At 43.0% G+C, this 1153433-nt stretch overlaps 5 protein-coding genes and 1 pseudogene across 10 annotated transcripts; 3 read left to right on the plus strand and 3 right to left on the minus strand.

Annotated features, from left to right (window-relative positions):
• Window positions 1-52700: 52700 nt before the first annotated feature.
• DAB1 (DAB adaptor protein 1) lies at window positions 52701-766125 on the plus strand. 5 transcript variants are annotated; one of them, XM_081088462.1, is made up of 17 exons: window positions 374676-374820; window positions 510977-511179; window positions 634730-634869; window positions 642780-642878; window positions 701894-702025; window positions 702643-702762; window positions 703211-703249; window positions 704838-704903; window positions 711668-711727; window positions 734446-734496; window positions 734582-734629; window positions 740239-740301; window positions 742802-742910; window positions 747660-748208; window positions 753112-753239; window positions 753592-753702; window positions 764086-766125. In XM_081088462.1, exons 2-16 carry the CDS (start codon window positions 511113-511115, stop codon window positions 753685-753687), a joined length of 1767 nt encoding a protein of 588 aa, XP_080944588.1. In that variant the 5' UTR covers window positions 374676-374820; window positions 510977-511112; the 3' UTR covers window positions 753688-753702; window positions 764086-766125. The 5 variants fall into 5 exon arrangements, with proteins under 5 accessions (XP_080944587.1, XP_080944584.1, XP_080944586.1 ...); XM_081088461.1 differs by lacking the exons at window positions 374676-374820; window positions 734446-734496; window positions 734582-734629 and adding exons at window positions 52701-52785; window positions 186006-186082; XM_081088458.1 differs by lacking the exons at window positions 374676-374820; window positions 734446-734496; window positions 734582-734629 and adding an exon at window positions 345144-346275.
• LOC308517334 (large ribosomal subunit protein uL15-like) lies at window positions 646018-646467 on the minus strand (annotated as a pseudogene). Its single transcript has one exon. The product of its transcript is annotated as a large ribosomal subunit protein uL15-like (transcript).
• A 31877-nt stretch (window positions 766126-798002) lies between the features above and the next one.
• On the plus strand, window positions 798003-836214 carry C8B (complement C8 beta chain; the record flags this gene model as incomplete). Its single annotated transcript, XM_081088403.1, has 12 exons — window positions 798003-798094; window positions 806434-806590; window positions 809788-809929; window positions 811969-812110; window positions 813910-814042; window positions 816548-816745; window positions 817965-818205; window positions 820184-820312; window positions 823046-823209; window positions 830394-830547; window positions 833197-833265; window positions 835670-836214. 12 exons carry the CDS (start codon window positions 798003-798005, stop codon window positions 835819-835821), a joined length of 1773 nt encoding a protein of 590 aa, XP_080944529.1. The 3' UTR covers window positions 835822-836214.
• Window positions 836215-846935: 10721 nt separating this feature from the next.
• Window positions 846936-906704, minus strand: C8A (complement C8 alpha chain; the record flags this gene model as incomplete). Its single annotated transcript, XM_081087325.1, has 11 exons — window positions 846936-847087; window positions 849558-849780; window positions 854772-854929; window positions 856056-856187; window positions 876112-876352; window positions 880150-880350; window positions 883282-883471; window positions 888958-889105; window positions 890062-890206; window positions 894688-894790; window positions 906628-906704. 11 exons carry the CDS (start codon window positions 906702-906704, stop codon window positions 846936-846938), a joined length of 1770 nt encoding a protein of 589 aa, XP_080943451.1.
• Window positions 906705-932343: 25639 nt separating this feature from the next.
• Window positions 932344-1033248, plus strand: FYB2 (FYN binding protein 2; the record flags this gene model as incomplete). The annotated part of the gene is given in 19 exon segments (XM_081085755.1): window positions 932344-932571; window positions 973007-973751; window positions 977311-977523; window positions 980294-980327; window positions 994563-994663; window positions 997416-997450; window positions 1000130-1000161; window positions 1002883-1002985; window positions 1006855-1007014; window positions 1013868-1013982; window positions 1014076-1014116; window positions 1015515-1015578; window positions 1016494-1016589; window positions 1018602-1018630; window positions 1020312-1020372; window positions 1027855-1027941; window positions 1030791-1030878; window positions 1032983-1033169; window positions 1033172-1033248. Coding segments are annotated over 19 exon segments (2496 nt in total).
• An 11418-nt stretch (window positions 1033249-1044666) lies between these two features.
• PRKAA2 (protein kinase AMP-activated catalytic subunit alpha 2) lies at window positions 1044667-1101133 on the minus strand. The gene is made up of 9 exons (XM_081085591.1): window positions 1100961-1101133; window positions 1076588-1076729; window positions 1068613-1068706; window positions 1067889-1068033; window positions 1065304-1065391; window positions 1063409-1063633; window positions 1052844-1053348; window positions 1051055-1051181; window positions 1044667-1046704 (listed from the first exon to the last, which is right to left on the minus strand). The coding sequence occupies exons 1-9, from the start codon at window positions 1101052-1101054 to the stop codon at window positions 1046466-1046468; spliced, it is 1659 nt and encodes a 552-aa protein (XP_080941717.1). The 5' UTR covers window positions 1101055-1101133; the 3' UTR covers window positions 1044667-1046465.
• Window positions 1101134-1153433: the final 52300 nt, after the last annotated feature.

Raw genomic sequence — 1153433 nt, forward strand, 5'->3', positions numbered from 1 at the left:
GCAGGGAGCAGCCCAGCACGTGATTTTCAGGCCTGGACAGGCTATTTGCACCTTCTGGCCTTCGGTGTTTCCTTTGTAAAATGAGGGGCTCAGACCAGGTTCTTTCTTCTGTTACACAGCAAGAGCCCATGAGTCGACTGTCTGGAGAATGTCCCAGCCTAAAGCTTCAACTTCATCTGTGCATACAGGGGAGTTATTCAGTATCCGTTCTACCAGCTCTGACCTCGAAGCTGGGGCTACAATGATGAGTAAGGAATGGTCTTTGTCTTTTTTTTAATTGATTTTAGAGAGAGGAAGGGAGAGAGAGAGAGAGAGAGAGAGAGAGAGAGAGAGAGAGAGAGAGAGAGAGAGAGAAACATCAGTGATGAGAGAGAATCATTGATCAGCTGCCTTCTGCATACCCCCTAATGGGGTTCGAGCCTGCAACCCAAACATGTGCCTAACTGGGAATCAAACTATGACTTTCTGGTTCATAGATCAACGTTCAACCACTGAGCCACACCGACCAGGCAAATGTTCACTTTCTTGAAGGAACTCTCATTCTGGTAGAGAGAATAATATAACTGCTGCTTATCCCTATGTGCTAAGGACTTGGGCATACCCATCAAATATGTTCTCTCATTCAATTCCTACAAGGGACCTTTGGGGTAGTATTATTGTTATCTACATTTTAGTGATGGGGAAATAATCCCAGAGGCTAAGTCATTTTCCCTGGTTTTACTGCTAGAACAATGGCACTATTATTTCAATTCAGCGCCTGATCTCTTATCTTAACCTCTAAGTTTGTTATTTCTCTCAGAAAGTGTTGGGTGTCACAAAAGAAACAGAGATAGCGGGTCATAGGGAGGCCATGGGATAGTGAGATATGTTCCATGTGGGTGATCAGGGATGGCTTTAGTTAGAATGGTCCTTGAATAGGATTTTTAAGGAAAGACAGGCTTTTAATACATCTAGATGGAGGAGAAAAAGCATTTGAGGTGGAAGAGTCAAGATCTACAGGAGGAAAAAAACCCCACTGGGCATGGTGAGGAAGAGGACGTTGTGTGAATGAAGCCTAGTGGAACATGAGACTAGGTTCCATGCCACGCTCTTTCAAAGACAGATTGTCATTGAGTGCCTACTATGTGTCAAGCACAGTTGTGGCTTCTGGAAATAACACAACGAACAATATAAATTATAATACTCTAGTGCAGTGGCTCTTGATCAGGAGCAATTTTGTCCCCCTGGTGACCTTCGGCAGGGGCTGGAGGTAGTTTGGTTGGGTACTGCTCCTCGCTAGTGAGTAGAAGCCAGGGTGCTGCAAAACATCCTACAATGCACAGGGCAGTCCCCCACAGCAGATAATGACTTAGGTCTCGTGAAAGTCTGTCAACCCTGGGCTAGCTCCTGGAGAACCTTGTGGGCCATGCCGCTGCCTTTTCTAGGTCAGGTGGCCTCACGCAACCAAAACGTAACAGGAATGACAACTGCAAACCATTTTGGTTGCAAATGATCTCCCAGCACAAAAGAAATCAGCCCACTTGCCTCAGCTATTTTATTACAGGCCCAGGATGGCCTGAAAATGCAATTCTACTCCCTCTGGTTCAGACCTGCTCAGGGCTGATGAGAATATACAGCCCACCACAAGGGAATGTCAGATGGCTTCTTCCTTCTTAATCAAATTAAGTGAATAGTGCCTCTACAGAAACTCTGCACAACTGAGGAATTTATTACAAACACTGTAATCACATGGTTCTCCCATGGAAAGGAAATAGACAAAACCATGTCTAACCCTCTTTACCCTGAACATCTCAAAGTACTGGAGCTGGGCAGAACCCATTTATTAAGTTAAGTAATATTTACTGGGTCTAGCTTGTGAGTATCAATGTGGCGGAACTTAACTGCCTTTTAAAATGAAAGTCTACTTTTCATGGTTAGCTCAAGCACACCAGTGCTATTTAATCCTGGTTGAGAGGAAAAATAGGAATTCAGTTGTGGCTTCGAGGAACCTTCAGATGCCAGTTGAAGAAAGACAAGAAAGCCCAGCCAGTGTAGCTCAGTGGTTGAGTGTGAATCTATGAACCAGGTGGTCAGGGTTTGATTCCTGGTCAAGGTGCATGCCTGGGTTGTGAGCTTGATCCCCAGTGTGGGGCATGCAGGAGCCAGCTGATCAATGATTCTCTCTTATCATTCTTATTTATATCTCTATCTCCCTCACCCTTCCTCTCTCTGAAATCAATAAAAATATATTAAAAATATTAAATTAAAAAATAAAATGATTAGGGCACCAATGCAGGCACTTGAGAAAGAGCACTGGCTGCAAGCAGGCGTGCCTATTTGGACACCAGCTTTGCCTTTAGCTGTGTAGCCTCGAGCCAGTCATTTACTTAACCTCTCTGAGCCCCAGTCGCTTTACCTAGAAGAATGGAGAGCCAAATGCCTCCTGGAATTATTTTTAGAATAATTGTGAGGAAATAGCATGAAGCACCATGCCTGGCCCAGAGCAAGCCTCCGTAAATTACAGTTGATGGTGTCAGGTCATTTTCCCGCACAGACCTGGCTGCAGAGTGTGGGGTATGCAAAAAACGAAGGTCTGCAGTGGAGGCTTCCTTATTTCTCTTGTCAAGGGCAGAAGAGAGGGGAGATTTCTTATGATCTAGAGGCTTCTTAGCAATTTATAGAGTTCAGGCCAAGACTCTGGGTCCAGGCAGAGGCTGGCAGGTAAGCTGCCTGCCAGATTGGAGGGAATAAGAGAGAAAATCAATTTACAAGGGCCTTTAGGGGAATGAGGGGTGGCAAACACCCAGGGTTAATCCCAATGGGAGACCTGCATTTCCATAACAGGGGAGGCCTTTTCTTTAACCCACTGGCGCTGTGAGTTGGAGTTTTCTGGGGTGAAGTCCATTACTGGCATTGGGTGTGCGCCTATGATTAATGACCCTGGTTACAGCCAGTTAGCAACAGGAAGCTCCATCCATCTCACTCCATGGAAGCATCACACACCATTTATTGTCCACAGCCAGGATGTGTTCCTTTGCAATTAGGTAAACACCATCTTTCAGAGTAGATGTGGTAATCCCTCCATTAGTGCCCCCATGCCTCTACCTCATGCCAGAGGAAAAGGGAAGGGAAGGGAAGGGAAGGGAAGGGAAGGGAAGGGAAGGGAAGGGAAGGGAAGGGAAGGGAAGGGAAGGAAAGGGAAGGGAGATACCAAAGGGAAACAGATGGTGACTATGTCAGGTGCTATTTCGTGATCTCAAATAAATGAGGCCCAGGAGCTTTCATCTGTTCTCAGATACCTCCTTTCAATTGGGGCATTCAATCCAGGGAGTCTGTAAACATCATGGCTCTAAAATCCTTCCAAAGGAAGGGAGGAAAGGCACTGTGTGCTGAATGAATCCTGCACTCCCTTCTGTTATAAAAAGAACTAGTGTTCTGAATAACAGCCATCATTTATGGGTGCTTCTCCCATCAGGCACTGTGTTCCCTCATGAAAGCTCTATCAGTCATGGCCTGTTCTTATGTCCAACTTGCAGTCAGGGACACTGGGGTGTAGAGAGGAGAAGTAACTTCCTTTGGGCTTAGTAGCAAGGAGACAACCAGGCGGGGACCCACAGTCTCACTGGTGCTGTGCGCTCTACCACTCGGTGATGGTCTCCTTCACAGAAGGACCAGCACATAAAGTAATGAACCACAGATATGTGTTTCTTTGAGAACCTTCCACAGGCAAGGAGAAGGAGAGCATTAGCTGAATCCACAGTGATTTATAAGATACCCACTCAGGCCAGGCATGGTACAAGTATGGAGGATACAATAGCAAATAAGATAAATGGTCAGGGGGCTCACCCTCTACCTGTGAGGAGGAATGGCAACAGTAATACCTTGTGCTGCACTAGGTATTTTACATACACAATCTCCTTTAATCTTCACAGCAGTCGGAGAAGGTATTATCATTATCCATATTTTGCAAATGAGGAAATGGTGGCAAATAAAGTTGAAATAACTGGCTAGGTCTTGAGGCCACCAGTCAGTAGAGAACCTATGCCTTGAAAGCTCATGGTCTGAGAGCATAGGGGGAGCACATGCGGGTATGGAGGTGACGAGCCCTTAGAGCAGGAGGAACTAGCCCAGTCTGGGCTAAAAGGAGAGAGTCCAAGTGAAAAGGAGCCACTTGAAGATGCTGACAGAGGAGAAGAGGAGGAGGGAGTTTATCACACCCAGTGAACCTAGGAGACCAAGTACATTTTTAGGCATTTAGAGGCCAGTGTATCTGGGTCATTGAGGCCAAGGGGATTGGCATGTGATGAAGCTGAGTAAGAGCCACCTTACATAGCGCCTAGTAGGCCGTGTTAAAGATATTTGAACTTATCATATGGACCTTAAGCAAAAAATGGGGGGACTGTGTTAGAGATACCTACTTATCCATCAGAAATGTGTGGTACTCATTCCATAATGTGGGCTTGTTTCTGGGGGCAATTGTTTAAACAGGGACTGCGGCCCAGCCGGTGTAGCTCAGTGGTGGAGCATCAACCAATGAACCAGAAGATCACGGTTTGATTCCCAGTCAGGGCACATACCTGGATTGTGGGCTTGATCCCCAGTATGGGGGCGTGCAGGAGGCAGCTGATTAATGATTCACTCTCATCATTGATGTTTCTATCTCTCTCTTCCTTTCCCTTCCTCTCTGAAATCATTAAAAATATATATTTTTAAAGAACTATTTAACAAACAAAACAAAACAAAACAAAACAAAAACACACACAAAAAAACAGAACTACCTTTTCTACCCTACCCGCTTACTTTCAAGATGTAGGTACTTGATTATTTCTTGGTAAGGAATATGCATGGAAGTGATGTGTATCACTGCCAGGCTGGGGGTTTGCGGAGGCACGTGTTCCTTCTCTGGGAGGTTTTTGTGTTTCCACTTCCTAGAAGGAGGCCACTCTGAGACCCACAGTGATGGCAGGTGGAAGGAAGGCAGGTGGGATATCTTTGTGAATGAGAAATAAAACATCTACAGGCTTAATGAAATGTTGAACTTTATTTGTGTCAGTAACTCACGTTAGGATAACTAAAGGCACATGGTTTGTATTTTAAAGGGATCACTCTGACATGGTCTAAAGAAGGGAGAAGAGCAAGGGAAGATTCAGGAAGAGCAGTGGCCTAAGTAGTTCAGGCAGCTTGGACCATTCCCAGGGCTCAGATGGTCATGTGCTCCGCTGCAATAATTCCTTCAATCCTCACTCCTGATGGTCCAGTAAACAGAGGGAGTGACTTGAAAAAAAAAAAGTCAAGTTCTTTATTTTCGGAGCACTTCTAGGTATTTTCTCTCTATGTAGCATTTTCATGGTCTACACAAAAGCGATGTTATAAGAAGCAATGGCAAAACATTGTTTTGTTAGAAATAAGCAAGGAAGGACTTAGAGACAGTGCAGATAACTGGAGTAGAATAATTTATCCCAAATTGTACTGCTGGACCCTCACAATCCTGTGGTCCCTGACTTGCTTGCTGGATGCTTCTGAGCTCAGGATAGGAAGTCAGACAGACCTAGTGGGTCTGAGTCCCTTCCTCAGCTGATTATCACCTGTTTGGTGGTTTTTGGGGAGGCAACATACATAGCCACAAGTCGCAATTTCCTCATTTGTGAGATGAGAATAACACTAGCATGTGCCTCATGGGGTTGCTATAAGAATGAATGCTATTGGTCAAGATCGTGGTGCATAGGAAAGACTCATAAACAGAAGTAGTTATTATGTTATTGTCATTATGTTCCATTAGGTACAGATTTATTTTAGACCCTGCCCTTGCACTTTGTCTCTTTTGAATAGCTCTTATATCTTCTTCTCCCAAAAGAAGTCTTCTTCTTTTTTTAAAAATGTATTTTTTGTTGATTTCAGAGAGGAAGGGAGCAGGAGAGAGAGATAGAGACATCAATGATGAGAGAGAATCATTGATCAGCTGCCTCCTGCACACCCCCTACTGGGGATCAAGACTGCAACCCAGGCATGTGCCCTTGACCCGAATCGAATCTGTGACTCATCAGTCCACAGGGGGATGCTCTATCCACTGAGCCAAACAAGCTAGCGCCAAAGGTAGTCTTCTTGATCACTCTCCACATGGCTCATTCATTTCTACTCCAATGGCTCCTCCAGGCCCTGCACTGCGACCGCCTTCCTGCCCTGCTTTTCACTTCCCCCTCACATACACTGCCTCCTGACATTGCACAGCCTTCCTTTACGTATTGATGCTCCATCTCATTCCACTAGAATGTGAGTTCAATGAGAGCAGGGATCTTATCTCTCCTCCACAGCTGTATCTTCAACATCTAGAATGGTGTCTCCCATGGAGTAGGAGCCCGGAGCACATAGGATGAATAAATAGAAGAGTAAATGATGATTTTATCACAGGCACACTATGTTCCAAGTCCTAGCTTTACTTCAGATCTTACTTTCTTTTTTCCTCTGTGGTGTAGTGGATCATTTATCACCCCAAAGTCTGTGTACAGATTTTATTCTTTTTTTCTTCCCTAAAAGCTACTTCCACATTTCTAGTTCCTAATCTGCTTCCATGGAAACTGTGCCTAAGACAAAGGGTCTGTTGCCTTCCCAGAAAGGGTGACAGACCCTGTCTTCAGTGCCCCACAGTCCGCTGGTATTCATTGCAGGTGTTGTAAAATGTATGCCCTTCCACACTGTCCAAGTTATCAGAGCCTACAGATCGTAGTTATGGCTCAGAAAACTGGTCAGGACCACATCGCCATCTTTTTATAAGGTCACAGGCTTCCACCAGGATATTTAACAGTTTCATTGACATATAATTGATGTATAATGTATTTATATATTTATATTATGTAATTTAATGCGTTTTGACATAAGCATACACCTGTGAAACCATCACTACAATTAAGATAATAAACATCTCCATCATGCCCCAAAGTTTCTTTATGCTCCTTTGTAATCTAGCCTCCTTTTCTCTATCCTTCCCCCCAGCAAGTACACACAACCCCCAGACCCAGGCAGCTACGGCTGTGTTTTCTGTCACTTCACTTCACTTTGCATCTTCTAGAATTTTGTATAAATGGAATCTTATACTCTAAAATCTGGATTCTTTCATTGTAGTTACTTTATTTTTTTAATCTTTATTGTTGGAAGTATTACATATGTCCTCCTTTTCCCTCCATTGAACCCTTCTAACCTGCCCCTATCCCCCTCTCCAGGCCTTCACCACCCTATTGTCTGTGTCCATAGGTTATGCATATATACATATAAGTTGGTGGAAATACATAAGTAGGTTTTGGACCACAGCTGCAGGATTCCTTTTCTGTTGGCTCAACAGGTCACCCATGAAGTGGCCAAAGACCAGGGCAGCAGTGCCCAGTGTCAGCCATGGGCCTCGCGCTCCCCACGGCACTCTCAGCTGGATCTCGGCTTCCTGGGGAAGGGCATTCACCATCTCCAGTTGGAACAGGGCTGTGTCATGCTTTCCTTCTGGCATATGGCGAGTTTATTTGTTTTGCAAGTCCTCAGTGGTGCCAGCTTTCTCCTCGCATGGCAGTAGGGAATGTCCCCATTTGGTGCCTGTCCATCCAGCACATACTATTTATGTTGTTGTTGCAAAGCTGTTGGACCCTTGGATCCTAATCATCCAAAGATACTTCTGTGGCTTTTAAACACTAGGCCCAGTATCCTGACAAGTGCCTGCCTCACCGCCATCCTGATTGCTGGTTCCTGTTGGCAAGATAACTACGACAATGTTCACCAGATTGTGCCAAACAGACGTAACCTAGCAACCAGCGGGAGTGTTTGGGATGCGTCTTCATGTTGTAATACTGTGTGCGATTCTTTAAGCACCTTGGATTTAATGGAGAATAAAAGATGCCATGAGGAAGCCTTGAGAGAACAGACACCCTTTGGAGACACCCTTGCACAACCCTGACTCTGTGACTCCTATGAACTGGGGCAACATTGCTAAACTCTCTGAGCCTCACTTTCCTAACCTAGAAAATTGGAAAACAACAATAGTGACCACTTTATGCTAATGTTGTGAACATAATGTATGAGTGTAATGTATGAACCTAAGATACAGGGGATAATAAAAATCCTGTATTAAGTAAGTATTCAAAATATGTTGGTTCCTTTTAAAATATTTTTATCTGTGCTACATTTGATAAAAATACAAATCTAAGCATCTGAAGGACCAGGACCCAGTCCTCTCTATGCTATATTCGTAAATCACTGTGTCCTTAAGTACATCTCTTAACTTTTCTTTATTTTTCTTATCTGAATTATGGGAACAATAGTAAATGTTCTGGAGCCCACTTGAAATTAGGGATATGACAAAATTCTGAAAATCAGAATATAAACTCAAGAGATGAATTAAATATTTTGTTGATCTTATTTTTAGTTAAGGGAGCTTATTGGCATTGGGAAGCCTAACTAGAGACTTTTGACTAAGAGTAGTTTTTATTTTTACCCAGTCCTGGCCCTGATACTCGTATTGGTGAAAAAGATATTTGAAACTATGTTGAAGCCTGTTACCTGTCCTTCTCTTCACCATCCTGTTGTCCTCTCATGGAAAACATCAACATCAAAGTGAACAGGTGTTGCTAATAGTTTTAGAGAATAGGAAAATCAGGAAAGAACAACTTCAAGGCGGAAATAATAACATTTTAATTGGAAATCTACTGTGAAGAGACTAACCTATGTAGATATATGCAAATCCTATGCAAATACACATGTGGTCTTCTAACTATTGTCAGAACCTTGATTTGACCCATGGGAATGCTTAATGGTAGATGCTAGCTTTCAGCTGAGGCTAAGGGCTGTTGATGAACAATTCTAGGTTGTACCTATGTTTAAACCATAATTAAGAAATATATTGATGGCAACCTGAACTTAATTATCTTAATTGAATGTTGGAATTGATTGGGTCTTGAGAGAGCCTCATCTGTGAAGCTAAGCCTTGGGGTGTTTGCAGGGGGTGGAAGGAAAACCGAACTTAAAAGCACCTAGAAACAATGTAAAGGAATAAGAGAGGGGCCACTGGGAGCATTATTAAAAGGAAAATATTTTTATCAGAGAGTTGAAAGAGGAATGCTTAAATTTCACGCGTAGCATAGCCATTCTAGGTCAGTGCCTGTGAAGACCACTCAGTCAAATAGGAAACAAACTGATGTTGGGAAGCAAGATTGTGTGAGATACAGAAGGGGAAGTAAGCATCTGTGTGGGAGTGTGGGGGTGTCACAGGAGTAAACAGGTGCATCAGACTGTTGGGGATCAGCCCAGTACACCCAGGCTGGGTCAATGGGCTCCATCCGTAAAAAACCTCAAGGTCACACTCTAGCTCCTAGGGATGGGCCTGGGTGCCTAATGTTTAAAAACCAAGGATTTCAGCTAGCATGATGTCTTCTTTTGTCTTTATTAGGAACTAATTATGTAAGCTTTCAAGTTACATTTTATAGTAAATGGCCTACTTTTTCACTTAAAATCAACCATATTATATCTGGAGTTAGATTAAATCCCAGCTCTGCCCCTTCTGCAGCGTCTTTGGCACCCCTGAGTTCAGTTTCTTTACCAGATTTGATACAATGTACCCAATCCAATGTGGAGGTAGAGAGGAGCTAAACCCCTATGGTGATGATGAATTGGTACTTCATGTTCCTGTGAGGTCCTGGGGTTTATAAGTGGTTGAGCTGGTATGTAAGCCACTGTACCTGGTTCCAAGCTCGAGTTTTTCCCATTAGACCTTCCGGCCTTCATCCCTCTGCCCTCTACCCTGGTTTTCTTCTTCTCAGAGAAGCTCCTTGAGTTACTTGTGCCGCAATGCTGTCTCTCCTTCCCCCATCCCATTCTGTCCTTGCTGAGGTCTGCCCACCCATGTGGCCTCCCCTAATGAACAGGGACCTTCTAGCTCAGCCCTATGCCGGCTTTGCTGCCTGGATCTCATTTCCATAAAAGCTCCCCCTTCCACATGCATGATGATAAAATAAACAAGCTAGGATTAAAAACATGAATTATTTTTCATTTTGTTTTTATAACTATGTACCTATGCATCCATACACATCTAAGTACTCAAAAAGAAGAAATTACTAGAAGGAAAAAAATCTATAATGTTACTTACTAGTTGTTAATTCTGGACATTGTTGAGGTTTTTCAAAATTGTCTGCAAAGGATATATTATTTTTAATTGGGAAAAATAAACATGATTTAAAAACAAACAGAGTACACTCACTGAGGGAGTCAGTTAACCTGGGTCTCAAGCCTGTTCCTTACAGCCTGTGCCTGTCCCTGTGAGGACACTCCTGGTGACATGATCCTCCAGGACTGATGTTTGAGACAAACCTAAATTCCTCTGGCTATCTCAAGCATCCTGTCCCAAGTTTTCACTGCATGAGAAGGAAGCCCATTTTCAAGAGAATAGCAGCTCAAACTTACAATATTGCAGGAACAGGATCCCTATTTCTGAGGATGCAAAGATTCCCTAGAGACAACCTCAAACTTTCCAGGACCATCTTCAGACATGAACTCCCATCTCAAGTGGAGTTCCCATGTCATTTCCTTCCTTCAGGTGTGAGAATTACATCTGGGGGTATACCCTCTGGGGACTTCCAGGCTCCATTAAGTATTTACCTCATGGGCACCTCTTCTGCAAAACTGGGATCATGTAGTTACCCTATCCCGCCCCCTCCCCCCACACACACCCCTCCATACACACCTCCATCACTGCACCTCCACCCTGACCCTGACACCACACACCACATGCAGCTTCAGATCCAGTGTGAGGTCTTGGATAACCTTGATTTGGGCCATTGCAGACCAGCTTAGAAGGTTCCTTCAATCTTAGGTTGTTTTGGTATTAGTTTGGCTTAGCTACCCTGATCACTTCTGCATTGCCCTGTGTCTGAGTCATTGTTTCTGGTAACTTCTGTGGAATAACAGTCCTTTCTGACTGGCCTGGACTTTTAGCACCACTCATCCCTGCCCCCAACTTCATAATGTTACAAGTCAAGAAGAACATGTGATCTGTCAAGGTGACCATGGGGTTTTCTCCTTTGAATTACTGAGGAGAGGCGTTATATTAATGAATTATCTCTGTAGTTCAAAATAAATCACATTTGGTCCTGATAATTCTTCTGAATCAGTGGATGAAATGGGTTTGCAAATGTTTGATATAGAATTTTGGTATCACATCTCTATGATTAATCCATGCAGTGGGTGTATATGTGTGTCTATGTGCACATGTGTACACATACACACAAGTTATACCTTGCTCAGGTGTTGGTGGCCTTATGTCTAGATTTACTACATTGCATTTAGGTCATTGGACTATGCTTTCTGTCTATTCCATTTCTTGAGGTTTTCTTTATAGCCTGAAATCTGATCACTTAGAATGGTCCGTGTCCTTGTTTGCTTTTAAAATGGCATGCATTCTTTCCTTGAGGTTACTTAACATGGTATTTGAAAGGACAGGCTCCAGAGATACCTGCCTTAGTTTAGAATCAGGCTTATCTCTATGGAAATGCATCTGTGTTATAACCTTGTGCTTCAGTTTTGTTATCTTTAATACAGCAATAATAGTTTCCTGACTCCTAGGGTCATGGTGAGATTAAATGAGATGATAGTACATGTAAGTATTTAGAACAGTGCCTGGAACATTGTAAGTCCTGGAGTTAGTTTTAACAATTGTTTTGAGATGCATGTAGAACTTAATGATAGTATTCTATTTTTATCTTTTTGGTTTTTGTTAAAACCAAGGAAGTTACTTATCACTATCTCCTTATATTTCTAAGAGTTTTTGCTTCACATGGTGTTCCATTATGTAGTAGTATATCTCATTGCTTTATTGTAAAACGAGGCTTTTATTGATATAAAATAACCTTTTTTGTCTCATGCAACCTTTTTTACCATGAATTCTACTTTGAAATGTTGCCAGTTGCTGCTTTCTGTTTGTTTGCTTTGTAGGTTTGAAAAATATTTGCCCAACTTCTCCTCGCACCTTTTCTTTCTGTTTTTGTTTGCTTGTTTGTGTATGTGTTTTGTCTTTTTACTGTTCATCTCTTGTAAGCAGCATAGAGCTGAATTTTGCTTTTAACGCAAACTGAAAGACTTTATCTTTTACTAGGGAACTTAAACCATTTATATTTACTGTCATAACTAATATGTTTGGCCTTTTCCCTGTCTTTTTGTTCTATGTGTTCTCTTCTTTATACCTTCTTGGGGCTTCTTTGTTTCCTCCTTTTTCTATATGGGCTCTCTTATCTTTGTGCTTTTTGTCTCCTAGTGATTTAAAAGCTGAATATCTGCTTTTAGCCAGTCCTGGGTGAATCTAAAAAGAAATGATCCCTGAGCCATAATAGTGACAGAAGAGTAACGGTGGGTGAGCAGCCAGGCCACTGAGCGTGGAAGTCAATAAAATCAGTGTTAGACCCCGGGGAATAGTGACGGCTGCTCCTGCACCACCTTATTTCAGCTGCATAAAGCCCACTCCTCAGCTCTGGGTCACATTGCTGCACTTCATACCTGGTCCAAGCCTACCTATCAGCCCCACCTCCTACCAGCCTTAGCTAAGTACCGTCTGCTTCAGGCACGTCAAGCTACAAAGCACTCCCCAAAACAGACAGATATTTAAATATCTCCACACCTTGGCTCAGGCTGGTTCCTCTGCCTACAAAAAACCCTTCAAGGCCGAATGCAGTGTGTGTGGAAGGGGGTGGGGGTGGGGGGTTGGGTAGGAGGCCCTCTTCTCCTGCCCATTCTTCTGTAGATAAGAGTATGCAGTAGGACTCATCGGGCAAACCTACCTGACGTTGAGTGCCGGTTCTGCTCCTTGCAGCTCTTTGTGCCCTGGATAAAAATTTTGGCTTAGAGTTAATGTTTCCTCATTTGTACAGTGGGGATGCTGACATTATGTCTCAGAGTAAGGACTGAATGAGGTCATGAGATAACCATGGCGCATGCTTCACAGAGTACATGGTACTGACTAGGTATTCGATATCTTTTTTTAATTACACTTTTTATAAAAAATGTTTGTAATTGATTTTCAGAGAGAGAGGAAGGGGGAGGGAGAAGAGAGAGAGAGAGAAAGAAAAGGGAGAAACGTCTATTGGTTGTCTCCCCCGTGAACCCCTAAGTGGGATGAACTTGCATGCACCCTGACTGGAATCGAACCAACGACCTTTCTGTGCATGGGAATAACTGAGCCACACTGGCCAGGGTTCAATATCTTTTAAATAAATGAACAAAGAAGGAAAAATACAGAAGGGAGGAAATGAATGATTGATTTTTAAATATGTACAATATACTTTTTAAAAATCAAAGTAAGTGATATCTTGGTTTGCTTAAAAAAGACTAAAACTTATATGTCTGACCACCACTGCTGGCTAATTTTTACATGAGCCCCCCACTCCCACTCCACACCCCCTGTATCTCTGGGCAGAATGGCAGTCATGTGGTCCACAAAGCATTTTGCGTGCACACATCATCTTTATTTATATTGCCTGCCTTGCAAAGGCCCCCGGGCCTAGGGCAAATTTATTAAAGTGGAGTCTATTTATTCAATTTATTAAACAGGAATATTTGAAGGGTTTTCATTCAGAAGATTTATTCTGCTTGGCTCTAGAAGGCAGACCTAAGTTCATGGAGTGAAAGTTATAAGAGGGAAGATTTTAGCTCACCCTAAGATTTAACAAAAGGTGTGTTGAAAGGGGATGCGTGCCTTCATTCATTCATTTGACATGTATTCATCAATCTGTTCATCAGTCAGGAGCCAGAGAAGAGGAAACTGTGTTTTCTATAGTTCTTGCTCAGCCTAGGACACTGGTAGGCTCTCCCATTGACTCTTCACTGTGTAAAGAAACACAGTGACATGAGCAAGCTGAACCCCAGCCAGCATGTGATTGAGTCTGGCTTAAACTCAAATCTCTCTGTTCTCTGCACAACTCACTCTCTTTCCACTTGACTGTGCTGTCTGCCAAAACAGATAGAGGATCAGATCTGCATGACCACCAGAAATTGGATGCAAGCTCACAAAATCCATCAGCCCACCCCCTCAAACCCCTGTCATTCTGTCTCCTTTACCTTCCTCCTGCCTATCTATCCATCTCTGCCAGCCCGCAGATCAGCCCCAACATGCTGCACAAAATTAGACACTTCACAGTTCTAACCATCACATTCTGAATGTTGTCAGACCACATCTCAAAAGTATTGCACATCTCAGGGACACTTCCTTCATCACAAGGCCTCACATGTAAGTGGTTTCCTCATTCAGATGTAAGTGGGAGGTCCTCATGAATGAGACCTGTTCTCTTCCCCGATGATATCCAAGGGAGGGTGCCGCTGCCAGGGCGCTGGTGGGAAGCAGAATTCATCTCAGGTGGTTCAATGGAGATACTTGAATGCAGGCATCACTGCAGAGCTGTGGACAGGGTTCAAGTTCACATGGATCAAGTAGAGGTGGTAATGCAGCCAAGGAGTCAACAGTGGACAAACATTTCCACTTCACAGCTAGAGGACCAAAGAGAGGGAGTCGTGTTCCCTGAGAAGGGGAGAGTCTGGGCTGTGGAGAAGCAGCTGGCCAGGACCTACATTTGTGGATGGGCACAGCTTCTGCGGAAGAGGCTCTATAGCAGAGAGGGGGAGGGAGGAAGTACCCTCTCTCTTTCTCACTGCCCCTTGACCTCCTGTCAGAGCTTCCCATGGGCAGAACCCAGCCAAGAGCCAAAGGCCAAGGAGCCCAAGTGAAGCTGGTCACAGGCCACAAAACAACGCAGGGACCACACACAACACAGCCTGTTCAGGGGGGGTTGAGACTGAATGGAGGGCAAGCCCACATTGAATCACCAGGGCGGAGGCTCTGTGTGTGGCTGGGGCCAGCTTTCGGAAAGGAAGGGGTTATAGAATTCCGTCATGGTTTCTTCTGGAGGCATTTATCATCTATTCACACTGCAGCCGGTGCCAAATGCCAGGCTGGCTTCCGCGAGTCTGCGCCTCTTGAAGGATTTCTCCTGCATGTTAAAGATCCATCATTCATTCACCAGAGATTTACTGTGTGCCATCCTTTATTTTAAATACTGGGAATACAAAGATGAAAAAGATATGACTCCTGTCCTCTCGCATGTCATGTGTACTATGGGAAACAGATACGGGAATCAATTATTTCAACGTGTTAGACGTACAATGAAAGTGTGAATGCTGGTCTGAGGGACTGCAGGTAGCAGGAGTAACCCTCCCTGAGAGAATTTATGAAGATGGTGCCTGGATCTTAAAGGATGGATTGAAGTTTCATTGTGGCAGGACTGTTCCTGGAAGACAGTATGACAAATGCTATGCTATATGAGGTTGAAAAGAGATGGTGTTTGCAGGGAACAGCTAGGAAGTCATTGTGGCTGGAGCAATGAGCTCAGACTGTGTAATGGGTTTGGTATAGAGAGCTTCCTGGGAGCGCTGAACTTGGTCAGATGAGCTTCTTCCAATACACCAAGTCAGGAGGAGATGCTTCCAAAAAGGTCAGACATTGCCATTCCTACCTGTTCTCTACCACAGCCTCTACAAAAGAGCCACAGGGAAGGGTGTTCCAGGGTGTTCAACCGTGCAGGGAGAAGAGCTTAAGGGCACACTGGGGAAACTCTCAGGTGAGCAGAGCATGAAGCTATTTTTGTTGAGCTGATCTTTCTCCAATGCTTTCTGTGTGCAAAGTTTTTCTGGAAAATGCCAACATAGGATGATGATGCCCCATGCCCTTAGGTAATTTCTCAATAGGTGAATCTTGGAAGGCTTCCTGAGAAAGAAAATTTTTAACTGATGCCTAAGTATAGAAGGAAGGAAATTAACAATTTTGAGGCTCTGCTATTGGAGAGTAGCAGATTTGAGTTTTGAGTAGCAGATTTGAGTTGCTAATAACTGCCATATCTGGTAATCATGTGAAGTCGCCACTAGTAGCCCCATTTTTCAGACAGGAAACTGAGGCTCATAGAAGTGACTTATCCAAGAGCACCTAAGTAGATAATAACCGAAGCTGAACTCATGCTTGCCTGGCCATTCTTAGCATTGGCTGTGTTTGCCTCTAAAAGACAATGCAGACCACACACAGTCAGGGGTGAAGGTTTAGGGCAGAAAGAGGCTTTGCTTCTGTAAAGGATACCATCCACTTCTCAAGGTTGTTGGGATGACTTAATGAAATAAAATACCCCTTGTTTCATACTTCTGTGGCCTCCCATATGCTGATCCCCCAGCCTGGAATATCCTTCCTCCTATCCCCACCACACCCCATCGCTCTTATTGCCTGTGTTTTGCCTTCATCTTTATTAATTTAGCTTAGATCATCCTCCACTAGGAAGCTTTGCACTGTCACATAGTACTGGGTGTGCCTCAGCTGTTTGCCTGCCTCCCCCACCCCATGCGGAACTCCCTTCTCACTCTTCCATGTGGCTGCAGCACTGTCCACAAAATGTGTCCCCTTGAATGAACACATGGCTATCTGAGAGACCCCTTAACCTAGGAGGTTCTTCTTAGATGGTATTTTCCCTTTTCTTTCTCCTTTTTCTGTAAACAGCAGACGTTTTGAATGAAGACTTAAAGTCAAACAGGAAGACAATTATTTTATTTGAAATGAGCCTCTTCCAGGAAGCCTGGTAACAAGGATGTCCTTTGTCCATGAAGGAAGTGAGCACTGAGATGCTGTGCTTTCTTTGGGCTGACTCTACCCTACAGCTCTCAGGTCCCTCCCCTTAACCTTACATGGAGAGGGTGGAGTCCTGCTGCTCCCAACTACCTCTTTACTGGTAACACATGGAGGCTCTTCCACTTATGTGGCAGGGGCAGGGCTAACTGATGGATTGACAAGAGCACAGTGGCACACAAAGTAACAGTAAGACAGAATGATAATGCATTTCCTAATGGCCTCCTTCACAGCTGTGTACACTGATTTAATCTTTGCAAAGCACTCTATTGTTTATGAGGCCTCTGGGTACAATTTTATGCCTGACTGAAGAGGTTGCTAATAGCTGCCATATTTGTGTTTAAGGACCTGCAAAGGATTAAATGAAGTATTTTAGACCAATGAGCCATAATAAACTAATAATATATTACAAATAATAAATGTTTTCTAGCCAATAATTGACCACAAATCTAGTTAACTTTAAATGACAAAAATACTAATTATAAATGAGTTGTTGTCTGTATCCTTCCATCAGGATGGAAAATCCGAGGATAGGCAATCTGAGACAATTCAGATCATTGGAGAAGGTGGCATGGACCTCTTCCCTTGGTGTCATGGCTGAGAACTGTCAAAGTCACATTAGTTAAATGTTGGGTTTCATTGCCATCCAGTGGGGATGGAGCAAGGGTCTGAGGACTAAGTTATCCATTTAACTCTGTGGTGGTTGGTTTTTTGTTTTTTGTTTTTTTTGTGTGTGTGTGTGTGTATGTGTGTTTTTTCCACTTCACTCATTTCCAGGCCTAAGATTTCTAATGCTTGGTTTGCATGTAGGGGAATTGCTAGAGAAACCCATCAGAGGATCTTGGAAATAGGAGCTATGTCTAAGAAAAGGAGTTCATATTTTCGTGAGCCTATACACTAAACCAGTTTCTCTCTCTCCCTCTCTCTTTGTCTGAGAAACCTAAGACACCGACAGAGAGATGACATCTTTGGCTTGAGGTGTCATAGTTGGTAAGTGTCAGAGCCACAGTCAACCACGGGTCTCAAGCCTATGCTGTTTTCACCAAATCTTATTACCTCTCTTTTCTGAGCTCTTTGTGGGAGATAGAAGGCAGATCCTTTCCTTGCAATGTTTTTGGAGAACTGTATTTCTGTACCTTCTCCATCTCTCAGTCATACCAGTTGTTATTCTCCCCTGGTGGGCAATATACTCATTATCTAAATTGTAGATCATATTTTTAAAAACTCAAGATGAAGATTAAAATCACCCATTGAAATCATCTAAATGAAATACTGTCAACTTTCTGTTTGTATTTTCTTCAGGGATGCTAGTCCATATAAATATAACAAAAATAATGGGATTATATTTATGACTCTCTGGTATCCTAATTAAAAAAAACACAGCATTATTTTATATCATTGATGTTCCCCGAAAAATATTATTTTATAATTACATAATTTTCATGATATATAGTCCCTACTGATGGATATTTAGACTGTTCCCAATTTTTGCCTTATTAAAAATTTAATAAATATTGAGTCCAACACAAGGCCTGGCAGCTGATAGACACCCAAGTCATGTATAGATGAGCAGATCAACCTTTGCATGTATTTCTGATCATTTCTTTTGAACAATTGTCCCAAAGAAAGAGTTGCTGGATTAAGTTACCTAAATATTGCCAGACTCTTGATATATATTCTCACATTGCTTCCAAAGGTACGATACCAATTCCCAGTGTGCAATAGGCATTCATAAATTCTGGAACCTGTTTTTTTAAAAAGATAACATAATTATTAATATTTTATACTTATCTTTCTTATTGTCATAGATTAAATAACATATAGTTTCTGAGCCTCATTCCTAAGAAACTCACTATCAAATATATATATATATTTATATATATATATATATATATACTTGATTATATACAAGTATATAATATATATATATATATATATATATATATATATATATATATATATATATATATATTAGGGGCCCAGTGCACAAAAATTTGTGCACTCGGGTGGGGGGGGTCCCTCAGCCCAGCCTGTGCCCTCTCTCAGCCTGAGACCCCTCGGGGGATGACCACGTGCTGGCTGAGGCCTGCTCCCCGAGGGATTCGGCCTAAGATGGCAATCAGACATCCCTCTGGCAGCCTGGCAGCCCTCGGAGGATGTCCACTTGCCAGCGGGGAGCAGACCTAAGCTGCAATCGGACATCCTTAGCGCTGCTGAGGAGGCAGAAAAGGTTCCTACCACCACTGCTGTACTGGCAGCCATCAATCAGCCTGGCTCGTGGCTGAGCAGAGCTCCCCCATGTGGGAGCACACTGACCACCAGAGGGTAGCTCCTGCATTGAGTGTCTGCCCCCTGGTTGTCAGTGTGTGTCATAGTGACCAGTCATTCCCAGTCTTTCTGCTGTTAGGGTCAGTTTGCATATTACCCTTTTACTATATACGATAGAGGCCTGGTGCACGGGTGGGGGCCGGCTGGTTTGCTCTGAATGGTATCCCGAATCAGGGTGGGTGTCCCCACTGGGGTGCCTGGCCAGTCTGGATGAGGGGCTGAGGGCTGTTTTCAGGCGGGCCAAGCCTGCAACTGAAGCTCCCAGTCTCTCCTTTTTTTCTTTTCTTTTTTTTTTTTTATGCTGGGATTTATTTACCTTCTGTAATTGAAACTTTGTTGTGGCTCCAGCTATGAGGCCGGCTGGCTGAAAGCAGGTATCTGGGTTTGTTTAGCTCCTATAATTGCAACATTGTTGCTTAGACTGGAGCTCAGAGCAAAGCTGCAGCAGGCGGGGAACCTTGGCTTCCTCCATCCCTGGAGCAAGCAAGCCTCCTGTTCGCTTCAGCTGTCTGGCTGCCGGCCACCATCTTGGTTAGCAGTTAATTTGCATATCGCCCTGATTAGCCAATGGGAAGCATAGTGGAGGTATGGTTAATTACCAAGTTTGTCTTTTATTAGATAGGATACACACATATGTATATGTGTATAAATATACATACATATGTATATATAATTTATTGAGGATTTACCATATATTATGTAGTTTTCTAAGCACTTTACTTATTTTCATACTTTCAATCTCTCAGTAATCCCATGAGATAGATATTGAAACTCCCAGATGTTTGTAAAGTTTCCTAGGGGTATTATAATGGAGCACACCCCCTATTTCACACCTAATGGTTATGAGTATGAATTAAACAGTCAGATAAAAAGTTAGTTATGCTAAAGTAAGGTGAGTGTTCTGGTAGAAGAATGTGAGCAAATCAAAAGGACAAAGAGGAATGTGAGGAGTTCAAGGAATGATTCATGGAGAGTTTGCCAGAAAGACAAAATGCAAACACATAGTAGGCAAAGAGAACAGCAGATATCAAACATGCAATACAAAAAGCAGCTGAGAGAGAGAGGATGGGGAGGCAGGGAGGAAGCAGCCTAGGATATCCAAGGAGCTACCAGCAGTAATAAAGGAAGGAAATGTCAGTTAAGGTTCTAGGCTCTAGAGTTTCAGTACTATGATTCATATCCAGCTTTTGCAAACATTGATGTTTGACTGTGTGATGCTTAATGTGACAAAATATGTGAAGGCTTAGTTGAGTGCCTGACACAGAGTAAGTATTTATTGGTGGTAATTTGGAATGAGGGAGATATTTTAGGGCAGGAATCCCTGAGATCCTACCATCTAGGCATCTACCCACTCTATATACACTTAAGGTCTGATCTGATTTCGTGCAAAGACTATCCATGTTTCAGGCCAAAGGATAACAACTTGGAAGTTACCTTGGACAGGTTAAGCAGAATGGAGGTAGGGGATGGCCAAAATGAAGGCAGGGGAGAGAGAGACCTGTTTTGACCCTCTCTGTTCAGGAGAGAAACACTGCTTATTTGGACTAGGGCGGTGGCAGTGAAGATGGGTTTGGAAAACGTTCAGGAAGTCGATTTTAATTCTGAGAAGAACTTAACAGAAGTAGTGAAGGAGAGGGAGGAACCAGGGATCATCCCTAGGTTTCTGACTTGAGGAACTCATAAGTGGAGATGCTTTTTCTGAGATGAGGACACTCGAGGGAGATAATGTTTTGGGGGCTAGAATGAAGTGCTCATTTTTTTGGATGAATGATGAAACTTTCATAAATAAGGACATATGTCTGGCTTTTCTCTTTAGCAGGGAGATGGGAAGGTGGTAGGAGGAAGGTGTGGAAAGCTTTGAAATAGGGAAAAAGACAAGATCTCTGTTAGCTATTATGTGCAGCAATAACCCTCGCTGTGTTTATTGCCCATTTAATAGAGTATACATTACAACCCACAGTGATAATCAAGAGATGGGGGATACTGAATGAGATGCCGAGATACCATAGGTGGGAAATTTATTTCACTGCAGAAAGGTTCTCATTTATGAAAATGGATTCTGGTTAAATCTCAGTCCCTCCATTTCTTCTTTCCTCATCCTCAAAAGAGTGAGCATAGATGCTTTTTGAGGCAGAGTGGTTAGAGCTAGCAGGCCTTTGGAAAGATGGGTACCATAGGAGAGATAGGGAGAGGATAAGAAGTGACTTAATCAAGGGATTGTAGAGTCAGTTATTTTATGTGAAAGGTACTGGCATGCTAAGTATTGAAAGTCATATTTGTTGCCAATTTCCTTGAAATAGTATAGGCATTGTAGCCTTCAGATCAATGGTCAAAACCCTTATTTACCCCAAAATGAGTTATATTACATTTTGATGAGTTTCTTCACTTTTCTAGCCTCACTTTGCTCATCTGTGAAATAAGGATCATAACTTCTTTACAGGGTTGTTATAAATATAAAATTTGTTAGACATCAAATGCAACTGTAGAAATGCAGTAAATGTTCATTCCTTTCTCTTTCTGCCCATTGCTTACTTTCCCTACCTTATAGATTCAAAATTGGCCATGAGGTACGACTGGCCTTGAGTTGGGTTCTGAATGAGTGACACGAAAATGGGGAATCCTACTATTGGGGATCACTAATCATCCATTTATCTTGAGGCCTTGACCCCAATGGGTAGAGGGCCTACATCAGTCAAGGATCAGCGTGGCTGCTAATAGATGTCATAGGACATGGGTTGTCTAGGCAGTCCTCCCAGCAGTCCTCAGATGCTTGGCTGCTTTCAGGTGTCTTTTGGAAATAGCAGCATCTGGTGGCTGCCTGAGCAGTAACCCGGCTGCAGGCTTCAGGGGGAGCAAATCACAGCATCTGTGTTTCTCCAGCAAAACAGCAGGGCTATTAAAATAGCTCTTGGGCACGATCTATCACTGCACTGCCTCCCTTGTTTGCAGAGGCTCAAACTGGAGAAGTGAGAGTCTGGGCACAGCCTGATGTATATGGGAGCCCCAGCAGGGAACAGGGAGGCTTAGGGTCCCTCCAGGCTTTGCCCACCATTTACTGGGTCACTCTGGGCAGGTCACTTGGACTTCACAGGCCTCCCTTTCATGATCTTAAGTCCCCAGAGGCATTCTGTGGTTTATAATGACAATTGCTGCTTGGGGAATAAGTAGGGTTAATAACAGAAGACTGCTTTTTTAGAAGACATCGGGCATATTGTTCAATTTCTCTATGACGTAGTTTCCTAATCTAAAATCAGGAATGATGATAGCTACCATAAAGGTCGATTACAGAAATGGACTGAGATGCTGACTAGAGAGTTCTAGACATGGTTCCTCACTTATAATAGACACTTAGCAAAAAACAGATTTCTTTCTGCCCCAAGGTCAGTGTTGCCTAATATCAGTGCTGAATTATGGGGCCACTGCTGTTTATCTGAGCATAGAATCATGTTAACAGTCATTATTACCAAACACAATGTGTCTATTATCCCCATCCTACACTCTAGCACATTAATTTTTTATAGGTGCTTCTGCACATATTGATCCATTCGCCAAAGAATGCCCCTCCTTCGGTCATCCTTCATGGTTGGACACAAATGGTTCTCCTTTATGAAACTTTGAACTCTCTCTAAGGAGACCTGATGGCTCTTTTAGTGCAATTCAAGTCAGACCCTTCAAGTTTAACAAATGATGGAGTGCCTGTGTTAGCCTGTTGTCTGAATGTACGTACTTTTGTCAACCACACGGGAGGAGGGGCGTTGGCCTCAGCCCTGGGAGACAGTCATGGCCACCTTTCTGTTTCTTTTGCTCCCTTGTATATATTCCCTTTGGATCCTGGTATACATAGCCTAGTGCCTGACACATAGGAGGTACTAATGAATGTTTGGCAAATGAATGAAATATGTATCAATTCCACACAAAAAAATATTCATTGAGCATCTACTGTGTTCAAGGAGATGGTGAACAGAAACATTCTTCTTCGTATCATTTAGCTATGTTTATTTTCAAAATGAGGTTATTTGATTTCATTTAGTGGGACAATGGGCATATGGGCAGCACAATTTGTATTTTCTTAAAGGTCCATTTTATATTTCAAACCAGCATTCCTTACCTCATGGTGATAGTGTAGATAAAACTATGTGAATTTCCTACAATCTGAAAATCAGGCTCCACTATTACAGGGCTTATTATTATATTTGCAGTTGTTTAATGCCACTTTCTATTGCCACAATTTGTGGTCTAATGCATTAGACTACAAAATATTCCAATTCATCTTCTTCTGTTTGGGATTTTAAATAGGTTAATAGGATGCAAATAAAAGGCACAATTTTGCATTCTGTTACAAATATTGTACAGAAATATTGCTATGCTCTTTGGGCAAAATGTAATGAAATGTAATTTAATATGATATTTTCAAGCACATTAGGTTGTTCCTGAGGGCTTTATGCCATGGTCCTAAACTGTGTTAAACCATAGCTACAGCAAGTCTGAACAAAATGAGTTTCTTTCCTCGTTTTACTGGCTCTCCTAGTTTGATGACTTTTTGTCGCCCATGCCAAATGATGTTTTTGATGTCATGTACTGAGGCCAGGCTAGAAGTGATTTTGAAAATATTCATCTCTCCTCTGGACAATGGATTGCTGTTTCTACTTTCAGCTTGAACCTCAATTCACCAACCATTCTGTTTATTTATTAATTCCCAAAATGTATTCATATATTTATTCTCTGAGTCCTGCTCTATGCTCCTGGCATCAATTTTTCTGTTTGCCCACATGCTTCCCCCAGATGTAAGCTTATGTGGTCCAGGGCAACTTGCTTAACTGGAGCCCAGGACAGTGCCTGACTCTTAGAATGTGCTGACTACGTGACAGCAAGGCTTGATGTGAGTTCTCTTGTTGATATAGTGAAGTTTCCTTCATTATAAGAATTAAGTGAAATGCAATTGATAAAGTATGTGATACAATGAAAGATGTGCAGCACTCAATGTTCACAGGGAAAAAAAATGCCTAAATGAACCCATTTCCAAATCTGTAAAATAGGAACTAAACACCTATTGCTAGATTTTTTCCAGAAATAAATAATTGGCCAATAATACCTACAAGAGTAGCTGGCATAAAACAGGTGTTATGCCCCCATGATCTCTTTTCTGAGGAAAGGTAGTATGATTCACTACCCATAATACACAACAGCAATAACCAAGCAAACTCCCTGGTGGTAGATTTATAAATTCCTTTAGAATATCCTGGAAAAGGACTATGAGCACAGAGATTTTCTTGAGTCCCAGCCAGTCCTGCTTAGGAATCCTTCCCAGGCTCGCTCAGTTTCCTTTTCACCTGCCACTACAGCGCTTCCCTCCTTCCAGCCTGAGCTCACAGGCCTGTAGGGTCAGGTATGTAATGCCAGGATTCATGGGGCAGGGAAAGGAGAGGGGATTTTTACAGCTCTTTATCCCTCTCTCTCAACCCCACAATGAAACCCTAAGGATGGTTTTGGATGAACCCCGGCCCATCATTAGCCCTTGTCCTATTACACTCCTTCCCCTTAAAAGAATGCCCAGGTGTGTGAGCCCAGTTCCCTCTGAAATATAGACAGGTCTCCCTCAGCCCTTGAGGAAGGAAAGACTCAGGAGAGAACAAGCAGAAAGACTAAGATCCTTTGACTCCTCTCTCTTTTCCCCTCTCTGCCCCTCCACAAATTGAATCCTCTCCATTGACTGCACATCTGCATCTCAGCAGGCAGCTGCAATTTATTCAATGACAGCATGCCCTGATTTCCACCCTGGATGGTCCAAGGCTGGCTGAGTTGACCCAGGCGTGACCAGCCCCTGTCAGCAGTGCTAGGAAGAAGCGTCTGACTTAAACTAACTAGCAATGAGGAACACCGTTGTTTACGATCCTCATCAGTCATTCAAACCCTGGGCCAAGATCTGCCCTGCAAAGGGCCTACAGAACTTTCCTGAGGATTCCTCTTTCCTGACAGGGTCCCATTCATGGCTCCTACAACAACCTTGTGACAAGAATGGCTCTCCAGTAGTGTGGCTGGCACTTATTCTCTTTTCATTCATTGGCCCAGGTTTTCAAGCTTGGAAGAGGGATAAGAGGTAGGCCCCCAAAGGTCCTGCTTTTCTGTCCCCCACTCTCCCTTCATCTTGACTTGTCCTTCAGACCTCAGCTCTAATGTCACTTCCTCAGGGAAGTCTTCTCTGATGCCTCTATTTAAGTCAGACTGGACTGTTGTTACTGGATGGGGCTTACAGTACTTTCTCTTTTTATCTCAGGTCACAGTCTATTTTATATACACATGTGTGTACATGGCATATATAGCTATATACATGCATGTGTGTGACATATCTACATATATATATCTATATTAATAAAATATAATATGCTAATTAGACCAGACATCATTCTCGGTGTCCTTTCAGACAAAGCCTTGGTGGTGGAGGCTGAGGCAGAGGCAGTTAGGGGCAATCAGGCAGGCAGTGGAGCAGTTAGGGGGCGATTAGGCTGGCAGGGGAGTGGTTAGGAGGTGATCAGGCCAGCAGGGGAGTGGTTAGGGGTGATCAGGCTGGCAGGGGAGCCATTAGGGGTGATCAAGCAGGCAGGCAGGTGAACGCTTAGGAGCCAGCGGTCCCAGATTGCGAGAGTGGTCCCAGATAGGAGAGGGTGCAAGCCAGGCTGAGGGTCCTCCCCCCCCATGCACGAATTTCATGCACTAGGCCTCTAGTATACTAGTATATATAATTTGTTATTGTATCTTTGTCTATTATGTGATTAATGTGTGTCTTCTCCACTGGAATAAAAATCTTATTCTCCAGCACATATAACCATTACGACCGACACAGCTAATCTATTGAAAGTCAGCCCTCCACACAAGAGTTTGTCTCACTCCCATTTGCTCCCTTCCACAGGGGCCGCCTGCTCGCCATGGTGGCAGCAAGGCAGCAAGGGAAGGAGGAGGGGGAAGGCGGGGAACCTTGCAGTGGGGGGGCGGTGTCAGCATCTGGCATCCATTTCTTCCACGCCCGGCCCAGCAACTGTCGCCTCCTCTCCCGACCCTGCTTGGGCCTTTGGGCCCCAGGCAGGGACGGGTTCCCAGGGGTGAGTGGTGGCAGACGCAGCCCCTTTCCCAGGGGGGCTGAGGGCCAGCTCCCTCCTTGGAATCAGCAGCCAACATCCCATGATCCCTTCCCCCCTCCTCCCGCCAGCCAACTCCTGCAGTACCTTCCACCTCCTTCCTCCCCCCCACTTGTGCACAAATTTGTGCACCAGGCCTCAAGTTGAATGAATAAATAAAAGAAACTGTATAGTCAAAATAAAAATAAAAAGAAACTGTCAAAAGGTACAAACTCCCTAGTATAAGATAAATAAGTTATCTATAATAATCCTATCAAATAATAGACAAACATGGTAATTGACTGTACCTTTGCTATGCCTCCCATGGGCTAATCAGCATGATATGCAAATTAACTGCCAACAAAGATGGTGGCTAATTTGCATACTGCAGGTAGGGCAGGACAGAGTGAACCACCAGTGAGCCACCATCCAGGGCAGGCTAGCCACCTGGGACCCCATCAGCAGGTCCCGGGTGGCAAGGCATGCCCGCCCCGGAAGCCCCAGAAGCCGCCTCATATGGTAGTAACTCTATCAGTAAGCACTCTGAAAGTCAGTGGCATAAATGCACCAATTAAAAGACAGATTATGAAGGTGAATCAAAAACAAAACCCACTTTAAATATAAAGACACATATAGATTAAAAGTAAATGAATTAAGCTACAGCCTGTTTTGCTCAGTGGATAGAGCATTAGCCCGTGGACTGAAGGGTCCCAGGTTCGATTCCAGTCAAGGTCACATACCTCAGTTGCTGGCTTGATCCCCAGTCCCTATCAAAGCATGTGCAGGAGGCAACCAATCAATGTGTCTCTCCCTTTCCCTTCACTCTCTCTAAAATTCAATGGAAAAATATCCTTGGGTGTAGATTAACAAAAACAAAGTAAATGGATTAAGTAACATTAAAGAGATTATAAAAAAATATATTCCAAATTTTGTTAGTTGTATAATGGTTATGTTTAAATTATTAACACCTAAGAAATTGGGTAAAGGGTACATATAATATGCTGTAGTATTTTATAGTTTTTTTTTTTTACATGTATGAGATTATTTCAAATTAAAAAATTAAAAATTAATAAAATATTAATTGAAATGTGTATGCATTACATGAAAAATCTCCTAATTGCTTCTAGCATAATTTTTTAAATTGTGCTAAAATTTACAAAGTTTCAATTAAAAAATATCTTAATTCTAAATGATATAATGGAAAGTATATAATAGTGCAGTTATAAGAACTTATCTGAAAATACAAATTTAAAGAAGTGAATTTAAAGAAGGGATTAGCCAAATAAAATATATGTATAACCCATGGACACAAACAACAGTATGATGATGGCCAGAGAGAAGTGGGAGGCAAAAGCTGGGTAGAGGGGGCAAAAGGGGGGAAATAGGGACATCCTATATCCTATTTAATAAAAGAGAAACATGGTAATTGGCATACGACCGCTACCCTTTCCATTGGCTAATCAGGGCAATAAGCACATTAACTGTCAGCCAAGATGGAGGCTGGCAGCCAGGCAGCTTGAAACTAACATGAGGCTTGCTTGCTTCAGTGATGGAGGACTCCAATGTTCCCCGCCTGCCGCTGCAGGCCTCTGAGCTGCAAGCAACTATGTAACAAACATAGATGCTAAACAAACCCCCAGAAACCTGCTGGGCTTCATCCAGCAGGATCGCAACATTGTAAGCAAAGGCCAGAAACCTACTTTCAGAAGTGGAGGCCTAAGAGCTGGAGCCAAGCCTCAAAGCTAAAGCTGGCCCAGAATAAAAAAGAAAAAAAGGAGCGGTTGGGAGCTTCAGTCACCCCCAACCTGAACACAGCCCTCAGCTCCTCACCCAGACTGGCCAGACAACCCAGTGGGGACCCCCACCCTGAATGGTGTGTGACCAGCTGCAAACAGCCATCATCCCCTCACCCAGGCTGGCCAGGCACCCCAGTGGGGACCCCCACCCTGATCCAGGACGCCCTTCAGGGCAAACCAGCTGGCACCCACCCATGCACCAGGCCTCTACCTGATATAGTAAAAGGGTAATATGCCTCCCAGCACCAGGATCAGTGGAGCCGCGAGGCCTCCTGGCACCGGGATCAGCATGACAGGGTACGGCTCCCCAACCGCCCCCCCCCCCCCATGGGCCCTGCTCTGTGTGTGATGGGGTAGAGCCATAACCTCCCCATCGGCCCTGCCCTGAGTGTGAGAGTGGCAGCACCCCAACCCCCTGATCGGCCCTGCTCTGTGCGTGACGGGGGAAAATGCCCCAACCCTCCCCATCGACCCTGCCTTGAGTGTGACAGGGGATGGTGCCCCAAACCCCCAATCGGCCCTACCCTAAGCATGACTGAGGGTGGAATCACAACCTCCCGATTGCCCTGCTCTGTGTATGACAGGGGGCGGCGCCCCAACTCCCCAATCGGCCCTGCTCTGAGCCCGACCAGGGGCTGCACCTAGGGATTGGGCCTGCCCTCTGCCACCCGGGAGCAGGCCTAAGCCAGCAGGTCGTTATCTCCCGAGGGGACCCAGACTGCGAGAGGGCACAGGCCGGGCTGAGGGACCCCCCTCCCCCCCAAGTGCACAAATTTTTGTGCACCGGGCCTCTAGTAATAATAATAAAAGGCTAATATGCACATTGACTGAACAGCAGAATGACCAGTTGCTATGATGTGCACTGGCCACCAGGGGAAGACACTCAATGCAGCAGCTGCCCCCTAGTGGTCAGTGCACTTCCATATGGGGAGTGCTACTCAGCCAGAAGCTGGCTCATGGCTGATCAGCGCAGTGGTGGTGGCAGGTGCCTCTCCCACCTCTGTGGCGGCACTAAGAATGTCCAACTAATGGTTTAGACCCGATCCCTTGGGGGCCTAAACCTTTAGTCAGACATCCCCCAAGGGCTCCCTGGCTGCCAGAAGGATGTCTGACTGCAAGCTTAGGCCTTATCCCCCAGGGAGTGGGCGTAACTCAACAGGTGGACATCCCCCAAGGTGTCTCAGACTGTGAATGGGCACAGGTCTGGCTGAGGGACACCCCCGAATGCACAAATTTTTGTGCACCAGGCCTCTAGTAAAAGCATAATATGCTAATTAAACCAGACATCCTTCTGGATGACCTTCCGGATGAAGCCGGGGTTTCAAGGGAAGCCTGGGTCCTGGGTGCCTGCCAGCAGCTGGAGGGAAACCCAGATCCCAAGTGCCAGAGGGAAGCTGGTGCCAGCAGCCAGGGGAAGGAAGGCCTACTCTTACATGAACTTCATGCATTGAGCCTCTAGTGGTGATGTAATGTATAGCATGGTGACTATAGTTAACAGTACTGTGTCATATATTTGAAAGTTGCTGAGACAGTAGATCTTAGGAGTGCTTATCACAAAAACAGAATTGTAATTATGTGTGGTAATGGATGTCAGGCAAACTTACTGTGGTAACCATTTCACAACATTTACGTATATTGAATCATTTTGTACAACTACAAATGATACAATGTTATATGTTAATTCTATCTCATCAAACTGAGGGAAATATAAATGAAAGTTTAAAAATAGAGAAACAGTTACTATTTGGTTAACCTGAGGCTTTTTTTCATAGCCTACTAATGACAGTGTTTCAGGGGTACCCAAGACCATCCACACATCCAGTGATTCAGGAGAAGGGCCCACAGCACTCCACAGCTGGTCCGTCATGCTCACAGCTGAGGTGCGTTGCAGAGCTGCAGCAAGAACAGACAGCTAGATCACTAAGTGAAAGGCCTAAGTGGAGTGTGGAGGATGCATGTTCAGACTTCTCAATCTCTCCCTTCCATGAGGGGCCTCCCAGAATGCACTGTACCCCCAGAAGTGAATAATACAGCAACATTTGTAAGAAGTTTCTGGCCCAAGGAAACCCATTTGACAGTAAGCAACCAAGGAAGTGCATCTGAGGCTTAGTGCCTACAGTTTTTATTGGGGGCTAATCATACATACACTCTCTCTAGCAAATACCAACATTCTGTCGTCAAAAAAGAAAGCAAGTGTTCAGCATAAACTGTATTGTTTATGTGCAGGTACTTTGAACCAGTCTTAACAGAAGGGGCCATTTGAAGAGCCACATTTTCTGTCATCAGCCAAGGACCAAGCTTATTAAAAGGTCTCTCTAAAGACAGCAGCCTCAGGCCTGTAGGTTAATTCTTTCCTGCACAGAGGTTTACATCTTACTTTTTCATGTGTGTGTGGGAAACACATATACTCACATACATGTGTACATACTAGGCAATAACTGGGTGAGAGAGGCTGTTTAGTGGGTAACAGGACCAACTTTGGCATCGGACTACTTGGATTTAAATCCTGGCTATAACTGATATGTTGCTTTGGGCAAGTTTCTTAATCTATGCTCTTCACTCATGTGTAAAAACAGGAAAAGTACTAGACTTTTCTCATGGTATTGTTGCAGAGATTGTAGGAAATCAAGCCCTCATTCAACAGTGCTTGATTGGGAGGATGGTGTCACCATTATTATCATTATTCAGGGATTTAACAATATGTAATGGTCTTTCTATAAACTGAGTGACTGAATGAATCTACAGGTGACAAAGCACCTGGGTTCTAATTCTGTCTCCACTAGTAACTTACAACACAATAATGGGCACATTATTCAGTTTCCTCATCTTTACAATTAAGACCGCAATTGTCTGGCCAATTCTCTCAGCAGAATGGGAGATAGTGTGGAGTGTCATGTGGAAGCCTTGGACTTGTGGAGTGAGATATAATCGGTTCTCTCTCTCTCTGTACCCAACCTGGAAAGTGAGGCTATAGGCATACTATCATACTTCATAAGCATTGGCTGTTATTATTGCTAGTGTTGCAGTTACATCCAAATGAAGTCATGGAGGTGGTATGTTCTGCATTTACCCAGGTAAAGGATTATATGATTACCACACAAAGAAATTTAGGGTTGTAGTTGTACTTTAAATAAATCCTACCAAGTATTTATAAACCTTCAGTTGCGGTGGGAATTGGTAGGTGGAAGAAGTTAGCCTGAGCAAAGAGATGCCAGAGATGGTTAGAAAGAGAGAGAGAGAAGGGTTGTGGGGGAGGGTGAACATTGTGCCCTTCCCAACTGTCTGTTTCTCAGTCCTAGAAATTTGCTTTTCATAGTGGGTCCCTGGCATCTAGCACAGTGTCTATTACCTGGCAAGAAGCTCCAGTAAATGTTGATGAATAAATGAATCCTAGCTGCTGAAAGTATTATTACTCATGGCAGACCATTGGTTGAAGTATCTACTATCTACCAAGCACTTCCCATGTGTATTATCTTTTTAAAAAAATATATATATTTTTATTGATTTCAGAAAGGAAGGGAGAGGGAGAGAGATAGAAACATCAGTGATAACAGAGAGTCATTGATTGGCTGCCTCCTGCATACCCACTACTGGGGATCAAGCCAGCAACCCAGGCATGTGCCCTTGACCAGAATTGAACCCAGAATCCTTCAGTCTGTAGGCCAACACTCTATCCACTGAGTCAAACCAACTAGGGCTGTATTATCTTTTTGCAGCATGATAGGGCTGTATTATCTTTTTGCAGCATGATAGCAGGTTTACCAGGTAGACATTATTCTACTCCTTTAATGCAGATGAGAAAACTGAGATCTCTTGAGCTGAAAGTCAGACAGCAAGTAAGAGATAAAGCCAGGATCCAAGCGCAGTTCTGTGAGGCTCCAAAGTCACAACATACTCTCAACCACCTCATGCTCAATTGTCTTATTATTTTTATACTTTGTTTTTCTTGAGTGGACTTATTTACGTCTTAACAAAATGGCTAGACAGTAATCAAACACAACCTCGTAATTCACATTTAAGGTTTCATGTGCATCTTGGCAGGAGAAGAACAAGCCTCAGTGCAGACAATGCAGTGGACCCCTTGCCTGTCAGTTAAGGTTGTCACCCAAGCACAGTTATTCCTTGAAGGCAGGGAGGTTGGGGAAAAGATGAAAGATTTATTAAATTATCCAAAAGAGCGCTCTACTAGGCTTCCTTAGCATGTGCTTTCAAGGTGATAGATTAACCGAAATAAAATTATTGAGTTGAGAAGCCATTCATTAACGTGGGGATTTCAGGAAACCAGAATGCTTTGGATAATATTACCGCCAGGGCTGCCTATTAAATGGGAGGTATGTGTTCTGCAATATTGAAACCTCTGGTTTGTCATCCTCTTCTCTCAGTCTCCTTTCCAGTGGTGCAAAAACTTATACTGTATGACTTCTGCCATAATTGGAAAGTTAATTAGCTTTCCTGAGATTTCCCCTGCTTTATTTTATAACCACTGGTTTCATAGCGGTTTTTTTCCCCCTGACTGTCACTTATGTCAAAAGTATCATCCTTGTTTCTCTTTGTCTTTCCTTGCTGTCAATTGAAACCCAAGGTGCAGTACATTAGCCAAGTCAGTCTCTGCCGGCACACCCTGCCGCAACCATCTTTCTTGTCTCACTTTTTTTTTCTTCTTTGACTGTTGTCAATACTTCAATCAACAGGCTTTTGTTGAGCATGTAATGTAGGGTGTCCCCAAAAATGTGTACACACACTTTGAATATTTATAAAGGCAGTATGTATTAAAATACATTTCATTTTCAAAATTGAGCTACTAGCTGTTAAAGTGTATATACATTTTTGGGGACACCTTTATGTGCTGTTATTAGAATAAGGGAGGGGGGACAGAACACAAGGAAGAAGAAATGAAGGCCCACCTTTGACCTCCCAAATTGCTGGCTGGTGGGAGATAAGAAAGCAATGCAACAGAAGAGTAACTATAAAGATGTACCCCCAGAATGTTTCTGTGATGCTGTGAAAAAGCTCAGGTTTTGAAATGAGATGGCCGCTGATCTGCCATTTCTGAACAGTGGAAACGTTTGCCAATATTTAGCCTCTCTGAGTCTCAGTTTCCTTCTCTGTACAGTGGGGATAATCACATCCACATCATTGGAATGTTGTAACAAATAATAAGGGAATCAAATGGGGCCTGGCTTAGCAACTAGGCCAATGCAAGGTCCTGGGACTTGTCAATGACTCTCCCTTCTTTGCTCCAAAACTAGTGCCACCTGTAATTCCTCCAGGCAGGTTAAAGGGAGTGAAGAGGAGAAGCAAGTTTTGTGTCTTGCAGGGCAGTCAGGAAAGGTGGGAGTCTGGGGATTGAGCCAGATTTGAATAAGAGACACTCGCCTCTCTTATTGTCTTTTCTTCCTGACCACTAGGCCCTGGTTGATTTTAATAGTAGTGGGATCCCTCAACAATAACTGGAGCCATCCTTCATTCTGATGTGTGTTTGAAGTCCTGTAGGAGAAGGGCGGGTTGTGAAGGGGAAACAGGCATAAATGTTACAAAAAATAAAAAACTGGAGCTGGCCTTTGGCAGCATTAATTTTTCTCCCAGTAACTTATCTAAGATTTAGCTCGTCTTATATTAAACAATAAGGAGTTACCATAGCAACCTCATTGCCATGTAATAACACTCACATCCTTCCCAACTGTAAAATCAAAGCCAGAGCGGCAAATAGAAACCATTAAATTACCAAATAGCATCTTCTTTGCTTCTCTTTTTCCTTCTTAGGACGATTATTGATTGCTTTCTTTATTGTAAGTCAGTGACACCATTCCTAATTTCTTCTCCCTGCCCATTTCTCCTACCCTCTCCGTGAATGAGGAGGGACCAGTGAGGAGCACTGGGCAAGTGCCTCCAGTCCTCTGAGTGGCATAGTGCCTCTAATTCCAGGAGGACAAAGCTTGAGTCGGTGCCATATCCTGCCAGCTGCTGCCAATATTGCTCTGGGGCACTTATTTCTCTTGCTGGCTGCACACTGCTTGATTAACCCTGTGCACTTGCCACATCTGCTCTGACGCCTGCTCACTGTATCTCTTCACCCTCTGGCAGAAATTTGCCGTCCATGTTGAAGCCCTGAGCAGCAGTGTCTACAACAGATGTTCTATCCTTGGGACATAAAGTAGGGGAACTTGCTGCCCCACTCCACCACCTCTGCCTACCTGCTCCTGCTTCTTCCCTGTCTTTTTCTTGGCTTATTCCTAGTTTCCCATCAAGATGCGGGTCAGGCATTAATTACCTCCATCAAAAACCTTCCCTTATTCTCTCAGCTTGGATGAGATGCCCTTTCTCTGCTGTTCTGCAAGTTCTGTTTATTCCTCTACATATTGCACTACCTAGCATGCCAAGCACATAGTAGGAACTTCATAAATATCAAACACCCCACTTCCTTAGCTGTGGATTGCATGAAATGGTTTTTTGGCAAGCAATGTATGGGTAGTTAATCAGACTGACTGGTTCTTCATTTTCTTCTTCTGAGATTTTTACATGTGAATAAAAATAGATGGACTGAGAAGCAAGTTTGGTTTATCTGCTGTATCTCTAGCAAACCACATCTTTTTAATTTCATGCATCGTTGGAATGATACGTCATGCCTGCTACAGTGCGACAGCTTGCTACCTTGTATAACCCACATGCTGATGATGCAGCTGGGCACGTGAAATTATTCCGAGAGGGAGTCGACCCAGGAAATTAGAAATGGTCCCAAGTTTCCCAAGACAGTGTTTCTTTACCTTTTCTTCATGACCTCATCCACATGTGGAACCCAACAGACCTAAACAACATTCACACATTAGCCCAGTGAAGGGCAATTATGCCCTTTAACTAGACACCAGATCCTAGAATCAAAATGCCTAAAGAGGAAATTATTTCTTATTTGGGACCAAATGGTCACTAACTCAGTCATCAACTATTCATTGAGGACCTCAATAAGTATTTGTATAATAAATGAGTGAATGAAAGAGGATTCACGGGAGCTTAAGCTTTGTTTGGGAGTGGGCATGAACTTGAACAGCTCAGCATGGAATTGGAAGGATCTTGAGTGAAACAGAACCAGCCTTTTCATGGTACTTCTGAGAAAGCTGAGACCTGGACCAGTTAAGTGCCTTGTCTGAGATCATGGGGTCCAATGACCATGTGGACACTGGAACCCAGTCCAGGCCTTTCCCCAGTTCATCTTGGTTGACATTCAGCCCCTTATGGAAGACATCCCGTGAGGCCTCTCACCAGCACAGCTTGGGGTCATTCATGCTCTTCTCCAGGCAGGTCACTTGTCAGCTCCTTCCCCCAGGGGGATGTGAATTTCTCCCGGAAACTTCAGTGCTCTTCTGCCTAGTTGCTCCTGGAATCCCTGAAGCTTGACGAAGCATTCTCTCTGCAGGCTAGTGCTAGGGATGAATGCCATAAATATCATAAATATTAGCTGTGGGCAACGAATGACTGACACAGGGAATAAATATTTGTTTTCTCTGAGAGTTTACACTGTGGTATTGGTTAAGAGGCATATTCTACTGTTGGCTTCCGGCAAAATTGCTACTGAATATCTGACATATATCAGTCTCCTTACGTGTTATTGTTGAGCTTCGATATAAATCTTGTGCTGAGAATGTCTGCATTGTTGTACCCCAGTCAATAATGAAGCTCTCAAGCTCTCCTCTAAACTTATTTTGAGGCAACATGTTTTGGATGCCCTATTTCTCTGAGTCACACCCTGTAAGAACAGTCAGTCAAATTTGAAAAGTAGTCAGCCACAGTCACCAGTTCCAGGAGAACATTGTGCTTCCATCTCCAAGGCAAATTCCTGTCCTACACCTTGACCTTGTTCATAGCACATAATGCAGAGCCTTCCCTGAAAGTTACTGGGAGTATAACACTGTGGACTCTGGAACCAAACTACCAAGCCTTAAATCCAAGCTCAGCCACTCACAGGCAGTATGATCCTTGACAAGTGGCTTAAATTCTCTGTGCCTTAGCTTATTCTATAACATGGAGATCATAACAAAACATACCTCATAGGGTGATTATGTGGACTAAATGAATTAACATAGAAGTGCGTGGTTGGAACTGTGTTGGCAACTTAGTGAGTGAGTGTATAGGGTATCCCCCCAAAATGTATACACACACTTTGAATAATTATAAAGGCAGTGTTCATTCACATCCATTTCATTTTCAAAAGTGAGCTATTGGTGTTAAAGTGCATATACATTTTTTTTTGGATATCCTCATATATCAGTTATGAACATCATCGTCGTCATCACCATTACTGTTACTACTATTATGTTCCTCTCAAAAGACAATCACCAACTGGCTAGACAGTAATGGTATGAAGTAAGGAGCATGGGCTTTATACCCAAACAGGCCCAAGTTCAAATTCCAGTTTTGATGGTTTAGGCAAGTTACTTGACCACGTTGGGTCTCTGCTTCTTCATCCTTTTAGTAGGACCAGCTTTCCCTACTTCCGTGTTATTGTATTAGATAACAATAGTGCACGTGGTGCTAGAACCTGAAGGCATCCCACAAATGGTAGTTACTTTCCTATCACCCAGGACCAATTTCCTTGTACACATCATCCCCTGGAGATTCATCCACCCAAAAGTTATGCTTTCATTATTTCTTTTGGATACCACTGATCTGAAATAATATCAGGAACCATCTTAAATCACAAGTTTAATTGAATGACTAAAAGCAGGAATATCTCCAAGATATTATGGGTTTGGTTCCATAGCAACACTGTAAAGTAAATATTGCAACAAAGCAAGTACTGCAATGTAGTGAGTCATAATCTTTTTGGTGGTAGATAGTCTTATCATCAATTTGTAAATACAAAACAAAAACACACAAAATAAAACCAAAACACCCCAACATTTGTGAAGCACAATAAACCAAGGTGTGCCTCTAACCTTTTGAGAGTGAACTTTTTGCCTGTTCCCAGGACAATATTTTTTTTTAAATATATTTTATTGATTTTTTTACAGAGAGGAAGGGAGAGGGATAGAGAGTTAGAAACATCGATGAGAGAGAAACACCAATCAGCTGCCTCCTGCACACTCCCTACTGGATATGTGCCCGCAACCAAGGTACATGCCCTTGACCAGAATCGAACCTGGGACCCTTGAGTCCACAGGCCGACACTCTATCCATTGAGCCAAACCGGTTAGGGCTCAGGACAATATTTAATTAATTATCTGTACTTACATGAAGCTACCTTATAGATGGGGTGACTATATTTCTGGAGTTTCCCACCAATGACCCAGTTTATGCGTAGTGTCTGGGTGTAACTTAGTAATGCCCCATTCATTATCAAGGGTCCTGGTTCAAATGATAAATTACATTGTGACCCTAGTTAGGAAAGATACACCTGGAGCTCTTAGGTCACTCTGCAGATCCTCCTCCCAGAAGAACCGTTATCCAACGTGGCCTTGATTAGAGTCTCCATCCTGTCCAGACAGACCCTCTTTTCTCTGGTCCTCAGTGCTGACTCCCTGCCCCATCAGCACTGCCTTTGGTGAGAAGAGAAGCCTCCTACTTGGGGTCTTAACTGAAAGCAGTCCTCCAGGGCTGATTACCATGGGCAGCATGATACTCTCTGTCCAGCACTGTGAAATCTTTCCCTGTGGCGGGGGGTGAGGGTGGGGTGTGGGAAATATAGAAAAGCTTGCTCAAGTCCACAGACATTAACCTTTAGCTGCCGGGGTCCAACCCCAGCAGGTCCAGGGGTCCTCAAAGGTGTGGACGGAGTCGGCGAAGAAGGAATGACAAGGAGACAGCGTTCAGTTGATCAGCAGCCTAGCCAGGATCTCCAGCCAAGTTCTGGTCTCGATCTCCAGAGAGGTTCTGCTTAGGATCTCCAGCCAGGTTCTGTGTCCATGGTCTCTTGCTAGGTTCTCCAGCCAGGTTCTCCAGGTTCTCCAGCCAGGTTCTGTAGCCATGTTCCCTCGCTAGGTTCTCCAGCCAGGTTCTGTCCAGGTTCTCCAGCCAGGTTCAGTCACCAGGTTCTAGTCAGGTTCTCTTGCCAATTTCTGTAGTTAGGTTCAGTCCAGGATCTTTTGCCATGTTCTCTCCAGCGAAGTTCTTCTGTCTCTAGTGAACGTTCTGTGTAGGTTCTGTGCCTAGGTTCTCTCTCTCTCTCTCTCTCTCTCTCTCTCTCTGTCTCCTAAGTTCTGTCTGCTGTTGTCTTGTTTCAACTGTATTTATACCAGTTGATTCCAATCCTATCAATCTCTATTCCAAAGGTTAGGGCGTTTCTTATCTCCATTCCAGGGAGTAAAGATTATGTAGCTTAAGCATGATTGTTTGTAGTTGAAGTGATTAACTACCCGCCTGGCACTTAGTTAAGGAAGCTGAGGTTCAGCAGGGGTAAATCTTATCCCTAACACCACCAGTCCACTGGGTGGTCCCAGGCTTCCTTTAAGTGGTTGAATTGAAAAGTAGATTGGTCAACTGTAAGTAGAGTGTATATCAGGCCATTTTAGTAGTTTGCATATATAATCTATGCAAAACAGCTAGCTAAATGCCGGGAGCCGGTCCATCCTTGCTGTTTCAAAGGTATGGGTCAGGGGTTGAGCATTGACCCATGAACCAAGAGGTCACTGGTTTGATTCCCAGTCAGAGCACATGCCTAGATTTCAGTCTCAATCCCCAGTAGGAGATGCACATGAGAGAGCCAATTAATGATGTTTCTCTCTCATTAGTGTTTCTATCTCTTTATCCCCCTCCCTTCCTATCTGTCTAAATAATCAATAAAATATATTATATATATTAAAAAGCTAAAATACTGGTACAGGAAATGGGTAACATATGATCTTTTGTTGTTGTTTTAACTTATGATAGAAAGGCTGCTGGCACCTCTGCTTCTTCCATTGTTCTTGGTATAAAGACATCTCAAGCTCTTAGAGTCTCCTGTATCTAACCAGTAGGGTGAGTTCCATATTGCATCAAGTGAGAAAGTCTTGCTTAAATATTCTCTTAGTCAATGTACCATGGATACAATGAAGATACAACCTTGTGGATGTACGACAGGTAAGCTTGAAAACCCAGAGAGCTGCCTAAGGAAGCTGTCCCTTTTGGGCATCTGTGCCTCCTAAATGATGGTGAAAGTTTTATTTAAACCCGTAACAGGAAAGGAAGAAATTCCACTCCCATACATAACCCACTCCCACCGTCACAGTTGTGACAAATGGACATCTGACAGTTCAGACTGTGCCAATTAGAGAGCTGCTCATTGCCTCTGCTTTTGATAAACATCAGTCATTACAGGGGTTGGAGGAGCTGTTCCCTAGTCATTTCCCAGGGCACTTCTTTTTTTAATTCCTCTATCTCTCCCTTCTTGAGTGTACCTTCTGGCACCAGCCATACGTGCTGGCTGCATCATTAAGTGCCGAGACTTTACATCTTAATTCTGTGTGAGAGGTTTTCTCTGGGGGCGATGGTGCATCTGTGGAAAACGGATTTCAGCGTACAATGGAGGTGATGTGTTGGAGGATGTTGATGGCATATTTAAGAAAACAGCTGTCCAGAAATTATTATGGGGCAGGGGAGGGAGAAGAGAAGGAGTTGCCTTGGTTTGGTCTTCTGAGGGCTAAGGTGGAATGTGTCAGCTTAGCTTAGCGGTTTGCTAGGGAAAAGCCACGAAGTACTTAGCTCAAGCAGGAAAGAACAGGATTAAGGATGTGGGATAATTTGCTCAACTTGTATTCTCTTTATATCTGGGAGGCTCATAAGCTATTGAGCAGCATTATCACCCATTCCCACTTTCTGTGGATGCCTCTTAATGTTATTTAATACTCTTTTCGACAGAATGGGGACTAACCCAGGATAAAATTATGGCTTAATTTTTTAAATGTAATTCTTTGTGAAACAAAAAGATGTCTGTGTTCCATAGCAGGATAGATGTATGGCAAATAGGGGAAAGGCAAGCTGTGTAACATCAGCCCCAGTTTCTATAGCAACAAAAATGTCAGCCATCCTTTTGGCTGATCCTATTAATCTGGAATAGAAGCAATGATACTGACACATTCGAAATGTATTTAAACCAGAAGGTGAAAATATAACCAGCTGTAGATTTAAAATCGAGGTAGAGTGAGGCACCAATCTGACTTAACTGAAACAGATATGATGTGAGGGAACGTGAGGAGTTCCCAAATTCCGCCTTTGCATTTTATTTTCTTTAAAGGGATTAAGCTTTTCACCAGAAGTTATTCCAAACCTTCTTGGACCCAAGTATAACATATAAGGGAAGGGAAAGATCTGCCTGGCTTCTGTCGGAACAGAGCTGTCTTTTTAACAGTGCTGGCTCAAGAAAACACTTGAAATTAATTGTTTTGAAGATGGTGAGATTTGTAACTTTGTGAGCATCTTCCCAGAAAGGAGAGACTGGATTTCTGAGAAAAGAAATCTGATCTTTGGACCAGAGCATGCGGTTGTGGTTTCTGCTTTTCTAAGCACATCTAGGACTTGTGGGGGGCTTATGCGCATCACCGATGTCTGTTCATGAGAGGGATTGCCCTGGCCTGTGCACTTCCCAAGGCCACTGGGAGGGCCATGTGAAACAATGGATGTGGAAGTTCTGTGAAAGAAGTCTTAAGTGCTACAGAGATGTAAATGTGATGGTTATTATTAAGGGGCAGCCAAAAGAAGTAGTCTTTCCTAAAGAGTTCCAGTTGCAGGCAGGGTTCAGAAGGCAAATTATAAATTCTGACTATCTGGCTCAGCAGTTTAATTTTCTTTTTCCCTAGGGAAACTCTAAAGCGATTATTCTGTGTGATTCCCCTTTGGTACCTCTTTTTACTTTACAACTATTTAAATGGCTAACTACTTTTCTACTTTGTAAAGCAGAATGACAGTCCCCAGTATGTTTTCCATGTCATTATGAAAAAACACCATCTTTTTATCTCTATCTGAGAACTACAAGCCTGGTGCACAAAATGCGTGCATGGGTGCAGTCCCTAGGCCTGGCCCGCAATCAAAGCGTGAGAGTCTGGTGTGGAAGGGTAGGTTCAAGCTGACCTCTGGGCCCTAGACAGTACCTGGGCCCCTGGGCCCCCACACGCCCCCCTCCACCTGAGTCATTGGGTCCCCACCCAGCTCCCTCAGTGCCTGGGAGCTCTGTGGCAGCCCTGCCTTCTGCCACCACCGCTGGTCGCCATCTGCAGGGTGATCAGTGGGGCAGTCAGGCCCCTGTTTGCACCTGCCTTGGCCTGGCACCACCTGCTCACATGCTCCACCATCCTGCCACGGTCCCACTCTCATTGGGGCCTTCTGGGGCCGACAGTGCCTCCACTGCTGCCTGCAGCCAGCACCGTGTCGCTGATGCCCACCATGTTGTGTGCCACCCCCCGGTGGTCAGCACATGTCATAGCGAGTGGTCAAACTCCTGGTTGAACTCTAGTTGAGGGGACAATTTGCATATTAGGCTTTTATTATATAAGACTAGGGGCCTGGTGCACAAAAATTTGTGTACTCGGGAGGGGGGGGGGTCCCTCAGCCTGACCTGTGCCCTCTCACAGTCTGGGATCCCTCGGGGGATGACCATCTGCTGGCTGAGGACTGCTCCCCAGTGGATTGGGCCTGAGCTGGCAATAAGACATTCCTCTGGCAGCCTGGCAGCCCTCGGGGGATGTCCACTTGCCAGCAGGGAGCAGGCCTAAGCTGCAGTCGGACATCCTTAGTGCTGCTGAGGAGGCAGGAGAGGCTCCCACCACAACCGCTGTACTGGCAGCCATCAGCCTGGCTTGTGGCTGAGCAGAGCTCCCCATGTGAGAGTGCCCTGACCACCAGAGGGTAGCTCCTGCATTGAGGGTCTGCCCCCTGGTGGTCAGTGTGTGTCATAGTGACCAGTCATTCCCAGTCTTTCTGCTGTTAGGGTCAGTTTGCATATTACCCTTTTACTATATAGGATAGAGGCCTGGTATACAGGTGGGGGCCGGCTGGTTTGCCCTGAATGGTGTCCCAGATCAGGGTGGGTGTCCCCACTGGGGTGCCTGGCCAGCCTGGATGAGGGGCTGATGGCTGTTTTCAGGCTGGCCACACCCCCTTCAAGGTGGGGGTCCCCACTGGGGTGCCTGGACAGCCTGGATGAGAGGCTGAGGGCTTTTTTCAGGCTGGCCACACCCCCTTTAGGGTGGGCATCCCCACTGGGGTGCCTGGCCAGTCTTGATGAGGGGCTGAGGGCTGTTTTCAGGCAGGCTTGAAAACAGTCTCTCCTTTTTTCCTTTTTTTTAATTCTGGGATTTATTTACCTTCTGTAATTGAAAATTTTTGCAGCTCCAGCTCCGAGGCCAGCTGGCTGAAAGCAGGTATCTGGGGTTAGTTTAGCTTCTGTAATTACAACATTGTTGCATGCTGGGCCGCGGCAGGCGGGAAACCTTGGCTTCTTCCATCGCCGGGGCAACCAAGCCTCATATTTGCTTCAGCTGCGTGGCTGCCAGCCACCATCTTGGTTGGCAATTAATTTTCATATCACCCTGATTAGCCAATGGGAAGCGTAGTGGAGGTATGGTTAATTACCATGCTTGTCTATTATTAGATAGGATTCCAGACTCCTCAGAAAGATGGCCACCTCTCATTATGGAAAATGAATTTTCCAGGAAAGAAAGATGTCCCTTAACTTGTTCTTCCTGTTTCCAAAGGCATGAAGATAAACCAGCTGTTTACTCTACTTGGTTTGTTAAAACTGTTTCCCTTCCCTAGCTATTCCCCAAATCTCTCGATATGATTATGGAATAACAGGAGAGAATGAAATTGAAACCAGTAAGAAAAACTTAGAGTACATCATGTTTGATAAGCAAGATAGCTTCTGTAAAAGAATTGAATCTATTTTTAGAAAGAGTAGCTAAAGGTCTAGATGTTTCTACCTCTGTCTGGATGCACTTTCTTACACTTCAGAAATAATTAATACTCTCAAGGCAAAGGAGATGTGCCTTGAAAGAAAATGTTGTTTTTGCACAAACCATGGCTGAGGATGTGTAGCTGTCACCTTCAAACCATGCATCATGACTGATGACCTCGGAGGTTCCCTAAGTCTCAGATTTTGTCTACATCCATCAGTCACCAGTCAAGTGTGTGTCTAACTCTATGCTAGCCTCGTGGGGGTAAAAGGCAGGGAAGAGAAGAAAAGAATCTAGAATAATTGATTCCTTTTACATTTACCAAATTTGAGGCACTGGGTTGCTATCTCTGTATTTGTTCATTAAATTAAAATGCAATTGTAAAACCAGAAAAGCTGGTTGATTAGTTTTGATGAACAGATTTTTAAATTTCTGTTCATCTTTTAGCACTCACCTCTTTGGTGAAGCTTTTCTAATTGCCCCTATATGCGCCCCAAGTCCCCTCTGAAAAACAATATAATGCTTGATGAGGAGGACTGATTTCCTAGTCAGATATGGGTTCAAGTTCAAGCTCCATCAAAGACTAGCTCAGTGACTTTGGGTAACTTACATGAACTTCTATGTCATTTTTTGTATAGTCAAGAGCAATAGATCCTAACATTCAGGGTTTCACAAGGACTAAATAAGAAATGTATGTAAAGTGGTTAGCCAGATAGGTAGCATATAGTAAGAATCCAACAAGTGTTAGCAATTATGATTATCATGACTGTGAATAATATACTATAGTATTTTGAACCCACCTTTTTAGCCTATGAATCAAAGAAACATGTTATACTACCAAACAACAGGTACAATAAACATCCTCAGGTGTTGAGGAAAGCACAGGTAGGGGAATGGTTAGGGACCTGGGGATGTCAGAAATGTGATGAGAATCAGGGTTGGTATGGGGCTCAGCAGTGGAGGAAGGATTATGTATATCAATTGCACACATTCAATTTTTTAAAACAACATTTTTTTTTATATTTGACTCTATCCTATAGATATTCCTGTTTCCAAGGGCCTTGCCCATGCTTTACTATGTGCTAGTCATTATTGTAACACTCATTACACTACATTATAGTTTTAGCTCTGTTTCTTTCATGATTAGCCTATGATTGCTAGAGAATAGACTGTATATTATACTTTTTTAAACTTACTTATCTAAATAATGAAATACTATTCCAGGGATTTAGGAAGTATTTGTTGGATGGATGAATGAACCAATTAATAAAACACACACACAAATGAATAAAAGTCCTCATTAAATTTTTTTTCTAAGGAAGTATTTAAGCAGCCCCCTCCCCCATCTCACCCCCTGTGACCATGTTCTAATAACTAAATATTATTGCATCTGTTTTGAATATTTGAATTGGCCAGTTTGCAGCTAGGTGGACAGAGGGAGCATTGAGACCTGTTGGAATGTGGGCCTCGCCCAACACCTTCATTGAGCTGTTATATCTTTCTTCAAAGCCTGCTGAGGTATTGGTGAATGAGGAAGTGGCTAATACTTTCCTGGCCTTGAAGAAAGCACAGACTGAGATCCTCCGAGAGAGGGTGAACAGAGTTCCTTCAAATCATGCCGTTTCTATTAGGGATGAGTTAGCAGGTCCCTTTGCAGCTCTAGCCCTCATTTCTGATCCACACACTCAAATCAATAATTGTGAGTGGGCTGCCAGAAAAGCAGCCAGCAGATCAAGTGTTGCCTGAGGATCCCTTCACCCTTGGCTGCCAGGGTGACCCTCTCCCTTGACTTTGGTGGCCTGAGCTGAAAGCCTGAGGCAGCTCCTCTTGAGAAGCCAACAAGGAAAATTCCTTCCAGCTGCAGGGAGACAAGACTGGAGAGGCGAGGACACTCAGTGATGACTGGCCCTCCATGGCAGCTGGTCATAGCTTGGAACAAACATCTAAAGCAATCAGGCCTAAACCGGTTTGGCTCAGTGGATAGAGTGTCGGCTTGCGGACTGAAGGGTCCCAGGTTCGATTCCGGTCAAGGGCATGTACCTGGGTTGCTGGCACATCCCCAGTAGGAGATGTGCAGGAGGCAGCTGATTGATGTTTCTCTCTCATCGATGTTTCTAACTCTCTATCTCTCTCCCTTCCTCTCTGTAAAAAATAAATAAAATATATTTAAAAAAATTAAAGCAATCAGAAGAATGCTTCTAGTATTATCTATTTTTAGTCTAAAGCCACCTCCTTCCCTTTTCACACGTGGTCCAGGAATCATCTCCAACCCTCTGGATCCTCTCCTCCTCCCCGTGAATGACCCACCCAATGCCCAGCTCCTTCCTCCCTGTGCATTCTGCTCAGATGAAATAGAGGTAGAAACCAAGTTATAATATAGCAATAATGATAGCTAATGTTTACTTAATATGTATTACATAACTGGCACAATTTAAGTGGTTTCCCTCTCTTTACTCATTTTATCTTCCCCACAAGGTAAGGAAACAGAGGTACAAGGTAAAAGATGTGATAAAAAGAAAGAAATCAAGGTATATAAGTACAGCATATGATGAATAATGAATTAGCCTATGAGAGGTGGGTTTGAAAAGGCATACTAGAATTTGTGAGTGAATTTAATCTTGAGATATTAGGAAGAAAATGGGGAGCAAACATGCCAGTGGTCAAAAGCATGGATGTGTTAAAACATACCTCGGTTTACTGCTCATAATTAGTACAGTATTTGGTACATAACACGCACTCAATGAACCTAAGTTGAAATGAATCATTGGGTGAACATTGCGAACATTGCAAAACAGAGCAGGAGGCCAGAGGTAGGAGGATTAGCCAGGTATCAGTCATTTTCAGGAGGAGTGGGTGAGTTATGAAGCTTTCTACAAAAGCGTGAGCAAATTTTATGACTGCAACTCAGAGATTTCTCATCATAATGAATTCTCCATTAAATGTCCTCCTAATCCACACTGGTTGATGGATGAACCCCTGAAACAGAAAGCTCCCAGCGAGATCTATGGGAGTAGCCACATATCAGAGGAGATGAATGCAGTTAGTCATCAGAAATTACAGGATCAAAAAGAAGATGGGACCATTCGCCTGGACTCTGTTTGAAAGCCAGATAACAAATGAAGATCCCAGCTGAGTGTTGTCAAATGTTCTATTCATATTAGCCACTGCTTCACTCACCAATGTCTTAGCAGGCTATGGAGAAAGAGCGTAACAACTTAATGAAGGTGTTGGTGTGTGTCTGAGAGAGCACCACACTGGGAGTCCTGGAGTTCTTGAATGGCAGAGCAAAATGGGATCATAGTCAAATGAAATCATAAAGCAGAATCTGAATAAATAAAACAGGTGAAAGCAATGAGAAGATTCCTCTGGCAGTTTAAGTCTTTATTATTTGGCAGACAAGCACTTTTCCTGGTTTGTGGATCTCCCGGAGTGCACACATGCATGGAAAACACTGGTTTGAGTTCAATACTCTAATTTTACCATTGAGGGAAACATAGGCACAGGGCAGGCATATGACTCCCTCAATATCACCTAGGTGGTCAGTGGCAAATTCTGAGCCCAGACAAGGTTCCAGAAATCTTGCTCTGCTTGTTGATCCAACAGTAATATTCTTTTTTTCAAGACATATTTATTAAGCAGCATATTTATTAAGCAGCTACTATGCCTGGAAGATACATTGAAAGATGAAGTTTCTGTTCTTAAGAATTTGGGGGACAATTACAAAGACAATTCTAATTTAGTGTGAAAAATGCAAAACTAGAGGTATGTACACATTATACTTTATTTCCCCAGATATCCCAAACTCAGAGGCCTTCAGGGTCAGTCGGGTAACATGAGTGAAACATGCTGAGAAAAAGCCATGATGGCCACTGAGGGAGCTGGAACATGAATGTTCACTGAGTACATTATTTTTTTTTAATTTGAAAACTCACATGATAAATAATATTTACTGAAACCCTACAACTAACATTATACTTAATGGTAACAATGTTAAAGCTTTCTCTCTAAGATCAGGAAAAAGAGAAGGATGTCTCCTCTCACCACTATGTTTCAAAATTATACTGAAAGTCCTAATGCAGTGAGACAAGAAAGGAAATACAAAGTATACAGAACTGGAAAGAAGAAGTAAAACATCCTTTTATTATAGAACTAGAGGCCCGGTGCACAAAAATTTGTGCACTCGGGGGGGAGGGGGCCCCCTAGGCCTGGCCTGTGCCCTCTCGCTGGTCTGGGACCCCTCAGGAGATAATGACCTGCTGGCTTAGGCCTGCTCCCGGGTGGCATAGGGCAGGCCCAATCCCTAGGTGCAGCCCCTGGTCGGGCTCAGAGCAGGGCCAATTGGGGAGTTGGGGCGCCGCCCCTGTCACACTCAAGGCAGGATTGATGGGGAGGTTGCGACGCCACCCCCTGTCATGCACAGAGCAGGGCCAATCAGGGGGTTGGGGCGCCACCCTCTATCACCCACAGAGCAGGGCCGATCAGGGGGTTAGGGTGCCGCCACTCTCACACTCAGGGCAGGGCCGATGGGGAGATTATGGCTCTACCCCGTCACACACAGAGCAGGGCCCGTGGGGGGCTGAGGGGGGGTTGGGGCGCCGCACCCTGTCACACACAGAGCCACAGGGCGATCAGGGGATTTGGGTGCTGCCCCGTCACGCTGATCCCGGTGCTGGGAGGCATATTACCTTTTTACCATATAGGGTAGAGGCCTGGTGCATGGGTAGGTGCCGGCTGGTTTGCCCTGAAGGGTGTCCTGGATCAGGGTGGGGGTCCCCACTGGGGTGCCTGGCCAGCCTGGGTGAGGGGATGATGGCTGTTTGCAGCTTGTCACACATCCTTCAGGGTGGGGGTCCCCACTGGGGTGCCTGGTCAGCCTGGGTGAGGAGATGAAGGCTGTTTGCAGCTGGTCACACACCCTTCAGGTTGGGGGTCCCCACTGGGGTTCCTGGCCAGTCTGGGTGAGGAGCTGAGGGCTGTTTTCAGGTTGGGGGTGACTGAAGCTCCCAACCGCTCCTTTTTTTCTTTTTTTCTTTTTTATTCTGGGACAGCTTTAGCTTTGAGGCTTGCCTCCAGCTCTTAGGCCTCCGCTGCTGAAAGTAGGTTTCTGGCCTTTCCTTACAATGTTGCGATCCTGCTGGCTGAAGCCCGGCAGGTTTCTGGAGTTTTGTTTAGCTTCTATGTTTGTTACATAGTTGCTTGCAGCTCAGAGGCCTGCAGCGGCAGGCGGGGAACGTTGGAGTCCTCTGTCACTGAAGCAAGCAAGCCTCATGTTAGTTTCAAGCTGCCTGGCTGCCAGCCGCCATCTTGATGGACTGTTAATTTGCATATTGCCCTGATTAGCCAATGGGAAGGGTAGCGGTTGTACGCCAATTACCATGTTTCTCTTTTATTAGATAGGATTGAGGCCCGGTGCATGAAATCCGTGCATGCGTCAGGGAGGGAGCCTCAGCCAAGCCTGAGCCCTTTCACAGTCTGGGAGCCCTCAGGGGATATCTGAGTACATTTAAAAAAAAAATCACCCTGTACTTAATTTTCTTACTAACTCCTCCTTTTAAACTCACCTCACTCTCACATTCTGTTTCTTCTTTTTATTTAACTATTTTCCTGGCCTCACCCAATTTTAGCATCCTTCTCTTTCCTGCTTTCTTTCCCTCCCTCCCTTTGAACCTCCTGCAGCCCTTCTCCCTCCCTCTCTCCTCCCTTCTCTCACTTCATTCCCCATGTCTGTCTCCTTCTTATTCCTTTCACCACCCCCCATTCGCCTTTCCCTTGTGAGCTTGAATTCTGCCTCCCTCCCACCTTCCCTATTATTACCGCCTGCCATGTTCACTGGTTTCTCTTTAAACCTTCCCCTTTCCTCTCTGGGACCTGCTTCCAGCCCACCTGAGTGCACTTTGATATTAAAGCTTCTGTTTGGGGGGTGTTAACCCCCAGCCTAGGGCCCAGCCCTAGCCAGGCCTTTGCCACACCCCCCTTCTCTGGCCTCTCTGCTGCCATCCTCCTCCATTCCCTGCCAGGGATGCCCCAACTTCTAGTCAACAAAGTACACTTAACACTGTGGTCGGCAAACTGTGGCTCGTGAGCCACATGCGGCTCTTTGGCCCCTTGAGTGTGGCTCTTCCACAAAATACCACATGTGGGCGCGCATGTACAGTGTGATTTAAACTTCGTGGCCCATGCACAGAAGTCAGTATTTTGTGGAAGAGCCAGTATTTTGTGGAAGAGCCACACTCAAGGGGCCAAAGAGCCGCATGTGGCTCGCAAGCTGCGGTTTGCTGAGCCACAGTTTGCCGACCACTGACTTAATGTGCCACCAACCTAACCCTGGCCAGTGTCTTTGGGGTCCAGCCCTCAGGGATGAAAGCAGTACCCTCCTTAGTGTCCAACTCCACCCCAGCTAAGCTGTACCTCCCCTCCCAGCGTGGGGTGCCCAGCCCAGCGAAGGTGGCTGAGGCCCATGTGGCCCGGGTGCTGCCTCGGACCGTCCACCCTTCTGTCCCAACGGCCTGCACTGGGGGCCACCACCCTCTTACCATGTCGGGGCAGGGCTCCCAGCTCTGCGCCGCCTGCACCCCACCCCTTGCCAGGTGCAGCTGCTCCATCCCCCTCCCCCGTGGTCGCCTCCCTGTCCTGCATGCAGCCCCACATTTCCTTCCCTTTTCCATTCCTGCATTTTTTTCTCGTTCCCTTTCCGTATTTCTGTTTCTCCTCTTGGCCTGTCTGCATGCAGGCACGCCTTCCTCTCCCTCTCCTTTCTTATCCCCTCCTATTGTATCTCATCCTACCTACCCCAGACCTTGCAGCTGCCTGAGCAGGGTTCGAGGATGCAGCCTGCTGAACAATTGTTACATAATGGTGTCCTGGACAATTTGCATATTCCTCTATTTTTAGTATAGATAGCATGATAATCTATGTAGAAATCTGAACAAATCAACCAAAAAACTCTTGGAACTAATAAGCAATTATAGCAAATTTACAAGACATAACTTATACAAAAGTCAATCACTTTCCTATATTTGAGCAATAGACAATGGAATTTGAAATTAAGAACAAAACACTATTTGCATTAGCATCACCATGAGTGAAATTTCTACTTATAATTCTAACAAAATATTTATAAGATCCATATAAGGTAAAGTATAAAACTTTGGTGAAAGATATCAAAGAACTAAAGAAATGGCAAGATGTCCTCTGCTGCTGGGCAGGGAGACTTGATATTGTCAAGCTGTGAGTTCTTCCCAAGTTGATCTATAGAATCAATGAAATCTCACCAAGTTATTTTGTGAATATTGATAAACTTACTACAGTTTATATGGAGAGACAAAAATCCAGAAGAATCAACACAATATTGAAGAAGAGCAAAGTTGAAGGACTGACACTACTGGACTTGATGACTTACATAATGCTACAATAATGAAGACAGTGTGGTATTAGTAGAAGAATAGGCAAATTGATCAGTGGAACAGAATAGAGAGCCTAGAAGTAGACTTACATACAGACAACTAATCTTTATCAAAGGAGCAAAGGCAATACAATGGACAAAATATAATTTTTTCTACCAAATGGTGCTGGAACCACGAGGCATCCATATGCATGAAAATGAATCTGGAGACAGACCTCACACTTCTCTAGAAAATTAACTCAAAATGGATCACAAACCTAATTGTAAAATACAGAACTTCTGGAAAATAACATAGGAGAAATTCTTGGGTTTGACAATAACCTTTTAGATACAACATCAAAGACATGATCCATGAGAAAAATAATTGATAAGCTGGATGTCTTTAAATTGAATAGTGCTGTTCTATGAAGATACTGTTAAGAGAATAACAAGACAGGTCACAGACAGGAAGAAAATATTTTCAAATTGATATGTCTGATAAATCTGACATATCTGATAAAGGGCTGTTATTTAAAATATACAAAGAACTCTTAAAACTCAACAATAAGAAAACAATCAACCCCATTAAAACATGGGTGAATATCATACACCTCATCAAAGGATATATATATATTGCAAATAATCATATTCATGATGATCCATATGATATGTCACCAGGTAAATGAAAATTAAAACAGTAATGAGATCCACTACACACCTATCAGCATGGCCAAAATCTAGAACACTGACAAACACCACATGCCGAAAAGGATATAGAGCAACAGAAACTCTCATTCATTGCTGGTGGGAATGCAAAACGGTACAGCCACTTTGGAAGACAGTTTGGAAGTTTCTTACAAAACTTGCTCTTACCATATAATCCAGCAATCATGCTTCTTGGTATTTCCCCAAAGCAATTGAAAAATTATATCTACACAAAAACCTGTGCGTGGCTGTTTAGAGCAGATTTATTCATAATTGTTCAAACTTGGAAGTAACCAAGATGTTCTTCAGTGGGTGAATAGGTAAATAAATTGTGGTACATCCAGAAAATGGAGTTTTTCAGTACTAAAAAGAAATGAGCTCTTAAGCCATGAAAATACATATATATGACTAAGTGAATGAAGATAGTTTGAAAGGTTTACATACTGTATGATTTTTGGAAAAGGCAAAACTATGGTGACATAAAAAGATCAGTGGTCACCAGGGTTTGGGGGATGGAGGGAAGAGTAGGTAGAGCACTGAAGATTTTTCAGGCATTGAAACTACTCCGTATAATATTGTAATGATGGATCTAGGTCATTATACATTTGTCCAAACCCATAGAAGGTACTATACCAAGAGTGAACTATAATATAAACTATGGATTTTGGGTGATAACTTTGGGCCAATATAGATTTACAAATTGTAACAAATATACCATTCTGGTGGGGGATGCTAATACTGGGAGAGTCTATTCAATCATGGGTGCAGGAAGTATATGGAAAATCTCTGTATTTTCTCCATTTTGCTGTGAATATAAAACTCTCTAAAAAAATCAAGTTTATTTATTTATTTTCTATTGAAATCATTGTTCAGGCAAAACCAAATACATTTATAATCACTGGGCCACTAGTTTGCTTCCCCCCTTACATTTTATAAAGCTCTTTTATGTACTATAGCCTTAATTTACAGAAACAAATGCTTTTAACATAGCAGCTTATACATATTTACATACATAAAATAAGACAAACAAATAATAAAACTATATTTGTGAGCAACTCCCCATTTCATTCTATTGTACTCTATTCTAATTCTATTTTGTTTCAAAATAGTTGTTGTAATTCACTAATCTAATTTCCAGACCTACTAATGGCTCTTAAACCACAATTTAGAAACCATTGCAATAGCATCAGAGTCTCCAGCAAATTGGGAGGCAGATAGTGATTGTTCTTCCCAGTTTACACATGAGAAAATGACACTTGAGGAGACTGAGTGCTCCTCCGCCTGCCCTCACACAATGAGTGGCAGGCCCAGACCAGAACCAGAACCTCCCGGTCATGGGCCATGTGGTTCTTTAAGGACATCAGTTTGTCTTCTCCGACTAAAAGGCACTAACAAGCTTGGGTTTCAACTCAGTCTCAAATCTTGATTTTTGCATTGCCCCTGAAAATACGGATTTTTTTCTTAATTTTCCAGTATGGAATACTAGTTCCCATTTATCTGCTGGAGTTGCCTCCTCTTGAGCAATCAGCATGGAGTAGCCTTTCAGGATGCCCATAGGTTTAAATATGGACTTGATATCTCACACATGCTGTTGGTTGTGTCCTCTGTGCAGTTTCCAAATACCCCAATGAGCCATTTTCCTGCTGTTTTCAGGCCATTTCCTGACCTGGCGAATGAGTCTATATTTTTCTAGAAATTTCCGGCAGTTGCTGTCATGGTGCTGGGCTAAGGGAGCCTTCTCAGCCTCATATGTAAATCCTGCTGCGGCTGTTTGCCTGCAAATTTAATAAGGCCAGGGCCATAATTGTAAATATTTTAAAACTTGATGTGTCGCCACATGGCTTCATTATAGACTATATCTGTGTTTAGACTCATCTTTTCCAGTTCGGCGCTGGAAATGTCTTCTAGGAAGTCACACAGGATTCGGGATCAGAGCCGCATCTAAATGCCAAAGGTAAAACACTCATTTGTGTTCTCAACTCCAATTTTCCTAACAGTTCTTCTTGCATATACTGGCCCAGGCTGAGATAGGAGCCTGATGAGAAAATAATAGGTATAAATTGTGCTCAGGACATTGGCTGTTTATCTTAAGAACAGAAAATTTTTTGGGAGCTTCCTGGTAATTGGACATCCAAAAAGTTCACTAAGAAGAGAAGAGGCTGGGACAATGCTGAGGGAAGAGAGACCAGAATAGTTATTTCCATTCATTATAGAGTGGGAAGAGGCTGCCGATCAATCCTTTCATTTGCCCCAAGTTGTGGGTTTCTTTGTTTATTGAGTATGACACCTGCTACCTAAGCAGTATATGAATTATCTATGAATTCTTAAGGCTTTAGTGCATTAAATATCTCATATTTGACTCTACAGAGAAGGCGGAGAGCTGCCGTGGTAGCGGGGGAGAAGGGATGGGAACGTGAGGAGAAACTATAGATCTCCCTTTATTCAATCATCCATTGGTTGGCTCAATAAACATTTCCTGAGCGCTTTGCATCTAGCCAGTGAGCACAAATCATTCTCCCTTGAGTCCAAGCATCAGCTCTACCAGGGTCCCCTTATGAACTAAGCCTGAGATAGCTGCTCCCTCCCACCCCATGTTCCCAAGAGTTAGTGTAATGAAAGCACTTATGGCATCATAGGATGACTGCTGGATTTACTAGTCTGCCTGTCACATTGCTGTGAGCTCCTCGAAGACAGAGATCATTTGCCTTTGTGTCCCCCACACTGTGAGTGGTGCTTACTACATTGAAGGGTCTTGATGTTTGAGACATCTGAGAGCATGATGATGAGTGAGTCCTTGCTCTGGAGGAGTAAGACACAGATCCTAATTAGCAGCTAGTCTTTCCATCCAAAAAATACCTGGGGGCTCTATTTTGACCCGTATGAATTTGTCATCATGTTTCTATTCCTTTCGTTATTAAGAGTAAAGGGAGGCTTCCCTGCCATTCATATGAACGTCATATTTTTTGTGCTACTTCAATTCAATCTCAAGTGCTTTCCTATTAAACCTGTACATTATCAATGCATATAAACATGTCCATGTGTAGAGTATATAATCTGTATTACATACATATTTATATGTATATAATGGGTGTATATATATGTATACATATATATGCATATACAAAAAATATCTCATATATATGTACAATGCATATACATATACAGAGTGGCAAAAGTAGGTCTATAGTTGTTCCTATGGAAAATAATACAATAATTAATAAATAATACAAGAATAAACTGTTTTGTGTACTAACAACTATAAAACTACTTTTGCTCCACCCTGCATATGCATATATATAAGATAGGATATGATCCTTTAAAACAGCTGTTCTCAACCTGTGTGTCGCCAACCTGTGGGTCGCGACCCCTTTGGGGGTCGAACGACCCTTTCACAGGGATTGCCTAAGACCATCAGAAAACATATATATAATTACATATTTTTTGTGATTAATCACTATGCTTTAATTATGTTGAATTTGTAACAATGAAAATACATCCTGCATATCAGATATTTACATTACGATTTATAACAGCAGCAAAATTACAGTTATGAAGTACCAACGAAAATAATTTTATGGTTGGGGGTCACCACAACATGAGGAACTGTATTGAAGGGTCATGGGATTAAGAAGGTTGAGAACCACTGCTTTAAAAGAATAAATTGAGGACTCTCTTATATGTGTGTGGTAGAATAGATAGCACAGCAGAGCAGGAGTTGGAACAGGCCAACTAGACTAACTCAGTATGTGCCCACAAGCAGAAGTTCATGCTTCTCTGAGCCTCTGTTTTTTCATCTGTGAAGCAGAGGTGATGAGAGCTGCCATGCATCCTTCTAAGGAGCTGTTGTGCATCTCAGGTGAGATAGTGGATAGAAAACCCTTTGCTGGTTGAATCAATGAAAAAGATTAGTAGATGCCAAATAAGTCATGTTTGTGACAAGACTGGGTTTGACAATGCTATTGTCAAACTATTGGGAACATGAATGATGGGGGAAAAAAGGTTCTTGGCACCAGGCAGTGGTTTTGAGAACAAGATGGCACTACCTTTTTGCTTTTTCCTTCAAGTGCTGAACATATTCCCATTTGCTTGGCAGCTGCCAAGCCCACTGGTAAAACCCCGTGTTGCTGTTCCCTTTCTTTCCCTGCCCTCTACCTCTGGCCTCCCCGCCTCCTCTCCCACTGTAGCATCCATGCACACGTCTTCACTCTGGAGAAGCATATGCCTCTGCTCTTTTGTGGTCATTTCTGAGCCCCTTCTGTATCTCTGAGAGCCTCCACTCTTGCATGCTGCACTCCTGGATCCTTCCAAGGAAGCCCAGGGTGTGTGGATTTCCAGGGACTACAGCAGCTGTTGCCAGGAAAAGGACTCTTCCCTTTGGAATACATGAGTCTTTGGTTTATGCAGTGACTTTGTCATTCTAAACTGGCATCCTCACCATGAGGGTGCCTCACATAAGAATCAGAGCAGGATATCTTTACCATTCAGAAGGAGGAATTCCACTTTCTAACTCTAACCAGGAGAGATGTAGACCTCAGAGGAGAGGTGGGGACCAATGTTATTTTTATTATGGAAACACAATACTCTTTAATAATGTTTGGCTTGATGCTCTTCAATAACTCCCTTGAGTGGGGAGTAAGGCTGAGCTCCCTACCAGGGCTACACAACCCTGCAGGACCTATCCCTCCTCTGTGTCCAGTCTTGTGAATGATCACACCCACATGGCTTGGGTTACCTAGAGGACCCCTGTTTCTATCCATCCACTAATTTAATTCATTTTTTCAGCAGATATCCACTGAGTACCTATTATAGACTGGGTCTTGTACAGGGATAAGGGACAGAATGGGAAACAGAAGGTGCCCATGACAATAAGGACTTTGTGGTAGGCTGAATAAGGTTGTGGGAATATATCTAGGTACTAATTCCTAGAATTTGTGAACATCATCTTATATGTGAACATCATCTTATCTCAGATGTGATTAAGGATCTTGAGCTAGGAAGAGTATCCTGGATTATCAGTGGGCCCTAAAGGTAATCACAAGTATCTTTATAAGTAGGAGACTAAGGGAGATCTATAATAATAAAAGGGTAATATGCTAATTAGACCAACTGTCCTTCCGGGCATCATTCCAGACATCCTTCTGGACGAAGCTGGGGCCAGAGTGAAGCCTGAATCCTGGGTGTCTGCCACAGTGGCTGGAGTGAAGCAGCCTGGGTCCTGGGTGCTGGAGGGAAGCTGGTGCCAGCAGGCAGGGGAAGGAAGGCCTACTCTTGCATGAATTTTTGTGCATTGCGCCTCTAGTTTGATGATAAAAGAGGATAAGGCAATTGATCGTGGAAGCAGATATTGGAATGATGCAGCCACAAGTCAAGGAGTACCAGCAGATACTAGAAGATGGAAGAGGTTAGAAATGGATTCTCCCCCTAGAACTTCCAGAAGGAACTAAGTCCTTTTATTTTAGTCCCATAAGGTTCAGCTCAGTCATCTGACCTGCAGATTGGTTAAGAGAATAAATTTAGGTTGCTTTAAATCAGTAAACTTGTGGTAGTTTGTTATAGTTTTTTTTTTTGCTTGTTTGTTTTTGTCATATAGTTTCCTAGCAAAGGAATCTAATTCACACTTTAAAGTCAAGTCATAAGTTGTAAAGTACTGTTCAGTGCTACTTTTAGGGAAGTATGTGCTGGTTTTGAGGACACAAAGCTGAGGAAATTTTCCTGGAATTGGGGTATCAAGAAAAACTTCTCTTTTTTAAAAATATATTTTATTGATTGTTTTACAGAGAGGAAGGGAGAAGGATAGAGAGTCAGAACATCGATGAGAGAGAAACATCGATCAGCTGCCTCCTGCACACTTCCCACTGGGTATGTGCCCGCAACCAAGGCACATGCCCTTGACCGGAATCAAACCTGGGACCCTTGAGTCTGCAGGCCAACGCTCTATCCATTGAGCCAAACCGGTCAGGGCAAGAAAAACTTCTTGGAGGAAGTGACATCTCAGCTGCAATCTGATAGCTGAACATGTGTTGTGAATCAGAGGAGGGAGGCAAGGACAGGTCAGGTGATTGTAAGCAGAGCAAATGACATGTACGAAATGTACTTTATGCCTTGCACATGCCGGTTCCTTTAACTTTCCTCCCCACCCTCCCAACCTACCCACCAACAAATACACGCACACATTCACACACACACACACACACACACACACACACACACACACACACACACACATTTTGCATATATACACTTCCTAATTTTTCCACTCGGCAAATTTCTATTAATTATTTAAGATTGCTCCCATCCCCCCTCTGCAGGAAAGCCCTCTTCCATGCCATTCTCTCTTGCCTCCTCAGCAGAGTTCAGCTATAGGCCCTCCTAAGGAAACCCATTCTTGGATTTTGAAATCATAGAAAGAACGTGTTAGGAAAATGCTTGAGCAGAATTCAGCAGGCCTTTCCTACTACCTTTTTTTTCCCCCTGCTCATTGGTTATGGAAAACACCCAACGGGGTAAGGGGAGCCTTTAGCAGAACCCTTTGGCAGTGGCTACTGAGTTGGAAACCCATCAAGAAAGGTTTCCGAATCTCCCAGCTAATCCCCCCCCCCCCCCCATAGGCTGGTGAGTTCAAGTCCCTGATATAGGTGTCCTCCTACAAGAAATCCCCAAAGCCCCAAGAGACTCTTGTGGATGAACTGGTTCTTTCAGGTCAGGTGTCATTTTTGTCTTGGGTGCTGCTAGAGTGCTCTGAGATCCTGTAAGGAGGAGAGGCACAGTGGGAAGTACAGATGTTCCCTTGTATGTCACACCTAAATAAGCGATTGGGCTAATTATCTCCCCTTCCTTCCTTCCTTCCACCTGGAATGGAAGCAAACAACTGTGTGATCAAGGAAGGCATTTTTCTTTTTTAAAATTTTCAACTGGTTGCTAGGGTGTCATGGATGGAGGGCCCATCTGCAACTCTGAGTGTTTTATATCAGGAGGCGACTGTCAGTCCTTAATTAATAATTCATGTTTTCATTAGGAACAATAATGAAAAAGAGTTGACATGACAGGTCCCTAGTCTAACCAGGAACCCTAAAATATTAATTTATTCTTTGATTAGCAAACCTTTTAAGGTAGAGAGTCAGAAAGATCTCAATTCCATCCTATCAGCTACTTACTAGGTTGTAATGTAATATTTACTTGAACTCTTTTAGCATTGGCTTTCTCACCTGTAAGATGAGGGTGATACCTGCTCCTTGGAAATGCCTAGCGATTACTGATAATAAAGATACTGCAGTGCCTGACACAGTCCTTGGCTCAAGACAGCTGTTTAATAAACAACACCAGCTGTGCTAAGAAAGCTGGAATGGACCAAGTGCTCTTGGGGTCAGCTTTCACTCACCTCACAGTTAATCCTCCTGTTGGTTTTGAACGTTGAGTTTTCTGCTCTTGGCTACAGAACCTTTTGAGTATTTGCATATAGAATTACCAGTCTGCAAATGGACAGATATCTGTATGTAGAAAGTATTAATTATAGTTTTGAAATCTGAGGGCATTAAATTCCATTTACTAAACACCTCTCTATTCATAGGTTCCTATTTTCAGGGTTGTTGTTGTTGTTTTTGTTTTGTGTGTGTGTGTGTGTGTGTGACTTTATTGTTTTGTTTTTCTTCAGAAGTCTGTGCAGTGGCTTCACTTCTTGGGGACACGTACCCTATGCTTCCTTACATGTGTTGGAAATAGACAAGTCCCGCCTCTCCTGAAGCTCACTCCCATATTGGAGCAGTGGCCTGCTTCAGGAGCAACTGAGTTCAGCAAAGAATACACAACATAAAACCTGCTCATTGTGCATGACTCACAGAAGCGATTCTGTGACTTCTTTGTCCCTAAATAATTGGAGTAGAGTCAAATGAGATGATGCAGGTAAAAGCATTTTGAAAACTAAGGTTTTCATTGTAATGGTTCTTCTATTCCAATTACTACTAATATGAAAAACCTAGTGTAACATAGACCAATTATCAAGAGAAGAGTATTTCTGATGTTGTGAACATTTGGTACCCTTTTGCTGTTTAGTTTTCTACTGTTTTGCTGTTCTCAATTTATTTCATACATTTTAATTTTTCCCTTTTACCCCAAATAAATTGTTAGCATCTATGAGCATTTGATTATTCAATACAGTTCACTATTTCAAAATCTTTTATTGATATTACCATGTGTCAGGCATAGAACTAAGTACTGCAGCCAAAGAGGTGACTAAGGTGCTTTTTCTACCCCCAGTGAGCTTTCTCTCTGGTGTGAGAGACAATCAAGAGATGCCTAAATACAGGGAGCTGAGCTTGCTGGTGAGGGTTAGCTCAGGGGACTCTCATAGCAGAAAGTATGGGCCAGGACTGGGAGGATGAGATCACAGCTAACCAGGCAAAACTAAGAGAGGAGTAGGAAATGAAGAAACTAGCATATGAAAAGAATCAGATGTGTGTGTGTGTGTGTGTGTGATGGGGGGAGGAAAGGAGAGAGAGAGAGAATCCATTTGTAGACCTGTAAAAATTCAGTGTGGCAGACAAAATTAGCGAAGGTGGTGAGAGTACTACTTTGGGTGAAGCTGAAAATGTTTCAATTAATTATTTCTGCATAAGAACACACCCTAAAGCGCGTGCTCGCACGCGCGCACACACACACACACACACACACACACGCCCTTGTGCGCACAAAAGAAAACAACAATATTTAGTTGCTCATGATTAAGTCCCTGGGGGAAAATTTGAAAATTTGTCTCTATTCCCCTTGGTATTGGCCTAAGCTCCATGTCCCATGGCGTCACTCCTGCCATGTTCTATTGGTCAAACAATTTGCAGGGCCCTTCCAGATTCAGGGTAGAGGGACATAACCCCATCAGGCGCAGAATGGGTGTTCAGGGACAGGAGGACTTATTAGCAGCACTGACTGCAGACAGTGTACTACAGAATCGTGGGTATGCCATGCCATGGAGAGCCTGGCTTTATCCCAAAGCCTGCAGTGTGACCACCAAAGGAATTCTTGCCTGAGGGAAAGAAGTAGGCATGTATTTTTAGAAAGCTGAATCCTGGAAGAAGCTGGAGCATGGGTTTCAGAAGATAGGGCCAGCAATGAGGAGGGCAGTTAAGAGCTAGTATGATGGTATGGAGAGAAGTAATGTTTGCCTAGACTAGGATAGTGGCAGTTGGAATAGTAGAGTAGCAATAGTCAGTCATTCATTTATTCACTCAACATTTATTGAGTGACTATTTTATGCAGGTGTGCTGAGAATTCAACAATGAGCAACTACCCACCACCCTCAAAAATATTTTTTCCCCTCCTGGACCTGTCATTATACTGGTTAAAATAGAAAGTGAACAAGTCAGATATGCAAAACATGTTTAAAAGAATAAATATTAAAGAATGAAGGGAGAGAGGACATATTAGGGAGTGTGTGTTAATTTTTGGTGAAGTGTCCAGAGAAGGGTTTACTGAAAAAGGAGCTAAGGGAGGTAAGAACCACGCCATGTGGTTCTTGGGGAAAGAATATTCCAGGAGAGTGGAAGAGCAAGGACAGAGGCCCTTGGATGAGTGCCCTTGAGCTGCCATAATAAAGGGCCACAAATTGGATGGCTTAAATAATTGAAATGTGTTGACTCTTGGTTCTGGAGGAGACAAGTCTGAGATGGGCTGTTTGCAGGGTTGGTTCCTTCTGAGAACAACGTGGGAGGATCTGCTCTGGCCTATCTCCTAGCTCCCACTGGTTTGCTGGTAATGTTTGGCAGTCCATCGCTTGTAGACAAATCACCTCAATATTTACCTTCAGTTTCACATGGCATTCTCCTGGTGTGCATGACTCTCTTTTTATAAGGACACCAGTCTTGTTGGATTAGAACCCACCCTAATGACCTTACTTTAATGTGATTATCTTTGGAAAGACCCTATCTCTAAATAAGGTCACATTCTGAGGTCCTGGGGGTTAGGACTCAACCATCTTTTTGCGGGGAGGGGAACACAATTCAACTTATGCCAGGCCCAAAAGCATGAGGACTATGTGACTGAGGTAGAGTGAATAGTCAGCAAAGGAAAGAATAACTAGTTGGAGATGATTCCAGAGAGATAATGGGGCCCAGCTCAGGTAGGGCTGTCAGGGTTTAGGAAGTATGTGAAATGGAAACCAATTGGAATATTAAGGCAAATAAACCACATATTTTCTCTTATACTTTTCTAGGCTTTCAATAGCTAATGTGTTAGGAACAGACAAAAAGGGACAAAGGAAAATGAAGGAACAGAGTTGGAAAGTAACTCAATGATTTGAGGGAGAGATAATGGCAGTAGGATCAGATTAATAACAGCAGAACTAGTGAGAACTAGTCATTTGGGATATATTAATGTTAGCTGATGAATCAGATGAAGGACAAGGCATGGAGGTTAACCACAAAATTTTGAACCTGAGCAATGGATAGACAGAGTTGTCATAAACTTCAGGTCCAGGGGAATATATCAGGAGGTCATCTGTAGACATGTAAAGTTTGAGATGCCTCTTTCATATCCCAATGTAGATGTCAAGTTAACAGTTGGATCTGCAAATCCAGAAACAATTTAGACTGGAGCGAGAGATTTGGAAGTCATCAGTACATGAATGATATTTAAAGATAAGCAACACAGGAGTGCCTTTAGCAGTAAGTTATCTTCTCTGAGTTTTTTAATGCAAAATAAGAATCATAACTCTTCCCTCCCACCATTCCTATGAGGGTCAACTGAGATCGAAATATGAGAGATTAATATAAAGGATTTTCAATAAATGCCCATGATAGGAGTTGAATTTCTAAACAGCAAAAGCTTGGGGACTCTACTCTGAATTGGTGTCTCTTGCTGCTCCCTCCTAATGGCGGGGTTCCGTTCCCAAGCACCTGAAGTATTTACATATTTCCTAAGGAAAGCGCATGCCTCCTACAGATGGATTTAACACTCTCACAATCCTTGTCCATCTGGGGTTCAGAAGTGATTCAGAGTGAATCCGTGGTGGTGTGTGGAGGGTTAACCCACACCAATGGGGATGTGCAGACCAGGAGCTATTCTAAATCTCAATACCACATGCTGCCTTAGGGATCATCATGCGCTAAAGCCCAAGATAAAAAGGCCTGACAAAGATTATTGACGGTTTACCTTTTAATGAGCAGCTGGGATTGATTCTGTTCCCCTCTGGGATGGCTTTCTCTGTCCTTCTTTCACCCGAGAGGCCATAGAGAACAACAACAACAACAAAAATACAAATCTCCAATTAGAATAATTGCAAGGATCCAGTTTCTAGTAAATAAAGTTTACATGGGTGAGAAATGGCTCACAGTTTTAAAAATATATATTTAAAATTATTATGATTTCCATGATCATTATCAAGCACTCCTAGTATAATGGACATTTTCATAGAATGATGGTTGCCTCTAATTGGATATTCCTTGCAGTTTCCCTCTGGGTAGGTCATTGTGTTAACTCTTAATCAGCCAAGGCAATCAAATGAGCACAGTTCTAACCTATGCACAAAGGCTGCTGAATTGTTAATATAGTGATCATGGCAGAGCCAGACATCAGGGTGCTATTTCGGAAGAGGAAGCTGGCAACCAGTTGTGTGAGCCCTTACACATCTGTTTTGAGAAAGGAAAATCAGACATCTGCAAATGACAATGGGAATAGTTCTGAGGATACTGACCTGCAGGCGCATCTTAGTGTGCTTCTCTCTGGATCTGATTCCTTCCTTTGTGTGGGGCCAGTGCTGCAGCTGAGCCTCTGAGTACTTGGCTGAGGTTAGAATGAGGCCTTCAGGTCACTTTTGGGGTGGGTATGATGGTTACTGGAAATAGTCTAGAGTAGGAAGAACCAAAGAGGAAAAGAAGGAATTTTAAAATAATATTTTCAACCATTTGAATATGTTATGACTCTAAGAAAACCAACAATTAAGTTCTATACTGGCTTTACTACCCACCCAACCTTGAATCTCACACCATCCTTGATCTTCATTCCTGTATCCCCATTCCTGATCCATTGTAGAAGTGGGATTTGGATAATTGTAATACATGTTTCTTTTTTAAAAAAATATATTTTTTGTTGATTTCAGAGAGAAAGGGAGAGGGAGACAGATAGAAACATCAATGATGAGAGAGAATCATTGATCGGCTGCCTCTTGCATGCACCCTACTGGGGATCAAGCCTGCAACCCAGGCATGTGCCCTGACTGGTAATCAAACTGTGACCTTCTTGGTCATAGGTCAAATGCTGAGCCACTGAGCAACACTGTCTGGGCTGTAATACATTTTTTATTAATAATTATTTCCTACTAGAGGCCCACTGCATGAAATTCATGCATGGGTAGGGTCCCTAGCAGCTAGCTGCTGCAGGCCAGGGCCTCCCTTCCCCAGCTTTTGGCTGCCAGCTGGGGCCTTCCTTTGTTCTGTGCCACCCGCTGGTGGTCAGCGTACATCATAGCGAGCAATCAAATTCCTGGTCAGTTGAACTCCCAAGGGACACTTTGCATATTAGGCTTTTATATATAGATAGATAGATAACTTCAAATGGACTACAATAGTGGTTTCAGACTTTTTATTTGGACTTACATAGGAAATACATTTTAAATTTTTTACGAAATACATATACACACGACCAAGTCAAAGTTTCAAGGTTGTTCTGAACAATAATTATCTTATTTTTCATGCAGTGCACTCTGACAGAATCTGCCTTATACCTTTTTTTAAAAGTTTCCCATGACAGCTTGCTTTCATAGCCTACTAATAAATTGTAAGGCCTAATTTGACAAACACTGAATTAGAGGAAAAAGCAAGGAGGTTTCTTATCTTTAGTTCTCAAAAATCAATGAAGATGTGGATAGAGCAGCCTGTCCCAAGAGAAAATAGAGCCAACCAAGGGAGAGACTCATAAAGCCTTTACTTCTGTAACCTTTTCCAGGATCTAGTTCTACTCTGGGGACCAAGTTCAATGCACTAAAACTGACAATGAAGAGGTCACAGTATTGCACTGTGGGCTCTTAATTTTACTCAGACTCTATCTCTGTGATCTTGATCTTTGTCAGTCATGTGACAACACTTTAAATCCTAGATCTCATAGCAGAGAGTGCTGGATGTCTCCTTGTTTGCCCCTCCAGATCTGCAGTCTCCCCTTCCACCATGCTCTGCACCAGGGAGACTGCATCAACTGGCATTGCTGGTCCCCTGACTTCTGTTTGCATTCCTGCACTGCAAGGCACACACAGGGAGAAGAGGGAAGGAGATCAAGGTCAGAACCTTTCATTCCCTAGCTCCCTTCTTCCAGGCTACTGGCTGACAGTTTCTGTGTCCTCTGCTTAATGCCACAGCCCACACAGAGTGACTTCCCTCTATAGTTACAGCCACTGCTGCAGTTCATACTAGGCTATGGCAAGTGCCACTTTGTCCTTGAGGTTTATGGGTACAGTCTTCTGCAATTTACAAGGTATAGGGTAGCACCCTTGTAAATTGTACCTGTTCTAAACTCTCCTCAATCACCCTCCTGTGCCATCAATTTTAGTGTTGGATCTTGTGGACAGCTTAGGCATCCCTTCAAAGGAGGATATGGAGTGAGGTCAGCAGGCAGCCTCCAGCTGTCAGCATCTTTAGGGCCTGCCTCACCTGCAGAGACCACCTTGTCCAGGTCATGCTCTAATCAGCAGCTCCCCTCTGGTGAGTGAGAGAAGCAGGAAAGCAGGAGGCATATAAAGGTCAGCCCATTTAGGTCCGATCCAGGACAACCTTGACAGATAATATTCACGTTACAGCTCTCTGCCAGGGTGGACAGTCTCTGTTGGACCCGCCTCACAGTTCAACATCCCCCTCTATCTAATCCTGTTCTTCCTGCTTCTTTTTTAGCTGTTGGTCTCTATTTAAAATTTTGTGTCCTATGTCTCTGTATCTTCCTCCGAAAAACTCCTCTGAGACAGGAAACTGACGCCAGGGTTATAGAAGAGCCTGTTGTAGCAGTAGAGATATCTCCCTCTTCGTCTTTCTACCTAAGGGACAGTATAGGTTAGGTAACTGCCTCCCCACCTGCCTAATCTCCCATTGTGAGTCTCAAGGTAGAGAACACTGTGCTCTGAGTTTGAGACTCCTTAGCAATGTTGTGGCTCCCAGGGAGCATTCATGTCACATGTTAGGATTTGAACCCTTTTTGTACTATGGCTTGATTTCTATTAGAAAATGATTTCCCCAGCTTGTTCAAGAGTGAATTCAAGGAAATGACTCACAGTGTTATTTGAACCAGAAAGATGTGCACCACGATAGCTCAACGTGTGGCAAGTGAGAAATGCTCTTGGAATATTCCGCAGACCCCATTGTGGAGGGAGAGGACCTCACCTGGGCACGTCAGACACACAGGCTCAGCTCTGAGGGATGCAGTTGCTTTGTCCTGCTTCACAGATGGACTTAGTACAGTTAAAGAGAAGGATGAAGCTGTGAATGACTTTATCCAGTTTACTTCTCTAAAAGTCCATTCCAAATATAAGTATTTTCCATTTTTTTCAAGACATTAGACTGTATTTCATGGCATTCCTTTGTGAAATGGAAAGGATGAGAGAAAAGGGAGACTCTGGTACTCTAGGCCCTCTTTTGGCCCCTCCTAATTCAACTAAACATCTCTACCTTTACCAGTATTTTTTATGACTAACCCAGTCCATCATCTTAAAGATGGGAAATCTAAGGTCCAGATAAGACAAGTAACAATTCATATCAGAGTCAGAAATAAATGCAGGTCTTTTTGTTCTCTCCATTACCTAGAGTTCAGTGTGATATTTTCTTATAGATTTACCCATCAAAAATGTCAGTGTATTCAGACACAAATGAGTAGAAGGTACAGAGGAATGCCACATTTCCTGTTGAGGGATTGGGGGTGAGGGGTTGTGTTTTGTTATGTGTGGGAACTCCTGATCCTATTGAAAATCATATGCTAGAATCACCACTGTATCTGTAGGAATGTGATTTATTTTCCTTTGGATTGCTAGCATCAGTTTTGGACCTGACATGAAATAGGGTCTTAGTAAATGGTTGTCTATGAAAGAATAAATGAATCTGTGAAAATCCCTAAAACCAGAGCTAGGGCATCGTCCTTCTTTAAGGGTAGTTCTGGTCTCAGCTGAGGCCTGATATTTCAGGTGGGCAGCAGGAAAAGAGCCAAATTATACTGCTATCAGGTCCCTGGAACTGATGTAAAGGAGTTGGGGTGGGGATGAAAATTAGACATAAGTTGCCATTAAGGCAAGTAATCATGCGATGTGATATATTTCTTCCTGAGACTGTAGCTTAAACCCCAATTACCTTCTTGTGACAAATGAACTCGCTGAGTAATTCGTTTTGACTGTTGGAGCTCAAACCTTCTGTGTTACCATCGCATGGGGAAGGTGTATGACAAATTTCCAGATTTAATTTTAGTGCTTGGGAGCCCAAGTGGCACAATTACCAGATCAAGAGCGATGACAGAACATTAACACGAGGAGTTCATGCGAAGCTCAAACTTGGAGCCTTGAAAGCAATGTGTTTGACTGGTCCCAGGCACCTAGACTTTAGGATTTTTTCTTCTCTGACTTTATCCTGGTACCTGCCATTCAAAAGCCCTCTGAGTCATGCTGATTTTATCTCCAACATACCTCTTGAATGTCTCCCTTTCTTCCATTCCCCACCATCTTTCACGTGACTGTCAAAGGCAGTAAACCTAATGATTAAGCATCAGGAAGGGTTCAGATCATGCCTGTGCCTTGTCCTTCCTACGTAACCCTGGCCAAGTTACTTAGTTGCTAGTATAAGTTTGTCCTGAGTATTAAACAGGATTATACAAAAGGAAAGCATGGCAGATAGTAAGTGTACAGTGGATGGTAGTTTTTATATTAGCATTGGCATCCCAATCTGGCTCCTATCTACTGTTCAATCCTTCTCCTATCTGGGGAACAGCAAACATTTTCTGCAAAAGGCCAGATAGTACAGAGGTCCTCAAATAATGTTGTTTCTTTCAATATTGTTTCCTTATAATAGTGATGAAAGGTTGTAAGAACTTAACTATTGTGGTAAAATTGGTTTCATTATACATTGTTTTGATGATATTAAGTGAGGACTTAATGTAAATATTTTTGGCTTTACAGGTCATACAGTCTCTGATGTAACTACACAAATTCTGCCACAATAGAAAAAGTGGCTATAAATAATAAGTAAACAGATGAACACAGCCATGTTCAGAATAAAGGTTTATATCTACCAGTAAACCCTAAAATTTGAATTTAATATAATTTTCACATTGTCATGAAATACTGTTCTTTTGATTTTTCTTTCTAACCATCTAAAAAAATGTAAAAACCAGGTAGGCAAAACGGGTGAAATTGGTCAAAAAGTAACCAAATGACTTGTATGCATGCATATGAGCATAACCAATAGACACAGACAGTAGGGGGTGAGGGCATACGCTGGGGGTTGGGGGCAGCCGGGGAGAAGTCAATGGGGGGGGGGCAGCGGAGAGGAGACTTATGTAATACTTTAAACAATAAAGAATTTTTTTAAAAGTACAAAATCCAAGTTATAAAGTAAGTTCTGGGGATGTAATGTACAGCAAGATGACAATAGTTAACAAACTATATTGCACATTTGAAAGTTGCAAAGAGGGTAAATCTTCAAAATTCTCATTGCAAGAAAACAAATTCAGTAACTATATGCACTGACAGATGATAACTAGACTTTTCAAGGTGGTTATTTGGTTATAGATATAAATGTCAAATCATGTTATACCTCAATTAAAAACAATAACATTGATTAATTCATTATTTAATTAATTAAAATGTAAAAAAACATTCTTAGCTTGCAGACTAAACAGATGGTGAGCCAGATTTGGTCTATGGGCCGTAGCTTGCCGACCCTAATTCTGATCTATAAACTTGATGACCAGTTTAATCTCCTGGAAAAAACCCAGGGATATGCCCTCAACATTAAAGTGTTGTCAGGGCCAGACTGAAATGCTGCTATGACAGCAGCCCAGCTTCTCTAGAGCAAAGGAGCCCATTCACAGCTGGGGTCTGAGGATATGAGGAAATCCCTCCCCACCTGCTCTAATAACTGCTCCACCTGACCTACTCCACTGTACCAAGGATTTCCCATTCCTTAAACCTCCTCACACCCTCACAAAAACCTTATGATGAAATTTTATCCTTATTTTTTCCATCAAGGAAATTCATTCAGAGAGGTTATGTAGCTGGCCCAAGGTTACGGAGCTAGTACATGGTCGATCCAGGACTTGAAGTTGAGCACCAAGAATGGGGAGTTCATCCTCTTATCCATTACATTACATTGAATATTTTTAATATGACAGCTGGTGACCTTCTGAGAAGAGCTTCTTCAGCTGACAAAAATAAACGTTTCATTATGTGCATGGAGGCATATGTAATACCTTCCCTGAAGTCACATTTCCCCTTTCTGTCACACCCAGTGACAACAGGAGGAACATAAGATACCTTATTTACAGTTGCAAAACCATACTGTTCCCTAATCCACACAGACAGTTCTTGAAAGTGAGCCCAGATGGGTGAAATGCTGCTTTGGATGTATGCTAACCCCAGTGAAGATTTCCCATCTCTCTGCATTATGTCATCAGAGGACTCGTTTTCGGCAGGAAAGGAAAAGCTGCTAAAATGAATAAGTTGCCTTGTTTTTCCAGCAGAGAGAGGTGAGACTGCATGAATGTAATGTGCCTTGACATGAAATGGCCAACTTCCTTTAACAAGACTAATTTGAGCTGAATCGGCATGTTGGCAGGGGGAGTGTGAGGTGCTTGCATTCTCTCTGGACCTTGAGACTTCTGAGAAGACTTGTTTGGCAGAACATGCATAGAAGACAAAATGCCTGAGGCCATCTGTCTTTGACTCCCTAACCCTAAAACGCAGGCAGTCAGGTGCAGTGGAAAGCTGCCCACTGACCAGAAATCACGTTCCCTCATTCTCCACTTGGATTTGCCCTTAACTTGCTGTGTGATTTTGAGCAAGTTACCACAGCTCTCTATTTTGTTTTCCTTGGCAATGAGATGGGTACCACCATCATTATATCTCTGGCCTTCCACTTTGCAGAGAAGGAGACCCTACTGCGCAGGGGATAAGAGCTCAAACTGCAAAGGCAGGTATTGGGGTTTGAATATTGGATCTATCACTCATTGCTAGGTGACCTGCAACCAACTATTTAGTTTCCTTGTGCCTTGGTTTCCTCATCTGCAAGATGGAAGAAGAGTATTTATTTCACATAGTGTTGCAAAGATTTAATGACCTAATCTGCATGAAACTCTTACCATACTCCTTGGCATGTGCTAAGCACACAATAAATGATGATTGCAATCATCATAGTCTTTTGTGAGGCTCTAACTAGCAAACAATAGCTAATGTGTGTATGGCCATTTGTAATTTTCTGTATAAACTAATGGCATTTAATCTTCACAAAAACTCTATGCAACCTTTTAGATATGTTTATTCCCAGTTCAGATTAGAAATCTAAGCATCAGAAGGGTTACATAACTTGTCCCAGGCCATACAAATTGTTCTTGTATGCTGTTGACATGAATAAAGAACTCTTTCCTGTGTTCTTTCTAGTTTGTAAATTGTAACCTTTTTTTAATACACATAAAGAATGATTACTATCACTGAAGTAAGAATCAGGGGTTTTTGGATTTCAATATTTTTTGGTGTCTGTACGTTTTCTTATAGTTGCTTTTATGTTAAGTTAGAAGTGTTTTGAGCCCTGGCTGGTGTGGCTCAGCTGGTTGGAGCATCATCCATACACTGAAAGGTGATGGGTTCGATTCTGAGTCAGGGTACATATCCAGGTTGTAGGTTCAATCCCTGGTCGGGGCACATACAGGAGGCAACCAATCGATGTTTCTCTCTCACACTGATGTCTCTCTCTCTCTCTCTCTCTCTCTCTCTCTCTCTCTCTCTCTCACCAATTAAAAAGCATATCCTTGGGTGAGGATTTAAAAAGTGTTTTGAGGTTTCTAACCAAATAAAAGTAAGGGTAGTGCTGTCCTAAGTGAACAAGACATACCCCTGTTTGAGCTATGATTGAATCAAATGTGTTGCAGAGAAATATAAAAAGGAAGGACATATTCTGGATCTGCTGACTTGCAAAATAGGATTATACAACAAGACAGTAGGCTTACAGACCAGACTGTTGTCTTCAGAGAGAAATTTCCAAATCTCTTCATTCTCCCTCTTTACCCTATCTAGGCCTGAATCTGGAGGACTCAGCTCTGAGAATAGGAGAGAACAGACAGAGGGATAGCTGCTCATTGGTAGGAGGATTTAACTCAAGGAAAATACAATAAAAGCCGTTCTATAACATGGAGGGTTGTTTGGAAGGAAGAGAGAAACAAGGTGGGCAGTTGTGTTCTGATATTCTCTCCAAGCCAGAGCCAGAAGCTGCATTGGGCAAATATGGATGATATTGAGGGTAGAAGGCTGTTATTCCCATTCATTCCTTAGGGCTCCACAAAGAAAACCTTTTGGGCTGCCTACTTGAATCTACAATGGAGCACAATGTGATCAGGTAGAGAGATGTCTAAGGGGAAGCCACATTGCTGATCATGGAACTCAGCAGGCAGGGAACCCTGCATCAGGTTGGAGGAAGAATAATTCATGGGCTGGATGCAGTAAATGACATAGAATCAGGGGTCTGAAATCAGTGGGATCTGAAGAGAGAGCAACCAGGCTTAGACTAGGCCAAGGGAGAGACCAGACTATGACTCACACCAACCACAGTGATAGGAGGGCAAGCAGAATCAAGGAATCAAAGGTCATGGCCCCAGAAACCAAAATGTGCAGTGATGACATATCTGATGATCCCAACTCCCCTCTGCCTTCCCCAGGGCTTCTCAGCCATGGCATCCCCATGTACATCTGGACACCATAGTAAGGCAGAAGGGAGGCAGAGACCATTTGCAAAATGGAACATTATCATTTTTTAAAAACCAGAGACACTAGGCAACACCAAAAATGGCTTACATCATTGAATTTGAATGAACTTGAACTTAATTGGACATTTAGTTTGACTCTGATTGTATTTTATCTGCCAACCATCATGTAAGAGTTTGAGGGGGAGCCCTGAATAGACTTAGAAAAAATTACATTTTATCTGAACACATGAATTCTGGAGTGAGTTAAGCATGTGTACATGTAAAGATACCTTATTTATTTAGCTCTTTACTATATTAAAGCACTTTAAGTATTGGTGATATTAAATTCTTACAATATTTCTGTGACTTTGCCAGAGCATGGATCATTTTTTCCCACTGTACTGACTAAGAAACTGATGATTCAAGAAGGCAAATTATTTTTCCAGGATTATAGCTATAAGTGATAAGGAAGGATTAGACTCACATTTATATTATGAATATGAAATCAGCATTTCCCTTAGTATGTCATTTATTGAAATGCATATGTATATTACATATATCCAGGCATTATATTTCATGGATGATTCTATTTTGTAGAGTATAAAGAAAATAAAAAAGTCACTTTGACTGGGTAAGTGGAAAAGCCTTTCAGGGTGTTTGCTCAGGATTCTGCCATATCAGAGTTCTAAGAGGAAAATGTAGGATACATTTGTAGTAATTATACTTCTTTGGCATTTATATCTTGCTATGATCTACCCTCTACCTGTGTATCCATTTCTATGCTTCTTTATCTAGAAATCCCCTCCTTAAGGTTGCTTCCTCTGCACCCAAAGGAACTCCTTAATCTAGCACTTCCCAAAGCATGTTTGGCAGAACACTAGCTTGCTTGGATGTACATAGGTGTAACAAGGAAAATGAGATCCAATGGTCATTTAAGTTTGGAAAACACTGGATTAAGTAAATTAAATAGATGTCTTTACTTGTCAATTTTTCAGAACCTTTGATGTGGTAAATGACGTTTATTTCTCCTAGAGGGAAATAAAATGTATTATATTTCCCACCTTATTTGGCCATGGGACCATTTTTGTCAGTGGTTTCCTGTATTACTTGTGTTCTATAAAGCCCATGTTAACACTGCCACCTTAATCAATAACTCTGATGGATGGGAGAGAGTCGAGCGATGACATGGGTCATTCCATTGACCATTAGGATTGATTAAGCTGACTGGATGGATGGATAGTTACATCCTGGCGCTACATGACCCAGAAAACATGTGATCTTCCCATAAGGACCATTATTAGGTCAAGTGACTGTGATCCCTTAAGGTCTTGATTTTTGCTTGAGCACTGCTTGCCATAATTCAGATATCTATACCCATGAGTCATGATGGGAGGAAACCAGGTTATAGTGAGAACTCTGCCATGGAAACTAATTTCCTTCATCAAAGCAGCAAACATTTTTGAACACCTACTAGGAGCCAGACATTGTGCTGTGTGCTAGGGATACAGATTATAAAGAAAGCACAGTCACGCTCTCCAAGGGCTTGCAATCTGGGAGGGGAGTGAAGGCTGGGAAATAACACATACAGAGAATAAAATAATAACCTAATGTGGTATTATGTAAGATTTATATGCATACTAGAGGCCCAGTGCATGAAATTTGTGCACATGGGGGGGGGGTGTCCCTCAGCCCAGCCTGCACCCTCTCCAATCAGGGACCCCTTGGGGGATGTCCGACTGCTGGTTTAGGGATGTCCTAAACAGGCAGTTGGACATCCCTCTCACAATCCAGGACTACTGGCTCCTAAACACTCGTCTGCCTGCCTGCCTGATTGCCCCTAACCACTCTGCCTGCCAGCCTGATGGCCCCCTAACTGCTCCCCTGCCAGCCTGATTAATGCCTACCTTATTGCCCCCCTGCTGGCATGATTGTCCCCAACTGCCCTCCCCTGCCAGCCTGATCACCCCCAACTGCCTTCCCCTGTGGGGCTGAGGGGACTGGGGGACTATGGCTGGATGAGGCGGGGCTGAGGGGACTGAGGCTGGATGAGGAGAGGCTGAGGGGACTGGGGGACACCAGTTGGATGAGGTGGGCCTGAGGGGACTGGGGGACTCCAGCTGGATGAGGCAGGGCTGAGGGGGCTTGGGGACTCTGGTTGGATGAGGTGAGGCTGAGGGAACTGGGTGCCGCCATCTTGTGGCTAGGGGTGCTGCCATCTCGTGAGGGTATGGCAGTCAATTAGCATATTCCCTCTTTATTCGATAGGATATACAATGGGGACACAAGGCAAGGACTGCCCTACTCTGACCAAAAGGGTCAGGGGAGACATTGAAGAGGAAGTAGTGCCAAAGCTGGGGCTTGTGATATGAATAGTGTTTTTGTCTGACAAAAATGTAGAGCATCCCAAGAAGAGAGAAGAGCATGTACTCAAGCAGAGAGGTCTGAAAGGACATGGCACTGTCACAATCGTGAAAGGTTACAACATGGATGAAATAGAAAAATCGAAGGGTGTGTTGAAGTAGCCGATATCAGAGAGGCAGCCAGGAGCCAGATCACGATGGACCTTGTGCCCCTACTAAGAGTTTGGCCCTGCTGGCAATGTGGATCTGTCTGCTACCACCCAAGGCTGTTTTGATTTTCTTCTGCTCCACTGATTTTTACAGAAAGTTGGATTGTAATGGGAGCAACCAACCAGTAGCTAAAATTGCAGGTTCCTGGGGATGAGAAGAACTAGGATGCAGCCAGTCCTAGGTGGACCATCTTGCATTTGAAATACAGGCCAGATGTTGGGTTTATGGTTCAAGCAGGATCCAGTATCATGGAGAAAACTCTGTGAGGGATATCAGGACTCCAGCCTAGCTCCAAAATGTAGGCAGTGCTGCAGTCTCATCAGGGCATCCAAAATTAATCAGGACACCAGGATGGATGCTGAGCCCTATCAAGTAGGCAAACACTTTGTGGATTCAGAAATGGGCTGCTGGTTATGGGGCACTCTGAAGACCAAATGATTCATTTCAGAGGCCACCTCCTTTGGGTGCTGAGTGCTCTCGTCAATTGCCTAGTGATTTTCAATCATTTTCTCATTTAATTCTCACAGCAACTTTAGGAGGGGGTTTCACTATTATTGTTTTTATGGGAAAAGGAGCTGAGGTTTTGTAAAGGAAGCATGGTGATACTCACACAAGTATTCACAGGAAGTTAGAAGTCAAACCCTGGTCTCTCTATCTCTGAGTTCTGGTACAGCTCAGCCACCATGTTAACCTCCTGCTTTTCTGCAGCTTCAGTCAATGTTGGCCAAAGCATTGGTGGCCTGAGACTCTCTAGAAGTTTCGTGCTGTCAACAGCAGCAATGGACTAGAGCAAATCATGGCTTGTGACATTCATTGGTATTGTCACTCAAGAGCCACTGTCTCTTCTTCATGGCCTTCTCCTCACTTCCATGCTAACTCCTTGGTTCAACATTCCTATGACACCTTCTTTTGAGGACTTCACTACATTATGAAAAAATTACCTCATTAATTGTCAGCCATTCCTGTGAGGCAATAGTCCCTTATTTCCAGGTATCTGAGGGAAAGTATGCGAAGGTCATAGAGAAAATTTGTAACAAATCTGAAGACTCCAAGATCTGCATCTAGGAAGAATATCCTGTTCATTTAATGTTTCTGCCTACTTAAGGCTGTGCACCCTATTTTATACATTAAGGCTCCTGCATAGACATTATAATTGAATCACTAAAATTGTATAATGAATTCAGCAGCAAGTTCATGCCAAATACCAACCACTCAGTTCAGATTGTGGGCCCAAAAGCCAACTGTAGGTAAGATGATTCCCCATTTGGAACTTTAGGTTCCTCATGTAAAAATTGAGGAGTTTAGCTTTGTAATCTTAAAAATCTTATTCAACAAAGCAATTCATATTCATTTCACAGACAATAAAATTGAAGATCATGAGGTTAATAGTCCAGCTAAGAAATTTCAAAACTGGAATTCTAGCCATTTGGAAACATATTATTTTTAAAAATCAATTGTTAAAATATATTTACTTAGACTATAAAAATAGTTACATATCTGATAAACCCAACATAATTTTGTAATGTTATTAATTTTTTACTGCATATTAAACATTACTGGCACATAAAGAATATTTATTGAACAGCTATTAAGTGCAAGGCACTGTGCTGGAAGCTAGGAGTACATAAGTTAAAAAACAATCCCTGCTTGCCATTGTCTCTCTCAACTGGCCTGCTCCTCTTCTGAAGTGTATCTTCAATAAATCTCACTTTGGTTTACTTAAAAAAAAATCCCTGCTGTCTAGATGAGTATCAATTTATTGGAAAAGACAGATGCATAAAATAATCCAACCGGATGTGAATGTGAAAGGAACTATAAAGGAAAGCACAAATGAGATTTCACAAGAGCAGAGAGAAAAGAGTTGTTGTTACCTGGACCCAGTGTTTAAGAAAACTTGCAGCAAAGGATATCTCAGTTGGGGAGGAAGAGTTGAGTCAAGTTGATGAAATTCACTGATGACCATTTGTTCTTTGGCAGTTTGTAGCAAAATGACAGCCTAACTGTATTGTCACTGCTTTGGAGTCTAAAAAATACTTCAGCAAATAGAGTCTTAGGATTTTCCCAGTGGAAGAGAGCTGTAAAGAGATAATATAAAAGGACAAATAGAAAGAAAGGTCCTCAAAGATATAGGGATGTGTACCTGGAAGGCCTGCTTCCATCTAGCAGTAAGTCTGACAGGCATAAATATAGGGTGGGGCAAAAGTAGGTCTACAGTTGTGCGTACATGAATCACAGTTTATTCTTGTATTATTATATATTAATTATTGCATTATTTTCTATATGAATAACTATAAACTACTTTTGCCTTACCCTGTAAATGTGTCGGACAAGAACAAGGGGAAATAAAAGGAAAAGTCATTGAAAACAACAGGAACCTGCACATTGTCCAAGCTATTCACATAGCCTGGTGAGAAATTAGAAAAAGAGACAAAACTAAGTTGATAAGGGAATGCCAAGATGAGAATAGAGGGGAAGAGAAGGGACAGAGATAAATAATGTATTTTGAAAGAACATGTCTAACAAATCATCCAAGGAGGGGTTGGTGGGGCCTCAGGAGCTCGACCAATGTAATTTATTGACAAGGAGAAGTAGACACTCCTTTAAAAAATTAATTATTTGCCTCGGTGATTGCTAACAGGAATGGTTGGGAGATGAATGCTAGGCGAGAGCATAAATTCCATTCTAGAGGAGAGAGAGGAGCACTTGGAAGAAATAAAGGTGAATCCTGACAAGAGGAAGTTGATTAAGCATGCTCAAAGATTGAGAGAGTGGTCAAGCCTGGAGTGATTAATTGGAGAGTCATGAAAGGCACATTCTAAGTTGGATGTCTGGGTATCCCTGGACTTTCAGTGGCAAGGGGAAGATGAAGGTCAGGAGCCCAGGTCTCATGCACTCAATGAGCTGCTCCCCTTTGGATGTGCAGGAGGTGAGGATCAAGTGTTTGCTGAAAACAAATTCCTTGCTGGGCACTGTGGTAGATGCTTTACATACGTTGCTGCATTGATTTCTCATCATACCCTGCAAGGTAGGTGTTATGATAAGAAAACTGAGGGTCAGAGAGGTTTAATCGCTGTCCAAGTTCATATGGTAAGTAGCAGACCCAGGATTTGAACTCCAGTCTATCTGATTATAAAACCTATATGTTATTTTCACTTAATACCAATGAAATAGTCATGTCCTTATACAGTTACATAAAGAATTAATCAAACCTAGTAGCTGATAGGAATTCAAATAATGGTAGCTCACAAAAAAAATGAACAGCAAGAGAAAGAGGAAGAGAGGTTATATGTAAACAGATCATAATACCTGTCTGAAAGGGCTGTTGTGAGAAACAAGATAATCAGTGTCAAGTTCTACATAGGGCCTGTGGCATAGTGAGAATTAAAAAATTCCCAGAAACTTTTAGTACAAAAAGGCAGGTCCTTCTTTTGTACTAGATGCTTCATATGATATTTTTCTGTGTGTTTTTTTTATAAGTATGACCATCCCTAATAGGTTATAAGCTACTTGAGGGTAGATATTTACCTAATTAATCTCTATTTTTCACAAGACTTTGAAAGATGACTGCAGATCAGTACTATGTAGAATAAAAATGGTGTATTTCTCTTTACATTACTATAATCATTAATATTGTTATCTCTATTGTTCCTAATAGCACATATAACATGCTATAAGTACACACACAAGTGTATATATGGAAGCATCTGTGAGTGTTTGTAACATAGTGTACCAGGTCTTTATAAAGATATATAACCAATTCATTAAGGAATCCAAACTCAGTGATGTATAAAGTTGATATTTCCCTTTACTAACTGCTTGCAACATACTTGTAAAATCTCCTTTTCTCATTCCTTAATGATATATTAGGCAGAATTCATAAACTTCACAGCATTTTCTGGTATTGAATGCTCATCCAATGTACAACTCTATTCTCATACGGGTTTCCAATGAGGCCCACCTCAGTGCTATAAGAATTGTGGTTTAGGAACATGCTGGAGAAAGGCATTCGGGACTGTCTCTCAGATACGTCTCCCCCCCGTTTTCAGTGCTCATCTCTGATGTTGGGGGCTGAAGGAGCAAACATTGATTTCTTACTGGCCCTTAGTAGTAGCCATTCCCTACTGGTTGGTTGTTGCTGAGTCTCTGGGAGCCATCACTGTCTGTCAGCACCTCCTGTATATGTGGACCCTGAGAGGGCCCAATGCAGTAGACTGAGCACTGTTTGACCTGCATTGCATGCCATGGCAGGCTGCACCAAAACCTCTTGCTATTGGGACCCCTTGCCTGGTGAGAAATCCTCTTAGTCAGCAATCAAGACAATGTCCATGACCTTTGACCCACAGTAAATCATTCATATTTACCACATCTAATCATAAGAGTAAGGGATTATTTAGGGGCCCTCTCTTCTCTCTACCATTGATCCCAATTTTTCCCCCTTCTTCTCACATGGTCAAAAGAAGCAGCCCAGTGGGTCTGCTGTACAATTAGCCATCTAAACAGAAAAGTTCCAGTCTTCTCCCTTGTAGTCACCCATCTCTTTGAAGGATGTTCTTGGCACATTCTCTACCTTGTTTGGGGACAGGCAGGTGGTGGCTCAGGGAGGTGAAGGAAAAGCTTCAGAGCCAAGTGCTACCCTCTCCCAATACCTCTAGTGACTACTTTCTGAGCTCTCTCTGGATTTTTGTTTTGCTTTGTCATAGTGAAGGCGGGAGAAGATGGTAATGGTTGGGGGAGGAGAGAAGGTGGCAAAGTCAGTTTTGCTGCTTTATCCTAAGTCTGAAGGGAAATAACTGGTCTCACTTGTTCATGGCAGTCTTTGGACACAGATTCTTTTGTCTCAGGTTTGGGTTTCACCTGCCGATTCTGAGGCAAAATGAAGAGTCTCAATCAACATCTGGTTATACATACTTAAGACATACATGTGTGAGCCCTATGGAGTAAAATTTATCATCCTCCTCTCAGTGAAGAAATCTGACTCAGAGAAGATAAAGTAGGCTCTCTCTAGTTACACACAGTTTTAAATGGCAGAGTTGGCATTCAAATTAGATTTGTGTGACCCCAAAGTCCACCCACAGGACCAAAGAAATGCTCTTTTAATCAGGGGTGGGAAATAGAGGTGGGGAGAATGGGTGGTGGGGAGACACAGGGAGCCTTTCCTGCAGAGAGAGAAGAACAGGAAGAACCATGAGGCAGCCAGAGAGACTAGCTTTCAGCTGGGCTGCTCCTGTGACTAGACTGCACTAGACAGTGGCAATGAGGGGATGGCACTCTCCAAAACACAGCCTTAGAGGGCTGCAGGGGACAAGGCAAAGCCCCCAGGTGACTACATCTGGTGGCATTATTGGCTGAATGGAGGAGGCCCAAGGGACCAGCTAGGAGACCAATGTGTTTGTAAGGGACAAATAGCCTACAGCAAGAGAGCCTATTCTGATTCCATGTACTGAGCATCCCCATATTATTTAGAACAGTGGTTCTCAAAGTAGGGTCCCCCAACTAGCAATCTCCACATCACCTGGAGATCTGTTAGAAATTCAAAGTCTCACCTGCTCTCACTCCTCAAACCTCAGACAAAATCAGAAACTCTGGGGGTGAAGCAACCTGTTTCAACAAGCTCTCTAGGTGCTTCTGTTTTGTTTCTTAGATTTTGTCAGGTTTCCTGGGGTATAATTTACATGTAGAAAACAATGTGCCCTTATTGGATGTAAAGTTTGAATAGTTATGACACATGGGTACAGTTATGTGACTAGCACCAAAATCAATATGTAGCCCTGGTTGTTGGATCTCAGTGGTTAGAGCTTTGGCCCATGAAACAAAGGTTCTTGGGTTTGATTTCTGGTCAAGGGCATGTATCTGGTTTTCAGGTTCAATCCCCAGCCTTGTGCAGAGGGTGGCTGACCAGTTGATAAGTCTCTCTCACATCAGTGTTTCTCTCTCTCTCTCTCTCTCTCTCTCTCTCTCTCTCTCTCTCTCTCTCTCTCTCTCTCTCTCTCTCTGCCTCCTTTCCATTCCCTCTAAAAATCAATGTAAAAAATATCCTTGGGTGAGGATTTTAAAAAGAAAATCAATATGTAGACTATTTCTATCACCCACAGAGATCCTTCATTACTCCTGTGTCCTCAATACTCTCTCCACCTAATCTCTGTAAACCACTCATCTGATTTCTGTCTCTACAGTTTTGCCCTTTGTAACGTGTCCTATAAATGGAATCATACAGGGTGTAGCTTTGTGTGTCTGGCTTCTTTTACTTGGAATACATAAAGTTTTTTAAAGTATCCATGTTATACGCACAAGCAATTGGCTCATTCTTATTGCTGAGTGGTATTCCATCATATAAAAGTCCCCATTGCTTTTTAAATTCATCTCCAAGGTGATGGACGTGTGTTATTTCTACTTAAAGTTACTATAAATATTCATGTCCAAGTCTTTGTGTGGACATATGTTTTCATTTCCCTCTGGTAAATACCTATGGCAGGATTGCTGGATCATCAGTTAAGTATATATTTAGCTTTATAAAAAACTTCTTAACATATTTTCCAAAGTGACTGTAACATTTGCTTTCCACAAAATATATATGAGAATTTCACTTGCTCCATAGTCTGTCCATCACTTGATATTATTATTATTAGTTGTTTTGTTGTTAACTTAGCCATTCTAATAGATGACAGGTGGTACCTAAGGGTGGTTTAATTATTATTTCCCTAATGACAAGTGATGCTGAGCATTTTTTCATGTGTTTATTTGCCATTGACATATATTCTCTAATCAAGTGTCTATTTCAATCTTTTCCCATTTGGAAAATTATGTTGCCTTCTTATTTCTGAATGGTAAGAAGTCTGTGTATTCTGGATACAGATCCTTTAACAGATATGTGTTTTTTAAAATATTTTCTCCCACCCTGTGGTCTGTCTTTTATAGTCTTCACAGTTTTATGGTTTTTTTAAGAACTGAAGTTTTTAATTTTGATGAAGTTCAATTTATCATGTTTAATTAAAAAATTTATGGTTCGTGTTGTGTCCTATATGAGTATTTTTTCCTAATCCCAAATTACAAAGATTCTGTCCTCCATTTTCTTCTAGAAGTTTTATAATTTTATATTTTTTATGTATGTCTATAATTCATTTTGACTTCATTTTCTTATGTGGTGTGAGGGTTTTGTGTTTGTTCTTGCTGTTTTGTTTTTGCATAAGTGAATCTAAATGTTCTGGCACTGTTTATTGAAAAGATTATACTTTCTCCATTAAATTACCATTGTGCCCTGTCAAAAATGAATTGGCTATATATGTGCAGGCCTATATTTGGCCTCTCCATTCTATGCCATTGATGTATTTGTCTATCCTAATAATAATACCACCCTGTCTCGATTACTGTAGATCTATACTAAGTCCTGAAATCAGATTGGCTAAGTCTTCCAACTCTGTTCTTCTTTTTCAAAATTGCTTTAGCCAGTCTAGTTCTTTATGTTTTTACATAAATTTTATAATTAGCCTGCCAATTCCTTTTAAAAAGTTCCCACTGGAAATTTTATCAGAATTGCATTGAATCTATAGATTAATTTGGGAATAATTGACTTGTTAATAATATTACATTATCTAATTCATTTTTCCCATTTTTTATTTATTTTTAATTCCCTCATCAATTATTTTTATGGTGGCAGCACACAAAATTGAATTAGTTAGATTTATCCCAAAGTGTTTCATCTTTGTTTTTTTTAATGCTATTGTGGAGGATTCACTATTAAGAAAAACAGTAATGGTATTTTATCCATATATTTCCCCCAGACTCCAGCCATGCCCGACAATAGTTGAGGTGAGGGTTGTGCTATCAGGCTGAGCTACATCTGATAACTGGGATTGCCAATTAGGAGAAGCATCATAGTGTAATTTCAAGAGCCCAGATGCCTGGGTGTGAAACCTCACTCTATCACTTACTAGCATTCTCTAGGGTTCAGTTTCTTCATCTATAAAATGGTCCCACATTGTACACCTCATGTAAAAATAGCTAAGTCTCTTTGGGCGAGCTAGTTTCCAAAAGCCTTGACCTCCAGATTTATTATTTAGGAATAATGATACCATCAATAGAATTGTGTTAAAAATTAAATTAAAATAAATGTTTGGCAGCACAGAGACAGTGCCTGGCACATAATATGCCTTTATTAATATTAGCTCTTAATAGTATCTATATTAATACAGTATTTGACATATATTGACATTAACCAAATGACTATTTAAAAAATAGAGTACCTTCTGAACAATGAATACTAGTGTTGCAGAAAACTTTAGGGGACATTAAAAAATTGTAGAAGTGGCTGTTAGAATATTTACATGACGGCCAGACTGACTTATTGAATACTGATTGTTTCTGACCATTCTTGCCAAGTGGTTTTCTTTGATTGTCCACAGAACTATCCCTCCCCCTACACTGTCTCTACTCAATGCAGATGGTAACTAGAATCAATCTACTTATTGTAATGACTTCTAGTTACATACGCCCAATTACCACTATCATTAAGCAAGCAGTAGCTGCCAATATTGAGTAGCGATGTGACTTCACGTGTTCAATACATTCGCTCCAAAGCATGACCTTCTTACCTGAAAAAATTAAAAAGCACCCAAGATAATATTTTTTTGTCTTTAATCCTTCTCCTATTTTATTTTTTTTAAAAACTTGGCCAACTTATTAATGTTGGGAGAGAGAGATAGGTAGGTTCTAGAAGATATAACTACTAATGGGCATTTTAGGTTATGGCAAGCTTTTGGTATAAATGGTAGTATAATCTCTAGGGAAATTAGCCAGTTTGATCCTGTAAGCATCCTGGATAATATGGGAAATCATACATCACCAATATATAACAGGAAACAGTATATCAATATTTAAACCACAGGTTTTTTTTTGTTTTTTTTTAATCTTTATTGTTGAGAGTCCCCTTCCACCCACCTCCCCCCGCCCCAGGCCTTCACCACCCTATTGTCTGTGTCCATGGGCAATGCATATGCCTAGCTCTGCAATGAAATTTATAAAGCTGTGTCTCCTTGGCCTCGTCATCTGCCCTCTCCTTTCATGTTCTTTGTCTATAAAATATGGTCCCAGTGTAATGAGGGTGATTGAAGCTTAATGATTCTGATTTTATCCTCTGGTTTTAAGAGGATTCTTTGCCTTCAAGCTTGTTGCCTTCTAGATGGAAGAAAAGGGGTCTACATGAAAAGCAAATATTTATCCTAGACACTATTTGACTAACAGTGAGATCAGTAACCTCCAAGGTAGTCAAACTCTACATTATAGGGCTTATGAATTAAATTAACACTGCAGAATGTTTTCTCATCTGTAAAATAGGTTTAATTAGAATTGCTTTGCAGTGTGTAGAATTAGTAAGTTAATGTTTTTCAAACTCCTAGAATATTGAAAGTATACAAAAGCGAATTGCTTTTCCCTATGGACCTATTGTCTATTTAAATTTCCTAAGATTTTGTATCTTGACATAATCAAGAAAACTGTGCCCTGAAGACACATCATAAATCAGCCCAGAAATATAAAAGATCAAAATTAGTTTTACTATCATCAAGAGACCAAATTGCCTATTATGTATAACATAATCAATTTGCCCAATTTAACCAGCACCAAATCGTCTACTGCACTTTTTCTTTATCAATTCTTTTAACCAAAATCCTGTTAACCCAGCTTGATAATGATTCCATATCGGGACCTGGTAAAATGTTTAAGAATCCTATTGGCCTGTGCTTAAATCTCATGTCTGCTGTTTACACAATGTATGATTTAGGTAACAGTCTTATTTTCTGGGATCCTGTTTCTCCATCTGCAAAATGGGAATGCACTCACGTTATATGTATTTTTGAGTTTTAAAACAGATTTTAGCCAAATGCAAGGCATAAAATAGCTCTCACCAAATATTGCCTGCTGTTAGGTTTCACACCCCAGTGAAGTGGCAGTGGAGCTTCTGAAAGTTGCTCCCTCATCACAGCTCATTCCTTTGGCTATAATATTGGGTTCTTCAAATTGCTTAAATTGAAGTAATACAATTGAATGCCTTGTTTTAATCCCAACTATAGAGAATGGTTCTATCCAGGTGATAGGAAATTATTCAATTATAACAATAATTTAAAAGTATGAGATATATAATGAGGAAATTTGAAAAAAGTAATTAGGCAGCAAAAATGTATATATAATATGATCCCAAATATATAAAATATGCATAGAAAGAGATATGCAGAAGATTTACTAGTAAAGTAGGTAGTAGTGGGAGTATGGTAATTTTTTTTTCTTTTTCTACATTTCAAAATGTGCCAATTCTTATACCTTTTAAAATATGAGTAATTTTTTCCCTTTCTATACTTTCCACTTTTCAAAATTTTCTATTTTTTAAATAATTAACACATATTAAATATAGAATAAGATAGAAAAACATATCTATTTGACTACACAGTAAAGAATAAATCTGTATACATTAATTGTTAAAGGAGATTCAAGCTTAGTGAAGAATTCCTAAGACAATGCCCCTCTGACAGGACTGTGCTACTTAGTAAACAGTCTTAGTTTGATGAATATTTATCAAATTTTCTCATAATCTATTTCAATTATTTTTCTTGCTTTCCACTTTTGCCTCCTCCTTGGCATAACTGTATATTTAATTTAAGTGCCTATGCTGTGTACAGTTAAGAATGGCACAGGAGAGCAACCTGTTAAAAATGCATGAGAAATATAATTGGCCTGCTATTGACGCAGCGTGTGTCTATGTGTATGCGTGTGCGTGTGTGTGCGTGTGTGTGTCTGTGTGTGTGTGTGTATTTTTTTAATGGAAATTCTACATGTCCAGAGTCCTGATGGTTCAAGTTCTAGTTCTTGTAACAGAATGCTCAATTTGGAGCCTTTAGAGGGTCATCTGTCTGTGCCCATTCCTCAAGCCTAAAATCCATTTAATTAGATAGGACTTTTCTCTTTTATAATTTCAAACCTCATTCTCCTATTTCAGGATGAATCATTGTTCAGGTGAAGAGATCAGAACTGTCAGATAAAAAGAATAGAAAAAAGCTTCTGTGGTCTCAGACCTCTCTGTTGTTGTTTTGTAATCCTCACCCAAGAATACTTTTTTCCATTGATTTCTAGAGAGAGTGGAAGGGAAGGAGGGAAAGGGAAAGAGAGAGCAATATTGACATGAGAGAGATTCATCAATTGGTTGCCTCCTGCACGTGCCCGTACCGGTGCTGAGGAACCTGAAACCTAGGTGCATGCCCTTGAACCGGGAGTGGAACCCAAGACCCGTGGGTCCAAAGGCTGACGCTCTAATCAGCCTGAGCAAACTGGCCAGGGCAGACATCTCTCTTCTTGATGGGGAATGGTACACATCATAGGTAAACTAGAGAAGGGAGGTGTGCTGGGGAAACTGTCTCTGGATAGAAAGTTTTCAGACTTAGCATCAATTTTTAACTTATGGAAGATTTTCCTTCGTTCTGCTCAGTAATGGTGAAGAAACAGCCACAGTTACTGGGCCCATGTCTGTCTTCTCAACAAGGTTTTGAGATTCAGGCAGTCAGGGGAAATCTTATCTGTTTTCCCCCACAATAGATGGAATATAGTATCTACTAAATCAATACGAGTAAAATTAATTTAAATTTTATCAAACAGACCTTTAAAATTATAACACTTAAGAATTTTCATAAAGGAGATGGAATGATTTTGAAAAACCAGAAAATCAGATTTTATCGTCACCCCTATGCTTACACATCAAAACAATCAAATGTCTTTGCTAGCTATTCATGGCACTTAACCCATAACTTTAACCTCTAAGGCACATATAATATGGTTCCTCCCGATGTGTCTCTCTGGGTTTACCTTGAACCACTGATCTCCTCTTTTATTTGTGCCAGTCAGGCTGGCCCGTCATTTCATGATAAATATGCTCATTCTCACCACAGAGCTTTTGTCATGGCTGATCCCTCTGCCTGGAATGCTTAGCTCTCTCATTGCTTTCCTTATTCCTTCTTGCTCAGGTCTTAACTCCAGGGTGAGCTTCTCAGAGAAGACTTCCCTAGTGGCCAACTGTAGCATTGTTTTCCTCAGTCATTCTCTGATTACATCACTCTTTTCTTTTCTACATAGACTTTTTTACTATCTGAAATATCTTCTTTATTTGTTTGTTTCCATATATATCCTTACTAGACGGTAAACTCAATGCAGATGGGGGGGTGTTTTGTGGGCTTTACTAGGGATTCCCCACCCCTTGGAGAATACTGTGGGAAGAGAGAAATGGAGAGTGGAAGGGAGGAACTTAGATCAGGCAGTCCTTACTACTGTCCTGTGTAGTAGGATCCCTAATCTCAAATTTACAGATGAGTAAACTGAGGTCCGGAGAAATAATGTATCTATGTAGTGATCACAGCTGGTGAATGGAAAAACTGGGATTCTAAAGACAATCTTTTTTAATTCAAGCAAGGCTCTTTTAGTTTTCTTAAAAGACAGTCTGGAGCTTCTGTTTTAACCATGTTAGAATAACTGTTAGCAGACTTATCTTTATACTGTGAATAACTAGAAAACCGGCAGCTCAGGAATGTGGTTCCTGAGAAAAAAGAAAACAACTGAGGTAAAAACTACACTGGCTCTTACTTTCCTGGAGGCACTAGCTGGATTATAGCAGAGGGAGGGAGAAATCAAGCATTCTATGGCACACTCAGGAGTTGAGAAAATGATCAGAGTTCAGAGAGACTGAGGCATCTGAAAGTAGCAAGACAAGGTTTTAGAAAAGAGGTTGGGGAGGGGTAGAGAGAACTCTCCAAACATGTATATGGGTCCTCATAAGACTGATTCAGAATAATAACCTGAGGATGCATAAGGTAAAACTATACTTAGTTAGACAAGGATTATTCGGGAATATTAAGTCTAACAATTCCCAGAGCTCACAAAAAAGTTTGAGTTCTGAACAGCAAGAGTAAAGAGATTTCAACAAAAATCCAAGCATGGTCACACCTTAGTGATTGGGCAAACCTAGCTGTATAGTAAAGGTGAATCTAGACTTGCCATAAAAAAGTAAAAGAACAAGCCTTGAAATGATCAGGCTGATCTACAAATAACAGCTGAAACAAATGTCAACATTCTTTAAAGAAAGACAGAAAATCTGGAAAGTAAATAACAAAATATATATAATGGCCAGTATCCAAAAAGAAGAAATAATTACAAACCATGTGAAGAAGTAGGAAGGCGTATTCTACAATTAAGAAGAATAAAGGCAGTAAATAGGGATAGACCCAAACATGGCAGACATGATGGAATCAGTAAACAAGGTTATAAAATCTTATATAATAAAACCCTAATATGCAAATCAACTGAAGAGCTGAATGACAGGCACTATGATGTGCACTGACCACCAATCCAGGAGCTTCCTCCTGGTGGTCAGTGCACTCCCACAGGGGGAGTGCTGCTCAGCCAGAAGCCGGGCTCACAGCTGGCAAGCACAGTGGCAGGGAGCAGGCCTAATGTGGCAGATGGACATTCCCCGAGGGGTCCCGGACTGCAAACGGGTGCAGGCTGGGCTTAGAAACCCTCCCGAGTGCACAAATTTTGTGCACCAGGCCTCTAGTAGCTATTATAAATATGCTATATGCAATATTGAGAAAAAATGAACTATATGTAAAAAGGACTCAAAGAGAACTTCTAGAGTTGAAAAAAACATAATATCTGAGATTTAATACACTAAAAGAGTTTAACAGCAGATTAAATACTGAAAAAGAAACAAGAAGAGAATTTGAAGACATATCAATAAAAATAATACAAAAGGAAGCACAAGAGAAAAAAAGTTAAGAATTTTCTTAGTAGAAGTGGCAGTGGAGCAATATTCAGTAATTTAACATATATGCAGTTGGAACCTCAGAAGAAGAGAAAGAGCAGAAAAAAATTATTTAAAGAAATAATGAATGAAAAAAAAATAAATTTAACTATAAACTCACAGATTAAAGAAACTAAATAAAAACCAATCAGGATAAACGAAAGTGGAACTCTGCTAGGGCACATCACAATCACATTTCAAAGAACTGATGATAAAATAGAAATGACAAAAGAAACACCAGCAAAAGGGCTCATTAAATATAGAGGAACAAAAGTATGAAATTCCACTGATTTCTCCTCAAGAAGAATGAAATCCAGAACATAATTGAACATCTTTAACACACTTACAAACAAAACAAAACATGTCAACCTAGAATTCTATAGCCATGGAAATACACTTCAAAAATTAAGGCATATTGAGAGTTTTCAGAAAGACAGAAGTTCAGAAAATATGTTGCCAGAAGATCTGAACATAAGTAGTATGAAAGGAAATGTTTTAGGCAAAAGGAAAATTTTATCAGATGGAAACTTGGACACAAAATAATGAAGATAACCAGAAATGGTAAATAATAGTGACAGTTTTCCATTTTAAATTTTCCATTAAAAGATAATAAACTTTTAAAGCTATAATAACAATAATATATTTTTGAATTTGCAACATTTCTAGAAGTAAAACATATGACAACAATATTAAAACAGATGAAAGGGGAAATGTAAATGTACTGTTGTAATATTCTCACATTATATGTGAAATGGTAATCTGAAGTTACACTATGATAGGTTAAAGGCATTTATTTCAAACCCTATAACGTCAACTAAAATAAGGAACCATATAACTAATATGGCAATTGCAGAGATAAAATGGAATATAGAAAGATGCTGAATCCAAAAGAGGTTGAAAAGGAGAAAATACAGAACAAAGAACAGATGAAAATAAATACCATGGCAGTAGACTTTATTCAAACATATTGATAACTGCATTAAATATAACTAGTATAAACATGCAAATGAAAAGACAGACTATCATATTGGATTAAAAGCAAGACCTAGCTATATGTTGTATACAAGAGCAAAAATTAGAGAATTAGAAAATAAACAATAAAGAAAATCAATTAAACCAAAAGCTGATTTGGGGAAAAGACCAATACAATTTCAATAAACATTGAACTAAACTATTCAAGAAAAAATTGGAAAGACATAAATTTTTATATTAATAAGGAAAGAGGAGAAATTGCTATAGATATTACAGATTTAAAAAGTCAATAGAAAAATCTTATGGACAGTTTAATACCAATAAATTCAAAAACTTAGATACATGGGCAAGTTTCTTATAATTTAAAAATTTGACTGACTATTCTTGGGGGGGAAAGGGGTGAGGGGGATGTGGGAAGAGGCTGGACAAAAATCGTGCACCTATGGATGAGGACAGTGGGTGGGGAGTGAGGGTGGAGGGTCAGGTGGGAACTGGGTGGAGGGGAGCTATGGGGGGAAAAAGAGGAACAAATGTAATAATCTGAACAATAAAGATTTAATTTAAAAAAATAAATTCATAGAAGAAAATATATAACTTGAATGGAATTGAAATTTAAATATTACATACATTTAGTTTATAATAATGGACTTTCTTCCAGGTAAAACTGTAGACCCAGAGGGCCTCACTAGCAAATTCTATCAAATATTTAAGGAAGATAATACTACTCTTACATGAAATTGTTCCAAATTTAGAGGAGACTGGCATTATTTTGAATCCAAACAATAAATGAAAAGAACAATGTATCATAGCCAAGTGAAGTTTATCTCCAGAACACAAAGCTGCTTTATACTTTGAAAATTAATCAATGTAGTTCATGATACAAAAGAATTAAAACAAAGGAGAAAAGCCATATGATCATTTCCATAGAGGCAAGAGAAGCATTTGACAAAATTCAATACTCATCCTATATAATAAAAGCCTAATATGCTAAGTGTTCAGTCATCTGGTTGTCTGTTCAACCAATGAAAGCGTAATATGCTCTAATGATATGTTAAGGCCACTCAACTGCTCACTAGACATTCACTGACCACCAGGGGACAGATGCTTTGACCCGCAGGTTAGCTTGCTGCTGGGGTCCGACTGATCAGGACTGAATGAGATGGGCCGGACATGCCTGAGAGCCCTCCTGTGGTCCCTCCCCTGCCCTGATTGTGTACCGATGGGGTCCCTGGGCCAGGCCTGTGCCCTCTTAGAATCCGGAACCCCTCAGGGGATATCAGAGAGCCAGTTTCAGCCCGATCCTGCAGGCCAGGCTGAGGGACACCACTGGTGCACAAATTCGTGCACCGGGCCTCTAGTTTGTAATAAAACTCTCAGAAAACTAAGAAGAGAGCAGAACACACTCAAGCTGATAGAGGGCATCTATGAAAAGCCAGAGCTAATGTCTTACTTAATGGGGAAAGGCTGACATATTCCCTAAAATCAAGATCACTTTCATCACTTCTATTCAACACTGTACTGTAAGTACTATAAGTGCTAGTCCGTTAAAGTAAGAAAACAAAATAAAAGAGATAGGAAAGAAAGAAGTATTTTTAATGTCCACAGGTGTAGAAAAATCTTAAGCACTATATGAAAAAGCTACTAGAATTAAGATGTGAATTTAAAAGGTTGCAGCAAACAAATACCATATACAAAAACTAATTGTATTTCCACCTATCAGTGATAAATAATGAAATGTATTTTTTGATACCATAGAAATAAATTTAACTACAGAAGTGAAGTTCCAGGCTTAGGCTATGGAAACTACAAAGCATTCCTGAAAGAAATATTAAGACTTAAATAAAAGGGATTTCACATGTTGCTGGATTAGAAAACTCCAGCAACATATTTTTAATATTTCTGTTCTTCCAAAATTGACTCATTGGTCCAATGCAATCCCAGTGAAAATCACAAAAGGCTTTTTATTCCCCTCAAATTGACAAACTGGGTTCTAAAATGTATATGCAAATGCAAAAGACCTAGAATAGCCAAAACAACTTTGGAAATTATGAATAAAGTTGGAGGATTTATAATACTTTATTTCAAGACTAATAATAAAACTATAGTAATTAACACAGAATAGAGTTGATATAAGCATATCATTCAAAGGAACAGTACAGAGTTTCCAGAAATAGACCCCACACATACATGTTAATTGATTTTCAACAGTTTCAAAAAAATTCAATGGAGGAAAAGACTGTCTTTTTACCAAAGAGTGGCAGAATAACTGACTACTCATACGGAGAAAAAAGTACTAGATTTTAATCTCATACCACACAATAAATTCACTTGATATGGATAACAGACCCAAGTGGAATGGCTGAAACTATCTACACTAATAAAAGAGAAAAATGGTAATTGGTGTACGGCGATACCCTTTTCATTGGCTAATCAGGGCTATATGCAAATTAACTGCCAACTAAGATTGGCAGTTAACTGCCAACTAAGATTGGCAGTTAACTGCCAACAAGATGGCAGCTAATTTGCATATGTAGGCACAATGCAGGGAGGTGAAAGGGAAAGCAGAAAGAAGCCCCCTGCCACTGACAGTGATCGGAAACCCAGCGGGGAGCTACGAGCGGGGGGCAGGGCAACGGCAGCCCTGGGGCCGCCGTTGCCCTGCCCCCCAGCCATGATCAGAGAATCAGGCGCCTTTGCCGCCCTGGCCAGTGATAGCAGGAAGTAGGGGTGGAGCCAGCAATGGGAGCTGGGCACGGTCGAAGCTGGCAGTCCCAGGAGCTAGGGGTCCCTTGCCTGGGCCTAAAGCGGAGCCCATGATCGCGGCGCCCCCCGCTGCCACTGCAGGTCCCCGCTGCCTGGGCCGGACGCCTAGGCCAGAGGCGTTAGGCCTGGGCAGGGGCGGAGCCTGCAACTGCGGGGAGCTGGGGGTCCCCTGCCCAGGCCTGACACCTCTGCCGGAGGCCTCAGGCCTGGTCAAGGGGCCGATCCGGTGACTGGTGATCGGAGGGTGATGAGGGTCAACTCCTCTGCCCGAGGCATCAGACCTGGGTGGGAGGGGAGCCAGGGATTAGGGGGATATGATGGTCCCCTTGCCCAGGCCTGAAGCCTGGGTCAGAGGGGTCAGGCTTGGGCGGGGGGTGGAGCAAGCGATCAGAGGGAGATGGGGGTCCCCTGCCCAGGCATGATTCCTGGGCCAGAGGCCTCAGGCCTGGGTGGGGGCCAGAGCTAGTGATCGGGGGGAGATGGGGGCCCCCTGTCCAAGCCTGACACCTCTGGCGGAGGCGTCAGGCGTGGGCAAGGGGCCGATCAGGCGATCGGAGGGTGATGGGGGTCAACGCCTGAGGGCTCCCAGTATGTGAGAGGGGGCAGCCTGGGCTGAGGGACACTCTCCCCCCACACACACACCCAGTGCACGAATTTCGTGCACCGGGCCCCTAGTAAAACTTATAAAAGACAACATTTATGCAAATATTCATAAAATTGGAATGGATGAGCATTTTTAGGACACAAAACATGAGACATAAAAGAAAAAAAATAGATCAAGTTTATTTCACCAAAATTAAAAATGTTCCTCTTGACAGGCACTGTTGAAATAAAAAACAAACAATTTTTAGAGTGTGAAGAGCTATTTATAAAGTATGTATCAGACTAATGTGTGCATGTATGTATACAACTCAATAACAAGAACATAAACAATGCAATGTAAAAGGAGGCAGAAGATTTGAACATTGGCTTCACAAAAGAAGATATGTGATTGGCCAATCAGTACATGAAAATGTGCCATATTGGTTCTCTAAGACTACTCTAACTACCGTAAACTGGCTGACTGAAAACAACAGAAACTTACTCTCCAATAGGTCTATAGGCTAGAAGTCTGAAATCCAGGTGTCAGCAGGACTGTGCTCCTTCTGAAAGCTCTAGGGAAGGATCTGTCCCATGCCTCTGTCCTAGCTTCTGGTGTTGCTGGCAATCATAAATTCGTAGATGCAATTTCTGCCTCTGTCTTCACATAGCATTCTCCTCTGTGTATGCCATCCTGTTTCTATCTACACCACCTTCTTCTTCTAAGGACATCGGCCATTGAATTTAGGACCCCCCATAACCAGTTTGACCTAATCTTGATTATATCTGCAAAGACCCTCTTACTAAATATGGTCACATTCACAAGTACTGGGGTTAAGACTTCAACATATATTTTGTGGGGACACAATTCAACCCACAGGAGATGCCCAACATCATCAGGGAATTGTAAATTAACACAATAATGAGAATGCCTGCTAGATTGACTAAAAAGCATTTTAAATCTGACAATACTAAGTGTTGACAACAAAGTAAATAGAATTCTCATACATTATTGGTGGTTGGTAAAATGATACAACCATTTTGAAAAACAGCCAATTTTTATAAAGTTAAACACATGATCACCCTCAGCCCAGCAATTCCATCCCCAGATATTCATCTAAAAGAAATGAAAACATATATCCATACAGAGGCCTACCCTTGAATGTTCATAACAGTTTTATTTACAATAATCAAAACTTGAAAACATCCCCATTGTCCATTGACAACTGCATAAATAAATTGTGGTAAGTCCATACAATCAAATAACCAACAATAGCCCCACAGATGTGTCTCAGTGGTTGAGCATCAACCTATGCGCCAGGTGGTCATGGTTCAATTCCTGGTTAGGGCATATGTTCAAGTTGTGGGCTTGATCCCCAGTAGGGGGTGTGCAGGAGGCAGCTAACCAATAATTCTCTATCATCATTGATGTTTCTATCTCTCCCTCCTTTCCTCTCTGAAATCAATAAAAATAAAAAATAAATACCAACAATAAAAAAGGAATGAACCATTGATCTATACAGTCACTTGGATGCATCTCAAAATTAGTATGATGAGTTCAAGAAGTCAGAGACCAAACCTTGCATACAGAATGATTACATTTATCTGAATTTCTAGAATAGAGAAAAGATCCTGTAATGACAGGAATTAGATCAGTGCTTTCCTTGGGTGTGGAGTGGAGAGGGGAGATTCACTGAAGCCCATTGTGATGGAAATGTTCTGAATCTTGATTGGGTGTGGTTGCAAGTATATAGGTTTGCATATAAGGAGTATATGCATACATAATTATACATAAAATAGGTTCATTTTATTTCATGAAAATTATGCGTCATTAAAGCTGATTTTTAAAATATAACCACCTATTACTGGAGTAAAACCGCTCTGGGATAACTACTCTTCCCTAACTCTCACCTAAGCCAGGCAGAATGGAACTAAATGTAACAACCACTGACATCCCATGCTCAGTCCTGCCATAAATGGTCAATCAGAGCACTTCCCTGTTGGGAGATGTTAGGATCTATGACATTGTGTTAATGCTTCTATTTATATTTATTCAGTGGTTGTCAATTATTCTATTTAACAGATGTGGAAAATTACACCATTTTCTGAATTTTGCTGGTCTTATAGCTTTTATAAATTACAAACTCCTAATATAAACGTGATTGTGGTATAATGGAAAGAGCTGGTTAGGCTTCAGTACTATTCAGCCTGTGGCTTAAATATATTGTTTTACTGATTTCAGAGAGGAAAGAGATGGAGAGAGAGATAGAAATATCAATGATGAGAGAGAGTCATTGATTGGCTGCCTCCTGCACATCCCCTACTGGGGAATCAAGCCTACAACAGGGCATGTGCCCTGACTGGAATTGCACCATGACCCTCTGGTTCATATGTCAATGCTCAACAACTGAGGCACGTGGGCTAGGCTAGCCTGTAGTTTAAATGCTGGCTTTGCCACTTACTAGCTGTGCACATTCAATCCTTTATTATATATATGATGGTAATGTGCCAGGTATTCCCCCAGCCTTAGGCAATATGTATTAAAGGGATGTGCTCCTAACCTCATGGGGCTCACAGTCCCAGGCTTCAACTTACTCCCCCTCTCCAAACTTCTGGATTTTATCATCGTTGCAGATGGGTTGTGATGCCATTTTCACAGGGTGGTTGTGAGGACTGAGATCACCGGGTAATCTACTTAGTGTTTATCAGACAGTAAGGGCTTCCTGCTACTGTGCCTGTCGGTGTGTCTGTCCAACTACCTTACTGCCTCTCCTCTTCTCCCATCCTCTCATAGCTTACCTTTTCTTAACCTATTGTGTCTTATCCATCCTGTATATCCTATTCTTTTCCATCATGACTTTTATTTCTGTCCCTTTCTATGCTATAGTAATACACTACAAAGGTTTCTTTTCTCAGCTAAAAAAAAAAGTTGTTTGCATTTTTGAATGAATCATTTAGCTCTTTTCCTCTTTATTTTATAATTAAACTTAACACTAGATGGTGTTTAAAAACACTTCCATCAACTGATTTTTGAGTCATCTAAAATTAAAGGGATTTTGACAATACCCACCAATGACTCTTTTTTAATTTAATTTAATTTTTATTGATTAAGGTATTACATATGTGTCCTTATCCCCCCATTGCCCCTCCACCCCCCCCATTCATGCGCTCACCCCCTGTTATCTGTGTCCATTGGTTAGGCTTATATGCATGCATACGAGTCCTTTGGTTGATTTCTCCCCTTAACCCCACCCTCCCCTGAGGTTTGACGGTCTGATCAGTGCTTCTCTGTCTCTGGATCTGTTTTTGTTTATCAGTTTATGTTGTTCATTATATTCCATAAATGAGTGAGATCATGTGATATTTATATTTCTCTGACTGGCTTATTTCACTGAGCATAATGCTCTCCAGTTCCATCCATGCTGTTGCAGAGTGTAAGAATTCCTTCTTTTTTATGGAAGCATAGTATTCCATTGTGTAAATATACCACAGTTTTTAATGCACTCATCTCCTGATGGGCACTTAGGCTGTTTCCAAATCTCAGCTATGGTGAGTTGTGCCTCTATGAACATAGGGGTGCATATATCCTTTCTGATTGGTGTTTCTAGTTTCTTGGAATATATTCCTAGAAGTGGGATAACTGGGTCAAATGGGAATTCCATTTTTACTTTTTTGAAGAAACTCCATATGGTTCTCCACAGTGGCTGCACCAGTCTGCATTCCCACCAGCAGTGCACAAGGGTTCCTTTTTCTCCTCATCCTTACCAACACTTGTAGTTTGTTGATTTGTTGATGATATCCATTCTGACAGGTATGAGATGGTACCACATTGTCATTTTCATTTGCATCTCCCAGATGATTAGTGACTTGGAGCATGTTTTCATATGTCTCTTGGCCTTCCTTCTGTCTTCTTTCAAAAAGTATCTATTTAGGCCCATTGCCCATTTTTTGATTGGGCTGTTTATTGTCCTTTTGTTAAGTTGTATGAGTTCCCTGTAAATGTTGGAGATTAAACCCTTATGGGTGATAACATTGGCAAATATGTTCTCCCATGCAATGGGATTTCTTGTTGTTTTGTTGATGGTTTCTTTTGTTGTGCAGAAGCTTTTTCTTTTGATGAAGTCCCATTTGTTTATTTTCTCTTTAGTTTCTATTGCCCTAGGAGCGGTATCGGTCAAGAAATTGCTTTGGCATATGTCTGAGATTTTGCTGCCTGTAGATTCCTCTAGTATTTTTGTGGTTTCCCATCTTCTGTTTAAGTCCTTTATCCATTTTGAGTTTATTTTGTGTATGGTGTAAGTTGGTGGTTTAGTTTCATTTTTTGCATGTATCTGTCCAGTTTTCCCAACACCATTTATTGAAGAGACTGTCTTGACTCTATTGTATATTCTTGTCTCCTTTGTCAAATATTAATTGATCATAGTGGCTTAGGTTGATTTCTGGGTTCTCTATTCTATTCCATTTTTCTATATGTCTGTTCTTGTGCTAGTACCAGGCTGCTTTGAGAACAGTGGCTTTGTAATACAGCTTGATATCTGGTATTGAGATCCCACCTACTTTGTTCTTCTTTCTCAGGATTGCTGCAGCTATCCAGGATCTTTTTTTATTCCAGATGAATTTTTGGAGAGTTCATTCTAGGTCTGTGAAATATGCCAGTGGTATTTTAATGGGGAGTGCATTGAATCTATAGATTCCTTTGGGTAGTATGGACATTTTAATGATGTCAATTCTACCAATCCATGAGCACGATATGCTCTTCCATCTGTTTATGTCTTCCTCTATCTCTTTTTTCAGTGTCCTATAGTTTTCCATGTACAGGTTCTTTGAAAGGATAAACAAGATTGATGAACCTCTAGCCAGGCTCATCAAGAAGCAAAGAGAAAGGACCCAAGTAAACAAAATCAGAAATTAAAGGGGCAAATTAACAGCAGACCCCACAGATATACAAAGGATTGTTAAAAAAAAATACTATGAACAACTCTATTCCAACAAACTAGACAAGCTGGAGGAAATGGACATATTCCTAGAAAAATACAACCTTCCAAAACTCAATCAGGAAGAATCTAAAAATCTTAATAGACTGATAACTATGGAAGAAATTGAAGTAGTCACAAAAAAGATTCCAGCAAACAAAAGCCGGGGCCAGATGGCTTCACAGGAGAGTTTTACCAAACATTCAAGGAAGAACTAAAACCTATCCTCCTCAGACTATTCCAAAAAATTTAAGAGGAAGAAACACTTCCAAGCTCATTCTATGAAGCCAGCATTACCCTAATACCAAAACCAGATAAAGACAACACAATGAAAGAGAACTACAGGCCAATATCCCTCATGAACATAGATGCCAAAATCCTCAACAAAATTCTAGCAAATCAGATCCAGCAGTACATCAGAAAGTAGGATTTATCCCTGGGATGCAAGGATGGTACAATATCTGCAAATCAATAAATGTGATATATCACATAAACAAATTGAGAAATAAAAATCCCAGCAATGACTCTTTATATTTTTGTGGCATTTTCCCTTTTCAGAGCCTTTTTCTGTTTATTATCTCACAATTCTGTGAGGTCAGTGAGGGGATTATTATGCCTGCTGTACAGATTAGTATATCAAGGTTTATCTACATTAAAAGTATATTTGGATCAGAGCTGGAATTTCAACCTGCTTGTACTTGTCATCTGTTTATGTATTTAACCTAATTTGTTGAGTACTGATTGTATACTGGGCATGAAGTGATATTGCCCTAAGAAGCCTATTGTCTGTCGGGGAGGGCATCTTGCATCAGGAGAGCAGTGACTTTAATACATGTGGTAGATACAGTGAAGGGCCGTGGACAGTGTGTGGGATGAAGAGTTGTCATTGAGGAGCAAAGGGTCAGCCTTGCAGGGACTTAGGGAAAGAGAACTTTGATGTGTCACTTAATCAGAGTATCAAGGCTAGTTATGACTTCGTCATGCAAATGAGGAAGGGGAAAGGCCTTCCTAAAACACTCCAAAGCAAGAACCCTTAGGAGCTTATATTTCATCTCTGTTCTCATCAGCGCTGAGTTATTCTTCACTTTGACACCTCCTCTCCCCCCAGAAAAATGAAAACATCACAGAGAAGAAAGAGTGACAATCCAGGCACTTGTCAATTGGGTCTCCTTGTCTGGATTAAAGGATGAAACAAGGGCTTGTTTTCCTGCAGCTATTTCTTGGGCCACTCTCTCTCAGACCTGAGCCCTGGTCTGGATGGACCAAGCCAAAGCCAGTACAGGGAGGCAGTGGGGGATGGACATGCATTTCTTGATGAACAATCAAACCTCCTTGGAATATTCTTAAGCTTCCTGCATGTTTGATTAGTTCTTCCCAGTGACGAATGAAAGAAAGGAAGCAGCTATTGAGAGGGCTTGTCTGTGCATGGCCCAAGACTGGTCTGGTGTACCATTGATCTTCCAAATAGGCAGGGCGGTCAGAATCATTCTAGGGTTTAAGGGAAAGCCCGGAACTGGATGTGTTTGGTCTTTGTGGTGGATGGGGACACAGGAAAACAGGAGAATCTGAGATCTCTTTGTGACTGCTCCACAGGCCCTTTGACAACCTTTTGTTTCAATTTTCCTCTCCATAGAAGGAGATGGAGACGTGTATAAGATTCTTTCATTGATTCATTCTCATAATAGCCCACAGATCACACACTGTGTATCAGGTCCTCTGGTAGGTTACAAGGGTATAGGATACAAGAGGGCGTAAGATACAAGTGCCATACAGCTCCCACAGTAGCCCCCGCTGAGAGGGGGTGGACAGACATAAAGGCTGTGGGTGTTTGAAGGATAATGTGAGCCCAGAGGAAGGGGCCCAAGGATTCTGGAAGACATGGCAAGGAACTGCATGGGGAAGTGGGAAAGGGAGAAACCTGGTTGGTGGTGTAGATAAAGGGCTATTTGGATGGATAAGAGAACTATTTCTTGAAGATCTTTAAATATTTTGGTGTGATATGTTATGTAAGCCTTCGCTTCAAAGGCCTTTATGAAATATTAAGTAAAATCTATATTGTTTATTAATATTTAGAATAATGGATTATTTTTGCGAAGAAAGATAAGTGCTGAATCATGCTTCAAAGGCTGGACACAAGAAAATGAAAGCCAATATTGAATTTAAATAAATATATACGCACTTACACACATACATATTTATATATCTATATATGCACACACATATGATACATATGTAATTTATATACACATATATATGCATATGTGAATATATGCTATAAATGTAGATCCCTATGAAAAAGCTTCTTGGGGAACAAAAAAAGTGTTATTTGTACAATATGTTCTTAATGTAATAACATGAGCTAACACTTATAGTGTACCAGGTTCTTTTAAAGCACCTTCATGAGATAGGTACAAACATTATCAACCATTTTGCAGAGGAGGAATCTAGACTTAGAGAAGTTAGGTTATTTGCCCAAAGACACACAGCATGTAAGAAATAGAGTAGTACTTTGAATCCAGGCAGCTGGGATCTAGCGCCTCAACTGTTAACCACTATACCTTATTATATAAGATATGATTTATTTTTAATATCTTTGTAAGGAATTGAGTCCCTAATGGAGCCTAGGGTCTTGCTGGAGAAACATTCAAGCGTGGGGAATGGGGGAGGCTTCCTCTCTTCATGGTGGCTTTAAATGCACTACTCTCTGATTTTGATTGTAAATCTTAGATAACATTTACTGAATTGTGTTTTTTTTCATTCAATACAATTTATTGAGTAGCTACCATGTGTCAGTAACCATCTGAGGGTAGACAGAGAGCAGTGAACACAACAGCAAGATTTCAGTTATTCGGAAGTGCCATAGTTTGCATCCTGGTGGGGAAGACAGCAGAAAAGTAAATTGATGGTTTGTACAATTGTAATCATCGCTGTAGAGATAAGGGCCAGAGTGAGAGTTCAGAGGAGGGAGGGGAGCCACCCTATAACAGACTGGTCAAGGCCTTATCACAAGGTGACTTTTGACCAGAGATCTAAAGGAAGGGAAGGAGCAAGTATGTATACATTTGGGAGAAAGACCCCAAATATCTGTGGGGTCTGCTGTTAATTTGCACTAGTCCGACTAACTGAGGACATGGTTAGTGTGAAAGCCTGGAGGTCCTTGCGCATGGCCTGTGTTAGGAATATGTGGCAGACTAGAGTCTGGAGAGCAAGCTAAGCTAGAACCAGAGCACTGAGTAGGAGAGGAGAGATTTCATGGAGACTGGTTTTCACTCTGAGATCTGAAAGCACCGTGGTGTTCAGGCAGAGGAATAAAGGAATGATCTCTTTCTGCCTATGTTTTACAAAGGTTGCTCTGGCTGCTGGGTGGGAAAACGAAGATAGGGAAGGAAGGGTGAGTGCAGGGAGGGAGACCAGGTTACAATGCAGTAATCCAGAGATGATGGTGATGGTGACAGTGGTGGTGAAGAGGGGTTAGACACTATTTTGAAGGTAGAGTTGCTCAAACCTGGAAGTTGTCACCCGATAGGTGATAGGTAATATATAAGACATAAAAGGGGCTGAGATCACCTAAGGAGTGAGTCTCAGAAGAAAGGAAGAGTGTTCAAGAATGAAGACCTGCACAACTCAATGTTTAGAGTTTGAGGAGATGAGGGAAATTCAAACATTCCATCTCACTTGAGGTTCCCCACATTGAGTGGAGGTATGGATTATTGTAATATAACCTCAGTAACATCATTCCTCATTTCTTTTCTCATTTGGCAATGGGAAGAGGGAAGTAGAATGGGTGATGGTACCCACTTAGACTATTCTTATTGTCTCTTTCACTACAATGTGAGCCCCTTAAGGGAAGGGATAGTGCATTTCAATTCTCATATCTGATGCCAAACTCAGGGCTTGGCCCAGTGAGATGCATAGTCAATAGCCCTTGGAATGAATGGCTATGTTGAGTTTACCACCCTGGCCGTGGGGCATACTACCAGATATTACAGCATGGTGGGATCAGAGATAAAGGACTTCTCTTAGGGTGGTCTAGGAGCAGAGACTAGAGCCATGGTTTCTGCTCTAAGAATCATAGAGAAGGTCACAGCCTCCTAAAGACCAGCAGGCTGAGTATGAATTTCCCACTCAGACAACAGTGGTTCTCAAACCCTTGTCCACAGATTGGTGCTGACCACTAGTGAAATGAAAATGAAAAGGGACAATGTAGTGATGTTTTAAAATGAAGCTAAATTTATGTTTTTATTCTGAATGTATGGCCTTCCTGAATATGTTGTCATGTCCTTCTGCACAGAAATAACCTTTTTGAAATTATGGTGGTGGCAAATGGCAAATGTTTTTCTTAATGTTACTAGCAGGGGAAACATTGCCTCCCCGGTCAGTTTTCAGTTCAGTTCAGTTTTGACATTTTCCGCTGACCGTGATTTCTCTAAGGGGCCTCATTGCAGCTGTGGCTTCTAATGAGACATGGACAATTTTGAGAATCTGAACTACAGTTTTAGACCCTTTCAGCAGAGAGATGTGTGTATGTCCCCACACACAAATTCTGCAGAAAATGTTGGAAGGTTCACAGGCCTCTTTCAGACCAGCCGTGGGCCCTTTAAGAATCTACAAAATCCAGATTAGGAAATCCAGGACCAGAGGGGGTAGCAGTCTACTACTGTGTGTGTGTGTTTGGAGGGGGCGGGGGGCGGGGGGCGGGGGGGGGGGAAGGAAGGCCTTTTCTTATTTGCTTTTTAATGAAACATTCAATGTAAATAAAAAGTTTCATATAACCACCTTTTGTACCATTAAAAGTCCAGGGAACCAAGGATCATGATCAGGAATTTAATAGATATTTTGTAAAAGCCAATGGCACTCTGTGAAAGGCAGCTGGCAGACAGCCTTGTGTGGGCTCGGTGGGTACAGGAACCACTCTTCCCTTTGGCATTTTTTGCTGAGCATATGTTATGACCCATCACCACTGGCAGGGCTCTATGCATCTCCCAGGCTGTCTCAGGGAGTCTTTTTGAAGGCATTTCAGCCATCTGCTAGGGTTTCCTGCTCCCCAGGGTGCTTTGATGCCATGAAGAGATGTAACATGACATTTGGAATCTGGGCCCACGTGTCACAATGCCAAGGGCAGGGACAGCCCCAGGGTGACTGACTCTGGCCTGTTGTGTAGGGATGTGCATGTGAATCAAATACATTTGTCTGGGTAGTCATATTGGCAGCTGAATCGCTGGAATTTAGAAGGGAGGGGGGAATGAACGCTCTTAGAAACCTTCAGAAGAGAAGGACAACCCCTCAATGCTCGTCTTCCTTGAGAAAAGCCCTGGGCAGAAGTAAAGACCACAGCTGGAGCAATGAAGTTGGAAGCAATTAGCATCTCAGGAGCGTAAAGATCATCATATCCAGAATTTCTCAAACTTGAGTGATTCAAGCCCCATCGGCCTGATTTTTGCTATCTGAATGTCCTCAGTAATTGACTTTATAAGTTGGGTCAGTTTTTATTTAAATACACATATTTTTAAAGAAACTGTATGTAACTAAATAAAAGCTAGCATCACTTGCTATAAATACAATATAGTCAAAAGTAGAACAAAGCAGTCTTTTGAAATTATAGCTTGACATTGTGGCCTGCTAGCTTAACGTGAGAGTGAGAAATCAATAAGTCTTGGGATAGTTACATACATTAACTTAGACTTACTCCTTGATGTACCTGTTTATATTGAAAGCAAATCAAAAGTAAACCATCATCACTTCATATGCTTAATATTAGTTAATACCACATTCAAGAATTCACTAATTTTGTGTGCCACTTAAAATCATTTTGTGTGCTATTGACGGCTAAATTTCACACTGTGGGGCACATGGATCTGATCCAAGCTTTTAAAGATTAAGGCTACCTGGAGAGTGGAAAAGACTTGTCTAAGGCATCTATGGTTCTATATCTATCATTTTACCTATACCGTTCCCCCAGTAATTTTGTAACTTCTGCTGGAGGCAGATTGCACATATCTGAACCTTGGCTTTGGGCTCTGCTTTGTGACTTGTTTTGGCCAGTGGTTGTTAGTAGATGTGATGCAGACTTGGTCTGTGGAGCTGTGCTTGCCTTCTTGCACTTTACCATCCATCACCATGAGAAGGCCATGCCATGGTTCCTGTCGGTATAAGGAGGAGGAGAGACATGTTGGTCAGAATAAGGTTCTATCTGCAGAAAGATTTGGTATTGAACTCCTCAATGCTAAATCCCCTTTATGGTGATGCATGGGGAGCATGAGCCTGTGTATGCGTACATGCATACGTGTGTGTGCATGTTTTTGGGTGTGCATAAGTGTGTATGAGAGACGGGCAGGCAGACAGAAAGAAGTAGGGGAAAGAAAAGAGAAGAGAGGAGGGAATGAAAGGGAAGGGGAAAAGAAAGGTGGGTAGGGAAGATCCATGTCTTTAGGGCAGGAACCATATCTCATTCATCTTCTTTATTCCCCAAACCTAGCAATGGCTCTTAAAAATGCTGATGACTAATAAATGTTTTATATTTTATTCAATAACTGTCTTAATTTAAGTTCTTACCAAAAACTCTTTTATGCATGGGGCTGGGATACATGGAAGTCATTGTGGCACTGTCGGACACTCCCATGTGTTTCAGTGGGAAGGCCACTCCTGCATAATGTGACTAAGCGCCATTGAAAGTTGTCCTGTTCCTGTGCATCAATGACAAGCACAGTGTCCCTCAAATATGAGTGTCTTCTTCTGCCATGCCTTGATTGTGCTGCTCTTTCAGCCTACAATACATTTCTTTAAAAAAAAAAAAAAATATATATATATATATATATATATATATATATATATATATATTGATTTTAAAGAGGAAAGGAGAGGGAGAGGGAGAGATAGAAACATCAATGATGAGAGAATCATTGATAGACTGCCTCCTGCAAGCCCCCCACTGGGGACTAAGCCCGCAACCTAGGCAGTTGCCCTTGACCGGAATCAAACCCAGGACTCTTCAGTCAGCAAGCTGACACTCTGTCCACTGAGCCAAACCAGTTGGGGCTGCAATACATTTCTTTAACACCCCATGGATGGTGCAGGTTCTCCACAAACTGAGTTATCTGTCTTCTTTTCCATGCAGACATTTCCATTTCTTTCCTTTTTTGTTCTCTCTGATTACACTCCAGAGTATACATGATACCTGCATACATCTTAATGTGTTGCTCTTCTGTCCAGTTGGTCTGAAGCCCAGGAATTGTCCTTCATGTTCCTCCCTCTATGACTGAATCCAGTGGAATTGCCTACAATTTGCGTGATAAGTCCATTTTGCTCCATCTCCATTGACCAGGGTGGGGAGGTCAATGCCCCTGTCAGGTCTCACCTTTCTTAGTTTCACCTTTGCGCAGTTTATTCCCTGAAGAATAATTGTAGTAACTTTGTAAAATGCTAATCTGATAATTTAACTCTCCTGTAAAAAAAAAAAAAAAAAAAGAAAGAAAGAAAGAAATAAAAACTAATTAAAATGAGAAAAAAGATACACTCACATTACTCTGCTTTATATGACTGTGTGATGTGGACATTGAATAATTCCATTGGCAGATGAAGTCAAGGAGATTCCACAGTAAGTGACAGCGCCTCTGACTCCAAGACTATAGCCACAATTATAATCACCATTTGCTGAACACATACTGTAATATACACATGATTATGTTCTTTATATATATTAACTTCTTTAATCCTCACAACGATTCTATGCACTAGGTATTATTTTTATCCCAGTTTTTCCACCAGGAATCTGAGGCACAGAATGTTTAAGCAGTTTCCCCAAGGCCACACAGCTTAAAAATGACAGAAGCAGGATCAGAACCCAGGCAGTGTAGCTCCCTTACCACAAGTGGGGCCAGGCCATGACCACAGAATTGATAAAAAGGAGGGAATCTGATCAAACTACCACCTGCTTCTCAATCACTATATTTTTCTGACTAATCTGTATCTTACTGTAGCTCAAACTGTCATCGTCTCCCTCCGCCCCTCAAAAGATAGCTGAATATATAACAGCAGCAGCAACAAAAACTAGGAATAAACTGTTTAAAATTGATAATGTCTCTGAAGGGCTGAGATGGTCTTCTTCCGAGGAGGTAATTACAGGAACTCAGTAAGGATGGAAGACATTTTTCAGAAAATAGAGTCTGAGCAATCCTAACGGAAATGTCAAAAGGATAATGTGTTTTGCAAATGTTTATTGCAAACAGACAAAAGTAGATTCAATTACTCATTACATCCTACACATTTCTCTTTTTCTTGTCTAGAAAGCACTCAGGTGTTTTGTGTTGTTTTTTTTTAAATTATTTTCCAGGATGGTATGGAAGTATTTTTAGCTTTAAAATTTTGATTGTGAATTGCTATGGCCTATTAAAAAAAAATTTTTGAGGCAGCCTTGAAACATGTAAAAGGATGACAGAACCTGGCGGACATGAGGAATCCACTGGAATTCATATATCAGCTGTCTCTGGCCCTCCCTCCTCCAATCCCTGAGCTCTAAACACCTCATCCGTGATTGTGGGTACTTTAATCCAGAATCTGTGTTGGGCCCAGGTCCCTACATGATTAAATAAAAATAATCATGCTGCTCTGCTGTTGCCTCTGAAGGAGAGAGTTTGCAACTCCGCCTCATCTGCCAGTGTCCCCGGCTGGGCCCCTTGGAGTGGAGTAAACATTGCTGGCTTTGGATAATAGTTAACTTTAAATCTTAATAGTGAGACTTTGGGCAAGTCTCTTGTCCTTATTGAGTCTCCATCTCTTCTAACACCAGTAGAGATGATGGTGCCTGCCTCCCAGGACAGGTGTTTGTGATGGTTGAGATGTATATTAAGTGACTACTGCCTGGTATTCTTTAATGAGAATGGTTTGAGACTTTATTGTGTGCTGGCACTTAACCTTTATTATTCCAATTAATTTAACTTTGTAGAGTAGGTGTCATTATCCCTCTATACAGATAAAGAAACCAAGGGTCAGAAAGATAAAATTTTGACTGTTCCCTCCAAAAAAAGGCATGTTGATGTCCTAACCCCCGATACCTCAGAATAAGAGGTGGGCCCTAATCCAATATGACTGGAGTTTAAACAAGGGGGTGGGGGGTAGGTGAAGAGATACAGACATAGACATGCACAGAAGGAAGACAGTGTGAAGGCCCAGAGGGAGAAGATGGCCATGTGACTGGAATGATGCATCTACAAACCAAGGAATGCCAGGAATCATCAGCAAATACCAGAAGTTAGAAGAATCAAGGAAGTATTCTCCCCTAGAGCCATCAGAGAGGCCAGGGCCCTGCTGATGCCTTGATTTCAGACATCTAACCTCCAGGTCTGACAGACAATAGCTGTCAGTTGTTTTCGTCCACGCAGTTTTTGGTATTTTGTTACAGCAACCATAGGAAACTAATACTTTCCTTAAGCTCACACCATTAATTAGTACAAACACCAAGGTTCAGTTCCTGGTCTGTCTGGGCTGATAACCACTCCTATACCATTACTACTCAAAGAATGGCCCCCAGTAGCATTGGCCTCACCTGGGAACTGTAGAATCTCAGGCCATACCCCAGAATCAGGATCTGCATTTTAACACAATCTTGACGGAATTCTGACGCACTTCAAAGTTTGAGAAACACTGCTGTGGACTCCCTTCTACAGTTACCAACAAATATTAATTCCCTAGTCTTCCTTTTTCTAGTCCCTCTTCTGTGTGCTATTGGAAGTGGTCCTTTCCATTTCTAGTATATTCTCTATCTAGTTCTTTTTCCACTCTATTCAGCATCCTTCCTTAATCCCCTAAGGTTTACTTCATCCTTGATACATGGTAGGGACACTGGGTACAGTGAAAAGATGACAGGCTTTGGACTCTGTTGAAATTGTTTTAATATCCTGCTTTACCACTCAGTAGGCACAGGAAAGGATAAGTCACTTGTCTTTTTGGAGCTTCAAATTGTTCATCTATTCCTGTGACCATCTATTCCTGTGACATTACCCTAGTTGAAGCCATAATCACCATCTTTTGCCTGGACTACTGAAATGGACACATAGGTGGATTTCCCATCTCCCCACACTGATCTGTCTGTTCTCCTTATTGTAACTTCAGTGACCTCTTCAAAACAAGCAAGTCTTATCATGTCATTTCCCTGATTAAAAACCCACCGTCACTTCCCTGACCTTAGGATAAAGCCTGAGTTCCAGAACGTGGCTTACAGTTCCTCGCATGATCTGCCCATGTCTATTTCTCCCATCCCATAGATCTTGCCACTCACCACCCTCACCTTCTTATTTATTCTCTAGGCATACTATCCTTCCTAGACTCTCTCAATTAGCAATCACCTCTTTCAGGAGCCTTCCCTGCACCACACCTCCCACCCTAAACTCCTATGTCTTGTGTGCCTTCTCTATGCTTTTTAAAAAATCATAAAAATGAATGAAGCTTTTTATTAATTGCATGCTGATTTGCCTGTATTCCTCACTAGTCTACTTGAGCATGCAGGCAAAGACCCTGACTATCTTTGTGATGTTTGTGTCCCAACACCTCACCCCATGTTGACATATAGTCAGCCCTCAATACCTATTTGCTGAAAAGATAAAAGGAACTGGGAGATGACCCAGGTTCCAGGCAAGCATTGTGCATTCCCTTTAAGAAGCATTTATTTTCAAATCCCCACTGCTGTTTCACAGATTAGGGGCCAGTTGTAGAGTGAGTACAGAAACCACCAGTTTATTTTTTTTCCTGAAGTTTCTTTGTTCTTTCCCACATGATGAAGCCTCTTAGATCCCATCTCATTGAATAAAGCTAAAGTATTTACTCCTAATTGCTTTAAGTAAGGCCTGTCTGATCTAACCGCTAATCAGAGGCTTGCATTTAAGAAAGGAAGATGACTAATTAACAGGCTCCAGGACCCACAAGAGTCAGGATCCGCACTCTGTACTGTGGCAGCCTCGTGGTGGAAGACCCACCATGACTTCTGGAGCATCTTTGGGGCTTAAATGGCTTTTCATTCCCAGAGAAGTTGAAACAACACACCCAAACCTCACAGGGAGGAGTCATTCATTCCAGAGGATGAACCCATGAGTCCCTGGAACCTGTCCCTCCTGTACATTGTCAGTAGCAAGAAATGCTGAGCATCTAAAGTAAAAATGTCAACAGTAGCCTGACTGGCGTGGCACAGTGGTTGAGCGTCAACCTATGTACCAGGAGGTCAAGGTTCAATTCCCGGTCAGGGCATATGCCCGGGTTGCAGGAGGCAGCCAATCAATGATTCTCTCATCATTGATGTTTCTATCTCTCCTTCTTCCTTCCTCTCTGAAATCAATAAAAATATATATTTTTAAAATGTTAGCAATACAGCAGGAAGGCTCACACACCACTTGTGAAATTTGTATAAGAACAACAAAACGGGAAAAATAGAAAAGTTTTGTTTTCCCATGGGATAGGCCCATTTGGGCCTTGCATATACCACATGCTCAATCGCTTTTTGTTGAATGAAATTCTGGTGTGAGGCATTTACAGAAGAAAAAGATATATACACATTTATTGGAAAGCATCAAAGATGCCCTAAATAAATGGAGATTGTACTCCCCTATTCACAAGTAGGAAAACTCAGTGCCATGAAGATGCCCCTTTCCCCAAGTTAATCTATAGATTCAAGGCTATTTCAGTCAAAACCCCAACAGGGATTTTAAGGAAATTGACAAGCCAAACCTAAAATTCATGTGGAAAAATAAAGGGCTAAGAATAGCCAAATGGTTTTGAAGTAAGGGGAGATGGGAAAGAAAGAGAACTGACTTGCTTTAGTAGATATCAAGATTTATGCTAAAGCTCTATGTAATTTTGAGGAATAGTTTTGCTTTAATGTTTGTTTGCTTATTTTGAAAGCTGGTCATTCAGGGAACTGATTCTTAGCAAACTTTCCTAGAATCACTCTGCACTGAGGGGTTTTAGTGAAAAGTGAAGGCAGGCAGCATGGATCTGCTCTCTTGGAGCCAGCTGTTAGCTACAGCTCAGAGTGGGGGAGAGCATGGGCCACATGCACCAGGCTGAGCTCCTGCTCTGGCCCCTGACTTCATGTGCTCTGAGACCGTGGGTAGTTACTGAACTTCTGTGCATCTCAATTTCTTCATCTGTAATTTTTTAAAATTTTTATTTATTGGAGAGAGAGAGAGAGAGAGAGAGAGAGAGAGAGAGAGAGAGAGAGAGAGAGAGTTGTTGTTCTACTTATTTTTGCATTCATTGGTTGCTTCTTATATGTGCCCTGACCAGGGATTGAACCCACAACCTTGGTGTATCAGGATAACGCTCTAACCAACTGAGCTATCCAGCCAGGGCTTGCAAAATTTAATTGATAAAAAGCTAACTAGACAAAAGTTTAGTTGAACTATATTCTGGTGCTTTTAAAGTCTATTTTTTCTATATTATAAATAGCTTTCCGTAAAGTAAGGATTGCAGCCTCAAATGTCTGCAGGGCCAGGCAGATATTGCCCACATGTGTAGCAGTGTAGAGAAGACAGTGGGGAGGGGGACTTTTGACAACTGTGAGTGAGCATAAGATAGGGCCACAGCCAATGAGCACACACATCCCCAGTGAGCAGTTTCAGTTCCAGAGTGAAGAACCTGGCATGGGAGTTAGAAGAGAGACAAGAATTCTTGTATCTTGGCCTTGGACAGTGGTGTGACCCACGGCAAGTTTTTCACTCTGTGAGCCTCATTTTCCCACATTTAAGATGGAAACCTAGCCCTCTCTAAGCATAATTGTAGCTCTAAAATGATACAATGCCTGTCCATGACTCTGATTTGTAGCTAGTCCCACTTCTCCAATTGGAAGTGAAAGAACCTCACTTCTAGAACCTGATGACCAGGGTTCAAATCTGAGCTCTGCTACTTACTAAATAAATGTCACTGGAGAATGGCCCAGAACCTCCCTGCTCTTCAGTTTCTATCACTAAAAATACAAAGGAAGAGTAGGAATTCTATTCTGCACAGTCAGAGACTATGAGTGTGATAATTAGCTATTCAATGTTTTATAAACTGGGCAACAATGGGGAGGGATGTGGATAAACATAATGGAAAGGGATACAGATAACTGGTTTACCAAGTCCCAGACAGTAATACCTACACTGTTTGAAAAACTCAACTTTTTTGGGATATGAGCCCTGTTATAGTCATTTTTTCCAGATGAGAAAACTGAGATTACAAACAGTGGACTTGGAGATTGGAATCTTTTCTTTCTGGTTCCAAGGCCCATGATGTACTTCTCTACCTGTGCTTCCTTGGATGGGACAGCCATGTCCAGTGCCAGGAGCCTAGCACTTGTCTTCAGGTTGGGGGCCAGGCCCAGAGTGGTCAGCTGAAGATAAGAGCAACAGACACATTTCCAATCGCTCTAGGCAGGGCTTAGGTTCCTAGAAATGAGGTAATCGGCCATGTTTGTACAGAGTAAGACCAAGGACTTTCCAGACACCTGCTGTTCTAAATGTCAGGTTGGGGTGGGCGGTCTGAGACCTACAGGACTCAGTTATGGGCAGGAGAAGGCCACAGATCCCAAGTGAACTCACACCTGACTCAGGCAGAGCACAGCTGCTGAGGGGGATCACCTCTCATTCTCCTCATGAAACCAACATGCTGTTCTGGCCCCGGGGAACACAGGTCAGCAACTTCATGAATTACCCTTTTGATTGTAACCCAGTTGCAGTGGTGAAATATTATGTTGCCTAGGGCAGGGCTATTCCTGGCTCTTTAGTTATTTAAATTATGAAGTTTCCTTTAAGGAGGGAAGATTTATTGAATGCCTACCAAGTGTAAGGTATGGTGCCACTCACTTTGCATTGGTGATTTTATCTAATTGTTACAATAACTGTATACATTAGATTCCCTACTTCAGTTTATCAGGTGTTAAAAGGGAAGCTCAGGATAAATAAACTTATCAGAGACCACAGGTTTAATAAGTGCTGGAGCCAAAGATCAGAATTTGTGGCTCTCTGACTCCAAACCTAACTCTTTCTACAGCACAGGTTTGCCCATAGGTGTGACTCTGAGGACAAGTATGCCTGTAAAATCCAAATAGAGTTCCATTTGTCAGTGGTTGCAATGGAAGAAGATCACCAACCAAGCAGTGGAAAACTCATTTGTTTGTTAAACAAAGAATAATTCATTCATTTCCTAATGCTCTCTCCCAGCTAAAACCTGAGCCAGTTCTGTTTTTAATCTGTTATTATAGCTTGAAAACAAGGATTTCCTCACACCCCATGGCTTAGAAGAGCCCATTTGGGACACAGAGAAATGGTGCTTCCTTTGTCTCAACATCAAAGCATAGTTTATGTCTTGACAGGTGTATATATGTGTTGAAAAATATAAGTCAGTGCAGAAAATCAAACCCCTCTGCTTGCCCAATTGTCCCATTTCCCAAGAAAATGAAAGAGAGGATAACTTAAAGTGAATAAATATAGACTCCCCATTTGGAGGTCTGGAATTGATAGTGTTTACCATAAATTACATGAGAACTCATGCTTCTATTTGATTGTGGGTTTGAATCCGCGCCTGGCTCTGAGATTCTTCCTCTGTGAGTGATTGCTGTCACTGGGGGATGTGGCAGTGTGACCAGGCCGAGGGAAGGCATAAAATGATTAGGTCTAAGACTTCATTGCAAAACTTCTTCCTCTGAGATTTAGAAGCCATCTCTCTTTCAGCCTCTTAATGTTTCCTGAACACCGTGAATTTCTCCAGGGGCTTTATGGCTAGAATTGATCACATTAAATTCTCCAGGGAGGAAATAGGCAGGTTTGCGCTCTCTCTCTCTCTCTCTCTCTCTCTCTCTCTCTCTCTCTCTCTCATAAAGACCAAGAAATGGAGAGAGAAGAGTCCTCTTATCTTGACTGTAGTGGTTGAGGAAACCTGAGAATGACTAGCCCTCAGCCTGAATCTCTTCTCTATAGGATCTGACTGCCCCCTACCTCACCCTTCTCATTCCTCTTTATCCTTTTTATTCTATGCTATGTTCTTTCCCCTCCTTCTCCTTTCTCTTTCCTCTTCCTTCCTCACTTTAATCTTTTGCAACAGACTGTAAGACTCTGGTGTGGTCAGCCTCTTCTAGTCTCACTCAAAGTGTCACAAGCAAAAATAGTTGTACGGAAGGACTGGAACCAGAAAGCAATCAGGGCTGAGGTGGATGGCTGAGATGGAGCCTTCATCATCCATCTGCCTCCCAGGAGCCCTCTGGTGTTCCCTTCCAGATTCATCAATGGTTCAGCACCTTCTCTTTTCAGGAACTTGGACTTTCTGCAGCCTCTCAAGGTTGTGACTCTTCTTCATGGCCCTGGCTCCTCCTTACCTTTTCTCTGGTTCCTTTCACTCTCATCTCCTGCTTCTAATTATATCATTCCCTTCACAGTTTCTAGTTCAGATCCCAAGCAAGGAATCTGATTGTATTAGTCAGGGTTCTCCAGAGAAACGGAACCAAGAGGATGTGTGGATGCATGGATGGATGGAGAGACAGATGGAAAAATATATTATGTTTCTATATATGTATCTATAAAGAGACTTATTATAAGAAATTTAGTCACATGGCTATGGATGCTAAGTCTCAAGTTCTGTAGTTGGCACACTGCAAACCTGGAAAGAGCTGATGTTTCAGTTCAAATCCCAAGGCAGAAATAAACTGATATCCCAGCTCGAGGCAATCAGACAGGAAGAATTTCCTCTTTCTTAACCTTTGTGTTCTATTCAGTTTTTAATTAATTGGGTGAGGCCCACCAACATTAGGGAGAGTGCTTTACCTATTTATTGATTTAAAATCTAAACTCATTCCCAAACCCAAGAATAGAGTTTGACCAACTATCTGGGTATCTCACAGCCCAATCAAGTTGGCACATAAAACTACCCATTGTCCCAGGTGACTCTCTGGTGCTCTCTTTCCTCCCTCTCTCTTACTACTTCCCACTTGGCTTCCCCCCAAGCAGTTGGTCTGTTTAGACTTTGGACTGGATGTCTCAGGTCCACCTCTATCCAATTACCTGAGGCTAAAGTGGTAAGCTCAGGGGATACATTCATCAGCCACCTAGGCTGCCGCTTAAACATCAGGGAAGAGGCAATTTTCTTTAGAAGAGCCTGGCCTAGGACTCCTGGAATGATCAAATTGTTACCAGTAGCCTACAGTCCTAAGGCCTCTGACAATGAGCATACGTGGGGAGTTTGAATGGCTGGAGCTGCCAAGTTGGTGATGAAAGCAAATATTTTATTGAGCCACAGAGGGTCATGACAGGCACTGTGGATACAAAGATAAAAGGGCATGCCATCAACATCCAAGGCTCTCACAAGGAGTAGGAGAGGCAAGTCAAAGATCCCAGCTCAGTAAACTTAGAACATTTGACTACAAGACATCTTGGAGATCTAGTTCAACCTACTCTGTTTCCCAAGTCAAGAAATGGAAGACCAGAAAGGTTAATTAACTTACCTAGGGTCACACAGCTAGTTATAGATAGATATTTCATTACAATGGCTATATATTGATATATAACATGTGATAGAAATTGGGCTAGACCTCTTCATATTTATTTAACTCCTGTAACGACAATGTGAGGTAGACTTTACCCAGAAGAAAGACCTGAATTCTGAGAGGTTTATTGATTCACTCAATATCATACAAGTGGGCGGAAAAGAAATGAAAGAATGATGCCAGTGTTACCAAAAAGGTAATATGTTTGAAAGTATAACTACAACCTCAAAGTATCTTTAAGAAAAGCATCCAGTGCTCACTAGTGTGACACTCTGTTGCTTTCTAGGAGAACAGATATTAAATGGATAATAAAAGAGCAGCAGGAAGGACATTGTTGAGAGAATGGATAAGAAAGGAATGTGATAGAAACACAAAAAGCAAGGTGGGTGGACATCAATCCTAGAAGTGTCTTATTCAGGATTTTTTAATATTCCAGGAACAGATCCATTTTACAGGTGACTAGGATAATTTACCAACAAAGAAGAAAGGGAAAGAATCAGGCAAAGCAGTGAGGTAAGGTCTGCTCAGTGCACACATTCTGAGACATTACCATTACTAAGTAGACATACTGGTTCTATAGTAATTCAGAGACATTCCTGAAAGACTAAAAGCCTGGCCAAAGAGCCATTTAAAATATCACACATATGACTTTTTCCCCTAGGCTGGGTTTGCAATCTTTCCTGAAATAAGGACATTCAGACCAAAATGAGTACTGAGCTCCTAGCTTCTGCAAATTCGGAATGTTCTCCTGGTCAACTGAGCAGAATACAGAGGCAGGATAACATTTCAGGGCATGGCACATCAAGTCCTCTTCTGGGCTCGGACATCTTCAACTTCCTTCTCTCCCGCCCCCTTTTAATGCTGTTTCTCCCATCATTCTCTATTTCTTGCTCTATATTTTTATGACACAGTATAGAGAGCAGGGATCATGACTCAAATTTTTACATAGGTCCGTAGGCCACTAAAATTAAGATGTAATAATGTATGGGATGGAGAAGACTGAAAGTGGAGGCCTAACCTATAAGGGGTAATGTTACTCAGCAACACCTGATTGTTGCCATGCTTGACTGTGGACTCAGTACTGCCAAGTCTTCCAACTTTTCCAAAGAACATGAAAATCTAGATTTATCTTTTATGAAAATCTCTGATTTTTAAAATTTTAACAGTGGCCGAAACCAGTTTGGCTCAGTGGATAGAGCGTCGGCCTGCGGACTGAAGGGTCCCAGGTTCGATTCTGGTCAAGGCCATGTACCTGGGTTGCGGGCACATCCCCAGTGGGGAGTGTACAGGAGGCAGCTGGTCGATGTTTCTCTCTCATCGATGTTTCTAACTCTCTATCTCTCTCCTTTCCTCTCTGTAAAAACTCAATAAAATATATTAAAAAAATACTTTAAAAAAAATTTTAACAGTGAATTTTGTTCTTTTTTAACATCTTGTGGGCTGGTAATGATCTATAAACCACCAGCTATATTTACTGGTTCTATAGTAAACATAGTCGAACTCCTTGCTTCTAGCTATGTGACACTGAGCACATCTCTTAACCTCTCTGAGCCTTAGTTACATGACTATTAATTAGTATAGAAGATGGCATAGTAAGTGCTAAGCTTACTGTCTCACACAGAGTAGATACACCATAGATAATAATTCCCTCCCTTCCCCTCTACTCCCATGACCATGGTGTTTTAATCACTTGTACATCTGATTCCAGAGAGGAGTATACAATCTACACTAATAAAAGAGAAACATGGTAATTGGTGTACGACCGCTACCCTTCCCATTGGCTAATCAGCGAGACATGCAAATTAACTGTCAGCCAAGATGGCGGCTGGAAGCCAGGCAGCTTGAAACTAACATGAGGCTTGCTTGCTTCAGTGACAGAGGACTCCAACATTCCCCGCCTGACTTGCCAGCCTCTCAGCTCCAACTCTAAGCAACTATGTTGCAAATGTAGAAGCTAAACAAAACCCCAGAAACCTGTTTTACTCAGTGGGGCTTCAGCCAGCCAGACCGCAACATTGTATCAAATACAGATGGTAAACAAAGGCCAGAAACCTGTTCTCAGCAGCCGAGTCCTCAGAGCTAAAGCTGGCCCAGAATAAAAAAGAAAAAAAAGAAAAAAAGGCGCGGTTGGGAGCTTTAGTCACCCATCAGCCTGAAAACGGCCCTCAGCCCCTCAGCCAGACTGGCCAGGCACCCCAGTGGGGACTCCCACCCTGATCCAGGACACCCTTCAGGGCAAACCAGCCAGCCCCCACCCATGCACCAGGTCTCTATTCTATATAGTAAAAGGGTAATATGCCTCCCGGCACTGGGATCAGCGGAGCTGCGAGGCCTTCCGGCACCGGGATCAGCGTGACAGGGGGCAGCACCCAAACCCCCGGATTGCCCTGCGGCTCTGTGTGTGACAGGGTGCAGCGCCCTAACCCCCTGATTGGCCCTGCTCTGTGGGTGATAGAGGGCAGCGTCCCCCCCCCCCCACGGGCCCTGCTCTGTGTGTGACGGGGTAGAGCCGTAACCTCCCCATCGGCCCTGCCCTGAGTGTGACAGTGGCGGCGCCCCAACCCCTGATCGGCCCTGCTCTGTGGGTGATAGAGGGTGGCGCCCCAACCCCCTGATCCGCCCTGCTCAGTGTGTGACGGGGGGCAGTGCCTCAACCCCCCTGATGGGCCCTGCTCTGTGCATGACAGGGGGGAGCTCCTCAACCCCCTGATCAACCCTGCTCTGTGTATGACAGGGTATGGAGCCCCAACCCCCCTGATGGGCCCTGCTCTGTGCATGACAGGGGGCAGCACCCCAACCCCCTGATCCGCCCTGCTCTGTGCGTGACAGGGGGTGGTGCCGCAACTTCCCTATCGACCCTGCCTTGAGTGTGACAGGGGGCAGACCCCAACCCCCCAATCGGCCCTACCCTGAGCGTGACTGAGGGTGGCATCACAACCTCCCGATCGCCCTGCTCTATGCATGACAGGGCGGCGCCCCAACTCCCCAATCGCCCTTCTCTGAGCCTGACCAGGGGCTGCAACTAGGGATTGGGCCTTCCCTCTGCCACCCGGGAGCAGGCCTAAGCCAGCAGGTCATTATCTCCTGAGGGGTCCCAGACTGCGAGAGGGCACAGGCCGGGCTGAGGGACCCCCTCTCCCCTCCTAGTGCACAAATTTTTGTGCACCAGACCTCTAGTCAATGATAAGACCTGTGGCTTCTGCAATATCAGCCTGAGTTCCTCCTGTGAGTGATTAAATCAGAAGAGCTCACAGTATATTCTTACCCTGCTTTGTTGCAAGCCGTTTTCCCAAAATGCATCTTATATGAGCAATGAGTCTCTATTCATACACAATTTCACATGAAAAGATTTGCTGTTTTCATTGTACGCATGGCTTGAATCAGTCAGCCGGCCTGAAAATATTTCCATTCATTAGTAGGCTGAATGATGTCACTGGCCTGGAACTCACTTGGATGGATGTTGCCATGGACTCACAGAATGTTAGCATTCTAAGGACTTCAAAGAAGGCCATCTAGTCCAGCCTTCCACCCATGGCCCTTTAGATGCAGCTTAAAGTATCTTCATAAAGTGCTACAGGCTCATTATTCTGAGAAGCTGCCCTGATTACTCTAGTTACTTGAGATGTCTTCCTTGTATCAAATTTAAATCTGAATTTCAGTAACTTCACCCATGGGTTCAGATCTACCCTCCAGCAATACTGAAAGTAAGTTTAGTTACCATACCACGTGATAGCCCATTCAATAATCATAATAATGAGAACTCACATAACATACATGCCAGGACTGTACTCAGTGTTTTACATATATTTACTTGTTTAACACTCATAAAAACTCTGTAAGGCAGATAACAAAGCTTTCTCATTTTAAGGATAAGAACAGTTAAGGCACAGAGCAATTACATGACATCCCCAAAGTCTCATAGCTTGGAAGTGGGAGAGGCAGGAAGGAAGCCATGGCAGTATGGTCTTAGAGACCACATTCTCATCCACCAAGGTCTAGTGTGCAGGACCAAGGGCATGGGTGTCATCCAGAGCCAGGTTTCCACCCTGACTCTGCCCTTTCCTTTCAGAGTAAATTGGGAACATACTCCATATCCCAGACTTTTAATGAGGTTTATGCCACCTCTCAGGGTTCAAGTCTCTGTAAATTATCTAGAACAGTGCCTGACAAGTAGTAAACACAAAATAACTTTTTGTTGAGTAAGTCACATTTATCAAGATCCCAGGCAATGCATCACCAGGTCTTTCATCTTTCCTTTCATGGCGGACTTTCTAAAAGCCTTGTTCATACTTACTGTTCCCCCTTCTATGGACACTCTCCAATTTCCTCTCTCTTTTTAGCATCATCTAAGCTAAGATTGTGCCAATTCACTTTTCTTTCAAGTATCTATTCTGTTCCAAGTGCTACATGAAGGGCTTAGACTAAATCTATGAATTAAGACAAAAGCTTTGCCCTAAGGGCCCCTCATATAGAGTAGGATTCATGATACAAAGACTCATGGAAAGGATGAAAGGGGACTTGAAAGGGGGAGGACAAGTCTGCCAAGGGTGGGGTGAGGCAAAACCATTTTTTAGTAAAAGAGGGAAGGGAAAGAAGGAAAGAATATGTATGGTTTAGGATATAGGGAGAATCTAAATGTCAAAAAACAAACTTTAAATTATTATGCAAACTCATAGAAGAATATCTAAATGCTCTTAAAATGGGTTACATGGAAATTCATAAATCTGACAAAAAGTATAATATACAAAGGATATGGTTATTAAATTGTACTATTTAAGAATGTAAAACGAATGTATGACCAAAAAGAGAAACAAACAAAACTGATGTGTAAAAAAGATGTAGGTTCATAAGTTCACTCACAGATTCAAAGATATCTACAAAGAACAAGTATCCAGGGAAACACTATATCAGTGAATAAAAGCCAAAGCTACACAGTGAAAAATGAGTAAAGGAAATGTACAGGCAATTCACATAAAAGAAATGCTAAATTCCTAATAAATAACCAACCTTAGTAATCTTGAGAATTCAAATTGAAATAATAACCAGAAAGACAATTTTTCATCCATCAGACTAGCAAACATTTAAAGGTGTGACAAGCTCAAGTGTTGGTGAAGGAATAAAGAAAGGAAAATTATCATGAATTGTCGGAGAAATATACATTGGTAATACACCTGCAAAGAGCAATTTGGCTGTCTGAGTGTATGCATTCCCTATGACCCAATAATTTGCATATCTAAATATATTCATATATATATATATATACATATATATATATATATGCATATACATTTATATAGGTACTCTGGAGACTATTATAGACATGTGAACAAAGAGACATATATTAGAAAATATATTGCAATTCTATTCATAATAGAAAAAAATGCAAACCATCTGCATGACCATTATTTGAGGAACAGATGACTAAAGTATTGATATAATGGATACTTAAAAAGAATAAACTAATAATGAGATCTGAAATATGTAATTTAAGTGAAAATGTGCAAGATGATATTTAGCATATGCACAGTATGATATCATTCATGGAATTTCTTTTAAATCTACACAAACATAAAGCATCACTGTATATACTTCATACATAAAATCTATTACAAATAGACTGGAAAAGATAGATATATACTTGATTCATAAAAGTAACGGCTTCTAGGAAGGGAAGAAGAAATGATATTGGCAGTGAGAGCCAGAGGGGACTTCAATTTTCTCTGAAATGTCTAATCTGTTTATTAGGAAAAGATTTAAAGCAACTATGGACAGACATTAACAACTATTCATTAATGGTGGGTCCATGGATATTTGTTTTATTTCATTGTCATTTTTGTTACTTTTATATGTCTCAAACATTCAAATACAATCCCAGGAGAGGAAGAGCTACTTGAAACGTCATATCTGATTGGTGGGTGAGGGTGGGGATGCAAGTCACTTTCGTGGTTTTCTTGCCTTCAAATGGTCCTAGGACAAGCCATGCTCTAGCTCATGGGAAAGGAAAGTCGTACAAAATCCACATGATTCTTACCATGGCTTACATCCCTCACAGGAAACATAGTGTGTGTTGTTTGTTGATTGTTGTTGTTTTCTAAAAATCAAATATAAAAGATTAAGTAAAAGAAAATTTCACATTTCTGTATTCAAAATCATTTTATTAAATCATCAGCAAACTCTGGCGAGTTTGCTGATGATTTAATAAATAACCAACCTTAGTAATCTTGAGAATTCAAATTGAAATAATAACCAGAAAGACAATTTTTCATCCATCAGACTAGCAAACATTTAAAGGTGTGACAAGATCAAGTGTTGGTGAAGAAATAAAGAAAGGAAAATTATCATGAATTGTCGGAGAAATATACAGTGGTAATACACCTGCAAAGAGCAATTTGGCTGTCTGAGTGTATGCATTCCCTATGACCTGTGGCAGGTGCTGTGCTAGGTGGAAAGGACCCACAGATAAACCACTGCCTTGGAAGTAGAGAGCCAAAGCTGCATTTGACTGCTGCATATCCTTGCTTCACAGTTCTCCCCCAATTCCACTTTTGTGAGTGTTCACTTCAAAAATCCTGAGAAGTAGGTACTACCATCCCAATCTGCAAATTCACTATATTGAGATTGAGCCAGCCTAAGGTCATTGCTAATTACTAAATGGCAGAGTGCATTCTCAGACTTAGATTGGCAACACGAAATTCTCCGTGGCTTGAGCAGACGTTGGGTATTTTCAGAGAAGTGAGATTAGTCCTCTTTAGAAACATGTGCAATGTTCTATAAAACACAAAACTTTCCAACCTTTGCTTTAGTCCTTGAAACTGAGAAACAAAATTTTACGTGGGACTAATAGCCTTTGGCGACAGGCCTGCCTACCACTTAGCTTTGGTTTCCAGTAGGCAGGAAGCATCATCGGCAGTGGCTGGGGTGTGGACACTCAGATGGCCTGCACCTTCCAATGATGAGGTGTCATCAGGGAGGCCTGCAAGCACCTAACTGACCCTTCTTCGTTCAGAGGACACACCCCTACCCCAGTGTCACAGTTTCTTTTCAGCTTCCTCTGTGACGTTAGCCAGAATTAACTTTCTGATCCTTAAATCTCATGCACTTATAATAGTTCAAGTTCTTAAAGCACCAATATAGGCAGAGGACTAAATGAACAGTATATGCTGGATAACAGAAGAATTATTGAGTCTTTGTTTTTACAGAGAGAGGAAGGGGGAGGGAGAGATAGAAACATCAATGATGAGAAACATTGATAGCTGCCTTCTGCATATCCCACACTGGAGATAGAGCCTGTAACCCGCAACCTGGGCATGTGCCCTGACTGGGAATCAAACCTGGATCATAGGTTGATGCTCAACCACTGAGCCACACAGGCTGGGCTGTTGAGCATTTTCAAATGGTCCCTCTGTGATATACAAAGGGAAATACCTAAAGCCTATATTTTGCAGAGGATACTCAGAGAGGTTTCGGAACACTCTAGCAAGTGGCTCTCTGGTCATCGGAGCTGGGTTTGGACTCTAAAATACACATGAGCCTTGACAGGCTAGGCAACAGTTATTCTAATGGTCTGATAACTGACTTCCCAGGTTACCTAGTGGTTTTACCTTTTCTCTGAGGGAGGCGTGGCTCACCCTACCAACCACAGGCCCTGCTCAAGCACTGTCTTCGGGGGTGATACCTGCACAGTACACAGGAGTAGTCACTAAACAGTGGTTCTCAACCTTCCTAATGCCGCGACCCCTTAATACAGTTCCTCATGTTGTGGTGACCCCCAACCATAAAATTATTTTCATTGCTACTTCATAACTGTAATTTTGCTACTGTTATGAATTGTAATGTAAATATCTGATATGCAATATGTATGACTAGAAGATCTTACTCAACGTACCTTTTCTTAATGGCACTTGTGTGCCAATACCTCTTTTAACTCAGGGCAACATAGGAACAACTCGGAACAGATATGAATATGGAATGCATTATTATAAGTCAGCAGTAATTGACATATGTACCAAGGGCCACTCATCCTCACGTATGGAGTGGCACACACTACACACTATGAGGGCATAGCTGTTGCATGCTTTGGGCATTACCTCTCTGTTGGGCAGAGTGGTCAGACATTGATGTTCCCCTTGCTTCCACATTTTTATGCTTGTGGTTCTCTCTGGCCCAAGTACCATCATGGGTCACCTTGGCTTCCCATCTCACCATCCTTGTTAAATCCTACCACTCCTCACACATCGGCCTTCCTGGATCCCCACCGCCCACCTCTGGATTTGGTCATCCCCACACATACTCTCAGAAAGCCCCGCTCTTCTTTTGTGACCTGTCACTCCTCATGTGGCTAGTGATTGTCTGTGCTGGAGAAGGGGCCACCAGTCTAGGAGAGCCCAAGAATTTCTAAAGTGCATAGGTATACATCTATGTTTTTACACATAATAAGGTTCCTGCTTCAGGGCAGCCCCACAAGCCTCCTGCCTCACCACCATATCAGGCATGGACTTTCCTTGTTATCATAAGGAGAATGGTGTGAAGCTCAAAGCTAGCTGCCTGATCCTCTCCTGTTATTCCTGCTGACACCAGCCAGGTTAGGGTAACGTGTCCAGGTTTTTACTCTCCCCTATTCTGTCCAACCTATGTTTTGATAGAAAACTATTTCCCTAGATTCACTGTCCACATTGTTTCTCAAATAATATGCTATCTATTTTTATTATTTTTATCTTATAGTCCACTATCTGCTACTCCCTGGGCCTTGATTTCCCCATCCTATCTAATAAAAGAGAAACATGGTAATTAGCGTACGCTACCCTTCCCATTGGCTAATCAGGGTGATATGCAAATTAACTGCCAGCCAAGATGGCGGCCAGCAGCCAGGCAGCTTGAAACTAACATGAGGCTTGCTTGTTTCAGTGATGGAGGAAACCAACGTTCCCCGCCTGCCTTGCCGGCCTCTCAGCTTGCAGTTTGAAACATAGTTACAAATATAGAAGCTAAACAAAACCCCAGAAACCTGCTTTCAGCGAGCCAGGATCTCAGAGCTGGAGTTGATAAAGTGTTTCGACTATAGAACCCAAACAAACCAGATACCTGCTTTCAGCAGCAGAGGCCTCAGAGCTGGAGCCAGAGCTAAAGCTGGCCCAGAATAAAAAAGAAAAAAGAAAAAAAGGAGCAGTTGGGAGCTTCAGTTACCCGCCAGCCTGAAAACAGCCATCATCCCCTCACCCAGGCTGGCAGGCACCCCAGTGGGGACCCCCACCCTGATCCAGGACACCCTTCAGGGCAAACCAGTCAGCCCCCACCCATGCACCAGGCCTCTATTCTATATAGTAAAAGGGTAATATGCCTCCCAGCACCAGGATCAGTGGAGCTGTGAGGCCTTCTGGCACCGGGATCAGCGTGACAGGGGGCAGCGCCCAAAGCCCTTGATCACCCTGCGTCTCTGTGTGTGATGGGGGAGGGGTGACACAACCTCCCTATCCGCCCTGCTCTGTTCATGACAGGGGAAGGCGCCCCAACCCCCTGATCAGCCCTGCTCTGTGCCTGATAGGGGGGAGCTCCCCAACCCCCTGATCGCCCTGCGGCTCTGTGTGTGACAGGGTGCGGTGCCCCAACCCCCCACACCCCCACAGGCCCTGCTCCGTGTGTGATGGGGTAGAGCCATAACCTCCCCATTGGCCCTGCCCTGAGTGTGAGATTGGCGGTGCCCCAACCCCCTGATCAGCCCTGCTCTGTGGGTGATAGAGGGCAGCGCCCCAACCTCCTGATCTTCCCAGCTCTGTGTGTGACAGGGGGGAGCTCCCCAAACCCCTGATGTGCCCTGCTCTGTGCGTGACAAGGTATGGAGCCCCAACCCCCCTGATGGGCCGTGCTATGTGCGTGACAGGGGGCAGCGCCCCAACCCCCTGATTGGCCCTATTCTGTGCATGACAGGGTGTGGCGCCGCAACCTCCCCATCGACCCTGCCTTGAGTGTGACAGGGGGCGATGCCCCAACCCCCCAATCGGCCCTACCCTGAGCATGACTGAGGGTGGCATCGCAACCTCCCAATCCACCCTGCTCTGTGCATGACAGGGGGCGGCACCCCAACTCCCCAATCGCCCTGCTCTGAGCCTGACCAGGGGCTGCACCTAGGGATTGGGCCTGCCCTCTGCTACCCGGGTGCAGGCCTAAGCCAGCAGGTTGTTATCTCCTGAGGTGTCCCATACTGCGAGAGGGCACAGGCCAGGCTGAGGGACCCCCCTCCCCCCCCGAGTGCACAAATTTTTGTGCACCGGGCCTCTAGTATGTACAATAAGAGATGTGGAGAAGATAAATCTCCTAGGTCCTTCCCAGGCCAATATTCTGAATCTGTGAAACACCACCTTTGTGGTGTGTGGAGCCCAAAGAAATATCCTCTTATTTTAAATGACTTTCATCTAAGGGCCATGGAAGGTAGTTTAAATGAACACTATTTACCGAATTTCAATTGTCCTGCTTATTTTTCTCCCTTTCCAACCTGCTCCAGGTGGTCGAGCCTCCACCCCCATGGGCCTCATAGAGGATTAGTGCTCCTGCAGAGATCTGATATGTATTACTTAATGAAAGCATAACACAGGAAAGTTAACAGTGATTAGAATCTATTTGCCTTCACTTCATCTTATTACAAATTATACTTGTATATTAATTTCATAATTCTCTGATTACCAAGGAGTTCAGCTGAGGTCCTGGGTCTCCTCAGTTCTAATTAGCCTTGGCCAGCTGAGCATGTGCTGGGCTGAACCCTCACACAGCATTTCTCACTGGGCAGTGGAAGGGAAAACGATTCATTCTGGGAACCAGGTCTCTGTTGCTGTAAACTATTTTCATACTGTGCAGACTTGCATTGACCTAGCCTATGCCAGGTCCCAGAGTGGTCTGCTTCAGTCCCCACCCCCACTGTCATATATCTGAGAATGACTGTATATTATTCAGTAAATGGTTCCATCCAGGTAATTGACATCATTTTCCATGAAACAGAATTTAAATTTAGACATTTGAGAGACAATGTGCCATAGGGGTTGTATACACATTCTTGAGGCAAGTGGGAGGCATCTTAGGCTAGTGGTTGATTTTGGAAGAGTTATTTAAGCTTTATAAGCCTCAGCTTACATATCTATAAAACTAGAAGCCTGGTGCATGAAATCCATGCACATGTGGGGTCCCTAGGCCTGGCCAGCGATCAGGGCTGATTGGGGCCAGGCCAATCAGGACCAAGGTAGAGAAGAGGCGACAGTCACCAGGCCATGCACAGAAGGAACAGATGTTGGATGCTGACACTGCCATCTTTGGTGCCCTGCCACCACATGAATCCCCGCCTCTCCTCCTCCTCCTCCCCTCACCGCTGAGCTGCCACCACAGCAGGTGGGGGGCAGGCCGATCAGGGCCTGATGGCCAGGGGGAGAAATAGGGCATGGGAGGTTGGCCGCTGGCCCTGAGGAGGGAGCCAGCCCTTGGCCCCCCTGGGAAAGAAGCTGCATCCACCGCTACTCACCCCCAATTCTCCTTCCTAGCACGGGGACCAGCCAGGGGGAGGGACTGCAGGAAGTTGGCTGGCAGGGGGAGGTTGGCTGTGGGAGCGCACTGACTACCATGGGCCAGTTCCTGCATTGAGCACTTCCCCCTGGTGTCATAGCGACTGGTCATCCCAGGTGTTCCGGTCGTTCCAGTCACTTGGCTTTTATATATATAGGTGGGCATAATAATAGTGCCAACTTCCTAGGATAAAGTGAATAATAGCATATAGGAAACATTAAATATATGTTACTTTATATTACTGTTAATATTAATTAGTATTTTTCTGTGAAGTGATGGAATGGCATAGTAGCAACAGAAAGAATATTTATTTTACATATAAAAAATTCAAACTAGGTGATGAGAAGTGGCTTCATACTTTTTATCAACTTTCATAAAGCACTTATGGTGGGACAGTCCCTCACCATTTAAAAATCAATGTTCAATACCAGTCTCTGCCCCTCAAAAAATAAGTAGCCATCAACTGTGCCTGTAGGATCAGAGAAGGCTTCCTAGAGGAAGTGTCGACTAAATTGGTCTTGATGAATCAATTTCATCCTCAAGTATCCCACCTCAATCTTTAAAACCATACCTAATGTCACCTCCTTTGTTAAGCCTTCCTTGATTTCCTCCTTCCTGCCTAATAATAGTTAATGATGTCATCCTTTAGCTGATTCTGTATTTCATCTGTACTGACATGTTTGTATATGAAATGCACACAAAAAGTCGAGATTTCTTTTTTTAAATATATTTTTATTGATTTCAGAGAGGAAAGGAGAGGGAGAGATAGAAACATCAATGATGAGAGAGAATGATCAATTGCCTGCCTCCTGAACACACTCCCCACTAGTGATCATGCCTGCAACCCAGGCATGTGCCCTGACTGGTAATCAAACCATGACCTCCTGGTTCATACATCAGTGCTAACCACTGAGCAACTCCAGCTGGAAAAAGTGGAGATTTCTAATGTATTCGTCAGTTTTCTGCATCACGAGAACATAGCCTGCTGTCTAGAACATAGCAAAGGTAATCCTAATTGCTGACATCTATGTTGTGCTTACTATTTATAGGCACTCCTCTCAGTACTATATTTATATCAACTTAACTTCTTGGCAACTCTGTGAGGATGCTGGAACACTAAGCAGTTTAGTGATTTTCACCTGATTATTCAGTAGCCTTGGTTTTGAACCCAAGTAGTCTGGCCCCAGACCTCTTGTTTCCAACCTTTATGTAATAACTCTCCATGAGCATTTGGCGAACTGGATATGATAATGGTCATCGTGTGCTGGGTGCTTTACCTGTATGATCTTATTTCATTTTCATAACAATACTCTGATGCAAGTACTATTCTGATGTTCAAGTTATAAATGTGTAAAGTGAGGCCTAGCATTTTTATTTACTTTGCCTAGAGACCCATGGCAAGTAAGTGGCTCGAGTTTAAATCCAAGCCTATAGCTGAGCCTGAAATATTATCTACTATGCCAATATTCCCTAAAATAGTATATGGAAATCCCCAGTAGTATGTGAAAGTACTGTTATGTGGTTCATGGTTCATTTTAATCATGATGTATCTGTTTTAATGTGTGCCACCAATGGTATGACTAGAATTCTACCCATGATGTTATTGGTGTAAATGAGTAGATATTTACAACTTAGAGTGTGTTCTTTGAAAAACTGCTAAGTGAATGATAACACAGTTGGATCATAGATATAAGAAATGGGTCCATAGGTGTCTTTGGGAAGCTCTGTATTATACCCCCTTGCCTCCCTTATGTGTGAATAGGACAGTGAGAGAAGGAGACAGGAGAGCATTCCAGGTGGTAAAGCACCTGCAAAGGTATGAAGTCAAGAACATGCTTGTCCGTTCCACACAGGGAACTGTCTGGGCTTGTATGTCTGTAATTTGAACTTTATTCTATAGAAAGCAGAGCATCTTGAGAGATTCAGGACCATGGCACTGTCTATTCATATTTATCATTTAAAGTCATTGAGTCTTTATTATCCATCTGGATTTATAATAACTCGACCATATCAATGAGTAAACACTCTCAGGCTCATGTTAGCAGCCCCTTGAACACAGTGCTCAGGAGGATGTGCTGGAAACCCAAACATGCTGTTGCAGCCTCGCCGTGTATGTGTGATGCAAGGCCCACCTCCGCCATTCACCTGCACATCTTACCAATTAAGGCATTAGCTTTCTTTTAGAAAGCTGTTTACAACCACCAACATTGGTAATCTTGCATCTTTTTCTATTTGAAATCGTAAAACTAATTGAACAATTCATTGAACCTAATGGCTTTAGAAAAATCAATAATTGCCTCCCATTGTTGATATAGGGGGAGCACACGGAAGGAATTACCCAATACAGAAATAAGCCAGTGAAAATAAATAATTCAACAAGCTGCCTGGAAATCTATTCAGATTTTGAACTTGAATGATTACGTGGAATTTCTTAAGTATAAATAATGAAAGAAATGCACTCTGTGCTGCCAGGGTGTGGAGTGAAGCTATGGACAGCAATGATGCCAGGTCCTGGCATTTCTCCCACTGGCTGTGTGTGGTCAGTAAGTAGTCTGTTGGCTGAGAGGTGTGTGTGGGGGGGGATGAACACTGGCTTCCAATTAGTGTGATTAGAATTTGAGGTCAGAGCATGGCAGTAATAATATGTTGTTAAATACATCTAATAATTTACAAAGCACGTTCACATCTAGCTATGCCTAGCTGTAAGTCAGGCAGATATTTTGCAAATGGGAAACCTAAGGGACAGCATGGATTACCTCATCCATTGTCATGTTGCCAGTCAGTATAGGAACTGAAACCATAGCACAGGTTTTTAAACTTCTTGTCCATTGCTCATTTTACTAAAAGCTTTGGCTTTCCCCACCTCTTACATTTGAAATAATATGCAGAACTCACGTCCTTGTTTCCATTGAAGGCACCACTACTTAAGAAATAACTGTCATTTGGTCAAGTTCACATAGCTTAAACAGGATAGTGCTCCTTTCTTATACTCCTCAGCCATTAGTGGGTTTCTCCCCAAGGCAAGGGGGTGAACACAGTCCCTGCTGAGAACCTGTGATGTTCCAAAGTAGAACACGGGACTAAGGGGGACTATCCGCCAGGTCCTTAGGGTGACCCATTCCTCTGCTCTGGTTCCAAATCATCAGGGAGCAAGACACATGGTCGTCGGTGACAAAACCTGGGTTGTGAAGACAAGAACTGTAGCAGGACAGTGTGAGGGGAGAGTGAAGTGGAATGAAATATTTCTCTTCCTGCTATTCTTTCTCCCTTACGCCACCTTCTCAAAACAGTCAGGGCGATGTCTGAGAACAAGAGAAAAAAAGAAATCATTAGGGGGTGGCCCCATGCAAGTTGCAGTGCAGGACACTCAGACATCCTTTCCCTCACTCACTTTTCTTGTTCACCATGTGTCCCACGTGTCCAAGCTAATGCTCAGTACAGCACACGGGACATCCTAGTCACTGCTCTAAGTGGCTATGAATTAAGTCATTTGATCCTCCCCATAAGCTATGGCTACATACTTTACTATAATCATTTCACAGGTGAAGAAATTGAGATATAGAAAGAGTAAGTGCCCATTCAAGTTATCATAGTGTCGGGGGTGGGGGGAGGGACAAGGATTTAATCCAATTCAGGCCAAGAGGCTGGAGAACCCACGTTCTAAACTGCTACACCATACTCTGATCCCAAATAGTCTGTGTGTGCTTCTTCAGATCCAGTCTCCATCCTTGTCCACATGGCTTTGTGCCCAGCTCAGTGGGCTGTGTCACCGGGCCCCTTGCCTCTGGCTTCTGGTTGGGTTTGGCCAATGGAAAGAGCCAGCAGGAAATTGGAAGGAAGAAGATGCATCAAGGCAGTAAGTCTTCTGGCTCCCTCTGTGCCAAGGCCACGGGTTCCTCAATCTGAGGCCTCAGGTCCTATTGAAAAGCCTCCTCCTGTAGCACCAGCCAAACCTACCATGATCCCCTAGCTCTTCCCCATTATTGTTAGTCTGCAGTGCTTCACCATTCCACAGGCTTCCCTTACCCTGCCCACACCTATACATACAGTCTCCTCATTAAACTCCCTTCCATTACATTATTTCATTTGAATGAACCACTTGTTTCATGCCAGAACCCTGACTGATACAACTATCCTAGCAAATACATAAGTAATAGCCATAATAAATGTAAATTGGAGAGAGAAAAAGAAGAAGAAAGGGAGAAGGAGGGAGTCAAGGAGAAAGGGAGGGAGGGAGGGAAGGATGGATGGAAAGACAGTAAGGGGAGAATGAAAGGCCCCTGTTAAGGAAATGTAGAAGGCCAGTCCACCTCACCACACCTGGATTAGTTATTTTCTTGCAAATAAGAATCACTTTGGTGATAAAGCTCTAAGAAATGCTATTTCATTTTTAGCATGTATATTGTCACCCCCCACTTCACAGGTCACAAAACTGATCTTCAAAGAGATCATTTGTTTAAGTTCACATTGAAATTCTGATTCCAGCCTGGCCAGTGTGGCTCAGAGATTGAACATCAATCTATGAACCAGGAGGTCACAGATCAATTCCAGGTCAGGGCATATGCTTGGGTTGTGGGCTTCATCCCCAGTGTGGGGCATGCAGGAGGCAGCTGATAAATGATTCTCTTTCATCATTGATGTTCCTCTCTCTCTCTCTCCCTCTTCCTTCCTCTCTGAAATCAATAAAAATACATTTTTAAAGAAATTCTGATTCCAAATCCAGTTCACATCCTCTCATTTCCCAGCTGCAGTTTCTGAGCATGAGGTGTCTCCTCCCTGACAGTGATCCAGGTGTGCAGGGAGTCACAGCCACCTTGGAGGAAGAAGGGCTTTGGTCACAACGGGAATTTGATTTAGGGTCTGTCACATCATCACTCAGTCTGCCTGTTTGTGTTTGCACCTTGTTCTCTGTTTCCTGAGCACCAATCTCAACTGTATCTTGGGAAGGGGGAGCAATGCCAGTGCTGAAAAGTATATTTGTTCTATGAGGTTCCTTTCATCTCAGTCTTCCAAGGCAGGCCAAGAACCATTTTTATAAGCAAGCACATGGCAGTCGATGCAGAGAGGCACTAATGCATGTTTCTGATTGCCCCCTTTGAAAAATGTAGGTATTTTGTTAAAACTTAGATATTGATATTTGTACAGATGGGTGGCGTTTGAATGTATCATCCTGATATCCCCGAGGACATGGAAGGTCCCTCTGAGAAATGTTTATTTGAGAATCAAAAAGGCCATCACTTCTCCACATGCCGTTGATTTCATTCTCCTGGAAGTACATTAATCCTGGGCCCAGACAGCGCCCTTAAAGTAGACTGGAAATACCACTTATTAAGAAGCCACATTTTTTTTTTCTGATGGGAAGATAATTTATGATTATGTCTGGGGATGTTTAACATTCCAAACAAGTGGGCAAATAACGAACCATGTAAGCAGCTATTTGCGTGAACAAAGGTTCAAGACATGAGACTGGATGGATTGGTTGGAGCTACACCCAGCAGTTGGTTCATTCTCTATAGAGACTCTAAAATGGAACTTTCTAACTAAAAGGAAAACTACTGGACATTCTGGGGGAAAGAGCATGTATAGTTGCTTCTGTCTTTTGTCTTCTCAATTCTAGAGCAAGTTTCTTACTAGAGAGGCGATGTATCTGTGCCTGTTTTCTCTCTAGCTGCTAGTGTGTTGCCTAGCATGTAGTCAGTGCTATTAAATAATGACTGAGTGATTGGCTGACTGGCTAAATGAATGAATGGTTTTATAAAGCTCATTCTTATTTTCATTTAACCTTCAAAAAATCCAGTGAGATAATCAGGGGCAGGAATTTTCCTTCCTCCCATTTTATAGATGCGGAAACTGAGGCCCAAATAGGTAATATATCTTGCCCAAAGTCACAGAGCAAATTAGGGGCAGAATCAAGAGTAAAAACTTTGTCTTTTCATGACAAGGCCAGTGGTCTTTCCATTCCCTTGACCTGGTCTCACTTTTTCCCCTTCCTTTTAGCCTTAATTTGGTCTAACAACTAATACTGTGGAGCAGAAATGGCATTTGGGAACTGAAGGAATGAAAACAAAGCTCTTCCTGAACCAAGACCATGAAATCCCCAAATGAAATGGGAGGCATTGCATTCTCTGATATAGGGATCAATGTACTAGAAGTTAAGTGAATGACAGATATGAAATTAATGACATTTAAATTTATGCAGTTACAGTAGAAAACAGTTTTTCTGGAATGCTTTCCTGAGGCTTTGAAATGTAGTGGTAATTAAAAGAGCTCCTTTAAATCATTTATTATAATTATATTTAAAATGATATAGTCCTGAATGTAATTCACTTTTTGGTGTTTACCGGTAGCTGGTGACATTTGGAATTGACTAGAAATTTGCAACAATTTCACTACTTTTTGTATACAGAGAACCTAACTGCCTCTTGCAATTGAATTGGGAAAGCACACCAGGTCCCCTTCCTGCCTGCATTCATGATCTGAGATTCTCCGCAGACAAAAAGGAGTCAGAAAAAGTTAAAGGTGGAGCTTAAAATCAGGCACATTCTGTGAGATCCCAGAGATTAGAGGTTCTGGAATGCAGTCAGTTCCTTGCTGAGGCCCATAATATTATAAAGAAGCAACAATAATTCTAAAGCATATGCACACTCCTAAGTAAACAAAAGAGACAGAAATAGAAAAAAAGCTGTAAGAAGTGCACTTATGATATTCATCCATCCAGTCATTGATTTTTTTTTTCATTTTTCTATTATGGTAATATATATGACATAAAATGTATCATTTAAACCAGTGGTTCTCAACCTTCCTAATGCCGCAACCCTTTAATACAGTTCCTCATGTTGTGGTGACCCCCAACCATAACATTATTTTCGTTGCTACTTCAAAGCTGTAATTTTGCTACTGTTATGAATCTTGATGTAAATATCTGATATGCAGGATGTATTTTCATTGTTACAAATTGGACATAATTAAAGCATAGTGATTAATCACAAAAACAATATATAATTATATATGTGTTTTCCGATGGTCTTAGGTGACCCCTGTGAAAGGGTCGTTCGACCCCCAAAGGGGTCGCGACCCACAGGTTGAGGACCGCTGATTTAAACCATTTTAAAATGTAGGTTCTATGTTATAACATATGTCTACACTGCAATCATCAACATCATCTGCCTCCAGGACATTTTCATCTCCCCCAGCTGAAACTGTACTGTTAAACAACAGTTCCCTCATCACCTGCCTCCACTCAGACATTTGGGCTGCTTTCCCCTTTTGTTTATTGTAAATGCTGCTGCTATGAACATGATATACAAATATCTGTCCAAGGTCCTGCTTTCCGTTTCCATTCTTCGGGGTATATATTGGAGTTGCTGGATCATTTTGTAATTCCACGTATATATTTTTGAGGAACTGTCATACCATTTTTCACAAGGGCTGAAAACACTATTTTACATTTCTACCTGAAATGCATAGGAGTTCCAATTTCTCAACATCCTTGTCAATAATGCATGTTATTTTCTTTTTCATTTTTTATAATAGCCATCCTAACTGATGAAAAGTGACTGTTGACTCTCTTATTCATCCATCCATCCATCCATCCATGCATCCATCCATCTGCCAAACTCTATTTTGGAGCTTAGTTCGATCCTGCAAGTCAAAAGAAAGAAAGCCCAGTTCTTGTTCTCAAGCAGTTCAGCACATCCTGTGAGAGGCAAAGACATCAGTACTCAAACTTCTCCACCCCAGCCTGGAACCTGTGGGCCCTGCAATTGACCTTGGTTTAAAATAACATCACATCTCTTTTCAAAACTCCTCCAATCACCCCCCTTCTGCTTGGATTCATCTGGTTTGGTCTTGGATTAGAGGGAAGGGAAGAGTTCTAGTTGCCTACTGCCTGGACTAGTCAGTCTTCATGTATGTTGGACCCATCCCCTGATTTTCTTCTTCTAGGCCTGCCCCATGGGAGGAAATTTGAGGACTGTTGCTCAGGAGCCAGGAGCCCAGGTCTTTGGAGCTGGATCTCTGGTTGCAGGTTTCTGTTTCACTATCGAATAGATGTGACAGTATCCTAATAGGACAAGTCACTTATCCTCTCTGAATCTCTTGTTTTCTCTTTCTGGGTTAAATGAAAGATTGAGTTAAGAGAAGCCACTGTCTGTGGGACATCTGCCCTGACCGCTTCAGCCACAGACACATATTTATGTAAACTTCAGGATGCTGACTCGCACCCAGTAGGTGCTCAGTTTGAGAGAGAATCGGAATTCAATGGCTGGTGCCCAGATACAGTAGCATTGCACAGAAGGTAAGACCAAGGGCAGTGAAACCGTCAGAGCCAGGCCCACAGTGTGGCTTCCCCACTGCCAGCTGGGTTACTTTATGTAAGTTATTTAACCTGGTTATGCCTCTGTTTTCAAAAGTGGGAAAAATATTAGTGCCCTTTTCCTAAGGTTCTTACATAAAACACTTAGAAAATAACAAATGTGTTGCCCTCAGTGATGCCACCCTCCTGGTAATGTTTGCAGAGGCAGCAACAATGCAGGCATCTTATTAATTATCTGCCTGTCCCCTGGCTGCCAACATCCCTTTCTCTGTCTCCCCCAAGGCCATCAAAACATGGGCACCTGGAGATCAGGAGTTTTTGTGAGGTTGGAGAATAGGCAAGGCTTTGATATCGTCTTCTCTGTCACTCATGTGGCTTTCTTGTTCTCCCTCTCCTTGTCCCCACCCACCCTGATTCATACCCCCAACTCCTCATCCCTGACTAGATAGCTTTGGCCTAAGTGCTGCCCATCCCTCTGCCATGTCAGTGCAGGGAGAGCGGGGCAAGAAGCAGGGGCAGGCTGCTTGAGATCCATCACCTGAAGCAGGGCCCAGGTGATGGGGAGTTAAGAGAGGCCACTGTCTGTGGGACATCTGCCCTGACCACTTCTGACACATATTTACCTAAATTCGAACCCTGTCTCTGTCACTTTGGAGCTGAGTACTCTTGAGCATGCTACTCAACTTTTCTGCGGCTCAGTTTTCCTCATCAGTAAAATGAGGATGATGAGAATAGAAGCTAGGATTGTCATGAGGGCTAAATGAGGTCAAAGTGTATAACATGTTCAGTATATAAAGTGTTTACAACAGTGTCTAGCTCAGAGTAAGCACGCAGTGCTCATTAGCTGCTGTGATAGTAATGATTTCTTTCCTCAAAATAAGGGCCAAGATGCTCCACTTTCATACAAAGTTCTCCTTCACATGCACATGCTGCCTCTGCAGCCTTAATCCCGATTTCCATCATGTAAATGAGGTAGAGTTCCCAGTGTACCCAAGTTGTGTCCCATGCCCCTGGCACTGCCCATTCTGTTTCCTCTCCATAAAAGGCTCTTCCTGTCCCATATTCCTGACTGTCTGGCACGTATCTATTCAGCCTCCAGAATTCAGGCCACTGGATTCTAGGGAGAGGGGTGGTGGGAGAACTGGGGAAAGCAGGCCAGTTCTGCTCCCCCTTCTTGACCAGGGTGAGGCTGGACCACACTCTCCAGGGGGCTGCTCCAAGCAGAGAGGTCTTGTGATGGTGGGTCAGGTAAAGAGAGGGAATATATTTCTCAGGCAGAGAGCGGAGCCAGTAAGATGACAGAAGACTGGAGTTTGCCACATTACTTTCTCATTAAGCCTCTGATCTTTAATAAAATTACCAAGCACACTAATTTTTTAAATATGTTTTTATTGATTTCAGAGAGAAGAGGAGGAAGAGAGAGAGAGAAACATAAATGAAGAGAGAGGCTCATTGATTGGTTGGCTTCTGTATGCCCCCCATTGTGGTTCAAGCCCACAACCCAGGCATGTGCTCTGACTGGAAATTGAACTCTGATCTCCTGGTGCATAGGTCAATGCTCAAGCACTGAGCCATATCAGCCAGGCAAACACACTAATTTTAGAGCACCCCTCTTGATTTGATGCAGGGAGTTGGCAAAGGTTAAGAGGTGTTCTGCAAGAAGCAGAAGACAAGAATCAGTAAGACCAGGCATTCTGCTATGGGCACAGTGGTCTAGTGACCAAAGGCTTGAACTCCCAGGACATCTTCTATCTCTTCAACTCTCCCTTCTCTCCCTCCTTTACCCTCCCTCCTTTCTCCCATCCTTTGTTTTTTTCTGCAGCATCTTGATCTGCAATAGCTCTTGTTCAGGGAATATGGAAGTGGCAGTGAAAAGGAGATCGGTTATTAGGATGATTCTACCTTTTAAACCAAGATTAAAAACCACACTGCCACCACCACCCTGCACGCCATCCACCCACAGGATTCGCACTTGCCCTTGTCTTTGATGGTTAGCTACAGATGTTTTCCTGGACTTCCTGCCCCAGCTCATCTTCAGCTTTCATTTTGAAAGGGTTGGAGCAAAAAATAGGCAGAGGGGGGTCTAAACGAAAGTTGGAATGGAAAATCATTCCCATTTTGTTGTTGTTGAATATGAAATGCTTCAGGCTAATACAGAATGTGGCCCACAATGGTGTTCGATTCAGTCATCTGTCGATTTAACAAACTCTCACAGGCTGGGTATGAGAATGGGCCAATCAGCAACCTTCCCAGCTGAGCCCTGAGAGCAGTAGAAACAGAGAGGCCAAAAAGTTTAGCCACAATCAGCTAATTGAGGTCATCACATACCTGCATGTAGGGACACAGGTTAAGATGAGAGAAGCCAGAGACCCTGCTTTTATGAGCATGGGCTTTCCACTCCTGTCATTCCTCTGTAGATGCAGGAAATGCCATGTGTGAGAGCAGCTTTGCCTTAACTGAGCCTGCCTGGGAGAGGGCCCTCCCCTGCATACCCAGAATCTTCTTCATGGAGGACAAGATATTTTTTCCTGGACATGGGGCATGGAGCATGAGAATAGGAGAGAGACCCAGGGACATAAGCAGACAAGCACAGATCAACAGCATAATGCTGGGAAACAGATGTGCATTCAGAGACATATGACAGACACATCTGAAAAAAATAAAACCCACAACTAAAAACCACACAACTTCTGACATCTATGAGTGGCAGGTGCTGTTCAAAGTGAAATGAGAAAAGCTCAGAGAACTTAAGGAACCTTCTCATGGTCACACAGCACATTGGGGGAGCTGCGAGGAATCCACTCTCACTGCAGAACTTAAATGTGTTGAATTTAATTTGGAAAGCCTGCGCGTTGAGAACAGGATAACAATATCCATGGCAGGTCAAGGCGCTCGGTTTTCATCCTATAGGCCCCCGGGAGCTGTTGGAGTCTTTTGAAGAGGGGAGTGACATAGTCACAAAAATGCATTAAAATAATCCCTCTGACAATTCTGCCTTCAATGCTTTGGAGTGGGAGGGGTTCTCTCCGGTGGAGAAATGTGTGGGTTGGGAAGGATAACTCAGGTGGGCTGAGTCCCACAGGAATAAGGCTAATCCTATTCAAAATGGCCTCAAACCCATCATTTTGCTTTCATTTATCCATGTCAGCTCTGAGGAGCCCACTTTGGGGCCTGTTGCTCTGCCCTATCACCTTCTAGAGGAATCTTTCTTGCCCAGGGGTCACAGGTGAGCTCCCAAGCTCCCTCAGTTGGAAAGGCACATATGAAATGACAGTACAGATGGTACTGATTGCATCACATGGGTCCTGAGATGGTATAAACCTACTAGAAACGCTTCTCAGGTTACTCAGGGATGGAAAATGGGTTTTGCTCCCACATGCCCAGTCTAATCAACAGGTAGTGGCTGCCAGGTGTACCATGTGGAGACGTTTGAGGGGACGCTCTGCTCAAGTTGCACAGACAGCATTTTTCTGGTTCCTTGGGCCTTTCAAGGGATTGGGGAGGAAGGGGGAGCACATATGCCAAGTGTTTGTTATTCTTGGGCTACTAGGATAAGCCAAGGATGCCCTCGGCCTCTTTGGAGTTCTTCCCCACGGTTGAGCTGCAGCTTCTCAGACTCTATGAAGGCGCTGGGTGACACTCAGTTCAGGAGAGCTCAGCATGTGTGTGGGAAGCACCAGTTCTGCATGCTGCACACCCGTTGCTCTGGGCTCTGTGTCAAGTGTGAACCACTTGACATCCTTCTGGATGTTACACCTATTCTTTTGAGACAATGTCCATGAGAAATGGTGACAGTGCTTGTGTCTTTGAAAGGCAAAGATGGTTCTAGAAATTTTGCATGTTAAGACTGATGTAGTTTTGGAAGACTTCATGCCACTACGAACCTTCAGAGGACAGTGGGTTAAGGAATTGCCAGTTTGGCTTAAAATCCCTCCTTGGGCAAGTTATGTATCTGCTCAGTGTTTGGTTTATTCTTCTATGTAATGAGAATAATAATTATAATAATGTAGTAATACAGAAGAATATACATTAAAATTTTATTTCCTTAACTACTGGCCAGACTAACCAACACTCTCTTTTCCTTCTATATGTCACACTGACGGATGCCCACCGCATGCTGAGTGCTCATGACTGGGGGCTACTCTTTAGTATGTCCACTTGCTTCTGCTGCAAGTGGCCAGCTACTGATCCTAACCATATTTCCTCAGAAGTTCCTGCTCTCTCTATGCAAGAGGGAACATAGTGTAAGGCTATGAGCTTGGATTCAGAACCCAGACTTCCTGGGCTCAAATCCTGCCTCTGTCACTTAACAGTTGTATGGCCTTGAGCAGATTACTTAACATCTCTGTGCTCAGTTTTTCTCATTTGTAAAATGAAGAAGTTAGTCATCTCTATCTCATAGGGTTGTTGTGAGGATTAAACAAGTTAGTATTTTAGAGCACTAGAATAGGACTTGGTACATACTAAGTGTTTAGTACTTTTTATGAGATGAATCTGGCACATAGTGGATTCTTGTACATTAGATCTATCTTTCCTTCTGAATCCAAGTTCAATGTTTTTTATAATTTCCTTCTTTGTTGTGAAGGAAAGCATATGTTCAAAGATGTTCTTTGTTTCAATTCCAGGCAATGGCATGGACTGTAGTTGTGGTCTGTCATGGGCAGGATTCGGATTAATGACTCAACTATTTTCCTGCCTTCAGTAAACACTTAGTTTGCTTATGGCATCACAGGACACCACTGATCACATTTGACAAGGTGGAGTTCCTGGAGGAAGTCGAATGGGAAGAGAGGGTGGCTGCAGGTCAGGTGTGAGGAGCTGAGGTGAGGTTGGGTGGGTGAAGAGTTGACTAGAACATTGTAATATCAGTATTAGCAGACAGGCTAATGATCTGCAACTTGCAGTTACCTATCTCACACTTTTCCTCCACTTAAGGATGATAGCATATGCTAATTGGGATCCTCTAAGTCTGACCCAGGATCCATGCAAGTGCTGCCTATGAGAGAGTACTTTGAGTGTAGGAGGTTGACCTCCCTACTTTGAACACATAGTGACCTTTATATGTTTGAAATATCTGTAGATGTTGTGCTCAGATTTCAAGATTCCCAAGAGCCCACCAGGGAGCTAGCGGGTCCGATGCAAAAGCAAAGAGTCATTTATTTCAAACCTAGGTCTGGCTCCCCTGCACTCCTTACTGGCACAGCAGCAGGTGGCAGAGAGACCGAAGCCTGATGGGACGGGGTTTTTATAGGAGGGTGGAGTAAGGGCAGGAGAGGGGACTGTGGGCCCTGCCGATTGGCCAGGCCCGAGTTGGTGTCTCATTACACAGGATGTAGTCATATTGATGGCATGCACTTCCCTTGATTATCATTGGTTAGTCCAGAGAAATCCTGGGCGTGGCCAGTAGAGGCCTGGGCCTCCGGGAAGAAGCCCCCGCCAAGCACATGGCTCTGCCCAAAAATGGAGGACCCAGGGCAAGATGGAGGGCGCAGTCCTCGCCCCTCCCAGGGCGAGCTGAGCCCCGGCTCCAGGGGCCAGTCCAGTTGCCAGGGGTCCAGCAGATCGACCAGTTCCAGCCCAGACAGGAAGTCCTTGTCCTCCATCTCGTCCCCGGGGGCGCCGGCGATCGCCTCCTCCTCTATCTCCTCGGGCGAAGGTACTCGCCCTGCCCCGCCGCCTCTGCTGCCACGTGGGTCTGGTTTGGGTGCTGCGGGCGGGTGGCGGCCTGCGCCGGGCTCCCGCCATGGGCTGGGGAATCGGTGCCCGAGGCCGCCAGCAGCGTGGTCAGGCTGTGCCTCATGGGGCCCGGCGGCCGGCCCACGTAGGCCCCGCGACGACTCGCCCTTTCATAGACAAACCAAATGCACTAATAGAAGAAACAGAAAACTAGGAAGAAATAAGAATACAGGAAAGGAGAAGGGTGAGAATAAGGGAAATAGCTCATATTTATGTGCTATGCGACAGGCATTCTGCTAAGCATTTACTATTGCTACTAGCTTATTTTGCCTCAATACTACCCTGTTAGGTAAGTGTTTAAATCACCATTTTACAGATGGGCAAACAGGTCCAGAGATCCCAACACCATACTAGTACCATGCCCTGTGACCTTTCTCTTATACTGCACTCCCTTCCTGGGATTAAAAATAAAATAAAATAATAAAACCCAAGGACATTTCCCTATTGTTGTTATTGGTAGGATGGGACAGTGGTTAAAAATTGGGGAGCCAAAGTGGAACTAGGTTCCCAGTTCCACTTTGACTGCTTACCACTTCTTAACTGTCTCTAGTTCTCTGAGCGCTGATTCCTAAGTCTGTGTGTCACAACCTAAAGCACAGGATGGCTTTGAAGTTTGGATAAAATGATGGGTAGAGAGTATGATAATCAATAAGTAATGGAGGACCATGCACAGTGCTTCATAAATGCTCAGTAAACAGACTACTCTTCTTTTTGGTATGTTTAGTTTTCTTATTTCTATTATTAATTTAATCAGCCTCAGTGTGCCAGTTTCATTAATTTTGTGTAACTCTGAGCTCCTTGAGGAATGTGAGCCAAAGTAGAGAATCACCAAGATTTTATAGCCAGAGAAAATCTCAGAAAAGCCATTCAATTCCAACCCCACATTATACAGATTGGAAAAAACTAATATCCAACAAAAGGAAGTAATTTGTCCAAAGTCACCTAGAATAAGTCACATCTCAGATATCATCACACCTATCATGCCTCTAGGTGTAGGGGAAACAGTCTTTATGAAATACTTATTCAATGAATTCTGATTCCTTGGTATCCTTCAATCTCAGATCAGCCCATGAGGTGCTTCTCATTCATGAACTGGTTGCAGATCTTTCTAGGAAGCAACGTCTGAATCTGGGAAATGTGATCATGGTGGTTTTGGCCCATCAGCCTCTGACTTACGGTTTTTTAAAAATAGTTTTAAAATTGATTTTTACAAAGAGAGAGGACATGAGAGGGAAATATCTATCAGCTGCCTCCAGCACACCCCCTACTGGGGATTGAGCCCTTAACCTGGCTATCTGCCCTGCACAGTAATCAAACCAATGACCTCTAGGTTAATGGGGACTCATATACTCAACCAACTGAGCCACACCAATCAGGGCATGGCTAATCTTTTAATTCACAAACCTGCCTTCAGTTTTCTCCAGAGGAACACAGGAAGTTAGCCTTCATGTGGCCCCTGTGAACAGCAGGGCAGTTTTAATGGAAAACAGAGAAGAGTTTTCAATGCTGTGGTAATTTGTGTAATTTCATCCGCCAACAATGCAAATTAAATTAATTTGAAAGTATTGTAAATTTTTAATTCCAACACTGGATTTTCTCAGTAGCCATGGAAATTTTAGAATAATGGATAATAGTCATCTCTAATTTCTTAACATATTTTTTTTTCACTTACACAGCTGTGAAAAAATTGTATTTATATTTTTGTTGATGCATAATTTCCAGCCTGAAAACAGAATTCATATTAGCATTAAACAGCCAACAGGTGTCTATTTTTTTCTCCTCTCTCTCTTCTAGTGAGCTGGAATAATCTCTTCTTTGGCAGGAAGTCAGTATTTTTTCACAGTCATTTTTGCATCTTTAAGAATGCCTTTAAAATTATTTTCTACTTCATGAAACACATCCTTGCCAGGCTTCATTATTTTCACCCTGGTGTTATCTGATTGAATACTTCAATCACACAAAACTTGGGAGATTTGAGTCATTCCTACTCATGACTGCATAGAACTATGGCTGGGTGTGTTGATAACATTTTGAAGTTGTTGGTTTTTTGCTAAGAAATAATCATGACTTTAATGATCCAATCGCATTTTAAGGTTGAATACTATTTATTTGAACTGTTGATTACAGAGTATCTTTATTTTATTGAAATATTTTTTTAATTTTGTTTTATTGCTTAAAATATTACAAGGAGTAGTACATATGTCTCCTTTTTCCCCCCTTGACCTTCCCCCAGCCTCCCCTACCCCCCAGTGTCTTGTGTCCATTGGTTATGCTTATATGCATGCATACAAGTCCTTTGGTTGATCTCTTATGCCCCTCCTTAACCCTCCCCGGTCTTCCCACTGTAGTTTGACAGTCTGTTTGATGCTGCTCTGCCTCTGTATCTATTTTTGTTCATCAGTTTATAATGGTCATTATTATCCATAAATGAGTGAGAACATGTGGTATTTTTCTTTCATTGACTGGCTTATTTCACTTAGCATAATGCTCTCCAGTTTCATCCAGGCTGTTGCAAATGGTAAGAATTCCTTCTTTTTTACAGCAGCATAGTATTCCATTGTGTAGATGTACCACAGTTTTCTAATCCATTCATCTGTTGATGGGCACTTAGGCTGTTTCCAAATCTTAACTATGGTAAATTGTACAGAGTATCTTTTAAATACAAGGTAATCAAGCCAAACACCATTGATTACAGCATTCCATTCAAGATGGCCTATGAAGAAGGATAAAATCCACGGATCTATGAGACCTGTCAGTCAGTCTCTTCAAAACTGCTTCCCCCTTCTCCCTCTTCTCCCTAGCAGCCCCCTTACACACACACACACACACACACACACACACACACACACACACACACACACAACTTTCCTGGACTCCAACAGAGTTTAAGAATTCAAAGCAATAGATCCTTCCTTTTTACAGCCACATAGTATTCCATTGGGTAAATTACCACAGCATTTTTCTTTCTTTTTTTTTTTTTTTTTTTTTTTTTTTGTATTCACTCATCTACTGATGGGCACTTGGGCTGTTTTTAGATCTTAGCTATTGTAAATAATGCTGCTATGAGCATAGGGAGGCATATATTCTTTCTTATTGGTGTTTCAGGATTCTTAGGATAAATTCCCAGAAGTGAGAACCCTGGGTCAAATGGCAGTTCCATTTTTAATTTTTTGAGGAAACTCCATACTGCTTTTCACAGTGGCTGCACCAGTCTGCATTCCCACCAGAAGTGCATGAGGGTTTCCTTTTCTCCACATTCTCACCAGCACTTGTTAGTTTGTTGATTTATTGATGGTAACCATTCTGGAAGGTGTGAGGTGATTATAGTTTTAATTTGCATCTCTCTGATGATTGTGACATTGAGCATTTTTTCGTATGTCTATTGGCCATCTGTATGTCCTCTTTGGAGAAATGAATCCTAGACTATTTTTAAAGATCTTCTAATTGTTATTTTTGTGGCTCCCCCACCTCCCCAGTCACAGATCCACTGTTATGGTTGAGTACTTCTGCATAAAGGCACATTTAATCTAGATTGTCTTGGTCAGTACCCTATCGTGGCTCTCCCTCATCCTGGGGATGAACTTGGAATTTTCTGAGATATACATACAAACTCCTTCAAGCAAGACCTGATCCCCTTTGCCCCTAACTCCTTTTCCAGTGTCATCTTCAGTTACTAACCTCTTGAAATCCATATTGCAGCCATATGGAGCTTCCTGGAACAAGTCTGTGATTCCATTTCAAGCTTCAATGACTTTGCTTAAGCCACCTCCTCTTCCTGGTTGCCCCATGCCATACTTGTCACTGTCTTCTTCAAGACCCAGCTCATTGAGGTTTCTCCCTGGCAAAGCCTTCCCTGTTTTATCACCAATACTATCCTCACCCTTACACCATTACACCCACACTGTAGATGGAGTGGCTTTCCCCTCTGATGTTTCACACTACCTTTTAAATTCAAAAGGGAGTACATCATAATAGTTAACAGCTTGAGTTCTATAGCCACGTTTCCAGGGTTCACATCCCAGCTCTGCCATTTACTAGCTGTGTGACATTAGGTAAGTTAGTTAACCTACCTGTGCTGTGCTTGATTTGTCCATTGAAAAATGAGATAAATAATTATATATGTAAAGTACTTAAAATAGTAGCTGGCAGATAGTAAGTCCATAACTACTGATCAGTATAGTTTGGTTCTTATCTCTATAACCTTCTGTAATTGTTTAGAGCAGCGGTTCTCAACCTGTGGGTTGCAACCCCTTTGGGGGTCGAATGACCCTTTCACAGGGGTCGCCTAAGACCATCGGAAAACACAGATATAATTACATGTTGTTTTTGTGATTAGTCACTATGCTTTAATTATGTTCAATTTGTAACAATGAAATTGATGGTCACCACAACATGAGGAACTGTATTAAAGGGTCGCGGCATTAGGAAGGTTGAGAACCACTGGTTTAGAGTCTACTCCCCCCCACTAGATGGAGAGTTCCTTGAGGGCTGGAATGAATGCAGTTCCCTTTTCCTTGTATCTTGAGTGCCTGGTAATATGCCTGGAACATAACAGGTGCTCAGGAACAGATGTAGGTGGAAAGAATGAATAAATCAATGCAGACAGACAATCTGGAAATTCAGCAAGAAAAGTTATACTTTTCCCTCCTCAGTTATAGAACATAGTCATGGTATCCCCAACATATCATCTTCTTCGTACTATAAAATTATTCTTCCATTATTCCTAGCTAAAAACATGGGATGAGTGTTGTGAACTTTTGCAATAGTGTTGGAGTCCCACATCCGCATCCTGGTGTCCTGCCTTGTCCTATTTTGCTTGGCCATTGCCAAAAAGCATATCCATTGATGGGAGTTCTAGTATTCATCACATGCAGCCACCAGATGGATCTGAATAGTTTCTCTATCAACCAATTTGCATTTGGACTCTGCTTCCAAAAATGCCTTCCCATTATAGCTCCCATTCACCCTCCATGCACTCGGACATCATCCACTCTGTTCCAAAGGCCACGCCTCTCATTTTGGAAATCTTGGATCTAGTTGGTACAACGAAGCTGTTCCAAGTTAAAACAAGAATTGTATCTGATTGCCAAATCATGACTTTTTCATATAGTTCAAGGTCTACCATGTAATCAAACAAAACTTTTCACGATAATCATTTTTTGTAAAGAGCCCCTGAGGTATTATCATGAGACTGATCCCCACTCCCCCTCATAGCTCCAAAAGCTTCGTCTTTGGGTTATGTTGCCTAGTGGGTATGGTTCTTGAGCCAACATCTTCTTGTTAAGGTTGTTATGCTTATTTGGGGCTCTGTTAGGTTTCATGAACTTAAATAAGTAATACATGCACAGAGGAAATTGGGTTAACAGAGTGATTAACATCCCGGCTGATGCAGGCGGGTGTACCAATGATGGAAACATGTGCTTGTATCGTGATGAAATGCAGATTAGAGGCCCTGGAGCCAACCCAAGGATATCTGCCCAAAACTGTTTCATCTCTGTCAGCTTTAATCTGATTGAATCAGAGCATGCTTCAATGCAACGGGGAAAATGTGAACTCCTAAAATAACCAAGAGGCACTTTCTTCTCCACTTAGATGCTATTAAAATTCTCACTTTTCATTGTTGTATAGTAGAAAATATACTGACCTGTAATTTAGAGAACCTGAATTCAAATCTTATCTCAGCCACTAAATTATGCTGGGAAACATCAGAGAGCCTTAGTTTCTGCATCTGTAAAAATGAATGTGGTAGGCTAGACTGATGGTTTTCAATAGGTTTTCTTTCCTTCATAAAACAAATGACAAATGATATTCGCGCACTCCCATGGGCCGCCCCAGGGTTACGCACAATTACCATGCACTAGTTATAGCTCAGCACCTTTCCTTTTGCTCAAGTAAGCATATCAGAAAGCACATGAGATTGACATTTTAAGATAACCTTGAATCCTGGTCTAATTTATTTTAAAAATTAAAAATCAAGTAATTTGGAAGCTTGGGTACATCATTATTAATTTTTAAAAGGTGATTTGCTACATAATTCCCAAAAGGTATGTCACAAAGCTTGATTTTAACATTCCCTTGTGATGCTATCATTCTCTATCTGTGTGAGCTAATCAAGGTGCCGATAGAGAAAAGCCCAAGGCCTTGAGCTTTTAACTATTTGGAATAAAATAACAAGGAACACATTTCTGTAGGCAGTCCTTGCTTTGGTGGGTATTCTCATTTCCCCTTGCAGAATTGCTATTGGCAATAGTAACTTCCTGATTCTTACATTAGCATGTTAAGCAGAGCTATGTTTCTAAAATGAGGTAATAATATCATCACTTGAAAACAAGATGAGATTTTTTTTTAGATTTGAAAATATATAATACTTGACTAAAGCAGTAGTGAGTCATTTTGGGGGATGTTGCATTGTGGGATATTTATCTGCAGGGCGAAAACACCAAAGTTTGTTGTATAGTAGCTATTAAAATTCTGAGAAACATCAATCAGTTGCCTCCCATACATGCTCTGACCACCGGTCAGATCTGCAACCTAGGTATGTGCCCTGACCAAGAATTGAACCTGCAGGCTTTTGGTATATGGGACAATGCTCCAACCAGCTGAGCTACCTGACCAGGGCTGGATAAAGTCAACTTGTAAATGCAATACTGAGGTTATAAGAAATAAAGGGAAACTATGGGAGTCCTAAAATGAGTAATGGATCAAAAATAAAACCCAGCAAGTTGGAATAGTGACAATAAATATGTGGGGTAGAGAGGAAAAAAATGCCAATATCAATAACTCAGGGACTTAGGTCTTGAATCCACAATGGAAAAAGAGAATAGTCCTTAGGCTCTCTCATGTTTAAACTAAGAAAATCCTCATAAAGCCTGACTTTATTTAAAATAGTGGACTAAGAAAAGTCTACCTATCAGCACAGAAAGATAATAGTAGGTTATGTGCATTTTGTTTGGACATATGGATGATGAAAAATAATTCAAGAATTAAGAGCCATGGAATTAAATTGGTGAGTTAAATACATACTATCCCTTAGTAGAAAACTAAAAAACAAAATTGACTCTGGGGTACCTTGAAGAAATAAATAGAAAACCACTGAGGGATATATTTTCCACAAAGCCTTCACAAGAGTTCCACTGAGAAATATAATGATAAAAATCAAAATCCAGCCTGACCAGTGTGGCTCAGGGGTTGAGCATTGACCCAGGAACCAAGAGGTCACCAATTCAATTCCAGGTCAGGGCACAGGCCTGGGTTGTGGGCTTGATCCCCAGTAGGGGCATGCAGGAGGCAGCTGATCAATGATGTTTCTCTCTCATTGATGTTTCTAGCTCTCTAGCCCTCTCCCTCCCTCCCTCTCTAAAAATCAATAAAACATATTTTTAAAAATCTAAATCCAGAATTACAAAAAATATAAGGAAATACACTACCATGAGTGAAAGTCAGCAGGCACCAAACAAAAAGATTGACGATCCAAGAACTTGAGGTGATAGTAACGATGAGTAGAGATTATAAAAGAGAGATGGTTAAGTTAGTAAAATCATATAAGCCAATTAGAAATATAAAACCTAATGAGGACACATGAAAAAAGAAAAGGAAAACCTTTGAAATTATTTAATGGAATTTCTACAAATGAAAGATTTAGTCATTAAAATAAACTTTAAAAATAGCTTAAACAGCAGTACATCATAGTTGAAAATATAACTATTCTATTAGAGTATAGAAATACCTGCAAATCATAGCGAAATGAAGAGGTAAAAAACACAAAAGACAGCCCTAGCTAGTTTGGCTCAATGGATAGAGGGTCAGCCTGTGGACTGAAGGTTCACAGATTCTATTTGGGTCAAGGGCACATGCCTGGGTTGCAGGCTTGATCCCCAGTAGAGTATGTGCAGGAGGTAGCCAATCAATTATCTTATCATTGATGTTTTTATCTCTCTTTTCCTCTTCTTTCCTCTCTGAAATCAATAAAGATATATTTTTAAAAAAACACAAAAGAGAAAGAAATAGATATGGAGACTAGAACAAAAATGTTCCAACATACAATTTAATGGGATTTCCATGAGATAGAAATAGAATTAGGTATAAAAATATTGCAAGACTTAATAGTTAAAATATTTTCAGAATTAATGAAACTACTTGAATCCTCAGGATTAGAACACATATAAATATATAAAACATGCAAATCTATACTTAGATACATGGTCGTGTGAATTGCGCATGAAATTCAAAAAAAAAAAATAACCAATTCTAGGGTTGTTTCATACTTTTATGGTTGAGATAAAGTCTTCATAAGAGCATGAATACTGTGGCAATAAGTAAAAAAAGAAGACTATAACAACTTTGTGGTTTACTTATTTCCTGGTTTTATAAATTAGGACCATTTCTTCTCCCAGATAATATTTGTACTCTTGCCTTTTCATTGTCTCAGAACTTACACACACACACACACACACACACACACACACACACACGTCAACTTACTTAATCAAATACATTTTTTTACTGGCCAGGAGTTCATAACCTATTTGGACAGACAGATGTGTACAAATAGTTCCAGTGCCTAGCAAAGAGTGAGGCGTTCTAAAAGAAGTAAAACCACAACCTACAGGGGCATAGGAAAAGGGAGACTCCAATTGTGAGGATATTGGAAGGCAACTAGGAAACCTACTCCTTTCTGTCCATTGTAGATTACACATACTTCCCTAGCATTGTTTAATTTGACTTTGAAGTGTTTAGGCAATTATTATTCCTATTTTACCATCAAATATGCTGAGATATGACCAGAAGGCAAGCCACTTAATGATTTGGAATGGAAGACCAGTTGAGAGTAGTAGTCATTTACTAGTATCCAATGGATTCATTGAATACTACTCAGAGCAAAATACTATGCAAAGGACTGTTGGGTAACAAAGATGATGGGCCTCTACTTGTGGCCACTCTCCTCTTATAATGCTGTACTATTTCTATAACACTACACTAAAGAGCCCAGATTTTCCTTTCCCTACATCTTTAGCTATTGAGGGGGAAAGTCACCCTTTTGTGCTGAATATACATGCCTCTTCAGAAAGTGTATACATGGAGTTGTGAGGGAGGAAGAAGGTGGTCCAATTAATCAGATCAGTCAATTCTGCTCTGGAACTCAGTGGAAAAACAGGTGTTATAGCAGGTTATAGCCAGATCTCCAAGTCAATCCCTCATTGTTCAAATCAGGGCTTTGAACAAATCAGGACTAGTGTCCATGCCCTTAATCTGGACTCTAGACATTTTAGTTAATGTTTACATTTACAAAAAGAAAATAATATTTTCAAAAGAATCAGGGCATTTCAGAGCCACACCAATATATAAAGTTTAATAGATTAATAGACTATTGGAATCATTTGCATAATGCAATTAGAAGCCTTTAGAATTGTCCTACCTTTCAAATTTTCTTCCTGTCAAATAAATACAAAATTACATATCGATCAACACAGAGAGTCTGCATTACTTCCTTGAATTGACTCCTTCACTACAATGAGTTCTCATAAATTTGTATTTTAAGCGACTTTTTTCAAAAGACCAAATAAGTAATGATATCTTGACTTATTATGATTTATTTATTTATTATTTTTTTTATTGCTTAAAGTAATACAAAGGGTATTACATATGTGTCCGTTCCCCCTCATCCCCCCGCCCTAGACAGTCCCCTAGCCTCCCCTATCCCCCAGTGTCTTATGTCCATTGGTTATGCTTATATGCATGCATACAAGTCCTTTGGTTGATCTCTTACCCCCCTACCTCCTGTCCCCCAACCCTCCCCAGCCTTCCCGCTGCAGTTTGACAATCTGTCTGAGGCAGCTCTGCCTCTGTATCTATTATTGTTCAAAAGTTTATAATAGTCTCTATTATCCATGAATGAGTGAGATCATGTGGTATTTTTCCTTCATTGACTGGCTTATTTCACTTAGCATAATGCTCTCCAGTTCCATCCATGCCGTTGCAAATGGTAACAGTACCTTCCTTTTTACAGCAGCATAGTATTCCAGCGTGTAGATGTACCACAGTTTTCTAATCCATTCATCTACTGATGGGCACTTAGGCTGTTTCCAGATCTTAGCTATGGTGAATTGTGCTGCTATGAACATATGGGTGCGTATATCCTTTCTGATTGGTGTTTCTGGTTTCTTGGGATATATTCCTAGAAGAGGGATCACAGGGTCAAATGGGAGTTCCATTTTCAGTTTTTTGAGGAAACTCCATACTGTCTTCCATAGTGGCTGCACCAGTCTGCATTCCCACCAGCAGTGCACAAGTGTTCCTTTTTCTCCACATCCTCTCCAGCACCTGTCGTTTGTTGATTTGTTGATGATAGCCAGTCTGACAGGTGTGAGATGGTAACTCATTGTTGTTTTGATTTGCATCTCTCGGATGATTAGTGACTTTGAGCATGTTTTCATATGTCTCTTGGCTTTTTGAATGTCCTCTTTTGAAAGGTGTCTGTTTAGGTCCTTTGCCCATTTTTTGATTGGATTGTTTATCTTCCTTTTGTTAAATTGTATGAGTTCCCTATAAATTTTGGAGATTAGGCCCTTATCAGATATGACATTGGCAAATATGTTTTCCCACACAGTGGGTTTTCTCGTTGTTTTGTTGATGGTTTCTTTTGCTGTGCAGAAGCTTTTTATTTTGATGTAGTCCCATTTGTTCATTTTCTCTTTAGTTTCAAGTGCCCTAGGAGCTGTGATATCTTGACTTATTATGATTTAGAAGAAATACAAAATTGGAGTTCTCCAGGTTCCTATGTTGTTCAGGGTTGACTTGGTTTAAGAATGGTATTCAGTATTATAGTACCTCGAAGTTGGAATAAGCCATAACTAAAATTGAGTTCAACTCTCATCTCCAATTGATGCTACAATTGGTGTCACAAAACAAAAGGCCATCAGAGCCAAGCAGGTAACTAATGGGAGTGAACCTAACTGGGACTGCAGCTAGCTGGAGAGTGCTTAACCCTTAGGGAGTATTTTCTGTAGTGGAGCAGGTTAGGTCCTATCTTGAGATATCTTCCAAATTTTCAGAAGAATCTAGAAATCTGAATTTTATAAAGAATTACCTGACTTGTTAAAACTAATTCAAAAAAATTAGTGTCTTCCATTTGCCAAGAATTATCTTAATTCTGATGATAGAAAGATGACTAAAACACAGTCCATATCCTCAAGGAGCTCGGACTGTTGTAAAATAAAATACATAATAAAGAAAGTGAAGTCATCCTATAAGTGCTAACATAGAGATAGGTGGAAAGTATTAGAGGAAAACATGAGAATTTGAGCAATTTTTCCAAGTTGGGGGAAGGGTAGGATTTCTTGGAGGAAATAGCTTCCTGGAGGAGCTATACCTTTTAAATTATGCCTAAAATGAACAAAAAGAAATAAAAGGATACTTACTTTGTAGGAGCAAAGGAATAGAGTTATACATATCCATGGCATGTACAGCAAAAGATGAGAGGGATGGAGTAGCTGGAAATAATGAAAGTAAAATAGGTAGTAGCTAGTCTGGGGATGGATTTTTATTTTAAGGGAAGTAGTTTGTTCTCTGACCTGGGAGAATAAGGTACATACAATGATTGTAGCCAGGGTTGTTATTTTTTTGTTATAATTAGTGATATCAGTATTTTATTTGAGAAAATACCATGATGGTAGCTAAGAATACAAATTAGGGATATTAAACTAGAGTCAGGAAACAAATTGTGAGATAAAATTTGAACTCAGGTAATGACTGTGGGACAGAGTGAAGAAGACAGGTTCAAATGACCAATTGTACCTAAGAGGCAAGGAGAAGCAGAAATCAAATTAAGTGGAAAATGAGTGCCAACAAAGAATAGGAAGCAGGAGAAATTCAGGAGGGGAGGAGAGCAGAAAACTTGTAGAAAGGAAGGGTGATATTCTATTATAATGCCATCTTTTCTATTATACACCAGAATGTTTCCTTATAACTTCTATTCATGGTCCTCCTCTTTGTTATTTTGAAATTAGGATTACTTTTCTATGAAACACAATCTGTTCATTTTGTTTTGTACCTTCATCATTCCAACACTCCATCTGAAGACTTCTTGATAAAGTGTGGCAGCCTAGTTGGGGGTCATCAAGGTAGTTCACGAAACCGGTATTCACCAGCTCAGGGTAATGAGTCTTTTCTGTCCTGGGGCCTGTTAAAGTAATCCTGGAGAAGGAGCCACTCTCTAGTCAGGTGACCTAGGGCAAGTTTCTAAACTTCTTTTTGTCTCAGTTGCTGATCTGTAATAATAATGGCCCTTATTTCAAAAAGATGTTGTGAAGTCTTAATGAGCTATTGCAAGTACTCACTACTGAGAATATAGGAAGTAATTGATGACTGTCAATTTGTTGGTGATGTTATATTTAGTGAATCTAATTTGGATCATAATCTAATGTGGACACTAAATTAGAATTGTGAAGGTATCACATGGCTTTCTGAATTTAGAAAGGAGAAAGAGAAGCTCCAAGTGCCAAAGACATATGGCTCATGGTCAGACTGTCTGAACACGTGTGCTGCGGGAGCCATGTGCTGATAAACATGCTCATTCATTACCTTGTTCACTTTTCAATCACTTATCTCTGTCTACTCATTGATTTGCTCATTCAACAGATAGTTGTTGCAGGTCTACCATTTGCCAGGCAGTCAGCTACACATTAAGAACCCCGAGAAGACATAGGCTTATTGGAAATACTATAATGGAATAAGTGAATATAATATAGCATGGCAAGTGATATATGGAGCTCCCCTTCTCCTACGCCCCCCCCCCCCAAATCCATAGGGAGAACAAAGGATTGATTTGTTTCAGCTGAGGACAAAAGTGATTTGAGTTGGGTCTTAAAAAGAGAAGAAGTTTGTCAGGCAAAAAAGGGTAAAGCCTTTAAGACAAGGAGACCTGTCTTTGCAAAGTCAGAGGCACAGAAGAGCAAAGTGGTTAAGAGGAATAGCCTGCATGTAAATTACTTGGGAGAGGTGCTCAAGGAAAATGGAGGAGCATTTAAGAGATAAAACTAGAAATCAAGAACTTTGAATTTAATGCTAAGGATATCGGGCTCTTTACTGTAGGCATTGGGGGAACCCTGGAGGTATTGAGTGACACACGGAAACATGCAGTTTTAGAAGAATTTCCCTGATAACATTGTGCATAGTAAGGAAGGACAGGCTAGAGACAGTCCTTAGGTATCACCCTTCAGCTCGCCAAGAACACTGGAAAGTGATCATTCACAGGGCAGGTTTGTTGAGCCTGTAAAAACTGAAAGAATTTACTAACAACTCCTCCCTACCTTTCCTCCAAATCTTTAAAATTCAGTAAGTCTGGATTAGAGAGCACTTCTTGAGATGTTAATGACTAACTAATTGTCAACACTGGCAATTACAGTGACTGATACCTTGTCATTTCTTACAATGAGCAATGCTAATTAAAATTGATTGTGCTAGAGCTTTAGCAGCAATTGTAACCCCCCCCCCTTTTTTTGTTTAAAACATGAGTTTATTGTGCTGATTTGGTGAACCACACAAAGTAGGCTTATTACCCCAGTATTTATTTCCCAGTTCTGCTTGTGAACCTTATTAGCAACAATTATGAAATGTCAGGGAAACAGTAGGAAGAACTGTATTTGTGGCATAAGAAAGATCCCATATTTTGATTGATTGATTGATTCATTCATTCATTCATCAGACAGAGCCTTTATTGGACATCTATTATATGCCAGGAAGTGTGTTAGGCTCATGGGAAGAAAATAAATAAGCTATGACTTGAGGAATTTGCAGCCTACTGAGAAGCACAGGCTCATTACAAGATAATTGCCTATGGTATGCAAATGCCATAGTTGGCAGACTTTAACTCTGCCTGTGAGAGTACAGTTAGATTTCTCAGAGAAGGTAACATTGGGATGGGGACTTCAAAACATGAGCAGAGACTTCTTCATTTGACTTGTATTATTGCTGTTTGTCTAGACTCAATGAATTTGCAAGAGCTTATAAAGTATCCCAAAAGAAGAGCACATGTAGTATCATAAGGATAAATTAGCCAGAGAATTCATGAATGATGACCTGGAAAGGAAAAGTGACATGAAATACATAAACACCTAAAGAAGTTAAAGGAGTTAATCACCTGTTCCAAGGAGGATGAGATGACCATGCTGAAGTGCAGGGTGCCTGGGGACAGTGTGCAGTTCAGTTAGATCAGCAGTTCTCAACCTGTGGGTCGCGACCCCTTTGGAGGTCGAACGACCCTTTCACAGGGGTCCCCTAAGACCATCAGAAAACACATATATAGTTACATATTGTTTTTGTGATTAATCACTATGCTTTAATTATGTTCAATTTATAACAATGAAAATACATCCTGCATATCAGATATTTACATTACGATTCATAACAGTAGCAAAATTACAGTTATGAAGTAGCAACGAAATAATTTTTTGGTTGGGGGTCACCACAACATGAGGAACTGTATTAAAGGGTCGCGGCATTAGGAAGGTTGAGAACCACTGAATTAGATGAACACTGATTGGGTATTGTAGGGGTACTCTACCCATAGCCTCCCTTTAGGGCTGAGGTATTCATATTCCCCCAGGTACTGGGAGCGTTGGCCAACGATGCGCAATGCTAAGTCCCTGTGGAAACACTGCCTTTGGTACAAGGGACTTGTTTTGCCCCAAGTTAAGCCTCTGCCTTAGCAAGTAGCTTTTATTCAAGGACTGCTTGTTGCGGGTGGGGCACAATAACATACCCCTTGCCTAGATTTGGGACAACTATGCAAAGTCATCCCTACCCCTGCAGTTTTCTGTAGGATCAGCTGAGGCCATCACAGTTCAATGCCTTTCTCTGTCCAGTCCTACTTCCCACATCTGTTAGAGAGATCTTTTCAGAGAGACTTCTTTGGCAAGACTTCTTCCTCTAGCTCTCTGGGACTCAGGTCTGTTTCCTCAGGTACCAGGGGTAAAACTGGCATCCACTATGTGCTCTATTTTGGGGATTCCCCAGTGAAAGAGGGAAGGTCTCTGAGCTCAAATGGTTTACAGTTTTTTGGGAAGCAAGACTTCTGAAGGCATTGCAGAGGCTTGGAAAAATTGTCAAACCTCTGAAATACATAAACAGAAGAAAAGGGAGCGAGAGAAAAGAAAAAAGGACTTCTGAGTACACCACCCAAAAAGGTGCTCATCAGACATAGTTGGCGAGTATAAGGGTTCTCTCTGCATTCATTACGTCTTAATGAATGTGGGTTATTAAAGGCCATAGTGTGTGGGGGGGGGATCTCCCTCCTAAGACAACTTGTCATCCAGGCTTCACTTGCGTATTTAGAAGGACATGGATTTGTGACCTCCCAAAGCAGCACATTCCAACAGATTTTTTTGATTGAACAGTCCTTTCTTATATTTTGCTGAAACCTTTTCTCTACCTCTGTTCTCTGCAGTCATGCAATTGACTCCATTTTTTATTTTATTTTATTTTTTTTAATTTTGTTTTATTGCTTAAAGTATTACAAAGTGTATTACATATGTCTCCTTAAGGTCCTTTTCTTTATTTTAAGACAAAAAATGATTTAAAATTTTAGGAAATAATGGAAATGTGAGCATTTACTGGATATTTGTTGGTATTAAGGGATTTTTAAGGTATAATAATAGTTTATACTTAAGTTTAAATTTTATATTTTAGACATATGTACTGAGATACTTAGGAATGAAATAATATGATCTATAGGTTTTGCTTCAAAATAATATGGAGGATAAATAGGTGGGGATTAGGCGAAACAAGATTGGCCATTGTTGAAGCTGAATAACAGGGGTTCATTACACTTTCTAATACTTATTATAAATGCTTGAAATACTTCAAAATAATAACATTTTACTATATGTTATTAAAATTACATGTGCACATCATTGAAAAAATCTTAGGAACAGGAAGGCCTAGAATGAAAAGCAGCATTCCCCTGTCGACCTCCTTTCACAGTCCCATCCTCCAGAGACAACTAATTTTAATCTTATTGTGGAGGGGGTAGGTATCTTTCTGCTTATCACATTTTTAATCATTTTCTCTATATTGTTTGTGAATGGAACTCTGCAGTGACCAGTGAAGAATGTATCCATTTTATAAGCCCACTCCTCCCAATACATATTCTCAGATCCTTCTCAGATCTCCTTTCCTTCTCACAACAGGCTTGACACTCACTTCTTGTCCCAACCCTCATAGCCAGTCTCTCTTGACTCCCAGTTGTGTAAGTCAGTGCCATTAATGAGCTTATCCTTCCATCCATATTTCTCTTCTACATTCCCAATTGATAGCATCTGTTTTCTGCCCCCAAACCATGACTAAGTCTTCAGTTTATTATTGGCAGTTTTATTCTAGAACTTAAAAATAGATCACAGAACTTGAATTATTATCAGTATATAATAGAGTGCACAGCAGAGCCAAATATCATGCCCAGATAAGGCTTCCTCCTCTTCAGATCCTATGTCTCAATTCTTATATCACCCAGAGAAGAGAGTCTCAGCATCAAGTTTAAATGGAATTGCCTTTTTCACACTCAACCAGTTGCCTTTCTTAAATACCAGCATTTTCTAAGTTCTAGATGATACTATTCAATCCTTTGAATCCCATCACCATCTCCACTTCTACTGCCACTTGATTTTACCTGATGACTTCTTTCCTTGAGCCTGGGTCCTGAGTTGATCTGGACCCTACCCTTTGACTTTCTTGGATAGGATATTCTGTAGATGGTCCCTGGGTACAGTTTTCAGAATGAGTAGGTAGCTGCTAGCTAAAGGCATCTATGAATGGGCTGCAGAGTTTAGAACAGGGATTTTGCAAGGGGGAGTGTAAATTAACATAGATTTAAGGTTGCTCCTTAACTAACCTTAAAATAGGGAGATAATCTTCAGCCCAATGTAATCACAAGAGTCCTCAAAAGTGGAAGAGGGAGGTATCAGATGAGTCAGAGAAAGAGAGATGATGTCAGAAGCAGGTCATTAGATGATGGAGTGATGTGCTGGCTTCGTAGATGGAGGAAGGAGGGCCCAAGCCGAGAAGTATGGTGGCCTCTAGATGCTGCAAAAGGCAAGGAAACGGATGCTTCCCTGGAGCCTTCAGAAAGGAAGGAAGCCCTCCAGGCACTTGATGTTAGCCCAGTGCCACCTGTGTCAGACTTCTCACCTGCAGAACTGAGATGATAAATTTAGAACTGAGATGATAATTTTGCATTGTTTTAAGCCCCTAAATTTGTGGTCATTTGTTACAACAGCTGTAGAAACTAATACACCATCCCTCTTGAAATGCAGGCTCTGAGCAAAGCTAGTACCCCAGCTGAGTACTAGCCATTGCTGAGCACCCTGGAGTTCTTCTCTTGGGTGTCCTGGATCTTAATCTAATTTTATAGCCAACATTTGCTTTTGTAGCTGCCAACAGGTGTCATTTTCACACACTGAATTTGCAGAAAAATGAAAGCCCAGAAAGCTGTTAATGTACATAGAGCAATATCATAGCATACTTGGCTAAGGACATAGACTATGGAGTCAAGGAGAGCTGGGTTCTAATCCTCATTCCACTAGTTAATAGTTGTGTAACCTGGAATGAGCCAATTTGACTCTTGAAACTTCAGTTTCTTCATCAGTAAAATAAAGCTAGTAACAGTACCAACATCTTTGCATTATTGTGTTGCCTCAATGAGATGTATTTAAAGCACCTAGCACAGCACCTGGTCCATGGTTAGTGCACAATAAATAGAACCTTACACTTGAAAAGTGAAGGAGTGAGCTAATGTTGGGTTTACCCCAGAAACTGTATCCTGTTCCCATTCCCAAAGTCTTAGACTGAAAATTATCTGACTGTTCCACTTTGTTCTGTATATAAGGTAATATATATATAGCATCCTCACATACAAAACAGGTGTATATTTCTGTGTGTGTGTGTGTGTGCACTGAACCCAAAACAATTCACAAGTATTGTTAGCATAACAAGATAATGAGATTTAAATGATCAAAATACATACTTTAACATTAATTTTGTGGCTAGTGTATGCTAACTACTCTCTTCTCCCTCATCCCACCTACATGCCCCTGTCCTGAAGTCTGTCCACAGTGCTCTTGGAATGGCTGACATGATACAGTACCTGCCCTGAGCTTCCACCCAAAACCCCTTCCAAAGCCCTGTTCTAATGTCTACAGCCCACTCAGTGTCAATAGATGCTGTTAGCGATCAGTTACCTACTAATTCTGAAAGCAAAACCCATCAACCACTTACAGAATCTGTTCTGATTTCAAGACTTGGAGAGGAATCTTACTATCTTACCAACTTATCTCCCCACCTCATCCTCCCTTAAAAGAATGCCTAAAGTTATGATAACTGGCTATAGCATCTCATTCAGATCAGACCTACATTTTAAACCTGATTTGGCCACTTGGAAGCTGTTTGCCTTTGAGCAAGTTGCTTAACTTCTCTGTGTAACTGTTCTTCCTCTATAAAATAGGAATGAAACTTGCCTCACAGGATGACTACTAGAAATGACACAGGGAAAACACCAAGCAAGATGCCTTGCATTGTAAGGGTGAATAATAGTAATAGTAATAATAACATTATTACTCTTTTATTGTTTCTGTTTCTCTCCAAAAACACCCTCCTGCCTCCCTCCAGGCCTCTTTTCCCAGCCTGTCCCCTCAGGCCACAGGGGCATCCCTCTGCTATGATGGGTTATAATCCTTCTGATAACTGTCTAGGTCAGTGGTTCTCAACCTTGGCTGCACATTAGAATCACCTGGGAATCTTGTTAAAATCCTGATTTCTGGGCCTCATTCTCTGGAAATTCTGTTTCTTTGTTACTAATGATGAGACCCAGAAATCAGGATTTTAACAAGATTCTCAGGTGATTCTAATGTGCAGCCAAGGTTGAGAACCACTGGTCTAGGTGGACCCAGAGTTTCTGTTAGATTGGTTTCTGATTCAAGCAAAGAGTATACTTTAATATGGCATCCTATCTAATAAGGAGGGAATATGCTAATTGACCCTCACCCCTTTGCAAAGATGGCAGCAAGATGGCAGCTCCCACAGCCAATAAGGAGGGAATATGCTAATTGACTGCCATGCCCTTAAAGATGACGGTGCCCAGTCCCCTCAGCCCCACTGGGACTCCTGTCTCCAGAGTCCCCCAGTCCCCTAAGCCACCCAGAGCTGGCCCGAGGCACAGACAAGCCTCAGATGGCGGCTGCCCAGCCACCCAGGGCCGCCAGAGGCTCAGGTAACCAGGGCCAGCCGAGGCTTGCGCTGCCGGCAGTGGCAGCAGCAGAGGTGTGATGGGGCATTGCCTTCCCCTGATCTCCAGGTCTCCTGCCGCCCGCGAGGGGGCAGGCCGGGCTGAGGGACCCCACCTCCAGTGCATGAATTTTCATGCACCAGGCCTCTAGTCATTTAATAAAAATCTAACCTGCCCCCTACCTGTCAGAGATGAAGGGAGCTTATTAAGATAATGTCTTTCTAGTACTTACAGCCCCTTGAAAGACATTCGCTAAATAAACAGTGGTATTTGATTTTTGCGTTGTTTGTTTTAATTCTTAATACACACTCTCTGAATCATATTAATGGGTCCTCTGCAGTGCTTCTCACAATATGAGCACTTACTAAATACCGCTAAGTGCACAATGGTAGTGAGTGTTGCTTGTATGTGCCTGTGCTTTACTCTTGCCGCCTCCCTCCCTCTTTTTCTGTCCACTAAACCTGGAATTCCTCTCCTCCTTTCAGGATCCCAGTCCACTGGTTTCAGCCTTGACTGCACATTAGAATCACTTGGGGAGCTTTTAAAGGCTCTTGCTAGACGGACCATACCCCAGACCAATTAGCTGAAAGTCTCTAGAAGTGAGAACGAGGCATTAGTGTTTTCTAAAGTGTCCTGGATGACTCCAATGTGTAGCCAAGTCCAACTCCTACACATCCAACCAGACCCCAATCATGAGAACAGAAAAGTAACAGTGTTTTATTTCCACTCAACTGTGAGTTCCTGGAGGTCCAGTATGACCTCTTATTGTTTTTTTCTCCCAGTGAATAACAGTATCTGCCAAATAGTTAACACCGGTGCTTTTTTTTTTTTTTTTTTTTTTTTTTTTTTGCTGAAAGTGTACCCTACCCAGTCTCTGGTAGCATTTCCCCATGCCTCTGGTCTCTCTCTCTCTCTCTCTCTCTCTCTCTCTCTCTCTCTCTCTCTCTCTCAACTTGTATCTCTCAGTTTACTTTGAGAGAATCAGAAAAGCATCAGGGAAGCAAAATCACGATTTGATCTTGTAGGTTGAATAGGAATGTCTTAGGCAACAAAGGCTTTCAGAGGAAAACAGGGGAAAGAGCAATGTCAAATCTGTTCAAAGATATGGCATGTTTTGAAATCAGTGAAAACTTCACCAGTTTTCCACCAGCACTTGGAGTTGAGAAGAGAAAGGTTCATGGTAGCAAATAACAAGAAATGTAGTTTGGGGCAAATTACTAATAGTCAAGGCCACCAAGCTGAGGACTTGGGATTTTCCCTTTGGGATCAAGGATGACTGTGCCAGTCGTTCTATTTCTCTGATACCTCTGCTTTCCCAGATAGCTGGATGAATCCTTGAGGGCAAGACTCTTACCAAATGTTCCTTTGAGGTCTACCCCTGAGCCTAGGACAATGCCTTAAAATTATAACAATCATTAATTGCTCCATGACCTTGGCATATAAGAGCTGTTATTTCTTTTTTTTTTCCAGTTGTTCAATTTGAGTCAATGCCAGCTGTATCCTCCTTCCTCCATGCTGGCATAAAATCGGGCATTACTCTTTTAGGCTTCATCACTCCCATCTGCTCCCAGACTGTCCCTGGGTCTTCCATGTTGCAAATATGAGGTCTTCTCTCCTCAAATGGGAGGATCCTGCTGTCTGCTCACTGCAGCAGGTTTTCCGTGTTGCCTTTTGGGTGGTCGTCAGCACGGGGACAGCTCTGCTTCTCCTTCCTCATCTGTCTGCACTATTTATGCTATCGTGATATCTCCCTGGCCGATGCTGCTACTGGCTTCTTTCCCACTACAATAAGCTCTACACCCCTCAAATGCTCTGCTACATCCAGGAAGCCCAGGCTCCAGTCCTTAGACTTTGGCCTTTAGCCCTTGGTCCGTACATTTTCTAAAGCCATGTTCTCCACCTCTGGGTGCTGCTGTGTTACTGCCTTGGCCATTGGGCCCTTCCAGTTTAATTTCTCCCTCTCTCCTTTTGAGACTTGGAATATTTTTGTAAATAATCTTCAAAACACAAAGCTTTTCTTTCTCTCCTACACTTGGGCAATCTGAATTAATTGCCTTGATGGGCCTGACCTCTGAAACACAAATGCCTATTTAAAATAAAAGGCTGATTATTACATAATGAATTATATTCAGTTTACTAAATAGTTAACTTAAATGTAAATATATGTATATATTTATGCTGAATAGATCTATAATTTATGCTAATGATAATTATAACTAATACAAAGGCATAATAACTCCACTGAAGCTCTGGTATTCATTACCAATACTTCATTTTGCTTCCTCTTGACAGCCATATACTGACAATCTGACATGCCCAAGAACTGTGCTGGGCACCAAGGACATTGAGATGGCTATGATATTATCCTTGTCCTCAAAGAGATTAGACTTTTGTAGGGGCGTAAGGCAAATATATGGTAATAACTAATGTATTAGAAACACTCTTAATGTGTGTTTTTTAAATCGATTTCAGAGAGAGTAAGAGAGTGGGAGATAGGGATAGAAACATCAATGATGAAAGAGAATCATTGGTAGGCTTACACCTGCATACCCCCCACTGGGGATGGCGTCTGCCACCCAGGCTTGTGCCCTGCCTGGGAATTGAAGCATGACCTCCTTGTTCATGGATCAACACTCAACCACTGAACCACACTGGCTGGGCAAAGGATACTCTTATTAAGGAATGACTAAGCTGACATTTTTTTTTTATCATGACTCTACAGAACTTCCTTATTTATTATGCTGTTTCTATGTCAGCATTCTGTTCATCTTCTCCACACTTTATTTCCTTTGTCATTTCCTGGTGAGGTATGACTATTCTATGCTATAGAAACACAATAACTCCCAAATCTCTGGAGGGGGGATTGACATACCAAAGGTATGTTTTCTCACTCATAATGAAGCCCACTGTGATTAGGGAACATAGGCTGTGGTCACTTGGAGATCCAAAATAAACAGCATCCCTTTTTCCTGCTAAGTTCTGAGTCTATTCAGCAAAATAATAATAATAATAATAATAATAATAATAGTCAAAATATCATATATATTAATAATCTAGGACAGGTTGTAGGATGTGGCTTAATTATCCAAGTGGTATCATTGATGGGATTCCAGAATTAGGCTGATTCCTGGACCATATAAGGCTGATGGCGTGGAGAACTCAGTCTTCTCCAAGACTACTGGCTCCCCAGAGAGAATGAACAGTGAAGATGAGCATCTTTGGTTACTCTTTACCTACTTACAAATTAGGGAGGTCATGTCACATCTCTAGGAGGTAGTATAAGTAAAGGAGATAGAAGAAACACTAGCTCCTAAAGAAGCACAGAGAGAGGGAAGAGTTTGTCATTAACTCTTACTAGATGTATCATTTGGGCCAATCGCCCAGCCTTTCTGACCATCAAGCTGCTCATCAATAAAATGGCCATCGAATACCTCATGATATCTCTCTTGAGTCTTTTATAAGTGCTAGAAATGATAATATGTGCTGGACTTGTAAAAGGAAAGAGTTCTTCAAATGTCTTCTATGAAATGCTCATGAATACTTGAGATAGAATAATTTACATGTTTATGAGACCAGATGGCTTTAAACACAGCCCCTGCCCCCAACATGCACATAATTTTTAAAATCTTCTGAGCTGGTTTACTCTAAAAATCTGCCTGTTTATTACTCAACAAGCATTTCCTCAATAATCCTCTGGGGCTATTCCAGTATCTAACAGTAAATGTCTGAAACCACCCTTTTCCAGCAAAACCAGAACTATTCACTTAGTGTCTCTTCATGGAGTATTGCAGTTTAACTCTTTCCTGCCTGTTTCCATATGGGTTCGATTGTCACTACAGAATGGAAAATACCCAAATCAAAATAGCCATATTTAGAAAAGAGAGCCTTTTATTTTTTTCAGTGAAAGATTAATTAGTTTATGGCCCAGACTAAGGTTGAGTCTTCTCAGATAAGAAATTACTTTTCCAAATCTAAATGATTTTTTAAAGTTGAAATGGTTTAAATGAGAGTATTAAATTATACAATTACATGTGTAGACTCTGCCATTGAGGGAGTTATTTTCATGGTTTAGGCCGAATCTAGCATAAAAATATTTACTGCTCTGAAATGTCAATATGAAATAATCAGAATCTAAAATTAAATATTTACTGTTTAATCAGCCTGCATTCATCCATTCACAATATTCCCTGAGAAATACTGATTACACTGAATTTGACCACCTGGATTTTCCTAGTATTTTCAGGCTTGGGGGAAAAAAACCAAAAAACAAAAACCTGCCAAAGTCTCACTCACAGGCATTTTCTAACTGCTTGTCAAGAAAAAAGACTTTATAGAACAGGAAGGTATGTGATGACTATGACTTGAGTTCCAAATAACACAACACACACACACACACACACACACACACACACACACACACTCTAACACTCACTCATACGCACCCCAGAAGATGAGACACCCTTTGATCTCCTTTGGCCATATCTCCTAGGTCCAACTTCAATTCAGTAAGTCACCTCCACTGATCTTCACTAACTTTGTGGCAAAAACAGAGCTAAGTAATAGGGATATAAATGTGGCCTATGTTCTTGGGGGGTTTCAGAGTCTAGTGAGAGAGACAGATAAATAACCAAAGACAATGCATTGTGATAAGTCCTATGTTAAGAGTTAGCCTGGTGTCAGAGGGTTACAAGGGTCTTGAAGAGGTCCATCAAACCCACTCTAAGATACTTTTCCAAACTGAATCCAAAGGCCATTTTTGTTTATTTTATTAATTTTATGCAAGTGAAAGAACAAAACCCAGTATTAACTATTATAAAGAACCTATTTTCAACATTGGTTCCAATTCAGTCTACCAATTCAGTGATATGGAATGAGGTTGACTATACCTGACAACTTTGTGAATCTAAAGATGGAAAGAGAGGACCCAGGATGTCCTAGACTGGACAGCAGGAGGTCAGGGTTTCAGTTGTGTTATTTTAGGTAAAAAATAAGTGCTTTCTGCCCTAACCGGTTTGGCTCAGTGGATAGAGCATCAGCCTGCAGACTCAAGGATCCCAGGTTCAATTCCGGTCAAGGGCATGTACCTTGGTTGCGGGCACATCCCCGGTGGGGAGTGTGCAGGAGGCAGCTGATCGATGTTTCTCCCTTATCGATGTTTCTAACTCTCTGTCCCTCTCCCTTCCTCTCTGCAAAAAATCAATAAAATATATTTAAAAAAATGAGTGCTTTCTAATCCCTACTGTATTGTTATCTGAAAAACCAGGGAGTTGGGCTAGCTGATCTCTTAGGTTTCCTCCACCTCTCAATACTTAGGATTTTAATTGCAAACCATTCTCATTAAAAAAAAAAAAAAAGAGCAACACCACCAACAAAAAACGATCCTAAAAATGCTCCAGCAGGGAATGGTATTAGCCTAATTCAAGTTACAGATTTCATTTGCTTCTTCAACAATCAGTGAGTCAGCATAACAGGTCAAGAGCATGGACTTCGGGGTCCATCAAAACTGGGTTTGAGATCAATCTCTGTCATTTTACCAACTACAAAACCATTAGCAATTCCTTTAACTTTTCTGGGCTTTTCATCTGTAAAATGAGGAGATTAAAGCTTACTTTAACTGGGAGTTGTTAGAATGAAACAACATAATGAATATAAGAGCACAGGACCAGACACAGAACAGATTCTCAATAAACAGTATTGTTTTTAATGAATACTTCTTTGGGATGCACATTGTCCAAAGTGCTGAAGGAAAACCCAGCCCTTGTTTATAATTGGAAGAGAGAAAGGCATGCGTCATCATATCTTGTGCACATGAAAAGTATGTATGTAGTCGAGGCAGGAACCAAGTAAAATCAGCACAGAAGGAGTGGTATTGATTAGAGCGGGAGGTAGAGGCAGGGTGTAGAAAAGGCTATGCATAGGAGGTAATATGTCAACTGAATTTCATGTGCAAGCACATTATCAGGCAAGCAAGGCAAGAAAGGGCAAAGAAAGGAGCGTGAGCAAATGTGCATAGGCCTATAGTATATGTGATTAGAAAATAATAAGCAGCCTGATTGATCTCTAGGTGAGATCAACAGGGCAGCAGCCTGGGGTCACCTGTGAAAGGTCACGTAAGACACTTAGGCTTCCAATAAATAGGGACCCATCAAAAGTTGATTTAATTTCAATTTTTTAGATTCAGATTTTTTTTCTGGAGTCAGACTCCTTAGTATTCTGTTGCCTCGTTGGTCTACATCAGGGATAGACAAACCGCCTGCACACCAAATCTGGTCTGAGGCTTAAGCTAAGAATGGTTTTTACATGTTCAAGTAGTAACATTTTATTTATTTATTTTAAATTTTTTTATTAAGTTATTACATATGTGTCCTTATCCCCACATTACCCCCCATCCCCCACTCATGCCCTCACCCCCCTGGTGTCTGTGTCCATTGGTTAGGCCTATATGCTAGCATATAAGTCCTTTGGTTGATCTCTCCTCCTTACTCCTACCCTCCTCTACCTTCCCTCTGAGGTTTGACGGTCTGATTGATGCTTTTCTGTCTCTGGATCTGTTTTTGTTCATCAGTTTATGTTGTTCATTATATTCCACAAATGAGTGAGATCATGTGATATTTATCTTTCTCTGACTGGCTTATTTCACTTAGCAGTAGTCACATTTTTAAATGGTTATACAAGTAACTACATAATATACTTGACTTTGTCTGTTGGCCACAAAGTGTTAAATATATTTATTATTATTATGTTATTACTATTATTATTATTATTATTATTATTATTATTATTATTTGACCCTTAAAGAAAACTTTTGCTAACCACTGGTCTAAATGATTAATATTAAGCTCAATATATTTATTACAAAGCTGAAACGTCCATTAAATTTTACAAGTATTTGTTTTGTGCCTACTATGTATCTGGAATTGCCTTTCCTCATGAAAACATTGTCATGTTCAGCCCACCCTTTTGCATTAGTTAACAGGTTCAGGACTGAGTGACTAGCTCTCTTCTTCCCAGAATTCTTTGACTTCTTAGATATAAATCTCGTGAGTGATGATTAATGAAACTGGGAGTTTTATTTTGTTCACCTTTTCTTTTTCTTCCAAAGTTACCCCAACAATTCTACTGAAGTCTTTTTTTTTTTTTTTTTTTGCTTGAAAAAAGAATTTCCCTCTTTTCTAAGTGACCTAGATTGCAATTTTGTACAGGATCTACATTAGCTGGGCTTATTGATGATTAACACACTTATAAAAGAGACGCCAAACAACATTGGCTTAAACAAAGTACAGCTATTTCTCTTCCTCACATAAGAGTCCCTGGGTAATTGGTCAAGGCTGGCCGGATGGCTCTGCTCCATAAGGAGTGGCAGAGATCCCAGCCTTTGCTGTCTTATTGCTCCTCCCTTATTACAGGTTACCCTTTTCTGAATGGTGTAAGATGACTCACCGCCACACTGTTCTAAACACTTGGATAAAGATGGTGAGAGCAAAGTATTGGCCTGACAATATTGTTGCAAAGTTATAAATATGTGCTGAACCCAAGCAAGTGCTACAGCTACCTATTATTACTAAGAAATAGCTAATTGTAAATAGCTAATTGCCAGTTATTTAGTATGTGCTGAATAAAAATAATTTTAGTGGAGCTGAAATGTGAAATAAATATAAAGATGCATTTTTTAATCCTCTCCATGTTTCTGGGAATGTGATGGCTATTGTCATAATGAGTGTACCAGTATAGTGACACATGGGGGAATTTTTGTTTTGTTTTGTTATGAGCCAAGGAGGGTCTTAAGGATTTCAATTCTAGTAAATTCTGAATTCTATGCACAACTCAACAGCAAATTCTTTGAATCCCTATACTTTCTTTTCAGACTTTTTGCCGGTAGCAAAATCCCATTAAATATATTTCCATGTCATGTTGTGCTTAAATAATGTGGCAGGACAGGGCCTTGACTTAGAAAAGACACCCTTCCTTCGAGGAGGTTTCTATCATAATCTCCTCATACAGAAATCAAATCTTGTATTTTGCCTCTGTGGAAAGGAACTGCATTGTTAAAAATTTATTTTTGCTGCAAGAAAATCTGATTCTTGGTTTATTGTGTCAAACAGCTGCTAGTATATAATGTTGGGCAGCTGTCCAGCTGTGCAGTTCACATAAATTAATTTAACCCTGGGGGATATTTTGAGGCCAATTAGAATGGTCCCTCCAGGTGTAGCAGGGAGTTAAGAACACTTTTCAAAGGGAGGGTGCGGGTCCAGATGATTTGATGATGCTAAAATAACATTCTCCAAATATTATGGCAAGTTATCATGTAAAGTATGTTTATGACAGCTAGAATATATATATATATTCACATATATAAAGAAAATCATAATACCTATGTGTATATCACTTCACAGAATGTGATGTGTGTTTTCTGGAGCAATCCAAAGCATTTGACTAAAACTGAATTGGGTTGTGCCAATCAAATGCACTTCTCTTTCTCTCTCCTCAGCTCCCTGTCTTAGCACTGAGATAGGGTTAGGTTGGCTAAGTCTTGTGTGTTAACTCCCTTAAAAGTAAAACATATAAAATAACCTCTTGTGGACCTCTGTCTTGCCTTCTGTGAACCTTGATCCCAGGTTTGAGGAGCATTGAATTACAGGTTCAGCACTGCCACCGCTCAGGTTAGTTACTGGAGCCAGTGTGATCATAAATACAATCAAATATGTCATGGGAATCTCATAGTTTATCTATTTATAGAGTGTCTAGATGTATGATTTATAATATGCATATATCTTTGTTTAGAATTATAGTAAAATATTTTAGAGATTATCATATGGAGTTCTCACATACCAAATAATAAGTCCAAAGAATGCTCCAGGGATCATCAGACATCACATCTAAAGTGGCTTATCTTGCAATTAAATGGGCCCATTTTAGGATCTGGAGAATCTCTTTTTAAGTCTTACAGTTCATTTCAGTTGATACAGATTTATTAAGAGGTAATATCATATGCTGGTTCAGAGCACAGACTTTGGGGTTAGAAAGGCTCACCAGTGTGAACTGCGGCATTGTTCTTTGCTTTTACCACCATCTTCTGCCAACTTCCCCTCCTAAGATTTACTTACTCTATTCATAATTCTCCTTTGGAATTTAGCTCAAAACACATTTTAAAAGGAAGCCTTTTCTTCACTCAAAGATAAGAATTGGTCCCTGTTATATATACCTGTATGCTCTATATTCATTAATTATGATAATAACTATCACAACAACAGTAATGATGCAGTAATGGCTAGCGTTACTGAGCAATTATTATGTACCAGACACTATGCCAGGTGCTATACCTCTGTTAACTTATTTAAACTTTCCAATGCCCCAATGAGAGAGGTGCCATTACTGTCCTTTTACAGATGAAGAATCTAGAACAGTGCTGTTCAATAGGACTCTATTGCAAGCCATACATGTGATTTTAAATTTTCTAGTATCCACATTACAAAAGTAAAAAGAATCAAACTTAAATGATACCTTACACAATGCAATGGTTAAAATGAAATATGGTACTATAAAAGAAATAAAGTTGATTTTAATGGAAAAATATTTCACACCCCTTCCATTTTAAAATTTAAATTAACATAAAAATTAAAATTTAATATCTTGGTCACACTGTCTATATTTTAACTGCTCAGTAATATCATTTTGCTAGTGGCTACCATGTTGGTCAGGGAAAGCCTAGATGCTAAGTAACCCACCATAAGTCATTCCTACATTTATTAAGTATCCTATCTATTAATAGAGAAACATGGTAATTAACCGTAACTTCGCTACCCTTCCCATTGGCTAATCAGCAATATATGCAAATTAACTGTCAACCAAGATGGCGGCCGGCAGCCAGGCAGCTGAAGCAAATAGGAGGATTGCTGGCTCCAGTGATGGAGGAAGCCAAGGTCTCCTGCCTGCTGCTGCCGGCCTCTGAGCTTGCATTCTGAAACAATGTTGCAATTATAGAACCTAAACAAACCCCAGAAACCTGCTTTCAGCTGTCAGAGCTGGAGCGAGCAGGACCGCAACAGTGTTACAATTATAGAACCCAAACAAACCCCAGATACCTGCTTTCAGCAGCTGAGGTCTCAGAGCTAGAGCCGAGCCTCAGAGCTAAAGCTGGCTCTCAGTTCCAGTGACAGCCATAGAAGGTAAATAAATCCCAGAATAAAAACAAAGAAAAAAAGGAGAGGTTGGGAGCTTCAGTCACCCGCCAGCCTGAAAAAGGCCCTCAGCCCCTCACCCAGACTGGCCAGGCACCCCAGTGGAGACCCCCACCCTGAAAGGGGTGTGACCAGCTACAAACAGCCACCATCCCCTCACCCAGGCTGGCCAGGCACCCAAGCAGGACCCCCACCCTGATCCGGGACACCCTTCAGGGCAAACCAGCCGGCCCGCACCTATGCACCAGGCCTCTATCCTATATAGTAAAAGGGTAATATGCAAACTGACCCTAACAACAGAAGGACTGGGAATGACTGGTCACTATGACACACACTGACCACCAGGGGGAAGACGCTCAATGCAGGAGCTACCCTCTGGTGGTCAGATTGCTCTCCCATGGGAGGAGCTCTGCTCAACCACAAGCCAGGCTGATGGCTGCCAGTACAGCGGTGGTGGTGGGAGCCTCTCCTGCCTCCTCATCAGTGCTAAGGATGTCCAACTGCAGCTTAGGCCTGCTCCCTGTTGGCAAGTGGACATCCCCCGAGGGCTGCCGGGCTGCCAGAGGGATGTCTGATTGCCATCTTAGGTCCAATTCCCCAGGAAGTTGGCCTAAGCCAGCAGGTGGTCATCCCGTGAGGGGTCCCAGGCTGTGAGAGGGCACAGGCCGGGCTGAGGGGACCCCCCCCCCCCCGAGTGCACAAATTTTTGTGCACCGGGCCTCTAGTCTATTATAAGACAGGTGCTGTTCTAATCTCTGGAGACACAGTAAACAAAACAGGCCAGACCACTGCTCTGGGGAAGCTTTCTTTACACAGTGGGCCCTTGGACAACTTGGGTTTGAACTGCATGGGTCCACTGATTCGTGGACTTTTTTTCAATAAATACTACAAGTGTATTTTCTCTTTGCTATGTTTTTTAGAAATAACTTTTTTCCCCGTTAGCTTACTTTATTGTAAGAATACAGTATATAGTAGTGATACGTGTAGCATACAAAACGTGTTACTCAGCTGCTGATAACTTCAGTCAACAGTAGGCTATTAGTAGTTAAGTTGTGGGGGAGTTGAAAGTTATAAGTACATTTTCGATTGTGAGGGGATTTGGTGCCCCAACCCCCACATTGTTTAAGGGTCAACTGCACTAGGATGAGAGAGATAATAAACCAATAATTAGCTAAAAATCTATTTCTGGTAGCACTAAGTACTACGAAGAACAGAGCAGGGTGAGACGTAGGGATAGATAGGGCTATTGCATATAGCTCCTTAGGCTGTGTACTGCCCAACTCCAAGGAACACAATTTGCATTCACTGTGATGAATGCTACTCCCTGGACTTTTGCAAAGCAGTGGCCATGAGGATGTGGGCTGAAATATTATGTAGAGTAATCAGAGAAAGCTCCCCAAAAATGGAAGGTCATTTTAGCAGAGATATGAAGACAGTGAGGGAGCAAGCTGTGTGGAACTTTTTTAAAAAAAACATGCTTTTTGATCAAGGAGAAGAGTCAGTTCAAAAGCCCTAACACAGGAAGAGTGCCCGGCATGTTGGAGGAACAACAAATGGAGCTGGTGTAGGAAGAGCGTTAGAACATTTTGGACCAGGAGACTACAGTAGGAGATGAAGTCAGGGCGGGAGCCCACAGCTGGATCAACGTAGGGGCTTGCTGGCCACACCAAGTTCTTTGGCTTTTATACTTAGTTGGATTAGAAACAAAGGCAGGAAAACTCTCCCATTTTTTAAAGAGTCAGCCTTGCTACTTTATTGAGATGAGACAGCTAGGGGATAATAATTTGCTGGAAATCAGTGAGAATACTATTGGGATAATCAACGTGAAAGGCTATGGTTGTTCAGAATAGGGTCACAGCAGGAGAAAGGGTGGACATTGGAATCTGAATCTATTTTGAAGGTAGAGCCAATAGGATATGCTGATGAATTAGATGTGAGGTTTTGAAAGAGAAAAAGAGAGAGTCAAAGTTAGCCTCAGTAACGTGTAGAATGGAGTCGCCATTTTCTGATAGGGGAAGATTTCAGGAAAACAGGTGTTTGATTAGGGGTGCGCCCAAATCAAGACTTATTTCTTGGACATTTAAACTTGAAGATAACTATTAAATGAATGGAGTGTCGAGTCTGAAGTTTAAGTGATATATCAGGCTGAAGATCTAAACCCAGAAATTATCATGATATAAAATGGTATTTATGGTCACAAGACTGGTGTTAAGAACCTAAAGGGCAAGTGTAGTTAGAGATGAAAAGAGGCCGGGGAAGGAGCCTCTGGAACACTAACATTGACTAACATTGGGAATACAGATCACAGGAAAGGCCAGAAAAGCAGCATGAAGAGGGAGTAACAGGAGAAAGTACAAATCCAGAAGCCAAGTGATGGAAGTGTTTGAAGTGGGAGCTTTAAGGCTAGAATTGGCATTATAACCGCGGGGTCTTATTGCAGCACCCACTTTATACTCCTCTGCAGTGGGGTCTCCCCCACTAACATCCAAAACAGAGAAGGCCCCATAGTCTATCTTGTTTAAGTTGAATCCTGCTGCCCAGCACAGTATGGAGCACTTAGTACATGTTTAATGAATGAATGAACACATTGCATAGATCAGAAAACTGAGTCCCAAGGAGGTTGGCAATGACATAGTGACAAGTGGGGTTAGGGTGCAGATCAGCCCGCAACTCTCTCCCAGTTTCTGTTCTCCAGCCAACAAGCATCCAAGCCAAAGCTTTTTCTTAGGCAGCTCAGTGGTCAGTTCCAACTTTGTTGACCTCACACATGGCCCCAGCTTATTTTACAAATCTAGACTAGCTGGGGGAAGAACAGTGATGCATTATATTGTACCTTCCTGCTTTGATATTCTATTTTAATGCCTTTTCTGTACATTATGGTCACCCTCCTCCTTTTGTTCCCTAAGCACACATTTAAAAGATAAAGAAATATCGTTTATCTTCCTACTGCCTTGCATGGTTCTCTTAAGCTGAATATGCTTCCCATAAAATTGATTTAATATACCTACCAGACTTTAAATTGATTGCAAACTACCTTAAACTTCTATTGCTTTGCTTTTCCTCTAGAAACTTTCTTAACTTAGAGAGTTCAGCAGGCAAATATTTCTCTAACTCTCTCTACATTGAAGGCTATCCCCTCTAGACTTTCTTAGGAGCTCAAGAAGACAAAAAATGATTCTATTTTAATGTCATAGAGGGATTTTTCCAAATTATAAAATTAACCCAAACTCAATCAAGGAAATCTCTCTCTCTCTCTCTCTCTCTCTCTCTCTCTCTCTCTCTCTCTCGAAAACAGACGGAAGGAAAAACTGAATTCTACAACCCAAATATAACACCTTCAAAAATTCTTGATGTATGTCCTTACACGTAGTATTTCTGTACATGAGTGAGTGAACATGTATGTGTGTGTGTGTTGAAGTGTACACGTACATTTGTTGTGAGAAATGCTTTTTTACTTAAAATATCATACACATTTCATTTTACTATGTAGCATTCTTAGCTATTGCTTTAATAGCCATATCCTGTTCTGTAAAGAAAATGTCACTATCTCTCCCACAGACAGGCACTTATTTCCAATTATCCTGTCATAAATAATGCAGGCTGAACATTTTTGTTCATAATGTAGATTCTGTATTTAGAGTGATTTCTAAATCACTCCAAGAAGTAAAATAATTCCCAAATTCCCAAAGTAGATTCACTCATTTAGTCAAAATTTACAAATATTTAAGAAAGCTGATAAACATCGCTCATGTATTTTATAAAAGTATTGCATCGTTTTAAACTCCTACCTATGATTATGTAAAAATCTATTTCTTTCCCTACTAACACTTCTTATTAAGTGGTTGTTTCTTTTTATTTAAATTATGCTAACTTCATACATTTTTTAAAATCACCGCATTTTATTAATTTACATGTATTTGCTTCTAAGCTTGAATATTTTCACATATCTGTTCATTCATTATATTAGTAATTTTATCCATGTCCTTTCCTCATTTATCTATTAGGGTATCAAAATATTCTTCCTGTCAATTTGCTTAACCTTTATAACATAAACATATTGCATTTGTTAAATATCTCTATACAAGTATTTTTTTCCAGAGTGTTGTTTTCAAGTTGTTTATGGCATGGATTTTAATGTAAATTTGAGAGGGTCAGTAGCTTCAAAAGTAAAAAGTAAGTTATGCTAGAAATTTTAGGAAATATAAATAAGCAAGAAAAAGAAAATAAAATTCTCCCCCATACACGATAATGATTTATAACATTTGGGGCATTTTCTTTCATATTTTTCTTTTATACTGAAGTAATTTTACAAAAATAGTCATAGCATACATTTTACTGTACCCCTTTTATTAACTTAGAATGTTAAGAATTCATTTTAATGACATGAAATATTTTTTATTATCCCTTTCATGGCTTCATAATATGAATAGATAAAATTTATTTATCCAGACCATTATTATTGAATCTGTTTCTAATATTTCACTGTTATAAAGATATATAGACATCTTAATGGCTGAAACATTGAACATATTGATAATTATTTACAGTGAATTTCTAAAGGTGGGTCATGGGTTTAATCAAATTTTAAGGCTTTTATGATATTGCCCAAATTGTCCCTCAAACCTGTGTATTAATTGATGGCATGGGAATTATTTTGGCTTAACTTTATAAATGTTTACATTACTGCTTGAAATAATTTAAAAGGAGCAATTTACCCAGTGGCGCATGTGTTGGAAAAGAAGGAAAAGTATTTCTACAATGTGGCAGGATCACAAATTTCCAGGGCAAATAGCTCACAATGTTAAGTCTTAGAGTTACTTTAATACATACGTATGGCTTCTTTCCTAATATACGACTAAAAATTTAGTTTAAAAAAATCAGCTCTTTGCTTTTCCTTCATCAACTTGTATTGCTCCCACAAAGCTATATTTTTTAGATCAACTACAGGTGTGGAGGCTGTGGCTCAGGGGACTAATAACAGATGTAAAGATTACATGGATCAAGCCCTTGCTGACATACATTCTTTCATTTAATCCCAGAGCAGCCTCATTTTATGAAAGAAGAAACTGAAATTCAGATGGTTGAAGGCTTGTTCTAATTCTAAGTTGTTTTACTCCAAAGGTGTGCACTCCTCACTATCCCATGTTGCCTTCTATGGGCACTAAGACTTCAGCATGGATTTCTCTTCTACCCCCACTTTATCTTATCAGCTAACATTTGCATTTACATTTATATTAAAAACTGACCTTTGAGAATTGAACTCAAGTTCTGGTTGCCGCCTTTGATCTCATGCTGCTCTTATTTATTTTAATTAGCCATTTGAAAATTGTACATAGCACCCCAACAAAGAAGTTTATATTAATGAAGATTAATCACATGAATACTACAAAATAGTATAAATTAACCCAGCAGTGGTTGTTGATATAGCCTGAGATATGTCTTAATATGCCTTTTACTCAACATTGAATGAGGCATTGTGGAGTTTTTCTTAAAATCATATGATAGAAAATTATGGGAGAGAAAGCTATTCAACTCTCATTACTATAAATAATTTAAAATATGTAATTAACAAAGTAGGGTATTATATAATATAGGAAGTCTAAAACATATGAGCCATAAATGTTCAGGATATTGATGTTTAGTAGAAAAAGTTGATGATCTGAGGTCTGAAGTTCTTTGAATACCATCTTTCCCTCTTACTAATGTGTGACTTTGGACAAGTCCCTTTTTATCTCTGAGCATCTATGTATACACCATTAGATATAATGTTGTTGTTTTTTCAAATTCTTAGGACAGTTGAATTCAGTATAAATATGATTGGTTCCCTTCAGTATCAATATTGTGATTCCAATTGCAAAGTAATGTTAAACCATTGGCAGGGGGAAAACAGAAAGAATTTGGAATTTCACTATGTTGGTCAGGAATAAATAGCAAAGGATTTTCCCCCAGCCTTGCATTTCCCATGGGTTATTTGTCCACATACCAAACCCTTTGACCCCTGAGTGCGATCTCCCTGAGTTGGTCTCTCCATCTTGACTGCACCGTTCCCTCTGCCATCTGGCCTGCACTGGTCTCTTTGACCTCTAACAGCCTGTATAAACTACCAGTACAGCTCGAGAGGTGCTCCCTCCCTTGTGAAGCCATCTCTATCCCAGATCTACCACTTAACTTTACATGTTCCTTCCACTGTGCTTCCAGAACCCTTCAAACATGATTCTAAAGAGCTGTTGTCTCATTGCCTTACATGTCTGTGTACCAACTGAATGAGTGATGCAACAATTTCTAAACAGAGCTTTTTGGGCTAATAGATCTGTTTTACTTTGACTCAAAAAACTGGGGGAGGGGACATCTCTTTAATAAAAAAACAAACAAACAACAACAAAACTCTGAGAAGCCAGAAATCTCTCTGACTCCCTAGTCAAGATACTAAATCTTCTCCCAATTTTTGGGTATTTCATTATTACAGTCACCCTTATGTCCCATTCTTCCTTCCATTCTTAAGACTGAAACTCACCAGGACCTTTGTTTTTGTTATTTTCCTCCACCAGAAGCCCACTGCACTGTCCTAGTGAGTTAGAGACAAAGCAGGGGCTGCGCAAAACAGGTTTTAAGACTCTTTGGGTGAAATCATCATTACTGTAATGTTGCAGCATTTTCTCTCTGGGGATAATTCTAGAGAAGGGTTCACTATAAGTGGTGTGAAGGCAGGTGGTAGATGGTCAGAAAAGTCAATGCAAGATCAAGATTATCCTCATTTTGTAGTTAAGGAAACCAGGACTCTGTGGGGTCCAATACCATTGCCAGGGTTATACAGGAAGAATCAACATCTGACTGCAGCTTTATCTGGCTCCAAAGCTCCTTTCCTTTCTCTTTAGCACAGTGCCTCCCACCTGCCCTGGCTGGACTCCCCATCTCTACTGCACTATTCCTTTCACCATTGGCACTTGTGCGAATGATGTACACCAGGGCCAGCACAGGGAGCCACCACTGATGATATCTCTCAGGAGACCTGTGAGCTGCTTGGCAGTGAGTAACCCGGCCTGAAATCCCAATAGGATGCTGGGCAATCAGACACATTTTGTGGAAAAGCCTTGTCTAGGAAGCAGGATACCCAGTTTTGCTGTTCTCTGTGGAGATTTGGCCACGTTTCATTTGTTCTCTGAGCTTACGTTTCTTGAAGTTGATATGTGAATGTTAGCATGGCTCTTGGTGTATAATAGGCCCTCGATGAACACAAGGTCTGTTCTCTTTTCTTCCCTTCATGTATAAGTGGATGATAGGTTAGATCAGTGGTCAGCAAACCGCAGCTCGTGAGCCACATGCGGCTCTTTGGCCCCTTGAGTGTGGCTCTTCCACAAAATACCATGTGCGGGCATGCACGTACAGTGCGAAGTTGACTTAAAACTTTAAGTAAAGTTTATTAAGTTAATTTTAGGGAACATTATGGAGTGAAAGAAGATGTAGTGTCGAGAATTGAGAAAGGCATGTTGAGATGGTTTGGACATATAGAGAGGATGAACAAAAGGAGATAGATGAAACAAGTATACAAGACGAGTGTGCGTGGGAGAGTTGGAGGGGTTGACCTCAGCGAATGTACCTCAATCGGATTGAGGACATTTTTAGCAAAGGCCAGCTTAGGAGTACCCTAATTAAGTTAATAACAATGTACCTACCCATATAGTTTAAGTTTAAAAAATTTGGCTCTCTGCCGTAACCGGTTTGGCTCAGTGGATAGAGCGTCGGCCTGCGGACTGAAAGGTCCCAGGTTCGATTCCGGTCAAGGGCATGTACCTGGGTTGCGGGCACATCCCCAGTAGGAGATGTGCAGGAGGTGGCTGATCGATGTTTCTCTCTCATCGATGTTTCTAACTCTCTATCTCTCTCTCCCTTCCTCTCTGTAAAAAATCAATAAAATATATTTAAAAAAAAAATTTGGCTCTCAAAAGAAATTTCAGTCGTTGTACTGTTGATATTTGGCTCTGTTGACTACTGAGTTTGCCGACCACTGGGTTAGATGTTTTCTAAAATCTCTCCAACTTTTTAATTCTGTACTGGAATATTACAATGGATTCTCAGATCTCACTGATTTTCATTATACATTATTTGTTGACTAAGCTCATCATAACCCAGATTGTGGTTTTTATTTGATTCCCATAATCATGAAATGTCCTAGTTGGAATAAACCTCAGAAATCACCCAACCCCCTTATTTTACAAGTAAATGATCTCATTGGTGGTGGCGGGGAAGAAAATTGACTTATTCAAGGTCACACTGGAAGTAATGACAGAGGAGAGAACACCATCCATGTTTTCTGACCCATCTCAAGACTCTGCACCCCCTTCCCCTTCCTCAGCCCCCAGCTGTTGCTGGTTTGTTCAGCCTGCAAGACAGCACCATTTGCCTTTCTCGTGTTAATATTATTCTAGCATGGAATGTCTGTGTTTAAGGCAATGACCTGAAAAATACTTTTATTTCCAGTGATGCACTTATTTTGCAGGGTTTATTAATTTTATTTATGTATTTGATCTCTCAAATGAAATAATAAACTAATTAGTGGGACAGTTAACTGGTGTGCTCCACAAGGATGTTTTACAGCCTCAGTGCAAGCTTGTTGAACTGTGGTGTCAGCAGATCTGCCTTCTGCCCCACTGCCCTTAATTTCATCCATCAGACACCCATGGCAGGCAGCCCTGGGCTGAGTAGCTATGCCTCCAGGGGGCATTTGGAAGTGTTGGGTTGTAGGACAAAGGAACTTTTACCTAGAAGCCTCCCAAAATTCATTCAAGAGATAGGCTGCTTCATTTGGCTTAAAGGGTTGGACAAGGGGCTCCCAGAAAAAGAACTGGGCCAGTGCATTACCTGAAGTGCCCAAAATGACACTTCCCAGAGAATGGAGAGAAGTCATGTGTATAGAAGTGCTGAAAGCCACAGCTGAGGAGGCCCATAGTCCATCAAGACCAAGAGCAAAGTGCCGGGGTCCAACCCCAGCGGGTCCAGGGGTCCCCAAAGGTGTGGACGGAGTCGGCGAAGAAGGAATGGCACGGAGGCTGCGTTCAGTTGATCAGCAGCCTAGCCAGGATTTCCAGCCAGGATCTCCAGCCAATTTCTGGTCTGGATCTCCAGTGAAGTTCTGGTTAGGATCTCCAGCCAGGTTCTGTGTCCATGTTCTCTGCTAGGTTCTCCAGCCAGGTTCTGTAGCCATGTTCCCTCGCTAGGTTCTCCAGCCAGGTTCTGTCCAGGTTCTCAAGCCAGGTTCAATCACCAGGTTCTAGTCAGGTTCTCTTGCCAATTTCTGTAGTCAGGTTCAGTCCAGGATCTTTTGCCATGTTCTCTCGCTAGGTTCTGTCTCTAGGTTCTGAGGCCAGTTTCTGTCCAGGATCTTTTGCCATGTTCTCTCCAGCGAAGTTCTTCTGTCTCTAGAGAACGTTCTGTGTAGGTTCTGTGCCAATTTCTGTCTCTCTCTCTGTCTCCTAAGTTCTGTCTGCTGTTGTCTTGTTTCAACTGTATTTATACCAGTTGATTCCAATCCTATCAATCTCTATTCCAAAGGTTAGGGCGTTTCTTATCTCCATTCCAGGGAGTAAAGATTATGTAGCTTAAGCATGATTGTTCATAGTTAAAGTGATTAATTACCCGCCTGGCACTTAGTTAAGAGGTTTTATTCCCTCCCTAACTTCAGGGGAAAATCCCTACCTGGGGAAACCACCTTTCTCAGAGACCTTGGTTAAAACACATAGTGCCAAGAAGGTGAGCAAACATATTAAGAACAGTAAGCCATATATGCCAGGTCCCTTGAAACAGCAAGCATGGACCGGCTCCCGGCAGCAAAGCAGGGAACAAGACAGGGAGATTGATGTAAAGACAGTAGAAACAGGAACATTGCCCGACTCAAGAGCAAAGGTGGGAGAGATGCTAGAAGACCCAGAGTAATTGGAATAGACAGGGCAATTGTGCCAAAGTGGATTTTTTGCTTTTAGCTGGCTTTGAAGAGGAGTACATGGACTTTTCTCCAGGGCAGCCCCTGTGTTTTCTTAATAGCCAGTACTTAGAATCAATTACAATCTGTTGTCATTGTTTACTTGTCTGTCCCTGTTTGTGAGCACCATTGTGTAATAGGGATCAAAAATTTATTGAATGGAAGAATGGATTGTTGGATGGATGGATGGGAAAATGGATAGGTGAATCAGTCTGTCAAAGGTACTGCAGGGGGTCTAAGACATATGAATTGTATTATCTTTATCTGCCGTCTCTGATGTAATAATTAAAATAATCCTTTCCAATTATTTGTATCTTCCTATCTAATAAAAGAGAAACATGGTAATTAGCGTATGACCGCTACCCTTCCCATTGGCTAATCAGCGAGATATGCAAATTAACTGCCAGCCAAGATGGCGGCTGGCAGCCAGGCAGCTTGAAGCTAACATGAGGCTTGCTTGCTTCAGTGATGGAGGAAACCAACGTTCCCCGCCTGCCTTGCCAGCCTCTGAGCTTGCAGTTTGAAACATTGTTACAAATATAGAAGCTAAACAAAACCCCAGAAACCTGCTTTCAGCCAGCTGGGATCTCAGAGCTGGAGTTGATACAGTGTTTCGATTATAGAACCCAAACAAACCAGATACCTGCTTTCAGCAGCAGAGGCCTCAGAGCTGGAGCCAGAGCTAAAGCTGGCCCAGAATTAAAAAAAAAAAAAGAAAAGAAAAAAAGGAGCAGTTGGGAGCTTCAGTCACCCGCCAGCCTGAAAACAGCCCTCAGCCCCTCACCCAGACTGGCCAGGCACCCCAGTGGGGACCGCCACCCTGAAGGGTGTGTGACAGGCTGCAAACAGCCATCATCCCCTCACCCAGGCTGGCCAGGCACCCCAGTGGGGACCCCCACCCTGAAGGGTTTGTGACTAGCTGCAAACAGCCATCATCCCCCTCACCCAGGCTGGCAGGCACCCCAGTGGGGACCCCCACCCTGATCCAGGACACCCTTCAGGGCAAACCAGCCGGCCCCCACCCGTGCACCAGGCCTCTATCCTATATAGTAAAAGGGTAATATGCGTCCTAGCACTGGGATCAGTGTGACAGGGGCAACACCCAAATCCCCTGACCACCCAGTGGCTCTTTGTGTGACAGGGGGCGGGGCCACAACCTCCCTATCCGCCCTGCTCTGTTCGTGACAGGGGAAGGCGCCCCAACCCCCTGATCGGCCCTGCTCTGTGCGTGACAGTGTACGGAGCCCCAACCCCCCTGATGGGCCCTGCTCTGTGCGTGACAGGGGGCAGCGCCCCAACCCCCTGATTGGCCCTTCTCTGTGCATGACAAGGGGTGGTGCCGCAACCTCCCCATCGACCCTGCCTTGAGTGTGACAGGGGGCGGTGCCCCAACCCCCCAATCGGCCCTTCCCTGAATGTGACTAGGGGTGGCATCGCAACCTCCCGATCCGCCCTGCTCTGTGCATGACAGGGGGCGGCACCCCAACTCCCCAATTGGCCCTTCTCTGAGCCCAACCAGGGGCTGCACGTAGGGATTGGGACTGCCCTCTTCCACCTGGGAGCAGGCCTAAGCCAGCAGGGCGTTATCTCCCGAGGGGTTCCAGACTGTGAGAGGGCACAGGCCGGGATGAGGGACTCCCCCCTCCCCTCCGAGTGCACAAATTTTTGTGCACCGGGCCTCTAGTAATATATAAAGAGGTAATATGCAAATTAGGCCAGGATACCATAACGGGATGACCAGACAGGAGGTGGTTGCATGCGCAGGTGAGGCCCGGAGTGGAGACAGAGACAGAGACAGGGGAGCCTGCCCCAGCCTGTGCGGCAGCCTAGAGTGGACACAGGCAGGGGGGCAGGGCGGCCTGGGGCAGAAGTCAGGCATGGTCCCGGCCATGTGCGGCACCAGTCAGGCACAGGTCCCAGCCGCCCGCAGTGGCGGTCCAGTCTGACTCCCACAGTGGCCTGGCGCTGCGTGAGTCAGGCACAGGTCCCGGCTGCCCACAGTGGCAGTCTGGCCTGACTTCCACGGCAGCCCACAGGGTGCCTCCTCGCACAATTTTAATCACACGCTGGGCCTCTAGTATATTGTAAAATTACTCAATATAGCAAAGAAGTATCCAACATAAAAGTACTTAACCTCTCTTGCCTAAATCGTTATTCTTATTAGCACACACACCACACACACACAAACATATTCATTTGGGGTAGAGGTAAAAGGTCACAGTACCCAAACCTCTAGGTGGCACCTCTGCTGGCCTCCTTGTTGCCTTGTGGGTATGGATTTTGCCACTGCTTTGGTTGCTGCTAAACTGACTCTGTGGATTGGATCTAGCAGGAGGATTCTTGCTAGAACAAGCTCCAAACCCTTAGCCAGACATTGCCGGGAGCATTAGGAGAGGGGAGGATCAGCAGGCCCCGTAGCGGGAGCTGGGCAAGCTCAGGGTCCTCATACTCCATACGAAAAACTTCTTCCCTGTGATTGGCTCCCGTAAGGGAGTTTCTACTCACACCTTTTGCTTTGATTGGATGTATGCAAATTAGCAAACCCTTACGTGTTGATCCTAGATATAAAGAATACTAGGGGCCCGGTGCACAAAATTCGTGCACTGGGTGTGCGTGTGTGTATGTGTGTGTGTGTGTGTGTGTGCGTGTGTGTGTGTGTGTGGAGAGTGTCCCTCAGCCCAGCCTGCCCCCTCTCACATACTGGGAGCCCTCAGGTGTTGACCCCCATCACCCTCCGATCGCCTGATCGGCCCCTTGCCCAGGCCTGACGCCTCCGCCAGAGGTGTCAGGCTTGGACAGGGGACCCCCACCTCCCCCCGATCACTGGCTCTGGCCCCCGCCCAGGTCTGAGGCCTCTGGCCCAGGAATCATGCCTGGGCAGGGGACTCCCATCTCCCTCTGATTGCTTGCTCCACCCCCCGCCCAAGCCTGACGCCTCTGACCCAGGCTTCAGGCCTGGGCAAGGGGACCATCATATCCCCCCAATCCCCGGCTCCGCCCCCCACCCAGGCCTGATGCCTCAGCCAGAGGAGTTGACCCTCATCACCCTCCGATCACCAATCACCGGATTGGCCCCTTGACCAGGCCTGAGGCCTCCGGCAGAGGTGTCAGGCCTGGGCAGGGGACCCCCAGCTCCCCGCGGTTGCAGGCTCCGCCCCTGCCCAGGCCTAATGCCTCTGGCCTAGGCATCTGGCCCGGGCAGCGGGGAACTGCAGTGGCAGCGAGGGGCGCCGCGATCGTGGGATTCGCTTTAGGCCCAGGCAAGGGACCCCTAGCTCCTGGGACTGCCAGCTTCGACCATGCCCAGCTCCCATCGCTGGCTCCACCCCTACTTCCTGCTATCACTGGCCAGGGCGGCAAAGGCACCTGATTCTCCGATCATGGCTGGGGGGCAGGGCAAAGGCGGCCCCAGGGCCGCCTTTGCCCTGCCCCCCAGCTCTTACCTCCCCCCTGGGTTTCAGGTCACTGTCAGTGGCAGGGGGCTTCTTCCTGCTTTCCCTTTCGCCTCCCTGCATTGTGCCTACATATGCAAATTAGCCGCCATCTTGTTGGCAGTTAACTGCCAATCTTAGTTGGCAGTTAATTTGCATATAGCCCTGATTAGTCAATGAAAACGGTATCGCCGTATGCCAGTTACCATTTTTCTCTTTTATTAGTGTAGATATATACCGACTCTGTAACCCCCTTCCAAATCGCCATAGAGTTTGGGGGGATATGTGAATGTGGTAACCCTAACATGTAGCTGCTGTGTGCATGTGGCAGACCTCATGGGGACACAGGCAGCTCTCATGTGTTGGTGATGATATGGTGCTGGTGCCAGAATTGGAACTCCTGGTCCCAATTCCTATCCTTAACTTCTATATGGTCCTCATTTCCTACCTCACATTTGTTCATGCTACTTATCTCCATCTGACATACTCTAGATTTAATCACTCATTTGTGTGTGTCTTCATCCCCTGGAATGGAAGCTTCATGAGGGCAGGACTCTGTTTAGTTTGCTATTAAATCCCAGCGACCAAACCTGTGTCTTGAGCATTAGGGTCTCAACAAATATTTATGAATAATAATGATGAATGGATCAATATATGGTTAAATGGGTCAGTCATCAATCAATTGATCAACAGGTGGATCTACAGATAAATTGACAGATGGATAGGTCCTAGCAGCTGTGAAAATTTAGGATAAAATTTAGTAATTAAGGTAGTATGAGTATTTTCTCAAGGAAATAAATTGTCCTAGAAAACTAGACCAATGGAATAAAATCTAGAACCCCAAGACAGACTATACTGACTGGACACTTTGTATATGATAGGTATGTTATTACAAATTAATGCAGAAATCATGATCTAAGATAAATGGTACTAGGACAGTATCTATACAGAAAATCTATTGGATCCTGACCTCACATAATATAAAGAATATCAATTCCAAGTGGATTAAATGCAAACAGCATAACATTCAAAACTTTAGAAGTAACTATTGAATAATTTTTTATGATCTAGGGGTAAAAAAAGATTGATTTAATAAAGCAAAACAAAAAAACCCAGTTACTTTAAAGTTAAATGCTAATTATTTTATCACATTAAAATTTAAAGAGTTGTATATGTCACTATAAGCAAAGTGAAAAGACAAGCTTTGGACTTGGAAAATAATCGCAACATATATAATTACAAAAGGGCTGTATCTGAAGTGAGAAAATTAGCATAGAAAATAATTATAACAAATCCCTGTGTGCTACCACATATATTGATCAAATACTATCCTTGTACCATTTTGCCGTTTCTTCCCGTGGTTTGTGCCCACACAGATTTTAGGACTTTGCTAAATGTCACCTTCCTAGTAAGGTTTTTCCTAACTAACTTTTAAAATTGAACTACTACCACAACACCCTTCGTGACCTATCCCTTCCTCTGGCTTTTCTATGGCACAGATGACCATCTGACATACTAAGTATTTTACTTTATTTGTTTAGTACGTACACTCTCTCTCCTATAAGACTTAAGTAGAAAAATGGGTATATTAAAAAGCAAGTTTCAGAAGAAGAAACCTAAAATAAAAATATTAAAATCATCTTTAATCTTACTAATAATTAGAGAAGAGAATGGTGTGACCCAGCAAGTTCACAAAGAAACCTCACATACATGTGCCCAAGAAGTCTAACAATCTCCATTGCAGCATTGTTTGTATTAGCACAATTTGGAAATACTGTAGCTCAAATGTCCATCAATATGGATGATTAAGTCAGAATATAAACGTATGATAAAATACTATCTAAATGCTAAAATGAAAGAATTAAAGCTAATCTATCAAAGTGGTAAAAACTTTAAAGTGGCAAAAACTGTATTTAACAAAATGAGCAGGCTTGAGATGGTTGCAAAACAGTGATATATATTGTTTATAGATGCCAACATGTATTAGAAGCAAATGCATGCATGAAAATTTAGGAGAAGAGTTGTCTTTGTAAAATTAGGAAAGAATGCATGGGAGATTTTGCTTTTATCCATAATAATTTTTAAGGAAAAGTCAGCAGCAAATATGGCAGATGGTCATATGTGACCAGGCTAGGCTGGCGATGTATAGGTTTTTGTTATAATTATGTCTATGCTCAACTTCATGCTTGAAATATTTAATAAGAAAAGAAATAGGAGGCTACTTAAGTGTGACTATGAGGGAATAAGTTCAAGCCATAGCATATCAAATAATAGTAGGTGTGAAATAACAAAATTGTAAGCTGAATTTTGTTGTGAGCCAAAGACTGGATGTAGAATTGTAGACTCAGTGCCTTCTTCTCATAACTATTGATAAGACTGGGATTTGAAGACAGACATTCTAGGTTTGAATTTTGACTCAGATTTTAGGACTTTGTAATAAATGTTTTTAAATTGGGCATCCATTGCCTTATTTTTAAAGTGTCAAAAGAAGACAGAATAGAGAATAGAGAATAGAAAAACAACAGAGAAAAATAAAAAAAAAACAAGAGTTGGTTCTTCAAAACGACCAACAAAATTTACAAACTTTTAGCTAGATTGGCTGAAGAAAAAAGAGAAGAGACTCAAATAACTAAAATCAGAAATGAAATCGGGTACATTACTATTCATATCACAGAAAAAAATATTCTATAAAGTAGAAAAATAGTACTTCCTCATAACAGATAATATGAGGATGAAATGAGACATTTGTGCAGTGCTTAGCATACCTCATGACACTACACAAAAAGGAAGACCTGTGCATGTTTCAGAGTTCCCGGTGTGGATGTAAACAGACATAAGCTTGAAGTCTGGTTCCACAACCATGCTTTCTCTGATTTTATTTGTTTTGTACAATAACCATATCAGGTTGGTATATTTTTATCTCATTTTATACATAGGAAAACTGAGCCTTGGAGAGGTGAAATAACTTGCCCATGATTACCCCAGATCTTAAAAGACAGAGGTAGGATTCGAATCATGTCTGCCTCCAGAGGAACATAACAGCAAATTATCCGGGTGATATTTCCCTCATTTTATGAATAAACTAAATTGAATTTTTATAAAACATTACAGTAATCTATCCGGTAGCTTTTTTTTTTTCCGAGCAGGAAATCAACCAGCCATAGCTGATTAAAAGTAATAACAAGTATCTACCACTTAGTTTATGTATATGTAACTTCAAACATGTAAAATAACGGAGTTGCTGTAATGGAATATTGTACTAGATAAATATTTCTGCCTTAAACAGATTCTTGGTTTTGGAATACATTGGAAGATCAGTAGGCTGTGAGATTCCATTATGTTAAGTTTTTTTTTTTCTAAAAACATAGGCTTTTTCTAAGTTCCACTGACTTTCCTGAAAAATTGCTTTCTCTCTGCTTGCCATCTATCTTCTGTGAATCCAAATGGAACTTAACTTTTATTGTCACTGATTATTTTGAATGAACAGCTTTCTTAATGTAATTTTTGTCATGACAGTTTCATTTAAGTCTTTTATTCATTTATTCACTCACTCATTCCTCCTTTTACGCAGCAAACATTCATTGAGTGACTGCTGTGAGCTCATCTCTGGGATAGGTTCACAGAACCAAGGGTTAAAAAGGTGTGATAACTTCCTCAGTGGAGCTCAAAGACAGAGGAAGGCAGAGATGGAAATGGATCATTTCAATGCAATGTTACCTTCAGAGTGGAGTTATTGCTTGGGAGGATGACCATGGGGTTCCCAATTAAATAGAGGGGTTCAGGGAAAGTAGAACAGAAATGATCATGATGCAGCTGAAACTGCTCTTTGTATGTTTGCTTTCTGTCTAGAAAAATAAGACATGGTCTTTATAGAAAATATGGAAATCATAAAGAAACGAGAAAAATGACCTACAATAATGCTCCAAACAGATAACCACTATTTTGGCATATTTTTAAGACCAACTTTTAAAAGAATGAGCTCAAATCTTATAAACAATTTTATCATACATATTTCCCATATTCTGAATAATATTTAAATTACTTTGCATAAGATGACTCTGAAGACATGCCAACATTCCCTTCCTCATTCCTCTAGTGATTGTTTCGCTCTGACACGTCACATTATGATGAGCATCTCTGCGCATCAGTATTTGCCTGCCATCGTGGCTGCTTCCTTGGGAAGGAATCCCAAAGGTGACTTAGAGGTCAAAGGAGATGATCACTTTTCAGGCTCTTGACCTTTTCTATGGTGTCCTCTTCTTTATGGCAAGAGCTCAAATTACAAATATGGGAAAGTTCTTTCCAAATTTTCCCCTGCTTCTGTGTATATGAGTGCGTGAGCACACACACACCTCAGGAAAAAAGCACTCATAGACATACGCACGCATATCCTGATCACTCCTACTAAGAGGCATGTTGCCCCACTTCTTGCCCAGGAATTACAATAGGCTGCATTTGTTGATTGTTTTGTTGTTGTTGGTGGTGGTAGTGGTGTTTTGTTTTATCCATTTCTGTATTTCCATTAACTGGTGTATGGTAGAAACTAAGTAAATGTTTCTTGAATGAAAGATAAGAAAAATAAACCTATTACATCGTGAATGCTTACTTTTTGTTTAATGCTGTATTTTGTTTGATTTTAGCATTCTGCAAGACATGGTGGTGGTGAACCCTGACTCCAACTCTTCCTGACTGAGGGGCTCTGTTGCACAACTCAAAGGTAAAGCGGGGCTTACTGGCATGAGCAGAAGCTTCCTCCCTGGAGAATTTGCTCTCTGATGTCTCAGGTCCTCTCCAAGTGATGGAATTCATGCTTTGTGTTCCTCCCTAAAACACCCTGAGGTGGGGTCATGGAGCCTTTGGGAGCAGGAGCTTGTGGTGGCTTTTCTCTGGCCTACACCATGTTTGTGGCTAGAGGAAGAGAATATTGATTCTCTTTCTTCTTTTCTTTAAGTACTTAGTAAGTGTCATTCGGAGCCTTATGTTTCCCTGCCTGGATTTGAGCCTCACCTATTAGGCTGTCTCCAATTGGTTTGATTTTAAACACAACTGTGCTAGCATTCTTTCTTCAGACGCCCCTGTTTCAATATATTTGCCAGAAGGAACCACCCTCCATAGTGGAAACTGAAGCCAAATCATATGTAAGATGAATGCTGACATGGGAAACAGACTGGGAGATTTATGAGCTTAAGGAGCAGGTGCTATTATTTTGAGGTCCGAAACTTTTAAATAATGGCAACACTGAATTATGTACTTCATCCGGGGAGCCTGGAAGACACAATTGAAAACGCCTCTTCTTTTGACAAATTAGAAGCATTCATTCCAGTATCTATTCCTAGTTTGCCAGGGATAATGCTGAATGAATCACAGGCTGGGGGATGGATGTCCCTTCCAACACTTTTAATTAGCAGCACTGCCTATTAGGAGGGACAGAGTGCCACTTCCCAGCCATATTTTACCCCCAACCCCCTTAAAGGGAATAGAAATCTTATTCTCCACAAGGTAATATTTATCTCTTCCCCAGCCAGACAAGCATAGAAAATTAAACAATGGTCCGTTAAAAAGCCCAGCTAATGTATTTATCATTTCCAGTTTATGTGAGTTTGCAAGGCAAATATGAGTGGGAGCTATTTGTTATGGGACCTTAGGGAACAACGGGGTTGGAGAGGGAGCTGGGAGGCTGCAGGATCTGAGACTTATAAAATTCATTAAAAATATGAGGCGCTATTGGAGACAGAGGAAATTAATTACTCTTCGGGACTCAAATGCCACTACTTATTTCAGTGACCTGAAGAGGAGGCTGAGAACTTGTTTTCTGAGGGTTTCTGTACAGGAGAAGGTTGGGAGCTGGGATTCCTTGGCTGTCAATTTTTGCCTGTGCTTGGTGACTTATTGACATGTTAACCTGGCTTGTGCCCCAGCCTCCTCTAATGAGTAGAGTTAAATGAGAAATGGGCCTGGGGAGAAACACGCTCCCCTGTAAGAGCTCACCAGGCATGTAAGTAACTGCGGGACATAGGGAAAGCTGGTCATTTACCACAATGGAGACAAGAGGTGGATTGTGTGCTGCCGGACTGAGTTTGGTCTTTTATTATTGCTTTTACATCCACAAAGCTATTCTCTGTGGTGGAGTGAATTTGGAAAGACAAATTAAGGTTTTCTACCTAAGGAGGACTGGGGAGCAGTAGCTTCTGAAAACAGTCATCTTTTCGAGATTGCTTGTCTAATAAATCTCTCTAATGCATTCTGCCTATAGACAGAGGTGGAAAATATATAGATATGTGATGACTTAAAAGTTTAAAATCGGTGAGCACCTAGAGTAATGTAGTAAAAAGCTCTCTCACGTGTGTGCCTTATCAAGACTGAGGAACTAAAGGTTTTATTCTGAGCTCAGCCACTAACCAGCTGTGAGACCCTCCACAAGACACCACTGTGCTCTGAGCAACTGGTGTATATTTACAAAGTGGGATGATCGTATGTATCTTCTGTGATTCTTAAGATCCATGCTGCAGAAGAGCTTTGAAGGGTGGAGGTATGATACAGGTATACAGTGGTCATGTCACGATTTGGTATATTCTGTTTTGAAAATCTTGGTTTTTAAACATTGAGGCTGTTCAGTGATCTGTATTCCTACCTGGGTCAAATGAAAGGGGCTGTGCACTCTTCTCTTGGCTTGGTTCACTTAGGAAGAGTAGATCAACAGGCCAACAAAGGATCAACAAATATTGCCTTGAGGATTGCTTTGGGAATATATTTCTCATGGTTTGTAAAATAATCCTATATAATAAAAGGGGAATATGCAAATTGACCCTAATGGCAGAAAGACTGGGATGACCAGTTGCTATGACACGCAGTGACCACCAGGGGGAAAACACTCAATGCAGGAGCTGCCCCCTGGTGGTCAGTGCACTTCCACAGTGGGAGCACCACTCAGAAACTGGCTCATGGCTGGCCAGCGCAGCAGTTGTGGTGGTGAGAGCCTCTCCCACCTCCACAGTAGTGCTAAGGATGTCTGGCTAATGGCTTAGGCCCAATCCCACAGAAAGCAGGCCTAAGCCATCAGTCAGACATCCCCTGAGGGGTCCCAGACTGCGAGAGGGCACACGCCAGGCTGAGGGATCTGCCCTTAGTGCATGAATTTTTGTGCACCAGGCCTCTAGTTAAAGAATATGAAGCATAGCTGTGGAGGAAGTTGGAGTCCTAGGTCTTCACCCCTGGGAGCAAACGTAAGGAGTTACCACTTCTCCAATTCGAAAACAATCCTGTCCCTTTAAAGTGGAGACAAATCATGCATCGAAGGTGGTGATGTTTGAAGATTATTCATCTTTTCCTAGAAAGAGATGATGATGAAATAAACTAGGGCAAGATCAGTGGGGATAGAGAATGTTATGCAAAGAGCTGAGGTTCAAGAAGGCCTTGTGTATTGCTTGCCAATTCCAAAGAAATAACCTGGAGGATTGGCTACAAAAGACATGAGCTAATTAGGACTTATTGGCACACTTGGAGTGGCCTACTGGTGAAGTCTCTATAATGCAGGCTTTCTAGTACAGGGTTATATAGAGTACAGAAAACAAGCAAACCTGGGGATAAATCATGCATGCAGGGTGGATGTGCCTATGCGCAAGCTGTGTGAGATCAAAACACAAGCTGTTTACAATCCGGGCTCAAGAACATTTCCTTTTTGGCCATTTCTTGACCAAGGAGCTGGACAGGCCCCCAAGGTCCCACATGTACTTAGAGATGGCCTTCATTATATTCCCACAGGACAGGAAGAGGAGTTGGAACTTAGGAAGGGACCATGTTCTCACATAACACACAGAAGAGAGAACTTTTAAAAAATATACATATATATGTATATATTATTGTTGATAGTATTATAGATGTCTCCTATTCCACCCCCTTTGACCCCCTCTTCCCAGCCCCTGCCCACCCACCCCCAGGTCTTCATCACCCTATTGCCAGTGCCCATGGGATATGCATATAAGTATATAAGTTCTTTGGTTTATCTTTTTTTTTCTCCCCACAACCCCACATCAAGGCCTGTCAGTCTGTTCCATGCCCCCATGCTTTGGGTCTCATTTTGTTGGTCAAATCAAAAGAGAGAACTTTGCGAGGCCTTGGAAAGGAAGGAGTCCCAGGCTTCTCAGGACTTAGGGTGGCGCGCACTTAGAAGCAGGAGCCGTGCAGTGACTTCAAGCTGGAGAGTGTTCCCAAAGCACTTGTAATGTCATTAATAGAAACCATGTAAAATTGCAGGGTACAATCCCTTTGCTCAAGGAGCTCAGATTGGTACACAATTAATAATCATAGAGTAGATAGAAGTAAGCCCCGAAGAGCAGTGTTGGGACCGATCTGAGAGGGAAGGGACTCCTGAGCTGGCCCTCAGAGGAGGAGCGGCTCTGTGATGGGTGAGAAGGGTTAGGGCTGGATATTCCACAGAGTAGTTGCTCACGCAGCTCTGAGCCACAGCTGCCCAAGCGCACAGTGAAGATGCGGGTCTGAGAGTCACACACTTGGCTTGTTCCATTTCTCCAGCAGCCAGGGTTTTACACACCAGTGGTTTCAAAGGCTTCTGTGCTATTGTCTCCTGGAAGTAGCCTTGAAGACTCACCTGTCTGTTCTCATTAACCAACCCTGAAGTGCCCTAGGTCTGACCTGTCCTGAGAATGCTCAGGGGACATCCTTCGTGGTTCTTTGAGGTGTGTTTTTCCTCACTTACCTTTCAAAATTGCTTGAAAGTCATCAGTTGGCATTATGAGCCATTGGCTATTTGTTGTGTTGATCAGATGCGTCTGCCTTTATATTCACTTGTATGCATTTACAGCCATCCTAGGTGAGGCATCATCATGTCTTCCCTTCTGGGAAATGAGATAGAAATAAGACAGCAGCATTTTCCTGCTGCTCTTCCCCCCTCTTACCCCTTCTTGAATTCATCCCTTTAGTGCCTTGTATGTGTTTTCTCATTTGCTTTTATCTTCTTGGATTCTCTCTACCCACCCTTCTACTTCTCTTTCTTCTGATAGAATCACATATGCTCCAAGTTGGAAGGAAGTAGGAGATTCTAGATACCAGGGAGCTCAACTGTAAGAACTTTGTGAAGGTTCTTAACCACATGGTAATTCCCCTTATCTGTTATTTGGGGTGGTGGTGGTGTTGCTTTTCAAAGCTGAATGTCTTAGATTTGACCAGCTTTCTGACATTGATCAAATCATTCCTTTAAGCTTCCGTTTTTACATCAGTAAAAATAAAATAGCAATAATACTTTCCATGCAGGATTGCTGTACGAATTTAATGAGAATGTATACGAAAGGGTCTGACACATCATCTATTCTCAGTGATGAATGTTAGCTATAATTGTTGCTTATAAGAATACTACAAGCTATTATAAAGCCTTAAAACACAAAAGGCGAATATGTTGATCTTTGGCAACAAGGGAGGGAGAAGCTGGGAAGCCGTTGGCATTCTTTGGCTGTTGTCAGAAAATGAAAACTCCTGAAGACACAGGGCTTGGATGCAGCTGAATCTATGGGTGCACAGGCAGCCCTCCCTGGCTGGAGCATGACCCGGGGGCTGAACAATGAAAAGGCCTGCCGGATTCCTGGCGATTTCCTTCTACAGGGCCTCTGGCGAGCCTCTAAATCAACCCTCCCTTACGTATGCTGTTCCTGCCCAGGTAGTATGGTGGCTTGGTAATATCCCCACTTGGCTAGATTGACTTATGTTACTCAGGATTCAGTCTCTTGTGTGTTTCTAGTTAGGATGGGCACAGGGAGATTCCTGGGGTATTCGGGAGATGGAAGGGAAGCAGCAGCCACTTCGTAGCTCACATGTGGTTGCTGCTCTGTGGACTCACCTCCTTGGCTTGAAGCTGCTCTGGGCTCACAGCTGCTCTCCCTCCCCCAACATCCTGCCCCAGCTCCTCCAGCTCCTCATCCAGATGTGTGTGTTTAGCTCCACAGTCATCCACATCAGCAAGCTGGGAGGCAGTGAAAACCATGGCTCCTATCAGTTCTCATGGGGTTTCAACTCATGCTTGTGGGTTCCAGGCTGCTCCTGATTTCTCCCACTATTTATACCCATTTTTTCCGTACTAACTGCCTGCCAGTGGACTTCACACTCCAGCCTCAGACGTGAGACAATACACTACTAGACTGCTTAACCAGCGACCCCAATTGCATGAGATCCCTCTATTAAATAAATAACACATGTGTATTAATTAAATATATATATATATATATATATATATATATATATATATACCTAAGTTTATATCATATATAATGTATTCATTTATGTTTAGAGGAACAAAAGCAACCACTAGGGGATTATATGTGTGTATGTGTGTCTATGCATTTATGTGTACACATGTGCACACATGCACACACACACATACACACAATTCACTAATGCTTGTTTCTGTTTCTCTGCTGGAATCCTGATTGAAACTGACATTCCTAAGCTTCTTATTATGGGGAACTCTCTACTTCTTAAGGCAGCCTGTTCCTTTTCTACCTCCCTTTTACCATCCCCCTTTTTGTTAAAAAAATTAAAACCCCAAAACGTTGTTTTTCAACCCAGGATGTATCGAACTTTCTCCTTAGGACTTCTGTCCCTCTCAACCCTAAATCCTCTCACAACCCTCACTGCTGTGACCCTAACCCACTGAAGTTTTTCCCTGTCCAGTTTCTCACCTTTATGAGCTTCAGAATTAACCTCATAAACATGACTATCCTAGAGAGGCCTTCTAGCCATCCCACTTCCCCAGACCGATCTCCTTATCCTTCCTGTGCCATATGAAGACAATACCTAGCTCAGGGGTCCTCAAACTACGGCCTGTGGGTCACATGCAAATACAAATATTGTATTTGTTCCCATTTTGTTTTTTTACTTCAAAATAAGATATGTGCAGTGTGCATAGGAATTTGCTCATAGTTTTTTTTGTTTTTTTTTAAACTATAGTCCGGCCCTCCAACAGTCTGAGGGACAGTGAACTGGCACCCTGTTTAAAAAGTTTGAGGACCCCTGACCTAGATTCTCAATGTTTACAAAGTACAACGTGACGCAGAGAGAGAGGGGTGGAAAGCATAGAAGTTAGAATCAGAAGACCTGTGTTTGTGTCTTGCTCCCATAGTGTTATTTAGCTTCTGAAGGCCTCAGTTTCCTCAGCTGTAAAATGGGTATAGTAGTACTAATAGCAGGCCTGCCTCCTCTCAGGCTTTGTGAGTCCAATGACACCTGAGCAGCTCTAGATGTTTGGGGTCCTTTGTACTTGAATCTGTCTCCCAAGTCTCAGATCAGCTCCTACCTGGTAGGCAAATGCCAATTATGATCAGATATTGACCTATAGAATTCATAATAGATAAGCAAATTATCACAATCTTATTTTTTAATAAAAATAAATATCTTGAAATGGTTACAACCTAAATTCTTATACTATTCAAGATCTACCATAGTAATTTTTTGCCTAAATTGTTTCCTGAAATAGATTTAAAGAAATTGAGTGTATATTTGTTCCTTCAAAAATGGGTGTGAATGTCTTATAAACCAAATACTTCCTAAAATATTACAGAGCTGACCAAAACAGGGCAAAACGCTGAAATATGAAAGGATGACTCAAAATTGTCTTACTTGAACCAGAATTTAAAACTAACAAAAAAGCATATTTAAAAAGTAGAACATGACAGAACATCCTATTATAGAGCTGACTACAAAAAGGACTAAAGCCACAATGGAAGGAGCTGTAAGAACTGACTCAACCCAGTGGTGAAATTAAGTCTATACAAATGAAACTGCTATGAATGGATAATGTAGGTGTCCATTCAAAGAAAACCCCTCTGCCCTCTCCAGCAAAGGAAGGTGAGGAGAAAAGGTGACTCTGGAAACATGCTATTCTTCAGTGCAACATAAGCAACCAATTAGGAGCTCACAAACCTGGTTAGAGGAAAATCTCTGTAATTGGCAGGTGTATGGCTCCTAGACGAAGCTATGCAGGATATAGGTGACAGCTGAAAGCCACATTTGTGGCCAAGCCTCACCCTGCTCTCCTACATACATTTATCATTAAATAACAGCCAAGATTGAAGAAGTAGCTGGCATACCCTCTCCTTGCCGTACATGAGTACACACACACACACACACACACACACACACACACACACTGCCTATATCACAAGGATCAAATGAGTGCTGTGGCACAATGCCTGGCACATGGTAGGTCCTCAAAACAACAACAACAACAACAACAAAAAACTCACCACATTTATTGGATGGGTGTATGTATTAATGAATTGGCCAAGGACTCCAGGGGAAAGTCTAGAGACATCAGTAGACATTATGACAGCATCCTGGATGAAATGAAATGGAGAAAAAAAATGCCCAGGAGAATGACTTTACTGAAGATTTAACACGTTGATGTTCATAACACCTCACCTGCCAAAGGCATCCTATTCCAAATGAATGCAGCGACAGGACAGGATTAAATTGGCACTGCTGAGGAGGTCTGCCTGTGTGTGAAGCACTGAATATCATCTCCAGGCAACGGATGAAGATGTAACACAAGGGTTCTCATTTTTAGTGTTGGGGAAAAATGAATTTGAACCAACGGACACCCAGGGTCGATAAGGGAAGATCCGGGCTTGAGGGAGGGAGTGGATATATAATGAGTTCAGACCAGGAAGGCTGAGCAAAAGGCTGGAATAGAAGGGAGATCGGTGGAAGGGAGTCTTGTTATTTCTGAGTGGCACCAGAAAGCATAGTGAGGTCCACTAGAGCATCTGGTCAACTCAGGCCCTCACCGCTTGGGACAAGCACCATCAGTGTAGGCGCATAAGGGTCAGGAGTGAGCTTCTCATGGGTGAAGACCAGAAACCTGCCTGTGTGGACATATTTGCATCCTTGGGGGCATAGGGGGGTTCTTTATTAAATCATTTAGCATTATGTATTATAATTGCCTGCATCTTTCTCTTACTCTTTATGTTCCCCTTTGGTGCCAGGGTCCTCTTTTCATGTTTTGTATTATTTTGGGTTTTGTTGTTGTTTTGGTTTTCTGCATCTTTATTTATAGTGTTTAGCTGAGAATTAAAAAGAAACCACTGAGCACCCCTGTATGTTAATAATGATAAATCTCACCCATGTAAGAAAGCCATTGTTATCCACGTTCATCAGTAATGAAAAAGAGGATCAGAGGGGGGAAGGAGTTGGTTCTTTCAGCTCCTAAATGCTGACCTGATAATTGAACCCAGACCTGTCCAGATGAAATCTGTGATCTGTCCACTATGCCCCTAAGCCTCAGAGCCTACAATCAAGTAGGTGCACCCTAAAGATTTCTTGGAAAGAAGGAAGGGCAGAAAGAGGGATGATAAATAAGGAAAGTATAGAAGAGAAGATTTAAATACAAATAGCCAGACTTTTAGCATATCTGCTCTGAACAGATCAGAGACAAATGTGCCCCACACAGAGATTATGCTGGCTGGACTAAACCACAAAGGAGGAAACTGGGAGACAGTTACACCAATAAACCTTGTAACCAAAGTCAAGTGCGAGATGTGAGGTCAAGTTTGGGAAAGGGAATAAGAATCTTGGGTAAAGCCAGTTGGCTCTTCTGCAAATAACTATCCTTACCCCACCCCACCCCACCCCACCCAGCCCATTTTCACCCTCAGGCCTCAGTTTGCTAATTTTGTCCATTAGCAACGTTGGAGGAAAGCCTTATGATTGTGTTTTAGGGATGAGGAAAATAAGATTCAAATTAAGAGTTTGTAGATCTCGCTTATGCCTGGAGTTAGTGTGAATGCAAGTTACCAGCATCCAGCTACCCAGGCACCAGATTCTATGGGAGCATCTACACTCACTGCAAGATGACTTTTCCAAAGGAAATTTCTTTAGGAATTTTGTCTGACAGCCAACTTCCTTTAAGCACAGCCTGTCTCTTCTTGTGAGCATCACCAGGGGAAGTAAAAAGACCATCCAGAGCTGGCCTGCCCCTAGATATTTCACCTTCCTGTGTTTAGTGCATGGCTCTAATGTTCCTCTAATGCTGTTGTCTTTATGTATCAGTGTCTCTTTGCTGGGGATACTGGTTCTGCTTGTCCCATTGAAGGTAATGCTCCCAGATGGCTCACAAATTAGGTTCAATAAAATGTAGTCATTCTTCCCTTTTAGCGAGTCTTTGGTGCTGAACCCATTTAACTTACCTAATACTCTATTTCAGCCATTAAATCCTAACCATGGATTGATTAGGACAGGGGACTATGCTCTCTGGTTAGTGCCGAGAGCACTTTGAGGTGGATAGAGAGCTGCTCTGGAACTAAACACCTGCTGTGAGGTTCACTTTGCCACTCATCCATGTGGACTTGGTTTCTGGTGTCTCCCTTCTTTCTCCCTCATGTAGCCTCCCCATTTCCTTGTGTGTAAAAGTGGGAATCAGGGGTGTTTGTGAGAAGCAAGTGGTCACATATATGTGAAAATGCTCAGTAAAGTATAAACAGTTATGGAAATGGAAGTCAGTATAATACATTTAAATTAAAAAAACTAGAAACTGAAAGCATACCATTCAGTTAGAAATGTTAAGGAAAAACAAATAGAATCAGGACATTCTTGGATAAATTGCAGAGATTAACTACTTCAATGTTGTTGTTTTTGTTTTTTGTTAATCCTCACCCAAGGATATTTTTCCACTGATTTTTAGAGAGAGTGGAATGGAGGCGGGGAGGGGTGGGGAGGCAAGAGAAAGAGAGAGAAACATCAATGTGAGAGAGACACATTGATTGATTAATTGGTTGCCTTCCGCATGTGCCCTGACTAGGGCCTGGGATCCAACCTGCATCCCAGGTATGTGCCCTTGACAGAGAATTGAACCCGCAGCCCTCTTGTGCACAAGCTGACACTAACCACTTAGCTACACTGACCAGGGCTTCAATGTCCTTTTTAAAATATATATATTTTTATTGATTTCAGAGAGGAAGGAAGAGGGAGAAAGAGATTGAAACATCCATGATGAGAGAGAATCATGGATTGGCTGTCTCCTGCAAGCCCCCCACTGGGGATCGACCCCACAACCTGGGCATGTGCCCTTGACCGGAATCAAACCTGGGACCTCTCAGTTCGCAGGCCGACACTCTATTCACTGAGCCAAAACTGGCTAGGGCTTCAATGTCTTTTTTGACAGATGAGGAACCTGAGTCTCCAAGTGAGGTAGTAATTGCATTCAATCACACAGGAAATGATCCACAGAGCTGAACCCACAACCCATGGGACTTGCTTCTCCATTTACCTTCGGCCCAAGGCCTCAATCTCTCCCTTTTGTGCTTCTGCATACTGTCTGCTGTGGCCCTTGATGAAACTGCTCAAACGAGGAGCCTTAAATTCCACGTGCCAGAGGGGAAGCCCTGGCCTGTAATGCTGGCCTTTTCCAGTGCATTTATGAGGACACTTTTTAGCAACAAGTAGGAGAACAAATGTTGCAGATTTGGTGAAGATGACTCATCCATTGTGTTTTCTTCTGGAATTTGTAGAGTCCACCCTTCCAGCACTGCAGGGAAAGTCTACAGTATCTGTTGACTCTGCCTCTGAAATAGACACAAGCATATCCTTCCCTTTCCACCACATTGTCCTGAAGCTCCCCAAGGCAGGAGCCTTGTCTGTCTTTACTTTTTTTATATACCCTCAGTGCTCAGCACTAGGGTGGCTCACAGCAGATGCCTGGAAGGTGTTTGTTTAATGGAAGAGTGAATCCCCAGTGCCTTTGTATTTGTTCTGGATCCCATTGTCTTTCACAAGAGCCTTGTAAGTCCCCTACCTCTAGTCTTACTCCTTCCAAGCCCTCCTACACACAGCCCTTGGAGTGTCCTGAGAAATTACAAATATGAAAAAGGCCACTCCTGTGCTGAACATTTGTTGATGGCTCCCTTTTGCCTAATGGAACTGGAAAAGTACCTGAATGGAGACTAAAGGTCTTTATTATCTAGCCCTATACTAACTTCCCAGTCTCATCTGTAGACTGCTCTCCCCCCACCATTCAACGCACACACATACACACACACATGCACACACCTGTATTTATTATCTTGTACCTGGAAGGCCCTTTCCTGCCTGTGCCACTTAGTGGACTCCTATTGGTTCTCCAAGCCCCTTTAAGCTACCACCTCCCTACCTGCTTTGGTCTCCTCAGTATTAGGCAGATTCCTGGAGAGAGAACATGAGCTGTAGCTTTAATCCCTATGCACTAGAAAATGGGAGGTAATCCTGAAGTGTTGTCCCTTCCCTTCAGTGATGCAGATGATTGAGATGAGGCCAAACCTAAACTGAGTTGTCAGGATTGGAGCATTTGCATAGATCCCAACCTAAGGCACCAAGAGAAGAAAGCTGCAGGGCCAGTTTTCTCACCAAGTCCCAGCTCTGTAATCTGACAATCCTCACCCAGTGCTACTGAAAACAAAACAATGTAAATACTGATTTTTATCTCCTCATCTAACCTAATAAAGTTATCACATGTGATTTATTGTTTTTATTAATGAAAGCAAAACACTGTCATGCTTTTGTGAGCAACTTTTTGATTGTTTATGTGTTCATGAGTTTTAATTTTAAAACTAATCTAAACTTATTAAGTGGAGTTTAGAAATTAGAGAAAAGACAAAAAAAAAAACACACAACACAACAATCCATCATTTGGGTGTATTTTTTCAGTCTTCATGTAGCTATATTGTATGTTACTATTATTCTATATAGTAAAAGCCTATGTGGTCATAACGCCCTCATGTCATGATGCCCTCATGACATAAGGAGCGATCACCAGGAGGCTGCATATGCAGCAGGAGTGCGTGGGTGGGCAGGGACTTAATGCTGCGAGTGTGGCACAGAGACGGGTCCTGCAACTCTGGCCTACCGCTTTGGGACAATCCATCGAGGAGCCCCCAATGGGTGGGCGGGGCCTACCTCTTTGGGGTGATGGATCGTAGGGCTCCTGCACTGTGAGAGGGCACAGGCCAGGCTGTACCACCCCCCCTCCCCCCCCCCCCCGAGTGCATGAATTTTGTGCACCATGCCTGTAGTATTTTACATAAGAGCCTGGTTTGTTTGTCTCACTCATACCTTAAGCATTTCCCCATGGTGCTAGGTACTGTTAATATTAATCACTTTAAATGATTGAGCAATATTCCATTGAGTAAATGAACTGTTTTTGGATAGATCCACCATAAATTTATTTAGTCATTTCCCTATTGTTGAAGACTGCTTCCTTGTAATATTTTACTTTTGTCAGTAATATTTGAAGATGGCTTTATACACAAACATATTCCACTCTTTGGAGTTATTTCCTTAAAATGACTCTGACATCACATTGATTGCTAATTTGTAAACACTTCCCCTATTAAAAACATTCAATGCCCCATCACACCCTTCTTCCCTCCAAGGTAAAAGTTAACCTCTTACTCCTTAATAAGAATTTGAAAATCTGTGTACCCTGGCCTTTTCCTAAGTCCCAGCATCATCATATCTTTATCACTCCCTGAATCTCATGCTCCCCCAACCCCCTGATCTACCTGTGATTCTAACGCATACCAAGCTGTCCCTTCCACCCTGTGATCTCACCACCCCTGCACACGCCTTTATACACTATCTTTTGGCTCAGACTCATACCAGATGGGACCTCCTCTGCTGGCTAAAGCAAGATGATTTGGGCTCTGTTTCCCTGGGCTTCCCTGATTCCCTGAGTATATCTCTGTCATCACACTTATCACACTCTGCTGAAAATGCATGACTCCCTGAAGCTGGGAAATGTATCTGTTTCATTGTTTCCTGGTGCTAGCACAATACTCAACACATAGTTAAGTGTAGACTAGCTAATAAGCAAACACAACAATAGATTTGCCAACAGGGATGTCCCTGTATTGTGTCCTGGAAAGAGTAAATTCCTCTATTTGCAAAGTATTGACAGCTAGAAGGGGTCTCCTGCTATTCCATTTTTAGATGGCATGAATGGTTATTAGTAAAGTGCAAAGAGAAGAAAATATATATGTGGGATTGCGATAAAGAAACTGAGTACCAAAGGATACCAAAGACCCGACTTGATTTTTTCACATTTTAATATTTAGAAATTTCATTGCTCTGTCCCATGGCTTTAAATGCCATTTATATGCCAATGTTTTCCACATTTTCATCCCAAACCCTACCGTTCTCCTGAACTCAGAGCTCAGGACTCGATCTGTACCCCCAAACATCTTGGATATTTGGGGGCAACTTGTACTTCAAAAATCCAGACCCAGACCTTGTTATCCACCCAAGCTACTTCTTCCACAACCTTCCCAGATTAGTGGCAACTCCAGTCTTCCAGGTGCTCAGCCAAAAACCCTGGATGCACCTTTGACTCCACCCCTCTGTCTTTCATACTCCATCTCAAACATTCAGAATTCAGCTGCTTCTTACCACATTCTCTGCTGCTATCGCCCTGGTATGAGCAGCTATCATTGGTTTCCCGAATTATTGTAGAATAACTGAACCTTTTTAAGGTGTAAGTAATCGTGTTAAAATAGGGATTATAATATATAATCTTTCAGGATTACTCTAAGGATTAAGTGCTAAGGATCCCTTAGCTTTCAACCTTGCCCCTGTATTTTCCACACAAACATAAACGTGTCCTTTCAAATGCCCTGTCCTTGCCTAATGCCTTTTAATGGCTGCCCACCTCAAATTCCTATGTGGCACATTTGTTTTCTCAGACTACCATAAGAAAATACCTCAGACTGGGTGGCTTATGCAACCAATATTTATTCTAACCATTCTGGAGGTTAGATGATCCAAGATCAAGATACCAGCAAATTTGTTTTTTGATGAGAATTCTCTTCCTGACTGGAAGACAGCTAGCTCTCTTCTCCCTGTGTCCTCACATGGCCTTTCCTCTCTGTGTGCAGAGGTGGGGAGGGGAGGAGGGGCTCTTTCTATAAGACCACCAGTTCTATTGGATTAGGGCCTCATTCTATGACCTAATTTAACCCTAATTACCTCCCAGAAAGGCCCTATGTCCTAATACCATGACATTGGGGTCTGGGATTTAACATATGAATTTTGGGGGACACAATTGAATCCATAACACATTGTCTATAAATTTTCATGTGATCCATGGCACACTCACCCCACCTTCCACAGCTGCTCCAGCCAAACTGGGCTCCCTAAAGCTCCTCAAACACATCCAACATGCCCCATCCCATGCCACTGATTGTCCCTTCACCTGGCCCGTCTCCCTCCTGTCCTTCAGGTTTCTGCTGAAATGATATTTATTGGCTATTTCTTTCTTGACCACCTTCTGTAAAATAGCACAACTGCTCTACCTCACCTTACTTTTCTCTAATGTGTTTCCATTACCTGCTTTATATATTTATTTATTTCTTCTTCTACTCCTGTGGTAAAACTATAAGCTCTAAGAGGGCAGGAATTTCAGCCCATTTTTGTTTTCCAGTATATTACTGGCTGTTAAGACAGTCTGGACACACAAGAGATGCATGATGAATATTTATTAAATGAGTGAATGACTGAGTAGATATTTCTTTCATACACATTATCTTATTTCAGCCTCAAACCAAACCTGAAAGAGGGTGGGGTAGATATTTGTTCTATATTTACAGATGAGGAAAACTAATATTCATAAGAGTTAGATTTCATATATGTAGTGATAATTACATTTATTGAGTGCTTAACATTGCCGAGGGACATGCAGACTGTCATAGTTGCCTTCATTTAATCCTTAGAGTAATCCTAAAAAGATTATATATTATTATCCCTATTTTAACACAATTACTTATGCCTTAAAAAGGTTCAATAACTTGCCCAAGGGAATCACTACTAAGTGACAGCCTAGATATGAACAGTAATTTGACTTCAAAGAGCCTGTTTTTATCTGTTACTAGAGTTCACATACTTTTAGCACAACACCATTTGCTAGATACCATGCTAGATCATACAATAACACTATAAAGTATGTACTACTATTATCTTCATTTTGCAGATGTTAACTTGTTCAAGGTCATACCCTGCTGACCTAAGAGTCTGACTGTCAAGTGCTAGCTATTTTCCTCAAAGAGCTAGATCTTGAGCTGAGCCTTCTCCACTATCCATTGTCCTATCTTTATGCACTAACTGCCTAAATTAACCCCCACATCAAGGGTTCCCCAGCCACGACATGCCGTTCAGTTTGTATTTGCAATTCTGATCTCAATAGATGCTTGTGAAACAGAAAGATGTGGCTAATAAAGCAAATTCATGTGTTAATAAAAGATCTTGACCAATGTGATAGGACCTAATCATTTTTAAAAGAGGGCGTCATCTCCTCGCTCAGTTTCTTTCAGGTTAGGTCTGCTTTTTTAAACCTGTTCTCTTTCTTCTTCTCTACCTGGTGAAGTGTGTGTGTGTGTGTGTGTGTGTGTGTGTGTGTGTGTGTGTGTGTGTGTTTCGCTCAGCCTCTCTCCCTGACTCTAATGTCGTAGCTTAGGTTCAATAGTGGAGAAGGATAATTGAATCTATTTTTCAGACGTTCATTGGTGGGCTCTATTCTGGGCTCATATTATTAGAATTGTGAGAACCAGGTGTTTCTTTAAAGTAGAGAGGGTTGGGCTGGGCCAGGAAAATTATTAAAAGACATCACAATGCTAGCCTTCTAAAATATATAGGGCACCTAGATTCCTCGCTCTGCCCCTCCCCTTACAGTACAAAGCCTATTCAAACACCTTCCCAGGCATGGGTTTCTTTCCATAGCCATCCTCAGGAGCCTGCCCTGGGTGCTCACTTGCCCACCACATCACTGGCTCAGTGATTCTCACATTGGGGCACCACCTGAGAACTGGTCAGAAATGCCAATTCTGGACCTCCTCCCAGACCTCCTGAACCAGAGGCTGGAGGTGGAGTCCAGCACCCCACCTGTTTTCACATGCCCTTCAGGCAATTGTGATGCAGGCTCATGTCTGTCAGCCACTGTATTAGAAGGGTCACTTCTCCAACCCACCCCCACATTCCCAAGGCTGGTCCTCTCCTCACAAGCCAGTCAATACTTGTGGGCAAGGACACAGCAGTTCTGATCCTTAGCCCTTTGTTAAAGCCACAACTACAGTGACAGAGTTCTTGTCATGCTCATATAGATATCTGAGCCTGGTTTATGCCACAATATTTTTAACTGGAAAACATATAGGCAACAGGCCCCTTTACTGAAGAACTGTTGTCTGCTTTAGGAAAATCTCCTTACTAACCTTCCCCATTTTGATCAAATCTTTGTTCTTATTTAATAGAGAATAATAACTGCATTTAATCAAGTATATTCTATTTTCTTTAAATTTTAAAAATTTGCATCCATGTAGTGCATTTACATCAACTAGTACTACAACTCCTATTGAAAAACAGCAACCCTCTACTTTCCATATACCCACCGTTTTGAGACTCTCATCATCTTAGCTTTTTCTTCTGCTATTTAATTCCAGATTTCTAAATAGCACACTTCCATTGCTATTTCTTGATTTGTCAGTTTCGGTCATTAGCTCTTGACTCCCTCTTATTATAATTGAGAATTTCATGTCGCTCCCCTTCATAGCCCTCACACAGTTCTTCTCCCCACTGTTTCTCCACCTCCACCGTCCTCTGTCTCTCTTCCAAGTTCTGAATTCCTGGGACAAACTGGTGAGTTTATCCATTGACACCTAATCTCCCTACCTATCCCAAATCAGGTACATGAGTCTTAACTACCTCCATTCTGCTAAGTACCTACCATTTTTCCCTCTGCTCCCAGAGGCTCACTGAGCACCTTGCAGACTCCCATCTGTTGTGGTTCATCCCATGTTAAACAGGAAGCCCTCTCACGCTAAACTCACACCAATGTTCACACAAGCACCATTAAAGAAAGATTTCCTTTTTCTGTTTTTTAAAATAACACTTTATTTTTAGTAACTTATCTGCTAAAATGTATTCTATATGATACAGAGGTAATATGCAAATTGACCATCATACCCTCACACAAGATGGCTGCTCCCATGTGGTCACAAGTTGGCCACCCCCACGTTGTCACAAGATGGCCGGCAGGGGAGGGCAATTGTGGTCGATCAGGCCAGCAGGGGAGGGCAGTTGGGGGTGACCGGGTCGGCAGGGGAGCAGTTAGGCATCTGTCAGGCTGGCAGGAGAGTGGTTAGGGGTTGATCAGGCTGGCAGGCAGGCAAGCAGTTGGGAGCCAGCAGTCCCAGATTGTGATAGGGATGTCTGAAGGCAATCAGACATCCCCCGATGGGTCCCAGATTGGAGAGGGTGCAGGCTGGGCTGAGGGACACACACCCCTAGTGCACAGATTTCATGCACCAGGCCTCTAGTACTGGAATAATATTCCACTTTCATTATATTTGTGTAAGTTAGCATTTGTAATTGATGTTTTATATACTGGTTAGAGATTTTTGTATTTGAAATGCAAGTGAGAGCCTGAGATTTTTGAAACGTTCATTTAACACTCTCTCACTTGGGATGGGCTGAGGTCTCAGGTTTAAAATGATAATACTAATAATCACTTTGCTTTAGAGGCATAAAGCATCCTGAATTATTGCCATGAACTAGGGATTATGCTAACCTCTTTACATGTATTAATCATGTAATTCTCTACTGTTGTATTAATCAAATGTGCACTCTTGTTAACACCATTTTACAGATGAGGAAACTGATTCACAATTCGGTTAAATCATTTGCCCCAAGTTCCACAGCTATTCAGCACTACATTGAAAGCACCCCTTATAGTAATCCCTCATGTATAATGTGGAATCCTTCAGAGATGACCTACTATTATCCTTACAATGGTCTGCGATTTAAGCATAATAGGTGCAGGGCCTCCATAAATCCCATATGCTCCCTGCAAGCTGCTCCCTCAGAAGCCCACAGTGGAATATTTGTTGTGCCTGGCATCACTCTGTCCCACTTCCGTATCAATCTATATGACATCTCTCCTGATGCTAATACCTGCTTATAGGTGACCAGAGGACCTGTACCTGCTAACATCAAGCAGGGAATATACCAGCCCTGAGTGAGAGAAAAGCTAGACACCTTTGCTTTTGCTTAGTTGGGCTTCTGACTCTTGCTTTGGGTCCTGGTACATTTCCCTGACCAATGTCATACCAATTTCAACTTGGCTAACTCAAGATAGCAATTCTTTTACTTCAGTATTCATTTTACATACTCTCAATATTTTATTTTGAAAGTGCACAGAATATATAAAATAAAAAGTGCAAAGAAGCTAAATTATTTAATGTACTTTAAATACAAATACATATAAATATGTAATCAACAGTGGGAAAATGTAAATTTACAAAAAAGCATTAAAACTGTAATATACATTATGGCAAATAAAAAGTCATTAAGATAAATATTCAAAATATAAGCAAAGAAGCACATAAAAGGAAAATTTAATCAATTAAGGAAATTGAAAATAAACACATTCTTTGCTCTTTTTAAAAATATGCTAGATAACAAATAAAGTGTGTTCATGACATCATTGAAGTGCAACTATATTATTGTGCAAGCTTTTCTTGCTGCTAAAAAGTCTCTTTCTGGTGATTTTCTGATAAGAGAAATGGTGAGGAGAACCTTAGGAGCCAACCCTAAATATTTTCCTCTGAATTTCCTCTTCAAATAATTGTCTCTCTTATTTGAGGGTTATGAGGAGTTCTTGTTTGACAACTCTTCCTCCTATGCCCATCCTAACAAAGACTGCAGGTCTTATGTGGAGAAAAAGCCCTCTTTCCCACCCCACCCCAGCCCTGCCCCTAAAAACATTTGATTTGTCTTGATCTTCTGCCTTTTCGTCATAGACATTTGGTCAATCTGAGTTCATTTCCATACTGTCACATTCATATTCTGCTTTTTCAGAAAGTCTTTGAAGTGCAGTCGTAATTTTTCCTTCAATAGGAGCTTTGCAAGACCACCGTGTCGTTGCTCATTGCAGCTCACACAGGCCCAGAACTGTCTAGACTTGCAGACTGCGTTGGGTTGCTGTTTTCCATGATTTGAATAATTGGATCATTGGTCTTTCTCTCCAGATATTAATAATTTGAATTTCAGAATTTTTAAAAATTAAAATAGCACAATGCCAAATATATGGATATTTCAGTACTTAAAAATAGCACAGTCTCCTGCGGCATCACAATTTGGCCATTAGGACTCCTTCCTCCTTCCATGGCGTAGCCAGCATGCTTTGAGGCCAGGGCTTCATTTTACAAATGAGGAAAGTGGTGCTCAGGTAAGCTAATTAAGGGGTTAGCCTGAGGTCACACAGCTAGCAACCACCCTTGCTGAGATTCGAACCCAGTTCTTCTGGACTCCAAAGCCAGAGTAGCTTTTACTGTCTCTTAGTACGGTATCAGGTCCCTTTTATCCAAGAGACTCCATGTTATCTGCCTTTTGGATGGAATAAGTGACCAACATTTTTCTCAACAGGAACAATCACGTGGCTGGGCTCTTGGGGGCATTTTCCTGCAGTGGGGGTTGCTGAACACCAGAAAGGGCTCTTGTGGTGGGGTATGAAATTTATTTCCTCTTCTATCAGTCTCAAAAATAATCAAGATGAGGAGTCTTAAAATTTACAGGGGTTCCAGGTGACCTGTCAAGGTCCTTCCCCACTCTGATTCTGCAGGTCTGTGAAAGCTCGGGCCATTTAAATTCGAAGACAATTTCCCTGATATTTGGCCCTTTGGCTGTCACCTTAATAATGAAACATCTGAATGACAGAACCGAGTGACTTTCTCCCTCTTGTTTTGGTTCCTCCTGTAACCCCCGACTTTGTTCTCTGCTGCACCATTATCAAAGCATCCAGGTGGAAGGGATAGCTCAAGAAATTGGAAATAATCGCGGTTGTCTTTCCTCTATTTGCTCCTTTCATCTCTTTTTCTGTTTAATAAGCACAAAGTAAACACAGAAATGACTTTTTTATTCTGAAATGTTATGAACATTAAGCTCTGAGTATTATCACGGGAATGCATTTCATTTGAACTCCAAGGAGGCTTCATGTAATGTTTTAAAGGGAAACCCCCACATTAGTAAAGCTATCGCAGCTCCTTGTTGCCACGGTGGACCTAGAAGGCCTCCCTCTGGCAAGTCAGATGTTTCCCAAGCAGGCACAGGCATCCTTGTGAAAAATCTGGGACTCTTTGTGGAAATTTCTATCATTTGTCAATCACCTACTATATTCAACATCCTGTAGTGGGCTCTTTAGATGGGTTTCTTCCTTTAACTCAGACACTCTTACCAATTTCACACTGTTAAGCCAACTGTTATTCGGAGCCATTAAATGACTTGCACACAGCCATCCAGCCAGTTAGTGGCAAAACTGGGATTTGAATCTAGACTGTCTGGTTTCTCATTCAGGCTCTTCCCACAACTGCCTGTTTTCTCAGCATCTCTGCTCCTGGCCGTGAACCCTTAGTTCCCTCACCGCATATCTGTATGCCTGGATTCTCCACCTGGACTTAAACTTGGTCAAATCTTTCCTTTAACTTGGATACTGCCAGTATTCTGCTCACTTGGCTTGAAGATACTGTTGGTTTCTTTTGAGAAACCCCAACACATTCCACCCTGCTCCATTGATTAATCATTTTATAGTGCTGTACCCAATGCACCTGCCCACTGCCAGGGGATGGGGATCTAAAGAAGAGAGTCTCCCAGTTGAAAGTTCCCAGTCTATGGGTCAGCACAGAGGAATAGAGCCCAGAGGAAAGATAATTATAACAGTGCAGCATGTGGCATAAAGAAGAATGGACAGTGTCGTATAGGAATCTCTACAATTAACTTTGACTGAGAAAGTCTGGGGTTGATATTGGAGCCAAGTTTTGAAAATGTTTATGATAGGATGAATTGTGTATCCCCCGCTACCCAATGCATAGGTTGAAGCCCTAACTCCCAATGTGACTATATTTGGAAATAGGACTTTTAAAGATATAATCAAGGTTAAAAGAGGTCATATGAGTGGGTCATAATCCAATCTGACCGGTGTCCTTATAAAAAGAGGACATTTAGACTCAGAGACATCGGGGATGTGTGTGCACAAAGAAAAGACCATGTGAGGACAGAGAGAAGGTGGCCATCTGCAAGCCAAGAAGAGAGGCCTCAGGAGAAAACAAACCTGCTGACACCTTGATCTTGAACTTCCAGCCTCCAGAACTGTGGAGAATGCATTTCTGTTGTTGAAGCCAGCCTGTCTATGATATTTTGTTATGACAGCCAAGGCAAACTTATACAGTGTCCCCAAGCTCTCCCTCCTTCTCCTTCTTACTTAGGTTGTGTTAGCTCCTTGACAGTAGTTCACCTGTCACAACTCCTGCTCACCCCTCCCTCCTTGGGAGCACCTACAGGACCCAGGCATGTTTCTCTAATTAATGATTGGTAGGTGGGTTTTTCATGTGAACACTCCAGTCAGTGGTCATAGGAATAGGAATCCACAACAGTAGATACACACACATACACACACACACACACACACACACACATACACACTAGGGGCCCAGTGCACAAAGATTCATGCACTGGGGGGAGTTGGGAGGAGGTGGAAGGGGTGTCCCTCAGCCCGACCTGCACCCTCTCCAATCTGGGAGCCCTCAGGGGAGCCCTCTCAAATCCGGGAGTTTCTGTTTGCAATCATATGAGTGAATTGTCTGAGACCCCCAACCCAGTTTGGTTTGTTCCTCACAGAATAATAGAGGCATTTTTTTTTCTTTGCTCCATTGGTGGAGATTTCCTGGGAATTTTAAGATATCTTCCCTTTAATTTTTCCTATATACTCTGATTTTACTTATATCTCTCACCTTTGCTTTCCCTCCATCCCCAACCCCAATAGTAACTTGCTCCAGGATCACTTTGCTAGTGTCTAGGAGATCCATCTGCCATCAGAACTACGATTCCCAGCATTCCTGGTGCTCCCCGCACTTTAGGCTTCACTTCCAGTCCTGGGGCTGCCATCAGAACTAATATTCCCAGCATTCCTGGTGCTCCCCATGCTCTGGGTTTTCTCCAACTGAGGGAGCCACATCCCCCCAAGTCTCTGGTTCTCCTGCTCTGCTGTCTGTCCCAGTGACCGAGGGAGCCACATCCCCCCCAAAGGGAGCGACTGAGGGAGCCACATCCCCCCAAGCTGTGGGCTCTCCCACTCTGCTCTGTTTATGCAAATTACCTGCCATCTTTGTTGGGTTAATTTGCATACTCACTCCTCATTGGTTTGTGGGTGTGGCTTGTGGGCATGGCTTGAGCATAGTGGAGGGACAGCTAATTTGCATGTTTCTCTTTTATTACATAGGATATATATATATATATATATATATATATATTGCTATTTGGTAGGGCACTGATAGCTCCCAGCCATTTATAAGAAATGGGTGTGTTTCTGGTGTATTTTCTGTAATCTTTTCTAAAATGATATCAGAATTTCTACAGCATGTAACCGTGAATGGTCACTTTTGTGTAATCCAATATATGTTCATAAGAATTATACATGTTCCTGGAGATTTAATTACTTATATAATTTTATGCATTTCTGTGCATTTGTGTTTTTAATCAAAGGTTTGAAATTGGTAAGAACTATAAGAACCCTGAAACTAGAAAAATGCAAAGGATACGTGTGAGACGAGATCAAACAGACTGCTAATTAAGTAAGTGTGCATTTAGTCTGGGAATTGCACTGAGCATAGAGTAAGCATAATATGGGTGTTAGACATGATTACTGCTTTGAGACAAAACTGAAACTCTCCAAACACAACGTATTGGAAAATACTGAAGGAATGGAATGAAAACTGGAAATGAGGAGAATAAAACTTCGTAAAACTAATTTGATAAAAGTGCCAGATAAAAATAATCAATACACTGTAACATGTTAAAACAAACTGGAAAGATAGGTTGCAAATCTGAGCACTGCGAAGATATTTGGTAATGAGTAAGACAGATATTTTTAGTGACTAGTAGAAAGCTCATCTATGGCCAGATGACATAGGTGTTTCATAACAATTTCCAATGTATTTGTCTGCCTCTGAAATAGGTAATGAGGTTCCTAGAGAAAGAGATTGGATTGTATCTTACTCATTTTAGTATTTTCGGGGTCTTGTTCCTGATATTGCCTGACCTGAAATTCACTGAATGGGTGGTGAGTGAAGAAATTCATGAATGCAGGAAGGAATGATTGACTGAGCTTCAGGTATTGGACAGGAAAGGAGCAGGGAGGCGCTCACTTAAGAGAGCTGCCTTACCAGCCACCTTCTGTCCACATCTGAACTGCCCATTTCTCTGTGACTTCCAACTCTGACTTCAACCTGACCTCTTAAATTAAGAGTGAAAATGTCACACTTTATAAATGCGTCTTGCATGCCAACTCCTTGACTTTGATCTTAAAACATCCCTGGAGTGTTAGGCAACGTGAGAGTTATTATCCCCTGCACAGATGAGGAACCAGAGACTGACTTGGTCAAGGTCTCACAGCTCATGTTAGGCAGAGTGAGGGCTTGGTTCCAAATCATCTCAACCAAAAGCTGATGTTCCTTTCACTTTTTCCTCAGCTATGGTGTCCACAGTGGGCCTCAACTTTGAGAGGTCTTACAGTGCCTTGCTGGGGAGGTAGCAATTGAACTGGACCCTGAAGCTAAGTATGTAGCATCTTTATCTACCAGGGCAGCCAGACACAGTGCAAGGAGTTGGGGATCAATGAAAACTATTTATTGAATACTTACTATGTTCCATTCAAAGATTAGGTTGTGGCTGTCCAGTAGTCAAAAAAGGCATTGCTTTTCCCATCACTTGTTGCCCAATGCTAAACAAGTATGGAATTTTATATGAGCACTCAAAATGTGTTGCAAGGAATATAGTTAAATGGATAATGAAGCAAAGTCCCTAGTAGACACCTGGCACATGCTAATGGCTCTAGTAGTGCCTAAATTAATCTCTCCACTGTCCCCTAAACTCTGTGGTTATGTATGTCTTTGGGTTAGTCCCTGCTGATCCCTCTGCCTGGACAACTTTTTTTCATCCTATAATATACACCTGAAAGCTGCCCCTTCTATCTAGCTTCCCTCCATTCTCCCAGGGCTTTCACTGACTCCAGTGTGACATTTCCCCTCTCGTAGCAGGGTGGCTGTTTCTCTATTTGCCTCTCTGAGGAGACTCCGAGCCCCTTAAGTGAGGAGAAAGAGCCATGGTCTACCTTTGTCCTCTCCTGGTACCTGGCCTGGTGGCTGGCCTGTCACTGCAGACCAAGTGGATGAGATAGAGGAAAGGAGATGGGAAAAGGGAGAGGAGGAAAACAGACAAAGAGAAAAGAAAATACAGGGACACAGAATGGACACAGAGAAATATAACAGAGAGAAAAGACAGAGAGCACCAAGGATAGAGAGGCAATGAGAAAGAAAATAAATGAGGTAGAGATAGAGAGAGAAAGTGGGGGAGGGGAAAGAGAAGGGGAAGAGAAGGAAAGAGGTATGTAATGGAAAAGAGGGATGGAAGAAAAAACAAAGGACGCAGGTAAAGAGGGAGAAAGGGGTGCTAGGAGAAAGCATGCTGCTTGCCAGTGAGCCGTTTCTGTATACTGCTCAGCCCTGCATGTGCTTGAACACAGCAAACCTGCAGTCTCAAGGCAAAACAGCCTACTTTCCCATCGTTCCTTTTAAACACACCCAGGGGGGGCTTTGGCTTGTCCATTTTTCATTCTATAATGATTCAAATACATTTATATTTAGTTATATTTAGATTTTCATCATCTCTGTAGTTTCCCAAGATAAATAGAAAGATCTCCTTAAAAAATGAAAATGCTATCGACAACATATTTAACCTTAGGAAACTGGCAATTCATTAAAGAAAGCATTTTCTGCTTTAGCAAAAATATTTTATTACAGAGAATAGTTTCTGCCAGTAAGTATACACATGAAAACTCCCAAGGAGGTTTTAAAATGATTGATCTTCACTAACTTAGCTCTAATTTAAAAGGGTTTTTTTAGTTGTTGTTGGAAATGTATGTTTTTGTTAATGCAGCTTTCTAGAGAGTACCTTGATTTCATAAAATTACAACATTATTAAAGTACATATTAGGACTGTCATTTTTCTCTAAGTTTTGGTTTGAAAAAGTGAGTAAAAATTACCATTTCAAAATCAATTCACCCAAGTAATGCAGTGATAAATACACCGTCAAGTATGCTCTTAAATGAAAGAGGAACTCTCATTTCAAGTTGGGTGTAACCATTGTAACAACTCCCATGTATGGATAATTTCCTTTTAAAAAATATTGTTCAATTACAGCTGACATACAATATTATATTAGTTTCAGATGTACAACATTGTGATTAGACATTTATATACAGGATGTCTCAAAAATATATGCACACTTTGAATAATTATTAATTCCAATGGGTTACATATAACAAGAAAAAAAACATCCATTGAGCTATCATCTGTTAAGTGTATATAGCTTTTTGGGGGACATCCTATATTTTGTAAAGCGATCACCCTGATAAGTATAGCACCCATCAGACACTGTATGGGGCATTTAAGAGCTTTGCACACCTTGTCTCATTGCATACATGCAACCACAACGTGTTCCTTTTGTTATTTGCATTCCTCCTCTATGGCCTCAAGGCTCCCATAGTTTAAGTCACTAGAAAAAGTCAAATAACTGATAAATGGCTGAGTTGATTTTCACCCTAATATTATTTGACATCAAAGGTTGTGAACAAGCCTGTCTAGTGTTGCTTAGTGGTTGAGCATCGACCTATGAACCAGGAGGTCACTGGTTTGATTCCTGGTCAGGGCAGATGCCTGAGTTATGGGCTTGATCCCCAGTAGGGGGCATGCAGGAGGCAGCAGATAGGCAGATGGAGGGTGATTCTCTATCATCATCGATGTTTTTATCTCCCTTTCCCTACCTCTCTGAAATCAATTATATATATATATATATATATATATATATATATATATATATATACATACATAAACTATAGAGGCCCGGTGCACAAAAATTTGTGCACTCGGGGGGGAAGGAGGGGTCCCTCAGGCTGGCCTGTGCCCTCTCGCAGTCTGGGACCCCTTGGGAGATAACACCCTGCTGGCTTAGGCCTGCTCCCGGGTGGCAGAGGGCAGGCCCAATCCCTAGGTGCAGCCCCTGGTCGGGCTCAGAGCAGGGCCGATTGGGGAGTTGGGGCGCCACCCCCTGTCATGCAAAGAGCAGGGTCGATCAGGGGGTTAGGGAGCTCCCCCCTGTCACGCACAGAGCAGGGCTCATCAGGGGGGTTGGGGAGCTCCCCCCTGTCACGCACAGAGCAGGGCCCATCAGGGGGTTGAGGAGCTCCCCCGTCACTCATAGAGTAGGGCCAATAGGGGAGTTGGGCACCACCCCCTGTCACACACAGAGCAGGGCCGATCAGGGGGTTGGGGCGCCGCCACTCTCACACTCAGGGCAGGGCTGATGGGGAGGTTATGGCTCTACCCTGTCACACACAGAGCAGGGCCAATCAGGGGGTTGGGGCGCCACACCCTGTCACACACAGAGCCGCAGGGCAATCAGGGGGTTGGGGAGCTCCCCCCTATCAGGCACAGAGCAGGACTGATCAGGAGGTTGGGGCGCCTTCCCCTGTCACGAACAGAGCAGGGCGGATAGGGAGGTTGTGGCCCCGGGCCCTGTCACACACAGAGCCGCTAGGGCGATCAGGGGGTTTGGGCGCTGCCCCCTGTCACGCTGATCCCGGTGCTGGGCGGCCTCACGGCTCCACTGATCCTGGTGCTGGGAGGCATATTACCCTTTTACTATATAGGATAGAGGCCTGGTGCATGGGTGGGCCTGGCTGGTTTGACCTGAAGGGTGTCCTGGATCAGGGTGGGGGTCCCCACTGAGGTGCCTGGCCAGCCTGGGTGAGGGGCTGAGAGCTGTTTTCAGGCTGGCGGGTGACTGAATCTCCCAACTGCTCCTTTTTTTCTTTTTTCTTTGTTTTATTCTGGGCCAGCTTTAGCTCTCGCTCCAGCTCTGAGGCCTCTGCTGCTGAAAGCTGGTATCTGGTTTGTTTGGGTTCTATAATCGAAACAATGTATAACTCCAGCTCTGAGATCCCGGCCGGCTGAAAGCAGGTTTCTGGGGTTTTGTTTAGCTTCTATATTTGTTACAATGTTTCAAACTGCAAGCTCAGAGGCCGGCAGCGGCAGGCAGGGAACATTGGAGTCCTCCATCACTGAAGCAAGCAAGCCTCATGTTCGCTTCCAGCTGCCTGTCTGCCGGCCGCCATCTTGGCTGGCAGTTAATTTGCATATCGCCCTGATTAGCCAATGGGAAGGGTAGCGGTCGTACGCTAATTACCATGTTTCTCTTTTATTAGATAGGATATATATATATATATATATATATATATATATATATATATATATATATATATCTGTGGTACACTAGAGGCCCAGTGCATGAAATTTTTGCACAGGGAGTGGTCCCTCAGCCCAGGCTGCACCCGCTCCAATCTGGGACCCCTCGGGGGATGTCTGACTGATGGTTTAGGCCCAAGTGGGATCTCATAATCTGGGACCGCTGGCTCCTAACTGCTCACCTGCCTGCCTTCCTGATCGCCCCTAACCGCTCTACCTGCCTGGTCATCCCTAGCTGCTCTCCCCTGCCAGCCTAATCCCCCTAACCATCTCTGCCTCAGCCCCTACCACTGTGGCATTGTCCGGAAGGACATCCGGAAGATGTCCAGTCCAATTAGCATATTACCCTTTTATTAGTCCATATATTTAAAGAATAGCATTGCAAAAAAAAAAAAAGCTTCTGAACCAAAATGTTCCTGCTATGACCAAGACTTACACCCTGTGTCACTATTAACTGAGGCTGGTTGATCCACCATCTAACCTTTGACACTGAAAAGATAAAAAGAGGAGGTCACTATGCTTTATTAAATTCATCCTTTCATGTAATTCTGTGAACAAACCTGTGCACCACAGGTATTTGGATAAGTATTCTTGGGACCTCTGAGGAAACTGAACCCACAAGGGGTTAAGCAGCTTGCCTGATCCCCCCAAATTGTCTCTCCGAATCCATAATAAGGTAGGAGAACCCAAAGTCATCCCAGCCTGCCTCACTGGAGAAAAGAGAACCTTTATTTTTTGTAAATTGTTTAAAAACTTGAACTTTGTGGAATGCTTGCCCTCTGCCAGTGTTTTGTGAGTGAATGGCAGGAACTGTCCCATTTACTCCTCACAACAGAACAATGAAGGCAGCTGATGTCAGGCACTGGGGACTTCATTCTTAATGAAGTAGAGCAGAAGGACTTGACTTTGGGCACAGATAGGTGGAGATGACTTCAGGACACAGACAGATAGAATAAGACAACAGTCTCAGGAACCTGCTGGAACTGGTCCAGCCTAAGGGCATTCAAATTCTGACTAAATAAAAACACCTCCCTGGCCAGGACTACAGGCTTTCTTTATTCCACTGTGTTGGTTCTTTACCTCTGTCTAGAGCAGTGGTTCTCAACCTTCCTAATGCCGCGACCCTTTAATACAGTTCCTCATGTTGTGGTGACCCCCAACCATAAAATGATTTTCATTGCTACTTCATAACTCTAATTTTGCTACTGTTATGAATCGTAATGTAAATATCTGATATGCAGGATATATTTTCATTGTTACAAATTAAACATAATTAAAGCATAGTGATTAATCACAAAAACAATATGTAATTATATATGTGTTTTCCGATGGTCTTATGTGACCTCTCTGAAAGGGTCGTTCGACCCCCAAAGGGGTTGCGACCCACAGGTTGAAAACTGCTGGTCTAGAGACAGTGAGGGATGGGACCTGTAGCAGGTGCTACTCAGATTACAGAGCCAGGCAATGTCTTTCATTCTCTCATTTTAAGGTAATACCATTGATTCTCCCAACTTGGGTATTCCAGAATCATCCATTCCACTTTCCTGCAGCTTCTAAAGTAGCTACACACAGCGCTTGTGTTATTACAAGACCCTTAATTGTTATTAATTGGCATTGGAGGTGATGATAATGAATGCACTGTAATGAAGTGCTCGCCACCATCCCAGTGTGTGCATTTAACCTGTGCTTGTCTAAAAAGATCAGCACATTCGATAGAGACCTTCAAGCCTGGGTGCTGAAGGAGAGACAGGTGGATATGAATTCATCTGGAGACCCCAGAGCAGTGGTTCTCAACCTGTGGGTCACGACTATCGGAAAACACATATAGCATATCAGATATTTACATTATGATTCATAACAGTAGCAAAATTAGAGTTATGAAGTAGCAATGAAAATCATTTTATGGTTGGGGGTCACCACAACATGAGGAACTGTATTAAAGGGTCGCGGCATTAGGAAGGTTGAGAACTACTGCCGCAGAGCTTGGGCTGCTTCCTCCCTGGGAAGACCTCGCTGCCTGTGGCCTGTGCCTTCCTGCCTCCCGGCGGCTCTCAGCGCCCAGCTGCCAAGCCCGCTCCACTTGATCAGAGCAGCAGGCTTGTTTGATAATGTGCCGGCACCGGCTTCAAACCCCAATTACCACACCGCAATGACAAATATGGAAGGAAAGAAGCAGCAATGATAGTTTAATATGTTCCTTATGAAGACAAACAGCCCTTACATAAATCACCCTGCCTTATTATTGAAAAACCTCACTGATTAGGACATGAGACAACAAGGGTTAATTTCAAAATCCTGGCAGCACAACCCCAGGACGGCCTTAGGAAAATTTTGAGCAATCCCTATGGCCTGAGACCACTGGGTTCCAGAGTGAGAGTCCCCAGAATGAAGACAGACATTTGTTCAGCCCCTGTGCGTGTTTTCTGGACTGCAAGGTACTGCAGGCGACAGTCGTTCCACATGGTCACACCAAGTGGAAACAGCTAATACACAGCCCAAAGAGCGGTGGTGAAGTACACTGTCTGAGTGCTTGGTGGGCATTGCGATATACGCCACAGAGAAATTTCGTCTAGTCCTCAAAGCTGCACAAGGACAGCAGTGAGCAGCAAAATGGTTAAGAACATCGGCTTTGGAATTAGGTAGCCCTCATTCAAGTCCAGAACCTAGCAGACCTTAGCTGGGTGATCTTGGCCAAGTTACCTAATCTCTTTAAGTCTCATTCTTTGGTTCATTAAACAGAAGCATAGAGGCTGCTGCACAGAGCTGTTACTGTAAGGTTCAAATTAAATATGTGATAAATACCTAGCACAGAAAACATTCCTCATGTGTTCATATAATTAGTTATTATTTCCCCAATTGACACCTGAGAAAATACAAGCTCATCGAAGTTTATTATCTCATCCAGACACACAGCTCATAGTGCAGCCTGGACCTTAACCCACCTCTGTGCCCAACTCCCCTGCCTTTGTTTAGGCCCTAAGGTTGTCAGTGTGTGGGGGCATTGCCAAGGTCTGCAGGGGCAGAATTTATGGGGGAAATATATCTTGCACAGTTACCATCATTTCATTTCAAACCAAAGGTGAAGAGTCTCCCCTTCAACGCCAGCTGCTGTCTTTTAATTAGTAGAAATATTTGACAATGTATTTATTTGACAATGTGTGTATTTATAAATTGCAAATATTTGACAATTTAAAATATAGTATTAAAGATACAAGAGCATTATTTTTGAAATTGATTATAAACATACACACCTTTGTTCCACTTGTGGGTTTGGGGGGCATTTTTAAAAAATGCTTGAATATGAATGCCTGCCCTCCCAGTCTCCTAGCTCTTACCCCATGTTGTCGCCTCCTTTATGGAGGTCACTTGGAGGGCTGCTGAGGGCATTTCAGTTTGGGCCCATCGCCAAGGCCTGCTGGTAGACTTCAGCTAATGTCTCGTTCCATGGCTGTGTCTCTACACACAGGTAATTCAAAAAAAGTATGCAGAGGACCAAATCTGGTCAAGTAACTGGGTAGTTCCACAAGACTTGATTAGAAATATTTAAGGACCTGCTGCGTGCCAAGCGGTGGACTTGGCATTGAAACCATACAGATGAGGGAGTGTTTTGACTTGGAAAAGTGGTTTGTGTTTGCCTTCTGAGCAAATTAGGCACCGTCAGCAGGGAGACTCTCAAGTAATGCCAAAAAGTAGCAACTGCTCTCTGTTAAATATGCATTTACTGAGTGCCTACCAGTGCAGCCCCAGAGACGGGTCACACACGAATCTTCCATGAAGGGGATGTGGAGTCCGAGTCAACCTGCGTCTGGGAGTTCTTGTGGGGAGAATGTCACTTTCCCCCAAACTCTCAGGAGAAACTGGAACACCTGAATAAGCCCTCCCCTTGTTGCTCAGGAAAAAAAGTAATGATAGGAAAGGGAGTGCTCTTCAAGCAAGAGACTACCAGATTGTCAGTCCTTCAGAAGAGAAACAAACTTTTAAGTCAATGAAATGCCTTTTTTTACCCAAGACCAATCCTCCCCCTCTCAACACACACACACACACACACACACACACACACACACATATGTGCACACACATGTTCAGGGTCAAGTATGTTCTCTTTCACACATATACACAAGGGTTCTCTCTCTCCCTCTCTCTCTCTCCCTCTCTCTCTCTCTCTCACACACACAGACACACAGGCCTTTGAACCGAGGACAGAAGGCGGCTGTGAGAAACTAGGACAGTCTGCACGCCGTCTCGTCAGTGAGGAGCAGCAATGTGGAGCAGAAGGCAATGTGAACAGGAGCTCTGCCTTCTGTTCTTGCTCGTGATTCAGAGCAGTAGGTGTGTCAGCTGCGCTGCCCCCATTTCTCGACTAGAGCCCGTGGCATTGCAGCTGTTGCCTTGCCCTCCTGCCTAGCTCTCTGTCTCTGCCTCTGTACCCTTTACCCTGCTCCTGCGGCTGCAGGTCTGAGAGGGAAGACATGAGGACAGGAGACACACCTGCTGGGTGCCCGTGTGCCTGGCCCTGAGTTATGTGCTGGGCCTGAGGTTCAGCATTTCATCCCCACATCAAACTTAGGAAGACTGTTTTATGGTCTCCAGTTTACGGATGAGGAAACCACGACTCAGAGTAAGAGAACTCACAAGACTGCCCTTCTAAGTAAGAGCATGGGTCTATCCCTGGCCTGATGGACAGAGCCTTCTCCAGTCCTCTCCAGGGGAAGTTCCAGGAGGAGAGAAGGGGGACTCTAAACTTAAGATGTGAGGAGCTTAGTGGGGATAGGGCTGAGGAGGAAGGGGTAGCTGCAATAAACTTCTCCCACTTCCTAGCTCCTTTCAAAGCTCATCAGACTCAAAGGCCTCTTAATCCATCCCCTTCCCCTCTCTCTCACTCCAGATTCTGCTAACAAATGTATTTGGGTGTCTATCCCCTTATGCCATTCTTTTTCTGTGCATATTTGAAAAGCCTGGTTCGCTAAATTACTAGTTACTTGTTGGATAAGTATTTTGGAAGCATTAACCTCATTGAAAACTAGCATTTTCCTGGGATTTCTGGAAACAAGTCTGGAGGACCCTGTGAATATCTGGTTGAGTGAAGGACTCCTCCCTCCCCACCCTGTATTTCTATAGAAGAGAATGGATGGGGACATGTACACTCATTGCCTGTTGCAGAACTGAGAGGCCTCATGTGAAAAGTCCAGATCCCTTTTCAGACCTGGCAGCCCTTCTGTGAGGCCCCCACTGGCTCCCACTGGGGCTCTCATCTGACACAGGCAGAGGACAAATTCCCCTGCCTCCCCTTTGTTGCTCACCTTGAAGACCAGTCCACAAACCTGCTTTTAAGGGAAATATCACTGGTGCCCTGTTGGCAGCAGACAGAACATAGTAACTAATGAAGTGAACAGAAGGATTCTAGAACCTGCTGACTTTCCAGCCATTGTCCTCTTCACCAACTCAGGCCTCCTTGCTATGAGGATGTCTGGCAGGCTTGCTCTCCTGTGTGCCAGGGTGGACTTTACCAAATCTTATACCCTTGGTCAGAATCCCACCCTTCTCTGGACCCAGCACTGGATCCCTCCCTCCCCCGCCCTGGAAACCCTCCCCAACCTCCTGGCAGTCTGGCAAAGCCAGGGTCGTTCTTCGTGGCCTGAAATGCATTGTGAGAGATTTAGACCAGTTACTCCATCTCTCTGAAGCTCTGATTCTTTATCTATAAAATGGGTGCTCAATGGGCTCATTAGTCCGTGGTTAGGTGAAAGAATATCAGGTAAATGATGCTCCTAGCACAGCACTGGCACATGCCAAATAGTGAGTAAAAGTGGAATTACTGTCTTCGTTCCTCGCCTCCTAGGACCACCCCTTTAACCAGTGCTTTGCTAACTGTTTCAGAGATGCCTGTCCTGCAGGATGCTCCATGAGGAAGAGACTCTGGAACTGCTACCTGTATATTCCTTTCTAAGGGACAGTAACACTAGTTTAGTTTAACCTGCATTAAATTAATCAGTTTAACCCATTTTCTTATATTACTCTTGACAAGGTGAGCATGTTAATTTAGCAAAACACCATCAGTGCTTTACAAAGACTAACTCACTGAGCTCTTATAACTCTGTAAGATGAGATATTGTTGTTACCCTCATTTTAGAAGATGCTGGAACCATGGCACCGAGCAGGGAAGTCATTTGCCTAAAGTCACGCAGTTATTGTGGAGCCAGGATTAAAACCCAGTCTGCCTCCACTCTGCATAGCTACCTCTTCAGTTTAAAAATGCATGCACAGCCTTAGCCAGTTTGCTTAGTGGATAGAGCATCGGCCTGCAGACTGAAGGGCCCCATTTTGATTCCAGCCAATCAAAGGTACATGCCTGGGTTGCAGGCTCGATCCCCAGTAGGGGACATGCAGGAGGCAGGCAATCAGTGATTCTCTCTCATCATTGATGTATCTCTCTCTCTCTCTCTCTCTCTCTCTCTCTCTCTCTCTCTCTCTCCCCCTCCCTCCCCCTTTCTCTCTCTCTCTCTCTCTCTCTCTCTCTCTCTCTCTCTCTCTCCCTTCCTCTCTGAAATAAACAAAAAAGTACACACACACACACACACACACACACACGTGTATTATCAATCCTGCAGTTAAAAATAATAATGCTAGTACGCATGTAATAGCTGTTAATATTCTACTAACCATTAATCCCGGAAGGCATTCTGCTGTCATTTCTTTGCTATCCCTACAACTTGGTCCCAACCCAGTACCACCCAAGTCCTCCCTCCCCCAAGCGACAGCTGCATTGCTTTACATACCACCTCCTCTCACCAACACCCACAAGAGCTCCTTCCTACCTCTCTTTTACTGAAGTATTTCCCAACCCACACGGGGAACCTTCCCATCCAGTCTGCTGCTCTTTTGAGTGGGATTTCCCCATGTCAGCGGCTTCTTCAGGCTGGGTGGACTCTTGTTTCCTTTTCCTGAGGAAGAAGATCTCTTCCCTAGAGTCCTTTGTTCAAATGGAGAAGTCCTTCTGTTGGTCCTCTCTGCATCTTGACCCATCAGTATCACACTCATATCCTTTGTGCCTAATCAGCAGGAAGTGTTTTTCTAAGTAAAATGAGAAGTTGGGTTTATATGGAAATCACCATGTGTTTAGAGAGCATGAGCCATGTACCCAGGTTTGTGCTGGGAGGATGGAATCAGGTTCCTGGTTTCTTATGGTGGGAGATCATTCATGAATGGATTAAATAAGAATAGAAGTAGAGTCTTGGGGAGACCAGACTTTGAAATTTCTCCAATATTAGTACCTATGACTCTCTGCTTTCCCACCTTAAATCACAGCACAAGTTCAAGTCACCTAAAAAGTGTCATTTTTTAAAAAAATGTCATCAGAGGAGGGGACCTTATAGATATTCCAGCTCAGGGTTGTCAAATAGGTTTTCTCTCCAATGCCAATAGCAATGTATTGGAAAGTATTGCTTGAACTGATGTGGGGACACTTGTAAGATTGAATCTGAGTTGACAGGCCAAGAGTAGTGTGATCAATGCATGTCAAAGGAAGGGTCTTAGTTTGGGTTCCATAGAAGTGTGAGACACGGGTTCTTTTGGAAGTGATTTACTTGGGGAAGGCTCTTAGGAGAAGGGAAGATAGGCTGGAGCAGGGGAAGAAAGCAAAGCAAGGATGTGGGCTCATTTGATGGCTAGTCTGTCGCCTGAGGCATGAATTGAGGCCAGGGGACTGACATTTTGTATGCTGGTGATCAGTCATTTTGTATGCTGTGGCCATCCGAGTGGTGATGTTGTACAACCTCCCAGGCCCATGGCTCTGCCCTCAGTGGAAACTATTCTTGGGGAAAGGGAGCAGCTGTGAGTCATTAGCAGCCAACACTGGCAGCAGCTGGGAGGTGGGTCTACCAGTCCAGTGAAGGGAGTCTGGGCAGGGCACCAAGAATGTTCACTACTGACACAGAATGAGAGAATGATGATCCACTGGCTGGTTAAGATCATTAACATAGCCCAGCCAGTTCATTTTACAGGTGAGGAATCTGATGTACAGAGAGAAGAGCTGAAGTCAATCTCCTTACATCCCCTCAGAGCCCTCCCACCGCAGTTTGACCAAATACTAACCTCTAGTCATCTGCCAGCCTCAGAGCATGGCTGACATGTCCAGCCTGCCTTTGCCTTGTTCCCCAATGATTCGGGCATTTCTCCTGCTACCACGCTTTTACTCATGCTTCTGCTGTGGCAGTTGGTGGAATACCTTTCCTTTTTCTCTACAAGCAATTATAGCCCCATTTCATAACATCTGGAATGGTAGGTCCATCACAGAGTGTCTATATGCCATTGTAGCCCATTTAAAAACTATCTGAAAAGGTTTGTGGTCTTAGAGCAGGTGACTTGTAGGTGCTAATGGATTATCTATAGCATCTGCCCTGTGATTATGGGTTTCCTTTAAGTACTTATAGAACATTATAGATTTCTTATAGAATCCCATAGATTGCTTGCGGTAATTACGCCATGTTCAAGGGTCATCCATTTGACTATCTATTGAATGCTTACTATATGCTAGACCACGTTGTGGAAAAACCAGGCGAACAAAACTGACAAGGTCCCTACCTTTATTCTAAGTATAATAAAGACAGTCCATATACTGGAAACTAACAAGTAATTTCAGATGATGCCAAGTGCCATAAGAGTGATTGGGGAAAACTCGTAGGTCAAGGAAAAGGTTCCTCTGAGGAGGTAACATTTCAGCTGAGATTTGAACTGTGAGAAAGAACCATCTAGGACCGTGGTCAGCAAACTCATTAGTCAACAGAGCCAAATATCAACAGTACAACGATTGCAATTTCTTTTGAGAGCCAATTTTTTTAAACTTAAACTGTATAGGTAGGTACATTGTTATTTACTTAACTAGGATACTCCTAAGGCTTAGGAAGAGCCACATTCAAGGGGTCAGAGAGCCGCATGTGGCTCGTGAGCCGTAGTTTGCAGACCAAGAGAAAGTCTGAGAGAAGAGCCATCCAGGCCAAAAAAAAAAAAAAGCAAATGTAATGGCTCCAAGGCAGGAATGAGATTGACATAATTGAGGAAGAAAAATATGTCAGAGTGTCCAGGAAAAGGTAAGTGAGCAGAGAGAATGGTACAAAGTAAGAACACTGAGCAAGTAGTAGGGATAAGGAAGTAAAAGCCACGGTGCCTTACCTCAAGAAACTCACACTCACATTATTTCCATCATCACCCCTAGGTAGTAATAATAAGTACCATTACAGGTCACCTGTGGGTGTTCATGGACCCCGTTCAGTATTTCAGCCCACAAAGATGAGCGGTGATAATAATATTTCACTGTGACTTGCCTGTAGGAACATGATGTGTCACCTCAAATCGTTTAGTTGTTAGGGATGATGACCTGCGCATTCTTACAATCTCAGTATATGTCCATTGGTGTGTACTTTTAGGCAAACCCTTAGTGATGCTAACACATGGCAATAGCAATGTAGCCGATGACCTGAAGTCATGGAAGTTCCATTGTAGACCCCTTAGAGCAGTGGTTCTCAGCCTTGGCTGCACATTAGAATCATCTGGGAATCTTTCTAAAATCCTGATTTCTGGGCCTCATCCTCCAGAAATTCTGTTTCTTTGTTACTAATGTTGTGGCCCCACCCCATAACAAAGAAACAGAATTTCCAGAGGATGAGGCCCAGAAATCAGGATTTTAGAAAGATTCCCAGGTGATTCTAATGTGCAGCCCAGGTTGAGAACCACTGCCTTAGAGGCTTTCTGATTGCTATAACTTGAGTATGTTTGCAACATCACTCAAGATTGCTTGGAGATTATTTTTAAATCCAATAATGTCCCAATGAACATTTTTTTTGACTCGGTTTTCACTTCCTCTTATTGATTAGCATGAGAAATGAATCCAAAACAAGTATTTGGTACAAATGATAGCACCCCCTTAGAAATATTTCCCAAGTGTATCAGCAAGGATTAGGTACAGCGGCAATGGAGACCCACAATGATAAGTGGTTTCAACAAGACAGAAGATAGAAGGCTGTTTTCTCTTAGAGAAGAGTCTGAAGTCAACACTCCACGGAACCAAGTTGGTAGTCCTGTTCCATGCAGTCCTCAGGGATGCAGGCTCCTTTTGGCTTCCTGCTCTGCCATCCAAGTAGCAGGGAAAGAAGGGAAGAAAAGCAAAAGGTGTAGCTAGTTATTTTTTAGGTTAGTTTCAAGAAGCTGTCTTAATATACTTCCCCTTACCATTGACCAGAGTAAGCCACATGACTGCATTGCTACAAGAAGGCTGTAAAATGCAGCCTTTATTCTTGGTGAGCATATGCCTGGTGGAATATTCTCTTACTTAGAAGGGGAAATGGATAAGGAGAAACAATCAACAGCCTTCACTATATCCAGTATGAATATGTCCCAAACCAGATATTGCTAGCCCTAGGAAATTAAAAATAACAACAACAACAACAACAAAACAGTAAAACTGAGTTTTAAAGGAAGGGAATCTAATAGTGTTACTGACTTTTAATTTGTCCTACAGAGGACTTGAAAAACAACTTAAACTTATTATCCACCATCAAAATCATCTCATAAAGAAAGGCTTTATTACAAAAAGAAATAAGAACCTTAAAAATGTTTTCAATGTAATAAATTTAGCTTTAGGTGAGAAGGTGAGATAAACAATATTTTTTCATTTACAAGGTAGCGAAAACTTCCTCACAGACCAATGTTAGTAATTGATACTTCAACTTCGAAGCACTTCTTTAAGTCAGCATGACATTTTCTGTTTCTAAAATATTCCCCCATGTTACAATAATAATGACCACTTATTTAAAGCACAAACCATTTAACTGATGGACTGCAAACTGGACTCTATTCATAGATGTTTGATCTAATCAGTAATTTAAAAAAAAATAACTTTATTGTCAACACCAACTTTTTTTAAAAAAAAGTTCTTGCTTCTGTTGAAAAGTTGGCAGCTCTTGTATGTCTGGCCCTCATTTCCACATGGTCACCCCCAGCTGGAGGACACTTGCAGCAGCTGCCCCTCTAGATGGCCAAAAAGAAAAGGTGTTTATCTCACCTTCTCACCTAAAGCTAAGTTTATTACATTGAAAACATTTTTAAGGTTCTTATTTCTTTTTGTATTAAAGCCTTTCTTTAGGAAATGATTTTGATGGTGGATAATAAGTTTAAGTTGTTTGTCAAACCAATTCATTACAGGTCCCACCTGGCCAGTGTCTCTCCTTTATGCTATCTGCCAGGCCCCTGTGGAAATCTGAGTTTGTGACTCCGAATTAGAGCTACTAATGTGCAGCTATTTGTATACGTATTTCTAAACTTCACATCAACCTGAAAGTTCAACATTATATCCCCATTTTCCAAGATCGAATAAGAGAGAGGACAGGTGACTTGTCAGGACCGCAGAGCTAACAGCTGCTCATCTGGAACTTGAACTCAGGCCTCGCTGGCTCCAGCACTCATGTGCTTTCCACTGTTCCGCCTGCCCTCCAGTGGTCCCGTGACCCACATCTCTGTCAGCCCTTTCATAGGTAGAATTAGTCATGCAATCCGGGTTGTATGATTCCGTTAGAATTAGCTGGGAAAACATTGAATTTCCTGTTTCCTTTGCAGTAATATTTTAGACTACTGTTTATATTTATTTTTGAGAGAAGAAAAGAAATCCTGGGGAAGGAAGGATGGTTCACAGGAGGCTGGAGCCATCTCTCACGCAGACACAGCGTGCATTCAAACAGTTCTGAGAACATAAATTGCTTACTTAATCAGCTCTAGCTAAACCATGGAGTGTGGAAGCCACACTGCATTGTAGGAAACAGCTTCTGCACGTGGGGTGGGTACAGCCAACAGAGCCCAGGGTTCTTGCAACAGCTGCCGAGTGAGGCTCAAGGCCTTCCTGACCTTCCTGCCCTCTTTAGGCTCTCAGTGTCCCATGCACAGGAGTTTCAGATCATGAGCAGCTGCTGGATCCCTTTATTAGAGACACGGCTCTGAAATAGAATGAGAATAAAAATGTGCATGTCTTTTCATTCAGAACTGGACTCCTTTACTCTTAGTTGCATGCTGAGAGCTTCCAGTCAGGTACAGAAAGACAGAACCTCCCCAACCCCCATACCTACTCTACTCATGCTCCATATGGTCCGGTTTTCCTTTAAAAGACTGTGTACATATGAAACATATTTAACCACGACTTTATCAACTCCCTCTTTTATCACAGATCATGTGGTTTGACAAATGCAATGCTAATTCCTTCAGTTCATTGAGTTGAGTTGACTGCTGTGTGAAAGACAAGAATGGCAGTAGATATGTGGGTAACAACAAGGTCTGACCCTTGCCCACATGGCTCTCTTTGTCTGGTGTGAAAGGCACATATAGACACATCATTCATGCATCACTCACTGACTCAACAAGCCTTGTGTGAATGCCTCTTATGAGCTACATACCATGCTAGATACTCATCCCGGTCTTCATGATGTTTCCATTCTGGTGGAGGATGGCAGAAAGTTAAATTAGTTTCCTATGGCCACTGCAAACAAAATACTGCAAACTCAGTGACTTGAAACAACATGAATCCAACAGGAGTATGTTTCCAGCCTACTGTGTGCTCAGAATGGAAAGATATCTGGCAAGCCTCTAACCTCACAGTGCTCAGTGCAGAAAGGAGAGCAGATCAGCAGCAACAAAGTGCTGGGAGGGAATAGAGAGGTCTAGGCACAAGGGCTGAGGACAGGGAGCCCCTTCTAGGTGAGCATGTCATGGGAGGGTTCTGGGCCCAGTGCCCAGGACTTAGTGGGTACTCAGTAAGTACTCATTTCTGCAGCCATTTGCAAATATCACAAATTTTACACCTGCCCAGAAGAATTCTATTTGTCCAGAGTGTTATTTTTTTAAATGTAACAGGACTTAGGTTTCAAACAAATTGATTATAGGTTTGAGATGTAGGCTGAAGTGACTAAAGATGTTTTAACATCTGGAATGTAAAAATACAGTGGGACCTGTGTTTCTAAGTTTATTTCTTTGACATAATGCTTAAACTCTTGCAAAATATGTTGTTTGTTACAGTAGTACTTTATGTTTCTTCTACTTTTGGGAGTTTGCAAGGTGCTGTCATGTGACTTTATTAAATATTCACCAAAATCCAGAGACTATCTTAAATTTCTGGAGGAGGAAACCAGGATCCATTTCTGTCGGCCAATGGCCAAAAAAGGAAATGAATGGAGGAACATTTTCTAATGACCTTTTACATTTTCTCATTAAAGTGTATTCATTGCTTCATAAGCTTCCAGCCTCTAGTCCAGGGATTGCACATACAAATGCCTACAGGTGCTAAGCAGAGAACAAGAGGTACAAGTAGGCTTGGTGTAAGGTCATAGGGAGTTGGACTGCACGAACTGTACACCCAAAGACATTTAAATTGAATTTATATTTATAACTTGCATTTTTATGACAGGTTTTATCAAGGCATGATTAAGTTCAGTATCTTGTACATTCATAATGTAAGGGCAGTAGATGTCAGAGATATCCTCCATTTGATAGATAAGGAAAATGAGAGAAATTGACTTGGAGCTAATGGAAGAGATGACCATTAGGTAGAAGAATGCAGAGGTTAAGAGCACATGTTTTGGAATTCGGTAGATTTGACATGGAAACTGGCTTTTGCAACTTGCTTAGCTCTGAGATGTTGTGAAGTTGCTTCCCTTCTCTGAACCTTAGATTCCCCATCTGTGAAATGGGAAGGATAATGCTCACTTAGATAAGTTGGTTGCATACCAAGTGTGACCATATATGTAAATATTTAGCCAAATACCTTGCTATCACAAGCATTTAATAAGTAATAGTTAAATAGTATCTATGATAATAAAAGCATAATATGCAAATCTACCAAACGGCCGAACAGCACAATGACCATCCAGAGGACCTTCTGGATGAAGCTGGGCTGCAAGGACCGAGGCAGCAGCTGGGGTGGCCGTGAGGGCCTAACCTTGCACGAATTTTGTGCACCAGGCCTCTAGTTAGTGATAAAAGGGTTATAATGCAAGTGTCTTCTTAGTGTGTGTTTTCTCCCATGGCTTACCAAGCCCTCAGATTTGCAGATTTGGATGATTTAGTGGAAATTCCTTCAGGATTCCACCATTGATGAAGCTCAAGCCCAAGGGGGCAATGCATTCTTCTTTTCATTTTTTAATATCTGTTCTAGCAGGTTGGTTTAATGATCAGAGGACAGATATAAATTTGCACATGGAAGATAAAATCATAAATTTTTCAGAGCTGGAGGTGACCTTACTTTTCAGATGAAGAAACTTAACTGAGAGTTAAATCATAAATATAAAAAAAATAAATTTTAAACATAATTATATATGTGTAATATAAATTATATATTCAATTGTTATATTTATATTCTTTTATATATCACATATATTTTGTATATTATACATATAAACTATATATATACATACACACACACACACATACATATACATATTTTTTCCATTTATTTCTCAGTGGAGAGGGTCTAGATGTAGAGATTTTTCCTCCCTGGAAAGGTGTATGCTTGGGTTTCACATGTTATATGCTGCCTTTGGGAGGGAAAGGAGGAGAAAGGGTGTTGGCTATCAATTCCTTTTTTCCCCTCATGTTCCACACTCTTTTTTACCTGACAAATCTGAATTTGCCCTCTGGGATTTGCCCTTGTCAGCTGAACCCTCACTCATAACCAGGCTGCTTCATGAGGGTCCTATCATCCAGCTGCTTTTAGATTTTCTTAAAATTGCTTACAGGCCTCATATCTCATTTATTGTGTATATCACCCTCCCCTTTTTGTTACTCCTTTAACCTTAATTTTAATGATCACATGGAGGAAGAGGAAACAGATGTTTGTGGTCCAACTGAGTTCTTCACATACTCAAGGTTTATACTAGGAGTTAAATGAAGTTTGAACTAAGCTCAAACTAGGAAGGCCTAACGCAAGGGTAATGTGATGGTTAGCCAAGAGATTATAAGAATCTGGTCTCAGGCATGGGCTTTTGGAAAGGACAGAAAGGGATATATTTTTTAAAATATATTTTATTGAGTTTTTACAGAGAGGAAGGGAGAGGGATACAGAGCTAGAAACATCGATGAGAGAGAAACACCAATCAGCTGCCTCCTGCACACCCTCTACTGGTACATGCCCTTGACTGGAATCAAACCTAGGACCCCTCAGTCCACAGGCTGATACTCTATCCACTGAGCCAAACCAGTCAGGGCAAGGGATACATTTTGATTATGTTTTCAGGTTGAATTAAAAAGATTGTATGACTTTAGTTTAGACTTTAAGAGATGATAGCTTTTAAAAATAAGAAAGGCAAAAGGAAGAACAGATTCAAAAAGAAGATAATGGGTTCAGCATGGCCATGTTAAATCATATTGGGCATTATAGAAAATTAACATTTGGACATGAAAACTGAAGAACTCATAAAGAACTCATTAGTCACAGCCTGACTAATAGGGGAAGTAATTGGAGAAATGTTCCCAATTTTGACTGGGACCCAGTATGAATATATGTACATACATACACACAAACTCACACACACAAAAACACAAGACTCAAAAAATCATGCCTTTAAATCTGACATACTATGATATTTCCTGTTATTCAATTTAATTTAAATACAATTCTAGTAATAACTCACTAAATTGATTTATTGACTCACCAATACATCATGAAAAATACTGGCCTACAAGGTATAGCTGACTGAAGATCTTTAGATAAGAATGCAAATCATGAATATGGTATCCATAGCCATCCATCAAGATTTGGCTTTAGGAGTTAAACTGTGTTTAGAAGAAAGCATCAGTGTTCAGTGATCCTAACAGAAGAAAGAAGTTATCTGTAAAGAGGCTGAGATTTAACACTATAAATAAGAAAACAAATATTTGCAAGTGAATGAGTAGCCACTTTTGTTTTTAAGGATCATAAAAATCCTGTTGGATTTGAGCAACACTGAAAGGAATCCTCATGCAAACGCACACCATGGCAAGAAGTACCACTTGCACTAGAGGCAGGAAAATGTGTCTATATAGTCCCTATAGTCTATAAAGGCGTTTCCACTTGAGGAAGGGCTGCAATACAGCATCTTCTCACTGAAGACACTGCTGTAAAGGATGGATAGTGCATGTGGTCCTTCCCCATGCAGTCAACTGTGTGTCCACGAAGGGCCTTGACACAGCTTCTGGGTAAGCAGCTATATGAAATAAGTCCTCTAATTCACTCTCAACTTTATTTGCATTTCATTTAGCACTCACTTACTGAACAACTGTTCTATGCAAGACCATAGAAGAATATGGAGATAAATAAGATAATCCCTGCCCTCCAGGCTCCCACAATCCTGCTGGGAAGACAGAAACAGAATTGAATAGCTCTGGGAGGAGGCTGGCTGTGATAGATGTTCCACTAGGTCTACAAAGGACAGTAGGAGACAGAGGAACAAAAAATTATTTCAGCCGAAACCGGTTTGGCTCAGTGGATAGAGCGTCGGCCTGCGGACTCAAAGGTCCCAGGTTCGATTCCGGTCAAGGGCATGTACCTGGGTTGCGGGCATATCCCCAGTAGGAGATGTGCAGGAGGCAGCTGATCGATGTTTCTCTCTCATCGATGTTTCTAACTCTCTATCTCTCTCCCTTCCTCTCTGTAAAAAATCAATAAAATATATTTAAAAAAAATCATTTCAACTCAGGGAGCATGGGCTTTTTCTCCTCCTTTAGCTCTTTGCTCAAACATCACCTCACCTCCTCAGAGAAACCTTCCCTGACCATTCTAGCAATAGTACTGTGCACCCCCCTGCCTAGTGACTTTGTCCCATTGGCCTGTTTTGTATTTTTTATGGCAATTCTTATTAATAATTATCTTTATTATTTATTTTTGTAACTACATGTTATTTGGAAAGACTTGTCCAAGGCACAAAAGTACAGTAAATAGGATGTTTTGAGTGAGACTCCAAATCTGTGAAAAATAACAAAGGGAATAGGTAAATATCAGCTACAATGCTCCTAAGCCTCTCACTAACATTAATGACATGAAATTGCCAAGTTATCACCAGGTTGGGACAGGATTTGTGCAGAGGGACTTTCTTAATTGAGAACCGAGTCCCCCTCCATCCATGGGAGGAGTGGAGATGCCTCCCTGATACCCAGACCCTAGTAAATGTTGCTTCAAGTGAACACCTAGAGGAGTTGATGCTGCAATTACCTACTGAGGCATCACAAGCTACCCCAAAACTTAGTGGCAAAGAACAACTTATTGCCCTTTATTATGATTCTATGGATCAATAATTCAGACAGGATACACTGGGGAAGGCTCATATCTACCAGGCAATGTTGTCTGAGTTCTCAGCTGGATAATTTGTACAGCTGGGGGCAAAGTGGGAAACAAAGTCTCTCTCTTCCTCCCCCTGACCCCCTCAATCCCTCCATGGCATGGACAAGCATGGACTTCCTCTCATTTTCTTTTACAACAAGAAATAAATATAAAAATATGCTACTTTTCTATATAATTTCATAGCTAACAAAGTGCCTTCACCCACATAATCCCCTACAGGCAACAAGACAGCAAGGGAAACTTTATCCCTTCACAAGTGGGGATGCCAAGGCTCACTGGGTGGAAGCCACTAGCATCGGGTGGCTGCTGGAGCTTAGGCCTGAACCCACTATTTTGTGTCCACCGGTAGTGTTCACCCCATATCTGCTTATCTCACAGACATGCATTCTGTGTACACCACCTCCTGTCATACCCACTGAAGTCACATGGAGTCACCCACTGAGTGGGCAAAAAGCAGCAGCCTGTGGCTTGTTCAGACGAAGGGAGGCTTTCCGTTCCCTGGGGAGATGCCAGCATGTGCTGACCTTGGGAAAAGTATGACTGGAGGAAGAGGTATCAGCATTCACGGAGGGGAACAGGAATGAGAAGTGCAGTAACCGCCAGGTTTAATACTGTGCACACAATTCTTATGAATATGCAAATGTGGCTGGAACCAGAAGCAGGAGGCGAAAAACATTACTAAACAGCAGTGTTAAACCACTTTGAAAGGGGTGTGTCAGGAGAATGGTAATGAAATTAATCCTCTTCACCGGTGAATTAGCAGGGGCTTTGGTTTCCATCCAGAAATGCCCGACTGGAGTTTGTTCTGCTTAGAGCCTCTTGTATAAACTTGATCTTAATGAGGAATGAAGCTTCAGAAACCAATACAAAATAGGAAGTGGCAAAAGACACAACTGTACATGTGCACTATTAAGGGACAACAGAATAAGGGCACTTCAGTTGTGCCAAACAGTCCAGGATGACTATTGTGGGGCATCCTAACGGCTGGTGTGGACCCCTCTCGGTTGATTTATCAAACAAAAGAAGACGGGTAATTGTGAAGATGGTCCGAGTGATTGGATCAGTACTCACACTGGCTGGCAGAAAACTCTACATAGACAGGATTGGCTGTAAGTGTTCAGTTCCTGCAGGGCAGATGAGCATAAAGGCTGCCTCTCTAAAAATAATTCCACACCGGAGTGTAAAATAAATATGAATGCAGATCATTTATTGATAGGCATTGTGCCAGGTGCTGGGACTCAGAAACAAATAAGTCACAAAACTCTAGGCACCCATGTATTTACTCAATAGTCCCTGGTAGAAATTTGTTATTTGGGGCCACCCCGTATGCATACCTCCTTCTCTTGGAACTAGATTCTAAATTCCTTTTGGGGGTTAAACTTTTTTCCCCTTAGAAGCCAACAGAAGGATTGATATTCAAGATGCTCTGCCCTCCCTATCCAATCACACTCTCTCACAGCATTCAGGTCTAGGAGAGTATGTGCAATGATGGAGAATTGGGGTGGATTTCCCTGGCTGTGGTCTGTCAGTTCTTGCTTCTTAAATCCCAACCACTGTCCTATTTTCCATCTATCCATGAGCCTAGTCCTCCAGCCTCATTGCCAATTTTGATTTTGTAATTACCTGTTATCCCTTCCAGTAAATGTTTGTTTCCATTTAGGTTAGCCAAAATCATTCCTGTTGCTTGCTATCAAACAATCCTGACAGACACACCATTGTCCATTTATTACTCAGCACTTGTTACAAGCATGGAGTAAAGAAATAACTATGACTGTCCTCAAGGAGCTCACCATCTGAGGGTAAACAACCAAAATCAGGGATTCACTATATATTCCAGGATCTGGGCTGAAATTGGGACAAGAACAAAGAAGTGCTATGGAAACAGTATCAGAAATTGAATTCTCCTGATGGGTGTGAGAGGGTTTCCCAGGGGTCATGATATCTATCCTAATTTTCAAAAGGTGAATATAGGTATGCCAGATGTACAAATGAGGAAAGAGCCTCGGTAGGGGAAATCACAGACATGAGGTCTAGGAGGTGTGGCTGGAGCACAGGAGATCTATGTAAGAGATGGGAAATAATATGTACATAGCACTCAAAGGCTGGTGGAAACAATACTGTTGACTCTGATTTCTATGCAATGAATATTGAGTCCCAGATTGTGAAAGGACTCTCCCAAGGTCACAGAGCCACAAAGCTACAGAACTCCTAACCTCATCTCCTGTTCACCTCAGAGCATTTCTGTGCAGCAAAACTGTTTGTTCTCATATCTGTCTCCCTGTCTCAACTGGGTCAGAGCTCCTGGTGACAGATGGCATATGGTTCTTTTTCTTTTCTCTTCTTAAACTCTAGAAAGAACCACAGTGCCTGATACACAAGAAGGATTCAGTATGTTTGTTGAGTGAATATATGAACAGATATGTATCAATCAAAAAACAATAGCCAACATTTAGAGAACATTTTATTGGTTACTTGATCTCATAGTGAGCATCAGTCCTACAAAGTACATGTACTTGCCCAGCGTACTTCCCTAGGGTAGCAAAATAAATCTCATTATTATTATCATCCCCATTTTTCAGATAAAGAAACTTATGATTCAGAAATTTAAGAAACTGTGCTGGCCAAATTCTAAGGATCTGGAAAGGCAGCCTGTGCTATTAGGATGCGCTCCCTCAGGAAGGACAGAGACCCTGAAGGTGGAGGGATGGATAGATACCCTATCGAAATAAAAGCATTAATCTATGTGCAGTATTTTCTATCTAGTTACAATGGGGGATGGAAAAATTTAGTCTCTCTGCAGGGAAAAAATACCACAGGAAAATAGGCATCATTAAAGAAAAACAACATAAAAGCCTCTCTTTTTAATTAAAATTAAATGTCCACTGTTAAAGGAGGGGGGGGAGAGTGGTGAGCAACAAAAACCCACAGCCTTGTTTAATCACCTGTGATGAATTATAATTAGGATTTGAAAATTATTGAACCTTTTTCCCCCTGTTCACCTTGGAGCTCTGAAGGTGAATTTCAAAGAGTGTGAGAGGAATGAATATTAAAAAGTTTGTTTTATACTTGAACGCCAGAGCTCCCATCTCATTTTTCCATTAAAGCTCAACTTTTGAAATTTTTCTCCGCTTTGCAATAATTACATCTTCAGCCTGACAACTCATTACATGACAATGCTTATGCTAATGCGATTCTATAGGCACTGGGAAAGGAAAGCTCTGGCAGTTCAGTGATGGGGAGTTAGAGGGCGGCTTTCTCTCTGAGGTTCAAAGAGGCCCTGTCTAAACCCAGTCTCACCCTGGCTGGAGCGCTTGGCTTTGACAAGTCTGGATCCAATTCACTGACCAGCAAGCATATTGGCTGTGGAACCCTTATACCCAGACGCCTGGTAACTGGTTTATTTTATTTTATTTTGCTTTACTTTATTTTATTTTAAATCCTGCTTTGTTCTGGAAAGGCTGGGAATGAGATTATTTGTGTAAAGGTTTGTCTCAACAATGGCACAGCCCATTTGTCTTGCTCAGCCTGCAGTGGTGACATTCTTTTTCTCAATACTCCTACTATTACTCTGATCCTTGCCATTTACAGCTATGATGCAAGCCCCTGAATGTACCAGCCCCTGAATGGGGTGAGAGGGAGGCAGGGTGGTGAACAAGGCTTCTCAGACATAGCTCCTGCCTGCACTGAGCCGACATCCGTGCCGGGGGATGCAGAAGCAATGGAAGAGTAGCCAGTCCCAGGACCCAGTGGCTAGGACATGAGAGTAAGATTGCTTCCGGCCCACAGAGACTCCAACTGGACTGGGTGGTGCGAGGGGGAGGCTTCCCTGAGCAGATGTCAACATCGAGACCTGCTTAGAGATGGAAGTGAGCGTTAGGGGGTCAGAAGATGTGCCTTTGGGAGTAGGGAGAGGTTAGTGAACACTCCTGGCAAAGCACTGGTTCAGAGCAAGGGCAGCAGAGCCAGAGAATGTACTGGAACTACAGGTTGGTAGAAGGGAATAGAGGGTCAGGAGGGGCTGTGAGGGGCACTGAGACTGCGGAGGAACATGGGGTGCAGATTCCAAAGGGCTATGCCACCAGACTGAGGACCTCAACCTGTGTGCAGCTTCAGGGCCATGGACAGCCAGCCAGCCATAGGTTTTTCTTTTACTGGCGGATGAGTAATGTTGCTTTAAAATCTGTGAAATGCCCCACCACCAGCTGAACACCTGCTAACCAGATGTACATGCATTATCATACCAAGTCATCACAGCAAGCCCGTCAGCAGGTATTGGTATCTCCTTTCACTTGTGAGGACACAGAGGGTCCGCAGCACTTTGTAATGTGCGCTAGCTTTTTACTCAATCTTGTCTATGACTGAGCCATCTCAGGCCCAGGTTGGGAGAGCTGTACAGGTCAGGGTGCAGGTGCTGCCCTGCACTAGCAATACCCAGCACTTACGGAAGGGATGCCAAATGCATTACCAGCTTCCAAGATTCCCTGGGGGAGGGAGGGCAAAGTGTGCATCCCTGCCTTGTGCTTGTTTAAGTTACTGCTCTAGTAGAGTTTTGTAGGGGGAGAGAGCTCTGCTGGGCACCAGGAAACCTACTTTTAGTCTAGGCTCAGCCACTGGCTCATAGGTCATTTCCTTCCAGCTTCTTTCCTCCATTATAAAAAGCACTGCTTCGAAAAAGAATGTCAAATTAAAGGGGAGAGTTTCAGTGGAATATTCAGCTCTAATGCCAAAGGATTTCAGTGCAACCAACTCTCACTCACTTTTAGCAGGTATGAATCGTATGGGGGGGGTCTTAGGGGCTGGATAGACTTTGGAAAGAGGTGAAGGGGAAAACGTGTGTGTAAAGATGCAAGGGAAAGATTTAGAGTTGTAGTGCCATATAAGGGAGTTACAGCTCAATGAATGAATGAGTGAATGAAGGAACAAATGGATCAGTTGAGAGTCTTGACCTTCATCCTGGGCCCTGGAAAAGGAAACCCTGAGCTGGAAGGAAGTCCTTCGACGGGAACCCTGGAGGCTCATCTCAGACCCTATAGGCTCCTAAAGGCTTCTCAGCCCCTGCCTGAGAAACTTCCCTTACACAGTGCCCTGCAGTGACCATATACTGATTGGACATCCACCTGATGTCTTCCACTCAGATGCACTGGGAATGGCAGGAGAAAATCCTTTGTCTCTCATGAGCCTTCCATGATTCCATCCCTAGGCTAGGAAGCTGTCTTCTGAGCCCCCACCGCCCCTCCCAAGCCCATGGCTGCCTGTCTCTCCTTCCCACTAGACTGCAACTCCTGAGGCCAGAGACCATGTTCTTTCATTTCTGGTTCTCCAGGACAGTGGCGGATACAGAGCTTATGGATATGGTGATATCCAAGGCATCCTGAGTGTTTCTCTCTTGCCAAGTAGGCCAGGGATGATGCTAAGACTTTATATAGAGTATTTCATTTAATCATGGAAACACATCTATGAGATAGGTCCCATTATTTCTATCTTATAGATGAAGAAACAGAGGCTGAGTCAGAGAAGTTAAGGGATTTGCTGAAGGCCACACAGCAACAATGAGTCAGTATTACCTGTGGTCTATGCACTGGCAGCATCACCTGGGAGCTTGTTGGGAAAGTGGGTCCCCAGAATCAGAATCTGCATCTTAACAAAATCTTCAGGTGACCTGTGTGAATTTTAAATGTAAAATGTGCTGATTTGGTAAAATGAAAGACAAAAAAAATGTTTCTCGAATGAACAAATGACCTAAATTTGAATCCTGGCTTCACCACTTACTTGCTCAGTGGATGAGCAAGAGGACCATGCTAAGCCTCATTTTCCTTATCTGCAGTAAGGGAAGAAGGGAAGAATATACAAAGGAGGAGTCGTGAGTGTATGATGAAAGACGCCTGCAAAGTCTGCCCATTCCAGAGCGCAATAGAAGTTAATATTATCCTTCGTGTTAGCTATTCCCCTCTCTGAAGCTGACTTGCTCTTAAAACATCGAAACTGTTGGACGAAAGGATCTCAGAGTCTAACTTTATAGCCTTGTAGATCCTGAGAACACGGGAGTGTAAATGCGATTAGGCTCCATAGGTTAGAAATATGTTACCCTGTGGTCATTAGTTTTCCCTCCCACACCCCCTGTTGTATCAAACTGCAGACAAAGCACTTTGCCTAGTCCCTTTCTTCCCGGCTACAGGGCCCTGCGGGAATTTCCCCTGGTTAACTCCTACAGTGCACAACTCTGACTCCCGCTCTCCCATTTTTCTGCCAAAGAGTTCAGAAAGAAGTGCATGTTGATGTGCTGCCTGGTTCCTTGATTAGATGGCAGATTTGTAACCGGGGTGGATGAGACAATCAGGCAGGCTTTGATGAGACTTTTCTGATATGTAATTCCAGGTGGGTAAGATAAGTGGCTTTAGGCAGACTGGCAACAAAGGTAGGGAGAAATCTCAGGTGACTGGAATTGAAGAACCGCCTGAGCTGAGTGTTGGTGCGAATGATGTGAATTTCAAAGAGCCCAGGATAAACATTCACTTTCACATGAGCTAATTTATGCAGGAAGTCATTTGAGAAGCCAATTCTCTCATCCCAGAGAGTCTATAGAAGCAGCAAAAAACGGTTAAGTACTGGGATGAAAACATTGGTAATTGGTAATTAAAGGGCACACCTATGAGGAAGGCCTATGCCAAATTACATTGATTGCTTGAGCCATTCATTGATTCATTAAATAGTGTATATGGTTTTTGAGCTCCCATTCCATCCAGGCACTATGCTGGGTGCTGGGGACCCAGAAACAATAGGGTTACAGTCAGCCCACAAATGAAGGGGGTGAAGTGAGTAAATAATTAACATTGTTCTCTCCTTTCTCCCTGTATTCATTATTTTGATTCCTGCTCTGGGTGGGACATGGGGCTGGCATGGGGGATACAGAGGAAAAAAGACAGACCAAATCCCAGCCCTCCCAGAGCTCCTGTTCTCACACTACTCCAGCTTCATGCCTCAGACAGTAGGCACCTGTAGGCATGCAGAAGGCTCTCAAAAACGATCTATGAATGAGTGCATGAATAGAGACAGCCATTAAACAGAGCATTGCATGGCTGAAAAATTACCAGTTGTCCCCAGTGCTAAAGAGAAGCATGGTGCAGGGTGCCCTGAGGAAACCAAATGGGGTGAGCTGACTTAGCCCTATCTGGGGACCCAGAGAAGTCTTCCCCCAAGTGACATTTAAAATGGCATCCGAAGGTGAGCAACAGGTAGAAGCATTTGGGGGATGCTGTCCCTGGAAGGTGAGGACAGCACCTGGGAAGACAACTAAGGTAAGTAGCTGGGCACCATGGCGGTGCTAAGACACCTGCAGGGTGGCAGGTCCTGATGTAATGAGGGAAGTAAAATGAGATGAAGTCAGAGGGTAGACAGGAGCCAGATGATATCCACGTAGATCACGTTTAGGATTTTGGAATCAATGCGGAGCTTCCTAACTAACTATATTCAGCCGGCACACAGTGGCCTTCAGAAGGTGTGGAGCTATCAAGTAGGGCCTCTGCCTCCCAACAATAGCTGTAGCATCAGCCAGGCAGAGCAGGACTAAGAGCCAGTTAAAGGACAATACAATGTCTTGCTCAGGAAATATAACAGAACAGAATAAAACAAAACAAAAAACAAAAGTAAGGCATGACATTTGGAGTCAGAGGAACCTGTATTTGAATCTCAGAACTGCCACTCTTTGACTTTGTGTGTGACCCTGGACAAATCATTGAATGTCTCAGTCTCCCAGAGAAGGAGAGTTTAAATGATTCTGCATAGGAAAGGCTTTGTCTGGTGCTTACCACAGAGTGGGTGCTTTGCTTTCTGTAGCTTTGCTCCAAATGAACCTAGAGATAGACCCATGACCAGGGTTAGATTGAGATCTCGGGATTTTTGATGTCCTCCAAAAATTACATTTCTAAAATATTTGTTCAGTATTTACTTAATGTCAAGGGAGAGAGACTGATTCTTTTAATCAACAAAGAAAGTATTGGACCTACTTGGTTTTGTGTTTAAAATGGGATTTTTCTGAACCCCCAAACTTCCTGGGTTTAACATTTTGATAATGGAATAAAAAATCATTTTGTCCTGGGTAAATAGCATTGTTCTATAGGTTATTCAGCATCAGAATTTCAGGTGACTTTTTGGCTGCTGACTTCAGGTGACTCATAGCTGGCTGTTCAGGGGCTGGTAGACGCTGGTGGGAGGTTTATAGCTGCAGGGACAGGCTTTTGCTTGCAGATCACAACAACACCCTATGGTACAGGTGGTCATCAGCCAAATCTGTATTTGTATCTTCTTACAAGGAGAGGATCCTTCAGGGAAGTAGGACAGCGATACTTATCTGTAGTGGCTGTCTGCTTTTCATCTTCTGGTAACAGAACCCCTTCTTCTGGATGGAAACCTATCCATGTGGCTCATGATATAAACCCTTTTAAACCATTGCTTGGCTATGCTCACTATCCAGGCTTGCCAGTCAGAGCACTGCTTTCTCCCCAACCAAAATGATTGGCTCAGATGTAAACCAATCAGAGCATTAGCTCAGACTTTCTACGGACCTTTGGAACAGCAATATTGTCTTCCCTCTAAGATTCCTAGTTATAAAAACAGTATTAGCTGAGATGTACCAGAGCCCATCTTTGCCACCACTTAGAACAAGCCACACTGAGAGAGAAGCCAGGCAGAGCACATGGACAACCACTATTGAAATCTTGATATAATTGAGCCATCCGGACCTTAGCTGCTCTCCTGAATTCCCAGTTAAATGTGCCATAAATAAACCTTTTTAAATATATGTACATATAGCTATATTGAAAAATAATTGTCATACTATAATCTGAGCATATTTAAAGTGTGCAATTTGATAAATGTTGACATTTGTGTGTACCCAGAAAACCATCACCACAATTACAGTAATAAACATTTGGGTGTCCTTTTTATACCCATGTTCATAGCAGCATTATGAATGGACAAACAAAATGTGGTACACACACACAAGGGAATATTACCCAGGCTAAAAAAAGAAAGGAAATTATGACACATGCTACAACATAGATGAAGCTTGAAGACATTATGCTAAATGAAATAAGCTAGGTATGGCAGAACAACTACTATATGATTCCATTCATATGAGATACTCAATACAATGGTGGTTTCCTGGGACAGAGGGGATGGACGAATAGAAATTATATTTTTAACAGGTACAGAGCTTTAGTGTTGCAAGATGAAAAGGGTTCTGGAGATGGATGGTGGTGATGGTAGCACAACAATGTGAATGTATTTAATGCCACTGAACTGTACACTTAACAATGTTTGACAGTATTATAGGCTGACCTGTATTCTTCCAACATTTATATGTTGAAGCCCTAACCCACAAGATGACCCTATTTAGAGAAAAAGAATGTAATTCAGGTTAAATGAGGTCATGACAGTGGGACCTTAATCTGATACAACCTGTGTACTGATATGAGGATGCGACATCGGAGCTACTGATATGGGGATGCGACATCGGAGCTCTCTGTGCTTGCACGGAGGAAGGCTGTATGAGGACACAGCCAGAAAGTAACGAGGTAAGAGCAAGAACAGAGCTCTCGCCAGAAACTCCCTGATGCTGACTCCTTGATCGTGAACGCCACCAGCCTCCAGAACATGTTTGTTGTTTAAGCCCCCCTAGTCTGTGGTGTTTTGTTATGGAAGCCTGAGCAGACTAATACAGGTGGTATATTTTATGTTTTGTGTAGTTGATTGCAATTGAAAAGCCACAAACTAGTTTGACTTGGTTTTCTGTTGTGTAAAACCCAAAGATTCCTCACTAAAATGCCAACTGATTTCAATGTCATTCGCCAAGTTCAACAATCCTATGCGGTGTCTTGTGTTCATTGGTGCAGTATTTCCAAATATTTCCAGGGAGGTTTCACTACTTCCTGTATCCCAGGCTGCCACCACACTGGCTGGCTTCTCAATCTAGCTCTCCATTTCTTGAGGGGAAAAGTGACCCCAGACCCAGACCCAGACCCAGTGGCTCTGTGAAAATCAGGGTGTTATACCCTGAATGCATGATCCCTGTTCCCAGAGAAGCCTTCCCAGGAAGACAGAACCTGAGGCAGCCTTGGCAAAGGAGGGATCCTTCTCCCTGGAGCCTTCCTTTTCCATTTCCAGATGTTCGTGTTCGGAAATCTTCCCTTATCTGCCACTCTATGTGCCAACACTCAGGAAGGGACAACATCAGAGGTTTTCTGCTAAAGGGATTTCACAGTCTCAGGACTAACACCCCCGCCTATTAGCGTGCAGGCATCCTTTCAAGACAAGTTGGGGCTTATTTGTAACTTATTTGAGAAAAGCATCACAGAGTGTATTTGTAGCCAGGGATCCTTGAGCGAGAATGTAGCAGACAAAATAACTTATTCGTTCTCTTCCTTCCCATGATTCTCAAAGACTTCACTGCACCTACACATCAGAGCTTTTGTTCTAGAAGGGTTGCCCCGGAGCCTCTGATGCTGCTGACATTTGCACACCTGTCTGAGGCACTGGCAGTGACAAAAAATAAGATTCCACTTACTGAGCATGTACTACTCTGGGCCAGACAGTTTCTAAGGTGTTGCACTTGGAGCCCTGGCCTGTGTGGCTCAGTTGCTTGGGTGTTGTCCCATGCACTCAAAGGTTGCCAGTTCAATTCCTGGTCAGGGCATATGCCCAGTGATCCCTGGTAGGGGGCATGCAGGAAGCAGCAGATAAATGTTTGCTTTCACATCAAACTTTCTCTTTCTATCCCTTCCCCTTTTCTCTCTCTTCCTCTCTCTCTCTCTAAAAATCAATTTTTTAAAAAAAGTATTATGCTTCAATTATACTATTTATGTCATATAGGAATACTGTCAAGTCAATCAGAACAACCCCATTTTAGAGATGAAGAAACAAAGGCTCCAAAAGTACAAACACTCACCTTGTCAGTTGGCAGGCAGAATTTGAACCCAGATTTCCAAAATATAGACTGCTTCCTCTACAGTGGTTCTCAACCTGTGGGTCGCGACCCCTTTGGCGGTTGAATGAGCCTTTGACAGGGGTCGCCTAAGACCATCCTGCATATCAGATATTTACATTACGATTCATAACAGTAGCAACATTACAGTTATGAAGTAACAATGAAAATAATTTTATGGTTGGGTCACAACATGAGTAACTGTATTTAAAGGGCCAGAAGGTTGAGAACCACTGGTCTAGGTAAAACTATCCCAATTCAGAATTCTAACCTCTATAACCTCTATGCAATAACTTTGATCTGGATATGCCTACACCTCGGTATTGCCTTTGTGAGTTTGGCTGGTCCATTCACTCCCTGCACATTGATGGTGGTGATGATGTTCATGATGGGATATCAGCCATTTTCTGAGCTATTGGGTCAAAGATTAAGAATATTTGTACGGTGTGTATGTGTGTGTGTGTGTGTGTGTGTTATGGACTGACCTATATTCCCCAAAATTTAAATGTTGGAGCCTGAACCCTCAATGTGCCTATATTTGAAGATAGGGCCTTTAGAGAGGTAGTTAATGCTAAATCAGGGTGGGGCCCTAATCCAATAAGACTGGTGTCCTTATAAGAAGGGAAGGGGCATCAGAGATTTGAGCATGCACACAGAGGAGGGATGATGTGAAGAGGCAGCATGAGGGTGGCCATTTGAAAGCCAAGGAGAAATGTCTCAGGATAAACACACCCTCCAGGGACTTTGATCTTGAATTTCCAGCCTCCAGAACTGTGAGAAAATAAACTTTTTTTTTTTTTTAGTACATTGCTATGACCGTCCTGACAAACTAATGCAATATATAGTTTTGTTTTTTCCCCTCCAAATTGCTTCCCATAAATTTTGGGCCAATTCGCACTCTTCCAGCAGAGTCTTAGAGGTTCCATCTATCTTCCTGTAACTCCACAACTTTCTTACTATACAGCTTTTAAAATCATTGCCAAATGAAAAATGTTATTTTTAATTTGCATTATTTCCCTTCTACTGAAGGGGTAATGTTTTCATAGTTATAGTTGTATTGATCGCTTATATTTCTTTAAAGTTTTTGCTCTCTTTTCATATCAGAGACTTGGCTTTTTTTATTTATTTGTAGATTTTAATCTGTCAAGGTTATCTTGTATATCTTAAAAATAATATCGAAGATCTCATTTTTTTATCTTTCAAATATATTGTAAATATTTCCCAGGTCATTACTTACCTTTTGATTTAGTTTAAATTATATCTTATCAAATCTATTTCTTATTTTCTGGTTTCTCTTTTTTGGATGAGGCTTTCTAATGTCTTACCTGTCTCAACACTATAAAAATAGAGAAATATTCATATATATTTTTATCTAGTTATTTTGTTCTGAAATCTTTGTTTTTAATATGTTGTTATTGATTTCAGACAGAGGAAGAGAGAGGGATAGAGAGATAGAAGCATCAATGATGAGCCTGAAATCTGGGCATATGCACTGACCTGGAATCAAACCAGTGACCTCCTGGTTAATGGGTCAATCCTCACCCACTGAGCCCTACCTGCTGGGTATGTTCTGGAATCTTTTTAAGTATAACCTGTAAGGTAGTTATCAATCATTGATGAACTAGTTGCCCATACACCTTTATTTAATAATCCAGCCTTTATCCCAATTTTAAAATGCCCTCTTGACTATATGCTAAAATGTTTTGATATACCTTCATCTACGTTTGGCCTTTCAATTCTGTTCTATCGGTTCTATTTGATTTAAGTTACATATGAGCTCTTCTTTTTTTTCTCCTGTACTGTATGTGTTGGTTCCAAATGCTACATAAATAAGAAAAGGGGCCCTGGATTCCCTTACTTGTGAAAACTCCAGTGATTTTTTTTTATTCGTTCTGTGTGTCTTTCCTAATGTGAGCCGATAAGGAGGGCACTCAGGGATCCCGTGATGTAGTCTAATGATGATAAGACTTTAACCTTCTTTGCACTCAGCATTTTAATTCCCTGGTATTTACTGAAATGCCATTAATCATTTTAATCACAATAAACTAGTTTGATAGTAACATGAATATCCTAAGAATTTAGATAGCACTTCCATTTTAGTTCTCCAATAATTAACTTTACCATTATTTTATAGTGTTATCAGTGCTGGGAATAGAACCTTGCAGATGAACTTTTCCTTTGGGGGCAGGGATATGGGAAGAGCAGAGTAACAGAATACAGATGTTTCTTATTGGTCCTAGCACAGCTGTGGAAAGCACTTTCCATGTTACGCTGATGCTGCTTACAGATGGAGAAATAAAAAAACCTGGATGCTTGCTTCCCGGGTGTGTCGCCAGTCTTCCCTCTTCCCTCATAAATCACTGGGCAACAAAAGCTTCTGATAGAACTTTGTAAATTGCTTAATGCAAATAAACAGGGAGGCGGCTGGGGGGAGACTTTAGAATGTGGGAGGGGAGAGTGGCCCCACAAGTCACAGAGAAATTGAATAAGGGAATGGCTGTTGACCTTGCTCCCAGTTGGGGGATGGAACAATACTTAGTGGTGACTGCCTGGCACAGGATCAGGCATTTTGCACAAGCACAATCTAACAGCTGGTATGGCTTTAATATTTATTCTATTTTTTAAATCCTCACCCGAGGATATTTTTCCATTGATTTTTAGGGAGAGTGAGAGAGGGAAAGCCTGGGGTGAGCCTACAACCAAGAAATGTGTCCTTGACCGGAATTGAACCTGGGACCCTTTGGTCCGCAGGCCAACACTCTATCCACTGAGCCAAATTGGCGAGGGTGGTATGGCTTTAATATTTATTGCATAGTGAACTCGGGCTAGTCTCTTCTTTGCTCTGAGCCTCAGTTTCCTCAGTGATATATAGAAATGACCATACATCTCTTAGATGATGGAAGAAATAGAGCAAATATTTTAAACTGATCAGTAGAGTGGCTAAAACAGAGTAAATCTTTTAAAAATCATATTTTCACCACTGAGATGATTATTATAATCTTATGGCCAGGGACCCATGGTAGAAGAGAAAAACTGGGAGGATTAAGCCATAAAGATTAGGCATTGAGTCTCAACTCTGCCCTTTATTAGCTGTGTGACCTGGAAAAAAAAAATTATACAATTTTTCTGGGATAGAGTCTCCTGATATATCAGATGGAGACAAGTAATCCCACACCAATCTTTGTCTCAGAGTTTCTGTGAGAATAAATTGCTAATGGATGGGAAAGAGCTTTGAAAACACCTCTAGGTATTATTTGCCTTTCAAATGTGAGATAATATTATCCCTTAGAAACCTCTTAGCAGATCCTGAAACTGTGGATGTGGCTAGCCCTGACTCTTAAACTGTCAGACAGAAGAATCCTCGTGGTCCCAGCAAAGAACAAGGAATAGCCAGGGGGAAAAAAGTAACGTGAGTAAGATTTTAACTCATTTGGGAAGAACTTTCTAACAATTTAGGATGTGTGATGGAATTCATTTTGGAAAAATTTCCAAGTAGCCTGAGCTGCCTAGTGAGATTTTGAGCTCTCCATCATTGGCCATGCTCTAGTAGACAGAGGAGAGATGGCCATCTGTCAGGGGTGCCAGAGAATGGACGCTGGTATTGGTGGGCAATTTATTTACTGAGCCAGCATTCCATATTTTTCCCCCAGAGCTCACTGCATGCCATATTCTAGGATTGACACCAAAGTTCAAAAAGATTTGATCCCAGAATTAGTCAGGATCCTTGGTTTTAAGTAACACACAGCAGTAGCTCTAAGTTAAATAAATAAATAAACAAACAAACAAACAAACAAACAAGGACAGTAGAATGTAGATTGTGGAGCTGAGGAAAGGTTAAACAACCAAGGGAGGAGACAAGGACTAAGGACAGGTCCCTGGATCTCAGAAGCAGGAACAATGGACACTGCTGAAAGAATGATTTGGTTCACATGCTTTCAATATTCTGTCACAGCGTGCCACTTCCCTAAAGATTCAAATTCCCTGGAGAAAGAATCTGACCTAATTTTGCTTGCCCATTAGAGGGAGAATGTGTGTGTGTGTGTGTGTGTGTGTGTGTGTGTGTGTGTGTGTGTGTGTGTGATGGAAATCTCTATCAGCCATTTCATCAGAACAACATGGAATGGGTTGATGGCACAGTTCTCTCTGGGAGAAGTGAGTGTTGTACCAAAATCATGGGGAGAAGATCCTGGGAAAGCAAAAAAAAAAAATATATATATATATATATTGATTACATTCCAAGCCCTCAGACGTCATAGCACAATGGGGGACAAATAAACATTGGCTGTGTTGAGCTGCAGGAACACTTTAGAGGTCATTAACTCACCCAGACTTGGGGCTTCAGGAGAGGGAAGGAGTAAGCTGAGTTGTATTTTCAGAGAAGAGGAGGTAGTTAGGTGAAGGTGTGGGTCAGGAGACAAGAGGTCCTAAGGCTCCTTCTGACTCTAAGATCCTATGATTCTGAGCATTGGGCCCTATGCTTTGTGATGCCTTCCATGTTGTCTGCTTTTGCCATGTTTTCCCAGCTAGATCAGACACTCCCTAAAGGAGATTGTCCAGTATGTTTGATTGGTTTTATGCATAGGGAAACCCAAACGCCACTGCCAGGCTGAAGCGGGCCCAGGGGCTACTTGTTTGTCAACATGAATCTAATCCAACCTTTTCATTTAGTACAAGAAGAAACTAAGGCCCAGAAAGGGTTCCAGAGTGAGTTTGTATCCTTTAGGATGCCCTTACCTATTAGTAACAGATGACCTGGTAAAAGTAGCTGAAAACATTGGGACTTTTAATGTCACATAACTAGATTTACAGAGTGGGCAGTTCTGAGGTCTCTTAGCTCAGCAGTGTAATAATTTCATCAGGCTGAGTTCACTTTTCCAATCCTCTTGCTTTCCCCCTCAAGATCACAAGAAGGCTGCCTTGCTTCAGACATCGTACCATTCCAGCATACAGAGGCAGGGAGGCAAAGGGATTTTCATCAGAATGGGAAGTCTTTCCTTGAAGCCCTTCTTTTGTCTTAGTGGTCAGAACTAGTTCAAGGGCCAGCTGCTAAACCAGTCACCTGCAAAAATTAATAAGACTGCCATGCTTGGCTTTGACCACTCATGATTTACCCTCTAGAGCTGAGCTCATTCCTTCAGCAAAGTGCCACCTGTCATCTACATAAGGTCAAATCCCATTAATAAGGAAGGAAGTCATTAACATGGCTCTTGGGGTGGCACCTGCCCCTGTGATGAAGCCAGAAGCAGGGTCCAGCTCTCCTGACACCATGATGCCCCAGCCAGGCTTCTCTCCAGAGCACCCAGAAAGAGGAGGTACCTATGAACTCATAACATTCACAGTTGATTGTGGAATTAATATTCATTGGGTTCTCAGAAACCTAGCAAAAATGGCAGAAGATATCCTAATAGTCTTCCTAAATGACTTCCATTTGTCCAATTTTTCATTTTTATTCATTTATTTTTAAATTTTTATTTGCTGATCAATTTAGAGAGAGAGGAAGTGAGAGAGAGAGAAACATTGGTTTTTTGTTCTACTTATTTATGCATTCATTGGTTGCTGCTTGTATGTTTCCTGACCCTGGATCAAACCCACAACCTTGGTATATAGGGGCAATGCTCTAACCAACTGAGCTACCTGGCCAGTGTTGCCCAATTTTTAAATAAAAGCCCTGCCAATCAATTAAAAGAAAACATTTATTTTCCTTGGTAACATGCCCATCAGGTGTTGTGCTTTCCAAATATAATTGATTTAATATAAACATCTATAATAATAAAAGGGTAATATGCTAATTAGACCAGATGTCCTTCCGGACATCATTCCAGATGTCTTTCCTGATGAAGCCGGGGCCAGAGGGAAGCCAGTGCCGGCAGCCGGGGGAAGGAAGGCCTGCTCTTGCATGAATTTTCATGCATTGGGCCTCTAGTTAAATATAACATATTATATTTATTATATTACATATGATATATGTTATATTAAATATAATAAATACGTATCAGTTTCATAAAAAATCTCATCACAATTCTGTGAGGTTAGTGCCACCATCCTTACTTTACAGATTATGAAGCTGAGAACCAGAAAGAGTTAGTATTTTGCTCACAGTCACTCAGCTCACAATTAGTCTGCCCAGCATTCAGGCAGGTGCAGTTTACCAGAGAGCTCCCATTGTATTCAAATCCTTTCCAGATTTGGGGCACTCAGATATCCAGCACAGCCCACTCCTTTGAAGTTCATAGTGTAAAAAAGAATATATTTAGGTCGTTCATTTTATTTTTTGTTCCCCTAGAGTTTTCTCTGAAGTGTTATACTAAAAATATGTCATTCTATTAATGTCTTTTTTTATTCCCTTTCCCAATCCTCCAAAGCTTTAAAAGATTTTACCTCTGTCAGGTGCAGAAATTGCCTTGATTTCTTAAAGTGACAAAAAATATGCGCGGTTGTTTGACAAGGCGTGCCACCAACCTCGGATAAAACCAGCAGGTATTCCGTCTCTGAGGCATCTCCGCAGAGGCGACCCAGAGCAGGCTCCACAGGCTGGTACAGATCTCTTGCTTTGGCTCAAAGACTGACTTTCTCGGTCATGACCCAGAGCCCTTAGGTCAGGAAATAGAAAGCACGCTGACCTGAACTCAGGGAGCCCTGGACACTGGCTGAGTGACCCCAGGCCAGTATCTTCACTCCTCTGATCCTTAATTAGCCCATTTGTAAATTAGGCACAATAATACCCACATCATAGGATTGTTATGCAGATGAGATAAGTTGGCTTCAAAGCACCAGTGCAATGCTTGGCAGATAACTAATGCACAGTGGTTAGTAGCTGTGGTTATTATCATTGGCCCAGGCTCCATGGCTACTCCCTATATGGTCTGAGTACCTTCGAAAGCTTCTGCTCAGACCAGGGATATTGGACGGAGGCAAAAGAGGAGAGGGGACCGGAATCCCTTACAAAGACCAATCAGAAAACCCAAGAAGGAAGAGAATTTGGCTTCAAGTGTTGGAAACATTTGAAGGGTAAGGCTTAGTTTATGTGGCCCCCAAGGAAAACCAGGACTAAGAGTAAAAGCTGCCGGAAGACAGGTATTAGGTGGGTATCAGGGAGAAGGTTCTTACAGTCAGATGGCTGGGGATGCATAGGGTTGCCTGAGGATGCAGTGAGCTCTGTCTCCCTGGAGATGTGCAAGCAAATATGGAAAAACCACTTGTAATATTGTGTGTGTGTGTGTGTGTGTGTGTGTGTGTGTACTGTCTTAACCCAGTTATTTTTAATATTGTGGTAAAATATACATGACATAGATTTACCATCATGACCATTCTTAAATGTATAGTTTAGTAATATGCAACCCATCTCCAAATCTCTTTCCATCTTGCAAAACTCTATACCCATTAAACATCAACTCCACATTCCCCATTTCCCCACCCCTGGCAACCACCTTTCAACTTTCTGTTTATGTTAATTTGACTCCTCTTTAAGTACCTCACTCATATAAGTGGAATCATACTGCATTTATACTTTAGTGACTGGTTCATTTCACCTAATAATATCCTCAAGATTCATGCATATTGTAGCATGTGTCATAATTTCCTTCCTTTTAAGGCTGAATAATATTCCATTTTGTATATATACCACATTTTGCTTATCCATCCATCAATGGACACATGGACTGCTACCATCTTTTGACTGTTATGAATAATGCTGCTATCAACATGGGGGCAAACAGAAATATCTTTATTCTCTGCTTTTCATTCTCTTGGGTATATACCTAGAAATGGAATTGCTGGATTATATAGTAATTCTGTTTTTAATTTTTTGAGGAACCATCATTTTATAGTCCCACCAACAGTATTTTCACTACATCCTGATCAATAGTTATTATTTTCTATTTGCTTTGTTGTTGATAGTAGCTATCCTGAAGGGTGTACAGTGGTTGTCTTGATCCAGTTTTGAGGCATTGACTAGCTAGAGCCTGCTCAGTTCCCCTTGAACAGCAAATTAAGTCCAAGCCTCAATTGCTTCCTTTACTGGACTCTCTCTGTTCACCTGACTTAGTCACTCCAGAGCCAAGTATCAGACAACTAGGGACTTATGCCCAGAGACTGCTGAAATGATCCTAAACCTGCTTGCCCTGCCTTGCCCTTTCCTTTCTGAGGAAACCACAATGAAGGCCCTTGCCCACAGTCCCCCACCCCTACTCTCTCTACCTTGTGACTGACCCCAGTGCTTTCCTTAAGTGGCCCTATGATCTTCTCAGATTATAACAAAAACCTTCACATTTTCAGTTCTCTCTCGTTCCATCCACTTGTTCATGTGTTGGGAACACCACCTCATCAGAGGCTGCAAGTGTTAAGGGGCTAGATCAGTGTTTCTCAAACCTGGCTGTGTTGTAAACCAGCCCGACCCCAGGGCTGATTCAGTGGCCCAGAGAGAGGGAGTCTGTGTGGAGTCTGTGTTTTAACCAGCTCTCTGATTGCTTCTGACGAGGAGGCCCATGGCTGTACTTTCCTCTAAACCCAAGATTCTGTAATTATTAGAAGAAAATAGAACTAAAGGAACAAAAATAGCCATGTTCATTAGATCTATATAGTTTACAAATCGCTTTCCTAGTTTCCCCTTCAGGTCCCCCTCAGAGCAGCCTTAGGGAGTGCATAGTGCTATGTCACCTAATGGACAGGGCCATATGGAAGTGTCCTCCTAGGGTTGGAAGGCCAGTAAGTGACAAGGTAAGTCTGAACTCTGGTGAGTCTGTTTGTAAAGCCCTTTCTACCACAGAATAAGGAAACCAGCATTTAGGGAGCTGTCAACATTCCAATCAGGAAAAGAGAACAAAGCTGCTAAAAACAAAACAAATATTCTGCATTTTAGCTCTTAGTCACTGGCTTGCTTGAATTTATTAACCACCTAGCTATTCCTTTTTGACATGGGGGAGAACGGCTACAATGGCTCGTGGATTTCAGGTGGGTCCAACCTCGAGGTTATTCCTAAGACATTGTGAGATCTTTGAACATGACAGCAACCATCTACCACCTGCCGGTGGGAGTGCTGACTTCTTCTTCATTCTGGTAAATCCAATCCATCAAAGGGAGCTGGAGCTTTGAATGAAGACCAACTGCTTCCATGGCAAATTATTCATTTATTCAGGCAGTGATTCAGCAGCAGGTAGCAAATGCTGACTGTCTCGCTTCAGGGAAGTAGGAATGGAGTCAGAAATGTAGTCCCAGCCTCAAGGAAAGGGACAGATGCAAATCCACACAAACTCTCCTACCAGAAGCAAATGCATGTGCGATGAATGCATGTGTAACTACTGTAAATCAGAAAATTAAGAATAATGTCCACCTTTCACTATTCATCTATAGGGTGTCCCCAAAAGTGTATGCACATACCTTGAAGAATTATAAAGGTAGTGTTTATTAAGATACACTTCATTTTAATAACTGGCTAATAACTAGGTGGTCAATACATTCAAGGGACTATATCCTCCAACTTATGAGTGCTAGAGCCCGGGCATAAGCCCCTGGAAGGTAAGTTCTGTGAAGCTAAGTGGCCAGCCTGGAATGGTGCCCGCAAAATGTTAGTGAGATGGAATCCAGGCAATCCTCTAATGCCAAGGCCATGCAGTTTTTCATTGAACTCACGGGGCAAGACCTTAGGGGTCTCCTGTCTGGATTCAGCAAGCCCAACGCCGAGGTCTCGCCGCGAGTCATTGCTGCAATTCCAAGAGACCCGGCCATGGACATTCTTCCTGCCAAGGAAGTCTGGCACCAGGAACATCTTGGTTTGATGGAAAAGTCAGAGATGGAAGCATCTGAAGAACGTTTAGCACAGCCCCTGCTCTGGTGGTGGAAGGACCTTCTGCGCAGTTTTGATTTGCAAGTCCTGACAGGACCTAATTTCACTCCTTTCATTTGCATGATAAATGAAAACATTAGAATGGGGTCCCTGGATGCCTGGGGGTGGGTGAGAGGCCACACCTCTGAGGAGCTCCCCTGAGACACCCTCACGTGGTTCTTGCATGATGAAGCATTGGCACAGAGCCAGCCGGTGTGTATTTGGTCTGCTACCTGGGAGACATTTGCCACTCACCTAAGGACCCTAAGGAAGGGCGTCAAGGAGCCCTTATCTGGACTAAAGAAGAGGCAGCTGGTGTTCCCCAGGCAACAGCATTATCAGAACACCACGGAGCTTATAGGATCCGGAGTCCACCTTCAGAAATGCCAGCTCAGCAGGTCATGGTGGAGCCCAGGGCTCTGGGCTTCTACCAGCCATCCCTCCTGCTGCAGCAAATTAGGATGTGGGGGGATCAGGGCTGGGCGCTGGCTCCTGGATCAGTTTGAATCTGGGTCCAACCCCCTACCATGTGTTTTTGGAAAAGTCAGACAATGTCTGTGAGCCTCTGTTTCTTCATGGGAGCTTCATAGACTATTGTGAGAACTAAATGATATAATGTTTCCTTAGTGTTCAGTAATCAATTGGGGGTTAGATCTTATTAAAAGGCTTATAAACAACTGAATTTTACTTTATTTTTCTAAGTGTATTGATTGTATTGATTTTTTTAGAGAGAGGGAGAGAGAGAAAAATATTGATGTGAGAGAGAAACATCAACTTATCAGTTGCCGCCTACATACACCTCAACCAGGGACTGAACCAACAACCTGGGTTCAACCTGGGTGCCCTGACCAGGAATCAAATTGGAGACCTTTCAATGTATGGGACGATGCCCAACCAACTGAGCCACACTGACCAAGGCTAAACAGCTGAATTTTAGAAAGATGATTGATTTTTTGGGAAGCTTCCAGTCAAACACTAGATCAGGAAGCAGAAGCTTCTGAGCTTGAGGTCCTCTGCTGGCATTCTCAGATCCTAGGACACATTTCTCAGCCTCTCACGTCCTCAGCTTTCTTATGTGTACAATGGAAATCTTCCTAACAATCACCATCTGGTTGTGAGGAGGAAATGAAAAGCCTAGTGTGAAACACACAGTTTAAGTTATAAAGAACTTTGCATATTTGCTATTATTCTTGTAATAGCAAGAAGGATCAGAATGGGTATCGAGTGTCCTCCGTCAGCGCCCTGATGGCCTGCATTCCCGAGCATTACAGACTCATTTTCAGCTGCAGCATCCATTTGGATTCAAACAATTATTGTGCAGCAGGCCCTCACTGCAGCTCCACGCAGAAGGCATTAGCTGCAACCTCGTTTACATTATTAATTTGCTTAGTAAACCTTTTCCAGTCAAGAGGTGAGCTAGGAAGCAGCCACAGCAGATTGGTCTGCCTCCAGGAAGGGAAGCTAGGCAAACAGGCTGCAGGGGGCCCAGGAGGAAGGTGGCCCAGAGAAAGCAGAAAGTGACCAAGTTTGTGTCTTTTGCTTTCACCCCAGCTCAAAACAAACAAACAAACAAAAACAAACAAAAGACAGGCTTTTTTCATTTAAATTTTTTTGTTGTAGCTTGTTTCATTGCTCTGGGTATATGTAAACTACCACCTACATTAGTTTCCTAGGGCTGCCATAACCATGTGTCACTAAGTGAGTGGCCTAAAACAACAGAAATGTATTGTCTCAGTTCTGGAGGCCTGAAGTCTGAAATCCAGGGGTAGGCAGGGTCGTGACCCTCAGGAACCTATACCGGAGAGTCCTCCCTGGCCTCTCCCCAGCCTCTGGCCTTTGCCAGCAAGCCTGGCGTTCCTCAGCTTGCGAACGCATCACTCCAGTCTCTGCCTCTGTCCTCAGACGGCCATCTCCCCCCTGTGTGTGTCTGTCCTCGTATAAGGGCAGCCACCATTGGATGAAGGCCCACACTCCTCCCGTGTGACTTCCTTGGAACTTAATTACATGGGTAACAACGCCGTGTCCAACTAAGTTTGCATTCTGAGGTACTGGGGGGTGAAGACTTCAATGTATTTTTTGTCAGGGGTGAGGGGGTACAATTCAACCCAGGATACCACCCAACATGCAGTTTTACTTCTTTATGGTCAGAACATAAGTTTCATGAGAGCAGGGATTCTGTCCACTGTTTCCCAGTGTCTAGATCAGAGTTTGGCATATAAGAGAACTCTGAAATGACTTCTTAGATGAAACAGTGACTCACAGTCTGGGGCCAGGAGTAAACATAAGGCTTTGGGGGTTGGAAGATCTTAGCTTCCTATCTCGGCCCCAGTACTCTCCTCCTGTGCTCCTTTCTGAACCTCTGCAGCTCTGCTCGGTTATTTGTACAGCAGGCACAGCAGCATCCGCAGCCTTCTCACTCTGATTGACCTGCTCTTAGGCCACAGCTGTATCTGGCTCCACATGCATAGTTTATACCGTGTGACCCCAATTCTCTAGCATCCAGTTTCACCTCTTTTTATCTCTTTGACCTTGAACAAAAGGTTTCTTCTCCTCTCTGGAGAGTTTTTGGCTTACGGTCTGTAGAATGGGGTTGAATAGCAAGGCCATTCTTGGATTGTTAGGAGATTGATCTAGGACAATGTATGTGAAAGCATTTTGGTAAATTCACTAGAAGATGTAGGTTTCTTATTATCAATTTAAAGGTCCTATTATCAATTTAAAGGTCCTATTACTATTATTCAACATTTAGGTCACCTCTTTATCAGATTCAAAGAACTTCATTTTCATTGATGTTAGTGATTCCTTTTCACAGCTTATTTGACTAAAGCCCAGAGAAGTTAAGAAATTTGCATAAGATCACAGAGCCATTTGCAAGGCCAGTGCCTAAAACCTCCCAGCTCCTCTGCCTCCTTCACCCAGCCCCCAGTTCTCTGCCAGCCCTGTGATCATATGCGGGAAACCCTGTAATGAGGCCTGAAGTTGCATCCATTTTTGTAATCTCTAATTAGTGCATTTCACCATCTCCTCCTCTTCTTCCCTGTAAGGTGTCTTTTTATGGATGGGGAAGCTGAGATTGGATCAAGCAGCCAGAAAACTAGAACAGCAGGCCCTGCCTACCAGACATGAAGACTAGGGCAGTGTGATTGGGTTTCCAAGTACCATATGTGCATCCCTAATCTCTGTCAGCTGTGGGTTCATTCGAGCCCAGTCCCTGAGCCAAGAGGACTCAGGGGACAGTACTCTCCAGGGAGAACCTCAACAGTAGCAGGGGCTGGGGCTGCAGTCTAGATACCTGTCTAGACTATCTGTCTACCCCACTGTAGCCTCTTCTAATCCCTTCCTACCTTGATTACCCAGGAAACAGACCTGGAAAGGTACCAAAAGTCCTGAAAATCTCATGGTTTCTGAAGTCAAATGAACCTGAATTTGAATTATGGTCAGTTTGTAGCTGTGTGATCTAAGAAAAATGCTTAATCTCTTTGTAGTTATTTTCCTCATGTATAAGATGGAGATTAAAAGGGGATACATATTAAATGAGATAATGTATGTACTTAGTTGGTACCAAGTAGGAATTCAACCAATGCTTGCGACTTAGCTTTCAGGAGTCTGCTTGAACCAGGGTCTGCCCTAATCCACATTGGGAGGAACTGAGTCTCATACCCCCATGTGCCACCTACACATCCTCTAAACATGCCCTCTCTGTCTGGGGCCCCAGATACTGGCTGGGGACCTGGGGAAAGGCTACTACCTGATAATGAGTGTGACTCTCTCCCTGAGGACCTCTGCATCTGGGTCCTCCTCATTCTGAGTATCAGAATCCGATGAGTCAAACCCAAGTTTGGAGAGATCCCTAGGACCTTGCAATATGGGCTTCTGAGATCTCTAGTTACCATCCTCCAGAATCACTCTTCTCTTTCTTTCTGGCCATCATTAAACATCCGGGCTGCCTCACAGTACAAGCCAGGTTCTGTGGGATCATCTCCTCCCCACACCAATAGTCAAGGAGAATGTCTATTCCTCATTTGATCATCCCACTAATGCTTCACTTATTAATTCAACAAACTTTTGTAGAACATACTACATGTCAAGACCTGTGTTAGGTACGAGGGGAAGCAAAATGAACAAAGCTGTAGCTAGATAACTGTGGGAGGAGAGAAATTATTGTCAGCGGTGGGGGTGGGACAGGCAGAATGACTGGGTTGAGCCCATCTACTCCGTGAGGCCTTGGCTCCTCCCTGCAGCATCTCCAGCCCCCTGGCTGCTCTGACACAGGGAGGTTCAGCAGCCCAAGAAATGGCTGTTGGGCTCCTTCATTGTGACAGGGGTTTAAACCACAATGAATATTTATAGGACATGGCTAAGAGATTATCCTAATGTGTGTTTCAAGTCCATTGATGTTCAAACTCAGAGACAGACTCTGTTTGTTCAAGAGCAATAACATGCATTCACAGTGTTACAGAGCCAGCTGCTGGGGGAGGTGGGGTTCTGGGGATAGCTGCCTCTTTAGGTTTTATTCAGGTCTGAAAATATTTGAGGATTCTGACTCAGGCTCAATGTACATTCACTAATAATAATTAAAATAAACATGTTGGTGTAAACATTCCCATTGAGTGTTTACTATATTCCAGGCACTAAGTATTTATGCAGATTGACTCCTATGAGAGAGGTAGGTTAGGCCCTTATCCCCATGTTAAAGATGGGGAAGTGAGGCACAGATGATCATCTCTTTTTCAATGGACAACTATGTCCACCACCTGCATTTCCAAGCTGGACTCGGAAATTATTCCAGACTCCTCCCTCTCCCTTTCTTCACTGGCCGCAGACAATCAGACCTGCTAATATAGCCCAACTGTGTCACCTCCTCTCCATCCCTACAGTAATGACTTCATTGTCTGTTTCCTAGATTATTATCGCAAAACAATCTTCTTACCTCCTGTTTCAGCACCTCCCATCCTTCTTCCATTGTGCCTCTAGAAATGAAACATAAATCCGAATGCTTAAGTTCCCTACATAGAAAACTTTAGAGCTCTCCATTAATTGCTCATTAGCCATGAAGGCCCACCTGTGACTTGTCTCTTCCCTCACTCTCCAGCCTCATCACTCACCAGGGTGCTTCTTAAGAGTGACTTTCTCATAATGACCTGTTTGAAGTGTCCTGCACACAAAACTCTGGCTCACAAGGCCATGCCCTTACTCACACTGTTCCCTCTACCTGGAATGTTATCCCCTCCCATCTGAAATTCCCTCATTGTCCAGTACTTTTTTCAGCAAATCTTATCTTCCAGGAACTACAACCAGACTTCTCCAAAGGGGGCTAGAAGCCCACCCCTTATACTCTAAGGGCATCAGCATTCCCCTCTACCACCACACATGGTGTGCTGGATTGTAATTATTTCTCTCTCTTTTTTCCCTCATCCTAGGATATGTTTTTGTGAGAGAGAGAGAGAGAGAGAGAGAGAGAGAGAGAGAGAGAGAGAGAAAGGAAGGAAGGAAGGAAGGAAGGAAGGAAGGAAGGAAGGAAGGAAGGAAGAAAGAAAGAAAGAGAAAAATTGAGAGAGAAACATCAATCAGTTGACTCCCATGTGTGCCCCAATCTGGGATGGAACCCTCAATTTAGGTATGTGCCCTGACCAAGAATCGAACCTGCAACCTTTTGATGTATGGGATGATGCTCCAACCAACCGAGCCACCCAGCCAGGACTGATTATTTCTCTTTTAGCTTGTACTGCTGGACACCCAGCACACTGAAAGCAGGCATCCTTTCTTGTTCATTTCTGTATATCCTGTTATTAGCAAGGTGCATACTACTGAGTGGGTGCTGAGTGCATTTTCATTGACCTCAATTAGATTTGTTAAGTTAACCTTACTCTGGGGTTTTTAGAGTGAAAACTGATCTGTGGCAGGCACTTCAGCAGGGTCAGAAGAAGCTAAGCTAATTTTGGAATGTCCCAATTGTGACACTGACCTCATCTGAGTTCCCCGACTGTGGCAGTGTCCATTGTGAAGCTGAAATATAACAGTGCTGTCTTGCCTACTCAGAACTGCTGGAGGAATGCGGTGGGAGTAGGGGGCGGGAGGGCAAGGAGAAGCTTTCCTCACTGGGAGGGGAGCAAGTGCTCACAACTATGCTGTGTCTCTCCTGTGTGACCTTTGCTTGAAGGTGTAACATACAGGTTGGGGCAAAAGGAGGTTGTTCGTATGGAAAATAATACAATAAATAATAATACAAGGATAAACTAGGTTTCCCGTACTCACAACTGTAAACCTCCTTTTGCCCCACCCTGTATTTTCTCTGTTCGCGGAAGTCATTTATTGCTATTCCAAATCCTACCTTTGTATAAGACCTGGACATTTGGCCCCCTGGTTAGTAATTAGGAGTGCCTGTTTCAAGTCTCAGGGAAAGAAGTTCCTTGCAATCACTTATCTGCCACCTTCTGACTATAAATTAATCCATCAAGGAAGATAGTGTTTCCTCCCAAGTCTTAAGGGATTCACACCACTTATGCAAACTCCTGGAGACTGCAGTCTGAGTTCAGATGACCTAATGAGTTCAGGAGCAGAGCTCTTTAAGTGGCAGGCCTGCATTTGCATATAGAATGATGTTGGCTCAGCCAGCCCTAGGATCTCAGGTCCATTGTTCCCTCAAGTGGCCTCTGTGTCCTCACACTAAGAGGGGGAAGCTCCAGTGGTATACTAAGTTGCCTGAACTCTGTTTGCTAATTCTCCATTTTCATTTTGTGGAAGATTCCAGTGAATCTGGGTAGGTTAGACCCAACTCAGCCTCCTTGTAATACGTTTAACCATTCATTCATTTATTCATCCATCATCATTACTATCATGCACCTGCTCTGTGCCACCGAACCAGCAGTCACAGGAGGGCAGAACTCTACCAAAGGAGGGGCTGGCATCCTGGCTTTACCCAGGCAATGCTTATAGGCATCTAGTGCATGAAGTGAGGATGAGATGCTAGGAAAAACCATCCATATTTACTGAGAGGTGGAGATCAGGAATGGCAAATAGATTGCACACCTGCTAGACTTATTTCCACAGTGCTCCTGGGAGGTAATGTTAGTGGCATGCTGGTTAAGACACAGTTGCTCTTCCTAGTACAGATGGAGGGAGTGTGATACGGTGGAAACTCATGGTCTTAGAGTAATCACATCTAACCCTACCACTTTATGTGACTTTGAGCAAGACATTTAACCCCTTGGAACTGCAAAGGGATAAAAATGGCACCTCACAGGGTTGTTCCTAAAGGCTTCTATGAACTAATATTTGCAAAGTACCTAGCACAGTGCTTGGTAGCGAGTACATGCTTCATAAATGTTACTCACTTTCTCCATAACGTTACTCTTCATAAACATTACTCACTCATCACTCCGGGATGCCAACATTACTCTATACCACGATTTTAGCTCCTTTGAGACATATGAAGAAGACTAAGACAGGATACCAAATCATGAGCTTTCAAATGATATTTGAGTTAACAACAAAGGGAAGTCTGTATTAAACACCATGAAAGAAATGCCTTCAGGAGTTCCAAAGAAAATATGGGAGCAGGAGAAGTAAAGATAAAGCTGTGGAGAGGAGCTAGAACAAATACAATACAGATGAGACACAAGGACAGATGCGTAGATGGATGATGGGCAAATGGATGGTTGGACACATAAAATGTTCGATGATAGACAAATAGATAGTTCAATGCAGGCAGATAGACAGACTTGCATTTGAAGGATCTTTGTTATTATTAGGTGAATGAGAGAGATAGGTGGATTAATGGTTTGTCAAAGGCCTAAAGGCATAGATACTCAATGGAGAGAAGTAGTAAGTTTCTATAGAAGGTATACAGATGTAGTAAGACAGATCTAGTTGAAACAGTACCTTAGCAGCACAGGGTATAGAATCAAAAGACTCTGTGCCTGAGCTGTCAACCAGCCCAATTCCTGGTCCGTGTAAGAGTCCTATTTATAATATTCCAGCAAGTAATGTTTAAGCCTCTGTGAGGACTAGGAGCTTACTCTTCCCATCTATCACTGTTGATGGCATATAGTACCATTTATGAACAATCTGTGCAGTACTACGCTTTTTCTATACATTATCTCAAATCCCCTCAAGTGCGCTTGAGGAAAATATCATTCTCATTTTATAGAACAAACCTGCCATGCACACATCTTACAGCTAATTAAGGGGCCTAGAATCTGCACCAGGTCTTTAGGGCTCCAAAGCCTACTGTCTCTTTTCATAGACGAGACAACTCTTTAGGTGTCAGTCTTGTGCAGTCTGAGAACTTGCCCCTCAGAAGCCTTTCCTAGCACTAGCCTTAAAGAATAGCCCTGCCCTCTTCCTCATTCCTGCAGAACTCTCATTGACACCACCCCCCCCCCCCCACACACACACACACCGCCGCCCTGTGTATGGTACTTACAACCATCCATTTTAAATCTCGTTTCTGCTTAAATTCTGTTTCATAAATTCTTCCTTTGTTCTTTCTTTAAATTAGAAAGAATTACCAAAACCTAATAGAAATTTTAAAGACTTGCTCTTGCTTTCATTCATGCTGACCTGAAAAAAGGTCTATTATCTGTCTCGTTGCACAATCTAATGTCTTCCCTCCAAAAGATGTATTAGTGCCTTTAACTATTCAAGGGATTCAACTGACTGGGCATGGTTGGATCATTGTAACTTGATTTATCAGACTCTTAAAGGTAGGCCTACCTGGGGAACGACCAGGGAACCTCTCTGAGAGCCATGCCTCTTGACCTTCAGGACTGAGAAGGCAGCAGATGATGTCATCACGTTTGCGAGCAAGGCTCCAAGAGCAAAATGCCCTTGACATGGAGGGATTCGAGAGGATGGCCAGCCCATTCTTCATAAAGTTCTTCATAGACCTCTGTTGTCAAGCCTCGAGTTAACCAACAGATTTAGAAATTTTTATCACAAGCTGTCTACATTTTAGACATTGTGGAAGACATAAAATGCCAAGCTAAGGCCTATTTCTTGCTCTAAAGAAACAGTTGCAGGAAAAGCACACAAAACAGGCTATTTAACACCTTTATCTTCTTGGCGGTGACCATTGCTATGATAATGATCTGAGCAAAGTGATGTAGGAGCACAGCCAAAGCAGGAATGTTCTCCACAGTATCCACACTATTAAGAATTGTAACCTCTATTTAAAAACCTTCAGTCACAGGGCCCTCAGTACTCTACTTGGTGTTTTTTAAGGGACAATATAAAATACTGGTTTAATCTAATGAACACAATAAATTAAAGAATAAAATAGAACCAGAGGCATGGAAACATGGAATAGACTGAGGAATCTCAGCGGGAAAGGGGGTTGGAGGGCAGGAAGAGATTAACCAAAGAGCTTATATACATACATGGATAACCCATGGACACAGACAGTAGGGTGGTAAAGGCCTAGGTCAGGGCAGGAACTGGGTAGGGAGTGGCAAAGGAGAAAGAATAGGGAGACATCTGTAATATTCCCAACAATAAAGATTTATAAAAATTAAGTGCTAGTACTATAAAAAAAGAAAGAAAAAGATATAGGTTCTGGAGCCACAGCATTTTGGTACGTTATTTAAGCTCCCAGTAATGAACTGGGGAAATAATAGTACACATCTGAATGGGCTATTATAAGAATTAAATAAATTCATGCACATAAGGTACTTAAAATAGAAGCTAGCAGGTCATAAACATACATGTTAATGTGAGCCACTGCTGCTTTGAAGAAGAAATGCTAGAAAACCTCCATATACTGAGTCTCAGACTGCCGTGGTCTAATATCCACCCAATATACCGAGTGCCATCCCCTCTGGGGCAAAGCCTGAATAGGCTCAACCACTGCAGGGGAACATTCAGAGCTGGTTGGCTAAGCTGCAAAGGAAGGAAGGTTCTGTGCTATTCTTTTCAGAAGAAAAAGTTGCTATTGACCCCTCATCTAATGTAGTGATTGTGTGGACTACCCTAGTGAAAAACTGGGAGACTCAAAGATGGGGTTTGCTTGTAATTTACTTGGAAGTGATTAGATTTCACAACTAAAAGATTAGATTCTTATTGAGCAAATTCCATAAGCAGAAACCTCTGTTGTTGGTACAGCAGGAATTGGAAAGATGCGTAAAAAATGGTTCCTTGGTTTGAGGCTTAGAACTTGAACTCTGATACGTGATTTAAATTTAAATCTCAGCTCTGCCACTTTCTAGATGTGTGTGACCTTGAGAAAATAACTTAAATTCACTGAGCTTAAAATGCCTCATCTATAAAATGAGGTGATCATAATAATAGCTGTCACAGTGTATGGCTGTGGGAAACAAATGACAAGATATTTTTAAGTTACTTCCCCAGAACCTAGAATATCATAAATACCAAGTTAACAGAGGGTAATTATTAATGTCTTACAAACTCACAGTCTGATGGGGAGGAAGAGATAAGACAGATGGATGCATAAATAACCATGATTATAACTAGGTTGTACACATATAAACACAGGTAGAAGACAATGGGAGAGAAAGGAAAACAGGAAGAAATTATTCTTGAGGAAAGAATGTTGCATTACATGGTTGCAGACAGATGGATAAAAAGCTTTTTCTAGAATTCATTTCTTCATTCATTCAATAGGCTCATATAGTGATAACAACATCCTTATACGTCAACCACTGTGCTGGAAGATAGGGATTGATCTGCTTGTTGGGGAGGCAGAATTCCCAAAAGCAAAAATAGCAGTGGGGCAAGAGAGCAAACAAAATCTCCAAGAAAGAGTGAGAATGCCATCATGGGAGAGAAGTAGGGTGGGTGGAGATAGCAGAAGACTGACATAGCAAAAAGACTGTGAGGCCAGACTAAAGAATTGGGACTTCATTCTTATGCCAATAGTTCTCAACTAGGTGATTTCCCCCCATGAACATTTGGCAATGTGAGGAGATATTTTTGGTTGTCACGACTGGAGGGGTGCTACTGGCCTCTAGTGAGTAGAGGCCAAGGATGCTGCTAAACACCCCGAAATGCACAGACAGCCCCCCCAACACACACACAAAGTATTATCTATTCTAAAATGTTAATGATGCTGAGTTCTAGTTCTATGCAGTGGGGACATGGAGCAGGTTTAGGAATGGTAGTGAGATCAGTGATTAATCTAATTCTCCTGAGGATGTAGGATTGTGGGAGGTGTTGGAGTCAGGGAGACCAGGTGTGGGAGATATGAGATACTTTGGAAAGAGGAACTGATGAGACACTGAGGGGAGATGGCTAATGTGAGAGTCATTGCCAGGGACAGCTAGCTAACGCCGTCACAGGATCAACTAAAACGATATAAGGAAACACTAAGCAAGTGATAGGAACTCACTAAATATCACTATAGTTATATTTCCTTCCAGATATTTTAAGATAAGCTTTCAATTTTGGGTAATGTTTGATTTACGGAAATGTACAGATAGTACAGAGGATTCCCATACACCCTTCACTCGGTTTCCCCTAATGTGAACATCTAACATAACTACAGTGCATTTGTCATAACAAAGCTATAGACTTCATTTAGATTTCACCAGGTTTCCCACTCATAGCCTTTTCCTGTTTCAGGATCCAACCCAGGATACCACATTGCACTTAGCTTCCATGTGTTTTCTATGTGCCTATTTGTTTGTTGAAAAATAAATGCATTCACAATTGTTGAAGTCAGCTTCTCTCCAGAGCTCTTCCTAGCAGACCCAGATGAAGCGAGATCTCCTGCTTTGGTAACATCAGCTGTGGGCTCTGCTCAAAGTTCTCAGTAGCTACTGTCTTGGCAAGAAATAAAATCTGCAACTGACACTTTCTTCTGTAAATGGAATGACTAAATTAAGCCAAGATGTAGCTTTAAAAGATCTCCTTTTAGAAGAATTAAATATCTCAATTTAGTAGTATGAGATTTGAATGAAAAGCTCCAAATTTCAGATTTTCTTTAAAAAAGAAATTAAAAACAATTAACGGGGTTATAGAAACAGATTGTTGAGACAGTTCAAACAATACTCAGGACCCAATATGTGTGTCTAATGTGTGTGAGATGATTCTCCAATTCGACTACTTTTGTCCCTTCTGTCCTTGCCTTTCATTGTGGTCAGCACTCCTAGAGTAAGTAGCACAGAGAAGCCAGGTGTAGATAACTGGTGGCCTCCGGTCTTGGCCTTGACTGATTTCCCTTCTCCTTGCCTCTCTTGTCAGTAATCCCTCAGTCTCAATTCTGGTTCTTCAATTTCCTTAGCTTCATACTCCAAATCCTGATGCCCACCTCAGTTCCCTTTACTTGTCTTGATTACTTTTCTTTTTATATAAGAATATTATATTAATACTCATTTGCTGGAGAAAATTAGAACCTATAGATAAGCATAAAGGAGAAAATTGAAATTACTTGTACTTCTATAACTATTAACATTTTTACATTCTGTTTTCTAAAATACACATAAATAAACATATATATTCTCCCTAAATAGACTCTCTTATGTAGCATTTGTGCATGTATCAAGTTAGTTAGTCCTCACCATGTGCCATGAAGGGGCACTATTATTATGTTCATTTTATAGATGATGACACAGAGGCTGGGAGAGTGAATGCCTTGCCTAACATCGCACAGTTGGGAAATGGAGGATCTAGGATGGGAAGAGTAAGGCTCCAGAGCCTGTGATATTAACCATGATGCTATATCCCACAAAGCACTCTCTCATTGCCTACTTCTATTTAAAATATCTGATTGACATCTCTCTCTGTCAAAACATACATTCTCCTTTTATATATTCTTCATATGTCCAATCTTGTGCAAGATGGTTCAATAAATACCCTTCAACATAGTCACAGAACTCATCTTGAATTATTCACTCAGTATTTTCTTGTTTTCATGACTCCTTTTGTCATCTTTGCTTCTGCTTCTCAGTCTTCTTCTTTTCTCCCTATACCTGCTCCCAACTTTTACACACACACACACACACCCTAGTCCATTCCTTTGTTGGAAAATCCATAGTACTCCTAGTTATATACCTCCTCTGATAGTGCACTCATTCCATTAGTGGAGAATGATAACTTGATTATGAAGGTTTCACTGCGGTGTCTTCATCTAGGTTCATATAAATATTCATGCAACAAATATTTATTGGACATTTATTCATTTTTTAAAATATATTTTATTGATTTTTTTTTTTTAAGGAGAGGAAGGGAGAGAGATAGAGTTAGAAACATCAATGAGAGAGAAACATGGATCAGCTGTCTCCTGCACATCTCCCACTGGGGATGTGCCCGCAACCCAGGTACATGCCCTTGTCCAGAATCGAACTTGGGACCTTTCAGTCCGCAGGCTGACGCTCTATCCACTGAGCCAAACCGGTTTTGGCCATTAATTCTTTTTTTAATATTTTTAATTGGTTTTTAAAGAGAGAGGGAAAGGGAGAGAGGTAGACAGAAACATTGATTGGCTGCCTCCTGCATGCCTCCCACTGTGAATCAAGCCCACAACCCAGGCGTGTGACCTGATTAGGAATCAGACCCATGACCTCTTGTTTCATGGATGGACGCTCAACCACTGGGCTGGACATTCATTCTTTACAAAGTGTTCTAGGGACACCAAAGTATAGCTCTCCTCTAGAAGTTTGAGCAAATGACAGACAAGGAGAATCAACTGGAATGTAAACTACTAGTAAAACGAAGGTAATGATAACATAAGGTGGGAGCCAAGAGGAGGCAGCTGTGAATTGTGATCAGAAGGCTTGGCGCAGGTTTCCACAGGCAGTGACCAAATGACTAATTATCATGTACTTGTCCTGTCTTCATTGGGTGTCACATATGATGGTCTGACAGGCTGGATCACCCAGGAGTCAGGAGCCCAACATTTGAAGGGGAACAACAGCAAGGTAACCAATCTTACTGATTTGCCCAGGATTGAGGGGAGTACCCAGGACATGGGGCTTTCAATACTCAAACCAGGAAAGCCTCAGGAAAACAGAGACAAGTTGGTCACCCTAAATAGCACTGAACAATACAGACACAGCGTATTGCCCTTGGGAGATCACATCCTAGAGAAGAGAGACACATTGTAAACTAGTTAAGGATGTGATGTCAGGTGGATGAGTGAATGCAGAAAAGGCAGAGTAAAAGGAGAGGGACTGGAATGCAAGGATTCGGGGGCGGGGGGGGGGGAGTGATTTACAATTTGAGCAGTTGGGGAAGGCCTTCAAACAGTTGTCATTTAAGCAGAGACACAAACATAGGGAGAGAGAAAGTCATGAGGAAGCCCAGGAGAAAAACGCTCCAGGTGAGTGCAGTTCAGTGTGGGAGGGGGAAGGACTAGGGATGGGATCAGAGAGGAGGCCAGGAGCCAGATCCCACAGACGTTGTGGGTTGTTGGTAGTCCCTTGGGTTTCATTCTAGGAGAGAGAGAATGTTGGAAGTTTTGAGGAAAGAAATGGTGTCATCTGATATATGCTTTCCAAGGACCACTCTGGCTGCTACATGGGAACAGGGAGTAGGTAGGACAGGGTGGAAGTTGGAAGACTAATTAGGAGGCTATGCAGTAATCCGGAGGACAACATATGCATCAGAAAGTACAGAGGCCTCAGACAGACCCAGGCTTACCATCCACCCTGTCATCACTAGTGCAAATGACTTCATTTCTCTTAGCCTTTAATCTTCTTATCTAGGAAGTGGGGATAACATATTGTGAGAGTTAAATGAAACAAAATGTAGAAGTGACTAGTGAAGTGCCTACAGTTCTGTTATGAAAATACTAGGATGCCATAGGAATTAAAATGTTGAATGCCTAATCTGATTCTTCAGGCCAGTGACTGGCCCCACAAAAGCCCGGGTGGGTATTCAGACAAAAATGCATATTCCCCTGGGTTGTTTCAGTCTTCTAGTTCTGTTGGTGCATGCATATGCTTTTCTTATTGCAATCAAAATTAACAGTTTCACAAATACACTTAGTTTTGTGCTACTATCGCTTTGCTCCTGTGGTTTCCTCTATTCAGGAATGCCAACTCCTTCCACTCTCAAGCCTTTTCCACTTGGCCCAGATCCAAACTCACCCACTCCCAGGAGCCTTCCAGCAGAGGCCATTGCTGCTCTCTCATTATTTTCATAGGACTCTGTGTTTAGTCTTACCCTATTTCACATTACAGCCTTTTATCATAGTTTTCATATGCCTGTTTTTCTAATAAAAAATACAGAAAAGTAGAGGACAGGGAGCGTGTTCACTTCAAGTCTCACAAGGTATGACACACATTCACTACATAACACAGTCCCTGGCACATAGCAGGAGCTTGAGAAATTATAATGAACTAGAGGCCCAGTGCATGGATTCATGCACCAGTGGAGTCCCTTGCCCTGGCCTGTGGGGATTGGGCTGGAACCAGCTCTCTGACATTCCCTGAGGGGTCCCAGATTGCAAGAGGGTGCAGGCCGAGGGACCCCACCAGTGCATGATCAGGGCTGAGGAGGGATAGTGGGAGGGCTCCAGCGCATGTCCAGCTCATCTTGCCCAGTCCCAATCTGCTGGACCCCAGCAGCAAGCTAACCTTCTGGTCAGAGCATCTGCCCCCTGGTGGTCAGTGCATGTCATAGCGACTGGTCGAATGGTTGGAGGGACAATTAGCATATTAGGCTTTTATATATATAGATTAGCCTAGGAAGAGCTGTATTTACTAGTATATAATTTGGTCTCTGATATATCTAATGAAAATCAGGAGAGCATGATGTAGGGGGAAAAGTGGGTTTGAAGTCACAGACACCTGAGAACAAAATTAGGGTCTCACCTTAACTAAGCCATGTGGTCTTACCTAACTCAGTTCATTTTTCTGAATCTGTGTTCTCATCTTTTTTTTTTTTTGTATATTTCATTAGTTTCAGAGAGGAAGGGAGAGGGAGAGAGAGATAGAAACATTAATGATGAGAGAGAATCATTGACCAGCTGCCTCCTGCAAAACCACTACTGGGGATCGAGCCTACAACCCAGGCATGTGCCCTTGACTGGAATCAAACCAGGGACCCTTCAGTCAGCAGGCCTACATTCTATCCACTGAGCCAAACCAGCTAGGGCTGTGTTCTCATCTTTGAACAGCATTTCAGTCATCCACTGCTGCACAGCACATCACCCTGAAACTTAGTGTTAAACAACAATCATTTATTGTTTCACGTAGTTCCTGAGGGTCAGGAGTCCGAGGCAGCTGAGCTGAGTGGCTCTGATTCAGGTCTGTCAGGTTGCAGCAAAGGTGTCAGCTGGGCCTGCTGTCACCTGAAAGGTTGACTAGCTGCAGGAGCTTCTTCCAGCCTCACTCCCAAGGTTCTTGGGAGGAGGTTTCAGTTCCTCTCCACGTGGGCATCTCCATGGTGCTGCTCGGAGATGGCAACTGGCTTCCCCCATAGCAGGTCATCTGAGAGAGAAACCACGAGGGAAGCTGCAGGGTTTTTACAGCCTAATCTCAGGGGTGACATACCATCTCTTCCGCCATATCCGCTTGCCACACAGACCCACCCTGATATGCTGTGGGGGAGAATAAGATGGGAACTGTGAGTACCAGAAGTCAGGCATCATTGAGGTCATCTTGAAGGGTATCTGTCGCAAACAGGGATAAGATTTATCCCACTACTGTTTAGATTGAAAATCTGGGTGTCCTTAGCTTGTCCTGCTGTGGGACTGTGGTGGTCTCCCATTGCCCCTAGATAAGTCCAGGGTCTCTGGCCAGGGGCACCAAGTTCTCCAGTACCCTTGTCTAGTTTCCAAGATGCATCCTCCTCCTCCTCCTTTCATCATTCTTTAATCTTCAACTCTCTCAAACTCTGGCCTCCTGGCTTTTGTCCAGGATGTTCCCTCTGCTTGGAATGCCCTTCATTCACTGTGCTTGTCCACTTAGTAGGATCCCTATGTTTCAACCATGGCTACATCTCACACCGCCAGGTAGCGTTCTGCAGGCGAGTCCCATCGCATGGCCTGGGAACAGGCTGCTCTGAACACTGTCTCAGAATGAACACCCCCACCCATACTATGCAGCACAAGAAGGATTTAAGACCTGGCTCTGGTCTGTGCTGAGTGACTTCAGGAGAAAGGAAAAGAACTAATATTTATTTAACTCCCAGAGAGCCAGCTGCTGCCTAGGGCACTTTCTCGGACATTGTCTTAGGTAGTCACATACATTTTTTTTTTTTTCCATTTGGGTAAGCCCTGGTGTCTCTGTGGATCTCAGTTAACTCATTAGTAATATGAGAATATTTCCCAAATGTGCCCTGGGTACTTCCACTCATGTATGCCTTGCACACAGCCTCCTGCCCTGGGTGTTGTCTGTCCATCTCCACGTGTTCACTCCTACACAGGACCCTGGGATCTCATCCCATCTCTACCCTTTAGGAGTCAGGTGACCTTAGGAAAGTTATTTAACTTCTCTGAGGCCACAAAATAGCAACACTTAACAACCTTCACTTGTGCCCTCAAAAGTGCTTCATGAGATTGTGGTTGTCAGGGGTCCCTAGAAGGATGTCTGATACTCACAGGGGTCATAAATGTTGCTTCTCTTTCTTTTCTTCTTTCAGGGACAAAGCAAACATAGACCCAATACCACCCTACCCCATCCACCCAAAACCCATTCTATCACAACCGACTTCCTCCATCAAGGTGTCTATTTTTAAAAATGTAACCGTGTGCCTCATGAATAAAAGTACCACTGGAGGTGGGTCTCACAAAAGACACCTTGTTACAATGGCATTATGAAGGAGGATTTGTCTAAACTTCTCTGAGTCTCAGTTTCTCTATCCACAACATGGGAACAATAAAATCGACCTGAGTGGATTATACTATGATGAAAAGAGCAAAAAAAAAAAAAAAAAAAAAAAAAAAAAAAGCCCCCAGGCCAGGACTTGGCACATAGTAGATGTTCAAGAAATGTTTTAAGCCCTTTCTAGAGCACACACATTCTACTTATTCTGGCCAACAGTGTGGGCCACCGAGTTTTGCACAGGCACCGCCATGGCCACCTAAGTGTATCATCTGTTTATTAGGGTACCACCTCCCTAGTTAGGCTCCGTGCTGGAAAACTGATCAGGCCTGTGTAGCATCTGTTCTGGTTTGTGTCAGCTGCACTCTTTCCTGTCCCTGGAGGCTCTGGGCTCCCCTGTCAGTGTGCCCGGGTTTGCTGTGAAAATAGGCTTTCTTCTCATTACTCACCTCACGTAGCTTCATTATTTATGTACAAGACAGAGATGATCTTTGGCCTTTTTAAATTACATTTATTTTTATTGTCTACTGTAATCCTATCATATTTTCAATTACCCACTCATTCATTTAGAAGTAGATTTCCCCTCCTTTGGCAGAAAAAAAAAAAAAAAACAAGTAATTTTACAAAGTAGCTCAAAGGTTCCTGTTCCAACCAGAATCATTCGGTTCAGCATTCTGTCCTCTGGTTTCTAAGAGAATTTACAGAAGAAAGGTAATTTCTTAGTTAACAAAAGATACCCACTCTTCCCCCTTCCTTGTCAGTTAGACACACAGTGACTCAAAATAATTTGAAATCATATATTATTATTTTTTGCCACAGCTTTGAATGGTAGCAGGAAATAGTCTTTATAAAATAAGTGCTTGAATCAGCTACTTTATTCTCTCAGTATTACAATTGAATCCCCTACTTCCAATCTAGAAAACCAGCCCCCTCCTGTTTTAGATGTTGTTATTTTTAGAGCTCTGCAGTGCTTTTTATTCATTTGTTTGTTTTTCCAGTTCATCTAATCATCCAAGACAACAATGGGGTGGTGAAATGTTCATTCTAAAATAGTTTCTGGAGAGAATCAGCATCTGGTCATTAATGAGACATAGTCAGTCTTTACAGACGGAACTCATGTCGAGTTCCCACTGACTATACCCTAGAAAGGGGCTGCTTCCCTTGGACCTTTGAGAACAGCTTAGCTGAGGTCTGAGGACCAACCTGGGGAGGGGCTTTGGGAGGGTTCAGGGGAAGGAAGGTATTACAATTGAAATGCTTAGGCTGCAGTTTTGAAATAAGACCTTAGCAAAGGCATTTCCTCCTTGCTCCCTGCTTTACCCTGAGCGTGCACCTGCTCAGGACAGATGCTCCTTAGGGTGTTGTGATGGAGGGTTGGAGGGAGGGTGGACCAAAGGAAGGATGTGCCTAAAAGGAGGGTGACCAAAGCAGTCCCACAGTCATAGGGAAGGTGGAACTTTTCTTGTTTTGCTGGTTTGTCCCACTCATAGTATAGATGAGAAGGAAAGTGACACTCAGGCAGTCAATGGCGGGACTGGGCCGAGGGTGCAGACTTCTGCCCCTTGCCCAATGTTCTGGGCACTGAAGAGGCTGCTCTCTGGCCTGGGGTGCAGAGTCATGGGACTTGGGCTTATGTAGGAGGAGGTGGCTGAGGGTTAATGCAGCTTAAGTTTTCATCTTCATCAACTCTTATCTTCAATTTGCATTTCTTTAGAATAAAAGAGGGTGGTAAGGATAATGAAGATATGGGGGACTGAGAGAGCCTGGTCCTCACTGATGGATAAAACTTCAGGGAGGCAGGAGCTGGGAATGCCAGCTGCTCAGAAAAGGTTGTGTGGGGCCAAAAATTAAACCACTAAAAGCTGGAGGTAGGAACAGGAGCCAAATCAGGACAGAAAATCTAGTGCCAAATGTCTACCCACAAAGGATGAAATGAGATTCCTTCATTCAACACATGCTCTGAGCCATTCCTACAGGCCTCAGGGTATGAGACATGGAGGCAAAGAAGTAGCCTCACAGTCTAATGAAGGAGACAGGGAAATAATGGAAACTATAGGTATGTAATGAGGGCTGGGATAGAGCAATGGTTTTCGTCATTGACTGTACTTGAGAATCAGCTGAAATTTTTTGGGGGGGCGGGGGGAAACAAACAAAATGCCTGGGTTCTACCCAGATTCATTGAATCCAACTCTTAAAGATGGGAAGTTCTATATTTTACCCAGTCTCCCCAGGTGATTCTGACACGCCGTGAGGGTTGGCATCACTGCTATAGAAGGAAGCACAGGGTAACCCAGGGCCAGCATCTCAAAGTGGGATGACCTGAGACACTGACTAACCTGAAGAGCATCATAAACTAGATTCTAGGACCCCATGACTACTAAGTGAGAATTGCCAGAGAATGGAGACCTGGTATCTCTCTAAGGTGGTTCAGATGTCCAGGTAGGTTTGGGAATTCCTCTGCTAGAACAGCTCTGTCCAAAAGAAACATAATGTGAGTCATGTGTGTCATAGAAATGTAATGTGAGCCATGCACTTAATTCTACATTATCCAGTAGCCACACTTTAAAAAGCAAAAAGAAATAGGAAATTATTTTAATAATTAATTAATTAATTTAGTTAATACAATATATTCTAAATGTGATCATTTAAAAAATATTATTGCTTGGCTATTTTGCAGTTGCTGTTTCTTTCATACTCAGCCTTTGAAATCTGATGTGTATTTGACACCTAAGGTCCAGATCACACTGTCCACTTGCCAAAGGCAGGACTATATGTGGTTCATCGCTGCCTCTCCGACATTTGGGCCAGGCCTGGTCTGGGTCTCTGCATTCTAAACAATGGGAACTGGTGAGCAAAGGCATGGAGATATGGAATTATGAACAATGTGATGGTGGGGCCCAGGATGGTTGGGGGTATGAGTAGACAGGAAGAGGCAAGTGGTGCAGGAAATGAGGCTAGAGAGGGAGGCAGAGCCCCAACCCAGAAGGGGAGGCTTTGAGGCACACTGTTGGATCTCCTCAACTCTGGCCAATGGATCTTTTCATGTCCACTGGCTGGATAATTTGTCTGTCTCATGAACCAAACATCTTGGCTTTAAGAGTAAGTGTGAAGGACCCTGGGTGGGTAGCTCAGTTGGTTAGAGTGTTGTCTCCATAAGCCAAGGTTGCAGGTTCAATCCCTAGTCAGGACATACACAAGAGTCAGCCATTTAATGAATAAATAAATGGAACAACAAACTGATGTTTCTCTCTCCCTTCTTTCCTTTTTCTCTCAAATCACTATATAAAAATTAAAAAAAAAGGGTAAGTGTGAAGGGCTTCAAATTTACTCCATTATTTCTTTTCCTGGGAGATCAGGGCTCCAGGGCCTCCAGGACATGGTGTTAGGTTGATTGAGTGATTGAGATGTGCCTCAGGGCAGAGTGACTCTGTGAGCTTCTTTTTGCTGGGAACCAGAACTGTTCTAAGGGAAGACTTTGCTGACACTGAGAATCTGGTAAGTATATGCTTTTTCAGTTTAATTTCAGCCTCAGATTTATTTTGTCAGGTCCTTAGAAGCTCACTGTGGGCACATTAGATATATTTTAAGACAATAATAAAACTGATTCAAGTGATCCCATCTGGTAGAACTCTTTTACAGAAATCGGTCCTACTTTCTTGGCCCTCACAGGCTGATAAAGTTTGTTATGGATTGGTGGATGGATTTGTCACTGGCTCCTGGCAAGTTCAGAGACCAATGTTTCAATCCAGGGTCTTGATGATGTATTCAGTGATGTAGTGAGACAGAGAACAAGTAATTACAGTGCTTGAGTGTAGCAGGAGAGAATGAAGTAAGACCAAAGTCTAAAGTGGAGCTGGAGATTGGGGATCAAAGTTGGATGGGTCCCATTGTTTACAAAGGCAAGTCTGGTCTAAAAGGAAAATCTCAGAGCTGAGAAAGCAACTACTCAACCTGAGGGTGCCAAGCCCTGCTCAGAGGGCTCTGGATTTTTCACAAGTATCTAAGGGGAGCCAGGTGAAGCTTGAGTTTTCTCACTCCTAAGTCAAGTAGAGCAGACCCATTTCCACTAGTTTTATCTTTTTAATTTTATCACAGGATTGCATTTAAATTAATAAAAGGGCTCTACTGTACCCCCCAAAAGCTTGAAAAAACACTATGTAGACAATGGGTAGCATTATGGCTAAGCATTATCATCAAGAATGCCCAACAATATCTAAAAGTAGACACATATTAAGACAATAGGTACTGCAATGGTAACTTCAGGCAACCAGGTAGGTAGCATTAGGGATTGAGGTCATTCTTTAGTTTATGACTCAATCATTCATTCCACAGATATTTATTTTTCACTTGTTTATAACCTAGATATAATACTAGACACTGGGAATATAGCTGTGAGTAAAACAGGTATGTTCCCTACCCTTCAGGTTATTTATATTATTTTAGAGGAGACAGATAATAAACATGAACACAAATACATAAATAGAGCTATAGCCTGAGGTTGTGAATTAATGCGGTGACAGGAGAGCTACTTTGGACAAGGTGGTTACAAAAGGCTTTGCTCAGGAAGTGCCCTTCAGTGGAATCCTGCAGGACTGAGAGGAACCGGCTTTGCTGAGAGCTGGGGACTAGCATTCCAGGCAGTCACAGCTGGTGCCATGACCTACAATGGGGTCTTAGATTGTGGGAGAGATTGAGAAAGTGTAAGGCTTGAACAGACAATGTGTGTGTGTGAGATGAGTTTAGAACACAGACAGGAGGCAGATCACATATGTATTCTCTGAATGCAATGAGAAACTATTGAGAAGTTTCAGGAAGGGTTTTGAGTTCTTATTCACACTCCCCAAAGGCTACTTCCTTTAGCAGATGGCATTAGGAAGAGAGCAAGGACAGGCAGAGCCTTTTCCTAGAGACCGGTTGGCAGGTCACCAAGGAAATGAGGAATACATAGGCATTCCATTCTTAGAACCAGGGCCCCAGGTGAGGCACAAGGGGAAATCCCCACTTCCATGACTGGCACACAGTGAGCTCTCTATGAAGAGCCGGGGGCCTGATGACCATGGTCAAATATGGCTGAGCCATGTCAGGCTCCCCTATCCCCCCTCTCAGGGCAGAACTGGTCCGGTAGCCTAGAATGGGGTGAGCTGCTGGTCAAGTTGTTGGGAGGAGACAGGGTCTTCAGGGTGAAGAGGAGGCCAGCCCAGCATTTGGAAAGGGTGCTCCAACATGCTTTCATCTACCTTGAGAGTGACTCCATGCTGGCATCAACACAGGCTCACAGCAAATCCACTTTCCCCACAAATTGCATCCACAATTTTGCAATTTGGTGTGTATTGATTTTCTCCAAAGGACCTCTCGTTGAGTTATTTAACTGCCACCGTTGCAAAGGGCAGCCAGTAATTTTCAGTGCAGACCACTTCTTCTGAGAAACTCCAGTCCAGGCCAGCCAGTCCTATAATTTCATTTCAGAGCACTCCTGGATGATTATGTTATCCAAATCTGAGCATTATTTAAGGATGAATGGTTCAACCATGAGGACAGAGAGAGCATTAGATCTTCTTCTCCACCTCAAAATAATAGACCAGACAGGAGGGAGGTAACAATGGAGCAGTTCCCAGGAGAAAAGGAAACAGACTTTGTCTCTACTTTGAAGCAGGGGTGTATGGCTGGTATCCTCAGTATTTACTAGCCACTACACCCCTGCTTCAGTTGAAGAGGCACCTATGATTTTTGTGGGTATTCCTTAAATCCTGAGACAGCTCTCAAGGAGGTCACGTGAAGCATCAGAATCATATCCGAAGCTGCCTTTGTTTTAGTGCTATTGTTTAGGACAATGACCATTCCTTCTCTCCTTACTCCCTGCGATATATAAGATCCCACCCACCAGAGGACCTACAGGGATGCCTCTACTTCCCCCATTTAAAACTGCTAATGAGTTGTTGTTTTTTTTGTACATGAATTCTTTTTCACTTTGGCTGCCAGGAAGTAGATAGATAGATGGATGACAGAGATAGATAGGTACGTAGATAGTTAGATAGATAGATGACACATATTTATTGAAGCTCAATCTTAACAATCATATGACCCTTATGACTTGTATATATAACTATATATGATTTTTAACCTATTCCAAATTTTGTATTTCTGTTGTTATTTATACTCACATATTCCTGGTCCCAATTATTTACCCTCATTTTGCTATATTATTATCCTATCTAATAAAAGAGAAACATGGTAATTAGCCAAACCTCCGCTACCCTTCCCATTGGCTAATCAGGGCTATATGCAAATTAACTGCCAGCCAAGATGGCGGCCGGCAGCCAGGCAGCTTGAAGCGAACATGAGGCTTGCTTGCTTCAGTGACGGAGGACTCCAACGTTCCCCGCCTGCCTTGCCGGCCTCTGAACTTTAGTTTGAAACATAGTTACAAATATAGAAGCTAAACAAAACCCCAGAAACCTGCTTTCAGCCAGCTGGGATCTCAGAGCTGGAGTTGATACAGTGTTACAATTATAGAACCCAAACAAACCAGATACCTGCTTTCAGCAGCAGAGGCCTCAGAGCTGGAGCCAGAGCTAAAGCTGGCCCAGAATAAAAAAAAAAGAAAAAAAGGAGCAGTTGGGAGCTTCAGTCACCCGCCAGCCTGAAAACAGCCTTCAGCCCCTCACCTAGACTGGCCAGGCACCCCAGTGGGGATCCCCACCCTGAAGGGTGTGTGACCAGCTGCAAACAGCCATCATCCCCTCATCCAGGCTGGCCAGGCACTCCAGTGGAGACCCCCACCCTGATCCAGGACACCCTTCAGGGCAAGCTAGTGGGCCCCCACCCATGCACCAGGCCTCTACCCTATATAGTAAAAGGGTAATATGCCTCCCAGCACCTGGATCAGCAGAGCTGTGAGGCCTCCTGGCACTGGGATCAGCATGACAGGGGGCAGCACCCAAAGCCCCTGATCGCCCTGCGGCTCTGTGTGTGACAGGGGGCGGGGCCACAACCTCCCTATCCACCCTGCTCTGTTCATGACAGGGGAAGGCACCCCAACCCCCTGATCAGCCCTGCTCTGTGTATGACAGGGTGTGGCGCCCCAACCCTGCCCCCCCCCCCCCCACGGGCCCTGCTCTGTGTGTGACAAGGTAGAGCCATTACCTCCCCATCGGCCCTGCCCTGAGTGTGACAGGGTGTGGCGCCCCAACCCCCTGATCAGCCCTGCTCTGTGTGTGACAGGGTCTGGCGCCCCAACCCCCCCCCCCCATGGGCCCTGCTCTGTGTGTGACGGGGTAGAGCCATTACCTCCCCATCGGCCCTGCTCTGTGTGTGACAGGGGGCGGTGCCCCAACCCCCCAATTGGCCCTACCCTGAGCGTTACTGAGGGTGGCATCGCAACCTCCCGATCTGCCCTGCTCTGTGCATGGCAGGGGGCAGCGCCCCAACTCCCCAATCAGCCCTGCTCTGCGCCCGGCCAGAGGCTGCACCTAGGGATTGGGCCTGCCTTCTGCCACCTGGGAGCGGGCCTAAGCCAGCAGGTCGTTATCTCCTGAGGGGTCCCAGACTGCAAGAGGGCACAGGCCGGGCTGAGGGACCCCCCCTTCCCCCCGAGTGCACAAATTTTTGTACACCGGGCCTCTAGTTTTACTATAAATGTTTAATTCATCCAAAAAATTTTTGGAAAGTAATAGGATGTAAATAAGTAATAGTTATGCCTTCCTACCTTCATTCAGAAAACATTAGGACAGGTGTCATAGGGCCATAGGTTCTATGTAGGAATCAAATGATCCTGAATGAGAAGAACAGTGAATGCTGAGTTTTCAACACAAGTCAGGAAAATCTGACCCTGAAATATGATTGGGGGCAATGGGACTGCAGTATAGATTGAACAGAGAATGGGGGTACCACATTGACAAGCTATAAACATGTTAGGAGGGGAGACAGTGTGGTGATATGTGTCATCCTATATAATAAAGAGGTAAAATGCAAATTAATCCTCATGCCCTGAGAAGATGGCAGCCTATGGCCAGGCCAGGAGAGGGGTTAGTGAGGGACTACCAAACGACTGAACAAGCAGGATGTGTGGGGCAGCCAGGCCGGTGAGGGGGCAGTTGGGGGCAACCAGGCCAGCGGGGGTTGGGGGGGGGGGCAGTAAGAGGCAACTAGGCTGGCGGCGGGGAGGAAGTTAGGGGTGACCAGGCTGGCGGGGGGTGGGGGGGAAGTTTGGGGCAATTATGCTGGCAGGGGAGGCAGTGAGGGAAGACTAGGCTAGCAGGGGGGGCAGTTGGGGGCAACCAGGCCAGCAGGGATGGGGAAGTTGGGAGTGATCAGTCAGGCAGGCAGGTGAGCGATTAGGAACCAGTGGTCCAGGATTGTGAGAGGCATGTCCAACTGCCGGTTTAGGCCCGATCCTGACCCCAGGTTCGGGCCTAAACCGGCAGTTGGACATCCCTGGAGAGGTCCCAGATTGGAGAGGGTTCAGGCTGGGCTGAGGGCCCTCCGCCATGCATGAATTTCATGCACTGGGTCTCTAGTTATATTATAAATCTTGGGAAAATTCACTGTGCTCTGGGGTGAAAGAATTTTGATATCAGAAAAGATAACTTGATCTCTGGAGCCAGACAGGCTGGGTTAGAACCTCAACTCTGTGTCTTATAAAATGTGCATACATTTTTTGGCAAGTTATTGGACATCTTAGGGTTTCAGTTTTCTTACCTGTCAAATGGGAACAATGGTAAAAAAAAAAAAAAAATGCCTGATGGTGTTCTTTTGAGAATTAAAAGTTATTATGAGAATTAAAGTGGTAACAGCCAAGTGTTGCATAGTAAATATTCAACAAACGCTTTTACTGTCATTGTTATTACTAGTATTCTCTTGCTAGGCAGTATATACATGTTACTTTATTTTTCCCTCACAGATATATGAAAAGGACATTTTTATTCCCTGATTAAAATGAGTCTCAGAGAGGTTAAAAGTGTTGCCCAAGTGCCAGAGTTGGGCACTGAGCTGTTTCCTCCCCCTCTGCTATACCTAACACATCCCCAAAAGATGGAGTGAATAGAATACTTCTTGCTGTTATAGGCCACAGACTAGACAGAAGAAAGTTATGGAGTAATTCATTCATTCAAAAATGATTTGTGAGTGTTTTATTTTGGTTCCCTCATATGGCAAATAAAGATTAGGCTCCTTGCAGGCTCTGCCCTCAGGTGACTTCTAGCCTAATGGGAAAGATAGATAAATCAAAATAGAGTGTGGAAAATGCCAGATCAGGGTATATACAGTAACATACGGGAAAGGGGAGGCTTCCATGATGGCAGGAAATGGCATCTAATCCAACCTACTAGAGTTGGAATTGGGAAGGAAGACCTATTAGTTCAAAACATTTTCCACTATCCGGTCCTTCTTTAGAGAAGTTGTGTTTTGCAATTAGACTGTGGAATAATACTTCTGCTCCTTTAATAACCCCATCCCTGTATCTCTATCACTCCTCTCCCCTACCTAACTGCTTAAGGGAAATGTTACCCTTAAGGTTAAACCTGGATGGCTCACAAGAACCCAACCCTTCAATCATTAGGAATTTTACAAGCCTGTTGCTAAAGTCCTTAAAAACGAAATTACGTGAAACCACATTTAAATAAATTATATTAAAAACAAAGATAATTAATTCAATGCATCACCTCGTTATTCTACTACATTTTACTACTATCTATGCACTTGATGTTGTTTATGGCTATTGAATGCCTCCTGTTGGAAGTCTCCTATAATGCAGTGCAACTGCCCACCCTTCCCAACTCCACCTTCAGTGACAGCGTGTTGATAGCCTGGGATCAACTATGCTGTGATGATTTACACCACAGAAATAAGCAAATGCTATAAATCAGGGCATTATGGGTAGTTAAGCATCTACCCATACGTCACTGGCCATCATCCTATCTCTTCCTCCCCAACGTTGCCCTCCAAGGCCCTCCACTTCACTGAATACCCATTTCATTTCTTCCTTCTTCATTCTGTATGCCATGCTCCTTCAGCTCCCTGGTTGTTCTTGTTTTTTTTTGTATTTCAGTCCTCTGTTTATTTATCATATCCTTCTTCCTTTCTCACATAGAACTTCTTTGGCCTAGAACATTTCTGCCTAGTCCTGGTACTTGGTTTATAAACTTCCTTTGATTTAAAGAGGTCTCTCATCACAGAACTTACAGGATTGATATGACAATATTGGCCAACTGTTTTGATGGTATTGGTATAAAGTGATACAGATCAGTAAAAGGTCCCCTGGTCATCAAGAAACAATAGGAATCTAGCCTGGAACCTGCACCTCAGTTCCCTGTCTTTACTGTCTCTTGTTACCAAGGTATTCTCCATGGAAATATTTGGTGCTTTTTAATGCCTTCCTTGAATTATTTAATTGGATTGCAGCACACCAAACATTTGAAAAGAATTTGAGCACAAGCTGCCAGGCTCTCTCTTAATGAACATTCTGTATGTCATTGTTTGCCAAGAAAGTCATTCATTGGATAGAAATCAGGAGGTTGAATGAAGAAATAAAAATACATATTTTTCTTGTGTTCTTTGCGATACAACTGCTTGTTTCCACAAGCAATATTTCTGTCTCTATCTTGTCATGTGTGGACTGTTTTCCCAGGCAGAGAAGAGGTTAACTGAATGGCTCTCCACAAATACCATATGTAGTTTCTTGCAATTACATTCTATCATCCGTTAAAGAATGGAAGATCCTATTGGGTTCCATCATATGACAAATTTTTACAAATCCTTTTCCTTAAATGTGCAGATGGCATACGTTCTGTCTATAAAATCCATATTGGTTCACGTGCCCAAAGTGATGATACACAGAATGGAGCGAAGAGGGAAATGGTCCCTTATATGTCACAATTTGCATATTGGAACATAGGGAGGGTAGAAAAAAAGGAACACAGACTCCCAATCTCTTCCTTTTGCACATAGGAAAGCTGAGACCCAGAGAAGCTGGCAAACCAAATGTTGCAAGATGAGTTTCTTTGAAAGTAAATTTAAATAGTAATACCTTTAGTTTTGTAGGATTCAATGTAATGTTGTTTCCCTAGATTTTTGCACCAAATAATAATTTTTTGTACACATCTCAGGGTATAATATCATAGATTTCTTCTGGATCTACTACTTGTTTATGAATGCTTTAATGATAAGGGGCTGTGTTAATTACTCACTGCTTCCCTAGCACCTGACATATGGCATGGCATAAAATAGATGTTGTAGCCCTAGCTTGTTTGGCTCAGTAGATAGAGCACCGGCCTGTGGAACAAAGGGGTCCAGGTTCAATTCTGTCAAGGGCACATGCCTCAGTTGCAGATTTTGGCATAAGCAGGAGGCAACCAATCAATGTGCTTCTATCACATTGATATTTCTCTCTCCCTTCCCCTCTCTCTTCCACTCTCTCTAAAAATCAATGCAAAAATATCCTTGGGTGAAGATAAATAAATAAATAAATTTTTAAATGTTATATACACTCATATGTCTAATAAGTACTTAATAAGTGTGTATTGAATGAGAAGATAGTTGTATATCTGTTTACCAAAAAGATTCATGGGAAAATACAGCTAGAAATACACAAACATTAATCTATAGAAATATTTTTATCTCTCAGTGAATGAAAAATAAGGAAGAGTGAGAGTTACAATCACAAATGCAGCTCAGAATTCTTTATTTGGTGGTTGGGTTTTACAGGGTTGTAGAATAGACTCCAGAGTCAGTCTGTGTGGGTTCACTATTAAGCACATGCATATTTAAAATTGTTATATCTTATTGAGAGAAGTTAGAGTGTAATATTATTATTATGAGATGTCTGTATCTGGTAATACTATTTGTCTTGAAGTCTACTCTATGAGATATTAATATAGTCATGCCAAATTGCTTATGTCTAGTGTTTTGCTTTGTATATCTTTATTCATTCTTTCTCTTTCCAGTTGTCTTTTCATTACATATAAAGTGCATTTTTGGTAAATGCCTAATAGTTAAGTCTTGCCTCATTATGCAATTAGACAGTTTTTGCTTTTTACATGGTGCTTAGTCTAATTATGCTTATAATTGTAGTTTAAATCTGTTATCTTGGTATTTGTTTTATGTTGTTCTATCTGTTCTTTGTTCCTGTTTCTTCTAGACTAACTTTTCTTTCTGGTTAGCCAAGTACTCTTAGTAAAAAGGTCCCCTGTCATCAAGAAGCAATAGGAGCCTATCCTAGAGCCTAGGACCCCAGGTTCCTGTCTTTGCTGTTTCCTGTTACCAAGGCATTCTTCAAGGCACTCTTATATTGATTTTGGCTATACATTTTTGTTCACTTTTAAAGCTTGTTGTGGAAATTAGTTATGCAGTTTGATTTATCACATTCTCCTTTCAAATAATGTTATGCTACTTATATGATAAATGAATAATATAAGAACTTACAAGTTTGTAATTCTATTCATTCCCCTTACCCTTTCTGCTCTGGTATTATATATTATATTTCTACAATATACTTTCATTATTTTTCATATATGATGTCAGTAGCCCTCTATGTAAGCACTAGAGGCCTAGTGCATGAAATTCATGAACTCGGGAGGGTCCCTCAGCCCTGCCTGTGCCCTCTCCTAGTCCGGGAGCCCTCGGGGGAATGCCCAACTGCAGGGTTAGGCCCACTCTCTAGCAGTCAGACGTCCTTAGCGCTGTGGAGGAGGCGGGAGAGGCTCCCGCCACTGCCGCTGCTAGCCAGCCGTGAGCCCGGCTTCTGGCTGAGCAGCGCTCCCCCTGTGGGAGCACACTGACCACCAGGAGGCAGCTCCTGTGTTGAGCATTTGCCCCCTGGTGGTCAGTGCACATCATAGTGAACAGTTGTTCTTCCTTTCAGTCGATTTGCATATTAACCTTTTATTATATAGATGGGTGTCCATCTTTTCAATATGTCATCTATCTGGTAGCAGTTCCTTTTAGCCTGAAAAACTTCCTTTAGCATTTCTTATAGTATGGTTCTGCTGGCAATAATGTCTCCGCTTACTAGTATATTTTTGTTAAAATGTATTTGTTTTGCTTTCATTTTTTAAAAATATTTTTAATGACTATAGAATTTTAGGTTGACAGTGGTATTTTTTTAATTTATTTATTTAAGCACTTCAAAGTATTGTATTGTTTTCTGATCTCCTATGGTTTCTTTGTGAAGTCTGCTATAATCTATACTAATTAAAGGATATATGCTAATTAGGGCAGAAGTCTTCCGGATGTCCATCTGGACAAAGCCACAGCAGCTGCGAAGCCTAGAGCTCACAGCAGCCTTGAGCCCCAGAAGCTGCGAGGCCCGGAGCTTAGGCCTCACAGCCGCCGTGGCCAGCAGTGGCAGCAGTGGGGTGATGGGGTCAGTGCCTTCCCCTGATCAGCCCGGTCGCCTCCCACAGAGGGATCCCAGACTATGAGAGGGGGCAGTCTGGGCTGAGGGACCCCGACCCCCAAGTGCACTAATTTTCATGCACCGGGCCTCTAGTCTTATATACTTTCCTTGTACATAAAATGGTTTTTGTTTGTTTTCCCACCGGCTGCTTTTACGATTTTCTCTTTGTCTGGTTTTCAAGAATTTAGCTAAGATGTACCTAGGTGTAGTTGTCTTTTTGTTTTTCTACTTGGGACTTACTGAGCTTCTTGGGTCAATGATTTGCCTTTTAAAAAATCAAATTTGAAAAATGCTTGATAAGAATTCTTTTTTGGGTGGTCCCATTCTATCTCATAGAAACTAAAAGTTAAGATTTGTGAGGGCAAGAAATTTATCTTTCTTATTCACCACTATTTCTATAATAGTAGGTGGCCAGCAAATATTTCTAAACAAGTTATAGAGTTCCTGATTACTTGGGTTTCTCTCAGAGTTATAGTGTTTTGGAAGTTTCCCCAGGACTTTCTGGTATAAATTTGATGCTTAATTTGGTGCAAACATTAAATAAAAGTAAAATTTGAGAACCATAGACTTTACTGGATAGATTCTGGAGAGCTCAAAACCTAATTTTCTGCTGGAAAGTCCAACCTGACAACATTCTTTAGCTCAGCCCTCTAAAATACACCAATTTTTGGTTTTGTATATTTTCTACAATATTACAAAAATAATTTATAGTGAACTTGTCAAGTTTTGTTTGTTTGTTTTTTAGATATAAGAAGTCTCTACCATACTAGGTAAGGCCAGAGTGATTGTCTTTCTCTTTTCAAAAAAAAAAAAAAGTTATTTGAAATTTAATCAATATATTTTCATGTTCCTTATTTTAAATAATCAGCTATACAAAATAGCTTTCAATGAAATATAGTAGTCCCTTACATTACCTGCTTTATTTCTCCAATGCAACAGATTTTTACTTTTAGCCTTTTTTCTGGTTTTCAAGTTCCCAAATATTATGCTTATACTATTTTTCCTTGGTTTGACATTTTTGAAATGATCTTTTTACACCTTATTTTGGTTGTTAAATATTTCATTTTCCCCTATTATCATTCCCACTTTCTCTCTCCCATCCTTTCAATAAGTTTACTTCACAATGTTGAGTTATAGCAAGAGTTAGTTTTACATTATTATGACTGTAATTTGTTTACCTTAGAGCCAATTTGTGTATTATGATTATATTTCCTTTCTCTTAAAAGTTTTTATTTTTCCTACTGTTAATATTCATCTCCTTTTTTTTTTCATTTGCTTACCTTTCTGTCTCTCTCTCTTTCTCTCTCTTAATGTTTTAACAGATCTCTCAAGTACTTAATAACTTTTCCAAATGATTACTACACTTTTAAACTTTCTGCCCAGCCAGCATGACTTCATTCAGCTTCTTTGATCTCCTGTTAATCTCACTCCTACAACTCTTGGTTCTCTTGCTCCAGTGTGGACCAGATGATTTCTAGGCCTCATCCATGGCTTGTTCTTCTGGAATTTTCCTTTACCACTTTTCTATGCTGGATTTTGGTTTTCTTGAATCTATATAATTCTATTTCTTGGTTTATTGTTCTTATTTTACAGAAGCACATACTCTAATATCGCTAAGACTGTGTGTACAGTAGGGGAAGTTTTTGAATCCTTGAATGTTTGGAAATTTCTCTATTTTATGATTTGGCTTGGTATAAACTTTGGGTTGTTGAAAATGATTTTCTTTAAATATATCTTCATTGACTTCTAGCATTTAATGCTGCTTTCAAGTCTAAGTCCATTTTCTTTTTATATCCTTTGGATGTGAGTAGTTTTTATCTGATTGGTTATTTAGTTTTTATTTCTTTTGTTATTTATCTCTGTTAAGTTTTTAAGTACTACTCTTCCTCATTTCTTTTATTTTGAAACTAGAGGCCCAGTGCGCAGATTCCTGGTGGGGTCCCTCAGCCTGGCCTGCACCCTCCAGCAATCCGGGACCCCTCAGATGCAATTTCGGCCTGATCCCTGCAGGCCAGGCCAAAACCAGCAGCCCGACATCCCCCGAGGGATGTAGTAGTGCATGAAGCGGCAGGCAGCTGAGGAGGAGCCAGAGCCCAGGCTGGGCATTGTGCTGCTCCCATTCATTCCAGCCCCATTGTGCCTGCTGCTGACACTGGTAGTGCTGCCACGGAGGTAGGAGATCTCAGCGTCTGGTGCCCCTCAGTCAGCTGAGTGGCACTCCCGCTGTGGGAACACACTGACCACCAGGGGGCAGTTCCTACTTCAGTGTCTGCCCCCTGGTAGTCAGTGCACATCATAGCTACTGGCTGGTCATCCTGTCGCTTAGGGTTTTATATATATAGGTTTAACAATAATATGCTTTGATGTAACTCTCCCCCCCCCTTTAAATCATTATACTAGGTACTTTTAATTTAAAAATTCCTGTCATTAATTCTGGGAAATCTACATAATTGTATGGATCACTCTTTCCCCTCCATTTTCTGTCTTTCTGACTCTTCCTCCATCTCCCCCTTCCACCAAGAACTCCTTTCAGTCCGATATTTTTTTAAATTTTACCTCCAGAATTCATCCTCTAATTTTTAATTTTCTCTCTCCTATTGCCATTCCTTTGTGTTTTGGTTTTTCTTCCTGTAATGATTCCTAAATTTTACCTTCAAACCTTTTTAATAATATTTTAAAAATTTTCAGTCATCATACTTTTTCATAGAACTCCTTCTTGTTTTTTAGTTGTGCTTTTTCTATAGATGTAGTGTCCTTTCGTTCAAGCATATGATACAAGTCATTTTAAAATTGTGTTTTTCTTATGTTCCCTGTGATATCTTTGCTTTTTCTGAGTATGTTTTCTGCTTACTGAGGACAAGAATTTTCTGTTTTGAGGCTTTCTGCAATGTCTGGAGCTCATTGCTGTTTGTTCATATATAATTGCAAGGTGAGAAAAAGGTAATTGGAAACCATGTGTGTGGGGTTGGGGAGGGAGAGAAGGGAAGTTTCTGTATATGTACCATGGTTGTCATTTTGGTTGGGTGTTTGGGGAAGTCAATAAATAGACTTTACTCTTACAATCCAGCTTTTACACTGAAAGTAATACACTTATCTCCCCTACCTCAAATATTTATATCTATTGCTATTTCCTCTGGAACCAACTTCTTTTTTCATAGAAGATTCTCAAATTTTGCCTGGAATGAAGCAGGTGTCCAGTTAGTGATATTCTCAGGACACACAGGGAATGGGGTTTAGGGGTAGAGTCTAACACTTTTGGATCCAAATGTTACTGAACCCCGTTATTTCCAGTGGAGCTTCTCCCCTGCTCTTCACTATGCCTGGTGTCCTCGAGTTTAGAGCTTCTGGGGTACAGCTGATTTGCCACATAGACCTTTATGTCCTACGCAGATGAGAGAGTAATAGTCACCTGACTACACAGGATTCTAAAGAGGCTCTTGTTTTTAAACTGTTCTGTATGGAGTGTTAGCCAGATGCCTTTTAGCTGGGAGCCTCATGCTTGCCTTTCTTGGGGCCCATGGCCTCTAAATTCCAGTTCTTTCCAGGATGATGTCTCTCACTCTGGGCTTAATAATCAGTCTTCACTCTGACATCTCTCTGTAGGCACTCTGTAGGCTTCTGCCCTGTTATCTCATTTCTGGTCCATCTTCCCAAAACTTGAAGCTATTCTCTGTATCAGCTATTTCTTCCTCTCCTGTTCTCATTCCCTGTGTGTGTTTGTTTCTTTATATGTACCATGGTTGTCATTTTAGGTGAGTGTTTTGGGAGGGAATGGAGATAACTGCACCCATATTTGGTCCACTAGTTTTACCTAGAAACCTCTACCAGAGTGATTTTTTAAAATGAAGTTTGACCCTTGTTTTATTCCTGTCTTCCAAGTCCTTCAAAGCCTGCTTGTAACTTTCAGCATGAGATGAATATGGTTGAGCTTAGCAGACAAAAAACGTTATGATCAGAGGTTGCTTGCCTCTCAAGATTTATCACCAGTTGCCTCCATAGATGAGCCCACTGGGATTGTCTATTTGCCACCCTCTTTTGTGGAATTGCTCCTCTTGCAATACTCCCAGCAGCATGGTTGCAGGCAAATCTGTATTTTCCCCAAATTGACCTTGCTCCCTGGTCACCGATAACTGACTTGAGCTGAGCCAGTTAATTTATTCCCTAGACATTTTGAGAACCTTCAAAACTTAGGGGCTCTTTTAGCTATGCTGTATATTATATGTATCTGCAAAGCAGAGAAAGCTTATCTGGAGAGATGGAGGGAAAGGCATTTCGAATAGGAGTCTCGATTTTTGGGTTCTAGTTCATTTCTGAGTCCGGTCTCTGCCCCTGTCCTTTGCTCCCTGGTTCTCTGAGTATCCCTAAAAGAAATTCCCTGCTTAGAAGAGAGTGCAGCCCATAGTTAGTGCTCAGTATGTGTTGGCTGCTATTATTCATTCTCACCTCACTGAATGAAAACAGCATTACATTTCATTCCCATGTGTCTTCTCAATGTCTTTTCAAACTAATGCTCCTCCTCAACTCCATGGCTATTATGCTAAAAGTCAGATCAAGGGCCATTCTAGGAGGCTTTCCATACGTTTCCAGCCTGCTCAGACATCTTTTCCTGAGTTTCTTATCATAGCATCATTACCCAAAATTCACCAAAGTCATTATTTTTACTCTTCTCTCTTGATTGTGAGCTCCTTAAGAAGAGGAGCTATAGTTACTTTGCCAATATATGAAAAGAAAGAAAGAAAGAAAGAAAGAAAGAAAGAAAGAAAGAAAGAAAGAAAGAAAAGAAAAGAAAAGAAAAGAAAAGAAAAGAAAGGAAAAGAAAGAAAAAAAAGAAAAGAAAAGAAGAAAAAAACTAAGTTCATTAAGGGAACATACTGCCTGCTTTCAAATGATAGCAGTATAACAATATCTAACACACTTTCAAAATAATAGTGTTATTCTGATTATTCTTTCCTATGTCAGAATTTACTATAAAAGCTGATTTGGTACAATTTTCACTTATTCTCCCAGGGGTTCCCCCCTCCCCCCCTAGCTTTCTCCCACCTCTCTAGTCTATCACCAGTGGATTTCATGTAACCCACATATGTCCCTTCCTTTGATTGCAATGTATAAATACAAATGTAACCTGCCAATCTCTGGAGCATTATCTCAATTTGTTGAGATTCTGCTTCCTGGCATATGCCAACTGTTTGGCTCAAATAAACTCACAAAAGTTCTTTACAGGTTTCAATGGTTTTTACATTAACAAAACTGACAATGCCACACTTCCATCAACAAGGTATATGAAAGGATTTATTATTACTCACATGATAAGGCTTTCTGGGGAGATTAGGGCAGGCCTCCCAAACTGGTCTGAAATGGCTTGGAAAAGTCAGCAAATGAGCTTGGTTTGGAGTTGTTATGTGGTTAGGGAGGTAGGGATGGAATGAGGGTTCCCACACACAGGTGGGGGCTTATGTGGTCTGAACCTCTCACCAACAACAAAGCCTTTCTTATCAGCTTGCCCAGATGTGGAGCAGAAGAGGGCAGGGGAGGCTTAAAAGCTGTCAGCAACCAAACATGAAAGAGTGGAATCAGACACTATTACCCTAGACAATTTCAGGTAGCCGTGAGTTCTGTTTTGTAAAATGCAGGTTAATGTGGAGAAGAGTGTCTGGACTTGGTAGTGGGAGATGCATGAGGGTAGTTCTGTGTCAGTTAGAATGGGAGCTGAGGCATCTCTGAAGAGGAGGCGTTTGAGTTGAGACCTGAGGGAGGAGGTGGAAAGGAGGAAGTGGTGTGTAGAAGTCATGGAGGGAAAAGTGAAAAGAGATGAGAGTGTAAGACAGCGGTTCTCAACCTGTGGGTCGCGACCCCTTTGGGGGTTGAATGACCCTTTCACAGGGGTCACCTAAGACCATTGGAAAACACATAGATAATTACATATTGTTTTTGTGATTAATCACTATGCTTTAATTATGTTCAATTTGTAACAATGAAAATACATCCTGCATATCAGATATTTACATTACGATTCATAACAGTAGTAAAATTACAGTTATGAAGTAGCAACGAAAATAATTTTATGGTTGGGGGTCACCACAACATGAGGAACTGTATTAAAAAGTCGCGGCATTAGGAAGGTTGAGAACCACTGGTGTAAGAGAATGGTGTGCGGCAGCTGAGAATCAGTGTAGGGTAAAGATGATGATGATGATGATGATGATGATGACAGCTACTATTCAGTTTAGCAAGAAGGAGATTCAGGTGGCTCCGTTTAGATCTCTGAACTGCTGTTTCACAGAAAACACCAATTTGGTCCTGTTCGGTTCCAGCTGCACTGAAGTTACATGGAGTCCAGTTTCTTATGCTCAATATAAGAGAAAATAGAACACCTTTGGCAAGTGATGAGCTCACTGTCCCTGAGAGGCTGGGTGCCACTACCAGAGAGGATTTCAGCTGAGAGTGAAAGAGCTGGATGGATCAAGCAGCCTGTGAGGTCTTTAAGTTGCTTGCGGCTCTCAGGGTCTAATCTTCAGGGAAAGAGGCTCTGGGAGAGGTGGAGAGGAGCCTTCAGAGGAGAATGTGGACACTGCATGCCCTTTGCTGCCTTGACAGTCGTCACCTACACTGGCAATGCTGGCTTCTTTCTAAGCACGGGTCTCTGAAAGGCTATGGGGGTTTCTGTTTAAACACTGCTGATTAAAGCCCAGCTCTAGTTAGTGGCTTATTTGCATGTCAAATTAGGGTTCAAAGAAATGCAAATATGGAAGCTTATTTGCTCTGGTAAATTTGCTTTAGTAACCTGGAGGAAGCAGTAAATTCTAAAACACTCAAGCTGAAATTAATGGACAACTTTGGCCTCTCAGATCTTCTTTCCCTCACCTTTTGTCTTTTCTCTGTTGCAATTCACTTACTAGTATATGCAAAAAATATTTAGGATACCTCCTTGTGTGGAAGGCACTGGGAATAGAACCATAGAGAAGCAGTTACATTGAGATCTCTGCCCTCTGGTAGAGGAAACAGGCATAAAGGAAACCCTGGCTCAAGAATGCAAAAACTCTTACATGTGATAGTAGAGATACAAAGAAACAACAACATAATTAAGCAAGTAAGTAAATGGTACCTACTGTATGTCTGCCCCAAGCTAGGGACTTTGAACACAAAGGAGATTTATTTTGACTACCGGGAGGAATCAGAGACACAATCTAGCAAACTTGCATTTTACTTCCCTCCTGCCTCCACCTTTGACTAAGTCTGTGAACTCCTTGAACAAGAAATCATTTCTCATTCATCTTGCTATTACCAAGGACTGACACTTAGTAGGGTTCACAGTACATAATTTCTTCAGTAGATGGATGGATAAGTGAGTATAGCATGTGAGATGGACTCCAGTTGGAGGCAGCATTCCCATAGGGAAGGGTGATGACAGAAACTGCTCAGTGAGCAAGGACCGGATGTGGGGAAATCAAAGGTGGCCTGTACAGTAGCCCGAATGGTCCAAGGTGGTGCTTCCTATGCTGTATCAGAGGAGCAGCAGGAGGGAAAGAGGAAAGAGGGCTGGAGCCTTCCTGACAGACTTGGAGGACTCTGGTGAGGAGTTTGAACTTCATTCTGCAGGAGGTCAGCGGCCATTAGAAGTTTTTCCCAATCAGATGAAAAAACCAGAATAATATGACTTTACTGTTCTCTACCTGTCGTTTTATAAGCAGTAGCTGTAATTCGTGATTAAAGGACCATCTAATGAGAGATCAAGTTTTAGAGAAAGTTGAAACAGCAGTTAACTTGCAAGGGTATGAATATGCCATTTCTTTTTTTGTGAATTTAGAAATTCAAGAAAGTCTCTGTCTTATGTCTCATAATATTGCTGATCTAATCATCTTTGGAGGAAGTCTCACCTCATGCCACATCTGATGAGAAGGCTTACTCAGTGGTCTCTAGGTTTTCCTGATGTCTCCCCTTCACTTAAAACACAGTTCTTGTATCTGCCCCACCCTAAAGCCCCACACCTGTGTAAGCTGTAAGATGTTAATGTATTTATTTGTGTGTATACTCCAATCTTACATCTTTTGTAGAACAAGACAGACTCCTTTTCAGTGAGATAACTTAGATATTCCATGCTAATTCCTAACAGCCAACAGCAGTATCTGGCTTTTTGTGCTCAGTAAATCTTCAATGGATGGATGGGTATTTATTCATTCATATATATATATATATATATATATATATATATATATATATATATATATATATTTCAGAGAGGAAGGGAGAGATAGAAACATCAGTGAGGAAAGAGAATCATTGTTGGGCTGCCTCCTACATACTCCACACTAGGGATGGAGCCTACAACCCAGGTATGTGCCGTTGACTGGAATCAAACCCAGAACCTTTCAGTCTGCAGGCCAACACTCTATCCACTGAGCAAAACCAGCTAGGGCCAATAGATAAATGGGTATTTAGATGAGGGATGGAAGGAAAGAGAGTTACACTTCCTGGTAGAAAACCTAGTACAAAAACAAAAACAAAAAAACCAGAAACACTCAGGGCATCATTTCAGTCAGCATGAGGACCTCTTAGACTGTAAATACCCATGACAGCAGGAACCCATGGATCCCCAGTACTTAGCTCAGGGCCTGACACAATAAAGGGGATTCATGAATGTTTGTTGAAGGAAAGAGTGAATGAATGAATGAATGAATGGTAACAAGATAACCCTATTCAGGTATATGTATAGGGTACAGTAGCCCACAGGCCAGACACTTTCCAGTAACAATCTGGTTAATTGCCCAGTTCTCCCTGCCTTCAAGAAGATAACTATTGACCTTCAGGATTCAGCTGTACCAACAGTTCCCTTCAAATATTATATGTTGCTCTGAGCTATGAACTCCAGCTATATCCTTGGTTTTGAGGACATGAAGGGAATAGCCATGATTGTAATAAGCTAATAAAGCTCACTTATCTCCCTAAATAAGTAAAGTTATTCCAGCATTATTGCCCTATAATTTCTTACTTTTTTAACATTTCAGGGAAAGTCTAAATTGCCTCTTACAATCAGTGTCTAAGTATCTGAACATATAGCTACAGGGCTTAATTTGTAACCCAGGACTGATAAGAAAGCTGAGCTTTTGGTTTCAGTTTGGTTTCAGTTGTTTCTTTGCTGTATTTTATTTTGTGCTTTTCTTTTCCATCTCAGAATAATTTCAGCATGGTTGAATGGTTTTCTAGGTGCCTGAAGAGAGATATATACCTTGTTTCATGTCTTTCCATGGGAAAAATTTACAGAATTATACTTTAAGTAAGATACTTAACTAGATGATAATGAAAGTAATTATATATCATGATGTGCCAGGCACCGTTTTAAATACCCTATACATAATAACTTGTTAATTCATAAAAAGCCCTATGCGAAAGATACTTTTATCTAACCTATTTTATAAATGAGAAAACTGAGGCACAGAGTGGCCTGGTTCCTCATCCAAGGTGACAGAACTGACATTTCAGCTCAGACAGTCTGCATACCATTCTCATTCTCTATACTATTCAGTCTTGCCAGCTCTTTGTTCTGAGTTTTGTTGTCTTCTTAACTGCCCCCCACCCCACAGCATTAACTCCATACTGATGTACTTGGTCTGCATATGTCCAAAGTGTTTGCAAGTAAAAAAGATCCTTTATTCCATGCATACTTATTGGACACTAGTATTGTGCCAGAGGCTGGTGTAGGCTCTAGGTGTAAACCAATGAACAAAAGACAAATCCACTGATTCCATTAAGTTTACATTCTAGTTTGAGGTAAAAGATGATAAGAAGATATAAAGCAAATGTAGATCTATCCTAGGTTAGATAGGAGTAAGTGTGATGGAGGAAAACCAAGGAAGGAAGAAGATAGTAACAGTGGAAGACCCTCACTGAGAAAGTGACATTGACTTCAGGACTTGGAAGTAGACATGGAGTGGGACTTGCAGAGTCTGAGGGAACAGCTAGGCAGGCATAAGTAAAAGCAAGTTTGAGAGTCTAGGGCAAGAGCTGTGGGAGGATTGAGGAGTAGTAAGGACACCAATATGGCAAGAGTGAAGTCAGAGCTTAATCAATAATATGGTGGGAAAATTGGCATAGGCTTTATAGTCAGACTAGTGGCCTGGTGCAAAAAATTCATGCATGGGGGGCGTGTTCCCTCAGCCCAGCCTGCACCCTCTCCAATCGGGGACCCCTTGGGGGATGTCTGACTGCCACTTTAGTGGCAGTCAGACATCCCTCTTGCAATCTGGGACCACTGGATCCTAACCGCTCACCTGCCTGCCTCTGCCTCAGCCCCCACCACCATGGCTTTGTCCGGAAGGAAGTCGGACATCCAGAAGATGGCCAGTCGACCTGGTCTAATTAGCATATTACCCTTTTATTAGTATAGATAGATTATATTGGATATGATTGCTTAAATTGGGGGGGGGGGGAGCATTTTTCAGCAGGAGGAGATGCTCTTGGCAGACAAAACTACATAATCCCTATATCTGGACAGATAGCCAGCCATATGCACTATACTGCCAAACTGGTCATTAAAAAATTGAATTGCTTTCTTACACCTTACACCAAACAGCTGTTGCCCTTAAAACCCCTCCTCAGCCACCACCTTAGGTTCTGCCTTCTCAGTTCACCCAGATTAGCTTCTGATTGGTCGGTTTCTATGCCAGTCAGTGTCTCCAGGCCTATCTCTGGGCCTGATCAGAGAGGCAGGGCTGATCAGCAGCTCCCTCGCTGCTAGCGAGGCCCGGAGAGAAAGAGAGGCATGGCTGCTGGTGAGGCCCGGAGAGAAAGAGAGAGGCAAGGGCTGATCAACAGCTGCCATGGAGGCTGCAGATCAGACCCTGCTTCTCTCTCTGGGCCTCTCTTTGGGCCTGATCCGCAGCCCCCGTGGCAGTTAGTGCTGGCTAGCAGCAGTGACCCAGCACTGACTGCAGGACTGACTTCTGGTGTTTGGTCGTCTGTTCGGTTGTATTTGGATGTTACAGACCCTGGCTCTTTGTGCTTACATGTGAGCTAATCTGTTGGTGGGGTCATCTTAACAAGTTATATATGCCTTTGAGATTTTGTTTTCTCATCTGCAAAATGGGAAAACCAATTTTCTGTTAGGAATAATGAGAAAGTATAATAAGCCTGACACAAAAATGGGAGACACAGCCCTGGTGTGTCCTGACTTTGCAGGTCCTCCCAGACCGTCCTCTAAGAAACACTCCATTTTCACCATCTATGGAAATGGGTCACGCCTCTGGAGGCAGGAGCCCTCAGTCTTTGTTGTCTCATGATGTTATCTAAACACCATGCCCCAGATGTAATCTACTTGCAACAGTTTACCTTCTCATTTACCTTCTTGCAATAGTCTAGCTGAAACTGGGGTCCAGGCAGTGCATCCAGCAAGATTGTGACACTGGCTGCCAAGTAAAGAATGACTTGAGCTGCTACAAACAAACAAAGCAAAACAGTTTCCAAGATGTAGGCCTTTTGTTTGTGTGAACAGGGACATGAGCAAACACTGACCTGTTTCAATTTGAAATAGCTTCTGGACTCACTGTTGGCACTGTGTTCCCTAGTTACATAATGTCTGCCTTCTTTGGCAGTGACCTTGGTATTGTCTTTGTTGTGAAAAACAAAGTCTGAGACTCCACACACATAACCTAATTAGTTATTTTGTGTACCTATTTCTTAGAGCCATCCAACTGAATTTCTTTATCTTGCTCTTTTTCTTTCTGGCTGATAATTATTTATTAATAGGTTCAGAAAATGTTCAGACATACTTGTGGATGGCAAACTTAATATTTCTTATGCACCAATTCTGTGCTAACCAGGGTGCTAGATCCTTGGGATGTTAGAGCAGTTGTACAAAACACCCTGCCGTGAGGAAAGGTGGGGGAGACATATGTAAGAAATTACAATGCAATTAATTATGAGATATAACTCAGTGCTGAAGAGGATGACCTTTGGAATTAGGCAGACTTGGCTCTGAATCCCTGGTTTCACCTCATTTTATTATGTTGGGCAAGCTGCTTAAATTCTCTGAGACTTGACCATGAAAGATATAATTCCTATGTCCTAGTGTGATTGTATGAGTTGAGTAAGACAATATTTTTGAAACACCAGGCACTACAACTGGCATAGACTAGGTGCTCAATAAACAACCATGGTTGAAAATATTATTAGTGCTATGATAGACAAAGAGCATGAAGACAGAGAGGAAGGACTGACCCACTCCCAGGGGAACAGTTGGATTTGAACAATGAAGAGCACTTTACCAAATGGAGAAAGAGAGGGAAGGCATTTCAAACATTTGAGTAGAGGTGTCAAGATGAGATGATGTTTTTAGTTCATTTAACAAATATTTATTGATCTGCTACCTTGTGCTAAGCATTGAGCTAAGTTTTAGGAATATACAACAAATATGGCCACGTCTTGCTCTCATGGAACTTACATTCCTCTGTAGTGGAAGACAGACCATAACCTGTTAAAAAACAACAACAAGCTAATTGATAAACAAGGAATAGCTTGTTGTCATAATGTCTATAAAGGAAATAGAGTGATATCAAGTGGGATAATTTAGCACTTACATATGCTCTTATTTTAGATAAGGTCATGGGAGGTCTCTCTGAAGAAGGGATGGTTAAGCTGAGCCCTACAGGATGGAATGAGGCAGCCATGGAAAGAGCTGAGGAAGAGCATTTCAGGCAGGGGAAGGAGCAAACATAAAGGCCCAGAGGTAGGCTTGCTGGTTTTAGTCATCTGCAAGAACCTGTAGATGCAATTTCATGAACCAGAAGAGTGACATTTGTTAGGGTCAGGGAGGTAAGCAGAAGCTTATTTTTCATTGTTTTTTGCTTCCGTGTTTGTTTTCACCAATGGGAAGGCTTTCCAACATGAGAGGACACAATCAGATTCATGTTTGTTGGGGGCTAAGCAGAAAATAGGAATTATTGTAACCATCCAGGCAAGAGATGGTTTTTGTTTTGCTTTGAGAGGGCACCTTCCTGCTTCAACAAACATATGAGAGGGTGTTGTTGGGCAATAGTTATTATCCAGGGGAGTGGAGATTAATGATGCAGGAAAGAGAGGTATCGCCTGAAGATTGTTACAACTAACCAGGCTGGTTTGTGAAGTGGAAGTAGAGATAGATTTGGGAAGTTCAACTAACAGAGGCTGATAATAGATTAGATTTGGAAAAGGGAAAAATCAAGGATGACTCCAAAAGGTTTTGTTTAAGTAGGATGGTGTCATTTACTGATATGAGGAAGAGTGGGAGAGGCACTGGCCTGCTTGTCTATAAAGAGCTTCACCGAAGATATATTACCTTTGAGACCCTTAGTAGAAAACCTAATGCTATCTAGAGCTCAACCTGTTGGTCTGTGCTATAAATATAAACTAGGGAACTGTTAGCATTTAGATGGTACTTAAAGCCGTGGTGAGCTCACTTGGGGAGAATGTGTAGATAGAGAAGATAGAAGAGCCCCAGGGTTCAGGGGAGGAAGAAGAGGAGCCAGCCAAGGAGATGGAGAAGGAGAGGCCAGCGAAGTAAGAGCGAAACCAGGAGAAATGAAACTGTGTGAGCCAAGAGAAGAGAGCAATTCAGGGAGGACACAGTGGTCATGTCTTGAATCCCAGTGGCAGGTAAAATGGGATAGAGAGATGTCCATTGGGTCTGGCAGTATAGAGGGCTCTGGTGACATTGGAAGTGGTGAAGATGGAAGCCAACTTGGAATGGGCTAAACACTTGAATGGAAAAGGGAACTCATTTGTCTTCATGGGGCTTTGTGTCAAGTTAAAAAGAAATCTAAAGTTAAAAAAACAAAAGGTCATCATTTGTGAATTATGAGACAGTTATTTAAGTATGTCTTTGACTATTTACATTTCTGTTCTTTTGGCTTTTGTTTTCTCTATTAAAAAAGAGTAATGGGAGTAAGACTATGAAAACAATAGCACTGGGTAATTCTCTGAAGAAATTTGGCTGCACAAGTTGCAGAGACCTGAAGCAATAAATGGGAGTCAGATGTGAGGGTCAGGAGAGGTTTGGTTTGTTGTTTTGGCTTTTAAATGGGAGATGTTAGACATGTTTGGTGGGTGATGGATGGTGTGAAAGACTGAAGCCTTTGTAAGAGAGGATGGAGAGGATCCAGAGGTGAGAGGTGGGGCCTGCCTTTGGTATGTATAGGGACACTGTGCCCAAAGGAGCAGGAGGAAAGGCAAGGAGCACAGGTACAGAGAGTTTATGTGGGAAAGGGGCAGAATGCTATGGTGGTTTCTATTTTCATTGAAGTATAAGATGAGGTCATCAGCTATGAGGGTAAGGATGTGAGCAGGGAATATGGCATGTGTGAGGACAATGAGAAAATTATGAAATGACTGTCTCCAAGGATGGGAAAGCTAATGTACTAGGGAGAGAGTGAGTGGATTAGATCACGGACTTCTGATCTAGAATGGTTTCTTTGCAAACACATTCTTCTCATTCACCTCACAATGTCATGGAGTTCCAAGCATGGTCCTTTAACATTGTAGCCCACAATAAAGGTTTGCTGATGCATTGTATAGGGGGTGGCAGTACTGTATATATATATATATATATATATATATATATATATATATATATATATATAATCTCCTATAATGTTTTAACAATGAGAAAATTTAGGATCAAAGAAGATAAATACATGTCCACTATCATTCAGTGTGGTGTGCACATGTATATGTTTTCTATATCTATATCTATATCTATATCTATATCTATATCTATATCTGTATCTGTATCTATATCTATCTATCTATCTATCTATCTATCTATCTATCTATCTATATGTAGCCCTGTGCACAAATCTGTGTGCCAGTAGCTCACTGCCGCCCTCCAGTAGCTCTCTGCCCACTGCCCCACCCTCCTGTAGCTCCCCCCGCACCCCTCCCTCATAACTTGCTGCCCTATCCCTTCCTGTAGCTCTCCACCTCACACTTGTAGCTCACTGCTCCACCCTCCTGCTGACCCATGATCCAGTCATTATGTGGTCGGTCGTTATGCTTCACAGTGTAATGACCATTTGCATATTACATCTTTATTATATAATATATATATATATATATATATATATACACATACATATACATACATATATATACATACATTCAGGAACACAATACATTATTTTTTTATAAGATTCTGTCCTTGACTCAAGGAATTTATAATCTAGGAATCAAGCTAAAGGGGAAAATGTCACAAACTATTAGAACAGGGGTCAGCACAGTATAATTTACGGGCTAAAACTAGCCCCCACATGCCTGGTTTCTATGAATAAACTTTTTTTGAACACAAACATTCCCATTTGTTTCATGTTGCTTTTGGCTGCTTTTGCACCACAGTAGCAGAGTCCAGACGTTTCAGCAGTGTCTGTGTGTCCTGTAAAGCCTAAACTATGTATCTATCCCTTTAATAAAAAAAACATTTGCGCCAAAACCGGTTTGGCTCAGTGGATAGAGCGTTGGCCTGCGGACTGGGAGGTCCCAGGTTCAATTCTGGCCAAGGGCATATACCTGGGTTGTGGGCACATCCCCAGTAGGGGGTGTGCAGGAGGCAGCTGATCGATGTTTCTCTCTCATCGATGTTTCTAACTCTCTATCTCCCTTCCTCTCTGTAAAAAATCAATAAAATATATTTTTTTAAAAATTTGCAACTCCTGCAATAAAATACAAGGAAAATGGTGCTATAAGGTTGAGAAGATGTGGCTCTTTCTTTTGGGGGTGCTCAAAGTCTGCTTCTAGGAAGCAGTGACATTTTAATTCCCTCCTGACAGGCTCATTTCTTCATTCAGTGAAGCCTTTTTAGCATCGCTTATGTGTCAAGCACTGTTCTAGATGCTGAAGACACAACAGTGAACAAAATAAATTGAAAATCTGTGTCCTCCCTCATGAGTCATTCATTCATGTAGATGGGTAGGATTGAGAGATGGGGATAGAAGCAAAGTTTCATAAGTAGGAAGTAGTTCAGATGACCCAAAGGATATAAAGGGGATTGGAATGAAGAACTAGAGTATAAAGTAGTGATTTTCAAAGTGTGGTCCTGGACCATTATTAGACTCCCCAGGGAGTTGGTTAAAAATATGTGCTCTTGGGCCTTGGTGGTCCAGACCTGCTGACTCTGAATCTCTGGGAGTTAGGACACAGGCATCTACTCATTTAATAAGTTCTTCACATGATCCTTAGGCTCGCTATATTTGTTAGTGATTGTGGTAGCAGTTCATTGGAATCAGATTTGGAAATGTGTGTATGTGTGTGAATGTGTGTGTGTTTGTTTGTGTGTGTGTGTGTGTGTGTGTGTGTGTGTGTGTGTGTGTTTGGTGGGCTGTCAGCAGAATGAAGAAGGTAGGAGAGGAAGTGAAGGCCCCCATTGAATTCAGACTTCTCTGGGCACAGTTGGGAAACCAGTGGATGAGGTCACTTGTAAATGGGGGAGGCCATTTACAAAAGAGACTGGGGAGCCTCTTGGAGGAGGGCAGGACCTTAAGGATGGAAGTAAAGAGCAGGACTTGGTTGATGCAGACCCCATTTGTCAGAGGGAAAGCATGATGCTGAGGGCATTGTGAGGACAGCTGCCAGGCTGGTCTCAGAGCACACACAGGTAACCAGATGGGCTAGGAATAACCTTGTGGGTTATGTGAGACATAACTTTTTAACAGCAAACAGAGAGGAATGAATAAGTGTACCCAAATAACAGAAATCACTGGAGCAGAGAGGCCCACAATCAGAGACATGCGTGCAGTAATGAGTGGACCCATTTGGCTGGAATAGGAAATTCATGTAGGGCAGTTATAGGAGATAAGTCTGGAAAGGTTGTTTAGGACCAGATGGGGAAGGGCCTTGAATGCCAAGCGAAGGATTTTGGCGTGCATCCTGGAGGCAGTGGGGAGCCATTTAACTTTTTAGCATTGGGGGTTACAGGATTAGAGCTGCACTTTAGGGAAATTAAACCAATGGAAGGTTGGGAGACTGGAGGTGAGGAGACCAATTAGGGGGTCACTGAAAAGGCTCAGGTGAGAAATAATGAAAATCTGAATATGGTAGAAGCAGTGGGAATGGAGAGGAAAGGAAAGAGGAGTTTGAAAAAAAGCACAAATAGAACTGACAGGAACTGGCAATGGAACAGAGGAATGGAGTATGCCAAGGGAACTGTCCAAGATCTCCTAAATGTTCCCACCTGGATAACCATGGAGACATTGGTGCAATTACAGAAACCGGGAGGATAAGTGGAGAAGGTGTGGAGCCTGTTGGTTTGAAATACAAGAGTGCCCACAGAGCAGGTAGTCAAAATGGCAGGGACTCCAGGGGAAGGTCAACAGTGGCCAGATGGGCATGCGCAGGAGTTCCCTTCCCTTGTGGTAGAACATAAGGCTGTTAATTGAACTCAACATGGTAAATCAGATATTGATATTCTCTCTCTCTCTCTCTCTCTCTCTCTCTCTCTCTCTCTCTCTCTCTCTCTCTCTCTCTCTCCCACACACACACACACACATCATACCTGATACAACACATATACACTGGGAAGAAAATCTTGGGTTCCATGTATGCATAGCAACTAATTTTGTTCACTTCACTCCATGTGGTAAAACTCATGCCAGGAGACATAAGAGGGAAAAAACACACAAAAGTACCTGACGATAAAACAGTGTAAATCCACCAGAAAATAATCAAAACTGATTACTTTTCCAAAGTTTCTTTTTTAAATACTTTAAGAAAAACCTGACCAATTCTTCCATGGAAAGAGTGTGAACAACGTTGGATATTGTTGTAAAATTTCCCCTCATTCTGCCATTTTTCCTCCTTTTATTTCTTAACAATGCAGTGCAAAATCGGACCATTTCAACAGCCCTGCTGGACTCAGGACGCTGGCACTCTAGAAGTACTCCCCTCAGCAGGAGTTACCAAGACAAACATGCAGTGGAGGTTTCCCTCAAGTAAAGCATTGTGGAAAATAAGATATTGTCCCAAAAATTACTTCTTAGAGTGGACTAGGAAATTAAGTAGTCATTTCTAAAGCAAAAGCATTGAAATGAGAACATAAGTGAATCAAGAACCCTAGCAGTGCAGGAACTGTGGAAAGAAATGAAAAGTATTGGAATACCTCTGGTACATGCAAACATGCACACCCACCATCCATGTCTTACGTAATGACACCCACCCACTGCCTTCTCTGCCCCCTTGCTCTCCTTGGGGAGAATCTGTCCGTCCTTGTGTGTGTTTTGCTTTGTTTCAGCACTTCCTTACTTTCTGGCACTATAAGGTGCCTCCAGCTCATCTTGTGTACTGCCTGTCCCACAGCTAGAGTCAGCTGTTCCTCCAAGGAGTCCTGATTCCTTTTGGTGAGATGGATAATTCTCTCTTTTTTTTAAAATATAATCCTCACCTGAGGATATTTTTTCCTTTGATTTTTTAGAGAGAGTGGAAGGGAGAGGGAGAGAGAGAGAGAGAGACAGTGGTGTGAGAGAGACACATTGACTGATGCCTTCCACACGTGCCACAGCCAGGGGCTGGGGATCAAGCCTGCAACCAAGGTACGTACCCTTGACCAGAATCGAGCCCACAACCATTCAGTCTGAAGGCCAATGCTCTACCCACTGAGAAAACCAGCTAGAAAAAATGGATAATTCTTTAAGGTCATTTTTTTTTCTTCATTGAAGGACACACAGTGAAGATGCTAAGACTTTATTATGGAATTGTTAAACAATGTTGACCATACAGGCAATTTGGTGTTTCAAAGTAAGCAAATATTTACTTTAGTGCCTCTTATGTACGAGTTGTGGTACACATTTCTGCAGATATTAAGGTATTACCTAATATTCATTTCCTATGAGCACTGTCCATGTGTTAAGTAATTTAAACCTTATAACAATCCTCTGAGGTGGGGATCCTATTATCATTCTCATTTTATGGACAGCAATGACAGGATGCTTGGCTGCCCGGGGATCACCGTCTAATAGACAAAGTAGACAAGCAGAGGGTACTAGGAGCAGGAAAGAGAGACACTCAATTCAGCCATGGGATTAGGGAGAACTTCCTGGTTGAGGTGACACCTGAGCTGAGTCCTGGTGGATTAAAGGAATTGTGAGTAAAATTTATGGGGTACCATTCCAGGAAAAAGAATGATCCTGAGTAAATACACCAGTAAGTGAAATAGCCCCAGGCGAGGGGAATGGTAACCAGGCAGCTATTGCCAGGCAAGGATGAAGTAGTGTTGAGATGACAAGGAAGTCAAGGAACTCAGTCTTAGAGGTCATGTATATTCTGCTAGGTAGCTTGGACTTCCTTGTAAATGACAGGGAAAGAGAGAGTGACATGGTAAGATAGTTATAGACAGATCATTTTGACAGTGCAGATGACAGGTGGGGGGGGGGTACGAGACAAAAGGCAAAATAACTAGTTAGGAGGTAACAACAAAGGTCTCAGGGAGAGATTTTTAGAGGTCCCAAACCCTAAACTGTCAGTAATAGAACAAATTAGAGATATAGATATATTAAGTTGGCAGGACCTGAAGATTGAGAAACTATGCTCTTGCCCTTATTTTTCTTTCCAGAATGTGCATGCTGAGTCCCCGGGTAATAAAAGAGAAGTGATTCAAAGAGAATGCTCTAAGCAGCTCATGAATTTGACTAAAGCATCCTATCTTGTTAATTGTCAGAACCTGAGTTGCCAGAAAAGAGGCAAAGATGGCAGAATCTTCACATACCTGTAGCAATTATTATTATTATGTTAGCATTATATGTTAGAATTCTACCAAGGTTGAATTCTACATCCTCTACTTAGCTTTATGATCCTACGTAAGTCTCTATGAGTCTTAGTTTTCTCATCTGTAAAGTGGGAAACATGGTAATAAGGACAGAGTTGATGCACGTAATGCTCTTGACACAGATTAGTGCCCCGCTCCCCCCCGTTATTATTACTTTTAAATTGTCCAAGATTTATTGTTTGCTTTCTCATGAACTTTACTTAATCTTCCAGGTACTTTCTGAGGGTGAATTTCAGCATTCCCTCTTCATAGAAAGGAACTTGAGTACAGAGAAGCAAAGGCATTTGCCTAAAATTAAAGAGCTTCTAGAACAGGATTTTAGATTTCAAGACCAGGATTCTCTCCACTACACTTTTATCTGACAGAGACTTGTTAAATATGAAGTCAGTTTTTGCTCAATTACCTTATTTATTCATTTAACAAATATTTAAAGTACTATTATATTGCAAACATCATTATATGGTCAGGATATAGCAGGAACAAGATAGATAAAGCTCTCACCACATGGACTTAACATTCTAGTTGGAGAGATATACAAATGAACAAACAGACAAATAGATATAAAATAGGATATCAAAGAAGGCTGAGTGCTATGAAAAAATTAAACTGGAATAGGCCTAACCTTCAAGCAATCTTTATTAATCCTGTTCAACTATTTTACACAGATTAAATTTTCCACAAGTGACTACCATACTCTATTGGGCTTCTTTCATTATAAGACCTGCGTTCTGCCCAACTTGAGTGACTCAAATGGTTGAGCACCCTCCTGTGCACTGAAAGGGTTGCTGTTTGATTCCCAGTCAGGGCACATCAGGGCACATGCCTGTGTTGTGGGTTTGATCCCCAGTCAGAGTACTTATGTACAGAAGCCATCTGATTGATGTTTCTCTCTCACATCAGTCTCTCTCTCTCTCTCTTCCCCACCTTCTCTCTCTAAACATGTCCTTGTATGAGGATTTAAAAACAAATACTTGTGTTCTCCACTGGTACTGCAATGAGGTAAGAGCTTTGAGAGGAAGAAGTTAGGCAAAACTGTACCAATATAAGCAATACCTTCCTAAAAACACTAGCGATAGTTCTCCCTCAATTTGGAACCCAATAAAATGTATTTATGGTTGTTGACTTGGATAAGGGGAGGAGGCTGTCCTGGCTGGAGTGGCTAAGTGGGCTGAGTGTCGTCCAGTGCACTAAAAAGCTGCTGGTTAGATTCCAAGTTAGAGCATGTGATGAGGTTGTGGGCTCAATCCCCAGTAGGTGGTGTGTAGGAGGCAGCCAATAGATGTTTCCTTCTCACATGGATGTTTCTCTTTCTCTAAAAATCAACAAAAAATCTTTTTTTTTAAATGAAATACAATCCTATGTAATAAAAGCCTAACATGCTAAGTGTCCAGTCATCTGGTCAGCTGTTCAACCAATCAAAGCTTAATATGCTGGTGATATGCTAAGGCTGCTCAACCACTTGCTATGACGTGCACTGACCACCATGGACAGACACTCTGACCGGTAGGTTAGCTTGCTGCTGGGGTCGGGTCTATCAGGACGGAATGAGACTGGCTGAACACACCCTGGAGCCCACCCGTGGTCCCTCCCCAGCTGGCTAACCTCCCATGTCCTTCCCTGGCCCTGATCATGGACTGGTGGGGTCCCTCAGCCTGGCCTGCACCCTCTGGCAATCTGGGACCCCTCAGGAGATGTTGGAGAGCTGGTTTCAGCTCAATCCCGCAGGACAGGCCGAGGGACCCCACTGGTGCACAAATTCGTGCACTGGGCCTCTAGTTATAAATAACAAACTAGGGGAAAACACAATTTAAAAGATATAACTGATTTTACCATTAATAGTCTGTGAAATGTTTTGGTGTCTTTTATCCAGTCATTTTCTGGATAAAAACCACCCTGGCCAGGTGGTTCAGTTGTTTGGAGCATTATCATCAACATTATCACACACACACACACTTGCAGGTTTGATTCCAGGTTAGAGCACATACCTAAATTTCAGGTTCAATCCCAGGTCTGGGTGTGTACAGTAGGCAACCGATTGATGTTTCTCTCTCACATCAATTTCTCTCTCTCTCTCCCTCTCTCCAGCTTGTTCTCTCCCTCTCCCTCTCTCCTTTCTTCTCTAAAAAAAAATAATAATACTAAAATATATCCTCAGGTGAGAATTAAAAAAATAATAAGATCCCTTTCTATATAAAAATTTTCATATTGCTTTTCACTAAGTGTAACACAAGCACATTCCCATGCCACCAAAAACTCTCAGCAAACATCTACAATAATAAAAGACAAACATGCAAATTGACCGTACCTTCGCTACACCTTAAGCCACCAGCCAATCAGACCAACTATATGCAAATTAACCCAACCAAGATGGCGGCCAGCAGCCACAGAGCTAAAGCGAGCAGAAGGCTTGGTTGCTCCAGTGATGGAGGAAGCCAAACTTCCCAGCTGGCTCTGAGCTCCACTCAAAGCAACAAAGTTTCAATTATAGAAGATAAATAAACCCCAGATACCTGCTTTCAGCCGGCCGTGGCCACGGAGCTGGAGTAAGCAGGAGCCAGCTCTGAGCTCCACTGAAGGCAACAAAGTTTCAATTATAGAAGGTAAATAAATCACAGAATAAAAAAGAAAAAGAAAAAAAGGAGAGGCTGGGAGCTTCTATCGCTGGGGGTCTTGGCCAGCCTGAAAATGGCCCTCAGCCCCTCACCCAGGCTGGCCAGGCACCCCAGTGGGGACCCCCCACCCTAAAGGGGGTGTGGCCAGCCTGAAAACAGCCATCAGCCCCTCACCCAGGCTGGCCAAACCTCCATGGGGTGAGGGTCCCCAGTGGGTGGGGCTTGACCAGCCTGCAAACAGCCATCAGCCCCTCACCCAGGCTGGCCAGGCACCCCAGCGGGACCCCGACCCTGATCCAGGACACCCTTCAGGGCAAACCAGCCAGCCCCCACCCATGCACCAGGTCTCTATCCTATATAATAAAAGGGTAATATGCAAACTGACCCTAACAGCAGAAAGACTGGGAATGACTGGTCATTATGACACACACTGACCACCAAGAGGCAGATGCTCAATGCAGGAGCTGCCCCCTGGTGGTCAGTGCGCTCCCACAGGGGGACCTCTGCTCAACCACAAGCCAGGCTGATGGCTGCCAGTACAGCGGTGGTGGTAGGAGCTTCTCCCGCCTCCTCGGCAACACTAAGGATGTCCGACTGAAGCTTAGGTCTGTTCCCCACTGGCAAGTGGACATCCCCCAAGGACTCCCGGGCTGCCAAAGTGATTTCTGACAGCCAGCTTAGGCCTAATTCCCCAGGGAGTGGGCCTAAACCAGCAGGTGGTCATCCCCCAAGGGGTCCCAGACTGCAAGAGGGCACAGGCCAGGCTGTGGGACCCCCCGAGTGCACAAATTTTTGTGCACTGGGACTCTAGTAATTTTAATATCTGCAATATATTTCCTTATGTGACTATAGCATAATTTACTACTATTGTTTAACATTGGAAACATAAGAATCATTTTCAGTTTTTTGGTGTATCCATTATCTATTGCTGTGTAACTATCTAATCTTTAGTGTGTATCATCCTAAAACTTAAATGTCTGCAAACAACATTTCTCTATTATCCATCGTGCTCCTGCTGGGTGGCCCGCTGGATTGCACTGGTGTACTCTGGGCTCACTCCACCTGTTGCTTTCAGCTGGAGGTTAAGCTGTGTTTGAAGGTTCAAGAGGGCCACAGGCTCATGTCTGGCAGTTGGTGCTGGCTGAGCACTGGGTGTCTCTATCCTCCTTCATGCCTTTAATCCTACTGTAAGCTAGATTGGCGTCCTCACACAGAGGTCTCAGGGCAGCATGCCAAGAGGGCCAGCAAAGACCTCATGAGGTCCAGGCTCTGAAACGGGTAAGACTTCACTTCTGCCACATTCTTTTGGTCAAGACAAGTCACGTGACCAGTCCATAAGGGATAGAAAAAACAGATGCTATCTCTGAATAGCGGGAGCAGGGAAGTGACATTCCCAGGGGACATGCATGCCCAGAGGTTAGGGATGTATGGCTCTTAATCTACTGAAAGAGATTCTATACAATATCATGAAAGAATGTTGCTCAATTATTAATATAGTGTAAATTAAGCTTTATGTCTTTGAGTCTAAAACATTATTACCTTGGAATCAACCCCTAGAATTTGATTGATCAGGAAAAAGTATAAGATATGTTTTTAAGGCTCTTGCTTTTCAGAATGTACTTAGATGACCCCTCTCCATCTCTGCTTTCCAAGACAGAGGACATTCAATTGGTCAAACCCAAATAAACAAGTTAATTATAATGTGGCATCAGAATAAAAAGCAGGGTTTTTTCTAAAGGAATAAAGCAGCTTAGTGGCAACGAGTTGGGTTTTTCTCTATCTGATGACATTCTCCTTGGCATAAATGAAATCTTGGGTGAGGAGTTGGAGGCAGACCAGATTTCAGATCCATCTACCAAACAAATCCCTTGTGATTTGAATGTATGAATTTGTTGAGATTTCCTGATGGCTAACAATATGCCTTCATGTTAGCAATGACAAAAAAACTAATAGCTGGGCATGGTATTAAAAAAAAAAAGGCCTCTTTTTCATGTAATTGAATTCTTCAATCTTGCACCGCATTCATTGAGAAGAACTCTTGGGATGAATTTCTTTGAAATCTCTGCTACTGATTTTATTTTCTGATATGTTGACCTTCTTCATCTTGAGGCATGTTGCAAGATTGGCAGGCTTCGTTTTCTGTGCATCAGATACAGTGCAAGCTGCGTTAAGGCTCCTGCTGGTGAAATTTATTCAGTGTGGATGCTAATGAAGAATTTTAAAGCTATCTAGTCTGGTTCATTCCTCTTTTTCTCATTTTTCTAGGAGGGGGAGAAATAACATCCTCTTGGCAAAGAGAACTAAAAAAATAATGACCACATCTCTCATTTGGGACTTAGGCTGATTTTCAGCTCCTTCTGTTTTGAGAAGTAAACCATAAATCTGTATCAAGGGTGGTGGTGATTATTATTTTTATTATTAGGGAATGGATAAATATCTTACTGGTAATTGCCCTGTCTAAATGTCCTCCACATGCATCAATTTATACAATGTACTTATTTACCACTTATCAGGCATCTGCAATGTGAAAAATGCCGACGTAAGCATTGGCAATACAGATATGAATTAGTTATGGCCCCTTCCTTCAAAGCAGCTCACGGTTAAATATAAAGTGTGGGCATGAACCAAATTGACCCAGGCAAGCATAAAATCTCACCCAAAAAAGTACTCCAAATAAGAATGAATGAGAGAAAATGTCTTCCATCTAACCAGTAAACGTAATGAGAAATACGTTCTTTATTTAATATAATGTCTGCAACACATTTGCCACAATCTCTTAACTCTCTTGCCTCTCTGTTGTTGTTTTTTTTTTTTTATCACATGTATGTGGGGAAAAAAAGCAACAACCTGGAATCAACTGAACTGATCTTTCACTTGGTGTTTATGTCAGCACAGGTGACTAGAGGGTCACTTTAGTGGGCAGACTGGCATGGCCACCAACCTCAGAACAACCTGTATCCCACTCAGTTTCTGTTCAACTTACTGTAACACTCTCTATAATAAATATTTCCATGTTTCCCTACTATCCTCATACCCCCAACTCCTGCCTAACCTTTCTTTACCACCTATGACTGGCTCCTACTTGGCAGGCAAAATAAGTCTGTGAAATGAGAACTCCATTTCTTCCCACATACAAAGCTACCTACGTCTGCCCCTGCCTTCCACATTTCCTCTCATTACAATAAAGGAGAGTGGTCTTGGTTCCTTGGTCAAGGCTAATTCCTTTACATAGGCTTTGAATTGTGTCCTTTGAAGTGACATTCCTTCCCATCATCATTGAAACTTGCTCTAGTCCAGTGATGGCGAACCTATGACACACGTGTCAGAGGTAACATGCGAACTCATTTTTTTGGTTGATTTTTCTTTGTTAAATGGCATTTAAATATATAAAATAAATATCAAAAATATAAGTCTTTGTTTTACTATGGTTGCAAATATTAAAAAAAATTTCTATATGTGACATGGCACCAGTTAAGTTAGGGTTTTTCAAAATGCTGACACGCCGAGCTCAAAAGGTTCGCCATCACTGCTCTAGTCTCTTCAGTCTTAAATCATTTCAATAAATAACCTTCCAGAGATCCCCCCCCCCCATCTCTCACTTACTATAACCTTTCCTCTTTCTCTCCCCTAACTTTACATCAATTTTTCTTAAAAGATCTGCCTTTTATTGCTATCTCCATTATCTTATTTTCTATCTATCTGGCCTCTTATAATCTGTTTCTTTTTGCATCATTCCACTGGAACAGCCTTCACCCAAGTCAGCACATGACCTCGAAGTCAGTGACCAGATGCCCACCTCAGTGCTCATCTTCCATCACTGGCTTCTGGATTTGGCACTGCTGATAACTCCTTTCTCCATGGAACAACCCTCCTCCTTGCCTCAGTGGGACACCTTTCTCCTAATTTTATCACTTATTTCTGGATATTCCTCTGTGCCCTTTTAGGTCCATGCTTTTGTACCTAGCGATTAAATAGTGGGGTTTGTTTTTTTGTGTGTGTGAGTAATATTTGTATTGGTTTCAGAGAGGAAGGGAGAGGGAGAGAGAGCTAGAAACATCAATGATGAGAGAGCATCATGGATCAGCTGCCTTCTGCATGCCCCACACTGGGGATCAAGCCCGCAATCTGGGCATGTGCCCTGACTGGGAATCAAACCGTGACCTCCATGTTCATAGGTCAATGCTCAACCATTGAGCCATGCCAGCCAGGCAAGTGGTGGAGTTTCTTAAAGTGACACTGTAAGCCTCTTCTCAGACAGTCCTCTACACTTTCCACCCCTGTAGCCTCAATGACCATCTAAAACTGTTCTAATATATCTGTGCAGAGCCTCCCTGAGCTCCAAACTTATATTTCTTGCTATTTCATATCTGCACTCAGATGTCTCAAAATCATCTCAAATTTAGCATGTCCAAAAAATAGCACTCATGGGCTTGTCCTCTTCTAGGATTTCCCATCTTCTGTCACTACCTTTCATCCAATTGTACAAGAAAAAAAAAATATGAGATGTCCTTGACATGCTGTCTGCCTCACTCTTCACATCTGACTCCTGAACAAATCCTGTAAATTCTAAGATCTTGGTCCATCCATTTGTTTTCATTTTCACTATCTCCATCTTAGTATAAGCCACTGTCACTTTCCCTCTGGGTCAATTATAGTGACTTCCTGACTAATTATTGTGATTCCTCACTTACCCTCTTCTACTTCCCTCTCCAAACAACTACAAAGTTGACCATTTAAAAATACAGAACTGAAGCCCTACCTGGTTTGGCTCAGTGGAGAGAACGTCGCCCTATGGACTGAAAATTCCCAGGTTCTATTCCAGTCAAGGGCACATGCTCAGGTTGTGGGCCTGACCCCTAGTAGGGGGAGTGCAGGAGGCAGCTGATCAATGGTTCTTTCTCATCATTGATGTTTCTATCTCTCTTTCTCTCTCTCTTCCTCTCTGAAATCAATAAAATATATTTAAAAAATATAGAACTGAACATATTGCCACTCTGATTAAAATCCTTCAGTGGCTTCCCATAGGGCAAAGGCTAAAATTCCTAAAACATGTACTAAAGAGTATCTCATAGTTGAACCTCTATCCATCCCCCCACTTCTCTGACACCTGCCCTCCACCATTACCCCTTCTTATTACATAAAGGTATTATAGGTGTTTTCTGTAATGGAACAGAAAGCACTGATAATATTGGAAACTTTCTTCACCTAGTTTACACCCTCTTATCTCTCTCAAGTGTACACAGAAAATAACCTCCTCAGGGAAATCTCCCCATAATCTCAAGTCTAGTTCAGCTCTCCTGATTACACACTCTTACCATATATTCTGTGGTTATTTAATCAATGTCAATGCCCATCACTAGACTAAAACTACATGAGAACAGAGGCAAATGCCTTGGTGACTCACACCTGCTTTCCCAGTGATTGAAACATAGTAGATAACCAAAAAAATGTTTTCATTGAGCACATATGGGTGCCAGGCATTCTTCTGGTGGTGATATGATGATGAACAAAACAAACACACACAGTCACTGCTCCCGTGAAGTCTACATCATAGTAGATGAGATGCAACACTGAATACGTATATAAATACATAATATCAGTGCTATAAAATACAAGTGCTATAAAGAAAATAGCAGAGCAAGGGAATTGAGAATATTAGACAATGGTGTATTGGGGTGCTTTTGGGATCTAAATGACAAATTTGGAGAGAGAAATCCTCCTTGAGGATTTGAGGAAGTGACATTTGAGCAGAGACTTGAATTAAGTGAGAAAATGGTCATGAAAAGAAATCAGGCAAAGAGCTTTCTGGACAGAGGGAAAGCAAGTCCATCAGGGAATGAGTATGTTTCAAGGATAGCTAAAAGGATCGTGTGAAATGAGAGAGGAGAGTCATGTCTGTAAAAATTGAGTTTGGAGAGGAGGGCAGGGCAGGTGCCAGAGCATCAGTCAGTGTTTGCATTGAAAGAAGCATTCCCCAGACTTGGACACCATGTTGGGTGAAAATACTGAATCAAGCGTTTTATCAGCGTCTAGGGCTCCCGGCTCAGTTCTGCCACCAGTAGCCAAATGGTGCTGAGTGCAAAGCACTTTCTCTCTCTGTTCCTCAGTTTCCTTATGTGATAAATGGGAGTTTAGGGCTGGATTATCTCTTATACTCTATCCAGATCATAAAATTCTTTTCTAAAAAAAAAAAAAAATGAGTGTCATTTATAAGGAAAACTAGGGTTAAAGGTCTCAGTCTGCCACTGCGATTTTGTGTGAGTTACTCCCCCCCCCCCGCTCCAAGTCTATTTTAGTGTTTGAAAAATAGGAATAGAAGAGCTTCTCATCAGTATTGCATGCCAATCAAAAGGAATGGTGGGTGTGAAAGCTCCTTATAAATGGTAACATGCTTTACAAACCTGTAGCTAAAACTTTCTGAGAATTTATAATATAGCAGGCACTGTTGTAGGTTCTGTGTATGTTATTCCAACCTCACAGCCATCTGAGGAGGTAGGTCTATTTAACTGAGATCTACAGAGAGTAAAATCACAAGTTCCATCAGGCAGTTAAGTGGCAGAGTTAGTTTTGCACCAGATCCAGTTGGCATCACAGCATAAAGGCCCCTCATTAGGGTCTCTATGTGTAAGTACAAGGATGGGGAGGGGAGAGGAGGAACTGTTTGAAATCCAGTCCCTGGGGCATTGTTGACATAAAGCATTTTTAAAATGATACTCTATGTGTATTTCAATAAAGAAGACTGCTTGACCATCATCTATATTATAACAACATTTTAAAATATTCTTATTAGAGAAAACTGTTCTGTGAACTAGAGTTCATCATGGTATAATAGTCATTCCTTCTTTCATTTATTCATTTATCTATTGAGCACCTACTATGTGTTAGGAACCACCCTAAGTGTCAATGAGGCAGAAATGAAGAAGGCTCCCTTGACTTGAAGGATGATACATTTTCTAAAGTAAATGTGGGAATAAAAATGACATTGCACTATGACAGCTGGTGTCGACAGAGCCATATGCAGTATTTGGAGAAAGCTGAGGGAAGGCTGTGCATAAATCAGGAAGAGCCTTGCACCCAGTATGTGGCTCAGAGCTCAGAGTTCAGATTCCTACTGATGTAGAACTCACGGCACTAAGGAGAGCAGGGTTATCAGCCTCCCTTGCTTTGGACCCTGAACCATATTGCATAAACCCTGACATGCATATTTAGTCCACATTTTAATATCTGAAAAATGAGGCTACATCGTAGAATTGCTGACACTATATAACTGCTGTTGGCCAGCAGGCAGTCATTACTACGTCTCCTCACGCACTTGGTCAGAACTCACAGCTCCCACATGGCTGGGACTCCATGTGCTGAGTTGGATTGACAGTTACAGGAGCTTAACAAAGATTATACTATGATTCAGCTTTGAAATGAAAAGTAGTCAGGAAAGCAGGCAACTAGAGCAGCATGATCTAGGATACAAAGGCATCCAAAAGATTGCTCACTAAGTGTAAAATACAAATTCTAAACAACAAGAAAGCATTGTCATAACTTCTAATCGGTAGCATCTCTTTTCCCCCTAGGGGTACATAAAATAATAGTACTCCTTATAAACTAATACCTCTTAGGTTAGGTGAGGTGTTGAATTTCTATTAATCCAGGCAACTCTTGTATTTTTCGAGGCCATATTGACTCGAGTTGAGCTGTGGGCCCACTTTATGTAATCCAATCTGTTTCATGAACTCCTGCCATCCGATCTCTAGGCAATTAATTCTTTGAACCTACATTCAGGACTTTACTTTTTTTCTTTCCCTGTGAAATGGCACTGGGTTAAAATCAACTCAGTGTTCCTGGCTGTTGGGAATGACTCAAATTGTAATTCAGTTTGCCCCACATTAGCCACAGCTTGTGTCATCTATGTTGATGGTTCCTGGTCACCCAAGGATGATCTTATTATCTAAGCATGTTATTTATAAGGAATTTCACAGCTGAGGCAAGGTACAGAATGACCTACTCTAAAACAAGAGCGATTAACAAGTTTGGAGCAGAGCCAAACTCGAGAACAAGGTTGTTATTGGCATGATTTTAATCATGATAGACAATTAGCCAAGCTTAATTATATTGAGACAGAAAACCAGAATGAGTGGCAGTAATGAATTTCTCCGGGAACTCTCCTGTGTCTCCAGCTCAAACTGGCTGACCTATAAAGGGTGTAAAATGATAAAAGATGTTTGCCCACATGTACAAGCTGTGTTTACCTCGAGGAGCAGTCTGTGCGGAAAAGGGGTCGGAAGGACTCCCTTTTTTGTGGGGGACTCGTAACGGAACGCAAATGGAATTCTCCAGTTCCACTGATATTTTGTTGCTTCAGGAAAGAGATGCAGAAGAGAAGAAACATATTTTAGCTAAACTTGGGCACATTAAATGTTAATGTGATTATGTAGCTGGGGATTCTTTAAATGTCGCCTGTGGCTGAAGTATTACAGTAGTGGTGTTAGCACTTTTTGGTGTTATAAAGGCTTAATATTTTTACTGACTGTGTCAAGCCCAACTAGAACATCAGAAACTTCAATAGAAAGAGTGATTAGAATGTAAAAATTTTGAACAATTTGACACTCCTTGCCTCTAGGTTTAGAAACAGAATTTAAAAAGAAAGTCTCTTTCCATTATGGATTTTAATTGACTTATTAGAATTAAAACACAGGAGAAAGAAAAATTTCTGGAGAAGAATTAAAATCTCTGTAGTTACCACAGTCTTGTTTTTTAGAGTTCACAGAGGTTACTGATATTCAAGTCTCACCCAAACACACGCATATTCACAAGCTTGGGAAGAAGAGGCTTGTCCCATTGTAAAGATGAGGATGTGGAGGTTCGGAGCTGTTGACTTATTCAAGTCCAATGGCAGAGGTATGCACACGGCTTGTGATTATAAGACTAGGTTTTAAACAATAATAAAGAAAGAAGGAAAGAAAAAGAGGAAGAGAGGGAGGAAGGAAAAGAATGGAAATAAAGAATAAAGGAAAGAAGGAAGGAAGGAAGGAAGGAAGGAAGGAAGGAAGGAAGGAAGGAAGGAAGGAAGGAAGGAAAGGAAGGAAGGAAGGGAGATCTCTAACTGGTTGGGCTCAGTGGATAAAGCGTCGGCCTGCGGACTGAAGGGTCCCAGGTTCGATTCCGGTCAAGGGCATGTACCTTGGTTGCGGGCACATCCCTAGTGGTGGGTGTGCAGGAGGCAGCTGATCAATGTTTCTCTCTCATTGATGTTTCTAACTCTCTATCCCTCTCCCTTCTTCTCTGTAAAAAATCAATAAAAAATATATTAAAAAAAGAAAGAAGGAAGAAAGGAAGGAGGAAGGGGAAGGAACCCTTTCAGGTGAAGCTGACATGGGCTCTCCAGTGTGATGGCATCCTCAGTGGGAAAGCAAAGTCTGTCCTGTATGTGCCTCCACTTCTAATGAAGCTGCCTCTTTACCTCCCTCTCTTCTTTCTTTCCCTAATCGTTTCCTCTCTCCTGTTTATTTAGCATTTTTACTGGATATCTTCTGTCTTTCCAGGAATAGTACTCGGTGCTGGAATTCCATTTGCTTCCTATGATGGATTAAATACCTTTCATCATTTTGCACTCTTTATAGGTCAGACAGTTTGAATTTGAGACAGAAAAATCTACAAAATCAGATTCCCATGTACATCCCCAGTCATAGCGGCATTATGCACAACAGCCAAAAGGTGGAAGCAACCCAGGTGTTTACCAATGAATGAATGTATAAACAAAGTATAGTATATACATACAATGGAAAGTTACAGAGCCTTAAAAATGAAAGAAACTCTGATACATGCCTCAACATAGATGAACCTTGAGGACAGTCACAAAAGGACACACTCTATATGATTCCACGTACTGTATATGATATAACTAGAGTAGTCAAAAGCATAATGTAGAACAGTGCTTACCAGAGGCTGGGGGAGGGGGATGTGAAGTTACTGGTCATGGGTACAGAGTTTCCGTTGGGGGAAGATGAACATGTTTTGGAGATGAATGGTGGTGATGGTTGCACTACAATGTGAATGTACTACACTGTACACTTAAAATTGGTTAAAATACTAATTTTTATGTTACGTTTTATTTTGTTTTTACCATAAAACAAAATTGGAACCCTGCCCTTCAGTCCGTGCCCGCTGTATGCTAACAGCCTACTTGGGAGACAGGCTGCGATGTGACATGTGCTGTGTTAGTGAGAACCACAGGGCAACTAGAGGACACAAAGAGCTCAGAACCAGCTTAAGAATCACACGGAAGCTGGGAATGACTGAGTATGTGTGGCAGAAGCCTGAACTAAGTCTGAAAAAAATTCCAATTTCTCCAAGCAAAGTCAAGGGGCAAAGGTAGATGGTCAGCCTGGCTGGTGTGGCTCAGTGATTGAACATCAACCCATGCATCCCGTGGTTATGGTTTGAATCCTGGTCAGGGCACATGTGCGGGTTGTGGGCTTGATCCCAAGCAGGGGGCATGCAGGAGGCATCTGATCCATGATGTTTCTCTCTTTTGTTTTCTCTCAAATCAACAAAAACATTTTTTAAAAAGGTAGGTGGCCATTTCATGCAGAGAGGGCTGAAAATGCAGACATATAGAGACTTGAGAAATCACAGTGTGGTCCAGGAGATGCAAGAAGTCCTTGATGGCTAGAGCACAAAGTTCATGGGTGTCTAGCTACTATGACAATGTACCCACTCTTCTTCCTCCCAGAGAGTTAAAGTGACTGGTCCATTGGGTCAAAAACATGTTTGAAAACTGGACTTTTCTGTAGGTTCTAGAGTTCTGCTGCTAAATATGGGGACTTTTTACATTTAAATCTAATTCTTTGAAATTAACAATTCAGTCCCTCAATCATACTGGCCACACTTCAGGTGTGGCTAGTGGCATTTCACATTGTTGGCTAGTGAAAACCATTCTACACAGCATAAATACAAAGCATTTCCATCATCACAGAAAGTTATTTTGAACAGCCAACCATAGTGTTTACAAAGTAATTCTCTAGTAATTTATGTGTGTATTTGACTATCACAAAAAATCTTAGCATTGTTGGGCCCACTTTGTAGAAGAGGGCACTGCAGCTCAGCAAAGCTGGATAAATCACTGCTGGGTTCATAGCTGTTAAGCAGCATAAACCCCAAGCCCGCTCAGCCCAGCCTCAATGCACTCTGCATTAATCCATAGCCTCCCATTGCCTTCAGCATCTACTTTGCTCCTGCTCAACCTTGTGATCATTATTCCTAAAAAAACACGTTCTAGTAAATAGTGCACCTGGCTTTTCTTTGTCAAGTGGAGAATACACAGATCCCTTAGTTTGACAACCAAGGCCTTCTATAAATCAGAATAAGTGCACTTCTTTGCCCTAGCTTGTTTGGCTCAGTGGATAGAGTGTCGGCCTGTGAACTGAAGGGTCCCAGGTTTGATTCCAGTCAAGGGCACATGTCTGGGTTGCAGGCTCAATCCTCAGTAGGGAGTGTGCAGGAGGCAGCCAATCAATGATTCTCTTTCATCATTGATGTTTCTCTCTCTCTCTCTCTCTCTCTCCCTTCCTCTCTAAAATCAATAAAAATATATCTTTAAAAAAGAGTTTCTTTTTCCCTTTCCTCTTTTCCAATACTCTCTCTCTGCTCCAGATGCCGAATAGATTGATCACACTCCATCCTCTGAGCCTTTGCTGTCCCTGATGCTCCTTTCTGGACTACTAGTCCCTCCCTTTCTACCTATTAGAATCTCACTTAACTTATTGTAGATAACTTTCCTTGACCCTTCTCAGCCTGAGTTGCAAAGAGCTCCTTTTCCTCTCTTGCCAGGAAGAATCACAAGTGTCACTTCATGGGAACCAACTCTGCTTTCACAAGAGGCCACTCTTTCTCCTCGTCCTGGTAGATAAAGCTTGGCATTGCCCATGTAGGATCTCGTATAGACCATAGTCCTCCTTGGTGAATCATTGGTTGAGGTATGGACCCTCCTTGGTAGCTATTCTCAACTTGGCTGTTGATACTTGTTGAATTCATTTTATCCACATTTTGCCTTGGCTTCGGCTCCACTGATACCTGCCAACCATTGTACCAGGCACTTTTATATTGTTTCATGTTGTCTTCCAACAACCCTATGAGGAAGCTATTCTTATCCCTGTTTTACCCCCTGTGGCTCAGTGGAGATAGATGAGTTTCTAATACACACAGATGTGAAGTGGCAGAGTCAGAATTTGAATCCAGGTCCATTTGGCTCCAAAGTTCATACTTTTTTGTTGTTGCAGTACAAGCCTTCCTTGCAGGTGATTGAACATGTCAAGTTCATATTCTCAGTATGTGAAGCTACAGACTTCTCAGCTCTGAAAAATGTCTACCTGTATATTATATTTAACATACACTATATAAGAATCTATTCCAGTTATTACTCCAAAACTCTGCAAGTTCCAATTATATCAATGCTCCACCTTGGATATGGGTCAGATTTCAGATAATATTAGGGTGGAGGGTGGGAGGAGCATACAATTCAAAGCCCTCACCTTGGTTTGAAACTCCAAGACTTATTGTTTAGACACCATTTTTGTTGAATGAATGACATTTTCTATCAGAAACCCAGTGGTTTCTCCAGTCATTATTAATTGACTCTTTAGTTTGTAAGCTGAAAATGAAACAAATATTCTGCTAGGTAACATGACAACTTAAGAGAAAACAATCACAGGGGAAATGTGTGGGTTGTACTGCAACAGCAAACTAAGTAAGCACTAAATCAGGAGTCAGAAAGCTCAAAGGCTGGTCTCAGCTCCTCCACCAGCTAACTGTGCAGCCTTGACATTGTAATAGAACTTACTTGGATCTCGGTTTCCTTTTCTAAGACACAGTAACATTAGTTGAGTAAATTAATAAATGACAGTCTTGGGGTAGATATTCTCAAAAATATCTCCCATGCTAATGATCTATGAGTCATACTTTCAATTTAGCTGCATTTACAAAAAAAAAAAAAAGTATTCTGAGTAAGGGAGGAGGCTTGTATCTTAAATTAGAGTATTTAATCAGTTTCACTCTATTAAAAAGGAATTGCACAATTCCGTTCCACTCAGCAAATGTTTCTTGGGCTTCTGTCAGGCAAAAGAGAGACCTGGGCACCACACTCTGGGACTACAACCATCAGTTAGACAGAAGGTTGAATGTCATGTGTAGACACAGGTAATTGGACCACAGAAGAGATTGTGGGGTCATGGTTCCTTGGGGCTTTGGGAGTGTGTTGGGGGTCATGAAGCCTGCCTGGAGGGTTGGGAATGGGGGCTGGCTATTTTGAAAAGTGCTTAGAGAACAACCTATTTCCTAATCCCCACTCCCCACAGAGACACTTACTGTTCCTTTTTGTAATGAGAAATTTATAGAACCTAGTAGATATGGTGCAACCTGATAGTTGCCTACAGCTGAGACCCCAGAGAAGGTGGTGCCTTCTTTCAGGACCAACTGTGTTTCTCCACCATGTATTCAAGGACTTGGTGGGGGATGCTTTTGGTGTTGTTGTTCTTGTTGTTGTTGTTATTGTTGTTGTTTTTTTTCTTTTTCTCATCTTGCCTCTGTCTCAGAGCAAACAACCTGTATAGATCTGAAAGGTTAATCATTTCTTCCTACTAATGCTCTGGAAATAAAATAACCAATTACAGAAATCGTGGAACTGCAAAAGGACCTAGTGGAAACTTATTATGACCCCCACTGTCAATAATTGTGGGTTTGCAGGTTCAGAAGACTCAAATGATTTGCACAGGCTAATACCAAATAATGGAAGAGCTGGGATTAGCCTGTGGGTTTTCCAGCCATGTGACCTTGGGTTTTATTTTTCTGCTAATTGTAAGTTTAGGATTTGCCTTTTAATAACAGAAAAATAATGAAGAAGATGTAACTGAAATGTTAAGCTTCTAGTTTGTGCCAGGTGGCATATATTTATACCTCTGTCCTTCAAAATATATGTTATTAGTTCCATTTTGTAGATGAGGAAATTGAAGTTCAGAAACCTAAATCATTTGCCCCAACTCAGCAGCTAGTGAGCAATAAGTGAGTCTAGTTATACATTTTCCTCTATTACATCAGGCAGTGAAGCACCTATAGCAGTTTTACACTGAATGCTTACCACCCAGCAAGTCCATCCTAAGACAGTCAGTCACACCCATGCACCCAGGGACCACTGCGAGAACTGAATGTCTTCAATAGAAATAAAGGATGTAGCATGCCTGTGTATAAGGATGCTTATTATAATATTATTTATAATGGTAAAAGAAAGAATCAAGCTTCAATGTTCAGTACAGTAATGGTTAAATACATTATGGTAATTTATATTATGGAATATTATTCAGCTGTTAAAAGGATGTGTTGAAAAAAAAAATATATATCCTATATAATATAAGGCTAATATGCAAATTGACCAAACAGTGGAATGACCAGTCACTATGATGTGCACTGACCACCAGGGGGCATACACTCAACACAGGAGCTGCCCCCTGGTGGTCAGTGTGCTCCCACAGGGGAAGCACCACTCAGCCAGAATCTGGGTTCATGCCTGGCGAGTGCAGCAGTGGTGGCCAGTGCCTCTCCTGCCTCCAGGGCAACATTAAGGATGTCTGACTGACGGCTTAGGCCTGGTCCCTAATATTTATATACACATACATGTCCTATCTAATAAAGAGGGAATATTCAAATTGACTGTCACGCTGTCACAAAGATGGTGGCACCTATAGCCACAAGATGGAGGCACCCAGTCCCCTTAGCCCCGCCTGAGTCCCCCAGTCCTTTCAGCCCCATCGTGGGGGCAGCAGGCGAATGATGCGGCCGGACCCACCCTCATCCCCCCAGCTGCCCAGGGCCAGCCCGAGGTGCAGGTAAGCCTTGGATGGCAACTGCCCAGCCGCCCAGGGCTGCCCGAGACTCAGGTAACCAGGGCTGGCCAAGGTTGTGCTGCCGGCAGTGGCAGAAGCAGAGGTGTGATGGGAGCAACACCTTCCCATGATGGCCTGGTCACTTCCCGCCCCTGAGGGCTCCTGGACTGTGAGAGGGAGCAGACTGGGCTGAGGGACCCTCCCTCCAGTGCATAAATTTTCATGCACCAGGCCGCTAGTAAATATCTACACTAATAAAAGAGAAAAATGGTAATTGGCATACCGCGATACCTTTTTCATTGGCTAATCAGGGCTATATGCAAATTAAATGCCAACTAAGATTGGCAGTTAACTGCCAACAAGATGGCGGCTAATTTGCTTATGTAGGCACAATGCAGGGAGGCGAAAGGGAAAGCAGGAAGAAGCCCCCTGCCACTGACAGTGATCGGAAACCCAGTGGGGAGCTAAGAGCTGGGGGGCAGCCATGATCAGAGAATCAGGCGCCTTTGCTGCCCTGGCCAGTGACAGCAGGAAGTAGGGGTGGAGCCAGCGATGGGAGCTGGGCAAGGTCGAAGCTGGCAGTCCCAGGAGCTAGGGGTCCCTTGCCTGGGCCTAAAGCGAAGCCCACAATTGCGGCACCCCCCGCTGCCACTGCAGGTCCCCGCTGCCTGGGCCGGACGCCTAGGCCAGAGGCGTTAGGCCTGGGCAGGGGCAGAGCCTGCAACCGTGGGGAGCTGGGGGTCCCCTGTCCAGGCCTGACACCTCTGCCGGAGGCCTCAGGCCTGGTCAAGGGGCCGATCCGGTGATTGGTGATCGGAGGGTGATGAGGGTCAACTCCTCTGGCCGAGGCATCAGGCCTGGGTGGGGGGCGGAGCCGGGGATTGGGGGGATATGATGGTCCCCTTGCCCAGGCCTGAAGCCTGGGTCAGAGGCATCAGGCTTGGGCGGGGGGTGGAGCAAGCGATCAGAGGGAGATGGGAGTCCCCTGCCCAGGCATGATTCCTGGGCCAGAGGCCTCAGACCTGGGCGGGGGCCAGAGCCAGTGATCAGGGGGAGATGGGGGTCCCCTGTCCAAGCCTGACACCTCTGGCGGAGGCGTCAGGCCTGGGCAAGGGGCCGATCAGGCGATCGGAGGGTGATGGGGGTCAACGCCTGAGGGCTCCCAGTATGTGAGAGGGGGCAGGCTGGGCTGAGGGACACTCTCCCCCCCACACACACACCCAGTGCACGAATTTCGTGCACCGGGCCCCTAATATATATATATATATATATATATATATATATATATATATATATATATATAGAGAGAGAGAGAGAGAGAGAGAGAGAGAGAGAGAGAGAAATGTTCATGACATACTGCCAAAGTGGGGAAAAACAAGATGCAGAGCAGCGACTATTTTGCCATCTCATTTGGTAAAAAATATACATATATATGTGTGTATATGTGAGTGTGTATGTGTAGATGTTCAAAGAAGGATAGATGACAAATGGAAGGAGACTGTTAATAGCAGACTGTAACCATTGTTTACAAGGGATAGATGGGGGAGAACTTGGCCAAGCTGAAGTCCTTGAGCAGATAACCAAGAGTGGAGAACCAGAGAAACCAAATAAAAACCTCGGTGCCAGAACTAGGAGGATATTAATCCCAAGGCAGAGTCAAGGTCCGGAGTGAGTTGTGGGTCCACACAAAGCAAGATCAGGGCCAGAAGCAGTGAGGAATTCTGGCGTGGTTGCCATGACCCAGGTGGCAGTCTATGGCTGAAGCTGGAGACTGTTTATGAGGGTTCACCATGAGCCTCCATTGGGTTCCCATTCCTTCTTCCCCATAAGTGGCTGGGGCTCAGCCTGTTTTACATTTTCCTTCAATACTATTGCATGAAGATTTCTCATATCTGTCCTCTTAGCTCTTCCTCTCTCAAGCCTACTGAGAAGTGGGACCCTCTCCACTGCATCCTCCTTCATTGTGGTACCTGAAGTGAGCCCTCTGGTTCATCCCATTAGAGAGTTTTTACCGTAATTGATCAAGAGAGCAACAAAGGAACAAATTAAGAAAAAGAATTCTAAAACTATTATCTCGGCCTTTAGTTCCACAGTTCCTTGTTATGTGAGTAAAAGTCCCACAGGCCCCCTCTTCTGGTTTGCAGTTTACTACCCTTTCAGGAGGCTTGCACTTTCTATCACAGAGAGCCACCAAAGACAGTGCAACAGGTATCAACCACTTTGCTTGTCAAAATCAGCTTGGCAGCCTACCTGCCTCTGAGCCCTGCCTACAGCAACAGCTGTTTGGTGTATTTCCTCCTTGAAGGCAAAGAAAACGCAAGTCAGAGTCCCCTCCATAGGGAATTTAATAGGAGACTGAGAGGGGCAAAGCAAACTCTGAAGACTAGCAAAGCAACATTTAACATACATGCACTAGGAGCCCAAATCAAATCTGAACCTTAATTTGGTCAATAGACATGTCCCAGAACCCCCAGTGTTAATCAGATGTTTGTAAATTGCATGTGGCTAAACTACACTTTGGGAGAGCAGGATTTAAAGCAATCCTGAGAAATCTGCTACAACTGGTTAACCCTAACTCATCTGTTTTGTGAATGTGAATGTGCTCCTAAGGATTGTGTGTTTGGAGCATAAAAGAGTAGACAAAGTACAATTAATTAGGGAAGGCTTCCTGGAGGGGGTGTGCCAGGGCCCAATCTTAGAGCACACAGAGATCACCAATCCTGTGAAGGGAGGAAAGAAGAAAGGCTGCAAGTTTCAGAGAACGACAGCCTCCTCATATTCCCGCAGTAGCCAAACTTCCTGTGACTAACCCTTGATACCTCTCTTCCAGGCGTGTGATCCTTTACGGTTAATGAAGGACTCTCTCTCACATCACAGGGATGATGACAACAGTGAGGGTTTTACTAAGTGCATATACAGTACACCAATGGGAAGGGCTTAAATAGGTTTCACAATTATCCTACCAACAAAAGCCCATTAGGTAGGGCGTCACTATCCCCCCTTTCCGGAAGGGGAAACTAAGGCTCAGGGTGCTAAAAGTAAACATTGCTGGTAAACAGAGGAGTGAAGATCTGCATTCAGGTCTGCCTGATCCTGTGGTTCTACTCATATCACCCTTCCGGAGCTCAGAGCAGGATGGAGAAGGGTGGACCGTGGGTCATGGAAGAGATCCAACACAAATACTGGTAACATATATTCCCTATTAGCCAATGCCAAGCACTATGATAAGCAATTTACACTTGCTATCTCATTCTGATATATATGCCAGTTCTCCTGTCACCATCAGGAAGCTGAGGATCCCAGAGGATAAGTCACATGTCCAGAGTTATACTGGCTAGTAAAAATGTTAGAGCTTCCATCCCAGATCTGACCCCACAGAGCAAGACCTGAACTCCTCCTCACGCTACACACTCAGGACCCACCCTACATGCCACAGTGTCCCTGCCCCGTAGGGAGCTCACTCCCTAAAGTGCAGGCAGACCTGAAGCAGCATAGTTCAATCCCCTGTGGGAAGAAGAATCACAGGGTGATGGTGGCTCAGAGAAGGGTGCTTTGCTAAGCCTGTAGGTTTTGCTGGTGGCTGCCGTCCCCCTTTTGTACCTATGAGAAGGCTGAGTTAGCTACAGTGTCTGATGTGCTCTAGTTGACAGAGGTTGTAAGAGGTAGTGTCAGGACTTTTTACAAAGTTCAGTCTCAGCCTCAGCAATCAATGCCACCTTTCTTACACACTTCTCATGATTTTCCAGGAAATGGTAAAAACCTGTAAATCAGATCACTCGTGACTCCCTTATCCCACACTCATATTCGAAAAACTCCAATACTACTCATCACATTTAAATAAAGTTCAGACAATGTACTGGGTCCCTGAGGCCCAGCATGATCTGGCCCCGGATGACCTACTTCCACTGCCCCCTTTTCTTCTGACCTATAGGCTGTTCTTCCAGCACTTGAGGCTTGCTCCCACCACAGTGTTTCCGGTCCAGAAGTGCTTCTTCCAGCAGTCTTATAGAGGATGCACTCTCACAGTAGTCAGCTTCATGCTCAGATTTTCTCACTTTACCTCCACTCTCACCTGAGCATTTCTAGCGTCTTATTCATGCAGTCCCCAGAGCATGTATCACTACATGAAATATGTTTTGACTGACTGATTGAATGTATGCTCCCTAAGGGCAGGGGTTTCATCTGTCTTCCCCACTGCCAAAGCCCAGTGTCTCCAATAAAGCCTGGTATATAGGAGATACTCAATGGGAAAGGTGAAGTAACAAATCATCCTTTTCTACTGTAAAAATAATAGATGTTTATAACAGAAAATTGGGAGATAATGGTATAAAAAATAAGCATTTTGGTATATTGTCTTCTCTTTTTCCTACACATATTTTTAAGTTGACATTATTAGGTACAACCAATTTATATTCTACTTTTTTGACTTAACATACCATCAGCAATTCTCCACACTGTGTTCCATATTTCACATAATACGTGCTCCATAGTCATTAATTGCCTTCTTCCAATCTTGCTTTCCTTCCTGAAAAACACTGACACAGGTGCCATCTTTGTGCAGTGGTTTGTGTTTCACTATGACTGTGCAGTACAATTGAAAGGCTGCAAATGTGAGCAATTATTAACCTTTCTAGACCTCAATGTCTTTATCTACAAAATGGGGACAATAAAACCTGCTTTGCCTAATTTATAGCATTATACAAAGTTGAATGAGGTATGGGGGCAACATCTCATTAGATATTAGGGTGAGTCTCTTTTTTAAAAAATAACAACAACCATACCACAGTGCAAGTGTAAAATTTACAGGAGGGAATATGACATCAAGTAATTTGTAAAGCAATTTGAAATTCGTGACTAAAAAAAGCATTGGCAATTGTTCTGTGCTGAGTGAGACAAGTCCTAATGTTTGTGTTTAATATGCTAAACAGTTGCCAATGTCTAATTCTAGGTTCGTACCCTACAATAGCTTTTTGGGGACTTTTTTTTTTTTTACAACTTTCAGCTGTAAAACTGGGGTCAATTATTTTTAGCCATTTCTTTTGCCTGTCTCATTAGCAAAGTACTTTGAGGTAATGACTTGGGCATATTTGATGATTGTTCATTTTAAAAGATGTCATTTAAACACTTCTCTGGACATTTCAAATCTGCCTGTGGGAGATCTGTTTTATGCCAAAATGTCATTGCAAATTCAAGCCGACATACTTTTACACTCGGCCCTTATAAATGTTTCACAGCACCTGCATTTTTTATCATGGCCCTTTCATGCAAGCTTGGGTTTCTTGTGGCTCACCTCCACTCTCTGTCTGAAGGGAAGAAAGGAATACTTTAAATGGCCTTATTTTTTCCTTGTCAGAGGAGATAAAATTCACCAATTATTTTCCCCTTGTGCATAGATATTTATATTAATATTTTAAAGAATGGTTTCTTTATAGTGTTATTCATGAACCCATGTGTTAAATTTAAAACAAATGTGTCCTAAAAATGAATATTTAATCCGTGTTTAATACCTGAAACCAGATTCATGTTGATTTAATTTCTTTGGTCATAAAAGAAATTAATGGAATGATTCAGATTCTTTCATTCATTCAACAAATATTTTAACAAGCTTATTGAGTACCTTCTACATTATCTTTTTTAATCCTTATAATAATGTGGCAATTGAGGCATCATCATCATCATCATCATCATCCATACCCCCTCCATCCTATTATGGGAAAAAAAAATACTTAGACAGCAAAGACACTGGTTAGATAGCTCTCAGCTACAGTTTACGGCCTGTGGTTTGGCAGAAGATAACTGTCTGAGTAAAATCCTTGGGGCAAGTAAGAAGGAAAGAAAGAGGGGGGTGGGGCAAGACCTCATAGAAATCTGAAAGGGGGGAGAGTAGATTGGGAAGAATCTAGGTCATAGCTCCCTAACTTTGCTTCATATTGGGATCATCTGGGAATCTTTAAAAATTACTGGTGCCTGGCTCCCACACCCCGACATTGTGATTTAATTGCTATGGGATGCAACCTGGGCACCAGGAATTTTTTTTTTTTTTAAGTTTTCCTTGATGATTGTCATGTGCAGCATAGTTTGGGAGCCATTCACCTAGGTGGTGTCTGGACTATTTTGGGTAACAAAACAGAAATAACCCAAACTCTGTTTTGTTCATCACCGGCTCTTGAAGTTCCAATGGGTTCTGCTGGTTTATAGGCCTTGGGATGGATGTGATGCTTACAGACAGAAAACACAATCCCAGCTCCCTGTCCAAAGGAGAAAGGCAGTGAGTTTAATGGGAAAGGGTGGGCTGTAGTCACTCAGCTTCTCTGAGCCTCAGCTCCCAGGTCCCCAGAATGGCTACCCTGATACCTATCTACTAGGTTTGTTGTGAGAATTCAACTCATGCCAATGAAATTCCTCTTTCGCAATGATATCAGGAATCTCTAGTCAGTTATTTGAAAAAGCCATAAGTTAAACAGCTGTAGCAAGTAGTATTTCCTAAAGATGCCAAAGTACCTCCAGCCACATGCTCTCTTATAATGGGACACTGACCCTCCCATCTGAGCCAGGGTCCACGTCCCTTCCTCTTGAACCCGTAAATGCCCCCATGGGGTGCGTTACAGTGGAAAGGACAGTATGGGACTTAGGAGGTTAGATCACAAGACACTACAGCCTCCACAGGCCTCATGCTCTCTTACTGCATGCACCTCAGGAGCCCAGAGGGACTTGTGAAAAGCCCGGCTGCCCCGAAGCCACCATGCTGGAGACAATGGGGAGGAGCCACATAGAAATAGGAAGGGATGCCCAAAGGGTCTCGGTTGTGCCTGTCTGTGGCTGTTTGAATCTTCTCATGGTCACCTGCCAGATGTGTGAATTTGCCAGCCTTCAAATCCATCCAGCTGCCCCAGCCGCCAGGGAGTCCAGCCCAGTTGAGCTGCCCTGCCCAGCACTGCTCCTCCCAGCACTGCCCCAAATACAGGTCAATAAGCACAATAACTACTATTGCTACTTTAAGCCATTAATTTTTGAGTGTTTCACTCCACTGAGTTAGGTATTTTGAATATCAGGGAGTAATAACAAGTAATATGTATACTAGTAGTTGTTAATTAGCTTATTTAAAATTAAATGTAAGTGTGGGTGTTTTTGTTTGTTTGTTTTTGTTTTAATTTAGCAACCTTCTTGGGGAATATGACCCACTGGCCAGAACCCTGGCATAAACCATACCCATGAAGCAAGCCATTTTGATTTTCAGTGTCAGTTACTTATAGGTAGAATGTGTGCTTACAAACACTTAAAAATTACTACTTTCCTCTGTCCTTGGGAGTTGTCCAAATTATTTAATTCAACATGTTTTAGGTAGTTCATTAATTTGATCATGTCTTCCAAAGCATTCAACTTAGATTTCATAAAAAGAAAACTTCCTTTTTGCAGACATATTGCATCAATGTACATGTTGCTTAGTAGACAGCAGGATGAAAATAACAAGTGTAACCTAAATAAACAAATATATGCTGAGCATATATTAGGCTGATATGAACAGAAGTGCAGGGACACTAGTGTAGACCTTTAACATTAGATCCTAGTCAATAGATTTTTCAAGAGAATGGGGAGCCTGTTAATCTAGTAAGTGGGTCATGTGCAGGTTGTTTATTACAGCTTCTATCATAGCATGAACAAAACACTTGCATTCAGTAGGCACTTGTTAAATGTACTTTTTCTAACCATTAAACCCTAATTTGCAAAAAAAAAAAAAAAAAAAAAAAAACCCCAAAAACGCACCCTACTTAAAAATAGTCTCCGCCACCAAATGCTAGGAGAGTTTTATTACCAGAGTAGCCTTTGATAGCCACCTAAATGACATACTATGTATTTCAGAAAATGCATTACATTTCTATTTATGAGAAATCATTTCCCATGGGTTAGAGTTCAGACCAGGTGCATAATATTTTCGAATCGCTTGCTAAAAATAAAATACATCCTGACAAGCCTCTCTAATACTGTAGCTACTGGATGCGCTTACGGTTAGGAAGCAAATCTACTAATGCAGCCCCGAGCCTCTGAGCTTTCTCTAGCTCTCAACCAAATCTTTGTACAACCACAAATGGGATGGAGAGTCCGACGTCCTGAGAAAGGAACTGAATTTTAGGATGAGGTGTGAAATTTGCTGTAACGTTTATCATAATAGAATCTAACAATTATTTGGAGCTTTTACCAAAGTATAACTCCATGGTGCCCCTCCAGGCCTGGCCTCTGCTGAGCCATCTGGCACACAGCACCAGAGTGACCACCCAGGCCCTTTAAGCCATCATGCCACAATCCCGCAGTTTGCACAGCACCTGCAGATTAAGTTGATGGTTTATGAGGGTCTGTGGGATTAGGACCCTGACTGTCTTTTCAGCCTCACCTCTCATCATCCTCAATTTATATTAGGGCACAGGACCAGGCACAATGTGTAGTGTGATCAGGTTTGCCCCTTTTATGGCCAGCACTTCAGCCCTTACAGTGTTCTAACCTCAGTGTTTACAAAACTGGGAGTCTTGACCCAATAATAAGGGGTCATGAGATCAATTTAATGGATTTTAACCATTATTTTTAAGAAATTAGAATAGAATGAAATGGTGTCAGTCAGAGTTCATTACACAACACACAGTAACATTAAATGTTTTCGGAAAAACGCCGGGTTCAGTTGTGTGTGTGCGTGTGGACTGAATGTTGATGTAAAGTGTAATTTTTAGAGTGGGCTTTAAGTTCCCAACACCCAAACCTCACACCCCTCAACCATTTCGCAGGCCGTATGTTCCACCTGGATGGCCTTCTGCGTGGAATACCTCTCTGTCTCTGAAAAATTCCTACCTCACTGTCCAAGAATATAGTTTCTTCCGGGAAGTCCATTTCAGGCTTTTACTGACTCTTACTATGTGTTGGCCGATGAGCTTTAGAATACTTTAGATGTTGTAATGGCATTTTCATCCTCAGGATAAACTTATGAAGTTGGTTCAATTATTACCCCCATTTTATTGGCAGGGAAATGGGAGGTGAGAGATGCATTCAATAAATTGCCTGAAGTCACACAGGTGATGTGTGGACAGGCTGGAATTTGGACAGAAGCCTTCAAATCCAGAGCCTGTGCCCTTAGCCATTATTACACTGTACAGCTAGCTTCTCCCTAACCCCTCTGGCTGAGCCCAGCAGTTTCCTTCTGTGCCCTCTGGCATAGTCTTCAGAAGGCACTTGCTACACTGTGTTGCAATTATCTGTTTACGTCTGTCTCACACACTAAGTTATAAAACCCCTGAGAACATGAACATGTCTTCCTTCTCTCTGTTGCTTTAGGACCATGCACACATATGTGTGCCATACAGAAGGCACTGGATAAATATTAAATCAGTAAGTGTCAGTGTGAGGAATCATTGCCATGTCACAGAGGAAGAACTAATATTTAGCTAAGAGGAAGTTAGGCCCATTGTTCTTTGTGGCCTCCTTCTGTTATAATAAACTTGTTAACATTAGTAGGAGTGATCACATTGGACGAAAGTCAGTGCAATCCTCACAAAGGTTTAAAAAAAGTTTATATAGATAAAGGCACTATGGGAAATGTTACATATAATATTCCATTCATGGCCACACATTTTTGTTGTTGTTTTATTAACCCTCACCCAAGGATATATTTTCCATTGATTTTCAGAGAGACTGGAAGGGAGGGACAGGGGGAAAGAGGGAGGGAAACATCGATGTGAGAGAGACACATCAATTGGTTGCCTCCTGCACACACCCCAACTGGAGCCGGAGATCGAACCTGCAACCCAGGTACATGCCCTTGACCAGAAATTGAACCTGCCACCCTTTGATCCTCAAGCTGATACTCTATCCACTGAGCAATACCAGCCAGGGCTCATGGCCACACTTTTATCAGCATGCTTAAGAAAAAGTTTATCGTAGATACCATTCTATCCATTCCATTCACTCATTCATTCAGCAAATATTTTTGACCAAGTCCTGTAGTTTGTCCTGGAATATAAGATAACAAAACAGCTCCTCCCCTCAAGAAGCTCACAGTCTATGAAGGAACTGAGCTAATAAATAGGTGATTATAAAATGGTGTTGGCCATTTAGCAGTTTAAGGCCAAGACTTAGGACCTGGCCAGCCCTGGGCTCAAAGCTGGGGTCCATTAGTGAGGACCTGTAACATCTTGAAGCTATTTCAATTAGCTTTTCATAGCCTCAGTTTTCTCATCTCCTAGGGTTGCTATCAGACAATATGCATAAAGCACAGGACATTCTATAAATAGATATATGGCAGGTTGATGACCAACAATAATATTTTTATATGTGGGTCCTCTGGCAAGTTACTTGACACTCCTCTCTCTACCTTGGTTTCTTTACCCAAAGTATAAGTGTCTGCATCAAAATGCTAATTACTATTCATTGGCCACCCTCCAAGTATCAGACATAGGCAGGCCTTGTGCTAAGCCTTTTCCATATGTTATCTCACTAAATCCTGATAATGCTCTGGAAAGAGGGGTAGGCTCTGCCATCTTGTGCTTTGGCAATGCCCATTGTTTTCTTGGATTGGGGCCCAGGCCAATGTCCTCCTTACTTATCTTTCAAATTCCCTACTGAGCACAGGCCACACTTCTCATATCTTCAACCCAATACCTCCAGTCTTTGTACCCCAACACTCCCAGGTTTCTATTTCATATTTTTTCAGAGCATCTAGCATTATTGTATTACATATTAATTGACATTTTCATTTTTTCACACCTTTCTGTTGACCCTTCCCAATATACCCAAAAGTGCTTTTGTGTTTTTCTACCTTAAACACTAAAGTTTCTGAAGGAAAACAATTATGTTGGAATGTGCCCTTCTTTTTATGAGGAGTGTTCTTCTTTTGCCCAATGGTTGAATGACTTTAAAAATACAAACACCTTTATCTCTCATAATAGAAAATTTCTTTCTGGTTAAATACTGTACTCAGAGCCAGGATGGTGAGCCACTTCTCCCTAATACCACAGCCTGGGCTTTAGTACCATCTGGAACAAACAATAGGAAGTGTAAGACATACTTCCTAATGGAAGCAAAAAGTGAACCCATATTCATCAAGTTAGCTCATTGTGTGTTTCCTCTTTGGGGATTAAATAAGATTTGAACTACTTAGTAGACACAGGTGGGGGGGTGAGGAGTAGTAGTGAAAATAGAAACAACCCAACAGTACCACTAATTTTTATAATGAAAATGTCCCATGAGTCATGACACTGAATCATCAAGTGTCAGGATCTTGTTTAATGTCATTATGTATTTATGATAGCCTGCCATCGCCTTCATGGGGAAATTACACATTTTAAAAGTACAAGTTCAGTTATTTGAATTCATCCAATCATACTTTTAGTATTATCATTACTCTAGCATTTTAAAGAGAAGAAGCTAGGAGCTACTTTAAACAAATCAATAACCCATTAATGTGGTTACTTATAAAATTATAGTTCAAATTATAAACCTCTAAATAGTTTAATGGTTTTCCCCCACATACTTCCTAAAATCTATAATGATATTCATTGTTCTTTTCTTTTATGTTGATAGTAAGTCTGAGAATAATTGATATTTCTTAAGAATAAAAACTCTTTTTCTTCTCCCCACTATGGGTATCTTGTCTTTAGGGATACCACAGACATTTTTATGGCTATTATGGTTAAAGGAGAGGTATAGAAATAAATGGAGGTGGAAGTGTTATTTGGAGATGCTATAGATAGAGATCAGTGCAGACACCTCCATGGATGTTCAAGGGGCTCCGATCAGATGCATAGATGGCAAGACATGAGCTCATGTGGCCTCATTTGTGTACTTTATTAAATATCTCAAAGTGTCAGCAATTGGGATAAAGGTTCCAGATATGTGGCTAATAATAGCTATTACTTGGAAATGTGTCACCTATGTCAGGTAGTACCCAAACTGATGTATCATTTAATCTTCACAACTCTGCCTTATGTTAGTTTCCTAGAATTAGAGCCTTAAGGGGATTTTTGTACAAGTGAATGATTGGCGCATATTATCAGAAAAGGGGGATTGAAGGGAGCAGGGTAGGGCAGTAGAAGAGGACTAAGCAAGGATGTGGTCTCTGGAGTTTGTACAGTTTGCCTTGCCTTGAGTTAGTGGCTGTAGGGGAAACCTCCTGGGTTAGGGGCTTCCCAGGGGAGGAGGGTATTTGGGAATGGGTGCACAGCCCAGGCACCAACAGCATCTACTGCACACTCTTTGAGATGGCTATTATTGTTCTCGTTTTTTAAATGAGAAAGCAAAAGCACAAGGAGTTTAACTTGTCCAAAGTCACCTTTAGTAGATTGAAATTTGAACCCAGATCTGTCTGACTGAAAGCTCTTGACCACTTTAAATACAAATCAGGGCATGACTTCTAAGCTAAATCATTCACAGAGGCTAGAACTGACACAGAGGAGAGGTCGATGGGGCTTCCAGAGAGATTCAGTGCTACGTGGAGAAATAAAGCAAGCCTTTCCTACTCTATACATTATATAGTAGATGACTGTGTTCTTAAAACCCAAAGTCATAAAGGCAAGGAAGAAAGATTTTAGTGTATTTTTTTGCTGCAGAATTCAATTCCCTTGTGTACTATAAATATAAGGTATGAACATGCTTAGCAAAATGAGAGTAGAGTATTGTTTCTAAGTAAAAATATGTCCCTAATTACATCAAGCTGGTAACAGCTTTGCTTTTCTTCCCCTGGAATGACCCTCCATAGGTCTTAGAAGTTGAGATAGTAAATGCCACTTTCCCTTTAGCTGAATTGTTCTAACTCTGCACAGAACCTGGCTGGAAGCCAACAAGGTGCACAGACAAGAGCACCGTTCTTAGCTATCATCCTGGCTTTGCCACTTACTCATGAGGTGACTTAGACAACATGTGTCTATGGGCTTCATTGTCTCATTTGTAGAAAGGAAACAATATGTGTCCCAGTATCCTGCTTCCTCTGGTGTTAACTGCTATCATCCTTTCATCCTCTCTGCAATCCCAGATTTTCTCTTCTGCGTGACTCGATTTACCCAGCCTACGCTATAGGCCCTTTCCAACCATAGCTACACTTCTCATATATTAACATTGACAAACACCCACATCTATATTGAACTAATCTAAAATGACTTTTGGCAATGTCCAAAATGATATATAGTACAGATATATGAGTTTTATCCAAAAATGATGAAGTGCACTACACATTTTGATATGTGCGCTGAGGAAATTTTAACTTCATCTTTAGGTAGGAGAATTTTTTTTTTAATTACACAGAATAGTCATTTTACAGAGTGCCTCCCTTGTCTCCATTTGGAAGGAGTTGGTTTGTTTTACAAGTAATTTTAGTCATCACCATCTCAGATAGCTTTGAAGTTGGGTGATAGATCATAAGACTGGGTAATGTAGACTATCTTGCTGATCTTTCTTTGGAATTGGATTCACTACCTTCTCCTCAAGTATCTGGTTAAAAAAATAAAGTAAAGGATGAGAAAGTAGGAACCAGATGCCAACTATCTGCTCCCTTGATTCAACTCCAGTATGGCGATTAAAGGAGTGTTTGCTTTGCTGCAGATCAATTATTTTGAGGACTCAGAATTTCTTGCTGTGTCTTGAATTGTGCTGATGGTTTTTAAGTAGGTCATAAAAATTCCTGCGAATGATTTGTTTAATTATTGTCTTGCTCCTCATTTACATTTTTATCTAAAACTCTGAGAACTGAAATCTGTATTCAATTCCATTTTCTGTGAGCTACAATTTGCCTTGTTGGGGGAAGTATCTGGCCTGTGCTTTATGTATGGAATAATATCTGCCAGGCATAGTCTGTGATGATGCTTGGATGGTGATAGACACAGTTCTTTATGCTGATGTTTCTAGGGTTTAGGACAATATTTGATGGCTACTTAATAGCTTTGACTCTTTCACATCGGTTGAGTAATCAGCAGTTTAAACGTGTTCAGATTTTGCTTTTCTGGACTAGGCCTTCTGACAGTGAGGGATATGATAATACAGGACTGGTTTTTACTGACTCTTTTAGGGGCTGTCCCCTCCATGATGCATAAATAGCCAAATGAAAAGTAACACATTCAACCCATCATAAAACCTTATATCTGAAGGTACCTTCCATGCCATCGCGTTACTACCGCTGACTGTAGGACTGTAGAGTGGCATAGTGGAAAGAACATTAAAAATAGTGTCATTTTGTTTCATGAACATTTCTGTGCAGCTCAATACAAGTGCCTTTGAAATTCTGGAGTCTTGACTGAAATAAAAACTGTGAAGAAGTTAAGTTCTGGGGTGAAAGCTGCAGTTACAAAAGTAACAAATCACAACATTCCTGAGATATTTCTACCCAAACTGCCAAGATTGCTCATGTTGATGAAAGTAGTTTATGAGTGTGCATCAGAGTCAGATTTGTCTGAGGATAAGAGGATCACTTCTCCAATGGACACCGAGTTCCGGTGGGGTGAAGTGTCTGCCCAAGGTCTTCCATGAGTTAGTGGCAGATTCAGGACTAGAAGTAGCAAATCTTGATTCCACGTCCAATGTTCCTTCACCCTCAAAGTGCTATAAATGTGACAAATTATCTGATTAGTTTAGCCTAGTTCAGCACTTCTTCAAGTGTGGAATGTTAATAGGCGTTACATGAAATAGTGGTTTCATGGTCAAATGAGTATAGAAAACGCTGTTAAATAAAATTAAACACATTTCATTTTAGGCTTCTCTGAATTTTTAATATGTTAATATATATTGTGACTCTCAAAGAGGGAAATCAAATAGCACTTCCCAAACTTATTTGACCATAGAAACTTCTTTTTCTCACTCATGGAAGATACTTTTAGAAGTAAAGGTAGAAATGAATGTCTTTCTACAAGCATTGATAGATAGAAATTATAACTCAACCTAGATGGTTCAAAAGATGAGGCTAATGTGATATTGTTTGTCAACTGTAATTGAAAAATTAAAAATGATTTACATAATGAAAAACAACAACAACAAAAAGAGATGAGGCTAACAAAGGGACTACATACCGAGATCTGAGCAGAGTTAAGGAAACCAATAAAGGAGAGTGAGGCACCCAGGCAGGATAAGCAATGCAGGGAGCATGGTCACCGCTTTGAGGGAGCAAGGAGAGGAGTCCAGTGCCAGCTCCAGAATGGACTTGTGGCGGGCGGGGGGGGGGGGGGGGACAGTATCTCAGGGGTATGGCTTTTGAAAGGAGGGAATGGGGAAGAAATATCCTGATTTCTTTGTCTTTTTCCCCTCTGATCCTGTTGGTGCCTCCTGTTGGTCAAGTGTGACTGAAAGCCAGCCAGCAACTAGCCTAGGCTTTGCTGTTTCTAGGTTCAGCCTCTCAGACCCAGAGGTGTGCCATTCCTTTAGCTAAGTTCTGTTGTTCAGCCCCTTCAATTTCATAGCAACCCTATAATGTAGAAATCGTGCCCATTTACAAATGAGAAAATAGACATACACTCACATAGCTAGCAAGAGATGGATTCAGACCCAGGTTTATCTGTCTGCCTTCCATTTTACCACATTGCTGAGCCAGAAGATATCAAACTTTTAATGAAAGCTTAAGGAACTTGCAGAAGGAGTTTTTCATCTGCAGTTTTGAGCAATTTCATCTTATCACTAACGGGATTGATTTTCAACAGAGTGAATATGTTCAACTTGGAGGGTTCTTTTCCCCCAGCAGGCTAGAGGACCTTCTTTTATTTATTACCATAATCCCAAAGCTTAGCACGGTGCCCAGCACTGAGTGCATATTTGTTGAATGAATGCATAAGTGAGTAAACCGTAAATCAGCATTCCAAGGACATGTTCTCACAGCTCTTTTGGGACAGATTTGGCCTATCAATCTACTTTTAAACATTCTGGGTTATTTGAAATGGGAAATTTTCCATGTTGAGCATCTGCTCGTGACATTTTTTCTTGGATATCTATGATACCTCTCTCCTTACAACCCCCAAACACACGTGTGTGTGCGTGCACACCAATACAGTGCTTTTCTGTCTGCATCTCTGCTGTACTAATCTTTTCTGTTCAGATCCATGAGATCTATAAGATTTACCTCAGAAGTACCAATGATTACCAAGCATATGCCCAACCTCTTCCATTTCCCTCAAAATCTTTTAGTAGCTCCCTATTGCTCATTGGCCTTATACATATCTGTTAAAAAGGACAATTTGAAATTCCAACTTTCTATAGTCTAGCTAGCTCCAATGAACCTTACTCCATCAACTTCTCCAGAATGAACCCTCTTATCATATCCAGCTAGAATTCTCTATCAGAGATGCTGTGGTCCTTTTTCCCTCCATACCTTTATCCATGCCTGTTCCCCATGCAATACCCCATTCTGTTCTTGCATTAATTTATATATTCATTTCTTCACTCATCGATCTCTTACTATATGCCAAGTACTGTTATGCTGAAGCAAATACAAAGAAAAATGTAGCTCAGTCTCCAAAAAGTACAAAATCTTTCATGGGAACCTGAGATACTGAGCAAGAACATATATTGCAGTGTGTTGAATGCTGGAATAAAGGCATAAGGCCAAGGGAGAGAGCCAAGGAGTGACAACCCATTAGTTTAGGAGCCAGGTCTATTCCAAGTGCTCAGCACACTGTGGGAGCTGAACAAATATTTGCTTAATGAGTGAATGAAATAACATTTGTCTATCTGTATCCTTCAAGAAATAGCTCAAAGTCTTCTCCATGCCTACTAAGAAATAAAATGCTCTTATAGTTCTCAGTGTTTTTATCAAATTTTCTGCCTTGAATTGTTCTGTATTTTATGCATCCAATAACAGTGTAAGCTTCTATTAAACGCAAATTATAGTGATGTTTCATCTATCTTCTAGCCCTGTGCTGGGTGTACAATATATGGGGGGAAATGGTCTGGAATTCAGCTGAATTGATTCTAATAAAATTGAAATATTTGCATATAGACACCCCATTGATAGTGGTAAGTTCGCATAGCATTTTAGGTTTGATAATATAGGAGAGCTTCTTACAGAAGTGTTACAAATAACCTGGAGATCTTGTTACAATGCAGATTCTGAGTCTATAGGGTGGTACCAGAAATTCTGGCCCATGGACCACACATTGAGTTATAAAATGTTTGAGGAAAGAAAGACAGAAAATGACACTTACTGAGTTCATGTTATATATCAGGCACTGTACAAGGCTCTCTGAATACATTAACTTAATGGTTTCCACATACATTCTTGGAGGGTTCTTTTCCCACAGCAGGCTAGGGGACCTTATTTTATTCATCACCATAATCCCAAAGCTTAGCACGGTGCCCAGCACTGAGTGCATATTTGTTAAATGAATGCATAAGTGAGTAAACCGTAAATCAGCATTCCAAGGACATGTTCTCACAGCTCTGTTGGGAAAGATTTGGCCTATCAATCTATTTTTAAACGTTCTGGCTTATTTGAAATGAGAAATTTTCTGTGTTGAGCATCTGCTCGTGACTTTTTTCTTGGATGGCTATACCTCTCTCCTTACAACCCCCAAATACACACATTAAACACACGTGTGTGTGCCTGCACACCAACATATTGCCTTTCTGTCTGCATCTCTGCCATACTAATCTTTTTTTTCAGATCCATCAGATCTATAAGATTTACTTTCAGAAGTATCAATGATTACCAAGCATATGCCCAACCTCTTCCATTCTCCTCAAAATCTTACAGTAGCTCCCTATTGCTCATTGGCCTTATACATATCTGTTGAAAAGGTCATTCCAAAATTCCAATTTTCTATAGTCTAGTTCCAATGAACCTTACTCCATCAACTTCTCCAGAATGAACCCTCTTATCATATCCAGCTGGAATTCTCTATCAGAGATGCTGTGGTTCTTCTTCCTTCCATACCTTACAGCCAGATGATCTGAGGATGTCTTTAATTACACAAATTCTCTGGACCCACTTCTAGAGATTCTGACTCAGAGATCATGGGGTAGAGAGAGAAAAATCAATATATTTTTAAAAAGCTCTAAAGTGATTCCAATACAGTGTAGTAGTTAGAATTCTCAGGATGACCTTCAATGGCCTTTACTTTTGTGTAATTCCCTCTCCTTGAGTGTGGGTGGAACCTGTGAATATGAGGAGGTCACTGTCATGATTATGTCACATGATATGACATAGGGAGATTATATGGTGAGTCTAGTCTAACCACACAAGCTCTTTAAAAGAAGAGTTTGCTTTGTCTTGTGACAGAAGAAGTTCGAGGGATTTCAAATGTGAGAAGTCAATGAACCGTGTTGCTGACTAAAAGGTGGGGAGGGTCATGGAAGAAGGAATGCAGGTGGTCTTAGGGCCTGAGAGCAGTGTCCAGAAGCCAGCCGGCAAGGAAACTGGAACCTTGGTCCTACACCCACATGGAATTGAACTCTGCCAACACCCTAAATTAGCCTAAAAGCTGATTCTTCCCCGGATAAGAACATAGCCTGGCCAACACCTTGACTTTGCCTGTGAAATCCTAAGCAGAGAACCAGCTTAGACTTCTCATCTTCAGAACTGGGTGTTATTTTAAGCTGGTAAATGTATGGTTATTTGTTATGCAGCAATCAAAAGTTAATGCATAAACATTTAGGTTTGAGAATGATTAATTAATATGATCTGATACATAAACATTATTGTTCCCACATTATGGATGACCAGATGGACTCAAAGGGCATATGTCCTTTCTCCACAGTCTGACACTTAATGGCAGAAACATAATTTGAATTTGTATATATTGCTTTACTTCCAAGTGCCCTAACTCTCAAAAAAATAAAAAGAGGGCCGGGGAAATTAGGCATATAGGAAATAGGGAGACTGGATAATGTTGAATAAAAGAGATTCCAGTCAGTAGACATTGGAAAATGAGTTCTCTATCTTTGATGTGCCCACAGAAATTACAAATTCTAATTAGTTCCTAGTAAGGAAACTGGATGGTTTGAACAGATCAGGGAGGGTTGGGATAGTCTTTCAGGCTTAATGTACGATTCAAGGACTGGATATACTGTACCAGTCAGATTCTCCTGACAGTGGCTCTTAAGGTTGGCAATGCAATCATTAAGCCAGGGAGCCAGGTACAAATGGCTGGGCTTGGTCTTTACTCAGGGTCTTACATTCTTCTTGGTCACCAGGGATAAAGAGAACACTTAAGGTCAGGCCCCCAACATTGTCTCTTCAGCTTCCAAGGAGGGAACTTAGCACATAGTGATGTCCTCTGCCATGTAAAACATTTAGATTCAGTGAAGCTCTGCCCACTGGCTGTTGAATCAGGAGTGGTCAGTTCTAGTGAAGGTACAAAGTGTGATGTGTGTTTGCTTCAAAAACTGGTCTTTTCATTCATTTTTTTCTTTCTGCTCTCTCAGACATTAAGAAAAGTTGAGATGACAGGAAGACTCATTCATTCATTCATTCATTCATTCATTCATTCATCCATTCATTTGTGCTGCCTACACACATGTATTAAGCTTCTGTGGGTATGCTCAGTGGGATGCAGAGACAACTGGGCTTTATCAGATCACAGTTTTAACACAAAATTAAAAGCATCTTCTCTTCAGAAAGAGTAAAAATAAAATCTACCTCCAATTTTGACTCCATCTTTTAAAAAGAGTTTTAAACTATATAAATATGCTTGTGTAGGCCAGTTCCAAAAGTCTGTAATATAAATTCTACAGAAATCCATCCAAGAATAATTGAGTTACTGTTTCCAAGGAGGGGCTGTGCTGGTTTCACCTCTCGAATGTTCATCATGTCATTCATTAATTTGCTCAGGGAATATACACTGGGCACCTTCCATGTGCTACCCCAGGGAGGAAAAAGCACACGGGTGAATGAAACAAAGTTTTGCCCTCGAAATCTAGCACAGGTGACTCAAACATGTTAATAATAATAACACATTTCGTGTGCCAGCTCCTCTGATAAAAGGAAACCTGTGTCTTCAGCCATAAACTCCCATTTGTGGGAGTAGAACCTGGAAACCAAAGGACTGTGCAAGGAGATTTTTCTGCTGGGCTGGGTTTTTCTCTTTTAATCTACTTGTAAAACCTTCACTTTCCATTTCTACAGCCACTCCATCAGGAATTTTGATGAACCGGAGGACAGAAAGCCTATCTGTATGTAAAAAAGCAGAGGTATTGCTTGGTGCCTTTTGGATTTTTCCTCTGACAAGTGGTTGGCATCTGCTAACAACACTTTTTTTTTCTGAGCTTTGTAACGTTGCCAGACTGAGAACTGAGCTTTGAAAAGGGAGATGGAGCTGTTAACAAATGCCTTTGTTATCTCTGGAATTGCTTATTGTACAGTGGTTCACAGAAAAAACTTGATGTGAATCTTGTCTCAATATTTACCTGCTCCTCCCAGGAAATATTGTGCTAAGAGAAATTCCCTGCGGTACAACAAATGTCAGCGTGCCCAAGATAACTGGTGCCATTCACCCACCAAAGGCCCTTTTCCTGTCTGTGGAAACCCTATGATAAGACCCCAGGAAGAATTTCTTATTAAGTGCTTGGAGATCTTTTGAATTTGATGGCTGCTTGAAGTGTTTAATATACATCTTCCACTTCTTTCATTTGAGAAACATTTATTGAAACCTTCAATGTGCCAAGCCCTTTGCTGGCATCTTGGAATGTACTAATGAATGAAACAAAACCAAGACAGAATGGCCATCAGAGAAATGATGTTGGCTGGAGGAGAGGAATATTTTACAAGCACATGATGATAAGCAATGATTGCAGAGTACATGTGCGAAGAGACATAGTGTAGTAGGAGATCAAAGACAGCTATTTTGAGAAAGTGATTTTTAAACTAAAACTGGAAGGTTAGCTGGGAGTTAGGAGTAATCTTAGGCATTGGGGTAGGTGGGTGAGGGGGGGACAGTGAAGAATAGGGAGGTGGCATTTTTCTAAGCAGAGAGGGCAGCTCATAAGAAAAGGGTAAGAGGTGAAAGAGAGCATGGCAAATGACCTTGGGCAAGTTGCTGAATGTCTCTATGCCTCAGTTTCCACATCTCTAAAATTGGGGTAATGATAAGACCAAATGGTAGTGTATTGAGGATTAATCAGATAATACATGTAAAACATTTAGTTTAGTGTTTATTAGTTTGTTCTCATGGCATGTTAGCTTTTTTTTTTTTTTCATTTACTGGGGAGCTAAGAAAAATTCAGGACCAGGATGGATGAGCTTCCTGGGGTTCTCTCCTGAGTGTGTATGCCAGGCTCCCTTTACAACCAGAATGTAGCCTATGTTGTACACAAGAAGTGCCCCAATGTACATATGTAGCAAACATTTGCTGTTTACATGTCTGTATCTGATTCAAAATTATCAGTTCCTTGCAGATAAGTGCTAGGTCTTATTCATTTCTGTATCCATGAACATAATATAGTGCCTGGCACAAAATAGTTTTTCAGTAAATATTTCATGAACAAATGAATAAATAGAAGACAATAGAAACAATAGAATAAAGTACAATAAAGTCAAATGAAATAGAAACCAATGAAATCCTCTTGAATCTTGGAGCTTATCTAAGTGCTGCAGCTCAAAGAAGAAGAGCTCTTGAATTCAGTCACTGAGATATTTACTGTGTAAGGACTGTTAGAAAATTGCTGCCCAGGCCACCAAAAGCTTTGGGGCAGCAGGAGAGTAAAAAGCACACCCATCCTGCATTCTTACCTCTTGCCTCTGAGAATTAACTGTGGGCATTGCATTTCTTCTGTGACTATCACTGATCCTGCTCCAAAGATGGGGAGACTGAGGTTCATCCCAGATGAGGGAGCTTTCCAGAGTCACACAGTTGATAGGCTGTACAGCTGGGATTCAGACACTAATGAGATTCTGCCTATGCCATGACAAGAAGGTATGGATGCCTTTTAAAGATAGAATATAAAGTCCTTTCTGTCTTTGAGTTTGGTAAACATTTGCTTTATATATCACATCATATCATATCTATATCATATTATATTCTATTCAGCTATTCTATCACCTTTCTCCTAAATCTAACGGCTCTCCTTTACTCATCCACTTACCTGAATCCCACTCTAGTTTGGGGATTTTGATCACATTTTAGCTCCTCTAAGCAGCCTTCTTGAACATGCCTAACCAGACTCTGAAGTCTGCTGTTAGCCCATCTGTTTTGCACCACTGGCTTAGTGCTTTGAAAACACTACATTACATACTTAGCTACCTTTTTAAATTTTTTTATTGAATTTTTTCAGAGAGAGGAAGGAAGAGGGAGACAGAGATAGAAACACTGATGAGCGAAACATCAATTGGCTGCCTCCTGCACACTCCCTGCTGGGAATCGAGTCTGCATCCTGAGCATGTGCCCTGACCAGGAATCAAACAGGCCACTTCTTGATGCATGGATCAGCACTCTACCACTGAGCCACATTGGCCGGGCTGTACTTAGCTATCTTTTTATTTACATGCTAGATTCTCAGCTCAATAATAAAACCAGCAGATATTAGACCTGGGAGGCCCCTTACTCAGAGCTCAAATCTTAGTTCTATCACTCTGAAGCTGTGTGTCCATATCCATATTATTTAACTTCTCTGTGTTTCAGTTCCTCATTTAAAAAATAAGACCAATACTACCTTGTCATATGATAGTTATAAGAGGAAAATGAGTTCATGTATTTAGAGCATCTGGAAGTTTTTTTAGTAGTTGTTAACTATTTTCTGAAGCCAATAGTTAAAGACATAGACCTTGTTCTTCAAATAAAAATGAGTCTGAGGAAGGAAGGTACTGGAGTTCTGTTTTACCTGCCTTCCTTATGGGCAACCCTCATGCACCAGAATCCCTGGAGCTCCAAAGATTATAGTTTTAAAAATACCAACTCTCCCAACGTTCTGTATAGACTGAAAAACAAAGGCTTAAAAAGGTGAAGTGACTTGTCTAAGCTCACACAGCCAACAATCAGCGGGGCAGTCTGACCGTGGGCCATCGTTCTCTACACTTGCACCACACAAGACCATGTCTTAGCATCAATTTTCCTTTATGTATTTCTTTCTCCTCCACCATGTCATCCCCCAGCAAAAAGCCATGCACGGTTTTATTTATCCGCTGAGGATACATATATGACTAAGTTTAGTCCCTGCATTTATGGACTTCACACAGTAGGGAGGGCAGGGGATAGAAACATAACTGAGAGTTCTGATGGAAGAGAATAGATGTGATGATAGAGGTGTGCACAGATGGAGGTTAACCAATCAGCCCTGAACAAAATGTGAAAGCATAAGGAGGAGGTAACAAAGCAAACTGAGCAGTGGGAGGCATTCCTGGCAGAGGACACAGCTTGGGCAAACACACAGGGCAGGGCACAGCATAACATCTGAGAGGAACTGCAGGCAGTTTCCTTTTCCTACTAGAGTATGAAGCTGCAAGACAGAAAGTGGGGAGAGACAGGCCTGGAATAGAAAGTTGGGGGTCACTTACCGAGGGTGGAGGGTCATGCGTTGGAACATCTGTGGCTTGATTTTGGTTTTCAGAACTACATATTTCAGTTTGAAGTTGAGCGGGTTATATTTGTGGGGAAAAGAAGAAAACAACCCATGTTTTTGAAGGAGCATTAAAACAGAGTATTACAAAACATATGTTTGTATCTTCTAAAGTGATGGAAAGGGAGCATTCTCTCCAACCTTTGGCTTGTGCAGAAGTGCTGAGAGTCAACAAATAAAGACATTGACCAATCGCTCTGGTTGTTGCTTTGGTCCAGGTCCACTTTGATAAATGGAGATTCAGCCGTAAGGAGAGTTACCAAATACTGTTCAAAGCACGCTTGTGCTCCATTTCTCAGAAAGAACACATTTTTCAAGTCAGATAAGGCGGAAATTCGAGAGAGCTTGAGAAGAGACAATTAATTGATGTGCTTAACTTTGACCAGATGTGGGAGCTGACAGTGAGCTACACTCTCCCTGTGTTTGCAGTCCCTCCCCAGTGATACCGAGGGCTGGGGGGTGGGGGTGGGGGGGGCTAAAGGAAGAGAAGGAAAGTGCCTCTGTGGCTACAACAAGGAGTCCTGGCAGCTAAAGTCTATTTATTAGTGTCTGTGCTCCTCCCCTGCTGTTATATTAATATAATGAATTGTTCACAGGTGCATCAAATGAGGTTTAGATGATCGCTGGGAGCTTTGTTACCCAAACAGGCCAAATTAGGAAGAACAGATGCATCAGGCAAACTACAATCCCTCAGCAGAAGTACAAAGCTTGAATTAATGAAGGTCGGTGCTCACATTTGGCCTTGAAGGCCTTCACAGCAGTGGGATTCGGCCCCTGTTTAACTCTCGCTTGCCAAGAAGTCCTCTCTGCCTTCACTTCTGTGGGGATAGGACAGATGGGGTGAGCATCCCAAGGAAATTATTACCCCCCCCCCAAAATAATAATGAGAATACGAATAAGAATGATGGCTGTCATGGGTTGGGTCTTACTGTATGGTTGTGCAGATTTTCCCCTGAACAGGAAGGCTCCAGAACAAAAGGACAAATAAGGGCCTATGGCATCCTATGTTCTGCAGCCTACAATGTGAGCCCTGCATGGACTGTGCCCCCAGAGGAAGGATTACCTTTTTCTAACCATTTAACCATTGGCAGGGAGTTACTGTCTTCTCCATAAAGGGTGTACTTTACCCTTTGGGCCTTGTCAGAGAGAGAGATTTTTTTAACCTTCATAAAAGTGCCATATGAGCTACGGGTAACCCCACAAATATTATCTCCAATCCTTACAAAAACCTAGTGAGGTAGGTATATGTATTAGCATCTTAAATTTACAAGTTAGAAGACTGAGGGCCAGAAAGATTGAGCAACATGATGATAGTTACATGCAGCAGAGCAAGGATTTGATCTGAAGCAGATTCCACTTCCCCTGATGCTTTAAACTAAAATAAAGTTTCCTTCTCCCCATCTGTAGTTCCAAGAAGAGGAATGAGAAACGGGATGGAGAACACATTGGTGTGATGGCATGAGAGGAGCCCTGTAGCCAAGAGATATAAGTTGGCTCTTTGTTTTGTATGGAACTGGATTTGAATCCTAAAGTCAGTGACTCTGAATTTCTGTGTCTTCCTTTAAAATTAGGATTGCACTAGACAGCTCATCTCCAAGGTCTCTGCTAAAGTCTCATGTCCAATAACTCCAGTGGGCTTTTTCTTTGGTTCACATTTTTTCTGTAATATTAATAAAACATAGATTCCATTTATTTTAGAGGGTGATCTGGCAACATGTACCCAAAACCATAAACATGTTTATGCATTCCCTCATGTACAATAATTACCTTTTTGCATATATTGAGGATGCCAATAAATTTCCAAAATTATTTCTTCTAGAGTTCTTGGAGTAGATGATTTTCAGAAGTCTTCTGAATACATAATTCCTTTCCCTTATTCTATAGCACTTTTTTTTACAATCTCCATGCTGATATTGTTGTTTTCCATGTATTCTTCCTTTAAAAGAGAAATCTATTTAGGTCTAGTGTTTGCCAACAAATGTGATATGTGGATTGCCCTTGACCCCAATTTCTGTCCACGGACAAGCTTGTCTAATTCCTTTAACATGGCAGATTGATGCACAGGGTTCTTAGTACAATTCTTGTGTCTACTGTACATTTGTTTAGTACTGAACTGAGACAGGCTCTTCCCCTTCACCTGCCTTTCAAGGACCCTTGACACTCTAATTAGATGAAGTGTATATGAACAACAGTCTTCAGAATTCACTGCTATGGGATTCCTTGTTTCCTCATCTGTCATCTGTAGTAGTTTTAAAATTTCACTTGTGGAAACCATACCTCTTTCATTTTTCATTGCGCCAACAATAACATTTTGTTTTTCTTTCTAATTCCAGTTTTGTTTGTTTGTTTGTTTTTTAGTTCTGGGAATTATGGCTTACAGTGTAATAAAAAATAGAATTTTAATATTGAAGGAACTCATTTAGAAAGAGGATGTCTGCCCAGTGTTCAAGTTGAAACATCTTCCCTTTTTGGAATCTGAGCGAAGATAGCTGGGAAAGGCTGAAGAAATATCCTTTTAGGATCAAATGGATATGATATGGTGAGAACATTGATCATATTGTCAAACAGTTCAATGCTTAGAGTTAATGAGCAATTCTTGAATAGTTTGTCACTATCTTGACACTAGTTATCGGTGTGATTTTATGAGTTTTTGGATTTTCTGTCTTTATTGGAAGATTGAGAGAAGCTTCCTCCAACTACTTTCTAATATTCTCAACCAAAGGCCTATGATTATATAAATTCATATAATAGCTTTGTTTTAATATTGAGCATAAATGCCCACATTAAGGCATTTTTATTTTAAATTTACTCTATGAATTGAATTCTAATACAGAGTCTGTTCTTGACGATCAGATACCTCAAAGCAGCAATATCTGCAATCTTTCTGATTACAGCTGATTTAATTTCTGTGTTGATCTTGGACTCTGCTAAAAGTAAGAGATGATGTAATTTTTCAATAATTTTTTCACAATTCCTCCATTACATACTGAGTAGCCATTGGCAGATTTGACTGCCTTAAATGAAAAACTGTTGAAGAAACCATTTAGCTTAGAAAAGAGGAAAACAAAGAAACACTTGAGAGCTGATCTTTGGTATTTGAAATGCTGCCATGCATCAGAGAATAAACTTATTCTGTATCATTCTAGGGAGAAAAAACAAGGGATAATAGGTGGATGTTATAGGGAAATAAGTTTTAATATTAGACTGCAAGTTTCCAAAGGATCCTATTGGCTTTGTTCATTGTATCTACAGCATCAAACACAATGCCTTAACCACAAAGATGCATAATAAATGTTTACCAAGTAAATATTGTTAATCACTTGAAAGCAATTTTGTGATAATGAATTCAAGCAAGGAATGTAACATCATTCTTTGGTCTATAAGGAATTCCTGACTGGAGAAGACAGATGTACTGAATCAACCTAAGGTTTCTTCCAACTCTAAGTTCTATGACTCTGGGCCCCAAATGCAGATTAGAATAGAGGGTCTTTACTTTTAATTCCATATTTAATAAAATCATGAATGATGCAGCATGGTAGAGCAGAGTCCAGGGCCCTTCTTTCTGGTCTCACCTTAGCTGGCTATGTCACCTTGGGTAAGTCACTTGATTGGGTTGGGGAAACCATACTTCCTACCATAGTTTAGGTCTTTATTATATTGCCCTGATGACCAATGCTTGTCTTCTAAGTAGTTTTCTGCCTCTAGACACCCTTCTCTAATCCATTCTATACACTGTGGTTGGAGGGATCTTTGTTAAACTTACTCTGACCATAACATTTCTCTTTGGATCTCTTCCCCATAGACTAAGGATAAAATGCAAACTCTATGTAATGATAAAGAGGCAAAGCTCTAGAATCAAATTAGATTTCATTCTATTAATTCCAAACTATGAGGCTTTGGTGTATTTCAGTTTCTTTTTCTGTAAATTTAGGATAATAAATATTGCCACCTCAGGTTTATGAGAATTAAATTATTTTCTCACCTCCCCCCTCGTGTGTGTGTGTGTGTGTGTGTGTGTGTGTAGGGAGATATATACAGTATATAAAAGTTGGTTGTTCCATAAACTGATTCATCCCTTCCTATGCAATCTTAGCACTGCTACCCCCTAGGAACTACTTATAGTTCCTTTTACATACCAAGAAATGGTCCTTATCTTTGAACATGCTTTTCCATCTACCTAAAATCTCTTTGAATCTTCCCTTGGATCATGATCCCCTTTCATCTTTCAGGAACCAGCTCTGCAGCTTCTCTTCTTTCCCTAATTGTCCTCTCCCTGCTCAATGAGCTGTTCTCTCCCTCCTTTATATTCATTACTATTCTTTTCACATATCTTTATTAAGGGACTTGCAACACAATATTGACATAATTTGATTATATTCTGCTTCCTCTGTCAAACTGATCTCTCTTTGAAGATAGAGATTTTTGTGTGTATTCATCTTAGAATTCCCAGTGCTCAACCTAATTCTTGGTGCATAATAGACATATTCTAAAGGCCTGTTCAATGAGTAAAAGGATGAACAGAATATCATATTCTGGCATCTCTAACCACAAAAGTGACTTTTCCTCTCATTTGGACACCTAACTATCATCTTCAAAAAATTATCATACTAGTTTATAGATAACTACCTCATACTGCTTATAACTCCAACTCCAAGATAGGCAGGACTTAACTCTATTGCTATAAAATGGGGAAATAGGAGCCCCATTCGCTATTATTCATCTGAGGGGGGCATAGTAACTCTGACCCACAAGCATCTTACCAGAGGTTTGCATCATGTAACGTAACTGGCTCATATGCATTCTCTCTTCTAGGCTGTTAGGGGAACTAGATATCGGGGAAGTCTTGTAAAAGAGTCAGGAAGGAGCTGCTTCAGTAACTATTCAAGAACTAGTAGAGTTGAAAAGATTATCTTCTTTCAATGACACCATTTCCTAAACTAATCAGTCAGATTTTGTTTTTCTTCTTCTATGTGTTTGGAGAAATACTGTCATGTCAGCATAAGCAGCTAAAACTTTTTTTAAATGTGATAAACTAAAAATACATGCAATACTACATAATGCATTTACATCTCAGGTTGTAATGAATGCAAATTATGGAAGATTCATATACAATGTGATTAGACTCCTCTAGCACATAATTTGTGGTTGAATTAACAAAGAAGGTGGTTAAATGAAAAAAATTGATTTCTCATGTTACACCTTTTTTTGGTTATTTTTTCAGTAAGAAATATCTGAGTACACAAAGAAATTAGATTACAAAGTTGGAGTTGTGGTTCAAAGTATGAATTCCAGTCTTTGGCTTTCCTCTTACAGACCAACAAGCCTACAGAGCTACATTATACTGTGCTCTGTACTTTCTGATAAGATACTGTGAGACAAGTTTCAATAAAACAACATTGGGCTTTTGTAGTTCTGAAGTAGGAATACATGGATGATTCACCAGCTAACCAGAACACATTTTTTTCATAGCTTACTGAGCAGGGGCATTTTCTCTAGTCTTGTTCAAACTCATTGCAACCGATTTCTCAGATACAAATACAGAAGACATTGGGGGATAGGGGAGGCTAGGGGACTGTCTAGGGCGGGGGGATAAAATGGACACATATGTAATACCCTTTGTAATACTTTAAGCAATAAATTAAAAAAAAAAAAGAAATGTGTATGGTTAAATCAGGGGTGGGCAAACTTTTTGATTCGAGGGCCACAATGGGTTCTTAAACTGGACCGGAGGGCCGGAACAAAAGCATGGATGGAGTGTTTGTGTGAACTAATATAAATTCAAAGTAAACATCATTACATAAAAGGGTACGGTCTTTTTTTTTTTTTTAGTTTTATTCATTTCAAACGGGCCAGATCCGGCCCGCAGGCCGTAGTTTGCCCACGGCTGGGTTAAATTAAATCTTTTCCTTACTTGTAATTTGAGTAGTAGAACTGAATATAAACTTTGTAATAAAAATAATGCAAATTCTTTCTCATTATTAAAAGAACATACTCTGTAAACTTATAATAAATATTCACAGATATAACTTTCATCTCCTAGACAATAAGATTATTTTTTAAAATATGTTTTTATTGATTTTTAAAGAGAATAAGGGAGAGGGAGAAAGAAAAACATTGATGCCCACTGGGGATTGAGACTCCAACCTTGGCACATGCCCTGACCAGGAATTGAACCAGCAACCTTTTGGTACATGGGATGACAGACACCCAACCAACTGAGCCACAGTGGCCAGGGTTAGAATAAGATTCTTGATGGCCTATGTCTATCTCTTCTTAGTTTCTCTTTCTTTTCTCTAACTTTCTTCTATAGTAATTTCTTTTTTCCTCCCTCTCCTCCTTTTTTTCTCTCTCCCTCTCATCTTTTTTAAGTACCTACTCTGGACAAGGTATTGAAAGTACAATGATGCCAATTACAGATGAGGTGTGGTCTCTCTTCAAAAGATGCCTATTTCAGTGTCCTTTACCTTTTGTCTTTTCTTTAGAAGTGCATTAAGATGTTCACATTGTACTAGGTAGAGCCTGGGACCTAGAATATGTAAGGATCTATAGAGCAGAAAGAGTACTTGCTAGAAATGGTGGTTACATAAATGTAACCTTTCTAACCTTTATAGGCAGTTGTAGCTGCTGAAATGGACATGAACAAACTAAGCCACAGGACTGTTGAAGTCACGAGAAAGGACAGTGTTGCCCTGAAAGCTGAGCTCCGATGATTACAAGCTCTGTGACTCTATGCTGGTGGCTTACGGTAACTTCACTTCAGTTTCTCCATCTGTAGTTCTCACTGTGTGGGGTTATTGAGAGGATTCTGGGGAATTATAAAGGTGTTTGCCCATCATAGAGGCCCAGGAAATGTTCAGTCCTGACCCTCTGATTTTCCCTCCTCTCCCTGGCAGTCGACCCCACATCTTTCCAAACCAGAGAAACATTTATTCGGGTTTCTTCTATTAACTGTAACTGCCTGTCCCAGCTCCTGAGCCGTCAGCTGGCTATTGTGGCCGAGAGTGATGAGTTAAGGACTTCACGGGAATGGCATTTTGCAAACAAACACTCAGAACTCTTTCTTGAAATGTTCCCCATGTTTTGTTTGCTAATCATGAATTCTTCTGACATTTGATAGTCCAATTCAATTAGATTACAGTCTGTCCCTCTGGGAAAGCCTTCAGGAGGAGGGAGTTGAGAGTGAGGATGTGATTGTGACCTCAGTGACATGTTTATGTCCTTAGAGCAATCACGCTATGTTAGAAAGAGCATTGGTTTGGAACCAGACAGGCCAGTGTTTGAATTCTTATTTCTCTACTACAAACTGTGTAGTGTTGCAAGTTACTTTGCTCACTGAATTAGGAATAATTACTGCACTGGATGGACGTGAGGATCCCTGAGAGTAGATGGAAGTTTTCTCCTTGTTTAGGACTCTCAGATTCAGAGGCTGAACTCCCCATCTCCTTATAGGATCCTGGTGTGGTATAATCTCCATTCACAAAACCTTCATCTCCACAGGTGTACTCTACACGTTATGTGAGTAACTGATGAGTGACTCTGCATTTTTAGAAGCCTGACAAACCTTCTATAAACCAGAATGAGGCCTCAGTGTTAGAATTTTAGCCTTGGTCAAAGGGTAAGAAAAGGACATTTGGCCAAGTCAAGGACCACTGTCACTCCCTGAAACTCCTTTCAGGAAAGACAGTCTCCTTTCTGCTCCTTGCGAGGATGTGTTTAAGAGCACACATCCTGGGGCCAAACTGTCTGAGTTTAAGTCCTGGCTCTGCCTCTTACTGTGTGACCTTGAACCAGTCAGTTGGTTTCTCTGTGTCACAGTTGCATCATGCATAAAATGAATAATAATAATAATAATAATAATAATAATAATAATAATATTGAGAACTGCTTTATAGAGCTGCTGTGATGAACAAATGAATTAGTACATTAAAATATTTAGGACAGTATTCATTCAATATTATGATTATTGTTATCCATAGGCATTGTGATATAGTAGAAGGAGCATGAGACCTGAAGCCCAAAGTGTGGATTCTAGTCTAGGACCTCTACTCATGGCTGCATGACCTTTACTGGGTCATACAAATTCTCTGAGTCTCCAATCCCTCACATGAAAAATGGGTATAATAATTGGGACTTCAACCTAGTACCAGAAAAGTTGTGTCCTAATAAACAGAATAGGCTGTAAGGTGCTACCTTAGCCTAGGAAGTAAGGTTACTGTCTGAGGCTCCAACTCTAAACCAACACATACCATTTCAAAGCAGAAATATACAAAATTACCTTACAGTAACAAATTTCACCTCTCAAACCAGAACAAAGCTGAAGTTACACCTTATTAACCCATGGTAGGGGTGGGAAACAGTCAAAGAAAGACAGTAAAGAGAGGCTTGAAGTACGTGTCCATGGTGCCCATCCAAGCACTAATTGGGACAGGGACAGGGACCTTGCTCAAGGACCACCAGCCCCTCCACCCCTGTTCAAAGTTGTTTTCTCCAATTACAAGCTGAGTGACTTACAGCAAGTTATTTCATTTCATCTTGAATCAAACCATTTCCTGATAACTCAGCTGTTCTGGAACAAAACATCCTGGCTAAGCTGATTTAACATCACCCACTGGCAGTTCTATTTCTCATCCTAAAACCTTAAGTTGGAATTCACATGTCTTCAGCAGTCTCCTGTAAGGTTTGTGGTTGGGAGTCAGTATTCCCAAGCCTATTCATTTCTGAGACAGACAAGCTGTATTTCATGACAAAGTATTAGGGTCAAACATTAGCTTTCAGATGATTTGCCCAAGGTAAATGCCACCTTGTGAGTCCTGTGAGCAGCCAGGCAGTCTGTCTTTGGAAGATGGCTTGGAAGAATATGCCATCTTTCAACCTTCTACAGGTGGCTCTGAGGGTCACATGCAGTAAGGAATGTAAAGTGGACTTTGTCAACTATAAAGCACTTTGTACATATAAAGTGGGGTGTGGCTGTGAAGAAAGGTACAGTGCTGCTATGAGCTTTGGCTTTAGGTTGCAAAGTGGCCTGGATGGATCTTCTGCTAGATGATAGATGCTAAAGTAGAGCGAAAGCTTAGGAAGAGTTCCAGGTGACAATTCTACCCCCCTTCAGAATATGGAAAACGAGAGAGAGAGAGACCCTCATTTTAAATATCAAACCCTCCCTACTGATTCCTTGAAGGCCTGGAAACAGCAGGTAACAGTGTATAAGTGACTTTGAATTAAAACTGAACTCCCTGTGTCCTTCGCTTCTCCCTCAAATGCGGAATGATTTTCTAAGAATTTAATTACCTAAGAACACAGCATCAAAGCTGTTAGGCCCTTGTTAGTGTTAATTCAAGCTTAATGTGCATGAGATTTAGAGATCTTGGATACCAGGAAAATGATTTCAATTTAAATAGCCCTCTTTGTCCTACACATCACAAAACATCTTTTAACATAGTTTTTTTTTTTTTTTTTTTTTTTTTTTTTTTTTTTTTTTTTTTAATACAATACTGTAACCCAGGTTTCTCCCACTAAAAAGGGGATTCTTACTATGGAGAAATCAGATGCTCTCTACATAAGCAGGGTGTAGTTGAAAGAAAAATATGGGCTTTAGTGCTGTAGAAACCCAAGTTCAAATCTTAGAGTTCCACCTTTCTCCATGTGTCTGTGGGCAGAAGCTTACCTTCTCTGAACTTGAGTAAATTAACCTCTCAGCAAGGGCTCAGAGCTGATGGAGGGCGAGTGGGAGAGTAACCAAAGTGGGACAAATGCAGAGATGTGTCTGGAAGCTGGTGGTCCTCAAGGAACCTGGAGTCTATAATTAGCTGATCCACCCAAGTCAAGGAAGACCCATGGAATGAATGCCAGAGTGGAGGACTTAAAAAACCCATTGGGTGTTGTGACCTGCAATTAAACCATCGTATCTAATAAAAGAGAAACATGGTAATTAGCATACGACCACTACCCTTCCCATTGGCTAATCAGGGCAATATGCAAATTAACTGCCAGCCAAGATGGCGGCCGGCAGCCAGGCAGCTTGAAACTAACATGAGGCTTGCTTGCTTCCATGATGGAGGACTCCAAAGTTCCCCACCTGCCGCTGCCGGTCTCTGAGCTGCAACTCTAAGCAACTATGTTACAAGTATAGAAGCTAAACAAAACCCCAGAAACCTTCTTTAGTCCCGCCGGGCTTCAGCCAGCAGGATTGCAACATTGTTTCAAATACAGAAGGTAAACAAAGGCCAGAAACCTGCTTTCAGCAGCGGAGGCCTAAGAGCTGTAGCCTCAGAGCTAAAGCTGGCCCAGAATAAAAAAAAAAGAAAAAAAAGAGTGGTTGGGAGCTTCAGTCACCCGCCAGCCTGAAAAGAGCCCTCAGCCCCTCACCCATCTGGCCAGGCACCCCAGTGGGGACCCCCACCCTGAAGGGTGTGTGACCAACTGCAAACAGCCATCATCCCCTCACCCAGGCTAGCCAGGTACCCCAGTGGGGACCCCCACCCTGATCTGGGACACCCTTCAGGGAAAACCAGCTGGCCCCCACCCGTGCACCAGGCCTCTGTTCTATATAGTAAAAGGGTAATATGCCTCCCAGCACCAGGATCAGCGGAGCCACGAGGCCTCCCGGCACTGGACAGGGTGCAGAGCCCAAACCCCCTGATCGCCCTGCAGCTCTGTGTGTGACAGGGAGCGGGGCCACAACCTCCCTATCTTCCCTGCTCTGTTCTTGACAGGGGAAGGCGCCCCAACCCCCTGATCAGCCCTGCTCTGTGCCTGATAGGGGAGAGCTCCCCAACCCCCTGATCTCCCTGCAGCTCTGTGTGTGAAAGGGTGCGGTGCCCCAACCCCCTGATCGGCCCTGCTCTGTGTGTGACAGGGTGTGGTGCCTCAACCCCCACCCCCCCCCCACCCCCGCTCACGGGCTCTGCTCTGTGTGTGACAGGGGGCGGTGCCCCAACTCCCCTATCAGCCCTACTCTGTGAGTGACAGGGGGGAGCTCCCCAACCCCTTGATCGGCCCTGCTCTGTGCATGACAGGGGGCAGTGCCCCAACCCCCTGATTGGCCCTGCTCTGTGCGGGACAGGGTGGCGCTGCAACCTCCCCATCGACCCTGTCTTGAGTGTGACAGGGGGCGGTGCCCCAACCCCCCAATCAGCCCTACCCTGAGTATGACTAGGGTGGCATCGCAACTTCCAGATAAGCCCTGCTCTGTGCATGACAGGGGGCGGCGCCCCAACTCCCCAATCAGCCCTGCTCTGAGCCCGACCAGGGGCTGCACCTAGGGATTGGGCCTGCCCTCTGTCACCCCGGGAGCAGGCCTAAGCCAGCAGGTCGTTATCTCCCGAGGGGTCCCAGACTGCGAGAGGGCAGAGCCCGGGCTGAGGGACCCCCCTTCCCCCCGAGTGCACAAATTTTTGTGCCCCGGGCCTCTAGTGGCTAATATAAAACAAAACCATAAAAGACCATAAGGCTTTCCAGGAAAGCATAACTGCTTTAAAGGAGTTATGGTCTTTTATATTAAATATCTATTCCATATGTTAACGGTGGGGTGATTGGATAAGAAAAGCCAATCCTACTGGAACACATTTATTTCCAGAGTGTGAGATAAGCTCTGTGATGTAAGGATTCCTTTAAAAGGCATAAAGAAACCTTCTGTTCCTATAATCTGAAAGCATGGCTTTGGGTAATTTGAAGGTCACTGTTTTAAAGTTTGAGATTAGAACTTTGTAATTGGACTAACAAAGGTTCCTGTTTGTATAATTAATTTTAAATCAGTGCCCTAGCATACACTTGTTTCATGCATGTGTTGGGTTATAAATAATTTGAGCATCCACTGTGGTAGAATAGTGCTCCTACCTTGTCTGCACCTCACATCAGGAAAGCCTACGATCAATAATAACTTCCTAACCAATGTGTGAGATAGTAGGGCAGAATATGTTCTCCCTTTTCTTAGATAACTTAAGTCCCAGAGAGAGTAAGGACCTTCTTCAGAGCCACACAGTGGAGTGGTAGAGCCCAAACAAAAACCCAGAACTTCTGATTCCAAACCTAATATTCTTTTCAGCAAAAAGAAAATATTGCAAAGGAGCCACCACAAGCTTGATTATTCAGTAGGCAATTTCTCCGTAATAACATTGTTTCTCTCTGCTGTGGTTACCCAAATTTATAACCTAGTGTACCCTCCTCTTTGCTTCTCCTCCTTCACAAGCTTTACTTATAAAATAACTAGAGGCCCAGTGCAAGAAATCCATGCACTGGTAGGGTCCCTAGCAGTTACCAGCTGCAGGGCCAGGTACTCCCTCCCTCCCTCCAGCAGCCAGGGCCTCCCTCCCTTCCCCTGGCTTGCCTGCCCCCTGTTCCAACTCCTGGACAATTCTTGGTCAAGGGGACAATTTGCAAACTACGCTTTTATTATATAGGATATGAAAGCTCTGGCCAAATAGGTCAGTTGGTAAGAGAGTTTTCCCATATGCCAAGGTTGTGGGTTCAATCCCTGGTCAGAGCACATACTAAGTAGCAACCAATGAATGTATAAATAAGTGGAACAACAAATTGACATTTCTCTCTCAAATCAATAAATACAGTAATGCCCAGTGTCAGTTGTTTACACTTAGTGTGAACTTCAGCCACTATGGCCTTTCTCCCTTGGTCTTTTATATTTGTCATTTTCTTCCAGTTGAACAATAGCAAGGCTTGGTCTCCTATTATACAAATTTCAGAAGCATAAGGAGCTTTAAGAGTAAAAGAAACTAAAACTGTTGCCTCTACTAGAAGCCCCTAATAATAATAATAAAAAAAAAGACAAACAAAACTGCCCCCCCAAAACAAACCTGGGATATAGCCATAATCTAATCTATAAAATACCTTTAATAAATTTTATAAAATACCACAAGATTGGAGGCTACCTCCAGACAAAGATCATAGCTGTCTTGTTGGCTCGTGTATATTCAGTGGTAGGATATGCAGGTCTGTCACATATTTAACACTCTAAATAATTCCAGAATCAACAAAATCAACCTAACCAATACAGCAAGTCATGTCAAATATGTCACATTTTCATAAGCTGAGTTTTTTAAAAAGTCACTAAATGGCAGACATATTTGAAAAGAGCTTCATAGCCATTGGAAAAGTTGCGAAAGTATTTCTTAAGGCAGCTAAATAGTCCACCCTCTGCCTGGGAACAACCTATGGAATCAGGTCCAAAAGGCATTGAAGTAATAAAGTAGGAGGTAGGCATCCAGATGATGTGGTGGCAATAGGCATCTTCCCGAGACGGCATGCCTAGACTTTTCTGGATTTGGTCACTATTTTAATGTAGCATTTGCGTGTTTTTTAAATGCCACAGAAGTAAGAATCCTGACTTAGGTTTTATGTTCTAGCATATTTCTTACATTTACACTTTTCTCTTTTGAAGTGTGGGTTTACATGTTGCTGTTTGATGGGGGCTTGTTAAAACATGGTGAACAGGATGGGGAGTTGTTCCTCAAAATAGGCATTATCCTGTTATGGACCCTAGCTCAGATGAGGCCAGAATGCTTATCAAAGACAAGTTCAACTGAAATGTCTTGGGAGGAGTCACAATCCTAGTTAGAAATTGAGCCTTAAATATAAACATATGTGTGAATAAAAGTTTCCATGGAAAAAATATGAGCCTTAAGTCAGAAGTAGAAAGATAAGGACGAAACCAATATTTGGAGTGTACAGTATATGAGGTTTCATTTAGAACTGGGGACAATAATCGTGTAATGCCTATTTTTAATCAGTGTTTCTAGTGTAGTGTGTGTGTGTGGAGGGGGTGGCTTGATAGCATAATAGAAAAAGACAGGCTGAATGTGTCCTGTATTGGCTTTTATTTTACATGAGTGAGAACTCAAAATGAATGGAAACACTCTGCCCCTTGAAGGCAAGGATAATATCTTAGACAATGCATTGTTTTTGTTGTCTCTAATAGATGCTCAATAGCTATTGATTATATTAATTAATTTATTAAAAGAGACAAATGCAGTGATTATTTGTTCAATATAATATTACTAGTGGCCAAATGCACGAAATTTGTACAAGAATAGGCCTTCCTTCCCCCGGCTGCTGGCACCAGCTTCCCTCCAGCACCCAGGACCCAGGCTTCCCTCGCAGCCCCAGCTTCATCGGGAAGGTTGTAGGAAGGATTTCTGGTCAAATTAGTATATTATGCTTTTATTATTATAGACTAGAGGCCCATTACATCTAGAGATTCATGCAATAGGCCTTCCTTCCCCTGGCTGCCGGCACCAGTTTTCCTCCAGCACCCAGGACCCAGGCCTTCACTCTGGCCGCAGCAGAGAAGGCAAGCCTCTTCAGTCTACAGTCGTCTTCAGTCTTCAGTTGTCTTCAGTCTTCACTTGGGTGGAGCCTTCAGTCTTCGCTCCACGCCTACATATGCAAATTAACTGCCATCTTTGTTGGGTTAATTTGCATACCCATCCTGATTGGCTGGTAGGCGTAGCAGAGTGACACCAATTTGCATGTTTCTCTTTTATTAGTGTAGATGACACTCAAATGTCAGTTACATAGATTGGGTTATTTGGGATCTCACTCTCCAAATTGTAGGAGAGTGTTAGAGAAGTAAGTAGGGAAGTACTGGTAAGTTGTGTCATTTCTTAATGGTTTCAGATTTTTGTGTTTCGTATTTTATTTTGCACAAAAGAAAAAAATAACATCATCCTCTGAATTCAAGGCAGACTACCTACATGAATGAAAAAAGTATGACAATAGCTATTCATTTACAATAACTTACATATATAGCCACAGGCATGTGAGTGCATGATGGCTGGGCATAGAGAGTGATATTTTTATAAACAATAGGACAATTCAGGATTTGTCAAGATTCCCAGTTATCTGATAATACTAAATGGATTGTCCCTAGGATAGCTCAGGGAGGCTCTCTGCAAACCTTCCAATTGACAAATTTATAGAAGTAATAATAAATATAGCCAGGATCTGTAGTTTTATATTTAAGGCAAGATTATGTGAACATTTTTGTTACTCATTTTCTCTTTACTTTTTGTTTCCTGATTTATGGCCTGCCTCATTAGAATGAAGGTTTTTGAAGGAGTAAATTGAGTTATTATGGATTTTCCTGAGATCATTGCTCTGTTCAGGGAATGTAGAATAAGCTTCTGAAAGTGTAGATCAGCTCTTATCCATTCTTCACTAAAGCCCCTCAATGATTCATCTGCTCACAGCCTAAAGGAAATCTGCCTGGTGGTCTCCGATGTGAGAGGGAATTTCCTAAGAGCTGCTGCTGCTGCTGGGAGGGCAGGTTCTCACCTTGGAGGGCCCATACCTGAGATCATAGACATGAGATTTCATTCTGTGGGCACTGGGGAGCCATATAATGCTTTGAAATAAGTGCATGGCATAACCAGATTTTGGATTTCAGGTTATGTATCCATCACACAATATTTTTTTCTCTTAGAATCCAGTTCTTTGTTGACTTCTTTGGAAAAAAAAAAACAACAACAAAAAAAAACAACTCACAGAAGGAGTCTTTTCCTAAAAACGAATGGAATGCATTGCAGCATTAACCAATGGAGTACAAGTTTGAGCACAAATAAAGGGACACTAGTGATATCTCATCTGGGCAGGAGCCACATGGTTGTGCAGAGAGATATAAATCTTCACAAGGATTTCTCTCTTTGGAACGTCTTTGAGAATTTTAACAGAGTGACAGTATCACTGGAAAGGGATTAGTTGGAGAAGCCCTTTGAGTAGTAAAGAATCCCGAGGGTGAGTGGCTAAGGGATGAGATGACCTTTGTCCTTATAGACTCACACGTCCCCTTCTTTTGAAGCCTGGTGATCACTCTCTTACCCTAAATTGCCTCCTCTCTTTGGGGAAGTAGTAGGAGGAGACATTCAAAATGCTTAATAGCTACCTCTATTATAGTATTTAGGGCACTATTTTGCAACACTACATGTTTACTTATCATTCTCTCCAATTTTTCTGTAAATTACTTTGAAACAGACCTAATCTCTCATTTCTTAGTTCCTAGCACTGTATCATTCACATGGAAGGCACTCAAAAATTTCTTTTCTGGTAAATGAACATATGAATGATAAAAATAGGCACTTTATAAAAGAAGCAGAATAGTTGTTCAGAGAAATAGATATCCAGGGAGAATTTTGAAGGCTCCAGTCTCAAGGATACTTAAGAATTATAATAGATGCTCTTACATAGGTATGGGTAATTAAGAATTGATCTGCAGCTGTGAACTTCACTAAATGGGTTTCTGGATTCTCCAACTGCAACTGGATCCTCCAAATGTAGTCACATATATCTCCCAAGGAAATAGTATACCACATCTTAGCAATCATCATCTCATTCATTTAACAGACTGGTTAATAGTACATCTATAACAATGATGGAAGTATTGGGGCACAATGACAAAATGAATGAGTTTTGGAGCCAAAAGATGTAGGTTGGCATTAATACCTGACTGGCTGAATGGGTGGATGGGTGACTGATGCACAAATAGGTCAAGCTGCCTACTTTGTAAAATAACACTGGTGAAATAAAAACAAATTCTGATTCCCAGAGCTGTACTGCTCATTCCCATACAGAGGCAGAAGAAGGAAAGAGGGTTGGTTGAAGATATTCCTTTGTATTGATAGGAGCAGATTCAGTCTTTTCTGCCATGAAGCAGGTAATATGTGGTTAAATATTAAATTTAAACCACAGTCATTAGAGACTCCTCAAGTGGAATTATCCCTGTCAGAAATTAAGTGGAAACGACCTTAGTTCTGAAGTGAGTTGGCTTATTTGATGCATTTTCATATATTTGGGAGTAAATTCTTAAATGAAGAGATAGTACCTGCTAAGCTGCTTAAATATTTGAATGCCATTTATGAAATCATAACTAAATCAAGTAAAATGTAATGTCAAGTGTCTATCTAATGTTGATACTCCCTATTGAATTCTTGGAATTTGAAGGGGTAAATTTTTTATCTTATAATTTTTGGGGTTTAGTTCAATATTTATTTTATTATCAGATCTACACATACTAAGTAGTTTAATGACAGTGGATGCTGGTGTCTTTGACTAAAAACAGTAACATAACAAATGATTTTAATTAGAATGATGTAATTGTACTTAGGGAAGATACACTGGCAGATGTTGGTATAGGAATTATATAAATAAACTAGAGGCCCAGTGCACAAATTCGTGCATGGATGGGGTCTGGGCCACTCAGATCAGGGCCAATCGAGCTGGGCCAGCCAGGGGGAGGGGATGCGGGAGGTTGGCAGGCCAGTCCTACCCCCAATCACCCCCCCCAACTCTGATCGGGGACGGGGCTGGCCGGTAGGAGGTGCCATGGGTGGTTGGCTAGTCAGTTCCACCCCCTGGTTGAACTCCCTGTTGGTTGAACTCCCTGCCCTAGGGGACAATTTGCATATTAGTCTTTTATTGTATAGGACTAGTGGCCCAGTGCATGATATTCGTTCATGGGTGGGAGGTTGTTGCTCAGCCCAGCCTGCACCCTCTCCAATCTGGGAACCCTTGGGGGATGTCTGACTGCTGATTTAGGCCCATGGGGACTGGGCCTAAACCAGCAGTCAGAAATCTCTTTCACAATCTGGGAGCACTGGCTCCTAACAGCTCGCCTGCCTGCCTGCCTGCCTGATTGCCCTTAACCACTTCTGCCTGCCAGCCTGATCACCCCCTAACCACTCCCCTACTGGCCTGATTGACACCTAACTGTTCCCCTGCCAGCCCGATTGCCCCCATCTACACTCCCCTGCTGGCCCGATCACCCCCAACTGCCCTCACCTGCCAGCCTGATTGCCCCCAACTGCCCTCCCCTGCCAGCCTGGTCACCCCCAATTGCCCTCCCCTGCCGGCCTGATCTCCCACAACTGCCCTCCCCTGCTGTGACCTGCCTCCTCCGCTGGGACTCACTTCCTCCACACGAGGTGGCAGAGACACTGGGACCAGCCTCTGCGCCTCATGGAGCCGTGGGACCCCCCCAAGCCTCACTGCATGGAGCAGCCACAGGTCCCCACCTCTGCTGTGCACATGGCCATCTTTGTGGCAGCCATCTTTGTGGCGGCCATCTTGTGGCAACGTTTCCTGCGAGGGTCACCTAGGCTTTTATTATAGATGCAATTTTCCCCAGTCTGAACTTGTTGTGTGGCCTTAGATAAGTCAGATAACCTTTCTCAATTCTACTGTTCTCAATTATAAAACAAGGAATTTGCCTAGTTTATTTTTTTGCATATTGAAATTTTAAAAATATGATATGCCTATATTTTTATAAAATGAGATTTAATTTGATAAAATTTAATAAGTAATTTGAGCCCTAACCAGTTTGGCTCAGGGGATAGAGCATCGGCCTGCAGACTGAAAGGTCCCAGGTTCGATTCCGGCCAAGGGCATGTACCTTGGTTGCGGGCACATCCTCAGTAGGAGGTGTGCAAAAGGCAGCTGATCAATGTTTCTCTGTCATCAATGTTTCTAACTCTCTATCCCTTTCTCTTCCTCTCTGTAAAAAAATCAATAAGATATATTTTTTAAAAATAATAAATAATTTGAACACCTACAGTGTCTTTTTTCTGTGATAAGTTCTAGCATATAATGATGAATGTATATGACTTTTGTTCAGTGAATGCTCACTTATTCATTCCTTCAACACAGTCACTGATCAGCACTAGGAATATGTAGGTGACTATATTCATAGCAAGGGTCAAGATTATAGATAAGCATAACACTAAAAAGAAGCAAAAGAGAGAATGAAGGGTGTTGGGGGCTTCATTTAAACTAGGTCCTGCAGATTAGAAAGGATTTCAATAAATAAGAATGGGGCAGGGTAGTCCTGGAGGAGGAGTTATTAAGACCAAAAGAATGGAGGCAAACATGTGGAAGTGTGGTCAGAAAAAGATCCATCGTCTGTTGTGATCTGACCAGGAGCACATACAAATACGCTGCTAGAAGAAGACTGTAAGATAAATTGAGGAAACAAAAAGAAATGAACTATTTGTTTCAATCACTGAAGGAAACTTCTGACCTACATGAAATTCCAGCACTGTATCTGTTAAACAGCAATCACTTCTTCCTTCACTTCCCTCATCATTGTCATGATTCCCATTATTAAACTTTGATTGTGTAACATTTTTACAATTTATCATTCATTACTTCATTACATATTTAAAACTTCTCTGAGTTGATGGCATAGTTTTGATGGAAGGTAACAAATAATGCTGGTTTGTAGGATAAAAATTATGTATTGGCTCCTGTTATTGGTAAGGTAATGCCGGCAGGCTTTAGGCAGTGACTCAGTCATATGACAGGATGTGATTTTTATGTGTGTCTATGCTTTGATTTCCTTGGGTCCATCTTTATCATAAGGTCTGTTACCTTTAGGAGCCTGGCTATTGCTTTCTGAGTTACAGGCTATTTTTGTCTCAGTATTTCCAGCCTAAGTCTAATTGGACAAGGTTAGGTTCTCTGCCAACCCCAGAGTCATCTACTCTGGGCAAGGGAATGGAGTGTGTTGACTGGCTTAGCTTGCTTGGGTCATGTGCTCCAACCCAGAGCTGAGGATGGAGTCAGCTTCTGAAAAATCACATACTTTCCCAAATGGGAATTGGGGTTTTTAAGAAGGGAAAAATGGCATGGGTTTAGGTAGGATAAGTGCTAAACTGGAAACTAAAGAGTTTATTTTAAAGATATGTAAGTACTTTTGTTGCAATTTTATAGCTGTGGAATGGAGGTTCATAGTACTCTTAGTTGGACAAACATGAAACTTTCTCTAAGAATATCATATATGTCGAGAGAAAAAAATTACCTATATTTGTGTTATCATGAAAACCCAGAAGTGGAGAGATGTTACTATCCTCTCTGCATATACAGGACAGTGTCATTTTTGTGACCCTGAGCAAGATGTTTAATTTCTCCTAGCTTCTTCTTTTCTTCTTATTCCTCCTCAAACTTCTCCTTCTCTCCTTCTTCTTTCTTCTTCTTCCTCTTCTTCTGAAAAACTAGAGATAATAGCACCTACTTCACAGGGTTGTTGAGAAAATTAAATGAGACATTTATCAATACAGGTGACCAAATGCTTTTTCATTCATTATGTGTTAAATGCTGAAAACATCCAGGGAAGTAGCTGAGGCCATCCAGTCTAAGAGATGAACTATGGAGGCCTAGTGTGGTTATTAGCCACAGGAAATACCAAAGCAAAGCTTGTGATTCCAAGCCTTACCCATTCTCCTCACTGCCTGATGCTGATTTTTAATGAGATCCCAGCTCTGTGTCTTCACTTTGCAGCTAACAGGATCCACATGCAGGGAGCTACACATGCAAATTATTATTAGCCTGAAAACGGGTAATTACTATTTTTTATATGTGCATCATCACAGATGATCTTTGTGTTAGACATTCTTAAGCAATGAATGGCTGAACCAACGGGCTGGTTTCATTCAGACCATCATTAATTCTAGATAAATTTATGTACTGTCATTCATGTTGCTTAAACAATGCAAAGCAAAGAGTGACTGAGCAATCTTAGCTTGCAAGGGCTAGGAAGGAAGCTAGAAATCACCTACCCCAACCTTTTAATTTACATATTAGGGGAATGAGGGCTGAATGGGGAAGGTCACACAATTAATTAGTGGCAGAGCTGGGGCCAGAACCCATTTTCTTTACTTCTGAGCTTAAGTTTTGTCATTAAAGCATAAATGTTGATCATCTGACTTCTTTTGGTTAGGAATCACCTGATAATTTAAACTGCATTGATGGCATAAAATAGAGAGACATTTAATATGCTAAATAAAAATATATTATGAATCCTTTACAAATTCCCTTGTACTGTGTTAACTTTATCTTGCAATTTCTATAGTACACTTGGTGTGTGTGTGGGGGGGGGGGGGCAGGGGGCGGGGAGCGGGAGGGAGTGAATGGGTATCTAAGTCCTGCCAATGCAAAGGTATGAACTAAAAACATTTTACATTAAAACAGAGCAAATTGCTTATGGAAACCATTGCATAATGAAGGAACACAATGAAGAATTACAGTTCAAATTACTTATCAGGTCTCTTCCATTTTCTAAGTTTTTAAAGTAGAAAATTGCACAGTATAATTACAGAAAGTTAATTTGCATTCATATTACTATTCAATGAGCAATTATACTCTTTTTTTATTTAAAAAAAATACAACGTGTGATTTGCATCAGTATGTTTCCAGGAAAGAGTGGCAACTTTTTCCTTATGTGGTTTTCAGACAAATTCAACCATGCAGGACTGTCTGATAGAGTTGTAGCCTCTTATTTGCTTTGGGGGAACCATTTGGAGTGTGACTACAGTTTCACTGGTTTTGGACAAGAGCTCTTCAAGGAATCAGAAATTATGGTTTGCAAGGAAACTTAGAGGTCTTATTGTTTGACTTCTTGCTGTCATTCACTTCCAAGTTCTGAAGCTTTAGTTTCTTTCGAGAATTCCTGTCAGGCCATCGTCCAACCTATACTTGATTAACTCCTATGCCAGGAATTTCTTGACCTTCTGATAACACTAATATCATCACTGGATGGTGCTTTGATTTTCTGGAGGGTGCTCCATTTTGGTCTAACCATTCTTTCCCCCAATATTATTTTATATTAGTTTTTCAGATGTACAGCAGAGTGGCTAGGCATTTATATAATTTATGAAGTGAGTCCCCCAATAAGTCTTGTACCCACCTGGCACCATACATAGTTATTAACTATACTAGGGGCCTGGTGCACGAAGATTCATGCACTGGGAGTGGGTACCTCAGCCCGACCTGCATCCTCTCCAATCTGGGAGCCCTCAGGGGAGCCCTCTCCAATCCAGGAGTTTCTGTATGTTTTTGCAATCAAATGAGTGAATTGTCTGAGACCCCCAACCCAGTTTGGTTTGTTGTTCACAGAATAATAGAGGCATTTTTTTTTTCTTTACTTCATTGGTGATTTCCTGGAAGTTTTAGGATATCTTCCCTTTAATTTTTCCTAGACACTCTGATTTTACTTATGTCTCTCACCTTTGCTTTCCCTCCATCCCCCCACAACAACAGTAACTTGCTCCAGACTCACTTTGCTCTAGTGTCTAGGAGATCTGTCTGCCACCAGAACTATGATTCCCTTCATTCCTGGTGCTCCCTGCGCACTGGGCTCTCGCTTCAGGTCCTGAGGCTGCCACCAGAACTACTAATACCAGAATTCCTGGTGCTCCCCATGCTCTTGATTTTCCCTTCCTGCTCTGTCTCCATCCCATGGCCTCCCACTCTGCCAAGTCCTCCAAGCCACCAGCTCTGCCTTGCTGCTCTCTCTGGTGGCTTGGGAAGCCAAGTTCCCCCAGCCGCTCCACTCTCTGCCGGCTCTCACACTCTGCTCTCTGCCCAGTGGCTTGGGGGGACGTGGCTCACTGGGATGACCAAGGGAGCCACGTACCCCCAAGCCTCCAGCTCTCCTGCTCTGCTCTCCGCTCAGTGGCTTGGGGGAGTGACCAAAGGAGCCACGTCCCCCCAAGCTGCCGGCTCTCCTGCTTTCCTCTCTGCCCCATGCCTGTGTATGCAAATTAACCCACCATCTTTGTTGGGTTAATTTGCATACTCACTCCTGATTGGCTGGCAAGCATAGCAGAGGGATGGTCAATTTACATGTTTCTCTTTTATTATATAGGATACCCTATGCTTTTCTTTACATTCCCTTGACTATTTTGTAACGATTTGTACTTCCTAATCCTTTCCCCCTTTTCACCCATCCCCTCAAACACCCCTCCCATCTGACAATCATCAGTTGGTTCTCTGTATCTATGAGTCTGTTTCTATGTTGTTTATTTTGTTCTTTAGATTCCACATCTAAGTGAAGTCATATGGTATTTGCCTTCCTCTGTCCAACTTATTTTACTGAGCATAGTACCCTCTAGGTCCATCCATATTATCTCAGATGGTAAACTTTCATTCATTTCATGGTGGAGTAATATTTCATTATATATATGTACCAAAATGTCTTATCCAATCATCTTTTTATGGATACTTGAGTTGCTTCCATAACTTAACTACTGTAAATGATGCTGCAATGAACATAGGGCTGCATATATCTTTTTAAATTAGTATTTTAGATTTCTTCAGATAAATACCCAGAAGCAGAATTGCTGGATCATAAGGTAGCTCTAATTTTAATTTTTTAAGGAACCTCCATATTGTATATCACCTCACATCTATCAGAGTGGCTATCATCAATAAATTAAAAACCAACAAGTGTTGGCAAGGATGTGGAGAAAAGAGAATCCTCATACACTGTTGATCTAACCATTCTTGCATTAATGTACTTTAAAGGATACTTTTTCACACATCCATTGCTTTGGCAGTGCCATTCATGACATAGAGTACTCTTTTTATATTAAGAGTATAACATGCTCCTCTTTCTATGCCTGCTTTTTAATTTTTTAAATTAAGATAAAATAGACATATTAAAATGCATAAATCTTGAGAGTAGTTTGATCTGTCTGGCTTTTTTCACAATATGTTTTCAAGATTTATCCATTTTGCTGCATGTGGATCAGTAGTAGTGTATTTACTTGCTGAGTAGTATTCCACTGCATGATATTCTGCAATCTGTTTATCCATTCTACTGTGGAAAGACATTTGTTTCTAGTTTGACCTATTGGGAATAAAGCTGCTATACTTTCTAGTACACATGCTTTATTTCTTTTGGGTAAATACCTAGGAGAGGTATACCTATAATTGTCCATAGGGTAGATGTGTGCTTAACTTGTTAGGAAAGTGACAGGCAATTTTCCAAAATGGTAATCTCATTTTACACTTTCATAGGCAATTTATGAGAGCTCTACATCCTCACCAATATTTAATGTTGTCATTCTTTCTAATTTCAGCCATTTTAGTGGGTGTGAAATCATATCTCCTTACAGTTTTATTGGCATATTTTTAACGATGTTGAATACCTTTTTATGTGCCTATTGGCCATTCATATATCTTCTTTTGGAAAGTGCCTATTTAAGTGTTCTGTCCATTTTAATTACTAATGTGTAGGAGTCCTTTACATTTTCTGGATTCAGGTCATTTGTCTAATATATGTATTGTTAATATTTTCTCCAGGTTTGCAATTTTCCATTATTTTTTTAATGTTGTCTTTTGATCAACACACATTTGAATTTTGATAAAGTCCAATTTATCATTTTTTCAATGATTTTGTATCATCTCTAAGAAATCTGTGCATACCTCCAAATTGTGAAGATACTTTCTAAGGTTCTCCTCTAGAACATTAGCATTTTAGCAATTACATTTTATTCCATATATGGTGTGGGGAAGGGGTTGAGGTTAATGTTTTTCCATATATTTATACAGTTACCCCAGTACCATGATTTAAATACTTTTCTTTCCTTTATAAATTGCATTGGCCTTTTGTAGAAAAAATAAATAAGTCAATTGACTGTATATGGTCTATTTCTGGATTCTCTACTTGGTTCCATTGATCAATTTATCTATCCTTAAAGCTAATACCATACTGTCTTAATTATTGTAGCTTTATAGTAAATGTTGAAATCAGGCAGGATAAGCTCTCAATTTTGCTCTTCTCTCAGGATTGTTTTGGCTATTCCAAGCCCCATTGTGTTCCTATATACATTTTAGAATTAGCTTATCAATTTCTTGAGAAAGTGAGCTGAAATTTTTATTAGGACTGTGTTAAATGTATAGTTCAATTTGGGAGAACTGACACCCTATAAGTATTGAGTTTTCCAAACCATGAACATGGTATGTCTACCCATTTATTTGGGTCTTCTTTGTTTTCATCAATATTTTACAAGTTTTGGTACATAAACCTTGTACAACATTTGCTCAATTTATTCCTAAGTATTTTATGTTATACTATTATAAATTGCATTTCAATTTTTCTGTCTGTCTGACCAGCTGTGTAACTTTGAGTAAAATATTTAACCTCCTGAGTTTATTTCTAACCTGTAAAATGTGAGTTCATGTTCTTAGAACAAGGCCAAGTATAAATATATACAAAGCAGTGTTTTTTAAAAAAGTATTAAGTTGGATAACATATAGAAAGTTTCTTATGCAATACTTGGAATATTAGACAAAATTATTTTGATCAAAAATGGGGGGGAAACTCAAATTGGCTTAAGTAAAAGAGTGAATATTTGGGCTGATGTAACTGAAAAATCTGTGTAGAGGGAATACTAGTTGGCTTCAGGCATGGCTAAATTAAAGCCCTTCAACAATGTCCTCATAAACCTCTATTTAAAAAAAAAAAAATCCTAGTCTTTTTTTACTGTTAGTTTCATACTCTAAAGGATTTTTCTTATGGAATGGGCTCCTGCAGATACAGGCTTAATATCTTTCCAGTTTCCAGTCCAGTGGTAAAGAGACAGTATTGTCCCAATTGCTGTCTCAAAAGTATACAGGTTAACCATTTGACCATCCCTGAATTGTGGCAAAAAAAAAAAAAAATGTGTTGTACTATCCATCTCTGGAGCTGATGGGGTAGGTAGAATCAGCTGTACCAGAACTAAATAGAAAAACATATTATTTGGTGGTGGACTGGTTCCCCAAAGAAAGATGAACATTGTTTACTGAAGAAGGAGGAATGGCACCATAGAGGCAAACAATAAATACCTGCCATAGTTTAACATATTAGCCACAAAATTCATGACAGCTATGCTGCATGGTGTGCTGATTCTTCTCTGCCCCGATACACCCTAAGCATCAGAAACTCAGTCATTTTCTGATAGCTTTTAGCCTACTCCTATTTTCAAGTACTAACATCACCTTAAAGTCCACTTTATGAGTGGAAAAAAAAATGGGGGGGGTGTATTGGGACTTAAGAGCCCCTTAACAATCACTTTAGCTCTCCACTTTGTTTCTACTGTGCATTTAGCTAATATGAGCAGATTGGTGGCATAAATTCAATTTCAGTGTTGCTACTCTCCTCCACCCCCTCTTTGGAAAAATAAAAGGAGTGCTATTTATAGAGACTGCAAACCAGAGTCAAGTTCAGCAGTACTGCCCCTCAACCTTTCCCTGGAAGCAAGCAAGGCCAGTATCATGAAAGAAGGGGTCTTCTATTTTGATGAAGCCACATAGAAATTCTATTCATTGCTTTTTTTACCTCAGAAGAAAAATATCGGTTGGGTATTTTACTTATGTCTAGGGCATATAAGAAAAGCATCTGAAATGTGGATAATGTAAGGTTTTCTAAATATTTTTCCTGCTTTTTTAAAGTGGACCCCTAAATTCCAGAGTCCGAAACATGGCAAACCAGACCCTTTCCTTTTTTTTTTTTCATTTTTATTCCCCTAGTCAAATACAGGCACCCCCAGAGAAGAATCTCTTTTATGCCTTCATAGGGTCTCTTTTCTTTGCCTGAAATATCCTTCCCTATTTTATCTGGATACTTGTTATCTTTCAAGATGACATCCCTTCCTCATTCTTGAGATAACATCCAATATATTATCTCATTATCTCATTCTTAACATCCTACCCTGGTTTAAATACTCCTAGTTGATGCGCCTATAACATTCTGTACTTAGTATTATCATAGCATTTATCACAATGCAATGTGATGGTGTGTTTCCTTCACATGGCGATGAGTTGTTTAAATTCTTTTGATATCTTTTTCTTCTCTGCCAATGCCTAACATTGTGTCTGATATAGAGTAAGCAATCAGTAAACATTTTTGAATAAGTGAATATAATGTGAGTTTGAACATGAACTTGAATGATAAGGACAGTGAAAGGTTTATGTACCTTTATGATTAACATTTGGTATTTGTGCATTCTATATGTTAGTATACTTTGAACATATGATGTCTCTCATAAGCTTGGTAGAAATGTTCCTACTGAACATTATTAACAATTTTATTAATTTGAGAGCCTTATGTGTACAGAAATATTAGCATATTCCTGGCATATGCATGCATTGTAAACTATTTAATAAATAGTGGCTATGTAGTAATTTGTGTTTGAAACACTCAAATCTTACAGCACAAACTCATTCTATTATGCTCCTTCCAATGAGAGGAGGTATATTTCAAACAATCATAGAAAGAAACAGAATTTTAAATATAGAATACACAAAATGTGCAACTTTGCATCCCTTTCCTTGGATGAGGAGTTACTACTAGTTGGATTTATGATTTCTGACATATGGTTTTGCTTTCAATTATGGGTCAGTCTCAAACAGCACTTAAACAGGTTGCCCCTCTGAGTATCTTGAGAACCATGTGCACAGGAATGAATTATGTGAAGTTCAATAAAACTTTTGGTCCATATGCATGCTGCTCATGTCCATGTTTTTTATCCACCTGACTTTCTCAAGGGCAGGATCTGTTTCTGATTGGTCATCATTATTCTCAATGCCTAGCCCAGTGCCTGATATATAGAATGGACTCCATTAATGTTGTTGTTGATTACAATGAACTGGTTTGGAATTATGCTGGAAAGAGATGTGACTTACTCTGATTCTGCCCTATCCAATGCATTATCTCATTGAAGGCTCACAGCAGTCTCATGAAGCAGGTGTCTCACCAAGCAGTTATCACCACTGGAGAATTGAGAATTTGAAGTTCAGAGAGGTAAGCAACTTGTCAAAGATGACTCAAGCCCATCAGAGTCCAGTCTATATTTTATAAGTACACACTAGTTAGTGTACCTTTCTTACTGGGCTACAGCGAAGGTTAAATGAGTTAAGTTACGGAAAGCACCCTGGAAGGTGCCTGGCACATCTTAAGCAATAATACCTACATCTTTGCTATTCTTATCACTGTTGTTTCTCAAAGTAGATGAGAAAGGGATGCATACTGATGTTTTCCTTATGCCATACTTCATACAAATGACATTGTTATTTTAATGAGGAAAAAAGAAAAGACACCCTCAATTTTAGATGAGTTGTTTCTTGACATATTTAGCATAAAATGTTAAAATAGTACTTTAAAATTTGGTGTGACTGAACCAGTAGACTATTGGGTCCTTGGGCAGCTGTATGCAATTAGAATCTACATATTATGCTTTCTTTTAGCCAGGAGTTGGGAACAGCTGTAGCTCATTGCCCCTGTTGGATTTAGGGGGATTTGCTCAGTTTCATGGTGGACCATGTCCAACACTGAATAGAGAGAGAGAGTTTTACACAAGCCTCTTCCATTTCTATTACTGGGCCAACTCAATGTCTCACTTCAATTCTGGAATCATATTGTCAATGGAAAACATAACAAGGTGGAAGAGGGGGGCAGAGAAGGCAACAACTCTCATATTCAGGGTCTTAAAATGCTTATAAATGATTTTGATGTTCCCTGACTGTCCCCTAGAGCAGTGAGAAGCTTCAGGATGTTTTTTGGTAGGATCAATGGAGAGTTAGACCCATGTTTTATTTCCTAAGGTAAAGTTAGAGAGACTTGAGCCACCATTAGATTAGCTGGTCACACCCAGAAATATAAATAGAAACATCTATCAAGGGTGGGGTTGGTCTACACCTCCCTCCCACCTTGTTGGGAGTTTCCTCTGATCAACTATTCTCCCAAGATTGCATCCTGCCCATGACCTCACACATTTTTCTTGTCTCTGTGTAAATTGCTATCTTTTCAGGAGGTGCATGACAGCCTCCGTTAGCTGGTGCCTCCATTTGTACAGAAGCTGTTATTATGGAATAAGTTTAATGGGTCGTGAATTTTGTGGAGAAAGGGAGGGTCTCTCCATGACTTTGTATGTACCAGGCAGGGACCTATTGGCTCCACAAGGAGTGCATTAGGCTAAATATTTTTAGCCCATTGACTCTGGAGGTAATAACCCTAAATGCTTCATTAAATTTCGTGGGTGAGTGACAGAAGCTATGAGGGGAGAAAAAAACAAAACTCAAATTCACCACATTAGCTTTATTATTACACAGCTGGAGGGCAGGAATGTGGCTCCTAAAAAGGATCAAAATAAACTTTTTAAGGAACTGTTGCATCCCTCTCTCTCTCTCTTTCTCTCTCTCTCTCTCTCTCTCTCTCTCTCTCTCTCTCTCTCTCCCTCTCTCTCTCCCCCTCTCCCTCTCCCCCTCCTGCTCCTTGATTTGATTTTCCTCCCACACCTGGCATTTGGGTCTCTGGAGGCCAGTATATCACAACAGGCATTTACTGGAGTTGAATCCAGTCTCAGGGTAGAAAAATGTCCAGACCAACGCAATATTTTCTGTCATTTATTGGATCTTTGTGAACTAAGACCAGAAATAGGGAGCTCGGCCCTCTGCTCCTGTTCTAATCTGAGGCTTTTGCTCTCCCAGGATTCTAAGAAAGGGAGTGGGGAGGGTAGAGAGAAAGGAGAAGAGTTGGGGTTTAACCTAGGCCTGCACACTTGCCGGGGTCCAACCCCAGTGGGTCCAGGGGTCCCCAAAGGTGTGGACAGAGTTGGCGAAGAAGGAATGACACGGAGGCAGCGTTTAGTTAATCAGCATAGTTTGGTTCTCCAGCCAGGATCTCCAGCCAAGTTCTGGTCTGGATCTCCAGAGAGGTTCTGCTTAGGATCTCCAGCCAGGTTCTGTGTCCATGTTGTCTTGCTAGGTTCTCCAGCCAGGTTCTCCAGCCAGGTTCTGTAGCCAAGTTCCCTCGCTAGGTTCTCCAGCCAGTTTCTGTCCAGGTTCTCCAGCCAGGTTCAGTCACCAGGTTCTAGTCAGGTTCTCTTGCCAATTTCTGTAGTCAGGTTCAGTCCAGGATCTTTTGCCATGTTCTCTCGCTAGGTTCTGTCTTTAGGTTCTGAGGCCAGTTTCTGTCCAGGATCTTTTGCCATGTTCTCTCCAGCGAAGTTCTTCTGTCTCTAGAGAAAGTTCTGTGTAGGTTCTGTGCCTAGGTTCTGTCTCTCTGTCTCGTTACATCTGTATTTATACCAGTTGATTCAATCCTATCAATCTCTATTCCAAAGGTTAGGGCATTTCTTATCTCCATTCCAGGGAGTAAAGATTATGTAGCTTAAGCATGATTGTTCGTAGTTAAAGTGATTAATTACCCGCCTGGCACTTAGTTGAGGGGTTTTATTCCCTCCCTAACTTCAGGGGAAAATCCCTACCTGGGGAAACAACCTTTCTCAGAGAGGAGAGCTTGGTTAAAACACATAGTGCCAAGAAGGTGAGCAAACATTTTAAGAACAGTATGCCATATATGCCAGGTCCTTTGAAACAGCAAGGATGGACCGGCTCCCGGCACACACTCTCAGGGGGAGGAATCCCTTGCTAGAAAAACCAAACTGATTACAACCCTCACCCAGTTTAACCTGGGAAACCTCAGTGAGGACCAAAGCCACCAAACCAGGTTTGACCACTGGGAGCTAGCGCCCCCTCCTGCCTAGGGATGTGGGGGCAACACGCCCTCACAGGACCTCCGTTTTAGTTTTCGGCCTCTGGCACTCACGATATTCGGGTGTGCGTGTGTCGGGAGGCTTGGATTAAAGAGTAGGCCCTAGGGAAAAATGAGGGAGGCCAGGCAGGGGCTGCTGGTGGTGATGGTGATGAAAACACTGGCCACTTGGTAAAACCAAAGTGGACTAGCTTTTCCCCCTTCTCTCCCTCACCCCTCCACCCGCCCGCACAGCGGGGGCGGGGACCGGCACTCCGGCCAGGCTCCCTCTCTCCGCGCCAGGATGCGGAGTGAGCGCAAAGGGTCCACAAGCGCGCCTGCAAACCGCGGCGCCCCCGCTCGCTCGCTGGCTCGCTCTTCCTCCTCCTCTTCCTCCTCGTCGCCACCGCGACTCAGCTAAGCTCCGGTGGCGCGGAAGGCGCCCGGGCGGGGGCGGGGGCGGGAGCCGCGAGGTACGGGCCAGGGGCGCGCGGCGGGCGGACCTGAGGCTGCAGCCACGAGCCAGCAGGTGAGCGGCGCCACAGGGCGCCCCGTGGGTGTGCGGTGGGTGGGGCGGGGGCTGCGGGAGGAGGCGGGGCTGCACGCGGGGAGGTCTCCTCCCCCTGCTCTGACGCGAGGCCCGTGGCTCTCGGGGAGGATGGACTCCGCTCCACGCTCGCCCGGGCTTCCCCGGGCTGGAGAGCGCGCCTGAGTGCGGCCGCCCGCCGGGCGTGGGAGCCGCTTCCCGGGCGGCTGCGGCAGCGGAGGAGGATGCTCGCGGCAACCCAGGTGAGGCGCGGGCGGGAACGCGGCGCCGGGACACCCGGGGCCCCCAGGGGCGGAGGAAGGCTCCTGGGGCTCCCCTCTCAGGAGTTTGGCGAGGGGTGCCGCGAGGAAGGCTGCTGCAGTTTCCTCCGCTTGCTGGGGGGAAGGGGTGACCTCTGCGCCTACCTTGGGGGTCCTCCCATAACCCCTCTTCTCCCTACTTCCCACCAGGCGCGATCCCCTCTCCACCCCTGCTCCCCCGAAACACTCCTCCCTCTCCGAGACTTCCTGCGCCCTTCTTCCTCCTGCGCTTTCGGCTCTACTCCTTTCTCCCACTCCCGAAGCTCCCGATGCTCCCGAACCCTCCTCCCCGCCTCTTTCTTACTCGCCGCTTTTCACTTCCCTACACATGGACAGGGCTCCGTCTGCCCCGACCTGTGGAAGAACGGACCCATCTCAGGGACGCCTATCCCTTCCCAGGCACAGAGCTACACTCCGCGTGTCCTCGGACCCCAACCCTTCCCCGAGTCCTCCATGGGCTCAGTTCTCGGTCGCGCCCCCACCTCCATTCCACTCCGCAGTCCCACGCCGCCCCGACAGACTCCGCGCTCTGCTGCTTATCAGACCTCGGGGTCTAGGGGGGTGGGGGAGGGTTGTTTTTGTTTTGTTTTTTCTTCTCCTACTGGGGAAACTTTAAAATCCCGGCCGTTTGGCTCCTAAAGAAGCCCTGAGAGGAGGGCTGAGGCGTGGGGAAAACCTGGAGGCAGGGAGTCCGCGATGGGGGGAGGTTGTGTCGCGGCGTCGTAAAGGGGCCATTGGATGTACATTTTGAAACATACAAAGTACCTTTCAAAACGGCGGCCGTTGCTGCAGCCCAGACTCTTCCTCCCCCTGCTGTCTCCGTCCCGGGAAGTCTTATTGTGACCCCTGGTGGGAGGGCGCATCTTTTCTGTGCACTTTTTAAAGCTCCCGCCCCCCTCCCCCTTTTGGGGGGGCGGGTGTTGCTTGTGGACCGGGCCGGGGAATTGGGGGAAGTGTGTGTGTGTGTGTGTGTGTGTGTGTGTGTGCACCAGGGGAGGCTGACTCTCGCGCCACTTAGCTTCTGTGTCGCTCCCGGACCCGCCAGACTGTGTACGTCTCACTCCCTGTGAACTCGCCTCCACCCCCAACTGCCTCACACAAGTCTTCATTGTTGGGGGTCTGCCCGGGCACTTCCGCCTGGGCTGCGAGAGTCTGAAGGAATGGGGTCGGGATGGGAAGGCCGAGGCGCTGGGCAGCCGCGGTGGGGTCTGGCTGGGTGCTCGCTTCGGAGGGCGAGGCGGAGAGCGCCCCGGCGCGGGCATCCGTGCGCTGCCGCCAGTGCGGGCGCGGGCGTCGAGGGCGGGGTGAGTGCCCGCGTGGGTGCGCGCCTGCGGGTGTGTGGATGCCGCTGCACTCCGGGCTTAGCTCCTTTAGAAGGAGAGACGAGAGGAAAGCTGGCAGAAAGCGCACTTCTTGCTGCTCCGGAGTGCGGTGGACGGGCGGGTCCGCTGACATGGAAGCTACAACGCAGTTCTGGGTGAGCGGCTGGGACGCCAGAGCCAGGATCCGCTGACCCTTGCCGCTCCCTCCTCTCCTCCCCTCCTGGTCCCTTCGATACACTTTCACAATGTTTATGGTTTTGAATAACGGCCTTGTGGGGGTTCGGCTGACACTTTATAACAGTTAACATATTTTTAAGTAATTATACAAATTAAAGGTAGCTTACGTCCACAACCTCCTAATTATCTTGTTCACGTCTGTACATTTATGCACCAATTATAGGTCTTTGGTAAATCCATAACATTACAAACCATCCCTACCCCCTGAATTAGCACCCACTGTTTTTGTTATCTCAATGATGAGTGATACTAAATGGAACCCTGTATCACACTGGCTTGGAGAGAGATATGGGGGGCTTGGGGGAGGGAGAGGTTGGCTGAAGTAGGAGCACTACACCCACCCCCTCCACCCCATCTCTCTCACTTCCTATCCTGACAAGGCTTGGTGACAATTCGGGAATCTAAAAGGGATCAAGGATTTTCTTGATTTCCTATTGAGCAGGGCGACCTAATCAAAAGCTGTATAAAAGTCAACTTCTAAGCAATCAGGAATCATCCGCTGATGTCTCTGATTGAAACCCCGGCATTCAAATGGAGTATCTGAGAACTCGCAGACATGGCTTTTGAAGCACTATTGTTCTTTTCCATACATAGAGGCTCTCTTAAAGGTTTAGGAAGTTCAAAATGCGGTGATTTGAAAGAGTGACACTGGAGCTATTTGGCCAGGCTGAGAGGATCCAAGGGGATGAGAGAAGAGGCCGAGGTGGAAAGTGCAGACGTGTTGTTACTACCTTCTTGGGAACTGTGCCCCTCTCCAGTGGGAATTCAGTTCTACACATCAAGTTGGCAATTAGAGCTCTTCCTACAGCAGCAGATTTAGAAGATGGTTTTTAGTAAGTTTTTTTTTGTGGGTTTTTTTTTGGTGGTTTGCTTATGGTTTGAATAGGCTTATCTGAAACATTTAATCATGTGCATTGTATTCAACAATAAAATCTGAATAAAAATTACTTATTGTTGATGAAGCTCATCTCTCAAGCTGTTTCACAGTATGTTTCCTTTGCAAGGCATACCATTGTGTGATGCTGCCAGGAAGAGATGGTATCACTCATTGTTCATTTTCTCCTCCCAAAGCCAGACAGGAATCTGCTGCTTCACTCCCCCTTTGCCCTCCAGAGTAATTTTTCTGAAATGGGTGGGCGTTTGGCATGGTACCCGATAGTACCCATCTTACAAATTGCAATTGGTGGATTTCGGATGCCTAGAGCTATCCTGCAGGCAAATGAAGAATCTAATTTAGGCAGCATTTCATTTTGCTAATTCAATCAAGTCAAACATTTTGTTTTTGCTGAAATTTAATCCTTCTCTGAAACCAATAAAGCTAACAAAGCAAGAAAATCACAACTTCTGTCTTTCAGATGGCACTTTTAAAAAATTGAAGGCTGCTGTCAGGAACTTTCAGTGCTACTGAGGGCTTACTGTGACAATGGCCACTGGGGATGGAGGATAAGTCACTCTCAAAACCTCAGTTTCATCATTTGCAAAACAGGGCAATATTATCTACTCTGTGGATCTTTGAGCAATTTTATGGGGGGGGGGAGTCTCTTTGGGTGCTTTGGCAGGATTTCAGGAGAAGGGTAACCGTTAGCAATAGAGAGCATGTGTTTCTACTATGGAGAGAAGATAGCATTGGGGATTGGAAGGCCAGGGCTGAATTCAGGTACTGTCTGACTTTGTCATATTTGCAAATCAATTATCTTATTAATAAAAACAAGACTATTTCACCTTTATGGAGTACTTACCAAGAATCAGGTATCCTTTTAAGCACTTTGAATTATTAATTTATTCTTTTTAAGTTTTTATTATTTTTTTAAAAATACTTTTTTCTTGATTTCAGAGAGGAAGGGGGAGGGATAGAGAGATAGAAACATTAATGATCAGAGAAAATCATTGATTGGCTGCCTCCTGCATGCCTCACACTGGGGATTGAGCCCACAACCCGGGCATGTGTCCTGACTGACCAGGAATCAAACTGTGACCTCCTGATTCATAGGTTGATGCTCAACCACTGAGCCATGTCAGATGGAAAATTCTTTTACAAAAAAATATTTATTGTTGAAGTATTACATATGACATATGTCCCCTTTCTCCCACTGACCTCTTATAGCCCCACCTCTAGTAATTTATTCTTTAAATAACCCTAGGAAGTAAATACTTGTATTCTCATTTCCATTTGATTGATAAGGAAACAGAGAGTTGGTAACTGGCCCAAGGTTACCAACACAGCTGTGAAGGTATAGAACTAGGATTTGAATCCAAGCATTCTGGTTTAAAGCTCCCCTAATCACTGTATTATGCTGCCTCTGAGTGGGGAGGTGACCTCAGCCATCTCCCAGGGAAGTTGTAAAATTTAATTGGAAGTAGTGGTATGACAGGTGTTTAGATGTCTGGACATGGGTGCTCGACTGCTGGGTTCAGACCTCAGCTCCCCAACCCTGCCAGCTGTGTGGTCCTGAGGGAGCAGGACAGTGGCGCCCCCCCGCCCCCCCCCCCCAGTTGCGGTTTCCCTGAGATCAGATGGGCGTGGCATTGGGTCCCCGCCCACTGACCAGTTGTTTGCACCTGCCTTGGCCTGGCATTGCCCACTTACCTGCTCCACCATCCCACCCCAGTCCCACTGTCATTGGGGCCAGCGCCGCATCACCAACACCCGCGATGTTTCGCGTCGCTCCCTGGTGGTCAGCACACGTCATAGCAAGCGGTCACACTCCCAGCAGAACTCTCAGTTGGAGGGGACAATTTGCATATTAGGCTTTTATTATATAGGATAACAGCACCTTCCATATAAGATTGTTGTATGGACTATAGGACTTAACACAAAGTGCTTGGAATAGTACCTAGCATGTAATTTTATTTAGCTATTAATATTATCCTTCAAATGAGGTAAATCCTTCTCGGATAAAATGTTTTCTATTTGTAATTGATATCCTGGGCCTTAAATATTCCAATAGTATCTTTTTTCTTTTTATTCTTCTTCTTCTTCTTTTTTTTTTTTTTTGCTACCCACTGGGTGCAGTGTAAGAGATATATTTCAGCATTTCAGGCAGAAGTTTTGTTTAGCATGCTGGAAATATTTCCTGAACATCTTCCCTCTTAGTGAAGAGAATTTTGATGTACACATAATGCTAAAATCTCCATACCATTGCACTTTTCAGCAATTACATTCAGGGAAATAAAATGACTATTTGGTTGAATTTTAGAAGCAGAATAGTCATCTCTCCCAATTTATGGATTGGAAAACAAACCAGGCTTGGGGAGATACATAACTTCACACCTGAGAGGCACTATCAGAACCCAGAATTATTGGACTCTTTGTCCAGTGCTCCTTCCTCAGGACCGGATTGCCTCTTATACTAGGACAGAGAAGTGGCTTGAAAATATAAGTAGAACGTGGAAGTGTGGAGGTAGTGCCAGGCTAAGAGCAGGAGCCAGCCGGATGTTCTGTTCTGAAAAATAATAAATAAATAAATAAATAAATAGAAAGAGTATCCAGTAGGAAAAGGAAACCGCTCCTCTGGCAATACATTTATATACAGTCTATGCAAGATAGGAACCTGTGTTAAAAAAATAAACATTAAGTCAATGAATCACTTGAACACTTCCCTTAGGTTGGAGCACAAATTATCAGGTTTCCTTTCCTGTGAGATGCTCTTTGTATATTCCATTTAGTCCCCAGATGTGGAAAGGTTTTGGTTCAGGAATCACAAAACTCCTCTGGCTTCTAGTTCATGAAATATGCAGCATATTCTTTTGGAAAGAAATTGCCAGCTTGCTTTTATTATCATTATTATTATTATTTTATTTTATTTGAACCTGACACACAACCAATCTACAGTGCCAGTGGGGGATTCTCATAAAGAAAAAGGAAAACAAATAAAATTCTGCTGAACAGAAAAACACAAAGTTAAAATGATAAAAGTTCTGTGGTGGTGAAGATGTTTGTAAGCGATAAAAATGAGAGGAGGGCCCTCTCAGATGGAGGTGACACATTCAGAGTGAACCCAAGTCAGCTGTGTAGCCTGCTTGCCGTGAGTCTTGTAAAGTTACCAACCCTATGTATTGGTTGCAAGCTTCATGCCAATTTCTGACTCTCTCTGTTGGTCATCCTCTCTGTTTCTTGCTGGATGCATGATTTATCGGTTCACTAACCATCATTTAGGCCAGTCCTTTCTCTTCCTTGGCTCTCCTGTTTCTGCCTCACAGATTGTTTCTCTTTCAGTTTTTGTGTGTGTTTGTTTCTTCTTAGTGCCACAATTAACAATAAAGACTAAAAAGTTATGAATATGTATTGAGAGGACCTGGGAATTTGAGGAAGCCAGTCATCCTCACAGACATCACTTCTATGTCCATTCGACACATATTTACTGTGCACCTACTGTGTGCCTGCTGTGACTCTGTGCTAGGCATTGTGAGCAGTGCCAAAATGCAAAGGTGCAGTCTCTGCCATCCAGGCACCCGGCCTCCGGCATAAATAACTGCTCCAGGGTGAGATGTGGTACAGAAAAATATCTGTTCAGCACTGGAAGCTTCCAGAGGAGTAATTTGTTCCACCTGGAGAAAGGAAAGGGTGGGGAAGTTATCACTGAAGAGATTGTATTTCAGCTGGAGGCTAAAGGGGAACCAGAAGTTTCTCAGGAATCAAAGGCATTCCAGACTGAAAGAATTACATGGGTAAAGACACGTGGGCATGAAAGTTCATTGTTTGTTTGGAGGTGGGCATAGTTGTGTGTGGTTGTCATATAGAATATGTGGTTAAAATGGGTGATTTTATAGAGCATTTCCCAAAACTATGTTTCTGGGAGCACGAGTGTCCCCCAAGAGACTCGTGTTTAGGGATTGAGCATCAACCCAGGAACCAAGAGGTCACTGATTCCATTCCTGGTCAGGGCACATGCTTGGGTTTTGGGCTCAATCCCCAGTAGGGGGTGTGGAGAAGGCACCGGATGATTCTGATCATTGATGTTTCTATCTCTCTATCCATGACCCTTCCTCTCTTTATCTAAAAAAAATCAATAAAAACATTAAAAAAAGAAGTTTCCAAACTTATTTGCCATAGAGCCTTTGATTTCAAGTAGCCACTTCATTGTCTTATGAGATAGATTAGAGAAAATGTTTGTAGGTAATCACTTATGTTTCTTAGAAACAGCAATTAATTAATTTTATCATGAAAGTAATGTGTGATTTGAAATATCGTATAGTATATTAACACATACAAAGAATATAAACAACAATACTGTAAAAAAAAAACAAACAAAAATAAAAAAACAACTCTGTACCTACAACTCAGCTTAAGAAATAAAGCCATACAATTCAAGCCATTTAGTACCCTCTCCCTGATCATATCTTTCCCTCCTGCCAGAGGTAACCCTTATCCTAAATGTGATGTTTGTCATTCCATATACTTCTTTTGAATATGCTTTTCAGAAGGACACACAAAGAATTCCATTGACTTCTCATCCAGTTTAAAGCTCACCACAACAGAGATAATAAGAAACAGTTTTTTATCCAATAAATGTCCAATAAAGGACATTTATAAGTTCTTTAGGGGAAAGAAATGTGGCTTCTCCTTTGGACAACAGTTCCCAAAATGTAGTTGATACTTAACAAGTTTCTGTTGGATTGCAATGAATTAAATGTGTGTAGTTTGATGTGGTTCATTAAGTTCACGTAGATAAAGAGATTGGGGTAAATTGTTTTCCATTGACACTATTGAAATGCATTGCGATCAACGATCTAGAAAACATATTGTTTTGTTGCAGTTCTTTATTTTGTAATCTGGATTTGGAAATGAATAGTAACAGTCATCTATTGAAAGTTACGGCAGTGTTTTCTTGACATCTTTAGAATCATTGACAATAACTGCTTACCCAAATCTGTCCTGTTAAATGGCTGATTCAGTGGAGGTATCTACTTCCATTATAGAAAAACATGATAAATATAAATGCTTTCCATCAAAAAGGAAACTTGTAAATTGCAATGCTAATTAATTACTCAGCATCTGGACACTAAATACTTTGGGGGTCCTATCCTTAGGGTCCCTGAGAAATAACTTACTATTAGTGACAGAATGTTACAATTAGGTACTCTCATTCCAACACAGTATTTCTCTTGACATATGTGAGGTACATCCTCTTGAAAAGGGTCACATAATATGAAACATATGTCTTATTTGGTTGACATTTTCCTTTTCTATTTTCTTACCCTATCATATATCACTGTATACATGTCAATATGTAGAATGGACGTTAGAATGTTGCTGAGGGCTGCAGGGTCGAAAGAATGAGAGGGGAAAGAAAGTGGAAGACTTCTAGGCTCACTGGGAGAGGCTTTTTGGACTAAATCATGGTCATTATGGGACAGAGCAAATTAGCTTTTCCCACAGGATTGAAGTTGATCATGGCAGTGAATCTACCCTTAGGGTTTCTGCCTTTGGTTGCACTGGTACCGATTTCTCCTAGTAGTTTTAGAAGGAGTAGTGGTAAAATCCAGCAGGTAGCAGAATGAGAGTTAATGTGGGGTGTGAGTGATCATAAAGGATGCAAACACGGCACAGAGGGCAAGGAAGGGAAACCATGCAATGCCGTACCCTTGTGATTGCCCAGTGATGCCCACATACTGACAATGACATGTGCTGGTGCTTGTCTTGAATCGTGGGACCCATTCTGAGCACTGTTGCATGCATGCTCACAGAATTTCTAAATATAAAACACAGCCGTTCAAATATACTCAAGTGAAACCATAAATGCCAATAACCCAATTGTGGATGAAGTCAGAGATGGGCCAACCATATGCAGAATCGGAGCTATGGCACGTATTGTTAGAACGTAATTCAAATGAATGCAAAAAAGGTTACTGTAATTTATTCCTTTGGGAAACTGAATAGATTTATAGACACCATAGAAGTTGGATTCCTGCCAACCTTCTGCTATCTAACTTCCTAATTTTAATGTAGTTGAATTTATCAATCTTTCTTTTATGGTTAGTAATTTTTATGTCTTATTTAAGAAAGCCTTTTCTTTAACCTCGATGTCATAAAGATATTCTTTTTTATTATCTTCTAAACGCTTTATTGTTTTGCCTTTCACAGTTAGGATCTATAATCCATGTGGAGTGTGTGTGAGAGAGTGTGCTTGTGTGTGAGTGTGCATGAGTGCATTGTGTGTGTGGTGTGAGGTAGGAATGTGTTCTAATTTTCTTCCATATGGGAAAAAAATCATCCTGACATTTAGGAAAGTTTCTAGGCATATATTTTGTCCACTCTTTTGCCCAAATCATGCTTCTTTATTATTACAGCTGTATAGTAAACCTTGTATTTGGCAGGACAATCCCCCATAATGCCCATTTGTCTTCCATATACATTTTATAATCATCTTTTAAAATTACACAACAATACTCTTGAGATTTGATTGAAGTTAACATTGATTTTAGGGATTAATTTAGGAAGAATGACATCATTATTATATTGAGTATGCTTACTCATAAATACCTCTATTTATTGAGCTCTTATTTATAACTGTCTTTCAGTACACATTATAGTTTTCTTCATAAAGGTCTGCACTTTTGTTAGATTTATTTCTAGGTACTTTATATATTTTCAGATGCTATCGTACATGCTATCTTTTAAAATTATATTTTCTATTTATCTTATTTTTTCTTCACATTCCCCCTGCATTTCTTAATCTGGATGGTGGGTGTTAGGGAGGACTGAAACTGGGGCTTGAGTGCTTACTAAGCATGGGTGCCTTACAAGTTCTCATTTGATACCCAGAACAGCCTCAAGGGGAAGGCTGTGGGTAGCTTAGCACTGCTGATCACTTCCATCCTTTAGAGACTGACAGTGCAGGGGATGATATCCTTTGTCCCAGTGGCCCGTGGGAGTGTGGAAGTGACAAAGGAGGCTAGTGAGGGGGCGAGAAGCCAGTTACCTTGTTCAATGGGCAGAAGTCTTTGAAAGACATCTCTGATTTTCCCCTGGAGAGCAAGGGGATATGTGCAGGATGGCACAGGCCTTCCCTGGTTAGATACCTGTCTCGGGTGAGTAACATGAGCTGGGGCCTGGGGGCCAGAGTATGGCTCCCAGACAGGCTGATCTGGCATTGCGGGCAGGCCATAGTCATCTGGCAGCCTGAGAGATACAATTTGGCTGGTAGCTACAGTCTAATTTGACTTTGCAGGGCTATCTCAGGTCAGTGAACATTATTCCCACTTTCAGATGGGGAGCCACAGATCTGGAGAGATGGAAGATGTGGCCAAGTCATCAGACTGAGCTGGACCAGAGGCCCAGGTCTTTTTGCACCCATATCAATGCTCTTTCCATCCCATGTTGACTTAAAATCCTCAAATATGTTATGATGATATTATACTGAAATACTGGAACCACTTTTCATTGGAGGAAATACCATTATGCATAAAAATTATAAAAAAGGGATAATGGGAGAGATGTTGGATTATGGCCCATGTGTTGTTGTTGACTATTACTTGTCACTTTGCCTCTCTTCTCTTCTTTCCCCTCCCCTTTCCTCCCTTCCTTTCTCTCACATTCCTTATGCTCTTTTCATAAGCCCACTCCCACTCATTTCTTCTCATTTAAATAATTTTTTTAAATATATTTTATTGATTTTTTACAGAGAGGAAGGGAGAGAGATAGAGAGTTAGAAACATCGATGAGAAACATCGATCAGCTGCCTCCTGCACATCTCCTACTGGGGATGTGCCCACAACCCAGGTACATGCCCTTGACCGGAATCGAACCTGGGACCTTTCAGTCCGCAGGCCGACGCTCTCTCCACTGAGCCAAACCGGTTTTGGCTTAAATAATTTTTATATTTTAGGATATCCATTTCTCTACAAAAGTTGTCCCTACAACATGAATATTGATAAAATTTCAAATTATCAAGTGCTGTATCTCTGCCCTCTTCTCTCATATCCCACAATTAGTGCATTTCATTGTCTTTTCTGGAATGAAGCTAACACCTACCATACTAGTTTAGGTTGATACAAAAGTGGGTCTCTTATAGAAAGCATGATTAAGGGATAGAACATTGGTTAATTTGATGACACTATATATTTTTTTTCTCTTTGTTGTATATGTGGGTTCATAGCTATGGGGTCAGATACCATTCTGTACACATTTGCTCCAAGTGTAGCAGCAGAAAGCAAAGTCCGGATTCAGTAGCCATAAATCAACAAGGCTGGGAGAAGGGGGTTGAATACTAGACTAACATTGCCCTCTTTAAAAAAATAAATGAAGACCATTCAACATAGGCTCAGTCTAAGTTGGCTGCTTCCCTCTGCCTGCCTCTCCCAGGCATGGGTATTTTTCTCAGGTGTCTTGAGCCCCGTCTCTATTAAAACACTACACTTCATTACACCCTCAATTGTTCTGTTACTGTGGGCTCCTCTACAGATTGCGGGTTCCTCAAGGGTACTGTAGACTTGTCCTTCATGCCCCATATGCTTGCTTTTTGAGGCAGTTCACCTTAAATACTTACCGCCTTTAGTTTTTTAAAGCCCACCAGAGTTTCTTTGCAGTGGAGGTAAAAGTGTCCTTATAGAGAACTATTTTGAGCCTATGAAAACGAAATCAGTGCTGTCTGTTGTAATTTTAAACATTTCCTTTTGGGACATGTTTTTAGGTCCATTTATTCCAAAATGGTGCCTTTTATGTCCTGTCTTCCTTCCCTCTTCTCCTTTCCTTTCTTCCTATTTCCCTTCCAGTTTTATCAAAACAAATCAACAACAAAAGTGTTCTCAGCCTCAAGGGTTATGCATGATCTTACAGTCACTAGGATGTGCTGCATCCCCCTCTTTCTCACACACACCTTTCAGTGCAGGAGGAAATATGTGGGGAACGGGCAGGAGGTAGACTTTGTAGTTCTTGTCAGATGCCCTACTAGCATAAGTATTTTACGTGGGTGATTCTTAGTGGAGTGTCGGCAGCTGATTTACAAATGGCATCCTAAAGAGGAGACTCTGCCAAGCAGCATGTGTCAGGGGTGTTATCCCTTTCTGTATCATCCCTGAACACACCCAAGCCCACATCAGCCCACCATGACTCCCAAGCAGAACTGAATACTTTTGATGATATACATCAGTGAGAGTCTAGTCAGGAGACACATACCAGGTCGCTCAATGGGAGGAATTTAATGCAGATAACTAGTTATGAGGTGTTGGAAGAGCTGAAGTACTAGTAAGTGTGACAACGAAACAAAGAACCAAGACTAGCCCACCTGCTCCCAGACCTGCAGGCACTAGGTTGGGGAGCTGGGTCGGGGGAGTAAAAGGGAAGGTGTTAACAGAGCCCAGGAGCTGGGCTGTTGGGAGCTTAGCAGAGGCTGCATGGTAGGAGCAGGTACACACAGGGGTGGGCTGGCACCTTGGCAGAGACTTGGCCAGTTCTGGGAATGCTGCCTTGAAGCAGAAAGAGAGGGAAGGGGGAGAGAGACCTTAGCTTCTCCTTCCCTCTCCTTCAGGTCTCCTGCCAGTCTTTCCCATTCAGTGAATCTAACTGGAAGTCATTGGCCAGGGAGCCTGGAAAATGTAGTTGGGATTAGCTTCTTGCTACACTCAACAGAGCAGGAGTTGGGATGGGAGGCAAAGAGGCAAAGGACTAGTTCGTGTGCCAGGAAAGGAATTGCTGACAGAAGTGGTTAATATTGCAGAGCTAAAGGGAAGCAAGGAGGTGAAACACTTACTCCTCCTCTGCCTTCTGCCCCCACCCATCCCATCCCACTCTGCAGAAAGCTGAGAGTGGCTCTTCTGGCAGTTGCATCTCTATCACCAGGGTGAGCCATCTCAGCGTTGGGTGCCTGGTGAGTGGTACATTAGGAGGAGGACCATAGAGTCCCTTTTCTGCAATTCCAACATCTAAAAGCCTCTGAAAACTTGGTGTGTGTGTTTGTTGTTGTTTTCTTAAATAACCCATTTAGTGGCCAAACCTGACCTCTCCTGAACTGCCATGAGGCTACTTATAATCTCTACTGATCTCTCTGAGTGTGAATAGTCAGATGTATAGCTCAGGAAGCATTAATGAATTTGATTGCAGGGTGCCACCCCAAACCCAGGAGGGGATATTATAAAAGGTAAGTGTATGGCATAGGATATGCTGCCTTTCTAAAATGCAAAATAAAATATGTGTTCTTAACACATCTCACCCAGAGGATTTGAATAGGGGATTGTGAACCTGTGTTTTAACCTGGCTGAGGGAGAATGAATGGAAACATGGCCCTATAAACATGCAGTTATAAAGCCAGGACCTCAGCTCCTTGACAAGAAGCTGCCTGTGCATGGGTTTCTGCTCTAATGGAGATGGTGATGCTGGCAGCAGTGATGATAGTGATGCTGAGGATGATGGTGCCTCTCTGGAATCATGGAGGGCTGAGCCGGGTTGGCCCCTGGAGCCTGGCAGAACAGGACAGCCCACTCATTCTGTGGAAGAGGAGACCTTGCTTAGGTAGGAGGCCTGGCACACATGCCATAGGGACACTAAGGGGTTAATAGTGGAGCTGGAACCACTTATTTCCCATTTGCAGTGAATGATGTTTCTGATTCTTTGGTTACACTCAAACATTTAAATATTTGACATTTAGATGGAATAAAGGAAGCCAGAAGGTGTACACATAGGTGGATCTGCACCCCAGTCATATATTTCCATAGTATTTTGTGTGTGTGTGCACGTGGGTACACACTATTCAGATATTTTCTCCTTTGGTCTTCAGGATAATCCTGTCAGATAGACAGGATGGCCATTATTATCCCCACTTTACAGATAGTCAAACCAAGGCTTAGTTTGGCTGATAAGTAGCTCTTGTGGCCATGGGCGAGGCCCTTGACTACTCTGAGCCTCAGTTGGAAAAGTGAGTTCTTATAGGGTTGTTTCATAAATCAAAAGAAGTAACACCTGAAACGCTATTAGAACTGTGCCTGGTGCACACTGACATGGCACAAGTAGCAGTTCTTTCTGCCTCACCCTCCACCTGCAAGCAAGGGAAACAAACTGCAGGAAGTCACACAGCTCCTTCTTCCCTGTGAAAAGGACATGCTTCATATAATGAAGACAATTCAGACTTGAATGACCTTCACTCTCTGTGCGTTTGTTGTTTTTTTGTGCCTGTGAGTGTGTGTTGTGTGTGTGTGTGTGTGTGTGTGTGTGTGTGTTTCAGCTTTAAGAGGAAGATCTTTAACTAATGCCACCTTGTGCTAATTTTCCTTTTCTTCAGAAACTGGGTCATGGTTTGCTGTGACCTTGGTGGCCTCTCTTGTCTTCCCAGGTCAGCATACAGTTTGATATTTTGTTTACTCCACATCTGATAGGAGGGGAAAGAGCCACCAACACCACACACAATTTGCTGCAGAAAGCAAGTTTATTTCTTGTCAGCACACAGGGGACTTGATTGATCATAATTCACTTCAGATGGGCATAATAAAATGTTTTCTTTTTCTGAATATTTTGAAAGATTAATAGAGCTGCATTCTTAGGGAAAGTTTATTAATCCATAACTTACAGAAAACTCCAGAGAAAGAAGAGGTGAGATATGTTCTGTAGGTACAGACGTCAGGCACACCATCACTGGAATTGAATTGCGCATACATTATTCAGCTAGCTACCTTCCAGGTGCATTACAGGTTGCTGATGTGATGGGGACTGTGTCTTGGGTATGATTTAAACAAGCTGTTTATTTTATTTTTAAACTAGAGGCCCAGTGCACAAAATTCGTGCACTGGGGGTGCATCCCTCAGCCCGACCTGTGTCCTCTCGCAGTCCGGGACCCCTCAGGGGATGGGATGTCCACCTGCCAGCTTAGGCCCGGTGGGGAGCAGGCCTAAGCCAGCAGGGGGACATCCTCTCGCAGTCTGGGAGCCCTCACTCCTTACTGTACACCTGCTTCTGCTCCTTACCGCTCGGCTCACTGCTCCTTAGAGCTGCTGGAGGCGGGAGAGGCTTCTGCCACCACCACTGCACTTGCCAGCGTGAGCCCGGCTTCTGGCTGAGCAGTGCTCTCCCTGTAGGAGCGCACTGACCACCAAGGGGGCAACTCCTGCATTGAGCATCTGCCCCCTGGTGGTCAGTGCGCATCATAGCTACCAGTCATTCTGGTTATTCCACCATAACGTTTACTTAGGCTTTTATTATATAGATTGGGGGTGTGTGAAAGAGTAGGCAGCAGCATGTAGACTAATCACAGTCATCAGAATGCAAATCCTTCCCACCCCCCTGGCTGCACTGCAGCTACGTTAGACACAGAGGCCTGCATGTGGACCTGGCTCCTTGGCGTGAAGCCACCTGCATGCACTGGGTTTCTGCTCTAATGGAGATGGTGGTGCTGGCAGCAATGATGATTGTGATGATGAAGATGACAGCAATAAAGAGGATCATGGTGCCTCCCTGTCTGTTACAAGGAGTAAAGATTTATGGGAAAGGACTTTGTGCTCTATCATCTCATCCATTTACTCAGCATGTATTGATACCAGCACAGGGGTGGGCTCCATGGTGATAGCCATTAAATAGACACAGGCTACCCCCTGGCAGTGGGCATGGAGACACCTGATTGGTGGTATTGCTCTTATATCAATCAGTGGCAAAGCAGATGTACAATCCTTAGTTCATCCTAGCTTGATGCCTGTGTTGGTGGCCAGAGCTGTTTCATGCCTGAGGCACACACACACAAAAAAAAAGACACAGGCTCTCACCTTACAACTCAGAATTAGTCTGAGAAGCACAAATGAATAGGTAATATGGTGGCTAAGTATAACCAAAAAAGTATTAGCTGAGATAAAAAATAAGACGGATGAATTTTGCCAGGGTAAGGAAGGGTCAGCATCTAAGTTAAATATTTTGAAGAGACTTGAAATTTGCTTGTGAGTCTTTTATGCAATAAATGTGTTCTAAGTACTGTGATGGGCTTACAGGGTGAGGGTGACAGCAACTATAGTTGCTCATCTAGTGTGTACAGCAAGCATGTCAACTCATGGCCCGCAAGCCGCATGCCTCATTTATTTGGCCTGTGTTAGCCTTTGAGTTTGACATGCTTGGTGTACAGTATACTGGGAAAGACACAAAATGGGTGAAGGAGGCATGCTCTAGGTCAGGGGACTACGGCAAAGGTGGGCACTTCTGTGTAGGGGGAGCCCTAAGTCAGTGATAATGAGTGGATCACAAAGGGGCGGGATGGCAGGAGCCAAGGAAAGTGAGGGTGGAAAGGTAAACAGGGCCAGTTCATTGAGCACCTTGTCACCAGTTGTTCACCTGAGACTGTGATTGGGTGAAGTAGCCTTTCCCTAGTGTCACCTTCTCTGTACTTCCTTGATTCTTCCATTGACTTGGGTCAAAAGGCAGTCTAAAGACAACTATGGTTATATTTAATTAGGTGAAGTCTGGATGTGTGTGTGTCAGGTGTGGTGCAGTAATGGTGTCTCCAGGCATAAGAACTACAAACTCAGGTGCCTACAAGGGCCATGTGTGAGTCAAACAGTCAGGAGGACAAGCTGGGGAGCACTGGGTAAGCAGAGAGTTGCAATGAGAGAATGCCGAACCAAAGTAGCCAGTTCTTCAGCCTTTTCAAGAAAAGCTAGACATCTTGTTTTTTAAAGGCGAAATCCCTCTATTTAAAAAGTTAGCACTGACGTAAAATAATATTGAATGTCAGCTGTAATTGAAAAATAAAAAAAAACAAAAAAGCAAAAATTTGGCACTAAATCATTTAAAACAACAAACAAAATACATTTGTAGACTAAAGATAATTGGACTGTAGGGTTTTTTTTTAAAGCTCAGGAAACATCCATTGGTGAATTCTGACCTCTTCAGAATTAGTACATGATGATTACATAAACTCCCTCAGGTGGAAGTCGAGTCAATATACCAAGCGGTAAATTGGGCCAATTTTGGTAAAGGAAAATTTCCATATGACAGTTAAATAGTGGAAATCGGTCCTCATTTATGTTTGTGTTTCGACAACCATCTTGTTTGTTGTTCTTGATCAAATGCTTCCGATACAGGGTAGAACTACAGTAAAATCAGTGTCCATGGCAATTCTGGTGTGTTTTTAGCTGTTTGCTGGACAGCACTGAGGTTTGTTTCTGTCTGAATCTACAGCCGCCTTAATTAAGCTGGTTATGTACGGCTACTGGGGCAGACCCTGCAGTGAGCCAAACGAGTCTTCTCAGGGTCTGTCAGTGACAGGGTTCTGTGCCTTTCTCATTTAGGGTTGAGACTCCCAGCCACTAAAATATGCACATTTCAAATCAGAGTGAGCACATGAGCAACTTAGTAGTTATTGTGGAATTGAGTGGATGTCATAAATATTTATTTATCTTTTTCATAGCTGGCGTAAAAATGTTAGGATATAAAAAAGTTGTTCACTATAAAAACAACAGAAAATTCATTGGCTATACATCTCCGGAGTGCGTGTGTCTCCTTGGGTTTTCATTAGTGTCTAGCAATATACTTTGAGAAATTATATTTGAACAGAGGCTCCAGCAGAATCTGAAAGCTCCCAGTGTTCATAATTAACCCGTTATCAGCAAGGATCCATTGCCTACTGCAGTCATCTTTTAACCAAACAGTGGTTGTAGTCAAATGCAATGAATTTTTCTTTCAGATTTTTTTTCCTTAAGAAATAATCTTTTGTTTAGTGAATTTGGAAAGTACAAAAAAAGTATAAGAGAGAAAAAGTCATTTCTAATATTTCTACCTAGAGGCATCACTGTCAGTGTTTTGCAGAGATAAAGAGGCTAGGATTTGAAGTCAGACCAACATCGGTTTTAGTCCAGGCTCTTCCATTGATTTAATCTTGGCAAGTCTTATTTTTCTCATCTGTAAAAGAGAAATCAAAATATTATCTATTGTATTTGATATTTTGATTATTAACCCAGATAATGCATATTAAGCATTGAACACATTACTTGGCACATAGAACACATTTTAACAATGAGCTATTATAATTACTTTTTCTATTTTATATTATGACTAGTGGCTCGAAATGCGTGTACATTAAAAGGGGATTAATTAGAGGGAATATTTTAATATTGATATTTGCCCTTTCTCTATAATAGAAGTGTCAGAAATGAAAGAAAATTTGTAAAATGTATATGAAAATCTTCCTCCTGTCAGCCTGGGGTGCCCCACGGGACCCAGAGTCAAGTCCCCGCTCACCCACATGGGCCTCAAAATCGCTCGAGACCCAGACCTGCATTGGGCTAGATCCTGACCCAGCCAGTCCTACCCTTATCAAGTCCCACCTGGTGGGAGGGTGCAGCCTCAGGTCCCCTGGCCCATTGCTGGGTGGGGGGCACACCTTGAGGTGCCCCGCCAAGCCCTGCTGAGTGGGGAGCATGGCCTGAGGTCCCCCGTTAAGCCCTGCCAGGCGGGGGACATGCCTTGAGGTCCCCCATCAAGCCTCGCCAGGCAGGGGGCGCAGCCTCAGATCCCCCATCAAGCCCCACCAGGAGGGGGTGCAGCCTCAGGTCCCCGGCCCGGGGCGATGGGAGCAGCTGAGGTCTCACAGCCCAGCACTGAGGCAGGGGGAACGCATCTTGAGGTCCCCCGTCAAGCCCTGCCAGGTGGGGGAGTGCGACCTGAGGTCCCCTGGCCTGGCGCCGGGGTGGGGGGAGCAGTTTGAGGTCCCCCGGCCTAGCACCAGGGTGGGGGGCACACCTTGAGGTCCCCCATCAAGCCCCACCGGGTGGGGGCATGGCCTCAGGTTCCCCGGCCTGTTGCTGGGGTGGGGGGCATGGCCTGAGGTCCCCCGTCAAGCCCTGCCGGGTGGGGGGCATGGCCTGAGGTCCCCCAACCTGGCGCCAGGGTGGGGGGCACGGCCTAAGAACCCCTGTCAAGCCCCATGGGGGTGGGGGAGGGGTGCAGCCTCAGGTTCCTGCTGATTGCTCATTAAGGCTCGTTATGGGAACTCGGCCTCCGCTGTGGGCACAGCCATCTTTGTGATGAAGTGATGGTCAATTTTCATATTCCCTCTTATGTAGGATTACATATAAACATCTCTATCGAGTTCATGTAGTCAATATACTATTTCTTTTTTTGTAAAAATAAAACCCAACTCGCATTGTTCTCATAGCTCTTTTAAAACATTCTCTAAATGTTCTTTTTAACAATTATATAGTATTTCATCACATGCCTGTGTCATCATTTAACTCTTTCCCTGTATATTTAAGTCATTGCTAATTTTTTTATTATAAATAATTTTTGATGAATATTTCCATTCATCAGTCTTTTGCGGCAACTTGATTTTGGTGAGGAGAGTGACTACATCCCACATCTGGAATGGGAAGAATATTGCAGGCATTTTCCATTGGAACTTTTGGGAATGTTCTATGTCACTATCCAATTAGCCACATATGGCTATTGAGCATTTTAAATGTCGTCCATGTGCTAACAAACTGAATAAAAAAATTTAACACTATTTAATTTTAGTTTAAATAGCCCCATGTGGCTAGTTGCTAACATATTGGACAGCATGGGCTTATAGTGCTCTGGTTTGAAGTGTGGAGCAGACTTAGGCTACAATTTTGTTTTTTATATAGACACTAGTGCCCTGGTGCACGGATTCATGCAAATTGAAAAAAAAAATAATTAGAAGGTGGCCAGTGGGACAGGGCGGAACTAGGTGGGACTGGGCAAGATGGGCTGGACACGCCCTGGAGCTAACCTCCCGTGGTCCCTCCCCAGCTGGCTGCACCTGGGATGGCGCCCATGGCTCGATGGACGTCTGTGAAGTGACCGAGGTCCCTCCAGCAGATGGGGTCCCTTGGCTTGGCCTGCAGGGATTGGGCTGAAACTGACTCTCTTACATCCCCCAAGGGGTCCCGGATTCTGAGAGGGTAGTTCCCAGGTGACGCACCCCTGAATTGGGCTTCCTCCTCTCTGGTTCTGGGATGCGACACCCGAGAACCGCTGCTCAGCAGCTCCTGTGTTGAGTGTCTGCCCCCTGGTGGTCAGTGTGCATCATAGCTACTGGTTGGAGCACCTGTCCCCTGGTGGTTATTGCGTGTCATAGCTACCAGTTGGACGGTTGCTTAGTCATCTATATATACAGATACCCATAGAACATTTAGCTTTTACTTCAGGCCTTTTAACCTCTGGTGTACAGTCTCAAGATATTGTATTTTCCCTTTCTATATAGACATCCTGTTTCTTTTGATGGAGGGTTAATAGAGGGTGTCTCCCATGCCTGCTACCATGTTAAGTTAGAAGTCTGCATTTAAACTGTTGACTCTATGTGTACTTTTCAGGTTGATAGTGACAAGAATCTAGCTCAGTATGACTTCAGTCTAAAAAGGAATTTCTTGGCTCATGTAACCAAGCCTAGGTGTGGTCTGGTTAGAGTGGAGGGCTCAGCTAGCTCTACTTTCTCTATGTTGACTTTGTTAGAAAGCTCTCCCAAAGCAGGGACAAACCTGGCCACCAACAGTACAGGAGTACATCCTGCTAGCTTAGCAACCCTGGCAGGAGGAGAGAGCTTTCAGACCAGTAGATTCACAGGATGGTGCAGGGCTGACTCTCAGTAGACTTGTTCTCATTCCTGAAACAGCCACTGTGGTCAGGGTTGGGGAGGTATAATTCATGCCCATTGGCTACCTATGGAGCCAGACGTAGAGGTAAGCCCCACCCAAGGACATGAACTAAAATTGGGATAAGAGGGTGATACCCCAAAGGAAAATCAAAGTGGGAAATGCATGCTTGACAGGTGGCAGATGCTATACAATTGATGCTCATGGTACTGTCTTGGAAGTGTTCTTGGTTCCCCCAATTTTCCTCTTAGGAAAGTCACTTTGTTGGAAGATGGGGGTAATTTTTGTTCCATGAATTGCTATCAATTTACATAGCAGGATTCTGTCGTTTAATGGGATGTATTTCCTTCCCCGGGGGACGATCCTGAGATGCGTCTTCCAATTATGAAAGCATTAGGACACGGGTTCAGACTGGTCTTGCTCTGTCTGTCTTGTGACAATATGCTCACAAGCTCATTCCTCCTCTCTAGGAAGTAGGTAACTATGCCCCAGAGAGCTAACAAGGTAAGCAAATCCATGTATCTACTACAATTATTTTTCTTTATGAAGAAGGCAAAAGATATATGGCCCAAACCTCTTTCTAGAAGTATTCAGTCAAAGCTGATGGGATTTGCATGTCAGTGTCCAGATAATTTAGGATTCTGTTAGAGTGGGCGCTTCAAGTCCCCAGCTGCTATATTGCAGAAGCATCTTGGGACTTCTGGGTGTAATTAAACCATCCCTAGTAGTAATTACAAAACGGGACTCACTGCCCTTAAAGGTGACTGTAACAAATCAGATCTTCATAAAAGCATGAAGCTATTTATTTCATCAGCAAAATTCATGTAAAAATATTTTATTAATATTCCAATTTTCTGATTCAGCTCTTTGTGCAATAAAATAGGGTGACTAACACAGTTTCCTTTTTGCTGTTCTTGCTCAACCTCATAAGAGAGGTTGAGGTTTTTTTAGTACCTCTCATGTCAATTTTCCTTTAAAGTCTCCAGTGTAAAGCGTGTCAGCAAATTAATATTCCCTGACTTGGAGATGAGATTGACCTCATAGATATAAGTTCGTCTCTTGTCCTAACATCTACTGTACCGTGAAATTAGGAGTCTTCTCCTTTATCTGCTATATATTTTTACTTCATTTTCGCTGTGGCGGGAGAGGTGGTTAGGAGCCTCTATTTAGATAATGTGTCACCTAACATATGATGCGCATAACTAGTCCGTAGTTACTGTAGGATGATGCAGGCAGTGCCGTGACGCAGCTCCCCCTCAGTGTGTCTTCCATTCCAGCTGGAATCATCGGGAAGCTCTCCAGAAATAAAAGGGACTGAAAACATGGAGCTCAGTCTTAGGGAAACCCTGGGGTCACCTCTGCTGAGTCCCCTGTGCTGCATTGAGTTACCTGTGTACAGGTAAAAGATATGAAGCACTGATGGGCCATACAGCAGGGGGTCCTGGGATACCATAGAACATATGGATTCTGTTTTCAGGTCAGTCAGAAAATCAGCTACTTCCCTGACTTCTGTGGACCTACACATTCTCAACTGAGAAAGAAGGATTTGGATGGGCAATGTCTAATATCCCTGCCTACTGTAACCCTCTGATTTTGCGCACACTTTGTTCATGTGCAACAAAGCCTAATGACTAGTGTAGAGTTCAGAGTTACATGCACACCCTCTCCCTTCTCTTTCAGATTTCCTTGACCTGGGCTCTGTCTGCCTCTGTTTTTAATGTACTTTTAAAAAAATTCTCACCCAAGGACATGCTCAGAGATTGGAAGGCAGGGGTAGAGAGTGAGAGACAGAGACAGACAGATATCGATATGAGAGAGAAATATCAGTCAGTTGCCTTCCATATGCATCCCAACTGGGGATTGAACTTACAACCTGGGTATGTGTCCTGATCAGGAATTGAACCAGCAACTATTCGATGCACAAGTCGATGCTCAACCAACTGAGCCACTAATGATTTTGTGTATCAGAGTGGGTGTTTCTATGTGTCTTATCCTCCCCACAAGCTGTGAGTTCCTTGAGGATAGGTACCTTTTTATATATATATTCTTATATATGAAAAGTATTTTGCAGTGAGACTCTCAATGCATACTGGCAACCATCATTTAGAGATCATACAGGGAAAGACAAAAACAAATACAGATACAAATATGTGTGAAAACTCCTGTGTAGTTGTTGAAATTGCTTAGGTACTGACACCATATAAAGTTAACTCAGTAGTTTCTCAGGGAGGGTGCATGTTCATGTAGATGGCATGCCTGATTTTTGCAGTTGCATGGAGCAGTAAATCACTTCATGCACATAATGGAATCCTTTTATACGTTTCCAATTGCTCAGTGCCTAATGGTAGGGCTGTGCTTTGTTACTTCCCTGCCTGACCAAATGTGGCCTTTTGGGGGTCAGGTCATTTCAGTGCTTTTAAGACAGAAAAGAGCTCCCACCCTTCTCCCTGGTGTTTTGAGATTGTTTTTGCATGGGCTCTGGGAGAGCCAGTCTGCAAAGCTAGACCATGAGAACACATCTCCCCAAATCAATGTGAACTGTGCTGTCCTCCAGAAAATTAGGTTGGAGCCACATCCACGTCAGTGCCTGAGACGGAATAAATCCCATTTCGTGATTGCGCTGTGTAAGAATGGTGTATTGTGTCTAGATGGACACTGCTATGATTGCCTCTTTCCTCGGCATTGCTAAATGGTAATGTGGTGGACTCATGTGAGAAGAGTCTCAAACAAACAGCCCAGGCTGCATGAGATAATTCAGGGCCCACACTTGGGGAATCTCCATGGACCAGTGTAAGATGTTACCATTAACCAGAGACAATGGGAAAACATCCTTTGTGGCTTTGTTCTTTTTTTTTTAAGACTGTTTTGGCAGGAAGCAGACAGTGTCCTATGTAGGTTCACCATGTTGTTGTGGTAAGAACCTCCAGTTGGGGAGTTAGTTCAGGGGAAGGTCAGGTGACCCTTCATGATCTTTGTCATTCAGCCCCATGAGTAAGTGCCTACAATGGGCTGAGCACCATTTTAGGTACAGAGGGTGGTGGTTAGAGTGTTTACGTAGAACACCTTCGCAGACTGAAAGCCCACTGCATTTTCATCCTCTCCACCCAACGTGTTAAAATTAACTGGAAAATAAATGCTCTGGTACCGATGACTGTTCGTGTCTCACACAGACTTGCAGACTCTCAGGGGCGATGTTTCAGATCTCCAGCATTTTATACTGGGAGTGAGCTTTCCTGGGGATGAATCCTCACAGCTGTCGAACACCAGCACTATTTTAAGTTTGAAAGAAATTTTAATGGTAATTTTAAAGGCCCTCTTATCTCCTAAACCATTGGAAACTGCCCATAATTTGAATTAAGGGCCGGCATGTTGGGCCTAGGCAGCCACGCAATCAGCCAGTGAGTACACGGAGCTTTGGAAAGGTAGGACAGCACTGTCTATTTTAGAGTGATTACCTTTTTCATGTCAGCTCTGGCTCCTGATATCCTAGAGTTGCTGGGTCTTCCTTGCAAAAAAAGAACATCAGAGTTCATTGAGTCCATTAGGTCTGCTATGGCTGGAGTTGATGCATATTATTGTTCTGCATTGAATGTGAGTGACCAGCTGTCATGGAGAAGCAACAGTAAATTCAGTCTAAGCTAGGCAGCTTATAGTTGTGTGACCTTGGGCAAATCATTTTACTTCTCTCAGCCTCACATTTCCTATCTGTAAAGTGAGGGCTTTTTACCTTTAACGTTCTAGGATATATAGGTAGGATTCTGATTCTCAGCGCTGTGCTTGTTAGACCAGTACACTGATGAGAAGCACATCTGGGTCCTATGTACTCTACAGGCTACCGTGTGCATTTAGGCATATTATCCAAGTAAATATGCCTGCCGATATCCTAAGTTATTTCACAAAATCATATAAGCCTAGAATTCCAAGCTTGAATTAATATTACAATTTCATTTAATTAGGACAGTCCCATTTTGAGACCAGGAAACTATGCCATCCTTCCATTCATCATGTTATTCTCTTACTCAGTATTTATTAATATTAAACATCTGCTATATGCTTGGTGCTAAGAAAACAAAGAAGAATAAGTCTTCCCTGAGGAAAGACTTCAATATTGGAAGAACACATATTCAAGACTGTACCCCAGCCCTCAAGTAAGTGTTCCTAGGAAGTAAAAGGCAACACAGAAAATGAAATGGAATAGGTGTCCCGTGAGGAAGGGGCCAAGGCTCAGGAGGCCTTGGAAAGCCTCAGTGTGGCCAGTCCCCAAGCTCAGAGCCAGCACCTGTGGGCTCTCTCAATGGAGGAGCAAGCACCACATTGCTAAGACATTCAGGGTTGTGAAACGAAGGCTGGAAGGATTTGTCCCTGACTTGAGAATATGAGGTGTTTTTACTTTGCAGTTTAAGATAGAAAAGGAATAAATGTTCCTTTTATTAACTCTCAAACCACAAGCTGGAAGTGGAATGCACTGTTTGTAGTTGGGGAGAGGTCTGTGAGATGACAGTTAACATACTGACTGCTTTTCAGGAAAGTTTCCCAAAGGGAGAAAGCTATTCCAGAACAAACAGACAAAAAATAGTTGTGTCGCTTGCATCATTTACAAACCCATTTTCTGTAAGATTCTGTTATCTCCCTTTCCCCACCACTTCATGCTGAACTCCTGCCTATCCGTCAAGGCCTGGTCCATTGCCCTCTCCTCCCTCAGGCCTTCTTAGACCCTGTCCTTTCAGACAGAATGAATGACTCCCTGATCCTGCTCCACAGCACCAACATTAGCCCCGCATTCTAGTTATTCATCTACATGTGGTCACTTTCTTAAGACCCTAGTGTCTCCAGTGCAGTGACTGTGTCTCAATCACTTTATAATCCTCTCCCTTGCCTGTGGCCCTTGCTCACAGAGGCACTCAGTAATGTTGACTGAATGAATGGAAAACCTTAACTATCCAGTATCTCTGCTAAACTTGAGCTGCCCTGTGGAAGTCATTTTGATGTGAACAATTTCTGAGGGATTAGAAGAAAGTGGACAAGTACCCCTGCCTGATTGGCAGGAAACACAGAGGCCAGAGAGCAAAAATTATAGTCATAAGACAGATCTTCACACACAAGAAGGGTTGATTGAATCAAATGAGGTGAAATTTAAAAGCACTAAATGCAAAGTCTTGTGCTAGGTGTAAACCATTAATATTAACGGCAAAATAGAATGTGGCAACTATCTGACCATTCTTATGAAGGAGATGGGGGAGAAAGGGAGTTGATTTAAGTTAATACAAGTCACCAACAGGCTATTCAAGATGCCTGCTCAGTCTTGGGGTAGATTCACAGAAGAATTTAGTACCTAAAGAAGAAGTTAATAGTGAATTCCTGTCTCTGCCCTCTGGATGGCCAATCAGAAGGTCCAAGTATGTGTAGGAACATCTGTCTCCCATACCAAGTGGTGACTCCCTGAATGTGGCATGGTGTTCTATAACTCAGCTCCTTTCCCCGAGCCTAGCACTGCACCTGGAATGTAGTAGATCAGTTAAATGTTGGTGGAATGGCGGCTGGCCAAACTAGAGTGTGTCTGGAGGAATATAGTTGAATGGTTAAAAAAATAATAATAAAAAGAAAGAAAAGACTGTTCCTCAAAGAATTAGAAAGGTAATAGTAGCAACCAGAGACATTTATCCTTTGACATACGTGTTTGTCAGCATGGATGGGTGTATGGGGGGAGAGTGTGGAATATAATCACCATCTTCAGATATTTTAAAAACTGCCATGTGGAATGGGAATTAGAATTCTTCTGTTTACCATCAAAGGAATGAAGGTTAAAACAAGCAAATTTTGGTTTAAAGAATGTCTAAATGTGAAATGGTGTATATGAGATAATGGGCTCCCTTTCCCAAATTTTGTAGTCTGAAAAATTGAGGGAAAAGTGTATTGGAGGAGACTGCCACATTGGATAAGAGGGGATTGGATAAAATGATTTCTAGGGATCCTTCTAATCATAACATTTTATGATTTCTTTTGAATAAATAGTTTTTTAACCCTCAAAACATTTAGTTTATTAACATTAGAGAAACTCTTGTTGTGGTGCTTTACCTTCTTATCTCAAGTGAACATCATAAGAGATACGCACATGGGGAGGAAACGTTGTTCTTACATTCTGTAGATTAAAAACCCACTGACTTGGTGTGGATAGACGACTTGTTCAGGGTTGTTACAAGATTTGGGTCCTTCACTTAATAACAAGAGCTCACAGTCTGGCTATGTTAGCAGTTCAGAGATCCCTAAGAGGTAGATTCCATTCTTGTCCCAATTTTAAGATGAGAAAACTGAGGCATAGAGAAGTTAAATGCTACAACATTGTCAAGGTCAAGGAGCTGTTAAGTGACATTGAACCAGACAATGTGATTTCAAAGCTCATATTTTTAACCTCTGTGGTGGCTTTTCTATAATCAGTATGATATCTCTGATTATCAAAAAAAACAAAAACAAAAAAAAACAACCCAGTATGAATTCTCTGGAATTCTGAGGATGAATTGCTAACATCGTCAAGTCAAAGGGAAACCAATAACTTACTTTGCCATTAACCATTCAAATGATCAAGATACAAAAGTAACAACTAAAAAGTGTTTTTACCCCCAAATATGGAGTCCTGGGATCTGTGTCAAAGTTTAGCAAGAACAGTCTAAGAAAGACACAACTTCCCAGAGGGCCCCAGAAAATCTGGCTCCTGAAAGTGCTTCATGACAGTTGTACATCACTTACCTGGCCTGTTCAGCATGGAGATGTTTAGGTTAATGGATTTTTCTAAAACCTGCATGCCGGAGACCAATTCCAGCATGACAGCAGGGCTGCATCTGGGAATGGCTAAAGCAGCGGTTTTCAACCCGTGGGTTGTGACCCCTTTGGGGATCGAACGACCCTTTCACAGGGGTTGCCTAAATACATCCTGCATATATTTACATTACGATTCATAACAGTAGCAAAATTACAGCTATGAAGTAGTAATTAAAATAATTTTATGGTTGGGGGTCACCACAACATGAGGAACTGTATTAAAGGGTCGCGGCATTAGGAAGGTTGAGAACCACTGCATTAGCTCCTTGATTAGTAATATAAGATAGAACTTGTGGTTGATAGTGGAAAACTGACATCCTGTTGGTTTCTATATAATTGAGTCACATAGCTTCTGTCTTCAAGAAAGGAATCAATCTATACTTTCCAGTATGGTAGCTCGGGCACCTGTGGCTATTTAAATTTAAGCTAATTACAATATAATAAAACATCCAGTTTCTCAGTCACACTAGTCACATTTCAAGTGCTCAGTAGGCTCACATAATAGAGCTAGCTGACAGCACAGATAGACCATTTCCACCATGGCAGGAGGTTCTCTTAGCACTGTCCAAGTTTGTGGACTAACTTTGTGTTACTGAAACCTGAGTATAGATTGAACAGGATAGGCATGAGTTCAGTGCTCGTTATTTTGTAGTTGGGAAAGTTACTTTCACACCCCCAATTTCCTCATCTGAAAAATGAGAATAAAAAGGTAATCCCATCTTTTTTAGAGCTGCATAGTATTTCATTGTGTACAGCTGTAAAAAAGAAGGCTTTCTTACCCTTTGAGATAGCATGGATGGACCCTAGAGAGTATTATGCTAAGTGAAATAAGCCAGTCAGAGAAAGACAGTATCACATGATTTCACTCATATGTGGAATCTAATGAACAAAATAAACTGATGAACAAAATAGATCCAGATACATAGAAGTATGCACCAGACTGGCATATTTAAGAGGGGAGGGGGAAGAGATTAACCAAAGAACTTATATGCATAACCCATGGACACAGACAGTAGTTTGGTGCAAGCCTGGGGAAGGGGCAGGAGCAGGGTGAAGGGAATCAATCAATGGGTGGGTAAGGGGACATCTGTAATACTTTCAGCAATAAAGATAAATTTTTTAAAAAGTAATTCCATTGTAGGGTTGTTCTGAAGATTGAATTCAATGTTACATGAAAACCAGTTCTTGGTTTGCAGCAGTGGCTTAGGACATTCATTCCTTTAGTTTGATATGTGACATCCAGTTTGGTAGTTTAGAGCCTGTTTGTAAGGCTGTGGTTTGCAAACCACCTCCTAGAAGTTGTTTCCCTTGGTGTTGAGTAATGATATAGGATTCAATATGTACATTAGTAATTATAGTGATTGTTCAGGCCCCTTTAATAGGTAGTATGGCAACAAAAAATCACCCTAATTTTTAATGAGTAGATGCTTTCTAAGAGAGTATCTAAAGTAGGTCACGTCTGTTAGGAAACATTTTTATAACCTAAAGAATACGTTTTCCAAGCTGTATTTTTAGGAAAATCAGTCCCATGATGACTTTATTTCATCAGATAAATTTGGGAAACGCTGGATTTTTATTTGTTCTTGGAGACTCATAATGCACAACTTAAAGGCTCTGAGAAGTCCTGCTGGAAAGAAATATGTTTCACTTTTTTACTCCAGTGTTTTGAGCTTTCATGGACATGGACCCCCTTCCTGCTCTTATAGAACAACTATTAAAATACTGGTAGTGTTCACAGAAACCATTCAGAACAGACTGCTCTGAGGACCTGGGCAACTACTGTTTTCCAGAGGCATCTGCAGGGGAGGCTCGTTGAAAAGCAGTTATTTCTGCACTAACCCCTAGTGCTAACATAATAAAAGTGGGGGTGGTGCATGCGGCTCAGTCTCTTTTGTAGCTCCTTAAGGAACGGATAAGTCTGAAGCTAGTTCAGGACTTGAGAGTGACCTATTTTATCAAGGGTTAAGGTTCAGTAAACAGCGATTGAGATCTCTTGTATTTCAGACAAACACAAAGACTGTTTTTGTTCTTCAGGACTAGAGGCTAATGTAACAGTGTGTTTCCAGTGGAAAGCCAGCATTTCGAATCTCTCTGCCTTCAGCAGTTTGTCTTTGTAACACAATGCCCATTGGGTCTGACGTCCATCTGATGGAAAAGGGGGAATGTAATTCAACCTGTGCTAGTGAAATGATTGCTTTGAATAAAGCTCTCCCCGTGTTGGCTCTAATAATCTGCTAAGATCTAAGGTAATAGTTTTAACTCTGTTCTCTACAGCAGCACGTATGATAAAGGCTGACAGATAAATCCACGCATGTAAGCAAATCACAAGATGGTAGAACATGGAGAACTGCTAGTCAAAGCCAATGGCCAAAGCAGGAAAGGATAATGAGCACATTCTTGAGTCAAGCTTTTGGATTATAGATACACGTGCATATCTATGTGACGTCACCTTTCTTTAAGCCATTTAATCATCTATCTTGGGGTCAGCAAACTTTTTCTGAAAGGAGCGAGATAGTAAAGATTTTCGACCTGGTAGGCCATATGTTTTCTGTTGTAATTACTTGATGCTGCTGTTGTAGCTAAAAAGTAGTCACAGACAATAAACAAATGTGTTCCAATAAAACTTACAAAAACAATCAGTGAACGGGATTTGGCCCACAGTCAGGAGTTTGCTGCCCCATCATCTGGGTGTTTGATGATCACTATGAGCACCAGTTATGGGCAGTTCCTGAAGTACTTGCCCACATCAGCTCCTTACGCTGAACCGGGACTTTGGGAAAACCAAAAATCCTTTTAATGAACCACTGGCAGCAATGGCTTTGCTAGAGGTGGATCATTATTGCAAATATTCAGTGACTGGACATTATTCTAAATGCTTATTTAGCTGTCACCACAACCCTGTGAGGTAGTTACTATTTTTTATTATTTGCATTTTGCATAAGAAACTGAGTGAGGAGTTAGACTTCTCAGAGTCACACAGGAGGAAGTGGTGAGTCCTGGAAGTACAGTGCAGGCAGTTGGAGCCACTGTGCATGGGTGGGGGACCTGGGATCAGATCCCAGCTCTGTCACTGACTGGTTATGGCAAGGACCAGATGAGCTTCTCCCACATAGCTGGAGAAAAAGCATGGTTGCTGGGAACAGGGTTGAAAGAATTAAACTCCATATTTCCAAGAAACGATCATATGGACCCTTTGAGGATGGAAGGCTGCCATGGAGATAGTTGTGTGAGTCATGGGGCATGCAGACATGGGAGGAAAAATAGCCACAGCTGTGGGTTAGGAATTTGGAAGCCCAGAAAGCAGATTTCATCTCTGGCACCAGCTCAGACTGTGGTAATCAGGTGTAAAGTTTGTGAATGGGAGGTTGGGAGAAGACAGAAAAAGCAAAAAAAATAAATAAATAAATAAATAAAAATTATGAAGATCACAATAGGTTGAAACAATGAAAAGGAGCCAAAGCCGGGCTTTTCCTTTTCTCCTTGATTTCTCCTTGCCTCATGCTTGGAGGAAGCCAGAATATGTCTGCAAGACGATTTCAAGGGAAGATCTGAAAAGAGGAGTAAGTTTGTACAGGATAAGTCTGATATAGTCCAGAAAGAGGTTATATGCTGGGGTTCTGATTAGTCATGCCACCCGGATAAATTTAGGGCACATGCTGTCAGTGTCCATGAATTAAGGAGCTTCCGGTGATTTTCATATCAGGAGCATAATTATGGTTATTTGGGTGTCTGACTAGAACTACTAGAATTGGAATGAGTACCTTTTGCAGATATTTTTATCGATATTATCTAATTTATACTTTAGAGCATCCCTATGGGAGTAGGTGTTATTATCTCCATTACAGGTGGAAATTGAGGTTCAAACTAAATGATTTGCCTAAAGCCACACAGCTAATGAGTAGCATAGATATAACTTGAATCCCATTAGGTCTTTTGACTCACACTCCTTTTTTTTTTCTCTCACCATGATGGGCTTCTGGAAGAATGTTATGGTTAAGAGGGCCATGCAGGCCCAGGACTTTCATCTATAATAAGACAGTGACCATGCAAGATACCGAGGAGTTCCTAAAGAAAGCTTAGTATGGGTTAGACTGCTTATGATGATGTCACTGCCAAGATCCCCATGACTTAGCTCCATGTGCCTCCTCATCACAACTGCAGGCCCATGGTAGACTGTACTAGTATATGGCCTCCTGGAACAGCAGAGTTGGTGTGACCAGAATTTCCAGTTTCCCCTCTTCATTTGAAAACTTTGATGTGGAGATCATGTTCTTCCATGAGAGAGGGAGAGGGAGAGAGAGGGAGAGAGAGAGAAATACATATTTAAAAAGAGAAGGTAAAGAGGAGCAAGAATGAGACTGCACTGTGAGGGGGAAAGAATTTTATCTCAGGAGCAAGCTCTCAAATAATGGAGTTCCCTTAGGTGACTCGGGGCTTTTCAGCCTCGTGTGTTCATCTGCAAAGTGCAGGAGCTGATCCATTTGGTCTAGGTTTTTCCTAGACCTTCCAGGCTCTATTCTAGAATATAGAACCATCACAGATTCTATTCAGTCTTGGGTTTTTTTGTCACCAGTTTTACAGGACTACTCTTAAGTCCCTATAGATGCTATGAAAACTGACAAGAACTCTGCCCCATCCTTCTTATGGAGATAAACTAGCCAGCACCCTATTTTCAAGGGGCCTGAGTGGTAGAGAGAAAACAAATGGGCATTCTATTGTCCTGTTGTATCATTATGTCTGTTTGACCCACTAGCCTGAGGGCATTTGAGGAGAGAGGACTATGCCTTATTTGTCTCAATCCTCAGTGTCTGGAACAGAGCCTACTAAACATCTGATGAGAGAATGAATAAGTGGATAAATACCATCCATACCATTTAGGAAGTGCTGACCATGTGCTAAGCACTTGATCTCTGTTACTTCGCTCAACCCGCACAACAGCCTAGTGAAATAGGAGCATTCTTTCCCCCGTGTTATATTGTAGACACTGGCACTGGGCAACGGGGTCACTCACCCCAGACCTCACACCTAGGGAGCAACGGACACAGATGGGATCAAAGCCTTGGCGTTGTTAACTCTACAGCCCCTGCTTTTGTAAGCAAAATGAAATCAGCAGTGAAGTGAAGCACCATTTGGTCGTCTCCGTGGCACCTTGCCATTTTGGGGACTTTTTTTAAAAAAATGGGGACACACAATCATTTGGCTGGAGTTAAATTGCATTTCGTTCTAACCCAGTAACTTCTTAGCCTCTTCTCTTTCTCATCTCCTGTCTTGAAGCCACTCTTCCTGAGCTATTTACTCTTTCTCTGAGTGCCTCATGCTGTCTCTTGCCTCTGGAATCTGCACGCCCTGAAATGTAATTACAGGGTCTTGTCTCTGACTCCTCAATTGGACTTAGTCTCCTCAAAGGCAGGGGCTATGTCTTATTTACCTGCATGTCCCCAAGGCCTGGCCACGGGCTAGTAGAGGGTAGTTTCTAACTAAATGTTTGCTGAGTGAATGCATTACAGATGATCTGAAAGGTGATTTTCTGATGCCCTGAACCTGTACGGAGAAATGAGCGTGTGAAGCTCTTTTTGCCACTCATCATGTTTTATGTAGGCGAGGCCATGCCTCTGCCTAGGAATTTCTCTGGAATTCTGAAGAACAAAAAGGGTTTAACGCAAATCCAAGGGAGAATTTTATGTGGAACACTTAAAAAGGTGTTCAAGGTTGTTCAATTCTACCTTTTCAAAATATGGTAACATACTTGTGATGATTTGCAATGTTTGCCCAATAGGGTATCCATTAGTTCTTCATCTGGGCAGTGGGAGTGTGGGGTCTGCCACGGAAACCTTGAGAAATTGTATCCTGTCGCTGCTGTGACCCTGGGCAGACACCAATTCATTTTCATATCTGGGAGGGGTTTGTGTTTCTGTATTAACCATCCATCTCCACAAAGAGCACCTCATTGGGGGGGGGGGCAGTGCTTACATTTCTAACATGCTGTACAAACATCATACACAAACCTCCTTACCCATCTTACATTATTATTTTTAAGTTTAAAATGTAATTGTGGTAAAATACATATAATATACAATTTACCATTTTAATTGCCTTTTAAAAATATGTTTTTATTGATTTTTAGAAAGAGAGGAAGGGAGAAGCTGGGAAGGAGAGAGGGAGAAGAAGGGGGAGAGAGAGAGAAAGAGAGAGAGAAACATTGATTGATCGGCTGCCTCCTGCACTCCCTTATTGAGCCTGCAACCAGGGCATGTGACCTGACTAAGAATGGAACTGGGTATTTCTTGGTACACAGGACAATGCCCAACCAACTGAGCCATACTGGCCAGGGCCCATCTTAACTCCTTTTAAGCATTAAATGTATTCACATTTTTGTTCAACCAATCTTCAGATTTTTTTTCTCTTGCAAAACTGAAACTGATCCATCAAACAACTCTCCATTTCTCTCACTCCCTAGCCCCTGGCAATCGCCATTCTGCTGCCTGCTTTTATGCATATGACTACTCTAGATACCTCATGCAATATTTGTTGTTTTGTGACTGGCTTATTTTACTTAGTGTAATGTCCTCAGGGTTCGCCCATGTTGTAGCCAACTTCAAAATGTCCTCCCTTTTAAAGGATAAATGATACTCCATTGTATGTATATAGCACGTTTTTTTAGTTATGCATCCATCAGTGGATACTGTGTTGCTTCCACCTCTTGACTATTTGGAATATTGCTGCTAAAATCATGGGTGTACAAATATCTATTTAAGACTTTTGTTTCAGTTCTTCTGGATGTATACTCAGAAGTGAAATTGCTGGATAATACAGTAATTTTATTCTTAATATTTTGAGTAATGCAGTGTTGTTGTATTCCATAGTAACTGAGCCATTTTACATTCCCACCAACTGTGCACAAGGGTTCCAGTTGCTCCACATCCACTCTAACACTAATTTGTTTTTTTGGTAGCAGCCATCCTAATGGATGTGAGGTGGTGTTTTCATTGTGGTTTTGAGTTATGTTTCTTTAATGATTAGTGGTGTTGGCCATTTGTGTATCTTCTTTGGAAAAATGTCTATTCAGTTATTTGTTCATTTTTTAATTGGGTTGTCTTTTTGTTGTTACTGAGTTACAGGAGTTCTTTATATATTCTGTATATTATACCCTTATTGGATTTATGATTTACTAATATTTTCTCCCATGCCTTTTTACTAGTATTCTGTTGATTGTGCCCTTTCAATGTAGTCTAATTGTTTATTTTTTTCTTTTGTTGCCTGTGACTTTGGTGCCATATCCAAAAAATCATTTCCAAATTCAATGTCATGGAGCTTTTCCCCTATGTTTTATTCTAAGAGTTTTATAGTGTAATGTTTTTCATTTAGGTCTTTGATCTATGTTGAAATAATTTTTGTATATAGTGTAAAGTAAGGGTCCAGCTTTATTCTTTTCTATGAGGCTATCCATTTTTCCCAACACCATTTGTTTCAGAGACTATCTTTTATCCATTGAATGGTCTTGGCCCTCCTGTCAAAAATCATTTGACCTTATATATGCAAGGATTTACTTCTGGACTCTCTATTCCTTTATTTTTGGTCCGTAGGCCTTCCTTTATCCCACTAAATAGTACCACACTATTTTAATTATACTTACTGATCATTCTTCTCCAAATAGCACAAGATCCCAGAGTCAAGTGTCAGTGGACCCATGAAGACTTTGGGATCTGGGGAGGGAAGATGTCCCAAGTCTTTCACTTGTTGGTTGCAGAGCTGGGCCTCTGAACTCTTCACCCTGGGCCAAGATACCCCAGCCTAAGGACCCGAGGGACACATTTTTTTTTTTTCCGTGTCAAGCCATCAACCATCCAGGCGCCCATGGCCAGGATGCTGGGCGTAGGCAAGCCTCTCTGCTCTCTGCCACCTAATGGCGCAGGCGGGGCACGGCAGCCACACCTGCAACACCTCTAGGGGCAGTCCGAGGGACACATTTTAACAGGCTTTTGTTTTTCATTGAAAAATAATTGCTGTTGGGAAGAAAAAAAGAAAAAGCATATGCTTGGCTCTCTAAATACATTTGTAAAAATTAATGACCTTGTCATTTCCCATAATCTCAGTTTCATGCATTTGCCCTCCGACCAGCAGCTCACTCTCTCTACTACATATTACTCGCACCTTTAATAGGAGAGTCCGATCCCTTGCATTGTCATTCCCCTCCCCCTCCCCCTTCCTCTATTTACACTTTTCCTATAGCACTCATACCCCCTAACATCCTGAATTCTTTGCTTATTTTTTATGTCTGCTGTTGATTGTCTGACCCTGGAATCTTCACTCCCTGAAGCAAGATATTCTTCTTTTCCACTGATGTCTACAGTGTGTGCTTGCTGTAAGCAGAACACCCCCAAAGATCCCCATGCCCTAATCCTTGGAGCCTGTGACTGTGTTCCTTTACATGGCAAGGAGGCTCTGTGGATAGGACTAAGGTTAAGGACCTTGAGATGAGGCACTGTCCTGGACAATCCAGGTGGACCCAGGATAATCACACAAGCCCTCAGAAGCTGAGACCCTCCGGGCTACAGAGAACCTCGAGTGCAGCATGAAAAGGACTCAGCCTCCCATTGCTGGCTTTGCAGATGTAGAAAGGGGCCGCCAGCCATGGAATCAGTGGCCTCTGGCAGCTGGCATGGGCAAGGTGGTGGATTCTCCTCTAGAGGCTCCAAGAGGAGTGCATTTGATTTAGCCCAGTGAGATCTTTGTTGGACTTCTGTATCACTGAAAACCATAAAATTGTGCTGTGTAAAGCCCAAAGCTTGTTAGGGCAGCAATAGAAAACTAATAGAGCACTCAATAAATATTTGTTGAAAGAATGAGTAAATGAGCCTCCCATCAACACTGGCAGGTAAAGACGCACCCTCAGAAAGGGGGACAGACTCTGCAAGGTGCGGCAGCTTGGCGGGTGGCCGCAGTCAGTGATCAGCCGATCAGGGTCTCTCAGCTGTCTGCCTCTCAGCCTTCGCCCTGCATTTCCTTCCTCGCTGTTGCATGAGAGAATGTTGGTTTGGTGTTGCTCTCCCCAACCACACACAGCACCTTGCCATGTCGGTTCACCTTCAGGTAAGGTGGGCAGCAGTGTGGATGTGTTTCCCACCGGAGGCGGGAGGGGAATGAAAGCATTCGTCTGTCCTGTATACTGGAGACCTATTGCAAAACTCAGCCCAGAGCTCTGTTCTTATGACAGACAGGCAGACAGACCATTCAGGAGCTTCTTTGTTGTGACCTTCAAGCAGCAGCCACAGCTTCCTTCAGCACCTTGACTTGGGAGCCCGTTCGGGGAAGTTCTCAGGGTCAGCTCACCTAGGCCCAGAGGCTGTCATTAGATCTGGAAAGCAGTGAGCTAAACATTTAATTTCACACCATCCGTTCTGAGAGGCATCTCAGAACCAATGCACAGTTTTTAACATTGAGGGTTGGGATAGACAGAGGAGTTATAAAGCCACATTCTTAGAGAATGGATTGTACGTACACAGACTTATTTCAGTGGATTTTGGGGCCACTGTGCACGGCAGGGTAGCCAAGGCAGATGGGAGAAAATAGTGGGGAGACTGGTTTCCTCATAGAAATGTTCCACTGAAAGCTTGGATGCCACTTGGAGGGGATGCCTTCTGGACCTGCGCAGCATGGAGGCCTCCATATGAAAGGGCAGTGAGAAGACTGCATGAGTGACATGGCCAATGCTGAGGTGCAGGCAGTGTTTAATCTACAGATCAGTATTTTAAGAGTAACATCTTCTATATAAAAATACTCAAGAGCCTTATGCTTTATGCTCTGGACTCCACAGTGATTACACTCCCTCCTTTACAGATGTGAGACGCCTGGATTGATTACCAAGGCTTGCTTCCTCACTTCTGTTTCCCTCTCATTTGACAGGTACCACTATTCATTTCTTACATTAGCTTCTGCGTGCGAATTGGAAAAATAAGCTAAATCAGAGCAGTCTTTCTTGAGTTATAAAACCAGCCATGTGAGGATGCTCCGAGTGCCGTTCTGCTTGTATATAACTAAGAGCCAGCTCCTCGCAGTAATTTTGCAAGTGATTAGCCTGTCGTGTAGAAGCCTCCCTTTGGGAATGACAAAGGAACAGTCCCTTGTGCGGCTTTACAATACGCAGATTAATCAAGAGACTTTTTCTCTCCTCGCCACTCCCTGGAAGTTTCTGGAATGGAGTTATTTTAGAGAGGGGTGAAGCATAATCTTGGAGGTAGTATAGGGGACTCATAGTCATCAACTCTTACATTTACAGTGTGATCAGCTTGCTGCTGTGTGTGTGTGCCAGGGCTGGGGATTTGAGGAGGACTTAGCCACAGCCTCTCTGTTAGGGATGCCCTTTAATTTGTATTCAATAAACTCCTCTTTATCCTACATTTCTACATGTCATAAATCAAAGGCTGCCTCCTTTGTGAAGCCTTCCTTGATTTTTCCTGACAGAAATGCGTCTTTTCTTTTGCTGTAATGTGTTCATTAGTGTGCTTGGCACTGGTTTATTTGCCCCACTCCCTCTCCCCACGTCTCTGCATGAGCAGAGAGCCTTTGCTATATCACCTTGGTATCCTTAGTATTGGCACACAGTAATTATAGTAAAGGCATTATCATCATCATTCTCATTCTTATCATCACTGTGCCCCAGGCTTTGTACTAAGGAGTTTATCTGAATTCAGTGCCAATCACTTTCAATAAAAGTATTCAGTAAGTAAAGACACAGATGTTAAATATGGTAAAAATATATAAATATGGTATATGATTGAAATTTGGGAAACAATGTACTAAGCAGTATGGTAACATAAATGATTATGATAATGACGGTAGGTACTGTTTATTAGTACCTTCTCTGAGCTAGACGCTTTGTTTACATAATATCCTGTCAGCTTCACAGTAGCCTCCAGGGAAGATAGAGCCTACTCTCTTTGTGTCCGCCAGTTTTGATCTTTAGATTGTTATTAATTTCTTTAAGCCTCAATTTTTAATGAAAATTATACCTACTTCAAAGGGTTGTTGTGGGGTTCAATGAACTGATGAACCACATCTAGCACCTCATAGGTGCTCAATAAATATTTGATGATTGGAATGTTAATACTATGCAAAGTGCTTGGTATATTAACTTATTGACAATTGAACTGATAAAAGCAATCCCTAGTATTGAGTGTTTATTATGTGCCAAGTACTTTTCTAAGAGCATCACCTGTGTTTACATGTGCAGTAATGTCACCTGTTCCATTTGGCAAGTAGAGGAACTGGGATCAGAATGGTGAAATAATTGACCCAAAGCCATGACATCCATGAGTAGTGGACAACTTTTGGAAGCAAGTCCTCAACTTTGATTTCTTTCTGTTGGGTCAATTTCTCTGTCTGCAAAACGCTGAGAGTAGTAAATTATATTCTACAGGTGACTTGGAGATCAGCCTTTATCCAATGAATTGATGCTGAGTCTGTTCTCATTTGCATAATACAGGAAGCAGTTGTTCCAGCTGGTCAGCGAGCAGACAGCCTTATTTGTGTTACCCAGGGCACCCTCTTGGTTGAATGATGGAGGCTGGCTTGCCTGTTTCCAACCATAGGCTGTTGCTAACATGTCGTGATCAAATCATTGCTGAAGGAGCTCACCCATGCCTGGCGGGAGAAGACCCAGACTACCTTTATTCTAACAAATATTCATAACAAACTTGCCTGAGAGCCATGGTATTAATTTCACTCCAAATAAATGATTCTTACTCTGTAGCTTCATTAAATACATTAGTTTATGCTTGATAACGAGAAGGTAGATTTGGGCAATTACTCCGTATCGTCACAGCTTTTAATACAATGGGATGTGACTGAGTTCATAAAATTACCTTATGGCACATTTTGAGGAATCTTAAAGACCAGCTACTTCAAAGTGGTTTTTGTTTGTTGTGTTTGAAGCAGTGGAAACCTGTTTAAACATGAGATTTAACGTGTAATTCCACTGAATGAAATTGGTAAAGACTTGGGGATGGTTCTCAGCCAGCAGTCCCTCCTGACCACCGCTTTCCCCCTCACCTTCAGGAGCCCTCCTGTTAGCCCCTTAGACAAGTGTGAAACAATCACCCCAGGGCCACCCACCTCACCTTTTGGCAACTCCAGATTAGTAGCTTCAATCCCCTATGTTTATAGCTTAGCTGGTAACAGAGGCAGCGTGTCAGAGCCAGGTCATTGGACATTTCTTCCATGCTCCCCCCTCCCCAACACACACACACACACACACACACTACAATTAACTTACTTTAAAGGGAAGTTAATCAAAGGTAGGAAATGCTTAAAGTAGCAACAATTTTAGGAGCAGTGACAGTCCTCACTATTTTCCTTTTGGGTTCATGAAAACAGCTGTTAAACACATGCTCTCAACCCACCTCCAAGTCGCTGAGGCATGCTGTGCTGCTTTGCCAAATTCAGTACATCCCAGTGACTCCTTCGTCTCCCTGATGCATTGCTAAAAATAAGGACACTCGCACCAAAGCATATGGTGTGATTCGCCTTTGATTTGGACACAGATCATCCAAGTGTGAAAACAAAATTGGTTGCTCTCTCCTCCTAATGCACAGATTTGCACATCTGTACTCTACTAAGTGGGGGCGATTGTCAGTTACATTTTATAGGGCTTGGCAATTTCACGAAGACACCTAATACCCACTGTCTCGTGTGATGATTATGGGAGACATACCAAGGTAGGCAGAGAAGGTGATGGTTTTATTTATACTCATTTGGTCATTGAGAAAGCAAATCACATTTGGGGCTCCATTTCACAGGATTGGAAACTGGGACCTCAGCTCCAAATCTTCTCTCATTTTTTGGCTGCTGGCCTGTCTCTCATTTTTAGACAGCGGTGGGATTTTAGCAGTTCTGGTTGGTACTGCCAAACCAACACTGGGACTGTGGGTGAGAATGTGACTGCTTTGGTTGGTGATTGTTTGGAGGCACTTTCCTCTCGGCAGAGGGGTCACAGGTTTGCAGTGTTAGTATTGAGTGATTCCGGGGCTTGTCCTGGACATTTCCTGTTTACCCCTCCAGGTTCTGCCTCCATTCTGCTCTGCATGCTGGGAGGCTGGCAAGTATGACTCCTTTAGCATCTTTGTCCTCTGACTTCTGGTTCATTTTGCCAGTGGGGACATTGGCAGAGGCCAATGGAAGGGCATGAGTGAAGGTGGGGATTTTATTCTCTATCTCCCTCATTTCAGGTTCACTACATGCTCATTGCTTTCTTCCATTGGAGGTCACCGTCCACTAGGATGGCCCTCTCCATGCAGCCTCTTGTTCTTTTTTTTTAATTTTTAATATGTTTATTTTATTTTATTATTGATTTCAGATTGAGGAAGGGAGAGGGAGAGAGGGATAGAAACATCAATGATAAGAATCATTGATTGGCTGCCTCCTGCACACCCCCTCCTGGGGATCAAGCCCAAAACCTAGGCATGTGCCCTGACTGGGAGTCGACCATGACCTCCTGGATTATGGGCCGATGCTCAACCACTGAGCCACACCAGTGGCTGGGCCAATCTCTCCTTCTTTAGGTTCCAGTGTCTGCTCCTTCCTGCGCCTCTTCAGGACTTCGGGTGGTTACAGCTCTCCACTAAACAGCTCCCATGGTTCCTAGCCCTGCCGTCTGCATTGTGCCCGTGGCTTCCCTGAAGCCCTACCCAGGCCTTTGCAAATAGTCCCTGTATCAAGCTCTCCTAAGGTTACCCAGTTTGAGGATCTCATTTAGGTTTTGCTGGGCCCTGACTGATAAAAGTTTCTTAGGTCACATAGAATAAACCATGATGGCCTACATTTTGAGTCCTCCCTGTAGACAGACTGGAACTTTTGGGGAAAAGTCCTGTGCATCACTGTATTGTAGTTCTTTATCTAACTTTCAGATATGCCCTTGGCAGTAACTGGAATTTAGGACTACATACATGTGTCTATGATTCTCAAGATTTATATGCATATGAATCACCTGCCAGCTTCTGAGTGCCTCTCTGCAAAGATTCTGATTCTGTAGACAAGATTTGCTTTATATATTTAGATGCTCCTATGTTGGGTGCGTAAAAGTTTACAAAGGTTATATCCTCTTGTTGGATTGATCCCTTTATCATTATGTAGTGCCCTTCTTTATCTCTTGATATAGCCTTTATTTTAAAGTCTATTTTGTCTGATATAAGTACTGCTATCCCTGGCTTTTTTGTTTGTTTGTTTCCATTTACATGATGTATTCCTTTTTATCCTTTTACTTTCATTCTGTGTGCCTCTTTTGTTCTGAGGTGGGTCACTTGTAGACAGCATGCATATGGGTTCTTTTCTTATCCTTGTCTGACCAACCTCATAGGGGTCTGGTAGGAGTCATGTGCTTATTTATGTAAAGAGCCTGGGGCAGTGCCTGGGTCAGAGCCAGCACTATGCAACTGTTGGCTGTTATGGTGGTTAATAAACAATGGGTGGTTAGAAGCATGGCTGCTATAGACTGAGTGTTTATGTTCTCCCCAAATTCATATGTTGAAACCTAGCCCCCAATGTGATGGTATTTGGAGGTGGGATTTTGGGAGGTGCTAAGGTCATGAGAGTGGAGCCCTGATGTATGAGATTAGTACCCTATAAAAGGGACTCCAGAGAGATTCATTTCCCCTCCCACCATGTAGGAGGCGTCTGTCTATGAACTAGCAAGTGGGGTCCACCAGACACCAAATCTTCTGGCACCTTGATCTGGGACATCCCAGCCTCTAGAACTGTGAGAAATATATTTCTGTTGTTCATAAGCTGCCTAGTCTGTGGTATTTTGTTATAGAGGTCTGACTCAATGGCCTTTGTCATCAAAATTGGATCCAACCTCCACCTCTGTTAATTCATGGCTCTGTGACCTGAGGCAAGGATGTCACCTCAGTTTCTTCCACTACTTAAGTGGTGCTGCTAATGTCGCTAACTTGGAGAGCAGTTCTGAGGAGTCATTGAGATCCCACTGACCAAGCACTGAGCACAGCACTAAGAAATTACCACCGGGCATGCTCAGCTGTGGTGGAGGTAATGAGCGGAGCTGAGACAGCCACCTGCTTGTGTGGAGGGCTTCTTTGGGAGAAAGTTCAAGACTAGGGCCAGGAGAATCTTTGTCCCCATCAGATGCTCCATGTGCCATTCTGTGACATAGCCAGGTGTACAGAAGTATGTGGACCTGTCAATCAGGCAGGGCAGAACAAGCCCTAAATGAAGGTACTAGCATTAGGATTAGTTTCTCTCAAACCTGGCAGCAGGTTGTTGCCTAGGACAGAGTGGCAGGTCCTAGCAGGACCAGCTACTACAAAATGGGATGCTAAGCCCTGTGGGAATTTCAGGAGGGACATTCAGCCTTCCAGTTCTAAAGGGTGGGCTTCAGCCACTCTCCAGGGATGAGGCAGAGCCACCAAGCACTGATTGCACATTAGATCTTCTTTAATAAATACCTATGTACAGGTCCATTCCAAAGTAATTACATCGTTGTCTTGGGGAAGATATGACTCAGATAGTTTATAAAATATGCATAAGTGATTGTAGTGTGCAACCAGGGTGTGAGAGATCTCCAGGCAGACCCTGCGGGCAGGGCCAAGCTGTTCTGTTAGGAGAGGAGAGGTCAGAGTGTCCAGGGAGAGTAAGGGAATGAGGAAGAACTTGGCAGGTCTCTTAGAGAGGTTAAAGCTCTTTGTAACTTAAACACTCTATTTTTTTTAAAATCTCCAAATAATGCAACTTTGAATTTATTCAACATAATTAGAAGGGTGATTTACTCTGGGATAAGTTTTTTTGTTATGTCAAATATTAGTAGAATGGTAATTTGTAAGATTATTCACTTCCATCAAAAGATTGCTTTCCAGGCAAGAAATAATGCTTTGCTTCATATAGAAGTTTTAAAGAAATTAATAAAGGTCTACATGTTTTTGATTTATTAGTGAACAAGGCATTGAAATTACAAAATGTTTCCCATTAGGTGGTCTGTATTATACAAAGTTTTGACAAAAATGCTTATTTATTCTTAGGACTTTTTTGTTTATTCTTTTCTTATTTACTTTCCTGCCAAAATATTTAGCTTTATCATCAATCATAAACTATTCATTTGTTCACCTATTCAACAAATCTTTACTGCTAAAGCAAAGGTTTTTGTTTGTTGCTTGGTTGGTATGTTCTAATTTGTCACGAGTTCACTTAGCATATCTGTATCAGCAAATTCAAATCCCAGCCAAGGGACCTGTTTCCCTGGGTGTGCCATAGAAAGGCTTTGCAATCAAGAATTGTCCTGGCTGAAAAAAACAAACACATGCTTCTTTTTTCCCTTTAGGATATGTTTCCTGGCGGGGTTGGAAATAAGGATAGAAAAATTATATCCAGTTCTTCTTTAATAATCTTTTATGTATCTTCTGACATGCATTTCAGAATGGTGCCGCAGATATGTCATTTTCAATGGGAAAAAATGAACTTGAATTTTACAAAAAGCTAGTGATTATGTTCATGAAATCTGTCCATGCCTATGCCAGTGGCGAGGGGAGCCACCCTCTCTGATTCATTCTGCTGGACCAGAATTTGCAATGGCTGATTTCTTGCATCCACTTTTGCTGATAGAGTCAGGAGGTAGTTTTCAAATGTAGAAACAATAGGTAATCTATACTAATAAAAGTGTAATATGTTAATTACATTGGATAGACCAGATATCTTCTGGACATCCTTCTGGACAAAGCCATGGTGGCAGGGGCCAAGGCAGAGGCAGTTAGGGGCGATCAGGCTGGCAGGGTAGCAGTTAGGGGCATTAGGTAGGCAGGCAGAGGTGATTAGGGGCAAACAGGCAGGCAGGCAGAGGCAGTTAGGGGCAATCAGGCAGGCAGGGGAGCAGTTAGGGGCATCAGGCAGGCAGGCAGAGGGGTTAGGGGTGATCAGGCAAGTGAGCGGTTAGGAGCCAGTGGTCCTGGATTGCGAGAGGGATGTCTGATCAAGCCTAAACCGGCAATCAGACATCCCCCGAGGGTTCCCAGATTGAAGAGGGTGCAGGCCGGGCTGAGGGACCCCCCTGCCCGTGCACGAATTTCGTGCACTGGGTCTCTAGTAGATAATAAAAGTAGAGCATAGGCAATTTGAGAGGTAGGTAAACTTATATAGTTGAAATCTCTTCACTGTTTTGTACTTGTAGCTGATGTGCATTGTCTTTTTTTTTTTAGTTTTTCTTTAAAAAAAATATTTTTTTTCTATCATCATTTATCCCTCCTACCCCCTTCCGCACCTTCCCCCTCTTACTCCACCCCCCCACAGTCACCACACTACTACTGTCTGTGTACATGACTTCCCTTTTTTTCTTTCCTTTTTTGCTTAACCCCTCCACCCTCCCTCCCAACAGCTGTCAGCCTGTTCTCTATGAGTCTGTCTCTATTTCGCTTGTTAGTTCATTCTGTTCATTAGATTCCACATATGAGTGAAATCATATGGTACTTGTCTTTCTCTGACTGGCTTATTTCACTTAGCATAATATTCTCCAGGTCCATCCATGCTCTCGCAAAGAGTAACATTTCCTTTTTTATGTCTGGGTAGTATTCCACTGTGTAGATGTACCACAGTTGTTTTATCTACTGATGGACACTTGGGCTGCTTCCACCTCTTGGCTATTATAAATAATTAGGGGCCCGGTGCACGAAATTCGTGCACTGGGTGTGTGTGGCGGGGAGTGTCCCTCAGCCCAGCCTGCCCCCTCTCACATACTGGGAGCCCTCAGGCGTTGACCCCCATCAACCTCCAATCGCAGGATCGGCCCCTTGCCCAGGCCTGACGCCTCTGACAGAGGCGTCAGGCCTGGGCAGGGAACCCTCATTTCCCCCCATCACTGGTTCTGCCCCCAGCCCAGGCCTGATGCCTCTGGCCCAGGTGTCAGGCCTGGGCAGGGGACCCCCAGACCCCTCCGATTGCTGACTCTGCCCCTTGCCCAGGCCTGATGCCTCGGCCAGAGGCGTAGACCCCCATCACCCTCCGATCGCCTGATCGGCCCCTTGCCCAGGCCTGACGCCTCCGCCAGAGGTGTCAGGCTTGGACAGGGGACCCACATCTCCCCCCGATCACTGGCTCTGACACCCGCCCAGTCCTGAGGCCTCTGGTCCAGGAATCATGCCTGGGCAGGGGACCCCCATCTCCCTCTGATCGCTTGCTCCACCCCCCACCCAAGCCTGACGCCTCTGACCCAGGCTTCAGGCCTGGGCAAGGGGACTATCATATCCCCCCAATCCCCGGCTCTGCCCCCCACCCAGGCCTGAAGCCTCTGGCCCAGGCATCAGGCCTGGGCAGGGGCCCCCCCAGCCCCCCGCCCAGGCCTGATGCCTCAGCCAGAGGAGTTGACCCTCATCACCCTCCGATCACCAATCACTGGATCGGCCCCTTGACCAGGCCTGAGGCCTCCGGCAGAGGTGTCAAGCCTGGGCAGGGGATCCCCACCTCCCCGTGGTTACAGGCTCTGCCCCTGCCCAGGCCTAACACCTCTGGCCAAGGCGTTAGGCCTGGGCAGGGGACTCCCAGTTCCCCGCAATCTCCCGCTCTGCCCCTGCCCAGGCCTAACACCTCTGGCCTAGGGGTCTGGCCCAGGCAGCGGGGACCCGCAGTGGCAGTGGCCCCGCGATCGTGGGCTCCGCTTTAGGCCCAGGCAAGGGACCCCTAGCTCCTGGGACTGCCAGCTTCGACCATGCCCAGCTCCCATCACTGTCTCCACCCCTACTTCCTGCTATCACTGGCCAGGGTGGCAAAGGCGCCTGATTCTCTGATCATGGCTGGGGGGCAGGGCAAAGGCGGCCCCAGGGCCGCCTTTGCCCTGCCCCCCACCTCTTAGCTCCCCCCTGGGTTTCCAATCACTGTCAGTGGCAGGGGGCTTCTTCCTGCTTTCCCTTTCGTCTCCCTGCATTGTGCCTGCAATATGCAGATTAGCCGCCATCTTTGTTGGCAGTTAACTGCCATCTTAGTTGGCATTTAATTTGCATATAGCCCTGATTAGCCAATGAAAAGGGTAGCGCCGTACGCCAATTACCATTTTTCTCTTTTATTAGTGTAGTTGCTGCAGTGAGCATAGGGGGGCATATGTTTTTCTGAATTAGTGTTTTGGGTTTCTTCAGATAAATTCCCAGAAGTGGAATTGCTGGGTCATAAGGCAGTTCCATTTTTTAATTTTTTGCGGTAACTTCATACTGTTTTCCGCAGTGGCTGCACCAACCTGTATTCCCACCAGCAGAGCATGAAGGTTCCCTTTTCTCCACATCCTTGCCAACTGCCAACACTTGTTGATTTATTGATAATAGTCATTGTGGTGGGTGTGATGTGGTATCTCATTGTAGTTTTAATTTGCATTTTTGGGTGATTAGTGATGGTGAGCATCTTTTCATATATCTATTGGCCATTGGTATGTCCTCTAGTGCCTATTTAGGTCCTTTGCCCATTTTTAAATTGGATTGTTTGTTTGGTGCTGAGTTTTATAAGTTCTGGATATTAACCCCTTTCAGATGTATTGGTGACTATGTTCTCCCATTTAATGGGTTATCTCTTCATTTTATTGATGACTTCCTTATCTTCCATTAAATACAAATGCTTTCCACTGGGCTTGGAGAGGCAGAGAGTTGTACCAGGATTGCTTCTACTGCTTCTGCTACACACACACAACCCCCCCCCCCACACACACACACACACACTTTTTTTTTCTGTCTTCAGGGAACTTTACATGCCCTTAACTACTCACTTGGCTTATCAGTCCAGTTACCTGCTGTTAACCTTTCATCACCATTGATCGTCATTAAGGGGTCATGGAAGCTGACGAGGCAAAGGGATGGAGCAAACCTACCAGCAGCTAAGTGTATCCATCAGGGGGTACTTTGATTTGTTTTTTTAAGGTAGCCATGGAAGGGGAGAGAGACTGATTTTTTGCTTGCAAAGGGGATGAACAAGAAGGTATATTATATATTTGTTTTAAAGGTTACATGTATAAGCGGAAAGATTTCTTGAGGATAGTATCATATTATTACAAGATAATCTACTGTACATATAGCATGTGTTGGTACTCTGAAAGCAAAATGATATTTTTTGGGGGGTCTGGGCTCTTTAGTCTTGATAGGAAAAACAGGAACTTAGATATATTTTCTTGAAGGCAAGTTCTGTGAAAACCTTTTTATGGAGCTTGTGTGCAACAGCATGCTGTGCAAAGTCAGCCGGAGGTCATTACCGATTTTATTAGGTGATTATATTATAAATATGAGTTGGGCCTCAATCATAAGCGGAGCCTTTATGTGTGTTTCTGAATGTTCTGGCTCCAAAGTGCTAACGTCCAAATTGGAACATTGATTGTCTGCTGTCTGAGTTACAGCCTTCTCCATACCTTGAATTGGGCCTCAGGGCCCATGTGTCTTTCTGGAGATAAGTTCTTCTTGTAACTGGGAGATGGAAGGTCTGAAACAGTGGGCCCCACACAGTGGAAAACCCAAAGGCAGACTGGGGCGCTGTCCTCCCCCGGTGAGGGGAGAGGTGTGACACACACCATTTCATGTCATGTATAAAGAAATTGCCATCAGTTGTAAATGTCCCCCAATTTCCTCTCGGGTAAGGCAAACATTAATGCAGTCCTGCAAATGTTTTTTGTTTCCATGCAAATTCAATTCAATCGTTTTCTTTGATTCTTTAGATTTTTCTTTCTCATGTAACCTCAGGCTTCTTTCCTAAATTTTCCACTTCTATAAATCTCCCCGCCTTTTAAAGTTTAACCCTAGTATCTGAGAATGGTCAAACACTCTTGAATCAGGAATTCTCAGTCTCAGCACCCTTAAGGTTTTATGCCCAGTGGGTGTTTGCCATACATTGTAGGATGGTTAGCTGCCTTCCTGGCCTCTGCCCAGTAGGAATCAGTGGCACCTCCTCCCACTTGTAATGACAACCCCCAGACATCTCCAGACCTTGTCCCCTGGTGGGTAAAAGAGCCCCTGGTTGAGAATCACTGCCTCAAAGGGGTGTCCAGTCGAGACTTGTCGATATTCTAAATGCAGAATGAAATGAATCTCAGAGTTTAAAACAAGAGGCAGCTGTGAACCTCAGTGTTACAAATATCGTTCACATACTGATTTCCCTCTAGGGTGAGAGGGGAAGGCAGGGCTGTGTTTTCTGTATTGCTTATAGCCTGGGACTGCCGGCCAAGTGATGGGCTCCGGTAACAATTTGCTGGATGAATAAGAGAAACCAATTAGTTGTCACTAAATGTATGTTTAGCTTCCATAAGCATATGTTTTTATGTATATGTATGTACACAGGTACTGTGGATGTATTTACATATTTCTATATAAAACTCAACTAAGTGTCTTTATTATTATTTTCTACCCCCGTGTCCAAATAATGGGCACAAAGCAGATATTTGGTAGATGTTGGTGGAAAAGCTTCCTGGAATAAAGAAAAGTTCATTAAAATGACTAATTAACAGAACATTCATGATCCCGTGCCATCAGAGATGTGTTTTAGGGGTGATTATAAAGACCTGTTGTTGGAGTTGGTTACCCACAAATGGGTACTGTGAGAGGCCTGTGTGCTTGGCTCCCTTTGGCCTTCCCATCAGATACCCTGGGTGTCCAGGCCTAAGGAGGCCTGTTGGGCACTTCTGGGTCCACACTGGCAAGAGGGAGAATGCTCTGGCTCGGTGGGGGATGAAATCTTTTACTTTACAGTCCCAGGTCATCACAGCTGTGCCGATAGGTGCTTCTTATGCCCAGGCCTCTCCTCGCTGCCCTGCTGGAGCTATGCCCAGTCTTCCCAGGACGGCTCTGTTCTGAAGGCCTGCATTTAAAGTCATAAAAAAGTCAGAGGATAGCAACCTTCCCCAAGATTTATGCTGAAATGGCAGAAAAATTTAGTGTTATTGTAAGGTATTTGAAATCACTTTTTAAAGTTTAGATTTAAATTCATTCTCTAGGCTTTGACCATTTACAATGGTGTGAATTTTAAAAATATTTACAAGGTACAGTGGATTTCTAGGTCAGGACTCAGGCGTGCGCAGGAAAGTGGAATTAAAAGGCCCTTCAGTTAACATCAGAAAAGATGGTAGAAATGACCTGATTCAGCCCTCTCAGTTTACAGATGGGGAGACTGGAAGTCACTGGGAGCTTAAATGACTTGTCCAAGGTCACAGATTTTTTTTTTTTTACTTATTGTTTGGATTTCTCTGTCCCCTCTCCCTCCCTCCCTCTCTCCTTCCTTCCCTCTGTCCTTTCTTCTCTCTGTCTCTTTCTCCACGCCTATAACCAAAAAATTAGAACCAAATTCACATGTACAGATAAACAGTGGTTTTCCTAGATTGCCAAAAGATATAGTAACTTAAGAAATAATGAACTGTGCCCTGGCTGGTGTGGCTCAGTTGGTCGAGCATTGTACCATGCACCAAAAGGTTGCCGGTTCAATTCTTGGTTAGGGCACATGCTCCGGTTGCAGGATCAATTCCTGGTCAGGGCGTGCAGGAGGCAGCCATTCGATGTTTCTTTCACATCAATGTTATTCTCTCTCACCCTCTCCCTTCCTCGCTCTTTAAAATCAATAAAAATATATTAAAAAATATAAATCATCAAATGCAATTATTCGATTTAATTTATGAGAAACCAGAAATCCAGAGATGTGGGATTATGCTGTTGGCAGGAGGGGGTAGCAAATGACAGCAGCTTGAACCCAGGTGTCCTCTCATTTCAGTTAGCCTTTCACTAAAGCATGCAACTTTCTTATTCTATTTTGCATCCTTATTTTGGGAATCATTCATTTATTCATAAGCTAATATTTCCAGCTGCTTTATGTTGAGTAACAAGACAGAGAAGTCATCAGGGCATGGTCTCTGCCCTCAGGAGCTAAGATTTTGGTGAAGAAACAGAGAAACCAGCAGACGATGCCCACTGAGCATAGTATTAGGGGTGAGAAGACTGTGTTATGTGGCTGTGAGTGGGGACTGCCAGTGAAGGTTCCTGTTGGAGGTGACACTGGGAATATGATGGTCATTGCAGGCAGAGTGTTGCTCATCACAGTGGCTGAGAGGAAATGCTGAGCCAGGCACGAAGCCTGGAAGGAGAGTGAGCAGAGTGCCGGAGACGATCATAGCCCCGGATTCAAGACCAGGCCCTGTGACTTCCCAGCTGCATGGTCTAGGCTCAGTCACTCAGTGTTCTTATCCGCATTGGAGATAATGAGATAATTGTTATAGTAACACTAGAGGCCTGGTGCACACATGCGTGCACCAGTGGGGTCCCTTGGCCTGGCCTGCACTCTCTGCAATTCAGGATCCCTCGGGGAATGTTAGAGAGCCTGTTTTGGCCTGATCCCCGCAGGCCAGGCTGAGGGAACCCACTAGTGCATGAATCCGTGTACCGGGCCTCTAGTATGGATATAAAATCTTTAGTTAATCTCTTTCTGCCCTCCCCCCTCCCCTCTTCCCTCTGAGATTCATCAATCTGTTCCATGTCTTCATGCCTGTGCTTTAAGTGTCTTCCCACTGGTGGTCAGTGCGTGTCATAGTTACCGGTCAAACGGTTGAACCAATAGAACGGTTGGCCGGTTGCTTAGGCTTTTACATATATATATTACATAAATCTAATATATATATTAGATTTACTTTCGTTATATTCACACACATTCTTTTCTGAGCACTAGTTCTCCAGTCCTGTGTTAAGTGCTTGGAAAGGCATCATGATCACATGAGGTTCCTCCCTGTTCCAGAGAGGGTGGTTTTCTACAGGTTCAGAGCAGAGCAGTGATTTCATCCCAATTCTGACTCCAGAGCCCAAGCCTTTGCTGCCTCTGGGAGTGCAGGACACTTCTGAGTATTCACTGAGCTGATATCATTACAGAGAAGCATACACTACATGAATGGTAATTGTTCTATACAAGATAATTTCCTCTGTGTCCACTTTGTAGGCTCATGTCTGGGGATATATATTTGCATCACTCATATTTCTCATCAACTAATTTTCTCTTCATGGTAGATGGGTAAAATATGAAAAGGAAAATGTTTATTAAGAATATTAAGTGCTTGGGCTTATAAGAGGAAAAAATATATTTTATTCTTTAATACTTTATTTTAATCCTCACTAGAGGACATGCTTAGAGAGAGGAAGGAGGAGAGAGAGAGAGAGAGAGAGAGAGAGAGAGAGAGAGAGAGAGAGAGGAAAATAGTGATGTGAGAGAGCAACATTAATCAGTTGCCTACCAGATGCCCTGACTGGGGATTGAACCCACAACCCAGATATGTGCCCCGACTGGGAATCAAACCAGCAATCTTTCTGTGCACAGGACAATGCTCAAGCAACTGAGCCACTCTGACTGGGCTAATTCTTTTTTCTTAAATAATCCCTGGGATTTGTATCACCTTAAGACTACATGAGTACCAACCCCAGAGATAAAGGGTTGGATCTTCTTCCTGTCCCTCCCTTATCCCATGGTTCGTTAGGATTTTACTCACATTGAATAAGCTCTTGCTCTGTGCTAGCCATTGTGATAAATCATCACAGCCTTTATTTTTTTACTAGTGGTCTGGTGCATGAAATTTGTGCACATTAAAAGGGAATTAGAGGAAATATTTTAATGTTGCTATTTGCCCTTTCTCTATAATAGAAGTGTCAGAGATGAAAGGAAATTAATAAAATGTATATGAAAATCTTCCTCCTGTCAGAGTCTGGGGCATGCCACGGGACCAAGAGTCAAGTCCCTGCCCACCCGCATATGCCTAGAAATCATGCACGACCCAGACCTGCCCCCAGGCTGGCCCCACCCCCATTGGACGAGATCCAGACCTCGCTGGCCCCACCTCCATCAAGCCCTGCCGGGCAGGGTGCGCAGCCTCAGGTCCCCTGGCCTGGTGGCTGGGTGGGAGGTGCAGCCTCAGGTCCCCCATCAAGCCCGACTGGGCTGGGGGTGCAGCCTCTGGTCCCCTGTCACATGCTGGGTGGGAGGCACACTCTCAGGTCCCCTGGTCTGGCACTGGGGTGTGGGGGGCGCGCAGCCTCAGGTCCCTCAGCCTAGGGCAAAGGGCATGGCCTGAGGTCCCCTGTCCAATGCTGGGGCGGGGAGCGTGGCCTGAGGTCCCCTGTCAAGCCCCGCCTGGTGGGGGGGGTGCAGCTTGAGGTTTTCCGGCCAGGCGCCGGAGCAGGGGACATGGCCTCAGGTCTCCCAGCCTGGGGTGAAGGGCATGGCCTGAGGTCCCCTGCCCCGGCCTGATACCACACAGCCTCAGGTCCTTGCTGATCGCTCATTATGGGAACCCCACCTCCACTGTGGGTGCAGCCATCATGTGACAGTGTGAGGGTTAATTTGCATATTACCTCTTTATTATATAGGATTTTTTAAATTAAATATATTTTTATTGATTTCAGAGAGGAAGGAAGAGGGAGAGAGAAATAGAAACATCCATGATGAGAGAAAATCATGGATTGGCTGCCTCCTGCAAGTCCCCCACTGGGGATCGAGCCCACAACCCGGGCATGTGTCCTTGACTGGAATTGAACCCAGGACCTTTCAGTTTGCAGGCCGACGCTGTATCTACTGAGCAAAACCGGCCAGGGCTCATCACAACCTTTATAACAGGAATGTGGACATCAAGGCCTGGAGAGGTTGCCTGCCCTGCTGCCAGCAAGTGGAGGAGGCAGGATGCAATCCTGGTTCTGTCTAGCTTCAACATCCAAGTTCTAATCATTAAGCAGTATTACCCATCTCCTTGATTTGAGTTCACTCTTGGGCATTTTCTGGCACCCATTATGGAACAAATGAAGTGTTTATTCTCCTAGAGTCCTAAGCTACATCCTTTCAATCCCCACTCACCTATTCCCCACCTTTCTGTGTGACCTTTCCTTAAGTTTGTGTCTAGTGTAAGACTTTTACTAGTTCTGGGAGGTGAGTGTAGAAATACCTCTTGGGTAGGTTTACCTGTAGTTACTGAGAGGGCAAGTTCATGGCCTGATACTTAGACTTGAACTTACACAGTGCCTTTAAGTAGCTGCCATTCGGGGAGCATTGGCTGTTTTGCTGATTTTGGTTCTCACTGCAGTAGGCCAGGGTAGATGTTACTGTATCATTTTACAGTGGAGGAAATGGAAACAAGTTCTTGGAGTCACTGGTGCCGGATCCCAGTAAGCCTGTGGAAATACAGGTTCTCAGGTTCCCAAATATGTAGGCCAATTGGATTAGAACTGACTTTCAGACTCCAAGCCTCTTGCTTTTTTCCAGAGTGTCACCTTGTGTGACCTTTATAATCATGTTGTATTCCTGAGCTCCATTCTCTCCATCTCTTCTAAGAGGTGTTCAGGATAACGTGAGGGTTGAAGACATGGGTGGCCAACAGCCTGGATCCCAGCTCTTTGCTCCCCAGGTATGTGATGTTGGGCAAGTGCCATCATCATTTTGAGCCTCACTTTCCTGTCTTTGAAGTGAGGATAAAAACAATACCAGCCTTTTGATATTATTATAAGATTAAGTGAGTTAATGTATGTAGGTAGAGTGCTTATGACATATGATAAGCTTTTTCTATATGTATTAGCTACTGTCATTATGAGCTATTATTATTTACTCTTTAAACATTTAATAAGCCATTACCATGTGCCAAACACCGTGCTAGGTAATGGGCTGGATCCCGGTGCCCTTTCAGCTCTGACTTTGAGTGATGGGTGTAAACAACCAGACCCTCCTTCCCCAGGGGAAGAAGCATTGTAGGGTTAGCTTCAGGGGACTCTCTGACTCTGCTTACAGATCGTTATGTGTGAAATGAAAAATGTATTTAGCTTTCACTTTCTTTTACCCATCTTGTTCACGTAGGTGGATTGTATTTTACTACCTAATTAAGAGTAATGGAAATAAAATGGAAGGAAGCACATTTGTAGCTTATGTGTGGGTTGAAATTTCCCGAGATGGGAAACAAACTCATAAACAGGAAAGACAATAGCACTGTTGAAATGAGAAAATCCATGGATAGCAGAAATGCAGGCATGCTATTTGGGGTTGGGGGAAGGAAGGCGTGAACACATTTGCACATATTTGCACATAGTGTCCTTGGAGAAAATTGTTCTTTCAAAGAGCAAGACATATTTGGAGATGAAAATTATATTCAGACTGCCATATTAACAGACCCCTATCTTTCTGTACATCTTTCCAGGGCCGCGAGTATCAGAGTTAAAGTCCCTGACCTCATGCAAACCTGATCCAGGGGGATAAACTAGAGGGGCTTAGTCCGTTTCCTCTCTTTTGGAACTAGCATGGCAGCACTAGTTTCTCTTTGCCTACAGTTTACAGGATTTAGCCAGGCATGCTGGAAGGGTCCTGGACTTTAGGGTCAGATTATTGACTCCCCTTTAATGATAAATTCCTGGGCAACCTTGAGCAAAACACTGCATCTTTCCTTCCTGGTAGCCTGGGAAAGTAATTGTAATTGTCCTGCCTACCCAGAGCCTGATGCGGTGGGGTGGAAAGTACATGGGCTTTGCAGAAAAAGAGACCCAATGGGACTCACGGTCCTTTTCCTTTATTTATTTTTTTTAAATATATTTTATTGATTTTTCACAGAGAGGAAGGGAGAGAGATAGAGTTAGAAACATCGATGAGAGAGAAACATAGATCAGCTGCCTCTTGCACATCCTGTGCCCGCAACCCAGGTACATGCCCTTGACCGGAATCAAACCCGGGACCTCTCAGTCCGCAGGCTGATGCTCTATCCACTGAGCCAAACCAGTTTCGGCCTTTTCCTTTATTGAACTGCCCAGAACCAGTTTCCTTGTCTATAAAATAAAGCCGAGCTGTTGTGTGGGGCTTAATGGTATAGCATGTATTTGGTTCCAATACAGTAGCCCTCTTTAATTAAAATATTGGTTCCCTGTAGACCTGTTTTGTGTGTGAAATACAGAACATGTACAAGAGTCTATGACCACATATGTAGATAATTAATGAACAATAATAAAATTAAAATAGAAACCCAACTACCCACTCCTCAGGCCATTAAGTAGGATGTGATGAGTCTCTGGAAGCTTCCTAAGGGTTCCTCCTTGATAGCATCCCCTCCCTCTTCCCCAGGTACCTTCTAGCCTGAATTTCATGCTGCTTATTTCCTTGACGTCTTTCCATATCTATCCCTAAACCATTTATTATTTCATTCTATCCTGCCTTCTTTTGAACTTTATAATTATATTGTAAAATAGTCACATGTCTTTGCTTTGCATTATATTTCCTAGATTTCTTGACATTGATGCCTGTAGGTATAGTTCATCAGTTTTCGCTGTTGTGTAGTATTCTGTTCTAAGACTGTCCGTTTATTGATCTCATCGAGTAAGGGAGACATTTGGCTAGTTTCTACTGTTTTGCTGTTATGAAATGTGTTGCTATAAATATACTTCTATCCCTTTAATTCTTAAGCTGGAACAGTTTTTAGAGACTGTTTGGTCTGATACCTGGCCTCTGCCTAGTTGGTTTCCTTATCTAAGGTAGCTGAGTCCTAAGAGATCAAGGTCGTTCCCAAGGCTTCTCAGCTAATAAATGGCAGGTGCGGCCAGTAAGGCACGTCTCCTGTCCCCATTGGACCCAGCGCTGTGACTAGACCATGTCCGATAGTTGGCCTTTTTATTTTGAACAGAACAGTTCCCCATGCTATGGATATTACAAGTTGGGAATTTTTATTTGGACTAGCTCTTCACTACTCTCCTAGGAATGTGCTTGACATTTGCTGTGGAATTGACTTGCTCCCCATCCGAAGTTGGGGCAGTGCTGGCTTCTCTTGGGTCCTGTCTATTAATGCTGGCCCTGGGCACACTCCATGGCTATGGGCCTGTGGACAAGCTTCTACCGCTTCAGCACTGAGAGCCTCTGAGACATGTTTCAGAGTGAAGGAGTCAACAAAGTGGCCTGGGTTGGGGGGGACTGCTGAGGAAAGAGGATCCGAATCCTTACCAGGCACTTTCTTAGGAAATGTCCCTTTACTATAAATAGGAATGGATATTCAATTTTAAACCTACTTAAAACAAAACTCTCTGAGACTGAAATTAGATTTGAGGCTGATGGAATGAATGTCGAAGGGGGCGTTCTGCACCATGCTGAGGAGCGTCTGAAAGTCTTGAGCAGCTGGTGCGATGGAACAGCTGAGCCACAAATATCAGCTGATTTGAGCACTTCTTATTTCTAGATGCCCTGGTTTGTGAGCTCCAGCACTTGGCCCACTTGTACATTCTCTTCCTGAGGCCCCTCAGCATTTCATCTCGCTCTGCCAATGGTGAGCCACGCAACCTTAGGCAAGTTATTCCTCTTTCTGGGCCCTGCATGTTGACACTGGAATAGTAGCTGCTGTTTATTCAGAGCTTCTAAAGTGTGGGCACTGTTTAAAGCACTTTCCATGGATTACCTCTTTTAGTTTTCACGGCACCATGAGATAAGAACTATGATTACCTCCATTTTACAACAAGGAACCTGAACACAGAAAATTGAGGTGCTGTTGGTCCACAGATCCCCATTAAATAGGGGATTTGGAGACTTGTTCTGAGAAAGATCTCTTGGGGCCTCTGTCGTTCATACTTTGAATTGGAAACTATTGTATTTGAGAGTTACCCCCCCCCCCAACCCTCTCTCACCACTGGCCATCATGTCATCTATCAGCTGTGGAACCACAGAAGGGAATGTGGCCAAGACACTGAATTCTTGATGTGCATTTTTTTGGAGAGCATATCTGAGGTTTCTGTCACTCTCAAAAGGATCTGTCACCCCCAAAAGTTTAAGAACCCCTTAATGACTTCAGTGTTAAAGTGGAGGAAGACAACAAAACAGCCAACCTTTTCAAGACAGGGAAGTATATCTATTTTGCTTAAAAATGGATAAACTTTTAAAGGCTTATATTAATTGCTTTTTTAATGATCATATATTTTGGAGTTGTAAAATTACAATGAAATTCTTTGTAAGGAATTTACCTATGAAACAAAAAAAATGGTAACCTATCTAGTGAGTTATACTGTCCTTAGTCCAAATATTTCACCACTGTGTCTTTTCAAAAGAATTGAAAACAATTTTTCTTATTAATTATTCAAATATGGTGACAGAAGCTCTAACAATATAAAGGATTGTGTATGTGTGCATATTTTGGGCAGGTCATCAGTTTGTAGTTAAACATAAAAATGTGGTGTTTTATACTTGGTGGCACTGAGAAGCTATGGGAGTAATCTCAGTAAATTGTAGCAGGTATTATTATTGAATAGTAATAATAATCCTAACAATGGTTTACATTTATTGAGCACATATTATGTTAGACTCTCTTTGAAGGACTCTACATGGATTAACTAATATGATCATCACAACTGCTGTTTGAAGTAGATACAGACCTCAATCTACCTATCCCTTTTACAGATAAGAAAATTTAGGTACAAAGAGCTTAAGGACTTGCCCAAGGTAAATTTGAGAGTCAAGCTAGAATATGTCCAATTAATTCTAATGGCAGGTATCTCATTTGGAACAAATGAATATATTCATGTTTTGATATGACCTTCATTATAATTATTTAGCTCTGAGACTTTTATTTCTTCCTGGAAGGTCCAAGGTGAAGGAATCAGACATTAATTTAATGCCTAATATGGAACAAGTGTCTTTACATATGTTATTGGTTCTTCAATACTATCCCATGCATGCATTTATCACGGTACTTTTCTGATTGTTGTATCATTAGCTGTTTGACTTTCTGTTAGCCTATGATCTATTCATTCATCTATGTGTTGGTGAACCTTCGCTGTAGTAAGAAGCCACCCTCATGTTTCAGTAGTTATCCAGGTCCTGTAGTTCTGCTCCGCTCTGTTCCAAGATCTTCTCATTGCAGGAACCCAGTCTCTGAGAATAGTCCCATCTGGACCATGTGGTCTTCATGACAAAGGGCAGAAATACAGATGTCTGAACTGAACAACCTAAGTGCATTTCAAGTTCTGCTCGGTGGTGGTGCACATTATGTCCACTCATATCCCACTTGCCAAAGCTAGCCACTTGGCCAAACCTGACCATAGGGTAGGGGATATTCTCCATCTACCTTGAAAAGCTGGCAATCACATGGCAAAAAATATGGATGGTAAACCTCTCAGTGGGAAGTTCAGAGATAGTTGGGAGCCAGAATATAGTATACTACCATCTGAGCGTTCCTAAAACTCCATTTTCATGCAAGAGAAAACTGAAATGTGGAGATGTTGCATACATACAGATTACATATTTATATAATGTGAGCTCATTTTTCTGATTCCATGTCCTTGCTCTTTTTCCATCTGGTTTCCCACTTCATTTTTTTCTTCCCAGAAACATAAACTGTGTTCTTGGGACACACTGAATTTTATGTAATTTACCAAAGCTATTCATGTATTTGTGACTTAGCATATGATCTTGTATCTGTGATTGCATTTTCCTCTTTCTATGCTGCTACACACTCGTTCCCCCCGCCATCCCCCCCCGAAAACTCAGGCCTTCTGAAAGCATATTTTTACCTCCTAGACAGGCAGGGAGCCCTCCCTCACTGCTCCCTAGGGTCCTCTGTTGCCTCATAGTGCTTTATCCCTCTGCATTTTAGTTGTGTATGGACTTTGCTCTTCCCCTAACTAGGCTCAGGGTTTCTGGAAGGCAGAGGGAGAGGGGCTGCTTTTTACCCCAGGTTCCCTACAGTGGTGCAGAGAAAGGACCCTTAATGTGCATTGAAATAAGGATTAAATGAAGTTTTCCTACAGAAGAATGACAGTTGTCATTGTAGGCCAGTAATCTTGCCTTCCATGTACATGTCAGGTCCGCTGGATTGAAATCATTCCAGGACAAAGGGCCTGGGACATCCGTTCACTATCATGACTTACACGTATGCTGTCTGCAGATTGTTCTTCCTTTGAAAACTCAGCAAATTTCACACAATGTGTTTCCAAAGTGATTGTTATCCCTCCATTTTCTAGTGTAAAATAGGCTTCAATTATTCTCTTTAATTAAGTGGTTTTATTTTATTAATTGTTTCTAACTTACAGAATTCCCCAGAGACCCTTTACATGTTTCCAAATGAAGCCAGGAAGAAAAGTGTATTAATTATACACACAAATTCCTTTTGGTGAATTAAGCATGATGCACAGTGAACACGAAATGACTCGCCCTCTGAGCTATCAATCTTGTCATTAGTGATGGTTTGTATTAGTAGTATTGACATGGGCTTATCCAAATTGTATTCTTCAAAGAGTCACTTTAATTTTGCAAAAATGTAAGACGGCAAAGTAGTTTGACATGCTTTTCTTTAAACATTCAATTTGTTGGGGTGACATTGGTTTACAAAACCATACAGGTTCCAAGTGTACAACTTAAAACATCATCTAAGCACTGCATTGTGTGCCTGTCCCCCAAAGCAAAGTGTCTTTCTGTCCCCATTTATCCCCCCTTTGCCCACCTCCACTTAGCCCCACCCCCGTTCCTTCTGGCTACAACCACACTGTTGTCTGTGTCTATGTGTTATATGTATATTTTGTTTTTTTGCTTAATCCCTTCACCCTCTTTCATCCAGCCCCACAACCCCCCTTTCCTCTGACAGCTGTCTGTCTGTTCCATGTATCCATGCCTCTGTTTCTATTTTGTTTGTCATTTTATTTTGCTCGTTAGATTCCACATATAAGTGAGATCATATAGTATCTATTTTCTCTGACTGGATCATTTAACTTAGCATAACAATAACTAAGTCTATCCATACTGTCGCAAATGTTAAGATTTCCTTCTTTTTTATGGCCATGTAATATTCCAATGTGTAAATGTATCATGGCTTTTTTATCTACTCATTTACTAAAGAGTACTTGGGCTATTTCCAGATCTTGGCTATTGCAAATCATGATGTAGTGATCATAGGGGTACATATATTCTTTCCAAACAGTGTTTCAGGTTTCTTTGGATATAGGACATATTCCCAATATTGTGATTGCGGGGGCAAAAGGCAGTTTCATTTTTAATTTTTTGAGGAAACTCCACACTGTTTTTAACAGTGGTTGCACCAGTCCTCATTCCCACCAACAGTGCACAAGGGTTCCCTTTTCTCCACATTTTTACCAGCACTTGTTGTTTGTTGATTTACTGATGAAAATCATTCTGGTGAGTGTGAGGTGATATCTCACTGTGGTTTTAGTTTATATGTTGTTGTTTTTTAAACCCTCTTTTTTGGTGAGTGTCTTGAGCTTTTCAATTTGTAATTCCAACTTAATATTTTATAGTGCTTTAGGATTTATAAAACACCAGTTGTTGCCATAAGCCACAGGGCAACCCTAGATCACACACACACACACACACACACACACACACTCACATATACACACACACTAGAGACCCGGTGCACAAAATTCATAAATGGGGCTGGTTGGGGGGGGTGGTCCCCTCAGCCCAGCATGCACCTGCTCCAATCCGGGACCCCTCAGGGGATGTCCGACTGCCGGTTTGGGCCCGATCCCTCTTAACAATCCGGGACCACTGGCTCCTAACTGCTCACCTGCCTGCCTGCCTGCCTGATCACCCCTAACTGCCCCTTCCTGCTGGCCTGGTCACCCCCAACTGCCCTCTGCCATCCTAGTTGCCCCCAACTGCCCCCCCCCCCACTGGCCTGGTTGCCCCAAGCAGCCTGCTGTTCGGTCGTTTGGTCGCCCCTCACTAACCCCCCTGCCGGCCTTGTTACCCCATGCAGCCTGTTTGGGCATCCGTTTGGTTACAATGGTTGCTTAGGCTTTTATATATATATAGATATCCTATATAATAAAAGCATTTTATGCAAATCGACTGAATGGCCGAACAGCGGAACGACCATCTGGACTAGCATCCGGGACCACACTATGACACCCACTGGTGCAAGGCCTGCCAAGGCAGGTGCGATGCGATTGGTCAGGGGCCAGCCATTGCCCCATGATTGCTCTGCAGAGGGAAGCCCAGGCCATACAATGGTGGGTTGCAATGGGTCCCGAGTTCCAGCAGCAGAGGGAGCCCAGGGCCCCAGGTGTTGGCAGTCAGAGGGAAGCCCAGGTCCCAGGTGCCAGCAGCCAGAGGGAAGCCTGGGTCCCGGATGCCGGAGGGAAGCTGGTGCCAGCAGCCAGGGGAAGGAAGGCCTACTCTTGCACGAATTTCATACATCGGGCCTCTAGTGTGTGTATATATATATATATATATATATATATATATATATATATATATAAAAGCCTAAGTGACCAAATGACCAAAAGACTGAGCAACCAATTGACCGTTCACTATTACGCACACTGACCACCAGGGCACAGATGCTTAATGCATAGGATCAGGTTCTCTCCTGTCTGGATCGGGCCTGAAGGGATTAGGCTGAAACCAGTTATCGAACATCCTCAGAGGGGTCTGGATTGCGAGAGGGGACAAGCCAGGCCGAGGGACCCCACTGGTGCATGAATTCATGCACTGGGCCTCTAGTATCCTATCTAATAATAGACAAACATGGTAATTGACCATACCTTCGCTATGCCTCCCATTGGCTAATCAGCACAATATGCAAATTAACCCAACCAAGATGGCGGCCGGAAGCCATGCAACTGAAGAGAGCAGGGGGCTTGCTTGCTCCAGTGATGGAGGAAGCCAAGGTTCCCCGCCTGCTGCAGCCCGGCTCTGAGCTCCAAAAGCAACAAAGTTTCAATTATAGAAGCTAAACAAACCCCAGCTACCTGCTTTCAGCCAGCCATGGCCACAGAGCTGGAGCGAGCAGGAGCCCGGCTCTTAGCTCCAGTGGTGGCAACAAAGTTTCAATTATAGAAGCTAAACAAACCCCTGATACCTGCTTTCAGCAGGCCGTGGCCTCAGAGCTGGAACAAGCAGGAGCCCGGCTCTCAGCTCCAGTGACGGCAACAAAGTTTCAATTATAGAAGGCAAATAAATCCCAGAATAAAAAAAAGAAAAGAAGAAAAGGAGAGGCTGGGAGCTTCAGTCGCCGGCCAGACTGAAAATAGCCCTCAGCCCCTCACCCAGACTGGCCAGGCACCCCAGTGGGGGCCCTCACCCTGAAGGGGGTGTGACCAGCTGCAAAAAGCCATCAGCCCCTCACCCAAGCTGGCCAGGCACCCCAGCGGGACCTCCACCCTGATCCAGGGCAAACCAGTCGGCCCCCACCCATGCACCAGGCCTCTATCCTATATAGTAAAAGGGTAATAATGCAAACTGACCCTAACAGCAGGAAGACTGGGAATGACTGGTCCCTATGACACACACTGACCACCAGGGGGCAGACGCTCAATGCAGGAGCTGCCCTCTGGTAGTCAGTGCGCTCCCACATGGGGGAGCTCTGCTCAGCCACAAGCCAGGCTGATGGCTGCCAGTACAGCGGTGGTGGTGGGAGCCTCTCCTGCCTCCTCAGCAGCGCTAAGGATGTCCAACTGCAGCTTAGGTCTGCTCCCCACTGGCAAGTGGACATCCCCCGAGGGCTGCTGGGCTGCCAGAGGGATTTCTGATTGCCAGCTTAGGCCCAATCCCCCAGGGAACAGGCCTAAGCCAGCAGATGGTCATCCCCCGAGTTGTCCTATACTGCGAGAGGGAATAGGCTGGGCTGAGGGGACCCCCCCTTCCCTGCCGAGTGCACAAATCTTGTGCATGGGGCCTCTAGTATATATATATTTCTCTTAGGAGGGATAGGGATTGAGTTGTACCTAAGCCTCTTTCCTATCATTTTTAGTGAGCAAATAAGAGGAAATTTGGATGTGTTTATTACACTGTCAATTCACTTGTGGGCACCTGTTGTTATATTCTAAAATGTATTGATGAGAAAATGTAACATTTTTGGACATGTACTATGTGCCAGGCATTGTTCTAAGTGCTTCACAGGATTGACTCATTGAATCCATGCAGTGACCCTGTGAGATAGGGTCCTTATTGTTCACAATGTGCAGTTGAGGCACTTCCTTAAAGAGATTAAGTCACTCCCTAAATGTCATACAGCTAGAAAGTGGCAGTTGGGATGCAAACCCAGAAGTTGGGCCCTAGCTCACAGCATCTCTCCCAGTAGTGGTGCCCTTCTGTTAGGATGCATGTGGTCCCCTGCAGGAGGCATTCAGAATTTCAAAGTAATATTGTCACTCGCCATGGTAGCTGTATGATGATGTCATGGACAATGATCCTCAGTGGCTCAAGGGCCCTCATTGGTCACAGCTGAGCATCAGTCCTATAAAGCATATTTCATTTCCAAGACTTCTTTCTCTCTGAAGAGTGTACAGAGTGGGGCAAAAGTAGGTGCATAGTTGTGAGTATGCAAAACACCATTTATTTTTATATTATTATTTAATTTATTAATTAATGTATTTTATTTTTTAAAGATTTTTGTTGACTTTTAGAGAGAGAGAGAGAGAGAGAGAGAGAGTAAGGGAGAGGGATAGAGATAGAAACATTGGTCGGCTGCCTCCTGTACACCCCCTAGTGGGGATCAAGCCCACAATCCTGGCATGTGCCCTGAACAGAGTCGAACCAACAACCTCTTGGTGCATTGGATGTTGCCTAACCAGCTGAGCCACACTGGCCAGGGCTATTGTATTATTTTCCACACGAACAGTTACAATCCTACTTTTGTTCCACCCCTGTAGAGTGATGCCTAGAATACTCTAGGGAAATTACTAATCTTCAGACCTAAAGAGAGAATCCTTTGTGTTAATCGTTCATATTTCTGATGAATCAGAGCCATTCATTGAGCCCCTGACTAAGAGCAGGTCCAGGTCTTCATGCACTTCCCAGGCAGTGGGGATTTATATGATATCTACAAAAACAGAAAACCATAATTGACATTTATTGAGGACTTACTAAAAGTTAGTTACTGCTGGAAGTTTTGTTACTTGACTTTTTATTGTAACTACTTTTAAAGTAGGCATTTCACCTTCATTCTACAGGGAAGTGAGACTGAGCCAGTTTAAGTGATGTAGCCTTTAAAGCAGTGGTTCTCAAACTTCTGGCCCTTTAAATACAGTTCCTCATGTTGTGACCCAACCATAAAATTATTTTCGTTGCTACTTCATAACTGTAATGTTGCTACTGTTATGAATCATAATGTAAATATCTGATATGCAGGATGGTTTTAGGTGACCCCTGTGAAAGGGTCATTCGACCGCCAAAGGGGTCACAACCCACAGGTTGAGAATCACTGCTTAAAGGCAATGTCTTTTGTTTAAATAAAATGCTGAGATGATTGGGCTTTACTGTCTTTGATAAGACTGTTTTATTCAACAATATTCGTAGAAAATCTATTATGTGCTTAACACTGTTCTAGCTCCAAAGGCTGTAGCAGTGAACAAAACTCAAATTCTGGCTCTCAAAATGGAACTTATATTTCAGTGGAGGCAGAGGTATGATAAATACAATTAATAAGTAAGTCTTGTTAACCTAAAAAAAATAAAAGCTCTTTCAAAGGGAGAGGCGACAAGCATTTATTTAAGATCAAAACAAAGGATAGCTATTCAGGAAGCGCTGATTTATGCAGAAGCCCAAATAGTGTTCCGATTAGTAGGTGACGACAAGGTGTGTTTCTGAGAAAGAAGGAAGGCATTTCTATTGCTGCAGATGAGCTAATGGAGTGATGTTAATTCTAAACAGTGTTCTTAATTTTCAGTCCCATAGCCATCAGTCCGGTAGTCACAATATCTGCTTTCTTGTTCACCTTGCAAACAGTTCTTTGGACACAATGTTGCTTTAGGCCCTGCCCAAAGGCTATTTTGCCCAGTTTTAAACAGGATACAGCAGAGGACAAAATTCAAATCCCTGCTCTCAGAATGGAACATGCATTTCAGTGGTGGCAGATAGATGATATACAAAATGAGTGAGATTTGGGGTGTAAGACATGCAAGGCCGTTCTTCTGGCATGGCAGCTCTGGCTCCATTTGGAAGTGGCTCTGTTTGTATTTTTACAGTCTGGCACTGCATGGTGATAAGTGCGATGGAGGAAAACAAAGTAGGGAAGGGGATAACTAGTGAGTTAAGTTGCACTTTTAAAATAGTGTGCTCAGAGAGGACCTCTGTGTGTGTGTGTGTGTGTGTGTGTGTATTCATTGAGGTTTAATTAAAAGTCTAATCACCTCCACCACCCCTTCTGCTTATGGCCTGTTATTTCTCTCCATTGCAGTGGTTCTCAACCTTCTGGCCCTTTAAATACAGTTCCTCATGTTGTGACCCAACCATAAAATTATTTTCGTTGCTACTTCATAACTGTAATGTTGCTACTGTTATGAATCGTAATGTAAATATCTGATATGCAGGATGGTCTTAGGTGACCCCTGTGAAAGGGTCATTCGACCGCCAAAGGGGTTGCGACCCACAGGTTGAGAACCGCTGCTCCATTGCCTTCGTAAAATCCTATGTACAACACTTTTCATAACAGGGCCTTATCTACCACTCCAGACTCATTTCATATCACTTTCTCCACCCCCCATGAATCATGCTCCCACTTTACTGATCTGCCCACCTTTCCTTGAAAAGTCCATTTCCTTTTGTCTTGATGCCATTGCACACGTTATTTCCTCTGCTGCCAACACATTCCCACTTCATCTGGGAATCTCTTCTGAACATCACTCTAATCCCCCTCCCGCTCCCTGCCCCCACCCCCCTCCCCCCCCCCCCCCCCCGCCATTCTACAGCAATGCTGTTTTATTTCTCACTATATTAGGATTGTCTAGATGTGGAGGTCTGCCTTCCAGTAGACTCAGTTCTCCCATTAGGAAATGTTTTTTCTCTGTAAGTGCTTAATCAGTGTGGAAGGAAGGAAAGCATAGTGGTGAGTAGGTAGGTAGGAAAGAAGGAGGGGAAAGCAAGAAGATAAACCAGAAAGGAAAGGCAGTTAAAGCAGGAAGGAAGAAAGAAAAGGAGGAAGGGAGAAAGGAAGGAACAGAAGAGGGGAAAACAGGAGGAAATGGAGGAGGGGAAGGAGGAAAGGAAGAACAGTGTTTTGGCCAGGCATGACAAGATCAGAATTGTACTTAAGAGACAGTAATCTGGACATCGTGAGGAGGAAGTTGCTAAATTCGGACACACATCTGCCTCAGCTAACAGATCTCTTCAAGTTGCGTTCTTTGGGTGGGGAAGACACTGAGTTTTCCCTGGCCCCTAGGACTTAACTGGCAAATAGAAGGAGGGAAGGCGGGGCTAATGGAGGAATATGCCTCTGCAAACTTCTCGCCCCCTCCCCCACCTACCATAGCATGATGAATCCTGGAAGTCCTGATTGAAAATTCTAATCACAGCTCTGCAGTCCCTCAGACCCCCAACCGCTGACAGTTGATCTACTCCTTTTTCATGCCTGCTGCCTCTCTCCAGTGATGGTGGCTCTTATGCATGAGTCTATCATTAGCAGACAAAGCATGATGGATTGGTCAGGGTTCCCTTCATCCCCAGAATCTGGGGAGTGCTTCCTTGCAGACTCTCAGGGCCTGTGTGGGGCGTTGTCACAAGTGAAAGAAGGAAGCAATACAGTATTGGATGTGCCTGTGTGCTGCCAGTGTTTAGAAGGAGAATGATGCATTATGGGGAAGGTAAGTATAGAGTGTGCATCTCAGCCCCCCCACCCCCGCCCCCCAGTCCAGTGGCAGCTGATGTGGAAAATCATCGATCACAATCGATGCCCCAACTGAGCCTGGCGATTTCCTTGAAAATGTCTAGCCCTTTCAAAATCAAGTCGGAAACACTTTCTAAAATTGAACCTCGAAAAGAAAAATCAACCCACGTAAAATCTTCGGACTTTAGACATGATCGAAGACCCAGAAGGATTAGGGTGGATTGATTTGTATCTGGGAAGTGGTTTCACCATAGTTCTCAAACCCACCCGTGATCTCTTTGGGTAAGATGCTACGAATGTCAGCCTGGTACTAGTATATTTTATTTTTAATTTGATTCCCGGGCCCTGAGTCTGTATTTAATGTTTCAGTGAGCAAAACAGTTATGCTTGGCTCCAGTGAAAGATTGATAGAAGCTATTTTTCAGATGTGGAATCAAAACAGAGTGAAAAAAAATGTCACGTTTAAATAAAATGCAGTACTTGCAGGCATCATGTGGCCTCATAATAAATGAATTCATGGCACAAAGTTGACATATTTTGAAGGAGAATTTCTTTTAAAAATTTGAGGTGATTCATTTTTATGATTAACTGCAGTAAAAACAATTACTAGAGAATTTTTAAGTGGAAGGAAAAGAAGCTTTGAGGTATTTATAGATAACATTCGATTGCCTTCATTTTTTTTATTACTTCACCTCATATAAGCGCTGAGGTTGTATGTTTGTGGAGTTTGGCCGAAGGCCCTAGAGCTCTGGGGGTGCTCATTCATCCCAGGCCCCCTCTGTTGTTTGTAGTTTGGGAGGGGTAAGAGCAGGGAGCTGTAGCAGAAGCAGTGGGAGAAGTCCACTGGCTTTGGACTCCAGCAGACCTAGGTGTGAATTACTCTTTGTGACTGTGGGAAGGTGATACAACCTCCCAGTGTTTCCCTTTCTGCTCCTTGAAACTGAGACAAAAGGAGATAGCAATGAATGCCCAGCACATGCTCAGGAAAGGGTAAAATAAGCAACGGCAAGTACAGATAGTAGTCACTTTGTCAACATGGATGGGCATTTACTCTGTGTCTATTTGAAGCTCTGCACTTGATGTTCTACAAAGACTGGTCACAGATCTCAAGGATCTTGTAATCCAGAAAGATGATGGGTGGATTAACAAGGGATGGACACCATGGGGAGAATAGGACTGAGTGGAGAGTATCATCTTGACCTTGCAATCAAGTCTTGTGCAGTGCCCTGTTCAGGTGGAGCACTCAGAAAATATCTGCTGAATAAATTGAGTTGAAAGATAAGACATGGGAGGGAGGGGGGGGGAGTGGAAAGTAAATTAAAAGAAACGTATATATTAGTCAAGGATTTCCAGAGAAACAGAACCAATAGGATGTGTATTTATAGAAAGAGAATTATTATAAGGAATTGACTTGTACAGTTATGGAGTCTGGCAAGTCTGAAGACCAGGTGGTGCAGATGAAGTATGAAGGCTGTCTGCTGGAAAACTCCTTCTTGATGGGAGAGGCTGATCCCTTTTGTTCTAACAAGGCCTTCAACTGATTGGATGGGACCCACCCACAGTCAGGAAGGGTAGCCTGCTTAGTCAGGACTCACCAATTTAAATGTTATTCTGTACCCTATTCCCCATATCCATGGGCTATGCATATAAGTATATAAGTTCTTCGGTTTACCTCTTCTTGTCCCCCCAACCCCACACTGAGGTATGTTAGTCTGTTCCATGCCCCCATGCTTCGGGTCTTATCTTGTTGGTCAATTCATTTTGTTCATTAGTGAAGACCTGGAGGGAGGAGAGGGACTGGAAGGAGAGGGGGAAAGGGAGAGAACATGGGTGATATCTGTAATAATATCAACAATACGAAATACATTTAAAATAAATAAATAAAATAAATATTATTTTCATCCAAAAACACCTTCCAAACTGACACATAAAATTAACTATCCCACCCTGGGAGTAATGAATTCTAAACGATGCCTTAGGGAAGGCTCCAAGTGACCAGAATATCTGAGTTTAAATCTTACTCCTTCCATTTCTATCTGTGTTATCACTGGGAAAATCATTGAATTTCTGTGCCTTGGGTTCTTTGCCTATAAAGTGGAGGTAATAATAGTGCCTGCTCCACAGAGTGCTTGTGAAGTTCAAGTGAGGCAGTGCAAGGCATTTTGGTGAATGAGCACTTCGTAAACCAGAGTGCTATGATTGGAAGTATTAGAAATACTCAAGCATTTAAGCAGAGACATACCTAGTTCAAGTCTAAACTCTTCTTATATTTTAAGAACATGTTTTAGACAAAAGTGATTTTAGATTATATTAAATCCTAAGATTTTTACGTTGCCATGTAAGTATGGTTTGTCATCTACTGTGCTTAAGTACTTTATAGGCGTTTTAGGATTTAATCTTTATCAAAAACATGACATGAGGTATATATGTGCCTATTTCTGATGAATTGAGGCTTGAAGGGGTTGAATGATGTCCTCCACACCATACAGTGACTCAGTGGCAGAATGTGGGCTCCAGCAGAATTCTCTTAAAAAGCACATACATATTTTTATTGATTTTAGAGAGTGAGAGAGGAAGAGAGAGGGATAAAGAGACAGAAACATTGGTGAGAGAGACATCGCTGCCTCCTGCATGCCCCCTACTGGGGATTGAGCCCACAACCCCGGCATGTGCCCTAACTGGTAGGGATCAAACTAGGGACCTCTTGGTTCATGGGTTGACATTTAACCACTGAGCAACACTGTCCAGGCTCCAGCAGAATTCTCTTGACTTTTCTTCATCGGTTCCTTTTCCATCTTATCATGCCTGTGTGTTGTTGGATGGGACAAAGTCAACCACGTCTAAGTTTACTGCCTCCTTGCGTTTGAAAATAGAGTCACTTTGGGGGCTCACTCTAATAGTTTCCTTTTCATGTAAAGAGATTGTAGGTGCTCCCGTTTTTCATTTAGTTTTGATTTGTTTTCCTTTACTTTGCTTTATTTCTTCTTTTATTATAACCAGGTCCCCTAGAAAATGACAGGTGCGAAACATGCCACATTATATGTGCTGGGTACTTACTTCTGAGCAGGAAGACATGATAAGTAAACACGTGTAGGTGTTTGATATAAGCTAAGTGTCAGTAGACTTGGCTCTTTGCAGCTGAATGGCCCCATGAAAGTCAATCACGGCCTTAGCTGAATTCTGCTTGTTTTCACTCACACCAGGGATCCAATAAAACTCAAACTAGTCGCTGTTCTGGGAAAATCACATAAAAAGATAGTGTGTGTAATGTTCGTGCACACATGTATATGTATGACCCTTTAGCCTGTTCCCTGCCTACATTTCAGCCAACTTGTTATCCTGATGCTAGTACCACTTTATATAATTTACTAGAGGCTCAGTGCACAAAATTTGTGCATGGGTAGGGTCCCTAGCGGCCTGCCGGCTGGCAGCCAGAGCCTCCCTTCCCCAGCTGCCAGCCTTTGGCTGGGTCTTCCTTCATTCCGCGCTGCCCCCTGGTGGTCAGTGCACATCATAGCGAGTGGTCAAACTCCCAGTTGGTCGAACTCCCAAGGGGACACTTTGCATATTAGGCTTTTATATATATAAAAATGTATAGAATTCCTTGCAGCTTCTTAGTGGACTATGATCTCCTATGCCTCTGGGTTACTGAATTCTTCCTGCCTTGAATGTTCAACTCCTGCCTTTAATAGTTTTTGTTTTTTTCAAACCCACAACCTGGGTATGTGCCTGAATTGGAATCAAACCTGCAGCCTTTGGGTGTTCAGGATGAAGCTCTAACCAGTTGAGCCACACCAGCCAGGGCTCGACTCCCTCCTTTATTTGCCTAATGAACTCCTAGGTTTGCTTCAAAACCTAGTTCAGATATCAACCCTATGAGGGATCGCCTGCCTTTCCTTTGCACCCACTAAATGGATTCCTTTCTCTTTGGTGGCTCCTCTTGGATGTGTGTATATCTCTCTGTTGTTGCTCTTATGATGCTTCAATAGAATTTCTGAACATGGAGCCAGCACAACTTAATGCTTAAGATATAAGTCTTTGGAATCTGAAAAACCTAGGTTTCAATCCCAGCTCTACTATTTACTCAATTTTCAAACTTGAGCAAGTGACTCATAGATGCAGAGAACAGACTAATGGTTATCAGAGGGCAGGGTGGAAAAGGTGAAGGGATTAAGAAGTACAAATTGGTAGTTGCAAAATAGTCATGGGGATGTAAAGTGACACATAGGGATTGTAGTCAATGATATAATTACTATGTGTGGTGCCAGCTGGATACTTGAAATATCGGGGGAAATCACTTTGTAAAGTATATGATTGTCTAACCCAGCCGTGGGCAAACTATGGCCCGTGGGCCGGATCCGGCCCGTTTGAAATGAATAAAACTAAAAAAAAAAAAAAAAAAAAAAAAGACCGTACCCTTTTATGTAATGATGTTTACTTTGAATTTATATTAGTTCACACAAACACTCCATCCATGCTTTTGTTCCGGCCCTCTGGTCCAGTTTAAGAACCCATTGTGGCCCTCGAGTCAAAAAGTTTGCCCACCCCTGGTCTAACCACTATGCTGTATTCCTAAAGCTAAAACAGAGTAATATTAAGTGTAACTTATAATTGAAAAATAAAATATTAAACAAAGTAGGTAATAAGCATGAAGCAACTAGCACAGTATCTGGCCTGTGATGAGTATACAGGAAGTGGGATGCTAGTGTGGCTACCTCAATATGTTTGCACTCTGTTTCATTCTAGCTTTGTGAGGTCAGAGGCTTTGTCCTATTTATAGCTGTATTTCTAGCCCTGGCTGGTGTGGCTCATTTGGTTGAGCATCATCCCATGCACCAAAAGGTCTCTAGTTCAATTCCCCATCCAGACACATGCCCCATGTTGTGGGCTCGATCCCCAGTAGGGGGAATACCAGAGGCAGCTAATCTATATTTCTTTGTCTCCTCCACCCTCTTCTCTCTCAAATCAATTAGAAAACCCCCACATATTTTGTGTCTCTAACTCTAGCACAGCATGCTTGGGAAATCTCTAGAAAATTCTATGTGAGCTGAGTCCATAGAATCATTTTCCAAACCCACTGCCTCTGGTTTACCAAGTTCACATGATCTTTCATTTTATGTTAATGTTTGGACACGTGACTGGCGCAGCTGTTTTTCTTTGAAGACACCTGATGCCAGATGTTTGTACTTTGCATGGAGTCACCTGGAACTTGAGATTTATATTTTTTTGTTTTTTTCTCAAGGTCCCTTTTTCATGTCAGCAGAGGTATAGGCATGCCTTTGATTGGCTCAGTCAGGCACGAACTTAGAGTTACTGCTTCTCTCCCTGAGAGTCATCCTACAGAGTTGATCTCAGTACAGTGAAAGCTCATTCCATTCAGGTCTGGTGGGAGCTGCACTGTGCTTTTCCCGGGCACCTTTCACTAAACATTTAACACAATCAAACAAGTGTGAGCATATGACTTGTTATTACACAGCCTTGAATCTATAGGAGTAGTCAGCTCTATTAGTGGATGATAATGGCAAGTACAGAATAGTAGACAGTGATGAAATCAGACCAATCTGTGTTCAAATCCTGGCTGCACCGCTTGGAAGTCCTTAATCTCTCTGTGCCTCTGTGTCTGTATCCTGCCTATCTAATAAAAGACAAAAAGGGTAATTGACGGTACCTTTGCTATGCTTCCCATTGGCTAATTAGCACCATATGCAAATTAACCGCCATCCAAGATGGCGGTTAATTTGCATACTGCAGGCAGGGCTGGCCAGCACCAGACGCCATCCAGGCCTGGGTGCAGCCCTGGGCAGCTGGGCTTAGGTGGCGCGATCGCATCACCTAAGCCCCACCCCAGCCGGGACCCCTGTGTGCTGCCTAAGCCCCACGCCACGTAAGACCTGCCCCCAGCTGGGACCTCCGTGTGCCACCTAAGCCCCGGTGCCAGCTGGGACCCCATGGAGATCCCAGAACAGGCAAGTGCGGAGGGCAGGCGGGCCCCCAGGTGGGCCTGCTCCTGGGATCACCATGGTGATCCCAGAGCAGGCAAGTGCAGAGGGCAGCGGGCCCCCAGGTGGGCCTGCTCCTGGGATGCCATGGCTATCCCAGAGCCCAAAAGTTCCCCACAGGCAGCATCCAGCAGGACCTCCCCAGGTCTCTGCAGTGATCCAGTGATCCATGAGCAGGAAAGCACAGCCTGCAGGCAGCACCCCACCCTGGCCACAGCTCAAGGGAGAGAAAAACATACAGTGGAGGCCAGGAGCCTGAGAGATCAACACAGAGAGGCACCTGCTCCAAGCCTCCAAGGTGTGCCTGGGGGCAGGCCCCCAGCAGACACACATACTCACACACACACACACACACACACACACACACACACAGAGGACGCCTGCTCCGAGCCTCTGCTTCCAGACTGTGGCCGTCAGTAGGACATCCACTGAGGGCTCCCGGACTGTGAGAAGGGCAGGCTGGGCTGAGGGAACCCCACCAACCAGTGCGCAAATTTCGTGCACCGGGCCTATCATATATATATGATAAAAATAATGTCTGCCTCATAAATATGGAGGTTAAATGACTTGAGAGATATTTAGGTTATCACAGGGCCTGGCATATGGTAAATTCTCGATAAAGAATTGCTGATCAGACTAGCCCTTCAGGATGATGTGCCAGTAGGGTATGAGGAAGAGCACTGGGCTCTTGGCCATGTGGCCCTTTAAGGAATTAGTTCCATTTAGGAATACTTGTGCCGATTGCAATTGTTTACTACTGTAGAGATGTAGTTTGCTATGCCTGTCATTTCTTACCCATGAATAAATGTATCTGTCTCAGAATAGCCACCTTATGGGAAGATTCCACAGACATAATTGTAAGAAAAAAAGACCACAGTCGGCATCTTAGTCAAATTAGTTATGTGCTTTTGGAGTGACCCTTGGACAACATACAGATGAACATAATTCATTTTGGGCCACACCTTTATTTTGTTTTTTCCCTTAGGAGGGAGGACCTTCCTCACTCTGTGAGAATCCCTCTACAGACACTGAAGCAATGCACGTCGCTTTCCCCTTGAGGGTGCCTAAGTGGTGCAGCTCTGTGTTAATCATCAGTCCTGAAAGGTGTCATTTAGCAGCAGGGAAAATGTGTTCCTCTTGCATTAATGCAAAGGAGATTATTTTCAAACATTTTAAAACCCTGAGGACCCTCTTCAGGGAAATTCCTTTCTTTTTCTTTTTTTTTTTTCTTTTCGTTTTTTTTTTGTTACCCACTTAGAGGAAAGGTACCACAGTTTTCCATGATTTAGAAATGCGACTCTAAGTCTGGTAGAGGGAGCTTAATGTCAGAAAATTCAAGGCTAAATGTGGGATGCTCAGTCAGTGTGGGGTCTGTATAGCCCAGATCACAGAGCCCTGCCACACACATACAAAAACAAAACAAGCCCTAACTGGTTTGGCTCAGTGGATAGAGCATCGGCCTGTGGACTCAAGGGTCCCAGGTTCGATTCCGGTCAAGGGCATGCACCTTGGTTGTGAGCACATCCCCAGTAGGGAGTGTGCAGGAGGCAGCTGGTCGATGTTTCTCTCTCATCGTTGTTTCTAACTCTCTATCCCTCTCCCTTCCTCTCTGTAAAAAATCAATAAAATATATTTAAAAAACAAAACAAAAACAAAAACAAAACAAACAGAAACAAAAACATACACACACACACACACACACAACAGCCCTCTACCCAAAATGTGGTGATTATCTTATAAAAGCAAGGCAAGGGTTAGAGAAGTGCTTGGAAATCCCCCCAATGCCTGATGGTTTGGGTTGGAAGCTCTCTCTATTTGACTATGAAGGAGAGATGAAATCAAAGGAAAATGAAAGAAAGAATGGCTGTGTGGAAGGACCCACTGTCACGCGACTGGTTAATATAACAGGACAAAGAATGTCTCACTCTCTTTGGAATGGTGGATCACTTGTCCAGAACTTGCTTTTAGTGGGTGAAATAAATTTCTAGTTCCCTTTAGAATGGGAGGCTGAAGGTTCTCTCTTCCCTGGTGGGAAGGAAATGGGTCTGAATGACAGGGATGAACACAAATAGGTATATAGGTGTGAGCATATGAAACACAGACTTTACTCCTTTATTATTATTTATTATTGCACTATTTTCCATAGGAATAACTTAACCCTACACCTACTTTTGCCCACTCCTGTGTATGTTGGCTCTCATGTCCCACGCTGCTGATGGCTGGATGCTCCTCCTACCTCTGTGGCCAAACACTGTTTGGGAAGATGAAGGGATGAGGCCAAGTGTTCTTTGGAATCTTCTGAGAGAAAGAAGGGAACTCACACCACAGGGAGAGGGCTAAACATGAGAGGTGCTTCTGTAGGGGAGAAACCAAGCGATGTGGCTCCAGCTTTGCATACTTATTCTGGTCAGACAGGCAGAGGGGACTGGTGCCGCTGAGATACTGCGAAGGTATCATGGAGGTACTTGGGGTAGAGAGAGGCATTACAGCCGGCGTCCTTAAGGGTAGATAGGGTTTCATTTCTGGCTCTGGCAAGCGTGTTTCTGTGTCTGTTACTTCACCTGGATGATGGGAGCCTAAATGGGGCAAGGATTATAAGACACATAATACTGGGCCTCACACATAAATATTCTCAGCCACCCTTCAAGTATTCTGCAGCCATTTATTTACATTGTAAGCTATAGATTAAGGGTCACCTCCTACACGAAGAGCTCTCTTTCACCATTTTTTTAAAATTTTATTTCTTACTGAATTTATTGGGGTGACATTGGTTAATAAAATTATGTAGGTTTCAGGTGTACAATTCTATAACACATCATCTGTATATTGTATTGTGTGTTCACCACCCAGAATCCTCTCCTTCCATCACCGTTTATCCTCCCTTTATCTTCTTCTACCTCCCCCACCCCCCTTTTCCTTGGGTAATCACTATTGTTATCTGTGCCTATGAGGTGTTTGTTTTCTTCTTAATCCCTTTACCTTTTTCCCCAGCCCTGTGACCTCCCTCCCCTTCTTCCACCTTCTACACCGGATTGAGCCACCCTTCTCTCTGGCTCTCTCTTTCCCTCTTCCCCACTTGGCTGTACCCCTGTGACAGTTCAGAAGATATCCTAAGTCACTGATGGTCTGTTTCCTACAGTAGAAAGTGAACTTTCAGAAAGCAGGGAAAAGCCTCTACATTATTCCCTCCTTATCTTTGGGGTTGCTTTCCACAGTTTTAGTTCCCTGCGGTCAAATGTGGGTAGACAGTGTGTGTGGCATTCCTCTCACTCCATCTCATCACACAGGCATTTTAGTATCTCATCTCATCACAAGAAGAAGGGTGATTACAGAACAGTAAGGTATTTAAGAAGCGAGAGAACACATTCGCATACCTTTTATTATAGTCTATTTTATAATTATTTTATTATTAGTGTGCCTAATGTATTATTTAAACTTCATCATAGGTATGTATGTAAGTATAGGAAAGCGCACAGTATGTATAGGATTGAGAGCTCTCTGAGGTCTCAGGCATCCACTGGGGGTCTTAGAACCTATCCCCATGGATAAGGGGGGTGATTGTACTCCATTCTGAATTCCTGTCTCTCAGAAACTTGTCTGGTGCAGAGGAACGCTGGTAAATTTTGAATGCATCAGTTTGGCCCTTCAGTCTTGTGTTGATGATGTGTCATTGGAGGGGAATTTTTTTTTCCTCTTCTCCCCTGGATACCTTCCCTGATGGCCCCAGGTATCCATGATCAAAGGGCCAAGTGCTCCATCAAGAAGTTTAAAAAAGGTATTCTATTTTGAGAACTGGTCACATGGAAAGTTTTCAACTATATTTCCTCGAGGTTAGAATAAAAACAAAGGAGTTCTGCTGTAGTGTCAAAGGAGTGATGGAACCCCGAGACCCATCCAGGGACTACAGTGTGGTAACCCCTCATTTTATCCTGAATCATTGCTTACCTAGAATTTGCTTTTTTTTTAGTAGTAACATAACGAAATAGGACTTGGAAGGCAGCTCTGATACTTAAAAAAAAAATCCTAAAATACTGCCTAAAGCCAAATTAGAATAGGCCTTTTGGATAAGCTATTTTTGTCTTTCATTAGTGCTGATAATTAGCAGAATTAAGGATGGGCATTTAAATTAGGTTTAGACAGCAAAACATCTCTAAGAATGAAATTACCATTCAACTTACATTTCCAGTAAGATCTTGAAATCATTTAAATGAGTCTGAAGAATGCTTTGATACTGAGGGCTCTGAACTCCAGAACCAAAGTGAATCATTGGCATAATGATAAAACTGGATGCGATGACCATTATCTCACATTTGTGCAGCAAATTAGAGTTTATAAGGCTCTTTCATATCAATAGAATCTTAGCAAATTAGAGCAGGAAGAGGTCACAGAAGTCATGTAACGCAAACCCTTCATCTTATGGGTGAGGAACTGTTTTATTTTATTTTATTTTATTTTATTTTATTTTATTTTATTTCTGTTGCTTTAAAACCACTTCAAAAATGCCTAGAAAATTACAACTGCTATTACCCCAAAACAGCTTTACTTGGATATTCCTGTATTTTATTATAGATGTTTCTTATGAATAATTTTGAACCTGGCCATTTATATTTTAAAATCTAAGTACTAACAATTGAAGTATAAAAAAAAAACCAGAAATCTTTTCCAAATTGAGGTACAATTGACATATAACATTGTATTACAACATAATGATTTAGTATTTGGATGTATTACAAAATGATCACCACAATCAATTTAGTTAATGGCCATCACCATACCTAGTTACTTTTTTTTTTCCTTTTAATGAAAACTTTAAGATAAACTCTCTCAGCAACTTTCAGATATACAATACAATATTGTTACCTCTGATAGAAGTTTGTACCTTTTGACTACTTTCACTCATTTCCTCCTTCTGCCCTGGGAAGTAGGATGCTTTATTGGATGGTCACAGCAGACCTATTTTACAAGGTAGGCAGGACAAGTGTTACTATTATTACTGTGCCAGATAAGGAAGGCAAGGATTGAAAATGAGAAATGTTTGGGCCATTTTGCCACAGTGGAGTGGGACTTCGCCATGGTCCTGCTGACCCCAACTCCTCTCCTGGTGTGAATAGCCCATCTTTGTTAATAGCTTCACCTGCTAGAGGGGCCTTCCCTGTCCTTGACTGAACTAGTTCCTTGTCTTCCTGCGTTTACCCTACACTCTCTCTCCTTACCCTCTTTGATGTCATCGCTCTTATTACCTCTTCATGTTATAGAAGGTGTATTTCCTTTGATTTGTTGATTTCCTCCACCAGAATAACTTTATGGACTTAATCTATTTTGTTTACAACTACAGTCCATGCACCTGAAACAGTGCCTGGCACACAATAAGCACTTATTAAATACTTGGTAAATGATTGAATAAATAATTGAAGGAGGTAGATGGCAATTTATATAGTTTTAAGGAAAGAGAGTTAAAAAAAACTGTATTTTGAGAACTGGTCACATGGTCCAATAAAATGGCCTATCCATTTACTCTATTGCAACCTCTGTTTTTAATTAAGTTATTCATCTATTGAACAAATGTTTCAGAGGGCTTCCTATGTTCTCCACACTGTTCCAGCCATTGGGGAACTGCAGTAACAAGACATTAGGAATTCTTGTCAGAGGAGAGCTTCCATTTTTGGTAATCAAGATGTCACTAAATAAATTAAATGTATGAATGAATTTATAAATTTGCATCTCTATGCCTACTATAATAATTAAAACATAAGTAGGAAAGCGAAGCAGAGCTGAGAAGTATGGGAATATTCTTTTGCATAAGAAGGTCTCTCAACATTTGATGAATGGATGAATATTTTATTATTCACTATTTGTTGAAAGGGTGAATGTCTCAAAATACTAATCGTTTTTGCATCAAATATCTGAGGTAACATTCCTCAAGTAAAGTGCTTAGAAGGCCTTTAAGTTCTCATTTATGAAATGAAGTCAAATGGAACCTTTTGCAGCAAGGATTCAGAATCTGGAGAAGGGGCCACACAAAAATGGATATACTAGATAAGAAATATAAATTTGGAAGGCATAGGGGGAACCAGGTGGAAGCCCTTCTCTAGTGGAATGGCTCTCTGAATCTCCGGACCCATAGCTTATTATTTATTAGAATATACATTTGCCCTTTAGCAAAGCAAACAGACATCAATGATAAAGTTTGGTAAACAATAAAGGATTATCAGGTTAGGGCCATGGTCGGCAAACTGTGGCTCATGAGCCACATGCGGCTCTTTGGCCCCTTGAGTGTGGCTCTTCCACAAAATACCACAAAATACCATGTGCGGGCGCGCACGTACAGTGCGATTGAAACTTTGTGGCCCATGCGCAGAAGTCAGTATTTTGTGGAAGAGCCATACTCAAGGGGCCAAAGAGCCGCATGTGGCTCGCGACCTGCAGTTTGCCGACCACTGGGTTAGGGGATTGCCTTCAGCTATTCAGCCAGCAGCAGGGTAAAACAATGCTGATTTTTCAGCCCTTGCTGAATATCAAAGTCCACCAGCCTTCTGATGGACTTCTCACATTTATATGTTAACTACTTGTTGGTCTTAGCCTCCAGCAGTCAGAGGTGAAATATTACTTGGCATGTTGTGGATTCCTACTCCACCTTCTCCCTTCTTCCTCCTTTCTCCTAGGAGATTGGTAAGAACTGCCACTCAGGAACTGACTATGTGAAGCCTTAATTTACTGGTAGACATTACTCAGCCTCCTTAGCCCTTTTGTGGGTGAAACAGCATAGCCTGAGCAACCAAATAGCATGAGTTTCCAGCTTCTCTCACCTCTGTGACCTTGGGCTAGTTACCTTCTGCGATCTCCTGGTTTTCATTTTTCTAAATGATGATAATATCTCCATTAGCTGTGTTTCTAACAGGCTTACTCATTCTTGACCTCTACAACAGTAGCTCAACAGATGTTCATTGCTTTCCCCTTTTTTATCTGTTGGGCATTAACATTGCCCTTGTTATCAAGGGATTAGAATACAATGCAAGTGGGAAGAAGAAGCAATCCAGATTCTTTCCGGCATAGGCACCAGCAATAACTGCAGTGCCGAGATACATGATAACCATCTCAGCTCATCCACCATGGCACGTTTAATCAGATTTTAGATATTAAGAAGGCTCCAAGTAATTGCAGTTATTTTTGCCTTAAAATTGAACTGCTGTTATTGAAATTCTTTTATTAAGCCCTTTTCCCCCTTTGGTAGTTATGAAAGATTGTACAATTTCTGAGTCAGATGACTGGGCACTAGATGTCACTTAGATATAAACTCTGATTACTTAGATGCAGGAATAGCTCTGAAAGGTGACATTGCCCACCAAGGATTTGCTGGTCAGGTGGAACCTGGAGGGAGGCGGTGGCTCTCCTGCCATCCCTGCTGGCTCCCCCTTTATCGCCTATCCTGCACCGTACTCTTTCCCTTTACAGAGTACCCTCATGTCTGTTTGCTCTGAAGCAGTTATTGTTATTTTAATTTTTCAGAGGTTCAAATATGTTGTTGTTTGTTCATCAAAGCTATTTATTGCCCAGCTGGGTGGCTCGGTTGGTTGAGTGTTGTCCCGTATGTACACCATAAAGGTTGCAGGTTTGATTCCCAGTCAGGGCACATACCTGGGTTGCTAGTTCAATCCCCAGTTGGGGCACATACATGAGGCAGCCAATTGATGTTTCTATCACACATTGATGTTTCTCTCTCCCTTTCTCCCTCTCTAATAATCAATAGAAATACCCTTGGTTGAGGATTTTTAAAAATTCATTTACCAATGGTGTGCTATGTTTTAGGCGCTGTGTCAGGCTATCAAATGCTCTGTACTGATGCCCCTGCCCAGGAGGAATGGCAGATCCAGATCCAAGGTGGGAATGCAGGTCCCCAGACGGACATGTCTCTAGACCTCTTTTTGCTCAGTTATCCTACTACTACCCTCTGCCCAGGTGGCAGGCAAGACCTCTGACCCACTCAGAGTCCAGATTGTATTGCTACTAACATTATTATGGATGATAATAAAAGAATAATCATCCTGAAGAGACTGGGATCTAGGATGATACAGACATGCCAGGAGCATCGAGGTGAACAGGACAATGTCTCTGTCCTCAGGGTATGCACATCCTATCAGTGGTAATGACAGACACCATAACAATAGCAAATATTGACTGGCTTCTTACATAGTCGGCACTATCCTAAGGTGTTTCCCACATGCTGAAGAATTCTAGCAAAGCTTTATGATGACTGTATTGTTATCATCCCCTTTTTACAGATGACAAAACAAAGGTTTCATCTTACGTAACTTACCCTAGACCATGTAGCTTGTAGGCAGCACAGCGGGAATCAAACCCAGGCTTGTGTGTCCCAAAGTCTGAGATCTCAGTGAAGCAGCATTGGTCTTGGGGGGAATGCCACCTTAATGGGATTACAGCCTGGGACAGTACACACTCCCATTGTGAGACACTGACATGTCTCTATACCTCATTTTGCCAGAAACTTCTCTGACTTCCCCCCTTGGCTCATTGGGGTGACCAAGCTTCTCGTTTGAGAGGCTGCTGGGTATGCCTAAAGTAACAGCATTTGAACTAATTGTGTACAATTTAGCATTCCCAAAGCGCTGACAGTCCTCATTCAAACCAAGTGTGAAAGTTTTAAATTAGCTTTCACAGTTTGATTCACAAGCAGCAAATGCAAAACGGCACAGGATTAATTTTTTCAGCCACCACCATGATGGCATAGCTGAAGGCTATCTTAGCTCATTTCCTCTAACAGAGAAGAGACAGAGGCAATGTTCTTAGGGGATTGATGTTCTAAAAGAGACATCAGTGCTCTGGTTACAAAAAGAATCAGGTATGCAAATTATTCGGTGGCAGCATGGAACAGGGTGTGTGAGGAGCAGGAACTTTGGAATAGGAGAGTCTTGGGTGCATTTGGTTCTGTTGAGTATTTTGCAGTATTTTGTTCTTGCAAACTGGTTGTGTGCATATAGATACATCAATACTTGACATTGAATAAAAACCCACATGCAGATGGGTTAGAACCTGAAGAATTAGAAGGACTCTCCCTTTGTTTATTTGAATTAATCTCTGATACTCATCAGTCTACTTGTTTTATTATACAGGTGTCTGTGGACATGGAGTGGACAACTGAAAAATCCCAGGGCACAGAAATAAGTCCCATGGCTTGATTGCTTAGTGATAAAACCAGGGTTTGGTACCTGATCATTTCCCAGCTCCTTCCCAGCTGTGTGACAGAGAATATGCAGGCAGAATGGATTGATCTGAATGTAGGGAGGAATGAGAGTGGAAGGGTAGAGAGTTTGGACATAGGGAGCCCCCAATCAGAGATGCAGCACAGGAGTTAAGAGCATATCTCTGAAATCAGACCACCCACATCAGGATCTCTGCTCTGCCATGCACCAGCTTTGTAGCCCTGGGCACATAGCTGATTACATGGGCCCCAACTTCTTTATATGTAACAGGGGCATGAAGAACAGTAGTACCCATGGAGTTGCTGACTGTTACTGCATGAAGCTCTTAGGCCAGCACCTGGTGTAGGAAGGGCTGTGTACCTGCTGAGCGCCAGGTGAAACCCAGCTCTGACTTCTCCTGGGGGAATCAGTCACCTTCCCTGAGCCTCCATTCCTGCTATCATTATGCCATCATCCAGAACTGCTGGCAAGATGAAAAGGTACAGTGAATGGGTGCTCAAGTTCTCAGACATGACTTGGCCTGGAAGGCTCTTCCAATACTGGTGTCAGACTGACCTATGTAATAACCACAAGGCCTTCCCTGTCTACTCAAACTTGGTGCTTCAGCTTCCTCAGTGCACACACCTCAGTGGTTGTAAGGGTTAAACAGTGCAACCCATTCGCTTAGCACAAGACCAAGGAGAACGATGCTCAATAAATGTGACCTATTGTTATGTACTGAGCCTGGCTGGTCAGAGATGGCCTGCATACTGCAGCCTCTGAAGGAATTGAAGCAAATGTAGACCGTGTCTCCATGGAGCCTAGCAAATGGTTACAGTGGCTGTCTCCACAGTGGCCACACGAATCAGTCCAGATGGCTACCCTATCAATTCAAGTGCAGTGTATCTGATAGACAGACTTTATGGGCCGTGGCTCACAGAGGCAGCGGTTTGCCCCAGCCACCTCAGCAGGGTGGAGCTTCCTTCTTGGCTCCTCATGAGGTCCAGGGTGCTTATTTTCCAACACAGAATGCATGCAAATTGACAACAGGCACACACTCCTAAATGTAATCAAGAAGACTACACTTGTGTACAAGCATGAATTTGCTTTAGTTCAGTGTCAGGATTTCCAGAGTTTTGTGTTATGTGATTTTGGGGGAGATTTCCTTTTTCTGGAAAAGGGCTTAAGGCATATAAGTAGTGTCTTAGCTGTTCTTCTAGTTTTCAAATGAATCAAATACAAGTAAGGTTGCAGTAATGTCTACTGAGCAAATGCTATTCAACTTGGGGTACTTGAAGGGCACAAGGATTTGGCTTCTGCTCTCTGAGGTTTTCCCTTCATGCCTGAATGACCAGCATCGAAGTTTCTGTCACAGGACAAATCTGCTATGAATGCAAAGTGTCCTAGACCTTGCTCCTTCTCCACCCTACAACATTCAAGAGCACTGCCTCTCTGGTAGTCACTTGTAAATTAATTAAGTGCTGCTCTAGAATAATAGATCCTATTGCTTAAACATTCACACCGTTTGTTGACACTGAACTTTTTGGCACTGAATGTCATTTTGTCGTAACCAGATCGTAAGAGCTGTGATGAGGGGCCATTTATTCATTTTTTAATTCAACACATTTCTAATTATAATCCTTGAAAACTCTTCTGGCATCTAATTTGGTAGCATCATGCACCTTGTGTATGTTCAGCAAATACTGGTTGGATTTTGATTAAAAGGTGGCTTTTTAAAAAATGAGACTATTAGTACCTTAAACATATCAGCTCAATTAATGTGTCAGCCTGAATTTGTTGGTCTGCAGTCACTTCTTGTCATCCCTACCTTACATTCTTAAGTGCGCCCTTAGAATTAGCAATTTAGTGATAAGAATATAACAGAGTGCATTGTTAAAGGCTTGTGAAAAGAGAAGTCAGGGAGAAGAAGAGCAGAAACATTATGGACGTGTCCTGAGTAGGGACCGTGTGGCAGGCTTTCTTATGCACCTTCTCTCCTCTAATTTCACTCAGCAGTAAATTATCCAACAGCTGGGGGAACCAAGGCTTAAAAAATGTAAGAAACTTGGCTAAGATAATATAGCTTCCACACACTTAGCGTTTATACATTACTTGCAATATATATATATATATATATATTTTACATATATATATATATATATATATATATATATATATATATATATACATATATATAATTTCTTCCTTTCAGTAAACTTTTGAAATAGGACTTCTTAGGAACTTTATAGTTGATATAACAGAGCTTAAATGGCTGCCCAAGGTTCCTGAATCTGTAAGGGCTGAGGCCATGACTAGTACACAGGACTGTGGACCGCAAAGACTGCATTTGAACATTATTGCATTACATTGCCCACTGAATGATATTGATATGAAGAGTTACAGGCTTAGATTGGGGTTACAGCTTCCTCTACAAAGCTAAGCAGAAATAGATACGTGTATGTTTTTAACTAGGTCCCTTTGCCTCTCTAAGGTTATGGACGTGTCCTGAGTAGGGACACCAGAAATGCAAGTAGGAACATGGATAGAGAGGGAAGAAAAAGAGAGAAGAAAAAGGCATGAACAGGAAGACCCTGGAATCGCAGCAGTCCCTGGGGGAACCTGGGTGCCTCTGGGTGCGGTGGATACTCAGGGAAGCCTAAGCAGTGCCTTGCACTTCCTCCTCTCCTCACTTGCTCCTTCATGCACTTGTTTGTGAGTACCTGCTCATGGGACAGGCACTGTCCCTGGTGATGAAGGCACAGCAATAAATCAAACAGTGTCTGCCATTATAGCTGGGAGATTTGCACAGTAAACAAAATTTGGATATAAGGTTCATGGTATATTAGAAAGTGTGATAAAGAAGTACATAGCAGGGGAGGCAGATTGGGAGCCCAAGGGAGGGGTTTGTAATTTTAAATAGGGACACTGAAGAGGACTTCCCTAAGATAGTGACATATTTGCAGAGTTGTGGAGGAGGCTATGGGTGTCTGTTATCATATCTGGGACAGGGTATAGCAAAGGCAAAGACGGGCATGTGCTGTATGTTTGAGGAATGGTCTGGCACAGCCATGGTGCCTGGAACAGGGCAAGAATGGTGGTCAAGGCAGTCAGAGAAATAAAGGGGGTTAGATGGGGAGAGATGTATTTATAGAGAGCAGAGTGTTAGCAGTGAAGCTGCTGGGAAACTTTGTATTATAGAGAGTCCTTCAAGTGCTTACTGAATTTGTACTTAGGTGCCACAGGCATTGAGACACAGGGAATTGGATAGGGGAAGAATCGTGTCCTTCAGTGGTGAGTAAATAACACACACTTGGTTTGAGAGGCTCCTTAGAGCAGCAGTCACCAACCTTTTTGACCTCACGGACCACCAGTGGTCCACAGATCAACGGTTGGTAACCACTGCTCCAAAGGTTTCCTTAAACCAGCAGTCGCCAACCTTTTGGACCTCATGGATCACCAGTGGTCCACAGACCACCAGTTGGTGACTGCTGCCTTAGAGGGCATGTGACTGGGGAGGAGAAGCAGTGCTCTGTAGGAGAAGGCAGTTGTCCTCCAGAGTTCCTATCCTTCCCTGCCATGTGCTGGAAGAGGGGCCTTGAACAGCAATCATTTAAACTTTGAGTCTATTTTCTTATTTGTAAAACTAGAGGTCCAGTGCATGAATTTGTGCACAGGTGGGGCCCAGCCGGCCTGCCCTGATCAGAGCCAATTGGTCTGGGACGGCCAGGGGGAGGGGCTGCAGGCAGTTGGCTGGCCAGCCCACCCCTGATAGGGGTAGAGGGGCTATTGGGGGTGGGCATGGCCAGGGGGAGGGGTTTTGGGTGGTTGGCCAGCTGGCCCCACCCCCTGGTCGAACTCCAGGTTGAACTCCAGGTCAAACTCCCAGTTGAGGGGACAATTTGCATATTAGCCTTTTATTATATAGGATGAGGTAATCTCTATTTGTATAGTAATCCCTCCTTATTCTTGGTGATACATTCCAAGACCCTGAGTGGATACACAAAACCATGGATAGTATCAAATGCTGTATATACTATGTTTTTTTCCTAGGTACACATTCCTATGATAGAGTTTAGTTTATATATTCAGTACAGCAAGAGATTAGCAATAATAACAAAAGAATAGGACAGTCGATCTGATGACTGAGATAGCAGCTAGGTGAATAACAGGTGGATAGTGCAACATGTGGGTGTGCTGGGAAAAGCAATGATTCATGCCTCAGGTAGGACAGAGTGGGGAGGTGTGAGATTTCATCACACTACTGCAGTTTAGAACTTACGAGTTGTTTATTTCTGGAATTTAAAAAAAAAATATTTTCAGGTTACTGCTGACTGTAGAAAATCCAAATTGTAGAAAGTGAAACCTCAGCTAAGGAGGGGGAAATACTGTACTTATCTATATAATAAAAGCCTAAGCGACCATTATGGCAGAACAACCAGAATGACCAGTCACTATGATGTGCACTGACCACCAGGGGGAAGATGCTCAATGCAGGAGCTGCCCCCTGGTGGTCAGTGCACTCCCAACCAGAAGCCAGGCTCATGGCTAGTGAGCACAACGGTGGTGGCGGGAGCCTCTCCTACCTCCCCAGCAGTGTTAAGGAGCAGGGAGCAGGCAGGCGGTAAGGAGCGAGGGCTCCCAGACTGGAAGAGGGCACAGGCCGGGCTGAGAGACCCCTGCCCCCGTGTACGAATTTTGTGCACTGGACCATTAGTGCTGTGATTAAGAGCCCAGACTCAGAAGAGCCCAGATTCACAAGCTAGACGTCCTCCAACACATAACTTTGTACTCACAGGCAAATTTCTGTGCCTCATTTGTAAAATGAAAAAGGTGGTACACCCTCTGGGGCTGGTGTCTAGATCAGCTGGGCTACTACGTAGGACATTGCCTGACATACAGTCATCAAGACTGGTCCCTAGTGGAGGTGTGAATCCCTAGGAAGTGGGTCCGAATATCCTCAGATCACCATCAGCACCTTTGAGCCGCCTTATACCCATTCCCAGTGCATTTTTTATTTCCATCTTTTCTACGTCTAAATTTTAATGGTCGAACAATTTCACTGAAACCCAATCTTTGTATTTGGTTCCCTGTTTAATCAGAGCATCTTTTTATTTCTTCATGGACCAGTCATGTTTACCCGCAGCCCTAGCAATTCATCCCAGCCTTCAGAAAGAAAACGACAATAGCGGCAACAAAGCCGTGGAGGCTGTGTAAACTTGTCTTACTCGGAGTTAATGTGAAAAATGTGGAGAAGAAAATAACGAGGGGAAATTGGGAAAATTGGGCAATGATGTTTAACCAGAATGACAGGAGAGGCTCTGCATGTAAATGCACCACTGCCTTACTGCCTCGCAGGTGGTGACTGCCATCCTGAAGTTTTATCACATCATAATGCAGTGATGAGGTAGTTCTCTGCTTTTTTTAGTCTTCCCACTCGCAGATGCCAACAGTGATTATTTGTAATTCCAGAAATAAAGATGCTCAAAAGCAACATCTGTGATTCCATATTTTTCTGCAGGATGCAAAATGCACGTCTTATTCCTATCTGTAACCGGGGAATGTTTGCAGTCTGACGTGGTTCCCCAGTAGTTGATTCAGCATGGGTCCAGACTGACTCAAAGATTTTACAAGGCAGCCCAGGCTCTCGGTACCTACACAGTGTGTATTCTCAACCTTTTAATCCCCATTTTCTTTAATACAAATAAGAGAGAGTTTTATCAGTTGATTCAGATGAGTGGGAGTGTGCCATGGAAATTTCAACGAATTATGCATAAATTACAGTACCCATTTGGGGGCTTAAATGTTATTCTCCACTACGCGGAACTGGCATGGATTTTATTTGAACTGAAATGGCACACAGTGGCAGGCAATTATTTTTGTTATTGTATTTCCTATCCTGGCTTCCAGAACCTAAGGACAATGGAAGGGGATGTTCATTTATAATTTGACCTCCTGAATTGTTCTTGAAATGCAATTTAATCCCCCTATCAAGCAAAGTCTAATGTTGTATTTGCCAGTAAAATAGTCATTTGCATTTTTTATTGACAATACAAATTGTGTTTAATCAGGCAGCCGGCGTGTTAGCATTTCCAAATGATTGAAGACCCCCAGGTTTGTTAAACTACATTCCATTTTGGGTCAAATGTATTTTGTTCTTTTAAATGATCAGAGCACATAAAGTTGCTTTTTAACATTGTGCTTTAAAAATAAAATTACCCAGGCCCCACGTAGGTGTATTCACTTGTTTCCAGAAGGAAGCTGGGAAGCTCCTCCATTAAGTTTTCACATTTACAGGTTTCAGGCCAGCTCAGGGGAATAGTTAGAACATGGTTCTTCTAACTTATTAGATTATTGAAAAGACTGTGTTCTGGACCACAGATCAAAAGGCTGTGGCCTTTGAATAATCTAGAAACAAAGTGATACTGAGTTTTCCTGTCTCCAGCTATGTGAGACTTTGTTTATTTATAAACTGGAAGGACAGTGTCCCTTCACTTTCTTTAGGATTTTCATGAGGTTTTTATCCTTTGAGGGGTATCATAATTAAACTGGGCCAGAAGTCCAGCTCCACTTCTACTAACCAGAAGCCTCAGGCAGGTTCATGAATCCCTGACTCGTTTTCCTCATCTGTATAGTGGTTATAATAATAGCATTTACTTGGTAGGGTTGTTTTAAGTCAGAGTTCATATATGGAAAGCTTAAAACATTGCCTGGTCTGTGGGAAGTGCTACTTACATTTCCTATTATATTATCATTCTTCTTAATACTAGCATTTCCTCACAGGGTTATGTGTAGTTAAGTCAATTATATTTGTGAAGTACTTACAACAAACCCTAGCATGTGGTAAGTCCTGTGAGTGTTTACTATTATTTATTAGTTATCTACGTTTTATTAAGTGCTTACTATATGTAAGACATATGTTAGGAATCCTCGTATGTAGCAACTTTTGAGGGAGGAGGGTTATTAACTTTACAGATGAGGACAAAGGCTGAGTGGGTAAGCCAGTCGCCCAGGGGAGTCTCCTGAGTGGGCAGCAGCCAGGATGGGAGAGCAGGGTAGCCACAAGCAGGCAGCCTTTCCTGTTTGGGCTTCCTCCTGCCTCAGCGTCCTGGGCATGCAGTCAGTCCACTCCAGACAAGTGTCCTCTGAGCTGCATTCCATGCTCCTTGCTCACACACAGGGCTGCACAGTTTAATCTGGCCTCCATATTCATGGTGACCTTGGCCATGTCACACTGCCCTGTGCACACCCCCTGGGACAGCTTCCACTTTCCTGGTTTTCTTACTTCAAGGAAATGGGTCCAAGTCCTGGGGACCCATTTCTGTTTCCTTTTCCCTGAAATACCTGCTATAGCTCTATCACTGCCTTCCCTACCTCCTCCAGCCCAGTCTCTATCCTATTATTCCCGTACAGTGTGCTTCGCCAACATAAGGGCTTAAGACAACGACAGTGATAGTGATGGGCTCTAGTTTGTTTTGAAGGAGACATACAGTGATAATTGAAAAGATCAGATTTGTTTAGATTGGTCCACATAGGCACAGATTAGAATAACAAACATTTTTTGAGAGTTTACTATGTGCCAGAACTGTTCTAAGCGATGAATATATATAAACATATCGACTCCTCACAGCAACACTAGGCATTAGGTACTAACATTGTCTGCAAACTACAGATAAGTCAGCGGACCACCATCTGCAGGGAGCTGGATAGGCGTGTGAGGGGCAGAACTGGCTGATCTCTAAACATTCAATTCTGTGTATCCTTCTCTGTGTTAATTAAGCAGAACTCCTCTAACACCATGCCCCTGTAGGAGATGCCAGGGAGTGGAGGACTAAGAGGGGGCAGGAACAAGAGTTTATGGGGGCATGTATGTGCCAGGCACAGGGCTGCATCCTCTACCCGTGTTGTTGGATCCCATGTTGACAATAGTCTGATATGGTAAGTAGGCCCATTTTCATGTTAGAGGTGAGGATGCTCAGACCCGGAGCCTCTAGGTGAGTTGCTTTACCTCACAGTTACCTGGAAAAGTTGGGATAGCAGCTCGGCTCTATCCTGGTGTGTTTAAGTTCTTTCCTCGCTTCCTCCTTCCAGCTTTAAGATTATGGTGGGTAACAAAACAGCTAGATGTCTGCCTTAAGGAGGCTTACATTCCAGTCAGGGACTCAGTCAATGAACAAATAAATAAGCATATCATGCCAACTACTTTTATTTTTAAAACAGGAATAATGAGAGTATTTAACTAATAGGGTTATTGGGAGGATAAAACAATATAGTCCTCATAAAGCGATTGCCATAGTGTCTGGCATTATAGTAAGTGCACACTAAATATATGCTAGCTGTTCTTACTGTTATATTGGGCAATGGTGATGTAGTCAGGGATGGGTGTTTACAGAGAGAGTGTGCTCTTTAGATGGCTAAGGAAAGGAGACTGACTTCACAGGGAAGAGGAGAGAGAGGGAAGGGTAGTCCTGACCGAGGGAAGAGCATATGCTCAGCAGGTGCTGAGCCACAGAAGGGTCACACCTGAGGGGGGAGCTGCAAGTATTTCCAACAGGCTGAGTGAGGGCAAGGCCATGCAGCAGACTTGGGCATGATTCCTGAATGTCTCCTTTGTCCCAGGTGCTGCCCTTGGCCCTAGGGACACAGTGAGCAGTGAGGTGCAACCCCTGCTCTCCAGAAGCACGTCCCACAGGCACTCAGTCTTCTCATTTGCTAAGTGGGGGAGGGGAGTGAAAGAAGCCTAAATGGTTTTAATGTAGCTGCTCTGTGTCAGATTCAAGGCTAGGTGCTTGGTGGACATGGTCTCATTGAACTTCTAGGTCATTGTTATTCTCTCCCTTTTACAGATGAGGAAACTGAGGCTTGGTGAGTTTAAACGAGTTGTCCAGAACTGCCCAGCTGGTGAGTGGAGTGTCAGGGATTCTGATTCAGGTTTCTCTGATTCTGGAACCCGTGTGCTCCGCTCACTGCACTGCTTCCAGAAACGTGGGTGGTAACACAGGTATCGCTCCTGGTGATGAAAAGCAGCAGTATCCCAGAGCATTTCAAAGCCAAGTGCAATATCACCAGGTTCTGGGGGGAGGGAGTGTCATTTTATTTTAAGGTAAAAGAAAAGCCCCTCCTTTAGGACTTGAATAAATTTCCACAAGCTTGTCAGTTCTTAGGCACACTGATTTAGCTGGAGTGGAGCTGTCCATGGTGCTTAAGCGAAGGCAGAGGACTTGATTGTAGTTCAATGCCTTAGCTGTCACCCAGCTGCCTTCCTAAATATAATCCTTATTGCCCTGCTCACCCCTCTATAAACACCACTGCGATGAAAACATAAAACATTAAAAACATCCCCTAGGTACTGCTATCGCCTTTTGAATTAACACCAGAAATGCTCATTTGAGAGATGTGGTTTAACTCCAGCAATATTTCTTGACGGTTTAATGAATATCATATGTTATATTTTAACCTAATATAGCACCATCAATTATTTACTTATTGATTGACCTCTTCCAGATTATTTAATAGTAGATTTTTCACTATTGAGAAGATTTAATGCTGAGCACTCCGGCACCTGCTTTCTCTGTTATGAGTGTTCTCTGAATATAGAGGTGTGTGTGTCTGGGTGTATACATATATTCTGAGAGAGACAAATTGCAGAGCATCCTGGAATTAATGAACGTGATGCATAAATAACCTTGCTAAATCTACACATTAAAAAGGCACAAATTACAGATGATAGTGGAGAAGGCTTTCACAGAGGCCAATAATCAAGCACAAACAATTTTAATTACTGTTCAAATATGCAAAAAAGCAGAAAGGCAACCCTGGAAATGGAGGATGGGTTTCAAATTCGGTGAAAATGTAAAATATGAGTATAATGGCCCATAAAAGCCTACTGAATAGTGTCTTCATAACCAGGAACTAGAGAGCAGTATAGAACCGTGTCCATTTAGCCTGTGTTAGGGGACACAGTATTCAGCTCTCAAGGGCCTCTCGTGGGCTGTAAAGGAAGGATGGAGGATGAATCTGGAATACAGGATGCCTGGGTTCCACTTCTGTCATGACACTGATTCATTTTGTGACCTTGGGATTAATTGGTCTGCTAACCCACATCTCTTGATCAGAGTCTAGTTCTCCTTGCATTGGACTCTGGCTGCTCTGTGGACATTGTTCTATAAGGATGGGTGAGGGTTTCAGAATGACTGTAGCATATGAACTCTGGAATTATAGGAAGGTGGGATGTTGGGATAGCAAATTTACTCAGATCAGAAGACTGAGTTGGAATTTGTTTCTTGAAGGGTTGTCAACATAAATAATTTGTCCTAAAGTCCCCTTTTCATGTCAGCCATTAGCACTCTTCATATATTAATGTTATTACTGATCATTTTATCACTGTAGCTATAAATTGATTTATAATTTGCAAAGTAATATCTAGATACATTATTTCATCTCATAAACCACATGGACAGACATCACTTCAAGTAGGTGTCCAAGTTACTACCCAGGCATTTTAAGTCAGTGATGGAAATAAGAATTCTATAATGGCCTCCAGGTGTGGAAACTGGTGGAATAGAGCAAAAACTGGTCATCAGATGACCTAGCATGGAGTCCTGGCATTTCTGGTTATTTGTTTTGGGACTTTAGTCAAATAATCTAAACCTCATGAAAGTCTTCCTGCCCATATTCTTACAACATTTGAAATAAACCTGACCAATAAAATGACATACTTGCTATTGGTTAATACAGTGAAACGTGTAGGATTCTTCTAACCTCAGGCTGTCAAGTCCCTGGCATCTGGGAGACCACAGCCCACTTTGACAGTGGACATCTCTAATCTCCTGTGACTCATCTCTAATCTTCCACTGACTCAATGTGCAGCCTCAAAATATGTTCCAGTACAACACTCAGTGTTCAAACCTGGCAAGTGAGATGAAAAGTCACCTGCCCTTTTAGCCCTGGCCCAGATATGGGACCCAAGATCTGACATCACCCGCCCCCACTCCTCAGAGGTTGTCATTTCTCTTTGCCTCTATAATATGGCCCACAAAACTCACAAACTGCCCACCCCTCAGCAGCTAGGTAGATATGTTCTGTACTACTAGTTAGGTGGCATCTGCGAGAAATGTCACCCTGCAGGATGCAGCAGCCGTCATGGTTACCAAACAACCTGGTGACGCCAAGAGATGTGTATTTTTAGACCCTAGAGACTCAGTAACTTGTGCTCTGCTGTGATTAGATTCCTTTCCCAAGATGTGACTTGTGGGGTCCTTAGAGATCCCAATTATTTTTAAAAATCACTGAAGGTTGATTTTTTTAATATATATTTTTTTCATATTGAAGAAAGAGAGAGAGAGAGAGAGAGAGATGAGAAACATTGGAATACTGCCTCCTGCACACCCCCTACTGGGGATCAAGCCTGCACCTGGAGCATTAGCCCTGACTAGGAATCAAAATCAATCTGGTGACCTCTTGGTTCACGGATTGACTCTCAACCACTCAGCCACACCAGCCAGTCTGAAGGTTTAGTTTTCAATATTCTAATGGAATCTGAAATCTGAATTTCAGATCTATCAATCCCACGTTCATTTATTTATTTATTTATTTATTTATTTTTATTTAACTTTAATGTCTTTGGCTTTGAGTAAGTGATTTGGCCATTCACATCTCAAGGGGCCACTGTGGGCTACCCAGCCCATAGGACTGAAATCCTTTGCTTCCCATTTTAGTTCCATTCCCTGGTAAACTGAATGCAATTTGTCTCAGCACTTATACTCCCCCTCTCCTACCAAGGCACGGGCACTGTTTTCTGGCTATCATTTTGGTGCTCTCTTAACCTTCTTTTCCCCCCAACCCCTTCCATGGCAGAGCTAACCATACTGGGAGACTGGATTGACAGGTTTGGCAGCAGATCTGAAGAGGCCCCATCTGTAGCCCTGGAGGACTGGAAGATGGTTTCTCCATGGGGCACATAGAGATGCAGTCACACCCTTAGGAAAATTTACTAACAAAGTGCTCTGTATGCATGGCCCTGGTGCTGCAGATGGTGGTGTGCGGGGTAAACATGGGGAAGACAGGTGCCTACCTCTCCCTCCTCTGATGACTTGTACTCTAGATGATCTCAGCAAGTCTCAGGGTGTGATCCTGTAGCCGCAGTATTCCTGTAAAGAGGGCTGTGTGTGGAAAAGGCTTGACAGTACTGCCTGTTATGGACTGATCATTGTGTTGAAGCCCTAGTATCCAGTGTGATGGTATTTGGAGGTAGGGCCTTTGGGAGGCAATTAGGTTAGATAAGGTCATGAGGGTGGGGCCCTCATGATTGGATTAGTGCCACTGAGCCAAGAGATACCAAAGAGCTTGCTCTCTTTCTACCCACCATGTAAAAACATAGCAAAAAGGTTCCATCTGTAAGCTAGGAAGAGAGCTTTCACAAGAAATGGTGTCAGCCAGCACCTTGACCTTGGACTTCCCAGCCTGCAGAATTGGGAGAAATAAATGCATTGTTTAGCCCCCAGTCTGTGGTATTTTGAAATGGCATCCTGAGCTGACTGAGGTGCTGCTTGCTCCGTTGTCTTGTTGGAGAGTATGACACATGGTTACCAGTGTCAGGGAGGGCTACAACTCCATGGTGGAGAGCAAAGATCATCACAGTGCCAGCCATCTGTTACAGGTTCAAAACACTGTTGCCCGCTGCATCTTGGCATCAGAGTCACCAAGGAACACAATGCAGTCAAGCACTGGATAGAACAAGCTTTTCTTATATGGAGAAGAGATAGATTAAGATCAGCTTTAGTAGTGGGCTTTGGTCCCCCAAGGCTGGTAGCCAAAACAAGGCAATCAGCTTATATACACCGCCTCCTACCCAACCCCATGTGGAGTCTAAAATACTGAAAGCTGGGGGAATACCTGGGGGGGGGGGCATTGATGAATATCCTTAAATAGAACAAAGGGGCACACACATTGATTCTGAAACAGGGAAATACATTCCCACATAGGGCAGAGCCCAGTACAGACAGTGTGGGCTCTTCATTTCTAGGTATGGAAGTGTTTCAGCACCAAGAACCACTCTTATGTGGTTCAGGGGGTATTGAAGGACTATATGCAAGAGGCTGCCTTTCCCTGTAAAAGTGCATGGTAACATCAAAGGTTCTGAGAAGTCCTGTAGTGGAGAGATTAACACAGTGCTCCCCAGATGCACCTGTCCACAGAACCCATTTTCAAAGCACTTCTATGCCCTAGTTTTATGCACAAGTTACTTTGGGAAAAGCTGGATTAGGTCATAGTTTGCTTCCAGCTACATTTAGAATGTATGTGTGGCTCAAGTAGAACATGAGCATTTCCTTTTGCTTGACCTGGAGCTTAGATATCCCGAAGTTCATGTCCATGTATGATCTGGCTAGTTTGGAGGCTAACAAGAACAAGGTGAACTGAATACTGCCCAGTATTTTGAATATAAAACCAAACTATGGAAAGGACTATAGGGTCAACTTCCAGTGTAGTTTTAATTATTCCCAAACAGTTTACTGCTGGACTGTGAGCTCCTTGAGGAAAAGAAGTGTGCCCCATGCATTATGCCCATGCCTAGTGCATGTTCAGAGCCCCCAAGAAATCAAGAGCACATGCTTCTTGAGTAAATGAAATCATTTGTAGGTAATAATGGATTCATAAACCTTTAATGCTGGAAAGAAGCCAAGTGATTATTTAGTCCAGATTTGTTTTAGAAACAAAGAATCCAAGAGTATGGGAAAAGAGATCAGCGATGGGCTAGCGAAATGGCCCTGATTTGCATACGTGAAAAACAACAATGAGGTCCAGTTACTTCTTGATTTCTTGAAATTATAAATTTCATTATTTCTAGAGGGATGTTCTAGAGAAAGGGGTATGTTCTCTGGGTTGGGGTGTTTTGAGAATGGGATGTTGAGAGAGGCCAGAGATATTTTACACGTTGAGTTTGCCCTTTATCCCTTTTTACCTTTAATTATTTACTTCAGCAACTATTATACCTATTTGCAATGATTGACTTGAGGTTCATAAACAACAGATTTATTTCTCACAGCTCTGGAGGCTGAAGTCTGAGATCATGGTGCCAGCATGGTCAGGTGCTGGGGAGGGACCCTCTTCAGGATTGCAGACTGGTCTTCCATGTGTTCTCATATGGTGGAAGAGGCAGGGAGTCCTCTGGGTCCCTTTTATAAGGGCACTAATCCCATTGATAATAGATCCATCCTTATGACTTAATCACCTCTCAAAAGCCCCCACCTCCTAATACCATCACCTTGGAAGTTAGGATTTCAATACATGAATTGTGGGGGGTGCAAACATTCAGTCTGTGGAAGCTTGGCTTGGAGCTCTAGAGGGGAAAGTGGTAAATAAGACACAATCTATGTCCTTCAGAAGCTCACAGTCACATAGATAGTAAAATACTAAACATCTGGTTATAATAAGAGTGCCCACTCAGTACCAGGCACCCTGTTAGGTCATGTTGCATATAGTGGTTCCTTTAGTCCTCATACCAAACCTACATTCAGGTGAAGTTTATCCTCTTTGTACAGGTGGAAAACCAAGGTTCAGAAAGATTAAATGATTTGATTAAAGCAGCAGGGTCAGGTTTTAATCCTCGCCTTGTTTTCCAATGTGTCATGCATGCACATCAGAGCAGACAGAGCCCCCTATGGCTGCAGCAATAACACCGGGTCTAAGAGCACAGAGAAAGGGCAGCTGATTTGTGCCAAAGTCATGGGAGCTGTTTCTTCTCCCTTCTCTTGTCTTCCTGCCTCTGCCCAAGGCTGGCCTGAAAGGAACTTGTTGGGTGTGAGTGGGTGGGTGGGAAGAGATCAACCAATAGAAGGCCTGGGTCAGGGAATGGCCAAATGATGAGCGGGCTAGAAGGGGCCAATGGGGGAAAGAGAGGGATATATGTAATACTTTTAACAATAAAGATTTAACATTTTTAAAAAAGGAACCTGGAATTGAAGCACAGGGAAATCTGGCTTCTCTGGAAAGTAAAAGTGAAAGGTGAGAAAAGAGACCAAAGGGGCGGGCTCCAGGATCCACAGGATCCTACATGATATGCATGGCTTATGGGGGATGGAGCAAACTTCTGTTGAGCACCTACTCTGTGCATGGTATGGAAAATAGAAGAGGAACAAATCTCAGCCTGGCTATGAAATAGTTCTCAAGAGTCAGTTGAAACCCAAATGCCAGAGTGACGGGGCATAGAAGAGGGGAGGGTAGCTGGAAGAGACTGGACTTTTTCACAGGATGCAGAGAGGGGAGCAGAGCCTTAAAAACTAAATGGGAAGTCAGTGAGAGCAGAGAAGAGAGGACTAAATGAGGGTGGTGTGTGAGCAAAGGCTTAGAGGCTGAGAAGGAGGATGGATATCAGGATGGGGCTGGCTAGTGATGCATGAAGAGGCGAAGCAGGAGGGAGGAAAGGCTGGTGGGGACCAACCTGGGGAACCTTCAGAGCCCTGTCACATGGAGGCATTTAAAATATGAGCGATTCCCATTTCTTAGTGGTCTCATCTCCAATACCCGCTGCTAATGGATTTTTTTTATAGACTCCAAGACCCACATTAACACTGTCTATTTTTAATCCCATACAATGGAGGAAATCTCCTTTTATTGACTGCTTCTTTATCTGCCTTCATCTAATTGGAAAATAAACAGATAAAGTGATACCTTTACTAATGAATAATTCATGTTCTCTTTGTCTTTTGTCATAAAGAAAGCCTCACAGATCTGTCTTAAATTAGGATATCTGTAGATGAGAAAAAAATGTGAGCAATTCATTCCAAATTCAGATGAGTGCCGATTTCTGAGAATGAGATTCCTCCTCTATAATGAAGTGCAGATTGGTTCATGGAACGGTTCACCTGGCTCTGGTGGAGTCCAAATTCAGAACATATGAGTGCTGTTGACCTGTTCATTTGGAATGTGTTTATCTGCATGAAAACGGGTGTATTAATTATCTCACATTAACCAGGGCTGACTATAATAACGTCCGATTGAATTAGGCTGACTTTCCTTTCTCTTAGCCCTTTGTGGTTTAATTTGCCCAAAACATGGGTAATATTGCCTGTACTGCTCTACACCTCTCTCAGAAACGTTACTCTTTTTTAATTACCCTTGGTAGCATTTCTCCACCCCAGGTGCATTGCTTTACATTGTTTTCAAAATCTCTGTAAATAACTGTCATGTCTTATACCAATCTGTGCTTCAAAGAAAATATTGGAACCGAAAGATCTATTTTTTTAATTGTTTTATTGCTTAAAGTATTACAAAGGGTATTACATATGTCTCCTTCCCCCCCCCCCAGCCTTGGCATTCCCCTGGCCTCCCCTAACCCCCAGTGTCTTATGTCCATTGGTTATGCTTATATGCATGCATATAAGTGCTCCGGTTGATCTCTTACCCCTCCCCTTCTGCCCCCCTGCTCTCCCTGGCCTTCCCTCTGCAGTTTGACAATCTGTTTGAGGCAGCTCTGCCTCTGTATCTATTACTGTTCATAAGTTTATAATGGTCTTTATTATCCATGAATGAGTGAGATCATGTGGTATTTTTCCTTCATTGATTGGCTTATTTCACTTAGCATAATGCTCTCCAGTTCCATCCATGCCATTGCAAATGGTAAGAGTTCCTTCTTTTTTACAGCAGCATAGTATTCCATCATGTAGATGTACCACAGTTTTCTAATCCATTCATCTACTGATGGGCACTTAGGCTGTTTCCAGATCTTAGCTATGGTGAATTGTGCTGCCATGAACATATGGGTGCATATATCCTTTCTGATTGGTGTTTCTGATTTCTTGGGATATATTCCTAGAAGTGGGAACACAGGGTGAAATGGGAGTTCCATTTTTAGTTTTTTGAGGAAACTCCATACTGTCTTCCATAGTGGCTGCACCAGTCTGCATTCCCACCAGCAGTGCACAAGTGTTCCTTTTTCTCCACATCCTCTCCAGCACTTGTCATTTGTTGATTTGTTGATGATAGCCAGTCTGACAGGTGTGAGATGGTACCTCATTGTTGTTTTGATTTGCATCTCTCGGATGATTAGTGACTTTGAGCATGTTTTCATATGTCTCTTGGCTTTCTGAATGTCCTCTTTTGAAAGGTATCTATTTAGGTCCTTTGCCCATTTTTTGATTGGATTGTTTATCTTCCTTTTGTTAAGTTGTATGAGTTCCCTAAAAATTTTGGAGATTAGGCCCTTATCAGATATGACATTGGCAAATATATTTTCCCACACCGTGGGTTTTCTTGTTGTTTTGTTGATAGTTTCTTTTGTTGTGCAGAAGCTTTTTATTTTGATGTAGTCCCATTTGTTCATTTTCTCTTTAGTTTCAAGTGCCCTAGGAGCTGTATCAGTGAAGAAATTGCTTCGGCATATGTCTGAGATTTTGTTGCCTTTGGATTCTTCTAGAATTTTTATGGTTTCCCATCATACATTTAAGTCCTTTATCCATTTTGAGTTTATTTTTGTGTATGGTGTAAGTTGGTGGTCTAGTTTCATTTTCTTGCATATATCTGTCCAATTTTCCCAACACCATTTATTGAAGAGACTATCTTGGCTCCATTGTATGTTCTTGCCTCCTTTGTTAAATATTAATTGAGCATATTGGTTCGGGCCAATTTCTGGGCTCTCTATTCAATTCCATTCATCTATATGTCTGTTCTTGTGCCAGTACCAGGCAGTTTTGAGAACAGTGGCTTTGTAATACAACTTGATATCTGGTATTGAGATCCCAATTACTTTGTTCTTTCTCAGGATCGCTGCAGCTATTCGGGGTCTTTTTTTATTCCAGATGAATTTTTGGAGAGTTTGTTCTAGATCTGTAAAGTATGCCATTGGTATTTTAATGGGAAGTGCGTTGAATTTATAGATTGCTTTGGGTAGTATGGACATTTTAATGATGTTGATTCTACCAATCCATGAGCATGGTATGTTCTTCCATCTGTTTATGTCGTCCTCTATCTGTTTTTTCAACGTCCTGTAGTTTTCTGAGTAGAAGTCTTTTACCTCTTTAGTTAAGTTTATTCCTAGGTAGCTTAATTTTTTTGGTGCGATGGTAAATGGGATTGTTTTTTTAGTCTCTCTTTCTGAAAGTTCACTATTGGTGTATAGAAATGCCTCAGATTTCTTGGGGTTAATTTTGTATCCTGCTACATTGCCAAATTCATGTATTAAGTCTAGTAGTTTTTTGATGGCATCTCTAGGGTTTTGTATGTATAATATCATGTCGTCTGCAAATAAGGACAGTTTTACTTCCTCTTTTCCAATTTGGATGCCTTTTATTTCTTCTTTTTCTCTAATTGCAATGGCTAATACTTCCAGTACTATGTTGAACAGGATTGGTGAGAGTGGGCATCCCTGTCTTGTTCCTGTTCTTAGAGGAAATGGTGTTAGTTTTTGTCCATTGAGTATGATGTTGGCTGTGGGCCTGTCATATATGGCTTTTATTATGTTGAGGTATGATCCTTCTACTCCCACCTTGCTGAGAGTTTTTATCAAAAATGGGTGTTGGATTTAGTCAAATGCTTTTTCTGCATCAATTCATATGACCATGTGGTTTTTTTCTTTCAATTTGTTTATGTGATGTATCACATTTATTGATTTGCGGATATTGTACCATCCTTGCATCCCTGGGATAAATCCTACTTGGTCATGGTGTATGATCTTTCTGATGTACTGCTGGATCCGATTTGCTAAGATTTTGTTGAGGATTTTGGCATCTATGTTCATGAGGGATATTGGCCTGTAATTCTCTTTCCTTGTGTTGTCTTTACCTGGTTTTGGTATTAGGGTGATGATGGCTTCATAGAATGAGCTTGGAAGTGTTCCTTCCTCTTGAATTTTTTGTAGTAGTCTGAGGAGGATAGTTTTTAGGTCTTCCTTGAATGTTTGGTATCACATCCCTGTGAAGCCGTCTGGTCCTGGGCTTTTGTTTGCTGGAAGCTTTTTGATGACTGCTTCAATTTCTTCCATAGTTATTGGCCTATTGAGATTTTTAGATTCTTCCTGATTGAGTGTTGGAATGTTGTATTTTTCTAGGAATTTGTCCATTTCCTCCAGGTTGTCTAGTTTGTTGGAGTAGAGCTGACCATAGTATTTTTTAACAATCATTTGTATTTCTGTGGGGTCTGTTGTTATTTCGCCTCTATCTTTTCTGATTTTGTTTTTTTGGGTCCTCTTTCTTTGCTTCTTGGTGAGCCTGGCTAGAGGTTCATCAAACTTGTTTATCCTTTCAAAGAACAAGCTCTTGGTTTCATTGATTTTCTGTATTGGTTTTTTGGTCTCTAGGTCATTTATTTCTGCTCTAATCTTTATTATCTCCTTCCCTCTGCTCACTTGGGGGTTTTCTTGTTGCTCTCTTTCTAATTCTTTGAGATGTAGAGTTAAATGATTTACTACCATTTTTTCTTGTTTTTTGAGATAGGCCTGTAGAGCTATAAACTTCCCTCTCAGGACTGCTTTCATTGTGTCCCATAGGTTTTGGTTGTTGTGTTTTCATTGTCATTAGTTTCCAGGATGTTTTGAATTTCTTCTTTGATCTCATTGGTAACCCAATCAATATTTAATAGCATGCTATTCAGCTTCCAAGTGTTTGAGTATTTTGGGTTGTTTTTATTGTAGTTTATTTCTAATATTATGCCATTGTGGTCTGAGAAGATCATTGGTATGATTTCAATCTTCTTGAAATTGGGGAGACTTTGTTTGTGACCCAATATGTGGTCTATTTTTGAATATGTCCTATGAGCACTGAGTAGAATGTATATTCCGTGGCTTTGGGGTGAAGTGTTCTGAAGATGTCAATTAAGTCCATCTGATCTAGTGAGTCATTTAGGATTGTTGTTTCTTTGCTGATTGTTTGTCTAGAGGATTTATCCAGTGATGTCAGTGGTGTATTAAAGTCCCCTACTATGATTGTATTGTTGTCGATATCTCCTTTGATATCTTCCAGGAGTTTTTTTTATGTACTTGGGTGCTCCTGCATTGGGTGCATATATGTTTATCAGGGTTATATCTTCTTGTTGTATTGATCCCTTGTTGTATTATGAAGTGGCCTTCCTTATCTCTTGTTATGGCCTTTACTTTGAGGTCTATTTTGTCCGATATAAGTATTGCTACCCCAGCTTTCTTTTCATTTCCATTTGCCTGAAAGATATTTTTCCATCCCTTCACTTTTAGTCTGTGTGAGTCCCTTCTTCTGAGGTGGGTCTCTTGTAGACAGAAAATGTATTGGTCATGTTATTTTATCCATTCAGCCAGTTGATGTCTTTTGGTTGGAGCATTTAGTCCATTTACGTTTAAAGTTATTATTGAAAGCTACTTGTTTGTAGCCATTTCTTTTTGTGTGTGGCTGTTTTCTTTCTGAGCTTTTTTTTCTTCTTTTTACACCAGTCCCTTTAGCATTCCTTGCATTGCTGGCTTGGTGGTGATAAACTCCCTTAGCCTTTTTTTGTCTGTGAAGCTTCTTATTTCCCCTTCAATTTTGAATGATAGCCTTGCTGGATAGAGTATTCTTGGATTCAGTCCTTTGCTTTGCATCACTTTGTAAATTTCCATCCATTCTTTTCTGGCCTGATGTGTTTCTGTTGAGAAATCATTTGATAATCTAATGGAAGATACTTTGTATGTAACTTTCTGTCTCTCTCTTGCAGCCTGTAAGATTCTCTCTTTGTCCTGAACATTTGCCATGGTAATTATGATGTGTCTTGGTGTGGGTCTTTTCGGGTTCACCTTGTTTGGGACTCTCTGGGCTTGTGTGACTTTTTTCTTCCCCACCTCAGGGAAGTTTTCTGATATTATTTCTTTGAATAGGTTTTCTAATCCTTGTTCCTCTTTCTGTTGTTCTGGCACCCCTATTATTCATATGTTGTTTCGTTTTGTGTTTTCCCAAAACTCCCTTAGGCTCTCCTCCTGTCTTTTAATTTTTTTCTCCAATTTCAGTTCAGTTTGGGTGTGTTTTGCTTTCTTGTCTTCTAATTCCTTGTCGTTCAGTGGCTGCTCCCTGGGTGGCAGTGGCTCCTTGGGCTGTGGTTGCTCCGTGGGTGGTTGTGGTAGCAGCTGCTCCTCATTTGGCAGCTGCTCCTCTGGTGGGTGCTGTTCACAGCTGTGGTGGCTCTTCTGGCTGGTAGGGGGAGGCTTCACGTACAGCTCCTGTTCCTCAGGCAGAGGGTGTGGTGATCAGGAGGCTGCTGTTGCTTGGTTCTGCTATGTTGATTTGAAGGCACAAAATACAACACAACAAAGCACAACGTTCCAGGCACTGAACACAAATGTATTCACGATATTAATAACCCCAAATAAAGGTGACCACCCGAGTTAACAGAATTAGGGGATAGGAAGAAAGAAGAGAAAAAGATAAAAGAGAAAAAAGGAAAAAAAAAAGGAGTGAAAAAATGAAATTGGGAAAAAGGAGGGAACAAAAGTAAGAGCAAAAAGAGAGAATGAAGTAGAAGAGGGGACGTGACTATTTATATGAGGAGAAAACTCCTATAGAACCGCCACTAATCCCAACAAATTCCAGCAACAGATCCCTGGAGATGAATGCAAACTACAAACAACCAATAATATCAAGTGAGGTAAGGGAAAACAGAAGCACAAAAATAACCGGGGGGCAGGGGGGGGACCAGCAGAAAAATAAAAATAAAAAGCAAAACAACCTCACAAACAATCCTAAAAAAACCCAATATACTTAACAATCAAGCAAACAACAACAAAAAAAATAGAAAGAGAAAAGAAAAAAAAAATTGGATAGTGAAGAAAGATAAGGGAGAGGTGTATAAAGATTTAGAGCAGGGGATTGGAAATAGGATATATTAGTAAGGTGAAATTTTGACGGGGTAAAAAGAAGGAGTAGGGAAAATCTAAAGCAGGAATAGGGTAAGAGAAACAGGATAACAAAAGGGGAAAAGTGAGGAAGAGGGTTTTAGCATAGAGGTAAAATTGAGGTAGAGAAAAATGATGCTAAAGGAACGATGAAAATAGAATGTAGAACACTAATCCCAAAATAAAATAAAGAGAAAATAAAATGACACTTTAAAAAATGGTAAAATGGTAGCAGTAATAATACTGGTTAAAAATAAAAATGCAGTAATTAAAAGGGTAAAATCAGGTGATGGAAAAAGAAAAGAAAAATTGGTTTCTTAGTTAAAAGGTAAAAAAAGAATAAAAATAAATAAATAAAAATTTGTAGTAGTGAAGGTCCTTCAGTTATTCTACTCTTCAGTCTGGCACACCTTAGTCCTACCAGGTATTCAGGAGAATGTTGAATTTCCCTGCGATACACTGTTCCTCTGTGTTGTAAACCACCGTCCTGATTTTAAAGCAGGCCGTATTTGTTTCCCAGACTGCCTTAATTTGTGTTTACCTAAGAGTCAGTTTGTGGCTCAGCCTCTGGGTGGCAATGTTTCTGAATTGACCTCCGAGGCTATACAGCCTCTCTGTCCAGTAGTTGGGGTTTATTTTCTCTATTGCATTTAAAACTGGTTTTGGGAATTCCCCTGCCCAGTGCTGGTTCTTTAATAGTTACCCCACTCTGTGTTGTTGCTGGGACTCAGAAGATCTATTTTTAAAACCACAATTTATAATTATCTTATATACTCTGAGATCTGGGCCAGACACCATGTTTGGTACTAAGGGCATGTAATATAGTTGAACCTAGTTTTGCCCTTGAGTAAGTAATAGTGTGATTCTGGATTAAATGTATGGAAAATTAAGTAACGGTTCAACTCAACTGTGAAAGGAAAAATTCCAGGTCAGATATATGGTTAAATGAGTGATGGAATCTGAGGAGACTAAGAAACACTTAAGTTTGATGAATAGGCACTGTATTTTGTTTTGTCTCTGGCCTCCCCCCTCGCGCCCGCACCCCCCCTCCCCCGGCCCAGCTCCTATTTCTGAGGCTATGCCCAGGTCTTTGCTGGGTATGGAATAACTTTCCTCTGTGTAACTCAGTGAAGTTACAGCCTGTTCTGGGCAGCTTTTCTTGGCCACCACCACCCCTTTTTTCTGATTAGATGTCCTCTTCTGGGTTTTCATAGCTCCTCTCATAAATCCTCATTGTGTTTATCTTACCATTTATTTCTCTCTTTCAATTAGCTAGAAGGAAGGGTTCAACTTGCAGTATACTATATGGAGGCAAGACTGGAGAGTGAATTTAGGGAGAATTAGATGGTATATCTCAGGCCTGTGCTACTCGATATGTGATCAGTAAACCAGTGCAGTGGCATTAGCATCTTCTGGCAGGGAATTAAAAATGCAAAATCTCATGCTGCACCTCAGAGCTACAGACTCAGCATCTGAATTTTAGGAAATCCCACGTGATTCACGTGCACATTAAAGCTTAAGAAGAACCGGGCTGGTTTAGGCTACTGCCTCTCTAACTTGGATCAACGTTGGAATCCGCCTGTGATCTTTATGAATTATTGATTCTTGGGTCCTACCCACAAAGGTCCTGATTTAACTGGTTGGGGTGTGGCCCATTTAAAAGCTCTCAAGATTATGCTAATATGCAGCCACATGTGTGGCCTGCCTTGGGGCTAGTGTTTCCCAATTGCTATATCCCCATCATTTCACTTCCCAGGTGGAATTATCATTTTCCTTTGTATGCCTCTCTCCCCTTCCTCTTAAGGGTATAAGAGCTCCCTTATACATCCTGGGACTCTATTATAGTATCTCTCAGTAAATACTTGTTTTTAAAAGTGAATGGAAATGAACCTGAGTGGAAGCTGAATTTGAGGACATTCCATCAATTTTATTGAAATATAATATCAATAGTTAGGATGAAGAATGGAGATATGATTATTAAGACAGATGTCAGAAAAAATGATTCAGAATGTTCTCACTTGGCCAAAGTCAGAATCTACAGGATAAGTCAGGTTTCTGGTGCCCATACTTCAGGTAAAAAGGGGAAGACTTAGCATGAGCCTTTTTAATAGCGAGAGGGCAGATTTAACAGGTTTCATTCACTTCTAGCCCTGGATGATGCAACAGTGATACTTATCTGGCCTCTCAGAAAATCACTGTGTGAATTTGGAATGCATTGATGAAGTGCAGTGTTCACTCATACAAGGTATTGGGCTTCCGTATCTCCTTTGGGTGCCAAGCTTTGAGGAAGTAGTGAGACTTGTGGATAAAATCATGCCATGGGAATGGGTGCATGGGAGTGAATGGCTAGAGAAGAGAATGTGGCAAGGACATGATTGCTTTTTTCTGGACAGACTGTTGTGTGAAAAGAGAGCAGAATTGTGCTGTGCTGCTCCACAGGACATAGCTAGGACCAAAGGAATCCATGGAGGCAGATTTTGGCTCCACATAGAAGAGACTTTGTGCCAGTGAGAGCCGTCCAATAATAGAACCGGCTGCCTGGGGAGATGGTGCGAGTGCACAAGCTCTCTATCTTTGGAAATGTACTAGCAGAGCCTGGATGGCCATCTGTCGTGGGTATTGTGGAAAGATTTATGCATTCGGTGGATGAACAAAATTTTGTTGATGATGATAATGGTTGTAAATGTGACTACTATATACTGAGTGCCTATGAAGTGCCAGCTACTGCTGGGCAAGTCCTTATCCATTATCATCTTTAATCCTTCTAGAGCTGTTAGGAAAATGAGATTATATAACTATACCCATTTTACAAAGGAAATGGATTCAGAGCTAGGATTTGAACTCTGGGCTTTCTGACTTCAAAATCCATAATTTTTTAACTATTTCTTTTTCCTTTTATGGTTCCTTCTGTCTCTAAGATCTTATGATTTCAAGTGTATACAGACACTGGATTTGAGGCATCTGTGTGGAAAAGGTCCTCTGGGTAGCTGGACACAAAGGCTTGGGGTTTGAGAGAGTGGTCAGGATGGCAGATGTAGACTTGAGCATTCTCTACTAAGAGGTGAGGGTCAATGAGATTCCCAAGGTCGTGGCTGCAGAAAGGAGGTCAGTGTGGGCTTGTGGAATACTCAAAGCCATGGGAAGAGCTGTGAGTCCTACTTTTTAAGAAGGAAAGAGTGGACAGTCTGTTACTGCATGTTTGGAGTTTGATTTTTAACCCAATAAAATGTGAATGCTTCTATCAATTTTCAGATTTTAGATTGAGACTGTGCAAGTCAATCTGTGGCTCAAGGTAAAGCTTCTGCCTGGGTTGATATCTGGATACTGATAGTCCCTAGCTATGTGTCTTTCCACAAATTACCTTTGGTGCCTCAAATTTAGCATCTGTTAAATGGAGATGATAACATGACTTACCCCATAGGTTTATCATGAAAATGAAGTGAAATAATGCAAATAAAGAGCTTAAACAGTGGCTGACATGTAATAAGCACTTGGTATTTATATTCAGATTCATTTATGAAATCTCAGTAAACCCTAAAGTACCACAAATGGAGTAGTTTACTTAGGATACTCAGTTGTCACTTTAATTGAGCCACACTATAAGAATTCAGCATATATATATATATAATTAAAATGCACAAATGATATTTCTAGTTAATTAAACATTTCAGCTTAATAGTATAAGCCATTTTTTTAAATATATTTTATTGATTTTCTACAGAGAGGAAGGGAGAGAGATAGAGAGCTAGAAACATCGATGAGAGAGAATCATCGATCAGCTGCCTCCTGCACATCTCCCACTGGGGATGTGCCTGCAACCCAGGTACATGCCCTTGACCGGAATCGAACCTGGGACCCTTCAGTCCGCAGCCCGACGCTCCATCCACTGAGCCAAACCGGTTTCGGCAATAGTATAAGCCATTTTGTTGCTGAACTTTATTAATGTACTTCTTCACTGTAATACAGAGTCTATTATACAGAATGGAGGCAGAATACAGTAGAGATTAAAAGAAGGACCGTGTAGTCATATGGCCCAAGTTAAATGTTAACTTCACTGTTCCCTAGCTCTGTGACCTGGGATAATTTACTTAGTCATGCCAAAGCCTCAGTTTCTTTTGTGTTAAGTAGAGATAATAGTAATGCCTACCTCATAGGGTTTAGAGATCAAATGAGATTGCATAGCATGCTTAGGAAGGTGTTTCGGGACCTTCGACAGAGTGGACATTCACAAGTAATGATGAAGATGCTACACATATCTTGTAAGACTGAAGAACTTAAAGTGCCTTGGGGTCCTTATTGTATGTATCAATGTTGATTGTATAATCCCATTGTATGCAATATAACACGTAGGTTTCCCTATAAGCAGGCTGTTAATGGGTTGGGGAATGCCCACAGGTGAGCTGCAGAGGATCTGTGATGCTCCTGAAATTGTAGACAATTGGGGGTATGCATGCTTAGATGGAGAATATCTATGCTTCCATTCATTGCTCTGTGACCTTACCAAGTTTAAGAAGTGTTAGCATAAGAATCTCAAAGTGGAACATGAGATTATTAGTAAGAGAGAATTGAACACCTGGCTCATAGCAACTTTAGAGATAAAGTCATTTTGTTATCTCAAATAACAAAGGGTCAGAGGGGGGTGGTCCCAAGATCCACGCAGTAGTTCAGATTTGTTATTTTGGGGCTCAAGTTTTCTGCACTGTCATCCTTAGACTAATTGCTTCATGGTCTCAGTACAGTGGCCATAGGAACAAATACCACATCCTATATAATATCCTATATAATAAAAGGCTAATATGCAAATTGCCCAAATGGCGGAATGACCAGTCACTGTGATGTGCACTGACCACCAGGGGGCAGACACTCAACGCAGGAGCTGCCCCCTGGGGGTCAGTGCGCTCCCACAGAGGGAGCACCTCTCAGCTAGAAGCTGAGCTCACAGCTGTTGAGTGCAGTGACAGTGGTGGGAGCCTCTCCCACCTCTGTGGCAGCGTTAAGGATGTCTTATTGATGGGTTAGGCATTGCACCGGGCCTCTAGTCTTTATATAATCATTGAGAACAGAAAGAATCCAAGGCAGCCAGGTGATAGGATAGAGTTTTCCTCTAAACATGTCAAATATCAGAGGGAAGGTAGGGGAGGGTGGGGGTAAGGGGGAGAGATCAACCAAAGGACTTGTATGCATGAATATAAGCCTAACCAATGGACACAGACAACAGGGAGGTGAGGGCATGAGTGGGGCGGATGGGGAGGGCGGGTAATGGGGGAATAAGGACACATATGTAATACCTTAATCAATAAAGAAATTAAGAAAATAAAAATAAAACAAAATCCAATTCCCTAGAAGAAACTCCCAGGAAGCAAGATACCTCTGGTTTCCTTCTTATTCTTTATTTGCCAGAACTGGATCATAGTGCCACTTCCAGCCAGAAGGGGGGCCAAGAAAACAAGTATCAAGCTTTTCAGTGTCTCTAAGGGACTGGGCAGGGAGAAGAGGCAGTGCAGGTGAAGCAGCTTCCCAGCGTCAGGGAAATGTGAGAGCTTAGTGCCACAGAGACATGGAGAGGTCACACAAAGTATTGAATTGTGTGTGTGTGGGGCGGGGGCAGGGTGGGAGATGGGGAGGAAGAGTTACTTGGTAAGAAGCAGACAGCATCCTGAGAAAGGAGCAAGGGAATCGGGTAGATCTTTCAATGCCTTAAGATATCTTACTCTAAGCAGGTGTCATTCACTGGTGAGTAATACAGAGGCAGGGCCTGGAGTCCAAATATGTGAGTAGAAAAACTGTCATGGAATGGTTAGCCAATTGTTTTTGTTTGCAGCTGCTGATTCTGACCCAAATCTGCCCCCCCCCCCCCAATCCTCAGCTGCTAATACTAGCTCTTGGAAGCCGGACCTTGAGCTCTGCCAGGATAAAGACACGCATCTCCATGGCTCCCCCAACTCTCCATACAAGCTGTTCCTGGGGGAGGGGACAGCGCAGTAGTAACAGGTCTAGTAATTAGCAGCAGCCCTGGGGCCTTGCAACACTTCTAAAAAGAGAGGGTGGTTCAGTCAGATCTGTCACTACCCCTGAGAGTTTCCCAGATGGAGTGACAGGTGGGGATCCCCAATGCTAACAACATGGAGGCCTTTAACCTGGAGTTGTTAGGGGGCATGAGTTGGGAGATGTGGGACAAAAGCAAAACAGGTGGACATGGAGTCTGCGTGTCTGTTGTTGATGGAAGAGACTATTTTTACATATAATCTTGGCAAACTGTGCTATCTTCAAGGGTAGGCAGAGAATCCACAGAAGTATGATGATGTAGTCATGTCCAAATAAACATGCAAAATGTGAAAACACTATATAAAAAGCCCAAGCCTTGCCTCATTTCAACCCTTCAATCCAAGGCTCAGGAATTGTGTGTTCATTTTTGCATATTAATTGGTAAATAAAAGTTTGAAATTTTAATAGCATGTTTATCACACTGAGTCAAAATGCCCTAAATTGCTATAATAATTGTTTTCTAATAAAGAATGAAGAGTAGTGGAATATAGAGTAGTGGAGGTGCCAGGTCATTTGTGTAGGGTATTTCTGGTGCAGGAGCAGCACTTAAGGGGCGTAAAGTTGTAAAATGCAATGAGCACCTGACATTTTGTTTACTTAGCACTTCTCCTCCCTTCTCAGTACTTTTTTTTACAAAGTCCACTGCATGGTTGGAATGGAGCTACCATTCAGCTCCAGCATGTGGACACAATTGTCTGTTCTGGGAGCATACAAATGATGTGTTAGGACCAACCAAATTCTTCTCTAGGATTTTTGAGCTGCATTTGGGAGAGAGATTTCAGTCAGCCCCTCATTAGTGACAAATTGAGAGGTGAGGTGTAGGATTTATTAATGGCTCTGACCTGCCATTTGGGAAGGAGACAGAAACCTAGGTCAAAGGAGCTTAGATCAAAATGGCATTGATTGGAAAATGTACCTAAGAGTAGTCTTTTTTTGTCTTTCATTTCTGTGTTTACTTTTTACAAGAGCAGACCAGGTACTTCCAAATGGTGGAAATCAGGATCAACAATAAATTCCATGTCTCACATTTTGTTGGGATTTTGAGGGATGATAGGAGACAGAAAAAAATTAATACATATTTTTAGAACATTAAAAGTCTTTTGTAAGTGTTGGTGTACCCCTAAGTTGCATTGAGATCTTCCTATCATGCAAATTTTGACTCAGTAGGTCTGAAATAGTCCCTAAGATTTGTATTTCCAACAAGCTCCCATGGGATGTTGATGCTGCTGTTCCAAAGTGCACAATTTGACTAACAAAGTGTTCAAAGATAATGTTTAAGCATTAGGGAAACATGAAAGGCTGGTGCAGTATGTGGTGGTATGGGAATGGGAGAAATGAGTTACAATTTGCAAGTAGGCTAATTAGAATAGGCCCAAGGCAGTGACATTTGACTAGACTGAGAAGAGGTCATTGTATTGACATGATTTAAAAAGATATAATATTTTCTGTTTTAAGAACACCTATTAGTTAACGACTGCTACATAACAAATTATTCCCAAACTTCACATCTTAAAGCAGAAAACACTTATTACTTCACCGCTCCAGTGGGATGCCTTAGCTGTGTACTGTTGCTCAGGTTATCTCACAAGGCTGCAACCAGGGTGCCAGTCAGAGCTGCTGCATTCATCTCTAGGCTCACCTGGGATGGGTCTGTCCCCAAGCTCACTCTCATAGCTATCAGCAGTCCCCAGTTCCTCACACGCTGGTGGCCAGGCATCTCTCTCAATTCCTTGCCACATGGGCCTCCCCATAAGGCAACTCACAATGATGGTAGCTGGCTTCCATCGGAACTAACAGACAAGCAAACAAGAGGCCTTCAAGAAGGTGCTAGGGTCTTTCTCTAACCTAATTTTTAAGTGGCATCTTATCTCTTTTGCCATATTCTAATTAATAGAACTGAGCCAGTATGTCTGGCTCACACCTGGGAGGAAGGATGAGATTCCCATAGCCATGAATACCATGAGGGAGGAGTCTCTCTGGGCCATTTTAGAAGCTGCCTACCAGAGCATATATTTGCCTATTCCCTTAAAATCTGGGTATCTCATGCCCTTCTTCAGGTTGTTGTTTAGCCAAGAGGATCATGGGAATTTCTTGGCCCCAATGGTTCTGATGAGCAGAATTGTCTTGTGCTGAGCTGTAACTTTTGTGGCAGGTCCAAGCTTGTTTCTTCTCTTTGAGGCATTCAGGCAGAGGCTGGTGGGCCACCTGAGAGCTCACGGACAGCTGAGCTCTGACTGACCCCCCGGCCATTTGAACACTGCCAGTAAAATTGCCTGAGGAGCCTGCCAAGAAGCCAGATGCTGCCGCCGGAGAAACACCTTCTGTAGCCTGGCATTTGTGGGTAATTGCTCTCTGAGAGAAATAAACTCTTCATGTGAAGGGGGAGGAGGATGCCACCTGATTGTCACATGTAGAGATGATTTAGAATGCATGCTATGAATGAAATGCAAAAGATTTTATTAAAAATATAGAAACCAGTTGTATAGATCAAAACTTGGGCTTTTAAAAAATCCACTGACTCGGGAAAATGCTTCCTGTTTTCCAGGCGTAGAGTGAGACCTAGTGAATTGAATTATGTGTAAAGTGCCTCACCTGTTCCCTCACACCCATTCCTTTTGCAACCACATGTCTTTTAACTGTGAGAGCCACCACTTCCTTCTGGATCATAGATTTATGATGTAGAAGAAACACTGGCAGGACTGGGCAGTAGGCTTCACCACTTACCAGTAAGGAATTCAAGCTTTTGTCTGTTTTTCATCTTTAAACTGGGATAGTAATAATTCTCTCATAAAGTTGTTTTAAAGATTAAGTTAAACAAAATAAAGTCAGGAAAAGTTCCTTGCCACTTAGAAATACTTAATAGTGTCTTCATAGTTGTTTATCTATAATAATAGAAGTGTAATATGCTAATTAGACTGGATGTCCCTCCTGACAACATTCCGGATGAAACCTGGGCTGCAGCCTTGAGATGGAGAAAGCCGCCGCAGCTGCAAGGGAGGGATCCAGGTAGCCGCTGTGGCTGTGAAGGCCTACTCTTGCACGAATTTCATGTATTGGGCCCCTAGTGTACAAATGACATTGGGAGGAGCTTAATTATTAAGTCCTCCAACATAGATGGGGGAACTAAGGCCCAGAAGACCAAAGGTTATATAATAGTTGTGTTCCACTCATTATCTATCCACTCATCTATCCATCCATCCATCCAGTTGTTACTGAAGTGTACCCTGAACAGTTTTTCTCATTGCAGTGGCTACAAAGATGAACAAGTCAGGAAAACTACCTTCTCTCAAGGGATTAGACAATGAACAAACACATTCTTGATAGATTTTAAATGAAATAGCTACTGTAAACAAATAGAGGTTGAAATGACAGAATAGCTGGTAGGAAGGACGTGGGGAGGCTGTTGTAGGTTGGGTGAGCTGAGACTTTAAAGAGGTGGCATCTGAGGGGAGTCTGTCAGATAAGAGGGAACCAAGAGAAGGAACAATAACTGCAAAGACCCGGAAGCAAAAAAAAAAAAAACCACAAAAAACAGAAAGAAGGACAGGATGGTGAGTGAGCATGTCCCAGAACAAAGGAGATACTTATAGATATGACAGGGAGGAAATTTGCTTAAACAAATGATGGAATTTCCTGTCATAAAGGTAAAACAGTTTTTTTGTTTTTTAACAGAGGATCTTTCAATGTTTTTAATATGCTAATATTTATTAAAATTTTTCAAGGTATCAGGGACCATTATATTTTGAAGTATTTTCAGAACTCTTTAATCATGGCTCCCTCCCTCCCTCCCTCCCTCCCTCCCTCCCTCCCTCCTGTCTTCCCTCCCGCCTTCCCTCCTTCCTTCCTTCTGTTATTTTTAAAGAACATCCTTAAATAATAGAGAGTTTTGTGGGAAGCCCTGGTAAATTACTTAGTGAACTTTTGTTAACCCTATGAGCCTCACAACATCTCTGATGTAGGCAGGGCTGGTTTCTCATGCTAGAGATGAGGAATTTGAGGCTTGGAGTGCAAGGGACCTGCCACTTCTCTGATGGGAGCAAGTGGGACCTGCAGAGTCCCCATGAGCCTCCATGTTAGGTGCTCTTCCCAGAACCCCACACCCCCGCTGCAGTTGCAGCTTACTGAGCCTGGCCCATTGATGTTTTTTAAGTGCTTGATGTTTTTATATATATACTAGGGGCCCGGTGCACGAAATTCGTGCACTGGGTGTGTGTGTGGGGGGGGGGGGGAGTGTGTCCCTCAGCCCAGCCTGCCCCCTCTCACATACTGGGAGCCCTCAGGCGTTGACCCCATCACCCTCCAATCGCAGGATCGGCCCCTTGCCCAGGCCTGATGCCTCTGACAGAGGTGTCAGGCCTGGGCAGGGGACCCTCATTTCCCCCCATCACTGGTTCTGCCCCCAGCCCAGGCCTGATGCCTCTGGCCCAGGCGTCAGGCCTGGGCAGGGAACCCCCAGACCCCTCCGATTGCTGGCTCTGCCCCTTGCCAGGCCTGATGCCTCGGCCAGAGGCGTAGACTCCCATCACCCTCCGATCGCCTGATCGGCCCCTTGCCCAGGCCTGATGCCTCCGCCAGAGGTGTCAGGCTTGGACAGGGGACCCCCATCTCCCCACGATCACTGGCTCTGACCCCCGCCCAGGCCTGAGGCCTCTGGCCCAGGAATCATGCCTGGGCAGGGGACCTCCATCTCCCTCTGATCGCTGGCTCGACCCCCCGCCCAAGCCTGACGCCTCTGACCCAGGCTTCAGGCCTGGGCAAGGGGACCATCATATCCCTCCAATCCCCGGCTCCGCCCCCCACCCAGGCCTGATGCCTCTGGCCCAGGAATCAGGCCTGGGCAGGAGCCCCCCACCCCCCCACCCAGGCCTGATGCCTCGGCCAGAGGAGTTGACCCTCATCACCCTCCGATCACCAATCACCGGATTGGCCCCTTGACCAGGCCTGAGGCCTCCGGCAGAGGTGTCAGGCCTGGACAGGGGACCCCCAGCTCCCCGCGGTTGCAGGCTCTGCCCCTGCCCAGGCCTAACGCCTCTGGCCGAGGCGTCTGGCCCGGGCAGCAGGGACCTGCAGCTGCAGCGGCCCCGCGATCGTGGGCTCGGCTTTAGGCCCAGACAAAGGACCCCTAGCTCCCGGGACTGCTAGCTTCGACCGTGCCCAGCTCCCATCACTGGCTCCACCCCTACTTCCTGCTATCACTGGCCAGGGCGGCAAAGGCGCCTGATTCTCCGCCTTTGCCCTGCCCCCCACCTCTTAGCTCCCCCCTGGGTTTCCAATCACTGTCAGTGGCAGGGGGCTTCTTCCTGCTTTCCCTTTCACCTCCCTGCATTGTGCCTACATATGCAAATTAGCCGCCATCTTAGTTGGCAGTTAATTTGCATATAGCCCTGATTAGCCAATGAAAAAGGTAGCGCCGTACACCAATTACCATTTTTCTCTTTTATTAGTGTAGATTTTTAAAATTACAAGTAAATGTGGTTTTGGTAAAGTTTCCCTTTGGTGGGAAAATGTTTTCTTTGAAGCTCACAGTGGTTACTGAGCAATGGCCATGTTCTCACAGCTGTTGGGTGATGCTGAGGGATTGATAAATGACATAGAGAACAAGCACATGTCTCCTCTTCCAAAAGGCTCACAATCTTGTTTCCTTTGAAGATTGGCCAAGTTATATTTTCTGAGTAATAACAATAACATCATATTAAGAGCCACTGAGTGTCTGTCTGCTGGATACCAGTCATGGTGCTACGTGAATTAAAGATTAAATCACTAATACTCACACTATGCTGAGAAGTGAGTGCCATTAATTCCATCTTTCAGTTAAGGAAACTGTGGCCAATTTAGCCATTAGCAAGCACAGCATCGCAGAGTTGTGGATAACCCTGTACTTTGAAGAGCCTATAACACATGTTTTACTTTCTTGTAGAATCAGGAGAAGGAAATGAACTTTTAAGGCCAAAGATTATGTTTCTCCTTGTGCCAACACAGTCGTAGAGTGTAATTTTTAAACATTTTTTATAGCGGAAGAAGGGCTTGGCACCTCCACAGGTCACAGTGTGGGGACCATGAGAGGGCTCAGAGAGGTGGCAGCTTGTTCAAAGCCATGCGGAGACAGGGCACAGACAGACACAAACCCGGTCCTTTCCCTCCTGTACCTTGGTGCCACACCCCCAATTGCCTTTCCCCGCACTCTACAACGGTTAGCCTGAGCATTCTTCCCACAGGAACAGTTGCTGCCTGAAAACTGGGCACCACACCCATCACGTTAGCACCCCAGCCGCTCCAGGAAAAAGAAACAGAAAGGCACAGAGCCCTCTGAGAGGCTCCTCCCAGGATTTCTGAGCGGCCACAGAGGCCCTCCCAGGGTCCTGCTGAGAGCTAGGGCCTCGGAGAGTCTGGCTCTGCTGTCCCTGTCCTGTGAAAGTGGGCAGTTCAGTCTTGCAGAAGCGTCAGTGTCCACTTAGACTGAACGTGGAGCTGGCCCTGTGGAACCCTCGGGCAGTGATCCAGTAGGAAAAGCAGCCACACTGGAGTTGAACACAGCACTCTGCCGACCAGCCACTCTGTAAATCAGAACCTTTTCCAAGTCTGGCTTTCGTTTCCCTGAGCGGGAGTCCTGTATAAATGGGGGTCATTTTCCATTCAAGGCACACGGCACTTTCCTCCACTCTCCTGCGTAAAATGAACTTAACCTTTGGGTGATTCAGGATCTCACGACAACTAGATTTGATCCCAGGTACACTGGTCCATGCCCTGATGATGGTCCCCATGGCAATGAGCTTGTGAAGCAATTCTGTCTTTGGCTTTGTTTATCAAGAGGTTTCTGAATTGTTATAGAAGGTAACTCGCTTAGATAAAATTGCATGTCCCATTTTGAGCCTCAGTTTCCCCATTGGTAAAATGAGATGCTTAGATCACTATTTGTAAACTCTGTCCTAGCTCTGGAGTCAATCTTTTGCGCAACTACTATATGAAAGACCGTAAGTTAAGATCTGGGGATTTGTTGTTGGGATCAAATGAGATCATGGATGGAAAATCTTATTTACTTTATTGTATTGAGTAACAGCTCTTGGCTACTGAGGAACTACTATTGACCAAGGACTTTACATACTTTTTTTTCCCTCCATAAGAATACTGCAATATAAGTATCAGTATTCCCTTTTCAGAATTGAGGAATGTAGACTCAGAGAGGTTAAGAAACAGTGAAGTTTAGAGCCAGGAATTAAGCTTAAACTTTGCCTTTTGGTGTCTGTGATTTTTATCATCATCATTATCATCATCACACTGTTTGTTGCCATTTTCCAGTCAATTGAGAAGGTAGATGCAGACATACAGGCAACACACTAACTCACCCAGGTTCCAGTGCAGTAGACTTGAGGTGAGGTATCCCCTGGCTCCATTTGCCTGGATATGGATTCTGTTGGAAATTAAAGGTATAGTTCATTCCAGGAAGAAAAGCAACCAGAAAATGTTAGCTTCTCCTGATGCGTCCAACTGAATCTCGACTTATTGGGAGCAAGGTCCAGGGCCATAAACCTCTGCTTATCAGCGTAACTGAGTTCTTTCCTCTCCAGATGAGCCACAGGATGGAAGCCGTTCTGTAGAGAAGGAATAACTGCTGCCACTCTGACAGCTCCTGAGTTTGATGTCTCTCTCTTTTACTTTTCTTCCCCTTCAAAGCTTGACTTTTAAGTCTGGGGGATTTTATGACCTGGATGGCTACCTCAGTCTCCCAACTTGATCAGACTTCTGGAACCCACACTTAACAAGAAAAGCCAGATACATTGCAACTCTCCGGTTATAGGTGCTCCCACGTGGGACTATCCAGCCCTCATGGAAGGATAGAGCACTTAGTTCCACAGCCCCACATGGCATACAGTCACTAGGACAGCCACAGCCACCATGAGGCCCTGATGCCCTGATGCCCGTTTCATGCTGCGTGTCACTTCCAGCCATCATTTTCCTGGCGCCATCACACAAGCAATGGAGTCCCAAATGCCTGTCTTCAAATCCTGATTCTGCCCAGCCAGTGCAGCTCAGTTGCTGAGCATCAACCGATGAACAAGGAGGTCACAATTTGATTCCTGGTCAGGGCACAGGCCTGGGTTGTGGGCCTGATCCTCAGTTTGGGTTGGGAGACAGCTGATCAATGATTCTCTCTCTCCCTCTCCCTTCCTCCCTGAAATCAATAAAAAGTATATTTTAAAAAATAACAAAATAAAATCCATGTTCTGACACTCCCTATTGTCTCATGAGCAAACACTTAACTCTTGTGTGTCTAAGTGTGTCTGTGACAAGGAGAAGCTAAGATTGAACCCACTTGTTTGTTCTGTGGAGGAAGAGTGATGACGTGTAGGAGTCTAACATTGTGAAGTCACCTTAGGAAATGATTCGGGAGCCAGAGGAGTGGGACAGAGGAGCTGAGATTATGAGTGTTCTTATTTTCCCAATTAAAACAAAGCGAGCCCCACAAAAGTTTTCCTTTCCTGGGTGGCCTGGCTAGGGAATGGGAAGCTGGCTTTGAAACACCAAGCCTTCTGGGCAGAATGACTGACTGTGGTCTCCCTGGGAGCAAAGACCCTGCTATTCTCTTTGCCCAAGGGCCTGGCTTCTTCCTCTGGCCTCACCCTTTGCTTCTGTCTCGCTCTCCTCTATATTCACACCAGTGCGTCCTCTGAAAAAACTTATTTCTGTCTAAGGGGTTTGGGGCTTGCTGCTGCCTCTGCCTGAATGCTCTTCCCCCAGACATTTGTCTGCAGGGCATGTTCCTTGACCTTTTAAAAAGTTGCTCCAATGCCATCTCAGAGAGATCTTCCCTGAGTACGCATTTAAAAAATGTACCCCTTCCCAGCACTTCTTAATCCCCTCTCCATCCTTAGTTTTCTTCATCTCATTTCCCAACATCTGACCTACTATATACTCAACATTCATCTGTGCCTCTCTGCCTCCCCCCACTAGGATCTAAGCTACATCCCCAGCGCTGAACCCTGTAAGCAGACAGTCTGTAAGCAGTAAGTTAACCTGTGTGCTGATCGAATGAGTAAAGAACCGTGTTTAGAGAGGGGCCATGTGTTTGGATGCCCCTTGCTCTGATGGTGCTCAGGGCAGAAGACAGCTGCTTCTCCCACGTGATGGCACTTTGCCGAGCTCCTCCTCTGGTAACCACTGAAACCCCCCCATTGTAATCCTGTCTGTGGATGGACTTTGTCCTTCCTCCTTTGTGGCATGACTCTCAGCTTCCACAAGGGCCAGGGCAGCTGTCTATCCAGGAGCTACGCTTTGCAACAGGATCACAGGGGTAATGCTTAATTTTTTAAATCTCTGATTTGAGCTGTTTATTAGAAATTAATTTGCTCAGGTTGTTGGATAGTGCTTGCTTTTTGCCTGTGCCTGAAGTTTCAGGGAAGTGTTTTCTAGAATGTCACTCTGTGAAGCTGAGTCTTGGGAAATTATGTCCGAACAGAGGGCTTTTCTACAGTGTGGGCAAAAGTTTCGTTGTTCTGTAATCCTTTTAAAGGTCTCTTTTATGCTTTTTGAAATGTTTCAGGAATAACTTGTATTGGGGGCAAGAGTCCTTTAAGAGTGACTGATGTTAGAAATTGTCTAATACTATGAAAACATGGACGTGCTTTCTATGACTGATGTTCTGAATGGAGCACACATTGGATCACAGTGGTGTCAGAAATTGACTAGGAATCAGGTGACCTGGCTAATTGTTCTATGTGACTTGCTAACTGGGCAACTTGGGACAAACTATTCAATCTCTCTAAGACACATTTCTTCCTCTGCAAAAGGAAGACTCCATATGACATCCAAGAGTCTTTCCTGTTTTAAAACTCTAGACTGGAAGCCTAATGCCCTTGAAAGTGGACACTGCTGCTTCTTAGGGACTAGAGCTCGGGGCAATCACCTTCCCTTTCAGAGACCTGATTTCTCAATCTTTGAAATGAGGGTCAGAAATTCCTGTTTTGTGTTTTCCCAAGGGAACTAAGAGAATTTTATTTGGACACACAGATGTGATAGTACATTTTTGCATATAGAGTCCTAATATTATTAGAAGCAACTTCTTATTTTATTGTGATTTCTGGCAGTGTGCCAATAAAATGGTGGGATAAAGACGTTGAGAGATGAAGAGTCATTGAACATCATCTTGACAGTTTTTAAATTCTGCTTATCAAATATATTCCTTTTGCCTTTTACTTTTGATTCTTTTCTTTTTTTAAATCCCTACCTGACATCTTAATTTCTTGACTCCAGCGTGGGGAGAAGTGATTCTTAGCTTTCATGAAGGTTTTCAAAGGAGCATTTGATATCCTTTTTTTTAAGCTCTGTGATTTTTTTTTGTAGGTGTTTCCCCCTGGAATTCCAGAGGGAAGAGATCTCTTCATGTTTCTTCTGATCATATATCCCTCCCTCCTTAGATGGCTATTAGTTGTGAATGCCAAGAGGATCACAAATGTTGAGTGAATGACTATTTGCAGGACTAGCTGCTTTCTGAAAACTGCCAGTTAATGGGGACTTAGTCAAGATGGGCACACTTTTTAGAGATAAACCCAATTAAAACTCTGGAGTAATTCATTTACCAGTGTGCCTCTTAGAAGCCATTTAGTATTAACTCTGTTATCTTTATCTTTATTTGTTATCCCTAAAGGATACTTCTAATTTAGACTGTAAATTTGAATGTCCAAAGACTGAAATTCCCTCCAGAGAAGAAAAAGACTTCATTATTGGGGTCAGTGGCCCTACAGGCCTTGGCTCAGGGGGCTGTGCAAAGGTACAGAGATTCAGTGGACAGAGAAGGTTTGGTTTAGATTCAGCAGATGGGGAAGGAGATGTGGTCTTAGCAGCTTAGGACTCGGAGTGGGTATGGCCAGTTAACCTACTAGCAACAGATTCTGCCCCCTTACTATTGCCCCACCCCATGTATGGGTTTTAGCCTTAGGGCTGATAACCTATAAGAAAGCATGATAAAGACCCAGGAGTCAGTTTTGTGCAAAGTACATATACAGACCTTGGAATCCAGAAGACATGGACTGCAGTCATATTTTCAATACTTGTAGCTGGGAAACCTGTGGTTAGAGATATCTTGTCTCTTTATCTACCCACAGTAACATAGGGATGACAATACCTACCTTACTGGATTGTTATGATGATGAAGTGAGTGCATGGACAGGAAAGTACTTGGCAACCCTCGACAGTCCTTAGAAAGAAAATGGCACCCATGTGCGTAGATGAAGGGGCAGTGTGAGGGCACCCTCCCAAGAAAAGCTGGAGATCTTTCTTTTTCATTGTTGCTCTCTTTTGACCAGGCTGTTGTCTCCCATTAAATGAAAGTGGGAGGTGCGTGTGGAATGGAGGAAGTGGATTGTTTGGGCCTCCAGCCTCAGTGTGCACATGGAACTCACCCTGGCTGCCCTCCAGAGGAGGCAAAAGGAGTAAATGACGCGATGTCAGCAAGGCACTTGGGGGCTTCTAGAAATACTCACCAGGCAATATTACATGCACATGATGACAGCTATATGGAGCTGCCATGGTTGCATCATTAATCACTTTCTTGTGTTTATTATTAGTAATAAAGACTTTAACCGAAGAGCCCGTTTTAAAAAATGTCGTTGGATATAATTGTGGAAACAAGCATTGGTGTTCCTTTTAAAATTTTGTATAAGAGAAGGCTACCCAGAATCCCCGTACTTGGCAGGCAGAAATTAATCTAAATTGTTTTCCAAATTTACCAAGTGCTTGCCTGAGTAGACAGGGAGCCTGGGGGGTATTTCTCATGGGAGTGTTGAGATGTGAATCCCAATATGAGATGTGAGTTTAAAAAGAAAAAAAAAAAAAGGTCTGTGTAAAGAGGGAAAATAAGTTTCTGAATATTTGACAAAACAGGTTATTTTTAAACTGAGGAAAAATCGGATTGTGTGGTTTCAAAGATTTTGTGATTTTACGTATCCAGCGGTATGTGGGCTGTTCCTGCATCTCGTTAGCACAGGGGCAGGAGATGCTGGAGGAAGAGAAGAGCACCCGTGCCCTCGGGTGACCTTCACACTCCTCCAGGGACAGGCTTAGGCAGATTTGAAATTGACAATGTACGCAAGGCAGTATGGTTTCATGGAGACACTGATATTTGGAGTCAGATGCCCTCAGGTTCTAGATCTGGATCCAGCCTAGAAATGGGACCCAGGCTTGATATTTCATCAATTCTGTGCCTCAGTTTCCACTACTACAAAACAGAGATAATAATACGTACCTTCCCAGCTTGTAAAGATGAATGAGATGAGGGAGGCACAGTGCTTAGCACAGAACAGGGCACATGTAGCACATCTTCACAAATGTAATGCAACTTCCCTCTCTTTGTTTCCTTCTGTTTTATGCTCTGTCACACGGAGCCATGTCTTCATGAAGTCTCTTGGGGATTTTGAAGAACAGGGATGTGACCAAATATTTTTCAGAGAGGAAGATCTTCACGTGGACCTTGGGGGTGGGGGTGGGGGGCTGACTTCTGCTGTCCCTTGCAGAGGCACTGTCTGCTTTTTACTCCATTTTCGCTGTCTGAAGGGCTAACCTGTGTGGGTTGCACCTGTGGGCCTTCTGGCTCCCAGGCCTCTTTTCAGGACCAGCCAATACCCAGTTCCAGCAGGAGGCTGAAGGGCAGGGAGAAGGAGGGTGAAGGCTGTGTGTTTTGATCGATTTTGGGGCTTTCTCCTGGCTGGGTTGCCTTGGGCTTGGTGTGTCCTACACTGAAGGTTGCAGCTCCTGCTAAGGCAGTTTTCTCTACAGGGTTCCTCCTAGTTCTGGTTGCCTTTCCCTTCTCTCATCCCTTCTTTATAGGAGAGGTAATGTTCTGTCAATCTTTCCCTGGGATACTGTACTGTCCTTCCGAGTTTCCTTTCAACACAGCTCACCCTTGTGTAGATAATCCCTGTATTAACTTTCCTGGAATAACCCTATTTTGCATTTGTCATCTGTTTTCTCAAAGAGTGGGCCGAGTTTGAAGAGGTGAGGCGGTGTGGCATTGGATGACCAGGCTGTGACCTGGGGTCTGTGCCCGACCTAATGTGGCTGTAGCATGTATTTCCTGTGAGGAGGGGGGCTCAGCTAGGAGTTTGGGAGGCATGCTGGAGTGGAGCCTGAGGTCAGGTGAAGTCAACATGTCAGATATTATATCGCAGCAGAGATGATTCTAGGTAATTATTTCCTGACTCATTTTGACTGGTATGAATAGAAAAACTAATAGGTAGATGCTATAGGAAATATGTATTGGGAACTTCTCTCTTTTCCTTCCAAAGAATTATATGCAAATGGAATAGAAGGAAGGGAAGGCAACTGCTACATAATGATACTCCCGTAGTCCCAGACAGTGCACATAGCATCTCATGCATTCTAGTCAGCAACCATCAGGGGTAAGGTGCCTGTTTTCCAGCTTTGCGGACATAGATGCTGAGGCCCAGAGTCTTCAAGGGACTCGCCAAAGGTCATGTATTTGGCACTTGGTGGAGCCTCAATTTGAAAACCCAAGGAAAGTCTGTGAGTGTGATGTTCATGTTTTTTTTTTTTCATCTTGTCTTTGCCAGCCACAGTCTACACATAGTGAAGTACTTAAGGGCTCAGATGAGAGGTAGAGGTAAGTATACCATAGTGAGAGCCCCAGGCTATTGGTTACAGCCCCCTGCCCACTACTGGCACTCTAGGGCCATTCTAGCAGTGAGGGAGGGAGGAATTTCCCTCCAGTCTCAGAAGGAGCCAGACAGCCTGGCCTCACAGTGACTGCAGTATGATTGCAAGCCAGGAAAGATGCTGGATACTCTCAGGGATCAGGTTACCCTGTTCCAATGCACAGGACCTGGGTCAGTCCCTGGCATTGGTGTCCTTGGTTTCTACTTCTACTGAAAATGTTCTCGTTCTTGCTCCTATTTTCTCTACCTGGTCTTGACTTCTGCTAACTCCTAACTTCAGCTCAGTCATCCCCTTGCTGCCTCACTGCTTCTCCCTGTGCATCTTTTAATTCTGGTCCCATTTCCACTGGACAGAATCTGTATTAATGAGTTCATATTCTTGAGAGAGAAAGAGAGGGAATATGCATATATTTTCATGTATCAACTTTGGATCTAACTCTTCTGGTTGGGCCAACCTGTGGCTGCTGGTCAGCCAGTGAGTTGTCCTTTGGTAAGGAGTTGACCTCTGTGAAGTCAGCGGGGACTTGGGTTAGGGAGTGGACATCTGTGAGGGCCATTATTTTGTCTATCACAGTCCACCTCCTGGCCCCAGAGATTCACATCCAGCAAGTGCAAATGCAAAACACACTCTAGGTCTCTCTCATCAGTTCAAAACCTCAAATCTCATCTAAACCTCATCAGTTCAAAAGTCCAAATTCTCCATCATCTAAATCAGCGGTCGCCAACAGGTGGTCCGTGGACCACTGGTGGTCCGTGAGGTCCGAAAGGTTGGCGACCACTGATCTAAATCATTCTGATGATTAGTGCACGGATGTCTTGGAAGAGCCATTTTCCTGCCTACCACCAGCACCAGTTCACTGTGATAAGCATATTATATTGATTATATGTCATTTACTACACCTGTATTCTCAGAGCCATCACATTTTGCTATGAATGCATTCATGCTCTGGGGAGTTCAATAATGGCCTAACCCTGCAAGACTAAGGACAGGGGTCATGCTGGCCCTGAAGGCGAATGTAAATTCTGGTACCAAACTTTGCTGCATATTCAAATCACCTGGGGGAATTTTTAGGCATCCCAATGCCCAGGTTGCACCAGTTAAGTGAGAATCCCATGGTGGGGGACAAGTGTCAATATTTTTTCCAGCTGCTCAGGTGATTCCACCATGGTGCAAAGTTTGGGAGCCTCTTCACTGTGCTGCCTTATGCCTCAGTAAAGGCTGATGTGCAAGGGGAAGGTTGCATGTGAGGCTGGTATGCGAGGGCAAGGGTGCTTGTGAGGCTGGTATGCAAGGAGAAGGGTGCGTGTGAGGTTGGTGTGCGAGGGGAAGAGTGTTTGCGAGGCTGGTGTGTGAGGGGAAGGATACATGTGAGGCTGGTATGCACAAAGGGTGCATGTAAGGCTGGTGTGCAAGGGGAAGGGTGCTTGTGAGGCTGGTTGAGAGAGAAGGGTGCTTGTGAGGCTGGTATGCGAGGGAAGTATGTGTGTGGTCAGGGAAACCTTCTCCAGGAGGGGTGCTTGAACTGGGATTAAAGGAATTTGCTGGGGTAAGAGTGAGGAGGGTGTATCGTGGAGAGGAAATGTTTTCCCTGTTGGTGACTTGCTCAGTATTGGCCCAGTGTGATTGAATTTTATGTTTCTGTGAAACAGTTGAAATAAATACATTAAAAAATCAGGAAACAAACAAAAAAACAGAGCTCCTTTGTCAGAGCATCCATCCCCATTTGTGGCTTTAGGAAAACATAGCCCCACGGTTATCACTCTTGTGCGTGCTTTTTGTGAGGAAGATAATTGTGGAAATTGGGTTGCTTTCCATCAAATAGAGATCCTTTTGTGGAGAAAATGTGAGCCATCCTTGTCTCCCATTTTGGATGGAGAGGGACAGTAATTGAGACCAGGCTAGCAGATCATTAGCAAGGCAAAGGAAGATGACCTGCCCTTCTTTTCTCAAGAAAGGTGGTAAAAACAAGATATTTGAGACGAACGAGAAGAATTCATACAGGATGTCAGTGATGGGAGAAAGCATGCCACCCATGTCGGGGTGCTCTGGGCAGGGAGAAGGTGGTATCCGTTGGTGGAGACCTCTGTGGGGCCCAGGGGAAGGGATGTTGCTGGGGCAACGGAGCAATGGAGATAGGATGGGGATTGTCACTGGAATGTAGGGGGCTTGGGAATGAGCCCTGTGCAGGGCCACCCTCGAAGCCAGGCAGTGTGGGGACATCTGGTGTATGCTCCCCGGGCTTGCCTCGTACAGATGTTGGCCTGTGCTGTTCTTTTTCCCATTATCAACTTTGAAGATAATGAAACGCAGCTTGCAGAATGAGTAAATAATGGCTGTGTATATTTTAGGAAAATCAGCAGGTGAAGCTGCCAAATGCCACATTTGTTTATTTAAAATCCCCTTCAAGGGGAGGTCCTCATTAAATACTCGTCTTTGTTTTCTGCAAGACCCTGGGGAACGCAGTAGTTCCCTGTTACTCAGACACTGTGGAGGGAACAGGGATGAGAGTAGAGGGAGTTGAGTCATGAAGCACAAATGCACAGTGTACCCGCCTCCTCACCTGGCTAGGGGGCTGCAAATGTGGAATGGGTAACAGTAGGGCCCCACATATTGAAAACACTAATGGAATTATTTTAGGTTTATATACTTGGTTTTTTCTGATACTCTGAGTTTATGTAATGAATTTTCATGGTACAATAAATACTTAATGAAACTGTGTGATCCATTAGTTAAATGAAATGTTCATAAGTATGCCATGTTGCTCTCACATAAATTCCTTCATGTTGCTGAAACCTGGTTCTGGCTTTTGTTAGCTTTGGGTTTGATTAAAAACACACATTTTTGTTCCTCCCATCATCACCTTGCTGATGGCTGGCAGGTACCTTAATAATAACAGTGCTAGCCTTCTGGAACATAGCATTTTATTTTCCAAAAGTATCTTCACATATGGTTCATTTACTGCCATTCTTTTAATTCCATAAATTTTATACAGCATTATCCCATTTTACAGATGAATAAACTGATAAACCATTGAATTTTTTTTTTTAAATTCTAGATTTTACCCTAGAAAAGCCAGACTACCAGATAGGTATATCCCACTTATGTATTTTTCAATTTAGTTTCTAAAATAAAGCATTGTTCATAGAGGATTTTAAATGACTTGGGTGACATGTTTGACCCTATTTAAAAGTATTAATACTAAATTATGCTCTCAACGTAAATTAAGGGACATTGAATATTCTCTATTGGATATTTTGTAGAGCTGGTGCTGATGTTAATGCCCATGATAACACATGGTATTGATATTATGAAAGCCTGTAGATTCAAAGGAAAAAAATACACAAAACTTTAGTTGAGCATGAACTTTGTGACATCTATAGCTGATCATACTTTCTTCTTTGCTCTGGCCTCTAGGAATCTCATAGATGGGTTTGTAGCCTACCTTCTGCAACTGTACAGATATTTTGGTGCCCTGTCCTTGCTTCTGCCTTCACCTTCATTTTCAATCTTTTGTTCCCCTTCATTTCAGTTTTACTTATTTGTTAACTTCATCCTGTTACAGAGAATGGCTTTCTATAGAGCTTCTGTCAAATGCCTGAAATTCATTTTCTGTTTTCATAACATCAGGTAAACATAACCAACAAGCAATATAATGAAGATGAGCTCTCTGGCTAAGAAATGTTTTCTAAATCTGTGATTTTTATCCCCTTTCTTGATGCACATGGTGATGGCAAAACAGCATTGACTGGGTCTACAGTAAGGTTGTTAATCTATCAACGTTGTGGCCTTCAGAGTTTGGAAAACAGGGATATGTTCTACTCATGTATTATTTTTCTTGAAGGGTTTGGTCAACGCTAGAGATAGCTCTACATTCACTATGAAGATGGTGGTATTTTCTCAGTAGAGAGAGATGTAATATTTTTTAATATATTTTATTGATTTTTTTACAGAGAGAAAGGGAGAGGGGCAGAGAGTCAGAAACATCAATGAGAAAGAAACATTGATCAGCTGCCTCCTGAACACTCGCCCCCCGGGCATGTGCCCGCAACTAAGGTATATGCCCCTGACCGGAATCGAACCTGGGGCCCTTCAGTCCGCAGGCCGACGCTCTATCCACTGAGCCAAACTGATCAGGGCGAGATGTAGTATTCTTGAATATCATTCTGCTAAAGTGTCGACAGCCTTTGCACTGTGACGCTCCCAGCAGCTTTTAATAAATGTTGCCATTGGGTTCCAGCAAAACCTTACTCTTCCCTATTTTCTTGTCCCTGAAAAGAACAAATATGCAGAATGAACGAATTTTAGGTTTTTCCAAATGGGTTAGATCATATCAGTAGTCCTTGACATATGTTTTCTTTTTGTTTTGTTTTGTTTTTAAGAAAAAGGTTTACAAGTTAAAGCCATAATCTTTGGGATGGAGAGGGAGAGGACCCAGGACAGGCTGACTTGGACTAAGTAATTAGGGAGATTGCCATGATCTGTGGGGCAGGTCACTGAAAGGCCTTAGTGGGCAGATTCCTGGCAGGAGGGTCTAGTCTGGAGAGGAAGGCCGGAGCTCAGGGGAGAAGAGAACTGCTCAAACAGCCTTGGTCCAGAGACTTCTGCCAAGTCAGGTAGGCCGGGCAGATATGCAGTAAAGTTGGAATCTGTAATGAAAAGTGACAACCGTAAACTGATTTTAAACTCAGCCTGCCTTGGGAATTAGCAAGCATGCTCTAGGGAGGTGGGATGGGTCTGAACTTAAGCAAAGAGAGGCCAGAAGTAGCTTTGTTCCATATCTCTGCACACTAGGGTCTGAGCTACGTTTTTCCTTCCTTTAATTTTTTTTTTAAATTTGGAAATCTTAAAATTATAGGAAAAAGCATAAGACTATACAAAAATACCCTATTCTCTCTATTTAGATTCACTTATTGCCTTATCATTTGTGCATTATCTCCCGCTTTATGTATATGCATATATACATACATATATGCATGCATGTACATGCATACATGTATATGTTTTTCCCCTGAATCATTTGAAAGTAAGATGCACATATCTTAGCCCTTTATTCCTAAATACATGGTGACTATTCCCTAAGAAAATGAATATTCTCTTACACAGCCACAGAAATGTTATCAAATCAAAATTTAACATTGAGATAATATTTTTACCTAATTAACCCATTAATTGGCCCAATAATTACCTTTGTAGCACTTTTTTCTCTTCAGTACAGGGTCCTGTCTGTACATGTAGTTGTTAATTGCATTTGGTTGTTATATGTATTTAGTTTCTTTTTCTAAAATATTTCCACAGCCTATCTTTGTCTTTTATTACTACATATTTGAAGAATACAGTCCTTTCCCCCATTTAAAAAGGAAGGAAAATCATATAATCTGAATAGATTTCTGGCCAGAATACTACATGATACTGACATGTTCTTCTCAGGGTGTCACATGATACTCATCTATCCCTTTTAGATAATGTTAGTTTTGATAACCTGAGGTGTCGTTCAATTTCTCCATTGTATAATCACAGATTTGCCTCTTGCAGCTATAAACAGTAAGCACTATGAGAAGGCACTATGAGACCTGCAGATGCCTTGCTTCTCATCAAAAATTGGCCCTGGCTTTAGCATTTATTGGTGACTCCTGCCTGGCTAAACTTTATTTTGATGGCTGCCAAATGGTGATTTTTATACTCCAGCACTCCCTCTGTATTTACCAGGAAGTACCTGTTCTGGTTTGTTTATCTGTCTGTTAGCAGTGTGGAGTCATGGATTTCTATTTTTTTCAGCAGTTTATTATTTAACTAGAGGCCCAGTGCACAAAAATTTGTGCACTCGCGGGGGGGGGGGGGGGCGGGGGGGAATCCCTCAACCCAGCCTGTGCCCTCTCGCAATCTGGGACCCCTCGGGGGATGACCACCTGCTGGCTTAGGCCTGCTCCTCAGGGGATTGGGCCTAAGATGGCAATCAGACATCCCTCTGGCAGCCCCGCAGCCCTCAGGGGATGTCCACTTGCCAGTGGGGAGCAGACCTAAGCTGCAGTTGGACATCCTTAGTGCTGCAGAGGAGGCAGGAGAGGCTCCCACCACCACCGCTATACTGGCAGCCGTCAGCCTGGCTTGTGGCTGAGCAGAGCTCCTCCATGTGGGAGTGCACTGACCACCAGAGGGCAGCTCCTGCATTGAGTGTCTGCCCCCTGGTGGTCAGTGTGTGTCATAGTGACCAGTCATTCCCAGTCTTTCTGCTGTTAGTGTCAGTTTGCATATTACCCTTTTATTATATAGGATAGAGGCCTGGTGCACGGGTGGGGGCCAGCTGGTTTGCCCTGAAAGGTGTCCCGGATCAGGGTGGGGGTCCCCACTGGGCCAGCCTGGATGAGGGGCTGATGGCTATTTTCAGGCTGCCTGCATACCCTTTAGGGTGGGGGTCCCCACTGGGGTGCCTGGCCAGTCTGGATGAGGGGTTGAGGGCTGTTTTCAGGCTGGCCAAGCTGGCAACGGAAGCTCCCAACCTCTCCTTTTTTTCTTTTTCTTTTTATCCTCGGATTTATTTACCTTCTATAATTGAAACTTTGTTGCCACTCCAGCTCCGAGGCCAGGGCCTGCTGAAAGCAGGCATCTGGGGTTTGTTTAGCTTCTATAATTGAAACTTTGTTGCTTTCGGAGCTCAGAGCCGGGCCACAGCAGGCGGGGAACCTTGGCTTCCTCCATCACTGGAACAAGCAAGCCTCCTGCTCGCTTCAGCTGGGTGGCTGCCGGCTGCCATCTTGGTTGGGTTAATTTGCATATCCTGCTGATTAGCCAATGGGAAGCATAGCAGAAGTATGGTTAATTACCCTGTTTGTCTATTATTAGATTAGATACCATCCTTAAATTATATTGGTGTTTTTATTGGTCCAGTTGAAGACAGTGAGAGCTCCTCCAAGGTGCCCTCTGTATCCTTGTGACATTCCCCCATCAGTTGTGTTTGTTTGGAGCACTTTCTTACTTTCTGGAATAACAAGATATTTCAGACTCATCTTGTACTTTCCCTGCCTCAGCTTTGGAATCATCTATTTCTCCAGATAACTCACCCCCACCCCCCTGTTCCTTTTACTTTGGAATGGTAGTAGAAACCAAAATTTATGTATTAGGTATCACATTGTTACTGGGGTATCCTTGCTCCTAGACCCATTCCGTGGACAGAGCTAGGAGATATCTTCCTATAAACACTTGTATACATACACACATATATATAGTCGCATGCATATTTTATAAATCATGAGTTTACCCTGCAATCTCCAATTTCTAATCTATCCCCATTGTAATCTTTCCTGCCTTCACCCTCTTCTTCCACAGTGAGAAACTTAGCTCTCAAAAATATAAAAACAATTACTTCAATGCTCAATCCTATAATACATCTAAAATAGTTTCATAATTGCTTTGCCCATAATACTACCCAGAAAGCCTAAAAAGAAAAGGAATTTGAGGTTTATTTGAAGCTCCCTGTGACTGAACCCTGCCCAACTGAGTATAAATAGTCAAATCCTGTGTTCATAAATTATCTGGATTAGTTATTTCTCTCCCACCCCTTCAGGGATTGTGTTTATGAAGTTCACTTGAAATACAATTGGATTAATTTATTTTAGTCCACTTTAAGTTTTAGCCTTTCCCCCACTTGCCATCCCTATTAATTTATTTTTCAGATATGTAGGACATTAGTATGCTTCCAAATGTGGCTTTATGCAAAAAGCTATGCTCTGGGAAGTAGCACCCTCTGCCATGTCCTTCTACCTAGTCACCCAGTCACTCCACCACCCAGGATCTCCCCATGGACAAAAGAAGCTTCACTGTTTTTTGTTTTTGCTTGGCCTATGTTTCTTTGCATAAAGATAAGTAGATTTATGTCTCCTCCTGCCCTACACAAAGGGAAACCTGCTGTAGATGGAGGTAGGCTTTGTAAGTGCCCAAATCTCATCAACCTTCCAAGTCTTGCATACTTGGTGGTTATCTTCCCATTGCACTGATGAGAAAACTGAGGCTGCTCAGATGCACTGTTGCAGCCTTTGTGCCATGTTGATAAACGGTCTGTTTTTGGTGCTTTATAGGTTGGGTGAAGCTGGTTAAGATGCCCCAAGTCACAAAACGGGGAGGCAGTGATAATGCACCTTATAAGCTATGCAATCGCTGCCACTCAAACCCAAAGTCATGGTTTGGGAAGACTGGTTTGGAAAGCTGGGTTGTCCCTTTAGACTGCAATTTGTACTATTCTTAGCATATCACAGAAAGGTTAAATCAGGGCGTAGGACCTGGCTGGGAAGGGTTTTCTTTGTTTTGTTAAGTTTAGGTGAAATTCACATAACATAAAATTAACCATTTTAATGTGTATAATTCAGTGGTATTTTTTGCAACCATCACCCCCAAAAGAGGCACTGTAACCAGCAATCAATGACTGGCCCTTCCCTCAATTCCGTCAGAGCCTGGCAACCACTGACCTGCTTTCTGTCACTAGATTTTACCAATTTTGGATATTTCATATAAATGTAATCATAAAACGTGTGATCTTTTGTGTCTAACTTCTTTCTCTTGGCATGTTTCTTTCAGGTTTATCCATGTTGTAGAAAGTATTATTAAGCCATGTTGTGGCTGAATAATGTTCCATTGTATGAATACACCACATTTTTTATCTGTTCACCAGCTAACTGAAGTTGGGGACAAGAGTGACTTGTACCCTGCCCTGTGATACTTATTAGTCATATGACCATGGATAAGCTACTAAACTGGCCTCACTTTCCTTATCTGTCAAATGAAGAAAACATCTAATTTTCAAGTGATTGGAGGATTGAATAAAGTAATAGATGAGAAATTGATAGAATAGTACATGGTAAATAGTGGGCCCTCATAAATATTAGCTATTTTACTGTAGAATCATATGAGGAGTGGGGTGGTGCACAGATTTGTGTAACAGTAGGTGTTTTAGTATGCGTTGGTTCTGTTGTAGCTGCTCAAACCTTTGTGCTTTGTTGTCATTTTTTTTTAAGTCTTATCTGTTTTCTCTGCTTGTGGTTTGGTGTTGTCCCCACCCCCAATCACTGAACATGGGGTTTTACATTTCACAGCAGTTCACTAGACGAAATGTCTGTAGTGGAGTATTACATAATTCACATTTAGAGTTGAAGAGCTCATTATAAAAACCTGACACACTTCAGGAATATTAAATTACCGCAGATTGTGTGGGGCAAAGAAACATTATTGAAGCATTTTAAATTCTCGGCCAGCCTGAGTTTCACTGATAGGGTTTCACAGCTTTTGCTGGGAAAAATGATTTGAGTTGTCACATGGTTTCTGGCCCTAGAGGACTTTAATCTCCTTAATTACAAAGAAATGAGTTTCCTAAATAATTTGGAGTTACTTCACAGCCTTTGCTCAACCTCTGGCTTTTGGAAAATTAAAAGGGGAGGCCAGGGTCTCAGCCATAGTACCTTCTCTCTGTACTGCAGCTTCTTTATTGAAGTTTTTATTCAAAATGACGCCTGTTTCCTTTCATTATTGATATAAGGATGTACTTTAGAAAATCACAAGTAATGCTTATAACACTTGAACGCAATCACGTTTGGTTGAACAAGTGGCGCTGGAGAGACCCACGGAATAGGGACAGGTACTGTATTATGGCTTATAAAGTTGAAGGGAAGGAAAGGGCCCAAATCCAATGTAGTTCATGCATCAACTTGAAGGCTCTGATCAACCTCGGCTATGGATGAATGCCGGCCCCACTGTTGGAAGTGTCTCCATGGGGCTGCTCAGGAAATATGCCTTTGCTGTATTTTCTGGGTGGCATCTAGTACTTCAAAATAAGAAACATGGGAAACAAAAAGTTGGGTTTTGCCCTTCTTGAAATTGTGTAAAATCCATATATTTCACCTCATATTTGTATTTTGGGATTAGGTACCTACTGTGTGCAAGACCAGCATGGTGGGAATATCTTATAGTCTATCATTTCTTACAATTTGTCCTTAGAAAGTGAATTTAAACTGCTTGAGTTTACTCTTCTGTAAAAGGAAGATAATAATAATATGGGCTTGTGGTCACATACCACCCATGTGACCTTGAGCAATTAATATAGGAAACTACAGGGTGCCCCCCTCCACCAAAAAATGTATGCACACTATGTCTGTAGATTCTATTACATTTTGAAAATGAAATGTATTTTAATAAACCCTGCCTTATAGTTATTCTAAGTGTGTATACATTTTTTGGGACACCCTGTATTAGTGCTGAATATTTACCAAGTACTTACCAGATAATGTTCCAGACATTCTTTTAAGCATGTTACACATATGATCACACTTAAATTTTCATAGCAGCCTATGAAATTGATATTATCATCGCCACTATAAAGGTAGACAAACTGAGGCAAAGAAAGGTTGAATGACTTCCTCAGTATCTCATTGCTTGTATGTGGCTCAAACTATGAAGCTGGACAAACATCAGATCATAACATATGTAGGGAGAGATTCCATTGAATAGAGGGATGAGAAAAATCTTTCTGCCTGAGATATTTCTTTGAACTGAGGCTTGAGGGGATCAAGGCAGATGGAAAAGAAAGAGTCTATGGAAAGGTAACACAAGGGAAAATTGGGGAGATGGGATCGGATATCATCACCTCCCTACTAGACTTATGCTTCCTTTTATTAGTTTGTCAATTTCAAGCCTCCTTGCACATTCTGTTCCTTCTGCCTGAAACAGCCATTCATGCCTTTATTATACATGCATTTATTGAGTACCCATCAGCCCTTTCCCTTATCACCCACTGGACTGAAGCATCATTCTTCAGGATCTCAAAGGATAGGCTTTTCCTCTGTGAAACTTCATTGACTCTCCTGAGCAGAGGTGAATCATTGATCGAGAGTGCACCAGCATGCTGGGTATATGTCGGTTTTAGTTCTGGCCATGTGTATTGCAGTCCTTTACATGACCACACCTCTGCTAGGCTGAGCTTCTTTGAGGACAGGCGTCAGGCTTTGTCTCTGTACTCTTGGTCAGCATGGTTACACAGGAATGTTTGTTGACAGGAAGGAGCCAGGATTTTCACCTGGCCCACAGTAGGTTCTCAGTACATATTTGTTATTACAAAATGATAAGTATTATAAATAAAAGTATGTCCATATATAACTGAGTTTGTGACTATGTCATCTCTCATGGAATGTTGTCTTTTGGGGGAGGGGAGAGGTTAGGTGAGTGGCATGGTGCAGATAGATGGCACAGCAGTGGCAGAAAAGTTCCCATTTTTCTATGAATAATTTTATGGACCCCATTCTAGGAAGACCATTTTTCATTTTCCTTACTTGTAACCTTAGATCCTCTCGTTCAGGTTCCTTTCATTCAGGGCTAGTGTCCTTTTGAAAAATAGCTTGTTAAAAACAAACTAACCACCCCAGCTGGTGTTGCTCAGTGGTTGAACATCAACCTATGAACCAGGAGGTCAGGGTTCTATTCCCAGTCAGGGCACATGCCTGGGTTAAGGACTCCATCCCCAGCGTGGGGTAGTGGATGAGGCAGCGGATCATTGATTCTCTCTCATCAGTGATGTTTCTATCTCTCGCTCCCTCTCCCTTCCTCTCTGAAGTCAATAAAGAAAAAAAAAAAAACTTAAAAGAAAAACAATACCTAACCAGATATCTTTGGATAAGGTGGAAATTTCCCCCAATTTAAGCATTACTATAATTTCATGTTGCTTTTATGTTAGACCTTCTAGTTAAGCCATCTTTAGTTGTCCTGAATAAGAAGGTTGGGTCATTATCCATTTTGAGCTAAAACTGGCATTTAAGGTCAGCCTTGTTAGATTACACTATTCTAGATCTGTGGGATGAGCTAAGCATTGGCTGACTACACAGTTAAAGGTCCATTTCTAGTAGCCTGATCAGCCTAACTTGGTCAGAGTCTTGGCAGCTCCAGCTCTAGTATTATTTAAATATTATCTTAATATTATTTAAACATGGATAACTAGTGAAATGCTTATTTTCCACTAAACTCTCAGATGTAACTATCAGATAGGTAGTCATTGGGAAAGAGTGCTGACTTGACACGGGGAATACATTCATTCAGTGTAATGAAATCAAATGAGATAATGTATGTGAAGCAGTAACTGAGGGCATAGTATATAGTAAGTGCATCGTAAATACTAGCTGTAATTGAAGTGGTTGTATTATCACTGTTTTCTCTTCCCAGCACAGTGTCTGAGCTTAATACTCCTGAGCACTGTGCAACGCATACTTTATTAGAGAAAGAATGAATGAAATGTGTGTCTGCCTGCTTCTTTTTCTCCCCACATTAAATGCTTGTCTGCTCTTATAGCTGGGGGACAAGCTGACATACAAATTGGCTTGCTGAAAGTTTCTCAGTCCCATTTGTCACCTTACTCTTGGAGCGCAATTGTATGTCAACTCCATGTCCCGCCTGCTGCCTGCCAGTGAGGGGCAGACCCAGGCCACTTCCCTATGATCTGCTTTAGCTGGCAAGGCTCTGATCAAGCTTGACGGATGGATGGGTGCCCCATTGTTGGGAACATCTGCATGGGCTGCTCGGGAAATAAGCCTTTGCTGTGTTTTTCTGGGTGACATCCACTGCTTGAAAATAAGAAACATGGAAAACAAAGATTTGGGTTTGCCCTTCTTTGAAAATCCAGAGTTCCCAAGACCTATTTTGAGTTACCTGGTTTGAGAAATGGTTTTGTGTTTTGCATATAGGCCTCTCATTTCCTTTGCTGTAAACCCTGTCCATGGCTTGAGGAAATCATGTGAGCAGTTTGTACATGGAGGCCAAGATTTTCTGTTTGTTTTTTTTTTTTTGGTGTTTTTTTTGTTTGTTTGTTTGTTTTTGTTTGTTTGTTTTTTTTTATGACTATTTCCCCCCTAATTTCTATTTAACGTCAAAGGGGTGACTATTCTGAGTGACCACCTTGATCATTCTCCTCCCTTGATTTGCAGCACTCAGAAGGAGTGAATGACATGTGCAGCTCGGGACGTCATTTCTGAAGGGAGGCGTCGTTCTCTGGGAGAGGAGTCCCCCATGAGCCTGGCCGAGGCCCTGGATCTGTGTGCAGTGGACTAAGGATTTAGTAGGATGTCAACTGAGACAGAACTTCAAGTAGCTGTGAAAACCAGCGCCAAGAAAGACTCCAGAAAGAAAGGTAGGGGTGAATGTGTTCCTTTGTGGCTGCTTGTCTGTATCGGAATGAGTTTTTATCTCTGTGATGATGTATCTTCTATCTTTGTAAATATATATATTTTAGAGTCACCAGCATGATTGGATAATTTTGTGCCCATAATATATTTTAATGGGTCTTCATTATTCTCTGGGTAAAATCTAAAATTCTTTTCATGACATATAGTCCCCTTCCTGATGTACCGTCTTCCCATCCCTCCAGCAATATTTTCCTAAGCCCCCCTCCTTTAACCCTGTTTATCCTCCAGCCATTCTGTCCTCTGTGGTTCACCTTTGCATACATAAGTGGTTCTCAGAGGCCAGCAGCACCAGCAGCACCTGGAAGGATGGTGAAAGCACAGATGGCCGAGACTCATCCCCAGGTTTTGGTTCCCCAAGTCTAAGATGGGGTCTGAAACTTTGCATTTATGACAAGTTCCCATATGATGCTATTGCCGTTGGTTCAGAGACCAGACTTTGAGAGTCATTGTACTCTTATTAGTCCAGCCTGAAATCACGCTCCACTTTTTTTCCAAAAGGACTCCTTGTTGTTCAGGTTTGAGTTTAGCGGTCCCCTAGGGAATGTAGGGCTTTCCTTACTCCCTGAATTGGGGCAGTTGCTCATTTGTTTTGCTTCAGTAGCACTTTGTTACTATCTCAATTTATTAAAAATGTCCTGTGTTTTTGTTTGTCAACTCTATCATACACCCCTTCAGACCTGGACCTCTTGTTCACCCTTTCACTCCCAACACTTCGGAAGTGCTGACACAGGGTAGACACATAGCCTCCTGGGAATGAAGACCGGTGTGCTAATGTGATGATAGAATAAATCTATCCCTTTTGATGTTTTCTGAAGATTTGGGTCCTGTCGCTTTATGACTGTCGCTTTCAGGAAATGTGTCTCCCTGTTGTAATTGGATGCCAGCAACTTCTTGCGAGGTGTGTGTGTGTGTGTGTGTGTGTGTGTGTGTGTGTGTGTGTGTTTCTCCCTGTGGTTTCAGCTCTTTCCTCCCCCATCTTCTCCGCTGCATGAAGGAGGATTAATAGAGCTCTCTTTCAGGTCTTGAGATCTGTCAATATCAGCTTGCAAACCCGGATGCTTCTGGTTGCTCTGTGAGGCAGTGATTTGTTTGGGATTGTGCTGTGCCTGCCCTGTCATGTTGGTGATGGCACTTGTCTGACACTCTGGAAACGGGGACATACATGTAATACATATGCAGCTTTCGGACAGCCAACACCCCGGGGAGGACTATACATTATACTTTAGATAATTATTGGAAACACAAATATTTTGGAAGCAGTCTATTTTATTTTCTAAAACTTAATGTAAACCTTGTTCTTTATGCATTGTGGCCTAATAGACGAAAAGCAAGTGGGTGAGAATATAGGTCTTGGGAGAACTGCTACATAGGAAAAAAATTGCAGAATCTGTTATGTACTAGAATTTAAATCCTTTTTTCAGTGGAAACTGACAGGTTATATTTTTGCTTCAAATTTAACCTTCCCTCTAAACTTGGGCTCTTGAATGCTTTATACATTAAAAATTATATCTTAGTGCCCATCTTTTCATTCTTAATTTTAACATTGCAAACCCAGGAGTATTCTAAAGAGAGGATTCAGGTTTTCAGAACATTGGCTTAGTGGAGGATTTGGAAGGAGAGTGTGAAGGTGACCTTTTTATCTCCTCCTCATCTTCATATCCTAATAAGCCCTAAACCCAGCACAATACATATGCAAGGAGTATTCTCTAGTGAGTGGCTAATCCCACAGAGTCTGGGCAGGTCAATCTGGGTCAAATTCTGGCTATACCGTTTCCTAACTATGTAACTTTAGAATATTAGCCTCAGTTTTATCTCCTATAAAATGAAAATATAATATTGCAGACCTCAAAGGCTCACCATGAATATTAATTGAAATAAAGCAAATAAAACAGTATAGGACTTGGCATATATTAAAAGCTCAAGGAAGTTTAGCTTTGTTCCTCCTTTTCCTCCCCCTTTCTCCTCCTCATTCTTGCCCTCCTGCTTCCCATCCCCTTCCTCTTCTATCATCTTTCTTCATTTTCCTCACTTCTTTTCTCTATTTCACTTATTCCATTTCTACCCATCTCCTCCTCTTTGTCTTCTCTACCTTCATCATCCTCATCCTCATCTTACATTGTTTTCTCTTATCCCATTGTAGAGCCAGAGGGATCTTAAGAAGTGTATAATACATTATTTGTCCCAGAGCAAGAGCTAAAAATTGTTTGTAATTATGTAACAGAAATAAATCTTTATTCTTGATAATGTGTTTGATCCAAGCACCATGAAAACACATTCATACATTAAAATAAGAGAGAGAATATGCTGGTAACAGGATTAATTTATTTATTATTCTTCAATTTTGACTTTGGAATAGTCAGTATTCTACTAAACGAATGTTGGTAACTGGGCCCAAACAAGTAGAACTTTAAAAAGAATAAGCAGTGTATATCTTGATCTTGAATATAATTGTATTGCTAAGCTCTTACTAATACTTTCTCCATCTCCTCTTTGATTTTCTGTGGAGGCAACATATCACCTTGTGAGTAAGTTTCTGCCTTCTTCTGCAATCCTTAGGTACTTCTTTTTCTTATCATAGTGCATTGGCTAGTCTGTCAATACAGTATTTAGTGATAGTAGGTATCCTCATCTTGTCCTTAAACTAGTAGAAATGCTTCTAAATTACTGTAAATCTGATATCTAAGTTTTTACTGAAGATTCTTTTTTAATATGTTTTTTATTGTTGATAGTATTACAGATATCTTCCATTTTTCTCTCTTTACCCCCTCTTTCCAACCCCTGCCCTTCCCCCCATGTTAAAGATTATTTATTAATTCTCTTTCATTTATCATTTTTCAGGAAGTCTATTTTAAAGTTTGATTTACATGTTGAATTTTTATTATATGCCTTTTTATATTTATATCAATGTGTATTTTTACTATTTTAATTTATCTTATGGTGGATTTTACTGACAGATTTTCTAATCTTCATTTATGAGGTAAATTCTACTGGTTCAGGTGTATTGTTTTTATATATGGATTTGATTTGCTGATATTTTCTTAGGATTTTGGTATCTATATTCATCAGCAAGATTGACAGATAACTTTCTTTTTGTGGACAATCTCTGTACCTGGTATTAGTCAAAGTTTATATAAAGCTTTTAGTGGTAAGGAAACACTGAATCATATGTAGGTCTCTTTCTGGGAAAATATATATATTTTTAGTGATTTTCATCTTTTAAAAAGCTATATATGCTTATTATTAAAAATTAGAAAAGAAAAAGTAAGCATGCATATTTCCATCAATCAGAAATAACTACTGCTAACATTGCAGTCCTTTTCTTAGGGACTAACCTTTCAGAGTGGCTTGAGTTCATACTATTCATACAGTTTTATATCCTGCTTTACTTTGGACATTATATCGTAAGTGCATTTTTAGATTATTAGATGATATTATAGACTAGAAAAGTTGTTTTCCCCTTGGCAAAATTCATATAGTTCCTGGGCAGATATTTTATTTCCTAAAAAGGAATACCTCAGGGCACGGGCCACCTATTGTGAGAAAGTGTGGCCTAAAAATAATTGAGAAGCCCTTTAGAATTTCCCACAGAACTGTCACCCTGATTCTTCACCCAGGCTGCTGAAACCGAGTCAGACAGTTTTAAATGCAAGTCACACAGGGCCACATTTCCCTGTCAAATGAGTTTCTAGGCAGGCCATGTATGAGAAATAACGAGAGTGTTCACAATTTTAATAAGGAAGGGATGAAAGTAGTGAGCAATAAAGTTGTTTTCTTTGTTTCATTTTTATTGGATGGTGTCACCACCAATACAGCTTGTCAAATGCTGCATATTCCAGGAGTGGGGTTGGGTGGAGGACTGGAAGAGGAGAAGGCTTATTTTCAGGGTTGCTACCTGCCTTCAGAGGGGAGAGCAGTTGGCACAATTCTTGTTACTGGCCATCCTGGCATTAGGCCACCCAGTGGGAGACTGTGGTGGAGGACTAGGTCCCCTGATAAAGCAGATGCAGACACTTTTGGAGGCAGTGCCTGGAGCTCCCAGTCAGCACCACCTGGCAACTTAGTGGAGGGGAAAGAGCACTAACTTTGGAGCCAGACAGACCTGGTTGTTTAATACTAACTGTCCTTATTTGCTGTGTAACCAGAGATGGTTATTTAGCCTTGGAGCCTAATCTTTAAGAGGGTGGGTGGTGATGGTGGTGGTGGTGGTGGTGGTGGTGGTGGTGGTGGTGGGTGTGTGTGTGTGTGTGTGTGTGTGTGTGTGTGTGTGTAATAATACATGTCATCAGAAGGGTGGGGGATATGGGAATATGTCCTGGATAAAGGGCAGCTTGGGATCTGCCTGGCACCTGCTTGGTGTGTGTGAGTTTTTCTGCCGTCTTCCTTCTGAAGTCACAGTTCAGCATTATCTCCTGATTTTATTGAAACACCTGAAGATAAACTGGCTCACTTTCCTTACGTTTATGTTAGCGTTATATCCAAGGGTCATGAGTTAACAACAAGAACATGCTTCCTTAGTATTTCCTCCCAGAAAGAAGCAGCTGCAAGAATCCAGGTTCTGGTGGGATCCAGGAGAAGCTGGTGGTCAGGGGGCAGTGCCTTAGCGTTGGACTCAAATCAAATTGAGCTAGTACCTGGCTATGTGCCTCAGGTGCGGTGAAAGTCTTTGGAGATTTCTTTGAAAATTCTGGTCAATTTTGGTTAAGGAGTGGTTTTAATACTGCCATACTCAAGTATGATCCCTGAACTGATCAGTCAGCCTGGGAAAATGATCTGTGCTAATGGTGGTCTGCCACTTACATGCTTATAAGATGCTGTTGTATTCATTACCCCATTGGATCCTTGGGATCCTGGGAGGTTAATTAAAAAAAAAATACATTTTATCAGGTCCATGGGGCAGAGCTGCTGTTTCATCGCTTCTATCCACTGCTGTTGTCCTGCAGGGGAGGCAACCTGAGGTCAGTCAGGACACTGGATTTGGGCCCAGACCTCAGACCCGCCGCTCTCTTTCTCCTCTCTCTCAAGTCATTTCCACTTTTTAAGCTTTAGTTTCCTCAAGCAATAAATGGATAGAGAAATTATATTTGCTCGGCCAAATGTGAAACATAGATGAGACATTAATTACTCACTTAGTTCTTTTGTCCACAAGCATTTGTCCAGCCCCAGCCAAGAGCCCTGGAGGCCTCAGTGTCCTGGGGGAGAGAAGCACCTGGGAGGGGACTGTGACCCATCAGTGCAGGTACCACTACCTCTGGAGGCCCTTCGGATTTTTATCTCACCCTTCCCTGAAAAAGAAATGTTTTCCCTACTTTGCAACTTTTATTTATTCTCAGTCTATTACTATTCATAAAATTGGTTTAACTTTTACTCCACATTTATACGTATTGATTAAATATTACATGTTTATCATAATAAAGAAAATTCTAATTAAAACACCTTTTTTCTGTTTTTCTGGCCAAAAGCAAGTGAATTTCATCTTAATAAACACAAGTAACGCAATACTCTGAAAGTCTTTATACATGGACGCCTGAATGGGTTCACTACATGTTGAAACACATAGACAGTTCTAAGGGACTAGTGTTAGGGCTAGCTAGAGCCCCTTCCTCTTAGATGACAGCAACATGACCACAGTCATTTAGTTGGTCAGTGACAGAGCCAGGGCTGGAACCCAGGTATGACTCCCTGGCTGGTGTTTAGATTTCAGACTACTTACGCTCTTAGGAATAACCTCTGGGTATTTTATTTCCTCTTCTTTTTCTTTTCTTTTTTTTAAATTGATTTCAGAGAGGAAGGGAGTGGGAGAGAGAGAGAGACAGAAACATCAATGATGAGAGAGAATCATTGATCAGCTGCCTCCTGCATTCCCTCTACTGAGGATCGAGCCCACAACCCAGCCATGTGTCCTGACTGGGAATTGAACCGTGACCTTCTGGTTCATAGGTCGATGCTCAACCACTGAGCCACACTGGTTGGGCTGTTTCCTCTTCTTTACACCAAAGACTCCTGGAGGAGCCCATGATTTAGAAATAGATAAAATTACATTTGGGTCAAGGCTCAGCCCATTTTCTACTTATCTGTCTCAGGCTAGCCACATAATCTTTCTGAGCCTCATCTGCTGCACCTGTAAAGTGGGGAAAACAGAACCTATCTCAAAGTGTTGTAATAAAGGTTGCATGAGTCAACTATTTAAAACACCTAACACAATTATCTGCACATAGACTCAGAAGGAAATTGTTCTTTTTTCCCCTACCTTTCCTACCAGCCCTGAGAGGTGGCACTTCTCTTAGTACACTCAGGTATAAAGAGAGGTGGAGAATATCCCTACCCTCAGAGTCACATGGGTATTTAGCCAGTAAGAAAAAACTGGTCCATCTTCCAATGGATACTTGTTCCAAGAACAACTGGGAAAGTGGACAGGGAATACCAAGTAAATGGACCATGTTGTCAAACTACAAACATTTATTAATAACCATCATTTATTGCATGTTTCCTGCATGCCCTCCATTTTAGATAAATTGTCCCTCATGAGCCCAAATCTTACATCACCTCATGGAACACGTAAGAAAATAATGTTCGGAGAGATCAAGAGACTTTCCCAGGCCACATGACTTGTCCAAAGCTAGAGAGCACTGCCTGCCCCATGCGGAAGTCTGTGCTGTGTTCCCTGAATGCATTCTGTGGGTTCATACTGTGCCCTGATGCTTGTGGTTGGGAAATGTGAACAAATTATAGGGGCTGCACTGTTTTAGGGGGCTGGGCATGGAAGCAGATCAGCCACGTCATGTAAATTTATGGCACCTCTGGCTTGGCAGGGGTTTGGATCTTGGTGAGCTAATTGCTCTCTGCTAACTCTGTGATTTGCAGGCTTTGGAAATTCGAAATCAAGGATTTAATTACAAGACCACATAAATCTCTCTGAGGTGGATCCATAAAGCTCCTGGGGTGAGGGGTTTGGGAAGGAGGGAATATTGTTTTAGGTCAAGAAGTCTTACTTAATGGTAAGATTGACTGTCAGAACATATGATGTGTGGTTGGGAGAGACTTCTGTATTCTACATGAGCACATGGTCTCAAATTTATTACAGGACACCTCACCCACTGTGGTCATTTCATGAAGACAAACTCATTTCAGGGCCTCATTCTAGCTGGTTCTAAGTGACTTAGAAAAAGTCAGGCTTTCTTCAAGTCCACACCTCTGTTCACCCTTGACCTTATTTTATAACCCCAGAAGCATACCTGTCAGGACAACACACCGAGCAAGCTTTTTGAGATCTGGTTCCTGTCACCGATTCTATGCCTTTGTCACACTGAGCCACACTGAGCTTCAGGTCCCAGGGTGCACCTCTGACGTTTGTGCATACTGTTTTCCCTATTGGACCACCTTTCTCACCCTATTCACTTGGCTAACTCTGCACCACCCTTCAGAACTCAGCAACCATTTGACTGGACCATCATTCTTAACATTTGGAACTTCAAGATGCCCTCAATTAATAAACCGCCATTATCAGCCCCTGTGACCTCCTAAGTATCTCTTAAATCCCATCGTTCTCTCTCCTCGCTGCCCCTGTCCTGACAGTCCTTCAGGCTGTGGATCATCCCAGCGTCTGCCTCAGTGGTCTTCCAGTTTCCATTGTTATCCATCTCTAGGCTGTTCTTGACACTCTCACCAACATGAAAATCTGATCAGGTTCCATCTCTGCTTCAAACTCTTCAGTCAGCAGCTCCCACTGCTCCCACTGCTTATCTGGCTCCAGAAAGGCCCCATCTGGTCTGACCTCTCCTTATCTTTCCAGTCACATCGCTCACCATTCTTCCACAATGATACTTCCTCTACTCGGTGGCTCAACTGAGCTAATTTCAGTTCCCAGACCCTACCATGTGATCTTTCACATTAGGAATTTTGCAAATGCTTTTTTATCTCCCAGGAATACATTTTTCTTTATTCTTTTCAAAGCTTATTCCACTTTTGATTTAGTTTAAAGTTAGATATGACTTTTCCCAGAAATGCTCTGGTGATTTATTGCAGCCCACAGATATGACCCCCAGTTGAGGGTTATGACAGGTCTGTGTGCTCTCAAAGCATCTCATTTTCCCCATCATAATACATTATTTTAACTATCTCTTGATTCCTCTTTATCACTCACTAGCTAAGAGCTCTGTGAGTATAGGGACTGTGTCTATCTTGTTAACCACTTCACTCCTATTCCCAAGCTCTTCCAAGCACAATGCTAATAGATGTAGGCACACAGCATTGTTTGTTGAATGAATAAATGAGTTAATAAAGGAACTTATGACTAACAAAGCCTTCCCTGACTGGATTTGTGAGGGGTCCATGCCATCTGTACTTATTCAAACCATCACACTTGCCACATCACATTTTCCCCTGTAATCGTTTGCTTATTTCTCTGTTTGCGATTGGCTGTGAGTTCCTAGCACAGCACCCAGAACATGGCAGGTACTCAGTAAATGTTTGTTGAACTAATTATCATAAAGTAGGAGGGAGAATGATTTGCACTAGGAGAACGAAAATTTAAAAACACTCACATCTCCCCTAAATGCTGGCTCTTGAGAGTTTGATAACGTTGCTCTGAAAATCCCTCCATTCTGTGAGCTGCTTCTCATTTTGTGATGTGTGTCCAATCATGTCTGGTGCCGTAATTTAGTGTGATGTGGGCCATATTGGTAGTAAGAGCTGTAAGATTTGCCATATTAGTTCATCCCACTGCTTCATTAAGCCCAGTGTGCTGCCTCTGGAAGTGGCTGGGCCTGAATTTTGATGTTTGGGAGAACAAAGCCCTGCACATTAGCCCTCCAAGTCCCAGGAGTCAGATAAAGTGCACTCCTTCCTGGGGTCAGAGAGGCCTCCTCTTTGCAGATAATCAGTAAATGCCCCAGAGCAGGGGGTTTTATGATCTCTGTGGATTTGCTGAGCAGGCGATGTGCCCCGTGTGCTGGAATTTCAGCAGCCCCCTCCCATTGCAGCACAGCTTCTAGGATAGTCAGGGTACATGAGTTTCAAGCCTAAGTGTTTCTGCAGGCCATCAAGAGAGCACCTGATGGGAAAAAAGGGACATCTGTAATACTTTAAACAATAAAGATAAAAAATAAAATAAAATAAAATAAAATAAAATAAAATAAAATAAAATACTAAAAAAGAGCCCTGGCCAGTTTTTCTCAGTGGTTAGAGTGTCGGCCTGTGGACCAAAGGGTCACAGGTTCAATTCCCAGTCAAGGGCACGTACCTCGATTGCAGGTTCATCCTGGCCCTCGGTGGGGTGCATGTGGGGGAGGCAACCAACTAATGATTGCCTCTCTCTCCCCTCCTTTCCACTCTCTCTAAAAATGTGGAAATATCCTTGGGTCTGGAGTTTAAAAAAAAGAGAGAGGGAAAGAGCCTTGGATCAAAGGCCGAAGAGGCTGGAGTGGAGGTGAAAGAGGAAATAATGCCTGTTGTTCATGTTATCTCATTTAAGCTGGAAAACAACCTTTAGACAAGCATTCCCATTTTACTTGAGAAGCAGCTGAGGCTCAGAGAGGTGAAGGCCACGCAACGTTTAAGTAAAGGGAAGCATATGCATCTAGATCTCTCTGGCCCCAGAGCCTGTTCACATGCTTAACACCAGACTAAGCTGCTCCCTGCTCCTGCTGGATGGTGTGTGCTCCTCCCAGATATCAAATAATGCTGCCTTGCAAGACATCTTCCTGCAGATGCCACAAGTAGCACCATTAGATGGAGATGCCTCAGCAAGAGAAAGGGGTGATGACACAATATAGTGGAGTTAGAGAGGGAGTTAAAATACATAGGCAGCCCTAGCTCTTCATCCTCCTTGGCGGCGTGCGCGGGGTTGTCACGCACGGGGGCTGCACAATATGATTGAGAAGGAACCATTTTCTAAGGATGTCAGTTATTCTGTGTTTTCCAGGCATCCAAAGTAAAGACTAGGGGAATCTGAAGGCTTTTGATTGGGCATAAATCGAAATGCATTTCTAGATCTTAGTTTGAAACAAGCACTCCAATTTCGCAAATGCTCCTGCTCTATGAATATTATAATCAGCCCATTTCACCTTCCAGGAGGCATTCCCACATCAGAAATGATAATGAAGATGCTGGTGATGAAGGTAGTTGCTATCTGTCAGCAATTACAAAATATCAGGTGATATATCCAAACATTTACATGTATTTTTTTCAATCAGAACAACGCTTCAAGAGAGAGCTCCTTTTTGAAATCTTCAGACCACAGATGAGGAGCTGGAAATTGGAGAGGTGAGGCAAGTCAGTGCTGTAACCCCAGAACCTTTGCTCTGAATGGCTGTTCTGTCTCACCCATCCATTTAGCAAATGGTACACATGCCATAGGTCCCACCTGGCACATTCTGAACACACTGACCTCCTGGGCCCTCCCTGAGTCTTCTTCAGCTCTCCTCTCAACCTGAAAAAAACCCCTGTCTTGCCCTAACCAGTTTGGCTCAGTGGGTAGAGCGTTGGCCTGTGGACTGAAGGGTCTCAGGTTCGATTCCAGTCAAGGGCATGTACCTTGGTTGTGGGCACATACCCAGTAGGGAGTGTGCAGGAGGCAGCTGATCAATGCTTCTCTCTCATCGATGTTTCTAACTCTCTATCCCTCTTCCTTCCTCTTTGTAAAAAATCAATAAAATATATTTTTTTAAAAATCCCCATCTCTTGCCGAAACCGGTGCCGGGGTCCAACCCCAGCAGGTCCAGGGGTTCCCAAAGGCGTAGACGGAGTCGGCGAAGAAGAAATGACACGGAGACAGCGTTCAGTTGATCAGCAGCCTAGCCAGGATCTCCAGCGAAGTTCTGCTTAGGATCTCCAGCCAGGTTATGTGTCCATGTTCTCTTGCTAGGTTCTTTCTCTAGGTTCTGAGGCCAGTTTCTGTCCAGGATCTTTTGCCATGTTCTCTCCAGCGAAGTTCTTCTGTCTCTAGAGAACGTTCTGTGTAGGTTCTGTGCCAATTTCTGTCTCTCCCTCTGTCTCTTGCTGTCTTGTTACATCTGTCTTTATACCAGTTGATTCCAATCCTATCAATCTCTATTACAAAGGTTAGGGTGTTTCTTATCTCTATTCCAGGGAGTAAAGATTATGTAGCTTAAGCATGATTGTTCATAGTTAAAGTGATTAATTACCCGCCTGGCACTTAGTTAAGAGGTTTTATTCCCTCCCTAACTTCAGGGGAAAATCCCTACCTGGGGAAACAACCTTTCTCAGAGACCTTGGTTAAAACACATAGTGCCAAGAAGGTGAGCAAACATATTAAGAACAGTATGCCATATATGCCAGGTCCCTTGAAACAGCAAGCATGGACCAGCTCCCGGCAAACCGGTTTGGCTCAGTGGATAGAGCGTCGGCCTGCAGACTGAGAGGTCCCAGGTTCGATTCCGGTCAAGGGCATGTACCTGGGTTGCGGGCATATCCCCAGTAGGAGATGTGCAGGAGGCAGCTGATCGATGGTTCTCTCTCATCAATGTTTCTAACTCTATCTCTCTCCCCTCCTCTCTGTAAAAAATCAATAAAATATATTTTAAAAAAAATCCCCATCTCTTACCTACCTGTAATGGCCCATCTGAGCCTCTGAGACCCAGTCAGACGGCACCTCCATGAAACTCTCCCAGCATTCCCCTCCTCCCATTTGAGGTTGTCAGCATTTTGAGTGTGTGTTTTTTTTAATTTAATCCAGACAAAGCTATTTTTTTTCTTCCATCAATTAGGATTGTATTTATATGCCTTTCTTCCTTGCTAGATTGAGTCTCAAGTAGAAACTGGATGTCAGAGACAGTGGCTTATGCATCATTGTATTCCCTCAAAGGCTGGGAGGAAGAGAGTTTAGAGTTCCCAGAAGAAAACATGGGGAAACACTAATTACCTGACTACTAAAGGCAGCCAGAGAATAGAGTGAGACTCTAAGAGATTTTGTGGTTGATAATGCTCCCATTTTCAGACACTGGGACATTACTCAGATAAGTTCAAAATAAGTTCAAGGTCACCCATCATGTAAGTGGAAGAACAGGAGGGTTTCTGGTTTTGGTTTTATTTTAGAGAGGAAGGGAGTGAAGGTAGAAAGGAGAGAAAGAGACAGAGAGGAAAGGAATAGAGAGAGAGAGAGAGAGAGAGAGAGAGAGAGAGAGAGAGAGAGAGAGAAAGAGAGAGAGAGAGAGAGAGAGAGAGAGAGAGAGAGAGAGAGAGAGAAAGAGAAAGAGAAAGAGAAAGAGAAAGAGAAAGAGAAAGAGAAAGAGAAAGAGAAAGAGAAAGAGAAAGAGAAAGAGAAAGAGAGAGAGAAAGAGAAAGAGAGAGGAGATTGGTGGTTCCACTTATTTATGCATTTATTGGTTGATTCTTGCATATGCCCTGACTGGGGATCATACTGCAACCTTTGCATATGGGATGCCTCTCTAACCAACTGAGCTACCTGGCCAGGGAGAACAGAAATTTTAAGCTGAGGTTTGAATGACACCAAGCATGGGATTTTTATGCATTGCCTTGCTGTTTTCCAGCAGTGGCCGTGGAGTAAAACCTTAGCAAAAGCTCATTTGCTAGGCATCTGGTTCCTGTGGTCCAGTGGTAGCAATATCTGCAGTTTACTTTTATAAAGAATTTCTACCTTGTCCTTGTAGATTCACTTCCCTGCGATTGGGAACTGTCATCACTTGGTCCTCTAGCCTCCCTGGCTGGTGCCACTGCTCGGGGGAGATCTTGCCATCTGATCCGTAAACTAGAGTCAAGAAGAGCCAGGCAGGAACTCGCATTGGAGGAAGCCCAGCAAATGATGAATAGCAGACCTGAATCTTATCATGTATTTCAGAATGATGTACGGACTGTGGGAAACTGCCTTTGACAAATGTGCACGGGAAAGGGAATTATCTCCAACAATGAAAAATGTTCTTATTGTGTGATCCTAAAAAGGATCAGGACCCCTATCATTGGGAAAATGATCATCCCCATATCCCTTATTAACAGCGATATGGAAGCGTGTGCTAAAGACATTGGGCGTCTTGCAGAAGCTGTGATGGATGGCCATGAGCTGGAATCAGGTGGGACTTATGAAAGGTAACTTGATGCTTGATAGCAGGTAGGAAATGTGCAGTGAAGCTGAGGTCCCTTTTAGTCCTGGATTCCTAAGGCTCTGTAAGACTTGTACCTGCTATCTTAGCCATGTGCCCACTGGCTCTGGTCAGGCTGGAGATGTGATTAAATAGTGGAAGGTATGTGATATAGTTTTGTAAGGAATAAAACCACTTCTGTGGGGAGAGGAAGACTAGTGTGCCAGGCATCTATAATAATAAAAGAGTAATATGCAAATTGACCAAATTACCAAACAGCAGAACGACGACTGTCTGGACAACCTGCTGGACGACTATGCTATGATATGCACTGGCGCCAGGCCAGCCAAGGCAGGTGTGATGCAATTGGTCAGGGGAGCCCAGCGATCAATCGCCCCAAAGAGGGTGGCCCAGGCCACCCAGCTGGTGACCACAGAGGGGGTCCCAGGCCAGCCAAGAGATCACACCCCATGCCTGTCGCATGCAGAGGGAGGTGACCAGTGGCAGGGGCGAGAGGGGCAGTGCCACACAGATGGCAAGCATTGGCAGTGGTGGGGGTGGGGCTAGCTGCCAGCAGCTGGGGAAGGAAAGCCCTGATAGGCCCTGATCACTGGCCAGGCCTAAGGACCCTACCTGAGGGGTCCTGGATTGTGAGAGGGTGCAGGCAGGGCTAAGGGACACCCCCATCCCGTGCATAAATTTTGTGCACTGGACCTCTAGTTTTAAATATTTAATCTCATTAGAGTTTCACATTTCATATACATATGTAGAAACTAGCATCCTAGAGATTCAGTAGCCTGGCCAAGGCTAGAAACTAGCAGAGTAAGGATTTGAACCTGAACACTCTGATTTCAAAGTCTGTGCTTTGTCATCCATAGTAACTTTAATAAATAATCTCCTGGTGGGAGTTGAAATAGTAGTAATAAAAACAACTGAATGCATATGTAAAGGAGGATGCCTACAGCAGCCTTTAGCATATAATAGATGTTCAAGAAATGTTAGTCAAATCAAGAATTGTCTCTTTTTTTCCAAGTTAATTTTGTTAGGGGCTGTGTAATGGTTACGAAGTTCTTTGAATTCTGTCCTTTCTTCCCTTTCTCCCTCTTTTCTTTTTTCTTTCCTTCACTCCATTTTTGAGCATTTTCTGAAAGTAGGCAGAGTGCTGGCCACAGAAGATTGTAAACATGTTCTGGGCTTAAGTAATTCAAGATCTAATACAAAAGATAGGCAACTAAGAAGCAATTATAGTTTGTTGCAGTAAGTTGAAATCCCAGAGCAAAGATAACCAAGCATCCAAGGACTTCCCAGAGATTGGGTGATATAAATATTCTTAGAGTTAAGATTTACTTATTTTTTCATTCAGTGCATGCTTTGTGAAATATCTTCTAGTGTTTTAGACATTGTCTACCTGTTGGATTTAAAACCATAGCTGTGAAAAGTAAGTTCTACCCTGTCCTCCAGTGAAAAGGAAGACCAGCGGATTAGACATCTTGCTTGGCAGTAACTTGCCTCCCCTCTCTGCTAGATTAGAAGTGCCTTCAAGTTATACACATACATCATTCGTTTCCTTTTCTGCATAGAACCAGGCACATAGTATGTGCTCATTAAGCATTTGTTGAACAATGGAATAGCCTGTATTAGTTAGGTAATTCTTTGGCCTTTGGCTTACATTTTCCTAGAAACAGTAATTTATATTCCATTAGTTTTCCGTTAATGTTTTAAAATAATGATTACTGTGGCTTCTCCTCCTGCTCTCAGTTATAGATTGCAAATAGATTTTGTGTAATTTGTTAATGCCGGTCGATTTTGATGGCTGCTTCGAGCACTGGGTAGAGGATTCTGAAGTCATATCCTGGCTTTGAGTGAGAATAGTTAACACTCAGGTATATTTTCTTTCTTTCTTACCCCTCCATGCCCCCCCGGCCCCTACGCATGAGCATGTACACACAAGCATGCAAACACATGCTTCCTACTTTGATTTCACTGCAGACTAAATGCTACATAACATGTACTAAGCCTTACACTTTAAGCTATTCCTGTGTCATTATACATTTTTACGATGATCCTTTTTTTTAACGTCAAGTGGTCTAATTTCCCTTAGTTTTTACTCACAAAGCCTCTCTGCCAACCCTTCTGCCATTGCTGCCAGGTTTTGCTGTCCATTCCCCAATTTCTGAAATTGTGCTGCAGCTGAGGCAGACAGATCTGCTTTCAGCAGCCAGCAACACATCCTCGTTTCACCCTTGAACTAGTGTGTGTTTCTCTTCTGTATTTGGTGGCAGGGAAGGTCCTGACTGGCTTCCTGCAGCAGGAAGAAGCCTGGACTTCAGGGTGGGCTCCCCTTCGTGAGGGTCACCCCGGGGGCTGCCCCTCCAGTAAAGCATTAGCATTAAGATTCGCCAGCGGGTGCCTCTGAGCTCCAGTGGTTTTTTGCCGTTCAGACCTTCTAACCTCAGCTGATCAGCTTTAATATGTTGTCCTGGTGCCTTGATTTTTTGGTTCATCTGTTTTAATGTGATGAAATGTAAAAACGGAGCTCCGTGTTGTCCCCTCACAATGACCGCAGGGGTTTCAGCTGATAACCTCTCCCTTGCCTGTTAAGGATTCGAATTTTAAACAGCCCCAAATACATTTTCTGGTATCTGCCATCAAGTGATTAGTGCAACTATTTAGTTCTGGTCGTCTTTCCTATTCTTGGTAGATTTATTTTCTCTTCTTAGAATTCTTCTGCCGCCCTCTCTGTCTGGGAGACTGGAGATGCCATTTAAGCTTTGCTTATTAGGATTCCATTATTTGTCTCTCCTATACAGTCAGCTAAATCAAAAAGTCAGACGGTGTTTTTAAATTGCAAATTTAAATGACAATTTATAGACCAGGTCTACTGGAAATTCTCTGTCCTTGGCATCCATCATTGCCTGTGAGTGTATAGTTTTATGCTCTCTCTCTTTCTCTCTCATTTTATCTTCTCGAGAGCACAGCACATATATCCATCAGAAGGATCAGAACTGCATGCAATCAAACAAAAACTGCAATAGAGATCTTGAAAGGAAATGAAGACAAACACCCTACCCAGACCTCACTTGAATATTAGTTCTCTTCCTCCTCCTTCCCCTCCCCTGCCTCTTAAAAAAGAAACTTACATTAGTCACTTGTTTTTAAAGTGTTAAAATCCATGATTTAGATTCAGAACAAGTAAACATTCACTTAGGGCCTGAAAATATGATAGATACTGTTATCTCAGTTCATCTAATGATAAAGCAATGATTATGACACTGTTATTATTAATATTATGATAGCTAATATTTATTGAACACTTACCATGTACCAGGCACTGTTCTATGTGTTTTATTTGTCATAACATATTTTAGATAATAATATGTGGATTTCTAAAAGAGGGAACTGAAATTCATGGGAGGCAACTAGCTCAGGGCCCAAAGCTGAGAGGGGGGAGCTCCAGCTTCCGACTTAGATTCTATTCGCGACAGTAGCTTCTGTCCTCAACAAGAAAACTTGGGATTGATTTAGTATCCTTACTTTTTAAGAATGACAGGTTGAAAAGTCGCCTTGATATGCCTTGCTCAGTTTTAATTTTTAGCAGATTGGTATAGAAGGTGTGGCTTAACCCACTGAAATCACCTTCTTTTCTTGGTCCATTTTCTCTAAGATCAGAGTAGATTGGCAAAGCATTATGATCTTCCATTTCAAAGCTGAAGGATTACCTATCTCGATGGGTAAAATCATCTCTAAAATCCTCCTGAAGCTGGCTGCAGAGGTTGGTACATTTCAGACAGTGCCTGTGATACCCAGCAATGTCAGTGATGAAAATGAATGGAGGAAAATTTGCATCTGAGGGCCCATGTTTAATATGGTCCCACTGCATCCATTATGTCAGACTTTTGCATTTATAACAGGAAGCTGAAGGTCTTTCTTTCAGCCTTTGCTCACCAGACTCCAATGTCGACAATGGCGGGGGAGGCAAGGGCTGGTGGGATTCCAGCCAGACATAGGGGTGAGGGCATGAGGAGATGAAAAGGCTTCCTCCTGCCTGTGAGAAAAAAAAATGTGGAGGGAGCCAGAGGAAGCCAGGGAAGCCATCAGATAACAATACAGGTTTGGCCCAGAGTGAAAGAGAAGGAAGGAAGAGTGGGTGGGAACATGTTAAGCAAGGCCTTTATGGAGTTCTTGAGCCAAAATTGTTCATCAGAGGAGCCCTGTGTCTCCTGGGAATGGACCTGCCTGAGTATCCCTGCCCTGATCTGCCATTGGCTGGGACCAGCCTGTGGGAGGGGTGGTCTTGGTGCAGACATGGGTTTCTGAGGTTAATATTAGGGGCATTTGCTCAGTTTGTTTTTCTGCAATCAGAAGTTTGAAAGATGCATTTCACATTGCACCAAACGGATGCTCAATATACCCACATGTATAGGGTGCTCTGAGATGTCCTCTCTAACGGCTCCAGCTTGCCACCATTTGGTGCAGACTCACAATTTGGATTCCTCTCCCTATGCCACCTCATGTCCCTCAGGCAAAGGTTGGCCAATATAGGTTAAAGGTGGTGCTAATTAAAGTCAGGGTCCCCGGTTCCCTGGCCAGTTAGTCCAGCAATCCCCAGGATATTTCACCCTACAGCAGCCTGCAAAGCCTAACAAAAGGGGAACAAAAGCAGCGATTGGGTTGATAGTCCAAGAAAGAAGCCCTCTTAGTACTTAGTGTTCTTCCACACAAACAACAGGGGAATGCCCACCCCGTTGAACCCCCTCACCAATGCCAGCAAGGCTGGGGAGTCACATTTTTTGAGCATCTTTCTGATGGCAGTGTGCATGGGCCTTATTTCAGTCAACTCTGTGAACCTCACAGCAACCTGTGTGCTCTTAACAGTATATATAGCCTAGTGATTGTGATACCATCTTCAGAATTACAAATTGATCCATCACAGCTCTGCTTTTTAGTAATTAATCTATATGACCTTGGGCAACTTCTAGATTCTCTCAGCCTTAATTTCCTTACATGTAAACCAGAAGTGATGGGACCCATCTCTTGGGAAGCTAATTTAGACCAAATGAAAGCATATAGGTAAGTGCCCCAGCACGGTGATTGATGTATATGTGGTGACATGCTAGTTTCCTGCTCTTGTTACTATGGGAAAACCAAAGCCCAGGTGCCCTGGCTGAGTCTTAGGGCCCTGTGTTCATGTGCCCATCATGGCCTGGCTCTGATCCAGGGGTGGTGGTAGGCAGACACCAGCTGCACATTTCCTGCCATCTTGGAGGCTACCACTTAGCAGTCCAGTGTGACTTGAAGATCCTTAAGCATGCTGAGCTCCTTGCAGATCCTGGCTTAGCCTTCACATCGGCCTTCCTGCACAGTCATTTGTTGCTTGGGACAGAAGCACTCATAAAAGAAGTAATCTGGAAAGCTGGGCATCCGAGGACCTGCAGCCTGGCCCTGGGCAGCTAGGCACTCAGGGATCCCTCTCTCATCTCTCCAGAGCTACCTTTCTTTGCTCTTTCCAGACCTGCTTCTTGCTTATCCCTCTCTGCAGCTGATCTCACCTTGGTCACTGTGGTCATGGCTAGCTTTACTGGCTTCTCCATGCAAGATCCCAACTAACTCCGAGTTTACAGTGTCCCAGTTCCAGATTTTGGACAAAGAAAATCTGCAAAGCTCAGCCTAGCTCTGACAGTAGTTATTCCAGAATTGGGGACATAGAATGTGACCATAGCTATTACAGCCCATCCTGTGATAATGGGCAGGGGTCAGTATACAAAGTAGTAAGGCATAGACTGAACAGACATAATTCCCAAAGAGATTCAGCTTAGATGTCACTTCCTCCATGAAGTCTTCCTGGACCCCTCTGAACAAGGATGCTTAGGCCCTCCCCTGCACCACTCAGATTCTGGGCACCAGTTTCTGTTACAGTAGCTCTCACGATGTGCTGCATTTTCCCCAGTCTCACATCCATCTTTCTACCAGATGGTGCCTCCTGAGGGCAGGGACTGGATCCACTTTCTCTTTCCAAGCCCTGGCTGTAGGCCACTTCCTGCCACACAGTGGGTACTTATCAATGTTACGAATTGAGTATCAATGGGGAAACAGACAAATAACAGCACTGCAGAATAAGTATTCCCAGTGACAATGGGAAACAGTTGTTTTGCCAGAAACCAGTTGTCACACACCCCACCCCCTACCAAGGTGCAGTGAACATCAGTGCCGCTTGTCATGGACCGTCATGGTCTGTGCCTTTGATCCCAAACTCCTTTAGGCTTTGAATCTTAAAGAGCCTTCTGCAGCTACTCACTTATGAGCCATCGGCACCCCATGCATTAATGCCAATTAGCCTGGGAAAGAGGAAAACTTTGGGGACTTAATGAGCTGAGTTGGCACCTGTTCACTCAGCACTTCAGCCCGAGTCTCTTGAGCTGCTTAAACCAACTGGAAGGGGGTGGTTTTAACCTTTCTAGGGAAAGGCTTACAAAGGCATTTTTGCTGTAGCTTTTCCCAGTTTTCAGTTTATTTTGGGTGAGTGGCCTAAAGATTTTGGAGTGAATGTCTTTAGAGCCTGGGCCCACGCCATGCCAGCACCTCCACCCCTACCCACCCCACCTCGGGCACTACCCATTAGCGCCAGTGGTCTGAGGCTAAGGCTGTGTGTTAGTCCTGGAGACAGCACAGGTGTGACATCCCAAGTGGCCTTTCTACTGAAGAGCAGTATGATAGGGCCTAGTTTGGTGCCTGTCACTGAGGTACTCAATGAATGTTGGTGGAGGGACTGTCACCCAACACACTCCAGTGTCACAACTGTGAGTGTCCACTCCCTCAGGACACTGCTGTGACCATGGCAGTGTGACTAGCACCTCCATCAGTACCTGGCACATAGTATGTGCCCAGGAAATAGTTGCTGAATGAATGAATGAAGTAACACATGATGAATGGTAATTAAAAGCAGCCGGGGGACCTGGATTTGAATCTAGCTTCTGCTGCTTCTGAATGTGATGAACATGGGCAGTTTACATCTCTCTCAGATGCTGGTCCCTCATCCTTGACTGTGAGGAAGCCCCTTGTGGTTTGGGGCTCACCTGTAAAGCACTTCTTGGTACTAGTAGCTACTCATCAAAGTGTCTGGTACATAGTACGTGTCTGGTACATGGAAAGTATTCATCAAACAGTAGATGTGCTTAGTAGATTTTATTTTTATATTTTTTAAATATATTTTTATTGATTTCAAAGAGGAAGGGAGAGAGAGATAGAAACATCACTGATGAGAGAGAATCATTGAACAGCTGCCTCCTGCACGCCCCACACTGGGGATTGAGCCCGCAACCCAGGCATGTACCTTGATGGGGAATCAAATTGTGACCTTCTGGTTCATAGGTCAACACTCAACCACTGAGCCATGCCAGCTGGGCAATAACTTTTATTTTTAATGGAGTAACTTTAAACAAATTGCTTGACACTCACGTCTCAGTTTTCTCATTTATGACATGGAAATGCTCTGCCTGCTGTACAGGGCTCTGATGAGGAATGATGCGATGTGGTGTACAGAGTGACGTGGCTGCTGAGCTCCGTGCTCAGTGACTGAGGGGTGATGCCATCATAGTTAATTGGAGGTCCAGAGGGCTCAGACAGTAGCCACTCTCTCCCGGACAGGGGGCAGGAGGATGCAGGCAGCTTGGAGAGGGTGCTGTCTGCAGCTCTGGTGTGAGAGCCGTGTTCATGGGCAGACACACGGTGCTCTGGTCTTTCCTTCGCCTTTCACCCTAAAAGAACTCAAGTTTTGCAAAGGCATCCAAGGCCATATTATCAGATGTGCACCTAGCAAGCCATTCTCCCGGATACTGACTTTCATAATTCTCAAGACTGAACGCTAACACTTCTTTACCCAAAACTTCTTGATCCTTTGATCTTCTCTCAGTCCCATGAAATGATTGTCTGCTCCTACTTGCCATAGATGATTTAAGGGGGATTACTGGGCAGCATGCACAGTCCACCTTTAACCTTTCTCTCCCCAAACAGCCAGGCTCTTTCTAATAGGAAATTCTCCTGGTCCTCCCATCCCTGGAAAATATCGCTGGAAAGAAAAGAGCTAACTAAGCAAGTTGCTGGGGCAGAGGCAAGGGGCATCTCAGGTGAGAGGTGGAGGGGATATTTTTAAAGGGAGGCAGGTGAGTCTGGATATACTATATTATCAAGTGAAAGAAAACCCAACCATGTTGTTAGAGGTAAGCAGAAGCACACCTGGCCCGCTTCTTGACAAAGCAATGCTGTACACGCCATCCTGCATGACCCTCGAGTCAGCTCTCTGGGAGGATAAGGCTGCACATGGCTCCAGGATGCTCCCACAGAACAGGCGCAGGGTCTGTGTGGCTTGCTTGTGGTCCCGTGATGGGCAATGGCATGTTAGAGACTGGACCCCAGTTTCTTCTGTCATCAAGAGCAAGGACTAAGAAGTAAGACAGACCTGGCATGGCGCTCACTCACCTGTTCGCTCTTTGATTCATTCTTCACTGTGCATGGCAGGGTGTTCTACGAGTCCCAGAGAATGAACACTGACCATCTCCACTTCCCTGAGCTTGTCTGACAAATGGCTTCCCGCCGGGCTCAGCCAGTGGGAGAGTGGAGGATGGGGCAAGGGGAGAAGTAAGGGCACTGCTGCCACTCGCTCTGCTTTGGTTGAGGCTCTGTCAGTCACTGTGTCTGCTCTGTGGATACAGGTCCTGCCAGAGGCCCTCCTTTCTCGGCTGCCAGAATTAGCCACCTCTCCATGGGTGGCCCCTCCTCCTGCATCTGCTCACCTCTCCTCCTTTTCTTGGCCGAATCAAGGGTCTGGTAGCAGCTGCTTCCTGCTTTCACTAATCCCTAGGTCACTTTTTCCCCTGGCTTTTCAGCTTTTCCAATTCCATTGGAAGGGCTCCCCACATTAAATTACTGCTTAGCATAGCTGGCAAGGGCTTGGTCTGTCTGACTGCCCCTTGACTGGTCCTTTGTGTTTGAAACCTGGCTCCACAATGTATAAGAAATATAACTTGGGATGAGATGCTTACCCTCAGAGCCTCTTTGTTCACCCATACACCTGGGATTTTAGAGTTAGAGATGATATACGTACAGGATCTAACAGAGAGGACTTTGCACGTAATAGGTATTGACTGAGTGGCAAGTCTTAGTTTTATATGACAAGTCATTTAGGAAGAGAGTAAAGACTTCTCAAGGAAGGAACGTGGTCTTTTGGTTTTTAACTCCTAGCAGGATGCCACACACTTAATACAGTAAATAAACATAATAAAGCTATTGAGTCTCCCAGCATCATTCCAAGATTCCTAAAGGAGGATTTAGGAGTTTACTGGATTTTCTAGTGAAATTCTATCAATATTTTCACACTGGAAGTCCATTTTAGATGTTAATTTGCCACAAAGTTAACGAATAGAAAATAATGCAGGAACCTTTGGAAGGTACTTGTTACAGTAACAGCATCAGTTTTCTTTTTCTTCTTTTTTTTTGGGGGGGGGGGTCCCTGTTTCTTCTCCTTCCCCAGAGTAGTTGCTCAGCAGCTGCTGGGCCCTGGCACACATATTACTAGACTGTCCTGCATTGGAACTCCTGGGGAGTGGCTGGCTACTCCTTGCTTTGGGGGGTGGAGGGGAGGATTGCAAGGTTGTACAGTCACACTTGCTAAACGTGTAAAAACTCTGGCATGCTTGTCGACCATGGGGAAATCCCTACTTGTAAATATTTATGAATTAGGAATCAAATATTAAATATTTACTTCAGCTTCTTGGAATTACAAATGACTTAATAAACCCGATGGGGAATTGAAATGGCTTTGGTTTAGAACCAACTCATATATTTGTTTCCCGAACCCCAATCTACTTTTTTAAAGACAGCAGCATGGGAGAGCGTGGGGTGCCCATGGAAGGAAGGGAGAGCTCGGCTTTTAACTTGGTTTGTTCTTCTAATTTCTCTCTATGCATTAGCTGGCATGTGTTTGGAGTGGACATTCAGGTTGGACTGTGGGGGAAAAACCCCAGCACTTCAGTGCTGTAGCATTCCATCGCACTATGTAGCACAACCACCCACACATTAGTCCCAAAATACAGGTGCCATGCCCAACTCCAGCTCCAATGAGTGGGCATCTCCATAGGCGGGGCCTGGGCACCTGTAAGTGTCAGAAGCTTGAATTGAGAACCACTGACAAGTGTCTGTCTACCGAGGCTGCTGGGAGAGAATCATGATGTCACAGAGAACACAAAGGCTTCTGGGTAAGACAGGTCTGGGTCTGAATCTCACCTCCGCTAAATGAGCAGCTGCGTACCCTGGAGAAAACTCTTCTCTCTACTTCAGCTTCCTCGTCTTCGTATCAGAGGTATAAGTCCTCTCTGTATTCATTTCCTGAGACTGCTGTAACACATACTACCAACTTGGTAACTTAAAAAACAAATGTACTCTCTTATCTGGAGGCTGGAGTCCAAAATGAGGGTGTCATCAGGATTGTGCTCCTCGTGGAAGCTCTAAAGGAGAATCACCTCCTTGCCTCTTCCAGCTGCTGGTGGCTGTTGGCACTCCTTGGCTAATGGCCGCATCTCTGAGTACCTTGCTGCTCTGTCTTCACATAGCTTTCTCTTTTGTGTGTCTCTAATAAGGACACTTGTCATTGGATTTAGGACCTACTCAAATAATCCAGGATGAACTCCTCATCTCAAGATTCTTCATTACTTTTGCAAAGACCGTTTTTCCAAATAAGCTCACATTCACTGGATGCATGGATTAGGACATGCTAGCATCTTTTGGGGGCTGACATTCAGCCCAGTATATTGTCTAAAGGGCTGTCACTGAAAACAGTTCTGATTGACCAATGCCCATGCCATAAGTTTCCTTCGAACAAGTTACTTTGTGGAGATGTTGTAGGTGATTGAAATTATATAGGCATGTTCCTATGTGACTAGGAATGGGAACCATTCATTAAACAGTAGTTTGTTTTTTTACAAGGTTTTTATTTATACATATTACTCATCATATATTCATTAATTTGCTGTTCATTTAAACAGCAGTTTCCTGAGTACCTATCTGCCATGGGCCAGGCACTAGTTAGGCCCTGAGGATATAAACCATAAAACAGTTTCTTTCTTGAGACACAAGCTGGTTGTGAGGATAGACAATGAAACATCTATAGTCCATTCCTCCTCAAGGAAGGTTTTTACCAGGGATGAGAGGAACAATAATTACCAGGGAGATTGGAGAAGGCTCCCTGGAAGAAGTGGCATTCAAGCTGGATCATGAACATTGATCAGAAGTTTATTAAGGAAAAGGAAGCCATGTGTGGGCTACCTGAGATGCTTCACGTATGAGGCATATGGAACCACGGTGTTTGGAGGAATAGGGAGACATTTTAGTATGCTGAAGCATGGGACTCATGTGGGGAGTGGCTGGAATGAGAGACCAATAGGAAACAAAAGCCAGATTTCATTCGATACTCACAAAGGGAAAAATGATTAACCCCATTTTACTAGGGAGGAAAGATAAATTAACTTTCCCAGCATCACATACCTGGTCAGCCTGAGACCTTGTGCCCAGTGTTCTGCACTTTCTGATAGCAAGAGACCAGATCCCTCAACACCTTTCTTCCATTGTGTGCAGCTGATTTTTTGCTTATTTGCTGGTCCTTCAGGAGTCCTTTGATGCCTTGTGTCTGACACCCACCCCTGGCCTGCCTTGTGCCTATTGCCCAAAAGGCTTTGAGCAAATCTTTGTTAGATGAGTTTTACTGCAGCAGAAATTCTGGCATCAAGCAGGAGAGCTGAATAAGATTCTTTGTGAAGTCCTCCCTGACCTCAAGCTCCTAGATTCAGTTTGCTTACATGGGAAGGTGAGATTTCCTTTTGGGATCAAAATCCAGGGATACCACCTGGGACCTGTTGTTGCTTATTTCCCCGTGGCATGGTATATTTCCACACAGAACCTGCTCTCCATCTGTCGCATGCTTTTTTATTTGGTTTACATGTGTAGATAGATCTATTTACGTTTGCCATCCACAGGAGGTGCTGCTTTTCAATAATTCATAGAAATGCCACGCAAAAGCAAAATTAATCTAGGACAAGAACACGAACTTGACTAAAGCCAAAGCCCTTGCTTGAGAATGTCTTTGTTACTGTCAGCATCTCCTCAGTATTTCTTAAGTTCAGAATTCTCCTTTAAGAAGAGCCAGATTGAGGAAATCATTAATCTCTGACAGTTGTGTAGATATAATTAAAGATATATGAATTTAAAAATACCTGCTATCTCAATTTACTTCCTAAAAGAGCTGGAGGGTGGGGGTGGGGGAGTTCTGTTTAAAATGTCAGATACAGACACATTAGCTTGGGTAGTCAAAGCACTCTGTGTCTGTCACTCATGAAAACTGACAATTAGGTCCATAAATAGATTTTACAGGCTTCCACACAAGAATGCGCACCCTGCAAGGCTCCGCCGCATGAATATGAGGAGTGTGGAAGGCAGCCGCTGACTCATGGGAAGGGAGCAGGGAGGAGGTGGTGAATGAGACATTGGGAGCAAATTTACTGCACCTGGGGCCTGGGTGTGGGGTTTGGAGGTGGAGGGGAGGCCATTGATGTTGGAGAAGGGCATGGTATCTCATCCTGGCTCAGGCACACAGCAGGCACTGGCACTGTCTGCAGTCTCCTCACCTCCCGGGTGTGGGTCTGTTTCCCCATCTGCAAAATGAGATCAGTAACAATAGGCTAGACCAGTGGTTGGCAAACTGCGGCTCACAAGCCACATGAGGCTCTTTGGCCCCTTGAGTGTGGCCACGAAGTTTCAGTCGTACTGTACGTGTGCGCCCGCTCGTGGTATTTTGTGGAAGAGCCACACTCAAGGGGCTGCAGTTTGCCGACCACTGGTCTAGACCAGTGGTTGTCAACCTTGGCTGCACATTAGAATCACCTGGGAATCTTTTTAAAATCCTGATTTCTGGGCCTCATCCTCGGGAAATTCTGTTTCTTCGTTATGGGGTGGGGCCACAACATTAGTAACAAAGAAACAGAATTTCCGGAGGATGAGGCCCGAAAATCAGGATTTTAAAAAGATTCCCAGGTGATTCTAATGTGCAGCCAAGGTTGACAACCACTGGTCTAGTAGACTATTCCTACTTCTAAATTGTCAGGAGGATCAACTGAGATTAGAGTCAGACTCCTTAGAAACTGAAAGACCATGCACATATAAGTCATTGGTTTGTTATGACTAAGATCACTGTTGTTGATATTGACAGTGGAGGTCTTGATACATACACCAGGAAGAGATAGGGTAGGTGATCAGAACACATGTTAAGACCAGGACTTCAGTGGATTAGAGATGTGCCAGAGAATAAAACTGGACTTTCCCTCACTTTTGACAGCAGGAAATTCAGCCACAGGACTGGATGAGTGAGAGAGAGCCTGGGAAGGTGGGGTCTGGAGATGAGGAGAGCTGCTCTCAATGTCTAGGCTCCACGTTCAGGGGTCTTCACTCTCTAGGGCTTCAACCTTGTTCAAGGCCCATGGCATCTCTGACCCTCAGTTTCCATCTGCACAGGATACGGCACATGATTCTATAATTGCCTTCCCCACAGGACTGATAGGAAATCAGGTAAAATCTCAGACAGGCATTGGAAATTGTAATGAATACCAATATGAGGTTCATGATTAAAAATATGATCATGATCAGATTGGAAAAGGGTCAGAGGCAGGTCAGGTACTCATCCTCCAGTCTGTCACTCATTTGTTCATTGACCTCATTCAATAATCATATGTTTATTTATGCTTCCTGTTACTATTTGTCTCCTACTGATAGAATATAAGTCCTACAAAGGCAAGAATTTGCGGGGGGGTGGTGGTTATTTTGCTCATTGAGGTGCCTCAAGTGCATAGGAGAGTCCCCAGACCCTAGTCAGTGAACTATAGATATTTAGCGAATTAAATCTGTTGTATGTTAGGCATTACGATGAGAGCAGGTGCTGGGGTGCAGAAAGGAAGAGAAGACTATTTTTCTTCTTCAGAGTTTATAGTTTGGTATTCCCCCAGCCAGGTCCATGATGGTGAAGGCCCTCTCAGGGAGACCCTATTCCTGTTATCCACAATTTGCCCCTTGTCTAGGGCCAAGAGTATAGGATTGGAGTCTTCAACCCAGATTCCACCATCCAAAGCTGTGATCCGGAGTAAGTCACTTAATCACTTGTACCCCCATTTTCTTCTTTTGAAAAACATTGCGAAGATTTCACTATAAGTATAATGAAAATTATTGTCACAAAAGGTGGCACTCTGTGAATGACAGGTCCATTCACCACCATTCCTTTGCTTTTCTCTCCAACCCTGAAAGAAACGCAGCTTCTTCTTGTACCTCGCCTTTGATAATGATTTTTCTTAGCCCCTCCTAGCACTTAAGAAGTCTAGCATCTTGTCACTACTACACCTGTGGCTGCTACCACTGCTTCTGCCTCTACTGCCACCACTGCCCCCACCATGGCCAGCCTTGCTCTTGCTCTCTCCCTTTACTCCATGACTGCTATTACCAGTCTACCACCACCTATGCCATTGCTACCTACCACCACTGATGTGACCAGCTATTGTAAATGATCACTTACTTTATAGGTTTTGCCCAAAGCATTTCATATACATCACTTCATTGAATCTTCCCAACAGCTCAGTGACAACAGTGGTGTCTTCTTATTCTACAGTTAATGATACTTAAGACTCCAAAGGGTTCACTAATTTCCCAAGTCACACTGTGCTTAAAGGATGGATGCCAGTGAGGGACATGGCTAGTCCATGAGCTTCTTTAGGGAAAAGAAGGTCTCCTAGCACCCGACACATGCCTCTCACACGTGTGATACCAATGAAATACTGCCTGGCTGGTGACACCATGCTCAAGCCCACTGTGTTCTGGGATACCTGGAAGGTGGGCCTGCCCTGGTACTCTTGGAGTGTGGGGCACATATTCCCAGGACTGGAAAGCAATTCCCAGGGACCTTCGCTCCCAGACTCTGTTGGTAGCCGGGTTATGAGGATGGTGTGCTCCTGCCTATTGTACCCAGAGGAGGCGGCTCACGGGTGCTCTTGATCACATTTCACATGATGGTTCAAGACCTTACAGAGAAGAAGCTGAGCCCCAGTGGTCAGACTGGGTGCAAATGTGTCTCTTAGAGATGCAAATGACTTTCCTACAAAGAGCTCTGGGTAATTGCTGATAGGATGTGTGACTAAAACCACTGACTACTAAAGAAAAGGAGGAAATATTCCTTTGGGGACTTGCCAGCTAATTAGCAATGCCAGCCCTGCTTGGTGGTCTGCCTGCAAATGGGGGAGACTTGTGGGGTTGGTGCTCAATCTTTATCCAGCTCTGGGGAGAAGCACCCAGGGCAAGAGCACAGGCCCTGGGCCCTGAGGTTCCCCATTGCATGGCTCCCAATGTTGCTAAGAGCTTTCTAAGAGAAACAAAACGTGTCTTGGACTGTTTTGCCTAATGATTGAATCGATGTGATTCCAGTCTGACAAGCCTGGTTCAAATGTGTCTCCTGCCACAGAAAGCTGTGTGACCTTGGGTAAGTCATTTAATCTTTCTGAGCCTTGGTTTGCTCATTGGTGCCATGGGAATAGCAATGCTCAGGGACAAGAGTGGTTGAGTATGAATAGATAGAAGCTGGCTGGCTTGTTGAGTAGTTTCTCAACCCTGCCCAGTGCATCCTTTCCACCCTCTCTGACATGCATCCCTAGATTACATCTGTTTTGATTGTCGCTTTCTCTGTTGACTGGCAGAAAACCACCCCTTACCTTCTTCCAAATTCTCCTCTCTCTCTCCCCAACCAGTAACTCCCTTGAAGACAATGGCTGCACCTCTTGTATTTCCATTTGCCCACTGGTTAGATGAGTGATGAATAATGAATAAATGAGTGACTGTCGATGGCCCTGTCATTCCATGCATAAGAGCCACAGTAACATCTTCATAACATGCTTCTGAATGGAAACCCACTAATGTGGACCGAGGGGTGATGGGGGAGATGTATAGTGAAATCACTCTGAGCATCAGAAAACCAAGAGCACTGATCACCTCAAACCTGTTTTTTGACGTCAGGAGAGTCCCTTACTTCTCTGTACCTCAGTCTCCTTATCTGTACCAAGGTGGAGGGTTTTCTGGGCTATGAGGTTTTCTGGGCTATGAGGTTTATGTCATTTCATTGACTCTTAACAGTCAGTCTAATTCTTAATAGTTAAGGTCCCAACTTGTGAATTCAAGCTGATTTAAGCTTGAATTGTGGCTCCACATTTCATTGCTTGGGTGGAGGAGATTATCAGGGATGAGTAGTAGTTTAAGCTGTGCAAACTGAGCCTAAGTTTCATTGTCTGTTAAATGGATGTGCCAAAAGATTCCCCTCCTCGGGGTTATTGTGAAGATTACACTAGATCATGTATGCGATAGGATAGGCTAACTGGACTGCCTAGCACTCAGTATTCACACCCAGGTAACAGTGGCTTCATCTAATTATAATATCAATAGAGGGCCAGTGCACAGAATCCATGCATTCTGGGGGGTCCCTCAGCCCAGCCTGTGCCCTCTCACAGTCTGGGAGCCCTTGGGGATGTCCTACTGCTGTGGAGGCAGGAGAGGCTTTCACCACCTCTGCTGTGCTCACCAGCAGTGAACTCAGCTTCTGGCTGAGTGGCACTCCCCCTGTGGGAGCTCACTGACCACCAGGGGGCAGCTCTTGCATGGAGCATCTACCCTTGGTAGTCAGTGAGGGTCATAGCGACCAATCATTCATCTGTTGTGTTGTCAGCATGTTGTGGGTGGAGGGATGAAGCCTTTGAATGACTGGGTCTCCTCTGGCGGAGCAGGTCAGCAGGGCTGCTCTGGGCCAGGCTCTCTGTGCACCAGGGTCATTGCAATTTGTATTACAGAGTGCTTCCAGTCACTAAGAATGCCGTCAGTCTTGGACAATCAGGACCACCCTTTCAGGTTTGCAAACTGGTGCCTTTGTTTTTTTTATCACCTCACTCCTTTCTTCCTCAGTATATTAGCAAACAAGAAATGGAGGGCAGATTTTTACAAAAAAATCTGGAAAGCTGTGGAGTCCCTCTAAGACAGTGCTTGATGCCCTGGCCATTTTGAATCATTCATTCCCACTGCAGGATCCAGAAGATCACTGGGCAGCAGTGAGCAGAGGCAACAGTTTCTCTTAACACTGGTTAATATCCTTTTCATTGCTTCTTGTGCACTAGGCGCTAGTTTCATTGAGACCCAAGTGAATGACAAATCATGCTGCCTTCACAGGCGTGTCCTTGATCCGTGTGCTTTGCGGTTTCTCACTATCATTCTGCTCACCAGGAACCAACATGTCTTCAAACCTTCCAGAACATTCCATGTCCTCTCATTCTTTAGGTCTTTGCACATTTTTGCACATGCTGTTCACTTAGCCTGTGATACTTCTCTCTCTCTCTCTCTCTCTCTCTCTCTCTCTCTCTCTCTCTCTCTCTCTCTCTCTCTCCCAACACCTGCTTGCTGGTTAAGACTTAGTTCAGCTCCTCATTCTGGAGTCAGATGCCCTGGCGGACCAACCCCAGTTTAAATTAGTAACTTTCCTCTCTCCTCTCTTGGAATCTTCTGCTTCCTTCTCTATAGGCTTCCTGTCACTGTGTTTCAATGACCTCATTACTGGTCTTCCTTTTGTATAAACTGAGTCTCTCTCCCAAGAATAAGGGCTTAGTCTGTGTTCATTATCTCCCAGCTGCTACTTAACATACTGTGTTGGTTGAATTGTTCATGAACCCAAAGAGGTCCAACAGGGTCCTGGACACAAAGAGCATCCTACACAGAGTAGGTAGGAACCAAAGGATACAAAGTTGGCAGAGACAGTTTTGTCTTGAGCTTCTATTACACAGCATCTAAATGTGTACCATCATCCAGGTGTCAATTATCTATGGAGTGTTGCTCTCCACGGTGCTTAATCAAAACCATCTCATTAACCCTCACAAAAATCTTCCAAGGAAGCAAGAAAGCAGAAAAACTCATTTTTGTTCTTTAGCATGAAAAAATGAGACATCAAAGGTGCGGATCCTACATATTCCAAGGTTGATGTAATTAGCTCCCTGGCTCTTGGGGGAGTAGGTACAGAATTCACTCTCCTCATTGAGCCCACACCTCCCATTCTCTGCCTGGCATCATTCTGACAGGTTCCCACCCCCTGTACCCCACATCCCACCTTCCCACTCCCATCTATTTATGACTTGCTGTGTCACATCCAGGCTCACAGATGATTTTTGAAGTGGAGAGCGCACAAATCCAGTTGAACAATTTAACCAGATTCAAAAGGATTTGGATCATTTGCGTAATTGGGCTAGCAGATGGTGAATGTAGTTCAAAGTACAAAAATGTAGACTAATTACAAGGGGAGAAAGTAAGACAATTTATGGATGAGGAGAGAGATTTGGGAGAAAAGCTCATCGAAATCATCATGTCGATGCATTAGAAGAGAAGGACAAACAGCGTGGCCCTGGGTAATGGAGGAAGAGCACACAGAGGACTGATGACTCCCCAACTGGTTAGAGTACAGGAGAGAGGCGCTGTCTCTCTGCTAGAGGTGAGAAAGGAAACAGTTGGGGTAGACAATGATCTGGGGAGAATGGTGATTGGTCAGGCAGAGAAGCAGTCATGGTCATTTTTTAGGTTCTTATTTCACCTACTTCCTTCTTGACCCCTTGGCAAGAGGTAAGAATCTGTTTCCCCCTGGGCCTCAGTTTCCCCTGCTATATAAGCAGACTAATGCCCACTTTCCTGCTACATTGATGAATATAGGAGATCGTGGATGTGAGAAAGCATGCATCTTGTTCTAGAAATTCAGGAAATTCAGTCTATGAGTATTAGTTTTATATTCATAATGACCCCTCCCCCCAAAAAAATCCCATGCTTTCAATGAATGGAAATTGGAAAATTGGAAATGGGTTGTTTACTGGTGTGGCATTCTAAGTAACATCCCCCCAAATATCCATGTCCTAATCCCCAGATGCTGTGAATGTTACCTCATATGGGACTTTGCAGATGTGATTGAATTAAAGGTTCTGAGGGAAAGAAGGGAGGGAGATTATCCTGGATTATTCAGATGGGGCCTGAATACAATGTCCTTTTAAGAAGGAGGTGGAAGGAGTTTTGACATAGAAGAAGAAGGCAATGGGGCCACCAAAGCAGAGATTGGAGTCATGCAGTCACAAAGCCAAGGACTGCCTGCAGCCAGGAAGAGATGGAAGAGACATGGATTGTACCATCTCCCAGAGCTTTTAGCAGAAGTACAGCTGTGCTACTACTTGTTGGCAGCCCGGTGAAACTGACTTGAGACTTCGGCTTCTAGAACTCTGGGAAAATAAATTTCTGTTGTATTAAGCCCAAGTTTGTGGTAATTTGTTACAGGAAACTAATAAGAGTAGAAAAAGAATCCGATCAGCACAAAAGAGATCTGGGTCAAATCTAGGCTTTGATTCTCACATCAGTGAGACCCTGGATCTGTCTTGACCTCATTTTCTTCATCTTTAAAGTGAGATAATAGTCCATATCTTATATAGATTATTGGGAAGATGTGAAAGAGATAATGCATGTATCTCACCTACCATAGATGCATAAACAAATAATAGGCATGATTTTAAGTTTTGAATTAGGCCTTATTTAGTCAGCACTCAGAATTCCAGAGCAGCCGACAAAGCACAGTTTTGGAGAATGGAGGTAACAGTCAGCATCATGGAGGCAGCTGGGAATATTGATGACACCGGAATGATTTATCTATAGGAGGCAGGACCATGGGCACCAAAAAGGGGCTCAAGTCTGGCTCCTGTCCTGGAGAGAGTTGGGGTGTGAGAAAAGGCAGAACCCAAGGGCTGGCACCATGACCTAGTGAGGGGGGGTATGCCAATTAGGAAAACAGGATTTGGGGCAGGGGAATTATCCTAGGGATTTGTGATCCCAGGTGACTGCCAGGGAAGGAATGTCAGGTGCAACTATCGGGCCCAGATCCTGGGTTTCTAAGGACAACTTGAAGGCCAAGCCCTAAGATTTTGAAGCTGATGTTATAAATCCCGCCTGCTTCAGAAAGGGCCCTGGGACTGGGGTGGGTCCAGTCCAGGAGAAGTTGCTGCCAGATGTTGGAGGAATTGAATTCTGCTTTGGGATTTCGGGCCACCTGGTCAAGGACGTCTGGGCTGGACTGAGGTGCTTGCTTCTGGAGAGGGCCAGGGTTTATACCACTTCAGGAGACACATGAGCCGAGCAGCCACTACACATCTTGACTAAGAAGGAAAATGAGAATAGAGAACTGGTAACATTTTCCAAGGGTTTGAGTCTGAAGGATCAGGCAAAATCATAAAAGGAAGTGTGTGGGACACAAGGTCGGATTCTGAAAAGATCAACATTGTCTATAAAGTTGAGTGCCCGATGGGTGATAGCAAGTGGTTCTGGCTAAGATCTGTCAAAGGCAGGACAGGGAGGGCTCTTTGTGTGCAAGAGTCGGGTGCTGCCTGTGGCTTGAGAAAGCTCTGATGGGCCTAGGACCTTTGTCCTTTGCCAGGTTTTGAAACTGATCATATGTTACCTTTGTATAGGTCTCACAGGCTCTTTGTTCTTGAGTTTAAAGAGGTTACGTTCCAGATTCCACCTCTGTTCTAATTAGCATCCCGTTTACAACTTTTGTGCTCTCTGGTTACACCTCAAGTCTTTGACCATCATTTAAGCTAAGAATGTTCAGGGAGAAAGGGAGAACTCAGGAATAAGAAGTAATTAAATGTAATAAACCCCTTGAGAGTGGCCATTAATTTGAATGCGAAATGTAAAATTGCCTTTAAAGTAATAAGGGATAATATTGAGCAATTGTAATATCCAGCCTGGGAAGTAACATGCTGGTAACGTTGAGCAGGGCAGGATAATGCATGTGGCAGTTCCCTGACTTTTGTTGAATTAATGATGCTGGGTTCATTTCACTGCTGATTTAAAGTATACATTTCATAAATGGCACATTAAGGCAAATGTATCAGAATTGTACCTAAAGAGCCGAATAGCCAGGAAATGGCAGCCCTTTGAACATAGCAAATTTATATCTTAGGTTTAACGTGTAATCAGTAGATATTTACGACTGATTATATTTATTTTAATGCTTTGAAATGCCAGGTCTGTAGAATTATCAGAATGTTATCAGAAGGGCTGTGACTATGTTGGGTAACATTCTAATTTAGTCAGTAGACTAAAAAAGAGAACAGAATACTCCTTAAAAAAAAAAAAAAGACTTGGCAATTTTATTTAACAGAACAGAAGAGCTGGCTATTACTTGTCATGGGAGAAGAGATGTGTTGTTTGGGTTTCATAGAATATGTATAAAGTATATAATAAAATGAGTTAAAGCTATTTCAGTCTGAACCAGGTTTGACTCAGACTTTATTTACTCAAGAAATTATGATGAGGGAGGGTGCTTCTGATTTACTGGTCTGTGGCAGGGCAGTGTGATAGACTCACTAGTATTCAGTTGTTCTAAGGGGAAAACCATCTATCCATGTATTCATTCATTCATTTGTTCATTCATTTATTCATGTTATTTTATTTACCCATTCATCAGATATTTATTGAATACCTCCTATTTGCCAGGTACTGTTTTGCGTGTTGGGGTTCAACAGTGTTTGGGTTTTTGTTTTGTTTTTTTAAGTAGCCTCTTACATTCTATGGTATGGACATAAGATAGAGTATTGTATGCTGTAAGTTTTTTTTGTTTTTAAATGGTTAAGGACTTGACAGAATTCTTATGATCTAAATGGAAAAGCAGAATGAGCCCTGGCTGGTTTTACCCAGTGGTTAGAACATCAGCCCTTGGACTGAAGGTAGTGGGTTTGATTCCAGTCAAGGGCACGTACTTTGGTTGCAGGCTCAATCCCCAGCCCTGGTTGGTGCATGTGTGTGCAGGAGGAAACCAGTCGATGTGTCTCTCTCACATTGATGTTTCTCTCTCTCTGTCTCTCCCCATCCCTTCCACTCTCTTTAAAAATCAATGGGAAAAAATGTCCTTAGTTAGGATTAACAACAACAAAAAAAGTAGAAAAAGAAAAGCAGAATGAATGTTACCCTTTGTGACAGCAGGACCTGGAGAGCATTATGCTAATTGAAATAAACCAGTCAGAGGAAGACAAGTACCTTTCACTCATATGTAGAATCTATCTAACAAAATGAACCAATAAGCAAAATAGGGGGAGGGATTGAACAAAAAAAGACAAAAAGAGAGAAAGAACTCATGGACACAGACATCAATGTGGTGATTGCAGGAGTAGGGGTGGAGGTGGAGGAGGGTATGGGGGGATAAATGGTCATGGAAAAATACCTATTAAAAATATAGAGTAGCCCTAGCTGGTTTGGCTCAGTGGATAGAGCGTCACCCTGTGGACTGAAGGTTCTTGGGTTCGATTCTACTCAAGGGCACATGCTCAGGTTGCGGGCTCAATCCCCAGTGGCGGGGGCGGGGGGGAACATGCAGGAGGCAGCCAATCAATGATTCTCTCTCATCATTGATGTTTCTATCTCTCTATCCCTCTCTCTTCCTCTCTGAAATCAATAAAAATATATTTAAAAATGTAGAGTATTTTAAATCCTCTTTATAATACTGGATTTGGATGTCATTCCACTATATAAATGTTTGAGCATTACATTTTCTTTATCCAATGTTAAAATAAACTTCATTAAAAAATCTACATTTTCAATTTTATCTGTGTGTGTGAGTATGTGTGTCTATTTTGGCAGGAGTAGAGGAATTAATTATTGGAGTGAAATTTGCCAAACAGTGGATGTGTAGCTCTGGTTTTGTAGATTTTGCATAGGTTTTGTTTTCATTTTTGTACTTACATTGCTTTTGTCAATAAATATCCATGGCTTAGGCCGCAGTGGTTCTCAACCTTCCTAATGCCGTGACCCTTTAATACAGTTCCTCATGTTGTGGTGACCCCCAACCATAAAATTATTTTCGTTGCTACTTCATAACTCTAATTTTGCTAGTGTTATGAATAGTAATGTAAATATCTGATATGCAGGATGCGTTTTCATTGTTCGCGACCCACAGGTAGAGAACCACTAGTTAGGGAGAAAAGAAAAGGAAATGAGTAACCAAGGTGTTTACTGGCTACTAAATGACCAGCATGGGTGAGCGGAGGGTTTTAGAGGTGCAGCCATGTGACATAGAAAACTTTGTGCAAAACTAATTTATTTGTGTTCTTTGTTTTCCATCCTGAATCTGCCCTTGTTGTAAAGCTGAGAAGCCCTCTCTCTTGTTGGGCATATTTTACCTGCAGCAAGAGCCACTATTTCTGCCATGATGAAGGGATTTCACGCTAGTGAAGGATGATTGAAAAAATAGCCGCTTTTGGTAATTGATTATTTTGTGTGTGTTACCCTAATGGTACTGTCTAAAGGATGAAATATCTTCTCTCCATTTTCTGGAGCTGCCTTCAGTAACCCCAGTGACATTGGGTGGCCCTCCCTGGCTTTGCCTGCTCCATGGAGGCTGCTGGTCCCAGCCTGGGTGTGCTTCCTCCACCAGAGGGAACCTGGCTTGTGAGCTCGCCCACAAGAGCCCCTGAGCTGGCCCTGGAGTTTGGAAACCATTAGAAAGCTGGGCGATTTCATTATTCATTCACTTGAAATAATCTCAGGACTGCTTTCAGTGACATGGTTCCTTCGGCAAATAAAGATAAGCCAAATCCCTGGGCACTCAAAGAAGGGGAAGATTCTCTAAATTAATTCCAGGCTCAAATAATTCAGCAGTATTTGTAATATTCTGTGCATAAATTGGCAATTTGCTGGCGAGATCAGGCAATGATAAAGGCTTTTTTTCCTCCCTCCCCCTCCTCATTTCAACAACTGCTGAGGCAGCTATTGGGATAAAAGAAACGTTTTATCCTTAATAAATGTCCTATCAGGTAATGCGCTGATTAAGGGTGTCCAAACACGGTGCCCCCTCCCCCTTCAAAGCAATTATTTTTCGTCAGAGAAGGAAATAAATGGGGAGCCGAAGACAGTCTTGATGTGTTTTTTGACATGAGAAAGTTTTATATGGAAAATAAATACACTAACAATATGAAGAAATGCAGAAATAAGAGTGCTAAATTACAGGGTTTTCTCTTCTGTGTAAAGGTGTTTTAGTTGCATTGTTCTGTGGTGGCTTTGAAAGATCTTATGTCCTTTCTTAGTGCCGAGACCACATCCTTAATCCAAGTGTCAGTATGTCTGCAATCTCTTTTCTCCTTCTCGCATCCCAGGCCATTTGCTTGATTTCGGTTCTTACTGAGAAACCTTTGGGAGGGCTTGAGAATCTTTCCCCTCTCCCTCTGCATGTTGAGCCAACTACACACCAGAGAAGGACCAGGTAGAGATACAAATACCCTCGTGTTGCTGCCAAAGCTGAGCTGCCTTCCTCCGCCTGGCCCTCCAAGTCTATGCCTGGAGCCTTTCTCCAGTCATAATGAGGTCTGCTGAGTTAACAGTCACTCAGCTGGTCACAGAGATGAGGACAGTATTCCTCTCATGTCCCCTCCAAGCTGCCCCTCCCAACAGGGACAGGGACAGGGCTTCTCCTGGCTGGCTGTCACCTGTGTGCTTGCTCCTTCAAAAAGCGTAGGGGAGGAATGCAGGAGCTGGTTACCTTCCCCTGGTTTGAAGGACAGCGAGGGTTCCATTGCATGGGCTGCCGGCATCTTTCTCCCTTCCCACTTGATTCATCCATCCATCTGCCTGGCCCTGGCTGTTTGAAATCACCTTCCAACACAAAACTAAACTGGTCCTGCCACTCTGGCTTGCTCATCTTTAGGTTAGTATGGTTTTAAGCTACTTTGTGATGTGCCTACCATTTACCCCTCCATCCCCCACCCCACCCCCCATTTTATAACTATGCCCCAGCCAGACCCAGCTGTGTATTCACAGGGCCTTAAGCCCGGTCTGCCTTCTTAGCATTTGCTTCTAAAAAACATTCCCATTCTCCTGGGTTGGGTGCCCTTCCCAGTGACCAAAGCATCTTTGTCTGTTTTGCATCCTCCGTATTACTTACCACAGCATAGTTTCACTGTTGGTATATTTCTTCATCTCTCCAACTAGACATGTGAGATCTCACATTTGGAACATTGTAGCCACTCATTCATTTTCGGTGGGGTTCATACAGGAATGGAAAAGAAATAGAACAATAAGCTTTACATTGAATCCCACAGAAAGGAGGTTGCCAAACTGATTTTTTTGTTTTGCTTTTTTTAAATAAAAATAAATCTTTCTTAATTATTTCCTTATTATTTTAAGGATACCTCAAACTAGGCAAGAGGTTTATTAATATCAATGCAGTCATATAGAATAAGAGCTCTCACCTCATCCAGGATCCTTTCAGGCAACCTACATGACTCTTTATTCCAATGCTATGTTGTGAGGACTAGTTTTACTTAGCTGAAATCCTACCCACCTCACTACAGAATCAAATAAGAGAATATGGGCTGTGAGCCAGGTTTGCACTGAGAATTAGCGATGGATAAAAGTTATTTTTAAATATAAGGGAAGGGCAAATGAATGTATCTTTACATTGGATATAAATGGAGTTTTTTCCTATTATTAAATCTACTCTTTTAAGTTATACAGCAACTTCTTTGAAGTCTTTGACTCACTAACATGGGGTAACAATGGCTGTGATTTATCCTTAAGGGCTTAAAGGAAAGGGAAGACAGCTGGAGGGGTGTTTCACTTTCATCTTGCAGGGGGACTTTCTTCATGTGTTCTCAGGCCCAGTGGAGCAGGGATGGTGGGGGTGCTCCCCGGACAAGGGGTCATTTCCTGTCAGTATGTCTACATCAGCTCGCTGTGATCCCTCCCCATCCCTCTGATCACATAGGAAGTCCAACATTTCCTGTCTCCAAAATCACTGTCTCCAAAGACAGGAGGAAAACTGCTGTCAGCAGGTTTTGTTTGGAAGAAAGGGTTTCAGGCACAGCAAGAAAAAAAGAAAACACCTTTCTATTTTAATAAGCACGTTGAAAGGAAAGAGATTTTTCTTCACTTTCTGTTGAAACTGAACTGATGAAAGTCCCCAAAAGAGAAAATCAAGGGGGCAGCAGTTAAAGCACCTGTCTAATGATGCCTCTCTCTGTCTCCTCAAGAGTGTGTTTAAGCTTCTTACTGGCTGTCTCAGGGTTCTTGAGGTTATTGTCTGTATAAAATGCTAAACCTTTAAATACTTAGTTACAAAATTATTCATCTCTAGCAGGCAAGACAGTTAGTTATAAAAGATTGGTCTCTAAAGGAGCTGTCTGGGTATAAGATGAAGCTGTGTGCGTCCTCGAAAAATATTCTGTAAATCTCAGCGTTTCAATGGGTTCTAAGGCCATTCATGATTGACATGATACCCAGGCAGTATGATAATGAGCAGGCTCTCAGAAATGGCCCTGCACGAGGGTAAGGCCAAAGCCATTCTCTTCCTTCTTGCAGTAAAACCTTTCACTTCAAAAAAAAAAAAATACTGTTGTTTGCACAGACAGTTGACTATTTAAACTAGCATATTCAAAGGACAGTCATTCACATTGGGACGCTCTTCTGGCCTTTTGTGTGTGTGTGTGTGTGTGTGTGTGTGTGTGTGTGTCCCAAATGACATGTGGGCAACTAGACATCTTAATGTTTTTATTTAAAATAATGTATACTTTAAAAAATAAATTCAATGACATCATATTTTGTTTTTCCCATCAATTATTATTACCTCTCCCTCCCTTGCCCTGAACCACTATGCTCACAATTTCTGAACTTTGATATGGTAAAAAGAATATAAGCTTTGAAACCAGAAAGACCCAAGTTGAAATCCTAGGCGGTGAAGGGTGGGTGGATAGGAGGTAATCCACCACAGAACTCGTATGCATGTATGTATAACCCATGGACACAGGCAATAGATTGGTGAAGGCCGGGGTGGGGGTGAGGTTGTGCAGGGTCAGACTGAAGGGGGTCAATGGAGGAAAAAAGGGGACATATGTAATCCTTTCAACAATAAAGATTTAAAAAATAAAAAACTAATTAAAAAAATAAAATAAAAATTGATGTCTGGATGAGTTTAGTCAAGTTTCTTTACCTTTATGGGTCTCAGATTTCTTATTTGTAAAATGAGGACTGAAAGTATCCTCCTTAAAGAGATTACATGAAATTATGCATATAGAGCATTTAGTAATTTAATGAGGTAACAAAAAAGAACTAAGTAAGTGTATTTACCAAAATAATGAATTAGTGAAAAGCTGTTGGTTAGTGAATAATGATTCCTAGCTGCGGGACCAATATTTTGTAATGGTAAGCAAGTACAAATTATGAAATGCTGTGGATTCTTACTAGAATGTGAGGAAATGAAAAATCTTAGATTTGCTAGTGTCTGTGTTAAATATGTGCTGGGCCATAGGAAAATCTCAAAAATAAACAAACAAACAACAACAAAAAAACACACACACACAAAAGACAACCTCTCTAGGTTTGCCATTACAGGATTTCAACATGGGATAGAAGGAGGAAGATAAATATAATTTTTAATATGTTTGCTGTCTCCCCTAGTTTATGACCTCCTATGAAGGTACTGCCTTAGTTTTACATATTTTTATTTCTTAATAGTTGTAGCCTGTACCCAAAAGATATTGAAGGATTAGTAACATAAATAATCACACTATCAAACGTAGACAGATTGGTGTACTGTGTTCTGCCAATTGAGGTGCAGAACTAACATTTGTCTCCATACAAAACTCCTGCAAACTACATGGTCCATGGCAATGAATTTGATTTATCTGGGCAAAGGCACAGATCTAGTCTCAGCTCCACTGCTAACTAGTTTAGTGGTCGTGGGCATGCACTTTTATTTCATTGGGCTCTGACTTCCTCCTCATAAGTTGAGTCCAGGACAGTCATAGTTTGCTGAATAAGTGTGTGCCAGTCCTGATTGGACACATGGGGACCTACAGGTTAATGGGACACAGGCCCTTTCTTCCAAATCTACCTTTTAAGAGGGGAGATAGATCTGTACATTTCTAATTAGAACATGGCAAATGCAAAGAGAAAATTACTGCAAGACACACAGAGAAGAACATATTTTAGTCTAAAAAAATAGATGATCTGAACAGCATAATAGAAGAGGAGATGCCTGGGCAGAAATCTGAATAGAGAGAGTAAATGTCAATGCAGCAAGTTGGACTGATGGAGTGAAGAGGAGGAAGGAGCATTAGGTCATTCTAGGCAGAGGGTTAGCCTATGCAGATTCAGAAAAAGATATGATGTGTTTGGATCAAATTATAAGTAGAAGTATTTGGTTGAGAGCTTATTAGAGTGGGGACATTATTTTATTCACTGATATATCCCTAGCTCAAAAAAGGGGCCTGGGACATGATATTCAACAAACAAATAGATGATGGAAAGTAACTTGGCATAAGTCAAATATGGATGTTTTTCTCCATATATTCAAGCTTCCACATCATAATTCAGTGACTAGCTCTAGCCAGCGTGGCTTTGTTGGTCAGGCATTGTCCCATGCACTGAAACTTTGAAGGTTCAATTCCTGGTCAGGGCACATGCTTGGGATGTGGGCTTGATCCCTGGTAAGGAGCAGGCAGTTGTTCAATGTTCTGCTCTCACATCGATGTTTCTCTCTCTCCCTCTCCCTTCCTATCTCTCTAAAAATCAATTTGAAATGTTTAAAAAAATTCAGTGACTCTATTTCTTTGATTATTTGTCTTATTTTCCCAACTAGATCCTAAGTTCCTCACCATCAAAAAGCACATAGAAGGCCTTCAGTAGACACTTGACAATTGAGCAATTGGGTCAAGTCTGAAACACTGTGTGAAACCTGATGGGAAGGTCTGACTTGGCACAGCCCACATCTAGGGATCATACCTCCCTACTCTGAGGGGCAGCAGAAATCAGGTGGGGTGATGCTGAGAATTATTCTGGGAAGCATGATAGTCAAGCCAATAAAGCCTCAGCAAGGGACGCGACTGGGTTTCACAAGGAGGAAAAGTGCTCGGGAACGATGCATTGGAGATTAAAAAACATCGCATGCACTGTAATGAGGGTCTGAGCAAACACAGATACCCGTGGTTAAAGAAAATAACAGTTCCTACGCAACCAGTACAACTGTGGGTGTCGGGGACCTTCCTACTTCATTATTCTGAGGAATAGCGTTATCAGGGAATTGCAAAGATTTGAGCTTCAAAATCAATGTGTGCTGAGAAGTACACGGTAGGAAAGCCAGAAGCTGTAATACTCTGAACACTGTGTTTATAGTCAATTTTGAGAAAGTCCATGAATTCAAATTCAAGGACAGGTTCTCAGCACTGGCACTTGTTAGCTGATAGACATAGCCATGCATTTTTTTTTTTCTTTTAGAAGTGTTTAACGAGTATTTACTATTTGCAAGCATGGTCTAGTTCTGTTGTGTGTTCAGAGCTGTGGGTGCTGCCCTAAAGGAGGGTGCAGTTGTATTAGTTAGGGGACTTCCAGCCCCTCTCATCCAAAATGTGTAGTCATTGAAGAAAAGTTGGAGTTAAATTATTGTTCATAATTTAACAATTATGGACAGAAGAACCAGTTGGCAGGCATCTGTTTCCATGCAGTCATTCAGGAACACAGATGAAAGGAGGCCCTGTCGTTCTCTACAAGCAGATTCAAGCCCTTCCTAGGGCTGGCCTCCATTCTGGATAACTGGAAGAGACAACAGAAAGGGAAGCCTGTCCACAGGTGATCTTTATGGGCCAGGCCTATAGTGGCACTCATCACTTACACTTATATCCCATGGACTAGCACTGGTCACAAGACCACACCTAATTGCAAGGGAGGCTGGGAAATGTGGTCTGGCTTTGAGAGCACCCTGCAATCTCTGATAGCAGTCTACTGCAGAAGATACATTCAGATCCAAGTCTCTGGCAATACAAGCAAAAGGAGGATCATGTAAATGTATTGACTACTAGGTGATCACCCCCTTGCTTTATACTTCCACACAAATTATAGCCTTTTGTCCTCCAAATAATTTCATCAATTATATGCCATTACCTTCATTTTACAAAAGAAGAAATAGAGACTGGGTGTTGTAAGTAACTTTGGATGGTGTGTATTTGATGTCACAGGTTGAAAGAGAAAGGAAGTTTTGATGCAATCCTGTGTCCTTAATTTACAGGGCAATTAATATTGTTTTCACTGGTTGAGAGTAACAAAGCAATGATTAGTGTCCTGTACTTCTCAAGACAGACTTTTCAGCGGGAGATTATTAGTCCTTATTTTAGTCTGTCCTTTACCAAATTGTTGATGATGTGTGACTTCATCAGCTTTAAGGCATGGAACAGAGACTCGTTGCTCAGTCATTTGCCATCTATATCCATCTTTCCAACATTGGTCCATTTGTTCATCTGTCCTTTATTTTATGAAACATGTCTAATATTTATTGTGCCCATAGATCCACTGGGAGCAGATGGATCCTGGCATTGCCTACCATGTGACAAAAGCAATGTTGGTGGTGGCTTCTACACACTAAGAATATAGACCAGTCCCAACAACTACACAGGAGCCTGACTTATGGAGGCAAATGAAAAGGACACTGAGGGTGTGCCCATTGAATGTGCCTAGCAACATGTTTGGTATTTGGAACCCGAAGGCAAAAGGAAGTGGGGCATTGCCTTTGACAAGCTAGCTGTCTAGTCAGGGAATGGACATAGAAGAAGATAATTAAAATGTTGTTAGTTTTTTTAAAGGGCATGGGACAAAAATGCAATTGGTATAGAGATGGGACAGCCAACTTCGCTAGAGACAAGCCCAGGAGAGGATGTAAAAAAAGGGAATAAACACATAGACTTGGGGAAGTGGAGTATTTTCACATTAAGGAAGGAGCAGGCAGAATATTTTGGTAGAGCAAATAATAAAGATTAAGGAAACGAGGAATCTGAAGCTGGATTTTTACTTTAAGCTGACTAGAAGATGACTTTGGGGAGTAGCAGATGTGGATGGGCTGGATCTAAATGTTTAAGAAAGGCACACCCTCAGTGTCCTTTTCATTTGCCTCCATAAGTCAGGCTCCTGTGTAGTTGTTGGGACTGGTCTATATTCTTAGTGTGTAGAAGCCACCACCAACATTGCTTTTGTCACATGGTAGGCAATGCCAGGATCCATCTGCTCCCAGTGGATCTATCTCTCTAAAGGCCCAAATGATGACAGAATCTGACAAGGAGTAAACTTCCAGTGCATCAAAAACTGCCTGGTACAGCAGGCAAGCCTGACATGCAAAATGGGAGTCTAGATAGGGGTCAGAAACTGGATGGATGCAAGAACAGAGGAGAACAGTGAGCAACAGAGTCCAGAGCAGGGACAAGGTGGGGTGGGGAACCAAGGCATTGGCTTTGAGCATGGTTGATGGTTGACTCTCCCCTCCCCATTCTTCACATTCTTCCCCCTCCCCCAAAACAGAGAGAGAGAGAGAGAGAGAGAGAGAGAGAGAGAGAGAGAGAGAGAGAGAGAGAAGAGAGAGAGAGAGAATGAATGTGTGCTGGGGGGAGGAAGGAAGATGTGGGAGGGCGATGGAAAGAGAAAGAGATTAAGATTCTGCTTATTGGGAGCTTGATGGATGTTTAGAGTTTGATTAGTTTAGTCATCAGCAAAAGACACAGGATTGGAAGCAAAAAGTCTCCGGAGAAGTTACTGTGTAGGTCCATGCATATAAGAGTGTGCTGGAGAGATGCATCATTAACCACTAATCCTCTATAGATTTTTTCTAAGTGCATCTCAGTTGCTATATTCATCCACACTGATTTCTGGGACCACTCATAATTATACCAGTAAGGCAGCCCTTAAGAATTATTAAAATAAAAATAATAATAATAATAAGAAGAAACATGTAAGTATTGATCCATCATGGCTGGTCAATCTTGTCTTTCCCATTTAGCTGGTGAGTAATTAGTGCTGCTAATGTGTGTGATGGCTCTCACATAAACTAAAGTAACTCCGCAGGAGGAACCTCATAGCACCCACTTTAGGACTCTCTAGCATCTGGTGACAACCCATTTCAAATCAATTCAACAAGTACTTATTGACCATCTACTAAGCATGTGGATTGTGCTGCTAGAATAACAATGATCAAAGGATACTGATCTGAAATTGCCCTTCTTAAAATGTTTCCAGTTGCTCTGTGATGTTCAGAATCATGGCTCTAGGGAATGACAAATGGAAACTGTTGAAAACATGGGTTCTGTTTAAATATGTTTTGAAATTCTTAGTGAGAATTTGGGTTCTTTTACAAATGAAAAGGAGGTTTAAAAGTTGTTTTAAGAATGGTCAGTAGGCCCTAGCTGGTTTGGCTCACTGGATAGAGCATCAGCCTGGGGACTGAAGGGTCCCAGGTTCGATTCCGGTCAAGGGCATGTACCTTGGTTGTGGGCACATCCCCAGTAGGGGTGTGCAGGAGGCAGCTGATCCATGCTTCTCTCTCATCAATGTTTCTAACTCTCTATTCCTCTCCTAACTCTCTGTAAAAAAGCAATAATAGATAGATAGATAGATGATAGATAGATAGATAGATAGATAGATAGATAGATAGATAGATAGATAGATGATAGATAGATAGAATGGTCAGTAGATTATGACCTTTCATATTTGCTGGTAAACATTAGAATTCTTAATAGTGACTACAAAAACTTTTAAATGGGTTTAGAAAAAACACTACATTACATAGAAGCATGTCTAAAAATTGGAAAGCAACCAGCAAGGGGTCATATAAAGACCCAAGAAATTATGCGGGTGTTGTTATTGTCCTTATGTATGCCTTTGCTTTCTACCCTCCTCTTGTTTTTGCCTTTTCCTTGAGAAGGTAGATAAGGAATTGTAAGGGCCTATGAGTTCTGAGTGCCTCCTGTAGAAATGCAGGCATCTATTGTAGCCCCTGACATATACCCCCCTCCTCCATCTCCCAGGAAAGGGCATGGCACTTTCCACTCCAGAGGAGTCTCTGTCTCTTTATGCCTTTGTCCAAGAAGACCCTCTGTGACCCATCTGCTCAGAGTTAGAAGATTAAAGGCAGAAGAGAAGCATCTGAAAATGCTTTTGTCACCAAGATGCTCTGAGACCCTGAGGGTAAAAATAACGGTAAAGATGGTTTCAAGGCTTAGAAAAAGTTTAGGATAAGTTGAAGGTTGATTTTTTCTACGACCTTGGAGTTTGGCCTGTGAAATATGCTGTGCTCCTCCCAGTTTCAAGCATGAATTTATAATCACTTACTTGTGATATCTTTTCATATATAGTGCCTATAAAAGAAAAACTAGCTCCCTCAAACCTAAGACTGCATGGTTGTCATAACTCAAGGAGGGTTACCCTTGAGATGTTCTAAGACTTTAATGTGAGGTTGAGAAATAGAAGCATTAGGGGAAGTCACTTGACTGTGGCTGGAGGCATAAGTACACAGTAGTCACAGAGCACCTGCAAACCTGGGCTTTTAGTGGTCCATGGGCTTTATGTGGTCCATGGGGTCTAGCTGCGGAAGGTGAAAGAAGCTCCGCAGGTGAGAGGAACAAGCCCCTTGGCATCCTTTCCATTGCAGAACCCCAACAAGAGCTCATAGTAAGGAAGTAGCCTCTTAATTCCCAGGGCAGCATCTGCCAAGGGCTAGACTCTGAAGTATATATAAATGGGTTGCATTCCTGTTCTAGGTAAGGACAAGTTGTCACTGGCCAACACCACACAAAGATACATCACTCATGCAGGAAATAACCCCACTCTAAGCCCAACAGGTATTAGGCCTACGGGGCAACATGACCAATGCCAGGGCCCTACTTGCTGCTGAGGCTGATGATCTGTTTTCTGCTCTAGTTGATAGACTTTTAGAATTGATAGACTGGAACCTGTATGTTTCATACAAAGCTCTCAATTAGAGTGGGGCTGGAGAAGGAAGGGGCAGGCTGACAAAAGTCATAAAAGTATACTTCTCAGTTCTTTATTCCTGCTCTTCTCCCTTCACCCAATTATGCTCATTATTTTTGTATACCTTTTTGGCTGTTCATAGTTATTCTTTTTTCTTAGAGCAGTGGTTCCCAACCTTCCTAATGCCGCGGCCCTTTAATACAGTTCCTCATGTTGTGGTGACCCCCAACCATGAAATTGTTTTCGTTGCTACTTCACAACTCTAATTTTGCTACTGTTATGAATCGTAATGTAAATATCTGATATGCAGGATGTATTTTCATTGTTACAAATTGAACATAATTAAAGCATAGTGACTAATCACAAAAACAATATGTAATTATATATGTGTTTTCCGATGGTCTTAGGCGACCCCTGTGAAAGGGTCGTTTGACCTCCAAAGGGGTCGTGACCCACAGGTTGAGAACCGCTGTCTTTGAGGATTTCTTATAATAAGATATTAGAAAAAATATAATTACTGTCTTTGGTTAGCTAGTTAGCAGTAGAAAACAGGAGTGCCATTCCAAGAAAGAAAATCTGCTTACTTCTCTGCATAGAACCCTGAGAGTGAAAAGAAATAAATTTCTTTAGATTAATGATAAAGGTAACAGGAATAATTTATTTTCCTATCTGGCTTACCTCTGGGCTATTAAAGTTTCTGAAGTGGTTTGTGTTTAATTGTAAAGCTTCCTTAGGAGATGAACTGTCTGACCATGGGGGAAGGGGCAATACCTGCTTGAGCCGCCCAAGTTCTCTGTGTCAGAGCCCAGGCTGGGCACTGTGGGTATAACTCACCCAGAATAAACACAGCCCCTGCCCTCCCAGAATGGAAATCCAGCGAGCGGCAGTCAGTAAATAGAGTGTCTGCCATGCCTTCTAAAGGGACAATCTGTCTCACCCCAAAAGACTGGGAGGCTAGAGCACCTTCGAGGAGGAAATGGAGAGGGAAGCAGCTGAGGACATTCTAACACTCTGCTTGCCAGGCACAGTGAGGCAGGCCAGCAAGCCAGGACAATCGGAATAGGGAAACTGAGAAAGAGAGTTAAACAGCAATTGCAGCCATCTAGTAAATCCTGTCTTCCCTAAATCCCAAACACCTAAAAATTAATGGTTTACACTTCTTCTCTCCAACCAGAGGGTAAATAGTGTAAATCACCCTACTTAGGGAGACAGATAGCAGAAATCCAATTAGTGCCATTTGACAACCACACCCAAGGACCGATGGTAAGAGCCTAGGCTCATTTCCTCAGCCCTTCCTTATTTCACTGTCCCCAGGTTTAATAAACATCTTCTAAAATTCACCTGGACTCGTGTTGTGAAATTTTTCCTGCACAAAGTCCAGAGCCCACACACTATAGGCTGGCCCTAGGCCAGGGATGGAGAACATCTGGGAGTATAAGGCCCATGAAATCATTTGGTCTAGCCCTGCCAAGGCATTAGGGGTAAATGTCCGACCAAATATAGCAGGCTAATTTTTAAGTTGATGATTTTGTATGGCCCTCAAATGCTGTTATGTATACCCAATGGCCCTTGGGCAGAATGAAGGTTCCTCACCCCTGCCTAGGCAGATCCACTCAGGGCCAGGTCCTCTTTCTGGTAAAAACAGTCCCCACTCACCACATGTGGCAAGTGTAAATTTTAATTCATTAAACTTATTTAAGTTGAAAAATCATTGCCTGATTTGTACTAACCACACTTCATGATCCCAAGCTCCCCGATAGACAGCACAGATATTTCCATCAGGGAGGGACCTCTGTGGGGCAGCCTGGGAGTCTGGCTCCTGTGCATTCTCCAGGGGACCTAGGGGCCTGACAGGGCCAATGGCATCAGTCTCTCACCAGCTCTCCACCCCCTTCAGTTTGACTCCCTCCACAAATATCCCAATTTGCCATCTGAGATGGGAAAGAGTTCTTGACTTTCTGCTTGTGAGGAGAAAGGATAAACTCTTTAGCTTGACATAAAAAGTCCATCTGTGGTGTGCTCCTCCCCTGCCATTCCTGTCCCATGTCCCACGTGTGCCACTGCTATCTTGAGCTCACCATTTTTCAACCATGCCTTGTAGTTCCATTCTTCTAGCCCTTTGCCTAGAATGCATCCCCTACCTTTCTCCCCTTCCCTTGTATCCACATTCTTGTGCTTATCCTTTAGTTTTTAAAGCCCTGGTTAAATGCCTCCTAGAAGTCAGCCCCTGCCTTCCTCAGGCTCCTATGGGAGTTCCTTAGCATTTTTAAGACCCGTTGTAATGATCTAATTTACATGCCTCTTTTTGAGAGCAAGAACTGCACTTGGTCGCCTTTACCCCACCCCACCTTCCCACCCCTGCTCTCATGAAAGGGGAAGTGAAAATGACATGTTGACTGAATGGATTCCCACATGAACCGAGAAATTGCCATGCAAATGAATAGATGAATGAGTGAGTGAATGAATGAATGAATGACAAAATAGACTCCCCAGGCCAATTGTGAATTAAAGTGCTTTGTAAAAACCTTTTTGCCCCCCCCCCCACACTTGTCCCCTGCACCTTTCTGGTGCCCCTCTTCTTATCCTCAGGCACATTGCCTTTTTCTTTCCCTCTCCTAAGCTTTAAGGGCCCTTCTTTTGCTTCTGTAACTTGTTTCCTGAGCCCATTTCTTCTAGGGCTCACTTCTACTTCTGTAACTTCTAAATAAACTTTCTCTTATAATTTGAAGGAGAGAAAAATGCTGTTTTGGATCCCCAGTCCAATTCTGTTTTCTTCTTTGCTGTAAAATTCTGGATGATCTCTCAGTGACCAGAGCCAAGTACCTTTGAACTCAGGATGTTAACCTAGATAGCAGGGTGCTGATCCCAAGGATGAGTTAATCATCTTAAGAATAATGTAGGTCAGGAGATAAGGCGACATGCTGGCTTCTATTTAGACAGATGTTGCTAACAGGCTCTGTGTGTACTCCTAATGAAGTGGGCCATAAATTCTGAGCTGTGCACTGCAGCAAGGTGGCACGCTGGCACTGTGATGAGTCTGCGTTATTCCGTGAGGTTAGTAAGGGGATTAAAATGCAAGCCACTGAATTCTGCTGACTGTGGTAGGTGCAACCGATGTGATTCAGCCATGCGCAGGGCGATTGTTTATTGAAAGTTTTGGATGAAAAGCACAGAACTAGGGACTAAGGTTTCGGTTTGCACTTTGGCTCTGCTCTCATTTAATGAGGAACATCAAGCAAATGACTTGAACCTTTGTGATTTGTAAAATGCAGGTGGTAATAACTCATTTACCTAACATGGATGTTGTGCTGCTTAAATGAGATGACACACCACCATGTAAAACATAAACTCCAGCCTGGCCGGTGTGGTTCAGTGGTTGAGTGTCAACCTATAAACCAGGAGGTCACAGTTCAATTCCCAGTCAGGGCACATGCCCGGGTTGCAGGCTTGTTCCCCAGTAGGGGGGGATGCAAGAGACAGCCAATTAATGATGATTTGATGGATCAATGATCCTCATCATTGATGTTTCTGTTTTTTTAACCTTTATTGTTGAAAGTGTGACAGATGTCCCCTTTGGTCCCCCATTGTCCCCTTCTAGCCTATACCCCGCACCCCCGCCTTCACTACCCTATTGTCTGTGTCCATGGGTTATGCATATATACATGCAAGTTCTTTGGTTAATCTCTTCCCACCCACCCACCCACCTCCACCTTCCCTCTGAGTTTCGATAGTGTATTCTATGCTTCTATGTCTCTGGATCCATTTTGTTCCTCAGTTTATTTTATTCATTAAACCCCACATACGAGTGAGATCATGTGATACTTGTCTTTGAGTGGCTTATTTTGCTTAGCATAATACTCTCCAGGTCCCTTCATGCTGTCTCAAAGGGTAAGAGATCCTTTTTTTTTTTTTTTTTTACTGCTGCATAGTATTCCATCTTGTATATGTACCACAGCTTTTTTATCCACTCATCTACTTAAGGACTGTTTCCAGATCTTATCTATTGTAAATTGTGCTGCTATGAACATAGGGATGCATATGTTCTTTCTGATTGGTGTTTCAGGATTCTTAGGATAAATTCCTAAAAGTGGGATCACTTGGGTCAAATGGCAGTTCCGTATTAATTTTTTGAGGAAATCATCTTTGATATTTAATTCTCTCCCTCTTCCTTCCTCTCTCTGAAATAAATAAAAATATATTAAAAACAAAACAAACAAACAAACAAAACCACACACAAAAAACATAAGCTCCAGGGAGAAAGCAGCTAATGTATATCAGGCACCTCCTATCGGCCAGGATGTAAGACCTTTCTCCTAAATCGCCCCATTTTGGTGGCTGGCAGTGGAAGTGTGACACGTATTATGTCTGACAGCTCTCAAAGCTTATGAATCAGCTCCCCAGCTCCCTACCTCCCCACTCACAGTCAAGCATGTAGTTCCTTTTTATAGTCTGCGGAGGAGTCCTTGCCACTCACCTGACAGCCTCAGGTTTAAAATAAGTTTGTTAAGAATGGGAGCAGAAACTGGAAGCTGCATCGCCGTGCTGGGCGAATCCTCCCTGATTGGGCAGAGCTGGGAAAGGCAGAGAAAAGCATAACTCAGAGTGGGATCCCAACTCTGAGCGTTGGCGTTTGGTGTTTCTTTTAGTCTCGGGAGTCGGTTCCAGTGTCTTTCTATTTTTCCTACTCAGCTCTATTTTTAAAATAGCCCTCCTTTCTCAAGACAGCCCACACAATTCTAGTAACATGTCATGCGATGGGAAGCTTCAAGGAGACGAAAGAAGGCGGCTGAAATGCCTTGGACGCCTCCGCTGCTTGGGAACATTTTACCGGACATGGCCATGCTAATGACAGTCCGTTTCTGAAAAATTTATGGGGCTCCTGCTATCTTCCCAAAGAAATGGCACCACACTGTCAAATTAGCTTCCCTTGCTTCTGGTGGAGCTGCTGACAGTGGCATCGAGGACTGAAAAAAATCTCCATTCCCTGCATGCCAAGCCTGATGAAATGTCCCTGATTTCATGGCGCCTAATAAATGTCAGCTCACAGGTTGCTCATCAGATGGGCGCCATCTGGTGTCCTGGAAAGAGATTTCGATGGGGAATGGCAGGGAAAGTGCCATTTCCTAGCTGGTTGAATTCCCTGTCTCAGTTTCCTCCCCAAAACCTGGAGAGTGTGTTTAGATAATCTCCAAGGTACAGTTAATCTGTTAGAGCTCCAATTATATATTAAGAATATAAGTCTCATGGGGGAAGGACATCTGTTTTGTTCACTGTTTTACCTCCCTTGCCTCACACTAGGCTCAGCAGGTAACTGTTCCATATAAATAGTTGTTGGATAAATGCCTGAATGAACGAATAAATGAAATGAATGCACTAATGTCGATAAAACGAACGAAGAAATCCTCACCTTATATTGCTGTCGTTTATGCCCATTTTGATAAAATCCATACCCAAAAAAGGCAGCTAGTGCACGCCTTTGAAACGTAAATGAGCCGTGGTGGGTGTTGGGAGCGGTAATGTCTGTGTAGTGCCTGGTCTCATCAGACCCCTAAACAGTTAGTCTCGTTCTCAGTGTTGCCTGTTGGTTAAAAACCTGGGATACAGGCCAGTCCATGAGTCACATACCCTAAGGGACACCGTGCCGGGCCGCCGACGGCGCCACGAGCACTCCGAGCCCAGAGCCTTCCCCTTGACCTCAGCTTTCAACTGAGAGGCCTGGATGGAGGGTGCGCAGGGCCAGTGAGGAGAAACTCGGGAGCAGCAGCCGAGAGATAGGGCTTAGGACCTGATGCCACAGAGCCGGCTGGATGAGGCAGAAGCGAATGCTCTGCTTCCCGGGCCCCACACATGAGGGTCTTCATCCTGAAAGTGCTGATTTGCCTGCACTTTCCCCACATAGAGTTCATCTGTAAGGCGGGTGATATAGATTAGTAGAGAGAATAAGGGTTTTAGACTTAGAACAAGGGAAACACCCCTGAATGACTTACGTCTCTGAGTTTTGGTTTCTCCGTCCTGAATCATGGATGATGATTGTGCCTACTTCATGGTGTTATCACGGGGAATGTGTCACATGGTGTGTATAAAGCACCTAGTAGCTCTGTGTCTGCGCACAGCAGGTAATCAGTAAATACTTGTTTTTTTGCTTTCTCGCTGTTAGTTCTACATTAACTATTCATTGAGCTTGGTAGGTACTGTGCTTGATATAGGGGTAAAGACAGGAAAGAGACAGTCTCTTCTCTCCTGGAGCCCTCAGCTGAGTGGAAGGAGCAGACATGGAGCAGTAAAGAAGACAGTAAATGACAACACAGTATAGTTTTATCTATATTAGAAATACTGATGCCCTGGCTGGTGTGGCTTAGTTGGTTGGGTGTCATCCTGTGCATGGAAAAGTTGCCAGTTCAATTTCCGGTCAGGGCACATGCCCGGGCTATGGGCTCTATCTCTGGTAGGTGGCATGCAGGAGGCAGCCCATCAATGTTTCGCACTCACATCGATGTTCCTCTCTCTCTCTCTCTCTCTCTCTCTCTCTCTCTCTCTCTCTCTCTCTCTCTCCCCCTTCTCCCTTCCTCTCTCTCTAAAAATCAATAAAAATATTTTTTAAAAGCATGAACTCTGACTGTCCAGGAGAAGAAATGCCCAGCTCTGTCTTCTGTCTTGGAGAGTCAGGAAGAGTCTCTCCAGTTCACAATTTTTGGAGATGCTTATTCTAACCCCAATTTAGGGGAAGAAAATGTTCTCTAATATTTTGTATGTTGTTTTGCAGGCTTTCTTGTTAAAAGTTTTAATTTTACATTTGTGTTGTAAGAATCAGGACCTCTTGATTGATAATCCACTGAAAATAGCAACATGGTCTCACCTGTGTTATTTATGTGCATCAAGTAATGATAATGGCTAATATTTATGGCAACTAAGAATAATACTAATAATTAATAATTATTCATTCCTCTTTAATATGTAACAAGCATGTTTCTAGCTCGTTCATTCATCATCTCAGTTATTTCCCCACAGATTTCCATAACATACATGCATATTTTTACCCAAAACAATTTCATCATTTCCATTTACAAAGAAGGACACTGCAGTTTAGAGAGTTAAGTAATGTCCACAAGATCACCTGCTAATCACTTGCAGAGTTATGACTAGAACCTGCTTCTGTCTGCTTTTAAAGCTCATGCTCTATATGAGAACATCGTGTTGCCTCCAGAAATGTCTTTATTTAGAAAAGATAAATAGCATGCTTGAGTTTGTTAGCAGCAGATGATCCAAATTAGAACATTGGAAGTGATGTTTGTTCATTTCTGTGTAATCATTCAATTTTAATGAATCTATTTCCTTATCAGATGATATTCTTTTTGAAGATCTGATAAGTACTCTTGATAACAATGTTGTCATTTAATTCACTTAACATCTGGAGCAGCTGCCTTGTTTCTTTCTGAAGGGGTGGTAGTTGTTATCTTTCAGGGAAAAATTTCTCTTTTTTATATACATCTCCAAAACAAATGGTTAAAGCAATCTCTGAGCTGTAGCTTACACATTTTCAGAGTAGCTGTTAGTTTCCATACAAAAAGATAACATAGGCACTGTCAGAATGAGAGTTAAAAAGCTCAATTTTAGGTTGCTAGAGAAATCATCTGTAATCATGCGAAAGATTACTAGGATGCTCATTGAGTTCAGAACTGAAATATAGAAGGCTGTGCAAAAGTCTTGTGCTTTCCATGTTAGGGAGGAGAAACATATACTTCAATAAGCAAGTCTTGATTATTAATACCAAATAGGGAAGGTGGGGACTGAGTAGGACTCAAACCATATCAGTCTTGTGCAAATTTCCCTGCGGATGTTTGGGAAGATGGCTGGGCCATCGAGTTGAGTCAGGGGCTCCCATTCCAGACTGAGTCCACTTGAAAGACACTTACTCGACTCGAAGGGACCCCCAATGTAGAATAAAAAACAAATTCAGTTTTCTGACAATGAGTGTAATACAGTGTGTTTCCTTTTGCTTGGAAGCAGAAACATAATTTTGGGAAGATACATATAGCCATATATTTCTATAGATGGCCACCAAAATACTGAAAAGTCTCACTTGCAACCAATAAAACTATCCAGATGTTGTGTTGCTTTTAAAATTATGCATATTTTAAGCTTACAGGTAAATGTAAAGGATAATATAATAGACATTACTGTACCCACTACCCAATATTGGCAAAGCTTAAGATTTTACCTTTTTTGCTTCAGACTTTTTTATTTAAGAACTAGAGGTCCGGTGCACGAATTCATGCACCAGTGGGGTCCCTCAGCCTGGCCTGTGGGATTAGGCTGAAACTGGCTCTCTGAAATCCCCTGAGGGGTCCCAGATTGCGAGAGATTGCAGGCCAGGCCGAGGGACCCCACCGGTGTACCATCGGGGCTGGGGAGAGATGCTGGAGGTTGGCCAGCCAGGGAGGGAATGCGGGAGGGCTCCAGGTGTGTCCGGCCCTTCTCGCTCAATCCTGATCAGGCGGACCCCAGCAGCAAGCTAACCTACCGGTCAGAGCGTCTTCCCCCTGGTGGTCAGTACACATCATAGTGACTGGTCAACCGGTCAACTGTCTGCCCCCTGGTGGTCAGTGAATGTCATAGCGAGCAGTTGAGCAGCCTTAGCATATCGTCAGCATATTACACTCTGGTTGAACGGCTGACTGGTTGACCAGACACTTAGCATATTTAGCTTTTATTATATAGGATTAAAGTATTATAGATACCAGTAATGCCCTCGGTGGTACTCCTGCTTGAACCTGTTCCCTCATTAAGTGGAGTCCAGTATCATGAATTTTGTGTTTAACATTTCTAAGAGTGTTTTTATATATTATGTATACAAAAAATGTAGTGTAGGTAATAGGTATTTAAAAAATTTACAAAAATGCATCCACACGGACCATGAACATATCACTTTACTTTTTCTGGCTCAATATTGTTGAGGTTTATCCATGTTGTTCCATATCCATAAGTAGTTCTGTTTTATTCCTTTTAACTACTACTTTGTATTTGGTTAAATGACTGTAACAATACTTATTTACCTAGTCTTAGGATGATGAGCATTTAAGTAGTTTACAATATGGGATGCTAACAACAAAAGCTTTCATAACTGCCCCTTTATCTATCCCTTTGGCCTCATGTGACAGGATGCTGCAAGGGAGAATATTTAGGACTAGATTGTTGGATCTTACTATCTATGCATTTTCAATTTTAGTAGATATTGCCAAATCGTATTTTAAAGTGGGTTTCCCAATTTATACACCCACCCGCAGGGTATGAGAGTTCCCTGCATGGCATGCAAACAGTAATAATGAAATAATTTGGTACTGTTAGGCTTTTAGTTTTTGTCAATATGAGGGGTATGGAATGATTCTTCATCTCTGTTTTAATTTGAATTTGCCTGAATACATTTGAGGTTAGCTTATTTTCACGTGTTTATTGGCCATGCAGGCTTTCTCTTCTAGGCTTCATGCTCATATGCTTTGCCCTATGTTTATCTTGAGTGGTTCTTTTTCTTCCTGATATGTAGGTCTTTGTGTGTTCTGTATACAAATCTTTTCTTGGTTTCTTTATCAATATTGCTGTTTTTTCAGACAATGCAATACATTCAGTGCAACTTAGATCAAAATCTTAGCATGTGTGGGTATTTTTATAATTTGACACATTTTTCTGAAATTTATATCAAAATGCAAGTGTCCAAGAATAGTGAAGACTGTTTTGAAGTCGAACAAGTGTCAGATAGTAAGGCTTATTGAGCTGCACTGTCTGCCAGGCACTTCAATCTGTTAATCTGATGAAAGGTTAGAAGCATTTCTTTTAATGCTTCAGGAGCAAGAAGAATTTCTGCTGCATCTGCTTCAGGTTACATGAGAGGTGATATAACTAATGCTTCTGAGCTCACCATTCACCATCAAGTGTAATGTTTACTCCCAGCACTCACCTCCCTCTAACTCTGCTTCAGTGTAGCTGTCCACTTGCTAATTCTTCCATGCATTAAGAATATCCCTTTCTCCTCTTCTTTTTACTGGTTGTTCTCCGTTGCTCTCTATGTCTTTATACAGCCTTATTACTCTTGATAGCTTATTAATACTTGACATTATCTATTTTCTTTTATTGTATGTCTCCCTCATTAGACTATAAGCTCTGTGATGACAGTGTTCTATGTTCATTGCTGAATCACCAGGTCTAGAATAGTGCCAGGCATCTAATAAATTGTCAAACAGTATTTTTTGAATGAATGAATGAGTGAATGAGTGAATGAATCAATCTGTAATGTACTTTAAACTCTTGTGTGTGTGAAATGGTATATTTCAATTCCACCAAGGCTTATGTATTTTGCCTTTAAAGCACAGAATGGTTTCTTGGCAGTACGGGTTATGATTAAGAGTATGGGCACTGGATTCAGAGGAGTTGGTTTTAAATCATTCCTGTTCCATTACTTATCAGTGATGTGACTGTTTACTTAACCTTTCTGAGCCTGTTTCCCCACTTGTAAACATTGACATAATCTTACCACTCTTGAGTTGCAAGGTCTGGCTTGTTTTCTTAAAGGCTTGCTCTGGTGGCGGTGGGTGTTGAGAATCACTGTGATGAGGGAGTGCACGTGGAAACAAGGAGACCTGGAGGAGATAGGCATGGTCAGAGCAGAGAGGAAGTGGTGGAGGCACTGAGAAATAACTAACTTCCAAATGGATTTTAAGGACAGAGCCTGCATAGTTTTTTAGGACTTTGGTGTATGAGGAAGAGAGACCAATTGAGAATGGGGCTAAGAAACTGGGGAGGATGGAGTGCCTACTTACTGAGTGAGAAACATTGAGGGAGAAAAAGGCTGCGGGGATGCTAGTTTGGACATTCAGTTTGAGATGTGGAGCAGACTCACAAGCATAGTTATGGAGTAGGGGCTGCATTAAGGAACCTGGAGCTCAGGAAAGAGGTATCTGCTGAAGGTAGACATCTGGGAGACTTTGTCATGTGACTTGCTTTTGAAAACCATTTGAATGGGTAAGAGTACTTAATCAATGAGTTTGGATAGAGAAGGGAAGAATTTTTGAGGACTGAGCTTTGGGATATCTCAACATTTAGAAATTGGGGAGATGCGAAAGAACCAGTGGAGGAAACTAGGTAGGAATAGCCAATGAGGGAGGATAAATTCAGGAGAGAGAGAGAGAGAGAGAGAGAGAGAGAGAGAGAGAGAGAGAGAGAGGAGAGAGAGAGAGAGACCAAGAGAAAAGCTGTTTCCAGGAGGGGGAGTGACCAACTGTGTCCATTGCTGCTAGCATGTCAAGTGTGACAAAGACAAAGACTTGATTAATATTGCCCTGGCTGGTGTGGCTGTTGGTTGGAGTGTCATCCTGCACACCAAAAGATTTCAGGTTGATTCCAGGTCAGGGCACATACCCAGGATGCGGGTTTAATCTCCACTGGGGGTGCGTACAGGAGGTATTGGATTAATGTATCTCTCTCATCCCTTCTTCTCTCTCTAAAATCAATAAAAACATATCCTCAGGTGAGGATTTAAAATAATTTTTAAAGAATTTATCAATATTAGGTTAAATGGAAATAATTTTGCACATTTTTATTTAAGGTAAATTATGTGGTAGAGCTTGACCTAGGAAAATTCTGAAAGTAAATAAAAAAAAAAAAAATACACAACACCCTGCTGGCCTGGCTCAGTGGTTGAGCTTTGACCTATGAACCAGGAGGTCATGGTTCAATTCCCAGTCAGGGCACATGCTCTGGTTGCATCCCCAATAGAGGATGTGCATTAGGCAGCAGATCAATGATTCTCTCTCATCATTGATGTTTCTATCTCTTTCTCCCTCTCCCCTCCTTTTTGGAAAAAAAATACACAACAGAACAAAAAATTGTTTCTTCCACATTCATCTCTTTAAAATGTTAAAATTATTGTGCTTTTCAGAGAGGGTTGATTTTCAGCTGCACACATTAGAATTAGCTATCACTTAGTTGTGCTTATTTTTAAGACTTTATTTTTTGAAGTGCGTAGAAGGAAGGTCAGAGAAGGGTTAACTTACCTAAAGTTAATGAGCTAATAAAAGGTAGAGTCCAGAATTGAACCCATGTTTTTCTTACTTCAATGCTAATTTTCTCCACAGCATCACACTGCCCAGCCTGAAGCAGCAGGGTGGTGGGAAGGAAAAAGGCTGTGGGTCCTGGCTCACCAGCCCAAGGGGCAGTGGCACTAGGACTTATCCCAGCCCTGCCTACTGGTGGATGGGTATTGGCATGTTGACAGAGTGGAGCTGGGAGTGCCTTTGAAGAGCCTCTAAGGTGACTGTTAAGTAGGGCTGCCCCTGCAGAATCCCCTGAAGAGAGTTCCGCTTGGTCACTGCAGTTCCATATAACACCCCAGGGGTTCTAGTAGCATCTGTCTGCTCTGCCCACTGCCTGCTGAGGCAGCGTGTCCTGCAACCAGCTGGGCTTCCAACCACGTTGCCAGCAAGGAGGAGGAAGCCGGGATAGCCAGGTCCTCATTCTGCTTAATGAATGTCCAGTTCTGCTGAGCAGATGGACTAGAGACACGGCCTTCGTCTGGTCACCCAAAGCTCAAAGGGGAGGTGACAGACATGGAACGACAGTGACCTACTGTCTGTTTCCAAGCCAGTCAGGCACGTTTCCACTGTCTGGGGAAGTACTTGGAACGCATGGCCCTGGCAGGTACTGTCTGTGGACAAAAGCTATGCTGTGAACACACAAACAAAGCACCCTCTTCTCCAGCACCTACTGCTTTGAAGTCTCTATTTTCATTCGTTTTCTTCTCTCTTTTAAAAATGAAATTGAATGTGCTTTCGGAAACCTCCACTGTCGGCAATACAGTTTATTCCCTTCGGCCTCCCGGGCCCTTCCCCATTTTGCTTCTTTAACAAATGATGACATTGATCGCGCTCTGAATAGCACTCGTCTTTGCTTTCTTTCGGGCTGAAGCAGGAGAGATGTGTCTGTGGCAGAGGGATTATGTGAGGAGCCCCAGGAATGTCAGCCGTTAGGGGTTTTCTCTTGCGGGAGCATTCAAAGGCAGCACAGGGGAGAGTGTAGCCTGCTAGAAGGAACTCTGCAAGACTCCACAGAGAAGCCAGCAGGTGCCTTCCCACACCAGGAGGCATCGATGTGGGCAGCTGTGCTCAGATCAGGTGTGAAGTGTGCTGTGAGCCATGCTATTCATAGTAAAGTATGAATAATTGCAAATGATTTACTTCATAAAAGAAAACTTGGAGTGGACATAGGGTTATTTTTTTATCATGAGCTCTCATGATATTTGATTTCTTCATTTCTTTTCATTTTAATTTTTTAACTACAATTTACTATCAATATTATTTTGTATTGGATTCAGGTGTACAGCATAGGCGTTAGGCAATCATACTTTACAAAGTGCCTCCCACCTCCCACCCCGGTATTTCTATTACCCAAAAGGCACCATACATAAGTACCTCAAGATTATTGACTATATTCCCCATGCTGTACTTCACATGCCCATGAAAAATTTGCAACTACCAATTTGTACTTTTTAAGCCTTTCACCTCATTCTCCTCCTCAACCCTCCTCCCCTCTGACAACCACCCATCTCTGTGTCTGTTTCAATTGCATTTGTTTATTTATTTTGTTCTTTAGATTCCACATATAAGTGAAGTCATATGGCATTTGTCTTCCTCTAACAAACTTATTTTACTGAGCATAATATCCTCTATGTCCATCCATGCTATTGCATAGAGTAAGGTTTTGTTCTTTTTATGGCTGAGTAATATTCCATTGTTATTCCTTCATTTCTTATGTGGGGAATAAAGGGAACAGAGTTATAATTAGAGTGCACAAAATTGAGAATAATTATATTTGCACCTATGAGTATGTGTTGCAAATGTAAATGTCTTATCTCTTTGGAGATAATGGGTGAACCTGGGCTGTGGTGGGTTAAGTCCAGGTTCCTTAGCTTTGCACAAAAGGCTCGAGCCTGTCACCCTGTCTAAATATGCCACTGCCAGTCTTTTTTCGCATTCAGCACACCAGGCATGCTGACCACTGAATTGGCAGGACCCTGAGCCTCCTCAGACCAGGTACGTGTGGACCATGTCACCTGAGGCTCATCATGCCCTGTGCCCTGCTCTCTGGGAGGACCTAGCTCAGCTGAGCCTTCTCTGACTGTCAGTCTCAGTGACCTTCTCCAGGCTCCTGCTATTTCCTTCCCTCACAACACGGAGCACTGTTATATTGTTCTCTACACTGAAATTCTTTAGGGTAGGACCAGAACTTTCTGTCCCCCAGGGCCAGAGATTTGTTCATGTATTTGGAATGATGAGGCCAGAGGGGGGAAGGAAGGGGCAGGCTAAGGAATTATATATACTTAGGTCCCATCCATAGCTTTTCTGAGTCATATCAAGCACATTTCTGCACCTCTTGACCCTTTGTTTCTTCAGCTGGAAAAAAAATAGCAATAATAATAATAATATTTTCCTTACTGAATTGCTGTAAGGTTTAATGAAAAAACATTTATAAAGGGTTTAACAGTGTTTGACCCTTGGAAGTCAGTAAATAAATGCTAGTTCCTGATCTGTTTCTCCCAAATAGTTACTTTGGACAAAGGAAAATAAAAAGAAATTCATGTGAAAATAACTAGGAAAAAACCTATAAACAAAATAGATCCAAAGTCATGAAAGCATGCAACAGACTAATGAATCTCGGGGGGCGGGGGGAGGAAGGGGGGGCAAAAGTTACCAAAGTACTTATATATACAACCCATGGATATAGACAATAGTGTAGATGAAGGGTTTGGGAAGGGGGTGGAGGTGGTCAATGGGGGACATCTGTAATACTTTCAAAATAAAGATAAATTTTTGAAAAATAACTTAAGAATAAACAAAAAAAATCAAAGTTTAATTATCATCTGCATTAGAGTACAAAATTTTTATTCTTTAAATATGAACCAGAGATAATGTTGCAGTTAGGAGAGGATATCTTGGGGCATTTTGTGACAGGAAAAGAAAAAGATGTATTTTTTGTTTATCCTTCATTGAGAACAGTCACTACACATGATGTCTCTATTTCTCAAGGCCAACATAAGGAAGATGTGCTTCTATTGAAAACAGATTAAGTATTCCTGTGCTGTCCTCCTCGGAGGTCTTATCTCACACCTATTAGCGCAGGAGGGAAGGACAGGGAGATTAGGATTTCCATAAATTGTAGAATTAAGCCCCATGAATGCTGGATGGTCTCATTCCAGAGCATCATGGCTTTGTGAAAATGGCACTAGATTTGTGTCAAAGAAATGTCTCCTACCAGGTGACCTTGGGCATGTATTGTAACTTTTCCAAACTTCACTCTCCCTGGTTGTACAATGGATATATTAATAATAACACCTGATATCATAAGATTGCTGAAAAGATCAGGTGTGATGATGCTAGGAAGCCTACTATGAAATCTGTGTATCAGTCATGGTTATAGTTGTTACAATCTGGATTCCCCACGTCGGGCATCATCCCACCCAGCCTTCTTGGGAATTTTTGTCTTAGATCTCAGGATAAAACTGTGCTGTTGAATGTCTGGTTTACAGCTCAGAGCACACAATGGACTAATTCTATTTCACTAGTGTCCTTAGGGAGATCCCCTTGGCTTTCCATAAAGATATTAGCAACGTGATCACAGCCCAAAGGAACCCCTCAGAGGACTTTTGGAACTATGAAGACCACCGTGTAACAGCTCCAACTGCATGTTTTCCACTATTTCCGCATCCTGATAAACAGAGACAGCATTGCTGATGTCCTCAGGGCTAGTCCCGTCAGTCTGGAGCATTTACTCCCTAGCATTTATGTGCAGACAGCCATTCTAAGCCCTATGAGATCTTCTCTCCAGAAGCTTATAGTGTGGTGCATTACTTAACTATTGCTACATAATAAATTAACATAAGCTTAGCTGATTGAGACACATTTATCTCACAGTTTCCATGGGTCAGCAATCTGGGCCTAGTTTACCAGGGTCCTCTTATCAGGGTCTCACAGGGCTAGAAGGTGTCAACTGGCCTGTGTTTTTATTTCTGGAGCTTGGGTTGCTCTTCCAGGCTCACATAGCTTTTGGCAGAATTCAGTTCCTGTGGTTGCAGGACTGAGGATCCAGTATTTTGCTGACTATCATACAGAGGGACACGCAGCTCATCAAGTTCCTGAAGTTCCCTGCCTCAGGGCCCCCTCACAACTTCTTCTTCAAGGCCAGCAAGAAAAATCTCCCTCCAGTATGTTAAGATGGAATCTTATAGAATTGATGTGGGTGACCATCCCATCACCTTCACCATATTCTGTTGACTAGAAGAAAGTCACAGGACCTTCCAGAACTCAAAGAGGAGAAAATTATTCAAGGGCATGACTCATTGTGCATCACCTTAGGGTGGGCTGGCCACATATGGTGTTGGATTGGGCCTTACACAAAGACATTTGAAAGTACTGATTATCCTTCTCTGAACTGGAATGATTTGAAATGAGAAAAATAAGCACAGTGTTGTGGGATTTTCATAAGCCATGTTGAATTTAAAGGCTGTTTTTTTTTTTTATTTTTAGATTATTCAAGTGTATTTTAGTGTTGAGATGCCTTTCTTTTATGAAATGGCAGTTTTCCCGCAGGTCCTTGAATAACATTTTCTTCAACACCATTTCATTATGACATCGATGAGATGCTGTAGGAAGTTAACTGTTGTTTATATCAAAATTGGTTTCATTATATATCTTTTCTCTGAAAGTCTCAGAACTTATGGACCACGTTAAGGGAGGACTTACTGTAATACATATATTTAAAACATGTTCTTGATTGGTAAAATACAAAGATAGGAACCCTACTTATTTATTGGAAATTTCACTAATTCATAAAAGTCTAAAGCTCTGAAATTACTAGGTTTAGTGTATTAGCTCCCAATTTTGGTCCACTCTAGGACCCCAGACTGTCTTTTTTTTAAAAAAATATTTTTTTTTTATTGATTTCAGAGAGGAAAGGAGAAGGAAAGAAAGATAGAAACATTAATGATGAGAGAGAATCATCGATAAGCTACCTCCTGCACACCACCTACTGGAGATCAAGGCCACAACCCAGGCATGTACCCTGATCAGGAATCAACCCAGTGATCTCTTCCTGGTTCTTAAGTGGACTCTCAACCACTGATCCACCCAGCGGGGCCAAGAATGTTTTTGTCAGTGCCTTTCCCCAGCACACAAAGCTTCACCTTCACTGTGTATTAATTCCAGGCCAAAGCAGGACCATCTGATATGGCTTAATAAGTCCCTCACTCATCTCTCTGCTGACATCATCCTGAGAGAGGGAAATGTGTCTAAGGCCCCAACATCCCTTATCTCAGCCAGCGCTGCTTTGTCAAAACAGCCCTTCCTCTCCTGCCACCAACGTTAGCACCCACCTCTCTGCAGGACACTCATTCACTTTACTTTTTAGTCACTGAACACAGAGAAGACTTTGGAATATGCTAAAATGTAGGTTATGAGAACAAAAAGAAAGGAAAAGATAATTTTGCCAAGGATAGTATACAGAGATTACTTATAAGAGATATTGTTTGAGCAGAGTTTTATAAAATGGGTAGGATTTCAAGAGGCAGATGTAGTGAAGATGATGTTGCAGGTAGAAAGGCTTTCAAAGGAAAGGACACAAAATAGGGGAGCGCTTTTTCTGTTTTGGGGCCTTTTTACATGCTGTGTCCTGCCTTCAGCCTTTCCCTAGCTTGTCCCATTCGATGAATACCCCATTTCTTTTTATACACAGCTCAGACAGCTCAAGACGCCCTCCTCTGCATCCCCGAGGCAGGATATAATGCAGTTTTGGGGTACTTGTCACATTTCCGTAATTAGGGATTTCTCTCACTAGACTGTGAGCTCCTGGATGCCAAGGATTATTACTCATGTTTTCATTCCCAGTGCCTAGCAGTGTGTCTGACACCTGTACCCATGTCTGGGTAAAGGAATCAATGTATGATTTGGCCCATGCAACCTGAACACAAGGTGTATAAGGAGGCATAGCTAGATATCATGGGGGGAAAGGGAACAGTGGTAGATGTGATGACATCTTAGAGGAGTTAGAATGGAAATTCAATAATTCATTCCTCAGATCGAGGGGTCATTGTTCCTGGATAAGAAAGTGACACCATCAGGATAGGACTTAAGTGAAGTAGTAAAATGACTACCCGCCTACACATTCTGGGCCCTGTGATTCCACTGGTGGTTTGCCAGATATTGTCTGCGATCTCCTTCTGTCATCTTGCTCCACCTACCAAGCCTGTTTGTGTCTGGGCTGTGCTTCTGCGTTTTTCTTCATATGCTCTTTTTGAGTTCCCACAGCTGGCAGCTATGGTGACATAAATTGGAGTTAGTGCAATGTCACGTTGAACCAATAGGGAAGTGTTATTCAGGGCTTGTGTGTTCACTGCCAGTGGAGAGCCTGCCTTTGCCAGGACCGGTCTGGCAGGCGGATGTTTCCACAGGTCACCGACTGACCAAGCAGGACCAGAGTTCAGATCAGAATCCCTAATGCACTTCAGTATCGAACTTAAATACATAGCGTTTCATTTAAATATTCCTATCTCGGAGGAGCTTTATGAAGGCCATTAAGATACTGGGTCACTTAAGCATTGTGAAGGAAATGATGGCTATTTCAGGAGAAGATTAAAAGCTATGCTCTCCTTTATGAGGGCTAGTTTCCTCTTTTTGGCACTCTTCCAGTGTGAATTATCGGTGCCAGCTGAGAAGGCCAGTTTTATAGGCCATGAAACAGAAGCAAGCCCACCCTAGACCCAAGGGCACAGCTGGTGGTGGAATGAGAATCTCACCACAATACTGGGACATGAAGGCCATACGTAGGCAGCCCAGTAAATGTCTGCTGAACAAATGAAGGAAATTTACACAGCCTGGACTTCTACTGGAGCCGCTATAGAGGGACATCAGGAGGGGCACCGGCTTTAGAACGAAGAAAATCTGAATGGAAAGCCCAGTCCTGCTATATATATGAAGTATTCCTGGGCAGTTTCCAAATCTTTCTGATTCCTGGTTTTCTCATATGTAAAAATGAGGAAGATGAAATACTTTGCAAGGTTATTCTGCAAGGGAATGTATAAAAGTGCCTTGTGAACTATGATGTGGTATATAAATAAAAGGGGTGATTATACATATATTCCCTGTATCTTATTACCTTGCACTTTATTATAGATGTTTCTGGGTATGCCTTTTTCCCCTTGGAGGCTAGGCCTAAACCCATTCTGGAAAGCTTATCCAGAGCCAAACTAAAGACACATTTTTACAGTGAAACCATAGAGACTATTTGAAAAGGATGCCATTGCAGTAAATCCAAGGCACACCTATAACTCCTCATGCCCCTTATAGCGTCTGACATTGTGCCATCGCCCGAATGGGTGTTGGCAGAAGTGGAGGTATATGTGCTTAGATAAAGGAATCACTTTTCTTTACTATCTAATATGCTCTAGGCACTGTGCTGAGGGCCTTACATATATTTAATTCTTTTTTAAATATATATTTTATTGATTTTTTACCGAGAGGAAGGGAGAGGGATAGAGAGTTAGAAACATCAGTGAGAGAGAAACATCTGTCAGCTGCCTACTGCACACTCCCTACTAGGGATATGCCTGAAACCAAGGTACATGCCCTTGACCTGAATCGAACCCAGGACCCTTGATTCTGAAGGCCTACGCTCTATCAACTGAGCCAAACCGGTTAGGGCTATATTTAATTCTTGCAGCAGGCCCAGAAAGGGAGCATTCTCTCTACTTTATAGGTGAGGAATCTGAAAGTAGCAGAGAGGGTATGTAATCATCCCAAGGTTACACAGCAAGTAAACTGAAGAACAAAACCTAAGCAAACATATTAGACTTTTAAGTTATTGTTCAGCCTTCAGCCTCTTTTTAAGTGGGCACATCGCCTCATGCAAACAACATTGGTGATGTCTAAAATGCTAAAGGTAAGCCAAGGGCGTGCATTTCTTGAATTAATTCTGGCTAGTTCCTTTTCATCTACCAGTTCTGGTCTGACTTTTCTGGTTCTCCAGTCAGTGTGGCCCTGCCCTGAGGATCCCAGACAGATCCTGGAGCCCTCTGTGGACATGTGGACAAACGGGGGGTGTTTCACCACACCTACCTTTCCACACACACACACAGCTGTCTGGGCTGCTCCTTGTGCAAAAGGAACTTTCTGAAACACACTGACATCCCTCAGCACCAGTATGAATTTGCTCAGGATACAGTAGGTAAGAAAGCTAGCATGTGCCAAGGTCTACTAGGGGAGAATTATGGGTGGGGGAGGGGGTGGGGGGAAGGAAGGCAGTTTCTTACTTACAGTGATCACTGTGTTTCCATTAGGAGTGGGATGACCTTCTCTCAGAAAGGTTACAGAATCATTATTAGAGATGGTCAGAGCTGACTAGACACTGGATTAATGGGGATTTGGTAGATTTCTATAAAGAGCACTTGAAGGCAAAATTCATGGATCAACACAAAGACATTTTTTTTTCAAACCTCAAAGACTCTGTACTCAGAAAGTTTCTGGCTTCAGGAGGCTGATATGGATTGTCATTCAGTGTGTGGAGGGGTGGTGTTCCTGCTTCCTCTTCTCCCACAGTCTGTGTACAATGTCGGATATGGAAACAGTTTGTCTGAGCCAGTCCTCCTGGGGAACAAGTGCTTGTTTGTTTTCATTAAGCTTCTACTTACAGATTCTTCCGGGGTTGCCTTTCCCCTTCATCTGATTTGAAAAACATTGCTTTTTCCCTGCTTTTTTTTGTATCAAGCTAATGTCAGGCATCCATCATGGTGTGGGAAGCTGTGAGATCACAGATCAGGATCAAACCTGAGCTATAGCAGCCCCCGTGGGGTAGCTGGACCCTCACAGGGGGTTGTGAAAGAGCTTGCGTTTCTGTCTCAGGATCCTAGGGATACTAGTGATTATTTAGCTCTTTGTCTCTCAGTCTGAAATCTTGCCTTTTCCTTGATGCTCAACTGTAATGGATCCTCACTATGTGTTTTATTTTGTTTCTCTAATCTGAAGCAGAAACCATGCTCTCTCCCTCTTAGGCTGGGTCGGCCAACAGCAATGTCAAGTTTCCTTGCTTTGGATGGAAATTTGTTCACTCATATGACCACACAGGATGGCCCTTGCTTACACTGGTGAAGACCATTGGGCAAAGAAACTGTGACTTACTTAGTGCAGTATCACACACACACGCACACACACACACATATTATATTACTGGTATATCATCTCTGGTCATTTTTCTCTATAAAACTTCCATTGTTCATTGAGTGTGAACTATAGGCCTGTGCTAGGCACTGGGGTCTTCATGATGAGTGACATAGTCTTTGACCTCAGTAGTTACTGTGAAGTCGGGGAAACAGATACAAAAAAGTTAGTTATAATGCTGAGGAACACAAGGTATAATGAGGTCACCGAGGTAAGAGTGGTATGAGTGTGTCCCATCATGGAAAGGGGGTGGGGGTTGGTTTATAAGGAATTAGCTCACACAACTATGGAGTCTAGGCAGTCCTGTGACCTGTCACTTTCAAGCTGGAGTCCCAGGAAAGCTGGTGGTGTAGCTCTAATCTGAGTCCAAAGACCCGAGAACTGGGAACACTGACGATGTGAGTCCCAGGGCAGGAGACAATTGGTACAGCTCCTCTGCTGCAGTCCGGCAAAGAGAGGGAAGTCCCCTTTCCCCTCCTTGTCTGTCCAGGCAAGGCTGCAGTGGGTGGGCTGCGACCCACCTACACTCAGGAGGGCAGCCAGCTTTATCCAGTCACTCACTCAAATGCTCATCTCCTCCAGAAACATCCTTACAGACCCACCTAAAAAAATGCTTAACCAGTTATTTGGACACACCATGGCCCAGTCAAGTTACACATAAAATTAACCATCATAGCAAGGAAAAGAAAGAAAAAATGGTAAAATACTGAAAGGGTTCTTGGGTTAGTCAAACTACCTCATTTTGTAAGTAAGTCAACAGGGTCTGAAAGAGGTTACCTGTCTGTAAGGTAATGCAACCCGAACCTTTTTCTGCAGTTTCAATACTTTCTGCTTCCTCTCTAATTCTTTACCTGAGGAGAGAGAGATGCAAGGAGAAGGAGGAATATAAGACTAATGTGAAAGGCATCCTTTGGGGTCCTGGGCAGAGCCTGTGTTTTATAACACTGTAGCCCAAGGAGGATTGTGGGAAAAGTGTTGTCTTACTTCTCCTTTTGGATCTGCCCAGGGTCCAGAGGTCAGGACCCTGTCCACCTTGACCCCTGCCTGGCCTTTAGATCTATAGTGACCGGTAGGTTGGCCACTAGCCATCGGCAGCTATTGAACCCCGATATATGGCTAGTCAAAGTTGGGATGTACTCTGAGTGTAAATAATCACAGAATGTGAAATAGTTCATTAATAATGTTTTATATAGATGACTGTTGAAATGATAATATTTTAGATATTTTGGGTTAAATGAAAGAGATTAGTAAATTCCACCTGTTTCTTTTTACCTTTTTAAATGTGGCTACTAGAAAAGTTGAAATCACATCCGTAGCTCACATTCTATTGCTTTTGGACAGCACTGCTCAAGATCATTCATCTGGGCCCTTGGCAGTGCAGTCCCCAGGACTACTACTCATCTCCCACCTGCTGCCCTGCTTCCCTCTAGCTCTTCAGGCTGGGGCAAGCCACCACCCAGCCCTCTTTCTGCCACACGTCACTGGCCAAGTGCTCAGGCCCTGCGTGTTAATTTTGCTTTGTGCCTTATAGCTCAGTATAGGGTGGCAGAAGGTGGTCTGCAATTGGGACCAGATCCAGCCTTGAGTCCAAACTCAGTCACTGATTAGTCACATAACCTTGGGAAGATCAGCACCCCTTTTTGAAGGGTAGGTTCCCCCAGTTTAAAATGGGAGTTACAATAATACCCTACCTATCTCATAGGTATTGTCAAGATAAAAATCAAAAGGAGTTAGTCCATGTGAATGTGCTTTGTAAATAACAAAGTGGCATGTACATGTAATATTGCCAGAAATTATGTTTTCATTTTTATATCACAGTCATTATTGTCATTACTCAACCCCTGCCTTTAACCCTCTGATCTTGGACCATGTGGTCCCCCTCACTGGGTGTCTGGTCATTTGTATAAAAGGGGATGGCAAGGCACCCCTGCAGGCCTTAGAGTTGATGGCAGGCACAGGATGCTAGGACATAGAGAACCTAAGTTTGGGAATTGCCAGCTGACTGTGAGAACCACAGCTGGATCTCTCTCTGGGCCCTCCCCAGGGTGGCTGGAGTGGTGATGTTCCTGGTTATGTAGACACTCTGTCTCCTTAGATGGCATTGGAGCTGGTCTCATCTAAGTTGGTGTGTTGTATCATGGTCCTTGAAGTGTGGGCCACATTTGGGGCCTTCGTAGACCATGGCCACCACTAGCCCAGTAGCTGACAAGGGCTGGGTAGAGGGGCTGCCTCCAAAGATCATGGCAGTGCTCAGCCAGGTCGCTCTTCCGTGCCTGCAGCACCTTCCTCCCCACCAGCTTTAAGTCCCTCCCACCCTCAAAGCACTGGATAACATCCCCCAAGAAGCTGCTGCTACATCCCATCTAGTTTCACCACCACCAGGGACCACTCCCAATCTAGCAGGGCCCTCCGGAGCTGGGAACACTTGGCCTGGACCTCAGGCAGTGAAGAGCCTGCCCTGGCCAGCCGAGCCCCTGCAGGAAGGGAGGGCAGAGGGCCACACATCCCATTTTTGGTTTGACATTTCCACAACGCTTTGAAGTAAATATTTCTGTATCCCTAGTTTGCAGACAACTATATGGAGACACCAGTGGTTAAGTGATGTCCCCTGGGTCACCTGTCTGGGTGGAAGCAGAGATTTGAATGTGTACCTCTTCCCAGCATGTCATATTATGTCTGACAGGATGAGACTAGAAAAACCTTTCTTTATTAAATAGTTGTGGTGTAACTTCTACCACTCTCAACTCTATACCCTTTGGATAAAGAGAGCCCCCAGCCCGGCCATGGAGTCCCAGCATTTTGCAAGAGTTGAGCACTTGAGAGGCTATGCTCCTTCCTCCCAGAGACCCCTCACTGAAGAGCCTAAACGAACTCTGAGTGTTTTCATTGACTTTTCTGATCTCCCAATGCAAGTTAAAAGCATCATTTTGCTTCGCTGTCAGTCAATTTCACTTTTGTGAGAATTTTAAAGATGTATAAGCCCCTAAGGTGACAGTCCCAGCCTGATGCTGTCATGCTGAGCTGTGTCATATAGAATTCTGTCACTGGAGAGAAACAAAATGAAATGCACCCAGGTGTAAAACCCAGGCCTTGTTCATTCTTATCAATACCAGATTAGAATGGAAGAGCCTAATATTGTGAAATTGGAATGATGAAGATTGATGTTTAAACTTTAATGGGTTGGTAGTAAAATGTGTTATTTGTATATTCATGTATTCATAGACATGCAGAGTCATGCACAGACAGGGAAAACCGAATCCTTTGGCCCGAGGTTTTAATGTTACCTGTTTTCTGTTGGCAATTAGACTCACTACCTGTTAAAATGTAAATATTCTTTCTTTGCCCTTCTTTTGAAACCAAATGAATTCAATTGCAGCCACATGGTGTTTTCATCCAATTTACCCATAAGCCTATTGGTTTGAGATGAACTTTTATCTGCGTGGATTATTTGTGTGTGTTTAGGTACATTTTATCTTATAGCATTCTGTGAAATTTAGATTATTTTTTGAGACAGGAAGTTGATGAATGAGGCCTTTGATATACCACTGAGGATACACAGCGGTCTAGGAGACATGAGGCTTTTATAACATTGACTAAGAAATCACTACCTCTCTATCTCCATGCCCTGCAACAAAGGGGATATGGAAGCTCCTGCTGACTTGACCTAGCAGGACACAGGCAGAAATGTTTTCTTTATTATTCGTGAGTTCTATCATTATTCAGCAGAACAGTTAATTTTCAAGCGTTTTATGGCAGGAAAATGTTAAATGACTGTCCCATCTTATTGTCATGTTCAATATGGTTTGGGTTATGTTTTTAAAATCATAGGAATAGACATATTCTCTGAAATATTAATGGGAATGTTATGTCTTTAAATCACATGATAATGATGACTCTGGCAACACCATGCTCATTCATATTAATACCAGTGCTAGTGAGAGCAGCTGCCACAGGTCACATTTTTAAGGCTCTGGTTCAGACAGGGTTTCTACCTTCCCATTTCATCTTACCAATAATCCTAGAATTTCAACATTTTTTTTCTCAGTTTTCTTAATGAGGAAACAGAGGCTTAAAGAGGTGAAGTTATTTGATTAAGGCCACACCACTTGTAAGAAGCTAAACTGAGATTTTTAATTTAGGTGCCATTAGTCCAAGCTCTGTTGCTTTTCTGTAATTATATAAATACCCTCTTTTATGAAAGTGTGTTCTATTTGTATTATAGCAGACCAGGCGGGCTGAGAAGTGCCTGGTGTGTGTGTGAGGGGACGATGGAGGATGCAGTGTTGGGACAGAGGAGAGGAAGAGTTGAGAGCCACTGAATTAAGCAGTAGTAAGAGGGCAGTAGGGTTGGAACCAGGCATTATCCACACTGGTTTCTCCCACTTTGCAGTTGCTGGTTACCGAGTCACAGTAGTCAAAGTTCAAGAGCAGATTAAGGTCAAATAAAGCAGCAAAATGTTAGCTGTCAAATCTGTTCAGCTCAGTGACAGGAGATGCGAATTACATTACAGGGTGGTCCCGTAGCAGACAAAACCAAGGTGTGAAGTGAAACTGAAGCTGACCATCGGGCACCCATCTTCCCTTGCTATTAGGTGAAGGGCATTGTTGACAGGAGCCAGCACCCCCACGGAGGAGGGCCAGCTTTCGGTAGAGCCCTCACTACTGCTCAGGCCCAGTTGGCCTTGAAAAGCACAAAGTTCCCTCAATTCATGGAACTGTCTTTGCAGCATAGAAAGAGCATGTGTTTGGGCAGAAAAAACAATACATTTAAAGCATATGGATCAGGCTTTCCAAATTTTCCTTAAAAAATGGTGGTGTTCAATAAAGCTGCTCAAAAGAATAAAAACCCAAGTCAGAGACACCGAGGGCAATAATGTCACTTCCATGCTAAATCATCATCCCTCATGGCCGCTCTCATCTTGTCACAGCCCTTCTGCTCATTCTGCTATTTATCTCCTAGTCACTTACTCATTGATCTGTTCAGTACCCCCCTCCCCCAGACACACACTTTGTGCCAGGCCCTGTGTCCTGGGCTGGACACAGGAGGGTGAGTTTGGAAGGGCTCTGCCATCTGGAGCTCACCTTCACAGGAGGAACTAGCAATTGAATTGTATTCCTATGTGGCCTATGACACTGTGCGTTTGTCTCCAAAACCTGTAATGTACTGATAATTCATTGTAGCCTTGCCTGAATGCACCCCCTATACTTCAGGTTTCTGTTGCACAGTCTTGCATAAAAAAGACATGGTTTTGGAATCAAACAATCCTAATTTGAATCTAGGTTTTGCCATATTGGTGTGTTGTTGTTTTCTTTTAAGAGAAACTGTTCTTTTTTTAAAAAAATGATGTTTTATTGATTTCAGAGAAAAAGGGAGAGGGAGAAAGAGATAGAAACATCAATGATGAGAGAGAATCATTGATTGGCTGCCTCTGGTATGCCCCACACTAGGGATTGAGCCTGCAACCCAAGCTTGTACCCTGAGTGGGAATTGAACAGTGACCTCCTGGTTCATAGGTCAATACTCAACCACTGAGCCACGCTGGCAGGGCAGTTTTGCCACATTGGAATTCTCAGCTTAACTCCTCCATGCCTCAGTCTCCTTACCTATAAAATGAGGAGGAACATTAATAACTAGGGATCTCATAAAAGCTGGGAAAGCAAAATGCCATGAAAAATAAGCCCCTCGGTGTTGAAGTCTCTGCTTTATACACTTGTCACAGTGTATAAAGAGCACCGGGTCAGAGTGGACTCATCATTTTAATAAGCACGTGCTGTTTATTACATCATGTGCCAGATACTCTTCTGGGTGCTTCAACTACAGAGGTGATTGAGAGGCAGATGGTTTGAGTACAGTGCTCTGAGTAAGCTGTGTGGAGAAGGTATGCCGAAGGAGGTTGCTGCTGAAGGCTAAGAAGGAGCAGGCCCGCTGAGAGGGTCCAGCAGGGCCTTGTTGCTCATCTGCGTTTCCATGGTGTCTGGAGCAAATAGTATTTGTTAATAATAAAAATAAGGGTGGCTATCATGAGAGTGCTCAGCACATGTCAGACAATGTCCGCAAAGCATGACACTTGTTTGTTACAATGCCCTGGGAGACACATGAGACTCGGACTGCAGGGAAGTTTAAACCAGGTCTCTCTGACTTCAGAACGCCGGTGTGTTCCTGTTTCCAGATCCTGGCTCTTGGTAGAGCCCTGTGCTTGGAATTTGGTTCTGATCAGTAAGCACAGGCCAGCAAAAGAGCCAACTGTTGGACATTCACAAGTGGCTTTAGAACTGAAAGAAACTAAAGTTCAGACCTGAGCTTCAACACAAGTTTTGGGGAAAATTAAGAACCTCGAGCCACAGCCTGGCACACAGTGGTATACTTAAATGGACAACACATGGGAAATGAAGGCCTATGGGAGGAGACATACCAATCCTGAGAAATGAATTTAAATACAAAAGAAAGGTAGAAATAAGCCCCTCAGTGTTGAAGTCTCTGCTTTTTTTTTTTTTTTTTTTTTTAGAACTGTAGACTGTTCCCATATTACAGATTTTACCCTGCATCCTTTGACTGCAAGGTTAGTGCTGTCTGGGAGGTGGAGGTGTCATTTCAACCTCCAGGTTGGGGAGGGGGTTTGGTGATGATGAAAGAGATCATCTCTTGAAGCTTAAAGTCTCTAGTTGCATTCACTAAGCATCTTCCCTTTCCCCCTGCCTCCTCCTTTCTCCCTGCCTCCCCCCATTTACCCCTCAAAGCCTTTCTAACAAACTCTTAGTTACCTAAATTACAGAACAAAACCAGCCTCCTGCTAACCCCTCTGGACTTCAATTAAGGACATATTCAAATGTGGTCCCTGCTCCAGCACCATCAGCACTAAATGGCACATAAGCACTTTTGCAGTGCTTACTGTAAACTTGTTGAAAAATGTACATTATTTTTCATTGACTTGAAATTGGATTAATGCTCACTGAAAAGAATAAAGCCAATTGGTATTGGAGGGAGCATTAAAGGAAAGAGAGAGAAGAGCCAATAAAGGCATGTGGTTTCTAAATGTAGATCCGCTAATTTCTCCTTGCGGCAGCCATTCGATCTGCACTATTTGAATGTGCTTGGAGACGTTGTACATATTAATGAAATTACGTTGGTGAAGCCAGCGGGCTGCAGATGCACATCGTAGTGAAAAGGCTTGGACTTGGAGATCAGACAGTCTCAAGTAGGCTACTTCATAGTGTGACCCTGAGCAAGGGACTTTGCATTATCTGAGACTCAGTTTTCTCATCAGTAAGAAGATAGAAATCTTCTGTGGTGGTTGTGACAATTAGATAAGGTCACATATTTATGCATCCTGCAGTCTCTGACACATAGTAGGTGATCAGTCTCTCTTAGTTCTATTTCTAGGTAAGAAAAGCGGCTGGTTTCTCAGTCACAAGACTTTTCTTGGGGCTCTGGTGGGAAGACCTTTGGTGCCCCATCCCCTGCTTGCCCCTTAATTAAGCACAGAGAGGGTGGAGACCACGGCTCTCTTGTTCACTTCCCTGAACTCAATGCTGAGCCCATTGAAGGTGCACAATAAATATTCATTGGAAAGAACAATAAGTGACACTAGGCTGCGCCAGCCAACTGCTATGGGGTAGGACTGCCAGGAAACCCAATTTAGTGGGAGGCTTTGGTTCCCAGGCTCATGGGACCGGGTCTCTCACTAGATGGTCTCACAAATCCTGCTTTGTGTTGAGCGCAGGTGGGCTTTCCCCTGGTGCTTCATGACAACTGAGGAACACTGCAGTAATGAGAGAATCCATGCAGGCTCCAGTGCTTTCAGAAAGGAGCCCCTTTCCTTGAAAGTCCATTAACACCCCAATACGGGTGGGCTTTAATTTCTCACAAAGCAACCTTACTTTCCAAAGGTGAGAGGATCGCTTGAGAAATTATATCAACCATCTTCTTTTCTTTGCGTGGAAAGCTCATTAAAATTAGTGTTAGCATTTGTATTTTAATGGGGTTGGGTATTGAAGAGTTATTGCCCTTTTCATAGCCCTCTAGGCATATATCTGATCACAGTGAATGAAAGACTGCTTTGGTCATCGTAAATGGTGGTAATAAATAGCTCATCAGACTTCATAACAAATGCTAATTCAGCTTGTATTTGTTGCTTGCCTATTATATGACATACTTTATTTACATGTTATCTAATCTGCAAGGCAATTCCAGCAATGCCTTTATTATGATCCCTACCATACTGAGAGGGAAACTGAGGTTTTAGGAAGCTGAGATGACGTCCCTAAGATCATGTCATCAAATAACTGGGAAGACCACAAGTCACACTCCAGTGAATGTAAATCTACATCTTCCCCCTTAACATTTCAGATCTGGGTTGAGTGCCAACCTGCTAGACCTGCTGATACCAGCCTGCATTTTTCTAGACAGATGTTTTCACTTCTTGCTCTGTGGAACCTTAGGTCTGTGGAGGTGCCTTGAGAGTAAGAGCTCAACGGGAGCCTGAGAAAATGGCACCCAGTGTCCATCACTCCCATGGTACTATCTAACTTGAAAGAAAAAAAAAATCTGCTGATATCTTTTTCAAAGCACTGCTCTAAGAAGAGGTTGAGCCAAATCTAGCAAGATGTGCCTCCATGTTGATGTCAGTTCTCCAAAACTAGAACAGGTTTTGTAATGTCCATCAAGGAAATAGGTATTGAGAGACACAGAAGATGAAAAGCGCACAGCTGTGGGCTCGAGTTGGAAAGGAGACAGTGCAGTTCAATGCAAAGGCTGCAATAAGCCTGCCATTGAGGAGTCACGCAGGAGGCCTCTTTCAATTGTCAAGTAGAGAGCGTACCTGGTCAGTTTATTCTTGGTCACTTTAGCTTAAAGGCTGACACTGGTCTTCTAGCTGCTACTACCACTGTGACATGTCTATTGAGAGGAGCACCATGGGCATCATGGTACAGCCAGTCCCTTGGTCAACTGGTGCCCATCTCACCAACCCCCCTTGCTGTCTCAGGTAGTGGGTCCCAGCTCAGCTCACGCACACACTTGTGGGTCCCTCCCACACTTCCCTTCCCTTGCCCTCAGGGAGCCTATACTAAGAGATAGAGGTACAAGGAAAGTTTATGGAAAAACAGAGAGGGAGATGAAAACTGAGAGGTCACCTGGAGAATTAATAAGAGTTTAGTGGAGAGAAAATGAAGGGCTCTTTCTGTTAGATTGTGCAAAACTTGGAGATGTGGAAAATTGTGGGGCAGTTACTCTGTGTGGCTGTGGTTGGGGGAAGCAGGTGATGCTCTTTCTCATGTTCCTTTGTAGCCACTGTATCCTGTGCCTGAATACATCCCTGCATTACTCCCCAAACCCACTCTTCCAAATGCCATCCTCCTGCTCAGATCTCAATGAACAGAGGTCAACTTAAGTTCCCTTTCCGTCAGGACTCCCTATTTTGGGACTTGTGCTCAAGTTGATTGTCTGTCTTTCCTTGTCCTTCTGGGAGATCTTGGCAAGCAAGGACTGGACATGCATGTTATTTTGGGAGAATAAATGGATGATAGAAGGCATAGCTGTGAAGGTGGGTTAAACTCAGGTATGGTGAGCCTGGACTTTGGACTTCATCCTGAGAGCACAGGCTCCCTCTGAATTTGCTAAAGGAGGAGAATTACATGATCTGATTCATACAGATAAAAGATCATTGGTACCAGTGTGCTAACTTAATCACAGGGTTTCATTGAGGATGAAATGAAATGATGGATGGGTGTTTTAAAAATGCTTTTCTACACTGTAAAATGCTATCTAATTGGAGGGTGTAGCTACACTATCCTTTTTTTTTTTTTTTTTTTTTTTTAGTATTTCATTGTGTGAATCCCACCCTCCACTCCCATCCTCCAATTTCTAATCCTGATTCAACAGGTAATTCATTTTCTCATTTTCCAGAGTGAATGCAGGTAAAGGAATCCTAGTTATATCCCTAGCCCCTCTTTGCATTTCAATGAGTTCCCAAGTAGAACTGCCAAATTCTACTGTGCGATTAAAATGGGCAGCGCAGCAACAAAAGATCTATCATCAAAACTTCAGTAAAATAAAATAAAAAGATGTAAGGCCATATTTTCAAAGGATTTAGCCTGCCCCCTGCCCCCTTGTATTTTTTGTGTATGCTAAAACGTATTTTTTTTTTTTTTTTGCACCTGCAAGCACAGCCTCTATAAGCCAACAACAGCCTCCAAATTGCCAAGGCTTTAAAAAAATCTGCCTCTCAGATTCAGCTCAGAATCGCAGCAACAAAATAAGGATGAGGTGGAGGGCTGCCCAAAACTATTTATAGGCATATTGGGTGAGATAATTACTACCGTGCGGCTTGTTCTGAAGTACCTCTGCTTGGCAGAAATGTGAGAACCGCACAGCAGAGATCGAAGGGAATCCTTAAAGAGGGCAGGCTACTTGGATTTGTGACAGTGGCAGCTTGTTTGAACACCTTCCTCTTCCTGAACCCATTTCTAAAATCAGCCTGTGTTAGATGCTTTGGAAATTTCAACAGCATTCATTCATTCCTGCCTGCATCCGTCTTCCATCTGAACTTCCAGAGAACGCGTTTCGTGGGCACCTGTCAGGTTTCAGGCTCCTGTTGTGCTCTGCAGGTTTAGTGGTGAACACAGACCCTTTTCTGTTCTCATAGATCTTCCAATGGAGTGTAATAGATGACCCACTAATGATCATTCAGATAATTAATTACAGAAAGACTCTAGTATTATCAAAAGATGTTACTGCAATTGCGTAATGATTGCAATAATTACTCTAGTGGTAAGAGTTCTGGGAGAATGTGCCACATTCCTCTGGAAAGGAAGTTCCCACGAGGGCAGGGAGTTTTGTCTATTTTGTTCATGCCGAGTTCCCAGTTCCTGAAACTGCCCTGGCGTGCATTTCCACATAAATTTTGAAACGTAGGGTGAGCTATGAGGGAGGGCCCTAACGTAGTCAAGTCCAGGAAGTTAGACTCAGAGTTGATAACAGTATATTACTAGGTGTGTAATACCTATTTGTTCAGACAAATAAACAACAAAGTAATCTGCTAGAGGGAGAATCATAATTGGGTTTGCCTCATCTCCCATTTCCTTGGGGACTCCAGGTTAGTGGACTTCCCCTGAATCCCCTGTGCCTTTTCCTCGCATTGAGCCCCGAGGCTCCACCCGACCAGTCCCCCCTCAGGCCCCGACTCCACCCAAGAAATCCTGAGTGACTGTAGCTGGCATTTCGGCCTAATTTGGATTCCTCAATATTAGTACTTAGCTGCCACTATTAGTACTTTATCATTTAGGACTGGCTCTACCCTTTCCTGTGCATTTATATCACTTATTCCTTAAAACTGTGCTGTGAAAGACTGGCCACTCTCCTCATCTGGCAGGCAAGGAATGGTGCCTGCAATTAGGCCTCATACTTCACAGAGCTGGTCATGTGGCTGCAATTAGGCTCATACTTCTGACTCCAAAGCGCATCACCCCCCTCCACCTTTTTATTTATTTATTTTTAATTTTAATAGATTTTATTGACTTTTTACAGAGAGGAAGGGAGAGGGATAGAGAGTTAGAAACATCGATAAGAGAGAAACATCGATCAGCTGCCTCCTGCACACTCCCTCCTGGGGATGTGCAACCAAGGTACATGCCCCTGACCGGAATCGAACCCGGGACCCTTGAGTCCGCAGGCCGACGCTCTATCCACTGAGCCAAACTGTCCAGGGCCCCCTCCACCTTTTTTAACATAGCTGAATCTTTGGGAGCAGCAATTCTATTCCCCAATCATCCACAGTTGCCCTGTCAATAACCCATGATTTCTCTACCGTCAGAGCTGTTCTTGTACCAGGGAACTGTGAAGAAATGATCCATGCGTAGCCCGTGCGCAGTCCTCCTGCTCACTCACAGCCGTCATGGCTGTGGTTATGTTTCCCCCAGCGAGAAGCGTTTTCCCACAGTGGTGGCTGCCGGGCCATCAGGAGACGAGCTGGCTGTCACTTCCCTCCAAGCCTCTACGGGAAGGTGACAAGGCAGCCCTTTCCCTCCAGGTGTGGGCACCCTCCTGGAGCAGCCCTGTGTGGCCTGCGCTGGCTGCGCACGCGGTTCCTGCTGCTCCATTCCTAGCTGAAGCGCCTGAAAAAGGGTCTTTTAAAAGGTATCCATTTGTTAATCCCCCCTTTTAAAAAATCCTGCTAGTTAGAATTCTTGCTTTGCCAAGAGACGAAGTAATATAGTTAATCCCTCTTTTAAAAACTACTGCTAGTTAGAATTCTGGCTTTGCCCAGAGGAGCAGTTACGGAAAGCTGCAGGAGCCCCGTTCTTCTTTTGAATCCATTTTGGAAGGGACTTAGCGAGGTAACCAGGAAGCTAACCCGAGCTCTGACAGGTTGGATGGAGACTCAGTTCCCTGGTGGCTTCCGGTCCAGTGCCAGTCCTCTCTAAGTGTAACCTTAGAAATTCTTCCCCTGCCCCAGCCTCCCTCCCTGTCTGGACAGCTCTGGTCTCTCCTGCACACAGCTGCCAGAGGGTGTTTCTTTCAAAGCAAATGTCATAAGACCAATGCCCTCATTCCTCCACTGGGGGCTCCTGTGGAGCACACAGCCCATTGCAGAGGAGTGACCTTGACAGCTGACCCTGGGGAACTGAGCCTTAGAGAACTGACCTTGACAGCTGACCCTGGGGAACTGGGCCTTAGCGGATGCTCCTGTCTTATCCTGCACCCAGCACTCTCCAGCACCCCACGCTTTCCTCTGTCCTCCTAACATGCCCTGCTTTTTCTAGTTCAGCACCTCCACCTACTGGATCTTCTTTCTCACCTTTGCCTTTCCTTTCTCACCTCCTCCTTCAGATTCCAGCTGGCATGCCCCTTCCTCTGGAAATCTTCCTTTCTTCTCCCAGGAAACGTCCATGCTTAATGTGTGTGTGTGTGTGTGTGTGTGTGTGTGTGTGTGTGTGTGTGTCTAGAATATGGATGGAGGGGCTGCGTTCCAAGTAGAAGAGAGAATGCAAAGGTCACAGAGGTTCGCATACTTGGGAGACTGGAAGAAAGCATATGTTCCTGGTATGTAGTCAGAGTAATAGGAGATGTGTCTCTAAACTTAAAAGTCTTAGGGGTCATGCTTAGTATTTGGGATTTTCTTCTAAATATAGTAGGAAGGTTTTGAGAGTCTTTATTACACTCTGTTTAATCATCTTGCCTTAGGACCATGTCTACCTTCACTGCTAGACTGCACATTCCTTGGGGGCAACATCAGTCCTTCAAGTCTACATTCCTTACTCTGTATCATAGAGTCTATACATGGAGGTGCTTAGGAAATGTTTAACATTTAGTGGAATAGACACGAGGGAGGGAGGGGTATGTAAATGAGCCCAAGTCTGCTAGAACTTGCTAACATCTCTTCTCATTTTTTCCAGCTCATATTTTAATAACATTCCACCTGATTGATATAAGTTTGGCAAACAGATTTTATGGGAAGAGCACTTTTTCATTTATTATAGTTTATGTTTATTGTATGTACCATATTCTCATTACTTTATGTGCAAAGACTGTTTCTTATGTGATACTCTTTGGGGAGATAATATACAAAGATATTTCATTTTTACAAACACCCCCACAGCTTGCTAAATCATCACCTTCAAACCATAGTTTAATTTAATTCACTTTATTGCTTTCCAAAGCAGTTTCTATGAGTACCTTACATTGCCTGGATTTTAAAAATAACTGACTCTAAATTATCCTAGTGAAGTTAAAAAGGTGTTTTGTCTTCTTTGTTAAGTGGTGTTTTGAGCCTTTTGGTACCTGTGTGTCTGTCTCTCTATTTGAGTACTGAAACTTCCTGACCGGAGAAGAGGAATATATTCCAAGGGAACTGAAAATCACGTACTCTAATGAGTAGTCGGTGGATTTGGAATTGGGTGAATCTGGTTCTCAAATCTGGCTCTTCTGCTAATTAACAGCGTGAGGTCTTGAATGAATTACTTAATATTTCAGAGCTTCAGTTTCCACATTTGTACGATGGGGATAATTGGATCCAGTTCATGTTGTGATTTTAACATCAGTTTTTAAAAATAAAATGTATAAAGTGCTTGGCAAAGTTCTAAACCACAGTAGGTGCTAAAGAAACAGTAGTGGTTCTTGTTAACAGTTAAAATGCTGCTTCTTGTTGTGTGGCTTCAATCAAGTGAACATTTTGTGCCTCTATATTTTCATCTCTAAAATGGGGCTAATGGTTTCAGTCTATGTGATAGACTTGTGTGGATCAAATAAGCCATTACCCATGAAATGCTTCGGAAGTATGTGGCATATGTCAGTAAATATCAGCTTCTCTTATTACTAATGTCAGTTATCATCATGTGTGGTTGCTCCCTGCTTTCAAATGACAAACAAAAGTGAATTTTCAGACTACATAAAGGCTAAGTTTTGCCCAAGCAAAGAAGACTTTATCAGACATTATTCATTCCTCGCTTACTGTAATGTGCCTGTGAGTCAGAAGTATTTTCAATTTCTGATTTATCTGAATGATGGCCATTGTTGTGGTAACTATAATAATCTGGAATTTACTTTACCACTTAGCTTTGTTGACCCCATTGAGAGATGCTCCATGACTCAAGTGACAAAAATTACCTTAATTAGACACAATTGTCTAAATGAGTGTTGGTCTAACTCAAGAATTATTATAGCCCTTTCATTAACAAAAGCTGCTCCTCATTATGTTGTCCAAGATGTCATCAAATGATCAAGTAATGTGTGCTAAGCCCCCGGCTTGCCCAGCGCCCACCTGCCTCCCGCTGTCACTGCCTGGTCATCTCCTCCTGCCGCATAACAGAGTGAGAAAGAAAAGAGAGACTTGCTGAGACGTGAGCTCAGCTTAACTTAGCGTAATTCTCTTTGGGAGAGAAATCTGAAGCCGCCTTGCCCACCTACAGAGCTGTGCACTTGGACTCTTCCTAGTTACTGAGTGTGCCATACTCCTGGGGACTCCACGCATGCACCTCTTTCTACCCTCACAACCCTGCATTGCCATTTATAGGCTGAGGAACCTGAGGCTGGCTGCACCAAGCCCCACATCATTCACTCCATCTCACTGGTGTTGGCTGCAGGCAGTTCATGCTCTGGTGACAAGCCCAGCCCTGTGTTTAGAACTGGGTTCAGTTTCTTTTATCACTGTCTTCAGGCATCAGGAAAAGCATCAAATAACAAAATAGCGAGCACTTACTGAGGGTGCCACAGGCTTTTGTAAGCACTTGAGCTGAAACAACTCTTTTAAACCTCACAACAACCCTGCGAACTAAGAATTACTATTATACCCATTTCGCAGATGAGAAAACATGCACATAGAGGTTAAGTGACTTGCCCAAGGTCATGTCACTAATATCTACTGGATCCAGGATTAGAACCAAGGTCTGGCTCAAGCAACCATGTTCTTCTCCACATTGTGGCTGGTGATTCTCATTCAAATGAATTTATTTGTGAAAATTGATTAACATGGTAATTAACTCAAAGAGGAAATTCAAAACTCTTTCTCAAGTCCATACAGAAAAAAGTTGGTTGGAACTTTCAAAAAATATACATGATAATGGAATGGTAAGGTTTCTTTTTTTCCAGGGGAGGATGCAGCTGATGACAGCCAGAGCGGCTCTACCTTACTGAGCCCTTACGATGTGCCAGGCACTGTCCTCAGTGTTTTAACTCATTTAATCCTCTTTCTCAGATGGGCAACCTGAGGTCCAGAGAGATTAAAACACTTAATCAAAGTCACATAGTAAGTGGAAGAGCCAGGATTTGAAACCACATGTGTGGGTCCAGTGCCTATACTCTAACCACTGAACCTTAGCTACCATGCTGTCCTGCTTGTTTGACACCAAGAGCAGCTAATACATTTATGGTTTTAGTTTCTGAAGGGCTGCACCATTATTCCAGGATGGCTTTCTGTTCAGTTTCACATGCATCCTATCTTTTGGTTCTCATGACAACCCTGGGAGATAGCAGGGTTAGGGGATTATCAACTGCATACTACAGATTAGGAAATTGGGGCCCTGTAGCCTAAGCCAAGTCAGTATCCCATGAGAGCCAGGTATCCTGTCGCCCTGCCCTGCCCCTGTGGTCCAGGCACCATGGTTCAGTCTTTCATATGTGTGCTCCAGTGTTTTGGTCAAGATGGAAAATCAATTTTCCACCATGGTTTGCAAGGTGTCAAGAACTTTTAGTGGAGCCCATCTAAAAGTGATCGTAAAGCATCATTTAACTTTCTATGAGCAAGGGGGTGGAGGGAAGGGAAGGAGGAGGTGAAACCATCAACAAGAGGAGGAGGACATAGTTCTTAGAGCTTTGCCTCATGAGTACCTAAGAGGGCACAGTCAGGTTGGTCCTCGAGAATGAGACAGTGGTAAAGGAAGGACTAATGAACAGTGACACCCCATACAAACTGTAGAGTGATCAGGCTATAATTATTGCTGATTTGTTGTTTTGAGTCTTGAAATCCACTCAAATATTCCCTACAAATTCTATGATCTGGAACTTTGCCACAGTACAAAAAGGGAGAATGATACACCATCCTGTGAGGTCTTCCAGGTGTCGGCATCCCCATGTCTCAGGTGAGAAAACCATGAACAGAAAGCTGATGGCTTTTGATAAAATGCAGAATCCCAAAGTAGAGAAGCCAGAGTCAGGTCCCCACTGGAGGTGGGTTGAATTGTTGCCTATTGGAGGAAAGGTTTGTGGGTTTGCAGAGGCACTTCACAGAAGACAGAGTAGCCTTGGGAGCTGATGGGTCTTTCTGAGATTCCCCTGGAACTGCCCCTCAATTTCCTTGTGTATAAAATATGGTTTACAAAGCCCGCTGTCATGATTGTTAGGAAGACTGAGTGTGACCATTCTTATGGACTAGGAAGAAGTTTACATACAGCTGAAACTGGTTTCTTCCCTAATTGCCTTGCCTTCTCTTCTCTGAAGCAATGGTTCTCAAAGTGTGGCCCCTGGGCCAGGAGACCAGCCTTACCTGGACACTGGTTAGATTGCCCATCTCAGGGACCCATCCCAGACCCACTGAACATGAACTCTGGGAATGGGTTAGGGCTCTGTTCCTTAATGAGCCCTCCAGGTGATTTAGTGTGCACTCAAGTTTGAAAGCCACTACTCATATGGGTCTGCTCTTGTTTCCAGATTTTGAGCAGGTACAGACATTGACTTGAACATCATATCTCAGGCTCCTAGACCTCCCCCTGCTCAGTCCTAGCATCGGCTGCTATATACTCCTGGGTATCCTGCAGGGTCCTTCTGGCTATAAGGTACTCTTATGGTAGTCTTGTTTATTTTTATCCCTTTGCTACTCTCTGCCAACAAATATTGAAATACTTCTCAGAGCTGGCCAATACCTCCGTTTTGGACAAACCTCTTTGTCTTTCTGTTGTTGTTGTTAATCCTCACCTGAGAATATTTTTTCCATTGATTTTTAGAGAGATTGGAAGAGAGGGAAGGAGAGAGAGAGAGAGAGAGAGAGAGAGAGAGAGAGAGAGAGAGAGAGAACATTGATATGAGAGTGACACCTGAACTGGTTGCCTCCCACATGCACCCCCTACTGGGACGAATTGAACATGCAACCCAGGTACATGCCCTTGACCAGGAATCAAACCCGAGACCCTCCAGTGTGGGGGCCAATGCTCTAACTACTGAGCAATGCCAGTCAGGGCCTTTTTGTCTTTTTAATTGGTCTCCTGTTTGCCTCCTTGGATGCCTGTGTCCATCCATCCAGTCTCCTCTCCAGATGGTGGGTGGATGGGCCTAATTCTCCTCATCAGTGACAATGTGATGGCAACTTTGTATCTCCAGGATCAACATTGTGACCTGCCTGCCCTTTTACTGTCAGAGATGACAGGGACACAGGATAGCAGGTGGCCAGTGCTGAGGAGAATTTATTAGGGTTAGTGATTCCTGCAAAACCATGTGCTCCAGACAAGAGATTGCTTACAAATAACTGTCTCAACAACCCAGGGTCTGTTATCCACTAATTAATTTTGGATTAGAAAGGGCTAACAGGACTTGACCTTGGAAGGTCAGAATAATTTGAGGAGATAACTAGGTTGCAGCACTCCCTGGAGTAAAGAGGGATGTGTGAGACCAAGGTTTCAGCACTGCAGTTGAAAGGAATCTATGTCCTTGCTTTTTCTCTGATAAATGATAAAAGACTGCATTTATATGATTTCCCAAATGTCTGTTATATCTTGTGTTAAAACCACTTGGAGAATGATGCTCCTCTGACATCAGCCTCCAAGCTCTTATGGTAGAAAAGTGGAAGGAGCAGGAGAGGAGGTAGGAAGATTAATGATTAGGTGATTGTGTTTATCCAGACAAGAGGTAACGAGGGCCTTGATTAGGGTGGTGGAGGGAGATGGGCAAGTGGAGTCCTACAGACCTGGACTGAGTGTTTGTTCCCCCCACCCTCTCCACTCCTCCAGCTGTGAAACCTTGGGCAAGTTAACTCTTTTGACTCCACTTGCTGATTTTTTAAACAGAGGGAAAATAAATAACTCTCCCTGTGGCATCTTTAGGAAGATTAAGTGAGAAAAAAATTTTTAAGATGATCTGTTATAGCAAAGCACCTGGCACTTTGTAGAGACTCAACACATATTAAGTCTGTTTTTATTGAAGTAGAGGTGATGAGTTAATGTGGCAGGTGAGGCAGAGTAAAGTCTAAGACTGCAACCCAGGATTCTTTCTCAAGTCACTGGTAATGGGACAGTTTTGGGTAATGAGACAAACAAAATTGAAGGAAACCCAAAGACCAGAGAGTAGCAAAAAGCAATGGAGGTGGGATATGAAAGCACTGGGGCTTTGGCTATTTCTCCCGTCACACACGCGCGCGAGCGCACACACACACACACACGCGCGCGCACATACACACATGCACATGCACACACATGCAAGCATATGTACGCACATGCATGCACACATACACACCCTCTTCCTTGATGATAACCTCAGATGAATGAGGTGTGAGAATATCCAAATGACAGCTTTCAGTGCCTTTTCTCTGGGTCGTTATGAAACACTCCCCAATTAGCTGTGAGCCAAATTCTGGTCTTGCTTATCTCCATTAGTCTGGGACACTTTTCCTCCACAAAGTTCAATTTATAGTTTCTTTCTCCTATAGATCACCTTTTCCTATAGATCACAGCATTATCACAGAGTGATGATTCATGATGGAAATTTCCAATTCAGAGCATAAAGGGTGGTCCATGTATTTAATTGGATGAATTAATGAGTTATGAGGTGGATTATCAATGAGACAGTTTGCCTTAGAGGTCTCCGCACCCTACTCAGGCAGGGCACACGGCACACTGCCAGAAGGCTTTGTTGGAAACAGGACCAGCCTGCCAGGTTTGGCACAGGCAGCAGAGTGGAGATTGTTGCATCTGAACAGAGTCAGTCTCTCTCTCTCACTCCCCCTCCTCCTCCTTTCTCTCCTCTCCTCCCACCCTCTCTCTTTCTGTCTCTCTCTCAATGGGAATCAGTGATCCAGTCATTGCTGAGAGACCAGCTGAGATGAGTGGGTGGTTTAAAACTTCTTAAGGAGACACAAAAGAACCTGGAGAATGAATGGATATTAGATAGTTTTAAAAACAGGTCCAACCGGCCCTTCCTTTTTCCTTCTTTTGGTGAAGAGCCAGACAGACACTTGGGGTAGAATCCCAGCCTATCACTCACTGGACAAGTAATTTGGGGTTAGTTAATTTTGTTTCTAGCCTTAGTTTTGTCTTCTACAAAGTAAGGATAAGAACACATATTTGCAAAGTCTTCCTGACGTCCCAAGCGGTGCTGCCTGTGTGTCCCCACCACACAGTAAACTTTCCCTGCCATGAAGTTTTGCATATTCACCTAGAACTAGAACTGTTGAGATGTCTGTCAGTCTTAGATATCTGTGTTGTGTACCACCGTTTCCCCAGCCCCTTTCTGAAGGCCCAGGAGGTAGTAGATGCTCAGTAACTACTGGCTGGGTTGAATGGAATAGTATATCATTGAGAAATTGCTTTGTCCTACCCCCAACACATGCCTAATAACCATTTACATTTACAATCTCAAGAAGCACCTCTGGAAAGATCCCTCCTCCTCAAAATGTTTCTGATAACAGTCCTTTGAGTTCATTGACTACTTTGTTGTTTCCAAAGCCCGTTCTGTCTGTGACCACCCGGAGGGGATGCAGGTTAGATTTCTACAGCTGGAGGGGCAGAGTGAGGCTCAGTAAGGAGGCATCAGGTATCTATAACCACAGTCAGAAGGTGGAGGAACTGGGATCTGCACACAGGCTGGGTGACTCCCCAGCCTTTGTTCTTTGGAGTCCTTTCTTGATTTCTCCTTCAGGGTTTGCTCTTAGATTCATCTCTGTTGTTTCTCACCAGTGCTCTCAAATGCGTCTGTATTGATTTCACAGACCAAGGTGATGTATTCACACATAGTGTAGACGTGCTTCTCAGCCTAAGGCGCCAGGGTGCCTTCTGACTCAGAGATCAAAGAAACACCCTTCTTCAGAGATAAACTGAATCAATTGGATAAATTTGGTCCAGATTTTGGAAAGTGGCCATTGATGTGCCTGGGGAAATGAAGGAGGACTTTATACTTTCCAAATATTTTTGTACTTCTAGCTGCTGCCCCAAAACTTATTTAGAAATTAACCTAAGGGTTTTATGTGCTACCAGAATGTTCCTTGTGAGTGTTGCCCAACCTTGCCCTGGAGAGGAAAAGTTAGCAAGCCTCTGAGGGCATTTTCCACCCCCAGGAAGATCCTTGGTCCAGCAGTGGCCATGTAACCCAGATTTCCTGGGAATGTCCCGGTTTTCAGAATCCTGTTTCATGAGCCCACAGCAGTGCATATCTTTGGCATATACATTTTCAGGATCATATGCAGCATGCTACATAAAATGTGATGCCTTAAACCCTACCTTGCTGCAAACATGATGGGAGGAGGTTTATATAGAGATGTTTGCATTATAGGGCATTTTAGATGGAGAACTATGGAAACAAGGAAATAGATGCTAGGTAAAATCATGCAATAGGGCCTATTAGTTATTTGGTGTGGGCTACGGATTTGATTCTGAGCTTCCTAGTGGTCCAAAGAAAAAGACAAACACAACCAGTTTTAAGATTCACAGTGTTTTTAAAAAATAAACATGTTCATCTGGGAAATTACAAGCGTTATCTGCTGTGTTGACAGTATGTGTATTTTTTAGAATTTTATGTGCAGTATTAACTTTTATACTCTAACTAGAGGCCCAGTGCACAAAATGCAGGATCAGACCTAAGCCAGCAGTTGGACATCCCTCTCACAGTCCAGGACCCTTCAGGGAATGTAGCAGTGTGCCAAGCAGCAGGTGACCAGGGAGAAGCCCGAATCGGGGCCAGGTGCCACTCGTGCTCATCCTGGCCCACTGCACCTGCTGCTACAGAGTTGGGAGAGGCTCCTGCTGTGGCAGCTGTGCTCTCCAGCTGTGAGCCTGGCTTCTGGCAGAGCAGTTCTTCCCCTGTGGAGCACACTGCCACCAGGGGGCAGCTCCTGCATTGAGCATTTGCCTGCTGGTGGTGAGTGCACATAATAGCAACCTGTCATTCCGGTTGTTCCTTCATAATGGTCACTTAGGCTTTTATTATATAGACTAGAGGCCCGGTGCACAAAAATTTGTGCACTCGGAGGCGGGTGTCCCTCAGCCCCGCCTGTGCCCTCTCGCAGTCTGGGACCCCTCGGGGGATGACCACTTCCTGGCTTAGACCCGCTCCCCGGGGAATTGGGCCTAAGATGGCAATCAGACATCCCTCTGGCAACCCAGCAGCCCTTGGGGGATGTCCACTTGCCAGCAGGAGCAGACCTAAGCTGCAGACATCCTTAGCGCTGCTGAGGAGGCAGGAGAGGCTCCCACCACCACTGCAGTACTGGCAGCCATCAGCCTGGCTTGTGGCTGAGCAGAGCTCCCCCATGTGAGAGCGCACTGACCACCAGAGGACAGCTCCTGCATTTAGCGTCTGCCCCCTGGTGGTCAGTGTGTGCCATAGTGACCAGTCATTCCCAGTCTTTCTGCTGTTAGGGTCAGTTTGCATATTACCCTTTTACTATATAGAATAGAGTCCTGGTGCACGGGTGGGGGCCAGCTGGTTTGCCTTGAAGGGTGTCCCGGATCAGAGTGAGGGTCCCGCTTGGGTTCCTGGCCAGCCTGGGTGAGGGGCTGGTGGCTGTTTGCAGCTGGTCACACACCCTTCAGGGTGGGGGTCCTCACTGGGGTGTCTGGCCAGCCTTGATGAGGGGATGAGGGCCATTTTCAGGCTGGTGGCCGACTGAAGCTCCCAGCCTCTCCTTTTTTTCTTTTTTTTAAATTCTGGGATTTATTTACTTTCTATAATTGAAACACTGTTGCTGTCACTGGCGCTCCCAGCTCGTAGGCCGCAGCCGGCTAAAAGCAGGTATTTAGGGTTTGTTTGGCTTCTATAATTGAAACATTGTTGCTTCCGGAGCTCAGAGCCGGGCCGCGGCAGGCGGGGAACCTTGGCTTCCTCCATCACTGGAGCAAGCAAGCCTCCTGCTCGCTTCAGCTGCATGGCTGCCAGCCACTATTTTTGTTGGCAGTTAATTTGCATATTACCCTGATTAGCCAATGGGAAGTGTAGCGGAGGTATGGTTAATTACCCTTTTTGTCATTTATTAGGTAGGATGTGGTAAATTTATATCCCAGGATCTTTTAGATCACTAGTTTTTTGGGGACAGGGGACAGTAGCCACCAAAACTTAGTACTCTGGCACAAAATGGAAATCAAGCAGCTTTTAATTAAACTTCTAGCTAAAGCCAGTTTGGCTCAGTGGATGGGGCGTCGGCCTGCGGACTGAAGCGTCCCAGGTTCGATTCCGGTTAGGGGCATGTGCCTGGGTTGAGGGCATGTCCCCAGTGGGAGGTGTGCGGGAGGCAGCTGGTCGATGTTTCTCTCTCATCGATGTTTCTGACTCTCTATCTCTCTCCCTTCCTCTCTGTAGGAAATCAATAAAATATATTTTAAAAAATAAATACATAAATAAATAAACTTCTAGTAATTTTCCAGACCTCTTCAATCAACAGTCTATTATGCAACTAAAAAGCATATATTATTCCTTATGTAACTGAAATAGTAATTTCCCAGCAAAACATCCTAAGACTCCCGGCAGGCCTTCACCAGGGATCCACTATGTCTTTACTCCCATGAACAAAACTTTGCTAATTAAAAGTTCTTGAAGTCAGGTACTGGGAAAAAAATAGTTCCTGCACATTACAAATAATGTGCCTCAGTGGGGTGAATGCTGACTCGCGCCTTTCAGGTTTGGTCTTATTTTGATATTCATAAGGGTCCCTCTTTGCTGATTATGTCAGCACAAGCTTGTTATTGAATTATGGATTGGGTGTTTAATCAAGGCCCGTGCCTTATTATTATTAGTTGTATAACATTCCATTGTTTCAGTGGAAAATGGAATGTGTAAGATCTGATTCACATGAAAATCTATTGGCCCACTAATAAATAATGTTTTACAGTGAACTCTGTTATATCCCTATAATCCTCATCTGCCAGGGAAGTGAGAACAAATAAGCACAATTCACACTGATGGATTGGGACAGTACTTCTGGCAAAATGGTGGCCAGCTGGACCCTGTGTGTGGGTTTTCATGAATGTGCTTCTATATAAATCCTGGACTGGAGAGTTGGGGTTGGTTTTGTAGAAGCGTTGTATACTGGTATATGTATTGGAGAGAACTTATATTCCAATGTGATCGCTCAGTGAGGAGGTTAGATTTAGGCTAGTGATTCTGACCACTTGGTTGCACCTTGAACTTACATAAAACCCTTAAAATGCCATCACCTGGGCCCCACCTCCAGAAATGTGAATTTACCTTGTCTAGGTGGCCCAGGTGATAGTGGCATGCAGCCAAGACTGAAGGTCACTGTGTTGTGCTCTCCAGAGGACAAATATTTACCCTGTTCAATGGCTGTGAGCTGTCTCAACTCCACACTAGGATCTCTGTGGTTTCTTCTTTTGGAATCTCGTACTCTGTGAGTCTGTTAATGCATTTACTGCATAAGGGAAAGGACCCAAATTGAAGTCCTTAAAATACAGGTTTGAGTCCTGGCACTTCCTACCTGGGAGACACTGAGAAATCTGCCTCACTCTCTAGAGGAAAATCAGAAATCTTGTTTATTGTGAATTTAGAATTGTTTACATGGAAGGCAGTTCAGTGCCCAAGTCCCACCTTGTAGCTGCATTTATATTTGTTAGTACAAGATGACTCATTGCTAAGAAGGGGATGACAATTTTTACTTCTCTAGGCTCTTGTGCAGATTTAAATAAGAGCATGTGGTAAGGGGCCCTCTATATGGAAGGTTGTTCGTAAAGGTTTGTTCCCTTTCTCATTCCTTGGCTCCCCTAGGATGCCTTCCTCTCATCTTTGTTTCTCTCCTTATATAACTCTTGAACTTTTCCCCTGAGAATCTGTCTACCAAATGTTCCTTTCCCTGTGTGTGCCCAAGTCAGAGGCATGTTAACCTTAGCATTCTCCGAATTCTGCCCTCATCTGTCTTCTGGTGCCATTGCCAATTAGTAACTAGCTTCCAAGCTTTCTTTTCTCCAGATTCTCCTTTTGTAGCCACTGCTACAGCCTTGAAATGAAGTTACAGAGTAGCATGGTAAGTGCTAGGAGAAGGAACACTCAGGGAATGCCCAGGGTGCTGTGGGATCACAAAGTAGGGTCTCAACTCAGGCGAGGGGGTTGGCATTGGATCTCAGACTTCCTAGAAAAATGCAATCTCAACTGAGTTCTGAAGGTTTCATTGGAGTCAGCCTGGCACAGAGCTGGGAAGAGTGTTTGAGGCAGGGGAACAGTATGAGCAAAGACCCAGGGGTGAGCGAGAACTTGGTGGGCTGAAGAGGATCAGGATGACAGGATCCTGGGGCTGGAACTCATAGAGTCTATCACCTATTTCTAATCGCCTCCTCCCTTCTCTATCATGTTCCACGTGATGGTCACCTTGTATGCACACAATTTTGGAGTCCATAATCCTGGGAATGATAGATTCTTCCCTCTCTCATTACACCCTGTCTTGGTTCTCTGGCGCATCTCCACCCATTCCCACCTCTCCATTGCTATAAGTCTTTGCATCAGTTAATTGTATTTCTCATAATAACTAATCCTCTGCCTGCCTTGCCATGTAGCCTCCACCTGGATGGCCTTTCTAAAACCCAGACAGGTGCATGTCACTCTTGGCCTAGAACTCTGAGCAGCTCCCTGTCATCTGGGGACTCCTCATGATTAGCCCCCCCCCCCCACCTCCTTCTCCAGCCTCTTCTGTTTGTATTCTAACCATGTGCATTTGTCATTCAAAGGTAAATACCTCCAGTGCTGTCCACAGGACTTTCTGTAGTGACGGAAATGTTCTGTGTCCTTGCTGTCCAATAGGGTAACCATTAGCCACAAGTGCCCATTGAGCACTTGAAATGTGGTTGGTGTGACTGAAGAATCAAATTTTTAGTTCCATTTAATTTTAATTAATCTAAAGGTAAATAGCCATATGTACTAACGGCTACCCTATTGGATAGCACAGTTCTAGACTCTGACTATACCACGCTATCCTATATCTCTGCCCCTTGGATCAACTGTTTTTCTCTTTCTGGAATGCTCATCCCCGAATTCTTTTTCAGGAAAACTCCTACTGGTCCCATAAGAATCAGCTCAGTGATTCCCCCCACTCAACACCCTTCCTAACTGGGAGATTAAATTTGGTGCTGCTTCAGCCTTGTACTCATCCTGACCATGGAACTTACTGTACAGTTTACTTTCACTTTTACCATTTCTTGCCTCTACTTTTTTACTTGCATTTACCCCATTAGCAAATAAAATTCTTCGGAGTAGGGCCTAAATTTCTCTTCCTGGGATCCCAGGACTATAGCACAGCACTTGTGGGCCCACACAGCAAGAGGCCTTGTGATACCAGGTGAAGTGGGCAGAGTTCTGCATTCTAGCCTCCTTTCTGCTACTTACCAACTTGCAGCTTTGGCCAAGCCCACCTGGCTGAGCCTCCGTGTTTTCACTAGCAGAAGGGGCATTATGATTCCTTCACTGAGGAATACTGATAATATCCTTTAAGGACCTAGACATGGAAGGCATTCAGTAATTCATAGCTGCTATTATTAGGTATTTTGTAAACATTTGAGCCTTTACCACTACAATTCCTCAAGTACTTGAGTGCTATTCAGTGTGGGAAGTACTTGATCATCAGTGTAACAATAACCTCTATAAGACAGTTATTACTCTCTCCATTTGATAGTTGAAGTTATACCCCAGCCCTAGGAAGTAGCTTAGCTGGTGTTCAAACCCAAATTTTCTTGAATGCAAAGCCCGTGCTAGACTTCCTCATGACTACTCTCACATGTCTTTATACTTAATTCAGGTAGCAATGCACATATTCAATTAACAGAGCTAACCATGAGAGGAAATCTCTTTAACACAGCCCACAGAATTTCCTTGAACTAGTTGGTTTGGGAGACTGCATATTGCATTCCTTATATAGTATTTCCATTCCCTGTGTGAAATTTTTAGGTAAAGAGATAAGGAAACATTTAATCCATTCTCTCAATTAGGTTGTGTAATAGATTGTCATGGGCATTTTCAAGATGCGTTCAATGAGAGTGCTGTGAAGTGCATTGATCAGCTGCGTCTCCGAAGCTCATTGATTGTCAAGTCTGCATAAAGCAGAGAAGCAGCTATCCTTGGACGCTCAGACTTCAGTGTTTGAAGGCAGCTCATAGAACCACCAAGTTAGGAGCCTCACTTTCTTCTGTGAGCCTTGCTTTTGAAGAGACTCAATTAGGGGAATGGATTCCAAGCATTTAATTTCAGAATGTCACTTCCTACTGCCACTTTTAGAGTGTCTACTACATACAGGACACAGGGTTACCTGCTCTGGAAAGACACCTGCCACTGAGATAGGACTAGATACTTGACATTTGAGTAGAGGACAAAGATAAAATGCCCACACACAATCTGATGCATTAGGTACTGATACCCCCATTTTAGAGTTGGGGAAACAGACACAATGATATTATATATCTTGCCCAAGATCACATAGTTCATAAGCATTAGAGCTACATTTTGAACCTCAGCTATCTGGCTTCAGAGTATTTACTCATAACCACAATGCTATAATGCCTCTGCATTATTGAACATGATGATTACAATAGGAGGTAACATGGATAAGTGGTGTTGGTGGTTCCCAAACTAGTCTATGTCACATGATTACCCACAAAGATTTTTAATAAAGACCACTGGAGGACATCACCCTAAGCTTGCTGAGTCTGAATCCCTGAGAGCTATAGAGAAAGAAATCAAAGACATACGCCTGAAAGGAGAAAATGTGGGCATACTCTAGAGCAGCTGTCGCCAACTGGTGGTCTGTGGACCACTGGTGATCCGTGAGGTCTGAAAGGTTGGTGACCACTGCTCTAGAGAGAGTAGGTGTACTGGGTGCTTTGTCTTAAGGGTTTTTATCTATTTTCTAAAGGTAGGAATTTTAGGGGCATTCTCATGTGAGGATTGCAATAGAATATTCATTAGCTTTCCAGGTGTGTCCTTTAATATGCTGATTCATCAAAATGAGTGTTAGAGTAAGGGTTGTGGTCTCTCTTGGTTGGTTGGCACTAGGGTAGGGGGTCACTGATCATTACATCTGATCCTGAGGCAGCCATGGCATTGCTTCATCTGGTTTTGCTGCTTTTCTGTGCCTGGAGCTGAAACACAACTGAGGCCTACTAGATGTTATCTCTAGTTTGACCAACACTCTGTCTCTGTGGTCAACAGAGCCAGACTTTTCTCCTAAGATTATTTGACGCTGATCAAAACCTCATTGTCCTGAGGGCTTAATGCTCAAGGGATTGGTCCTGCAAGGGAGAAGGAGGCAGATGAGTCAGGGTGCTGGATGAGGCCAGTTTGAATCCACTATCTGTCTCAGTTTCCCCACTCCACTTGCCAAGGAATGTTCCTAGCTTCTTACTCTCCGGCCTCAGAAGTGTATGTCAGGAGCTTGTTGACATAATTCGTCATTGTTACCCAGGACAAAAATTCGTGTACAATACCTTGTCTTATTTCGCATGATTTCAGGGCCTCCACAAATTTGCTTCAGAAAAGTTTTGCCCACCTGTCCACAACCTTGAAATGTTTCAGAGTTCTGCCTCTTGGTTTAAGCCATTGCTTGCAGCTGAAAACCAAAAAGTCCTGGATGCTGACACATTTAAACATTAACATTAGCAGTGCAGCTCTTTTAACTCTCAGGGACATATCAGAATTGGTGGTGGTGGTGGTGGTGGTGGTGGTGGTGAGGGAGTGATGTGAAAATTATCAGCCAAAATAAGATTTGGGTAGTTGAGGACATGGAGTGAGAAGGTCTTTGGGTTGGGGAAGGAGGAAGGTAGAGTTTAGGGGCAGGAGGACAGAGGCACTGTCTCCTGGCCCCCTTTGCTGTGCTCTGTCACCTAAGGCTGGCTTTATCCTTTCCAAATCAAGTTTGCAAACAGAGTTGTTCTTGGAGTCCATGGAAAGGCTGAGTGAGGATCCCTAGCCTTGTAGGATTAACACTTCAGGGTGTGAACAGCTTGTGTTAGTAGACGGGTTCTTGCAGGGTTTCAGTTTTCTTTCTCTTTCCTCTTTCCTCCCTCAACTAGGACACAACAAACAGAAAGGAAAGACTAATTCTAAAACACCCAAACTGGTCTGAAAAAATTAGCATGCTGCTGTCATCCTCTGGTTAACAGATTTATATCCTAAGGGTCAGTGTTCGCCATCTGTCCCAACGCTTGCCTTGTTTAAGTAGAACTTTTCCTTACTACATGCAAAACAAGCCACTGTAAATTACTATACACTTACGGAAACCAAACTTCCTACTGCCTGCCCTCCATGCCCATGCCCACACAGAAAAAAGACGGGGGAAAAGCCATTTCAATTTAATAGCTAATCATTGTCTCGTGTGCACAAAATTTTTTTTTTCAAGAATGTATCTTTTTTAAAAGAAGATTTCACCATTTTTTTCCTGATGGTTTTTAAAGCAGGTTGGATTGAGGATTCAAAGTGATTTATTTTGACGATTTCAGTAATAAAACTCAAGGGGAAAATTGCTTCACAGTGAACACAGCCACTTTTCATTAAATGCAGCTAAAGGCCCAAGAATGAATCTGAAAGGGAGACTAGATCTGCCATTTGAATCCTGGACAAATACACAATTTGCATCTGACATAAATTCTCATAGGGTCATGTTAAGAATGCAGCAGGCAGGGAATGAAAATTAAATTGACTCCTCACCTATTGTTGTCCCTCCCCAGCTCTGCTCCTCTAGAAGTCATTAATGGCAGCAGGTACAAAGGACCTCGTGTAGCCCTTTGGGGTTTCCAGGCACTGAGGTGTTTAGCAGATTGCTGCTTTAGGCCTTGATCCGCCATCCACCTCGGCTGAGCTAGGATGTCCTTTAAATAAAAGCAGTAGGGCCTCTTTGAGTGACACAGCCTGGAAGAGCAGCCCCATGTCATTAGACAGTGTGTCTAGGCCTCTCTTCTAATCCGCCCAAACCCCAGGAGCGTCTTTGCTGTGTGCAATCTGAATGTGGAATTTCAGGATTTCTGATGATATTCTACTACATAAATTAAAAAAAAAAAAAAAAAAACATTTTCCTTTATTAACAGTAAACCAAGTAAGTTGATTGTTTTTAGTTGAGAAAACCTTTAGAATGTTACATTCTGTGCCCTATTCTCACCTATCCTCTCCTCTCTAGGAGGCAGACAAGGGGTGAGAGCTACTCTCCATTTTTGCACCTAATAGGCATCACAGACTGTGTTAGATGTGATTGTATTTCTTTTTTTTTATTTCTTCAGCTTTAACTGTGCGGTAAAATAAAGATACAGAAAATATAGTGAACTGAATAAAACATGAATGGACAGCCTAATGAATGATTGTTAAATGAATACCCATAAAGCACATACCCAAATTAAGACATTGTAACATAACTGGCTCCCCAGAATTTCCCCAAATCCCTTCCCGACCACAACTACTTCTTCCCCTCTCTTGGAAATGCCCATCTTTTATGATACTCCATTACTATTCTTCATAGTGAAATCCATCAATAATGTTTCATTTTGCCATATTTTTAATTTCACGTCAATGCAAGCACACAGTGTGTATTTTTTCTTTATCTCTATTTTACAACTTGTATCTTTATGATGCATCCACACTGTTGCATAGAATAAAGTAACTTATACAGTTGTTCATTTTTTTTTTATTGTATCCCATCCTAAATATGCCACAGGTTTTCAATCCATTCTGTAACATCTGGGTTTGGAACACTCTGAGCAGGGCTAGTATGACCGTGTTTTACACATAAGCTTGCATTTAGCTAGAATGGGCCACAGGGTATATATATATATATATATATATATATATATATATATATATATATATATATAGCTTTGAATCGGGTATGCATATTTTCAGCTTTAGTATATGTCACTAAATTTTACCGAAGTGATTTCCAATCCTAGCAACAGTGGTCCTTGTCCTACAACTCTGGATACTTTCAGACTTTTAATATTTTTATTATATTTATTCCTATGATTTTCTTCTAAGGCAAATAGAGCCCCGTCTTACAAATGAGGAAGCCAGTTTCTCAGTTTTTAGAAAAAGATGCCATAAGCACATGAAACCTGGAATAAACACAAAAAGGATGAAGTCTATAGTTGAATAGTCAAGGAATGCAAATACCTAACATTTCGTTTGTACCTATATTGTGATTTTAGGGGGGCATATAACCTGTGGTTCCCAAACATCTGAGCTGTCTTGTATTTTATCGCTTTGGAGGTAAACAGCTTTTTTGGGGGGGAGGGTGAGGAAGTCTTGGATGTCATCTTCTGTGATAACATGAATATGACTCCATTTGAAATGAGCTGAATTAGAAAACCCATGAATAAGTGCCTTGACATGATCAGAATCCTATAGCAAGGAACTGACCTACTTTGCAGGAAGACTCTCCCAGAGTGTCTTAGTGAATAGGATGTTAACCCAACAGAGAAATCTTCTGATAATAGCACTAGCACAGAAGATTGGAACCTATAGTTGATCAGGTAATAAAAAAAAAATTAAAGCCTGGGACCATAAAAATGATTCATGCCTTCATTTAAATTTTTTATTTCAACTGAAAATATATAATAAGTGTGCATCAATTTGTGGATCTTCTGATGTCATTATAAAGACTTCTTGGCCTTTGACTCATTTTGCTCCTTGGAATGCTAGGTATGCTCCTACTGAAATCCACACCCATAAAACACATCTGTGATTTTCAGTTTGGGTTTCTTTAAAGTGGCATGAGGATTCAAAAGCACTTGAAAAATAACCAGAATGTTTGAATCCTTCTGGGTCTCGGTGTTGTTTCACTTAAAAAAATTTTAGTACTACTTTCTTTTAACAACGTACCCTTTTTAAAATTATTTCCAAATGTTAAACTGTATTTTTTTAGAAATAACTCCCTTTCTTTTTGTATTTGTGTTCCACTGGTACATGTAATGTACACTAATAAAAGAGAAACATGCAAATTGGTGTCACTCCACTATGCCCACCAGCCAATCAGGATGAGTATGCAAATTAACCCAACAAAGATGGCAGTTAATTTGCATATGCAAGGCAAGGAGCAAAGACTGAAGATGACTGAAGACTGAATATGACTGAAGACTGAAGAGGCTTGGCTTCTCCACTGCAGCTGGAGCGGAGAAGCCAAGCCTCACTGCTGAGGCTGGAGTGGAGAAGCCTAGCCTCACTGCTGCAGCCTGAGCGGAAAAGCCAGGCACAAATGAGCTTGCTGATTGGCTTCTCTGCTGCGGCCGGACCAAAAGCCTGGGTCCCAGGTGCCAGAGGAAAACCAGTGCTGGCAGCCAGGGGAAGGAAGGCCTATTGCACGAATCTTTGTGCAACAGGCCTTTAGTATTTAATGATTGTGTACTTAACAATAACAACTACAACTCTCATAAACAGGTTTGGAAACAAAGGTATGGGATTCTTGGTAAACATCTAAGATAAGGGAATTGAGCAGAAATCATTAGAGTTCAAAGTGAAGCCAGGATCAGATAATGTGAAGGTTCAGTCCAAACCTATCTGAAGATTTGAGATAGAGTAAGGCATATAAATAAAGTGACTAGCGTTAAAAGGGACAGATACATACTAGGAGCTCAGAAAATTAAAGCATTTGTTTCCCCTTTTCTCACTCCCATCCATTCAATCGATACATTTTTATTAGAAAACTAGAGGCCCTGTGCACAAATGTGTGCACAGGTGGGGTTCCTCTGAGTGGCTTGTAGGGATCAGGCCAAAACCCACAGTCCAGCACCGCCTGCAGCTCCTACCTGCTGTTCCTGCTCATCCCGGTCCCACTGTGCCTGCCCCACTGTGCTTGCGCCCAGTTAGTCCCGATCCGGAGAGGTTTGCGTTGCTACAGCAGCGCTCACCAGCCATGAGCCCTGCATCTGTTGCCCTCCCAAAGGGAGTGGCATGCGGGATTAGGCTAAAACCGGCTCTCTGACATCCCCCAAGGGGTCCTGGATTGCGAGAGGGTGCAGGCCAGGCTGAGAGACCCTACCAGTGCACAATTGGGCTGGGGAGGGACTGTGGGAGGGCTCCAGGGCATGTCCAGCCCATCTCCCTCAGTCCCAATAGGCAGGACACCAGCAGCAAGCTAACCTACTGGTCAGAGCATCTGCCCCCTGGCGGTCAGTGCATGTCAGAGCAAGCAGTTGAGCAGCCTTAGCATACTATTAGCATATTATGCTGTGATTGGTTATTCGGTTCTGCTGTTTGGTATATTTGCATATTACCCTTTTATTATATAGGACTAGAGGCCCGGTGCACAAAAATTTGTGCACTCAGGTGGGGGAAGAGGGGTCCCTCAGCCTGGCCTGTGCCCTCTTGCAGTCTGGAACCCCTCGGGAGATAACGACTTGCTGGCTTAGGCCTGCTCCCAGGTGGCAGAGGGCAGGCCTAATCCCTAGGTGCAGCCCCTGGTCGGGCTCAGAGCAGGGCCAATTGGGGAGTTGGGGCGCCGCCCCCTGTCATGCACAGAGCAGGGCGGATCGGGAGGTTGCGATGCCACCCTCAGTCACACTCAGGGTAGGGCCGATTGGGGGGTTGGGGCACCGCCCCCTGTCACACTCAAGGCAGGGTCGATGGGGAGGTTGCGGCGCCACCCCCTGTCACGCACAGAGCTGCAGGGCGATCAGGGGTTTTGGGCGCTGCCCCCTGTCATGCTGATCCCAGTGCCGGGAGGCCTCGCAGCTCCGCTGATCCCGGTGATGGGAGGCATATTACCCTTTTACTATATAGGATAGAGGCCTGGTGCATGGGTGGCGCTGGCTGGTTTGCCCTGAAGGGTGTCCTGGATCAGGGTGGGGGTCCCCACTGGGGTTCCTGGCCAGCCTGGGTGAGGGGCTGAGGGCTGTTTTCAGTCTGGCAGATGACTGAAGCTCCCAACTGCTCCTTTTTTTCTTTTTTTTTTTATTCTGGGCCAGCTTTAGCTCTGGCTCCAGCTCTGAGGCCTCTGCTGCTGAAAGCAGGTATCTGGTTTGTTTGGGTTCTATAATCGAAACAATGTATAACTCCAGCTCTTAGATCCCGGCTGGCTGAAAGCAGGTTTCTGGGGTTTTGTTTAGCTTCTATATTTGTTACAGTGTTTCAAACTGCAGGCTCAGAGGCCGGCAAGGCAGGCGGGGAACGTTGGTTTCCTCCGTCACTGAAGCAAGCAAGCCTCATGTTAATTTCAAACTGCCTGTCTGCCAGCCGCCATCTTGGCTGGCAGTTAATTTGCATATCACCCTGATTAGCCAATGGGAAGGGTAGCGGTCGTACGCTAATTACCATGTTTCTCTTTTATTAGATAGGATTATCAGTGGTTTCAATCTCTAGTTTTTCTACTAGATGATGAGCCCATGGGGACAAATGGCATGTCATAGTGATCTCACTCTTTTTCCTGTATTGCTCAGCACCTAAGAAGCCTTCTGAGAATGGATGCTAAGAGCAGGTTTGAGAGAGTGATATGTGGAAAGGTGAGCAGTGAGTGTGGAAATACCAATAGATACCAAGTCTGAAAAGCCAGTGTGAGGGTGGGAATTGTGGGCCAGAAGTTCTGTTAGACCAATTTCTCAAGCACCCCTCCAGGAATCTCCTTTGTTGTTGTTTCAGTGCATCCAGCTGACAGCAGAAATCAATGATCAAACTTCTTATGCAGACACTAGAGTCCTGGTGCACAAAATTTGTGCACTCCGGGGGGGGTCCCTCAGCCCAGCCTGCACTGTCTTGAAGTCTGGGACCACTCGGGGCATGTCCAACTGATGGCCATGTTTGACAGGTGGAGTGGCCTATGCCGTCAGTCGCTAAGGAGGCAAGCCTCTGTGCTTGCCAGCTGTGAGCTGGCTCAGGGCTTCGGACTGAGTGGCGCTCCCCCTGTGGGAGTGCACTGACCACCAGGGGGCAGCTCCTCCATTGAGCATCTGTCCCCTGGTGGTCAGTGTGCGTCATAGCGACAGGTCCGTTCAGTCGATTTGCATATTAGCCTCTTATTATATAGGATTGCTACCAGGTAAGATGTTGCTTGCAAAGGACCCAAACCTGATTCCAAACCTGGGAACCTGTTAAGGGTTGTGACCATATCCTACTCATCTTTAGATCTCAATTTCTGAAAATATAAATTAGAGATTTAATTGGGAAATTCTATTAAATTCTAGACTTTCAAATTAAATCATTTAAAAAGCCTCACAGACCTTCTCTCCCCCTTCCCTTCTCCAGGTAGGCTGAAATTATTGCAATTCTTTCTTCCTGGTGAAAAGATATACTCTCCAATTGTTGGCAACTTTGTTATTACGAATCAGATCTTCTTTATCTAAATCGTATCTAAACAGTAACATGTTTTTTGGGGTCTGTGCCAAGTACCAAAGAAAAGAAATGGCCTTTATGAAATGTCGAAAGGAAGCCCATTTTTGCTTTAGCTGCGTTGATTGGAAGAACACTCTCTAGTGTGAGCCACAGGGTGTACAGTCTCCTCTCTCATCTGCTTCTCTGCCTGGCAATTAGACTCTCTCCCCACCTCAGGGCTGTTTCTGGCTTTAATAACCCTGTGATTGGGTATTCACACTGTCTCAGGGGGAAGTGGCTGGTACCTGGGGCTGTGGCGTCTGATCACTGTACCTGTGACATCCAGCTCCACTTTTCTGATGCGCGGGGCTTGTTAGGAAAGACTGACACTCATCATTGGCAGCAGGTGGACCAGGTACCTGGGTGTTATCCTGTGGCCTTGATAACCTCCCATTAGAGGGTATGTAGTGGAAAGAGCATTGTCTGAGTCATCAGATTCCGGTTCAGATGTTAGCCCCATCCTTGCTACCTATGCAAGCTGGCCAAATCGTTTCACCTAACTGAACCTCTACTTCTTCAGTGGAAAGGGTATCATAGTGTCTTTTTTCCCCAATTGAATTGTTTTGAAGGTTAAATGAGCTGACATGGATAAAGCACCTGTGTCTCCCTGCCTCAAAAATTTTTATACAGGGGTGGGCAAAAGTAAGTTTGCAGTTGTGAGTACGAAAAACATAGAGTTAATAAAGCTGTTGGAACAATCATAACCTGCATGTCTTTTTCCATAGAAACAGCTATAAAGCTACTGTTGCCCACCTCTGTTGAAGTCCCAACTCTTGATTTCTCAGAATGTGACCTTACTTGGAAATAGGGCTGTTGCCAATATAATTAGTTTAGGATGAGGTCAGTGGGATGGGTCCTAATCCAGTCTGAGTGGTGTCCTTAGAGAAAGGGGAAATTAGTACATAGACACACAGGGAGAATGCCGTCTGCGGAGAATGGCAGAGATTGGACCGATGAATTTGTAAGCCAAGGAATGCCCAAGATCGCCAGCAAAGCACTAGAAGCTAGAGGGGATGCATGGGACCGGGCTCTCTCACAGCCCTCAGAGGCACCAACCTTGCGGACACCTTCTCTCGGACTTCCAGCCTGCACAACTGTGAGACTATAAATGCCTGTTTTTTAAAAAACCACTGCATGTGTAATACTGTGTTACGATAGCCCTAGGACATGGACACACACCTGTCACTCAGTGGTAGTTCTTCACCTTTCTTCTCCCTCATCACTTCTCCTGTGGCCTCCTAATCAAATCCGTGTTCTGCAGGACCCCTCTGCAGGTGTCCACCTAGGTGTGCAGCATGTCCTGTGTCTGATGTTCCAGATGGCACACGGAAGAGATGTCCCCTTTTGTATGAGATGCAATATGTATTTTTTTAACCCTCTGGGCAGTGCCTGCAGTAATCTTGTACACACACATCATGCTGGGAAGATTCGACAAGAACTGCCTCAGGAGGCCGGCCTGAAAAGGAACAGCACATATAATCATGTTGCTGTCCTTGTCATTGTGAAGCAATGCTTTAAGGCATCTCAGAGAGCTGGGAAATGAGGGATTATTTTCTTCCAGTCCTCTGGTCTCTCCTCTAGCAGGAAAAGGGATTCGCAGATGTGGTGGAGACAGCGGAAGGGATGAAGAACACCTTCCCTGAAAACATCCTGAGTGATTTGTGCCGTATTAAGTGAGCACATACCACCTCACTCAGTTCTTCTTATTCATTGAGCATGTTTAAGATTGAAAATAGAGTTCCATCTGGGTTGAAGTTCAAGGCTGTGCCCCACTGCCTCACTGACATTTCCTTAGCATTGGCCCTATTCGGAACAGATGTTCTATGGAGAAACTCCGCCTGACTGGGCAGTCCTTTACGGACACACCGAGCAGCTTTGCTGTAAGGAAATTCAGACTCGGGGAACCAGCAGCACTGGTCCACTGGCTCAGAGGAGCATTTTCCAGCCACAGGCAAAACACAGGCTTCTCTTTTCTACCGAGCCATATTGAACCCTTTGCCCTGATCTGAGAACCGAGGATATCGGCACCTTCAAGTGTTCCAGGCAGCAGTGAGGGAGCCAGGACCCTGCAGAGTGAGCCGCCTGCAGGCTGCAAATTTCCAGCAGAGAGAGGATGTTTGAAGTATCAAAAGCTGCACACCTGTGGGTGATTTCCATACAGGGACTGAGAGCAAGAGTAGACAACCCATGACCTCTCCAAGACACGCCTTTGCGGAAAGAGCAGTCCCTTTTTCTTTTCCTAGACATTGCGGAAAGAGCAGTCCCTTTTTCTTTCCTAGACGTTGCTGGCAGAGAAAGAAGATGAGGTTTGTATCGGTTCTGGAGAGAAAAGAGACAGTGGGGCCATATCAGAGGGCACTGGAGCTGGACTCAGGCACGTGCATTCCATTCGTGCACCTGCGTAGTTATTAGGTGGGAAGAGGTATCAAAACGCGTGCACCTGCCAGAACCTCAGTTTCTTTGTGTGTAAAGCAGGTTAGTAATAAGTTCCCGACAGGTCTGTCGCCAGGATTTTGTGCAGTGGTGGATCTGAATATGGCTTGCCCTTGTGTTTATCTGTCAGCCTGTTTTCTCTCTCCCCATCTATCATCTGTCACATCTATTGAATGATTAACACATGCCAAGCACTTTGCTAAGTATATACTATTAATTAATTACATACCTAATGAAGGCAGTGTGATTGCTCATGGTGAAAATATGTTTCTTGAGCTCAAATACAGTCCAGCTGTCTGTGTAACCTTGGTCAGACCCTTTACCTCTGAAAGACTTGGTTTCCTCATCTGTCAAATAGGGATGATCAGTGTCTACATTATAAAAATTTCGTGACATCATGTTTGTAAAATATTTTCACAAAGCCTGGCACATAGTAAAATGATCAATAAATATTAGTAAAAATGATTTGTTGAAGAGTGATTTTCTCTAACTGTTAAAGGGAGCACACACAGCCCTGAAAGGTTGTTGATGACTCAATCTGTGACTTGATTTTAATTGTGCTAGAAAATGTGTTTTGTAAAGTAGTTGATTTCTGTGTGTGCCTATTTCAGTTTATCTTTATTTTAAAGAAATTCTTCAATATGAACTAAAGAGAAAGGGGCATTTGTTAATGCCTGGCAATGGAATTAATAGGTTGTGGGAGCAAGAGAACATTTTGGAAATATCTAAATTTATCATTTTGAGAGAACTGGAGGCAAGACTCCCCAAAATTTGGGCTGATGGGCAGAAAGTGGGAAGAAGAAGGTGAGCTATGGAGGTGGCCTGGCATATGGGATAGGAGACGCTCATGTTCCTGAAAGAATAAATGGTGTGCCCTGGCTGGTGTGGCTCAGTTGATTGGGCGTTGTCCTGTGCACCGAAAGGTTGCCTGTTCAATTCCAGGTCAGGGCACATGCCTGGGTTTTGGGCTCAATCCCTAGAGGGGGATGTGCAGGAGGCAGCCAATAGATGTTTCACTCTCACATAGATGTTTCCCTCTCCCCTGCACTACCCTCCCCTCCCCTGCACTCCTCTCCCCTCCCCTCCCTTCCCCTCCTCTCCTCTCTCTCCCTTCCTTCCTCTTCCTCCTGACAATAATAATCACTAGTAAAAAAAAAAATAAATAAATGGTGCAGGAAAATGCACAGATATGCAGACATGTTGGATGTATTCTGGGACCTGGGTTTCACTGGGCTTTGGTTAGCTGAAGCAAAAAGTATATGTAGGGGGAAATGGCAGTGAGGAAGAAGAAATTATTCTTTTTTTCCAATTTAAAAGACTGATCTTCACAAGGGCCAGGAATTTGTCTATCAGGTTTACCTCTAGCTCCCTAGTCCTTAGCAAGCAGATGTACAATGGAAATTTAATTGACTATTGAATACATGGATGAAAATGTTCTTTTTTATTTGGTTTGGAGGGGAGTAGAACCCTTGAAGACTTTGAATAATGGAATGACATTATAAGAATGTCCTACATGAGGAGCAATCTTGTATTTCTCTAACAAATGGTTAGGAGGAGGGAAAAATTGTGAACAGGGAAACCAATAGACCATGGTATTTTCAAGGTGAGATTTGAGGATCAGACTAAGTGAGGACATTTTAGAAAAAATTATTTCTAATTCTTAGAGCCTGTGTGAAAGACATGGCAACGAAAATGGAAATCAACAGGCTCTCTAAAATGTCTACCCTGGGTACACTGCCCATGGCATTTACTTATCTGAGAAATGTTACCTGCCTGGTGCCGGGCACTCTCCTAGACACTGAAGGCTCAACCATAAGTAAGAATCACAGTGGTTGCACCAGGCCTGCAAATACCTCACAGCGTGCTGAGTGCTGTTGCTAATGCTTCTGTAAATGAATTGTTAGATTACAGTGTTGTGCCTGCACTTTAACTTGGTCCTTATGAGGCTTCACGGGAGAGGGTAAGGGTTGGGATGGCAGTGGAACTGGGCATTGAGAGGGAAGAGCCAGGTTGAGTAAGGAGAAATTGGTCATCTCAGTTCCGTACATATTAAATTTTGGCCATTGTGAGAAACTCAGATGCGAGCATTCAGAGGGCAGATGGAAATGTGGGCACGAGCTTCGGAAGAGATTGGAGCTAAATATGTTGCCTGGATGTCCTGTGGGAGAGGGTGAGGTTATCGAGTGAAAAAAGAAGACCATGGACAGAGCATTAGAGAATACCTCCATTAAAGATCTGGAAAGAAAGGATGCATAAATCAGGAGAGAAGGAGAACCAAAATAGTCACAGAAGGAAGCATAAGAGGGATAACTTTTGCCCTAGCTGGTTTGGCTCAATGGATAGAGTGTCGGCCTGTGGACTGAAGGGTCCCAGGTTCAATCCTGGCCAAGGGCATATGCCTGGTTTGCACGCTCGATCCCCAGTAGGGGGCAGGAAGCTGTCCTTTGGTATGGAGGAACCGAGGCGAGTGAGCTTGGAGAAAGGACCTTTGCATGAAATAATTCCTTATGAATTTATCTTCATGAGAGCATAGCCTCTGACCAGGTCTCCACAGTGACCTTTGGTTGTAGCTGTCTCACATTTAGTGATTTTGGAACCAGACTATTCAGTTTGTGGACTGTCATGGTCTTGGTTGCCTTCCTGACACTTGACTTCTCATTAATCCCTTTCCTAAAAAAAGGTGTAAAAGACTTGTATTCCCAGTTCCCCTTACTTCAACTGGACTTACACACTTTCTCCATAATAACAATGCCCATGAACACAGACATCTTTAGCACCCACAGAGAAAACCTGAGCTGGCATTCCCCACCCTCCAAAAACAGAGCCCAGACACAAAGGTGGTGGATCCCAGGGGAAAGGGGGTGAACTCTGGAGTCAGATGGACACATTTAAATGCAGAACGCCCTCTCCCTGGCTGACTGACTTGGACAACTCATGTCACTCTTGGAATCACAGTTTCTGTTCACCTACAGGTTCCTAGTACCATTCCTGGCCCGGTAATTTGGAGCAGAGTTTGATAAAGGCTCATTTGCATCCGCTTTTCTGATCCTGTTCTTTCTTGCCTTAAACCCTGGTGGTTGTCCCTGTTCCCCACTTTGTGTAAATCATGGATATCATTTGAGACCTGGCTTCAGTCCCACCTCGCCCTGAAAACTTCCTCTGAGGGGCATTCTTCAAAGTCCTGTGTCTCTCCTGCCCACCCCTGGGACCGTGCTCAGTATAACACAGATGCTGGTTGTCCTGGGCTGACCTGGACCATGGCTCCATTGTCCTTACCTTGTTTTTCTATCTTGATTTCTTGTTTCAGTTTTCAGAGGTTTATGTATTACTTCCCTGACTTGATTGTAAATTCCTTGAGGGTAGAGAAAGGCCTTATAATTTATTGCACCTACGATATATAGCTCTTTTTTCTTTTCAAGTTTTTGTCCTTCAGTTCTTTAGAAGACATGGTCTAGTGTGGGAAATACGTTACTTAGAGTCAAAGAGACCTGGGTTTGAAATAACTGGCAGTCAAATGAAGATTGTGTGTCATGGAAGAAGTTACCTACCCAAGGTGCACTCTACTTTCCTTATCTCTAAAACTGAAAAAAAAGTAATACCTGCCTCATAAAGTAAGCCTCATAGGGACTTTGATGGCATTAAACACCATATAATTGGTCTTCAATTATGATATTTGCCACCACTTCCCTGAGCCTTACTAAGCAGGTGTGCAGTAATGAATATGTCCATGTTGTCAGGATCCCTTTGGAAGATTTGCTCTGGGACCTTTACATCCCTTAGTCCCCTATTGAAATGCCACCTCATCCATGTAGCCAGGCCTCCCCATCCACCAGAATGTTGATTCTCCCCTGGTGCTTTCTCTGCTCTTTGGTGCCAGCTCTATTTATTACACTTCATTCTGCCTTTTTGAAACTATGTTTCTTCCACTAGACTGGGGACTTTTTTTTTTTAAGCAGTAATTCCATTTTACTCATCTCCTCGGGAAGACAACTTAGGTACAGCGGAAAACACATAAAGATGTGGAAACAGACATAGCCAGAGTGAGTTCTGGATAAATCACATCTCCTATTGGCCATGTGAACTCTGGGCAGGTTGCTTGACCTCAAAAAGTCTGTTTTCTCATCTGCACAAAGTGAGGTCAAAATACCACTTAGGGCTGTAGGACGGGCTAAATGAAAAGTAATATATGTGAATGTCGATCATGCTACCTGGAACCCAATAGGTGTTTAATAAATGGTAGCCCCAGCCTCTGGCACAAGGTCAGTCACATAAGAGATTCTCATAAAATGTTGGCTGAATTACACTAAAAGGGATTTAATACTTATCTCTGTTTTCCTTTGATCCCTTGTATCCTACTATCGTTGATTATCAAACTGTGTCTCATTTTCTCCCTGACAATCTACTGCAGTGGTTTAAGAAGCATTTAAGGTCATGCTAGCGACCGCACTGAGCTCTTTAGAAGGGAGAAGCTTGCTGAAATCAGCAAGGCTGTGTAGGTATTCATGATTTTGTTATCTGATCAAAAAGACCTGCATATTTTTTGTTGTTGGCAGAAAAGGGACCACAAGGAGTTGTTTAGAAGATAATTGCCTCTTACATATTAACTTCATTGAAAGATAGGCCATTCAGGGAGATAAACTACAAAAATTACTTTGAGGCCTGAGATTTTAGTGATAAAAACATGGGAAAGAGCATCTCAATCCCAAATGTTTCTCCTTTCTTGGCTTACTTAGCAGGTGAGAATCAAGAGAGAGAATTGGGGATAAAGCTAGAATCCCTGGGGCAGTGAATTGGGTGCAGCCATCCACATCCCTCTCTTTAGCAAACATTAAATGACTATCTCCCTGTGCCCCAGTAGTGGGTGAGAGACTAGACCAAGGGTGAGGAACCTTTTTTCTGCCAAGGGACATTTGTATATTTATAACATTATTTGTGGGCCATACAAAATTATCAACTTAAAATAAATTAGCCTGCTATATTTCATCAAACATTTAATTAACTCACCCCTAATGCCTTGGCAGGGTCAGACCAAATGGTTTTGCAGGCCTTATAAGGCCCTCAGGCTGGATGCTCCCCACCCTGGAATTGACGTACAGCAATTCAAATCCATTACTAATGAAATTTTCTAGTTGTGAGTAACAGTAGTCATCATCAGTGGACTTAAATATAACAGAGAGACATACCATAATGACCCAGAGGCGTCTCACAGAACCTCAGGAATGGCATGTGTGAACTGAGCCTCTGGAAAGACCACCCAGGAATATGGAATCAGTAAGAATCCCAATGATATTTTCTCTTTGTGGTCACATCTTTTTCCTTCACTTTGTTACAAGACCACCTTTCTCTTACTGATGGCAGTAAAAGATAGCCCCCTGGATTCTACAGCCTCATGCTCAATTCTGGTCACAAGGAGAGACTTACTCCTCTGTCTGCTTCAGTTCCCAATTCCTCAGGGTGGGCCTCTAATCATCCCAGCGTGGACCAGGTGTCACTGCCTGGTTCAGTTGAGAGGGGTTTGAGGGTGGGGTCATGTTGTATACACATGGCCACTGCTGGCAGCTGGGGGTTTAACCTGGGAGATCTGGGTGCTATATTCAATGGTGTCTACTCTTGTCCTTCCTTCCTTCCTTCCTTCCTCCCTTCCTTCCTTCCTTCCTTCCTTCCTTCCTTCCTTCCTTCCTTCCTTCCTTCCTTTCTTTCTTTCTTTCTTTCTTTCTTTCTTTCTTTCTGCTTAATTCTCCCCAAGGATATTTTCCCATTAATTTTTATTTTTACTTTTTAGAGAATGGAAGGGAGGGGGAGAGACAGAGAGAGAAATACCAATGTGAGAGAGACACATTGATTGGTAGCCTCCTACAGGCAAGACAGGGGCTGGGAATTGAGTCTGCTACCGAGGCACATGCCCTTGACTGGTATCGAACCCGGGACCCTTCAGTCCACAGGCTGATCCTCTATCCACTGAGCCAAACTGGCTAAGGCAAAAGGTATTTACTCTCATTTTTTAAAAATATTTATTTATTTATTTATTTATTTATTTATTTCAGAGAGGAAAGGAAAGGAAGAGAGAGAGAGAGAGAGAGAGAGAGAGAGAGAGAGAGAGAGAGAGAGAGAAACATCAATGATGAGAGAAAATCATTCATTGGCTGCCTCCTGCATGCCCCACACTGGGAATTGAACCTGAAACTTGGGCATGTGACCAGGAATTGAACCGTGACCTCCTGGCACACAGGTCAACGCTTCTAAAGCAGTGCATGGAGGAGCCTAACCTCCTCCTTTGCTGCCACTCCCATCTCCTGCCCCTTGATTTATCTGCTTTGATCACACTAACTTCTTTTTGTGTTGTAAACAGGCCAAACACATTTGCTCCTGGAAGGACTGCCCTATTCTTGTGGTTCACATCTCCTTTCAAATGTCACTTCTACAGAAATGCCCTCATGGGCCAGCCTTTCTAAATGAATTGTTCCCCACCCTGTCCCAGTCACTCTTCATTTCATCAAACTATTTTATCATCCTCATAACACTTATCACTATCTGAACCGATCCTGTTCATTATTTATTTGCTGGCTTCTTATCTTCCTTTTGCTTTAAGGTCAGAGGCTCTAGGCCAAGAGGGACTTTCTCTCTCTTGCTCATGACTGGACCGTGGGACCTGGGCCAGTGCTACATAGTAAGCATTGCACACGTGTGTGGCATGCACGAGCATCAGGCTGCCTGTCAGAAACCCCGCAATGTCTGGGGGCACTCCGTCACTGTCTCCTCCTGCACATTCCACTTAAACCCTCCATCACGGAGATTTATCTCTAAGTTTAATCAAATGTAATTTATATTGAAGCCTCCTCAGTAAATAATTGATTTGCCCTCTCTGTTGTCTTCATCACAAATACTCTTTGTACTCTAAAGAAATAATTGAATTTGTCGATAGCATACACAGCCCTCTTGTGTAGAAGGCAGATGGAAGATAAAGCATGAGTCTTGCTCACACCAGAATAATCTGGGATCAAAATAGCCCCCCTTAAAAAATAGTCTTCAAACAAGTTGGCAGCAGAGATGCCCAAATAAAGCCTCTTATTTTCCCTAATGGAGATGACCCCCTGAAAGTTGTCCTGCCACAGGAGAAAGTTCTTGGCCAATCACAGCTGCCTGTGAAGATAGAAACCCTTGTTCATTAATTAACCTCTGTCTCAGTCCAAGAGCAAGCTTTCAAATGCCGAATGCACATGCACATTGAGTGGCCCCTCCAAACTGGGGGCTCGGCCCTGGCTGGTGTGGCTCAGTTGGTTAGGAGTCATCCCATTCAATTCCTGGACAGGGCACATGCTTTGCTTGCTTGGTTGCAGGCTCGATCCCTGGTAAGGGGCGTGCAGGGGGAAGCCAATCAATGTTGATGTTTCTCTCTCTCTGGATGTTTTACTCTTTCCCTCTCACTGAAAAATCAATATAAGCCCTGGCCTGTGTGGCTCAGTTGGTTGAGCATTGTCCCATGCACCAAAAGGTTGCTGGTTCCATTCCCATGCACCAAGAAGTTGCTGGTTCAATGCCCTGTTTGTGGATTCAATTGTAGTGAGGCAACAGATAGATTTTTTTTCTGTCTCTCTCCTTTCTTCTCTCTCCAAATCAATAAATATATATTTTTAAAAATCAATAAAAAGTACTGGGGGTGGGGCTGTTCTGTGCTGCACTGTGACCCCAGCTCACTGAGGAAATCTGGCTCTCCTCCTCCTGTCCTTGGTCAGTTGCCTGGCTTTCCATGGTCCATACATCCAGAGGGGACAAGATTCTCCCAAGTCATGCAGTCATCTCCCCTCCCCCTTGCAGGCTTCTCCAGTAAAAGACACTGGGAGAGGTACATTTGGCATCTGTTTCCGCACAGTTTTCTATTCCGAGTCCACACCTTTTTGAAGTGGAGGAAGGAGAGGAGAAGATAATGAAGTGTCCACTCTGACAAGTGTAGGAAGATTCCATGCATCCTCACGGGGAAAAATCCATCTTCCTTTCAAAGGAATTCTCAGTATTGTCTCTCTTTACACTGTTTTAATTGGAAACATCTTGACGGTCCAATAATAGGGCATTGGATATATAAAGTTTGATACATCTATAGGATGGGATATTGTGAGCCCCTAAGAATCACATCACAAAAAAATGCCAGTATGGAGGAGACTCTATAAAAACACTGTCAAATGAAAGAAGCAAGCTACAGACTTCCAGTAGGAAAACATGGTTGGAAAATGTGTGTGTGTGTGTGTGTGTGTGTGCGTGCGCACACGCGCGCGTGCGTAGGGAAAAGTTTGCGTTCACTTTGTAATTAGGGGGGGAAAGCAGTTGTTTTAAAGAACAGAAATAGGAAACGGTTTAAAAATGTCTCTGCTATTTCAGGTTTGAAAACAAGATTGTCTTCACTTGTCATCAGCTCCCAGGGCTTTGCAGGTGCCTCATCTCTGCTATCATTGAATTTGCCAAAGGGAGACAAGTTGTGAATGTTAGAAAAGCAAACTGCACTGTCTCTCCCACTTCTGGTGGCAGTGAGGATGCCCTTGGGTAGGTAGTCACCCCACTCACCCCTGCAGACTCAGCTGCCCACGCAGGCTGGTGAGCACTCCACAGCTCCGCCAGGGGCCTGTGAGCTGCATTTGTTGAGGGGTGTGAGCTCTGGATTTACCTTCTTGATCTGGCTTAGCCTCACGGAGCATTAATATCAATTCTCATGATCTGAGCACTCAGGCTGCCTCTGAACCCTGTACCCATCTCTTTTAGATCATTGCAGGCACTTGCTGGCTCGCTTCCCCATATCAAGACCCTCTCTTTCAGAACACTCGCCCTCAGATGCCTTGATTTTATATTGACTTTGAACGAGTTCCCAGGAAACCAGTGGCAGAAACAGATTTTCTGTGGGCAGCTTATTTTGGGGAGTGCCCTTCAAATCAACCCTACTAGGAGTGCAGGTGGCAGGACTGGGCAGAGGGAGGAATTGAATGGTGATGCAGCTACATCAAGGCTTCTGCTGATTCCACTGTTCCATGGGGAGCTCTCAAGTTGCCTTTCAGAGTTGTCTCAGATTGAGGTGTGGGGCATGGGCTTTCGTACCTACCCCAATCGAAGCAACCAGTTATTGATTGGATGCAGCTACAGTGGGGAGATGGAATGAATCAAGGGAACAGGGCGTTGGGTGAGGTGCCTCTCTTTGGCAGAGGGCAATTCCCTGAAATTGACTCACCCAAGAGCCTTCCCAGGCCTGCATGTCACCTGCAGGGAATGAGTTTTCAGACCTGAAATTGGGTCTGGGAGACATACCACACGTAGCCTGCGGTTCACAGGAAAGGAAGTGAGAATAGTGTCCACATGTGATAGCAGCCAAGAGCTGCCCTGCGGTGCTAAATACTTCCCATAGATGAGTACACACCGGTTTCTGCAGTAATCCTGCAAGACAAGCATTATTATCATCATTCATAGAGAGGCCAAGTGGCTTGCTCTAAGCCAAGAGGCTCCTAATGGCAAAGTCAGCTGAGGACCTATGTATCTCTTGGACTCTCTTCTTCCACACTCACTATCCTGCCCCCCTCCTTCCTTTGATTATAGATCCAATTTTCCAGTTATACTTAGTATGCGTCATTCTGCTTTGCCTTTGTCCATGCAGGCACTGCAACCATCATATGACCCTTTCGGTTGCAAATGACAGAAACAAAAATAAATGTAATGACTAGATTCAGACCTGTTCTTCCCCTGCCTCCTACAGTCCTATTTCTTTTTTTTTAATCCTCAACCAAGGGTATGTTTTTATTGATTCTATAAAGAGAGTGATTTAAAGGGAGAGAAACGTTTATCTGAATGGGGATTGAACTTACAACCTGGGTATGTGCCCTAACTGGCAATCAAACCCATGAGATTATGGTGCATGGGACAACGTGCCAACTAACTGAACCACACTGGCCAGGGCCTGCAGTCCTATTTCTTAACTGCCCTCAAGCTTTAGATTCTCTCCATTAATGCTTCTTTTGATTGATTTCATTTATTTTTCAGCACTCCTGGATCTGCCTTTTCCTAGCTCTGTGATCTCAGACCAGTCTTTCCTCCTGGAGTCTCAGTTTTCTCACCTCTACAAGAAGGGACTAATTGCATGCCAGACTAGGTTGTTGTAAGGAATAAAATGACAAAGAAGAAGAACTCACATGTTGTTCAAAGCCTATTCTGTGCCCTGCACTGTGGCATCAACATGAGATGAAGTATAAGTTTTACCCTCTTTGTTCCTTGGCCACCAGGAAAAAGACACAAGCCCAGCCATGAAAAGATCAGGGAAGTGAATGGTGTGCACCATCACCAGGGACCAAGTGTACAGATCAGGCTGACATGAGAAGCCAGGCTGGTCCCGGACAGTCCTTCATCTCCAAGTTAGCAGGATATACCGAGCTCCCCGGTGTCCTAGAGGGACTTCAGGAGAACTCAGCCCCACAGATTACAGATATCTTCACAGTCTTCAACTAAATATATACTAGTATATATTTATTTTTTTATTTAAAAATAAATATTTTTATAGTTTTTTTATTGATTTCAAAGATGAGAAACATTGATTAGCTGCCTCCTGCACAGCCCCTACTGAGGATCAGCCCACAACTGGGGCATGCGCCCTGATGGGCAATTGAACTGTTACCTTCTAGTTCATGGGTCAATGCTTAACCACTGAGCAACACCGGCCATTTACGCTGTGACTAAAATTTAAACTTGGTTTTCCAAAGTTATAAAACACTCTATATGTATTTTGGAGGAGGGATGTTGGAAACACAGGGTAAAGAAACTCTTCCCGCCCTAACTGGTTTGGCTCAGTGGATAGAGTGTGGGCCTGCGGACTGAAAGGTCCCAGGTTCGATTCCAGTCAAGGACATGTACCTTGGTTGCAGGCACATCCCCAGTGGGGGGGTGTGCAGAAAGCAGCTGATCAATGTTTCTCTCTCATTGATGTTTCTAACTCTCTATCCCTCTCCCTTCCTCTCTGTAAAAAAATCAATAAAATATATTTTAAAAAAAGAGAAAGTTTTCCCTACTAAACATATTTACTTAGTCTCTGCAAATGAGTTCTACGTACTCTATGCCAGGCCCTGTCTGGTGTTTTGGGGAGGCACAGGGAGCACATGTCAGCCCTACGGGAGCAATAGTCCATGCCCAGCTTCCTCCTGCCTAACATGCTCTCGTGCCCGGGAGTCACCACAAGCAGTGGGAAGCATGCCCCAGACTTAGTTGGCATGATCATCCCTTCACTTTTTCTTCAGGGAATGTTGGATGGGCGTTTGAAGGGGCACTGCTAGGAATTTGTTGGTCTAAGCATTTTCTGGAGTGGCAGGCTGTGGCCCATGATTGATTTCTTTCCTTTTTAAGAGTTTATTGATGATGCCATACACTTTTAATAATAGATTTTTTAAAATTAAAATTTACAAAGACACAGCATGGGCAAAACAAACAAATAGATACCAGTAGGAACTGTCAAACAAATACCAGAAGGAATTGTCAAGGAAATGAAAGAAGGACCAATGTCAGAATATAAGGATTGGGTCACCAGCCCCAGCCACTGTGGTATAGTAGTTGGAGCGTCGCCCTATAGACCAAAGGGTCTTGGGTTCGATTCCAGGTTAAGGGCACATACCTGGGTTGCAGGTTCGATCCCTGGCCCTGATCACAGGAGCCAACCAATGGATGTGTCTCTCTTACATCGATGTCTCTCTCCCCCCTCCCTTTCCACTCTCTAAAAACCAATGGAAAAAATATCCTCAGGTATGGATTAACAACAACAAAGAATTGGGTCACCCATAGGGGATCACCACAGGGCCTCCCTTACACTTTGGTGGCATCATCTGGCTCAGCCTGGGCATCCTGAACTGAGGCTCAGCAGTGCAGGGTCCCAGAGCTTCCAGCTAGACTCTGGCGTCCTAGCGCCTGGCTTTGGACAAAAGATTCCAGGGCACTCCAGGTGCCCCTTATCTGGAGCTCCTCTCAGAAGCACCAGTGAAGAATGTTTTTATAGAAACGGTGTACAGGAATCGTAGGTTGAATATGATTTTAGCTCTTTAATTAGTTTACCTATTAGCAGTAATGACAGCAACCATGTTCATAAAAGCGCATTTGAACAGCCCCTGAAGTGTGCTGCTCCCCTTATGCTGCCCACTACCCAGCTAGGTAATTACAGCAAATCAGCATTCTCTCCCAGGCAGCCAGCAGACATAATTATTTGTCCATTGCACATCAACACCTGGATAATTGCGAGGAAGAATTCTTAGTAAAATAAGTTCTCTCTGTGGCTGAGCTCTGAAATCCCTCCCCCCACAATCTGTTCTTAAATTGGACAGCCTAACAGACAATAGGGTGCTTGCAGCAGGGGACAGAATCATGTTGGACAGGCTGGAAAACACAAACTCTCTTTGAAATTTTCTTCATCAAGATGGATGGCCTGGTGATTCAGACAGATACACAGAAGGGGGGACGATGTCTCAGTGCGGGCACTGTGTTAATAATTCATAAGGTGATCCCACTGCCTTCAGGAAGGAACATCCTGTTCCTAATTGCACCTTTATTCCCAGACAACCAAACAGAAAAATGTTCCCTAACAGCTGGGACCATTACTCCTACGGCAGTATGACTTTGCTGCGGTTAGCTTTGGGCCACTGGTGCTTAATGTGAAATATATTAGGTGGGGAGGAGGCAGGCAGTGAATATTTACTGAGTGACTGCCATGTGCCAGTGAGTGTGCTAAGAACAAATGTATATTATCTCCTGTAATGCTAACTGTCCTAGAGAGAAGTGAAAATAACCATTAGTACAGCATTGTACAGGTGGAGAGTCTGACACTCAGACAAGTTAAAGGACTTTCCCAATATCTCTCTCTCCCTCTCTCTCTCTCTCTCTCTCTCTCTCTCTCTCTCTCTCACACACACACACACACACACACACACACACACACACACACACACGAAGTCCCAGAGCTACTGCAACACCTTCTGACTCCAAAGAGTCAGGCAACTGCACCCCCCTTACTAGCAGCGTGGTCTTGCCCCAGTGGCCGCACCTCCCTGTGCCCCAGTGCCCTCCTCTTCTGAATGGGTGTCAGCGTTGTCACCAAGGTGGCAGTGAAGCTTCAAGGAGACCCTTTCTGAAAATGGGACATGCCTGCTCATCCATAAGACATCTGCTCATATAGCTGTGACACAAGGTGAAGAGTGGCAAATGCTATACAGAGTATCTAGTGAGGTCACCAGAGGCTCTGTGGCCTAATGGTTGAAAGCATGATGGTTAAAAGCATGGAAGTTTGCATAACACTTGGATTCAAATTCCGCCTGTGGGAGTTGAATAGACATTTCCCCAGAGAAGGTATGCAAATGAACAAGAAGCACATGAAAAGATGCTCAATAGCAATTGTCCTCAGGAGAATGCAATACAAAAAAACCCTGATGAAATGTCACCTAAGGCCCATAGGATAGCTAAAGCAGGAAAGACAGAAAGGGGTGTTGGCAAGAACACCTGGTAGAGAAATGGAAACCTGCCTACTTGGCAGGTGAAGTTGTAAGCTGGTAGGGCCACTTTGGAAGAATGGTTAGATATGTCCTAAAAAGTTAACCATGGAGTTACCAACAATTTCCCTCATGTGTATAATACAAAAAGAATTGAAAAATACACCCCAACAAAAACTGATACACAAATGTTTGTAGCTGCATTATTCATAATAGTTAAAAGGTAGAAACAACTTAAATGTCCATCAATTGATGTGGTATATCCATACAATGAAACATTATTCAGCATAAAAAAGGACTTGAGGTTGGAATACATGCTATAACGTGCAGTAGCCTTGAAAATGAGATGTTGAGGTCTACATGTTGTATGACCCTATTTATATGAAATACAATTTGCCCCTACAATAGGCACTTTTATGGAGAAAGAACATAGACTAGTAGTTGCCTAGGTCTGGTGGGTTTGGGGGAGATAGGGAGCAATTGTTAAGGGATACAGTGCTTCTTTTGGGGATGATGAAAATGTTATGAAATTAGCTAGTAGTGACAGTTGTAAAACTATGAATGTACTAAAACCACTGAATTGTATACTTTAAAAAGGAGAATTGAATTGGGATGGGAGTTATCTATCTATATAAAAGCCTCAGCGACCATCGAAACCGAACGGAGGACCGAACAGGCTGTGTGGGGCTACCAGGCCGGTGGGGGGGGCAGTTGGGGGCAACCAGGCTGGCGGGGGGGGAGGGGGGCTAGTGGGCAATCAGGCCAGCAGGCAGAGGCAGTTAGGGGTGATCAGGCTAGCAGGGGGGTCAGTTAGGGATGATCAGGTAGGCAGGCAGGTGAGCGGTTAGGAGCCAGTGGTCCAGGATTATGAGAGGGATGTCTGACTGACGGTTTAGGCCCGATCCCCAGGACATCTCCTGAGGGCTCCTGGATTGGAGAAGGTGTAGGTTGGGCTGAGGGGACTCTCCCCGCCACCGCCCCCCCGCCCCCGCCATTCATGAATTTAATGCACCGGGCCTCTAGTATGTCAATAAAGCAGTTATTAAAAAAAATCAGGCTATGCTGTTGATGTTGAGTGTTGGTGTCATCCCCTGTAATCAAGGCTCATTACAGAGTCTAGCTCAAAGAGCAATATAAGGATTAAATGGCAGACCGTAGGTAAAACTCTTAGTCCTTGCTTGATAATAGATAATGATGATGTTAATGTTTTTCTTTAAATATGTGGCCTTTCTCTTGTCCATCCTGAAGCATAGGGTCAGTGGGGCTTTCAGTGAAATAAGTTGGAGATTCATGATGACTTGGGACGCATGTAAACGGACCCTCTCTCTAACACCCTCAAATAGGTTGTGCCTCTGATGGTACGGCCTTATGGCTCTGAGAGCTGTTATTTATTTCTTAACTAATATAACTGAGACCTTGCTCAAGATGTGATCATGAAAAATTACCCTTTTAATGGTGGAGTATTTAATGAGAAACTGGATTATCTAGTGCATAAGTGCCCTTCATACAAATTAGCTTGGCCCTGGGTCTTAATCTAAATTGGGTTCCCTACTTTCCTCTAAATGGCCTAATATTTTCTTATTAATCTCTGCCCTTATTCACCTGATCTGGCTCTGCTTCCTCTTATGAAGCTTCCTCCTTGGCAGAACTCCGGCCCTGACAAATGTTTCCTGCAGCTGCCTTTGTGTCTGATTCATGGGCAGTTTTTAGACATGACGTGCAGGCTGGAAACTGTTCCATTTTTAAGCTGTTTTTCCAATGAAGTTTTTGTTGTTGTTGTTAATCCTCATGCAAGGATAATTTTCCATTGATTTTTAGACAGAGTGGAAGGGCGGTAGGGAGGGAGGAGGAGAGAGAGACAGAGACAGAGAGAAACACAGAGAGAAAGAGAGGGAGAGAAACATTGATGTGAGACATACACATTGATCAGTTGCCTCCCAATCGAATTTGCAGCCCAGGTATGTGCCCTTGATTGGGAATCGAATCTCTGACCCTTGGGTGCTCAGGCTGATGCTCTACCCACTGAACTACACTGACCAGAGCTTTCCAATGGAGTTTTAATGCTGCCAGTGTACTGAGTATCAACCATTTTGGTCCAGGTAAAAGATGGGGCTTTATAGGAAGTTGGGGAGGTGAGAAAAATTTCATCATAGTGACTAAGAGAAAGGACTTGAAAACACTGAACACAAGCAAAACCACAAGTGTGGGCTCCAACATCAAATAGGTCTGGATTCAGGTCTCTCTTAGTGAATTTGTACAAGTTGCTTAATCTGTAAAACCTGAATAATAGTACCCACCTCTAAGATCTTTTTCTGGGACTAAACAAGTTGGTGCACATATATTGTTCATTAGATTCCACATGTAAGTGAGATAATGTGATACTTGTCTTTCTTTGACTGGCTTATTTCACTTAGCATAATACTCTCCAGGTCCATTGATGCTGTCTTAAAGGGTAAGAGACAGGGGGAGGTGACCCGTAGTACCACGGGCCCTGTTGTTTAGCTAGATGTCCATAGAGGGTATATCATGGCAAATGTTCTCCTCTTTGTTCGTAGCTTCAGTCTCTGACATCTGCCCTCACTGAAACCCTGGAGACTTAATTTTTACATTGATTACAATTTCTCACTAATCATATAATCATGTGTTATATTTGCTTTATGGAATATTATTCAAAGGCTAGAATATGCTAGGAGTCAGCGAAGATGCAGTGGGAAAAACACCAACTGGGGGTTGGGAATCATAGGTCAGGCCTGGCCTGCATACCTTCTTCCTTTGTGCTCTTCTGCCCTCATAGGGAATCTTCCACATGCTCCTTTTACTGGGCCTCCAAACTGGTGGCAGCTACCTGTGATAGAAAACTTAACACCCGAATACATGCTTTGCGCTCCCACCTCATTTAAGTTACTATTCATAACAACTCTGGAAATAGAAATTTAATCTTCATGCAACAGGCAAGGAAATTGAGGCTCAGTAGATAGGTTAGTTGGTTTGCAAGGGAGAGAGTCATAGTTTAAATGAGGATGTCTGACTCTAAAGTGTGTACCTTCTTACATACCCAGCACAATGCATTTTTACTTGCAGTCACCAGAAACTTGAGCTTCCATGGGCATAGACTTTGTCTCATTTATTGGTACCTGTTGTCAGTGAGTAATAGCATCTGGCACAGAGATGCTCAGTGAGAGATGAATGAATGAAATGCAAGTCATGTTTTGTCTATTGAAAAGTATTGTACAGTGGTTAGCTATTGCTGCTGTGTGTGGGTTTTTCCCCTATTTTAAGCATTTTCTCAAATAATTCTCAACCCAGCCTTATGGAAATGCCTTAGTTTTGCACATGATATGGATACATAGAGTGAAATGGGCTGAGTTATCATTAATACCTTCAGCTCTAAGTGTCTGACTGGTGAGGGAAGGCATGAGAGAGGGGTATTAGAAATTGAAGTTGATGATGTTTCAGGAGATAAAGAGTAGTTTGCAATGCCTTAAACTGTGATTAGTTTGATGCAAGTTTGATGAGGTTAGAATTTTGAATTCCTGTGTAGTCATATTTTTTCTGACTATGTGAACTTGGATAGGCTACCTGGATTCTCTGACCTTCATCTTGATCATCTGGGAAATGGATATGGTTGGCTTATTGTGAAGAATGGGGATACAGTTTATAAAACATGTTATATGCATAAGTACTCAGTTCACAGTTACTTTACTGCTCATATTTTATGTGGATATGTTTGAACTTCTGGCTGATGTGTCTTAGCAAAATATTATGTTAATAATAGTATGTTATTGGGAAAGCCTGTTGCAAGCCTGTAGACTTCCACACTACTTCCATATCAAGTAGTGTGGAAGTCTATTTTAGTACACACATGGGTTGGCAGAAGAGAGATTGTAAAACCATTTTTTTTTTATAATTGTCGTGGGTCATTACTTGATACAAAGCAATTACTCTCGAGTCTCACTATAAAACAACCCATGGAATTGGGTATAAGGAGGATCTTGGATTCTGGCCAAAGTCATATTAAATGCTAGAAATGCTATCGGAGCTCAGTGCTAAGAATGTCAGTGGGTGATTATCCTTTATTGAAAACCTAGTGTGTAACAAACACTGCATTGGGTACTTTACACATGTTGCCTGATATATTTACCTCGATGCCCTTTTGGGGTTGGTTATTCTTAACTCCTTTTTTTCTGTCTGAGAAAACAAAGGCTGAGAGAGCAGAAGCAGTTTGCCCCAGGGTTTGAAAGGGGAGCCAAAATTTGCATCCAGGAGTACTGCCATGTTTTTTCTACTTGGTCTACTGTTTGTCTTTCCTAGAGCACAGTATAGCAAGAGAGCCAACTTCGGTGCCGTGGGTATTCAAAGCCAACAGGCCCTGAACACCTCCATCTCTGAATCCTGCTTTCCTCTGTTTTTAGGTCAGGATCGCAGCGAAGCCACTCTGATAAAGAGGTTTAAAGGTGAAGGGGTCCGGTACAAGGCCAAACTGATCGGAATCGACGAGGTTTCAGCAGCTCGGGGAGACAAGTTATGTCAAGATTCCATGATGAAGCTCAAGGTGCAGTGAAAAAATTTTACTTTAAATATTATGGGTTTAGTATGGCTGAGAGAAAGAAATGATTGCACAGTCATTATGGTAAAAATGTTATTTACTCATTTATCGGTAAATTATTTACTCATTTGTTGAGTCACTGATGAATCACTGCCTTTACTCATTTTGAAGAGATTTCACTCATTCAGCAAAAGTTCATTGAGCACCTCCTATGTGGAAGCATTTTACTTGGCCCTGTTTTATTATTTGATTTTCACATTTTATTCATTTATATCTTATTCATGCAATGCCTGCAAAAAATAAAAGTAAAATCATCAAATTGTATAGTACCTCAGATTTTATAAATTTTCACCATTGTATTTTAATGAAATTTATAGATTTTACTATATGATAAACATGGTAAAAGATGCTATCCATAATAATAAAAGGGTAATATGCTAATTAGACCAGGCGTCATTCCGGATGACCTTCCGGACGAAGTCAGGGCTGTGAGGGAAGCCCGGGTCCCGGGTGCTAGAGGGAAGCTGGTGCCAGCATTGGGGGAAGGAAGGCCTACTCTTGCAGGAATTTCATGCATCAGGCCTCTAGTGTTAACACATTGTTTGCAGGTAGTTTTTATTGCTCGCTAACAGGTGGCGCGGGCCATTTTTGCTAATTTCTTGCGCAAATGGCAACATTCAGTAAAATTACTATAACTTTAGTTTACGTATTTATACATGACCCGCATTCTACCGCTAGTCTATAAAAAATGTATCCCGCGTCTATAAAATACGTGTCCCATGCTCTACTACCAATCAACATAAAACGTATAAATACGTTTCCCGCATACAATGTGTTAAGATAAAAGATGATTTCATTCGTTTTTGTAACTAATATCAACACCCTCAACTACTTAATAATAAGGGGAAATATTTTTTAAGTAATATGTAACCAGATATTGGAATATGGAGATATCATAAAGAGGTTTCTTATTTTAAATGCTTTAAAGAATCTTTTTCATTGAAACGCAAAGACACTGGAAAAAATTTAATAAGCAAAATTAAAAAATTGTCTATTTAAAGGTCTCTTAAAAACATACAAAAAGAAAATTTTTTGTTCCTAGATTGTGGTCTCCAAGTTTTTTTTGTTTTTCTTTTTTTTGGGGGTGGGGGTGGGGGAGGAGGGGTTAGTAATATAAAATAGTTTTAAAATTAAATGGTTTGGCTCAGTGGATAGAGTGTCGGCCTACGGACCAAAAGGTCCCAGGTTCGATTCAGGTCAAAGGCACATACCTGGGTTGTGAGCTCCTCCCCAGACGGGCCCTGGTCTGGGATCTTGCAGGAGGCAACCAATGGATGTGTTTCTCTCGAATTGATGTTTCTCTGTCTTTCCTCCTCTCTTCCACTCTCTTTAAAAATCAATGGAAAAATATCCTCCAGTGACGATTTAATAATAATAATAAATACATAAAAATAAAATGGTTTAGCAACAACTCTGTAAAATATCTTATGCATTTAAAACATGTGACTTTACTGATCATAGAATTCACAAAATGTTATAAAATATTTTCAAAATACAGAAAAGTATAAGGAGGAAAATTGAAATCATCCTCAATCCCACCACACAAAGAAAATTGGTATCAGCATTTTAAAAGTGTGTGATTTATAATCTCTTTTTATTTTTATATACATTATATGAAATATACACAATGTTTAATATAATTAGAATAACTATTTATACAATTGTATATTCTGCTTTTTTCTCATCTGATAATAATATGTTATGAGCACTTTTAAAATTATCTTCAAATTGTCACTGAGGCTATAGCTTGGTCAGTATAATATTTTTAAATGTAAGAAAAAAAGATTTTTAAAAAAAGCTGGCCAATGCCTAAAAGTATTAAATGGGACAGTATTTTCAAAACACTTTTCTTTAATATTTGCTTAATAAATCACAGCTGTTATTTGTTTATACTATAACATTTTCTCAGCAGTTTGACATGTATATCCTATGCTAAGTCTCCCTAAAGTATGACTATAGGAATTATCATTTTTAAAACCTTTTAATTTTCTAAACTATGTATCCATTACTTTCTTTTTCTTTTTCTTTTTTGCTGTCACATAAGCAAACTTTATGTGAACAATTATGTATCTATTCATTGTAAGGTGTACTAAAAAATAGACATAAAAGACATCCAAATTGTGATTTCACAGGTTATCACCTTGGAAGAGGTTAATGTATCCTTTTTGATAATTAAACAATGTTCTGAGCTTTGAGGGAAGTCCAACAATGAGCCCTCTTTTTCTGCCAAGTTCAAATCTGATTGACAAATAGACAAAGGAATCTGAAAGGATGAATTCTAAATTCCAGCTTTATAACTGATAAGTGCTGCTCTGGAAAACATGATGTAGATACACGGGCATAGGGGGTATCCTTGAAAGAGACAGGCTATCCCACTTGATTTATGGGGAATTGGACAACTGCAACCCTCCCTATTCTCCTCATCCCCTTTCCTGCTCCAGAGCAGGACCTGGACTCACATATGAGATCAGACCAGAATGCAGCCTCACTACCAGCATGCAGCTTGCAGAGAGAACCCAGGAGAGACTGAGCCATGAGTGCTCAGCTTCTCTCCAAACTTCCCAATCAGGTAGAGCCACACCTGCTTCCCACAGACACCCTAATGCAAGGTGGGGAGAAAGGCCAGGATCTTGATTCTTGCCAAAGTCCCTCCTTACTGAGTTTGAGGCCAGGCAAATAGAGATTTGCTCCTGGAAAATGTTGATTAAAAGACATCAAGATCTCCCATGACCTGGTTCCCACCCAGAGCCACAATCTGCTGATGAGAAAGGATCTGATGCATCCCTCCCCCATACCCCTGTCTCTAGCATCCTGGTAGATAGCCACTCAGCAGGCATCTATCACAGAGTGCCTCATTGGCCAGTCGCCTTCATGAAAGCACCAAGGCCAATGTGGACATGAGGCAGGAGTCGACTTATGCTCCCCGAAGGGTCACGTAATGTAGGCCACATTAACTGGATCAGACCTGGTGATGACTGCCGACCTTGTGTGTGTGTGTGTGTGTGTGTGTGTGTGTGTGTGTTATCTGCAATGAAGTGTCCCACCTGTTTTTTCTGGGTTGTTTTTTTTTGTGTGTGTTTTTTTGAAATGTCCCATCTGTAAACCTTCATAGCAGAGGGGCTCCCAAAGCCCTGAGAATTTGTCCTACTATACACACTCCTTTCAGATCTGCTGAACTTGAGGGGTTTTGATTCATGACAATCACATTTCATTATTTGCAAGTTGCCAAGAAGAATGTTGACATTTCAGTCCCCATGGTCTTTCTTTGGGAAACACAGAAACATAAATGATCGAGTTGTCCTTTGGCCACCTGCCCAGGAAAGAGAGAGACAGAGAAGTACAAAATGCCTCCTAGCATTGCAAAAGGGCCCACTTGTTCATGGTAGACCATATGAGCAATGAAAATAATTCTTTCTTTGCTAGGCTCTCTGAAGCTGGTGCCTTTCCTTGTTATAGAGTTTTCTCTTGGATGTGAGAGATTTGAGACAGGGTTCACACTGAGTCTGAGTGAGCCATCGCCTGTCTACCAACAAATCACTGTCATCATCATCTTTTAATTTTAGGGTCAGCAAAGTACCTCAGTATACATTATCTCTTGATCATGTGAGATTGAGCCTCCCAGTAAGAAATCTAAGGTTTGTGGACATTAAAGGATTTGGTCCAGAACCTTCATTTAACCTTCATTTAGCCCAGAATTCAAATGCAGATCTTCAGAAGCCTAGTGTTTGATAAGACATAGTGTAAGGCTAAATAATATTCTCATACGTGTGTGTGTGTGTGTATGTGTGTGTGTGTGTGTTTAAATTAATTTCGGAGAGGAAGGGAGAGGGAGTGAGAGATAGAAACATCAATGATGAGAGAGAATCACTGATTGGCCGCCTCCTGCACACCCCCTACCAAAGATTGAGCCCACAACCCGAGCATGTGCCCTTGACTGGACTTGAACCCGGGACCCTTCAGTCCTCAGGCCTACACTCTATCCACTGAGCCAAACCAGCTAGGGCAATAATATTCTCTTTTGATCTGCATTTAATCTATCTTGGTTCCCCTTCTAGATTTTAAGCTTAGCACATGGGATTGCTTGCTAATATCAATATTAGTACTAATAATACTGGTAACGTAGTTGCTGAGCTCTCCCTGCACACCTTGCAAAGTGCAGATGTGCATACTCACTTAAATGCTCCAGCATCCTTATGAGGTGAGAAGGGGATTAGTTTCATGTCAGAGTTCTCCTTCACAGCTGAGTCTGATTGCAAGTGTCCCTGCCTACCTATTTTCAGAACATTTTTTACATACCTGTATTATATTGTGTAGTCCATTTATTTCATCTGTGCTTCTCCTCACGTCCCTTATAGAGTATTCTCACAGAAGGAACTCCAATACTGGAATCTGAAAAATCACTGAATTCTCTAGGTCTTGTATGTTCCTTGAGGTTTGGGGGTGGTCACCTGACCCTCCAACCTATGTTTCCTCAGATGTGAAATAAGGGAGGTCATTCTTTCAGCCCAGGATTGTCATATGGGCTATATTATATAGCACATCAGAGAACTTCTACATAGTGGGTGCCCAGGAAAATGTTTGACACCCTAATTTCCAGGTTTCCAGCTGTGACTTCCTAGGTCAGGCGGCTAATCCTAGGCACAGAGCCCGTAAAGGCACCTACTTCCACATCTTTGGACTCTCCAGCCAGAGCTGTCCCAGGACCTCCGTGAGTTCCACAGAGCAGCAGTGAATCATCCTGGGGAGATGAGACCCAGAGGCAGCACTTGCTGTCTGGTGGCGGATGTGCTGAGACTTAGGGCAATTTTTCAGAGTTTGACTCAGGGTCTTGTCTCATAGGAGAAACGTGTTCAATAAATTTGGAGTTTTATTTTCCCAAAGACAGCATCACGTGGATAGTCCTTCTTGCTTTCATTTGTCACGTAAAGTGACCGCCAGCAGCCCCAGACAGAAATGCTCCTGGAACATGTATGCCTGCTCTGCCCACCTTCTTTATGTTCTGCCCTATTCTACCAGGGCATTGGTTGATAGCTAATTGGAACCAGGAGGTGAAGGGGAGCAGTACTCAGCCAGCACTGCTGTGTGCCGAGCATTGTTGCTGCTTGATGTGGCAGTAATTCTAAGTGCTAGGGACTGTGAGGACTGTTTTGAAGAGAAACATTGAAGCTAATCTTCCTGACCCAAGGTGCAGCCCTCCCCGCCCTCCGTCCTGCAATACCCTCACCCAGGAAGGGGTTACACAGGAAGGAAGGGCTCCCCTCCCTTTGACACTGTCCTTCCAGTCCTTCCATTTATGATGGGGCTACTAGTGTTCTCGCTTTGTGCAAGTCTGGCTACTGGAGGTTGAAGGTTAGGCAAAAGAGGGCTGGCAGCGTAAGTTATTTTACTCCAAATCCAGCCAAGAACACAGTTTTCAAAGTCAAATTTTCCTGGGTTCAAAGCCTGGCTTGTTCACTGCCCAAGCGAGGGACAGTCGCTTCACCCCTTTGAGTGCCCGCTTTATTCCAGGCCCTGTTCCTGACACTGGGCACGTAGAATGAACAAAACCAAGTTTCATGAACAGTTGAGCTTTTGTTCTGTTGGGCAAAGGCAGCCAGTCAGCAAATGAATACATATCTCAGATGGTGGTAAGAGCCACTAGGAAGAGACATCAGGGGAAAGAATGAGACAAAGTCTGGCGGGGTGGAGGATGGAGGGGTCAGAGACCGTGTCTCTGATGGAGTGGCATCAGACAGAAATAGGATTCCCCTGGGATTGCAAAGACACTAACTTTGACCATTCTCCCAGGTCCTTAAACTCATTCCTCAGTAAATTAATGGGAAAGCAAGCAGTGTGGTGAGGAATTCAGGGACCTTTGACTAGGACATGGGTGTTAAAGGGGCAGAGGACTTAGCTTTGGGAATGAGTCCCTCTCTTTACCTATTTACTGAATAGTCATTGAGGGTGGAATCTTATGTCAGCATGTAGCAGTCCCAGATGCTGAAGGAGGAACCCTGGGTAGGGTTATAGGAATGTGTCAGCTTGCTAGAAAAAAGACACAACATAAAGAAATATATCTTCTCTCTGCATCAAGAGACTTGAGAGCTCAGTTGTATAGTATCAGCTTCCCACCCACCCCCACCCCCAACTCTGCCATCTCTGGACTTTCTAAGCATCATTTTCTCATCTGTCAATCTGTCAATTGGGAACTTGGGACTGATTAGTTTTAAGGTTTTCTCTGGCTCCAATATTCTGCACATCTGTGTGTAGAGTAAGAGGCACTTAAGAATGAGTGGGCAACTTCCCAGGTAGTGAAATTCCTACTTGTAGGCATCTAAGCAGTAACTGGAACGTAAGTTTTAAGGGACAATCATTCATTTACTAGAAGTTATTTTTTTTACATTCCTGCAATGTACCAGATATGGGGCTAGGAACTTGAAATAAAATGTTATTTAATTCTCTCAACCATGCCAGAGAGGTATTTACACTTGGGGAAGTGGAACTGAGAGGCAAGTAATTGGTCCGAGATCACAGAGAGCTAGGAGTATACTCCAGATGTTCTGAGTATTTTTAATACCCAAGGTGAGGATGATCGAACAACCCCAAGAGAATGAATGTCCCTTCCTGTGCCTTCTGATTGTGTCGATTGCTCTCTAACCTTAGTTGTTCTCAGAGACTGATGTTGACCATTTGTTCTTCTGAGAACAGCATGGGCAACTTTTATCTCCTGGAAATACGAAATCAGTACTATTTTAGACTTTACTACGCCTAAAACTCCAAAACCATGACTGCTGAGAGTCAGGCTTCATCTCACCCTCTGCAGAGGCCAATGGTTCTGAAGGGGCTGGAAGCCTCGAAATGCTTAAGGCAGAATCCCCAGCAGTCCTTGAGTGCAAATCCCTAGATGTGTCCTTACCCTCCAAGTCGTCACCTAGTATGAAACCCATGCTTATCTGTACTTGGCCACCATTGAGGCAGTTTAAAAAGCAAGTGTCTTTACTCTTAACTTGCATCATATCGACTTTGCAAACTCAGGATAGTTTCCTGAGTTCATGGAACAATAATTTACAGAGATGCCCCTGCCCTCTAGGACTGTGCTGGGCACCTGGGAGAGAGCAGAAAGCAGAGTAGTTCCCCTACCTTTTATGACATTTATCTTCTAATTGACTCATATACATACCTTTAGTTTATAAAACATTTGAGAAAGTGCGGAAACAGATGTTTTGATAAATGGAATACTTTGAGTAAATAAGTACTTTATTTGAATACGCAGGAATGATAGGAAAAAGTGTGGGGGGACATACAAAATGTCTGTGGGTAAATGTTACAAACCATAGGCATAAACTATGATCATCCTATTTTTCCAAGCAAAAATCGAGACATGCAATAATTTGGCAATAATTTTTATTTTCTTAATGTTCTCTAAATTGATTCATATGAAAAGTTTCCCCAGACACATAATAAAAATAAAATCATATTTAAGAATCTATTCCATTACTCACCTTTATTGAATAGATTAAAACCATATGCAATGCAAAACCCAGCAAAGGTATTAAGAAGACCATATTGTGTGTCTCTTGGGATCTCAAATTCTGAGCTGAGTACCTAGGCACAGAGTAGGCATTCCATAAATCTTGGTTAGCCACATGAGTCGGTGCTCAGATATCTATTTATACAGTGTTCGAACAGCGAGGATAAGTGTTCCCTGACAACGTCAAGCAGATGCAAGCTCATGGAGCAGGGAAACCTGAAGGAGCAGGGAGAAAGGCGTGTGCCTGATTGGTGGCACCACCAATGGTATCTGACATGCCTTTGGGACCGGAGGGTATTTTCAAATGAAAACACTAAAGTAAAAACCATGTCTTTCCTTTCAACAGGGCGTTGTGGCTGGCGCTCGTTCCAAAGGAGAGCACAAACAGAAAATCTTTTTAACCATCTCCTTTGGAGGAATCAAAATCTTTGATGAGAAGACAGGGGTAAGTAAAAGAAGCACATGGCATTGTGCAATTGAATCCATTGACAGATGTGCCCTTAAAAGCCTGTCGGCGCTGGGCAGGAATATCAAACGAGCATAAAAACACATAAAGCAGCTGACAAACTTGATCAACTGTGATCGTCCATCAAAGGGGGGCTCTTCCCGGACTTGGCCACAGTGCGGCTGCACCATGTTTCTTACCGTGTAATTGTGATAAAAGTGTCACCCGGTCTCGGGAATCTAATGGGAGATTGATGAGCTTTGAGGAGCGGTGGGCAGTGTGACGGTTTAAGTTGAATTTCTTTGTGTGTTGGCAGCTTTAACGACATGCATCCTAGAGGGAGACACATAGGGCTCTTTTGACTCGGTCAAAGCATCCAGACTCTCTTGAGTTTAACCTGTGGAACCTTGTAGTTGCTGCAATCAAAAAGAATAAATGGAGTTTTCCATCTTTTTTAAAAAAAATCTATCACTGCATGCCCAGGAAATGTAAGCACTAATATGTTTGTTGAACGAACCAAAGACATGGTTTTGTGTTTTCATCAGCCTCCCAGAGGCAATTAGCTCCCAGGTTCATCCCCAGGGCTTGTCTGACATTGTGGGTCCTGTGTATTGATGGTAAGGGAAAAACAGAAAAATAGTCTGTGACCTATTCCGTTGAGAGGGCGAGCGTCAAATGGACATATTTGTCCTTTTACTCATGTATTCGCCTCCACTGAACTTCACAAGGTAATTTATCAAGCACTATATAAACAATACTCTACTTGCCAAGTTAATTAACCTTTGTCATTTTGCATTATTTTTTCTCCCCTTTGTTCTGACTCATACTAGGATAAAATGTCAGTAGTAGGGTGATGATTTAACAGTGAAAATGGGTCTTCCTGAAGAAAAGTTACTCCTGAATAACTAGTCATAGGACAGATAAGGGCACACCCATGTTCGTAGCAGCTTTATTCACAATAGCTAAGTGGTAGAAGCACCCCAGGGTCCTCCCATGGATGAACAGAAAAGCCAAATGTGTATATGCAGACAATGATATAATGTTCAGCAACGAAAGGAGGGAAGTTCTGCACATGCTACAACATGGATGAACCTTGAGGACATTTTTCAAAGTGAAATGAGCGAGTCACAAGAAGATAAATTCTGATGGAGTCTACTTACCTGAGGTGTCCAGAGGAATCCAGTTCAGAGACAGAAAGTAGAACGGTGGTTGCCAGGGCCCCTGGCTGGGCAGTGAAGAGTTAGTGTTAACTGGAGACAGAGTTTAAGTTCGGGAAGAAGACAGCAGTGCTGATGGAAGGCTGCGATGGTCACACCACAAGGAGAATGTGCTTTATGCCTCTTAAAAATGGTTAAAGTGGCAAATTTCAGGTTATGTATATTTACCACAATAAAAATAACTGATGATAATAACTTCAGTTTGAGAACATGCTATATACTAGGTCCATATTAGTCACTTTACACACATTATTCAGTTTTCTCCTCACCAAGCCCTTTGAGATAATCATAACAATAGGTCCTTCATCAAGCACATAATATGTGCCACATGTTGTTGTCAGTCCCTTGTAAGTACCCACCCATTTAATCCTCACCATAGGTAATCCTATGATGTAGGGCATATTGTTACCTCCTTTTCATAGTTGAAGGTATCAAAGAGAGAAAAGTTTATTAACTAGCTGAAAACAAGTGGCTGTGGAGACAGGATTTGAACTTGGGCAGTCTAGCTCATGAGCCTTTTTACTTAACAGCATTGCACATTCTCTCTCAGTGTAAGTGGCTTTCCTAAGTTCACCAGCATGGAGGAGGCATAACTGGGATTTAGCCTCCAGCTGACATGAGTCAGAACTCAGCACAATTGACTTCCAGAGAGAGAGAAAGGTGGGTATGCCTACCTGGGCTGCCTCAGTAGAAGGGAGCTGAGAATGAAGATATTAACATCAGTAGTGAAGGAGTTTGAATGCTGCAAGATTAGGAGCCTAATGTAAGCCTCTCCTATCTTCTGAAAAGCCTGGTTTTCCTTTTCCTGGACAGACTATAGATGGGACACCTGTGCTCAGTTTTGAACCACACATTTTAAAAAGAATAAAGCAAATCAAAGTATATCCTGGTAAAGGAGACCAGGGCAGTCAGGGGATGAAAAACTATGCTGAGCCAAAATTTCTTAACACACACATGGCCTCATGGGATCCTGGGTACACACAGGAGGCAGAGAGCTTTGGGTTTGGAGAAACATGGAGGATATGGAGTCCTTAGATCCTTTGTGGGAGGAAGTAAGGTAATACAGATCAAGCCTGAGAGGGTTTCACAGTGATTCCTATGCTGTGATCTTAGGTCATTGCCAGGGTCCAACCCCAGCAGGTCTAGGGGTCCCCAAAGGTGTGGACGGAGTTGGCGAAGAAGGAATGACACGGAGACAGTGTTCAGTTGATCAGCAGCCTAGCCAGGATCTGCAGCCAAGTTCTGGTCTGGATCTCCAGAGAGGTTCTGCTGTTTATTGTCTTGTTACATCCGTATTTATCCCAGTTGATTTTAATCCTGTCAATTTCTATTACAAAGGTTAGGGCGTTTCTTATCTCCATTCCAGGGAGTAAAGATTATGTAGCTTAAGCATGATTGTTTATAGTGATTAACTACCCGCCTGGCACTTAGTTAAGGAGTTTCATCCCCTCCCTGACTTCAGGGAAAAATTCCTACCTGGGGAAACAACGTTTCTCGGAGAGGTGACCTTGGTTAAAACACACAGCACTAAGGGGAGCAAACATATTAAGAACAGTATGCTATATACGCCAGGTCCCTTGAAACATATGCTGTGCAGATGTTTCTTTCCTGCAGCGACTGTGTCAAGCAGCAAGGATGGACCGGCTTCCGGCAGGTCATCATCTTTAGTCTCCCTACCCATCACCATGACAACTGGCCTAAACAAAGGGACAAGAGTGAGGCAGAATATCAGATGCTTTATCTTGTTTGGGGGAATATTTTGAGGCCTTGCTATTCTATCATGTACCCCACCACCAAGGAGGCTGTGCCCAGCTAATTAAAGTCCTAATCACCCAGTTTAACTAATGAAGTGAGGTAGTTTTATTCTTTTTTTTTTTGTTTAAAGTACTTGGACATTTTAATGAACTCCCCTCCATGTAGCGTCAAGCTACCAGGACACAGGCCCCACCAACACCCTTAATCTTCTCAGCTCTTCTGCTGAAGACCTTGGCCTTCACAATAACAGGCTGCTTTGGGAGCCTTCCCTTCCCCAGAACTTTGTAGTAGCCGATCGCACCACATCAATGATGGGAGCAACTCCAGTCTTTGCTTTTGGCAGCATTCACCCGTGTCTGCTCACTGACCAGGGTCCACAGTTTATCAAGGTTGACAGTCGGGCAGAAGCTCTGGTTCCTCTTCAAGTGGTAATGCCTCATACCAACTTTCCCAAAGTAACCTGGGTGATATTTGTCGAAGTTGATCCTGTGATGATGCAGGCCGCCAGCATTCCCTCTGCCCCCCGGGTGCTTCCTGTGCTTGCCAATGTGGCCGTGGCCGTGGCTCATGTGGCCCCGAAGTTTGCGGGTCTTCCTCAGTCTGGATGGCATGTTGGCGGCCGAGTTGCAAGAGCAGTAGTTTTATTCTTTATATTTATCTAAAACTCACTCAAGGGTAGCTAAATTGTCCCCAAAGAAAGATATAACCAAATCTTATAATACTAGTTTTGATTTTCTAGCTGTACACAAAGAGAAAACAACAGTAAAAGCATTATTTCAGTCCAAAGCCATCTGGTCTTATGGAAAAAATGTCAGATCCCTCATGGAGAATCCAATGGAAGGCAGAGTTCAATGTTGTCTGTCTGGCTTAGTCCACTCTGGTTCTGTTTGATTAACGTTGGGCCTCTGTAGCACCTGCTTTTGCATCCTCACCTTGTTAATGTGCCTGAACACAAGTCTGGGGAAGCTGGTGGAGAAGACTGAACGTGTGTAAGCCTACAGTGGAGACGACAGGGAGCAGGGCACCCCGTGTTAGTAGTGTTCATCGCTCCAAAGAGTTGTGTGGTAGAAGGTGGTGATTTGTTCTGTGTGACTCACGAATAGAATCAGACCTGGTGATAGGAGTTTCTAGGAAGCAGTTTCAGTTTATGCGTAAGAAGAATTTTCTACCACTCAGAGCTATTGAGCAGTTACGTGTAGTGCCTTCTATGAAAGTGAGTTCACAGTGGCTGGGAATATTCAAGCAAGAACCATAAGAAGGGAAATTGTGGGAGTTGAGTAGAAATGAAGTGTTGAGCTAAGTCCCATCTAAGGTGATGACACTGTTTTTAAGATTCTTTGTCTCCCTTAAAATAAATTCCTTTCAGTATGACTTATCTTCAGATAAATAGAGGTTTTACAAAACCTTCATTGGAGATTACAAGCAGGAAAGATTTCTTAAACCTTTGTCATTGCCCAGCAGGGGACCGATTGAATTGTGCAGGGTAAGAGTCTAAGTGAAGTATTCTGTCCTAAATATCAAAGAAAAGGAAAACTGGGTCTTTGTCATTTGGAATGTCCAATTTTAGTTGTTTATCACGTCTGAAGTATTTCTGCTCAAGCTTGACTGCACTTTTTTTAAACCAAGAAAAGAAACATTTGCAGAACGTGACAATAGTTAGAATTTTAAAATCCAAAAGCTGTCAAAAATATTTTGATCCCAATTAAAGAGACCCTTTTCAGCAATTTACACCTTGTCTTGAATTTCAAAGGATTCTTGATCCCAATCCTTATATGACTAAATTTTGTTTTATTATTAGCATGTTGCAAGGAATAACTCATTATTGAAAGCTGTTCCTGTTTTCAGAGACTGAGGTATTGGTACTATGTCAAAGGAATCCATGAGAAGGTGGAAATGTCATATGTAAATTCATTGTTGCCAGTGACAGTGGAAGCAGTAGCAAATCGGGAATGGTTTCTTGTCAGTATGTTACTGGGTCCTCAAATCAGACCAGTGGACACGGAGGCAAAAGTGAGGTCACGTTTATGTTGCAGATAAGGAAACAGGCTCTGCAAGGGTCCCTTACTTTCTGAAGACTCAGAACAGACCTTCCAACCCCAAATCCTGTGTCTTTCCAGGGAAACTCTTTGAACTCGCTTATTGTCCCATTTACAGTTTTGTTCCATAAAATTATTATAATTTTATGCTATAAAAAATCATCAATATTTCAGATCCTAAAGAGAAATCTGTTTCTCAGGATGAAGGACAGTGGTCTGCATCATCTTTTCAGGATGACGTAACATCTTGTTGCCACAATCCCATGTGAATTTTGCTTGTTCATTCGGTTTAGCCATCACTGATCTGGCACTGTTATGTGCACCATTCTAAGTGCATTATAACAATTCAGTGAAGTATATATGCTGTTATTCTCACCATTTCACAGATGAGAAAACTGAGGGCCAAATCGTTAAGTCACACAGCTACTGAGGGCAGAACAGAGATTCAAACCCAGGTAGTCTGGCCCAGAATCCTTGATGCTAGTAAGATATTGCTAATTATAACAGACCTGCCTTAACAAAATACCATAACTAAGTGGCTTATGAACAACAAGCATTTATTTCTCACAGTTCTGAAGGCTGGGAAGTCCAAGATGATGGCCCCACCAGATTCAGTGTCTTGCGAGAGAGCCTACTTCCTTATAGAGGGCACCATTTTGCTATGTGCTCATGTGGTAGAAGGGTCAGGATGCTGTCTAGGGCCTCCTGTCTAAGGACACTAATCACATTCATGAGGGTTCCATCCTCATGACCCTCAAGGGCCCCACCTCTTGGTACCATCACCTTGAGAGTTAGAATGGGAGGAGTGCACAGAAATATTGAGACCATAGCAATAACAAATTTTAGAAATGATTTCCTTTTCTATATATTAGAACAGATTCCATGTCAGCCCTGTCTTATTGTCACCATTGTTCACTTTCTGATGAGCTTTCCTGAGTGAAGACAAAAGGGTGGAGTTACAACGGGGATTTCTGGTGGACACAATGTTGGCAGTGGAACTAATACCTGGTCAGGCAGCAGCGTGTTTGATGCCCATCCTCTGCCATGTGATGCTCTGTTTTCTGGGGAGTCACAGATGGATAATGAGTGGTCCATACCCGAGGTGGTCACAGTCCAGTGCTGAAACGAGACTCACAGATTGAACTGACAGCTGCTTGATATACAGGTGTGAATGGAGTTGTCAGCGCTCGGGGCATCAAGACTGGGCTGTCCCTAGAATATGACGGAAGGTTTTTATAGAAAAGGGCTCACTGATTGGCTGTGGAGGAGTACATTGGGGAGGACCAGATGAGCAAATCGGAAAGAGAAAACTATTTCTAAATGCACAACTGTCTAAAAGAGAAAAATATGTGTGCTCATTCATTCTTCCCTGGAGGAAATATTAACTGAGTCCTTCTAAAATACACAGATGAAGAGGGTGCATCTTTCTGTTCATCACATTTATCTATCCGGTTAGCATAATGACATCCACATAGTACATGCTCAGTGATACTGCACAAAAAATAGACTTAGTGCTTGAGAATTGGCAAATGTACACAGAATACGCAGGGCATGACAGGGGAAAGGTGGAGAGTAGCCCAGGATTGAACATTGTCCATTATAACAGAGGGGTCATGGTGTTTTAAATGCAAGGGCTGCGCTTAATTTCAGGGCTGATTTAATAATTTATTAAATCTGGTGAAAACCAGATGTCACCTTATCTGTGTCTCATCAGAAACAGGACTGTTCTTCCCTCAGTTCTAACCGGATGATCTGGGAAGAGCTCAGAGGAAGAGGAAAGAAGACTGGTCCTAGGGAGGAAGGCAGGGAGGATGGTGAAGGGGCTGTAGAACAGGATATTGGGATCTGGGGGGCCTGGGGGACATCCCTGCCATCTTGCATGCCACTGAAACTAAATAGTACACACTACTCTCACAGGATTGGTGATATATCTTTCGGGATTCATGTTTTGAATTTTTTCGGATAAATACACAGATGTGGAATTGCTGGGTTGTAGGGCAGCTATAATTATTTGAGGAAACCATACGGTTTTCTGTAGTGGCTGCACCAATCTGTATTCCCATCAATAGTGCACAAGGATTCCCTTTTCTCTACATCCTCTTCAGCATTTGTTATTTTTGTATTTTTTAAAATGATAGCCATTCTGAGAGGTGTGAAGTAATATCTCATGGTGGTTTAAATTTGCATTTCCTTGGTGATTAATGATGGTGAGCATCTTTTCATATGTCTATTAGCCATTAGTATGTCCTCTTTGGAGAAATGTCTGTTCTGTTTCTCTGCCCATTTTTAAATCATATTTTTTTTATTTTTTCTGGTATTAAGTTGCATGGGTTCCTTATACATTTTGGCTGTTAACTCTTTTTCAAGATGTATCATTTGCAAATATCTTCTCACATTCAATAGGTTGTCTTTTCGTTTTGTTGATGGTTTCCTTTGTTGTGAAAAATCTTTTTAGTTTGATGTGGTCCCATTGTTTATTTTTTCTTTTGCTGTCCTTGCTCAAAGAGACATGCCCAAAAAGATATTCCTAAGACTTATATTAAAGAGTTTACTATCTGTATTTTATTCTAGGAGTTTTATGGTTTGAGGTCTTAACATTTAAGTCTTTAGTGCATTTTCAGTTTGTTTATGTATATGGTATAAGAAAGTGGTCCAATTTCACTTTTTGCATGTAAAGGGTGTCCCAAAATTCATGCAAGAAGTAATTTTGATAGAAAACACGGGTTTATAATAAAAATTGTAATTTTTTATTGAATCATAAAGTATACAGTATAGGGTTATGTATGGAATAGCACATCGGATAAATGGCCTCCACGGCTTTGCTGGCACATACGCAAAGCAGTGGTCTTCATTGTCCTTGCTCCTGGGCCATAATTGGTACTTGGTAATGCTTATCAAATTGAAGGAATTGAAATCAAAGGGCAACAGATATTAGAATCTGATTCAATAAACCAAGTAAAATTAGGCTTTTATTTTTTTGTTGTTGTTGTTAATGCTCATGCAAAATTCAAATCTTGTGTGAATTTTGGGACACCCTTTATCTGCCCAATTTTCTCAACACCAGTTACTGAAGAGACTGTCTTTGCCGCATTGTATATTTTTGTCTTCTTTGTTGTAGATTAATTGACCATATATTTATGGGCTCTGTATTCTATTCCATTGATCTATTATCTGTTTTTATGCTAGTGCCATACTGTTCTGATCATTGTAGCTTAGTGGTATGGTTTGAAATTAGGGAGCATGATACTTAACATTTTGTTCTTCCTCAAGGTTTCTGTGGCTAGTTGGGGTCTTCTTTTAGTTCCATCTACTGGTTTTTTCATATTAATGACTAACCTGTAAGCAGGACTGTATGGTTTATAGCAGGCTTTTGTGGATCTTGTCTCATTTGACAGCCAAACAACTCTTGGAGGTTTTTATTAACTCCCTTATATAGATGAGTCAACTAAGGTAGGGTAAGTGGCTTGCTCATGGCTACTATGTGTAGCAGAAACTGAATTCAAATTCACATAATGCCTAAGCTTATTTGCCGGAAGCCGGTCCATCCTTGCTGCTTGACACAGTCGCTGCAGGAAAGAAACATCTGCACAGCATATGTTTCAAGGGACCTGGCGTATATAGCATACTGTTCTTAATATGTTTGCTCCCCTTAGCGCTGTGTGTTTTAACCAAGGTCACCTCTCTGAGAAAGGTTGTTTCCCCAGGTAGGAATTTTTCCCTGAAGTTAGGGAGGGGATGAAACTCCTTAACTAAGTGCCAGGCGGGTAGTTAATCACTACAAACAATCATGCTTAAGCTACATAATCTTTACTCCCTGGAATGGAGATAAGAAACGCCCTAACCTTTGTAATAGAAATTGACAGGATTAAAATCAACTGGGATAAATACGGATGTAACAAGACAATAAACAGCAGAACCTCTCTGGAGATCCAGACCAGAACTTGGCTGCAGATACTGGCTAGGCTGCTGATCAACTGAACGCTGTCTCCATGTCATTCCTTCTTCGCCGACTCCGTCTATGCCTTTGGGAACCCCTGGACCTGCTGGGGTTGGACCCCGGCACTTGTTTTCTTTCTTTTACTCCAAATATTCTTAACTTGACTGGTTCTGTCCCCCTAATGGGTATTTTGGATATTTACGTAAGAATTTTGGTGGTATCATCTTTTGGGCTAACCCTTTGTACACCATAAGCGTCTATAGATGCAAGCGGCAGGTTTTTTAAATTAAATTCAAAATATCGTGGCGTGTGGGAATGGTTTCTGCTTTGGACGCATGACAGTTAGCTGGTTAAGGGTGGTAATGCAGGAATTTATTAGGAACTACGGATGCTAAACATTCTGCAATGTATAGGACTGTCACACAGCAAAAAAGTTTCCTTTGCCATATGACTTTCTAATGTCTTATCAGACACTCATGTGGATGAAAAGCCTATTTATATTACCTGAATCTCAAACCTCACTCTACTTCACATATAAGCAAAGTGTTTCTGTACCATATCCACAATACTGAATTTCCCAGAAATGCAACTAACCTGAGAGAGAGATGTATCTTGTTGTTCATCATTTTGGAAAGCCACACCACTGTGATGCATTTTGTATTTGAGTTATCAACACAGCAGTGCTGCATCCATTTCATATTCACCATAACTCAACTAATTTGGCTCTTATTTAAAATGTCAAATATAAAGAAATGAGTGCCAATAATATTGAGTTGAATGCTTCTTAAACCCAAATTTATTCATTATAAGAAAGTGCAAACATAACACTGTTGTTACATTCTTTTATTGTAGCTGTAACTAAGTATAAAGAAATCCACATGATTTTTATCAAAAATCATATTCTTTTATTTCTCCTTTATGTTATAATTTGGACATTTTAATTTGCTTAAGCTTTATATGTGTAGGTAGATTATATAATCATTTTAGACAATAAAGGAAGAATTACAAAATATTTGTTATTAAAAGGAATTGAGTTAGATAAAGTGAAGAACTGTCTAGGCCAGGAGTGTGCAACCCCTGGCACGTGTGCCAAACATGGCACGCCAGGAACTTTTACTGGCATGCGAAGCCCTCTCTTATAATCTTCCATTTACAATTGTGAATCTTTGTTCTCAGTGATGAATTTTGTTAAGTCTCATAATAGGAGTAGCCTGACAGATGAAAGTAGTAGCTCGTGCATATCTCTGAAGGTCACAAAATATAAACCTGATGTAAAATCTCTGTCATCAGTGATGCAGCAGCAAAAGTATCACTGATATTATCAAACGGAGTCATGAAGTTTTCTGTTGGACTATCAGTGTACATGTATACATTAAAAAATAAATATATTTTTCATCATCATATACTATGTTTTTGTCGCTCAAATGAATTTTATTATTTCTTCAAGGTTCTTCACATACGTACACCTTAAGAGATATCAAGTAAGCATAACATGTTCTCAAAAAATCAGGTTTGGCACGCAGAAGAATTTTGAGTCAGAGATTTTGCTGGTTTTGGCACGCATTCACCAAAAGGTTGCCCACCCCTGGTCTAGGCCATGCTACCATTTTCATTGGTTCATTCATTCATTCATTCATTCATTCACTCATGCTACATATGCTTGTTGGTGGATGGGTATGAACCAGCCTGAAACCTTTCCTTTGAGAAACTTATAGGAGGTAAGACATACAATATATATATATATATATATATATATATATATATATATATATATATATGAAACATTCATAGCAAGAATAATAAATGCAATAAGATAAAGAGATAAAACTATTATGAGAGTTCAAAAGAAGAAATGATTTCTTCCATCTGAAAACATATGGACTGATTTAGGAAGAGGTTGAGCCTTGAAAATGGTCAGGGCTTGAAGTTGGAGATATGAGAAGATCGGTGTCCAGGCAAAGGGATTGACTACTACTCTGCAGTGGGAAGGTCATGAAGGAGGATAGGCATGGAGAAGAGTGGGGTGCCAGTGGCTCTATACAGGAGGACTGTGATGCTGTCCATGAAAGATACACTGAGAAGGTAGGCCAGGGCTGGATAGTAAGGCCAACAAATTACATGCAAACCACCTAGGCTTGAACAGCACTCTCTGATGCTCACAAAATAGGAAGTAGAAAGTGTTCTCTTTTCTTCCCCCACTTCCTTATTTTGCCTTTCTTTCCTCCTTGCAGTCTTTTCCCTCTATCCCATCTCCATGCTCTTTGTGCATTCTCTTCAGTGTTCCGGCTCCCACATGCCTGACAACAGCCCCAGATCCATTTTAAAATCAAAGAGACTGAACATCTAAGGGGAAAAATTGGGTCTCTGGATGTTTAGTATCTTGTTGGATGATATTGAATTTTAATTTATCACAAAAAAATCAATTTATAGCTCACAACCAACCTGTTTCTAGAATTTGGAACTGTCAGGAAGCGGCCTCTGTAAGATAGTTGAGATGGGGGTTAATTCATGACGGGGATGAAGGATGTCATATCACCCAGAAAGTGAGGGATGACTGCTCTCAAGCAGACTTGGTAAACTCAGAAATGAGTTAGCTTTCCTGTAATGAATCATTTTTATCAATTTTGGATTTTAAAGAGGGAAAGAGGTAATATTTTCTGTGTTAGCAGCTTTCAAATGCCTGGGCTAATTAAATTCAATCCCTTAAGAAAGTATTATTCCCATGAAACAGATGAGGAAACTGAGGCCATCAGAGGGTAAGGGACTTGCACAAAGCCAAATACCCAACAAATTGCAGAGCTGAGGACTGAGGACTGACCCCAGCATGCTCGGTGGCTATATCCATGTTCTTTGCAATCCTGTGGTGTCTCTCCCCTTCAAGGACACAGAAGGGCCTCTGGTGAGCAAGTGACGGTTCATTTGCTCCAGGGGAAAAGTCAAACTGGCCTTAGGGTTGTCATCATGCATAACGGCCTTGTGACTGAAGGTTTATCAGCTACTATTTGGGACTCTGAAGGGATGTGTGAGGCCCTAGGTCTCAAAGTCTCAGAGCCTAAATATGCAGTGTGATGGGTGTACCTCATCTGCTTGTTCTCAGTGACTCTGTGTCCTCCTCTTGAGACTCAGGGTTGTTCCCCAGGCTTTTTCTTAAAGATCCAGATAGTAAACCTGGTGAGCCATATGTTTTTTTTGCAAATATTTATTTTTGCTATTGGGATGGGAAAGCTGTTGTTTGCTTGTTCTGTTCTATACAGTTATTAAGGAATCTTCCAATTTTCTCCTTCTGAACCCACAATGAGCACCAGGGGAGATAGGATGGGCACAAGCTAGAGACTCTTCTTTACCTCTGAGCCCTTTGGGTGGGCATAGAAGTACTTTTTATAAACCTTGAAGATAAATATTCAGCTCTGAGGCATTACATTAGTTATTGAGCACTGATTGCCCAGACACTGTTAAGCACCTCACATATATTTTGCCATTGAATTTATCTTTATCTTTTTTTTAAATGTATTTTAAGAATATTACAGATGTGCCTTCTTTCCTCTCTCCCCCTGCCCCCCTGCAGCCTGTTCCCACCCAGCCTCAGGCCTTCACAGCCCTATTGTCTATGTCCATGGGTAATGCATGTATGCATATAACTTCTTTGGTTACTCTCTTCCCATCCTTCCTCGCCCCCTTCCCTTTGAGATTCATCAGTCTGTCCCATGCTTCCATGTAATTGGATCTATTTTGTTCATCAGTTTATTTTGCTCATTAGATTCCACATATGAGATCATGTGATACTTTCTCTGACCGGCTAATTCTCCAGGTCCCTCCATGCTGTCGCCATTGAATTCCTGCAATCCATCTGTTAGTTTTGTATTATTTATTATTCCCATCTTACAGATTAGGTGACTGAGGCTCAGGTAGGTTAGGTCACTTGACCAGGACTACTCTTACATTTTTACCCATTTATTCATTGAACAAATATTCACCGAGTACCTCCTATGTGCCAAGGAGTATTCTCAGGAAGTGCATGCATTGGTGAGTAAAAAGAAGTTCTGTACCTTGTGGCGTTTGCATTCTGATGTGGGGAGACAGAGAAGGAACAGTAGACATACATAACTGATATGCTCTGGTCGAAAGTAGCAAGTGCTCTGGATGAAGAAAAAAGCGAGGCAAGGCCGTGGCATTTCTCCACTGTGCTCTCTGCGTCCTTGCAGACGCGCATTGTAAATCACAAGTATTAACGCACTCTGGGAGTTGTGAGGGTCAACTGAGTAATGGAGAGAGACACTTCTGAAAATTCTCATCCATATCCCAGAAGCCGTTACCCTTGATAAATCAGAGCTGTCCATGTGGGTGTCTCTGCTTTTATTTCGACGACTGAATGCTTCATATAGAGTCTGCTGTTTATTATTTTTCTATCTCATGCACTGATTTTAAATTTTAATTTAGAACGCATTTTCCATGAGTGTGCCTTGGTTATTTAATCGGTGCTTCTGTTTTTGTGCGGGCACTCGTTAGGAGAGCTGTTTGTGTAGAACGGGTGGCGCAGTAGCCATTCGGTGCAGCAACGATACGATGGCTCTGTGCTTCTCTCAAGTATGTCTCAGCAGCTGCCTCCATGGAGCAGCATTCATATTTCTGGGTGCAATAAAGGCATGTGCTTCACAGAAAGCAAGAGGTTGTGTCCAGGTAAGAGCCTGGCAAAATTCACCTGTCAGGGGAGAGGTTCTGTCTGGGGAAATGTATGTGGAGGAACCTGTGGTCTAGGCGAGCTGTGTCATGGAAAGTGTCCTGTGTTGATATCCGAAGGCCTGAATTTGAATTGTCACTTGCTTAGAGCAAGTGCAGGTTGAACTTAATGGTAAAAACAACAATGGCAATAAGAGTGATGGTAATAATAATGAAAACACTTAATGTTGTCCCAAATCTTGCTGGAAGTGCTTTCATGCATCTTATTTCATACTTTCATAACTCACTGAACCTCTTAGTATCTCAGTGTTCTCCTTTGGAGTGTGAGAGCAGTAATTAACTAGCCAGTCTTTACTAGAGCCTTGCAAAATAGAGGTATTATCTCTTTTTTTACATGAGATGACACTGAGGTTCTGTGAGGTGTGGTGCATTGCCAGGATGTCTCAGTGAGAGGGGCCCTGTCCACCACATTACTTCACACCACCAGTCTTCTGGCTGAAACAGGGAAACTGGTGTGTGAGTGTGTCTTACATGGATGGTTAGATGTTACCTGGAATGAAACATTTCAGTGATTTCCTGATTGACTTTGTTATCAGTTGCTACAGTTAATGATTATATATATTTTTGTTGTTGTGAATCTTCACCCGAGGATAGTTTTCCCATTGATCTTTAGAGAGCATAGAAGAGAAGGAGGGGAGAAGAGATAGAATAACATCAATGTGAGAAAGACACATCGATTGGTTGCCTCCTGCATGTGTCCCAACTGGGGCCAGCAAGAGAACTCACAACCCAGATGTACGTACCCTTGACCGGGAATTGAACCCAAGACCCTTCGGTGTGCAGCCAAAGCTCTAACCTCTGAGCAACACCAGCCAGGGCTGACTACATAATTCTAGTGTTAACAGTGAGGTGAATCTAATGCTCTCACATTTTTATGTCCTATACACACAGCCCCTACTTCTTTCTTGCACCTTTCCCAGCTTTTCTGTAAACTGGTGACATTTGCTTGCCTGATTACTTGCAAATATGAAAGGTGGAGAGAATTTTAAATAAATAAACAAACAAAAATGCTAGATCAAGCAATATGAAGGCAGGGGGTCCATGATTTGGTCATTCTTGTATCTCCCACTTTCTGGAAGGTGGTAAGTTCCCAGGTGCTATTTGTGGAATTGCACTGAATCCTTCATTGTAGAATCAAGCAGCCCCTGACTCCCCTCCTTGTCTAGCTGTTCCCACCTAGCACCCTTGGCCATTGTGGCTGGCATCCAAGTTCTAGCAACAGTTATCTCTTGGAGAAAGACAATGGCAGCTCCTTCCCCTCTGCTGGTGGCCTTCAATAATACAACCCATCTTACTCCAGCCACATCTGTCTTTTCTTGGTTCCTTTGACTTCTAGATCAGCGATTTTCAACAGGTGTGCCTCAAGAATGTTTAAAACATGCTATACCTGACTATTTACTCAGAGGTACTGACTTCTTTTCCTTTAGATTGTCAAAAAAAAAAAATGACTATAGCTAACACAATAGCCGTCCAGTGTGAATGAATCAAAATTATACGTACTTTTTGGTCAGACCTGCAAAATATATATTTTGTGATAGGCCACAGAATTCTAGTAATTAATTCATGTGTTTCGTGAGTGAAAACAGTTGAAAATTGCTATTCTACATGAATAGGTTGTATGATATTTATTAAAGTTTGCATATATACATTTAATCTCACCTACCACGTGACTGATTTTTCCCCATTTTCCTTTCTTTTTCCTCATCCCTTTTCTCCTACTCTCATATGCATGTAGATACAGTCACTTTTTTATATTGCCATATGTATTTTCAAAGACTTAATGAAGTACCTACAATGTGTAAAATATAAGTTTAACCTGCAATGAAAGAAGTGTTTATGCAAATTGAGAAGAAGGTAGGATCTAATTGAGGGGGAGGAGAAGAACTAACGTTTATTGAGCCCCTACTATGTTTTGAGCACTATACTAATATCTATATATATAAAAGCCTAAGTAACCGAACAACTGAAGGACCAGTCAACAGGTCGCTATGACGGGCAATGACCAACAGGGAGCAGATGCTCAATGCAGGAGTTGCGCCATGATGGTTAGTGAACTCCCACAGCCAACCTCCCATGGCCCCGATCGACCCCAATCACTGGCCAGGCCGAGGGACCCCACCCATACACAAATTTGTGCACTGGGCCTCTAGTTATGATATATAAGTTCTTGGAGGACATAAATTCTTGCTTTCTCCCACCCATCCTGTGCACTGCCCAGATGGAGAGTGCTTCCCAAGAGTGGGGTCCACACCTCAGAATTTTGATGGTTGGGCACCCTGGGCCCTGCCTGGAGCCTTTGCAAGCATGGTTTGATCCAAAGGATGAGAGAGTTAGCCTAGCAGAGCTGGCAAAGTGAGGGATAACCTGGGAGTGTTCTAGCTACTATGCAATGAATTACACACACTCACCCAGTCCTTGCAATCACACTAGGAACTATGTGTGTTACTAACCACATCCTACTGTAGGAAGCAATGAGCCTGGGTTTTGGAGGACAATAGAGATGCTCTAGGCACTGGGGACAAAGGACAGGGACTTGATAGTCGGACTGGAGCCTGCAGCCTCACAGTCTGTGCGATGAGCCCAACATCAGGTGCAGTTACAACTGTTTCAGCTGTGGGCAGCTGCTCTGCTGTGGCCTCGGACACCTGTTTCTATTGGGATCACTGCCATGCTCAGCCTTCCTCCAGCTGCCTCAGTCACAGAGCTCAGGGATTTGCCTGCCAGGCTGGATTTGACTTCTTTAACTATTCAGAAAATCAGGAGAGTCCAAATCTGCAAAAATTTACCAGGGAAACATGGTCTTAATATTTAAATACAAAATGCCTGCACCTCCAGAGACTGAGGTCTGAATTTTTCATGATGTCTAAGAGATGTGCAGACTGTTTTGAAATTCTGTATGTAAAATTGAGAAAATAAAGATTGTACTGTCAATTGTCTAAACTCAAGACGCTCATAACCTCACTTTTGAGGAAAAAATACTTCATCTTCTATATAAATGGGTCCGAGGGGAGTAGCTGAGACTCCAATACAGAGATGCATCATCTCATGACTGTGCAGTGTAATATACCCACCCACACGAATAGACACACATACTCCTTCATGTTTATTTCTGTGCTGTCAAAGTCTGTGCTTATGTTTTCCCCCACTCATCAGTAGCCTATGGTACAACTTCCCTAGCACTTACCTAAAACATCTTCATCTGATACAGTGATAAAAAGGACCTCATGTTGAGAATCTCTTTGTAGTTTTGCAAAAGGTTTTACTTTATTTCTTACTAGAGGCCGGGTGCACGAAATTTGTCCATGGGTAGGGTCCCTAGGCCTGGCTGACAATCAGGGCTGAACAGGGCCTTACTTCCGCTGGCTGCTGACTGCTGACCAGACCTTCCTTCATTCCATGCCACCCCCTGGTGGTCAGCGCAGGTCATAGCGAACAATCAAACGCCCAGTCAGTCGAACTCCTGGTCAGTTGAACTCCCGAGGGGACAATTTGCATATTAGCCTTTTATTATATAGGATAACTCATTAATCTTATGAGGTATGTATTACACATGCAGTTTTACTAGTGAAAGGCCTGGGGCTCAGAAAGGTTCATTGCCAGCCCCAAGTCACACAGTGATAATTGTCAGAGCCTAATCCTTATTTGTATTTGATGCCTTTTCTATTTATAAAAGTAGTGAATATTTGTTATAGAAAATCTACAAAATATAGAAAAGTTGAAAAGAAGAGATACAAATTATCTGAAACACCACCTCTTAGACATGAACCCAAACAGCATTTTGATGAGTAAACCACCAGTGTTCTTTACACAACCATAATTTAAAAAAAAAAATTGAAATTATACCATACATGCTTCTTTGTAACACACATTTTTCATCTACATTTTTCCTTTTATTAACTATTTAGTAACATCATTTTAAGTCACCATAAAGCATTCTAGCATATGAGTGAGACATAATGAACACCATATTGTTAGTAACTGCATCTTTGGCAGATCATTATGCTTCTCTATGGTTACTTCCTTCAGTTAAATTTCAGAATTAATGGGTAAACATGTGTTTTCATTTGGGTCAAATTATGTTCTAGAAAGTTGTACCGCCGGATGTACAAATACTATCTGTTACACTACATAACTGTCAGCACAGAGTATTACCATTTCTTTCAAAAAATAAAATTTTAAGATTTTTTTATATTAAACTTTAGTTTAAATGCCTCTGTCTTAATTTCATTATCTGCTCTTTATAGGGGAATGCTATAATTATAGAGTCTTTTATACTGATGAGAATAATGGCCCTTTGGCTTTACCTGCAAATCTGAAGGGCATTGAGAATGGACTGAAAACGGGATTTCACATTGAGTTTGACTTATTAATTCTCAAGGTGTTACCTGCCTAGACCACCATTTTGCCCTTGGTCATACACTTTCTCTGGCCTATGTTTAGGGCAATGTTATCATTCCTCATGTACACATAAATGCCACCAAGAGGAGAAAACTTGACCATCATTATTATTATAACTTAAGATTTCTGATCTTTGCCTTTCAAGCAGAATGACATGTATTTATATATGCAGCCCCACACATAAATCTCTCCAGTCTGGGGCGGGTCATTACCACTCTGAACCTACGTTTGCTCAGGTATGACATGGAGATAGCTTGGGTCTTCTTCGCAGGTCTGTTGCAACAATCCAGGGAGAGATAATGCATGTTAAGTTCTTGACTAATCAGGTGTCCTTGATGATGTATATTATTTTTGTGATAAGAGAAGAATAAAGTTGGCATTCAGCAAATGTTAATGAATAGACTCCTTTGATGTTTTCATTCTAATAACTTTGTGTGATTTATGGGGAACAGGTCTATTGAGCAAAGGAATGAAGCCTAGGCACTGGCCAAACTCAGAACTAGTGAGCCTGAAATGATGAGATTTTACTGTGGGCTCCTTCCGGGTCGCTCCCCTGCCCAGTGGCACTATCAGGTTGGTTTTCTGCTCATAGTGTCTGTATTCCCACCGCTCATTCAAGTCTCCTCGGGTCAGAATGCACCTTCAAGGTAATTTCTCTAGTCTCAGGGTAATTTCTATACAACGCTGCCTTGGCTTTTATTTTTTTATGAAACGATATGGATATCATTGGGAGAATTGAAGTTAACTATTCCATAGAGTGAAAAATAACATCCTTAAAAACCAGAGCTCCAGTCAGCACCTTGGAGAAGTCTTGTTTTTCTTCTTCTGATACTCTCATCTGTAAAAATTAAATTCTTCTGTCAAACATTTACCAAGCATGCACTGTGCACCAGGCACTGGGTGCGAATTTGAGTCAGAGAAATCCCGCTCCTCCACAGGACCCAGGATCTCACAGCTGAGTAAACGGCCAATTATGCAACAGTGTGATAAGCAAGATCATGGCGTGGCTGCCTCCCTTCAAGTTCATCCATGTGTGTTTCTGTATTAGCAACCTGAAAAGGAAAGAAAACAGAATCACTCTGATTAAAGGAGCAGATGATATTTAATTGACTCATACAGGGAATGTTGATGAAATAGAGATGTAATGCAGAGATACTGTATGGAGAACAGAATCACAGTCCAGATAGCTCAGAGGGGGAGCAGAAATCCTCTCGGCCTCACCTCCCGCTGACCCCTAGGGTTAAAGGGGAACCACTCTCAGTTCAAAACACGCCAGTCTTTCTTGGCCTTTGCACATGCTGTGTTTCTGCCTTGTTTCATTTTCCGGCCTAGAGCTTTCCTGCCCTGCCTCTGTCCTGCCCCATTCTCTCTTCACCCCTCCCTTTCTCTTGCTGATTCCAGTTTATCCCACTGACTACTCTGCTCAGACACCTTCTCCTCAGGAATCCAAATGAGAGATCCCTTGACTATACTTTCACATGCCAGCCATTTCTTTATAACACTTATTAAAGTGTGTTGTACAAAAGGTGAAAGAAACCCATTAGTCCATCCAGGGATGAATGGATAAACAAAATGTGGTATATACATGCAGTAGAATAATATTCAGCCTTAAAAAGGAAGGAAATTTTGGCACACGCTACAGCATGGATGAGCCTTTGAAGACAAGTGCTTAGTGAAATAAGCCAGCCCCAAGAAGACTGGCTTGTGGAAGAATTACAAGTGTGTGGAAAGAATTACATATGTGGAAATATTGTATGATTTCTATTACAGGCGATTCCTAGAGTAGTCAAATTGATAGAGACAGAGAGTAGAATGGTGGTTGCCAGGGACTTGGAGGAAGCAGTGGAGAGAATGGGGTGCATGTTTAATAGGTACAGAGCTTCAGTTGGGGAAGATGAAAAAGTTACGGAGGTGGTTGGTGGTGATGGTTACACGCAGTGTGTTCTTAATGCCATTGAACTGCATGCTTCAAAAAGGTTAAAATGGTAGTTTTCATGTTGTGAATATTTCATCACAATAAAATTGTGTTACAGTGGGGTATACCTTCTAATACCTCAAGCTCCATTGAGAGCAGGGTGCATGGGTTTTCACCACTGTACTCCCAGGATGCTAAGCACACAACTTGCAGACAATAGATACTGAAAAAAAGTTGAAAAATTAATAAATGTAGAAGATCAGACTAATACATTCTAATTCTATTGATAAGGAAACTCAGAGAGGTGCAGTGTCCTTACTAAATTCACATGGGCGGTAGATGTCCAAGTCAGCATGGAAACCCAGATATTGTCACCCTCTATCCAACAACATTGTTTTCATTGTGCCAGCCTTTGCTTGCCTTCACTTTCTACACAGTTAGATAGAGCCAGAGAAGATAGATGCAGATAAAGGAACCTGGAATTTCATGCTTTAAGTTAGAAATGATTTTAGAAGACTGAATAGAAAATGGAAAAGGATGGGGAGAGAACAAGGCTGATGGAAGACTTTCCCTAGAATACTGTCACTTTTTATTTGTTTTTATGTTTTCCGATCTCTTGCCATGTAACCAAAAGCATTGCAATGGGGAGATGGATTGGGCCATCAGTTCTCTCCCAAGGGCTGTAAGGGAATCCCAGCCTCTTAGGTAATCTCACCTAGGAGGGGCTTTTGCTGTAGGGAACAGCCCACATGGTTGGGGATGGACAAGATGATTTAATAGGCCTCTTTCTGCCCTAATTGCTAATCTTCCTCGTGGGACCCCTCTTCTTGTGCAGCATTAAAGACTGCATTAATTTGTTTATATATAAATTCAAGCTACTTCTGTTCTGTCACACTTCTGAGGGCTTTCATTCCAGAGCCCCTGGCTTGTACCACCCATCAGGATTTGCTGATAAGAAAGATGCATTATGCATTTTATTGCCCTGTCTATGGAGCACATGTGACAACTATAAAGTACGTCCATGTGTAGAATGAATAACTGTCAGGGTAATTGATAAAGTAGCCTGTAATAAAGGTAGCTGGAATGGCATTCCTAGATACTGAGGTCTCTAAGTGCTCAAGAGGAGGGAGGAAAGCCACTAAATAAATCTAGTCTCAGAAATTACTGGCATTCAAAAAAAAAAAAAAATAGCCAACCAGAATCCTTAGGCCTGCATTTCACTTTCAAGTGTAATTACTTTAAGTTGCAATTCATATTTGCTGACACATTGGAATCAACTCAAATAAAGGAATGCCATAAATCTTGCATTGTTTGCACGAAGCACGTGGTGGTGGCACTGGAACACGTCTGGGAGGAGACTGCCCCTGCCTGTAAATAGTTGAAGAGAATCAAGTGGCTAGAAATGATGTGGAGCCAGTTAGGACAAATGGTCTACCCGCAGCCACCCAGCCTGTGAAATATGCAAAGAAGTGAGAGGCTCAGTACATTATCCTTGCAGATGAATTGCAGCTGGCCATTAAAATAATATTAATAACAATCATAGCCAACACTGTCACTCACTGGGCTTCCACTAAGTGCCAGCTACCTAAGTATCCTGGCCTTTTATCCTCAAAACAATTTTACTTGGGAAGTAGCTATGTTATCTAAGACATAGTCTTTAACTTCTATGTAACCCAGATTATTCTTTTGGTATTGGAAATAATGATAACAACCCTCACAACCCTCAAAAGGTTGTTGAGAGGATTACATTAAGTCATGTATGGAAAGTGCCTAGGTCAGGGCCTGACACTCAGCAGCAGGTGCTCAGAACGATGAGCTGATGTATCATTTTCACTTTAAAGATAAGGAAACTAGGCACAGAGAGATGAGGAACTGCACCCAAGGTGACTGATGGAAGGTTTGAACCTGGCTTTTTATTTTTTTTATTCCAAAGTCAGAATTCATTCTACATGTGCTGCCTGTCTGCGACATGTTCTCCTCATGAGCACCTCCCATAGGTACTTGTCTGACTTTGGAGCATGGAAGGCGGGGGCTTTGTCTTCTCTCCAGCCCATTGCTCCCCTAGTCTGTGCAAAGCTGAAGGAGTGGATGGAACAACCTCCTTCACCTGGGATCTTCTAGCACAGTGGTCCTCAACCTTCCTAATGTCGCGACCCTTTAATATAGTTCCTCATGTTGTGGTGACCCCCAACCATAAAATGATTTTCGTTGCTATTTCATAACTGTAATTTTTCTACCGTTATGAATCGTAATGTAAATATCTGATATGCTATATGTATATATGTATTTTCAGATGGTCGCTACCCATAGCACCTTAGTACATGTTGGGTCTTGTCCAGATGTAACTAGTGTGGCCCCTCCAAACTGTCAACCTTTTTGCAGTATGATCTCCACTTCTGTTGCCCCATGAAAATCAGTTGGATGTTGTTACAGCAACCCTACACTCTTACTACAGAGTTTGTTTGAATGATGACTAACCATAGTTCACCCCCGCCATGGCCGTATCCTTCTCCACCTGTTTTGCATTTGAACTTGGTCTTGCGAGCTGGAATAAATACTGGAGAAGGAGTCAGATCCAAGATACAGGCCACCACCATATTCCATTACCTGTGTTCTTTGCAATAAAAGGTGAATATGGGCTATTCCTTGCCCAAGGAGACTGAGCTATGCTTCCCTGTAAGTCCTGGGCTCCCATTTCCACGGTGGTGCCAGGCTGTATTCCTCAGCTCAACTGAAGATCCACAGAGCTAGCAAGGCCATGGCTCACGGAGCCACGTGCTGAGGCCATGCCAGGACTGGCCCATCACCCTGCTCCCCCACGCCATCTTCAAAACCCTGCCATCTTCCTGAGACTCTTATCAGTAGGGCTGGAAGGGAAGTGGACTTGAACATTTAAAAGAAATATTTTTAGTGTGAAGGGACAAATAAAACAGCTGAGAAACAGAACCAGTGCTTGAACCAATAAAGGATCAGTGGAAGAAATACACCTTCAACGCTAGTCCCATTGTGAGCTATATTATCTAGGCAGGTTATACACATGCTCTGGCACTCAATTTTTTCATTTGTAAGTAGTAATACACGCTGCACCATAGGTTGAAGTATACTCTGCATGTCAGAGATGCCTTGAAAACTGCTAACTGCCCTGCAAAATGTTCATTGCTGGAAAGAGAATGCAATTCAAAAATCAAAGATAGAAGTTTATGTGTCTCTACGACTGGCCAGCTGTGGTAAGTGTTTCCCTCCACGTCCTGCGTGGTTCAGGGTTCGGGTCTGGAAGTCGAGCCGCACACAAATGAAAGAGAAATGACATGAGATAATTTGGAAATATTGGGGGACCAAGCAGGCAAGTCCAACTCAAGGAGAAGGACTTCCACTGTGCTCAGGCCTCACCAAGCTTTTTATAGTGAGAGGTAAACAAGGTAGTGGTTACCATAGTTACACTGTTCTTGTGAGTTTCACTTGTTTTGACCATGGTTACACTTCCTGCACTTCCTCAGCCCATTAGCTTCCCAGGTAAGAACTAGGGAGTGTTATAAGGTCAAGCCTAATTATGCTAAGAGGACTGTGCCCTCTAAGCTGGGACTTGTTTGTGACTTTGCCAATAGGTCAGTCCGAGGCTTAACCCTATATCAGTTTCCCACAGCCAGCTGTGTGATCTTGGACACTTCACAGCTCTGAGCCTCATCTTCATCTGTAAAATGGGTGAGATCATCTCACTGCTCTACACCTTTGGAGTAGAGGCCCAGCCTGTTTCACTGAGTGGTTGTCAGGCTTCAGTTCGATGCAATTGAAAGTGCATGTTTAGAAACTGAACTCCCAAGCACTCTCCAGATGGTCATCGCCATGCCCAGGATAAGAATGGCCACCCAGCGGAGAGTCTCATCACTTCCTTGCAATTCCAAAGGGCCCCTTGGCAAATGCTGTCCATTTTTCTCATGGAGAAACCCTTACTTTTCAGGACAAGAAGATTTCCAGCTTTGTCAGCCAAATGACTCTCCTCATACCTTAGCTGGAGTGAGAATAAAGAGGAAACAGAAGTCATGGCAGGAATCACTGGGGTTTTCAGTGTAGGTACAAATTAGAAGAGTGGCGATTGCCCTTGTCTCTCATTTGGCTGTCTGCCGGACGATGTTTGCACAGGGCTGGGATGAAGTAGCTGAACTCGCTATTCAGGATAAGTGCTAGTTCTGCTTTGTGCTGTAAGATATATGCCAGGACATAAAAAGAGCTCTCTCCATGGTGCTCCAGTTAATTCACAGGAGTTATAGAGAGCCGTCAAAAGCCACCTAATTACTTCTTTTCCCTGTTGTATATTTTAAAGATGGCAGGTATCTTAGTAGATTCAATATAAGTCTAGTATTAAAACCACTGGGCTATAATCTTTTATTTTTACCCCCTCTTGAAACCGTCAGCTTGATCTGTGAGAGAGAATATTGGCCCCAAGAACCATTTTTGTCCTCGGGCTCCCGTTATCCTTGTAGGAGTGGATGAGACACTGAGTGGCCCCCTTTGCTTCTGCTGGCATCCATTTGGCCTCTTGTAAACTGAGGGTGATCACTGGGGCAGCTTCTAAAGAAGCATGTCGGACATGTATGCAGTAGGACTGAGGGACCCTTAGGTGCCCAGCCTGCCTTCTGAGCCAGTCTGTGTACAAGCACCCAGTCCTGCACGGTGAGAATCATGTCAGTTGTGGAAACAGTAGTTACCCATCATTGACAGGTTCATGATACCCTCGGTCATCATGAGTGAAGGGAGATGGACTAGAATTCCCACGTAACCGCTGAGCTGTGGAGGCAGGCACTACCATTTCCAGGTCACCAGGTCCTGCTGAACAATGTTCCCCAGGGTCTAATGAGGTCTCCTTCATGAGCTTGGCCATCAGGCTCTTTGAAGAGAGACTCCAACCCAGCCCAACTTCAAATCCCTTCCTTCCCAGAACCCTACCCCTTTGAGAAATAGGCCATGGCGTCATCACCCAAAGCAAGGCCAGGCCTTCCCCAGGTCAGACTCTGTACAACTTTGAAGAGACCAGCTCGGAGGAGACCCTGGCCCATGTGGCCTTCCCCCCTCAGCCCAACTGTAAGCCCTCCCTTTGCTTTCTGGGTCCCAGGAACCTTCAGGTGCTCCTTGGAGAGGATGTGAAGGGTAGTTCCGACTTCCACAGCTCAGCTGTATGTGGGAATTCTAGTCCATCCCCCTTAGAATGCATCAGCCAGCCTCATTCGTAGGCACTGAAATGTGCTTGATGTTTGCATCTATTTGCACACGTTTGCAATTATTGTTTCATTCTCCTAATAACCCCAGCATGCAAATAATTTTATTATTGCTACTCTGTAGATGAAAAGCAAAAGCAACTTAAAAGTTAAGCAAGGTGGTGGCCAGTAAGTGGCAGAGCCTGGAAAGGGAGGGACTCAGATGGTCTGACTCAGAAGCCCCATCCACTGGATCTTGCTGCTTTGACTCTCCTCCATCTGATTTCAGTATCACTCCCAGCAGAAGTGTTCTTCTCTTCTCCTCAGATGTGGAGGACCTCGGGAATCTTCTGCTTGCTCTGGGAGGGTAAACAGAGCAAATGTCTGAGTGAAGTGGATGCTGCTGAGTGTAGGAGCTTATCTCGTCCCTGGAGAGCTGGCTCTGGGTAAAGGCTCGCCCTCTCCCTCGGCTACTGAAGTGCTAATCGATGCAGCAAATACACCCAATTGACTTCTTGTCAGAGCCCCATCTCGCAACAATGGACAACATCTTCTGTAATTTGAAAACTGATTACAAACCCGTAATCCTGATTCACTTTTTTTTTATTTTCTTTAACGTAAATGGAGTTTCTCTTTAGAAGAGAGAGGAAAAGATTTTTCTGGTTTACTAAATACGTTTCCAAGGAGGTTTCTTTGCCAGCCCCACGTTTAGTTAATCTATTAAATAATATAACTGAACTTGAAGATACAGCAAAGGAGAAAATAGTGCCATCTGCATTCCATTTTCATTCATTAAGAACTGTGAGTGTAACAAAAATGATGACCTTCATAAACAGTGTTTATTCAATTTTCTGGTCTATTAACAGATAGATTCTATGTATAAAGTTGGTGTATCAGAAACCCCAACTACAAAATGGCTAGGAGAATAGATGAGAACATAGGGAGTGGTCCCCAGCTCTGCATTCATATTTTGGTCAGGGGAGGAAATTTAAACAAGGATCACCAATGCAGGGAGACAGGTCAGTTTCCATAGAAACTACTTCTGACAGTGACTCTAAGGCATCACCAAGAGCAGCAGGGAAGTGTTCCAGCCTCGAGCTGAATTCCATTCTAAGACTGTGCATTCTGAATTCTCTGCTGTGCTCCTCCAGCGTTCCTCAAGAGTAGGAGCACTCATGAGAAAGCATGTGCTTTGGAGTTGAGTCGGGTTGTATACTAATAGTGAGGAGAACAGGCTTTGGAGTCCAACAGGATAGGCTTTAGAGCCAGAGTCGGTATGTAGGCTCAAGTCAGCCCACCACCTGTTTTTGTTGTCAAAAGCTCAGAATAGCTTTTATATTTTTTAATGATTGAAAGAAATCAAAAGAGGAATATCACTTCACAACATGTAAAAAGTCTATGAAATTTAAATTCCATTGTTTGTAATGTAAGCTCTTTGCAGCACAATCGCACTGATGGTTTGGTGCCTTGTCTGAGACTTTCGCACGACAATGGGCAGAGTTGAGTAGTTGCAGCAAAGACAATGTGGCCTGCAAAAGACAAAGGTATTCATTTACTGTCTGGCTCCTTATAAAAAGCTGGTCGAGCCCTGGCTGGTTTGGCTCTGGACTGAAGGGTCCCAGGTTCGATTCCGGTCAAGGGCACATGCCAGGGTTGTGGGCTCGATCCCCAGTAGGGGGCGTGCAGAAGGCAGCTGATCAATGATTCTCTCTCATCATTGATGTTTCCATCTCTCTCTCCCTCTCTCTTCCTCTCTGAAATCAATAAAAAATATATATTTTTAAAAAGCTAGCTGACCTCTCCCCTAGAATCTAAACCCCTATTCTCAAAGGTCAGGCTACTTAAATTATTTGCACCTCAATTTTCGCATCTGAAAAGTAGGCTTAATAATAGTAGTTACATCAGCAGGTTGTGTGGGTTAAATGCGGTGCTATATGTATATGTTAACACAGTCCCTGCACACAGTAGGCACACAATAAATGTTACCTGATGACCACATGACTTTGGTCAAGTTACTTAAACTCTTTGAGCTTAAATGCTCTCATCTTTAAAACGGAGATAATAATACCTACCTTATAGGATTTTTAAAGGGATTAATAAGATAACCCATCAATAACATAATGGCCAATTTTTTTAAATATGTTTTATTGATTTTTTTACAGAGAGGAAGGGAGAGAGACAGAGAGTTAGAAACATCGATGAGAGAGAAACATCAATCAGCTGCCTCCTGCACACCTCCCGCTGGGGATGTGCCCGCAACCAAGGTACACGTAGCCCCTGACCAGAATCGAACCCGGGACCTTTCAGTCCGCAGGCCGACGCTCTACCCACTGAGCCAAACCGGTCAGGGCTGGCCAGTTTTTATTTAGCACTTACTTGACAGCTGTGAAAACTGAGACAAAACGTCTCTAAGGAACTTGCCTAACCCACCCAGGTACTAAGTGACAGAACAGGGTTATGAAACAGGCCGTCCCGAGGGCCCACTGCTCTGTCTACATAACTATCCTCTAGCCAGCCTCAGTGCCTACCAGGTAGTGAGGCTGTCTGTATGCATGCCCTTCCTCCTCCTCCTGGCTCCCACAGTGGTGCATTCCACAGGCCTGGCTTGGACACGCCTACCGTTCTACTTTGTAATAATAGCTCTTCGTGCTTCTGTCTCCAGCATTCATTTACAATTGTATTAGGATTGATCAAATGTGATTTTGCCATCCTTCCTAGGATGTGATTTTCTTGAGCTTGGAAGCCATATCTTATCATCCTCGTGACCCTATTGTCTAGCATGGTACCTGGTCCATTGATAATGCTAAGTTAGTGTTGGCCGGTTGTCTGAAGGAATGAATTAATGAGCAACAATATGAGGTTGTTGATACTGTTTGTGAATTTTCTTACACTAATCCTATTGAGCTTCTTTAGTGATGTGTATGGTCATAAAATACTTGGTATAAAGCTGGTGTAGGAGTTTATATACAAAGGAACTGTTACTCAGTAAGAGTCTTGAGCTGGCCCCTTGAGTTTACAAAAAAAAAATTTAAGAAAACATAGTAGTCTCCTCATTGAAAAAAGACCTCTGCAGCTTGCCTCTACCTCTTCTTGGCAGTTTCATTCATACTTGCTCTTTGAAAGCGCAGCAGGATTTCTCAGGAAGAAGATGGTGTAAGAGCCAGCTAGACCAGGAATCAGACCACCCACCTTGTTGATGGCTCACCTGCTGGGCTGCAACACAAGACCTCATGGAGCATGACTGAGGCCTTGATAAGCAACCTGATGATGTGCACTGGCTCAGGCCTGGAGATTCAAGGGGGGTGACTGCCGCCCTTACATAGAAGTATGTCTCTGGTCCTCAGACTGAACACAGGTCCCTGAGACTATTCTAACTCCTTAGCCCACGAGACTGGAAACCAGCTTCTAGACGGGCAGAAAGGAAGCCTGAAATTAAGTAGATAATGTTGCTTTCCATGTTAGACCCTGGGATAAAAGAAAGTGTGATGGTAAGACTGTCATAAAGCCATCACAGACTTTTATGTGTCAGAAAATTTTAATTATCCATGAGTGTTTAATTAAAGCATTATTCTTATTTGGAGATGGAAACTGAGGTTTCAGAGGTAGAGGTTGTACATGGAGAGCATTTCAGAGCCTGGAGCAGAATTTAAATTTTATTGACTCCTGATCACCTAACCCAGTGGTCGGTAAGCTGCGGCTCGTGAGCCACATGTGGCTCTTTGGCCCTGTGGCATGGGCCACGAAGTTTCAATTGCACTGTATGTGCGTGTCCGCACGTGGTATTTTGTGGAAGAGCCACACTCAAGGGGCCAGTTTGCCAACCACTGACCTAATCCAATCACTAAATTAAGGGCAGAGATTATTCAGTCATTTATCTATTCAACAACTATGTATTGATCACCTATAACAAGCACCAAGGATTCAGCTTTGAGCGAGAAAGACAGATGAGGCCATGGCACTTACTACCCTTGTTTATATTGGGAGAGTCAAACAATAACCATGTAAGTAAATAAATAATTTCAGATGGTGATAAATACCGGGTTGTTACTTTTTTTTTAATTTGGGGTGATGTGATAGGGAGTAACTGGCAGGGATTGCAAAATTAGATAGGAGGGGTCATAGTAAACAGAACTGATTTATTTGTCTCCCCTGATAGACTGTTTTAGCCATCTTTGTATGGATTTCAGTCCCAGCTTTTTGATGTGTGATTTGAGGCAATTGCTTGCTCTCCCTAGACCTCAGTGTCATTATCCATAAGTGAGCTTAATAACAGTATCTATAGAATAGAATTATTCTGAGGCAAAAATGACATGACGCCTACAAAGCACTTAGTTCATAGTAAGCACTCGGTAGATGTAAATAATTGTAATTATTGTTACTGTATGCCTCACCGCTAATCGTTCACTTTTCTTTATTAGGCAGAGAACAGTGACTGTGTGTGATAAATGTTAGTTAGTATATGCATGGTCTAGCCCAGTTCCTGGAACATAAGTAGTGCTCAATAAATCTCTTGAGTGAATTAGTGAAATCTTTCGTTTCTTTTATAGATGTAAACATTACAACATTATAGAAGTACAGAACTAGAAGGAACCTTAGCATAGTTGAATTAATTCAACCCCTTAATTTAAACAACAGAAAACAGAAGCCAACAGATGTTAAGGAATTAAGCGCAAAGTTACAAAACCCATTGCTGGTAGATCTGGAAACAGTGTCTGCATCCTCTCAGAGCAGCAGTATACACAGAAGTAGGTTATAGAGAGCTTTGAGGGCAACAGAGCTACAGTTCTCCAAGATGAGCCCAAATTTAGCATATTTTGTCCCATTAGAGCACTGCGTCGCGTGAACATGTGGCCTAGTTTTTACTTGGAAACGATGGCAGAGACTGGTCCCGTTCATCTTTTCCTCCCTAGCAGAGCACAGACCCTTGGACAGAACAGATGCTCCATAACGTGTGATAAATGAATAGACACGTGGCCACCCCACTTGGACCTCAGTGATGTCAAAGTGTTCAGGTGCAAAGTAATCATGAGGTTGACCTCAGCATAGAATTTGGAGTTATGCTACCTGTGTTCTAGAATAACCTTTATAATCTCAGCCTTCACCCTTTCCCCATGGCCCATCTGATGCAGGGAGCAGTAAATTCCCACCTTGATTAGAATATGCATTGATTAATATACATTTATCCATCTATGATTGGAGGCTTGTGAGCATTTCAATGACACTAGGGGTTATTGATTTCACAAGCACAGCAGATTGTGTTTAGAAATCATTTAATGAGCTAGGATTAATGTAATAACTCAACAAATATTGATGAATACCTACTATGTGCCAGGCCCTTTTCCTGTCTTCATCAGGAACATGGAGAAAATAACCCTGCCTCCTTCACAGCATGGATTTGAGGAGAGTTAAATGAGACAGTGCATGAGGAGCCCCGAACACAATGCCCAGCACATAGTCACCCCTCAAAATATTAACTAGTGTTTATAAAATAGACATGTTCATGAAATTGTGACAGTGACTGCAATGGTGAAGGGAAAGCAAAGTGACTGCAATATTCTTTGAATTTTCATATTACAGAGCTGTTTTTCTTCATTATTATTATTACTAGAGGTCCGGTGCATGACATTCATGCACTGGAGTGGGGGAAGTCCCTCAGCCCGGCCTGCACCCTCTCACAGTCCGGGACCCCTTGGGGGATGTCCGATTGCCAGCTTAGGTCTACTCCCCTGTGGGAATGCTGCTCAGCCAGGAGCTGGGCTCACAGCTCCTTAGCACTGTCTTGGAGGCAGGAGAGGCTCCTGCCACTGCCTCTGTGCTCACCAGCCATGAGCCCAGCTTCTGGCTGAGGGGCGCTCCTCCTGTGGGAGCACACTGACCACCAGGGGGTCATTCCACTGTTTGGTCGGTTTGCATATTAGCCTTTTATTATATAGGATTATTATTTGTTGTTGTTGTTGATTTTAGAGAGGGTGGAAGGGAGGAAGAGAGACAGAGAGAGAGAAACACTGATGTGAGAGAAACACATTGATTGGTTGCCTCCCACATGTGCCCCAACTGGAGTCGGGGATTGAGCCTGCAACCGGGTACATGCTCTTGACTGGAATCAAACCCATGACCCTTTAGTCTATGGGCTGATGCTCTAACCATTGAGAAAACCAGTTAGGGCTCTTCCTTATTTTAAACTCACTTTCTTACCAAATCCTTTATCTATAAATTGGGGATATCAGATAAGACAATGCCTGAAATCCTCTCTAGCCTCCTGGTACCCCATCACCTCCTTGGAGGTAGAATCCCACTTCTCTGAGAGCCCAACAGAATTGGTCAGTCTCCCTCTGTTTTGCATGTTTTTTATTTTTTATAATGCACAGGCTTATCTGCTTCTGTCCCTCTATCAAGCTGTCTCAAGGGTAAGGACAAGATCTTATTCATCTGGTCTCCAACGCCTCTGACACATAGAAGGTGCCCAGGTTATGAAGGGCAGGGAATACTGCTCCTTTGTTCCTTTAACAACTTAATGCCTTTCCCTGCACCTCGCTTTCTCTACCATTCAGTCAAAGGGAAGCCACTCTGTATGTCTCCAGCACTTCCTGTCTTTGAAGGCCTAGTGCTATAAGTGAAAATTCAAATGTTTAGGATCTCTAATCCTCCATGGCCCTCCCTAGACAGGGAACAGACAGGAAGCTCCACCCCACCAACTGGATCGCTCTGGGACGGCTCCAGATCCACATACATCAAAGATGGGGTTTGCTCGTTGTTTATAAAAGAGCTGTGTGCCCTGCAGAACATGAGACATGGCCTAAAATTTGTGATGAAGCATTTAAATTGGGCCAACAAAACACTCGCACTTCCCACCCCCTGTACAGAGATGGACGTAATGAGCCTGTGTCTTGTTGAGATGAAAGGAACTAAAAACAGACCATCTTCCCACCCCTAAACGTTCAGTGCAGAGAGATAACAATGGGGGGAGGGGGAGAATAAATGAACAGGGAGAGAGGTTTCAAACCATCAAATAAAATAGCAGAAGCTCTATGTTTCATTTAAGATCATGTTTCTGTTTTAGGAACGGTTAACCCAGGGTGATTAATGTTGCCTGAGAGAAAGGGGAAAGAAATTAACAGGAACTGAGCACCTAGTAGGGGCCTCATAAGACAGGCCAAGTCAGCGGGGCAGGTTTTCTTTTTGTCCTTGTATCTAACTGATTGGTATACTGAGGCTCACAGAGGCTGAGAGATCTGCCTGAGGTCACCTCAAATAGGAAGCATCTAAGCCTGGATTCCGAGCCGGGGCTCCCAGCTCCCCGCTCACAGGCTTTTCTCCAAATCCAGCCAAAGGGGGCGGGGGCATTAGGAAGAGGACCCCAAAGCCCATCTGGCTGCAAATCCTGCATATGCCCTCGAAGGAAATCACAGCGCTCATAAAATTACAATATGAGAATCGAAAAGGAAAGAAAGAAAGAAGAGTTTAAAGAAAATCAAAGCGGCACAGTGACATGATGCCGCGTTTTGGAGGTTGTCTTTGCACAGACTGTTTAATTGGCATCGCATTTTGAGGGTTAGATTAGAGGAAGAAGAAAAAAGACTGTTCAAACTGATTTACATGAAAATGAGAAGAAGGGGAAAAGTGGGGTGTTACAATGTGTGAGCTGAATCCTTAGATCTCTGCCTCATGAGGGGTGCATGGCAGAACTTTTAAAATGGCTACATGACTTTAATTGAAATATAGAATCGTAATAACACAATGTGACAGGCACCTACTGAGGGGGGCGGCGGCTGCTCCCACCGCTCCCTGGAGCAGCAAACAACTGGGGGATGAAAAAAAATACACACCAAGAAGCACTTGAAAGGGCTTTGTTCTTTTCCAGGCTGTTTGAGCTTTGCTTTTTGAAAAATGCATCTTTTTTCTCTCATTCGCTCCAGGGTCCAATTAATCCACCCCACCCAACCCCCATTCCCAGCGTGTTCCTGCTGTGGAGGTATTTTGCATCAGTTAGGGTGTTTGTTGTGTACTGGATGGAAGGGAAAAAAAATTGTAAAATGGCCAGATTTTCCAACAAAGATCCCAAAGCTGTGGACAGCCTGAACCACATTGAGGAGTTGGATGGGGATCTCACTACCCCCCGAGGTTCCCCTCCCGTCTCGGCGTGGCTCTGATCATTCTCAAGTGTGCACAGATGTCGAAGTTTACTGCAAGGGTCCTTGATCTAGAGCAGTGGTGGGCAAACTGTGGCTCGCGAGCCATGTGCGGCTCTTTGGTGCCTTGAGTGTGGCTCTTACACAAAATACCACGTGTGGGCGCGCATGTACAGTGCGATTGAAACTTTGTGGCCTATGCGCAGAAGTCTGTATTTTGTGGAAGATCCACACTCAAGGGGCCAAAGAGCTGCATGTGGCTCGTGAGCCGCAGTTTGCCAACCACTGATCTAGAGGCAGCCCTGGGAGATAGGCCCAGGCGGCAAGGACACGTGATAATGAGGGCAGGCTTTTTAGTGACCAGGGTCAGCAGGGTGGGGCCCTCAGGCTTCTCTCTGACCTGGCCTCCCTAAGTTCTGTCCCAGCCTCCTCTTCCAACTTTTTCTGTAACACATGTTTCATGATCTCATCTTCATCCTCTCCTCCTCCGTTTCCTAACTGTATCTCATCGAAATGCCATGAGGTCCAGCCAACACCAGCCCCATCCTACAGGCAACACATTAGCTGTGTTCTCCTCACTTCGTCATTCCCCATAAAATTTGTGCCTGAAACATACAGGTCTCCTGAAAGATACAGCTTTCTTCAACCATAGGGTGTAGATTCAATCAGCTACAATTTAAACCCATTAGCCCTCCCTACCCTAATTCCCAGCACACCGTCTCTTAATACCAACGCACTTTTGTGTTAAAATCAGCAAAAGTTCATTGGAAAAATTTAAATTGTGAGGTTTAGATGAAAGGGGTGTTCCTTTTCATCTATTTGTGGTGAAGGACTATTATTTTCTTTCCAATCCATCACGGACCAAGGCGGGGCTCTATAGCGCATGCTTTGTGCACCGGTAACTTACCACGGGAGCCCGGTGCTAACTGCCTTGCCCCTGTCCTGCTTGTGAGACAAGCCCACTGAGTTCACACAGTGTTGCAGCAACATCGCCATATGCCGGGGTCCAACCCCAGCAGGTCCAGGGGTCCCCAAAGGTGTGGACGGAGTCGGCGAAGAAGGAATGACACGGAGACAGCATTCAGTTGATCAGCAGCCTAGCCAGGATCTCCAGCCAAGTTCTGGTCTGGATCTCCAGCGAAGTTCTGGTTAGGATCTCCAGCCAGGTTCTGTGTCCATGTTCTCTTGCTAGGTTCTCCAGGTTCTCCAGCCAGGTTCTGTAGCCATGTTCCCTCGCTAGGTTCTCCAGCCAGGTTCTGTCCAGGTTCTCCAGCCAGGTTCAGTCACCAGGTTCTAGTCAGGTTCTCTTGCCAGTTTCTGTAGTCAGGTTCAGTCCAGGATCTTTTGCCATGTTCTCTCTCTAGGTTCTGTCTCTAGGTTCTGTTGCCAGTTTCTGTCCAGGATCTTTTGCCATGTTCTCTCCAGCGAAGTTCTTCTGTCTCTAGGTTCTGTGTAGGTTCTATGTCTAGGTTCTGTGTGTAGGTTCTGTGTCTCTTGGTTCTGTCTTCTAAGTTCTGTCTTGTTACATCTGTATTTATACCAGTTGATTCCAGTCCTATCAATCTCTATTCCAAAGGTTAGGGCGTTTCTTATCTCCATTCTAGGGAGTAAAGATTATGTAGCTTAAGCATGATTGTTCATAGTTAAAGTGATTAATTACCCACCTGGCACTTAGTTAAGAGGTTTTATTCCCTCCCTAACTTCAGGGGAAAATCCCTACCTGGGGAAACAACCTTTCTCAGAGACCTTGGTTAAAACACATAGTGCCAAGAAGGTGAGCAAACATATTAAGAACAGTATGCCATATATGCCAGGTCCCTTGAAACAGCAAGGATGGACCGGCTCCCGGCAGCCATAGAAGTTTCTAACCTACTGTTTTCAAACTTCCTTCATCACAGTTTCATAACAATTTGCAGACCAGTTCTAGTCTGCAGACCACGAATGCATGTTCAGGTTGTTGCTGTCTTCGCACTGCCCATGGCACGTAGTTAGGAGGTGGAAGATGCTGGTACCTCCAGGGCCCATGTCCTTGGCACAACCGTTCATCCCGTTGCACAGCCAGCCAGGATTTGCCATTGACCTGCCTCTCAGATGCACCCACCTCTGCTCACCTCACCTGCCAGCTCCCGTCACCCCACCTGGCCTGCTGCAGGGCCTCCTACCCAGTCTCTCAGTAGCCCTTCTGACCCAGTTCAAGCCATTCTAAAAAGTCAAGCCACAGCTCCCTCTTTAAAATATACATAGAGCAAGGCTCTCCTGCATGTCAAACTCACAGCCAGTGGGCCACATGCCTCATTTATGCTTGGCTTAAAGCCTTTGGTGGCTCATTCTGCTCTTCTGCTAAAGATCACAGCATTTGACATGGCCTGTGAGGAGTCCCTTTCCCTGGGACACCTGTCACCACTCTCCTCAGGAGTCCTCTGCCTCCAATCCCAAGCCTCCTCTGGCCCTTTGCACCTGCTGCTTCTCTTGGTTAGAATGTCCTCCCCACACCCCCAGCACATATAGCTACTCCTCTAGGGCTCTGTTTTAGGTACTTTGCAAAGGGTGATCCCCGCATCCACAAGATATGATTAATCCTATTTTTAAAAAATATCTTTATTGATTTCAGAGAGAAGGAGAGAAAGATAGAAACATCAATGATGAGAATCACTGATCAGCTGCCTCCTGCACATTCTCTACTGGGGATCGAGCCCACAGGCATGTGCCCTGACCTGGAATCGACTGTGACTTCCTGGTTTATAGGTCAATGCTCAACCACTGAGCCACACCGGCTGGGCTGATTAATCCTGTTTTTAAAATGAGAAAACCCAAAGCTCAGAGAGGTTAAGAGTTAATTAGTGAGACCCACGCTCAGCCTATGCGATCCTGGGGCGTGAGCGGGCCACATCTGTGCTGCTTCATCCACCGCTGGGCCTGAGTGGGCCTTGGCACGCTGGGCTTTAGGGAATTGTTACAGTCTCTGACTGCCCCTGGGCCACACTGAGACCTTCTCTCCAAGCTTCTCTGCTTTTCACCACACCCTCTCCACCCCCCTCTAGCTGACTCTGCTCTTCTTTTAGCATCTCCTCTCATTTACTAGATAATGTGAGCACCTGGCTGTTAGCACCCAGGGAGTCATGATTAGGCAGTGCCTGAAGAACAGCTAAAAATAGCCCCATTTTGCCCATTTTCTCTGTGAAGGCCTGGGTCTGTGGGTTTCAGAGACCCCATCATAATTGTGTTGACCTTTAACTCCCCTATTTGGGCCCTGCCATTCTGAGGAGAGAGCCGCCTTACTCAGGGTTAGGGCTTGGTCCTTTTCAGCTTCTTGACAGCAGCTTCCTTTTCTAGCAGAAAGTGGCCGAGCGAACCATTTTCGGGAGGCCCCCAGCATATTCTGGCCTCTTCACACACGGGAATATGCAGTCAGAAATCCACTTACATGAATAAATGAACTCTTCAGGAGATGAAAATCATTTTTCCCCATTTAAAAGAGGAGAAAGAGAATCTCCTGCACTTTGCAACTCCATGCTATCCTATAGTTTGTGTCATTGGCTCCACTGGAAGCAAGAGAAGTTCTGAAAAGAGAGAAGAAAAGCCTTCGTGATGAAAATAGTTGGACAGGCACTGGCAATGAGGGGAAAAAAAAATCATATGCTGTAATTATAGATTTTTTTGTTTGTTTTATATCCTGGCACTTCATCCATGAGCTCGGTTTAATAATGAAATACTAGAATTATGCATGCAAGTGCAAATTTGGTATCATGTCAGTCAATTCCAAACACTATTTACAGAACAGAATCATTACAGTGCATTACTGTAATGAAGGCGGCAGTGTAGCCTATTTCAGTACAATATCCCTAAAACTCCACTGCAGGACGATGGCTCTGTACCCCTAGTGCTATGGCCATGCTTGGGAGTTTGAGCTTATCTCAAGCCATCAACATCATTTGAGCTTTGCTATTTAAATAATGCGGCTTAGGTTGTGCTGTTAGCAATGTGTATGGCAATTTCTTGGAGAGAGAGAGAGAGAGAGAGAGAGAGAGAGAGAGAGAGAGAGAGATGAGAGATGAGAGATGAGAGATTGATAGAGATTGAGTAGGAATCCCTAAAGGGAAGCTCCTCTGGCAGTGGTTTTCTATAAACATGCTTTTGTCACTGCAAAGATCATACTGCTTTGGTATGTGATTGCTTATATGTCTCTTGCCTCACTAGATGGGGCGTTCATTGATAGCAGGGTACCTTGTTTATTTATCTCTGAAATAGTAGGCAGCATGGCACAGTGATTAAAAGCACTGGCTCTGCAGTCAGACAGATTCAAATCTCAGCTCCACCAACATAGCAGCCTGGTGGCTTTGCATCGCTAATTAACCTCTCTGTGCCTCAGTCACCCATCTCATAGAGTTGCTATGGGGATTAAGTAAGCAGGACCCTAGAAAGATGCCTGGCACATAGAAAACGCTCATTGGATGTCAGCTGTTATCCTCATCTCTGTACCCCTCATGCTCTGTGCAGTAGCGGGGCTACACAACACTAGACTACCAATCAGTGTTCGAGGGGTGGAAGGATGAATGGATGAATGGGTGAATGAACAGCACGGCTATACTCCACAGCATGCATTGCTTATCTGAATCTATAGCGTTCTTTGTGTTTCAATGGCTCTGCCAGAATCCAAGCCTCGTCTTTGTTGGGACTGAGGCTGCCCAGAGAGGATTGGACTTGGTTCAGATAGCTATCGGGAGAGACAAAGAGGTTTGCACATCAGGGACTGAAGTCGAGCCTCCACGAATGTGCAAAACTGAGAATGGATGCAGAAGTCATTATTAACTCACACATTTAACAGGATGTTTGCCTTTCAACAAATGGTGACTAATTAATATAACAGTTGATTATGTAGCTCCCTTAATTTGTTACTGGTTTTCAAGTACCAGAGTCATTACGCTAAAGGAGGACAGTGGCTGAGAAGTCTGTGTACAAAACAGATTCTGAAAGATTTCACTCTCTTGGTTCCAAGCCCTGTTTGGACGTAGTCTTGTGTTTGGGTCTGACTTGGCAGCAGTTTACAAGTCCCCCTGTAGAAGTCAAACCCTGTGCCCTGGTAAGGTGAGAATGAGAGCCTGGCATGGTGAGTAGGTGTGTGGAGGGGTTGTGGAGTCAGACTGCCTGGGTTCAAATCCTGCCTCTGCCGCTGATGTCCAGAAATGCTGTTCCAATAGTAACTCCTTCACAAGGAAGTTAGAGGGATTAAAGTGTTTAAGACTTCTGGCATATGATTAAGGGCTGAAAAATATTTGATATTATTAGTCATAATCTACCTCCTGCTTTTCTCTCCAGCCTGTGTCCTTACGTTCTCCTCAGGGATCTGATTTCCCAAATTCCTCCTGCTCCAATGACCCAGGCCTGCTCATGCTGTTCCCTGGGTCTCAGAGCTTCAGTAATTCATTAACATACCCCGGTACCCCACTGCACACACACACTGTCGCCTCTCCCACCCAGCTTGGCATGCTCCTATTCATCCTACAAACCTCAGCCTAAGTCCTCTTCGAAGCACCCCTGCGTCTGCTGGGTAGATGTGGGCATTCCATGTCCTGTACTGCTTTATCCCTTGCATATATTATGTTTCAATGACTGTAAAATCCTTATTTTCCTCACATTTTAACATCTCTGCAGTGAGGCTTTGGTTTGGTCTATAACATCTTGAATTCAGTGCAATACAGCACCTCCATGATAGCTTGTCCTGTCCCATATGTAGTATCATTATTTGTGCGTCTGAGCAAACTGAGGGTGGAGGCTATGATGTATGGTCTTTGTATTCCTCGGCCCTAGAGAAGGCCCTCAGTCAGTGCTGCTAAACAAATAGGAGAATAAATGAACAACGATATAGCTAGGAGCCTGATTTTGTTACACATTTTTTTTTTTGGATATATGCAAACTTTTGAAAAAATAACCACAATATAGCACTCACTATGTGCCAGGCACCATTCACAGCAGATACATATAATAATTAATTGATTCACTTCATCTTCATGATAACCCGATGAAGTAGATTCTACTTTTATCTTCATTTCACAAATGAGGAAGCGGAGGTTCAGGGAGGTTAAGCAGCCTGCCCAAGATCCTACTGCTAGGGATGATGAAGCTGGGATTTTTAACCTAGTAAATCATCCCCTTAGCCTCTGGCCTTTTACTGTTGTGACTGGATTGATTCAAAACTCCTTAATCGGGCATCCAGAGCCTTCCCTGCTCTGTCACTCACTCTCTGCCTGGACAAGCTGTGTACTCCGCTGCCATGCCCTATTCTCATATCCTCAGTCAAGACAAGTGCAAATTGAGGGAGCTACCATATTTTGCAAATGTCACTTCTCTGCCTAGAATTATATTTTCCTTCCCTTGACCATCAATTTAAATACAGAACTGGCTTCAAAGCCCATCCCAATCCATCCTTCCTCCCATGATGTCTTCATAACCCATTCCTCCCTCCACGGAGTCCCTTTCCTTCTAACTCACTGTGTGTAGTAGCCTTTGAAAATTATATGTGTGCCCATTTATGCACACATATAATGTAATGAACTTGTGTTAGAGTTTATGTTGTGTTGGCTTTTTCTAACCCTGTTTTCACTTTTGACTGTCAAGTACTTGAGAATAGGGGCAGGTCTTAGATACTTTTAAGGTCCCCCAAAATCTTCCTATTCCAAAGCCCCAGAAGTGGTAAGGATGAAACCTGTTGATAAAAAAAATCTTATGAGAAACTATATCTGTATTATACAACCTATTATATTAACATTTTATATCACTCAACAATGTTTAGTGTCTACTGAGCACCCATGGTGTTCTAGGAACTGAGCTAATTACCATTCCCCTTACAGCTCTTATTACTACTAATAATAGCACCTAACATGTATTGAGCACTTATACTTTCTCAGACATTGTGCTAAGTAGCATATGCATCAATTCTTTTAATCCCTACAAAACCCTATTATCTTCAATTTACAGATGAAATTGAGGCTCGGAAATATTAAATATTATGTCTTATAAACACCATGAGTGTTTGTTTTTGCTCATTTTTTTATCCACCCAAAAGTTTCTGACTCTTTTGAGGTGCTCAATGAATATTTATTGATTGAGTAAATGGATAAACCAATGAGCTCATTTTTAAAATAACCATCTGGCCCCAGAGTCATCAATCATAATTATTATGCTACCCTGACTACCTCAGCCCTATTTTACAGATAAGGATACTTAGACAATGAAAAGTAAGGTACTTGTCCCAGTTCATGCAACTAAGAAATAGCAGAGTTGAGGAAATACTCAGGTCTATCTAACTATCCTTGAAAAAGAACATTTAGCCCAAGGGTAATTTTACAATGTGAATGGTCTATAGGATAGAGTTACAATGTGTCCTTTTTCCCAATCTTTCTCAAAGACCCCCAGGGCAGTCGACATTAGATATAGTTAGTATATGAGCCTAAGAATTGCCCACTTTTTGTGGAGTATTGTTTCAGCTCTCTAAAAAGGCCTCATGACTGCTCACAGTCTACTATAACATTGATCTGTAAGTTGTAATCCTCATTTTTTTTTATATATCTTTAAACATGGAACAAGCCATAATCCCCACGTGATAAATCAGAAACTTTTATGTGGTGCAGTTTCAATTTTTTTTCCTAGTATGGCTTATAAAATGCTTTCACAGGATGTTAGAGGTCAAAGGGACAATAGAAATCATCTGCCTAAGAAGTTCACTCCTGTGCTCCAGAGGCACTGGGCTCCAGTTAGAGGACGATGGGTTCGGTGAGCTGTTTTCACATAGACCCAAGTTTAAATTCCACATGTTCCAGTTGAATCCTTATGATTTGTGAAAATTTGGTTAAGAATCTTAACCCCTCTGAGCTGTAGTTTCCTCCTTTTTAAAATTGGAATTATGTATAATACTAGAGCCTGGTGCATGAATTCATGCACCAGTGGGGTCCCTCAGCCTGGCCTGTGGGATCGGGTCAAAACTGGCTCTCCAACATCCCCCGAGGGGTCCCAGATTTTGAGAGGGCGTAGGCCAGGCGAGGGACCCCACTGGTGCATGATCGGGGCCAGGGAGGGATGTGGGAGGTTGGACAGCCCTGGAGGGACCATAGGAGGGCTCTAGGGTGTGTCTGGCCTGTCTTATTCAGTCCCAATTGGCCAGACCCCAGCAGCAAGCTAACCTACTGGTAGGAGCATCTGCCCCCTGTTGGTCAGTGCACATCATAGTGAGCAGTTGAGCGGCCTTAGCATAGCATTAGCATATTACGCTTTGATTTGTTGAACAGACGACTGGACACTTAGCATATTAGGCTTTTATTATATAGGATTATCTTGTGTGGTTGCTGTCAGGATTAGACATTATGTAAATCAAGGATCAACCATACTGGTACCAAGTAGACAGTAAATAAATGTGAACTATTATTTCAAAAAGCCTGAGAGAACCTATATTTGCCTTTAATAAAGTTGTAAAGAATAAACAAAATGGAATTTTTTCTACCTTTCTTTATTAACTTATTCATCCATGCCTTCATCAGCCTACATATTTCACAACCATTTTCCTAAGACCTACTTATCACCAGATGCCAGTCTGGACACTGAGATTATAATAATTAAAAGACCCCATTACCCCTACACTCTTGGGGCCAGGATATAGCTGGAGAAATAGACCAAAAAAAAAATATGTAATTATGATACAATATAAGGGCTGTGATAGGAAAGGAGAGTGTTATGGGAACTCAAAAAAAGGGATACTGGTTCCAGCTTAGGAGTGGAGGTATTTGTATGTGTGTGTGTGTGGGGGGGGGGGGGGGCATGCTTTTGAGCTGAGCCTTGTCAGATGAATAAGAGTTTTATTTGTTCAAGAAATGTTTATTGATCAGCTACTATATGACAGATTCTAGGCACTGGAAATATAATAGTAAGTAAGGCAGGCATGACAATAAATAAGAACACAAATAAGTGAACAAATTAATTTTGAGTAATCTATAATAATAAAAGCATAATATGTTAATTAGACCAGATGTCCTTCTGGATGACCTTCTGGACGAAGTCAGGGCTGCGAGGGAAGCCCAGGTCCCAGGTGCCAGAGGGAAGCCGGTGCCGGCAGCTGGGGGAAGGAAGGCCTACTCTTGCACAAATTTTGTGCATCAGGCCTCTAGTAAATATTATAAAGCCCATGAAGAAGGGTGCCTAATAGGGTATAACTGAGGGGAGGACTTTAGCGTGGGAGGTTAGGGAAGGCTCCTGCACGCCCCCTACTGGGAATCAAGCCCACAACCCCAGCATGTGCCCTGACCGGGAGTCAAACTGGCAGCCTTTCTGTGCACAGGATGGCGCCCAACAAACTAAGCCACACCAGCCAGGGCAATAAATAGTTTCTTTAAAAAAAAAAAAGCAATGGGAATTTTTTATCAAAACAGGGATCGGAGGGAGGGAGGAAGGAGGGAAGGAGATGTATAGATGGATGGATGTAGAGATAGTTTGAGATTTTAGGAGATGTACTTTAAGCAGAGGACACTACACACACACACACACACACACACACACACACACACAAAAGTGTAAGAAGCAGTATATTGTCAAGCTCTTGGATTTTGGAATTAGACAGTTAGGGTCAGGGAGGGGCCCAATCTCAGGACTTCCACTTTCTAGCTATTTGAACTAGGCCTGCAACATCACCTCTCTGAACCTCACTGCTCCTCTCTGTCAAATAAGTGATCATGACGCCTTCCTCACTGGCTTGTAATGAGAAGCAAGTTTGATCTCATAAGGCAAGCTGAGCATCAGGAACATGGGAGGTGCTCCGGAGCACCCCCTCCCAAGCCCCTGGATGTTTCCTATTGTATCCCATGATGAAAAACCCCGGGCTGCCTATTTGTTGGAATGCACGTCCTGAAGTGGGGAGAGGGCACTTGGAAGAAACCCCGGTGTCGTCCTCCTTTCGCTCACCTGCTCGCAGGTGCACCGGTGCGGGAGACCGTCCCTTCAGCAGGTGCCTTTGTTCTGCTGCAGTTGCAGGCGCCCAGCTAATCCTTCTGCTTCCCAGATGCTCCGGGAGCCGCTGTATTTTTAGCTCATCTCTTTTATGTGCCTCACTCCAAATACATCTTATTATTCATTTCAAAACTTGACAACTCCTATCACGTTGTCCCCTCGTTCCATTTTGATACACAAAGGAAGGAAAGAATGAATCAGGCTCAAGCCCAGTTCTTCTGCTCAGTCCAGTCCAGAGCTTCCAGGATTTCTGGTCCCGTCCACTCATGGCCCCACTCTGGGCATCACGAGGACTCGCTCACATTCTCATCTGCCTCGTGTTATAGAATGTGCAACTCCGTACCACGGGCAGGTGCACTCAAGTGTGCCACACCCAGCAGTCACAGCCCAGTTCTGAGGCAAGCACATGGGAGTGAATAATAACAGCCTAGGTGAGCATTTCTAACATTAAGTCATTGGCTCAACAGATATTAGTTAAGTGCTGACTGTGCCCCAGGACATGTGTTAGGGGAGGACTTATATGTTGCATAAACAGAAAATGTGGTACTTCATAGGCTGTGCTTTGAGTGACTTGGAGATGACAATATCACATTTATTACACACTTCCTGTGCTCTGGGCACCATGTGTTCACTCATATAATTCTCATAAGCACTCTCATGAAATGGACACAGTGATTTCCATTATACAGGCGAGAAAGCAAAGTCACAGGAAGGGGAAGTGACGAGCCCAGAGGTCACAGCTTGTGATGGAGGAGCCAGGCTTTGCACCGGTGCTCTTAAGCACTGTCCATACTCACTCTGGGACCCTCAGACTGCCTCCCCTTCCGGGATCCTAACAGGTGAGGTGGTGCCTAAAGGCTCAGAGCCAGGGCCTTACTATAGTAGAGATTGTATTGCTGATGTGCTGTCAGGGACAAACACAGCTGGACATTAAAGTGGTGGAAACCGATTTTATTTAACTGACAGTAGGAGAAAGAGCTGAGCTCCACTAGGATTTATGCAGCAGGACTGCATAAATGGGAAAATGAGGGAGAGGGAATAGTGGGAGCTTGTGCAGACAGCCCAGACCTGTGCAGAGCAGTTTAGAAAAATTAGAAAAGGTGGGCAGGTGAGGTTAGTCCACATTAAACTCACATAGGTTTACCAACTGATGTTCATCCAACCTCCCATGGAGACTGGGAGATGGGGCCCTCTGCAGCCTGTTGAAAGGCTCTACTGCAGTTAAGAATAACAGCAGAGTGGAGTACAAAGGAGCTAGCCAATTTCACCACCACCCTAATATTTTAAAATTGATTTTGAGAGAGAGAAACATTAATGTGAGAGAGGAACATCAATCAGTTGCCTCCTGTATGCATCCCGACCTGGGATCGAACCCACAACCTGGGTGTGTGCCTTCACCAGAAATCTAACCTGCCAGCCTTTGGTGTATGGGACCATCCTCCAACCAACTGAGCCACACCGGCCAGGGCACCACCCCAATTTTCTAACCAGGCCTTAAAAATCCTGCATCCCTCGCCCCTGCCTGCCTTCTCACTGCCACTTTCTGCCTAGCGTGTTATGGTCCAGTAATCCCAATCTGATTACAGTTGCCAATCTATAAAATGCTATTCTATAGCTCCCCGTGTCTTTGTTATGCCTCTGGGTGAGGTGTCTTGATTCCTACTACCCCCGTGGTCTCTAATTTTTACCTGGTCAAGTCCTATGAATTGAGTCCACTCAGGCCTCTGTGCCTTCCCTGTTCTTACCTTTGGTATAGCCTGAGCACAATATTCACTTATTCATTCCACAAATCATCACTGAGCCCCACAGTGTCTGTCACTGTGCTGGTGCTGGGGAAGTGGTGGTGAGCCAGGAACGGGCATGGGACTTTTTTCCTAGTCTCCGCAGACTGATGGAGGAGACAGATATTAACCAGGGAGTTCATGCAAGAGAAGGGATAATTACAGACTGTGATATGTGTTAGGGAGAAAGGGAATGGGTTTCTTGGAAAATAGTAAACAAAGGCACCTAACCCCCTGTCTCCATAGAGAATATGATGCTCATTACAGGCAAGGATCTGACCAGCTCTAGTGTTGTATTGCCAGCCCTCACCACAGTGCCTGACACAGAGGAGCCCGGTTACTAGAATTGATTCTGGGGGCATGTCACAGCCAGGCCAGTAGCTGGTGGTATTTTATGTAGAAGGACTGAGCGACTAAGCCAGACCTCCTCACCTGTGCCCTGGGTGCAGCTGTCTCTGAGTCTGGCGCAGGGATGAAAATATATTCCAGGAAGGATGGGAAGGAGGGATACATGAGCAGAGATCTGGGAAGAACCTGGCCCTCACTGCCCTGAAGGAGATGATCTGATGTAGAAAAATGGGCATGAAGTTTGCAATCACACCGATGTTTAGCACCCCCTCTGAACACATTGATTAAACAGTGGTGGGGCACATTGCTTAACCCCTCTGAGGCAGTCTTCTCACCTCTAACAAGGAAAAGATAGAGTGAGGGGTTAGAATATATTAGTTCATGCCAATGTTTCCCTCTGAGACCCTAAGGTGAGTTGAAGGAGATGGTGTTTGGCACATTTTCAATGAGGGGGCAACTTTGTGCTGAATTCTTTTACTGACAGTTCATTTTCCACAGTAACAACCTAACAAATCATGGGGCCAATTAGTGTAAGAAAAACAACTGAGCCTGATACTCAGAGAGCTCAGCCCACCATGCCAGTGGTCTGGCGGTGCATGTGGGGAAATGCTGCACAGCACTAAATGGGAAGTAATTGGATAGATGTGGCTATAAATTGCACAGCGCTGCACTACACCCAGCCTCTGATTTAAGTAGCCAGGTCCGACGGTAATAGGGAAACTAAAGGGTTTTCCGTCCTGCATTGAAAAGCAGAGCAGAGCTGGCTGGGACCAGTCCTGCCCCTCATTTTAGAGACGAGAAAATTAAGGCTCATGGAGGGAGTAGAGACGAGACTAGATACCTAAGAATCTGTTGTTTCACCCCTGTATTCTCTTGGCAAACTCCTCAAATGAAGGTATCTGGAGATGAAACTAAGGAGATGACTGCATTCCTTTCCTAAGACGGCCGTAACAGATGATCACAACTGAGTGGCTTGTTGTCTCAGAGTCCTGAGAGGCAAGAAGTCTGAGGTGAAGGTTCTGGCAAGGTTGATGCCTTCTGAGGATTGTGAGAGGGATCTGTCCCATGCCTCTCTCCTGGTGTCTGGTGGTTTGCTTGCCATCTTTGGTGTTCCTTGACCTCTAGACACATCACCCCAATCTCGGCCTTCATATCTGCCAGGCATTCTCCTTGTGCATGTGGCTGTGTCCAATTTCCTCTTTCTATGAAGACGCCAGTCCTATTGGGTTAGAGGCACACCCTATTCTAGTATGACCTAATTTTAACTAATCCTATATTATAAAGAGCTAATATGCTAATTAGACCGAACAGCTGAACGACTGTCGGACATCCTTCCATACGACCAACTGGACGAAGCTGGGGCTGCGAGGGCCAGCCAAAGCAGCTGGGGCTGTGAGGGCCGGTCGAGGCTGCGAGGGCCAAGCCCCTTGCATGAATTTTGTGCATCAGGCCGCTAGTTAATCTATAAGATCCCTATTTCCAAGGAGGGTCACATTCTGAAGTACTGATTTTAAGGACGTCAACATACAGATTTTGGGAGGGAACCATTCAACATGGAAAAATAACTGACCATTGAGATAACAGAATCTTTGATCTGGAGAAGAACTGCCGTTTATTAAGCATCACTAGGTGCCAGGCCGGATACTAAGAATTTTAGCAGCATGATTTTATTTAGTTCTCACCCCAATCAAATGGAGTATATATGGGACACCCAGGTTCAGAGATGCTGGGTGATTTGTCTAAGGTGACACAAGTAGCACAGACCTGGATTTCAGATGCTGGCCTGTGTCTAACCCACAGTCATGTGTTTCCTTAGAACCCAAGTGTTTTAATAAAAAATGAATCTTAGAATCCATATTTACCACCACCTTAATTTGTAAATAAAGACGGCTTGACCTGGAATCCCAGCCTTCTCACCTCTAATCTAGCGCTCATCCTGTTGGCTTTATTTTAGTCCACATTCATTTTTTTGGTAAGTTTCTGTCTGGCATGCAAGCCTTCACTGTGACCAAGGCGGAGGTTAATTTCAGACTGGTTACAATGCAGAAAGTAATTTTCCATTAAATATAATCACCTCATTTCTGCAGTGACTTGTGGCAAAACATGCTGTTTCATTTCCATTCATTCACACTCATTTACCTACTTGCTATAGAAATTTTACACCATAAGCTAAAATGTTGAAATCATTGGTTACATTACTGAACACCTACAATGGTTATTAGGATTCATCATGCAGGAATTAACAGAAATAAAAATAAGATTTTGAGGAGAGTGAAAAATATAGGCAGTTAAGATACATTCAAAATTGTGTTCAAGTGCACAGAGGCTGCCTGGGTCTGCAGCCGTCCCTGGGTCTACCTTTTATCAGCAGTGTGACCTGGGCAAGTACTCAACCTCTCTGTTACCTCAGCAGTACAAGCAGGGAAGTGACATGGAAGGCTGTTGGGTGAATGAAATAAATGGAGATTCTGTATGTAGAGGACTTGACAGGATGCCTAGCATATAGTTGGCACTCTCTGAATCATACCCTTTATTAATATAATAAAAATAAAATCTGAATCCTTATGCATATTTGTAGAATCTTCCAAGTTTGGGATATTTTTTCCCCCAGAGTTTCAGAAGTGTAAATTTTTCTCACATTTAGTCAACCTTAACTATTAAAAATGTGGTTGTAGAAAATAGAAAAGTACTGGCTGATGTTTATTTATGCCATAGGAATGCAAGGACAAAGAAAACTCTAACTTTAAGAACTTCTAAGCCACTAAATGACCTTCTGTGTTGGACCAGTGGTTACCTGATGGAATTGATAAAAGCCTTTTGTCTGCATCCTACTTGCAATTAAGACTTTCAAGTGATCAGTGCCTTGATTTCTCCTGTTCTCAGAGAGAGGAAGAGGGAATGGGAGGTAGAGAAGGGAGCATGCTAAGATTTATGTTTTTCTCCAACATATTTTTATGAAAACATTTAAATAAACAGAAAATTTTACCTTTTGCCATATTTGCAAATGGTTAAGTGATCGATGAATAGACAGCTAGATAATAAATAGCCATGTTAGGTGTGCTCCTTGCTGCTGGGGTTTCATTGTTTCTAAGTACTTCCTGTGAAAAGTGCTAAGAATATAGTTTTTAAATCATGAGTTCATATTGATATTTCCAATTAAAATGTAAAATGATTAGGTCATTTCTTAATTTTATATTTGCATATTATTTTTCTTGTACTGAAAATCTTGCTTTCTAATACTATGCATTTATTTTATACTAATATGTACCTAAAGCAAATTCAAAATTTCAATTCCAATATTAATTACTACTAACAATAAACCAGGCATAGACTTGCATGTTGAAAGACTTTCTGAAAGCCCTTGTTAGCCTGATATTTCTTGGGCAAGTCACTTCTTTCTGAGACTGTCTTCTGTTGTCTAAAATAAGGATAACGATGATTATTGTGTTGTTCGGAAAGCTCTTGGTTTGCAAGTAATATGAAACTCACCTCAGTCTTACACAACAGAAGGAATTCACTGATTTATATAACTGGAAACTACAAGGTTAAATTTCTCTGGATCAGGAGGCCCAGGTTCTTAGATGAGGCTATAAAGTTTGAAACTCTCTCTTGAACTCTTAGCTCTTTCTCTTTCCCACCACCCTTTGGCTACTCCTAAACTATTATCCTGTCCGCTCTAAGGAAGACCTCACCTGAGGGAACCATGCTTGGCAATTGAACACTATGTAACGTAGCCATTACATTGATAACTTTAATCTAGGTTGCCTGGGATAACATCCAAGGTATTAAAAGCCTACCATCTACCAGATACACTGCTAGGCATGTCAAGTAATCTTCCTCACATCTCTGTAAGGGAGGGATTGTTCCCATTTTGTAGGTGAAAAAACTAAGGCCCAGTGAGATAAGGTGACTTGCCCATGGCCTCAAAGCTGAGATTCAGATCCTTCCATCACACTTCATGCCTTTGGAGGTGGGGACAAAACAGCACAATGTACAAACTACTCTGAGTATGTAGCAGAAGCCCTCCGCCTGCCTTCACACACACACACACATACATACACACACCACTGTGGACTTTTGAGAGCTCTAACTGCATATTAAACCATCTCTGGGGCCTAGTGTACCCTTGTGCCTAAGGGCTTTGGGGGAGGAGTGAGAATGGAGTGAGAGCAGACAGCTAGGCCAGCCCACCACCAACTGTGGCTATGCTGTAGCCACATCGTAGGTCATGGGACATGGAGTTTGGATTGAACTCCAGTGTTAGGAAATTAGTGTTTCACATTGAAGCCTGTTTTCTGTTTAACGTGGTTTTTACATCTCCTGCACTGAAATCTGCTTTGTTGTCACTCTGGTGATTGCTAATTGATGAAGCACACCTGGCTGCACTTGGCCTGTTAGACAAATTTAAACCCAAATCATGGGTCTAGGATGCTCTCAGCTGGTTAACTGGTTCATCTCTCTATTTTTAGGTCACGGCTTCAGTCCCATCTTCCAGTGCCGTGTGTTTATGACATGTGTGTAGAGAGCGACTAGGAAGCTGTCTTTTATAGCTGTCATCTTGTTATAAAACTTAAAAAGGATTTAAAGAAGTGTCGAGAGCAAACAAGGACATAAGAATTTATTGGATCCAATCTCCTTATTTTCACAGCTGAGGAAAGGAAGACTGGAGAGGGAAACAGAGGCACAAATAAGCAAAGAGTCAGTGAGGTTGGGGTAGTGTGTTTCAGGGAAGACTTGGGCTCACGATCCTATTGACATTCATTCATTCAAAATATTCATTTAAATATGGCAGTCTCAAAGAGATAGAAAGTAGAATGTGGTCGCCATGGTTGGGGGCAAAGGAGGGAAGGGGAATTAGTGTTTAATGGTGGATGGTCTGTTGGGGAAGATGAGAAAGTTCTGGAGACAGATGGCGGTGATGTTGCAGAACAATGTGAATCTACTTAATACCACAGAACTATAAAGTTAAAATGGTAAACGTATGTATCTTCACCACAATAAAAATATATACATACTGAATTCCTACTGTACGCCAGGCACCATACTTAATGTTCAGGAGGCATCTGGTATATTCGCCACAAACATCTTTGCTATAAACATCTTTGCATTTTCACTGCAAACATTTTTGTGGTACAATTAATTGGCCATAAGATGATTCACCGTGAAATATAAGATAGCTGGTTGACAGTTTGGTTTGCTTTTGGAAGATTTAATGTATGTAAGCTGGTTGTCAGTTTAGTGTCATGTCTCCATTATATTTTATCAAGCTGAGCCTTCATAATGGGCTATACAGTGACGAGGAGATGTGGTGGTCTTAAAATAGTGCATGATGACAACTACGTGTAAACCAGATTGCAAGTCTACATGTTGAGTCAGATTGCATACTAAGCTTGAAAATGATAACACAGATTGCAGATCCTTTGGTGAACATATTATCCCTTCCTACCCATTAAAACCAAAAGTACCAAGCTACAGAAAACATAAAATAGGCAACTGCTAATTTACAACAAGTAACATAAAATAGGCAACTGCTAATTTACAACAAGTCTGTGAGAGCATTAATTATATTTTTAGTTGGAAACTGATACCTCTCTTAGTGAAGGAAGAAATTGAAGCAAAAAGGGGAAGTGCATTGCTGAACAAAGAAATGAATCAAGTCCAAAAAAAAATGTATAATGCTATGAACAAAAGACCTTAAAGATTTTTTTGCAATAGTCGTTTTTAAATCACATTATTAATAGTTTGTTTTGTTGTGTCATTTTTAATGTTCCTCTTATTTTTTATTTTATCTTTAATGACAAAATTTCCTTCTGGCCAATTAGTTGTGTAGCGAAAATGCTTGCGGCCAAATGTCAAGAAGCACTCAAGATAAGAAGATGAGGAAAAAAGATATTGTTGCTGCCACCGCCCTGGAGCTGACTCTATGTATGTGGCCCATTTGAGAAGTCCAGAAAGCTGAGAGGTCTTGCAGCTTGGGGACCAGGTCTCTGCAGGAAATTCAGGGGCACTTTTGAGAACAGACATCTGTCCTGAGGTTTCCAGGCAGATGGACTAGCATGTGCAAAAACCTGAGGTGGAAGTATGATGCTTTTGAGGAACTGGAGAATGGCCAGATGGGGGGAAACAAGGCCAGGTCACGAGAGGTCAGGCAGGGGCCCTGGCAAAGGTTTTTGCCTATTTTATATTTTCCATAGCTTGGTAAACTTTTGGTTTTACCCTAAAAGCAATGAGGAACTTGTAATATGGTTTAAGCCTATGAGATTGACCTAATTAAATCTGGCAGATTTCCCCTCAGTCCCTTCACACTCTGGTGTAACTATTAGAAAAAGTACATGAGTATGGTCTGGGGCTACTGTGTGAATCCAGGCCAGAAATCATGGCTATGACCTAGGTCTGGTGGTGGAGATAGAAAGGAATGGCCAAGGTCAAAGGTGTTTGGGAGTGAAAATGACAAGACTTGATTATGGGGGGATGAGAAGGACAGAAGCTCAAGGCTGGTTGTAGAAATGAATGATGGTGCGCACACTAAATTCACCAAATTCAAATATGAAAGACAAAGCATTGTGCATTTTTCTTTAATATTTGTTAGAATTTTAATACATATTAGTATTTTATATAGTTAGTATAAATCAGTATAAAATTTTTAAAAATTATCTATATATAGATAGGTCAACTGGTCACTATGACATGCACTAGCCACCAGGGGGCAGACTCTCAACGCAGGCGATGCCCCCTGTTGGTCAGTCACTGTGCTCACAAAGCCAACCTCCCAGAGTCAGCCAACCTCCTGTGATCCCTCACCCTGGCCGGCCCAAATAGGCTCAATTGCCATCACCAGCCAGGCCAAGGGACCCCACCTGTGCACAAATTTGTGCACCTGGCCTCTAGTTATAAATAAGCAAGAAGCAAGATTTTAAAAATCAGTAGTAATCCACCACTTGAAAGAACCCTTGTTAAGATTGTATTGGATACATTTCCAGATTTTTCATACACACACACACACACACACACACACACACACACACGGAAATGCATACTTTTATTTTTAAAAACAGGAGTATATTAAATATACTATTTTATGGTATGCTTTTGATTCCTTCAACAAGATATTATGATTATACTTCCACCACAAAATAATAATGTCCCCAAGATGACTTTCAGTGACTGCGTATTATTTCATGGTATAGAGAAATGCAATTTCTTCAACCAGTCAGTTAATGTTCAGCATTTCTAATTTTTCACTGGTCTAATAGCACTTCGGGGAATATCTTGCATCCAAATCTTTGCCCACATTTTACATTATTTACAGATAATTGAATTTCTACAAGAGATTCATAGGGTCAAAGTTTATGCATGTTTTCAAGGCTTTGAAATACACAGCCGGTCTGCCCTCCAGAAAAGTTGCACTAAATCACACTTCAACAAATAACAAAAATCACCATAATGGCCAACACTTACATAGCTCTTACTATGAGCTTTGCACCCTTCCAGGCCATTTACATATACTCACTCATTAATCCTCCTAACAGGACCACAGAGGGGCACTACTATTATCCCCATTGTACACAGAAAACCAGGAGCCCAAGGAAATACCTGTTTCCCCACACTTTTGTCAACACTGAGTGGGAACCTTTATTTTCTCTTTTTGGGGGGGTGGGGGGGGGGAAGGGGATGGCATTTCATTAATATCTGATATAGTTTATATGAATCAATGTAATATTTTCAACAACCTTTTAGGTTCTATATCATTCTTTATATTATAAAAGGAGAGAAAATAAGGTACAAAAAGTTAGAGTGATGTACCCAATGCTACACATCTGATAAAGGAAAGAGCTTAGATTTGAAGTGTGTTCTCTCTGGTTCCAGAGTCCATATTCTTTCTTCTGTTATCACACTGCCTCCTCAGCTAGAGGCTGGGGTATTTGGAAATTTAGTCTAGTTCTTGAGTAAACTTCTGGAAGATCTTAGGATGGGAACTCTGGGAAGAATTCACTCTGACCTTCTCTATATAGCATATGATGATAGGGTGTCTGGGGCTGGTACAGAGGTTGCCTTCCAGCCTCATTGGCGCTGTGATGCAGCAAACACATCCAAAAATATGTTAGAAGAGAGAAAGGCCTTTATAATGAGCTTTTGTCTTGTGAGGTTTTAACTACTGTAATTGCCTATAATGTGAAGGAGTATATTTTTCTATATGTCTGTTTTTATTGTGTCTATCTGCATACTTGCTTTTTTATTTTCTTTTGTTTTGTTTTTAACTCACTGGAATCCTGGTGGGTATTTTTCCTGTGAATAGTTTTGCCTACTCATACCCATACATACACACACACACACACACACACACACACACACACACACAATAATAATATGAAGGCTAAATGGAGTAGAATTTATTCTTTACAAAAAGCTAGTGGCAAAGTCTGAGCTGATGACTTTCTAATCCATACTGTATTTAATTGGCTGTATTGAACCATGGTACAAATTAAGTCTTCTCTGTAATTTATTCTGTCAGATGGTAACCCTCCAAACAATTTGATACTTCATTTAAACATTGGTAAATGGCTCATGGAAATGCTAATGAAAAAAAAAAAGATTTAGTGATGATCAGATACGAAACCCTCTGTTCACAAAATGAATCCTATGTGAAATGTCTTGAATTAATCCGATTCAATCATTCATTGAACATTTATTGAGCAACTACCTTGTGCAATGTATGTCTTCAGATGCTTGGTTCTTCCTTCTTTTTTAAAAAAAATTATCAAACATTATTGAGCATTTATAGTTCAAAAGGAGCAGTATTAGGAGCTAGGATAAGATTGAGAAGGACCAGAAATCAATCTTTCTTTTTAGGAGCTCACATCCCCATAGTGGAGAGAAAGTATGTTCTTGGGACCTAGAGGTTTTGCATGCTTAGTTTTTTCTGCCTAGGATGCTCTTTCCCCTAATTTTCTGGGGGCTCCCCATTTATCCTTTGATGCTGGGTTCAAGGTCAGCTCCTTTGTCAAAACTTCTCTGACACCATTCTTCATTCCTACTGTGACCCCAAGTAACATCCTACTCACACATTTACTATAAAGCTTGTCTTGCTGTAGTGTCTTTGCTTCTCTGTATTATGCGATTATTAGGTCCTTGAGGGAGGGACTCCATTTTAATCATCTGCATAGATGTAGCACTTAGTATGAGACCTGGAACATAACAGCTTCTCAAGAAATACATATGGTGTGAAATACTGGATGAATGGATAAATGTGAAACAAAATTAAGAAGTATGAAGCATCCCAGATAGAAAAACAAATGCAATGCAATGAGATCTAGGGACAGGTATTATGACTAAGGGGAATGGGACAGTCAGGGATGAGCAGGATGTGGTAGCCAGGCCTCGAAGCATAGATGTGATGTAGTTATGTGGAGCCGATGAAGTGTGAGTCAGGGCTGAAGAGTGAGATCAGCGTGACCAATGGCACAGGGAAAGTACAGACCCTGAAGTGGGAGAGATGAGTTCTTTAGATTATCTGCAGCCAAGGTTACCCTGAAGTTCACTCACAAAAGGAAGATCAGACTGGATTGAGGAGTTTGATCTCTGAATTGCCCTTGGAATTGTTCAGTAACAATTTTCATCCACAAAGTAATGCAGAGGGTTCTGAGCAGGAAGAGTAAGTAAAGCTGTGGCAGAGAGATGGGGTGTTCTTGAAAACTCTTTTTGTTAAGAATTTTTATTGATTTTTGAGAGAGAGAGAGGAAGGGAGAGGGAGAGGGAGAGAGAAACATTGACATGAGAGTGAAACATCAATTGACTGCCTCCTGCACTCCCCCTAGCAAGGATAGAGCCTGCAACCCAGGTCTGTACCCTGACTGGGAATCGAACCAGCAGCCTTTTGGTTCATGGGGCAATACCCAGCCAACTTAGTCATACCAGCCAGGGTGAAACCTCTATTTTTAAAACTTGAAACTGGCTTTGATTTTTGGCAGTGCTTTAATATCTAGACTAAGTTTTTCCCAAACAAAAATTGTGTTTTCAAAAGAGATGTGGAAGAAGGATGACCAGATTCCTCCCCATTCCCCTCAAGCCCAGGAATTTCAGATGCTTCCAGAACAACCCATGAGGTCCCAGGAACTTGCCACAGAAACCTGGGATGAAGCAATGCTTCTCTCCCTCACCTCATCTTCCCATGGAGGGCCGGGCTTCCGAGAGTGACTTCCAGATCATGCTGGCTTGTCCTTTTTCTTTAAGATGCTTATAGCTGGCCTTTACTCAGACCTGATTTATGACCTTCTCTGATCTCAGATTCCTGCTGAAATCCAGAACAGCCTCAGCTGTATTTCCCTATCCAGCAATCAATCCCTTTTTCATTCCAGTTTGTCAGGGGTCATGGTTTTGTGAGAGAGACACATCAACTGGTTGCCTCTCACATGCACCTTGACCAGGGCCGGGGACCAAGCCTGCAGCCAGGCGTGTGCCCTTGACCTGACTAGGGAGCCAGGGGTCTAAGAAAAGGAGGCCTTGATTCTATGTCATCTTGTTTCCTTTTCTCCATTCTTTGTCATCCTGAGTAGGGAGAATAGGACCTGGGTTTAGTACTGGGCCTGCCAGAATTCTCTCAGTTCTTTTATGAATAAACACAGAATTGAAGTAGATGATGTTTAAGGCTCCAACTGTCTTTGATTGTGCTGATAAAATCTCCTGGAAGACCTGAAGCAATTTTGAGGCTCAATGAACAAGTATTTGCAAGATCCTCTGAGTTGCCAAGATGAATGCGATAATACGACTGTGGGATTAGCAGGATTCTAATGTATTTGTATTTCCAAGTGTCTATATTATATCTGCACGGTTAAGGTTGTAGAAAGTGGAGACACATCCCCTCACGGACTCTTAGTTTCCAAATGAATGAGCCACTTTCTGAGCATTCCTTTTTAACATGTCATAAAAATAACTGTGGAAAAAGACAATGTTACAAATATCTTTAAGCACTTTATGCACACATGCAGCTATACTTTGCAAGGCAATATTAGGTATCATTAGGCATTAAAAATGTTTTGATTTTAAAACACTTAATGAGGATTCTCAGGTAAATTACATCATCTCTGTCTGCTGCCTTGCATCGTAGGTGATATGTTACTATTGCACAATCATCGCCAAATCTAATTCCACCAGGAAGACTTCTAATCGCGGTTTAATTTTAGAGCAATATTCCACTTAGCAATCAATAAGCTACTGTCGTCAAACTTTGATTTAATAGGAAACGTGGATAACATCCTCCACATTATGCAGAGAGAGGACTACTTTCAGGAAAGGGAGAGGAGAAAGTCTTTGTCTCCCACTTCTCCTGCTGCCTACCATTGGCGCTCGCAAAAGCCTATAAATCAATACCCCCACGTAGTGTGAATATAAGTCTCATCAATTTTACATCATTAACACCATGAAAAAGCTACCGCTTTTTGAGCAGTTTTCTTCTGCTGGCAAAATATGTGCTCTTAATAAAACAAAGATGAATGGATTCTGATTATTCTCCTAACACACACTTCTTTCTTCACCAACCTTGTTTGTGTTGAAATCCACTGGAATTATACAGTGATGTCCACTATAGCAGCTAGGGATACTGGGCGCTGACAACACCCTCCAGGCATGAAGTCCAGTGGCCAGTGGGCAACCTGGACAGGGTATGATGCTGAAGGGAGCCTCGCAAGGGGAGTACAGAGGTTACTGAATGGTCAGAATCGGGAAGGGTAAGGTGTGGCAGCAGATTCTGCAGGGATGATTCACAGTCAGGAGCCTGGAAAGGTGGCACCAGCCTGGGAAGAGATGTTTTGGAAGACCCGGGCCAGTGGTCCAGAACTACGGTGATGACCGGCATGAGAAGCAGATGTCCACTGCCCTCAGAGGCTGGTTGTGTGCTGTGAGGTTCTGATGGCTCACGGATCCAGGGAAATAGAACACGACCTTAGAGAACATCTAGGCCAGTGGTTCCCGATGTTTTCATGACATAGTTCCTATTGTGTGCCATGTCTTCCTCCATGGGCTCAGTAAGGAGGAAGATTTGTGCGCCCCCCCCCCAAAAAAAAGAATGCATTGATAGTCATTCACTTTCCTATTTGAATTATTTGAGCCCATAATGAATTTCCAATGAGAATCTGCTCCAAGATTAGCTAAGGAGTATAGCTACCTGGTACAATCCCAAATAAACTTGGCATTTTCATTTGCATGCACAATGAAATGTGCAGTCTTACTAGGAATAATTATTCATTTCTGTTTAGCTTTTTTAGATGTTCAAAATTGCTTGGGAGTTCTTTTTATTACCTTTAATGACCCAGTAGGTCCAGGGCTTTGGATTAGGAGTCACTGATCTGATACAAACATCTCATTTGATAGAGGAATGCGCTGAGGCCCATATAGTGAGTGCCTTTTGTCCACACAGTGGCTAGAATTCAAGCTTCTTAATAGCCAGCATGATGAAAAGGCCCTTCAAGTTATAAAGATCTTAAGCAGTGCATACATATTCCTGTACACAGAGTACTGTTTAATGAGCATATTTTTAGGTAGACTTAATAGGCAAATGGTTGTAAAGGTCACTATCACCAACAGGATGGTGAACATTATTTGTTGAAGCTTAGACAATCAAGGCAGGGAGGTCAGTTTCAAAAGATTTTCAAATTACTGACCAGCTATCCCAGTTTACCTTATTCAACAACTCAGGCCAGGAACAGTGCAAGGTTCTGGGGTGACAGAGATGAGGAAGACAGACTTGTGGGGAAGACAGGCAAGGGACCAGGAAAATATGTCAGAGAAGAAGGCCTTGGGAAGCAGGCCCCCAGGGAGCTGTATGTGAAGAGCCCATCAGGAGTTTCACCATCACTGGGACTGACATTCCCTGGAAACACAGAAGTAACTCCTGTTACTCCTGCAGGGAGCGGGAGGGTGAGCCTCGCTCAGGGGAGGCGGCACGAGGTGGTGCTATTTCAAATGGCCTTTGAAAGAGGAAAAGATCCGAACCAGCAGATAAAAGAACAGGCAGACAGAGAGAGAGGGACCAGTTCGTGAACAGCCTGAGATATGGGGGACCCCACATCTAGCCTAGATGGTGACTTTGGACAAGTTAGAGAAAGGGGTTTGTTCCTCAAGACACTCAGTCACCATCTGTGAGAACATCGTAGCCATGCAAAGGCACGGTTCTATGATTGTGAATGGCGACCCTGTGGCCGTGCAGGGTAGGTCTTCCGCCTGGTATGTGAGTGTGTTACATATCCAGCCAGAACTCGAGCTGGGCTGTGTCAGAAGAAGGATGTAGCAGAAACCTCCGCCACTGAGTGGAGCTGACTGGCTCGGCAAGCTGAAGGAAGCCGGCACACAGACGCTCAGCCTGAGTATGAGCAGCCCTGTTTACCTCTCCGGTCACAGCACTAAGACCTTGGAGGGGAGACTCCCTCTCTCACGGGCAGGCACAGCTCTCTTTTCTTCCATCTGGACCAAACAGCTTTTCCCAAGCCCTGCGGGCCTGTTCACACGTAGCTGAAATGCATCTCTCATTGATTCACAGCTCAAAGGGAAAGTCCCCTCAAAGATGCTCTTCCTTTTGTCTCTCGCAGGCCCTTCAGCATCACCATGCTGTTCACGAAATTTCCTACATTGCAAAGGACATCACAGACCACCGGGCCTTTGGCTACGTGTGTGGGAAGGAAGGGAACCACAGATTTGTGGCCATAAAAACAGCCCAAGCGGTGAGTACCCCATCCAGAGAGGGCACCTTCCCTTGTGACTTGAGGGGACAGTGGCACTCTGCTCTCTGGAAGCCCACTGTGATGTTTGCCTCAGTGATGCCGGTACTCAGGCTCCCATCGAGAGAAGATACACAGCCTGGAAGCGGGAAAACACTCTCATGCCCATCCGGTTTTGTTGTTGTTTTTACTAATGGGTATTTCGTAAGGACTCACTATTTTCCTTTCTGATTAAGCAGGCTTGGAGGCACAGTATACAAATAAGTTTCCTTGTGTTCATAGCCTCATTTAAAAAGAAAATAAGAGAAAACAAATAGCCACTTTGCATAAGGCCTACCCTAATTTTATCGTATCCGAAATTACTAATAAATAAAAGCATTGCCTTTTACGCCTGTGATTATTATGAATTTACAAATATAATTAGTTGGAGAAATGAACTTTAGCCTAGATGCAATTTGCTAAACCAATACAAACAAGGTAGAGTTAATTAAAGATGGAATGCTTTCAGTTTAATGGGAAAAGGAAGAGCTGTGGGTTGTAGCCAGCGCACACAAAACTGGGTTTTCGCAGCTCAGGCGCATCCCCTTATGAATAATGTGTTTTACCACCTTCCACTCCAGGCTGAACCTGTTATTCTGGACTTGAGAGATCTCTTTCAACTTATTTACGAATTGAAGCAAAGAGAAGAGTTGGAGAAAAAGGCACAAAAGGATAAGCAGTGTGAACAAGCTGTGTATCAGGTATAGCTGTGAGTTTATCCCGGTACCGGGGAAGATTGGGGCTTAAAATAAATAGATGTGAAAACTGACAGTCAGGGCTTCTCTTCCTGCTTCCAAATAGCAATACAGATGAAAGGCTCTCGTGTAAATTACTAGCTCAGAAGCGAGCTGTGAGAAATGATCCCTTATTTTCTGAAATTCTAGACATGTAAGAGAAAGGGAAACCTTGAATCCAGAGGAAGATCAGGGGAGGATAACGAAAGAAACACAATTGCTCTTGCTGTTGTTACAGTGGGTGGGGGTGGCTGCAAGGGTTTTGTTGTTTTTTTCTGTGTGTTTTCTACCTGATGGCCCCCCAGCCTATCCTATGCAGAACTGGCTTCTTTACTGTCCTGTAACTTCTGAATCCAGTCTCACATCTCTCCTTATGTCCTCTGCTCTCACCTTCCCTGCCCTCGCTCTGCCGTAGACAATTCTGGAAGAGGATGTTGAAGATCCTGTGTACCAGGTAATTTCTGAAACCAAATGGGTTTTTAGGGACCGGAATGGCTAGGCCTGTGGTATAGACACTGCATCTGAGACCTGAAGCATCGGCTGCCTGCGGAGCCTAGACAGGGACAAGGTGGTTTCTGAGGGTGAGGGCTGCCAGCCCCCACAGGAGCCAGTTTCCATGAAAAGGAGCCGAAGTGTGACCAGCATCCGTAACATGGGGTGTGGTGATATGCTTTCCCATCTTGCCTTGCCTCATCCCCCTCCACGAGCTGTAAATGTCTGATCCTGGAGCTGAACGTCTTCATGAGTCTCTTGAATATTCTAAGTTCATGAGAGAGACTGAATAATGAGGTGGTTTCTCTGAGTCAAGAACTGGAGATGGGGACTGACGTTCTGACAACATTTGAATTCAAACCCAAAGGCTGGGTTTGTAAGCTTCAGAAAGGCTGTGGGAAGTCTCTCCCAGCTTGATCAGCCAGGCCGCCCCTCTGATGAGCTGGCTGGTGCCCAGGGACTGTTGTGAGGAGAGAATGGGAGATCCTAGAGACATCGCAGCCCACAGCTTTCTCTGCACGCTCTTCAGGGTTGCAGCCCAGGTGTGTGTAGAGACATGACTTCCCTTGGGCTCAGGTATATGCTCTGCTCAAACAGGTCCAGGGAAAAGGGAAGAGGTGGCCTCCGCCCCTCACCCCAAATGCTTATTCCCAAGGAGAGAAAGAAGCCCAAAGATGTACTTGCTGGACATAAAAGAAGACCAGAAACTTGTATTCTAACTGGGACGCACGTGGGTTCTAGATACGTGTGTGTCACACATGCATAGGTGTGAATGCATATTTTCACACAGAAAGCTGCTATGCCGAAAGTAAGATAAAATGGATTTTTAAAGGCAGCATAATATGGATAACTTGTAGTGGAAGAAGTATCTAGCACATAAGACTAACAGAAGTCAAATGCCTTAGTGACGGCCCTTGCTTTACAGTGAATGCTGAGGCGAGGATTTGTTTATAATGCGAGCTCCGCCCTTGGCCAACCGGCTCCAGAGAATGAAGAATGTTGGCCTTTAGAAATGGGCCTGTCCTTTAGAGTCCCAAACACGCACATGGGCAATCTGATAGCTAATGCTTAAAACTGAGAATGAAATCCGGGTGGTATTTATGGGATGAGGGAATTTGGGGCTTATGAGCACTTCAGAGTTGACTTAGGAACCTGAGCCTTGAGCAAAGGGGGGCGACTGCTGTGACCCAAAGTTTACAAAGTTGGGACCCAGGCATTCCCAGGAGACGTCATTCCCACTCAGCATGCCACGCAGGCAGGCAGTACTGAGACAAATGCCACTGAGTGAGGAGGCTGTGACTCCAGAAGAGCTGCTGGGCCCCGTGCAATCATCATGAAGGACTGACTGCCAGCCATTTGCAGATTTCTTTAGAAAAGACGGAAATGTGCGAGGCCCACCGGTACCTCAGTAATTCAGTGGTCTCACTAAGATGTGTTCTCTTGTGCCCGTTTCTTTAATGCTCACTGTGATTTGTATCTTAAATTCCAAATGCCTTTTTTTCCCTCTTTCTTTTTCCTCTGACCTTTCCTCTCTGGCCGCTGCATGATAGTACATTGTGTTTGAGGCTGGACACGAGCCAATCCGTGACCCCGAAACGGAAGAAAACATTTATCAGGTATAAAATCGCTTCTCTCTCAGCATTGCGCCATCACCAGTAGATGTCCTGCAGGGTCTGAAGGACCAGGGCTCTCTCCGCACACACTCCATGCAGTCATTCCAGGCTGGTTAAGATACCTCTGCTTTCGGCTTCCCTCCAACTTACCAGCAGTTTTCATACCTGATCATGGAATGGTTAATGACCAGTTGGGTACAGTGTTTTAACTTCTAATGGGTCTTAACTATTTTCAGTTGACTCCAACATCAGCTATTCCATTTTTCTAAATTAAATGTCTGCTTATGTGAAAAACCACGAACACACTTTTAATCCATTTCATTCTCACAAGTATTTGATGAAGTAGGCATTCGAATTCCACTCTTACAAGGGGAAGCTGAGACTCAGAGAAGTTGAGTAGCTTTCTCAGGGTTGTACAGTTATTTAGGCCTGAGATCAAACCCAGGCAAGGGTGTGAAAGGCTAAGCTCGTGCTCTTCCCCATGCATTTCCATCAAAGAGTTTGAGTAATTGCAGCCTAGCAACACATCAAACAAATATGACGACCTCCAGTTTTCACTAATTAGAATTTCAGTCCTCATTTGAATATAAACATTAGAGAAGTAGGAACAATTTTAACGTATTTCATAAGTGATTTTAATTTTCTTAATTTACTTAGTTGTGTGGTCTGTTATTCTGCCTTGGGCGCACATTACTTGTGTAATAAAAACAAAACAGATTTTCAGTTTGCATCAAATGCATGGACTTATTAATGACCAAAGTATAATGTTGGCTCCATCGAGTGCTCAGTTTTAACCAGCCCTGTGGAATAATAATCTAAGCACCGTTGACCCTTGAACCAATGGGTTTAAACTACATGAGTCCATTTATATGTGGATTTAATTCAATAAATACCTGTTCTGTTTTTGATTTTTGGTTGGCAATCCGCAGATGAAGAGGGCTGACTGTATGCATTGATCTATGCCATTCTATACAGGGGACTTAGCATTCACCAATTTTGGTGTCCAGTGGGGGAGGGGGAGAGGGCGGTGTCCTGGAACCAATTCCTGATAAATACCCAAGGACAACTGTTTTCAGGGAGTCAAAAGGTATACACAGATTTTTCAATGCAGGGGGCAGTGTCCCTGACACCCACATTGTATGTTTATCCACCTGATCTGTCTGGACTGGATCCAAGTGTGAGGTTGTACTTGGAGGTTTTGTTTAAAATCATCACTGGCAAAGTTTCTGTCTTCAAACAGTAAGTTGCATCTTTGTCTTCAGTGGCAGATATTCAAGTACAACCTGGCAGTACCTGAATATGGGGCCAAAGGAACCATGAACCAATATTCCTCTGAGGAGAGAGCACCTTTTGTTTTTCACATTTTTTCCTTTTCTTAATTTTTATTTTCAATTGCAGTTTATATTCAATATTATTCTGTATTAGTTTCAAGTGTACAGCATAGTGGTTCGATAGTCAAATACTTTACAAAGTGTTCCTCCTGGTATTTCCAGCACCCACTGTCAGCATGCATAGTTATTCCAATATCATTGACTGTATTTGCTATGCTGTACTTTACATCCCCATGACTATACTATAACTACCAGTCTGTACTTGTCAGCCCCTTCACACTTTTCACCCAGACTCCCATCAATAGATGAGTGGATAAAAAAGCTGTGGTACATATCTACAATGCAGAGAGCATCTTTTAAAATAATAGACCCTTCAATATAAGAGGTTTCTGAATTCAGAGTTAGTTGTACTTGGCAGGACTCCTGTTGTACCCTGTGGGGAGTGTAGGGGAACGGGGTTTAGGCAAGTGGAGAACTGGATTCTAGTTATGGCTCTGTCACCAACAACCTTTGTCTGAGTGGTACTGGGCAGGGTACTTGCCCTCTCAGAGACTCAGCTTCCCCAATGACAAAATTGGGGAATACTTTCTCTCCAATACACATGTTGGCCTGAGAAAAAAACAAGCTCATGAGGAGAAAGTATAGAAGAGGCTTCATCTGGGTCACACACTGAGCCCATCATATGTGAATTCAGGATCTTAAGTACCAGTACTACCAACTCAGCCATTACTGTACCTTGTCAAGTTCCTTTTCTCCTCTGGGCCTCAGTTTACTCATCTGTAAAATGAGTCAATGAAACTGAGGGATCTCTCAGGCAATGCCCCTTTCTGGTCTTTGCAACTACTTGCCTCATCATAGGCTTGTGATTCTTCAGAGGAGCATGTTTTACAGCCACAGGAATGGTGTGTGTGTGTGTGTGTGTGTGTGTGTGTGTGTGTGTTTGGTAACTTTTGTTGAGTGCTGATTGTGGGCTGTTCTGTGAATGAAGGTTTATATGCAGTATCTTAATATCCCTCACAGCAGCCTGATGTGGCTTGGGCCATTATTCCCACATTACAGATGAGGAAAGTGAGGCTCACAGGGTTGCGGAGCTACAAGAAGTAAAACTCCCCATTCATACCCACATCTGTGTGACTCTGTAAATAAATAGATTAATCCTGGGTCTCTCCTTGGCTCAGAAAATGCTGATGCTGAATCTCACAAACAGATTCTGTGCATCTTCAAGTCACTATCTAAAAATCACACTTGATCTAACAGTTCTGACCTCCAGTCTCCCTGTCTGTCCATCATGAACAGGAAGGTACCATTTAAGAGAATGAATATTTTACCGCCCCCTATTGGAAAGGCCTCTGGTCATTTTCCTTTCTTGCAATTGCCTGGCTGGGCCTGGATTTGCTTAACAAAAGATAAACTCTTGGATCTAAAGATAGGTCTGGGCTTTTAAGGAGCTGCAATTAGGAACATCATTATTTTTTTAAGGGCCTCCAAGTGTTGCATAGCTCTTCCTCCTGAGTAGATTGCAGTGTTCCTCATACTTCAGCCTAGCCCATCTTGAACTCAGACTCAGTTCCACCTCCCCTTTTTTGGAAGGAAGGAAAGGGGACTAGGGCCTAATCCTTTAACTATTTGATGACCCTGAGGGAAGTACATAACTTCCGCATCTCAATTTCCTGAGCTACAAATAGGGATATGATATCATCTGCTTCTAGAAGTGATGTGAAGATGTAAAATGAGGACAGCACTTGGACCTAGTAGGCTCCATGTAGATGTGAGTTCCCCTCAGTCCCCAACGTTGTCAGCATCTGCTATTGCCCAGCTGTCTGACGATGATGTGTTAACTGAAGGGGAACATGGCTCGCTCACCCCATCTTGTCCGAGAGCTGCAGCTGCTCCCAGCTGTGCTGTTGATAACTCCAGCCAACAGGAGGTAGGGGCTCTTGGGTAAAGTAACCTCTCTTTGAGGTTCACCAGTCGTGGTTTCCCAACCAAATTGATCATCATAATTGTCTTTCTCTTTGCATGCCTCAGAAAAGTTAGCAGCCATCCCTTTAAAACGACACAGAGCCTTGCAGTTCAAAGCATTTTTATATGGTTCTCAGTTTTGACACTTCCAGTACCTCGGTGAGATGAAAACAGCTACGATGACAGTTGTGGTGGCAATCATTTTAAATGGAAGAAAGTCAAGTCCTCCAATCTGAGTGCTGGGTCCAAGGCCAGAGCCTCTGATTCTGAATCCAGAGTTCTTTCGTTTCTTAATAAGCCTCCCGCCTGAGTGAGATCACAGCTTCCTGTGCAAGCATGCCCCAATTTTGTTCTTTCAAAAGTCACTTTTAATCACCCACGATGTGTCAAGTACCATTACTTTAAAATGGAAGTCTCTAGTCCTATGTCACTGCCTCTCCACACTACTAATATGCTGCTGAACTGAAAGTATCTTCTGTATGGACAATACTGAATGTATAGTTGTAGAGTCATATCTCATCTATTAATTGGTTCATTTAAAAAGTAATTATTTATTGAGCACCTAGCAAGTGCCCGGTCCATGGGGATGTACTGGTGACCACGGCATGGTCTCCGCCCTCAGGGAGTTTATAGGCAACCCCTTGGGTGCTCATGACAACCAGATGAGGGCACTGAGTGCAGAGAGCAAAGTGACCTCTGAGGTCACATGGCCTATGGCAGAGCCAGGATTAGGAACCAGACCTCCCGCTTCCTGTTGGTCCAGAACCATTGTCACTCCCAACATCGTTTTTCCCAAATTGGTCTACCGATGGCATGGGCCTGCCAAGGGGAGAAGAGAGCCAGGACCACCACTCTTTCTGGTCCTTGTCCCTTGAGCACCTCGGCCAGTGTCCTGCCCTCAGCACACATGTGGTAAATGTTGGATGCTTAGAGGTTTCTTGCTAACCAGTGTTTACAGGTGGGAGAACGAGGATAAGAAATATCAGTCCTGTCCTCAGCAAGCTTGCAGAGCAGCAGGAAGACAGAAGACCCGGCAGCTGCAGTGTGGTCTCCCGAGTCCTATGTAAGAGAAAGCCCCTTTCCCACTTCGCTGCAGCAGCCTGGTTTCTCCCATCTCCCCAGCAAGCCAAGGGACGCTGAGCAATCGGGGGCATATCCGTCTCCGTTTTCCATCATCGTTCCAAGCAAAGTACAGTGCATGATACAAAATAGGTACCTGGCAACTTTTGTTTTTTAATGAAAGGATGCACCAGAGGTTACAAGACTACAGAGAAAGGTTCAAACGCAGCCTGGGGAGTCAGGCAAGGCTCACAAGAAGATGTCCGGGCTGAGATAAATCTTAAAGGACAAACAGGCAGATTGATATCGCACCCATGGGAGAGAAAGCAGAAAAGCTTTTTCAATTATGCACAGTTTGGGTTTATCCATCCTGCCGCTTTTCCCCCATTTGCAGGCATAATTGAGAGTCAGCAGTGGTTCGGCTTGCTAAGTGCCCACAGTGAGCAGTGAATTACGGGGAGCAGGAATGCTGTTTGTTGTGCTCAGGAAAGGGTGAGCTCGTGGAAATCAAGTGCAGGCTTGGAATTTATTGGCCCTCGTTCATGAGGACTCTGTGGGCATTCTTCAAGGATTCCTTTTTGATGGCGCCCAGTTATCAGGAGCAAAGAAAATTGCATTCTTCGTTGGCTACCTGCAAATGAAGGCTTGCAAGAGTGGTTCTCAAGTGCCTCTTTTGCACAGCCATGCTCACGCATAGTCCCACTGTCTGCAAGAATGTTCAGGAGCTTCTGGGAGTGCAGAATGTGATGGCAGAGAAAAAGAAGCCCCTGGAACAGCTGTAAGACTGGTGGGGCCAGGAGCCAGATACAGCTGCCTCTACAGTATAGTAGTGAAAAGGCCGTCTGCCTAGGCTCCACCCTCTGGCAGGACTCTCTGTGGGCCTCACTTTCCGGTTGTCATCCTTCCCTGATTGACTTGTCCTGAGGATTATATTGGAATGCCGGTAAACAAATGTTCAGAATAGTGCTGGCACATAGTCAACAATAGTTCACACTGTTCGGAATAAATGTCTTGTTTGGTAGCCAGAAGGAGCTGAGTTGGAATCTGATCACTTCCTGGCTATGGAGCTTTGAGCAAAGTTCCTGAACATCTCTGAGTCTCACTTTCCATTACTTCAAGTGGAGGATACAATACCAATTTCTTAGTGTTATTGTAAAGATTTTAAGTTAAATGAGAGTTAAAATGACAAAGGAACTCAAGGAGTAAGCTCAAATCCTTACTTCTTGAAGGATGGTTTGGTTACCTAGCCAAGCCTAAAATATACTTTTTTTCTTCACCATTTCCCACATTTCTCTATGGAACATTTACCCAGCAGACATGACTGAAGGCCTATTGGGTGTTAGGCAATATGCCTGCTCTTAGGGAGCCCCCGGTCTGAAGAAAGACATGTTATCAGACAATTCTACAACCTCTGTTGGCTGATCCCATCAGTGGGCTAAACTCTGCTCTGCTAGGTGCTGGGGAATGACAACCAATGATTACTCTCAATTTGGGACATTCCAGTACAAAGCCTTTGATTGACAAATGAGAGCAGTATTCACTGTACCCACTGTTGTTAAGTATTATAAAATGTGTGTGTGTGTGTGTGTGTGTGTGTGTAATGCACTCACGATAAAAGAAGCTATCATTCTAAAATTTTTCCATATTATGGTGCCTAGTAGATTTTGATTATTGACTGTCTATTTTCTCATTTGATCTTCACAATAATCAGAGTGAGAAGCAGAGCCGATAGCACCGTTTTGTAAGCGTGCAGCTCAGAGGAGCTAAGTGACCGGCTTTGGGTGTTACCATCACCACGTGGCCCAATCAGACAGGATGGATGAGAGAGAGAGAAGACACAGATATGTGTTTTTAAAAATTGAGATTTTTTTTTTCTGGATTCTAGTCTCATGCTTTTCATATAATTTCTGGGTCCTTTCCTTGAACAAAGCCTTTGGTAATTACCCAGTGGCTTACGCGTGATCCCAACAGAAGTGGAACTTTGTACGAGGACCTTAATACTTGCTATATTTTAAATAGCCTTAGGGTTGAACAGTATAAGCTCAGCTGGAAACTGTGTTTAATCACTTTGGGCAACTCGAAGAACATCCCTGGGCCTCAGTTTTGTCTTTGGTGAAATGAGGATTATGTGTTTCACCACAAGATCTCTGCAGCTTCCTGTTCTGTGGTTCTGTGATTCTGTGAGGAATCCAAAGGCAGAGGCAGCCTGCAGACATGTGTGAAATGATTCCCACACACAGCCCTCCTGCCTGCTGCTATCACAGCCCCTTGGAGCTGTCCCCTGGGACCCCAAAGCCATTCTCTCACACACACATATCCCTTAGGGTCCCCTTAGAGTTGAGTTCTGGTTGCTTTGTTCTTTTAAAATGAAACACCAGAGTGTCTTGAATGTGTTGAATTTTTATCTTTCCATAGGTTCCCACCAGCCAAAAGAAGGAAGGTGTTTATGATGTGCCAAAAAGTCAACCTGTAAGTGTAAGTACATCTCCTTTCTACTGCCAGGTTCCCGTGACCTGTGCTCATATGTCTGCAGCCTGAGGAAAGGGACTCCTCTTCTGGATACGGGTCATGACCCATGTGGCTTCACTGGGGACTGCATGCTGGGACTCCTCAGTGGTCAGAGGGAAGGAAGCATACGGGACAGACTGGTGGGGCTGCCGATCTAGATGAAGGTCTGGCTTCATGAGTGGCCATGAGTTGGATTGTGCAAACCACCATGTCCAAGGGATTGGAGGTTTCAGGTGTTCTTCAGCCAAAGATTTTAGGGAACAGTGTCTTTGTTCTGGGAAGATTTTTGGCCATCCAGCTTGGAACTGGTTGAGAAGTTTCAGAGGGACAATAAAAAAGGGGCTAGTCAAAACCTTTACAGTGTGTAAGGGTCCAGCCAGTGGCCAGAAAACTGTGGGAAAGGCCATGTGTAGTGGTTTATGGAGGACCCAGAAGTCCACTGCATCCAGACCCTATGTGCTGGTGGGATTCCTGGAAATGCAAGAGAGAAAGGAAATTTCATGCTCTGAGGTACAGCCCCAGAGTGCTCTAGGCCCATACCTACATTTAGGACCTCCACTTGGCACTTTGACCCCTCTGTATAGGGTGTCCCCAAAAATGTATACACACACTTCAAATGATGATAAAGGCAGTAGTTATTAAAATACATTTTATTTTCAAAATCAAACTCTCCACTGTTAAAGTGTGTATACATTTTGGAGGGGATACTTTGTATAATTAAGGGTGTACTGCGGGGCCAGTGAAGGCTCTTGAGCAGGGGGACATGATATTTTGCCACAGTGTATGTAAGACAAACAAACTAACAACAACAAAAAAACTAGGATGTTTAATCACTATTGATGTCAGTCAACTCAGCAATGAGTGGAAAGAGTATGGTCTTGAAGTCCTGCAGATCCTCAAGAATCCCAGCTCTGGCCCTAGCGAGCTGTTGGGAGAAATGACTCTCTCTGGAACATTGTTTTAGGTATGGACCCCACACTGTGGGAGACATAAAGACACACCTGTGTGTTTCAAGATCAGATTGATAAGGGGGTTTGAAACCCCATCCCATGAGGAGCAGCTGAAGGACTTGGAAATGTTTTACCTGGAAAAAAAGAAACCATGGAAAAGAGAATGTGGAGATGGGAGTCCAGTGTGCCACGTACGGAGGGGGACTGTGGTGCTCTGTGCCAGCCAGCTCAGGGAACTAGGACCAGTGGGGGCAAGGAAGCCAGTTCCAGCTCCAGTGAGGGTGAGCTGCTGAGGGGCAGGGCTGTGCAAAGGTGGAGGAGCCGGCAGCTGAGAGGGTGTGCTCCCCAGCCTGGGAGACTGCCTGTCAGCAGGACTGTGGGAGATTCAAACATGGGACTGGCAGAAGCCAAGTGAGCTCTTGATGTCCTACACATCTGAGCTTTTGGATTCTCTGAGTTGGGAAGTCTTTCTGGTCTAATTCTTACTCCCTCCTGCTCCCGCTCCCCTTTGCACTTATGAAATTTCTTTTTGCTGAGTTTCCATTTCTCTACCCTCACTGGGCTAGGATCTTTCTGAAACCACCATACTCCACCTAAGTACTGCTTCCAAAACCCAATTTAGGTTAGTTTTAATGGGGGGAAAAAAACAACACCTAAATATGGGCCCCTTTCCAAAAACCCACATCTGGAAACATAGTAGAGATTATGCAATGGGTGCCACTCAGAGAAAAGTAATTTTTCTCCCTGAGGCCCTTGCATTTAATCGGGCCTCCTTGTCACTGAGACATAGGTCTTTCTAGTTTCAGCTGGCCCAGCCCCCCAGACACAGCTCCCGTGATTCCATTTGTGCCTACATTGCCTCACTGGCCCCTAAAGGGGGTAAATACTAGAGGAAATATGCCTCATTTGCCACCTTCATTTTCGTGAATTTACTAACCAACCTGGCCTTACCATCTCCATGCTTAATAGCTAAAAAATAAAAAAAATAATCCAAGTTCCTTAGCCTACACAGCACTCGGGTCCCAGCCTCAGTCTATGTCTCTGACCGCCTCCTCTTGGTCCAGCTCCACTGAACTCTACAGTTTCCTGAAGGAGCAGCCCCCACCCCCCACCCCAAGGTCCCTACCCCCTACCCCCTGCAGCCATCCCATAACAGGCCAGCTTAGCTTCAAGCTCTATGCCCTCAGGAAGACCTTCTGGATGTCTGCTCTGAACAGTGTCAGCAGAGCACCGCTACCGTGTGCCCTCATAGCCCATCATTCCTCTCTTCATAGCCCTTACCACACAGTGGAAATCCTCTTCCTTCCCCATTGCTGCCAGGAGCTTCCTGAGGTCCTTGTGTTACTGGAGCAGGCCCAGGGTCTGGTACATGAAAGCCAGGCACCTCACAGCCACTCAAGGGATAGTTAATAAATCTGTGAATGACTCTACCCTGTAGTACGGATTTATGAAAAGCCCCGGCACTTTCTTTTAATGGGAATTCTCTGTTTGTCTGACTCTAAAATAGCTATTCAATGTAATCCAGTTTTGTTGTGAAATATCTGGGCTGCCTGAATGGCCTGCCGTGGCTCCAGCCTGCTGTTCCCACGGTGTCCTAGAAGCATCTGATGGTGATGGTGGTTTTTCCATGAATGATTGCAGCATTGCTAAAAGTCTAGAAGAGGCAGCAGGTAAAAGTCATGGCTCAGATGGAGAGGCAGACAGATGCAGCTAGAACATCAGCTCCTGCTCTTACCACTGTGGGACTTCTGACACATGTCCTTGAATTTCAGTGTTCTCATCTACCAAAGGGTTTTTGGAATCTAACTTGCAAGGTGATTTTGAGGAGAAAATGGTATCTGTATTGGAAAGTTGGTCTCACTTGCCTAAACCTCTCAGATGTACTTTAAATCACCCACATCTTCCCCTGTGTGGGCTCTTCCTGCCCTCTAGGCTCCCTCCTGCAGACCTGCCACCCTGATGAGGCACCTCCCTGGGACACCTCTGTACTGTCCCCTTCTCCTAACAGGTCTGTTCTTAGGATCATGCTGTGCTCCCCTCCACCCTTTCCTAGGAGCTCTGAGCCAAGATAAGGATGAAACCCACTCACTACTGGCAATACACATTTCAGCTCTTCCTGGTCAGTGCAGCAGAAGCTTTGCACAGGGACTGATCTCTCCTGTATTGTGAATACATGGGTATATTTTTTTGTGTCAGGATCCCTGAAATCCAATGGCATAATGCTTGCTGAAGGAAATGTTAGATGACTAGAGACACAGGGAGGTTTCAGGTTTCAGTATACAAGAGGGTATACTTTGGGCAAAGCTTTGAAAGATGGGCAGGATTGGAACAGACAACGGAGAAACGGAGCACATTCTAGGCAGATCATCGAGGTCCCTCTGGCTCCTGAGTCCATGCTGCCTGTACTTAGCAGCACTCGGAGCGGATTAATGTATCTTCATTTTCCTTCTGGAAGAAACGGGGACATACTGGTGGTCTTCTTTTCTGCCCGCTGATACTGCTGGTCCTGTTCTTTAGACAGATATCCTGCCTCTTTGGGACATTCCTGAGTGGGGAGGAAGGTGTGTGCTCAGCACCCCATTACTGTATTCATTATTTAGTGCTTTTTGCTCCGTTAACATGATTCTAGCTCCACAGTGAATCCTCAAGTGGAGCAGGACAGTCACAGGCTCTGAAGTGCCTATTTCAGACCCTTTTATGCCCCACAATATTGAACCAGGTTGAAATTTACTATGAAGATCAACTGTTTCAATGACACAGACCTAAACCTTAGGATGGTTCATGTCAGTTTTTGCATGAGAAATACTCGGTGATTTTTTTCTTTCCTCTCCTCTTACCCCTCCCTGTATTCTTACGGCTGAAAAATATCTTTTGTCCTTCACCTTGTAGTTTCCCATTTTAAAAGTATTTTATGTAGTTGTCTGAGGCATAAACGACTTTCTAATGATCAGTAATAATGGTTGGGGGCCTTCAAAGGGGAGATTCTTAAAAGTTAGGCATAATGGTAAATGGGAAGGACATAGGTTGTCAAATTGATAAATTGGACTCGACATTAATTTCCTTTTGATGAAACACGGATTCAGAAATGGAAAGGAGATTCTTTCCTCGCGTTGGGTGTGATCTTTGTCAATCACTTTGACTTTCTCGGTCTCATTTTCCTGAATGAAAATGATGACCATCTTCTGCCAGCATATCAGAGCTCCGGTGAGACTAATGGGGCAGTGTGGCAGCATCTTCTGTGACCATGAGGCTGCTTTCATAGACCCTGGGGAAGTGAGGACTGAGGAACTCTATGGATTAGTTGCCTCCACTTATTTTATGGGAGGTCCTATGATTAAGATAAAGGCCCAAGTTTTATGACAAGAGAGTCCAAATCCAGGCTCAATATAAGAAAGAAATTTCAGACTCTCTGAGCTGATTTTCAGGGGGAAATTCAGCCTCTCAGAGGAGTGAGGTCTCTGTCCCTAGGAGTATCCAAGCTGCAGGTAAATGGCTCCATAAGGGATTCTGTTTGTGAAGGTGACTGCAGTCATGGACCTCAGAATGACTTATCTCCTCTCTCATTCCATGTGCCCCCATATTCAGTATGTCCAGTATTTATTTACCTCACCATCCTCTTGTTCCCAGTATCCCAGCTGCCAACCCACATATGCTAGAGGCCCCATGTCTGCCTTTATCATTATGACCTTAGATTGAAAGTCACCCCCTCGGAAGTGCACAGCACTGACCTTGGAAGTTGGTGCTCTGGGTGGAAGGAAGTTGACCAGGTATAATAACCAAGTCATCTCACTGAGCCAGCATTGGGCATAGTGTCAGGCCTAGGAAATCTGTTTCTCCTTAGTTACCTCTGAAGAGGTTGGAATCAGGGCTCCACATCTTTCTGCTGTGTCCTGGGAGAAACTGGTAGAAATCTCAATGGGATTTAAAGCCCAGGCCTCCATTATGTTCCTTTCTCTATTTTATAGTGTCAGGCACTGGCCATATGTACTAAGAGTCCAAGGTTGCCTTAGCTGTGGAAAATGCTGGTACACTTAATTGAGCATCTGCTGTATACCATGGACTGACTAGGTTCTGATCTTGGCTTATCTTTCAGTAACCCCAAATCTGGGAGGTAGATATCATTTAGCTAAGGAAAGGGAGGCTTCTAGAGGTCACATAACTCAACCACAATCACAAAGGGAGTCAGTGGCAGAGCCAGAATTTGACTCACGCACCCACACAATTTCCACTAAAACCTACTACCTTCAAGGTGAAAAAAAAAATGCAGAGCCCTTTCTCTCCTCACCATCACCCTAATCAGAATAAATACTCAGGCTGCCATTCCCCTCACAGTGAGTTTTTGAGTCTCTATAAATAGCACTTGGGCCTCAGGAGGTCCAGCACTTGGTCGCTGGCTGTGAACACCTCTCTCGTCCTTTAGAAGTTCTGTGAGTCAGGCCCATGTCTAACTCATTCCTGGACCCTCTCTCTGCATTGGCACTCTGCTTCCATCCTCCTGATAGTGAATAGGTATTTGTGATTCACAAAGAACCAATCTTGATGCAAGCCGCCCATCTCTGAAGATCAGAAAGCCTCTCATGATACCACTTCTGTCTCCTACCCTCCCAGCACCTGTGTGTTGCTTTATGAGACCCCATTCACCCAACAATCAGTATTTGGTCAATTTTTCCTGCCTTAGATTTAATTCATTTCCCTGCTGCCAATGTAAGAAGAGTCAACCCATTAACGTGAAGAATTTCTCTGGACAACTGTTCCCTACCTCTCCGCCCTCTTTCACGGCAAATAAATTTTCATTCACAATTCAGCAGTTGGTTTTTTCTTTAGTTTGAAATCTGGATCAAGATTTTGCATAATTGGATTAAACCTAGTCTGAACATTTTTCAGTTTCACTTCCTCATTAAGCACCACATTGTAGAGAAATTATAATTATTGCAACGCAGTTAACATAGATGTCACACAAGAGGAGGTCGGCCAAAGTGAGGAAAAGGAATCTGATCTCTGTATTCCCACAAATGAAACAGGATTGTGATGTTTTGCTTGAGTGGGCTTTCTTTTAGCTGTGCTTATAAATTGTCCTGGGATAGAATGCTGAATTCCTAGAAATCCCAGAGCTAGTAGGAATGTTACAAGATGCTGTCTGGTTTAGCCTCCCCAGCAATGCAAGAGTCCCTGGAGAAGGATTGTGGGATGTGCAGGTGAACATTCCTGACTCTTTGGCTTTGGCTCACATACCTTCAGTGATAGGCCTTCATTATTTTTGTAATCTAAGAGCTCCAATTGTTACAAGGTCCTTCTTTTATGGAATCTCCTTACAACTTCTACTCATTTATTTATTCATTCATCCACCCATTTGGCAAATATTTGCTGAGAACCTCCTACCTGCCAGACAGTGTTCTACTCACTAGAGATACAAAGAGAAGACCGGCTACTTCAGCATCTCAATGGTCTCAAACAGAAGGCAGATGTATAAAAATAATGACAATCAGTATATCAGGACTGTGACTGAGATGCTCTGGGAGCAGAGTGGAGGCCAGTAAACTTTGCCTAAGGCAGTGGTCGGCAAACTGCGGCTTGGCAAACTGTGGCTCGCGAGCCACATGCGGCTCTTTGGCCCCTTGAGTGTGGCTCTTCCACAAAATACCGACTTCTGCACATGGGCCACGAAGGTTCAATCGCACTGTACGTGCGCGCCTGCACGTGGTATTTTGTGGTATTTTGTGGAAGAGCCACACTCAAGGGGCCAAAGAACCGCATGTGGCTCATGAGCCACACTTTGCCGCCGACCACAGGTAAGGGATTTGGTGAGGTCTTCCCCCAGGGGATGGAGTTGAGGTAGAGTCTTAAAAGATGATGGAAGTTTGACAGTGGAGAAAGGGAGTAAGGGTGGAACAGCATTCAGGAAGAGGGAACGGAAATGTTCAAAGACACTGAAATGTGGAAAAGCCTACCATATTCCAGGGGCTGATGAGTAGTCTGGGGTGGCATGGCCACAGGATGTCTTCGTGGGAGCAGAAGACAAGGACACCAGGAGAAGCCAGCCCCAGCGAGCCGAGGGCCTGAAAGGTGGGGCTTAGAAGCTAGAATTTGTGAGGAAGCCATTGATGCTTTCAGGTGGTAGAGTGATACTGTTAAAGCTGCATTTCCCAGCATCACTTTGGTGGCCTGTGGCAGGTGGCTGGGCAGGTGGGGAGACCATTAAGAAGCTAATTGAATTATCTGTGTGTATCCATCAAGATGGAATCAGGAAAACAGAGCCCACACCAGTGTAATACAGGGAATTTAATGCAGAGAACTAGTGACAAAGGTATTAGAAGAGCTGAAAAGCCAAACTGGACACTGGGGCAACCAAGATTAGTAATATTTGCAAGGTGCTACCATCCCTAGGGTAGGAAGGACAAAGGAAGGAGATGGCCTTAGCATAGCCCAGGAGCTGGGGCTGCCAGGATCCCATTACCAGCAGGTACTGGGGTTCAGAGGGAGCTGTCCAGCAGGTCAGGACCCTGGAGAGATGGACTGTCTGGAGGAAACTAAAACCATGGAGGAGACTCAACCAATGCTGAATACTGTGAAAGAAAAATGGGAAGAAATTCACTTCTCCATTCTTCCCACTATCCAGTTTCTCACCACTGCCTCCTGTTGGCCAAATGTAAATGGAAATGTGTTGGCAAGGGAGCCTGGGTAATATAGTTCACAGAGATCTGTCCCTGTCATGCAGCATAGAGCAGGGAGAGGGCAAGAATGGGTCTGAGGGCAAATTGGCCAAGGAGTAGACAGATGAGGACCAGGGGTAGACAGGTGAGGACAGGGCTAGACAGGGTCTGGACTGAGGGTGGGGCCCTGGAGAGAGAGAGAGAGAGAGAGAGAGAGAGAGAGAGAGAGAGAGAAGTAAATTTGAGTGGATGGCTAATATGGGAGGTGAGACAAACAGGAGGTCCCAGCTACCTCCAAGGTGGCAAGCTTTGGGAGGTCAGGTATGAGGCGATGTGGACTGACCGCCCCATCTCCTCTCCTATCACTCTGTCATTTAACGTACCTGCTGTTCTACGTCTCCAACTTCTGAGAGTACTTATGCGTCAGCTTTTCCACCTGCTGTCTTCAGGTTCTTGCCAAAGGCGGTTGTGATCCCTTTCATCTTCCTCTCTGTTCTCAGTCCATGAATCTCCTTTGGGCAGTGTCATGTTACCCCTTTAAATGATATCTGGCTCTTTCTCCCAAGGTGGAAAAACTGAGCTGTCATGAATGGAATCAAACAGAGTTGTAGATAGCTCACTGTCAAATCATTGCTGCAACTTGTTTTCCACAAATGCAAATGGGTATGGGGATCAGTTTTGTGTAAGCTGCTGCCTGTTCTACTGTTTGCTCAGTTGTGTGTTGGCAAAAATCATGTCAGAATAAACAATAATCCCTCCATGCCTCTGCTAAAATACCTACCAGTGCTCTCCTAGAGGGATGGTCTTCAAACTTTGTATATGACCCAGGAACCTTTATTCAAATGAAAACTGCCCAGTAACCTTCTATATAAACAGAGGAAAGAAAGAAGAGGTGTGGGTGAAGCTGGGTTCAAGCCTACACACCTTAAAGCCCTCCCCCTACCCACTCTGAAGGACAGAAGTTTCTGGAAGGGAAGAGATCCAGAGAGGGTAGTGTGAAATCCACTATTAAAGGAACCACCAGTTCCTTCCATGGGGGGAGAAGTGAGGAAGTCAGATGAGGAGGAGGTCCTTTGCATTATTGCCCCCATCAGAGGCTCTGTGATTCTGGATCTGTGAACCCAGGTGGCAAGCCCACTCTTTGGGAGCCACTGAAACAACAGGATGAGCCTGTGGTTGGAGCTTCACACTTCTCAGCTATGTGACCCTGGGTAAAGTGCTTTATTTTTCAGATTCTTCTTCATGACCAGTAAACAACACAGAGCTACTTCCCTGGGTCTTGTGAGGATTAAATAACAGATATGACTTCTGTTGTGTTTGGCACAGAATAAGAACTCAGTACTTTGTAGGCAATGTGGTAAGTTAAAAGTGTGAACCTTGTAGCCAAACTACTTGGGCTTAAACATTTTCTCTCTCAAATACCAGCAGTGTAACCTGGAGTAGTTATTTAAACTTATCTGTGCCTGGGTGTGTTCACTTGTAGAATGAGAATAAGGACTATATCACCTACCTTGTAAAGTTCTTCTGAGGACTTGGATAACGTGTTATACGTAAAATATTTAGAACAACACCTGACACATAGTAAGTATTCTGTAAATGTTAGCCATAGTTATTTTTATGAGCTATAATATGGACAAAAGACTGTATCAAGTGCTTCATGAGTAAGACCTGGCCCAGCCAGTAGGATGCTTTTATTCCACTGAAAAGAAAAAGGTTAATGTTCAGAGTAAAGGGCTGGAGTGCCTTCAGTTCTCCATGCCCAAGAAATAATGTCAACAAGACCAAGTTTAACTCAATATTCTGGGGTGGGCTGAATCTGTAGGGGAGTGCCATACTATGGTTCAGGAAAAACACACAACTGTAGCTACCAAATGTTGAGCACCAAAATAAGGGACTGTGATAGGCACTTCATTCACTACTTCAAGACTGCCCCCAAACATCCAGGAGACAAAGGTCTCTACTATAAAGGATACTGAAGATCAGAGCAGTTAAATCACTTAGCACAGTTAGAAGAGGCATCACTAAGAATTTAATCCAGCTGCCTCTGGCCCTAAAACTAGAGTGACCTAGTTTATCATCCAGACTGGGTCACTTTTGAAAATAACAATTAGAGCAGGTCACTAGGCTTGAGGAGCAGTCTTAGGTAGACGAGCGTGTAAGGCCACCATACCCAAAGCTAGCAAATGCTCTTCCTTCTGGGCCAAGCTATCTCTAGACCAGAACACAGTGAGATTTCAAACAGAAGGTAGGAAGCATCTATCTTTCTTGTTCCTAAAACTCATTGCCAGTAGTGCTACCTGTGCTGAAGCAACAGCAGTCCCATCCCCAAGATGCAGGTGCACCGATGCACACTTGCTCCTTCAGTGGGCATAAATCAGGTGTTTCAGAGATCTGTGCATGGTAAGAAAATATGAGTCAGAGGTATCCGTTAACTGCTGCTGCTGTGAGTCTGTCATTATTCCTCTAATACAGATTGTTAACATTCACAGAACTTTAACTACAGCATCGCTAATGAGCAGAGCTCTAATATGCACGTTCCCCATAAATATCCATCCATGGTGACACATTCTCTCTTGGTACAGTAATTCCACTTTTCTGGATAAATCATCATGTTGAGGCTCTTTCTTTCTCCCTAACTGCCATTATTAGTGGTTTCAGAAGAATAATGAACAAACTCTGGTTGTAAAAAAAAAAAGGGGGGGGGGTGATAAATGAATGATCATGGAGAATAAGAAAATATATATTGGTGACAGTCCCAACCCAAAGTGCACAATCCCTTGTTTTGGCAATGACTTAGAGAGGAGGCAAGAAATGAGCATTTGTTGAGCACTTACTGGGGCCAGTGGTGCAGCTGGGCAAGCTGTATCTGGTTCAGTGATCCCTCAGCACTGAGTTTCCTAACAGTCATTTGTGACACTTCTAAAGGCACAGCTTCTCGGGGCCCACTCCCTCAATCTGCTTTTGTAAGGCTTGAGGGCCTTTTTCTATAAAGGGAGATGTATAAAGCTCCCTGGTGGGTTCTGAGGCTTGACTAAGTGTATCTAGTTTCATTAATATGATAAGTATTGTTTTTTTTCCATTTTATGGATGAGAAGATTGAGGTTGCGATGCTAAGGGGAGATGAAGATAATCTAGTCATCAGGGATGAATCGCTTGCTTCTCTGCCTGTGCATAAAGAGTGGCCTATGTGAAGGTGACATTCCCTCTCACTTTTTACAACATTGTTTCCCATGTCCACCTCCCATTCTCTGACCTGTCATAGCATCCTGTCAGCGTGCCAGTGTGTTTCTCTCCAGCAGGTCAGCCTCTGTCCTCATCACTGCATAGTTCGTCTTTCCTGCTGCTGCTGTCAGCTCAGTACTCTGTGTCTTCCCCCTTTCCTACATTTTAGTCTCATGGCCTTGTCTCTTTGGCTCTTCCTATGTTGTTGTTTTTGTTGCCTCAGAAATTCTAGTCCCCCTTCCCCCTCTAATCATTAGAAGGACAATACTTGTAGTGTGACCTGGACATGGCCCCACAGAGAAGATTGGGGTGGACTGAGGGCAGGCTCCTGAACTGCCTACCAGGGTTCTCCTTCCAGAACCGGACTTCCCACCCTAGTCTTAAAACGCAGGTCATCTGACACCCTTTGTTCTCTCCCCATAGTATAATGGTTCAAAGCATGTACTCCAAAGCTAACCCACTTTGGTGAGAATCCTAGCTCTTCCACTTACCACCTGTGTGTCCTGGGGCAGGTTAATTGTGCCCAGGTTTCCTCCTCTGAAGACAAGGATTGCAGTAATAGCACCTACGTGTGTTGTGATAATTAAATGAGTCCATACTTGAAAGCACTTGAGAATAGTGCCTGGCACATACACAGGAAGTGCCACCTAAGCATTAGCTATTATTTCTATCCTGCATGACCCTTGCCTGGCCAAGAAAGGATGAGGTTTTAATGTTACTGTTTAATTTAGTCCAGGGCTCCTCAAACTATGGCCCGTGGGCCACATGCAAATACAAATATTGTATTTGTTCCCGTTTTGTTTTTTTACTTCAAAATAAGCTATGTGCAGTGTGCATAGGAATTTGTTCATAGTTTTTTTTTAAACTATAGTCCGGCCCTCCAACGATCGGAGGGACAGCGAACTGGCCCCTGTTTAAAAAGTTTGAGGACCCCTGATTTAGTCCTTCCTCTTCAGACCAGAATGGGTGTTTGGGATACATTCTAGAGATAGAATCACCATTTCTTAATGAATGATAAGATGTCAGGGTGTGGAAAAGAGAAGGATCAAGAGTAACAGGTACATTTTGGGGCTTTATGGATCTACCAAAACCAGAAATAATGATGTCAACCACTTGAGCCCTAACCAAGGAGATACTGTTTACTTTAAATCAAAAGGATCTATCATAGAAGAGACGGAGCAAGTAGGTGGGTAAAGAGACCTCTGCTTATAGCATCTTTGTAAGATCTCATTGAATATACCAGAATATACCATCCTCTTGCCCTAGCTACATGATCTTCAAAGATAGGGTGCCCATCACTAGGGAACAAGCAGGGGAAAAGCCAGAGACCAGAACACTGGTGTCAGTGACAAAATCAGCATTCCCTTGTCCCGGCAGCAGTATGCACAAAGTGTCTCTTTCTTTTTAGTTTTATATTTTCTGCAGCAGTGGCAGGTGCTTCCTAGAACCAGTGTCTGGTCACGTGTGCATTGCTCTGTGTATGTCCCTGACTGTTTTACATACAAGCAAGCCAAGCTTTTCCTGGGGCCCCAGTTTTCTTGCTGTAAAATATGAGCCAGGTTTCTCCGCTGAGTTATTATTGTCCCTTCTTGCTTTATAAAACTGTGAGGGGAATTGTGACCAGGTAGAAAGGAACTAGACTAAGATTTGGAAATGAGTGTTAACCAAGCTCTTCCATTAAAATTATCATGATTTTGAAAAAGTTGGAGGCCTGTTTCTGAAGAAAGGAAAAATAGGGATGAGTTGAGTTAGAGCTCTCTGCAGTCTCCTCTAATTCTATTACTCTGAAATTTTCAAACTATTCAAAATGCCATCACATAGGTGCTACAAAATCATCATAATCCTAAAGGATACTCCATTGAATTGTTGACTTAATATTTGACTGAAATAAGCAAGCACTAACGGAGGTCTTACTGTGTGTCAAACACCATGCTAATTAAGCTATATTACCTTAAATCTTACCCAGGGAAATCTTCACACAGTCCTGTGAGATGGATATTTCCCTATTCTTTCAACAAAGAAAAATATGAGAGATGGGTAAGCTAGTCAGATTCCTTCTACATACTAGTAGAAACGGAATTCTTGGTTTGGTTGTTTGCATTGGAGTTGTCTTCAGTCGTGTGAGTGGCATTGTACCCTCTGTGGATTGGGACACACTCTGTGAAAATGCTCAGTGTGGTACACATGTTGGCACTGTCCAGGCTCTGACCCGAATGGGTTCCCTCCAATCTCCCTAACTTGCCTGTCACAGCTTAGGGAAGGGATAGTACCCAAGTCCTCAAAATATCAGCGCCACGCCTTGCTCACAGTGGGCATCAGGAGAAGTTTCTTAATTATTCATTGACAGCCTTAAGAATTGAATCCAAAAATGAAGAATTGAATAAGGAAATGAATGCCACTCCTGTAAAATCTGCATTCCTCCAAAGAAGAAAAGGAGAAACATTTTGCACAGAACGGCTGTCAGAGCAGCAGGCAAAGCCCTCCTGACTATTTTTTCCTGTGCTGTGATATCTCTCCATTTGTGATTGCCTCTGATTTGCTCCATGCTCAGCCAGAGCCTCTGCTACTCTCGCTTGATTTCGGCTCCATTCAATAGCTCCTGGTACCGTTGGCTGCCATCTGGCCTGCAGGAGTAGCCCCTCCAAGATAGATGCACCAGCACAGAAAGAGATGGCTCTTGCCTCCTCCCCAAAGCGTGCTAATCCTGTCATCCCGCTGACAGGAGCCAATTCCATATCCCTGAGATTCTAATTCACCCCCTTTTCAAAGTACTGAATGGATGCCAGGTCTTGTTAGGAGTTTTTTGAAAAAGCCTTGAGTTGTTGCTAATGTGGAACTGGAATAATAGATTTTTCAAAGGAGAAGGGATGAAGGAGGAGAGATTTAAAAACAAATAATTACAAGCTTTAGGAAAGGACTCCCCTTGGTTTCTAGTTTTCTCTGACACTTACACCTGTGCAGGTGTGTTTGTTCTATGGATGGTTGTTAAAGTAGAAAAGCCATCTCACACCCCACTGAAGCAGGGGATCCCTCGGGGGTGAGGACGACGGGGCCCCAACGCGCTAGGGCGTCTGCATGCACGACCCCAGGGACCAGGTTCATTGACGCAGATCCGTTTAATTGAGGAACTACAGGGGTATATATAGCATGAGGGGACCAATCAGAGGAAGACACGTTGCTATAGGTGACCAATCAGAGGGAGACACGTTGCTATAGGCGACCAATCAGAGGGAGACACATTGCTATAGGCGACCAATGGCTGAAAGGCTGGGGTACTATGCATGTGGCTCTAGGAGTTAGTTCAGGCGGGCATTGCTACTTCCTGGTGTGCCGAGGAAGCGTGTCATGGTGGAGTGTGCTCACACCATTGCAACAGCCACAGCACTGAGACATACTTCCTGAGCTCTACTACATCTCCCCCTTCCTTTCTAATTAGCGCCAAAGCAAAGGAGTTGTCACTACTCAGAAGGATATAGAAGGGTGGCCTTATAGACGGGTAAAAGGAGTAGCAGAGGCACATGCCACTGGAAACTGGGAATACTAACTGGTATGAGAACGCCAGGGTGAGGTATCACAGTCCACAGTCCTTATCTGTGTGCACCCGTGCTATTAGCGGTGATGATAGCACACATTAATAAGAATAATGTTCCTGCCGATGGGTTCCCCTCTGGCGCCATGCGCGCGGCTTGGTCTTGTAGAGCCTTGATGTCACCCCAGGTGATGGGGTGAGCCCGTCGGTGTCTAGGTCGTCTCCGCCGTCGGGGCTGGTTCTCTTCTATGGTCAGGTCCTCCATTTCCTCCATGGGGGGCAATGGTGGTGATCTATGGCTCATCGCTGATGGTGTGGGGTTTGATGTCATGAGCAGGGATCCATGCGGGACTCCCATCACCTTCTGGAAAAATACAAGCAAACCCTCTCCCCTGGGTTAAGAGCGGGTCGGGGCCTTTCCAGGCTCCAGTGAGTGGGTCTCTCCACCAGACCAAAGGAAGAGGTGTTGGTATGTCCCGGAGTCCTCCCCAATGTTTATACATAGGGGTTAATCCATGCTCATCAAAATGAAAATAATTGAGGGTAGTTAAGGCTTGGGTTGTAGGGTAAGAACTAGTTTGTCTGCTTCTGCGTTGCCTAGGGAAAGTGGGCCTGGTAGGCCAGTATGAGACCGTAAGTGTTGGATATACCAGGGCTGTTTATGGTTCTCTAGGATGTCCTTTAAGAGTTTGAGGCTCTGATCTAGCGGGGTATCTTTAGCTCTTAAGGTGGAATACCCTATATTTTTTGCCGTATGCACTGCATAAGCACTATCTGAGAATAAATTGACTGGACTATTTTGACAGTAGAGAAGGGCGTATATTATAGCTCTGAGTTCTCCTACTTGTGCTGAGCCTTGATAAGTGTATCTAAGGTAAGTGGGGTTGGTGGAAGTTTTAGGAGACTTTATTATTGCTGCACAGTAATGCTTCCCCGCGTCAGTGAAGGCACTGGGTGCCCTTTGAGGGAGCCGTTGACAGTTGGAGGTGGAATGCGGGAGTTGGTGGTGCCTTTTGCAAATCCCACCAACAGTAACAAAACCATGAAGGTTTGGGAGCTGAGCCCAGGGTGGAGGGAGGGATGGAGACACAGCTTCCGGGCAACGGGGCCGGAATGTCAGAGAAGGGGGTAACGGTTTTTCCTCGTGGACCTCAGCGGGTCGAATCCTTTTCAAGACCTTCTCCCAAGTGGAGGGGTCCCAAATGGGGGCCTTGATTAACCACAGACTTGACTGTAATAGATACTCCCAATGAGTTTGGAGTTCCTTTTCAGAGACCTTAACTTGCCTGCTCTGCAGTAAGGCGTGGAGCGCGCACGCTTGTGGCGCTCTCGCCGAAGGGGGAAAGTTTCCCATTTTACTGTAGAGGGTCGCTCACCCGTCCAGCCATTCCGGGGGCCCCACGTTCGGGCGCCAGATGAAGCAGGGGATCCCTCGGGGGTGAGGATGATGGGGCCCCAACGCGCTAGGGCGTCTGCATGCACGACCCCAGGGACCAGGTTCATTGACGCAGATCCGTTTAATTGAGGAACTACAGGGGTATATATAGCATGAGGGGACCAATCAGAGGAAGACACGTTGCTATAGGTGACCAATCAGAGGGAGACACGTTGCTATAGGCGACCAATCAGAGGGAGACACATTGCTATAGGCGACCAATGGCTGAAAGGCTGGGGTACTATGCATGTGGCTCTAGGAGTTAGTTCAGGCGGGCATTGCTACTTCCTGGTGTGCCGAGGAAGCGTGTCATGGTGGAGTGTGCTCACACCATTGCAACAGCCACAGCGCTGAGACATACTTCCTGAGCTCTACTACACCCCACCCCCACCTCCCCTGATAGAGGAGCCAACATCCTTGTCAAATGGCAGGTCTTTGGGGTGAGATCATGGGTTGGGACCAGGATTAGAGAGAGAAGCAGCAGCCCTGTGGCTAGGAGGGTGTTTTCCATGTTCCTTCTTCATTCCTGTCACAGGCCCTATTTTGGCTTTCACCATAGGAAGAAGTGTCATCATCTCTCTCTTTATGACCACTGTCCTCAGACCACAGACTGTCACCATCAAATCCCCGACACCAGTACTGCCATCATCTCAGACCGTCCTCTGCTTCCAGTTTCCCTGGCTCCTCAAGATTGGGCTGAGCAACATGTGTTTAATAGTAAAGGCAATAGTAGCAGCCATCATTGGCATGAATCACTTCATCGCTCTGAAGCAGGCACTGTACATATACTAAAGGCTTTATGCGAATTATCTCATCACTGATCACATGATAATTGCCTGTTTTCTTTTCCATCTCCCTTGTGTGATATAAGGGCAAGAACTGCCTGTGCAGAGTAGCTCAATAAATCGATGCAGAGTGGATGAGTGACGGGTTATCACCGTCCTATGATAGCCATCACCCCAAGCACTGGCATCATCATTTTTCAGGCATGACAATCATCTCCTTCCCGGTGTCACTGTTACTGAGATCAAACCCACTTAGCGATTGGCGTCTTACTGCACAATCAGCAGCCTGAAAATCGTGCCACCAACCCCATCCTTTTATATATTTCCAGGAAAATAATGGATGTGTTTTAGGAAACCTGGGCTTGAAAGCATGGAATTACCATCCGAGTTTTGAAGTCGATGTGAGGGATGGGAAAGAAGAGGAGCGAGGCAAAAAGGGCATGGGTTGGTGGAATGAGAGAAAACAGTCCCGCCTTGCCACGCCAGTGTTAACTGTGGGGAAACGTGTATGAGCAGGAACCTGCTCCGAGCATCTGCTCTGTGAGGACCGTGTTGCACCTTCAGCTTCTCCCCCAAGTGACTTCACTCCTTCCCAGGACCAGCATTTCCCAAACTTTTGCAATAGCCTACCTTCACCTTCCCCAACAAGTCATTCCAGAGCTATATAATTCCTCTCTCCCTCCAAGTTCTTCCTTCTCTCCCTCAGCCTCTTTTCTTCCTTCCTCCTTGTCCCTGTCCCTGTCCCTCTCTTCCCTTTCTGTAATTTTGAAAAGGGAACTGACATCCATTGAGATTTTACTCTGCCAGTTGTTGGGCTGATTCTTTTCATACACATCAGTCTTCTTACTGGTTCTTCTTAGCAAGCTCACCTTGAAGGCATTACTACCCCTACTTTGCAGAGAAGGACAACTGAGGCTCAGGGTGATGCAGGAATTTACCCAAGAAAATGCAATAGAAAAGCAGCAGTCTGACCTCACAGCTGCTGTTTCTCTTTCTCGCTCTCTCTCTGTAAATCAATAATATATTTATTTCAGAAAGGGAGAGAGAGAGAGAGAGAAACATCAATGATGAGAGAGAATCATTGATTGGCTGCCTCCTGCATGCCCCCTACTGGGGATTGAGCCCAAAACCCAGGCATGTGGATTGACCTGAAATGGAACTGTGACCTCCTCCTCCTGGTTCATAGGTTGATGCTCAGCCACTGAACCACCTTGGCCAGGCTCACAGTTGCTGTTTCTAACTTCTCTCCACTCCCCTACCCCGCATTACTAAAAACATCAAATCTCTCCTTTAAAGTATCCATTGCTTTCAAATGCAAGCAAATTCATTTTCTTGGTATTAGACTAAAGTTGAGAAAATCAAAATCTAGAGTCAGATTCCTTAGCCACAGCTGCCACTTGTGTATTCATGTGAGTTTGTTCAGGTCAGCTTAGAGCCCTGTGTCCAGGGGCCTGCCTTTCTCAAAACACCTCCCTAATGCCCCAGCAACTCCCTTTCACCACCATTCCCCATCTTGACTTTCTCTTTGCATTTTAAGAAAGGCAATTTCAAGGACCAGCCTAGTTTTTAGGAAGCCAGGTGTAAATATTCCATTGCCCAAGGATTTGTGGAGATATTACACCTGCGTGCACTTCAAAGGGAAGATGTAACTTTCGTTATAAGGTCTAAGCATTTCCCTCCACCCTCTAACCTTCTGGACAACCTTTGGGACCTTCCTAACATGGTAGCTGGGGGAAGGAGGGCCTTTAGCTGCTAAAGTGAGGCCCAGCTTTGAGTAATGAAAGGCAAGTCTTCAGTCATTATAGAGACCAATCCTCAAACCAGCACCAAGTCCTGTCTTGGATCAAGGCTTTGACACACAGTAGCCACAATGCAGCTACTGGCTACCTCCTGGGACAGTGCAGATTTGGAACTTTGCACCATCACAGTGAGTCCTAATCCACAGCTTTGCTCTTGGGGGAAATCGTTTATTAACATTATAGTTTCTATTCCTCAATCTCCGCTCCTTGGTTCTTCGATTACGGAACAGGTTTACCTGTCTCTCTCTGCCAAGCAGTGGGAATGAGGCTGTTCGCTCTTGGCTAAAGGTGATAGACTCCTAGGTTCCCTGGGGGATTAGTCTTCATTAGCAGGTGTCTTCCCTCTTCAATCACTTCCCAAGGAAAGGTCCGTGCATTCAAATGCCTGGAATCACTCTGTGTCTTAGGAGTACCCACCAGTGGTGCAATTACAAATCACTTAAGTTCATCCATTTTTCCTGAACCTTCTAAATGGATAATTGAATTCATCCTTTTGCAGCAGTGGCCTGAGTTCTGAGTTGAGATCTAGAAGCCGTGTGTCCTCCCTGTTCCACTCCTACCCACCCCACTCACCCCAAGCTAGAATGATGACATATCCTGGCTCACTCTGAGCTTCAGGAGAGCAGGGGCCGGACATTACTCATCTCCGTAGCTCCGGTGCCTCGCCAGGACATGGCATATGGAGAGCGCCCAGTGAATGTTTGTTGAAGAAATTAATTAGTCAATTACATAATCAATCAAGACGCCTTCCACTTTCCCAGTGGGATTTTCACTAATTATTCCTGCAGAGAGTCCATTCCCCAGCACAGTGATCAGCAGATCTGGCTGTGCATTAGTATTACCTGGGGAGCTTTTACAAACCTACAGATGCCAGGGCCCTGCCCCAGACCAATAGAGTCCAAATCTCTGATGATGGGGCTCAGGCATGGGTAGGTTTGCAAAAGCTCCCCCAAAGGATTGCATTGTGCAGCCAGGGGTGCGAGCCCCTGCAGGGTTCTGATGTGGCAGCCACAGCACGTTTTCATCTTTTTTCTTCAGCCCAAGTCCTACCTCATCCACTGTCACGTTGGCTGCAAGAGTAACAGGAATTTGATCTTAATAGTTACCCTACTCAGTTATGAGACAATCCTGTTCCCACTGCTCTTAAAAGAGAGTATGGGGAGATAAAACTCCCTGTGGGAGCTTTACTTTAATGTCTTAATGAAGATTCAGGATAGAACTGGGTTGAAACAAAATGGGAATTTCTTCCTTTGAATCCTCCCTGGAAGTTTAAGTTGTGAGTGAAATTTGGTGTCAGGTTGATGTTCTGAAAGCAGAGCGGAAAGCTGCGTGCATGCTATGATAGTAAGTACGGGAAAGATATCTATAAGAACGAAAGGCCTGGGGATGATCCTGCTCTGGTGCCATTTGCTTCTTTATATGGGGCTAAGTGAACTAGAACTCTAGTAGTAACTGCAGGTAAAGCAAGAGCCAAGGGTGTGGGGAGACCAGGGAATGGGTTCCAGGTCCTGCCCATGAGAAGCAGCTGGGCGAGTGTATATGGGCCGGATGTGGTGCACTGGGCATTACCACAGGTTGCCATGTGCGGGAGGAAGGAGCTCTGAGAAATGACTGAGCCAGGGGCGACCAGGAAGGGAACACAGGAGCCAGGGACAAAATGTATGGATGGGAAGAGGATGACCAGACAATACTATAGCCAGAACTGAAATGAGAGGGAAAAGATGGAGTCAAGAATGGACAGAGAGGTTCAGAGCTAAGGCCAAGAAGTGTTGGGCATCCTCTGACACCGGTCTGGCCTGTGCTGTCAGGCAGGGCTATTTCTAAACAGGGGCTTCTGGCAGGGTATTTGTTTCTTCTTCCTCTTTCTTTTCCCAAACATTGCATAACAGTTTTCTAGCATTAAGCACTGTGCATTGCAAAAATGAGTCAAAAGAAACAGAATGAAGAGATACTAACAATAACTACTATTTATTGAGCACCTACCATGTGCCAAACACCAAACAAGACTTTGCACCCACATCTCAGCTCATCCTCTGAGAGGACGTCATCGTTATCCTCCCCACTTCAAAAATGAGAAAACGGAGGCTAATTGGGCTGTGAGGGTCACGCGGCCAGCGCACTGCGCAGCCAGGATTCAGTCTGTGTCTGTGGGACTCCAGGGAGAGGCATTGGCTCCCAAGCGTTTGGTCTCCCGCTCCATCTGGATGAATGAAACCGCCTCCTCACACCCCAGCTCCGCAGCTCACCAAAGGCCACCTCTCCGTCACCAGGACAGCGACGGGCTCGCGCCAGCACTGGTTATCCTCACGCGTTTTCATTAGGTGGTGGGGGTTTGTGAGACTCGACCACAGGCTGTTTTTCAAATTTATTTAATGCATCCATCATGCTCTGAAGCTATTTGCTTCTTTATATTGGACAGATGTAATGAGATTTTGGACACTAAAAAATGTTTTTATTAAAAGTTATGACCCAGAGCTAGTTGGTAGGGACTGTGCCATAAATCCCAAGAAGTGTGCGAATTTATAAAGGATGTAGCGACATAACCTTAACCTTTTAGGCCACTCCACAGACTACAGGATCTCTTAAACTAATATTGTCTCCCCGTCTCTCCCCACCGCTGGCCAAATAATAATAATAATGTATGTGGTTATCCGATGTGATTGCTCGTCCTCTGCTCTTAGCCACAGTTGACTCGTGGGGAGCCAGTGCCTGGCGGAAGCTGATGGTTGATGACGGAATTTGCTGTTGGTTGGTCCCAAGGCCCAACTGTAGTGGGCACGCTGGTTCCCTGGCTCTGCTTTGCATCCTTGTCGCTGAGGCTGAGTGGCAGAATGTCACTTTTGCCACCGAGGGTGAGAGTGAGTTCTGACAGATGAGTATTATGAGGCTATTGGGTGATGGTTTCTCCATTCCTCTATTGCCAATAGCCAGCTCTCCTAAAAATTAGGACATGATACAACGATTCCTGTGCATTATAACTCATTGTAATGTCAATAGTATCAGATTTATATTAATGTTATAGTGCTTGGAAATCATCCAAAGAATAATTAGCTCATAATATAGACCAAAATAAGGTGATAGATCTATTTGCAGAGATATTATATATTATCTATAGTAAATCTTATTGTGGTGACTTTGTTAAATTAACATTTATTAAGTTGAGCCCTGGGGCGTCAGATGGAGGGCCGAAGTTCAACAAAGACCACAAGAGAATTGAAGTAGAGAAGCTTATTAGTCACAGGCCCAGGAGGAGGGGTCACTGGGAGAGGTCAAGGCAGCTGGCCTGAGAGAGCCACAGGACCTAAGGCACATGCCTTTGTTAGGCCCGTGGGTGAAGTGCCTGCATTTCCTGGGCTAAGTCTGGATTAGGCCACTCAAACCAAGCACAGCAGGGCTTGGGGTCTTATCTAAGAGGTAACAAGGGGAGGGAAGGCCCTGGGTGGTGGGCAGACTGCCTACCATGGGAGTCCTCATGGGACATGCCTCCCCACAGGGGTTGGAGCCAGTTTAAGGCCCCTGTAGGCCACTTGGCCACACAAAATGGGTCCTGAGACAGCAGTATTTTGGAGTAGTTTAGTGAAACGCTCGATAGTTATAAACAACAAAATAAAAAATTAAAACAATTAGATCTGGTCAACAACCAGCTGCTTGTAAAACATGCATTCATTCATGTATTGTTGGACACTGCTGTGTGCCAGACCCTCTGTTAGCTCTGGGGATAAAAGTAAATACAGCGCGGTCCCCGCTTCGGGAAGCTCACCGTGGGGTCGGCACAGATGATGTGCTGTTATTCTCAGAGGAGGAGTTTCAACTCAGAAGATCAGGGAAGGCTTCATGGAAGAGGTGGCCCTTCAGCAGAGTTTGAGGAATCAGATGAGCTCTGAGCATGCAGGGGTGAGGGGAAGAGCATTTCAAGCAGTGGGGACAGCGGACACAAAGGCACCTATAAAACCAGCTGCTTGCAGGCTGCTGTAAAGACTTTGGTTTGCTAAAGCAGATGACATTTTTGTCTTTTAAAACAAAAATCTCAAGGGTAAACATGGTCTTATCTGTTGCCACTGTTGAGACTGGCTGGGTAATGCCTGTAATTTCGGAAAGATGAACTTTGAACCACTGCTGTATGTCCTAATCAGGCCTCTGGTCATCTGCTTATGCTGGGAACACAGTCCAGGGTTTTCACAGAAGGTTGGCAACAGCTCCTGCCACTGAGGCCGTGGGAGCATAAGCCGTAGATTCCATCCTCATCAAACTCATTAATCCCTGTCGTGTGTGTGTCATTCACTTCATCCTCATTCATCGCCCCTTCCACTTGCAGAATGGCCAGCCAATGGAGGATTTCGAAGAACGCTTTGCCGCGGCCACCCCGGTAAGAGTGCGAGGGCCCTGTGAGCTGTTTCATGTCATTGCCCATCATTCATTTCATGCTCATAAGTCGTGCCTTGTGCTTACAGAACAGAAACCTGCCCGCGGACATTGATGAGATTCTTGAGGCAACGAAGGTAAGGCCTCCAGGCTCTTAAGTGCGGGTGGTTCTGGTCACTGACATGCATCCCATAGCATCCCCACCCAGCCTGCGTGAGGAGCAGGCGCTCGTCTCGGCTCTGTTCTAGTGTTCCCAGGATGAGTCCTGGCGGGCACTGCAATAGGGTCAAATAATAACTGTATGTATGTGTGTGCACATATGTGCATGTGTGTGTGCGCGTGTGCATGTGTATGTGAAAGAGGGTATATTGGACAGGAAGTGATACTCCTTCATTTCATTCAACAAATATTTTTTGAGCACCTCGCAGGTCCTAGGCATTCCGATAAATGGCTGGAGGTTTAGTGAAGAGGAAGACGCTCATACTGCAACACAGTGCAACACTGCGTAGCGTAGGACAGGATAAGGTCGGGTGGGTGGGGAAGGTAGGGGAGGGAAGAGTAGGATATGGTGAGGTGGCCTAGGGCAGTGGCCAGCAAACTCATTAGTCAACAGAGCCAAATATCTACAGTACAACGATTGAAATTTCTTTTGAGAGCCAATTTTTTAAAACTTAAACTATATAGGTAGGTACATTGTTATTAACTTGATTAGGGTACTCCTAAGCTGGCTTTTGCTAAAAACATCCTCAATACCCTTTGTAATACTTTAAGCAATAAAAAAAAAAAAAGAAAAACATCCTCAATCTGATTGAGGTATGTTCGCTGAGGCCAACCCCTTCCAACTCTCCCATCCACACTTGTCTTGTATACTTGTTTCATCTATCTCCTTTCATTCATCCTCTCTATATGTCCACCCCCCACTTCTTCTAACACCATTTCTTCAAAATAGACTTGCCCAGGCCGAAAACCGACTTCTGCGCATGGGCCACGAAGTTTCAATCACACTGTACGTGCGCGCCCGCACCTGGTATTTTGTGGAAGAGCCACACTCAAGGGGCCAAAGAACAGCATGTGGCTCGTGAGCCGCGGTTTGCCGACCACAGGCCTAGGGGAATGTAGATAGTGTGACAGTGTAGTGGGTATTCAAACACAGAAACAGCATGTGCTAAGTGCCCCATTGGGAATAAAAGACATGCAAGACTGTTCTTCAGTCAGCATACCCTGAAGTAGATGTACTGGTTTACAACCAATATTTACTGGTTTACAGCTTGGCTGATATATAGGCCAATGAATATGATCACCCCTGAGGGTGTTTGGGAGGCTTCTAGGGTTTTTGACCTTGGTTGCAAATTAGAATCACCAGGAGAGCTTTTAAAGTTTTAGGTTCTAGGCCAGGGGTGGGCAAACTTTTTGACTCGAGGGCCACAATGGGTTCTTAAACTGGACCGGAGGGCCGGAACAAAAGCATGGATGGAGTGTTTGTGTGAACTAATATAAATTCAAAGTAAATATCATTACATAAAAGGGTACGGTCTTTTTTTCAATAGTTTTATTCATTTCAAACGGGCCGGATCCGGCCCGCGGGCCGTAGTTTGCCCACGGCTGTTCTAGGCTGTACAGAATTTCCTGGGGTGTGAAGAAGGCATCAGTATTTTCCCCCTGGTGATTTCAGTGTGCATCCAAGGTTGAGACCACTGAAATAAAAGTATCACACAGCTGTTCTGAGTAGTGCAATGGGGTGCAAACTGAGTTAGGAGACATTTCCCAGGAGGGAGGAAAGGTCCTCTAATTTGTCCCCTGAAGGATGATGGGTGGATAGGCAATGGGGGAAGGAATTAGTGTTCTAGGTAGGAGGAAAGCATGTGCAAAAGCCTTAGGTGGCCTTTCCTTTTATAGCCCTTGTGCTTCTGGGCTCATGGCACTGCCCTGATTGTGTCTGTAGGCCTGCCTTTCTTTCAAGTAACCAGCTCATGAGAGTAGGAGCAGGAATGTGCCTCATTCTTCCCTGTATCCCCTGCTCTTGGCACAGTAGCTGATGTGCCATACTTTTCCTGAATGAAGGATCTCCTGATGCCAAACATAGGTAGTAAGAATGTGACTTGGGGTCAGTCAAGGACATCTCAGCCTTCAGCAGTGGTGCCTTCAGAATTTCTCTGTAGGAGGGGCTAGGAGTCTAGTTGCCATAGTCTAGTTCAGTGGTCGGCAAACTGCGGCTCTCGAGCCACATGTGGCTCTTTGGCCCCTTGAGTGTGGCTTTTCCACAAAATACCACGTGTGGTCACGCACATACAGTGCGATTGAAACTTCGTGGCCCATGCGTTCTAGTTGAACGAAGCACCCGGAGGCTAACCTTGGAATAGTGGTTGTGTAACATGGCAGATACTCTTGTGAAAACATCATTTGTTCGTATCAAAGGATGGCTGTGAAGGGACAGGTCTGATGCAGACATTGATGGGATGCCCCATCAACACCCAAGCTACCCATCCTCTCTGTCTCTGGCCTTGGCATCTTCCGCTGTCACTCTTCTTACCCTGGACAATGCCAGGCCTAAAGAAGGGGCAGAATCTGCCAGCAACTGCCAAGTCTTTCTTCGCCTGAATATGTCTGAAGTGCTAGTAATGGAAAGGCAAGGAGGCACCTTGAGCCGGCCTTCCAGGTGACGTCTTCAGATGAATGTGGCTCATGGCAGACCTTTTAGGAGCTCGGCTGCTGGTTAGAGAGCACGATGGAGCTGGACTTCCACAGGGTAGGAAGGTAACCGAGGCTCTGTAACGTGACAGATAAACGAGGTGCTGCTCAGGCTGCGGGTCAAGCCCAGCTCTGTTAGCTCACGGGTCAGAGGCAAGTCACTTAACCTCTTGGTCTCAGTTAGCTCATCTGCAAAATCCAGTCAATGAGAGCGACACCTGTGCTGCCGATGTCATGGGGCTCGATGAGCATCACACGCGATGATAACGTATCACCAAGTGTATTGTAAACTCTACAATGTTTGACAAATGTGGACGGTTAGTTTTATTCTCTTAAGAACCTTAAGTGATTCATTATGACAGTCTTATCCGAAGGAACGTGGTTTATTAGGTTACAAATGAAAGGTCTGGGGTTAACATGGGGAAGGAAGTTGTTAAAATAGATGTTACTCCAGATTCTCAATCACATATAGCCATTAGAATTACTTTTAATTATATGGCCTAAGAGTCCATTTTTATATAAAATTTAACTCAAGGTTCCATTTAAACAGCAAGTCCAACGGAATGAAATAACAATCTATGTGTTACGCCTCTGCATGCTTTTCTCATTCAGTCCTTGAGTGAAAACCATCAGGCAGGGGGAAGTCTACATCTCAAGAACGAGAGTTATTTTAAACATTGTGTTTTCATCTTTAAAAACAAAAATAAATAAATAAATAAATGAAAAGTTGTGTTTAAGGAGAAAATGAGCCAGTACATTATATGAACGATGTTAGCAACAGTGTGCCATGAGGTCAACACATTTGAAATGTAAATTGTGAAACTTAATTATTAACTTTATTTTAATATTTTCCTACCAGTGAAGATAGTGGGGACCATTTTAATAGCACCGAGTTCCAATTGTAGGAAGCCCAGAAGCTTCATTTGAGTTAGAGTTATTACTCCTGTGAATTTGAGAGAAAGTCTAAAGGATTGGCATAGTTTCACCAAATAATGTAACATGATGGAAGCAAGCTAAGGAAACAAGGAGTATTTAGGGTCCAGCCAGATTTGAGAGAGCACCCAGCATGCTGGCCACCCTGTTACCACCTCATTACCTTGGACCATTATCCTTTGGGAGAGAATCAGGTTGGTAGAGAGTGGGCAGAAAAGACTGAAATGTGCTGAGTCCCACACGAGCTGGGCCCTGTCCCCTTCGCTGGTCTCCTCTCCTGCTCCTCTCGCCACCCTCGCTGGTTCAACCAAACTGTTAGACAGACAGCCTGGGGCTGCTACCCCTCTTGCTCCTGTATTTCCATCTGCCTGGATGGCCCCTCCTCATCCTAGTTGCCTGGGTGACTGCCCTTCTTCCTCAGGACTCAGATCAGAGCTTTTCTTTGAGAAAACCTTCATTGAGCTTCTTTGCCAAAAGCTGGCTGGTCCCTCCTAGGCTGGCCCATGGAGACGTCTGTTGCCATTCCTGCCACAACGCCTTAAAATTAGCTCTGTCTATGGGTTGTCCCACCAGACTGTAAGCTCCCTGCAGGCAGGAACTTGGCATTTCTCATTATTCTGTTCCCAGCACCTAGCACAGTGCCCACCACCTACTGCTCATCCGGTGTGTACGGGAAAAGCATTGCATGGTTGGGAAGGAAATCACCATGCACAGGGCCCTGCTTTATGCCAGGCACTACTGCTCATCTGAAAGCTTAAAGGGAAGAGTTGAATGTGAGTTAGCCAGGCTAAGCTGCTTTCAGCCAAAAGAGCCTTTGGTACCTGTTAAACCGGGCTTTGCCAAACTCCAAAGAAAGTCCTGCTATTAGTGTTGTCAATAAATCTGCAAAGGAGATACTACCATCCCCATTGCCCAGGTGAGGGAACTGCAGCTCTGAGAAGTGGCAGAGATAGATCGGAGGTGGTAGAACCCAAACATATGCCCAGGTGGGCACCTTGTCTGGCCGCCAGAGCCCCTCACCTGTCTGTAGGAGAGAGCGTTCCCTTCTTCATGGTGAGTTGTAGAGATAGGAATTCAGGTGCAGGGGCCCTGCATGGCAAGCAGGCGAATGCGCCCTGTCCTTTCTATTGAGTGGTTTTAGGTTCCCCCAATGAGAGTTGTGCAATCCGAAGAGGAGCAGAGTGTTTTTTCCTCAGTGGGCAGGTTTGCACAAAGCATATGATTCTGTACTTTAAGTCAGGCCACTGGGATCCTGGCCAGGGACTCCCCATGGTCTCTGCAGCTGGGAGAGTCTGCAGATTCATTTCTAAGTGTATCTTAAAGGGTTCCTCCACAGCGACTGGCTGGCGTCACTCAGACACTCCTGGATGATGGATGGGGAATGTAGATGACACGGTGTCTGCAGCCATGGAGTTCTGAGGACTGATTAATAGTGTATGCACTGGGCTGTTTCTGATGCCCTTCCTGGTATTAAATACTATGATTTCTTTTCCTCCAACTATATTTTTTATTCTCAAGACAGACTTTTTCAGGGACTGTCATCTGACTGCATACTCCGCATGGAGAAAACTTAAGTCTTAGCCTCTGTGAGGTCACCTCTGTGAGGCTCGGTTTATTCATCTGTAGAAATGAGGATGATGATGATGCCTTCTTCTCAGGGTCACTGTTGTTGGGGGCATGCACGGAGAGGTGGCCATGAAGTCTGTCTTACTGTACTTAGTGTGTGAAGGTCTAAGTATACGAGTGAACACACGCATGGAAGAAAAACCAATGATGTGACTGCCTTCTTGTGTTATCTCCTGGAGAAGGGAGACAGTGCTGGCATCAGTGGTAAATACGTGTGAAGGGTCATAGTATTGCTGATGGGAGGCGGCCAAGCGCGGATCTCCTGGACTGAGTCTGGATAAACAGCCAGACACACTGAAGCAAGAATTGATTCTGGCCGCATCCCAGGTGCTGTCTCTAGGGTCACGAGGTGTAGCAATGACCAACTGGGCTTATTTTTTTATGTAGGGATGTTGAGAAAGAGAAATACTCATCCTCCTAGGATGCTGTGTTTCAAGAAGTACCCCCCGCAGCAGCAGTATTCCTTCTGGTGACATCATTATCTTTTATGTCTTTTCAGGCTGTGACCCAATTAGAACTTTTTGGGGACATGTCCACCCCTCCTGATATAACCTCTCCCCCCGTAAGTATGCACCGCCCTCTGTGCCCGGCATCCCTGCCCTTCCCTTCTTCGTTCTCCCAGGGAAAAGCATGTGTGCTTTGTAGCAGAGGCCTGATGGTGGGGGTCAGCCCTGGCTCCTTCAAGCTGTGTGATCTGGGAAAAATAACTAGTGATTCTAAATCTCAATTTCCTAGGCTATCTTTTAAGAGAGTTATGATACAGGCTTCTGTTTTGAGAAATAGATACATCCGTGCATTAGCAATTACAGGTCACCTGGGGACTTGCTGTTATGCTGAGCAGCGGAGACATGAATGGGATGTGGCCGCTGCCTGCAGGAGCACATTACCTAGCTGGGAATAGGGCAGGAAACTCAACAGGACAGCAAGGCCATGAGGCATCTGACAGCACCTACCCACATGGCCAGGTGGTCAGCCCAGTAAAGGAAGCATCTTCTCCTCACCCTTTCTTCCTTTCTGACTTCCTCTCTCCTCTCTCCTCTCTCCTCTCTCCTCTCTCCCCTCTCCCCTCTCCCCTCTTCCCTCTCCCCTCTCCCCTCTGTATCTCTATCTCTATCTCTATCTCTATCTCTATCTCTATCTCTACCTCTATCTCTATCTCTATCTCTATCTCTATCTCTATCTCTATCTCTATCTCTATCTCTATCTCTATCTCCTTTTTCTTTCCTCTCTCCCTCCAACCTTCCTGCTGGTTTTACTGACCTTCTCACAAAGCGTTGGATTCCCAGCGCCAGGTTCAGCAGGCACCTCAGTCCTTGCTGGCAGGGAGACAGGTTGCAGGAAGCCCTCATTTGAAAATGAAAAGAAGAAAAAAGGGTATTAAAACCAAAACCAAATAGAAACCCAGAGAACTGGGTGCATTCAAAGGCCACCCTGCAGCCACTACAAACAACAGAGCTGGCTAGATGGCCCCTTCATCTCCTCCCCCAACTCTCTAGTCCCTGAGATGGGTGGGGCGCAGTCAGCACAGCTGCACCAGCTGAAGCTGCTGGCAGTGGGCCGCTCCCCAGGGCACTGTGCAGTTGTGCAAACCAGGGATGGTGCTGTGGTTCATTGGCGAGATGCGCCTCACAGAGAAAAGGCTGTAACCTCACCACTGAGGACAGATGGCATTAGTCCCTGCTGCCCCCAGCTGTCGCCAGGGAATCTAGACACAGCTGTCCTGCCCCCAACACCTGATGCCCAGAGCAGCCATGAAGGCGGGGACAGCAGCTCCTGTCTCCAGGGAAGCTGGGCAGCTCTAGCCAGTCTCATCCCTGCTCCATCCCTGAGCGAAACAGCTGTGTCCTGGGCACTGGGAATGTCAGAACCCTGGGCTATGGAGCTAGAAAGGCCAGAAGGGATCTTCTAACCTTATTCCCTTCATTTTACAGATGAGCAGACTGAGGCACATAGAGGGCATGTGACTCACCACATAGGGGAAAAGGGAATGATGTTGATTGTGTTTAGAAGTGCTTACAGCAGCATCTCATGGCTGTGTTCCTGGCCCTGAACCCCAGTGCAGTCCAAATGGGTATTTAATTATCCTCAGAACAATGTCCTGCTTCTCACAAGCTGCTAGTCTAATGGCCTTGTCTAATCGCCATGGTTTCAGGATTAATTGCTTGCCCCAGTCTATCCTCAGGGTGTGTGTTGGGGGGGGGGGGGAAGGGGGCGGGGTATAAGAATGTTATGTCATTGAATAGATATAGACTGTAGGCAAAGGGCCTAAGGGCCTCAAATAGGGGAGGACCTTTAAAAAGAAACTGCACACTGATGGCTTTAATTCAGTGCCTCTCACCTTCCCCAACAGTTCATGCCACACCTTCCTGGAACCCCAGCCTGGGCCAGGCACTATGCAGTTTCCAGCTCAGGCATTTTTTTTTTTTTTTTAAGTATCTTCTTGGAAATCTACACTTCTTCTTGCAAGTGAATATTCAGGCAAGATTCAGGGAGGCATCAGGATACAAGTACCTCTGCTCCAGTTCCTAAACTTTATTTGTTCATTTCGTCAACAACTATTTACTGACTGTGTTTTAAGTGACAAGCCCAGAGCTGGTGGGTGCACAGTAGTAGATTCTGAGTGGATTATGTCAATTTGGATTGACTGCATCTAAAGGAGGAAAGCCAGATATTATGGGATAATTTGAAGGCCTGAAAACACCCCTAAGGGGTAGGGGCTCAAACTAAGTAGTCACAATACTGGCCTTCGTTTGCTGAGCACCTACTATATGCCTCTGCATGGTGCTGAGTGATTTGAATGCATGGCCTCGGTTAATCCTCATAGTCGCTGTAGGAGTAGGTATCACTTTGCCCATTTTACAGATAATCTGTGTAACCAGCTAGTGGTTTGCACACCACCTAAGTGGCCGGACCCTGGCTGGTTTCTGCAGCATTCCCCCTACCCCCCCCCTACACACACACACACACACACATATGTTCCTGCACCAGTTGCCTCCCATCCTGGATGAGTGCTGAGCCAGGTCTCCCAGGAGCCTCATGCATCCTCCCCCTCTCTCTGACAGACTCCTGCAACTCCAGGTGATGCCTTTATCCCGTCTTCATCTCAGACACTTCCGGCTAGTGCAGACATGTTTGGTTCTGTATCTTTCGGCACTGCTGCTGTACCCTCAGGTAAGCCCTCTTTTTTCCACCTGCTTCCCTTCCTTTGCAGAAAGGGTTGGACCAGCCGCCAGATGTGCCAGAGCACCTGTGGAAGCACCGTTCTCTCATAACTCTTCAGGTGACATTGAGAAGCTGCCATGGGGTGGCAGGTGGGGTGGCGCCTTTCACAGAGGTCTAGTATGCTGCTGGCTGGAATACAGTGATGGCCTTCACATGGAATGGTCAAGATTCCATGTACTCAGGTGGTTAGATTTAGGGAGACTGGTACACACACAGCCATGCAGATCAGCGCAAGTCCATTTCTTCCTGTCCGTCTGAGCCAGAGGAGAAGAGGTGGCCAAGGAGAGTGGGTGAGTCTGTTCTCCAAAAACCTCTTGCGTTCTGATGGACAGACGTGATCTGCCTCCTGGTCTGGTGGAGATTCAGGAGGGCTAGGGTCCCCATACAGGAAACTTAAGGAACAGAGCAAACTACTTCACGGTGAATTGGGAGGATGATGTGGCTTTTAGTGATTTAGAACAGCGGTCACCAACCAGTGGTCCATGAGGTCCAAAAGGTTGGCGACCGCTGATTCAGAAAGTATTTGTTCTCTTTTCCAAATATTCTTTTATGAAAAGCATAGACTATTTTACAACAGGAACAGTATTAAAGGTGAGCTACAAATCGTGGAAGCTCAGGCATCTCGTTTGGAGGCATCAGGCACTCCATATGGCCAGTCCTCCTGGCGTGGACACAGCCAAAGATGGGACTAGTTCTGCTTCTTGCATGTGGGGGAGACTTAGACGTTTTCGCTTTCATTAACTACATATTTGAAATTCGTAGCTTCATCTTTCTTTCTCTATTGTAATCTTATAAATAGGACGTGGAGTTTAACTATTCTAGAATACCAATCTTCTTGCATTTTTTTCTATAAATAATTACTTTTAATTACACAGTGTTAGAAACAAATTCTTGCCACCAAATATAAATCTCGTTGTTATTCAAAGTGAATTAAAAATGTAGACCCTGTTCTGAAATAGTTAACTTACTCCTCATAAGCCCAGGGATCACCAGGAACTTTGAGAAGCAGCAAAGGTCAGTAGCCACTGGATCTGCTTACAATTTAGAAGATGCAATTCTAGCCTAGAAATGTATTCAGTTGCTAAGTTTCTCAATTGAATGTTTTATCCACCTTTAAAACAGGATAATGGCAAGGAATAGTTTTATTTACCCAAAAAGGATCTTTAAATTTCCTTGTGTAACATTTTAAATAAGAGAAGCAGTTTCCATCAGAAATGCACCATGTTCCTGTGCTGCCAACCCTGTATTCAGAATCCCTGTGCTGTGTCATTCATGAAGATATGCTGGACAAGTGATGGCAACCCCAGGCACTAAACTCACTAATTCCCAGGCATATTTGTCCCATAGATATTTATTGAGGGCCCACTGTGTTCCAGGTTCTGTTCTAGGTGCCTGAGGTGTGTTCGAGAATACAACACACACACACAGATCCCTGCCTGCAAAGAGCTTACTTCCTAGCAGGGAGAGAAAGAACAACATAGAAATAACATGTGAGACAATGATAAGCGGTATGGACAAAGAGAAAATGTAGAGCTGGCTCTGGGGGCTTTGGGGCAGGTGAAGGGCAGGTATGAGTAGAGGTTGTAATCAGGAGGGGCTCATACTAAGAAGAGACATGAGCAGACTGGGAGTGGTGAGGGCGAGAGCCAAGCAGGTATCGGGGCTAGGAGTACTCCAGACAGAGGAGGGATGATTGGCCCCTCTGGTCTCCGTTCCCCTCCCTATAAGTGAGAGGGTGGGATTGGGTGCTTGCGCATGTCTTCAAGCCCTAATATTTGATGAGAAGCACCTGCTGACCTGCCTGTGCCAGGTAGCACTACCCTGGGCCTGTCCCCAAGCCTGTGCCAGGGGAGGGCTTTGAAGGCCTAGATTTTAATCTTTCTGGTTGACCAGCCCTGTTGCAAACTATGGACAAGTCATTTCTGCACATCCAGATTTGGTTTATACAGCTACCAAAAAAAAAAAAAAATAGTGAATAGGTTGCTTCCAAGTTTTAGAACATGAGTCTAAAATTAATTTTAATTAGCATATTTTTGCTTTCTTACTTTACTTAAAATACAGTGAGGAGCAAAACTAGGCTTCAGTTGGTGTTAAATGATTTGCCTTTCTACTTCCTTAACTGGCCTTAAAAATCTCTGCAACTATTGCATCTCTGTCCCTAATTGTAGTGCCAGTGACAGGTGGACGGGGCAATGGAGTGGGGCATATGGTACAATGGACAGGCTGTGGGAGGCGTCTGCAGCCAATGGACTGGGTCTGAATCTTGGCTCTGCCATGTATTTACAAGCTTTATGCAAATTACTTCACCTGTCAGAGCCAGACTTTCTTCATCTCTCTAACTGAATTGAAAATAATAGTTACCTGCAACAATATCATGAGGATTAAATGGAAACTTAAGTACCTTGAAAAAGGCTGGTATTTTGTAAATGCTTCATGTAGAAAATACTATTATTATTATTATTACTCTGATTCCTACAATAGAAGAAAATTCATCTTGTTGTACCTATATTATTTCCCTTTATCTTCTTGGAATTTTTTTTTAATGAATCTAATAAAGCTTAGGTCCTTGGCTTCCTGATTGCACATGGCAGAGCTGGCCCCAGAACCTGGGGGCCTGGAGAATGTGAGACCCCGCCACTAACCAGCTGTGTAATACTCAGCTCAATCCCTTCTGAGCCTTAGGAAACGTATCTGTAAAATAGGAATAAGGATTCCACCTCGTGGGGCTGTTCTGAGGACTGTATGAGTTAATACATGTAGCAAAATATTTAAAGCAGTGCCTGGCAGTGTTCCATAAGAAACTGTGGTTCCATAAGAAACCACTCACCTGATGCTTGCTACCTGTTCAGCGGGAGCCCTGCTCTGCTACCCATGCTCTATGTAGCTGCATCAAACCTCCCCCATGAAGCTGCAGTTTCTCTAAAAATGTAAGCTCCACGAGGGCAAGGATTGTTTTCAACTGTTTTGTTCTTCACTGAATTTCCAGCCTCTAAAACAGTGCTGGCACCCAGTAGAGATATTTCTGCATGAATAACTGAATCAGTCAGTCAGTCCAATGAAATAATGTAGATGAGAGGCACCATGCAAGTTCTATATATATTTTGGGTACTCCCTTAGTTTTCAGTGTCTTTCCTAAATTTTAGTCTGATATTTTTTTTTTCTTTTTAGCAAATAATGAGCATGTCCCCAGCATATACCAGCATCTGGTTATAAATTGCAATTTTCAACACTTTTTAAAAATCTCACTGCAAGGCAGTGATGCAGGTGTTTCTCTTCACTTCACAGCAAGGAGGTTTATGATTGATCTCAATTCAGTGGCATAAACAGATGCTCCTTGGCACCTCCTCCCTCTGCTGTGGAACGTTAATGAGTAAACAGTCTGAGCTGTTATGTGGCTGCAGTGGCAGCCACCAAGTGGCTCCCTGTGTCCGGGGCTGCCACAGTCCTGCCACGGAGGTGTCCCATCAGGCATGTGCGATGCTGTGTGACCAGAGCACCGAGGAAGGAGGTCTGGGCGGAGCCCAGGCAGCAGGCACTGCCCCCCACGGGAAAAGCAAGTGAGACCTGCATGTTCTCCAACATGATACCCAGTTACCCTGTGCTGCCTTTTTTCCTGTTGAATATTGTACTTTGGTCTGAAACAGATGGCATGAAGCCACAGAGACATGCTAATAGCTCTCTCCAGAAAAGTGTGCACAATCCATCTGTTAGTTCCTTGTAGGAAAAAAAAAATGATGAGGAGGGGGGAAAAATGTCCTGCCACCAACGTAGATTCACCAGAGATCACAGCACTTACAGGTCTTGGAGTCTAGTTGCATCCCTGGAAGGATGCAGTGAGGTATTTATTCTACTATGACTCACTCACCTTATAGAGAGCCTTTCCCCAGCTCAAGCTTTTATGGAGCAGCCAATGTGTGCCCCAAACTGTGCTAGACACAAGGGCTAGGGGAGATAAAATAAAGCGTTTCTGCTAGAAGGTGGTTTCTAGTCTAATGAGGGAAGACAGAATAAGCAGGCAATTACAAGGCAGTGTGACAAGTGCCATGAGAGAGATGAACATGAGGATTGTGGAAGCTCAGAGAACTGAGAACCAGTGAGCCAAGAGGTCAGGGAACAGGGAGGTGATGCTAAACTGAGTTCCAAAGAGTATATAAGGGGTAGATACACAAAGAAGTAGGAGATGCTTTCTAAAGGCAAATGGACCAGCAGAGGCGAGAGAGAGCAAGTTGAGTGTTGTCTGCATTGGCTGGAGGAAAAGGTGCCAGTGGGAAAAAGATTTGAAAATGGGGATGAAGTGCTGGGTCTAGCAAAAAGGGGAGGCAAGATTCAAACCCAGCCAGGCCTGGTTCCTAGTCCTCTGCCCTTCCCACTGAGACACGCTGGCTGTGGAGGCTGTGTGATGTCAGAAGCCTTTAACAACTGGCAGTATTGCTCTCGCCCCCACACATTGCCTGGCTTGCTCTCTCACCGCAGTCTAGTTTCTGTTTACAAGTCATCCCCTTAGAGAGGTTTCCCTGACCACTGCTCTGGCATGCAGGCTCCATGAGAGCAGGGACTTCTGTCTTAGTCATCCCTGCATCCCCAGTCCCTAGCACACAGCTGGACACTCAGGGGTTTGCTCAGTACCTTTTGGCCAGCCACCTGACTCCAGGAATCATTCCTTCCCAGGATGCCTGACTTTCCTTTTCCACATTTCAGGTTACGTTGCCATGGGCGCCGTCCTCCCATCCTTCTGGGGCCAGCAGCCCCTCGTCCAACAGCAGATCGCCATGGGTGCTCAGCCACCAGTCGCTCAGGTGATGACAGGGGCTCAGCCCATCGCATGGGGCCAGCCGGGTCTCTTCCCTGCCACTCAGCAGCCCTGGCCAGCTGTGGCCGGGCAGTTTCCGCCAGCCGCCTTCATGCCCACACAAACTGTTATGCCTTTGCCAGCCGCCATGTTCCAAGGTCCCCTCACTCCCCTCGCAACCGTCCCAGCCACGGGTGACTCCTCCAAGTCAAGTCCACAGACCGACAAGCCCAGACAGAAAATGGGGAAAGAAATGTTTAAGGATTTCCAGATGGCCCAGCCTCCACCCGTGCCCTCCCGCAAACCCGACCAACCCTCCCTCACCTGTACCTCAGAGGCCTTCTCCAGTTACTTTAGCAAAGTCGGGATGGCACAGGATACAGATGACTGTGATGACTTTGACATCTCCCAGTTGAATTTGACCCCTGTGACGTCTACTACACCATCAACCAACTCACGTGAGTGCCCTTCCTAAACCTTGTGCGAGTGATGCCTTGTGTCTGGGCTCAGGGAACTAATCTTAGTTATCTATATACTAGAGGCCCAGTGCACAAAAATGTGTGCACTCGGGGAGGGGGGTGTCCTTGAGCCCGGCCTATGCCCTCTTGCAGTCTGGGACCCCTTGGAGGATGTCCACCTGCTGGCTTAGGCCCGCTCCCTGGAGGATCGGGCCCAAGCTGGCAGTCAGACATCCCTCTGGCAGCCTGGCAGCCCTTGGGGGATGTCCACTTGCCAGCGGGGAGCAGGCCTAGCTGCAGTCAGACATCTTTAATGCTGCTGAGGAGGCAGAAGAGGCTCCCACCACCACCACCACTGTACTGACAGCCGTCGGCCTGGCTTGTGGCTGAGCAGCACTCCCTCTGTGGGAGCACACTGACCACCAGAGGGCAGCTCCTGCATTAAATGTCTGCCCCCTGGTGGTCAGTGTGTGTCATAGTGACCAGTCATTCCCAGTCCTTCTACTCTTAGGGTCAGTTTGCGTATTACCCTTTTATTATATAGGACAGAGGCCTGGTGCATGGGTGGGGGCCGGCTGGTTTGCACTGAAAGGTGTCCCGGATCAGGGTGGGGGTCCTGCTGGGGTGCCTGGCCAGCCTGGGTGAGGGGCTGATGGCTGTTTGCAGCTGGTCACACCACCTTCAGGGTGGGGGGTCCCCACTGGGGTGCCTGGCCAGCCTGGGTGAGGGGATGAAGGTATGGTCAATTTGCATGTTTGTCTTTTATTAGTGTAGATATAAAATGCAAATTGTCCCTGTGGGAGTTTGACTGGGAGACTGATCGCTCACTATGACATGTGCTGACCACCAGGGGGATGGTGCAGAATGAAGGGAGGCCCCGGCTGGCAGCCAGAAGGCCCTGATCAGCCCTAATCACCAGCCAGGGCTAGGGGCCCTACCCGTGCACAAATTTCGTGCTTCGGGTCTTTAGTATTCAATAGGACTCTTTGTTTATGTTACTCTTACTATAACATCCGTACCTCCCTGCATGCTTTACATTTATTATTTTTGTGCTCAGAACAATGCTTATGACAAGTTGCATTAGACCTATTTGACAGGTAATGAAAGTGAGATCCAAAGACAAAGAGAATAGACCAAGTGGTAGAATTGAATATAAACCTGTTGATTTTCTATCACATCACTCTGCCTCTTAGGTTTCTGTTCATTTACTCATTCATTCATTCTTTTATTCACTCATTCACTCACTTGTGTATAGCCCAGCAATGATACAGGATCTTTGTATGGTTCATTAAAATAAAAATGAACGGTATATGTGAATTAAATAATTTTAGGAACAAGGATAAAAAATTAGAACATTAAGATCAGGAAAGAGTTAGGGCAGAGATATAGCAACCATAAGGCCTCCTACAATTGGTATAGCTAAAGCCAGATTGGGACTCAAAGCTTAGAGGCTAGTCAGAGAGAAAAGATGATGGCCTGCAAGAGGCTCAGTACTGGGAACTGGACAGCAGCTTCATTACTTACTAGTTTTGTGACTCTGCACACATCATTTTATTTCTCTGAGCCTTGATTTCCTCATCTATCTTGGGTTTGGGATTATTAAAAGGATTCAATGGTTCATGTGCTAAAACATTCTGTAGTATACCTCACAGGGTTTGAAATAGTTTTATTGTGTATTGTTTTATTGCATGTAGTTTTATGGAGTGGTTTTGTGCAGAGCTCTGGACCAGGGCTCTAATCTTGGCTCCTCCACCACACGCTGTGTCCTTGGGTGTGGGTAGGACTTCTCTTAACCTCAGCTATGTTGTAGGTAAAGTAAGTGATAGGCAGTGTGCCCCATTCCACTTCTGATATTCAGTGGTTCTAGCCCAGCTCACTTTTCTGCTGCAAACATCTGGGAAACCAGAACTGTGCAGCCAATCACAGTCCAGATACACTTGAACACACTTGTGCTTGGTCGACACTGTTTGGGAAGGGTGTCTGCAGATTCAGCTTGTGCCTTGACAATTGATAAGGAGAAAGAAAAGGCTCGTGGAACAATGAGTTTGACGTTTTCATTACTGTCACAACTGACACGGATCATTTCTTGGCCAATGCCATGAATTGTCCACACACACAGAGAATCTAATGTTCACATAATTAGATACTGTCATTGCAGTCAGATTGAGGATACTGTTCTGAAATGGATAAGCAACCTACTTCTGCTCAGGCCAGATGATTTACATGGGGGAGCATCTCAAAGTTTCAAGGAAGAATAATGAATAAAAGCAATGAAATATTAAAGACATGACAGTCATGCATAAATAAGCAAGCATCTTTGGAAAACAAATATTTCTCTTTCAGTGTGCCAGCCACAAACAGCAGAGGGGAGTTGAAGTCCTTTGAGGACAGGAAGTGTGTCTTCATTATCCCTACACATCTTGTACTGTTGGCATAGTACCTATAACAGGGGAAGGTTGCAGAGAATGAAACAAACAAAACCAAGGACACCCACTTACTGGTGTGTCTGGGAGCAGGTTTGGCAGCCTTGGCACTATTGATGCTGGTTGAGGAGCCTCTCCTGTGCATTGTAGGGTGTGAAGCAGCATCCCTGGCCTCCACCCACCAGATGCCAGTGGTATTATACACCTGCTCACTAGTCATGGTCAAAAGTGACTCTGGCTGTTGCTGAGTGTCCCCTGGGAGTGAAATTTCCCCAGTTTGAGAATCACTGTTTTAGAGCTGGAGATAGTCCATAAAACCTCCTGAAGGTTAAGGCTCTAGCATAAATTAACTCCTAGTTATGCTCCCTATTGATTTCACTCGGTAAGTATGAATCTCTCAGAATTGGCAGGTCATCTGGGATTCTGAGCCTTTGGTAAGCAATAAAACACTTCAAACACAAGTCAGAATCAAATTATATTAATAACTATTAAACGTCCACAACTTAGAGTGTTTCCATATAGCTTATCTCACTTAAACCCACGCTAACTTGTTTGTTCCATAATCATCTCATGGAACAAAGCATACTTCCTTTTAAATGAGAGAAAAACTTAATATTTTATTTTAAAGAAAATGAGTGAAACCAGCCTGTTTTCCTCTTTTCCATCAGCATCCTCTTTAATATGTTTTGAGTGGAGGATCAGTTAGACCAACAGTAAACCTCCAACAGTTGAGTAGACAGTGTCAGACAGTGTTAAACTCCAGTGCTCCTGCCTTGGCCGTGGTTAGAGTGTCGGCTCAAGTACCAAAGGGTCACAAGTTTGATTCCCCGTCAAGGGTTTGTACCTTAGTTGCAGGAATGTGTAAGGAAGGCAACCAATTGATGTGTCTCTCTCACGCTGATGTTTCTCTCTGTGTGTCTTTCCCTCTCTCTCCCTTCCATCTTTCTCTCCTCCTCCCCTCTCCCTTCCACTCTCTCAAGAAATAAATGGAAAAAATATCCTTGAGTGAGGATTAAAAATGTTTTAAAATCCTAGTGCTCCTCTTTCATAACTGTGTTAACCCTGAGAAAATCACTTCACCTCTCTGAACTGCAGTATTTTCATCAGAAAAACAAACAATAGCATATTTATATCAGAAAGTATAGTGGATGCGAAGTGCCTAGCACGGTCTAGCTCACTGGCACATAACAAATTGCATTGTTATTCTAAATATAAGTCCATTGAGGCAAGAGGAACTCACCAAGTTTGAGATTCACTCACTGTTTGATAAGCAGCCAGACTACAGTAAATTTTGAGAAGTGATGGCAGGAGGTGCTTATCAATGGTGTTGAAATTTAGCTACCAGCTTAAGCCACGGTACCCCTCACTTGGTCTGAGCCAGTGAATGGTATTTTCAATAGCAAATTAGAAATTTTTAAAGGAAGAGTAGTTTCAAATGTCGTATTTGTTATAAACCTCTGGAACAAATGAGACAAGGAAAATGTGGGATATCAGGACAGAAGGTGAACACCCGTATAGAATGAGGACTGCAGCACCAGCTTCAAAGTGACCACCAGTTATAGCCATTTTACCAGATCCCTGAGACACGCCTTATTTAACACGTGTTTATCAAACAAATATCTACTGTGTGTCAGGGAATGAAGCTGGGTTCTACCAGTTGCCAACTGTGTGGCCTGGAGCAGTTTAGCAACCTTCACATGCCTCTTCTGTGTAATTGTCATAACCCTACTCTGAAGAGGTGTTATGAGGGTTACAGATGTTGTCTGTAACATTTCTGACAGTATCTGGCACATTGATGGCATTCAATCAATGTGTATCATTGTTCTCTGATCTATTTATTCTTACTGAATTAATTGTATGATGTTAAGCAAGAGAGAAGGGAAAAAAGTATGGTTCTCAACTTGAGCGTGCAGAAACACAGTCTCTGATTCCGTAGGTCTGGATATTTGCGTTTCTATTAAGTGCCCAGATGTGGCTGCTGCTGCTGATTCAGGGACTATCCCTTGAGAACCATTGTTTATTTCATTCATGTGGACCAGCTTCTTCCTGTCGGTCAAGAATGTGAGATACATGGAACAGACTGACAGCTGTCAGAGGGGAGGGAGACAGGAGGGGGGAGAGAGGGTGGAAGAAGGAGAAGAGATTAGTCAAAGAATGGACACAGACAACAATGGCCAGGGAGAAGCGGGGTGGGGGCTGGGTGGAGATGGGCAAGGTGGGGTAGGGGGAATGAGAACATCTGTAATAATGTCAACAATAAAAATAAAGTTTAAAAATAGACTTAAAAAAGAATTGAGAGGACAAGATAAATATGTACAGAGGAAATATTAAACTGTTCACCTGATTTGCCGGTGATAGGAAGAGGAGTCCTGTGACTTGACTGGAACGTAAGTAACCAGGTCCCCGAGGTTTCTGTGAGGTACGCACGTTTGCAGCCAGGCACTTACTGGGTTTCATCTCTTTGCATGGTCTCTGTGCAGCTCCAACGCCAGCCCCTAGACAGAGCTCGCCATCCAAGTCATCTGCATCCCACGCCAGTGACCCTACCACAGATGACATCTTCGAAGAGGGCTTTGAAAGCCCCAGCAAAAGCGAAGAGCAAGAAGCTGTAAGTGACGGGCTTATTCTTTCTGTTTTTGTTTTTCCTTAACAGCAAAACCTCTATAGCTGAAATGGACAGTGCATGAGGAAACCTTAGTAGAAAAGAATGCTGGCTCAGGAGCTTAAGTTCTAAAGGGGTCACTAAGGGGCTTTATGTTCCAATGAGCAGCTAAAAACCATTGTCCTTTCATTAAGTTGTTCTTACAAGTTCTCCTGTTTGTGGGCGCAGTATCCTCTAACTGAAGTTGCTGCCTGCATTAAAATAGCCAATTACTTGTGTGCATGGAAGTGTGCCCAGCTGTCTTATATTTTCAATTGTTGTAAAGGAAAAAAAAAAGTGTTATCTTCTTGTGTTCTAGCCCGATGGATCACAGGCCTCATCCAACAGTGATCCATTTGGGGAGCCCAGTGGGGAGCCCAGTGCTGATAATATAAGTCCACAGGCCGGTAGCTAGATAGCGCAGGTCTGGGTAGGTATCTGTCCTTTTATCTCCTTCATCCTTAAACCATCTGCTTTCCCTTTTATGCCTGTTCCTCACTTTGAAAGTTACATCCCTGATCTTTGTACCATCTCTCCTTGCTGAGCATATCCCTGAATGTTCATATCATCTTTCCTTGCCTGATGTCTGTTTGTCACCTAATTTTTCTTCATGGATGCATGACCTTTGACATATATTGGGAAATAGGGGTAGAGGTGAAGAGTGGGGAATGGCCCTATTATTTTATTAATGATATGTTCGCAATGATTGGTGATGACAGAATGAGGCATGGTCAACGCTACTTAACGTGGATCCAGCTTCTGAAAGCATCGATTCTGAGATGGACACATTCTGCCCACCCTGATCAATTTTCAGTGAGACATGGTTCCGATGTTTTAATCTGATAAACAAAGTGTCACTGCATTTGCCTGCACTCCAACCAAACACACTGAGAATCCAGACTAAGAAGCAACAATAAGTGCTTGAAGTAAGACTGATAGAGATGTAAGATCATGGTAGCCCATTGTGTCTAGCCAAAAGGGGCCCTGCCCCCTTCCCAATGGGAAAGGGGAATTCAAAGGCCAAAGACATGCAGCATTCGCTCCGGGGCTCTGCAGTTTATACCTGTACTACAGCGTGTGCTGGCTCCCAGCCACTTCAGATTCCATCAGCAGCTACTTTGAGAGAGGTATGCTCCCATTTACTACAAGTGGCTTTTGGCACTTGAATTTCAATACATCTGATTTGATCCAGAGAAAGAGTTGCTGATGAGGCGAACCTTCTCAGGAGACAGAAGTATACCTTGTTACCCCGACGTGTTTTCTCAGTCACTCCTTGACAAATGTGTTTAATTTTCAAATACTTTCTTAGTTTTCCATAGTGCAGGGGACTGCTAGGCTGTATCCACAGAGCTTCATTTTCTTTAGTCCTCAACAGCATGGTCAGAACCATTAAAATGGTAAATAGTTTTCACTGTTCATAAATGGATTCTGAGGCTCCCTTATAATCATTCTCAGGTCACATGTAAGTTATTGGGATGGTTATTGAAAGCTAAGAGTGCTTTGAGAGAGCATTTTGTTAATAGAGTTCATGATCAAAGAACTTAATATATTGTATATTTTGCCCTGTTAGATCAGTACAATAGCACATAATTATACATCATGCCATCCAAAACCATGATCAGTCTTTGCAAGACTGATACCCATCTACACTATCAATCTTGCAAAGCTATTTGGGGAGCTGGTGAGTTAAAGGCAAAATCATGTTCCAGGAAAGAGAAAAGTTGAGTATCCTGGGTGGACTCCTTCGGGAAGAATCCCCAGAAGGTTTTCTACCCCTTGCACATGTGTTATTTCACATGCTCCATCTTGCCTTGAAAATTTTGATGAATGAACTAGAGGCAATGAGCCATTCATCAGGATAACAGCAAATATCATCCTAAAATTCAAGTTCTGCTAGAAAACAAGGATGACTTGGACCATTTGCAGATCAATGTATCAAACCCTCACATTTATGAGCCTGTTCAGCTTGAGAGAGTGATGTCAGCTGAACTGTCATGTGGGGCTTCAGCCTGTTCTGCATTTATTGCTCCATCCAGAACCCTAAGCTGTGGCTGAGTTGTGAATGGATGTAGCATGGTGTAGTGAGAAGAGCTTAGGATTTGGAACTTGAGTTCAAATTCTAGCTCAGCTACTTAAGAGCAAGAAGTCTTGGGCAAGAACCATAATGCCTGTCGAGTCTTGGTTTCTTCATCTGCTAGAAAAGGCTTATATTACCCATGATGTTAACTGAGAAAGCATAAGGTGAGTCTCTAGCATGGAGGCAGACACTCAGTACCTAGCTGAAAACTCAGTTTAAAAATCTGGGTTCTAGAGTGAAACTGTCTGAGTTGAGAATCTGGCTACCACTTACTAGTTCTATGACCCTGATGAGGTTTTGTACTGTCTCTGTCTTATTTTGAAAAATTAGGATAAAAAGAGTGCTGCCTCATAGGGTTATTGTTTGAGCTACATGAGGTGATGTTTGTGAAGCTCTTAGTACCATGTCTGACACATAGTAAACACCTAATAAATGTTAGCTGCCACACCATCCCATCACCATCACCACCACCAAAACCAACACCAACATCACCGCCAACACCAACATCACCACCAACACCAACACCATCAATACCATCAACAGTAACAACATCACCACCAATACCAACAACAACAGCGTCACCACCATCATCACCAACGCCAGCATCATCATATGTGCTCAATAAATGTAGGTTCTCCACTACCATGGATTATGTACATTAGACCTTCTGTTAAATAAATTCTACCATAAGGACCCAGGCCATTGGCTGGGAGATTTTGCTTTGTACTTTATATCTTCAGATAATTAACTTTTAACGTGCCTCAGCACAGTTTTGAAGTGGGGAAGGAAAGAAAAACCCACTTCTTAGCTCTCTGACCTTCCCTGTCCTGTAGTCAGAATGACACTAGTTAGGGCCTCACAGGCCTCTTTTCACTTCCAAAAAAACACAAAAACAAACAAAGAAACAAAAAACAACAGTCTTATAGTTACATGTAAATCATCATAAGCAGCTCCCAGCTCCAAAGGAGGGCTGGACTCTAATCTGCAATGAAGCAATTTTCTCCCTTTGAAAGCTTAGCCTGGAAGTTTTACAATTGCCTATCAAGAATTGCATGCCAAGGGGCTGATGCCAGCCTTGCAGACACCCACCCGGAAGTCCAAATGAGCCTTTCCGGACCTCTCCATCAATAGCAAGCCACGTTTGATTTTTCTGTCTCCATTCCATTCACCATCCGACCAGCTGGAAATTTACTAACTGCAATTTCTTAGTGCCTTTCCAGGCGTTCAGAGAGGATAACATGCAGGGATGGTTCCATCCGTGGTTTTATTTTCCCCTGTGCCTTCATACAATGTGAAAGCAGGAGTCCTGTCTTCCTTATCGCCCTCACAACCATTATCTCCAGCTGTTTTTTTTATTAGAAATACCTGCACAATTCTGAGTAGGCAGGGTGACATCTGTTGATAAGTTAAAGCCGCTTTGCACCACAGTAAGAGGAAACCAAGGGACTCAAGCCTTGAAGGTGGGAGCTTCGGGGCCCATCTCAAATGGCATTCTTGTGTTAGCAATAAAGCGAAATATCTTCAGTTATTTCCTTTTTCCCCTCCCCTTCCACCTGGGATAATCACGTGTCTTTGAAAGACTGGGTCAATGGGGGCAAAAAAGAACCCAAATAATATTATAATGGCTGGTGTGGGAATGGCAGGTAATTTATACTTCACTGATGTGTTGCTGAACCAATTTTAAGGGCAAAATGTTAGCGTTTGAGGAGATGAAAGAAAAATGAAAACATTTATTTGGTTTAATGGCTAAGTAAATAAACTGCCTATCAGACTTTCCCAGCTGTCAAGCCAAAGTAGTGTCTGTAACAATAGGGAACTGTTTGCTCTGTCTCCCTTCCTAACAGCAGATATTGCCATAAATAACAAGCTGCTGTCGTTTTTTAATACTGATCTTCATAGCAGGAACCCAAGACATATAAAATAATACCTGATGGATTTCTAGTGTTCGAGGGAAAAGAAAGCTGAACTTCAGATGCTCAGAGAAGAAGAATCATAAAAAAAAAGAAAAAGGAAAAAGAGGAAAAGGAAAGAAGAAGAAGAAAAAAGACACACAGAGTTCAGGGGACTTGGGTCTGAATGATGGTTCCAAAGCAGATGGCTCTAGACATATAACCCCTCTAAACCCTGGTCCCTCATGTGAGTAAATATGGATAATTAGAACAGCTCCTCCCAAGGCTTCCCAGAATCATACAATTTCATGAATAAGAAAGTGCTTTGCAAGCTTTGAAAGAAAGAACAATATGTGTCTTCAGGATGATTATTACTATTCTGTTTTTGAGTAGAACCAAACAGCAGAGTCTTAAAACAGAAAGCCACAGGAACAGAAAATAATCCGTCCATTCCACAGGCACGGGACTTAGAGGGAAGTCCAACCCACGCCATCGGGAAGGCTCAGGCAAGGGATGTGAAGGGTCTGGCTGAGGGCACCATCAGCCAGGATGGGAGGTAGGCTTTGGGCCAAGAGATACCTAAAAGATGACATCCGGAGGAGATTAAGACTGAAGGGAAATGGGAGGAAGGGGACGTAGTCTAGAGTTACCCCAGGCTCCTGGTTTTGAGGCCTAGGTGGTACCAATCCCTGCACTAAGGTACATAAAACAACATGCTTGAGCAGAAAAAGGCAGGTTTAGTTTAAGCCCAGAGATCCTGGATGTGAGACTCTGGAGGTCAGAAAAGAAAACCAAACAGGAGATTGAGATTGCAGCATGGTTTTAAGTCATGTGGAGTAGTGGGCACAGCTAGAATACACTGTTTGCCCTGTACTACCAGCCAAAGGAGCTGGGCTAGATGGGGGAGCGAGGAAACCAGCACAGTAATGAGATCAGACCTGGGCTGCCCTCCTGGCTCTCCACCATCTCCCCTGGACTTTGGGCTAAACAGTCATCAGATGTGGAGGCTTCAGTGTCTGCCTGTAAGACAGGAACTGCCAGCCTGAGGGCCCTTCTTGCTCTGACACCTACACGTGGTGGTGGAGAGGGCAGTGGCTGGATGTGCTTCCAGGAAACTCTAGGAAAAACAAATCTAATTGATAATGGGCAGAAGCTGATCAGTGGTTGCAGCACCTGAGTGAGGGGTGGACTGAGAAGGACACAGAGTTTTTAGGGTGAGGAAATGTCCTACTTGATTATGGTGGGTAGGCACACAGGTGTGTACATTTGTCAAAACTCATCAAACTGCATAGGCAACATAGGAACCTTTCATTGTATGTAAATCATACCTCAGTGAAACTGATTTAAAAATCAGAATCGGTAAATTCATAGAAATGGAAAGTAGATTAGAGGTTACTAGGGCTTGGAGATAAAGGGGAATAGGGTGTTACTGTTTAATGGGGACAGAGTCGAAAAGAGTTTTGGAAATAGTGGTGATGGTTGCACAACATTGTGAATGTAACTAATGCCATTGAATTGTATAAATGATTAAAATGGCAAAAGCTACGCCATATATATTTTACCACAAAATTTTTTAAAGCTAAAAAATAAAACCTAGTTATATTCCAGGTCTGCTTTGTGCTGGCTGAGTGACCTTGGGCAGGTCACCAAACTCTGGGGAGCCTTGCTGCTTCTCTGTAAATGGAGATGGGATTGCCCAGGGTACAGCCTCAGTGTGATGCCCACATGAGATCACGAATGTGATACAGAAGAGGCCTTTAAAGACTGCAAATGTTTCTGTAAATGTAAGCTGTTATCACTCTGCGGTTCTGCCTGGCTGCTGTACGTGAGCACATGATTCATACTTGTGTTCTGCTCTGCAAGTATGTGGAAGTCTCTGTTCTCCACAGGGCCTGCAGCCAGATTCCTCAGATGAATGCATATCCTTTCTGCCCAGTTTCCTGGTCTGATCCACAGACAGTATTAGGTTTCATCACAGAGCCCGGTTGTAGCGTCTGTTACATGCTGTGAAGGAGAAGCCACCGACAGGTGATTTTAGGCCTAAGAGCATCTTCTGCAGAGTAAACATAAAGCCACGGGCCAGACATATGGGAACCTAGTCTTTCTTAGAGACTGCCTCCTCTGTGCTAGGCAATCTCGGTGTATTTTCCCCTTTAATGCTCACAGCACAGCTCACAGAGAGGATTTCTAGCTTCATTTGACAGATAAGGAAACTGGCTCTCAGATGGCTAAGGGACTATCACAGAGTCCTATGGGTACTAAGTGGGTAACAGTGAGAAAGAAGATGGCAGCCTGGCAGCCAGGAGCCCCACCCTCACAGCGAGGCCTTGGTGCTCTGTTGACTGTGAACTAACTAGTTCACTGATCATCAGCGTCAGACAAGACCACTCTGTGACCATGATGGTCAAGACAGATCACTCAGTAGCCATGGCCCAGGAGAGGCAACATAAGCATCGTCCACAGTATAAAAATGACCAAACAGCCTTCTCTCCTCCCTTTAACCTTGCTCTGTTCTTTCTACCCTCAAGATGAGATTTATTAAAATAATCATAGTCCTGCTTCCTAAGGGCATCCACCCTAGAGAAAAAAACACTTACATTCTTGGCTCTCCCCCAAATCATCTAACACAAGCCCAAGCCTGTAATAAGCCCTTCCTAAGGTCCTCTTACACAGATACCGTGGCTCCCTTGCTGCAGTGAGTAATCAGCCCAGCAGGTTCCACTGCAAGTGTGTCCCCAGGGGCCTCAGGCTGCAGGGAATTGGCAGTGGGGATACTAACTAGATCTGCCTGATTTCAAATCTGCATGCTTTCATCCCTTCACTGCACCTCCCAGCAAACAGGGGAGTCAACTTAAGTCAAAGATTGGTTAGTTGGTTTGGGTTTCATTTGTATTGTCTGGTTTTTCCATCTACTTTATTGTCCTCTAGAAATGAAGATATTAAGATGCCAGGCCCAATTGAGCTTAAAGTTCATGAGGACTCAACAGCTCCTGATAAAAGAACTGCTCATTCATTCACTCACATCCTCAATCTCCATGTTGTTAGCAGGTGTGCTGCCCATGTTCCAAGCTCTCACTCAGCATCTGGGATACTGATGTGAAGGGTGCAGTGGGGCTCACTGTGTAGAGGCTTTAGGAGCTACATGGTGGCGCTGTAGACAGAGGTCTGCACAGAGCACTAGAGAGTCTAGGAAGCCATTATATTTGAAATGATTCTGAAAGAAGGGAATATCAGGTGCAGGACAAAGAGAGGCCCAAAGGCAGGAGGAACTGCCTGAGCAGAGTCTCAGAGGTGGGAAAGGACTGCCTTGGCAGGTAGACCAGAAGTACCAGATGGAAGAGGGCATAGGAGAGAGTGAAGCCATATTATTGGAAAGGCCTCCTGTGCCATCCTGAGGCCTTTGCATTATCCTTGGGGTAATAAGGAGTCAGGAGGGTCATTTCAAGCAGGAGACTGGCATGACCAAATCCATTTCAGAAAGAACATTGTGGCAGAGGTGTTAAAAATGAAACATTTTTTAAAGCCTGCTATACGTGACCTGATGGTTGAGTTTGACTCGTGGTCTGGAAGGTGCATTTATTAGCTCTAATGGACTAGGAGACTAATGGGTCTCATGTGCCCAGCAAAGGGGCTTTGGCCTTGCCCTGTGGGTAATGCGGAGGCTTTGAAGGATTTGAAGATGTGATCAAATCTGCCCAGTGAAAACTAAAGACACCAGCGTGCTATGCTAGCGTGTGATTCCATTTAGACATTTTGGAATGTTGAAAACAGCCTCAAGACCCTATCGTGACCTTGTGGGAAGTCAGGTTGGAAATTTCTGGGTCAGGTGATTGCCAAGCTCCCCCAGCTCTGACAGTCTAAGATTCAGTAACAAGGAAGGCAAAGCTACTGCCCAAATGGATAATGCATCACAGTGTCAGACTTTGGGACGATCTGCGGCTTGGGGTTTCCACGCCACTGCTCCCCTTCATTAGTGGGGATAATTGAGAGTTGACTGCACTCGTTACCGCTGTTGTGATGGGTATTTGAAGCTAAATTCCAGCAAGCAGGGGACGTGTGAATATTTATCTCAGCTGCAGGAAGTTAATGCAGTGTGGCATTAATTACCCCATCTGAGCCTGCTGTCTTCTTCTGTTTTAGGGTGTCATTCTCTGTTGAATAAATTAGTTCCAAACTTAGAACAGAGCACATTGTAGGGTGAGATCAAAGCAGCCTGAATTCTGAGGGCATCCAAAAAGAAGGGTGGGCTGAGGAAGTCTACTCAGAGAAGGTCAAGAGGCATCCTGATAGCCTGGCGTAGGCCCAAAAATGGCTTTTCCCGGGATTTGTACTTGACAGCTCCACCTTGGCTCACCCCAACCCTCCTTCCTTCCCTCCCCCTCCCCCACCCCAAGATTACAAACACACAGGAAACGAGCAAGTTTAGCCTTACAACAGGTATTGGAAACATTTCAAGATGTTGACAGAGAATAGATTAGGTGCTTAATAAATCATCTTGCTCTAGATCTTGCTAGATTAGATTTTGAGAGAATTAAAGCCAAATTAGAGTGTTTTTAGTAAAGAACGTTGATATTGTATCGTAGTCATTCATTAATTCAACAAACTTTTATTGCACACATACTGTGCTAGATTCACATTTAAAATGGCAGAAGGAACTGGTGAGTGGTAACCAGAAGCAGGGTGTGGAAGAATGGGCCTCCATACTTTGTCATTGGATACTTGAAAGAAGAATTGCATGTTTTTGTTATGTTTAAAGGACAGAATAAAGTCCCATGAATGTAAAGCATTGGGGGACAAATTGGTTCTCTTGTACATTATGAAATAGGGTGCCTGGAAGGCTAGGAGGAGCCTTCTCCCTGGAACAAGATAAACATAATCCTATATAATAAAAGACTAATATGCAAATCAACTGAACAGCAGAACAACCGGTTGCTATGACGCACACTGACCACCAGGGGGCAGACGTTCAATGCAGGAGCTGCCCCTGGTGGTCAGTGCGCTCCCACAGGGGGAGCACTGCTCAGCCAGAAGCTGGGCTCACGGCTGCCGAGCGCAGTGGCAGTGGCGGGAGCCTCTCCTGCCTCCGCAGCAGCACTAAGGCTATCCGACTGATGGCTTAGGCCTGCTCCCGTGGGCTCCCGGACTGCGAGAGGGTGCAATCAGGGCGGAGGGAACCCTCACCCCCGAGTGCACGAATTTCGTGCACCAGGCCTCTAGAAAGTGTATAAGGAAATAGCCTGTATCCTATTCTCAGCATGGTTACTAAGTAACCCTGTGACTTTGGTGAAACAAAACCTCTCCTCTCTGGGCTTCAGATTCCTCATCTGTAAAATGATGGATCTGGACAAAATTATCTTTTAGTCCATTTCAACTTTACAATCAAGATGAACAATGTGATATATGAGACACAGGAGAGGCAGCACAATGACCCTGAGATCACATACCTCCCTGACCTTCCGTTTTTATCTGCAGAATGAGGATGGAAAGAATAAAAGCTATTCTTAGAACTCTTAGGCAGATAAAATAAGACACGAGGGAACTTGATAAACTCCAAAGCACTCTATACACTACAGCTTGAAGAGTTGGACCCTTTTTTATCAGCTGTTGTAATAGACTAGGGAAAGTACTGGACCTACTTTTAAGTCTCATCCCCCAAACTCACTAGCTGTGTAACTATATGCAAATGACTTAACTTTTCTGTGCTTGATTTCTCATTTGCAAAAGAGATCAAACATCTGCCTTACATGGCTATTGTGTTAAATTAAAAAGTCAGTGTACTCTAAAATGCCTACTGTGCTAGACACACAGGAGGGGCTCACAGGATGCCATTTCAATGTGATAGTTCAAGAAAATAAGCAAATAAAAAGGATCCACTACTTGCATGGCAGGATACAGGCTAATATATAATATATGGCATAATTAGGGTGTAGCTATGTTTATTTAATTCTGGAACAAACATCCAATAGTGGCAGCATAAAGGTCAGTTTTAATGGAAGGGCCTATCTACGGTATGCTTAAGACCAGAGCATTGATCTAGTCTTCCTTGGCTATTGCATCCCAGGCCTTTGACATGAAGTCCTGAAGTGCTTTCAACAAGGCCAAACACCATTTACCACCTACGTTTGGATGGAAAGGTTGCTATGTTCTATACAGAACGCCTTGTGTATGTATGTCTCAGGACAACTCCAATGTGTGCAGGCAAAGGTCTGACCCAATCTGAAACAGCAGATGGAATGCAAACAAGTCCCAGAAGTTTTTAACTAAGATCTAAAGGCACAATTGCTGTTTCCCTTGCTGTGAAGTGTGCCCAGTCATCACTGCTTAAAGAAACCAAAGGGCAGGTCGAAATAGAATTTCAACCGTATCAAGTGGACATTCATAAAACTGTGTTGAAAAAAATCTCCACTTGAGTCATTATAATAGTTGCTATTTTCTGAAGACTTGTTATGACCAAACACTGTGCTTAGATGTTTTATCTCTAATCCTTCAAAAGCCCTACAGGATGAACAGTATCATTCCCATTTCATGGTTGAGTCTCAGACAGGATAAGTTACTTGTCGATATCACACAGCGTGTTCAGCTCTCTCTACTATATCATGCTATTTTCCTAACAGAGAAATCAGTCTCACTTGAAAATCAAGGACAAAACAGGGTGAGTAGTTCTTCCTGATGATTAAAATAAGTTGCCAAAATGATATGCACCATGATCAAATACTCAAAAAATCACCTCAGGTCATCCATCATACATTGTCACCTTTCTGTTCTAATCCCAAACTCTCCTTCCCAAGTTGTCTCAGAAATTCCTGTCTGGAAAAGAATGGGTCTCACTTTGTCCCTCTGTCCCTAGGAGCTGGAGCCTCTCTATGCGCAGATCCACAAACCTAAGAAATAGCATCAATGCGGGCTCGTGGCGGGTGCTTCTTCAAGACTAGCATGGAAATCAGCATCGCGACAGGCTCTTATATTCTTTCACCTCACTTCATCCCACAAAGAAATTCATAATTGCCCAATGGAACTTGTTTGGAGGAAGGAACTAAGAGTTTTTGGCAACCAACAGCAGATACCTATGGCAGCACAACAAAACAAGGACACACAAAAGTATAAGAAAATTATACCCGACGTTAAATCACAAATCAAGCAAATGCTTACCCAACAAACATTCTGAGCTCTCTTAATGTGGATTGAGAATGACCCCCTCCCCAAGTATGCAAAATCATAATTCTCTTTTTATTTCTCTACATGTTACCCGCTGTAGAGACGTGAAACTTGGAGTGACAGGCCTCAGAGTCTTACAGCAAGGTTGGCACTGACTTCTTTTAGGCAAAGGAAGAGGTCCTCTGTGACCACACTCTCATCATCCATATGCCTTTTGACATGTGATGATGTTACTTTATCACTGCACAGGGCCTGGCCTGCCATTTTCTCCCTTTCCTTCCTTTGTCATGTTTGAAAATTAATGAGTGTACAAATTTTGTATTGCTTTTGACTTTTTTAAGACATTGATGAAGAAACCTAAGTGGGGGAAAAAAGTCTCATATGAATGAATTAACTTGAAATCGCAAGACAAATAAGTGGTTGATAATTCTTTATGATCAAGAATGTTGCCAAAACAACCTTTTAGCTATCTCTGCATCCTGGTGAAGAAAGACAGCTTTCTGTTTGAACCCTCATTCTGTGAGTAGGAAAGGACATCAAGTCCCATTGATGAGAAAGATGAAAAATGCATCTGATTTCCTAAGAAGCTCTAAATTCTAAGTACAATGAAACAATATTTTTTATTTTTCCGATCTCTTGCTGCTGTGATGCTATGCAGACAAGTGTCTTCTCCACGTGCCATTTTCAAAGAAAAGTCATTTGCCAAATAATTCTGGTATAATCCTGGTAATGTGGCCCTGGATCTTAAAAACTGACTTTCTCATGGAACAATGGTGGCGTGAGTATTCAGAATAACAAACTGATTCTGTGATCATAATGGTTCATCTCTATCTCTTTTTGTACATCAGAAAATTCAAATGGGATTTTTATTTTATAACTTGAAAAAAAAAAAAAAAACCTTACCATTAAACTCTTTAAATATTTAAGGGAAATGGCTTTAAGGAGTTCTAATGAAAAAAAAATTGCCAGGTGTTTTTCTTTTTGTAAATATAAATGTTAATGAAAATGCTTTTTAACAATGCCATTACACTGTAGAGAAGGTAGCAGATTGAGTGCAAGATGTGACAAGCGTGATGGATGGGGCTGGCTTTCCAGATGTTACTCTGGAGCATATGGGAGGAGGCTGGAGTTCAGGGACAGCTGGCAGCAGCAGCTGGCCAATCAGCAGCTAGTGAACAGGAAGGGAGCATGTAACTCCATCATCTCATCTAGCATTTCCACAAGAGTGCCTGCCCCCCGTGTAAAAGAAGAACAAGGCAACTCACATTTTGAAGGTCTGTCCTTCAGATTCTAACCCTCCCTCCTGCCTCTCCACTCCCACCTTCTCCCATGGAAATCACTGGACTATTTGTACATGAAACAGAAGAGTTTAAGCTTCCTTTTTTTACATGTATGAGACAGAAAAAGTGTAGTGTTCGGTTCGTATGTTTAGCACATGATTTTCATAAAGAATCTATATATTTTTGCCCTACAGAGAATTGTTCTACAGGTCAAGTGTGTTTTCCGATGTTCCTATGCAGTTACAGTATGTTGAATTTAGTGGTTTAACACTAAGAAGAAAACTTTAAAGAATCATGTGATTAATTGGATTTGAGGGTAATTACTATTATTTGGTTTTAAAATTCAAAAATTAGAATTTATATTGATATGATTAACTTAAATAGGCCTGCGTACTTTGGTTCCTCATATCAATAGAAACTGAAATGCTTTGGAAGAAGGTAAACTTGCTCGCAAAAAAAAAAAAAAAAAAAAAAAAAATTGATAAGTCCATGTGGTGGTTACTGTTGGAAGCCCAAATTTGACATTATCAGGTCACTGGAATCCAACTTTTTTCCAGTTAGGTAAACTGACCAAATGTCCATTACGGAATCCATGTAAATGTCATCCTAAGGCGGAAGGTCTGAAGAACCAGAAAAGTGAGAAGGGCCATTTCCCTCCCTCCGTAGATATCACTGTTGGTCCACATGACTCCTCCAGAAAAGTGCATGCATTTGACAATGAAGTCATCTTTTCACATGAAGGAGGAAATGGGAAAGGCGTGAGAACCATAAGAGATGTCCTGAAACCATTTTGATGGTGTTTTCTGGGGATTTAATAAGATGGGCAGTTCCCATGAGGAAATGGCTTACATTGCTATGTTGTCCGTAATTCAGATTCTAAACAAGTGGTGCTATCTTCTCCCTTGATATGGCTGTCTTGAGTGTGTCTGGCAGTATTACCCCATTGTACAGATTCTTTGGGTTGCTTCTAACACATTCGAAGTGAACCTTGGCGGAGGTCGCTGTATCAGTTAAAAACCATTCCAGAGCCAATGTCATAGCAGAAGGTGAGAGCCCAGTGAACTCACCATTCATTGAATGTGATTGAAAATGTAACTGGCTCTGAGCTTAACGTATATGGTCCATGTGATGCATTCCAGTGAGGGAAATAAAGTCAAGTTGTTAGACTACCATTCCTGTTATCATTGGCAGAATTCTGATGTTTAACAAGCACTGTTTGGTGAGCTCAGAACCACTGTATCCTATTCCAGGAGTACAGTGGAATTTCCAAATAAGAGCTGAGGTGCCAATACCAAAGGGTCATGGGGAGTCTGCACAGTTCCAGTTAGATTGATAGAAAAATCCATGTGTCCAGCTGTTAATTTATCATCCTCCACTAGCACTAAATTTGTCACTTTAAATTTTGAAACCAGGGAAACGCCACCTGTCATTCTGTTCCCACTCCCCATAGCTCTTCAATCTTTACATGCCGCAAGACTTTTGTGACGATTCGTACTCATCCCAGTGTCTGCTGAAACCCCATCATGTCATGTACCGGGCACCTTCTTTAAAAAAAAAAAAATGTTTACTCTGTGGGTTTGGTTCATTTCAATTTCTGCATTCTGACACCTATTTTTTTAATAAAGATGAGAAAGAGAAATGACTGTTGCCGTACATTTCTAGACCTACTTTAACTTTACCTCAGATGACAGTTTGTTAACATATATGGACACATTATTTTTAACTTTATGTACAATGCATTCAACAAAACAGCGAAATTTTTAGAAATTTTCCATTAATTTCTGTAACACACCATGTAAAACTTACAAATAAACATGTTTGAGAACAACAGCTTAGCCTGGTTTTATTCCACAAGTTTCTACTGGATATTCAGTCGAGGGCTTGAAAGAGGAAATCGCTTCTCTCTAAGCTTCCATCTGGCCCGTGGAAGCCTTGACCTGACACTGAAGGTGTGGGTTTGGGGTGTGGGTAAGAGTAGACAGAGAAAGCCTCTGTCAGAAGTTGAATCAGTTCATCTTCAATTGACTTCAGACACTAGATATGCTTGGGAAATTGGCCACAGTGAAAAATAAGGAGGATGTTGTCAGGGAAAGCACTGCCTGTGTAGATTTGGTGTTTGGACCACATTTAGCGTGGGGCTTTCAAAGGGGGGAAAAGACTCAAGGACTAGCCCTATGGATTTATAAATTCTTCTAAATAAATAAATAAATACCCTGCTAAACTGTTGGTCATTAAACCAAGGTTAATCTAGACTCTCATTGAGTTCGCCATAGTTCATTTCAAAGTCAGTTGCTTAAGGGACCCAAAAGAAGGAAGCATTTATTCTTCACATTCCCTGCACGCTCCATACCAAAAAAAGCATAAAACAAAAAGAAGTCTGCAGCTGGAGCTTGATTTTTATATGTATTGAAGAACCGATTATACATGTGTGTGTGTGTGTGTGTGTATGTATATATATATGATTCTGTATGTATGTATTTATGAGTGTATGTATATCTATATATGTGTGTATGTGTGTCATTCTCATTTCCTCTTGTTACTAAAACAGTCTGTCTAGCCAGTAATCAGCCAGATTACAGATTACAATTAGGTCATTGAGATGCCAGAAAACACCTCTGTTGAGGAATGGTTATGTTAATGGTGGCATAAACACATGCCCCGCAATCTGGCCTCCTTATACAAAAAGTATTAAACAGATGTTATTGCCAACTTTGCAAAAATGAGGGAACAGCTTAGATTCCAGCAAAATAAATTTGAGGCAGATAAAAGAAACATTAAGAAACGCTCACTCCTGGATTGAGTTGCTAACAATTGTTTCACAAGCTCTTCTGCATAACAACAGTGGCTCACAAGTATTGAGAAGCTATTATGTGCCTGATAAGTGCCTGATAGGTGCTAGACAACATGAACCAGGGAGATGTGATCCCCAATTTATCAATAAAGAAATTGAGACTCAGAAAGGTAGAATGAATGTCTTGGTAGAGTTGAGATGTGAACTTTGAGTCTTTACTCATAGTTGATTTTAATTTAAAAAAAAATAGTTGGGCCCTGACTGGTTTGGCTCAGTGGATAGAGTGTTGGCCTGCAGAAGCAAGGGTCCCAGGTTCGATTCCGGTCAAGGACATGTATCTTGGTTGCGGGCACATCTCCAGTAGGGGGTGTGCAGGCGGCAGCTGATTGATGTTTCTCTCTCATCGATGTTTCTAACTCTCTATCCCTCTCCCTTCCTCTCTGTAAAAAATCATTAAAATATATTAAAAAAAATAGTTGGGCATTAACTCTTTTAAATAGTTCTATGCAGGCTTGTTGAAAAGCATTAACTTCCTTTACCTCTTCCCACACCTGTTGTTGATCTTTGGTAATAAGTTAGATTTTTAAGTTCCTACAGTTTCAAGTAAAAATAAAAATCTATTAGATGTACTATCTTAAGTATGTTACTAAATACATAGTTTTTCCTTTACTTGGCGCTTTGAAAGGATATGTGTCTGAGGAATAAAGAATATACCTTTTGACCCAACTAGTTCAAGTTTAGCTAAAACCAAGCGTTGGTGATTTACTTCTCCAACCCAAGTGAATCTTAAAGAAGTGACAAATTAAAAGTTGTCCTGTTTAACTGCTAGGCAGACACCAAAATAAGTCAGGCAGCCATTTCTTCTTTCATTTTGTGCCCGAGAGCAAACCCTTGTTGTTTTGACAGTAAATGTTTTTTGTTTTACTCTGAATGACAGGAGGGAAAATGCCTAGAATAAATACAGGTTTCATTGAAATAAACCTTCAAAGCTTTTAAAGCTTTTAAAAGATGTTTAAATTCAAGGGTAATGTGAGCAATGAGAGATTTTTTTTTTTTTTAAAGGATGGAAATGGCTTTTGGTGACCAGTTCTGAGTATTTATGTTAAGTATGAATAATAGCTTCTATCTGTAGGTTCAGCTCCTTTTCTGTTATTTATAAATTCTTACACAAACCCGAAAGGAAAGAGGTATGCAGCTTAGGAAATGGAAACTCCGAGATATTAGGAAACAGCTGTCAATCACCAGAGCCAAAGAACTCACTCAGAGGCCATCATAGTGCCCAGGGTCTGACTCCCAAGGCTCTTTCCTCCACTCCTGGCTGCTTCTGTGTGCAGAGTTCCTGTGATGTCAGATTGCTCACGCACCTTCTGTAAAACAGTTTGAGTCTTTCCTTATTCAATTCCAGAGAGTAGCTGTTCTATTAGAAAAATCACACTGTGCATTACCCTAACTGATTAGTACAGAAATTGATTCTCAAGTGAAATGACTGCAGGTATTTTAAAACAAAGGAAAATTCAGGCTTGTTCTTGAGAGCAGTAATATCCCTAACCCAACCTAATGAATATTTAATTTCAAAACAAAATCCTTGCATTCTCTTTATCTTCCAAGGTACAAAGATCTGAAGAAGGAACCTCTTTGAAACAGGCTTTCTGTTCATCCTTTGCAGAAGAATATGAATAACTGCCAAGTGGAAAGTGTCTAAATATTCTTGTGAGATGGAAGCCTCTGGTGACTTGGGTCTTTAATCTTCTGAACAACCTCTTGCTACTTCTATCACTCATGCTGGGGTCTCAGGCGGGACTAGGGAAGAGGCAGGAGTGGTTGGAGATGGAATGAGCAGCAATCAGGGCTGGCATACTGTCAACCGACCGTAAAGTGCTAAACTGTCCTTCATACCAAACTTTCAGCAACTCTACTGTGCCTTCCCTTTGGGGGTGAGAAAAACCCTGAAGTCTGTCTCATTTCAGATTATAGGTCAGTGTCACTCACCTGTAGCTCATGGCCACGAGCTCATAAATCTAGGAGCTTAGCTATTAAAGGAAAGTTGTTTCCTCTTACCTATCTGTACCCTTTCAAACTTCCAGAGAAGGAAAAAAGTGGTACGCAATCACACTGTCCATGGTGTGCTTTCAGGATGGATCAACATCACAGTGTAAACTAAAAATCAAGAAAACCTTACTCAGTGGTTGGCCCACTTTTATCAGAAGAGAGATGCAGCGGTCAAGCAGGTAGATAGATGTTCCGTTGTTCTTCTTATTGTCCACTGAACTTAGGCAGAACCTAAGAAGTAGGGTACTTGAGCAAATCTCCACCCTTCGCCTATTATGTGTCACTTTTCTCGTGTAAGTGGAGCACAGCGTCTTTATGGACTAGTCAATATGGAGTTGATTCTAGATGATGAACTCAATTCAGAACATGTTGGTTTAGGCTCTGGTTCCACGACGTGCCAGCTGTTTGACCTCAGACAAGTCACTTAGGCTTCATTGCTAGCATTTAGTTCACATGGAACATTCAGACAATACTATATGCCTCACAGGGCCATTATGAGAAATAAAGTTGATGACATCCTACCTGGAAAGCAGTAAATGGTCAATACATAACCTATGACTAATATCAAAGAAAGTCTGGTAGCTATTGTGTGTTTTTGTACTCGACCCTTCCACTGTATGCTTTATGCTCCAACATCCATTATCCCAGCACAGAGCTCTACCACGTGTGTGGGACGGCAGCAAGTGATTGTTGTCTCTATTGTATGGCCAAAGAAAGGCAAAGACACAAACCTCTTTGAAACTTTTTTACTGGCAAAGTTTAAAGATAAAATTTACTATGAGTTTATTCATGTAACAATGAGTTATGAAGCACAGGCTATGTGCCAGGTACTGTGATAAGCACTGGAGATTCAGCAAAAAAATCACAAGATGCATATATGACTGTCCCAACTTCAAGAAATTCAGACTCCAGTGGGAAAAATAGGTTAATAGATGAATAAATTATAGTAGAAACAGAGCTGAATCAAAGCATGTGCTGATCCTATGGAAATGGTGGGAGAGGGCCATAGAGAAGCATTGATGTTAATGTGGGTTTTAAATGAGTAGGAGTTTACCATGAGGTGATGGCAGTAGGAGAACATTAGCAGAATTGGCAGGACCAATGAGCATAGTGTGCTGGAGTGGCTGTAAGTGAAGGGGGAAAATGACACCTTGTTTAAGCTATTGAATAACACCAGAAAACAAGTTTCTCAAATCAGATTTCAAAGCTAGAATAATAAAATATCAAAAAAGTAGTCCAAATTATAGCCTAATCTTTCTAATGAATAATCAGAAATTTCTAAATTAAAGATTAGTTAATTAAACACAGCTGTAAAGCATAACTAAATAAAGTGGATTCTTAGAACACAGTAAGTCAAGGAAGCATGTCTCATCTTAGCAGATACCAGAGGCATCTGATAAAATTCATTATCCTCTTTGAGAGGAAAAAAAAAAAGGAAACTAGAAATAGAGCATTCCCTTCACATGATAAAGTACATCTATCTCAAGCCAACAGCCAATAGAAAATGTAATATGAAACTTGAGGGCATCCCCAATAAAATCAGATGGAGGTCAAGGCTGTCAGCCATTACCTCTATCATTCAACATTTTCTGAAATTTGAGGCAATTTAATAAAAGAAATCAAGTATGTAAAAGTAAAATGAGAAATTTATCAATGTCTGCAGATAATATTTTGTAATAGGAAATAACTATTAGAAGCTCTAAGAACTAATAAAAGAATTAAGGTGGTTAGTTTAATATATAAAAATCAATATTTTCTATATTGCTATAAATACCATTTAGAACACTTAATAGAAAAATTGATTCTATTACTAATAGCAAAAATTAAAATACCCAAGACTAAATTTAGTACTGAAAATGTAAAATCTAGATAAAAAAATTACAAATCTTTATTGATGGGCAGAAAGTAACAACAAATTGAGGAAGGTTCAACATTATAAAAATGTCTATTCCTATTTATGACAATGCAATTCCAATCATAATCTCAGTTTTATATCTTCAACTCATATTCTTAAGCATATCTGAAATAGAACAGCATGTGAGAATATTCAAGAAAAAAATTAATGTAATGAGGATGAACTTATGCTATGTGATCTCAAAACAAAAAATCAAAATAATTTAAAATAATTGGCACAGGACAAAGAAAAGAATGATCAGTAGACATAATACAAGATATAGAAATAAGCCCAAGACATTCATTTATAATTAATTAATGTTTAATTGAAAATATTCAGATCAGTCTCAGCCAGTATAGTTCAGTGGTTGAGCATTGAACTATGAACCAGTAGGTCATGGTTCGATTCCCAGTCTGGCCATATGGCAGGGTTGCAGACTAAATCCCTAATGTGGGCATGCAGGAAGCAGCCAATCAATGTTTCTCTCTCATCATTGATGTTTCTTTCTCTCCCTCCCTCTCCCTTACTCTCTGAAATCAATAAAAATATATTTTTAAAATACTCAGATCAATGATGATAAAGACTTTAATAAATGGAACTGGGGTAATAAAAACTGCTAGAAAAAGTTAGATTCCTACCTTATACCATATACTGTAGTTAATTAAAACTCATATAAATTAATATCAAATGTGTCATATGTAGCCATGAAAGTATATAGGAAAAATAAATGAATATTCATATTGAGGTAGGAAAGGCCCTCAAGTATAACACCAAATGCAGAAAATATACTAGTATATTTATAAGAATATGGATAGATTTAATTTTATGAATATGTTTAAAATGCCATAAGCAAGATTAAAAAGCCATAGAAAATTAGAAAAATATGTGTAGTTTACATTATAAGCAAAACTTCATTATCCTGAATATAAAGAAATCTCCTAAAAGTTTAAAGAAAAAGATTATAGAAAAAGATGATAAAGAATATGAACAGATAATTCTCAATGGAGAAATACAAATGACCCATAAATAATAGCTAGAGATAGAAAACAACTAACTGTTTCAATGGGGAGCACCTTGACTAAATTACAGTATTATGCAGCATTTTTTAAAATAATTTTTTATTGATTGATTGATTTTAGAGAGAGAGGATGGGAGGGGAGAGAGAGAGAAAGAGAGAAACATTGTTTTGTAGTTCCACTTATTAATGCATTCATTGGTTGATTCTTGTATGTTCCCTGACTAGGAATCACACCCACAAACTTGGGGTATCATGATGATGCTCTACCCAACTGAGCTACCCAACCAGGAAGCATTTTAAAAAAATAGATGAGTATAAATAAGCTTATAGGAAACAATGTCATGGATATATAAGAAGAGTAGGTTTGGTAAGTTCCTATTCCTATTACTATAAAAAGTGTATATAAATTGCTATTTATTCATGGAACATTTTTATTATGGTATTCAGGAAACTGCTCCCTCATTTGATAAATATCTGTTGAGTGCCTGCTATGTGCCAGGCATTGCTCTCTATGCTGGGAAGCAAAGTCCTTGCCTCCTGAAGCAAACTCAGGCACCTGCCAACCCAGAAGTGAAAGGGGGTCTCCAGGTGCAGAAAACAAACTTCTTATCTAAACCTCATTGTACTTTTTGAAATGTCATGATACTACATACTTTCTGTTTCCACTATTATTAAATGGCACAAAAGAATTTGTTTAAATGCATAAATGTTTGTAATCAAAGAAATTCAAATTAAGATAAGTTTTGCCTATCAAATCAGCAATGATTAAAAAACTAGTTACCCTTTGAGCATTTGACTCAAGGATATCTTTAAATCAAATTCTTTTAAAAGGTACATAATCTTCAAATTGTAATTCCATGTCTAAGACTGGAATTTAAAAGATGTAAATGCCCATGGCAGTGAACAAATAGGTATTAAGATGTTTTTCATTTATTATGTTTAATACAGACATATTAGAAATCTAAATTTCCAATATGTAAGAGACTGTGTAAATGTCATATCTGTAAAATGGATGTCATGCTTATATAATCAGCGATAATCCCCTTGAATACAAGAGGCCATATCTCTCACTTTTATCTTCAGCCTCAATAAGCATAAGTTTATGAATGTGGACTATGCAGTCATTGAAACAATGTTGTAGTACCTCTATTTATTCCCATGCCACTTTTTAAATTAATAATTCAATTTAGTAGAGTATAAAATCATGTATACATTGTGATCCCAATTTGATTATATAAAAACTAGAAGCCTGGTGCACGAAATTGTGCGAGGGTGGGGTCCCTCGGCCTGGCTGGCAATCAAGGCCTATGGGGTGCCAGCCAGCCGAGGGAGGGGCCCTGGGAGGTTGGCTGGCCAGTCCCCACCCCGATCTGGGCCATCGGGGCTTGGCCAGTGTGTGTGGGGGAAGACTGCAGAAGGTTGGCTTGCCAGCCCCACTCCCCCTCTTTGGAGCCTGGCGGGGAGAGACCACGGGAGGTTGGCCAGCCAGTGAGGTGGGAGCTGCGGGAGGTTGGCTGACCAGCCCCCTGATCAGAGCTGATCTGGGAGTTGGCTTGCCAGGAGGAGGGGGAGGACCCGGAGGAGGTTGGCCGGCCAAGAGGAGAAGCCACAGGAGGTTGGCTGTGGGAGTGCACTGACCACCGAGAGCAGCTCCTGCATTGAGTGTCTGCACCCTGGTGGTCAGTGTGCGTCATAGTGACTGGTCAGGCATTCCAGTTGTTTGGTCATAACAGTCGCTTAGACTTTTATATATATATTTTATATATATAGACTAAAGGCCTGGTGCACAAAAATTTGTGCACTCTGGGGGGTCCCTCAGCCTGGCCTGTGCCCTTTCGCAGTCTGGGACCCCTCGGGGGATGACCACCTGCTGGCTCCTGGTCCCCCAGGGAGTGGGCCTAAGCTGGCAATAAGACATCTCTCTGAGAGCCCGGGAGCCCTCAGGGGATGTCCACTTGCCAGCGGGGAGCAGGCCTAAGCTGCAATCGGACATCCTTAGCACTGCTGAAGAGGCAGGGGAGGCTCCCACCACCACCGCTGTACTGGCAGCCGTCAGCCTGGCTTGTGTCTAAGCAGAGCTCCCCCTGTGGGAGTGCACTGACCACCAGGGGGCAGCTCCTGCATTGAGCATCTGCCTCCTGGTGGTCAGTGTGTGTCATAGTGACCAGTCATTCCCAGTTGTTCTGCTGTTAGGATCAATTTGCATATTACCCTTTTATTATATAGGAGTGCCTGGCCAGCCTGGGTGATTGGCTGATGGCTGTTTGCAGGCTGGCCACAGCCCCTTCAGGTTGGGGGTCCCCACTGGGGTGCCTGGCCAGCCTGGGTGAGGGGCTGATGGCTGTTTGCAGGCTGGCCACAGCCCCTTCAGGTTGGGGGTCCCCACTGGGGTGCCTGACCATCCTGGGTGAGGGGCTGAGGGTCGTTTGAAGGCTGGCTAAGCCCCCCAGCAGGGACCCTACCCCATGAGTGTGTGGCCAGCCTGGGTGAGGGGATGATGGCTGTTTGCAGGCTGGCCACAGCCCCCAGCCACCCAAGCTCCCAGTGGAGGCTGGCTGGAAGCAAGTAACTGGGATTTATTTAGCTTCTACAGTTGAAACTTTATTGCCATAAGCGGAGGCCTCAGCCGGCTCAGGGTTGGTGGGAAGCTTGGCTTCCTCCATTGCCTGGGCAACCAAGCTTCCTGCTTGCTCCAGCTCCGTGGCTGCCGGCTGCCATCTTGGTTGGGTTAATTTGCATATGGTCGCTCTGATTGGCTGGTGGGCTTGGCTTAGGGTGTCATGAATGTATGGTCAATTAGCATCTTTGTCTTTTATTAGTGTAGATGTTCATTCATAGAAAAGAAAACTGCAAAAATCTAGGTGGTAGGGTTATGTATAACTTCTGTCTTATTCTGTGTGCTGAATTGTTTTATTTTTCAGTTTCTCTGTAATGAATATTTATTGCCTTTTTAAGCAGGAAAAAATGTTATTTTAAGAGAGAAGGAGCCATTGGAGAAAGATGTAAAATTCTACACAGGCATCATACCAAAAGCTAATATTTACACAATTTTTAATTTGTGCCAGATACTGTGTGAAGTGCTTTCCCTAGGTCATCTCAATTCATCCTCCTCATCACAGCTCTGGGAGGTTTAAACTATTATCATTCCCATTTTACAACTAACAACACTGGGGCTCAGAGAGAAAGAACCCAGGTCACAGAGATTCACACCCAGTCTAACTCCAGAACTCAGGATTTTAATTAAAGGTTGAGTCTTCAATTAGCATCAGGATTAAAAGTGTTATTGAACTATTATTGGAGGTGATTTGGTGATCTTAAGCATGTATGTTGGAGGAAAAGAAGAGGATGTAGAATCAACAAAACTGGCTCAAACATGTAAGCAGTTTCTACAAGTTTCAAACCTCCCTAATGAAGCAGTCTGTGGAGAACTGTCAGTCCCCTTCTCCAAGGAAGTTGATCTCTGGACAAGGTTTGAATGACTCATTATCATCCTCTAAACAGGTTCAAAGAGACCATAAGAAAGAACAAGCACCCTGGTCTGCACGAGGCTGCAAGAGAGGTGAGAACAGTTTGGGGTGGGCAGGACTACTGTAGCCATAGCCAATGAGTCTGCTAACACAGCAGGCATGAAATTCCACTCTGGCCCTAACTGGTTTGGCTCAGTGGATAGATTGTCGGCCTGTGGACTGAAAGGTCCCAGGTTTGATTCCAGTCAAGGGCATGTACCTTGTTGCGGGCACATCCCCAGTAGGAGGTGTGCAGGAGCAGCTGATCGATGTTTCTCTCTCATTGATGTTTCTAACTCTCTCTCTCTCTCTCTCTCTCTCTCTCTCTCTCTCTCTCTCTCTCCCTTCCTCTCTGTAAAAAAATCAATAAAATATATTGTTTTTTAAAAGAGAAGAGAAAAAGATCTCTCTCTTTGGAAAAAAAAAGAAATTCCACTCTGGAAACCAAAGACATTTCAGAGATAGTAGCATTCGGTGAGCTAGAGGAGGAAGAGGACCCAGAGATTCCCACTGCTGAGCACCCACAATCACCTTTCTCCGCATCACCATCATCACCAGCCTCCCTCACCTGAGAAAGCCATGCCATGATCAAAGGCAGACAAGCTATCAGACACATTATCATTTACAACTCAGAGCAATAGCTGTTATGCCCAGATTTCAAGATCCCCAAAAAAACAAGCCAGGGAGCCAGTCCGATGCAAAAGCAGAGGGTCTCTTATACAAGCTCGCTTGGTCCCCCCCCTTGCCTCCATTACTGGGTGCAAGAGAGAGCCCCGAATCCCAAGAGAACAAAGAATTTATAGGGCTTGGGGTCGGGGGCAGGGTGCAGCTAGGGTCTGGTTACACAAAGACGGGGGGGGGGGGGGGGGGGCAGCATACTTTTGGCCTTGGGCTAGTTTCTCCCGCTTTCCCATTGGCCGAGATAAGGGCAGGCTGAGTAACTGATACACCCTGCGGCTTTTTCTTGGAAGAGGGGTTAAGGACACAGCCATCAGTCCTGCTCTGTCCTTTTATTCCCCCCTTGTCTTGGAACTTCCGGCTCAATCATGAGACGGACTGCATTTCTATTCCACCATTGCTAGAGGCCCGTACTGGGCACACAGAACTATCAATTGAACTATTCTTATAACCTTAACAAATGGTCCGGTGGAAGGGAAAGAAACCATTTTGGCTTTAATAACTTCTATTGAAATAGGATTTTTCTTCTTAAAATTCCTCCATGGCTATCAAAAAAAGCCAAATCAAGATTAATTTATCTACTGTCCTGATGTTTGCATAAACACAACAGGAATGGTAACTGACTACCTTTGCTGGGATTTCATGGTTAAACCTTAATGTGCCCCGTAGGGCCAGGAAGCCAAGCCATCCAGCTGCCATCAGGCCTGCCTGCGGTATCTGCTGAGCTAGGTGAATCTTTCACATGTAGCAACTCCACCTGAGCCCACGCTCCAGGCTTTAAGGCCCATCTCAGTAGCCCTCCTACTCATTGTGGCCCAGAGTGTGTGGGGGTTCCGCAGGGATGCAGAGGCATCTTTTTTGCTCCCCTTTTACTCTTACCAACCGCCAGTAATGGTAGGGCATGGGCCTGACGTTCCAGCGCCAGCCATCTTCAGGGCTCCCAAGCAGGATACCAGGCTTTCTTCGTGGCATTTTTACTGGCTTCAAGTCTTTAGTGCTCAGACAGGGCTCTTTAAAACATGATACTCCAGTCAAAGTTTTCCGTTAATAAAACCGCTATTAGGAACCAGTATTATTGAATCTATGCAAAGAAACGTATTTATTTAGCATTCCCAGATTTCGGAGGAATTACATAAGGAGAAAAACATACTGATCTACTCTAAGATTTTCTGACTTTCCTTGCTAATTCCTTTTCATGGATTTAAAACAAAACAGCAACTGTTGGTATAAAACCTTTTTTCTATGCATAACCATGCCTCAGACCTTCTATTCTAAACAGACTTTTTCCAGCTTTACTACTCCTGACATGGGCATGGTGACTCAGGCCTGCAAGACAGTATTACAGGCTGCCAACTGTTAGCTGTCTCTCAACAGAGACCAAAACCTGATGGGCATCCTTCCCTGCCTAGTTGGGCACCTGCCCTTTTGGCAGCTAGACACCCTTTACTTTTGGGGGTCACCCTACACAGCTTCCTTCCAGGACAGCCAACACACATTCAAACCTGCAAAAGAATCAAAGGTTAATATAACATATCAATACAATGAAACATAATATTGGCATCATGGCCGCTTCAGGTAGCCAAATCTTCTACTAAACATGTGATCCTATAAATGGTCCTTGTCTCTTTGGAGCCATGTCCATGAAGATGCAGGCATTATCTAAGTGTATTACACAGTATTGTGGGGGCTCCTGGTGACAGGAGTGATAGCGAGTCATGTTACCGGCATCAGGCAGGTCAAGCACTCCGTAGCTTGAGCTTGAGCGGGTTGCGTTGATCTCGATCGATCGATCGATGCTCCATTTGGTGATGAAGTCTTTCCAGATGGACCCAGGTCACGACGCCTTCTACCTTGAGAGCGGTGGGGGTCTTCAGCACCACAGTGTAGGGACCCTTCCAACGTGGCTCTAGGGTCTCCCAGCAGTGCCTTCTGATGTAGACCCAATCTCCTGGTCTGTGCTGATGAGGAGTTGGGGTTGGGCTGTTCTCGTAGATGGCACAGAGGCGCAGCCAAATGTCCTCGTGCGCCCTCTGGAGCCCTCTCAAGGAAAGAGATTGTTAAAGAAAAGCCACCCAGTCCTCACCAGTCTCTGAGTCAGATTCCTTCTCTCTTGGAGAACTTCAAAGTCCTGATGGCTTCTAGGTAACCCTGTTTATCAGTTACAGCTCTCTGCTTTTTTGTCTTTCTACCAGTTCCCTTTGTGGCAGAGCAGCAACCAGGCCTCTTTCAACGGAGTGCACTAGAAGTGGGTATCAGCCCCTCCTTAGCTAGCAGCAACAGGTACCGAACTCTTTCAGTACATTTGACCAGCTTCATTCCCGCCCACCTTTACAGATTCTAAGGCCCATTGTTTTCCTTTAACCAGCAAGCTAAATGACACTGGCCTGTATTATTTAATTCAGCACAGGCAGGGGGAAGGGCCCATGAAATCTCTGCCCTGAGGAACTGTGAGCCCTACCCTTAAATGTCCCAATCAGACTAGAAAAGTCACAAATATCTTTTAAATCTACCCCAGAATTCCAAAATCCCAACCTAGCACAGAATATATTTCCACACTTACATGAACAAATACAGTCTTGGGATCTTGAGCAGGTAACAGGAACACCGCCCAAGTCCCCTGATGGGGGCCTGACAGAAACAGATGTGGGGGCCTCCCTTTCCCATGTCCCAGGATGGGATTCTTGACCTATGTCTCATCCAGATAGAAACGGTACTCATATTGAACAAGGAAATCAAGACTAAATAGACACGATAACTAGATACATTCCCCATTAAGAACTTTGAGGTGCATGCCACATTTATACCACAAAATACCAACAAATCAGTTTCAGTTGTGTCAAGATACAGAACAAGTCCCTGAACAGAGGCGGTAGAAAACTGCCTAGGAATGCTTCTTTCCTATCTTTCTAAAAGATAGGCCAGATTCGAACCCTTAGCCAGTCCGAGTTTCAACTTCCCTCCGGAAGTCCCAGAGACGGTGAATACCATTTAGAAGCCATTCCTCCAGATACAGGACAAGTCCCTTAGAGATTCTTGATAATCTACATCAGTAAAAGCTTTTCAATTACAAGAAGGATTTTAATTTTAGAATACTTGGGGAGGGGGTGACCTGTTTCCACAGACCCTCACTCAGACGGCAGCCCGACCGCCACACAAAGGAGTGGGGAGAGCAGTCCCCCTCCCTCCACACTTTCACCAGACATTCATTCAGAGTTTAAACAATCCATTCAATTCCTAACAACTTCCCCATTCCTGAGGGAGCTCTAAAGCCTCCCCCAATCTCCTTGAAATGATTAATCACAATACCCAAAAGAGCAGTCTGAGTCCACCATAACGTCCATCCAGCAAGTCCACAAAATAAAACGGAAACACAAACAACTAAAGAGCCCAAGAAAGTACAGCCTTCCAACTCCATGGAAGCAAAAAACCGAAAGCTAGACGATGGCTGCGCTCCAACCAGCGGGAGCGACCCGCCTTTTCTCAGATTGAGGGGTTCCTACAGACCTTCCGACTCCGCGGAAGCAAAATTTCCCCTCTTCAGATGGAAAAGGACATAGGATCACCCTATGTCCCCCGACTCCTCCGCCCGTCTCAGATTGAGGGGGTTTCTACAGACCTTCCGACTCCGCGGAAGCAAAGCTATACCCCTCCAGATGGAGGATTGAGGTGTCCCCCAACTCCTCCCGCCCTTGATCCCCTAGATCATGCGGGCGATTACGATTACAGATTTCAGAAGTGAGCTCACACAAGATAGATACAAAACACAACAAAACACACATGTCACAAACAGGACCTACCGTGGTCAGTCAGGCCCTCCGGACTGTGGGGCCCCTCCGGACTGGGGGGCCCCTCGATGGTGTTGGGGATCCTGGCGAGCCCCCAAAATGTTATGCCCAGATTTCAAGATCCCCAAAAAACCACGCCAGGGAGCCAGTCCGATGCAAAAGCAGAGGGTCTCTTATACAAGCTCACTTGGTCCCCCCCTTGCCTCCATTACTGGGTGCAAGAGAGAGCCCCGAATCCCAAGAGAACAAAGAATTTATAGGGCTTGGGGTCGGGGGCAGGGTGCAGCTAGGGTCTGGTTACACAAAGATGGGGGGGGGGGGCGGTGGCCAGCATGGTTTTGGCCTTGGGCTAGTTTCTCCCGCTTTCCCATTGGCCGAGATAAGGGCAGGCTGAGTAACTGATACACCCTGCGGCTTTTTCTTGGAAGAGGGGTTAAGGACACAGCCATCAGTCCTGCTCTGTCCTTTCAATAGCATTCTCTTTTCTTGAGCATGCACCCTTTATTAATTGAAGTAAAATACAAATATGGTAGATATAAGAAATATAAGGCTTTCATAAGTTAACTCCTAACTATGCGCTCTCTGCCAAACCTATTTTTCCATTCGTTTATTTAAAGTGTATTTTAATTACACATTAATCATAAATACATTCTTAACATAACAATAATTTTAATGTTAGAAAACTAAATCTTGACCAGGCTCTTTTATCCTATGTCCTTTTGCAGAAAAAAAGTCACCCAGTCTCCTCTTCTAGAATCTTCCAGGTATTTACACTCACAAATATTTACTTAGAAATGCATCGTTTTATCTTGTAGGTGTTTGCTTTTTTAATATTTAAGTAGTATCATGCCCTGTATCCTTGTTTTCCTTCAGTGAACCATGGGTTTGGAATATCATCTTTCTTGTACACATAGATCAATATAGATGAACGTGTCGTATGTGTGTGTGAAAACTGAGGTAGTGTTCCTACAGTAAAGTACACAAATCTTCAGTACCATTCAAATCCCAACTGCACAGCTCTGTCACCTAGGAGCTCTGTGACACTGGGTGAGTTCACCTCTCTGAACTACCATAACCTTATCTGTAAAATAGAGATGAGAATATTATTGTAAAGAGGAATAAATGAGCTGGCATTTGTAAAGTGTGTGGCACATGTAAACTCCACATTTGTGTCTGTTCAATATTAATGAAGAGTCTGAGCTCCACAGCTGGTGAGGAGCAGAGGTCGACTGGCTCTCATTGATCTGCGTGGCTTCTCCTTGGACTCTGTTATGATCTGCTCTTGGGAGTAGGGTGATCGCTGATCCCACCTTTCAGATGGGGAAGCAGAAGTCCAGTAATTCACCTATGGAATGAGAGTGGAGAGCTCTCCATCCCTCCCTTTGTAGTCTTTGCCTGGGCCATCCCACATGGCTGGATTATAGCCTCATCTTTTCTTATAAATCCCAGACTTTCTGAGCTTCTCCATTTCAAGGGAGAGTGGAACAGGTGGAGTCTCCCAGCTTTTCTCCTGTAGAGACCAGATGCCTTCAGGGGGCAAGGGAAGAAGTGTTGCCTGATCCACCATCTAACTTCCTCCCCCAGCCTTTTCAAAAGAATTCTGACAATTTCCCTTCATTTACACATCCATCCATCCCCCTTCTCCATCCCATTAACACCACAGGACAGGCCTTTCTTTGTGCTCCTGGCATGTAGGGGTTTTTTTTTTGGTGTCAGCATTAGGTTAATTTCATTACAGATGCAGGGACTAACCCCGGGGGAGATGAGGAGGGTGGCAGTAGGGTTTTGTAGGGCTGGAAACTACAAAACTAAAAAGAGCAGGGAATCTTTATCAAGAAAGCAAGAGACAGCCTGGCCACAGTGGCTCAGTGGTTGAGTGTTGACCTATGAACCAGGAAATCACAGTTGGATTCCCTGTCAGGGCACACGTCCAGGTTGCAGGCTTGATCTGCAGTGCAGGAGGTAGCTGACCAATGATTCTCTCTCATCATTGATGTTTCTATCTCTCTCTTCCTCTCTCTGAAATCAATAAAGATATATATTTTAAAAAGAAAGCAGGAGACAAATTGAGAAGAACCTCAAGGTCAGAAAGAGAGCCTGGGTACACAATGCCAGAAGAGTCAGATAACCTCCAAAAGAGGGGGCAGTATATGGACAAATGCCAATGTCAGAGCCAGAGTACAGTGTGAGGGGTTCAGGATCAGGCATGAGGCAGCTCAGGCATGTGAGCACAGAGCAGCGTTCCTAAGGGAGCATTAGCTGTGACCTGTGACCCACTGTCAGGAGATGGTCAGCATATCAACGAATCAGTGGGGCTTAAACCTTCATGGGTGCTTTAGATGATGTGGATAAACATCTTTGCTTCCCTATTAGACAGTACACCCCTGAGAGCAGGACCATGTTGTGTTACTCTATCTCCCTGCACATCGCTCTGTGCCTTGCACATAGCAGGTGAATGGCAAAGGTTTACTGGACACATTGGACTGAGGGAAAGGCACAGAGCTGAATTAGGGGTCCTAGAGTTGACTTGCAACTCTGCCTTCAGTAAGTTTATTTACCTCCCTGAGACCCACTTTCCAAGGAAGAGGTTGGGTGATAAACATAATGCCTATTTCAGTGTTATGAAGTATTCTGAGTCCATGGGTAGATGAATCAGTGATCAATAAAGACTTTCTGACAGGGTTATTAGCATTCTTACCAGCAAGGTAGTATCATAAAAGGAGAACAACACTACAAGTGCTCAGGATGCCGAGTGAATAAGGACAAGGTGTGCACAAGAGGAGGCAGATGGTATTTAAGGAATTACAATTCAGTGTCACAAATACCATTGTAAAGATAGTGCTATGGGGCCAAAAGAGGGAGCGGTTCCTTTTCTTGGGATGATTAGGAAAAACTCTGTAAAGGAGGTGACATTTGAGTGTATCTTGGAAAGAGAAACATGAGTTCAAATGGAGAAGAGGGTCCAGGTGCAAAGTCCACCCACACGGGGAATGGCACGAACCAAGTAGCACAAGGCAGAACCTTTAGGGTTCATCAGGGAAGACTCGGACTTTGACCCAGAAGGTAATGTATTTTCTCATAGAAAGGAAGGAAAGGAAAAGAAGGGAGGGGATTGAGGGGAGGATAGAAGAGGAGAGGAGAGGGCAGAAAATGCCATTTGATGCTACGGATATATTTGCCTCTATCTTACCTACATTGTTGAGTAACATTCAAGTGCTAATAGAAAATCAGTGAGACAGCAAGGCAATGATTTCGATTCTGGAGCACTGAAGCCATAGAAAGTGAGTTCCAGGAGCAACTTGGAAATCATCCACGCTAAAACTTCCCAATGTGAACATTTTGTCTTTCTTCTATCCTTCCTTCTCCTGCTGCCTGATGGGACATGGGAGAGGGGGTGCATTAGAATTTAAATCCTTTTTTGATTTCCAAGTAACTGTGGCCTGGAAACACAAATTACAGGTGAGCACTTACTTTAAAGATAAAGCTGAGCCTGGGTGAAGGAGGTTACTTTCTCAAGACCTCGGAGCTAGTGAGTGGCAGGGCTGGGAATAAAGCCCCAGTCCCTCTGCTTTCTGGTTCAAGTCCAAGATATGGTGGGAACCTCTGCATGCCCCTTAGGCCTTTGTTGATAAGGAAATGAACCATGAGAATTTAAACCCCTCGTCAAAGGTTACAGGAAGACAACCTGGCAGGCTCAGGACTTGAGTGCAGGTCGCCCTCATTCCAAACTGCATTGTTAAGAGCTGTGTGACCTTGAGCCACACAGGTTCCTCATCTGTGACACAGTGGAGAGTCATAAAAATTCATGTTGTGGAAAGACTCACAGAATAAATAAATCAGATTTAAAAAAATAACTCCTACCTATCAGGCTTGCTGTCAGGATTAAATGAGTTGATATGGGAAAGTGCTTTGTAAACTGCCATACACCATATAAATTTTATCATTATTATTATTTCAAAAAGTATGGCTTCTCCCATAAAATAAAACCATCTGTGGCATATATTTATGACAACATGCCTCAGAAACAATTTCCATTCTGATGGGTTGCCTCCCTATCTTGGTGTTAAAAGAAAGGTTAAGGAAAATGAACAATGGAGGATTAAGATTAGATCTTTCCCGCATGAAACCACAAAATCAATAGAGCTCCTGTAATCCATCGGTGACATGAGGAAATATACCGAGGCGCCTGGAACAATTACTCAGGGAAGTGCCAACAGGCATTGACAAGAAATTGGCAAGACAACCCATGGCCCAGGCTCCGCCACTGCCTCCCTTGCTCTAGTGCCTCCTGGCAAAGGAAGACTCACACTTGAAATCACAGAGCTGTGCTGGTGCTGAGGAAAGGGGCACTTTCCTTGTCCCAAAGTTCTGCAGAAGCTATTGTTTTGCAATTGGGTCAGAGCTCCTTAGAAAAATAATAGCACGAGCAGCACCCTGGGGGTCTGGGATCACACCCATAGGCGTCTCCATATGTGAGCCTGTTTGGTTACACCTGCTCTGATTATCCTTAGAGTTTGCCACCTCTTCCTGACACCTGTGGGGCTGAGGGCCAAGGCTGAAAACTCAAAGCGGTGAGCTCTCTGCTGAGGGTTCGTTCTTCTTGCCCAGCTGGAAAGGGATGCCTGGAGATCTCAGAGTTCCGGGGAGTGTCCTGCTCAGGCTTTTCCCTGAAAAATCTGAGATTTGGTTTAAATGTACGATTAAAGTCTGGCCCTGGGGGGCCCTAAGATGGGATGACCTTTGATTAACCTTTATGGTTGCATGCTGCCACCTACACCTGTGTGACCTCCTCCACAGTCCTGAACATGGATGGGGCATTGTAGATGATACTCTAGTTTTAGTTAAATTGAAATAATAGCTACCGTATTTTGAATATCTACTGTGTACCAAGCACTGCACAGGTGGCATATATGTTGCTTCTAATCCTTATAACCCTCACTAGGTTACAGTGAAAGAATTGAGGGTCAGAGAGGCAAAGAAACTTGCTCAAAGTCACACAGCTAATACGTGACAGAAAGGAGATTCTAACTCAACCCGTTGTCTCACACTCTTTGGCACTGCCTCTCAAAAGTGCAAGTACTATTGTGATTGGCTTAGGAATGTAAGGCAGACTTCCCTCCGACCAAAGGGACAGTGAACAAATGAATTCAGGGTGATGGAAGTAACAGGAGAAGATGCCAGAAGGAAGAAGAGGATCAGAGAAGACTAGAAAATGCTGGGCTGATTCTAGAAGGTTTGGAAAGAACCCTCGCCAGCAAGGCCAGCATAGGAATGACGGTGCTGATTCAGGGGGGCATTTAGTGCCTCCCACAGACCTTCTCCCAGCCTCTGAGGACATAGGTGACAGATTTGGAGGATATGAGACTGCAGTCACTCATTCTGCAAGTGTCTGAACACAGCGTAGCAGGAGGCCAGCCTGTTGTGGTCCTTAGGGACACTTTTAGTGGCTGGACACCCAACATCACCTATTTTCTGGTCTCTATGGGATCCCAGGTGACTCTGGCTTTACTGCCGGGACCCTCAGGCTTGCCCTGCCTCGGCAAGGGTCCTGGGTCTGAAACGCCAGGGCCCCGTATACAGGGAGTGTCATACTTATCATGGAGGTCAGAAAGATGTGACCTTTGCAAGGACACACACAGGTGGACTAGAGGAGCAGGAATAGGTCCTGAAACTCCTACTCCAGGGTGAATCTCAGGACTTTTCCTCCCACTCTGTTCTGCCCATAGAAGAATCGAGAAGCGGGGGCCCGGCTCTGGGCATCAGGCAGAACTGTACACCCGGAAAAGGTTTCCCCTCTATCTCTTGTCACACTTGTTCAAGAAAGTTTTTGGAGTTCACAGACAGGGTCCAGACAGGGGAGGCCTGAGGACTGGTATAAACTCCCACACTCAATATAGAAGCTGAGTGATAATAATAACCAATGCTTATAAGATGGACTCATCCATCATGTGCCATGAATTGCTATAAATATTTTATTTATTTGCTCATTTAACTCTCACAAGAGCCCTATGAGGTAGATACAATTAGCCACATTCTCCAGATAGAAATCTGAAGTTAACATAACTAGTCAGTGCAGAGCCCACTATGATAGCCTGAGTGTTTGTGTCCCCAAGTTCATGGTTGAAAACCCATCCCCACTGTAATGATATTTGGAGGTGGGGCCTTTGAGTGACTAGGTCATGAGAGCAGAGCCTTCATGAATGGCATTGGTGTCCCTCAGCTGAAGGTATGGTGTTGGTTCAGGTGGGCCAGTTGCCCTTCTTGGATTTGATGTCAGATCTGCTGGTCTTCTGAGTGGCCCTGCTCTTCACTCTTGTGCTCTGTCTCTGAATGGCACCACTTCCTGTATCAGGGGTCTTGAAACCCTGTGAAAGCAGATCTTGGTTTTTCTACCTGCCAAGTCTCCAAGTCCATGGTGGTCTTGAGTCCTGATCAGAGAGTCCCTGCTTCACTTGTGAGTCTGGAGGCGTGGTTTCCCTGTGGCTGATGGAGCAATGAGTGGCACACTTTCCACTTGGAAAGTTCTGCCCATCTCTTAAAGGAAGGTACTTTCAGACTCTTTGGGGAAAAAAGAGGTCTTCCCGATTAAGACTTTTATGAAAAAGGGGGCAGGGATTTAACCTCATTAAACAATGCCACTTCCTAAATGTAGAAGCTGGTCTCCAAAAATAGTTCCCAATGAAACGCACCTCCTTGTATTCACACTTTTGTGTAGCTCCCAACTCCCTCCCACATCTGGGCTGGCGTTGTGGCTCACTTGAACTCTCATAATGCTATGAAAGTTCTGCTGCACCATTTCCAGGCTGGAGCCTCAAGAAGGTTCAGCAGCTTCTATGTTTATGTTCTGAGCTGCTGTGTAAGATGTCCAGCTACTCTGTTGGAGAGATCATGTGGAGAGGCCTTATGGAGTGGCCACATAGAGAGGAAAAGGCACTGAGGAGAACCAAGGTCCCAGTCAAGCTGTCCCATCCAGCTCTGAGCTGTCTGGCTTCCCAGGTGAGTCAACAAATATCTGCACGGAAAAGCCATCTGGGATGGTCCAGCCCAGAAGACAGACATCACGTGGAACAGAGATGACCACTCCTACTCTGTCCTGTTTGAATTACCCACAGAATTGTGAGTAATAGTAAAATTATTCATGTTATAAGCCACTAAATTTGGGAGTAGTTCTTTATGGCGACACCAGACAACAGAAACTCTGTGGGACACTATGTAAAATCAGTATTAGCATCAGTAATTCAGAAGTCTGACTACTCAACCACTTCACCCTTTGATTTGGGGCTTCCAAGCAAGGGGACATTTCCCAGAGTTCCTTCTGCACCCCCATCTATCATGCCAATGATTCAGGGTAAGTGTATGGTTATAGCACTCCCAGTTACTCAGTTGATCTTTACAGATATGTGTAATTACTAGAGTTTATTTCCTCTATGAAACTGGAACTCTATGTGGGCCAGGAGCCAAGGATAATATCCACTGTGGCATCACCCACTTTAACACAGTAGACACTGAGGGGGGAATAATAATTATTAATTATTTACATGAATAAATGAATTGGTGTGAGATTCAGAGTTGCTGAGGTATACCTACTGAGAAATCATTCACTTGCCAGGCCAAGGAGTAGGAACTTGATCCAACAGTGAGTGAATGAACGGATGAACAAGGTGACTTAAATTTCACTATTTGCTGGAGTTAATCCACAAAATCAATGCTACTACATAATCCATCGAATTGTTTCAAGTCCCCCAGGTAATTAGTTTCCTGGAGCATTGCCAGGTGGATTCCCATTTTCCCTCCTCACATATTTCTGGAATTCCTGGAAATACCTGAAATGAGAAAATGACCACTCAATATTTTGTTTGTTAAAAATAACCCTTACTTTAATATAAACTCATTTACAGAAATGCGTTGCTTTGAATTGAATTTGAGATGTTTCATTGCCTATGAAGTCAGTTAAATATCCTAAGACTCTTATGATGTACAGTGCTCCAGAATTAAATGTAATTATGTATACACACTGAGAACCACGAGGTGGCCTGTGAATCATCCACCTTGCCCACATGAGAGTCCTGGATACACTACTACTTCATGATCAATGTCTCAAAGTGTTCCCCATTTGGGGGACTTTATTAAAAGCATAATTCTCACCACTGTCATGGACCACCTGTCTCCTAATGTTTCTCCTTTACCCCTTCTCACATATAAAGTTGAGTCCTCTCAGATTGACAATCTGGTCAATGACCAGGAGCCAAGCCCACTCTAAACCCTCAATCTCTAGCACCAAATCAAATTGTGCCTAAAGGGCTCTCGTCTTCTCAATTGTTTTTGCCAAGTACATCCCAAATTATAAGGCAAAACCTGAAAAGTCACCTCTCCTGTGAGCACCCGGGCCAATGCCCACCTTGGAGCACATCGCTGGCCTCTTCTATCTGCCTGGTCTTCACAGCGCTGATCATCACCATCAGTGCTGGTCAACTATTCTTGATACACTTCGTATATTTTCCTGGCCTGTATGGCCTTCACTTAGTGTCCTATATCTTCCTCCTCCCTTTTACAGCCAGAGAGAAATGCGTAGCTATCCATTATGAACCATACACAATAGAAGAAACAGCACTTGTGTGTCCACAGAGAAGTACACATTCACACCTAGATATAGAAATATAGGTGATAGCGGACACAGGAGTTCCATGTCTGTCAATACAATGGACAAACAGACCCTGGAATAGACAGGGAGCTTCCTCTGCTAACCAGACCCTGCCTACTGCCACCAGCAGAGCTGTGTCATAGACACTGCCTACTTAAGTGGCTTTTTCCAACCCATAACTCCTTTTCAGTGAATGTTCAGAAATCCTGTGAAGTGGGGAATAGGAATTGTGGGAAGGAGGGTGTATTACTTTTGGTAATGTTAGTCATTATCACAGAAAAGCATGGATCTCAGCAGCTTAACACAATAGAAGTGTATTTCTTCTTTGGGCATATTCTAACCAGCAGGGGTGTAGAGGACTCAGCTCCATGTGGTCATGCAGGAACCCAAGCTGCCAGAGGTTCTGCCTTCTTCACCTGGCTTCCAAGGACACCCTGGGCACTCACATTCAGCTAGCAGACAGGGGAAATAGAGAGTATAGGACTGCACAGGGGAGGGGGTGAAATGGCATACATCACTTCTCTTTGGTCACAGGGCCAAGTACAATTGCAAGGGGCACAGGGAAATATCATGTAACTGGAGGCCTCAAAGGAAGGGGATGGGGATTCATGAAGAGTTATTCTCTTTGCACAGAAGGATGAGATTTTGAATTTATTTTGCTTGCTATCTATTTTTTCTTATTATTTTTCTATTTGGGAATAGAGCCATTTCCTTTTTTCTTTTGGGTTCCCTCCCCCAATTATTCCAAAGACCTATTTGCCCACTCAACCCACCCACACTTCCTTCTGGTCCAACTTTGAACCCTGGTGGTGACCATATCCCTGCTGTGAGTGAGGAGTCCCATGAGCAGAACCACCTCCGGTAATGCAGTCACCACAGCCCTCTGTTGGGGCTCTTTCAGGTTCCCCAGGTCTCTAGGAAACCCCTATGGTGGAACTCTTGGAGATCAGGAGGTCTCAGACCCTGATTAGGACTCTGGAACAATGGACCTATGATGGCTCTAAGTGATTTATTTTTTAAATTATTGTTGAAAATATTACATATATCACGTTTTTTCCCCATTGACCTCTTTTAGCCTTCCCTTGTCCCCCTCCCCAGGCCTTCACTACTTTATTGTCTGCGTTTATATGCATACAAGTATAAGTGATTTATTTTACCCATCTGCCATAAGCAAAGGGACAGAAGATCAGTATACTGGTCATCATGTGATATAAGAAAGAAGGTCAGCCCTAACCGGTTTGGCTCAGTGGATAGAGCATCAGCTTGCGGACTCAGGGATCCCAAGTTTGATTCTGGAAGGCAGCTATGCTCACCACTATATCACCAACGCCCAAGTTCGATTCTGGTCAGGGGCATGTGCCTTGGTTGTGGGCACATCCCCATTAGGGGGTGTGCAGGAGGCAGCTGATCGATGTTTTTCTCTCATCGATGTTTCTAACTCTCTACCCCTCTTCCTTCCTCTCTGTAAAAAATCAATAAAGTATATATTTTAAAAAAGAAAGAAAGAAAGAAAGGTCAGCTTAAGGTCCCATCCCTTTTCTGGTCCATGTACAGCATAATGGTCCAAACCAGAGCTGTGGTCCCCACTGGGTAGTGGTCCAGGTTCTCTTTATTCATCTTCATAGCCAGTTGGAAGCAGATTTACATGAACATTATGGAAGGTAGAGTATGGTTACCACTTCCCCAGGGAAAGGTCTTGGGCCTGATGCAGAGATGGGGTAGGCAACAAACTCAGGTCTCTCATGCTTTCCATGTATGACTCCAGGAAAATGGTCAACAGGCTCACTCCCACCCCAGGCAGTGCAACATGGTCAGTGAGGCCTTCAATATGCGAGCTGTGCCTTCCCTCCAGGATCCAGGGAAGTTGGGTCTGGAAGATAAGGACCTCACCTTAGGTGGACCAGCCTCTGCACTTTAATCTTCAGGACTGTGGGTGACAAGCAAGGAAATGTGTGCTGTGTGGAGCCATGTGCTTTGAACAGTTACCAAGTTCGGCCCTGGGGTCTTAATATGCTCCTTACCAGGGAACCATAATCTCAGTGAAAATAATCCCACATGTGTGCAGAGCTGCATAGTTTACAAAGCCCTTCACGGAGTGCATTATTTACTCCTCTCAGCACCAGCAGGCAGATACTATGCTTATGCCCTCCTCTCCATCCCTGCTCCCACTGCCCTAATTCAGGCCTTCGTCATCTCTCAGTGGACTATTATAACAACCTCCTAACTGGTCTCTGCTCCAATTTGCTTCCCTCTAACCCATTCTCTACACGGCAGCTAGAGTAATCTCTCTTACAAAGAAAGCTGTCCCTTCCTCCCCCTCTTAACACCCTCCCATAGCTCCCCCTTGCACTTAGAATAAAACCTGTGTCATTAGCACTGCCATCAGGCCCTACACGATCTGGCTCCTGCCTGTCTCTTCAGTTCCATTTCTTCCCGCTCCTCATTCTGAACATGGGCTCCAGCAACACAGAATGGCCTACAATTCCCCACAAATCTGGTACGATTTCTCACCTATGTGTTTTGATTTTGCTGGCTTCTTGCCTGCAGTGTCACATGTCCTCCTTTGGTCTGCTGACTCCTCCTCACCCCATAAGGGCCAGCTCTAACATCACTCCTGAGAAATAGTCTCCAATGACCACAGACACATACACACACACGTGCACACATATTTGGCTACATCCAAACTATACTCTGCAGATCTCTATGACTGAACTCATCACACACTGTGCTGCACTAATGTATTATTGTGTCTATTCTTCTCACCAGGTTGTTCTGTCTTATACAGAAGGTCTATTACATATTCATCTTTATAACCAGGTACCTGGCATTGTGTCTGGGATCTAGTAGGTTCTCAATAAATGGTTATTGAAGCATTCTTTCAATAAGTCTGCATTTTAAACTACAAAAACCATTGCTCTGAGGGCTTGAGGGATTTGTCCAGGATATAAACTAATCAATGGGAGAAACAAAATGCTAATCTAGGTCTGTCTGATGCCCCCAAAATTTCAGACTATGCCCCACTACTTTCAAAGGGGCCATGGATAATTTTGTGAGCTAAAAAGGTTACTTCTCTTGAGGGAATTTTTCCTTTTGATTTGTTTTGTTTTGACTTTGTTTGAATGTCTGATTCTTTCAAGAATCTGAGGAAAGCTATAGATTTTTTCCCCAGGAAAAAAAATATGCATAAACACCAATTGTTATATGTAACATAGAGTGTGTCAGTCAGGATAGGGTAGCTATTGCTGCAGTAACATATAAACCCCCAAATCTCAATGGCATAGCACAACAGTTTAATTCTACTCATATAAAGTTATTTGAGGGTCAACAAAGTCTCTCCTCCATCCAGGAAGTCAGAGTTTATAGGCTCCCTCCGCCATAAGACACTATTATCTCAATACACACTTCCTAGTTAGCAAAAATGGATAAGAGAGAAATGAAGAGTGCACACTGACTTTGAACTGCTTCAGCATGAAAGCAGCACATATCTCTGATAAATTTCAAAATTAATTCCAACCTTGTATAAACACCCCTTTGCAAAGTGACTCTGCTTTTCCTCCAATCGACAGGTATGGTCTATGTCTCCCTCTGTTAAATGGTGGCTCAGCCATTGCTTTGGACAATGAAACATTAAGAAACTTAATTCAAGCAGAGGCTTGAAAAGCACTTGTTAATTGAGACCTGTCATTTCTTGTTGCTTTTGGAACCTTGAGATCACCATGAAAAAGCTTGAGTTAGTCTATTTGGTGACATGTGGCCCAGTTATCCCTTTGCTTCATCCAATAGCCAGCACCTACAGAGAGACAGAAAGCATCTTCAAGCAGGTAAAGCATCCTGTATCAACTACCACCCTGCCGACCCATCAGCTAGCTGAGGTTGTAAGAGTGAAGACCAACACAACCACCCAGCTTAACCCAGACGTACTTGCTGACACAATGAATTGTGAGCTTAAAAATTACAAGCTATTAAATTTGAGGATTATTTGTTATGCAGCAAAAGCTAACTAATACAAAAATAGGTACCAGGAGTGGAATGCTGCCATAACAAAAACCTAAACCTTGTGGCATTGATTATGTGATTATGGAACTGGGTGGCGACTGGAAAATTCATTAGCAAAGGCTAGAGATACAACTAATTGTTAGCCAACCCATTGACCTAGAGCTACTAATTCCTACATACAAGTTAAAGGGCTAGAGATGCATGATCATTTTTAAAGCTCTCTTATAGTCAAAGAAGATAGCTACAGCCTTTAATGAGAGCAGCTGTTGAGGTTGCACTAGACCTAAGTCAGTTCTAGAACTTCCTAAGAGGAGATATCGTCTTGGTATTATAAAAGAAGAGTTTGGGAGTGAAACAAACAAACAAACAAACCTTGTATTTGATCATCAATTTTCTACTTAGCAGCTGTGGAGCCAGTTGTGGAACCCCATCTCAGAGGCATGGAAGATGATACTTAGTTTGTTGGATTATTGCCAAGATCAAACAAGATGATGTATGGACTCCTCGTTAAATTGCTAAGAACTGTCCCTTAAAAATATGTATAGCACTTCATCCTAAGGCTGGAGTCCTCCTGGCATGACCTCAGGTGAGTGGCACCTGAAACCACCAGGGGGCGATATGAGGTTGGATTTCCAGGAGATCTATTAGATCCTGGAACCAAAGAACCCCAGAAGAGCCAATCAGGAAGGCTTCCTTGTGAAAGTGACATTAGTATGAAATGTAAATAATGAGTCAAGTTTAGCTAAGTGGCACATATTTTGGGCAGGGGGATAGCTTACACAAAATATCTGGAGGTGAGAGAGCACATGTAACTGACTCTAAAATTTGCAGGTTCCTCTATGAGTCCATCAGGTTGAGGAGGTGTAAGGGGAACCCTATCTGGGAAGGCCCTGGCTTCTCTTAAATGCAGGCAGACATGAGAGGGGGCAAGAATCCTTCTTGAAACACAATTTTCTGCTTGTTTACAAATGATTAACTACTGCAATCAATTGTGTCAAAGTTCAGGTCATGCATCCTTTGGGACAACAGTGAGATGGTGCCTTGTGCTGGGGCTAATGATAACTAGAATGTACACAGGATGGTCTCAGCAGACCTTGTGTTCTGGGCTCTGGTGCAATTCCTGTTTAGGGACGCCTGCCCTATGTGCCTTCCCCGCCATCCTCTTCCCAGCACAGCCCAGCGCTCTGGCAGACATGACCAGGTGGGGAGCAGACTTGCACTCAAGAGTAGTATGGCCAACCTGGGTCAGGAAATAAGAGCTTAATGTTTTATATATTCAAACCTCAGAACCATCTTATGAAGTTGATGTTAATGAACTCTTATCCCTATTTTAGAGATGATAAAACGGAGTCTTAGAGAAATTAGATAGCTTGTTTAAGGAAATCAAACCCAGGCTGTGTTCTTTTCCCAGCCCATGCTCCAGTTACCTGCTGCTGTCCCCCTGAGTCCTCACACTGACAGCCACCTGCCATGTCTGCACAATCCTTTATGGACTGCAGATGAGTCATAAATGCCAGGTGAGTGCAGTTTGGAATTTAATTTGCTGATTCTGAGGCGTCAGTGATGGTGTTCAGGGAGCTTTGTTTGAGAGCCTTGGCTATATGCACACTGCCTTTGAATTTGCCTCTTTCACACCTCACTCCTGCGCCCCTCATATAGGCAAGTAGCTACCATCTCTGGGTTGGGAATCAGGGCTGACATTGCTGTGTCCACACTGGCATTGAACATGGGAAGATAGCCATCCCACATCTGGTCACAGGCAATCTGGGAATTACTCAAGAGGTCCTGAGGTGAACATTTGCTTGGACTATGCCATTTCAGGAGTGCCTTAGTGTGACATATTTTTTAAATCCAGTTTAACAGTGAGGACTCAGAAATGACAAGGTAATTGGTGAACTATTCTGAATAATGAAAAGATGAAGGAAAAGCACTCTTCCAGGCTCGAATAAAACAAGCTAGGCTTCCCACACTTGAGTGGCACCTGTCTTTGCTGTGTTCAACCCAGAGGTCAGACAACCGATCTCCTCTGACCTTTAAGGTGAGAGAGGTGACAGGTGAAGGACAAAGGCATTTACTGAGGTCTTTTTGGGTTCTACTATCACTTGTGGCTCTTAGGGTGACTGGCAAATATTGGGGACAGATATTAAATTCATCTAATATCTATACTAATAAAAGGCCTGTGGCCGTGACGCCATAACACCGTCACAACCAAATGAGCAGCAGCTCTTGCGGCAGGCAGGCACGAGCTACTAGCGGCAGAGAGCTATGAGCAGCAGAGGGCAAGACAGCGAGCTACTAGCAGTGGAGAGCTACAAGCGGTGGAGGGCTGGGCACAAGCTATGAGGGGCGGTGGGGGCGCGGCCAGCTGAGGCAAGCGAAAGCAAGCTACTCGCGCATGATTTTGTGTATGCTGAGCCTGTAGTCCTAAATAAAGTTCTGTGTAAATTATATAACAACAACACATATTTGGTTAATTATTATCTTACACCTATCATTTTATAATGCCTATTTGTGAAACATTTTCACGTTTAGTATCTTATCTGACTCTCCCAACTCTGGATTTTACATATGAGGAAACAGAATCAGAGACAGTCACTCACAGAGAGAGCACATAGTGTGTGCCAGGCACTGTTCAAAGTGACTTAGATATTGAGATTTATCTAACCTTCATGACAACCCTGTGAGGTGGGCCCTGTTTTATAGATGATGAAACTCTGGCCCAAAAGGCAAAAGTGGAATTCAAAACTTGGCGGCCCTAGCTGGTTTGGCTCAGTGGATAGAGCGTCAGCCTGCAGACTGAAGGGTCCCAGGTTCGATTACACTCAAGGGCACATGCCTGGGTTGCGGGCTTGATCCCCAGTAGGGGGCATGCAGGAGGCAGCTGATCAGTGATTCTCTCTCATCATTGAGGTTTCTAACTCTCTCTCCCTCTCCTTTCCTCTCTGAAATCAATAAACATATTAAAAAAAAAAAAACAACTTGGCGCAACTCCAAACCCTGCATTCCACCTACTAATATAGGCATGTTCTATGCATGTTAGATATGTTAACTTATTTAATCCTCATCATTTTTCAAGTGAGGAGATTAAGGCATAGAGGAAAAGTAACTTGCTCAAGGTTGCACAGCTAGTAGGCTAAGAAAGGATTTGATGGATAAAATGCTGTAGTACATATATACAATGGAATTACTCTCCATAAAAAAAGAACAAAATCTTACCATTTGTAATAGCCTGGATGAACCTAGCTAGAAGGTGTTGTACTAACTGAAATAAGTCAGTCCGAGAAAGACAAAGACCATATTATTTCACTTACATGTGGAATCCAAAGAACAATATAAACAAACAAAACAGAAACAGACTAATAGATACAGAGAACAGACTAATGATTGACAGAGGGGAGGGATGTCGGGGGACTGGCTGAAAAAGGTGAAGGGATTGAGAAGTACAGATTGGATATTACCAAATCATCATGGGGATGTAAAGTACAGCATGAGAAATACAGTTAATAAAATTGTAGTAACTATGTATGGTTCCAGGTGGCTACTGGAAATATTAGGGGGAACACTTTGTAAAATATATGATTATCTAACCACCATGCTGTACACCTGAAACCAATACAAAATTATATTGAAAGTAAACTATAATTGAAAAAAAAATGTCTAAAGAAGGTATCTGAACCCAGGCAATCTGGACTTAGAGCCCACAGTCCTTGTTGCCTGCCCTCTGGACAGCTTACCTAAAAGTCTGTTAGAGAGAAATGAAAACCACGCTGCTGCAGAATGTATCACTGTCATTGCTTTCCAGAGTTACGTGTAAATTTTCTGTTGTGCAAAGTCTAATGGGTTTCCTGTGACTGGTTCTGTTTACCTTGCTGAACTGTTTGCTCTGTGGGGCCAGAGCTGACGGTGGCACTCCCTGTGCAGGCTTTCCATGGATCTGGGAGCCACAGCTGGACCCCTGTCCCAGAAAGAAAATGAAGACATCCTGGGCGTGGGCTTGGAGGGCTCCGGCAGTGCTCTTTCTTCTCTGGGCTGCTCTGGGTTGTCTCAGTTTGCCTGGCTCCAGGTAAGTGACAGTTGCAGATGATCCCCTGATCACTAATATGACAGGGAAAATAGAGCCCCATAATGCTGACGGTCTCTTTGCCGCGTACCTATTGAATGACGCACATCTCTTGAAGCAATTTGCATGCAGCTGATAAAGTAATATCAACAACTGTCTTCAAATGATTGTGGGAGCAAACGGCTGACTTCAACAAAAGTTCCCATAAGGAACTGACATGTTTAAGTGTGTTTTGTCATGCTGAGAAGAATAGGATACTTGTTCTGTATTCTGAACAAAGCCTTGGTGTGATTTGGTATGCAAAAGAAGGTTTGTTATATATGAAAAAAAATGAGCCAATTCCTATCAGTGATTTTATAATGTGAGAGTGACCTACTCTACCTGCTCATCAACTCAAATTAGGGGGTTTTCAGTCTCTCTCTCTCTCTCACACACACACACACATTCCAGATGTTCCCAGCAGTTAAATGCTAAATGATTTACTTCATCATTTTTGTGTTGGTTAGTGAGATGTACAATAGGCTAAAGAAAATATCTGAGTCAAAGCTCAAACTCAATCTGTCAAAGCTCAAATTTGGGCTCCAGTGAATAAAAATGCTAGTGATTTGGCAATTCGGGGTCCTCCTGGCACATGAGAAGCCCCTACCATGAGCTGTTGAAGTGCTCAGGCAACCCAGGCCCCCTTGTGAGCAATCCTATGGGAAGAAGAGCTGCTAATGCCATTTATTCATTCCATAAAATTGTGATTATCAAGAATCCCAACTTGGCCCTAAGAAGAATTAAGCTGCCAAGGCCTTCCTTGTGTGTGCTCTGTGTACACAGAGAAGCATCAAGGATTCAAGGAAATGTGTCTAGAATGAAGGGTTTGAAGGAATCATACCACCCCTACCCACAGCACTGACCCTGTGCAAGACCCCTGTCAGCTCTAAGAACACAGAGATGAATGGGCTTATAGTTGTGAATATGCAAAACACGGAGTTTATTCTCTTTTTTAAAATAAGTATTTTATATATTTTAAAAAAATATTTTCATTGAGTTTTTAGAGCAAGGGAGAGGGAGAGAGAGATAAAAACATCAATGATGAGAGAGAACCATTGGTCAGCTGCCTCCTGCACACCCTGCACTGGGGATCGAGCTCACAACAAAAAGCTCGTGTTCTCATGGAGAAAGTCCACACCTCAGCACACACTCTGTGTCCTGTTGCAAGAGATGGTGCTGGGGCAGGTGAGAAACAAGAGAGGGGGTGATCAGCTCTACTAGGCACAAGGTCTGAAAAGACTTCTAGAAGGAGAGGTTTACCTACGCATAGGTGTTTGCTGAATGGCCAATGAGGGTAAGGGTGTTCCAGCCACGGGAAGCAGCACAGACAAAGGTGTGGAAATGAGAGAGAACCTGGTGTGTTCCTGTAGCTGCAACTCTACTTCCATATTCTTGAGCACAGACCAAGGTGGGCAGTGTCCAGAAATGAGATCAGGTATGAGTCAGATCATGGGTGGAGTTAAGGGAGGCACTAGAGTGCCTATTAAGAAGCTTGTACCTTATAGAAGAAGGTATGGGGAGATACATGGTGATGGGAGGAGACTTGACTTGGGGTGATGAATGCACAATACAATATACAAGTGATATATGATAGAAATGTATATCTTGAACCTACACAATTTTATTAACCAGTGCCCCCCCCCCAATAAATTCAGTTTAAAAAGAAGCTTGCACCTTATTCATTAGGCAGTGGGGAGACATTGAAGGGTTTAAGCAAAGGAGCAACACAATGATGTTTATATATTAGGACGTTCACTCTGAGTAGGAAGTGGATGCAAGATAGAGTACAGGTTGGGGAAACTTGTCTAATCCTCCAACCATGTCTCTTACACTGTGTAGAGTGAAACTGGTTATGAGAGAGAAGATATTAACTCAGGTTTCATGAGTCTCAAATCCTCACCCGAATCCAGGTGTAGCACTCTGGCCTCTACCCCTGACTCCCCCAGGGCAGTCCTGAACATGGCATGCATTTGATTTCCATCCATGAAGTGGAAAAATCGCTTTCAGTTCTGGAACAGAAGGTGCTTAGAGCTCCTTCCCATCAGCTACAAAAGGCTTTCATTTCTAGTTACTCTCGTAATCAGATCAGATGAAGTAAGCACCTTGTCCTACAACCTACAGTTTATTCATTGCCACTCTGTGCACGCTCCGATCCTCACGTCTGTGGGAGGCGAGTGCTGTGGCTTACAGTTTACACAGAGAGAAACTGAGATATGGATGTAACTGTCACAAGGCTACTTTCTTAATATGTAACAGACTATGGACTCAAATCCAGGTTTTTGCTGGTTCCAGAGCCCATGTGTATCCTTGTGTCTTTCACTCATGCATTGTCCCCTCTCCACCTGCGTGTGTGTCTGACTTGCAGGACTCCTGGGCCATTTCTTTATCTCTGAACCACACGTGTTGCCTTGAGATGCTGCTTTAAATTTCACCTCTACAGCAGCACATGACAGAGTGGGGAAATGGAAAATCTGCCACCCAGAAGCTGCCCCTCCCAGCAATGAGGAATGATGTGATTTCCAAAGGGGATGCAGCTGCCTAACAAACTGGGTGACAAGGGAGTCATAGTGTCAGGACATTTCCACAGAAACCCCAAACATGTTGACACACGCCACCTATATGCACAAAGGGCTCACAATTTGCTGCTGACCAAAGCCTGCTGTACTTGGTGGGCCCACCTTTATTTTGATCAGAGACTCCTGTTAGCAAGAGTGTAGACGACAGAGACCCAGTGACATAGGTCCTGATGCTGCAGCAGCCTTCCAAGCACCATAGAGTTTATTCTCTTTTTTAAAATAAGTATTTTATATATTTTAAAAAATATTTTCATTGAATTTTTAGAGCAAGGGAGAGGGAGAGAGAGATAAAAACATCAATGATGAGAGAGAACCATTGGTCAGCTGCCTCCTGCACACCCTGCACTGGGGATCGAGCTCACAACAAAAAGCTCGTGTTCTCATGGAGAAAGTCCACACCTCAGCACACACTCTGTGTCCTGTTGCAAGAGATGGTGCTGGGGCAGGTGGGAAACAAGAGAGGGGGTGATCAGCTCTACTAGGCACAAGGTCTGAAAAGACTTCTAGAAGAAGAGGTTTACCTATGCACGTCCTTGCCAGAGTTAATGTAGACAGAGATGTTCCAAAGGCTTGTAGATGGTGTGTACTGTAGCATTGCTTGCAATTGAAAAACATTGGGAAACTGTAAATTCCTTCAAAAAGAAAAAGATTAAATTAAATGTAATATATGTCCTATGATGGAACATCTAGGTAAAAGGAAGGAACTGGATCCCTTGAAGAATCGACGTGGATAGGCCTCAGAAGAACAATGTTGACTGACAAAAGCAAGTTGCAGAATAATATGTACAGTATGAGTAAAGTACACCAAGCAAAACTGTATTGTGTGTGTGTGTGTGTATATATATATATATATATATATATATATATATATATATATATATACATATATAATGTTTTAAAAACTGGAAGGATATATACCAAATTCACAATAATATTTTCCTCTTCAGAGAAGAAGAGGAAATGGAACTGGAGCAGATGTAAAACTCAGATGTCAAACTTATAGCATTATTTTTTATTTTTTTAAAATCCTTGAAGGAAATATACCAAAATGTTAGCAATTGCCAGTTCTGGGTTGTGAGTGTCTATTATTTTGTTTTCTGTACTTCTCCGGGCATGTCTAATTTTTCAGCATTAAGAACACCGAGGATTTTGAATGACAGAAGTCAGGTCAGTGGGTCTAAATGTCTGTGTGATTTGTTTCCGTAGAAATGCAGAAGCACAAACAGCCTGTGTTGTAGCCATATGCTGAGGCTCTGACTGGCCCTGCCCTTTCTTGGGTCCGTGCTATTCCCAAGAATTAAAGATGCGATTTAATGCTAGCCTTTCTTTTAAGATTTGCATTCTGTAGTACTCATAAACCACACACGTCTTAGCCAATGTAATTTACAAACAGACTATTTATTCAGCTGATTACTTCTAAGATTGCCACCTCTGTAATGAAAATTGGGTGCAAAAATGAGAGATCTGCTGGTTATAACTACTTTTTTACCAAGTTCCTTCTCTAAGCGACCATCTTGCCCATTAACAAGCTTTCAAATCTCAGAGGAGGAAATAATTGTATCTTAATAGTGTGTGTGCATATTACTTATCAACTCAGTCTCAACTATGGTCTGAAATTGGGTTGATGGTTGCTAAAAACACAGTGTAACTGTTTCTTAGTCGAAACAAGAAGAGGAGACCCTGCTGCGCTGTCAAATACGTACTTAGGAGCAGCCAAATCACAGACAACATAGTTTTGTCAAACCTGCAAATTAGGAGAAAGAGCACATCCTGCAGTGCCCCTTCCCCGCTGGCGTGCTCATCCTGCTCCAAGTTACCATCTGAAAGTATCCACCTGCGGTTTCCTGTAGCGTCTTTGACCTTTTGTTAAAGATCCAACTTTACTAGGCAATTGATTTTTGCTGGTCTCTGGGGTGGTCCTGGAGATGGATTTCGCTGTAGTTAATATTATCCTCTTTTTAGGACTTTTGCCAAGTGAGAATGTATTGGTTAATGACCTTGTCTGGAGTGATGTACTGTGTATTTGAGCCGGTGGAAATGATGTGATTCTCTTCCTAATGGCTCAATCTTGGACGCAGGGAGGAGAGGCATGGAGACAGAGGGGGCTGGTGGAGTGGATGCTGGCCCGGTTCCCTTCCAGGAAGCTGGGCCGTGGACACAGCATAGATTCAGAGTCAGCAAACCTGGGCTCAGACCCCACGTCCACTGCACACAGCTGCAGGGTTCTAGGCCATCTCCCTGCCCCATCCAGGGGGCAGTGTCCAGGCTGCCTTATAGCATTGCTGTCAGTGTTCAATGAGATCACGTGGTAAAGCACCTGCCACGGGGTTTGATTCGCCCTGGGTGCTCAGCAAATCTCAGTGCTCTTGCCCTTCTCTTCATTTTTTTTTTCTTGTTTTGCCTTGAAAAGGAACATCAATTACAATGACTCTTATAGTGCTATACACTCTCTCAGATGGGAAACAATAAAATTCGTACCATTCCCATCATATTACATGAGGAAACTGGAGGCCTAGTCAGATTGAATCACATGATCACTCATTCACCTTTGACTGAATGTCCCGCCTGTGTAGGGAACCTAGCAAAAAGTGTGGCCTTACCTTCTAGACATACTTCAGGCCTCAGGTTGCTTGACTGCTCTGTAGATGTGATGCTGTCTGTCTGTCCCTCCTCACTCCCCAGACTGCCCCCGCCACCTCTGCACCTGGACTGGCAGGCACAGTCTCTCCTGGTCTCCGGGTGGTGCTGACGCTCCCCAAGAGCTCACCTCGAACTGCTTCTCCTCACAAGGACAGTCATATCCTCTCTCACGGCTTTTGGTGATCACATCTGTGCTGTATCTGTAGCACAGACCTCTCTCCTAAGTTCTAAAACCATGTAGGAATCATGTATTGAGTGACTCCACATAGGTGTTTTGTGGGCACGCGGGACTCAGCATGCTCCAACCACATCTTCCCCAATAACCTCCTTTGCCCCTGTGTTCCCCACCCACCCAGACACTCAGACTGGAAACCAGCACCAAACTAAACCCCTTCCTCTCTCTAGCCCACACCCTTTCCAGTTACCCATCACTGTCTATCCATTCCACAGAGACTCACACGTCTGCGCTCTCATTCTCTCTCCCCTGACACTGCCGTACTACAGGCCTACAGCACTCACTGGGTTGACACAGGAGCCCTCTGCCTGCTTCCCTGCCTCCAGGCTCTCCCACCCCTGCGCAGCCTCCACACTGAGTCACGGTGCTGTCCTGAAGCACAGCTCTGGCCATGGAGCCTGTGTACTTAACAGCCCTGCCTACTGGGTAAATTCTGGAAGAGCTAAGACATGGGGCATGTTTCTTTTCTAAGTCAAACCCTGTGTTCCAGAAGGCAGAACCTGGTGGTATAGTTCTCCATATCCCCTGGAACCCAACACCCTGAATATGGTTTGTTCTCAGCAAATGATTCATAGACTCTTAATGTGAGAGGCACCCTAAAGACACCATAAAGACCAGCTAGTCCAAATCTCTCACTTTTCAGTGGATAAAAACAGGCTCAGAAATGGGGAGAGAATTACTTAAGATCATACATCCTGCTGGGGTGGTATTCCCTGCATATACATAGCATTTTAGAGTTTATACAATGCTTTCACATACATCTTATTTGATCCTAGAAATAGCCTTGTGAGTTGGGTATGATTATCTCATTACACAAGTGAGAAAAGTGAAGCTCACACAGGTTGCAAAAGTAGATCGAGATGACCCAGCTGCCGATGGACTGTCTTCTTCTTTTTTTTTTTTTTTTTTTTTAATAGGAACTGGTGAATACTTGAAATTTACTTTAAATAGACATGTCTTCAGAACTGGAAAAGAGAAAGAGGAGTATTTCATGCATAGTTGGCAATCACCTAGGTCCTTCAATCCTATAATTACTTAGAATGTCTCATAGTAAGGTAATGCACAAAGTAGCTAATTTCCATCAAACCACTAGTTGGAGAAATGTTTCATAGTTATAGAATCGTGCCCAGGCTTCTACTGGTCTACGTGGAAAGAAGTACTTGGGTAGCTCTTACTCAGAAAACTATGCTCTGAGAACAAAATCAATGGAAGGCAAATTATTTTGGCAATTAAGCACAGAGATGTTGTGTATCTAAACTGAAGTTGTCATATCAAAGCTTATATAATCTAGCAATCTTAAAAAGGTAATTTTTTTCTGTTTCATACTATAAATTTGCCTTTTTAAAACATTAAAAAGTATGTGGTTGTGGTGGTGCCCTGAGGGGATGAGGGAAATAAAATGTTTCTGAAAGTTTAATTCCTACTCTTCCCCTTTAGTCTAAGAAACTGATCTGTAATAGATTTCTCTAATTCCACTATTTGAGAACAATTTCTTCTGAGTGGAAAATTAAAACAGGTTTTTTTTCCTAGTCTCAAATGGCTGATTTCACATTCAGTTACACATATTTTATTATGTATTTAACTAAACTTACATTAAATATAAAATAAACTATTTTGATGGAAATACAGGGTGGGGCAAATGTAGGATTATGGTTGTAAGTATGCAAAATGCAGAGTTTCTTCTTGTATTATTATTAACTACTTTCCATAAGAACAACTGTAAACCTACTTTTGCTACACCCTGCATATAAGATCCTAGATGTTCTTGATGGTTAGGGTTTGTTATTTTTTACATTATTTTTTTAATTTTTTAAAATTACAGTTGACATACATTGTTGTATTAGTTTCAGGTGTCCACCCCAGTAATTAGACATTACATAACTTCCTAAGTGATCATCCCGAAAAATCTCTCACCCATCTGACACCATACATCGTTATTAGAATATGATTGACTATATTCCCTATGCTGCACTTTACATCCCCATGACTTTTCTGTAACAACCAATTTCTACTTTTTAAAAAATATATTTCTTTATTGATTTCAGAGAGGAAGGGAGAAGGAGAGAGAGATAGAAACATCAATGATGAGAGAGAGTCATTGATCGGTTGCTTCCTGCACACCCCCTACTGAGGATCGAGCCCCCAACCCAGGCATGTGCCCTTGGCCGGAATCGAACCTGGGACCCTTAGGTCCACAGGCTGACTCTCTAGCCACTGAGCCAAGCTGGCTAGGGAGCAATTTTTACTTTTTAATCCCTTCACCCAAGCCCCCTCTAGCAACTGTCAAAATATTCTCTATATCTATGAGTCTATTTCCATTTTGCTTATTCTTTTATTTTTGTTTTTTAGATGCAATTGTTGATAGATATGTATTTATTGCCATATTATTATTCATATTTTTAATCTTTCTTCTTCTTCTTAAAGAAGACCCCTTGGCATTTCATATAACATGGGTTTAGGGGTGATGAACTCCTTTATCTTTTTTTTGTCTGGGAAGCTCTTTACCTGTCCTTTGATTCTGAATGATATCTTTGCTGGGTAGAGTAATCTGGTCTCTAGGTCCTTGCTTTTCATACTTTGAATACTTCTTTGCAATCACTTCTGGCTTGCAAAGTTTCTGTTGAGAAATCTGATGGACTGTCTTCTGATCCAAGTTCAATACACTTTCGACCATAGCTAGCCATAATGTCAGGCACTCACTGGGTATTCAGTAAATATTAACCTGTACTTGAATGATAAACCAATAGCCTTGCAGAAGTGAGAAAATATATATTTATTGACTGGATGGATAGGTGGTTGCATATATACTTAATCCCCTTTTGATATTTGACTCTCTTCTTGTGACCCTTTAGAGCTGAAAGGCCACTCTATCTTGAGTCAAATGCAGTTAATGGGAGCCTTGCCAAGAGTAGGCAGACACGGAGTGTGGATGTCACCTTGGGGCCTATTGATTGTGAACTGTCCAGCTGGTCCTCCTGGACCAGGTGTGATCCCTGTCAGAAGAAAAGGGTAAGTACCCAAGCCTTAAGAGAGCTCCTCTAAGCTTCCAGGATCCCTAATTCTCAGCGAATATTGGCTAAGGCACTACAGACAGTGCCTGGCACATAGTAGGACCTGGGTAAATGTTGACTGATTTTATTAAGGAATTCTATTCCTCTGTGTTTCCAAGTAGCAATTATATCCTTTCTTTGATCTTTCAGGTTGTTTTTATTTTTTCTAAACATGTGTCCTTGCTCATGTTAATAGCTTCCTAATTAGGCTTCCTGCCACCAACCTTGCCCTTTCAATCCATCTTTCCTCATGCAACCAGAGGGAGGCAACATCAAAAATACAAGGCTGGACTATCTTTTCCCAGCCTGAACTCATTCAAAGTCTACCTGGGGCCCTTAAGATCAAGTCCATACTTCTAGTAGTAAAGGCTCCCCATAACCTAGACCTGGCCTACATCTCCATAAAACAGCCCCCACTCTAGCACGTTGAACACGTGCATTTCTCTGACCATTTCACCCTCTCCCTGTGCCTTTATTTGTGCTGCTTTCTCAGGCAGGAGTGACCTTTCCCACTTCCTTTACTGGCTAACATCTACTCATGATTTGAATCTCTGCTTAAGGGCCATGTCTTTTGAGGAGCCTTCCCTGATTTCTCAGCCCCCCTTACAGTTAGATAGGTGCCTTTTTATGAGCTTTAATAGCTCCCTTTTTGGGTATCCTTGCATTTATCATTTACTTTTTTTATTATTATTACTTAGCTTTCCATTACACTGTGAACCAGTAAAGGCTTACTCAATTCTTTATCTTCAGTATGTCGGCCACTTTCTGGCACATGATAGGTGTCCCACAAACATGTTGTTTGATTTCATTATATTTTCTGATATCTCTGTAAAAGAAGGTAGGCATAGTCATTACACACTCTGTTAAGCAGATAGGTAAACAGAGACTCAGAGCAGGTGAGTGAGTTCTCACCTAGTAGCAAATGCAGGCATTGAACTCAGGCCACTGGCTTCAGGTCTAGTATTCAACCAGTCAAAACACACCGTTTCTGCAGTATTTTTCCATCAGGCTCCCTTGTCCTGAGAGGGCTGGTCCAGGACCCCAGCTCTGGGAGGAGCAGATGTGTCAGAGAACGGTTGCCATTTCCCCAGCTCCTTGGGAAGCCAAACCAGCCACAGGCTAGGACCCCAAAGACACTGTGGAAGTTAGGCCCAGGACAATTACACACTTAATTGGATCAATGTGAAGAGCCAAGCAGGATCATTTGGTTCCCAAAGTGGGCTTTATTGCTGAAGTTACCAACATTGATCCACTTATCTGGATAATTGCTTCATCCACACCATAAACCAGGAAGACTCAGCGTGAGTCACCCACTCATCCAGCCATTCAGAGCTCTTCACTCGGATCTTGTAGCACGCTTCCCTCAGCTGGCATCGTCGCTGTCAGCAGGCTCACTGCTGGGGTTTCATCAGAACCTTTCAAACTGGAATTGGGAGATATCTTTCCTCCCCTGTTTCCATGCTCCTGAAACTAATCTTCTCTTTGGTGGCTGAGATAGTCTTCTGACAGTCTTCATGCAGGCCTTATCCCTGTCCTGCCAGCCTCTGTGTTTCCAAAGGCTCTAGAAAGAAAGAACCTTTGGAAATGTACAGGAGTGTGAGTGAATAGTTGTACAGATATATTGATTTCCAGATAGTATACAATTAATAACTGTGGCTGGTTAACATGTCATTCTGCAAAGGGGCTGCTAGCCTGGTTTGCCCACCATTTTTATGGGTGTTTTTTTAAATTATTATTTATTTTAGAAAGAGAGGAAGGGAGAGGGAGAGAGAGAGAAACATCCATGTGAGAGAGAAACATTGATTGGCTATTGGGGATCAAGCCCAAAACCTGAGCATGTGCCCTGGCCAGGAATCAAACCTTTGACCTTTTGGTGCATGGGATGATGCCCAACCAACTGAACCACACTGGCCAGGGCTGATTCGCCCCTTTAGTTGCACCAAAATCTTGACTGCAACTAGCATTTGGAAACACCCAAATCTGATCACTTCCTTACCCTGCTGTAGTTTCATAAAGTACTAAATCCAAACTTACTGAGGCCTGGAAGGCCTACGTTACTTGCTGCTGCCTCTGTCTCCCTCCATCTCTTGCCTCTCTCCCTCTTGCACTCTTTACTCCAGCCATGATGAATTTTGTTTCCAGGAACAAGGCCCATTCTGTCTCATCTCTCAGCTGTGGCACAGCAATTTCCTCCACTGGCCCACCCTCCTCTCCCCTCCTCATACCAGCTCTCTGGGCTGGCCTGACATTTCTGTTCATCCTTTGGTCTGAGCTGAGATGTCACTTTCCCCTCTCCTACATTTGCATTGGGATACCTCTACGAATTTACAGAGCACACTGCACTCCCTCCATCCTGGCACCCATCTCATTGCCTTGACACCGCCTGCTGCCATCCCCACTAGCACCATCTGTGCCCTCCTTGAGGGCAGCCTAAAGGGCATGATTAGGATTAAAAACAAACAAAAAAGCAAGCATAAATAATACCTACTTTTGTCTTAACCATTGGGTGGCTCAGTCAATATTTTGGAAATGTAATCAACATTCCTGGAATAAACTGGAAGGTAGAGATGGAGAAAGATTGACTACTAAAATGTGTTAATAATAAAAAAGAAAAATAAGTACCAGATATTAAGTGCCTACTATGTACCAGAAAACACAATGAGATTTCATATATGCATCATATATATAATTCAAACCCCATAACTATACGTTTAATGTGATTCATTATCTCCATTTTAAAGATCAGTAAGCTGAGATCATTGAGGTTAAGTAACTTACCCAATATCACATAACTAGACAGCATCAGAGTCTGTTGTGGGTCCCAAGCTCACGCTTTTGCATTAATAAGATACTGAGTAAATGAGAATACTTGAGTCAGCCTATTGGAGTAATCAAGCGGAGAGGCTGTGGTTTTGTGTTATTGAATTGGCCACATCAATCTAGTTACTACCTTTGGACTCCAGAGCCCATGCTTTCCCCACATTCAGCAAATCTTCACTGCAGATCAGAGATCAGGCAAGGTCCCTGCCCTCAGAGAGCTCACAGTGCAGTTGAAATAGGCAAGCAGCCAATCGCAGCATAGACCTTTAAGGTATCCCTAAGCTCCCGTGGCCCCTGAGACTCTGCCCTCGGCTCACCTGACTCTCTCCCCTCCAGTACAGACACGCCGTCTTGCTGCGGCCCTCTCAGTTCCACGGGGATCCCTGCAGACTCTCTGACAAGGAAGCCGAAGACTGTGTTACGAACGCACCCTGCAGAAGTCAAGTGCGATGTGAAGGCTTCGTGTGCGCACAGACAGGTATAAAGGGCCATAGGACTGGGAGGGGAGAGCTAGCAAATTAGGCAACAACATGTGATGCTGGTGGCACTGGCCATTGCCTGGTGCACAAACTCAGGGTCATGTGTCAGGTAGGAGGCCTCCTTGTTTTCATATCTCTGCCTCCTTTCCCATGTATCACTTCATAAAAACAGCTCTATAAAGTGGGTGTTAAACCCATTTTACGTATTAAGAAATTGAGACTTGGAGACATTCCTTGCCAAAGGTCACACAACAGGTAAGTAGAAAAAAGCTGCCATTGGAAATGTGGAATTCAAACCACACTCACAGACATTACAGACATCAAAGGGATGTGTGCTGGAATCGAAACTCCTGAGTCAAGTCTCATTTGGACTTTGTGACCTAAGAGAAGTCACTTAACCTTTCTTCATATTGGTTCTTTCAGCAGAAAATTAAAAGTGATGGTAAAACCTTACAAATTTGTTATAGGGATCAACTGACGTGATGGGTATGAAACTCCATTCAGGGGGTGAGCTCTGCTGGCTCTCTCAGAGGCAAAGCCTGAAACATTTAAATAAGGGTGGTTAGCAATATTTACCTCTGAAAAATCTTTGGAGAGATAGTTCCTGCCTCTGCATTTCTACATCAGCAAGTCCAGCATAACCCTTAATGCAAGATATAGTCAGTAAAACATTCTGGAAAGAAGGAAGGAAGGAAGGAAGGAAGGAAGGAAGGAAGGAAGGAAGGAAGGAAGGAAGGGAGGGAGGAAGGAAGGAAGGAAGGAAGGATAAAAGAAGGACAGATGATGGACAGACAGAAGGAAGGTAGAAAGGAGCACACAAATAATCATCAGCTGCAGGACTAAATAAATACTTACCTTTTCAACTCATTCATCTGGCTCAATCAAGCAAATATATGCCTCTCTATTTCTCCAAGTGTCCAGAAAAACAAACAAACAACAACAAAAAAAACAAGAGTACTTTGACCCAAATTCTCTAGGTAGGAGCTACAACTCTACATCTACTGTACCCATGTGGACTGTGCTTTGGGATCTTTCAAGAAAGAGTGAGGGATTCGTAGAACAATTTCTAGGGCTGATTGCAAATGCAAAATTCCACCCAATAAATCTGAAAGACTTTTTTACAATGTGTCCACAGATGGATTATGCCAGCGTTCCATGATTCTGACCAAAGCCATAATGATTATCCAGGCAGGCTTTAGTTTAAATTCCTAGTAAGAAACACCTGAGGACCAGATTGTTATTCTTCTGACTTTAACATCCCAAGAACTTTGGTTAAAAGTAACCAGACACATCTAAGGAACTGTCACCTGTATTATGAGCTTTATTTCCCAAGAATATGCAAATAATAAAGGACACCAAGTTAGTCAAGTGCTGCAAATAATTTCAAACATATCGTTCAAATATGCTTGAAAAAATAGTCCAAATGGCTGTGGTGCTGAAGGCAGTGTGGGTTAGTGGAAAGAACTGTAATTAGACAGCCATAAATTCCAATCCTGCTGCAGATATTTACTGGCAATGGGCACGTGGCCCACAAAAACACTAATTATAACAATAACAACACATATCTGGCATTCCCATGAGTTAGTACTGTTCTGTTTACTCATTTAAGTTCCCAGCAACCTTCAGGGTAGGTACAGTATGATGACTTCCCTATTTTATAGATGGGTAAGTTGAGGCATGATGTTAAGTAACATAGGGAAGGTCACATAGCTGGTATGACTTCAGTACCCACCAAACCCATGTCTCTTCCCAGCCTCAGCGTGAGAAGTCCAGGCTTCCTTCCTGTCGGGCCACTCGACCTCTGCCTCTCAGGCACTTGCCCTTGCCCTCTCTTAATAACCTCTTCTCACAGTGCTTTCCGAAATACAAGACTGGCCTCTTTGGGGGAATAAGATGTAAAGGTCATTACCACCGTGATACGTGTCAAAATGAAGCATTGAAAGCCTGGAAAGTGCCTGGTGCAGAGTAGGTGCTCAGAGCATGTTAATTGCCTTCTGACAGCCAAATAAATGTGTGTAACATCCTCTTTCCAACCCAGGGAGGTGTGTAAACCGCAGACTTCTTTGCAATGGGGACAATGACTGCGGGGACCGGTCAGATGAGGCAAACTGTAGAAAAGTTTCTAAAAAGTGTCAGCAGGAAATGGACCAATACTGGGCAATTGGCAGTCTGGCCAGTGGGTAAGTTACTGTGTTTCTATCGTATACATGGGAAGGTACAACATTCAGGGTAATTGTAGAGAAGAAGAAGCTGATAGGGAAAGCGGCTTCTTTTCTCCTTTCTGCTTTAGTTTTGTCACCTGTAGAAGGATGTCAGTAATACCCTTCTCTTAAGTGTGGAGAGGACTCAATAAGCTCATCCTATATAATAAAAGACTAATATGCAAATCAACTGAACAGTTGATGCAAATCAACTGACCAGTCTCTATGATGTGCACTGACCACCAGGGGGGCAGACACTCAAAGCAGGAGCTGCACCCCTGGTGGTCAGTGTGCTCCCACAGGGGGAGTGCTGCTCAGCCAGCAGCCAGGCTCATGGCTGGTGAGTGCAGTATCACTAAGGATGTCCAACTGCCTAAGCTGTCTGTGGGACCCCCCCACCAGTGCAGGAATTTCGTGCACCAGGCCTCTAGTGTGATTATAATAAAATAATGAGAGGCAGCTTATGTGGTGGGAAGAATGCAGCCTCCATTCTTGAACTAGACCCTCAGACTTGGAATTCTGGCCCCACCAGTTGTTTCTGGCAGTGAGACCTCGGACAGGTCAATTACCATCTCTGTGCCTCACTTTTCTCATCTCTAAAATGGGTATAATAATAATAATCCCTATCTCATAAGGATCAAGTGACTCAATATTTGTAAATTAATTATTACTGTGCCTCCACAAAGTAAGCACCACATTATATTTGTTAAATAAAATTAATAAATATCCATTTTTATGATACGTGAAACTCTTCCATAGGAAAGAGAGCCTAACACAATTCCGTTAAAACTGAGGCCAATGGGCAGAAGCTGAAAGCAGACAGAGCTCCTTGCAACACCAAAAAAGAACTTTTGGTAGCAGTCAGAACTGGGCCAGACGGAGGCCTGCCTTCGGAGGCAGTGGGCAGTATGTCTAATTAGAGACAGGATTTTCACCCTTTCTACAAGGACATAATGATATCTACCGCCCAGGGCCTTGGGGACACTAAGGTACTGCATGGAGCCACCATTGAGTTAGACCCTCAGTAAATGGTAACTATTTTAGTGTCTCATGATGTGAGTCATACAGAAATTCAGAAGAAAACCCCCACCCCCCAGGGGCATACAACCCAGTGGGGACAATGGACACATTTAATAATAAGCATTGACCAAGCAGTATTCTAAACACTTAACAAATATGACACATGGACTCTGCCCAACAACCCATGAGGTAGGTGTTCTCCTTACTCCCATTTCATAGTTGAGGAGACTGAAGTATAGAGAGGTTAACGACAGGTGTGCCCAAGGTCACATAACTTGTAAATGGTAGAACAGGGATTTGACCCCAGGCTTCTGGTTCCAGAGTTTGTGTTCTTAACCTATTATGGGCCATCCTTATAATAGGAGGGCCTCTGATCCAGCTTGGTACCAGCTTGGTACAAGAGTCAGTGAGGGCTCCTAATAATAGAAAACAATAGAGCTCAATCTCAAAAGAAAAAACAAACAAACAGTGAATGGCTGGAAGGGCATTCTAGGCATAAGGCACAGCACTTACACCTATGAGAAGGAACAAAGCAGATTGGAGGAAGAGCGGGCTTCTCCAAGTGGCTGGGACTAGGGTATGCGGTTGTGGTTGGGAGTGGCCAGACATGAAGCTGGGAAGCTGCTTTCTCCAAGATATCAAGGGCCTTGGATGCCATGCCTGTAGGTCCACCTACCATTTATTAGTTCTACCAATTGAAATTATTACAAACTGCTGCTTACCCATCCTTCTTCTTCCTCTCTGTGCCTTCCCTGCAGGATTAATTTGTTCACAAACAGTTTCGAGGGCCCAGTTCTCGATCACAGGTATTACGGCGGTGGGTGCTCCCCCCATTACATACTGAACACGAGGTTTAGGAAGCCATTCAACGTGGAAAGCTACGCCCCGCAGGTATGTGCAGCCAGGAAGCCCCTGAAGGGCAGTCGGCAGGCAGTGCAGAGCCAGCCAGCAGGAGTTGCAGCCAGGCCTACCACCTGCCACTGCGCAAGCTTGGCAGCATCACTTTATCTCTGAACATCAATCCTTCATGGGTAAAATGGGTGGTTCCTTCCTCAGGACACGTGGCGAGATGGACATGCTGCATATGATGACAGCAATAGTTGCAGTAACAGCAATTGTACTAAAAGAATATCCAAGCCCTAACCAGTTTGGCTCAGTGGATAGAGTGTCGGCCTGTGGACTGAAGGGTCCCAGGTTTCATTCCGGTCAAGGGCATGTACCTTGGTTGCGGGCATATCCCCAGTAGAGGGTGTGCAGGAGGCAGCTGATCGATGTTTCTCTCTCATCGATTTTTCTAACTCTCTATCCCTCTTCCTTCCTCTCTGTAAAAAATCAATAAAATATGTTTTAAATAAATAAATAAATAAATAAATAAATAAATAAATAAATAATAAAAGAATATCCAAGGCTACCATGAAGACAGAAGTATAGTTTAAGATTTGGAGTCTCGCAGATTTGGTGGCTCTGCAGTTTACCATCTGTGTATTTCGAAAGGCTCTGAGCCTCCCCTTTTCTCTTTGAATTGGGAGTTATAAGGGTCCTGTCCTGCTGGGAGAGGTCTACTGAGGTAACCCGTGTAAAGGCTCAGCACACACACCTGGTTGAGTTGCGCGTGTTGGGGAAATGTTAACTCTCGGTGTCACCAAGCCCTTGCTTGTTAGATGGGGCATTGTGCCAAGCAGTTGAAGTTGTAAAATGCTCCACTAATGGAAGCCCACTCCGATTACCATACAGACACAGAAGCACTGTCACAGAGAGCGGGGTTAGAACAGACGATGGTACTGCGAGGCACATTCACTCGAGACTGAGTTGATGACACTGGGGTTAATGGCCGGCTCTGCTCTGCCGCAGGTCCCAGGTTCACTTTCACCTGGGTTCCTGTTTCACTCTGGGCCTCCGTTTCCTCACTTGTCAAATGAGGGGTTAGATGAGATAACCCTGATGGTAGTTTCCACTCCTAAAGCTGTGCCGTCTTGGCCGTCAGGGAACTGTCCCCTCTTCCTCCCTTTTCTCTCCCTTTGTTCCTACACATACTTATTGGCCAAAAAAGAAAAAAAAAAGAGCCTGAGACAAACACACCCTCCTCCATGAGGCCAGCGCCATTCCACAGCCTCTATTGTCAAGGGATCCTGGAACAGCCATTTATCAGCCAGGCTAAAGCAGCTCCTCGCCCAGCAGGATTGGGGGGCAAAAGTAGGTTTACAGATGTTCATACGGAAAATAATACAATAATTAATAAATAACAATACAAGAATAAACTCTGTGTTACATACTCACAACTGTAAACTTACTTTTGCCCACCCCATATATTTTCATCACCAGCTTTTTTTTTTTTTTTTTTTTTTTAAGCACTGTGTCAGGCACTGTATAGTGTTTTACCCATATAAACTCAACCCTAAGAATAAGCCCAGTGGAGGAATAATTATTGTCTCCATGTTACACACGAGGAAACTGAGGCATGGAGAGGTTAGGTCAGGTTGGATGTCCAAGGTTACCCAACTTGAAAATGTCAGTGACACATTCTTCTCAGGCAGCCTCATTCCAGGCCACACTCGGACTCATGTCTGCTTCTATATATTGACAGCTGGGGGGCTGGGAGCCACAAGCACCTAGAAGCTGATGGGACGGGGTGGAGACAGTTCAGGATTGGTCACTCCAGGGCCACCAAGTGACCAGTCCCCCTTGGCTGTTCCCCTGTACATGGGACAAACAGCCCTGATTTTCAAGCAAATAGTCCTTCTGGGTTCTCTCAAAGGCCCTTTCCTGCCCCTGTCACTTCATTCCCACTGCACTACCTGTGATAAGACCCTCATTACCTGGCTCTGGCATTTCTCTGACAGCCTCCTCATTGGCCTGTATCTCTGACCCCACAGTCATCCCCACCAATCCAACCACTAAGTTGTTCTTCAGTGATCTTCTCAAGGCTCCGGCCACTTCCTCTGCTGGCTCCTCCTTGGATGAAGTCCAACTTAGAGCAAGTCATCTTAGAAGCCCCAACATTTTTATGCCAGCACATTCTCTCACAACGCCTCTCTCTGCTCCACACTATCCTACCTTCTGAATCGACCACACTAGCACCCCTTGCAGTTTTTAAATATGTCCTGTGCTTTCCCAGCTCCATGCCTTTGCCTAAGCGGAGTCTACAGCCCAAAATGTGCTCTACTTTTCTGCCAGTTGAAATCCAGGCCAAGCACTCACTTCTAAATATCACCCCACAGTACTGAACACCTCTGTCTCTCTTACTGGGTTGGGAGCCCTGGGGGTGAGGACAGTGTTGGCTCTGAGTTCCCTGTATCCAGAGCGCCTAGCACACGGTAAGAGGACCGTGGGTGTTTGTTGACTTGTACAGAGCTGATGGGAGTCAGATGACATAAGGAACTTTTTTTCTTCCTTTAGACCCAAGGCAAATATGAATTTGCCCTGACAGAATATGAATCTTACTCGGATTTTGAGCGTAATGTCACAAAGGCGGAAAGAAGCCAATTTAGTTTTAGCGCTGGTTTTACAATCCCTGGAATATTTGAATTTGGCATCAACATGGCAAATGATAATGGCCAACGTTTTGTCAGCCGAACCAAAAGATTCTCTCATACTGTAAGTACCCTCTTGGGGCTCTTCAGTTTCTCTCTATTCATTTGAATTTTCATGCCCACTGATGTGTCCATATTCCACATTACTTACTAATCCTAGCAACCAATTGTAATTCTATTATCTTGAAAATCTCTTCACACACACACATACAAAATAGCATGGTCATATGTTGACTTACTCTTTAGAAGACCAGGCAGCGGTAGCCTTCTCAAATTATTTACCCTTATTTTCTAATAAGCTTTTCCCCGTGGTTTTCATTCATTGAAGATTGTAGCTTTGCCAGACCAGATCAGCTCTGGAGGCTTTCCAACCCAGCAATCTGACTTCCATCTCAAATTTTCAGCTGACATTCCTCTACAGAAAGTCACCCAAGACCTCCCCTCGGACTTCTTGGGGCATTGGGTGGAGCTGACCTCACAGCATGCACCTGTTTCTTCTGTATTCATTCTGCTCCTTATCCGTTCCCTTCCCGGGTTCTAATATCCCCACCTGGTCTTTATTTAATTCATGATACCTTCCCTTCTGACTCTACAGCCCGCCTGGTGAACTCTCACCTCCCTCCTCTACAAGGACAAGCCCTGAGCCTTCGTCCCACACAACTTTTTCTGTAAAGCGCCAGAGAGCAAATATTTTAGGCTTTGTGGGGCCCTACAGGCTCTGTTTCCACTACTCAACTCTGCCACTGTAGTGACAGCAGTTTTGGACATAAACACAGGGGCATAGCTGTACTCCAATAACACTTCATTTCCAAAGCCAGGCCTCAGTTTGGTGTGCAGGTTGTGGCTGGTTGTCTCTGGCCACACACAATGGCTAGCCTTCCTACAGCCTGGCTATTACTCTTTTCACCAGAAGATCATGAAGAACTTGCTTTCGTGGATCAGCAAACCCTGTGTCCCATCAGAGTTGCCGCTGTGCCCCTGCTGCCCCTGCTGCCTCTGCTGTCCCTGCTGAGTCTGTTTTTGGTTGTCTCCCCTCTCATTCCTCATTTGCTACTTTAAGGGCCTGAGCGAAGAGCGAGTTCTTCCACGCTGAAAAGGACATTGGAATATTTATGAGATTTGAGAGCTTGTCGGAGAGGCCATCTCCCCTCAAGTGTCCTAAAGGAATCATAAGAGTGATGACCCCGGGCCGAGAACACCGGGTGGTATTTGTAAAGTTCATCTTCTCGTTCCAGATTCCTAACTTTAAAGGTCTGGTTTTCCCATGTTGGTATTTCATTTAGAGAAGCAGATTTCTGCATGCACGCTCTGACCTTGAGGTGGCCCGCTATAAGCTGAAATCCCGAAGTCTCATGCTCCATTACGAATTCCTCCAGCGAGTCAGGCAGCTGCCCCTGGAGTATGCCTACGGCGAGTACAGAGACCTCTTCCGCGATTTCGGGACCCACTACATCACGGAGGCCGTGCTGGGGGGCATCTATGAATACACACTTGTTATGAACCAGGAGGCCATGGAGAAAGCAGGTACCCAGCCCAGGGGAGCATGACTTTCCTGACGGGCCACGTGTGAGCTATGTGTGTTGATGGGGAGAAGTGTCCATGAGTTGCCGGGAGAGGAGTTAGAAGCAGTGCTCCTTGTTCTCCTCCTCCCTCCCTGGCTATCCTTTCACAGTTTCATTTGCAGATTCCTCATCCTTTTTTTGTTTAACTTGTTAATGTTGGTCCTTCAGCCAGCCCTCTGTCTGGGCGATCCGCTTTTCTATAACCATTCTCTCCAGACAATAGCATCAAATATCAGGGCTTTAAATGCCTCCCACATGCAGATAACCCCCAGTTTGTATATCCATCCTGCACTTCTTCTCTGCAACCAAGAGCTTATGTCAAAATGCCTCCTTGATATCGCCATTCAAATGCCTAACAACCATCACGCCCCCAAAAAGAACACTTGCTTTTCTTTTCCAAATATGTTTCTTCCAGAATCATGGACATCTCATCCAACCTGTGGCTCCAACTGAAAACCTAGGAGTCAACCTTGGTTATTTTCCTTTCCTTTCAACCTATTAGCAAGTCCCTTTAGCTCCAGCCCCAATCACCTTTTCTCTCTATCTTTACCGTTTCCATCTTACGCTCACCCCAGCATCAGTCCTTCTCAAACGGTGAATGTGAATTATTTGAGAATCTTGTAAGAGGTACGTTCTGATTCAGTAAGTTTCAGGTGAGACCTAGGATTCTGCATTTCTAGCAAGCATGGACGTGATGTCCATGCTGCTGATCCACAAACCACGCTTTAAATATCAAGGTGGGAGATCTTCACCACAGTCTCCTACTAATATCCAACGCCCCTTCCTCCTCTGTGATCCTTTTTCCATACAGACAATACAGGTCTTTCCAAGTGTAATCTGCAAGTCTAAGGTGTGATCTCTGCTTTCCAATTGGTATTGTTTCAAACAGCGTGGAACTTGTCAGGTTAAGAGACCTGCCCCAGGTCACACGGTTTACAGTGGCAGAGCTGGGCCTTGGCTATCCGTACAGTGTACTCGCTAGAAGCCACAGGTTACCAAATATAAATGTATGTCATGGTGGCCTTAGTCTTACCAAGATCAAGGGTTCTACACCAGTAATTTATAAAGTGCTTTTCATACTTCCTCAAACAGGCTCTGTGATCAAATAACTTGAGGAAACATAATTGATCCCACTTTAGGAGTTTCCCAAGCACACTGCCATGCCATGACCTCTCCACCTCATCTGATGCCACACCGGTCACTCTTACTGGACTACAACAGAAGCCCTTTTGCTTATAAAACCTACCAGTACAAGAATTATAAGTGATAGTATTAAAGGATTAATGTTTCAAGGAACATGCGTGGGGCAATACTGATTACCAGACAACCCAAGTAGTCAAAATTCCTATTCTTTCACTGGCCTCAAAGTGCTACAGAAAGGTGCTACAAGGCACTCTGAGGTTTCAGCAAGCCAGGGGAGGAGGATACCTGGGGAGAATTAGAGCGGGGCAAGTGGGAAATGATCCAAAAATGAAGAATAAATGAGGAAGGGGCCCCTTTGCCAGGTACTGGACCAGGCACTTCATATACATTGCCTTAATTTATAAGCTCACTCTACTACATCGAAGATTAGAGATGGGTGGGTCGGGGAAGGGAGACATTGCAACAGCCTATATTCCCTGGACCAGTCCCTGGAAACTTCACAAGGAACCACGTTTTTGGAAAAGGACTCTGAGCACTTCCCCTCGTGGGTGAGTGGCAAACGCCCCCAGAGACCATAGAGAGTCTGGGGGGAAGGTGGTCCTGGTTTCATATGCTGTCTTGGTCCGGTGCAGGAGCTGCTTGTATTTCCTGTCATCAGTCTGGCTTCCCATTTGTCTGAACCTGAGTCCCTGCATAGCCATGACACCCAGCAAGGGCTGGGCCTCTAGGATCAACCACAGGAAGGGGACAGGCTGGATTACCTTTCGGTCATGAGCCTCTTTTCTTGCTTCTTTCAGATTATTCTCTTAAGGATATTCACGCCTGTGCCCAAGCAGGTTTTAGAATGGGTGCTGCCTTTGAAATAGTCTACCTCAAGCTCGGTGTGTCCATGGCCCTGTGCAAGGGTGTGCTGAAGGAAATCAAAGGTGAGTGGCAGGGGCACATGGCATCTTTCCCTTCTAGGACTCCAGGACTTGGTCTTTCTTTACGTTAAATACTGGATATTCCAAGGCATTTCAATTAAAATAGTAAGTCAGCCCTGGTCAGGTGGCTTAGCTGATTGGAGCATTCTCCACACACTAAAGGTTATGGATTTGATTCCTGGTCAGCGCACATACCTAGGTTATGGGTTTGAACCCAACTGATCTCTCTCTCTCTCTCTCTCTCTCTCTCTCTCTCTCTCTCTCTCTCTCCTCTTTAAATTAGTAAAACATATCCTTAGGTAAAGATTAAAAATTTAAAAAAACATTCATTCAATAAAAATGTACCTACTCCTACTATGTGCTGGGCATACAAAAATGAATAAAATTGTATTTCTGTCACACGAAGTAGGCAAACAAGGAACCAATGATAAGACAGTGACAGGCACCTAACCCAGTTGAGAGCATCAGGCAGGCTTCCTAAGGGAGGGGGTCATTTGATTTGTTGCTGGAGGAGTAAAGATTCAAGGTTGTGTTTTAGGCAGGAAAAAGATCTAACAATGGAAAATTAGTCGGGGGTCTGGGTGGGAGTTGGCCTGGCTAGAGGTAGGATGCTAGAGCTGGAGGAGGCAGGTGAGGAGGCTAGTCCTTCCCTGAGACAAAGGGCTTTACAGAGACTAGAAGAGCAGGTGAAGCCACAAACCATACAGCAGAGCCCATGTGGCAGGAGAGACCAGATTGGAGTGTGGCTGGGTTGCAAGGTGCATAATGAAGCCAGGGTGTAAAGCCAGGCATCTTAGGAGCAGGAATCTTGAAGGCCTTATGGGGAAGCTGGGAATCAATACAGCGCGTGGAGTGGGAAAGAAAAGCTGGTCAGCAGGGGCTGCAGTCCCCAACCCTCTGCACCTCCAGCAGCTCTCTTTTGTCTGCTCTGCTTACTAAGCTTATGCAAAGCAAGTTCCACAGCCAAAACAAAAATAAGTATCAATCGCTGGTCTCCTGCACTGTGACTGGTGTGTGGTTGACATTGTTGTTTATTCATTTTGGTGCTGCTGGGTCCGAAGGTGTGTCCTACATGCGGAGGCACACAAAACGCAGGCGCTCTTTAAAGAAGACTTGTCAGCAGATGGAACATTGCTCAGCACCCCAGAAATCCTTGCCAACCATGGCTTTTCCCTTCCTTCTGGAGATGACACCATCCTGACTCCTCCTTTCTTAATAGTTCTACCTCCCATATGACCCACTGACCAGTATGGCTCAGTGTGGCTTGTTTTTGAACTGTATATGGATGGAACATCATCTTTTCAGTTCTCTGGGTGGATTTTTTGTTTTTGTTCTTTTTATTCAACAGCATGATTTTGTGTATAACTCTAGTGAGGTCATTTTTATCGCTGCATAGTATTTTGCTGTATGAATACAAGTTTGTCCATTCTGTTGAATTTGGATCATTTGCTATGTCATGCACTTAGAATAAATGCTCCTATGAGTGTTCTTACACAGTCATCTGGTCCCTGTCTCCCCAGGGGCTACACCTAGGAGTGGAATTGTTGGGTTGTTGAGGATGTACTTTTTTTATCTGTCTTCTAAAATGGTTGTCCCAGTTTACCCTCCTACCAGCAGTATGCGAATCTGCCTTCATACAAAGCATGGTGTTGCAGGCTCAGAGCTGAGTAGTCACTTGACACCAGTTCTTTTAGCCTCAGGCACATAGATAAATTAGAATGGAATGACTCACTGATATGATAGAGGGCTTTATGGGAAACTCCGTGAAAAATTAAATCACTTTATAGTAGACACTCTTTTGTAGGTATGTATCCCTTGCAGAGCCCAGTCTTTACAAATTCTCCCAGCTTTAGTCATCCCACACAAAGAAGTGCTAGAGCTTAGAGCTTGGGCAGGGTTCATGTATACATGAATTCCTTCACACCCAGTGCCTAAAAATTCTCATCTGCAAAGTAAAGATTATATGTTTCTATGTCACAGTGAAGATTGAATGAATACATGTACAACATTTAGAAATTAGTGACTAACACATAAATGATCAATAATCTATCTATCTACCAATCTACTTACCTATCTATGATCTATCAATCTACCCATATGAATGTATATATGTATGTATGTATGTATGTATGTATGTATGTATCAGCTATCTACTAATTATTTACATACTAGAGGCCCAGTGCACGAATTCATGCATGGGTGGGGTCCGGCCAGCCCACTCATATGGGGGCCGATGGGGAGGGAGGGAGGGTCGTGGATGGTTGGCTGTCCAGCCCCGCCCCCAATTGGGGTGGGGGTGGGCCAATCTGGGGTGGGGCCAGCCGGGGAAGGGATCATGGGCAGTTGGCTAGCTGTCCCCACCCCTGATTGGTCATTCTGTCATTCTGGTTGCTTGGCTTTTATATATGTAGATCTATGATTTATTTATTTATCCATATTTATCTATCTATCTGATATCTACCTTCTATTAACTCACTTAGTGACTGGAATTTATGGATTCTCAAAATAAATGTCCCCTTGTTCTGCCTCCAACTTGCATCCTATATGATTGGGTGAGCTGCATTTTTCCCATTGCAATGTGACTCCCTTCTGGCAGGGATGTGTCTATCCACTTCTCCTGGGAAAACTCAGTGAATATCACGGTACCTAGGTTATTAGTTGGTTATTAGTTGGTTATTAAATGCTAAGGTGCAAAAGTAGATTCCCTGACATCCCAGGTCTCTGTGTCCATATCAGACAGAAACAATAGAAAAAGCATGGTAGAGGACTTGGTGGTCCGCGTGCGAGGAGGAGCAAGTGAGCACGTCACCGCCCTGGCCTACAAGGACCTGCCAACAGCGGACCTGATGCAGGAGTGGGGAGATGCAGTGCAGTACAACCCCGACATCATCAAAATTAAGGTATTGCTGGGTAGCTGCTCTACCCATCCTCCCCTCTGCTCTGAGCCAGGGTATGGGATACAGAACCCAATAAGGCCTACCCTAATCTTGAGGTGCATACATGAGAATGGAAAATATATCTGAAGTGAACCAATTACAGTGTAACTGCTCAGCACCAGCTAGTGACCCCCTACTCCCTCTCACTGGGGCCCCCACGTTGCTAAAGAAAATTAACCACCAGCTTCTAACTAAAGCCTTCTTACATTAATATTGTTTCCATTCCATCAGAGAATTACTCACTCAATTATTTGCTCATTTAAATATTCATTCAGGCAACCTACAAATAGTTGCTGTGTTTCAGTAATGTGATAGGAACTAAGGCACTGGAGGAAAATAGAGGAAGTCCAAGGGTGAAAAATACAGTCTATGCTGCACAGTAAGACACACTTAGGCATAACAATCTCATTGGACAGGATAACATATCATGGGAATCATTAACATCTTTTGGGCACCTACTATTCCCATGACACTCTGCCAAGGGCTTTCACGATGTCATTACAATTAATCCCCACAAGTCTGCAAGTTAAAATGTTTATCTTTATTTTGTGGCTGATAAAAAAAAACAAGGTCACAGAGGTCGCACCCAATTGTGGCTGCTTGGGAGTCTCTATTGGGTCCAGACCTGAGACCTGCACTTTTCCCCTCCTCTCCAGACTTTCCTGTGAGTTTAAAGAATAAAAAATAATGATCCCAACCACCTGTCACCCAAACAAGAGCAGTTTTGCAAACTTAAACTAAAAGGACATTTGCCAGAACAAGACTGTCACACACATCAGCAGTGGTAGGTGCTTGCCTGTGGGGCCTTCAGGATGGTGTCCATGTCATACTGTACACCGTCCTCCTCTTGCCATCATGTGTACAGTCATTGATGGTCCAGCATCAGCCCCTGGAGATTTACTGTTGCAGTGAAGGAGGGAAAAGTGAGGAGCTGGAGCTCCAACATGAGACTCTGCAGTTCCTAGCCCTGGCAATTTCCTACAGGCTCTTTATTTGTATGTCAAACACATCATTTCTGCAGAACAAGAAGGCTGCCATTCACGTCCTCTAGTCAGTGGTGACATTTAGGCAAGCATTGAGAAGGATAAAGTTGCAGGCAGCTCCAGAGAAATCTGGGGTTGGCTAATGGCATGGTGACATTGGGTGGCATCACGTACGGGCATGGGAGAGAGAACAGGGAAAAATAGATCCCTAGTATTTACATTTTACTTATCTCTTACCGAATTTTTTATTTGAAACTGGAAATTAATGACTTGCCCTGATTACCTTCCTAAATAGGTTGGATCTGCCACCCTGCACTCTGGGAATGTCAAGTGCCAAGTATATGATGTGATATGGATGTGGGTGTGTGGGGAGGGGAGGAGGGCATGTTAGCATGCTAAACATCTCAACCAGGCCTGCAGGTGTGAAGCACTTTACTGAAGCTCAGAGGCTTCTCTGCACATATGGGATGCCATTCACATGCTCTATTCAGGGGAGGGTTCTGGAGCCTGTGTGGGCTGATGGAGGGGAAAAGGTGAGAGAATCAGAGATGTTTTCAGGAGCGGGGGAGGCAGGTTTTTTGGAGGTGTTCCTAACCTGAGTTGGAAACATACATTCTGGGCAACCCACTCCCTCATGCAGTTTCTGGCAAGAGAAAACTGCAGATGGCTTCCCATGGTCTCTGAGGAGTTCTTCTCTGCAGAGTCCCTGACCGGGTAGCTGGAGCAGTGATTGCTTCCAGGACAGCAGGGCCCTCTACGTAAGCAATTCCTAGACACAGGTGGTGGCCAAGGCTTGTACATAGACTTGCGTTGAAGATGACGATCATGATACCTGTAGGAGCCAGGTGGGCAGGGCAGAAAACCACAGAGGAACCCGTACACATTGTCTGCTGGCAAACTTGAGATACAGAGGCTCTCTGTTCAAAGGAGAGTTACAAGAAAGCGATAGACAAATGAAGAGCATTCTGAACACAGCAGATTGACATGACATTCAAGATGCAGGAGGCAAGGGTACGTCTGAAATATAGAAAAACAGAAATAAATTTGGAAAGTATTTGCTTTGTGATTATAACAAACATCAAGAAAACGAGGAATTGATGAACTAAAAAATAGAAGCTGAGATGTTTAGACACTAAGCAGATGAAAAGGGAAGTAGCTGAATACAGGGAACCAGGAGCACAGTAGCAGAATTAAAACCCACATTGGAAACTATAAAGAACAGAATTGACACTGCAGGAAATTGAGTCGATGATGTGGAAGGGGCTATAAAAATGTTCTTAGAATGCAGGAGCGAAAGACAACGAGATTAAAACAATGACATGTAAGAAATATGACAGAAAGAGAGCACAGAGTGGAAATCGAAATCTCAGGGACTTCTTCCTGAGAAAGACAAGAGTAAATGTGAAGATGCGTTCATCAAACACATAATGAGGGGAATTTCCCTGAGCTGACAGTGCCTCATTGAAAAGTAGGCAAAAGTACGGGGGGGGGGGGGGGGCGGGGGGGGGAACTATAGTGAAACACATCCTGGTGATGTTTTTTTGTTTTGTTTTGTTTTGTTTGTTTTTTTAATTACTCTTAGAGCAAATATAGCCTATAACTATAAAAGTCACACTGGTCTTAGAATTCTTTGTAACACTAAATACCAGAAGATACTGGAGTGACAACCATGGTCTGGAAGGGAAAAGCTTGTGGCCCATTGAAATGATCCTTAATGGATAAGAAATCCCAAAGATATGTTGAGATGTTAAAGAAAGTACGTACAGATTTTTGCCAGATTTAGCAAGTGAAAAATGCAGGATGTCAAATTAAATTTGAATTTCAGACAGATAAGGAATACTCTTTGAGTATTAGCATCTCCTCAGTATTTCATGGAATATATTTATACTAAAAATTTGTTGTTTCTCTCAAATTCCATTTTACCTGGGAATTCTTATTTAATGGGCAACCCTAGTCACCAGGCCTATGATCCATGTACATTTCTCTAGTGATCAGGGTAGCTAGATTGTGGTCTGAGACCCAGGCTGAAAGAAGACACTGTATGGAGCTTGGGCATTGCCTAAGGTAGAAAGAAAAAAGTATAGTAGTGAATGGTGCTCACAAAGATGTCAGGACAACCTAGGTTACACTGCAGTAAGAACAACCCCCAAACCTCAGTGACATGTTCCAAAGTGTACTGGTCAGGGGCTTTCCTCAATGTCACTCAGGGAGCCAGGCGATGGAGGTTTTATCTTGGCATCTACTCCCAAGATCACCACAGCAGTGGTGAGGGAACAGGAAAAGTCAGCTCACTTTGCTCCCAAGGTGTCACCAGGGAAGGGGCACTCCCTCTGCACACCTTTCCCTGTGCGAAACAAGTCACGTTGCAAACCTGTCCTTAAGGATGGCAGAGACTGCTGCCTTGCCGCCTGCCCAGAAAGCAAAGAAGCTGACATATTTGCTCAGCAGTGATAACCAGCACACCTTTCTAAAGCAGCTTCGTCAAAGATGCTTGCAAAGCACATCACTCTGACCAAGGGAAGGTTTACAATACAGATAGCACAGTAGCATTGCTGGGTAAGATAATGTTGGACTTAGACTGATGGATAGCACCCTTAGCAATAAATTCTGAATTTCAAATGAGGAAACCATGAATATCTTTAAATGGCAGGTTACACACCAACCAAATAATTTTGCCACAAATGAAATTCTAAATGTGTCTGCAATTTATAAGACACATCTCAAAGAAATAGACAACACTTAGAACTCAGATGATGAATAAAGATGCAAAATTTTCAACTTCTCTAGGAACTAAAAAGTTAAAGTAACAAAGCAATATTTTTAACCTATCAAATTGATAGTTATTAAAATCTATAACACTTAATGTTCATTGAGAGTGATGAAATGGGCACCTTTATAAAATGAGATGGGACTGTAAATACGTACAACCCTTTAGGAAAAGAATTTAATTGTATATATCCAAACTTTTAAAATTCTTTTAGTTTTTGATTCAATAACCCTAAGTGCAGAATCAGCTAAATAAATAATTTTAAAAGTTGGTAACGATGCATGTATAAAAACATGCCTTGATCTATGTTGTTTGTAATAGCAAAGGAGAAAAGAAAAAGGAAACAACCTAAATATTTAATAGCAGGGCAAGTGTTGTATATATTCTAGTTCAAGCATGTCAAACTCTAGGCCCGTGGGCCACATGCCTCATTTATTTGGCCTGTGTTAGCCTTTGAGTTTGACATGCTTGTTCTAGTTCATCCATACCACAGGATTCTATGCAGCCATAAAAAATATTCTTTTATGCTCATAATATGATGTGAAGTGAAAAAAGTGGAATATAAAACTACACTTTCCTTAAGCCACCTATTTGAGGTATGTATTTTTCTACCTACCTATCCAAAAATATACACTTGCAAGAAACAGACCACAATGTTAATGGTTCAAATCCTTTCCCACTACTGTGTGGCTCTGGTTAATCTATTTAACTTTTCTGTGACTTAGCCTTTCATCTGTAAAATCCCATATAATAAAGAGGTAATATGCAAATTGACCCTCACTCTGTCACGCCATCACAAGATGGCTGCGCCCACAGTGGAGGCAGGGTTCCTGTAATGAGCCCTAATGAGCAATCAGCAGGGACCTGAAGCTGCACCTCCTGCCCAGTGGGGCTTGACAGGGGACCTCAGGCCACACCCCCTGCCCGGTGGGATTTGAAGGGGGACTTTAGGCCATGCCCCCCACTTGGTGGGGCTTGACGGGGGACCTGAGGCAGGGCTTGATGGGGGTAGGGCCGGCCGGGTCTGGATCTCGCCCAATGGGGGTGGGGCCAGCCAGGTTGGGTCTCATGTGATTTCAAGGTGCACGTAGGTGGACAGGAACTTGACTCTGGGTCCTGCAGTGTGCCCCAGACTCTGACAGGAGGAACATTTTCATGTACATTTTACTAATTTTCTTTCATCTTTGACACTTCTATTATAGAGAAAGGGCAAATAGCAATATTAAAATATTTCCTCTAATTAATTCCCTTTTAATGTGCACAAATTTCATCCATGGGGCCACTAGTGGGAATATAGAAGACCACCTACCTGACTCATAAGATTGTTGTAAAGATTCAGTTAGATTATGTTTGTTGAGTATTTAGTTCAGCACCTAATAAATGCTGGTTATGGCAATAATTATTATCATTGAAAATGTCAATCACCAGGGTCCATTGTGGAGAAGTGCATGGCACTGAACAGATAGCAACCATCATCTCTTTGCAGCAATATGATAAATAAAATTTATAAGGGCAGGGATGCTATGGACCCAATAATCAAGGTGAGAAATTAGGACTGTGTATTTTGGGGAAGAGATGGGAAGAAAAAGGAGGGAGGAAAGCAGGGAGAGAGGCAGGAAGGGAGAAGAGCAAAGAGGACCAGCAAACCAAAGAACAGGCAGCTGTGTCATATTAACTTGATTTAAAGAGGGAGCTGTGAAGATCTGAGAGTTGCTGCTCAGAACTCCACCAAAGTCTGCAAAATGTGGAGACCACTGGGATAAGGTTAGAAATGGAAATAGTCAATAATAATAATAATAATAATAATAATAGTCACTTTTATTAATAGTCCTCATGAACTAGTAGGAAAAACAAAGGCTTTGGGTTAGAACCCTGGCAGCTCTTTTATGAGTTATTTGACTTTGTTCAGTTACTCAACCTCCCCTGAAAACAAGACTAATAACTGCTGCCTTATGAGAATGAAGTGGGATCATATTTGTAAACCACCAGCACAGCTTCTAGCACAAAGTATACCTGGAAGATTTAGTCCAATTCTGCCTCTGACTTTCTCCCTCTCCTGGAGCAAATCTCAGGGCTGGGTTCTTCCTGAAAGGGAAAGCTGCCGGTTGGAGCCCATGGTTGGTGTACAGCAAACCCTCCCCCATGCACGGGCCAGCAGGCTGGAAGGTTCTGTAAACAGCCTCTGGATCAATTCATTGACCACAAAACAGTGAGACAATGGGACCACCAAGGGGCCTTTCTCTGCCCACTGGGGCGAAGGTCAGCATCAGACGCATTAAGAAATGGAAGCAATTTTCTTCTCACTGGAGGCTTCTATTAGGCATGATTGCCTGCATTTAGACAGACCCTAAACTCTCTAGGGCTGGATTAGGGCAGGATCACAACCAAAATCTGGAGAGGAACCTGGCCCTGGAGCTGAAACTAGAGCCAAGAGACTGAATAGTTTTAACTACCTTTTGGGATGTGGCCTCTGGCTTTTCCTGATCTACAAACACCACCACTTCCATCTGTGGCTTCCAAGTCTCAGACACTGCTGAGCTCTCTGTGCAACCAGCATCCCTCTTTGTGCTTCTACAGTTCTGCTATGCACACCCTCTCCTCCATGCCTTCTGCTACTGGCGTGATGGTGAGGTCTTCAATCCCCCTTGAATTGATCCACTTTATTAGCGGTTTTCAGGGCTGGATCCTAGAGGCAGAGCTGAGGAGTTTGTAGCCCTGATCGTCAATTTATAATCTAATTAGTAGAGAGACAGAGATTTCAACACATAAAAAATGTATGGAAAAGTGAGCAAAAAGAATTTGTATTGAATGAGTAGTAGAGTATTCTGAGCATTTCATGATGGGAAGGTGTTCTGTGAGCTCTGGAGCTTGGGAAAGGCTTCCCGATAGTGTCTCTGGCATGGTGTGAATGCTTTTGATAGATTTTGACGAGGGAGTGATGTTAGAACCAGGTTCCCATAATACTTTCAAAGAGCTGCTTGAAAATCACCTCCTCTCCCCACCAGAGACAGATGAACCACCTGCTCCTCTCTATCCATTAATTTTCCCCTATTACCTGTGCTGTAAGTATCCATTAGTATGCTTGCCTCTACCTCTGGATTCTGAATTTCTTGTGAGTGGGGATTTTATCTTTTCCTTACTTGTGCTGACTTCCTGGCACTTATTCAGTAAGTATTGGTTGGCCTGAACTTGAATGAGCTTATTTGTGGATAGTAGGTGGAATGGGACAGAGAGATGATGGGGCATCCATCTACACTCTGGGGCATTTATCCAATGCCATAGGGGTCTACTTTGGGTCTCTGTGCACTGACCCCTTGCCCATTCCTGGGGAGCCCTGCTTTACGCTTCTATTTGATGAATGTTTCCCCCTGACATAAAAGGCTTTGCTTGCTTCCCAGGCATCGCCACTGTATGAGCTGGTGACCTCCACAGACTTCGCCTACTCCAGCACAGTGAAGCAGAACATGAAGCAGGCCCTGGAAGAGTTCCAGAAAGAAGTCAGCTCCTGCCTCTGTGCCCCCTGCAAAGGGAATGGGGTCCCTGTCCTGAAAGGTACCATTTCCGGGGCAGCTGGTGTCCCTGGTGGGAGCAGTCCTGTGGAGGGCTGGTTCTGGGGCCAGAACATGTTATCAAAACCTCATACCCTCTAGAGTAGTTCAAGAGTTTCTAGGTCAATCCCTCGCCTCTGCCTCGAGCCCCAGGGTCTGTCATGAAGCTCTTTTCATTATCTCAATGGGAAAAAGGGGGCCCCCTGAACATTGGAGCCCCTTAAACCTGAGCTTCTTCAACCTAACTCGACATTAGGACTATGGGCATGCCTCAGAGACAATGCAGGCACAGTTACCAACCACGGTAACAAAGTGGGTATCTCAATAAAATGAGTCTTAGTCTTTTTGCTGGTGGGGAGTCTTGCCTTCCCTCTGTTAAAAAAACAAACAAAAACAAAAAACAAAAAAAACCCACAAAAAATACTGCAACACCTGTGAAGGGCAATAAAGCGAAGAGCAAGAAAACAAGGTATGCCTGCACTTGAGACCTTCAGAACTACTGATGCTTGGGGCCAACCTGGATCTTGATATGAGTATCTTTGGAGAAGGTCCCTTCATCAGGATGGTGACACCCTCCCCACCAGCCTGGGTGTGACCCACAATTGCTGAAGTCCCCACCTCTCCTGGACGCACCTAGGAGACCCCTGCCTGGTCACTCCATTCCTCTGAGGCAGTAAATCCCAGCCCAGGCTTCAGGTGAGAATCACCAGAGAGCTTTTCACAAACACAAAGCTGTTGTTCCTGCCCAAAGTAATTAAAGTGAATCCTTGGGATTGGCCTTTAAAAAAGCCTCCCAGATGATTCCACTGTAGAGTCAGGGCTGAGAAGCTGTTCTGTAGCTGAATTCAGTGGTAGACAGGATTGAAGATTTCAATGAGCTGATAGACTAGTGGGTGTTACATTGAACTGCACCAAGTGCTAGTAGAAGTGTCTGTTAGTCTAGCTCCAAAGACTCAGAATGTAGGCAACTAGGACATGCTGCTCTGGCTGTCAGGATATCTGGGTTCCACCACAGGGACACAGTAGGTGACAGCCACATTAAACTGAAGACAGGAGCAGGCTGAGGCTGTGTGTTCTGTAACAGAAGTGGGGACAGACTCAGGGAATCTCTTCTGGCCAAAAAAGAAGCCCTGGGCTGAGCAGAGGAAGTCTTTTGTGCATCTCCTGACCAAGACATGGTGAGAAGATTGGAGGACTGGGGAGGGGTAGCAAGGATGGGCCACGAGGACTTGATTCCTAACTTTGAGGATTACACTGGGGTCCTTGCAGTGGGCAAAACAAACATGGAAGAGTCTGGGGCCTGGCTTCTTATGCTCCTCTTGTGATGGGCTAGAAAAACTCTGAGGAAGCATTCAGTCCAGCCTGCTGCCAAAACAGGGCACCTAGAGCAGCTGGTTCCAGCAGATTCCAGCCCAGGGAGCCCATTGGAGTTGGCAGAACAAGCCAAGTGGATGGAGCAAGCTCAGCAGAGAGGACCCAGAGAAGGCCTGTTCTCATGGAGAAAGATCCCAGCTACCCAGTGGAAATTGAGGAGTGTGTATCTACTTTGTTGGACAAGATGGATATGAGCATAGCAGACATAAGTGAGAGCCTAAGGCTGGGAAGTTCTACCATTAGGACGAGGACACTGAGTGAGGGTCAGTTCATCAGGAAGGAAGTCAGCCACCAGTTCAAAGTTTTGATCTAAGGTTGCTGAAATCCCCATTGCCTTGTGTGAAATTTGGACCTGGAAACTGGGACCCACCTGAGGTTCTACCCTGGAGGTGAGGGAGAACATGAAGACAGGGCTGGGATGCTCGCAGGGCCTGCTTTATGAAGGACAGTCCTGTGAAGAGATTCAGTATGACCCAGATAAGAAGACTCCAGGGTGACATGTTACAGATTAACACAAGGAATAACTTACAGGGTATTAGACCTGGCCCAAAATAGGATAAGACATCAAAGTGAGTTCCCCATCACTAGAGGTGTGCAAGCAGAGGTTAGATAATTAACTTGGGGTGAAAATGACCAGTGGCTTCGCTGACCACAAACATGGCTTTTGACTCTGAGCAACAAGACTAGGTCAAATATCTACTAACTAGAGGCCCAGTGCACAAAATTCGTGCACAGGGGGGCGAGGGGTACCTCTGCCTGGCCTGCAATGACACAAGTGTTCCAGCCTGGCCAGAGGCCCTCTGCAGCCAGACACGGAATGCTTGCTTCATTGCTGTGGTGACAAAGCAAGCATTCTGCCAGGCCACTCATACTGTCCACTCTCAGCAGCCATCCCCACCCCCCACCCCCCACCCCCCAGGACTGGAGGACTCCAGCTGGGCTGAGAGGACTGAGCGCCGCCATCTTGTGGCTATGGGCACCACCATCTTTGTGATGGAGTAATGGTTAATTTGCATATTACCCTTTTATTAGATAGGATGAGTAGTATTCCTCAACAACTCCATATAATTCAACTCCATATGACAGCAATAAATATGTTCTTTATGAGCAAAGGATCCTCAAGAAAGGAGTAGGTATTCTTGGCACTGAACCTTCTTATTTCAAATGATTCAACTAAATGTCTCTAACTGGATGGGAAAGCAGTGATGTAGAAAAATGAACTCCAAGGTTCTTACATCACATGGTTATAGTTTACGTTCTCTCTGCATTGTCTTTGCAGAATCACACTGTGACTGCATCTGTCCCAATGGATTCGAAGGCCAAGGCTGTGAGATCACCTCACGGAAAAGTAAGGAGCCTTTGAGAGTTGGTGGGGAAAGGGAACACTAGAGGAAGTCCAGAGAGTAATTTGAAAGAGAAGAGCAAGGTGGGAGTTGCTGGTAGGGAGCTGGATCCTATGAAACTTGAGATCCATCCTGGCTATAGATTATAGATTTAATTACTGTCACAACCGAGAGTGCTTCATGTTATAGGACTGCTAATGGCATTTGCAAGTCTTCTCTTTAGATCATTCTGGAATGCTTACTTTTTTAAAAAAAAATTTAGTCAACTCCTATTCAGTCCTCAAAATCCCGTGCAGATGCTCCTTGGTTCTGTAAAAAGTGCCCTAACTCCCTTCTCTCCCCAAGTAGAATTAGTTAATTCTTCCTTTGGATTCCTGTAGGACTTCGAACATATATTTACTATAGCTCTTAGCACATTGTACTTAGGGTTCTGTGTGTCTATTTCCCCTGTATATTTGAGTAAGGATGACATGTTTAATTTATCTTTGTCCCCATGTCCCAGCACAGTTGGGGCTCAGTGGTATGTGTTGAAGGAAAAACTGAAAGTCTAAACTATCACTAAGATCCCTTCCAGCTCTCAAATTCTTTGGCTGGTTTATTATCTAAGTGTTCTCAACCCCTTACTCCTCCTTCCCTTTATTTTCCTTGCTGCAGCTTTTTTGGCGATACCATTATAAAAGGAAATGGCACATTAAGTGGAAACAATAAACATTTATTAGGCACTTTACCGTGTAGCAGGCCCCTTGCTGAGTGCTTGGACTCAGCTGGGTTCAAATTCCATCTCTATCTTTTAATAACTGTAGCCTTGACCACCTTACTTCACCTCTTTGTACCTCAGTCTCCCCATCTGTAAAATGGAGGTGATGATATTAACTTTCCAATAGAGTTAGTTGTCTCGAGTTTCTCATCAGACATATAAAGCACTTCTAATGATGCTGAATACATTGTAAGAGACAAATGAATATTGACTAGTTTGTTTTAGAGCTAAGTAAATAGTGCTGCCTGCATTAAATCCTTTTGATTTTTACATGTATTTTACATATTTTGTAGCTTACATAAATTAAATTTGTATTTTACACATATTAAATTTTTTTAATCCTCACAACAACCTCATAAAGTAGATACTATCAATATCCCCATTTTAAAGGTGAAGAAACAGATTTAATGGGCCATGAACTAATAGGCACACAGTTGGTATGTGTAGGAACCCAGATTCAGGTCCCTTGGGTCTGACTCTTCAGTCTTTGACCTTGACTCCTGTCTGCACTATTCCTGTCCCCAGCAACACATTCAGGGTTGTCTTCACTCCCTCTCTTCCCACACCTCAGCCAGGCCCCACCCAGGGACCTGCCAGGGAGTGTACAATCAGACAGCCCCAGGATTTCTGCTGGTTGGCAGAGACCTTGGACAACTGCTCCCCCAGTCTTCTCATTTTACAAATGGGAGGCCCAGAGATAGGAAGTAGTGTACTCAGAATTACACTGTGAGTGAGAGGCTCAGCCAGACATGGTATATCTTGGTGGATATAATTGATCATTTGCCAATCTCATCAACCAAAAAATCCCCAGAGCAAACAAAAATGTCAGTGTTATTACCTCAGTTCACACACACAAGGCTCACAGTAGATGACATAGCTCCTATTTTACACATTGAGAAATAAAGTATTCAGCGTCCTATTGTTGAAAAGCATTCATTCAACAAATATTCACTAAGAGCCTCCTATATGCCAGCTCAAATGCTGGGATTCGGTGGTGAGAGAGCAAATAAATCAGATATAGTTCATGTCATCATGGAGATTCCTCTTTAGAAAGAAGGGCCAACATTATTTAAATATTGTCCCAGAAATATATTTAAAGTTTTAATTGTAACAAAATGCTACGAGAGCTTCAAATATGAAGAATTGATAGGGAGTTAGGGTCAGGAAAGGTTTCCCTGTAGGAATTAAAACTTAAACTGATATCTGAGGGGGAATAGGACTGTCAGTGGTTCTCAACCTTCCTAATGCCATGACCCTTTAATACAGTTCCTCCTGTTGTGGTGACCCCCCAACCATAAAATGATTTTTGTTGCTACTTCATAACTGTAATTTTGCTACTGTTATGAATCATAAAGTAAATATCTGATATGCAGGATGTATTTTCATTGTTCGTGACCCACAGGTTGAGAACCACTGGACTAGATGAATAGAGGAAGGAAGAGTGTTCTTGGCAGGGGGGATGGCATGGGCAAAGGTCCTGTGTAGAAGGAAGCATGGTGAGAACAATGGCCTGAAAGGACAGTTGACTGGAGGGGGAATATCAGAAATTCAGTCTCCCAAAGCCTTTTGGGTTATACATCCCACCCCACCCATCACAGGGCACTACAGTGTAACAAGGGCTAACTCATGTTCCTTGACGTTCTTTCTTATAGATGTCCCCACTGATGGACAGTGGAATTGCTGGTCAAACTGGTCTCCATGTTCTGAAGGACATAAAACAAGACAAAGACAGTGCAACAATCCACCTCCTCAAAACGGGGGCAGCCCCTGCTTGGGCCCTGCTTCAGAAACACTTAACTGTTAAGGAAGGGAGAGCTCCCCGCTGATAACACTGCTGTGGGCTGCACACAGCGAGAGGTCTGAGCCCTAGGAGCTCAGACAGCCCACCCCCCACTAACTGCTCCTCCCCATACTAGCTCCCACCGGGGCCAGCCCAGGGCTGAAGGATGGTGCCATGCAGGATGCTTACAATAAAGATCTGCAAAATGCACATGGCTGGAACCCACAGTGAGTTAAATAATTATAGGTTCCTGAGGGGCTTAAGCACCTTGGTAATCCTCACTTCACTTACTTCTATAGTTTTCTTTCACTCACATTTACTGTGTTAGCAGTTAGTCACTTTGAATTCCTACTGTCTAGCAGTGACTGGCACAGAGTGGGTGTCCAATAATGAATCAATAAATAGATATTAAGTTGCACCTCTCTTGAGTATACAGTCTCCTTCAGTGACAGTGGCAGTTCATATTTATTGAATGATTACTTTGTACCAACCACAGTGCTTAATTCATCAGCATGTTAATTCATCCCACCCTCATGACAACCTTAAAAGGTGGATGCTATAGATGAGCCCTATTAACAGGTGGGGGGACTGAGTCTTAGAAGAGTTCAGTGACTTGTCCAGGGCTACACAGTTAGCAAGTGGCAGAGTTGGGCTGCAAACCTGGGCACTTGGGTTCCAAGATTTTAAACTCGTAATTATGGTTCTCCCTTCCTCTCAGTAAATTCGGGCATTTGATTAATGAATATTTTATGAAAACATGGGAGACAGTGCCGTGTATGTGTGTGTGTGTGTGTGTGTGTGTGTACGCGCGCATGCACGCACATGCGCTATTTACAAATCTCCCAGGCATCATAGAGGCATGGATTCTGGTTCCTCAGTGACCTTGGGTGCTGAGCACAGGAAGGGTGTGGTTGTGGATGTTGGAAGCACGAGTTCTGGGGCAGAGCTGAATTGTTGTGACATAAAAGTGGGTACTCAGAGAAGATCCTGAGTTAGAGCTAAGAGCCAGGAAAACTGATCACTGCATGAGAGACAGTTAAAAAAAAAGAATGGAAAAAATTAGAGGAGAGGTTGTGTTGGCTGGAAGAGGAAACATATCAAGAAGTCCAAGTTGATGGTGTGGGGCAGTGTACCATGTAAACCTTCCCCACCTCTGTACATTCCCACTTTGCTCACTCAGGCTTCTGTGCAAACCCCATTTGGGGGAAGGAGGTATTTGAAGAGAATTAGAAGGCAGTTGATCTTCAGGTTACTAAAAACCAAAATATTTTTACTATTTAGATTAAGGCAAGTGCTCATGTAATCTTTATTGCCCTCATTTGTCCTATGATATTAAAATATCCCTTAATATTTTCTTTGCTCCTAGGAATTTTCTGACTGATTCTAGAACTTTATGTGAATTTTTAGATCAAATTGGTAGGAAAAAATAAGTTAGTGGAAGGTGAATTGGTTCATCTTATTCCTTTTCAACCGGTTTTTTGTTGGTTGGTTGGTTGGTTGGTTGGTTGGTTGGTTGGAGTGGTTTTTGCCACATCATCTGCTTTGAGCTTGCCATTGGGGTTCAGTGCTGGGGCCTAAGGACCTTCACATGTCCATGACACCAGCCAGCTCTGGAACTGAACAACCCCCAGAAGGAGCCGATACTTTACTGCTCAGGGGTTGTTATAGCAAACGAGGCAGTTGTCCTCCTTCCTGCATCCCCGTGCCCTCTGCAATTGAGCTGATGGCTCTGGGCCTTTTTTAGCTTAATATTATTTCTTTGCTGTCTGCTGTTATTTCAACAGGCTAATCCAATAAGGTTTTATCTCTTTCATTAGACCGAGGCCGTATAATTTTCTTGAGTTATAATCTATCTTCTTTTAAGATTCCCCAGGGAGAGGGGAGAGCAGTTCTGTGTTTGGTTGATGGGAGGCTCCAAGGAAGCCCACATCAGCACGTCGAAGCAGGTGCTGCCAAATTAAATCCTGCATCTCAATCACAGCCACCGCTTCTAATGGGAGATCTGAGTTGATTATGGAGATGACAGCCCAGGTTCACATTGATTGCATTTAGCAGAAATTGTTTATCCTATTAAATATGGTCTTGAAGGAGAGACAATTGGATTGCAGAGCACCGGCGAATACCCGGGTGACGCCCAGGCGCTGCTAAACTGTGTAATGATTATATTCTTATTTGTGGGCTGAACTTCCCCACGTGGCTCTTTCTGCAAACAAATGCATTTAGGAGGAGGCTCGAACATAATGTAAGAATTAAACAAAATAAATACAAACTGGGCTTGTGGAAAATCTTGGCAACAACTGTAGTTTGTACCAGTGTAACTGTGTCGGAGCTGCAAGTCCCCGTGGGGCACAGTGTAGGCAGTGGCTTGGCAGCAGGCCTGGGAGCTGAGCACAGCACAAGATACCTGGGCATAGGAGAGCTTTGCATCCGAAAGCATGAATTTCTGCAATGCTGTGAGCTCTGCCGTGCGCTCGATAGGGGTGAACGAGGAGGTGCTCTGAATCTATGCTTCCTTCCTGTGTGACCTTGGGCTAATCACATAACTGCTGTGGGAATAATAATTATAATTATTATGATAATAATAGCTGCCAATTATAGAGTGCTTTTCAGTTTATGGAGTCTTTTAGCCTACATTATCTCATTTAATCTTTCTCTGAATTTGATGGGGTAGATATCAATGTAATTATCAGGTGACAGGTAGAGAAAGTTTCAAAAGGAACCTGATCCTTACAATGAATGTACTAACGATGGAAATCAAGATGGGGTAGTGGTGGGATATGCGGGGAGGCCGGGAGAAAGAGCACCTCCCAGCAGAGAATCCAGAGGAAAATGCCATCTTTGTTGTGAAGGGGACTCTGGCCTCTCCCAGGGACTTATAAAAAACACAGGGCGAGTGTGCACCTGGAGCAGAAAGCCCTTAGGGCCCCAGCCAGGTCTCCCTGAGATTTCCAGGATTAGCATCTTGGTGGGGAAATGTTTTATTTTGCAGATTGAAAATGTCTAAATGACAGCGTGAATACCTGTCAGTGTTTCCAGGCTTTGCAGACATTGTACTGTAATTTACTCATTTATCATCTCTCACTCCTCCTCAAATATAATGTCTTTGGAGGCAGGCATAGTGTCTGCCTGCTGCACTCATGTGTCCCCAGCACCCAGTACAATGCCTGGGACACTCAGGCAACAATGAGTAACTGCTGCATGAATAAATGAACTAATGGAAAAAAGGGGTGAGTGGAGACAAGGGCAGGACCTTCCCAGGACAGTGAGAAACTTTAGTGCATTGGTGGCACGTGGTGGCAGCATCATGAAGTTTGGGGTATAGGTGCCTGATACAGGGGCAATCCACACAGCAGTGGCCAGGGGAGGTGCCTTCAGCCAGCGTCACAGGCAGCATTGCAAACAGAGTCAAGTAGGAGAGGCCAAAAGCTGATGTCAGGTAGGGGCTGATCACACTTGTTCAGGGTGTTGGTGACCACCACTGGGGACCACCAGGAAGCTTCTGGGAAACTTTACGTAGGAGAGCGGAAACATTGGCAATCATGGCACTGGAGTGACCTGGGAAGCATAATTACAGGCTGGTGCAGAAACCAAGGCATAACAGGGTTAAGAGGCCTTCCCTGAATGTGGCAAAGGCAGGAAATGAACAAAGACTCACTTAAGAAGACTGTTTTCCAATATTCTGCCTCTCATCGCAGTAAACCCAGAACACCCACCTAAAACCTAGCAGCCACACTAGGGAATGGAGCACTTGAATCTGTGGGAGAGATAGAAACATCAATGATGAGAGAGAATCACTGATCAGCTGCCTCCTGTATGCTCCAAACTGGGGATGGAGCCTGCAACCTAGGCATGTGCCCTGACTGGGAGTTGAACCATGACCTCCTGGTTCATAGGTGGACGCTCAACCATTGACCAACACCGGCTGGGTCCTGAGTTGTCTTTCTTAAATGTTGGCCAGATTCCAACACTGAGGCACTTGGGAACTCAGAGGTGGGTTTACTGAGATGCCCAGGGCAGCGTAACTTCTCAGGCAGAACTGGACACATAGGGGCCGAGTAGAGACAGAAATGCTTAGACATGTGTGCCCGGGTGCCAGACTCCTGCATTTGCAATGTGGCCTGGTGCTAGGACCCACTAGCATTGTGCTCTTATGCAAATTAAGTAGCCATCTGTGCCTCTATTTCCTCCCCTATAAGATAGGGATGGTGATGGTAGCAACCTCTGGCGTTCTGTGAACTGCTACCCTCAGGAAGGACCCTGGGAAAAGCCAGCCTCCACTGTTAGCTGTGTCATCGACATCACTTTCTATGGATTCGTCACACATCAACAAGAACTCCGGTTGGTTTGTCTTTTGAAAGTCATTGAAAATTGCTTTAAGGACAGGGTTTCAGTGTTAACCACTACAATGCATGAGAACATGAAAGACATAAAATAGCTTAGCACCTAGGAGAGGTATTTATAATGGATATAGAGCAGTGGTTCTCAACCTTCTGGCCCTTTAAATACAGTTCCTCATGTTGTGACCCAACCATAAAATTATTTTCGTTGCTACTTCATAACTGTAATGTTGCCACTGTTATGAATCTTAATGTAAATGTCTGATATGCAGGATGGTCTTAGGCGACCCCTGTGAAAGGGTTGTTCGACAGCCAAAGGGGTCGTGACCCACAGGTTGAGAACTGCTGACATAGAACTTTTCTATCTCAAGCTCTGGGTTGTTAAGGGAAAATGGAACAGCATAATCACTGATATTTGCAGAGGGCATTACCAGCTACAGAGAACTTTCACATACCTAATCCAGTTTAATCCTCTCTGTCTGAGCAAGCATGGCCATGGGTGAACCTGAACTCAGACCTCCCTCTGTTCCCATACTCAGCCCCATGTTGGGCACCATAAGTGCTGCACCAGCACAGCCTGGTTTAGTGAGTCTGAGAAGGGGCGGTAAAGGATTGAGAAAAGACAGACAAGAGAACAAAAGCTGGGTCTGGGTGGGTCGCTGTCCTCTCTGATGGAGAGCTAGTGATAGCACCATGGACTGCAAGCAGAGTCTATTTTATACCCAGTTTCCACAAGGCAAAATAAGGGTGTGGTCAAGATGTTTACAACATTCTCATGGGTTTCAAATCTACTTAATTGCATGCACCTGATCAAGCTTTGTTTGCTTGTTGCACCTCAGGCAGCCTATATCACTCAGCCACAGGGATACAGGTTCAGACCATAGGTCAAGCTTACAACCATAGCCTTTGGCTATAATTGTGCTGGGAGGGCTTTGCCCTCCAAGCTGGGACTTGCACGTGGCTTTGCCACGAGAGGACCATGTCCTCTCATTAGTCCAAGGCTTGAACCTGTCCAAACACTGTAGCTACTCTCCACACTCTCCGTGCCTGCAAGAGGAAGGATGTGTTATCTGCCTCTGACAGGTGATGAGAAGGAACCTCAGAGACACTAAGCAACCTGATCAAGACCACACAGCTTGAAAGAGGCAGGACTGCCGGAGTCCAAGGGCCACCACCACACAGCTGCCTGTCTTCCCACCACAGCAGAAATGTATCCAGCTTCACTGTGAAGCGGGGGCCTGCCCGCCAGCCCACTTGTCTGGTATGGCAGTCGGTATTGGAGAAGCAGAGTCATTGGGAGGGCTTTGGGGCAGATAGACGAAGGCACAAGACCCAACGCCACTACTTCTGAGCTGAGCAACCTTGACAAGTCATTCATCTTCTCTGTGCCTCAGTGTCCTCATCAGAAAACATGGCTGATACTCTCAATGGCACAAGTGTAAAGATTGAAAGACATAACATATGCTATCACCTCAAAGGGCCTGGCACATGGTAGGTACTCAGCTGCTTTCCTGTGCTAGGGTGCTGGACAACCTGCCCTGCCTGATATCTGCCTTTTATTCTTTACCACCCCTAGCTTCATAAGATTGTATTTTACAGAAAGAAAAGAAATGGGGACTGTGTTTGCAGTGGGGAATTCTTGGAGCGTTGTCAAAGGCAGTCAAGTGGCTGGTCTGACATTCACCTCTGTGCAGGAGGCTGCTCCGGAGCTTGGGTGCTCCCATTATTAGTGGCTGTGTCCACCGGTTATCTCGTGTCTACACCTTGCAACATCAGGTGTTCCTCCATCCATCATTGACCATTGTCTGGTATCCAGGCCTCCGTCCCCCACCACCTCTGCCACACGGGCCTTCTTGTTAATAAGCCAGTTTGTTCATATCCTGAAAACTATCTGATTCCAGCACCTTTTATCCCAAACACCATCCATCCATCAACTGCTTGCTCCACAGGCTTGGTTAGGAAAATGGGAATAAGGGAGGGGGACAAATAATAGATAAAACTTCTTAGCTGCTATCTCTAAAGAAATAGAATGGATAAATAGACCCGTCAGACATGTATCATGCTACTGGACAGCAAAGTCCATTTGTTAAAAATAGGTTAGGATGGGAGGATTTATCTCACATTTTAAGCTGTTAATATAGAAGGGAAACATATTTTCCTTTATCTCTCCCAGGGGTTGGGGGAAAACCCCAAGGCCATGAATGCAGAATTTTTAACTCGATTTGATGGACTCTCCTTGACTAAAGTGGAAAAGGCAGGCTCTTTCTTAAATGTGTGTAGCCTGTAGGGATGGCGTGGGCTCTCCTCTATGCACCGGATGGTTGCAGGACCCTGGGGTCCTGGGGAAAAATCTTCCATGGGGTTCTCTCCCACAGATTTCTGCACACCACATGCAAAGCCTGTTTTGGAGCCTCTCCCTCTAGCACAGCCATTTTCAACCGGTGTGCCCCAAGATTTTTTAAAACAGCACTACCTGACTATTTAGTCAGGGGCACTGATCTCTTTTCCCATTGTCAAAAAATGACAACAGCCAACAAAATAGCCATCCAGTGTGAATCGATCAAAATTATACCTTTTTTTAATCAAATCAGTGAAAAGCATAATATATTGTTCGGTGTGGTGCAGAATTTTAGTTATTAGCTTATGTATGCCATGAGATGAAAAAGATTGATAATCACTGCTCTAGCACAGAGGGACCAGAAAGAGAACAGACTTTTACTGGGAAGCTCCAAATACTATGTATGCTAGATGCTGGGGCTCCAGAAGTAAATATCGGTCCCCATCCACCCTGCAAGAAGTCATGGGGTGGGGGAGGATAAGAGAGGACAAGTAGGCTACAGTGATGGAGTATGTGAAATACTGTGATATAGAGCCATATGAGGGGCAGCACCTGATGCAGTGTGGGAGAATGGCAGGGGTCAGGGTTGGCATTCTGGGTGCATGGACACCTAAACTACACCATGAAGACCCTTAGTGAAAAGACAAAAGGTAGGAGCTTGCAGGTGAGGATGCTGTCTGGGTAGTGTGTACAAAGCCCAACCTATTAGGGAACTAAATTGGAAGTAGTTCATTCATTCAACAATATTTATTGAGCCCCTATTAAGGCCAAATACTACTGTAGCTACTGGAAATCTAGCCATGAAAAAACAAATTGCATATTAGTGGGGGAGATATACCAAGGTGGGGGAGGATAAACCCTTGGTATGTTTCCTCAGGTAGTAATAAGTACCATATAAGAAATAAATGCAGGTAAAGTCTTTAGAGGGGTAATATTTGAGCAGAGACTTGACTGAATTGAGGGAGTGAATCTTGGGTGAGCTCATTTAGGGATGAGCTCATTTAGGGGATGAGTTTTCAAGCAGAGGGGACAGCAAGTGCAAAGGTCCTGAGGCATGAGAGAGCTGGGCATGTGGGAAGAACAGCAGAAAGACTTGAGCAGTTGGAGAAGCATGACTGAGAGAAGAGTAAATGGAAGAAAACAAAGAGAGAGAGCCAAGGGCTGGTCATTACAGGGCTTTGTGGATCATGTTAGGGATGGTAGATTTTTAGTGCATTTGACTCACAGAGTCTGAAATGGGAGGTACAGATGGAGCAGTACATTGCATCAGATCAGAGACAACCTTGTGAATCCAGTTCAGAATGCTCGGGCCTTAAAACAATGTCTGTGGGGTGTTGAACCTCCAGGACACCTGAGGGGAATAGGAGAATGACTGACAAGTGTCTATTTATGGAAATCTCCCAGGGCCAAGCACCAGCTTCCCTCAGGAAAGGCTCAGTGACCAAACTCAAGGTCCAAACGCAGCCTGAGAATGTCCAGGACCCATGCCCAGTTGCTGAGCAGTAACTGTCCCCAACCTTCATGGTTTCCAACCTCTGTGACTGTACAAGCTATTTCCTCATCTTCCTTTGCTTGTCTAACTCCTGCTTATTTCCTTGACCTCTCTGGCCATCTACTACTCCTCCAGGTTGTCTTTCCTGTACCCACAGCCCCTGGGTTTCCTGCTGGTACCCCTCCGCCATTGTTCACAGGCCTCCCCTAGACAAAGTGTACTTCTGGGGTGGGACCACGTCTGATTGATTCATTTCTGTACCTCCAGCACCCAGCACGGGGCCTGGCCAAGAGCTCACCCATTCCTGAACAAAGGGATAGCAGCCTCCCTCGATGGTCCTCATGGAGAACAAGGGCCCATTGCTTATCCTCATCACAGCTCCTCCCTTGTGCTGCTCCTGATGGCTTCATGCTGCCATCTCTCATTCCTGCAGCGTGGTTTTTGAAGCCTACCCTTTCTCTCTGTCCATTTTCTTCACCCTAAAGGCATAGTGTTCAGAAGAAATTCATTGAGTGCGGATTGCTTTAGATCTTCCTCTATCTCAAAGGAGGAAAAAGGAAAAAGCATCTCCTGATTGCTTTTCATTCTGCCATTAATTTACTTTTCAAAAGACACCTTGTCAAGCTGAAGATTAGATCTTTAAACCATGTTTTTACATCTGCTACCTATAAAACCTAGACTATAGATCTCCTGAAAGGACCTAAGGGAGAATCCATTGGATGAGTTTTATGCCTTTCTCTCAGAGAGAGCCAGGCATTCTTGAAGAGGGGAAGGCGCAGGTCCGGTGAGGGGCTGCAGCTGTTGAAAGTGCCACTGCTGCTGTGTTGTCATTTCTCACCCTGTAGGAGGTGCAGAACCTTCAGAGGAGGGTCGCAGGCACTGGTCTGGGTTCTCTGGCTCAGGTAGATGACATTGCTCAATTCGTGGTCTTGGCTCACACTTGATCCAGGCAATTGCTTAATCCCAACAGTCTCAGCTCCACCCACCTAGATGACCACACTTACCTCCTAAGGTGCTCCCTTGCCTCTGGTTTCTTCTCTCTCCCCTGTACCCCACACACCATCCTATACCCTCCACTGGTAGACAGCACAGAGCAAAGGTAGAGGAGCATATGCTTGATGTGATCTTACAAGCTCCTTGATAAGACGAGATAAAATAGAACAGATAAACCTTACTGTGGCTGCCCTTTTGTTTGGTCACATACCCCATTTCCCATGTAATGCCTCCTGGACTCAACCTTGGCAGCATTGGAACCATGTGGGGAGCTTTTAAAGCTACTGATGTCTGGCTCCCACCTCCAAAGGCTCGGATTTAATTGGTCTGGGCTGCAACCTCTGGACAGCAGTGTTTTTACTCCCCAGGTGATTCTAATGCGCAACCAAGACTGAGTACCACAACTTTGGGATCAAGTTTGAATGTCCTCTGTAAATTGCTCTCTTGGCCTGGCCAGTCTGGCCTCCCATTCTAGCATGTAACCACCTCTCCCCAGGAAATAACAAATGGAAATTAGTTATTAGTGTAGATTAACTTAAAAAAGTAAATTAACAGCAGGAATAGAAGCAATAAGGGAGTCTTCTTTTTTCTTCTTTCATGTAGAAGATCTAAAGAGTTCAGGAATAAACTTTTAAACTATAACTTTTAATTAATAATAGTAACAATAATAAGATTAAGAGTGATGCCAATAAATTGCATGTGACAGGCACTGTTTTAAGTATTTTATGTAACTTATTTCTTTACATTCACCATCATCCCCACTCTATAAAATTCACACAAAGAGACCAGTCTCTCCCCGACCTGGCCTCCCTTGGCACTTATTTTATATCCACATATTTGGGCATTAGCTAGACAATTAATTTTCTGTGTCCCTAAAACCCATTTAAATTGTATCATGTCTATATAAGTCTTATTATCACCCTAAAAAGATTGAAGATTCTGGAAGGATAGAAGGACTCTGGAAACATGTTTCTTCTACCAACTGGGAATACAAATTCTACCTTTCAGGAGCTCACAATCTATAGGAGAAACTTATAGGTAAACAGAAAAGTCAGTGCAACACAATACGTCCAGACTGGAGTGCTGTGAGATACTGAGGCTGGCTGGTATGATTGGCTGCCATGCAGGTGTGGCAGGGAAGGTACACCGATCATTATTGGTTGGCCCCTCCAATCTATGCTCCACTCTGGGTGCCTGACTAATATGGACCCCGTCTTTGAACTGTTTCCTGAGCTCAGTCCCTCACTTCATCCACAGGTACTTGTTAGGTCCCTCCCAAAGGAAGGCACAGCCCTGGCCTCTGGGGATACAGTGCAGAACCAAACAAAGCTAACCTCTGCCCGTAAGATGGGCAGATGGGTCATAGTCACTGGATACATGGGCACCAATATATAATTACTAGTTGTGAAAAACCCAATGAAGGAAGAGAATAGTGTGACAAAATAATTGGGAGAAACATGATGTTGTGGTAAGAACTTAAGCAAACAAGACATTAATTGAAGGAATACAAGAAAACGTTGAGTCAAAATGAAGGAAAATAGAAGGAACTCAAGTCAATCTTTATTTTTTTCTCATTATTTCACTGTGTCTGCTTATCCTACCAACTAATCATTCTATGAATGAACAAATATTACCAAAGAGCCAAGATAATTCTCATCATACTTTATTTTATTGGCCTTGATTGGTTCAAGACTCTGTGCCTGCTTGGTACCCCTAACCTTGGGTTGAGATTTCTCCTTTTCTTTGGATGATCAAAGTGCTGTGAGCAGGTCCAAGACTAGCTAACACTTAACACCTAGGTGTTGGATGACTGAATTTTGCTGGTTGTAGATGGCCCAGCCTGGTTCCAGACCTGGGAGCCAGCAGGAAAAAGTCCATGTTGATTGGTATCTACTCTCAGCTGCAAGAAGTCATTGTCCAGTGGTCAGTGCAGGTGGTGACACCTGTTGCATGTGTCCCATCCTGTGCCCAGAGGCCCTCAGCAAGCTTGGGTCTGCACATTCCGCCCTGGACACGAGCGGCCTCCATTCTTGGGTGGAGGATTATTGCACTCTCTCCTCCTTTCCTGAGTGCCTGCCGAGCAAGCAGACCAAGCGCTCCAGCAGCTCCAGCGACCCTCCGCCTTGGCTCCTGCACAGAACATTTCCCAGGGGAGAAGGAGGTTAGCATACAAGCAGCAGCTCAGACCCTATGGAGGGAGGATCACCGCTGCCCTAGAGTGGTCTGCGATCTCTCCTTGGGGAAATGCCTTGGTGGAGACAACCAAGACCTATGCTCGCTGCCTCACACTTAATTTCAAACTCTGGATGGAGAGAAGGCCACTGGGACCCCCTCTCATGAAATTGGAGTCTGTGGTTCCATGGAAGATGGATAGCAGAGTAAGGCGGGGAGGCATGCCCTTCTGGAAGAAAGACAGCCATGGAGGGTGTGAGGAGCAGGGAGCAGAGCCCAGCTGGGGATTCACAGACACCAGTGTGGAGAGCATTGCTGGGCATTTGAATGAGGGCTTACAAATCAAAACCCCTCAGGCTCTGACAATGGGCCAGGGTGGGTGACAGGCTCTCTGCACAGAGCATCAGAACACAGGCTCTGATCAGGTGCCTCTGGAAATCCAGGAAAAAGCCCATGTTGATAAGCATTTACTCTCAGCTGCAAGAAGTCACTATCCAGTGGTCAATGTAGGTGGTGACATCCTGCAACCCCGCTAGCCTGGGGTTGCTGTCGCCTCCTGGCTCTGTGCCTGTGGGCAAGCTCATCCCCCTTCTCAGTCTGAGTTTTCACCTTTGTCAAATGAGAAGGGTGGACTAATCTGGTGAAGTTTTTCCATCATTACTTTTTTCATTATTTATTTATTTATTCCTAAAATGAAATCTTTTATGGGCCCTAACGTGGAAGTCAGATGAGAGTGGAGCTGTTCTATTTGAAGCTGGGGTGTCTATTAGGTTTGCTCTGCCCCCCTGGGGCAGCCCCTAAGTCCCCAGTTCCCTCAGATCCCAGTGTGACTCTCATTGGATTAGATTATCTACAAGTTCCTTCCAGCTCTGTAATTATACTCCCTGGTGGGGCAGCCACAGCAGGGTTCTCCGTCCATATTTCTCCACCTCTGTGACTTTGTCCCCACAGGCAATGGTTTGCTGGGAAAGTCTCGAGGGACCTGCGTCAATGAGTCTCCATGGAGGCTGACTCCCCAGCCTTAGATTTTTTTATGCTGATTGATCTCTGTCAGGTTGAAAGTTCAGTCTGATAACCCCAAGGCCACCTGATGTCCCCACCCTGCTTGGGACAAGGTCAATGGAGCACCACGGGCTTCCTGCAGTTGACTGACTGTAATCGTGTGAGAGGAATGGTGCTGTGAGGAGGAGGACCCAGGCCTCCATGCCCTGCCATCACCCCGTCATTGGCATCATGACACCCATCTCCAATGCACATTGTATATACAGATGACTCAGCATGGACCAGTTCTAAGCCCAGCACTGGACCATGGAAAAGCATGTCTAGGTAGTTCCCACTCCTTGTTCTGTCTGTCTCTATGTTGTGTGGACAGGGATCCAATTAAGTCACTGGTTCTGAGGCCCTTGGACGTGCTATAATTATACTTACCCAGGCTTGGGCTCACATTTGTCCCTTTAAGCAAAGACAGGCTGATAACTGAACTGGGACATACATACTTTCCTTCCCCGCCCCCACCCTCCATCACCAATGGTAGTCAGTGCAATCATCTCAGAATCTCTGCCCTCATTCCCTAGATTTCCTGATTCTTGGGATATAAATCAGTAGAATGCAGCAGTTAAGAGCTTGGATCCTAGCATCTGACTGCTTGGGTCTAAAGCAGGGGTGGGCAAACTTTTTGACTCGAGGGCCACAATGGGTTCTTAAACTGGACTGGAGGGCCGGAACAAAAGCATGGATGAAGTGTTTGTGTGAACTAATATAAATTCAAAGTAAACATCATTACATAAAAGGGTACGGTCTTTTTTTTTCTTAGTTTTATTCATTTCAAACGGGCCGGATCCGGCCAGCAGGCCATAGTTTGCCCACGGCTGGTCTAAAGCCTGGCTCTGATACTGCTCATGAGTAGTTATCTCATCTTCCTCCTGCCCCAGTTTCCTCATTTTTAAAATGGGGCTATTAATAGTATTTCTCTCATAACATCCTTGGGGGAGAGTGCCTGGCACAGAATAAGAGTGAATTATTCTTCCTACTCGTTGACCTTGGTCCCTCTGGGAAAGCTGCCTGGCCAATGGGGGCTGAAATCCCATCCACACTCTGCTTGAAAAGTCAAGAAATCCTTGGGCTCTGTAGCTCTAAACCACTGAGCTTACAGCAGCCCTAGGAAATGAATGCATCTTCCAAAATTGAACCCTATTGACCATACACTTTTTGACGAAAAACAGTTCTCATCCAAGGGAGGGTCTTAATGGCAGAGAGCAAGGATAAGAACCATTTACTGTGGGGTCAGCCATAAAGCTCAGCATGAGCGTTCTTAGGGTAGGGGGCAAGAGGGCACAGGACAGAGATCCTGGGGACCCCAAACCCCTCCCACACTGGCCTCTCTGAGCTGGGCCAGGTTTGCACCTGAGTGAGGATGCACAAGCCTTACCTTGTTGCTCTATTTGCTCACAGGCAAGGCCCTTGCGACCCATAGGACACTGGCATTTGCAGCTGGTGCCCTCAAGGATGGGCACCCCATTGTTGAAGCAGGGCCCGCAGCGGCAGGCATTGAATTCCATCAGGTACTGATCCAGGGCCCGCTTCAGGTTCTGGCGTTTGGCCTCCAGGGTTCCCAGGTTCACGTGCCGCAGCAGCTCGTGAATAGGCTGTGTCTGGGCAGAGGAACAGAGGCACTCCCTGGTATCATCCAAGTTCCCAGAACCCAAGTGCTGGCCATCAAACTCCTGGAAGGCCTGCTCCATGGCAGGCACAGAGCCAGGCTCCACACCATCTCCCTGCACTGCATCCTTGCAGCCACTCTGTGGAACTCATAGATCAGCGGTTCTCAACCTGTGGGTCGCGACCCCTTTGGTGGTCAAACGACCCTTTCACAGGGATTGCCTGAGACCATCTTGCATAGCAGATATTTGCATTACGATTCATAACAGTAGCAACATTACAGTTATGAAGTAGCAACGAAAACAATTTTATGGTTGGGTCACAACATGAGGAACTGTATTTAAAGGGCCAGAAGGTTGAGAACCACTGCCATAGATGCAGAAGTGGAGGCTCAGGAGTGAGTGACCAGCTCAGGATCACGCAATTAAGTGCAAGAGTCACTCTGAACATAGACCTACCTAACTCTGAAATATCTGGTCCCCTGATCTTCGAGGAAGAGGGGAACTCAAAAGCCATTTAGCCCTAGCCAGTTTGGCTCAGTGGATAGGATGTCGGCCTGCAGACTGAAGGGTCCAAGGTTCAGTTCTGGTCAAGGGCACATGCTCAGGTTGCAAGCTCAATCCCCAGTGGGGGATGCGCAGGAGGCAGCTGATCAATGATTCTCTCTCATCATTGGTGTTTCTCTCTCTCCCTCTCCCTTTCTCTCTGAAATCAATAAAAATATATATGTATATTTTAAAAATCCATTTGTGCCAACTTATCTGCCCCCTCGAGCACTTTTAGGAGTCAGGAAGAGTGTAAAGGATTTGTTTGTGTGTGTGTGTGTGTGTGTGTGTGTGTGTGTGTGTGTGTGTGTTGATTGTTAACCTTCAATGTAGGAGTTAACCAAGTCCTTGATAGGTAGTTATTCTGTCATTGCTGATTACGTGTTTGGGGAAAGGTGGGCATCATTTCCATTTGAGAAAACCCATTCCAGGCATGACTGGCATCCAGGGTTCCTCAGCCTCAGCCCGCACTACCGATTTTCCAACTGGATGATTCTTTGTGGCAATTCCTGTGCATTATAGGATGGTTAGCAGCATCTCTGGCCTTTACCCACTAGATGCCAACAGCATTTCCTGGTTGTGAAAACCAAAACTGTCTCCTGACATTGCCAAATGTCCCAGGGACAAAGCCACCCCTCCTGGCTGGGCAGTACTGTGGCAGATGTGGAGAGCTGGAAGCTGGAGGAGGAAACCCAGCTGTATGATCTCAGCCTCATTACCAGTGGAGCTTCCCTTCCTCCTCTGTAAAGTTAGAACAAGAGTCCTTCTTCCCAGGTTTACTGTGAGGATGAAAGCTGATGGATGGGCATGGCCTGTCACATAGTAAAAGCTAAATAAATGCTGCTCACCTAATAACTTTGTGGCTAGAACTCCTAATTGCTCCTTTCTCAGCCTGAGCCTCATTACCTACAAAATGGAAATAAGAACTCATTTCCTAGACTCCTTATGAAAATCTAAAGAATGGATGTGAGATACCATTGCAAAAGGGAAGAACAATCCTATCTAATAAAGAGGGAATATGCTAATTGACTGCCCTGCCCTAAAAGATGGCGGCGCCCACAGCCAATAAGGAGGGAATATGCTAATTGACTATCACACCCTCAAAGATGGCAGCACCCATAGCCACAAGATGGCGGCACCCAATCCCTGCAGCCCCCCAGCCTACCAGGGCTGGCCCAAGGCACAGGCAAGCCTTGGCTGTCAGCTGCCCAGCCGCCCAAAGCCAACTGAGGCTCAGCTAACCAGAGCTGGCTGAGGCTTGTGCTGCCGGCAGTGACAGCAGCAGAGGTGTGATGGGGCGTTGCCTTCCCCTGATTGCCAGGTTGCCTCCCGACCCTGAGGGCTCCTGGACTGTGAGAGAAGGCTGGGCTGAGGGACCCCGCTCCAGTACATGAATTTTCATAACCGGGCCTCTAGTATAAAATAAAGCACTAATTTTTATTAGTTAGTTGTGATGATAGTAAAAAAAAAAGCCTATATTTTTCAATTTTTGTGTACATATGGTTACCTTCAGCATGCTTCATAATGCTCTATATTTTATCACACAATCATAAAAGAAAAGCTCTTTTCCAGATCTCTCATTTTACAGGACAGTCAACTGAGGCCCTGAGAGGGGAATCGCTTGCTAAGATCACCGGGAAATTCTGTGAGAGGACTGAGCCATGCTGGAGCAATCTCCTTTCTCTGGAATCAGAGTCAACGGAGGGCATGGCCATAGCCTTGAATAGGTTCCTGGAAATGTGTACAGAGAGACCTGTGGCCACAGACTTTGACCTGTGCTCAGGGGCTGTGGCTGAGGTCATCAGGCTGGTCATGGCAGGACTGGCTGGGCCTCCAGCCAAGGGAAGGACACCACTTACTGGAAGTCCCGGGACCATGGCCCATTGTGAGGAAGTCAGTGCAGCCTGGGCCACCCTAGGGCCTGGTTAAGGTGACTTAATTCCAGGGAAAGCCCAGGACCACCAGGCAACTTCCCTTTGACCTTCCAGCAAACTTTAGCACTCAGTCCCAGGTCTCTCACCTCTCCCTCCCAGAGCCCTCAGGGAAAGGAAAGGGGGCACTCCTTAATGCCAGGGGTACTTACAGGAGGGAAGAGAGGTGGAGAAGAAGAATCTCAGAATGCTGTTTCCATTTTACAGATGAGAAAATAGATTCAGAGAAGGCAAGTGGTATGATATGGCAACACAAAATAGCCTAACACATAACTCATAATAATACAGGGTGTCCCCCAAAAATCTATACACACTTTAACAACTGATAACTCAATTTTAAAAATGTAATGTATTTTAATAAAGACTGCCTTTCTAATTATTCAAAAGTGTATGTATACATTTTGAGGGGACATCCTATATATGACATACAGCATCACCACTTCATACAGCATGATTCCGACATTTACTCACTCTAAATATCTGCCATAAATAAGTACTGATGAACTCTGGGATGCACAAGTGAGTAACTGTTTCCATGATGATCATCAGGTTCCAAATAACCCCCTCACTGGGCCCCTTGCCCACAGTGTCTCTCTCCTTCCATTCATCCCTCACACTTCTGTGAGCATTCTCTATTTTTAAAGCACAGCTCAAGCTATGTCACTTCCTTGCTCTGTAACCCACCAATAGGCTTAATGCATCGAATCCAAACTAGTTAGGTAGTAATATAGGTTGTGGTTGTGGGTGTTAGAGTCAGTCAGACATGGCTCCAGTTGGGCTCAGCCATTTACCAGACACAAGCCTTGGCCGGCACATTTAACCTCCATGAACCTGTTTCCTCAACTGACATCTCCTAAGCGCTCACTTTTCTCTCCCCAACCTTGGGACAGAACATGTCATTATCCCCATGTTATAGAGTGGGAAAATGGGGCTCAGAAAACAGTTGTTTGTCAAAGGTTATACATCAAAAAGTTGCTGAGCCATGAGCCAAAATCTACTTTCTCACCCCAAACCCAGGCTGTCTTTCCCAGAAGATAGCATTCGGTCTTCTCCAAATCATTCGGTCCTCCCCTTAAACATTTTGCTCAAGGCAAATGCAAAATTCACCTCTTGCCCATGAAAGTTTGTATATTACTCCTGCTATAAATTTTACAGTTTTTCCCCAAATCACTAATAGCTTGATGATAGCAATTTTCAGACCCTATGTGAATTACAGGTGTATGAAAATGGACTCTGACTTATTGAAGAAGAAATAAAATCAGGGTTCATTCATCTCACCTCTTTCTTCATAGAGAGCAGGGTTGTAACAGACTTTTAGATTTATATTTAACTGTTGGTATATATATTTTAAGAAGAGGGATGTATCCATTACCTGAAGTTTTAATTATGAGTAGAAAATTGGCCAGGGTCAGGAGAAAGTGGGCAGGAAAACAATCATATTTTATTTTAAATCCCCCAATATAACTCATTTATAATGGATTACCCTTGCATAGAAATAGAATTAATTTGACAACTGGTAAAACCATGACCTAGTTTCAGTTTGAGTACAATTTTACTCCCTTTGCAAGGTTAGGAATTAGGGCAGAGTTTCTCCATATTGGCACTATTGCCATTGAGGGCTAGATATTTCTTTGTGATGCGGGCTGTCCTTTGTATTGTGGAATGTTTAGCAGCATCCCTGACCTCTCTCTCTAGATGCCAGAAGTACCCTCCTGGTTGTGACAGTGAAACATGTCTTCAGACATTACCAAATTTCCCCATGGGAGCAAAATTGTCCCCAGTAATTGATAATCATGACTTTAAGGAAGGAAGTAGGATAGAGGGAAAATGAGAACCAGATGTGTAATCCAAAGGTCTGAGATCCAGGTACCACTACATATGAGCTCTGGGACTTTAAACAAATCACTTGAGTCCTTGGAACCTCGGTTTCTTAATCTTTTCAATGGGGAGAATCAAGGCCTTGCCCGGGGTTCATTGTGGTGAAGGGATGAGATCATTTAGAGCAAACTACAGTTACAGCTCAGGACAACTCACCCCACATATGGCCTTTGAGCTATGAATGGGATTTATATTTTTAGAAGGTTGTAGAAAAACAAGAGGAAATAAAACTTGTCTGACAGAAACTAGATGTGGCCCACAAAACTTAAGATATTTACTATCTGTTCCTTTATGGAAAAGTATGCCTACCCCAATTTAGCAGATGTGTTTTTAAGTCGTATATGTATAAATGCAAATTTCTTAATGTCACCCAATCCTGAAGAAATTCTGGGATGACTGGTGTAAAACTGGGCACTAACCAGATATAAGATGTCTGGCCCCGCTCTCCTGTGGCCTGGGTCTAGTCACACACTCCCTAGAGTGAGGCGTGGGGAGGCCACCGGTTCAGTGTGCCGTTAACATTTAATCTTACTCTTTGATGGGCTCATAATAAGAAATATGAAATGATCTGGTCGGTTTCACTTTCATTCCTCACGGACGTAGAGTTTCTTCAACTGCGAAAAGACTTACCTCAAAATCAATAACAGCAGGATTATACTTTAACGACCGCCCCCAGGAACGGTACGAAATGAAGCTCGTGTTGTGTGCCAAGCCAGTACCCCAGCCAGAATTGCCACCTCGCACCTGAGCGATGATGTCTTCCACAAGCCTGTTATCTTCGTCAGTATCTATCAAGAGGATAACGGCATTAGCTCATTTCCCAAAAAGCTAAAGGATGGGTTCACAAGAGCCACTAATGATATTTGGGACAAAGTTTATATGCTGTCCTTAGAGCTGTTGTCCATTCTGTTTTGCTCGGTTAACTAACAGGACAAAGCAGAAGAGAAGGACCAAGACTTAGCAATAGAGCCTTCCTCTGAGGTAGAGCTCGCAATGGGAGGACAGCCCAGCCCAAAATGGAGAAGGGAGAGGGTGGGAAATGGATGATCATTCATTCATTTATTCATTCACCTGTCAAATGCTTACTCAGTGCCTGCTATATGCCAAGTATGTTCAATTAAACAGTGAAGGTCTGTGGGGCTGAGTAGGGGTGCAGGGAAAGACATGGTCAGGATGGGGAGGGACTGAACAAGAAGAAATTGAGTTTTCTAGAAAAGTGAATGAATATTTGTAGGGAAATGGAGAGAGGATGGAAGGGCATCAGAAAGAAGGGCAGTTTGACAAAAGGCTCTGAGGCATGAGTAGCCTAATGCCAGGGGAGTAACTTGAACCTGTCTCATGTCTACCTCCTCCACTGCACTGTAAATTTGTTTCATCATCCCTGCATTGTCTGTTGTCTCCCACCTGAAAAAAATGCTCAATGCATGTTTGATGGATGAATGAATGAATACTTGAACACTCATATTGACTTTTTCAGGAAATGCCACAAATATTCCTGTACAATCTTCCCTTAATCATTATTCTTTGAGCTTGGACTTAGTAACCAAATGCTCCTCTCTCAGGGACTTCTTTTTCCCTTTTGGACTGTATCCCTATGGGCATTTATTTCAACAGTTGTTTTCCAGGTTCTGTCTACACATTTCTTTCATCCTGGGTCTCACTTAGATCTTGATCTAGTGCTTGAAATTTAGGAGCATGCGCCATACAAAGTCAAATACTTCTAAGGTAATTTCAACCTATGTTGGATTCAAAAATAGAGCCAGTCCAGTCATTGACTTGGGGTATTTAGCAGTTATGCAGTTTGATCATTGACTGGAATGGAACAACTTGGGAGTTGGGAGACACGTGCCCTGATTGTGTGTCCAAAGAAAAGTCTGGCTTTGCTTCTTGGGAGACTCTTTACTAAATACTTACCAGTGTGGCCACCTCCCATTCTTTTACAGTCTTCCCCTGATAAACCTCCTCCAATCTCTAAGCCCTCCGAAAAGGTATAAGATAAACCCAAAGACCCTCCAAAGCACTTCTTGATGTCTTCATAGGAAACACCTGCAGCAGGGAGACAGAAACGAAGAGCACTGTGATGCTGAATGACTGCTATTATGGTACAACCTCTCACAGTAGTAAAAGCTGCCATTGGCTTTGGAGTCTAAGTAATCTGGGTTGAAATCCAATTCCATTATCCAGTTTCCATGTCCTCTCCCATGTGGTTCCAGCCCAAATAATTCTTGAAATGAGAAAGAATATGTATTGCACAGACTAGTTGCTCAAAAATGCTAGCTCCCTTTCCTTTGCACATTCTCCCCTGCGCCTCCGTGGGGCAGTGATTCTCATCATTTCCATATACCTCTGTGCCCAGCACAGTGCCTGGCCCATTTTCACTCTGTAATTTTGCACATGTTGCCCCTTTCTCTCTCCCTTTTACCATCTTTCCAAAGCCCCAATTCAAACATCATTTACTTCAGGAAGCCTTTTTGGATCAAAATACTTGTACCTTTCTTCAGATCGACCAGTGTGCTTTGTTCGCACCTGGACGATCATAGTTGTCATGATTCTTTTTGCCTAGGTTCTCTTTGCACCCCAGAGAGGCCAGAGTGCTGTTAGAAGATGGAGATGTCTCCAAGGGGAGTGTGCCTGCCTTCTGACCCCAGGAGAACTCTGAGTCCCATGTTAGCAATCTCTGTATTTGTCTACATCTCTGTATTTGTCCCGCTAAGGAACCTGCACTTTGCAGATGCGGAACATATTTCTAAATACAGTAAGGTCATGTTGCCCTGATCTCACAGCCTGTAAATGGACAGAGCTGGGTTGCCATCCCTTGGTCAGCCTGGCAAGATGGGGCTAGAAAAGCAGATCAGAGCAAGACATGGACCGTTGCTGCAGAGCTCAACTCTTCCTGCAGCAAAAGTCTTCTGATGGTTGTGAATTGGAGTTTGTAGTCTTGGAATGTCATTACTTTTAATTAATTGCAACTGTATAATAATTATTACCAGTTATTATGTTATCCTGACAACCACAAAGGAAAAATAATTTAGGGCTATGATTTAATTGAGCTGAGGATTAGATTGAATATTTTCTTCAAGGGAGTGTTCAGCAACCAATTTTACCTGCCAGCATCCCCATTACACTGCAAACTCTATGAATTCAAGAACTTTTATCTTATTCACCACTCTCTTGTCAGCATAGCATTGCAATGTCTGCCATGGAGGAGGAGTTCAGAAGCTATTTTCAGAATAATGATTGAGCGCCGAAACCGGTTTGGCTCAGTGGATAGAGTGTCGGCCTGCGGACTGAAAGGTCCCAGGTTCGATTCTGGTCAAGGGTATGTACCTGGGTTGCGGGCACATCCCCAGTAGGAGATGTGCAGGAGGCGGCTGATCGATGTTTCTCTCCCATCGATGTTTCTAACTTTCTATCTCTCTCCCTTCCTCTCTGTAAAAAATCAATAAAATATATTTAAAAAAAGAAGAATGATTGAGGAATAAAAAAAATGAGTGAGTAAATGAATGCTATGAGCCAGTCCTTTGGTAAGGGCTTCTGATGGAAAGCATCTTGGAAGTCAGAAATCCTGAATTCAAATCTGTCACTCAGATGAATGGATCTTTAAAAAGAATATATATATATTCGTATATTCCAGCCTCTGCTTCTAACAAGGTGTCCCCCCCAAAAATGTATACATACTTTAACTGCTATAGCTCAATTTTGAAAATGAAATGTATTTTAATAAACACTGTCTTTATAATTATTCAGAGTGTGTATATACATTTTAGGGGGCACCCTATATATTGAAGCAGAGCATAGGACAGGGGGCACCAGTAGGTGGAGATGGGCGATGCTGGTCCAAGGGAACAAGGTTGCAGCTATGTGGACTGATAAAGCACAGAGACCCAATGCACAGCCTGAGGACCACAGTAATAATATTGTATTCAGTACTGGAAATTTGCAAGGGAATAGTCTTCACGTGCTTCCTAATACACACAATAAAGGTAAATGTGTGAGAAAATATGTAAATTAGCTTGACTATAGTAATCATTTCCCTTTTATGTCAAACTAGAGGCCCAGTGCATGAAATGCATGTACGGGTGCAGTCCCTAGGCCTGGCCAGTGATCAAAGTGCAAGTGTCTGGTGTGGAAGGGCAGGTTCCAGCTGACCTCTGGGCCCTGGGCAGCATCTGGGCCCCCAACCCTCAGCACCTGGGAGCTGGGCAGCAGCCCCCCCCCCCCCAACCACTGCCATTGGTCACTGTCTGTGGGTGATAGGTGGGGCAATTGGGCCCGCTCACACCTGCCTTGGCCTGACACTGCCTGCTCACCTGCTCCACTATCCCGCCACAGTCTTGCTCTCATTGGGGCCTGTCGGGGCCAGCAGCACCTCCACTGCCACCTGCTGCCAGCGCCGCATCACTGACATGCACCATGTTCTGCACTGCCCCCTGGTGGTCAGTGCACATCATAGCCAGCGGTCGAACTCTCAGTCAAGGGAACAATTTGCATACTAGGCTTTTATTATATAGTATATGTATATCAAATCATCATGTTTTATACCTTAAATATATACAAATTTTATTTTTTAAAAAAATTCAAAACAAAATTCCTGTCACTGACACCCTGTGTGAGCTTAGAAAGGGCCCATGATCTCACTAGGCTTCAGTTCCCCATTTACGGAGAGAGTCCAGTGGACTGGCCCCTTTCACCGCAGCCCTCTGTGACTGGGCCCACCAGTTTCTGAATAACCCCAAGCCATGCTTGCCTGGGAGAAGCGATGCTCTAAGCACCAGCACTCAAAACCAGGCAAAGGGCTTCTTCTCCCAGCTCTGTTCAAGCACCTTTCGTGTTTAATGCATTACTAATTGGGGAAGATTTAGCATATTTAATTGTTTTGATTAAAAAATGCTTCAACAGTAGTAAACAAAAGTGGATGAAAGGAATTCACGGGCAGAAGCCAGATTAATTACTTAGGTGAGTGGTGGAGTGCTGCCGAGTTAAAGTGACGGGACTGGCTCATTAGTGGGGGCTGGAGGACGCGTGTGGAGTGCTTATGCTCAGGAGGGTCTGCAACAGCCTGCCACGTGCAGCTGGGAGAAGAGAATTCCAGCAGCTTGATTTGAAAAGCATGACTTGACTGCTAAGAATTACTTTCTGAGGGCCCCAAAGCCGGGTACCACTGAGGAGGGGCAGGTATGTGAGTTCATCATACAATGTGAGAGCTGGTGCCCTCGGGCTTCCAGCCCACATTTCTCATTTTTAGTTGTGATGTCCTACGTTCATGAGGGTTAATTATTTTGTGTAAGGTTGTACAGCTGAAAAATGCTGAGGCTGACATTCAAACTCAAGGCTGTCTTGTTCAGAAGCCTGTGGTATGTTCACTAATTCCAGTGATTGCATCAGACTGAAGAATTCTGCTGTCAGCCAGAACAATTCAGTAAGCACCTACTATGTACCAACCCAAGCACATTGTGTGTTGGGAAATGTAGACACGATGGGAACAAAACTAATAGGAATATGATGTGAATCTGAATAAATAAGGGCCTTGAGCAGCCAGCAGGTTAGGACAATCTATTAAATGAAGACTAATTTCTATCACTTGTGTCAGTGTAGTACCAGGGCTAGAAGAGGAATCTTCCAGGAGCCCAGGGGAGGCCAACCCAGAGCTGTCTACAGCGCGCCCATGGTAAGCTGGGGTCGGGGCAGAGGAGCTCAAATGTGGTTCCAAAATCCAAGACACAGAACCAGAGGGAGGGAAGCTGAGAGCAGGGGGGGCAGCGGGGAAAGGAGCAGAGAAAGGCCTAGAGGAACTGTTCAGCACTTGCCCAGATGGGTGTGTGGCATGGGTGGATTATGTTTATAGAACCAGGCAGTGCTGTCATGGCTCTGCCCCTGTCTCATCAGGCTGGACACCTGAGATGTCAGCTTTGGACTAGATCACACTGGCATTGGTTTTGGCTTTTGAAGGCAGTGAACTCTGGAGTTGATGGTTCCCAAGCCTGGCTACACAATGAAATCATCTGAGTGCTAATTAAAAATACAGATTCCTGGGCCCCACCTCTATCAATGGTGATTCTGTATTTCTGAGTCATCAGTGATCTGTATTTTAAAGATGATTTGGCATATTTAAAGATGATTCCTATGCAGTGCATCTTGGACCATATTTTGAGTCCCACAGTCCTACAGAGAACCTTTGATGGCCTGCTGGCCTCTGCCCTGCCTCAGCCAAAGCCTTTGTCAATGCTTGGATATGGACTCAACAGCCAGGCTTAGTGTATCACACCCAGAAGTAAAAACTAGGAAAAGCCAAAGATAACTCAGATAAAGAATCAGGATCCCAAAAACCCTCAGAAGAATGGATTGATAGGCAGACCAAACATAGCAAAATGAGATTCAGGTGGGAAAGCTGTTAATATCCTATGCTGGGGACAAAATACCAGTACAGAAGCTCAGTAAGGAATGGGCACAGCTTAGCAGGAGAACAAGAGAAAAGGCCATAGCTTTAGATGACTTCCAATTCAGTAGGGTAATGAAGCGAGGTGAAAATTATACTTAATGAAGTAAAGGAGGAGATAATCTCACTCTTTATGCAGGTTAGAGAAACTCAGAGCCTGGTGAACACTTCTGGGAGCCACACTTTTAAAAGGAAATTAGAAAAAGGACACTTGTTGGACATTATTCAGCCTTAAAAAAAGAAGGAAATGCTGCCATGTGTAACAACACATGGCTAAACTTTGAGGACATTATGTTAAGCGAAATAAGCCAGTCACAGGACAAATACTGCACGACTCTACTTAGAAGAGCTATATAAAATATTCAAACTCATGGAATCAGAGAGTAGAGTGGTCGTTGCCACAGGAGTTTCGGGGAGGTAGAATGAGGGGTTGCTAATCAATAGGCATAAAGTTTAAATTATGCAAGATTAGTAAACACTAGAGATGTGTGCAACGTTGTCCCTGTAATTAGCAATAATGTAGTGGGAGTTTAAATTTTTGTTAATAAATAGAAATGGAGAATGATTGGAGAAGAATGAGCATAAGGATGATGAGAGTGAAGAAATTCAAAGTCATTTCATTTAGGTAATGTTTGAGGGGATGGGAGGTGTTGACCTGAACAAGGGAAGGAAAGACCTTCCTTTAAGAGAGATCCATAGACCTGACCCAACTCTCCAGAGAACTGTCTTGAAGACAAGGAATTAGGCTTGTTTGTGTGGTCACAAGGGGAAGCAGGACCAAATTGCAGAAGTTGTGGAGAGATGGGTTTAGCCTCAACACAAGGTAAATTGTCATGGTCAGAGGCCAAGGAGACATGGTTTGAAGAACTGACCAGTGGTCTTTTAAGGTCTCCTCTAACGCCATGATTCTGCAACTTAAAGAACACCCCAGAACACCTGAAGAACATTTGAGACCGCTTTGCTAAGTACTTAATGATTTCTTTCTGTGTGCCAGACATCTGGAAAATAGAGGACTAAGGGGAGTGCTTGTTCTCAGTGAGCTCACAGCCAAGAATGGAGCAGGAGGCAAGTAAACAGGCAATTACTGCTCTGTGTGATGAGGACTTTGAAAGGAAGCAGCAGAGTCAGGACACCTTCCTTGGTGAAGGATACCAGAGGCAAATCTGAAAGGATGGGTAGGGATTGGCCAGACAAATTGAGGTAGGGAAACCGTGAGAAGGCCTTGGGTTCCCAGCAGCAAGATTCTGCTCAGAGAGGCCAGTATGACCTAAACTCAAAAGTGAAAAGAAGATGCAGATCAGTCAAGGGAGTACTAGGAGACCCTGGGTCACTTCCCACTCCCATTGGGTCCCCTGAGGAGCTGTTGTTGTGCTGGCCTGGCAGGCAGGAGCCCAGAGGACTGTTGCTGGCCACTGCGTCTACTGCTTATTTCCCTCCTGGTCTGGGCTGGGGTGTAGGCGTGGGGGTAGTCCTCATGCCTGCGTAGAGATGCTGCATTTGTGGGGCTCAGAGGCAGAACCAGGCAGCCTGACTTCTGAAGTAGAATGCAGCAAGTTTCTATGGTTCCTCAGATTGAAAGCATCAGGTTGGAAAACAGCAGGTGTAATGCATTATTTATTGCTTTGCAACAAACAAATGCCATTCTGGATGCTGTGATTTATCTGCTATGTTGCTTTGCTACATTGTTTGAGCCCAAAGACAGCCTTAGAATGGAAAAGAAGAATCATATGGTCTATTTCATGTCATAACACTGGGAAAGATGACTGTTTAGTCTGTGTTTGGATGGGCTGGGAAGCGTGAGCTAATTTACCTGCTCCCTCTGTGCTTCTGTTTATGCATGAAAGGCACACTTCTTCCCAACCAACTAGAAGTACAGTGGGGCCTTGACTTACGAGTTTAATTCGTTCCAAGACCTAGCTCGTTAAGAAGCTCGTTAACTCAAATTACTCTGTCAACTCAATGCAAAAAATTGGCCGAGAGACAGCTGGTATCTCAAAAAACTTATTAGTCAGGACACTCGCAAGTCAAGGATCCACTGTAATAGGACAAGCACCTCTGTGCCTTTGCATGTGCTGTTCCCTCTGACTACAGAGTTCCCATACCTCTCTCATTGAGTTGCTTCACTTAGCTCTAGAAAACCTTCCCTCACTCCTGAGGGCCCTATCTGTGCCCCCACAATATCCCTGTGTGTCCCCCATGTCTGAAGCTTCCCTCCAGCATAGTAGTTAGCATATCCTAGTAATTGTCAGTTTCTTGATCTGTTCCTCCAATTATACTGCAAAGTTATAAAGTCATCTCTTGGGCTTACCAGACTCAGCACAGAGCCTGGCATGTGACAAGCCTGCAAATGTGCTCAGGGATGGGCTGAGTCCCACCTGTCCCAACAACGTCTCTCAGATGTTTGGGAGTCATGGGTCTTCTTTTGGCTGACAATACAAATCACATCTTTGTAACATCTCACGCTTGATTAAGAGTTGGTATTTTATAGGAGTTAGTATTTCATTTTCATTGTCTCATTGAAACAACCTTATAGGGCTGGGAGGATTTACTCATTTTACAGGCTTATGGGTTACGAAAGGCAGTGGTTATGGGAGTTAAGATTGGGAACTCTGGAGTCAGAGTTGGAGTTGGGGTAAGTGACTAAAAGTCTTTGGGTCTCATTTTCTCCATTAGTAAGATAAGGGTGATAACAGTTTCTACATATGAGTTCCTAAGAACAGTGTCTGGCACAGTGAAGTATCAACAAATTTTAGCTATATTGTTAGATAACCTACCCAAGTTTCCATGTCTAAAAGTCTGAGAATAGGGGTTTGATGTCAAGTAGGCTACACCCGAACTCGGTGCACGTTCCATTTCATCACATTAGTGTACTCTGCAGAGGAATGCTCACCACGTGGCATAAATAGCCATAGCCTTACCAAGCCCCTCATCCATGACCACCTCATTCTGCAAAGCAGCTCAGAGATAGGGATCATGCTCCCAATGGACAGTGTTTAGGCTGCAATCTCAGGTCTCCCTCCTGCCTGACCAGGGGCCATCTTCATGGACTCTGGCCCTCCTACATGCTTTTGGTCATGACAAGAGGCAGTATAGCTGGGGGCCAGGCTCTCAGCTGGAGATGGCCTGAGCTGAAATTCACCATGCTTACTATATGGGCAAAATGTTTAACCTCTCTGTGCCACAGTTTTCTCATCTGTAAGATGGGCATTTTAATAGTGTCTACCTCATAGGGTTGTCGTGAGAGTTAAAAGAGTTAAGCTTCCCTGGCTGGTGTTGCTACGTGGTTAGAGTGTCAGCCTGTGGACCAAAGGGTCGTGGGTTCAATTCCCAGTCAAGGGCACATACCTGGGTTGCAGGTTCAATCCCCAGCCCTGGTCAGGGAGTGTGCAGGAGGCAACCAATCATGTGTCTCTTTCACATCAATGTTTCTCTCTCTCTTTCTCTCTCTCTCTCTTCCTCCTCCCTCCCCACACTCTCCCTTCCACTCTCTCTAAAAATCAATGAGAAAAATATCCTCAGGTAAGGAGTAACAAGAAATTATTAAATAAATAAAAGACTTAGGCCATGCTGAGGATAGTTCCGGGATCAGAATTAGCAATATGGTCAAGTCTTACTATTATTACTGTTGCTAGAAATGCTACAGCATGCATAGATTTGGCCGTCATTCCTAATCCTGAATCTGGAAAATTAGAGAACAAGGGAGTCTGAGGAGTTTGTAAAAACTAATTTTCTTAACGTTTCTACAGTATAAACTCTTAAACTATGAATGAGTAAAGATGGTCCAGGGAACACCCACATTTGATAAGTCTCATGTGCTAGGTAAAGCTTTTCCCTGTGTTATCTAATTTAATAGTTACATGTCACTCCACAAATAGGGACAAATATTCCCATTTTAGAGGTGAGTAAATAGAGACTTAGATAAAGTCACTTGCCAAAATAATTATACAAGGAAATAGTAGAACTTGGATTGGACCAAAGTCTGTATCCAAAGCCCATTTTCTCCATAACACATTGTATCACCTATGAGAGAGAGAGCTAAGGGTAGCGCTGGGAGTAATTCTGATATCATCTCACCTTCTCTCCTTTAAGGCTGAGGCTTTTTTCAGTGATCGAGGTGGGAATTCAAAATCAAGACAAAAGCAGAGGTATGGTACTGAGCGTCTCTCCATTCCATGTGTATGCAAATGACTTAAGGGGAGTGGGGACAGAGCCAAGACACCAGGAGCCTGTCAGTCAATCAATACCATCCATCACTGTGAAGCCTGGTTGTCATGGTAACTGGGGATAAAGCCTGGAGCCTGTTAGAATCTAGTGCCTGTCTGTTCAGGGTGGTAGGTTGGTTAGCACAGCAAAAGCCCTTCTGGGCCAGCTCAGACTGCATAGCCATAAATATAAGACCCTTCACATCAGGTGTCTGCTTACTCCACTCTCCAGTCTAGATCAGACTCTTTAAGAATCCAGCCCTGACTTTGCAGGAAAGCTCCAGAGAATGCTCAGCATATATGTGCTTGATTCTGAACCATTCCTGCTAGAAAAACACTGAGCCTTTACTGTGAGCAGCCTCAGCCTCTGGACCAAAACTCTGGGGACATACCATTCACAAGATGCGTGATGGAAACAGGCAGTTGCAATGGTGTGATACATAAAGCTGAATCCCTGTTCACTGTCTTCCAACTGGGGAGGCAGAAAGACTGCCTGGAAGAGTCCTATCTACATAGAAACCAAGGATAAGTAAGCATTAGCCAGGTGAAGAAGAGAGGGGCAGGGGAGGGGAACACAGTTCCAGGGGGAAGGAAGGACACATTCCTCTTTGTAAAACCTCAAAGAGAAAGTGAGTATGATTAAGTCAAAGAACCAGCAAGTAGCTCCATATAGGGAGCCCGATGATGAGCAATGGTGCTGGAGGGCTGGGAAGGGCCAGAGCATGCTCACTTGAGTGCTGGCCATCCTCTCCAGGGGCAAGGACCCTCCTCTTCTTAATGTTCACCTTTGCACAGCTCCAGCAGCTGGCCATTCTGCAACTTGTCATCCTCTCTGTGGCTCTTTAGAGGCCATCACTGACCTCATTGCCAGGCTACTGATACCATCCCTCTTCCTGCCATAACCTGGCCACAGGACTGCTCTCACTTATGCACTGGCCTCAGGGACCAGCCCTTCACAAGAGTCTGACCCTGGGCTGAACCTGGATACTTGTCTCCTGCTCCTTACCCTCACCCACTTGCTGCCTCAGCCACTTTATCATGAAACTCTGCTTAGAAAGCCCCAGGCCCCTTCTCTATCAGATAAGCTCATGCTCCTACTGATTTTAGAAGATCAGATTTGGATTTCTTTGGAGTCTAGAAAATGGGAAAGGAAGTTAGGTGGTTAATCCCTCCTTTGTGCCTCTACTGTATTTTCTAATCAAGCATTTATTCCATTGTATTATTCTTAGCTCCCAATTCACTGCACATTTCTCCAGGGCAGGGATCTGTGTGATTTTTCCCTGGGTCCCCAGAAAGCATAGGTTCTCAGTAGATATTTACTGGATGACTGGATGGGTGCACGGGCCAAGGGGTGGGTGAATGGAAATTAGATTCTGAAAAGGGTTTTTCTCAGAGATTGAGAGTTTCCTGCCTCCTACTTTGGGTAACAAGAAAATCTTCCTGAAAGGGAATTGTAAGCAAGCAACAGCAATTATATGTATACAAATGTGATGGAAAGTATGAGGAATTTGAAGGATTTAAATTATACATCTGCCCCACCCTGATTACTCTCTACACACAGCTTAATCACCTGGGCTGTTTTTGTCTCATTCTCATAAAGGAACAGGAAATACACAGTCCAGAAGCCCCCATTCCCCCATCCCCTGCCTCTGACAGACATCACTAATTGATCACAGTACTTTCTGGCTGAGCCCCTCTCTGGTGTCATAATCCTCAACTCAGCAGTCCCAGTAGCATTTGCCTGTTAAACCACCTGGTGTCCGTGGTTTAGACACTTTTTCTGGCCTGCAAGTCTTTGAGGTTCGCCTCCTTTAATTCCATGGGCTCCGGCACACCATCCTTTTTCCTGACTCTGTGACTATACCTAAGCTTCAGAATAGACTATCACAAGCTGGTCACCTTTACCTTTCACAGTTCTCCCATTACAATTCCCAACCAAGGGGTAAAAGTGACCCAAAACTATATTTAGGGATGAGTCTTGAGTGTAACACCACCTTAATTATTTTTAAAACCTGATTTAACCATTTTCAAAGCTATCACAAGCAGCTTAATGGGGTTTTTTTTAAAGAGAAAATAAGTGAAATAAAACACCCAGTTGTAGCACAAGAAGCATTGAACTGGAAATTAGAAATCCTCATTCCAAACCTCATTCTACTTCTAACCAGTGGTACCACCTTGGTCACGTTATTTCCCTCCTCAATGCCTCGTTTGCCTCATTGTGAAATGGGGACCACCACAAACACAGCTCCAAGCACTGCCAAGAGGCTCCAATGGGAGGATAGACCTGTGGAGACTCAGTATCTACCTGCCACAGAGTCAGAACTCAGGGAATGCTTGCTCTTTCATTCCGTGTGCATAAACTGTTTCATTGCATGAGACTTTCTATTCCTGTCTTGGCAGTTATTACTTACATCTGCCTCTAGCTTTCCCCCTTGCCTACCTTCCTGTGGTGGTTAACTTTATTTCTTTTATATTTTTTATTCCTTGCCCAAGAACATGCTTAGAGAAAGGAAGAGAGAGACAGAGAGAAACATTGATGTGAGAGAGAAACACTGATCGGTTGCTTTCCAGACATGGCCTGACTAGAAATAAAACCTGCAACCCATGTATGTGCCCTGACCAGGAATAAAACTGGCAACCTTGTGATGCACAGGATAGCACTCAACCAACAGAACCACTCCGGCCAGGCAGTAGTGGTTAATTTAATATATCAATTTGACTGGGCCATGAGTGTGTCCAGCTATTTGGTCAGACATTATCCTGAGTGTCTCTGTGAGGGTGTTTTTCGAATGAGATCAACATTTACGTCAGTAGACTGAGTAAAGCAGATTGTTCTCCCTAGTATGGTGGGCCTTATCCAATCAGGTGAAGTCCCAAATAAGAAAAAAAAAAAAAAAAAAAAGCAAAAAAAAAAGCTGACCCTTCCCTGAGTAAGAGAGGTCTTCCTGCCTGACTGCCTTCAAACTGGGACTATGACTTTCTCCTGCCTTGAAACAGGAACTGCAATGTGAGCTCTTCCTGGGTCTCAAGCCTGCTCACTGCAGATCTTGAGACTTGTCAGACTTCATAATTGTATGAGCCAATTTCTTTTTTTTTTCAATTTTTTAAAAATCTTTATTGTTGAACATATTGAATCTCAGAGGGAAGGCAGGAGTGCGTGAGTGGGTGGGAGGGAAGAGACCAACCAAAGATCTTCAATGTTTTTAACATGTTTTCTGTGCCAGGAACTGTGTCAGATGTTAGGGACGTAATTATAGATTTAAAAAGAAGACATAGTCCCTGACCCCATGATGATCACTACCTAGAAGTACTGACCTCTCACAGTCCTTTAAGCTAGCCAGTTTGGCCATTCATCGCCATGACTGATAGCTAAAAGGAAGATGCAGAAAGGGACATCTGTTGAATGTGAGCCAATTTCTTGTTGTAAATCTCTTTACATATATATATGTGCATCTCCTATTGTGCCTTTATATACATCTCCTATTGGTTCTCTGAAACCAATTAGAACCGCAACTATTAATGCATTTCCTCATGCCTTCCTTATGGCTATCAATGATTTTCCTTTATTTATTTACTTATTTATTTATAAACATACATTCTTATTGATTTCAGAGAGGAAGGGAGAAGGAGAGAAAGATAGAAACATCAATGATGAGAGAGATCATTGATCGGCTGCCTCCTGCACGCCCTCTATTGGGGATTGAGCCCACAACCTGGGCAGGTGCCCTTGACACGAATTAAATTCGGGACCCTTCAGTCCGCAGGCTGATGCTTTATCCACTGAGCCAAACCAATTAGGGCTGATTTTCCTTATTTTTAAGTGATTGAATACATGTCTGTAATCAGCACAGTGGGTTGAGACAGTGTTTTTAGTACTTTTTTGACTACTCCCAAAAGTGAGTAACATATTTTACATCGTGATCAAGCCCACACACATCCAACTAAAATAAGTTTCAATACTTGACTATATCGGTGTGACACACTCATATTTTCCATCCTATTATATCCTATTTCATTTTCGTATATGCTGGCCATGACCCACTAAATTTCTTTTACAATCTACTAATGGACTGTGGCCTGCAGTTTGGAAAATCCTAGGCATATATCTCTGAGACATTATAGCATGTTGGTTAAGATCACAGGTTCTTGAGTTTGAACCCTGGCTCCACCAATTAATAGCAATGTTTCTTAACATTGCTGAACTTCAGTCCTTCATTTTAAACTGGGGATCCTAGTATCTTCTTCACAGGTGTTTCCTGAGGATTAAATGAGATGGTGTATTTACAGTGCTTGATCCAATATCTGCCACATAGTAAAATGCTCAGTAAATGTTGACTGTCTTGCCACCATTCCTAGAGCCTAAGCCTCTGGTATATCATATCAGAATGAATGCTTCACCGTGTGGGAAAGTGTGTAAACTGATAAATACTTGGACAATACACAAACTCTACATTGCAAGACCTGGGTTCAGTACTAACTGAATCATGTTGAGCCATTTACTTAGGCTCTTTGGCCCTCAGCTATCTCTCTATAAAAGTGGTGAAAATAATATAATCCCTCATAAACTATTATGAAGATCATCTTGAATAACAGATGTGAATGCATTGTACTTTACCAATATTAGGAGTTACTATATATAAATATATTTTATTAAAACCAAATATTTCTGTTAACTCTAAGTACAATCAATAAAAAATAAATTTTTAATTCATTTTAGGTGGAACCAACTTTGTTGTCCATGTAAGAAATCATCCCTGACTCTAATCCAGGTGTTTATGATGAAGAGAAACTCCCTTACTTTCTATAAACTCTCAATGAGAGGAAATATGTTGGTGTCTAGACAGTACTTACTTGCCATGTTGGGTGTGCTTAATAAGTGTTTCTTGCATGAAAAGCTAAATGAATGAATGGATAAAGAAAGGGAAGGAAGAGGAAGAGAATGTAGATCTGTAATTAGCATAAACTTTAGAGCTGTTTTGTGTCCCTGTGGCCTTTTCTGCCCTGTGTGTGAGGTGGTAGACCAGTTGACTCAAGGACCCTAGCTGAAAGGTAACAGTTAATGACAGGCTGGATGCACTGTGCCCTCACTGGAAGGGTCGTTCCCAGGGTCACTGTTATCTGGCAGCTATCAAGGGGAGGAATGATGGAATGCAGGCACAGATTTGGGCAGAGTTGTTAACACTTTGAAAGATAGTGATGAGAATTCAAAGTGACCTTGATAAATGGGAAGAGCAGTCCCTCCAAAACTGGATGAAGCTCTGGAGACAAAAATGAATGACCTGGATCACAAAAATGGGCAGGTGGGAAAGGAGGCATGATTGCTGAGGCTCCAAGTCCATAGCCAAAGCATTGACCACAGCAGGCTAAACATAACGATAATGATTTCCCTTCCACTTGAACAATGTCTCCTAGATGACCAATTGCAGAGCCCTCTGAGATAGATCATCTTGTTGTCCCCACTCTACAGATGAGAGGATGGTTAATATTATAGAGTTAACTGGAAAGCTGGCAATAATAAACATGTGGCAGTAATAACACCAACATAGCACAGCAATAATAGGTAACATTAAACTCTTACTATATGTCAGGCACTGGGCCATATGCTCACATAGGCTGATTTATTTCATATTCACAATAATCATATGAAGTATGTATTGTCATGTTTCACTTAGAAGAACAGGAAACTGAGGCATGGAGAGGTTAACTAATATGCCTAAGGATCACATGGCTGATAAATGGTGGGGACGAGATTTGATCCAGGTAATTCTTCTCCAACAATTGCATTTATTGAATACTTATTAGAGTGTGAGCACTGCCCTAAATATATTCTCTGCATAAGTTCACTTATTCCCCACAACCACTCTGCCAGGAAAATGTCATTAATATCTCCAGCTTAACAGGTGAGAAAATTGAGACTTAAAATGATTAAATAGCATGTCCCTGATCACAGTTAGTGACAGAACCCACATTTTTAACTGCTTTTGCTATACTGATATCCTGCACTAAAGGAAAAAATATCTGCTTAAACATTTATCATGAAAAATGTATTTGGAATTATTCTCAAACAAACCCTTGTTATCATTCCATTTAGATCTTTAAAAACTGAGGTTCAGAGAAATTAAGTACCCAGATCAAGGTCATGCTAAATGGTAGACTCAAGATCTCACCCAGATGTATCTGACTCCAAAGTCTGGATGCCCTGCTATGCCATCACCAGCACTTCTCTTCACTCCACAGACTCTGATCAGATGACGTTAGTACCCTACTGACCACACCTAAAACTGCAATCTACAAATAGTCACTGCTGTTTAAACAGAGTTTTACTTATCACAGGGCTTTGTAAAAATATCATCTTGGTTAATTCTCATCACAGCTGTTTGGAGTATCATATTATCCATACATTAGTTATGGGGAAAATGAGACCCTGAGACGTGAAGTATTAACATTTAAATGGCAGAGCCTACGTGAAAAGTAAAGGTTTCTCAGTCAAAGGAGTTCCCACTCCACATTGCCTGCTGGCTTTTATGGGGCCGCCGAAGGCTACCAGTTTCCTTCGCAAGAAAGGCAACAATAGAAGTCATTTCTGTAAGGTCTTGGCAGAGCTCCTTTAATATAGCCAAAACTACAGAATCATGAACTGTTGTATTCTTGAGGACTTTTATTTACTTTCTATTCCATGTGTGGTTTCCATTATAGCATTCCTGATAGGGGCATCCTATTAGACTTACTTTGATTCTTTAACTGATAGGAAAACTCTATTTTATGTTGCATTTTGAGAGAGTAAGGGCACAGAAGCTGAAACAAATATGTCAGGACCTATCTACATTAGCAAAAAGATGAGGAGCTAAGAACAGACCACTACCATCTTTGTCCCAAAGGTATTTAGAGAAATTTCATCTAATCTCTGATACTTTTCTCACTGCACATGTCTGCTTGGATGGAGGGGACCTGCCGAGAGAGAACATGGCACAACATGGGAAGCACTAGTCATGGGAATGAATGGGAAGGGACAGGTTGTAGATACTGAGGAGGTGACTAACCAGATATGTGAGAAGAGAGAGGAAAGATGTCAAAATTACTCCCAGGTTTGAGTCCTGACAAAAGCAGCTGAGATAAAAAGGAAAGAAGCCTAGACCATAATTCAGACTATCTCGTGTCTTTTTCAGTTACTAGTGATAGGACTTTTCAGCCTTGGTTCCTTCATCTTTAGAAGTAAGAAAACCTATTAGCTCACACAATAATCATAGGAAGATTAAGTAAGAAGATGTAGCAGTAGCCAACACGTACATTAAAAGGTGTTCAACATCACGAATCATCAGGGAAAGAGAAATCAAAACCACAATGATATATCACTTCACATCTATTAGAATGTCTATTATCAAAAAGATAAGTGATCACAAATGTTGGCAAGGATGTAGAGAAAAGGAGACTGTTTTTCCCCCTGTTGGTGGGAATATAAACTGGTATAGACACTTGGGAAAAGAGTATGGAGGCTCCTCAAGAAATTAAAAATAGAACTACCCTATGATCCAGCAATCCCACTTCTGGCTATATATCTGAAGGAAACAAAATCATTATCTCAAAAAGATATCTGCATTCTCATGTTCATAGCAGCATTTTTCACAACAGCCAAGGTACAGAAACAACCCAAGTTGGCAGATGAATGGGTTAAGAAAATGTGGCACAGATATACATTGGGATATTAGCAGCCTTACAAAATAAGGAAATCCTGCCATTTGTGACAGCATGAAGGAAGAACCAAGATGACTTCTGGAGTTGGGGCTGTTTATTTCATTTTCTGTACTAGATCATGAGCTTTGCAAAGACAGGGACCATATTGATTTTGTTCACCTGGCACATAATACAAATTCAATAAACATGGTTGAAAGAGTGAATGTATAAGGAAACAAAATCATGGGAGAAGGGGCGGAGGGATGCCAGGAAAGGTTTCACAGACATGGAAATGCCCATACGGGTTCAGAAGGATGATGAATCTGTCAGGTTGGCCAGACAGGGAAGAGCATTGGATGCTGACAGCACAGCGTGTGCACAGGGAGGCAGGAAACACATATGACCAGAGCAATGTCACTGCAGTACTTGACCTGCCCAAGGTGAATGATCAGATCTGTGACTGGCCCAGATTCCAGGGAAGCCATGTCAATACATTATTCTCTTTGTCATCCAAAAACAAATAGTAAGCTCTCCAAAGAGGGGATGAAGAAGGAGGAAAAAAATTGGAATTCAAACATTCAAGCCCAAAGCCATCCTGATTCCTGCAGAAGCTAGAACACTGTGAGCCACAGCCCTTGAGGAAAGTCTAGGGTCCCACTGAAGTCCAGCATCACTGCCCCAGCATCCAAGGCTTCACCTGGTTTTGATGCATTGTTTCATGCTGTCTTTGGGGGAGGAGCATTTTATCTAAAGAACACATTGGAGCAAACAGCTTTGTGCATCCTTAGGATGAACCCAGGGAGGATCTGAGACAAACCCCAGAACAAAAGATCCCCCTGGAGCAAACCAGCCAGTGTTCACTTAAGTGCTCCCATGCCTCGCCCAGCTCTTTCGGGGCATGAATGTGTATACCACATAGGGAGTTTCTTAGAAATAAGCACTTAATAAAACATAAATATTATTAAATCCAGATAGATTAAATATACACAGTGACAAAGAGGAAAAACAGACATGGGAGGGAGAGAGAGAGAGAGAGAGAGAGAGAGAGAGAGAGAGAGAGAGAGACCAAGAAAGAAAGGGAGTGAGAGAGAGGGAGGTTAAAAAAGACAAAGAGAAACCAGACAAACATGGAACATGGAGAGAGGCTGTGCATGATTCCATTTGTCAAAGGCAAAGAAGGTAGATGTTTTGTTCTTTGTAGGTTAACATGTAAATGACATTCTGATTAATTAGCGGGCTCCAGCAGATGAGGTGATGATTAGCACATTTCCATATTTATAGAGAAGCAACACTAACTTTCTAGATTTATAGAAAATCAGCCCTTCACAAATAGCCAATTGTGCTATTATCGACATATGGTTTTCTATAAACAGAGCTGAGGTAATTATCCCGGGGACAATTTGTTGGTGGGCTCCTTTTGAATATTAACCACCTAGGAAACCCATTTCTGCCTCACAGATTTTAAAGAGGAGGGGCCATGCGATAACCCAGGCAATTAATTAGTAATCCAACACCCAAGTCGAAGCCCAAATGAAAGGCTTTCCCATGACCACATGGTGGAAAGACCATGGGTCCAGGGCTCTGAGGCCAACTTCCTGCAGCTCTGGGCAGAGTAATTAATGTCCCTGAGGTGCCTCAGCATTTCTGGGGCTGAAACTGTCATAACACCAGACTCCATGTGTCCTCAAGAAAATTAAATGCGAATATACACCATAGGACCTCGATCAGTGATGGTGAACCTTTTGAGCTCAGCGTGTTAGCATTTTGAAAAACCCTAACTTAACTCAGGTGCTGTGTCACACATAGAATTTTTTTGATATTTGCAACCATAGTAAAACAAAGGCTTATATTTTTGATATTTATTTTATATACTTAAATGCCGGTTAACAAAGAAAAATCAAACAAAAAAATGAGTTCGCGTGTCACCTCTGACACGCATGTCATAGGTTCGCCATCACTGACCTAGATCCTAGTAGGTACTCAACAAATGTTAGCTCTTTTCCTTCCTCATGTTTTAGAATGACTCCAAAAAGACCCACTTGAATTGAGTTTTTCAAACTCTTTTTTTACATTGATCCATACTACATTATTTTTTTGTATCATGACTCTGTACATGTCTGTATTTAACTGGAAAAAAAAAAGGTTCTTGAAGCAATAACTTACCTGCACTGCCTACAATCAATCCACTATGGTATTTTCTATTCTACCCTTTGTTGTTCAAAATGCCATTTGTGATCCATACATTGATTTCAGGACCTTCTACAGGGCTGCACCCTGCAGTTGGAAGACTACTGTGCTACAGAGGGTAGGAACCATATTTAGATTTGCTCACCGTTGTATCCCAGCACCAACACACCATAGATACTCAATAAACATGTGAATTATTAAAGAATAATGAGTATGGGGATACATGACTGAACCAATGAGTGGCCCTAGCCACGAATCTGAATGCATGCCCGTTTCAAACTCCACGTCTTACTTTGCACACTCACTACATACTAAGCCCCATGCTGAGTGCTAAAGAGAAAGAAAAGCATCAGACATGATACTTGCTTTTAAAGATCTTGCCATCTACATGAGGAGAAAAGTATTAACATTTGGAAAATTGTTTTTTTAAGACCAACCAGTGTGGAATTTATATGAATGTGCTGAAGAAAAGAAGTGGCCAGCCTGAGCTGGTGCAGTCAGGGAAACTTCCTAAAACTGGGAATTTGACCTTAGCTTTGAAATATGGACAGATCTCTCACCCTTCTACTCATTTATGGATCAGGTCAGTGGTTCTCAAACTAGTGAGCACCAGAATCACCCGGAGGGCTTGTCATAACACAGGCCGCTGGGTCCACTCCCAGTTTCTAATTTAGTAGGTCTAGGATGGGAGCCTGAGAATTTGCACTTCTAACAGCTTCCCTGGTAACGCTGATGCTGCCAGATGGAGTCCACACTTTGAGGACCACTATTCTAGCAGTTTGGAGTGAGACCATGTTGATGTCATGCTAAAAAGTTTAGATTTTGTCCTTGGCCATTCAGGATATTAGGCAAGAAAGTGACATCCTCAGATCTGTGAAGCAGAAAGATCCTTCTGGTGTCAATAGTTGGGAATGGCTTGGAAGGGGTATACCTTCCCCAGAAACTATCTGGAGTCCATGCAGTAATGAGTGAAAGATGGGAGCCCACCTACCACTGTTGGAGTGGATGTAGAGAAGGCAGATGAATGAGAGCTGTTCAGGGGAGAGAACTGAAGGATCTTAGAGATCCCCAGGGGGAAGGAGGAGGAAGAGTCTGGAATGACTCCAGTTTTCTGTCATCACTGACTGACTGGTATGGTGGTTCCATGAACCCAGAATCTCCATTGAAATAAATTTTAATGTTTTAAATAGCAATATCCTAGATTATTACTAAAGAGGTTACCATGATGAAATAAAAAACACATAGTTTTAAGGAGCCAGACAAGTATGAGCTAAACTCACATTTTTAGTGCTTAATTAGCAAGTCTGTTTCACCCTCTGGACCTCAATCCCCTGTAAATAACACCAAAGACACCATATAGAGTTGTCATGAGGACCAAATGAGATCATGCACGGATCCTAGTAAGTGCTCAGCAAACTGCAACCCATGTTCTGGTGTAGGCATTGGCCACTGTGTGCATAAAGCTTCTACTTACGCTTTTTTTTCATTTTTTCTTTGTTAAGCACCAGGAAATATTCATAAATGCCACCCATTGATCCAGACGTTATATAATGGGTGCCATAGTCATTGATGAACTTGGCGTACGGGCCATAATTGTACTTCTCCGGAAGCTCCATCAGCGACTGCAGCATCCCTTCATCCAGCATAATATTGTCCCTCCTCATCTTAAATTGGGCAGTCTGCACTTTTGTGAAAATTCTCATGAAGCTGTATTTCTGCCAACAACAACCACCACCATAGGGAGAGGGAAAAGATCAAAGAGAGAATACATTTACCATCTGAGATCATGCAAAAGGTCAGCACTTACTAGCTGAGTAAATATATGTCTATGTACATATATGCTCATCTATAATAATAAAAGAGTAATATGCTAATTAGACCAGATATCATTCGGATGTCCTTCCGGACAAAGCCGGGCCAGAGGGGAGCCCGGGTCCCGGCTGCCAGAAGGAGGTTGATTCCGGCAGCTGGGGAAAAGAAGGCCTACTCTTGCACAAATTTTGTCCATCAGGCCTCTAGTTTACATATAATTATATGAGCATAAAGATATGTCATGGAGGATTAGAATATTTTACAAGCACACATCAGACACCAGGCTGTTTTCCGCTTCTTTTCCCATGGCTGCATCTCTGTTCTCACTGTCCAGGTCAAGTTCTCATCAACGCTCCCCTGGGTTACTTCCTGCGTTGTGCTTCCCTGTGCTCCTCGCCTCTATTCTGCCCATAGTCCATTCTCACCTCCACATTTCTCTCTGCTCCAGTTAAAGCATTGCATTATGCAACTGCCTACACAAGTATTAGGTATCCAGTAAGAATGATGCTTAGAAGTATTTTCAATGACAAGGCGAAATGCCAGGATTATTTATTTATTTATTTAACTCACTGCACAAATATCTAAAAGTGCCCATACTTATGTGCACTCTGCTAGGTGCAGTGGACATGATCTTGACTGAGAGAGGCTCCTGCCCTAATGTAGCTCACATTCTAGTTAGTGATAATTATGTGCTGTTTAGTAATAAAGAAAACCAGGATCCTGATGTAATAATAATAATTAAAAAGCCAAGACCAGGTAATGCTGAATTGGTTTAAGAGTAAGAGGGTCATGTGTGGGCATTACTTCCAGGTAATGAAAACCTTGATCCAAAGTGATAGTGAAAGTTTGACGCGCTCACCTGCTTTTAGAAAAAATATGTATAGCCAGATCAGAGAACAATGCTTCCCCTTCAGATCAGTAGCTCATTGGTGGCAAATCTCCAGAATGTAATTGATATTTTATGCATAAGTTAATTTTTGTAACTATATTTTTATCATTTGAAATAATTTTTGTTCTCTGGCTGGTCTTGCTCAGTGGATAGAGCACCAGCCTGCAGACTGAAGGGTCCCCAGTTGGATTCCAGTCAAGGGCACATGCCCAGGTTTTGGGCTCAATCCCTAGTAAGGAGCATGCAGGAGGCAGCCGATCAATGATTCTCTGTCATCATTGATGTTTTTATCTTTCTCTCCCTCTCCCTTCCTCTCTGAATATATTTTTTTTAAAAAAGATAATAATAAAAATATATATATTTTAAAAAAAGAAATCATTTTTGAGCCCCAACTAAGCCCACAGTTCTGGAATCGATGTTATTGAGGCATTTTGGTAAATTTCTAACCTACTCAATAAATATTCCTCTGGCTCCTCATTGCCTCTCCATCCTCATCACTCCCTAATTTTCCTTCCTGACCTGGGCTTCAGCCAGCTGAAGCACTTTCCATCCCAAATCTGTGAGACATTCTCTCATCTCCAGGTCTCTGTATCTGCTGCTGCCCATGCCTAGAATACCCTTCAGTTAACTTCTGCCTCCTGTCAACTGAAGAACTTGAACTGGTCTTTATATTTCAGTTTAAGGAGATGTTCTTTCCACAGGGAAGCACTGCCTCACCTCTCAGGACAATAGACAGTAGTGAATGCTTGATGAATAAATGAAAAACTGATGCAGCCCTAGTTGGTTTGGCTCAGTGAATAGAGCATCGACCTGTGGACTGAAGAGTTCCAGGTTCGATTCCTATCAAGGGCACATGCCCCCATTGCAGGCTTGATCCCCAGTAGGGGGCATGCAAGAGGCAGTGGATCAATGATTCTCTCTCATCATTGATGTTTCTCTCTCTCTCTCTCCCTCTTCCTTCCTCTCTAAAATCAAATTAGATAAATCCTATCTAATAAAAGAGAAACATGGTAATTAGCGTACGACCGCTACCCTTCCCATTGGCTAATCAGGGCGATATGCAAATTAACTGCCAGCCAAGATGGCAGCCGGCAGCCAGGCAGCTTAAACTGAACATGAGGCTTGCTTGCTTTAGTGACGGAGGACTCCAACGTTCCCCGCCTGCCTTGCCGGCCTCTGAGCTTGCAGTTTAAGAAACATTGTAACAAATATAGAAGCTAAACAAAACCCCAGAAACCAGCTTTCAGCCAGCCGGGATCTCAGAGCTGGAGTTATACATTGTTTCGATTATAGAACCCAAACAAACCAGATACCTGCTTTCAGCAGCTGAAGCCTCAGAGCTGGAGCCAGAGCTAAAACTGGCCCAGAATAGAAAAAGAAAAAAAGGAGCAGTTGGGAGCTTCAGTCACCCCCAGCCTGAAAACAGCCCTCAGCCCCTCACCCAGACTGGCCAGGCACCCCAGTGGGGACCCCCACCCTGAAGGGTGTGTGACCAGCTGCAAACAGCCATCATCCCCTCATCCAGGGCAAACCAGCCAGCCCCCACCCATGCACCAGGCCTCTATTCTATATAGTAAAAGGGTAATATACCTCCCAGCACCAGGATCAGCGGAGCCGCGAGGCGTCCCGGCACCGGGATCAGTGTGACAGGGGGCAGTGCCCAAACCCCCTGATCGCCCTGTGGCTCTGTGTGTGACAGGGGATGGGGCCACAACCTCCCTATCAGCCCTGCTCTGTTCCTGACAGGGGAAGGTGCCCCAACCCCCTGATCGGCCCTGCTCTGTGGGCGATAGAGGACGGCGCCCCAACCCTCCCCCCCCCCCATGGGCCCTGCTCTGTGTGTGATGGGGTAGAGCCATAACCTCCCCATCGGCCCTGCCCTGAGTGTGACAGTGGCGGCGCCCCAACCCCCTGATCTGCCCTGCTCTGTGTGTGACAGGGGGGAACTCCCCAACCCCCTGATGAGCCCTGCTCTGTGCGTGACAGGGGGCAGCGCCCCAACCCCCTGATCGACCCTGCTCTGTGCGTGACAGGGGGTGGCGCCGCAACCTCCCCATTGACCCTCCCTTGAGTGTGACAGGGGGTGGTGCCCCAACCCCCCAATCGGCCCTACCCTGCACGTGACTGAGGGTGGCATCGCAACCTCCCAATCCGCCTTGCTCTGTGCATGACAGGGGGCGGCGCCCCAACTCCCCAATCAGCCCTGCTCTGAGCCTGACCAGGGGCTGCACCTAGGGATTAGGCCTGCCCTCTGCCACCCAGGAGCAGGCCTAAGCCAGCAGGTTGTTATCTCCCGAGGGGTCCCAGACTGTGAGAGGGCACAGGCCGGGCTGAGGGACCTCCTTCCCCCCCGAGTGCACAAATTTTTGTGCACTGGGTCTCTAGTACATATATATTTCAATTTTTTTTTAAACAGAAAGAAAACTGATGCAGCATGTCAGCCCTCCGATCTATTTGGAAAAGTAAGGCTTGCTTTAGCATTCTTCCAAGTCTAGTTTAGAGGGCCTGTCTGTTTCTCTTTGAGATATTGCCATTCTAAGTATTTCCCAACATGCTCCAGGTAACCATGAAAAAGAATGGGGCAAAGTGATAAGGGCTCTAGTCTCATCATTTGATTTTATTCCCTCTGTGATGATCCTGTGTGCAAAAGTGTAATAAGAAAAGCAAACGTGATTAACACTGATCAGACATTTCCAATTACACAAGCAAATGAAAGTTCAATTACTACTGTACTTTTTAATGCAATTAAGGCAATACGTGTTCAGTATGGATTATGGATTACTGTGCGACACGGGCATTATATTTTAATACCTTCTCATTATACTTGCTTAACTCATTCACGATCGAAGAGCCATATGATCCGGATACACCTACATCCACTGTTACAGGGATGCCTGTTAGGCCTATACCAAAGGTTAATCCACCTGACACAAACAGGTCATTTTTTAGTTTGGAAAAAACTTCATTTGTATCATCATAAAACTCTGTGGTGAAACTAGTGTCTGCCAGGGCCTGAAAAGAAACAAATACAAATGGATGTTAGCTTTGTGCACATAGAGTTATATTCCAGTTCATACTTAACATTTAAATCTTTGCTTCGTAAGATATCCACCAAGTTTCAGGTTATTATAAATAAGTCTTTTAAAAGGCTAATTGGGCTGCAAGCCTCCAGCATGCTGGGGTCTGGGGTGGCCCTGTGCATTCCTGCCGTGCTTGTGAGAACATTGTGGAATGGTTTGAGGCCTTGCCCTGCTGTGTCTGGAGCAAGGTTATAGAAGTTTCAGACATTGCAAAAAAAAAAAAAAAAAAAAGGCTTATTGGGACCAATCCAGCATGGCTCAGTGGTTGAGTGTCGACCTCTGAACCAGGAGGTCACGGTTTGATTTCCAGTCAGAGGACATGCCCGACTGGGCATGCTCAATCCCCAGTGTGGGGCATGCAGGAGGCAGCCAATCAATAATATTCTCTCATTATTGATGTTTCTATCTCTCCCTTCCTCTCTGAAATCAATATATATATACACATATATATTGTATATATATATATATATATATATATATATATATATATACACAATATATATGTGTATATATGTATAGATATAATCCTAGTATATAAAAAGCCAGGGGCCGTCACGACCAAAACACCGGACTGATAACCAAACAGCAGACTGCATGGGGTGACCAGGCCAGCAGCGGGGGAATGGGGGGCCGGTTGGGGGTGACCAGGCTGGCAGGCAGAGGCAGTTAGGGGTGATCAGGCTGGCAGGGGGGGCAGTTAAGGGCGATCAGGCAGGCAGGCAGGTGAGCAGTTAGGAGCCAGAGGTCCCAGATTGTGAGAGAGATGTCTGACTGCTGGTTTAGGTCCTATCCTGGGCAGTTGGACATCCCCCGAGGGGTCCCAGATTGGAGAGGGTACAGTATGAACTGAGCCTACCGCCCCCCCCACACACATGAAATTCGTGCACCAGGCCTCTAGTAAATAAATAAAAGGTTAATTGAGCATCAGATTGATACTAAAATATAGAAAATACAGCAGTGTTTTTAGTTACTATTTAGTATTATTGCTAAAATATTTATTTACAGACACATGCACAGAGATAGTCCTGATAAAATGCTATACTGTTCTGAGCATGTATTTTGTTTTAGCTGAGTTAGAAAGAGAAGGTCACTTGTCTCTGCAATGGACAGATACAAAAAGCATCACCTGGGTGTGGACCAGGGAGGAAAGGGGCAAAGGAAGGCAGGCAGGTGATAACAGTTTTAAGCACAGTAAGCTTGAGTGCTGCCCACAAATGTTTGGTTATTTCATTCCAGGCTCACAGTGGGGTTGCATTTCTCTGCCACCCTGAGCTGAGGCATGGTCTTATGCTTTGCTGGAGCCAAGAAAGCAAGGGTTAAGAGCACGTGAGTGGTTCACTGTGCAATCACAAGAGCATGTGGCGAGTTAGAACCTCCATCAGTCAGGGTCCTATGTGTCTATGATAACATGAGATTCCTTTCCACTTTCGGATGGACAAGTAGCATCAGTAGGGCACTGCTGCTTCAAATCAGAGCTCTCAGAATCCTTTGTTGCCACAGTATAGCCTAGTGAAGCGATCGCCAACCTTTCGGACCTCACAGACCACCAGTGGTCTGCAGACCACCGGTTGACAACTGCTAGTGCCTGACACATAGGCCCTGGCCCAGAGCATCCTCAAGGTTAGGAAAATAGTATCTTCCTGTCTGCCATCATGGTTTATTTTAGACCTGATGGCAGAGGTGAAAGTGGGTGCGGGAAGCCAACTCCTTAAACACAGACTCCATAAGCCTGCCTTTATCCTGTGTCAATATTTTTCTCTTGAGAAACTTGAAGTGGTGAATATGACTTGATAATTGTTTAGAGTCCTAGGATTCTACTATCTCTCTCTATAGATATAACATGTGTATACATGATGATTATGACTGAATAGATATAATCTGTATAATTCATTCTTCCTTCTAAATGATATATATCCAGCCCAGCCAGTGTGGCTCAGTGGTTGTACCCTGACCTATGAACCAGGAGGTCATGGTTCAATTCCCAGTCAGGGCACATGCCATGGTTGTGGGCTCCATCCCCTGTGGGGCATGCAGGAGGCAGCTGAACAATGGCTCTCTCTCATCATTGATGTTTCTATCTCTTTCTTCCTCTCTGAAATCAATAAAAATATCTTAACAATAAAATAAATAAATAAATATTACATCTATCCAGGCGTACTGGCACTTTAGCCTTCTAAGTCTCTGGGTTTTTAGCATCTAAAATGGGACAGTGATAGCACCTACCCCATCCTGCTATTATGGGACAATTCGTGTGGAAGTAGAACTGATACACATTTGGTTGAATCCACAGAGGCAGAACCTGCTAATACAGAGGGCTGACTGCTCTTATATTCTAAAAGGTTCACAACTTGGAAACAAGTCTTCTGATTAGCAGTCCAGAGAATAGGGCCTGACTCTCTTTTATTGACTTTAGAATGGAGCCACGATCTAGCAAGCGGGTGGTCACACTGACCTCACTCCTCTCCCTAGCCCTGCCCATGCCTCTCAGTGCCCTTTAGCACTGAGAATGTAGGCCAGCGGTTCTCAACCTGTGGGTCGCGACCCTTTTGGGGGTCGAACGACCCTTTCACAGGGGTCACCTAAATACATCCTGCATATCAGATATTTATATTACGATTCATAACAGTAGCAAAATTACAGTTATGAAGTAGCAACAAAAATAATTTTATGGTTGGGGGTCACCACAACCTGAGGAACTGTATTAAAGGGTTGCGGCATTAGGAAGGTTGAGAACCACTGATATAGGGGGTAGGTGTAAAGGGACCTTCAGCCACCTACAAGCTCTATGATACATAAAATCTTCCATGCAAGGCATTCATCTCCCCCAACAAGCCTCTCCTTTGAGTGCCCCATTGAGACTTACTTCAAAGCGATACATCAGGAAGTTGTAGGGTTTCCGGAAGTATTTCTCATCATCCCCATAGTACAGACGCTCACAGGTGGAGTCGTATCGAAGTTCCCTCCATTCCCCGTTGTATACTGTTTCACACTGGCCCCCATAATACCTGGCGTCGTACACATTCTGAGCTTCTGTCCGGGTCAGGATATTATACCTAAATTGAAAAGGCAGGCAGATAGCATGAAGTAGCCTCTGGACGATGTTGCAGCTGGTAGCCTGAGCAGTGGTTTCTCAAACTGTGTTCTGTGGAGTCCTCAAAGTACCTTGAAGGTTACTTTGGGTAATGATGGGGGACTGAGTGAGCTGGGCCTGGGCCTTTAGGCTCCCTTTCACCAGCGCACCAGACAGCTCCATTCAGCATCTAGAACAGTGCTCCCACATTGGAGACACACCTAAGCACTCACTGAATAAGTTGAGGAAGAATGTGCATAATTATCAAGAGTTTAAGAACAGGAACCCAACAGTCTAAACCCATTTCCCATCCCTGCCACATCTAGCTGTGTGACCTTGGGCAAAGCATTTAACTCTCTGTGCCTCGGTTTAATAATTTGGAAAAAGCAGTTAATATTACTGCCCTCATAGAGTTAAACATCAAGCCAAAACATGCAAAGGAGTTCTTACTCGTTATTAGCATAGATTAAGCACTAAATAAATGTTGCTGCTAGTATTATTTCAGAGAATAATAATGCTGATAAAAAAAATGTAGATTTGAAATTTTCTGAGTAAGCCAGTGCTAAGCTGAGAATCTAATCCTCAAGGAGGCCATTGTCTTCAAGGAGGCATGGAATGTCGGAGGGTGCACAGTTTGAAAGTCCGGGAGACTCCTGTTTAATTTCCAGTTCTGCCATTTACTAGCTGTGAGACTTTGGACACATTCTAGAATCTTCCTGAAGGTCATTTTCCTCACTTGAAGAACAGACATAAATAAAACTGCCTCTCAGGGTTTTTGTGAAGTCTAAAAGAAAGTGTTAAAGTCAAACAGAAGTCAAGTTGATAGTACATATTAGGCACTGAACAATTGTGCTTCCTTTCCCTGAGCCCGCTACTGTTCCAGAAATATTTTCCCATGCTTCCCTCTCTGGGGTATTTCAAATTTATCTGCTTAAGTTCTGTATTTTGGCCATGGATGGTTTAACATTATTTAGATAACAATAATGTTAAACAGTTGAAATACAGCTTTAATTTTCTAAACAGAGAAAGTTAATTGAACCAGAGCATTTAGAATTGGTACAAGTTCCAAAATCTGACAATGAAAGCCTTCGATCTAGACAATAAAATGATTGCCTGTTTCTGCCTCTCAAACTCCTATTCGGCCTTCAGGACGCAACTCAAACATTGCCTCCTCTGTACTGCCTTTTTGATAATCTTGGGCAGACAGTCGCCCCTCTTCTGGGGTCCAATGGTATTCAGTGCTTATCTTGTCATATTTGTCTGTGGCCTCTGTGGAAAGGGGCAAAGGTGGTAAGATGTGTAAAAACTAAATAAAACCTGCTTCAGAGAAGTAAATGGACAACTATAGAGCACCTGGCATGTAGTAGAAATTAAATGTAAATGAACTTCCTTCTTCTCTTCCTTTCTCAACCTCTTTCCTCATATTAGTGGAAGTGAGTAATAATAGCTCTGATGGATTGAATACACACTCTGCCAGACATTTAGCATACATTAGCTTTCAACCCCATGACAGTTTTGCCAATACAGAAATTGAAGCTCAGAAAAATTAAGTAACTTGCTTGTAATCGCAGCTAGATTTTTTCCCCCTAGAGTTTTTTTGGACACAAATCTGGGTTCTTTTCCTTTACGTCTATCTTTACTTCTATCTTTTCCTTTACTTCTGCACTTTCTATCTTTCCCCCTAGTGAATGGTTTCTGCCTATAGTTTATAAATTCAAGCTCTCTAACAAGCCAAACCAAAACTCACGGGAATAATATGTCCTAAGCTGATATGTAACCTCCAAGCCTACATCTATTTGGGAAAATCTGGTTGCAGAAGCCCTAGTGAAAAGAAAAAGACAGTCGAAAAATTCTGCTTTTTGGAATTCTGCTATGTAGAAATATTCACAGGTGTGTAAAACAATGTGTATAAGGATGTTCACTGCAGTGTTTGTTTATTAGAGAAAATGAAAAACAATCTATCTTTCTATTGGAAGCAGTTAAATAAGTTATCATATATTTATACTATAGGAGAAGAGTCGACAACTTTTTCTTTTTTTACAAAGGGCCAGATAGTAAATATTTTGGACCTTGCAGGCTACAGGTCTCTGCTGCAACTACTCAGCGCTGCCATTGTAGGGTAGAAAGCGTGTTCCAGGACTATGTTTATACACACAGACAGCAGCAGGCTGAGCTTGGCCTGCAGGCCATACTGTGCTGTTAGAGAACATAATATGGTACTTAAAAAGAGACGATGAAAAATATGGGGGAAATCTTCAAAATGTATTAAGTGAAAAAAGCAAATTGTGGACTATATATAGCAGGATCACATTTATGGAAACTAATGTCTATAATGCACAATACATATTATAGGCACATTTTCCAAACAGTCTATATTGCCCATGCATTTTCCCATGATCTGGAAGTCCCTACACCACGCTGTTACAGGGTCAGTTCTAGAAAGGGCTGAGAGAGAGGGCGATGGGTGGGTGCAGGGCAGGGAGGGTGAGGGAAGACTCAGTTTTATAGAAGTCAAACATAGGTGACGACTGTAATAATAAATACAAATTAAAAACTAGGAAAGGCTTCAATTAGAAAAAAATATTTCTGGAAAGGCTTCTAAGATCTTGAATAGAAAAAAACATCAAAATATCAGCTGCTGGGAGTGGAGGAGGAGCCATTCTAGTGGTTTCAGTGTCTGGTGTGGGCAAAGCAGGAAGCTCATGAGCAAATCTGTGATCTTTGTGCCAATAAAAAGGTAATTATGTTTCAAGTCAAGCCTCAACATCGTATGCTTCTACTCCATTCACCCGACAGTCACTTTCAAAATCTACAACAATCTCCTTTTATTGGTGTAAGGGGCTAAACTGCGTTCCCCCCTAACATTCATATGTTGAAATCCTGACCCCCAAAACTTCAGAATTTGACTGCATTTTTTGTGGTAGAGTCATTACCGAGGTAATTAAGTTAAAAGGAGGTCCTTAAGGTAGGCTGTAATCTGATTAAAAGAGGAAATTTGGACCCAGACCCATATGGAGGGAAGACTGTGTGAATACGCAGAGAGAAGATGGCCATCCACAAACCCAGGAGAGAGGCCTCAGAGGAAACCACCCTGCCGACACCTGGCCACAGACCTTCAGCCTCCAGAACTGTGAGAAAGTACATTTCTGTTGCTTCAGCCACCTGCTAGGTGATACTTTGTTATGGCAGACCGAGCAAACTAATACTATTAGGCGGAAAGAAAATGGAATTTTAGAGCCTTGTCATAAGTGTGCATCTACGTGCGCTTACAGGACTCCATCCTATCTGGTAGGTGGGCTGTCATATTAGGGCAGTTAAGCTGTAATGAAAGCGAGCTGCACCTCCCAGCACCCTCCCCTGGCCCTGCCTGGGCTGCACCGTGGCCGGGTCACTCTGTGATGATTACTCCATCTCCCCACTCCCTCGTCTGCAAAGATCCGGTTCCTCATATTGATTTCTTCCATTCAGCCAATACTCAGTGAGAGGCTCTTGTGGGGAAGGCTCTGACATCAAGCTGAGGTGATAAAAAGGAGAGTCTGAGCAGCCTCTTTGCCTTCAAAGAGTTTACATTCAAGGGACAGGATCCAGGACCAAGAGGAAGTGCCAGGAAGCTGACTACTGGGTGTCACCAGGGGCGTGGCCCTGTGCTGGGTGCTGCAGAAGCAGAGGTGAGGAGGAGTTCTTATCAGGGCCGAAGGACATTGTGTCAGATGTCCCAGCCTTGCTGGATATGCGCTGGGAGGCTATGACACACAAAGGACTCTGGGAGCAACAAGAAGGGTAAGCCAGCTTAGACCCTATCAAAAGGAGGAGTGTCGAGAAGATTGGAGGAGGTGATGCATAGGTGTGTTAGCTCGGGCTGTCATAAAATACCACAGAATGGGTGACTCAGGGAATAAACATTTATTTTCTCACAGTTCAGGAGGTTGGAAGCCCAAGATCAAAGTGCTGTGAGGATTGGTTTCTGGTGAGGCCCCTTCCTTGTTGCAGATGGCCCCCTTCTCACTGTGCCCTGACATGGCATCTTCTCTGCATGTTGTGAAAGCAATCTCTGGGGTCTCTTCCTCTTCTTTTTTTTTTTTTTTAAATATATTTTATTGATTTTTTACAGAGAGGAAGGGAGAGAGATAGAGAGTCAGAAACATCGATGAGAGAGAAACATCGACCAGCCGCCTCCTGCACATCCCCCACCCAGGTACATGCCCGCAACCCAGGTACATGCCCTTGACTGGAATCGAACCTGGGACCTTTCAGTCCGCAGGCCGACACTCCATCCACTGAGCCAAACCGGTTTCGGCATCTCCCTCTTCTTATGAGGTCCTGAGTCCTATTGGATTATGTCCCCTCCCCCACCCCCCCTAATGACCTCAGTCAGCCTTAATAATCTCCAAATACAGCCACATGGAGGTTAGGGCTTCATCTGATGCGTTTTAGGGGGACAAAATTTAGTTTATAACTCTAGGTAAGATGTTAGGCAGGTGCGAAACATGGGGAAGGACATTTCAGAAAGGAGGAGTTTAACGTATTAAGTCTCAAAACAAAAGAGTGATGCATTCAAGGAACTGACCCTGAGCAGAATGTATAGGATAAAGTTAGAATCAAGGCTGACTGAATCTCAACAGATAAAGACACTGTGCCTGGGAGGTGTGAGTGAGCACTGGTAAAGTAGAGAGTCAGGCATCTCTCCATATCACCCCAAATCCATCTTCTTTGCCCTGTCAGCCCTGTTAGCCCTGCTTATAGCAGCAAGTGCAGTCCAAAGCCGGATGTGAACAGGGGTACTGGGAAGGGCACTTGGGTCAGAGAAGCATCATCCTCTGAGACATCAGGGAAGCACTCATGGGAGATGTGGCTTCTTAGAGGGAACTTGGCGATGGAATTGGGGTGAGGGGAGTGAGCAGTGAGTGGGCAGGGGAGAAAGGAGAGGGGAACTCTCAGGGAGAGACAGAGGGGGAACAAGTATGGCATGCAGCAGGACTCAGGACTGGGCAAGCCCCCTGTTATGGACTGAGTGTTGTATCCCCCCAGATTTCATATGTTAAAGTCCTGATCCCTGCTGTGATGGTGTTAGGAGGGGGGGGGGCCTTCAGGAGGTGCTTAGATCCTGAGGGTGGAGCTCTCATGAAGGGTATTAGTGCTCTTATAAAAGAGACCCCACAGAGATCCCTAGCCCCTGCCACCTTGTGCAAAAGGGCACTCACCTGACAGTGCTGACACCCTGATCTCGGACTTTCATCCTCCAGAACCATGAGAAAGACATTTCTGTTGTTTATAAGCCACCTAGTGTGCAGCACTTTATTATAGCCCAACAGGACTAAGACACCACCTTCAATGGACAATGACAGCTGCCTCATGGGAAGCATTCCAGAGGAATCCTCCAAAAAGACCCTCTTCTGTCTCCAAAACTAATATTTATGATTGAAGAGAAATCATTCCCTTCTCCCAAATGGCCAGAAGGCACGGACTCACCCAGAGGCTGCCCTCTCAGATCCTGGAATCGGGTCATACAGAGTGCAGTCGTCTTCAACGACCCTGACATCGTCACAGTTGTCCTCATCAGAGCCGTCGGAGCAGTCCTTGTCTCCATTGCACACAAGGTGGCGTTTCAGGCAGCGACCTGAGAGAAGAGGCTGTGGATGCTCCTAGAGCCTCCCAGACTCCTCCCTCTCCCTCATGACCCACATCCCTCGTCACCAAGTCCATTCCACCTCTGAATTGCCCTCAGCCCTCTCCATCCTATTGCATCCTTCTTTTGTCCTCTCTAACTTCCAGCCTCACTGTCTCCCTCCTGCAGCCCCAGCTCAGGCCCTGCCCCAGGCTCCCTTCTAAAATCTAGCCTCCTCATTACTGCCCTGGTAGTCTTTCTAAAATGCCAATCTGGCCCTGTCATCCCCCTGACCTATATCCTCCAGTGTCTCCCCATTCCTCTTCCAAAAGCTACAGTCTGGCCCCAGTTCCTACCTGGCCCATTCCCTGCCTCTCTTCACAAAGACCTGGCCTTTAATTATTCTGAACTGATGGGGAACCCTTAAATCCTCATATTTTGCACATTCTTTTTCCTAGAAATTCTTTATTTTCCAAGTCTCAGTTCAAGTATCATTTTGAAGCCTGCTCTGACTGTCCAAAGCAGATTTATGCCTCCCTGGACTATGTGCTAATGCCCATTCCTCTGGCTATCCCACAGTATTGTCATCAACTCCTTGTAGGCCTCTCTGCTAAGGAGACTGGGAGTACCTTGAGGTCAGACACATTGGGGTTTTTCTTTTTGAATGTCTGTATCACCAGCAGGTAGCCTACTGCCTGGCATGTAATATGTGCACAATCAATATTTATTCAATGGGAGGATGAGTGAGTGAATTATATCTTTTTGAAAAGAATCAACAAATTTTCCTACAAACTTACATCAAAATTACTTGGGCTATTGACTTGGCTTAAAATGCAGGTTCCTGGGCCCCATCTTAACCCGTTGCTAGGGGAAAAGCTAAGGAGTCCCTCTTTTAACAAGCTCCCAGGGAAGTGTTTTGCATGTTAAGGTGACGAGCACATCTGTTATTCCGCTGGAATGTTACTCACCTGTCTCTTTACACTGGAAATCCTGTCCACACTGCGCTTGCCTTGCACAAGCTGTGGGTCTGCGACAGCTGATTTCATCCCAAACGTCACCACTGCAGATGGTCCCCCCAAACTTGTTTGGCTGAAGCAGGCTCCGGTGTCGGTACTAAATCAGATTTTGAACGAGACACATTCATTTTTTCTCAATCAACCAAGAGTTGTGCAGGCAGGTCTCAGTTCAGCATAAGGAATAACTGCCTAATGATTGAGAGCTGCCTAAAAGGCTGTCTTTTGAAGAAGAGATCAGTGTTCATAAAAATGGATATTCAACCAGAGGTGGCACAGTCGCCAGCTGCAATATTGAATAAGGCCTCCAAGCACAAATGAAAGGCTTGAACACCATATGTCTAGGATCTTCCTAATTCCTGGGAAGAACCTTCTCCGCCCTTCTTCAACCAGTTAGTTCCTATTCACCTTTCAAATTCACGGTATAGGTCCTCAGAAAGCCTTTCCTAACTAATGGATTCTACAGTTCCCTGTGCATTCCTCTCTTTCTAGATCTTGTCATAGGGTTTTGATTGATTGTCTGCTTCTTTGTTTACCTTTCTCACTAGTTTAGGAACAATTTTCACATGGGGGTGGGAGTGGAAAAGGAAGGTCCATGTCTTAATTGGCTCAGTGCCTTCATCTATAGTCAGGTACACAGGAGGCACTGTTAGAAGAAGTTTGTTTCCTGGCCAGCTTGGCTCAGTGGTTGAGCATTGACCAATGGACCAGGAGGTCATGGTTCAATTCCCAGTAAGGGCACATGCTCAGGTTGTGGGCTCAATCTCCAGTGTGGGGTATGTGCAGGAGGCAGCCAATGATTCTCTCTCATCATTAATGTTTCTATCTCTCTCTCCCTCTCCCTTCCTCTCTGAAATCAATATATATATATATATATATATATATATATATATATATATATATATATATATATTTTAAAAAAACAAAAACATTTATTGGTTTTCCTCCACAGCATTTCTTCTGGTCATGGCATCCTCTCTTTCCTTGAGACATATCTCATACAGGTCAGTGGGGATGAGCTCCTCCCCTCGGTCACAGGGATGTCTGGGTATGAACCAGGCCGGGCAACCAGAGCTTCCTATCTCCAAGTTGCGATGATTGGCTCAGGGAGTGGCTCATGGCTCAACCTTAGGACAGACAGAGTCCTCTCTGAGGGTTTTCTTTCAGAGCTACTGGGAAAGACCATTTCTTTTTATTGAAGTTACTGGGACTGTGGGCATTGAGTGGTCATCTTGCTTACTATGTAGAAAGAGCCCATCCAAGAGTTAGACAAGGAGAGCTCTAAGACATCATCTGAGGCCCTGGGTCCAGCTTTGACTGCAGATGAATGAATAGTTCTTGAGAGGAGGACAGAACGAATAAAAATGGACACCAGTCTTGGAGCTCTATGTTTTCATGATACTGTAGAAGGAGAAAGCTGAACATTAGGATATCCAGAGACATTTAGTACCCATCCCTGCCTTCAAGAAGCTTAGAGTCTAGCTGAGGAAATAAAGCATATAATAATGCAAAACATGCTGTATGGCGAGCTCCTTACAAAATGTTCAATAAGGCGACGTGCCACCCCATATTTTCTGCTGCCTCTGACCTTGAATCAACTCTTCAGGCCTCTCCTTCAAGAATGTTAGTAAGGAAGTAGGAAGCAATGATTTGAGCAGTAAGAGATATGGGCTCCTGATCTGAATCTATTTCTCACTTGCTATGCAAAGTGTCAGTATTTGGTACTGTGTGCCTCGGTTTCCAAATCTATAAAAATTATGCGGTTGATCTAGTTGACCTCACTAATAACAATTACCAAAGGTACTAAAGATTCTTTTACTGTGTCCTACATTTGGAAGAGCCAGGGCATGAGAATTAGACTGACTTGGGTTCAGATCCCAGATTCATTACCAACTGACCCTGAACAAGTCACTTACCTTCTCTGAGCATCCAGCCTAGCAACATAGAGCCAGTTCTCTTTTCTACTCCTTAAAAAGTTCATCTGAGTTTTGAGGCCTGCAGCTACCAACATGGTGATAGTGGTACTGGTACCTACCCTGTATTGAGTGCATGTTATTGTCCAAACTCTTCACATTCTTTACCTCATTTAATCTCACAGGTTTGAGAGGTCATGTACTACTATGGACCCCACTTTAGACTTGGTTGGAATCCCAGTTCTCCCATTTGCCATGCATGGGAAATTTCTTGGCATCTCTGAACCTCAGTTTTCTCATCTGTAAAATGACAGCTGTTTCAGCATGTTGTGAAGATCCGTGATAATACATGTAAGAAACCAGCACTTTGCCTTATTGCTGGCATGCAGTCAATAATCATAGTTATCACCATCATCATCATTCTTGTAGCCAACTGTTGGGCTACTCCAGAAGGATTTATGACTGAGTGGGAATTGGATCAGGTGACCCCTAATGTCATTGTTATTCTCCAGCGTGTTCCGGGAGAGGCCATAGAGTGAAGTGGTCAGGCACAATGGGCACTTGAGAAACACACCGATCAAGTTTTAAACGCGCGCTCTGCCACTTTCTTAACGGGAGACCCAAGCAAAGGGGATGATGAGCTCTATCATGTACAGTTGGCTGTGAAAGTCAATAAGACAATTTATTTAAAGCATTAGCACAGTGCTGGTATATAGACATTACTTCACAAATAGTGACTGTCCTCGCCATTATCATCCTTCCTGTGGTGACTCTACTGGAAATAATGGTGCAAACATGAGGTTTGTCCCCACTGGCTCCCTGTTTTCTAGGTTGTTACCAAATAATGAAGACATTGTGTTGCAGGAAGGTTGGTGCGGACATTCCCTGAGGGACTTCTTCGTGCCGTAGCCTGCGGTGGGTGTCATTAAGACGTAATTTCCTCTTTTAGCTCCTAGATAATGTTTCTTTCCAGAAATGCACATCTTTGTGTGATTTCGAGAGGAAGAAACATATTAATACTAGTAAAAAGAAACTAGAGTGTCTTTCACTTCACAGGATTTAATTATTTTAAGGAAATCATTCAATTCTGATTTAACCTATAAGTCATTCACTTGTGCTATATGCTATCTAAACTGCAATGTGTGAGAAAATGCAGTTTGGGTTATATGGTAGGTTGAATAATGGCCATGTAAAAAGGAAAGAAAGAGAAAGAAAGAAAGAAAGAAAGAAAGAAAGAAAGAAAGAAAGAAAGAAAGAAAGAAAGAAAGAAAAGAAAGAAAAGAAGAAAGGAAGAAAGAAAGAAATCTTAACCCTTGAACGTTGAGAATGTTACTTTATTTGAAAAAGGGGTATTTACAAACATTATTAAGGTTTTTGAGATGAGATTACTCTGGATAATCCAGGTAAGCCCTCAATGCCATCACAGTGTCCTTATAAGAGGAAGGCAGAGGGAGATGTAACACAGACACACAAAGGAGACACACAGAGGAGGAGGCAACTGACCACAGAGGCAGGGATTGGAGTGATAGAGCCACATGTCAAGGATTGTCAATAGCCACGAGGAGCTGAAAGAGGCAAGGAATAGATTCTCCCCTGAAGCCTCCAGAGGGAAGGGTAACCCTGCTGATACCTTAGTTTCAAACATCTGGTCTCCAGAATTGGGAGAGAATAAATTTCTGTTGTTTGAGGCAATTTGTTACAGATGACCCAGAGAACTACTACAGGATCTCAGAGCAAAATGAGCATTTGGGGGCCAGTCTAGAATGAAAACTGTGGCAGCCTAGGGTTCTTTGGCATATGTCGGAGATGGGAGTGGCAGAACAATGAAGTTCAGGGTTTGAAGTTGAATAAACTAGGCCCAAATGATGTTTCTACCACACCGTGGTTTTGAACAGCTCATCAAACATTCATGGGCACTTTCACATCTAACTAAAGAGTGGGTCTGGAGTAAGGAGGACCATCAGCCAACTCTGCAAAAGCTCCTGTAAAAAAAGGACAAGGCGCCTGGCCGGTGTGGTTCAGTGGTTGAGCATTGACTTATAAACTAGGGATTCTGAACAAAGTCAGAAATTTAATATTCCTCCCCGCTGGAACAGTGTGGAGGAGCACTACCAGCATTCCCCTTCCTTTGATATACCACTGAGTTTACCCACCATTGTGGACCATTCAAAAATACTTAGACATGCATGATAGACACATATTGGTTCATTGGGTGTGTCTTCCTTTTCAACCTATGGAAGTGGAATCCTCAGGAGCCCCCTGTGTGACATGTTCTGGTTTGTCTCAACTCACCAGGGTCATGGACAGCGAGGCATTTGTTCCTAAGCCATTCGTCCCTTCAGATGGCCCTTATTAGAAGGCAGTAGATTGGCCAGAACCCAGAGAGGCCATCATGGGTCAGTGTTCCCCTGTCCAAATAACCACTTTTCTGAGTATAAGCCATAGCATACACATATTTTGCAGCTTCAACCAATAATGCCTTACAAACAAAATCAGGAGAGGCAAAAAAAAAGTTCTACCATTCACGTATCCATGGCTTCCAAGTACCTGTTTCTAGACCCAATTTCTCCCCAGACCTTCAGATTTCTAAGCCTGGGTGTTTATCTTATTTGAATGCCTGTACACAACTCAAATACTAAATGCCCCCAAACTGGTCTCAGTTTCTTACCTTTCTGTCCTGGCATTGAATACATTCTGTCCACTCTGACCAGTCACTCAGCTGGCAGTTCACTGCTGTGAATGTCAAGCTCCCAGCCCCCCGACTCACTCTCCTAAAAGAAGAAAGATCCCAGCTTCAAATTAAAAATTGTATTATGATAATTCCAAAAAGCCTTTTAATATGAAGGCATGTTAATAATAGGAAAACAGATGCTGAATTTTTTTCTGTTTTATTGAGGTACAATTGACAAAAATTATATATATTTAGGTATGCTATAAAATATCCTCCTATATAATAAAGAGATAATATGCAAATTAACCCTCACGCCCTCACAAGATAGCTGCCTATGACCAGGCCAGCAGGGGAGTTAGTGAGGGATGACCAAACGACTGGACAGTAGGCTGTGTGGGGTGACAGGCTGGTGGGGGGGCATGAGGGGCAACCAGGCCAGTGGGGGGGGGGCAGTTGGGGGTGACCAGGATGGCGGAGGGGGCAGTTAGGGGCTACCAGGCCAGCAGGGGGTCAGTTAGGGGCAATTAGGCTGGCAAGGGTGCAGTTAGGGGCAACCAGGCAGGCAGGCAGGTGAGCAATTAGGAGCCAGTGGTCCAGGATTGTGAGAGGGATGTCTGCCAGTTTAGGCCCGATTCCCAGGCCAAAACTGGCAGTCAGACATCCCCCAAGGGGCCCAGATTGGGGAGGGTGCAGGCTTGGCTGAGGGGACACACAACACCCCCCCCCCACCCCCGTGCATGAATTTCATGCATGGGTAGGGTCCCTAGGCCTGGCCGGCCATCAAGGCCAATCTGTGGGGAGATTGGCGGGGTGATCAGTGGGCTCCCACTGGCACCCACCTTGGCTGGCCTGGGGTCTGTGGGCTGGGAGCAGCTCCTGCATTGAGCATCTGCCCCCTGGTGATCAGTGTGCATCATAGCAACCACCGTTTGTTCTGATGTTCCGTCGATTTGCATCATAGGCTTTTATTATATAGGTTATATAAATAATTACCACAATTAAGCTAATTAACAAATACATCACCTTACAATTACTTTTTTGGAGGGATGAGAGCACTTAATGCCTACTCTTTTAGCAAATTTCAAGTAAATATGCAATACAGCATTAACTATTGTCTCCGCACTGTATATTACATCGCCAGAACTTACTCATCCTAGAACCAAAAGTTTTTTCTCTTTGACCAATCTCTCCCCATGTTCCCCACCTCTTCTGTCCCTATAACCACTTACTATCATCTACTTTCTGGTTCTATGAACTCAACTTTTTTATTTATTTTTTTATCTTTTTATTTATTTATTTTTTATTGTTCACACTATCGCAGCCACCAGCACCCTAGGCTGCACCGCCTGTGCCTCAGCCTGCCAGGTTGGCAGGGTCCAGAGCAGGTGAGCTTCTCCCTTCCCTCAGTGGTAGAACAGGGAGGAGAGCGTTGGGTGCAGGGAGGGGACCTCAGCTGAGATCCTCCTGGTGTGGGGAAGGGGCCCAGCCTGGGCCCAGTGGGGAGCTTAGGAAGTCTGGCTAAGCAAGCGCTGGTTCATACCAACTCTTACTCTGCCATCTTCCTCCAGCTCTTCAAGCTAGCCCCCCTGCCCCACCTGTCCAGGGGAACATGTCCAGGGATAGTGTCCCTCGTTTTCCTCCCCTTTGCGCAACTCCACCGAGCCTCTGCCCATTCTTCTGTGGCTCTCACCACACTATTTTTTTTTAAATATAAGAACTCAACTTTTTTAGATGCAGTATTCTCTTCCTCTCTCTGGCATTTCTCACTTAGCATAATGTCCTCCAGGTTCATCCTATGTTCACCCACAAATGGCAGGATTTCTTTTTCTATGGCTGAACATAGGCTGACTTTTCTAAGTTGTAAAGTTTTCCCACTGATTTGGGCATCTGGGTACCCATGGCACCAATGTCACAAGATATTCCCTTACCCTTCCAGTTATCCGGAGGCATGAGTGGGAAGAGAGCAGGGGGTGGGGGGAATGTCAGGGATGTTCAGTTATTCTTACCTGGAAGGCTTGGTTCTAAGGACACGTCCACACTGGAATGATTTTATCTTCCTTCCCTGTTGCGTTTTTATTTATTTATTTTTAATATATTTTTATTGATTTTAAAGAGGGAGGGAGAAATGGAAACATCAATGATGAGAGAGAATCATTGATTGACTGCCTCCTGCATGTCCCCTACTGGGGATCAAGCCTGCAACCCAGGCATGTGCCCTTGACTGGAATCGAACCTGGGACCCTTCAGTTCACAAGCTGATGCTCTATCCACTGAGCCAAACTAGCTAGGGCTATACATGGTGCTTTTTAACAAAAGTTGTATGGCCTATTGCCCTTTCTCTTTCCCCCAATTTCTTTTATTGAAGTAAAATGCACAATATAAAAGTTACTATACTTTTAAGTGTGCAGTTCAGCAGCATTAAGTACATTCATGTTATTCTGCCACCATCATCACCATCCATCTCCAGTACTCTTCATCTCTCTGTATCAGTTTTAAGTTGCCAAGCTTAAACAAAGGAAATTTCCTTCCAGTCAGTCACACTTTTAAGAAATGAAAAATGAAAATTTTATCATGCCCCTGTTCTTACAGGTATGATGTTAGAGGGTTGATATAAAATCTCTTTTCATTCTATATGAATCTTATTTTTACAGAGAAGAGTACTGAAGAGAATTAATATTTTTGAAGAGTCTGAGTAGCAAAAAGCCAGTGGGTAAAAACATGGGGTCTTGGGTGAAGAGACTAAGCCCCCCACTGACTTTGAAAACTTGAACTTCACTGAGCTATAGCTCTCCCATCTGTAGAACTATGTTAACAATATTACTTAACAGGGTTATTGAAAGCACATTAAAATACTTATAAAGTGTTTATTAAAGATTGGCTTTTATTATTACACACTAGAACATTACATGGATTTTCTCATGTAATCTCTATAATGATCCTAGGAAGTAAATATAATCATCCCTATTTGCATTCATAAAAGAGAAACATGCAAATTGGTATCACTCCGCTATGCCCACCAGCCAATCAGATGAGTTTGCAAATTAACCCAACAAAGATGGCGGTTAATTTGCATACGTAGCCCCAGAGTGAAGACTGAAAGCTCTGGCCAGAGTGAAGACTGAAGACTGAAGAGGCTTGGCTTCTCTGCTGCGGCCGGACCAAAGGCCTGGGCCCTGGGTACCGGAGGAAAACTGGTGCTGGCAGCCAGAGGAAGGAAGGCCTATTGCACGAATGTTCGTGCAACGGGCTTCTAGTTTTACATATAAGAGAGTTGAGATCCTAAAAGCTAAGTAATCCTGAAGTCATAGCCCAGAGTGACAGAGGCAGAATTTGAACTAGTTGGCTTGATGGCAAAGCCCATCTCTTGCTCCTCATGATGTTTGTCTGGCTCCAAGCCTGAGCCTCTTTCCATAACATCACCACCACTGCTCCTATACCTTCAAAGCCTGGTCAGCCCACTGGGCAAAGTAGTCAGGTTGTCTGTTACCACCCACGTTGCCACAACCTCTGAGAATCAGGTAGCCTCTGCTGTAATGAATGGAACAACTATCTCCCGAGTGTAGAATTAAAAAGTACTTCAAATCTCATGCTAATTATGCCAGAGTTGCTACCCATGAGGAAGGCTGGAACCTAGGCTGCACCCCTAGACAAGGTAGTCAGGAAAGTGACTGTCTTTAACACTAGTTCTCAAACTTGGGTCCCAGGACCCTTTTATACTATAACGTGTTACTGAGAACTCCAAAGAGCTTTTGTGTAAGTGGACTAGAGCTATTGATATTCACAAAATTCAGAATTGAAACTGAGAAAAACTTAAAATATATATTTTTCTATTTAAAATTACAAAAATAAACCCATTACATGTTTCAATATATATAAAGTAAGTGTATTAAAAATACATTTCCAAGAATAATAATTAGTGAGAAAGTGTCATTGTTTTATATTTTTGGAAATATCTTTAATGTCTGGTTAGTAGAAAGCAGCTAGATTCTCATTTCTGCTGCTTCATTCCATCTGTTGCTTTATGTGGCTTTGGTTGAATTCTATGAAAAAAACAAAAAAAAAAAACCCTCCTTGTACATTTATATAGTTGAGAAGTTATGCAGTTGAAGAGTGTTTTAATAGTCTCTTCAGATAACTGTGGCTGTTCTTTGATACTACACCAAAACTTGACAATGGGCAATTCCTTAAATGTTAGTTGCAATGTGGAACCTAAAAGCATATCAATGAATTTTTGGTATGTTGTTTCATTAAAATCCATTAGTCTATTTATACTTCCAATGGATCTGATACCCATACATGATTTTTGTAACATTAGGCATTGGAAATTTGAAAAATAATGGTTCACTGATTATTCATATTTTTAAAATATTAACACATTCTTATACAACATAAAAAGTCAAATTTATTAAGATTGCCAGTGATGTCTTCAAGCTCATCATAGTGGATATGTTTTTCCAAAATTTTGGTTTTTGCTTGAAAGCTCAAATTTTGTCATTGGTAACAATAGTGTTATTTTTTTAAGTGATAAGCTCTCTGTTCGTTTTTGAGACAAAATCTGCCAAATATGTAAGCCTGAATAACTGCAGTTTGACAGTTATCCTGTTGAGTAAGAACAATGTTCCAGGGGAAAAGGTGGCTACTTTTACTTAAAACTCAAATGATTGCTTTTACAAAAGACAACCATCATACTTCAGTGCACAAAAATTCTTGGTGAATTCTTCCTATTTTGACACACAGAACATTTAAATAACACGTATTCAAAGATTGAGGCTTAATAAAATTAATAATTTTTATGTTTCAAAAAGGACTTTCTTGTCCTAGCTGATTTTGTTCAGTGGACAGAGTGTCAGCCCACAGACTGAGGGGGTCCCGGGTTCAATTCCAGTCAAGGGCATGTACCTAGGTTGCAGGATCAATCCCCAGCCCTGGTCAGGCCACCTGCAGGAGGCAACCAATCAAGGTGTCTCTTTCACATCCATGTTTCTCTTTCTGTGTCTCTCCCCTCCCTTCCACTCTCTAAAAATCAATGGAAAAGTTATCCTCAGGTGAAGATTAACAAACAAACAAAAAGACAAAACTTTCTAAATAAAACCTAATTTCTTTCCTGTGAGTTTAGTGCCACTTCCTTGATTTGTATCAAGGCCACAGTAGTTTTACCTGCCATTACTTTTGCACCATCCATGCAAATATAAACACAGTGAAAGTGGCAAATGTCTTAATATTGTTGTGAAATTGTCTTGAACTCAGAGGACCACACACACCTCAACCCATCTTCGAAAAGATCTTAGGGACTCCCTGGGCTCTATAAACCATACTTTGAAAGACACTGTGATCTTTAAAATGATGCTAGTATGCATATAACCCCACCCCTACTATCCCTTCAAAGAAAACTTCAGTGCTCAGCTCACAATATGCATCTCTATTCTAAAATTTCTTTCATGGCTCTGGAAGACCTCATCATCCCAATAAATGAGCCATCCTACATTCTGCCCCCTCAGTTGCATCTTTTCCTCGTCTCTGATGACCTTTTTTTTTCACTCCAGTATCTTCCGTGGTCACATCCTGGATCTTCTCACTTTCTGAAACAGCTTCTCCTCCAAATCACTAATTCACAAGTCATCTGCAAATAGTTACTTGGGGGCTCCACAGTTTCTTCTCATCTATCTTATATGCTCAAGGGTTCCCATTGCACTTTTGGATCTCATTGGGCCTCCATTCTCTTCACTCCTAAGCTTTCTCTCTATTCATAGGACCCCCTCCTATTTTAATTTCCCTGTATAACTAGTTTTGAATTCATGATCTATAATTTTAAAATCTTAATTATATCCTAAATTCCTAGACCCCACAGTTCCCTTGACCACATCTACCTGTAGAAGCCGATCCTGAATAAATCCAGTTATCTGTCCCTTTACCTGGTGAGCTCCTAGATTTCTTTCAATCTCATCATAAACATTAGTTCCCTAGGGAGGCACTGTCACTACCCAGACTGTTTAGATACCTCCTTTCATATGATTTGGTCAAGCTCTGCACATCTTCTCCACACTTAATTATCAAACTTGTAATATTTGTATAATTTCTATCTTCTCCATCAGATTGTAAGCTGTATGAAGGCAAGTACTGTCTGTATGCTTGCTGCTGAAGTCCCAGCATCTATCATGATGCCATTCCCAAGCAAAGTGCTCAGTAAATATTTAGGAAAGGAAAAAAGAAGGGAGGCAAGGAGGAATAAAAAGGGAGGGCGAGAGGAAGGAAGGAGGAAATGAAAGAATTGAAACAATTTATGGGAAATAGAGTGGCATTGTTTCAAGATTTATTTGAATCTAGTTTTCAGTTATAATCTAATTAAATGATTCTGGCATCTAGACATTCAAATGGATCAAGGTTTATTCTATCTGCCATTTTGCCAATAGATTATCCTAATAATAAAAGTTTGAAGCATGGGAACAGAGAGAAAGACAAGGGTTCTAGTTATCAAAAAGGTGGGAGAGACGGTTTGAGAGCAGAAATGTCTCCAGCATTAGTTCTGCATCTCACTATAGAATTGTCAAGATAATGTCAATGTAAGCCTGCAGAGACTGCATTATGATGTCAGAATGGAAGGAAACAGTATTAATGGATGGAAGCAAAAGCCTAGTCAGAGCAGTGCTGTGTTGCTGTAGTTTTAAAAGCTTTGTGACATTATGTCTAGACAGAGGCACACACAGTAATGCTATCACTGAAGCAAGAGTACAAAAGGTACACAGGACCATTCATTAAATCATAACGGGGCTCCAACCTTCTAGCCATTAATAATGTGACCAGCATTTTCTTTTATCGTTCCAATGAATTTTTAAATGTAGCTTATTTTTGCTGATTATAAAAGTAATGCATTCTCATTAAAGAGAACATAGAAAAGATAATGAAAGGGAAAATTGCCCCAGTTCCTGCCAATATTAATATTTTTTTCATATTTCCTTTCACTCTTTATTTTCATAACATAGTTGAGGTCATACAGAGTATTGCATTTTATACCCTGCATTTCCAGTTGATATTGCAGCAGAAATGTAAACTATTTATGATGGTTCCACTCCTCTAACATCAAACAATTAGATTATCGAGCACCCAGTTTTTCTGTGTCCTAAGTTATTTATTGAAGATATATCCTGCAGAATGGGATGGCTGAGTGGAAGGATAGAAGTGATTTTAAAGCTTATGACACATATGGCCCAATAGCTTTCCAAAAGAATTGTACCAATGTTTCAATTACTTAAGGAACCATTAATAAAGCTGTGGCCTAGTAAATCTTGGCAAATAGTTTAAAAGCATCTCCCAGCTACTAAAAATCAACTCAAGCAATAAGACATTTACTATAGAGCACTGGGATTTGGGAGTCTTTGTGCATGTACCTTGCTGTGCTATTCTACTCAAGTTGATTTAACTATCTGGCTTTTAGTTCTTTCCTCTGTAGAATCACACAAGTCAATATAGTGCTACTGCAGGGTTTCTCAGAGAATGCTCTGTAGAGTACTAGTTCCTGAGAGATATGCCTGAGACGGAAGCAGAAAAGATACGTGGTCAAATACATTTAGATACATTGCATACAACATACTATTTTCGGAGATTCAAAATGTCCAACGACATATTAAAGGCACCGAGAAGTTCTGCATTTTAATTTTCTTAACCTAGCATTTACCCAATTTTTTGAACACGTGTCATTTTTTTCAGGTGACATCTGTAAGACTATGTAACACAGTTGAAGAAACACTGATATAACAGGAAGGGATGTGGAGTCCAACAAACATGAATTTAAATCCAGTTTCTTTACTTAATAAACTTCAATTTTCTTATTACTAAAAAGCCAGGATATGCCTAACACACATGTTAATTTCTTATCTCTAGCCTCCTTCACCCCACATGTGTCAGCAAATCTCTCCATCTTTGTCAAAATGTATTGAAGACCACTCCTCATGGGGCCGTGGACTGGTGAGATGCTTGCCATCTGCCTTTTTAAATAGGGTGGCATATTGGGCCAAGGGCAGAAAACCTGAAGATGAACCTACAACTTGCAAGCCCAATGCTTGACCCCAGATTGTGGCCACCTCAGCAATTTAGATCACAAAATAATAATTAGCTGCCAGTCCTAAACTAGAAGGGCAAAAGCCCTAACCCTGATTATTGCCAGGGATCTACCTAAGAAGTTGTCTCAGCTTATATTCAAAGCTGATTGTCACTAATTATATAATCTTGAGCCAGTCCCATTCACTTACATGGCATTACATCATGAAACGGAAGTATTTCACATTTGATTGTGAAAGTGCTGAGTCTCCAGGGACCTCCCTGTTGGTGGGAAGTCTTCCGGGGTGGTCCGACTTGCTCTCTGTTAACCACTGTGCCCTTCTTGAAGGCTTTCCTCTCTTGGACTCCTCATACCACGCTGTCTTTCTCCCTTCCTGCTTCAGGGGCCAGTTCTCTTTGACTTCTCCAAAAACTGGAGTTCCTCATGGTGCAGTCTTGCCTCTTTTCTTTTCTCTTTCTGCTTTTCTCACTCCTGAGATCCATTTTCTGACCTTCACAAACCGTCTCTATGAATGCCCCCTAAAGTAGATCTTCACCTTGGACCACTCCTCTGAAATTCTGTTTTGTTTATCCAACTGCCCATTTCATATCTCCATTACGTGTCTCTCACACATGGGAAATGTAAAGGCGCCAAATATAAACTCTTAATTTTCTCCTTTTAACCAGCTTCTGTCTCGGTTTTACTTACATCAGTGAGTGGAGCCACCATAACACACCGTTGCTCAATCCAGTTACCTGTCATCGCCTTCATTCCTTCCTCCCCCCTAGGCCCCACAGCCAGTCCTTGAGAAATGTCTGTCAATATTACTTTCAGAATGTTAGCACAAGTATCTTCCCTCCCACCTACCTGTATGCGCCCCCCCCCCCGTCCTAATTTAAGGCACTGGTATCTCTCACCCATATCGCTGCTGTGGCCTCCAATGACACCTTTCACTTCACCTTTCTCCTATCCCTTCTTTGCACAGTCACAAGGATGTGGTTTTTTATGTTTTGTTTTGTTTGGGGGGGGGGGTATTATTGATTTTTTTTTTTTTTTTACAGAGGAAGAGGGAGGGATAGCGAGTTAGAAACATTGATGAGAGAGAAACATCGATTAGCTGCCTCCTGCACACTCCCTACTGGGAATGTGCCCGCAACCAAGGCACATGCCCTTGACTGGAATCGAACCTGGGACCCTTCAGTCCACAGGCCAACACTCTATCCACTGAGCCAAACCAGTTAGGGCAAGGATGGTTTTTTAATTAGAAATCAGATAATAGCTGTCTTTTATAAGACCATTCAGTGTTGTTTTTTGTTTGTTTGTTTCTTTGTGTGTGTTTTTTTACTACACATATACTATAACTCAAATTCCTCATCATGGTGCCCTAGGTCCTCTGTGAAACTTTTAGACATCCTCTCATGACACAATCCTCTCACGGCACAATCCCTGCTCTGCGTTCCTCCCATCCTTTAGGTCCACCAACATGACTGGCCACTTCCCACGGTTGGGCCTTCATACATGTGGACCTCTCCATTCTCCCCTGCTCCTTACGTGGTTTCTCCTTGCCCTCCTTCATGTCCCAGCTTAAATGCCGCCCCTACAGAGAACCGCTCCCCAACCAGCCTATCTTCAGATATCCTCTAACAAAGGGCCTATTCTTTCCGTCATGGTATTTATCATGCATTCTACTGAAATGTTTTGCGTACATGTTTATTGCCTATCACTGCACTGTGAATTCCTTGAGGGTAGGGACATTATCTGTTTTGTTCATCACCTGGTACCTAGTATACCTGAAATCATAATAATAAAAGGCTAATATGCAAATGGTCATCACACCTTCACACTTAATGACTGATCAGCAGGAGGCAGGGCTTGACAAGGGACCTGAGGCTCGTGTCCCCTGTCAAGCCTGCGGGGCTTGATGGGGGTGGGGCCGGCCAGGTCTGGGTCTCGTGTGATTTCGAGGCACGTGTGGGTGGGCAGGGACTTGACTCTGGGTCCCGCAGCATGCCCCAGACTCTGACAGGAGGGAGATTTTCACATACATTTTACTAATTTTCTTTCATCTCTGACACTTCTATTATAGAGAAAGGACAAATAGCAATATTAAAATATTTCCTCTAATTAATTCCCTTTTAACGTGCATGAATTTCATGCACCAGGCCACTAGTATTTAATAAAATCTTATATGAACCTTAACATTGAAAACATATGATCTACCTCTGCATTTTAATGATACTTTATTTTTATTAACTCATGTTTATCATTTTGCTTATTATAAAGTCTTAATAGAAAAATGAGTTTGTTTTTTGTTTTTGAGAAAGACATTTTAAAACAGCAGTGATGATGTAAGATTTTATTTGGAGGTCGGGGGAGAAGGAGTGCCATTGTTAAATTCTTGAAATCACTGACCAAGCTCAAAGATCCATGCCAACTGGCACATTATACATTGGTTCTAATTTTTGTCAACCATCAGAAAGAATGTAAATCCCCCAAAATGACCATAACATTCACACAACACCACTGGCCACAGCTCTCACTGGACGCACACTAAGAACCAGGCATCATACCATGTCATTTTCATGTGTTTACTAGTAATTCTTCCTCTTACTTTCCTCCCACATTTTACTCAGAAAAGTTAAGTAACTTGCCTGAAGTCACACAAATGCAAAATGCTAGTGCCAGAATTTGAACCTATAGTTATTCACCACGTAGTTTCCTGTTTCCAAAGCCAGGGTCAGACCCACTGGCATTAGACACAGAGACCTTGTGCTTTCCTACTTCAGCACTTTGTAAAGTATTTAATTGGCTCTCTTTTGCCTTGACTTCAAATTTGCCTCTTCACTGGTCTGTCTTATTTGATAAGTTCATCAAACATCAGGGTTCTTTGTTCATTTTCAAAAGGGATTACAATGATAAGCTTTTATAATTAAGAGTATCTCAGCAGAGGTTTCCTTTTCCATAGTTCCCTCGCCTTTATCTTCTAATTATTAGAGATGAATTTTCTGATTTTGTTCAAAATCGTATTTGCTTTAAATACAAGTTGCAAATTAACTGCTTATAAAAAATATCTTCCTCCCTTCTGAACTGTTACTTAAAGAAAATCTCTCTTGCTCTAGCATTTAATAGGAGCAATGATTTAAAATTGAATCATCCAACAAGAATTTGAATAAAATAACTCTAATTACAATCTTTAATATTTGGGAGAATAGGAACAGCTTCAAAACTGTCCCAGAGGTGACATAGGAGCTGTTTAAGCACCACAAAATACTTAATGTGAATATATTTAAAAAAATATGAGACCAGGTTAAAAATTTCAAGGAAATGGACTGAGCAAAAGGCAATGTACATATGAAAATATCATTTCCATTCATTATCCCACAGCAAAAGGTAAGCTTGCTTCTATTAAATGACACAGCATCTCTACAGTGCCTCATCTTTCCTAAATGATGTTATATACATTATCTAATTTTATTCTCCCCCAAACACTATGAGACAGATATTCTTATGATTCACAAACAGATGAGTAGATGTTAACTGTCCAACATTACTCAAGAGAACTATTGTTTATTGAGTGAAGGCTATTGTATATCCAGGATCTTACTGCATGTTCATTAACTCTTATAGAAGAGGCATTATTATTCTCATCTTACAGGTAGGACAACTGAAGCTCAAACAAATGAAGTGATGTATTTCAGATTAGTCAGCTCTTCAGTATTGCAACTGTGATTTGCATACACACACACTCTTTTCATTTCCTCTAGTCCTTCACTGCACTAGGAATAGCAGGGAAAAAGGTCACATTCCAACCTAAAACAGCCTGCTACAAACATGAAAGTGTCTCAGTTCCCCACTAGGTGAACCCTCTGTGCAAATTCTGTAGAGAAATATAGCTGACTCACCGATGTGCCTTCTCCTGTATGGTTATCCCAGGCAGACAAGTCATCAAAGACAAGATGAAGAAAGCAACAGCAAACATCTCATCCAGAATCCACCAGCCTATATCACCTAGAAGGAATTAAGGGATCTATTCAGGGAGTTGGAGTAAAAAGATGTCTACAGGCCGGGACCCATAAGATCTAATGTTTGAAACTAACAGAACTCCCTTGATTCTCATTCAGATGTGTTTAATTAGTTACTAGGGTATTGATTAGCCAAACACCCTAAAAACCCAGATACCAAAGGCCACTGTCCTTCAGACCTTTATTTTGAAAAATAATACCTATAAGATATTTATTTAACCAATACCAGCATAGCAAACGGATTTTATTTTCAGAAAGAGGCATCAGTCAAATTAAGATACAGTTCCAGAATGCATGATCATTTTTAGTGGCTCTTGGAACTTGTAAGGTCAATTTGTTTTGTAAGACAGAAATGAGGCTAATACTGGTATATCAGCTCAGCCAAAAACAGCCAGCAAAACAGACAATGCTAACAGTTGCATGGAGGTTCTACAATGTATCGCCAGACATCTGGAGCCTGAGAAATGTAGGTAACTCAATGAACGTTCCACTTTTTATCCAGACATTGGATGCTGTTAAGATCCAGCATATTGGTATCTTGAGGGGACAATATGCCTTCAGTTGATATCTCCAGAAGCATTCTCTAAAATTATAGGAATAGCTATACATGTCGACGGATGAGACCACACCTACACACACTCTCTGACTCTTCCAGTCATGATTGGCATTTCATAATGATTTTACTGCAGATGTAGTGGCATGAGGGGTGTTATATCTGGATACTCTTAGGGTAGCTCAGGATGGTAGTGGGGATGGAACTCACTTTTCCCACCAACTCCCCAGCCGTCTCCCTCCCTATCTCATCCACAATCCAAGTTTCTGAGATAGGTCCTCAGACACCCCCACCTCAGGTTTTCTTCCACCAGTTCTATTGCTTTTCTCATGTGGAGCAGACTGCTCCCTAGAACAGAGGTCTCAACTGGAATGATTCTGCCCCTCAGGGGACATTTGGCAGTGACTAGAAACATTTATGGTGTCACGACTTTGAAGGTTCTGCTACTGGCATCTAGTGGATAGAGACAGGGATGCTGCTAAACTTTCCATGATGCACAGAGGAGCCTCCACCACAAAGAATTATCTGCCTCAAAATGTCAGCAGTGCTGAGGTTGGGAAACGCTGCCTCACAAACAGTCTAGCCTTCTTTCCCTTGGCCGTTGGAGTTCTGGTGAATTAATTTTCTTCTTTCTACACATAGACTCCATTGCCTTCCTTTTTCACGCAGCTCCTTCTCAAGAGTTCCCTGCTGCCTTTCTCTTCACCCAAGACCTCAGCAGCCTCCAGGACTCCCCTTAACTCTACTCACCTGTCTCATCCTTCCCTCCTCAACATGGTCACTTAAATTCTATTACATTCCCTGTGTAATATCTTCCCTCCAAGCTTCTCTCCTTCATTCTCACAGCCTTTGATCCCTTTCAGAGCCTCAACTTTCTCTGAAACTATTGTAAGAGACTCCTAGTGGACTCTGTTTCTCCTTATTCCAAACCTCCCTGAATTGTTGCTGAATTCATACTCAAGAAATCTGCCTCTGACAATATCCTGCTCCTGCCCAGAAACCTTCAGTGGCTCCCCATTGTCTATAAAATTAGAAGTCCCAATTCCTCCATAAATGGGTCCAACACATCTGTGTAACCTTATGGATCACAACCCTCTGATTATCCCTCACTTACACTCCAGGTTCCCTTACCTTCCTCACATTTTCTTACTGCTGTGACTACTCTTCCTGGACCCCCCACCAGAAATTCCTTTACCCATCATCTCTTACCCTTCCATCAGGTATCTTCTCAAATAGCAGGTCTGTCATGGATCCTTGACTGATGGCTCCTTCTGGGAGGTGTCTCTTTGTTACCTTGAACCTTATAAACACATGATGAGCACTTCTCATTTTTGCCTCATATTGGGCTTTTCTAAGGAAGCAGGGTATATCTTGAGAATGAAAGTTTATTGAGGGTAAATTCTGTGTCTGGTTCTTCATAAATACCCATCTCACTTAGTACTGAATCTTTAATAAGAAATATGTATTGATTGAGTGAATTAGCAAATGAATCAATTAAAAATAGTTTACTATTTCATGATACTTTCAGGTTTAGTTTCTTATCTAATCCTCAAAATAACCTTGTGAAATAAATATCATTATTATGAAGAGAATCTTGAGTCAGAGAGACAGTGACTAACATGGAAAATGGAAGCAAGATGTATAGAGTACCAGCCCTGTACCTTCCCCATTACATGACTTAAAAAAAAAATTAAGTCTAATCTTCACAGTAATCATGCAAGGCTTTCTGAGCGGTTAAGTAATTTGCCTGAGATCACACAGCTGGTGAGTCTCATACTCATGGATTTATAATCTGTCCAACTTCAAAACATGAGATCATTTTTGGTCTGATCACACAACTACTGCATTATAAGTGGTGTATTAGGACTAAGGCTTTGGTCTTCTCCAAGTCCAGTTTCTGCCTGCTATGCCTTAACTCAGAGAACAATATCATTTCTAGGGAACAAAGAAAGCAAAATAAAGTGAATAGAGAGAGAATCATAGGATAGAATCAAAAGAGAGGAAGCTAAGTCAGATGGGATTAATCCATGCCTCTATGACTAAATGTACTATAAGATATTTATTTAACCAATACCAGCATAGCATTGGTTAAATGCTATGTCGTGTGTGTGTGTTTGTGTGTGTGTGTGTGTGTGTGTGTGTGTGTGTGTGTGTGTTTGGATGGGGGTGAGCAGTCATCTGCTTTGGGCTAGAATGTTCTAAGATGAATGGGAAATGCCAAAACATTTTTAGGTTTGCATATGTGGATTTCACCTTAATTGTAGCATTCTGTTATCAAAGATAGATAGTTATAAAATGCCATACAGAATAGACAGCAAGATGCCAATTCATTTTGAAAATGCATTGCTTGTCTCAGGGAAACGCTTTCCACTGTCTAAATCAGCCCATGAGTTATGGCCTCCAAGTGGAGCGTGTCCTGCATTGTCCCAGACTGCCACCGCTGGGACACCCAGGTCTGTGCTCTCTGAAAAGCTTTCAGTATTCTATACCTCATTCCCCCTGTGCTGGGCCTGCCACTCGCCCAATGCAGATGGGAGATTAAAACTCTTTAAATCTAATGTAAAGGGAGGCAATTGGTTAGAACACAACTGTAGATCAGAAAATGCCACTAACCAATTCTTGTCTCCTTGCTTCAGTTTCTTTATCTGCAAAATGGATAAAACAATACCCATCAGGATAGAATCAAAGAGCTGATGACTAAATGAGAAATCTATCCTTAATTGGGAATTTTGGACAGTTCTTATTTTTTTCAATTTCCTCTTCTGCTCCTCCTTCCTAATATCTACTCATCTCTCATAAGCATGGGAGCTTTCACTTAATACAATGAAGGGGGGAAGCAGAAGAAAGAAGGGGCCTGGCAAAGAGAGTGATGGAGGAGGGTGGTATGTGAGAGGTCAATGTCCAGGTGACCTGGGCTGATGTCAAGGCCTCTGGAGGGAGGATGGTACCTGCAGAAGCTGAGAGAATGACTTCAGCAGTGGAGTACAGGTGACAAAGTCTGCCCAGGTTACAGTACATTCCAGCACCTCAAGGGTTGAAAATTTTGGGAGCAACTCAATGTAGCAACTTCAGCTTGGCCATGGCCAATCTTATGATGGCCAGAAGTGAACAGGGCTTCTCTCAGTAGCTTAGTGATTGGTAGTCCACACGGATGACAAAGCAGTTTTGTGAGTGTGTGTGTGTGAGTGTGTGTGTATGTATTAGTGCTGCTCCCTCACTGGAAAACCCTGCAAAACATTCAACACAACACCTGGCACCAAGTCTGCAGACAGTAGGTGAGCATCCCTGCCCGCTGCCTTGCCTTCCTCACCTCCTCTCTCCACGCTTTGCAAGACTGCATGTCTATGACAACTGTTTTCTCCTGAGTGCTTTCCTCAGTCCTAAGCCATGACCAACAGACATTCATGGTGGGTGTTCCACTGAAAATGCAGTGGGGCTGGTTTAAGGAATTGGTCTCAACCCGAGGCTTTATGTGGATGAGCTACTGCATGCCTACTGCATATCAAAGCTCTGTGTTTGCATTGAAGAGGTGAGATGAAGAGGTCAGTGTCTGGCTCATTTCTACATTAGCACAGAAATTAAAGACCTTCTCTCAAAGAAGGCATTGGGCACTGTGAGTGGCTCTGGGCAAATCTGGTGGTCCTTTGGGAAATACCTCTTGGAATTTGGCTGCAATAATTACCAGGGTTCATTTTCCACCTGAGGAAGTTCTCCAGGCATCATCAATTGATCAATAGTCTTCTCTGTGATGCCTTTACAGGCAGCATGGTGCAGGCACTGCTTCCTCTGTTCCCACAATACCTTGGAAAGGCCATCGACTTGGTGGTTCATGCTCTATTCCACTGTGATGGCTGTGAACTCGCAGAAGACACGGCTGTGCTGGCCCAGAGTCTCCATGCCCCAGGTGTGTGAGAGTCAGCCCATGAAACCACAGCCCACTGACTTCATGGGCCCCACTGAGCATGCGCACAGATGCTAAACACAGTACACACCCCACTAGAAGTAGGTAGGCTGGTATGATCACATGTGCAGGCAGCTTTAACCAGTGTCCATGGGAACCTCCTTCCTCCACAGCATTCTCTCCTCCATTCACCACCAGTATCCTACTGAGAGCCCTGGTCCCTGCTGTTCCCCCACTCCACTGGGAACTTCATGTGTCCCAAGTGCTAGCACATAGTAGGTGTTCCATACTTGTGTTTTATGCAACACAGTAGGAAGATGGTACCTTTTACTCAAACAAATCTGGACTGAGATCCCAGCACCACCATTAACCAACTGTACAACTTTAGACAAGTGATTGCACCATTCTGCCTTAATTGCCCCTCCTGCATAATGGGTTTGATGGTAATTTCATACATATATTTCACATACACATAGACACATGCATGCCTAATGATTCATACATGTTTGTTGAATGTACATGAATTAACAGGCATTTGCAGGCCTGATGATGATGGATACTATCTCTCTTTGTTATATCTGGCTTTAAGTCTCTCCTTCCCTCTCTGTTCCAGAAACACCCTCTGGGGCTGAGCAGGTGGAGGCTCTCTCACAACTGGGGCTCATGGTGCAATTTGAGGAGTCAATAGGGGGGTCAGGGTCACTGAGAGACTGACACAGTAGACCTATGTGTGTGCCATTTCTCTGTGTGTTTTGGGCATCTTTATGCTATCAGGCCCTAGGCATTTACTGCATCAGTGAGGCTTCTGAAAGATACTGTGGCCTTCAGTCCTCAAACCCACAGTGATCCCACAGACTGATCAATCAAAATATAATCTCCGGGAGGCTGACCAAACCCATTTTGTTCACCATTATGTCACAAAGTTGCTGCACGCTGTAACCAATTAGTTATAATATTCATTCTATCAGGGGTTGGGTTAGGGGCTGTAGTGGGCACTAAACACTCAGAGATGAGAACACAGCCCCTGCCATCATGGTGCCATGCCTGGGGGGAGTGCCATGGGGATCTGCAGGGGCCCACACTGGGAGCATCTGGGATTTGGGCTTTGAAGGAGGCAGGTGGGCAGATAGAAGTTTCTTTAGTCATAGAGAGGAAGAAAAGACATTCCAGGTAGAGAAAACAGCGTGAACAAAACCATGAAGAACCAAAGAGACATGGCCAGTTTGAGGATCAACCAGCTCTTTGGTGGGAAGGACAGCAGGACAGGCAAAGGCCACAGAAAAGGGCTTTTTGTTGCCAAGACTAAGATTTCGATTCCATCTCTAAGGATGTGGAGAGGCTACTGAAGGTGAAGCAGCAGAGCCCCTGGTCAGACTTGTACGTTGCAGTCTGGGGGACCATGGAAGATGGACCAGGGAAGGCTGAGGCTGGAGGCAGAGAAACCAGCTTCGAGACTGACTCTCAGGGACTGAAACTCTATGCACCTGACACACCAGGGGAAATGCTTGGGGACAAGAGGGCATGGTGGGAACTCAGAAGCTCCAGAGTCAGACCTCTAGATTCACATGCAGAACTCTACAGGATTGTACTGCACGACCTTGGGACAGTCCCTGGACTTCTCTGGACCTCAGTGTCCACACCTGACAGCTGGCGCACCCTCCACTGCCTCCTCCAGTCTGAAACCTTGTCCTTCTGTAATCCAGATCTAAGGCATCCCTTTGGCACAACAGGACTAGGAAGCAAATATGGATATATATTTCTGTTCAAGTCGCTCTCAATACTTTTATTCAGGACTTGTACTCCCACGAAACACTCTGGGCTGTCAGTCTGTAATTAGACTGTCTTTGCTCTCACAAAGCCAGGCTGTGCGGAGGGGGAGACAGAGCCCGATTAGCCTACTGTAAACAAATTTGGTCAGGCTCCTCTCGCCAGTCTCAGTTCCAGCTGAGTGGATTTCAGCCACTCCTGGCAGAATGCTAATGCCTCCTACACACACAGTTGCAAGAAAATAATCTTGCGTGCCTCCCTTTCTTGAGAATGCTGTGTGTTTCACGTTTCTCTCTCTGTGACAGAGCATGGCCCATGGGGATGGGGGCGGGGACAGGGGGTGTGGGGGTGCAGCAGGGAGGTCTCACAAAGTAACTAGAAAGAGCCTAAGGCAGGACATAGAGCTCCCACAGGGTGTCAAGGCAAGTTCAGCCACTCATTTTCTTTGTAACCTTGCAAAAGTCCCTTCAACTCCCTGAGCCTCAGGTAGCTCAACTGTAAAATGAGGCTGAGAACACCTACCTCGCAGGCTGGCTGGAAAGAGTAATTGAGATAATGTACCTAAGAGCCTTTGGCAAAGCTCTGTGGGCGAGGGGACAGCGTCAAGGATCACAGCCTCAGCTTCCCTGTGCAAAGGGTCAGGGAGTCGGGCAGGTGTAGACACGCAGGAGAGCTAGGCTCAAAACTCCCCTCAGCATCAGAGTCTTAGGAAACGGGAGGCGGACGGCCCTGATGCCCTGACCAGCCCTCCCATTGAAATTGCCCTGAAATCGGATGGAGGCTTTCCATGTGTGGGGTAGAAGGAGGAACTCTAACTCTTATGAGCACTTGTACTCTGCTTGTCATCTTCACAATCGCTGTAGATGAGAATTCTTCTTTTATCTTTTTTTAAACCCTTATTTTTAATTATAGATGAGAATTCTAATACCCAGACCAGAGATGAGGAAACTGAGATCAGAAGAAAGAGGGAGAGAGGATTTCAGGCCAAGTTATTCTGGCTTTAAAGTCTGCCTAAGCTCCCTGCCTTTGGAATCACAAACACATTGAAGTCATATTCAGATGGGACACAGATATATAGTAGGTTATGAAGAAATGGTATAGTTGGGGAGCTCTACTCATCTTTTCATCGGGCATCAAGGAGGGTGAGTCCCTGTCATAAACTGCACGTATCATAAAGGCAGGGCTATGCAAGCTGCAATGTCCCTGGTGCCCAAAACACTACCTCTAAATATTTATCAAATGAATGAATGAACCCTATGAGGCTCACAGTCATCCCCATTAGCTTTTCTGGCTAATCCCAAATAGTAGGAAAGGGAAAGAAAGTTCTTCATGTAAAGTATCCAAGGAATTTACACATATTTGTTGTACCAAATATTTCCATTTCTATGGCTGTGTAGCAAACTATCCCAATGTTTAGTGACTAAAGACAACTTTGATTTCTTATTTCTTGGGATTTTGTAAAAGATCATGCATAGGCTGCATTCAGTCGAGGGCTCGACTGGGGCTGGAATGTGAATGATGGCCTCTCACCCCTCAGGGTTCCTCTCCACACGGCCTCTCATCATGCAGGAGTCTAACCTAGGCCGTGTCCCAGTCCAGCCACCGACTTCCAAAAGAGAATGCTTCTGTTTAGGTCACACTCACTAATGACCCATTGGCAAAGCAAGTTTCATGACCAAGCCCAGGACCAGTGTGGGAGGGGACTACACAAGGGTGGGTGTCAGTATCAGGATGGGTGGTTCATTGCGGGCAATTGGCCACATCAGTCATCAGAAACAGCACATAAATGAATTTATCTATATAAAGCAGTTAGAAATGTTCCTGGCACTTAGTTTGTACTACTTAAGTATTAGTAGTAGCTAATTATTAGCTATGTATAACATATTATTATCATTATTATTAAGTTGTTCACTGCAATTGCCTTTATTTTGTTGAGTATGAAATAAGAACTCCCACACTAGGGAAGCCCTGGTGTAGCCTTCAAGCTTTGCATATATTCACCCTCTCCATTACTAAAACCACACAATTGCATTTGAGTAGGTGAGTCATCAACAAAATACAACATTGAATTTTCTTTCTCCTGTTCAACTACTCATTTTTTGGTCATTTCCCTAAACCTGGATATGCTTTTTTGTTCATTCCTAAAAGTGATGTTGGAACCTAAAGAAGGATTACTCATTTGTATAAGAATCCATCTGCTCATATCTTTCCCTTTTCCAGGGATTCTCTGGACGATGCACATGGGACCCCGTTTCTGGCAGAAGAGTTTCCGAGGGAATCTGTTGGTAACTTTTGAGAAAGTCTTTCTGCCCTTATGACATGAACAAGGTATGCAAAGAGTACCCTCATTTCCCTTCCTGCCTTTGGACTTAGTTGAATGAGGGCATAATCCTTAGAGAGGCCTTTTATACCTCTGTTATCGCCATAAGAAGGCTATGCCCTGGGTCACTCTCCAGTCCTGGAGAGGAGATACATGGGACAGAACAGCTCAGCCGCATGCACAACCTTGGGTATATTGAAGCTCATATCCTTCAAGGTCTGTGTATATTTGCTTTCTGTATTACTGAAATCACACAATTGCATTTGAGTAGCTGAGTCCCCAACAATATGACATTGAATTTTTCTTTCTACTCTTCTACTATTCATTTTATTTTATTTTATTTTATTTTATTTTATTTTATTTTATTTTATTTTATTTTATTTTATTTTATTTTATTTTTTGGTCATTTCCCTAAACTCTCTTGAATGAGAGTTGCTCAGCCAGATCTAGACTCAGGCTAGCTGCCATGCCTGAAGCAGAGGTGCTTAGCTCATCACAGGTCTGTGAGGGGAAAATGTGGTTTAAACCAGTGTTTTGACATAATTGCTATGCACCATATGTAACAACAGCTAAACACTACAGCATTTTATTCGCCTGTCCGCTATTGCGTTACGGAATCTGTGGTCTTGGCCTAGGGCCATGCTGATATGACAGGAACATGGTAATAAAGTTCTTGCAAGAGGTGCCCTTGACATTCAAGAACTTAGATGCCTGCTTCTCTCCTGGTTTTGGAAGGCAGGAGACTTGCTGGAATAGCCCATGCAAGGAGGTTACGTAGGAAACCAAGAAGAGTATGGTTGGGACAAGGAAGTTAAAACACTGGATTGATCTTTCCTAATTGCTGAATGCAAACAGAAAGCTGTACATTTACCAATAAGATGTGAGAAAGGGGATTTGAACAGAGCTTAGCTAAAGACAGTGACTGGAAAATAAGTACAACCATCTATGCTTTATACCCCTAGTCCCAATGGTTTAATAATTCTGCTCAACTTAGTATTTCTCTCTGCCTAAAAAAATTGCAAAATGGAAAATTCACTGTGCACTCCTTCACCTGACCATTGATCAAGTACGGGCATTGGTCTCAGTATGGCTCCCTTTCCCTTTCTCATTGTTTTTCTTTCCTTACTTTGTGCCAATCTATTGCTTATCTGCCTGGCTTTTGCAGGAGAAATCTTTCAAATGGTATTTGAATGTATGTGTGTGTGTGTGTGTGTGTGTGTGTGTATAATTTAAACCTTGTCTTCAAGCCTATAAAAATTTTCAAGGAATATTAGAAGTTTAGTCATGTGATCAACACTTTTATTGCTAAAATTAAAATTACTGATGGCAGCAACAAGAGCAACTAACATTTTCTGAGAACGTTGTACAAGCCTAGGTCTGTGGAAGAGTTCTGTATGTAATTCATCCAATCCTCATACCAGTTGATTAGGTGGATATTATTATGCTACGTTCTTCCAATGATAATAAAGCAACATCTGTCTGGCACTGCTTCTGCATCCGGCATTGAATGAGCTTTTTGCATGCATTGCCTTGGTGCCTTCTCACAGCAGCTCTGTCAGCCGGAATGATCATGTCCCCATTAATCAGATGAAATATCAGAGGATTCAGTGGGTGATGGAGCTTTCTCATCATCACTCAGTCATGAAGAGACAGTGCCAGGATTTGAACCCTGGTCTGCCTGATTCTAAACCCATACTCATTCTGCTTCACTGTTGTCTCCCAGAAGCAGAAACCATGCTGTCACCCCTGGTAGCTGACCTGTTGGCCCCAGTCCAGATGTCTGCTCATCCATTCCAGAAATCTTCTCTGAACCAAAAAGCTGGATTACCCCATGTGCCTGTGATCCCATGTAGATGAAATCTGGTGACTTCAGGGCAAAAGCAAGCTTAAAAGGAAAGGAAAAGTTTAATGACTTTGGACTCATGTCCAACCAGCAGCTCCCTTTCCTAGCTCTGCCTCAGAGACCAAAGGGTCGCCAGTCTCAGGGAGAGGGGACCCCACTCTGCTGATGCTGGGCCTTGACCAAGCATTAAGAAAAGAAACAAACACACACATTATCCTATCTAATAAAAGAGAAACATGGTAATTGGCGTACAATCGCTACCCTTCCCACTGGCTAATCAGGGCAATATGCAAATTAACTGCCAGCCAAGATGGTGGCTGGCAGCCAGGCAGCTTGAAACTAACATAAGGCTTGCTTGCTTCAGTGACGGAGGACTCCAACGTTCCTCGCCTGCCGCTGCAGGCCTCTGAGCTGCAACTCTAAGCAACTATGTAACAAATATAGAAGCTAAACAAAACCCCAGAAACCTGCTTTAGTCCGCCGGGCTTCAGCCAGCACAACCGCAACATTGTAAGCAAAGGCCAGAAACCTACTTTCAGCAGCAGAGGCCTATAGAGCTGGAGCCAAGCTCAAAGCTAAAGCTGGCCCAGAATAAAAAAGAAAAAAAAAAGAAAAAGAAAATAGGAGCGGTTGGGAGCTTCAGTCACCCCCAGCCTGAAAACAGCCCTCAGCCCCTCACCCAGGCTGGCCAGGCACCCCAGTGGGGACCCCCACCCTGAAGGATGTGTGACCAGCTGCAAACAGCCATCATCCCCTCACCCAGACTGGCCAGGCACCCCAGTGGGGACCCCCACCCTGATCCAGGACACCCTTCAGGGCAAACCAGCCGGCCCCACCCATGCACCAGGCCTCTATCCTATATAGTAAAAGGGTAATATGCCTCCCAGCACCGGGATCAGTGTGACAGGGGGCAGCGCCCAAACCCCCTGATCACCCTGCGGCTCTGTGTGTGACAGGGGGCGGGGCCACAACCTCCCTATCCACCCTGCTCTCTTCATGACAGGGGAAGGCGCCCCAACCCCCTGATCAGCCCTGCTCTGTGCCTGATAGTGGGGAGCTCGCCAACCCCCTGATCGCCCTGCGGCTCTGTGTGTGACAGGGTGAAGCGCCCCAACCCCCCCACCCCACGGGCCCTGCTCTGTATGTGACAGGGTAGAGCCATAACCTCCCCATTGGCCCTGCCCTGAGTGTGACAGTGGTGGCGCCCCAACCCCCTGATTGGCCCTGCTCTGTGCGTGACAGGGTACGGAGCTCCAACCCCCCTGATGGGCCCTGCTCTGTGAGTGACAGGGGGCAGTGCCCCAACCCCCTGATTGGCCCTGCTCTGTGCATGACAGGGTGTGGCACCACAACCTCCCCATCGACCCTGCCTTGAGTGTGACAGGGGACGGTGCCCCAACCCCCCAATCGGCCCAACCCTGAGCGTGACTGAGGGTGGCATCACAACCTCCCGATCACCCTGCTCTGTGCATGACAGGGGGCGGCGCCCCAACTCCCCAATCAGCCCTGCACTGAGCCCTACCAGGGGCTGCACCAGGGATTGGGCCTGCCCTCTGCCACCCGGGAGCAGGCCTAAGCCAGCAGGTCGTTATCTCCCGAGGGGTCCCAGACTGCGAGAGGGCACAGGCTGGGCTGAGGGCCCCCCCCCCCAAGTGCACAAATTTTTGTGCACCGGGCCTCTAGTCCTATATAATAAAAGCCTAATATGCTAAGTGTCTGGTCATCTGGTGACGGATCGACTGTTCAACCAATCAAAGCATAGTATGCTAATGATATGCTAAGGCCACTCAACCGCTCGCTAGGTGAGATGGTGGGACAGGGCCCTCTCTTGGTCCCTCCCCAGCTGGCCAACCTCCCATGGTGCCTTCCTGGCCCTGATCGTGTACCAGTAGGGTCCCTCGGCCTGACCTGCACCCTCTTGCAATCCAGGACCCCTCAGAGGATGTCAGAGAGCCGGTTTCAGGAGGGCACCAGACGCAGGGCTTATGGCTGGTGAGCGCTGCTCCAGCAGCGCGAACCTCTCCTGATCAGACTGAATGGGCATGAACCTGCGGCAGGCACAGTGGGGCCAGAATGAGCGGGAGCAGCAGGTAGGAGCTGCAGTGGGTATTGGACTGCGGGTTTCAACCTGATCCTCACAGGCCAACAAGAGGGACCCCACCCGTGCATGAATTCGTGCACCGGGCCTCTAGTTCTTTCATAAAACTTTACAGTTTACAAATCCCTTTCATATACTTTGAGTCTTGCATCAACTTGGTGAAATAAATATCAAATACCAATTTATTTGCAGATCTCAGATGTCAAATTCAACTCTCCTTTATTAAAGACCTGGTATATGCCTGTTTCCAGCACAATACCTCATTTAAATCTCACATCAGCTCCCTGGAGGAGTGATTGTGATTCCCAGTTTGAAGAAAAGGGAATTGAGATTCTGAATATTAAAGTGACTATTGCCCAGACAGTGTTGCTCAGTGGTTGACCATTGACCTATGAACCAGGAGGTCACGGTTCAATTCCCAGTCAGGGCATTTGCCCAGGTTGCAGGCTTGATCCCCAGTAGGGGAGGTACAGAGGCAGCAGAATAATATATTTAAAAACAAATAAAATAAGAAATAAAGTGACCTATTCATTACCATCCATAAAACCAGTGGTAGAGCCTAGAGTCGCAGCCAGATCATCTGTCATCACACTGGTGCTCAGTCCATGGCACTAGGCTTCTACAAGACATCTCCCGCCAGACTGACACCACAGCCTGCCCTCTGCTGGATGTTGCTGCTCTGATGATTTGGGGTGGTCTCATCATCATATATGAAAGTAGATGATTTGTCTTGTTAGTTGAAAGGACTTCTGATCAAGAAGCGGTATCTGAGGTGCTGTATCCAAGGAGCCTCATGGATACCTGGGCCTGGTTAGATGACAAAATCCTAAACCTCCAGCCTGAATCTATCACCATCATGGGATGAGATTTGGTGGGGAGGGCGAGTATTGGAAGGTGCTGAGAATAGTTAGCATGTGGAATAAATGTAACTAACTTGTAGCCAGAGGGCAGACATGGCCACTTTAAAACATGATCCTACAACTTGCTACCTCTTTCAACCACTGGGGGAGGGGGAGATGGGATCTATGTCCCTGGACCTTGAATCTGGACTCTGGCTGATAGAATATGACACAACTGGTGCTATGCAGTTTCAGGCCCAGGACTTCTTCAATGGACAGCTTTCACTTCCTGTCTGTTGGGCCATCTGCTTTTTACACGTAAACACCCTACTGTGAGGAAACCCAAGTCCACTGTGGAGAGACCCTCTTTAAGAAAACAAGAGAACTTATCAAAGAAAGTTAATATTTATTGGCCACCATGATGTGCTGGGTGCTCATGTAAACCATTTCATTTCATCTTTTCATTCTTCTGTGAGATGAGTATAGTAGAAACTGAAGATCAGAGAGGTTGAGTAAGTTGTCAAAAGTCTCACTGGTACTGCCTCACAGAGGCAAGGTTCAGGCTCTGTCTCTCTTGTCCCATGCTTGTCCCATTACCCCAGGCTGCTGCTTAGCAAAGGCGTCTGCTCCTTGACTGCTTGGGGAGGGCAGCAGGGATCTTTTTAACACAACAGCCTGGTGATGAAAGCCAGCATCTTCTGAGCTCCATGATACTGCATGTCTTTAGAGCTGGAAATAATAAAACTATACTTCCTAAAATAATTCTATAATGCTCATTATTCTATAGCTTGGACAAGGGTATTCGGTTATTCGGTTTACCTTCCCTGTGCTGGGAAAAAATAAGTAGTTGTGTGGACACACACACACACACACACACACACACACACACACACACACCCCTCCAGCTACCTCCCCAATCCCATCAAATTCCACTGCCTCAGGGCAAGTACTTCATGCCCGCCAGGGCCAGAATTCACATCTTCTGATTTGAGTTTTAAAGACAGATTTACATAGGATTACAATATTTTTTCTTTGGTTGTGGTTGCTTCCGATTTCCATTGTCTGAATCATAGTCAGGGAATAAATTGAATCTTTTTCTAACATAGAATATATTACTCTTGAAATAGTAGGAAATGTTGATAATTGCCTTTTATTGGACTCACAAATAATTTATAAGCTGGTCCGATTTGAAAATATAGATATATCATAGTCTTTTATTTCTCCGGCCTCTTCCTTGGGGCTAGAAGCAGCCTCTAAAAATAGCTGACTGTGCAGGGATGGGCCGAGTGCTCCTCCCGGTGGCCAACGCGCAGGATTGCAGGCTCAGTAAAGGGACCCGAAGCTGCAGACGCAGCATTTGAATAATTCTTTCTCCCCTAAGCACACAGAGAATTTTGATTTATTCTTCACAGCTATATCTGCATTACAGAGCACTCCTCCCTATAAAGTCCATCAGCTTTGAGGATAAGTAAATGATCAATCCCTCATACATGTTATTATGCAGCGAACACTTCTCGGAGGTAGTAACAGCTTCTGTGGTCTACCAAATGTTAGGGAAGCTATGAATTACTTCTTTCCTTAAGAAAATACAGAGGAAAAATACAAATTGACCTATACATAAGCAGGGTAACTGACTACTGAGGGGATCAACAAAATGTAAATGTGTATATGGTGAGGGAAATTGGGGTGGAGAGGAGCAGGAGAAATAGAAGGCCATGGAAATGCAATGCTTAGTTTAGCATCCTGGCTCCCCTGACAAGCTGTTGTGGGCAGCATCCTGAGGTGGCCCTACACAGGTGACAGATAGCAACTCTGGGAAACTATATCCCAGCCTCCCTTGCAATTGGGAGCCACATAATGAGTTCTGGCCAACGGAGTGTAGATGGAATGATACAGCACTCCAGGCCTTACCCCTACAGCATCCCTAGTGATTGTTCACACTCTCTGTCTCTGTGTGCACACCAATGGAAACAAAATAGTCCAAGAGGTCAGGGTCATACAAAGGCAGTAAGCTGAATCCATAGTCAGCACTTAAAGGACACTTACCTAGACCAGCCTCCTAGTCTCCTCAAACTCTAACATGAGCAAGAAATAAATATAGATGCTAAGCCATTGAGAAATGAGGGCTATTTGTTGTAACAGCCAGCATTAATTACCCTGACTATTAAAGCAAATCAGTTCACCTCTTTGAGCCAGTTTCCACAACTATAAGTAGGGATGATGCATGAAGATTTAATGAAATAATGTATGTGGAAATATTTGGCACAGACTCAGGGCTCAATAAATGCTGGTTAAAAAGCAATTGTGTCCCACATGAGCTATATTTTCATTCTGAAAGGGTATTTTCATTGTTATCACACAGGTTTCTATTGCAAGAAAAAGAAGACCCAACTCCCACTGGCAAACCAAGTGGGGATTTTATTGGCTCTCAGAGCTAGAAATTCCAAGTGTACATAAAACCTGAGGGCTGGTTTAATCCATCCAGAAGCTCAAGGACCCAGTTTCTTTGAATGTCTCCACTGTTCTTCTGCCTGGTAAGCTTCATTCTAAAACTAACTCCCCTAATAGTCAAAGATAGCTGGCAGTTCCTGCTACTGGATGTTCCAGTCTGGCTTGAGAGCGAGAGGAAATCTCATCCCAACATTCTAATAGAGAATCCTCTTATTCTTCTGATTGGACTGGCTTAGAGCACATGCTCACCCCTGAACCAATCACTTTGTTGAGGTGGAGAGCATATACTGATGACCAGCCAATCAGGACCCATACCTAGAGCTAGGTGTGGCCTCAGCTTTCCTTAAATTACATAGGCTTGTGGGGAAAGAATGAGAGCATACTTTTGTGGGGGGTTTTTAAATATATTTTATTGATTTTTTTACAGAGAGGAAGGGAGAAGGATAGAGAGAGTCAGAAACATCGATGAGAGAGAAACATCGATCAGCTGCCTCCTGCACACTCCCCACTAGGTATGTGCCCGCAACCGAGGTACATGCCCTTGACCAGAATAGAACCTGGGACCCTTGAGTCCGCAGGCCGACGCTCTATCTACTAAGCCAAACTGGTTAGGGCTTGTGGGGTTTTTTAAAAAGGATGTTTTTAAACAGGAGAAAGAGCAAGCAGGAGAAAATGAATGCTCAATAGACTACTAAAAGTGTGTGCTACAATTGGTATGATTATTTTTCCAAGAAGCAATTAACAAGTTGCAGGGATAGCTGATAAATGTTATTTTGTGATCACTCAAAATAACCACCCACCTTTCAGAAATCTGCACGTTAACTGGACATTATAGTTTTCAATTTCCTAACCTCTAACAATGAGTTTCCTAAAATATCTTCAGATATTGACTTCTTGAAATATACTCAGATATTGACTTCCTGTCTCTCTTGACAGTGCAGTGTTAAAAAAGTCTCTTAAAAATAATTTAGTTTCTTGCTCTTCTGCTTTCTTTTCCCCTGTTTATTTCTTTGTATTTCCCTTTGATTTTGTGCAAGTGTTTTAGGATCTGGTAGTGACTGTTCTTTTCATTCACTCTTCATATGCCTAAAGTAAATCATAAAATAATGCAACTGATTTTTAAATGGGCTGCTTAGATATCTAAATGAGAGTTGCTCTTCTGAGCATTCACCTAGAGAGGTGGTATTCATGTTCCAAGGTAACTAAGTGTCGCTCAAATTGTATTAATTGCACCTTGGTTTTAACCAAAAAAATACAGTGGCTTGATTGACCACATTATGCATCTGATTTGATCCCCAAACCACTGTAAGGCTTAAAAAAATTGAATCTATACTCCAAAGCAAAGATTTGTCTTTTTAAATAACATATCGTGGGATATGAAGACAATTGTCAATGGAGAATTCCAAAAAGGTATTTTGAGTAAATGGTAAAGGGTGAGCACTCAGGAGGCACCTGAGTTTTACATTGTGTAGTGGAAGAAGAGAGGATCCCAGGGATTTATACTCTTTTTCTACAACCAAGGTGATCTGATTACCGCTCTCCTGCAGTCACCCAGCAGCTGAATCCCCCAGACTGCACGCTAAATCGGAACACAGTGCTCCCTCCAGGCCTCGAGCCACCCCTGTGGCTCTTTGGGGCTGTGACCTCTTTGGGGCTGCTTTCCTGTCCACGGGCCCTGCACTCCTGCAGGGCTAAAGCTCACTCTGCTCCCTGGAGATGCCAGGACCCCTCCGGAAGCTGGGGTTCAGCTCATGCCCTCGCCTGTCCTGAAGTGCCCTTCTCCCTGCCTTCATGTCATACTTCCACACCTCACACATGACCCAGCCACCTGTCATCTCCTCCAAGGAGTTTTCCTAACCCTTCTCCTCCACAAGAGGAAGGACTCTGTTGCTCTTTCTTTTATCTTGGAGCTAAAAAAAAAAAAAAAGAAAGAAAGAAAGAAAAAGAAAGAAGTCTATTATAGCACTTCCTTGTTCTCTTGAAATATTTTTATTTATTTCTCATGCTTGGCCTGGGAGAGACTGCCACAGACCCATTCTTCACCCTGGCCCTGCATTTCTCTGTGTGGTGGGGAGTTGGACCCCTGCAGGCTGCATGACCCAGGCTCCTGGGTCAGCCTGCTCTGCCTGGGTTTAGCCAATGGGAGGCACAGAGAGGGGATTGAAGGGTGGGAGGAGGGGAGAAGCCAGGGTATTTCCTCCTTTCTCTAGAGCAGTGGTTCTCAACCTTCTGGACCTTTAAATACAGTTCCTCATGTTGTGACCCAACCATAAAATTATTTTTGTTGCTACTTCATAACTGTAATGTTGCTACTGTTATGAATCGTAATGTAAATATCTGATATGCAGGATGGTCTTAGTCGACCCCTGTGAAAGGGTCGTTCGACCGCCAAAGGGGTTGTGACCCACAGGTTGAGAACCACGGCTCTAGAGCTTCAGGAGTGTATGTGCCAGTGGCCGTTTCTCTCTCTCTCTCTCTCTCTCTCTCTCTCTCTCTCTCTCTCTCTCTCTCTCTCTCTTTCTAGTTTCCTCTGAGTAATTCCAGCTCCCAGGTCCCCCCTCCTCTTTCTCCCTCCAGTCTAGTGGCTCCCAGCTGTTGCTAATCTCTGGGTTTCTTGACAGTCCCCACTTTGGTCCTTAGCTCTGCCATCCCAGGTATTACCAGTTTTTTGTATTAAATTCCCTCTGTTTTCAAATGCTTAGAGTTCTGCTTCTCTAATTGGACCCTGACTGATACATCAGCTCACCTCCCCATCCAGCAGCTGAAAATGGTTGGATAAATAAACCACCATAGTTACTGCTCATACATAGATTTTTTAATTATTATTATTCCCACTTTCTAAGACACTTTCATGGCACTTCCTACCAATATCTTTTTACTTCTATGGCCAAAAGATGTATTTTTTTGAGCCCTATCCACTTTTTTTAGCTGGATTCCCAAACCCAAACCCCTTGTTCAAGCTGACCTACACTCGGGTCCAGCATGGCATCTACGTCCCTGACAGATGGTGAGGACATTGTATATGGATTGAGATCATCAAGCTTAGAACAGTTACAGAATCCAAAAATCGAGGGTGTTGGCCAGGACCCATAGCACAATTGTGAAGGATTCATTATCTTTCCACTCTTCAGGTTTGATATGTGACTTAAGCCAGAGCCAGGCCAATTTACAGCTATTCCTGGAGCCCAGTGCAATTTGCAGATAAAAGGAAGATTCACATTCCTGGCCAAAGTGGAAGATCTGAGTATTAGCCTGGCTGCCGAAATGAGACCTGCACACGGCGGATGGTCTCCTCAATGCTGCCCAGAGAGCATTATTTTATTTCCATGGTCTGGAGGCCAAATGAACCCATTTGGAAGGGACTTGGAATGGCGAGGTTAAAGCTGCTGCTACAGTGAAGAGGATAGTGCAGCCCACCTTTCTGCCACTTCCTGCCCCTCACATCTCTCCTTACCCCTCAGGGGCTTGGCTATAACTCAGGCTGTTTAGAAGCTTAGCACTAAAGTGAGGAAAGGAAAACAGTACAGCATAATGAAACCTCACCTGAAAGGTAGCACATTTATTGAGGAAGCATTTATTAAAGGCCTAGCACTGAGTTAAATATAGAAGATAAGGATGAGTCAGAACAAATCCTGCCCTCAAAGTCCCCACTGTCTACTTGTTGGGGACAAACACTGGGACAGAGGGACAATGGCAGGTTGATGGGCTGAACCAGTTGGAGCATAAAATGAGTTTATGCACAAAAAGTTCTTCATACCTTGTCCAGTGCAAGGTAAGCCAAGGACACCGGTGTTGTCATGATGGGCACCCTGGTAGCAGTAGGGAGGCTCCTCCAATATATTTGTGGGCCCTAGACATTGCAGGGAGAAGCCAGGGCTGGAAAGGAAGACATGGTGAATGCCACATGGTGACTCCAGCTGCCAGACAGCCTGCTGCATGGACACCTGGGAAGCCCTTTTGGAAGATCCTCAGAAATCCCAGGGGCAGTGATGAGTTTGTAGAAGACTCAGAGATGTTATCACATGGACAAAAACAGGGCCAGTAGTGTAGTCCAGTTGGGTTATGAGATAAATGATGAGGGAACTGAGGGGACAAAGATTGAGTAAATCACCCTGCCTGTGGTCATTAGGAAAGGCTTGATGCCAGCATCACCTGCACTAGCTCTGGAAGGTTAAGGGGGAATGGACAGGTGGGTGGCAGGTGTGCCAGGGACAGCATTCCAGATAGAGGAAATGGGATAAGCAAATATCCAGAGGAAAGAAATAGCACTGTGAGCCCAGGAATGATGAAACATGGTACAGCAGCTGGCTGAGTGACAGGACCTGAGGCTGTAGAAGATCCACAGGGACAAGTCATCACTTTTTCCCACATTCCATTGGCCAGAACCTACTCATACCCAAATCTAATTGCAAGGGAGGTTGGGAAATAGTCTTCTCATATACCCAAGAAAAGAAAAAGGAACTGGTATTTGGTGAATACAAGCATTTTTTCTGTGCATCTTATCTCCCTTAATAAAATAACCTCCATACCCCCCAACATGTGAAGAGAGGAAGCTGTGTCTCAGACATCTGAGTGTTCTATGCCCTTTCCTCCAGACTCCTCAGCCCTGGGAAGTCTCTCATTGACCAATGCTGGAGCCAGTGACCACAGAGGACACTGTTTTCACTACACCAGAGCTGAAGTTAAATATCTAAATAGGCCACATTTTACCAAAGATTGGAGGAACAATATATGTGGAGTAAACAGAGTTGCTAATTTGCATTTTTTTAAATGGAGTTTATATATATTTAGCTTGAGTTTTCTATAGGACCACCTGCCTGCCATACTTCTGTCCTATAGTGATATGTCAGAGGTCATCTGACCCCAACCACCCAGAAATGATGACACATGGTTCTTAAGTCTGGAAAACATAAGCATGGCATTTAAGAGGGAACAGTTGGAGACAGAAGGAGGTGTGTACATGGGTGGAGGGGAGAGCTATCCCTCCCTAACTCCTCACAAGGAAAGCAATTCTAACTCTTTGATAAAGCTCCCAAATACATAAGAAATCAGCTACCCAAATTATGATTCACAATCGCATACCAATTGACCTATAGATTCTGTGAAGAGACCTATCACTCCTATATCCTTGTACTCTAAACTCCAAGTATTGCAGTCATGTGTTATTACTATGCCTTGACTTCCAGACCCAAAAAGACAAGACCCAAAGAGAGAGTGGCAGGAGGGGGGGGAGGTGTCCCAGCTTGAATTTTTCATCCAAGGACCCACTGTTCTGGATGATGGGAAATGGGAGTGGCTGATATTGGGAATGATTCCCTACTTCCAGCAAAACCCACCTCCTTCCCACAGAGGAGTGGTCTTCCTTTGATCTCAAAAAGGAAAGCAGATCAGAAAACATCATAATACTTCACCTGAGTGCTTCATCCATAATGTAACTGGCATCAGTAGAGGAAGACAGTTTCCTTTCAAGAACCTAAAGGGTTGCTACATCCAAGCACAGCACCTGGCACAAAGTAGGTCCTCAGATTGTTGATAACAGGCCACTAACAGGAGGCAACTTGCCTTGGTCATGCTTGCTTAGTGTCCTTCCAGAAGGCTCTTACTACACATTATTAAGATGATTACTCAGATAAGCACGAAATTGAGATGTGAGCTTCCTTCAAGGCAAAAGATAAGCAAGCTGGATATAGTTTTCACAAACTGGGTGAAAAGGAAGCAGACCTTTTCTTGAACCCACATAATTTTACCCTTAAGTAATTTATCTTTAAATGATTGTGTACCTTGAAGTAATCATCCCATATCTCTGCACTGTTCATCTATCCCTTCCTATCTTCCCATCAGTCCTGCCCTCTACATGGCTAGTATCTTCACTCTTAGCCATCCTAGTTCACTTGGCTTTGCATTGTCCACTCCCTCAAGTCCTTCTGGGAACAGCATGGAGTGGAGGAAGGAAGACTAGATTGGGGTAGGGTAGAGTCCAAGTGGAGAATAAGCTATACTCTGCATGGTCAGGGGATTTTCCTTGACCTTCCTGAGCCTCATGTTCTTCACTTCTCAGGTAGGGATAACATCTCTTATCTCACCACATTGTCACGAGAAATCCAAGGAAATATATGTAACCTGTGTAGCTCATTACACAATAGGCTCTCAATAAATCTAACTTCCTGTACTCTTTCCTTCTCTCCCTTTTGAAAGTAGTCAGGATATAAATTATACATAAATAAATTACATGTTACACTGGAAATCCTCAGAAATGATTAATGTAACCAATAATAATTTTAATATTAATAATAGGTTACTCCAGCAGCACCATCCTAATTCTGACAATCAATCTACCTGCTCCAGCTTTGTCATCAGATAATATAGAACGCTTAAAGTTTATGCTGGAAAGAGGAGAGTGCATGTGATTTCCCATTTTCAGATATTTTTAAAATCCTCTTTTACATCACTGTACTCTGCTATAAACCATTACTTATGGTGCAGAGTGTAAGCAATATGTTTGCCGAGAAATGAAAGTCTGAGACGTGAATGGAAACACTGAAAAGCTACAAGCAGTATCTGAGTCTGAAAGTAAGGTTTGGAAGCACCGAGAATATGCTGGAAATGCTGATTTCTACTACTCAGTATGCCAAGGAATGGAAGGGGCCTTCCTGGAGAGTGTGCCACATCATCCCCCAAGACCAGGAGAAACACACTGAGGCTAGGGGCTTGAAAGACAGAAATGACTAGAATATTTTGAGCCTAACTTCAGCCCAGGTATCTGCTAAGCTTTCTCCCTGACTTCTTTCAAAACTGAGTTTGGAAAAACACATCCTTGCAAGAACCCTTCATGCCCTCGGATTCTGTGAGTTGATTATTCCGCATTCCTTTATGATTTAAATGGAAGCAACCAGTGGGGTTGTGAAGGTTGGCTCTGGAGCCAGACTGGGGTATGGCATGTCTGCTCTTCCACCTGCTAACTGTGTTACCCAGAATCCATGACTTACCTCATGTGTACCTCAGTTTCCTCTCCTGGAAAATGAGGATCAAAATAAGGATTAACTAAGGTGATGTTTTCAAGGTCTGGTGCTCTGTTCCTGGAAGGCATTAGACACTCAGTTGGGCATTTCTGGGTTCATGATTAAGTGCAGATCACAGAGAGGCATCCTGGCCTGAACTAGCAGCCAGCCACCAAAGCACCTTGTGGATTTATAGGATCCCATACTTCTTTCACCAGTCGAATTACTTATTCCTAAGTATAATGAGCTCTCCCTACACTGAGGTCAACCCCCAAATTTCACATCCTAAACCCTCCCCACCATGTCTGTACTTTTCATCTGCCTCATCTGCCCTGCCCTCTCCCCATGGAAGCATGCATGAGTTCTCCTTATATCAAACTAGATGCAAGGACCTGCTACTATGGGACCGAGGCTTACAGCAAATGGGGATCATTATGGGGAAGTAAAACACTACTACTTCATTTGTACATCCAAGTGGAGCATGTGGGTTTTGACTCCGACACAGCCACTGTTAATGGAAGGGTAGAGGCAAAGGGAGAGAGGAACTGAATGTTTGGTGCCTGTTTAATGCTAAAAACTATAGAAATTTTCAGACACCTTAATCCCTAAGCCAACACAGCAAACCCTCTTACCTAGTTTTACAGATGAGGAACATACTCTCAGAGGTGGTTGTTGCCATTCCCAAGGCAAACAGCTAGTGAGGAAACTGAGGTTAGCACCTAGAGGATCATCCTATCTAATAAAAGAGTATATGCAAATTAATCATCACTCCACAACAAAGGTGGTGGTGCCCATAGTGGCTTGGCAGGACACTGGCAGCATCACCCCAGCAATGTGAGCCCAGCAGGCAAGCGGGGCCCACAGGCAGCACCCAGCAGGGCCTGCTGGGCAGTCACCATGGTGACCGGGGAGAAGGCAAGTGGGGCCGCAGGCAGCACCCAGCAGGGCCTGCTGGGCTGTGGCGGCAGCAACCTGCAGGCAGCACCCAGCAGGGCCTGCTTGCCCATCCCCATGGTGTGGAGCAGGCAGGCCCTGCAGAGAGCAGAGAACCATGGGGAGTGGGCCCAAGCCATCAGTAGCACATCCCCTGAGGGCTCCCGAATTGGAGAGGGTGCAGGTCAGGCTGAGGAACCTCCCCCTCCGCCCTCCCCGCCCCCCACACGAATTTTGTGCACAGGGCCTCTAGTAAGGTCATAACAGGGAATCCTATAGAGTTCTAAGAGTCACAGTTCTTAAGTCTACTTTGCAAACCCCTCACCCCCTAAGAGCTAACCAATACGTAGTGCCTGCTCCATCCTATGACCTACCATTGTAAGTTTTCCCAAACCAAACTGAAAAGCACAGAGCTCCCAGTGCCCCCTGGTCCAGCTCCCTCTGCATTTGTAGGTTGGTCAGAAGCCACCAGGGGGAGCCCTTGCACTAAGAGCAAAGGGGATTTGATAGCCAATTATCAGCTGGGGCTGGGAGTAGGGCTCTGTGTTCTCACCAGAGCTTCTGCGGAGGATTCCTCATTGTATTGCTTGCTAATGTATACAAGACATCCTTGCCTTTGACTGGAGTGAGGATGGGGTGTGCAGAAAGTGACAGGGCGCCTTTGGCCTGCCCCTCGTTTAGCTTGGAGGAGTGGACCCCACTCTGATTATGAGCTGAGCCCACAGGCGGCATGGATCCAATTGTGAGTCATGAAGTCAGTGTGGTGGGGTGTGCTGGCCATGGAATTTTTAAATGAAATGGCACGTCATGGCTCAGAAAAGGAGAGAAGCTGTCAGTGTGACCACACCCGAAGTTAGAGTGATTACATTTTGAGAAATTTTTATTTTAGTATGTGTATATGTGTGTCTGTCCTGAGTCATGATGTAAAGGCTCTATCTTGCTGTGAGTCATTAATTATTCAAATACACTGATCTAAAAAGCTAATTTAAAATCCAGATTCCCAGACCCTAGACCAGAACTGATTCGTGTTGAAGCCTGTATTCTCAATAGATTCGCTGGCAGCTGTGATGATGAGCAGGTATGGGGACCACCTGTTAGAGGAAACGGGCACACGCTGTGCCAGCTCCTCACCTGCCATCACCTCCTCGCCCTTGCATGGGGCAGGAGAAGCCTTGTCAGCAGCTTGGCCCTAACAAAGTATGAAAAGTCCCACATGGGTGGGGGCAGCCCATGGCAGGCAGTAGACACAGCAATGGTTCCACGCTGTGCCAGCTCCCAACCCCCAGGACCGGGGTGAGCTCTGGGAGACCTGGGAGCTGAGGGTTGGGTTTCCAGCACCAGCTCTGTCAGAACAAACAAAAGCAAAAACAAAATCACTTTAGAGTCAGCCAGACATGGGTTCAAATCCTGATGCTTCTATCTTCTACCTGTGTGACCAGGGGCGGGTTATAAGGTCTCTCTGAGCCTCGGTTCCCTCATCTTTTAAAGTGGGATCATAGCCCTTCCAGGGCTATGGTCAGATGGAAGTATGACAATGTACCCCAACGCTTAGATAGCACCTGGCCAAAAACAGATGCTCCATTATGGCCGCTGCCCCTCTGGCCTCCAGGAAATCGCCCTGGGGTTTAGGCACGCTCTGTCCCCTTTGTAGTCATCCAATGGGAGGGGATAGGCCAAGGCTGTCACTGATGGTGATTACATTGTCCAGCTGAGTGTTATGTACTAACAAGAGCCCTGCGCCCCATTCCGCACTGACTTCCCTGCCTGGGCACAGTGAACGCCCCTGGAGAGTCCCTGCTGGGGAGCAGTGGGCAGAGAGCCTCTTGCCCACAAGGGCAGGACAGGGGGTCTCTCTCTCCCCCCTGCAGGCGCCTAGTCTTGGGAAGCTGGGCCATGGATTGCCCGGCCAACGAAGAGATTGCTCCGGCCCCAGCCCCGGGAGAGGGAGGAGCCGCCGCCCAGGTGGGGCAGGTGCACAGCCGGGACTCAGGTGTGTCCCGGGACAATGATTGCTTCCTGGCCGGCGCAGGCGCCGCAAAGGGTTCCCTGGGCCCCAGGATCCAGCTCTGGGAAGCTGGGTTCGTGTCCCAGACTCTGCCGCGGAGGAAAGCCATGGACGGGGTAAGGCGTGGGGCTCGGTTGTCGCCTTCTCTGTGTCAGTCTCACCGGGTCTAGTCCCTCCCAACGGAGAGCCGCGGGGAAAGGCGTCCCCCCTCCTCCTCCTCCGGGAGAGGAGCTGACACCTCCTGCGTTTGTGCAGCGCCGCTCCTGCCGGTCTTGCTCCCGGGAAAGTGGGACTGAAGCAGGTTGTACTGTGCCCTGTGCCACCTCGGAGGGTGGAGGGCAAGGGGACAAGAGTTCCTGGGGACGGTGGCGTGAGGGACCCCAGCGGGCATCCCGCCGGCTAGGTTTCCAACTGGTTCCCCAGCCTGGTCTGGGAGCCTGCTGGCTTCTCTCGGTTTGTGTTTGCCCTTGTGGCCTGTGTCTCCTCCTGGTGGTACGTGGGCGCCCTGGGCAGAGGGTAGAGGGCAGAAGGCAGGAGGCAGGACTGCCATGCTTATGGCTTTTCAGTGCACTTTGCTCCTCATTCGCTGTGTGTCCTCAGGCAAGGGAGTGGATCCTCCTGCGCCCTAGGGTTCCTGCTGCTGAAGTAGGATTGGGGCAGTTTTCATTCAAGGTCTTTCCGTATAACTTATCCCTGGCTTATATCCATTAGCCTTCCGTGAAATGTGCTGTTTACAACTAAGTTGTTTGGTTTACAGTTAAGTGAGGACTTAGTGTAGGACTAGTGAGTTATGGTTTGTGAGATTATCCAAGGTGCTTTCTATGGGAAAGTGCCCAGCACAAAGCGGGCGGGAAGTCCCTTCTTCCGTGCAGCGCGCTGCTTACATAGTTGGAGAATTCTTTCGCCTGACTGGCCACATGTTGCTTTTTTCTCCTTCAGTTTTCCACCTCTTCTATTTCTCTCTTCAATAAATCAGTTTCTTTCTGGGATGGGGGGGGGGGGGGGGGGGGGTCAGAGGTGTGTTTTGCTTCCATATCCTCTTTATCAGGCATTTGGGATGAAGCTGTTTTCTGCTGTGAATCATGCATCTTCCCTCAGAGGCTTGGCTTCAAATGGAGACAGGACCCTTTCAGTGCTGCCCCTGTGTCCCAGGGCGTGGGACTCTCTCTCTCTGTGGCCGATCACTCCAGTGCAACCAGCCGAGCTTTGGAAAAGAATGACCAAGGGCAAGCTGCTTTCATCTTCCCTCTGCCAAATCCCCTTCTCCCCTAATTACCACCCCCCCCCCACACACACACACACACACACACACACACTTGCAGTTTAGCAACCTTCGTAAAGCTCCTCCTTCATGGAAAAATGTGAAGCTGAATAAATAGGTTTGGTGTGGTTGTAGGAAAAAGAAACGGACATATAGTTTGCCCTTTCTGATGTTCCAGGATGTGCACTGGCACCCACTATTTCAGTTCATCTGCATGGCAACACAGCGAGGTCAATGCCATTTGCATTTGCCCTGTTTTGTTTGTTTGTTTGTTGTTTTGAGCGAGAGAGGAAACTGGCGGTCAGAAGGTTATCACTTACTCAATATCACACAGCTGGCCAGTAGCAGGGCTGGAGCGTGACCTTAGATCTGTCCATGACAAATACTGAGTCTCAGTTATAAGCCAGGCATCACTAGCAAGGATTACAATAGCAAAGCAGGTAGAATGTTAGGCAATTTAGAGAAAAATGTACAAAAGGGCATGTTAGCTAATAACATTTTTATGGACTAAGCTAATGTGGTTCTGCAACTTTTTCTGCTCAGAGAAAGGGAAAAATGATCGAAAGAGAAATATGGGTTATTTCTCATTTTAAAAGGAGGATTTTGTTTTATTTATTTTTTTTAAGTCAGCAGGGAAGGGCTTAAGGATAGAGAGGCAGTGGGAGAGGCTGCTGTTTTAAGAAAGGCATGGCTGTGAGGTGACTTTAGAGCAGACACTTGAAGGAGTGAAAGAGTTGATTATGTGGATATCTTAGGGAAGGACTTTCTACAGAGAGATTTAAGCACATGTAAAGGCTCAGAACAGAAGCTTGCCTGGTGTGTTCAAGGAGCAATAAAATGGCCAGAAAGGCCGCAACGGAGAGAGTGGTGGGAGGCAGTATCAGCCGGGTAGGGCCCTCGAGACCATTGCAGGAACTTCACATTCCTCCCTGAGTGAGATGGAGAGCACCTGAGTGTTGTGAGTAGCACGTGGAGATCCCATTTATATTTTAAAAGGATCATCTGGCTGTTGTTGTGAAAACAAATGATGAGAGAGAGCAAGGCTAGAAGCTGTCTGACCAGGTAGGAGGCTGTTGTCGAAATCTAAGCAGGTGGGCATGGTGGCTCAGAACAGAGTCTTGGCAGTGAAGGTGGCTAGAAATGGTCATATTCTGGTCAGAAATGGTAGAGTCAACAGTATTTACTGATTCCTGGGACAAAAATAATGTGAAAGAAAGGGACTTGCAGGTGCAAAGCCTGGGCACCTGGAAGAATTGACATTTAATGAGATGATTTAAGATAGAACAGGTTTGCTCAGCCAACATGGCTCAGTGGTTGAGCATTGACCTATGAATAAGGAAGTCATGGTTTGATTCCTGGTCAGGGCATATGGGTTGTGGGTTCGATCCCCAGATCCCCATTGACTAGACAGCTAGTCAATGATTCTCATCATTGATGTTTCTCTCTCTCTCCCCGCTCCTTTCCTCTTTTTTTTTTAATCCTCAAATGCTTTTTTTATTAGATAATCCCTTCCTCTTTGAAATCAATAAAAATATATTAAAAAAAGAAAAAGATGGAACAGATTTGCAGAAAGATTAGGAGTCAGCTGTATTCACAGTAAGTTGGAAGGTGAGGGTCCAAGTAGGCAGTTGGATATTTGGGTTTATAGTTCAAGGAGAGGCCCAGGCAGGAGGTATGATTAAGATACTAGATTATCATCATCTAGCATGATGTTGGGTGCACCCGAGTGTTTAGTATATGGGAGAGTAGAGTGCCCTGGGATTAAGATCAGACTGTCAGGGGCGAGGTTTCCTGTGAGTTCCAAGGCATTTCTGAGAAGAGAAAAAGGGAAGATCATTAGTCACAATTCCAAAAGACTGGCCACCTCCCTTTCGTTTGTGCACAGAGACTGGGCTGCACTGGACCGTGTTGTTTAGTCCCTGATGGTGAAACATTACGTGGCCTGTACACCTGCAGGGCTGACTCCAGCACTGACCCATTGTTAGCTTCCCAAGGAGTCATGCTCTACTCCTCCAAACTGTGTACCCACCATCTCCACAGGATCACTGGTTCTAACAGGTGAAATTGGTCATGTCACTCCCCTGCTGTACCCACTTCAGTTGTCCCCCATTGCCTGTGGGGTACAGCCCAGCCCTTTAACCTGGCTGATAAGGCCAAGGTGCTCTGGTACTTGCCCTATGTGTTCCCACTCCAGCCCCCTGGCCTCACATCGCTTGTGTTCCAGTCTGTTATTGCTGCATGCACACTCTCTTTCTCTGGAGTGCTTAGTTTCACTTCATTTAAGACTCAGTTAAGATATCACCTCCCTGGGAAGCCTTCCCTAGCCCCTTGGTCACAATGGGTCTTCCTTAACCTTGCATGACTCCAGCCCTTTGAAAGGACCAAGGTCTGGACTGTGAGATCCCGGAGAGAAAGGACTCGGCTTTGCTCACACAGGCAGGACATACTGGTGCTTAAATGCATGGACTGAGGCAGCTGGACTGGTTTCATTTTCTGGATCTGCCATTTACTAGCTGTACAGCTTTGAGAAAGTTACTTCATCTCTTTATGCACCAGTTATCTCATTTGTAAAGATAGATCATAATATTCACCTCTTAGCCATCAACTGAATTTTTATACAAAGAGCTTAGAATAGCTCAATGAGCTCAAAAGGTAGACTACATACTAAAATCACAATAAGTTATAGTAATAATAAATGGACTGTTATGGGTTGAACTGGGTCCCCTCCCACCAAATCCATATGTTGAAGTCCTAACCCAGTGGTTCTCAACCTTTAGGTCGCAACCCCTTTGGCGGTCGAACGACCCTTTCACAGGGGTCGCCTAAGACCATCCTGTATATCAGATATTTACGATTCATAACAGTAGCAACATTAGTTATGAAGTAGCAACAAAAATAATTTTATGGTTGGGTCACAACATGAGGAACTGTATTTAAAGGGCCAGAAGGTGGAGGAAACCAAGATGGCGGCATAGGTTAACGCTGGAGATTGCTGCCTCGAACAACCAATCAAAAATACATCTAAAAGACGGAACGGACATCATCCAGAACCACAGGAAGGCTGGCTGAGTGGAAGTTCTACAACTAGGAGGAAAGAGAATATCATACCCAGACTCAGAGGAGGCACAGTGCTGAAGTGAAATACTCGGGTGCGGAGTGGGCTGGCGGCGGAGGGCACGGTTGTTGTTTTCAATCGGGAGGGAGTTTCAGACTCTGAGCTCCAGATCTGGGCGAGTCTCTAGGGACCCAGACTCAAACGGGAGAAGCGGGACTGTCTGGCTTCAGTCGGAACTCAGAAGGCAGCTTTCTCTCTGAGGTTTGCAGTGGTTGCTGGGACTCTGTGAGGCAGAGTCCCTAGGGACAGAACTGAGAGCAGCCATAACTTCTTGCTCTGCCCGCCCTGTAGATCCCCGGGACCCACCCTGCCCAAGCCCTGCGCAGAGCCATTTGCCGAATAGCCTCAGGCAAAACGCTAGATTAGCACCGCCCTAGAGATCCAGCACAGAAGCTCTCCCACTGCAGACACAGCTGACTCTCATAGCCAGTTAGCCTGGAGGTCAAATCACCCCCGGTATTGCCGACAACAATCAAGGCTGAACTACAAGACTGCGCACAAAGACCACTAGGGGTTGCACCAAGAAAAGATAAAAAAATGCGGAGACAAAGAAACAGGACGCAAATGTCAGAAATGGAAGTTATAAAGCTCAAAACCACACTTTTAAGGTCTCTCAAGAAATGTCTAGAAGCTGCCGATAAACTTAGTAAGGCCCTCGAAAAGACTGGTGAGACCGCCGATAAATGTAGTGAGATCCTCCAGAAATCTAATGAGACCCTCGATGTTGTGATAAAGAACCAACTAGAAATTAAGCATACACTGACTGCAATAAAGAATATTATACAGACACCCAACAGCAGACCAGAGGAGCGCAAGAATCAAGTCAAAGATTCGAAATGCGAAGAAGCAAAAAACACCCAACTGGAAAAGCAAAATGAAAAAAGAATACGAAAATACAAAGATAGTGTAAGGAGCCTCTGGGACAGCTTCAAGCGTACCAACATCAGAATTATAGGGGTGCCAGAAGAAGAGAGAGAGCAAGATATTGAAAACCTATTTGAAGAAATAATGACAGAAAACTTCCCCTACCTGGTGAAAGAAATAGACTTACAGGTCCAGGAAGCACAGAGAACCCCAAACAAAAGGAATCAAAAGAGGACCACACCAAGACACATCATAATTAAAATGCCAAGAGCAAAAGACAAAGAGAGAATCTTAAAAGCAGCAAGAGAAAGAAACTCAGTTACCTACAAGGGAATACCCATATGACTGTCAGCTGATTTCTCAACAGAAACTTTGCAGGCCAGAAGGGAATGGCAAGAAATATTCAAAGTGATGAATACCAAGAACCTACAACCAAGATTACTTTATCCAGCATAGCTATCATTCAGAACTGAAGGTCAGATAAAGAGCTTCACAGATAAGGAAAAGCTAAAGGAGTTCATCACCACCAAACCAGTATTATATGAAATGCTGAAAGGTATCCTTTAAGAAGAGGAAGAAGAAGAAAAAGGTAAAGATACAAATTATGAACAACAAACATGCATCTATCAACAAATGAATCTAAGAATCAAGTGAACAAATAATCTGGTGATCATAATAGAATCAGGGACATAGAAAGGGAATGGACTGACTATTCTTGGGGGGTAAGGGGTGTGGGAGATGCGGGAAGAGACTGGACAAAAATCGTGCACCTATGGATGAGGACAGTGGGTGGGGAGTGAGGGCGGAGGGTGGGGTGGGAATTGGGAGGAGGGGAGTTATGGGGGGGAGAAAAAAGAGGAAAAAATGTAATAATCTGAACAATAAAGATTTAATTAATAAAAAATAAAAATAAAGGGCCAGAAGGTTGAGAACCACTGTCCTGACCCCTGTTACTCCGAAGATGGCCTTCTTTGCAGACTGCATCTTTACAGAGGTACTCAAGTAAAAGTGAGGTCATTAGGGAAGACCTAACCCACTGTGACAGTGTCCTTATGCAGAGGAGGACATAGAGATACACGTAGAGGGGAGGCAATGTGAAGATGCAGGGAGAGCCCCTGGGAACATGAAGACAGTCATCCACACCCAGGGAGAGAGGCCTGGAGAAGAGGCTCCCTCAGCCCTTTGGAGGAACCAACCTTGATCTGGGACCTCCAGCCTCTAGAACTGTGAGACTAAAAATATCTGTTATTTAAGCCACAGCATCAGGGGTACCTTGTACGGCAGGCCTGGCAACGTCAGGCTTGGAACTTATCAGCAAATTAATTAAGAGAATTAATGCAAATACTCAGGGCAGTGCCCTTCCCCCATCAACCTGGGAGGTACCTCATTTGTACCACGTTGTTATTTTGACCTCGCCACAACGACAGGTGTGTTTAGCTCTTTAGAGAAGAAATTGGAGAGGTGTTTATTACCGGGTAGTGTGGAAAACACACAAGGGATGGAAATAATCTTAGGACCGGGGTCAGTATTTATTTCTCCCTGATCATGGACTCTTGGATTGGGTTTTTCTCATCTGTAAAAATCTAAATTAGCAAATTCTTGAGATGATTTTTAAAGATTAGTTCAAACCTTTGGTTAGGACATGCTAAAAACAGAGGAGTTACAGATAATATGCTTCATAAATAATAAGCAATTTTGGATCACAATACTGGAAAAATTTAGTTTTACTTCTTACTCTGCAATATTATTATTACTGATTTTATCTTCTGCATTCTGTAGATGAGGCACAGTCAGGATCCAAACACAGACATCTCTGACTTGGGAGTCCCCATTCTTTTTTTTCTTTTTTTTTAAATTTATTGATTTTTTACAGAGAGGAAGGAAGAGAGATAGAGAGTTAGAAACATAGATCAGCTACCTCCTGCACATCCCCCACTGGGGAAGTGCCCGCAACCCAGGTACATGCCCTTGACCGGAATTGAACCTGGGACCTTTCAGTCTGCAGGCCGATGCTCTATCCACTGAGCCAAACCGGTTTCGGCAGGAGTCCCCATTTTTAACTCTTAGTTGGGTTCCTCTTTATGATCATAACTAGTTGCCCAGTGCATGAATTCATGCACCTTGAAAGGAACTGTGGACCACCAGGCTGCAGTGGCACATGGGCGGGTCTCAGCCCATTCTCCGTGCCCCTTCCCAGCCCCTCCTGCTGCAGCCCTGGTCCCCTATCAGCCAGCAGCCCTGCTCCTGCTGCCTCTGCTCCCATGCTCTGATGGTACCGCCTCACTCATACCCACTGACGGCGCAGAGCAGTTGGGGCCCACGCCAGCAGCGGGTGCAAGCAGGGCCAGCACCATCAACGGGATCAGCTGATCACCCCTCAAGAGGAAGGGGAGGTGGAGAAGCCCTGAGGGGTGATCAGGGCCAGCAGCCTCCGCTAGCAATCCGGACCGGTGCCAGGCACCGGCAGCAGGTGCAAGCGGCAGCACCAGCTGTGGCTGTGAGCAGGACCAGCACCGGCAGCAGGTGCAAGCGCCGGGTGGGACCATGACACATGGGAGCAAAGAATTTTCAGTAACCACTAGAAGCTTGCCCCAATGATAGCGACTGGCATCGTCTTGGTCTGGCACCCACGCTCACCTGCTCCAGCATCCCGCCGCAGCTGACACCCACCATGTTCCATGCTCTGCTGCCTGCTGCCAATGCCAGCCATTTTCCACACATGACCCCTGGTGGTCAGCACATGTCATAGTGACCAGCTGTTCAGTTGTTCTGCCATTTGGTCTATTTGCATATTAGCATTTTATTATATAGGATGAGAAGAACATTAGACAAATGTTTTTACAAATGTTCTAAATCAGAAGACCAGAATCTGAATCTAGGTCTGTCATTCACTTATGTGACCTTGAACAAGTCAGTCATCCTCTCTGAGATTTAGTTTTCTTATCTAAGTGTGCCTAATGAGACCTATTTGATATTTCATCTATGAATGCAAATCAGGCCTGATTCTAAGTGCTTTATAGAGGGTTGGGCGAAAATAGGTTTACAGTCGTGAGTACACAAAATACAAAGTTTATTCTTGTATTATCATTCATTTATTATTGCATTATGTATTATTATTAACCTACTTGTGCCCACCCCTGTATGTGTTAACTCACAACAGCAGCTGTAGGGTAGGCACTGCCATTAGGTAGGTGGGCGCTTCCCTTGAGAAACCCAGAGAGGTTGAATAACTTGCTGAAGGTCACACAGCCAGCAGGTGGTGGCCCTGAGATTCAAACCCAGAAGCTGAAGATTTAGAGGACACATTCCACAAGAGGGCCTCTCTCCCAGAAACTGTAGAGGAGCAGACTCAGCCCATGGAAAGCACAGAGCTAGCTGTAAATGGAGAGGCGCCCACCACATCAGCGCCATGAAACCCAAGGACACAACTTTCCTCTCAGTCTCTGCTTGGAAAGACAAAAGCAGTTTTGACGACATACAACCCAGGGCAAATGGTAGAGTCAAGACATTCTGCCCCTCAAGTTTCTCTCTCAGAAAAGACATCCCTTCAGAGTAGGCAATGCATTCACAGTGAAAAACAGCCATAAATCTCCCAGCAGAAACACAGCCTGGCAATGCCCTCCATCTACAAAGTTGTTTTGGCATATAGCTGCAAGTGTTTGAGTGCTTTCCAATGAACGCTTTAACCTATCAACAGGTGGAGGTGTTCATCCCTACCTCCTGGGTGTAAACCCTCTGTCTTCAGCATTGCTAAAGAGATACTGACTTTTAGCTTCATGAGACTGAGTCAGTAGAGAATATTCAACCTGCAGACTCACTGTTGGGAATGTGTGCTGTGTTCTGCTCCAGCCCAGGAGTGCAGGGGAGCTGGGAGCTACAAGGGGTGGGAGGGGATTCCAGGCATTGCCTTTTCTCGTCACCAGCACTAGATGAGAGAGGGCCATGCATACCCAGAGGGAGCTGTGTAGTACTGGTTAGAACAGCTGTGGGCAAACTACGGCCCGAGGGCCGGATCCGGCCCCTTTGAAATGAATATTGAAAAAAAAGACCGTACCCTTTTATGTAATGATGTTTACTTTGAATTTATATTAGTTCACACAAACACTCCATCCATGCTTTTGTTCTGGCCCTCCGGTCCAGTTTAAGAACCCATTGTGGACCTCGAGTCAAAAAGTTTGCCCATCCCTGGATTAAAAGCATGGGCAAGAGTACCAGAGGTTCAAGTTCAAACTCCACCCCTTGGGACATAAATTTCCTGAACCTCAGCTCTCCTATCTGAAAAGTTGGAATCATAATATCTTGGTTTCTATCTTAGTAAAATGGTTCCCACATTGACATGAGTTGTGTTCCCCTGGGTCAGTTCTCCCACCTAGACAGGTAGGGAAAGTGTTGTTTAGAACCAACGTTGGCCCTGGCAATGAGTCCATGTGACTTTGGGCATGTCTTTAGAATCTTCACCTGCAAAATGATACAGAGAATAACAGTCTTCAAATACCACCCTGACTTCTGATAGTCAAAGATTTTATAGTTAAACCTGATATCAAAGGAGAATTTCTGGTTCATGGGGGAGGAGGTTAAGATTAATAGTGGTTATTTTATTTACTAGAGGCCTGGTGCATGAATTCATGCACAAGTGGGGTCCCTCGGCCTGGCCTGCAGGATCGGGCTGAAACCAGCTCTCCGACATCCTCTGAGGGGTCCCAGATTGTGAGAGGGACAGGCCAGGCTGAGGGACCCCACTGGTGCATGATCAGGGCCAGGGAGGGATGCAGGAGGGCTCCAGAGCATGTCTGGCCTGTCTAGCTCAGTCCCGATCAGCCAGACACCAGCAGCAAGCTAACCTACTGGTCAAAGCGTCTGACCCCTGGTGATCAATGCATGTCATAGTGAGTGGTTGAGCAGTATTAGCATATTATTAGCATACTAGAGGCCCGGTGCACAAAAATTTCCCAGCAGAAACATAGCCTCAGCCCAGCCTGTGAACTCTCGCAGTCTGGGACCCCTTGGGGGATGTCCACCTTCTGGCTTAGGCCCGCTTCCCAGGGGATCAGGCCTAAGCTGACAGTCAGACATCCCTCTGGCAGCCTAGGAGCCCTCAGGGGATGTCCACTTGCCAGTGGGGAGCAGGCCTAAGCTGCAGTCGGACATCCTTAGCATTGCTGAGGAAGCAGGAGAGGCTCCCACCACCTCACCTGTACTGTCAGCCATCAGCCTGGCTTGTGGCTGAGCAGAGCTCCCCCTGTGGGAGCGCACTGACCACCAGGAGGCAACTCCTGCATTGAACGTCTGCCCCCTGGTGGTCAGTGTGTGTCATAGTGACCAGTCATTCCCAGTCATTCTGCTGTTAGGGTCTATTTGCATATTACCCTTTTATTATATAGGATAGAGGCCTGGTGTTTGGGTGGGGGCTGCCTGGTTTGCCCTGAAGGGTGTCCCGGATCAGGGTGGGAGTCCCATTGGGGTGTCTGGCCAGCCTGGATGAGGGGCGGAGGGATGTTTTCAGGCTGGCCACACTTCCTTCAGGGTGAGGGGGGTTCTGCTGGGGTGCCTGGCCATTCTGGGTGAGGGGCTGATGGCTGTTTTCAGGCTGGCCACATCCCCTTCACAGTGGGGATCCCCACTGGGGTGCCTGGCCAGCCTGTGTGAGGGGCTGATGGCTGTTTCCAGGCTGGCCATGCCTGTGGGCTGGAAGCAGGTATCAGGGATTTATTTATCTTCTATAATTGAAACTTTGTAGCCTTGAGCAAAGCAAATAGCCATCAGGGCAGGTGGGAAGCCCCATGACTTTCAAGGCATGTGTTGAGATGGTGACATCACTAGATAGTGGGTTCCTGAGGAATGTGAAAAGCAGAACCCTCCCTCATGTCAGACATATAGTGCATTACCACATGACAGAGAGATAGAGATAGAGATAGAAATTAGAGATAGAGATAGAGATAGAGATAGAGATAGTGATAGAGATGATAGAGAGAGAGATCTTCAGGTTAAGCCACTGAGATTTGGGAGTTGCTGGATTACAACAAATCCTAACCTGTCCTGACCACTGTGCCCTGAAGTTTTCTTTTTGGAGCATGCATCTTAGTTTTCTATTGCTGCTATAACAAATTATCACAAACGTGGTGGCTTAGTGCACCGCAAATTCATTCTCTGGCAGCTCTCAACATCCAAAGTCTAAAATGGGTCTACAGAGCTAGTTCCTCCTGAGGCGCTAGGGAAGAGCCCGTTTCCTTGCCTTTTTTTCCAGCTGAGAGGCCACCTACAGTCCTTGGTCCATGGCCCCTTCCTTCAGCTTCAAAAGCAGCAGCATCTTCTTTCTCTCTGACCTCTGCTTCCATCCTTACATCTTCCACACTCTGATTTTCTTCCCTCCCTCTTGGAAAGACCCTTAATTATTTTGCACCCACCTGGATAATCCAGGATAATTTTCCCATCTCAAGACCTTTAACTCAATCACATTTCCAAATCCCCTTTTACCATGTCAGGTAACATATTCACAGTTTCTGAGGATTAGGGTATGGGCATCTTTGGGAGGGGTTGTTATTCAGCCTATTATAGTGCTAGCCCCTCCTGACTATTATTCACCACAAATTTGTTGGGTTGTTTTTTGTTTCTTTGTTTGTTTGTTTTTCAGAACATGCATCACAAATTGTAAAAAAATAATAATAAAAATTGTGTACTACTAAATATTGATTTAATTTCTCCAACTCTAAGAAGAGGAAGTGCCTATTTCTTATTCACTGTTCTCTCTCCTGGTGGCATAATTGGTTAAATAACTACAAAGACGACAATAGCTAATATTTGAGGGGCTAGAGCAGCCGTGGGCAAACTACGGCCCGAGGGCCGGATCCCGCCCGTTTGAAATGAATAAAACTATTGAAAAAAAAGACCGTACCCTTTTATGTAATGATGTTTACTTTGAATTTATATTAGTTCACACAAACACTCTATCCATGCTTTTGTTCCGGCCCTCCAGTCCAGTTTAAGAACACATTGTGGCCCTCGAGTCAAAAAGTTTGCCCACCCCTGGGCTACAGGCACTTAGTTCTTCCTGTGAATAATATAATCTGTACAACAACCTGGAAAAGATAAGTAACATGACTTCTCCTGTTTTCAAGTGGAGAAAATGAACCTGGGTGGGTTTCAGTAACTAGCCCAGGGGTGGGCAAACTTTTTGACTCGAGGGCCACAATGGGTTCTTAAACTGGACCGGAGGGCCGGAACAAAAGCATGGATGGAGTGTTTGTGTGAACTAATATAAATTTAAAGTAAACATCAGTACATAAAAGGGTACGGTCTTTTTTTTTTTTTTTTTAGTTTTATTCATTTCAAACGGGCCGTAGTTTGCCCACGGCTGAACTAGCCCCTAAAACCACTCAATTACTAAGTGATAGATCTGAACGTTGCTCCAAATCTGTCTGACCCCAGAGGTTTTTTACATTGAACAGACAAGGTACCAAGGGCCCATGAAATAAAACACAATTTAGATCACCCTAAAATCGCTGAATTTAATAAGAAAGACACATAAAAATAATACAATTGTGATATAATATAACAATTATAATGTAATCTGAATAATGATATTATGTTCTGAGAGAGCAGAGATGGAAGATGGTTAAACTTGACCTGAGAGTCAGACTTTCTGAAGGGAGGTAATTTCTGATATCAGCTTTAAAGGATGGAACAGGTTCACCAGGTGGTGGGGGATGCGAGAGGGAAAAGCATCCCAGACCTAGGGAGCAGCATATACAAAGGAACCAAGGCAGGAAATAGCAGGTGTGTTTGGGGACAGTGGCAGAAGAGAAACATGGGGACATGTGTGCCCTGCTGGGGACCACATCCTCCACCCAGCACTGGACCAGTACAAGGGTGAGAACTGCGGGGGGGGGGGGGGGAGGGGAGCGGCGGGTGGAGAGCGGTGAGGGGAGGATACAGCAGACACTGAGTCCACTGAGCCTTCCTCCTCCTCAGACTGCTCATGAGCCAGTGGGTATGTGTTAGAGAATTCCCCCTCTTTTCTCCTCAGCCTCCATGAGGTTTATTCATCCTTAATTCATTAATTTCTCATGAATATTTTGAGTGCCTACCATGTGGTGGGTGCTGGGTTAGACACTGAAATCCCCAGCTAATTGTTCCTTCTCTTTGGGATGCCAATTCTAAGGATCAACTGCTCCTTCCATCTGAAAAATCCTTTTGTGTCAGATTGACACCACCCTATATAATAAAAGCCTAATATGCAGATCAACCAAACAGCTGAATGATTGGTGGAATGACAGGTCGCTATGATGCACACTGACCACCAGGGGGCAGATGCTCGATGTAGGAGCTGCCCCCAGCCTGCAGGCCCCAAGCCAGCCAAGGTGGGTGCCAGTGGGGGCTCCCCCAATCGCCCTGCCAGTTGCCCCACAGATGGGCCATGATCACCAGCCAGGCCTAGGAACCCTACCCATGCACAAATTTCATGCACCGGTCCTCTAGTTTATACATATTTAAAGGAATTGTCTTGAATCTGTGTTGCATTGTAGTTATTTTTAAATTTTTATTCTATTCAAAGTATCCTCATATTTCATTTTATTTGATATTCATAAGAACCTCGTAAGGTAGACAGGACAATGCAATTATTTACATTTTAAATATTAACCAAAAAAAGAATGGATTTTATACCTTCAGTTGTCCAACAAGGTGTTTTGTAGGTTGTGTGTGTGTGTTTTTTCAATAAGGTGTCATAGCTAACTTTTTCAGGCCATGATAAGTTCTGTATGAAATAATTTCTATATAGTACTATAAGATTGTGGTTAACACATTTCACATATGCATGTTCATTTGAGCAATACAAATTGATTAACTGTTTGCTCTGTGAGCGGTAACAAGTTAGACTCAGGGATTTCTAATCCTTAGCACAAACTTTCAAAACCAGAGCATACAGATGAACAAATTGAGGCTCTAAATCACCTCCCAGTTTTCATCTTTCTTCTCTCAAAACAATGCAGTTGTGTAGGATTCTTCTTTTTGCCAGCCCCATCTCAAATCAAAGCCCTGTGATTTCCTCTTGTCAATCAATACAAAGAAAAATCTCAGTTCATGTTCAGCGAAGCCGTGCATTTTAGTTGGCAGAGCCTGCCTTGTCTGCCCTTCAATTATTCTGGCTGTGGTTCCCTCAAGCTGGTGTCACTGGGCTGATCAATTCAATGCCATCTCTATCTAGTTGCCTTTGTCAATTTTTTCCTTGCTAGAGTCCCCTTTAGTATTTTGCAGATTAAGATGACAGTAGTAAGGGAAACTTTCAGGACAGAGTGTGAAATGGCTGTATGGATTGAATTTGACCAGGTCTTGTGCTGCTGTCCATTGTTCTGAACTGGCTTTGGTGGCGGGACTGGGTGCAAAGTGGAAAATGGGGAGGGGAGAAAGAGGGCAGTTTTGTACAACAAAACATGAGTAGAACCAATGGGGTCAAGTGGAGTGAAAGCCACAAGAAACCCTATGGATACTTGATGTCAGTGAAGGAGAGGGGGGCCAAAATGGAGGCACTTTGATTATTGGAAACATAAAGTGCCACCCTACCAGAACAGACAACATTTTCCCATCTGAAATCATCAGCCAATTAATGCTGTACTTATTTCTGAAACATGTACTGTTGTCACAGGTAACCATTTCATCACTGCCAAAACCACCTTGATCATCATGAACATCATTGTTCCTCTCCTCCTCCTCTTCCTCCTCCTCCTCCTCAGTCTCTTTATCCACATCACAACTACCTTTATCAAAATATCATTATGTGGGCCTCCTTTGTACCAGGCACCCAGCCAGGGGTGATGTCCATGACAGTCCTATGATGTGAATAGTTGTATCCCCATTTTACTCATTGGGAAATAGGGGAAAGAGAATGGAAATACTAGCCTCGCCAGAACTTAGAGAGAGAGAGGATTCCAACCAAAGACTTTTCAACACTAAAGCCCATGTTCTTTGCCCTACTGCTGCACTTCATGTAGTCTGGGCAGGAAGTGAAAGATGGAAGAGACACTAACAGTGTAGTGAACAACGCAGAGAGAGGTGCAGGGACCACCACCACTCACCGCATTCCTGACAGAAGGTGTCCTCTGCAGTTGAGCTGAGTCAAGCAAGACAGCTATTTTTCAGAAAATAAGGGAAATGAGCATTCCAGGCAGAGGATGAAATGTGTGCAAAAGCATAGAGTCCCATGGCCTAACTGGTTTGGCTCAGTGGATAGAGCGTTAGCCTGTGGACTGAAGGGTCCCAGTTTCGATTCCGGTCAGGGGCATGTACTTTGGTTGCAGGCACATCCCCAGTGGGGAGTGTGCATGAGGCAGCTGATTGATGTTTCTCTCTCATTGATGTTTCTAACTCTCTATCCCTCTCCTTTCCTCTCTGTAAAAAATCAATAAAGTATTTTTTAAAAAAACAAAAGCATAGAGGCCCTCATTGCTTCCACAAATAGTTACTGTCCTCTCTGCCCCAGGTGATAGGTCAGGAAATCCAGGGGTGAATCAAAGAGAGAGAAATGAATGCCTCCTTACAGTGAATGAACCAGAGGACATAAGATGAGAAGCTTTAAGAACAGTAAGTATCTAGAGGGGATATGAGAGGAAAAGAGGCTGTTAATCCCACACCTGTGTGGTGTTTTACAGTGAATTTCCACATGCCTCGTACATAGCAGGTACTCAACTAGCTATTGAGTGAATGACTGAATGAGTGATCTCTGTTGTCCTTTAAAACAGTCCATTTTCTTGTAATTTCCATGAGGACAGGGAGCACTTGTTCACCACCACCTGATACAGAGGATTGACATTTGTTGACTGAATAAACTACTGACTGAAAAGGCAGGTAGGAAGGCTGGACAGAGATTACTGTCAATTCACCCTCTTATGCAAGAAGCATTAGTTGACTCTCAGCTATAAATAAGCATATCCATTTCACAGGTAGGGAAGAGATATTAAGTGGCTGCCTCAAAACACACATTTAGGGAGTGGAAGAGGCAGATGTGGAACCCAGGCCTCTCCTATCAGTGTTTTTCTGCTACAGCACACAGTTTCCCTGTACCAGTAAATTCATCAGTTTATGGTTGCCTCCAAGGACCACGGATGCTTCTTCCCTAGCAAACAGCTGGGCTGAAAACCCTGCTGCTGGCTCACAGCTGGCACCCTCGCAGGTGGAGGAAATTGGGAGCTGCTGCTGGGAGTCCTTGTCAGGGATTGCTGTGTAACCGATTGCTGGTGCAAACCTCTTTCACAGGAGGCTCTGGCTTCGCTGGCTCTTTGAGTGGAGAGGATCCTGAGGTGTGGCGAGTGGATCAGCAGAAAACATGTTCAGAAAGCACAAAGACTGCTGCACATCGGCTTTGACTGAAGACATTTTGTCCCAGATGAAGGGCATTGCACATACTCGTTAGTTGCATTTATGGGCTGTTTGGAGGCCCAGACTGAGGCTGTGTGTAGTGTGTTAGAAGGAACTGGGGGATGTTGGTCTGAAGGTCTAGGTCGGCCATTTATGAGCTCTTGGATCTTAGGTCAGTACTGTGGCCCCTCCAGCTTCCCTTTCTTCGTCTGTGAAAGGGAATTCGTCGCTTCTCCTAGCACTGTGGAAGCCCAAGCAAAAGAATGCATGAAAGGGTCCAACCCAGTGTGGGCGAGGGAAAAGAGCTCGAGGTTTGGAATGAGATTTGATTATTAAATCTAAATTTACCTCTGAATAATGATGCAAACTTTGACAATGCTCATAATAATAATAATTAGCATTATAGAAAATAGGTTCAAGGCCCTGTGCTGAACACATGGGTTGTCTAAATTAACAGGCATCAATAGAGCAAATACTATTATTGATGCTGTTTTATTGATGAGAAAACTGAGGTGATGGAGGTCAAGTTCAAACACTAGTTGAAAGGGAAGGGTCAGGATTCCAGCACAGCTGGTCTGATTCCAGAGCCACTCTGTGGTTGCTGATCTCTTAGCTAACCTGCTCTCTCTCCAGGTCTCAGTTTCCTTATCTACCAAATGGGGTGAATAATGTCTGCCCCGCCAGGCTGCGGGGAGGCTCTGAGGGTGTTTCTGAAAAGCACCGATCACAGTGCTGCAGGCTGCGTGAATGGTGCCATGTGGTGGTGGCACCACGGTGGCCATGGAGGTGGAGACGCTGATGGCAGTGATGGTGGCACAACAGATCTGAAAATTGACTTCCACTGCTATTGTTGAGAAGGAAGGTCCTGCATAGATAGAAAGGCAGACAGAAGCTGCTCTCTCTTCTTTCAAATCACAACAAAATCATCTAACACCTGTGAAAGCTGTCTCCGTTGCATTTAGAATGGTGTCTTTGATTCCTCGGACTGTTTCTGCATGCAGCTGGGACTCTCGTATAAAAAAACAAATCTAAGAAATCGACATGGCCACGTTGGCTACAGCGTTTACATCATACGGTGTAGGGTGAAAGCAATAAAGCGGCTCAAAGAAGGTATTCAGGCCTTCTATTTTCAGTGTTCAGTAAATTGCACCTGAAATAAAACTGTCATAAACCCAAAGGACACTGAGTGACTGTTCCGTCTGGGGTGCGAGAGGGCAGCCCGGAGAGCAGGAAGCCCTGCAAATAAGGACTCTCTGTGGTTGAATTTTCCAACGTGCTGGCAGCCAGTGTCCTGTGAGCTTTCCCGTTTCTCGGCCCTGAGGTTCAGTGCCAACGAGCACCAAGCAGGGGAAGTGTGTAGGGGAGGCCAGTCTGGGGTAGGCTGAGGGCTGGCCTGGGCAGAGACCATAAAGTCTGACTACAGGCCCTTAGCCCCAGGCTGTTCACTAAGTCAAACTTGAGCCGCTCTGCTGGGATCTGCATTTTGAACTTGGCCTCTGAGAAGGTATGGCCCAATTTTCCCTTGGAGGTCCTCACCCCCACCATAAAATGCAGCTAACCGGCAACATTTTAGTTTCTTGAAGTGCTCTTTCTTGAACCCATTGTGGTTTTGGGTGGGTTGTTGTTGTTGTTTTTGATTTTTGGTTTTCTGATTTTCCAGAAGACATCATAAACCTCACTTGTTTGACATGAACAGCTGTCCATCTTTGTTTTTCTCTGTGCTTGAGCATTTCTGAGCAGGCCCATGCCTTGAGTGAGGGAGTAGGGAAGTTGCAAAATACCGATTTCTCATGCACCATCTCGCCTGGCAAGTGGTTGAGTGTCGACCTATGAACTAGGAGGTTACAGTTCAATTCCGTCAGGGCACATGCCAGGTTGTGGGCTCGATCCCTAATAGGGGACGTGCAGGAGGCAGTCAATCAATGGTTCTCTCTCATCACTGATGTTTCTGTCTTCTTCTCCCTCTCCCTTCCTCTCTGAAACTAATTTAAAAAATAAATAATAATGCACCATCTCCCTATTATAGAGCCCAGAAAGTATTTTGAACCATAAAAATGCAAATGTGTGTTGCTACGTTTGTTTTCAATGGATTACAGGGCCTTTTGGGATATAGCCTCACCCCCTTTCTCACCCTCCCTTCCTCCCACTTCAGCCATAATCCCCACCTGGCAAACCCAACCTGCCTGCTCTCTCAGGCCTCAGGTCTTATATGCCCCCTCCACCTGTGATGCACCCATCTTGTCAACGGCCACGCTCCTATTTATTCTCGCACCTGGCTTTCTGCAGGAAGGTCTCTGCACTCCCCTAACCTGGCTAGTCTTTCCCTCCACTTGCCCTGGGGCTGCCCCATTGCAGCAGTGATTGCGGGGCACTGTCACTGTGTTTCCTTTGCCATCTTTTCCATCAGACCGGGCCCCCTGGGGTAAGCCCCTTGTCTGTTTATTCATTGATGTTTCTCACGGTAGGCATGAGACAAGTCATTGTTGGATGCATTGGGAAAAGACAAATGAAAATCTGTGATTAGAGAAAAGGCATGTGATCCAATAGAGTTCCTCTGAAAACATCACAGGCTTCTGTGTTGGGGCTGGGTTCCCAGCTCAGATCCGACACACATTAGCTGTGTGACCTGAGCAAGCTTCAGAAGCTCTGCTTCTCGGGTTTGTCTCCATCTTCAAGGGCACAGCTCAGAAGCCCCGGGTCACAGTAACGGAAATAATATGTGCATGCTGCTGGGCACAGTGCCTGGAGACAGAGCAAGAGATTGAGATGGAACCTAAGAATTCAAGGCACCTTTCAGATATTTTGGTCTGGAATTACTTCTAATTTTTCCTCAGTTCCCTCCATGCATAAATACATACAAATACTTTCTAATCAGCTCATTGTAATTCAGAAGAACACAGATTGCTGATCTATGCCATGTGCCTAGGCATAGTGACAGAAGCACCAAAAGAGATTTGGAGGCACGGCACCTTGAATGAGTCTGGGTCACCTAGTGTGTCACTCTCCTGCTCATAGCCTTTCCAGGCTTCCCAATGACTACTGGACAAAATCACAATTCCTTACCTGGACTATGAGTCCGGCATGCTCCTGCTCTAATAGATGATTCCAGCTCTTACACACTGCACAGTGGGAGCTACTATGGGTGCACTCCAGGGTCAAATAAAGAAGAGGAGGACAGTTTAACCAGGGTTAGAATTCTAGGCACATGTACTCTTACCAAGGCACAAATACATAGGAAGTGGGAGGGAGGCAGAAGAGTTGATATATTCCAGAGAGTGATTTTGGTGATCATCCATGGGATCTAATCTGGGTGTGTGGAGAAATGAAGATGGCGAGGGGTAGTAGACAGGGAAGACCTGTCGAGGCCCAGGGGTTAATTCTGTCACCTCACTCCAACGGTTTGCTGGAGTGGGGTGGCAGAATAGGCAAGTGGGTGAGATGGGAAGTGGTGATCCAAGAGCAGGATCTTTGAAACTGATCTGCTGGAGAGGGTCCAGCTACTGAGAATGACAAAGTCTAAGGTGTGTCTGTGGACATTTCAGCTGAGGTGGGGTGGACAAGATCATCAGAAATGAACCCAGGCTATTAGAAGGATTATCTATTCTAGATGGATTCTAAATTGCTCATTGTCAAGGGCGTGGAGGGAGAGGAGTGAGGCAGGTGCTAAAATCCTCAATAAATAAAGAAGAATGACCACGGATGTAGATGGTGGCAGGAGGAAGCAGGGGGTTTGGTTTAGAATACTGTTAGAAGGAGTTGGTGTTTCCTAGAAAGGAGAAGTTTTGTGGAAGTGGCAACGAGGAGCTAAGAGGACATTTTATCTACCTCCTGGCCAGGAGTGAGGAGTGTGGAAGGAATATCCACACTTGAGAAAACATCTGGGGAATCAGTGTCTTCATGGAGATACCAGTTTGAATCAGAGCAAGAAAGTTAAGGGCATGTTCATAGAAGAGATTGAGGACATGAGGGAATTTTGCTAACCACTGGCTGTGAGTTCCAGACTACTCAGTGGAAGGGATGGGGAGATGAGGGAAGGGTAAGAAATGGTGTTCAATTGGGCATATGAGAGAGATCTGTAGGACATAAGGACCTGTGTTAGTGGTCCAGCTTTGATATATATATATCTCAAGAAGAAGGAAGAGTGAGAGAGAGATAGAAACATCAATGATGAAAGAGAATCATTAATCAGCTTCCCCCTGCACCATCCTCCTGGGGATCGAGCCTGCAACCCAGTCATGTGCCCTGACTGGGAATTGAACTGTGACCTCCTGGTTCATAAGTCAATACTCAACCGCTGAGCCACTCTGGTCAGGCTTGATGATGACCAAGATGAACAGGGATAGAAATTGTGCTGACCTATCCTTTCAGGGAGAGTCATCGCTAACTGTTGCCCACCATTAAGGATTGGGGATTCAGGCAGCTTTAATCCATGAGATGGGGTGTTGTGAGGGAGGCATGGTGCTCTCATTAGGACCATACAGGACTGTGTGGGCGGCTTGAAATCAGCAGTGGGCAGTGCCATGGCTGTCGGAGAGGTGTTTGGTAGCATGGTGAATTTGGGGCACCTCCCTTTTAGTATACTGCATCTGAGGAGCAGTCTTACCAAGAGCACTGACCTGGGCCAGACACTTTCCAGGCTTTGTATACACTTACCTGCAACCTTATGACAGTCCCATGTGGTGGGCATTCTTAGCCCCATTTTACAGGTGCAGAGAGCTTTAGTAGCTTGCTCAAGCTCACAGCTCTAGCAGAACATGAAGGATGGAAAAGAGTTCTGATTTTACCTGATGGGTAATGGGGTGTGTAGTTATTGCTTCTCACACCTTTATGATGTAAGCTTTTAACCTTTCCATCCTGTATCTGCTCAGAGGACAGATGGGAGGTTTTCAAACAGCCCTTCTATGCTCTGTTGTTCCTGCTGCTTCCTGGGGGCTTCAGAATGAATCACTGGTACCAGGAATATGACTCTTTGGACATTACTATGGCCCTTGAAGTAGTGAAGGTTGGATCAAAGCCCTTTTACTCCTGAAGGATGCTGTTTTTAATGGCCTTTTATTTCTCTCCATCTTAGGCAAGATTTGACAGCTATTACTGCCTCTCTTCCTGGGCTCATAATTTTTTTGTCTTCTGCTGCCTTTTCTGTGCTTTGGACTTTGAGCTTGCATTTTTCTTAAGGCTCCTGCACTCTTGTACCAGAAGGAGAATGTTTACTGTGTGGTAAACCACTGCCATTTATGTTGCCATACATAGGGCAATATTCAGCAACTTGCAGAAAATCAAAAGTGAGTTGGCTTTCTTTTCTTTTTAAATCAAGAAATCTGCATCAAAACGGTGTGTTCCCCTTTTGGTACTTATGTTTATTTTTATGATGACTTTCACCTCCTGAATAGCTACTAATTTGTTGAGCAGGTGTGGGCCTTGCTCACTGCAGCTTGCGTTGTTGTGTGATGTGTGCTGCTGTAGATGTGAGTAAGCCCAGGGAGCTGTGACATAGGAGAGTTTCACCCAGCAGCCTGCCACATCAGGCTAAATGTGAGAGGGTGCAGCAGCTGTCTGTACCATCTAAATATATAAAAACCTAAGCAACCGTCTGGCTGGTAGCTACAACATGCACTGACCACCAGGGGGCAGATGTTCAATGCAAGAGCAGAAACCACAGGCATGGAAGCGTGGAACAGACTGGTGAATCTCAGAGCGAAGGAGGGAGGGGAAAGGGTGGGAAGAGATTAACCAACAATTTTATATGCATACTACAGGCCCTCAGCCTGGCCTGCAGGGATTGGGCTGAAACCAGCCCTCCAACATCCCCCAAGGGTCCCAGATTGCAAGAGGGCTCAGGGCCAAGCCAAGGGACCCCACCAGTGCATGAATCATGCACTGGACCTCTAGTATGTTATAAACCAGAAATCAGGACAGGTGATTTGACACAGAATTTATGATCATTTGCAGATCCATTTTGAAAGGGTGTAACACTAAATTGTATATTATCTAGTTCTGCATTTTCTTATCACTTTTTAAGTTGCATGAAATCAGAACTACCTTGAAAACCCAAGGTGCATGGTCACAGTAGCAATATAATTTATTAAAAATCTAAAACTATCCAAATTATATTAGATCCAATGTTTTGCTCATCTCAGAATCAATAACCAAAGCCCGAGAGAGTATTTTAAATGCAAATGTAAATTGCTTTCCTGAGATTTTTATTTGTTTACTAGAGGCCCGGTGCACAAAAATTTGTGCACTCGGGGGAAGCGGGGGTCCCTCAGACCGGCCTGTGCCCTCTTGCAGTCTGGGACCCCTCGGGAGATAACGACCTGCTGGCTTAGGCCTGCTCCCGGGTGGCAGAGGGCAGGCCAAATCCCTAGGTGCAGCCCCTGGTCGGGCTCAGAGCAGGGCCGATTGGAGAGTTGGGGCGCCTTCCCCTGTCATGCACAGAGCAGGGCAGATTGGGAGGTTGCAATGCCACCCTCAGTCATGCTCAGGGTAGGGCTGATTGGGGGGTTGGGGCACCGCCCCCTGTCACACTCAAGGCAGGGTCGATGGGGAGGTTGCGGCGCCACCCCCTGTCATGCACAGAGCAGGGCCCATCAGGGTGGTTGGGGCTCCATACCCTGTCACGCACAGAGCAGGGTCAATCAGGGGGTTGAGGAGCTCCCCCCTGTCACTCACAGAGTAGGGCCGATAGGGGAGTTGGGGCACCGCCCCCTGTCACACTCAGGGCAGGGCGGATCAGGGGGTTGGGGTGCCGCCCTCTATCACCCACAGAGCAGGGCTGATGAGGGGGTTGGGGCACCGCCACTGTCACACTCAGGGCAGGGCAGATGGGGAGGTTATGACTCTACACCATCACATACAGAGCAGGGCCCGTGGGAGGGTGGGGGGTGGGGTGCCACCCTCTAACACCCACAGAGCCGCAGGGCCAATCAGGGGGTTGGGGCACCGCCACTCTCATACTCAGGGCAGGGCCAATGGGGAGGTTATGGCTCTATCCCCGTCACACACAGAGCAGGGCCCGTGGGGGTTGGGGCCCCGCCCCCTGTCACACACAGAGCTGCAGGGCGATCAGGGGGTTTGGGCACTGTCCCCTGTCACACTGATCCCAGTGCCGGGAGGCCTCACGGCTCCGCTAATCCCGGTGCTGGGAGGCATATTACCCTTTTACTATATAGAATAGAGGCCTGGTGCATGGGTGGGTCTGGCTGGTTTGCCCTGAAGGGTGTCCTGGATCAGTGTGGGGGTCCCCACTGGGATACCTGGCCAGCCTGGATGAGGGGATGATGGCTGTTTGCAGCTGATCACACACCCTTCAGGATGGGGGTCCCCACTGGGGTGCCTGGCCAGTCTGGCTGAGGGGCTGAGGGCTGTTTTCAGGCTGGGACTGAAGCTCCCAACCGCTCCTTTTATTCTTTTTCTTTTTTTTTTTTTTATTCTGGGCCAGCTTTAGCTCTGAGGCCTTGGCTGCTGAAAACAGGTTTCTGGCCTTTGTTTACCATCTGTGTTTGATACAATGTTGCGGTCCAGCTGGCTGAGCCCCGCTGAGTAAAGCAGGTTTCTGGGGGTTTTTTAGCTTCTTTATTCGCAACATAGTTGCTTAGAGTTGCAGCTGAGATGCCGGCAAGTCAGGCGGGGAATGTTGGAGTTCTCCGTCACTGAAGCAAGCAAGCCTCCCTGTTCGCATCAGCTGCCTGGCTGCTGGCCGCCATCTTGGCTGCCAGTTAATTTGCATATCTTGGCCCTACTCTGTGAGTGACAGGGGGATTAGCCAATGGGAAGGGTAGCGGAGTGACACTAATTACCATGTTTCTCTTTTATTAGATTAGATTTGTTTCATTTGTTTGTTTAAAAGATGTGGTTAGAGGTACATTTTCTTTACATCATTTCTAAAGTAAGTGTGACATGTACAAAATTGATTATGAACTATCTATGAGGTAGAGTTAAATTTGTAAGTAAGGTATACTGGCAGAATAGTTCAGTCCTAGAGACAAAGACACTTGGATTCAAATTCCCATACCATTTTCAAACTATGTAAACTGGGAAAGTTAATAAATTCTGGGGCAATAACCATACCTGCTTTACACGGTTATTGTGGAGACTAAGATGCGCATAATGGTTGCTGCTAAGAATGATGAAGATAGGAAAAACAGAACATGATTAATTTTCTGAAACTTGCAAAGGGAAAATATACTTCCCAAGAAGCTAGTATTACAGTATTTGTGCTCACTTGATCAAGTATTAGCTTTATTTCTAAAAATAGTAGCCCCCCCCCCCACACCACCAAATTTCTAGACCCACCAACAGATTCTGAAGTTTAAGGAGTCCAAGACAGAGCATGGGTTCCAGATCCTGATTGTATGAATTTGAAGCCCAGGCTTGACCCTTCCTTGTGTGACCTTGGACAAGTTACTTAAGCTCTAGGTTCCTCACTACATATCTGGGTTTATATCTTGGAAAAACACAGAGTTAAACTTAAAGTTTAAATAAAGTAAGTGTTTAGAGCAGTGCCTGCCACATGGTAATGTCATATAAGGCATGTATATGTCAAATAGACATACAATGCCTACTTCTGTTATTATTATGATTATTATTATTATTCTTTAGGTTCCTGTAAAATAAATATTAAATGAGAGGCCTCTGTTTGATGAAGTCTTTTCCTCCTGGTTTGGCTAAATACATCCATCCTATATAATAAAGAGGTAATATGCAAATTGACCCTCACTCCATCAAGCTGTCATAAGATGGCTGTGCCCACAGCAGAGGCAGGGTTCCCATAACGAGCGATCAGCAGGGACCTGAGACTGAGTGGTGCCGGGCCAGGGGGCCTGAGGCTGTGCCCCCTGCCTGGTGGGGCTTGATGGGGGACCTCAGGCTGCGCCCTCCACCTGGCGGGACATGTGAGTGGGCGGGGACTTGACTCTGGATCCCTCGGTGTGCCCCAGACTCTGACAGGAGGAAGATTTTCATAAACATTTTACTAATTTTCTTTCATCTATGACACTTCTATTATAGAGAAAGGACAAATAGCAATATTAAAACATTTCCTCTAATTAATTCCCTTTTAATGTGCATGAATTTCATGCACCGGGCCACTAGTGTATATGTAATACTACTACATTTAAAAAACTGAAATTTAGACTTGTAACTTTCACACTGATCTCCCTATTCTTCTGAAATAGCAATGTCTTTTGTTTCTCTTGGCTGTTTGCTACCTTCTTGGTTAATTTCCATATCAAAGAGATAACTCTCTTCTGTTTAGAGGACACCATGTCTTTTATCTTAGGTTGTTTCCACAATATCTCTGGAACCATTCTGACCTTTACTTCCCTGTGAGGTATTTGCAGCTTGCCCAGCCCAGGTCAGAAGTCTATGTTGGGGTTATCATCTGCCATTATAACAGTTAGATAATTCGTTTCTGTGTGTATTCTAAGATATCCTTGTGGGGGGATTTTTAATTCTGTAGTTACAGTTAATAAATTATGTGAACCTGCTCCTTTTTCTAAATGTTTGGCATGCTGATTCATTCATCAAACAGAGGCTAGTATTGGAAGTAGCACAAGTAAAATGTTGTACCTATCTAAAAGGGATGCTGAAAGACTTGTAAAGCAAGGTTTCATCCATTTACCAATTTGTTATTGAGCACCCACTGTGGGCCAAATATACTTCTCAGTGCTGTGCTACATCAGTGAACATATCCTGACTCAGGTCCCTGTCCTCAAGTAGCTTACATTCTGCGGGAGGGAGATAGATAGTGTAATCACTGCTGATAGGCGCTATGAGGGAAAGCAAACCAGGATGTATTGTTCAGTGTTTTGTGTTGTAGACAAACAAACCTCTTGCTGCCATTTGGAGAAGAAAAAAAGGGGGATTTATAATAGGTTATTTCAGGAATTTCCAGAGGGGCTGGGGATTAGCTTTTATGCTCTAGCTCAGGGGAAAATCAAGCATCTACATGGTATTGCCCCAGTGGGAACCCACTGATCTGCCCAGTGCACAGCATGGGAATGTCTGCCTCAGCTGCTCCCCAGAGGAGTGGCTCCTTCCTAGAGGATTGGCTCCTTCCCTGAGTGGCCACACCCTCCTGTGCTCATTTCCCATGCCTCCCACAGCTACCTCTGCTTGGGAAAATTCTAGATGAAAGTGCCTGGGAAATGCAGTTCTGAAATTCCCAGCCTGTGTTGAGGAAGGTTCACTAGAAAGTGTGAAGGGAGCCAGTCTGCTCCCAGGATGACGTAGGAAGAGAGTAGAGGAGTTGCTGTTTTTTTATACAGAGTGGTCATGAAAGATGTATCCTTTAGAAATTGTGTGTGTGGCTTCTAGAAATAGATTCGCACCTCTACCACCCAAATAATAGCTTAAGTTAAAAAGTTCTACTGTTTTCCTACATAAGAACTCTGGAAGTAGGGCAATAGATGAGTCTATCAGGATCACAGGATTCTTGCACTCTCTCCACCATCCCTAGGATGTGCCTTTACCTGTTGGACTTATTGGTAAGCAGAATAATGGCCCCCAAAGATGTCCCTGGAACTTGTGCATATGTTACCTTACAAGGCAGAAGGGACTGTGCAGATGTGATTAAGTTAATGGTCTTGAGATGCAGAGAATGACCCAGATTATCTAGGAGGGTCCAATAGGATCACAGGGTCTTTACAAGGGAAAGAGGGAGATGTGGTGGGGGGAGAGCAGAGATGTGATGGTGGAAGCAGAGGCTGGAGTATGTGTGACTACAAGCCAAAAAATGAAGTAGCCTCCAGAAGCTGTACAGGGAAGGAAAAGGATTCTCCTCTAGAAATTTCAGAAGGATCACAGCCCTACTGTCACCTTGATTTTAGACCAGTGAGACCCCCTCCCTTTTCCCCCATGGGTTTGTTTGAGCCAAACTGATGACACATGCCAGGAAGCAAGATCTCAAATGCTCCCATGAGACCCATTTGGGATTCCAACCTCCAGAAATGTAAGATAATAAATATCTCTATTTCAGCTTTTAGGCTTTTCTGAATTTGCAGTAACTTGCTACAGAAACACTAGGAAACTAATATAGACCTCCAGCTCTTTCCTCTATATTCTAGGGTATACTCCGCTGAGCTTTTCTAGCAAATGAACCTAGTGACTTCTGCTAACGTATTAATGGTCACTGCTCTCTGGAAGTGAGGCTGGGAAATTTAATTGGCATCTAGACACATTGCTGCCCCAGCCATTATAAGAGTTTGTGACTACACAAGAAAGGGAAATAGAATTTGGATAGGCAACTAGAATCTCTGGTAAGGAGACCAAACATAAATCTAACGTAGGTAAGAGAACAGCCTTGTGGAGGTCTGTAGGGAGACTGTCCAAGACACAACAGGCTTTGTCACAAAATAGACCAATAGACAGTGATTAAAGGGATGACAGAAATAAACACAAGGTAATATGGGAGCACACAGAAGGCCATCTAATCAGCCGTGGTGGGTTTACTGGACAGTGTGCCCATCCCCTTGTTCAAGGCCAGTGCTTCCACTTTTATTCATTACCCCCAACCTCTCTTCCTTATCCCCTGTGGGACTTTGCTGCATTAATCATTTCCCCCCTTTTAGTCTCTCCATAGGTTCTTTCCCATCAACCTATAAACATGCTCAAATCTCTCCTACCTGAAAAAAAAACAAAAACAAAACTTTTGGTTGACCCTAAATTTCCTTCTAATTACTCCTCTCTCCTTCCTTTGTCATGACAGCTTCCTAAAAGAAAAATTACTGTCACTTTTTTTTATTCCCTCACCTTTCATTCACTCTAGAGCCCACTGCAGTTTTATGTCTGCCATGACATTCTTTTGCAATTTCCATGAAAAGGCTTCCATCTTGACCAATTCTATCTTTATCTTACAGAACTTCTCATCTTTTCGCCACTTCCAGGCACCAATTCCTCATTAATACCACCCATCCCTTCTCTTTCTCCCCCGATTAACCTCATACCTCTTTGTTTCTTTTCAGACTTTTTTTATTGGACTCTGCTATTGTCTCATGGCCCTGATCTCACCACACATACCCCTGTGTGATCCCATCCAGTTCTATGGCCTCAACAATCACCTATAATAACAAGAGCTAAAATTTAATAAGTACTTATTATGTCTCCTAAGTACTTTATGTGTGCATATTAATTTAATCCCCCGAATAACTTGTCAAATAAACTCAAGAGTCTGGAAGCTTTGCTAGAAATAAATGATAGAGATTTATTTAAGGGTCTTAGAGTTTGCAGACTGGGAACACAGCCAGGCAAAAACCCAGAAGTGTTCCAAAGAAGAAAGAAAAGTTAAAGTTCTTATAGCAAAAAGTATTCTTGAGAATTATCCATCATGCCATCTTAACTCTAGGTTTGGTCCAGGATGGTTATCAATCAGATGACTGGCAGGATGATGCGTGCCAGGAGGTCTGGTCATACCCTGGTCGTCTGGATAATGGATGTCATGTGAAAGCATACCTGATTACCTGGACATATAAGTCCTTCAGGGAGAAATTAGAGAGATACCTGGACGTCCAGATGTATATCCAGGCATTGACACAAGACTGGAAAGTTCAAAAAAGTTCCAGCTTCTAGTTAGAAAAAGAATAGAGTCCTCCTGTGTCTCCCTTCATGTTGATACTTTTAGCAGCTTATTTAAAGTGAGTCCATTTCATATATTCCCTATCTTTTCTCTTTCCTTATTTCCCCCTTCTGATCAGGATTATTCTTTCAGAAACCATCATAGATCAAACAGTAGAGGAGACTAAAGGGTGAATGCATCCTTGAACCCATGGATATTAAATAGTGAATCTCCCTATCCAACCTGGGAGTGGCCAAGGCCAGAGGTCTATACCATATAGCTTTTGTGTTTCACTAGGATTACCCAATAAATCCCACATCATCTTCTCTAGTCTGTCTCCAACCAATGAGAACTTTTTAAGTTTATAACAGAATTACATGGATGGTTGTTTGCAACATAAAGAAGCTGAAGAGCTTAAATGTCACTATCCAGGAGTTAACCATAGGAATTCATCCCAAATTTGTGCATATTGTCCAGTTGTCTGGTGGTTTTGCCAGGATTCTCACTATTTGCTGTCCTTAAGGCTGTGTGAACAGTAGCATTATAGGAAAAGGAGAAACCATGAGCAGTTGTTTCCATGGTAGTGTTAATAAACCATTTGTCAGGTATTTTTGCCTTCTAGAGAGTATGTGTGTGGAGAGAGAGAAAAAAACATCGATGTAAGAGAGATACATTGATTGGTTGCCTCCCGTACATGCCCCAACTGGGCATTGAACTTGCAACCTAGGTATGTGCCCTGACCAGGAATCAAACCCACAACTTTCTGAAGTATGGGATGACTCTTCAACTGAGCCATACTGGCTGGGCATTTGTTAGGTGTTCTTCATGTAATATCAGCTGAACTTAAAGTTGAACTTTGATTTTGTTATGTAATCAATTTTTTTAAAGAATTTTTTTAATTGATTTCAGAAAAGGAGAGAGAGAGAGAGAGAGAGAGAGAGAGAGAGAGAGAGAGATATGATAAGAGAGAATCATTGACAGCTACCTCTCACAGACTTCCTATTGGGGATGGAGCCCAAAACCCAGGCATGTACCCTGACCAAAATCAAACCAATGACCTCTTGGTTCATGGGTGGACACTCAACTACTGAGCCATACCAGCTGGGCAATAATAATTTTTATAAGGTTTTTTGATCACTCCCTTTGGTGGGGGGAGGGAGGATCCACCAAACTAAACCTGAAGTATTAGACATGGGTATTTGACCATAAACTCAACAATTACTTTGGCTTTTATGTTAAGCAAAAGTAAAAGCCCATTGAATAAAAACATTTCCATTAAAAGAATAGCAAAAAGGAATAAGCAGAAATATAAAATTATTTACCTAACATTCTAAGGTTGTCTTGGGATCTTTGTTTGAGGTGATCTATCCTTTTTAAATAAGAAATATGATTCTATGAGTCAACACCATTTAGCAGTCAAGTATCTGTCAAAGAAAACCCAATATGGCCCTTTCCTTCTGGGCTATAGAGTCTTTTTGTAGATGTGTCTCCCAGTATACAAAAACTCCGGGTCAGAGATCACATTTTAGTTCATCAGTCTGTCTATCGTTATTGAAGGATTCCTCTGCTAACTTGGTGTTATGTTTCAAATCTTCTAGATAAAAATTTTACAGTATGGCATTATATCTCCTTTTACTAATATTGAATCCTTCTGACAGGAAATCAATTTCATAGGTCTGCCAGTAATTATCTCAAATGGAGACAAGTTATGCTGTCCAAAAGAAGTGGAACGTAAATTCATTAGTGAAATCGGTAGAGTGTTTAGCCACAATAAGTTAAGACACTCAGTAAATTTTACCAGTGAGTTTTTATTATTCCATTTGTCCCTTTTACCAGCCCAGAAGATAAGGGGTGGCAGGTACAATGAAAATGCTGTAATAGCCAAATTTCACAAACATGTTTTAGTATTTGTCCCGTGAAATGAGTTCTGCCATCACTGTGCAGTTCTAGGGGAAGATCCCATGGAGGGTTCTAAAAGTATTTTTGCTACTGCTTGAGTAGTTGTTTTTCTACATGGGAAAGCTTCAACCCAATGAGAAAATGTGAAAATCATTGCTAACACATTTCTGCATCCAGAAACTTGAGGTCATTGAATAAAATTAAGTTGCTATATCTCCCAAGGCCCAGAAGGTAGGGTAAAATGTCCCATTGAGCTATATAAAGGTTTTCTAGGATTATGTTTGTGACAAACAAGACATTTCTTGTATATGTTTCAGGCAGTTTTTGAAGAGGGGATTCCAGAAATACTGATGGCCCCTTTGAATAATTTATCAGTGTCCTAATGAGTTTACTCATGAAAAGGAAAAGTCAAAATTTCTCGAATTGCTTCTGATAAAACTATCTCTTATATAGTCCACACCAGAGACCCAATACTTAATGGTATTTACAGCCAACTCTCACCCATTTTTTTGCTTTTCAGTTAAGGAAGCTCGTTGCTGTCTTTTTTATACTAATTTCTCTAAGGTCAGTTTGGAAGACACTGAAGCTATTAATTGTGGCTTTGGCTTTTGCGTCACAGCAATTTTGCAACTTGATCTGCCATTGCATTTCCTTCTGCTAATTTGGAATCATCTTTCATATATCCAGGAATCTTTATAATAACTAAAGCTTTAGGGAATCAAATAGCCTCTAATAGGCTTTTTACATAAGTGCTATGTTTTATTGGTTTTCCAGATGAGGTTAAAAATACCTCTGTTTCCACAGCATTCCAAACTCAAGTCCAAAGGCGTATCTGCTGTTTGTATCAATATTGGCTGTTTTGAGCTTTGCTAATATACCAACTCTGGTCAGAATGAATAATTCAGTTTGTTTGAGCAGATTTAGCCTGTGGGAGTGGCTTAGCTTCAGAGACCTTAACCTCAGAGGGATTGGTATCCAACTTAATAATGTCCTTCTAAAGATTTAAGATATGAACCATTCGAAAACCAGATTATTTCAGTGTTTCCAAAGGATTTTCTTTTGAGTCAACTCAGGATTAATACTTGGTCTGTGAGTGAAATACAATCAAGATCAGACCTATCAGTTCAGGGAATGCAAGGTTGCCAGATTCAAAATGTTACATTTATAAATAGTGACATTAGGTGGAGACAATATTAAAATTTCATAAGAAGTTAGTCTATACACAGACAAACATTGGGTATGATGTTATTCCCACAAAGCCTTTACAACATGAGGTACAAATACAGTCAAAGAAAACCTGAAACTAATATTTCAAAATCTGCACTAGCATAGCTGTGGCTGCATGGCACTCAAGGAGGGGTCCCTTTGACACAGAATCCATCCGTAGGCCTTAAGGTCTAAATTGATCACCATGTTTTTGAGCAGGCAAGCCTAAAGCATCTCCTTGTCTTTCATGTACCAAAATGGAAAACAGTGAAACATAACTGGATGTCTTGAGACAGGAGAAGACAGGAGACTGCCTTTTTAAAAAAAAAAAAAAAATTAGTTTTCAACTACAGTTAGTATACAGTATTATATTAGTTTTCTGTGTATGCCCTAGTGATTAGACATGATATAACTAACTAAATGATCATCCAGATAAGTCTTGTACTCATCTGACACTATACATAGTTATTAGAATATTATTGACTATATTCGCTATGCTGTATTTTACATCCCCATGACAATTCCTTCTTGAAGTAGACCCTAATACTTGTTTGGAGATGATGAACTCCTTTAGCTTTTTCTTATCTGGAAACTCTTTATATGTCCTCCAATTCTAAATGATAGCTTTTCTGGGTAATCTTGGTTGTAAGTCCTTGATTTTCATTGGTTTCAATATTTCTTGCCACTCCCTTCTGGTCTGCAAAGTTTCTGTTGAGAAATCAGCTCATAGTCTTATGGGAGCTCCCTTGTAGGTAATTAACTGCATTTCTCTTGCTGTTTTTAAGATTCTGGTCTTTGTCTTTAATCTTTGGCATTTTAATTATGATATGCTTTGGTGCAGGCTTCTTTGGTTGAATACAGGCCACGTGGGGAGTGAGGGGGCACATCTGGAGTGTCCAGCTTGGGTGATCACAGAGGCTGTGCAATGGGCCCTACACAACACCTACTATATAAGGCCATTGTGAAAAGCTCAGGATATAGGAGACATAGCAGCTCTACAAAGTACATAGAAACAAACAAAGGGAGGCTGCCAAAGTGTGGAGACAAAGAAGCATGTCCCAAATTAAAGAACAGAAAGAAACTCCAGCAAAAGAACTAAACAAAATGGAGACAACCAATTTACTAAATGCAGAGTTCAAAACAGTATTTCTAAGGATGCCTATGAACTTAGAACTTTAACAACATTTTAAAAAGGGGATAGAAATCATAAAATCAAACCAGTCAGAAAGGAATGCTACACTAACTAAAATGACAATAATTTACAGGGAATCAAATGATGAATAATCTACAGAAAGTAAAGCCAGGAATCAAATCAGCAATTTGGAATATAAGAAAACAAAAAACAGAACAGTAAAAGGAAAACAGAATCTAAAAAAATGAAGACAGTGTAAGGAGCCTTTGCGACAACTTCAAGTGTGCCAACATTCACATCATGGGGATGCTGGAAGGAGAAGAGAAAGCAAGAAATTGAAAATCTATTTGACAAAATAATGACAGAAAACTAGACACACAGTCCAAGAAGTGCAGCTGTTTCCATACCTTGGCTATTATAAATAACTAGAGGCCTGGTACACAGATTTGTGCACTAGTGGGGTCCCTCTGCCTGGCCTGCAGGGATCAGGCCAAAATCAGCAATCCAACACCTCCTGAGGGGGCCCAGAGTGCAAGAGGGCACTCAAAGTTGTTGTCACTCAGCAGCTCCTGTGTTGAGCATCTGCCCTTTGGTGGACAGTGCATGTCATAGCTACCAGCCAGTCAGCCAGTCGGTCACTTAGGCTTTTATATATATACTAGGGGCCCGGTGCACGAAATTCGTGCACTGGGTGTGGGGGGCGGGGGGGGGGGGAGAGTGTCCCTCAGCCAAGCCTGCCCCCTCTCACATACTGGGAGCCCTCAGGCGTTGACCCCCATCACCCTCCGATCACCTGATCGGCCACTTGCCCAGGCCTGACGCCTCCGCCAGAGGTGTCAGGCTTGGACAGGGGACCCCCATCTCCCCCCGATCACTGGCTCTGGCCCCCGCCCAGGCCTGAGGCCTCTAGCCCAGGAATCATGCCTGGGCAGGGGACCCCCATCTCCCTCTGATTGCTTGCTCCACCCCCCGCCCAAGCCTGATGCCTCTGACCCAGGCTTCAGGCCTGGGCAAGGGGACTATCATATCCCCCCAATCCCCGGCTCCGCCCCCCACCCAGGCCTGATGCCTTGGCCAGAGGAGTTGACCCTCATCACCCTCCGATCACCAATCACCGGATCGGCCCCTTGACCAGGCCTGAGGCCTCCAGCAGAGGTGTCAGGCCTGGGCAGGGGACCCCCAGCTCCCTGCAGTTGCAGGCTCCACCCCTGCCCAGGCCTAACTCCTCTGGCCTAGGCGTCCGGCCCGGGCAGCAGGGACCTGCAGTGGCAGTGGGGGGCACCGTGATCATGGGCTTTGCTTTAGGCCCAGGCAAGGGACCCCTAGCTCCTGGGACTGCCAGCTTCGACCGTGCCCAGCTCCCATCGCTGGCTCCACCCCTACTTCCTGCTATCACTGGCCAGGGCAGCAAAGGCGCCTGATTCTCCGATCATGGCTGGGGGGGCAGGGCAAAGGCCGCCCCAGGGCCGCCTTTGCCCTGCCCCTCACCTCTTAGCTCCCCCCTGGGTTTCCGATCACTGTCAGTGGCAGGGGGCTTCTTCCTGCTTTCCCTTTCGCCTCCCTGCATTGTGCCTACATATGCAAATTAGCCGCCATCTTGTTGGCAGTTAACTGCCAATCTTAGTTGGCAGTTAATTTGCATATAGCCCTGATTAGCCAATGAAAACGGTATCGCTGTACGCCAATTACCATTTTTCTCTTTTATTAGTGTAGATAGATGCTGCAGTGAACACAGGGGTTCATCTATCTTTTTGAGTTAGTGTTTTGTTTTCTTTAAATAAATACTCAGAAGTGGAATTGCTAGATTAAATGGTAGTTCTATTAATTTTTTTAGGAACCTGCATACATTTGTCCATAGTGGTTGTACCAATTTAGGTTCCCACCAACAGTCAACAAGAGTTCCATTTCTCTACATCCTCTCCAATACTTGTTATTTATCTTTTTTATAATAGCCATTCTAACAGATGTGAGGTGATATCTAATTGTGGTTTTGATCTGAATTTCTCTGATGATTAGTAATGTTGGGCTCCTTTTCATATACCTGTTGTCCATCAGTATGTCTTCTTTGGAAAAATCTTCTGCCCATTTCTCAATTGAAATTTTTGTTTGCTATTGAGTTGTATGAGTTTTTATATATTTTGGATATTAACCCCTTATCAGATATATGATCTGTGACAATTTTCTCACATTCTGTAGGTTGCCTTTTCATTTTGTTGATATTTTCATTTGATGTTCAGAAATTTTTTTAGCTTGATGTAGTCTATTCTTTATTTTGTTACCTTTGCTTTTGGAGTCAGATCCAAAAAGTCATTGCCAAAACTAATTATACGGAGCTTACTGCCTGTGCTTTCTTCAAGGAGTTTTGTGATTTCAGGTCTTACATTCAAGTATTTATCCCACTTTGAGTTGATTTTTGTGTATTGTGTAAGACAGAAGTCCACTTTCATTCCTTTGCATGTGGTTGTCCAGTTATAACAACACTGTTTATGGAAAAGACTGTCCTTTTCCCCATTGTTTATTCTTGGTTCCTTTGTTGTAAATTAATTGACTTTATATGTGTAGATATATTTCTAAGTTCTCTAGTCTTTTCCATTAATTTATGTGTCTTTTTAAATACCAATACCATGCAGTTTTAATTACTCTAATTTTGTAATATGGTTTTAAATCAGGAAGTGTAGTGCCTCTAGCTTTGTTTTTTCTTTCTCACGACATTTTTTTTTTTTTTTGGCTATTTGGAGTTTTCTGTGGCTCCACACAGTTTAAAAAATATTTTTTCTATTTCTGTGAAAATACCATTAAATACCATTAAATTTTTACCATTAAAAAATTTATAGGGATCACATTGAATGTGTAGATTGCTTCAGGTAATATGAACATTTTAACAATGTTAATTCTCCCAATCCAGGAACACAGAATGTATTTCCATTTCTTTCTGTCATCTTCAGTTTTTTTCATCAGTGTCCTATAGTTTCCAGGTATAGCTCTTTCACCCCCTTGGTTAAATTTATTCCTATTACTAGGTATTTATTCTTTTTTATGCAATTGTCAATGGGATAGTTTTGTAATTTCTCTTTCTGATAATTTGTTATTAGTGTATAAAAACACAACAGATTTTTGTATGTTGATTTTGTATTCTGCAACTTTACTGAATTTGTTTATTCTAACAGTTTTTGGTGGACTCTTTGGGCTTTTTAAAATTCTTCTTTTGGTGTTAAGCTCTAATTAAATTTGTTATTTACTGAGTTCTTTAGAAACAGAGAGGGAAGGAAAAGGAGGGAGGGAGGGAGGGAGGGAGGGAGGGAGGGAGGGAGAGAGAGAGAGAGAGAGAGAGAGAGAGAGAGAGAGAAACATCAATTTGTTGTTTCACTTAGTTATGCATTTATTGGTTCTTGTATGTGCCCTGACCAGGGATCAAACACACAACCTTGATGAATCAGGATGATGCTCTAACCAATTAAGCTACCCAGCCAGGGCTTGGCTTTTCTATATTTAATATTATGTCATCTGCAAATAAAAACAGTTTTACTTCTTTATTTCCAATTTTCATGCCTTTTATTTATTCTCTTGCCTTATCACTCTGGCTAGGACTTTCAATACTATCCTATATAATAAAAGAGAAACATGCAAATTAGCCATCCCTCCACTATGCTCAAGCCATGCCCACCAGCCAATGAGGAGTGAATATGCAAATTAACCCAACAAAGATGGTGGGTAATTTGCATACACAGAGCAGAGTGGGAGAGCCAGCAGCTTGTGGGGATGTGGCTCCCTCGGTCCGGGAAAACCCAGAGTGTGAGGAGCACCAGGAATGCTGGGAATCATAGTTTTGATGGCAGCCCCAGGACCAGAAGTGGAAGCCCAGAGCTCAGGGAGCACCAGGAATGCTGGGAATCATAGTTCTGGTGGCAGATGGATCTCCTAGACAATAGAGCAGCTGTGGGCAAACTATGGCCCGCGGGCTGGATCCGGCCCATTCGGCTGTTCTATCTGGCCCGCGGAGCCAAAAGAGCGGAGGGTTCTCTTGCTCTCCCCTCCGCTCCTTCACCAGCAGCAGTGTTAACATGGCAGCGTCGGAAACACGGCCGCAGCTCCTTCTTCTGAGTCCAGTTTAAGAACCCATTGTGGCCCTCGAGTCAAAAAGTTTGCCCACCGCTGCACTAGAGCAAAGTGAGCCTGGAGCAAGTTACTGTTGCAGTGGGGGATGGAGGGAAAGCAAAGGTGAGAGACGTAAGTAAAATCAAAGTGTCTGGGAAAAATTAAAGGGAATATATCCTAAAACTTCCAGGAAATCTCCACCAATGGAGCAAAGAAAAAAAAATGCCTCTATTATTCTGTGAGCAACAAACCAAACTGGGTTGGGGATCTCGGACAATTCGCTCATATGAATGCAAAGACAGAGAGAAACTCCCGGATTGGAGAGGGCTCCCCTGAGGGCTCCCAGATTGGAGAGGGTGCAGGTCGGGCTGAGGGACCCCCCCCTCCACTCCCCCCCACTCCCACCCACTCCCACCCCAGTGCACGAATTTTCGTGCACCGGGCCCCTAGTGTTTAATAAAACTGATGAGAGTGAACATCCTTGTGTTCTTCTGATCTTAGAAAAAAAGCTCTCAGCTTTTCACCATTAAGTATGATGTAAGCTTTGGGTTTGTTATATATGGCCTTAATTATGTTGAGGTATGTTCCTTCTGTATTCACTTTGTTGAAAGTTTTTATCATATATGGATATTAAATTTTGTCAAAGGCATTTTCTACACCTGTTAATATAATCGTATGATTTTAGTCTTCATTTTGTTAATGTGTATCACATTGATTTACTTGTGGATATTGAACCACTCTTACATCCTTGGAATAAATCCCACTTGATCATAGTGTTGAATTGTTGAATTTGTTTTACAAATATTTTCTTGAAAAATTTTGCATCTATGTTCATCAGGGATATTGGCCTATAATTTTCTTCTCTTGTTGTGTCCTTGTCTGGTTTTGGTATCCAGATTCAGGGAATGTCATATTCATTTCTATAACCCTAATGCCTAGCACATACTAAGAAACCAGTTGGTATTTTGATGTGACATGAGTTGAATTTTGAAGCAGGAATTTTCTAGTTCAAGAAATTGAAGGAAAGATGGGTATTGCAGGCAGATGAAACAGCACATTCAAAGGTACAGAGGTATGAAAGAGCAAAATAAGTTTGAGAAAATGTAAGTAATTCAGGAAGGCCCAAAGAAAGAAAGTATGCCTGAGATGGACCCAATGTGATATCAGAAAATTAACAGAGTTGGGATTAGGAAGGGCCTTACTAGTATATGCTAAGCAAAAAAGTTTGAACTATATCTGAAAACTTTGAGGAAGCCAAGTTGAAGGATTTTAAATTGTGATGTACATGATGAGATTTGTGTTTTTAATCAGATTTGTCTAACAGCTAAGTAAATGGTGGATTAGAGGGGCCCAAAGTAAAAGCAGAGAGAAGTCATTTTAATAAGTGAGGAGGACTCAAAGGCAGTGGCATTCACATGAAGAAAGTGTAGGCTCATGAGCTTCTTTAAGATCAGTAGGATGTCACCACTGACTAGCTTTGGGCCCAGGAAAATGGAACATGTTTTTAACTGGAATTCCCCTTTGGCCATCTTCCACCCCATCTTCACTTAATTTGCCTCTTATATCCTCAACCCTGACTTCCCATTAATGGGTGATGAATAATAACAGAATATATCACATCTATTTCTCATTTAAAGAAAAACAAAATATAAATGTTAATGCTGGCACAGGCCTTGGAGATCACCCAGACCACCTCCTGATTTGATAAATTATTGAACTCAGAATTTTTGAAAAGTGACTTTTTATGGTAACTCTGAAAATCAGTGACTGGATACACAGTCACTCTTTATTGAATCAACTATTTAATTCTCCACATAGTACTTGTATCTAATCTTTTAATATGTATTTGCTTATTTTCTGCCTATCCTTGATATTGTAATGTAATATTAAAGAGCCTTTGACTGTCTAAAACAATGTTTTGCCCATATAGTAAACACTTATTGAACATTTCTTAAGAAAAGAATGAGCCAGATATAATTAGGTTTGCTTCCTCCTGAACCAATGACTTTTTTACAGGACCTTGGCTTGGAGGTAATCCATAATTCTATTTCCTAATCATTCCTATAGAGACTAAAATTTACCAAGTATTAACATTGTAGTTCACGTGGCTTCAGATAGTGAAGACCTAAAAATAACCATCACTATATATTTTTTTAAATATTAACCACTAATCACCTCACACCCATTAGGATGACTACTATCAAAAAATAAAAAATACATATATGTAGTAAATAAGTGTTGCAAGGATATAGAAAAATTATAACAAATGTTCTAGTTAGGAATGATGCAGCTACTGTGGAAAACGGTATGGTGGTTCCTTAAAAAAATTAAAAATGAAATGATCCAGCAAATGCACTTCTGGGCATATAACCAAATGAATTGAAAACAGGGACTCAAAGAGATATTTTGTACACCCATGTCCATAGCAGCATTATTTACAATAACTAAAAGGTAGAAGCAACCCAAGTGCCCATCAATGGATGAATGGATAAACAAAATGTATTATACACATGCAATGAATATTATTCAGCCTCAAAAAGGACGTAAATGTTTCCATGTGTTATAACGTGGATGAACCTTAAGCACAATATGTTAAGTGAAATAACAGTCACAAAAGGACAGGTACATATAATTCCACTTATATGAGACACCTGGAGCAGTTAAATTTACAGACAGAAAGTAGAAGGGTTGTTGCCAGGGCATGGGGAGCTGTGTGAAGAGATAGGGAATTGTTGTTTAGTGAGTGTAGAGCTCCAGTTTTGAAAGATGAAGAGAGTTCTAGTCATTCACAACAATGTGATCAAAAGTTTGTATCCAAAGATTTATCAGCAATTGTTAATACTGTCTCCATTATAAGTGGTTTTAATATGTTGTGAAGAAACTAAACATATCCAAAGTGTTTCAGTGAGGATGCAGTTGTTTTTATTCCATCCTACATAGACAATAGGAGGAGGATCTTCTCGATGGGTGAGCAGTGGCATTATATCGGCACTTACAGCCTTGGCACGCACAGTGTAGTCAGCTAATTGTGCTGCTTGTTTCCTAAAATAATGAGACTTTTCTATTTTTTTATGCTTTAGGAAAGATTAAGAAACTTCAAAGAGCTCCAAGCTAAATTTCAAAAGCTTGATGTGCCATCCCTTCCAGGACCTATTAAATCCCTAGCAGGTGTTTCTCCAAAGGGTGACATTGGAAGCACACAGTCAGCGAGGATTTGGGCCAATGGGAAACCCCGCTCATCCAACCACAATCAGCCCCCACCATATTGTTCCAGTGGTGAACCCCAGTCTCTTGAACCCCAGAAAATGAAGTTGGCACCAAGGAGTGATATTCAGAAATGTTCTAATTCCCTGGAACCTCCAGGAAGGTCTACTCATTCTGCAGAAAATTCACAGAAGGCTTCTCTGCCTTTAGATGTGAATCGGTCAAACGCTAAGGTAACCGATAAGAAGAAAGAGGTGGCCAGTACCTTCAGAGACAAGCTCCGGAACTGGGAGAAGGTTTCATCTCAGAAAAGTGACATGTCATCAGCCCTTTGCCTTGCCGGTTGTGGAAGTGGGGCTCTCCATCTAGAAGATCAGAAAAGCACGGGGCTCACTACTTCAGAGGAGCCCAGGAAACAGCTGGAAATAAAAGGCTCCCAGACTCTTCCTTCCCAGAGGCACTTCATGGCCCAAAGAAAATCACATGTCACCTCAGAAGATCCCACATTTCTGCTTTCTCAACATGGAAAGAAGAGCCTAGGAAAGGCCAGTCCTGAGAGGAGCCCAGCAGGGAGCACCTGCCAGCCTATCTATGAGAGTGAGCTTGCCAGCCAGGCTCCAGGTGAGAAATCTAATCCCCACAGGTGCTGGGGGGGAGAGCTCATTGCATTTTTCCAACTTAAAGCTGGGGAACTTGAGAAGGTCACATATGTGACCTCAGCAATCTTTGCTCTAAACGCAGGTATTATAGGAGCATCTGCTAAATTGTAATTTTCAGGTTTGGGCAAAGTGACTAATCTCCTGGAATTATATTGAGAGACAGTTTGAGCAAACTTGGATTTGAATCCTAGTTCTACTTCTTGCAAGATGCATGAACTTGGGCAATCTGCTTAACTTCATAGAGCCTGATCTGCTCTCCTACAAATCAGATTCATCACCAGTCTTCCCTGTCTTAATAAACAGGACAACCGTCCTCCTGGTTGCTCATGCCCAAAATGTAGGAGTCATGCTCTGTTCCTCTCTGCCTTCATTCTTTGTATCCAATCCATCAGCAAGCTCTTGGTTCTATTACTAAAATATGTTCTGGATCCCTCCACTTCTGCCATCTGCCCATGTCCACACTACAGTCATCTCTAGCCTGGACCACTGCAATAGTCCAACTCATCTTCCTGCTTTCACACTCTGCTCTCTTATATTCTGCTCTCTTCCTAGCAGGCACAGTGATCCTCTAAAACATAAGTTGTATCACATAAGGCTCCTGCTCATATTCAACTCGTCATCTTACGGTGTTCACATGATCTGGTCTTTGCCTACCTTTCTTACCTTCTCCTCTCATCACATTGGCCTTTTTGTTGTCCCTTAGATATATCAAGCTGGTTACACCGTAGGGCCTTTGCACTTGCTGATTCCTCTGCCTGAAACACTCTTCCCCCAGGTCTCTGATATCTGACTCAAACATTTCATCAAGGTCTCTGTTCAGTATCACCTGATGTGAGTGGATCTTGTGGATCATTCTATCTCAGTGGTCGGCAAACTCATTAGTCAACAGAGCCAAATATCAACAGTACAACGATTGAAATTTCTTTTGAGAGCCAAATTTTTTAAACTTAAACTATATAGGTAGGTACATGGTTATTAACTTAATTAGGGTACTCCTAAGTTGGCCTTTACTAAAAACGTCCTCAATCTGATTGAGGTACGTTCGCTGAGGTCGACCCCTTCCAACTCTCCCATCCACACTCGTCTTGTATACTTGTTTTGTCTATCTCAATGATCGGCAAACTCATTAGTCAACAGAGCCAAATATCAACAGTACTTCTTCAAAATAGACTCGCCCAGGCCAAAAACCGACTTCTGCACATCGGCCACGAAGTTTCAATCGCACTGTTCGTGCACGCCTGCATGTGGTATTTTGTGGAAGAACCATACTCAAGGGGCCAAAGGGCCACATGTGGCTCACGAGCCGCAGTTTGCCGACCACTGTTCTATCTAAAATAGTCATGGCACCCCATCACTATCTTCTTACATTGCTTTGATTATTGTCATATCACTTCTTCCTACTTACTATATTATGTATTGGTTTATCCTAGTAAAATGTAAGTTACATGAGAATAAGAACTGTATTTACCACCATATCCCCAGAATCTAGAAGGACAAGGCTCCAGGTTCAGTGGTTCTCAAAGCATATTTATTGAATGACTGAAATGGACTGATGAGGTGGGTGGATGGATTGCCTGCTTCTAATCTCTTTGAACTTAGAATAGCATCTAAATTACTACTCATTTCAAGGTCCTGCTTCTTTTGATCCCTGTTTATGTCTCTGACTTGCCTCCTGCCTCTTCCCCTGGCTCACTAGCCCATAGTCAACACACTGGATTTCTTGCTGTTCCTTCAACAGACTTTGTTGTGACTCGGGACCTTTACTATTGCTGTTCCCTCTTCCTAAAAAAAAACCTCTTTTTTAAAAAACTTTTATATACTAGGTTCATGGAGGTCAAAGTCAAATAACACTTCCTGGTAAATCTTTTTTAGCCTCCCTATCTAAAGACCACTTGCTCACCACCAAGATTCGCACTCTTTATATCATCCTCTTTTTTATTTCCTTTATAGAACTAACACATCTTGTCTGTTTACATGTTTATCATCAGTCTCATCCTATAAGAATAAAATTATCTTGTTTGTTTGTTTACATGTTTACATCAGTCTCCTATTAGAAGGAAAATTCCTGAGGGCAGAACTGTGTCTGCTCTTATTCTTGTTCAGCTCTATCCCCAGCCCCTAGAACCATGCCTGGAATATAGTAGACAAGTAATTACTGATGAGTAGATGGGAAAGAAGATGGGATCAATGGGAGGAGGGTTATGTGGGAGGGAAGGAGGAAGGATGGCTTGATTACCTACCTGGTGGAACTGTTATGAGGATTAAAAAAGATAACCCACGTAAACCGCTGAGCACACTGACTGAGAATAATTAGGGGCCCAATAAGCAAGCGATCATTTGCTTTCACTGTCATGTCCTTAATTTGATAAAGACTAAAATTACTGACATTGGATTATAGCCTCAGAAGAGAGAAACTTTGGCCCTGCTGGGAGGGCAAGAACGAAGCCACTCCCGCTTGAAGAGGACAGCAGGGCTTTGAGAGTCTCACTGGTATATTTGGGAAACACTAGTCAGCTCCTTTAGTTGTACCATGTAATCAACCCCTACTTTATGTAAACCAAAAATCAAAGAGTTTGGTTACTATAAGAATTTGCATTATTTTCCGAAGAAGCAGATATAATTTTCATCTATATTATTGGAATTTCTGTTGAGTTTGGCTTATTAGTGCAGAAGGATAAAATATGCAAAACTGGGATTATCCTGCCAAATTCCAGGACACAAAATCCACAGGTGCCTCGGTACCACCATAGTCAGCCTTGAAGCCTGTGTTAGGCTACAAGCCCTGGAAATCAGAGATCAATCCTGATTCCTCTTTATAGCACCCATGTTATTGCCCACCATAAGTCCCTAAAGAATCCTTTCAGTTATTGTCCATTTCCTCTGAATTGGGCCCTGTACTTGGTGCTAGGGAAAGGTCAATGTGTCTTAGTCCCTGCCCACAGGAGCCTAACTCAGTGAGAAGTTAGACCAGCCCCTCTTATAAGCCACAACACTGCTGGAGAGGTGTTAACAATGTGCTACGGGGATATAAAACAGAGTCCTAGATTTCTGGAAGCAATCAAGAAAAGCTTCTAAGAGGAGGTGTCATTGGAGCAGGGCCTTAAAGGAAGAGTTGAAGTTTGGCATGAAAGATAAAAGGGAACAGCATTCTAGGAACCAGGAATGGCATGAACAAAATCTTGGATATACGAAAGCTTTTGAAGGCCTGTAAAATCCAATTTGGGAACTGAGAAGCCAATGATGTGAGTGAAAGATGTTCTGGCTTCAGGTCAGGGAATTCGGATAATAAAATCCAGTAAGAAAATAATCTGGAAATGTCGATTGGGGCTATGTGCTGTTTAAATGCCAGAGGAGGGAGCCAACAAAGGGCATGCTGAGGAAATGGCAGTTCATCCTCTGGGCAGCAGGACGGTGACAAGATCAGGGCCGTGTTTCGATCTGGACACTCTGGCTACTGGGTGGAGTATAGATGTGGGGGGAATGAGAATGAGGCAAGGCAACTCATCAGTTTCTCCCCACAGGCCATAAAATGGAAACAATTGACAACCTACATTGTGGCTTTTTGTGCTCAGAAAAAGAGCCAGATGTCAAACATCACCAGCTTCCCAAAACGAAACCACTGCCTTCTGTGGAGTCCCTGGGTCCTCCTCCCGTGAAGCCACCGAAGCCTCCAGGAGTGAGCCTCCAGGCCTTCCTGAGGCGGACAGCTGCGGTTCCCAAGACCCCCAGGGAAGGTGAGGAAATGCACAGCCCTCACAACACAACCCCACCACCACCACTCACAGTGGGCCAGTATCCCCCCCCCCCCCTCCGCCACCTCCCTTTCCGCATGAGCGCCCAGTGACAATGCTGAACTGCTTCTCCAGGGCTGGACATCCATCACTGCTCATTCTCACATAGAGGCCGTGGCAGCTTGCCCGTGAAATGACAAACCTGCGGGAATTGGCCCCTTATCGCTCCTGAGCCAGCCCGCTTCCCCTGAGAGCCTTGCATTTGATCACTGGGAATCCGTCCAAGAGGAAGAAAATGAAAAGGAGCAGGGCAGGGAGGCAGAGCGCCTCTGTGTTTCCCACAAAGTCTGTGTTGTCAACACAGCCTGTGCAGTAGACGAGGGGGAGGCAGCCAAAGGGAGGCAGTCAGTGTGAACTTGACCTGCGGTCATGATGGAGGTCCCTCAGGCCTCTGCAATCTGCCTGCAGTAATTCACTGAAGGGCTCCCACCTGCCCCGACTGGTCCCTTCCAGGACTGAGGCACCTGGGAAGCCATTTCTCTGTGCTGTTATGTGTCTAACTCTGACACATAAAGGCGCCCTTGCTCATATACACCCCCACTCCAGACTCACCCTATTGTCATTTTAAACACCTTTGCTCTGTCTGCTCTAATGAAACGGGGAGGAGAGGGAGGGCTGTGCTAACATGTTTTACTGTGACCATGAGTGCCAGCAGATGGGGCACTAAACGAGCTACTTCTAGCTCATTGGTTGTTCGTTTGACTGCTCTGGGCAACTTCATGGTTAAATTTCTTGAACTCAGTGGTTCCCAAATTTTCGTGTGCATCCGAATCACCTAGGTGACCTGTTAAAACACACTACTGGGCCCCATCCCAGAGTCTCTGACTCAGTTGGTCTGGGTTGGAGGCCTGAGGATTTACCTTTTTAAAGAGTTCTCTGGGGCTGCTGATGCTGCTCCAGGGACCACGCTTGAAGAACCACTACTATAAGTCATCTTAGGTCTCATCCTAAAAGAAAATTCTATATAGAAAAACAGGGTTCTTAGCATTATATGTTAAGAATACAGCCACCTCCATATCGGGGAAGTCTATACATGTTAAATAATTTAGAGCTCAAACCATCTCTCTGAAAGGGAAGAAGGTTGTGAGAGGACATAAAACAAAGTACTAAGTCTTTTATAATAAAACTAGGAGCCCGGTGCACGAAATTCGTGCACTGGGTGTGTGTGGGGGGGGTGGGGGGGAGAGTGTCCCTCAGCCAAGCCTGCCCCCTCTCACATACTAGGAGCCCTCAGGCGTTGACCCCCATCACCCTCCGATCGCCTGATCGGCTCCTTACCCAGGCCTGACGCCTCCGCCGGAGGTGTCAGGCTTGGACAGGGGACCCCCATCTCCCCCCGATCACTGGCTCTGGCCCCCGCCCAGGCCTGAGGCCTCTGGCCCAGGAATCATGCCTGGGCAGGGGACCCCCATCTCCCTCTGATTGCTTGCTCCACCCCCCGCCCAAGCCTGAAGCCTCTGACCCAGGCTTCAGGCCTGGGCAAGGGGACCATCATATCCCCCCAATCCCCGGCTCTGCCCCCCACCCAGGCCTGATGCCTCAGCCAGAGGAGTTGACCCTCATCACCCTCCGATCACCAATCACCAGATCGGCCCCTTGACCAGGCCTGAGGCCTCCGGCAGAGGTGTCAGGCCTGGGCAGGGGATCCCCAGCTCCCCGCGGTTGCAGGCTCCACCCCTGCCCAGGCCTAATGCCTCTGGCCTAGGCATCCGGCCCGGGCAGCGGGGACCTGCAGTGGCAGCGGGGGGCACCGCGATCGTGGGCTTCGCTTTAGGCCCAGGCAAGGGACCCCTAGCTCCTGGGTCTGCGACCGTGCCCAGCTCCCATCGCTGGCTCCACCCCTACTTCCTGCTATCACTGGCCAGGGCAGCAAAGGCGCCTGATTCTCCGATCATGGCTGGGGGGCAGGGCAAAGGCGGCCCCAGGGCCGCCTTTGCCCTGCCCCCCAGCTCTTAGCTTCCCCTTGGGTTTTCAATCACTGTCAGTTGCAGGGGGCTTCTTCCTGCTTTCCCTTTCGCCTCCCTGCATTGTGCCTACATATGCAAATTAGCCACCATCTTGTTGGCAGTTAACTGCCAATCTTAGTTGGCAGTTAATTTGCATATAGCCCTGATTAGCCAATGAAAACGGTATCGCCGTACGCCAATTACCATTTTTCTCTTTTATTAGTGTAGATGGGCTTTGTAAATTGTAGGACACACACACACACACACACACACTAGCTGTTTAAGTTTGGTCATGTTACTCCCTGAGCCTCATTGTCCTTGCCTGTACATGGAGATGACAATAACACTCACCATATAGATTATTGTGAGGATAAATGAATGAGATGAGGCATGGAAAGACTTTGTAGTTATTGTCACACCAGTAAGAGCTCCATAAGTGCAATGTTATCATTATTTCAAGCATGCATTCTCTTTGCCAGACCCTGTGATAGGCATGAGATTAAGAGAGAAACCCAACAGACATCCTGGTACTCAAGGAGGTCAAAGTCTAATACAAGAGAGTGTGGTCATGATTAAGCACCATAAAGTGTGGGTGAGGGCTGAGATGTAGGCAGTGATCATCTGGATGCCAGGGAAGGGGAGGCTTAGGGAACAGGTGAGTTGCCAACCACATTGTGTCTCTGGAGTCAGGTCATTGCACAAACATAATTTGGTTTAATCAGGCTGCTGCTACTATCTCTTTTTCACTCTCCCTTTTGCTCTTGCAGCAGCTGTGAAGGAAGGCTACCTGCCTCCAGAGAGGTAAGTACCTGTTTCTTAATTGTGCAGGAGTGTAGCCTGCCAACGAGGCCACTGAGCCTGCCCACAAGCAGGCAGTAAGCACAGGCCAGGCATCGGTATTTCTCCAAAGGGTTGTGGGAAGAGCAGATGTAGAAGCAACAAACTGCAGCTCTTGTTTTAGATGAGAGATTAAATAAACCACATTTAACAACCATGCTGACATTAAGTTGCAAAGATGGTCCTCTGAGGTACTTTTATTTATTGTACAGTTGGGTTCAGTACATTGAAACATCAGCTTCCATAGTAATAAATTGAATTAGAGGCTACAAAAAGTCGAGGGCAGCTGGCAGGATGTTGAGAACTGGTAATGGGACAAAGACCTTCTATTTTTTCTGCATTCATTCTAAGAATTTTGCCATGGAAGTGTTAGGTCATTAATTCACTCAACCAAATACTGTTGAGCCCTTTTAATGCATTGACCTGGCTACTTAATACAGATTTTCTCATTTCATCTTCTCAAGAAGGCATCAAAGTTGCTGCCTCTGTCTTCATTTTATAGCTAAAAACACTTGGGCTCAGAAAGTTTGCCACTTGCTGAGCTGTGATTCTAACTCAGGTGTGCACAAACTATTTTTTATTGTGATATAATTGATGTATAACGTCTCAGTTTGAGGTACACAGCCTTTTGGATTAATACATTTATGTATCATAATATAACCACTACAGCAGGTTAGCTAACATCTTTATAACCTCATATAATTATTTCTTTCTGTGTGTGTTGAAAACAGTTAAGATCTAGTCTCTTAGCAACGTTGAAGTTTCTAATAAGTATTTTTTACTCTAATGACTAGGTTGTGCATTAGATCTCCAGAACTTATATACTAGGTGCAAGTTGACTGGGTTGCTCCTATGTCTGGGGTTCAGCTTGCATCTGGCTGATCTAGGATGATCTTGGCAGGGATGACCTTGGTGCAACTCGACTTAGCACCCTCATCACATCCTCTGGTGAGCTAACTGAGGAATACTGTCCCAGCAGTGGCAGCAGACAAAGCCAATAGTACAAACACTTTCCATGCCTCTGCGGTATCACATTTGCTGACCTCCTATTGGTCCAAGCAAGTGACAGGACTAAGCCCAGCATCACAGTGGGAGGCACTGAAGTGCAGGGTCCCAGGGAGGCATGAAGAATAGTAGCGTCAGTCCAATCAAACTAGCACAGAAGGGAAGTATTTGAAATGAATGCTGAGGGTCAACATTTGCTGGATAACATGGGAAGGAGCACTATAGACAGAGGTAGGAGGTATGAAGTAACATATTATTTTGGAAATTAGAAGTAGTTAAGTGGAGTTAGAGTATAGGAAGTGTAATAAGGAATGGAAAGAAATGGGATGGTGAAGGTAGACAGGAACCAAATCTTAGAGTGGTGAGTACACCAAGGAACAGAGAGTCATATTCCACAAGGGGGAACACCTAGTTTAGTGGTTAGAGTTGAATGACGGCACAAGGTAGGTTGGTGGACCTGCATTTCATGTACATTTATTTGAATGAGGGGAAATAATTTAGACATCTCAGGAAATGGTTTGCATTAGTTACTGGATGAGCATTGGCCCTGGTATGACATTTTGAGGGGACAATGGAATTCTGATGTACCCTGAGACAGACTCGGTTCCCTCGTGCCTCACATACAGGGCACATCTCAGTGTGATTGGGTGTGCCATGATCATAATGTATAGCTAGATACACATTTTTCCTGCAGCTAGGCTCTAAACTAAGCTGACTTCTCTCACACTTTCATCAAAGAATCAGCAATCCATTTCAACCCTGGGCACAAACTGGCTGTGATGGGCAAGTACTGGGAAATGCAGTCTGTGACACCTTCTTCGTAAGGGATTTACAAGGGCAATTTGTGCTGTTCTTTCATATTGACTTTAGAACTGAACCTACCCTCATCCGAAATGAGATTCATTGCATCTCAATTATTATATGAGCCCTCCTATATAATAAAAGGGTAATATGCAAATAGACCTAACGGCAGAACAACCAAAGCATAATATGCTAATGATATGCTAAGGCTGCTCAACCGCTTGCTATGACGTGCACTGACCACCAGAGGGAGAATTCTCTGACCAGTAGGTTAGTTTGCTGCTGGTATCCAGCTGATAGGGACTGAGCGAGATGGCCGGACACACCCTGGAACCCTCCCATGGTCCCTCCCTGGCCAATCATGCACCAGTGGGGTCCCTCAGCCTGGCCTGTGCCCTCTCGCAATCTGGGACCCCTAAGGGGATGTCAGAGAGCTGGTTTCAGCCCCATGCAACAGGCCACTCCCCTTGGGAGGGTACGCGAGACTCTCCCTATCTTGACTGATTGAGTAAGAACTCTCAGCAGGCACAGTGGGGCCGGGATGAGCAGGACCAGCAGGTAGGAGCTGCAGGCAGCATTGGACTGCGGGTTTCCCAGTCCCTGCAGGACATCCAGAGGGACTCCACCCATGCACTTCTGTTTACTCAAAAGTCCTTCAAGTTGAACTGTGAGGGGGGTAAAAAAGATAACCTTCCTACCTCAGACTCAAAACCACTTGGCCAATATCTACTCATTGGTACAGAGGACACTGTCTTTACATAACAGTTCTTAAAACGTCTAAGGACTACATTTTTCTTTTAATTAAATCTCAATTTTTTTCAACCATTATTCACAAAACAGGTGTCTTTGTGTTTTAGCTGTATTTTAATAGACTATATATATGTACACACACACATATATATATATGTGTGTGTGTATGTGTGTGTGTGTGTGTGTGTGTGTATATATATATATATATATATATATATATATATATATATATTAATCATCTTGTTAGGAACTCAGTGCATTCACAGTAAACATTTTCATTTCTGACCTTCTTCATATGATCAAACATGAGAAGTCGCATAGCATAATGGAAAAATACAGGTCTGGAGTCAGAGTAGCACAGATTCAAACTCCTCCCCTGTACCTTAGACCAGTCACTTACCAGCTCAGAGCTTTAACACACACATCTGTAAAGTGGACACAATAATACTTACTTCACTGATGGCCATGAAGACTAGATGAGATAAAATGTCTAAAGCACCGCGAATAGAGAAGATGCTTGATGAGTCTGTTTGTTCCACCCTGGGCCTCTCCATCTCTGGTTGCCTCTGGAATATTAATATCTCATTAGCTCACAACAGTGAAATGACTTTTTGGAGATTATTCTTTGCCATCACTTTTTCATGGGAACCAAGCTGGCTGGCACCCTCTAGGACAACAGCCCCTATTAGTGTGAGCAAAGCAGGGGAGTCCCAGGGCAGCAGTCAGCAGGATCTCTGTCAGTACTTAGCAGAGCTGGCTAGTATTTCATGCATTTGCTATAAATACAGCTTTTCTCCCAGTAGGAAGTCAGAAGACAGTCCTGACTCAGGGAATCTCAGTTAGACACTACGGAAGGGAGAGGCTGTTTATTTCCCGAGCAGAAAAGACTCACACAGGACAGTGTCTCTCAGATGCAGGGCTGTGGGTGGATCTCAGGAATCTACCATTTTCTCTTCTCAACATTTTAATTTTGTGTTTTTGTTTTGACAGTAGCCTTTGAAAAATACTATTAGCCTATTATGAATCTCCTGGATGATCTCTCTCAAGCCAATACTTTGTAATGTGCGTTTGTACTAGTATTTGTGTTTTGGTGTGTGGGAGACACAAACGTTCCTGGGGCTGCGGCTCCTGTGACAGTCTAGGTCCTGTGTGAGAGCCAGGAGAGCAGAGGCTGCAGAGGGGGACAGCTACCTTATCTGAGGCATCCAAGCAGAATAGTGATGCTAGCAGAATGACGACATTGTGGCCCAACAAAATGCATTTGTTCTCATTTGACTAGTAGTAAGTGCTGTAAAGAAAAAAAATTTTAGGTATTAAGGTAGTAACTGGGGATTGAGAGCAAAGTAAAGGAAGTGTAGAATGGTCAAGGAAGGCCTCTCAGAGGTGGTGACATTAGGGTTGAGACCCGAATTCAGGGGCCCCAGTCATGGAAGGTCTAGATACAGCCGTGGGCAAACTACGGCCTGCGGGCTGGATCCGGCCCATTTGAAATGAATAAAACTAAAAAAAAAAAAAAAAAAAAAGGCCGTACTCTTTTATGTAATGATGTTTACTTTGAATTTATATTAGTTCACACAAACACTCCATCCATGCTTTTGTTCCGGCCCTCCGGTCCAGTTTAAGAACGCATTGTGGCCCTCGAGTCAAAAAGTTTGCCCACCCCTGGTCTAGAAGCATATTCCAGGAAAGGGCACCACTGGTACAGACCTTCAAGGAAGAACTCCTCCCCCCACCATGTCTACAGAGCCAGAAAGGAGAGAATGTAGTTAAACACAGCACTGGGGATGATGTGGGCAACCCTTGTGAGCCTGGAATGAATACTGATTTCTCTCTAAATGCATTGGGAAGCCATGGAGAATGACAAGCTAGGCAGTGACGTATGCTGACATTTAGTTTGTAACAGTTACTCTGGGTTCCGTATAAATAAATTTAATGGGGAAATGGGAGAAGAGGAAGACAGCCTAGGAAACCGCTGCAACAATAATAAAACAGTGATTATAACATCAAAAATAGCAATCAACCCTTAGACAGTGTCTGTTCTAAGTACATATATGAGCCCATTTATGACAATCTAAGAAGTAGATGAAACCACCCATTTTACAGATGAGGAAACTGAGTCACAGAGAGGTGAAATAAGTTGGCAAGAACAAGATAGTAGAAATGAAGAAAAGAGCCCTGGCCGGGTAGCTCAATTGGTTAGATAAGCATTCTAATACATCAAGGTTGTGGGTTCAATCTCCAGTCAGGGAACGTACAGGGATCAACCACTGAATTCATAAATAAGTGGAACAACCAATCAATGTGTGTTTCTCTTTCTCCCTTTCTCCCTCTCCCTCTCACTTCCTCTCCCTATAAAAATCAATGTTAATTAATTTAAAAAAGAAATGGAGATAAATCAATGGATTCAAGTTATGTTTAGGGGTGAAAGCCAGCAACTGCTGGATCAGCTGTGGGAGTGAGATGGGAGAGAAAGAGGAATCTAGGAAAACTAGAAGATTTGCTGTTTGTGTCATTGTTGATATGAACACCTGTGGAGTGCTTGGCACATCACTAGAACTCAGGACCAGACACAACCTTCCTGAAAGCTATTTGGGATTGTTCTGCTTAACTAAGCAAAAGCAGGACCTTTGTGCATGTAAGATAGAATCTCTAAAGGCTAGTTTCTAAGTTGTTCGCCACTACAGAGCTCTTTCTTGAGTGAATCCTTGTACGATGGGACGTGAAAGGGGGCCCCAAGATCCCAGTGTGCTCAACTGAATTGCTATGGGGCAAGAGTGAAGAGAGGGAATTTTTTTAAGCCTGTGCCTTATAAAGTTTGAGACCCAGAACATCCAGGTGGCATCAGCTTAAGCCACGTCAATCGCTTCTTATTACACTCAACCACTGAGCCAGCCAGCTGGGCTTATCCCCTTTTAATTGGATTTCAGGGACACAGCAAGGTCGCTGTTTGGCCTGCCTTTCACAAGGTAGGAGCAGTGGATTTACTTAGGTTTTTTCTCTTCTTTCATGTTTTCAAGCATTATTCCTTTTAAATAAAGCATTATTCCCTGAAAAGTTCTGTTTATTGGGCACTTTCAATAAGCAAAGCGTCTGTCCCTTACTTAGGTCCACTCCTTCATTTTAAAACACCCAACCACAGAGTGCTCTGTTCAGGTGGACCACTGATTCAAATGCTGACCTCATCCAAACACCCTCCCAGACACACCCAGAAATAACGTTTAACCTGAATGCCTGTGGCCAGTCAAACTGACATATAAAATTAACCTTTACAGTCATTCTAGTTTTGTGGCCCTTTATTAAAAGAATTAGGTTATAAATTTATGAATTTTAGAAAAAACACTTTAGCACCCAGAATTGGGCAACATTGGCAGCATTGTTTTTTCTTGTTTGTTTGTTTGTTGTTATAGAAGTCATAGTAGAAGTAGTAGTTTATGAAACATGGTGGTAGGGTTGGGCTTATACACACCCGTATAAATACACACATACATATTTGTATATCTGTATATACAAATGCATATATTCATATGTATGTGGTATACATTTATCATAGACATATATGTGTATTTTGTGTGAATGTATATTATATATAAGAATATCTATGCACGAGCATAGATATGTGTGTGTGTGTGTTCTGTAAAAATTGAGAAAGTAGCAGAGCTAGTGGTAGAGGTGGTAGAAGTTCAAGTTCAAGTGGTGGAAGTGTGGGATGGTAGGCAGAGTGGTAGTGGTGGTAGTGGTAACATATACCTTATGTCAGCAAACACAGCATAATATATGTCCAGGAAGAAGAGACTTGGGCCCAATTACCCACCCAAGGTCACAGGTGAAGTTGAGACTCAGCCTCACATTTAACTTTCCAAAGCATGTGTCCCCTCACCACCCTTCTGCCTGACTGCTTCATTGATTCTTCATCTTTATCAAGCATCTAAAATGTAGAGGATGGAATCTTTATTAGCTCTTGAGAGAAACACGTCCTTGGAATTATTTTGTGTATTTTTGTGAACATAGTACAAATACATTTTCAGGTTCATTTTAGGTAACATGGTTGTAATTTTTTAAAGTAATTTTTTAAAGATTTTTTAATCATCATTTAATTCAGGAGAAAGGTTTCTCAGGGTGAAGGCCGGGGAGGAGAGTAGTCTTGTAAGAATTATTTATTGGAAATGGGGATTTGCCCAGTTTGGGACTTTGGGACATTGAGAAATCACATGGCCACATATTTCCTTGTTACCGAGAACCTGTAGAATACCACACAGAGCAATTCCTAGCTAAGCTACTCCTGGTCTCTTTGCCTCCAAAGTGACCATTGACATAAGAAGTGGAAGAAGGTGGGTTTTCCACTTAGATCTACCCCCTAATGAAATAAACACAGAAGTACAGCTATAGCAGGCTTTGCTGCTCAAGTCCCAATCTTCCTACTTAGTATAAGCTCTTTTGATTTTCCAGAATGGTTGTTCAGTGAAACTTTTTGATGTGTCTCATGCAAAGTGATCCAGAGGAAGGTGAGAAAGGAAATGTACCTGCTGGGTGTCTCCCACATATTAACTCAGTTATTCCTACAGTGACCCTATGAAGAAATTAAGGCCCCATGAATCTGAATGACTGCTTAAGACCACACCGGGATGGATATGATGAATCTAAGTACAGTGCCTAACATATGGTAAACCCTCAACAAACAGTAGCTGCTACTGGGATGGGTAATTTCACTGTTTGCCCAAGTGAACAGATGTGTGGATGAGCTGTGTGTACCACTTCTCCAGAGTGAACAGCCCAAGACAGAGGTTTGCAAATTATTCTCCAAAGGAGGGCTGTGTCCCTAGGGTAGATGTAGCAAGTCCAAACAAGAATGAGAGGAGGTCATGGGCCCATGCTTCAGCCAGAGAAAGCCAACTTGTTTTGCAGATAGATCTCTAAGGGTCCAAGACAATAGGACAGCATCTACTTGTGTAAATCATCTTTAACGCTCGCATCGCATTTACAGAGCTATTGTTTCTTCTTGAACACAGATAATGTTGACAAGATCTTCAAGAAACACTAATGTTTTATTCAGTACTTAAATTACCAGAGGCTTCCTATAAGAAAATCAGAAAAGATAGAATCCTGATACTATGCCAGTAATGAAAAGCAGTTTCCAAAATGCAAACCCCAAACCTTTTTTTAAAGAACACTATAATTTCTGTCCTCCAGCATAATAATATTACTATCATGCTTTTGTAGAAGATCTATGTGAAGAAGGTAACTATTTCATTCAATATCGATAGCCTACTTTTAAAGAAGATTTTATAATTGTTTTGTAGAGTAGGAAATTAAAGATTAAGTGATGTATCCAATATTTTATCATTAGAAAGTAGAAGAGCTGGGCTGACCCCCAAGAACCAACTCTGTCTGTGATTCTATGTTGCCTCCCAATGATGTCTACAGTTCTAGGAGACAGACTATAGACTTAACAAATGTGGAAACAAAGAAAATGAGGCAGAGATATATTTAATTTGAGTTATTTCTTCCCTGCAATCCAAGTTCTTCTATGACCCACACTGTGTTAAATCAAGGCAGATCTTAGATCTGGTTTTAATGGACCAGAAAAAAGATAAAAGACATTGTCGGGGAGAAAAAGGGTGGTTTAAATGTATCTATAGAATCTTTTTTCTCCCTTCACATTAACCCTAACTCTGCCTTTCTGCTAAGACAGTGGATCTGAAGATGCTTTTTTTTTTTTTTTACATTTGAATGGAATTCTTTCTGATCATCTGAAGTCAGGTATTTATTCATTTCTGACAAAAAATAGTGCAAGAAATTGATAAAACATCTTCTTTCAATTTTTCCACAAATTGTTTCTTATTAATAAAGTTAATTTACCATAAACCCAATGAGATTGTTAGGCCCCCAGAGCATGAGATACATGGGATAGTCTATATTTTAAGAAAATTTCTCTTGATTGTTTCATGCAGGGGGAGGGGAGCCAAAGGGTAAGGGGAGAAATTATGATGCCTTAGAGTTTATTGTTTTCTATTCACACATATTTAAAATATTAGAGGCAATGGGGGGGGGGGGATCTGCAAATACCCAAAATGGACACAAAAAAAACAAAACAAACAGTTGGGTGAAATGTACTTAATATCTATACTAATAATAGCCTAGGTCAGTGGTTGGCAAACTCATTAGTCAACAGAGCCAAATATCAACAGTACAACAATTGAAATTTCTTTTGAGAGCCAAATTTTTTAAATTTAAACTATATAGGTAGGTACATTATTATTAACTTAATTAGGGTACTCCTAAGGCTTAGGAAGAGCCACACTCAAGGGGCCAAAGAGCCGCATGTGGCTCGCGAGCCACAATTTGCTGGCCATGGGCCTAGGTGGTCATCACACCCTGACACCATGATGCCCTCACACCATCACAAGATGGCTGTGCACACGGCAGAGGCAGGGCCTGAAGGCCACTCCACTTAGCAAAGCCTGGGGGTCCTGTGGCTCCACAGCACAGCGGGTTGCGGTGGAGAGTCCCTGTGGCCTCGCATAGAGGGGGCGGGTTGTGACAGAGAGTTCTCACTGCCTCGTGTACTGTGGAGGCGGGTCCTGGTGTCTCCGCCACCTCGCACAAAGGAGGCGGGTCCTGAAGCTCTGCATGCTGTGGAGACAGGACCCTCAGCTCCAGCCTACCTCTTTGGAGCAATCCATCAAGGAGCCCCAGATAGGTGAGCGGGGCCTACTTCTTTGGGGCGATCAATCGTGGGGCTCCTGCACTGTGAAAGGGCACAGGCCAGGCTGGGGGACCCCTCCCCACACCTGAGTGCACGAATTTTATGCACTGAGCCTCTAGTCTATATATATAAAAGCCCAACAAACAAACGGCAGAACAACCAGAATGACTGGTCAACCAGTCCCTATGATGTTCACTGACCACTAGGGGGCAGACACTCAATGCAGGAGCTGCCCCATGGTGGTTGGTGCACTTCCACAGTCGGAGTGCCACTCGGTTGACCAGGATGAGTGCCACTCCCACAGCGGGCTGATCCCCACAGGCTCCACCCCACACCAGTGCATGAATCCATGCACTGGGCCTCTACTATAATAATAAATGGAGAGAAAAAAAGAAAAGAGAATGCTGCCACCTTTTCATTGTCTGTAACAACTATGCAGATATGCCTTTAAATGGAAAATAAAACCAGGAAGAATACCAAAGTACTGAGACCTCGCTTGTGTTAAGGTGGGAGAATTATGGGTAATTTTTCTCCCCTCTACTGTCCACATCCAGTGTGAAATCATTATTTTACATTTGCTATGGACACAATTGAAGTCCCTTTTGTCTCACTCCCCAGTCCCATTTCTCTTTCTCCCTTCCCAGAGGCAACTCCAGCTGGGAATGCAAGAGTGGATTCATTTAGTATATTTCTTACACTTTAGCTATAAACTCACATATCTGTTAAAGGTATAGTATTTTACATCTATACTAATAAAAGGGTAATATGCTAATTAGACCGGATAGACCAGACGTCTTCTGGACATCATTCCAGACGTCCTTCCTGACAAAACCGGGGCCCGGGCAAAGGAGGGAAGCCTGGGTCCCAGGTGTGGGGGCAAGGCAGAGGTGGTTAGGAGCGATCATGCAGGCAGGCAAGCAGTTAAGGGCGATCAGGCAGGCAGGTGAGCAGTTAGGGGCAATCAGGCAGGCAGGTGAGTGGTTAGGGGCTATCAGGCAGGCAGGTGAGAGGTTAGGAGCCAGTAGTCCCAGATTGTGAGAGGGATGTCCAACTGTTGGTTTAGACTGGTTTAGGCCTGATCCTGGTAGTCGGACATCCCCTGAGAGGTCCTGGATTGAGAGAGGGTACAGACCAGGCTGAGGAACCACCCCTCTCCCCGTGCACAAATTTTGTGCACCAGGCCTCTAGTTTTTATATAAATGGCATCTTATTTTAACCTTCTGCAACTTGATTTTTTTCCAAAGCTGTGTTTTCATATTATACTAGAGGCCCAGTGCATGAAAATTCATGCACATGGGGGCATCCCTCAGCCCAGCCTGCGCCCTCTCACAGTCTGGGACCCTTGGGGACTGCCCACCTGCTGGCTTAGGCCTGCTCCCTGAGAACAGATGATCTAAAAGAAATAATCATATCCTAGGGTAAGGATTTATCAAAAAGGAAATGGTCGCATGAAAATTCACTGCCAGTGGGGTTGAGGGGACTGAGGGACTCCGGTGGCAGGCATGCGGCACAGCCAGGCCTGCCTGGGGGCGGGCCCAGCTGCACCGTGCGCCTGCCACCTCTCAGCAGGGCTGAGGGGTCTGGGCATCGCCATCTTGTGGTTGTGGGTGCCACCATCTTTGTGAGGACATGATGGTCAATTAGCATATTACCTCTTTATTATATAGGATGTTAATGCATGTATGCCTAGTTTATTCATTCCATTTAGACATTGCCTGTATTTCTTTATATAAACAACATATCACAGTATGTTCACATATTCCCTCAATGAGGAACATGAAGATGGTTTTAAATTTTCAACCTTTCAAATGATGCTGCAACAATCATCCTCATATATTTACAGGTAAATATGAGCAAGTTTCTCTAGGTTTTTGTTTTTTGTTTTTTTTTTACTTAGAGTTAGAAGGGCTAAACAAGAGTAAATAAACAACTTTAGTTTTGCTAGGTATTGGAAAATTATCCTCCAAAATAGTTGTTCCAATTCATATTCTCAAACCTGTATGAAGAGTTCCTGTTTTCCATATTCTTGCTAAATGAGATGTTTTTCAAACTTTAAGATTCTTGCTAAACTGAAGGGTATGGAACCAAATTATCATTGTCTTGACTTCTATTTCCCCAGCTACTGTGAAGTTGTGAATTTACTTATAAACTATTTAGTTGTTTGCTTCTGTGATATCTACTGTATGCTTCTGTCCAATTTTCTATTGGTTTCTTTGTCTTTCTATTGCAGGAGTTCCTAATAGAGTTTACATATTAACTCCTTTTGTTCCACTTTTCTATTGTGACATTTTTGGAGGTTAATCTAGTTAAGAAAGTTTTACCTGGAATGCTTTCTTGCATCTATTAAAATAATCTGAGTGGGGTTTTATTTTCTCTTTCATTGTTTTAGTATGATTAATTGCAATCACAGATTTTCTGATGTTGTCATCCTTAAAGTCTTGGGGAAATTTTAGTTGTTTTTATTACTGATTAATTCATTTTTCTACTATTTTATTCGGACTAAAATGTCTTAAGTGAGATTGAGCTATATTTTTCTTTCATTGTTTGGTCATCTTGTGGTTTTCATATCAAAATTATTCTTTCATTTTAAAATGAGTAGCATAGCTTTTTCTTTTTTCCCCTCTGAAACTAGTTATTAAACCTCACCACAGATGGGCAGAATGTGGAGGTGGGTAGGGGGGACTGTGGGTTTGTGCAGTGTTTATTCAAGCCCTTTTATGGTTTATTGGCCTATCCATCTTTCTATTTTTTCTTTAGTCACTGTGATAATTTTATATTTCTCACTAAATTTGCTGATTTTCTCTAGACTTTCAAACTTATTGGCAGAGAACTGATCATAACATCCTCATAGATTTCTAAGAACCTGAAGCTATCCCCAGTTTTGTCCTCTTTTTTACCTCTACTCTGTGGTTGTGTGTGTATACCTTCTCTCATTTTCTTGAACAGTCATGCTAAAGTATGGTCTACTATTAATATACCTACCTAAGCTTTCTTTTTGGTTAGTATTTGGTTTGGCTCTCTTTCCCATTCATCAATGCCAGCGCTTTGGTTTGTCTGTTGCTTTATAGCAGCATTAGCTGGATTTTTAAAACAGCAAGTCAGATAATCTATATTTTATTAGAGTAGGTTCATCTCTGCATTCTTATGATTCTTGATCTATTTGGACTTTTTCCCATTATATTTCATGTTTTAAATTTACTATGAAATTTCTTTACTTGGATTTTTTTCTTCCTTTTCTGCCTTCTTAAACATTTAAATTTTCTTATTGCACATTTTCCTTCTACCAGTTGAGAAGTTAAATATTCTATTTCAATCTTTTTTAGTAATTACAGTTAAATTTTGACATCTACAATTAAGTCTGATGTTAGTCAAAATCTCTACCCTGCTCCTAAACAATATAAAGACCTGAGAATAATTCTCATAACTTTCTCTCACCATCATATTATTATTTAATATTTTAATTCCATTTTATTCTTTTTAAAAATATGTTTTATTGAATTTTACAGAGCTAGGAAAAGAGAGAGAGAAACATCGATGAGAGAAAAACATCAATCACTGCCTCCTGCATGGCTCCCACCAGAGATTTGAGGCTGCAACCCGGGCATGTGCTCTGACCAGGAATTGAACCAGCGACCTCTGGGTACATGGGTCGATGCTTAACCACCCACACTGGCTGGACCATTTTATTCTTAATTAACACTGACTTTATAATTATTCAAAGTGTGTGTATACATTTTTGGGGATTGTGTGTGTGTGTGTTGAACTTTCTCATTCTATCCTCCCTACTGTTAACTTTTCCTTTAATATTTTTCATCTGTTAATCTCTCTGTGCTACCTTCTGGGTAACTTCCTCAGATTTAACTAGTTCACTAATTCTCTCTTTTGCTGCACCCAGTCTACTTTTCAACCTATACATTAAAATTTTTATTTTAAGAACTATATTTATTATTTCTATAACTTCTTTCTCTTGTCTCCTACTGTACATGTTTTTTTCACACCCTCTAACGGCTTTTGTCCCTCGCTTTATTTCTTTGAACACATAAAATATGTTTATTTTAAAGCCACATTCATATAATTCTGTTATTTAATTCTTCTGAGTTATATCTTCCGTCTATCTATGGTGGCTCCTTTCCTGGTGGGGTGTACAGTTGTGACTATAAGCTTGTTTGTAGTGGGAACTGTTTCTTTAGAAATCATAGGTGTCCAAGGATATGGAAGTATGTTTACCGAGTAATTTCAGAGTTGCTTTAGCAGAAGGTAGGGTTGCATTTCAAGCACCCTTTTGGCTTTGCATCTTAGAACTACACAGACAGTCTGCATCTGGAACCCATACCTGTGTAAGTTTCTGGTATCTCATGGGGACTCTCTTTTAGCTCTAACGGCCATTATCAGGCAGCAGTCTTCCTGCTCAGAACCTAGGAGAGTGCACCAATAGTTTTAGAACTCCTTTTGCAGATGGGATGGCATTTTGTGACTCGGAACTTCATGCTGATGGCTCAGTTTCAGCATCCCATTCAGATGAGGCCTGTGGCTCAGACATAACTTCCAACTCAGACCTGAGGTCCCCAGTCGACCAGTCGCTCAGATCTTTCTTTATTTGGTTCCCATTTGCCTCTGAGTCCCTTGGTTACAGTTCTCATTTACATCTTTAATTATGAGTTTCCTTTTGATGTCTGGCACCTGGAGATTTTTACCTTACTGATGTCTAGATGAGTTAGGTGTTCTTTGTATAAGTCTTTGCATTGTTATATTTTATCCAGAATTCCTATGTCTTTAGAACAGGGATGGTGTGCCTTCCATGTCTGCTCAGGTTACCATATTGGCCTGACATACTTATATTACCTCTCTAATGAGGAAAAAATACAAAAAAAGTTTTACAATACAAAATGTTTAAAGAAACATTTTATTTTGACTAACCTTCTTTTCTCCATGCTTCTCAGTGCAGAATTTGAAGAACCACATAATTATGAGGCAATAATTCCATATCTGAGACATTCTGGCAATTCCATTAACCTGCACACTGCAGAAGAAATCGCTGGTTGTAAGTCTGCTAAGCCAATTAATATTGTAACCCCGTGTGGAATGAAAATGTGTCAAAAATGGTATTTTCTCCCCACTGACTATGAAGTTAAACATCCACAGCCATGCTGCTTTACCATATAATTCCCCCCTCCTTTGTCTAGTCTCTTACAAATATAAATGCATCCAGTTGGGCATGCGTGCTATCTCAGGACTCAGCACTGCCTTCTCTCTGCCCTCCTCTGGCCTTTCTTCACTGATCTAGATGCTTTGCCTTTTGTCACTATGTGGTAGGAAAAGATCAAGATATGGTTATTCGTTTTTCTTCCTTGTCCTCCTATTCAGTCTTCATCTCTCTTCTTGCAATGTCTTTCCTGAAGTCGCTGAAGCTTCATGTATGGAGAGGAAGATAACAGACCATGGGAATTAGGTCCCTTTTGTGTTTAGCCTTGATAGGAGCATAGGATTCATTTAATGGCTCTGACCAATGGTTCAGAGTTACATCTTCTTGTCTCTGGTATCGCCAAAAAAGCTCAGACTTTTATGTGAAAAAAAAGAGACCCTTTCAGGGAAGAAGATGAAGAAGCAGAGATTCATAGCATTTCCACAAATTTCTATGTCTCTGTCCTGCCTGTAGGATCAGTCAGTTCTCTATGAAAGGCGTACATGTTGGTGCCAGAATAAACACTAGCATTTACTGACCTTGTGTGATGGGTCCCAGTTCTGTGTTAGGTCTTCTGTGTACATCCTGCTGATAGGGTGATTTTACCCTACTTTGAGAGATGGGAAACTCAAGGTGAGAGATTGAGTAACCAAAGTCACATAAGGGCTATGTGTGGAGCTATAATGTGAAATGGGCTCAGACTGCCTCTGAGATCCAAGCTCTTCCCACCACTTTATGTTGCTTCTCCTTCAAGAAGGTTTTCATTCTCCCCTCTGCTAGTTGTCCTCTTCTCCCAGCTGGGATGCTGCTGTTCAGTGGAGAGCGTTATCTAACTCCCCGTGAAATGTGAGCAAGGACTCCAGTGCTGTGGGTTCCTAGTCCCTTCCTGACCCTCTGGGGTCCAGCCCTTTGAACTTTACATTTCTATCTCGATAGCAAGTTTTTATGGCAAGACTTACTATTAAACTTTGTTTTAAAAGCAGCATTAAATTATGAATGTGTTATTAACTGTGCATACATTACGCTTTTTTGGTAGTCCTCTGCTCCACCAGCCGGGCTATGGAAGGGACTGTATCACCCTTTTTTATTGGCCTTGTCAAGTAAGGTATCTCTGAGCCTTGGTTGGCCCATATCTAAGACAGAATCATAATATCTCCCCCACCCAATGGCAAGGAGAAGCAAAGAAACCATGATTTGTTAATTCTTTAAATAAATATATATGGTAGGTAAATAAACTGGAGGAAGGAAAGAAGGTATTTTTTTTAATTGGAAAAAAATATCCATACTTTGAATGGATGAGGCCATCTGTGTCATAAGCAGTCATTTTAAATGTATTAATAGCTAAACAAAGTTTTTAAAGCAAGTAATAGCAGAATGTTTGATTCAAAAACCAGTAAAAATAACAGTGTACAATTACCCAAGTTGACTTATATATTATTAATCATCCACCCAGAATTTTAGGTCTGTGTGTCAACAATCCCATGTGGGTAGTCCCTATGGAAAACCTAGGGTTTCCTTTCCTTTAAATATGGGTTGTATGTTTAGAATCATTATGGCTTAAGAATGCAACATGACATTTGGTCAGTTTTCTAAACTAAAGCTTTAGGACTCTAGCAGAGAGAGGAAAAAAAGAAATGGGGAGGGGAGGTCCTACTCATTATGCACTCATTAACAGTAAGGGAAAACTTTTATAGATAACTTTTAAGCAAGGAAACATCAAACTAGCAATTTCATTAAAAAAAAAAAAAAACTAAAAAAACTAAAAACACATCACTTTCTATACAACAGTGACCTGCTAGGTATGTTAAGTTTCTTACATCGACTCCTTTAATCTTCCCATTATCTCTGTATGGCAGATACCAACTGACCCCATTTCATAGATGTGTAAGCTGAGGTTCAAAGAAATGAAGTAATGTGTTTGCAGTCCCACAGGTAGTATCCGGACTGGGTTTTGAACCCAAATTCTTGCCACTACTTGTGTTTGTTAGATTGGCATCATGTCATTAAATAAAATCCACAGAACTATTGAAAAAAATCAAAAGGTCTTCCAGCCTGAGTTGTGGTCTGACTCTTCTTTTCAAGCTGCACTAAGAAACTTGAGATGGGTGGGAGAAAACACTTTTAGACATGCTATGGCAGTCATTTTGTTGAAATGGGATATAGACTGTTTCTGACTTTTTCCCCCTTTCCTTTTCCTTTCAAGTTTGTCTTCTGAGCGCTACCACCCAATTTCAGTGATTTCTCTTAACACGTTAGGCACCCAGGCAGTCACCGGTGACTGACACTACACTTTCCATCTGGAAGACAAAACAGGCTGGGTACTTAATGTCTTAATCATAGGGAAGGAATGTATTTACCCAAACAGGAACTCAAAATTGTTTCAAATGTTTTCATTGATTGTACATTCCATCCTGGAAATCCCCATAAAATTAAAACTGTGATCACTGACCCCGAACTTCCCAAACCACCTTGATAAAGCCTTACATAGATCCGTGTGAAGGTGGAGAACACTGAACTCTCGTCTTGCATAATTGATTTCACACTGGGTACTGTATGAAACTGGTACTATAAGGAACTGCCTTGAAATCATTCTTTTTCATCTTTATTTTAGCAACTTATGAAGTTGGAATTGAAGAACTCCAAAAGGTATTGTTTTCTCTCTTCTTTATTTTAAATATATGTATTTTTATTGATTTTAGAAAGGAAGGGGGACAGAGAGAGAGGGAGAGAAACATCAATGATGAGAGAGAATTGCTGATCAGCTACCTCCTGCACACCCCACACTGGGGATTGAGCCCACAACCTGGGCATGTGCCCTGACCAGGAATCAAACCTTGACCTGATTCATAGGTCAATGCTCAACCACTGAATCATGCTGACCAGGCACTTCCTTTCTTCTTAACAACTTTCTAACTAAAACAGTGTGCAGAGTTTATTCCGAAGACGTTTTGATTAGGAGGGAGAAAAGGTCCTTGTGTCAGTTTCCCCCTGATGTCTGAGGCTCTCAGACTCGAGCTGATAAGGTTCTGAAGCCTGAGCCCCAGTGTCAGAGACAGAAGACGTGTCATGGAATGGGAAACGCTGATCCTCATCCACTCCCAGCCCCTCATCTTTGGCGCCCAACTGGCTGTTACTTACTGTCTCTTCGGGGGGAAGATGTCTTTGGCACAAGACAAATTTGCACATCCCAGGCTTTCACAGACTGCCCAAACCTTGAAGGCACATCCTTGGAGGCACTGTAGCAACTTGATTAGGGCCCAAGCACAATCCCTGGCCTTGATCCCAGCCGCTGGCTGTGCAGCCTGAGCCTCCATTTCCTCACCTGTAGAACGGAGGTAACAGAAATGCCCACCACTGGGATCACTGTGAGAATGACTATAAGGTAAATTCAGATACACAGTTTAAGAGCCAGTGCCTGGAGTCTGGTCCACGCATATGGTCTCTCCCAGCTCCCATTGTATCTTCTGTAAAATGGTGTGTTCTCCAAGAGGGCAGGATGCACATGCCTGTGGTTACCACACCTGCAGTGGCAGATGTCAGTGCAGAAGGGGTCCAGTACATGTCTCACTAAACTTCTGTGAGAACTAAGTGAGACAGAGGAGGTAAGCACCCAGCACTGCAGGTGGCACACAGTAGGCACTCACCTAACGCTGTGACTAGGTCCGTTAGGGTTCTACTCTTTTCTTACTGGGTACCGTTAGTCTAGAGCAGCCGTGGGCAAACTACGGCCCGCGGGCCGGATCCGGCCCGTTTGAAATGAATAAAACTAAAAAAAAAAAAAGACCGTCCCCTTTTATGTAATGATGTTTACTTTGAATTTATATTAATTAGTTCACACAAACACTCCATCCATGCTTTTGTTCTGGCCCTCTGGTCCAGTTTAAGAACCCATTGTGGCCCTCGAGTCAAAAAGTTTGCCCACCCCTGGTCTAGAGCCTTTAACTTTCTGCTCCAGTTTTCTGGGCTTACTGGAAAGGACTGCTCGTCTGTGGCTAAAAAACTCTAGGTGGTTATTATTCCTACTAGTGAGCGCAGAAGCATTCTATTAAAATGCTTCCCTTACCTGGCAGCATGGGCAAATAATCAGCTTCTCTGCGCAGTGCGCTCTCTGAAGGACCAAATTGTTTCCCTCACAAAATAAAGCAGCATGAACGTATTCTTCATTTTTAACTAAACCTTGCAGCCTTCAGACATGTTTATGTTCATCTCAGGATTTTCTCTCCTGGTGGCTGGAAACTGCTGTCACCCTTTCCTGGTGACGGGAGCGCAGGGGGCAGAGTAGGCAGTCCACGCTCCTAAGAGATGTTCTTGGGCCCCTGCAGGTGCGCAGACCAGTTGCCCTCACACAAACCACCACAAGTCTGTGCTGTCATCGTTTTCTGACGATTCTCATTTCTTTCTACTCTCACTATCTCCGTGTCTATCAGTGAGTCCCTCGTGTGCTCAGGCAGGTATGGACCAGGTCTGTGTGTGCCAGGCACTGGTGTGTACATGGTAGGACTTCATCCACAGCATCACTGGTGAGCGGGTACACTGCTTCCACTCTACAGGTGAGAACTCGGGGCCCGGAGGGGCTCTGTAACCTGTAATAACAGAGCAGAGATCTGAGATGAGGTCTGTCTCCCTGGTCCTACCAGTGCTGCCATCCGAGTGGCAGATGATACAGGAAAGAGAAACCAGTGGGCCCTGAATGGAGGCCTGGGTGTGCTGAGCTACTGGGCCTGGACTATGTGGCCGCATTTTGGATGCTGGGATAGTCTGTTTTCTTCAGGTTCTTGGCTAGATTCCAAATACGGAATGGCACCAGCGCTGTGATGAGTAAATACATGAGGACTGTGTTGTCATCAGTAGGACACAGTTTTCATGGAGTCAAACCCAGACCACGGTAGAGTTGAATTTGGATCACTGGGTGCGTGATCAATGCGGGAGAATTCCCAGCATGACCTGCACACTCTCCAATTTGTCCACTGAAATACTGCATTGCTCAAATATTACAAATGTGCACTTCCTCATATGATTCAAAAGTTTTCTACTCTACAGATGCATTCCTGGAAAGGTATGCAGCAAACTGTTTATTTTCCTATGTGAAATCATACATTCCCACTGGCATACTCTGTCATTTCAGAAATGCTTGTTTTCTTTTCTGACCTTCAGCCCCACTGGGAACAGTGCGTGGAAGTTTCTGTTGTCAGTGTCTGCATTTGCTTGTGCTGAGATCTCACCCACCTCTCCTTGCAGTCTGGTCTCTAATGATCTGTAACCAAGCAGAGACCTGGTTGATGAGGGTGCGTTTATGAAAATGACCATTTGCCTCTTTACTTTCAGCCTTGGAAGAGTTTCCTCCACCAAGAACATAGGTGAGTTTTATCTTCAAAAGGAAAGGGAGTAATCCAGCCGCTGATGACTGAACTAGTGTCTCCGATGGCACAGCTCTGATTCCAGTGTCTGACCTGGCTCAGCACCTCAGGGCCTGGCCAGGCACCTGATGCAGAGAAGGTGCTCAGGGACCCGTCCCTCTCGCCTTGCTCCAGCCCACGCTGCTGTCACTCAGCAAACACAGCACATGGGAGCTATTTTTGAGCCACTGGGGCTTTAGCTGTTACAGAGGCCTCGCCACTCTCCTCAGAGACTCCTGGATTAAAGGAAGTGTCACGCAATCCAGAAGGCATGGAACCATCACGGGAATCCCCAGGAACTTAACATTTCCCAAACGCACCATGCGGTCTCAAGTCCCTTTGCCTTTGCCCATTTAATTAGCTCGCCCCACCTTAATGATCTGGCAAACGCCTACTGACCATCAAATGTCCCTCCTACAAGAAGCCTTCCTTGATTCCCCTCCTCCAGCGAGTGGTAGCCAGTCCCTTCCCTGTGGCACCACTGTAAGGTACCCATGAGTTTGCACTGATGTCACTGTGGGTTTGTGTTTGTTAGCATGCCTGTTGATTTTCACCCTCCTGCCCACTCTCTTGCTATGAGCTACTTGCAGGCAAGGCCCATATTTCCTTGTTCTTGGTGTTCCTGGCCCAGCTCAGTTTGAATGAGACACATTTCAAGTGTTCAATAGCCACATGTGGACTGTGACCACTGTATTGGATGGTGCAAATTTAGGCTTTGTCCGGTAGGTCAGGGAGAACCATGAAAGAGTTTCAAAGCAGAGATAATGCACCCTCTCCCCATAATATTATTCCTGTAAATCACAATATTAAATGTGTGGAAACTCCTGGACAAGGTCTGGGGGATAGGAAGATGGATTACAAAGGACATGTATGTCAATAAGGCAAGTAAATACTTTAGAGCAGGGGTGGGGAACGTCTGGCCCAAGGGCCGTATAAGGCCCTCAAAATCATTTGGTCTGGCCCTGCCAAGACATTAGGAGTGACTTACTTAAATGTTTGACCAAATATGGCAGGCTAATTTTTAAGTTGATAATTTTGTATGGCTTGTGAATGGTGTTATAAATATCCAAATGGCCCTTGGCAGAAAAATGGTTCCCCAGCCCTGCTTTAGAGGAAATATCAATAATTGCAATGGGAACAAAAGAACTGGGTGATTCTAACTCAGCAAATGCTTTGATGACGAAGAAGGCATGCGATAAACAATGTGAGGCTTTCAACACTTTTATCACATTTCGTTCTTATGGCAACCATGGAAATTGGCATGTGACCTTTCATTTATACATGAGAAAATTTGATTTTTAGGAAGGTTAATCTTAGACTTAGAAAGAGGGACAGTGGGAATTAGAACCCAGTCCTCATTTCACAGTCCCCGTTCATCACAGGAAAACCAATAAGTGCTTCAATGGTGAACAAGAGTGCTGAGTAATTAGATGAATGAATGAAACTCCTTAAAACTCTTTCCCTCCCTCGTCTCTCAGAACAGCACTCTTCTGGTGTTTTTCCCTTCTTCATGCCCACCTCTTCTTTCATTGGAGGGCCCTTCTTTCTCTGCCTTCCATTGAAACATGGTTGTAGAACCATCTAATTCAGGGGTGGGCAAACTTTTTGACTCGAGGGCCACAATGGGTTCTTAAACTGGACCGGAGGGCCGGAACAAAAGCATGGATGGAGTGTTTGTGTGAACTAATATAAATTCAAAGTAAACATCATTACATAAAAGGGTATGGTCTTTTTTTTTTTTTTTTTAGTTTTATTCATTTCAAAGGGGCCGGATCCGGCCCCCGGGCCGTAGTTTGCCCACGGCTGATAGTTCATAGTAAGGCCAGAAACGGAACTTCTCACGTGGATGCTGATGCTCCCCAGCATTCTGTTCTTGGTCCTGTTTCTCATTCACTCTCCGCCTTGACTGTATCCTCCTCCAGGGCAGCTGCTGTCTACATATTGGTGCGCAGCCGTCCTTTGTGTCATTGGGAACACTGTGCCCTGCTCTTGCTACCCTGGGTCACACAGCACCAGTCGGGGGTGATTAAGAGAGTTCGGCCTCTTTGTAGCTTGATGTTTAGGTAGTTGACAAGGCAAAGCAGAGGAATTAGAGACAGATCCATAGGCACTACATTATAATACGAGATGGAAGGACAGAGTGCTGCAGATAGGGCATGCCTGCTCGAGAGAATCAGGTAGATTCCAGAGGTAATTTGACTAAGACAAACTGAGAAGGGTGCTGTGTGTTTCAGCAATAGAACATGTGGAAGGTGTGCCTAACAAAGGAAATGGAAGTAAAAAGGGAGAGTTGCTCAAAGTAGCATGGTAGGTTTGGGGGATTGTCAGAGTCTAGACTAGAACAAAAGTGCAGGATGGAGCAGAGGGAGATAGGGTGGAAAGAAAAGTAGGGGCCAGACCACTATGGAACTTAAGTTTTATCCTACAAGCAATGCGGAGTTATGAGGCAATTTTGAGCAGGAATTTACTCTGGCATTGATTGGAGCAGACAGAAACTCAGAGAAGCTATCTATGGTTGGCCTGATCCTGGTCCCCCTCACCTTTAAAAAAAAATGAAGAAGAGGAATTGACATCTGTTTGAATTCATTTTTCCCATTCATTTTCTTTAGGATTGAGTGGTACACTACCATCTAAGCACTCTAAACTTCACTTTTTTTTCCTGGGTGTCTCTTCGCATTTCAGCCCTCAACATGAAGATCAAGATAAAAAAATAAAGGAAAAAGAGCCACATGAATTGGAACCTCAGAAAACAGAAAAGGATCTACATCCAGACCTTATGTGCAAGGTATCTGTGTTCCAGGGCTCTAGCCCAACAGTGCAGTGCAGCTGTGTCATAGGGTCCATTCACTGGGTGACTTTTTAGAGGGCGAGGCATGCAGCCCTCAGAGTCCGAAGATGCAGTGGGTTTTGAAGGCATTTTACCAAAGAAGGAACGTGGCGACAACACTGAGCTCCAGCCTGGGCTTGTCCACTGAGTAGCCGGCGCAGGCCTTTGCAGTAGGGTGGGGCAGGTGTGAGTCCAGCAAGGCACCGAGTGGGCAAGACACAGAGACACTCAGGTGCCGACCGTGCACTTGAGCATGCCTGGAGGGAGGATTCTGTGCTCTTTGTCTCTAAGCTCTGTCATCTTATCTGTAAAATGAGAATATAATCACCATCCCCATTCCTACCCTCAGTCACGATGATAAAATGAAATAATGTACATGGAAGTGCTTTGTAAGCCTTAAGTTACCATAAAAATGAAATGTATTATTGTTGTCTATTGATTGATTGGTTGGTTGATAGTTTATTAATACTAAATACATTATATGTGTGTGTATTGATATCCAGTTGACACTACTCCCTCCAAAGCAGTGTGATTGGAGGCTTAAACAATAGGTTCCACCAGGGCTGCTACTAGTGCTTAAGAAATTCTAGATACCTGTATAATATCTACCTGTATAGAAACCGTATAATATCAAATTGTCTCAGGATCTTCTGCACGGATTGGATCTATCATATTGATGGTGGTGTTAGCCTGAGCTAGTGGGTCGGCCCAAGATAGGGCTGGACCAGGTTGGGTGTATAATTCAGAGAATTATGAAAGACAGGGACCAGCCTGGCTGGTATGGTTCAGTGATTGAGCAGTGACCCATGAACCAGAAGGTCATGGTTCAATTCCCAGTCAGGCAGATGCTCAGATTGTGGGCTCATTCCCCAGTAGGGGGCATGCAGGAGGCAGCCAATCAATGATTCTCTCTCATTATTGATGTTTCTATATCTCTCTCCCTCTCCTTTCCTCTCTGAAATCAATAAAAACATATTTTTAAAAAGAGAAAGACAAGAATCACAGCCAGGGAAGCAGCACTGTACGTTAAGGCCAGAGGGCAAGGGCAGGGGCAGGGCTATAAATGGGGGATAAGGTCATAGGTCAGGAAAGCATTAATCAGGAGCTTGTGAGAAAGGCAGTAGAGGAGCCTGGTTAAGATGTATTGACCATTAAAGAGCAAAAGCAAGATGTGCTCTCAGTGCTGGCCATGAGACAGGAGCCAGGTATGGAGTTGGACATATTCCTACATTCATTGAGTAGATTTGAGTTTGGGATATTATTAGAAGTTATTTGGAATGTGTTAGACAAATGTGGTGGGTAGTTTAGCTGGGCAGTGCTCTTTGGGGTCAAATACAAACTATAAGTTGGTAGATACATAATCCACTGTGATTCAAACTGACTCTAGGGCACAATCCCAAGGACAGACCCAATGAGAATCCATGAACTACTTTATATGGACTACCTGTGGGAAGGCAGCCACCATACCTGTGTGAAACATTGACTTCCCTATTTCCTTATTACTTTTCCTATTTAACTCATTCTTGGCTATGTGACTAAAAAGAATGCCCCTCCTAACACTGTCCTCTTAGTTTGCTTAGATCCCACCAATAACTAAGAAAATTCCATGCCTTTTATCTATTGGTTACTTTAGCTTTTTTCAAGTGCTTTCAAATATATCATCATAGTCAACCCTCATGTTCAGTTGTGGTCAGAATGACAGTAATCCCCTCTCCTGTTTCATGTGATCATTAGAAAATACTTAGATGGCCAGAAATGTTCGGATTCTCCTCCGTCTCCAGTGTCTCTTTCTGCAATGTATCCAGATCTTTCTGGAATGCAAATCTGAACAGGTTTCTTTCTTGCCTGGCTCACTGTCACTGTGAGATGAAGTCCACACACTGCCTCAGATGCAAAACCCTTCCCAACTCAGCCCCATTCTATCTTGTCTTTTTAGTCTCATTTCCTGTCTTTCTTCCCCTATTCTTTCCCCCTGGCCCTTCAAAGCTTCCCTTATCAGTAGCCTCCATACTATCCTCACAGGACACTAAATACCACATGCTTTTACTCATGCTGATTTATCTTCCAGGTAGACCCTTTAGCCCCTCAATCAATCTCTTATATTTTAAAACACAGTTTAATAAAACCTGCCTTTGAAGTCTTCCCCAACCCTGTCTCTTAAAACCTCCTCCTTCTCTCTGTTTCATCTCAGTGAGCAATACTTTGTGAAAAGCTTGCCACATTATACCTTAACTAGAGGCCAGGTGCATGAAATTCGTGCATGGGGGGGGCGGGGGGTCCTCAGCCCAGCCTGCACCTTTTCTAATCCGGGACCCCTCTGGGGATGTCCGACTGCTGGATCCCTGTAGGATCATCCCTAAACTGGCAGTCGGACATTCCTCTCACAATCCAGGACCACTGGCTCCTAACCACTCACCTGCCTGCCTGCCTGATTGCCTCTAACCCCTCTGCCTGCCTGCCTGATTGCCCCTCACTGCCCTTCCCTGCTGGCCTAATTGCGCCTAACCACTTCTGCCTCAGCCTCCACCAACGTGGCTTTGTCCGGAAGGAGGACCGGACGACCGGAAAATGTCCTGTTGACCTGGTCTAATTAGCATATCACCCTTTTATTAGATTATTTGTATGTATTATTTCCATGCATATAAACTACTGTGTAGGTAGCATCCCTCCATTTCCAAAGGGTAGCATGTTGTTTCACCTTCAGTAAATATTCAAAAAATGCTGGAAAGAGTTAGGTAGGAACGGAAGAATGGTGGGTAAAAAGATGAAATGTCAGGCGAAAGGCACCAAGTATTCCTTAGTGATCAAGAGCACAGGGGTCTAAGGTCAAGTCCTGCCTCTGTATATTACCAGCTGTGTGACCAGATGCTGCAGTCTTTCGCAGCAAAGGTTCAGGAAACTGGAGAAGGGGCTGCAACATAAATGGATAGAGACTAGACAAGAAATATAAATTTAGTAGGCATGGGGGAAAGCCAGGCGGAAACCAGCTCTCTAGTGGAGTGGCTTCCCGAATGTCCAGACCCACGGCTTTTTATTCACACATTTTGCCCTTTAGCAAAGCATCATACACATCAAAGGTAAAGTTTGGTAAAACAGTAAAAGATTATCAGGTTAGGGCAGTGGTCAGCAAACTGCAGCTCAGCAAACTGCGGCTCATGAGCCACATGTGGCTCTTTGGCCCCTTGAGTGTGGCTCTTCCACAAAATACCGACTTCTGTGCATGGGCCACAAAGTTTCAATCGCACTGTACGTGCGCGCTGGCACGTGGTATTTTGTGGAAGACCCACACTCAAGGGGCCAAAGAGCCGCATGTGGCTCACCAGCACAGTTTGCCGACCACGGGGTTAGGGGAATTGCTACAGCTGTTCGGCCAGCAGCAGGCTAATATAATACTGATATTCAGACCTGTTGCATAGCAAAGCCCATCAGCCTTTTGAGGACTTTTCACATTTATTATGACCTGCTAGACTTAGCCTCCAGCAACCAGATGTAAGTTATTTCACGTTCCAAACTCTTTATCCAGAGCACTAAGGACACTTCCCCAGTGGGGTGTCATGAAGATTAAGTGAGATTAAATCTATAAGAACCTGCCTCTGGTCAGTACTCATTCTATCCCGCTGGCTTCCTGTGCCCAGCATTTGTTGGGCATTCAGAGGTGAACAAAAGACACAGTATGAGCCCTCAGAAACTCAGAGTCTACTAAGACAGAGTTAAATAGAATAATACATCAGTGCTGTCTATGAGGAATTAGTAAACAGCATGTGTAAGTAGAGAACTAAACAGGTAAGTCAAAGCCCTTCAGTACTCTCCCTGTTGCATGTGTTTAGGTGGGTTCCTATGAAGAGACATGTGGAAAAGTCCCAATGATGAACGTTCAGAGACATATGAAGAGAATGCTGGCCAGAGAGAAGGATGCTGTGATTGACAGCATCCAGACAGAGGCCTGTCCCCAGGACCCAAAGCTGGCCAGGCACTCCCAAGGCCAATGTAAGTTGCATTTCTTCCTGGCTCTCCTCACCATTATGACATTATTTTAAAGTGGTGTGTTGCCAAGATTTTAATTTATTTTCTAAATATTTATTGACCATCTGTTATGTACCAAGTAACTTGCCCTAGTGAGGCAGCTGAGCAGTAGTGGAAAGACCACTGGACTTAGAGGCAGAAGACCTGAGTTCAGTCTAGATGCTAATACTTATTAGCCATGGGTAAGTAACTTCATATTTCTGCAGCTGGGTTTCTTTACTTATAAAAAGAGATCATAATGTGGGCCTCACCAGGGTTTTTTGAAGACTAAATTGAAAAGTATGCCACATAATAGGTACTCAGCAAATATTTGTTCCTTCTTTTTAATCTACCAGATCCTAATGGGTTTGTTTTTGTAGACCCATGTAATTGACACACTGATGCTACAGTATGATATCATTACTTGACTTTATTTAGGTTGCATTTTTACCTTCATGCTAGTTAAGACACTTGATTATAAGTAACAGTAATCAAATCACACTATCTTAAGTCAAAAAAAAAAAAAAAAGAAAGAAAAGAAAGGGATGCTCCAGGGCTACAAGCAATACTACAAGGGTTCAGTATTGCTCCTGGCTCTGCTCCCTCTGGGTCACTTCACTTTTGGTCAAATCCTACCCCTGTGGAGGCAAGATGGCATCTAGCAGTAACAGGCTCAGACCCTGTCCTCTTAGGAAGCCCAGAGGAAAACTGGAAATTGTCATATTCTTAACAGCTATAAGAAAAGGCCCAGCTTTGAATCTTACAGGCTCTGTTTGGGCCACATGCCATCCTGAACCAGTCCTTATAAATGGAGGATCTGATGCTCTGGCTGATCCAGCTGGGTCATAAACTCACCCCTGGAGCTGGGGGTAGAGTCAGATCTAGCAAAACTACCTAAAGCCAGGTTGACAGATTTCCCAAGGAAAATAAGAGGTCCATTAATCAGAAAAGAAAAAAAAAAGACACTGGATAGACAAAGAAAACAGGTGTCCACTCCAACCCAATAAGCCATAGCAAACCACTGATATTTCAAAAAGTGTGAGAATCAGAGTTGTAAGAAGAATAAATTTGTAATGATCATGAAATGGGCTCAAGGACCCCAGGCTAGCGGGTCTCATCCCTGCCACACACCTTCCCTGCACACCCCCTTCTCTGTGCTCAGCTTATGGCTAAGTGCTCCTGTGACTTTGCTCGTTCTCTTTCCTCTGTCTGACATGCCTTTCTGCTCATTTCTCTGCCTGCTGCTGTGCTGTGAATCCTTTCAGGTCTGTGTCAAAAGTCACTTCTTCTGAGGCCTCGCTTGCCTCAGTCCATCTCTGCTTTCCCACGCTCCGGGACCACAATTCCCCTCACCTGTTTCCATGACACTTCACAACTGAATGACCACGTTTCCATGTTAGGCTTTAGAGTTGAACATTTCTGGGATCCAGAACCACTATATTTAAATCTTGTAACCTTGGAAAATTTACTTACTCTCTCATGTGCAAATGAGGCAGCTACTACTTATATTTCCCAGTGCTGTTTTATTACTGCACCCAAAGTGGCTGGTTCCTATGCTAAATAACTGTTAGTTCTCTCCATTTATTTTCATTTCTGGAAAACCATAGCATGCTTACATTATAATTCATTGTGTACCTGTGTCCCCGCCATGGCGTACTGTGAGCACATTGAAAATCAGAGGCCATTGGGTATTTTTCTCTGTGTCTCTGTAACAAGGCCGTCAGCTGCCTAACAAAACTTTGGTGAATAAAGGAAAGAAAGAATAAATCAAACTTTAGTTTCTGACAATATAGTAGATGAGACGATCTGACTGTCCTGACAGAAACAAGAATTTTTATTTTTTTTTAATTTATGGAAGTATCACAGAACTGATATAAAAAGAAAGCATCTACACCCCTGCAGCAACAGGACTCCTGGGAAGTGAGTGCGTGTCAAAGCTACTTTTGCCCTGAGGGTTGTTACTGAGCTCTGAGTCCCTGAGCTCCTGTTCTGACTGCATGGCATGCAGAGTACAGGGGCTGCACCCCAGGGCCTGCCCAGAGTGAGTTTATAATAGGAGACTCTGTATAAAGTTGGGACCCCAAAGGATTACATCCACCCTTTAAGAATAAGCAAGACTGTGCCTATAGATAACATGACTGTGTTGTGTACTTATAAACGTGTTACAATGGTAGCTCTCATGTGTTCTTACCACAATGAAAGAATTTTTCATTTAAAAAAAGATATGGTGGGGAAGACATATCTGATGAGATGAATGAGAAAGCACAGAGGTAGCATTAATTTAAAAACCATGCCTTACGGTGTGAAGTGATGGAATTATTTGAGTATAGGGGGAAGTGGAAGAGAGGAAAATAAGTTGAAGTAAATAAGAGAGTTAAACAAGAGCCCTGAATATGAGGCTAAACGCCCTTTTCATACAATTACATGTGTCCAGGGAGAGTCCCTGTGAGTTCGGGGATTATGCCATGATGAAAACAGCTGAACAAAATTTTGCTGAGTAATTCAAACATTCCGCTTAGTCCAAAGGGGGCTACTGAACCCATTAATACGTTTTTGTAATACTTCTGATGAGCAGCACAAAATGCTTAGTTAAGGAGAGTAGATATAACACAGAAAAGTTTGAAAAAAATACGAGTGTTTTTTTTTAATATTCCTATTCAAATAAGCCTCTTTTGAAAAAAATGTATTTCTCCTCTGATTGAAAAAAAATAAAAAGAATTTCTAAAGTATGTACTTCAGGCAGAAGGAAAAAATCCCACATAGAGAATTCTGGATGCAAGAAAGAAAGCTGAGCAAAAGTATTCACCAAATAAAAAAATATTAATGCCAATATTGACATTAATAGCCATACATTGGGAGGGTGATAAAAGTTGAAACCTTCTAAGGTATTTGATCTCAATCAAATAGTAACAATATTAATTCACTTTAGCCTTAAAAGAGTTAGAATAGCTAGGATATAGCCATCAAAAGATAACAAAGAATAAAAGGCATACAGAGTAGAAGATACTTGATTTAGAACAAAGGACTAAATCAAAGGACCCATATATGAAATATATTATATATATACACACACACACACACACACACACACATATATATATATATATATATATATATATATATATTCTATAAATATCTTTGTATCCAGAAAATATAAAATGGAAATATTTTATATTTCTATAAACATCCTGTATCCAGAATATATAAAATAGAAATCAATCACAGAGGTTATCCAAAAGTCAAGTACACTATATACAGCTGTTCAAGTCTCAGGGAAATGCAAATAAAACCTACAGTACAATAACACTACATGCCCAGCAAAATAGTTAAAATTTAAAAAGACTATATCAAGTATTAGTGAAGTTGTGGAACAACTTGAACTCTCCTCCGTTGTTGAGAGTGTAAACTGGAATAATCACATTGGAAAACTGTTCAGCAGTGTCTGTTAAAATCCAGTATATGTATATCCTATGATCTAGCGATTCATACCTATTCTTATACCCAATAGACATATGTTTATCAAGACATATACAGCATATTCATAGAACTTTTTAAAAATAGCCTTACACTGGAAATGGTTCATATGTCCATCAAAAGTAGAATGGAAGCCAAACCAGTTTGGCTCAGTGGATAGAGCGTCAGCCTGCGGACTCAGGGGTCCCGGGTTCGATTCCGGTCAAGGGCATGTACCTTGGTTGCGGGCACATCCCCACTGGGGGGCGTGCAGGAGGCAGCTGATCGATCTCTCTCATCGATGTTTCTGGCTCTCTATCCCTCTCCCTTCTTCTCTGTAAAAAATCAATAAAATATATTTTTTTTTAAAAAGTAGAATGGAAAAGTAAATTATAATATATTCACACAATAGAATAATTATAGGAATGAACAAATTATAACTATATCCAACAATATAAATGACTCTCAGAAACATAATATTTAATGAAATGTGACACACCAAAGAGGACATTTGAAATGATTACATTAATATAAAGTTCAAAATATGCAGTATTCGCCTCTAGTATTAGAAATAAGGAGAGTGGGTCCCTTGTGGGAGGGAATAGTGACTAGAAGAGAGCACAAGAAGCACTGTGGGACACTGGCACTTATGGCTTTTTTATTTGTTTTATGTGTGTTCAATGAATGAATATATTGAATTTGGGACAATTTGTTGAGCTTATAAGTTGTGCCCTTTCCTGTATATTATACTTTAATTAAATTTTAAAACATGGTAGGGTAACTGTTAAAAGATAGGCATAACACACATACCTTCCAAAAAAACAAAAACAAAAAAAAAGAAAAGAAAGAAAAAAGGAACAAAATGAAAAAAAGAGAAGAAATCTCAAGAAAGAGGAAAATGAGGGAGGGGGGGAGGAAAATAGAATAAATATAAGGTATGTAATAAGATAGTAGATATAAATCTACATATATAAAAGCCTAAGCGACCATTACAACCAGTAGACCAAACAACCAGTTGACCGGTTGCTATGATGTGCACTGACCACCAGGGGGCAGATGCTCAATGCAGGAGCTGCCCCTTGGTGGTCAGTGCACTCCCACAGCCAACCTCCCATGGCTAGCCAACCTCCCATGACTGGCCAACCTACCACGGTCCCTCCCCCCAGCCTGTGGGCCCCGATCGCCTTGATCGATTATCAGCCAGGCCAAGGGACCCCACCCATGCACGAATTCGTGCACTGAACCTCTAGTTTTAAAATATTGGCAGACACTATAAATTTAACACACAAAAGTCTTTTGTTAGAAGATATATGCATTGGTCTACGGCCATACCACCCTGAACGCGCCCGATCTCGTCTGAAGATATATGCATTGAAGCTATTCATTTTTGTTTTTTTTAATTTGAGCACCTTTTATGTGCCAGCACTGTTCTAGGAGCTGAGGGTATAACAGTACACAAAAACAGACAAATATTCCCATCTTCATGGAGGTTACATTCTTAGCAGAGGAGACAGATAATATATAAACAATAAAATAGCCACTGTGTGGAATGGTAGTAAATGTAATGGGGAGGAGGGAAATAAAGCAAGGAAAGAGAATTAGGGAAGTATTAGAAGTTGTAATTTTTAAAGCGCTCATGGACAACCTCAAAGATCTTAAGCAGATGAGGAAGTGAGCCATATGTGTACCTAGGGTAAAAATGTTCTGGTGAGAGGGGGAAAGTAGCGGTACTACACTGAGGCAGAAGCATTAGCTATGTTGGTGGCAAGAGGCCAGTGTGACCAGCAGAATGACTGAAGGAGTGTGGAGTTGGAGATGAGGTCAGAGATAACAAGGGACTTTTCTAGACTATGGCAAGAACCTTGGCATTTACTCTAAATGAGATTTTTAAAAAAACCAGTGGAAAGTTTAGAGCACACAAATGGAGTTATCATACTTGTATCTTAAAGAACCATCCTGGCTTCTGTCTTGAAAACAGAAAGTAGGATAAATCAGGGGACCTGTCAGGAGTTTGTTGCAATAAGTAAGCTGAGAAATGACGGTAGCTTGGAGGAGGGTGCCATAGCAGAATCGCTGAGATGTGTTTAGATTCAGGATCGTGAAAGTAGAGCTGTGGATTGGAGGTGCGATATGAGAGAGAAAGGAGGTGAGGATGTCTGCAAGGGTTTGGACCAGAGCAACTGGAAGGATGGAATTGCCACTTTTTATTGAGTTGAGGCAGATTTCAGGCAGAGCAGATTTGCAGAGAAAAGTCATGAGTTTGGTTTTGGAATGCGATATGCTTAGACAAGCAAATGGAAACGGTGTATCTAGATGGAGTATCTAGTATTCATCAGAAATGTCTAAGTTAGAACTGTAACTTTGGGAGTTGTCTGTGTCTGAAAATGAAGTCACAAACATTTACAGTTGACTCTGCCAAAGGAAGAATTAAGAAAGAAAAAGAAAGAAAAAAATTTCCAAACTAAGAATTAAGCAACTTTGTGTTCAGCATCTTTGTTTTGTTTTGGAGAAATTCACTGCTAACTCCTTAAGAAAAAGCAAGACCTTATGCCTCTGGGAGCTGACTTCATTGAGATAGTTTGGGGCCTATGTGCTAACTGACTTCTTGTCAGAGGATAAAATCTTGTTACTGGGTTCATTTAATTAATAGACACAACTCAATTTGCTTATTGTTTATTTTGCAGATATATTACTATTTATTTCTGATTAATAGTTCATATTTGAAAATGGTTCTCAATCACCCATGCTCTAAATATTAACCTATGCCAACTGATAAAAAGAAGGAAGTTTTATGGTTATGACAAAATTACAGCTGTGTGAAATAAAGCAATACCTGCTTTTAACAGGCTAGCTGCTTGTGCTAATACCCCAGTACATTTTTCCACCTGGCAGACCATCTTCTGGCTGATTCCAACATTAATGAATATTAAATGTTGACATGCATTTAGTCAACTTATCTAAGAAATTTTACTTTAAGGGGAAAAAGAATGCACAAAAGTAGATAAGCTCATTTAGGTGGCGGAAGGAGCCCCAGGGACATACCCTAGAGGACTTCTGCCTTTGAGGTCAGAGATTAGAGCAAGAACAATCAAAGAAGAGGGAGGAGTTGCTGGTTCGCTAGGGAACCAGCCTCCTTCCTAAAAATGCGTCAATCCTTGCCACAATTACATAAGCGTAGGTGCTATTGATCATTATCCCAACTTCAGAGACTCATGGCTGAGCTTCTGCAAGAAGTGGTTTGCAAAGGGTCATAGAGACCAAGATGGTAAACCATTTTAGTGCATGCAGTCTGCCTTCTCCTCTTCTTGCCTCCACTGCCAGTGAGGGGTGTGAGTGCCTTTATGATAGTGCTCCTTCTTCAGGGGTTTCTCTGTTTTCCTTGCAGGTGGGTATGTGGAGGCCTTGGAGGTGACTAAAGAAGCACCAGGCCAAGGGGCCTTTAGGCCACAATCCATCTCAGAAGAGACCTACGATGATGTTGAGTGCCCTGGGAGGAAGGAGTAAGTGCACCCCAGCCCCTCAGCAGTGTGGTGAGACCTTAAAGGCTCCACGACGGGACAGATGAACGGTCTTTGTTTCTTTTCTCCCCACAGATCAAAGTCGGACTTCTCCAACTCATTTGCCTCAGATAGTGGTAAGGAAGGAAGACATTTCTGAAACTTCCAGTAGCAGCTGCTGAGTGCTCGGTGGCTGATTAATGATAACTTATCTTTTGTTTATATTTTAATAATACCGGTTGGGTGGGTGACAGGGAGCTCAGGGCAGTGCAGTGGGCTAGGGTGTGTGTGAATAAATGCACTGAGATCTGTGAAGGTGAAGGTGCTGGTAATGGGGCTCTTGCGGCAAAGAAGCAACATTGCTGTGAAATGGCTTCCTTCCTGATCTCTTCACAATGGAATTCTGATTGGAGGGATGTTTTTACGTAAAACACTTTCACAGCTTCCCAGGACTTTACGGTTGACCTTAACATGGTCTGAAGGCCTTGAGTGGGTTGCTTCTACCTCTCTCTGCAGCCTGTGTTCTCCCTTGGTACTGTCTTCATCTCTGAGATCCAATCATGCTGACGTTTTAGCTCCTCAACTTGCCAGGCTCCCAAGCTCCCACCAAGCTCTTGCCCCAGGGTGTTTGCATATGCTACTCCCTCTTTCTGGAATTTTCTTTCCTCCCCTGGACCCCTTCTCCTAAGTGACTCTTGACCTTTCTTCTAATTTCAGCTCAATCATTACTCCCCCAGTGAACACTCTCCTTGGTGTACAATCTCAGAGCAACAAGGCTCTCTTTTTCATAGCGCCTGTCACTTATAATTTTATATTTATATGATTTCTTTGATTAATGACTCTCTTCCCTTAGCCCCTAGCACAATGCCAGGTACTTGTTATATAACATTTTTTAAATATTTTTTGAATGAAAGAATGAAAAAATGGAGGAGGGATCAGCAGGTGCTACTCTGGTTTGTTTTTATCCTTCTTAGAATGCCAGGATTTTAGATGGAGAAACCCTCTTAGAGGTCATTAAACAGAGATGTTCAATAGCTCCCCTAAACTCACTGTGTGAAGTCGAGTTCTGAACATGAAAATCCTCCATTGTCAAGGTGGATTCAAAGAATATCTGTGTATATTAAACTTTTGTGTTGCACCATGCTTTGAAGGGAAAGAATATCCAAGATGAATTAATTCTCCATTATTTCCCCAGAATTCAACACAATGTCTGATGTGTAGGCTTTGATTGCTACATGTTAAATATGCCAAAGGGGAAGGTAGAAGAAAGGAATCTGTTGATAAACCAACTTTCATTGACTTGGACTCAGGGGTGGAAGCGAATATTAATTTTCATTTGCATATACTACTTTTATAAGGTTTAATTATTTTTACCATGTGCTTATAAAAATATGTACATATGTTTCAATAAAAATTATTTAATAAACAAACAAAAGATCAAAGTACCTAAGCACCTGGTCAATATCCAATAATGTTTTGCTAAATATGAATCTGAACTATTGTCATTATAATGAATGAATTTTTTTTAATTTCAGAAGAAAATAGTAACGAAATGTATGAAGATGTATACAGAACAAAGAGCAACTCCACAAACATAGAGTGAGTTTCTCTCTTTCTTGGCTTCCTACCTAATGGCAGGAAGCTTCCTGCTAGCTTAGGATGATGAGCTTAGGAAGTAACTCCCTGCCCCATCCCCACCATCTTTAGGGAGGATTTGCACAGAGAATGGAGGTAAATAGAACACCCGTAATTGCACACAATCACATGGTATAAATTTCAAATTACATTGCTTTCTCTTTTGAGAAAATGTCCATCTCCCAGAGTAGGGACTTTGATATTGTGTTAGAAAATAAGTGAGAGATAAGTAAATGTCAACAAAAATTTGCTTCCATTCCATGGTTTTCAAGAACAATATTTGTTCAAGTGGGCATCGTTTGTCAAGTTTAGTTATCAGGGGCACGTTGTGGAAAGGAAAACAGCAATGGTCAAAAGCAAGAAGTTTGATGGTTGAAGGAATAAAAGGGGATCCATGCTGGGTGGGATGACCTGCATGTTCACCCCCTCTCCCGACCCCCCAAAACCCCAAGAGCATATTTGAAAAAACTTCATTCATCAGCTGGGTTGTCAGTTATTGTTGTATGATAGCATTTGGTAAATTAAAAATCAGTGATGTGAATTTTAGAAGCAGGAATTTCTGTAAGTTATTTCTAGTATAGTTTGTAAACCATGCTTCCCTGAGTCATCTTCTCTAAAAGGAAGACTTTGCTCCATAAACTGCAAAATAGAGACCATTTAGGGTAAACAAACGTTTGTATTGAAATGTAATAATTCCCTTCATGGCTGACTGGCTTGTGCTACTTCATATTGGCACCAAAACAGAGAAGAGAAAAGTTGGTGAGGCATTTTCCTGCTCTTCCTTGGGTGGATGTTCCAAGCCTCTGGCCCTTTTACTACACCAGCCTTCCATTTCTAGTACTCTCTCAAACACTATTTCTACCCTCTGATTCCTCTTAGTTTAGATGGCAAAGCACTTAAGAGACTACAGAGATTCTTCAAGAAAGAAAAGGATAGATTTAAGATGAAGACAACCAAATTGAAAGAAAATGTAAGGTAAAAAAAAATCCTCTTCTATTTCTCTTTCCAGGAGACAGTTGGCAGTGCCGGCCTCATAGTCAGTCATACAGCCGGATGGTCTCCATCCTGCTCTCAGACACAGTGGGGAGCATACCAGAAAGTAAAACCAAAGGCCCTGGCTATCACTTGCCTTCTTCTTGCCCATTTTTGAGTGCACCACACTCACAGATGCTAATGAAAAAAAAAAAAATAAGAAAGTCCCTTTTGAAAAAATTGATGAGAAAAGGTTACACGTTCTCAAGAGTAGAGGGAATTCTTAAGCAAAATCCGGAAAGGAAGCTGACCTCATCACCCTTGGCATATACTCCTGGTATCAGTAAGCATTATGCTATTAATTACAACCCTTTTTGCATTCTTATTCCATCAAGTTCCAGTGGTTTTTATTTGTCTACACTTTGTAATCCAATTCGCCTCTTTTGAGAAAGGCAATGTGTGGAGAGGGAAGATGAACTTTTCAGCTGAATGGTCCATCTGTCTTCAAGTCTTAGGCCTGGAAAGGACCCTCCAACGTCACCCGCTAATGTTTGGGAGGGATACATTTTCACTGGTAATAGGAAGAGATGGAGGCCTAGAGTCTGGATTCTGGTTTCAGCTCTTCCATTTATTCAATGTGTAACTGGGCAATTCACTTTGTGTTTGCACCTGTATAGCCTGTTTCCTATTGCATACAGTGAAAGGGAGACCGCGTAGTCTCTGGAGGCACTTCTCTCACTCATCTAGAGAGATAGGTGTGTAGATATACTTGCAGCTCTGTATTGTACGAGGACAGGAAATTGTAAAATAATTTGCCTATTACAAATACTGACATGGAATTATGTTATTCTACCTTGAAGTGCTTTTCAATGATAAAGCCTCCAAGTTACGCAGCTTTAAGTCTAATTGTCTGTTGGGTATAGGTCGGCCAAGAGATCCAATAGAATGCAGGGTTTATGAATCGAAGTCCTGGCTATGGAGAAAGAGGTCCTTTGGCTCCAGCAGTCAATGAGACCTAGAGGCAAACCCTGGCACTAGCTGGTTAGACGCTTCCAACATAGATGATTAGCATGACACCCGCAGTCCCTTATAAATAGAACCCAGTGAGAACGCTCTCTGACTTCCACTCCAACCTGCACGTCCCAGTGCTGACAGCACCCAGTCTGGTCTTACAGACACGCCAGCAGGATCACTGAGCGTCCATGTGTCCTGGGCACAACCGCTAGGTATGCGCATCCTTACAGAAGCATCTCGGTAAGATAAGATAGGCATTGGGATTCACTTTAGAAATGAAGACACTGAGGCTTATATGAAGGCAAACTGATTTTCCCTAAAGTGCTGTTCCTTTGGATATTTCTTTATCACGTGTTTTTTTCACACAGTGTCACATTAATTTATGTTTGCTCTCCCTCACTAAATTCCAAGCTACTTCAGGACAGAAACTGTGTCTAATCATGTTGTATACCCAGCACCTGGGACTGTAGGGCTGAACTTAAATAATTGCTTAAAATACATGGATTTTTTTTTCCTACCACATCATATTTCCTTCCATGTGATTCTAACTGAGAGATTTAAGGAGAAGCCAACCATTTGTCTGGGCCAAATGTCCTGACCCACTTAGCAGTTTACCATCTTCCAGCTCTGCCTGGCCTGGAATTCTGCCCTCATCCCTTTGGCTTATGCATAGACATAGGCAGGGCCCAGTGTCTCCAGAGGGCTGTGTGCATCTGATGGCCATCTTGGAAGTTTAGAAGGCAGAAATAGAATGCTGGATGGAGAAGGGCAGGGCCGTGGGGCAGCCTGAAGCTGTCTGGTAGGAAAGGGGTATAAGTTGTCACTTGAGATAAATAAGCTCATCTAAAAAGTGGGGAGAGGGTCAGAACACAGATGCAGGGAAGGTAAGCTCTGCCCACATCTTTGACTAGAGACATCAGTATCAAGAAACCTAGTCATCACTGTGCTATCCTGAACATGGCTTTCTTTCCTAACCCTTCTGTGCCTTTTGTCCATAACAGTGCATTTTCCATTTCGCTGCCGGATTTAGGTAAGTGACATTTACTTATTTCTGGCACAAAACCACACAGATTGGCATAGTCCAGGGCCGGGAAAGAGAAGCAGTCATCCTGCGTGCACTCCACATTTAACGAAAAATTGACACATCCAAGTCAAAGAACAAATTTTACACAACAGTAGTACTGACTTTGGGGAAAATGAGTATCATTTCTCAAGTGTCTACTATATCCCAGGCCTCTTAAAATCATAGAAAAAAACAAAGTTATTATCATCCCTTTTTAGGGAGGCTCTAGGATCCACATCCCTACTTTAGTGATCTGGAATTTGTACTCAGGTCTCTTGGATTATGAAGCTTTTGCATTTGAATTATACCACACAGCCACCTGAAGGTTTGATAGCCAGATCTCCCTAATTACAATGTAGTAAGTTGAGCACGATCATGTTGTGGCACACACGCTAAACGAATCAAGGCTGGGTTGTTGCAATATTGTTTGCTTTGCTGTAAAAACAATAGTGCACAAATTAGCACAGTGCCTTGCACCCAGGAGGCTCTCAACACATGTCCCGTTAAGTTTAATCTGTTATTAAAAGCGGGCCATGTCTTCTGTTGGAATTTGTGGGCTCTAGCCATGGTGGCTGCTTTAATTTCACTCTGACTTGGCAATTCAAATATATATTATAGTCCACATATACGAGTTTGCTGAACAAAATTTTAAAAGATTATATACACCTGGTCAAACTACAGGTCTCCCAAAATATCTATGTTAAAAAAAAAAAAAAAAGAGGCCAACTTAGAACAGACATGCATTGTACCCCATCCAAATTTATGAGTAATTGAATGTGAATTATAAATAATTATGCCAGAAAAATTTCAAATTCACTCAGGTGGTGAATCACTTGAACATTATGGGTTTTTATGTAGAGCACCAAGGAATGTGAATATCTTAAAATAAACATGTCTAATTATGACTATGTACTAAGTCAGATTCCATTTTATGCAAAATTATTATAAAGGATCAGTTGCCAATGATTTGAAATAAAAATTTTGGGAGGAAAAATCAACATTAATATTCTATTAAACTTGTATTTTTCCTTAGGAATTAAGAAAAAGCCTCTTACTATTCTAGCAGTTATAGCATCTTTTTTAAAAAGTTAATTCCAAAGAGGGAAGAAGGGGTTGGGGGGCGGGGAGAGAGATAGACAGACAGACAGACATTGATGTGAGAGAGATACAGCAATTGGTGCCTCCCATACCTGCCCTGACTGGGCATCAAACACACAACCTAGGTATGTGCCCTGACCAGGATCAAACCTGCAACCTTCTGGTGCACGGGACGATGCTCCAACCGAGCCACACAGGCCAGGACTCAGTATAACATCTTTATGCAGGTTTAGGATGATGGAAACCTAGTTTAAAACTGATCCTTTCAGCAACTCACATTTCTGGAATCAAATTAATCTAAATATGTGTGTGTGCACATTTGAGATATGAGGGCATCTGTGTGTTTTTAGTACTTCAGTTGAATTTCTCCCCAAATGAGGACTTTCTCGTTCTTTGATCCTTTCAGCCTATCTGTGTTCTGTGATCAGGCTTTGGTAAAAGAGGCTTGGGGATGTGCCTGGGTAATTAGGTAATTGTGTGCAATTTGAGAAGCCAGGGTTGTATAAACCCTACCTAATAATGGACTGTTTTGATCCTATCTTGATTCTAGAACTTAGGTCCCAGGAAGTTATTATGCACGCTGACGTGACCATCAATGAAAAAGAGTCAAAGTAAGTCCTTTTACCTTCTGTCCATCCCTGGTATTTAACCCACGTCCTGGTGTCTTGTTGCATATGCATCTTTGGGTCTTGGATGAAAAGCAACTTGTTACATCCCCCCAATGAGAAGGGAAAACAATAAATAACATAGATGCTCTAACAGTGGAAGGTAACTCAAACGTCACTGGAGCTTTAGAACCTGTTTCTTATCCTTGAATCTAGGGACTTGAACTTATTTCTATGCAACAAACATTTGTTTAACAAGGCAACAGGGGAGATGGGAGGTGCCATCTGACAAAACCTCTGTTCTCAAAGACTAAATAATTATAACCTATCGAAAAGAAAGCTTCCCAAAACTTGACTCCCCCTCTAGCTACATATCCATCCTTTCCCTCTAAACTGAAGTCTCCTCTGCTCATCCCTTCAAGCTCATGGCAATGACCTCTGTGCCAGTCACACCGGTGCACTTATTTTTGGTAAGGCCACTAATAATTCTTTGTTACAACTAGCACAGACCGTTAAATCCTTAGCTTTCTTTTTTTAAAAAAAATATATTTTATTGATTTTTTACAGAGAGGAAGGGAGAGAGAGATAGAGAGTTAGAAACATCGATGGGAGAGAAACATCGATCAGCCGCCTCCTGCACATCTCCCACTGGGGATGTGCCCGCAACTGAGGTACATGCCCTTGACCGGAATCGAACCTGGGACCTCTCAGTCCGCAGGCCGACGCTCTATCCACTGAGCCAAACCGGTTTCGGCTCCTTAGCTTTCTTGATTTCACTATAATATCTTAAACTGTTGACTATGGCAACCTTTAAAGAAAAAAAAATACTTTTCCCCAGGTTTCCAGATTATTAATATTTCTTATTTCTCATCTTTGGCTGTGGCTCCTCCTGCTTGTTTTTGGCTTTGTGTGGGTGCTGTGGGAGTTCTAATTCTACTGTTCAATTCTTCCTATTTCACTTCTATTCTTCCTTTGTATGTTCTTGAATGATCTCATCCACACTAGGGCTTTGATAGCAATCACTATGGTAATGATGCCAAAATTTACATGTGGAGGTTGGATTTCTCTCCTCCACTCTAATAGGCCTGCTAACTCTATTTGAAACTCAGAATTTCATAATAACTCATAACCTCAACCCTTCACCCAGATATGGTCTTTTTCTTCTAATCTTTATGTTGGTGACTGTTTCAATTGCCCAAACCAAAATTCTAGGCATTGTCCTTAACTCCTCCTCTCCTGCCATGCACCCTCTTCTCTTCCAATTCTCCTCCAAACACTCCCACATCTCTGTCCCCTCTGCCCAGCCACAACGCAGGCCCTCACTGGTTTTCAGTTGGATTCCAACAACTTTCTGAATGACCATCTCACCTCCACTGCAGTTTATTCTCCAAACTTTCCAACATGCAAATGTGATCATGTCACAAAACCAACCACTCAGCAGCTTGAAATGTGGAGTGGTTGTCAATCACTCTTAGAATGAACTCCGAACTGTTTAGGAAGACATACAATTCCTTAGCGATCCAGCCCCTGGCAAACCCTCCGCCTCACCTGGACCTCCTCCTCCGCACCTGTATTCCAGTGTTCCACCCGTACTATACTACCTGGAGCTCCTGGAGCTCAACCAGTTGTCCAGTATTTCTAAAGCTTCACATTTCTTCCAGCTTCATCAGTTCATTCAGCAGGTATGCAGTGAACATGTACTGTGTGTCAGGATATACAGCAGTGAAAACAGATATAATTTATATTCCTGTCTGATCGAAGACAGATAAATTAATAAAAAATAAATCCGTAATTTCACATTGGAATTTGGTTGTTTGGAAATTTTGAGAGAGTGAACATAAGGTGTGTTTGTGTTGAGAGAAGACTGATAGTCATTTTAGAATAGATCATTGAGGAGACCTCTAGCAGGAGGGAGAATTTAAGAAAAGAGGACTGGTCTACCTATAACACTTTGCCATGCTTTTTGCCTGGTTGTCTATTTTACCCATCATTATTTACAACTGAATTCAGATTTCCCCAGGAAGTCCTCTCTGACATTGTCAATTTAGGATAGATACCCCTCCTTAACCAGAACATTTTCCTCGGAGTTGTAGTGGTCTTATTTCTTGCTTGTTCCCTCCTCTAAATGAAAGCTCCCTAAGGAAGGGACTGTGGCTTTCCAATCTACATCATGTGTCCTTATACCAAAACAGTTGGTTAATTCAGGTAACAAGGGACCTCCTTTAAAAAAGAAAGTGATCAAAATAATCTGGAAGCTCAGAATAGGTACCGTTTCCATTATTTGGGGGATCAGGACAGTCTCTGTGCCAAGGTGAAGCAGGATATGTAACACTTTGACAGGTGGGGGAACTGTGTAACTAGAAAACAGGTTTTTGGCAAGCTTGTTGCTTCTGATGAACACAAATGCTTAATTTTAATGTGTTTGAATTTATCAGTTTACCCTTTATGATTGTTGCTGCATCTCTTAAAGAAGTATTTACCCCAAGGTCATATGATGTTCTCCCTTATCTTCTAAAACTGTTAGCTCTATCTTTTACACTTAAACCTTAGATCTGCCTGGACTGGATTTTTGTATTTACAGGGAAGTAGAGGTCTAATTGAATTTTCTTTCATGTGAATAAATGTCCTGGCAGGGTTGAGTGGTCCCTATTTTCTCATTGACCTACAGCACCACCTTTGTCATACCAAGTATCCAATATCTGAAGACCTGTTTCCATGTTCTCTGATCCATTCCAGTGTCATATCTATCTTCAGCACATCGTGGTCTGAGAAAGTAGTTGATATCAGTACCTTAACATGTTCTGAGACATGACTTATGCCAAGTATATGGTCAGTTATTATAAATATTCTATGTGCATGTTAGAAATATATGACTTCTCTATTTTTTGAGTTCTCTAATTTCATGATACAGGGATCAATTTATGTACTTTAAATCAAGTATGTGTTAATTTTCTTATTAAAAATCTTCCATAAATTTATGAATTTTTAGATGCTTGATTCATCAATATTTGAAAGAAATTGGTTGAAATCTCACACAAGGATGGCAAATTTCTGTTTCTTCCAAAAGTTCTAGCATTTGTTGCCTTATATATTCTATTTTATTAATTGCATACAAAATTTGAAATATATTCTAGTAAATTTAATGTTTCTTCATTATGTTGTAATCATTTCTATCTCTAATACTATTAACAAAAATATGTATATAGCTCTTACTGTGGGTTAGTCACTGTTTCATATATTTAATATACATTAACTCATTCAGTCTCACAACAATCCTGTGAAGTAGACACTATTATTAAACAAATTTTATAGAAGAGAAACTGAGGCACAGGTTAAGCCACCTGTCCAGGCTCACCAAGCTAGTATTCTCCACTACTGTCTCCTAGAGATTCTCTGTCTTGAAGTGATGTGCCCAATATTATGTCTACTGATATTTTCATTAGTATTTCCCTAGTATAGATGTTTGATCTTTTGTTTTCCATATTCACATTCATGTCTCTCATATAAATAACAGAGCTGAATTTGGCTTTTTTAAAAATCCAGTATGACCCAACTGGTGTTGCCCAGTGGTTGAGTGTTCAACCATGAACCAAGAGGTCCCCAGTTCAATTCCTGGTCAGGGTACATGCCCAGGTTGTGAACTGGTATGCAGGAGGCAGGTGATTTATGTGTCTCTCTCATCGATGTTTCTATATCTCTATCCCTCTCCCTCCCCCTCGCTCCAAAATAAAAAACATATTTTTAAAAAATCCAATATGATCATCTGTCTTATCTCCTACCTTGTCCTTGACCTAAATTTCAGTCTTCTCAAATGCAGTGGGGCTGACACTAGCGCTTTCCTCAGGACAGACTTGCCTTCTATGCTTGCATGCTGCTTACTGCTCTCTGTCTGGTTTCAGCTGATTTGTGGGGCTGTTAGGATACTAGATGTAGTCCTTAGCAATTTAAGACAAAACGAGACCAAAAAAAATGTATCCAGGATCCAGCGTTCTGAATTTGGAGGGCCCTTCAGAATGTTCTCCTGCTCTCTGCCGCCAAATGAGGACGTGCAGAACTCTGAGCAGGAGGGCAGTACAGTCAGAGCTGCCTTTCAGGGAGTAACCCAGCCCTCCACAGAACACTGCAGAGGAAGTCGGAGTAGAACATATGTTAGCATGTCATTACCTAGGTCATTTCAGGGAAAGTTTATGGGACCAAAGCCAGGAGCTCATAATGCTGTGACCTGCTTGAAGTTCTCCACAGGATATAAGAGACACTGTAGTACTGTGCTACTGATATTAATGACTGGTGATGTGGGAAAGTAAATAAATAAATGTTTCCCAAGTTAAAAAAAAAAAAGGTATCATTACAATCACTCAGGTGAAAGATGATCAAAATGTGCCCTAGGGTGGTGAAAGAAATGAAGGAGAAGTTATTTCAGAGAACTTAAGTGGAATTTATTAAATTGTTAATTCCTCTGGTGGAAACCATATCTTCATCTCCATTACCCAGCTCTTGATATAGCACTTAAGGCATGGTAGGTACATGAGGAATATTTCATAAACAAATGATATTGATCAAATCGCTTAGACCAGTAGTTCTCAACCTTCCTAATGCCGCGACCCTTTAATACAGTTCCTCATGTTGTGGTGACCCCCAATTTCATTGTTACAAATTGAACATAATTAAAGCATAGTGATTAATCACAAAAACAATATGTAATTATATATGTATTTCCTGATGGTCTTAGGCGACCCCTGTGAAAGGGTCATTCGACCCCCAAAGGGGTCGCGACCCACAGGTTGAGAACCGCTGGCTTAGACCCAACAGAGTCTGACCGATGTTCATGTGACAGTAAATCTTCTGTGTGGCCTCAGAGAAACCAATTATGAAAGACATCTGTAGCAGCAGGACACTGATGGAGAGAGAGTAGCAGAATGTGGAGGGAGAAGAGCGAGGGAAGATGTTATTTGAGCTCTTGTAAACTTGGCTAGTTTGCATGTCATGTCCTGATGGGTATTTGGTTGAGGAGTATCCCGAAGCACTCTGGATTAAATTGTCGCTAGCTAGGTAACCCAGACCTCTGCTTTATGTCTCATTGCCTTTTGTTCATCAGAATACCTTCTAGAGAGTCAGCAAGAGAAGGGACGGGGGACTTGAAAAGGAGGCTGACACAGCCTCTGCGGCCTGGCACCAGTGGGACCTGGGCATGCCATCTTCTCTGAACCTGAGTTTCCTAACCTGTGATGTGGCAATAGCAGTTCCTGCCCTGCCAAGTTCATTAAGCTTTCTAATTTGATCCCTAGAAAAGCAAAAATAAGTTGACAAGGAAGCAAAGAGTTGACCATAACATTCACATGGTTAGCATGGGTATAGAATGATGTGATCTTTCTGGAAGATAATTTGGCAATGTGTATCTGAAATGCCAAGACCCTTTACTTAACCCATTAATTTTACTGCAAGCAACTAGCTCTATTTAAAAAAGTAATAACCATAAAGAATAAATTATGTGCAAAAATATCGGTGTCAGGGTTATTTATAAAAATGAGATGTTTAAAACTACCCAAATAGCCAATGATTTTATAAGCATACTAGAGGCCCAGTGCACGCATTCATGAACCAGTGGGGTCCCTTGGCTTGGCCTGCACCCTCTTTCAATCTGGGACCCCTCAGGGGATGTTGGAGAGCCAGTTTCGGCCTGATCCCTGCAGGCCAGGCCAAGGGACCCCACTGGTGCATGAATCCATACATGGGCCTCTAGTATGCGTGTAAGATCTTTGGTTAATCTCTTCCCACCCTCCCCCCTTCCCTCTGAGATTCATCAGTCTGTACCATGTTTCCATGCCTGTGGTTTCTGCTCCTGTGTTGGGGGTCTGCCCCTGGTGGTCAGTGCACATCATATCTACTGGCCAGTTGGCCTGTTGCTTAGGCTTTTATATATATATAGGTTATAGTATAGTACTCTACATAAACATTAACATATGTATTAAATATATACTAAATAGTTTTCAATGACATGGAGAAATGCTTGCACTATGACAACTGAAAAATAGCAGAATGAAAAATTGTATGTATCGGAGTGATCTCCATTCAGTTTCTGAAAGGGTTTGGAAAATGTTTGGAAGGAAACTAAGATGTCCTTGAAAGGTCAGATCATGCTTATATTGTCTCTTTTCTATTTCTGCTTCGTTATTTAATACTCAGAATATATTGCTTTATAATCAGTAAAGAAAATAAGCTTTTAAGTAGGCATTTGCCTTGCCCCTTCCCTGCCCTCACAGCTGTAGCCCCTTCCAAACAGCCATGCCCATTCTCACTGAGCATCGCTGTATGCCTGGCATAGACACACTGGAATATATGGTTGGATCCCATTTTCTGGGAACCTGAAGTGGAGAGATGAAACAACTGGCCATTAGACAGAAAGCAGTGATTACTGAGCTCCATGTTGTAGACTTCAAAGGCAACAGATGTTGAAAGGAGAGAGGGATTGGAGCTCCCTCCACAAGTCCTGGAAGGCTTCTTAAAAGACTTTCTAAGCTGCATCTCCTTAGCCGGTCAAATGCTGAGTCCTTGACATGCTGTTGGACACCTGTGACCATACTCTGAAGGGAAGGGTGACACAAGGTCTCTGAAAATCTCAGAAATTCCTGTGACATAATGCCCTGTGCTTCTAATTTACCCGATGAAGAGTTATTTAAGGTTCAGATGTGCAGACACCAGATGGGTGATGGAGCAGGGTCCTGTTCTGCTCATATCAATCATGGAGATGCTGGTAATTTTGTCATACCAGAAAAAAAAAAACAAAAACAAAACACGTTTTGAAGCAGCAGGTATGCCACAGACTTGAGGCAAAGGCACCTGGGTTCAAAGCCACTATTTCTGTGACCATGATATGCTCTGATCACTATTTCCTCCTCTGTAACCCTTTATGAATGACGACTTTAACAGATGCTTACTGTGACAAGTCAGTTAACATGTGTAAAAGCATAAGGCTTGGCACATAGGTTCTCAGAAAGTATCAGTTCTTTCTACAATACCCCTCCCTCCCTGATTCCTTCCCTGCTAATGCTAAGTACTAGTTAGATTAGTTTTTTTTCTCATCATGGAAGTTAATGTTATTATTCACGTTTTACTAATAGAGGCACAGAAACTGAGGCTCAGAAAGGAGAGAAAGTATGATTATAAGCAGGTTGATCGCTTGCTGCTGGTTTCCGATGTGGATTGCCACAGATCAGGGGGTCAGCTCTCTGTGGTCTGTGGGCTAAATATAGCCAGCCACTTGTTTTTCGTAAATATGGTCACACTGGCCCAATTAAGTGGTTACCCCAGAGGTGTTAGGCCTTGCAAAACCTAAACTATCTGCTCTCTGAAGTTGCCATAGAATCAAAATATACTTCTAGATAACTTTTAAATATTTTTTGTAAAACAATTACCCAGAAAGTACAGATGGTTCCATAACTGTTTTAGTTCCATCTTGATTGACTTGCTCAAAAATATTTTTCTCTTCAGGGATGAAGATAAAGTAAAAACTTGGAAGCCCAAGTTTTTTAAGCCAAAGGGGGAAAAAGAGAAGAAAGATGCTCAAGGATCAGAAAGGTAAGTGCACAGGTGTGCCTACTTTACAGCTTCTCCACTCCAGGCTATTCCTCTCACCAGCTGCATACACTTAGAGGCAGTCAGGACATTTGATTTTCAGGTTCTTCATCTGCACAATGAGAATTGCAACACCTAAATGATGGTACAGTTGAGGGGATTAGAAGAGACACAGCATATGAAAATGTAAAGAGCAACACACATTTATCTGCATCATCTCTGCTTTTGGCAAATGGGAAGTGAGGAAAGATTTCAAACCAGCCCTTATCAAACAATGAAAACCTTCCAGTCTTCTTTAAGGCTGAAAAGATTTTCCCCCTATAAGACAAACCTTACATAATATACCAGTCTGAACATATATGAAACTTGGTGTCATATCATAAGACAGACTTCCCTAAAACACAATATAATTCTAGTTATGTCTACATTAGTGTTAATTTACAAAAGACTGTTTTATCCATTCAAAATCTAACCTTCCCTCATGTGATTCAAGCTCCCAGTTGGATTCAGTGGGCTGAGGGGGAGGCAATGTTTTTCACTGTCTTGGGTGGTGACTTGGTGCTCAGTGCACCAGCCTTCACCTCAGTTACTAGGAGATGGGGCAGCTCTGAGGCCCACTGTTTAACCAATGTCTTCGGGAAATCCTTGTCTAAACAGTCATTATGCTGGGAACACTGTGTGGTCTGTCTGCATTGGGAAACCTGTCTAGAAAAGTCCTACCAGGGGCACCCCAAAAGAAATAAGACACTAGCCTATGCCAAACTTAAACTCAGAGGACAGCATACAATGACCCTTCCTTTATATTTATGTTCTTTGGGTTTACACTTGATGTAATTTATTTTTCCAAGTAGGAAAGATGTATTCACAGACTAGAAAGCACTCCCCACCTTCAGCTTCATAGCACAGCAAAACAGAATTCCAAGAGAGGAAACAGAATTTCTTACTGCCCACCCCCCACAGACAGCTTCTTAGTATTTTAGTGACTGCACCTAAGTCTTTTTAGGAAAACGTTTTCTAGTGCTTTTTTTTTAAAATTCTTACAACAAACTGACATAATAGTTTTTATTCTCAACTGAGTAAATTTGAAAATGTGGTAAATTTTTAAATGCAGTATGTTGAGATTATCATTACTCCTGTAGATGGATGTATCAATTTCCATGTGCTCCTGACTCTTTTTTAAAATAATTTCTACCAATTTATTCTACCAATAAAAAATGCTTTCTACATTAGTACAATCTTTTCACTCTCCCTTTATTAATGTAAGATGGCACATTTTCAGAGACGCTGGGAAGGATAGCCCACCAGTAAGACGCCCCATGTGGACTTTGCATGTACAGGAACAGGGCAGCTGGAAGGCAGACTGTGGCCAGATTCTAAAGTGCCCTGTTTACCATGGGACTAGGACTTCATCTCTGAGGCAGTAAAGACAGATTCAAAGTTTTTAAGCAAGAGAGTGAGGCGGTCAATTAGATTCTAGAAAGATGACTGAAGACAGGTCTGCAGGTAGATTTGACGAAGGAAAGACAAGAGGGGGCATGGGAATGACAGTGTGCAAAGAACCTTGAATATCAGATGAGAACTGCCATTACCTAAAACATGGCAGTGACTGTGGAATGGAACATATAAGTAATGATTCTGGATAAAACTAATAGAACCTGTTTCCCTCTGTCAGTGCATTAAATAACTAAAATGCAGCACCAACCCCCAAATGAAGAGCAGGAGGGAGGAAAAGGAAGTAAAAGCATAGTCAGCCTCTACTGTAGGGTTATCCACTTTTATGTCCTGAAATTGTTGCATACATTTGTGACACCTTGCTTTATTTTCTTAATTCTGTCTTCTCCGTAATCATTCAGCAAACTGGAGAGGTCTCTGATTGATTCCCCAATTAGGTTTCAAAACTTGGAAAACCACAATACGTGAGCCATTTATTCTAACTGGTTTCCATTAATCTGAGGATGAGTGGGAATATTTATAATGTTACATAAGTTTCTTCTTTCAGAGAATCTGATTCAGAGAAGTTTCTCATGTAACTTAAATTGTGTGTGTGTTTTTTTTTAATACATTTTATTGATTTCAGAGAGGAAGGAGAGGGAGAAAGAGATAGAAACATCAATGATGAGAGAGACTCATTGATTATTTCCTGCACGCCCCCTACTGGGGATCAAGCCTGCAACTCAGGCATGTGCCCTTGACTGGAATTGAACCTGGGACCCTTCAGTCTGCAGGCTGACACTCTATCCACTGAGCCAAACCGGCTAGGGCAAATTGTTTATAAACAATTAGATGTTATTCAAAGTTATCTTGCTGTCAAATAAAACTGGTTAATTGCAAGGGGAAAGAACTGGTATTGTTTGGTTCAGTTGTTTTGACAATCTGCTATGGTTTGTGTATAAAACATATATAAAATTATAAACAACAACATTGCTAAATTTTTACTGAAATAGGACCACTTTATAAATTTAGAAACTTAAGGGTTTTACTAGTATACTAGAGGCCCAGTGCATGACATTTGTGTACTCAGGGGTGTGGGGGTCACTCAACCTGGCCTGCACCCTTTCACAGTCCAGGTGCCCTCGGGGGATGTCCACAGGAGGGGGGCTAAGCTGCAGTCGGATATCCTTAGTGCTGCTGTGGAGGCAGGCCGCTGCACTCGCCAGCCGTCAGCCTGGCTTGTGGCTGAGCAGTGCTCCCCCTGTGGGAGCGCACTGACCATCAGGGGGCAGGCATCTCCTCTGTTGAGCATCTGCCCCCTGGTGGTCAGTGTGCATCATAGCAACCGGTTGTTCTGCAGTTCGGTCGATTTGCCTTATATAGGATAGTACATTCAACCCTGCCTGCATTTTTTTTGCCAGTCTATCGCCTAGAAATTTCTTCAGAACCAAGAAGCAAAACTTAGAAAAGAGAATGGAAAGAGAAAAACTTTTTAGAGAAAGATTTGAGGTATGTTCTCCTCTGAAGGTAAAAACAACAACATTACAGGCTAGAAACTTCTGTTTATAAAGATTCTGACAGGATGTTGCACCCCTGCCTGATTCAGACATGATTTCTGACTATAAAGCTGGTATTGTTATGTTTTCTTGATGCATTCTTGTATTATCATGCCTTTGTATATGCTACTTCCTCTACCTGGAAAAAGTCCTAAGGTGCTCAGTCCAGATGTCACCCACTCTTGCCCAATTCCTCCAGGTGAAGTCACTCCCTCAGCACACACATTACAAACACACCTGTTACACAGATCAAAGGTGTTACAACCTGTGCACACACGCCCATTGGGAACTAAAACTCTCAAGTCCCTTTTGAAGGAGAGATTTTGTCTCACTCAGATTGCTCCCCAGCTCCCAACATAAACTGGTGACATACTGCTCAGTGAATGAGTGAGACACTGAACAAATACATGAACAGTGAAGAAGTGGGTGACACCTCTGCAGCTCCTGTCACAGAGTCCGTGGGCATTTTCCCATAATTCCAAATGAATCAAACAATTCTACCTTCTGGCTTTATATATGACCATAGTAAGAATTTATTAACTTAGGAACTTACTGAACACCTCCGATGTGCCAGTCACTGGACTGAGAGAGACAGAGTGTGCATCCTGCTCATAAAATTTGTCCAAGTTATGTCTCTGCCTAAAAACTTTCAAAGTATTCCATTTCAATAACTTTTATTCAGCTCAAATAATAAACTATTTGTGCCAGGCATTGAAGGTACAGGATGAATAAAAATACCTTACACTCTCATTTTATAGGACAAATGTTTATTATAATGCTGTAACAGGAGTATATACAAGATGCAATTAAAACAGTAAATTATTCAGAGCAGTGATGAAAGTCTTCATGCAGGGTGGTTAAGAGGGGGAAAAAAAGGTAGTCCAGGCAGAGAAAACAGCATGAGCAATGGCATGGAAATATGAAAGGTATGTGGTATATTCAGGATTATCATATAGCTTGATGTGGCTTCAATAAAAGAGACAGAAATGGGGGCATGGGAATGACAATGTGCAAAGGACCTTGAATATCAAGCTAAGAAATGTTACTCTGATCCTGAAAGCAGTGAAGAGTGGTGACCTAATCTGATTTGCGTTTTAGGAAATCACTGTGTACTCACAGTGAACAAGGGCCTAGAAAGGGTAAGAAATCACTTAAGAAGCCATTACTCTATAATACAAATCTGTCTTTGGATCAGATCCCACTTGGTATAGGGTGATCTTACAATTCATCATCCAAACTCAGGAGACTTTGAGAGTGGAAGGAGGTACCCCTCATCTTAAATAATAAGTATCTGTAAATAAACACTGTCCTGAGCAAAGGGAGAAGTTTGGCCACCCATATTTGGTAAAGTGACACCTGTCAGTATAAGCTATATATTCTGGAACACTTCTCTTTTTTTCAGTCAAGGGATCTCAATACTTAGGTGATGTACCTATAAATGTATAGGCCAGCTAGTTACCCCTAAGGTCAGATATTGAATTGCTCAACCAATATCAATCAGGTTTTTTGGGGGGGTTTTTTCAACAAATCCCTGACTTTGACCACAGAAGAAGAGTGGAAATTGCCCCCACACCTATTCTTACTATTTTAGCTATATATAGAAATATATAAATCCACCCAGAGGGGACGGGTAGAGAGTATGTAAGAACATTATAAATTCTAAGAGTGTTTCCTCCCACCTCCACCCTTTTTTGTAAACTTCTCCTTTCTTGGGTTTGGAACAATTAACATTACTATCCACAGTATTTAATGTATACCTATGTTACAGCGTTCTCATTCACCAGAATGCATTCTAGCACAATTAGATAATGGATGTGAAAACAATGAAAATGCGATCTTACCAAGCAAATATAAGATTGTGGCATTTTACCATTATTTCCTTAAATAACATTCCTTTCAATGATTGTTTTGCTATTATTTTCTATTCCCCTAAAAAATTAATATCTAGCATCTTGAGTTTATATTGTGGTTACTACTATATTACTTCCTCCATTGATTTTATTATAATGAAAGGAAAACGATGCAAGCACAGTCTGATTAGTGATTTCTCATTCCAGTATGATAAAGAGATTACTGTCATCAACACAGCAGTGGCTTGTTCCAGGAATTCAAGAAATGGGATCTTTGATTTGCCAATAACCCCTGGAGAAGAACTGGACGTCATTGATGTCACTGAAGAAAATCTAGTGATATGCCGCAATTCTAAAGGCAAATGTAAGTTACTGGCTCATTGCCCGCAAAATTTCACTTTAAAAAAAAAATCTCAAAGTATTCTCTCTATAACTTAGATTTTTGTTTCTATAGATGGATATGTGCTAATTGAACATCTAGATTTCAAGTAAGTGGTTTGATTTTGTACTTCAAATAATGATTTCTAAACACTTAACACATTGTTGTATACATTCATTTCAAAGAAATACTACTCAATTTATTTACAATTCAGGAACACATCTGAAAATTAGATATGTGACACCCTATTCTATAAGGATTACTTTGGAAGAGATTTTATTATTGTCTATTATTGTCTCCTGAGTGTGTTATCCAGCCCTACAGAGCATAATTATAAACATTTTAAAGGAGCATACAAATATTAAACGGGGTAAGAAATGCCCCAGAAATCTCCTGCTCAGTACTCCACTGTCTACATTTCAAAATATATTTCTATTTTTTCTTAGGCCTCAAGGTTGTTCACCTTAGGAAGATCCACATCCAGTGTACCATGCACAAGTGAGAACTAGGTCTGAGATACTGGTCCTGCTCCCATCAGTTTACATGTCAAAATGAGATGGTGGAAACGTTTGTTAGGAACTCAGAAGAGAAAACAAATCCTCCACATTTAGTTGATTTTACTCCCAAAAGGTTATCTTTCCATGTCTATTTTACTGCTGGCTCAGAGAATGGGAAAGTGTGTGTTAGCATTTGAGCACTTACTCAATGAGCCACATCTGAAGTTAGCAATCATGCCTATGGCACTACCTAGTCAATTGTACAGATGGTTAGTGTGCTTCCCATATGAGTACACAAGTGTTTATAACGTTCTAAAAGATGCTGTACATTTAAAATGGGTGTAATTTAATTCTAAAATAATAGTGCAACCATTTTATACTCAAAGTACAATTACAGCTCAAGGTATAAGTGTTCTGCTTTGTCACAAAATCAGACTCAAAATGGGTTTCTTTTGGAAATAGTATACTGAAAATCCACCCAATATACTTAAAGAAAATATATGCTGTATTGGCTTAAAATACCCTGTTGTCCAAAAATAAGTAATATCTTGTCTATGCCTGAACAATTATTTAAATAATAGAATTTATATGAAAGTAATGAAAAGTAAGCTGTTAATAACATTCTGTATTTCAAATGTTGTACACTGTCTGTTAAGCAGGGTGATTCTATCATTCCAGGGTGTGAATTTACTCCATGGCCACATCCTTTATATACTGTGAGATTATTTCTTAAGCATCTAGGTTCTTTTATTTCCTTTTTCAAGTTCCAAATAGCACTTGCCAATAAAGGCTAAGCTTATTCTAGAGACAAGAATCAAAAGTATTACAGTGTTTAGAGAGGGAAATAGGTATGAATGAAATGTGTCAAAGAGTAAGAAGGGCAACACTGAAGCTTGGCCTTTAACCACACATGTATTTGCTAGACGAGGCAGAGATAGAAAATCCACACTATCTGGTGATCAGGAAGAAATTGCAGGGACATGGCAAGAGCTGGAATGGGGTAAGTTGGGGCTAGAATATTCAGAGTGCTTACTCAAAGGTCTTAAACAGGAAGGCAATGCCAGATGTTTAGAGAGAAAAGAAAAAAACAACCCCAGCAATATGGGTGATATATTAGAGAGAGGAAAGACTAGGTGCTTTTGCAATATTCTAGGCAAAAGAGCATTTGACCATAAGACAGCAATAAAAATATATAGGGCAGGAGACTCACTAGAGATATTACAAAGGTAAGAGGAAGAATTAGGGAATGACTCCAAGATTTCTTGGATGGTACCCAAATTGGAAATATATTTCTGCTTGGATCCCCTAAATTAAATGTACCTACTCAGTGAGAGGCAGGGCAACCACAGCCCTCTCCCATACCTCGGGCCAGACCTGTTACAGTGGGCAAGGAGGTAAGTGAAAGAGAAGACAGGACTATGCAGAGCAGAGACCTTTCATGCAATAATTCTGCAGTGGCACCAGGACTAAATTTTAACTGAGATGGATTTGTCCCATCTCCTCACATGACCTCTTGTTCTAATTCCATGTCTTAGCTCAAAGTCTCAATTTTCTCATTAGTAAAACAGCTAACAACACTCACCTTATCTACTTCACAGGGGTTGTTGTCAGGCTGGAATGTAATAATATAAATAAAAGTGTCCTAAAATCTTTAATACAGAATACTGTATAAGTGCTGTTATTTCAGTACCTGGCCTTTTTTGAGGTTGGAAGATGTTGAAAACAAAAAATGTGTTTTGAAATTCAAATCTTAAGACTTGAAAAAAAATGGCTGGGATGTAAGTACTTTTACATAGATATATAGGGTGCCCCCCCCCAAAAAAAAAGTATGTATATATACCCTTTGAATAATTATAAAGGCAGTGTTTATGAAAATAATTTCATTTTCAAAATTGAGCTATCAGCTGTAAAAATGTGTATACATATATTTGGGATGCCCTATATTTAACGGGATTTTAAAACTGAACATTTTCCTATGTTTTTAAAGTATAAACCATTTGATTTAACATAAACTAGTACCTCATTACTATTTGTCGATATGAACTATATTTTTAGGAAAAATAATTGCCTCTAATCCATAATCAATGTGATTGTTTCTATTTCACTGTCAGCCACATTTCTTCCATTACTTAAATCATACCTAAATTTCTCACTCTATTGATCTGTAAAATTCTCTAATGTAAACATCATAACTCATCATAACTAAGACTTCAGTAATGTCATGTCTCTATTTTACTTTTAATTCTGCATGAAAACATATCAGTAAATATAACATTCAGTCAGATAAAAAACATACAAATGTACTTGACCCTAACAGAGGCTCACACTGGCTCACACAAATTCATTTATTGGCCAAGTCATCAGCCACCTGTTAACATGCACTGACAAAACCTTCCCTTCTTCCTGAGACTTCTGTGAAACACTTGGTTTTCCAAGATGACATAGCATTCTGTTGACTGGGCCCTCTCTTGCACACCTTCAGAACTTTTAGAACACAGATTGTAGGGGAAGAATAGGAAGAGAGGAAAAGAAGAATATTTAATGACAAATTCCTAAGACATAGTTGTTTCTGGGTAACAGGGTTAGGATGATTTTTTTCCCTCTTCTTCAAACATCCTTTACTTTTCAAATTTCCCACAGTAAGCATGCACTACCCGTGGAATTTAGGAAATAAAGGAAAAGCATTTTTACTAATCAATACAAATTCCTTCTTCTAAGTTTGGAAAAGCAAATTGAAATCTGGTATGTCTTGACTTTGATATGTCATTAATGAGGACTAAAGTACAGTGTTTTTCAAAAAGTTACTTTTAGGTATCAACACTAGTAAAAGAGAAAGATGCAAATTGACCATACCCCCAAACGCTTCCCATTGGCTAATCAGCACGATGTGCAAATTAACTGCCAACCAAGATGGCGGCCGGCAGCCAGGCAGCTGAAGCAAACAGGAGGCTGGCTTGCTCCAGTGACGGAGGAAGCCAACGTTCCCGGCCTGCGGCAGCCCAGCTCTAAGCTCCGGATGCAACAATGTTGCAATTATAGAAGCTAAACAAAGCCCAGATAACCTGCTTTCAGCAGCTGAGGCTTCAAGCTGGAGCTGGCCTCAGAGCTAAAGCCAGCTCTCAGCTCCAGTGACAGCCATAGAAGGTAAATAAATCCCAGAATAAAAAAGAAAAAAAGGAGAGGTTGGGAGCTTCAGTCACCTGCCAGCCTGAAAACGGCCCTCAGCCCCTCATCCAGACTGGCCAGGCACCCCAGTGGGGACACCCACCCTAAAGAGGGTGCGGGCAGCCTAAAGGGAGCCCTGCTCTGTGCGTAACAGGGGGCAGCGCCCCAACCCCCTGATCGGACCTGCTCTGTACGTGACAGGGTAGCGCCACAATCTCCCCATCGACCCTGCCTTGAGTGTGACAAGGGTCGGCACCCCAACCCCCCAATCAGCCCTACCCTGAGTGTGACTGGGGGTGGCATCACAACCTCCCTATCTGCCCTGCTCTGTGCATGACAGGGGGCGGCGCCCCAACTCCCCAATCAGCCCTGCTCTGAGCCCGACCAGGGGCTGCACCTAGGGATTGGGCCTGCCCTCTGCCACCTGGGAGCGGGCCTAAGCCAGCAGGTCGTTATCTCCCAAGGGGTCCCAGACTGTGAGAGGGCACAAGTGGGGCTGAGGGACACCCCCCTCCCCATCAGTGCACAAATTTTTGTGCACCGGGCCTCTAGTATAATTATAATTGTAAAAGATTATAATATATATTATAATTACATTGTGTGATATATATATATATATATATATATATATATATATATATATACACACACACACATATATATCTATACACACACACACTAGAATACTACTCAGCCATAAAAAAAAGATATGAAAAAGTATTTTGTGTTTATGGATTGGAAGAATTAACACATTTGCAACAACATGGATGGATTTTCAGTGTATTATGCTAAATGAAATAAGTCAGAAAAGGACAAAAAACATATTTCACTTATGAAATATAAAATAAAAATATAAAACAAAAGATGAATGAACAAAACAAACAAAAAAAAAACAATTTCATAAATACACACAAGTTGGTGGTTACCAAAGAGGAAAGTAGGGGGCAGTGAGGGCAAAAAGGGTGTCAAATATGCAGTGACAAATAAACACTAGACTTCTGGTGGTGAGCATACTATAGTGTATACAGACATCGAGTTGTATACCTGAAAGTTATGTTATTAACCAATGTTACCTCAATAATTTTAAAAATGCATTAAGCCACTAAGTTTGTGTAATCTGTTATGGCAGCAATAGAAAACTAATACAATGGCTAAAATTAGGACTACTACATATAACAAAGAAGACAACGATTGTATGAAGTCTCCAAGGAGTCACAGACAATCTTTTTCTACAACAGCTTTCTCTGTAACCATTACCTGACATGCAGAATATTAATTTAATAATTGAACAGAGACAAAAACAGCTTTCAAATTAACCAGAGAGTTTAATTTGATTTTGTGAACAAAAGCTCATAAAGCCATCAGATATGCTGCTTTTCTCTTATGAGTTTGTACAGTGCACATAGTAACAGGGTGAACCTGTAACTATGAAATGCTGTGTAATTCAAGAAGACATCTTTACCACGTGGTTACTGGAAGACAAATCCTTCCCACTGGACACTAAATACTCACAAAAGTTTCATAACAAAACTGAAATTTGAATCTATAGTTATTAAAATACAAAAGCACTGCAAGGCTGGTCTCTTTTTTTTTTCTCCCCGAAACAAATTACAAAAAGTGATCTCAATTTGAACAGCTAAAAATTTTTTTAATAGCTATGTAATCAAGTGCTTCAAAAATTGAATATATCAGCCTATGAAGTGGTTTTTTTTTTCTTTTTCAAAGATGAGCTAAGAAAGAATGAGTGCAGTGTGTTCTTGGGAAAAAAAGTTAATAATTAATATCCAATCTTACATTTTCTTATGATTGTCAAGGACATAGCCTAATGGCTGTCAAATTTAAGTTTTATTTTTTGCACTCGAAATTCACTATAGAATAGTTAAGTATACATGATAAAGAATTCAAGCATTCATCCTAAAACATTATTAAATTTACTATGCTTAGAATTTACAGTTCTATTACAATTTTACATTAAATACTCAAAACATTATACAACCATAAATTTGTGAACAGTCTTGAGAAAGCTATATTTCGGTACATTTAAGGCAGCTTCAGCCAACATTTTAAGAAGTTCTGAATATTTGTTGCAACAAAAGACAAATTTGATAATTGAATATTCACTGTTTTCAATAAATTTTAAGTGTCAAAATAAGAATATCATAATTTGTGAAACTGTGGTCTTAAAACATTTTTACTACTATATTCTTACCACATAAGACTTACCTAAAATCAAGATACTCATTCTATCAGTATCAAAGATATCTATAAAAAAAGGGGGAGGATTTACATTAAATACGAGCACGATAAACCCTGTATTTAAACAAGGGCCTTCAAACAGTTTCTCATACACATCTGTGAGGTAGGTTATTATCCACATTTTATAGATGAGAAAATGAAATGAGGTTATGTGACTTGCTGCTGACACAGCAGCCAGACTAAGATTCCAAATTAGATTATGTTCTTTGCTCTGCATTCTTTCCTTTACAAACTTTTTAAAGGGATGAAATATAAATATTGCTATTCATTGCACTCATTTTAAAAACAAGAGAAGACAGCCAAACTTTTATCAAGGTGACTTAAAAAGTGAAGCAACACAAAAGGAATAGGAGAATAATCTAGTGACCAACTTGTGATGACGACAGGGTGAGGTCTGGCCAAAGGAACCTGAAAACAAACAGGCACAAAGCAATGTGACCATTCAAGGAGGCAGATATAAGGAACAGTGAACGGAATTAGAACAAAAGAAAATACAGTTTAAACAAGTTTTTGACTAATTTTTACTCTTCCTATAACAAGGCACAATTAAGGTGTTTTTATTTTTTAGATCAGTGGGTCTGTTTCTTTTTCATTTTAGGAAATGTTATTTTGTCTAGAAAAAAAATGGCCTTTCTTCATAATGAAGCTAACTTAAAAAGGGATTTTTAGCTGTGAAAAATACATGCATAAATTAGCAGCAAAAATTATGCAATTCTCCTTGGCTATTCCTATTTCTCTTTGAAATTTTAAATCAACACAAAGTAGCAAACCTTGAATAAACAAATAAAAAAACTGTATGAACTTTGTCAAAATTCTATGAATGCTCACAGAAGTTTTCATGCTAGGGTATTCTACAAATACTGTGCTTTCTTTTGCCTGTAAAGAGAGCTCTGCTCTAGAATTTTCTTAATTGCACTTTAAATGTAACTGAAATTTACCTACCCTGCTTGTCCCAATAATCACGAGCTACATCCATAAAATCTCAACTGCTTTAGATATAAATAGTTACCAAAAGTCACATATAGCGTTGCGGCTGCAAACTGGCATTGCTATGTGAGGCTGGCAGTAAACATTAACACTGGCTCACAAAATTAATACAGGCCCACAGTCTGAGAACTTCTAGACCAGCCTGATTCTTATCAGGTTGTGGCTGAAAAGGTTTAACTAAAACTCAATCCAGACTGCACTGTGGGTCCTGCTCTCTCCTTTCTATTACTCTTCAGTGCCATGAAATGCATCATATTTACATGTGGAAAAGACTAGTAAGGATGCCAGCAACTGGTTTAAATAAATTTATATAATTTTTAAAGCTCATCAAACAAAAATTACATTTCAAAGTTGTTTCATAAGGTTTTGGAGAATATCAAGCTGGTAATAATTAGGTATTCATGAATAGAAATATACTCTATGAAAAGTGTCTTATCATCTAATATGCATACAAAATGAAAAATTATCCTTCTGTAAATGAAATTTAGGTATGCCTAAATCAGATAATAGTTTAAAAACTATAATTTAGGATAGGGGCTGGAGCTAATTTTACTTTTTAAAAAGATTGTATGATAAGAACCATGCAAATTAAAGGGAGAAGCATATGCTAAAAAAGTTCCTTCAGTATATTTTAATCACCCCCAATAACTCAGACTTACTTGTAAAAATCTATATGCTCATCTAAATATTTTAGATAATTACATCTAGTTAGTGCAATCAACTGGTTCAAATAATTAAACTAAGAAACAGTTAAGACTATGTCACTCTAAGACTTGAAAGCAAAACACCTGTGTTTATTTTTATTACTCAACTCCGATGTTTCAGTGACTGTTCTCTCCATCCTCCCCCACTTCCACCCTTCCTCCCCCTGCCAGGAAGGAGGCATATAAAGGGCAGTGATCATTGCTGATACATGTACGGCATGGATCTTTATGAAGAGCTTTCTGAGCCTGCTTCCTCACCTGGAAAGTGGGCACCTGGCAAGGTTACAGAAAATGTTAACTAAGTTAATAGATATGGATCTAAAAAACACTATAAAATGTATGGAGCACTTCCATCACCTCAAATCAGCCATGGTTTGCTTCTGTCAAGTGCACATGACATTTTAACATGTTTGGTTTTCTGCCATTTGTATTCCAGAGGATAACTGCATTTAGAAAAAATATTCCAATATATAACATCAAAAGGCTTCACCAAACATATACAGAACATTTTCACTAGTATAAAAACTCTAAATATATAAAATGTGGACACTAACGCAAATCATATGAGAAGACAGAACTTTAAAGCTCAAAGATACCTCAGGTTACCTTTTGTTATCTTTAGGTTACAAAAATGAATTACAACATAGGATGTGTCTTACCAATAGATTGCACATATCCCTCATCCAGAATTTCTAACAAAATAGAATCTCTGAGAACTATTATTAAAATAAATTATATTCCTTATTTAAAAGGCCACAAAGTAATAGGATACAGTAAAACCACAAGTAAAGAAACACCAGATTGAAAAGGTAGGGGTCTTCGAAAAAAACAAAAATAGCCAAAACTGTGAACATGTCTAGCATTTAGATATTGAGATTTCACAACCATTGATAGGATTTCAATTATTAACCAGTGAACAGACAAGAGGCAGTGTCTGTGGTAGACACGTTCCAAGCTTTTATATTTTACAAACGGAAGGTGTGGTTCTTACATTAACTCAGTATGCTGCACAATAATAGAGGTTACAGATAATTCCACAGTCAAAAAACCTGTAACAGTTGTCTATGATTATTTCCTCACTTATGTCTCATCAAATACTAAAAATCAATTTCTATTCCCTGAGTACCAACTGGCAAGGGAATAAGAGAAAGCAGCAACATACAGACAGTTCCCTGACATAGAAATGTGATCATTTCTGATTTAATTTAGGCTCCTGGATTCTCTATATAATAGCTAGTATCAAGGAATGCAAATGCTAGAGTTTACAAAACTGTCTCTTAAAAATTTTTTGACTGAGCCCTGGCTGGTAACTCAGTTGTTTAGGGCGTCATCCTGATACACCAAAATTGTCGGTTCGACCCCAGGTGAGGGCACATACAAAAAGTCATAAGTGGAATAAATCAATGTTTCTCTCTCTAAAAACAATTTTTTAAAAAATGTTAAACTGTAGATTGCCTCCCTCCCTCCCTATAAATTCAATTTGAGATGTTCTTTATTCCTACATTAAAGGATAATGGGAATTACATCTAAATATTTAGAAAATGTTCACTCACTACATCCATATTTTGAATGGAAGAATCAATGATACTGGCTCATTATCCATAGAGCCATAGCATTCGTCCCTAGTCTTAGTACTTTTTTTACAAGTAATCTGGTTCAAGATTTTTCAGTTACCCATTCAGCACACACAAAAAAGAATACATTGCTCCCAAATAATACCACGACCTGATTAAGAAAATTAAGGTGCTATAAAAATCAAGGTGCTATTTAGTGCAGCTCAAGGTGACTATGCCCACAGGTTAAAATGAAATTATTCTGATTTTGAACCAGATTCTCTCCAGCAATGAATAAGGAAAAAGGGATCTTTATTCTTAACTAAGAAGAGACAATAATTTTCCTAAAATAGTATTTTCCAAATTTGCTTTATCCATGGGTTAGTAAGTTGAAAAATCATGGTTACATTAATTCAGGCAAAGAGGGTAAACAAAGTTAAAGGGTTGCCTTTTTTCCACAGGGCATTAAAGCCTTTAACACTCTCATCTACTGTCACCTTCAAGCAGGAGAGTAGCAGGTAACATTTTCCAAACTTGTTCGAATTGAATCGTTCTGCAGAGCATCTCGCAGGATACTATTTGGGAAATGCTATTCTAGAATCCTATGGAGTCCATTTCCATGACATAGCTAAGCCTTTATCTATAACCTAACAATAGAAGCTCTCTGCTAGAATTTTAACTGGAAACAATTGTTCCTACCACAGATCTGCCTACCACAAACCACATCCACAATTAACCAGTATATAAGACTGAAATGTGGGGATTTAGTACTGATTGTTTCCTTCTCTGTTCATTAGCAACAGAAAGCCTCCTTTGACAATGTTCTAGCCCAGTGGTTCTCAACCTTCCTAATGTTGCGACCCTTTAATACAGTTCCTCATGTTGTGGTGACCCCCAACCATAAAATTATTTTCGTCGCTACTTCATAACTGTAATTTTGCTACTGTTATGAATCATAATGTAAATATCTGATATTCAGGATGTATTTTCATTGTTACAAATTGAGCATAATTAAAGCATAGTGATTAATCACTAAAACATTGTAATTATATATGTGTTTTCTGATGGTCTTAAGCAACCCCTGTGAAAGGGTCGTTCGACCCCCAAAGGGGTCACGACCCACAGGTTGAGAACCACTGTTCTAGCCCGTTATCTTGGACTAAGCCTCATGGAATCTTCTCTCCACAAAACAATTTTAGATTCACAGAATAGCTGTGCTTTAAAAACTTAAACATACAAAACCAAACTGTGATCCTTGGTTCTCCTAAATTCAACAGGTAACTACCAAATTATAGATATTCGTGAATATTGGCAAGAATGAGAAAATATTAAATTTTTTTAACTCTCAAAAAATATGATAATCATCCATATAAAGTAGTTTTGATATGAGTTTCTCATATATGATTTATTAAGACTAACAAAAATAAAATACCACTAAGTTCCTTCCTGTTGTTTCTCCACCTACAAAATTATTAGGGATTTTGTCACTGAGGATAAGGAGTCAGATTAGTTCCTTATTTCTAAGGTCATCCCATTGATAGTTAGGCACAGGTTATGAGGTGGCCTTGCTTTTCCAAAAAGTGGTATTTACACACTTGGAGAGGCCAAAATTATCTACAATGCACATCAGACTAACACAATAGGAATACTGCTTATCCCTATAAAAATAATCAAAAAAAGCACCCTTTTGTGCCACTAGGTGGCAACCTTTCAAGGGCTTACACTTAAAACTTCTTGACTGCAACCCCACCCTCTTTCCCAGCAAGGGTTCCTTTTATTTTGATATTAAGTCAGACTTAAAAAGTTACTTAACAGGAATTTTTAAAAGTTCTACAAAACAATGTGATGTAACACTGCACACTCCTGACTCAAAACTGTTTAAAGGTAGACATGCTTGTCTTCCACTGACACGGAAGAAATTTGGTCTAACATTCTCATTTGCTTCTGGTAGGAAGCATTACTTTTGGCAAAGAGAAACCTGTCAAGGCTTAGTCACTTTTTGTTTTCAAGAGCTTAATTCTGTCTAGGGTAAATCAGGTGAATGAGATTGTTAATCACAATATGCTGTAGAAAACGAATAAATACAAATTAGGTAAATTATACATAATTTTAAAATTAAATACTTTTACTAAAGCAAAATATAATTAATAAGCTATTATCTATCCTGCTGTGTATGTGTGTGTTTTTTTTAAGATTAAAAAAAAAAAATAAAAACACAACCTGGACAAAACAAACAAACAAACAAAAACCTGTTTGGGTTTCCTTTAAAAAGCATTGGTGTGTGAATACATACATGTATATATGTAAACAACACATATATTTATACAAGAGATTTTTTTTTTTAATGTTTAAGGCTTCCCTGCCCTAAAAAGTTCAACAGTGAGGGTCACAGCCTATCAAGTTCTGGAATTACATAAAAGCCCTTAAGGCCAGAACAGTGTTTTCAAATTGGATGTAAAAGGCTAAACCAATCAGCCACTAAGGATCATACAATAAACAAAGACAATGGTGACCAGGAAAAGTGAAGAAGAGGGTGGCTGCAATGATAAACTTCCCCTGAAGAATTAACATGTGGGATGTAACACACACACACCCTACCACCACACATAATAAGAGATCAAAGATAAAAGTTCTCTTTTAAGGAACTGATTTTCCTTTGTTTCATGTAACTGTCAGTTTTATCATGCTTAGTAAAATACAAAAATAAAGCCAAAAAGAATTTGAGAAGGGTAGGTTTTAAAGGCCTGTTTTAAATGATATAAGTTTATGACAAAAGTTGTTGCAATTCAAGATGTTCCAATATGGAGTAGAACCTTGAAGGTTCTTAAAATAAGTATATTATTCATGGAAATCCCATATAATAAAAGTGTAGTATGCAAATTGTCCCCTTGGCCGGGAGGTCGTGTGGGAGTTTGACCAGCGGGCGGGGCCGGCCAGGGGAAGAGAGGGAGGCCCCAGCCGGCAGCCGCTAGGGACCCTAGCAGTGCACGAAATTCATGCACTGGGCCTCTAGTCTCAAGATAAAACCTCTAGTTGGTTAAGGTTGTTGTTAAGAAACCAGGAAATCATGGTTACTGTTTCAGGACCACAGCCTTTCTGTTAAATACGAGGCAAAAATTCCTAGAACTTAGCTTCTGAAATTTTAAGATTTCAATATTTAAATAGTATTTTACTAATGGTGGTTTTATTTTTCAATTATGTGCAAAAAGAATGGTGCAGCCCTGGCTGGTGTGCTCAGTAGTCAGAGCGTCAGTCAAACTGCACAACAGAGAGTTGGGAACTTGATTCCGGATCAAGGGCAGGTACTTGGGTTCCCAGATTGTTCCCCACCTCTGGTCAGAGCATGTGCAGGAGGCAACCCAGCGATGTGTCTCCCTCACATCTATGTTTCTCTCTTTCCCCTTCTCACTTCCACTCTCTCTAAGGCAGTGATGGTGAACCTTTTGAGCTCGGCGTGTCAGCATTTTGAAAAATCCTAACTTAACTCTGGTGCCGTGTCACATATAGAAATCTTTTGATATTTGCAACCATAGTAAAACAAAGATTTATATTTTTGATATTTATTTTATATATTTAAATGCCATTTAACAAAGAAAAATCAACCAAAAAAATGAGTTCACGTGTCACCTCTGACACGCGTGTCATAGCTTCGCCATCACTGCTCTAAGGGATCAATGGAAAAAATATCCTCACTCCTTGGATGAGGATTGAAAAAAAGAAAAGAATTGGGAGCATAAACATAGCTTAAAGTTTGCTGAAATTTTTAGGTAGTAACTGGATTTACCTACACCAAAGAGTAAAGCAAGGAGGTGCTGCCAAACCACCCTCTGACTGAGATTGTTCACCAGTGAAGGTGTATTAATCATCTGTAATGAATTCACAATTTTAATTAATGATCTTCATCAGTGTTCATCTACTAATGATACTGCCTATATGAATTTATCATAGTACAATTACAGATTTCTACAGATAAATAAAATGTCAGACTTTTGTTTTCATAATTTCAATGGCATTGAGTGTCCCCTGGCAATATTCATGTCTGTCAATCAGCATTTTAGAGTATGTGTACACATAAGTAAAATAATAATTTAAAGAATACATGTGATTTCACAGTGCAACAACAGAAAGATATAAACTAGGGGAAAATCATCAACGAGCTAAAGTAGTGATCAGACTGGCACACATTTCAAAAAAATCCATGGTGTGGCTGCCCAGGCGAGGTGTAACTGAGGACAGTGTGCTTCCAGTCAAGGAGCCAGTGAGGGAGCCCGACAGTGAATAGCTCTCAGCAGTCACAGAATCAAAACTTGATCTGGGTCTATGTAAGCCGGCAGTAGAAGAAGAACGCTGAGGTGTCGAAGAACCAGACCTCTGCTCCATCACTTCATCTGAAATGGACCAAAGCAGAGCAATTTATCAGAAAGGTATATTTGCCCCAGCCCTTCTTATGAAGATGCTATCAGAGAATTAAGTAAGTAAACACATCTGGGCAAAGGAGACTAAATAATAAATGTCATATTTCAGTGTTTTAGGAGCAGGTGACCTCTTCCCTCCCCAACAAACATAACAGACATGACTAATTAATCACAACACTTCCATACAGTCAAAATGTGACCCCCTACATCCTTCTCAGCAAGGATTCGGCATTAACCTTGAAATCAAACTATATACTTGCATGTGAATAAAGCACATCCTGAAGGATTTTCTTGTGGTGTATCAACAAAAAATCACTAAGATAAAAGTAACCATTACATAGTGGTTCTGTGAACATTTGGTACACAATGAAACTCCTTGGGGTGGGGGGTGAGGAAAATCTTTTTAAAAATGAAGATTATACACCATGACCAAGTAGGATTTATTCCAGGGATGCAAGGCAGGTATAATATTCGCAAATCAATAAATGTGATACATCACATAAACAAACTGAAAGACAAAAATCACATGATCATAATCAATAGATGCAGAAAAAGCTATTGACAAAATGTAACACCATTTCTGATTTAAAAAAAAAAACTCTCATCAAAGTGGGAATAGAGGGATCATAACTCAATAAAGGCCATATATGACAAACCTACAGACAACATCATACTTTATGGGCAAAAACTAAACCCATTTCCCCTAAGAACAGGAACAAGATAGGGATGCCCACTTTCACCACTCTTATTCAACATAGTACTGGAAGTGCTAGCCACAGCGATCAGACAAGAAGAAAACATAAAAGGCATCCAAATTGGAAAGAATGACATGATATCGTACAAAGAAAACCCTAGAGACTCCACCAAAAAACTACTAGGTTTAAAAAAGGAATTCAACAATGTAGCAGGATACAAAATTAACACCAGAAATCAATGGCACTTTTATACACCAATAATGAATTCTCAGAAAGAGAATCAAAATAAACAATCCATTTACCATAGCAACAAAAATTAAAATGCTTAGGAATAAACTTAACCAAGGAGGTAAAAAAAAACTTATACTCGGAAAACTACAGGACGTTAAAAAAAAGAGATGGAGGAAGATACAAACAAGTGGAAGAACATACCATATTCATGGATTGGCAGAATCAACATTTAAAAAATGTCTGTACTATCCAAAGCAATCTACAGATTCAATGTAATCCCTATTAAATTACCAATGGCATATTTCACAGATCTAAAACAAATACTCCAAAAATTTATATGGAACCAAAAAAGACCCTGAATAGACACAGAAATCTTAAGAAGAACAAAGTTGAAGGGATCACAATACTCAGTATCAACTTAAATTACAAAGCCACTGTATTCAAAACATCCTGGTACTGGTACAAGAACAGACATATAGATCAATGGAACAAAACAGAGACCCCAAAAATCCACCCAAGCCATTGCACTCAATTAATTTCTGACAAAGGAGGCAAGAGCATACAATGGAGTCAAGACAGTCTCTTCAATAAATGGTGCTGGGAAAATTGGACAGATACATGCAAAAAAAATGAAACTAGATCACCAACTTACACCATACACAAGAATAGAGTCAAAATGGATAAAAGACTTAAATATAAGACGTGAAACCATAAAAATCCTAGAAGAAACCATAGGCAGCAAAATCTCAGATCTCTCTCATAGCAATATGTTTGCAGATACATCTCCTAGAACCTAGGGCAAAGGAAACTAAGGAGAAAGTAAACAAATGGGACTACATCAAAATAAACAGCTTCTGCACAGCAAAAGAAACCATCAACAAAATGAAAAGGGAGAACATATTTGACATACATTTAATAAAGTGTTAATATCCAAAATATACAAGGAACTCTTATACAACTTAACAAAAGGAAGACAAACAATCCAATTAAAAAATGGGCAAAAAGGTAGTAGCATAATTTACAATAGCTATTGCAATTTACAAAAACAGACCCTAAGACAGAAGTATCGAACAGACTCAAACCTCAGAAGGAAGGCAGGGGAGGGGGCGGGTAGGAAGAGATCAACTAATGAATCATATCCATATATGCATAATCCATGGACACAGACAATAGGGTGGTGAAGGCCTGGGATGGGGGGTGAGGGCAGAGTGGGAGAGGTCAAAGGGGGAAAAGGAGGACATAGGTAATACTTTCAACAATAAAGATTAAAAAAATACTATATTGTTTTCTCAAAGCAGTCATCAATATTATATTTTAAAGTACAGTGCTTCCTAATTTGAAAGACCAAAACTATCCAGTGTTTTATTTCCCATTATTTCATTAGTTTCAATGATGGTAACACACACACACACACACACACACACACACACACACACACACACAAGGGCAAAAAACCTAAATAGACCTTTCTCCAATGAGAACATAAGGATGGCCAAGAGACATATGAAAAAACACAAACCTCGGTGGACCAAATGTGCCCATTGTCTATTAAAACGACAATGACATATCTCCTCACACCTGTCAGAATGGCTATCATCAACAAATAAACAAATGACAAGTGCTGGCAAAGATGTGGAGAAGAGGGAATCCTACTACACTGCTGGTATGAATACAGACTGGTGCAGTCATTATGGAAAAGATTATGGAGTTTCCTCAAAAAATTAAATATGGAATTGCCATTTGACCCAGTGATCCCACTTCTAGGAATATATCCTAAGAAACTGAAACACCAATCAGAAAGAATGTATGCACCCCTATGTTCATAGCAGCACAATTTATAATAACTAAGATTGGGAAATAGCCCAAGTGCCCATCAGTAGATAAGTGGATAAAAAAGCTGTGGTACATTTAAACCATGGAATACTATGCAGCAGTAAAAAAGAAGGATCTCTTACCCATTGAGACAGCATGGAGGGACCTTGAGAGTATTATGCTAAGCAAACTAAGCCAGTCACAGAAAGACAGTATCACATAATCTCACTCTTATGTGGAATCTAATGAACAAAATAAACTGTTGAACAAAATAGATCTAGAGACGTAGACGCATGAAACACACTGTCAAATCTCAGAGGGAGGGTGGGGGGTGGTGGAGGGTTGGGAAGTGGTCAACCAAAGAACTTGAATGCATATATGTATAAACCATGGACATGGACAATAGGGTGGTGAAGGCCTGGGATAGAGGGTGGAGAGTGGGCTATAAGGGGTCAATGGGATAAAAAAGGAGACATATGTAATACTTTCAACAATAAAGATTTTTCAAAATCTTTTTAAAAATGCAGATTCCCACCCTAGCCAGTTTGGCTCAGTGGATAGAGTGTCAGCCCTCAGACTAAAGGATCCTGGGTTCGATTCCAGTCAAGTGTACCTGGGTTACAGGCTCAATGCCCAGCCCCAGTCAGGGTGTGTGCAGGAAGCAACCAATTGATGTGTCTCTCTCACATGGATGGTTCTCTCTGTCTTTTCCCCTCCCTTCCACTCTCTCTAAAAAATAAAATAAGGAAAAATATCCTTGGGTAAGGATTAACAACAACAACAAAACAGATTCCTAGTTTCCCATCTCCAGAGATTCTGGATTAGTAGGTCTGGGGGCAGTTCCCAAGAATCTGCATTTTAATAAGAATTCTGGGTAATTTTTATAAAGGTGGTCTAGGGATATATAAACACTGCTATAGATGATGGTATTTCAAAAACAAAATTTAAAAGCTCTGTTTAAATCAACTTCCTGTATCTAAACTCTCCTGTTCCATTCAGTTCCTGACCGTGGGTTTATTCCGTTGTTATTCTACTTTGGCCTATGAATGAAATAAGCACATTTGGTCCACCCAGGTTGACTCTTGGCACACAGTGAATATCTGGACAGGACCTCCTTCCCTGGCTCCTTTGGCTCCTGGATGGCCATGGGCACCGAAATCTAACCTAAATCCCAAGAGAGGCCTATTTGGTCATTTTGACCAATCAGGGTGAGAGAAGCTGATGAAGGGCAAATTTAGGTTTTGTAACACTAACAGTAACAAATTATGAATGAGGGACTGAGATAAAGAACCTGACAACATCAGCTAATTTTAGTTAAAAATTGCTTCCCTGGTTTTTGCTCCACAATCAACACGTCAAATGACTTTTTATGGCAAGGAAGTACTTCTTTTGGAGAGGTGCTGGGTTAGAGATATTCCATGTGTCTTTGATCTTCTTCATTTCACTTACATTTTTAGCTAAATCTAGATTACTTAAAAACCAGTATAAAAGACCTACCCACCATGCCTTTGAGATGATTTTAACATCTTGTCAACTAGTGCCAAGTTTTATCTTCTCAGAACTCATGCCTGCATAGCTTCCTTACCATCAATGCTTTTAAAGTCCAAAAGATAACTTCTATTGTCAACCAGGTAAAGCTGTAAGCTCATTTTCACATAATTGCCAGTCACTGGGTTTCTTCTCCTGACACGAAGGTGGTATGCGTTCACTACCTAAAACAAGAAATCTTTGTGAAGGAAAAATGTTAAAATTAACAAACTATAAAACATCTCCTTATTCTTATTGCAAAGAATATAAAGAAGAATCACTGATAGAAGTGGGATAGAGAAGAAATTCCCGGATGATCCCTTTTTATATTACATGGTAATTCAGTATTTTTAATCCTCACTAACAATACTGTTTACAGCAATTAAAATTAAAAGAAACTCAGAGATTATAGAGTCTAGCCTTCATTCTATATATGCCTCACTTTAAAATGAAAATTTTGGCTGCCCAGCCTCAACTTGAATACTTTTACCTATAAATATGGAATAGAAGAAATAAAGGGAAACTAATGTGTTACAGGTTTGTATCAGGCATTGTTAACAGGTATTGTCACAAAATTTAAATATCACAAAAAATCCTGTGAAAAAGAAATATATTATCTGCCTCTGAAGATAAGAATACTGCAGCTCAGATAAAGAAGATTCAGGGTTTGCAAAAACATCTATCAAATTAGTTACAAAAAGTTTTTGGTAAGGAATTTTAAAGATATTAACCTCTCTTTTTTAACTGACTAATGACTACTTCAGAAAAGAGAGGTCTGAGTTTTAAATGGGTTTAAGGAAATATTTTATCTATGCCTTTCACATACAAAGAATGAAATGAAAATGACTGATATATTCAAACATGTCAAGTGAATATTTACATGGTATGTTTGAATGTTTTTCTTCTACCTTTAAAAATACATTCACAGTCCTCAAAAAAGGAACAAGCGTTAAAGGAATACCTGGAATAAAAAAAAAAATGCTTTTATTCCCAACAAATAAATAGAATTGAAATGAATTTGAGCACTTACATTTTTAAAGAGTAAAATGTGGGCTGAGAGTAAAAATATATTTCGTAATTAAGGATTGAAAGCACCAGCCAAGGAAGAGAGGTTTTCTCAACTCAGAGAAAAGTATTTGTTCACTGAATAAATATATCCTGATGTATACTACGTATTGACCACTAGCTGCTACTGATACTGACAAAGAGAAACCCTGCCTAAAAGTGGAGAGAGAAATGTAAAAACATAGCATCTTTGAAGACATATGACTTTTTACTGCTATAATGCAGTGGTTCTCAACCTTCTGGCCCTTTAAATACAGTTCCTCATGTTGTGACCCAACCATAAAATTATTTTCGTTGCTACTTCATAACTGTAATGTTGCTACTGTTATGAATCGTAATGTAAATATCTGATATGCAGGATGGTCTTAGGCGACCCCTGTGAAAGGGTAGTTCGACTGCCAAAGGGGTCGCGACCCACAGGTTGAGAATCGCTGCATATAATGAATGCTGAAACAGGTGGACTATTTTCTCAGGTGATTTCAAGTTGATTACTTTTTGTTTCTTTGCCAAAAATACTATTTTGTAATTCAAAATATGTAGGTCCCCAACATCAACATACTTCTTCCTTACAGAGATTTGTGTTGTTTTGAATGCACATGGTATATTATTGCAAAGAATGGCAGTTATAGTCAGAAGTATCAAGACCACTACATTTCTATCTAAATAAGAAACAAATCTTTAATTGACCTCAGTACTCAACTCAGCAGTTGAGAGCAGTTTACTACACACACACACACAAAAAAAATGGCTTCTACAAATGATCTTAATATACAATTTCCTACCTTCCATTCAAAATCCAGCTGCTTCATAGCTCGGTAAACTTCAGCCATAATGTCATATGGTTTGCTTTGACTTCGGATTCCAAGATGCCACTTGGCTTTCTTTACAGCCAAAGATTTGGGCTTAGTTGTATTCAGTGCATCCAATGGACATCTTGCTTTAGGGCTGTCTGCTATAAGAGGTGGCATCCTTTCTGGATGAGGTTTCAGGCCTGGAGGAATATGCATGGCACTATCATCCATAAAGGAACCCGTTGGGGGACTAGACGCGAGGTAGAACTCACTGGCTTGGTTCATTATTCTCCGATTGTCAATAATAAGATGATAGGCCACTGCAAGCTGGTCTTGAGGGTCGCCACTATATAGACTGTTCATTACTTCTGATTCCGTACACTCAAATTTTTCACACACTTCTTTCACAGCCTCATCATCAATGACGTTAGCATCATAGGAGGGGTCTTCAGGAAATAAGTAACTGGGCAAATCTTGTTTAAACCATTCATGCTCTCTAGGAAAAACACCACAATACACTATTGTAAGAACATGCTTTGGCAAGTCCCAAAAAATTTAGACATGGGCAACACAATATAACAGAATCAGAAATACCTAGTTACTTACTAGCTATGTAACCCTGGCTGAGTTAACCTTACCCTTGAGAAAACTATGGTTATTCAGACTTGGTATTTGGCTGACATTTTCTCAAAAATAAACAAAATGAACCTGTCATTGTGAAGGAGACAACTGGAAGTATTTGATGTCAATGATAAAATCCAACCTCTCAAGCAAAATTTTACAATTTTGTGTTTTTGTATCTGTGTGCACGAGTTTGAAAACTTCCCAATACTTAAAGACTTTTCTGATAACTTTGTAGTGATGATAATGATAATCCTATCTAATAAAAGAGAAACATGGTAATTAGCCATAACTTCGCTACCCTTCCCATTGGCTAATCAGGGCGATATGCAAATTAACTGCCAACCAAGATGGTGGCTGGCAGCCAGGCAACTGACAGGAACAGGAGGCTTACTTGCTCCAGTGACGGAGGAAGCCAAGATTCCCCGCCTGCCACTGCTGGGCTCTGAGCTGCTCTCTAAGAAACATTGTTACAAATACAGAAGCTAAACAAAACCCCAGAAACCTGCTTTCAGCCGGCCGGGATCTCAGAGGTGGAGTCGCAACAAAGTTTCAAATACAGAAGGTAAACAACGCCCAGAAACCTGCTTTCAGCAGCCAAGGTCTCACAGCTAAAGCCGGCTCTCAGCTCCAGTGACAGCCATAGAAGGTAAATAAATCCCAGAATTAAAAAAAAGGAAAAAAGGAGAGGTTGGGAGCTTCAGTCACCCGCCAGCCTGAAAACGGCCCTCAGCCCCTCACCCAGAATGGCCAGGCACCCCAGTGGGGACTCCCACCCTGAAGGGAGTGTGACCAGCTGCAAACAGCCATCATCCCCTCACCCACGCTGGCCAGGCACCCCAGTGGGGACTCCCACCCTGAAGGGGGTGTGACCAGCTGCCAACAGCCATCATCCCCTCACCCAGGCTGGCCAGGAACCCAAGCGGGACCCCCACTCTGATCCAAGACACCCTTCAGGGTAAACAGGCCGGCCCCCACCCATGCACCAGGCCTCTATCCTATATAGTAAAAGGGTAATATGCCTCCCAGCACCGGGATCAGCAGAGCAGCGAGGCCTCCCAGGACTGGGATCAGCGGAGCCGTGAGGCCTCCCAGCACTGGGATCAGCAGAGCAGCAAGGCCTCCCAGCACCTGGATCAGCAGAGCCGCGAGGCCTCCCGGCCTGGGATCAGTGGAGCCACAAAGCCTCCCAAACCCAGGATCAGCGGAGCCGTGAGGCTTCCTGGCACGGGGATCAGCGGAGCAGCGAGGCCTCACTGCCTGTGTCAAGTGGAGCTGTGAGGCCTCCCAGCACCAGGATCAGCGGAGCAACGAGGCCTCCTAGCACCGGGATCAGCGGAGCAGTGAGGCCTCACTGCCCCTGTGTCAAGCAGAGCCGCGAGGCCTCCTAGCACTGGGATCAGTGGAGCCACGAGGCCTCCTGGCCCATGGAGCAGCATGACAGGGGGCAGCACCCAAATCCCCTGATCGCCCTGCAGCTCTGTGTGTGACAGGGGGTGGGGCCACAACCTCCCTATCCACCCTGCTCTGTTCGTGACAGGGGAAGGCGCCCCAACCCCCTGATCGGCCCTGCTCTGTGCCTGATAGGGGAGAGCTCCCCAACCCCCTGATCAGCCCTGCTCTGTGTGTTACAGGGTGCGGCGCCCCAACCCCCCATGGGCCCTGCTCTGTGTGTGACGGGGTGGAGCCGCAACCTCCCTATCCACCCTGCTCTGTTCGTGACAGGGGAAGGTGCCCCAATCCCCTGATCGGCCCTGCTCTATGCCTGATAGGGGGGAGCTCCCCAAACCCCTGATCGGCCCTGCTCTGTGTGTGACAGGGTGCGGCGCCCCAACCCCCCATGGGCCCTGCTCTGTGTGTGACCGGGTGGAGCCACAAACTCCCCATCTGCCCTGCCCTGAGTGTGACAGGGGGAGTGCCCCAACCCCCTGATTGGCCCTGCTCTGTGGGTGACAGGGGGCGGCGCCCAAACCTCCCCATCGGCCCTGCTCTGTGCGTGACAGGGGGGAGCTCCCCAACCCCTTGATCGGCCCTGCTCTGTGCATGACACAGGGGAGCTCCCCAACCCCCTGATCGGCCCTGCTCTATGTGTGACAGGGTACAGAGCCCCAACCCCCCTGATGGGCCCTGCCCTGTGTGTGACGGGGGAGCTCCCCAAACCCCTGATTGGCCGGCTCTGTATGTGACAGGGGTGGCACCACAACCCCCTGATCCGCCCTGCTCTGTGCTTGACCGGGTGGTGCCGCAACCTCCCCATTGACCCTGCCTTGAGTGTGACAGGGGGCGGCGCCCCAACTCCCCAATCGGCCCTGCTCTGAGCCCGACCAGGAGCTGCGGGGCAGGCACCTAGGGATTGGGCCTGCCCTCTGCCACCCAGGAGTGGGCCTAAGCCAGCAGGTCGTTATCTCCCGAGGGGTCCCAGACTGTGAGAGGGCACAAGTGGGGCTGAGAGACACCCCCCACCCCTGCCAGTGCACAAATTTTTGTGCACGGGGCCTCTAGTCTATATAATAAAAGCCTAAGCGACCATTACGGCAGAATGACCAGTCGCTATGATGCACACTGACCACCAGGGGGCAGACACTCAACACAGGAGCTGCCCCCTGGTGGTCAGTGTGCTCCCACAGGGGGAGCACCACTCAGCCAGAAGCTGGGCTCACGGCTGGCGAGCCTCTCCCACCTCTGCGGCAGCACTAAAGAGCAGCGAGCTGAGCGCTAAGGAGCAGCAAGCAGGAGGGCAGTAAGGAGCGAGGGGTCCTGGACTGCAGAGGGATGTCCGCCAAGTGGTCCTGAACTGTGAAAGGGTGCAGACTGGGCTGAGGGACCCGCCCCGCCCAGGTGCATGAATTTCATGCACCAAGCCTCTAGTTTTTATAATATTATATAATGAAATGTCACCATTTGGAAAATCCCTTTAACTCAATAACCCAATATTTTCCAAATGATCAATTCCCCATATTACAGAACTGGAGGCCCAATGAATGAAATTCATGCAAGAGTAGACCTTTGCAGCCCCAGCTGCCTCGGCCCTCACAGCCCTGGCAGCTGCCTTGGCCCTCATAGCCCCAGCCTTGTCCGGAAGGTCATGCAGAAGGGCATGTGGAAGGGCATCTGGATGGTCATTCCACTGTTCGGCCATTCGGTCGATTTGCATATTACGCCTTTATTATTATAGACTAGAGGCCCGGTGCACGAAATTCGTGCATGGGAAGGGAGGTCCCCTCAGCCCAGCCTGCACCCTCTCCAATCTGGGACCCCTTGGGGGAGGTCCAACTGCCGGTTTTGGCCTGATCCCGGGGATCGGACCTAAACCAGCAGTCAGATATCCCTCTCACAATACTGGACTGCTGGCTCCTAATCGCTCACCTGCCTGCCTGCCTGGTCACCCCTAACTGACCCCCCTGCTGGCCTGAACACCCCTCACTGCCTCTACATACTGGCCTGATTGCCCCCAATTGCCCCCCTTTGCCAGCATGGTTGCCCCTAACTGCTCACCCCCTGCTGGCTTGGTCGCCCCCAACTGCCCCCCCCCCCCGCCTGCCTGGTTGCCCCTCACAGCACCCCCGCCAGCCTGGTCGCCCCACCAGCCTGCTTGTTCAGTCATTTGGTCATCCCTCACTAACCCCCCTACTGGCCTGGTTGCCCCACGCAGCCTGCTATTCAGTCGTTTGGTCATCACTCACTAACCCCCCTGCCAGCCTGGTCGCCCCACACAGCCTGTTTGTTCAGTCATTTGGTCATCCTTCATTAACCCCCCTACCAGCCTGGTCATAGGCAGCCATCTTGTGAGGGTGTGAAGGTTAATTTACATATTACCTCTTTATTATATAGGATTATACATGGACACAAATGCATTCAAAATAAAACAGTGGATTTCAATATAATAAAGTACAACAGTTAATTGATGTTTTCTAATTTGATAATGCAACCAACATGTTAAGCTTTGGTTTCATATCAAAGAAAAATACCTACAATTATCTGGAAGCTATTAAAATGTTCCTCTTTTCCAACCCCTTGTAGGAGTGAGGTCAGACTTAGTCAGTAGACTTAAGACTAATACAACATACTGCAACAGAGTGAATGAAGAAGTAGATATGAGAACCTAGCTGCTGTCTTTGATTAAGTCAAACATTGAGGGTATTTGAAAAATGTAAAATAATGCCACTCCTGTCACCATTTGGGGGGAGGAGGAGATATGGTTATTTTTCATAAAAGATGTTATTAGGTTAACATGTATAGGTCCATTATTATTTAGGTAAATTAAATAATTTTTAAATTTCTCATTTTTCAGTTCTAATATGTTAAACATTGACAGACATACCTGCATTAAAAAAAAAAACACCAACTCTTTGGAGACTTCAACTTTAAGAGTGTAAAGGGGTGCCCAGCAGGCGTGGCTCAGTAGCTGAGCGTTGACCTATGAACCAGGAGGTCACAGTTCGATTCCCAGTCAAGGCACATGCCTAGTTTGTGGGCTCAATCCCCAGTGGGGGATGTGCAGGAAGCAGCCAATCAATGATCCTTTCTCATCATTGATGTTTCTATCTCTCTCTCTCCCTCTCCCTTCCTTCCTGAAATCAATAAAAATATATAAAATGTGAGCTTTAAAAAATAAAAAAAGAGTGTAGAGTTACTAAACCCAAAAGTTCAAGAACCAATCTCCTAAATCTTATTTTCTCACACTCCGGGTCTTTGCACATGAGGTCCTATATCCCATTCCCTTTCATCTAGCATGTACTATTCCTTCAAGATTGTGTAAGCATTACTACACGAGGGAATGGAGCACTCTCAAAGCTTAACCTCAAATCAATATATATTTGACTGGATACCTTCTATTAACTGATTAATTCATTTATGAGTATTTACTAAGGACATTGTATGGCAAAAAGATACCTTCCTTCACCTCATAGAGATTATATTCTACCTGGGTAAGATTAAACAAATACAATAATCTATATATATAAAGGCTAAGTGTCTGTCCTTCCCTCCAACCAGTAGCTATGATGAGCAATGACCACCAGGGCACAGACACTCAATGCAGGAGCTGCCATGACGTGCACTGGCCATTTAAAAATAAATGGACCTGGCACTGACAAACCAACACTCGGCTTCCCCCAAGTGGAACACAGGCCCCGCCACCACCCCAGAGTGACACTCCATCAAATCACAGTCAACGCTGCCAAGACCCCATGGTGCAAAATGCGGCCCACAGCCCAGCCCAGCTCAGAAACGGTCGCTGAGGGCGCCAGGTAACACGTAGCAATGCCCAGCTTCCTCTCCCTAGCGACTAGCCTCCTTGGAGTTTCTTCAGCCCAGGAACCCGACTTGTTCTATAGCCAGGTGCAAACATTTTACAGTTCAACCAAATGTTTGTGAAGCCTTTTCCCAAAGGCTTCATTTCATTTGATCCTCACAGAAGTCCTGCAGTAGGTAGATAGGAGACTCGGTAGAATCTTATTTTCTTTTCATTAGCAAGACAATGGAGATTTAGAAAGTTTAGAAACTTGACCTGACTGAAAAGAAGTAATAGTGGACCTTGAAAATGACTTCAGGTTTTCTCACTGTGCAGAATATAGTCAAACACTGCTACAGTTAAATATTTTACCCTTTTTTCCCCCTGTGTGATCTACAATAATAATCTGCTTCATGTTGATATTTACTGCTGTGTTGCTGACAATTACCTGAAAGAGAAGTTGGGGTGCTTCACTGGGTTGGAAAAAGTTTAGCTAAATCAGAAAGCAGGTCTAATTAAGCAAGTTTATTCATATATATTAAAGGCTAAGTTGACTCAGGCATGCGCGATACATATAAAGCTCTCGCTGGTGACAATTGCATGCGTGTATTTTGATCTGTCATTTTTTATCATGAATTTGGTTGACACTTCAATTATAGAGAAAGGGCAAACAGTGATATTAAAATATTTCTTCTAATTAATTTCCTTTCAATGTGCATGAATCCATGCACTGGGACACTAATAAATACATGGTTACAAATATACAAACATGACAATCCTGTGATAGAGATTCTGAGTGAAAAAGCACAAGGTAAAATGAGGGAATATATTTCAGAACAGGAGGCAGGTGATTAGGGAAGCCACTCTGTGTAATATATAGACATAAATCAGAATGATTAGAAGTCACCTAAGCAAAGAGCAGAGGAATAGGTACTCCCAGCAAAAGAAACAGCATGCAAAGACTCTGAGACAAGAAGAGTTTTGCCATGTCCAAGGAACTAAACTAACACCACCATCATGAAAGCATGAGTTATGGGTTGGAGTTGTAAAAGATATCAGAAAGTTATGACAGCTGTAGGATATAAAAAAGGTTTGGGGATTTGAACCTATGGTTAATGAAAATCACTCCAAGCTTTTGCAGAGATGGGTGACAGGATATAATTTGCATTCTGTACATATTACTCTGCTTGTGACATAGAAATTGAATTGAAAAGTTTAAAAAAATGATGATGGTTGTGGTGATAAGAAATAGTGATGTGCCAGGCCCTGAGGATACAAAGATGTGACCTCTACAGCATCTAGATCTTTCTATTGTAACACTCATACTTTTCTATAGTTGTTGATTTCTTCTTACTCTTCCCGCTAAACTGGGAGCTCCTTGAAAAAGGGACCATGTCTTATTTAACTACTAGAGACCGGGCGCATGAATTCGTGCGCGGGTACGGTCCCTAGGCCTGCCCTGTGATCAGGGCCATCTTCCCCGGCTGCCTGCAGCCGCCCCCGCCCCCCGCCACCACCCACCCCTGGTTCCCTGTTCACCATTAGGCAATCGGAGCCTGCCAGCTGGGAGAGGGACCAAGAGATGGTCAGTGCACCTCATAGTGACTGGCCATCTGAGGCTTGCCTGCGCCTCGGGCCAGCGCTGGGCAGCTGGGGGGGCTGAGGGGACTGGGGGACTCCAGTGGCAGGTGCGCAGAGTGGCCAGGCCCGCTTGGGGGAGGGCCCAGCCTTGCAGCGTACCTGCCACCCTGGTGGGGCTGAGGGGACTGGGCACCACCATCTTGTGGTTGTGGGTGCCACCATCTTTGAGGGCGTGGCATTCAATTAACATATTCCCTCCTTATTGGCTGTGGGAGCCATCTATGAGGGCGGGGCAGTCAATTAGCATTACCCTTTTATTATATAGGATACTCCAGTACCCAATACAGAGTAAATGGTCAATAAATGCAGAATAAATAAATGATGAATAGACACTTGAAGTATGAAGACAAAAATGAATTCACTGTGTTTACTGTTATATCATGATAGTAATAAACATCTAATAAGTGCTTAGTAATAAAAATGATAGCTTTTTTTTAGAAAGAAATAATAGAAGATAAGAAATTATATTACATATCTAAATTGGGTAACAGTTTTATGGTCTGTAAAATAAGATTAATAATAGCTACCTATTAAGGGTCAATGTAATAAAACATGTCAAGTGCCGAAACCGGTTTGGCTCAGTGGATAAAGCGTCGGCCTGCGGACTGAAGGGTCCCAGGTTCGATTCCGGTCAAGGGCATGTACCTGGGTTGCGGGCATATCCCCAGTAGGAGATGTGCAGGAGGCAGCTGATCGATGTTTCTCTCTCATCGATGTTTCTAACTCTCTATCTCTCTCCCTTCCTCTCTGTAAAAAATCAATAAAATATATTTAAAACAACAACAACAACAACAACAACAAACATGTGTTGTTTTTTAAAAAAAAAAAAAACATGTCAAGCATTAAGCAAAATATCTGGTATGTAATAACTATTCAATAATTAGTAATTATTTGCCTGTTGAACTGTATTTTATTGAATCAAGAATTTCCAAACAGGCCCTGGCTAGGTAGCTCAGTTAGTTGTAGCGTTCTCCCGATATGCAAGGTTGTGGGTTCCATCCCCGGTCAGGGCACATACATACAAGAATCAAAAAATGGCCCTGGCTGGTTAGAGTGTCATCTCACTCAATTGGTTAGAGTGTCATCTGTACACCAAAAGGTGGCAGGTTTGATTTCTGGTTGGGTGGGTACATGCCAGGTTGTGGGTTCGATACCTGGTCAGGGTGCATGCATGTGGGGGTGCAACAGATCGATGTTTCTTTCTCACATTGGTTTCTCTTTCTTCTCTCTTTCTTCTCTCTATTCTCTCTCTCTCTCTCTCTCTCTCTCTCTCTCTCTCTCTCTCTCTCTCTCTCTCTCCTTCTCTCTCCCTTAAAAAAAAAAATTCCTGAACATTAAAAAACTGAATTTGAGTAAATAAGAAAATGATGAAAACTACTAATTCAAGTTGCTATATTATTTTAAGTACAGAAATGAATGCCACTATTTTATACCACCTACATCCAAGTAGATTTTTACTCACATTTTTCTCCTAAAGCCTCTATTTTAAAATAACAGAATCAATACTTTATTCTTCTAAATGTGCTGATACGAACAGATACAAATATATATATATCTAATTTTCTTTCTAAGGAAAAACCAATTAATTGAACTATATATTCTAAAGAATTATGAACCCAAAGGGTTTTTCCCCGCTAAGTTTATTTCCATATCTAAATCTGGTCTAATTTACAGCTTTTCATGTTTATGCATGAGGCCTGGAACACTGTGTAAAGGCTGGGAAAGAAAACAATACAGGAATACAAAAGCATCAGTCCTTGCTTTCAAGGAAACAACCACCTGAGCCATCATTTAAATGTTCCAAGAGTCATGGGTCTCTGAACAGTCGTTCCGGCTCATGAAGAGGAGAAAGATTCTGGAAAGATGTCAAAAGAACGTTTTGAGAAATACCTGAAAAAATGTTAGGTGAGAACAAAACACCTCTAAGACACGTGGCATGATAGGTAAAAGTAGGAGGCAATGAGTCATCCTGGCTGGTGTGCACTATATACCAGTCAAGGTCCCATTTGCAGTAACACCAGCAACCGCACTTTCCAAAGCTTCTCACACAAGAAATCCTTCATAGCAAGCCACTAGCAGCTATTTTTTAATTCAAAATCTTAGCAAAACTTTTATCCTTTATTTCATCAACCACATGCAAAATACATGTCTCACCCTGTTTTTCTATTAGAAATGTATTCAAATACTTTCTTAGCATATATTATATCCCAGACATTCTAGCATATACAAAGATGAGGAAGACACTCTCTCTACCCTTATTTAGTTACAATTAAGAGAGAGAAAGATACACTGAAAAAAAGCTCCATACAAAATGAGAAAGAAATAATAAAAGCATGAACAAAATGAGGAAAGCACAGAAGTGGAAGCAACTCACATTGCCTAGATCAGAAGTGGTTTCAAGGGAGGTCATATGTGAGCAACATTTTAAAGAATGAACAAAAATCTATCAGGTCAAAAAAGGCAGAAAAGGCATCAGAGGCAGAAGGGGTCATATAAACAAAGACATGAAAGCATAAAATATACTTGAGGAACAAGGAGACATTCAATGTGGCTGAAGCACTGGTACAAGGGGCGTAGTAGTGAGTGTAGGAAATGAGACTTTAGAACAGTGGTTCTCAACCTTCTAGCCCTTTAAATACAGTTCCTCATGTTGTGACCTAACCATAAAATTATTTTCGTTGCTACTTCATAACTGTAATGTTGCTACTGTTATGAATCATAATGTAAATATCTGATATGCAGGATGGTCTTAGGCGACCCCTGTGAAAGGGTCGTTCGACCGCCAAAGGGGTCGCGACCCACAGGTTGAAAACCGCTGCTTTAGAAGAAGTGAGGAGAGCCTTACTATGAAGGGCCTAGTATGCTTTGCTACCTAAGCTAAAAAGTTTGGGAAACAATCTGAAATATTTAAAAGATGAGTGCCATGATCAGATTTGTGTATTAAGAGAAGTAAAATTTATATAAACTATTATAGAGCTCAGGATAAAGAAGGCATTCAATTAGTGGTACTACTGTTCTCAATACTAGAATATGTACATAACAATAACAAAAATAGATTCACCTTATGTCTTTGATAGTTGCTCGTTTCAGGGGATCAACCTGCAGCATATGCATCAGGAGAGTTGCGACAGAGCGATTGAGGTATTCTGGGATATAAAAAACACCCCCTCGGATCTTCTTAAATAACGTAGGCACGTGCTCATCATCAAATGGGAGAGTGCCACAGAGAAGAGCATACAGAATAACACCACAGCTCCAGATGTCAACCTCAGGACCTGCATACAATCTAAGAAAAGAGATGACAGCACAAACCTGAAGTACAAGCGTCGCTTTCTCACCTACAGGCACCCTGCCTCTATAGCCCTACACATAGTATGGACTCCGTGAATATTGCTCTCAAGGTCTTTACTGAAGTCCATGGCCACTCTTCAACAATCAACACCAATGAAAAATAATTAATTGGTCTAACCAATTACTATTCAAGTTTCCCAAAAGAAAATAGTATTATTTTTTTTTTTTTGGCACAAACTCATTTCACTGAACTTATTAATTGACTCATTAAAAAGTATAAAACTTTCTATGGTTGATTTTTTAATAGAAACAACAAAGTAGATAACCATAAACTTGGTGGAAAAAACCCACAATACTATATAATGTATAGGCTAAATCTTTTTCCCATGAATCTATCACAAGAAAGAAAATGTGTATGTAACAGAATTTCATTCCTGGCACACCTATTTTAAAGAATATGTGAAACAGTAAAGTGCCTAACTAGTTCTGCGGCAATGTCTCTGACACGATTTGTCCTGCATCACATTATCTTGAGTACCCAATGACTCTCTTTCTAACCGCTTGCTAGCATATGGGACTAAGATTAGCGCTGCTCCAGAAAAACTATGCCTAGAAGGTTTTTTCTCTCACCTGTATACAGTATTAAAATTCCCCAATAGCACATTACCAAACTCAAACCTGGGTCTGAGGTAACAAAGTACATCTCTACAATTCCAATTTTAAAAAGGATATAATCTGCCCTAGCTAGTTTGGCTCCGTGAATAGAGTGTCGGCCTGCGGAACAAAGGGTCCCGGGTTCAATTCTGGTCAAGGGCACGTACCTTAGTTGGCTCCTCCCCGGCCCAGGCCCTAGTTGAGGCACATGCAGGAGGCAACCAATCCGATGTGTTTCTCTCGCACTGATATTTCTCTGTCCTTTTCCTCTCTCTTCCACTCTCTCTAAAAAAATCAATGGGAAAATATCCTTGGGTGAGGATTTTAAAAAAAAGGATATAATCCGTTTCAATAAAAATTACTATTCATCATTAATATTGTTGGCTGTAGTGCCCAAATTCCTATACCTACTATCTTTGTAATATACCTTTTCTAGTTTTTCTCTCATACAATTCTGTTAACTCTTACATCAGACATTGGTCTCTGTAGAAGACTTAAGTTTACAACTGCAATCTAAATAAACATTTTAAAATGTACCAATGAGAAAATTATGTAATTACAAAATCTTCACTTGTGCAGTTGAATTCATAAGATGACATACTGCCCACCCAAAACCTCATTCTTCCAAAAATAAAATATAAAATACTCTATATACTTTAAAAAAGGATATGTAAAATATCATTAAAGGATCATGTCTAATAAGTAAATAATGACACTAGCTTAAATTTAGCAAATGCTTACTCTATTTGCACTTTTCTAAAATGAAAAAATAAATCAACATTTATTTCAGTCATTTTTAATGGAAAACCTCCTTAAATATAATCATAACAAAATTAAAAGTTTAAAATATTGCTTAATATAACTATTCTGTCTTCAACAATGAAAAAATTAAAGGGACAATTTGTTTCTACTGTGTTAAAAATCTAATCTTGTCAAGCGAATGTATAATTAAGCATTATCAGAATAAACAAAAGATTATAAAAAGCTTACTCTTTGCTGATATATCATTACCTGCCTGAGATTACTTCAGGTGCTGCATAATTTGGAGATCCACAACTAGTTCGCAGAAATTCACCATCTGACATCATATTAGATAATCCTGAAAGTAAGAGTAATGTTTACCTGGTGCTAGATATTTCTAAAAGTAGAAAAAGGTGCATGAGGAAAATATCAAGTCTTTAATGTTCATACATCATATTTTTCAAGTTATTATAAAAAGGAGTGGAAAGCATTTGTTAGACTAGAAGGAGACCATTTCAGAGTGCTATTACACTATGACAAAAAAAGCTAAAACATATCACACATGTGATTGGAATGAAATTCCTTTTGTAAATACTGATTCACTTCACAAATATGAGGTTATTCTAAAACTATATGAACTTTTCCAAACATAAAACTACCATAATATTGTTTACCCACCTCTACAGTTGAAAGAATAAAATAGAGACTATACTTTCAAAAGCCTTTTTAAGAAAATCTCTAGGTAGAAATCAGACAGGCTCAAGTTTAGTAAAGATTATGTTCCAAAAGTTTTTAATCTGGAAAGCTTTAAATTAAAAATAGAAAATATAATCAATTGAACCAAACATCTAGTTGAACTATAGTACTAAATGAATTCTTTGATTTAGAGAAGGAAGGGAAATAGTGAGACAAGTTTCCTGGTTTTTAGATTAAAGACAAGCTACTGACAAAATTTTTAAAACAAGCAGTGCTGACCTCTGGCACCCTGCCATCTCTCTTTCTATAATCTCTTACTTCCTAATCCTTTTCCCAAAACATCCTGCACTTTAGCTTTTCCTTGCTCCTGACAAAAACTCCTCTTGTTTTGTCAAGTGGGAGATGTTACCGAGGCCCACGGGCACCGCCCCCTTGATTCACAGGACTATAAAGCTCCAGAACTGCATGCAAACCTCCATGTGCCTCCGGGTAAGTGCATTCATCAAAGTGTCCCTATTTTCAAAGGAGCTGTGATTCCCCCCTACACACACACATACACACACATACACACACATACACACACATACACACACACACATAAAAATACTTCAGGTTCCTTAGGAAGAAATGCAGATTGAATGGGTTTATCTTGATCCTACCCCTCTAACGTCTCTAAAAGTAGCTGCTGCACACAGACACCAGGGGGGTAGAGGGGGAGGGAATGGGGGGATAAGGACACATAGGTAATACCTTAATCAATAAAGAAAAAAAAATTTTAATAAAATAAATAATTAAAAAATTTAAAAGTATCTGCTGCATTTTTTACATTTATTTATTTATTTTTAGTTATTGAATTTATTGGGGTGACACTGGTTAATAAAATTATATAGGTTTTAGGTATACCATTCTATAAGTCATTGGTATATTGTATTGTGTGTTCACCACTCCAAGTCAAATAGCCTTATTTCACTATTTCTCTCCTCTTTACACTCTTCTACCTCCCCCACTCCTCTTTCCTTCTGGTAATCACCATATTGTTGTCTGTGTCTATGAGAATGTGGGTTTTTTTTCTACATTTTTTAAAAGCATCTATAATAATAAAAGTGTAATATGCTAATTAGACCAGGCAGCCAAACGACCTTTCAGACATCATTCCAGACCGTCTTCTGGACAAAGCCACAGAGGCAGGGGCAGAGGCAGAGGTGGTTAGGGGGCAATCAGGCAGGCAGGAGAGCAGTTAGGGGCAATCAGGCAGGCAGGCAGAGTGGTTAGGGGCAATCAGGCAGGCAGGAAAGCAGTTAGGGTGATCTGGCAGGCAGGTGAGTGGTTAGGGGTGATCAGGCAGGCAGGCAAAGTGGTTAGGGGCGATAAGGCAGGCAGGCGAGCAGTTAGGGGCGATCAGGCAGGCAAATGAGTGGTTAGGGATGATCAGGCAGGCAGGCGAGCAGTTAGGGGTGATCAGGCAGGCAGAGTGATTAGGGGCAATCAAGCAGGCAGGCAGGCAAGCAGTTAAGGGCAATCAGGCAGACAGGCAGAGTGGTTAGGGGCAATCAGGCAGGAGGTGAGTGGTTAGGGGTGATCAGGCAGGCAGGCAAGCAGTTAAGGGCGATCAGGCAGGCAGGTGAGTGGTTAGGGGTGATCAGGCAGGCAGGCAAGCAGTTAAGGGCGATCAGGCAGGCAGGTGAGTGGTTAGGGGTGATCAGGCAGGAGGCGAGTGGTTAGGGGTGATCAGGCAGGCAGGCGAGCAGTTAAGGGCGATCAGGCAGGCAGGCTAGCGGTTAGGGGTGATCAGGCAGGCAGGCAGGCAAGCGGTTAGGAGCCAGCGGTCCCAGATTGTGAGAGGGATGTCCGACTGCCAATTTAGGCACTGGCTCGATCCCACAGGAATCCCTGTGGGATTGAGCCTAAATTGGCAGTCTGACATCCCCCAAGGGGTCCAAGATTGCGAGAGGGTGCAGGTCAGGTTAAGCCCCTGCCCCCTTGCACGAGTTTCGTGCACCGGGCCTCTAGTGTTTAAATAAACAGACCAAACAAGCTACTGTGGATGCTGTACAACTAATCCCTTTTCACAGCACAGGGCTTTACAACGTTGAAATTGAAAGCTCCTATTTCTTTAAGAATTGTTACCGACATTTCTGAACAACCCTGGAGTCACATACCAAAATCAGCTATCTTGGCATTCATGTGTGCATCCAACAGCACATTCTCTGGTTTCAGGTCTCGGTGCACAACCATATGCCTATGACAGTAATCCACCGCAGACAGGATCTGCTGAAAGAGCCGTCTGGCTTCCATCTCTTCAACCTATCAATGTTAAAGAAGCTGCACTAAAAATATTCGGGACATCTACATAGCAAGAGTTTCAGTTTCATACTCAGCCTAAATATAACTGAGGTAAGCTCATTAGGTTCTGCTAGAATATTCAACAAATCAGACAAAGAAACCAAAAACTTGCATTTATGCTCAACATGTACATCAACAGGTTTTTCTTTGCTGCTAGGCAATAATATTTCATTTTCAAGTAATACTACTAAATGTGCACAAGTTCTGGGGAGTCAGCAAGTAAAACAATCTAAAACTGAACTTATGTGAAAGTGCTAAGGAAGAAAATTACTGATGCTTCAACATGACGTATGGAAGAGATTTTTCATTTTGAAAAGCATAGGCATCGTGTTGGCAATTAAATGGTACTTATTTCCTAAAACCAGTATTTCAAAAGGTGTACTTTTTAAGAAAGAAGATTATTTCTAATAGTCTCTATGTTTAGTTGAGCATTATTACAGAAGCAACCCAACTTTAAAAAATATCTTTGTGGTTTCCTATTTCCCACTATTTCCCTCTTTTCTAACTTAGGAATTTATTGTACTACATAGTGTTACTCACCCGTCCATGTTTACAGATGTAGTCAAATAATTCACCACCAGACACATATTCCATTACCATAAAAAAATCTGTTGGAGTGCTGATGACCTGGTATCTTTTTGTAAATAAAAAAAAAATAAAAGTTAAATAAAAATATTACTTTAACCAAAATCAACCTGTACATCTATTCTTGCTACAATTTTATATTCCAATGTTTTATAATATTTTAAGATGGCAACAGGTTTATAATGTTATCAAAATAATCAGAGAACTATAAACATAGAGCTTAACAAAATTCAACTAACTTTCAAGGCTTATGGACTTACCTCCAGTCCTCCCTTTCATGTTTACAAAATCTTTAAAATCCTTCAATCTGCAACAGCTGAGTTAAGCATTAATTTTTCCACTTAAACAAAAACGTGTTTACAGTCTATGGAGATCAGGTGTCATAAGTAAAAAGTATTCTTGGAAAGGTTAAATGACACCACAGGAATAAAATCAACAAAATCCAGAAAATGGACAAGTGACCCTTTATTCAACATTAAAAGAGAAAGGGAAAGTTATAGATTAAAAATAACTCAAGAGACATATTGACCAATTACACTGTATACACTTCTTTTCATTCTGATTCAAACAAACCAACTTTAAAAGTCATTTATGAAACCATCAATAAAGTCTGAACACTAGCTGGATGGCTGATTTGTAGTTATTATAATAAACTGTATTTAAGTTATAAAAGTAAAAAAAGGCTTTATTTCCCAGAATAAAGAATTTGAAGGTTAAGAACATAATATTTGGGATTTGCTCAAAATAATTTAGGGTGGGAGAAGTGGGGAGAAGCAGATAAAACACTACACTGACAACTGTTGAAGGTGAATAAGAGATACATGAGGCTTTGACACTTTACGTTGTATACATTTAAAATTTTCCATAATAAAAATTTAAATAGATGTATGTATTTATGCATGAAATTTTATTATTTATTTATTTATTGGCACTCAAAGCTGAGCACATTTAAAAAGATAATAAAAACCTTAGCTCTATTTGACAAAATAAGATTTTTCCTGAAAACTACAACTTCCCCCCCACCCCACGCACAATTTTACAAAAGTGAAAACAAGTAAAATATAACATTGAAGTTTTAACTGACGGTTACATTTAACACCAATAAAGAAATAATTGTTCTGCTTTTTAAAGAGGTTTGCTTTGTTTATGAAGGATTATCTACAATCTGGTTAATCGTGAGCAACATCTAATTTACACTGAGTTACTATTTAAGGCCACTAAGTATAGATGTACAGTTTTTGCAAAGCTTAAAGGCACCCAGTGGAAAGCACAAGTAGGAGCTGAAAAGAGGCCCAGATGCCACCCTTTAAGCAGGATACCTTGACACGGGATATGGCAGAAGCAGGGGAACCTTCTGGTAATTAGTCCACCCAGATGGAGCACCTTTTGTCAAAGTGGTTCTGGTTACTATTCCCTGTTAAAGAGGAAGGGGAAATGGCCAGGAAATTGATGATCTAACTGCATACTACACATTTTAAGAGAGGACACTTGGAAAAAGTAAAATATTAAAGCTATAGTATTAAAAATTACAGGTTTTCACAATAAATCTTTCATCTTTGGGATAAGAAATTACAAAGTACCCCACTTCATATAAAATAAACTAGTATGACTGTGCAATGATGTTGAGACTATTTCAAATGAGCTATGGAAAGGAAATTTTACCGAGAATTCTCAAAGCCATCCTATACCAGTAAAAGCCAACTTATGAGAGGCATCCTAGCAAGCACCAAACTCTAACTGAATAAAACAAATAGTATACAGCAGGAGCACCTGCTATGTCACTTTGCTGTAGGCTAATCTGATTTATTAACAGAATTCTCAATCACTGTTCTGCTCTGTACATCTTTGGGGCATAAAAGAAAAGAACACATACAACTCTAATAAATTTAACTGCTAATTCCTCCAAGTATATCACAAGATCTTTATTAGCTACTTTTGGATTTTACTACTACATGAAACTTCTAACTCTACAGCAGCCACTATCCACACCAAAGGCCAATCTAGAGTAAGAGAAACCACACCTATCATTACTGAGCACTTACTGTGTGTGCCAGACTAATGGCCACACTTAATGTTTACTGAGTACCTACCATAGGTTGAATAAAATAAAGACTAAAAGAAGCAGACAGGCAAAAGCATCTCTACTAAATTAGAAAGTATTGATCTTTCGACCAGTTAAAATAAAGTTTCTCTAAGAACTATGAAGGAAAGAAAAACACAGACAAAAATTAATCCAACAAATTCTAGTTCACGGAAAAGTTTGAAGTTTCCTTTCAATCCTGTTTACTCCTCTGAATTTTCTCCAAGTGATTATTCCCCCCACCCCCAAATTGAGTTAATGGAGAAAGCATGGAATAAATATCCTTCATTCTTGGTATTTAGTTTTCAAACTTTCTTCCCAATTCTAGAGGCCCATTCTGTAACAAGGAAACTATTCTTGGCAGCTAGTTCAAAACTCCACAAAACTAACAGGATCAGGTCTCTCTCCTTGTTTACATCACTAACATTATTAGAGGTTAAGTTAATAACTTGTTCTGTAGCAAGAATACATGAGAGTGCTTTTTTCTTTTTTAATTCAGATCCATAATTAAGAGGCAGTGTAGCTGAATGGATTAATAAGCTCAAGGCAGGAAGCCAGAAGCTTTAAACTTCAAATTCACCTCTGCCAACCCTGAGAACAATCTATAACTCCTGCAACAAAACAAAATACCAAACAATTAAATAACTCTAAGCCAGAATGAGATAGTCAAACCAATATTAAACACTTACAAATAATTACAGAAACTGAGGTAAGAAAACACTGGTAAATATGACAGCAAAAATAAATCCTCAGGACCACTGCAACTGCTTACTGACAAAATCTGATTTCATCAGCACAGAAACTAGGACTCATACCCTAAAGAGGGCAAAATTTCCTGGGGGTCTTTCAGGGTTGTTGGCATTCTAAGTCACATGGTCAAGAAACAAGACAAATACAGAGATTGCTTTCCCTTCTCCACTCTCACTCTGGCATGCGATACTTTTGGTCTGGCTTCCTAGCTCTTTCCTCTAATAGAAAGTAGCTACTCAGCAAGGAAGAACGAAGAGCTATCAGTAACTAGAATAAAGTCATTATTAACATGGAGTCAAAAGTACATATGAACTATTTCAGTTAGCTGAAAACTACTCAGAATCACGAAAGAGAACTGGAATCAGCTCATAGGTTGCCAACTCCTGCTTTGGGCCAGTGCACATTAAACACTAGGCATTATACCATTTAGTCCTCAAATAACACCATGAGGCATCCCATTTTTAAATTAAGGAAACAAACAGTGGGAGAGGTGAGTCACTGGGCTCACAGGTTATATTTTAACTCTTAGGATAATCTTTAAAATCCTGTATATACATATTCTGGATCACCTAGAATATAGGTCCTGGAGGATAACCTTATAATCAAATACTGCCATGCAATTTCAGGGGCCTCATTTCTTGTTTATATTTATGATCGAGTGAACTCCAAGTGAAGATCAAATGACACTAAAGTGGTTGGGAACTTAGTCAACACAAGTTACCCAATGGCACACCAAACCCAAGAAAAGCCTTCTCCGAACAGTCAGCAGCATGCTCATGCTGTTGAGATGCACTGAATGGCCCCCATCATTGAATATAGTTCGTGATAATAAAGACTAAATGCATGTTCCAAATCCCAGCAATAAAAGGTTCAGCCACTTGCTGGGGTCCAACCGCAGCAGGTCCAGGGGTTCCCAAAGGCGTAGATAGAGTCGGCGAAGAAGGAAGGACACGGAGACAGTGTTCAGTTGATCAGCAGTCTAGCCAGGATTCCAGCCAGGATCTCCAGCCAAGTTCTGGTCTGGATCTCCAGAGAGGTTCTGCTTAGGATCTCCAGCCAGGTTCTGTCCAGGTTCTCCAGCCAGGTTCAGTCACCAGGTTCCAGTCAGGTTCTCTTGCCAATTTCTGTAGTCAGGTTCAGTCCAGGATCTTTTGCCATGTTCTCTCCAGTGAAGTTCTTCTGTTTCTAGGTTCTGTGTAGGTTCTGTCTTCTTGGTTCTGTCTTCTAAGTTCTGTCTTGTTACATCTGTATTTATGATGCTGGGGTCCAACTCTAGCAGGTCCAGGGGTCCCCAAAGGTGTGGACGGAGTTGGCGAAGAAGGAATGACATGGAGACAGTGTTCAGTTGACCAGCAGCCTAGCCAGGATCTCTAGCCAGGATCTCCAGCCAAGTTCTGGTCTGGATCTCCAGCGAAGTTCTGGTTAGGATCTCCAGCCAGGTTCTGTATCCATGTTCTCTTGCTAGGTTCTCCAGGTTCTCCAGCCAGGTTCAGTCACCAGGTTCTAGTCAGGTTCTCTTGCCAATTTCTGTAGTCAGGTTCAGTCCAGGATCTTTTGCCATGTTCTCTCCAGCAAAGTTCTTCTGTCTCTAGGTTCTGTGTAGGTTCTGTCTTCTTGGTTCTGTCTTCTAAGTTCTGTCTTGTTACATCTGTATTTATACCAGTTGATTCCAATCCTATCAATCTCTATTCCAAAGGTTAGGGCGTTTCCTATCTCCATTCCAGGGAGTAAAGATTATGTAGCTTAAGCATGATTGTTCGTAGTTAAAGTGATTAATTACCCACCTGGCACTTAGTTAAGAGGTTTTATTCCCTCCCTAACTTCAGGGGAAAATCCCTACCTGGGGAAACAACCTTTCTCAGAGACCTTGGTTAAAACACATAGTGCCAAGAAGGTGAGCAAACATATTAAGAACAGTATGCCATATATGCCAGGTCCCTTGAAACAGCAAGCATGGACCGGCTCCCGGCAAATTCCCCCTTTTTTATTTTTTAAAAGCAGGCATTAAAAAGAAAAACCCCAAATGCTCTCTTGTATCCATTTTAAGAGTAGGATTGGCGCTTTCCGCTATTACCTGAGTCCTGATCTATCACCCCAGGGAGAGCTTGCCAATCCTGCACTTTCCCAGGGTGGAAAGGCTGCAGTGGGGTTAAGGATAAGGCTCCTTGGGCCTACCTCCTCCCATGCATTTACATTTACCTTTCCTTCCTCAGAAAAGCATGGACATATTTCTTGTATAAAACGTTCTGTCTGACTGGGAGTAACCTTAATTCCTCTGCTAGCAAGCATATGTGTTAAAAAGATCAATACAGAGTCTTATTTCTTTAGACTCAGGATGGCACATCTTAATCTAAAGATCAATACAGAGTTTTCTTTCTTTGGACTCAGTATGGCACATCTTCTCAATCTAAGAATCAATACAGAGTCTTCTTTCTTTGGACCCAGTATGGCACATCTTCTCAATCTCAGTTCTGTACTATCCACCTTCTTACCCTACTTATCCTCTATGGGGGGGGGGGGGAGGGGGTCTGCAGTACCCTAGTGGAGTCCTATCCGTCCCGAGTGTGGAGTTCTCAATGGGGGGGGGGGGGGGAGCCTCACCTAGGGGAATCTTGTTCCAGGGGTTCCCAAAGGTGTGGACGGAGTCGGCGAAGACTATCCACCCTCTTACTACTGTGGAGTCCTATCCATCCCAAGTGCGGGGCACTTACCTAGGGGTCCCTGTTCGGGCGCCATATGCTGGGGTCCAACCCCAGCAGGTCCAGGGGTCCCCAAAGGCGTAGACGGAGTCGGCGAAGAAGGAAGGACACGGAGACAGTGTTCAGTTGATCAGCAGCCTAGCCAGGATCTCCAGCCAAGTTCTGGTCTGGATCTCCAGAGAGGTTCTGCTTAGGATCTCCAGCCAGGTTCTGTCCAGGTTCTCCAGCCAGGTTCAGTCACCAGGTTCTAGTCAGGTTCTCTTGCCAATTTCTGTAGTCAGGTTCAGTCCAGGATCTTTTGCCATATTCTCTCCAGCAAAGTTCTTCTGTCTCTAGGTTCTGTGTAGGTTCTGTCTTCTTGGTTCTGTCTTCTAAATTCTGTCTTCTAAGTTCTGTCTTGTTACATCTGTATTTATACCAGTTGATTCCAATCCTATCAATCTCTATTCCAAAGGTTAGGGCGTTTCTTATCTCCATTCCAGGGAGTAAAGATTATGTAGCTTAAGCATGATTGTTCATAGTTAAAGTGATTAATTACCCTCCTGGCACTTAGTTAAGAGGTTTTATTCCCACCCTAACTTCAGGGGAAAATCCCTACCTGGGGAAACAACCTTTCTCAGAGACCTTGGTTAAAACACATAGTGCCAAGAAGGTGAGCAAACATATTAAGAACAGTATGCCATATATGCCAGGTCCCTTGAAACAGCAAGCATGGACAGGCTCCCGGCAGCCACTGATTTAGGATTTCAAGAATGTTACTGGTTAGTTTCCTGTTGTTTCCATACTTCAAACTTAGTGGCTGAAAATAACAAAAATGGAATTTCTTATAATTTTGTAGGTTAGAAGCCTGACATGTCTCACTGGACTAAAATCAAGGTGTCAAGAGAGTTGCATGCATTGCCTTCTGGAGGCTCTAGGGAGAAATCCATTACTTTGTATCTTCCAACTTTTAGAGATTGCCTGCATTCCTTATCTCATGGCCCCTTTCCTCTATCTTCAAAGTCAAAAACAGCCAGTGAGTCCTTCTCACAGCTTATTCCTCTGACCTTATTTCCATCCTAAAATCTCTCTCACTTTTTTGATGCCCTCACCTACTTTTTTTAAAATATATTTTTATTGATTTCAGAGAAGAAGGGGGAGGGAGGGAGGGAGGGAGGGAGGGAGGGGGAGAGGGAGAGGAAGAGGGAGAGGGAGAGGGAGAGGGAGAGGGAGAGAGAGAGAGAGAGAGAGAGAGAGAGAGAGAGAGAGAGAGAGAGAAACACATCAATGAGAGAGAATCACTGACCGGCTGCCTCCTGCACACTTCACATTGGGGATGGAGCCCACAACCTGGTCATGTGTCCTGACCAGGAATCAAACTGTGACCTCCTGGTTCATAGGTTAGCTCTCAGTCACTGAGCCACACTGGCTAGGCTCTCTCTTCTACTTTTAAGAACCACTGTGATTACATTGGGCCCATCTAGATAAGCCAGGAAAATCTCCTTATTTTAAGGTCAGCTGACTGGCAACCTTTTATTTATGGACAAGTTGCTGATACTCTTTAGATGTGCAATATCCTTATCTATAAAATGAAGATAGTAATACCTTCCTTATAGGCTTAACTTGAAGATGAAGTGACATTATATCCGTAAAATGCTCAATATAAATTATTCTTAATAAGTGTAATACTTATTTTATAAAACTCTAACCAAGCTTTGAGATGAAAAACAAAGACAATTTTCAGTGTTTAACATACCACATTTTCTCAGTAAACATGAAACTACAACTTCAGGTGAGTTAAAGGAATATTTAATGTCTAAATTTTTTATGGGTCTAGTTGATTTTCAATTATTTATATTTCAATTAAAGTAATTAGCTTATTTATTCATCTCTAATATATGATTATTTTAAGTTTGTAACGTGTCTTATCCCCCCAAAATTCACGTGCTTCTCTGAAGAGCTTTACTATCAGTAATTAAAATAATATTGTTGTTTTGCAAATAATACACTATGGTAGATAACCTCTAACAGTTACTTTCTACCTTTTCCAAAAAGAAAATACCCAGATACATTCATGAAAATTAACTAGTAAAAATTACAAAATGAATCTAGGAATATCAAAGTCCTAAAAGAATTTCAAAATGAATACTTAGAAATGAGTCAACTTCCAAGGCTACACTCAAATCTTGAAAACAGTACCAATTTTGAAACAATAACTTCTAATTCTAAACCAAAAGTATGCAAAAAAACAAAACAAAAAATTAATGGAGCTTAAATACTTGCTCAATATAAATATGAAAAGAAGTGTTTTATGAAAGATGAATTAAAGACAACGATTTATAAATTCATAAATAGTATCTCAAGACAGTTTCTCTTTTGTTTTACTGGGTACAAAAATACTTACAGTTTAAAAAGTACTTACAGTTTGATAATATGAGGATGACGAAAGAGTTTTAGATTTTGAATTTCCCGCTTTATTTTTCCAACAACATCTAAACTGCGAATCTTCTGTCTATTTAGAATTTTAACTGCCACTTTATGGCCTGTCAACTGATGTTCTCCAACTACAAATGAAGAAAAAAAACTGCTGATCATACAGTCATACTTCCACTGCAACCCCAAGTTTTACTCATATATACCACTTTTACATCATGTATGGCATAGAACGGATGTTCTCCCTTTTCACTTCCATCCCTTCTACTAGGCATGCACTCCTTGAGGACAGAAACTGTACCTGAGTCTCAGCACCTAGCACAGAGATGTTCACCAAATATTTGTGGAAAGGATTACTGAATTCTATCTTCCTACATAAAAATATAATCACATTTGGAACACCCTGGATAGAACAGAATTCACTATGTTTTGTTAATCACTTTTTTCTCCTCTTCTGGTTGCCAGCCATTGTATTATAGAAGAGTATGTGATTGCTATAAAATGAAATAACTAGCTTCATCAACTGTTCCCTCAGAAAATTCACGTGTAGCCCCTTTTTTGGCCTTTTCCATAAAGCCTTTCCCTATTGGAAGAAATCCAACATCCCCCCCGCCCCTTATTTGATGGAAGCTCTACTTCTTTCAAATCCTCATGGTATGTTCATAAATATCATGTGTCCTTTATCATTTTTAGGCTATTATAAATATTTCTGGTCACACACAGCCGATATGCCAGAAACCAAGTAGTCGCGTAACATTTGCTCCTACATATTTCTTGAAGTCAAGTTTCAAATAATTATGACAAATATGTAAATAATGATATGTGACAATGACATTTATTGTTTATTATGTACTAAATGTTATTTTAAGTGCTAAATGCCCTACTCACTCAATATACTATTATCCTCCATTAAAAGGGTGAGAAACCTGAAACAAAGAGAAGTTAAATAGATAACTTATCCAAGGTGACATAGTAAACATGTGATCATAGTAAACACAGTGGTAGCAAACATGTGATCTCAAACTGACTTCAGTTCAGAGGCAGCATGTTTCACCATAACATAATAATGCCCCCATCAGAGCAATCCAAGTATGTAAGGGGTTAACCTAGGAAGGAGGTTAACCTTCTTGTCACACTAGAGATTATTTTGATGTGTACAACTTTTCAAGCAAAAAATTATTGTCTCAAAATCATTAATGAAGACTGAAAGTTACTTTACCTGCATATAAAACAAACAAATTGGGAAAAATCAAGTTCAAGTAACCTAACTTACTAGCATTACAAAATAGGTTCCAGGGCTCCAGGAAAACATTGTCAATTTCAGGGACTTTCTACTCTACTCAACTAAGATAACCTAAACTAGAGGTCCAGTGCACGGATTCGTGCACCAGTGGAGTCCCTTGGCCTGGCCTATGGGGATAGGGCCAAAACCGGCTCTTCAACATCCCCCGAGGGGTCCCAGATTGTGAGAGAGCAGTACTTGGGTGATGCACCCCAGAATTGAGCTCCCTCCTCTCTAGTTCCAGGTGCATCACTCGAGAACCGCAGTTGCCAAGTCACTGCATCTCGGCAGCTCCTGTGTTGACTGTCTGCCCCCTGGTGGTCAGTGCATGTCATAGCTACCGGTTGGAACATCTGCCCCCTGGTGTTCATTGCGCGTCATAGCTACCGGTCGGATGGTCAGACGGTCACTTAGGCTTTTATATTCATAGATGGTTTGTTGTTGCCTGGGTTGTTTATTCTTAACCTTTGGTAACTTTATAATACCCGAACATTTGTCTGGGTGGCTTAACAAGTATGTCTCTTTCCTCAAATCTTTGATAGCATCAGTAAAAGTAACCAGTGCTGCAATCTCCTCATCTGTACAACAGGGAAGAAGAGTTTAATTATTCCATTCCCATCTGATAATTAAAATTACTATCTATTGAGAATATATGTGGTCTTTCCAGATCAAAGAAGTAAGACCAAGGACTCTAACAATCAAATGTATAGGTGTTTTGTTTTTTAAGGTCATATGCTTAAACTGAAAAACAAGGAAACCATAAAGTGAATGACTGCACTCAGAAAATAATAAAATAATAAAGACTTACTTTGTCAACAAATTTGATAAAGTTGCAGGACACAAAGTCAATATTCAAAAATCAGTTGCATTTCTAAATGCTAACAATAAACTATCAGAAGGAGAAATTAAGAAAAAATCCCATTCACCACTGCATCAAAAAAAAAAAAATACTTCGGAATAAGTTTAACCAAGGAGGAGAAAGAGTTATACACAGAAAGCTATAAAATACTGGTAAAAAATGAAAACGACAAATAAATGGAAAGATGTTCCATGTCCATGGATTGAAAAATTAATATTGTGAAAATTTCCATACTACCCAATGGAACCTGCAGATTTAATGCAATCCATTTTCACAGAAATAGAAAAAAAAAAAACAAAAAAAAATCTGAAATTCATATAGAACCATAAAAGACCCTGAATAATCAAAGCAATCTTGAGAAAGAAGAACAAAGTTGGAGGAATTTTACTTCCTGATTTCAAACAATATTACAAATATAGTAATCAAAATAGTATGGTATTGCATAAAAATAGCCACATAAATCAATGAAATAGAAACCCCAGAAGTAAACCCATGCATATATAGTATTTAATTTATGATGAAGGAGTAAAAATTATACCATGGGGAAAGGACAGTCTCTTCAACACATTGTGCTGCAAAAACTGGACAGCTACACACAAAAGAATGAAAGTGGACCCTCATCAAACACATTACACAAAAACCAATTCAAAATGGATTAAAAACTTAAATTTAAGACCCAAAACTTTAAAAGGTCTAGAAGAAAATAGAGGGGGTAAACCTCTTGACATTAGTCTTAGCAATGTGTTTTGGGTTTTTTTTTAGTTTGATAACAAAAGCAAAGGCAACGAAAGCAAAAATAAACAAGTGGGACTAAATTAAAGAACCACACAGCAAATCAAACCATTAACACAATAAAAAGGCAACCCACATAATGAATGTGAAAAAGTATCTGCAAATCACATACTGATAAGGGGCTATGAATTCACACAAGTCAATAGCAAAAAATACAAATTCCATTAAAAACTGGGCAAAGGAACTGAATAAACTTTTTTCCTTACAAGACATACAAATGGTCAACATATACATGGAAAGGTGCTCAACATCACTAACCATTAGGGAAATGCAAATAAAAACCACAGTGATATTACTTCAGACCTGTTGAAATGGCTATCATCAAAAAGACAAGTGTTTAAAGGATGTGACAAAAAGGGAATCCTCATACACTATTGGTGGGGGTGTAAACTGGTACAGCCACAGTGTAAAAACAGAATGGAAGTTCCTCAAAATATTAAAAACAGATGTAACTAACATATGATCCAACAATCCTACTTCTGGGTGGCTATTGAAAAGAAATGAAAACAGGATTTAAAAAAATAGTCTGCACTCCCATATTCATTGCAGCATTATTCACAATGTCCAAGATATGGGAACTATCCAAGTGTCCTGTTCATCAGTGAATAAATGAATAAAAATGATGAGGTATGTACATATACAATGGACTATTATTTAGTCATAAGGAAGAAGGAAATCCTGTTTGCAACAATATGGATGGACCTTGAGGGCATTATACTAAGTGAAATAAGCCAGACAGAGAAAGACAAATACCACATGTTATCACTTATATGTGAAATCTAAAGAAAAAAAAGTCAAACTGATAGAAAGAGTCAAAAAGTGGTTGCCAGGGGCTCTGGGGTAGGGAAAATAGGGGAAAATTGGTGAAAAGACAAAAACTTTCAGCTATAAGATAAATAAGATCTGTAGATCTAATGTAAAACATGGTGAATATAGTTGATAACCTGCATTATATAATTAAAATTTGCTAAGAGAGAACTAAAATGTTCTCACAAAAATATGTATATAAATATGTGAGGTGATGCGTGTGTTAATTAACTAGTTGGAAGGATCCTTTCACGATGTATACATAGATCAACTAATCATAATGTACCTTTTAAATATCTTATAATTTTATCAATTATACTTTAATAAACCTAAAATTTAATTAAATTTAAAAATTTTTAAGGTATTACTTTGTCTATGGCACTTGAGGAAATAAGTGACTCACTTGCCTTTATACCTAAAGAAATTTTTCCCCATGACACAATGTAAAAGAAGTAATATAACCCCCTGAAACAGTTGAAGTACACTGATAAGCTAACCAGATAGCTAATGTCAAATATCAAGTGGATTAAGACTATCACCTCATTTTGCTGAACTATACTAGCCTCTATTGCTTAATAACTTAAGTGAATCAGTAGATAGTTATAATTACATCCAAAGAGTTGTCTCATCTCATAATCACATTCCACCTGACACCCAACAAATATTCCTAAAAATCTTGTAATACAGACAGATTTAAAACTAAGACTTTCTTCTATGTGTATTATAGCCACTAACTTTTCTAGGATATTAAATGAAATAAAAAGCTTGCATTTATCAAAGTTTTATTCCCATTTATTTATTCAATCTAAAAACATTTTACTGAGTACCTGGACTGTGTTGATCAAAGACATGAAAAGAGAGGTTTACTAGGCCTCTACTTGATGCGTGTGTGTGTGTGGTGGGGGGAACTTAAGCAATACAGAAGCTAAAATAAGTTTTGTATGGTGTTATATCTGTCTGAAGACTATCAGGGATACCTTATTTGTAAAGGGAGCACACAGATAAGAACAAACATTAAAAAAACACCAAAATGGATCCTTCTTTTTTATAGCTGCACTAGAGGCCCAGTGCACAAAATTTATGCACTCAGAGGTGGAGCGTTCCTCAGCCTAGCCTACACCCTCTCGCAGTCCGGGAGCCCTTGGAGGATGTCTGACTGCTGTGGAGGCCGGAGAGGTTCCCACCACTGCCACTGCACTTGCCAGCCATAAGCCGGCTTCTGGCTGAGCGGCGCTCCCGCTGTGGGAGCGCACTGACCACCGGATGCTCTTGTGTTGAGCATCCACCCCCTGGTGGTCAGTGCGCATTATAGCAACTCGTCGTTCCACCGTTCGGTCTATTTACATATTAGCTTTTTATTATACAGGATAGTATTCCATGGTGTAAATGTACCACAGCTTTTTTATCCATTCATCTATACTAATGGCCACTTGGGCTGGCTGTTCCCAAAACGTAGCTATTGTAAATAATGAAACTATTTACACTGTAAGTAAAGACTGTATCCTAACATCTCTTGTATGAACATCACGGTGCATATATTCTAACTGGTGGTTCAGGCTTCTTAGGATATACCCTTTGAGATAACATGGAGGGACTGGAGATTATTGTGCTAAGCGAAATAAGCCGATCAGAGAAAGACAAATACCATATGATCTCACTTATATGTGGAATCTAATGAACAAAATAACCTGACAAACAAAATCGATCCAGAGGCATGGAAGCATGCAACAAACTAACAAATCTCAGAGGGAAGGGTGGGGTGGGGGGAGCAGGAAGAGATGAACCAAAAAACTTATATGCATATATACATAACCTGTGGACACAGACAATAGTGTGGTGAAGGCCTGGGGAGGAGTGAGGAGAAGGGAGTCAATGGGGGGGACATCTATAATACTTTTAACAGCAACAACAATAATAATTTTTTTTTAAAGATACACCAAGATGGACAAATTTTTCCATAATTTATCACGTATGTAAGTAAATATTCAGATCGATACCTATTCTGACAGGAACACTAAGGAACATTCATCCACAGAACAACTATTGCATGAATGCCTACTATGGTAAGCACTACTAGGCAACTGGGATTAAGTGGTGAACAAGCAGTTCTGTTACACGGCTAGCTGTCCCAATATCTATTCCACCCTTCTTTTCAAGACACGAGACTCCCAAATCACACCTGAGCACACCACACAGTTATCCAGAGTAAAGACTGTATCCTAGCATCTCTTGTAACTAGATGTGGCCATGTGACTTTGTAAGCAGAAATAACCCTAACAGCTTCTTCTTCATCCCTTCCTCCATTCTGAAGCCTAGAATTCTAGTCACCATCTTATACCCAGAAGACAAGATTAAGAATGTGGGAACAACAGGAGAAAGAAGCCCATGTTTCTGACACCATCAGGCATGACAACAGTCTGAACGACCTGCTCAGCCTGCTACAAGATCATAAAATACTACTTTGTTTAAGCCAGTTTTATTTAGAAAATTCCTGTCTTTCACAGCTAAATTTAAATACACAATTCACAAAACTTTAAATCGCAAAAGGCTTGAACTTCTTAAAATTTCCCATTTTGCTGAACCATCCATGCACTAATGAAAATAAATTATACAATTTCTTGGCTTAAAGAGTTCTACAAACTTATCACCATTAGTTGTTCATCTTGTTTTTCCTAAATTATAGATAAATTATAAACAATACTCTAAACCTATGGACTTTTATGGGTGGGGGGAATATCCCCACTTAATCTATGCCTTTTTAGAGTTTTACATTTGATAAGGTAAAGAGCTGTCATATCGAAGAAAGATTTATATTGTTCTAGAGGCAGAACTGGGAATAATAGATACTCAACAGAGTCATCTACCCTATGAAGGCTCTACTCACCTCCTTTTCCACCACTTCAGCCAATACTGAAAATGTCCTTTCTAATGTACCTTCAGTATAGTTTTTTCACAGGATGTGTAACACCAGTATTTACTTGATTCTCAATTCATCACTCAATACTAGATGGTAGAGGGCTGATGATCAGGTTCCTTGTAGTCTTTGTCTATTGGCAATAAATAGTAAGCCAGGAAAATGGGACACAGAGAGGTTAAGAACTTGCTCAAATCATTCAGCTATGAAGTGGCGGGGCTGGGATTTAAACCCAGAAGCAAGCACCATCCAATATTTAAACAGAAGCTCAGCCATTTGTCAGGATTACCATGAGATAAATTCCTGTATTAAGTATCAGGTGGGAATAGATCAAGCCTAATTCCCCTTCCAACTCTTAAGATTTTTCTAGTTACATCCCCCAGGATCATTCCACACTGACAGGTATAAGTCTTTTAAGCAACTCTAGCCTCTGGATGATTTTAGTGGCCATTTTTCGGGATGCTTTCCAGCTCTGACACATTATCTTGATGCACAAGAAGCAGTACTTCATATAGCTGCATTATGTAGTTCTACATACATACAGAACACTTCTCTTCCTTTACACTATTCCTTATTAATTAACCAAAATACTTCCTCATTCAATTTTAATGTCATATAGTTTAAATCATTATTATCTCTATATATAAAAGTCTAAGCAACCAAACGACCAGTTGACAGGTCACTATGATGCGCAATGACCACCAGGAGACAGACACTCAACGCATAGGATCGGGCTCCTTCCTGTCTGGATCGGGCCTGTAGGGATCAGGCCAAAACTGGCTATCTGACATCCCCCAAGGGGTCCCGGATTGCGAGGACAAAGGCCAGGCTGAGGGACCCCACTGGTGCACAAGTCTGTGCACCAGCCTCTAGTCTATATATATAAAAGGCTAATATGCTAAGTGTCTGTCCAACCGGTAGCTATGATGCACACTGACCACCAGGGAGTAGATGTTCAACGCAGGAGCTGCTAAGCTGCAGTGTGGCAGCGGCAGTTCTCAGGTGTTGCACTCTGGAACCAGAGAGGAGGGAGCCCAATTCCTCTACGGGCCACGCGATTCCACCTTCAGCCGTGGGTTATGTTTCTGCTGGGGCACTGTCTGCCCTGAATCTGGTTTACTGCACATCTGCATTTGCATTCCACACCCTGTATGAAAGTAACTTTGCAGAGTACCCTCTAGCACTCCAGGAGCCTTCTGGGGATGTCGGGGAGTCAGTTTTGGCCCGATCCCCAGGCTGATGAATGGTACCACCCCAGGTGCGGCCGGCTGGGGAGGGACTGCCGGAGGTTGGCTCCAGGGCGTGTCCGGCCCGTCTTGCCCAGTCCCGCCCCGCTGGCCACCTTCTAATTAATTTCCTTTCAATGTGCACGAATCTGTGCACTGGGTCACTAGTAGTAAAATAAAGAAAAGGAAAAATTAAAAATAAAGTATTGATTACTTTAGGACTGAATTATAATATGTTTATCTTCTAAGTTCAAAGAGTTGTCAAAATGTCCTTCTGCTATCAAAGTTACAGATGTACTGTATAATAATTTGAACTATGTCAGGAAAGAGAAAGCTTCAGTCCACATGCACACACACAAAAAATCTGCTTTTTTTCATATGCTTCACAGGACTAGTAGTTACATGTGGTATTTCTTATGCCTATACAAAAGTCCTTGACCTAGGTACAAAATGTGTTTGTAAGCAAATTTGTTGGCAGTTGAAAAGTTATCTCATTGGAATATGGCATTCATAGTGCTATTCTACCAGAAAATTATTAGCCTATGTAAGTAAAATCAAGTCTATCAGCATATTAACAAACATAGCCGAAAGAAGTGTCTTAAAAATGTCAGGGCATATTTGGGATAGTATGACTTAAAATTTAGGTTACAAAAATGTACACTAAATCCCTCAGGAGGCTCTCCAACTGAAAACATAGGAAAGACCACAAAGAGATGGGCATCATCCTTCAGTAAAGATTTATTCTATAATCCAGATCTTTCTCAGAGGCATGCATACAACTTCAGTAACAAGCTCCAGGGTCATTTGTAGTGGGGGTTATTTAAGGATAGTTAATGATTCTTTCCTACAAATCCAGGAAGGACAACTAGCAGGTGTGTGTCTATGTGTTCGCACACATGCTAAATATTTTGTATACATTTTCATTTTAACCCTAAAACAACTCCGAGAGGAAATTTTATAGATGAGAAAACTGAAGCTTACAGAAAATAAAAATGACTAGTAATGGATGAAATCAGTATTTAAATCCAAGTCTATCTGACCTAAAGCCTAGTTTCTTGATGACTAAATGATACAGTATCCTATGATTTTCCAACAAAAGATTTAGCTCATAACATCTAAAATAACATATATTATAAGTACTATGGAATCTAAAAACCATATGTAATACTGATTTGGGGTTGGGGGGAACGGACTCAGAATTCCGTGTTGAGATGCTAGAAACACAGCTCTTCCAGTTACAAGGGTATTTTTTACTACCTCAGTTGAAAGGCTCCTGTTATGATTGGAACGATCTTACATTGAGACCTTAATACAGGTATACAGAGTAGGAGAAGGGAAATGTTAGGAAGGAGAAATGAGTGAAATGAGGAATGAGCCTGGATAAGTTTTAGGCCCTGAGGGGAGGCACATTTATCAATCCTCAGCTAACTCCATAATTGTGTTGTGTTCTTCTGGCAGGAGACTGGTGATGGCAGGGTCAGAACAGGTGTGGGTCAGATGACTCACCTGATTCACAAGTGAAGGCTCTTGATCTAAATGAGAAAGGCTGACTAACACCTGACAAGGCCCTGCTTGCTGACACATATATAAGTCAAAATAACACAAGGCTCCTTTCTTCTTCGCCCATGATCCAACAAAACTCAGTCTCATTGCTGTTCTCCAAATTTCCTTTTCTTGGAAGTCCTTTCAATTTTAAATTTCTCTAAACAGGAAGCAAGACTTTATTCCTTTTGATGAGGTACTGATTAAACAAATACTACCAGAACTCTAGGAGGTAAATATTACACCCTAGTTCACAGATGAGGAAACTAGGAATTATTGAGCAATGACTGGCAAGATGATATATTTGCCTCCAAAGCCCAAGCTCAAAAGTCACACCACTTTACCTCCCAATAACCAGGCTCTCTTGATTATAACATACTAGAGGCCCGGTGTACGAAATTCATGCGGGGGGGAGGGGAGAGGACCAGGGATCTCCTTAGCCCAGCCTGCACCCTCTCCAATCTGGGACCCCTTGGGGGATGTCCGACTGCCGGTATCAGGCCTAAACCGGCAGTCGGACATCCCTCTCACAATCCTGGACTGCTGGCTCCTAATCACTCACCTGCCTGCCTGCCTGGTCACCCCAACTGCCACCCCTACCGGCCTGATCTCCCCTCACTGCCTCTGTGTGCTGGCCTGATCGCCCCTAACTGCCCCCCCTGCCAGCCTGGTTGCCCCTAATTGCCCCCTGCTGCTGGCCAGGTTGCCAACTGCCCCCTCCCTGTTGGCCTGGTCACTCCTAACTGCCCCCTCTGCTGGCCTAGTCACCCCTTACTACCCCTCCTGCTGGACTGGTTGCCCCCAACTGCCCCCCCTGCTGGCCTGGTCAGCCCTAACTGGTCCCCCCACCATGTCGGCCTGGTCACTCCTCACGGCCCACGCAGCCTGCTGTTCAGACGTTTGGTCGTACCTCACTAACCCCACTGCTGACCTGGTCATAGGCAGCTATCTTGTGAGGGTGTGGGGGTTAATTTGCATATTACCTCTTTATTATATAGGATTGGAAATGCATACTTGCATATTTATCCTTGTACCTCTAGCACTTGAGTTGGAAAATTAGGGCATAGTGAAGAGATGGATTCCACCAGGAATAGGCTAACTTTAAAGAATTTCTTTCAATTTAAGTCAATCAAGAATTCATAGGACAATCAACTTTTTACATAATCATATAAGATGGATCATTTACATGGAGTCAGGAAAAGTTTTCCAGTACAGAAGTCATTACTTAAAACTGCTAGTGAAAGCATTAGCATTGAGGCCAAAGATAAAAGATTTGAAAAAATGTTCACAGATATCCTCACTCCAGATGAAAGCAGAATCTGCCAGAAACACTCCCAAAGCATCTTAAACCATGCCCCTCTGATCTCTTTCCAACTCTGGTCCTTATGTGTCTATTTTCTTTCTGTGTTTATCTTATTCTACATGCTTCGTGTCCATTCTCAAACTTCTTTCTTTTCCTATCTTCAAGCATCTCCCTTTTCATCCCCATTAATTGTCCTTATTAAATATATTTACTGAATATAATTTTATGTTCCTTATAACTTCTCTCTAAAGAACAACTGTGAAATGACTTTAAAACAAAATGAGAAAGTTTCTTATTTAGGCCTTTAGGTTTTCATTTTAGTTACCCTAGAGATTACAACATGCATCCCAGACTTATTAGAATCTAATATAAATTAATATTTTTTATAATTTCCTAGACATTACAAAGATGCTAACACTCTTTAACTCTACTTTTCCTCTCCCACTTTTTCTGTTGTATTTTATTTCTATATATATTTTAAGTACTTTATTATTTGTTGTTGTTGTTAGATAGAAAGGGAGAGAAACATCGAAGTGAGAGAGAAGCATCAATAGGCTGCCTCCCTCATGCACCCTGACCTGGGTGGGAAAGAACTTGCAAACTGGGTATGTGACCTGTCTGGGAGTTGAACCAGCCACCTTTAGTGTACAGAATGATGCCCCAACTAGCTGAGCCTCTCCAGCCAGGGCTACATATATTTTAAATCTCATAAGACTATTATTTTGTATAATTAATATCTTTCTGCCTGAAGAATTCCCTTGGATGTTCGCTTTACTTTAAGTCTGCTGGTAATGGTACGTTCTCTCAATATACTAGTACTAGAGGCCCAGTGCACAAAATTCATGCACTGGTAGGGTCTCTAGTGGCTGCCAACTGTCGGCCGGGTACTCCCTCCCTTCCCCTTCCCCGGCCACCTGCCCCCCCACCCCCACTGCTGCCTCTGGTCGCCACCTGTGGGGCCCGATCACCCGACCTATCGCCCCGCCACCTCCTGGCTCCCAGGTGCTAAGGGAGCAGGGTGGCTGCCCCGCCACCTGCTGCAGCTGCTGGTCACCCTGCAATCGGATCGGTGGGGCATTGGGCCCCTGCCCAGCTCCCTCAGCACCTGGGAGCCTGGCGGCGGCAAGGCAATCAGCCCCAACCCGGTGACCAGTGGCTAGCACCTGCCTTGGCCTGGTGCCGCCTACTCGCCTGCTCCACCATCCCACCTCGGTCCTGCTCTCATCAGGGCCTGCAGCATCTTCACTGCTGCCTGCTGCCAGTGCTGCGTGGCCAACGCCTGCTATGTTCTGTGCTGTCCCCTGGTGGTCAGCGCACATCATAGCAAGTGGTCGAACTCCCAGCAGAACTCCCAGAAGAGGGGACAATTTGCATATTAGGCTTTTATTATATAGGATACTTAACTGAAAATGTATTTGCCTTCATTTTTAAAGTATATTTTTGTTGGGTACTTTAGTTTGGCTCAGTTTGACTCAGTGGATAGAGCATCGGTCTAGTCAGTTTGGCTCAGTGGATAGAGCATCGGCCTGGGGACCAAAAAGTCCCAGGTTCGAACCTGATCAAGGGCACATATCTTGACTGCAGGCTCCTCCGGCCCGGGGCCCTCGTCAGAGCTCGTGCAGGAGGCAACCAATTGATGTGTTTCTCTCACATAGATGTTTCTCTCTGTCTTTCCTTCTCTCTTCCACTCTCCCTAAAAATCAATGCAAAAATATCCTCAAGTGAGGATTAACAAAAAAATAAAATAAAAATAAAGATAACATTACATTGTTCCCCACACTTTCTGTTCTTGTGCAGAAAGTCAGCTTATTGTTGTTCCTTTGAAGACAATATAATATACATCTTTCATGCTCTGGCTGCCATAAGATTTTCTTTTAACAATTTCTCCCATCCCTGCAGAGACAGATGCAATCCACTCCAGTATCGGAAAGCCTCAAGCAAAAAAACTGGTTTTGAGCAGTTTTCCACTGATGTACCTAGAAATGGGTTTCTTATATTAATTCTTCTTGGAATTCATAGAGTTTCAGAATCTGTGGCTTGATTTGTTTAATTGGTTTTGGAAAATATTCTGCCTTTATCTCTTCAAATATTGCTTCTGTCCCATTCAGTCTCTCCTCCCCTTCTGGAACTGTATAGTAACTACTTTGTATGATTACCAATGTCTTGGGTTCAAAATGACATTCACATTCATAGGACACAATAGGCAGTAATCTAACACCAATTTTATTTAGCTTTTTAGAAGGATTTGGGGATGTAAACACAGCATATCAACATGGTAGAAGCAAATACATCTTTGTCAGGAGTCCTTAAAATATCCAGTTGCTGCTTCCTGGACCTTTCATCACACAGGGCACACCAGGTTGTGGGGACTAAAACCCATATGCATGAATAAAATGTACTCCAGTAACCATTTAACAGCCCATTCATACAACTTCTAAGCCCCTCACCAGGGGTGCACTGAGTTAGGAGAGACATCATCAGGGAAGCTGGAGGTCTCTTTCCCTACAAATTTTATACTGATAAAAAAAAGTAATGGTAATGTAGTACCTTAAGTATTAATAAGTCTCTTCATAATCCTCCCAGCCCATAATCCTCCCGATCATTTTCACAACACTAGTATTTACTATTGTTTGATAACAAGTAAAAACAAAACAAAACAAAACAAAAAATCAAATCACATTTATCTTGGTAGATGCTGGGAGAAACTGTGTTTAAACTTGAAGTCATCTTTCCACTGGGGTAGGGGGGAATTAAGCCTGCAATTAACTTTTTCTCTACAGGTTCCAATAATATATATGTTAGACTTTTCACTGTATTCCCATATGTCTCTTATACTTTCTTTCCATCAGTTTTGCTATCTATGCCTCAGTCTGGATACTTTCTTATAACCTATCTTCCAGTTCACTAATCTTCTCTTCAACATAGTACTAACTCGATTATTTTACTTTTCTGTTATAAAAATCCTTTATTTTTTTTATAGATTCCACTTCTGTGCTAAAATTCTCCATCTTGAACATATTATTCAAAGTTATTTTAAACTCCATGTCTGATAACTTTATATGTGTCTTATCTACTAGTATGAGTTTGTTTCTATTGTCTTGGCCTTATCTACTGGAATGCTGAATATTGTGTGTGAAAAAACTGTAGAGGCACCAGCTGATTTAATTTTCCTCCAGAGAATAAATATGAGGCAGATCATCTTAATAGGATTAATCTGATTCTAGGAAGAGTATGTCTTTAGGGAATTGCAACCAAAACCCAACTGTTTACCAGGGACTCTTCTTGATAAGCTGAAAACCTGTTTTAAGTCCCCAGGACTTAAAGTCTGCTTAGCTTTTCTGCCTTTTAGCCACTGCTCTCTGCTTAGACTCTTACATTTACTATTATTACAAATTAGCAAATAACTCAAAAGTCAAATAAAATGTTAGGCTCATTTTTCTTCTACTGACCACTGAAGTCCTGGCTGCCTTCAAACAGATTTTTAAATTTTCTCCAGATTTTCTAAATGTTCATGATTAAGGTTAATTTCATACAAGTTAGAAGTCATAGCCAGGTATGAAAGTCAATTACACTGAAAAAAAATGTATGCACAATAATGGGAAATTTACTATACTTTTTAAATAGAGTCAATGACTGAGATTCCCTTCAGGATGACACCTAACTTCTTTGGAACCAGTTGTTCAGCAGCGATAAGCCATTCAGAGCATAATTCTTCATCTTATCCACAAAGCTAATATAATACAAGTCTAATTTCTTGCTGAAATCAAGTTCATAGCATATAACCGTTATACTACCTAACTGTGAACTAGTAGAGCACTAAAGGGACCTTTTCAGTGCACCTGAGTAAAAAGGTGGGTTAACCATATCATAGTTAACTTAAAATTCAAATGTCAGGCAAGAATAACTTAAGTAAACTCTGTGATGATTAGTTTCCACTGTTTTCAACTAGTAAATCACCTTTTGTAATATCATTTTTAACACTTGTGGAAATGTATGTTTAAAATCCAATATGACTAAACACAGTAAATGCTTAATATATATTCTATTATTTCATTAACTGAGTCTGGGAACTGAAGTCAATTATAGAATACTATACAATATCAAGTTATAATCAAACACATTAAGAAAGAAAATAAATTAACTAATAAGGTATTTATCAGATAAAGTAGGAAACTATAAAAAGTATATGGTGTATTTAAAATATTTTATTGCACTAATTTCAATTATGATAGCTAGATAACTACCTTATAATTGATTTGTAATTTAGAAATGCAGAGATGTAAAATGAAAACATATTGCTCATGGTACTTCTAATAGTATGGAGAAAAAAGGATTATGAAAAAAAGTATTTCAATAAAATGATACATTGGCATTCAGGATAAGTCAACTTATAGCAAGATCTGATAATTATTTTTAACTATACAAAAGGTTGTTTTAAAACTCTAAGGGCAAATAATTATTACTTTAAAAACAAAGGCATCACCAAAAGAAATACAGTAAAATGTATCAGAGGCAAACACTGTTAAACATAAGACACCACTTAAGCAAAAATACTGTTCCTGTGAAGGGGTGAAGAAGGTTTCTATTATTAGCAGAGATAAGAGCTGCCTGAAATTCTTTCCTGAATAACACCATACTAAAAATAAAGTGGTTCACAACACTTCAAAATAAACACATTGCTTTGCATATGCATTTCTATCACTGATAGGTAAAACTATATTCAATCAGATTCAAGGTGCTTTCTCTTATATTTGCATCTAATAAATATACTAGGGAGATTTGCTCTCATTTTTATAACACATTCAATAATTTTGAGATTTTGTTCCACCCACTTACTCATTAACTCTTGAAGGATTTAAGATTAGATCTTCTGCTAAATCAAATTAAATGATCTGCTTCCCTTTAAAATATTAACTACTTTCTCTACAAGTATTTTTCTACCAAGAAAACAACAGGAATCTCAGAAAAATGGGAGAGTGTTATCATTACAAAGCAGTATTACCAAATGCTTTAAGGAAAGCTAACATGGCTCGCATGATAGGTGAATATTTTGGTGTGTTCTAAAAACAAACAAAAAAATAGATAAAGCAGTGCTGTGTTAGCATGGAAAAGGGAGAAAGTCCAAAGAAGTGAGGTAATTACCTCAGTATATGATTAAACTACAACAATCCTTTCTAATTTACATCGATCTCTTAGGACAAAGTTTGTAGGAAGGCATTTTTAGCTCCATCTATATTTTCTGTAGTTTTTAAAAATGAATTTTATTTATTACTAGTGGCCTGGTGCAAGAAATTCATGCATGGGGAGAGGGGGGTGTCCCTCAGCCCAGCCAGCACCCTCTCCAATCTGGGACCCCTCAGGCCTAAACCAGCAGTCAGACATCCCTCTTGCAATCTGGGACTGCTGGTTCCTAACCGCTCACCTGCCTGCCTGCCTGATCGCCCCTAACCACTCTGCCTGCTGGCCTGCTCACCCCCAACTGCCCCTCTTGTCGGCCTGATCACCCCCAACTTCCCTCCCCTGCCGGCCTCATGGCCCCCAACTGCCCTTCCCGGCTGGCCTCATGGCCCCCAACTACCCTCCCCTGCCGGCCACATGGCCCCCAACTGACCTCCCCGGCCGGCCTCATAGCCCCCAACTACCCTCCCCTGCCGGCCACATGGCCCCCAACTGACCTCCCCTGCCAGTCACATGGCCCCCAACTGACCTCCCTGGCCGGCATCATGGCCCCCAACTGCCCTCCCCTGCCAGCCTGATCACCCCTAACTGCCCTCCCCGGCCAGCCTTATGGCCCCCAATTGCGTCCCCCTCCCCCCACCGGCCTGGTAGTCCCTCATGGCCCCCCTGGCTGGCCTGGTGGCCCCACGCAGCCTGCTGTTCAGTCGTTTGGTCGTCCCTCACTAACCCCCCTGCCGGCCTGGTCGCCCCACGCGGCCTGTTCGGTCATCTGTTCGGTTGTTTCAGATGTGACAGTAGCTTAGGCTTTTATTATATAGATTTTGGTTCTACTTTAAGGAGATATAGCCTTAAAAATGACCCATGCATGCAAACTGCCAGCTGCTGCTCACACTTTCCTCCCTTGGTGAGTTGTATGACTGCCACCAGGAAATCTGGAATGTGTATGTTAGTGTTGTATACATGCATTGCAAGTGGTGTACAGGAGAGGGTGATGAGGAAGCAGCACTTAAAGAATTAGAGTTTTCTGTACATATTTGAATGAAATATGAAAGAAGACCTGGGAAAAACAAAACAAGAGATGGTAAACTCTTCTTCCCATTAAACTCATCAAACAAATTCTTGGTCTCAGAATCAGATCACAGATTATTCTCATCACTCAGCCAATAATGAGTTTAAGTACACAACAGACCCTAATGTACAAAAAAGTACCTCAGAGTTAAGTACTTTTGAGTATTTTCTACATTTTCTCATGTACTTCGGACAACTGTGTAAGGGGACATATGGTGTTATTCTCTTTCTTATAGATCAAGTGACTTTGACGTAAGGCCACACTGCTGGTTTACAACATAGCTAAAGTTCCACACCCGGTCCTCCAAATCTAGTATTTTCTCTGTACTATATAACATGCTGCCTTTGTGGACTTACTCTAAATCTATTCACATTTATAACATTGTTTCCTTTTGAGAGTCAGTCAACTGATCTCACAAAATGAACAAAGTTCATTCAGAAGTTAGGAACAAATTTACCTATGTTGAAACAATATAAATGATATATCAGCAAAACAAAAAAAAATCTAAATAGCACATCATTTACCTAATTATTTAAGGAATATGACTGAATTGATTTTGAGTCAAAAACTAATCTTCCAGTATTTGAGAAAAAATATGGCTTCATTATTTGAACTATTTCAAAACTAAAATCAGTTCAGCTAATAATTTATATGAACGCTCACCATTATTTCCATTTTATTCTTATTTTATTCATGTTCCATATCTGTGAGAAAACAAATTACATGACTTACCCAAAATGGATACTGCATTTTAAAATAAGCACTAATAATTAAGTATCATACAGCACAAATAAATTAGTCATTTAGAACCAAAAAATAGGGGCAGGTTATTACAGCTCTGTTTCAAAGTTAAAATCAGAAATGAAGGCAGCATTTCTAAACACAGCGAACACTTAATACTTCACAGGGAGTGCGAAATTTATTCACAAGAGCCATTTGTATGGCAATTTATCTTTTTAAAAAGCCATTTTATGTACCTCAACTAATTTAATCCTCATAAAAACTCTAGAAATTAGGTAGGCCAAGTGTTGTTATGGCCATTTTACAAAAGAAGGAAACAGGCTCCAAGTAATTTAATGGTTCTCCCAAAGCCATACAACTAGTAATGCAATGGAATTAAAATCCAGGGCTAATTAATGTTTTCCAAAATCAATATTTTTTCTAGGATACCAAATCATTTTTACAAGTTCTCTTTAGTATGATGACTAAAGGTTACTGGTAATCTTAGTCAAGGTTACTTTTATAGGTAAAAAACCTGAAATACCTAGTCTTTCTAACACATTTGGGATAGAATTCAGCATATTCATCACATAAGAAATGGAATGGATTGAGGTATAAGAGTAAAAGTTGGGAATATAAAAATACACATTTTAAGTAGACATATGAAGTTTCAAAAAATCTTTTCATTCTCCCTAAATATGAACTAAAATAAAGACATTTAAATCTATTTTCTCAATCCTTGATAAATATCTAAGAACATGTAAAATTATATCCTTGTAGGTTTGAAACTCACAAGATAACATACTACATATGTATGCATTTTGACTGTGCATTCCATATAGCACAGACTCTGGAGTCAGGGAGCCCTGAATTCAATTGCCCATTCTGCCACTTACTAGCAATGTAACCTTGGGTAACTCACTTACCGTAAGTATCTGACCTTCAATACTTCCTGTATAAAATGGAGATAATGCCAAACTCAGAATTACTCTATAGTACTTAGAATATAGTAAAAACTAAATCAAGTTGTAACTTTTATCACTAAAGTGTCACAAACGCATTTTCTTTTTCTTTTGTTCTACATTACATATGTATTTCAGCTCTGGTCTACAGTAATTCAAATTTCCATTAAACCAGAAGGAAAAAAATTAAACACAACCATTTTGTAAATTAAATCTTTTTAAAAATCAGTTTAAAAAGCCTTGACAGACTGACTGCACGTTAGTATTCAACTAAATGTTCTTAGTTGAATTTAAACTTTCTAGAGTTTTTATGAGGATTAAATCAAGTTGTAAAGGCCCTGACAGACTGACTGCACGTTACAGTATTCTCTTTTAGGAGAAGAAAACAAGGTCCAAAGAAGTTAAATGTATTGTTCAGTCCTTGACACTACATGGGAGTCAGAAACAACCCCAGCAAGGGCCCAAAATACCACAGGACAAGATTCAGGTCCAACAACTGACCAGGTAGTTGTCTGGAATTCAATTTACATTTGAGACATGTATTCACATTTTTTAAACGGCAACATTGCACCCTGGCTGGTGTGGCTTTGTTGGCTGGGTGTCCTCCCATGCACCAGGAAGCTGCTGGTTTGATTCCTCGTCAGGGCATATGCCTGGATGCATGAAGCAGCAGATCAATGTTGTGCTCTCACATTGATTTTTCTCTACCTCCCTGCCCCTCCCTCTTTCTCTACACATCAATAAACTATTGGTTGGTGTGTGTTTTTAAAGGTAACACTGCTTGTTAAAAAAAATTTCAATAAAAGTTCCATTTGCTCATCTTTTTAGTTACCTCAAAACAGGTGGGGAATTAGTAAAACATTTACTTAAATTCTTGAAAGCCAATTCTGTGGGCCATTCAAGTAATGAGAAAGTAATCCTTGATGTAACTTTGCTAGCTAGAAAGAATCTTACTGTGCTTGCAAAGTATCCCTTGGTGTCCAATAAAGAGTAATTATTTCAAAAACCAAATCAGTCTTCACTTTGAAAATGCAGGCTTCTTTTAAAATAAACAATATTTTTACATTGCAAATGTATTTTTTTTCTTCAAGTACTCTTTGTATAACACAAATAACAGATCTATTCTTTTAAAATTTCTATCACCTTTACTAATTTATGTAAGAACTGAACAAGTCTACAAGAGCTCTCAAACAGCAGTTCCACCCTATACTGGGAAGAATAAGAACTGAAATGATCAACATGGAAAACAAATTTAAGTAAAAAGTATTGCTGTTAAACTCTGTCAGCCCACATAATGTTTCCATAAGTAATCTTACAACAGAATGAAGTAGAAAATTCAACTAAGAACATTTTAAATAAGGCTTTAGTTATTTATCAACAAATAGAAAAGAATTTCCATGTACTTTTAAAAAATAACTTGAAACTAGTGCTACTAAATAAAAACTTTGCCATTTCCAAAATCTACAATTAACATGAAAATAACGAGAGAAGGCACATAAGATATTCCTCAATTTCCATGTTTCTATAGCCATATAAAACTAAATAATCTATTAATTTTTTAGTAGAAATTAACCATACAAAGTCTAAATCTATGACAATAAAAAAATGCATGGGTGTTCAACAAAAGGTGCTGGACAATTGGATATACACATTCAAAAAATTGACCTTAGACCCTCATTTTATTCCATATTCAAAAATTAACTCAAATGGGTCATAGATATAAATGTAAGAGCTAAAACAGCAAAACATGTAGACGACAACATAAAAGAAAATCCTTGAGACCTAAAGCGACAATTTGTTAGATATAACACCAAAAGTATGGTCCATAACAGAAAAATAATCGATAAATTATACTTCATGTAAATTCAAAACTTTTACACTTCAAAAGATACCATTAAGAAAATGAATCATCAAACAATAGACTCGGGGAAAATATTTGCAAAACGTATTCAATATGGGACTTGCATCCAAATTTATAAAATATTCTTATAACTCAACTTAAGCGATGGCAAACAATCCAATAAAAAAAAAATAAGTAAACATTGGAGCAGACATCTTATCCAAGAAGACATACAAATGGCTAATAAGTACATGAAAGGTGTTCCAACATCAGTGGTCATTGGGGAAATGTAAATTAAAGCCACAATGAGATACCATTTCACACACGTTAGAATGGCTGTAAGACAGACAATAACAAATGTTGGATGTGGATGTGGCAAAATGAGAACCCTCATATGCTGTTGAAGGGACCGTAAAATAGTACGACTACTTTGGAAAACAGTTTGCAGTATCTCAAAAAGCTCAACATAAAACTATGATATGACCCAGCAATTCTATTCCTAGTTATCTACCAAAGATACTATGATAACACATGTCCACACAAAGACTTGCATGTGAATGCTTGCAGTGGCATTATTTGTAATAACCTGAAACTGAAAACAATGTCCATCATCTGGTGAAGGTGTAGACAGACTGACATACCTACATTGGAATACTGTTCAGCAATAAAAAGGAACAAACTACTGGCACATGTTATGCCAGGCATGAATCTCAAAAATATTATTAAAGAAGCCAGATATGAGAGACTCTATATTGAATGATCCCATTTACAAGTGTCCAGAGAAAGAAAATTTATAGACAGAAAATGTTATTGGTTTTCTGGGGCTGAGGGTAGGAATGAGAATCTATAATAATAAAAGCATAATATGCTAATTAGACTAGACGTCCTTCCAGACAACATTCCGGACCAAACCAGGGCTGCGAGGGAAGTCTGGGTCCTGGGTGTCTGCCAGCAGCCAGAGGGAAATCCGGGTCCCAGGTGCCAGAGGGAAGCTGATGCTGGCAGCCAGTGGAATGTAGGCCTACTCTTACACAAATTTCGTGCATCAGGCCTCTAGTTAACTATAAATGGGCATGAGGGATCCTACTGTGGTGATGAAAATCTTCTAAAATTGATTTAAGAAAGTTGAGCCACTTGGTAAAGTTACTACAAATCACTGGATTGTACACTTGGAATGAGTGAATTTTATGATATGTAAAATATACCTCAATAAAGTTGTTTTTAACAATGAATATGCTTTTGTTTCTTGTCCCTTGAATTAAATGAATGACTTTAAATTGTAGCAACTTCTATAATTTTTATTAAACAAACAATTGTACTGCCCTAACCGGTTTGGCTCAGTGGATAGAGCGTCAGCCTGTTGACTGAAAGGTCCCAGGTTCGATTCCGGTCAAGGGCATGTACCTTGGTTGCAGGCACATCCCCAGTAGGAGGTGTGCAGGAGGCAGCTGATCGATGTTTCTCTCTCATCGATGTGTCTAACTCTCTATCCCTCCCCCTTCTTCTCTGTAAAAAAAATCAATAAAATATATTTTTTTAAAAAAATCAATAAAATATATTTTTTAAAAAATACTTAAAAAAACAAACAATTGTACTAATTCTAACCTCGGCTGGGAAAACCACAATACAGAGGCTCTAACACAGTATTAGGAACATCACTACGAATGGTTGCTCACTGGCTAGAGGCCCTCTAGGAAGAGGATTTCTCATAAATCAAAGTACCTTACGTTGGTTTATATTTTAAGAAGCCAGTGCCTGGAAGCAGCTCGAGTACTATATACAAGAGATTTAAGTTGTGCTTTGGCAATGGGCCAATTGATTAGATGGGTAGTTTAGTCTACATTCAGATTACACTTAAAGAATGTTTTAAAATAAACAAAAATTTTAACACAATTTGGAAGAAATAGGGTAAGTGATATACCCTGTACATGTCCAGATATCGAAGGCACCATTTGCTTGAGTAACAACTTCCTAATGTTGAAACACAATAGGCCTCACTGATCTTTAATGACATTTCAAGCATTAATCCAATCCCACGGATCTTTCTACATTCATTCTAAATATATTCTCCTCACTATCCACCCTATTTCTGAGGTCTTTCAAAAATAACCTAGAACTTCACAGCCCTCATGGGACTCTAAAGAATTTTACAAACTTTTTATGTCTTTACACAAATACCACCTTGTCTGTGAGGCCTTGCCTGACACCTTATTGAAAACTGCCAGCCTCACAAAACTCCCTGGCCTCCCTTCCCTGGTGCATTTTTCTCGGATACATATAGTGAGTACTGTTTCTCTTCCCCTACTGGGAGTATAAATCCCACAAAAGGGGGGCTTTTTATCTGGTTTTGTTCCTTGCTGTATCTCCACTGCCTACAACAGTGCCTAACATAGTGTAGGTGTTCAGTAAGTGTTTTTAAACAAATGAAAGGGAATCAGATATATGAAATAAAAGTTCGTCCTTGCCACAAATATACAATGAGTTCATTCTATTTAACAAACTTAAAATTAAAATATGAATTTTAAAGAAAATAGAAGCCTCAATAGTCTCCAGGCTGCCTAGCCAACATTTCTATAGAAAAAACAAAAAGGAGGGGAGGAAAAGCCAACATTTTACTTATAATTCTGGATTTGCAACAATCAAATGGAGAGTATTTTTAATAAGCTGGCTCCAGTTCTGGGGAGAGGGAAAATTAACTAAATCCCATGTGACTTTTGTTAACAACACAAAAAGTAAAGTTTAATACTTAACTAGTAAGAAGTAAAAAATTTCTAAGGCGGCCTGTTTTCCTCCACCCAAAGTGGGATTCCATCACCAACAAAAACAGACCTCAGTAGAATCTGCTTTAGCAGCTCTGGCCTCCGAGGCCCACACCCCACGAGAGGCGACACCAAGGAACCTTTTTTCTCCCTCCATCCCCGTACCCCACCCCACCCCACCCACCCGACAGACCATTTCACACAGGCCAACCAACCTTCAGACTCCGCAGTTCCAATCAACCCCTGACCCAAGGCAGCAGCATCCCAGCCTTTCCCACGCCCAGCCCCTCCACATCCCCTCCACAGTCTGCCCACCAGCCAGCTCACCCCACCTCCCAGCCCCTGCACAGTCAGCCCACCAGCCAGCCCACCCCACCTCCCAGCCCCTCCACATCCCCTCCATGGTCAGCCCACCAGCCAGCCCACCCCACCTCCCAGCCCCTCCACATCCCCTCCACAGTCAGCCCAGCAGCCAGCCCTCCCCACCTCCCAGCCCCTCCACATCCCCTCCATGGTCAGCCCAGCAGCCCGAGTCGCGTAGCAGGAAAGAGTGGGGTGGCTGGGACTCCAGCCTGGCCAGAACTGGAGGACATTTTGCACTCCATCCCGGGTCTGCCCCTTTCTGTGTGACCTTGGGCGTGCTCCTCAACCACCAGGGGCCCCCGTTTGGTCACCTGCAGGGCGAGGACAACGCCTGCAGCAGCTGCCCTGGGGATCAATGAAACCGCATGTCAAGCACCCACAGGAACCGGGCACGAAGTGGGACCTCGAGCTCACGCGGAAGGGGTGGCATCGCCAGCCCGCCCCTACGGCCGCAGAGCCCCAGGGCACAGACCCAACAGTGCAGCTCCCGGCTTCGGGGACCGGGGCATAGGTCCGGGGGAAGCCGGTCCCGAACCCCGACCGGCGACGGGGCGCTGCCCTGGCCCCACGACGCCGGCCCCCGCCCGCGCCCGCGCCCTCGTCCCCCAGCCCCAGCCCCGCTCCAGCCGCCGCCCTCCCGGGCGCTCCACCTGCCCCAGGCCCGCGCCCGCCGCCCGCGGCTCCCCGGCTCCGCGCTCCCCGGCCCCCGCGAGGAGGACCCCGGCGCGGCGCGGAGGGTACTCAACTCTTCACTTTGCCGAAGGTGCCGACGCCCAGCGTGTCGCCCAGCACGTAGTGGCCGATCTTCACCCGCCCGTCGTGCTTCTGCTTCTCAGCCATCTTCGGCGCGCGCCGCCTCGCTCAGCCGCCGCCGCCGCCGCCACCGCGGGCTCCCCGAGCGGCGCCGCCTACCCACAGTGCAGCGGGCGGGGGAGGGGGGGCGCGGAGACACGGGGGGCGGGGGGCGCTCGGGGCGGGGCCGGGAGCGCCGGGGTGGGCGTGGCGGGGCAGGTGGCAAAGGCCAGCAGCCGCGGGTGGGGGCGGGGGGCGCGGAGCCCGGGCGGGAGCGGAGGGGAGGGGGCCGGGGGCGGGGCCCGAGCGAGGGGCGGGGTGGGTCAGCGGCGGACAGGTGTGCGAGGGCGGGGTGCGGGGTGCGGGGTGCGGGAACGGCGCCCCTGTCCCTGGGGGAGGGCCGAGGGCGAGCGCGGGCGGTAGGGACCTATTTGGGGGACCACGCAGGGGCTGGAAATGTGAGGGTGAGGTCTGGGCCGCATCCGAGGGAGTGGACAGCGGTGGAAGGAGAACTTGGAGGAGAGAAGCAGGCCCAGTGGGGGAGCCGGTGTGGTGTGAGCCTGGGGAGGCCGGCTGGAAGCGGAGGGGAGGCTCCTCCAAGGGCAGGCGGAGGGCGCGGGGAGCTTCTCGGTTCTCATCCGGCTGCGAGTGTTCGAAACCGGGCACGGCCCATGGGGAAACGCTTTGCTCTCTTCAGTCGTCCGCCTCTACGGATATGCTAGTCATCAATCACTTTTTCCTAAAGACGTAAGAACCCTGTCCCCTCGAGCTCCCAATTCTCATTTACATAAAGGTCTCCGATAAATCACAGCCACCATGTTTGCTAATTGCATTTGCACACATGCTTCTGTGAATACAGAGTGTGTAGACATACTTTGGGACAGAACTGCGCAGAGATGGTGACAAAGGAAAAGGGAAACAATGTAGTGAACATAGAGAGTCAAATGCGTATGGACAAAGAAATGGTGAAGAGCAAGAGTAATCAATATAAGAACACACATTAAAGAATAAATGTGACAGCCCGAACTGGTTTGGCTCCGTAAATAGAGCATCGGCCTGTGGACTCAAGGGTCCCAGGTTCGATTTCGGTCAAGGGCATGTTCTTTGGTTGTCGGCACATCCCCAGTAGGAGGTGTGCAGGAGGCAGCTGATGGATGTTTCTCTCTCATGGATGTTTCTAACTATCCCTCTCCCTTCCTCTCTGTAAAAAAATCAATAAAATATATTTTTAAAAAAGAATGTGCCAAAGATAGAAGTGGGGGTAAAAAAAAAAGAGGGGCAGGGGAGATGGACTAGAAGCACGACGCCCAGACACAGCATTAAAGACTGACACGAATTTAGTAATGAAGTGATTAGGTATCCCTTCTCCCTTCCTCCCTCCTTTCCTTCCATCCAGCCTTCCATATTGTCCTATTCTTTTGTTGCCTGTCTTTCAGGACTTAAAAGTTATTTGCTGTTTGATAAGAAATGTTTAAGGATTAGTTGAACATTTTTAATATTATGTATGACAGAATTTCAAGGTCACATTCCTCCAGCAAAAAAGTCTCCTATCACACTGTTTATATGTAAAGAGAGAAATATATTGTACAAAAAGGATAAGATGTAACAAAAGTTTATTTTCTGAGAAGTAATAAATGATAAAATGGCAAACATATATCCATTCTCGTTTAGACACCAAAACAATCTGAGAGCTGATCACAGCTTATAAATTATAGATATCACAGCTGTTGAACAGAGGCTATTTTTGTTCATTCTTGAGATCATCTTACTTGCTGACAAGAAGTATCATTTCAGAATCGCTCTACCTAGCTGGCAATTTAGGAGAAAATAGCCAGTTATTTTTGATACTGAACCTTCAGTTGGTTAAAGGTCACTCCTTCAGTATTCATTCAAGTGAGTGAGAAAACAAAATACCTATTCAGCTTTTGAGATGCACATATGTCTGTCTCTTGTTCTAAGATCCCATTAAAAGATGTTAAAAAGTCTGTTAGATTGATTTCTTGATACTATGCAAAGAGAGAATATAAATAAATATTTTAACATATTCTTCACTGCCTTAACTATTCTTAAAATATAAAAGCCTAATATGCAAATTGTCCCTTCTACCAGGAGTTCTGCCAGGAGTTTGACTGCTTGCTATAATGTGCACTGACCACCAGGGGGCGGCACGGGTCATGGCAGGTGTTGGTGACAGGGTGCTGGCAGTGGGCGGCAGGGGAGGTACTGAAGGCCCCAGTGGGCCCCGACAGGCCCCAGTGAGAACGGGATGGTGGAGCAGGTGTGTGGGCAGCGCCAGGCCAAGGCTGGTGCAAGCCACTGGTCACCGGGTGGGGTCCAATGGCCCTACTGATCCGATCACCCGACTGCCACCCAGTTCCCAGGTGCTGAGGGAGCCAGGCAGGGGCCCGATGCGCTGCCGATCTGATCGCAGGGTTCTCTTCAATCGTCCGCCTCTACATATATTATACTCATCAATTAATTCAGCACCTGGGAGCCGGGCGGTGGTGGGGCAATTGGCAGGGCGATCAGGCTCAGCAGGCAGCGACCAGCAGCAGTGGCAGGGGGCAAGTGGCCGTGGGAAGGGAGGGAGTACCTGGCTGGCAGCTGGCAGCCACTATGGACCCTACCAGTGCACAAAATTTGTGCACTGGGCCTCTAGTTTGTTGATAATTACAACTAAGTTATTATCTATACTAATAAAAGGGTAATATGCTAATTAGACCGGTAAACCAGCCATCTTCCAGATGTCTGACTTCCTTCCGAACAAAGCCATGGTGGTGGGGGCCAAGGCAGAGGCAGTTAGGGGCAATCAGGCCAGCAGGGGAGGGCAGTTGGGGGTGAGATCAGGCCGACAAAGGAGGGCAGTTAGGGGTGATCAGGCAGGCAGAGGCAGTTGGTGACAAGATCAGGTCAACAGGGGAGAGCAGTTGGGGCAAGATCAGGCCAGCAGGGGAGGGCCAGCAGGGGAGGGCCGTTAAGGGCGATCAGGCAGGCAGGCAGAGGCAGTTAGGGGCAATCAGGCAGGCAGGCAGAAGAGCCGTGGGCAAACTATGGCCCGCGGGCCGGATCCGGCCCCTTTGAAATGAATAAAACTAAAAAAAAAAAAGACCGTACTCTTTTATGTAATGATGTTTACTTTGAATTTATATTAGTTCACACAAACACTCCATCCATGCTTTTGTTCCGGCCCTCCGGTCCAGTTTAAGAACCTATTGTGGCCCTCGAGTCAAAAAGTTTTCCCACCCCTGAGTTAGGGGCAATCAGGCAGGCAGGCAGAGAGGTTAGAGGCAATCAGGCAGGCAGGCAGGCAGATGCAATTAAGGACAATCAGGCAGGCAGGCAGAGGGGTTAGGGGCAATCAGGCAGGCAGGCAGGCAGGTGAGCAGTTAGAAGCCAGCAGTCCCAGATTGTGAGAGGGATGTCGGACATCCCCCAAGAGGTCTCCAATAGGAGAGGGTGCAGGCTGGGCTGAGGGAATCCCCTCCCCCCATGCACAAATTTTGTGCCACTAGCATATTTCATAACTGTGATTCTTACCTAGCTGCTATAAACTACCTTGTAGCTTTATTTTTATATCAAACAAGTGTATGATAACTTGTTGATTAAAAAGTTAATTTAAACACAATTATTTCATTTAATTGTCATAAAGGAAACATTATTGTTTCCATTCTATAGGTGATAAAACTTAGTTTTTCCTTTTCTGATTTGTGCAAGGCTAATCAGCTAAATGGTAGAGTCAGAACTCATATCTAGTTCTGACGTGTCCTTTATCTTTCTACTGTAACACAGCTACCTGATTAAAACATAAGGTGCTCTATGAAAGCTTAACATTTTCACAATTATAGTTCTACTCTCATATTTTTATTATTTCTAGGACAGGCCAATAATAACCCTTTAAACTTATATTTTTAGCTCTTTCCTTGACGTTGATTTAGAGGAAAGGTTGAATGTTACCAGGGTGAGAAGGGTGGGAAAGGGCAACTCTGACGGCAGCCTCAGCCTTTCTGTTGCCCTGAACATTTCAGATGTGGTTCCAACGTTGCCTCTCTCTACCTAGCAATACAAACCTCTCAGTCAATCAGACCAAATCTCCCTAACAGCCATGCTCCTTGGGGGTTTCACTCCCCAAAGACATTCTGGTAAATACAATATCCCCCATTTTCTTATTCCCCAATGATGTTTCAGTTCTTAATCCTAGTCCAACTGTTACTGCCTTACCCTCCCTTACTGAGTCTTTGGATTATTTCACTTCAAATATTCTAAAGTGGGGCCTGAATAGGTGAATAATGACACACTACACTAGATTCCACTGGGATCATTGGTAACCAGTTTCTTCAAGTCTTTGCTCAATGTTATCTCAGCAAGGCCTGCTTCCTCAAACCAACCCTAATTTTTAACTGCAGTTTTATCTCACCTGCCCTCTATAACTCCCTCAATTTATTGCTAACATACTACTTACTTGTTTATTATGCTTTTTGTTTCACCTGTCTCTCCCAACTAGAGTGTAAGCTTCATAAGAGAGTTCTTTTCTTTATTTGGTTCATTGATGTATACTTAGTTCCCAGAGCAGTGCCTTACAAATTACAAACACTGAAGTAGATTCAGGTCGTGTGACCTTTGAAGTTTATACAATGTGTGGGACTTCTTGATGGGAAAAAAAATTGCAAAATTGGGCATGAAAGTGAATATTTATTTGAAATGAAAAGAACTATCTAGAAATATATGACAACAGAAACATCCCCAAATTCATCTCCTGGTTCATAGGTTGATGCTCAACCACTGAGCCACACCAGCCATGCCCTTCCTCTATCTCGATTGAGCAAGTTTTTTATTACATGTTTCTCTTCAGGATTCCCATAGCACTTTTTCATATAGCTAATATAGCATCTATCAATTCTGTTAGTATATATGCATGTACTTTATATATCATACATTTATATATATTTCATATATGTCAATGAATATTTCATATATTTATGTATGAAAATAACATACCCTGTCTGTTATTCTGAGGGCCTAATGCAACCTGGTTCATCACTCCAGAAATACTTGTTGAATTAAAATGAAGAAGATGGTTACTAAACTATGGAATCAAAGAGCAAGAATACAGGGGGGAACGCTCTAGAAAGAAGTCAAAGGTATTAGCAGATTCATTTTACTCATATACATATTAAATACAAAGCATAATTTTCCATCTTGGTGTAGTAGTGAGATTGGAGCTAGGCATAGGCCAGACATACTGGACCTCATGGTTTTATAGGCATGAGCCAGAACATACTGGACCTTAGAAATTTATGATGAGGTGTTCCTGTATTGTTCTCCAATTTAAAATATAAAGAAAATTGGATACTAATGAAGTATGTTGATGATATCATGAGTAATCCAAGCTAAATAATTACTTTTTTCATTTTTATTATGAAAATGTTTAAACATAACACTAAAGTAGTATAAATAACCTACACCCTCAATGATTGTCAACATTTACCAATCTATCTTTGCATTTAAAAAATTTGTTTGTTTCCTGTGGTGTTTTAAAGCAAATAAACATATATTATTTCACTGGTAAGTACTGGTGTATAGCTCTAACAGATAAGAACTTCCTTTTAGCATAACTGTACTACCACTATCACAGCTACCAAAGTTAACATAATTCCTTACTATTATGGAATATCCACTATGTTCAATTTCCCCTGATTGTCTTAAAAATGCAATTTTACTTTTGGTTTATTCTCAACAAGATAAAAATAAGTCTATAGTTATCATTTTGCTAATATAGCTCTGATGTCTCTTTTAATCTAAAATGGTTTCTCTTTTTAAAAAATGTCATTTATTTGTTGAAAAATTGTGTTGTTTCATCTGTTGAATATCCCAAACTCCGTTGGATTTAGCTCAAAATTATTCTTGATCACAAGAGATAGTGTGATGTCGTAGACAAAGCACAGTATTTAAAAACAAAACTGCTGAGTTCATTCATGTCCCACCTGATCAGTGTCCTTGAACAGATCATTTCACATCTCACTGGTAAAACTAGGAGTGTTGACCTGGGTTATTTTAAAGTTATTTTACTTTGTTAGGAAATTCAACTACCAAATCCAACTTCCCATTTTAAAATGAAACTATCAGAGAAAAAAGACAGGATAGTTACTATCAAGTACTGTAGGCTGTAGTCCAAGGTATCTCACAAACTGATCTTGGTACAATATTTCCCCTACACACATTTTTTTATTTTTACTTTTTTTTTTTTTTACAGGTGGGACATCACATTTTTTAAATATATATATTTTTTATTGATTTCAGACAAGAAGGGAGAGGGAGAGAGAGAAATATCAATAATGAGAGAGAATCATTGATCGGTTGCTTATGCACGCCCCACATTGGGGATTGATCCCACAACCCGGGCATGTGCCCTGACTGGGAATCAAACCATGACCTCCTGGTTCATAGGTTGATTCTCAACCACTGAGCCATGACAACTGGGCCCTACACACATTTATTATTATTGGTTTGTAAGGTTGAGAGAATAATACTACCTGGCCTAACCCCTTAAAATAGATAAATAGATACAATACTTAAAACCCTTTCAAGGAAATGTAATATATAATTTTGAAATAATATGTTTAGCAGGTACCCTAGTAACAAGTATCAAACTTAATGTAACCCATTTCCATTTTGTGACTGAGTACATTTCTAAATTGCTTCAATATGAGTCAACATTGTAATTTTCAGTGTAGCTGAGAAAAAAATAAAACATTTTGGAACAGATTTCCTCCTTGAGCAGATACATTAATTGGAATAACAATGGTTGTTTGCTTTGCTGTATAAACATTATGGATCTGACAGCATTTTTTTAAAATCTGGCTTTTATGTGTGTGTTGACAGCTTGTCTGAGAAAAGCTCAAACACACTTTTAAATCAGTTAAATCAATCCTTTCCCCTGGCATGGATTCAGTGCCTCTCTATTCTGAGCACTCTAAACTGGGGAGGTTTGACTGAGGAGATACCAATGTCACCTTGAATTGATTAGCATTTTGTTATGGTTGTGCTTTGGAATTAAAACAACCCTTGACAAAACTATACAGTATACATGTTACTTGAAGTCTTCTCTGATACACTTTTAATGACCTCAAGTGAGTGTTAATATTTTGGCTGTTGGCTCAATCCTGTTAACATTAACAACAAAGCTTTGATGTGATTAATTAATGCAAACTTACGATCAATTAGGTAATTTCAAAATTTCCAAATGCTTCTTAAAAAATAAAATAATTCTCTCTCCAAAAATAAAGAGCTTAAAAAATATCTGAAGAATTCAATTTCTTTTTAAAATTACAATGTTGGTTTACATTCTGTGCCCTTTAAGAGCTCTTAACTCTGTGGTTCTGATTCTATAAAATTAAATGTGTTTAATATATTTTTTAAAGTATTGGTTAATAAACTTTTCACCCTTGAATTTTAAAATATTGAAATGTTTTCTAAAAGAGGTATAAAACTAGCTATTCTACCAATTAAAGATTCCCAGATTATTTTTTTAGTACATTCTAAATATATTCATCCCTTGAATAAAGTATTGACTGCCTGCTGAGTGCTAGGCACTAGTCTAGGCTCTGAGATGCACCATGATTAAGATAGTCATGGCAGTTCATGGGTCTTGTTTACCACAATGTTAACATTAATTAAAGAAAAAAATTAATCATGACACTTGTTAAAGAAGGTAAGGCATATTTATGTAAGATTTGCAGTAGGTATAGGAACTACTGCAATGGGGTTTTGCAGTAGGGATGAGAGATTGGTTTTAACTCTGAATCAACAAAGAGAAGTGGGGATTTATAGCCAAGGAGCAGTGGGGGAGAGTCAGTGGGTAGAAAATGACTAAAGGGATAGGGTAATTCTTTGCTAAACTGACCTAACAGGATCCTGGCTGAAGGCAGGCTGAGATGTTCACAATAAAAAATTTTGCAGGATATTGAGAATGATTATTCTGGCTACACCAACTTAGCAGGGTTCTTGTTAAGACTGGGCTCTTGAGGACATGCCCAAAGATGGGGCTAGTTAGATTAGAGGATACTGACAGGAATAGGTCAAGTAGAGGGTCTTTGTCAAATTTTAGTGGATAAACCAGACAGTAAACAATCAGACAAATATACAGTAGTGTCCCCTTATCTATGGGGGGTACATTTCAAAACCCCCAGTAGAAGTCTGAAACTATAGATAGTACCAAACCCTACATATATACATATATTATGTTTTCCTTCATACACACATACCTATAATAAAGTTTAATCTATAATTTATGCACAGTAAGAGATTAACAATAATTAATAACAAAATAGAACAATGATAATAATATACTGTAATAAAAGTTATGTAAATGTGGTCACTCTCTCTCAAAATACCTGATAGCCTAGACAGATACTGAGTGACTAATGGATGGGTAGCGTATACAGCTTGGGTACACTGACTAGACAGAAGGATGATTCATGTCACAGGTAAGAGAGAGCAGGAAAACGCACGATTTCATCATGCTACTCAGAATGGTGCACAATTTAAAACATGAAGTATTTATTTCTGGAATTTTAAAAAAATATTTTTATTGATTTCAGAGAGGGAGAGAGAGATAGAAACATCAATGATGAGAGAGAATCATTGATTATTGATCGGCTGCCTCCTGCACACTCCCCACTGGGGATTGACCCCGCAACCCGGGCATGTGCCCGTGACTGGAATCGAATCCTAGATCCTTCAGTCCGTAGGCTGACACTCTGTCCACTGAGCCAGACCAGGTAGGGCTCTGGAATTTTTTATTTAATATTTTTTAACCATGGTTGACTGACCAGGGTAACTGAAACCACATAAAACAAAACCATGGATAAGGGGGAACTACTCTAAATATAATTTAATGTTAGTGGTAAGTACTGTAAAAAATAAATAAAAGAGCAGAATAAATGGATAGAGAGATAAAAATTGGGAGGGGTTGAATAGACATTTTATATAGGTTGTCAAAGAAACTCTCTCTGAAAATGTAGTACTTGAGGCCTGAAATCATGTGAAAAAAAGAAGCCATTAAAATATCTGGGATAAAAGCACTCCAAAGAGAAAGAAGAGCAAGTACAAAGCCTGAGACAGTAGCAATAGCATATGGGGGAATAGCAAGAAGGTCAATGTGAGCAGAGTGGTGAGTACAGGAATGAGAATGGAGGGGTTTGCAATTAGACTACCTAGGGCCAGATCAGACTGGACAGACTATATTAAAAAACTTTTGGGTTTTTAAGAAGCGTGTTCACATATCTTTAGAGGTGTTTTGAACAGGAGTGATGCGATATGAATTATAAACAAAGAATTTCTCTAGGTGGCTGGGTGGAAAAGAGTCTTCAGGTGACAAGAGTGGAAGCCAAGAAACTAATTAGGAGGCTCTTTGAGTGTTGATAGTAGCTTAAACGAGGGTAATAGCAGTAAAGATGGTGAGAGGCATTCAGATTTGGCACATATTTTGATGTTAGCACCAGGAGGATTTGCTAGTGGTTGGATGAGAGGTGTGAAAAGAATTTTTTTTAAAAAAAGGAATCAAAGTCTTGGATTTTTTTTTTTCCTATTCAACTAGTTGAACAAGGATGTTACAGACCAAAATGTGAAAGACTTCATGAGAAATAAGTGGGGAGACAGGGGAAGAAGAGGAGGGACAAAATTCTGCTTGACCTTTGTAAGTTGCGATGTTCAATAAAAATTCAAAAGGACATATCAAGCAGGTAGTTGACTACAAGAGTATGAACTTCAGGGGAGAGGTTCAGACTGAAAATGCAGGTTTTTAAATCATCAGCATTTATACCATGCAACTGGAGATCCCTTAGGAAATGAATATAAACAACAAAAGAAAGAGATTCTCAGACTGAGATATCCCAAATTTATAAATCTGTAAAAGGTAGAGAAGTTAGCAAAAGATACTAAAAAGGAAATAGCCACTAAGGTAGGAGGAAATTTAAGAATGTATTACCAATATTTCAAGACACTACTATCAACCATGTCTAATGCTGCCAATACGTCAAGTGAGATTAGGATGAAGGGTTGACTATTGGATTTGATGACCCAGATAAATGATTTCGTAGATGGAGATAAAAGTCAGAGTGGAGTATGTTTAGGAGAAAATTAAAATGAAAAAATAGACAAGGTGATTCTATTCAATTCTTTTAAGTTTTGCTCTGAAAGGGAGCAGAGAAGCTTTTAAATTTTTCTATGAAGGGAGATGTGGAGACAAGGTTGGATCTTTTCAGAATAAGAAAAAACAACATCATGCTTGCATGCTGATGGGAATGGTCCGGTAGGGAAAAAAAAGTAATGGTATAAGATAGAGTGAATAACTACAGAGAATTTGGCAGTGAATCCCAATTTGACGATCCTTCAGGAAATCCCATACCTGCTTTCAAGGAACTTATACTCTAACTAGAGGCCTGATGCATGAAAATTCATGCAAGAGTAGGCCTTCCTTCCCCCAGCTGCTGGCACCGGCTTCCCTCCAGCACCAAGGACCCAGGCAGCTTCCCTCTGACTGCCGGCAGGCACCCAGGACCTGGGCTATGCTCCAGACCCATCATCGTCTGGAAGGGTGTCTGGAATGACGTCTGGAATGACATCAGGTTTAATTAGCATATTACCCTTTTATTATTATAGACTAGAGGCCTGGTGCACAAAAATTTGTGCACTCGGGTGGGGGGGGGGGGGTCCCTCAGCCCGGCCTGTGCCCTCTCTCAGTCTGGGACACCTCGGGGGATGACCACCTGCTGGCTTAGGCCTGCTCCCCGGGGAATTGGGCCTTAGCTGGCAATCAGACATCCCCCTGGCAGCCCGGCAGCCCTCAGGGGATGTCCACTTGCCAGCGGGGAGCAGACCTAAACTGCAGTCGGACATCCTTAGCGCTGCTGAGGAGGCAGGAGAGGCTCCCACCACCACCGCTATACTGGCAGCCATCAGCCTGGCTTGTGGCTGAGCAGAGCTCCCCCATGTGGGAGCGCACTGACCACCAGAGGGAAGCTCCTGCATTGAGCATCTGCCTGCTGGTGGTCAGTGTGTGTCATAGTGACCAGTCATTCCCAGTCTTTCTGCTGTTAGCGTCAGTTTGCATATTACCCTTTTACTATATAGGATAGAGGCCTGGTGCATGGGTGGGGGCCAGCTGGTTTGGCCTGAAGGGTGTTCCGGATCAGGGTGGGGGTCCTGCTTGGGTGCCTGGCCAGCCTGGATGAGGGGCTGATGGCTGTTTTCAGGCTGGCCACACCCCCTTTAAGGTGGGGGTCCCCACTGGGGTGCCTGGCCAGTCTGGGTGAGTGGCTGAGGGCTGTTTTTAGGCTTGCCGGCGACTGAAGCTCCTAGGCTCTCCTTTTTTTTCTTTTCTTTTTTATTCTGGGATTTATTTACCTTCTATAATTGAAACTTTGTTGCTGTCACTGGAGCTGAGAGCTGGCTCCTGCTTGCTGCAGCTCTGAGGCCATGGCCTGCTGAAAGCAGGTATCTGAGGTTTGTTTAGCTTCTATAATTGAAACTTTGTTGCTTTCGGAACTCAGAGCCAGGCCATGGCAGGCAGGGAACCTTGGCTTCCTCCATCACTGGAGCAAGCAAGCCTCCTGCTCACTTCAGCTGCATGGCTGCTGGCCGCATCTTTGTTGGCGGTTAATTTGCATATCTTGCTGATTAGCCAATGGGAAGCGTAGCGAAGGTACGGTCAATTACCCTTTTTGTCTTTTATTAGGTAGGACTAGAGGCCCAGTGCACAAAATCCCTCAGCCCAGCCTGCACCCTCTCCAATCCAGGACCACTAGCTCCTAACTGCTCGCCTGCCTGCTTGATGCCCTCAACTGCTCCCCTGATGGCCTGATCACCCCTAACTGCTTTCCCCTGCTGGCCTGATCCCCCTAACTGCTCTCCCTGCTAGCCTGATCCCCCTAACTGCTCTCCCCTGCCAGCCTGATTTCCCCTATCCACCTCTGCCTCGGCCCCACCACCATGGCTTTGTCCAGAAGACATTCAATCTAATTAGCATACTTCCTTGTTTAAAAAATCTTCAAAGACTTTAAGTTGCCTAATATTGATGTTTAACACTCTACAGTAAAGTTCATGAACCCTAAAGAGTATGCCCTTTTGACATACTCTTTACCTTCCTGAGATATCTCCTTGGAACTCAATGACTTAGTGAAATCCAATTTGAAAAATACTAGTTAAAGTCTTTAAGTCTGCATTCAAGACACTATATAATCTGGTCCTTACCAACCTAATTTCTTGCCTCATCTTCCTTACCCAATGCTCTAACCATATTAAATTTATTTCTATTCTATATCCACCCAAGCTCTAATAGGCTACCGTATCTTTTCTCCCGCTGTTCTAACTGTCTGGAACTTCTTTATTCCTTGGTACTCTCAATCAGTCTGCCAAACAATTACCCACACATGTTTCAAAATTCACCTCTTCTATTCAGCCTTTCCTCACCTTTCATCCTGTCCTTAATAATGCTGTGAACATTATACTTAAGTTCATCATTATACTTATTTATCTACATGTCTGGCCTGCCATTTGACTATTAATCCTTTCAGGGCAAGCACTGTGAACATAGTAGGCACTTAATAGATGTTAGTTGAATGAATGAGTAACGAGTGAATGAAATCTCAGTTCAGATATACTTTTATCTTAATTTACCTATCTATATCACTTCCCTTCTAGCACCATATTGTACCATAACATTGCATTTGTTCTGTTTTGTCTCCCTTTTTTGGTGTATATGCCCCCTACCTGAAATATTCAAGGGCATGGGTTTTATCCTGTTTATCTTTGCATCCCAAGCGCTTAGATTCCCGATAAATGTTTTAAGAATGTATTGTTTAATAATTAAGCTGCTATCTTACCTTTTAAAGTCTTATATCATGTAATCATACCCATCTTTTTCCACCTTCACAAAGTATTCCCTAATCATCCTTGGCTCAAATTCCTCTTTTGTTCTGGCATTCTATTAAGCTGGAGCTGTTGTGCAAGTACCACTGTCTAGGACAGTTATTGATATAGAGTGACCATAAAAGCCTAAGAATAAGAAAACTTTTATTCTTCATTATAGTCCCATGCTGTATGATCCTCAACTCCTCTTTATGTGTGTACTGCTATATTTGAGTAGTGCATACCTCTACCAATTCCTACACCACTTGGCATAATTCTACCCTTTTCCATTGGAGAGAGCCATAAAAGCAACACTCTAGAATCTGATATGGTTTATTTTGTTAAAAACTACTGCATTTATACTATTACTAGAGGCCTAGTTCATGGATTCATGCACCGGCAGGGTCCCTAGGCCTGGCCTGCACCCTCTCATAATCTAGGAGTCCTCGGGGGATGTTGGAGAGCCGGTTTAGGCCTGATCCCCACAGGCCAGACTGAGAGACCCACCAGTGCATGAATCCATGCACCAGGCCTCTGGTATGTATATAAGATCTTTGGCTAATCTCTTCCCACCCTCCTTCCGTCCCCCTTCCCTCTGAGATTCATCAGTCTGTGGTTTCCACTCCTACACTGAGCATCTGCCCCCTGGTGGTCAGTGCACATCATAGCTACCGGCCGGTTGGCCAGTCAGATGGTCGCTTAGGCTTTTATATATATAGACTAGAGGCCCAGTGCACAAAAATTTGTGCACTGGGCGGGGTGGGGTGTCCCTCAGTCACACTTGTGCCCTCTCACAGTCTGGGACCACTCAAGAGATAACGACCTGCTGGCTTAGGCCCACTCCTGGGTGGCAGAGGGCAGGCCCAATCCCTACATGCCTGCCCCACAGCTCCTGGTTGGGCTCAGAGCAGGGCCGATTGGGGAGTTGGGGCACCGCCCCCTGTCATGCACAGAGCAGGGCGGATCAGGAGGTTGCGATGCCACCCTCAGTCATGCTCAGGGTAAGGCCGATTGGGGGGTTGGGGCGCTGCCCCCTGTCACACTCAAGGCAGGGTCGATGGGGAGGTTGCTGTGCCACCCCCTGTCACGCACAGAGCAGGGCCAATAAGGGGGTTGGGGCACTGCCCCCTGTCATGCACAGAGCAGGGCCCATCAGGGGGGTTGGGGCTCAGTACCCAGTCACGCACAGAGCAGGGCCGATCAGGGGGTTGGGGTGGCACCACTCTCACACTCAGGGCAGGGCCGATGGGGAGGTTATGGCTCTACCCCATCACACATAGAGCAGGGCCCGTGGTGGGGGTAGGGTTGGGGTGCCGCACCCTGTCACACACGGAGCAAGGCCGATCAGGGGGTTGGGTCGCCACCCCCTGTCACACACAGAGCCGCAGGGCGATCAGGGGGTTTGGGCACTGCCCCCTGTCATGCTGATCCCGGTGCCAGGAGGCCTCGCGGCTCCGCTGATCCCGGTGCTAGGAGGCATATTACCCTTTTACTATAATGGATAGAGGCCTGATGCACGGGTGGGGGCAGGCTGGTTTGCCCTGAAGGGTGTCCTGGATCAGGGTGGGGTCCCCACTGGGGTGCCTGGCCAGCCTGGGTGAGGGAATGATGGCTGTTTGCAGTTGGTCACACACCCTTCAGGGTGGGGGTCCCCACTAGGGTGCCTGGCCAGTCTGGGTGAGGGGCTGAGGGCTGTTTTCAGGCTGGCGGGCGACTGAAGCTCCCAACTGCTCCTTTTTTCCTTCTTTTTTAATTCTGGGCCAGCTTTAACTCTGGCTTCAGCTCTGAGGCCTCTGCTGCTGAAAGCAGGTATCTGGTTTGTTTGTGTTCTCTAATCGAAACACTGTATCAACTCCAGCTCTGAGATCCTGGCTCGCTGAAAGTGCTGGGGTCCAACCCCAGCAGGTCCAGGGGTCCCCAAAGGTGTGGACGGAGTCAGAGAAGAAGGAAGGACACGGAGGCAGCGTTCAGTTGATCAGCAGCCTAGCCAGGATCTCTAGCCAGGATCTCCAGCCAAGTTCTGGTCTGGATCTCCAGTGAAGTTCTGGTTAGGATCTCCAGCCAGGTTCTGTGTCCATGTTCTCTTGCTAGGTTCTCCAGCCAGGTTCTGTCCAGGTTCTCCAGCCAGGTTCAGTCAGGTTCTCTTGCCAATTTCCGTAGTCAGGTTCAGTCCAGGATCTTTTGCCATGTTCTCTCCCTAGGTTCTGTCTCTAGGTTCTGTCTCCAGTTTCTGTAGGTTCTGTGTCTAGGTTCTGTGTCTAGTTTCTGTGTCTAGGTTCTGTGTCCTGTTGTCTTGTTACATCTGTATTTATACCAGTTGATTCCAATCCTATCAATCTCTATTCCAAAGGTTAGGGCGTTTCTTATCTCCATTTCAGGGAGTAAAGATTATGTAGCTTAAGCATGATTGTTCATAGTTAAAGTGATTAATTACCCACCTGACACTTAGTTAAGAGGTTTTATTCCCTCCCTAACTTCAGGGGAAAATCCCTACCTGGGGAAACAACCTTTCTCAGAGAGGTGACTTTGGTTAAAACACACAGTGCCAAGAAGGTGAGCAAACATATTAAGAACAGTATGCCATATATGCCAGGTCCCTTGAAACAGCAAGGATGGACCGGCTCCCAGCATGAAAGCAGGTTTCTGGGGTTTTGTTTAGCTTCTATATTTGTAGCAATGTTTCAAACTCCAAGCTCAGAGGCCAGCAAGGCAGGCGGGGAACGTTGGTTTCCTCCATCACTGAAGCAAGCAAGCCTCATGTTAGCTTCAAGTTGCCTGGCTGTGGGCCGCCATCTTGGTTGGCAGTTAATTTGCATATCGCCCTGATTAGCCAATGGGAAGGGTAGCGGACGTATGGGTAATTACCATGTGACTCTTTTATCAGATAGGATTTTAAAATTAGGCTTCTTTCCTCAAGCCATGCTAATCTTGGAAACAAATAGAAATGTTACAGAAACTGAGTTTTTCCTGAGGTTTTATTAAGTTCTGACCTCTCTGTTCTCTGTGGAACAAAAGTGACCCATACTCGTTTCCATTTCCCAGTGTTCCCTAGCACTGCTTATCCATGAGGCACCTCTACAGTCATCATGACCCTCAAAATTGAGGAGGAGGGATTGTTGGCTTTTTTTCTTCTCCCAGCGACAACTACTCTTTAACAATCAAAAAGGTGACTGTGTTCTTTTAGTTTACAGCCCCCTTACAAAGCAGAACTTGAAATCAAATTATTAGGAAAAGGTCTGAGCAACATGCAAAGGATATTATCCAAAATCAGTTATCCTGCAAACCATCACTGAATAGCTCAACTCAAGAGTGTCCGTCTTGCTGCTTTCTTTTACCTCTTGGCCAATTCTTGCCTTCTCTGGGCACATCTTCCACTTTCCCAAAGATTGAAGGCAGTTCTTATTTCCCCCACTTTGTTTTTCCTCCTGTGTCATCATCCTAGTGCCCCAGAAAGCTTCTCCTATTACTGGGGGGAAGGGGAGAAAGGAGAACAAAGCATGTTGGAAGGAAGTCTCCATGCAAATTTGACACTTTGGGGCCCTTGCCAGAATTTGGAAAGTGAGTATGTGGTTGGCATCCCCGGTATGAGCCTGCTCTTATACTCTTTCATTATTTGATCCACCTACTATCTCGCATAGGTTATGTCATAAGTTGTGTAGAATTTCAGGCTTACTTGGTTGCAGCCATAGACTAGAGAAATGCTCAAAATTATAATGTATAATGACAAAGTTATCACAGCATCTTCCATGAGTATTTTCCAGGAAAAAAAAAAAGAGGTCAGAGCTATCTTCAATTGTACTAGTATTCTCAGAAATGGGGCTTTACAATTTCCTCATGAGAAATAAAAAGAAGTCACTTTAAGTTTCTTCCTTTATTTTTTAAAAATGTATATTCCAAGCCTTTTAAAATCTATTTCAAATGTTGTTTGGGGAACAATAAAGAAAAATAAATTTAAAGGCATTCCTTTTTTGATTAACTGATTCTAATTCACTTTTTATAAAACTAACAACTACTTTTTTTAAATTATATTTTTATTGATTTTTTTACAGAGAGGAAGGGAGAGGGATAGAGTTAGAAACATTGATGAGAGAGAAACATTGATCAACTGCCTCCTGCACACTTCCCACTAGGGATGTGCCCGCAACCAAGGTACATGCCCTTGACCGGAACCGAACCTGGGATCCTTGAGTCCGCAGGCTGACGCTCTATCCTCTGAGCAAAACCGGTTAGGGCACAACTACTTTTAATATAGCTTTTATTCAGGTAATTATTGTTTGGCTTATTATAAAGTTCAATCATTTAGATAAATTGTTTTCGTAAGTTAAATGCTAATTTTTCAGAATGCAATCCAAGCTTCAAGTATTTTTAATGCCTGCCATATGAGATACAAAGAAGTATCTCATGAATAATGCCCTTAGGCTCTGAACTCCTTAAGGAGAAGACTTGTAGCTATGAAACAATTTAAAAACAAGTTACTCTTTTTTTTTTTAACTCATAGATTACAATGCACCTCATTATATATTTCTGTTACCATACTCTCAAGAAGAAGTTACTTAATTTTTAGTTCCTTATATTCATTGCTTATGGCATAAACTAGAGACCCAATGCACGAAATTTGTGCAAGGGGCTCAGCACTTGCAGCCTCAGCCAGCCCTCGCAGCCTCGGCCGGCTCTCACAGCCCCTCACAGCCTTAGCCAGCCCTCACAGCCCCAGCTTTGTCTGGAAGATTGTCCGGATGGTCGTCCAGACAGTCATTCTGCTGTTCAGTCTAATTAGCATATTAGCTCTTTATTATATAGGACTAGAGGCCCAGTGCACAAAAATTTGTGCACTCAGGGGGGAGAGGGGTCCCTCAGCCCGGCCTGTGCCCTCTCGCAGTCTGGGACCGCTCGGGAGATAACAACCTGCTGGCTTAGGCCTGCTCCGGGTGGCAGAGGGCAGGCCCAATCCCTAGGTGCAGCCCCTGGTTGGGCTCAGAGCAGGGCCGATTGGGGAGTTGGGGCGCCGCCCCCTGTCATGCACAGAGCAGGGCGGATCGGGCGGTTGTGATGCCACCCTCAGTCACAGTCAGGGTAGGGCTGATTGGGGGGTTGGGGCACCGTCCCCTGTCACACTCAAGGCAGGGTCTATGGGGAGGTTGCGGCACCACCCCCTGTCACGCACAGAGCAGGGCCCATCAGGGGGTTGGGGCATCGCCACTCTCACACTCGGGGCAGGGCCAATGGGGAGGTTATGGCTTTACCCCGTCACACACAGAGCAGGGCCCGTGGGGGGAGGGGGAGTTTGGGACGCCGCACCCTGTCACACACAGAGCAGGGCCGATCAGGGGGTTGGGGTGCTCCCCCTATCAGGCACAGAGCAGGGCTGATCAGGGGGTTGGGGCGCTTTCCCCTGTCACGAACAGAGCAGGGTGGATAGGGAGGTTGTGGCCCCGCCCCCTGTCACACACAGAGCTGCAGGACAATCAGGGGGTTTGGGCGCTGCCCCCTGTCACACTGACCCCAGTGCCGGGAGGCCTCGCGGCTCCGCTGATCCCGGTGCTGGGAGGCATATTACCCTTTTACTATATAGGATAGAGGCCTGGTGCACGGGTGGGGGCTGGCTGGTTTGCCCTGAAGGGTGTCCTGGATCAAGGTGGGGGTCCCCACTGGGGTGCCTGGCCAGTCTGGGTGAGGGGCTGAGAGCTGTTTTCAGGCTGGCGGGTGACTGAAGCTCCCAACCGCTCCTTTTTTTCTTCTTTTTCTTTTTTTATTCTGGGCGAGCTTTAGCTTTAGGCTTGGCTCCAGCTCTTAGGCCTCCGCTGCTGAAAGCAGGTATCTGGTTTGTTTGGGTTCTATAATCGAAACACTGTTTCAACTCCAGCTCTGAGATCCCGGCTGGCTGAAAGCAGGTTTCTGGGGTTTTGTTTAGCTTCTGTATTTGTAACAATGTTTCAAACTGCAAGCTCAGAGGCCGGCAGTGGCAGGTGGGGAACGTTGGAGTCCTCTGTCACTGAAGCAAGCAAGCCTCATGTTTCCTTCAAGCTGCCCGGCCGCCATCTTGGCTGGCAGTTAATTTGCATATCACCCTGATTAGCCAATGGGAAGGGTACCAGAGGTACGGCTAATTACCATGTTTCTCTTTTATTAGATAGGATTATATGCCTAAATTCCTAAATTAAAATCTTCTAAATATGCATTATAAATCTAATACTTTATGAGGCAGGCTGGGTTTGCTGTGTGATTTGGATAATTCGTTTAGTCTCTAAACTGTTTTCACATTTAATCTATATTAAAAAGCCAAGTTCACTTGAACTAAGATATCATATTTGTTTGAGTCCTCAAAAGTTTTGTCATGTTCCCATAGCAGGATAGTGTGCATATGCAAAAATCATGACCAAATGTTGTTTCCTTTTATGTAGTTACATTAAAATTATATTTTCTACTCTTGTCACATATTTAGACTAAAACCAGCTACAGAATTGGAAAGTGTGGTTTGGGAACGCAGGGGGAGTTGTACAGATGATATCTCTGTATTATTTCTGAATGCAATTTGTGTGAACTTTATTTTAAAATATTTCATTACTTCAGTGTGAAGCTTGAATCATGAAAAATATGCAGTCGAGCCAAGTGAGTTCAACTATAATTTTATAGAAATTGAAAGGTTTATTATAAGTGGATTGTTAATAGAAACCAGTTTGCATTATACTTATTTCCATTTTTTAAATATTATCATCGACTTTCTCATTCCTTTTTATCTGCTATTTACTGTGAAGGCACTGTATTATACAATCTATTTGAAATCTTTGTTGCTGTGTTAGTATGGTAATAGTCCTTCTGACAGGCTCATAACTACCTAATTTGAATCTCAGAAGGTGTTCCCAGTAAGCAAATCACAAAAGAACTCGATTCAAGAACTGATTTCATCAGTAGTATCGTATAATGAAAACCCTATAGCTATTTCCAACATGTATAAAAACTTTGCACAAATCTATCTCTCTATCTCTCTCTCTCTCATCTAGGTATATCAAACCAAAAATGTTCAACTTTATTTAAAATAAAATAAACTCACCAAGAAAAGGAAAAGTGAAAAGTCCCAGATAGGAAAAAAATAATGAAGGAGAAAATAAAATGTCACTTTTCCCATGCTATAAACTATAAATAAATTCAGGGAAAAAAAAGAGAAAGGAACAATAAGAACAACATACAGTGTTCCCTGTTTATCTGCAGAGGATTCATTCCAGAACCCCCAGGGGACACCTGAAACCACAAATAGCATTGAACCTTACATATATTAGGTTTTTTCCTATGCATACAGAACAATGATAAAGTTTAATTTATAAATTAGGCACAGGAAGAGATTAACAACAACAACAATAATCAAATAGAACAAATAATTATAGAAATACTAGAGACCTGTTGTAGGAAGATTCCTGCAAGAATAGGGCTTTGCTCCCATCTCTGCCGCTCCTACCCTGCCCATCTCTGCCACTTCTCTCCCACCCGTCTCCGCTACCTTGGCTTTGTTGCTTGGCTTCCTTCTATGGTGTCTTCAGTCTTTTCTCCCAGCTGGTATATGCAAATTAGCTGCCATATTTGTTGGCGGTTAATTTGCATATCACTCTGATTAGCCAATGGTGGGTGTAGCAAAGGTATGGTCAATTTACATCTTTGTCTTTTTTTTTTTTTTTTTTTACATCTTTGTCTATTATTAGATAGGATACTGTAATAAAAGTCATGCAAATGGCTTGGACTATATATACTAATAAAAGGGTAATATGCTAATTAGACTGGGAGACCTTTCGGACATCCTTCTGGACAAAGCCATGGTGGCAGGGCCAAGGCAGAGGCAGTTAGGAGAGATCAGGCCAGGAGGGCTGGGCAGTTGAGGGTGAGCAGGCTGGCGGGGGAGGGGGGGGGAGAGGGGAGGCAGTTGGGGGCAAGTAGGCCGTGGGGGGGGGGGGAGTTGGGGGCAAGCAGACCAGCAGGCAGAGTGGTTAGGGATGATTAGGCAGGCAGGCATGTGAGTGGTTAGGAGCCAGCAGTCCTTGATTGCGAGAGGGATGTCCGACTGCTGGGCTGAGGGACACCCCCACCCCCATGCACGAATTTCTTGCACTAGGCCACTAGTCTATATATATATATATATATATATATATGGCTAATATGCTAAGTGTCCCTTCACCTGTCCGACCAGTCACTATGATGTGCACTGACTACCAGGGGGCAGATGCTCAATGCAGGAGCTGCCGAGCTGCAGTGAATTGGTAGCGGCGGTTCTCAGGTAATGCACCTCAAAACCAGAGAGAAGGGAGCCAGATTCCTCGCGGGGATGCACGATTCCACCTTTGGCAGTGAATTATGTTGTTGCTGGGCACTGTTGGCCCCAAATCTGGTTTACTGCTCACTTGCATTTGTGTTCCACATGCTGTATGACAGGAACTTTGTAGGGTGCCCTCTCACACTCCAGGACCCCTCAGAGGATATCAGAGCACCGGTTTCAGCCCAATCCCCACACGCCAGGCCAAGGGACCCCACCTGCCAGAGGGACCCTGCTCATTCCACAGCCACAGACGCCAGGGAGGGACTGCAGGAGGTTGGCTCCAGGACTGTCTGGCCCATCTCACCCAGTCACACCCTGCAGGCCACCTTCTAATTAATTTCCTTTCAATGTGCAAGAATCCATGCACCGGGTCACTAGTTATAAAATAAGGATTACTTGAGCTGGCACTGGGAAATTGAGTCAGTTGGTCTGATAATCCAGACAGCTGCTAAGTGACTTCCATATACTGTGTGAATTCTCTGGGGAAAGAGATGATTCACATCCGGGCAGGATGGCATGGGACAGTGGGAGATTTCATCATGCTATTCACAACAGCACATAATTTAAAACTTACGAATTAATTATTTCTGAAATGTTCCATTTAATATTTTTGGAATGAGGTTGACCAGGTAACCGAAACCAGGGAAAGTGAAACCACAGATAAAAGGAACTATTGTATTCTGGATTATGTATTAATGGATTTCTTCAGCATTTCAACACACACTCACTAGTTATCACTCTGTGCTAGGGGATTTACTAGGCCTCGATTATACAAAGATAACCGATGCTGGTCCTGTCTCCGGAAATAAGCAATTAGAAAGCACAGTAATAAGAAGCATGCTCAGTTAAGTATAGGTGCTACAGAAGCCCCAAAGAGTTATGAATATGTTTTCTTTTGCACTTTCTTAGATTAGTTACTGTATCAGATTTCCTTCTCTAAACTTTCACTCTGGCTCCCCTACAATCAAGTCCTTTGTAAGTAGTTGTCCAAAGATGTATTAAAATTTTAATAAATTTGCAATGGTATTTTAGTATTTAACTCTTTTTGTAACTCAGGGATATGACTTGAGCTTAAAATCTGTAGTCATGATAGACTACATTATTTTTCAACTATTTTTTACTGTCCTATTCCTCCTACCCTCCAGTGGGAGGAATATATTTTCCCACTATTTGGATAAGGGGAGTGGCCATGTGACTGGCTCTGGCCAATGAAATGTGAGAAGATGTGACATATACCCATCCTTACAGAGCTGTTAAATATGCTTATATGGGTTGGTTTGGCCTCTTGAGTTTCTGATCTCTGCTAAAAGAAGAGCTTTCCTCAAATAGCTCTTCAAATAGTCCTACAGTAGGAAAAAACAAGAAACAAAAAACTCACAGAGCTCATTAAAACTGTAGGCAATTCACAGTATGAAATAGATCTTTTTTAGTATAAGTCACTGAAATTTGGGGGTTGTTACTGCAGAAAAAAAAAAAAGATTAATACAAAAGTCAACCTTATAAGCACACTTGTGTGAAAACCATAAGCAATACAGTGAAAGGCAGGATATTCAAATGACTTTCAAAACAAAAAAGATGAAAATGTTATATGCAGATTGTGGAATATGTTCCATTTGTATCAGGCTTAACATGATGTCTGCCTTGTAGTACCAAGTATATGTATGGAATGCAAATATTTAGAAGCCAGGCAATAACCTACAGGTATGCCTATGTACCTGTATGTTTGTATTAATAATTAATGGTTATGTATCTGTCATGATTCCTTTTATATTACACAAGTTAGAAGGACTTTTTACAATAAAATTTATTGCCATTAATCTAACTCAATGCAGAAAGCTACATGAAGAAAAGAATTTCATCCTAATAAATTAGAACTTTAGGCTTATTAACTATTTCACTTTTCACTATCCACCCATGACTACAGGAAACAAAATACAGAAAGAAAACCATGTTCTATGACTACAATGATATATAACTACACACCTAGATATAGAACTAATGTGTTAAATTATCCTATATAATAAAGAGCTAATGTGCTAATTAGACTGGGTGGCAGAACAACCTTCTGGAACAACCTACTAAATGACCAGTGGGTGGGGAGGCAGGGCCATGAGGCAGCTGGGGCCACCAGGGCCACGAGGGCTGGGGCAGCCGGGGCTGCGAATGTCTACTCTTGCACAAATTTTGTGCATTGGGCTTCTAGTATATATATAAAATAACTAGAGACCCAGTGCACAAAATTGTGCATGGTGGGGTCCAGCTGGCCCAGCCCAAATCGAGGAGGATCGGGGCTGTGCCTGTTGGGAGGAAGAGATGTCGGGAGGTTGGCCCACCCTGATCAGGGCCAGTCAGGGATGGGCCGGCTGGAGGGAGGGGCCATGGGTGATTGGCTGGAGGGCCCACCCCTGATTGGTGTTGGGGGGGTCGATTGGGGGTAGGGCCAGCCACGGCAGGGGCTGTAGGTGGTGGACTGGCTGGCCCCGCCCCTGAATGGGGTGGGGTATGCCTATTGGGGCCAGCAGCTTGGGAGAGGGACAATGGGTAGTTGGCCGGCCAGCCCTGCACCTGATCATGGTGGGGGACCAATCTGGGGTGAGGCCCGGTGGGAGAAGGGGCTGCAGGAGGTTTGCCATCCAGCCCCACCCCCTATTAGGTGGGGGTGCGATCAGGGACAGGGCAGGCCAGGGGGAGGGGCTGTGGGCCTATCGTGGTGGGGCTGTCTGATTGGGGGCAGGGCTGGCTGGGGGGAAGGAGGAGGGGCATTTTGCAGCCAGCCCCGCCCTTGATTGGGGTGGGAGAGTTCAATCAGGGGTAGGCTGGCTGGGAAGAGGGGCTGCGGGAGGTTGGCTGGCCAGCCCCACCCCCTGATGGGGCTAGTTCGCTGGCCACAGTGGGTGTCATAGCGACCAGTCATTATGGTCATTACAGCATTACGGTTGCTGGCTTTTTATATATATAGATAATAATACCAAAGTGTAATTTCTCATTTATAGCAAGGTTCTAGTTCTAACACTAAAAAAGATTTCTTGCTCAATATTGTGCATTAGATCACAAAATTTTTAAATCATCTGACTAACACTCATTTATATGTCTATTTGCACTACACAGTATTTGCATATTATAGTTAACTGGCTATCACAAAGCAACAACCATGTTCAAAAAGTAATTATAATGTGTGAGTACAAAGATTGTAACCATATAAAACAATGACATTATGCCATTTCCAATATGAGTACTTTTATGTATGCCAGATCATGCAAGAAAGCGTATTTTTGGAAATTGAAAAATGTTTCATAAGCACCCGTGGGACATAAACTTCCTTCACAAAGGCACATATGGGCTCATTCCTGAAATCTCTGGTATTTTTCATCTAAATGAAAATTATTTTTACAGCTGAGCTGATTTTTGCAGCAGTTTTTCACACTGCCCTGCAGATGCATTAATGTGTTTTTATCATGGTGACATCTGATTATAAACAATCCCATTTTATGTTAAACTTATGCTATTTCTCTCATATTTACATTAAGAGGAAATGGAGACTCAAAATAAGTATGTGTAATCGTCCTTCCAACAGTTCCTGTAGCCCTTTGCCAGCTTGAGGCTATTGTTTGGTGGGGTAGGGTGAGGTGATACAAGCATCTGAAATATAAATAAAAGTGTTTCCCTAAACTTCCTTAAATCAGAAAGAAAAAAATATGTTTGGGCTATACTAGACAGATTTATTTGAATTCCCTTGCCTAGTCCTGTGAACCCACCACCAAACAAGTGAAGCTTATCATTGTATAGTTGAAGAATTATTAGTGCTTCGTTTTATAAAAATAAAACTGTAGGTGATTGTGTACCAATTGGTCTGAATGTGTACATGCAGCAAATAGGTGGTGAACTGCTTCCTCCACTTAGGTGCTGAATAGAAGCATTTATCATGAATCTGTCATACACTGAATGCAGGAGACTAGATAGTAAGGCCGAAAAGTCATTTTGTCCATTCATTCCTTGATTTGTTCCTTTGTCCTTCACTCATTTATTTATTCATTCAACAATAAATATTTATTGAGCTCTTCCTGTGAAGCCAGCACTGTGCCGAGGTCTGGGAATACAATGGTAAATAAATAAACAGGAGGAGCTCAGAAGACAGTTCCAGATCCTTCTCAAACTCACTCATCCATCGATTCACATTTGCTTCCAACACATAGTGCAATAAAAAGAGTCAAACATGGGTTTCATTTGCACTTAACAGCTGGGTCATCTTGGGCCAGTTGTGTAAGTTCTCAGAGCCTCGGCTTTCATATCTATGGTCTACCTCAAACAATGATGGTGTAGATTACAAACACATCAAGAAAAAGTCTTGATATTTTATTCTTCCCTCATTCACACCAAATCTCACCTGTTCCCCAAATGTTAGGTCCCAGGTGTATGATCCATAATGGATGGATGAATTTTCTAGCACTGTGTTTAACTGTAGCTGAGAATACAGAGATATATTCAGTAAGGTCCCTGCCTTCTGACAAATTAAATTTAGAATACTGATGAATAGCATTTAACATATGCCAAACATTATTCTAAACAATCTACATGAAGGAACTCACTTTTCCTCACAATAATCTGAGATAGAAATTACATGCATCCTGTTTTCTGAGTGAGGGAACCGAGGCACAGAAAAATTAGGTAACTTGGCCAGTCACATAGCTAGTGAGCAGCAAGATAGCCTTCAAACCCAAACTGCCTGTCTCTGGAATCCAGGTTCTTAACCACTATCCTGCATTGCCTCTCAGGGGAGGCTAATAATACAAGAAAATTGATCATAACTATCATTCGAGTGGTTTAAGCAGTTAGATGAATGAGGGGAGAGAACTCAGGGGCTTTTGGTGTGAAATTTTAAAATTTAATAGCATCCTATCTAAAAAAAGAGAAACATGCAAATTAATCATCACTCCACTATGCCCAAAAGCCATGCCCACCAGCCAATCAGAAGCGAGTATGCAAATTAACCCAACTAAGATGGCGGCCGTGGAGCTGGAGTGAGCAGGAGGCTTGGTTTGCCCCCAGCAATGAAGGAAACCAAGCTTCCCACCTGCCCTGGCTGGCCCTGGGCTCCGCTCAAGGCTACAAAATTTCAATTATAGAAGATAAATAAATCCCAGATACCTGCTTCCCTCCGTTCAATGAGGCACTGAAAAACAAAAAAAGAAGAAAAGGAGGGGGCTGGGAGCTTGGTTTGCCAGGGGCGTGGCCAGCCTGCAAACAGCCATCAGCTCCTCACCCAGGCTGGCCAGGCACCCCAGTGGAGACCCCCACCCTGAAGGGGCTTGACCAGCCTGCAAACAGCCATCAGCCCCACACCCAGGCTAGCCAGGCACCCCAGCGGGACCCCCATCCTGATCCAGGACACCCTTCAGGGCAAACCAGTCGGCCCCCGCCCGTGCACCAGGCCTCTATTCTATATAATAAAAGGGTAATATGCAAACTGACCCTAACAGCAGAACGACTGGGAATGACTGGCCAGTGCACTCCCACAGGGGGAGCTCTGCTCAGCCACAAGCTAGGCTGATGGCTGCCAGCACAGCGGTGGTGGTGGGAGCCTCTCCTGCCTCCTCAGCAGAACTAAGGATGTCAGACTGCAGCTTAGGTCTGCTCTCCGCTGGCAAGTGGACATCCCCTGAGGGCTGCCGGGCTGCCAGACGGATGTCTGACTGCCAGCTTGGGCCTGATCCCCCAGGGAGCGGGCCTAAGCCAGCAGGTGGACATCCTCCGAGGGGTCCCAGACTGTAAGAGGGCATAGGCTGGGCTGAGGGATCCCCCCGAGTGCACAAATTTTGCATGTACACATTCAGACCAATTGGTACACACACACATACATATATACATATACATATATGCATACATTACATACAGACAGACAGGTTTTACCCTCAGTGCTTTGGTTTTCTACACCTTAAAATGAAAATTTTGATAGTACTTATATTACTGATTTATTGTTTAAATTAAGTGGGATATAGTATATTTAAGCATTTAGCAGCACAATACCTGGAACATGGTCAATGCATCATTCCCCACCACCCCCCCAAAAAAAGACCACTATTGCATTTGCGCATGACAATTTATTATGTTGAATTCTATGGCACTTCTGAGCCCCACACACTGTACATGTATGTGGGTTGCAACCAAGTCATTAATAACTACTAAAAAAAATCATTTCATATTTCCAAATATTTCTGGTTGAATATCATGTGTATGAGTTATGGATAAAGAGGCACAAGAATAGACATGTTAATGGTGAAAAGGCACCAAATTGTTACCAAACCTTGGCCCAGCAACCTCAGTACTTGAGTTTGGCAAAGAGAATTCAGAGCCAAGGAATTCAAATTATAAGAGGAAGTTTGAAAGTCTCAGAGTTAGAAAAGATGAGCCAGCTGGGCTGCATGGGCTCAAAAAATAAGATGCAGAGGCAAAAGAAGGTATCTTGGAGCTTAGGGAAAAAAGGCAGAGAGAATGTGCTTGGGGGCTGGAGAAGGGTAGAAGGGCAGGCATGCTCTAGAGCTAGAAAGAAAGTGCACTGGGTCCTTTGTCTTAAGGCAGTGGTTCTTAACCTGTGGGTTGTGACCCCTTTGGAGGTCAAACGGCCCTTTCACAGGGGTAGCCTAAGACCATCCTGCATATCAGATATTTACATTATGATTCATAACAGTAGCAACATTACAGTTATGAAGTAGCAACGAAAATAATTTTATGGTTGGGTCACAACATGAGGAACTGTATTTAAAGGGCCAGAAGGTTGAGAACCACTGTGACTTAAGGGCTTTTATCTGGAGGTCTCCGGGGAGGATCTGAATAGAACATTCGTCAGCTTTCCAGGTGTGTGCTTTCAGGGTCTTGATCTCAACTGATTGGTTTGCACCAGGGCAGGGGTTCATTGGTCGTGGAAGCTGGTCCTCAGCCATGGCATCACCCACCAGGCCTTGCTTGCTGCTTTTCTGGGCTGGGGCTGAAACACAGCTGAGGCCTAGATGTTATCTCTAGGGCTTAATGCTTAAGGGAGTGGTCGTGCAAGGGAGTCATATGAGGCTATTCTCTGCCCCCCTTGTTCCTCCTCTAAGGGGTCTACCACATGACAAGCGTTATGAAAGGTCAGGGGTCTAAACCTCTTGACCAGCAACTTGATAGGGGAGGAGAGGTCACCCTGGGGTGAGGTCCCACCCTACGATTGTTACTTGCTTTTAGTGCTGGTGACCTTCTACACCTGGCCTACCGTTCTTGCTCTGCCCATGCCTGTCTAACTGCCAACTATTATATGAGTGTAATGGCTCTTTCTTCTCCCTAATTCTTTGCTGAAAAGTAATCTTTCACATGCAAATGAAAAGCACACAAAAAATAGAAGCAATGTGGTATAGTAGAAAGTGCACAGGATGAGGGCTGAGAAGATCTGGGATCTTGTTTTGTTTTGTTTTCCTGTTTTAAGCAAGCCCTTTAGTCTCTCTAAGATAATTTTTAGTATAAAATGAGGTCCAAGCTGTTAGGGGCAAAAACAGAATATTGGGGACTAGCTATAGTTATAAGAAATATTGATCATGCTTTGTTAACCGTGATTGCCTTGTTCTGATTAAAGAAAGGACATTCTAACCTGGCTGGGAGTTGTATGCCTCTGGGACCTGGAAGTCAACCTTGGATCTGGCATTCAACCTTGGACCTGGGAGTCAACCTTGGAATTCGGTTCATTCTCATTCAAGAGCAGCCTATTATTATGGAAAGATGAACAACCTTGTTGCCTAAACAGTGGAGTCCTGCCCCAGCCCACATAGCCTCCTTCCCTATGCCGGTAATTCCTACTTCTCCATGTAATCTTTGTCCTACCCAATGTAAGCAGCTTGCTTATGTGGAGGTTGCAGAGCAGATTTTTGTGGATGACCTGCTGCTCTCCCATACTGCTGGCATTGTTGGAATAAATGCTCATAAATGTTTTAACTCTGTCTCTCTTTACTTGGCTCAAGTAGTGACAGGCAGCCCGGAGCCTTTGGTTGTCTAGTTACAAAGCTACAATTCAGAGTCCTTTTGGCTCTAAGGTTTAAAGATTTTAATGTGTTCAAGAAATAATTCTGCTGAGGTGCTTTCTCTCTGTAGCAAAGATTGGACACCCAGACCAGTTTTGCAACTTTGTAAATTACAGAGGGCAGGGGTTTAGATTCAATTTAGATGCAATCAAATAATCTAGAGGTCAGGTAACACAGCCTAGGAAGAATGTACACAACCTCCCAAACTTTTTCTGGTCAAGCTTTTTATTGGCCTACCTGAGTGTGAGCTCTCGGTCTTGTTTTTGTCTTTAGCTGTTTCTGTTTGGATGCAACTCATGGCCTCCAAGTTTAATAGAGTATTAAACTTGTTCCCTCATTTGTCTGTACACTTTAGAAACTTGTGCATTTCAATTAGTCACCAGACCTGAAGTGTTAATCCTCCAGGCGTAAAAGGTTGTCATTTCTAAGGAGTAGTCTCATTATGTTGCTTAATTATACAAAATTGCCATGAGTTGAGCATTTATTTAACACTTTATGTACATTCTTTACTTAACCTGCATGGGAATACTATAATGCAGATATAGCTCATTTTACAGATCAGAAAACTTCAGAAAGTAGCTTGTCCATGGCCACACATGCTGGTAAGTAGTACGTACAGCCTATCTGACACCAGACTATCTCAACATGTATTATTGCCATGAGTTGAGCATTTATTTAACACTTTATGTACATTCTTTACTTAACCTTCATGGGAATACTATAATGCAGAAAACTTCAGAAAGTAGCTTGTCCATGGCCACACATGCTGGTAAGTAGTACGTACAGCCTATCCACTGAGCCAAACCGGTTTTGGCAAGATATGTAACTTTTAAAAAAGTACAACTGTACCTTTGTATGCAAACACTTCTTATTGGAGAATGATATCCAGGCCTACATTAATAAAATAATGGAATGCCAAAACCGGTTTGGCTCAGTGGATAGCGCGTCGGCCTGCGGACTGAAAGGTCCCAGGTTCGATTCCGGTCAAGGGCATGTACCTGGGTTGCGGGCACATCCCCAGTGGGAGATGTGCAGGAGGCAGCTGATCGATGTTTCTCTCTCATCGATGTTTCTAACTCTCTATCTCTCTCCCTTCCTCTCTGTAAAAAAATCAATAAAATATATTTAAAAAAAAATAATAAAATAAAATAAAATAATGGGAAGCACTTAGGCCAAAGATGAATTTATATCTACACCTATATCTCTATCTAGTTAGTGATACTCTTTCACCTTAATCTCTTTTAATATTTGTCTCAATACTTTTTCTTCATGCTTTTAGTACTAATAGTAAAGACTGACACATGCAGTTTAAGAATTCATTATAAATATGTTTCCTATCCCTTGGCTGGTTTGGCTCAGTGGATGGAGCATTGGCCTGCAGACTGAAAGGTCCCAGGTTCGATTCTGGTCAAGGGCATGTACCTGGGTTGCGGGCACATCCCCAGCAGGAGGTGTGCAGGAGGCAGCTGATGGATGTTTCTCCCTCATCGATGTTTCTAGCTCTCTATCCCTCTCCCTTCCTCTATGTAAAAAAATCAATAAAATATATATTTAAAAAAAAATACTAGTAGAAAAAAAATTTTTTTTTAAATAAATATGTCTCCTAAAATACTCACAGAATGTATTAGGTGCTTGTACGGAATCTCTCCATTCTTTTTATAACTGCATGGCTGACTACCAGGACCACTCCACTGCACAAGGCTGAAGGCTTCTGTGAATGAAAATCCTGGAATTGTGTAGCCACATGAAGTGGCCCTAGATTACATAAATTTCCAAAATTTTTATGAATAGAATTCTTTCCATAAATAATATACAATAATAATAATTTCAAGTAATAATAATTACTTGAAAATTATAGACCATGCCTCTCAAGTCAAATTCCTGTCAAATCTTAGCATTAAGCTAAGGAGTCTACTAAAATATTCTATTGAAGAATTTAATCATTTAAACAGTAAAAATAATGTAATATTATATCTGTTCAGAAATTTTTTATGTTAAATATATTTTATTGATTCTTTACAGAGATGAAGGGAGAAGGATAGAGAGTTAGAAACATCGATGAGAGAGAAACATCGATCAGCTGCCTCCTGCACACCTCCTACTGGGGATGTGCCCACAACCAAGGTACATGCCCTTGACCGGAATCGAACCTGGGACCCTTCAGTCCACAGGCTGACGCTCTATCCACTGAGCCAAACCGGTTAGGGCAGAAAATTTTTTTAAAGTATAATTTTTAATGGTGTCATTTCAGTCTACCAAGAATTTCCATATTTTTGATCTCATTGTATTCTTATATCAACCCATTGTATAAGGTCTGTTTCTCACTATCAAACTGGGAACTTGGTTTTAGGGAGAGACAGCAACTCACCCAAAGTAACACAGCTATTGAGTGACAGACTTGGGATTTAAATTGCTGATTTTATTTGCAATAATATTTTCACTGTGCTACTTTTATAAAAAAATCAGAAATACCTTGAACGTGCCAGACAGAATTCCATGACCTCATAGGTGGATATAAAATCAAAGGAGGTGGAATGATATTACAGAAAAGCTCAAAAGAGCCAAGAAACCACCCACAGATATTAGAAGGGTCCTTCTGGAAAATTTTATTTTATTGTATTTTAGATTTTTTAAAATATATTTTATTATAGATAGCTTATAGACTCACTTATTAATTCAGTACATTTTTGGGGTGTCTGTGATTGACAAGCCACGGAGCTGAACACTATGGGAACTATGAAAATGAGTATGACATAGTCCTTGATCTCATGAAAGATATAATCTCCAAGCACATAAATAACAAGTACAGTGTTATGAAAAATTAGCATATAAAATGAGGAGGCAACTTAACTTTTCATGTTTATCTACATAGAAATGGTAATTACTCTTGTCCTAATATATAAAAACCCTGGGTCTTAATGGCCAGTCAAGACTGAGGCTAGACCAACTGGAAGCCAGGGCTGTTTGTTTATTTTTTAAAGAATAGAGATTGTTAGTTCATGGAAGAGAAACAAAGGCTGCTTTTGTGATCTTGGGCAAATATTTTCACTTATGTGTGCTTCAGTTTCTGTTGCAGGTGTGGTGCCCAAGCACTGACTGCTGAGGGGGCTGTGAATCAGGGCCAGAGAGAGGCCTGAAGAAAGAAGCAGGGACTGATCTGTTGCCTCTGTGGCAGCTTTGATCAGCACTTGCCTCTCTCTCTCCCAGTCTGGCCAGTAGCCGCCTGCATTTCTCTCCAGGTCTCTAATGGGGCTGCTGGTCAGCCCCGCCTTTCTGATCAGGCCCTGTTGATAGGCCCAGAGATGCTGACTGGCATAGGGACTGACCAATCAGAACAGAATCTGAGTGCTATGAGGATTGAATGGCTGCCTAGCAGGCGGAGCTTTTGACATTGATTGACATAGGAACCAACCAATCAGAACCAAGTGTGGGTGCTGTGAAGAACCAATGGCTGTCTAGGAAGCGGAGCTTTTGACATTGACTGGCATAGGAACTGACCAATCAGAACCAAATGTGGGTGCTGTGAAGAATCAATGGCTGTCTAGGAGGTTGTGCTTTTGACGCTGACTAGCATAGGAACCGACCAATCAGAACCAAGTTGGCTAGCAGAGGAGGGCAGTGAGGGCAAGATCAGGCTGGCAGGGGAGGGCTATTGGGGGCGAGATAAGGCCAGCAGGGGAAGGCAGTTGGGAGCAACTGGGCCTGTAGGGGAGGACAGTTGGGGGCGAGATCAGGCCAGCAGGGAGGGCAGTTAGGGGCGATCAGGCAGGCAGGCAGGTGAGCAGTTAGGAGCCAGCAGTCTCAGATTGCGAGAGGGATGTCCGGCTGTTAATTTAGGTCCAATCCCTGTGGGCATCGGACATCCCCCACGGGGGTCCCCAATTGGAGAGGGTGCAGGCTGGGCTACGGGAATCCCCCCCCCCCGACTCCATGCATAAATTTTGTGCACCGGGCCACTAGTAATAATAATAACAACACATTTGTTTGTTTATTTTAAATTTTTTAAAATATATTTTATTGATTTTTTACAGAGAGGAAGGGAGAGAGATAGAGAGTTAGAAACACTGATGAGAGAGAAACATTGATCAGCTGCCTCCTGCACACCCCCTACTGGGGATGTGCCCACAACCAAGGTACATGCCCTAGATCGGAATTGAACCTGGGACCTTTCAGTCCGCAGGCCAATGCTCTATCCACTGAGCCAAACCATCCAGGGCTATTTGTTTATTTTTTAAAGAATAGAGATTGTTAAGTTTATGGAAGAGAAACAAAGGCAGAGAAGTGGCTATGGAGAGTCAGGAATATATAGACCAACTTCTTTTTCTCTAACCAGTGACTTGCAGGAGAAGGAAAAGTAGCTGCCTTCTCCAACAAAGTTCCAAGGAAATGATGTTACCTGGGGAATACTAGTTTTCAATAAAGGCAACAAGTAGAAGGAATTTTAAGGCTCTGTGTGTGTGTGAGGGTGTGGGGGGATGGGGATCATTGCTATCATCATGCACAGCAATCCCATTTTAAAGTAGAAGAAACTGAGGCACACATAAGTGAAAATACTTGCCCAAGATCACAAAAGCAATTAGAACAGAGACATAACTAATATTGATGTCTCCTGACCACACACTGGATTCATTGATTACTGGCAAGATGTTGGATACGGTCTGAGGGATAATCAGAATTAGATTATCTTTATCAGCTACAGTTATGCCTTATACATAATGAGCATCCATTAATTCTTTACTGAGTGAATAAAGAATTAAATTGGTATACAAGCGATTTGATGTTATAAGGAAAATAAATTTATATCTATACTATATATCTGTCCACTGCACCCTGTGAATAACTAATAGATATTTTAAATCTTACATGTCCAACACCGAACTGATCTTGGGTTTAGGGATAGAGTTAGGGTTAGGGCGAGGTTAGGGTTTAATGTTAGGGTAAGGGTTAGGGTTTAGCATTAGGGTTAGGGCTTAGGGTTAGTGTTAGGGGTAGGGTTTAGGGTTTAGGGTTAGGGTTAAGTTTTGGGTTAGGGTTAGGGTTTTTTGTTAGGGTTAGGGTTAGGCTTAAGGTTAGGATTACTGTTAGTTAGGGTTAGCATTAGAGTTTGGGTTAGAATTAGAGTTGAGGGTTAGGATTAGGGTTTAGGGTAAGGGTTAGGGGTTAGAGTTAGGGTTAAGATTAGGGTTAGGGTTTAGGGTTAGGGTCAAGATTAGGGTTTGGTTTTAGGGTTATGGTTAAGGTCAGTGTTAAGATTAGGATTAGGATTAGGATTAGGGTTAGGGTAAGGTTTTAGGTTTAGGTTTAGGGTTAGGGTTATGGATAGGGTTAGGGTTAGGGTTATGGCTAGGGTTGAGGGTTAGGGTTATGATTGGGGTATAGGGTTAGGGTTACATTTGAGGGATAGGTTTAAAATTTGGGTTTAGGGTTAGGATATGCTTAGGCTTAGGGTTAGGGTAAGTGTTATTTAGGGTTTCAGTTAAGGTTAGAGTTAAAATTTAGAATTAGTGTTAGGGTTAGGATTGAGTGTTTGGTTATGGCTATGATTAGGGTTTAGGTTTAGGGTTAGGCTTAGGCTTTAGGGTTAAGGTTAGGGTTAGAGATAGGGTTAGGGTAAGTGTTACGGTTAACCACTAATCCATAATCATAAACCTAAACATTAACACTAACACTAAACTCTAACCCTAACCCTAACCCTAACCCTAACCCTAACCTTAGAACTAAAACATAACCCTAACCCTAACCTTCAACCATAACCCCAAAATCTAACCCTAACATTAAACCAAATCCTAACAATAAACCCTAATCCTAATCCTAACACTCAACCGGACCTAAATCCTAACACTAATCATAAACAAAACTGAAGCCCTAACTCTAACCTAAATCCTAACCCTAACCCTAACCCTAATCCCTAAACCTAAACCAAAGCCCAACCCTAACCATAACCCTAAACCCTAACACTAAACCTTAACCCTAACCTTAAAACATAACCCTACCCCAACCCTATCCTGAAACCCTAACCCTAATCCTAACCCTAACCCTAACCCTAAACCTAACCCCAAACATTAAACCTAAAACATAAACCTAACCCTAATTTGCACCATGAATCCTAACCATAAACCCTAACCATAAAGAATAACCCTAACCCTAAAACATAACCCTAACCCTATTCTGAAACCCTAACCCTAACCCTAAACCTAACCCTAACCCCAAACCCTAACCCTAAAACATAACCTTAATACTAATCCCTATCTCTGACCCTAACCCTAACCCCTAATCCTAAACCATAACTATAACCATAACCATAACCAAAACCATAACCATAACCATAACCATAACCTCTAACCCAAACCCAAACCCGAACCCAAACCCTAACCCTAACACTATCCATTAACCCTAACCCTAATGCCAAACCCTAACCCTAAAACATAACCTTAATACTAATCCTTAACTCTGACCCTAATCCTAAACCCTAACCCTAACCCTAACCCTAACCCTAATCCTAACCCTAAACCTAACCCTAACTTCTAACCCTAACCCTAACCCTATCCTGAAACCCTAACCATAACCATAACCATAACCACTAACCCAAACCTGAACCCAAACCCTAACCCTAACCCTAACACTATCCATTAATCTTAACCATAACCCTAACCCTAACGCGATCCTGAAACCCTAATCCTAACCCTAACCCTAACACTATCCAGAAATCCTAACGCTCACTCCCTCATCGGAGGAGCAGCAACCAAGTGAGCAGCATGCCCTGTCTGAGGAGCAGCAGCCACATGAGCAGCCTGCCCACAATTGAGGAGTGGCAGCCCCACGCAGCCCGCCCCCATCTGAGGTGCAGCAGCTGTGCAGCCCACACCTTCCTTCTGTCTGAGGAGCAGTAGGTGTGCGAGAAACCTGCCCCCATATGAGAAGCAGCAGCAGTGTGAGCAGCCCATACCCATACGAAGAACAGCATCTCCACGAGCAGCCCGCTCCCATTCAAGGAGCAGTAGCCACCCGAGCAGCCTCCCCCAGTCTGAGGAGCAGCAGCCACATGAGCAAATCACCCACATCTGAGGAGCGGCAGCCCTGCACAGTCCACACTGGTCCGAGGAGCAGCAGACACATGCAGCCTGCACCTGTCCGACGAGCAGCAGCTGGGTGAGTGGCCTGCCCCCATCCAAGGAGCAGCAGACACATGTGCAGCTCGCGCCCCCGCCCCCCCCCCCCCCCCGAAGAGAAGCAGCCATGCAAGCAGCATAGCCCCCGTCCGAGGAACAGCAGCCACGTGAGCAGACAGCCCCTGTACGAGGTGCAGCAGCCACATGTGCAGCTCACTCTGGCCCGAGGAGCAGCAGCCACCCGAGAAGCTCACCCCTGTTTGAGGAGTAGCAGCCACACGAACAGAGAGACTGACCACATCTGAGGAGCAGCAGCCCTAGGCAGCCCACACTGGTCCAAGGAGCAGCAGCCACATGGAGTCTGCACCTGTCCAACGAGCAGCAGCTGGGTGAGCATCCTGCCCCCATCTGAGGTGCAGCAGCCACACGTGCAGCTCACCCCCACCCGAGGAGCAGCAGTCAAGCAAGCAGTCCATCCCCGATCTGAGGAACAGCAGCTGCTCAAGCAGCCCACACCTGTACGAGGAGCAGTAGCCCTGTAAGCAACCTGCCCCTGTCTAAAGAGAGGCAGCCTCACGAGCAGCCTGCCCCATCTGAGGAACAGCAGCAGCATGCAGCCAGCCCCGATCCAAGGAGCAGGAGCCACGTGAAGAGCCCGCTCCTGTCCAAGGAGCAGCAGCCGCACCCAGCCCACCCCCACCTGAAGAGCAACAGCCTCATGATCAGCCCACCCCTGTCCAAGGAACAGCAGCTGTGCGAGCAGCCTCACCTACCAGCCAGAGGAGACACCACTGCTGCGAACAGCACCCACCAGAGGAGCTGCTGCCAACTGAGGAGCAGCCACTACTGCGACCACTTGAGCAACTGCAGCCCGAGGAACCACTGCCACCCAAGGAGCAGCCCCTGCATGACTCAACATCTAGATCAGTTGGTGAGACCAAAAATGGGTAGACAAAGAAACCCCCAAAGTAAAGAACTCGCCAGAAAAGCGGCTAAGTGAAACAGAGGCATGCAATATGTCAGAAAAAGAATTCAGAATAAGGGTCCTAGAGCGCATAAACTGGTTGAGGGGGAAAATCAACAACTTATGTAAGAATCAAGAAGAAATGGATGAAAAACATCAATAACTATGTAAGAATCAAGAAGAAATAAAGAGTGATATAACTGCACTAAAAAACACTATGGAAAGTTTCAACAGTAGACTAGGAAAAGCAGAGGACCGAATTAGCGAATTAGAAGACAGGGAAGCAAAACACACCCAAACAGAACTGCAATTGGAGAAAAAAAATTAAAAGACAGGAGGAGAGCCTAAGGGAGCTATGGTACAACATGAAATGAAGCAAAATATGAATAATAGGGGTGCCAGAACAACAGGAAGCCGAACAAGAATTAGAAAACCTATTTGAAGAAATAATGTCAGAAAACTTCCCTGCAGTGGGGAAGGAAAAGAGTCACACAAGCACAGAGAGTCCCAAACAAGATGAACCCGAAAAGACCCCACACCAAGACACATCATAATTACCATGGCAAATGTTCAGGACAAAAAGAGAATCTTAAAGGCTGTAAGAGAGAGACAGAAAGTTACATACAAGAGATCTCCCATTAAATTATCAAATGATTTTTCAACAGAAACACATCAGGCCAGAAAAGAATGGATGGAAATTTACAAAGTGATGCAAAGCAAGGGATTGAATCCAAGAACACTCTATCCAGCAAGGCTATCATTCAAAATTGAAGGGGAAATAAGAAGCTTCATAGACAAAAAAAGGCTAAGTGAGTTTATCACCACCAAGCCAGCAATGCAAGAAATGCTAAAGGGACTGGTGTAAAAAGAAGAAATGAAAAGCTAAGATAGAAAACAGGCACAAAAATAAAAATGGCTATAAACAAATACCTTTCAATAATAATTTTAAACGTAAATGGACTAAATGCTCCAATCAAAAGACATCAAGTGGCTGAATGGATAAAAAAACATGACCCATACATTTGCTGTCTACAAGAGATCCACCTCAGGAGAAGAGACTCACACAGACTGAAAGTGAAGGGATGGAAAAATATCTTTCAGGCAAATGGAAATGAAAAAAAAGCTGGGGTAGCAATACTTATATTGGACAAAATAGACCTCAAAGTGAAAGCCATAGCAAGAGATAAAGAAGGCCACTTCATAATGCTAAACGGATCGATACAACACAAGGATATAACCCTCATAAACATACATGCACCCAATGTAGGAGCACCCAAATACATAAAAAAAACTCCTGGAAGATATCAAGGGAGAGATTGACAACAATACAATCATAGTAGGGGACTTTAATACACCACTGACATCACTGGATAAACCCTCTAGACAAAAAAATCAGCAAAGAAACAGCAATCCTAAATGACTCACTAGATCGGATGGACTTAATTGACATCTTCAGAACATTTCACCCCAAAGCCGCAGAATATACGTTCTTCTCAAGTTCACATGGGACATTTTCAAAAATAGAACACATATTGGGTCACAAGCAAAGTCTCCCCAAATTCAAGAAGATTGAAATCATACCGAGCATCTTCTCAGACCACAATGGCATAATATTAGAAGTAAACTACAATAAAAAACAATCCAAAACACTCAAACACTTGGAAGCTGAATAGCATGTTATTAAATATTGATTGGGTTACCAATGAGGTCAAAGAAGAAATTAAAATCACCCTGGAAACTAATGTCAATGAAAACACAACAATCCAAAACCTATAGGACACAATAAAAGCAGTCCTGAGAGGGGAGTTTATAGCTCTACAGGTGTACCTCAAAAAACAAGAAAAAATGGTAGTAAGTCATCTAACTCTACATCTCAAAGAATTAGAAAGAGAGCAACAAGAAAACCCCAGAGTGAGCAGAAGGAAGGAGATAATAAAGATCAGAGCAGAAATAAATCACATAGAGACCAAAAAACAATACATAAGATCAATGAAACCAAGAGCTGGTTCTTTGAAAGGATAAACAAGATTGATGAACCTCTAGCCAGACTCACCAAGAAGCAAAGAAAGAGGACCCAAATAAACAAAATCAGAAATGATAGAGGCGAAATAACAACAGACCCCACAGAAATACAAATGATTGTTAAAAAATAGTATGAACAACTCTACTCCAACAAACTAGACAACTTGGAGGAAATGGACATATTCCTAGAAAAATACAACCTTCCAAAACTCAATCAGGAAGAATCTACAAATCTCAATAGGCCAATAACTATGGAATAAATTGAAGCAGTCATCAAAAAGCTTCCAGCAAACAAAAGCCCAGGACCAGACGGCTTCACAGGGGAGTTTTACCAAACATTCAAGGAAGAACTAAAACCTATCCTCCTCAGACTATTCCAAAAAATTCAAGAGGAAGGAACACTTCCACGCTCATTCTATGAAGCCAGCATCACCCTAATACCAAAACCAGATAAAGACAATACAATGAAAGAGAATTACAGGCCAATATCCCTCATGAACATAGATGCCAAAATCCTCAACAAAATCTTAGCAAATCGGATCCAGCAGTACATCAGAAAAATTATACACCATGACCAAGTAGGATTTATCCCAGGGATGGAAGGGTGGTACAATATCCGCAAATCAATAAACGTCATACATCACATAAACAAATTGAGAGGAAAAAAAAATACGTAGTCATATCAATTGATGCAGAAAAAGCATTTGACAAAATCCAACACCCATTTTTGATAAAAACTCTCCGCAAGGTGGGAATAGAAGGCTCATACCTCAACATAATTAAATCCATATATGACAAACCCACAGCCAACATCATACTCAATGGGCAAAAATGAAAACCATTTTCCTTAATAACAGGAACAAGACAGGGATGCCCACTCTCACCACTACTGTTTGAAATAGTACTGGAAGTACTAGCCATTGCAATTAGACAAGAAGAAGAAATAAAAGGCATTCAAATTGGAAAAGAAGTAAAACTGTCCTTATTCGCAGATGACATGATATTGTACATAAAAAACACTAAAGACTCCATCAAAAAACTATTAGACTTGATGAATGAATTCGGCAATGTGGCAGGATACAAAATTAACGCCAAGAAATCTATGGCATTTCTATACACCAATAGTGAACTTATAGAAAGAGAGACTAAAAAAGCAATCACATTTACCATCAGATCAAAAAAATTAAGATATCTAGGAATAAACTTAACTAAAGAGGTAAAAGACCTCTACTCAGAAAACTACAGGACACTGAAAAAAGAGATAGAGGAAGACATAAACATATGGAAGAACATACCATGTTCATGGATTGGTAGAATCAACATCCTTAAAATGTCTATACTACCCAAAGCAATCTATAAATTCAACACACTTCTCATTAAAATACCAATGGCATATTTTACAGATCTAGAACGAACTCTCCAAAAATTCATCTGGAATAAAAAAAGACCCCGAATAGCTGCCGCAATCCTGAGAAAGAAGAACAAAGCAGGTGGGATCTCAATACCAGTTATCAAGCTTTATTACAAAGCCACTGTTCTCAAAACTGCCTGGTACTGGCACAAGAACAGACATATAGATCAATGGAATAGAATAGAGAACCCAGAAATTGACCCGAACCAATATACTCAATTAATATTTGACAAAGGAGGCAAGAACATACAATGGAGTCAAGACAGTCTCTTCAATAAATGGTGTTGGGAAAATTGGACAGATATATGCAAAAAAATGAAACTAGACCACCAACTTACACCATACACAAAAATAAACTCAAAATGGATAAAGGACTTAAGTGTAAGATGGGAAACCATAAAAACACTAGAGGAATCCAAGGGCAACAAAATCTGACATATGCCGAAGCAATTTCTTCATTGATACAGCTTCTAGGGCATTGGAAACTAAACAGAAAATAAACAAATGGGACTACATCAAAATAAAAAGCTTCTGCACAGCAAAAGAAACCATCAACAAAACAACAAGAAAGCGTACTACATGGGAGAACATATTTGCCAATGTTATCACTGATAAGGGTTTAATCTCCAACATTTACAGGGAACTCATACAACTTAACAAAAGGAAGATAAACAATCCAATCAAAAAAATGGGCAAAGGACCTAAATAGACACTTTTCAAAAGAGGACATTCAGAAAGCCAAGAGACATATGAAAACATGCTCAAAGTCACTAATCATCTGAGAGATGCAAATCAAAACAATAATGAGGTATCATCTCACACCTGTCAGAATGGCTATCATCAACAAATCAACAAACAACAAGTGCTGGAGAGGATGCGGAGAAAAGGGAACACTTGTGCACTGCTGGTGGGAATGCAGACTGGTGCAGCCACTATGGAAGACAGTATGGAGTTTCCTCAAAAACTTAAAAATGGAACTCCCATTTGACCCAGTGATCACACTTCTAGGAATATATCCCCAGAAACCAGAAACACCAATCAGAAAAGATATATGCATCCCTATGTTCATAGCAGCACAATTTACCATAGCGAAGATCTGGAAACAGCCTAAGTGCCCATCTGCAGATGAATGGATTAGAAAACTGTGGTACATCTACACAATGGAATACTATGCTGCTGTAAAAAAGAAGGAATTCTTACCATTTGCAACAGCATGAATGGAACTGGAGAGCATTATGCTAAGTGAAATAAGCCAGTCAATGAAAGAAAATTGCCACATGACCTTACTCATTTATGGATAATAAAACCATTATAAACTGATGAACAAAAATAGATACAGAGGCAGAGCAGCATCGAACAGACTGCCAAAGTATAGCGGAAAGGCCAGGGAGGGTTGGGGAGTAGGAAGGGGGGTAAGAGATCAACTGTAGGACTTGTATGCATGTATATAAGCATAACCAATGGACACAAGACACTGGGAGGTAGGGTAGGCTGGCAGGAATGTCAAAGGGGGGGGGAGGAAACATATGTAATACTCTTTTTAATACTTTAAGCAAAAAAAAAAAAAAAAAGAAAGAAATCCTAACACTAACTTTAACCCTAACCCTAACCCTATGCTGAAAGCCTAACCCTAAACCAGGCAAACACTATCCAGAAACCCTAACCTTAACCCTAACCCTAAACCTAAACCTAACCTAAACCCTAACACTAACCCTAACCCTAAAGCTAACCTAAACCCTAACACTATCCAGAAACCTTAACCTTAACCCTAACCCTAACCCTAACCCTAACCCTAAACCTAAACCTAACCTAAACCCTAACCCTATCTTGACACCCTAATCCTAACACTATCCCGAAACCCTTACCCTAACCCTAAACCTAGCCCTAACCCTAACCCAATCCTGAAATCCTAACCCTAACCCTAACCCTAACCCCAAACCCTGAATCCTAAATATAACGCAAACCCTAAACCTCACCACAAATCCTAACCCTAAACCCTATCCCTAAACTCTAACTCTAAACCCTATCCCTAAGCCTAAAACAAAACCCTAACCCTAAAACTACCCTGAAACCATTACCCTAACCCTAACCCTAACCCTAACCCTAACCCTAACTCTAACACTATCCAGAAACCCTATACCTAACCCTAACCTAACGCCAGCCCTAGCCGTAGCCCTAGCCCTCACCCTAGCCCTAGCCTTAGCCCTTGCCCTAACCCTAAACCAAGCCCTAACCCTAGCCCTAGCCCTAGTCCTAACCCTAGCCTTAGCCCTAACCATAGCCCAAGCCCTAGCCCTAGCCCTAGCCCTAGCCATAAGCCTAGGCCTAGCCCTAAACCTAGCCATAACCCTAAACCTAACCTTAACCTAACTCTATCCCTAATCCTAACCCTAACATTATCCAGAAACTCTAACCCTATACCCTAACCCTAACACTATCCCGAAACACTAACACTAACCCTAATCCTAAGGCTGGTCCTAGCCTTAGCCATAGCCCTAACCCTAACCCCAACCCGAACCCGAACCCGAACCCTAACCCATAGCCCTAGCCCTAGCTGGAGCCTTAAACTTAACTGAAACCCTAGCCCTAGCCCTAACCCTAACACTAACCCTAACCTTAACAGTAACCTTAACCCTAACCATAAACCTACCGCTAACCCTAGCCCTAGCCCTAACTGTAAGCCTAACCCTAACCCGAACCCGAGCCCTAGCCCTACCCCTAGGCCTAGCCCTAGCACTAGCCCTAGGACTAACCCTAACCCTAACCTTAAACCTAGCCCTAACCCTAGCCATAGCCCTAACCCTAACCCTAAACCTAACCCTAGCCCTAGCCCTAGTCCCAAACCTAGCCCTAACCCTAACCCTCGCCCTAGCACTAGCCCTAGCCCTAGCCCTAGCCATAGCCCTAACCCTAACCCTAAGCCTAATCCTAACACTAACCCTAACCCTAATCCTAACACTATCCAGAAACACAAACCTAACCCTAGCCCTAACCCTAACCCTATCCTGAAACCCTAAACCTAACCCTAACCCTAACCTTAGCCCTAACCCTGGCCCTAGCCCTAGCCCTAGCCCTAACCCTAACCCTAACCCTATCCTGAAACCCTAAACCTAACCCTAACCCTAACCTTAGCCCTAACCCTGGCCCTAGCCCTAGACCTAGACCTAGCCCTAGCCCTAACCCTAGCCCTAGCCCTAGTCCTAACCCTAACCCGAACCCTAACCCTAACCCTAACCTTAGCCCTAACCCTGGCCCTAGCCCTAGACCTAGACCTAGTGCTAGCCCTAACCCTAGCCCTAGCCCTAATCCTAGCCCTAACCCTAAGCCTAACCCTAAGCCTAAGCCTAATCCTAACCATAAAACTAACCCAAACCCTATCCAGAAACACTAACCCTAACCCTATCCTGAAAATCTAACCCTAACCCTTACCGTAACCCCAAACCCTGAATCCTAAATATAACCCTAACCCTAAACCTCACCCTAAATCCTAACCCTAAACCCCAACACTAAAACTAAAACATAACCCTAACCCTAACCTAACCCTAACCCTATCCTGAAACCCTAACTCTAACCCTAACCCTAACCCTCACCCTAAACCTAAACCCTAACCCTAACTGTAACCCTAAACCCAAATCCTATCCCTCAAAACTAACCCTAACTGTAACCCTAACCCTAATGTTAACCCTAAAACTAAACCCTAAGCCTAACCCTATCCCTAACCCTTACCCTAACCCTATCCCTAACCCTAACTGCCCTTGCCGCCACTCCCCCCACCCCCCCCAGCCTGGTTGCTTCTTACTGTCCCCCCTGCTGGCCTGGTTGCCCCCAACTTTCTCCTCTCCTGGCCTGGCCACCCCCACTGCCCTTCTGCTGGCCTGGTCTCCCCACACATTCCCCCTGTCAGCCTGGTCATCCCATGCAGCCTGCTGTTCAGTCATTTGGTCATCACTCACTAACCCCCCTGCCGACCTGGTCGTAGGCAGCCATCTTGTGAAGGCGTGAGTGTTAATTTGCATATTACCTCTTTATATATAGGATATTTGCTAAATGCTAGGCACATAGTAGACTAAAGGGCAAAAAGACAAAAGTTCTTATCCTAATGGAGTTTGAAGTCTGGTGAGGAAGGCAGGAAAGAAACACAAGTTAAAAATAGATACATTCTATGAAGATAAATAAAGCCAGGGTGACAGTAGAGATGCGGGCATGGTGAATAAAGCAAAGGCCTAAAGAACATTCCAGCAGATGGAAGGAACATTAGTGCAAAGTCCTGCATCTTCCTGTCCCTGACCTTCTGTATCCCATTTTCCCATGCCCTAACATTTAAAGAAAGAAAAAAATGTCTGAATTGAAGAAAATAATGCACGCAGTATCTCCATGTTTCTAAGGGCTGCTTTAACAAATTAGTACAAGCTGGGCAGCTTATAAAAACAAAAAAAATGCCCTGACCGGTTTTTCTCAGTGGATAGAGAATCGGCCTGCAGACTCAACGGTCCCAGATTCAATTCCGGTCAAGGGCATGTACCTTGGTTGCGGGCACATCCCCAGTAGGAGGTGCGCAAGAGGCAGCTGATCGATGTTTCTCTCTCATCGATGTTTCTAACTCTCTATCCCTCTCTCTTCCTCTCTGTGAAAAATCAATAAAATATATAAAAACAAAAAAACAAACCAAAAAAGAAAAAAACAACAACAAAATATGTTCTCTCACAGTTCTGGAGGCCAGGGGTCCAAAATCCAGAGAGCACACTCCCTCTGTTCCTTTAAGAGGGAGTCCTTTCCTCGCCTCTGCCCCTTCCTGGTGGCAGCCCCAGCACTGCTGGCTTCCTCCCTGCAACCTTTGCCTCCATTTCCACATGGTCTTCTCTTATGCTTGTGCATGACTGCTCTTCTGGGATTAAGTTCAGTGTATGGTGTGAAGTAGAGGTCTTACACTTCTGTTTGTATGTAGATAGACAAGTTATTATATACCTGTTGCAAATGTATGATGCAGCTATGACTTATCTGCTTTGTAAAACTTTCCCTGATGGCATAACTGTCTGCTAGTCATTCATTCAACAATGACTCTGGGAAGGCTTATTATGTACCATGCTAGGCACCAATGTTTGTCTTTTGTCTGAAGGGTGTTAGAGTCTTTTGAAGAAAACAATTAAGTCTGTATAGTAAAACAAGAGGCCCGCTGCACAAAATTCGTGCAAGAGTAGGCCTTCTTTCCCCCAGCTGCCCACTTCAGCTTCACAGTCCTGGCCCCACCCCCTGCCCGCACCCACCTTGGCCTGGTGCTGCCCGTGTCCACTATCACACACCCCTGGTTCCTCGGTTCTGTGGAGCGCCTCCCCGCCTCGATCGATCGCCCCATAGAGGGTGGCCTGGACTCTCTCTTTGGGGCAATTGCGGAGCCCCCTGATTGTCTTGCCTGCCAGTGGCCTGGGCCTCCATCTGTGGGGCAATCATGGGGCAATGCAGCCCCCCACCGCGACCAATCACATCGCACCCACAGTGGTTGGCCTGGTGCCAGTGTGTGTCATAGCATGGTCATCCAGATGGTCATTCTAGCTTTCGGTCTTTCAGTTGATTTGCGTATTACACTTTTATTATTATAGACAAGTTGTCTGGTGCACAAAATTCATGCAGGGGGGGTGTTGTCCCTCAGCCTGGCTTGCACCCACTCCAATCTGGGATGCCTTGGGGGGTGGTGTCTGACTGCTGGTTTAGGCCTGATGTGGGATCGGGCCAAAACCAGCAATTGGGAATCTCTCTCTGGGACTGCTGGCTCCTAACTGCTCACCTGCCTGCCAGCCTGATCGCCCCCAACTGCCCCCCCTTCCACTCTGATCACCCCTAACTGCCACCCCCTTGCTGGCCTGGTCAGCCCCAACTGCCCACCCCTGCATGCCTCCTCACCCCCACTGAAGCCCCTGCTAGCCTGCTTGCCCCCAACTGCCCCCCTGTTGGCCTGTTTGCCCCCAACTCCCCCCCACTGGTTTGATTGCCCCCAACTACCCCCTGCAGGCCTGGTCGCCCCCAACTGCCCCCCTCTGCTGGCCTGCTAGTCCCCAACTGCCCCCCCTGCCGGCCTGCTTGCCCCCCCTGCCCCCCCCTGCCAGCCTGCTCATCCCCAACTGCCCCCCCCACCAGCCTGCTTTCCCCCAACTGCCCCCCCCCCCCCACTGCCAGCCTGCTCTCCCCTAACCGCCTCTGCCTCGGCCCTGCCACCATGGCTTTGTCCAGAAGGTCTCCCAGCAGGTCTCCCGGTCTAACTAGCATATTACCCTTTTATTAGTATAGATGTGATATGTCCCATGGTAATGTGGCAAGTAATTTGTTAAGTTTTTCTCCTATTAAAAATGAGTCATTTGGAGAAAGCGATCATAAGCTCTAATTAGATTATCTCTAGCACCTAGCATGAATTCTAGTATGGAATAGGAACTCATGAAAATTTGATGATAAATATCCATACATATGCAGTGAGTACATACACTTTTATACATAGAATATGTATACAGAATATACATATATATGAATTCAGTGAGTAATACACATACACCTTCCTCCCAGATACACAGCTAAAGTTGCACTTGGGGAAACCACTAATCTTTCTCCTGTGTACCTTAGACAGAGGACAAAGTTTATTCAGTGTAGATCAGTGATTTGCAACCTTTTTCATCTCATAGCAAACACAAGCTAATTACTAAAATTCTGTGGTACCTAAAAACTATTGTATTTTTTGCATATCTGACATAAAAATAGGTATAATTTTGATTTGTGGACATCAGACGGCTATTGTTGTGTTGGCTATTATCATTTTTTTATTTGGCAACCTAAGGGAAAAGAGGTCAGTACCTCTGACTAAATAGTCAGCTATTGCATGTTTAAAAATTCTTGTGGCACACCAGTTGAAAATCGCTGGTCTAGATAAATGATTAAAGTCTTGGCTGCTCTTATATTAAAATACAGACTCTATCACTTAGTAACCACATAATCTTAGACCAGTTACGTAACCTCCCCTTGTCCCAGTAACCTCATTTACTAGTATAAAATGTAAAGCCGCCCTGACCGGTTTGGCTCAGTGGATAGAGCGTCGGCCTGCGGACTCAAGGGTCCCGGGTTCGATTCCGGTCAGGGGCATGTGCCTTGGTTGCGGGCACATCCCCAGTGGGGAGTGTGCAGGAGGCAGCTGATAGATGTTTCTCTCATCGATGTTTCTGACTCCCTATCCCTCTCCCTTCCTCTCTGTAAAAAATCAATAAAATATATTTTAAAAAATAAAAAAAAATAAAAATAAAATGCAAAGCCTTCCTTATAGAGTTGTTTAGACTATTACATGAATTCATACAAATAAAATAATTAGAGTTCTAAAGGCTCAGTGAGGACGGGAGTTTTTGTCTGCTTTGTTCATTGCCATATTCCTCGTGTTACTGGACAGGGATCCGGCCTGGAGCAGATCTGCTTCTGGCCAGTCTGTATGATGTGAGTTCTGGACTTTGTAGAGGAAAGATTTCACAACAGGAGTTCAGGTGATTTTGAGAGTATGTTTATTAAAGCTGGGGACAGTGAAACAGGAAAGGCCTAGGAAGCAACAGGAGAGAGACTAGGCGCTTTGGCTCTCTAGAAACATTATGGGAAAGAAGAGAGCCGAGGTAGGGTTACTGTCAGCTCACTGGAGAATCAGAGAAAAGGGCGCCTTGGAGACGAGCTCAGGGCCTTAGCCTGGGACAAGCTGTCACTGCTCATTGCTCGGCTGGTTGCAAGTCTCGTGGGGGCCCTTAGAATTTAGGAGATGCATACCTGTGGGTGAAGAAGAGGGGAAGGGAGAGGTGTGGGCCTGCCCCTGGGAGAGGGAGCATGGGCTGGGACCTTTGTTTTGAGGGTTTTTAAAGCTGGGAGTTTAGGGGAGGTCTCAGGGGAGATTTCAGTAAAATATTCATCAGCTCTTCCAGGTGTGCCTTTTCAGTGTCCTGGTCTGTGATGATTGGTCAACACCAGGGATCATTCATCATTGCAGCTGGTCCTGGCATCACCCACCTGGTTTTGCTGATTTTCTGGGCCTGGAACTGAAATAGTACAATTGAGGCCTTGATGTTATCTCTAAGGAGAAAAGGTAATGGGGGCCTAAAGTGCATGGCCAAAGAGATATATGAAAACATGTTCAAAGTCACTAACCATCCGAGAGATGCAAATCAAAACGACAATGCGGTACCATCTCACACCTGTCAGAATGGCTACCATCAACAAATCAACAAACGACAAGTGCTGGCGAGGATGCAGAGAAAAAGGGACCCTGGTGCACTGCTGGTGGGAATGCAGACTGGTGCAGCCACTGTGGAGAACAGTATGGAGTTTCCTCAAAAAACTAAAAATGGAACTCCCATTTGACCCAGTGATCACACTTCTAGGAATATATCCCAAGAAACTACTAGACACACCAATTAGAAAGGATATATGCACCCCCTATGTTCATAGCAGCACAATTCACCATAGCTAAGATTTGGAAACAGCCTAAGTGCCCATCAGTAGGTGAGTGGATTAAAAAACTGTGGTACATTTACACAATGGAATACTACGCTGAGGTAAAAAAGGAGTTCTTACCATTTGCAACAGCATGGATGGAACTGGAGAGCATTATGCTAAGTGAAGTAAGCCAGTCAGAGAAAGATAAATATCACATAATCTCACTCATTTACGGAATGTAATGAACAACATAAACTGATGAACAAAAACAGATCCAGAGACAGAGAAGCATCAATCAGACCATCAAACCTCAGAGGGAAGGTGGGGGGGGGGGGTAAGGGGGAGAGATCAACCAAAGGAGTTGTATGTAAGCATATAAGCCTAACCAATGGACACAGACAATAGGAGGGTGAGGGCATGAGTTGGGGGGATGGGGGATAATGTGGGGATAAGGACACATATGTAATAACTTAATCAATAAAAAAAATAAAGTGCATGGTCAGAAATATGTCAAGGGAGGAAAGTCCAACCTGGACGCAAGGTCCTACGTCAGTTTTGCTGGCTGTAAATTGCTGGGCCAGTTTCCCAGCTCCACTTACCAAGGAATTTTCCTAACTTCTTACTATCCTGTCTCATTAGCTCCTAGAAGAGTGCTTGGTACATAGTAGATGCTCAATAAATATTTGTTGCATAAAGGACAAATACCTAGATTAGGAAAAGAACAAAAACAGTTGGCTATTATTTTTTATGTATGATATAAAAGTTCTGAATTCTTTTTTTAAAAAATTCTTTATTGTTGAAAGTTTTACATATGTCTCCTTTCCCCCCACCCCCCACCCCCCACCCCCACCCCCATTGACCTCTAGGTTCTGAATTCTTATTCCAACCATTCTGCACGCCCCAATTAGAAGTTTTCACTTTGGGAGTCATGGCATCTTTCTACGATGACACAAGGTGGCAGCATCAGTCTCCTTTTGAGTTACCAGCATCGCTCTAGTTCGACCTGTTCTAGAGACAAACTTTGCAAAGTCTCTAGAGGCAAATTCATCCATTCTAGATCCTGTTTTTTATTTAAATGAACAATGTTCACTGAATTATCGTAAGGTTATCTCTTAACTGCCCCAATTTTTAGCTAAAGAAAAGATTACCACTAAAAATATTCACATGAATCAAGGCTGCTTTACACTAACACTACTGTTTTGTGTTCTTAAAGCTCCCTTTTGGTAACAACTGCTTGGCAAATAGTGTACTCAAATCTTCCGTTTCAGTGACACAAGATGCAACAAAGTTACTCTTTTCCAGGCCTGTAAGAAAAGACAAAACAAAATAAAACTTCTTCCCCTTTGTCTTTTAAATAGACGTGAGGCTGATTCTGCAATCCCTCTGAATTACCCTGGGAAACCACTGCCGAGAAGCAGAAATTACTGAGTACCTTTGAGGGTGAGACCTTGTGGTATGAAGAACCTTGGTTTAGAAATTGAGAGACCAGGAATCCTAGTGGTGCTTCAGGAACCTCCTGGCCCCACTTTAAACACATCTATTACATTTTCAACATTCAGTACCTTTATTTCTAAATCATAATCTCTGCCTTACCTACTTGAAATCAGTTTAGTGAATGCAAATACCTTTATAAAATGTAAAGGTATTTATTTTATATTGAGTGAACTAAGGTTAGAATCATTTCCATTTTCCCTATGGGAAAACCCAGTTCTAGCCAGTTACATGGGCTTGCCTCAGATTTCTCATCTATAAAATAGGCTAATGATAGCAACCCCACCTACTAAGGATAAAATAAGATAATAGAAATGAAAGTGTCTTTAAAATGAAAGTGCTCTCACTGGCCCAAGATTATTAGCTTAAGCAAATGGCTTTTCTTGAGTTTCACAAACAATCCTGAAGAAAACAGTATGTAACTAAGTTGCAAAATAAAGCATGTTTAATTTACTACCTTCAGAACTCTCAAGAAATTGTGCATTTAAAAGAAGATAGGAAGAGAGACGCTGAAGGTGTTATGACATTTAGTGAAGGATGAATAAAATTACATGGTTAGGTGTACTGTGTGCTTCTGCAGTACATATACTAACTTAGGTGTATTGAGAAACAATGTGTTCATTCCAAGTATTAATCTTCAACTAACATTTGTCAACTGCTTGTTGCATATCAACTATTTTCAAACGCATTATTTCATTTTTAATGTTATAGTTCCCAGAACCTGAGAAAGACCTCAGCCCCATTTCAAAGTTAAGGAAGCTGAGACTGCGAGAAGTTGCTCAGCTTGCCTCGGGTCAAACAGCACATCTAAGGCAAAATAGTCAGGCTTCAAATCCTCTGCTTCTCCTGTCTTTATCAGGACTGTTTCTGTGGAGGCCTCTACTCAGGCCTGGGGGGGCTCCCCTCATCCAACCAGCACCAAGCAGCAACTTTTGTTTAGTAAAAAGTGAGGTGGAATGTAAATGGAAAACCGGAAGAAGCAGATAAATGGATACTTAGTAGCCCGAACTCATCAGCCTTCTCCTTCTCCTTCCTCTCCTCCTCCTCCTCCTTCTTTTCCTTCTTTTTTTTTTTTTTTTTTTTTTTTTTTTTGTTAATTAATCTTCGCCGAGAAAACTTTTCTCCATTGATTTTAGAGTCAGTGGAAGGGAGGGGAAAAGACAACGAGAGACAGAGAGAGAAAGAGAGACAGAGAGAGAGAGAGAGAGAGAGAGAGAGAGAGAGAGAGAGAGAGAGAGAAACATTGATTGGTTTCCTCCCACAAGCACTGTGACCACAGTGGGTGATGGAGCCTGGTGACAGCAATCAAACTCTGGGATCCTTCAGTCTGCTGGTCAATGCTTTGTTCACTGAGGCAAACCGGCCTGGGCTCATCTGTCTTCTTAAGTGAATTTCAATGGCTTGGGAAATTTGGGCTCTGACCTTTGGACTATATATACCTTTATGTGACGGGAACTCCGTTATCTCTCCCTTAACCATTTCCAGAGCCAATTCATGCCTCTTTGAAAAAATATTTTAAATGATTAATTATTGAATGATTGAATATTAGGGGTGAAAAAGAGAGAAATAAAATTATGAGGTAACAAGCGATCTTAGAAATGAAGGCCATTTCTGTCTCTTGGGAGGTGTTAGTTATTAAGAATGATGTTCTGTCGTTGCCACACATAATAAGTTAATCTTAAAAAGGCATCTATCCCGGCTGATGCTATAGTTTTTATACAGACTAGTTTGG

This window comes from Myotis nattereri (assembly GCF_964212035.1).
Source record: "Myotis nattereri genome assembly, chromosome: 3".
NCBI lineage: Eukaryota > Metazoa > Chordata > Mammalia > Chiroptera > Vespertilionidae > Myotis > Myotis nattereri.

Excerpts from the sequence above, each read along its gene's own strand:
- PRKAA2 (XM_081085591.1), bottom strand. The coding sequence starts at position 1,101,054 with ATGGCTGAGAAGCAGAAGCACGACGGGCGGGTGAAGATCGGCCACTAC. Across the intron at positions 1,068,707-1,076,587 it reads CATCCTCATATTATCAAACT|ATACCAGGTCATCAGCACTC; the intron begins GTAAGTACTTTT and ends ATTTACAAAAAG. Across the intron at positions 1,068,034-1,068,612 it reads ACATCTGTAAACATGGACGG|GTTGAAGAGATGGAAGCCAG; the intron begins GTGAGTAACACT and ends TAACATTGATAG.
- DAB1 (XM_081088462.1), top strand. The coding sequence starts at position 511,113 with ATGTCAACTGAGACAGAACTTCAAGTAGCTGTGAAAACCAGCGCCAAG. Across the intron at positions 703,250-704,837 it reads TTGAAGATCCTGTGTACCAG|TACATTGTGTTTGAGGCTGG; the intron begins GTAATTTCTGAA and ends GCTGCATGATAG. Across the intron at positions 742,911-747,659 it reads CACTGCTGCTGTACCCTCAG|GTTACGTTGCCATGGGCGCC; the intron begins GTAAGCCCTCTT and ends TCCACATTTCAG.